The sequence below is a fragment of the Aspergillus fischeri genome, genomic scaffold, assembly GCF_000149645.3.
Source record: "Aspergillus fischeri NRRL 181 1099437636264 genomic scaffold, whole genome shotgun sequence".
Classification (NCBI taxonomy): domain Eukaryota; kingdom Fungi; phylum Ascomycota; class Eurotiomycetes; order Eurotiales; family Aspergillaceae; genus Aspergillus; species Aspergillus fischeri.
Window position 1 is genome coordinate 8872 of NW_001509762.1, and position 1058162 is coordinate 1067033.

At 50.2% G+C, this 1058162-nt stretch overlaps 385 protein-coding genes and 16 non-coding genes across 401 annotated transcripts in view, besides 79 other annotated features; 198 read left to right on the forward strand and 203 right to left on the reverse strand.

The window, feature by feature from the left end:
- The window catches only part of NFIA_071980 (putative helicase), a gene marked incomplete at both ends in the record, with an annotated part of 7268 nt that extends 6276 nt beyond the window's left edge, over nucleotides 1–992 (reverse strand). The window contains one exon of the mRNA XM_001259190.1: nucleotides 1–992. This exon is cut by the window's left edge and continues 745 nt beyond it. Within this exon, the coding sequence (XP_001259191.1) occupies nucleotides 1–992 (992 nt within the window).
- Nucleotides 589–613: a microsatellite.
- A 126-nt stretch (nucleotides 993–1118) lies between the features above and the next one.
- Nucleotides 1119–1229: a microsatellite.
- Nucleotides 1158–1222: a microsatellite.
- A 2851-nt stretch (nucleotides 1230–4080) lies between the features above and the next one.
- On the forward strand, nucleotides 4081–4667 carry NFIA_072090 (uncharacterized protein; the record flags this gene model as incomplete). Its single annotated transcript, XM_001259191.1, has 2 exons — nucleotides 4081–4373; nucleotides 4430–4667. The coding sequence occupies 2 exons, from the start codon at nucleotides 4081–4083 to the stop codon at nucleotides 4665–4667; spliced, it is 531 nt and encodes a 176-aa protein (XP_001259192.1).
- A 1011-nt stretch (nucleotides 4668–5678) lies between these two features.
- Nucleotides 5679–5712: a microsatellite.
- Nucleotides 5713–5910: 198 nt separating this feature from the next.
- Nucleotides 5911–7413: a mobile genetic element.
- Nucleotides 5956–5990: a microsatellite.
- A 96-nt stretch (nucleotides 7414–7509) lies between the features above and the next one.
- Nucleotides 7510–7543: a microsatellite.
- A 266-nt stretch (nucleotides 7544–7809) lies between these two features.
- Nucleotides 7810–8460: a mobile genetic element.
- Nucleotides 8448–8900: a mobile genetic element.
- Nucleotides 8884–9291: a mobile genetic element.
- Nucleotides 9292–9417: 126 nt separating this feature from the next.
- Nucleotides 9418–9449: a microsatellite.
- Nucleotides 9450–9548: 99 nt separating this feature from the next.
- Nucleotides 9549–10661: a mobile genetic element.
- Nucleotides 10662–11378: 717 nt separating this feature from the next.
- Nucleotides 11379–11414: a microsatellite.
- A 317-nt stretch (nucleotides 11415–11731) lies between these two features.
- On the reverse strand, nucleotides 11732–14117 carry NFIA_072100 (multicopper oxidase; the record flags this gene model as incomplete). Its single annotated transcript, XM_001259192.1, has 7 exons — nucleotides 11732–12118; nucleotides 12180–12766; nucleotides 12821–13018; nucleotides 13123–13509; nucleotides 13562–13585; nucleotides 13635–13734; nucleotides 13794–14117. The coding sequence occupies 7 exons, from the start codon at nucleotides 14115–14117 to the stop codon at nucleotides 11732–11734; spliced, it is 2007 nt and encodes a 668-aa protein (XP_001259193.1).
- A 2222-nt stretch (nucleotides 14118–16339) lies between these two features.
- On the forward strand, nucleotides 16340–17380 carry NFIA_072110 (Zn(II)2Cys6 transcription factor domain-containing protein; the record flags this gene model as incomplete). Its single annotated transcript, XM_001259193.1, has 1 exon — nucleotides 16340–17380. The coding sequence occupies one exon, from the start codon at nucleotides 16340–16342 to the stop codon at nucleotides 17378–17380; it is 1041 nt and encodes a 346-aa protein (XP_001259194.1).
- Nucleotides 17381–18253: 873 nt separating this feature from the next.
- Nucleotides 18254–20133, reverse strand: NFIA_072120 (sugar porter family MFS transporter; the record flags this gene model as incomplete). Its single annotated transcript, XM_001259194.1, has 6 exons — nucleotides 18254–18601; nucleotides 18666–18984; nucleotides 19043–19512; nucleotides 19573–19677; nucleotides 19743–19981; nucleotides 20031–20133. 6 exons carry the CDS (start codon nucleotides 20131–20133, stop codon nucleotides 18254–18256), a joined length of 1584 nt encoding a protein of 527 aa, XP_001259195.1.
- A 1493-nt stretch (nucleotides 20134–21626) lies between these two features.
- Nucleotides 21627–25211, forward strand: NFIA_072130 (uncharacterized protein; the record flags this gene model as incomplete). Its single annotated transcript, XM_001259195.1, has 3 exons — nucleotides 21627–21698; nucleotides 21764–24477; nucleotides 24539–25211. 3 exons carry the CDS (start codon nucleotides 21627–21629, stop codon nucleotides 25209–25211), a joined length of 3459 nt encoding a protein of 1152 aa, XP_001259196.1.
- Nucleotides 25212–28422: 3211 nt separating this feature from the next.
- NFIA_072140 (uncharacterized protein) lies at nucleotides 28423–29098 on the reverse strand (the record flags this gene model as incomplete). Its single annotated transcript, XM_001259196.1, has 2 exons — nucleotides 28423–28881; nucleotides 28937–29098. 2 exons carry the CDS (start codon nucleotides 29096–29098, stop codon nucleotides 28423–28425), a joined length of 621 nt encoding a protein of 206 aa, XP_001259197.1.
- A 2531-nt stretch (nucleotides 29099–31629) lies between these two features.
- Nucleotides 31630–33224, reverse strand: NFIA_072150 (T6SS phospholipase effector Tle1-like catalytic domain-containing protein; the record flags this gene model as incomplete). Its single annotated transcript, XM_001259197.1, has 3 exons — nucleotides 31630–32954; nucleotides 33005–33019; nucleotides 33098–33224. 3 exons carry the CDS (start codon nucleotides 33222–33224, stop codon nucleotides 31630–31632), a joined length of 1467 nt encoding a protein of 488 aa, XP_001259198.1.
- A 731-nt stretch (nucleotides 33225–33955) lies between these two features.
- On the reverse strand, nucleotides 33956–40933 carry NFIA_072160 (two-component sensor protein histidine protein kinase (dhkk, dhkj); the record flags this gene model as incomplete). The annotated part of the gene is made up of 3 exons (XM_001259198.1): nucleotides 33956–38451; nucleotides 38513–40764; nucleotides 40824–40933. The coding sequence occupies 3 exons, from the start codon at nucleotides 40931–40933 to the stop codon at nucleotides 33956–33958; spliced, it is 6858 nt and encodes a 2285-aa protein (XP_001259199.1).
- A 1069-nt stretch (nucleotides 40934–42002) lies between these two features.
- Nucleotides 42003–42995, forward strand: NFIA_072170 (putative AhpC/TSA family thioredoxin peroxidase; the record flags this gene model as incomplete). The annotated part of the gene is made up of 3 exons (XM_001259199.1): nucleotides 42003–42028; nucleotides 42263–42586; nucleotides 42656–42995. 3 exons carry the CDS (start codon nucleotides 42003–42005, stop codon nucleotides 42993–42995), a joined length of 690 nt encoding a protein of 229 aa, XP_001259200.1.
- Nucleotides 42996–43799: 804 nt separating this feature from the next.
- NFIA_072180 (uncharacterized protein) lies at nucleotides 43800–45267 on the reverse strand (the record flags this gene model as incomplete). Its single annotated transcript, XM_001259200.1, has 3 exons — nucleotides 43800–44534; nucleotides 44628–45096; nucleotides 45167–45267. The coding sequence occupies 3 exons, from the start codon at nucleotides 45265–45267 to the stop codon at nucleotides 43800–43802; spliced, it is 1305 nt and encodes a 434-aa protein (XP_001259201.1).
- Nucleotides 45268–47945: 2678 nt separating this feature from the next.
- Nucleotides 47946–51326, forward strand: NFIA_072190 (pyridoxal-dependent decarboxylase conserved domain protein; the record flags this gene model as incomplete). The annotated part of the gene is made up of 9 exons (XM_001259201.1): nucleotides 47946–48095; nucleotides 48149–48223; nucleotides 48279–48528; nucleotides 48586–48937; nucleotides 48997–49569; nucleotides 49623–49731; nucleotides 49784–50338; nucleotides 50396–50688; nucleotides 50750–51326. 9 exons carry the CDS (start codon nucleotides 47946–47948, stop codon nucleotides 51324–51326), a joined length of 2934 nt encoding a protein of 977 aa, XP_001259202.1.
- Nucleotides 51327–52081: 755 nt separating this feature from the next.
- NFIA_072200 (pyrroline-5-carboxylate reductase family protein) lies at nucleotides 52082–52988 on the forward strand (the record flags this gene model as incomplete). Its single annotated transcript, XM_001259202.1, has 2 exons — nucleotides 52082–52631; nucleotides 52684–52988. 2 exons carry the CDS (start codon nucleotides 52082–52084, stop codon nucleotides 52986–52988), a joined length of 855 nt encoding a protein of 284 aa, XP_001259203.1.
- Nucleotides 52989–53602: 614 nt separating this feature from the next.
- Nucleotides 53603–54281, forward strand: NFIA_072210 (uncharacterized protein; the record flags this gene model as incomplete). Its single annotated transcript, XM_001259203.1, has 3 exons — nucleotides 53603–53828; nucleotides 53972–54072; nucleotides 54123–54281. 3 exons carry the CDS (start codon nucleotides 53603–53605, stop codon nucleotides 54279–54281), a joined length of 486 nt encoding a protein of 161 aa, XP_001259204.1.
- A 163-nt stretch (nucleotides 54282–54444) lies between these two features.
- On the reverse strand, nucleotides 54445–54932 carry NFIA_072220 (Dabb family protein; the record flags this gene model as incomplete). The annotated part of the gene is made up of 3 exons (XM_001259204.1): nucleotides 54445–54577; nucleotides 54635–54863; nucleotides 54914–54932. 3 exons carry the CDS (start codon nucleotides 54930–54932, stop codon nucleotides 54445–54447), a joined length of 381 nt encoding a protein of 126 aa, XP_001259205.1.
- A 246-nt stretch (nucleotides 54933–55178) lies between these two features.
- On the reverse strand, nucleotides 55179–56051 carry NFIA_072230 (DUF1115 domain protein; the record flags this gene model as incomplete). The annotated part of the gene is made up of 1 exon (XM_001259205.1): nucleotides 55179–56051. The coding sequence occupies one exon, from the start codon at nucleotides 56049–56051 to the stop codon at nucleotides 55179–55181; it is 873 nt and encodes a 290-aa protein (XP_001259206.1).
- Nucleotides 56052–56526: 475 nt separating this feature from the next.
- Nucleotides 56527–57689, reverse strand: fleA (fucose-specific lectin FleA; the record flags this gene model as incomplete). The annotated part of the gene is made up of 5 exons (XM_001259206.1): nucleotides 56527–56944; nucleotides 57008–57111; nucleotides 57162–57350; nucleotides 57425–57603; nucleotides 57656–57689. The coding sequence occupies 5 exons, from the start codon at nucleotides 57687–57689 to the stop codon at nucleotides 56527–56529; spliced, it is 924 nt and encodes a 307-aa protein (XP_001259207.1).
- Nucleotides 57690–59904: 2215 nt separating this feature from the next.
- NFIA_072250 (putative aldo-keto reductase (AKR13)) lies at nucleotides 59905–61112 on the reverse strand (the record flags this gene model as incomplete). The annotated part of the gene is made up of 4 exons (XM_001259207.1): nucleotides 59905–60496; nucleotides 60548–60617; nucleotides 60675–60868; nucleotides 60931–61112. The coding sequence occupies 4 exons, from the start codon at nucleotides 61110–61112 to the stop codon at nucleotides 59905–59907; spliced, it is 1038 nt and encodes a 345-aa protein (XP_001259208.1).
- A 1011-nt stretch (nucleotides 61113–62123) lies between these two features.
- NFIA_072260 (uncharacterized protein) lies at nucleotides 62124–63788 on the forward strand (the record flags this gene model as incomplete). Its single annotated transcript, XM_001259208.1, has 2 exons — nucleotides 62124–62164; nucleotides 62213–63788. The coding sequence occupies 2 exons, from the start codon at nucleotides 62124–62126 to the stop codon at nucleotides 63786–63788; spliced, it is 1617 nt and encodes a 538-aa protein (XP_001259209.1).
- Nucleotides 63789–64129: 341 nt separating this feature from the next.
- Nucleotides 64130–65379, reverse strand: NFIA_072270 (uncharacterized protein; the record flags this gene model as incomplete). Its single annotated transcript, XM_001259209.1, has 3 exons — nucleotides 64130–64402; nucleotides 64468–65162; nucleotides 65256–65379. 3 exons carry the CDS (start codon nucleotides 65377–65379, stop codon nucleotides 64130–64132), a joined length of 1092 nt encoding a protein of 363 aa, XP_001259210.1.
- Nucleotides 65380–66694: 1315 nt separating this feature from the next.
- Nucleotides 66695–67643, forward strand: NFIA_072280 (putative phosphorylase; the record flags this gene model as incomplete). Its single annotated transcript, XM_001259210.1, has 2 exons — nucleotides 66695–66811; nucleotides 66864–67643. The coding sequence occupies 2 exons, from the start codon at nucleotides 66695–66697 to the stop codon at nucleotides 67641–67643; spliced, it is 897 nt and encodes a 298-aa protein (XP_001259211.1).
- Nucleotides 67644–67749: 106 nt separating this feature from the next.
- NFIA_072290 (uncharacterized protein) lies at nucleotides 67750–68433 on the reverse strand (the record flags this gene model as incomplete). The annotated part of the gene is made up of 1 exon (XM_001259211.1): nucleotides 67750–68433. The coding sequence occupies one exon, from the start codon at nucleotides 68431–68433 to the stop codon at nucleotides 67750–67752; it is 684 nt and encodes a 227-aa protein (XP_001259212.1).
- A 435-nt stretch (nucleotides 68434–68868) lies between these two features.
- NFIA_072300 (uncharacterized protein) lies at nucleotides 68869–70164 on the reverse strand (the record flags this gene model as incomplete). The annotated part of the gene is made up of 4 exons (XM_001259212.1): nucleotides 68869–69290; nucleotides 69626–69785; nucleotides 69840–69944; nucleotides 70003–70164. The coding sequence occupies 4 exons, from the start codon at nucleotides 70162–70164 to the stop codon at nucleotides 68869–68871; spliced, it is 849 nt and encodes a 282-aa protein (XP_001259213.1).
- A 1310-nt stretch (nucleotides 70165–71474) lies between these two features.
- NFIA_072310 (putative GABA permease) lies at nucleotides 71475–73431 on the forward strand (the record flags this gene model as incomplete). Its single annotated transcript, XM_001259213.1, has 7 exons — nucleotides 71475–71585; nucleotides 71636–71706; nucleotides 71837–71926; nucleotides 71982–72064; nucleotides 72115–72512; nucleotides 72563–72892; nucleotides 72949–73431. 7 exons carry the CDS (start codon nucleotides 71475–71477, stop codon nucleotides 73429–73431), a joined length of 1566 nt encoding a protein of 521 aa, XP_001259214.1.
- A 63-nt stretch (nucleotides 73432–73494) lies between these two features.
- On the reverse strand, nucleotides 73495–73830 carry NFIA_072320 (RING finger protein; the record flags this gene model as incomplete). Its single annotated transcript, XM_001259214.1, has 2 exons — nucleotides 73495–73666; nucleotides 73721–73830. The coding sequence occupies 2 exons, from the start codon at nucleotides 73828–73830 to the stop codon at nucleotides 73495–73497; spliced, it is 282 nt and encodes a 93-aa protein (XP_001259215.1).
- A 1927-nt stretch (nucleotides 73831–75757) lies between these two features.
- Nucleotides 75758–76063, reverse strand: NFIA_072330 (haloacid dehalogenase, type II; the record flags this gene model as incomplete). The annotated part of the gene is made up of 2 exons (XM_001259215.1): nucleotides 75758–75777; nucleotides 75847–76063. 2 exons carry the CDS (start codon nucleotides 76061–76063, stop codon nucleotides 75758–75760), a joined length of 237 nt encoding a protein of 78 aa, XP_001259216.1.
- A 649-nt stretch (nucleotides 76064–76712) lies between these two features.
- On the reverse strand, nucleotides 76713–78059 carry NFIA_072340 (uncharacterized protein; the record flags this gene model as incomplete). Its single annotated transcript, XM_001259216.1, has 1 exon — nucleotides 76713–78059. One exon carries the CDS (start codon nucleotides 78057–78059, stop codon nucleotides 76713–76715), a length of 1347 nt encoding a protein of 448 aa, XP_001259217.1.
- Nucleotides 78060–78195: 136 nt separating this feature from the next.
- Nucleotides 78196–78224: a microsatellite.
- A 124-nt stretch (nucleotides 78225–78348) lies between these two features.
- On the forward strand, nucleotides 78349–80577 carry NFIA_072350 (uncharacterized protein; the record flags this gene model as incomplete). The annotated part of the gene is made up of 1 exon (XM_001259217.1): nucleotides 78349–80577. The coding sequence occupies one exon, from the start codon at nucleotides 78349–78351 to the stop codon at nucleotides 80575–80577; it is 2229 nt and encodes a 742-aa protein (XP_001259218.1).
- Nucleotides 80578–82346: 1769 nt separating this feature from the next.
- On the forward strand, nucleotides 82347–83994 carry cp8 (putative carboxypeptidase Y; the record flags this gene model as incomplete). Its single annotated transcript, XM_001259218.1, has 4 exons — nucleotides 82347–82925; nucleotides 82980–83340; nucleotides 83397–83866; nucleotides 83923–83994. 4 exons carry the CDS (start codon nucleotides 82347–82349, stop codon nucleotides 83992–83994), a joined length of 1482 nt encoding a protein of 493 aa, XP_001259219.1.
- A 215-nt stretch (nucleotides 83995–84209) lies between these two features.
- Nucleotides 84210–84255: a microsatellite.
- Nucleotides 84210–84279: a microsatellite.
- Nucleotides 84254–84278: a microsatellite.
- A 102-nt stretch (nucleotides 84280–84381) lies between the features above and the next one.
- Nucleotides 84382–85169, reverse strand: NFIA_072370 (uncharacterized protein; the record flags this gene model as incomplete). Its single annotated transcript, XM_001259219.1, has 2 exons — nucleotides 84382–84586; nucleotides 84652–85169. The coding sequence occupies 2 exons, from the start codon at nucleotides 85167–85169 to the stop codon at nucleotides 84382–84384; spliced, it is 723 nt and encodes a 240-aa protein (XP_001259220.1).
- Nucleotides 85170–86947: 1778 nt separating this feature from the next.
- NFIA_072380 (Pfs, NACHT and Ankyrin domain protein) lies at nucleotides 86948–90279 on the forward strand (the record flags this gene model as incomplete). Its single annotated transcript, XM_001259220.1, has 4 exons — nucleotides 86948–87993; nucleotides 88050–88859; nucleotides 88912–89867; nucleotides 89888–90279. The coding sequence occupies 4 exons, from the start codon at nucleotides 86948–86950 to the stop codon at nucleotides 90277–90279; spliced, it is 3204 nt and encodes a 1067-aa protein (XP_001259221.1).
- A 1195-nt stretch (nucleotides 90280–91474) lies between these two features.
- Nucleotides 91475–93034, forward strand: NFIA_072390 (GIY-YIG nuclease family protein; the record flags this gene model as incomplete). Its single annotated transcript, XM_001259221.1, has 1 exon — nucleotides 91475–93034. The coding sequence occupies one exon, from the start codon at nucleotides 91475–91477 to the stop codon at nucleotides 93032–93034; it is 1560 nt and encodes a 519-aa protein (XP_001259222.1).
- Nucleotides 93035–94604: 1570 nt separating this feature from the next.
- NFIA_072400 (cellulase family protein) lies at nucleotides 94605–95931 on the reverse strand (the record flags this gene model as incomplete). Its single annotated transcript, XM_001259222.1, has 2 exons — nucleotides 94605–95309; nucleotides 95356–95931. The coding sequence occupies 2 exons, from the start codon at nucleotides 95929–95931 to the stop codon at nucleotides 94605–94607; spliced, it is 1281 nt and encodes a 426-aa protein (XP_001259223.1).
- A 664-nt stretch (nucleotides 95932–96595) lies between these two features.
- NFIA_072410 (putative beta-galactosidase) lies at nucleotides 96596–99811 on the reverse strand (the record flags this gene model as incomplete). The annotated part of the gene is made up of 2 exons (XM_001259223.1): nucleotides 96596–97748; nucleotides 97797–99811. The coding sequence occupies 2 exons, from the start codon at nucleotides 99809–99811 to the stop codon at nucleotides 96596–96598; spliced, it is 3168 nt and encodes a 1055-aa protein (XP_001259224.1).
- An 830-nt stretch (nucleotides 99812–100641) lies between these two features.
- Nucleotides 100642–102287, forward strand: NFIA_072420 (sugar porter family MFS transporter; the record flags this gene model as incomplete). Its single annotated transcript, XM_001259224.1, has 2 exons — nucleotides 100642–100889; nucleotides 100940–102287. 2 exons carry the CDS (start codon nucleotides 100642–100644, stop codon nucleotides 102285–102287), a joined length of 1596 nt encoding a protein of 531 aa, XP_001259225.1.
- Nucleotides 102288–102620: 333 nt separating this feature from the next.
- Nucleotides 102621–104814, forward strand: NFIA_072430 (C6 zinc finger domain protein; the record flags this gene model as incomplete). The annotated part of the gene is made up of 8 exons (XM_001259225.1): nucleotides 102621–102674; nucleotides 102731–102759; nucleotides 102811–102885; nucleotides 102932–102994; nucleotides 103059–103694; nucleotides 103740–103901; nucleotides 103943–104495; nucleotides 104554–104814. The coding sequence occupies 8 exons, from the start codon at nucleotides 102621–102623 to the stop codon at nucleotides 104812–104814; spliced, it is 1833 nt and encodes a 610-aa protein (XP_001259226.1).
- A 25-nt stretch (nucleotides 104815–104839) lies between these two features.
- Nucleotides 104840–106051, reverse strand: NFIA_072440 (uncharacterized protein; the record flags this gene model as incomplete). The annotated part of the gene is made up of 1 exon (XM_001259226.1): nucleotides 104840–106051. One exon carries the CDS (start codon nucleotides 106049–106051, stop codon nucleotides 104840–104842), a length of 1212 nt encoding a protein of 403 aa, XP_001259227.1.
- Nucleotides 106052–106458: 407 nt separating this feature from the next.
- On the forward strand, nucleotides 106459–107772 carry NFIA_072450 (serine hydrolase domain-containing protein; the record flags this gene model as incomplete). The annotated part of the gene is made up of 1 exon (XM_001259227.1): nucleotides 106459–107772. The coding sequence occupies one exon, from the start codon at nucleotides 106459–106461 to the stop codon at nucleotides 107770–107772; it is 1314 nt and encodes a 437-aa protein (XP_001259228.1).
- A 579-nt stretch (nucleotides 107773–108351) lies between these two features.
- On the forward strand, nucleotides 108352–110081 carry NFIA_072460 (putative MFS transporter; the record flags this gene model as incomplete). The annotated part of the gene is made up of 5 exons (XM_001259228.1): nucleotides 108352–108516; nucleotides 108561–108729; nucleotides 108778–108931; nucleotides 108976–109415; nucleotides 109465–110081. 5 exons carry the CDS (start codon nucleotides 108352–108354, stop codon nucleotides 110079–110081), a joined length of 1545 nt encoding a protein of 514 aa, XP_001259229.1.
- Nucleotides 110082–110216: 135 nt separating this feature from the next.
- On the reverse strand, nucleotides 110217–112976 carry NFIA_072470 (MDR family MFS transporter; the record flags this gene model as incomplete). Its single annotated transcript, XM_001259229.1, has 5 exons — nucleotides 110217–110969; nucleotides 111015–111474; nucleotides 111521–111858; nucleotides 111912–112093; nucleotides 112382–112976. 5 exons carry the CDS (start codon nucleotides 112974–112976, stop codon nucleotides 110217–110219), a joined length of 2328 nt encoding a protein of 775 aa, XP_001259230.1.
- A 1916-nt stretch (nucleotides 112977–114892) lies between these two features.
- NFIA_072480 (uncharacterized protein) lies at nucleotides 114893–116765 on the forward strand (the record flags this gene model as incomplete). Its single annotated transcript, XM_001259230.1, has 2 exons — nucleotides 114893–115199; nucleotides 115249–116765. The coding sequence occupies 2 exons, from the start codon at nucleotides 114893–114895 to the stop codon at nucleotides 116763–116765; spliced, it is 1824 nt and encodes a 607-aa protein (XP_001259231.1).
- Nucleotides 116766–117056: 291 nt separating this feature from the next.
- On the reverse strand, nucleotides 117057–117812 carry NFIA_072490 (putative cysteine dioxygenase; the record flags this gene model as incomplete). The annotated part of the gene is made up of 3 exons (XM_001259231.1): nucleotides 117057–117142; nucleotides 117199–117454; nucleotides 117507–117812. 3 exons carry the CDS (start codon nucleotides 117810–117812, stop codon nucleotides 117057–117059), a joined length of 648 nt encoding a protein of 215 aa, XP_001259232.1.
- Nucleotides 117813–120696: 2884 nt separating this feature from the next.
- NFIA_072500 (Zn(II)2Cys6 transcription factor) lies at nucleotides 120697–122517 on the forward strand (the record flags this gene model as incomplete). Its single annotated transcript, XM_001259232.1, has 1 exon — nucleotides 120697–122517. The coding sequence occupies one exon, from the start codon at nucleotides 120697–120699 to the stop codon at nucleotides 122515–122517; it is 1821 nt and encodes a 606-aa protein (XP_001259233.1).
- Nucleotides 122518–123098: 581 nt separating this feature from the next.
- Nucleotides 123099–125621, reverse strand: aguA (alpha-glucuronidase; the record flags this gene model as incomplete). The annotated part of the gene is made up of 1 exon (XM_001259233.1): nucleotides 123099–125621. One exon carries the CDS (start codon nucleotides 125619–125621, stop codon nucleotides 123099–123101), a length of 2523 nt encoding a protein of 840 aa, XP_001259234.1.
- A 939-nt stretch (nucleotides 125622–126560) lies between these two features.
- Nucleotides 126561–128630, forward strand: NFIA_072520 (transcription factor domain-containing protein; the record flags this gene model as incomplete). The annotated part of the gene is made up of 6 exons (XM_001259234.1): nucleotides 126561–126626; nucleotides 126685–127063; nucleotides 127113–127408; nucleotides 127454–127888; nucleotides 127936–128171; nucleotides 128216–128630. 6 exons carry the CDS (start codon nucleotides 126561–126563, stop codon nucleotides 128628–128630), a joined length of 1827 nt encoding a protein of 608 aa, XP_001259235.1.
- Nucleotides 128631–128700: 70 nt separating this feature from the next.
- erg4A (c-24(28) sterol reductase) lies at nucleotides 128701–130196 on the reverse strand (the record flags this gene model as incomplete). Its single annotated transcript, XM_001259235.1, has 3 exons — nucleotides 128701–128963; nucleotides 129009–129340; nucleotides 129388–130196. The coding sequence occupies 3 exons, from the start codon at nucleotides 130194–130196 to the stop codon at nucleotides 128701–128703; spliced, it is 1404 nt and encodes a 467-aa protein (XP_001259236.1).
- A 566-nt stretch (nucleotides 130197–130762) lies between these two features.
- Nucleotides 130763–130782: a microsatellite.
- Nucleotides 130783–131069: 287 nt separating this feature from the next.
- On the forward strand, nucleotides 131070–131650 carry NFIA_072540 (SDR family NAD(P)-dependent oxidoreductase; the record flags this gene model as incomplete). The annotated part of the gene is made up of 2 exons (XM_001259236.1): nucleotides 131070–131479; nucleotides 131524–131650. The coding sequence occupies 2 exons, from the start codon at nucleotides 131070–131072 to the stop codon at nucleotides 131648–131650; spliced, it is 537 nt and encodes a 178-aa protein (XP_001259237.1).
- A 440-nt stretch (nucleotides 131651–132090) lies between these two features.
- Nucleotides 132091–133414, reverse strand: NFIA_072550 (alkene reductase; the record flags this gene model as incomplete). The annotated part of the gene is made up of 3 exons (XM_001259237.1): nucleotides 132091–132423; nucleotides 132475–133110; nucleotides 133157–133414. The coding sequence occupies 3 exons, from the start codon at nucleotides 133412–133414 to the stop codon at nucleotides 132091–132093; spliced, it is 1227 nt and encodes a 408-aa protein (XP_001259238.1).
- A 1842-nt stretch (nucleotides 133415–135256) lies between these two features.
- NFIA_072560 (uncharacterized protein) lies at nucleotides 135257–136571 on the forward strand (the record flags this gene model as incomplete). The annotated part of the gene is made up of 3 exons (XM_001259238.1): nucleotides 135257–135407; nucleotides 135606–136149; nucleotides 136196–136571. 3 exons carry the CDS (start codon nucleotides 135257–135259, stop codon nucleotides 136569–136571), a joined length of 1071 nt encoding a protein of 356 aa, XP_001259239.1.
- Nucleotides 136572–136906: 335 nt separating this feature from the next.
- NFIA_072570 (uncharacterized protein) lies at nucleotides 136907–138020 on the forward strand (the record flags this gene model as incomplete). Its single annotated transcript, XM_001259239.1, has 2 exons — nucleotides 136907–136933; nucleotides 136977–138020. 2 exons carry the CDS (start codon nucleotides 136907–136909, stop codon nucleotides 138018–138020), a joined length of 1071 nt encoding a protein of 356 aa, XP_001259240.1.
- A 48-nt stretch (nucleotides 138021–138068) lies between these two features.
- Nucleotides 138069–139214, reverse strand: NFIA_072580 (short chain dehydrogenase/reductase family protein; the record flags this gene model as incomplete). The annotated part of the gene is made up of 4 exons (XM_001259240.1): nucleotides 138069–138377; nucleotides 138430–138804; nucleotides 138857–139067; nucleotides 139117–139214. The coding sequence occupies 4 exons, from the start codon at nucleotides 139212–139214 to the stop codon at nucleotides 138069–138071; spliced, it is 993 nt and encodes a 330-aa protein (XP_001259241.1).
- A 647-nt stretch (nucleotides 139215–139861) lies between these two features.
- Nucleotides 139862–141480, reverse strand: NFIA_072590 (trehalose-6-phosphate synthase; the record flags this gene model as incomplete). Its single annotated transcript, XM_001259241.1, has 5 exons — nucleotides 139862–139913; nucleotides 139960–140302; nucleotides 140348–140721; nucleotides 140772–141141; nucleotides 141189–141480. The coding sequence occupies 5 exons, from the start codon at nucleotides 141478–141480 to the stop codon at nucleotides 139862–139864; spliced, it is 1431 nt and encodes a 476-aa protein (XP_001259242.1).
- A 5380-nt stretch (nucleotides 141481–146860) lies between these two features.
- On the forward strand, nucleotides 146861–149372 carry NFIA_072600 (Zn(II)2Cys6 transcription factor; the record flags this gene model as incomplete). The annotated part of the gene is made up of 5 exons (XM_001259242.1): nucleotides 146861–147108; nucleotides 147168–147990; nucleotides 148040–148195; nucleotides 148245–148717; nucleotides 148766–149372. 5 exons carry the CDS (start codon nucleotides 146861–146863, stop codon nucleotides 149370–149372), a joined length of 2307 nt encoding a protein of 768 aa, XP_001259243.1.
- A 1708-nt stretch (nucleotides 149373–151080) lies between these two features.
- On the forward strand, nucleotides 151081–151826 carry NFIA_072610 (inorganic phosphate transporter; the record flags this gene model as incomplete). Its single annotated transcript, XM_001259243.1, has 2 exons — nucleotides 151081–151194; nucleotides 151647–151826. The coding sequence occupies 2 exons, from the start codon at nucleotides 151081–151083 to the stop codon at nucleotides 151824–151826; spliced, it is 294 nt and encodes a 97-aa protein (XP_001259244.1).
- Nucleotides 151827–152021: 195 nt separating this feature from the next.
- Nucleotides 152022–153274, forward strand: NFIA_072620 (uncharacterized protein; the record flags this gene model as incomplete). The annotated part of the gene is made up of 6 exons (XM_001259244.1): nucleotides 152022–152149; nucleotides 152222–152344; nucleotides 152392–152706; nucleotides 152829–152892; nucleotides 152938–153088; nucleotides 153135–153274. The coding sequence occupies 6 exons, from the start codon at nucleotides 152022–152024 to the stop codon at nucleotides 153272–153274; spliced, it is 921 nt and encodes a 306-aa protein (XP_001259245.1).
- A 409-nt stretch (nucleotides 153275–153683) lies between these two features.
- NFIA_072630 (acyl--CoA ligase) lies at nucleotides 153684–155462 on the forward strand (the record flags this gene model as incomplete). The annotated part of the gene is made up of 4 exons (XM_001259245.1): nucleotides 153684–153773; nucleotides 153819–153956; nucleotides 154002–154861; nucleotides 154907–155462. The coding sequence occupies 4 exons, from the start codon at nucleotides 153684–153686 to the stop codon at nucleotides 155460–155462; spliced, it is 1644 nt and encodes a 547-aa protein (XP_001259246.1).
- Nucleotides 155463–155491: 29 nt separating this feature from the next.
- NFIA_072640 (putative cytochrome b5) lies at nucleotides 155492–155830 on the reverse strand (the record flags this gene model as incomplete). Its single annotated transcript, XM_001259246.1, has 2 exons — nucleotides 155492–155649; nucleotides 155695–155830. The coding sequence occupies 2 exons, from the start codon at nucleotides 155828–155830 to the stop codon at nucleotides 155492–155494; spliced, it is 294 nt and encodes a 97-aa protein (XP_001259247.1).
- A 189-nt stretch (nucleotides 155831–156019) lies between these two features.
- NFIA_072650 (alpha-ketoglutarate-dependent dioxygenase AlkB family protein) lies at nucleotides 156020–156970 on the reverse strand (the record flags this gene model as incomplete). The annotated part of the gene is made up of 1 exon (XM_001259247.1): nucleotides 156020–156970. One exon carries the CDS (start codon nucleotides 156968–156970, stop codon nucleotides 156020–156022), a length of 951 nt encoding a protein of 316 aa, XP_001259248.1.
- Nucleotides 156971–157424: 454 nt separating this feature from the next.
- NFIA_072660 (uncharacterized protein) lies at nucleotides 157425–158545 on the reverse strand (the record flags this gene model as incomplete). The annotated part of the gene is made up of 2 exons (XM_001259248.1): nucleotides 157425–157671; nucleotides 157830–158545. The coding sequence occupies 2 exons, from the start codon at nucleotides 158543–158545 to the stop codon at nucleotides 157425–157427; spliced, it is 963 nt and encodes a 320-aa protein (XP_001259249.1).
- Nucleotides 158546–159650: 1105 nt separating this feature from the next.
- NFIA_072670 (DJ-1/PfpI family protein) lies at nucleotides 159651–160331 on the reverse strand (the record flags this gene model as incomplete). The annotated part of the gene is made up of 1 exon (XM_001259249.1): nucleotides 159651–160331. One exon carries the CDS (start codon nucleotides 160329–160331, stop codon nucleotides 159651–159653), a length of 681 nt encoding a protein of 226 aa, XP_001259250.1.
- Nucleotides 160332–161628: 1297 nt separating this feature from the next.
- Nucleotides 161629–162495, forward strand: NFIA_072680 (uncharacterized protein; the record flags this gene model as incomplete). Its single annotated transcript, XM_001259250.1, has 2 exons — nucleotides 161629–161896; nucleotides 161963–162495. The coding sequence occupies 2 exons, from the start codon at nucleotides 161629–161631 to the stop codon at nucleotides 162493–162495; spliced, it is 801 nt and encodes a 266-aa protein (XP_001259251.1).
- A 1185-nt stretch (nucleotides 162496–163680) lies between these two features.
- Nucleotides 163681–165328, forward strand: NFIA_072690 (uncharacterized protein; the record flags this gene model as incomplete). Its single annotated transcript, XM_001259251.1, has 3 exons — nucleotides 163681–163736; nucleotides 163789–165247; nucleotides 165296–165328. 3 exons carry the CDS (start codon nucleotides 163681–163683, stop codon nucleotides 165326–165328), a joined length of 1548 nt encoding a protein of 515 aa, XP_001259252.1.
- A 196-nt stretch (nucleotides 165329–165524) lies between these two features.
- NFIA_072700 (putative protein kinase) lies at nucleotides 165525–167832 on the reverse strand (the record flags this gene model as incomplete). Its single annotated transcript, XM_001259252.1, has 4 exons — nucleotides 165525–166696; nucleotides 166742–167195; nucleotides 167243–167452; nucleotides 167515–167832. 4 exons carry the CDS (start codon nucleotides 167830–167832, stop codon nucleotides 165525–165527), a joined length of 2154 nt encoding a protein of 717 aa, XP_001259253.1.
- A 753-nt stretch (nucleotides 167833–168585) lies between these two features.
- Nucleotides 168586–170554, reverse strand: NFIA_072710 (HET domain protein; the record flags this gene model as incomplete). The annotated part of the gene is made up of 2 exons (XM_001259253.1): nucleotides 168586–169655; nucleotides 169708–170554. The coding sequence occupies 2 exons, from the start codon at nucleotides 170552–170554 to the stop codon at nucleotides 168586–168588; spliced, it is 1917 nt and encodes a 638-aa protein (XP_001259254.1).
- Nucleotides 170555–170956: 402 nt separating this feature from the next.
- On the forward strand, nucleotides 170957–172255 carry NFIA_072720 (uncharacterized protein; the record flags this gene model as incomplete). Its single annotated transcript, XM_001259254.1, has 1 exon — nucleotides 170957–172255. The coding sequence occupies one exon, from the start codon at nucleotides 170957–170959 to the stop codon at nucleotides 172253–172255; it is 1299 nt and encodes a 432-aa protein (XP_001259255.1).
- A 1284-nt stretch (nucleotides 172256–173539) lies between these two features.
- Nucleotides 173540–175237, forward strand: NFIA_072730 (Zn(II)2Cys6 transcription factor domain-containing protein; the record flags this gene model as incomplete). The annotated part of the gene is made up of 3 exons (XM_001259255.1): nucleotides 173540–173606; nucleotides 173678–174510; nucleotides 174554–175237. The coding sequence occupies 3 exons, from the start codon at nucleotides 173540–173542 to the stop codon at nucleotides 175235–175237; spliced, it is 1584 nt and encodes a 527-aa protein (XP_001259256.1).
- Nucleotides 175238–176249: 1012 nt separating this feature from the next.
- On the forward strand, nucleotides 176250–176729 carry NFIA_072740 (uncharacterized protein; the record flags this gene model as incomplete). The annotated part of the gene is made up of 1 exon (XM_001259256.1): nucleotides 176250–176729. One exon carries the CDS (start codon nucleotides 176250–176252, stop codon nucleotides 176727–176729), a length of 480 nt encoding a protein of 159 aa, XP_001259257.1.
- A 373-nt stretch (nucleotides 176730–177102) lies between these two features.
- Nucleotides 177103–177127: a microsatellite.
- Nucleotides 177128–177140: 13 nt separating this feature from the next.
- Nucleotides 177141–177160: a microsatellite.
- Nucleotides 177161–177174: 14 nt separating this feature from the next.
- On the forward strand, nucleotides 177175–177437 carry grg1 (putative glucose repressible protein Grg1; the record flags this gene model as incomplete). Its single annotated transcript, XM_001259257.1, has 2 exons — nucleotides 177175–177296; nucleotides 177350–177437. The coding sequence occupies 2 exons, from the start codon at nucleotides 177175–177177 to the stop codon at nucleotides 177435–177437; spliced, it is 210 nt and encodes a 69-aa protein (XP_001259258.1).
- A 362-nt stretch (nucleotides 177438–177799) lies between these two features.
- Nucleotides 177800–177827: a microsatellite.
- Nucleotides 177828–177913: 86 nt separating this feature from the next.
- On the reverse strand, nucleotides 177914–179003 carry NFIA_072760 (uncharacterized protein; the record flags this gene model as incomplete). The annotated part of the gene is made up of 2 exons (XM_001259258.1): nucleotides 177914–178290; nucleotides 178343–179003. 2 exons carry the CDS (start codon nucleotides 179001–179003, stop codon nucleotides 177914–177916), a joined length of 1038 nt encoding a protein of 345 aa, XP_001259259.1.
- A 642-nt stretch (nucleotides 179004–179645) lies between these two features.
- On the reverse strand, nucleotides 179646–179741 carry NFIA_072770. Its single transcript has one exon. It is a non-coding gene; the product is annotated as a tRNA-Cys (tRNA).
- Nucleotides 179742–180070: 329 nt separating this feature from the next.
- On the reverse strand, nucleotides 180071–181897 carry NFIA_072780 (putative beta-glucanase; the record flags this gene model as incomplete). Its single annotated transcript, XM_001259259.1, has 9 exons — nucleotides 180071–180327; nucleotides 180376–180405; nucleotides 180449–180563; nucleotides 180614–180701; nucleotides 180746–180855; nucleotides 180900–181054; nucleotides 181102–181456; nucleotides 181501–181589; nucleotides 181639–181897. 9 exons carry the CDS (start codon nucleotides 181895–181897, stop codon nucleotides 180071–180073), a joined length of 1458 nt encoding a protein of 485 aa, XP_001259260.1.
- Nucleotides 181898–182359: 462 nt separating this feature from the next.
- On the reverse strand, nucleotides 182360–183154 carry NFIA_072790 (uncharacterized protein; the record flags this gene model as incomplete). The annotated part of the gene is made up of 1 exon (XM_001259260.1): nucleotides 182360–183154. One exon carries the CDS (start codon nucleotides 183152–183154, stop codon nucleotides 182360–182362), a length of 795 nt encoding a protein of 264 aa, XP_001259261.1.
- A 765-nt stretch (nucleotides 183155–183919) lies between these two features.
- NFIA_072800 (uncharacterized protein) lies at nucleotides 183920–184605 on the forward strand (the record flags this gene model as incomplete). The annotated part of the gene is made up of 2 exons (XM_001259261.1): nucleotides 183920–184299; nucleotides 184377–184605. 2 exons carry the CDS (start codon nucleotides 183920–183922, stop codon nucleotides 184603–184605), a joined length of 609 nt encoding a protein of 202 aa, XP_001259262.1.
- An 872-nt stretch (nucleotides 184606–185477) lies between these two features.
- NFIA_072810 (uncharacterized protein) lies at nucleotides 185478–186150 on the reverse strand (the record flags this gene model as incomplete). The annotated part of the gene is made up of 2 exons (XM_001259262.1): nucleotides 185478–185710; nucleotides 186015–186150. 2 exons carry the CDS (start codon nucleotides 186148–186150, stop codon nucleotides 185478–185480), a joined length of 369 nt encoding a protein of 122 aa, XP_001259263.1.
- A 238-nt stretch (nucleotides 186151–186388) lies between these two features.
- Nucleotides 186389–186415: a microsatellite.
- Nucleotides 186389–186416: a microsatellite.
- A 1972-nt stretch (nucleotides 186417–188388) lies between these two features.
- On the reverse strand, nucleotides 188389–189771 carry NFIA_072820 (putative lipase; the record flags this gene model as incomplete). The annotated part of the gene is made up of 1 exon (XM_001259263.1): nucleotides 188389–189771. One exon carries the CDS (start codon nucleotides 189769–189771, stop codon nucleotides 188389–188391), a length of 1383 nt encoding a protein of 460 aa, XP_001259264.1.
- Nucleotides 189772–191122: 1351 nt separating this feature from the next.
- On the reverse strand, nucleotides 191123–193291 carry NFIA_072830 (transcription factor domain-containing protein; the record flags this gene model as incomplete). The annotated part of the gene is made up of 5 exons (XM_001259264.1): nucleotides 191123–191384; nucleotides 191447–192204; nucleotides 192262–192924; nucleotides 193060–193149; nucleotides 193217–193291. 5 exons carry the CDS (start codon nucleotides 193289–193291, stop codon nucleotides 191123–191125), a joined length of 1848 nt encoding a protein of 615 aa, XP_001259265.1.
- Nucleotides 193292–193671: 380 nt separating this feature from the next.
- Nucleotides 193672–194883, reverse strand: NFIA_072840 (NmrA-like family protein; the record flags this gene model as incomplete). The annotated part of the gene is made up of 5 exons (XM_001259265.1): nucleotides 193672–193740; nucleotides 193813–193985; nucleotides 194035–194224; nucleotides 194297–194782; nucleotides 194863–194883. The coding sequence occupies 5 exons, from the start codon at nucleotides 194881–194883 to the stop codon at nucleotides 193672–193674; spliced, it is 939 nt and encodes a 312-aa protein (XP_001259266.1).
- A 700-nt stretch (nucleotides 194884–195583) lies between these two features.
- On the forward strand, nucleotides 195584–196513 carry NFIA_072850 (SDR family oxidoreductase; the record flags this gene model as incomplete). The annotated part of the gene is made up of 4 exons (XM_001259266.1): nucleotides 195584–195620; nucleotides 195677–196211; nucleotides 196290–196389; nucleotides 196442–196513. 4 exons carry the CDS (start codon nucleotides 195584–195586, stop codon nucleotides 196511–196513), a joined length of 744 nt encoding a protein of 247 aa, XP_001259267.1.
- A 1218-nt stretch (nucleotides 196514–197731) lies between these two features.
- Nucleotides 197732–197755: a microsatellite.
- Nucleotides 197756–198251: 496 nt separating this feature from the next.
- Nucleotides 198252–198283: a microsatellite.
- Nucleotides 198252–198284: a microsatellite.
- Nucleotides 198285–198408: 124 nt separating this feature from the next.
- Nucleotides 198409–199325, forward strand: NFIA_072860 (uncharacterized protein; the record flags this gene model as incomplete). The annotated part of the gene is made up of 3 exons (XM_001259267.1): nucleotides 198409–198724; nucleotides 198847–198954; nucleotides 199030–199325. 3 exons carry the CDS (start codon nucleotides 198409–198411, stop codon nucleotides 199323–199325), a joined length of 720 nt encoding a protein of 239 aa, XP_001259268.1.
- Nucleotides 199326–200593: 1268 nt separating this feature from the next.
- NFIA_072870 (uncharacterized protein) lies at nucleotides 200594–202396 on the reverse strand (the record flags this gene model as incomplete). The annotated part of the gene is made up of 4 exons (XM_001259268.1): nucleotides 200594–200640; nucleotides 200691–201397; nucleotides 201458–201875; nucleotides 201991–202396. The coding sequence occupies 4 exons, from the start codon at nucleotides 202394–202396 to the stop codon at nucleotides 200594–200596; spliced, it is 1578 nt and encodes a 525-aa protein (XP_001259269.1).
- Nucleotides 202397–202863: 467 nt separating this feature from the next.
- Nucleotides 202864–203649, reverse strand: NFIA_072880 (bZIP transcription factor; the record flags this gene model as incomplete). Its single annotated transcript, XM_001259269.1, has 2 exons — nucleotides 202864–203259; nucleotides 203545–203649. The coding sequence occupies 2 exons, from the start codon at nucleotides 203647–203649 to the stop codon at nucleotides 202864–202866; spliced, it is 501 nt and encodes a 166-aa protein (XP_001259270.1).
- Nucleotides 203650–203687: 38 nt separating this feature from the next.
- Nucleotides 203688–203735: a microsatellite.
- A 1805-nt stretch (nucleotides 203736–205540) lies between these two features.
- NFIA_072890 (putative cell-associated beta-galactosidase) lies at nucleotides 205541–208408 on the forward strand (the record flags this gene model as incomplete). The annotated part of the gene is made up of 1 exon (XM_001259270.1): nucleotides 205541–208408. One exon carries the CDS (start codon nucleotides 205541–205543, stop codon nucleotides 208406–208408), a length of 2868 nt encoding a protein of 955 aa, XP_001259271.1.
- Nucleotides 208409–209589: 1181 nt separating this feature from the next.
- NFIA_072900 (uncharacterized protein) lies at nucleotides 209590–210687 on the forward strand (the record flags this gene model as incomplete). The annotated part of the gene is made up of 1 exon (XM_001259271.1): nucleotides 209590–210687. The coding sequence occupies one exon, from the start codon at nucleotides 209590–209592 to the stop codon at nucleotides 210685–210687; it is 1098 nt and encodes a 365-aa protein (XP_001259272.1).
- A 484-nt stretch (nucleotides 210688–211171) lies between these two features.
- NFIA_072910 (uncharacterized protein) lies at nucleotides 211172–211726 on the reverse strand (the record flags this gene model as incomplete). The annotated part of the gene is made up of 2 exons (XM_001259272.1): nucleotides 211172–211511; nucleotides 211668–211726. 2 exons carry the CDS (start codon nucleotides 211724–211726, stop codon nucleotides 211172–211174), a joined length of 399 nt encoding a protein of 132 aa, XP_001259273.1.
- Nucleotides 211727–212534: 808 nt separating this feature from the next.
- Nucleotides 212535–212835, forward strand: NFIA_072920 (uncharacterized protein; the record flags this gene model as incomplete). The annotated part of the gene is made up of 2 exons (XM_001259273.1): nucleotides 212535–212612; nucleotides 212743–212835. The coding sequence occupies 2 exons, from the start codon at nucleotides 212535–212537 to the stop codon at nucleotides 212833–212835; spliced, it is 171 nt and encodes a 56-aa protein (XP_001259274.1).
- Nucleotides 212836–213645: 810 nt separating this feature from the next.
- On the reverse strand, nucleotides 213646–214552 carry NFIA_072930 (Rho4-like protein; the record flags this gene model as incomplete). Its single annotated transcript, XM_001259274.1, has 3 exons — nucleotides 213646–214014; nucleotides 214065–214268; nucleotides 214340–214552. 3 exons carry the CDS (start codon nucleotides 214550–214552, stop codon nucleotides 213646–213648), a joined length of 786 nt encoding a protein of 261 aa, XP_001259275.1.
- A 1727-nt stretch (nucleotides 214553–216279) lies between these two features.
- Nucleotides 216280–218087, forward strand: NFIA_072940 (PAP2 domain protein; the record flags this gene model as incomplete). Its single annotated transcript, XM_001259275.1, has 4 exons — nucleotides 216280–216334; nucleotides 216426–216642; nucleotides 216745–217515; nucleotides 217574–218087. The coding sequence occupies 4 exons, from the start codon at nucleotides 216280–216282 to the stop codon at nucleotides 218085–218087; spliced, it is 1557 nt and encodes a 518-aa protein (XP_001259276.1).
- Nucleotides 218088–218995: 908 nt separating this feature from the next.
- Nucleotides 218996–222193, forward strand: NFIA_072950 (SUMO protease ULP1; the record flags this gene model as incomplete). Its single annotated transcript, XM_001259276.1, has 1 exon — nucleotides 218996–222193. One exon carries the CDS (start codon nucleotides 218996–218998, stop codon nucleotides 222191–222193), a length of 3198 nt encoding a protein of 1065 aa, XP_001259277.1.
- Nucleotides 220085–220123: a microsatellite.
- A 613-nt stretch (nucleotides 222194–222806) lies between the features above and the next one.
- Nucleotides 222807–224213, reverse strand: NFIA_072960 (glycoside hydrolase family 16 protein; the record flags this gene model as incomplete). The annotated part of the gene is made up of 1 exon (XM_001259277.1): nucleotides 222807–224213. One exon carries the CDS (start codon nucleotides 224211–224213, stop codon nucleotides 222807–222809), a length of 1407 nt encoding a protein of 468 aa, XP_001259278.1.
- Nucleotides 223784–223934: a microsatellite.
- Nucleotides 223793–223858: a microsatellite.
- A 415-nt stretch (nucleotides 224214–224628) lies between the features above and the next one.
- Nucleotides 224629–224654: a microsatellite.
- Nucleotides 224655–225720: 1066 nt separating this feature from the next.
- NFIA_072970 (uncharacterized protein) lies at nucleotides 225721–227282 on the forward strand (the record flags this gene model as incomplete). The annotated part of the gene is made up of 2 exons (XM_001259278.1): nucleotides 225721–226471; nucleotides 226525–227282. 2 exons carry the CDS (start codon nucleotides 225721–225723, stop codon nucleotides 227280–227282), a joined length of 1509 nt encoding a protein of 502 aa, XP_001259279.1.
- An 886-nt stretch (nucleotides 227283–228168) lies between these two features.
- Nucleotides 228169–229537, reverse strand: NFIA_072980 (zinc finger HIT domain-containing protein; the record flags this gene model as incomplete). The annotated part of the gene is made up of 3 exons (XM_001259279.1): nucleotides 228169–228889; nucleotides 228951–229418; nucleotides 229488–229537. 3 exons carry the CDS (start codon nucleotides 229535–229537, stop codon nucleotides 228169–228171), a joined length of 1239 nt encoding a protein of 412 aa, XP_001259280.1.
- Nucleotides 229452–229475: a microsatellite.
- Nucleotides 229538–230075: 538 nt separating the features above from the next.
- Nucleotides 230076–230960, forward strand: NFIA_072990 (oxidoreductase, short chain dehydrogenase/reductase family; the record flags this gene model as incomplete). The annotated part of the gene is made up of 4 exons (XM_001259280.1): nucleotides 230076–230123; nucleotides 230170–230465; nucleotides 230518–230815; nucleotides 230871–230960. The coding sequence occupies 4 exons, from the start codon at nucleotides 230076–230078 to the stop codon at nucleotides 230958–230960; spliced, it is 732 nt and encodes a 243-aa protein (XP_001259281.1).
- A 363-nt stretch (nucleotides 230961–231323) lies between these two features.
- On the forward strand, nucleotides 231324–232273 carry NFIA_073000 (glycoside hydrolase family 16 protein; the record flags this gene model as incomplete). Its single annotated transcript, XM_001259281.1, has 5 exons — nucleotides 231324–231756; nucleotides 231813–231844; nucleotides 231903–232078; nucleotides 232129–232181; nucleotides 232230–232273. The coding sequence occupies 5 exons, from the start codon at nucleotides 231324–231326 to the stop codon at nucleotides 232271–232273; spliced, it is 738 nt and encodes a 245-aa protein (XP_001259282.1).
- Nucleotides 232274–232498: 225 nt separating this feature from the next.
- NFIA_073010 (putative endo-1,3(4)-beta-glucanase) lies at nucleotides 232499–233845 on the forward strand (the record flags this gene model as incomplete). The annotated part of the gene is made up of 1 exon (XM_001259282.1): nucleotides 232499–233845. The coding sequence occupies one exon, from the start codon at nucleotides 232499–232501 to the stop codon at nucleotides 233843–233845; it is 1347 nt and encodes a 448-aa protein (XP_001259283.1).
- A 570-nt stretch (nucleotides 233846–234415) lies between these two features.
- On the reverse strand, nucleotides 234416–239407 carry NFIA_073020 (WD domain protein; the record flags this gene model as incomplete). Its single annotated transcript, XM_001259283.1, has 5 exons — nucleotides 234416–237564; nucleotides 237624–238408; nucleotides 238465–238773; nucleotides 238877–239000; nucleotides 239056–239407. The coding sequence occupies 5 exons, from the start codon at nucleotides 239405–239407 to the stop codon at nucleotides 234416–234418; spliced, it is 4719 nt and encodes a 1572-aa protein (XP_001259284.1).
- Nucleotides 239408–242051: 2644 nt separating this feature from the next.
- On the forward strand, nucleotides 242052–243241 carry NFIA_073030 (FAD-dependent oxidoreductase; the record flags this gene model as incomplete). The annotated part of the gene is made up of 3 exons (XM_001259284.1): nucleotides 242052–242080; nucleotides 242155–242753; nucleotides 242811–243241. The coding sequence occupies 3 exons, from the start codon at nucleotides 242052–242054 to the stop codon at nucleotides 243239–243241; spliced, it is 1059 nt and encodes a 352-aa protein (XP_001259285.1).
- A 488-nt stretch (nucleotides 243242–243729) lies between these two features.
- On the reverse strand, nucleotides 243730–244980 carry NFIA_073040 (translation machinery-associated protein TMA46; the record flags this gene model as incomplete). Its single annotated transcript, XM_001259285.1, has 3 exons — nucleotides 243730–244162; nucleotides 244218–244768; nucleotides 244924–244980. The coding sequence occupies 3 exons, from the start codon at nucleotides 244978–244980 to the stop codon at nucleotides 243730–243732; spliced, it is 1041 nt and encodes a 346-aa protein (XP_001259286.1).
- Nucleotides 244981–245910: 930 nt separating this feature from the next.
- wos2 (Hsp90 cochaperone SBA1) lies at nucleotides 245911–246805 on the reverse strand (the record flags this gene model as incomplete). Its single annotated transcript, XM_001259286.1, has 4 exons — nucleotides 245911–245991; nucleotides 246054–246215; nucleotides 246274–246599; nucleotides 246784–246805. 4 exons carry the CDS (start codon nucleotides 246803–246805, stop codon nucleotides 245911–245913), a joined length of 591 nt encoding a protein of 196 aa, XP_001259287.1.
- Nucleotides 246806–247492: 687 nt separating this feature from the next.
- On the forward strand, nucleotides 247493–248238 carry NFIA_073060 (ESCRT-III subunit protein VPS24; the record flags this gene model as incomplete). Its single annotated transcript, XM_001259287.1, has 2 exons — nucleotides 247493–247540; nucleotides 247600–248238. 2 exons carry the CDS (start codon nucleotides 247493–247495, stop codon nucleotides 248236–248238), a joined length of 687 nt encoding a protein of 228 aa, XP_001259288.1.
- A 793-nt stretch (nucleotides 248239–249031) lies between these two features.
- NFIA_073070 (putative RNA annealing protein Yra1) lies at nucleotides 249032–251047 on the forward strand (the record flags this gene model as incomplete). Its single annotated transcript, XM_001259288.1, has 5 exons — nucleotides 249032–249250; nucleotides 249308–249337; nucleotides 250363–250527; nucleotides 250581–250651; nucleotides 250705–251047. The coding sequence occupies 5 exons, from the start codon at nucleotides 249032–249034 to the stop codon at nucleotides 251045–251047; spliced, it is 828 nt and encodes a 275-aa protein (XP_001259289.1).
- Nucleotides 251048–251430: 383 nt separating this feature from the next.
- Nucleotides 251431–253856, reverse strand: optD (small oligopeptide transporter, OPT family; the record flags this gene model as incomplete). The annotated part of the gene is made up of 3 exons (XM_001259289.1): nucleotides 251431–251726; nucleotides 251782–253629; nucleotides 253688–253856. The coding sequence occupies 3 exons, from the start codon at nucleotides 253854–253856 to the stop codon at nucleotides 251431–251433; spliced, it is 2313 nt and encodes a 770-aa protein (XP_001259290.1).
- Nucleotides 253857–254889: 1033 nt separating this feature from the next.
- NFIA_073090 (nucleotide triphosphate diphosphatase NUDT15) lies at nucleotides 254890–255494 on the forward strand (the record flags this gene model as incomplete). Its single annotated transcript, XM_001259290.1, has 3 exons — nucleotides 254890–254977; nucleotides 255034–255239; nucleotides 255297–255494. 3 exons carry the CDS (start codon nucleotides 254890–254892, stop codon nucleotides 255492–255494), a joined length of 492 nt encoding a protein of 163 aa, XP_001259291.1.
- Nucleotides 255495–255700: 206 nt separating this feature from the next.
- Nucleotides 255701–257299, reverse strand: aglA (putative alpha-galactosidase; the record flags this gene model as incomplete). Its single annotated transcript, XM_001259291.1, has 1 exon — nucleotides 255701–257299. One exon carries the CDS (start codon nucleotides 257297–257299, stop codon nucleotides 255701–255703), a length of 1599 nt encoding a protein of 532 aa, XP_001259292.1.
- Nucleotides 257300–257510: 211 nt separating this feature from the next.
- NFIA_073110 (uncharacterized protein) lies at nucleotides 257511–258726 on the reverse strand (the record flags this gene model as incomplete). Its single annotated transcript, XM_001259292.1, has 3 exons — nucleotides 257511–257634; nucleotides 257859–258321; nucleotides 258372–258726. The coding sequence occupies 3 exons, from the start codon at nucleotides 258724–258726 to the stop codon at nucleotides 257511–257513; spliced, it is 942 nt and encodes a 313-aa protein (XP_001259293.1).
- Nucleotides 258727–258953: 227 nt separating this feature from the next.
- On the reverse strand, nucleotides 258954–260182 carry NFIA_073120 (putative transsulfuration enzyme family protein; the record flags this gene model as incomplete). Its single annotated transcript, XM_001259293.1, has 2 exons — nucleotides 258954–259982; nucleotides 260027–260182. The coding sequence occupies 2 exons, from the start codon at nucleotides 260180–260182 to the stop codon at nucleotides 258954–258956; spliced, it is 1185 nt and encodes a 394-aa protein (XP_001259294.1).
- A 550-nt stretch (nucleotides 260183–260732) lies between these two features.
- Nucleotides 260733–261518, forward strand: NFIA_073130 (FMN-binding negative transcriptional regulator; the record flags this gene model as incomplete). Its single annotated transcript, XM_001259294.1, has 1 exon — nucleotides 260733–261518. The coding sequence occupies one exon, from the start codon at nucleotides 260733–260735 to the stop codon at nucleotides 261516–261518; it is 786 nt and encodes a 261-aa protein (XP_001259295.1).
- A 320-nt stretch (nucleotides 261519–261838) lies between these two features.
- Nucleotides 261839–263424, forward strand: NFIA_073140 (Zn(II)2Cys6 transcription factor; the record flags this gene model as incomplete). The annotated part of the gene is made up of 4 exons (XM_001259295.1): nucleotides 261839–262067; nucleotides 262115–262195; nucleotides 262318–262699; nucleotides 262746–263424. 4 exons carry the CDS (start codon nucleotides 261839–261841, stop codon nucleotides 263422–263424), a joined length of 1371 nt encoding a protein of 456 aa, XP_001259296.1.
- An 82-nt stretch (nucleotides 263425–263506) lies between these two features.
- Nucleotides 263507–264928, reverse strand: NFIA_073150 (putative stress response protein (Rds1); the record flags this gene model as incomplete). The annotated part of the gene is made up of 1 exon (XM_001259296.1): nucleotides 263507–264928. One exon carries the CDS (start codon nucleotides 264926–264928, stop codon nucleotides 263507–263509), a length of 1422 nt encoding a protein of 473 aa, XP_001259297.1.
- A 1796-nt stretch (nucleotides 264929–266724) lies between these two features.
- NFIA_073160 (amidohydrolase family protein) lies at nucleotides 266725–269837 on the forward strand (the record flags this gene model as incomplete). The annotated part of the gene is made up of 8 exons (XM_001259297.1): nucleotides 266725–266745; nucleotides 266828–266914; nucleotides 266975–267001; nucleotides 267050–267442; nucleotides 267500–269212; nucleotides 269260–269319; nucleotides 269374–269598; nucleotides 269664–269837. The coding sequence occupies 8 exons, from the start codon at nucleotides 266725–266727 to the stop codon at nucleotides 269835–269837; spliced, it is 2700 nt and encodes an 899-aa protein (XP_001259298.1).
- Nucleotides 269838–270044: 207 nt separating this feature from the next.
- On the reverse strand, nucleotides 270045–271049 carry NFIA_073170 (uncharacterized protein; the record flags this gene model as incomplete). Its single annotated transcript, XM_001259298.1, has 1 exon — nucleotides 270045–271049. The coding sequence occupies one exon, from the start codon at nucleotides 271047–271049 to the stop codon at nucleotides 270045–270047; it is 1005 nt and encodes a 334-aa protein (XP_001259299.1).
- Nucleotides 271050–271767: 718 nt separating this feature from the next.
- On the forward strand, nucleotides 271768–272814 carry NFIA_073180 (urease accessory protein UreD; the record flags this gene model as incomplete). Its single annotated transcript, XM_001259299.1, has 1 exon — nucleotides 271768–272814. One exon carries the CDS (start codon nucleotides 271768–271770, stop codon nucleotides 272812–272814), a length of 1047 nt encoding a protein of 348 aa, XP_001259300.1.
- Nucleotides 272815–273354: 540 nt separating this feature from the next.
- Nucleotides 273355–274286, forward strand: NFIA_073190 (urease accessory protein UreF; the record flags this gene model as incomplete). The annotated part of the gene is made up of 2 exons (XM_001259300.1): nucleotides 273355–273463; nucleotides 273517–274286. 2 exons carry the CDS (start codon nucleotides 273355–273357, stop codon nucleotides 274284–274286), a joined length of 879 nt encoding a protein of 292 aa, XP_001259301.1.
- A 48-nt stretch (nucleotides 274287–274334) lies between these two features.
- Nucleotides 274335–275238, reverse strand: NFIA_073200 (urease accessory protein UreG; the record flags this gene model as incomplete). The annotated part of the gene is made up of 3 exons (XM_001259301.1): nucleotides 274335–274872; nucleotides 274928–275026; nucleotides 275081–275238. The coding sequence occupies 3 exons, from the start codon at nucleotides 275236–275238 to the stop codon at nucleotides 274335–274337; spliced, it is 795 nt and encodes a 264-aa protein (XP_001259302.1).
- A 657-nt stretch (nucleotides 275239–275895) lies between these two features.
- Nucleotides 275896–276913, reverse strand: NFIA_073210 (caleosin family protein; the record flags this gene model as incomplete). The annotated part of the gene is made up of 5 exons (XM_001259302.1): nucleotides 275896–276000; nucleotides 276054–276146; nucleotides 276205–276366; nucleotides 276421–276645; nucleotides 276701–276913. The coding sequence occupies 5 exons, from the start codon at nucleotides 276911–276913 to the stop codon at nucleotides 275896–275898; spliced, it is 798 nt and encodes a 265-aa protein (XP_001259303.1).
- Nucleotides 276914–277311: 398 nt separating this feature from the next.
- Nucleotides 277312–277337: a microsatellite.
- On the reverse strand, nucleotides 277335–278506 carry NFIA_073220 (PP2C family serine/threonine-protein phosphatase; the record flags this gene model as incomplete). The annotated part of the gene is made up of 5 exons (XM_001259303.1): nucleotides 277335–277720; nucleotides 277774–277876; nucleotides 277924–278209; nucleotides 278276–278385; nucleotides 278441–278506. The coding sequence occupies 5 exons, from the start codon at nucleotides 278504–278506 to the stop codon at nucleotides 277335–277337; spliced, it is 951 nt and encodes a 316-aa protein (XP_001259304.1).
- Nucleotides 278507–278896: 390 nt separating this feature from the next.
- NFIA_073230 (uncharacterized protein) lies at nucleotides 278897–279320 on the reverse strand (the record flags this gene model as incomplete). Its single annotated transcript, XM_001259304.1, has 2 exons — nucleotides 278897–279222; nucleotides 279272–279320. The coding sequence occupies 2 exons, from the start codon at nucleotides 279318–279320 to the stop codon at nucleotides 278897–278899; spliced, it is 375 nt and encodes a 124-aa protein (XP_001259305.1).
- Nucleotides 279321–281068: 1748 nt separating this feature from the next.
- Nucleotides 281069–281917, forward strand: NFIA_073240 (C40 family peptidase; the record flags this gene model as incomplete). Its single annotated transcript, XM_001259305.1, has 1 exon — nucleotides 281069–281917. One exon carries the CDS (start codon nucleotides 281069–281071, stop codon nucleotides 281915–281917), a length of 849 nt encoding a protein of 282 aa, XP_001259306.1.
- Nucleotides 281442–281493: a microsatellite.
- A 635-nt stretch (nucleotides 281918–282552) lies between the features above and the next one.
- NFIA_073250 (uncharacterized protein) lies at nucleotides 282553–283761 on the reverse strand (the record flags this gene model as incomplete). The annotated part of the gene is made up of 3 exons (XM_001259306.1): nucleotides 282553–283000; nucleotides 283060–283177; nucleotides 283230–283761. The coding sequence occupies 3 exons, from the start codon at nucleotides 283759–283761 to the stop codon at nucleotides 282553–282555; spliced, it is 1098 nt and encodes a 365-aa protein (XP_001259307.1).
- Nucleotides 283762–286458: 2697 nt separating this feature from the next.
- On the reverse strand, nucleotides 286459–287881 carry NFIA_073260 (monocarboxylate permease; the record flags this gene model as incomplete). The annotated part of the gene is made up of 5 exons (XM_001259307.1): nucleotides 286459–286888; nucleotides 286958–287366; nucleotides 287420–287594; nucleotides 287648–287754; nucleotides 287809–287881. 5 exons carry the CDS (start codon nucleotides 287879–287881, stop codon nucleotides 286459–286461), a joined length of 1194 nt encoding a protein of 397 aa, XP_001259308.1.
- A 1202-nt stretch (nucleotides 287882–289083) lies between these two features.
- NFIA_073270 (Zn(II)2Cys6 transcription factor) lies at nucleotides 289084–291733 on the reverse strand (the record flags this gene model as incomplete). The annotated part of the gene is made up of 5 exons (XM_001259308.1): nucleotides 289084–289131; nucleotides 289179–290366; nucleotides 290426–290867; nucleotides 290944–291488; nucleotides 291701–291733. The coding sequence occupies 5 exons, from the start codon at nucleotides 291731–291733 to the stop codon at nucleotides 289084–289086; spliced, it is 2256 nt and encodes a 751-aa protein (XP_001259309.1).
- Nucleotides 291734–292754: 1021 nt separating this feature from the next.
- Nucleotides 292755–293477, reverse strand: NFIA_073280 (putative integral membrane protein PTH11-like; the record flags this gene model as incomplete). Its single annotated transcript, XM_001259309.1, has 3 exons — nucleotides 292755–293146; nucleotides 293201–293250; nucleotides 293461–293477. The coding sequence occupies 3 exons, from the start codon at nucleotides 293475–293477 to the stop codon at nucleotides 292755–292757; spliced, it is 459 nt and encodes a 152-aa protein (XP_001259310.1).
- Nucleotides 293478–294688: 1211 nt separating this feature from the next.
- Nucleotides 294689–296543, reverse strand: NFIA_073290 (uncharacterized protein; the record flags this gene model as incomplete). The annotated part of the gene is made up of 2 exons (XM_001259310.1): nucleotides 294689–294723; nucleotides 294998–296543. 2 exons carry the CDS (start codon nucleotides 296541–296543, stop codon nucleotides 294689–294691), a joined length of 1581 nt encoding a protein of 526 aa, XP_001259311.1.
- A 1127-nt stretch (nucleotides 296544–297670) lies between these two features.
- NFIA_073300 (putative serine protein kinase) lies at nucleotides 297671–299048 on the forward strand (the record flags this gene model as incomplete). The annotated part of the gene is made up of 5 exons (XM_001259311.1): nucleotides 297671–297846; nucleotides 297900–298228; nucleotides 298295–298519; nucleotides 298614–298702; nucleotides 298755–299048. The coding sequence occupies 5 exons, from the start codon at nucleotides 297671–297673 to the stop codon at nucleotides 299046–299048; spliced, it is 1113 nt and encodes a 370-aa protein (XP_001259312.1).
- A 539-nt stretch (nucleotides 299049–299587) lies between these two features.
- On the forward strand, nucleotides 299588–300116 carry NFIA_073310 (uncharacterized protein; the record flags this gene model as incomplete). Its single annotated transcript, XM_001259312.1, has 2 exons — nucleotides 299588–299810; nucleotides 300010–300116. 2 exons carry the CDS (start codon nucleotides 299588–299590, stop codon nucleotides 300114–300116), a joined length of 330 nt encoding a protein of 109 aa, XP_001259313.1.
- Nucleotides 300117–300440: 324 nt separating this feature from the next.
- NFIA_073320 (uncharacterized protein) lies at nucleotides 300441–300984 on the reverse strand (the record flags this gene model as incomplete). Its single annotated transcript, XM_001259313.1, has 2 exons — nucleotides 300441–300667; nucleotides 300753–300984. 2 exons carry the CDS (start codon nucleotides 300982–300984, stop codon nucleotides 300441–300443), a joined length of 459 nt encoding a protein of 152 aa, XP_001259314.1.
- Nucleotides 300985–301647: 663 nt separating this feature from the next.
- On the reverse strand, nucleotides 301648–302009 carry NFIA_073330 (uncharacterized protein; the record flags this gene model as incomplete). Its single annotated transcript, XM_001259314.1, is given in 2 exon segments — nucleotides 301648–301725; nucleotides 301737–302009. 2 exon segments carry the CDS (start codon nucleotides 302007–302009, stop codon nucleotides 301648–301650), a joined length of 351 nt encoding a protein of 116 aa, XP_001259315.1.
- A 1596-nt stretch (nucleotides 302010–303605) lies between these two features.
- NFIA_073340 (tyrosine-protein phosphatase) lies at nucleotides 303606–304445 on the forward strand (the record flags this gene model as incomplete). The annotated part of the gene is made up of 1 exon (XM_001259315.1): nucleotides 303606–304445. The coding sequence occupies one exon, from the start codon at nucleotides 303606–303608 to the stop codon at nucleotides 304443–304445; it is 840 nt and encodes a 279-aa protein (XP_001259316.1).
- Nucleotides 304446–306922: 2477 nt separating this feature from the next.
- On the reverse strand, nucleotides 306923–307513 carry NFIA_073350 (Zn(II)2Cys6 transcription factor domain-containing protein; the record flags this gene model as incomplete). Its single annotated transcript, XM_001259316.1, has 2 exons — nucleotides 306923–307309; nucleotides 307367–307513. 2 exons carry the CDS (start codon nucleotides 307511–307513, stop codon nucleotides 306923–306925), a joined length of 534 nt encoding a protein of 177 aa, XP_001259317.1.
- A 905-nt stretch (nucleotides 307514–308418) lies between these two features.
- On the forward strand, nucleotides 308419–310302 carry NFIA_073360 (fungal specific transcription factor domain-containing protein; the record flags this gene model as incomplete). The annotated part of the gene is made up of 5 exons (XM_001259317.1): nucleotides 308419–308889; nucleotides 308946–309103; nucleotides 309178–309351; nucleotides 309418–309771; nucleotides 309909–310302. 5 exons carry the CDS (start codon nucleotides 308419–308421, stop codon nucleotides 310300–310302), a joined length of 1551 nt encoding a protein of 516 aa, XP_001259318.1.
- A 327-nt stretch (nucleotides 310303–310629) lies between these two features.
- Nucleotides 310630–311010, reverse strand: NFIA_073370 (YbjQ family protein; the record flags this gene model as incomplete). Its single annotated transcript, XM_001259318.1, has 1 exon — nucleotides 310630–311010. One exon carries the CDS (start codon nucleotides 311008–311010, stop codon nucleotides 310630–310632), a length of 381 nt encoding a protein of 126 aa, XP_001259319.1.
- An 844-nt stretch (nucleotides 311011–311854) lies between these two features.
- Nucleotides 311855–311876: a microsatellite.
- A 12061-nt stretch (nucleotides 311877–323937) lies between these two features.
- Nucleotides 323938–323997: a microsatellite.
- An 843-nt stretch (nucleotides 323998–324840) lies between these two features.
- Nucleotides 324841–325491, forward strand: NFIA_073380 (uncharacterized protein; the record flags this gene model as incomplete). The annotated part of the gene is made up of 1 exon (XM_001259319.1): nucleotides 324841–325491. One exon carries the CDS (start codon nucleotides 324841–324843, stop codon nucleotides 325489–325491), a length of 651 nt encoding a protein of 216 aa, XP_001259320.1.
- A 1319-nt stretch (nucleotides 325492–326810) lies between these two features.
- NFIA_073390 (bifunctional C97 family peptidase/thioredoxin family protein) lies at nucleotides 326811–328725 on the reverse strand (the record flags this gene model as incomplete). The annotated part of the gene is made up of 3 exons (XM_001259320.1): nucleotides 326811–328250; nucleotides 328348–328569; nucleotides 328690–328725. 3 exons carry the CDS (start codon nucleotides 328723–328725, stop codon nucleotides 326811–326813), a joined length of 1698 nt encoding a protein of 565 aa, XP_001259321.1.
- Nucleotides 328726–329217: 492 nt separating this feature from the next.
- NFIA_073400 (EF-hand superfamily Ca2+-modulated protein) lies at nucleotides 329218–329920 on the forward strand (the record flags this gene model as incomplete). Its single annotated transcript, XM_001259321.1, has 3 exons — nucleotides 329218–329220; nucleotides 329285–329487; nucleotides 329554–329920. 3 exons carry the CDS (start codon nucleotides 329218–329220, stop codon nucleotides 329918–329920), a joined length of 573 nt encoding a protein of 190 aa, XP_001259322.1.
- Nucleotides 329921–330202: 282 nt separating this feature from the next.
- On the forward strand, nucleotides 330203–330274 carry NFIA_073410. Its single transcript has one exon. It is a non-coding gene; the product is annotated as a tRNA-Glu (tRNA).
- Nucleotides 330275–330523: 249 nt separating this feature from the next.
- NFIA_073420 (ubiquitin-specific protease UBP1) lies at nucleotides 330524–332269 on the reverse strand (the record flags this gene model as incomplete). Its single annotated transcript, XM_001259322.1, has 1 exon — nucleotides 330524–332269. One exon carries the CDS (start codon nucleotides 332267–332269, stop codon nucleotides 330524–330526), a length of 1746 nt encoding a protein of 581 aa, XP_001259323.1.
- Nucleotides 332270–332832: 563 nt separating this feature from the next.
- On the forward strand, nucleotides 332833–333473 carry NFIA_073430 (Alb1 domain-containing protein; the record flags this gene model as incomplete). The annotated part of the gene is made up of 3 exons (XM_001259323.1): nucleotides 332833–332848; nucleotides 332916–333205; nucleotides 333264–333473. The coding sequence occupies 3 exons, from the start codon at nucleotides 332833–332835 to the stop codon at nucleotides 333471–333473; spliced, it is 516 nt and encodes a 171-aa protein (XP_001259324.1).
- Nucleotides 333474–333812: 339 nt separating this feature from the next.
- Nucleotides 333813–333883: a microsatellite.
- Nucleotides 333878–336423, reverse strand: vp16 (tethering complex subunit VPS16; the record flags this gene model as incomplete). Its single annotated transcript, XM_001259324.1, has 6 exons — nucleotides 333878–335172; nucleotides 335228–335322; nucleotides 335373–335866; nucleotides 335920–336048; nucleotides 336120–336226; nucleotides 336279–336423. 6 exons carry the CDS (start codon nucleotides 336421–336423, stop codon nucleotides 333878–333880), a joined length of 2265 nt encoding a protein of 754 aa, XP_001259325.1.
- Nucleotides 336424–336695: 272 nt separating this feature from the next.
- On the forward strand, nucleotides 336696–337885 carry NFIA_073450 (uncharacterized protein; the record flags this gene model as incomplete). Its single annotated transcript, XM_001259325.1, has 3 exons — nucleotides 336696–336842; nucleotides 337098–337418; nucleotides 337691–337885. The coding sequence occupies 3 exons, from the start codon at nucleotides 336696–336698 to the stop codon at nucleotides 337883–337885; spliced, it is 663 nt and encodes a 220-aa protein (XP_001259326.1).
- Nucleotides 337886–338141: 256 nt separating this feature from the next.
- On the reverse strand, nucleotides 338142–339845 carry NFIA_073460 (FAD-binding dehydrogenase; the record flags this gene model as incomplete). Its single annotated transcript, XM_001259326.1, has 1 exon — nucleotides 338142–339845. The coding sequence occupies one exon, from the start codon at nucleotides 339843–339845 to the stop codon at nucleotides 338142–338144; it is 1704 nt and encodes a 567-aa protein (XP_001259327.1).
- Nucleotides 339846–340516: 671 nt separating this feature from the next.
- Nucleotides 340517–341884, reverse strand: NFIA_073470 (bestrophin family protein; the record flags this gene model as incomplete). Its single annotated transcript, XM_001259327.1, has 4 exons — nucleotides 340517–340883; nucleotides 340941–341482; nucleotides 341541–341682; nucleotides 341742–341884. 4 exons carry the CDS (start codon nucleotides 341882–341884, stop codon nucleotides 340517–340519), a joined length of 1194 nt encoding a protein of 397 aa, XP_001259328.1.
- Nucleotides 341885–342971: 1087 nt separating this feature from the next.
- Nucleotides 342972–344860, reverse strand: NFIA_073480 (FHA domain protein; the record flags this gene model as incomplete). Its single annotated transcript, XM_001259328.1, has 3 exons — nucleotides 342972–343601; nucleotides 343664–343760; nucleotides 343827–344860. 3 exons carry the CDS (start codon nucleotides 344858–344860, stop codon nucleotides 342972–342974), a joined length of 1761 nt encoding a protein of 586 aa, XP_001259329.1.
- A 1937-nt stretch (nucleotides 344861–346797) lies between these two features.
- Nucleotides 346798–347509, reverse strand: NFIA_073490 (uncharacterized protein; the record flags this gene model as incomplete). Its single annotated transcript, XM_001259329.1, has 2 exons — nucleotides 346798–347196; nucleotides 347249–347509. 2 exons carry the CDS (start codon nucleotides 347507–347509, stop codon nucleotides 346798–346800), a joined length of 660 nt encoding a protein of 219 aa, XP_001259330.1.
- Nucleotides 347510–348087: 578 nt separating this feature from the next.
- NFIA_073500 (uncharacterized protein) lies at nucleotides 348088–348540 on the forward strand (the record flags this gene model as incomplete). Its single annotated transcript, XM_001259330.1, has 2 exons — nucleotides 348088–348270; nucleotides 348505–348540. 2 exons carry the CDS (start codon nucleotides 348088–348090, stop codon nucleotides 348538–348540), a joined length of 219 nt encoding a protein of 72 aa, XP_001259331.1.
- Nucleotides 348541–349996: 1456 nt separating this feature from the next.
- vac8 (protein anchor VAC8) lies at nucleotides 349997–352065 on the forward strand (the record flags this gene model as incomplete). Its single annotated transcript, XM_001259331.1, has 6 exons — nucleotides 349997–350170; nucleotides 350278–350398; nucleotides 350460–350573; nucleotides 350624–350869; nucleotides 350924–351673; nucleotides 351734–352065. The coding sequence occupies 6 exons, from the start codon at nucleotides 349997–349999 to the stop codon at nucleotides 352063–352065; spliced, it is 1737 nt and encodes a 578-aa protein (XP_001259332.1).
- A 487-nt stretch (nucleotides 352066–352552) lies between these two features.
- Nucleotides 352553–352579: a microsatellite.
- A 78-nt stretch (nucleotides 352580–352657) lies between these two features.
- Nucleotides 352658–353407, forward strand: NFIA_073520 (exosome non-catalytic core subunit CSL4; the record flags this gene model as incomplete). Its single annotated transcript, XM_001259332.1, has 1 exon — nucleotides 352658–353407. The coding sequence occupies one exon, from the start codon at nucleotides 352658–352660 to the stop codon at nucleotides 353405–353407; it is 750 nt and encodes a 249-aa protein (XP_001259333.1).
- A 748-nt stretch (nucleotides 353408–354155) lies between these two features.
- On the reverse strand, nucleotides 354156–357727 carry NFIA_073530 (GTPase RIA1; the record flags this gene model as incomplete). Its single annotated transcript, XM_001259333.1, has 6 exons — nucleotides 354156–354535; nucleotides 354611–354933; nucleotides 354982–356523; nucleotides 356577–357511; nucleotides 357577–357597; nucleotides 357665–357727. The coding sequence occupies 6 exons, from the start codon at nucleotides 357725–357727 to the stop codon at nucleotides 354156–354158; spliced, it is 3264 nt and encodes a 1087-aa protein (XP_001259334.1).
- Nucleotides 357728–358376: 649 nt separating this feature from the next.
- Nucleotides 358377–358712: a mobile genetic element.
- Nucleotides 358713–359205: 493 nt separating this feature from the next.
- Nucleotides 359206–360732: a mobile genetic element.
- A 2747-nt stretch (nucleotides 360733–363479) lies between these two features.
- NFIA_073540 (DUF4604 domain-containing protein) lies at nucleotides 363480–364008 on the reverse strand (the record flags this gene model as incomplete). The annotated part of the gene is made up of 2 exons (XM_001259334.1): nucleotides 363480–363928; nucleotides 363978–364008. 2 exons carry the CDS (start codon nucleotides 364006–364008, stop codon nucleotides 363480–363482), a joined length of 480 nt encoding a protein of 159 aa, XP_001259335.1.
- A 465-nt stretch (nucleotides 364009–364473) lies between these two features.
- On the forward strand, nucleotides 364474–366132 carry NFIA_073550 (pre-mRNA-processing factor 19 family protein; the record flags this gene model as incomplete). The annotated part of the gene is made up of 5 exons (XM_001259335.1): nucleotides 364474–364486; nucleotides 364548–364592; nucleotides 364646–365084; nucleotides 365138–365601; nucleotides 365663–366132. The coding sequence occupies 5 exons, from the start codon at nucleotides 364474–364476 to the stop codon at nucleotides 366130–366132; spliced, it is 1431 nt and encodes a 476-aa protein (XP_001259336.1).
- Nucleotides 366133–366950: 818 nt separating this feature from the next.
- NFIA_073560 (putative RING finger domain protein) lies at nucleotides 366951–367682 on the forward strand (the record flags this gene model as incomplete). Its single annotated transcript, XM_001259336.1, has 1 exon — nucleotides 366951–367682. The coding sequence occupies one exon, from the start codon at nucleotides 366951–366953 to the stop codon at nucleotides 367680–367682; it is 732 nt and encodes a 243-aa protein (XP_001259337.1).
- Nucleotides 367683–368273: 591 nt separating this feature from the next.
- NFIA_073570 (mitochondrial 54S ribosomal protein mL43) lies at nucleotides 368274–368816 on the reverse strand (the record flags this gene model as incomplete). The annotated part of the gene is made up of 3 exons (XM_001259337.1): nucleotides 368274–368565; nucleotides 368627–368709; nucleotides 368778–368816. The coding sequence occupies 3 exons, from the start codon at nucleotides 368814–368816 to the stop codon at nucleotides 368274–368276; spliced, it is 414 nt and encodes a 137-aa protein (XP_001259338.1).
- Nucleotides 368817–369123: 307 nt separating this feature from the next.
- Nucleotides 369124–370477, forward strand: NFIA_073580 (U1 small nuclear ribonucleoprotein 70 kDa; the record flags this gene model as incomplete). The annotated part of the gene is made up of 4 exons (XM_001259338.1): nucleotides 369124–369385; nucleotides 369443–369570; nucleotides 369619–369715; nucleotides 369816–370477. The coding sequence occupies 4 exons, from the start codon at nucleotides 369124–369126 to the stop codon at nucleotides 370475–370477; spliced, it is 1149 nt and encodes a 382-aa protein (XP_001259339.1).
- Nucleotides 370340–370379: a microsatellite.
- Nucleotides 370478–371264: 787 nt separating the features above from the next.
- Nucleotides 371265–372115, reverse strand: NFIA_073590 (mRNA turnover protein MRT4; the record flags this gene model as incomplete). Its single annotated transcript, XM_001259339.1, has 2 exons — nucleotides 371265–371814; nucleotides 371922–372115. The coding sequence occupies 2 exons, from the start codon at nucleotides 372113–372115 to the stop codon at nucleotides 371265–371267; spliced, it is 744 nt and encodes a 247-aa protein (XP_001259340.1).
- Nucleotides 372116–372465: 350 nt separating this feature from the next.
- On the forward strand, nucleotides 372466–373942 carry NFIA_073600 (mitochondrial distribution and morphology protein 10; the record flags this gene model as incomplete). Its single annotated transcript, XM_001259340.1, has 2 exons — nucleotides 372466–372562; nucleotides 372624–373942. The coding sequence occupies 2 exons, from the start codon at nucleotides 372466–372468 to the stop codon at nucleotides 373940–373942; spliced, it is 1416 nt and encodes a 471-aa protein (XP_001259341.1).
- A 343-nt stretch (nucleotides 373943–374285) lies between these two features.
- On the reverse strand, nucleotides 374286–375372 carry NFIA_073610 (triose-phosphate isomerase TPI1; the record flags this gene model as incomplete). The annotated part of the gene is made up of 6 exons (XM_001259341.1): nucleotides 374286–374314; nucleotides 374376–374590; nucleotides 374646–374758; nucleotides 374820–374894; nucleotides 374959–375238; nucleotides 375335–375372. 6 exons carry the CDS (start codon nucleotides 375370–375372, stop codon nucleotides 374286–374288), a joined length of 750 nt encoding a protein of 249 aa, XP_001259342.1.
- Nucleotides 375373–375964: 592 nt separating this feature from the next.
- NFIA_073620 (uncharacterized protein) lies at nucleotides 375965–377695 on the reverse strand (the record flags this gene model as incomplete). The annotated part of the gene is made up of 1 exon (XM_001259342.1): nucleotides 375965–377695. The coding sequence occupies one exon, from the start codon at nucleotides 377693–377695 to the stop codon at nucleotides 375965–375967; it is 1731 nt and encodes a 576-aa protein (XP_001259343.1).
- Nucleotides 377696–378933: 1238 nt separating this feature from the next.
- Nucleotides 378934–378967: a microsatellite.
- Nucleotides 378968–380015: 1048 nt separating this feature from the next.
- NFIA_073630 (Protein kinase domain-containing protein) lies at nucleotides 380016–381976 on the forward strand (the record flags this gene model as incomplete). The annotated part of the gene is made up of 3 exons (XM_001259343.1): nucleotides 380016–380670; nucleotides 380738–381231; nucleotides 381377–381976. 3 exons carry the CDS (start codon nucleotides 380016–380018, stop codon nucleotides 381974–381976), a joined length of 1749 nt encoding a protein of 582 aa, XP_001259344.1.
- A 384-nt stretch (nucleotides 381977–382360) lies between these two features.
- NFIA_073640 (ESCRT-III subunit protein DID4) lies at nucleotides 382361–383272 on the reverse strand (the record flags this gene model as incomplete). The annotated part of the gene is made up of 5 exons (XM_001259344.1): nucleotides 382361–382492; nucleotides 382553–382813; nucleotides 382867–382927; nucleotides 382999–383213; nucleotides 383267–383272. 5 exons carry the CDS (start codon nucleotides 383270–383272, stop codon nucleotides 382361–382363), a joined length of 675 nt encoding a protein of 224 aa, XP_001259345.1.
- A 363-nt stretch (nucleotides 383273–383635) lies between these two features.
- On the forward strand, nucleotides 383636–386623 carry NFIA_073650 (mitofusin; the record flags this gene model as incomplete). The annotated part of the gene is made up of 4 exons (XM_001259345.1): nucleotides 383636–383939; nucleotides 384033–384081; nucleotides 384141–386206; nucleotides 386262–386623. The coding sequence occupies 4 exons, from the start codon at nucleotides 383636–383638 to the stop codon at nucleotides 386621–386623; spliced, it is 2781 nt and encodes a 926-aa protein (XP_001259346.1).
- Nucleotides 386624–387311: 688 nt separating this feature from the next.
- On the reverse strand, nucleotides 387312–390037 carry NFIA_073660 (BRCT domain protein; the record flags this gene model as incomplete). Its single annotated transcript, XM_001259346.1, has 8 exons — nucleotides 387312–388175; nucleotides 388317–388360; nucleotides 388408–388488; nucleotides 388536–388812; nucleotides 388860–389491; nucleotides 389548–389824; nucleotides 389898–389959; nucleotides 390016–390037. 8 exons carry the CDS (start codon nucleotides 390035–390037, stop codon nucleotides 387312–387314), a joined length of 2259 nt encoding a protein of 752 aa, XP_001259347.1.
- Nucleotides 390038–390851: 814 nt separating this feature from the next.
- NFIA_073670 (DEAD/DEAH box helicase) lies at nucleotides 390852–393195 on the forward strand (the record flags this gene model as incomplete). Its single annotated transcript, XM_001259347.1, has 3 exons — nucleotides 390852–391829; nucleotides 391885–392303; nucleotides 392358–393195. The coding sequence occupies 3 exons, from the start codon at nucleotides 390852–390854 to the stop codon at nucleotides 393193–393195; spliced, it is 2235 nt and encodes a 744-aa protein (XP_001259348.1).
- Nucleotides 393196–393759: 564 nt separating this feature from the next.
- NFIA_073680 (mRNA decapping enhancer EDC3) lies at nucleotides 393760–395980 on the forward strand (the record flags this gene model as incomplete). The annotated part of the gene is made up of 3 exons (XM_001259348.1): nucleotides 393760–393874; nucleotides 393931–395676; nucleotides 395733–395980. 3 exons carry the CDS (start codon nucleotides 393760–393762, stop codon nucleotides 395978–395980), a joined length of 2109 nt encoding a protein of 702 aa, XP_001259349.1.
- A 688-nt stretch (nucleotides 395981–396668) lies between these two features.
- Nucleotides 396669–398595, forward strand: NFIA_073690 (PPIL2 family peptidylprolyl isomerase; the record flags this gene model as incomplete). The annotated part of the gene is made up of 4 exons (XM_001259349.1): nucleotides 396669–396678; nucleotides 396737–396753; nucleotides 396825–398035; nucleotides 398094–398595. The coding sequence occupies 4 exons, from the start codon at nucleotides 396669–396671 to the stop codon at nucleotides 398593–398595; spliced, it is 1740 nt and encodes a 579-aa protein (XP_001259350.1).
- Nucleotides 398596–399981: 1386 nt separating this feature from the next.
- Nucleotides 399982–401712, forward strand: ptcG (type 2C protein phosphatase PTC1; the record flags this gene model as incomplete). Its single annotated transcript, XM_001259350.1, has 2 exons — nucleotides 399982–401238; nucleotides 401290–401712. The coding sequence occupies 2 exons, from the start codon at nucleotides 399982–399984 to the stop codon at nucleotides 401710–401712; spliced, it is 1680 nt and encodes a 559-aa protein (XP_001259351.1).
- Nucleotides 401713–402348: 636 nt separating this feature from the next.
- Nucleotides 402349–403446, reverse strand: NFIA_073710 (mitochondrial 54S ribosomal protein mL67; the record flags this gene model as incomplete). Its single annotated transcript, XM_001259351.1, has 2 exons — nucleotides 402349–403104; nucleotides 403168–403446. The coding sequence occupies 2 exons, from the start codon at nucleotides 403444–403446 to the stop codon at nucleotides 402349–402351; spliced, it is 1035 nt and encodes a 344-aa protein (XP_001259352.1).
- A 425-nt stretch (nucleotides 403447–403871) lies between these two features.
- Nucleotides 403872–405791, forward strand: NFIA_073720 (putative UV radiation resistance protein (UVRAG); the record flags this gene model as incomplete). The annotated part of the gene is made up of 2 exons (XM_001259352.1): nucleotides 403872–403955; nucleotides 404016–405791. 2 exons carry the CDS (start codon nucleotides 403872–403874, stop codon nucleotides 405789–405791), a joined length of 1860 nt encoding a protein of 619 aa, XP_001259353.1.
- Nucleotides 405792–406733: 942 nt separating this feature from the next.
- Nucleotides 406734–410167, forward strand: NFIA_073730 (Zn(II)2Cys6 transcription factor domain-containing protein; the record flags this gene model as incomplete). The annotated part of the gene is made up of 6 exons (XM_001259353.1): nucleotides 406734–406881; nucleotides 406977–407844; nucleotides 407903–408903; nucleotides 408952–408999; nucleotides 409052–409347; nucleotides 409400–410167. 6 exons carry the CDS (start codon nucleotides 406734–406736, stop codon nucleotides 410165–410167), a joined length of 3129 nt encoding a protein of 1042 aa, XP_001259354.1.
- A 28-nt stretch (nucleotides 410168–410195) lies between these two features.
- Nucleotides 410196–410219: a microsatellite.
- A 2522-nt stretch (nucleotides 410220–412741) lies between these two features.
- NFIA_073740 (pepsin-like aspartic protease) lies at nucleotides 412742–414089 on the forward strand (the record flags this gene model as incomplete). The annotated part of the gene is made up of 4 exons (XM_001259354.1): nucleotides 412742–413064; nucleotides 413116–413393; nucleotides 413453–413701; nucleotides 413752–414089. The coding sequence occupies 4 exons, from the start codon at nucleotides 412742–412744 to the stop codon at nucleotides 414087–414089; spliced, it is 1188 nt and encodes a 395-aa protein (XP_001259355.1).
- Nucleotides 414090–414812: 723 nt separating this feature from the next.
- NFIA_073750 (MFS transporter) lies at nucleotides 414813–416541 on the forward strand (the record flags this gene model as incomplete). Its single annotated transcript, XM_001259355.1, has 6 exons — nucleotides 414813–414985; nucleotides 415035–415297; nucleotides 415359–415396; nucleotides 415447–415612; nucleotides 415663–415752; nucleotides 415808–416541. 6 exons carry the CDS (start codon nucleotides 414813–414815, stop codon nucleotides 416539–416541), a joined length of 1464 nt encoding a protein of 487 aa, XP_001259356.1.
- A 430-nt stretch (nucleotides 416542–416971) lies between these two features.
- NFIA_073760 (uncharacterized protein) lies at nucleotides 416972–419155 on the reverse strand (the record flags this gene model as incomplete). The annotated part of the gene is made up of 2 exons (XM_001259356.1): nucleotides 416972–418932; nucleotides 419098–419155. 2 exons carry the CDS (start codon nucleotides 419153–419155, stop codon nucleotides 416972–416974), a joined length of 2019 nt encoding a protein of 672 aa, XP_001259357.1.
- A 618-nt stretch (nucleotides 419156–419773) lies between these two features.
- On the reverse strand, nucleotides 419774–422237 carry NFIA_073770 (PalH/RIM21 family protein; the record flags this gene model as incomplete). The annotated part of the gene is made up of 2 exons (XM_001259357.1): nucleotides 419774–422001; nucleotides 422129–422237. 2 exons carry the CDS (start codon nucleotides 422235–422237, stop codon nucleotides 419774–419776), a joined length of 2337 nt encoding a protein of 778 aa, XP_001259358.1.
- Nucleotides 422238–424226: 1989 nt separating this feature from the next.
- NFIA_073780 (DUF614 domain protein) lies at nucleotides 424227–425048 on the reverse strand (the record flags this gene model as incomplete). Its single annotated transcript, XM_001259358.1, has 1 exon — nucleotides 424227–425048. The coding sequence occupies one exon, from the start codon at nucleotides 425046–425048 to the stop codon at nucleotides 424227–424229; it is 822 nt and encodes a 273-aa protein (XP_001259359.1).
- Nucleotides 425049–428840: 3792 nt separating this feature from the next.
- On the forward strand, nucleotides 428841–433009 carry NFIA_073790 (inositol polyphosphate kinase KCS1; the record flags this gene model as incomplete). The annotated part of the gene is made up of 2 exons (XM_001259359.1): nucleotides 428841–430954; nucleotides 431047–433009. The coding sequence occupies 2 exons, from the start codon at nucleotides 428841–428843 to the stop codon at nucleotides 433007–433009; spliced, it is 4077 nt and encodes a 1358-aa protein (XP_001259360.1).
- Nucleotides 433010–434234: 1225 nt separating this feature from the next.
- NFIA_073800 (MFS transporter) lies at nucleotides 434235–436233 on the forward strand (the record flags this gene model as incomplete). The annotated part of the gene is made up of 3 exons (XM_001259360.1): nucleotides 434235–434506; nucleotides 434592–435516; nucleotides 435568–436233. The coding sequence occupies 3 exons, from the start codon at nucleotides 434235–434237 to the stop codon at nucleotides 436231–436233; spliced, it is 1863 nt and encodes a 620-aa protein (XP_001259361.1).
- A 328-nt stretch (nucleotides 436234–436561) lies between these two features.
- On the reverse strand, nucleotides 436562–438591 carry NFIA_073810 (uncharacterized protein; the record flags this gene model as incomplete). The annotated part of the gene is made up of 2 exons (XM_001259361.1): nucleotides 436562–436672; nucleotides 436741–438591. The coding sequence occupies 2 exons, from the start codon at nucleotides 438589–438591 to the stop codon at nucleotides 436562–436564; spliced, it is 1962 nt and encodes a 653-aa protein (XP_001259362.1).
- Nucleotides 438129–438179: a microsatellite.
- Nucleotides 438592–438810: 219 nt separating the features above from the next.
- NFIA_073820 (GDP-Man:Man(1)GlcNAc(2)-PP-dolichol alpha-1,3-mannosyltransferase) lies at nucleotides 438811–440295 on the reverse strand (the record flags this gene model as incomplete). The annotated part of the gene is made up of 2 exons (XM_001259362.1): nucleotides 438811–439418; nucleotides 439485–440295. The coding sequence occupies 2 exons, from the start codon at nucleotides 440293–440295 to the stop codon at nucleotides 438811–438813; spliced, it is 1419 nt and encodes a 472-aa protein (XP_001259363.1).
- A 209-nt stretch (nucleotides 440296–440504) lies between these two features.
- Nucleotides 440505–441149, reverse strand: NFIA_073830 (PaaI family thioesterase; the record flags this gene model as incomplete). Its single annotated transcript, XM_001259363.1, has 1 exon — nucleotides 440505–441149. One exon carries the CDS (start codon nucleotides 441147–441149, stop codon nucleotides 440505–440507), a length of 645 nt encoding a protein of 214 aa, XP_001259364.1.
- A 746-nt stretch (nucleotides 441150–441895) lies between these two features.
- On the reverse strand, nucleotides 441896–447410 carry NFIA_073840 (kinesin family protein; the record flags this gene model as incomplete). Its single annotated transcript, XM_001259364.1, has 5 exons — nucleotides 441896–442444; nucleotides 442498–446532; nucleotides 446596–446771; nucleotides 446830–447153; nucleotides 447248–447410. The coding sequence occupies 5 exons, from the start codon at nucleotides 447408–447410 to the stop codon at nucleotides 441896–441898; spliced, it is 5247 nt and encodes a 1748-aa protein (XP_001259365.1).
- A 3353-nt stretch (nucleotides 447411–450763) lies between these two features.
- NFIA_073850 (agmatinase) lies at nucleotides 450764–451912 on the reverse strand (the record flags this gene model as incomplete). The annotated part of the gene is made up of 6 exons (XM_001259365.1): nucleotides 450764–450848; nucleotides 450897–451047; nucleotides 451096–451188; nucleotides 451243–451460; nucleotides 451511–451732; nucleotides 451782–451912. The coding sequence occupies 6 exons, from the start codon at nucleotides 451910–451912 to the stop codon at nucleotides 450764–450766; spliced, it is 900 nt and encodes a 299-aa protein (XP_001259366.1).
- Nucleotides 451913–453499: 1587 nt separating this feature from the next.
- On the reverse strand, nucleotides 453500–455078 carry NFIA_073860 (MATE family efflux transporter; the record flags this gene model as incomplete). Its single annotated transcript, XM_001259366.1, has 2 exons — nucleotides 453500–454401; nucleotides 454454–455078. 2 exons carry the CDS (start codon nucleotides 455076–455078, stop codon nucleotides 453500–453502), a joined length of 1527 nt encoding a protein of 508 aa, XP_001259367.1.
- A 1522-nt stretch (nucleotides 455079–456600) lies between these two features.
- Nucleotides 456601–458546, forward strand: NFIA_073870 (putative MFS transporter; the record flags this gene model as incomplete). The annotated part of the gene is made up of 7 exons (XM_001259367.1): nucleotides 456601–456818; nucleotides 456874–457187; nucleotides 457247–457336; nucleotides 457387–458004; nucleotides 458057–458131; nucleotides 458180–458307; nucleotides 458367–458546. The coding sequence occupies 7 exons, from the start codon at nucleotides 456601–456603 to the stop codon at nucleotides 458544–458546; spliced, it is 1623 nt and encodes a 540-aa protein (XP_001259368.1).
- Nucleotides 458547–460717: 2171 nt separating this feature from the next.
- On the reverse strand, nucleotides 460718–462931 carry NFIA_073880 (uncharacterized protein; the record flags this gene model as incomplete). Its single annotated transcript, XM_001259368.1, has 1 exon — nucleotides 460718–462931. One exon carries the CDS (start codon nucleotides 462929–462931, stop codon nucleotides 460718–460720), a length of 2214 nt encoding a protein of 737 aa, XP_001259369.1.
- A 1374-nt stretch (nucleotides 462932–464305) lies between these two features.
- mdv1 (WD repeat-containing protein) lies at nucleotides 464306–466547 on the reverse strand (the record flags this gene model as incomplete). Its single annotated transcript, XM_001259369.1, has 5 exons — nucleotides 464306–464581; nucleotides 464633–465444; nucleotides 465497–465700; nucleotides 465753–466353; nucleotides 466464–466547. 5 exons carry the CDS (start codon nucleotides 466545–466547, stop codon nucleotides 464306–464308), a joined length of 1977 nt encoding a protein of 658 aa, XP_001259370.1.
- Nucleotides 466548–467300: 753 nt separating this feature from the next.
- On the forward strand, nucleotides 467301–468283 carry NFIA_073900 (chorismate mutase ARO7; the record flags this gene model as incomplete). The annotated part of the gene is made up of 3 exons (XM_001259370.1): nucleotides 467301–467371; nucleotides 467499–468150; nucleotides 468206–468283. The coding sequence occupies 3 exons, from the start codon at nucleotides 467301–467303 to the stop codon at nucleotides 468281–468283; spliced, it is 801 nt and encodes a 266-aa protein (XP_001259371.1).
- Nucleotides 468284–468467: 184 nt separating this feature from the next.
- NFIA_073910 (protein-transporting protein BCP1) lies at nucleotides 468468–469454 on the reverse strand (the record flags this gene model as incomplete). The annotated part of the gene is made up of 3 exons (XM_001259371.1): nucleotides 468468–469022; nucleotides 469075–469311; nucleotides 469371–469454. 3 exons carry the CDS (start codon nucleotides 469452–469454, stop codon nucleotides 468468–468470), a joined length of 876 nt encoding a protein of 291 aa, XP_001259372.1.
- A 427-nt stretch (nucleotides 469455–469881) lies between these two features.
- On the reverse strand, nucleotides 469882–470595 carry NFIA_073920 (uncharacterized protein; the record flags this gene model as incomplete). The annotated part of the gene is made up of 1 exon (XM_001259372.1): nucleotides 469882–470595. One exon carries the CDS (start codon nucleotides 470593–470595, stop codon nucleotides 469882–469884), a length of 714 nt encoding a protein of 237 aa, XP_001259373.1.
- Nucleotides 470596–471258: 663 nt separating this feature from the next.
- On the forward strand, nucleotides 471259–471759 carry NFIA_073930 (uncharacterized protein; the record flags this gene model as incomplete). The annotated part of the gene is made up of 3 exons (XM_001259373.1): nucleotides 471259–471433; nucleotides 471497–471606; nucleotides 471658–471759. The coding sequence occupies 3 exons, from the start codon at nucleotides 471259–471261 to the stop codon at nucleotides 471757–471759; spliced, it is 387 nt and encodes a 128-aa protein (XP_001259374.1).
- Nucleotides 471760–472176: 417 nt separating this feature from the next.
- Nucleotides 472177–473655, reverse strand: NFIA_073940 (alpha-mannosyltransferase; the record flags this gene model as incomplete). Its single annotated transcript, XM_001259374.1, has 1 exon — nucleotides 472177–473655. One exon carries the CDS (start codon nucleotides 473653–473655, stop codon nucleotides 472177–472179), a length of 1479 nt encoding a protein of 492 aa, XP_001259375.1.
- A 4555-nt stretch (nucleotides 473656–478210) lies between these two features.
- NFIA_073950 (Zn(II)2Cys6 transcription factor) lies at nucleotides 478211–480691 on the forward strand (the record flags this gene model as incomplete). Its single annotated transcript, XM_001259375.1, has 1 exon — nucleotides 478211–480691. The coding sequence occupies one exon, from the start codon at nucleotides 478211–478213 to the stop codon at nucleotides 480689–480691; it is 2481 nt and encodes an 826-aa protein (XP_001259376.1).
- A 1345-nt stretch (nucleotides 480692–482036) lies between these two features.
- On the forward strand, nucleotides 482037–482228 carry NFIA_073960 (uncharacterized protein; the record flags this gene model as incomplete). The annotated part of the gene is made up of 1 exon (XM_001259376.1): nucleotides 482037–482228. One exon carries the CDS (start codon nucleotides 482037–482039, stop codon nucleotides 482226–482228), a length of 192 nt encoding a protein of 63 aa, XP_001259377.1.
- Nucleotides 482229–484956: 2728 nt separating this feature from the next.
- Nucleotides 484957–484985: a microsatellite.
- Nucleotides 484986–486579: 1594 nt separating this feature from the next.
- Nucleotides 486580–487791, forward strand: NFIA_073970 (uncharacterized protein; the record flags this gene model as incomplete). The annotated part of the gene is made up of 1 exon (XM_001259377.1): nucleotides 486580–487791. One exon carries the CDS (start codon nucleotides 486580–486582, stop codon nucleotides 487789–487791), a length of 1212 nt encoding a protein of 403 aa, XP_001259378.1.
- A 1318-nt stretch (nucleotides 487792–489109) lies between these two features.
- Nucleotides 489110–490231, reverse strand: NFIA_073980 (putative polyketide synthase; the record flags this gene model as incomplete). The annotated part of the gene is made up of 2 exons (XM_001259378.1): nucleotides 489110–489280; nucleotides 489344–490231. The coding sequence occupies 2 exons, from the start codon at nucleotides 490229–490231 to the stop codon at nucleotides 489110–489112; spliced, it is 1059 nt and encodes a 352-aa protein (XP_001259379.1).
- A 193-nt stretch (nucleotides 490232–490424) lies between these two features.
- On the reverse strand, nucleotides 490425–496893 carry NFIA_073990 (putative polyketide synthase; the record flags this gene model as incomplete). The annotated part of the gene is made up of 7 exons (XM_001259379.1): nucleotides 490425–493406; nucleotides 493458–493489; nucleotides 493535–493631; nucleotides 493685–495834; nucleotides 495888–496337; nucleotides 496364–496506; nucleotides 496559–496893. Coding segments are annotated over 7 exons (6189 nt in total), but the record flags the coding sequence as incomplete, so codon positions are not given.
- A 60-nt stretch (nucleotides 496894–496953) lies between these two features.
- Nucleotides 496954–498144, reverse strand: NFIA_074000 (cytochrome P450; the record flags this gene model as incomplete). Its single annotated transcript, XM_001259380.1, has 1 exon — nucleotides 496954–498144. One exon carries the CDS (start codon nucleotides 498142–498144, stop codon nucleotides 496954–496956), a length of 1191 nt encoding a protein of 396 aa, XP_001259381.1.
- A 271-nt stretch (nucleotides 498145–498415) lies between these two features.
- On the reverse strand, nucleotides 498416–498959 carry NFIA_074010 (uncharacterized protein; the record flags this gene model as incomplete). Its single annotated transcript, XM_001259381.1, has 2 exons — nucleotides 498416–498611; nucleotides 498667–498959. 2 exons carry the CDS (start codon nucleotides 498957–498959, stop codon nucleotides 498416–498418), a joined length of 489 nt encoding a protein of 162 aa, XP_001259382.1.
- A 2081-nt stretch (nucleotides 498960–501040) lies between these two features.
- Nucleotides 501041–502794, forward strand: NFIA_074020 (putative MFS transporter; the record flags this gene model as incomplete). Its single annotated transcript, XM_001259382.1, has 5 exons — nucleotides 501041–501157; nucleotides 501235–501624; nucleotides 501679–502373; nucleotides 502438–502602; nucleotides 502656–502794. The coding sequence occupies 5 exons, from the start codon at nucleotides 501041–501043 to the stop codon at nucleotides 502792–502794; spliced, it is 1506 nt and encodes a 501-aa protein (XP_001259383.1).
- Nucleotides 502795–503045: 251 nt separating this feature from the next.
- On the reverse strand, nucleotides 503046–503923 carry NFIA_074030 (YoaK family protein; the record flags this gene model as incomplete). Its single annotated transcript, XM_001259383.1, has 2 exons — nucleotides 503046–503647; nucleotides 503698–503923. 2 exons carry the CDS (start codon nucleotides 503921–503923, stop codon nucleotides 503046–503048), a joined length of 828 nt encoding a protein of 275 aa, XP_001259384.1.
- A 1385-nt stretch (nucleotides 503924–505308) lies between these two features.
- Nucleotides 505309–505629, forward strand: NFIA_074040 (uncharacterized protein; the record flags this gene model as incomplete). Its single annotated transcript, XM_001259384.1, has 1 exon — nucleotides 505309–505629. One exon carries the CDS (start codon nucleotides 505309–505311, stop codon nucleotides 505627–505629), a length of 321 nt encoding a protein of 106 aa, XP_001259385.1.
- A 1077-nt stretch (nucleotides 505630–506706) lies between these two features.
- NFIA_074050 (kinesin-3 family protein uncB) lies at nucleotides 506707–508756 on the forward strand (the record flags this gene model as incomplete). Its single annotated transcript, XM_001259385.1, has 2 exons — nucleotides 506707–506992; nucleotides 507075–508756. The coding sequence occupies 2 exons, from the start codon at nucleotides 506707–506709 to the stop codon at nucleotides 508754–508756; spliced, it is 1968 nt and encodes a 655-aa protein (XP_001259386.1).
- Nucleotides 508757–509359: 603 nt separating this feature from the next.
- On the forward strand, nucleotides 509360–511086 carry NFIA_074060 (translation initiation factor eIF2B subunit delta; the record flags this gene model as incomplete). Its single annotated transcript, XM_001259386.1, has 2 exons — nucleotides 509360–510037; nucleotides 510097–511086. 2 exons carry the CDS (start codon nucleotides 509360–509362, stop codon nucleotides 511084–511086), a joined length of 1668 nt encoding a protein of 555 aa, XP_001259387.1.
- Nucleotides 511087–511685: 599 nt separating this feature from the next.
- On the forward strand, nucleotides 511686–512213 carry NFIA_074070 (Apc13 domain protein; the record flags this gene model as incomplete). The annotated part of the gene is made up of 2 exons (XM_001259387.1): nucleotides 511686–511688; nucleotides 511755–512213. 2 exons carry the CDS (start codon nucleotides 511686–511688, stop codon nucleotides 512211–512213), a joined length of 462 nt encoding a protein of 153 aa, XP_001259388.1.
- A 175-nt stretch (nucleotides 512214–512388) lies between these two features.
- NFIA_074080 (DNA-directed DNA polymerase alpha subunit POL12) lies at nucleotides 512389–514555 on the reverse strand (the record flags this gene model as incomplete). The annotated part of the gene is made up of 4 exons (XM_001259388.1): nucleotides 512389–512562; nucleotides 512617–513919; nucleotides 513968–514153; nucleotides 514224–514555. The coding sequence occupies 4 exons, from the start codon at nucleotides 514553–514555 to the stop codon at nucleotides 512389–512391; spliced, it is 1995 nt and encodes a 664-aa protein (XP_001259389.1).
- Nucleotides 514556–514903: 348 nt separating this feature from the next.
- On the forward strand, nucleotides 514904–516132 carry NFIA_074090 (CRAL/TRIO domain protein; the record flags this gene model as incomplete). The annotated part of the gene is made up of 2 exons (XM_001259389.1): nucleotides 514904–515741; nucleotides 515801–516132. 2 exons carry the CDS (start codon nucleotides 514904–514906, stop codon nucleotides 516130–516132), a joined length of 1170 nt encoding a protein of 389 aa, XP_001259390.1.
- Nucleotides 516133–517196: 1064 nt separating this feature from the next.
- Nucleotides 517197–517233: a microsatellite.
- A 9-nt stretch (nucleotides 517234–517242) lies between these two features.
- snf4 (AMP-activated serine/threonine-protein kinase regulatory subunit SNF4) lies at nucleotides 517243–519113 on the forward strand (the record flags this gene model as incomplete). Its single annotated transcript, XM_001259390.1, has 6 exons — nucleotides 517243–517575; nucleotides 517856–517955; nucleotides 518129–518278; nucleotides 518347–518703; nucleotides 518764–518873; nucleotides 518928–519113. The coding sequence occupies 6 exons, from the start codon at nucleotides 517243–517245 to the stop codon at nucleotides 519111–519113; spliced, it is 1236 nt and encodes a 411-aa protein (XP_001259391.1).
- Nucleotides 517369–517423: a microsatellite.
- Nucleotides 519114–519768: 655 nt separating the features above from the next.
- NFIA_074110 (uncharacterized protein) lies at nucleotides 519769–522090 on the forward strand (the record flags this gene model as incomplete). Its single annotated transcript, XM_001259391.1, has 3 exons — nucleotides 519769–520840; nucleotides 520914–521228; nucleotides 521285–522090. 3 exons carry the CDS (start codon nucleotides 519769–519771, stop codon nucleotides 522088–522090), a joined length of 2193 nt encoding a protein of 730 aa, XP_001259392.1.
- A 1089-nt stretch (nucleotides 522091–523179) lies between these two features.
- Nucleotides 523180–523205: a microsatellite.
- A 2311-nt stretch (nucleotides 523206–525516) lies between these two features.
- Nucleotides 525517–526515, forward strand: atfB (bZIP transcription factor atfB; the record flags this gene model as incomplete). Its single annotated transcript, XM_001259392.1, has 1 exon — nucleotides 525517–526515. One exon carries the CDS (start codon nucleotides 525517–525519, stop codon nucleotides 526513–526515), a length of 999 nt encoding a protein of 332 aa, XP_001259393.1.
- A 477-nt stretch (nucleotides 526516–526992) lies between these two features.
- Nucleotides 526993–528684, reverse strand: NFIA_074130 (sugar porter family MFS transporter; the record flags this gene model as incomplete). The annotated part of the gene is made up of 2 exons (XM_001259393.1): nucleotides 526993–528458; nucleotides 528516–528684. 2 exons carry the CDS (start codon nucleotides 528682–528684, stop codon nucleotides 526993–526995), a joined length of 1635 nt encoding a protein of 544 aa, XP_001259394.1.
- Nucleotides 527033–527087: a microsatellite.
- Nucleotides 528685–529471: 787 nt separating the features above from the next.
- On the forward strand, nucleotides 529472–531342 carry NFIA_074140 (arylsulfatase; the record flags this gene model as incomplete). Its single annotated transcript, XM_001259394.1, has 2 exons — nucleotides 529472–529591; nucleotides 529648–531342. 2 exons carry the CDS (start codon nucleotides 529472–529474, stop codon nucleotides 531340–531342), a joined length of 1815 nt encoding a protein of 604 aa, XP_001259395.1.
- Nucleotides 531343–531496: 154 nt separating this feature from the next.
- Nucleotides 531497–533575, reverse strand: NFIA_074150 (Zn(II)2Cys6 transcription factor; the record flags this gene model as incomplete). Its single annotated transcript, XM_001259395.1, has 3 exons — nucleotides 531497–532498; nucleotides 532552–533454; nucleotides 533498–533575. 3 exons carry the CDS (start codon nucleotides 533573–533575, stop codon nucleotides 531497–531499), a joined length of 1983 nt encoding a protein of 660 aa, XP_001259396.1.
- A 367-nt stretch (nucleotides 533576–533942) lies between these two features.
- On the reverse strand, nucleotides 533943–535767 carry NFIA_074160 (putative iron-regulated transporter; the record flags this gene model as incomplete). Its single annotated transcript, XM_001259396.1, has 7 exons — nucleotides 533943–534215; nucleotides 534273–534419; nucleotides 534537–534818; nucleotides 534877–535034; nucleotides 535088–535127; nucleotides 535181–535353; nucleotides 535428–535767. The coding sequence occupies 7 exons, from the start codon at nucleotides 535765–535767 to the stop codon at nucleotides 533943–533945; spliced, it is 1413 nt and encodes a 470-aa protein (XP_001259397.1).
- Nucleotides 535768–536907: 1140 nt separating this feature from the next.
- Nucleotides 536908–537625, reverse strand: NFIA_074170 (mRNA splicing protein SMD2; the record flags this gene model as incomplete). Its single annotated transcript, XM_001259397.1, has 4 exons — nucleotides 536908–536950; nucleotides 537008–537256; nucleotides 537449–537481; nucleotides 537603–537625. The coding sequence occupies 4 exons, from the start codon at nucleotides 537623–537625 to the stop codon at nucleotides 536908–536910; spliced, it is 348 nt and encodes a 115-aa protein (XP_001259398.1).
- An 849-nt stretch (nucleotides 537626–538474) lies between these two features.
- NFIA_074180 (putative GATA transcription factor (Ams2)) lies at nucleotides 538475–542116 on the forward strand (the record flags this gene model as incomplete). Its single annotated transcript, XM_001259398.1, has 3 exons — nucleotides 538475–538656; nucleotides 538722–540715; nucleotides 540768–542116. 3 exons carry the CDS (start codon nucleotides 538475–538477, stop codon nucleotides 542114–542116), a joined length of 3525 nt encoding a protein of 1174 aa, XP_001259399.1.
- Nucleotides 542117–542906: 790 nt separating this feature from the next.
- Nucleotides 542907–543412, reverse strand: NFIA_074190 (putative ssDNA binding protein Ssb3; the record flags this gene model as incomplete). The annotated part of the gene is made up of 3 exons (XM_001259399.1): nucleotides 542907–542980; nucleotides 543061–543115; nucleotides 543173–543412. 3 exons carry the CDS (start codon nucleotides 543410–543412, stop codon nucleotides 542907–542909), a joined length of 369 nt encoding a protein of 122 aa, XP_001259400.1.
- Nucleotides 543413–543509: 97 nt separating this feature from the next.
- Nucleotides 543510–543533: a microsatellite.
- A 269-nt stretch (nucleotides 543534–543802) lies between these two features.
- NFIA_074200 (microfibrillar-associated 1 family protein) lies at nucleotides 543803–545341 on the forward strand (the record flags this gene model as incomplete). The annotated part of the gene is made up of 1 exon (XM_001259400.1): nucleotides 543803–545341. One exon carries the CDS (start codon nucleotides 543803–543805, stop codon nucleotides 545339–545341), a length of 1539 nt encoding a protein of 512 aa, XP_001259401.1.
- Nucleotides 544187–544229: a microsatellite.
- Nucleotides 544190–544229: a microsatellite.
- Nucleotides 545342–545771: 430 nt separating the features above from the next.
- NFIA_074210 (trafficking protein particle complex subunit 5) lies at nucleotides 545772–546606 on the reverse strand (the record flags this gene model as incomplete). Its single annotated transcript, XM_001259401.1, has 2 exons — nucleotides 545772–546261; nucleotides 546320–546606. 2 exons carry the CDS (start codon nucleotides 546604–546606, stop codon nucleotides 545772–545774), a joined length of 777 nt encoding a protein of 258 aa, XP_001259402.1.
- Nucleotides 546607–548083: 1477 nt separating this feature from the next.
- On the reverse strand, nucleotides 548084–549500 carry NFIA_074220 (putative NAD+ kinase; the record flags this gene model as incomplete). The annotated part of the gene is made up of 3 exons (XM_001259402.1): nucleotides 548084–548240; nucleotides 548293–548569; nucleotides 548633–549500. The coding sequence occupies 3 exons, from the start codon at nucleotides 549498–549500 to the stop codon at nucleotides 548084–548086; spliced, it is 1302 nt and encodes a 433-aa protein (XP_001259403.1).
- Nucleotides 549501–550650: 1150 nt separating this feature from the next.
- Nucleotides 550651–550742, forward strand: NFIA_074230. Its single transcript has one exon. It is a non-coding gene; the product is annotated as a tRNA-Asn (tRNA).
- A 271-nt stretch (nucleotides 550743–551013) lies between these two features.
- On the forward strand, nucleotides 551014–551103 carry NFIA_074240. Its single transcript has one exon. It is a non-coding gene; the product is annotated as a tRNA-Asn (tRNA).
- A 544-nt stretch (nucleotides 551104–551647) lies between these two features.
- Nucleotides 551648–551744, forward strand: NFIA_074250. Its single transcript has one exon. It is a non-coding gene; the product is annotated as a tRNA-Asn (tRNA).
- Nucleotides 551745–552217: 473 nt separating this feature from the next.
- NFIA_074260 lies at nucleotides 552218–552307 on the reverse strand. Its single transcript has one exon. It is a non-coding gene; the product is annotated as a tRNA-Asn (tRNA).
- A 4690-nt stretch (nucleotides 552308–556997) lies between these two features.
- Nucleotides 556998–557042: a microsatellite.
- Nucleotides 557011–557047: a microsatellite.
- Nucleotides 557048–558595: 1548 nt separating this feature from the next.
- Nucleotides 558596–559765, forward strand: NFIA_074270 (uncharacterized protein; the record flags this gene model as incomplete). Its single annotated transcript, XM_001259403.1, has 1 exon — nucleotides 558596–559765. The coding sequence occupies one exon, from the start codon at nucleotides 558596–558598 to the stop codon at nucleotides 559763–559765; it is 1170 nt and encodes a 389-aa protein (XP_001259404.1).
- Nucleotides 559766–560671: 906 nt separating this feature from the next.
- Nucleotides 560672–561995, forward strand: NFIA_074280 (putative dimethylallyl tryptophan synthase; the record flags this gene model as incomplete). The annotated part of the gene is made up of 2 exons (XM_001259404.1): nucleotides 560672–561843; nucleotides 561896–561995. 2 exons carry the CDS (start codon nucleotides 560672–560674, stop codon nucleotides 561993–561995), a joined length of 1272 nt encoding a protein of 423 aa, XP_001259405.1.
- Nucleotides 561996–562649: 654 nt separating this feature from the next.
- NFIA_074290 (cytochrome P450) lies at nucleotides 562650–564328 on the reverse strand (the record flags this gene model as incomplete). The annotated part of the gene is made up of 3 exons (XM_001259405.1): nucleotides 562650–563895; nucleotides 563950–564134; nucleotides 564200–564328. 3 exons carry the CDS (start codon nucleotides 564326–564328, stop codon nucleotides 562650–562652), a joined length of 1560 nt encoding a protein of 519 aa, XP_001259406.1.
- A 1354-nt stretch (nucleotides 564329–565682) lies between these two features.
- Nucleotides 565683–572325, forward strand: NFIA_074300 (putative nonribosomal peptide synthase; the record flags this gene model as incomplete). The annotated part of the gene is made up of 2 exons (XM_001259406.1): nucleotides 565683–572081; nucleotides 572185–572325. 2 exons carry the CDS (start codon nucleotides 565683–565685, stop codon nucleotides 572323–572325), a joined length of 6540 nt encoding a protein of 2179 aa, XP_001259407.1.
- Nucleotides 572326–572945: 620 nt separating this feature from the next.
- On the forward strand, nucleotides 572946–574337 carry NFIA_074310 (rRNA-processing protein LAS1; the record flags this gene model as incomplete). Its single annotated transcript, XM_001259407.1, has 4 exons — nucleotides 572946–573065; nucleotides 573115–573254; nucleotides 573312–573797; nucleotides 573857–574337. 4 exons carry the CDS (start codon nucleotides 572946–572948, stop codon nucleotides 574335–574337), a joined length of 1227 nt encoding a protein of 408 aa, XP_001259408.1.
- Nucleotides 574338–574722: 385 nt separating this feature from the next.
- NFIA_074320 (putative hydroxyacylglutathione hydrolase) lies at nucleotides 574723–575944 on the forward strand (the record flags this gene model as incomplete). The annotated part of the gene is made up of 9 exons (XM_001259408.1): nucleotides 574723–574747; nucleotides 574846–574933; nucleotides 574985–575056; nucleotides 575111–575144; nucleotides 575192–575402; nucleotides 575451–575542; nucleotides 575594–575728; nucleotides 575778–575804; nucleotides 575861–575944. The coding sequence occupies 9 exons, from the start codon at nucleotides 574723–574725 to the stop codon at nucleotides 575942–575944; spliced, it is 768 nt and encodes a 255-aa protein (XP_001259409.1).
- A 432-nt stretch (nucleotides 575945–576376) lies between these two features.
- On the forward strand, nucleotides 576377–577782 carry NFIA_074330 (C2H2 type zinc finger domain protein; the record flags this gene model as incomplete). The annotated part of the gene is made up of 4 exons (XM_001259409.1): nucleotides 576377–576537; nucleotides 576601–576811; nucleotides 576914–577111; nucleotides 577204–577782. The coding sequence occupies 4 exons, from the start codon at nucleotides 576377–576379 to the stop codon at nucleotides 577780–577782; spliced, it is 1149 nt and encodes a 382-aa protein (XP_001259410.1).
- A 354-nt stretch (nucleotides 577783–578136) lies between these two features.
- Nucleotides 578137–578934, forward strand: NFIA_074340 (OBAP family protein; the record flags this gene model as incomplete). Its single annotated transcript, XM_001259410.1, has 3 exons — nucleotides 578137–578356; nucleotides 578404–578859; nucleotides 578915–578934. The coding sequence occupies 3 exons, from the start codon at nucleotides 578137–578139 to the stop codon at nucleotides 578932–578934; spliced, it is 696 nt and encodes a 231-aa protein (XP_001259411.1).
- Nucleotides 578935–579831: 897 nt separating this feature from the next.
- NFIA_074350 (putative mitochondrial inner membrane protease subunit 1) lies at nucleotides 579832–580435 on the forward strand (the record flags this gene model as incomplete). The annotated part of the gene is made up of 2 exons (XM_001259411.1): nucleotides 579832–580191; nucleotides 580256–580435. The coding sequence occupies 2 exons, from the start codon at nucleotides 579832–579834 to the stop codon at nucleotides 580433–580435; spliced, it is 540 nt and encodes a 179-aa protein (XP_001259412.1).
- A 177-nt stretch (nucleotides 580436–580612) lies between these two features.
- Nucleotides 580613–581946, reverse strand: NFIA_074360 (mitochondrial 54S ribosomal protein mL38; the record flags this gene model as incomplete). Its single annotated transcript, XM_001259412.1, has 2 exons — nucleotides 580613–581334; nucleotides 581409–581946. 2 exons carry the CDS (start codon nucleotides 581944–581946, stop codon nucleotides 580613–580615), a joined length of 1260 nt encoding a protein of 419 aa, XP_001259413.1.
- Nucleotides 581947–582160: 214 nt separating this feature from the next.
- NFIA_074370 (mitochondrial 54S ribosomal protein uL4m) lies at nucleotides 582161–583109 on the forward strand (the record flags this gene model as incomplete). The annotated part of the gene is made up of 2 exons (XM_001259413.1): nucleotides 582161–582244; nucleotides 582318–583109. The coding sequence occupies 2 exons, from the start codon at nucleotides 582161–582163 to the stop codon at nucleotides 583107–583109; spliced, it is 876 nt and encodes a 291-aa protein (XP_001259414.1).
- Nucleotides 583110–583674: 565 nt separating this feature from the next.
- NFIA_074380 (mitochondrial 37S ribosomal protein mS47) lies at nucleotides 583675–585202 on the forward strand (the record flags this gene model as incomplete). The annotated part of the gene is made up of 3 exons (XM_001259414.1): nucleotides 583675–583725; nucleotides 583782–583943; nucleotides 584003–585202. 3 exons carry the CDS (start codon nucleotides 583675–583677, stop codon nucleotides 585200–585202), a joined length of 1413 nt encoding a protein of 470 aa, XP_001259415.1.
- A 178-nt stretch (nucleotides 585203–585380) lies between these two features.
- Nucleotides 585381–586434, reverse strand: NFIA_074390 (Kelch repeat protein; the record flags this gene model as incomplete). The annotated part of the gene is made up of 2 exons (XM_001259415.1): nucleotides 585381–586204; nucleotides 586260–586434. 2 exons carry the CDS (start codon nucleotides 586432–586434, stop codon nucleotides 585381–585383), a joined length of 999 nt encoding a protein of 332 aa, XP_001259416.1.
- A 1384-nt stretch (nucleotides 586435–587818) lies between these two features.
- Nucleotides 587819–587864: a microsatellite.
- Nucleotides 587865–588686: 822 nt separating this feature from the next.
- NFIA_074400 (glycerate kinase family protein) lies at nucleotides 588687–589859 on the reverse strand (the record flags this gene model as incomplete). Its single annotated transcript, XM_001259416.1, has 1 exon — nucleotides 588687–589859. One exon carries the CDS (start codon nucleotides 589857–589859, stop codon nucleotides 588687–588689), a length of 1173 nt encoding a protein of 390 aa, XP_001259417.1.
- A 1566-nt stretch (nucleotides 589860–591425) lies between these two features.
- On the forward strand, nucleotides 591426–592919 carry NFIA_074410 (MFS transporter; the record flags this gene model as incomplete). Its single annotated transcript, XM_001259417.1, has 5 exons — nucleotides 591426–591684; nucleotides 591760–591858; nucleotides 591924–592242; nucleotides 592294–592423; nucleotides 592473–592919. The coding sequence occupies 5 exons, from the start codon at nucleotides 591426–591428 to the stop codon at nucleotides 592917–592919; spliced, it is 1254 nt and encodes a 417-aa protein (XP_001259418.1).
- Nucleotides 592920–593953: 1034 nt separating this feature from the next.
- On the forward strand, nucleotides 593954–595254 carry NFIA_074420 (putative protein kinase; the record flags this gene model as incomplete). The annotated part of the gene is made up of 2 exons (XM_001259418.1): nucleotides 593954–594434; nucleotides 594488–595254. 2 exons carry the CDS (start codon nucleotides 593954–593956, stop codon nucleotides 595252–595254), a joined length of 1248 nt encoding a protein of 415 aa, XP_001259419.1.
- Nucleotides 595255–597973: 2719 nt separating this feature from the next.
- On the forward strand, nucleotides 597974–599002 carry NFIA_074430 (metallo-beta-lactamase family protein; the record flags this gene model as incomplete). Its single annotated transcript, XM_001259419.1, has 3 exons — nucleotides 597974–598095; nucleotides 598165–598771; nucleotides 598817–599002. The coding sequence occupies 3 exons, from the start codon at nucleotides 597974–597976 to the stop codon at nucleotides 599000–599002; spliced, it is 915 nt and encodes a 304-aa protein (XP_001259420.1).
- Nucleotides 599003–599640: 638 nt separating this feature from the next.
- Nucleotides 599641–601178, forward strand: NFIA_074440 (CCCH zinc finger DNA binding protein; the record flags this gene model as incomplete). The annotated part of the gene is made up of 5 exons (XM_001259420.1): nucleotides 599641–599721; nucleotides 599786–599917; nucleotides 599976–600023; nucleotides 600087–600384; nucleotides 600439–601178. The coding sequence occupies 5 exons, from the start codon at nucleotides 599641–599643 to the stop codon at nucleotides 601176–601178; spliced, it is 1299 nt and encodes a 432-aa protein (XP_001259421.1).
- A 713-nt stretch (nucleotides 601179–601891) lies between these two features.
- On the forward strand, nucleotides 601892–603492 carry NFIA_074450 (uncharacterized protein; the record flags this gene model as incomplete). Its single annotated transcript, XM_001259421.1, has 4 exons — nucleotides 601892–602237; nucleotides 602342–602661; nucleotides 602742–603001; nucleotides 603057–603492. 4 exons carry the CDS (start codon nucleotides 601892–601894, stop codon nucleotides 603490–603492), a joined length of 1362 nt encoding a protein of 453 aa, XP_001259422.1.
- Nucleotides 603493–603900: 408 nt separating this feature from the next.
- On the reverse strand, nucleotides 603901–604998 carry NFIA_074460 (NPP1 family protein; the record flags this gene model as incomplete). Its single annotated transcript, XM_001259422.1, has 2 exons — nucleotides 603901–603964; nucleotides 604115–604998. 2 exons carry the CDS (start codon nucleotides 604996–604998, stop codon nucleotides 603901–603903), a joined length of 948 nt encoding a protein of 315 aa, XP_001259423.1.
- Nucleotides 604999–606071: 1073 nt separating this feature from the next.
- Nucleotides 606072–606650, forward strand: NFIA_074470 (uncharacterized protein; the record flags this gene model as incomplete). Its single annotated transcript, XM_001259423.1, has 1 exon — nucleotides 606072–606650. One exon carries the CDS (start codon nucleotides 606072–606074, stop codon nucleotides 606648–606650), a length of 579 nt encoding a protein of 192 aa, XP_001259424.1.
- A 682-nt stretch (nucleotides 606651–607332) lies between these two features.
- Nucleotides 607333–607363: a microsatellite.
- A 2573-nt stretch (nucleotides 607364–609936) lies between these two features.
- NFIA_074480 (uncharacterized protein) lies at nucleotides 609937–611018 on the forward strand (the record flags this gene model as incomplete). The annotated part of the gene is made up of 2 exons (XM_001259424.1): nucleotides 609937–610125; nucleotides 610182–611018. 2 exons carry the CDS (start codon nucleotides 609937–609939, stop codon nucleotides 611016–611018), a joined length of 1026 nt encoding a protein of 341 aa, XP_001259425.1.
- Nucleotides 611019–612639: 1621 nt separating this feature from the next.
- Nucleotides 612640–613022, forward strand: NFIA_074490 (uncharacterized protein; the record flags this gene model as incomplete). Its single annotated transcript, XM_001259425.1, has 2 exons — nucleotides 612640–612861; nucleotides 612936–613022. The coding sequence occupies 2 exons, from the start codon at nucleotides 612640–612642 to the stop codon at nucleotides 613020–613022; spliced, it is 309 nt and encodes a 102-aa protein (XP_001259426.1).
- An 823-nt stretch (nucleotides 613023–613845) lies between these two features.
- NFIA_074500 (uncharacterized protein) lies at nucleotides 613846–614814 on the forward strand (the record flags this gene model as incomplete). The annotated part of the gene is made up of 1 exon (XM_001259426.1): nucleotides 613846–614814. One exon carries the CDS (start codon nucleotides 613846–613848, stop codon nucleotides 614812–614814), a length of 969 nt encoding a protein of 322 aa, XP_001259427.1.
- Nucleotides 614815–615360: 546 nt separating this feature from the next.
- NFIA_074510 (glycosyltransferase family 1 protein) lies at nucleotides 615361–617047 on the reverse strand (the record flags this gene model as incomplete). Its single annotated transcript, XM_001259427.1, has 2 exons — nucleotides 615361–616919; nucleotides 616978–617047. The coding sequence occupies 2 exons, from the start codon at nucleotides 617045–617047 to the stop codon at nucleotides 615361–615363; spliced, it is 1629 nt and encodes a 542-aa protein (XP_001259428.1).
- A 1807-nt stretch (nucleotides 617048–618854) lies between these two features.
- NFIA_074520 (putative dihydroxyacetone kinase (DakA)) lies at nucleotides 618855–620845 on the reverse strand (the record flags this gene model as incomplete). Its single annotated transcript, XM_001259428.1, has 4 exons — nucleotides 618855–619483; nucleotides 619547–620175; nucleotides 620225–620732; nucleotides 620839–620845. The coding sequence occupies 4 exons, from the start codon at nucleotides 620843–620845 to the stop codon at nucleotides 618855–618857; spliced, it is 1773 nt and encodes a 590-aa protein (XP_001259429.1).
- Nucleotides 620846–622689: 1844 nt separating this feature from the next.
- Nucleotides 622690–625592, reverse strand: NFIA_074530 (cullin family protein; the record flags this gene model as incomplete). The annotated part of the gene is made up of 5 exons (XM_001259429.1): nucleotides 622690–622759; nucleotides 622810–623170; nucleotides 623230–623652; nucleotides 623709–624789; nucleotides 624849–625592. The coding sequence occupies 5 exons, from the start codon at nucleotides 625590–625592 to the stop codon at nucleotides 622690–622692; spliced, it is 2679 nt and encodes an 892-aa protein (XP_001259430.1).
- A 659-nt stretch (nucleotides 625593–626251) lies between these two features.
- On the reverse strand, nucleotides 626252–631503 carry NFIA_074540 (nuclear pore complex Nup192/Nup205 family protein; the record flags this gene model as incomplete). Its single annotated transcript, XM_001259430.1, has 5 exons — nucleotides 626252–626302; nucleotides 626352–626623; nucleotides 626671–626826; nucleotides 626882–631225; nucleotides 631320–631503. The coding sequence occupies 5 exons, from the start codon at nucleotides 631501–631503 to the stop codon at nucleotides 626252–626254; spliced, it is 5007 nt and encodes a 1668-aa protein (XP_001259431.1).
- Nucleotides 631504–631861: 358 nt separating this feature from the next.
- atmA (DNA-binding protein kinase TEL1) lies at nucleotides 631862–640994 on the forward strand (the record flags this gene model as incomplete). Its single annotated transcript, XM_001259431.1, has 9 exons — nucleotides 631862–631943; nucleotides 631993–632035; nucleotides 632105–633439; nucleotides 633711–633835; nucleotides 633892–638344; nucleotides 638397–638787; nucleotides 638840–639901; nucleotides 639959–640919; nucleotides 640975–640994. 9 exons carry the CDS (start codon nucleotides 631862–631864, stop codon nucleotides 640992–640994), a joined length of 8472 nt encoding a protein of 2823 aa, XP_001259432.1.
- Nucleotides 640995–641676: 682 nt separating this feature from the next.
- On the forward strand, nucleotides 641677–643249 carry NFIA_074560 (gluconeogenesis factor YvcK family protein; the record flags this gene model as incomplete). Its single annotated transcript, XM_001259432.1, has 2 exons — nucleotides 641677–641875; nucleotides 641952–643249. 2 exons carry the CDS (start codon nucleotides 641677–641679, stop codon nucleotides 643247–643249), a joined length of 1497 nt encoding a protein of 498 aa, XP_001259433.1.
- A 304-nt stretch (nucleotides 643250–643553) lies between these two features.
- On the reverse strand, nucleotides 643554–646995 carry NFIA_074570 (DNA-directed DNA polymerase gamma MIP1; the record flags this gene model as incomplete). The annotated part of the gene is made up of 2 exons (XM_001259433.1): nucleotides 643554–646742; nucleotides 646855–646995. The coding sequence occupies 2 exons, from the start codon at nucleotides 646993–646995 to the stop codon at nucleotides 643554–643556; spliced, it is 3330 nt and encodes a 1109-aa protein (XP_001259434.1).
- A 403-nt stretch (nucleotides 646996–647398) lies between these two features.
- On the forward strand, nucleotides 647399–647974 carry NFIA_074580 (uncharacterized protein; the record flags this gene model as incomplete). The annotated part of the gene is made up of 2 exons (XM_001259434.1): nucleotides 647399–647807; nucleotides 647904–647974. The coding sequence occupies 2 exons, from the start codon at nucleotides 647399–647401 to the stop codon at nucleotides 647972–647974; spliced, it is 480 nt and encodes a 159-aa protein (XP_001259435.1).
- A 1124-nt stretch (nucleotides 647975–649098) lies between these two features.
- NFIA_074590 (putative CorA family metal ion transporter) lies at nucleotides 649099–651256 on the forward strand (the record flags this gene model as incomplete). Its single annotated transcript, XM_001259435.1, has 4 exons — nucleotides 649099–650586; nucleotides 650942–650994; nucleotides 651048–651101; nucleotides 651154–651256. 4 exons carry the CDS (start codon nucleotides 649099–649101, stop codon nucleotides 651254–651256), a joined length of 1698 nt encoding a protein of 565 aa, XP_001259436.1.
- A 175-nt stretch (nucleotides 651257–651431) lies between these two features.
- Nucleotides 651432–652670, reverse strand: NFIA_074600 (uncharacterized protein; the record flags this gene model as incomplete). Its single annotated transcript, XM_001259436.1, has 2 exons — nucleotides 651432–652425; nucleotides 652483–652670. The coding sequence occupies 2 exons, from the start codon at nucleotides 652668–652670 to the stop codon at nucleotides 651432–651434; spliced, it is 1182 nt and encodes a 393-aa protein (XP_001259437.1).
- Nucleotides 652671–653059: 389 nt separating this feature from the next.
- NFIA_074610 (DEAD/DEAH box helicase) lies at nucleotides 653060–656797 on the forward strand (the record flags this gene model as incomplete). Its single annotated transcript, XM_001259437.1, has 1 exon — nucleotides 653060–656797. One exon carries the CDS (start codon nucleotides 653060–653062, stop codon nucleotides 656795–656797), a length of 3738 nt encoding a protein of 1245 aa, XP_001259438.1.
- Nucleotides 656798–657183: 386 nt separating this feature from the next.
- Nucleotides 657184–658114, reverse strand: NFIA_074620 (uncharacterized protein; the record flags this gene model as incomplete). The annotated part of the gene is made up of 2 exons (XM_001259438.1): nucleotides 657184–657839; nucleotides 657946–658114. The coding sequence occupies 2 exons, from the start codon at nucleotides 658112–658114 to the stop codon at nucleotides 657184–657186; spliced, it is 825 nt and encodes a 274-aa protein (XP_001259439.1).
- Nucleotides 657433–657512: a microsatellite.
- Nucleotides 657689–657712: a microsatellite.
- Nucleotides 658115–659015: 901 nt separating the features above from the next.
- On the reverse strand, nucleotides 659016–660987 carry NFIA_074630 (putative GTP binding protein (GTPBP1); the record flags this gene model as incomplete). Its single annotated transcript, XM_001259439.1, has 3 exons — nucleotides 659016–659296; nucleotides 659349–660867; nucleotides 660937–660987. 3 exons carry the CDS (start codon nucleotides 660985–660987, stop codon nucleotides 659016–659018), a joined length of 1851 nt encoding a protein of 616 aa, XP_001259440.1.
- Nucleotides 660988–661926: 939 nt separating this feature from the next.
- Nucleotides 661927–662278, reverse strand: NFIA_074640 (U4/U6-U5 snRNP complex subunit LSM3; the record flags this gene model as incomplete). The annotated part of the gene is made up of 2 exons (XM_001259440.1): nucleotides 661927–662085; nucleotides 662153–662278. The coding sequence occupies 2 exons, from the start codon at nucleotides 662276–662278 to the stop codon at nucleotides 661927–661929; spliced, it is 285 nt and encodes a 94-aa protein (XP_001259441.1).
- A 407-nt stretch (nucleotides 662279–662685) lies between these two features.
- NFIA_074650 (uncharacterized protein) lies at nucleotides 662686–664881 on the forward strand (the record flags this gene model as incomplete). The annotated part of the gene is made up of 1 exon (XM_001259441.1): nucleotides 662686–664881. One exon carries the CDS (start codon nucleotides 662686–662688, stop codon nucleotides 664879–664881), a length of 2196 nt encoding a protein of 731 aa, XP_001259442.1.
- A 283-nt stretch (nucleotides 664882–665164) lies between these two features.
- On the reverse strand, nucleotides 665165–666142 carry NFIA_074660 (PIG-L family deacetylase; the record flags this gene model as incomplete). The annotated part of the gene is made up of 2 exons (XM_001259442.1): nucleotides 665165–665838; nucleotides 665905–666142. 2 exons carry the CDS (start codon nucleotides 666140–666142, stop codon nucleotides 665165–665167), a joined length of 912 nt encoding a protein of 303 aa, XP_001259443.1.
- Nucleotides 666143–670736: 4594 nt separating this feature from the next.
- Nucleotides 670737–672314, forward strand: NFIA_074670 (alpha-arrestin; the record flags this gene model as incomplete). The annotated part of the gene is made up of 1 exon (XM_001259443.1): nucleotides 670737–672314. The coding sequence occupies one exon, from the start codon at nucleotides 670737–670739 to the stop codon at nucleotides 672312–672314; it is 1578 nt and encodes a 525-aa protein (XP_001259444.1).
- An 893-nt stretch (nucleotides 672315–673207) lies between these two features.
- NFIA_074680 (integral membrane protein TmpA) lies at nucleotides 673208–674689 on the reverse strand (the record flags this gene model as incomplete). Its single annotated transcript, XM_001259444.1, has 1 exon — nucleotides 673208–674689. The coding sequence occupies one exon, from the start codon at nucleotides 674687–674689 to the stop codon at nucleotides 673208–673210; it is 1482 nt and encodes a 493-aa protein (XP_001259445.1).
- A 2189-nt stretch (nucleotides 674690–676878) lies between these two features.
- On the forward strand, nucleotides 676879–678859 carry afeA (adenylate-forming enzyme AfeA; the record flags this gene model as incomplete). Its single annotated transcript, XM_001259445.1, has 3 exons — nucleotides 676879–677136; nucleotides 677311–678413; nucleotides 678466–678859. 3 exons carry the CDS (start codon nucleotides 676879–676881, stop codon nucleotides 678857–678859), a joined length of 1755 nt encoding a protein of 584 aa, XP_001259446.1.
- A 4021-nt stretch (nucleotides 678860–682880) lies between these two features.
- On the reverse strand, nucleotides 682881–683783 carry NFIA_074700 (uncharacterized protein; the record flags this gene model as incomplete). Its single annotated transcript, XM_001259446.1, has 1 exon — nucleotides 682881–683783. One exon carries the CDS (start codon nucleotides 683781–683783, stop codon nucleotides 682881–682883), a length of 903 nt encoding a protein of 300 aa, XP_001259447.1.
- Nucleotides 683719–683751: a microsatellite.
- A 400-nt stretch (nucleotides 683784–684183) lies between the features above and the next one.
- NFIA_074710 (ferritin-like domain-containing protein) lies at nucleotides 684184–685621 on the reverse strand (the record flags this gene model as incomplete). Its single annotated transcript, XM_001259447.1, has 2 exons — nucleotides 684184–685215; nucleotides 685265–685621. The coding sequence occupies 2 exons, from the start codon at nucleotides 685619–685621 to the stop codon at nucleotides 684184–684186; spliced, it is 1389 nt and encodes a 462-aa protein (XP_001259448.1).
- A 1704-nt stretch (nucleotides 685622–687325) lies between these two features.
- NFIA_074720 (SDR family NAD(P)-dependent oxidoreductase) lies at nucleotides 687326–688144 on the forward strand (the record flags this gene model as incomplete). The annotated part of the gene is made up of 1 exon (XM_001259448.1): nucleotides 687326–688144. The coding sequence occupies one exon, from the start codon at nucleotides 687326–687328 to the stop codon at nucleotides 688142–688144; it is 819 nt and encodes a 272-aa protein (XP_001259449.1).
- A 232-nt stretch (nucleotides 688145–688376) lies between these two features.
- On the reverse strand, nucleotides 688377–689542 carry NFIA_074730 (isopenicillin N synthase family dioxygenase; the record flags this gene model as incomplete). The annotated part of the gene is made up of 2 exons (XM_001259449.1): nucleotides 688377–689369; nucleotides 689468–689542. The coding sequence occupies 2 exons, from the start codon at nucleotides 689540–689542 to the stop codon at nucleotides 688377–688379; spliced, it is 1068 nt and encodes a 355-aa protein (XP_001259450.1).
- An 861-nt stretch (nucleotides 689543–690403) lies between these two features.
- On the forward strand, nucleotides 690404–691614 carry NFIA_074740 (amidohydrolase family protein; the record flags this gene model as incomplete). The annotated part of the gene is made up of 2 exons (XM_001259450.1): nucleotides 690404–691394; nucleotides 691451–691614. The coding sequence occupies 2 exons, from the start codon at nucleotides 690404–690406 to the stop codon at nucleotides 691612–691614; spliced, it is 1155 nt and encodes a 384-aa protein (XP_001259451.1).
- Nucleotides 691615–691840: 226 nt separating this feature from the next.
- On the reverse strand, nucleotides 691841–693498 carry NFIA_074750 (uncharacterized protein; the record flags this gene model as incomplete). Its single annotated transcript, XM_001259451.1, has 3 exons — nucleotides 691841–692922; nucleotides 692980–693342; nucleotides 693396–693498. 3 exons carry the CDS (start codon nucleotides 693496–693498, stop codon nucleotides 691841–691843), a joined length of 1548 nt encoding a protein of 515 aa, XP_001259452.1.
- An 851-nt stretch (nucleotides 693499–694349) lies between these two features.
- Nucleotides 694350–695675, forward strand: NFIA_074760 (putative cell cycle control protein (Cwf23); the record flags this gene model as incomplete). Its single annotated transcript, XM_001259452.1, has 1 exon — nucleotides 694350–695675. One exon carries the CDS (start codon nucleotides 694350–694352, stop codon nucleotides 695673–695675), a length of 1326 nt encoding a protein of 441 aa, XP_001259453.1.
- Nucleotides 695676–695850: 175 nt separating this feature from the next.
- On the reverse strand, nucleotides 695851–696978 carry NFIA_074770 (putative aminomethyl transferase; the record flags this gene model as incomplete). Its single annotated transcript, XM_001259453.1, has 1 exon — nucleotides 695851–696978. The coding sequence occupies one exon, from the start codon at nucleotides 696976–696978 to the stop codon at nucleotides 695851–695853; it is 1128 nt and encodes a 375-aa protein (XP_001259454.1).
- Nucleotides 696979–697454: 476 nt separating this feature from the next.
- Nucleotides 697455–700106, reverse strand: NFIA_074780 (decapping enzyme complex catalytic subunit DCP2; the record flags this gene model as incomplete). Its single annotated transcript, XM_001259454.1, has 2 exons — nucleotides 697455–700002; nucleotides 700054–700106. The coding sequence occupies 2 exons, from the start codon at nucleotides 700104–700106 to the stop codon at nucleotides 697455–697457; spliced, it is 2601 nt and encodes an 866-aa protein (XP_001259455.1).
- Nucleotides 699964–700003: a microsatellite.
- An 880-nt stretch (nucleotides 700107–700986) lies between the features above and the next one.
- NFIA_074790 (DUF4112 domain-containing protein) lies at nucleotides 700987–701905 on the forward strand (the record flags this gene model as incomplete). The annotated part of the gene is made up of 3 exons (XM_001259455.1): nucleotides 700987–701061; nucleotides 701130–701344; nucleotides 701404–701905. The coding sequence occupies 3 exons, from the start codon at nucleotides 700987–700989 to the stop codon at nucleotides 701903–701905; spliced, it is 792 nt and encodes a 263-aa protein (XP_001259456.1).
- Nucleotides 701759–701797: a microsatellite.
- A 93-nt stretch (nucleotides 701906–701998) lies between the features above and the next one.
- On the reverse strand, nucleotides 701999–703173 carry NFIA_074800 (uncharacterized protein; the record flags this gene model as incomplete). Its single annotated transcript, XM_001259456.1, has 2 exons — nucleotides 701999–703025; nucleotides 703088–703173. 2 exons carry the CDS (start codon nucleotides 703171–703173, stop codon nucleotides 701999–702001), a joined length of 1113 nt encoding a protein of 370 aa, XP_001259457.1.
- A 398-nt stretch (nucleotides 703174–703571) lies between these two features.
- NFIA_074810 (putative integral membrane protein (Ptm1)) lies at nucleotides 703572–705529 on the forward strand (the record flags this gene model as incomplete). Its single annotated transcript, XM_001259457.1, has 7 exons — nucleotides 703572–703646; nucleotides 703704–703901; nucleotides 703960–704285; nucleotides 704347–704387; nucleotides 704437–704511; nucleotides 704576–705186; nucleotides 705245–705529. 7 exons carry the CDS (start codon nucleotides 703572–703574, stop codon nucleotides 705527–705529), a joined length of 1611 nt encoding a protein of 536 aa, XP_001259458.1.
- Nucleotides 705530–705984: 455 nt separating this feature from the next.
- On the forward strand, nucleotides 705985–707640 carry NFIA_074820 (uncharacterized protein; the record flags this gene model as incomplete). Its single annotated transcript, XM_001259458.1, has 1 exon — nucleotides 705985–707640. One exon carries the CDS (start codon nucleotides 705985–705987, stop codon nucleotides 707638–707640), a length of 1656 nt encoding a protein of 551 aa, XP_001259459.1.
- Nucleotides 706661–706709: a microsatellite.
- Nucleotides 707641–707778: 138 nt separating the features above from the next.
- On the reverse strand, nucleotides 707779–709015 carry NFIA_074830 (WD-repeat containing protein SWD2; the record flags this gene model as incomplete). Its single annotated transcript, XM_001259459.1, has 3 exons — nucleotides 707779–708557; nucleotides 708615–708840; nucleotides 708905–709015. 3 exons carry the CDS (start codon nucleotides 709013–709015, stop codon nucleotides 707779–707781), a joined length of 1116 nt encoding a protein of 371 aa, XP_001259460.1.
- Nucleotides 709016–709786: 771 nt separating this feature from the next.
- Nucleotides 709787–710850, forward strand: NFIA_074840 (putative mitochondrial oxaloacetate transporter (Oac); the record flags this gene model as incomplete). The annotated part of the gene is made up of 4 exons (XM_001259460.1): nucleotides 709787–709972; nucleotides 710028–710499; nucleotides 710552–710697; nucleotides 710758–710850. 4 exons carry the CDS (start codon nucleotides 709787–709789, stop codon nucleotides 710848–710850), a joined length of 897 nt encoding a protein of 298 aa, XP_001259461.1.
- A 740-nt stretch (nucleotides 710851–711590) lies between these two features.
- Nucleotides 711591–711659: a microsatellite.
- On the forward strand, nucleotides 711657–711728 carry NFIA_074850. The gene has a single exon. It is a non-coding gene; the product is annotated as a tRNA-Glu (tRNA).
- A 579-nt stretch (nucleotides 711729–712307) lies between these two features.
- Nucleotides 712308–712379, reverse strand: NFIA_074860. Its single transcript has one exon. It is a non-coding gene; the product is annotated as a tRNA-Glu (tRNA).
- Nucleotides 712380–712774: 395 nt separating this feature from the next.
- NFIA_074870 lies at nucleotides 712775–712846 on the reverse strand. The gene has a single exon. It is a non-coding gene; the product is annotated as a tRNA-Glu (tRNA).
- A 260-nt stretch (nucleotides 712847–713106) lies between these two features.
- On the reverse strand, nucleotides 713107–713232 carry NFIA_074880. The gene has a single exon. It is a non-coding gene; the product is annotated as a tRNA-Asn (tRNA).
- A 207-nt stretch (nucleotides 713233–713439) lies between these two features.
- On the reverse strand, nucleotides 713440–713511 carry NFIA_074890. Its single transcript has one exon. It is a non-coding gene; the product is annotated as a tRNA-Glu (tRNA).
- Nucleotides 713512–715036: 1525 nt separating this feature from the next.
- On the forward strand, nucleotides 715037–716486 carry NFIA_074900 (ribonucleotide-diphosphate reductase subunit RNR2; the record flags this gene model as incomplete). Its single annotated transcript, XM_001259461.1, has 4 exons — nucleotides 715037–715066; nucleotides 715146–715391; nucleotides 715493–715826; nucleotides 715879–716486. 4 exons carry the CDS (start codon nucleotides 715037–715039, stop codon nucleotides 716484–716486), a joined length of 1218 nt encoding a protein of 405 aa, XP_001259462.1.
- A 702-nt stretch (nucleotides 716487–717188) lies between these two features.
- NFIA_074910 (SRP9/SRP21 family protein) lies at nucleotides 717189–717793 on the reverse strand (the record flags this gene model as incomplete). Its single annotated transcript, XM_001259462.1, has 2 exons — nucleotides 717189–717611; nucleotides 717722–717793. 2 exons carry the CDS (start codon nucleotides 717791–717793, stop codon nucleotides 717189–717191), a joined length of 495 nt encoding a protein of 164 aa, XP_001259463.1.
- A 530-nt stretch (nucleotides 717794–718323) lies between these two features.
- NFIA_074920 (WD40 repeat domain-containing protein) lies at nucleotides 718324–721584 on the reverse strand (the record flags this gene model as incomplete). Its single annotated transcript, XM_001259463.1, has 5 exons — nucleotides 718324–719904; nucleotides 720069–720630; nucleotides 720814–720977; nucleotides 721064–721230; nucleotides 721383–721584. The coding sequence occupies 5 exons, from the start codon at nucleotides 721582–721584 to the stop codon at nucleotides 718324–718326; spliced, it is 2676 nt and encodes an 891-aa protein (XP_001259464.1).
- Nucleotides 721585–722720: 1136 nt separating this feature from the next.
- NFIA_074930 (2-oxo-4-hydroxy-4-carboxy-5-ureidoimidazoline decarboxylase) lies at nucleotides 722721–723428 on the reverse strand (the record flags this gene model as incomplete). Its single annotated transcript, XM_001259464.1, has 3 exons — nucleotides 722721–722780; nucleotides 722848–722947; nucleotides 723025–723428. 3 exons carry the CDS (start codon nucleotides 723426–723428, stop codon nucleotides 722721–722723), a joined length of 564 nt encoding a protein of 187 aa, XP_001259465.1.
- Nucleotides 723429–724730: 1302 nt separating this feature from the next.
- Nucleotides 724731–724762: a microsatellite.
- A 205-nt stretch (nucleotides 724763–724967) lies between these two features.
- Nucleotides 724968–728599, forward strand: NFIA_074940 (putative GPI-anchored cell surface glycoprotein; the record flags this gene model as incomplete). Its single annotated transcript, XM_001259465.1, has 4 exons — nucleotides 724968–725041; nucleotides 725159–725346; nucleotides 725423–728494; nucleotides 728556–728599. 4 exons carry the CDS (start codon nucleotides 724968–724970, stop codon nucleotides 728597–728599), a joined length of 3378 nt encoding a protein of 1125 aa, XP_001259466.1.
- Nucleotides 726529–726562: a microsatellite.
- Nucleotides 728600–729313: 714 nt separating the features above from the next.
- On the reverse strand, nucleotides 729314–730581 carry NFIA_074950 (pseudouridine synthase PUS4; the record flags this gene model as incomplete). Its single annotated transcript, XM_001259466.1, has 2 exons — nucleotides 729314–730491; nucleotides 730548–730581. The coding sequence occupies 2 exons, from the start codon at nucleotides 730579–730581 to the stop codon at nucleotides 729314–729316; spliced, it is 1212 nt and encodes a 403-aa protein (XP_001259467.1).
- Nucleotides 730582–731104: 523 nt separating this feature from the next.
- On the forward strand, nucleotides 731105–733084 carry NFIA_074960 (uncharacterized protein; the record flags this gene model as incomplete). Its single annotated transcript, XM_001259467.1, has 4 exons — nucleotides 731105–731309; nucleotides 731423–731688; nucleotides 731751–731909; nucleotides 731969–733084. 4 exons carry the CDS (start codon nucleotides 731105–731107, stop codon nucleotides 733082–733084), a joined length of 1746 nt encoding a protein of 581 aa, XP_001259468.1.
- A 730-nt stretch (nucleotides 733085–733814) lies between these two features.
- On the reverse strand, nucleotides 733815–735092 carry NFIA_074970 (EBP2 family rRNA-processing protein; the record flags this gene model as incomplete). Its single annotated transcript, XM_001259468.1, has 3 exons — nucleotides 733815–734113; nucleotides 734179–734851; nucleotides 734919–735092. The coding sequence occupies 3 exons, from the start codon at nucleotides 735090–735092 to the stop codon at nucleotides 733815–733817; spliced, it is 1146 nt and encodes a 381-aa protein (XP_001259469.1).
- Nucleotides 735093–735490: 398 nt separating this feature from the next.
- NFIA_074980 (heat shock factor-binding 1 family protein) lies at nucleotides 735491–735887 on the forward strand (the record flags this gene model as incomplete). The annotated part of the gene is made up of 3 exons (XM_001259469.1): nucleotides 735491–735568; nucleotides 735623–735722; nucleotides 735793–735887. The coding sequence occupies 3 exons, from the start codon at nucleotides 735491–735493 to the stop codon at nucleotides 735885–735887; spliced, it is 273 nt and encodes a 90-aa protein (XP_001259470.1).
- A 385-nt stretch (nucleotides 735888–736272) lies between these two features.
- NFIA_074990 (protein disulfide isomerase family protein) lies at nucleotides 736273–737452 on the reverse strand (the record flags this gene model as incomplete). The annotated part of the gene is made up of 2 exons (XM_001259470.1): nucleotides 736273–736856; nucleotides 736930–737452. 2 exons carry the CDS (start codon nucleotides 737450–737452, stop codon nucleotides 736273–736275), a joined length of 1107 nt encoding a protein of 368 aa, XP_001259471.1.
- Nucleotides 737453–738028: 576 nt separating this feature from the next.
- On the reverse strand, nucleotides 738029–740704 carry NFIA_075000 (MKT1 family protein; the record flags this gene model as incomplete). The annotated part of the gene is made up of 8 exons (XM_001259471.1): nucleotides 738029–738118; nucleotides 738179–738371; nucleotides 738422–738653; nucleotides 738718–738964; nucleotides 739018–739107; nucleotides 739162–740004; nucleotides 740072–740169; nucleotides 740242–740704. The coding sequence occupies 8 exons, from the start codon at nucleotides 740702–740704 to the stop codon at nucleotides 738029–738031; spliced, it is 2256 nt and encodes a 751-aa protein (XP_001259472.1).
- Nucleotides 740705–742111: 1407 nt separating this feature from the next.
- Nucleotides 742112–742145: a microsatellite.
- Nucleotides 742146–742962: 817 nt separating this feature from the next.
- NFIA_075010 (putative oxidoreductase, 2OG-Fe(II) oxygenase family) lies at nucleotides 742963–744360 on the forward strand (the record flags this gene model as incomplete). The annotated part of the gene is made up of 5 exons (XM_001259472.1): nucleotides 742963–743142; nucleotides 743198–743257; nucleotides 743324–743377; nucleotides 743480–743677; nucleotides 743731–744360. 5 exons carry the CDS (start codon nucleotides 742963–742965, stop codon nucleotides 744358–744360), a joined length of 1122 nt encoding a protein of 373 aa, XP_001259473.1.
- A 725-nt stretch (nucleotides 744361–745085) lies between these two features.
- On the reverse strand, nucleotides 745086–746906 carry samB (MYND-type zinc finger protein MUB1; the record flags this gene model as incomplete). The annotated part of the gene is made up of 1 exon (XM_001259473.1): nucleotides 745086–746906. The coding sequence occupies one exon, from the start codon at nucleotides 746904–746906 to the stop codon at nucleotides 745086–745088; it is 1821 nt and encodes a 606-aa protein (XP_001259474.1).
- Nucleotides 746907–749261: 2355 nt separating this feature from the next.
- NFIA_075030 lies at nucleotides 749262–749349 on the reverse strand. The gene has a single exon. It is a non-coding gene; the product is annotated as a tRNA-Phe (tRNA).
- Nucleotides 749350–749698: 349 nt separating this feature from the next.
- Nucleotides 749699–750286, reverse strand: NFIA_075040 (uncharacterized protein; the record flags this gene model as incomplete). Its single annotated transcript, XM_001259474.1, has 2 exons — nucleotides 749699–750109; nucleotides 750227–750286. The coding sequence occupies 2 exons, from the start codon at nucleotides 750284–750286 to the stop codon at nucleotides 749699–749701; spliced, it is 471 nt and encodes a 156-aa protein (XP_001259475.1).
- A 1400-nt stretch (nucleotides 750287–751686) lies between these two features.
- NFIA_075050 lies at nucleotides 751687–751774 on the forward strand. The gene has a single exon. It is a non-coding gene; the product is annotated as a tRNA-Phe (tRNA).
- Nucleotides 751775–752023: 249 nt separating this feature from the next.
- Nucleotides 752024–752111, forward strand: NFIA_075060. Its single transcript has one exon. It is a non-coding gene; the product is annotated as a tRNA-Phe (tRNA).
- Nucleotides 752112–752196: 85 nt separating this feature from the next.
- NFIA_075070 lies at nucleotides 752197–752284 on the forward strand. The gene has a single exon. It is a non-coding gene; the product is annotated as a tRNA-Phe (tRNA).
- Nucleotides 752285–755474: 3190 nt separating this feature from the next.
- Nucleotides 755475–756880, forward strand: NFIA_075080 (WD40 repeat domain-containing protein; the record flags this gene model as incomplete). Its single annotated transcript, XM_001259475.1, has 4 exons — nucleotides 755475–755592; nucleotides 755718–756430; nucleotides 756496–756585; nucleotides 756641–756880. 4 exons carry the CDS (start codon nucleotides 755475–755477, stop codon nucleotides 756878–756880), a joined length of 1161 nt encoding a protein of 386 aa, XP_001259476.1.
- Nucleotides 756881–759611: 2731 nt separating this feature from the next.
- NFIA_075090 (phosducin family protein) lies at nucleotides 759612–760587 on the forward strand (the record flags this gene model as incomplete). Its single annotated transcript, XM_001259476.1, has 3 exons — nucleotides 759612–760214; nucleotides 760284–760513; nucleotides 760572–760587. The coding sequence occupies 3 exons, from the start codon at nucleotides 759612–759614 to the stop codon at nucleotides 760585–760587; spliced, it is 849 nt and encodes a 282-aa protein (XP_001259477.1).
- A 655-nt stretch (nucleotides 760588–761242) lies between these two features.
- Nucleotides 761243–762270, reverse strand: NFIA_075100 (putative transcription initiation factor subunit (TAF30); the record flags this gene model as incomplete). Its single annotated transcript, XM_001259477.1, has 5 exons — nucleotides 761243–761331; nucleotides 761413–761533; nucleotides 761621–761761; nucleotides 761839–761984; nucleotides 762090–762270. The coding sequence occupies 5 exons, from the start codon at nucleotides 762268–762270 to the stop codon at nucleotides 761243–761245; spliced, it is 678 nt and encodes a 225-aa protein (XP_001259478.1).
- Nucleotides 762271–763651: 1381 nt separating this feature from the next.
- On the reverse strand, nucleotides 763652–764729 carry NFIA_075110 (Ran GTPase-binding protein YRB1; the record flags this gene model as incomplete). The annotated part of the gene is made up of 4 exons (XM_001259478.1): nucleotides 763652–763722; nucleotides 763784–763912; nucleotides 763970–764228; nucleotides 764445–764729. The coding sequence occupies 4 exons, from the start codon at nucleotides 764727–764729 to the stop codon at nucleotides 763652–763654; spliced, it is 744 nt and encodes a 247-aa protein (XP_001259479.1).
- A 524-nt stretch (nucleotides 764730–765253) lies between these two features.
- Nucleotides 765254–767809, reverse strand: NFIA_075120 (uncharacterized protein; the record flags this gene model as incomplete). Its single annotated transcript, XM_001259479.1, has 1 exon — nucleotides 765254–767809. The coding sequence occupies one exon, from the start codon at nucleotides 767807–767809 to the stop codon at nucleotides 765254–765256; it is 2556 nt and encodes an 851-aa protein (XP_001259480.1).
- A 1891-nt stretch (nucleotides 767810–769700) lies between these two features.
- On the reverse strand, nucleotides 769701–771457 carry NFIA_075130 (glycosyltransferase family 15 protein; the record flags this gene model as incomplete). The annotated part of the gene is made up of 5 exons (XM_001259480.1): nucleotides 769701–770042; nucleotides 770103–770514; nucleotides 770572–770658; nucleotides 770709–771116; nucleotides 771186–771457. 5 exons carry the CDS (start codon nucleotides 771455–771457, stop codon nucleotides 769701–769703), a joined length of 1521 nt encoding a protein of 506 aa, XP_001259481.1.
- A 2822-nt stretch (nucleotides 771458–774279) lies between these two features.
- Nucleotides 774280–775627, forward strand: NFIA_075140 (PH domain-containing protein; the record flags this gene model as incomplete). Its single annotated transcript, XM_001259481.1, has 3 exons — nucleotides 774280–774525; nucleotides 774586–775335; nucleotides 775400–775627. 3 exons carry the CDS (start codon nucleotides 774280–774282, stop codon nucleotides 775625–775627), a joined length of 1224 nt encoding a protein of 407 aa, XP_001259482.1.
- Nucleotides 775628–776152: 525 nt separating this feature from the next.
- NFIA_075150 (DMT family transporter) lies at nucleotides 776153–777730 on the reverse strand (the record flags this gene model as incomplete). Its single annotated transcript, XM_001259482.1, has 5 exons — nucleotides 776153–776440; nucleotides 776509–776924; nucleotides 776987–777059; nucleotides 777175–777492; nucleotides 777614–777730. 5 exons carry the CDS (start codon nucleotides 777728–777730, stop codon nucleotides 776153–776155), a joined length of 1212 nt encoding a protein of 403 aa, XP_001259483.1.
- An 812-nt stretch (nucleotides 777731–778542) lies between these two features.
- Nucleotides 778543–779486, reverse strand: rab7 (Rab family GTPase YPT7; the record flags this gene model as incomplete). The annotated part of the gene is made up of 6 exons (XM_001259483.1): nucleotides 778543–778652; nucleotides 778706–778853; nucleotides 778921–779100; nucleotides 779161–779256; nucleotides 779323–779376; nucleotides 779457–779486. The coding sequence occupies 6 exons, from the start codon at nucleotides 779484–779486 to the stop codon at nucleotides 778543–778545; spliced, it is 618 nt and encodes a 205-aa protein (XP_001259484.1).
- A 488-nt stretch (nucleotides 779487–779974) lies between these two features.
- On the forward strand, nucleotides 779975–780710 carry NFIA_075170 (ATG16 family protein; the record flags this gene model as incomplete). The annotated part of the gene is made up of 3 exons (XM_001259484.1): nucleotides 779975–780059; nucleotides 780137–780492; nucleotides 780552–780710. The coding sequence occupies 3 exons, from the start codon at nucleotides 779975–779977 to the stop codon at nucleotides 780708–780710; spliced, it is 600 nt and encodes a 199-aa protein (XP_001259485.1).
- A 589-nt stretch (nucleotides 780711–781299) lies between these two features.
- On the reverse strand, nucleotides 781300–782867 carry dot1 (histone methyltransferase DOT1; the record flags this gene model as incomplete). Its single annotated transcript, XM_001259485.1, has 2 exons — nucleotides 781300–782263; nucleotides 782323–782867. 2 exons carry the CDS (start codon nucleotides 782865–782867, stop codon nucleotides 781300–781302), a joined length of 1509 nt encoding a protein of 502 aa, XP_001259486.1.
- Nucleotides 782868–783515: 648 nt separating this feature from the next.
- Nucleotides 783516–786071, reverse strand: spb1 (rRNA methyltransferase spb1; the record flags this gene model as incomplete). Its single annotated transcript, XM_001259486.1, has 4 exons — nucleotides 783516–784069; nucleotides 784130–785792; nucleotides 785849–785998; nucleotides 786054–786071. 4 exons carry the CDS (start codon nucleotides 786069–786071, stop codon nucleotides 783516–783518), a joined length of 2385 nt encoding a protein of 794 aa, XP_001259487.1.
- A 500-nt stretch (nucleotides 786072–786571) lies between these two features.
- Nucleotides 786572–789376, forward strand: NFIA_075200 (uncharacterized protein; the record flags this gene model as incomplete). Its single annotated transcript, XM_001259487.1, has 5 exons — nucleotides 786572–786712; nucleotides 786789–788711; nucleotides 788773–788852; nucleotides 788916–789065; nucleotides 789121–789376. The coding sequence occupies 5 exons, from the start codon at nucleotides 786572–786574 to the stop codon at nucleotides 789374–789376; spliced, it is 2550 nt and encodes an 849-aa protein (XP_001259488.1).
- Nucleotides 789377–789889: 513 nt separating this feature from the next.
- NFIA_075210 (uncharacterized protein) lies at nucleotides 789890–792404 on the reverse strand (the record flags this gene model as incomplete). The annotated part of the gene is made up of 8 exons (XM_001259488.1): nucleotides 789890–790580; nucleotides 790667–790926; nucleotides 791019–791087; nucleotides 791161–791199; nucleotides 791256–791832; nucleotides 791895–792105; nucleotides 792155–792297; nucleotides 792382–792404. 8 exons carry the CDS (start codon nucleotides 792402–792404, stop codon nucleotides 789890–789892), a joined length of 2013 nt encoding a protein of 670 aa, XP_001259489.1.
- A 1303-nt stretch (nucleotides 792405–793707) lies between these two features.
- irs4 lies at nucleotides 793708–795249 on the reverse strand (the record flags this gene model as incomplete). The annotated part of the gene is made up of 1 exon (XM_001259489.1): nucleotides 793708–795249. One exon carries the CDS (start codon nucleotides 795247–795249, stop codon nucleotides 793708–793710), a length of 1542 nt encoding a protein of 513 aa, XP_001259490.1.
- A 1542-nt stretch (nucleotides 795250–796791) lies between these two features.
- Nucleotides 796792–800296, forward strand: NFIA_075230 (putative C2H2 transcription factor; the record flags this gene model as incomplete). The annotated part of the gene is made up of 5 exons (XM_001259490.1): nucleotides 796792–797012; nucleotides 797150–798764; nucleotides 798869–799093; nucleotides 799163–799307; nucleotides 799359–800296. 5 exons carry the CDS (start codon nucleotides 796792–796794, stop codon nucleotides 800294–800296), a joined length of 3144 nt encoding a protein of 1047 aa, XP_001259491.1.
- Nucleotides 800297–800638: 342 nt separating this feature from the next.
- On the forward strand, nucleotides 800639–804017 carry NFIA_075240 (DNA ligase (ATP) DNL4; the record flags this gene model as incomplete). Its single annotated transcript, XM_001259491.1, has 6 exons — nucleotides 800639–800718; nucleotides 800800–802913; nucleotides 802974–803105; nucleotides 803160–803292; nucleotides 803351–803943; nucleotides 803998–804017. 6 exons carry the CDS (start codon nucleotides 800639–800641, stop codon nucleotides 804015–804017), a joined length of 3072 nt encoding a protein of 1023 aa, XP_001259492.1.
- Nucleotides 804018–805038: 1021 nt separating this feature from the next.
- Nucleotides 805039–806535, reverse strand: NFIA_075250 (uncharacterized protein; the record flags this gene model as incomplete). The annotated part of the gene is made up of 1 exon (XM_001259492.1): nucleotides 805039–806535. One exon carries the CDS (start codon nucleotides 806533–806535, stop codon nucleotides 805039–805041), a length of 1497 nt encoding a protein of 498 aa, XP_001259493.1.
- Nucleotides 806536–808198: 1663 nt separating this feature from the next.
- NFIA_075260 (uncharacterized protein) lies at nucleotides 808199–808931 on the forward strand (the record flags this gene model as incomplete). The annotated part of the gene is made up of 2 exons (XM_001259493.1): nucleotides 808199–808825; nucleotides 808878–808931. 2 exons carry the CDS (start codon nucleotides 808199–808201, stop codon nucleotides 808929–808931), a joined length of 681 nt encoding a protein of 226 aa, XP_001259494.1.
- A 1446-nt stretch (nucleotides 808932–810377) lies between these two features.
- Nucleotides 810378–810398: a microsatellite.
- Nucleotides 810399–810980: 582 nt separating this feature from the next.
- On the forward strand, nucleotides 810981–813933 carry NFIA_075270 (putative C6 transcription factor (NirA); the record flags this gene model as incomplete). The annotated part of the gene is made up of 5 exons (XM_001259494.1): nucleotides 810981–811112; nucleotides 811180–811273; nucleotides 811335–812286; nucleotides 812341–812709; nucleotides 812772–813933. 5 exons carry the CDS (start codon nucleotides 810981–810983, stop codon nucleotides 813931–813933), a joined length of 2709 nt encoding a protein of 902 aa, XP_001259495.1.
- A 402-nt stretch (nucleotides 813934–814335) lies between these two features.
- Nucleotides 814336–815759, reverse strand: NFIA_075280 (serine/threonine-protein phosphatase; the record flags this gene model as incomplete). Its single annotated transcript, XM_001259495.1, has 2 exons — nucleotides 814336–815674; nucleotides 815743–815759. 2 exons carry the CDS (start codon nucleotides 815757–815759, stop codon nucleotides 814336–814338), a joined length of 1356 nt encoding a protein of 451 aa, XP_001259496.1.
- A 1519-nt stretch (nucleotides 815760–817278) lies between these two features.
- On the forward strand, nucleotides 817279–818641 carry alg3 (dolichyl-P-Man:Man(5)GlcNAc(2)-PP-dolichol alpha-1,3-mannosyltransferase; the record flags this gene model as incomplete). Its single annotated transcript, XM_001259496.1, has 3 exons — nucleotides 817279–817399; nucleotides 817477–818000; nucleotides 818051–818641. 3 exons carry the CDS (start codon nucleotides 817279–817281, stop codon nucleotides 818639–818641), a joined length of 1236 nt encoding a protein of 411 aa, XP_001259497.1.
- Nucleotides 818642–818814: 173 nt separating this feature from the next.
- Nucleotides 818815–819297, reverse strand: NFIA_075300 (putative eukaryotic translation initiation factor eIF1a-like protein; the record flags this gene model as incomplete). Its single annotated transcript, XM_001259497.1, has 2 exons — nucleotides 818815–818917; nucleotides 818987–819297. 2 exons carry the CDS (start codon nucleotides 819295–819297, stop codon nucleotides 818815–818817), a joined length of 414 nt encoding a protein of 137 aa, XP_001259498.1.
- A 667-nt stretch (nucleotides 819298–819964) lies between these two features.
- On the forward strand, nucleotides 819965–821473 carry NFIA_075310 (putative MFS efflux transporter; the record flags this gene model as incomplete). The annotated part of the gene is made up of 1 exon (XM_001259498.1): nucleotides 819965–821473. The coding sequence occupies one exon, from the start codon at nucleotides 819965–819967 to the stop codon at nucleotides 821471–821473; it is 1509 nt and encodes a 502-aa protein (XP_001259499.1).
- A 1632-nt stretch (nucleotides 821474–823105) lies between these two features.
- pkcA (protein kinase c) lies at nucleotides 823106–826977 on the forward strand (the record flags this gene model as incomplete). Its single annotated transcript, XM_001259499.1, has 9 exons — nucleotides 823106–823541; nucleotides 823652–823918; nucleotides 823986–824567; nucleotides 824624–825019; nucleotides 825091–825516; nucleotides 825585–826134; nucleotides 826201–826402; nucleotides 826455–826860; nucleotides 826916–826977. The coding sequence occupies 9 exons, from the start codon at nucleotides 823106–823108 to the stop codon at nucleotides 826975–826977; spliced, it is 3327 nt and encodes a 1108-aa protein (XP_001259500.1).
- Nucleotides 825713–825738: a microsatellite.
- A 1309-nt stretch (nucleotides 826978–828286) lies between the features above and the next one.
- Nucleotides 828287–830043, forward strand: NFIA_075330 (uncharacterized protein; the record flags this gene model as incomplete). Its single annotated transcript, XM_001259500.1, has 2 exons — nucleotides 828287–829370; nucleotides 829778–830043. 2 exons carry the CDS (start codon nucleotides 828287–828289, stop codon nucleotides 830041–830043), a joined length of 1350 nt encoding a protein of 449 aa, XP_001259501.1.
- A 672-nt stretch (nucleotides 830044–830715) lies between these two features.
- Nucleotides 830716–831456, forward strand: NFIA_075340 (ubiquitin carboxyl-terminal hydrolase; the record flags this gene model as incomplete). The annotated part of the gene is made up of 1 exon (XM_001259501.1): nucleotides 830716–831456. One exon carries the CDS (start codon nucleotides 830716–830718, stop codon nucleotides 831454–831456), a length of 741 nt encoding a protein of 246 aa, XP_001259502.1.
- A 301-nt stretch (nucleotides 831457–831757) lies between these two features.
- Nucleotides 831758–835620, forward strand: NFIA_075350 (tubulin-specific chaperone D; the record flags this gene model as incomplete). Its single annotated transcript, XM_001259502.1, has 6 exons — nucleotides 831758–831934; nucleotides 831995–834494; nucleotides 834542–834824; nucleotides 834875–835219; nucleotides 835271–835436; nucleotides 835489–835620. 6 exons carry the CDS (start codon nucleotides 831758–831760, stop codon nucleotides 835618–835620), a joined length of 3603 nt encoding a protein of 1200 aa, XP_001259503.1.
- Nucleotides 835621–835756: 136 nt separating this feature from the next.
- On the reverse strand, nucleotides 835757–835827 carry NFIA_075360. The gene has a single exon. It is a non-coding gene; the product is annotated as a tRNA-Gly (tRNA).
- A 153-nt stretch (nucleotides 835828–835980) lies between these two features.
- Nucleotides 835981–836963, forward strand: NFIA_075370 (U1A/U2B'/SNF family RNA-binding protein; the record flags this gene model as incomplete). Its single annotated transcript, XM_001259503.1, has 4 exons — nucleotides 835981–836027; nucleotides 836093–836099; nucleotides 836164–836470; nucleotides 836569–836963. The coding sequence occupies 4 exons, from the start codon at nucleotides 835981–835983 to the stop codon at nucleotides 836961–836963; spliced, it is 756 nt and encodes a 251-aa protein (XP_001259504.1).
- A 262-nt stretch (nucleotides 836964–837225) lies between these two features.
- NFIA_075380 (H(+)-transporting V1 sector ATPase subunit D) lies at nucleotides 837226–838045 on the reverse strand (the record flags this gene model as incomplete). Its single annotated transcript, XM_001259504.1, has 5 exons — nucleotides 837226–837440; nucleotides 837491–837531; nucleotides 837585–837594; nucleotides 837651–837699; nucleotides 837755–838045. 5 exons carry the CDS (start codon nucleotides 838043–838045, stop codon nucleotides 837226–837228), a joined length of 606 nt encoding a protein of 201 aa, XP_001259505.1.
- A 689-nt stretch (nucleotides 838046–838734) lies between these two features.
- Nucleotides 838735–841563, forward strand: NFIA_075390 (mRNA splicing protein SYF1; the record flags this gene model as incomplete). The annotated part of the gene is made up of 5 exons (XM_001259505.1): nucleotides 838735–838824; nucleotides 838887–839003; nucleotides 839056–839109; nucleotides 839201–841212; nucleotides 841272–841563. 5 exons carry the CDS (start codon nucleotides 838735–838737, stop codon nucleotides 841561–841563), a joined length of 2565 nt encoding a protein of 854 aa, XP_001259506.1.
- A 684-nt stretch (nucleotides 841564–842247) lies between these two features.
- On the reverse strand, nucleotides 842248–847286 carry NFIA_075400 (Sec7 domain-containing protein; the record flags this gene model as incomplete). Its single annotated transcript, XM_001259506.1, has 5 exons — nucleotides 842248–842577; nucleotides 842638–843187; nucleotides 843249–843637; nucleotides 843700–844045; nucleotides 844108–847286. The coding sequence occupies 5 exons, from the start codon at nucleotides 847284–847286 to the stop codon at nucleotides 842248–842250; spliced, it is 4794 nt and encodes a 1597-aa protein (XP_001259507.1).
- A 1347-nt stretch (nucleotides 847287–848633) lies between these two features.
- Nucleotides 848634–848665: a microsatellite.
- Nucleotides 848666–849155: 490 nt separating this feature from the next.
- Nucleotides 849156–853964, forward strand: NFIA_075410 (putative Rho guanyl nucleotide exchange factor; the record flags this gene model as incomplete). Its single annotated transcript, XM_001259507.1, has 3 exons — nucleotides 849156–851379; nucleotides 851434–853301; nucleotides 853401–853964. The coding sequence occupies 3 exons, from the start codon at nucleotides 849156–849158 to the stop codon at nucleotides 853962–853964; spliced, it is 4656 nt and encodes a 1551-aa protein (XP_001259508.1).
- A 560-nt stretch (nucleotides 853965–854524) lies between these two features.
- On the reverse strand, nucleotides 854525–856559 carry NFIA_075420 (tRNA lysidine(34) synthetase; the record flags this gene model as incomplete). Its single annotated transcript, XM_001259508.1, has 3 exons — nucleotides 854525–856122; nucleotides 856174–856347; nucleotides 856415–856559. The coding sequence occupies 3 exons, from the start codon at nucleotides 856557–856559 to the stop codon at nucleotides 854525–854527; spliced, it is 1917 nt and encodes a 638-aa protein (XP_001259509.1).
- A 434-nt stretch (nucleotides 856560–856993) lies between these two features.
- Nucleotides 856994–860553, reverse strand: NFIA_075430 (WD repeat protein; the record flags this gene model as incomplete). The annotated part of the gene is made up of 8 exons (XM_001259509.1): nucleotides 856994–857275; nucleotides 857329–857503; nucleotides 857559–857647; nucleotides 857698–858656; nucleotides 858734–858944; nucleotides 858993–860262; nucleotides 860353–860431; nucleotides 860517–860553. The coding sequence occupies 8 exons, from the start codon at nucleotides 860551–860553 to the stop codon at nucleotides 856994–856996; spliced, it is 3102 nt and encodes a 1033-aa protein (XP_001259510.1).
- A 693-nt stretch (nucleotides 860554–861246) lies between these two features.
- NFIA_075440 (cupin domain-containing protein) lies at nucleotides 861247–861941 on the forward strand (the record flags this gene model as incomplete). The annotated part of the gene is made up of 2 exons (XM_001259510.1): nucleotides 861247–861771; nucleotides 861822–861941. The coding sequence occupies 2 exons, from the start codon at nucleotides 861247–861249 to the stop codon at nucleotides 861939–861941; spliced, it is 645 nt and encodes a 214-aa protein (XP_001259511.1).
- A 59-nt stretch (nucleotides 861942–862000) lies between these two features.
- NFIA_075450 (putative mitochondrial carrier protein (Pet8)) lies at nucleotides 862001–863061 on the reverse strand (the record flags this gene model as incomplete). Its single annotated transcript, XM_001259511.1, has 2 exons — nucleotides 862001–862906; nucleotides 863005–863061. 2 exons carry the CDS (start codon nucleotides 863059–863061, stop codon nucleotides 862001–862003), a joined length of 963 nt encoding a protein of 320 aa, XP_001259512.1.
- A 976-nt stretch (nucleotides 863062–864037) lies between these two features.
- Nucleotides 864038–866738, reverse strand: NFIA_075460 (putative protein kinase; the record flags this gene model as incomplete). Its single annotated transcript, XM_001259512.1, has 4 exons — nucleotides 864038–864816; nucleotides 864880–866221; nucleotides 866327–866622; nucleotides 866687–866738. 4 exons carry the CDS (start codon nucleotides 866736–866738, stop codon nucleotides 864038–864040), a joined length of 2469 nt encoding a protein of 822 aa, XP_001259513.1.
- Nucleotides 866739–869601: 2863 nt separating this feature from the next.
- NFIA_075470 (mitochondrial 54S ribosomal protein uL11m) lies at nucleotides 869602–870163 on the reverse strand (the record flags this gene model as incomplete). Its single annotated transcript, XM_001259513.1, has 2 exons — nucleotides 869602–869934; nucleotides 870035–870163. The coding sequence occupies 2 exons, from the start codon at nucleotides 870161–870163 to the stop codon at nucleotides 869602–869604; spliced, it is 462 nt and encodes a 153-aa protein (XP_001259514.1).
- Nucleotides 870164–870622: 459 nt separating this feature from the next.
- NFIA_075480 (survival factor 1 family protein) lies at nucleotides 870623–872060 on the forward strand (the record flags this gene model as incomplete). Its single annotated transcript, XM_001259514.1, has 5 exons — nucleotides 870623–870642; nucleotides 870718–870933; nucleotides 871048–871472; nucleotides 871530–871906; nucleotides 871962–872060. The coding sequence occupies 5 exons, from the start codon at nucleotides 870623–870625 to the stop codon at nucleotides 872058–872060; spliced, it is 1137 nt and encodes a 378-aa protein (XP_001259515.1).
- A 1518-nt stretch (nucleotides 872061–873578) lies between these two features.
- On the reverse strand, nucleotides 873579–886743 carry NFIA_075490 (dynein heavy chain; the record flags this gene model as incomplete). Its single annotated transcript, XM_001259515.1, has 3 exons — nucleotides 873579–874025; nucleotides 874084–886397; nucleotides 886461–886743. The coding sequence occupies 3 exons, from the start codon at nucleotides 886741–886743 to the stop codon at nucleotides 873579–873581; spliced, it is 13044 nt and encodes a 4347-aa protein (XP_001259516.1).
- Nucleotides 886744–887402: 659 nt separating this feature from the next.
- Nucleotides 887403–892856, reverse strand: NFIA_075500 (putative RNA helicase/RNAse III; the record flags this gene model as incomplete). The annotated part of the gene is made up of 16 exons (XM_001259516.1): nucleotides 887403–887702; nucleotides 887755–887907; nucleotides 887960–888145; nucleotides 888221–888737; nucleotides 888797–889197; nucleotides 889258–890328; nucleotides 890381–890563; nucleotides 890614–890682; nucleotides 890739–890808; nucleotides 890857–890915; nucleotides 890968–891649; nucleotides 891699–891806; nucleotides 891855–892120; nucleotides 892169–892272; nucleotides 892354–892550; nucleotides 892606–892856. 16 exons carry the CDS (start codon nucleotides 892854–892856, stop codon nucleotides 887403–887405), a joined length of 4617 nt encoding a protein of 1538 aa, XP_001259517.1.
- A 565-nt stretch (nucleotides 892857–893421) lies between these two features.
- On the forward strand, nucleotides 893422–894602 carry NFIA_075510 (IGBP1/TAP42 family protein; the record flags this gene model as incomplete). Its single annotated transcript, XM_001259517.1, has 3 exons — nucleotides 893422–893633; nucleotides 893695–893971; nucleotides 894024–894602. 3 exons carry the CDS (start codon nucleotides 893422–893424, stop codon nucleotides 894600–894602), a joined length of 1068 nt encoding a protein of 355 aa, XP_001259518.1.
- A 373-nt stretch (nucleotides 894603–894975) lies between these two features.
- NFIA_075520 (porphobilinogen deaminase) lies at nucleotides 894976–896066 on the reverse strand (the record flags this gene model as incomplete). Its single annotated transcript, XM_001259518.1, has 2 exons — nucleotides 894976–895712; nucleotides 895778–896066. 2 exons carry the CDS (start codon nucleotides 896064–896066, stop codon nucleotides 894976–894978), a joined length of 1026 nt encoding a protein of 341 aa, XP_001259519.1.
- Nucleotides 896067–896834: 768 nt separating this feature from the next.
- Nucleotides 896835–899763, forward strand: NFIA_075530 (putative LON domain serine protease; the record flags this gene model as incomplete). Its single annotated transcript, XM_001259519.1, has 3 exons — nucleotides 896835–897306; nucleotides 897372–899610; nucleotides 899676–899763. The coding sequence occupies 3 exons, from the start codon at nucleotides 896835–896837 to the stop codon at nucleotides 899761–899763; spliced, it is 2799 nt and encodes a 932-aa protein (XP_001259520.1).
- A 433-nt stretch (nucleotides 899764–900196) lies between these two features.
- Nucleotides 900197–900980, reverse strand: NFIA_075540 (mitochondrial 54S ribosomal protein uL23m; the record flags this gene model as incomplete). The annotated part of the gene is made up of 3 exons (XM_001259520.1): nucleotides 900197–900431; nucleotides 900503–900793; nucleotides 900892–900980. The coding sequence occupies 3 exons, from the start codon at nucleotides 900978–900980 to the stop codon at nucleotides 900197–900199; spliced, it is 615 nt and encodes a 204-aa protein (XP_001259521.1).
- A 317-nt stretch (nucleotides 900981–901297) lies between these two features.
- On the reverse strand, nucleotides 901298–902422 carry NFIA_075550 (protein kinase RIO2; the record flags this gene model as incomplete). Its single annotated transcript, XM_001259521.1, has 1 exon — nucleotides 901298–902422. One exon carries the CDS (start codon nucleotides 902420–902422, stop codon nucleotides 901298–901300), a length of 1125 nt encoding a protein of 374 aa, XP_001259522.1.
- An 832-nt stretch (nucleotides 902423–903254) lies between these two features.
- On the reverse strand, nucleotides 903255–906267 carry NFIA_075560 (proteasome regulatory particle base subunit RPN1; the record flags this gene model as incomplete). Its single annotated transcript, XM_001259522.1, has 5 exons — nucleotides 903255–903284; nucleotides 903355–905664; nucleotides 905731–905895; nucleotides 905964–906028; nucleotides 906120–906267. 5 exons carry the CDS (start codon nucleotides 906265–906267, stop codon nucleotides 903255–903257), a joined length of 2718 nt encoding a protein of 905 aa, XP_001259523.1.
- Nucleotides 906268–906826: 559 nt separating this feature from the next.
- NFIA_075570 (uncharacterized protein) lies at nucleotides 906827–908991 on the reverse strand (the record flags this gene model as incomplete). Its single annotated transcript, XM_001259523.1, has 3 exons — nucleotides 906827–907992; nucleotides 908059–908310; nucleotides 908370–908991. 3 exons carry the CDS (start codon nucleotides 908989–908991, stop codon nucleotides 906827–906829), a joined length of 2040 nt encoding a protein of 679 aa, XP_001259524.1.
- A 406-nt stretch (nucleotides 908992–909397) lies between these two features.
- On the forward strand, nucleotides 909398–911841 carry NFIA_075580 (mismatch repair ATPase MLH1; the record flags this gene model as incomplete). The annotated part of the gene is made up of 4 exons (XM_001259524.1): nucleotides 909398–909493; nucleotides 909554–909733; nucleotides 909790–910056; nucleotides 910105–911841. The coding sequence occupies 4 exons, from the start codon at nucleotides 909398–909400 to the stop codon at nucleotides 911839–911841; spliced, it is 2280 nt and encodes a 759-aa protein (XP_001259525.1).
- A 1142-nt stretch (nucleotides 911842–912983) lies between these two features.
- On the reverse strand, nucleotides 912984–914843 carry pps1 (tyrosine/serine/threonine protein phosphatase PPS1; the record flags this gene model as incomplete). Its single annotated transcript, XM_001259525.1, has 3 exons — nucleotides 912984–913897; nucleotides 913950–914036; nucleotides 914099–914843. The coding sequence occupies 3 exons, from the start codon at nucleotides 914841–914843 to the stop codon at nucleotides 912984–912986; spliced, it is 1746 nt and encodes a 581-aa protein (XP_001259526.1).
- A 2561-nt stretch (nucleotides 914844–917404) lies between these two features.
- NFIA_075600 (tRNA methyltransferase PPM2) lies at nucleotides 917405–920798 on the reverse strand (the record flags this gene model as incomplete). Its single annotated transcript, XM_001259526.1, has 5 exons — nucleotides 917405–918214; nucleotides 918267–919951; nucleotides 920005–920369; nucleotides 920452–920669; nucleotides 920724–920798. 5 exons carry the CDS (start codon nucleotides 920796–920798, stop codon nucleotides 917405–917407), a joined length of 3153 nt encoding a protein of 1050 aa, XP_001259527.1.
- Nucleotides 920799–921392: 594 nt separating this feature from the next.
- Nucleotides 921393–923003, forward strand: NFIA_075610 (phosphoinositide binding protein ATG18; the record flags this gene model as incomplete). The annotated part of the gene is made up of 5 exons (XM_001259527.1): nucleotides 921393–921444; nucleotides 921511–921665; nucleotides 921808–921967; nucleotides 922023–922896; nucleotides 922955–923003. The coding sequence occupies 5 exons, from the start codon at nucleotides 921393–921395 to the stop codon at nucleotides 923001–923003; spliced, it is 1290 nt and encodes a 429-aa protein (XP_001259528.1).
- Nucleotides 923004–923601: 598 nt separating this feature from the next.
- On the forward strand, nucleotides 923602–924951 carry NFIA_075620 (tRNA(Phe) (4-demethylwyosine(37)-C(7)) aminocarboxypropyltransferase; the record flags this gene model as incomplete). Its single annotated transcript, XM_001259528.1, has 1 exon — nucleotides 923602–924951. The coding sequence occupies one exon, from the start codon at nucleotides 923602–923604 to the stop codon at nucleotides 924949–924951; it is 1350 nt and encodes a 449-aa protein (XP_001259529.1).
- Nucleotides 924952–925127: 176 nt separating this feature from the next.
- Nucleotides 925128–925798, reverse strand: NFIA_075630 (nucleobindin SSP120; the record flags this gene model as incomplete). Its single annotated transcript, XM_001259529.1, has 2 exons — nucleotides 925128–925612; nucleotides 925672–925798. 2 exons carry the CDS (start codon nucleotides 925796–925798, stop codon nucleotides 925128–925130), a joined length of 612 nt encoding a protein of 203 aa, XP_001259530.1.
- Nucleotides 925799–926169: 371 nt separating this feature from the next.
- On the forward strand, nucleotides 926170–928347 carry NFIA_075640 (uncharacterized protein; the record flags this gene model as incomplete). Its single annotated transcript, XM_001259530.1, has 1 exon — nucleotides 926170–928347. One exon carries the CDS (start codon nucleotides 926170–926172, stop codon nucleotides 928345–928347), a length of 2178 nt encoding a protein of 725 aa, XP_001259531.1.
- A 386-nt stretch (nucleotides 928348–928733) lies between these two features.
- On the reverse strand, nucleotides 928734–931160 carry NFIA_075650 (DEAH-box ATP-dependent RNA helicase PRP43; the record flags this gene model as incomplete). The annotated part of the gene is made up of 3 exons (XM_001259531.1): nucleotides 928734–928862; nucleotides 928924–930790; nucleotides 930853–931160. 3 exons carry the CDS (start codon nucleotides 931158–931160, stop codon nucleotides 928734–928736), a joined length of 2304 nt encoding a protein of 767 aa, XP_001259532.1.
- A 563-nt stretch (nucleotides 931161–931723) lies between these two features.
- On the forward strand, nucleotides 931724–934527 carry NFIA_075660 (protein arginine N-methyltransferase; the record flags this gene model as incomplete). Its single annotated transcript, XM_001259532.1, has 4 exons — nucleotides 931724–931828; nucleotides 931885–932512; nucleotides 932608–934163; nucleotides 934222–934527. The coding sequence occupies 4 exons, from the start codon at nucleotides 931724–931726 to the stop codon at nucleotides 934525–934527; spliced, it is 2595 nt and encodes an 864-aa protein (XP_001259533.1).
- Nucleotides 934528–936413: 1886 nt separating this feature from the next.
- On the forward strand, nucleotides 936414–939052 carry NFIA_075670 (UNC45-central domain-containing protein; the record flags this gene model as incomplete). The annotated part of the gene is made up of 2 exons (XM_001259533.1): nucleotides 936414–936494; nucleotides 936617–939052. The coding sequence occupies 2 exons, from the start codon at nucleotides 936414–936416 to the stop codon at nucleotides 939050–939052; spliced, it is 2517 nt and encodes an 838-aa protein (XP_001259534.1).
- Nucleotides 939053–942236: 3184 nt separating this feature from the next.
- Nucleotides 942237–946019, forward strand: NFIA_075680 (glycerophosphocholine phosphodiesterase; the record flags this gene model as incomplete). Its single annotated transcript, XM_001259534.1, has 4 exons — nucleotides 942237–942372; nucleotides 942441–945263; nucleotides 945322–945722; nucleotides 945780–946019. The coding sequence occupies 4 exons, from the start codon at nucleotides 942237–942239 to the stop codon at nucleotides 946017–946019; spliced, it is 3600 nt and encodes a 1199-aa protein (XP_001259535.1).
- A 795-nt stretch (nucleotides 946020–946814) lies between these two features.
- On the forward strand, nucleotides 946815–948033 carry NFIA_075690 (TFIIH/NER complex subunit TFB4; the record flags this gene model as incomplete). The annotated part of the gene is made up of 2 exons (XM_001259535.1): nucleotides 946815–946860; nucleotides 946922–948033. The coding sequence occupies 2 exons, from the start codon at nucleotides 946815–946817 to the stop codon at nucleotides 948031–948033; spliced, it is 1158 nt and encodes a 385-aa protein (XP_001259536.1).
- A 631-nt stretch (nucleotides 948034–948664) lies between these two features.
- Nucleotides 948665–950450, reverse strand: NFIA_075700 (asparaginase family protein; the record flags this gene model as incomplete). Its single annotated transcript, XM_001259536.1, has 5 exons — nucleotides 948665–948775; nucleotides 948841–948950; nucleotides 949018–950019; nucleotides 950134–950355; nucleotides 950408–950450. 5 exons carry the CDS (start codon nucleotides 950448–950450, stop codon nucleotides 948665–948667), a joined length of 1488 nt encoding a protein of 495 aa, XP_001259537.1.
- A 1156-nt stretch (nucleotides 950451–951606) lies between these two features.
- On the forward strand, nucleotides 951607–953133 carry NFIA_075710 (actin-related protein 3; the record flags this gene model as incomplete). Its single annotated transcript, XM_001259537.1, has 4 exons — nucleotides 951607–951641; nucleotides 951708–951730; nucleotides 951795–952156; nucleotides 952234–953133. 4 exons carry the CDS (start codon nucleotides 951607–951609, stop codon nucleotides 953131–953133), a joined length of 1320 nt encoding a protein of 439 aa, XP_001259538.1.
- Nucleotides 953134–953482: 349 nt separating this feature from the next.
- On the reverse strand, nucleotides 953483–955078 carry NFIA_075720 (tRNA (uracil(54)-C(5))-methyltransferase; the record flags this gene model as incomplete). Its single annotated transcript, XM_001259538.1, has 1 exon — nucleotides 953483–955078. One exon carries the CDS (start codon nucleotides 955076–955078, stop codon nucleotides 953483–953485), a length of 1596 nt encoding a protein of 531 aa, XP_001259539.1.
- Nucleotides 955079–955488: 410 nt separating this feature from the next.
- On the forward strand, nucleotides 955489–956785 carry NFIA_075730 (mitochondrial 37S ribosomal protein uS5m; the record flags this gene model as incomplete). Its single annotated transcript, XM_001259539.1, has 2 exons — nucleotides 955489–956509; nucleotides 956568–956785. The coding sequence occupies 2 exons, from the start codon at nucleotides 955489–955491 to the stop codon at nucleotides 956783–956785; spliced, it is 1239 nt and encodes a 412-aa protein (XP_001259540.1).
- A 421-nt stretch (nucleotides 956786–957206) lies between these two features.
- NFIA_075740 (DASH complex subunit DAD3 family protein) lies at nucleotides 957207–957779 on the reverse strand (the record flags this gene model as incomplete). Its single annotated transcript, XM_001259540.1, has 2 exons — nucleotides 957207–957482; nucleotides 957603–957779. 2 exons carry the CDS (start codon nucleotides 957777–957779, stop codon nucleotides 957207–957209), a joined length of 453 nt encoding a protein of 150 aa, XP_001259541.1.
- Nucleotides 957289–957328: a microsatellite.
- A 947-nt stretch (nucleotides 957780–958726) lies between the features above and the next one.
- Nucleotides 958727–960915, reverse strand: NFIA_075750 (putative serine/threonine protein kinase (Nrc-2); the record flags this gene model as incomplete). Its single annotated transcript, XM_001259541.1, has 5 exons — nucleotides 958727–959066; nucleotides 959124–959505; nucleotides 959574–959699; nucleotides 959755–959928; nucleotides 960021–960915. The coding sequence occupies 5 exons, from the start codon at nucleotides 960913–960915 to the stop codon at nucleotides 958727–958729; spliced, it is 1917 nt and encodes a 638-aa protein (XP_001259542.1).
- A 1789-nt stretch (nucleotides 960916–962704) lies between these two features.
- Nucleotides 962705–965031, reverse strand: NFIA_075760 (uncharacterized protein; the record flags this gene model as incomplete). The annotated part of the gene is made up of 3 exons (XM_001259542.1): nucleotides 962705–963104; nucleotides 963170–963241; nucleotides 963302–965031. The coding sequence occupies 3 exons, from the start codon at nucleotides 965029–965031 to the stop codon at nucleotides 962705–962707; spliced, it is 2202 nt and encodes a 733-aa protein (XP_001259543.1).
- An 811-nt stretch (nucleotides 965032–965842) lies between these two features.
- NFIA_075770 (uncharacterized protein) lies at nucleotides 965843–967582 on the reverse strand (the record flags this gene model as incomplete). The annotated part of the gene is made up of 1 exon (XM_001259543.1): nucleotides 965843–967582. One exon carries the CDS (start codon nucleotides 967580–967582, stop codon nucleotides 965843–965845), a length of 1740 nt encoding a protein of 579 aa, XP_001259544.1.
- A 1274-nt stretch (nucleotides 967583–968856) lies between these two features.
- NFIA_075780 (putative MYB DNA binding protein (Tbf1)) lies at nucleotides 968857–971657 on the forward strand (the record flags this gene model as incomplete). Its single annotated transcript, XM_001259544.1, has 4 exons — nucleotides 968857–968947; nucleotides 969095–969576; nucleotides 969645–970298; nucleotides 970350–971657. The coding sequence occupies 4 exons, from the start codon at nucleotides 968857–968859 to the stop codon at nucleotides 971655–971657; spliced, it is 2535 nt and encodes an 844-aa protein (XP_001259545.1).
- Nucleotides 970578–970727: a microsatellite.
- A 526-nt stretch (nucleotides 971658–972183) lies between the features above and the next one.
- NFIA_075790 (putative TFIID and and SAGA complex TAF10 subunit) lies at nucleotides 972184–973131 on the forward strand (the record flags this gene model as incomplete). Its single annotated transcript, XM_001259545.1, has 2 exons — nucleotides 972184–972582; nucleotides 972676–973131. 2 exons carry the CDS (start codon nucleotides 972184–972186, stop codon nucleotides 973129–973131), a joined length of 855 nt encoding a protein of 284 aa, XP_001259546.1.
- Nucleotides 973132–973807: 676 nt separating this feature from the next.
- On the reverse strand, nucleotides 973808–974281 carry NFIA_075800 (mitochondrial 37S ribosomal protein uS19m; the record flags this gene model as incomplete). The annotated part of the gene is made up of 3 exons (XM_001259546.1): nucleotides 973808–973850; nucleotides 973941–974123; nucleotides 974238–974281. 3 exons carry the CDS (start codon nucleotides 974279–974281, stop codon nucleotides 973808–973810), a joined length of 270 nt encoding a protein of 89 aa, XP_001259547.1.
- Nucleotides 974282–974726: 445 nt separating this feature from the next.
- NFIA_075810 (inositol polyphosphate multikinase) lies at nucleotides 974727–976208 on the reverse strand (the record flags this gene model as incomplete). The annotated part of the gene is made up of 2 exons (XM_001259547.1): nucleotides 974727–975954; nucleotides 976120–976208. 2 exons carry the CDS (start codon nucleotides 976206–976208, stop codon nucleotides 974727–974729), a joined length of 1317 nt encoding a protein of 438 aa, XP_001259548.1.
- Nucleotides 976209–977792: 1584 nt separating this feature from the next.
- NFIA_075820 (uncharacterized protein) lies at nucleotides 977793–979533 on the forward strand (the record flags this gene model as incomplete). Its single annotated transcript, XM_001259548.1, has 4 exons — nucleotides 977793–978050; nucleotides 978113–978198; nucleotides 978327–978575; nucleotides 978633–979533. The coding sequence occupies 4 exons, from the start codon at nucleotides 977793–977795 to the stop codon at nucleotides 979531–979533; spliced, it is 1494 nt and encodes a 497-aa protein (XP_001259549.1).
- A 111-nt stretch (nucleotides 979534–979644) lies between these two features.
- Nucleotides 979645–980696, reverse strand: NFIA_075830 (quinone oxidoreductase family protein; the record flags this gene model as incomplete). The annotated part of the gene is made up of 2 exons (XM_001259549.1): nucleotides 979645–979867; nucleotides 979921–980696. 2 exons carry the CDS (start codon nucleotides 980694–980696, stop codon nucleotides 979645–979647), a joined length of 999 nt encoding a protein of 332 aa, XP_001259550.1.
- Nucleotides 980697–982757: 2061 nt separating this feature from the next.
- NFIA_075840 (uncharacterized protein) lies at nucleotides 982758–985052 on the forward strand (the record flags this gene model as incomplete). The annotated part of the gene is made up of 1 exon (XM_001259550.1): nucleotides 982758–985052. One exon carries the CDS (start codon nucleotides 982758–982760, stop codon nucleotides 985050–985052), a length of 2295 nt encoding a protein of 764 aa, XP_001259551.1.
- Nucleotides 985053–985207: 155 nt separating this feature from the next.
- Nucleotides 985208–985242: a microsatellite.
- Nucleotides 985243–985246: 4 nt separating this feature from the next.
- NFIA_075850 (chitin deacetylase CDA4) lies at nucleotides 985247–986029 on the reverse strand (the record flags this gene model as incomplete). Its single annotated transcript, XM_001259551.1, has 1 exon — nucleotides 985247–986029. One exon carries the CDS (start codon nucleotides 986027–986029, stop codon nucleotides 985247–985249), a length of 783 nt encoding a protein of 260 aa, XP_001259552.1.
- A 436-nt stretch (nucleotides 986030–986465) lies between these two features.
- On the reverse strand, nucleotides 986466–988287 carry NFIA_075860 (cleavage polyadenylation factor subunit CLP1; the record flags this gene model as incomplete). The annotated part of the gene is made up of 3 exons (XM_001259552.1): nucleotides 986466–987244; nucleotides 987296–988058; nucleotides 988150–988287. The coding sequence occupies 3 exons, from the start codon at nucleotides 988285–988287 to the stop codon at nucleotides 986466–986468; spliced, it is 1680 nt and encodes a 559-aa protein (XP_001259553.1).
- Nucleotides 988288–989297: 1010 nt separating this feature from the next.
- Nucleotides 989298–990837, reverse strand: NFIA_075870 (KilA-N domain-containing protein; the record flags this gene model as incomplete). Its single annotated transcript, XM_001259553.1, has 4 exons — nucleotides 989298–990148; nucleotides 990207–990369; nucleotides 990439–990647; nucleotides 990777–990837. 4 exons carry the CDS (start codon nucleotides 990835–990837, stop codon nucleotides 989298–989300), a joined length of 1284 nt encoding a protein of 427 aa, XP_001259554.1.
- Nucleotides 990838–992745: 1908 nt separating this feature from the next.
- NFIA_075880 (rho GDP-dissociation inhibitor) lies at nucleotides 992746–993610 on the forward strand (the record flags this gene model as incomplete). Its single annotated transcript, XM_001259554.1, has 4 exons — nucleotides 992746–992836; nucleotides 992993–993315; nucleotides 993378–993426; nucleotides 993480–993610. The coding sequence occupies 4 exons, from the start codon at nucleotides 992746–992748 to the stop codon at nucleotides 993608–993610; spliced, it is 594 nt and encodes a 197-aa protein (XP_001259555.1).
- A 350-nt stretch (nucleotides 993611–993960) lies between these two features.
- On the reverse strand, nucleotides 993961–995043 carry NFIA_075890 (serine/threonine-protein phosphatase; the record flags this gene model as incomplete). The annotated part of the gene is made up of 2 exons (XM_001259555.1): nucleotides 993961–994673; nucleotides 994734–995043. The coding sequence occupies 2 exons, from the start codon at nucleotides 995041–995043 to the stop codon at nucleotides 993961–993963; spliced, it is 1023 nt and encodes a 340-aa protein (XP_001259556.1).
- Nucleotides 995044–995808: 765 nt separating this feature from the next.
- On the reverse strand, nucleotides 995809–998356 carry NFIA_075900 (AP-3 complex subunit beta; the record flags this gene model as incomplete). The annotated part of the gene is made up of 2 exons (XM_001259556.1): nucleotides 995809–998142; nucleotides 998213–998356. The coding sequence occupies 2 exons, from the start codon at nucleotides 998354–998356 to the stop codon at nucleotides 995809–995811; spliced, it is 2478 nt and encodes an 825-aa protein (XP_001259557.1).
- A 456-nt stretch (nucleotides 998357–998812) lies between these two features.
- NFIA_075910 (uncharacterized protein) lies at nucleotides 998813–999484 on the forward strand (the record flags this gene model as incomplete). The annotated part of the gene is made up of 1 exon (XM_001259557.1): nucleotides 998813–999484. One exon carries the CDS (start codon nucleotides 998813–998815, stop codon nucleotides 999482–999484), a length of 672 nt encoding a protein of 223 aa, XP_001259558.1.
- A 154-nt stretch (nucleotides 999485–999638) lies between these two features.
- Nucleotides 999639–1001203, reverse strand: nuf2 (kinetochore-associated Ndc80 complex subunit NUF2; the record flags this gene model as incomplete). The annotated part of the gene is made up of 4 exons (XM_001259558.1): nucleotides 999639–999752; nucleotides 999806–1000720; nucleotides 1000788–1001048; nucleotides 1001102–1001203. 4 exons carry the CDS (start codon nucleotides 1001201–1001203, stop codon nucleotides 999639–999641), a joined length of 1392 nt encoding a protein of 463 aa, XP_001259559.1.
- Nucleotides 1001204–1001551: 348 nt separating this feature from the next.
- Nucleotides 1001552–1002666, forward strand: NFIA_075930 (translation initiation factor eIF2B subunit alpha; the record flags this gene model as incomplete). Its single annotated transcript, XM_001259559.1, has 2 exons — nucleotides 1001552–1001577; nucleotides 1001631–1002666. 2 exons carry the CDS (start codon nucleotides 1001552–1001554, stop codon nucleotides 1002664–1002666), a joined length of 1062 nt encoding a protein of 353 aa, XP_001259560.1.
- Nucleotides 1002667–1010128: 7462 nt separating this feature from the next.
- Nucleotides 1010129–1012504, forward strand: NFIA_075940 (uncharacterized protein; the record flags this gene model as incomplete). The annotated part of the gene is made up of 1 exon (XM_001259560.1): nucleotides 1010129–1012504. The coding sequence occupies one exon, from the start codon at nucleotides 1010129–1010131 to the stop codon at nucleotides 1012502–1012504; it is 2376 nt and encodes a 791-aa protein (XP_001259561.1).
- Nucleotides 1012505–1013807: 1303 nt separating this feature from the next.
- On the forward strand, nucleotides 1013808–1014217 carry NFIA_075950 (thioredoxin family protein; the record flags this gene model as incomplete). The annotated part of the gene is made up of 2 exons (XM_001259561.1): nucleotides 1013808–1013836; nucleotides 1013914–1014217. The coding sequence occupies 2 exons, from the start codon at nucleotides 1013808–1013810 to the stop codon at nucleotides 1014215–1014217; spliced, it is 333 nt and encodes a 110-aa protein (XP_001259562.1).
- A 65-nt stretch (nucleotides 1014218–1014282) lies between these two features.
- Nucleotides 1014283–1014309: a microsatellite.
- A 3693-nt stretch (nucleotides 1014310–1018002) lies between these two features.
- Nucleotides 1018003–1020540, forward strand: NFIA_075960 (MHYT domain-containing protein; the record flags this gene model as incomplete). The annotated part of the gene is made up of 4 exons (XM_001259562.1): nucleotides 1018003–1018157; nucleotides 1018208–1018772; nucleotides 1018830–1019015; nucleotides 1019098–1020540. The coding sequence occupies 4 exons, from the start codon at nucleotides 1018003–1018005 to the stop codon at nucleotides 1020538–1020540; spliced, it is 2349 nt and encodes a 782-aa protein (XP_001259563.1).
- Nucleotides 1020541–1021948: 1408 nt separating this feature from the next.
- NFIA_075970 (OTU domain-containing protein) lies at nucleotides 1021949–1023279 on the reverse strand (the record flags this gene model as incomplete). The annotated part of the gene is made up of 3 exons (XM_001259563.1): nucleotides 1021949–1022308; nucleotides 1022385–1022824; nucleotides 1022934–1023279. The coding sequence occupies 3 exons, from the start codon at nucleotides 1023277–1023279 to the stop codon at nucleotides 1021949–1021951; spliced, it is 1146 nt and encodes a 381-aa protein (XP_001259564.1).
- A 1178-nt stretch (nucleotides 1023280–1024457) lies between these two features.
- Nucleotides 1024458–1025618, forward strand: NFIA_075980 (FAD-dependent oxidoreductase; the record flags this gene model as incomplete). Its single annotated transcript, XM_001259564.1, has 4 exons — nucleotides 1024458–1024516; nucleotides 1024576–1024679; nucleotides 1024730–1024833; nucleotides 1024899–1025618. 4 exons carry the CDS (start codon nucleotides 1024458–1024460, stop codon nucleotides 1025616–1025618), a joined length of 987 nt encoding a protein of 328 aa, XP_001259565.1.
- A 301-nt stretch (nucleotides 1025619–1025919) lies between these two features.
- On the forward strand, nucleotides 1025920–1026967 carry NFIA_075990 (uncharacterized protein; the record flags this gene model as incomplete). The annotated part of the gene is made up of 2 exons (XM_001259565.1): nucleotides 1025920–1026595; nucleotides 1026621–1026967. 2 exons carry the CDS (start codon nucleotides 1025920–1025922, stop codon nucleotides 1026965–1026967), a joined length of 1023 nt encoding a protein of 340 aa, XP_001259566.1.
- Nucleotides 1026968–1028033: 1066 nt separating this feature from the next.
- NFIA_076000 (TVP15 family protein) lies at nucleotides 1028034–1028648 on the forward strand (the record flags this gene model as incomplete). The annotated part of the gene is made up of 4 exons (XM_001259566.1): nucleotides 1028034–1028053; nucleotides 1028135–1028250; nucleotides 1028322–1028411; nucleotides 1028476–1028648. 4 exons carry the CDS (start codon nucleotides 1028034–1028036, stop codon nucleotides 1028646–1028648), a joined length of 399 nt encoding a protein of 132 aa, XP_001259567.1.
- A 1339-nt stretch (nucleotides 1028649–1029987) lies between these two features.
- Nucleotides 1029988–1030025: a microsatellite.
- Nucleotides 1029988–1030030: a microsatellite.
- A 32-nt stretch (nucleotides 1030031–1030062) lies between these two features.
- Nucleotides 1030063–1030140: a microsatellite.
- Nucleotides 1030082–1030106: a microsatellite.
- Nucleotides 1030088–1030139: a microsatellite.
- A 1020-nt stretch (nucleotides 1030141–1031160) lies between the features above and the next one.
- sreA (siderophore transcription factor SreA) lies at nucleotides 1031161–1032927 on the forward strand (the record flags this gene model as incomplete). The annotated part of the gene is made up of 3 exons (XM_001259567.1): nucleotides 1031161–1031471; nucleotides 1031536–1032056; nucleotides 1032119–1032927. 3 exons carry the CDS (start codon nucleotides 1031161–1031163, stop codon nucleotides 1032925–1032927), a joined length of 1641 nt encoding a protein of 546 aa, XP_001259568.1.
- A 475-nt stretch (nucleotides 1032928–1033402) lies between these two features.
- Nucleotides 1033403–1034590, reverse strand: NFIA_076020 (CapA family protein; the record flags this gene model as incomplete). Its single annotated transcript, XM_001259568.1, has 1 exon — nucleotides 1033403–1034590. One exon carries the CDS (start codon nucleotides 1034588–1034590, stop codon nucleotides 1033403–1033405), a length of 1188 nt encoding a protein of 395 aa, XP_001259569.1.
- Nucleotides 1034591–1035384: 794 nt separating this feature from the next.
- Nucleotides 1035385–1036752, reverse strand: NFIA_076030 (PTH11-like integral membrane protein; the record flags this gene model as incomplete). The annotated part of the gene is made up of 6 exons (XM_001259569.1): nucleotides 1035385–1035734; nucleotides 1035786–1035853; nucleotides 1035903–1036276; nucleotides 1036335–1036402; nucleotides 1036467–1036503; nucleotides 1036561–1036752. The coding sequence occupies 6 exons, from the start codon at nucleotides 1036750–1036752 to the stop codon at nucleotides 1035385–1035387; spliced, it is 1089 nt and encodes a 362-aa protein (XP_001259570.1).
- Nucleotides 1036753–1039853: 3101 nt separating this feature from the next.
- NFIA_076040 (oxidoreductase, short chain dehydrogenase/reductase family) lies at nucleotides 1039854–1040848 on the forward strand (the record flags this gene model as incomplete). The annotated part of the gene is made up of 4 exons (XM_001259570.1): nucleotides 1039854–1040158; nucleotides 1040222–1040531; nucleotides 1040587–1040642; nucleotides 1040692–1040848. The coding sequence occupies 4 exons, from the start codon at nucleotides 1039854–1039856 to the stop codon at nucleotides 1040846–1040848; spliced, it is 828 nt and encodes a 275-aa protein (XP_001259571.1).
- Nucleotides 1040849–1045113: 4265 nt separating this feature from the next.
- Nucleotides 1045114–1046062, forward strand: NFIA_076050 (Ras family protein; the record flags this gene model as incomplete). Its single annotated transcript, XM_001259571.1, has 4 exons — nucleotides 1045114–1045125; nucleotides 1045290–1045404; nucleotides 1045477–1045752; nucleotides 1045824–1046062. The coding sequence occupies 4 exons, from the start codon at nucleotides 1045114–1045116 to the stop codon at nucleotides 1046060–1046062; spliced, it is 642 nt and encodes a 213-aa protein (XP_001259572.1).
- An 84-nt stretch (nucleotides 1046063–1046146) lies between these two features.
- Nucleotides 1046147–1046172: a microsatellite.
- A 2976-nt stretch (nucleotides 1046173–1049148) lies between these two features.
- Nucleotides 1049149–1050249, reverse strand: NFIA_076060 (flavin adenine dinucleotide pyrophosphatase; the record flags this gene model as incomplete). The annotated part of the gene is made up of 3 exons (XM_001259572.1): nucleotides 1049149–1049767; nucleotides 1049865–1050031; nucleotides 1050163–1050249. The coding sequence occupies 3 exons, from the start codon at nucleotides 1050247–1050249 to the stop codon at nucleotides 1049149–1049151; spliced, it is 873 nt and encodes a 290-aa protein (XP_001259573.1).
- A 767-nt stretch (nucleotides 1050250–1051016) lies between these two features.
- Nucleotides 1051017–1051378, forward strand: NFIA_076070 (GMF family protein; the record flags this gene model as incomplete). The annotated part of the gene is made up of 2 exons (XM_001259573.1): nucleotides 1051017–1051088; nucleotides 1051187–1051378. The coding sequence occupies 2 exons, from the start codon at nucleotides 1051017–1051019 to the stop codon at nucleotides 1051376–1051378; spliced, it is 264 nt and encodes an 87-aa protein (XP_001259574.1).
- Nucleotides 1051379–1055086: 3708 nt separating this feature from the next.
- NFIA_076080 (uncharacterized protein) lies at nucleotides 1055087–1056325 on the forward strand (the record flags this gene model as incomplete). The annotated part of the gene is made up of 4 exons (XM_001259574.1): nucleotides 1055087–1055253; nucleotides 1055381–1055941; nucleotides 1055996–1056190; nucleotides 1056241–1056325. 4 exons carry the CDS (start codon nucleotides 1055087–1055089, stop codon nucleotides 1056323–1056325), a joined length of 1008 nt encoding a protein of 335 aa, XP_001259575.1.
- Between the last annotated feature and the right edge of the window lie 1837 nt (nucleotides 1056326–1058162).

Consider the following 1058162-nt stretch of genomic DNA (forward strand, 5'->3'; position numbering starts at 1 on the left):
TGGTGGCGCAGCTGGATGGGCTGGTCGGGTCTGGTGCTGCGGTAGGCGAAGCAGACCAGCCGCTGCCAGACCTGGCAGTACTGGCGATAGGTCTTCGGCCGGAGGTGGATCTGGATGGGCCGGTTCCAGACCCCGGGCTCGCGAAAGAAGGTATTGATCTGGACCTGGTCAAATTCATTGATCTGGCCGCTCCGGATGGTCTGGTAGGCCTGCCAGATCAGCCGCTCGACACTAGCACTGAATAGGGCAAGCAGGGGCTCCTGCACTGGGTCCGCTGGGCATCCGAGCAGGGCCACTGCAGTTAGATCCTGCCCGCGTAGGTACTCTGGCCAGCGGGTCAGCTCCAGCCAGGGAGAGACCTCAGTTGGGTGGCCTTCTAGGCTAGGGACCTGGCCATTTACTAGCATAGCTGCCGCCTCCGCCTCCCGCAGGGCCTGGTCTATATGAGCGCGGATGCGCTCAGCAGGGGTCTGGGGGGCGGCTAGCAGGGCCTGCTGGCTTGGCTGGGCAGCGCAGGTCACCTCAAAGAAATGGCTCCCTGGCCCAGCACGGTAGAACCGCTGGCAGCTAACCACACGATCTGCCAGGCGGGCCTGGGCCCGGGCCTGGGCCCGAGCTGCTGAAAGTTTACCCTGGCCCCAGTATCCATCCTGGTCCTTATGTTTCCGGGCACGGTGGTCCTGAAGCCCGGCCAGGGCCCGGCAGATGTAGGGGCAGTGGGGGCACCCGCGCCCCTGGTACACTGGCAGGCCTGGCACGGGGGGGTCCCCAGTGGAGGGCTGGGGGCAGGGCCCCTGGCTTGGGTCTGCCCATGGCCGCTGGAGCATCTCGGTCAGCACCGCCTGACAGAGAGCAGGCGTGGCCACAGTAGGATGGGACCGGTGGCGGGTGCGGAGGTGGCCCAGTAGGGTCCGGGGTGAGACAGCATACTGGCAGCGAGGTGCGGTGCAGATCCAGACCTGGTAGGTGGGATTGTAGAGAAATAGGTCCATTTAAAAGGAGAGGAGGATATATACAGTAAGAGGAGAATAGAGGTGAAACTAGATCACTACTAGTTAGGATATATTAGGTATGCGACATAGAAACATAACCTGGATAGGTGGACCTTGGGAACACTGAACACGGCCTGGAAATATGACCTGGAAACACACAACCTAGAAACACGACCTAGAAACACGACCTGGAAACACGACCTTGGAAACGCGACCTTGGAAACGCGACCTGAAACACAAGCTAGGAAGCTAATTCACACAGTAAAGTGATTAGTTAGTGATTAGTGATTAGTGATTATATCAGGGCGAAGAAGGCGTGGATCTAGAGTGCCGAGGTAGGAAACATGGGCAGCACCATATCAGGGGGCTGTATCCCCACGCACGCACGCACCGGGAGCACGCGCGGCGGATACGAGGGGGGAGCCAGGGCAACGGACCAATCAGGGGGCGCGCAAGCCCATCGAGGGCAGGACGGTTCAACCCCTGGGGAACAGGGAATACGGAGACGATTCGAATATTACTCGAAAATGGGGCGGACCCGCTAAAAAAGGGCAGCCCTGGAGGCACCGCACTTCATTCTGCTGTTCTCTCGGGTAGCATTGATGCGGTGTCTCTACTGATTGATGCGACAGAATGCATGGAAGGTGATCTATCAGCGGTCAATGACAGACATGAAACAGCCTTGCATCTTGCTGTCGGGTTTCAAACACCAAAGATTGCCAGACTCCTCATGAGTCACAGGGTCAATCATCTTATTGTGGACAACGAAGGAGATACGCCGCTCGCCCTCGCGTTGAAAAAGAGAGCTAAGCCACACATTCGAATGTTTCTCGAGCTGTACCCGGACATTTGGCCCCCTGGAGATCTACATAATGAGCTCTGGAAAGCTGCTCAGGAGCTGGACTTGGAGACAATCCAGATTCTTCTCAAGTTGATCAACGATGAACGGGTGCCAATCGATCTCAATATCCCAAATCACCGAGGGAACACTGTATTGCATCTTGCTTGCCTCTCCATCCAGCAGTCATGGCAGACCGTCTTGAATATTATCCGGCTTATAATCCAGGCGGGTGGTAATGTCGATGCGCCAAATTATCAATCTCGGGATACACCAATCCATTGTTTTTTGAAGACTTCGTACCATGGTCCTCAGCCTGGCACCTTTTATGAGATATTTCAAACACTGCTCGGTGCAAGTTCAAATCTAGGCGCCCAAAATCATGAGGGAAACACTCTGTTACACTGTGCTGTGGCTGGAGGAGATCTGAGGATAATCCGCATGCTTCTAGAAAAGCTTGAGAGGAACCAAACATCTACAAAGAACAAAAAGGGGTGGGCTCCACTACACTGTGCGATTACTGTGCCTAGAAGCGAGCATATCATTTCACTCCTTGTCGCCTCAGGGGCCAGCATTGATGATCAGACAGGAGACGGCCTGACTCCACTGCACCTCGCAGCACGTGCAGGAGTGAATATCTTGGCATTAAAAGCTTTACTTGAATCAGGGGCGGATCTCTCTATTTTAAAAGATTCAGCCGAGCCGCCTGTACATTTAGCAGCAGATAATGCGTGGGACGAGGCTGTTGGACTCTTACTCCAATTTGGATCCCCACCACATTCTGGCTGTCCCACCTGTGAGCGTAGAATTGCTCCGTGGGCTATGGACGGTGGAGAGAGGCAGAAAGCTTTGGAACTATTGTGGGAAGAGGATGAAGGTGATGCGAACCTTTTATGTTTTGATTCTCTATTGTAAATGTCAGATACAGTAGATATCAACTGTGCCACTATTCCTGTTTTGATAGATTACGTGATTTCTGTCTATAAGAAGGGAATTACTAAGGATACTCCTGCTTTTGCAAGAGATGCTCTAAACTATGTAATAGCTCTGATTATTATTAGGCTCCTGGGATTATTTATGGCCCCAGGGATTATTATAATGTTCCCTGGAGTAGTCTAATTAGCTCCTAGGACTATTATCATGGTTTCTAGGGGACCAGAAGCTCACAGGAGGATATTACATTGAGAACTTAGCTCCTAGTGCCTAGTATCTAGTCTATCTATTATTAATACTTAAATCTGTTTCTATTATGCCCTAAGGATTTTAACTCTCCTGCTACAGTAGTAATCTATTAGACCTGTTAGCAGCTCTATCTTAGTATTAGCACTCTCCACAGACTCCAGGGACTATATCACCCCGTTCCCAAAGTAGTCTACTAGCAGAGAACAGCAGAGATGGATCCCAGGGTGTGACAATATACTATTTATATACTCCTTTTATGTTTAGCTGCTGCAGCCCTAGGTAGATTCCTTTCTTAGTAATTTCTTACTATCCAAACCTAGGTCATAGGTTTCTAAGGCTTCTACCCTGTGACACATACAGCCTTAAGTTAGATACATAGTACAATAGATGACTCTTATGTGGCCCTTGATGAGACTTCAAATGAGTCACTTCATAGTTTTCGGTCCGATGCTGGGTAGGTAGCAACCTCCTTTGGACGGCAAGCACTCAGAGTGAAGTACACCTACCCCATTACCGTGACTTCCAGGATCTTTCAGATCGATCTTACCTATGAAGAACTCGACGCTCAATCATTGAAATACATGTCTATGTCAATGATCCCTCATATCTACTAGACAGATGGGTCAATTGCAGAGTACCCTGCGAGGGCGACGTTGTGTATAGCGTCACCATGGCATTCTGAGAAAGATATCGCCAACGTCAGTGGCTATAAATCTCATGGATTGCGCTAAGTATGCATGGAGTCTCCACCCAGGTTGAATATTTCTTCATGGTTTACCTTTTTGGGAGATGATCGGCCGCCATTACGAACTGCAGCATCACGCCAACCACCTGAAAGTAGACTAGTCCATAGCATGAAATACCAGCTCAGTGGTTGCAGATGAACACATGTTCATAATCATCATGATATCAGTTTACACCATGACGTAGCCTTGAAATCCAATACTCTGGACAAACATATAAACCACATCTCCATCCACCCCAGCACTGTGCTTTTCCCAGACAATAACACACTCCCGTGACCAACATACTTTCAAATCAACACGCAATCGCATATCCACAGTTACAATGGGCCGCACCTATCGAACTCATCACCCCAAATTCTCCCCTGGCAACACCGTGAACCTCCGTAGCTACCGCCGCAGCCTGCCCTTCCAGCGAGACGACGCTGGCTACATCACCTCCCACGACCAGCTCCTCACCACAACCCGCAAGAATGTGGAGCACTACGATTCCTCAGGCACGCTGTACGCAAATGCCACAGACGCGCTTCAGGGTGACCGGTTTTACGTCGAGCAGGGCGACAATGGATTCCGGTTCAAGGAGACCGAGACAGGCAAGTATCTAGCACTAAAGGGGGAGTATGTATTTCTCATCCTCACGTCTCATTGGCACAAGCTGACTGGATGTGGCTTAGTTGGATTGGGCTTGATGATGAGGGGACCGATCTATGGTTCGAGGAGTGGCCGCTCGAGGAAGGAAGGTATATCATAACACCGAGAAAGGATAATATCTACCCATCAGATGGACCGGGATATCATCTGTGGTTTGAGGGGGCACCGGACGCGGTGTTTCGGAATAATGAGGATGATCTGAATGTCAAGGGGGAGGGACAACATGCGTTGTTTTGGATCGATACAGTCCTGGGGTTGTAGATTATCAATTATTATAGGAAGTGTTTTGTGGCTTCACATATTACACACAGTGAATAAGCTCTGTGAACCTAACGTACTAAATATCACCTAGAAGCACAATAGCTACGTAGGGTCCCTGAAACTCACCCTGCATGTCTCCCCTCATTTCCTCAAACTCCACCATAACAGTTTCTCATCGTGCTTTGATCGCAGTATTACTTGGCAAACAAACTCTTTTGCACACACCAAAATCCGTCGCTGTATCCTGTGTGAGGGTCAAGGGTCGCTCTACTGCTTTTCTATCAGCATCATATGCCTCTTCGATCTGAAACGCCCAGATCAGCTTCTAATCTCTAGTAAGAGGTTGCATTCTGCAAAATGAATCCATGGGCCACTGCGCCAGCCCGTACCGTAAGAATCCGGTACAGTTAGAGGCCAATTGGCACTGGAAACTAAGGAGATTGCTGGATGCTGCCCCACATCGCAGTCACACAACACCCATCTTTAGGTTGGTAAATGTAGAGCTGACAATCACAAGGAAACAAGCAGTTGCTCTAATAAAGACCTTGGCTAAAAGTTAGTCACTGCCTAAGATGGCTAGGGTTTGGGATTACTGTTAATTTTGTTTCAGCTAGCCCCCCAGCTGCTAGAGTTGCATAACTGAACCGCTAAAATCGAATCCGACCCTCACCGAACTCACAGCGGTTCGGTTTTGTTCCTAGATTGAGAAACCACACTGGGTTAGGGGCAGGTTAGGGTCGGATCCAGGGGGCCATTAGAAACCGCTAGAAACTCCTTTGTAGAGTTGCATAACCGAACCGCTAAAATCGAATCCGACCCTCACTGAACTCGCAGCGGTTCGGGTTCGGTCCCTAGCCTAGGGAATCGCACCGGTTTTGGTTTCCCCTGGGTGAAACTGATTTGAGTTCAGTTAAAACCATTGGTTAAGGTTTTTGAGGTTTTATCCGCCATATTAGTATAAGGAAGATATAATAGATAGAATTAAGGGAGTTATTTACTACTAATGTATCTCACAAGCAAGCGTGACACACAAGCGAGCGTGACACCGCCCGCCAATTCCTGCCTATGGGCTAAATACTAGAGCCTCTATCAACCAAACAATTGCATTTCTATCTAAAAATTAATTAGGAACTTGATTAGGACATTGCAATTGCTTATGTCCTAGAATATGACAATCACTGCAGCGCGGTGGCGCTCATACGCGCGGCCCAACTGCAGAAAGTGCAGGATCTATAGGAAGCGCATCTTGACCTTTATCCACCTTATTCTCATGCTGGAATAGCTCTAAGCCCTCTTAAATAGCTAGGCCCTCTGTAATAGCTAGCTGCCTAGTAGAGCGCTTTCGCTTTTGACCTTTCCATTCATTCTCAGCGTGAGATCTGCGTATTTCTTCCCGCGTAAGAACAAGCTCATTAAGCGTCAATTCATGACCTTTAATAATCTTGTCTAATCGCGATTCTAGTAAAGGTAAAGGGCTGTGAGCGCATTCCCTAAGTAGTTTCTTTATAGCAGATGCCTGCTTCTCCAGCTGCCTAATAGTATAGGGTGTCTTAGGTGCTGAATTGGTCGATTAACTGCCTGGTGGTGTAGGGGTCTTTAGTTGGATCTCCAACTGACTGAGCACCCTATCTGGATTGAATGGAACTAGGCCAGCGCCTGCGAAGCTATTTTGAATAGTTTCTGCTTGAAAAGCGCTTTCGCGAGCTTGTGGAAAGGCCTTTAGGAAATTAAGTTTATTAATATGATTGATTCCTAAGCGCGCTTTCTGCTCCACTAAGCTCCCATATGCCTTTTTTAAAGGCGCGAAGCAGCCCACATCCAGAGGTTAAAGCTTGTGGGAAGAATGAGCTGGCATGCAGATAGGAATAATATTATTCTCACTGCATATTTGATTGAATTAAGGCGTGAGATGGCTGCCATGGCCGTCAAGAATTAGAAGACGGTATCTCCCAGTCATATAACTAGTAGTCGCAGGAATAAAGAGATTTTTAAGCCAGCAAAGGCCTATCTCATCAGTAGTCCATCCATTAGGACTAACTTCAATCCTGCTATCGCGTGGGAGCTTGAAATCTTGATACCAACCCTCTATATGGACCTTTCCTTTAAAGATAATGTATGGAGGAAGCACCTAACTAGTAGAGTTAATACACTTAATTAAAGTAACCCATTCCTGATTGCCTGGCTGTACGAGAGAGGCCTTCCCATAGTAATCAGCTCTAGTAACTACTCGTGCAGTAGCTACTAGGCCCATAGCAAAGCCAGTTTCATTAAAATTATAGATATCTTCTTGTGCAATCCCATGTTGCATTATAGTGATAAGTACGCGGTCAAACCACTCCTTAATCACTTTAGGGTCTTCGCATTTTGCTCATTAATAATTATAGCATTGAGTATAGCATGTTTTCACTTCATCATGTTATTTAATGAAGTTAGTAACCCAATTCTCTCTAACTGATTAAGTAGGTGTCGTACCGCGCTCAGCAAGAAGAATATTAGCCATTTCTCATATATGGGACGGTCGGGGGGCTGCTCCACGTCAATCTAGCAAAAGAATCCATTGTATAAGTGATTCCTCTTCATTTTGAGTCAGTTTATGACTATTGGCGCGTATTTCTGAGCATGAAGTTCTTCCATTAAGTTGTTGATGTAGAGTTTCATAGCAGATATCGAAAACACATGCAGCTTCATGAATACTGCGAATTTCTTGCTTTTGAATAGCTGATATTGTAAGTAGGACCCTCCCCTCTTTCTCAATAGAGTTATTTAAATTTTGACGTGCTTTTGGAGGCATGGTTCGTAGTTGAATTAGATGAGATTTTTGGTCCCATCCAAAACACGTTAGGTGTCACGCTCACTTGTGTGTCACGCTCACTTGTGAAATATGTTAGTTAATGTAATCCACGGCCGAGCGGCGAATACGACCGAAGTGCGAATTTTCGCCGCAACCACCATGATTTTGAAGCTTTTAAACACCAACGCCATTAAATTAGCATATGTAAAAGATAGAATAGCTAGCTATCTATTAGGACAACTTCTTCTATTATGTCCAATAGTGTGGTGGTGCACGCTGTTGAGCTGTAGATAGGGCCGCTTCAACCTGGATATTAACCTGTGTATCAAGCTGATGAACACGATTTTGACCTTCTTGTATAGATAAAAGGACATCTTTCCCTATTAGAGCACGCCTTCTTGCCTTCTTCTTTATTTTCCGCTCATTTTCAGCTCATAGAAGCTTGATTTCTTCTTGAAGAAGAAGATTCGTATTCATTGCCATCTGCGCGGCCTTTTCAAGATGCCGAATATAAGCTATTAGACTGCTAGATAGCTTCCTTTTTTGTATGCTTCTCTGTATAGTGCGGACCTTGTGATCAAGCTAGCAAGGATTCTGAGGAGTTTGAAAAGCAGAGGAGATAGAGCCTCCAATAAGTGGTGGTGTTGGCGTACGAAGTTGAAAGGTAATCTTTCCAAGGACCTGATCTTCATTTAACAGCTTTAGACCAGCTCCTGCGAAGCCATTGCATATATTTGCTTGGTTAAACACCTTGTCTTGTGCTGGAGGATATAGGTGCAGGAAATCCTCCTTATCAATATGATTATTTCCAGCCATCATCATTCCTTCAACTAGTTTCCCATAGGCACGCTTAAGCGGCCCGAAAACGCCAACATCCAGTGGTTGTAGAAGATGAGAAGTATAAGGTGGCATGCAGAGACAGATGATTACATTCTCCTCACAGAAGGTATCAAATTCTGGAGTTAAATGGCTAGAATGGCCATCAAGGATAAGCAACCGCTTTGCGTTGAATAGTGTTTAGAATATGGTTCAAACACATCCTTTAACCAGTGAAGACCAATTATATCTGTCATCCAGCCATTCTCACTCTTTGCAATCTTCCAGTCCCTATTCCTATCCTGAAGAAGCATAGGTTCTTGATACTAAGCAGCCTGGTGTTCTTTTCCCTTCAAGATAACCACTGGTTGTATAGAAATCCCTCTTGAACTGACACATTCAATGATCATGACCCATTCGCGGTTTCCTTGGATAACTGTACAAGGTCTCTCACTGCGTTCCACTGCAGTAATAACCTTAGATGTTGTGCAGAGCCCCATTGCAAAGCCAGTTTCATCAAAGTTCCAGATATCATCTTCATGTATACTGTGTTCCTGAATAGCTTTGCGTACAGTCTCAAACCACTGTCTGATAAACTTGGGATCCTCCTGTTTCGCCCTCTGCCCTCTGGTATGTAATCCTTCGATTATACCTTGTACGTAGTTCAGGGCGACATTTAGTAAAGGAATAGGCCCAGTTTACTCCAAGAACTACCGTTGAATCTTGTGTCCGTTCACAGAGTAAAATCTGTGCCATTCCACGCAGGAATTCTGGCCGAATTGAGAAGCCTCACTTATCTGCATCTAGCAGTCGCTTAACAAGTGTTCCCTCTTCATTGGCTGTTAATTTATGGCCATTTGCACGTGTTTCTGTTCGTGGTTTAACTCCAGCTAGCCGCTTGCGAAGGGAGGATTCAGAGACACCATATATCTGGGCAGCCTTTAATTTTGAATTAACTTTCTTCTCTTTCCATGCAGTAATTGCCATTTGCATACGGGCTTCCTTAGATAGAGGCATTTTATATATAAAATGTAAAGAAATGGCGCGTTAGAAATGGTTGAATTGAATGTTTTGGTGGTTGCGGCGAAAATTCGCACTTCAGTTGTATTCACCACTCGGCCGTGGATTATGTTAACGTAATCGGACACCGAGCGAGACATGACACCAAGCGAGACACCCTTCAACCCCTGAAACCCTGCAACCACCAAATCACCATCGGATCCAGGTTTCCATCCAATATGGCATTAAAACAAACTGATTCAACAGTCGAATTAGAAGATCGCATATTACTTGCTGTCAAAGCATACCAAAATGGCCAGTTTAAAAGTATACGAGCAGCAGCAGCAGCATATGATGTTCCACATTCCACTCTAGCCCATTGAATCAAGGGTCGAAAAGCAAGGACTGACATACCAGCAAACTGCCAGAAGCTTAGCAGTCTAGAAGAAGCTTCCCTAAAGAAATGGATTCTGGATATGGATGAGCGAGGACTACCACCAACACATGCTGCAGTTCGCAAAATAGCAGATTTACTACTCCATGAGTGAAAGGGGGAAGCAGTCAGTGAGAGATGGATCACTAGATTCATCAAATGGCATGATGAACTTATATCCAAATACACTCGCAAATATGATTACCAGCGTGCAAAATGCGAAGATCCGGAAGTCATCAACTAATGGTTTAATCTTGTTCAGAATACTATAGTAAAATATGGTATTCTTGAACAGGATATCTACAACTTTGATGAAACTGGCTTTTAAATGGGTGTGGCCTCTATAGCAAAGGTTATTACTGCATCTCGTCACCGAACAAGCCGTGTACGAGCTGTACAGCCAGGGAATCGTGAATGGGTGACTGTCATTGAATCTATTAATGCTTCTGGATGGTCTCTCCCCCCTATGATCATCTTCTCTGGCAAGGTCCATCAATCTCAATGGTATCAAGACATCAACCCTGATTGGGTGATTGGTCTAAGTGATAATGGATGGACCAATAATGAGCTTGGTTTATTCTGGTTAGAAAAGATCTTTGAGAAGCATACTGCAACACGCACCCTAGGAAGATATCAGCTTCTGATTCTTGATGGCCATGCTAGCCATGAATCTGCGGAGTTTGATCTTTTCTGTAAGAACCATCAAATTGTCCCTCTTTATATGCCTTCTCATTCATCTGATAAACTGCAGCCTCTTGATGTTGCCTGCTTTGCACCACTAAAAGAGGCATATGGTGCCGCGGTGATGAGAAGCATCCAGAATGGCATTCATCACATTGATAAGGAAAACTTCCTTGATCTTTATAAAGAATCACGGAAGGCCTTATCATCCAAGAATATCCGCAGTGGATTTGAAGCTTCTGGTTTAGTTCCTTTGAATCCCCAAAGGGTGCTGGATAAGCTTACTATCAAGAATATCACCCCCCCCAAATACTGCTTATGGACCTCTAGAGGGTGAATGGATTGCAAAGACCCCTTATACCTCTGCTGAGGTGCAAAAGCAGATGGAGCTTATCAAGCAGCTTGTGAATCACAACTCCCAAAGTCCCCCAACTGAGGCTATCCGTCAGCTAGCGAAAGCAGCTGAAACTACCATGCATAAAGTTATTCTATTACGGCACCAGGTAATTGAGCTTCGTGCAGCAAACAAAAGGCAAAAGCGAAAGCGCGCGGCCCCTAGATCTTATATTGCTACTGGGGGTGTCTTGACAGGGTCTGAAGGTCAGCAACTTGCTCAAGAAGCTCTACAGGCTATGGACTTGGTGGAACCAGTTTGTAAAAAGCGTGCGCCACCACGATGCAGTAACTGTCATCACATTGGTCATATTAGAACAAGCTGTCCCAGTAGAACTAGGTAATTCGAAAACTTTTGCTTTAATTTGACTGCGTGGTAGTAAGATATCTCATGGTTTTCAGCCTCGGTTAAAATCACGTTCAGGTGTCTTGCTCAGTGTCATGTCTCACTCGGTGTCCGATTACATTAATCCTAAAAGGATTACTAAGTAATCTAAATACATACTTAATCTAGACAGACTTTCATAGAGAAACTATATAGTAGTATATTACTATATGACTACTAATATTTATACCTACTAAAAAGAGTATAGACTAGAATTATATATATAAATTATATATATTAATATAATATAGGTAAATGGGTACCTATAAACTAACCTATATAGAATTATAGATTTAGGGGTGAGTTTTACTATTATCGGTTGACCCAAAGTCCCAAACCCAACCCATGACCATGGTGTCTACAGTCCGTACACAACACCCCTACTAGGCAACAGAAAGTGTTAGTATTAAGCTACTTATAGATGCCCTGGCCTAGGTGCTATATAAGAATATGCGACTATGACTGCCTAGTCCTTCACTGATTAATCTGATGTAGCTAACATTTTTAGCACAAATTATTGTATCACAACTAAAATGCCCAAACTTGCATACAGCAAGATAAATCAACTATACACCAGAATCGTCCTGGAAACGACCATTGGGTTCATAGAAATGTTTTGGGTTAGAATACCACTGTTTCCAACGCTGGCATGTTCTGTTAAATTGTTCTTTTTGCCAATGTTGTGTGTCCCACTGATACTCCTTGAACTCCTCTTTGCTTTCCAATATCTGGAATGCTAGCCCAGCAGATGCATGCCAAGCAATGTGGCAATGGACCGCCCAAGCTCCGGGGTTGTCAGTTTTGAAGGCAATGACCACAAATCCATTCTTTGGCAGAAGCACCACATCGCGGCGAGGTGGATTGTCGTATGTCAAATTTCCTAGTGAGTCCGTCCCATTGTAAGGATACTCTGACTGTTTCAGTAGCGCGAAATCATGGCCATGGAAGTGTAACTTTGCATAAACCGTGCGTCAGAATGGACTGGTGCCCTTAAAGAGTGTTGAGTCTACTTACCGGATGCGCAGCAGGGACCAATTTACCTCCCTTTGGGGGACCAAAATTTGTCTGATTTCCGATGATTACCATATAGCTCCAATTTCCGTTACCCTGTTGGTGAAGGGGTGACTTTTCAACTGGATATACCGCGTCATTATCGCCAAATGGCCCATCAGTATTGTTCACTGTTGGCTTTGAATAGTCCACCCAAAGGGGGTGCCTCATCATTTGCCAGTTATTCACCTCAGGGCCTGTCAAGTTCGGCCTGTGTGGCTCTGCAGGAAGGAACCATTTTGCAAGCATGATAGTCGAGTTGGGTACGCCGAGCTCCAATTTTTCGTCCTTATTAAGTCGCGGCACATTCCACGGAACGACGGGCCGCAGCCTTTCATGTGGCTCATCACGACAGGTATAATTGTATTTACCCTCAGTTGTCGTCGGCCATTCGTTCTTATGGCCCTGGTAGTACAGGATGCCCTGCCTCACATCAAGTTGTTCACCAAAGTTATTGCAGTGATCAGCTGGCACAGTCCGCATCCAGAATTCATCCGTCCCATTTCGCTGTTCATCAGGCCATGTATTTAGCACAACATGGTATCTTTGCCCTGGGCATATGTCAGTGCATACCTCTGCCAGTCATACAGAAGGTCATTACCCACCGATTCCAATTGCCAAATGGTCTGTTACATAAGGGTTAACAGGGACGAGGTCCGACTGGACAACCGTAAAGTTGTGGTTATCAATGGCGAATACATAGGTTGTATCAGTGGACGTGTTGATCAGTCTCATTAAGTAACGTTTGCCCTGGGGAATATCTTTAGGGCAATGCTTGGTACAGCCGGAACTGTGACTTACAGCTTCAACAGTATTGTTGTGTCTCTCAGGCAATATACCAGCATAGCTTCCTAGAACGCACATCAGTCATGTCCACTAATACACTTGCATAGATAGGTAAACATACCACGTCCATTGATTAAGATACTTGTCATCTTTGGAGGTGGCCTATTATGACCGGAAAATTGCTCCTGATAGTAGTCTTGGAAGGCACTTCTGTGATTGTGGTCGCCCAAGAGAATTGGGTCAATAGACTCATCCCAGTTGGCCGATGTGGGCCCATGAATGGTCAGAGGACCATAAATACCATCACTGTATTGAAGTGAGTAGTGGCTGTGGTACCAGGTGGTGCCATATTGTGTGGCTCTGAATTTGTATGTAAAACTCTCCCCTGGAGCAATTGGGCACTGAGTAACACCAGGTACGCCATCCATCAGACTATTATTAAGCATGCGCAGCCCATGCATATGAATAGCTGTTCCATTGTAGGTTAGGTTATTCGTGATAGTGACGTCTGTTACCCATTAAAGTTAATTAATTCTTTAACGCCCTTTCCATGTACTTACGAACTGAATCTCCCCAGCATGCCTCTACACACTTTATCAGCATCAGTCTCTGCGTAGTGTGGAAGTGACTTACGAATCCAGGGTCCAGGAAAGGTTCCATTGAACATCTTTGCCCCAGGAAAGGGAATTCCATCCCAATTCGCCGTGGTATCATTGTTGACGACGATATGGTACTTTATAAGGTCTTATATCAGTATAGTCTCTGACTCCACATAGTACACTATATACTTACATCGCGCCGTACTCCCTGTGGCCAGGACGTCTCATAGTCAGTTGTGATGTTGTACTCACGCCCGGTTTTATTATTCCGGAGCCAGACACCTCTTAGATCTGGTGAATCCGGATGCCACCAACCGGGCAATCCCGTGTAATTGCACTTTATGCTATTATCTTTACCAGTACCCGGTGGCTCAAAAATTGGTGGTGCGAGGTTGGTTTCCTCCAGAGTGGTGTTATCTTCTTTTAATAAAGGCGCCTGGTCGAGCGGATCCAGTCCAATCAAGGACGTGAAACCGAAGTACCTGATCAAGCTGATCACGTAAAGCTTAAGCTGCATTATGTAGGGAAAGGACCCCAAGTAGGATTGATATACTGACTGATTTAACCGGGGATCCCACTTCTATTGAATCAAGATTGAGGAAGAAAATATTAAATTTCTGCGGGAGGATTCCTCTTCAGACCTTAAATGTCCAACATATAGTGGCAATCTGGTTATGGAACCCACCACCATGGTGCTTGTAGTAGCATACGTCAAAGACGTCACTCTTTCTATGACAATTGCTACATACGTCAACGACCGAGGGGGCGAAGAAATTGCTCCCTGGTGTGCCCAACAATGTTGACGAATATGGTAAAAGCGCAATCGACGGAAGCTTGCATAGTTGCAAACCTTATACAACTTAAGTTTACAAAGGATAAGCATTGACGGAATCTTTCACAATTGACTTTGGTAGTACGTCGACCATTTGCAACTCAAGAGACCTCGGCCACTCTCTAGAAGCCTCATGCTTGATCTAACAGCTCCGTTTATTGGAACGTTGCCGATATAAATGGAGCAAGCCTCCCCGCTCTTACCACAAGGTCATTATGTCATTTGTACTGTTCCAATGCTTACAATGGGCATTCCATAGAATTTTAATTAATGAAATGCAGTAATACTCACTAGTAATGGAACCATGCATAAGGTCCATGCTCTCCCATACTAATTATATTTTGCGCATGAAACGACAGACAGAAATTTGAACGTTTGGACAGGGTCTTTCTTGTGCAGCACGATGCAGGGTCCAGGGCACGCACGTATGATTACTTCCAAACTTCTATTTTATTCTTTTAGCTATAAACAGCTTGATTAATTCTTTATATATCTTTTAATGATAATACCATCATTAAGATCACTGTCTTTGAACTCATCAAATGTGTAGGTTTTATCAAGATATGATGGAGGTGTTGACATGATTTTCTATAGGATTATGACGGGAATTGGGGGATGTGATCAGGATAGTTGAGGGGCCGATGAGGAGTGTGGGAGCCATCTAGGAGCAAGCTCCCGTAATCTGTTTAATCCTATAGTTTAGTTAGTGGCACAGAATTACATAACCCACCTGTAGCACTGCCTTTACAGGTGCAAGGCCATCTATATTTGCTCCTTGGCGGCGACTGGATGTCTTCTGTCTCTACTGAGTAGAGTAGGGACGATGGAAGCGACTGGTGGATTATCTGCGTCCTCTTTTAATAAAATACAGTGTTGATTAACCTCACGCGTAGAAGCTGTTGATAAGCTAGAACGCCAACTGGGGTATTCTTGGAATGTACGGAGGCTACTCTCAAGCTATTGCCATCACTAGCATGAGTTGGAGGACTATGGGTCTATTGGTTAGGCCCATATTAGCAGGGTTCATGATGGAGAGATTCAGCTATTTTGAACTATAGTGTGTACTGGGTATGCTTCCTCCTTGACATTATTTATATTTATAGTTATATTGCTGACGCAATATATTGACCATCTCCATCACCCATGCCATAGTTGCCGCCGTTTACCTCAGTCCCCGTCCTACCTTAGAGGTTATCGAGGGAATTGAGAAGTATAGTAACCGGGACTCTAGTTAATACCTATTATTAGAGATTTCAGAGTCTATGTTAGTAGCTCCTGCAAGACTGGTGAAAAATAACACAATGTTGACGCAAGATTGAGATCTTTTAGTAAAGTGTTTCTTCCTTTGTCATGGCCCTGTTGCTTAGGCCATAATCATATTAAAAATGCATTGCGCCCTTTAAGATAACCCATTTAATCAAGTTGATTGTCTTTCAGCCTTCAATACGTACAGCATAAGTGTATAAATCAAGCTTACATTGATCGCTCACCACGTCAATCTCCCTCCATACAAGCCAAGAAAAACACGAAAGGAGCGCCAGCCTGCCTTCACTGCCTGCCCTCACGACGGCGGAGAAGTAATTGGCAAACGTAAAGAACCTAATTGAGCAGGCGCTTCTGACGGCTGCGGGTTGGCGGCAATGGTGGCAGTGCTCTTGTCTGGCGGGGTATTGGACTGAAACAGATAATAGCTCCCCGGTCCCCAGATTCTCAAAGTCGCTGTCAGTGCTCTCTCCTTCCTCGAAGGTCTTTCTATCCTTTCCATTCATTTCTTGGAATTCCCGGACTGACCGAGCTCTATATATTTATGACTGGGCTAGCCGATGTCCGTAAACCCAACGCAATCAAACTTCAATTTCCGGGCTGACTGAGACGGACCCGTAGCAAGTTAGCTTGGGCCGGTCGCCATGGACCAGTGGCTCTTGGAACGTGCTGTTGAAGAGTACTGTACCATGGGAGAAAAGCCTTCCAGCTCGAGTTCGCTACAGCGGAAACCTATAACAGCGTGCGAAATATGTCGGCAGAAAAAGAGACGTTGTGACACTGAGACTCCTTGTGCAACTTGTCGGCGCCTCTCCCGTGCTTGTATTCGCCCCCAAAGAAAGGGTGAGATACACGGAATATTAGAACCTAGGATTCAGCGATTGGAATCTCTGATTTCGGAACTCGGCGGCAACTGGTTCGCTGGCCCGGGTCAAAATGGTGCCGGGACAGAGCAACAAGGCTCTTCTCCGCTATACTTGTCGACTGATTCTGAAATTATGCGGCACTCCGCTGAAATGTACCAGCCATCTCGTTCAGTCGCGGATAGCATCTCTGCCACATCAGTATCCTTACCTGCTACGCCGTCTCCGCGCTATATCGCCTCCGAGGTTCCCGATGCATTCTCTACAAGCTTTCACCAAGTACCAGAGGCACTTTCACCAGGATATCCTACGTCGCCTACAACAGCTTCCTCACGTCTGACCGATATGCCACCACAGTATCTTCCTCTTTCAGCATCATCCCTAGCCATGGGCACAAACTGTGCCTCACCCGCAATTCATGATTCTCTGCATTCTGCTACCAGCAAGGCCCCGACCATAACTACCTCACCCACCAGATTCGAGGCCGAGACACTTCTGGACATATTTTTTGACAAGGTCGGAGGGGCTAAGTATACCGTCAGTCGGGAAATGTTCCAATTATTCCTGGATGTTATATACTGTTCCTTGCCTGTTTCCTACGATTGGAAAATCCCCTACATCGATATCATATCCAAATTCCATGTCTACATGGCAATGGCAATCGGTTTACGGATGAAAACCGAGGGTCACCCCACAGAACGCCAACTTTTGGAGATATGCTATCGGCTTGCACTTGAAGCCGCTAGAGCACCAGATTTCTGGTCACTGCCTCTCTCGGCAGAGGCGGCAATGCTCTTCATGTTGTTTGCCCAAGTCAGCTAATGATAGGTTAACAGTTATCGCTGTATGTGAATTTAGTACCTTTTCTGCTTGCCCTATCGGGGTTACAATTGAGTTTGATAGTGGCCTTGGCAGAAATATATAACTTCGAGCTCCTCAAGGCCAAGCGCTTGCCAGAACCGAAAAACGGACATATGTCCCGAAACCTACTGCAACACGAGCCGAATGACTCAATAACTGTGAGCTTACTGTTATTCCTTGCCTTTGACGACACCAAGCCGGTTGTTGTCCGACATGTCCCGACCCTTTTTTGTTCTGATCATCCTGCTGCTGCTTCTTATTGGGCGACGACTCCTTGATCGCTTTTTATGGTTCCATACTCTGTTCAGCACCCCCGCACATGTGGAGGCTGTGCAAGGGAAACGTGTGGTCGAATTTCCAGTCAATTTATATTGACATGATACCCCTTTTGATCGCCTGTTTATGACTTCTCGCAGCTTCCGCATCTGTGGGGTAGCGAGGTCGTTGCCCACGGTTGTACTGTAAGTGATCAAGTCTGTGAATGGAAAAGAGGGGCATATTTGGATAAAGGGCTGGACTCCGTAGGATAGATATATATCAGAAAAGTCTTCCGACGGATTATTAGACGTATCATAGCCGAACGGCGGGAAGATGCAAGCTCGGTTTCTTAAACTAGACTCGCTTGATTTGCCCGGATAAATCAAAGAAATTTGGCCGTTTATACCAGTAATGAACTTTCCCAAATCACTGACGTCCATAATATTCATATCCACAATATGCCGTACCATAACCTAGCTAGGTTGAATCATATCCAAACAAACCATGCACTGTGCGGTCCTTAGTCTTCCCGTTGTCCTCTTGCTAGTGCGGAGCCGGCGGAGTCATCAGCTGTCGTTATCTCCCTTCTCCCGCGTTCTCGATGTGCACGATCTCCTTCTTCTTCTCATCTGACTGGACCCCGCCAATTTCATAGTCAAAAGCAGTGGTGGCGCCAAATAACGCCTCCATCTCCTCCAAGGTTTTTCCTTTTGTCTCAGGGACAAAGAACCACGCCCAGAAGCCCATGCAGATCATCAGTGACGCGAAAAAGAAGTACGTACCGTAGCCAAGCGACGTAATCATGTATGGTGTGGTGCGACTGATGATGAATGACCAGAGCCACTGGTCGGCTGTTGTGATCGCTACACACAGCATACGAATATCAATTGGGAAGATTTCCGCACACACTACCCAGGTGATACCCTGGAAGAACCGCCAGCTCAGCTCATGGCCAAAGGACATAGCGGGAAATAGGGGCACAACTTACCTGCCAAGTTGCGCAGTAAATGAGCCCATAGAGGTAGACGCAAACCATGGCAATATAACCCCAGGCAGTACGCACCGTGTCCCCTCGGGCTGACGTGCCTGTTGGGTCCTGTTTGAAGACATAGCCCCCTATGTACCACATTGGAAGGCTGCCTATAAAGGCACCCCATACCAGTCCACTGCGCCGCCCCACCCTCTCAACCAGCCACACACTGAAAATGACCATCCCAACTGTTTTCGCGATCCCGTAGAACCCAGTTGCAAATAACTTTGTGTTAGTGCTACCGATACCAAGTGTTTCAAAGATCCGCGGGGAGTAGCTTCAAGTCATACTATTAGCGGGAGTGCTCCTTCCAGAGGCGACATTGTGATCCTTACTATGTGATAATGTTCACGCCCGTCAAATTCTGAAAAGCCATTAACAAAAGACCAATGCCGATACGATTCCGAGTCCCTTTTTGGCTCAAGCGCCTCACATAGTACCACGGGCTATGCTTGGTTGTCGGGGGAGCAAGGCCGATTAGGATCTGCTCACGGATCTGCTGAAGTTCGTCCTGAATGAAGGGATGGTCTGCAGGCAGAGTGCGTACCCATGTCAAACTGCGTTCTGCTTCCTCCCATCGATCTTTTCTAGCGTACCATCGCGGAGATTCAGGACACCAAAAGACTCCCGCTAGGAGCAGACCACCTGGTAGGAGCTGTAAGCCCAAGGGCACTTGCCACTGAGACCTCAGAGAGGAGGATATCGTGCGGTTAATGGCGTAGTTGATCCAGAATCCTAACATGCCGCCACCTTGCGAGCAGATTTCGAAAATACCAACCAGCCGACCTCGGATTGACGATGGTGACTAGACTTGATTAGCTCTGATGACAGATTGGTTACTGAGAAACGAATTCGCTTCGCTCACCATTTCCGCTATATAGACCGGTACTTGGAGAGACACAGATCCAATTCCGAATCCTGCGATGGCACGACCAGCATAAATCAAACCCAAGTGACCGGATGCAGCAGTCTTGAAGAGCGAGATGGTTAGTTTCCCTGTCTGGCTGCTCTTGGAAATAATGATAATCTTCTCACCATCAAACTGCCTCCTACACAGAAGACGCTCACTGCGATGACAATCGCCAATTTCCGTCCAAACCTTTCTGCAAGCGGGAAGGTGAGAAGTGACCCGAAGAAGCATCCAACTTGAAATGTGGATACAATGTTGCCTTCCAGTGTATCCGTCTCTGACTTGGATACTTTGTCCAGGCCGAAGTCTCGACGAAATGACTCCAGGGCCATAGTTCCGCCAATGACGCTGGTGTCATAACCCACTGTAATGATGGTTAGTATGGCATCACGTCGGCTGCGACTAGGACTTACTAGCAATGGCTCCCATGCTCATCACCACGGCGATAAGGTGTATTCGCCAATTACGGACCTCAGGTGGATCATTGCTGTTTTTGGCATGGAGGGTGATACCCATATTGACGAGCGTTTAGAATCAATGAACAATACTAACCTCCGGAAGGCTAGTTCAATCGAAACAGTGGGAACGTTTGGAAAGGCAAGAGACCCTTGTGGGGGAGGCTGTACGTCTTTATGTGGGTTCTGAACAGGGGACCCTCCTCCGCATCCTCGTCTCCAGTCATTATCTTGGCAGCGGGTTACTGCTGGACCACGTGTGTGTTTAAAGTTATACATTTACAACTTAATTTCAAGTAACATACATGATTCTTACTATTTTGTTGACCAACTACCGGTATGACGGCTGAGTAAAGTCCAAAGAATTGATGCATGTTGTGTTGCTCTGGTCCGCGCCCTTGCTCCCTGGAGACTTGGCACCTCGCTCTCAATACTTGCGACTAGTAACAGGCTCGTGTTGAATCCGCCAAGAGCGGAAATTTCCCTTGACTCTGTTCAAGGTTACATGGTGATTCAGAATCTGTCGCTTCCAAGGGTTAGGTAGCGGTCAAGACCTTGACCCCGGGCTTGGCGAGGCCAGTCCGGCTATCATGGCGAGGCTGTGCAACAGAAGCCATGCATTATCCGGGGTAGACCTCGATAAATTGCGGGGTGGGTTATGTCCCCCAGACCCAAAACCCCACCCCCCGCTCCCCCACTTCGGCCTGAATTGGAAAAGCTTTGGAGATTTGCGTTCAGGATGCGGGCGAGACCATGTGCTAATTGTCTCGGCGTCGGCTCTGCGGCCTGTGCAAATACCTTGCGTCAGGGATATCGATGCCCGCCGTTTCGCCCACATATCCCTCAAGCCTGTCTTTCTTGGTATACCGCAATCTGCATGATTTCCGGAGGTTAGGGCGCTCTTGGGTCACGCTGATTGCCGGGATTTTTTTCAAGGCGCGGTGGCCTTCCGCAAGCACTGCCTCGCTCGATCGAAGGCCGAGAGCCTAGGCAACCTCCTCTTGCAAAGTGCTTCTCGCCTCTGATACCCGATCCAAAGAAATTCCTTAACACTTACTGACTATCTCGTGGGCAGTTTCACAGAGCAGCCAAGCATGGTGGTTCTCTCTGCGGAGTGATCAACTGCATGCCACCTCTCTTCATGCCGTGAGCCCCTCCGTACAGACCATTGGCTCGTCGGAGAGCGAATACCAGGAATTACTGACCATCTTCAAAGCCTCATTGCGGTTTAACTCGCGGAGCTGTCGCCGCTTCTCGGATCTCCAAGCCATCTGGGAGCTGGCTTGGCACGGAATTATGAAATCTTGGAGATGTCCCCAGCCATTGTTTGAGACGGCTTGGGGTTAGCACAGCCTTCTGTGACCTGAACAAGTCCAGGCAGCTCTTGGAGTGGAGCTTTTGAGCGACATCATGATCAGGGTTCAAGGGTGATGAATGTGTTAAATGCTCGTTCGGTCCTCCTTGATGTCCCTTCTGACTCAGGCCTGCAATCATTTGTCCAAAGGCTCTGGACGCTACATTTTCTCTCCTTCCGAATCATATCCAAGCGACACGATGGCATCATCTGAAAAGGAAGCGGACACTTCACCCCAGGCGCCTGTTCCCACCATTACAGTCCAAGTTCCGGTACCTACGTGACCCGTCATGCATAAATACCCAACTATATATTCAATCTCCTAACATTGGCTCAGGATCCCATTTCCGATACTTTCGCGGCCAATGAAATAAATAGAGACCTCCTAGAGAACCCCACCCGAAATAGATCGCTTAGTGATCTAACGGCCACAAGCTGCGTCTACACCGGTCGAGATCGAGCGATGAGTGAAACTACAATGGCACCAAGTAGTCCGAGGTTGAGTCTGCCGAAAGGTGAAACGGACCAGCTGTCTAGCCTTGCATCCAGCATTTTCTCAGCACATGAGCAAGAAGAAGCTCTGCGACCAGACCCTGGCACTGAGGCAGACTTTATGGTCGACAATAATCCCTTTCACTTTTCTCCCGGCCAACTTAACAAGCTTCTGAATCCGAAGTCTTTACCTGCACTCTTAGCTCTAGGAGGGCTCCCGGGGCTGGTAAACGGTCTTCGTACGGATCCCAATGCAGGCCTCAGTGCAAATGAAACTTCAGTACCGGACGGGTCCCATTCGAAGGAACCCTTTGCGGACCGCATCCGTGTCTTCAACCGAAATGTCCTCCCAGATAAGAAGGCAACACCCCTCTGGAAGCTCATGTGGATGGCCTACAACGACAAGGTGCTCATTCTGCTTACCGCAGCTGCCGTTATTTCCTTGGCCCTAGGCCTGTACGAGACTTTTGGTGTGGAGCATCCCCTAGGTTCAGGAATGCCCCTTGATTGGGTTGAAGGTTGTGCAATTTGTGTTGCTATCATCATCGTCGTCATGGTGGGATCGTTGAACGACTACCAGAAGGAACGAGCGTTTGTCAGGTTGAACGCGAAAAAGGAAGACCGTGAAGTGACTGTGATTCGATCTGGAAAAGCTCTTAGAATTTCCGTTCATGACGTCCTCGTCGGTGATATTCTTCATCTGGAGCCTGGGGACCTTGTTCCCGTTGATGGCATCTTTATCGGAGGCCACAACGTGAAATGCGACGAGTCATCGGCCACTGGCGAATCTGACCAGCTTAAAAAAACAGGAGCTGAACAAGTCATGCGATTGCTCGAGCAAGGACATAGCAAGCAACAGGATCTAGATCCCTTCATCATCTCTGGAAGCAAGGTCCTTGAAGGTGTTGGTACATGCGTGGTCACTTCAGTGGGCATTAATTCCAGCTACGGCAAGATTCTCATGGCCATGCGTCAGGACATGGATCCCACACCCCTTCAAAAGAAGCTGGATGGTTTAGCTGGAGCTATTGCTAAATTGGGAGGAAGTGCTGCGGTGCTTCTATTCTTTGTCTTGTTGTTTCGCTTCCTGGGCAGCCTTCCGGGTAACCACCAAACCAGCACAGAGAAGGCGTCTCAATTTACTGATATCCTCATTGTTGCAATTACTGTCATTGTGGTGGCTGTCCCAGAGGGCCTTCCTCTTGCTGTTACTTTGGCACTCGCTTTTGCAACCACACGCATGGTGAAGTTGAACAATCTGGTCCGAGTGCTGAAGTCCTGCGAGACGATGGGTAACGCTACCACGGTCTGCTCAGACAAAACAGGGACACTAACTCAGAACCGCATGACTGTTGTTACCGGCACCTTTGGTTCTGATGAATTCGACGACAAGAACCAGAGCAGCAATGGCCGACGCTCTGCAGCTTTTGCAAACGACATGCTCCCGGATCATAAAAAAGAAATTATCGAGTCTATAGCGATCAACTCTACAGCGTTTGAGGGCGAGGAAAACGGCATTCCTGGTTTTATCGGCTCAAAAACAGAAACTGCCCTTCTTGGATTCGCTCGTGATGTCCTTGGAATGGGGTCTTTGGCCGAAGAACGTGCCAATGCCACCGTCATACAGCTGATGCCTTTTGATTCAGGCCGTAAATGTATGGGTGCTGTGGTCCGATTATCCGATGGTACGCATCGATTTCTTGTCAAGGGTGCGTCTGAAATCCTCCTTGGGTACAGCTCCTCGCTCTGGATGCCATCAGGACAGGTTGCCCTTGGCTCCGAGGAACGCGAGCGACTGGAGGGAGTTATCCTGAATTACGCAAAACAGTCACTCCGCACTATTGCACTGGTTTTTCGTGATTTTGCAGAGTGGCCTCCTAGTTATGCTGTCAACCCAGAAGATCCTTCTAAGGCCGATCTTGGTCTCCTGCTGAGCAACATGACATTTCTTGGTGTTGTTGGTATCCAGGATCCTATTCGTCCTGGTGTTCCAGAGGCCGTAGCCAAATGCCACCATGCCGGTGTGACAGTTCGCATGGTCACTGGGGATAACATGGTTACAGCCAAGGCTATTGCAACTGATTGTGGAATCTACACAGGAGGGATTGTGATGGAAGGGCCTCGATTCAGGTCTTTGAGTGACGAGGAATTCAAGGATGTCCTGCCTCGACTGCAGGTTCTTGCGCGTTCATCACCCGAAGACAAGCGAATACTCGTCACGAAGCTACGAGATATGGGTGAGATTGTTGCAGTAACAGGAGATGGCACTAATGATGGGCCGGCGCTCAAGGCCGCCAACATTGGCTTCTCTATGGGAATTGCTGGTACTGAGGTGGCCAAGGAGGCGTCTGCGATTGTGCTTATGGACGATAACTTTTCGTCTATCCTAACTGCGTTGATGTGGGGAAGGGCAGTCAACGATGCCGTGCGCAAGTTCCTCCAGTTCCAGATCACAGTCAACATCACAGCTGTTCTTCTCACCTTCATTTCATCAGTTTCTGACCCCGAGATGCGATCGGTCCTGACCGCCGTACAGCTCCTATGGATTAACCTCATCATGTAAGTTTATATGACTTCCCGACCCAACCTAGGTCTTGGCTGACTGAACGTTCCTATATAGGGATTCCCTGGCTGCACTTGCGCTTGCTACTGATCCCCCAACTGAGGAAATCCTGGAACGCAAACCCGTCAAGGGGGGTGCACCTCTGATCTCTATAACAATGTGGAAGATGATTATTGGCCAATCGATATTCCAGTTAACAGTCACTCTGATTCTTCACTTCGGTCCTCGCCAGAACTTCCTCGACTACCCGGAGGAGTACAGACGGTCCATCGTGTTCAACACCTTCGTGTGGATGCAAGTCTTCAATGAATTCAACAATAGACGTCTGGACAATCGATTCAATATCTTCACTGGCTTACATCGCAATTGGTTTTTCATTGGTATCAACTGCATCATGGTTGGCTGCCAGATTGTCATTGCCTTTTACGGTGGCGCTGCATTCAGCATTGTCGCAATCGAAGGGGAACAATGGGCGATCTGTATCCTTGTTGCAGCAATCTCGCTCCCTTGGGCCATCTGTATCCGCCTGTTCCCGGATGCGTGGTTTGAAAGAATTGCGAAATTCGTCGGCAAACCTGTAGTTCTTGTCTACCGACCATTGAATCGAGGAGCACACCGACTAGGCCAGAAAATTCGTGGCTGGAAGCTTAAATCCGACCCAGCAGAGGAAGAAAAATCGGACCGGTTTACTCCAGGCCAACCGGCCCAGGATCCAGAGAAAGGCCTGTAAGGAGCTGTTCATGATCCTATGGAACAATGGGCTTCTGTAAACCCACTTCCTGCTTGCTTTTGTTCTCGTCCTGGCAAATTGCACCCCTCACTATTGTTCGCGTCTACTTACTTGTACCTACCACTCACACCTATGCAATGTCTACATTCTTGCCTTAGATACATGATGGCTAGCACTTAGCTTAGTGTCTTCCTTTGTCCTGCGTCTGCCACTTTGCATTCCTTACAGCCATCATGGAAGTTCAGCCTGCCTGTCGACAGATACCCTGTCAGTGTTTCTCTTCCTAGATCCTGTATGCTCAACGCTATAGCAAAGTACGAAGATGGTCACTTCGTTATCATGCAGAAAAATACCCAACTCAAGCCCAACAAGAAATTCCGCCGCCTCTCTGGATGCCAGCAGTGTTGGCGAGTAGTATGCAACTGTCTATTCCCACTATAACTGTTGTCAAGAAGTAACTTGGTTATCTTCTGGTTCTTATAATAGGCTAGATTAGCTCCTGCTAAGTTTAATGTAGGGCAGTTTTCCTGAAAGTATTTGGAGAGGCTGAAAGCTTTTTTCGCGCTCTGTGGCTACATGGATGATATGGCGGACCACTACATCATGCTCATGGTTTTAGTTGACTGTGGCTGTATGGAGAGCAGAATTCCCACCCTTATCTTAAATTATCTAGTTGGTGCCACGACTTGGGAACTACTCTATTAATTGTATCTTCGCCTTGTTATGCTCTAAGTCACCAGACTTGCAGAGTAAAGAGAGAGGTCCTAATGTTATGCATTAATCTGCACCCACTAAGAGACAACTGGTAATTCAAACATTGACGTCCTCATCCATGACATGACAGACGTAGGACATCAAACGGAAGCATCCGCAGCGTTGCCACAGTAACATCAAGGCCAACTTTTCCCTCCTTGTAGAGGTCCACAAGCGTACGAACCGTTACTTCTCTAGCAGGTTCAGGTTGCCGCTCCACTGCCTTAGCTTGGGAAGCTGTTGCCTGTAAGTTACAGCAGCTTCTAGCACCCAGCCGTGCAAAATAGGTATCAGAGCTAAAGCGCTGTGCATCTCACTAGCAACAATGTTTCAGTCAGTCATAAGTTTAGAAGTTCCTATTTCTATTAAATGTTGATTCATTTACAACGATTGACATATGTTGTTTATTATCCACAGAGAAATTCTCTCATCTAATTTACCTATTCATTTCACAACTTTCAATCAGCAAGGAATGAAATTTATTGGACCTGTGACGAGAGGAGCGGATACCATCTTACAAATCAAGGTCACCTTGTCGGCCGAATTATTCGACGAATAACTGGCAGACCGCTTGAACAGTTCGTGGCCGACGAAGTCACAGGTCCCTTGGAAGCTGACTTTCAGTACGGCGTACCAAGAACATTGGCCAAGCACAGTGGATGTCATCTCACCGCCAGCGCTGCCGTTTGGCGAGCTGGATCCGCAAAGCATAACGGCAATGGCGATTGCGGGCTCACCTTTTCCCGCTGAGGCTTATATGACACCAGGGTTCAGAAAACTCGTGTCCGGTGCGAACAATGGCTTTTCCAATGCAGATTGGCTAGAATTGATCTATGGTCTCTCTTGACGGTATTCTCTATGAGAACAAGCGCATCATCTCAGCCAATACCATCGACAAATTGCTCACGGAGAAGATAAAAGGAACGGATATTGTCACCTTTGATTTCCTGCGACTTGGTCTTGGCGTGGCTCTGCCATCACCGCAAACTTGTGCCTGGATTTCTGAAGGGCGAATTAGCTTCTAGGGAGGCTAGAGAGGATCAATGATTATCATGGACCTTGACCGACACATGACTATCGCCTACGTTATTGAAAACATGTCTGGTAGAGAAACTCCGGGTAATGGCGACACAGAAGCCTATGTCAGAGAGATTGATAGGGTCATTAATGGACTGTGCTCTTCATCTGCATAGATTCATAGATTTGTCCACCGTTTCCTTAAACGCCTCGACAGCTTAGGGCAGCGTTGAGTAACGATGCGGCATCCGCTCGGGGAGTGTCTGAGTGGTGTCGTCAAGCTCTATCTGGGTAGAAGAAAGCTCAATTGAGCGTGGTAAGTCTGGCTCGACAAATGCGGCGGAAGTTGAGAACATATCTGGACGGAGAATCAAGGCTTTAGGTAGCAGTGGAAAAGTTGGGAGTTCGAATTGATATGATCTGTGCAGGCGCAGACCTCCCGCCATTCTGAGCGTATACCCAGACAGAATAGAATGCAGTTGCAGTGGAGCACTGTTGGAACGGCAGGACAAGTGGGTATCATCCACCCAAGCTTTACTTCGGGTGCACGAATGAAAAGCATGGACTGGGGCCCAGCCCGGGGAAGTAGGGATGTTCCCGCTTCCGCCGAGGCCGTGACTTGCCATGACTTTCTACGCGAACCATGCTTAGTCCTACATGTATTAGACTGGTCATTCCCCACATTCTTCATGGGCAGTGAATTGGTTGCATCAGCTGGATGAATATGTTAGGGACAGACACTGTAATATATTCTGTAATTTGACTTTGTTAGCAGAGACCATGTTTAGAGATGGCTTTCCCTTTTTAGTCAGTGAAGACAGGTATAGTTACAGTATTCAGTCAGATGACTGCAATGACTGCAGTGGAGAAGGTGATACATTAGGGACCAGCACACATATTCATGCTTTATGCGCGTCTAACGCGAAGCACAGCCTTTTCCCCTTAGTGGGGAGGGAACGAAAGAAAACACATTCACACTATAGTATTGAATAGGTTAAATGGTTCAACTGTTTCATGATTGAATAGAGAACATATATTTTCTTTTGGTGCTGGTTACATAGTTCCTGCCACCATGTTGACTAACCCATCAATCAGTAGAAATTTTGTGTTCATTTCTTCTTTCAAATTATAGAGGTGGCAAACTGCCATAGCTATACAAGAATATCATGTGGGGCATATTGGTTTTGAGGTGGGTTTGGTTGACTCAGTGTTGTCTATTTCTGCTTATGTTCAACTGATTAGATCTCCACATATGCATGATGAGGGCGGGCTCTTTGCCATTTCATTCCACACAACCTCTACTATTAATCTAAATAAAAATAGGGTTTCAGGCAGAGGCTGTCTCCTCATCTGTGAACTTGCACCCTTTAGTTGGGTAGGTGGTTGATTTGTACGTAATAAAGATAATCCCATTCAATGATTGGATGAGTGGTTGAGCCGATTACGAGTTTTTCTCAAGCACAGCCAAGGTACGGTTTGCTCTCGTCGTCACCTCATCCAGAGAATGGATGTGGCTGGCTTGAGGAGAGATGACTGCCGCCATATTTGGAGGTATGTAGTTGTCCAGTGCCGCAAAGAAATTGCTCAAAGTCTTCTCAGATGCTTCATCGTAGCGTTCGGTTCCATGAGCCTTGTAAGTTTCAAAGAACTTATTGGTCAGCTCGTCCAGTTCGTTGTGGCTTCCGGTCTGGATAATAGATTCCAAAATGTCGCCGAAGACTGTGAGGGCCCCTCCGCCAAGGGCATAGGGCGGGGTGGTGGCGTATACAAATTGGGCATCACTCAGAATCCATCCGGACCAGATTGCATAGCTAGCATCACGGTGCACGATCGCACATTGATGGGTCGTAAGGTTGACAACTAACCATGCATCCCCTTTACGATAGGTACCAGCGTAGACCTGATCTTGAGAGGTATTGGCAAGATTCCCAAGAGCACATAGAAAGCCGACATACCTTGGGGGTTACAGCAATGAACTTCTTGATAGTGTCTTCAAATTCAACCTTCGTCTGATTGTTCCAATTTTTATCTTTGAAACCCCAGTCACCTTTGTGGCGACTGAACATGTGCTTAAGATTAGGCTCAGGATATTCGACCTTAGACGGATCAAAAGCCATTGAGAAAGCGCAAGAAGAGATCCGCTGACTTAGGGGAGAATGTGTACTGCTCGTAAGTGTTCAGAATTATTAGAGTGCTGCTTGAGGCAGTAATATATGGTAAGACACATGACAGGAGCAGTGGTCTCAACTGTCTCAGAAGGAGCCCTAAGTAGGAAGGAAAGGATATCACTCTAGCATAATTCTAAATGTACTTTCTAGGACCTCATGGCTCATGCTTGATCTGCTTGATTGGGCCGAGACCTTCTGGGAAGCAAAATAAACATAATGGCTTGGGGTCCGTGAACAACTGTTCATGAAGTATGGGGTGGGCTAGAAGAGATCAACCCAGATCCCAGGAAGATCCACCCAAAGAGGTGATAGATTCGGTGATCGGGCCGGCTGGGAATTATGTTCGAGAGAGGAGTTAGATGAGAGCCAGCGCTGATTAGTGACCATAAAAGCTGCAGAGACATTGTACTTTAGTGTGCGGCGCACGGCGCAGTCAGCTTGCATAAATTTTATAACTGAGTGGAGCCGACATTTGAGATTCTGATCCCGTGTCATGGTTATTCCAGGCTCCAGCGCCAAGGATATCGCAGCCTAGCGCTAGATGCTTGTTCTTAGTACCAGGGGTGGGTTAGGGTAATTATGTTTACTTATCAACCACTCCAAATTTAATCACAACCCACATTGGATCCACGATATTTGTCGTCTCTGAACACTTCAAACTTAGTCTAATATTAGCGGAACTCTAATCACTGGCTAGAGTTGCAAGTTGCACCACATGCTTTTCTTCAGAAAAGAAAACAAGCATTTAGAGTGAGTAGTTTGATTAAGCTGGGTACTTCCATGCTCCTTTCCATGACCTCCAAGGCGTATTAACTTTAATTTTTATATTATTCTTTTTTCATCTTTTTATGAAGCAGGAGCACGACACATACACACACTATGTCCATTTCCTGATGTTCAACAGGCTAAAAAGTAATTCAATCCGCTCCTAGTACATCCGTTCCATATCAATATAATCAAATAGTTTAGTAACTTATGTGACCAGGCAACAGGAAATTGATTCCTGCAGCATATTCCAAAAATGGCAAATGTGAAGTGATAGGCTCTGCATAGCATAAACATGATGGTAAGTGTAGACGAAATACGCCTTGCCTAATACGTCTTGAATCTAATGCGAACCACTGCAACATTTCTGTCATCGAACATACCTAGTAAGGCTGTCGCCGCGGCGTTGTTCTTGGGTGTTGCGGCGAAGCCGACAGTGTTACGTTTGGAGATGCGAGGCTGCGCCAAACCCTGTTGCTGGGCAGAGCGCCTCGAATCCTGCCATCGGTCCCCTCCGTTTTGGAGCAAAACACAATCACATTCATTGTTGACCATACTGAGCTGGGGAAATCCGTGAGCTTGGTATGCTCTTTGCAGGGTGCTCTTCCGATAACTCCTTCTGGCCAATCATTTACCTGTGTCGAGGTGACTTCGACTTCACAATTGCGTTCGAAAGAATTTTCTTCTCACTGGTCCCCGCCTCTCTCTTCATTGCTACTGCTTTAGGAAGAGTGGTCTTTCTCTCTTGAAGACCCCAGATTGTGGAAGGAGCCATTTTACGCTGGGTGAAATTGGTACGGACTGCCACCAGACATGCAGACCCAGTCACACCCTATTTTGGTCTTCAAACTACAGCCCTAGTGTTACACAGCGCTGCAGGTCTCCACATTGGGAACTATTGCGAGTTACAGTAGCCCCATTGAGCTACTCACCCCTCTAGCTGCAGAGCTCGTGTCCAGTCTAAGTTTTATGGCCATGTTGCAACAGAGTCAATCTCCAAGCCCGTCAAGCTTACTCCATGTCTATTTTCTTGTCACCATACTACTGGACCTAGCGCAAGTACACACCCTATGGCTTACATAGAAAGCAACGGAGAAATAATTATCCTTCACACGCGACTCCGCAGCTCTGGCTCTGATGAGTGGCAACATTAAAAGAATCAGGCTGGGCTTCTTAAATTACCACGAACACTAGGCAAACACAATCGAGGTTGCTCTTAAAAGACTGCTCCCAATCTAACCTATATACCTTCTAGCAGATCTTGGCAATTGAGTTTTGCAAGTGAAGCTGTGGGGCCTTGAGCCAAAATGGTACCTCCTGCGCATTGAGCACAATATCACCAACTCAAACATGTTCCGATAATGATAACTCCTCCCCTACGCCACGAAAACCAACAGTCTTCTATCCTGGGAACCCCGGTGATGGGTGATGCATGTGTTGAGGTCGTGTCAAGGAAGCTTAAGGATGGTGAATTATATATTTCAGTGTAATGAATGTAGCATGCACACTGCCGAACTAGACTAGGTGGGAAAGAAATGCATGCTTCAACGCTGTTGAGTCAACATGGGTATAGCTATAGCATATTATATTCTTCATCTGAAATCCACTACCTAATAGCGTTGTTGATATCCTTCCTCAGCGGGGTTTCCATGCCTTCCACAACTGAGACATAATGTTCGCCATGCCCTCAAGATCCTCCATATGAAAGGATGGCATTATTCTGTCTTGCCCGGCACTGGAGGCTGCTTTCTGACATAAGTCTGTCGCACCGGATCTCCTTCATGCTCATAGATTACAAATTCGCCGCGCCCAAATTCTGCAGGAGTTTTTCGAACATTCTTCCAGCCTCCAGCTATGAGTCTGACGGGACGATAATCGGGATTTGCTTCCATCCGACGGAAAGCAGAGGCATGAATAACATCATCAGGCCCCATCTCGCGACACCTCCCGTGATGCAGCGGCCAGTGGATGGGCTTCCACTTCCCATTGAGCTGTCTCTCCGCCCGGCGGATTGGCAAATACTCCATGATTCGCCACGCCAGCACGGAGGGGACAGACATCCCGGGACCAAACTCAAGCCGATCATGAAGCTGGCCTGTGATTATGGATTCGTCGAGATTCTTGTAGAACGCATCGGGCGATTCCGGATCGAGGAAGCACCCCTCGTTTTGGAGCTTGTGCGGATCGAACCGCAGTCCGCACAGAGATGCCTCTTGGACCATCCAGACCAGCGGTGCATGGCTGAGCTGATATTTCTTCTCTGTTGGCTCGCGCTGATATCCCCCACCGATGTCTGCATGGCCGCCAGGGAACCACACCTCTTGCACATCGCAAAGTCCATCCTCATCCTCGTCCTCGTCTTCTTCCTCAGTCACATCGGCGACGGGAGCTGCTGCAGGATCGTCCGTTGAATTTGACGCCTCTTCCGGAGACTCTTGGGGAGGGGAAGCCTTCATATGCCGGTGGTGACGGACCCCTCGAGGCTTGTCTGCATTTCTAGGGCGCAACAGAACAGGTTCAAATTTGGATCTGCGTTCGTCGATACTCACCGCGTGCCGTGTTCTCACGGCCGAGGAGCTCATATTATTAAAGATCTCAAAGTCTGCAATGCTGTTGACAGTATCAAACAAGCCCACGAAGCGAGCCCTGACAACCGGGCGGCATAGTGTTTCCCGGCAGTGACAAAGAAAGTCAAACGCTTCTTTGCGCTGATCGCTCTCCACATATACTCTCAGGTTGAACTTCGAAAAGGCTTCCCAGATAAAAGGGATCATCTCTTCGTTATCCGGACCCAGCAGGCCGGCGTAATCCAGCATGTTGGCCAAGAAAAGAGCTGTATAGGCGCCGCGCGAAAAGCCAAAAATGTAGATCTCGGCCCCGGTTCGGTAGTGACGCATGAGGAACCGGTAGCCGCCGAGGACGTGCTGGTCGAACGACTTTCCCAGCGCCTGGCTCAGTGTTTTGCTCCTTCCCAGGCGGCTGCTCTTCTTCAGCGTCATGGCTGCGAGTGAGCCGGGCGTTATCTCGGTGCCAATGCCCGCTGAGCGTGTTAGTCTGTCTGGATTGTTATGGGGGAGGGCGCGGTCGTACGTTGATAGTAGCAAACTAATCAGGGTTAGAATTCGGATCAGACAAATGATTCCGTTTTTTATGAAACGGTAAACGCAAAAAGGAAATACACACATTGTTCATCCGATTTATCCAACATTCGACAAATCTTGAGGATATTCGTCTCCGTGCCATCAGCACGGAATGTGTTTCCTGTGCCATCGAAACACAGGATAATCTGGCGTCGGGGTGTATCCGCCATAGCTACAGCATACGAGAGGTAAGGATGCAGTAGATAGCATGTCAAGGATAGCGAGGATCTTGGTTGTTATCTATATGTTGGAGTGTGCCGACTTGAGTTGGCTGAGCCAGCCACCGAACATGTGCTCGCCGATCACGTCGATCACAACAGCTTAGGGTTAGATTCAAGGACACTTAGACGAACTAGCACTTTTCATGCACAACAAGTGTTCAGCTTCAATGAAAATCCTTTAGGCCAGCGCTTAGCTAGCGCTCCTATTGGAGTAGGAAATTCTTAGTGACGTGTCTCTGCCGCCCACAGAGACGATCACCTGCTGTGGTTCGAGTGTTGCTGGCAATCCTGGCCGATCCTCTCCCAACCGGTGGGGTAAACTCTCCATTCGGGGAAGGTCATACGGCGGTCAGATCTGCACTGCTCATGTTGAGTCTTTCGGAGCCTCCGTTAGGGCGACTTGTTGGTAGATGCTCTCGTTCTGGGTTTGCTTCAAATGCTAGCTTCTGTTCTGACTATATATGATTCTGGTCCCCCAAGACATGGACCCTTATTACAATTAGTGACGGATAACACGTGAAGTGTACATCCAGAGTATGGATGATACTTCTTTATACTTCTAGGCCTCTTTTTCTGATATAATGTGGGTATAAAATATATTCTGTAGAAGAACAAACCTAAGCGGGTATTATCAAAAACCATCACAGGACAATGATATCCAGAACCAGGTCCACATCGACTTATGCGATCCTCAAATACTTGCTGAATTTCTTCTTCAAAGCCCCGAGCAGAACCGGCTTCGCCAGGTAATCATTCATCCCCGACGCCAAACAACGCTCCTGATCGCCCTGGATCGCCGACGCCGTAAGCGCGATAATGAGTATCCGTCTGACAGCATCCATGGGATCCTGACGCAGACGCCGTGTGGCGTCATACCCGTCCATGACAGGCATCTGAACATCCATGAGGATCATGTGGTATGGTTGGTCCCGGAGGGCTTGCTTCTGGATGCCCTCTACGGCTTCAAGGCCGTTGTTATAAGTGTCTATCTGGCTAAAACCTAGTTTCTTGAGGAACTGAACAGTGATCTTCTGGTTGATGAGGTTGTCCTCTGCGACGCAGACACGGAGGTCGGCAAGGTGGATGGTAGATAAATCCAGCAATTCCAAGGGCGGCCGTTGGTCAATCACGCCCTGGCTGCTGTCGCTGGACCGTGTCGGTGTAGTGCGTCCCGAATCTCCCGGGATCGCCTTGGGTAATGTGACTGCAAAAGAAACGGTCGTTCCGACATGCTCGGTGCTTTTGAGGTCGATTGTGCCGCCCATCAATTCCACCAGAAGTTTGCAAATACTGAGCCCCAGTCCGGTACCTCCAAAGCGGCGCGCAGTACTGGCATCAGCTTGGGTGAAAGGTCTGAACAGCCGGGGGATGAGTGCAGAGGGGATGCCGATCCCTGTGTCGGCCACCCAGAAGGAAAGACGGACAGAGTCTTCGGTTTCGTTTTCCGCGCGTGCTCCGATAGTGATGGTCCCCTTTTCCGTAAATTTCAGACTGTTGCCTAGCAGGTTTCCCAGGATCTGCCGCAAGCGCACCGGATCACCACACACATGACGCGTTTCCTGGAGCTGAATGTCGTGCACGATGTGGACATTGCTCGACCTCGGCCCGTTCTTGGAGTCGGTCGGGATCGAGCGAACGACTTCCATTACCATCCGCTCAACGTCGAATGGAACAACGTGCAACTGCATCTTGTTCGCCTCAACTTTGGAGAAGTCGAGGATGTCATTGATCACGGCCAGGAGCAGGTTGGCCGACATGCGGATCGACTCGGCCATTTCCAACTGCGCTTCGGGCACTGGACTGTTGAGTAAGAGTTCGGAGTTGCCAATGACCCCGTTCAGAGGAGTCCGTAGCTCATGGGAGATATTGGCGAGGAAGCTGCTCTTGGCCTTAGCTGCCTCTTCCGCCAGTTTGGCATGATGCAGGGCCTCCGCCTTGGCTACGTTTGCCTTCTGCTCAGCCGCCATAGCTTCCGCCAGGGCTTTCTTCTGTGCCTCAACCATGGATTGATTGATCGTGGAGACACGTTCGACTTCCTGCAGTGTCAGCGCATTGGAATAACTGATCCCCAGTTGCACCACGAGCAACTGCAAAACGACCCGTGTACGATACGAGAAGGCGTTCGGTGGACCCTCCAGGTACAGCACCACATTGGGTCCACTCTCGTCGCCGCCGGGCGAAATGGGCAGGGCCATGACAGATTTGCTGACCGGGTTCTGCGCAACCCAGGTTTCACTAACGTGGCTAAACCGCGGATCCTGGAGGACATCCGGCAAATAGGCCGCTTCGCGGAAGCGCACGCAGTAGTTGACAATGCTCTCGGCCACAAGGTTGGATTGGCGGATTGGGGTTGGAGGATTATGTACCTTGATGTGTCCAGCCGCATTCCCACTGGCCGCCACTGCCCACCCGACCTTCTGCTCCTCGTTGGTGACAATGGCTGCTAGGGTAGCGACACCATGGCAGCTTTGCATGATAATCTTGCACATGGTACGCAGTAGCTCGTCCACCCGCAGAACGCTGGAAATCACCTGTGATGCTTCAAGGATGGAGGTGAGATCCAATATGTGGAGGGCCCGGTCTGCCACGGCATCTTCAATGCTGGAGGTGTCGTCAGTGTTGGCAGTGGTCACTCGTGGTCTAGTCTGTACGGTGGTTTCTTCCGCGTCAGTTTGAGTAGCAGCGTCTCGTGCGTCCTTTACCCTTTGTTGCAGATCATGCGTCTGGAGGATATGATCTGCCACTCCGGTGGCGCCCATTCGCCGGTAAAGACTAACTGCCTCTTTGAGAGCAAGAGTGCCTAATCGGGAAGAGCCCTCGCGTATCAGATGGCCAGCCAACAGATGATTGGCCAAAGCCTCTTCGAAAATAAAACCATGGGTGGAAGCATGATCTAAAGCTTCTTGGTAGAGACGTAGAGCCGCGGCTTGGTGACCTTCCATCTCTGCGATCTGGGCACCAAGTATCTTAGACCACGCCAGATAATTCACATCTGAAACACTCTGCCACTGTTCGATCCTTCGCCGAAAATACCTCAGCATCCTTGCCAGGCCGACCATGTCTTCTTTCAAAGAGGGATCGAGAGGCGGCCCGGCTACATCCGAGGCCGGTTGGAGGTAACCTGCCTGATATGAGCGCTCAAGCTGCTCCTGCTTCCGAACCCATACTGATCCAGCTAGAGAAAGGGAATGGAAGAACATAAGGAACCTCGTGTCCCGTGCAGACCATACAGCGTTGATCTTTTTGAGGCAGGCATTTCCCAGTGCAACCGCTCGGGCGTAGTGACCATAAAGAAATAATGGAGCCATTTCCATGCTTTCGTATAGCATAAGGGGCCGGTCGCTGTTCTTGATCGTTTTCACCAGCCAATGCTTATAGGCGGTCGAGTTGTGCTCCTCGCAGCTCATCACCCCGATAGGGTCATGCGTGAATGTTTTCCCTTGCAGAGCACGGCAGACCTGGCATATTGCCATAAGGATGGTGCCGCCGGGGGTGTCGGACTGCCAGTGAGGAATGTCCTCACAACTGGAGACGCAAAAGTTCTCCAGCTCCACCAGGTTTTCGGAGGCAAAGAACTTCGCGGTGGCCAGAAATCCGTAATTCAGGATTGTCGCGATCCGGTCACCGGCGCGGATGGCAAAATCCAAGGCCCCTTCTAGTTGCGCAATGGAGGACTGCACGGGATGTTTGATATGACCCACAAAGGTCGAGTACAAGGCGATGCCACGGCCCATGGTATGGGGATCTTTCCATTGCTCAATCAGTGCCAAGGCGAGCTCTCCACAATGGCTGGCGAAGGAAATCGCGTTGTCCCGAGAGATCGCAATCACGGCCAGCTGCAAGAGTCCCATGCCAGCCTGGGGAAATGTACCGCGAGTGAGATAGGTATCAACCATGACCAATGTCATTTGATAGAAGGTCAGCGTATCGGACCAGAAAGCCGCCCGGGTTGCCTCTACGAGAACTGCACCCGCAGCAGCCAAGTTGTAATGCTCCACGGGCGTCTTTTCGGCGATGCCCTCAGACTCGATCGCTATAATGGTGTCACGCAGTCGCCGGAATTGGTTGTCGCATTTGGCGAAAGTCGGGTCCTCGTCGATATCAAGACCTAAAGTCACGAGGCACGCTTTCAGCGCCTGGAAAGCATCGGTCGAGTTACCTTGCTGCGCAAGCATGCGAGATTGCAAGATCCACGCTGGGGCCTTGTCCACCGCGCTCCGCGCATGAGAGAGGATCGACTGCAGCAAGCAACCAGCTTCGGCATGCTGTCCTTGGTACAGATAGCACTCTGCAGCGGCAATAAAAATGTGCAGCGTCTCGTCATAGCTCACATCCTCAGTGTTATCATCCCACATGTTATCCTGAAGCAGGACGATGCAACACGCATACGAGTCAATGGCGGTTGAGCGGAAGCCAGTCTCGTTGGCAGCCTTCGCATGGTCCACCAGAAACTTGCGGAAGGGCTGTCTTCTGGTCAAGGAGCGTTTGATGACTGGAGCAGATTCAATGATGGCGGATGCCAGCATATTGCGATATTTGTCGTTGTGGGAATAATACTGGAACAGGACTTGTGCTTTAATGAAGTTCACATGGTCTTTGGGCTTTGTGTGGAACGAGGCTGCAATGTGCATATAACGGTTATACGTGAAAGAGAAGACGTCATGGTGCTGTGTAGGTGCGATCACGTAGGTTTCCATGGCAGGCTGAAGTGCTTGAATCATCACCACCTCGGGCAGGCCTGCTTCAGAAGTCGCCTTGTCGCCACTGAGAAGCCTGCGCACCAGTTGAAATGAGAAGCTCATTCCCACGGAGGATGCCCAAGCCAGGATTGACTTGGTGACAGGCGGTAAGCTGTTCAACCGAATAACCAAGAAATCATCGAGGACGGCCTCGTGGTAGTCGTCTGCTTTGAAATGATCCGATATGCGGCGAAGATCAAACGACCACGAGGCTTCCTGGTAGTCGTACCACACGAATTTCTGTCGGTAGCAAACGCTTAACATTTCTCGGATATAGAACGGGTTCCCACCGGTCCGGGATTGAATGAGCGCCCCCAAGGGCCAAATCAGAGGGACGGATAGATATAGGGTGTTTGCGACATATTCCATCACGCTGTCTTCGCTGAGTGGTGACAGGGTGATAGCGGTAACTCCTACATCTCTTGCCTTTCGGAACCCTGCTAGTTTAATGAGCATAGGTCTAAGCCACGGGAAAAGGGAAAGAAAGGGGAAAGCTACCTTCATTGGTGCAAAGATCTAAGATATGGTTGGTCATTTCCGAGGAGGCACTTTCAGGCCGGTAAGCCAGAATAACCACCATCCGGATCCTAGCAGAGATGATCTGAGCAATAAGCTCCAACGACTCTTCGTCTGCAAAATGGACATCATCCAGGCAGAGACACAGCGGTTTGTATCGCGAGAAGGCTCGTAGAATATCCAGCAAGGTCCGGACGAGCGGCAGGGACTTGGTAGACGATCCGGTCCGAAGAAACTCTTGGGAACTCGGAGTCCCGGTGTGCCGGGAGGAGGTTGGACTTGTGGCAGTAGCACGCTTTGACTCCTGGTCCGGCAAATCGGGACCGGATCCTAAGAGGAATTTCGGAAGACCCAAAACCTTGTGGAGAGTGTTCCACGCGGACCCTATATGATTCCTCAGCATGGGCAGGAAGCTCGGCTCGATCGTATTCTCCGAGAACGCCTGCTCGAACAGGCTGGAAAACAGTTGCAGAACCGGACGTAACCGTTCTTTGGCGGCAGAATCAAACCGGGAACTGGCAAAGAAGCCTCGCTGTCTGGCTTCAATCTGCACCGATGTGATCAGCCGGGTCTTGCCCAAGCCAGCGCCTCCCTCGATGGTGATCAGCTCGCATCGTCCTTTCGGCACCATCATCCGGTGCGCGGCTGTCCTCCCAGCACTGTCGCTGGATCGCGAGCTTCCCTCCACACTGGCGCTGTCAATCGATGGGGTCGACAGTCGCTTATCTTCCCTCTTTGTGTCTGACGACCCTGCTGCGGATTCGATGCTCTCGAACGAACCATACCGGGAATCAGCAGGGGACCGCATACGAGTCGTATTGGCTGGATATGGCCGGCGGACGCCGTTTGTGGAGGCCAGCAAGCTCGAAAACCCGTCCATCGCGTTGTGGCCATCCTCTTCGCCAGGGGTGTCGCCTGGGAAGGCCAAAGCATCGAACGTGGCGAACTGACCCTCGGGCAACGACGACAGCTGTAGCCCTTTTCCTGCCTGGTACATCTGATACGTACGGTCCAGAATCTCCACGATGGCATTTCGCTCCTGTGTCCGGCCCACCATGATGCGCGGCAGGGTGAAGAACGGCGAGACATCCTTGCTGCCAATTTTCCAGTTCTCAAGTTCCGCAGCAGTAGCTGCTGCCTCTTCATTGTCGTCCTCGTCGTTAGGCTCTTTGGCAGCCAGAAGCCTCCGCAACTCCACAAGGTCATGCCGCAGACCACTCACGGAATGGTACCGCTCCGAGACATTCTTGGCGGTTGCTTTGGCGATCACTCGCGCGATGAGGTCCGGAACATCCGGTCGCAAGCTCGATACGAGAGGAAGTTCCTCACCCAGCACCGCTCTGATGATTTCCATGGGGGTCCTCCCGCAAAACGGGGCCTCCTGGACCAGAGCGCTCCACAAGAGGATGCCCAGGGAATAGATATCCGCTCGACTGTCGGGTTGAATCGGCGTCCGGCCGGTCTGCTCCGGGCTCATGTATGATATCCTGGCCGTAGCGCCGTCCTGGTTGGCCAGAGCGGACCAGGTTGCATTTCTGAGGTCGGAGTGGTAACGCCGCAGACCAGCTCCCAGGTGAATCAGCTTCACCTCCCCGGTCTCTTCACTGAAGTGGAAAGCATCCGCCCTGATCTCCCCATGAACAATCTGCTGGCTATGGAGAATTTTGATGCATTCCGCGGCGCCGATGGCGAAATCGAGAAAGGTGGAAAGCGGCATAGGCTCGTCCCGACTGCGTCGCAGCGAGCTCGCATCATGATCATCCTCATCCTGGCTGTTATCATGGTCTTCGTCACTACCATCCACCTTGAGAGCCTCGCGATACCAGGTCAGGTCGCAGTCGACGTATTTCAACAAGGCATTCGGACCGGGGCTCTCGTAGATGCAGACCACCAGCGGTGGCTCGCGCTCTGGATCGCGACTAGGTAATCGCTTCACCTCCAGGGGCCTGAGCAGACAGTTGTATTGGGGATCGGCTACGGCTGCCAGCCTCCGGTACTCCTCCTGAGCTTTTTCTTCCTGACCCGCGCTCTCAGAAATACGCGCCACCACTTCCACAGCACTCACCTGACCTTTGTCCGCCGCTATACCACCTTCGTCGGCGGCGGCGTGCGGCGGTGCGACAGCGTTTGCGCCATCGTTGCGTTGTTCAAGAGACGACGCGCTGCGAGGACGGATGGGTAGGACTTGACGCGACCTAGGGGTATCGACGAGGTGTTTTGTGCCGAAAGTATGCCTACGCAGGATTAGCACGTGATCTGTTTCCGCTTACAACAATCTAGGCAGCCAACGCACCATACGCCATAGCTGGAGCGAAATTGCCTGGACTCATCCCAGGTATAGCCTGTTAGCCATTGTAGCCTGTCCAGCAGACCGGTAGGAGGCTGTTGAGCCTCTCGGTGCATCACTGCGATGGCGTGGGGAGCCGGTGGCTTGGGGGTTGACGGAGGATTAAAGGGATAAAGGATTATTAAGTGGGTGGATCAATCGCCGATCTCATCATCATTTGCGTTCTGGTCACGTTGACTGGAAGATCAGAAGCATATCCTCCAATGTAAACACGGATAATTAAAGTAACGGAGGAATGTAAGTTGATGGGATGAGCAGTCCAGCAATCGCAAGAGTGGTGATGTATATTGATTGTGCGATGTAGGAGACAAATAAAAAAAGAATTGCAGAGGCAGCAAAAACATGGAAGATGGCAGCCAGCAGTTAGTCACTGTGGATTGTGGCAGATGCAGTATGGCAGATGGATGGCCCGAAAGTCTGGATATCCAGGTGGAAAGGGCGCTAAGCCTAGTGGAGGCTGTGGAGCTCGGGAAGTTACTACTATAAAAGCAATCTCGCAAAAACCGGTTTTGCCTGCTCCCTTCCATGTATCAACTGTCAGTGTCAAAGTTATGCAGTCATCACTTTTGCTTTATGAACTGTTACTTTTCAATGGCACTTTCATCCACTTACTAAGGAAAATTCTCTATTAGATGCACATGAACTAATATTAAAGATATTATACAGACTATATCTGATTGTCTGAAGTTCAATGGACCCCGCAAAGTAAATCTGACAGATCGATCTATGACGTCAACCTAAAGTTTTCTGGCGCTAACCCGTTCCTGGGGTAGGGTTAGGGGGTTTCCATGGTTTCTATTGGCTGCAATATATTCTACAGCAACATACCAGGAACAAACATTTTGATACGGATTATATCGTTGGCTAGCTCTAGCAAGGTCCAGACCCTTCTCCCCTTCCTCTCCTCTATCTATTCCCTCACAATCTTCCTCCTTCAGTCTCCCTCGGTCTGACTAACTGCCGAACTTCTTATGTCGTGTCTGCAAACTTGGTCTTTTCAAATATCAACTTAACCTGGTTCCTAGCTATAATTGAATAACCAGTCATTCATCCTGGTTCCCTTTTATACTTGTTTAATCGCAGTAAACCTCCGCGGGCTTTGTAAGGAATCAATTCCCGCTCACAATGCCTGAGGAAGTGGCATACAAGCCGTAAGTTCCCCACTCTTCCATGTTTTTGTCTGATGATCCGTGCTTGTTCCTGCGACATTATATGTTTTCCATACCTCCCCTTTTCCCTCCTAGTTTTCTCTTCTTTTTCCGTGTGTGCCCTACTTGTTAATGTTTGATCTTCATTCATCTATGGTATGATGACGATCCACAATGATTAGTCAATGTGCTGCCAGTCCCTTTGACAATTCTACCTGACTATGCATCGGTCTACAGACTCCGCCTGGGATCCAAAGCCCCCAACTTCCAAGCCGACACCACCATCGGTCGTATCGACTTCTATGAGTGGATCGGCAACGACTGGGTCATCCTCTTCTCCCACCCGGAAGACTACACCCCCGTCTGCACCACCGAACTGGCAGACCTGGCCAAGCACCAGTCCGAGTTCGCAAAGCGCGGCGTCAAGCTGATCGGCCTGTCCGCCAATTCGATCGAGTCGCACGATGGATGGATCAACGACATCACCGAGATCGCCGGCTGTTCGTTGACGTTCCCTGTCATTGGGGATGAGGATCGCAAGATCGCCCATACTTATGATATGTAAGTGCTCTCTTCACTCGCCTGCCGCCACTGTTGGGCCCGAGACTAACAGAGTGTGACGTGGAACAGGCTCGATCACCAAGACGTCACCAACGTCGACGCCCGCGGCATCGCCTACACGATCCGGTCCGTCTTCATCATCGATCCTAACAAGGTGATCCGCCTCATCCAGGCCTATCCGGCCTCCACCGGTCGCAGCACAACTGAGCTGCTTCGTGTCGTGGATTCCCTACTTGCCACCGACAAGTACTCCGTCAACACCCCCGCCAACTGGGAGCCTGGTGATGATGTAGTCGTCCCCGCGGGTCTCGCTGACGAGGAGGCACAGGTCAAGTATCCAAATATGCAAACTGTGAAGCCGTATTTGCGCTTCATACCATTGGCTAAGGAGCATCTTTATCAGCATTAGGTGTCATTCTTGCACGGTAGATGTTATGTCGGATTTCTCTTTTCTCGATGACTTGGACTGATACGAAGTGAATTCTGCTACGTGGGAACAGATGGCGAGGCTTCAGCTATGACAAAAGTCATTCATAGGCATATTACTATAATTCAATTTTTGTCTATGTCTCAAGGCTATAACTAGCAGCATACGGGAATTTTCCCTGTGTCAACACTCATTCTACCTACCTAAAAGGATCTCAACCACTTGTCTTCGTTTGAATTAATTGCTTTTGATGGAGTTGTTGTATCTAGCGTTCCTGAGTTTCTGGTTTGGGCTGAGAATTGGGCCGATCCACACTATCTGACCCAACCATGTGGATTATGGAGAGATCCTCAGGATTGCGGAGAACGCAGATCCAATGTCCTGGTCAAGTGACCACAGTATCCTTATACTACCAATCACCAATGTTTCTAGTAGTAGTACATAGCCACACTCTAGTGATCTCTGTGTCTTATTCAATGCTGTGATAATTGGTTATTTTAATAATCTATTTATATATTAGATAAGCTGAAACTGGCTTAATTAGGGTTCTAGTGTGGATATATCTTTTTGCCTAGCCATGACTATTTGGAGCAACATTAGAAACATAAAACAACACAACTCCGATGTTTAATACTATATGTAAGCATTAACAATGTGACAGTTTCCCTTCGAAGCTTTTAGTGCAGTGGCACTAAGTAAGGAGGAAGGAGTCGTGCAAGTCCTTCTACACCTCTGTATGCGATTTCAGTGAGCCAGCAGCCGAGCGAAAGTGTAGTAGTTGTTGTTTTAAACGTCTGTTTTCTTATCCCCGGCTCGAGACTGAGTAGCAGTAGAGCTGGATGTTTCATTTGCCAATTCGTTTCGCAACGTCTGATTCTGAATGCCGAAGCTCATGAGTAGTCCAGCGGCTGCAAAGCAAGCGTACAAGATCCACATGCGGCTCAGACTCTGTGAATACGCTTCCTTGACTATTTGTGCCTCTCCACGACTTAACGACTGGATCAGCGCCACGTTTGCGGCAGCACGCTGACCTGAAAAATCTCCGGCGACATTTTCAGGAAGGAGCCTTTGGAGCATCTCCTGACGTGACTGCATCTGGTTCTGAAACATGACCCCGCCAATCACAATTGACACAGAGGTGGCAAAACTCCGGATGAATCCAAAAAAAGCCGTAGCTGTGGCGATGTCGTCGTGGTGAACGAAAGATTGGAGAGCGAGGAGGGGAGGTTGGAAGACAAGCCCAACGCCGAGCCCTCCGAGTAGCTCTAGGCCTATAATAGCGGGGATCGTCGACTTGTCGGACAAAAGGGTAAACAGCGAGAAGGCTAATGTGGTAAGGGTCATACCGAGATAGATCAATGGGAGATACCGACCGGTGCGGCGGATGATGAAGCCAGCGATGAATCCCGTCGCAGCCTGGATGACGGTCATTGGCATGAGGAGAAGGCCGGATTGAAGAGGTGTCAAGGAGCGGCTGGATTGAAAGTATAGTGGAAGAAAGTACCACGACGAAATGTTGACCTAGATCCATCAAGATCGGTAAGTGTCAGTATGTCGAGTCACAGTAGAGAGTTCAGTGTCTGTGAGTGAGAGCTATTCTTGGTCTGTCCTTACAAATCCGTGCATGAAGCAGACAAACAGGGACGCATTATTGGAAAGACGTCGTAAAATGCGCCTTGGGATCAAAGCTTTCTCCTCGGATATAACCTTCGCTTCATAGACAATGAAAGCCGCCGCTGTGAAGCCTCCGAACACGAGAAGACAGATCACTTTGGCGGACTTCCATGAGCTATAGACACCGCCGATATTCAGACCCACAAGCGACATGGTAGTTAGACCCGCGATGGCCAGAGTCCCAAGCCAGTCGATTTGTCGCAAGCCGCTGCTGATGCCCGCTCGTCTCTCACGCACACGGTCGAGACAGAAGAACAGAACAACAAACGAGACTCCGCAACAGGGGAGGTTGATCCACCAGTTCCAACGCCAGGAAACGTACTCGGAAAAGGCGCCTCCAGCCAGAGGGCCAATGCCGCTGGCAAGTCCCCATACGACGCCAGTCAGCCCAAGGTAGAATCCTCTTTCTCTACCATTCGATAAGGCCTAATCAGCACAGGTTGATCCAGTCTCATGAATCTTGTGGTAGCCAACCAAACCTTTCAGTAAACAAGTCACTAATGCAGATATTCACCAAAATCACTATTCCGCCAGCTGCAGCACCTTGAATCGATCGGCCTGTTAGCATCATCCCCATCATGGTGGCGGCCGCACAGATAATTGATCCAATTGCAAAGATAAAAATGGCGAGCAGTAAAATGGTTTTCCGTCCCCAGATATCTGACAGTCTCCCCCAGATGGGCGTCGACGCAGCGCTGGCCAGTTGGTACGCAGAGCCGATCCACACATAGCTCCGTCCAGAGTGGAAGGAAGACACAATTGTTGGGATTGCAGTGGTAGCAATAGTAAAGTCGAGTGCCGCTAGGAAGAGACAAAGCTTGATATCAGATCTCAGTATATGAATTGATCTTTTTTGCCATGCATGACGAACCAGGAGTGAGAATAGGGCACCACTCAGCCGTATTTTATTCCGAGAAATGCCACAAGATCGGTTGGCTATAGCCTGACTAATAGATGTAGAATCCTGTGGTTGCTCCTCTGCTCTGGATGTGGTTTGACAATGAAGAACAGAGTGGTGGATGCCAGTATTTGTTAATGGTGGCACGGAGGTGAGGGGTAGTTGGTCACTCGCAGATCCTGGGATATTGGAAGTAGCTGCCTTAGATGATGACATTTGAAAATCCAGTTCCTGCAGGGACGCGGAAGTCTATAGCATGATAAACTTAGATGTTTTGGTTCATCCCTCGGAAAGCAGAGACAGAGTAAGGTGGGACTATTTATTTGGCTGTGCTGCCGACAAACTGGCGGTGTGCTTGATAGACGTGTCTGCGTCTGCAGGAAATACACACATCATCTGCTAAAGAACCACCTTGGATCAATTGGATGACAATTACGGCATGCCATTGGGACAAGACTGTCAATATATCTGTAGGTATTTCAGTATGTCAGTAATTCATGGTTTTCTGCTGGCAGTAAGCACCTAATTATTTCTAGATTTCAATTTCTCTTCCCTTAGGCGTATTGAATGACTGAAATCATCAATCATATCGTCAGGATTCGAATCGCCATATAGTAGGATTCATTTCGTATAGTAGGGATATAAAATGATTCAAGTCATCATATAGTCTGGATTTGAATTGTCGTATAGTTGTCTCAGTAGGCACTGCGCAACGCCCTTTGCGGCAGGTCAGGGGCCCGGCAGGACAGGAATCATGTGAGCGAGTCAGAGTGTCTTTGATACCAAAGGCTGTGCTCGACCTGTCCCGCACCCTGGCGATACGGAGAATATGAAGTTCCTCACTGAGGCACAGAAAGATTTCTCATCAGGGATTTGAGGTTCTTTGTTCCCTGCGGTTGAGGTTGTGGTGGATAAGGTACAGAGGGCGGATCACGGCTCCATGATGGTAAGCACATCCTCTATTTGTATCTCCTGTCGACTGTTGGATTGATTTTACTGACACTGGCATAGCAAGAGGGGGACTATGCACGGCAGGCAGCAGGGTTCTCCGGCCGGCTTTTGTTGGGGATTAGAAGCGATGGAGCAGATGCTGATGACATTATGGTTCTTATTTAAATTTTCCGTAAATGAGCTTGCTACCTCTTGTCAAATACGTGTGCTCTCTATAGTTAGCCTAGTAGGTATAAAGATTTTTCCTGCCCGAGGACTGCTGATGGCCTCCATGTTGACCGACTCTGCTTGGAGCTGGACCGCTTCCATAACTTCCCGCCAAGGGCATGAACTATAACCCCCCTCCCCTCCCTATGCTAACTCTGCACTTGTCACCAGATGATTGCTGGGGTATGATTATATTTTGTATATTACCTCAAACAGGGTCCCTTCTCCTGGTGGATGTCTCTGTGACCTACAACATGACATTCTTCCTCTGCGGCTCGGCGCATATGCATATGCGACGGCCATTGTGACTACCGTAGAAGCTGAATTCAACCATGGCACACACCTGGCTTACTTGTATTCGAGCTCTCTAGATGTGTGCAGCAGTAGCCGTTTGCAGCAATCGAACGGTCTTGAATGCCTCCATATCAATACATCATGAGTCTGAAGACTTTCCCATGCCGGTTAATCGCTTCAGGCAATTGCGTTGGACTCTCTCCTTGTCGTATACAATAGAGAAAGTCATATTCGTCCGAAGACATCTATTCTCCCAAACCTCTAATGTATATTCGCACACGATCTACATGCTGCTCCTATGCCAGCATTCGGTTTGTCGTTCACGAGGAAGTACCATAGTTGTAGGTTATATCTTGGTGCTGACTGCTTCCAATGCCGGTACCAAACTCGAATCTAGAAGTGGGCTAGACATGCCATTCCCTAATGCTCCATATCTTCCTTATGTATGACGCATAGAGTGACCTCGCGTCAATCATAGATGGTATTTCTCTGACATCACCACGTGAGGACACCATGGTATGGGCAGACCAATTATCGAGAGTAAATGGCTCATGGGGAGAATAGGGGACCGTACTCATGCCTATCAGCAAAAGGCTGTTGGCCAGCGTAGAGGCCTAGATCTATAAAGGGATATGCGCTTTCGAAAGTCGTTGCATCACTAGGTATAGCATGTCCCAATATGTGTATAACTCCAGTTGGCCCACCCCACCCCAGATGTAACAGCGGTCAATAAACCCGCATTGGGCACCCCAACCAATAGGCCAGTTAATCCAGTTAACGGGGTCAATCCCACAGAGAGATAGAAATATGGTTTGTCAAGCTCGAGAGAATTCCACAGCAATCGGCCCAGACCAACTTGCCTCATATCACCATCTCAAAGCCTTACAGTACCCTGTTTAATATCAAACATGACAGCACACGGAGAGATCACCCATCAAGCCATTTGCTCGTACTTTATTGGGCCTAAAGCAGAGAATATTAGTGAATTCAAGGCCAATATCAAAAACATCCTGACCGAGCTTGAACAGGCTCGCAAGAGATACTTTCCACAACCACCAGTGAGCAGTCAAAATGCAAACAAGAACAGTATCTTCTAACCTTCTTTCAACAGGATAGAAAGTTCATCACGCCTGAGATCAAGAACTCCGAGGAGTTTCAACGCCTTACCAAGAACTTTGGCAATGCAGTGCGCAAAGCGGCTGAGCTGCTGGGAAAACACTGTGCCATTCTGGTCCCCTCAGTACAAGGCTCACATGAGTACCAATTTAACTATGGTCTCACTCCTTGGATACTTCATGACCATGCTCTACAACCCCAACAACCTGGCAATTAAAGCGAGTCCTTTCTCTACTGCCGCCGAGATTCTTGTGGGCGAGCAGCTCTGCGAATTGCTGGGTTACAACAACAATAAATACATTGAGGATGTGCCTACCGGATGGGGACATATTACCTGTGACGGAACAGTGGCAAATCTGGAGTCTATCTGGGTGGGTGAGTTACTACTTAGTTGTTTCGAATCGTTTGACGTGAAGCTGAGGAGCGCGGTAGCCCGAAACCTGAAGTTTTATCCCCTATCTCTCCACCGAGCAATCAAGGAAGGTCAGCTCAGGTTTGCCGCGAACGACTTCCATCTGCAAACCTGCTCTGGCACATCGAAGAATTTCATGGACCTGTCAACCTGGGAGCTGTTGAATCTCAGGCCAGAAACGATCCTCGACCTTCCAAAGATGTTGCACAAGCAATATGGGGTGTCTCCTACTTTTATTGAACAGGCTCTGGACAAGTATAACATCCAGTCCACGGGCAAAGACGAGCTGGAGCGTTATTTCCAGATTGACAAGCCCATGCGATACTTTCTTACGAATACCCGTCATTATTCATGGCCCAAAGGAGGTGGTAAGTGGTCTGTTCCATAGTTCAAGCTCGTCATGGCGTTGCAAGTAAGCCACACTGACTCAGATTTCTAACCATCGCCGGCATTGGCTCTGAAAATATGGTCGGGGTCAAGGTCGACGCGGAGGCACGAGTCGATCTGGTCGATCTTGTGGCTAAGCTGGAGCAATGTCTGCGGGAACAGCAAGCGGTATATGCTGTGGTTGCCGTGATCGGGTCCACTGAAGAAGGAGCAGTAGACCGACTAAATGAGATACTGAGAATCAGACAGCGCTTCCAAAAGCGCGGACTGTCGTTCCTTGTCCACGCTGACGCTGCATGGGGAGGCTATTTTGCCGCGATGCTGCCCCGCAGGCTGATGACAGTAGAAGCTGACTTTGATCCACTGAAGAGCGTGGAGACCAGTGAACAGGGCTTTGTTCCTGACTTGAGCCTTAAGGTTGAGACCCAACAGGATCTACTAGCCTTGAAGTGTGCCGACTCCATCACCATCGACCCTCATAAGGCGGGATATATTCCATATCCGGCGGGCAGCCTTGTCTATCGGGACGAGCGTATGCGCTATCTGGTGACGTGGACAAGTCCGTATATTGGAAGAGGCTCTCTTACCAACATTGGCATTTACGGAGTTGAAGGAAGGTAAGAGGCGAGCTGGAGCGGGTTATTCGGACCTATCGCTAACACAGAGCTAGCAAACCCGGAGCAGCTGCCATGTCAACATGGCTGTCGAACCAGTGCATCGGATTGAATCAGGAGGGTTATGGAGCGCTCCTGAGTGAAGCCACTTTTACCAGCACTCGGGTAGGTGTCGGTAGCAAGATCCCGTTAGATGAGGATTAATCCGGTTCTCTAGCTCTCTGCCCACTGGGCTGCAATGACTACCAAAGACGATTCTTTCATCTGTGTCCCTTTGAATCGATTACCATCTGAGGTAAACGGAGGCAATGTCGAGGACGAAAAGAGATTCATTCGAGAAGAGATTCTGCCCAAATCTAACCAGGAAATCTACGACGATGATGCCACAAAGCACACAATGACCCTGCTCCGGGCTCTTGGGTCTGACCTGAACATCAACGCGTTTGCTCTCAACTGGCGCTACGAAGACGGTCGACTCAATGATGATATCGAAGAAGCCAACTACTTGATGTTGCGTGTGGTAAAGGAACTCTCAATCAGTTCGCCCAACGACGAGCCGACGGACAAGGACCTTTACCTGACATCAACCGAATTCAAGCATGAGGAGTATGGCAGTTGTGCCGAGTATTTCATGGATCGCCTAGGCATTGGCCGCTCTCGCCAGAACCTAATGGTTCTGCGTAACGTAGTCATGAGTGCGTTTCCAACGGACCACGACTTGATTGGTGACATGATGAAGCGATTCCGACAGGTGGTTGAAAAGGCAGTCGAGGTAAGTCATTCCTTCTATTGACTCTGTGGTTGTCCACTCAAGCTAACAATGCTGTAGGAGTGCCGTGAACGCAATGCCATCAAGCCTGATATACACCGCTTCTTCATCCAAGGAACAAACGAGATATACCTCATCTATCGGCCACGCTTCCAGGAAGCCCGCTTCCGGCGCCAACTCATTCTCAGAGCAAGATTTGATGACGCTGGGCTGGAGGCATACATGAAAGCCAAGACAGGTCGCGAAGTTCTGTATCTCAACACCACCGACCAGACCTGTCTTGAGTGTCTATTGAATGAAGTCAAAACCCACGGAAAATCTACGTTTCAAGGACAGTTGTTCGATGCAGCAGGGTGAGTCTATTACGAGTCTTCACGAGAATTGCGGTTGATGACTGGTTGATGCATTGATTAGGAACGTCCGGGTCAATATCAACGTTTGCGTCTTCCGAGTGATCAAGAACCGGTCTCTGAACTCCCGCAACCGTGAAGCCGAATATCCCACCACGTACATGCCCTTCTACGTGTACGGAACGGGGACGCAGTGCCATATCTCTCACATCCTTCTTAAGGCTCCAAACATTGAACTCGGTGCCGCAAATGTGAAATTGACCTTGGATGCCGATCTGGAGGACGAGGAGCTCGCACGAGGAGCGGTTCTTTGCCTGACAGGTGTTCCCGAGGCAGCGATGCAGCCATTTGCAGTCAAGAACACCGACGATCGAAAGGACTTTTTCTTCCGTCCCGGGCAGGAATTTCAAGTCAAGATTTGGAGGGATCTGAAGCGCGCAGACGAAAGTGGACCTGATCTGTTGCCGGACTCGCTCGATGACTTTGGTCCAGAACTGGCATCAGGAACGGTCAGGCTGCAGAACGAGGTCCTGGTGGATGCAAAAGAGGTCAACAAGGATCCATTTGATAAGGAGAGTGGAGAAGAGGAAAATGAAAAGTGGCGCGACCTGTTCCAGGAGATTCGAGATCAGTTGAAGTGATTGCGTCAAGATTGTATCCCTGCCGAATGTCCTTCCCAGCGTCGGAAAGATGCGGGCAATGGGAATAGTGGCATAACTTCACCTTAATGCTTCAAGGCTATGTATTATGCTGTCATAGTTATACATGGTTTAATTTATTGCCCTAATATAATTTTCTTTTCCGAATCATCTCAGACTACATTCACTCAAATGTTGTAATCCGTGCCTAATTTTACCAGCATACTAAGTCTACGGAAATAATGACTATAAGCAATATAAGTGGATATCGATATAGCAGGAAATGCAGCCATTGCCATTAACGACTTCCCAAGCATAGCACTGTCTCATGACTGCCTCCCTTCGTGTCTTCAGATTTATTGACAGTTTTGAGGCTCGCCTTTCAGGGTATCCCGAAGGCTCCAACGACAGTCACCGAGTAGACCGGTGGCAAGATACCCTGTAGACACCAGAGCCGCAATATAAACCTCTCGGGCGCCATCCATGTATTCGGAGGGTATCACTGACTGACGACAGATTCGTTGCCATTCAATCCCATTATACGGAGTAAGCATCAGATATCCCCATAACTGGTGTTGACCGGGCCGGCACCGGGAAGAAGACAACCCCGCGTTTCCGGTGGGGCTAGACCCCTCCGCCGACATCGGGCCGTCCTTGATCCGACGCGTCTGCAAAGTTGCATCATTTATCTGGTGTAGAGACTACAGACTACAGAGAACTCAGCCTGTTACATCACACATCAAACCCCATATCTCAAAATGCCATCCTTACAGCAGAGCAAACTCGCCTTCATTGGCGGTGGCAACATGGCCTCGGCCATCATCGGAGGGCTCGTGAGCCAGGACATGAACCCCGCCAACATCACCGTCTCCGAGCCATGGGATGTCAACCGCGAAAAGATCGCGAAGTTGGGCGTGCAGACAACTACCTCCAATGATGAAGCTGCAGGCAACGCAGATATTGTTGTCATAGCTGTCAAGCCTCAAACCACCAAGAATGTCTGTCAGGAGCTTGCCACCGCCTGGTCACAGCGCACATCACTCCCTGTGGTCGTCAGCATTGCGGCGGGTATCACGCTCAATAGCATGAAAGAGTGGCTCAAGACGAGCGATGGTCGGACTGCGCATATCGTCCGCGTCATGCCCAACACTCCGGCCCTAGTCAAGGAAGGCGCATCGGGTCTTCTGGCTAGCGACGATGTGACGGCAGAGGAGAAGGAGCTTATCGGAGCTCTACTCCAGAGTGTCAGCAAGGCCACTGAGTGGGTTGACAAGGAGGAACTGCTAGATGTGGTGACCGGTCTGTCCGGTGAGTATCTTGAGTCTCCATGCAGATGACATATGAATCTAACATTGACTAGGATCCGGACCTGCGTATTTCTTCGCTATGGTGGAACACTTGGTTGCCAGTGCCACTGCTCTGGGCCTCTCCAAGGAGCAGGCCACAAAGTTGGCGGCTCAGACCTGCCTGGGTGCAGGCAAGATGCTCGTCGAGTCGTCAGAGGAACCGGCTCAGCTGCGCAAGAACGTGACGAGTCCAAACGGGACAACGCACGCCGCCCTCCAGACATTTGAGTCGCTGAATTTCAAGGATATTGTTGACAAGGCAGTACAGGCCGCCACATCCCGTGCGGCGGAGCTCGGAGAGACACTTGGGAAGCTCTAGGCAGGTTAGCAAGGAGAAAATTAATTTGCATCACTAGGAGTAGATTTGACACATGAGTTTCAAGAATGAATTCTAACCCTTTTGTGCGCTATGCCGATTCAAGAGCGAGCCGTCAACCCAGATGGCCCATCTTTTTGGTACTTAGCTTGATACAAAACCACTTATCTCAAGAACAGTTGGTTCAAGAGAAGCCACGTGTATCATCTTCTTATGGAAATCAATCAAATGATTCAGATGATGTAGACCCCCTATAAACCTTGAATACCTTATATTCTATGACAGATCTAGGGTGGGATCTTTGTCGGCCAACAATATATATATATCGGGAGTGTATTCGGCTGTTTCCAACGCCAACGACCACCATGCTCTTTAAGCTGACTCCGAAGCACCTTCTCTTCTTTATGAACAATGCATTATTTGAATAGGACATAATGGCAGCAAATCTAGCTGTCGCTGCCAGACCGCGCCCTTTTAGTCCTGCTTGCGTCGCATCCTCTCCAGGCGTCAAGCCGATTAGCTCCTCTGGCGTCCGATCTCTACGTTGTCGGGCAACCGCCGGGCTTTCTTGAACAACAAACTGCGCGAACGGCGGCTTCACCTTACCTCGCGCGTGGATGGTTGAACCGGATAATTTCCGCGAGATCGTCGATCAGATCGATCGTTATCCGATCATGGGGAAACTAGTACGGAGACGAGGGAGCCATGACGCCGCTCAGTTACAACACCATGCCAAAGTCTTACTGGCAGAGTCACCGCTTATTATGCTCGAAGAGTTCCTCGCAGTAGAAGAGGCGACTATCACCGTCATGCCGCTGACGCCTTCTCGGCCAGACTACTGGAGTATGGTGGCAGTGATGCGTTTCAACCATGCGGATGGATCGCTCCATATAATGGGATGGTGGCGGGCACTGCCAACTCCGGCGTGGTGTAGGAGGATCAAATGAAAGATTCTGCGTAAAATAAGCTCATGCGACAGTGCGAAGGGGTGGCCAGGCTAATTGGCGCCACTGCGCCAATTCGGGTAGATGTGCGACGGTTCCGGTTGGGATCCGACTTCGCTCTGTTCGATATCACTATGCAGCCAGTAAGCCTTGCTTTTACCTTCCTGCCTGCAGTTATACTGAACGGTTTTAGAATATGACCGGTCCAGGACTGCCAGGACGGGAGGATCAGGCCAGCTTGACTGCCTTGGCAGCAGCAGCTATGGGCTGGGACTACGACACGTTGTTGCAACATATCCTAGAGGGTGCTCAACCCCTGAGTCGGTTCCATAACTACCGTAGTCCATTCTAGCGTCACAGCACTGACTATACGATAGCGGAGATTATCGCTTATACTCATAGGCGTCCTCTCTGTCAAGTCGTACTCTATATCCCAACACCACAACATAAGCAGACATGACGCTACGTTTCGAGCCTTTAAAATAAAGTTGACTGTCTCCAAAAGTAGATTAAATTTATTCGTTTGCTAACCCTTGCGTAAGACCATCAATTGGCAAGAAATTCCACAAATACTCGTCCTCCGGCGCAACTTCAAAGTCAAACCGGATGAGATCCTCCTTGTAGGGGAACATGTACGTGCTGGTTACCCTATCTCTTGGTCAGCGTCGCCCGAACACATCGGCTGCCATTACTAGATGCACACACCAATGATGCTCTTTGCTGGACTGGTATGCTTCCAAAGCTTCCCGGTTCTCATGGAAGCTCAACAGTGCAATCTCAAACCCTTTGCTTCTCTCGATCGGATCAGTAATTGACGGCCCACCAACAACCAGCCGGTGACCCTTGACACAGTCGAGGTCCTTGAGTTTCTTGAGTTCGCGGACAAAGGTATCCTTGTGCTCCTGTGTCACTTCTGGACGGAACTTGAACAGGACTGGATTATATGAGTACGATTATTGATTGATGCACTGGAATTATACTAACCCATATGTATGATCGTCATTGTAGCGAGAATGTATGACCCTCAGTTGGGTCAATTCGGATGGAAGCGTTGGTTGCGGGAGGAGATGAAAAAGTACGGGTGACTCACTAAAATCAGTGGTTTATTCCCATCTCGGTCACTCTCCGCCTTATCCTCGGTCCCAATGTCCGCCCTCCAGATATGACCGCCTTGACCAGGAATAATGCTACAGATATGATGAGCTCCAAGGTAACACTCCCAGTAGCCTCGTGAACGTAACGGCTGATATTAAAATATCACCTTGTCAAAAGCTTCATGCAACCCTCGCGCTTGTAGCCAGGTCTCTAATGCCTGCATATCGCCCCGATTGGCTCTGTGGCCACTTCGTTCACCTAATGAATCCGTGATTTCCTCCATCCCAGAGAATACTCTCTGAACGTCCTTCGTCTCCCGATATCTCTCGCTGACCTTTTTCTGATGGCTGGGGATATCGCCCCAGGAGTGTGTCTTAATGAAGCTCATATAACCGTCAATATCCGTCGACGCCCCCTCTAGACACAACACACCAGGCTTGCCGGCCAGCACGAAGCCGGTCAGAGAGTAGTCAGGGGCGTGATTAACAAGATCGTTGCGCTTTTCTCGAGTTGATAGAGACGGGAAATAGAACCAGACTCGCACGATCGGCCCGGAACTGTTCTTGGTAGTTTCAGATTTTGAAGCCCGCTGAGCCTCCAAGAAGCGCAGCGCTTCATCCTGAACGTATTCAAAAGCTTCGAACAGGTCATCTAGGGGCATTGCAGCGGCCAGCGTAGCCAGCTCGGCTTTGGACATCCAGTCTGGTTGCCGTAGTGAATAACTCAATGATGGCGGCTGTGCTATATCTGGACCATCACATTGGACTGGGATTGATATGTTGACTTGTATTGATTTTTCTCCCCCCGCAATCGGCAAACAGACTGCAAGGTGTAACGTTGAAGGAATCCTGGAGGGCGCTGCAGATGGGTTCTCGCACCAGTTGCGGAGCTTTTCAATGCATTCAGTGGTGGACGCAGGTATGTCGATCTCTCCAGGTGACGGGAACATGGCTGTCAGGAGGTCAATTATGGATAATTGAGACTCCATCAGGTCTGGTGGTAGCAGTGTCAATTCTTTTTGTGCCATTTGAGGACATCAAACCGCGGATCGTGTGGGTAGCTCTTTTGACGTGCAGCTGCAAAAGGTCCTGGCTTTTAATAGCCGTGATTGATTGGCTAGGTCAATATTCTAGGATGTGCATAAGGTACTATGTTTGGATCTACTCTGCAAAGAGCAAAAATATTACCCCTGGCGCACTTATTACTGGAAAACACTAAACTCGAAATAGGTTTAACACGTGACCATTTAGGGAAGAAAAATAGTGCTGTTAGCCAGTTGGATGGATAAGGGTTGATCCACCAATGCAGAAAAATGCAGATCCATGAAACATGTACTTTTGTTTGATGCATATCATCCTCCTTTTCTGCTTCTCATAATATAGGTCTTGTGATCTTATATGTGCCTTAATTTACTCTTAATAGAGGTGAAAAAGATTGCAAGCATCGTTCACTAGCTACTATCCACCCGTGGCAGTCTATAGTACATGACAATTCACACAGAATTAAGCAGGAGGAAGAGCATTCTTTCCCAACTGCGACCCATGCGCTTGTGTCCAAACCCACTCGCTCACAGCGCTAACGTAAGTTCCATTCTGAAAGTACAGATGGAGATCCGGCCCGTTATTGGCGAAACTGCCCCAGCTGATAATAGCGACCTCCGAGCCCTGGATGACTGGGGTGATGGTTCGCGTGTCGTGATAACCCTTGCCGTGGTCCCAGCAGACCTGCCAAATAGTGTTGTCCGAGTTGACAAAATAGATACGCATGTAGATGGAACTGTTGCCGGCTCCAAAGCTGGTGGCTGCAATGGCCGTACGTGGAGGTGCCTTGTCAAAGATGGTGTGGAGGTTCGGGTACCAGCCTTTGCGCGGGTCGTAGGCTCTTTGGACGAGTTTGAGGTCGTCAGTTTGGAACCAGATCCTGTGTGTGTCCTTTATTAGCAAGTGTTCCCGGATTCAAGGTTTGCATATGGCGGTGCCGTACCGGATGCTTGGGCCATTGTAGTCAGTATAGCGGAAGGAGGGTGGCTCCGATACCAGTGCCGGGGAGCGCACCTCCCAGGTTGGTGCCCTCCTTCCAGCCGTCGCCTAAGTCGCAGGATAGTAAAAGACATCAACGGACTTACGATTCGACGCACCGTTCCACATATACTCCTGGATTGTGTTATCTGACTTCTGGGCGTAGATCCGCAATTGCAATGCATCTGTTCCCGCCAGGAACACGGCAGCAATGCGAGAGTAGGGTGCAACTTGGAACTTTGCACCGCCCAGCCCGCCGTTGTACCATCCGCTTCCGGAGTCGTAGGCAAACTCCTGGAGGGTGTTTCCTTCAGTGAGGGTGTAGACACGGATCTCCATATAGTCAGTCCGGGGCAGAGCCAATGGGCAGATAATGACATACGTTGTTCAGCTCCTTGGAAGTGGCGGCCACAGGGCTGCCGAGCTTAGCCTTGCCGATGACATTATTTTCGGTGCCGTTGGCCCAGCTACCCTCGTAGAGACTCTCGCGAATACTGCCATAGACATCCTGGAAGTAAAAACGGAGACGGTTAATTGAATTGACCGCGGCAATCCCGGTGCCTATATTTGTCAGGTCGAAACAGGGGTGAAAGGAGCATTTCATCCAACTTACGGAAGAGGACTTGCTGTGCTCCAGTGGTAGACATTGTTCGGGAACTTGGGGTATCTTTTCAGGTCCTATGGCTGTTGAGTAGTGCTCAAGGTTATGATTGTAGCTTGATGTGCGGACCGGTCACGACCTTTTATACAGAAACAGAGGCAATAAGGAGAGGGGAAAAGGTGGTGAATGACTTATTTGCCCGTGAAGCAAAATCCCTCTGCGCTTCGACTTTGCTTTGTCATAATGTGCAATCTACCCAAGTATTGTGGTTTGAGACCAGTGAGCTGTGTTTTTCATGCATTTGTGGCTTAAGAAGCGCTTGTAATGCATGTACATTTGTGTGCTGAGATATCATTGGGCCAGTTGATCCAACGTCTGGTTTACACTGCAATGGCTGGCTGGTATTATTATGCTGGGTGAATGTAACTAAAACAGGGTATTACGGCGTGCTCCTTCCAAATAGTCTTCTTCAGACGTCAAATATGACAAATAGTACTAGAACTCAACCACAACCTAACGATCTCGGCCATTCCGGTCTTACAATCACCAAATGAGGAATCATCTGCAGGCTTGTCTAGCTGTGATATACAGCTGTCTGCGCTGGTGTAGAGGACTTTCTACTTTAGCTAAGGGCTGCATACAAGGCTAGTTTGCTGATAGGTGCTTCAGATCATAATAACTCGAACTTCCCCTCAGTTGTATGCTAGGCTAGGACACATCATATGAGGTCTATTATTTGTGCTTCATTGCTGAGATACGTATATGTGAATGTGAGTTACATGCTTGCTGCTACTATCATTACAGATCAGGATAGTCGCACATGTGTTGATTGATTATTAAATTGAATTTAGTATCTGATGATGTAGCTTGCATCTTGACCAATGCAACATGGAAGCCATTATGGCCTGGAGCATGTAGCTAGATGGTTGTTCCAGGTATGTCCACAATCAAAGTACTTTGCAACTTTTGCTGCAACACATTGATATCCTGGCCCTTTCAGCTCGCCGGTTCAGCCTAACCACACTAAGGTCTAACCAGATCAAGGTCTGAGTAGCGAGGCACCTAAAAGCCAATGTCTTGCTCCCCCCTTCCCCTCATGTCCAGCTCGACTCCCGTCTAAGCAGATTGTAGGGATGGTCTCAGAAGCTGATATCAAGACACGATCGTGATACTCATCCTAGCAGTTAGATTGGTAGTCGTGTAACTCGCAAATCTAATGCACCTGAAGGGTACCGTCGACCCGACCCTTTGTGGCTGGCTGATCTCCAAGACCCACTAGTCTAGACAGTTGAGAAATGCAGTACGGAGTACTCCGTACTACTGGGAACTAATTAGATACCTTTCTACCCCAGACCGCTACTCAAACTATATCTCAGAACCAATAGTATGCTAGAGACTACAACTCCTCGAACGCCTATATCACCCCTTGTCGATCAACATAGTCGTCAGTGGTCACCACTACTTATACTGTAGTGCATTTTTGAATTCTCTTGGTAATGAATACACCGTCGTAATGCACATAGATGTGGCTGGCTGGGAATATCATAGATACCTTAGCTTGCATCAATTAACCCTCACCCCATCACTGACAATTATTCACCTCAAGAAGTTGCCACTTAGTGGTACTTAGTCAGATGCAAGCATGTCAAATGATCTGTAATAATAGAGGGTGGTATTGACGTCATCATCATAAGCCAGAATAGTTTCTTGCAGATCACTCTGATGGAGAGACGTTTGAGATCAAATATAGCTGCGGGAAACCCATACCGTACTCTGATCAATGGGTAAAGAATAATACACAGAGTAGGTTAATTTCAGCATGAAGTGATTTAGGCACACATGTTGATCCTCAGCTAGCCTCTGCATGATTTTGAGGTAGGCACAGGGCCACTGATCTGCATTATTAGCGAACTGGGTGGTCCTAGTCCACACTGGATTGCCTATGTTTCAAATTCACAGTATCGCTGCAGACATCAGCACAGGACCAAAACTCAGATGCTACTCTAGAGTTGGATCGAAGAGTAGTCCTGGATATCATAGCGCTACAAATGTATAAGAATGGCTCTTCTAAGGCCCCAGGTCATATGCACCTAATGTGGGTTAGGCATGTTCAACCCATATCCGTGCGGGTTGGATTGGGTCATGACACCATCCAGAATGCTGCTGATTGGCAGGGGTGACTTGTAGAATACAATCGATAACAATATGAAACTAGTAAATGATTCTCTGGCTATTCAACATGGATCGAAGTATAGCTCCCATCAACTCTCCTCGACAGTATCGCGATAGAGATACTCCACGAACTGGCCCGGGACTTGGCCACCAACCATTTCGTTCTCCTCCGCGAAGGTCCTGATCTCGGCTTCCTCGCTGTCCGTCAGTGAAATCTGGAGAGCAGCCCAGTTTTCCTCCAAGTACTCGACCCTTCTCGTCCCTGGAATGGCGAAAATATCGTTCCCTTGTTTCAGCAGCCAGGCCAGTGCCAGCTGCGATACAGTACATCCCTTCTTCTCAGCCAGCGCCGCGAACTGACTGGCAACCTTGACATTACGCTCGCGATTCTCTTCTAAGAACTTGGGTATGACTTTTGGTCGCTTATCTTCACTATTGCCGACTGGTTCACCCCTGCTGAAAGTGGACGTTATGACCCCGCGTCCAAGGGGACAGGAAGCCACCAGCGTCACCCCCAGTTCTCGACAGGTTGCCAAGAGGTTTGTGCCACTTGGGCCCTCGATATCGCGTGAGAAGACGCAATACTCGGTTTGGACAGCCACAACATTGGCGATCTTGCATGCGCGCCGGAGGGTTGCGGAAGACACCGATGACACGCCAATGTGCTTGATCTTGCCTTCTCTGTTACTGAATGAGTGCATAGACCTTTAACGTTATTGAATTGTGCCTTACGCCTGAAGCTCTGCCATGGCTCTCATAGTCTCCTCGATGGGAGTCTGAGGGTTGGGACTGTGCAAATAGTCTAAGGCAGTAATTAGCAATACTGGCCTCTGTCAGTAGGCGGGGTTAAGGTGCTAACAAAGGTCAATTGAATCGACCCCCAATCTTTTGAGGCTCGCATCACAAGCTTTCTTGCAATATTCGGCAGAGCTGTTGATCTCGTGGGGTTTTCCTCCCTGAACAAAGCCGAACTTAGTCGCGAGAAAGATCTGGTCACGCTTTCCAGTCCGTCGGAACCATTTGCCCAAGAGCTCCTCATTGTCCCCATAGAGACTGTATAGGTAGAGTTAATCAGCAATTAGAGGCTATCTCATTGACTGTGCTTGAAGACGTACTCGGATGTATCCCAAAATGTCTCTCCCAGCTCGACGGCACGATCGAGGACCTTGAATCGTTCTTCGTCACTGGGAATGGAGCCATAGACCCAGAAGGACATTCCCATCAGACCGAGTCCCAGGGCCGGAACAGTTGGACCGTTTTTGCCCAGCTGGCGGTTGACAACCGTATTGGAATACATAGCAAGGAGCGATAAGTGATGTTGTATATATATGCTGACGAAATGAAACTGGATTGATCTGTTTCGAATGTTGGCAAGGTCGACCAAGTCGGAATCATGCTGGATACTTATAGCTACCGTCCCTAGGCGGATCATGGAGAACCGTCCAGTTTCTTCCCACAAGGACCGTACTGCCTCCCAAGTCCTGAGCCATCAAGCGCAGGCTCGCTAATAGCTGCTTTGAGTATAGGGAGGTTGAACAGCCAATCGGAGTACAACATTGCCGAGTGAGCCTATTGCCTTAAATGACCAACCAGATTAAGGACAGAGCGAAAGGCTTTCCTATTATAATCTTCCAGGAATGGCCGTAACTGCCAGTCTGCGATAGTATCCCGGGCACCCTTTCGGGATGGGCCTTGAAATTATGATTAGGGATGTCCAATCAAGTGTAAGAACAGCCGAGTAAGCCAATCAAAACCGTGCAGAAAGCTCCAATGGGGACCCCACAGGCGGCAATTAGCGAGTGGGGCTAGACTGGCTGTGGGGTGGATATGGGTTAATCCACATGGGGTTCAACCCAACCCATATGGGTTTAGGGAAACCTATGATATTAGTTATCCACCTCCTAATCTATATGGGTTAGATTATAGATAACCTCTTTTACCTATAATTAGCATATAATTTCAAACTATACTACTTCTAGTAGGTGGAATAATCTCCTATTAAGAGAATATTATGGATAAACCACAGAACCTATATACCCACTAAATTCTGCCAGTCACGTGTACCCAAATGGTTTATCCACACCCATGTGGGTTGGATCAGGGCCAACCCTTATCCAACCCATAGCGTGGATTGGGTGGGTTGGGTGTGGATCTGTGGATTGGGTAAGCCAGTCTAAGTGGGGCCCTCGGCTACCTAAAGGAGTTCATGATCTCGTCTCACATCAGCTTAGGCCCTCTTTTCCCTGTAGATGTGAGCGTGCACTGTGGTTTAGCAATCAAATTGACAATAGGAGTGATTGCTTGGCGCATGGGTAAAAGAAGAGTCAGGACCGGCTGCCAGACATGCCGGTAAGTCTTTGCCGAAACCATGCCTGCGTGTTGCTGAGGTCTTTCTAGGATTCGCAAGGTCAAATGTGATGAGGCCTATCCGGCGTGCCGTCGGTGTCTTTCGACGGGCCGCACCTGTGATGGATATGGCATCTGGGGTGGCGGAAACTCCAACAGGCCTACGAAACCTTCCGCTGTCGCTGTGAACTCTGCGCTTGTCGTCAGACCAATGCCAGATTTCCGACTGTCTACGAGGACCACCAATGAAGAGAGCCGCTATCTTCAGTGGTTCAAAGATCGTACTGGATCGAAAATGTCAGGCTCATTTTTCTCGGAATTCTGGAGCGGCTTTGTCATACAGGCCGGTATGAGCGAACCCGCAGTGCTGCACGCCATCCTTGCTCTGAGTTCGGTCCACAGGCAAGGAATTTTGAACGATGGTGGTGTCAAGGCAGGGGACGTGGAAACGATAACATTGACCCGGTATAGTAAGGCGATCAATTGCCTGCAGCCTCATTTCAAGGCAAAGGACCGGACTGCCTTTCGGATAGCTCTCATCGTCTGCATTCTGTTCATTGCGCTAGAGCTGCTTCGAGGCCATTTTGCATCGGCGGGAATCCACCTTCAACAGGGTTTAAACCTCCTGGAAGGGTCAGGTCTGTTGAAAAGAAGAGGCGACGTTCTTGTAGAGCAGAGTCAAGAGTATATTGATGACTGGATTGTGCAAGCACTATCGAGGTTGCACATTCAACTCGAGCTACTTAAGCAAGTCCACCGTGGCTCTTCTCTACGACTCCAGATCCCCTTCTTGGAATGCAAATCATCAGCATTCCCCTCTGTGAAAGAGGCGTGGTCTTGGCTTCACCATCTGATGGGAAAAGCTTTTCGCTTGAATGGAGAAGTTCGTGAACAATTCTGTACAGAGAGCGATCCCCCAGCAGAGCTGCTTCACCGTCAGCGATCCATCCATGAGAATCTTACCTGGTGGCTGAACACATACCAAAACACAGTCCAAGGAAGTATGCGGAAAGATCAGGCGCAAATCTACGGGCTGCTTCGCACATATCACACTATGATAACTATCATGACGGCAACCTGTCTTTATCCTGGCAATGAGATGGTCTTTGACCTGCATACAGACCAATTTCTGGAAATGATCACCATACTGGCACAGCTCTGGGAATTCCTCTCGATGTATTCTGCCTTCGGCTCTCGGCCGGCCCAGTTCTTCATGACCCGTTCGATTGGAGATCTGGGCTGGATTGCTCCACTATACTATATTGCCATCAAATGTCGCGTGCACCGGATTCGACTCCATGCTATCCGGCTGCTGGAAGGCAGCTTCCACAGAGAAGGCTTCTGGGATTCGCAGATCCTGGCATTCGTGGCGCGAAAGGTGATGGAGATTGAGGAGGTCGACTTTTATCTGCTTCTAGATTCGGTGGATGACTTTGAGCTGCATTGCCCTCCGGGCCAGGAAGATATACTGTTCCCGCCCCTGCCTGAGTCTTGCAGACTATCCGATGTGGAAGTGAGGCTGTTGGGCGATCCTGTCGGTACGGTTTCAATTCTTTGTAACCCGAGTCACCAGGGAACAGATCGCAAAATCTGTGTTGCAAGTTACGAGGTCGCATTCAACCGATGAAATGGAACTACACGTCAAATGGAGCTTTACCAGCGCCGTAGAAAAGCAAGGTCATAAGATCATTGGTGGATACGATTCTGGTGATACCGTAAGAGGCTCCATTGAGTAGGCACAGGTCAGTCCTGTTTAGAGAGCCCAGAGGAACCCGCCTGCCTTAGTCCTCACTGGCACAGCGTGACGAATTATCATGTTCATTGGTGGAATAACCTATGTTACATTGGAAGCATCACTGATGGAAGTCCCATTATGGTGATATCTTGGTGCTCGAATCTATCACATCGCCATCAATCGGCACAGCATCTGCCGGGACCAAAGTATAGGCTACTGACACAGTCACGGCCTCAGACCTTGGCAGGGGCACTGTCTCGTCGGCTCCATGACGAGAAACTCATAGAGCGGAACGTTCCTCTCTTCTTCGGTGGGATCCCATCATCCCCCTCCTTAGCCATCGGTGCTGGGCGCACCTTATCGTTCCGCTTCTTATAGAGCCACCAGCTGGACATGACAACCAGCGTGAGAGGCACTGTTATTGCAGCCCATAGCCACCATACCGATGTCGATTCAAACCCTGTGTTATCATCACCGCGACTGAAGCTCCCAACGTCTAGAATTGTCTGTAAAACAAAGATTAGAATACCATGATCCATTCCATCCTAGAATCTGTCTGAAGGCTACTCACCGCGATGAATGTCCCAGGTAGGAAGACCATAGTCAACGCAGCAATCGCATTCATGCTGGTACTATCTCGTTTCATACTAGCCGCCAATTGTATGTTACTGGCTGCATCCTGCTGCGTCACAAGGTTATACACCAGCGCCATCGTGCTATCCTTGCGGTTCTTGTAGTTGAGAAACCATATCTTTTGCTTCTGCATGGATTCAATAACATATGTGATCGAGTCGGACGCGCGCTCAAACATCCGAGCCGGGCTGCCCATGGCTTCATGCAAGCGAGCATGCGCCGTGCGGATGCCAGTTGCTGTGATAATGGCGACGTCGGCATTGCCCAGATGCGAATCCGCGTTTTGGGAGATGATTTGCAGCTCCTTTGTCAGTTCCCCTAGTTTGCGGCGGTCGTTGGTTTCAAGCCCCGCGAGATGGTCGTCGACCTTGTTGATCTGGGTCCACATGTATCGCCGGAATCGTTGCGCGTGATATTTCGAGGCCTCGAAGGATAATGTGGACAGGATGACGGCGAGGTCGAACGGATCGTCGAGCAGTATGCGTGTCCTTTGCTCTGCCGGTGCCGTTTTGATGGCGAGGTTGAAAATGTTCTGCAGGGCTTGGATATTCGAGTCTCCTTCCTTGTGGGATATGATATAGCTTGTGAGACGCAACGCCGCATCGTAGCGTACATATACTGATAAAGGTGCCCCTTGAAAATGCAAGTTCCAGCGGGGGTGTTGACAATAGAAGTCTGTGGATGTCAGCCAATTTCGACTCATTAAATGCAACAGATGTAACGGACCACAAGCCAATATGTTGCTATTGCTATCGGACGTCCACCGTGTTTGCGGCGCCCAGTAGTCTGGTCTCCCAAGCAAGTTCATAATGAATGACGGATCAGCGTTCAAGTACTTGAAAAGGTCCATCGTGTTGTCTTGAGTCATGGATATCCGACTCGCGAACGAAGTATGCTTCTCTGGAATGAGAGGTACGAAGCTATTGACTGTCAGTGAGCGAAGGGAACAGAGAGTCTAGAACGTACAATGCAAGTAGCCTTGAAGGTTTTGAATGTCCAAAGCGTGCAGTCGTGTCCGAAGGTTTTGGAATACTCTAACCTGCCCATCAGCTCTGTTGGCCTGGTGGAACAAGTGCTCCTACCCCAAGGAGTTGAGTCAATCCTCGAGAGTCGAGCGTATGCCATGCTTTGCAGTATCAGTAATTGATCAATGACTGTACGATGATCGTTCTGACTGACATGAGGTGTTCTCATTCACGTCCAGACACATGATATCGGTCTCGTCAGAAAAGTTCCCAGGATTTTTCAAATGCGTGTCATGCTGCACCGCTGGAAAGACATCCTGGAGGGACTGGAGATTACCAAGAGGATAATTGCTGCGGTCTAAACAGAAGTTAAAGTCGAGATCTTTCGCTTCCAAATCGCTTGCTTGGGCATGCCGAAAGATATCCTTCATCTCAATCGAATTCCTTCGAGGAAGCACCTTTGTCTGCGAGAATGACGCCTCCAACCGAGAGAAGTTGGCATCTTCATGGTCGGTGCTTATGGGCTGGTTATCGCCCATCTTGCTGTGGATCTGCAATCCTGTCTGTCTGAACAAGCTTAAATATTGTCCAGAAAGTGGGGATCTCCTCGTCTAGACTCCAGACTATATCTGCCGACATTGCGCAGAAACGGCTCATCTTCTTCCCACAAGGATGGGCCTCATCACTAGGCCAATGCGCTTGAGCTCGGCAGAGATTACTCTGTCCGGCCAATCTGACATGCGCCATTTGTCTGAATGATGCTGCAGGATACGCCACCAACTGAGAGATCGTCCTATCTGGCCCAGCTGCCTGTCAGCTGGTCATGCCAAGAGAGAACTAATGTCGTCCTGTTCTCGGCTTTGCGAGTTAGCCTCAGAGTAATAATCATCTTAGGAGACCATGTCTTCAAACTCCGGAGACATCGGATCAGCAGGGTGAAACGGTTGGATATATGGATTGACCCTAGAAATGCGCGAAAGTGAGCCATGGTTTTCAATCCGCAGCCGCCAGGAGGCGGAAAAATCGAATGGATATGGATATGGACACGTAGTAAGCACTAAGCCTGGTTGGAACGTAGCCCCGGTCTTGGTATCATTGTTCTTATTGCCCTTGTTTCTTTTCTTTTCTCGATCTCAGTCAGGAACTCCATATTTGTATCCTGGCCGCCACCAATCCCAGTTCTGCTGCCTTCCACGTGCCATGGCGACTGCAATTGACTATGATGCTCTTCTGGCGAGGTTCGATGACTTGGTTGCTCGAGAGATCATATATTATTCCCCGCCAACAACAGTACGGCTGAACAATGCGGGCTTTCCTGTGAGAAACTCCGGCATTAAATCGACATCCACTAACATTATATCAATCCCAGTTTGAGTTTCATATCAGTCCTTCACTCCGCACAAAGCCTGCTTCTATTGGTGACAATTTCCAGTCCAGTGATAGTGCATCACCCGAAGGCTTTGGACCAGGCAGTGATATTGCCAACGATGATCCAAACTTGCTGATCGCCATTATTAACCACACTCATCTGCTCGTAATCAACAAATTTTCTGTTTTCCGGCCACAGTTGCTCTTGTTGACATGCGACTCCTACCGGCGGCAGCATGAACCGCTCACCGTGGAAGACTTTGCGGCGATTCAAAGCGTCCTGAGCTCGTCTAAAGAACGTCAGCTTGTTATATACAACTGTGGGCCGATCGCAGGCGCAAGCAGGAACCATAAACATGTGCAGATTTTGCCGCGCCCTGCCCATCTATTTCCGGACGACCCGAACTTTGACCCTGAGGTGATTCCGTTTCAGTATGGTCTGCGGTATCTGGGTGGTCCAGATTTCGAAAATCCGGACTATCCCTCGAAACTCTCGGAATCCTACCAGGAACTGTTGGCAGAGGCGAAAGCAAGTCCTGCAAACTCGTCCGACTCCAACAATGAAGGGTACTTTCCACATAACGTCGCGTTGGTCCGAGAGTGGATCATTGTCATCCCCAGACGCAGTAACAATTTTGAGGACATCTCCGCCAATGCGGCCGGAATGATGGGCTCTGTTTGGCTAAAGAGTGAAGAAGAGTTGGATCGTTGGAAACAGGTCGGATCAACAAAAGCTCTGGCTGGTTTGGGATTTCCAAGAGAGTCCGAGAAGAAGAGCTAGCATGCATTAGAAGCATTGGTGCATCAATTTGAAGCTTGATTACACTCGTTAGACTGTCTGGCTAGAACACATACAGAATGTTCGCACCCGCGAGACCAACAGATCATTACAATATCTTCATAGCCGCCTCAGCCAGATGTACGGCCTCCAGTTCCTGATTCTTGATGACCGAAATCAAATAGTTCGTCCCATACTCCGACACAGCTCGAACAACGACATTCTCTCCATATCCACAGTCCTTTTCCGTAGATGCTGCTTCAGTGTATTCGGCAAAGCTCTCTTTGGTGACTGCATCCTCCTTGGACAGCAATACCCGGCTGGCTAGGTCTCTTGCCTCCTGGTAAGTCAGGAAGACTCCCTCGATATCGATATCGCGCACTCTGCTGCCCTCATCGGCGCTGTACTCAACATTGGCTTGTACTACGTAGTACAATGGCTTGGTGATGTGGCCTTCAATGACCTCGTCGATGAGCTTGTCGTCCTTCGGGGTCGTGATGATATGAACCCGGAATTCTGTTCCGTCGGGTGCGACAGCAAAGACGGCTAATCCAGATCGCTCGGGAAGGTCTCTGTTCTCAAATATCTCCGGCTTGGTCTCGTACGTGGTGAACCACTCCTTTTCGTAGCCCGCGTCAAACAGACAGCGGTATGCGGCAGCTTTGGCTGCCTGGAGCTTTGTGTAGGTGCCCGGGATTCGGACCTTTTCGACAACGTTGTTTGGATTTTTTTGAAGGTGGCTAGTTGTTAAAAGAATGTGGAACAGTTGTTCAGTAGTGGCGTTGGAGCCCATGATGGTAACGGTATGAGGGCGATATTGATGGTGGATTCAAATGTGTACGCAGATATTGCTATGTTGAATTGTCGATTAGTTCTCTCTAGGAGACCATTCGAACTGCTTTATATATTGCTATAGAACCTCCAGGATTCTTGCCTCTGGTCGTTTTTTATGTTATGGGGTGATGTGGCTTGACGATGGCATGTTAGGCGTGGCATGATGCTATTCCAACATGGTCGGGATTATTAGGATTATACCCAGATCATGACTTGGAAAATTCTAGACGCCACCAATGACTCTTCGGCAGAAAAGGCCGATAATAAAGTTATTCTGTATGTATTTTTGAAACACTTTTCCATTTCTCATTAGCAGAGCCGGGCAATTATGGTCATAGTTCAGTTTCCTTATGACCAACCCGGACCTGAGTTACCAAAGAAGAAGCCCATTTCACTACCTATGCTCCGGATGTCCTTCATCACCAGTCACAACCCAAGTCCGCGTCTCGCGGATGATCCCAGTTTGGCTGGATTGACTATCCGCATCCCATGCCGGAGACGCCGACACCGTGGTGAGATTCTGTCCTGATGCCACTGGGACCAGTTCATGATGCTCCTCCCGGCTATGGTTTGTCCCAGATCGGCCGTATGACCGCGACGATTGTCCCTTCCCAGTCGAATATTGATATTCCACCCCTTGAATGCGCAGACCATTGGACTTGAGCTGATTGAGGAAAGGCTTCAGTTGGCCCCAGCACGCCGTGACTATACTCGCGCATTGTACAACTTGCGATACAATCGTAGTGGGACAGTAGTCGTATGTAGGATCGGTGGAATGGCGTACGTCGCGGGAGAAGACGATTTCGATAATTGTCGCTATGATCACGCTGCATGCAGAGGTCAGTTATTGCCATTTCTCCAAAAGGGACCTGTGTAGTGCGAACAGGAGTCTTGATAGAAATATACTTGCAAACACGGCCTTTTTCTTCCACGTCGCCTGGATGCCGGCAATTAAGAGCAATGCTTGTGCAATGATCATACAGTCCGTAACAATATTCGACACAGAAAGGAAGTGATTCCAAGCGGCCTAGCCTGAGTCAGTGCTGAGTGGATGGAATACTGCTATTAAAAAGACAGTGTGGCTACCAAATTGAAGCATCGCCCATGCCAATAGTCCCATGGACGGGGCATACGACATTGAAAGACCGTACCAAGGACGCCAACCACTCCCAGGACCGCAATAAGCCCCTGCAGAACGGCTGCCTGGAAATGATCTTTATGCACCGGAGTCAAGCTGCGAATAAACGTCGAGAGCGATAGCTTGGAAAGGCAGAGGCTTGCGATATACAGGATGTAGGCGGCATATTGTGACTGGAGACAAGGTTAGCCGGACTCAAGACGGCAGATGCCGTCACAATCACATACTTTCATGACGTTGTCAAAATTCTGACTCGAGATTGTCGCGAAATGATAGCCATATCCGTGCGATACCGCTGTCGAGATGGCCGCAGATTGCGCAATGCAAAATGCCTGTGTTGAAACTGAGATAAGATCTTAATTCTCCTGGGTTTTACGTTCATAAACATACCAAAGATACGATTATCAGGTAGTCATCGCTGGTCAATCTGTGAAAGATCCAGAACTTCGTCCCCAATCGAATAAGGACGCTTAAACCGGCAACAACGACGAGAAACCAGTTGGTGACATTGACGGCAGGATCTCGGGTATCGGAGTTGGCGAATCGCCCCATATCTGCCAGTCATGCCCTGCAGGCAGTCGATCAAAGCCGGCTACTCAATAGCGCTTGTCGCCCACAATGGCATTCATGTCAGGAAAAAGGACAGGCAGTCTGGCATGGATGACATGATAAGAGATGAAAGCAGAAACGTCCTTGACATTTAACGTCGAAATCAATGCCAATCCTCAGCAGACCTCACCCGAGCCCACTTTGAGCTGATAGAAACATCGAAAGTTTGATTGTGACCAGGGAGGGACAGGGATCTCATCCTTGCCGTGCCATCCTCGTGTACGTTCTGCATTGGCGACGCATATTACGAAGAATAAATTTTCTCCGTTTCAGATCTCTGTCCTTAGGCCTCTTCACTTGACCTTATCCAAAGTTCTTGTCCCCTACACCCAGAAGCTATGTGAAGATGTCTCGCATGCATATACTACCACGAGCGTCGTGGGATCTACACGTACAGCCCTCAAGGCGAATCCCAGGCACAAGCACAGCATACACACGGAATTCCGTCAACTGCTCTTGGTGAAACACGCACGGCACAGATCCTGGCTCGTGCATTATGAGCATGCGACCATCGGAGACAAAAATTTTCTCATCCTTGCAAAGATACGGAGGAAGGTTACATTGTTGGCCGGACCCTTTTCGCGCCAAGAGACGTCACGTAATAGGAGTGGACTCCAGACGGTGGATTGACCGTGGTCTAACTGGTTTCAGCACCCGACGCCGATTGATAGAAGGACTAGTTTCAAGAGTAAACGGTCTAGCGAAGTCTATCCAGCGATCAGGATTAAATGGTGCCTTGGCTCGGGTCGGTGGGCGGGACAAGAATTCGAGACCGAAGAAGCATATCCTCAGCCTTGTGATCAATCGAGTACTCGGCAGTCGGATATTTCAGCATCCAATTGTAGAAGCAGATAGGGTTTTATAATACCGGATTTGTGGTGGTATACCATCGTTGGACGTCAAAGGCATCAAGTGTGAACTCCTGGATCCTATCCCTGGGTTGTAACCCCCGTGAATGACCCGCAAGACAGGGGGATGACAGGGATCGTAAATTAGAAAGACACCATCGATATCGGCTTCAGTCGGGGTTACTTCCCACCCATAAGAAGGCCTCCCTTTGCGTTCAGGACTAGAACCTGAACGGAAGGTGTTTCGACGGTGGCCAGATTGGTCTGCGCAACTTGCGTTCTGTCTAGCAACCCACTTCTCCTCACTCCTAGACCTTAAAATGAAGCATTCCCGACATTCATGGTGACAATTTCCAGCAGCTCTTAAGTTCGATTGCTAATCCCCAGTTTCGTGATATCGCAAACATGGAGTCGCACCAACTCAAGCATCGCGCTGTCTCCGCAAACGAAGAGTTCCACAGCCATGATCGCGATGTCACCGATCTGGCGCGACTGGGGAAGAAATCAGTCCTGAAGGTAAATAAGCTGCTAGTCTTCAACTGTTTCTTAATCTGACCTTGTCTTAGCGAACATTCGGCATCCTATCCACACTCGGGTTCAGCTGCACAATTCTTGCGACATGGGAGGGATTGTTCAAGTATGATTCCTAACCCCTCGCGGACCTATCATGCAACTAATAAATTCTCCTTTATAGTACTTTGCTCATGCCTCTATCAAAGTTGGTAATGCAAACTAGATGACACGGGGTCGAAGCTAACAGCATTCAGTGGCGGTCCAGGAGGCGCAGTCTACGCCTTTATTTTCGCGTGGACAGGAACCGCATGCTGCTTTGTGGTAATATCTGAATTGGCCTCAATGTATGTTACACATCTTGCAATCCAAGGATTGGAATTATATACTGACAATCCTAAGGGCACCGACTTCTGGAGGCCAATACCATTGGTGCGCAATGCTTGCTCCGCCGCATCTCATGAAGTTCCTGAGTTACATGACTGGTAGGCATACAATCGAATCATCATTGACACTACTGACCTCATCATCATAGGATGGGTTACCGTCATCGGGTGGCAGGCCGCATTTGCCTCGGCCTCGTTTCTTGCAGGGACTCAGATCCAAGGCGCCGTCCGTCTCGGTCACGAACTTTACCAGGCGAAGCCCTGGCATGGAACCCTTATCATGTGGGCGGCAGTCCTGCTGGCGTTGGGAATCAACGTGGTCGGAGGCAAGTTGCTCCCCCGGCTTGAGACGGTCATCCTGGTGGTTCATCTGTTGGGCTTCTTTGCCATTCTCATCCCGATGACCTACATGGCCGACCATAAGTCCTCGCACGACGTATTCCTCGAATTTGTCAACAGTGGCGGATTTCCCACTCAGGGTCTCTCATGGTTTGTTGGAATGACAGGTTGCGTTTTCGCCTTTGCTGGTGGCGATGCTGCGGTGCACGTATGGACTCTTCAACCCTCTTGAGAAGATTGGATTATTGACCAGAACAGATGGCCGAGGAGGTGCGCAATGCATCTGTGGCAATCCCGAGGGCTATTCTCCTGTCGGTTCTCATTAATGGAGCGCTCGGATTCAGCATGTTGATTGCGGTACTGTTCTGTCTGGGTGATCTCGACGCTGCCCTGGCAACTCCCACTGGATATCCGTATATGGAGATTTTCCGCCAGGCTACCGATTCACTTGCGGGTGCCCTGGGAATGACCTCGATTTTATTGATTATTGGCGTCTGCTCGGTGATTGGAATGCTCGCCGCAACATCTCGTCAGTTCTGGTCTTTTGCGCGTGACCGGGCTGTGCCTGGATGGCGCATCTGGAGCAAGGTATATCCTCACCCCGTGGACCTCGAAGGACCATCACTGACATGCTGCCTCTTCAGGTCTCCCCTATCAATTGCCTCCCCACGTACTCCATCCTGCTCACAATGACCGTATGCTGTCTACTCGGCCTCATCAACATCGGCTCCAGCGTCGCCCTCAACGCCGTCGTCTCCATGGCCGTTTCTGGTCTCTATCTCTCCTACCTCATGGTCGGAAGTCTTCTTCTCTACCGGCGATGCACGGGCGCCATCTCGCAATACGACCATGGAGAAGACGGGGTCATCAATGTTCCCGGTGCCAAGTTGGCCTGGGGCCCGTTCCATGTGCCGGGGATTTGGGGCACTGCGGTCAACACCTACGCGGTGATTTACATGGTGATCGTCGTGTTCTTCAGTTTCTGGCCTTCTCAGATGTCAGTCAACAAAACGACGATGAACTTTAGTGTGGTTGGTACTGTGGGGACTATTCTGCTGGCACTTTTGTACTATGTGCTGCGGGCGAGGAAGGTGTATACGGGGCCTGTCATGGAGGTTTCGATCTGACGAGATAATGGGAACGTCACTTGAGTATGAGCATATTTCATAATATATACAAAATCCGTGAGACTAGACGTTATCTGGCCCTGGCTCATTCTGCTCGAAGAAGGCTCGGTTACATAGAGGACACAAAAAGTGACGCCCAAGGAACCACTGCTCCAGGCAGTGTGCGTGATACACGTGCCGACAGGACAACACGTGCATTAGATCTGTCCCATTTACATCTTCCAGACACATGGAACTGATATAGTTGTTAGTCGACGGTTGAGAAAGAGTGAGAAAATGATCAATATACCATGTGAAATGCGTTGAAGCGCGATCAGACAAGTCTTGCTCAATCTGAGTGTGTTCTATCCATTCGTCATACGGTTTCGTCGGACAGAGAGACTCGAGCTTCTGCAGCATTTCCGTGTCTGACTGATGCTTGGTTTCTTTTATGACAGTTGAGGCTGACGCACGAGCTGCATTTCGGCGGACTTGTATGAAAACCCCTCTGATAAGTCATTAGCTGATGTGCTTCCCTCTTCACCTCGGCACCGTTGACCCTTCAAAGGACTGGCAGATCGGGTCTCATACAGCATTGCAACAACGACAATAAGAAATGATCCGACACAGACCGCTATCACCGCTATTGGAGAATTTGATTGATTGTCCATCTTGGTGTCTGAAGATTTCTATCTGCATGTGTGGAGGCAGAACCACAGTCACGGCAAACGCGATAATAAATGACGGCAGACGCCTGTCCGGCCGTAATAAACACAGCCCATGTGGTCAACAGTCTGACCATCAGCCACCCATGGTTCTGTTTCATGAGCATCGGGTGAGCTCTGGCGTCTCATGTTCTCCTGTGGCAGTGTCACTCATGTGCTGCCATTTAGAGTGCGGTGGCTCCGTCTATCCTCGGGTAGCCCGTCCGTGGATCGCCATCTCATTGCTTCGGCCGCGTCAACGATGTAATCGATTGAAAATGCGGCTGTCTAGATTGTCATCGATCGACACAAAGTGGTGATCGGGAATATCCGAGCCATGAGAGATTTGCCCCACCACATCCCCATTCCCCAGAGCCCGAGCGCACGTGTGCCATTGTGGTTTCGAGATGAAGTATTTGCCTCCCGGCTGCATTCCTGAGGCCACGTTTGTTGTGAGCTTCACAGCCACTCTCAAGGGTTGACTGTTGAGCATGACTATGTGAAACAGTGTAAGCGGGCATTCCTGAAATGATTCTGAAAACGCATCTGGCCAGATATTCTTCGTACCGATGCAGTCGAGACATCCTTTCTTGCTATGTGTAATTCCGTTGGAATGATTACGACTACATTAATTTGCATGCGAGAGATAGTCTGTTCTTGGATAGTGCGCAGACTCTGAGGCTATAGACTTCTTACACCGAGTTTTGTATCGGAATATTGAATTGTAGAAGCGAAATCATACTGCTTTGTAAACACACGAAGCTCATTACTTGAGACAGCTCTGATAGGTTCTATATTAATAATCTTTCTTCCAATAGCACTATGCATCGCCACAAGCATTCATTCAATGAAGGCTGGTATGCTAGAGCTCCTCGGGAATGTGAGGTCAGGTCTATGTCTTGAATCAACCAAGCACTTCTCGATCTTGTTGCCAGACCAGGGGACCCGCCCCAATCCAGGATGGCAGGCCCAAAGGTGGCTGTCCTCGTTTCTCTTCCAGAGGCATAATGACGGCTTCTGTATTCTGCTATGTTAGGCTATCAATACTCGAAAATCGTGCAAATAACGCTCCCCTCGTGGCCGCAGGGGCAATTGGAATTCAATTCAATGGCGAATTCATGGTCCATACATTCTTAGAGTTTCCATTCCTCGTCTCGAATGGGCTTTATTGATCCCATCCAGTGGAATCAATCCACCCTGGCTCACTCTATCCCTTGCCTGACATGCGAATCTACACCCACCCGACCATGTGGTTTGCATACCTGGGCCAGCAACTGGGGACATCAATATGCAACTTCTAGAAATTGGTCTTAGCTATCAATACATTGATTGCTTTTAATTTGATCCCTTGACCCAGCAGAAGATACGAGTGGCCTTCGGTATGGGGCCGGTATGGGCATATTACTGCTACATGCCGGGTCTCTCGTATGCCTGGCGCGAAATACCGTAACTATATACGATGAATTATTGCATACCGGATATGATCGTGTCGCCCAGTTTGGCTAATGTAGTGTTACCGAGTTATTGACGAACCAATAACAGATATACAGACACTTCCAGCTAGTGACCGTGATAATCAACTCCAGGACCGCTTCTCATATTAGCTTCCTCATCACTGAATGACAGTGAGAATGTCATTCAAATCATGAATCACGGCAGTTGGCTGTAGATCAGGTACAGCAGCATCACTTCCAGCCCCGACAACCTCGATCCACCCAGATGGCATGCATACCACAACTCCTAGCACCAATCACGTCGAATGGGTTTCCACTGACCAGCCATAGGTCCGCCGTCTGTGAGGAGAGCGATTTTCCCATCTTCTGGGCAAGATGGGCATACACTGCTGAAGCAGGCTTGAACTGCCTCAACTCATCAACCGTGATGATCTCCTTGAACATGGCACTGTGAGGCGACAAGTCTGGGGAGTGGCGTACAGAGTTGGTGACCATCTCCTGTATCCCATTCGAAAAGACCACAGCAGTGATCTCCGAACGATTGGCCAGGTGGCCCAAAGTGGACTGAACGTCTGGTAGTTGATAGACTGTCTTAAGCTCTTAGAAGCTCGTCAATGGCGTCTTCTTCTAGCTTTTCACCATGCTCTGCTAGGGCATGGCGCAGGGACTTTCGAGTGATGTTTGAGAATGAGTCGTATTGTCCTGCTTTCGGAATTAATTTAGACTCTCAGGGGCATGTCATTGTCAATCGTACCCATTCTGTTGAGTCTCCAAGCGTATTCCAACTGGTATCGTTAACTACGGCCTAACTATCTAACAGACTAACATGCTTGTAGAGTTTATTATTTTATATGAAATATATGGCCATTATCATCAATTTAAAATATATCTAATATATCGATTCGATATCTAGGGGGTCGAATAAGCGTTGGTCAAAACTATTTGTTAACCGTCGTGCTTGTTGGGGGGTAAGTATATCTATATATTCTATATCTGGTTATCTACGCTGTACCAACCATGATGAAACGATCATTCCCCTCTATATCAGCAACAACATTATTATATCTGCACTGCCTAGAACCAATAGAATACCTCCACAGGCCACATAACTCAACAGAAACCGACAGTCAGCGAAACAATGTAATCAACCCTTAACCCTCAGCGCAACGCCGGCCTTCATGATTCGAACACCAACAAGGATGAAGCCAGCGACGCAGCCAGCAGCACCTCCATAAACCCACAGGCCCGTCCAATCCAGAGGTTCACTTTTCCCGAGTATGGCACCACCGCTTGGCCCACCAATCAACAGACCCAGTCCGCCAATCGCAAAGCCCTGTCCGATGCGCGTGCCAATCATAGACTTGTCCGCGGTTAGGACACGGAAGCACACAGGAGGGAGGGCGACGACGACACCGCTGAAGAAGCCAGTGACGATTGCCTCGACGATCATGCCAGCTGCATTGTGCACGCCGAGCATACAAAGGACGGTGACGCCCAGGAGGAGGGTGATGGGAGCCATGGTGTTGAAGACGCCGATGCGGTCCGACAGCGCGTTGGGGGCGATACGCCCCAGGACGGATCCGGCATTGAAAATGGCGGCCATGTAGAAGGCCAGCGAGGTGTCGGTGAAGCCGCGGCTCTCCGGGTAGAAGGAGATGTAGAAGATGAGGACTGCGTTGCCGATGAAGAGGATGACCATGCTCAGAGTGAAGACCATGAAGGGGACGTCGGTGAAGGCGGACCAGTCGACGACGGCGCGCGGCTTGGGCACGCGTATACGCATGCGCATGACGGCCAGCGGGAGGATGAAGGTGCCAAGGGAGATGAAGCCGAGGGTGCGGACGGCCCAGGGGAAGCCGATCGGGCCGAGTAGCCGGTAGAGTACGATAGGGTAGATGATGCCGCCGAGGGAGGAGCCCGATGAGGCGATGCCGACGGCGAGGCCCATGTGTGTGCTGAACCACGTTGGAAGCAGCGATACGGTAGGCGTGAAGAGCAGGCCGCCGCCGATGCCGATGCAAAAGGCCTGCGCCAGCAAGGCCTGCCAGTACTTGGTGCACAGGGAGAGCATCATGAGACCGAAGACGACCAGGAAGCTACCGGTGATGAGGAGCAGTCGGAGGTGGCCTCGATCGTAGATGGGGCCGGCAACGAGCCCGGTCAGCTGAAGGAGGAAGCATTGGATGGAACCTATCCAGGAGATATCGGAAGACGAGGCCTCAAAGAGCTCGCCGTTCTCGTAGTAGGTTTGGAAGACAGCAAACGTGTTGATCATGCCCCATGTGTTGAAGAAGAGAACGAAGCCGGCGGCAACCTGGCTCCATGCCATGAGTCCACCATTAGGAGGCGGAGGAGGTCCGCTAGGTGCAGCTGGTGTCACCAATTTCTCGTCGACCTCTTTGGGGCTATCGTTGTTGGGATCCATTGGTGGCCCCTCCTCTCTTGGCAGGTCGTGTCTGGGCTTCCCTTGGACGGCTGTTGGAGAAGCCATTTTTGATACTGCAGTAAAGAGAGACTAAAAGAGACTTGTCTAGCTCCATTCTCGCAAGAAATAGGGGCTTAAGTAGGGTGTTATAGGTTGATTGTGTTTTCCGCCGTGACGGACGAAAGGCCGTATATTGTCCGTATAGTTAACTAGTTAGTTAGTTAGTTAATTCACCAGAGCTGACAAATACGCTTCGCCCGTCACGGCGGAAATATGTATCTGACAACATCCAGTACAAACATCCTCGAAACATCGTCGCTACAGAACAAGAGCAGCACTCTAGTCGGCAGCAGCCATGGAAGGATCAGTTACGACAGAAGTACATCACCAAGAACCATCGGCCAAGCGCAGGAGGGTGCGCAAAGGGACGCGGTCATGTTGGGAATGCAAGCGGCGGAAGATCCGGTGCATCTTCTCAACCCCAGACGATGTCGCCTGCATCGGCTGCCAGCACCGGCGTGCTCCTTGCATCAGTCAGGACCTGCCCGAGGATCTGTCTCCGGCAAGAAAAGGCAGTCGGCATCTCAGCGAACGCATCGCCAAAGTCGAAGACTTCATCAAGGACTTTGTTGCTAGCAAACATGCTGCTGAAGGAGAGCTACCGCAACACAGGCACTCGGATCAACCAAAGTCTCGCTCAGAAGATTCAGCGCCCGTATCGATACAAGCTACACTCACGCGCAACTCGCAAAGTGTATCAGGTCGAACCAAAACCGAGACAACAGCGCTTCATCATCTATGGGCGGCCTTTCCAGCTGAAAATGATGCGAAGATCCTGCTCAGGGAGAGCCTGAGACCGTCGCTTTATACCCATTTCATTAACACCCAGCCACATAGTAAGCTGACGCTCGAGTCGCTTGCCGTGCCGCACCCGATAGCTCAACTTCCTGGTCCCAACACCCATCCGGTCATTCTGGCCAAACAAATGCTCATGTTCGCAATCACACTACAGAGTCCGTGTGGAGAAAAGGTTCGGGGTCTTTCTGAACCACAAAGCGTACTCATGAGCCGCTTGAAGACGGCTGCAACGACATGGATAACGACCAAGGAGGAGATGCACGGCACGGTCGAGAGCCTGATTTGCATCATCCTAGAGGGAGTCTTTGAGGTGAACTCTGGCAATCTTCGACGGGCTTGGGTTGTTTATCGCCGGGCAATGACAGTAGCCCAGTTGATGGGCCTGCACCGGTCCCCGATGCCACCCCTGAAACGCATCGAGCCAGAGCTGCGCGCAGACCCCGAGTTCTTGTGGTTCCGCATCGTGTATATGGACCGATACCTCAGCTTATTGCTTGGTCTCCCTCAGGGTACAACCGACAACAGCATGGGAGCCATATCGGCTCTGCAACATGAACCACCCCTCGGCAAATTCGAGCGACAACTCACCGTCATTGCGTCGTGCATCTTGGAACGCAGTGAAAGTGCATTCACCCCAGGCGCAATCATGACAACCCAATCCATCGATTCAGAGCTATTGAGGCTTTCACGGAGCATGCCCACCAGCTTTTGGCGGCCGGCAAATTTCCATAGCCTTACCCCTGGATCGCCGGAGAGCCTGTTGGAAACCGTACGCTTGTCAGCGCAGGTCTACTACTATGGCTTATTGATTCATCTCCATCTACCATATATGATGCATGGAATAGGCAGTCATATCGACCATGAGTACTCCAAGATCCCTTGCGTCAATGCCGGCCGGGAAATAATGACGCGCTTTATTGCTCACCGGACATTCAACCCCATGTCGTCCTGCTCGCGGCCCGTAGACTTTTTTGCACTCCTGGCGGCAATGACTCTCCTGCTTGCTCATCTCGAAGCTCATCATCATCGAGAAGCGACTAACATCCTTGCTCACCAACGCTTGAGTGACCGCGCCATACTAGAGCAAGCACTGGAGCGAATGGATGTCATCAGTAACATGAACAAGGACGTAATAACCGGGAAGAGTGCCAAACTGATCCGACGCCTACTCGACATCGAGGCGGACGCCGCTGACGGACGCAGCTACACCACCAGAAGCGTAATAAAAGATGACGACGAGGGACAAGAGGGTACTGGGAAGAAAAATGACGAGCTTCGCTTGCATATCCCGTACCTCGGCGTAGTCAAGATTGCCCTCCAGGATCCTATCTTTTGCGAGGTGTACGAACCGCACCGAATAACGCCAGTCGAGTTTTCACAGACGGGGCCAACACTCGCCGTATCCAACGATGCGCTCACGTCTCTCCCTCATTCGTCGTCCACGGAGGAACAACAGCCACTTAACCATCTGCACGACACGGCCCAAGGCTCACCCTTTCAGGGGACCCCGCCAGCATCAGACTGGCTGAACGCGCAGTTACATGAACAGCCCATTCTGCACGACTCTAGCCCTAGCCAAGACGACATCACTCTGCAACCGCATGCGGGGCTTCCTGCCATCACGGCTGGTGTTAATGACTGGACTTTCCAGGGGGTCGACATGGCCTTTTTTGATAGCTTGATGAGAGGAATGCCCGGCGTGGATACGGCCGAGTTAGAGCAGTAAAGAGCGGGTCAATGATTTGAACCTTGACTTTGATATGGTACCATGCCTCTTCATGCTTAGTGTTTATAGCTTTACTGCCTCTTAACAATTCTAAGTTAATAAAGCAAACATGCTCACGCCTCCAGTACCGGGTTACTTTGTTGCATCACGGCATGGTCAGAGTTGTCAAGCAGTTGTTCGTCCATATGATAGAGGCTGTATAACTAGAGAATTGAACTGGCCCACAGAAACAATTCTTACAAAAGCAAAATACCGGCCCATCCCTGGTTCCAGGTTCAGATCTTGCACATCATGTCTACCTAGTCCTGGTATCCCCTTGTAGCTGTACTATCCCACACCCGTGAGGATACCTTGGCAAGAGCTGGCGAGAATATGATTAGTTCAACAGTTTTCCTATTGTAGAGCCGTTACCAAACAATTGCCAAGCTAGGTTTTGGCTCTCCATCAACTACGTGGCTAGCTCGAGATTACAAATAGGCGTACTCAGAAATATCATGGTTCAGGGCTAAATAGCACAGAGATCATCAATACGTCGCTCTGCAGGTATAATTCATACTTCATTAGTTCACCAGGAACTACCAATCTGCAGTTATATTGCCAGCCGTATGGTAGGTAGTTCATATCGAGGACAAGGCAATATCCAAAGATTGCTAGATTCTTTTCAAATGCAGGTGAACATGGCAAACACCTTGTCCTTGTTTTTGAGGCTGCACAAATGAGTTTGCATGATATGAAGCTGGTATTCCAGCCGGAGGCGTTTGACGAAGACTTTGTTAGGGGGGCTATAACGGAACTTCTTCAGGCTTTGGACTTTCTGCATAACCAGGGAGAGGTCGACCACACTGGTACTGTCCCTGTCCCCGTTATCCTTTTCAGCCTCGTCCCTCCAAATTCTTGACTGATCTGTGGTAGACCTGCACCCTGGCAACATGCTTCTAGGTGCCTACGATAGTCAAATGTTCGAAAAGCTCGGGAAATGGATTTCGCATCTCCAGTGCCTCGCAAACGAATCACATCTACTCGCAATAACTCTCCCGTTTGATGCGTCCCAGAGAAGGCCTTACGCTATTGTCCTTGCTGCGTTGGGTCCACCACCTCTCGAATTTCTCGCTAAAGATCCGGAGAGAAAAGCCGACTTTTGGGACGAGCATGGTACGTTGGTTTCCTGATCATGTATTGAGTAACTGCAGGGGGAATTATTCGCACCCAATCAAATCAGAGTCTTCATTGATTAACCATAGTCGCAGGAAATTGGCTGGGTCTTGCACCTATTCCGGATGGACGGACAATGGAAGCACTGGAATCGCGCCTGGTGAATAACTCGGACTTCCTTCGATTTATCAGATAGGCTTTAACCTGGATGCCTGAAAGAGCAACGGCCAAGCAGCTTCTACAGGACTATTGGTTGACGGTAAGGAAGCTTGAAATCATGTAAGATTAATGGGGCAACCGAGAGGCTAGAGGAGAAGCTGGATTCATCATCCTTGATTCACAACCACGCCTACAATTAGGTTATCAAATTCCCATTTTGGACTGCTTTTGTTGATACAATCATAATATCAGAGTAGCCCTGTCCGAGCCCGAACTCCGAACTCCGACCTGTAACATGTAGTCCGGTCTATTCTTAAGCCAATCCGGTGTATTTACTGGAACAGGGGTTTCGTGCTTACTCACTTTTTAATGGTACCTAGTTATTTAAGAACAGCATGAATCATTTCCCACCCTCCTTCTCCTGATCCTTCTCTATCCTACTGCCTTCAACTTTTGTCATGGTCGTTCCTTGCCTCCTCCAATTCGCTCTTTACAGCGTGGCATATGCCACCCAGGAGGTGTTGCGGCCTGTATCGGACCAAAGTAATGAATTTCGCATTGTTCAGAGCCACCATTCCCCAGATCACTCAATTCGAATCAAGCGGCAAAACGAGTCCATATGCGCAGCTGGCTCACCTCAATACACCGGCTGGCTCGATGTGGGCCACAAGCATCTTTTCTTCTGGTACTTCGAAAGCCAGAATGATCCCTCTAATGACCCATTAACTTTGTGGATGAACGGGGGCCCCGGCGCCTCTAGTATGGTTGGCCTGTTCCAGGAGATTAGCCCCTGTCTGGTGAATGAACACGGCAACGGGACCTACCACAACCCCTGGGGGTGGTCCCGCAACTCATCGCTCCTTTTCGTTGATCAGCCTGTCGATGTGGGCTTCTCATACATTGATGGAGGACATGAGCTGCCTCGTGACTCAAAGGAGGCTGCGGTTGACATGCATCGCTTTCTGCAGCTGTTTGTCTCTGAAGTGTTTCCTCACCTGCAGGATCTTCCTGTCCATCTTTCTGGGGAGTCATATGCGGTACGGAAGATGTTTTTCTTTTTTTCCACAGACCGTACTGTACTGACTTTTCAGGGTCACTATATTCCGTACCTTGGCGCTCAAATCATACAGCAGAACGAGCTGTATCCCAGCAAGCCACAGGTGCGGCTAAAGTCGTGTTTGGTGGGCAATGGCTTCATGTCCCCGAGAGATACATTCTTCGGGTATTGGGAAACGCTCTGCACCACGAATCCAGGCGTGGAGAAGCCCGTATTCAACCAGACTCGCTGCGATCTCATCGCCTCGAACATGCCTCGGTGCATGGAAGTCAGTGCAGTGTGTATCCAGAATCCAGATCCGGCTTTGTGCAGCGCTGCCCTCTCTGTCTGCTACGAGGGTGTAATCGGTCTGTATGAAGATGAGTCCGGTAAAGGGGGGCGAAACAGGTTTGACAGTAAGTTGAATAAAAAGAACAAAGATATGTCAATTGCTAAGCACAGTCAAATTCAGTCACGGCGCCCTGTGAAATCGACGACATGTGCTACATCCAAGCTGCGCATGTTGAACAATATCTCAACACACCAGCTGTCTGGAACGCTCTGTCACCCCCCAAACAGATTACCGAATACAAAATGGTCTCGGAAGCAGTCATCGAAGCCTTTGCAAAGACTTCAGACGGTATGACGTCCACTTCCGATCTGGTCGCCTTTCTCCTGGCAAACAAGGTCCATTTCCTGGCTTATCAGGGGAATCTGGATCTCGCTTGCAATACAGCCGGGAACCTCCGTTGGGCGCATTCGCTGCCCTGGAAGGGTCAGGCTGAGTTTGCCTCGAAGCCCCTACGTCCCTGGAGGTCGCCCGTTGCAGCGACAGGCCGGAATGAGACGGTTGGTACCATGAAGGAAGTTCGGGTTCGTGTGGGTGATGCAGACACCGAGTCACGGTTTGCACTTGTCACTGTGGATGGTGCTGGTCATCTGGTGAGCAGACGTCGAGAATACAATAAGTAGTAGTTGGGGCTAACTTCTGGCAATAGCTCCCTCAAGATCGACCGGATGTAGCGCTTGACATGATGATTCGGTGGATCACTGGCGCGCCCTTTGCCTGACCGGTTAAGTTACATGCATTGATGGACAAACTCGCTTATGCTCCGGATAAAATGACCACAGCATCTTAAAAGCCAGATGGTGTACCATTCGCTGCCAGGGAGTATACAGGGCTGTATGTAGATGGTTTTAATGATGAACCCGAGAGAAACTGGAACAACAGCTCAGGGGGGATCGCTGGTGGGCAGTCAGGGGGCAGTGTAATATGCAAAGTGCTATACATACATACATACATACATACATACATACATACATACATACATATATATATATATATATATATATATTGCTGAAGCAATAGATCCAGAGAACTCTAACACTTATAACCACAGTATGAAGCGTGTACAAACCGTGATTGTTTCTGTTACCTTGTAGGCAATCTAGACAACCTATCCTTGCTTGACTCGAGATGACATCCTTTCGAGCCTCCGGAAATACCACAAACACACTCCATACGTTATATCCAAGCAATAGAAAGCTCCCACCAGCCAGTACATAAGAACATTGTCGACCCAGTCCCATTTTGCAGGCCAGTAGGCGGCTCTCACGAACAGCCCCGGTACCGTGACGCCGGTGGCAATAAACCGGGTGAGCCTAATGAGATGAGCGCTAGGTTTGACAATTCTAAAAGATGACAACTGCGAGAGACTCGAGCCTACCACATCTTATATGACATCCCTCGCGTATGGCCACGCTGAAAAAGGAGACCCAATGCACTTGCGCTGAGCGTCACTTGACAAAACATCCCCCCCCAGAAGAGAGCTGCCAAGGGACCGACATGGGATGAGAAGGCGAGATGTCCGGACAACATGCTTAGAATGCTAATAAGCACAATAAAGGGTAGGTGTCTTTGCATGAATGGCGAATGGGAACCAGACTCTCTCTCGAATTTGACGGTTGCATACAGGACGAATGCATTGATAGACAGCCACAGAGGATAGTTGACCCTCGCGAAAGGATTAGGTGGTGGATTGATAAGAGCAAAAGCAATCTCCCAAGCCAGGTTGTTAGATAAAGCTATTAGCGAGACACCAGACATGCGGTCCTGATATGCTTTGCGGATAGTGAAGAAGTAGTTCAGTGTCCATCCCACCCCGGCAATAATGAGTGGCGTCTCCACTATCCACCGCACCTTTTGGAATTCGGCCGGAGCAGTGTCGAAATCGAGTCCATCCATGTTGATAGTCTATGTTCTTTGGGCAAGACTTGGCCGTATGGTCGAGGCCGATGCGGTCAACAGCGCGTGTCATCGCGGGCTGATTGCTTGATCATATATATACGCCGAACTGAAGGTAATCTGACTACAACTCAACGCAAGGGATGGCTGTCACCATGTTAGCAACGGAAGCAGGTGGGTAGATAGTAAGAATTTGACCAACCCTATGAATTATCTCACATGTAATGGCCAGCTGAGCTGCAGTCCGATTGAAAAGCGGACGGACCGGTTGCCGTATCACATCACAGTCTTCACATAATAATCCGCATCTAGACTAAGAACCACTGCATTGGGAATGTGCTGGCTGACTTGACAAGTTGCACTTTGCTTGTAGGGTTGCAACAAGTGCAATATCTAGAAGATGGACTACTCAAATAGTGGAATGCTTGTATTAGTTTGAATGACGGCCATTACGGCGGAAAATACCCAATAGACAATAGGGCTCCTGCTTCCGAGGAAGTCCAAACTCTCGGCAGATATTTCTCTTGCTCCATGCCTTCGGATCATCCGGTCAATCAAGTTCGCAGACGATGCTTATCTCTGGACAGAATAGAAATTGTCGGACGGAATAAGAGACAAAGCCCGGACTGTAAGCCCGCCGACCTTAGACGGAATTCAATTAAGAAGAACAGCTCAAGTGAGGAAGATCTTTGGGACGGCGTCAAATCAGTCATCGTAGTTCTCTCCATTCCATGGCCGTCTGGAGGTGCTGTGGTCAATATACTCTCACGTATGCATTATTGCCTTGATGATATCTGATTCCCGAAGCTGTAGGTCACAGTCATGGCGAGGATTTCCTGTTTCCTGTGTATCACTGTTTTAGTGCAACGTAGTGCACTTGATCCAATGCGGTATGTGGTCCACTGGTATGGTTCATGCTTCATCGTTCCTCGGCATCCTCGGCTGACAAGGGTATATACAGCACACCCTCAAGGTCACTGCCGCTTAGCCTCGCTGTTTCCTGGGATACAGCGTCTTAATCTGTTACAATGTAACATGATGTTAGTCATTGGGTTAAAGCGATCTGCCTAGCCACGGATACATGTTGCTCTACTTAAGGAACTCACCATACAGGAAGTACAGCAGGAGTAATATATCTCATTAACCATGATAGATAAGAGGATATTTCATATGCCTATAGCATTACTTGTCATTAAGGGCCTTGTCTAAATGTAGAATGACACATATCATGGAACTGATATACTTAAAACTGTGCAACGATATTCCTGCATGGCCGCAGAATTGGCACTTCAAAGCATGGGCAACGGCTCTGGCAACCGAACATACAGGCGAGAGCAGTTTTAGGGCGCCAGTCACAGAATTCCAGTATCTTGCTCCTGACGCAGCGATTCTACTCTCTTGAGGGGTGGTAAAGCGATATAATGTCTCATACATCTTACGGAGTTCTCAAGGCTCACGAATGAGAAGCAGGCGTGGAAAAGGCGAGACTGGTTTACAAAACAAAAGACCAAATCACCTTGTTGCATTATGCGCCGAGAAGTTGAGAGGGTGGCTTGCTATTGGTAGCACCCCTGTCGCTTATCTTGGTATTGCTTCAGAATTGGGCGCTAATTGGGGATTTGGAGAGTCCCAGAGACCCCTCAGTTCAGCCTGGCCGACGCTGTTAATGTTCTTGAATATCCTTTCAGTCTGCATTTTCCCTTGTTCGATCGACTATGCGGTGATTGTACGGTTATTGGAAGAAGCGACATATCCATCTAATATAGCAGTCTCGGTAAATGGCCAACATGCTCAAACGCGGCAACCACGCGGACGATAGAGAAGCAAAGAGACAAGGGGGTGGTGATCAAGTCCAGACTGGCGCAGAGCCACAGAAGAAAAGGTTCACGCATGAGGACTACACAGTCGGATGGGTTTGCCCTCTGGAGGTCGAGCTCACTGCGGCGCTGCAAATGCTGGATGAGGAACACGAGCCGCTAGGCCAACCTTCCACAGACCACAATCTCTACCATCTTGGTAGTGTCGCAGGTCACAAAGTCGTCATTGCTGGATTGTGGCAAGCTGGGAACAACCCGGCCACAGCAGTGGTGACGCAGATGCGTATCCGATTCCCCAACCTTCGCTTTGCTCTGTTGGTCGGTATAGGAGGCGGCGTGCCAACGATAACTGAACATGGCATGCTGCGCCTTGGGCATGTGGTTGTGAGCCAACCTGTCGGGCCATTTTCGGGAGCGATACAGTATGACCATGGGAAGGCGAGAGATGGGGTATTTGAGCGGACTGGGGCATTAGCTCCACCACCTGTAGTTCTTCTCCTTGCTGCGCGATCGCTTGCTGCTCAGCGTGCTCGATCAGATACAGACCCTATTATGAAGAATGTTCAACGCGTAGACACAAGCAAGCCCCAGCTGCGACGGTTCGAGTTCCCTGGTATCGAAAATGACAAGCTATTTCCGGCTGATTACAAGCATCCCTGCCCTGGACTGTCCTGCGAAGAGAGTGGATGTGACACAGCACACATTATAAAACGCGAGATAGGTGAATTTGATGAACCCATTGTGGTACACCGAGGTACCGTGGCGTCTGGAGAGCTTATGCTAAAGGACAGTGCACTGAGGGACAAGCTCGCCAAGGAATACGGGGCCCTCTGTTTCGAAAGAGAGGCTGCCGGAGCAATGGCCGACTTCCATTGCCTTGTCATTCGAGGTATTTCACACTACTGCGATTCGCACAATAACGACCAGTGGGATGGTTTCGCAGCGGCGGCAGCTGCAGCATATGCTAGGCAGCTGTTCTTCCACATGCCGATTGATGAAGTGAAACTGTCAGTTTAGGGCCCCTAATATGAATGCTTCAAATGCTAAACGAAATCTCATCCAGGCAAACCATCGTTCCAAGTACTGATCCTGGGTTCCAGATGTTGGTTCAACGCAGTCATGACAAGGAACGGCAACTGATTGCTAGCTGGCTTTGCTCAACAGACTATGCATCACAGCAAAGTGCAAATTTACGTGAGCGACAAGACGGAACTGGACAGTGGATATTTGAAACTGATGAGTTCCGTCAATGGGACAGGGAGAAGGGGGTCCTTTTCTGCCCTGGCATTCCTGGCGCCGGAAAGACGATACTGACATCCATTGTGGTTGACTACCTTCGAAAAAAGCATGGAACAAACGATGATGTTGTTTTTGCTTACATCTTCTGCAATTTCCAGCAGCAAGAAAGCCAGAAGTTAGACATCATACTGGCAAATATCCTGGGGCAGCTCATACGAGGCCTGTACCACATCCCGGAGGATATCCAAACGTTCTATGAGACATATCAGCGAAATGGAATGCAACCACAGCTCGGAGACATTCTGGAGATGCTGGATGTAGCTTCAGGGTTATATTCACACGTTTATATGATCATTGACGCATTGGACGAGTGCTCGGACTCTGACGGGACGCGGACCCATCTGATTTCCCATATCCTCGACCTCCAACGACATTTCAATATTAGCTTCATGGCAACTGCTAGGTTTATTCCGGGAATTACCTCGAAGTTCCAAAATTTTCCTTCGGTGGAGATCCGAGCTAGTGACGCAGACGTGAAACGATATGTTGAGAGCAACCTACCCTCCATCGTGAGAAGAAAGCCAGATATCCATGACCTTGTCATTTCGGAAATTATTAAGAAAGTCGATGGAATGTGAGTTCCCTTTCGATAACACTTTCAGAAGAATAATGACTGATCAACATAGGTTTTTGCTCGCCAGAGTGTATCTTGATTCCCTCAAGGGAAAATGTAGTATCACAGCTATAAAAGAGGCCCTCAACAAATCCAAGACTGGGTGGGAGGCATACGAACATGCGTATGAGAAGGCAATGAAGCAAATCCAGCAACAAATAGGAGACCGAGCTGAACTCGCAAAGCGAGCATTGGCTTGGCTTACCTTTGCGCGGCGCGCTCTTACACTGACAGAACTCCAGCATGGTCTTGCTGTTGTGGTTGGAGAAAGTTCATTTAATGAAGAAAACTCGCCAGACGTGGAGGAGATGATCTCTTCCTGTTCGGGACTGATCACATACAATGAGAAGAATCATATCATCAGCTTGGTTCACTACACAACGCAAGAATATCTGGAGAGGACATGGGCATCTTGGTTCCCAAACGCCCATAGCGCTATCGGCGAGGTATGCGTCACCTATCTTTGTTATGATGATTTCGAAGCCGGGGGATGTGGGTGCGAGGATAATTACGAAGAAAGGTGTCGGAAATACCCTTTGTATGCATATGCAGCGGAAAGCTGGCTGTATCATGCCAGGAAACAACCTCTCAATCACTCCCTCGTCGGGAAACTGTTGATGAGTGACCAGAAGTTCGACGCTTGGGTCCAGGGTCTAAAAGAGGAAACGACACCTCTTCACCTGGCGGTTGAGTTAGGCCTTGAGGACGAGGCAGAGGCGCTGCTCATGGACGGCCATGAGGTTAATGCAAGAGACCGGCGTTTGTCCACTCCCTTCCAAATCGCCGTCGAGAAGGGTCATGAAAGGCTGAAAATGCTTCTACATCGGTATGGGGCGAGGCCTGTGGCGGACATGTTTACCGCGGCTAGAATTTGGGATGAATCCAAGGTCAAGTACTTCCTTGAACGCGGAGTAGATGTGAATCTCAAAGACGATCTTGTCTGGACATCGCTGGCCGACGCTGGAGCGAGTATAGATTCAAGAATATAGACACCACCACCTACGGCCTCACCCCACTGTGCTTAGCAGCGAAGAATGGTCATCAGGCGGTGGTTCGACTCTTGCTCAATGAGGGTGCGAGCCCAAATCTTCCAGACGAAAACGGCACTACTCCACTAATGCACGCCTTAGCAGAAGGCCATAGCGAAGTAGTGGGCCTCCTTCTTGAAGCAGGCGCGCAAAGAGATTCGATTTCGAAAAGTACCACCGTTGCACGTGTAGGAAGAGACGTCCGGGAGAGCAGTCCGTTAGAAGTCGCTGTTGAGAACAACAAGAAGGCTGTGATTCGAAACCGCTTGGCGCACGGTGCCAATTCCAATCTCCAGGTCAGGGAGTCCGCTTTATCATGGGCAATCAATAACAGAGACAGAGAGGCTGCCTAACCCTTACTTCAACACGGAGCCAAGGGCTGTCTGGATGAAGAGGACATCATATCACTTGCAAACAAGGCACTCTTGGAGTTTCTGCTAAAAAGGCTGCTCTACCTGACAGTGTTTCGCATGACACTTTAGTTTTCAGGGCACTGAGGCATGGCTATTCTTGGACTGTCAAATTTCCGCTGGAGCAGAAGACAGATATCCGCTTGCAAGACAGTCACTCAGTACATCATCACATCATCAGGTTCAATAACTGCTCAACCCATGTAAACACTTATCACGGCCAGCAGCACGCCGTCCAACAGTAAACAGACCATCTCGGGGGATCAAGAATGCCAGTAAGCGGGTGATTGGACGGGATTTGTCCCATAGACTCGCCTTGACATTCAGGAAGCCTTCAGTGAGGTAAGTTAATATACTCGCCTGATTGCATCAGAAAACATTGTTCTGAGAGGGAACCTACGCGTATGTCCTGCAAAGGAAAGACTTTCCGCCGTTGGACCAGGGGACGAGGTTGATCTGCACGACTCTGAGACCGGTTAGCGAGGGCCCGGGATATAATAGGTTTCATAAGCAAGAGACATACTCCACGTCGAATGTCTTGCACACTCCGTCTTCGATGGGAGTTAGAATCCAATCACTGCCGGCTTCGGCTCGGACTTCCTGTGACCATTATTTAAGCAGAGAAGGTATACAGCAGATTGGGTTTTCAAACCATCTCGATGGCAGCGGCCCCAGAGAGCAGAAGCCCGAGCATCGTTAGAAGGGCAGAGAGCTTCATGATGGTAAGATGCAAAGGCTGTATTTCTAGGAGTTTGGAAATAGGTGGGCGGCAGATCTAGCCCAGGAGGCAGCGGCCTTATTTGACACAATCAGTTCACTCCGAATTTGCTTTTTTCAGGTTGCGGCTGTGCTCAGCGCTTAGGATTTGTTTCATTTCATTCGTCATGAACATGGGAGAATGCGCGGGGTAATAGATCTTTCGTATTCTGAGAGGACCCAATGTGACTCGACTAAATCATAAGACTTGCGTCTTCGTTTCTCTTCCGTTCCTGATGGACGGCGACTTTTAGTCTTCAAGCTAAGTACAAGCACGAGGAATCAATTCCCCGAGCTTGAGCAAGCGCCTCACTCTCATCTTTTCTAGAAGGACCCCGCTTGATCTATCAATCCGTGAGATTCTGATAAGCAGTCCTCCTCCATGTTCCCAAAGAGCAATTCGGCCGTGGTCGCCCTGCCTCCCTTGAACGTCCCCGAGTTGCGGAAGGCGACGACGACAATCCATCCAAGTCCTCCGAATTCCCCGTCTCCAGCAATATCTTTCGATGATTACAAGGCGAAGAGTGAGCTCAAAGATGGCGCCGCATCCAGAACTGAGCCCTCTATACTTCTCACTCCACCCACAAGTCCTCCCCGAGGTATGCCAGAGTTGACAAACGATGTCCAGCCAGAAGGGAACGCAGTCGAATTTGATCCTCCTGCGTTAAAATCTCTGCTTAGTCTCGATACTGGACGATGTGGATGTCCCACAAAACAGAAGCAGCCTTGTAAGATGAGGATTGCGGAGAAGAAGAAGGCGAAGATCGACAAGATGATCAAATCAATCCTCGGTTTCATCCCCTCATCCCCGGAGCTCGAGGGCGAGATAGAAAACCTGGCTAAGCTCGTGCACTGTTGGTACCATGACCATGGACAGTTCATCACATCTCGTGCCGAGGAATGGATATCCACCATTCCTACCGGAGATCCTGGCAACAAGCCTTTTCTGTCTCTAGAGCGGCAAATTAGAAAAGCTCTAGACGGATTGTCTACACAGTGCATAGGGAAAACCCAAGCGCAGGGCAATTGTTGCCGTGAAATCGGAGGACAGAAGGCGCAGAACTGTACTAGCACCATTAACGAGATTGTCTATTCGGCGACTGATCTAGACGATGATGATATTGAGCACCTTCTCAAAGTTCTTGAACATAATAGGCTTTGCGATCGCCATGATAGACAACCCCTCAGACATGTGGAATTGTGGAAATCGAGGATCATGGAGATTCACAGCATATGCCATGCCCAGTGTGCGAAGTTGGCTGAAGACACTCCACCGTCAGCTTCTCAAAAGCGCGTGGTCCTGACGGCGAGAACCTCACGTCTATCGCCTCTAAGACTGAATATAAATCCGGCTGAATATTGGCCCGCGGCATATGATGTGAGTCCTTTCAGCATCATAGAGAGGAGCGATAGACTCAACGACTACGAATTGTCATACAAGCAAATTGCAGGGCAAGCCAGGAGTCCCTTGAATGCGAAGTTGGGTGACTTGAAGGATGGATATGTATACATGTATGAGGTCGAGGGAAACGATGGATTCGTCAAAATCGGATATACCAGTCGTACTACGGATGAGCGTCATAAGGAGTGGGCGTTTGCATGCAATCGAGCTCCCAAATTGCTCTATCCGAACTCATCAAACCCGCAAAAAGTTCCAAATGCCCGTCGCGTCGAGGCTTTGTGTCACGCGGAGCTACATCATCGACGGCTCAGAATCTATTGCACTGGTTGTTTGAAGCAGCACATTGAATGGTTTGAAATTGCCGCTGCTGACGCCATCGCAGTTATCTCGAAATGGTCAAACTGGATGGCATCCAATCCATATCAAGAGAAAAACCTGAGAGCCGGGTCAAGATGGGTCCTGAAAACTGAGGAGGCGAAAAGATTTGATGATATCAAAACATTTCTGAAAGATATATCGCGTCCGGTGCCGATACGTTAAGAACTGGGTTTGAAGGCAAAGAAAGTGTTCTACTTGTCCCAACACGCTTCAGGAGCGAAATCGAGGGAGGAATGCTGAACTCGAAGTTGGAGTTGTTTGAAGTCTGCATTTTGAAGAGCAATGAAAATTATGTTGCACTCACATTCATAGTTGGTAATAAATATAAAAAGTACTCACCTCCGCAATTATATTACAGAATGCAACCATATTCGTTTGTTCTAAGTATAGATCAACCTAAGCTCAGTCAGGATGGGAACAGCTCTGAATTTTATATCACACCATTCACAAGCTAATAAAATCTCTGATGCTTTTCAATCATAGGTGACTGTCTCTTTCACTGCAGGGACCATGGTTCTGTCAGGGACTAGCTTTGTGGGTCTTGCTGTCAGTGCGTATTATCAAGTTTTTCTTGATAGCCAGCCTAGACTGACTATGGCAAGGAACCCCCCTTGTTAAGTTTCGGCATCAATTTGTGCCAGAAATAGAAGAAACTCGATGTAGTCAATGGAAGGAAGGATGATGGTCATCGATGGCTGGACCAGCGTTGCCTAATCGGTGTGGTGGACGGTGATGGACCGCTCCTGTTCGACAGGAAAGTCCACATAATAGGTTTCTCACGGTTGGCTTCGTTAACGCTCTTGTAACTCTAGGCTGCTTGACGCTCGTAACTCATACACCATAATGGTGCGATTTTTACGAAACGGACTCTGCCTGTCTGGTATGTATCAACTGCGCACTGCTAATGCCCCGCAATCTTGAGCTTGTCCGAGCTTGGCTATTCTGGGCATCAGTTACTGATTCTTGGACCCTAAGTCTGTCATTCCCAGCTCGTCACTGTTTCCTAGCGAAGAAGCAAGTGCTGCTGTGAGCACATTTACTCTCCCCCTGGGAAGCACTTCAAAAAATAAACCTTCGCCCTTGATATCCCGGACAATTCCAGCAATGTCTACTTCCACCTGTCTAGGGCAACCTCGTATTCGTGGGTGGCCGTCAGGGCTGGCCAGGAAATGAACTCTTTGATGATCTTATTGTATTCGGACGCCAGTGGCAAGAGTAAGCGTTTGAAAGTCGTTCCGAACGACAATCCAGCAAGGTTAAGCTGACAGCGACTGATTCCAGATGTCACTATCAGGGTAATGACGATCGAAACGAACAAGGCATGTAAGACATTGATCATGGTAAGTAGGAGATCATTGCATCAGCCAATGAAGTGTATCCTATTTCCCAGCATCAAGTACTCAGAATAGACAAGCCAAGAGCGCATAACGATTATCTCATAACGATTACTGTTTGCTCGCTGTTGAACGAAGCTAATATTAGACTTTCATGCATCGGATCCTTCAAAGCCTTCAGTTGAAGCATGCAGGTGCCATGGGATCCTTCCGGCTGGGCTGATGATACAGATCATGCGAGTGGATTTTAATTCATGTTCATTTACAATAGATGTGCTAGGCTCTTGCAGTAGTGAACAGACCAACAGGAAGGGTGATGCAAATGGCTAGACAATTATTCATCGTCAAGGTGTTGTGTCCACAGGGCAAAGCACTAGTCTTTGCTCAACTGCAGACTCCTATCCCTTGAGTGACGACTGGACCATTACTTTCAATCCCTGCTCAATCGCATTTCGAGACCTCCAACCAGACCACGTATGATCAAGCATGCCTGCACATATTAGCCTTTGCAACATGGCAACACATTGGGAATGGCTCTTACCCCATGTCTCGTCAAGGTCCTGCGTGCCTTGCCGAATGTAGTAGCTCCCCGCAATAACCCAAGTGGTCCAACCTGCCTGCTGCTCAGGAATCCATGTCCGCAGACAGCTGGCATAAACATTCTTCCAGGTGGTGCTGTCCTGCAGGAACCCAAACTCGGTCAGGACAACCGGCATGGAATTCACAATCGACGGGTCAGACGAGTTCTGGGCCTTGAATCCGGCGTTCCATAGCGCACCGGACAGCGCGCTGCAGCTGGTGGCACCGGTCTCATAGTTGTGGAGCTCCAGGACCAGCTTATTCGCAAAGCTAAAGTCGGAGAGACGGAACCTGACCCCGTTACCGAGATCCGATGCAGTCGGGATGGGCGCGAGCGTGGTATCGTAGTTGAGGCCAGACAGGAAGATCAGGGCGTTAGGATTGGCCGCGTTGACCCTCTTCGCTGCTGTCGTCATCTGTGTGTACCATGTCCCCCAGTTGTACGGGTACTGCGTGTTGATCGTGGAGGGCTCGCGAAGCTCATTGCGCAGTCCGATGCTGACAAAGTTGGGCCATTTTTTGGCCTTGCAGGTCAGCATGTTTTGCGTTCTGTTGTGGTAGGTGACTTACATGAGAAACCATATACTCAAGCCCTCTCATCCACTTGGCAACATCGTAGTAGGTATCTCCAAACCAGGTGTTACCGTCCGTGCGTGAACAGCACCACATCGCCTTGGAGATGTGATTATCCAAATGGATATAGAGTCCTTGCTTGTTGCACTCCGCAGCTACCATATCAAATACCTGCAGACGAGTGGTCGTGGACTTGATCTGAGGGTTCACCTTGCGGATCTGATCGAATACCTTGGTCCCGTTCGTTGATCCCAGTGCGTTGATCAGCGATTTCTGCACGGTGACATCTCCGCCCTTGTCGAGGATATCATCCACAAGCTCAATGGGAAAAGTCAAACGAACGACATTCATTCCCAGGCCCTTGAGCTTGGAGACTGTCGACGCGATGGAAGCGTACTGCATCCCCTCAGGGATCATGACCTCACCCGCACCGGGCCAATTGGCCCCGGCGTAGGTGAAGACCTCGCCCTTGGAGTCATGGATCCATCGGCCTGAGACGCTGAATGGGGCGTTCAACGCTGAGCAGGCGAGTGATTGTAGCAGGACAAGAGAAGAGACGATGTTTAACTTCATGGTGAGTGCTGTTGCTCTCCCAAAAGACTGTTAATGCCTGGAGACAAGTGCCTCCCTCCATCTGCCCTTTTATACTCGCATGAATGAGGTACTTGAGTATACCCTGCCATCTTCCCCGCACTCGGGATATAGCATGACGAAGGGGGTCCACTTTCTGCAAGACTATGGGGAGGCGGGGAAACTAGTCTGGGTCCTCGACCTAATTAATCGAACTATGAGCATGATGATCTTCCATTTCTCCAGTCCAGTGGTCATCAATACCCTTCCGGCTCCCCCGAGAACCGCACCATACGATATGATATGCATGTGACGTTCTTCACTCTTTGTGGCTCTCCTTTCAGCAGGATTGCCTTTTGGGGTCATCGATTAGCTGCTCACTCCTCTACCAACTGATTTACATCACTTGTACTTTCTCGTCAAATCTACGGCTATTGACCCAAAGTGCGGGACGATCCGAAGTAAAGACCTCCTTCCTGCAAGGGGAGGCGGTAGTCGCCGGATCGGTGCTCGTTCGATGCATGCCACAGCTCTGTCTGAGGTAAGTTTACTTACAATGGACTTCAGTGACAAACTTCAACGTTCTCTATTGGTTGCAAGAAGGCTTGAGCAACCAGTGACTATCAACCGAATATCTATCATTAGTACTAAAAACAACTAAAACAATCTAACACGTCTCGGCCAAAACAGGCTGCAGAGTAAAGCCAAACTTTCTCTCCTCACATTTAACCCGGTACTTGTCAAGGGTACGAGGACCACAAGCTCCCGTTCCAACACCGCAGCTCTCCACGTCCAGCCTCAACCTGACCCGTTTCTCAGCAACCAGTTCAGGCGCATGCTTGGCCGCCTCGATAGCCTCGGGGCTGTACCGCGTAGCAAGCCACTGGAACAGCTCAGTCGGCTGCTTATCACTCTCTTCCTTGACGCGAGTCACCCGGAGACCCCATCCCCTGCTGTCGTGCACACGTAACCACCGGGTGTCCATCCGGTTGCCCCCTTCCTGTGGCACTTCGTAGGGGGTATGCAGTTCCGCCGTGGTAGCGTTGTAAATGCCCACCTTTTGCGCGCGCTTCTTGTCTGCGTAGGCTTCGCCGGGTCCCAGGCCGAACCAGGATGTGTTGTCTAGCTCGTCTGAGAGAAGTACGTCTAGGCCGAGCCGGGGCAGGTCCGCTGGGATGGGACCGTGGGACTTCAGGTGCACGTTGACGGTTACGGCACCATTGCCAGCGATGGTATAACTGGTCGAGGCGAAGAATCCCCAGCCCAGAATTGGCGCGGAGATGTATGTCTCCGTAGTGACTTCTACGCTCGTGGGGTTATGTTGCACGACGTGCATCCTGCGCAGCTGAGAGGTGAGAGTGTCGAGCCCATAGCGCCGCCATTCAAGGAGATCATGGGACATGTCGTTGTCGGTCGGTGGGCGCCAGAATCCGGGAGAGACGGCACCAAATGTTGAGGACTGGTCGAGGAGGGAGAGGCCGTCGGATGTCCAGGCGTAGAGACTGCCTGTTTCTCTCGAGAATTCCAGGCTGAATGTGGCGCCGGAGATTTTGTGTGTCGTCTTCGTGGATGAGAGCGTCAAAGCCTGAGCGGGTACAGCCAATGAGGGACGCGGAGATGAGGACTTGAGGCACTGCTGGTACCAAGCGACTTCATAGTTGCTTCCGGCCCATGCTGTCTCTGCTTTTTCATAGAAGTTGACGGTGAGCCACACCTCCCCGGGAGTTGTTGTAGCAGGCGCAGATGGCAGCTCGATAGTCCCTTTTTGGCCGGCAGGAATAGACGGAAGTTTTATATTGCCTGTGGCAATAATGCGCCCGCTACAATGTGTCAGCACAAGGTTGTCTAATGGATAGAGAGAGACATACCTATCTCCCAATACCTCAATCTTGTAAGAAGCCTGGAGACCTTCCAACCCAACAAAATTGTAGTCGTTCGCCACAACCAGAGTCCCATCCTCACCAGGCCACACACGAACCGGCGCATACGCCTTCTTGAGTTCAGTGATACCAGGCGTTGGGGTGTGGTCACTGAATAGCAGCCCGTCCAGCACAAAGTTGCCATCGTGAGGCGTATCGCCAAAGTCACCACCGTAGCCATACCATCCCTTCTCCTCGTCCCAGAGCCCGTGGTTTGCCCACTCCCAGATCCACCCTCCTTGCAGACGCCGGTGGGTCCGGAAGGCTTCCATATACTCTTCCAAGCCACCAGGCGCGTTACCCATCGCGTGAGCATACTCACAAAGCACAATTGGCTTTTTAAACTCATCTCCCTCTGCAGTAGCAACACCGACAAGTCGCTCGACTGATGGATACATATACGAGTACATGTCGACCGTCTTGGCCTCCATGTCTCCCTCGTAGTGCACCGGACGACTGGGGTCAACCTGCTTGACATAGTCGTACATGGCTTGGTGGTTAGAGCCATAAAATGCCTCATTGCCGAGCGACCAGATGATGATACAGGAATGGTTCTTATCGCGCTGCACCATCTGTACCATTCGGTCTACATATGCATCTTTCCACTCGGGGTTGTCCGTGGTGAACTGCGCCGCCTGGTCAAAGGTGAGCTTCTTGCGCTCCTCGTAGTCCATGGACTCGGGGATATCCAGGGGGCGAGCGATGGCATCGTAAAAACCGTGACACTCCAGGTCTGCCTCGTCCATTACCCATAGGCCGAGCTCGTCGCAGAGCTCGTATAGACGGGGATGGGACGGGTAGTGCGAGCAGCGGAGAGCATTGACGTTATGCCGCTTCATGATCAAGAGGTCCTCCCGCAGGAAGGACAGAGGAACCGCTCGGCCGAAGCGTGGATGGTGGTCGTGCCGGTTGACGCCGCGGAACATCACCGGCACGCCGTTCACAGTGATATTGCCATTCTTGATCTCAACCTGACGGAACCCGACACGGTGGTTGATTGCCTGCACGGGCTCCTTGGCACCGTCTACATAGAGAGCGATGCGCAGATCGTAGAGGTTGGGTGTCTCTGCTGTCCATTTCCTCGGGTTGGAGACGGAAAGCTCAGCTTCGAGCTTGTCCTGCTTTGCTTGAAGGAAATACTTCTCCGACTGCAGCGTACTGTCGGTCGAAGGATCGCTCAAAGTCACTTGCGCGATGGCTGCTGTTGCAAGAGCTAGATCCAACGACAAACGCAATGTCGCGTCGACGTAATCCTTGTCCAGTTCGGTGCGCACGAAGAAGTCTTCAATGCGCGCCTGGCCAGGGAATGCGAGCAGGGTCACATCGCGAAAAATGCCTGACAACCACCATTGGTCCTGGTCCTCGATATACGAGCCATCAGACCACTGATACACTCTGACAAACAGTTCATTGGCGCCGTCGCGGTCAACAACTTGCGACACATCGAATTCAGCCGGGTTACGGCTCCCTTGAGAATACCCAATCGGGACACCATTGACCCAGACATGATACGCGCTGTCAACGCCGTCAAACCTCAGCCGCAATTGGGACGAAGCATCCCACTCGGCAGGCACGTGGAAGGTCCGACGATAGGTGCCCGTAGGATTCTCCGTCGGCACAAATGGCGGACAGACGGGGAAAGGGTAAATGACGTTTGTGTAGTGTGGACGGCCATAACCTTGCAATTGCCAATGGCCAGGAACGGTGATAGGAGCCCAAGCTGTCTCGGAGTCTGCGCCGTCAGAGCTGGATTGGTTTAAATCCCGGCGGGGTTCGGACGTGGCGTTCTTGGTGCCCTTGGACCATGATGGCTCCGGGGCGCTCACGGGAGAGGCTGCATAGTTAAAGTCCCAGCGACCATTGAGCGAGATAGACGTCTCGGGAAGGAAATATGCTCTTGGTTTGAGCCGATTGCGCTGGAATATGTGCTGGTTTTCGTAGTCGGGGACTGCGGACAGGGTCATGATGGCAGACAGGGAAACCGAGGACAGAGTAGGATAGTAGCAAAAGGAAATTCCTGCTCAAACGGGTCTAATTAAGCCACGGAACAGGATCTAAAGAAGAAAAGTGAATTGCTTGAACGCAGACAAGAAGCAGGCCATCTTCCCTTCCTAAATAGGCGGATTCGTGGAATAACAGGTGGACTGGAAGAAAAGCCGTGCTTGAGGGCATTCACCTGCATCCAACCCACAACGATGCCCCTCTTCGGTCCTCGTTCCGACCATGATTGATCCATATTCCTGATGCAGAGATATGTTTCGCTGTTAGGGAGCGGGGAAATCCTCGCCGTCTTTCGACTGGTTGTGGTTCTCCTGCTTGGCGCACTACGCCGGGGATGTCGGATGGAAGAGGAGAAATCCCCGATGGTTAACCTTAGATTAGAGTATAATTCAGCAGTGCGGATAATGCCATGGTCCGTGGTTCACATGCAATAAGAAAGAGTTTGCTAAGTCCTTCCGATTGCCCCATAGACTACCAATGACAATCCCTACTGACTCCGGAGTATATATCCATACGAGGCCATCGCAAGGTTCGCACGGGGATGTCGGAACCGAGGGACCACGAATGACCGTCTGGAACAAATTACCTCGAGTCTAGGCGGTCCATTTTCCCCGTATTTCCCCAGATCGCCCTGCTGGTCATGGGCCATGCACGTCCGTCCAGGATATAACCTCTGCGGTCGCTGCACCAGGGGCCTTAATATTCGCTTATAGAGAGGCTCTTGTTTCTCCCTCACTATCTTTGAATCCTCTCGTCCTTCAAGGTGCCTCCCTCAAGGTGCCTTTCTCTCAATATGACAGTCGACGAAAAGACCGACGCCCAGTTCCATGAGACGGTCCCCACGCGCGATGGAGATGTCGGCGACGCTATTGAACTGGCCCAGCAGGCCGCTTCGGCCAAGTACAGCCCATGGACACCGAGCATGTTCCGGCTGTACGGCTGTCTGGCCATTGCGTATCTCTGTGGCTGTCTGAATGGCTACGATGGATCGCTCATGGGCAGTTTGAACGCGATGCAGAGCTATCTGGACTACTTTCATATGTAAGTTCAACCGTGCAAAGCGAAACAAAAGACCGAGCTGACGTCTCCAGGAAATCCGCCGGTTCGAGTACAGGACTCGTCTTCGCCCTCTACAACATCGGTTCTATCCCCGCGGTGGTCCTTTCGGGTCCCGTGAATGACTATCTGGGCCGTCGCGCAGGCATGTTTACCGGCGCCGTCATCATCATCATCGGCACATGCATCCAAGCGCCTTCAGTCAACCATGGCATGTTCATGGCCGGTCGATTCATCCTCGGTTTTGGCGTCAGTTTCTGCTGTGTTAGTGCGCCTTGCTATGTTAGCGAAATGGCGCATCCGTCCTGGAGAGGCACTCTGACCGGTCTGTACAACTGTACCTGGTATATCGGGTCGATTGTGGCGAGTTGGGTGTCATACGGCTGCGCCAACATCGAGAGCCATATTGGGTTCCGCATCCCCATCTGGTGCCAGCTTATTTCGTCGGTGCTTGTCGCCGTTGGCGTCTGGTTTCTGCCAGAATCACCACGGTGGCTGATGGCACAGGATCGCGTCGAGGATGCCGTCAACGTGCTGGCCAGATACCACGGAGAAGGCGACCGTGGCCATCCCATGGTGACGCTTCAGATCAAGGAGATGCGGCAACAGATTATGACCGATGGCTCGGACAAGAAATGGTGGGAGTATCGGGAGCTGTTCAACACGCACTCTGCCCGTCGGCGGCTGATCTGTGTCGTTGGTATGGCGTGCTTTGGACAGCTGTCCGGTAACTCGATCACGTCGTACTATCTGCCCAACATGGTGGCCAACGCCGGAATCACGGACGAAAAGACCAAACTGATGCTCAACGGCATCTACCCGGCCATTTGCCTGGTAGCAGCCGTCACTGGGGCCCGGTTGACCGACAAGATTGGCCGTCGTCCCTTGATGATTTACTCACTGCTGTTCTGCTCGGTGGCCTTTGCGATCATCACTGGAACCTCGAAGATGGCGACAGACAATCCTGATAACACCAATGCTGCCAACACGGCCATCGCATTCATCTACCTGTTCGGTATCGTCTTCTCGTTCGGCTGGACCCCGTTGCAGAGCATGTACATTGCCGAGACTCTCACGACAACCACCCGAGCCAAGGGTACTGCCTTTGGCAATCTCATGTCTAGTATCAGCAGCACCATCATCCAATACGCGTCCGGCCCGGCCTTTGACAAGATCCACTACTACTTCTACCTGGTGTTTGTGGGCTGGGATCTGATCGAGGCGGTAGTCATCTGGTTCTACTTCCCTGAAACCAAGGAACGAACTCTTGAGGAACTAGCCGAAGTGTTTGAGGCGCCTAATCCGGTCAAGAAGAGTCTGCAGAAGAGGGATATCCACTCTGTCCTGAACACTCTGGAGGTTCAGGGGGATACCAAAGCGTAGTCTATTCTCATTCTAGTAGTTAATGATTTCAATAGCTGATGATATCGAGCATAAATGAATGTATGATTGAATCATAGCACTTTTGCACACTACAAATCAACCTCGGCATAAATCACCTTTCACCTTCTGTTGCCAATGCTCCGATCTGGCCTTTTCTGGGGAAGCCTTTCCGGCCCGTGATTGGCCAAGACAGAATGCGAGGAATGCGGGGAAGAGATCTTCGTCTTTATTCTTCATTTCGGGTCAATCGATCGCGCTGATTCCTCCTGCACTCTGTCTCACTAGATTGTCTCTGCTTGATGATTTGTCTTTCCACCTAGGTAATCATATATCATGTCTCTAGAGGAGACGCCCGACTATCGTAAGCGCAAGAGAACTTCCCACGCGGTTTGCCTCCTCTCCAATTGGGTTCAATCGGTTGACCCCTGCTGATCGGCAGACAGTGTGACCCCTGTCGATACAGAAAAGTGAGGTATGATTCCTCTGCATCGATTATTAGTTAGGAGTACAACTGAGTAGGCAGATGCGATGGTCGCCAGCCATGCACAACATGCGCCAACACAGGCGAGGAATGTGTTTACGGAACCGAGGCAGTCCCGTTAGTATCCCCATGCATTGATTGCGCATTGACTGACCCACTACAGCAAGAACAAAAGCGATTTGATTCTCGAGGTGGCCGTTCGCTCCGAGCGACTACTCCAGGATATGTCCGCTCAATTGGTAGCTCTTCCTGGCGTGAATGCATACCTTCCACTGACCCTCCTAGGCCAGGGTATCAGGGATGCTGGACGGTAAGGCGTCATCGCAATATCATACATCTCCAACGGCTATAATCTCTCCATCGACAATCAATGGGGCCCATCGTGCCGACAGCCCTGGCGATCACATCTCCAATGCCACCCTGTCGGCCTTTCATGCCTCCACCACCGAGTCCATCCTCGCCTGGCCGCACTTCAACGACTTTCAGTCCCTGCGGGAAGATCACAGTTTCTCCGTCTTTCACCTGGAGTCCAGTCGTGCGCCACTGGCGCCCCGTCCAACAACGGTGCACCCCTACGCCAGCCGCAGCGAAATCGACCGCGTGGTGCATAGTTTCCAGCGCAACGTCAACTTTTGGTATCCAACCATGTCAGTAGCCCAGGCGGCCGAGGTCCAGGTGCACATCGCCGCAGGCGTATTTGGCGACGGTGTCAAATCCTGTCTGGCTCTGTTGGTCATGGCGCTGGGCTGCGCGAGTGAACTAATCTGCTCGTATGCGGCACATGAAGATCCAAACTCGGAAGAGCTGGAGCTGCGCAGCCATCGGCGAGCAATGGGAGAGATCTATTTCGATTGTGCGTTCAAAAAGATCTATCTGGCGCAGGCTGAGTGCACCGTTGATGCAGTGCAGTCGTTATTCTTTACAGCGTATATTTCTTCCACCCAGGCGTTGATACCTTCTGACCTTTCCAGTATCTTCTTCGCATTCCTTCAACGTCCTCTACAAGCGTGGTCGTTCATCCACGCCACTGCCGCCAAATGCCGTCTCCTCTTAGCATACCATAACCCCGACGCCAACCCGGCCGAGCAAGAGTGTCTCCGTCGGATCTTCTGGTCCTGCTACATCCTAGAAAGGTAGGCATCTCCCTTGCGTTGATTCTCAAACTGACCAACAGTGACTACCTCGCCGAACTCTCCGCCCTCCCCCAAACCGGCATCGCCGACATCGAGTCCTCCATCCCCCTCCCCGGCGAATACCAAACGCACCTCTCCCAAACCGACGAAGAGCAATCCTCCCTCTACTTCCTCGCCTGCATCTCCATGCGCCGGCTCCTCAACCGCGTCCACAATCTCCTCTACGCGCGTGACACCGGCGTCGCCTTCGACAACCACCAGTTCCCCTCCGTCGTCGCCGAACTCGCCCACCAGCTCGAGGAATGGAAGGACCTCCTCCCCCCTCCGTTTCAGTTCACCGTTGACCTCCGTCCCCTGCCATGCACCGCCGCCGCATTCCTCCGCCAGCGCTACCTCACCTGCAAGAGCGTCATCTACCGGCCCTACCTCACCTGGGCGCTGTCTATGACCGCCACCGCGACGGTGGAGCATTTCCCGCCGCAGCTCTTTGAAGGGTGCAAGATCTGTCTCGAGGCGTGCTGGCTGCATGCGCAGAATTTGGGGAGTTATCCGCATACGGTGCTGGTGGATACGTGGATCTGCTCGTTGTCGTATGTATACATGCCATGACCTTGGCCTTTGATCATGCTGGATCATGCTAATGACGGTGTAGGATGGCGAGCGTGATGCTGATTACGCTGGCGGCGTCAAGGCTAACGGCGCTACGGGGCTGCTTGTCGCCGCAGGTGGCGGAGATGGGGCCCCATCTGGCGAAGCTGCTGACGCAGTGGATGCATATCCCCGGGCATGGGGTGTCGCCGAGTGTCTTGCAGAGTGTGAAGCTTATTGGGGATGCGGGGGTGTTGTTGAGGATGAGATTGGGGTGACTGCAGTGGAATGTTATACTAGGCTATATGTGGTATATGACACATGAGCAACTACAATAGACAAAGACCTATTTAGTGTTTCTCCTCCACAGGATGCTTATCCAAGCTCTCATACCACTGTATCACTGACCCCACCAGAAACGCCCAGGAACCCCAGAACGTCGCCAGCGTGCTCTGATACTCGACCCCCGAGTTAGCCGTTGCTGGCCCCAGCGCTCCACACAGAGTAAATCCAATCCCCCCGATGAAATTCCAGAATCCGATATGCCAGCCGAGAAGGTGGATAGCGGGGATATACCATTTCGGCTGCGTTTCTATCGCGAAAAACAGCCCGCTGAGGATAAAGCACGAACCGCCAACGATCTGCGAAACCCAGAAGACGCCGTTGGTGACTGCTTGGCTCATATGATTCATGATGCCAGGAAGACCGGTAAAGCCTGCTATCCAGAAGATGGTAGCTCCGATGAGCTGGACGAACGAAGCCCAGAATCCAATCTCATGGAGATAATGGGTACGGAGTTCGTTCACCGTGGGAAGCCATTCAAACGACCGCTTTCGAGCAATTGCCGTCTGTCTGTTCGAGTCCTGTCTTGCCTCGGACGGAGACAGGAACGAACGGCGGTTCGCATGATGATGCAGACACAAGTCCATGTCGGACTTGATTCGCACGACGGCCTGTTCGGCTTCATCGGCGGCTTCCTTGGAGGCCGTCTCGACTGCCCAGCCGAAGCAGCCCGTCTGGTTCTCGTTGACTGCTTCCAGAACTAGCAGAATACTGCCGATTTCGAAGACGGTCGCGCCGATAAAGGCCGTGACGCCTCCGCCTGTAAGGACCTCATTCGGAAATTCGGTGGACGGGTCTTCCAGCGGCAGCCAGACGAAAAAGGCGTTGATGACCCAGATCACCGATCCGACCGTAAAGACAAAAGCCACCCAGAAGGATATGTCCCAGTAGGGGAATGTCGTGAACATGCGAAGAATCCCTTTGACGATGGCAATCGGGTGGATTGTTTTCCGGGGGTACGTCTTGCCTGCGACTCCTGGCGGTCGCTGGTGGATGGTGAGCGCATGTCGTCCTTTACGATTATCCCTAGAGCGCCAGAGTCTTCCGATGCGTGCTTTTGGGACGGTTTCTTGGTCAAGCTGTGGATGCGTGGACAATGGAAAATGCGCCCGTGTTGGATTGCAGAAGGCCAGAGGGCCAGAGATGTGGGGTGATCTCAGTGGCACTCGTTGGTCTTGTAGGGGCTTTCGACCCGCATGAACGACCTGCGACCGGGGCATTTTCTATTTTATCGAAAGATGGATGATTATTGAAGAGTACATACATTTTGTTTGCGTCTTTTATTGCGTGTGGATGAGATTGGATGATGTGTTGATGGATGAGCTGATATGATCTATCCCTGCAATTGAACTATCAGACCATCCATGATCCCATTGGGCTTGACAGTTTCTCCAGTATCACTGGTACTAGTGAGATTGATAAGCGTGCTGTCAACAGACGACAACACGAAGGAGAATACAATGTTACATTCATGTTACATTCGCTTGTCTATATTGACTTTGGCTATAGTCAATTGGGGATGATTCAAAGACGATCAAAGTAGATGCGGCCAGAATGAGACGAAGACGAAGTATATATAACTGCACCTCATGCAGTTCAGTCTCCGTATCAACAACAAGTCTTCACCATGCGTCTATCCTGCTCTCTTATCCTGGCCATCTTTGGCACTCTCCCCAGCCATGCAATCCATCATCAACCCGGACAGGATACCCTCCGTTTTGGCACTCCCGAGTCCATAGGCCTTCTGTCCGCCCCCCTCCGTCAACTGGTAACCAACATCACCGGTTATCAACAACCAGCCAACTATGGAGGATTTTCACACAATGAGATACATCCAATTGAGCCATCCTCTGCAGTGATCGTGGGTCATGATCGCACCATTGTCTCACTTTTCGCCAGCGGAAAGATGTTGCTGTATGCCGACGCTAATGGCACCGAATTGCCTCCATCGCAGCAACTCTCTGCACGAACAGACACCATCTATGATATGGCCAGTCTGACCAAACTATTTACCACCGTTGCAGCCCTTCGAGAGACGGATACTGGTCGACTTTCCTTGGACAAAACAGTCGCGTCCTACATGCCATCATTCGCAGCTAATGGGAAAGAGAACATCACCGTCTTGATGCTTCTGACGCATACTTCTGGCTTTGCTCCAGATCCAGAGCCTCCATTGTATAATCCAGTCTATAAAACAGTCAAAGCGAGGACTGCAGCAATACTGAATCAGTCTCTGCGCAATGCTCCCGGCTCCACCTACCTCTATTCAGACCTCAACTTCATGTCTCTGGGTCTACTTCTGGAGCACATCACCCACAAGAAACTGGATGAATTGATTCGAGAGTACACCAATCCCCTCGGCATGCATGACACATTCTTCAACCGGGGCAACATCGAAGGCCCAGCTTTCCCCTTCTACTCCCGCACGGCAGCCGAAGAATACCAGATCGAGGTCCTGGGATCAATGGAGCCGCAGCGCCCACAGCCAGTTCGCGGGACCGTCCACGACAAAAATGCGTGGGCTCTGGATGGCGTGTCCGGACACGCAGGCCTCTTCTCAACGGTCGAGGATACAGCCATTCTCTGTCAGATGATTCTAAACAACGGTACTTACGGAGGGCGTCGTATATTGTCGCCCGAGGTCGTAGATCTCATCTTTCATAATTTCAACGCGAGATTCCCCGGATATGAGCACGGATTAGGATTTGAGCTGAATCAGTACTACACTGCGGGACCAATGGCCAGTCTCCAGACTGCCAGCCATACCGGCTTCACGGGTACCACCCTGGTGATCGACAGGCCGTCAAACACGTTCTTCCTTCTTTTCGCCAACCGCGTTCACCCCAATCGTAACTGGTCCTCGAATAATATCGCCCGGGAAGCTTTAGGTTATTGGGTGGCCAAGTCCTTGGGAAGAGACGTCTCCTTTCCGCCCCTTTGATGAACCTGACAGGATGTATGGAGCACAAAGCATGCCTAGTATAACAAGGACAGCATCAATGAAATGCATTTAGTATCAGATTACAACAGCAACGTAGACTATCATGCGTAGATTTCTGCCTTGGTCAAGTGAGGACCGCCAGGCCGTGTGGAAGGATCCTGGCGGATATTGGGCGGAAATCTAGCGGAAAAACGGATAAGCAGAGCACAGCTTAGCCAGGAAAGTTTACCTCGTCCGAGGCATGCCATTAGATAGTATACATGCAAGCCAAGACCATCTAAAGGCAATCCAACTGAATTAACCATTCGCGTGGATGAACCCCGCATTCAGCAACTGCCGTCCCCAGGTCCGACTCCAGATCTTCATGCTTGGCCGCTTGGCAGGAAGCCAGCGGGGAAGGTCTTGGATGCGGGGGATGAGGCAATGAGCTTCTGGCATGGAGAGAAGTCCGGAAACAGGCCGTAGCTTGCTAGATGTGACCCGGTTCAAGCGGATATATAGTCGTTGACCCCTGACCCAGTGGATCATCTCTATATATGCCAGTATCAAGAAAGTCTCCTGAATCCTACTGAAGTAGAAATGGCGGTCTTTGACATTGCAGACGAGAAACACTACGAGGACCATGTGGAGACTGTCACGAACATTGTTACCATCGACAACATCCGGGTCCTTGGGCTGAGCACTGAGGATGCCGAGTTCTATACCAACTTCTCCGTGGACAGGAAGAAGAAGCTTCTACGCAAGGTATGCTGCCTGACTCTATGGCTGCCATTAACTGACACGTACAGGTCGATATCCGACTAGTTCCGATGCTGGCGGTCCTTTACCTGATCTCCCATCTCGACCGCGCAAACATTGGAAATGCGAAGATCGAAGGACTTGTCAAAGACCTTGGACTCACCGGTATACAATGGAATATTGTCCTGAGCATCTTCTTCATTCCATATGTGCTTCTTGGTGAGTATCGTGTGGTCGATATCGCAGTACAAAGTTAAACTCGGACAGAGGTTCCCAGCAATATGCTCCTGAAAAACTTCTCCAGACCGTCTATTTACCTTGGTATCCTGATCACCTGCTGGGGGATTATCATGACCTTGACTGGAATGGTCCGGAACTTTGCTGGCTTGATGGTCACTCGTGTTCTCCTTGGGGTATTCGAGTATGTGACACTCCTGGCTAGGCATACAGTTCTGACTTTTCCAGGGCCGGGTTCTTCCCAGGAGCAGTCTATCTATGCACGATCTGGTACATGCCAAAAGACCTTTCTACCCGTATCGCTGTATTCTACTGTGCCAGTGCCCTGTCTGGTGCTTTCTCCGGCCTCTTGGCAGCCGGTATTGCGCAGATGGACGGCGTGGGAGGCCAGGAAGGCTGGCGGTGGATCTTCCTGCTCGAGGGAATTGTCACTGTCATTCTGGGAGTGATGTGCTTCTTCCTTTTGATCGACTCGCCAAGACGATCTGGGAGGTGGCTTGATCCCGAGGAAATTCGGTACTTGGAGCTGCAGCATTTTATCAAAGATGGTGGCTGCTTCAAGGACGAGAGAAAGAGAGCCTCGTGGAGCGATATCAAAGCCGTGCTGCTAAACTGGAGAATGTACATGCTGGCGTACATCTTGCTCTGCCAGTCCGCCTGCTCATACGGTCAGTCCAAACACTCTCACTGCGCCGTCCTCCCGGCTAACTCGTACAGGAACCAAATTCACCATGCCCACCATCACCAAAGGAATGGGCTTCACCAACACCCACGCCCAACTCATGACCGTCCCGCCATACGTCGCAGGCGCTCTCTCCGCCGTCTTCTTCTCCAAACTCTCCGACCGGTTCTACTGGCGCATGCCCTTCGTCGCCATCCCTCTGACCCTCGTGACTGTCGCCTACTCAATTATCATCTCCTTCCACGGCCAGCTAAAAGAGAACATCGGCCCTGCCTTCTTCGCAGTCATCCTCACCTGCATGGGTATCTACCCCATCCACCCGGCGACCACGTCCTGGACTGCCAACAACCTCGCCTCCTCCAGCAGCAGAGCCATTGGTCTGGCGTTCAACATCTGCATCGGGAATATCGGCGGTATTATCGGGAGCTACATGTATATCGACAGTGAGAGCCCCGAGTACTACACGGGTTTCGGCCTGTCATTGGCATTTGGTGGATCAGGGCTCCTCGTGGCGCTTCTGCTGGAGCTGTCGTATATCTATGGAAACAGGAAGAAGGCGAGGATATCTGAGGCAGAGATTAGAGACCGGTATACCGACGATCAATTGCTGGCTATGGGTAACAAGTCGCCTCTTTTCAAGTATACATTGTAACAGTGGGTCTTGGGGAACTGCTACTTTGCCTTTATCTAGTTGGTTATATGCAAATGATTTCTCAGTCGCGCCAGTAATATGAGGGTGTATTCCCAACGCAGATGAGATTGTCCTGTCGTGGACTGGACTGTTCTCTCAACATTCATCCGCAGGTCTTTCAAGCACAGTTGCAGCTTCCGATTTCTCCGATCTCAGCCCCGTCCTCGTTTCCACATGCTCCTTGTTCAGCCGGGTCTTGAGAATAAACACACCCGCAACAATCCCTAGAGCAGACATGCACGTATACAAGATCCACATGTTCCTCAAACTCCTAGCAAATGCCTCCTTGACAGCAAGCAGCTGAGTTGCATCCTGGATGGTCTTGATGATTTCAATATTCGCAGCTGCGGAGTCTCCAGACATCTGTTCCGTTAATGTTTCTGACATCCCGGCAGCAAGCAAGGTGGGTCTCATCCGGCTCATCGAGTTCTGAAACACCACGCCGCCGATGACGATGGACGCCGATGTTGCCAGGTTACGGATGAAGCCGACGGTAGCTGTTGCAGTGGCGGTTTCGTCCTGGGAGACCATCGCCTGGATCGCGATGATGGGAGGCTCAAAGAGGAATCCTGCGCCGATGCCGCTGAGGATTTGGTATCCGACTATTTGCCCCAAGGATGAGTATGCATCCAAATGGATGTAGAGTCCATTGCCGATGGTCAATAATGTCATTCCCAGCCAGATCAGTTCGCGATAGCGGCCGGTGCGGTGGATGATGGCTCCGGTGATGATGCCAGCGAAAGCTTCGGAGAGAACCAGGGGCAGGACGAGGACACCAGAGCGCATGGGCGAGGCTTCCTTGACGGATTGCAGGTATAGCGGGACGTAGTATTCGCCAGCGATGAAAACCTAGTCTCGTAAGCTCGGCTCCACACAACAGGTGGCAATACATACGAAGCCATGGGCGAATGCGACTGCCAGTGTTGCAACGTTGGAGGGCTGGCCGAAGAGACCCATTGGCATCAGTGGGTACTTTGCCAACCGCTTCTCGCTGTAGATGAACAGCAACGAACAGAGTGATCCGAAAACAATCAGACAAATGACCTTGGGCGAATCCCATGGGAAGGTTTCACCACCAAAGTCCAAGCCGAGGAGGAGCATCAGCGTCAGGCCGAGGATCGAGAGACTCCCAAACCAATCAATAGCCCTGACTCCATCCATCATCTTCGTCTTAGGATTGTGCACGTCGAGAAATAGTAAGAGCAGCACAAAGGCAAGGCCGCAGACAGGAAGATTCACCCAATAACTCCATCTCCAGGAGACATATTGGGAAAACGCACCACCAAGAAGGGGACCGATTCCTCCGGCCAGCGCCCACATGAACTCCATCAACCCGAGGTAGAGACTCCGGTGTCTGCCGAGTCAGAAATAGGTCCATGGCTGAAAATGGGTGCACATACCTGACACTGAACAAATCCGAAATCACAATAGTGACCAATTGAAGCAGGCCACCTCCAGCAACACCTTGCAGTGCCCGTCCTGCGATTAACATGGGCATATCCACCGCTGTAGCACAAATGATCGAACTACCAAAGAACCAAGCCACGGCCAAGAGCAAGATGGGCTTGCGTCCCCAGATATCCGAGAGCTTGGCCCAGATGCAAGCACCAGCGGCGTTGGCCAGAAGGTAAGCACCGCCAATCCAGGTATATCCCGCGGCCGAGTGCAGCTTAGCAGCAATTGTTGGGATCGCCGTGGCCATGATCGTCTGGTCGAGAGCAGCGACAAACATCGAGAGCTGGATTTACATTAGTTTGAGATCAAGTCATATTCAATGATGGTCATCCCCACCGAAAGGGCCACCATGATGGCGAAGACCTTGAGCTTGCTACGGCGCGGCATTGCCGTAGAGTCCATCATCTCCATCATCTCCATATTGACCTTCACCTTGACTCTTATGCTGGACAGATCTACGTCGACAGGGCCCAGGTCGTCGTGTTTGTCGACATGTAAATCGCCTGGCACGCGAGAGTCTGACTCAAAGACCTAATCTTAACGGTTTTTTCTTTTAGTGTATCACTAATCCTATAATACTCTAGCACAATTGATTTAAGTACTGGATACGATAGACCAGTCAATATCATTTGTTGATTACCGGTTACAGTGGAGATATTACCCCACTTGATGCAGGAAAAAAAGAAGCAAAAGCGATAGACGCCAATTTTCTTATGCCCAACAATATCTCGTTTTCCGATTGGTTTCACGGCCATCTCCGATACCACGTAAACGAACAGCTCAACTTCCACCGAGCATGACCATACCGGCAAGATTGATGCTCTGCACCATTGACAGCATGGCCAGCCCGGAAATCACGGCTTCGTCTTTGACCAGTTGATCGACTCCAGCGTCTACTTCAAATGTGCCCACTTGCTCATTGGAAAACGCTTTGTTCCGGAAACGAACCATTACCCTTCTATCTGACGCGTTCTCTGCCTCGTTGACGAGTCGAAAGTCACCCATGTTCCCCGTCTGGTCCGGTTCCCATGTGAGGACCGGCCACGACGAGGAGCTCATGGTATTTGTGGCAGACATTGCTGGAGACGTGAATGAGTAACTCGTGGAAAGGATGCTTTTCCTGCTGAGCAAGACATCCCGGTGCTCGCGGATCTGAAGTTGGACGTTGAGGCTTGTCATCTTGAACTTTGCCGTGTAGACCCGGCGTTGAAAGTAGGCGTTCTCATCCTGGGGAAACGCTTGGTTGGTGTCGTCGCTTGGGGCAGGACTCAGACGAATCATTTCCATCTGCGGCACTTGACGGCAAACCTTGACATGGTAGAGTGGGGTACGCGAGGCTGCGTCTACTAGGGAGAGATATTTGCCGTCGGTATAAGTGATGGTGATTGTTTGAAATGCCATTATAGGATGGGTAACAGAACAGAAATATTTCAGTCAAGAATTGAATCTGAATTCGTTTCCCTTCTAGGAGGTGATCAATGAGCATATATATCTGTCTCATTAGTGCCTATAATCGTAGGCTGCACAGTTTCTTCGAGTCATGAAGTGAGATAATGTAAACCGTTCTCTATCTATTTGTAGTTAATACCTAGCAGGGATATCATGGCACGCCAGAAGCCATTGGCTAGGAAGAAGAACTGCGACCATGTGATGGTCGTAGCCACCTTCAATCCCTGCCAAACGGGGTCCATGCTTATTGGAATTCTGGCAAGATAGTCTCTAAGTAGCGGGGCTGAGGTGGCGTAAGATTAAAGATAGTGTTATAATAGTTACCAAAGCCTACCTTGTTTATGCTTGTACTCAAGGAGCCTTCTAGGATAATAATGGGTAGCCCCTACCACAGCCTTGCTATGCAATAAACCTTCTACGTTAGTGGCCAATGTGTATCGCCCATACGGTTCATTTTGTATGGACAACCTGGGCAAATTATTCATAATCAGCCTCCTAACATGTTAATATCGTTGCTCTGCAGCCTGTAACCTTTCGCAGGTTTTTATGCTCTTGCTATGTATTCAGGCACAAACTACTGGAAGTGGCACTCCGAGACAAGAGAAGGCTTGGAATATCTGCTAAGGCGCCTGTTGTTAACAGCAGGTTCTAACGAATGGGGAAAAGAGCTTGCGAGTTAAGAGTTGTCCATCTTTGTGATATTCGGGCCTCTGTAACATCGCCACTTGTCTATAATGTACACCGTGGTCCGGTTGTAAAGGCTTATCTTGCTCATTCGAGCAAGGATTTATTGGAACCTCTGACAGTCTTTGAATGCAAGAGGTACCTTCTCCGTGCAGATTTGTATCCAAATCCAGATGTAGTAGAGCAGTTCTACCTTTATTATCCCGACCTGGGACCGGTAACATCATGGTTTCGAATCGAAGGATATCAGCAATTGTTGACTGGGCGTCTGCTTGATCTACGTTCGGTTCTGGATCTCAACAATGCCTTCTCTTCTCTGGGACTCAATTTTTATCTGCCAATTCCTGGGGTTGAGGATACCGAATGCGGCGGCGACTAAGAGTGGAACTGGAAGAACATGGCTATCCCCGTTTCGCAGGGGAGAAAGGAAGACAAAATCGAGAATGTGACAATCAGCTTGCTATTACAATATGTGGAAGATCCTGGAAGTAGTAAATATACGCTTTAATAGATGAATTCAGTGCTTGGAGGAGATGGATTTGCTGTGAGAGAATAACAACATAACTGACCCCATAACAGTTGGAGTTTCTGCCTGAGGACCTGGCTGCCAATGAGGCTTGGGATACTACAGGAGACAGAGGCGACGAAAACAACTGGGTAAATATATACTTACAGTGATCAAAGTAAAACTCTTGGTTTGCACTACTCCAATACGCTCCGTACTTGAGGTCTGATATGTAGTGATATATAGTGTCAGTGGGAAGAGGCATCGTATTCATAAAAGGAATGGTCGCCTGTATTTCCTGAGTCTGTCTCAGCATGACTCGACGTGTGAACATTTTTACCCCATGTTTACCTCACGTAGATTATTAACTGAGACATCCATAGACGATGGACGAATCAGGTAACTATTAAGGGTCGTCTTGGCTGAAGTGAAACATGAACCGCACCGAGTTCGGCACATTTCCGATCCTCTTCAATAGTGCCTAGGACGAAGCAATTAAGCTCCTGTTATGGAACCTTTTTAGGTCCAGACTTTTAGGGCTAAACTCGAGACGTCAGGATCATCCCCTTAATCAATATGGCGAGATCGAGCTTGTTCCAGGGGTTATATATCCGTGTCAACTTCCCACCAATCCTCTCCGAAAGTGGACAGTCAACAAGCAAATACCAACCAAGCAACCATGCGTCGGTTTTTCGTTCTTTCTTTGCTTTCTGCGGCGCTGGACGTTGCGGCCGGTTTGACTGCGTCCAACCTTGAAAAGCATGTTGATGTGCTGGCACTCAACTTCAACTTCAACCCCGTCAAGGCTGCCTACTGGACTAACTACCCCCACCACCGTCGCACTCCTTTTGCCGTCTCGCCCGATGGAAAGACGGCCTATCTCGCCTATCTGGATTCCAGTGAGACTGACGTGCATGTCCAGCAGCTGGATCCCTCTACCTTTCAGGCTACAGGAACCACGGTTACTGTGGCCGGTGGGAAGGAAGGTATGTGTTGCGATTATTATTGGTATGGTTGCATATTGACAGTGTCTAGCTGGTGGACTAATTGCTCATAATGATGGCTTTGCCTTGTTGACCAACGAAGCCATGCCTTCCGGAACGAGCAATGCGCCCCCGTCCAACACCCCAGTTCCAGTCCTCTACCGCTACACCAACGGCAAGCAGACATGGAAGACCTGGCTGGGTGGCCCCGGAGTGCACGAGGCCGACGGTCTATCAGCCTCTCCCGACCTCAATGGCGACCTGGCCTACTCCGAAAGCGCAAAGATGTACGGCGCCTATTTCGTCGTCACCGACTACGCCGGCTGGGCACAGGGCCACTTCGGGGACAGCATCCAGTACGTGTCGGACAACGGAACCCTCGTCACGATCCCCGGCGCCAGCAGCTCCTGGGGCTGCAGTCACAACACCGGCATTGCGTTCGAGGCCGCGGACGAACCACCCTTTGCCAGCATCTGCTCCGAGGACCAGGGCGCCATCTGGCTCAACACCAAGACACAGGGAATGTCCAACGCCGGGGTCAAGATCTCCAATGAGAACACCACCAACGGAGGCTCGGGTGAGCCCATGGGCGGTATGTCCGGCAGCTACAGTGCTCTGGCCCGGTTCGCCGACTCCGCCCGCTACATCTTCGCCTGGGTGTCCCGGGGCGCTATGGACGTGACGGAGAACAGCTGGATGGGCGCCGGATACACCCACGTGAATAACCGGACGAACGGCCGCAACGTCGCCATCGCCCTTTTTACCGACAAGTACACCAAGGTCGGTGCTCAGGCTACGTCCCAGGTGGGTGCCGAGGATGGCGACAGCCAGGTCACCTGGATCACCAACGGCTCGAACGACTGCTCCAACGCGCACGCGGCTACCTTTGGCGCTGACTCGGCGCTGATCACCTGGGAGGAGATCTCGAATCCTACCTGTGACTACATCGCCATGGGCTGCCGTGGACAATTTGCGGGCTCATTCTTCCAGCAGGTCGACTCGAGTGGAAAGAAGGTTGGCGAGGCTCTCACCAGCACCGATACCTACGTGGCGGGTGACATGGTGACCATGGCCGACGGTCGTGTCTGCTGGCCCTATGTCAGCATGACCTGGGATCTGTCCCAGCCTGTCGGCTTCTCGTCATCCACCACCAAGAAGATAAGCTTTGCTTGTATCTCGCTTGGCGGGGCATCCTCTTCGTCCACTTCGTCTTCTGCGGCATCCTCTGCATCTTCTGCCACGTCCGCTTCTGATGTTGTTACTCCTCAAGCGGAGGATTCCTCTTCTGCTTCTGCCACTGCTACCCCTGACGCAGGAGCTTCCTCTGAACCAGCTGCCGTTCCTTCTAGTGCTTCTTCGGCTTCTTCTGACTCCACCGTTGACACGGATACCAATTATGTCAGCGAACCCGCTGCTCAGGATGCAGCCGTGCCCGCAACTATGGATACGGAGCCAGCTGTTGAAGCTGAAACCCCGGCCCCAGCACCTACCGCTTCGTCCGGCAGCAAAGGATCTCACGGACATGGACACCGAAAGCACAAGCACCCCGCTTCTTGCCGGGCGAAATAAGCAAAGTGTTACTGTCCGTCAGAGGACCAGTCGCCTCACTGGGAATAGATAGGTTAGGTCGTTTACCATCTATAACCGCAATGGAGAATTCAATATAATGCTCTCAATGAATTCATAGTGTAGGCACTACTATAACCCAAGCTGGTAAAGCACGATGAAGCGCAAAATTTTCAACAAACAGGCATCGAAATAATGCAATCTGGACAGCCGCTAATATGGTATCATATAATACAAAAAAACACCTGGACGGGATTGGTATCATTCTGCGCAAAAAAAATCATTCGCGCGTCTCTACGCCTGGAAGACATGACTGGATTTTCCGGTCTTTGGATCGTAGATATTGTATCCAAAGTCCGCTGCATTCGGAGGCGTATACACTAAGTGTCGTTAGTTAGTCCCTACTCGTCAGAAGTGGCATGATCTGTGAACATACAATGCAACGAAACAGCCAACCGATCTTTGGACGGGTTAACAACGCGGTGCAGCCCAATCTGATCACTGATATAGGCCACCTCATTAGGCTGATACGTCGTATTCTTCTTCATCTTCAGGGGAGCGTCCTGGTCCTCCGCTGTGGGAGTGTGATAGACCGATTCGTTCAGTTCCCCATCGAGGATCTTCATAATACAGTGCGCGCTGGCGTGGTCATGGATGAGTGATCCCTTCTCGGGGTTCCAGACTAACAGCAACTACTTGAGTTAACCCCGACCTCCAGATAAGAGAGATGCAGCGATCACATACCAGATTCGCACGCCCGCTGATATCGGCCACCAGGTTCCGGGTATAATTCTTGCTAGGGTCATTGCGCATGTATCGTGCCCAGTCGGCACTGCTGGATGTGTACTTGGACATGAAGCCCATGAGGACCGCCGGGTCGACATGGTCGTCGTCGATACCGGAGCTCCCCAGGTACTGCTTGATATCTTCTACCAGGTTGTCGAGGGTGTAGTTTGTGTTGGGTTTGCGGGATACGGTATAGTTCTGGACACGATCAAGCGAGGCCGGGTGACTGGCCACGGCAACGGGAGCGCACAGAGCAGGAGACATTATTGTGGTATTTCAGAATTTCGATTGAATCAATGACTCCGGAGGATATACACTAAACAGAAGAATGTGGTATAGTTGGCACAACTACCTCAGCCAGATATTGAGGCGATATATGTGTACCCCTTATTTGGGTCTATCGCCGACTCAGGTTGTCTAACGGCGACTCACCCGGGGATCCAAGCAAAGCAGCCAATCAGAGCACGGCAAACTACATAGTTGAGTGGAACAGCCCATCTCATGATCAGCAATATAATTGGGCATGGATCGCAAAGGAAGACATGGACAGCTTGCCATTATCAATGCATGTGAAGGATTGGCTCAAGGGGTAGTACGATTGCCAGCGATAGCCGTGGGTATGCGGGTCAACAGGATCACCGCACTTTCAACGTAGCGGTGAATGGGACGCATTGACGTCTATCTGTTGTTGATACGGTTGGTAAGGGCGGGCATTATGGGTTATGAGGAGATAGGCTTGTTTGGCTGGTCATTGAAGCTGCTGATGTGCTCATAGTACCCAATGGACGTTGCAACGGCAAACTCGGTTTGTGTATCATCCAGCGGAATGACGCGAAGAAATACTAAGCCAGGGTATGCGTCGAACAGGGGACGTATAACAATGACCATAGCTACGGGAACTTGGCGCTATGTTGTATTCAGGTCATGATTGCTTGGAGATTTGTGCAGCCGGAGTCCGCGCAAATATGAATATCTTGCGCGCCTTCGATGTAGAAAGTCCTTCAGCCTGGTCCCTCCCTTAACAGGTTTTTGTCCTTTCCTTTGTTCTCCACGGTGCTATATGGCACGGAATCACGGTCATCTACCACCTGGCTTCGAACTCTGGGAAAGTTGCAGAACGGGATCATGTCGTGTCCTGTGTACATCTTAAAATGGGAAGGCAGAAAAGAAAACGGGCTTGGTCATGATCTCATGAAGCTTGTGCGCGTCGCCGTTGAGAAGTCGTATCTACACTGCTGACGTCCGGATCAATATCGAATCATCCGTGGAGACGTTTTTTCACTCGTGATACTCACTGTTATTGAGAGTGCACCTTTGTAGATGAAGTGCTTTCCCTGTCAAGTCGCCGAGCGGACTTTCATCATCCCTGAAGAGATGACAAAGATATTTTCTAACTCCTGAACTGATCTCCGTATTTCTTCACGAACGTCTCTTGAACCTGCCGGTTTGGTGTCTGGGACAGACGAGGCCTTGTGTTTCAGGCGTGCTAGAAGCTTTCTGCTAGAGGTAATATGCAGCTGGAAAGTGGAGTGCGTGTCTATGTTCTGACGTAGATCGCCGTTAGATATCCTAGGTCCCTTCTGCACAGCGAGCCAGCTGATTGAGTCGTCTGCCTTTGCAGCTGGTGACCAGAAGCTCATAAAATTTCACTGTCGGGACTATGAGAATGACGGCACCTCCTGGAAAACGGAACACAAGTGTGGCTTGAGACCCTATCTGTAACCTTGGTGATCGATTGGAGATTGCGTTGGGCTGAGCCATGATACGTGACCGAGTTCAACTTCATCCAGGATACAATTCTGCTGAGCAGGAAACAAAGTTTGGCAGCTAGCTATCAGCGTCGTGCCTTGCGCTCTTCTCAAGAACAAAGTCCGATCCCTTTCGATCCAGGAATGAATCACCTTGGGAATAGATAAAAGGGATACATTTCCTGCACAGATTCGATTGTTCCACTCCCCAAGATGGTGTTAGTCCCAGTGTTTAACTTGGAGATGACCTGGTTTCCAATAGCCCAAATAGCTGACATAGCGCCTCCTTCAAATCAAATGGATGTCGTTAGAGTCTGTGGTGACGGTCTCAGATGGTCTTCTGGGGGAGCGACTCGAAGCGTATACCATGAGTCTCCGTCTTTTCTACGCCAACCCATGTGGGAAATGCATTCCTTAGGTCTCTGACCATCGTAAAGCTTGGTCGTTCATTCTTCCTACTTTATGCATAATTGCGTTCCAGAACTGTATTAAAGTAACCATAATATCCTCATCTGATGATCTTATTAGCTATTGACTGATTAACTATAGAATAACCTACCATTTAAGTCATATGGCATATGTAATGAACCTAATAATATAAGTACATTGGCGAATATTGCTCAGATCAAATGTGGAATATGTCTCAGACTTGATGTAAGACAGTGTTGAATGATTCTTCTTGATCTTAGCTTCCACCTGAGACTCAGTCTTATTCCTGCACTGCAATGTACTCAGAAGCTTACAAAAGTGCAGGCTACTGAATGAAATCATTCCATACACTTCCAATTGGGACAATGCAGAAAGACAATGTTTAAGACCTCTTACCACTTGGAAGCCTAGAACAGGATATTCTAAATAGGACTATCAGCTCTTCAAAGAAGCTACTTTATTCTTAAGGGATATTGTAACATACCTTAGCTTAACCAAGAGCAGAATTACATTGTGATGGTGGTCTAAGACAGTATACAGATCCTGATTCCAGTTCGATTTACCAATTACCAGTCACCTACAGATAGATCTTACCATTCCCAGGAAACCTTAATCTGTGGGGATTCTGTGAAGCAGCGATCCTGATGATATCAGTGGCTAGGGGAGTATTCAGTAATGCGGACATGAGAGAAGGGACCAGACTCACAGGACAAGAAATGCCTGCTTGATAATGTGCCTGAGGCATCAACTGAGCGCTCACATGACCCGAGGGCTCTAGCAATGCTGACTCATCGATGGTGGCAATGTTGGCCTTGGGATTCAGGCAGCAGCCAGTCGCCGAGTTGGTCGCCGGAATTCCCGAAATGGAGGTGAGCCTCGTTCGTTCCTCGTCTGCACTGCCACCGGTCATATTATTTGTGCATTAGATATGATATGGTACCTCTGATACCAGCGGATGCAGATAGCTCGAGATGAGCGACAGAAGAAGGAGAACAGCTTCTCCGCTAGGCACTGCTCTGCGTCCCTCTCCTCTGGCGTGCACCGAGTGCCGCAAACACCATGTCAAATGCGACGCCAAAAAACCTTCGTGTTCGCGGTGCTTGGATGCCCGTCTGCCGTGCAACTATCTCCCCTCGCGAAGGGGCGGCAGACGCAAACCCCGTAGCAGCCTACTTCCGCCTCTGCAGGGAGTAACCCCAGACTTCCCAGGCATGGCGTATCAGACTCCGCTGTCGGAATCAGCGGGCAGGAATCAAACCGCTGGCCCATCCAGTTCCCCTGTTACCGGTAAAGAGGTTTCATCAGTCGACTCGAGGAACTCACCGCAGAATGCACAGCCTGTGGTACCAGATTCGCGGTTGGTACGTCTTTACTACGAGAATTTCCACAATGCGCATCCGATTCTGGTTCCGGCCTCCTCGTATGAGGAGCGGAATTATCCCAGTTTCCTCCAGCATGTGGTGAGATTCATCGGAAGTCATTACTCCCTGCAGGTCTCTGGCGACTCTTTCAAGGACGCTACGACGGTGCAACTGAGCCATTCTGGCGATCGGACGCCCTGTATGGTGCAGGCTTTGTTGCTGTATTCGATCTTTCTGTGTGCGCGAAGTGAGTGCAGCGAGGCGGAGAGAGCATTCTCCCAAGCAACCGATATCGCCCTGGAGCTGGGAATGTTCCGTCGAGATTTTGCGACAACGTTCTCCAACGGAAACGAGACCGAAGCGGAGAGTTTACGGCGGACCTGGTGGGAGTTGTTCATTGTCGACGTGTTCATGGCGGCGCGACCACCCAAGGTCGTCCTTCGCTGCGGCAATGTCCCTTACGACGTCCCCCTACCTTGTGAGGAGTATGTCTACGCCAATCGAAAGGAGATTCCACCTCCGGCGACCTTTACGGCGTTTAAGATGCGCGTGTTTCTAGAAGAAGACGGAGATGCTCGTTTCTCGCGATATTCGTCGTTCAGTTATCGCATCGAAGCAGCACTCATCCTGGCTCGCGTGCTCGTGTTGAACAGTCTGCCCGAGACGCACCGCGATCATCTGCAGGCCGTGGAGAATGCGCTCATCAGCTGGACAAACCACCTGCCAACGCACAAGGTCGACATTGTCGATATGTACGGCAACGTCGACGAGATGCTTTTCCAGGCACACACGACCATTCAGTACGCCGCAATGCTGCTCCACCTTCCACGCAGCAATCTGCGCCCCGATTTCCCTGACCTTCACGTTCCCATCTGCCCAACCACTCCCCTGCGTCTATCACCATCATGCACCCGACACGTCCACGATGTGAAAGCAACAGAAGCCTCGAAGCAACTCTCTAATCTCCTATCCATGCGCCCGAGCGCACAGGGATACAGCCCGCTGATCGTGTCGCCGCTCGTCCTCTGTGGCATGGTCCAGCTGGCAACCAGCCGCATCCACTCTCCAGAGTGTCTAGACCATCACTGCAACCGCGTGGTGCTCGTGCTGGGATGCTTAAAAGTCCTCAGCTCGAGCTGGCCTCTTGCGCGCCAGGCCCAGCAGCATCTTCGACGTGCAGCGGCCGACTCGTTTACCTCCTGGATCGAATCGCAGCATCCCCAGGGAGCGGCCGGTCTGCCTCCTGCAGCAAGGAATGACGCTTACAAGGATTCCTCGGCCGATCAGACTGCCTGGTACAGTGCAGGCGGTCAGGGGATGAGCGGGGATGTCCAGTCTCTTTTCTCGCCGGGGTTACTCTCGGCGTATATTGATCCCACGTGCAGTGACCCCTTGTTGCTGAATACAATGTCGGAGTTTGACATGACATGATGTCACTGACACGACTCGCTGTCGGCATTTTAAGCCCTCGAGAGCATATAGTATGCAATCATCAGGGGCTTTATTTCTCTCGATACGTGTGTATGAGCACCAGCATGCTAAGGTGGTTGTCAAGACGGGATTTCTTATGGCATCGGACGGGTATATTCCTGATCTCAGAGCATCCCGCCCCAACACATCCTTGTTCCGTCGACTTTCATCTGCCCTCGCTATGCGCCATGCCTCCTATATTATTTGTTGAATTAAGGTGCGGTCGCATAGTGTGGCATCAAGCACCAAGGCGTGAGATCTCCGCGTCCAGCACACGACAAGGTTCATTTCCATTAGCGTGGGATCTGGATTCATGCGCAAACCCTCTACGTGTCATTCGGTCGTGGCTGGTACCATCGCAACCTAGGGAGACTACATCCCCGAATGTCCATTCGTACGCAGACTGTGTCTCATGAATTCCCTGCTTTAGAATCCTCGCAATGAGGACAACCATTCTACCTGCCTCGCCACCGGCCTGATCATCAGCTCTATAATATCCATAGAATCCAATTGAATCGCTATCACAATGTATCTAAGCACGGCTAATCTACAATTCCGCGTGGCAGCACTACCGCATAGTCCAACGGCGCCGGTTCCACTCCATCCGGCTCACCCACAATCTTCAGCCGATCCCCCTTGTGGATCTTCACGTCTCGGAAGGTAATGCGCGTAGCTGAGTGTCCATCCAGATAAATCGAAGGCGTATGGCTCAGCACGTCCTCGCTGTTTCCTTGCCATTGTCCCACAACGCGATCATTCAGATACACCGTCCAGTGAGACTTGCCCCCGTACATATCGTAGTAGTTGATGCCCAAATCGTACGTGCCTGTCTTGAAGTCCAGCGTAGCGCTCGCTGTTCCCGTGGTGCCATTCGATGCAGTGACGATAGCGGTGAAGTTGGACGCGGTCTCGAACGGACTAACGGCGTACGGCACGTAGCCATCGAGCTGCATATCCTCCGCTTCGACACGCCAGGGGTGGTATCCCACTCGCTCCTTCTCGTCAGCGATTCCCGAGAGATTACGGTAGAAGTTGTTGATGGCGTCGCGCCAGACGATAGAATGCCCCGCTTGGTAGATGAGGCGGGCGAGGACGTGCTGGTAGCGCTCCGCGTCAATGCGTTCCCTGAGCGACTCCCACCGCGAGACGAAGGTTTGGGCCGTCTCGGCGCCGTCGTAGTGCGCGTCGTAGAAGTGCTGGATGACGGTTTTGCCGGAGTGCAGACGCTGGGTGTAGTTTACGTGGTGGAACCAGAGCATCAGGTTGTCGGGTGTGGTCTCGATATTCTCGTACATCGCCGCGACTTCGGCGGGGTACTGGCCCGAGAACTTTGTCCCGTTCTTAACGGTGCGGTCCATTCCGATGGATAGGTGATCTGCGCGTGTCCACTGGCCCCAACCGTTGCCGTCCTGGGAGGCTGGGTTGGGCCCGTAATGTGTGTACAGGATGTCTGTCAGCGTCTGGATGCCGAGGTTGCCGGAGTAGTTCTCATACGCAGGCCAGGACTCCATGGACATTTGCGTGAGGGTATCGAGTACGCGGCGATCCAAGCCAAACGTGAGGCGAATCCAGTCCTGGACGATGTCCTCCGAATCCAGCGTCGGCTCCCAGGCCAGCCGACCATAAGCGTATAAATTCGACATGGCCAAATGACTGCCAAGCCAGGTAGTGTTGGTGCCGACATTGACAACTGCCGCCCAGCCGCCCAAGGGTCGGTCAAATCGCTGTCCGGAGATGATGTCTCGCACTGGGGAGGGCTTCTGGTCGACACGAAGATCAAACCTCAGGATCGTTTGCCAGAGTGGAGGCAAGTACACAAGATGTGATTGTTGTCCGAGATACTCCTGCGTCACTTGCAACTCGATTGCTGTGTTGGTCTTGTACAGGTTGGCAAACAGGGGCGAGGCGGGCTCGCGAACCTGGAAGTCGATGGGTCCGTACTTGATCTGTACTACCACATTGTCGTCAAATTTGCCATCAAGCGGCTTGAAAAAGTCTACTGCTGCGTTCGCGCGGTCGTTGTACCAGTTGTCTTCGCTAATATGGTGGTCGTACACAAAGGCCCGGAACATGACCACACCACCGTGCGGCTTGAGGGCGCGTGCAAACATGTTGGCTCCGTCGGCGAGGGTGCGATTATATGTGGTAGGGCCGGGCTGGCCTTCGGAATTGGCTTTTACCAGATACCCTGCCATATCCGGGATGCGCGCGTAGAGCTGATCCGTGACGTTGCCCCACCAAGCGATGACGGAGGAGTCGAAGGGATCATAGGTGCTGAGATTGCCAAGGGTCGAGGGAGACGCAAAATTGAGAGAAATGCCGACCCGGATCCCGTAGGGACGGAAGACATCGGCGATGCGAGCCAATCCGTCCATATTCGAGGGCATGAGAAGTGATGCATTCGCATTGACATTGTTAACAACGATGCCGTTGATGCGTACCGAAGCCAGCAGACGGGCATACTGCTTGACACGAGAGAGGTCCTGAGGAATCACGCCATCCTTGAAAAAGATCGAAGGTCCACCGTAGCCTCGCTCAATGCTACCATCCATGTTGTCCCACTGGTTGACCCAGCGGATTGGCGCGTGCGGACTGGTGGCATACGAGACCTGTGAAAAATTGCCTTGCGCCAGCATGGAAAGATACTCGTATGCACCGTACAAAGCCCCTCGCTCAGTCTGGCCAACAATCTGTACTGATTTGCCTCTGATGCTGAGCCAGAACCCGTCGACGTCGAGTTCCGGTGCCTGGCTGCCGGTATTGCAGACCTGCCGATACGCCTCGACCGTGCCGACAACTATCGAAGAGTCGGTCGAGCAGCCGGTGGACTTGACGGAAGCATGCTTTCCGAGGATCTGGTGCAGACCATCTTGGAGTTCCTGTCCAGCGACATACACCTGGCTCGATTTTGTAGAATTGAGCGTCACAATGTGCGACGGGAGGGCACGCTGGCAGTTTCCATTGCAGGGAACGGATGCATACCGTAGCCAGCCATCCAGACCATTCTCTGCGGCCGCAATGCCGATGGAGGATAAGAGCGCGAATACAGGAATGCCGCTCCACATTTTGACGGCTTTTGCGTAGGATGATCGGCTCAGATGAGCCAGGAGTCAGCGCTGCATTTAAAGGCTCCTCGTGCCCATAGCATAGTGGCGTTAGACGGTCGTCATCCAGCAGCGCTACTTTTGCTTATTGAAACCAAATTTGAATTCAGGCTATACGCCAAATGCGGGGGAACGCTGATCTTCAGGAGAATATGTCTTCCCTTGGTGGTGGTCCCGCCATTTGTAACCCTCTTGACATAACTCTTCGCTCGTTACAGCGGCAAGCCATCAGCTTTGTCGCATTTGGATATCTGGACATCAAGCAATGCAAAACAGTAGCGTCGATATGAAGAAAGCAATGACGAGCAATACTGTGAGGAATGCCGAGTTCGGATGTGGAGGACACAAACAAGAAGCGGAGATTTCTCCGGACATGACTGATGGATTTAGCCTAATTCTGCAATGTTCATCCATTGACGCATTGGCTTGGATCCACAGATACAAGCTAATTTGCTCCGTACAGTAAGTGATCATCTTTATTCTTGAGTCGTCGAGAAGGGATCAAAGGACAAAAGGAGAGAAGAGAAGCTGGGGGATCCTGAAGGATGAGTCAGCAGCCACAACAGAACCCCGAATTTCCTCACGTGTCTCGCGCCATCATTTCGTCGCATCGAATAGGACCATCCTGCGAGCGAGAATCGATGCGAAATCATCAAGAGTAAGATTGTCCTCATGACAGACAGGACCAACCCGGGAGTTCGCAACTCATTTCGAGCCCGCGCGGTACGTTTCGACCCCACAGGCAGACTAGGATAGCACTGATCTGGACGGGCACAGTGCGACAATTGCCGACAGAGAAAGGTAATCGAAATTCCTTCATTTGGCCGAGCAGGGCTGATCAACATAGATCAAATGCAATAAAGCCATTCCATGCTCCAGTTGTGGCGCACTTGGGATCCCATGTCGGGCGAATGGTGTCACTGCGAGCACTCCAGACCCGCCGCAAAGGACTGCCTCGGGACAATAGTATGAAATACCAAAGCCCCTGGCCAAGTGACGTATTGATATTTTATTCAGTGAAAAGAAAATCGATGCGCTACAAGAGCAACTAGCAGCCATTCAAAACACTCTGCAGCAGATTACCCAGTCTCCCTCTTCCCTCCCAATACCTCAATCCACTCATCCTGCAGCTGTGGACATCCCGTCTACTCCCTCTGCGCCTCTTTTTGAAGGTCAATCATCCTTCAACAACGAGGTTATCATTGCTAGAGATGCAGCTTTCTCCGCTGTTGCAACATCGCAGCCAGGAAGAGTGGATGCCCATGTTTCAGCAGTCTTGTCTTCCCTTAGGAACAGTCTCGACCGGCAGCAGGGATCGTCCACAGTTATCGAGCCGCTTTCGCAGGCGAAGGTTGAACTTCTACCTCAAGAGTTTCTCATTACTCTGATTAAAAAAGTCAAAGGTATTCAGACTTCTCGCTCGGTTTCTGGTCTGTGTTGACCCAGCTAAAGTGCAACCGCCCTTCTTTTTGACCGTCCATTCATGGAGAGACGTTCGCCAAATTGAGTCATTGTGTCATGCGATCTACTTTCCAGTAGATCCTATCCCGGCGGGCTCTCTGACTCTTCTGCATGGCTTGTTATACTACATTATTCGCGACTATCTCCATGAGGAGTGTTCGGATCTTGCACGGTTTGACCTCGCAGCGTACGCAGGGTTCTGCGAGCGTCACTTCTTGGCCGGGCTGAAAAGCTACGAGATGATGTGTGATCCGACACTTCAGAAAGTCCAGGCTCTGCTGATCGGGGTATGTACTTCGGACTTCTACCGGACGCAACTAATTCATGTTCAGATCATCAAAGCTCAAGAAGAGTCTGATCTCCAGCTGTGCTGGACCTACCTCGCTTTGGCGTTTAATATGTGTCAAAGCATGGGTCTCCACCGAAGTGCCGCCCTCAAACACGATCCTGTCCCGGTCGCTGACGCCAAACGCCATGCCTTCTGGTCGTTGTATACCATTGACAAGAATCTGTCATTGAATCTCGGATTAGCTTCGCATTTCCAGAACCATGACATTGATGCAGAGTTCTTTGCACCATCAGACAACCCGCAGTACCGCCCCTGGGACCTGATGACTCTCACTACGATTGATTTTGCAACTCTACAAGGGCGCATCTACGATCGGCTTTACTCGACCTCGGCGACTCAGGCTACTGAATCGGAAAGGTTGAAGTCAATAGAAGAGCTATCGAATGACTTGATGCTGGTTCGCGAACGCCTTCTGGGGGTAAGTGTCTCGATCGTTGACGATGTACTTTTACCAACCTTGGCCAGATCGATGTGAGCCAAGGACTCTACGCGGAGTCGCTTCACGGAATGGCTGCCTGCGCGGATTTCATCACGCACTCCGTCATGACCGTAATACTTCGGGCGCAGACGCGGGCCAGTAATGCCATGGCCATCACCTCTCAATGCTACGAGGCGGCGATGCGGGCCCTGCAGAGTCACCTGGAGTGCTTTACGTATTTTCGCAACCGGAAGACCCATAAGCAAACTGAATATGTCAATTGGTATGCCATTCCCACCCTCACCTAACATCGCACTAATGGAATAGGATTCTATTGTATCCATCATTCACACCATTCGTCATCGTCTTCATACATGCCATCACGACGGCGAGCACGTTCGATCTGGCTTTGTTGCAGGACACAGTTCAATCCTTGGAACTATTCAAGGGACTCTCCCGTGGCTCGGACCGTCTTTACACAATCTGCGCGGCTTTCTCTAGGACGGCTCAGATTCTCGTAGACTCGGAAGAAACGCTAGAAGGCCTCACACAACACCGGGACGGATCGCTTGTCATGCCGGCTCTAGATAGCAACATCGCTCTACCCAACGTTGAATGGCCGGAAAATGTGTTTGACTCGCATATGAACAGCACTGACATCTCCATGTTCCTCAATGATTTCATCGGGACACATCGTTCAGTGATGGATATATTAAACTCTGACTACATGAATGAGACTTGACTGCAGCTATCTGTCTATCGTATAACTCAACGTTGCTCCTTCTAGTCTACAGGGTGCCTCAAATGACGTACTAAACTGTCAGCTTATCCTTGTGAAGCATATCAGCGAAACTTACTGGGATAAAGAGATAAGGGACCCGGCGCTCATACTCCATCCAAGCCTCCCCGTATCGCTCCCGGCAGCGGTTGATATCCCGCCTCGCGCGATGGATAATCATAACGGTGAAGAAGCAAGAATAGAACCAGGGGAACGGCGAATCGAACCCGGTAATGAGGCCCCAGGAAATAGCGAAGAACAGGTCACATGTATAATGCACCTTGCGCGCCATGCCATCTACCTTTGTCAGCTGTGTAATTTGCGCCCGGAGAGATCACTTACACCATCCGCTGCATAGGATTGAATCGCCGGTCTTTGTCGGGATGGACTGAGGATTCTCGACGTACTTCCAGGGCAACTGGGGGAAAGACTTGCGGTCGACGGTGACGCCGCGTTCCTGCGCGCGGAAAAAGTTCTTTTGGCTGTTGCAGGTATCCCAGACCCAATACATGAACAAGTATGCAACGGCCCACACGGCCAGAACCCAGGGGTTCCAGTGGTAAGTGGATGGGTCATGGGATGCCAAATAAAGCGTGCAGTGGCAGTAGCTCATGGGGACGCCGGCCAAATTCCAGAAGATGAGCATGAATCCCCACTTTTCATAGTACATATCCCTGTCCAAAGTCAGCACTCTGTGGCTTCACGAGGAAAGCAAACGAACCAGCTGGTGATGATCAACTCCTCGCCCTTGGCGCAGGCGTTGGCATACAGGAAATGGGCCATGAGCAAAAAGAGCACCTCCCCAGCGACAAAGCCATACTCCTCGAACTGCTTCAGGGCCGTTCCCAGCGTCAACAGGAACAGGATGAACCACGGAATGCGGACTTCGAAGAACATCTTGAAATCCAACCAGCCGAACAGCCGGGGGTTCAGCTCCGCGCCCATGAAAAAGTCATATACATGCGATCCTGTCATGCGGTGCTCCGCTCCCCGCACCAGAGCAGAAATGTACGCCACGATCGACACGAGGAATCCCGAGCAGATTGCGACGGACATGAGGGGTCCGAACTCGTCGATGAGGGTGTACAGCTTGAATACACCGGTGAAGTGCAGTGCCAATGCGGCGGCAATAGTGACATACCACGACGACACGGCGGAGCAGTAGTACGGCAGCTGTTTCCCACCAAGATGGGGTAGCCGTTTTCCCTTGCCGTATACGCCCGGGAGGTACAGGTACCCGGCGCCTTCGAGGATGAGAAAGGTCCAGTAGATCGTCCACGCTTTTCGGGTAGGATAGGCATGGGTGTATGCGAGGCTGACGAGGTGCGAGAGGAAGTCTGTCCATGATTGTCCTTCTTCAGGGGTGGGAAGGTGGCCATCGTAGAGGACTGCACCGATGTACATGTAGTACATCAGCAGCGGGAAGCCGATCATGGCTAGGGTTACGCCGGGGGCACCGCCGAACTCGAATTCAACTTTGGTATCAGATCGGGAGGCATTATCGCGGCTTTTCTGATCTTTTGCTGCCATTTTGCTTTCAATGGTCTATTGTACTCCGAAGTCAATTGCCTGTTCACCAAGTACGGAGTGACGAGCACATACCATAGTTCATTCGCAACAATTGAACTCTGTATCAAATGCTCCAAGAAGCAAGACTTCACTTATATCCTCTTGCAAGAACGCGACCCCTAGATACTATTGCTATCAAACCAGGACTTCATCCACAACGGCCCGGTCACCACGGGCCCCGCGGAGACCGCGGCGAACGCGGCGACCACGGTTCATCTTCTGCGTTGCAGTGGAACCATAGAAATTTGTGAATTTAAGAATTATATTGAAACTGGATCTCGCCTGATACGCAGATATGCATTCAGAAATTTAATCGGTTGTGCAGTATCATACTCCTGTCTTGTGAACTCAGGTGTGCAAGCTTCAGAGAGTCCGTGGAGGGTAAATATATATTAGATGAGTACAACACCAATCTCAGGTTATGCTTACAACCATTGCTTTTATAACAGACAATCATTTACATTAATATAATGTCTACAAGACTACATTATAAGCCTTGGTATCATCTATTACAGCTTTAAGAGTGATGCTGCTGCTGCTGCTGCTGTACACTTAAGATGACACCCAGACAATGCTACCTCAGTTATAACCTGAGAACAAACCACCTCAACCAGATAAGTAATAAGCAACAAGCAACAAGCAATAGTGATCAAATTCATTCACTGAGCCCAAGATAGACATCAGCTGAACAAAACCAGCGAAAGCGTAACACAAAGCTCATAAGGCAATCGGAGTCAACATTTCATGCTGTGCTTACCCCGCGTTTAAATAGCGCCAGATCCCCATCCCGTCCCTATCCTCATCATCCTCACCACTCAACAAATGCACAGAATTATGGCGTCCCAAGTCCAAGGAACCGCATTCATCACTGGCGCCGCATCAGGCATCGGCAAAGCCACCGCGCACGTCCTCGCAAGCAACGGGATTAGCGCGCTCGCACTGCTAGACGTCAACCTCGCACTCCTCGAGGAGACGAAAAGTGAACTACTCTCTGAGCATGCGCAGCTCCGCGTTGCGCTCTTGCAAGTGGACGTCACAGACGAAGCCTCCGTCGAGGATGCTGTCCGCAAGACGGCGGAGGAATTCGGACAGATTGATATCGGGGTGAATGCAGCGGGGATCAGTGGCAAGCCGGGTCCGTCGCATGAGACGGAGCTGTCGGAGTGGCAGAGGGTGATTGATATCAATCAGACGGGGGTGTGGATGTGTCAGCGGGCGTTGATCCGGCAGATGTTGAAGCAGGAGTATGTGTTGCTGTGATTTTGGTCTGCTTGCGCTGAGGATGTAGTTCTCGAGGAGCGCGCGAAGGACGCGGCACGATTGTCAATGTCGCGTCGATGTATGGGGTTAGGGCGCCTCCGGGGGGAATTGCGATTGCGCCTTATGTGGCTGCGAAGCATGGTGCGTTCCGTTAGACCCTGGTGGTCTGGATTATGCTAACGAGTCGGATAGCTGTTGTGGGGATGACCAAGATGGTAAGCCAACCAATGTGTGATGAGACGAGCTGACGAAGTAGGACGCTAAATCGTATGCCGGAGATGGCATTCGTATCAACGCCATATGTCCTGGGTATGCAGTCTCTATAGGTATTAGTACTCTACTAACGGTTCAGATGGGTGGAAACGCCTATGATAAGTCGATCGATCGAATGCGGCGCTCTCGACTCGCAATTCGCGATGATTCCTCTGGGACGTCCTGCAGTGGCAGACGAGATTGCCAATGCGATTCTATTTCTCGCTTCGCCCATGAGCAGCTACATGTGTGGAGAAGCAATGGTGGTAGATGGAGGGTTGGCAGCATAATATGTTCGTCGGCAGTAAAGTCTTTTCAATCGCTATATACATCTATGAACATGTTAAGAAAGAGTAGCCGGCGGATAATCCACGTAGCATTTAGCATTATCCTCAAACGGACCGTAGAACCGCGAACGATCGTACGGCGTGAAGGGGATGCCCTTCCTCAACCGCTCGACAAGATCGGGGTTACTAGTGAAGTAGCGTCCGTACAGCAGCGCATCGTACCGGCCGTCTTCCAGTACGCCCCAGGAATTGCTCTGGTCCCAGCCTCCGGCCGAGAAGAAGGGAGTTGTTCCAAAAATCTTGCGGAAGCTGCTCAGATCAACGTCGGACAGCCCCCAACTGCGGAGGAAGTTGTCCTTTTCCTCGTAGCTGAAGATTTGCTCATAGCGCTGGACAGGTTAGAGCTGTGGCCAATCAGGGTTGTATTGTAGGAAACTCACCGGTTCAATGAAACTGACATACGACAGATTTGGATGCGCCTTTTTCAGCGATTCGCAGAGGAAAGTCCAGGTTTCCACGCGCTGCTCGCCGCGCGCCTGGTTGAACAGTCCGAATGGCGAGAGACGGATAGCCAGATTGTCCTCGCCCACCGTGGCCGCCAACTCATCCATAAGCTCAAGGACAAACCGACAGCGCTTCTCCGGCGAGCCACCGTACTCATCCGTGCGCTTGTTGACGTTGGAGCTCAGAAACTGCTCGGGTAGATACCCATTGCCCGCGTGCAGCTCGACACCGTCGAAGCCAATCTCCATGGCTGTCTTGGCCGCATTGCAGTAATCGCGGATGGTCTGCTTCAGATGCGGGATGGTGAGCTCGATGGGCGGATGGTCCGCGTACCGCACCGGCTCGGTGGATCCCACAGGAGGGTGAGAGTAGCATTCAGTCGGTGAGTCCCAGACCGTGGCGGAGGCTGAGACAGCCGGCGAGCCTGTCATCTGCGGGATGGTGGCACGACCTGCGTGCCACAGCTGGCAGTAGATGTAGCCGCCTTGTTCGTGCACGGCGTCGACGACCCTCTTCCAGCCGGCGACCTGTTCGGGGGTCCAAAGACCGGGGACACCGGGCATGCCATTGCTCTGTGGTCAGGGTTAGCCGTGTTCTGACAGACTGAAAGGTACAAACCTCCAACGACGGCGGAACACCCTCGGAGATGATCAATCCGCCCGGGGTGGCGCGCTGGCGATAGTACTTGACCATGAGATCGCCCGGATACCAGATACGATTGGGCTGCTCCGCGGTGCTGGTGGGATTGAGCGGAACGCCCCGGTTGCGCGTCATGGGAGCATGGACCACCCGATGCGAGAGGCGAATCCTGCCGTTTGCAATCTCCAGGGGCTGGAAGAGCATCGACTCTTCGCCGTTGAGCTTGCGGATGGTCATTTTGGCCGTGCTGCTCTGGTCGGGCAACCTAAACCGTAACTACGGATGACAAACAGTGACTCTGCGGCGGTGGATCGACCGCTGAATGATGTGTAGCTTTACCAAGGAAGACGAACCATGGACTGATCAAAAAGGGAAGTTTGAAGAATTGGTTGCAGGATTGATAATAGGATTTATGGTGGAGATGAAACGAAGGACATAGTGGCCATAACTCGGGAGCAGCATGGAGTCTCTGCCCCTCCTCGGTTCCCTTGAAACGGCAGACCATTTTGATGAACTAATGGATTTCTAGATAAGTTTTAGGCTGGAAATAACGCCAATTGACAGGAGGCCAGGAAATAGCGGATTGTCCAACCATTTCGCGCTGGGGATGGAACGGATGGAGCACCAGGTGGGCTTGTCTCGGTCTCTCCACCCATGGGCTCCGCAGCCATTTTTAAATCCTCTGCCAACACCACAAGGAGACAAATAGTTTGATAAATAAAAGTTTCAGATCAGTCAACTGGAATTGGATTTGCAATACTCCGTACGGAGTAGACTTTACTAAGTCAATGGACGGAGATCATCAAGTTCGGCATACGTGTCGTCTGCGTCCGGTTTGATACCCAACATACGAGCACGATTCAAACGATGATCAATACGGGCTATTCGACTAGTGTGCTTGACAAGAGAAGGAAATCAATTCCTTTCCAGTTCGTCACTTAAACTGGAAGCGAGGACGTCAGACTACAGCAGCCGTCAAACTTTGTTCCCAATTGTTGGCGGCCGAATATCCCAATCGGAAGACCCATTCGTCTTAGGAACGGGGCTATTGTGATATGAACCAATGATCTCACCCGGAAAAGCTTCGGTTGTCCATCTCTTCTTGCCGCGGCCTCGGCGCCATCTCGTATTTCTCTGCTAACTAGCCTCGACTAAGGAAATAGTCCAGTCCACCCAAGACCATCGCGCCTATCTTTTATTCTTCCCTCACATGTCAATTATCCAATTCGCTCCGTTGCTCAGTCTAGAGCTACGACTCAAGACGGCTCGAATCCTTCATGCCCAAGGTTTTAATACGAGATGGCGACAAGCCTGCAGATCATGGCAAATTTTCCGCACTACGGCTTGGGGCGTTGCTAGTCAACTTGATGCTTTCATCTCGATTGATTAAAGTTCCTGTTGTCTATTACTATTAGAATCTACAATAGGATCGTTGAGGGCGATCTGCGGCAGTATAGTAGAAGTGAGACATGGAGAGATCGAACGACTGTCTCAGATATGCCGTACTCTGTACTATGTAGAGAGATGCGGTGATGCACGCGGGATAGCGCTTGGCCAGGTGTTCATCATTTCCCTGTCTGTGCCATACTCTGCAGGTACGCTTAATGGCGCCAAAATAGTTCTGGTCTATTGCCCATTCCCCTCGCACGATCGATCTGGCTCGAACGAACGTGACGCCGCCATGCCATTTCCCCATCCAGTTCCCACTACGAAGTATGCTGAAACAAGAAGGATGCGCGAGAATAAAAATGCATGATGGCAATTCTCTTCATAATGGCCGGAGTTCAGCCTATCACATGTCTCCCTCATAGGAAAACTTTCTATGAAAATCTTGAACGGCGGGTCGGCTGCATAGTGGACTCCGGTGGGATCGGCAGCAGAAGGAAACAGGCTACACTACAATTAAACAGCATTGACTAGATTGAGCGGAACATTCGGGCTAATATACACTAATATACATATCTGGGACCGCCCGGATAAGCCTCCTTTACCTCAGTCCCTTTCCGATCTGTTGGATTTCGATTCGGGATTCTTATTTCGTCCTCCTGCCCTCTGCGTCATGCCCACTTGACGGACATAATGAGTGCAGACGCCACCCAACAGCCTGTGGATGTCCTGCACACGGTCAATCTGGTGACACAATGTCTGTGTATACCCATCGTCACCATCTTCGTGGCCATGCGGCTGTCCGTCCGCTTATGGTTCCGCCACTTTTCGGTACTTGAAGACGGTACGTGCTGGCCGATTGCACTCAACAGAAGAATGCTAACCTCAGTAGGGTCATGTCTCATCGCATGGGCAAGTTGCTTGACTCTCTGCCATTGCGATCTTCTAACATCATGTAGGCCCTCTTCATGGGATACTGCGCCATCGCCATCATTAGTAGGCCACCCTTTCTGTATCGTCTCGACCCATCTAACCGTGATAGTCGGGCAGCATGGCGGCGGATACCATCAATCCGACATTCATGACTCGGCAATGATTGTCGCGTACTATAAATTCTGCTACATCGCCACCGTCCTCTACTGTCCCATGGCGCTCTTCGTCAAAATCGCCCTCCTCTCCATCATCATCCGCATTTTCGCCCCGTACCGAAGCAAGATCATCTTCATCTACGTCCTCCTCGGGTGCCTGTGCATCTACTACATCATCGCCGAGATCGTTAAGATCCGCATGTGCGATCCCATTCCATCCTATTGGGAGGGCACAGCAGGACGGCGCTGTCTCGACCAGAGCGCCGCTCTGCTAGCCGACTCGGTCATCAGTGTCGTCAGCGATCTGATTATCCTCATCCTTCCGCTACCTTTGACCTGGTCGCTGCAGATGTCGCGCAACAAGAAACTCCGGGTGATAGGGATTCTGTCTGCGGGTGGCCTGGCCACGGCGTTTAGTATCTACCGGCTGATTCTCGTGCTGCGCGACGGTAACACAACGGATATGACCATCTTCTTCACCTGCATCATTATGTCAGGGTATGTCGCCCCTCTCCCGTTTTATGGTCTTCTCTGACTCTAGCAGAAACGCCGAAGGAGGCGTCGGCCTCATCTGCGCCTGTCTACCGAGCATCAACCTCCTCATCAATCGAGCGCGCAAGACCGGCTACAGCTCCACCCGATACCCCGAGCAGGAGTCGTCCGTGCAACTGGGTCATGTGAAACCGGCAACCAAGAAGCGTCTCTCCAAGGGGCTTTCGAAGTCCGAGACCTACGTGGATCCGACCGAGTTTGGCTGCGATCAGAGCCATTTGATCTCGTACGCGGGCGCTGTCGACGGCGAGTCGCGCGATGCAGCGCTTGGTATTCATAAGACGGTCGATGTGTCGCAGACAGTTGAGGTATTGGATGGGAATCGTAGTCGTAGCGGGAGTGACAATAGTCATCCGTCTCGCTATTGATGTTTCGCATATATACTTGGGTGGTTTTCTGATAGCACTGCGTTTATAATTTGTACATTAGACTGGCATAACATTTAAACATGTGAAACATGTCAAGTCAAACATTAATTCTAGTTTATTCCTGTCGAATCAATTATCAGGGGTTGTACAATGTGATTGTCCAGCTGAGTTAACAATGCCCAGCCACCCAGCCTCGTCTCAGCCGCATGATGCATCCCAGCGATCAATGCTCGTTCCGTCATCACATCATCTGTACTACACAACATTAGACATAAATGCTTAGCATCCTCCTAACTTAACGTGTCACTTGTCTCCTTTGGCAAAGAACAAGCTCGATGGCTGAAGTGGCTGAAGCTGAAAAGGTACGTGGCCTCACTCTATTACGGCCACTAATAACATGGACAGACTCAACTACAACCTCCCTTCTCGCGGTCTCTGCACGATTCCAGAAAGCAAGAGACCGGAGGAAATAGTCCTCCACCGAAAGATGGCAGCGTCACTGAAACCACCGACCGCAGTCAAGATGTGCTGCTGACGCTACCAACCATCTCTCGCACAGCAGACCACCTTGTCTTCCTCGTGCAAGACGACATCCAAACCTTCCTCAGCATGGATCTGGATCTCTCACGAGTCAACATCATCCACAATCTGCTCTGGATGGCCGGCCGACCGATGAACGCGCGGCCCCTCCTGCGCCAGAAAATGATGGGCTTCGAGATCATCCCAACCGAGCGCGCAGACCTGCACCTCCTAAGATTCTCCACCCAGCTGCTCGTCAAACCTCTGCCAGAGTACATCCTGGACCACGACTTCTGGACACGCCATCTCTGCTCATCACGGACACTGCACGAATCCGCAACCGGCCTCCTCCTCTCGTACATGTGGCTGATCTGCACCCCGCTGGACCTGCAGCTCGCACACGACCACAGCCTCATCCCCAAAGATCTCACCTGGCCCTGGTGGAAGGCCTTCATCACCGAGTTCTACGCGCACGTTGACGTCAACGCCCTTGACACAGTCAACAAGCGCTACCAGTTCGGCGAGCTGCGCCTCGGCCGCATCAACACCATCTATCGCGTGCGGTTCTTCCTGTCGCATTTCATCCGCGGCTATCTGTACGGGTATAACCGGTACGTGGTGTTCTACGAGCGCAACTTTGCCTGGATGTTGATGATTTTCGCGGTTTTCTCGCTGGTGTTGTCCGCTATGCAGGTGGCCGCGGATGTGCCGCGGTTGAATGGCAACGCGGCCTTCCAGGATACGACGTATGGGTTTGTGATTCTGTCGATTGTGGTGGTCGCCGTCTTTCTGGGCGTGTTGGGGATGTTGTTCAGTGGGATTTATGTGTTTAATATGTTTGCGGCTATCTCTCAGTGTCGGCGGGAGAGGAGAAAGAGGGAGAAGCTTGCGAGAGAGCGGATACGGGGGGAGAGGATACAGCGTACCTAGTGGATTACCTCTAGGCAAGTTTATTGGATGACCGTTACTATATGGCGATTAAGCATTCCAATCCACCAGTCCATCCTCCCCAACCTTCTCCTTAATGAGCCGATGACTCAAATCCCACAGCGCAGCCCCCAGCATCGGATCCGACGCTTGCGCCGACTCCTTCCCCGGCTGTGCCACATCGCTAAAGTAGTACCCATTCCACCCCCTCTCTTCAATCTCTGGACTCGTCGCCGCATACAAGGCACTGTACGAACCCTGCTCGACGTTCCGGCCCACAGCCAGCATCGCAGTCGTGAGCAGCTTGCCGAGCAAACCGGGGTACGCGTCTTTCCACTGCTGTTGCATCGCCGTGTTGACCTGTCTACAATTAGCTATTCACCCGACAGTAGGATAAAAGGAAAGTACGCACCGCGCCAGGATGCACCGAAAGCGCATAAATGTTATCCTTATTCGGCTTAATCACCTTCTCAAGCAGTCCATACTTGACCCCCAGGATAATCGCCAGCTTCGTCCGGCCGTAGACCTCCGTGCTGCCGATCTCGGGATTGTTGATCTCGTCCACAGACCCGAAATGCACCACCTTGGGCGCATTGCGGTGCTGCTCAGACGACTCGAAGACTACCCGCGGCGGCGGCGTACCCGGCATCTTCGCCGTTTTGCGCAGCAGAGGCCAAAGCTGGTTAACGACGTAGAACTGGCCGAGGAAATTCACCTCGAAGTGTCGGTCTAGCGCGTCGGTTGTCTCGCCGTACTGGTTGACATTGATGCCCGCGGAGAGGATGAGCTGTTCGCGTCAGCATTGGCGCAATTTATCCTCGTGGCTAACGTGCTCGTACCAAGTCGAGTCTACTCTCCCTCTCCCGGATCCCAGAAAATACCTCCTTAATTTCATTCAGATTGCCCATGTCGCAGGGGATCCACTCGATTTTTGCGTCTGCGCCAGCCTCCTCTTTGATTTTGTCGATGGCGGACTGGCCTTGTTCTTCTTTGCGGTTGACCATGATGACGCGCGCGCCGTTGAGGACAAACGCACGGGAGATTTCATATCTGCGTTGCTTTAGTGGGATATACTGCAAAAGAAGGATGATTGACTTACCCGATACCCAGGGCTCCGCCGGTCACTAGGGCGACTCGGCCGGTGAGATCGTGGATCTCCTTTTTGGGACCGATTACGGGTTGGAGGACGGATTGCATTTTGTAGATTAGATTATTATTACTAGGTAGGTAGATTGGTTTGGTTGATGGAATTGGTATGCTCTTGCTACACTAGCTGGTGAGTGAGTGGTGAGTGCTTGTTATATTATTGTTAGACTAGATGATCGTCACGATGATATCAGAGCACCGCCAAGATCAGATGTCGCTGTAGCAGGATTTCATACAATGACATTGTCTCATATAGGACAGTAACTGGTCTATTCTGCAGAATGAGATAACGGTGGATATTGCTTGTTTCTTGCCCGTGGTCGATTTATTGGTTGCTGTATAGCTGCATGGATGGTATGGCATCGTATGACATCTCAAACTTACTGAATACTATACAACTTCTCTATATGGACGTCTTTCAGGTCTGCGTACCAATAACTTTCTTAATTGATTGCTAGTCAACGTATTTAATGATTGAGGTGATGTAGTGTAGACTATGTTCATGTAATATACAGTCCTACACCTTACAAGGATTGGTGATACGCTGCCGTCGTGTATCGTTCCATTAAAGTAATATTTGAATTATCAGTGGAAGGAAATAACAGGCGCCCTGCATGAACCAGTTGACGTCGAATGACATAACGAGATACCACGTCAATCATAACTCGTAAGACATTAGAACAAGCCCGGAGACCTGTTCAAGACGAATGCTTCGCCAGAGTATCCACAAAGGTCTGGCCCCATTTGGCACTGCTTTTGTCAGTCATGTACCTCTACAGCCAGCAGATCGACGTACCTCGTATGAGTCGTGACAAACTCGCTTAGCTCTTTGTAACGCCGCTTCTTCTCCTCGTCGTCCATCGTGACCGCCTGGTGGATGGCATCGGCGAGCTCGCGAGTGCTGGAGGGATGGAAGGTGACACTGCCATGGCCCATGAAAGACGCTGCGCCCGCCAGTTCCGAAAGAACCAGCACGCCATATCGATCTTCCTGACAGGCGACGTACTCGGAGGCCACAAGGTTCATGCCGTCCCGTCGAGAGGTGATGAGACAGGCTTTGGCGACGCAGTACAGCGCTGTCAGCTCGGGGAAGGAGACGGAGCGGTGGATGTAGATCAGTGGTACGCCCTCCGGGGTGGCTGGATGGTCAGCAAAGAAACTGCAAACAGACTGACAAAACTTACCATAAGTCCCACAGATCTTCCCGACGAGGGTGGAAATCTCAGTTTCGAGTTCCTGGTACTCCTTGACGTCCTCGCGACTGGGAACCGCAACCTGGATCAAGACAACCTTCTTGGCAAGCTCCGGGTTCTCCTTGAGGAACTCCTCGAATCCCTGCAGCTTCTGCACGAGACCCTTGGTGTAGTCCAGTCGGTCCACGCCGACAATGACGATCTTGTCCTTGTACTCCTCGTCCAATTCCTGGATACGTTTGATGACCGCGTCGTCTTTCAACGCATTGTCAAACTTCTGGGGATCGATGCCCACGACAAATACACCGACCTGAGCACAGTGATCTTCGAATTTGATCCCATTGCTGTCTGTAGCTTGAGCGCCCCTGTTCACTGTCAGCGCGACCCAGTCCAGATTGCAAGAGTAGGTACATACAAACTCTGTTCGCAAGCCTCGGTAAAATTCCGCTTGTACTCTTCAGTATGGAATCCGATCACGTCGCACGCAAGAACACCCTTGAGCAGTTCCTTCTCGACCGGCAGGGAGCGCCAGAAGTCTCCTGCCGGGAAGGGAGTGTGCAGAGTAAACCCAATCGGACACTTCTTCCCCTGGCTCTTGAGGCGCTCACGAAGGAGCGCAGGTAGAAGCAGGAGATGGTAGTCGTGCACCCAGATCAGATCGCCGTCTTGCGCTTCGTTGGCGACCGTATCAGCGAAGATCTCGTTGACGCGCTGGTAGGCCTTCCAGTAATCCTCGTTGAAGTCGACACCAGACTGATAATGGAGGATGGGCCAGAGAATAGAATCTAGATCACATCAGCTCGGTTCTGCCAACTTCGGTTGGGTAACATACTCGAGAATCCATTGTAATGAGCATGTCCCAGCTCCTCCTCCAGAAAGATACCCTTCGCACCCTTTTCTTCCAGCGATTCTGCTGCCCTCTTCTGCTCTTCGGGATCGGGGATGTTGACTCCTGGCCAGCCGAACCATTTGAATGTCGTCGAGTTGGTCAAGCCGGACAGGGCAGTCACCAGTCCACCACTGGAGAGGCTGGACTCGAAACCTCCATCGACCTTCCTGAGCGACAGCGGCAGACGGTTGGAGACTATGATCAAGCCGCGCTTTTTCTGTTCTTCAGACGCCATGACTATGTTGTGTTGTTGTGTTGGTGATGGCTTGGTGCTTGGTTGAGTTTACCTGCGCCAGACTATTTACTCAAGTAGTGCCGTAGGTATAAGTGCAAGAAAGTCTATATTCACTGAAAATATAAAACCCTGTCGTCAGGATGAATCGTCAGCCAAGCAGGGTCGTGGACCTGGAGTCTTGGTGGTGAGCAGCACTCCCGCAGTAAATGACGTAATCTATGTCAACTGTAGTCATTCACTGATCGGGTTATATTCTGCCAACCCTAGAGAGGTAGAAGATTCCTGTCATAAGGTATGAAAGCAAAATTGAAACCTGTAAGGCTGAGGGATCGCCTGGATGGTGCTCGAATCAGATAAAGTACAGGTACCCCAAGCTTCCAACGTTTCCTTAAGCGGCAATGGATTGTCCCTTGGATTGTATATATCTATCCCTTGATCTACCCCTCGATATGATCATTGTTCAATAATAGTAGAGTGTTGACCGTGGAGAAGTCATTCCCCTCATGATTATTGGATCACAGATGATCGGCTGGAATAACCTCATCATGACGTTAACTGACTCCAGTGGTCCAGCCACAATAGTCCACTCCACCAATCCCGTCCTACGGCAACATGGAATAATAGCCTACTCAAAGTAGATCAGGCAATGCCTCTTTAAAACCTGAAATAATATTGGGAAGAAGTCGATCCGCATTCTAAAGGTCTGACGGTTAACCCCACTCGTACTTTTATCTCAACTTAGACTCGGGATGTCGGTGTTTGAATTCGTACGTGGCGCACTGAGGATGGGAGAATCATAGTCTCTAGACTGGTTCGAGGCTGCACATATACGCTAGTAGGTTAGAATAGATTAGCTTGAGGCGCCATTTGAAGAATAGTACATAGTCCCGGGTGAAGATAAAGTTGCTTCATGCCGTGTGTTCCTAAACTAGGTCCTACTCGGCATACCGAGAGTCTATTCACTTAGGTTAGGTCATATTATTATTACACTAGGGATCCTAGTTCTTCAAATAGGCCTCTCAAAGTCCGGTTAGAAACCCTGAAGAACTTGTCCCGTCGATAGACCGATGGCAACTAATTAACGTTATGATAAGGGATTTGTGGGGTATTGATGTCATCACCAAGTTTATCCTCCACTTCTTGTCCATAAACACCAGCTGCGCGAACGGATAAACCCCGAGTTTAATTGTTTGATAACTTGAGCCGTACCGAGGGAGTGTGTCTACTAGCCAAAAGGAAGGTATGCACAGAAACTATCTAGCAGTTCGAAGTAGCCATGTCAATCGAAATCACACACTATACAATGAGAAATTCTTCTCCAATCACAATGTCTTCTCAAGGCACAATGTGTAGCGCTAGCGCTGAAGACCATCTGCGCTCTCAGTGACTGCGAGCCGCAGGTCTATCCGTTTCGATCCTCCAAAAAAGCCCTGGCAAGAAGGTAGTGCCCCGCGCAATCCCTGGGTTTCAGAGGCCAAGCAGTACGCTCAGAATCCCCTCAGAATCTCCTTGCCGACAAATTAGGCGGATATCACGTTCATGACCTTTTTACCAGAGACGAGGTGACGACAAGAAAGACCCAAAACAGAGTTCAGGCTGGATTGAAGGAGTATGTTCTCGCCTATGTTCCTCGGATTTGCCATAGTAACCGTCTAGGATCACCCATAGCCTTGGAGTGGCAGACGAGGGCAAACGCGGCGCTGCTGAGAAGCACAAGCAGCTGTTCGGCCTGGGGTTGACGAATAGACAAATCGGTACTGTCATATGACTGTTAATGAGACGTGTATTAGTGTTATGTTGATGGTAATGCAACCCACTAGAGACGTATGTGAGTACAAATCATACCCAGATGTCGTATCTTCAGTAGGAGCAATGTGTTGTCGGGTCGCATGCACGGTGTCGCATTGGTAGAAATCCTGCTTTTGGGAACACTCTCCTGGCGCATTGACCGGAATAGAGAGCTTTAGCGCCATAATACACTGTGTCCCAGTGACCCTTGGCAATCACGGTGCGTCATTATACGGGCTGATCATGTTTGCAGCGGAAGGACTGTGGTCGCAAGCGTCAGAAAGCGACGTGGCCTCCACTGGAGTATGGTGGTCAGTAAGGTTCTCTCCCGATATCTAGCGGCAAGTACAGTGCTGAGTTCCCTTCATCTGCTAGACGCGAATCTCACAATGCGGATATTGGAGAGTAACAGGCTAATGAGTGATTACCCGGTCGATCTTTCTTGGATCCATCTTGGAAGAACGTCGTGTGATGCGGGAAGGACGCGCGGAAATCGCCTCACGACAGACTGCTTTAATATATGTTGACATTTCATAACATTGTTCGTCTTGCATGGTTCAATTGGCGCTCCGGAGAACCTGCCCATTCGAACGAGCGCAGCTGACTGTCGTATAATTGCAGTGGGTCATCCCCTCCCTTGGCAATCCACCACCTAAGGAACCATAGTGATGTGAGAATGCCCAGGCTTTATCTAGACGATCAGTCTGTCAACGTAATTGGTCCTGAACCAGATCATGGCGATGCTCGGGCTCGGCAACGCCACCGACTGGGCACTATTGGGCTAACGGCGACTTGGCGTTTGGTGCAACCTGCTCGTCCACATCTCTCCGACTCTGACGTTCGCATTCGCGGTGATGCCAAGCTGTTTCTGTGCGCTTTATTGCCCTTTTGGGCATTTTTCTCTCGGACTCTGCGCGACCTTGGCATTCATCGTACAGAGTAGAGCCAGATTAGTCCGCGGATTTGCTCCTTGGAGATTCCCTCCGCTTGAACGCGCCTGGACTTGCCAAGATCCCCCTCCAGCCACGGCATCCCTTCCGTTTTTCCTGATGATCTTCTAGGTGAAACATCGGAGAATTCGAGCTGCAGAATGCCCTTCAAAGTGGAGACGGCTGTAGAGCGTTGCAGAAAAGCAGATTCCCCCACGGAGAGTGCAGCGCTGATCCTCCCACAAGCCCGCGTGTTGAGCAGAATATACACCATAGGCCAACACGAGATAGATCCCTGCCTTGTCTCAGCCATCGCGGCTGTGGGAAAGTCCAGCATGGGCATGCTGCATTTGTCTGTCCACAAGGTGATTCCGCACTCGTCATTAATCCTGCAGGGCTCGTTATCAGAGCCCAACGAAGGACGGGGAATGCCGAAGAATCCTTGATAGTGAGCACCCTTCGGTCTTCTGATGGAGTAAGCAATATATTGATAGGGAGCTTCCCACAAATCACGACCGACCGATAGTGAGATTAATCACTGATATTACGAGATCTTACGCAGCTGGCATAAAATGAAGCCCCGGTTGAGATATACCGGTCCACTTAGATTCGTCAGTGTCGACCGGAAAAGACAATGGTTGCACACTGACAATGGTTGAGAATGTATGAGCAATGTACCGCCAGATAAGCATCACGATGCGAAGGTCATTGCGGCCAATAGGCCTGTTGTCCAACCAACATACGACCCAGAACAGGTGGCTTTTATCTGCTCTCGCGTTTCTGATGATGGTGAGCGATAGTGGTGAGGCTCCATCTGGTCATCCTGGGAGTACATCGTTGTCTTCTGGCATCAACCGAGGTAAAACGTGGCAATAAGTATTACTTCCCTTGTTGATGCAGGGTGCTGAGCTGGTTAAGTGGGAGCAGACCGATTAGCTAGCCCAGGTTGTACACTATCCCAGCAATTGCTGTCGATATTATCCGGTCCTTTTTCTGCACGCCATCAAGACAGGACGCATCCATCTATATTACCTCTTGTCCACATGAGGAATAAATCGTGCATTTTTCCTCGGCTTATGGCACTGACCCTCGCCGAGCTATCGTCATCTTCACTCATCAGGATTGACATCTCGAAACACTGAAACACTATTCATCTTAGAGTATGATCTTACAAGGTTACATCGATCGTTCGGCATGTCAATCTCCCACGCTGAGAGCTAAGCGAAATACGAAAGCGCGCCAGAGACGGCGGAGGATCATTGGCAAGTAGTAGAGGCTAATTGAGCACTCGCTGTGATAGCTGCGCTTGGGCAAGCAATCTCGACACTTTTGTAATTCCAGCATTACCCACTCCGGGCTAGAAGGTGCTAAAATTTGAGCTACTGAGCTGCGCAGCCTGCGAGTCTGCAGAGGAGACTCTCTATCCTGGAGAATGCCAAAGTCCGAAGGAAATGTCCACAATCACACCGTAATCAGAATCCCTGCGCCCCTAACGCCCTTGCTAGATTGTAGATGGCTCTCCTCGACTTGGCGGGACCCGGACTCTTCCCGCCGCCCCTCCTCCTTCCAGCCCCCGAGTAAGATCCATTCCAGTCTGGCGCAGTTTATCCGAAGGTCTCTGGGTTGCGTATTTTCTGAAAGATTTGTAAACCCTGGCAAGACAGCAAGGATCTCATGCACAGCTGGTTGCTCTTCGACTAGTAGCTAATGGGAAATCCTGCAATGTCCAGTCGCTTCAGAAGGATCTTTTCAAAAATTGCTGGTGTGTAGAAACAACGAACCTCCCTTATCGGAGAAGAATAGTGAGTTCCAGCCACAACTCTTGAATCTGAAGCTTGTTCGAGGTCGAGCGTAACCATCAGTCAGACGATGAAGAAACGGAACTCTACAGAACTCGATGGCACCCGTTCGCTCGCCTTTTGCGGTCTAAGCACTGGCTGGAGAGTGAAGGGTTCGGATCCTTCTGCAGCCACGAGGTCGTGCAACGAATACATGTGGATGTGGAGGTTGATGCCGCTCATCCGCTGTAATATCCACCTTCGTTTATGCAGCACTGCAGCCAGTGATGATGGGCCGGTGCAAAAGGGAGTGGCTCTGGATGATTCTTACAATATCCCTGGTCGACAGGGATTATGCCTTTTTGGTTTGAGTGCTTCATCCGCTCAGAGGTGTCCACACATTTCCTTGAAACGGCATAGTAGACCGCGTTCTTCTTTACAAAACGACCACTTTTACTACATCTGGCTTTCCCCCTTCACAAGGATTGGGGTCCTCTACTCCACGAAAAGTGGGAGGGGTATCCCTCGATGTTCTGCTGATTATTCCTCTTTCAGGGTTTACGAAGCGAGACCCCTGCACTGTTACTGATATCCATCCAGTCGGACAAGGATGGCCCGTACGGAATATATACCGACCATCATCTTCTAAACGAAGATCAGGGTCTTATCACCCGTGCTGACAGAGGATTCGAGACGAGCCGCAGCCTTGATTTCGTGTCTGCTGAGTTCTATCGTATCTCTGGTGGATTTCTCCCGCCAGATCATTTATACCGTGGTCCGCCTATATACATTTCGACTCTAGGCCCCGTCTACCACCATCTTGTTCTTCTCCTTTCTACCTTGCATGCGAAGTCGTCCATTCCGTATTTGTTTCTGTACTACACAATGGGTACACAGGACCAGACAGGAGCGAAACGGATCAGGGGGAAGCCTGTTCCCAGTCAACCAGGATCTCACGGCACGGCAGTTATGAACGTGCCGCCATTAACAGGGTCCAGGGAGGCATGCGATGAGTGCCGTATCCGCAAGGTCCGTTGCAACAAGGAATATCCCAAGTGCTCAAGCTGCCGCAAATCCAACCTCGCCTGTGGGTTCTCTAACAAGGGGAAGCGAGTCAATCATACCAAGAAACTGTCCGTCTTCTGTGTCTTCTAATGGACCTGAATGATTCTAATCTCCTGTGCCTGTATAGGGTGAACGATGTCGAAATCCTCGGAAACCGTCTCGGGAAGATTGAAGAGGCGCTCATTCGCTGTTTGTCAGCCGTAGAGCGTTCGCAGACTCCGTCAAACGCTGCTACACGGCAAAGCTCGGTTATCCCGTCTGACGACAGTCATACCGACCTGAATGATAGTCCACCTACGGACGGAAACACGGTTACAGATGCGTCTTTAGAAACGAATCCCGAACAATGCAATGACCATACCTTCCCTGGATCAACCCCTATTGCTTCTTTATATACAGAGGCTCAGGCTGTGTGCGATAGGCTGAGATCGTTGTTACCGTTCTCGAGTCCAGAAAGCCAATATAGTCCGGCTTCACTAGATTTCATACCAGACCAGGCTTGTTCATTGCAGTCACGGCTTCAAGAAGTCAGCGAATTGTTTGAGAAATTGACCAGAGAAAGTCCAGTCCTGTCGATACCAGAGTCAGATGGACTGCTGCCTTCATTACCACCACGAGCACTTCTGGAGACCTGTCTAGAAACATATTTTGCATGCCTGAGTCCCTTTCTGCCCATCTACGACCGGCAAAGTGTCATTTCAGCAATCGAAGAGCAATATGGACCCAGTATCAACAGACCGGACCCTGCCTGGGTGATCTCGTTCAATAATATCCTTCTACAGACACTGGATGCAAGATATAGTGCAGCGACTAGAGCTGGTTCGATTACTCACAACATACTGGAAGAGGAGCTTATCAAAAGTTTGTTATTGAACTATCGACGAGGGTACAACAATTTCGAGAGACTTTTAAGACCGCAGTTGGCTAACGTGCAAGCACTGTTGAGCATGGTAGGCTAGCCCTTTTTTATTCATGGTATTCATTGTCTAACTTGCTCAGGCATTGATCGCCTTAAAGTACTTCTCTCTCGCGACCTTCGAGACAGTCTTTGCACAGGCGTGCCAGCTAGCCAAATCCATTGGTCTCCATCAAAGCAGTTCGGATTCGGAGAACGCAGAACAGATAGATCTGTGGTGGTCATTGTTCATCATCGATGTAGGCCTAGCAATTGTTTTGTCCCTTACCCCTGCTAACTACGGAATAGAAGCACGCGTCTTTCATGGCCGGCAAACCTTGCCTTCTTCCATCGTATGACTGTGGGCTGCCGTTCCCAGCGGCAAACTCGGAGCATATCCCACGGGATCAACGTTCTGCACACATCTCTCTGGCACGTATTCAAGAAGACGTATACCAACATCTCTACTCCGCGCAAACAGCTCACAAGGGGCGAGACTACATCCTTCGTCAAGCTCAGCAGATCAACCGAACATTAGATGAGTGGGAAATCCAGCACAAACACATCCTCTCTCCTGCAAGCACTATGACAGCGCAGGAAGCATTTCGTCTCACCGAGCTGCGATACACACTGTGTACACTCCGGGTCCTGACTCGAAGGTTGGAACATTCATCCAACAACCGATGCTCACGCTTAGAGTATGCGCGGGCCGGCCTTCGCCTATTGCAAGAGACATGTGATACCCGTGGCGATAGCGTCGTTGAACTTGCACTGTATCAAAGGTATGTCTTTCGCGGGAACAGTGGACGTCTTGGTCTTAATAGTCCCAGTTTCTGCCTGAATTATTCCATGACGTTGTACCTTGAGCTCTTCATTGCCGTCATGAAAGAGTACCAGCAAGACCACCGCATCGAGACCGAGCTCCTTTCGTCCTTCGCTGCCCACATGAACTTCTTCTCCACCAAATCCTCCCCTACATCTCAAGCGTCCAAAGCTGCCTACATGACTAGTCTTTGTACCAACATTGCTCTCGGCATCCAGATGCAAGACGATGGTTTCCCGCACCAATTGGCCCTTTCGAGGCCAAATTCTGCACCGGACTCTCCGGGTCTCACGACCATCTCTGCTGCGTCGACCTTTGGACCTGAGATACTCGAGAGCTCTTCATCGACGGTGGGAATTCCCACCTCAATCATAGGGGATCCCTCTTGGGAATTATCCTCCTTTGCCACTGACGGAAACCTCAACATGAAGATGCACGAAACGCAGGCAAAGTCTTACGAGCAATATGGACTTCTTGCTGGAAGTACCCCCACTACAGGATTTGCGTATAGACCAGAACTGGCAGGGATGGGCTCGATGGAATTTGATGCAATGCTTGATACATTTGCTTCATATGATCACGTAGGCGGACTTATGCATCACGACAGAATTTAGATGTTCAGGTTAGAGTAGGCGTCTGTTAGTTGACTTTTATGGGGCCTGATATTGCAACGGCGCACATTATTGACTTTGATTCAACATATGATGTTCACGTACCGTCTAACATCGGAATAGAATTCAACACAAGGATGCAGTTGTCTGTCAAACATCCACTATAATAATGTAGCAACTCAGCGGCACATTGTTAGCTTGTCTACTATCCACCATTTCAATTTCAATAGTCTCGCCCTCAAACCGAGGGCCAGCCACATACTGTCATCTAGACTGTATTGCACTAGTAAGATTGCCAACGCTTGATAGAGCTTATAGACCCAATCACCGGTCCCAAACCCATCTTCACATGGTCAGACCTCGATGAATAATGCATCCACGTGGCGTGCGCGGCAACCGAAAGGAGAGCCCGGGCAAATCCCGTACCCATCATCCATTGGAGTAGATTCCTTCTGTCGAGCTGACTCGTTGCGTGGCACTACCACCTTCGGCTGAACGGATTAATAGTCTTTCAGCTCGCAGTAGCACGTTGCTACCGCCGAGGGACTGCTGCAGGTCTGTAGCTGATTAGAGGGAAGGCTTTTAGATAATATAAGGGTACATTATGGGCGCTAATATATTGTCGAACTGAGGTAAGACATGGCACTCATAACAAATAAGAGATCGCTTTACAGTTCCTAATCAAAAAGTGCAGTATAGGGTTCTGAGAACGAACCTTGAGCAGAGCAATAGGATCCATCTCAGGGGGCTTCTAGCTTGGTCTGAAGGTTGGGCTAGGTCTAGATACATACTGGCGTAACCTGCCCTCGTAGTCCAGTTTGCTTTATATATTCACTAGTCCCTTGCTACTTAGAACATGTGTCACGGTTCGAGGGCAAGTTCATTCGGTGTCGCCGATGTTTCTGACAGAAGGCGTGCTGCCTGACCTTGGGTTGCATTCGTGCTACGAAGTTTCTGTTAGTCAGATCGGATATTGTATACATATGCGACCGAGTGTTGGCTTTGAGTTAAACAGGGCTATGGTGAATGTTCACTGGCTACAAGCCTGATTATCTGTTATACTGTGTAGTTACGGCGCGAGGTTGAACTGGTGCTTATACCAGGGTTATGACTACGGCGCTTGGTCTAGGGTACTATAAATCGTGGACGAGTTTTCCGGCCTTTGTCATTAAGGAAACAGAGTTCTCTGGAGTACTGCTATGAAAGATCTGATAAGCATGCCGTAATCTCCTGCGACTGTAAGACTCAGATATCTTCCCCATTATTCAACTAGCAAGCCCACCATGTAGGCAAGAATCATAGACCGATCATCCCAAGATAATCTCAAGCCATGGCGTGAAACTGTGATATAAGTGGCAGATATGTAACTGGTCTGACCAAGTGGCCTATGTGATAGTCAATCCCAGGAGCACCTACAATAGTACCCTGCGATCCACTAGAACAAGAGTCATAGACCTATGATCAACATATTTCCTTGTGTAAGCGCCACCGCACGTGCGCTCTTGCTGCATTGACCGTCCACAACCTCGGTTTCTAGCAATCTCTCGAACCAGGCGTGGTTGGCATTGCTTGAACTTGTCATTTCTTATGGAAGCTTACAAGCAATGACAGGGACACACAACTCGTGCTTGCATGGTTGGATCTCGTTCGGTGCTAGACACAAGCAGTCCACTTTTTGTACCCACATCGGTTCCGTTGCGGACAACCTGATATGCTCAACCAAAGGGAAATGCGCCAAGCGCGGCACACGGACTTGGCGGGCGTTGGGGCCTTGACAAGGAAGCTTCTCCTGGCGAAGACTCCGCTTGGTGTCTTGGACAGTGACGTATACCTGTGGTGCAAGTCATTGTGACCTTCTTGGTTCATCGAGGAATTGGAACTGCGTGTGAATGCACACTTTGAACTGCGGCGCTGTGATCTGATGGTCGGATTATCTAATGCAAAGCTCTGCCGCTGGTTGGTGCTCCCAGATGGCCAGGATTAGGATTTCGCGTGGTCTTTATCTAGAATGTGAGAATGGTATTAGCCCTAGAATGTATAAAGGACTCTCCCTTTCGCACATTTTGCTTGCCGGTCGATCGCCTGCATCCATCCAAAGTCGTGGCTCGAGCGCCGTTGGTAAAGACCATCAAATATGGCTATCTATCACGACCTTGACTGACTCTTTGCCATCGGTACCATCTTCTTCTTGATCTCCGTGTGGGGTAACGGAGCTAATGTATGCTCCTTTCCTTGGGGCTCGTCTCCCTGAGCAAGACTGACACCTGGTTTCGATAGGATGTGGCCGACTCTTACGCGACGTGGGTCAGTTCGAGGTCTCTGACCTTGATCCAAGCTGGTATCCTTGCAACCATCACAGAATTTATCGGTGCCATTGCCCTTGGACAACAGGTCACCTCCACCATCCGCGGCGGTGTCATCTCCATCGACCGCTTCCTCGACTCGCCTGGAGTCTGATCATGGCCATGGCGGTGGCTGAAGTTGGTGCATCTCATTGCCGGACTTGAATACATCTTCGTTACTGACATGTTATAGGCTCCTCGATCTAGCTTACCGTCTGCACCTACTTCGGTTCCCCGTCTCCGCCACCTAGTCCATTGTCGGCGCTCTCATCGGCGTTGCCCTCGCCTCGGATCTCCCTTTTCACTGGGGATGGAAGTCCCAGAGTGTGTCTCAGACTGCTGCCTCGTGGGGTATTGCGCCCGTCATCCGGCTGGATTCGGTGCCATCATCTTCATGAGTATCCGGTTGTTGGTGCACTCGCGCCAGGATCCGATGAAGTGAGCTCTGCGTGTTCTTCCATTCTACTATGCTCTTACCGCTGGAATTCTGGCCTTGTTCATTGTCATCAGTGGTGGACACGGCGTTCCCAAACTAGAGGACCTAGGTGCCGGCAAGGCCTGCGGTATTATCCTTGGTGTCTTTGCTGGTGTCCGGGTCAGCGCTGTCTTTTTTGTGCCTTACTACTGGCGCAGGTATGTCACCTTCCTTCGTTTGCTACAGCTGTCGCTAATTGATATAGCCTGGTCAAGGAAGACCGTCGCCTCCGATTCTGGCACAATTCCCATGGGCCCTCTCCTCTGGCGCGATGGCTACACCCTCTACTTCCCCGGCAACCCCGACAAGGCATTGTCCCCAACTACTACGAGAGCGACCTGAAAGGGACCGACGAAAAAGATGACACCGATACCCTTGGCTCCGTCACCGAGGGTCAGCAGTCCACCCTCGCCAGCCCGGAAATCGAGCCCCTCAAGGGTGGCGGCAACACCCCCGAGAGCGAAGCCCAGCGTGCCGACGCGAAACTCGCAGAACAGCACCAGAAGGAGCTCCAGGCTCTGTAATCGCTACCCTGGGCTCATCCCACGCGCATCTACGCGACCCTCAAGCTTGTTTTCACATACGGCATTACTCGCGACGTCACCACCACCAGTCCAAGGGGCTGGACCATATTCACCGCAGGGCTCCTCAGTTTGCTAACAAGGTTGAACATCTTTGGACAACGGCCCAGGTTTGCTCTGCTATGGTACGTTCGATCCTCACACATTGGATATCTATTCTAACAACGCAGATCATGTCCATCTCCCACGGCGCAAACGATATCTCGAGTGCCATCGACCCATTCACCACCGAGTACATGACCTGGCACACCGGCGTGGCCTCTGCCAAAACCGATACCCCAACCTGGATCAAGGCCGTTGGCGGTTTACGCCTGGGAGCTGGTAAGTCTCTCTTCCTCCCTATTGAGTATGTGTACTAACGACCTAGGCTTCTGGACCTTCGGCTACCACATCATGCGCAGTCTCGGCAACCCAATTACCAAGCACTCTCCCACCCCGGGTACAGCATGGAACTCGGCGCTGCGATCACGGTGCTGCGCTGGTGAATATGGACCTGAAGAGTATTAATTGGAAGCAACTGGCGAAGATCTTCCTTGGGGGATCTGAGCTGCCGTATGCGGGTCTCATTGGTGGGATTATCATGGGGATGGCGCTGAACGTTCGGTTACGTTCCTCAATGGGACGGTAATCCAGGTACTTAGTGGACCTGTTTCGTACACATAATCTGGAGATGACGATTCCGCTGCGGGTTCATCTGTATAAAATACAAGCTTACTACATTGGAATAATATGCATGAGCACAAACTGCATGTCGCACATGACGCCGTCGATCAGGCACCTATTCACTGCAAGTTGAGGGCTGGCGGAGCGGGGTAACAACCGTGCGCCGAATAACAGATCGACTTGAATAACTTCATCTCCAAACACACCACACCATATTAGCTAACCTCCTCAATTCCACTGCCAACACGTCAAGATGATCTTCGAACCGGCGGAACGCGTCCTCCTCCCTTCTGTGGATGTCATCTCGTACATTTTCGACAATACATATGATGCCAACCGACCGGTAGACGACCTCAGCAATGCTGAAGCATATTACTGACGCTGACAGATCTACGTTGATGTCAATAATCCCTCCCGATCAATCAGCTGCGCTCAGGCTCGGAAGACCGTCCGCCAGTTGATTGCCGGCCTACGCGCCTGGGGAGTCAAACCGGGCGATTGCGTCGCGATTCACTCTTTCAATGATGTACACACCCTCTCCGATATCCCCTGCAAGGCTAATGCATAATAGATCTACTATTGCATGCTGGTTGTGGCCATCGTTGGCGCAGGCGGTGTCTACACCGGTACCAATCCATCCTACACGACGATGGAGCTGGTGCATCATTTCCAGGCGGCCGACGCAAAGTTCGTAATCTCCGAGCCGGAGATTCTGACGTCTGTTCATGCAGCCGTCAAGGAGAGAGGCATCCCCGAAGGAAACCTGCTCATCTTCAATGTCCTGGGACAGGAAGTACCCGCCGGTCGACGATCATGGAAGGATCTCTTCAACCACGGCGAAGAGGACTGGGTAGCATTTAACGACCTGCAACGAGCCAAGGAAACCACCGCCGTACGACTATTCAGCAGCGGGACGACAGGCCTCCCCAAAGCCGTGACCATCACGCATCACAACCTCATCGCGCAGCACGAGTTGGTCTTCGAGGTGCATCCCCGACCATACCAGGTTTCCCGCATCGTCGCAATCCCCGTCTTCCACGTCGCAGCCGCGGTCGTAGCACACTTCAGCGCCATCAAAGCCGGGCACACCATCTACATGATGCGCCGCTTCGACCTCGAGACGTACCTGGTGTGCAACGAGAAATACCAGACAACCGACCTGGCCGTCGTCCCGCCCATGGCCATCGCCATCCTGACGTCTCCGTTCTCCCGCACCCGACCGTTCCTGCACTCCATCAAGAACGTCAACTGCGGTGCCGCCCCGCTCGACAAAGAAGTGCAGACGCGGTTCCGCACGCTCCTCAAAGAGGGCACGCCCTTTACCCAGGTCTGGGGAATGACGGAAACCTCCGCCATCGCGACGATGTTCACGTACCCGGAAGACGACGACACGGGGTCCGTGGGCCGGCTAGTCCCGAATCTCGAAGCCAAGTACGTCGCCCCTCTACCCTCTTGAGCCATGCACTAACTCTCCAGACTAATCGACGAAAACGGAGACAACATCTCCGCATTTGACGTCCGCGGCGAGCTGTGCGTGCGCGGCCCCATCGTTACACCGGGGTACTTCCGCAACGACTCCGCCAACGCCGAGTCCTTCGATGCAGAAGGCTGGTTCAAAACTGGCGATATCGCGTATTGCGACGGGCGCACGCGCAAGTGGTACATTGTCGACCGGAGAAAAGAGCTCATCAAGGTCCGTGGGTTCCAGGTTGCGCCGGCGGAGCTGGAGGCTGTTCTGCTGGGTCATCCGCTGATTGTTGATGCGGCGGTGATTGGGGTGGTGTTTCCTGGGGCAGACACGGAGTATCCCCGGGCGTATGTGGTTAGACGGCCTGGTCGCGAAGGCGAGAATCTGACGGAGGAGGATGTGAGGAAGTATCTTGGAGAACGGCTGGCGAGGTACAAGGCGCTGACTGGGGGTGTCAAGTTTGTGGATGCCATTGCGAAGACTGCTAGTGGGAAGATTCTGAAGCGGGTGCTGAGGGAGAATAGTAAGACGGACATCGAGGCTGGATTGAGGCCGAAGTTGTAGACTGTGGTTAAATACAGGTGACACATAGATCATGAGCGAAAGAATCTACTGAGGAATCCCTTCTTTGGCTCCGGTCCCTCAACCAACACTCCAACTTGTAAGCGCTCCCGATAACGGGCGAGGATTGAGGCGTCATGATACTCGAGGAATTTGTCCGTTGCATCTTTTCCGGCGACCTTTCGCAGGACTGTCTTGTCAGACTGCTTTCTTGGTCTATTAGTAGACAACTCACTCCTCTCGCCACCGGGATGCTCTGCCTGAAATTGGGTGACATCGTAAACTTCCTTGTCGATTACTATCCAGAGGTCCTTTGCGGTATTATGCCGCGAGACATCCTGCAGCGAATAGATAGGAAGCGAAGAAGCCATGCTGACTGCTCTATCATGGCCGGAAAGGTCCTGACATAAATAGTCAGCCCGAGCGGGGCATTCACGCTGACCACGTATCCTTGCCTCGGGGAACTGCCCGGACAAAGCTGACAATGCAGTTGCAACATCCTGGTTGGCCCTTGCAAACATCCCTGCTGGCATACAGCAACTGCTACTACATATCCCATATTAGGAAATTTCTACCATCCTCCCCTCCTCCTCACTCCATCTGTATACTTTTCCCTCCCCCACATTATACCTATAATAATTCTCCGTCCCAGCAGGCACCACCGCCCTCCGAAACGTAATATTAATCCTCCCCTGGCGCGCCTCGCCCCTGCTACCCCTCCTCTTCGGAATCGAATGCAACCAATTCGCCTGCGTCTCCCCCCGCATGACCACCATATCCCCGTCCGCCAGGGCCATCTTGACTGGCGTCGCCTCAACACCCTCCACGGCCTTATGCTTCATGAGGAAATCCCGCTTCGCGCCGAGCGACAACGACGCAATGCATGGGTTGGGGCCGAGGAACAGCTCGTCATCTGAGTGATAGGCGATACTGTCGTCGCCTGATGCGTAGTAGTTTACCAGGCAGAAGTTGTAGACTGCGCCGTCGGTAGCGGCCTCGATGCGTTGGCGGAGGGCGTCGAGGCAGGGGGGGATGGGGCGGGGGTTGGATTTGTATTTGTTGGGCGGGATGGGGCTGCGGGATTTGCTGTCGACTAGATGGGAGGTAGAGTCAGAGTCATTGGGTAAATGGGTGAAGAGGGAGGTGTCGTCGACGCCAAAGACGGTGGTGAGGCGCGGGGTGGTGATCTGGGTGGTAGTCGGTCCGCGGCGGATGGTGTACTGGACGCGGTAGAAGGGGAGTTCGCGACGGAGGAAGTGGAAGAGCTCCCGGGCGGTGGTTGACGGGATAAAAGGTTGGTAGTAGAGTAGATCCAGGTGCGGCTGGTTGGTGATGCTGCGAGGGGTGGTGGCTGGGAGATCTGGGAGCGCGTTGGCGATGGATGGGGGAAGATCCGCGATGGGGAAGGGATAGCTTGGATGATGCGAGTAGGATGATGGAGTGTCCTCCACACGCGGTTTCTTCGGTTTACTGATGGGTTTGTAGAATGATTCGAGCGTCCGTTTAGCCATTGTCGTCCGAATTCTGGAGTGATGGAGTTATCAAGAAGAGATCAAGGGATGATGTCACGTTGAGACGGATAAGATAACCCTAATTTGCCATAAACATCCAGCCATCTATACTGCTCCATGTCCAAGTAAGTTATCCTGTGCATAATGCTCAAATCGTTCTGGGCATCTTAAGCAACAACCATTCAAACTCTGGCTCTTCCCGAATACCACCCTCTCAGTATCATCAAGGCAGATGTGAGTGACTGAAAGATATCAGATCTACTCCCGCAAGAAAAACCACTAGTGGTTCATCTCACCATCCGTGTTTTTTATCCTCAACTGAGAGACACATGTAATAATCAACTGATTAGAAGGTATACGGATACACCTAGACCGGCGTGTCTTGCATCAAGTTATGTCTATACCAGCTATCAAATCCTATAAATGCAGGCAAGGAGGAAGATGATAAAAATGTTCAGTTATCTGGCCAAACAACTCTGGGTAGTTTTGTGGAGAGCCAGCCAGGCAATGGCTCAGGGAGCTTCTTATTGACCTCATGGAACTCTTCCCAGATTTCCTTTAGGTTGACTTTTTTGATCGACATCAGACCATAGAATTTGTTGAACAGCTGAGCCCAGGTAATCTTGACACGTCCATCGTAGCCATCTGCATCTGGGCCCGGTAATGACCAGTCAGGATCAATAGCCCAAGCCCAAGCATATCTATCTTCTCGCAGATAGGTATCCCGACATTCGGTAGGCACAATGATGAATACATTTGAAAGAACACCTGGTTTGATACAGCCTTTATCCCGACGGTCGCGAAAGTCCCTGACAGCCCAAATTAGCAAGCACCAACAGTCATCCGTGCGAATACATACAGTCGAAGCTGATCCACTCCGCCCATTTCAGGTTCATAATCGACAAAATCGACGACCTTGGAATCTTGAATCTCTTCGCCGCCGATAACCATGACCGGGTGGAAACTCAGAAGTTCATTAAAATTATCCCAACACGCTCTCCATGCCTCCTTGTTACCTTCTCTTTCATGAACGACTGAAGGACGGTAGATCACATACCCCCAGCCTTTGCCGTCACGGTCAAGAATACTCTGCACCCAATCTGGGGGATGAGTCCTGGATCTCTCTGCAGCTTCAATAATAGGCTTTGAGTAAGCTTTTATGTTGGCAAGAAAGACCTCACGGACGTTTTCAAGAGCCTTGAGTTCGTCCGGTGGTAAAACAGCATCCCTCGCCTGCTGCCACTTGTTCCATAAGTCCGGACGTCCGATCATGCGTTTCCTTCGGTCATTACTGTATTTAACAGCATCGAGGGTTCTAAATATATGGAAACCATCCTTAATCAAGCAGCAATCCGGATACGTAAGAGCGAGAGGATCGTTGGCCGCTGTATGAATGAGATCTCGCAAAGACTTGCCGACGTATTTTTGAGTGGTCTCCTCCATATGTTCCAAAGATGGCCATTCCAGTATAGTATGTTTCTCTTCCAGAGTTATCTCCGACGGTGATTGAATTGCTTTGTCATAAAGACTCTCCAAAGAGGCCCATGCTTCGATATCGTCGAATGGCTCAACCATGCTGATCATGTCTCTCTATGTGTTGTGTGCTGATTGTTTCCTGTCCAGGGGTGGATGCTCCTTTTAAGGAAAATAAAATACCGCTAACCTTAAGCAAGAAGAGTCCCCGCTAGGTGGGTTTGTACTCGAACTAAAAGACAACAATCGACTATATTTGGTTGTCTATACTGGGTCATCCATGGTTGACAGTTTTAGTGTGAGACTTACTATTAGTCCATCTAGCATCTGACATGTATGAACATTAGACCGCACTTCCCCCTTCTCTCCCCTGACTTGCACTCTTCTTAAGCACTCTCCTCATACACGGCACCCTTCTTACGCAGGTGATCCTTGACCAAAAAGACCAGACTCATCACCAAGCCCAACCCGGCCAACCCAACCTCAAAGTAGAATGCACCACGATACCCCTCTTCTTATCATCATAGATATGGCTGTTATGATTAACCTCGCGCTCTACCATCCCAGTAAAGCCCAGCTCAGTGAAATACTATAGTTTATAATAGTCATGACCACACTAGCACTAATACCCTGATACTTTAGTAGCACAGCATTAGAGAAGATAATTATTATAGCAAGGAAAGATGAGTCTATAGTAATATAGATGATAAGCATGCTCCAGAAGAAATTCCCCTAGTAGATCCGATGTGTTAGCATTATAGTGATGAGAACCAACCTAATTAGGTACGCCAGCATGCTGATGACTATAACCTATATAGCTGAGACGTAACTAAGCAGCTTCCCCACTGCTAGTGCTACGGTGAGTCCTAAGGGAATAACTGGGCTATACCACGCTGTGAGGAGTAATAGGCTAATATTATCCAGCTCTATGATAAAGATGGCAGTATAGTATACCTAAATCCTAAAGGTCACCCAGCCATAGGCAGTGCAGCCTAGTACAAAGGTAATGTCTGAGTTAAAAGCTGCCAGGAGTAGGATAGGACCTTTGGATCAATATAGTTCCACCTAGAAGAAGGTGGCTGTAAAGGACCTAATAATAAGGCATATATAGATATATGGTTCTTGCCAGCCAACTCCAGCGGCTTGGTTCTATGTGAAATCAATTAGGACTAGTGAGGCTATACTAGTAATGCAGCCTGGAAGGTCCTCACAGAGCAGCAATAGCAAAAGGATCCCTTGTCCCATCATCCTCCACATCCCAAACATACTCAATCTCTTGAGCTATCCCACCAGCCAGATCCTTCCCATATATCTCCCTCACAAAAGCCAACATCATATCGATCCCCGCACTCACCCCAGAAGAAGTCCACGCATTTCCATCAGCCACCCACCTGGCTTCTCTGACCCAGCGCACCTCCCCTCTCAGCGCCGTTGTCTGCCCCCAAAGCATCTTATTAGTCGTCGCTCGACGACCATCCAGCACGCCCGCCCGCGCTAACACGCCCGCGCCGTTACACACGGACATGATGTACTTCACTGATGGGGCGATTCCCCGCACGAACTCTATGACGGGATTAATGGCGTGGGGGAAGCGGGTTCCCGCGCCGCCGGGCACAATGAGCACGTCTATCTTGCCCTTGACGCTATCCAGGGCGGGTGCGTCTTTCAAAAAGTCGGCGAAAGTACCTGTTGGAAGTACTTCCTGGGCGCAGATCGAGCCTACCCGATGTGCGGCTGGGTCTGGGGATTGAGTTGAGACGGGAGTGAGGCTTGACGCGAGGAGGGAGAGGTAGATCTGTTTTCTTTCAGAGAGGACGTTGAGGACTTCCAGGGAGCCAAAGACGTCGAGGGCTTCAAAGCCGGGGAAGAGGAGCATGGCGAAATGCATGTTGGGTGGGTTATGATGATAGGAGGGGATTCTCCGGCTTTACTAGTAAACTATCTTCCTGCTTAGGGTCACTGAGGGAGTGAGAGCGTTTAATTTATCTCTCTAGTATTTGCAGTCCTGTCATTGTGAGGCATGGCGGTCTTCGGAGTTTGGCTTTGTTGGCTCCTCGCTCGGAGATTATTACGGCCGTCGCGGCGGAGTGAGTCATACTCATGAAACCGTCACTCAAGGCACCATGGGGCTGAGGGAAATGGGCAATAAAATTGATACCCACCATGCAATAGAGCAGTAGACGACTTTGTAATCCTCTTATATATCGTCAACGATGAGTTGTTGACGTTCGGTTTCAGCAGATATACCAGGCAATTCAGCCCACAGATACAACTCATAACACCCATTTCAAAGGGTCCACACATCATCTGTCTGATAGTGCGTTCATTCTACGCTCCTCTGAATCTAGACTAGACACCGGCGCCGGACAGTAAAACCTGACGCCAAGAAAACTATGGGAGAAGGAGATGTGATCCAGGAGTGCCACACTGTGGTAATAATGAATGGATTTGTCATGCCTGGCACACGGAAGACTATTTTCCAAACAATGAGAGTCTGACGGTGAATGATAGATAAAAAAAGCTATCAGTGCTGGGACTACAGACGCAAGTTAGATGCTAGACTATGCAGGGCCTTCAGCTTACACAGATAGTCTTTAAGAGAATCAAAGGTATATACTATATCTAGTATCAGGCCCTGCAGCCTACCTTCTTAGCGTAGGGGACATAAGCGCCGGGCCAGAGCGCCAGACTCTCATGATCATCCGATCCATGCTCGTGACAACTAGTCTATGAGAAGCAGACGCCAGATAAGATTCATGATAATGGCGGCAATGGATCATCAGTGCGAAGTGTTGATAGTACATTCAGTGCAACTGATGTGCCAGTCAGGAATACTAAAAAAAATAACCAATCAACCGCACCTGAAGTTTGGAAGTTATGATTAATGGTTTTGCGGCGCAGTCAACACACATACGTCTTAGTGTGTGCATGGCGCCTACTCCATCAAGGCGCATAGTTAGGTAGCCATCCAAAAGAAAGGACCAGAAGCAATGGTGGGTTTCAGCTAACAAATTAGCGTTTATGAACCACTGTGAACAGACTAGTAATGCTGATGTTAACTTATCAGAAAGCCATGGCGGCTCCTTAATACCAGCCTCCTGGCCTCTTTGAAACAAGTTTTCACTACCTCATCCTGCTCTATACTATATATATTTGAACCTACAGCAATTTTGACTCTTTAACCGATGCCTTTGCGTGCTCTCTGGTCCATATTGCTGCTTGTGGGGCTTTGTCGAAGCCAGAGCTGTTATTTTCCAGACGGAAGCCTCGCCGATGGGTATACTCCATGTTTCTCAGGAAGCAGCGGGTCACCATGTTGTAAGCCCGACTCTGTCTGTCTGACAAACGGCTATTGTATGGGGGTGGCCTTTCCGCCATACACGCTTTATCGGGGGGCCTGCACCGACATTAAATGGTCTCCCTCAACGGCATGTAGAGATGTCTGTTCTGGAGGTTCGTACAAGAGACGGCAGAGTCACGTTCTACCATCATCATTATACCTAACAACCGTTGTAGTAGCTAATACTCGAATGAATGCATGCTCTATCGTTCTTTACAGCAACGTCGAGGGCAACGCCTGGTATTGCGCGAACTCCATCGTCGCCAATTCATCCACCAGCGTAGGCTGCGCCAACAATCTCGACCCCTTTCAGATACCTCTTGGCAAAATAGTTCTCAACAAAGCTGCCCTTGCCAACACTTCCTGCTCTGCTGAACCCACTGCGACGGTAACCATTGGGGCTGCGTCTAGTTCCAGCTGTCCGACAAACAGTGCCAGTGTCACCGATACAAGCATATCCAACCGTGGAACAGGGGACTCCAGGACTGTCGCCGTTGGTGTAGGCGTTGGCGTTTCGCTTGGAGTTTTGTCTCTGGTTTCACTGATATGGGCCGTCTACGAGCGGAGAAAGCGACAACAGCTGATGAATTCGACCCCTCCGACGGTGCCGATGAACTCAGACCCATACACACAGATAATGGTTGGAAAAGGAACTCCAGTCAACAGCGAACCTCACGAGCTGTATAACCAACCTCACGAAATGGAGCCATAGGTTCAGCATTCTCCATGAGCGTGGCAGTAAAACCTGAGTCTATGCCTCCGGGTGGACTGCAATGATATTAAAGATGAAGCGTCATTCTTGCTTTATGGCTCCAGGACGAAACCAAAAACGCATGAATACCTTAGCCTATATTCAAGTCCCTCCAGAATAGGTGCTTACAGTGTGAGTCCAGGAGTTGTGAGGCGAGCGAAGGGCAGCATCCTCTTATGAATTAATAGGCAGTGGTAAGAATAAGTGACTAGCATACGAAATACTCAATCCCAACGACTATTTCTATTTAGCAGTGAATACTTGTCGCGGTATTCGCTTTGCTTGAATTTCCAGCGGCAATCCTGCGCTTGAAGCTTATTGCTTTCGCCTCCTCCCTTGCATGCAACGATAGAACCTTTATAGTTTAATACTGTTCTTCGAGCCCGTTAATCAACTCATAACATGTAGTATTAAGGCACGACGTTATGATTTGACCTTGACAAAGCCACAGCACATACGACGACCATAGAGTGTGGAAGACAGGGCTTCATGTCGGCTCAGCCGTACTTATACCACATCAGCCAGCTAGTAGCTGGGAGCGTGGCCACGAGGAGTTCACCTAATTTTTGATTACTCGGTAGCGCCCTCGCCGCTGGTCTTTCACCTAAAGCTCACCTGAACCACCTGAATCTCCTCAATACTGCACACGTGTCCTTGGAGCCCCTGCGGAGAGCAAGTTTGGCTTGTTGACACTCAACAAAGTTCCCATCCTTTTAGCTTTCTTCTTCTGTAGTGATTTTTAGTTCTGGTGCCTCGCCTTTGCTAAAAGCAATTACACCGAGGTTCTTATACAAAATGTCCAATCACTCCCTTTGTTCTTGGTTTTTCGACAGACTTTAGGGGTTGAATTCGACCCCCTTAGAGATCTAAGAGGCTGGATGGGAGAGCGTGAATGGGCGAAATCAAGTCCGTGCCAACTGTTACGCCAATGGACATGAGAAGTACAGCGAAGGACGCTTAGAATACAGTAGATCAGAAACTCCGTAGGGGAAAGATGATGCTTGCCAGGCCGGGAAAATCACCCAATAAGCCGCTGGTGGCGCCCAAAATACAGCCTTGCAGGAGGCTGGGTTCGACTCCAGCTCAAAGGCATGCAAAAAAAGACACAGTCCCCGCATTCCATCCACATCAGCATCAAAGAACGACATGGAGCCTGCTTCATTTGGATTCGGAGTCGTGTCGATGCTAGACATATGCATTCGGTGAGCAATTGACCTTGAAAGCTTTACCATGATTGATATTAATCGTGATCAGATTCGGGAAGGCTCTCTATAAACGCTGCCAAGCCTATCAGCAAGCCGATCGCGAGCTGCAAGAGGCTAACCTCTGCATCCAGGGTCACTGGATTAAGATCGAGCATCAGTTGTCTGCACTCCGAGATGTCTGGCCGGCATTAGGCAATGACCTCCAGATACACCAGAATTTGGTCCTACAGGTACTTCAGGGCCGACTGCAAACCGCAGTCTCGAGGCTCGATAGTCTCATTGATCCACAGCGTCTCTCTAGCTTCGACAGGGTGATTGCCCGCGTGGCCGATCCCGCCCGACTCAGATATGCTGCGCGGGCCAAAACAGCCCTGGTGGCTATCATTGATGACCTTGAAAGATGGCAAAGGGCTTTCGATCCGTCGTGGTTCTTCTTGGCCCGGATCTCAGTGCCGCTGATTGATGAGGAGCTCACGAGAGAGAGAGCGGATCAAAGTGACGCCGTCTCGACAGTCGTGCATCTGCGCGAAGCTCACAAAACTAACCGCACTGACTCCGGGCCCCCTGGCTCGATGTTCCTGAGCGAGGGTTATGCGATCGACAAGCGAGAATCTATCACATCCTCCGTGTTTATGGGCTATCACGCAGACCAGAAGATCATTGTCGACCATGTCCCCCTTAAAGAGTACATGGATGTGACCCAAACTACCAAGGATGTCCGCAGCCTCGTTCGCGTTCTCTCAACCGTAGGCCCAGACCGTTTCGGCCTTCTCTCGGCTTTGGGTGTTATCAAAACCACGGAAAAGGAGACGCACACCGGCTTCAACATTATCTTCGCCGTTCCACCGCACCTCTCTCAAAGACAGACAAGAAGCATGCGCTCCGTTCTCACAGCCGGCAACGAGTATAATCTCGACGAAAGATTCAAACTGGCTATCTCTCTTGCTCGCTCCCTAGTCTATCTCCATTCCTCTTCCATCGTCCATAAAAATATCTCTCCCGAGAACATCATCCTCTTCCCTACGCCAGGGAGTCTGGGTATCCCGTTCCTTGTCGGTTTCGAGCGCTTCCGCCCAGCCGAAGGCCGAACATATATGACCGGTGACGCCATGTGGGAGCGCAACCTCTATCGCCATCCCCGTCGGCAGGGTCTACACCCAGAAGAGGAGTATAGCATGCAGCATGATATCTATAGCCTTGGCGTCTGCCTATTGGAGGTTGGGTTGTGGACTTCATTTGTCGAGTATAAAGGACCTCAGCCCTTACTGGGACCTGGACTACCCATTGGCGAATTGCTGTGTGACCAAGACGGGCGGCGATCCGCAGTGCAGATCAAGCAGGCTTTACTCGGAATGGCTGAGAGCCGTTTGCCGGTTTTGATGGGTAAAATTTATGCAGACGTAGTGGTTTCTTGCCTAACTTGTTTGGATCGGGACGGGAGTTTCGGGGATAAGGCAGAGTTGGAGGATGAGGATGGAATTTTGGTGGGCGTTCGATATATTGAAAAGGTATGTCATCTCTAGTGGCATGACTGGGTTGGTGCTAATGCTAGTCAGATTTTGTACGAGATCGAAAAGATAGTGGTATGAAGGATGTATACTCCAAATCTTCAATATTTCTCTCAGTGCTGTATCATTCTATATGCAAGGTGTTCATGGTACATGAATCCGAATGTATCATGATGCAATAACAAGATCTATCCAGCTATATTGGCTCCCGGCTATCTCAAACTTACTAACAATCTTAGTAGTGGTTGCCTCGTCCGGCACAAACGTACAACACAGACTAGACTATGCTAAGTGCCATCCTTTTGGAAGCTCTGGAAAATCGGTTCAAGAGTTTCTGTATACCAGATTCTGCTTCGATCATCCGTTGCAATGACTCGCGAGTCAGAGCATCGTCGTCTCCCAAAGCTTTTCGTCGACATTCATAGGCTTTGCGGAACATTTTATGGGCCATTCTCATTTCCCCTTGGCCATAGAAAGATGCACCAAGGCCATGGGCGGCGTAAGATGTTTTCCAATGACCGATTCCGTAGTATTTCACTTCTTGCTCGTAGAGGTCTGTGAACAGAACCTCTGCCTCCTTGAATAACCTTCCAGCAAGAAGACAGTTGCCACCGTCAATCATCCGATCGAATATAAGGAAGCGCAACCCGGTTTTCGTCCTCCAAGATTCGGCTATCTCGCGATAGACACTTGCCGCTTCACCGTACCTCTTAAGCTCCCTCAGACATGGTGCAAGGCATTGGGCAATTCCTAAGAATGTGTAGTCGTATGGGTCTGGTCTTGCCTTTAGCTTTTTGTAATGCCTCAGAAGCAACTTTAATGCCTGAGTATGCTTTCCAAGCTTTTGCAGGCATTCGGTAAGGCTTTCCACAGACTTCATAGATCCGCCACCACCGGATTCGACTAACTCTTTTTGCGCGTGATAAACCTCCCATAGTGGTTCCAGTGCCTTCTTTTCCATCCCTTGCGACAACAGACCACATCCTATTTGATATAAAGACTCAAGAGTGTCTTGGTGCAAAGGGCCTAGAATAGCCTTTCGTTTTTCGTACGCCTCTCCAAGCACTTTTTCTGCTTCGTCTACCACTCCTAACCGGAATAGAGACTTACCTTGGCAATGGAGAGACTCAAGTGTCAGTGGGTGGTCAGCTCCTAATCTTGATTTGCGTTTATTGTGGACAATGCGAAATATCCTCTCTGCCTTCCAAGCCCAGAGCCTGCGATAAGCGACTTCGCCCCGAGAATGAAGGTAAGCGCATTCCTGTTCGAATCTAGTGGTGTCTTGTTCTTTTCGGCGCCTTCTATTTTCTTTTCTCATCGACTTCGCATTAGATTGCTTGGCCGTGGTGCCCTGAATGTCGTCCTGGCTCGGGGGAGGCTGTGGATTAGGTATCGATAGTGAAAGAGCCTCGTTCTTTTGCCGTATTCTATCTCCAAGATAGCCTTGGGCTAACCATCAGCCCAGAGATCTGGTTGAAATAAAGCATTTCTCACCGGACTCTAGGTCTTGATTGTTGACTTCAGAATGTTGAGAAAGGCTTTGGATCCACGAATGCAGTAGCCCATCTCTTGCAGACAAACGTGCAGTAGGCTCTACCACCAGCAATTTCTGTATGAATATTCTACACTCGGAACTGACACCACGAGCATTCAAAAGCGCTGTAGGGAGTTGGCCGTCCTGAATATACTTCCGCAACTGAAGGTGCTGACTGAACGGCAAACATCCAGTAAGTATGTAGTGTAACATGATTCCAAGCGACCAGATGTCCACCATCGGGGTGTACTGAATGTCATCTCTCCCCAATGTCATGTTGACCTCAGGAGCCCAGAATCCTGGTGTACCTGCTACCGTCTGAAATGCGGAATCGCCCTCTCTCGTGCGCTTGCTGACGCCGAAATCGCCAATTTTCACCCACCAATGCGGGCCTTTCTGCACGACAAATATATTCTGCTTCATTAGGTCTGCAGACATTTACAATGTCGTGGGTTACTCACCGCGGGCTTGAGATCGCGATGCGCGAACCCATTGCTATGTATGTGCTCCAGTCCCTCGAGCAGTTGAGATGAGATTTGTTGAGCTTCGGCTTCCTTCAGCGGTTGGTCAAGGTGCTGCTCTAGATCCCCTAGTTCGATGTATTCCATAGTCACAAAAACGGAGTGAGGATTGTCAAACCATCCGAAGGATTCCACAAATAGGCCCTCATACTATTGCCGATCAGTATCCTTCTCCCGGATAAGGGCTGAGTAGACAACAAAAAATAGCCGACCTTTCGATGCGAGAACTTGAACATTGCTTCCAGCTCCCGTGTGTAGTCAATAGCCTTGGTCGAGTGTGATAGTCTGGGAATCACTTTGACGGCTTGAAATTTAGTTCCCACGTCCTCATCACATTTGTATAGCCAAACATCTCCAAAGGTGCCTCGGCCAAGGCGTCTTTCTCTGATCCATTTCTGCTCCTTCTTTCGTCGACGGAGAGGGCCTCCTGGTTTTTTGGAGTCAAGATCGAATACTTCGTTATAGAAGTGATCTTCGTAAAACCGAACGCTCAATTTTGAGTCATTTACCAGGTCTGATACGCCATCCATGGCTGGATCTCAGTGTGCGGCTAGCTTGGTTATGGGCGAAATGAGGTCGCAAGGGAAACGCGGCTGAGGGGCTCAAGCCTCCCAGCATCCTTGGCGGCCATTGGCACTTAGGCCAAATTGTTATTAATAGCCAGGTGTCAGCATCTGCGCTGTGAACATAGTCAGGTGATAGGCAGCATCGATTGCATAAGCTACATGCCAGTGGCTTTCTAGTCCTGCGTAGATCTAAAGGAGGCAGACATAAAGAGTTCAATATCCAATATAATATAGCACGGGTAAGCCCTAAGGCGGGCAGCGGGTAAAACTCGCCCGGCGGCTTAACTAATATATAAAGCCGAAAATATGTCGTGGTATCCTGTAACCACGATAAGCCGTACTTTCACCATGAAAGCATAGCAGTCATATATTGGACTGTGTTTGGATTTGTCCTGTTGAAGTGATTTATGAAACTCGATGATGGCATAAAGGGCATTGCATCTACTGTCTAGGTCTTCATGGAGAAAGAGCTTGATGTCACAGTAGTAAATGGAATCTGGAAGATCATCAACTGAAACATCTTTAGAAACATCACTCTGGAAAGTCTGGCCTTGTTTATGTTTGCCTAGGGACGACCTGTCAGGTAGGGAGGCTCTCCGCACAAGTAGCAGGCCTGGCGAAGTCCTAGTGATAGCTTGTTTTCATATAGCAAGGCCTCCCTCTATACCACAATGGGTACCGTGGTACAGTTTTTCTTGAAATGCATTCCCAAGATGTTCACAGTCCTTCCTGGGGCGTTGACTCGTTAGAGCCTCCCTCCAATACTAACTGCAGCTGATAGCGCTTTATCTTAACCTCGGGACCGCCTATATGCAAGGAGTCCGGAAAACGGGAGGAATCTCGATCATCACTCTTGAAATATTGCAGAATCGAAGCATTAAGAGATATGGTGACTGCTACAGCCTTGTCCCCTGGGTGTTTTGGTCTGGGAAGTAGCTTGACGCAAATAGCATATTTTTCGTTTGGTGCGTTGGCCTTCAGAGGAAATGTTGGCTTGTCCAGAATATTATCCGAGCATTCACCTGGCCAAATACCGACAGAAGGTTGTGTTGTTTGCGAGTGCCGTAGCAAAAGACTGAATTCATGTTGATCTTCTGAACCGTCAACATCGACCTTCAGCGAAATGGGGATAATTAGTCTGTCTTCTGGGTAGAGGTAGATATCACCATCATTCAGGCCCCTGACAAGGTGGAGTTCTAGTCCGAATGTATTATTTGCTAATTTTGGCATTGGATAATCTCGGATTTGATGACGGAAAGTGAACGCAGCTCCATGAAGTCGCCACGGGCTAAGGTCGGCGTCAATGGTAATTTGACTTGGGACGTTTAGAGAGAGTATCTGTGCGCGGCCAGAGGCTCGTCTAGCCGCGTCTGCGGGTCTCTCAAATGTCTCGACACTCGAGAATCGTTTCCAGCCTTGGCTCTCTGGGCTTTGAGGGAATTCAAGAAGATGCGAGTGATGGATCCGATAGGCAGGACCTGCTTCAGTCGCATCCTCAGGCCTGAAGTAGATCCCGAGACGAGTTGCCTTGTCGGCTTCACCAAGCTGATCAGACTTCTGAGTTCTGCGGGCCACCTCTAGAACGAAGTGGGACAACGGCGACTCTTCATTGGCGGGTGCATGCCACACTGTACCTTCCAGACGTATACCCCTATTTGTGATATCAAAGGATGGAGTATCTTCTTTAGCAGGCCTCTCGAAGTCTGACGATTTGTTGAAGAAGGACGGCGATGGTGCTAGAAGCCCGTATACAGGGCGCGTGCTTTCATATACCAGTGCAGTCGCGCCTAGAAGGAGAAGGTCAGTCCGGATGGCCTATAGAACCTATCGTGGTCTCACCATCTCCTACAAAAGGAGCCTTCCATGCGAAAATAGACATGTCATCGTAATTTTTGATCAGCTCGTACTGTAGTCGAAGAAACGCGCGGGGTCCCTCTCCGTATATTAAGGGCATGCTGATGTTGAACAGGCCCAAAAGCGAATACGCCTTGTCCTCTTCACGTGTTGTCTCCCGTCCTGAGGCCCAGGACAGCTTCGTTGCCAAGGAGCAGGCATCGAACTCAGACAAGTGGTGGGGTATGATGTTGGTGGCCTTGTAGATGTCTCCGGCCCACATTTCTCGGCTGCCGATATCTCGCCACTGGTGATCAACAAATATCAGATAGTCTGGTGCGAGGAGTTCCTGCAACGTCCATCCTCTTGTGAACCACTTTGCGGCAGTGAAACTAGACCGCAATCCCTCCTCTGCAAGGCCCGTACTTTCCACAGTTGCGGAGACTTCTCTGCTCGGTTGCCCTGTCTTGTCAATGTCAACATCGAAGAGATATGCGTAACAGATCTCAGCATCTTGATACCACCGAAACATGGCGTTGATGGCTTCCTCAGTGTCAGAAGGGCTCTCCTTGTCAATGCAGCATGTGTCCATCCAAGCATATTCCCAACCGTCCCCAGCAGCACGGTCGCAAAACGCTTTGAGTTTTGACCATCCCGCTTGTTTGAATTTACCGTTCTGAAGCTCCTCATAAGACGTTTTCATATCCTGGTACACCACTTCTTGGACTCCATGGTCGCGGTCTGATGGAAGCCATGTATGAGAGAGTATGGCGTACGGTACTGCTTGTCGCACCCCTTCTGGTATCTGGTAGTTTTCGATTATGCGGTACAATCTAGTATGAAGGAAGCGCATTATGGTAGGACGCTACGGAGTCTCTAGCGTGTGGTCGAGTTCAAATATCAAGGATTCGGGAATTGAGTTCAGTTGGAGTTCCTCGAGGAAGTTATTGGGAAGACATGGGCATCCGGTTAAGTGACTTGGAGATAGCGATGGGACAGATGCCCAACCACCCAGGTAATGCATCAATCCTAGTCAGGCAGAAAAGTCTAGGCACGAGGCATCCAATCATCCGTCTCAGCAAATGCTGTCCGTTCGTGGTCGGCTGAGAGGATTAGGATGCATGTAAGCCTTGGAAAAGCTCCGCCACGTCGTCGGAGCCTTGCGATGGCTATAAATAAAAGACGGCGTACCGTTTACAGCACTATCCACATCCTCACGGGCTTGGTTCACAACCTTATCAAAACGTTTCCAGCCATGTCCCTTGGTGCACTAAATGCTCCATCCTTCATTCCATGCCCACCAATTCCGACAATTGTTTCCGAATGGGCTGCCCTTGTCCCTCTTGCATGTCACCTCGCGAGTCAGAGGGTCGACTACATCACCACAGGTGAAGTGGCACTGCTGGGACGACTGTCACTTGGTCTGTTCCCGAAGCTTGGCACACTCTCCGGACTAGCTCGGCTGATGAAGAGGGGAACGGAGTACCTGGACTATGCAAGCACTACTGGTGGAACCAGTCGCACAGTCTGGGATGTAAAGTGGGGATCCGTCTTCCCGTGCGCAAATGGCGCTGCGAGTGCTGCGATCACGGATTACCTCAGGAACCGTCACTATGAAAGACCTTTGTTAATGCCCGAGACACGGGAGCAACAGCTCCAGGGACGGGACGCAATTGATAGCACCAAAACCAGCCGAACCCGCCGCAGTCAGATTCTCCATGTCTATTACTTCGAATTCAATGAAGCCAAAAAAGCCTTCGCACCATTCCGCATTGAATCCATAACGGCGTCAGTACCAGGTCAAACACTTATTATCCTGGTTCTCCTGGCGGTTGCTGTCCTTTGCTCCCTTGTTGGTGCTTATGGAACAACCGTAATACTCGTCAATACCGCCCTGTCGCAACTCATCGCGTGGATGGTGCCCATATATCGTCCACCTGGGTACCTGAGAAATAATGAAGCGCATGACGCATGCATGCTCGTGGCAGCGAATGAAAATGCCATGGAGTGGCACCTCTACTCTGGTGACAGAGCCATAGTAGACACCCTGCTCAACAAGCCAATGTTCACCCTTCCTGATGGGAGGCAAGCCAAGGCTGCTGCCTGTTGGTTTACATTTGCACATCTGCTACAACTTACAGGACTAATATATGTGGCAGCCCAAAAAGGTTGGGATGGCATCTGCCTGTTTGTTTTGCTTGTCTTACATTGGGCACTCCACTACTCCTTTGGCAGCCAGACTTCTGTATCGGAGTGGCTACGGACTGAGCACGTGGGAGCGAAGGTCAAGACTTTTGAATTTTCTTCACGACAGGCCATGTTGGGTGCTATACAAGTGTTTAGTGAGACGAAAATCACGCGTTGGATGGACACCATTCTAGTGCCACATCCTCGAAGGGAGATTTGGCTTCAGGGGCTTCAGCACAATAACTTCAAGGAAAAAGGAAGCCAGCTTGGGCCCGATGACGCGGTCCGGGTTCAATCTCTGCTCGAAGCTTCGTTTGCTGCAGCAGATGAGCTGAGGAGGGAATTTGGTTGCGTTGGGCGTGCATAAATCATCAACGGTCAGTACTATGCATGCCAGTCGAAGCCTCCTGTCGTACTTACAAGACTGGAGCTTCTCGAGCAATAGAATGGGATGGCATTCTTCGATTACGCTATCCGGCTTTGGTTCTTGCAACCTATTGGCACCCAGTAACGCAATATGGTGGGGTCTGATCATGTAGATACACTATCAATGCCTCAAATCATCAAATGGAAAAGATCGTCTCATCATCGTGAAGGTTCTGATTTATCCTTATACACTCGGGGGCTATGACTTTCTTATTTAAGCACTTGGGAATGAGAACTTCGTGCCAGCATTAAGCCTTCTAAATCTAGGCTTCGCAAACGGTTAGGCGTCTTTCTGGCGTGAAAGATATATAAACCAAAAATTTTTGGATTATCTATAAAAAGAAGAGTTAATAATTAGTTAGGCTCCCAGGCAAGCAGAAATTCTGTTCTAATAGAAAGTAAGGATAGTTAGGTGGATATAATAAGTAATAACTTATAGGTGCAAAAGGAGGTAGTAAAGTATAGAATATAGGATATGTAGCCTAATAGTAAAAATGCCTTAATATCATAAGTTAGGGGATGGTAAAAGGGTGGAAAATAGCAATACAAGTTGGCCATTAGCTAGAGGGGGTATAAAGGAAGCTGTAAATCCTAAGCCTTAACTATACTTCCCCAAATAGGAATACTATGTTACTTCTAGTAATCCACCGTCGCCCAAGACTATAGAGTAGTGGATCATGGTTCGCAGCCCGCAAATCTAGGCTCTAGTTCTTAAATGTATCGAATGCTCCCAGTGCGATCTTTGAATTGAAAGCTGAGGGATGTTGACCCAGAGGGTTCGACTCTATCCACTTTCTTCTGTCGCAAACGCATGAAGGACAGCCGGGCGATAATAGATAAGCACTAAGACAGGCAAATAATACAGACGGGACAGACGGGACTTTTGACTCGCACGTAATAATAGCTCCACTGATATAAGCCAGGAAGATAGCCAAGGTTACATTGATTGCACTGAATTAATCAATGCTAGACCCCGCGCTTACCACACAGGGGTTGGCTTCGGATCCTTCGTAAATCTCACCTTTTCATTGTCTGTCCTTCTTACCAATCCCTTGTCTTTCTTCTAACCAAGGCTACAGACATAGAAGGATCGAGAAGATCGAAAAACAGGATATGTCGGATTCTCTGGCTTACTCTCTGACACGAGTCTATTCACTTAAACCTGGCACTCCCCGGCTTATTTGTTATTCCTTGTCTCCTGTCTCCCTGATGCCGCCCTTCGACCATGCCGGCATCCGAATCATCCAACGAGGCTCACCAGTGCGACTCCTGCTTCAAAACCTACCAACGACGTTTGTCTCTGCCGTTTGTTGAGTCTCCATCTTCTTGCAACTGAGCTGATGTCTAAACCGATGGATCCCAGGTGACCTCCTCTTGCGCCATCGACGCCGATGTCTGCGGTCGAACAAACCTAAGGTACGCCGCAAAGCGTGCAATGCCTGCGTGCTGGCCAAGACCAAATGCTGCTGCACACAACCGATCTGCTCGCGATGTGCCAAACGGGGCATTCCTTGCGAATACGTGTCTACGGTCAACACAGCAGCCACCATTCCTTCTGACTCTTCCGACTCCTCCTCGTCCCCGTCGACCAGAGATCATCCCAGACCTTATGAAACCCGCGTGAGCACGACAGACTTCCCGCCGCTATGGAGCCCTCGGAGCATGCTGGGTGGTCCCAGCGCTGACAGCTTCGACTCGTGGAGCTCCCAGAACTTCATCTGGACCATGGATACCCTCGATTTCCCCTCGTTGCCCTCATCAGCAGGCTTAGTCGACGAAGTCACCTTGGACCCGACACCGGCAGTCCCGACCAGCCATCCGAGCCCCGCATTTCCAGTGGCATCGGCTTCGTTGCAGCCCTACAGTACGCCGGTGGAGATTTCCATGGTGCCGCCAAATCCAGGGATCGCCGATACGTCCACCCTGACCGGTCTGGGCGGCGGTCTCAACGTCCCGGGGGTGCTGGAGTCCAACTATATCCGTCTGCTGGCACAGTATCCGAGACTGTTGCTTCAGGACGATTTCTACTCCCCGTTCGTGCACCGCACCCTGTTCAACGATCATGTGGCGGACATGACGATTCTGCCCCACACATCCATGGCCATTTGCTGCGGAAGTGCCTTGGGCGTCAAAGACGCCGCCGGGTACGTCAAGCGAGCCATGGACGCGCAACGACAAAGCTTGATCGAGTCATATGTAAGCACTTCCTTCGGGTGTTAGGGTCGTACTGACGGGCCAGCCCACCTACCAGTGCATGGAACAGTGGGACGCTCTGCACGCAATGCTCCTCTACGAGATCCTCGAGATGGGCATCACGCCCGTTGACGAGTCCGAGAGTTGGAAACAGAAGCGCCGCACAAAAGGGCTGAAATCGCCCTTCCTCTCAAAGATGACCCAGTGCTTCTCGCGGTCCTACCTCGAGTCGCACGATACGGCCCTGCTGCCATTCACCAACAGCGACAGCACCGCAAACAGCTCCTGGGTCAAATGGGCCGTGGCCGAAACCGCCCGCCGCACCATCTTCCTCGCCAACATTGTCAACTTCTTCAGCAACCGCGATCTCGACTCCAGGCGCCAATCGCCCTACTACGAGCCACTCAACGATGAGCTCATTATGAAGATGCCTCTGCCCTGCGATCAAGCGCTGTGGAGCGCTCGCACCGAAGACGAGTGGCGCAAGGCCACACTCGCGTCTCCTGGCTCGCCAGGCACCACTGACGCTTTTTCGACTTTGGGCCCTGTTGGTGACATCCCGGGCCGGGGGCAGCTCCCGAATGGCCAATACCAACCCTCACTCGAAGTGCTTTTCTCCAAGTTCGCCACGGACGATCTCCGGGCGAATTGCGTGACGAATGCGGGTTTTGCCGACTCGGATGAGCTGCGGTCGTTTATCATTCTCTGTGCGCTGGAGCAATTTGCGTGAATCGGTCGGGGTCAAACTTGACGATGTACTGGAGTGTATGTAACGCATAACGTGCCATAGGCGTATTCACGGAGTTTGCTTGGTCTAGCTAGATACGCCCCGAGTAGATTTTTTCGATGAGCAGAATGAGCAGTAGTGTTGAAACAGGTTGCAAATTGTTATCAGTCTTTTGCCACTGGTGCAGTAGCAAATCCTGACATGTCACTCTCATCAATTGCTTCAGGTAGGCGAGGCCGGTGTCGCGGAGGGCCGCAAGTCGCCAGCGCCTCGTCGATGGAGAGGGCCCGCGGTAGCCAGTTCATCCTTTCTCTGAGGACTGGGAAGTTGGTGGCGGGCAGGCGATGGTGTAGTGCTTGTCTCTGTTGGAGATTGATGCTGTATTTGCTTGACAAGGAATCCTGATGATTTCGAACGAGTTATGACGACTGCAGATAGTCCAACCACCATCACTCTACCACACGCACCCTTCAGTTGGATTCATGCTTCTGTGCATTGCATTGTATGAGTTGAAACAGTGTCTGGACAGCGGAATCTGTTTAACAGGTATTTGTTGTGGCCGCCGGAGCTGGTGGTCGTTGTCGACCACGAACTCCGGCGACTTGAAGACTTAGACGACGGAGACACGCAGCCGAATAGAACAATCGGAACGCATTTGTCAGCTCTGTAACATTGGCTTTCCTCCGTCATCCGGTTGTTGGTATGACTACGAAGGATATGGCAGGATGCGTCCGGGTCTGGCTGTCCTTGGGTTCGTCCTTCAGATGGTCTTTACCGACATGATGCGAGTTGCAACCATGACAGCCACCATAGGCACCGCATTTCGCCTATTCGGTCTCGGTGACGGATGAACAGGCCATGTCCTCATCGAGCAGAGTATCGCGGTCCAGCCTGACGTCAGCGCGCACGACAAGGACACCCCTCGCGAGTCCTGGGGCTTTTAGTCTGGGCTCTACACGCCCCAGCAACTGGTCGAAGCATTTGCGCTGCTGCTGGACATGGTCGTGCGCCCAACATGAGCCCACTGCGGACACTGGCCGGTGGACCGACTCGTTCCATCTTCTCCAGTACCTCCCCGCCAAGCCGATCCATGACGCAACCGACGTCATCTTCGATCTACCGGATCCAGATCTTGCGCCTCGTGAAGATCCCCACCGGCACCGAGAATACTCCGGCACCTAAAGTCAGGGTCCAAGCACCATCTCAGTCACCTTATCGGCCGATGTGGTTCGGCAGCTGGAATTGCAACTCCAGCTTGACAGCGGCAAGTGCATCTCCGTCGATCTGGGGCAGGTCGCGGGCCATCGCTACACCTTCAGGCATGCAGCATCAGCAACACCAACAGTGCAACATCAGCCAAGTCCAGCGTAATCCACGACGCAATCTCCGTCCTGGAAGCCAGGGACGGATACAGTCTCGTTACTGCTCATGGCGGGCTGCATGTGATTCCGTGCACGACCCAGTGGTTACTCTACCGCTACTGGGGAAGATCTGATCTACCCGGGGAACGTAATCCTTGCCGAGGTCGGAAAGCTAGTGCAAGCCGAGGAGACGGGCAAGGGACTGAAGCCAAGTTTGTGGTTTGGGGTGGAGCGTGGTCTGTTGCATTATGTGGTTAGTACTATAGCACATGTGGCTGGTACGCAGCAGTGTATGAGGTACCATAATTCCTAAATTCAGTATGACCCAATAAAGTTTATCAGCCAATCTTGTTTTGCGAGGTTAATTCCAGAATGTTGCGCATCCAATACTTGGAGCGAGTCGATGACATCACGACATTAGGGTCCTGTATAGATGACATCATCATGCCGGACCTCCTATATAAAACCTCATATTTCGTCCTCTGTTCTATCTTCATCAACAAGCAACAATCAATCAGTCAATCAATCAATCTCTACTACTCAATCAATCCAATCCAATCCAATCTACAAACCAATACAATGGAGTCCATCAAGCAGGGTGTCAACTACGTCAGCGAGAGCGTGCAGCAGGCCGTGCACGGCACCTCCAAGGAAGCCAACAAGGACGTCGCCAAGGATTCCGATGCTCCCATTGGCACTCGGTAAGTTTTCTTCTTTTCTGCAGGATCTTGCAGCAGTTTCTAATATTGTCCAGCGCCTCTGCCGCCAAGGATGCCCTCAGCGACAAGGCCCACGAGTCCAAGCATGACGCCAAGGCCGAGGCTCACAAGCAGCAGATCTAATCTGCTTCTAAAGTGGTATGTTCTGTCCAGACAGTCTGTGATTGATTGATCTGACTGGTCTAGTTATGCGAATGACACCTGACGAATTCATGTTATGTATTTGATATGATTTGTATCTAGTGATGGGCACTGGTGATACCAACAAGAATGAATATTAATCAATACACAAGAACAGTTATTATACCTGTCTAGCATCAAATCATTAGGTGCCTTAACATACCGTACGCTGTAGGCAATCGTAACATCATAGCACAAAAAGAAATACACTATGTACCAGTTACCACCCCCTATCGCCATTGCCGATTCCTATAGCAGAGTAAGTCTCCATGCCTAGACTCCTCTCGACAACTGTTAGTCAAATAGATCAGCCTGATCAGCCTGATCAGCCTGAATACTACCTCACAAACTCAAAGGGATAGCCATGTTTAAGTGCAGAAATCGCTCGATATCCCGCAAATGACAGGTGGCTGCGTAACTCAACAGTCCTTCCTCCTCAGCTCAGTCAACTCCTCCAACTTCACAACCTTCACCACATCCCCCGAACATCTCAGCGAGGAGTTGAAATTCAGCGTCGCGAGACAGGAATGCTGCATCTCGCCGCCACGCTCATACCACCGCGGCAGCAGAGCCCCCGGCGCCTCCTTCGCCAGCTGCTCGGCCGCAATCCCCTCAAACGGCGGCGCCGGCCTCTCGAGGATCCCAAGTCGATGCATGTGCCTCGTGAGAGCTGCTAGAAGCATACCGTCACACTCATACGAGCACTGCACCTTGTCCGAGAGCAACACAGCGAACCGGCCATGCAGTCTGTCAAGAATCCTGGTTATAGCATCCTCCCGCGCGCGATCAATCGCATCTAGCTCCATCAGCGCTGCCCACGACTCCTCGAATAAAGATCGAAAACATACCGCACACTCGCCTCGGAACGGGCAACTCGGAACAGAATCTGCCGGTCAATTTCCCCAGCAGATACCCGCCCGCCTGCGCAAACATCTGCCGATGCTGAAACACCCAGGAGATAAACAGCCATTCCTCCGCCTGGGTAAGCGAGGTCAGCGACGTCGCCGTAGAGGGCTTCTTCAGCGCCGTAATCCACATATCAGTGAAGACCTCGACTGCCTCATAGCACTCGTAGTAATCGACCAGGACGGCGAAGTCAACGAGTTTGCTGAGAGTTAGTCTCCTGGGAACGGGACGTGTGCGCCCGTGGATGATGAGCATAAGCACGAGAAAGGCGGCGGGATCCCAGTTGTCGATTTCGAGGGTCAGGTGGCCTTTTTCATGGAGGGAGTGGGATTCCTGGAAGCCGCTGTGTAGGGTGCGGGTGAACTGGGGGCAGGCGAGGGTGAGGTGCTTGGAGGAGGCGCGGATTTTGAGGACTGCTTGGGGTTGTTCGTTTTGGGTGGTTTCTTCTTCTGCTGCTGCTGCAGGTGAGGTGATTATTGGTGTTGAACCGTCCAGCAGGAAGGGTTGTAGTTGGTCTAGGGTTTGCGGGAGGGAGTCTGGGACATCGTAGACGACAAAGGTGATGTCGCCGTGTCTGTCTAGTGTGTATATTCTCTCGTCCATTTTAGTGGCTGGGAACTGATGAAGATAATGGCGAGGATGATGGGGGGCCTTATATTAATTGCATGTGTTTGATTTCACATATATGATATCATATTCATCATATTATTTACTTCATCATGCATGATCTGCGGGTCTGACTGTCAACGACTAGTTGACAATCAGAATATATGTATCGGTGTATCTCTTAAATATGTATAGACAGTGATCAGGCAGCCATATTGATGCATGTTAAACAAGCATGCAGATCGGTCCATACACCCCGCTGGCACCACGACTGTCGTCGCCAAGATTATGTTTCTAAAATAGGGTCTTGATCTTTAAACTTCTATTCATTTAGACATTATTTTAGGCCGTGGGGGATTAGGTCTTTGAAGAGGAGCATACTACATGATCAACCTCCTCTTCCTAATGCGCATAGGTCCATCATGCGCTCTGTATCTATGTTGCAGCCCTTAACCCAACAACGAGGAGAGAATCGGCCGGGGGCCCAAGTTGAACTGCTCACTAGCAGTACCATAAAATCATTTTGAATCCAGATGAGAAACACCATTTATGATAATCCGCAGCTAAAACATTCTTATCGCGCTTTGGTGGAGAAGCCGTCTTGGCAATAATGATGGTCCAAAAAAAAGACAAAAAATTAGGACTGACCGTGGATCGAACACGGGACCTCAAGATATTACAGTACATCTTGCGATGTTATTGCAATCTCACCCTCTACCACTGAGGTACCAGTCCTTTTTGTTGATATTGCCACTAGACTTAAGATTTATATCCATACCTACCTTTTGATGGTTCTACCAATAACTCGACGGAAATATCGTTTGTAGCTTTATCACTTGGTTATAATATGAGAATTAATGGGGTTTTCATGAAATTAAAGTGAAACAGTTGAACTAGCTGTTGAAGATATACTTCTAGCATCATATTCTTCGACATTGTGAGGGATGGGAAGGAATTGTCCAGTATTTTCTCCGTGTAACTATATATTTCCTTTTCACCGTTGCCGGCCATTCTTTTAGTACACATGAATTGAGATAAGGCACACAATTCTACTACCACCACTGTCAATGCTCAGGCGGATAAACCACAATCTTATCCAGGTCTGCCCCCTTGTAATCAAATCCATTGTACAATCCTCCGACTGTAATCGTGTTATGCGAGCCCTTCTCTAGGGTCAGCAGCAGCGGCGCCGAAAGAATGATGCCCTTGTGTGTATCCCTCTGATAAAGTGTCTCAACGTTCGACGTATTCCCGTTGACTACGACGCTGCTGATGCGACGCAGCTGCCACGAGCCACCGATGCGATCGGGAGAGCCTCCCGCTGATATTGTTAGCTTTGCTACTGGTTCTGACACATAGGGTAACTTACGTTGATCGCCGAAGCCCATGTCATCGGTGTCTATAACGTTAGTACGGAAATTGATAGGGTGAAGAGGACGTACTCTGGTAGTAGAAAGACACCCATTGTGGTTTGCCAGTTCCTTCAATGCCTTCAAAGGTCACTGTGCTGTCATTGCCGTAGATCCCTGTCAGGATGACACCGTCGGTTGCAAAGTTCTACTCAATTAGCATTTCGACTGAGCTGTGACTGAAGGCGAAGGACATACAGCTTCCTGTTTATACGCATTGCCGTTCGTCTTGGCCTTTTTGGCAGTGTATGTCTTGCCGCGGATGGCTTTCCACTCCCCGGTTTTGCTGGACCCGTCAGTATTTCTTTATTCAATTGGCTGACCACATACACGTTGAGATCATAGACGTCGTTCCAGACAAGGTCGAGCGTTTTCTTGCCCTCATCAATATCCATAGGAAGCCAGATGTACCGGCTTTCCCAGAGGGAGTTGGAATCCCACTGTACTCGTTACCTTCCATTCATCCTTCCAAGGACCGACTTACCTGATCACCAATGTACAGGTATGTCGTCTTCTTCGTCCCCTTGATCCGGAGAGAAAAACCAGACTGCGAGTTGAACGTGCGTGTGTTCAGAGGAGCAACCATAAACGGCTGGGACCAGGGACCGCTGAGCGAGTCGGCGCGGAACGCAACGACGTCTTCTCGGTCAGCCATTGCAATTACCGTCAAGGCTCTGCTCACTTACTGTTCGGCCGGTAACCAGTTTTGTGGCTCATCAACGCCCAGTAACTCTTCTCCGTTTGGATAATGGTCGGCGCCTCCAGGTCGAACTTTGGGAAACGGTAGACGACTTTCTCCAGCGCGGTGACGTTCTTGTTGTACGCGGTAAGGTAGACGTCGCGTCCGTACTTGCTGTCGCCGTTCGAGTAGAGCGCATACGAGCGGCCGTCCTTGTAGTCAGTGAAGAGCCCAAAATCCTGCGACCAGTTGCCTAGCGGTGCCGTAGCGTCGACAAAAGTATAGGGCCCAGTGATGTTGTCGGACGTTGCGAATCCTTGCAGGAGCCAGCCGTAAGTGGAATTATCTGCATGCCACCACATCTAATGTTCGTTAGAAGAAGCATAGATAAAGAGGATGATCATACATGGTACTGATTCGACTCCTCGCTGTAGACCACCTTCGGACGCTGGATGATGTGCTTGGGAGAGATGTACGGATGGCCCTCAACCGGCTCTGCAGATTTTTATCAGCTAGACACTACCAAGGTGACTGAATGTCATACTCAAAGCCAACCCATGAGGCTCCCACGTCGCCAAATCCTCTGAACTATAGACCGAGACACCGCCACCCTCCGTCTGGCCTTCAATCTTGTACTCGCCAAACCACCAGAACTTGCCCGACTTGTCGTCGTAGAGAAGACCGCCAGCATGAGCATTGACCAGGTCCCCGTTGGTATCTCGCCATCGGCCTCCGGGCACAATATATCTGGCCTGCGCCGTAGCAGCAAGGAAGACAGCACAGAACGACGTGATTCCCCGCATATTGAGAGCAATTGATAGTTTGGGCTTCTACTGACTCCGGATTCATCCTTCTCGAGCTTTATACCCCGGACTTTGTGTAGCCAAGACGGCATCGGTTGTTACTACCCCGAGAGTTGCGGGGGTATAATTAAACCGTCAATTTAGCCGTTCTTGGCTGCAATGGCCCTTATCCTCAAGGAAATTCATTTCATGACCTGAGTTCGATCTTGAGGCTGTCTAGTCAGGACGGTGTTGTGATGAACCGAGTACCTCAATGCCGAGTCTTCTGGGACAGGAATCATCTATCAATTGCTATAGGACGTACCCTTACGGAGTATGTGGGGTCATTTACTTCAACATTGGATTATCACCCAGATGATGGATATCTAGTACAGGAACTGCAATAGTGTAAGTACCCATCAGCAGACCAATTCTTGGTATAATCACTCACTAACAACTACACTAGAACACAAGTAAACCCGACTAAGTCGCATCAATCTTCCTCTTCTTCGACCCCGAATCCGCAGTCCCAGCTTTGGTAAACATGCTATCCAACCTCTGCTGCCCCTTCTCATGCTTCTCCACTCTAACCTTCTCCGTCGCCAACACCGGCGGCAGCCCCTGAACCCTCTGCTTCGCATCCTCAAGCAGCTCCACCTCCCTCTCGCGCTGCTTCTTCACCGTAGGAATCGACCACGAATTAGACGACGCAGATTTGTACGCCAGCTTATACTTGGACCCCGTCAGATGCGTCTCGTACGTGTTCGCATCCACCTTCTTCACATGCTGATGCGCCACGATCAGCCAGTGGTACTCTGTCCCGACGGGGGCGCCGCTCCCCTCGGGCGCTTTGCGCGCTCGTCGCTTGTTGGTCCTGTAGTCGATCCGCCAGAGATCCGGCTCTTCCTTGGTTTCTTTCCAGGTTCCTGCGTCGTAGGTCCAGGTGTGGGATCCCCCTACTGCCATACCCGAGTATACCTGTCCCTTGAATGACTTGAGGGCGTTGTATCCGCCTGCGTAGCTGGGTTTTTTCTGTTTGTCTGTTTCTTCAATAATGGTGTGTTCTGTTTCCTCTGGCATCTCTTCGTCGGAGTCGAAGAGGACGGTGTCTGTTATCTCCTCGCTTTGTTGGGAGCTGGGTGGGCTGGCATGGTCAGTGGACTCGAGCTCGGGCTTGGATTCTGGTTCGTGGGTTGTCGTGGCATTCTTCTCAGACAGCGGGGGAGATGGAGGGTTTTTTGCTGCTGAGGTGGCTTTTTTCGCGCGCTTTGGGGGCATTTTTGCGATTGATAGTTTGTATAAACAGAACGAAGTATAGAGAGGAACTCGGGTGGTGATGGTTGATATGTCGCAGGATAGCGTGACGTCACTGATAACGCATCATCTAGACAACATCAACAAACACTACACCTGTTTGAATGATGCAGATTGATCGCTGATTTCTCTTTGATGTTACATTATGGGAGCACTATCTGGATAAGTTGCGACTGTAATGGCTATATACGAGCTGGTCCAGATCCACCTTCGAAGTACCGTCGTCTGGTGGCCATCATATATGTGTTGACTGCCTGAGGCTTCTAACATTACACGGGGGATATATGAGAGCAATGGGCTCGTCAAAGGTATACCCTAAAGGGCAAGGCAATAGCCATATCTGAATCTCACTCAATTTAAGTCGCACTCTCACTGTGCACACGCCTTTCCCTCATCCAGTTGCAACCATCAAGCTTATCTGTTCCTCTGAGAAGTTCAATACTCCCTGCATTCTTCTCCAGTGTCGAGGTAGACTCGATAGAGAACCACAGCCACAGCCACAAGCACAAGACACGTCAGGATGCAAATGCACCTTATCTAATAGCCCAGGCCTATCCAGGAGGTGGGTAGACAAGAACTGACGGCAAATCTGCCAGAAGATCACATCGTTGTCCATTTCAACACCTTAGAAAACCTCCAGCAAAGAGCAGAGCAAGTCTCACTCCCCCTGAACCAGACAGGCAACGGAAACCAATTCATCCTCGTCCTCGGGCTGACCAAAACGCCCGCATGCAGCTGGACAGCGAAGAACGTCCCCTGCACGGCATCCCATACCGATTCATGTGGGACGATACCACCGGCATCCTCAAGATCCTTATTCACGGGCACGATGTCATGACGATCAACATCACGCGCGCCATCGGCCTTTTCTGCAGCCGCAGGGGAATGGACCCTACCACAGAATTCGCCTGGGGCAGAACCACCACCCGGCTTCTCTGCGCAGGACGCAAAGGCAAACAGCCGGATGGATGTCTCTTCCCAAGCCCCGGATGCAACGAGAGAGCGAGGCTTGGCCCACCCTGGTCATCGAAGCAGGCGCCACGGCATCACTTCCCCGGCTCCGCGAAGAGGCAAGATGGTGGCTGCGCAACTCGCAAAAAGAAGTCCGGGTCGTCCTCGTTCTGGGAATACATCGCCAGATACGAACGCTGATTATCGAGAAATGAGAGCAAGACGGCTCGCCGAGACAGCAACAGCAACATCAACATCAGCTATCCCATCAGCCTGAAGCTTCTCTGCAGGCGTACGCTGCTCAGACTGTTGAGATCAGTCCCGAGTCTGTTTTTGGGGCTCCTCTCGTTCTTCCTCTTGAGGAGCTACTCGACCGACCCCGGCAGGGCAGGGAGGCTGATATCATCCTGGCGGAGGAACAGCTTCGCGTCTGCATGCGCTGGGTGTGGCAATTCATGGATTGAGGCATTGCTGAGCTAGGATTTTGCAGAGATCCTTAGCCTTCCAAATGCTGACTAGTGTACCAATCTTCATCAAAGTATACCATTCTTTGATATGTTCATCGTCATAATCATACATAGAGAAAGGGACATGTTAGACGCCAAGCCACACCGGGGCTGAGCATGCGCCCATGACGTCACAGGCGTTGGAATGCATATCAGATAATATTACCTTTGGAGAAGAGGTTGACTAGATACTAGGTATTTTAATCTTGTTATTCAGCGATTATTTGCTCTATTTTGTAAGTCTAAATATAGTTCGCTTGTATGTCCGGATCAACGGCATGTCTGATCAACACAGACGATCAGGATCGACATACACCCTTGAACTCCACCGAGTACGCAATGTGTCCCATAATATCCGTCAATCTATCTATCCACAGGTATGTCAATGCACTTGGGATGATTTGCAGTCATGCTGTACAGGCCACGCCAGCAGTGGCGATATTGGATGTCTCTCCGAATTCTGTCGGATGCAGTGGCGCAGGAAGGTCCAAGAAGACATAATGTAGTAGTACATGATGGAGAAGGATTGCGTGTCTAAGGCCAGCCGACTCTTATTGAACAAGGAGAAAGAAAAGTGTATAGCATAATGCACGGGGTATAGGAGGGCTCATTTTCGTAACGTCATTATCGTAACAGAGGATTTCCAACCAAGTCCCAGCCAACAAGAGGAGCCCTTGTGTCGAGCCAGCCAACTATCCCGGTAATCCAAAATAACGTATCGTAGTGGTATTAGATATCCGTGTCTAAGGTGGCAGTCTCTTGTATCTGTCTAATCGTCGCAAGATAACTGAAATATACCAGAACTTGGTTCTGGGACCGTAGTATAGCGATCATGATGTGGAAGGTCGTCGCGGCATGATTAGGATAGTGCTCAGTCTTTTCCAACGCTGCGCCGGCGAGGAGGAGTTATCACGGTCTGACCGGTCACTGGTCTTCGTGGCGGACCGAGGTCGAGTGACGATGGCCTCGTGATCGGCCAGGACATCTTCCAGGCGGACATCCGAGTCGGAGAAGCGCAGGTTATCTGAGGGATCGAGGATCTCAATGAACTTGGATGGCATGTCTCGCATGTTCGAGTGTTGGTGTAGTTGCTTGTAATGGATAGCTTATGTGGTGCCCAGTGCAGCGCTGAGTCAACAGAAGCGGACTGACAGTGATGGAAGTATGCTCAGAGATGCTGTCAGACGAGGTAAAGGCATTTGTTCGCTGAGAATAAGCGATGATGACAGACGATTGTCGCTTTGGGATACTATTTCCGCAAAAGCAAAGAAAGATCAAAAAGGAAACGGAGGGTATTCCAGGATTATAAAGACCCGCGTGAGGAATAAACATTTTTATAAGATTGATCAGCCACCAGCTCCCGTGACTGAAGAGGATGAACATGCAGCCGATAATCCTAAATTTGCGGGGTTTAGAATTTTTCCTTCTGTTGCGAATGACCTTATCCGACACACAGATCTCCCATCGCACCGAGGGCGCCGGGATACTATTGCTCAGCAGCATCACTAGGAGTGCGAATGATGGTCTCCTACCATGCACAGGTGGGGGTCTGTGTCTCGTACTGGCAACAGTTTACATTGTGGCTGACCGCAGCAGAATCCTAAGTGGGCGCTTGCGGAGGAAAATGGCGTACACGCTGCTGATGTGGCTGCGCTCGAGCAAATAAGGATCGATGATCGTGTGGGAAGATGGAGGATGAATGAGCCTGATGGTTCGTCTGTTTCGGAAAGGTTTTGTCATTATCAATCAATCAATCAATCAATCAATCAGACATTCCTCAGACACTACCTCTCTAACTTTGTTAGAAGTAAATAATGTCTGTGTTCCAACTTCTGTCCCCCACTCTCACTCCATAAAACTCCTCAACAACACGAACTCCTCAAAGCCATGACGTCCTGTGGTTGATCAGCGGGTCTTTCCGAGCTGATTGGCAATCCCCACTTTGAGACCGAATATCAGCTATCCTTTCTGGATCCTTGGTCCCATCCCAGAAAGTCAAAGAGAAGCCTTACCGCCATGCGACAACTTTCCAAGTCGAAACATTCCTGTTTCATCTGTAAACCCGCCCATCACGGATCTGGGAGTCATTCCCGGCGCTAAGAGTCGAAAACGATAATGACCGCATCAGAGACTCAAGAGAGTCTCGACGCATCTATTTTCTCCAGACCGAGACACTGAGACTTCCTTCTTCTCCATATCTTAACTACAGTTGCATTCGGTCCGAGTTCAGGCGAGTCCAACCCCAGTTGGAACCGAACCGCTGCGATTTCGAGTCCAAATTCTAAATCAGAAGTCTAGGATCTATATACTGTATATAAGAGCAGCTTTGAAAGAGGAAGTAATCTAGGAGGTAGATGGAAGCTATAGAGGGATTCTCTATCTAGGAAGGGCAGGAGTTTATTTAGCGCAGGAGTTAGGCTAATAAAGCTATCCGTCTATCCCTATAGAGCAGGTAGTAGATGTAGAATAATACCCTTAATAGCCCCCTGTGCTGCAGTAACTGCCATATTCTAGCGCTATAAGTGATTACAATGTCCACAGCGCAAGAATAACTAGATTTGGTAATATAATTATCTTTTAAGGGTTGAAAACAGCTTCGATTTCGGCTCCGGCCAATCTTGGATGGTGGCGCTGTGGCGGTTCGCTTACCCATTATGTAGTTATAGGATGGCAGTAGATCCATGGACACCGCAGCAGGGTGAAAGAAGTAAATGACTGCAGAGACAGCACCACAGCTAGTTTAATAATCTCCTCCGTTCAGCAGTAGAGTCTCAAACCCAGAGGCAATAAAATATCAGTGGGAATAAGATTGGCAAGTAAGCCCGCATGGGCGGGCAGTATATGAGTTGATGCCCACCCGAATGAAGAAGGTTCTAAGACTACACTAAGGCCTTCCTCAGGCCCTTAGTACAGTGATAATACAGATGCGCACAGGAAGATAGGGCTTTGACATTATCTCTACTAACGGGGAGTACCAGATATCTAGAACGGAGACTGTTGCTGCAGAAGGGCCACCAAGACCGTGCGGCATGTCCTCCTCGCCTGCCCACTCTTCAGGAACCTCCGTCTACAGTATCTGGTGAAATCGGGTGAGCAGCACAGGTACGCTTCGACCTGCTTTTCCAATAAGCTGACCGAAAGAGCTCCACAGTCTGATGGTTTATTCCTCCGGTGACAAAGTACATTTAGCACTGACCTCATGAATGTCACTGATTCGTTAACAGGCATCTCGTCTACATTGGTCATCAATCCCTGATCTACCGTGAGGTCCGAATTTAACCAATGGATCCCGTCAATACATTTGCAAAGTTGGCCTTCCCAGTAGACGTCCGATCTGGATCGAGCGAAGAACAGAGTGTTGCCAGAAAGACTGTCAGATGCTAGCAAACGTTGGCACGACTGAGACCAAATACTTGGCCTCCCAGATGGTCTATGAATGTCGGTGACTGGGCAGAACTCTACATGCGTGGCTACGATCCAGGGTACAATGGATTCATTTTAGATATACTTAAGATATAGCAACCTGACCTTTGAAATTAAATTGGCTATATTGTGTTGAATAGTGAAATACAACCCTGGTCTTCTCCATGACAGCAGCTGGAGCAAGCATTCGGCCAACTCACTTCACGCTGATAGATAACCAAACACATTCTCTTCCCTAACTTTCAACAAGACCCCATCAACAGACTATTACATCGCTATACTCACGGCTAATCAGTCGGCATACTTTAGAGATGTATGTCACAGCTCTGCCCTCTGGAATACATCCACTGGGCGTGCTCCACTCTGGATAGAAAGCAGACCCTCGTTGTCTCCCCAACCAAGCCGTCTGCTGGTAGAAATCTCGCCGTCATCATATTGGCCTCCGAATAATCCAGCTAGATCTCCGGCACCGAAAACCACTTCGCGCTCTTCTTCGTGACAACCGTTTTGGATCTCATCGCGATTGAAAACCTTTTTGATCCATTTCATGGCCCAAGTAGTGCCAGCAAAAAGAGTACCACCATGGCCCATTCCCGCCCACTTGACGAGGAAGACAGGCGTTCCATGTTCACAAAACTTTTCCTTCAGGTCTTTTGTATCTTTATACGGAGCTGTAATGATGTCCAATGCGCCCTGATAGATATAAAGAGGGAACTTGGGCGCTGTTGTTTCCGTGATACGGTTTCCCATAACGCCAATCTCTGTAAGATTCGACTCGAACTTCGTCAAGAATTCGTCCCCGTTTTTGAACCAATTGTTGATATTGGCCCAAGTAGGGATCTTCGGGGGCTTATCTTCAGGCTCACTGCAACGCTGAAGGGCACCGAGGAATTTCTCTCGGTGTTCATCTTTCAGATCCCCACGCATCCATATGTCGATATCACGAATTGCATTCATCACACCGAGCATGGCCCAGACATTCAATGTCGAAAGTTTCCCGTTGACATGTTTGTACGTTTTCATAATATTCGGTGGAGGCCCACCGATCGCAGCTCCGATTATATTAACGTCCGACGCGTAGTCATGATGGAACTCAACAGCCCATTCCGACGCGTACCCGCCGCCAGAGTAGCCAAACAAGACGGTCTCCGCGTCTTTGTCGATCCCCGTAATCTCTCCGGACTGCGTCGCAGCGCGAATTGAATCCAGGGTCTGGTAGGCGCTTTGGGGCCCCACAGTAAATGCGGCGTTCGATCCTTCATAGTCGGGGATATTCAGAACCGGCGATCCGGCGTCAGCCAGAGCCTCGGCTACAAAGATCATTTGGTTAAGAGACCACCCCGCCGCAGCCTTATTAGCATCTTTCTGCAGCCCGTAGGAGGGCGAGCAGTTGATGTCGGGCGCATCGTAGGCAATCTGGTAGGACAGGATCCGGCTGGTGTTTGCTCCCTGCGGGACGATGATTGTCGTGACAGATGTGGCCTTCTCTTCGTGGAGATCCTGCGTTACGTAGAGCAGTTGGAAGGCCTCGAACTCGATATCACCACCTGGTAAGACGGGCAGATCGATGGTCACCTTGCGAGAATCGAGAACCGTGCCTGCTTTCTCGTCGGTCCAGTTAGAGGCTTTTGGTGTGTAGAATGGATCTCGCGATGGGAGTTTGGGAACATCTTCTGATGCATAGGCAAGAGGCCCAAGCATCAGGATTGGAAAAAAACGATATCAATCTCCTCATAGTGTCCAAGTTCAAACGTGTCGGGAGTAGCTTTTCTTTCAAGAACCGGTGTTGGGGACATACCCTTATTTATTTTATGGAGGAGAGGAATGCTCTATGCACGCGTCGGGACCCCATAGCTGAAACTGGTTGTGAGGGTTACATTCTCCAACACAGTAGGTCTCCAGTAAAACCCTGGTGCATAGTCAGCTATCGAACCAGCTCTCCCCACAGTACAGGATCCGACTCCTCGTCATTGATGATCATCCTTGGAAATAGACTGCCTCCATATACAATGGGAGGTGTGCAAAGAGCCGGATGTAAAGCAGCATCGCGTCAGATATCTGTATGTCAGAACTCCAATTGGGTGGCAATCTATAGGAGGTGAGTGTTTATCTTGTCAGGCGCTCGACCAAGGGATGCAAGCATTCCAAACCCACACAAGGTACCACATTCTATGGACACTGGACATCGTTCCGGGTGGTAACTTTATGTCTTTATACTCAGCTTCAAGGTTATCTCTGCATCCAGTTGGGCTCCGCTGTACATAATCACCAAAAAAGTTAAATAGAAGAATCAACAAGCAAGCGACAGGTGGAGACTAAATGGTTTCGTCATTATCATGACAAATCAGGTGCGGTGCATAAAATTGGTCCAAGTAATTATGCTTTATTAAAGTGCTGGTCTTATCTCTGCCACAACTCGAAGATATCTCTCTGGACGACAGAAGAATTTGCGGCAGATGAATGGGTACACAAGTTGCTCGCTAGGAATGTTGGCCTACCATTGACAACCATTGGGAACCCTGAGAATGGGTGGTGGGACCCCTTGGTATTTGTCAATCCTTCCAGGAATTGCTCTCAGATATTGGGACAAGTCCAATGTCTTTGGCGTTAAATTTGGAATAGAAGCCAATATTCTAGATGCGTTGTGCCCGGGCCGTTGCGTAGGACAGGCGACATTCCATATGACATTCCCCCACAATACGACGGAAAGAAGGTATTGAATAGCACTATTTCACCATACATACTCAACACGTTTAGGACGCACCAACCCCAGCTTGGGTTACCCGTGGGCGGGCCCAAAAAGAACCCAACCTAACCCGCGGTTTGGCGAGGTCTACCTGGGGCAGTAGACAATTTAGTAAAGATCAAATGAGATGGGCACTGAAAAACTCATCTTGAACTACAGGGCTCTCGCCTATTTAACAGCAGCCAGATCAGTAGCCTAGCGTGGGTTTTGCTTGGTAAAGTTGTCGTTCATCACCACTCGAGAGTCCTCATCACCACCCCTCATCACCCTACAGAAGCAGGGTACTTTGGTCCCTCACGCCAAAGTCTACGGGTCCGGGTCGGTTGCGCTCTGCTGTGACTTGGATACAGCACGCACACAAATGGCCGCCAGTTCGGCAGTAAAGCCGTCGAGATATTGTAGGTGGATGACTTCGCCGAGGGTTAACTTCCGGATAGGGATCCTGCGGATTAAGCCGGGAACCATTTGCAGCAAGTTCACATTATGATTGGCTTCAGTATCGTGGGGATTAGAGATGATATTGCAGAAGAGAGTCAACACCGCAGTTATGGCGTAAAAGAGAATGATCCTGATTCGTGAGGCGACCGTCAGCTATAATTGAGTCTCAGCATTCAACATCAGCACCCATACCAAAAGCATTCCCCTTTCACCACAGGCAACACTCTATGAAGATAAGACAGTGTTGAACGACTCGCGGCGATAGAGAGACTTGTACTTGAACCGATCTCCTTGAGTCTCGGCCCTGCAAGATCAGTTTCGGAGACTTGGCGTCTGCTGGTTGCTTGATGGATGGTGGTTATGCAATAATAGTATGCGAGTCGCAACATTACCGCCTGCGTATTCACGTTGGCGCTAACAGGCGTCTCCCCGGAAAAGTATAGCGTCGGTCGAAACTCCCCGGGTAGCGATAGCCTCCATTGCTCTAATGCCTCGTCGAGGCCTCGAATGCTCGACAGCAACTCGGATACGGACTGATGAAGGGAACTAGCGGAGTAGAGCTCATTGTATATCCTTGACTTCAGCATCGAGAGACGGAGATCCCAAGGAAAAAGGGGATTAGTATGATTGTTTATCTGTGGAATGGTTTGCTGTAGATTGATATCCTGTAGCCACACATAATCTGAAGGCAGAGTAAGATCGCAATGTGCATCATTCATACACGGTGGTTGGCCCGTCCGTAGACATATATCTTTGTCGAATGAATAACACAGCCAGAAGAGGTCTCGCAGATGGCATCCCAGCTCGCTTTTGTCGTATGCGAGTAAGGACGCAGCTGAACTCCTATTGGTAGGTAATATGTGAGCCCCCAGTGCATACAGAAGACGAGTGGCCATTGACAAAGTCACAGCTGCCGACTGGAGGTCACCTAGAAAATAATGGAGTTGCACCTGGCAGTTCGATTAGGCGCTAAAAGAAGGCCATGGTAAGGCAGGACCTGTACATACCAGCATGATCAATGACTGGAGTCCATCGACTGTCATCTCCTCAACCACCGGTGTCAAAAGGCTCTGCGCCGCCGATGCATACGATTGGCAGTCCGTGGCGCCGTGTATGTTGTCATCAAAACCAAACAAGGATATTAGAGAGAGAAATGAATACACGCAGGATTTGGCGCTGGCTGAACCTGAGGGCTGGACGGGACTGTAAGCGAGGTCCAGTGTCTTCTCGAAAAATGACCTGCTAATCACGGGGAAAACTAGACACTGAAAGGATGAGCTATAGACCAGAATGTATCTTTCGACTTCTGGTCTACTAGGAAGATTCGGACGTAAAGCAGGAGGTACTGTGGTGTCCGCATACAAACGAAGCGGTTTCAACCACTGAAGTTCGAGAGAGGACAACTTGTCGAAGTTAATAGTTTCTCCGACCTGAGACTCAATCCATTTCCGGCCTTCATCAGAGAATACGTGGTGCCCTCCAAGATAGGTGACGTTGTTCAGGAATGTATTTCCTGGTCTCAAATGCCATGTCCGATCAGCCGCTCGGGGCGGACCTGGAAGCGCACATCCGCCACTGGGGATACATAATGGGTCTCCAAGGAGACATTGCGCACCCTCTTTAGGCGTTAGAGTCACCTGATTACTAACCAGAAGAATTAGTTGAGAATTCTTGACATTATGCATTACGGCAGGCGGCACTTGGAGGCCTGAAGAACGGAAAGCATGGCAAATGCGAATAAAGGCATGCAAAGCAAATCAGAATATCCAGTGCGTGTAGTATATCGAGTCATAGCCATACCCTACGCCTGTCTGGCCCCAAATTCTATTATAGGTACAGGCGAGATTATGGTGCTTGCACCAATTGCACTGGGGAAACTCTGCATCACATTGGATCTGTTGAGGCCGGAGACGGACGGGTAAGACTAGATCCATGCTGAGTCCAGCAACGCGTTAGACGCACCTTCTTCTTGTAACAGGAGTCGCATGCTCTCCGTCTCGGTGTCCGAGGACCCCTCTGTGCTAGCCGCGAACGCATACTCTGTGGGCGTTTCCTGGGCATTGCTCATATAACGCAAAAGAGACACTACTAGTTTCTGGAAAATCAAGTACTAGTTGAGGACCTGAGTGCATTGCAAGCTTCATGCGACATTGTTGAAAAGAATATTCTCTGAAGGCATCGTCAGCCACCCCAAAAAGCCGCCGGTTCCGCTGAGTAATCGGCAAGTATCAGGTTGGGTCCCTTTAGACACTTGGTAAAGCTCCACCCAAATTGATAGCCACGATGATGACGAGCCCACCTTCCGTCGACGTGGGTCAGAATCGAAGGAGACCGTTTTTCATCCTATTGTCTATCTTACTGGATATGATGACTTGTCCAGATACACGGAAGGAGACTTGTGCGCTAGGGTAGCCTGCTTAATGCTCCTCCAGCAATTTATGCCGTCGAATGAACTCAGACCAGGTTTGAAGTCGCAGCCCAGGGATCTAATATAGGTCAGCGCATGTGATGCCAAATAAACAGTTGATGTTGGACGGAGAAGAGAATCGTTGACCCACCTCCTTGGCTTGCACGAATTCATCTCGTGCATAAACATTGCCGCACTTTTCAAAAATCATTAACTGCTCCGTGAAGTCCAATGCAATGTTCTCAGACATGCCGTCACGGAACATGAGGAGCTTCTGGAAGTCGCTGGCGCTGGACTGGTGGTAGCGAGTTGGGACATTGTGGTCTAACATCAGAATTAACAATGTAGACAGTATAATTCGGAGTAACCATACAATTCCCCAATTCAGCCAGCTTCCCCGCCTCCGACAGGGCTTGGGCCCAGAACGCAATAACCTTTGTGAAGTAGGCCGAACCGGCTTCGACGACCAGGTGGACCAGCTTGCCCGTATCAGCGATAGCAACGTTGGGCATCACCGTGTTCGGACTGTGAGGGAATTTGAGACTATAGGTACCTGCTTCGTCCTGAGTCGAGATTCCAACGTGAGTACTCAGCCATTCCATATCAGTTTATGCCAGGCTGGAAGGCTGTCTTACTTTGACGGGCAGATACCGGTCGGGGCTGGTCAGACAGTTTTCAAAGTAATTGGGGAAAAGGATGGTGGTGGTCTTCGCCCACAATTCGGGTTTCTCCGTCTGGATGTACTCGGTGACCAAGCTCTTGCCCTTCCAGTGATGTACATTAAGAAACTGGCCACCCGACAGAGCGACTGGGTCGGGCAAAGCGCTCCAGACAAAGTGTTGGAGGGTTGTTGTCGCGGCGGCAGCATCAGCAATAGCTTTTCCCTGCTCGACCTCGGCCGTGGCAGACTGCTTCTGCCAAAAATCTGTCAGTGCATAGATAATGTGTGCACCATCGAAGGCAGCAGTAAGAACTTCTCTGCCCCCCTCCAAGTCTGCACGCTGGATTTCGACGCCGCGGGCAGCGAGTTCTTGCGCAGCGGGTTTGGCAGGGTCACGGGTGATTGCCCGAATATGATAGAGATCAGGGTGCTTCAGAAATTCTGCAACCACGGATCCACCCTATAGGCACCAAGGTAAGCGGTCTTCATATCTCTATGCAATGTGGGAAGACGTGCCTGAGAGCCAGTAGAACCGATCACTACGACAGTTCGCTTAGCCATCGTGACTGTTTTTGCAGCCGAGTGTAAACTTGCCGGGTACCTCAATTTCATATGAGACTCTTTCGCGATAACAACACTGGAAGACCTGTATATGTGTTTATATATCCATGGCATGCAGAACTACAATATCACGCTGCTACCGCTGACTCAGCGGTAGGCGTGCAAGTGATCGGCATTGCCTCGAAAAGCGGTTTAGGATACTCTCTCTGACTAGTCCTCCGTTATCCTACGGGCTTGAATACAGGGTGACACGGAGCAACCAACTTTCTGGGTGTTCTGTCAACCTGCAATGCATCTCTGTAGCTGCCTATGTACACAGTACGCTCCGCTCCGCTTAATCATCGGTGAAGAATGTGCGCAGTGGACCCAGAACTGAGGGAACCCACACGAACACTATGCGAAACCCGATAATAGACCATCCGGAGTTGGTATAATATCGCGAAGAGCCTAAAGAATGGAGATTTTGACTATTGCTACTTAGTTCCTAGGGAAATGCAAAGAGGTGAGCGACTTACCCAATCGCAAAGCCCGACGGATCAACATCGGGACTGCTGGCCTCAGGCAGAGCCTCGAAGATAGTAACTATATAACTTCGCAGATTTCGTCCAGAAAAAGGCACTACCCTGGTGAGAAACCAGTTACCTGCACATCCGATCTTCCAAATTGCCGAACAACGCTATTAAGTGCAGCACACCTTAAGATGAGCCGTGTTATTCTTATCACTGGAGCCAATCGGGGTGAGCCAATAACAACCTCCCAATATATATGTCTCAGGGTTTAATTCGGTCTGTAGGCATTGGGAGAGGCCTCGCAGCACATTATCTTGCCCAGCCGGGCACTACTGTCATTGGAACTGTTCGGGACATCTCGTCTGGGAAAGCGAAAGATCTCAGTACGCTGCCAAAGGGTCGTGGCTGTGGTCTGATTATCGTGCCGCTTAGCGTCGACAACCCATCAAGCGTTGCGGAGGCCGCGTCCGAAATCCAGACGCAGCATCATATCGAGCACATCGATGTTGTCATTGCCAATGCAGGAATATGCAACCACTGGGGCCTGATTCAGGAAATGGCTGACTTGGACGTGCTTTCTCACTTTGAGGTGAACACGCTGGGACCGCTTAGGCTGTTCAGAGCCATGGCACCGTTGCTACAGAAAGCCAGTACTCCCAAGTTTGTTTATATCTCTACGCTTCTGGCGAGCATTTCTGCAATTGAACAAATGCCTTCGTTAACTGCAGCTTATGGGATGTCGAAGGTGGCTGGAAATTATCTGATTAAGAAGATTGATGCCGAGAATAAGCACTTGATAGCTTTGTCGATTGATCCGGGGTAGGCTCAAGTCCAAAGCCCATTCTGTAAAGGATTTAGTAAGACTGATGCTGGATGTCTCATTTCTTCATGAATAAGACTTGTCCAAACCGATATGGGCAGCCGCGCTGCGAAGTTCAATGGATTAGAGAAGGCTCCGGTGACCGTTGAGGATACTGTCCGGGGAATTACACGTCAGGTATGAAGGAATATTGATTATGACTATCCGAGGATTACTAACACCTTTGCAGATCGATGCAGCGAGCAAGTCAACTACATCTGGCCAATTTGTTAATTATAATGGGGACAGGGTGCCCTGGTAGATGAGGCTCGAAAGTATCAAATACCTTCTCACTTGGTCTAGGACTTGTTAATATGACTATTCTTGCTACATAGCACCTAGCATGATTCCTGTTCTTCAATAATCCTTGATCAGATCCCTGAGGTTTTAGATTACAAGACCCTAAACCCATGAGCCAGTGGAGAATCTACATATCATTCATATTCCACGCGAACTGAAGTAATCTAAAATAGTGACAGCAATCGCTACTGAATACGTGTGAAAGGCTATGGAGTCCAGAAAGCAGGCATATCCTTCAGACAAGAAGGGAGTAGTCTGTTTGTCTAATGTTAAGACAACCCATCCATGATGCACCGCCCTTAAGAGACGGTTTTGATAACAAACCTACGCTTCACGTAGAACTTGCATATTCTCATGGAATCCATACACCGACTTCGAACTCCACACGGTGCTCTGGAAAATGGCAAAAGATTGGACCGAGCTAGAGACGACCCATCCAAGCCCACTGCCACCGTGGCGACACGAACCCATCGCGGAGATTGAAATTGGATCAGACCGAGAAACGGCCATAGAGCGAGCCGAAGCCGCACGATCCACATCAGGCATCATTGTCTATTCAGATGCCTCTGGACGCGAGGGGCACCTCAGTGCAGCTGTCATGGCACTCGACAACAACCTGCAGGTTGTCGAATTGAAACAAGTCCAAGAAAAACCGGTGGCCGATTCAAGTAGTGGAGCTCATTGGCATCTTCTACTCTATCAGCGTGGTGTTCAAGGTCGCCCATCAACTCTATCTACATATGTCAAGGCCTCTGGCTTCCGCGACAACGACCAGTGCGTGTGCGGCGCACAAGAACAGTCACCTATGTGCTGGTGGACTGTCCAGATTTAAGGGAAATTTAAATAAAACCATGGAGTGAAGTAGGACATGCATTTAGCAGCGTCGTAAGCCTGCTGGGAGGCTCAAGCAAGGCAAGAAAGGTAAACTAGACACTATCTCATCGGCTAGGATAGTTATTGCTGTGCTGGACTTCGCTAAGGCGTCACGGCAGTTTTGGAGTCGCGGGCTATGAGGGAAGCCTAACGCTGGGCCACAGCAGGCCTTGACGAGGCTCTAAGTTCACTCAGGAAGTGGAATACTTTACTTGTACGTACTTAAAAATATATATAGTTGTGGTAGCCTGCATATCCCTCTTTTGCGAGGGATCAGGGTAAATGATATGCAAATATCCAAATATCGAAAAAAAAAAAAAAAAAAAAAAAACAGTATATGCGCATTGAGGATGCACCAATCATATCCGTGCAGCCGTGATCTCAGAGATCGACAAGGTCCCTTCCTTATCCCAGATGTACGAGGGAGCCTGCAGATATATTTGCCAGTGAGGGTATTGAGACACCTCTTCCGTGGCCGTCGACAGCTGAAGCAGATGCGACATGTCCTCCGGGCTGGCTTGTAAAGCGGGTGAATGAGACATATCCATCTTGACTTTTCAGGGTTTGACTCTGTCAATTGCGTCCTACCACTGTCAGAGCAATCAGTCCCACTTTCTTCGCCTGGCCTTGTCCAAGATCCGCCAGAAATGTCGGTCTCCCGAAGCCCGCCCTCTCTGGAGTCCGCAACGCGGTTATTTAATGGTTCGGCGGTTTCGGTCGTTCGGCACCTTATGAAACCAAAATCGCTATACTAGAGACGAGGTCACTCGCCGCTGAGTAATCGGCGGGGGGTTGTTTTGATGTTGAAATCTCGCGAGGGAGAATATAAAAAAAAAAAAAAAAAAAAAAAAAAAAAAAAATGGGCAGGATGTCCTACTGGTTTGGAAAGTACCGGAGGCGGTATATAGGCTTGAAATTTTTGATCGCGATTCTCGTCATAATCTCCTTGTCTGTACCTGAACTTGGATACTTCCTGACAGGAGCATGTCGTTTTTCCGGGTTACGAGCTCAGGGGTAGCAACCCTCTGCAAGTTTTCAGCTGCAGCGTCTGTAGCTGGTGCTGGGGGCTGGCAGTTATGGACCATGCATTGCTATTTTGAGCCATTTGGACCCGAAAATGATCCTCTGTTTCAGAGCAAATACTTCAAGCAGCACAACCCGGGAACTCATCCTTCCCTGAACGACTCATGCGTGCGAAAGGTGCCGCTATCCCAGATCCCACCGGAATTGGTCGATGATGCCCTTAATGGGGGTTCAAAGCTCCTCGAGAGGTTCTGTGCGGGCGTATGGGGTGGTTATGGTGAGTGCTCTCGAGCGTAGCGTCGAGAACGCAAAAGGCCTGGGAGCTGCTGGGAAGCCGACAGGAACTATCACAACGGTGTTACTGTTACTGACTGACTGCTTCCTTTTTTTTATGTACAGGATACGCCATCCAGCGCAACATATTAGCTCGACTGGGACGAAATGACTCTAACAAGGACTCGATGCTGTGGGATAAAAAGCAGCTACTGAACAGTACCTACGAAGAAGGTAGAACACCGACCAAGACTCGAGGCTCGATAGAGATTAGTGGCGGGAATGCGCATTGCTGACGTTCTGTTCTAGGGACAAATATAACTAATCACTTCGTCGTCGTTGGGAAGACTCCCAGATCCGTCGTCCTGTGGGGAGCCCATTCCCCGTCGGAAAATCCAGGAGTCCCTCGGGACATGGAAAACCTCGCCGAAATCACGACTGATATCTACATAGACGAGGGCATGGCCGAGTTCAGGCTGAAGAACATCTTCTACAACGGCAAAGAGCGGACATCGAAAGACCTCTTTCCACCACCGATCGTGTGGTTGCATTTCCAATACTGCAAATTATTGGTTGAGGCGGGAGTGAGCCACTGCAAGGCGTAGTTAGCTGCTGTGTATAGGTGCTATGCTAAGCTTCTTATCTTCAAGCCGCTAGGGGCGTCCGTTTTTAATGATTTGTCTCGAAAATGTGTGGGACATCACCCCCAGCCTCTGTCAACTGTATGTCACTATATCATTGTAATTGTTATTATAATTGTGTTATATCTAGGGAAGCATGCCAATCCCCCATCGCCACTCGCCAGAACTACTATGAGTCTATGACAAGGTTACCTTGGCCACTGCCATAGTGAGACTGACTGAGTCCTGATTCGGTGCGGAGGGTCACCAGCAGAGACCGTCAAATACTATCGGGCAGAACACTACGTATGTAGCTACTCTTAGGGTGTATAAGTAAATAGCATGAGTCTTAACACAGTAGTAGTACATGGATTAGAAGGAGTATAGGTAGCTATAGTTTACTATATAAGAAATCTATAGGAGTAGTCTTTACTAGTATAGGACTTTAATATAATCTGTATTTATAACATCTAACCTATCTCTATAATAACCTATTAACCTGCTCTCTATATAGCTACTATATAATACTATAGTAGCTATACCTTAGCTTTCTATCTCCTTATTTCCTTTAGTACTATCTACTATTACCAGCTCTATTTTAGAATCGTCCTATTTTTTCAGTGGTCGCAAGGGAGTAAAAAGCCGTCAGCCTTTCAAGTAAGGTGACAATTGTTCCCAATTAGTAAGTTGTCGTACGGTGCTTTGTTGTCTTCTGGGCCTTCGGGTTCACTGGGCAGCATGGTTTCACGAATGTTCCAGAGTCATGTTGTTGAGCTTACTCCATGCTCTGTTGTTCAGTATGTGGATGTCGACTGTTCGACGAATGCTTCTGGTGGGAGAACAGGTTTGGGCACTCGGGATCGAGTCCACGGCGTCTACGGACATTGTACCGAGGAGTGGTCGGCGTCGACCTCCCCACCCGCGCCTTTTGAGGGTATGTTTTGAGGTTATGGGGGGGTGCCTTCCTTTACCTGGCTTAAGCTTGCGTTGAACAGAATATGTAGCTTCGTGTCGCTGTCGAGATGTTCTCTTCTTCTCTTTTGTTTTCTAACTGTTATCCTAACATTTTCTAAGACACTCGCTTTTGGATCGTCCCGGTCCTCATCGTAGCCTGAGTTGCATGCTTTGTCTCATGATCACTTTCCTCTGACGTAGTTTTCAGTATGAACCCAAAGCTACGCACCACGAGACCGGTGATGTTGTCCATGCGGTTGTTCTGCAACTCTTCCAGCGAACGAGTGGCTCTTAGAGCATCATAACACGAGGACCTGGGACGTCGGTTTTGGGGCGATGTACGGGTCTGGCATAACGTTAGCCGCATGCTCGGATCAAGAACCTAGAAGCACTTACAACTCTCCATTAGAAGCACCTCGTTCCACAGATTCTCTGCACCTCTCTCGCCCGGCTGATCGGTATAGAAAAACCCACCTAGCGTTTCCCTCGCTTTCTCCCATTCGACCAAATCCAGACGACGCGTCATCTCCGTTAACCGGCTGACGAACCAGGGGTGACATTTATAGCCTTGCGACGCCATCGCTCCGACGAACAGGATCCAGAAAAGGAGATCCGGCGCGGTGGATTGGGCATGTCCGTATGCCGGTACCAGACTCCTCCTCAAGGCCTCGACCATGAACTGCATGAACGGAAAGGCCTGGAAATGCCAGATCCGCAGGTTCAGGTAGATCAGTAGTGACAAGCGCAGTGGCTCCTGCAACAGAGTCGTGCCGGTCTCATACACGGTCGATAGGAGCTGGTGCTCGAACACCAAGAAGAGGTCGTTGTCCGTCGGCAGGACGATTGAGGGCTGCTGCTGCGCAGCCTCGAAGTAGATTATCAGGCGCCGTAGAACCTGGACGAAAGTCTTCAAGGTGTTGTCTAAGGTCGGATACCACGGTGCAGCGAAGAAGCGGTTCCCCAGTGCCTCGAGAGATTTAGAGACGTGAAGGTGTTCTGTTGAGCGGGAGAGAGTAAATTCCTGGAGAATCTCGCTGCGCCAGCGGGCGGACATGGGAAATGTGGGACGGGAGTTTTGGAGGGCTGCGCTTTTGACATCGCTCCTGCACAAGTTTTGTCACTTCCGTCTCTTCGTCTTCATGGGGAATTGGAACTGGACGTACTGGTAGATTTTGGAGATGGTCATGTGGTCCAGGGCGTCGAGGCCGCCAAGGAGATGGATGAGTCTCTTTAGACCTTTCATGTGTGCGTGCACAGCCTCAAAGTTGGCATCCACCGCCTCAATAGCAACCAGCGACGCTACGATGAGGGTGGTGGACTCTGCGACGGCTTTTATGGGATCTTGCAGGATATCGTTCAGCGTTTTGAGGGTGTTCCCGCGGAGACGGAGGGAGTCTTTGATTGATTTCTCGCTGGCTGTGGAGACGACTCCGTTGTTGGATTTGAGGGTTGCGTGGTGTCCCGCCGTGAGGAAGAGGAGTGCTTGGAGCAGAGCCGGCTGGGAGATTGCTCTCTGCCACCACCAAATGCTCATGCGGGTGGAGTCAAGGGGATAACAGGAGGCGATGGTGTGGATCCGGACTAGGCTCGTCAGCGTGTCTACTCATTGAACCGTGAGAAGCTCATACAGTGATGAAAATACAGATTCATCGAGTCGGACATTTGCACGGCCGAGCGGAAAAGGGATCCACAAAACCCTGGCTCAGATACGCTTTCAGAGACCACATCTCCGACATTTTTGCAACCCGATTGAACGTTCCTTGCGGACAGTCTGACTGGAACTCTTCATTCTCTTCTGCAATGGCATCCCAAGGATATGCGGGCGAGAAATTCGAGGTTCCGCCGTGGACAAGACATGGGGATGGTTTCGACGGCTTTGAAGGTTTTAGCCTCGCAATCGAGGCTTGCTTTTTCTTCCAGTGGTAGTTTCGCAGGAGAAATGCCTGCTTTTGCTTGTTTATTGAGGGATTCTGCGGGTTGTCGGCCTGCGAGTCGATGAACAAAAAGGTGGGCTTGGAGTTGCCACGGAGCCTGGGTGAGGCCTCGATTCCTGGCGATGAGCTGGACGACGATGATGGTTTTGATGGAACTGCGGACGGCATGGTGATCGTGTTATGACTGAGTTCAGAGAGCTCGCCGATGAATTGAGAGCCAACGCTCCCATCACTTATCTTTTGTATGACTACATGAGCGAGTGCGTCTCATCCCAATCAAAGCAGGGACCAATTTCCCGTTCGGGTTAGCAGACGAAGCATGTTGATGTACATAGTACTGCTCAAGCCACAATCACCGTAGTAACCCAATCAGCACTCCCTCTCGGGTCGGAAAGGATGGGCCGCTGATAAAAGCAGCCAACCAGACGATGTAAATTCAGTTGTCAGCATTAGATACACAGTTAGTAATGACAGAGGTCGCGATGTGGCAGCAGCACCGTTTGAGGCGGACATATATCCCATCCAATTCCCTTCAATAAGCCCTTTCCGATTATGTAGCCAAGAAAAAGAGATAGGGATATCATCATATATAGGTGAAAAAGTGAAATAAGTCAGACCATAGACGGGATGGATAACTAACTAAGACTGGAGGAATTCTCCCTATCATCGGTGAAATCATCCAGACGCCGCCAGAAGTCATCCAATTTCCTGGACCTTTCAGCCGAAGAACAAAGCGACGGGGACGGCGAAGTCTCATTCACAACAACAGACGAGGAGCGGGAACCTTTCGACCTGTGCAAAATAGTGGAGAAAAGCTCCCATTGCTGGCGGAGGGTCTTGGCCTCAGCTCGTAGGGCGTCATTCTCTTTGAGCAAGCGGCAGACCTCGTCCGTCCGCCTTGTGTACTGATCCAGCAAAGTCTGGCATTTGATTTGAAGATCCTCAGCTTTTTGCTGGAGGGTTTTCTGCTGCTGGTCCTTGCGCTCGCGGAAGCGACGCTGGGCCTCTCGGTTCTGCATACGCCGTCGGACCTAGGTTTCAGTCAGGTTAGCGCTAGTGATAGTGCACGACGTGGGGCTGGGACTGCAAAAATACATTTTTATTTATGCAATCGTGCTGCAGGACCTCGAACATATGTGGATCTAGACTATGCCCTTCGTGCTCACTCCGCTGAGTGCTGGAGTCCGGCGGTGTAGTTGGAACAGTCAGTCCTCGTGGCATACAAGTTTCATCGATGGCTTGGTGGACGCCATATTCGTCCTTTGTCCGCATTATCGTAAGCATTTGGATGGCCAATGATTTCTTAGCGTCCTTACCAGTGCGTAGACAAACTCCAACGGCGTGGTGGTGCCATCGCCGATGGACATGTAGGGGCCTGGAAAATGGAGAGAAGTGGGGCTTTGCTGAGGACGATGGGCCATCTTGAAGTGGTTTCAACGAGAGAAGGAAGTTGGTCTGGGAGATTCGAATCAATGTTGAAAGAGATTTGAATCAATGTTGAAAGAGATCTCAGGACTCTTATATGTTGATGAAGAGTCCATCCACTTTCCAGTGAGGTATGTCTACATGGTAACCATATTGAAGCTTGAGGGCCATGGACCAAACAGACCGGACTGAGGCATGCCCCGAAACAGTTAGTCGGTGGCATTTGTGAAGCCCTTCATTTTAGACAATCCACCGGAAATGCAGTGAGAAAAGACCAACGAATGAGATATGGTCTGTTTGGGCCAGGGTCTCACTAGGATCAGATAATTCCCGTAGTACGCTCAAGTTCCGTCCCATCCAGCCGAATCAATTGGACAATGCTTGATATCGCAAATCGCAAATCTGACATCCGCCGGAGAAACAGATAGTAAATGAAAGATATGCCCATAAAAAGAGTAGTCACACGGTAAAATCTGATAATTTTAATCAAAAGGAGACTCGCAAGAAAAATTAAACCAAAACCTATCTACGGAGTATCTCGACGATTACACTCCCCCGTGCTGTCTCACTATTATGTCTTACGTCTCTGCCGTTGGCTTGCTAGTTGGTAGGAGTAGGCGGCAATATTGCGCATTTTTTTATTGCCTTATGAGGCGTTTGGCAGTTTATCAAAAATACATAAATCAATTCAGCAAAAGCAAAGCACTTGCCGATCGCTGATCTCGACGGTGTCGGCTTTCATAGTTGGCCCGACTATCCATTACCTGTTCCGGTGCAGGGTGACAACAGTATAAGCAAATACAGATACATAGAACGATTAACGCTGTTCAACAAGAGATGAACGTTACTTGGTGCCAGACGATGTATGGAAGAAATGATAGACAACTTGGGAGCAATGTCGCTAGACAGAATATGCATCGATCACAGGACAGCTTCCGAGTCACAAATTCGATAAACACGACTTTTGTGCCGCCGGAGGCTAGTTTGCTGGTGAGGGAAGAAGAGTGATGGTACTCCACTGTTAGCGTGGGTAAGCTGCACTACTATACCCCAACCAAGAGACCATCTGGAAGCAGTCTGGAGGTATACTGCTTAAGGGTGTTCCATTGGAGGCATGAGGCTATCGACTACGCTGTGAGATGCTACTGCCAAATCACTATTTCTTCTATAGCTAGCTGCTAAGTTAGCCTTCATTACTCCTATAGAGCCCTTATCACCAATAATAAGCTATCATTACTAGGGGTAACAGGGGCCCCTAGAGTCCTCACCCACATTTACTAGCACTCACATTAAAAGCATCACACTGCTCCTTTAGAGGCAAAAGGGCTTTCCAGGAATTAACCACATTCTACATGTGGACGAGAAGCCCTATTTTTCACACCCTATGGTCATATGTGCTAGTTCTACATCATGTGCAGCATATAATGATCGATGTTAAAAGGTTGGCTAAGTGGCTCACCAGACGTCCAGCACATGCAGGGTTCTTCCAGTGTCGGGATAGCTTCACCCGAAATGCGGGGGACTAGCATCGTCACTGCGAGTTTCTGGCCTCGTTTGCCGATTGCTAAGGGAGATTATATTAATTCGATGCAGATCGCCTGGATTCAATTCGACATCATAGGTTGCTCGGCCTTTGCTCAACCCATTGAACAGCGGATTACTGCGATGAGATCTCTCCCAGCCCATCTCGGGGATGCTTACCAGTGGTGGATTAATGACACCCTCGTCTTATGCAGTTGCCGTTGCTGGGATCGGTAACTGACATCAGATTGTCCATTGTGGCAAGATGGCTGCGAAGTATCTGATCATGCCAGGGTATAAATGGGTTGTGAGTCGAGGACGATACACAGACTAGAGCTCTAATTGGTATCTGTCGATATATTCACAATGAGAGAGTCCATTCTTTCAGTCCTTATTTTCTTCTCTCTCCTGCTCATTGCCCAAGCAAGAGATGATGGCCGTATGAAATACAACTTCAACTCTGGGTGGAAAGTACTCGTGGGCAATCCTGCGTCTGCACAGTCGCCTTCCTTCAACGACAACGGTTGGAAGGACGCAACACTCCCCCACTCGTGGAATGAAGATGATGCTTTCCGCGTGGACATTGCCAACCTGTCCACCGGAATTGCCTGGTACCGGAAACACTTTGACCTGCCCGCCACGAGCCGGAATAAGAAAGTCTTTCTCGAGTTCGAAGGCATCCGCCACGCCGGGGAGTTTTACCTTAATGGCAAGTGGATCGGTCGCAGCGAGAACGGGGTCATGGCCTTTGGCTTTGATGTCAGCGATGTCACGCTCTACAATCAAACCAACGTCCTCGCGGCTCAAATTGACAATAGCTGGACGTACAGGGAGAAGGCAACCAGTACGCCATACCAGTGGAGCGACAAGAATTTCTATGCCAACTACGGCGGGATCAACAAGAACGTTTTCCTGCATGTTACGGATCGACTGTACCAGACTCTACCGTTGTACTCCAATCTGCAGACCACCGGGGTTTACATCTATGCCACCGACCTGGATATACCCCGCAAGAGCGCTACGATCAACATAGAATCGCAAGTTCGCAACGAGTATCCACAAGCCAGGACATTCCAGTACCAAGTTGAAATCCACGATGCCGTGCAGGGTAAGAAACTCAAAACAATCACCGGCGGCCGGTACACCCTCCAAGCAAACGAGACCCGGACCATCCGCACCGCAACACACCTCTCCGACATAAACTTCTGGAGCTGGGGATACGGCTACCTCTACGACGTCCGGACCTCGCTACTCCTCAACAACCACGCCATCGACTCCGTCAAAACCCGTACCGGCTTCCGCAAGACCGAGTTCACTCACGGCGCGTTCAAGCTCAACGACCGCACCCTCCACCTAAAAGGCTACGCCCAACGCACAACAAACGAATGGCCCGCCCTCGGCTGCGCCGTCCCACCCTGGCTCTCCGATTTCTCGAACAGCCTCGTCCTCGCCAGTAACGCCGCCCTTATCCGCTGGATGCACGTCACCCCATGGAAACAAGACGTCGAGTCCCTCGACCGCCTGGGCCTGCTCCAGGCCCTGCCGGCGGGCGACTCCGAAGGCGACGCAACAGGCCGGCGCTGGGCGCAGCGCACGGAGCTCATGCGCGACGCAATCATCTACAACCGGAACAACCCCAGCGTCATCTTCTACGAAGCCGGCAACCACGGGGTCTCGGAGGCGCACATGAGCGAGATGAAGGCTCTGCGGGATACGTACGATCCGCATGGGGGCCGCGCGGCGGGATCGCGCGAGATGCTGAATAGCTCCGTGGCGGAGTACGGGGGCGAAATGCTGTATATCAATAAGGGGGCGCGCATCCCCCTCTGGCAGATGGAGTATAGTCGTGACGAGGGGTTGAGGAAGTACTGGGATGACTGGTCGCCGCCGTATCATGTGGACGGGGCGGGGCCGCCGTACAAGGGGGAGGATGCGAGCGAGTACAACCGCAACCAGGACTCGCATGCGGTGGAGAATGTGCGGCGATGGTTTGATTATTTCGAACAGCGGCCCGGGACGGGGACGAGGGTTAATGCCGGTGGGGTGAATATTATATTTTCTGACTCGAATACACACCATCGAGGAGCGGAGAGTTACCGACGGTCCGGCGAGGTGGATGCTGTCCGGCTGCCGAAGGATGGGTGGTACGCGCACAAGGTGATGTGGGATAGCTGGGTTGATGTCGAGCGTTTGGCAGGACATATCATCGGGCATTGGAACTACAACGATAGTACGGTCAAGGATGTCTATGTTGTTTCCACGGCGGAAGAGGTGGAGCTGTTTCTGAATGGCAAGTCTGTGGGCAAGGGCGAGCAGAGCAGCCGATTCCTCTTCACTTTCGCCAATGTAACTTGGCAGTCTGGCACGATCAGGGCCGTAGGACAGTTGGGCGCTCGTGGATCCGTGCTGGACACGAAGACGACTGCTGGCGAGCCCGCCAGTATCCGGTTGACGCCTCATACCGGGCCATCTGGATTTGTGGCTGACGGTGCGGATATTGCCTTGGTGGATGTTGAGGTGGTCGATGCAGAGGGCCAAAGGAACCCCATTGCTCTGAGCATCATTGACTTTGCTCTTTCTGGCGAGGCTTCCTGGCGTGGCGGAATTGCGCAGTGTGCCGACAACTGCATCCTGTCAACTACCCTCCCAGTCGAAAACGGAATCAACCGGGTCATGCTGCGGTCTACAACAAGAGCCGGCAAGGTGACTCTGACTGCTACATCCGACGGGCTCAAACCAGCCACGATCATCCTCAACACCAAGCCATTTGCCAGTAAGGGCGGGTTGAGCACCGTTATTCCCGGGTCAGATCTTCCTTTTGTTCTCTCTCGTGGTCCGACACCGTCGAGTGAATCATACACCATCTCTCGCAAAGCTGTGGAGGTTCTGAACGTCACTGCTGGATGTGACACGGAGGACATGATCAGTTCCTACGACGATGACGAGGAAACAGAGTGGTCCTGTGACGGGAACAAAAACAGCACCTGGATCAAGTACTCTTGGGACGGCCCAGTCAATGTGTCGCAGATGGTTATGAAGCTGCACAGCTTCCGAACGACAAAGTATCCAGTTCAGATCAGTGTGGACGACAACGTAGTCTATGAAGGGAGCACCCCGACTTCTCTGGGTTATGTGACGTTGGATCTCAATGCTACTGTTGGCCAGAGTGTGACGGTGGCTTCAGAGGACGGCGATCTGGGAATTATCGAGGCGGAGATCTACGCACCGGCATAACTCATCTATCACTATAAGCTAGTCGTCACTGCTACTGCTTGAATCCACAAACACTGCCCGTCACTGTCAGACACCTTTTTCGTAGACGTAGGCGACGCCAACACATTCTTCAACGACACCACCGCATGATCCAGAACATAGACCCCTAGACCTTTCTAAAGGCCGGCGCTGATCTGAGCGCACACTTATCGACATCATCTGTGCAAGCCTTCTGCTCAATAGATTGATCATGTTCATCTTGAGCTATAATGTCCTGGCAGCAACCCTGCAGTCCTTCTTGTCCCAGATGAAACATAGACCTGAGCTCAGGACTGGCGGAGACGGACAGCAACAGGTCTATATAGTGTTGCGCCGTGGTTCCTAGGCATGAGACTGTACTGATCTTGTCGTGAATAGAGATTTGGAAGATGCTTCATAAATAAAGAAAATCTGTAAAGAATCAAGCTGTTTTGAAATAAACCAGATTCTCATCTTATAAATAAAACCTCAGGCAATTCAAAAAATATAACAATCAATCCACGTCTAGACTAAGCAGGCCTAATTTCAGAAAGTAAGTGTATGACGGGATACGTCAACAGAAGTTACTTAAGGTCTCCTGTACCCCATAAAAAACCACGCTCGTATATGTGCTTCATATTCTGTTGACCTACTGAGATACCTTATCGCGGGCTGACTTTCCAGCTGCCACACAATCCATTCAGTCAACTAACATAGAAAATTCATTCTTATTTAAGCAAAGCTCTGAATTAAAATTAGTTACTTATCTAATCTTAAATCTATGCCTAGAGCTAAATAGGATGAATATAAGCATAATTTAATACAACTAGTCACATGACCCTTTTTACTTTATAGGTTACTTAGCAAACCATTAGGTTTCTAGGTTAGGTCTGAGAATCATAACCCACCCACAGGTTTGCTAAGTAAGACCCAAACCCACCCATGGGCTGGGTGCTTGGCGGGTACACACGGGCTTAGGCGGGCTTTGGCGAGGTCTAACTTTAGGAATCCTGCATGGTTACCTATGTATTTCGTCACAGCTAGCACTAGACAGGTAGACAGCATCCTCTCCATTCATTCTGCGTCAGACTGCGTGTTGCTTCGCACACTTCGCTCTATAACAGTGACATAAATGTATGAACACGTTAGCCGCCTAAGATAATTTACAAGGCTGTGCTGGCACAATGGCTCTTTATGATCGCATTACCACTATGAGGGATCACCACAGTCGGATTCTTGCTGATCTCAAAACCGTTGAACATACACCTGACACGCTAAAATCCCACGAAGCCTATCTGTCTGACCTACGTAAGCAACTCGCGCAGACCAGCGACCGCCTTGAGAAGGTTGCAGAGCTTACACAGATCGAACGTGAGGAACATGGGAAATACCGCGATAGTACAATCCGTCGACTCATGTACAGGGCGTCTGGCAGGCGGGACGAATTCGAAAAGAAAGCTGACAAAGAGATGCGAGAGTACTACAGTGCCCTCGAGAGAGAGCGTGCGATCAAGGCGGAGAAGGAGATGCTAGAGACTCAGATTGAGGAGGCAACCGCAGCGCGGAAAGAGCTCCAAGCGGCATGCACTGAACGCTTAAGGCTACATGAAGAACTTGAAAGGCTTTATGAGAATCTGTTTGGTGGTCCGACCGCTGAATTTCCTGAAGAAGATGCGCTGGAGGAAGCCACAAAAGCTGCTCAAGCCTGGTATGGTGAGCTCAGCGGACGGTTGAATAACATCTACCAAGCAGCGCAGTGCCTCGCAAAGGCACAGTTAACTGTCAAACAAGCTTTGCTGGACATGTATGAAGCGCTGCAGCACTGTCAGAGAGATATGTGGGGGTTTGGAAGCATTCTTGCCGATTTTGGAAAACAGAACTGCTTGTCCCGAGCCCAGTCGAGAGCTAGCCAGACGCAAGTGCTAGTATCTCAGGCAATGAGGCTGGATCCAGATGTGCAGCCTCTCCCTCGTATGACTATAGCACGCGGAAGCATGATAAGCGGAATTCTCTTCGATAACATATTTGTCGACCTGAACTGCCTCGCGATGATTCAGCAGTCCTTCAATGAGATGAAGAATGTGGAGGTGTTTCTTAGGATGCAGCTGACACAAGCCAAGTCTCGTGAAGCAAATATGCGCACTCGAGTGAAATCAGCCGCAGCTGACCTCGAAAATTCTCAAAGGGAACTACAGAGGACTCGAGAGCAGATTTTCAGGAATGTTGTCGACCCACCGCCTCCGTATGTAGAAGAGACCACTGGAACACTCATAGACTCTTAGCTGAAGAGCGAAGAGTTTCTATATGGGCACGCCGCCGCAGATGCAGGTCTGAGACTATATTTATTGCATCGATTATGCATGTCCCTTCGCCGAACAGCTTTTTCAGACCGTCTAGATTTTCGGACTTTGCCAGATACCAGAAGAGTCACACACGACAGCTCAATCGAATCTTCTCCGAGCAACCTTGTAGTACGCCTTAAGAATATCGTGGATATTCTCGACACTTGGTCCTCATTGCTAAGGTGGACCGCATCCACGACGTGTTTGAGAGACAAGTAACCGCCGTCGCGAAATCCCTTCGCTTTGAGGCGTCGGAAAGTGCGCTCCTGACGAATGTTGGACAGCGTCTCAGCAAAATAGTTATTGACTGTCTGTAAGATACCGCCCCTCTCACCTTTGTAGGAGACTGGTCAATTCATAAGCTGCACGGTTGACAGCTTCCCGGTTTGGCTCGTGAAGGACGTGCTCTGAGATGATCTTTGACCTATCCGTCGCCCATCAGTTTGTCGAAGATTGTCTGATTGAAATTATCAACGGCTCTAGCTACCTTGTCGATATATTTGGTAGCAACCGGCTCCCATGCCACGGTTTGCTGGCAGAACATACATTCAAGAACACTGGGATTCACCATACCCGGCAGCTCTGCACCCCGTGAATCGCGATATAATTTCCGAATCCAGTCATATATGTCGTCGTCTTCCGCGCGACCGGGACGTTCGTACTCCTTGTCTAATCCACCGTCAAGATTCTGAAAAGTCATCGTATGACCGTCACGGGCCATCGACTGTGCAAATTTGTCGCGTTCTTGTCGGTCCAAGCACACGCTGTCGGCTGGGAGATGAGAAGGAAAAGACTGGCTTGAGTGCAAGGGGAGGAATGTCTTCAGCAAGATGGAGAAGCTCGTGCCAGGTTCTTATATGGTGAGGAGGGAGGCTGATTGTGCAGGGTTTAGAGGATACCTGGAAATTTGTGTTTGCTACCTGGTTGTGTCCTCTTCAACAATCTGATGGCAAACAGTGCTGCTAGTGTCTGCCCCCATTGCCTCTTTCTTAACATGGCGGAGAAATGAGGTTCAATTTGGCCTGTCTTCTTTCGCTTGTCATTGCTTTCTAGCCATAAATGGGCGCTACTTATATGGCCTTTAATGTTGAGGGCAAACTGGATAGGAATAGCTTATTACAATCTTCTTTGAGCAGCTGTGTATCCATTCAGACCGGCTTTAAGAAAACATTGACATTTTGTCATTGCTATTCTACCTTTGTGTCAGAATTCTTAAGAGTCCTTTGAATCTCCCACTGAGCGTCAATATTACTTCGTAACGAGAGCATGTGCCATACCACTATGCAACAGCCGACGTCTGTTGCAATGCTGTTTCTCGAAATGCAGCCATTGCTTCAAACGTTTCAGTCATGGATGATGTGTTTGTTCGCTCTTGAGAGAATCTGCTTGGGCCTTCCGATCCAGACCATGAACGTCATTCTCTCTGCGTACTGTAGCAACTTTCCTTAAAGATGTAGAAAGTTTGGACATCTTTTCTCTATTCGATCTCTTTAAGGGCACTTAAAGAACGAGCTAACCACCACCATCGCGAACCATGAGTCCATGACATCTAAACAAGCGGTAAGGTAGGCGGTCAAAGTCCAATCAGATACTGCCACTTCCGCCCCGCATCAGCCACAAAGCGCAAAATGGCAACACATCAACGCGTCCAACAACAAATCAGACAATCCCACAATATACACAAGAAATAATATTTCGTGATCAATTCCTTACGGCGGATACTAAGCAGATTGATCCAACTGAAGAATCTTCCCTTGTCGAGCCAGAACAGTTGTACAGCGCCGAAAATGTCAACAACACCGAGGAGATCAACCCCGACAGTCTTCGAGCAGCAGCGAGCGGAACTGGTTCGGGAAATCGCAGTGGTAAGCAATCCGGCGTTGGACAAGACACAGAAGTGACTGCATCATGCAAACTGTGCAAATCCTTTTCTTTATTAATTTCATTGATGGATTGGAGTCACACTATTTACTACAATACTGACGGAACCGACAGGGTATGGAGCAAGTACTCCAAAACATCAACCGCCTAAACCGCAACCTGGAAAGTATCATTGCAGTAAGTAGCATCGAAACCAATGGATCCTAGAAATCTGTCAATAACGTGATACGCAGGTCGGCAATGAGTTCAGTTCCGTCGAAGCTCTCTGGTCACAGTTTGAGAACTTCATGGGCCGCTCTGAAGATAATGAGCAGAAAGGGACGAGACAGGGTGAAGGGCAACATGATGGAGAGGAAGGAAGGGAAGGCCATGATCAAAGTTTCAGCGAAGGAGAATCGAGAAGTCACTAGCGATGTAAGCACACGGTGTCTTGCATATGATGATCGTTCTACTTCTTTTACGAGCTATGTACTTATTTTACTGGTTTGCATATTCCGCTATTTGATACCACTACTACGTCGGATTTTGCTAGAAAAATACCAAGCACGTGTTTAGAATCATCAGTTTTGATAGTTTATCCTTTCAGGCACATGGGACAGTTGCTTGCGCCGGTAAACACCCATGCCATGCATGCAGAAGAGTTGCCTCAGGCTAGTTCATGACAGACATCAAATGTTAAATAGAGTCAATCGCGCAAATGGAAATGAGGACAAAAAGGGTAATCGTTGGGTTCATGGTAACAATCATCAAGTCCAAACTGGTATAGCAACATGAAGGAAACATAAATCAGAAAGCCACCTTGACCAGCATGTCTGAAGTAAGGAATGACAATCCGCAACACCTGCCAGAAGCCGAATATTTCTTTCCAACTATTATCCGGCTCGGGTAGCATGCCACGTACAAAAAGAGAGTTATCTGGTCCATCGCGGCGTCGAGGCAGCCAGGCCCCGAAATCGGCTGTAAGAAGACCCGAAAAACAAGGAAAAATCAAGCCAGCGGAGAGAAGAAGCACAAGATTTACAAAATCTTGCAAGTACGCTTCTTAACCTTTTTGCTGCCGCTCCTGAGGCCACCGCCACCTCCTCCAAATTTGCTGCTGGGGCCGTTACCCTGGCTGGTGCCCATCCAGTCTTGTTCTTCGGCAGACACGACGGTATCGACTGCCATTGCAAAAACTTCATCAACACCGCGCATTTCCTTGCTACTGCATTCGATATAGGAAGCATTCATTCTTCTGGCAACTGCCTCGCCTTGTTCCGGTGTGACGGGAGTCAATCCTTGCGTTTTCAGGAGTTCAATGCAAGTCCTCTTCGTGCGCAGATCCGACTTCAAACCGACAAGAATTATAGGCGTGGTGGGACAGAAATGCAGTACTTCGGGATACCACTGTTCATGTTGGTCAGATGTTGCGGGAAGACAAGAGGTGAGTAAAATACCTTGTCCATGACATTCTCTAGCGATGCAGGACAGTCGATGGCAAAGCAGACGAACAAAAGATCTGTTTCGGGATATGAGAGTGGCCGCAGTCTGTCGTACTCTTCCTGTCCAGCAGTATCCCAGAGAGCCAGTTCGACTGTCTTTCCAGAAGCTCGATGGGTGGTTTGCGTGATATAATTCTCAAACACGGTAGGAACATATTTCTGAAAGGCGGAAATTTGAGGAGTGAGGGATGAGTCTCATCAAATCCGACGTTCAAGGATAAAACACTTACCTCGGGGAAATACCCTTGCGAATAACTGATAAGAAGACATGTCTTACCACAACCACCATCTCCCACCACCACAAACTTTTTTGAATACGCTGGCGGTTGAGTGATGTTTGTGGCTTCCGACATCCTTCCACTTGAGACACTGGTATTTGTGCTGACAGTTCCGTTACTCACCCTCACACTTTGACTACGCGTCCGATTGTGTCTTGGAGTCATGGAGGGTGGTGGAGTTGCAAGCGAACGGCGTCGAGAGGCTGCGTAGCCACTATCTTCATACATGTGTCCTGACATGTCCATGGATCTAGGAGAATAAATTTGCCACGAGGTACCCGGCGGATCCAGAAAGGGGGAAATCTGTCCAATGTACGGGCTGCTGCTGTAACGATCCAGCTGACGTATCAAAAGCAGAACGGAGTTATCGTCTTTCCAATTGCAGGTGACTCTCAGGTAACTGATGGTGCGGTGCGGTTCGGACAAACAGATGGTAAACTGATGCGCTCGATGGATGTTTAGAGGATAAGGTGCGGTTGAAAAATGGAACAATTGAAGGATGAAAGGGATGCCACTTCGTAAGCTCGTTTTCTCCCAATTGAGTAGAGCATGGCTGCTGCTCCAACAACGAGTGCAGGTGACATGAAACTGCAGCCTTCAAAATGCGGTGTTTACAGGCTGGAGGGCTGCCATGGCAACGCCCGTGGCTGGGATGACGCATGAAGATCCGCTGCCACTCGACCCTCGCACCATACTCTTTGGTTCCACAATCCCCATTCGTGCACGCTCTTAATTCTCGTCTTATTTTTAGAGTACCAGCGATACAAACAAGATCCGCCGGTTGATCTGGTCCATATTTCGTTGTCTTGTCGTTGGCCAGGCTGAGCTGGAGGTTCGGATCATTGAGCCCGATCGGAAAGCTGACACTGGCTTGTGGTTTGTCAGTACCTTACTGGAATTGGACCCCAGCACGTAACCACTTGCTCCCTAGTATTCCTAGATGAGGGACCTCTCTATGCCCTCGGCTAATGTTCCTTTATCTCAGCAATTGCCAGGCTTTCTCGCTCACTTTCGTCATGAATACGTGTGTGGTTTAATCGTCCAAACAGACGGATGCCACAACAGGCTTTGCTACGTCGGATATGAACACCCCCAGCCTCCATATCAAGGCTCTGAATGAACGACCTTCATGCTATCTACGTTGAGGGATCTAGACTTGTCCGAAGCTAATAAGGAATTTAGAGTTGCGCGCACGCAACATTCCTTGCATGTGATTCAGGCGTTGAGAACCTCAAATCTCAGACAAAGCATGGAGAGTCAGACCAATGGATGATTTGTGCTAGTCTGCCCATGTGTGCAGATAATTTAACTCGGAAGATTTTGACTGTCCAGGTTGGATCGACTAGACAGGCCTCAAGACTGATGGTCCAAGGGCCCTTACTCCAAAATATATATCTGCGTTTGATGTTGATATTTGTCACCTTTCTCCATGTAGCCATCACTAAACTGTCTAGATGACGACCAAACTCGTTTCTAATATTTGTTCCTAGTGCAGAAAAGACATTATTGTACCAATGCGCAGATAGATTATCTTGTGGCTATTGAATCGTATTCGTACCTCTCGTCACGTGCTTCTGGCTAAGGGGCCTGCGCACAATCGTTATCGAGACGCTTGGACTGCCAAGCGCCAGTCTCTCTTTATGCCGCGGGACAAATTGTCGTGGGCCCGCCCGCGTTGATCTGCTGTTCTGTCAGCCCCGAGTGGCCGAGTCCCCTGGAAAAAGCATAAAATTCAGGTGCAAGCGGACATATCGCTCAGTTGACTTTTTCTTCATCCGCCATTGCGATGTCAATGTCATCAATTTCGCGCCTGTGTTGAGACGTCTTAACTGGCCGGTACTCTATGGGGAAAACTGCAATTACACCACTTGTTCGAATCAGCCGCCTTCAGTATGGTTAAGGGCGCAAATGGCAATCCAGATGCCGGGCTCCGGAGCCTAGATCACTGTACGTGTGTGACATTTCCCTTTCGGAATGAAGTACACTACTTGTTTCGAGTCTTCGCTTACCTGGTCTCCTTTCCTCTATCGCTGAATAGACCGGAATCGACTCCCGCAATGGCGTTATGTGCCTCGACAGAAACTCCTGCCTCTGGTGCGATATGAGACACCCTACCTGGCTTGGTTTCAAGAGAAGATTCGTACTCCGACCCTCGATTCCTATTTTGCATTCACCGCCAACCTGGGAACGCATACCTTTTTCATGATCTTTTTGCCGATGTTGTTTTGGAGCGGTTATACGAATTTGGGCCGTGGGTAGGTGCTCGTGGGAGGGGTGAAGCTCTTAGAGCCGTCGAGAACGAGGACAACTCATCGCTGGGAATGGATCCATGTCGGCTAACAACTTGCGCCGCTCAGATTTGTCCAGGTATTGGCCTCTGGAGTCTTCTTCAGCGGATTTATCAAGGACTTGCTATGTCTTCCCCGCCCGCTATCACCTCCGCTCCAGCGCATTACTATGTCTGGTTCAGCCGCGCTCGAGTATGGGTTCCCCTCAACGCATTCGACAAACGCCGTCTCTGTCGCTGTCTACGTGCTCACTCTGCTCAATTCGCCCGATTCGACCTTGAGCAGCCACATTAATTTGATCTTCCAATGCATGACATATCTCTACGTCAGCTCCATTGTACTAGGTCGCCTTTACTGCGGAATGCATGGGTTTCTCGATGTCATCATCGGTTGCTTGCTCGGAGCTTCGATAACGTTCGTGCAAAATTTATACGGGCCTCTTCTCGATGACTACGTGTTTTCAGCATCAGGGAAACAAATCGCGCTGGTGGTCCTGGTGATAATCATCCTCGTGCGCATTCACCCGGAACCAGCAGACGATTGTCCGTGTTTCGATGACAGTGTCGCCTTTGCAGGGGTAATAATTGGAGTGCAACTGGGCTGCTGGCATTTCGCGAAGTCTAGCATCGCTTGGTCCGAGCCTTCCCCCGCTACGATACCGTTCCGGTACAAAGATTTGGGTCTGATAAAGACAGTACTGCGCTTTGTCCTGGGTGTCCTCTTGATTTTCACTTGGAGAGAGGTCATGAAACCTCTTCTCCTCCGTACCCTGCCTCCAATCTTTCGAGCGTTGGAGAAGTTGGGTCTCCTGCTTCCTCGGCGATTCTTTACCAGGGCTTCGTAAGTCTTCAGCCACCACTTCGAAGAATGAAGGATAGATTGATTGACAATTAGACAGGCAGTACAAAACTGTTCCAGCTCATCTAAAGGACCATGAAGTCCTTCCGTCGTTTGCGGAGATTCCGTCGATTTTCACCAATATCCGCCATCCGCGCCGCCGAGCCGTATCCATTGGCCCTCAATCCGAGGCCGATGTCTACGAGACTCTGGCATATCGCGAGAAGCGCAGGCGCGAAAGTTTGTCAAATAACGCTCATAATTACTCAGTCGCCGAAGACGACGGCGACACTGCAAATGTCTCCATGTCTGGGACGCAGCCGTCCAAATCGGCACGAAAGCAATCCAAATTGGACGAGTATGAACATATGATGGGTACTGGCATCTCGCGCCACAGCCCTGGCGCCATAGCAGCCATAGACCGAGAGCCTTCAACCGAACCCTTCCCTGCTTACGAAGAGGAAAAGGAACCGGATCTTACGGAGGTTTTCTCGCAAGTGAAGAAACCTCGTGTCCGATATGATGTTGAAGTGGTGACCAAACTGGTTGTATATTCGGGTGAGTCATGCCGTTAAGTAGCTGCGACGATGGTTTTGCTTACGATTTGCCCTATGTTAGGTATCGCTTGGGTAACGATAGAAGGTGCGCCTATAGTCTTCGACAAAGTAGGCCTTGGTTTGTAGAAATCCCGAGAGTATTTCCATCTACATAAATATTTTGTTCCTCAATTTCACGTCACTTCTCTTCTTTTTCCTACCTTCAATCTTCGTTCGCTTTCGCTGCGATCTCCTCGGTTGCTAGGAGCGAAGTGTAAGTGATTTGTAGATTAACCCCCCATGTACATGCCATACATGGCCAAAGTCATAACTAAACTGCGCCCGATTCCCAGTTAGTGGTTGAAATCCGGTCTATATATACTCAGCATCAAGCCATGATCGACTATCTACTCGCAGGACTTTCTACGAGAGGTAGATTGATTGCTTGTGGATGATCTACAGGATCGGACCATTCCACCTTTGGTTTAGCGCTGCTTCTGACGTACAGCGCATCACGTGATTTGTCGCGCCGCGACAAAGCTTCGTGAGAGCTTCCGCATCGGCGATAAATCTGAGTTTCTTATCAATCCCTTCCTTGTGGTACTGCCTGGTTCCTAATGAGAGATCGTACTCAGTGCTTGCTGCAGATTAGCTTCTATTGATGCTTTCTGTAAAGTCGCACACTGATGCGTTCTTTGCCATGGCAACAATTTGAGCTGTTAACAAAACACTGGGAGGTGAGCATGGTCAATGAATGTCCACCTCTATGTTTTGACTCAACCCACCTCTTCACCCACCTTCCCTTCCTTCTCTCTCTCTTCATCCTCTCTATCATCTTCATTGCAGCGTATCTTCTTTTTATGCGTTCCTCACCAGCTTCTTTATCCACAGCTTTACCTCCGGACAGCCATATCAACTCGCAATCAGATCTCACTTCCGACACCGAAATGGCTGGTGTCTTCGCGACTCAACACCTAGAGAAGGTCGACGAGGCCGAGAGAGACGCGCGTATGCTCCCTACTGATCACGCGCAATCAGAAATCGATAACATGTTACTTGATCCTATGGACACGAGTTCTATCAAATCCTCTCCTGCTCAGCAGCCAGAGACCAACGCTAAGCCTGTTGGCTCCATTCCTCCGCAGAATCATGTTCAGTCCTACTCTCATCTCGGACCCTCTGTTTCCAATGCCGTACCCCGCTATGTTGCTACAATTGATGACCCGTATCCCTGGGGTCCTCTGCTCAACTCCCCCTTCGTCAGACCTCGCTTTGCATTCTCCCCGAAGTCTAGAGCTGCAAGTCGCATCAAGTCCAGTCCAGTCGCAATCGCAAAGCCATCCGCCAACAGAACCAAACAAACATCCTTTGCGGCGCGAAATGGTTCTACCTTCGTCGGCCTCAATCACACTACGCGTCCCTTTTGGAATAACCGAGTTGTGAATGGTACCAGTCTTTTGACCGGTGGGGTCCCTTCCGTCGCTAATCGTGGTCTTGCATGGACCAACTTTCAAAAAGTTAACATGCCCTCTCAAGGTCAATCCCTTAAGTCCGACCGCTCTGCGTCTGTACTGTCTGGATTCTCGTCTCTTCCTCGTAAGAGATCTATTGACGAAGGCGCTACGAGTGACCCCCCTCAGAAAGTCCTTGACTACTCCAACAACATCCCTGTTTCCCCTTCCGCCAAATACCGTCGTGTGGACCAAAAGGGTTCCCGCTTGTCTCCTGTCCTGCCTGACGGGACCGCCCCGGATATGGCTGCTGGCCCTCAAAATGGAGATGTCTGCGGCAAAGCCGATTCTGAACCTACACCTACCGATAATAGCGATGGCAATCTGTCTGTTCATACTGGAAACGCCAAGCCATCCGTTACCTCGTCTCCCAAGCATAAAGCGATACATACTCTCATTTCCGAATCCAGAGTTCAAAACATCACCTCTGAAAACCAGGCGGATATAGCACAGACTACCACGCAACGTGCCGGAGGTAATTTCCCCGCTCATTCTCGCTTTTTTCCCCCTTCGTTCACCCGTGGTCCCAAGCCAGTTGAAGGCCCCAAGCCCTTTGAAGGTCCCATCCGTCCTTTTGAAGTCCGCGGTGTCATTCCCCAGTGGCATGATAGCTTCCCCCATGGTCCCATGCGTATTCCGGGCAGTTGGCCTGAGGAGTCTCACTTCGATTCGATTACTGATGTCCGCAAAGGTTGTAACGACCCTCTTCGAGTCACACCTCTTCCTATCCCACCCGCTTTTATCGGTTCAGCCTCTCCGGAGCACCCATATGGCCAGCAGACCACCGGGTCGTGGCAGGAGACATTCTACAATGCACGTAATAGTACTGTGGGCCGTGTAGTCAGAAAGGTTTTCAGTTATGCTTGGTCAACTGTCACACGGCTCTTCAAACCAAGCGGCGTTTCATCTCGTCGAACCGCTGCTGCTGTGTCAACTTCCCCCACTCGGGCGAACCTCCGTAACTTTCCAGAGCAGCAAAGACAGCAACTCAAGAGTCATCAATGGCGGAAGGAAAGAGGATATCCTACTGTCGAACACTATCCATTTCCAGAACTGTCCCTCGATATTCCACACTACCCAGCTGGCGCTGCTTCTCAGACCGAATCAATGGCGGAAGTTCGCGGTCCTTCCGTACCAAAGAAGCCCAGTGGAACCCCGCGACAGCCTCGAAAGCGTATTGGAACATCGGGACCTCGTACCGTTTCACTCCAGGGACGAGAGAAACATGGAAAGGAGAAGCTAGCGCGTGTTGAGTCGCTCAGCCCGCGGCTCAAACGACGCCTGCTCGCGGGCACCCGACTCAGTCGTTGGAGAAACGCTCGTCGTGAGCGCGCTCTGGCCCATGCACTTCAAACAACCGAACATGATGTAGTTCGGCCCCTGCAACCATCTGCCCAGGCGTTGAGCACCAGTCACATTGAATCGAGACGCTCTACACTGATTCAGCCTCGAGCTACTATTGAGCCAAAGTCAAAACCGAAGCGCGTCCGGTTCCAAGAGCCTTTGACAGAAACTCCTACCCTCACAGCTCCAGCCCTCCTAACGGAGCTTGCCCCTCACCTCACCCCACCCTCCCCTGAAATTGACCGTGTTGCCCAAAGGACAGAACAACAAATTGTTGAAGAGAAAGAGAATGTGCCCCCAGCTACCGAAGCTGCCAAGGCAGTGGAACTTGCTGCGCGTGACGACGAACTTCGAACCAGACATGATGACTGGCTTCGTACCGAGTTTCCATTTGGGCGACCCGTTTCCGCAGTTAGGCTTTTCTACCCAGTTCAGAAGCCACTTCCACCAGGTCGCACAGAGTCTATTTACGCGGCTGAATGGAGAAAGATCGAAGAAGAACAAAAAGCGAAGCAAAAGCCTGCCCGAGTCAAACCAGAGGGCCCTGCTGTACGACCTCTCCCTCCAAAATGGGAAGCGAAGATTTCGGAGATCAAGTCCATGCCAAACAATCGCCAGATCGCCACTACCCTGTCCGGTGATCCTCTGACCAAGAGAGATCTTGCCACCTGCTACACTCCAATGGCATGGCTGAATGACGAAATCATCAACTCGTATCTTGCTCTGATCGTCGATTACTTGCGTCGTTCTCACGGAAATGCCGGGCGCCATGACAAGCCCCGATTCCACGCGTTTAACACGTTCTTCTTCTCAAACCTGCGCGACAAAGGCTACCAGTCGGTACGCCGCTGGGCAACACGTGCCAAAATCGGGGGAGAGGCTTTACTGAACGTCGATACTGTTTTCATCCCTGTGCACAACAGTGCCCATTGGACATTAATCATCGTCAGGCCAGGAGAGAGAACCATTGAGCACTTCGATTCCCTTGGTTCTCTCTCCCGGCGCCACGTGGGGCTGGTGCAGGGCTGGCTCCGGGCCGAGCTCGCCTCCCGTTATGTTGAGGAGGAGTGGACAGTACTCCCGTCCATCTCCCCTCAGCAGGATAACGGGAGCGATTGCGGCGTCTTCCTCTTGTCGACCGCGAAGGCAGTGGCCATCGGTCTCGAGCCACTATCTTACGGAGCTAAGGACATTGTCGTCCTGCGCCGTAAGATAGTGGCTGAGCTAATGAACGGAGGCCTGGAGGGGGATTTCGATCCCACCAGTGGGGGTGGAGAACCGCTGCTTTAAGCAGCCAAACTTTTTCCTCGTTTCTTTTTCTTTTTCTTACTGTATGAGTATCTGCGTTTTGTTTTGGGTTTCGGCGTTGTCGTTTCAAGGGGGAGAAAGAAGACAGGAGAAGAAGCACTTTGGTGCATGATGTATGATTACGGACCGGCATAGACCGGCCTGGCCGCCTCCCTCCAACGTTCGTTGCATGTTTCGGGGTGCTTGGGGCAGGATGGTGGAACGATGAAATGGCCTGCGTTGTATGATTTGGAGATACCAGCATGGCGTTTAGGGTTCTTGGGGTTTGGCGCGTGTGTGCATTTTCCGCTTCTGATACCCCGTCAGTCGAAGCTTCGGCTCCTGACTTGAGCATGCATTATGGTTTCTGAGAGCTCGTTCTTGAGCGTCTCTGCCTCCGCTTGTTTGTGTTTATTGTACAGGATAGTCCTGTATGAAAATGAATCTACCGATTGTCAAGCATTCTTCAGTTTCGGATAGAGAGGCAAGAATCGTTGGGTGTTCAGAGATGCAGTCACTACGTGCGTGGATTTATATAGAGCGCCTCTAGTCTTAAGGCTGAGGAGGCATTATGAATGTTACATAAGAAATAAGACTATCGTAATTGACAGAGTCATCAATGACCGCGAACATCATCTAAGAAGCATGGCCTCAAGCATTGCCTGGCCGCGTCCTTCCTTTGAATGAACTCAACTTCCCCTGCCGATGTCTCATGGTCTGATTCAGGTCCTACCTCTGGGGATCGCGCAAAAGGTCTATGTTTGTGGCTTGGAAAGGGTACAGTATCGCTCGGTGCGCCGTTAACCTCTGTTGATGTGTTGTAGGCCACCTCGATCCACTCAATTCCTATGTATGCGCTTTGCCCCACGGGCATTTCGCCTGTCCACTCCCCCCCGTTACTCCACAGATTGATTGCCATCATACTCGGTTGATCAGGAACATGGTAGGTGTTGGAGGCTTTGATCTCCCCGTTGGCGTACCATTTGGTGATATTGTGCAGCCAGTCGACCCGGTGCGTGGTAGGGTTCGTCCATGGTTGGGAAAGTGTACCGATTGAGGCCGCCCCCGGAATCATGGCATCCGTTATGGGGTCGTAGTCAGGCTGATTAGCGTAGCGAACGATATTAGTTGGATCTGAAGTCAGGATCTCGATGTCGGACTCGCAGGTCGATGAACGATAGGTGAAGATACCCGCACATGCACCTCCGGGTACCACTGATTGATTTGTAGGGTTTCCTTTAGGCACTGGCCGGCCATACAGCATTGGCTCTCTGTTCACGGAGCCGACTGTCATGACGCGCATCCGGACTCGTAGGGAGCAGTGGAAGATATTGCGAAGGTGATATTCGAGTTCGGCTGTCGCCGTGTGGTTAGGGAACCGTGTCGTGCGCAGTACGAGGTGAGTGGACTCGGAATCATTTGTATATAGGGTGTTGCTCGCGAAAAATATGTTTTCGGGTGAGTTAATGATAGGGAGAGGTCCATATTTGTTGCTTTTTCGGTGCCACTTTTGGGGTTTCCAGTCCCTTGCGAACGCAGTTTGTGAGAAGAGGAGAGTACCCAGGTCAGGTCCTTCGCCGACTGCTTTCATACCATCGTGATCGTTCTCGTCATCGTCAGCGTTGTCTTCATCTTCAGTGTTCTCTTCGTCGTCAGTGTCCTCTTCATCATTAAAGTTCTCTTTATTGTCGCCGTTTTCTTCAATGCCGACGTTCTCTTCCTCGTAATCGCCTTCACCGTTGTCAGTTCTGTCGGCTCTGGACCGGGTATAGCTTCTCCTGTTGGCGCGGCCTTTGCTGCCATTGCTATCGTAACGAGGCAAAGGGATCTTTCGGAAGTCCCAGAAGGCGTAGTTCTCAAAGTATACGGTTTCCGATCCGGACACAACATAGCAGTCACACTGACGCTTGTAGAAGTCAATGGGGAGTCTAGGAGATATGGTACTGCTGTTACTTGGAGCAGGATAAGAGAGGATTGTCGTGGCGAAGAGCAAGGGTAGAAGAGAGAAAAGGAACAACTTCATTTTCAAACGCGTTCGAAGTGTAGGTCGACGTGAGGATAATAGGTAACAAAAGTCATAACAGCTCCCTTAAATCGACATGACGAAGAGGTGTAGGTCTCTCGCAACCCGATACTTGAGCAATGGCGAGGAAGCATCTTGCAGTATATATCAAGAAGAGGCAGGCGCGTCTCTTGTTGTTTCGAACAACTCTCCTCCCCAATCTCAGAATTGTCGAGAGCCATAGCAAGTATTAAATTCTACTTATTGGAGTTCCCTTCACAGTTGTGCTTCTGTGTTACTTTGATTGAGAACTTGGGTAAACTGGCCCACTTTGTATGGGAAAATGTGCCCCCCAAGAATCATTTTCGGACCCGGGAACGTTTGCACACACAGTTGCAGCCCAGACGAGGTCGGTGAATCTATGAGGGTATAGATCTATTCATTGCATGTATTCATTGCATGTGCCACAATTGTGTCATTATTAGCATCAATGTTTAGCATGACGCTCGATCTGGAGCATCTCCAGTGTAAACGGCAAACCTCGTAGATAGTAGCAATATCGCGGGCTGTCAACTGGTCAGCACCGCCAACTTGTCAACCTGCGAACGTTTTGTGATCGTAACATATATATGTGATGAGTCATCTAATACGATTCAATTTAAGTCATGAGCAATGTGCTATGAAAAGCGATGGTTTATCACTCTCGATGGCGCCATATACTCATCGATCTGGATGTAGGCGTTGCTGGTGTTCCCATTCCTTATACCCTTGTACTTGGATTAAGGTGTAATGCTTGTATCAGTAATACCAAAACTGTCCCTCGAACGCCGCAGAGAGACGCCAAGCAGATATTTATGCTGTCCAATTGGTGGTCGTCCACCTCGAGGCGGCAGTCGCACATCAGTTATGATTGGCTTCTAGGCAGTCAGCTGGACGCAAGGGAGGGGCCAAGGCGTTAGGCTGTCCTGAAACGGTATTGTCATAAAGCCAGTAATTACCAACAGTTTCAGTTTCGTCGCTCCTCCTGGGTCGATTCTTGGATAGATGAGGGTTATGAAAGTGGATAAACGATTTTTGACTGTTAAGCTAGATAAATGTATAGAATAGAATTATTTGAGAGAAAATATCAATTGTCAGCAGGTAAAATCCAACTGTTAGAAATGGCGAGTCTTGATGGTTGCTGTCCGGCGATCCGGTGTTGGCGAGGAGTTGCCATATGTGCTTGTGCCACGCAACAAGCGACCGAAGAAAATGAAAGGAGGGGGCGTCAGCCGGAACGAGAAAGGGAGTCGTCCAACTTCCTCACTCAGCCCTTCCGTCCATCCATCACATCATCATCCATCATCACCTACGACTTAGCCATCATTACCATCATCGAAATATCGTCAAAATGGATAACCTTCGCATATAAATCGATCTGCACCTGCAGATGGTACAATATTGACGCAGAATTCGAACTTGGGCCATATTTTTACTGTCATCCATTATAATCCTCCTACCGACCGTCATCATCATCCTCGCTATCACCATGACTGCCACACTTGAACGAAGTCTTTCCCGTACATCGAGCATGTCAATACCCATATCCAGTCCTCTACTTTCAGTCAGACATGATGTGACGCCTCCTATTCTATCTGAACCCTCTTTGTCACAAATCCACGACCGTTTGAACCTCCTAGATTCACGAGTGCTTGAGCTACGCTCGACAGTTCTCACCAAGGATGGCTATGTTGATCGACGTAACCGCGAAGACGAGCATATTCGCCGAGAATTCGAAGCAAATCGCTCGATATCGAATCGAATTGATCTGAACGTGGTTGCATTGAGGACGGATGTCGACCAACTCAAATCGGGCGTGTTTCAACTTAAATCTAGCATTGGCCAGGCCGGCAACGAGACGGTCTTTCTGCGCAGTGATGTCGACCGTCTCCAGAAGAATGTCGATCAGGTACAGGCCGACCTGGAACAGCTTCAGACTGATGTTTGCGGATGCCGCATTGAGATCAGCAAACTGCATGCTGCTATCAGTCAACTACGTACCGATCTGATTACTCTTCAACACGAGACATCGCGTCACCTGAACGCGGTGTTCAATCGGTTCACTCTAATTGAGGCTCGCATGAAGCACTCGGAACGGGTTCGATTCAACTCCCTTGCTCACACCACGCATGCCCCCATCACACCTGTTCCGGTTATCGAAGAAGATGGATCTCTTCAGTGGCCCGAATACTTCCCTCGTACAGTCTGGAGATTCTGGTGCTTGAAGAAGCGCAGTAGGAGTGAGTGAATTTGTACTCAAGATGAGTCTTATGGTACCTAACATAATCCGCAGTTAACCGACTTGTACAACTCGCCGAATTCTATCAACTGGGAGGTTTTGAGTACTGGGGCCGCATGCACCAATCAGACTTATATGGCAGCGACAGCGATTCTAGTGAATCCAGTGAATACCCATCAAATCTGACGCGTGCCGAGGCTGTTCGTCAGTATCCGGAATCCGCACACCAAGCTCTCGCCGCAACTTTGGGTCTGGTCTACTACAAGATTCGGAATGAAGTGGGTGAAGGGCCGAACACTCATATCCCCCGCCCCCCGAAGCGGGAGCGCCAACAGGAGGATCTGGCTTCCGTCTCCTCTAGTTCCAAGCAGAAACCGGTCAAGATGCCACGCCGACCCAACAACGTCTCCCCAACCACTCTGCACAGGCTCATCACTGGGCCCTCACTGGAATCGAAGTCGCTGGTCTCGGAAGAATCCGACAAACTTGGCTGGAATGTCCACTCCGACGTGTCTGACGACGCCATGAGCAAGCTTCGAGGTATCGTGTCTGAGGAAGTCGGTACCCTTCTTCGTGCACTAGAGCAAGGTCGTCTCAAACTCAAACCAAGCCGATCCGAACGATTAAATATGTCTCCTACAGAATCCAAGGGAGGTTCATTTCAGGGCAAGGCCCCAGAATCGGCTCAGGAAGATGAGGTTCGCACAGTGGCGAACACCGTTGCGACCGAACTTGTCTCACCATCATCTACAAGGAATGAAGAACATGATCTCCCAGACACAGCATCCGATGCTACAACTCCATTGACTTGATGGCGCTGCCTGGACGGATTTCCGCCCCCGATAGACCACGTGACTTGATCCATGGTCGATCATAGGGCTTCATACTTTGTACAGACCCGATTGTCTGCAATTCTGGCTTGTATGGGTGACCATACAGCATTCCTCGACTGGGATTATGCTGAACGCGGCAATTACGCGCCACAGCTTGACTCTTACGGCATCGGTCATCGAAGAGTAGCAATCCCTTCAAATCCTGACTGACCACCTCTACAACTGAACGGAGGTCACAGGAGCTCAACGTGAACATTCACCGCGAGCTATATTACATATAACATTTCTGTCATCTTATTATCGACGGCAAGTCGAGCAGGACTTAGCAGGACTAATTTAACTTAGTCCAGCTGCTGCTGCATAGAACCACCAAGCATGGCAAGGCGTCCTGGAACGGTTATATTTTGCAAGGATACCCATTTGTTTGTTATATTTGACATTTATTCATTCTTGGACCGGAGTATATACCACTTAGATACCTCGAGGTTATTGGGCGCATTTGATATTTTGCGTTAATTGATATTGGCAAGCTTTGATTAACCATGATGCTCTAGTCTCGATGCCGAGCGGATCGAGACACATTCACGTATTCATATCCTGTTCTCACCCTATCCGGGGTAACGGTCTCTGTCGGCGCCGTGAGTTGAGTAATTCGGCAGTCGGCCATGACTCTACCAGTATACCATTGCACCAAAGCAACTAGTCGGCCCTCGTAAACTACGAGTGGAAGGGAGAGTGCCCCTGGCACTTTTGACCAGTTCGCGAGAATGTAGCTGACAATATACATTATATCAGGGACGTATAGACACAATGTGTCCATCCAACTCGAAGCTCTTCCAGCAACGTAAAGCAAGTGTGAGTCTAATTATTGTGATGCCCCATCAGCTGCGACCGGTTCCCATAGATCCTGCTTCAACACTTCAAGTACTTTCTTTTCGTCAATATTCCCGATATCCAAATCGCCAGCATCGACTTGATCTTCAGAAGCTTCTTGCAACATGGCTTCGCTCAGATCCGTTTCTGGCCCTTGGGTCCGTAGAAAATCTTCCTCCAAAAGGAACATTGGGCTTTCTTTTTCGGCGTGTAATGCCTCTGGAGGCTGGGGAAGAGCGTATATTGTGGGAAATTCCAGAACCGAACGGTCTCGCAGAGCAGAGGTAAAAGTCATGGTGGGGGATAAAGGAATGAGGACTGGCTGTTTGGTAGCAGTCCGCGGACGATGAAGATAGAAGCTAACGCCACGATGGGGGATTATTTCGTGTTTGCTTTCGGATGAGCCTGACGGTTGGTCTGGTGTTGGCTCCGTGGCTGATTGACCAGTTGGTGCTGCCGAAGGAGGTTCAACGGTTTCTGATTGTGTTTGCTGTTCGCTGGACGCGGGCTCCGACTCCTGCTCTTGATCTCCCGTGCTTTCAAGTGTTTGCTCGTCTTTCCTTGGTTTTCGAACAATTTCACCTGCTCTCTCCTTAGGCTGTGGGTAGATGCGGTCGTATGCTTCCGCCAGACTGCACGATTCCAAGCAGTTCCTCGTCACCTTCTTGCCATCCGCAGTAATCCATTCAACCGTCCAACTCAAACATTTATGTCTGGAGACCGTCAGTACACCGACATCAACATCATCCCCCTCCAGATAGAAAAGAGACATACTTAGGATTCCACTTCGACGCATTCGCCTTATTCCTACTCAACCCCTTCGGCGCCCTAATAACTCTCACCCCGGCAGTCTGCGCCCCGCGCAGAAACCCAGCTTCACCCTTCACAAAGCCCCCCTGCTCAGGCCTCTTCCTCTTCCTCCCAGCCTCGGCATCCGGCCCATCCTGCCCAAGCTCATGCTCCAGACCCAACACCGCCGGATCAGCAGCCGTAGTCCCATTCAACGGAATCCCTCTATCCTCCGCCTCTCGCCCCGCGCGCTCGAGACTCCGCTCGATCTTCGTGATGAAGTTGAAGTCCCGGTCGAAGGCGGATTCCGTGGCGAGCTCGCTGCGCTTCAGGTAGGCGGCTGGGTCGCGGACGCCAGAACACTGGGACCAGAGCTTGTGGCGGCGGGAGCAGGGGAGGGAGCAGGTTCGGGTTGAGCAGCGGGGACAGCGGTACTTGGGAGGGTTGATGTGGCTGTGAGGGTGGTAGTTTAGTTAGTGGTTGTTTGATGCGATGGGATGGGATGGGATGTTGTTGACTTACCAGATTGTGCATAGATCGGATAGTAGGGAGTCGCCGTTGGCATTGGACATGTTGATGTAGAAGCTAAGATTAACTGACAGTAAGGATAGATGATATTATTAATGATATCGTTCTAATAGGAAAAGATGTTGACGGCAGACTGCGCAGACGACCCATGAGGAAAAAGTTTCTGGGGATCGAAGGAAGCTTATCGATAACAGTTATTGCCTGGATGCCTCAGGCATACTGCTTCCATGCTTGGACAATGAATCACTACGAATTACCTCCAATTTAAAACCACTTTCTTTTGAAACATGGAAAGTATTTTAGCATTGAAATTGAGATCCCCATATAAATCTATTAAATGATGGAGCGGAGTCATCATGGACACATTATCCGAGGCCGCATTGCAAACAGTAGCAAAGATGATATCATCGCGATTACTGATCAATATAGACATGTATTTCTAAGCACGGCATCAACAATACCCGAAGTAAATCACGACATCCCAATAATAGGAGATATAATGAAGGGAGAATTATCGTTATTTCTGAGTTGACGAAAGAGAGTGACGATTTAACGATTGACAACTTACAAGGCATCAACAATATGGCTACCAAAGCATTGGCTATCATCGCCGGAGTCGGCCCTGGCACGGTAAGTCCATTACTTGACTGGAAGGCACATCTGCTAACATGAACAGGGCGCTTCCGTTGCCAGACGCTTCGCCAAAGCATACTCGGTGGTGGTACTTAGCCGGAACCCGGCGAACTTCGAACCTCTTGTGCAAGAGATCAACTCTAGCGGTGGACAGGCCCTAGGAATCAGTACGGACGTGACAGACTCGACAAGCGTCAAGTCTGCGTTCGAGAAGATCTCCCAGCAGTACGCTGGTGTCCCTCTTGCGGCAGCCGTGTTCAACCCTGCCGGTGGATTTACGCGCAAACCCTTCCTGGAGCTTACAGAGGAAGAATTCTCCCAGGGGTTTGAGAACCAAGGGTGAGTTTTATTCCCAGACAAATGTATTCATCCAAAGTCTGAATCAAAACAGGAAAGGAGCTTTCAACTTCGCCAAAAGCGCTTTACCTCTCCTGCTTCAGGCGCAGGGCTTGCAGCATCCACCAACACTAATCTTCACGGGGGCTACAGCCAGCGTGAAAGGGTCTGCGAATTTCGCAGCCTTTGCAACGGGCAAATTTGCTCTACGAGCGTTGGCTCAATCCCTGGCGCGAGAGTTCGGACCGAAGGGCGTTCACGTCTCGCACGTCATTGTCGATGGGGTCATAGATATTCCCAGAACGAAGGCTTGGACATTCGAGCATGAAGACGCTAAACTTGATCCAGACGCTGTAAGATGCTTTTTCCTCGTTTGGAATTGATGGCAATGACTGATAGGTACTATAGATTGCAGAGTCTTACTGGCATCTGCACACGCAGCCGCGCACGACATTTGGGTTCGAGCTAGATCTTCGCCCATATGTGGAGAAATGGTAATGCAGAGGTCGAAGGAGTATATCAGCTGATGATAATGGATAATGAATATTGTTTTCTTTCCCTGGTAAAGTTGGTGCGCAGTAGTAGCGCTGTAACCTTCGGGCCGATCTCTCTGTTTCAGTAAAACTCCGGGGGAATGAGGAGGGGAAACTTTCTTCAAATAGATTGATTCTCGAGGCAATGATCTCATTGAAGGTATTGGTGAAGGTGATCGTCACTCAGAAGGATATTCTGTTTCAGTTGTTGCTTCAAGTTTTCCCGAGATGCCTGGATTACTCCATGCCCAGTATAAAAGAATATTGTGCAATCGCAATTATAACACCATGCTTGCTCATCTTCTGAAGAGAGTTCAAGCGCGCCAAAATGAAGTTTTCAACCCTTCTGAGTCTTCTCCCTCTAGCCTCTGCAGCAACTACATTGATCCCCTCCACGTGCTTCGACTCATACTCTTCTCTGGAAAAGTACTTTGCCTACCTCTACCCCTGGGGCTCAGATCATAATGGCTCCGCTCGCATGGTCGGCAGCTCGACCGACCACGAGTATATTTCCGTCAACTCAGGCACACTGACTCTGGTTGCCAAACCAGTTAGCGGCCAGCCGCCTACCGAGTCAGGTGGGAAGATAAATTACCTATCTGGCGCGGTTCACTCAGCAAGGGCCTTCACCGTCAAAGCCGGATCAGGCTTCGACATCCAAGCCGAGTTTCAGGCTCCAACTGCTAGAGGTACCTGGCCTGCGTTCTGGCTCAATAGAGCTAATACATGGCCTCCTGAGATCGATCTTGCCGAGTGGAAGGGTTTGCTACACCTCGAGACACGAACTGCTGGGACTCTGTATGGCTGACAGCAGCAGGAACCGGGGATATCAGCTTCAATACCTTCAATGTGAGAGTTGCACTTGAAGCCATGGTATCGGATGTGCGCTGACCAGTCGCTTTTACAGACCTCGTCTGAGGTCAAAGCTTTGGATGTCAACTACCCCTCTCCCGGCAATTTTCACAAGATCAAGACGGAGATTCGTGATGTCGATGGCAAGAACGTCTCGGTAAAGTTCTACCTTGATGGCAAGTTGATCACGACCCAGTATGGGAGAGATTATATTGGCAAGCCATTGCATTTGTAAGTTCGTAACGATGCATGAGATATTGCCCAGCTCTGACTCCCGCCAGAATCATCAATCTACAGATGGAGGGATCGTCTGGCTCACCTGGTCCAACAACTGGTTAGTGTTTTTTTGTGGTTTGGTGATGATGATCGACTGACCGAGCAGATACCTACTACCGCATTCGCAATCTATCATTCATGGAGACTTAGTTATAACCCCGAATGATACGTTTTGATGTTACCGTGTTAGTGTGTTCGAGTAGATTGTTTACTTGTAGAAATAAGAGTAACTTTTATGCTGGAGAAATAGCTCGATGACTAAGCTGCACAACATCACCCAATATCCTTCTGATCTTCTCCACACTCCGTCACTGCTATCCCCAAGTTTCTGAAACACCAATTGGAGCCAAAACCGTCATTGCTCTACCATCCAAGATGGTACTCAACGACACATCACCGCAGTCCGAGTCCGAGAACTCCAGCGCGTCATCTCAAAATGGCTCCGAATCATACAACAGCGGCTACATCCCAATACCCGGGTATCCCCTCGTGCTCAAGACCGAATACCTTTCCCGCCCCGACCCATTCACGCTGTACTTCGGCTTCTTCGGCCAGCGCAGCTGGCTGCACAAGAACAGCGCACACATCCGCGACCGCATTGAATCGTGCAAAGTCATGATCAACCGGCTCCCCACGCAGGAAGAGCTCGACGCCTTCGTCTACCACGGCAGCAAATACATCTACCACCAGCGCCTCGGCGCGCCCTACTCCGGCGCCATCGGCACAGCGTACGCGTACTGGCGCGTGCGCAACTCAGGCGTCGTCGCGCACCTTGCCCCTGGCTTGAAACCGGGACAGAAGCCGTCGCCGGCGCAGGTGCTTGCGGCTGTGAGGCTGTACTCGACGATTGAGCCGGCGAATTTCAGACAGTTGATGATTTGGGGATCGTTTAGGTGGTTCTTCTGGGTGGCGGCGGGTTCGGTGGTGACGAGTGTGTGGGGGATGTTCCATGATCTGAAGGAGACGATGGGCGATCCAAGGCTGAAGCAGTTCTTTGCGGAGATGCGCGACAAGGATCCAGAGGAGGTGCGCAGGCGGAAGGTCCAGAGGGTTGTGGAGAGAAACAAAGCGGCCAAGGAGGCGGCGGAGCGGCGCGCGCAGGGATTGCCGCCTGTGGAGGTGGGGATGGATCAGGGTGCCAGTGCGGGAGGGGGTTATGTTGAGAGCCAAGAGTATAGCCAGGGTGCTGGGGCGTATGGGCCTTTGGACTCTTACTCTCCTTCCTCTGCGCGGGAGTCTGTTCCGTCGGCGTCGTCGGATAAGCCTGCTAATCTGCCGGATCGGAATCTGGGACGCTTGTACGGTGATAGGTCTTCGACAGAGTCGATGCGTGGTGCTACCTCTGTTGATCAGAACAAGGCTACGGACTTCTTCGAAAGCGACGATGCGAGCCCCGTTGCTGCGGAGTATCGATCAGGTGGCGACTCGCAAGGAAGCGCCTGGGATCGCATCAGACAGCAGGCCAGCTCCGGCTCCGGCTCGCAGGGCGGACAGGATAGCGGGCTAGGGTCGGCGTGGACTCGGTCCGTCAATGAGAGGCAACAGCGCGAACAGGATAGTGGTCCAGGCTCAGCATGGAGCGGGGGGTCTTCAACCCCAGACAGTGAGAGGCGACAGCGCGAACAGGCTCAGGCTGAATTTGACCGCTTGTTGGAGGCCGAGAGAAACATGGCCGGTGACTCCGAGGGGAGAGAGAAGAAGGGATGGGGAAGATGGAACTGACCTCTCGCAACGCATTACGAGCTTAACATGTACCATAACATTCCACATGAGCAGAGTTACATTTTACTACTCTTTTCCTACTATGCCCTGGCTTTTCCTCGTCTAGCCGTGAATCACGCCGTCTTCAACTTTCTGAGGTCGCTCGGCTCACACCTAGATTGATACAGATCGATCTACGTTTCAAGGGAATTTGCAGCGATTCGCTTGAATAAGACAGTAGGATGTTAACTTTTCCTTTGCCCTTGCGGGCGAGTACAGTCTCAGAAAATCGGAAAGCCTTTAGAGCACGTCATGGAACCAGGCAGAGAGTCTTGAATCTCTCAAGGTAACCCAAGTGACCATGGAAACTATCAGGTGAAACAGAGGCAAGGGTATAACGATTGAATCATCACTAGAGATATGAGAACAGGCTCGGTCATCGCGGATTGGAGATATTGGGGGCGAAGTTTAATTAACGGGCATAATCGAAAAGGTTATCAGTCATAAGAATTATAGGTCCAATGAGATATAAAGCAAATCATGGTATAGGAGTCAGCAGGCAAAATATGACAAGTCAAAGAAATGACTGGGTTATATCCGGCCGTCCGACATTTGTACACTTTCATAAGGGACACCCGTCTCACGGGAAGATGTCCAATTGTCTAGTCCGCGGCTGTTGCTGCGCATGCGCGTTAGATTCCGGATCTTGTTCGTGAAGCTTTCGTTGACGCTCTTGCCTCGTCGATGGTCAAATGACGTGCGCCGGCGCTCGATGCTAGGCCGCGTTTCCGTACTGATTGCCGGAGCTGCTGTCATAGCTCGAGGGAGCAATCTGCCCAGGTTCTCGTTGTCAATGGCAATGTCTATAGTTCCGGAGGATGCGCGTGGAGAGACAGGTCCAAGGGGAGCAGGAGGCGGAGGAGGCGGCGGAGTGTTCAGATGCTGCAGCTCTGGCAGGATTGGAGGATTCTCAAACTCCTTCAGGCCCATTGAATTTTCGATCGTCTCCTCGATACTGACGGTGACTGGAGAAGAGCCGTAAGGATAGCTACCGGAACCTCCCAGCTCTCGAGAACTTTCTCGCCGGTGACCGATGTTCCGGCTCCTGCTGGTCGATCTGCTTCGCGGGAGGCGGGGGTTGAACCTCGGATGGGTTGGTAGGTCGACGGGCATGGGACCCGGTTGATGCTCCGGTACTGGAACAGACATTGAACGGCCGATTCTCTCGGCTTCGCCTTGGTACCTGGCATCACTCAGGGTTATAACGTTGTCTGGGACACTAGATCCAGAGGATACGGTCTCTTCATAGCCGTTGGGATATTTCGGGTGACGCATGGCTTTCGGAGTCGCCGGCAGACCAAGAGGTCCTCCTGACCTCGACGAATTCGAATCGGAGCTGCTGGGATAGTCTGGCGAGGCCTTGCTGGTCGACGCTCTCCTTCTCGCCGGCGTACGCTGGTTGGCAGAGCTTCTGGACAGCGGTGGGCTGCCTAGGGGGCTTCGGCTGTACTGCAGCTCTCCAGGAAACGGTATATTTGGCGCTGAAGGGTTGCGCGCAAGTGAAAGCCGCCGGGCCTCCAGTTCGGCAGCTGCGAGCTCCTTTCGTCTCTGTTCTGATAGTGCTGTAGGTGGCAAGATTGCAGCGCTCGCATTTCGAGCTTGCATCTGCACTTCTTCCATTTCACGGGTTCTCTCTTGTAAATATGCATCGGTCTGCGCAATATCGCTCGTCATCAATCCGCTCGTCGGCTGTTCGGTGGTCGTGTTCATGTTCGTATCCTGGCCTTGACGATTGCGAGACGGTGCTCGCGAATGTCTGCTCTCGGGAGACGCGTCCCTTCTCGACCCGCCCTTGTCAGGACGTCGGCTGCTGCTGCGTTGGTGACCCCGCAATCTTTCTCTATCACTAGCGACCAGCCTCAAGGCATCCTCCGCTTGAGATACGGGTAATGGGGCAGACGGTGATCTTTCCCCTGAGCTTTGCCTATCGATGCTGCGCCCCCGAAGAGCAGGGTCATTCTTCTCTGCGGCAGTTCGGCTAGCAGCGTGTCGACTGGCAGAACGATGCTGACGACGCTCCGATGAGTGTCGAGAGCGTGGCTTTCTCACTCTGCTACCATTACGTGATTTGCTGGCAGGGTGTTTGGTTCCTGTGCTCTTGCTGTATTGAGCTATCTCCTCCGGGGACATGGGAACAGGAGAAGACGGTGAACGTTTAGCTGGCTGGATGTATCTTCTCTCGTTCCGTCCTCGAGTGGTTTCCTGGGAAGTATTCCTTGAAGTGATCCTTCGTGCTGAGCTTTGGCTGACTGAATCATCCGTGTTTCGCCTTCCTCGACTGAATTTTTGTGAGCGGTAATTCGCCTCGTCGAGACTACTGATGTATTGGTCGATGCTCCGCCCACTGACACTGGGGCTTTTCGCTGAATTGTAACTGTTTAGCGTCGAGGCTGGGCTCCGAGTATTGCTCATTGTACTGCTAGGTGGACCTAGCAAATCACTCTCCGACGCACCAGGCTGGAACAGGTGAAGCTGGAGACCATCTGGCTTTCGGTCCCTGGATCCGTTCCGACTGTCGGAATGTTCTCTGAGGGCCTCGAAAACGCCAGGGCTTGGGGAAGGAAGACCCTTGATGGTTGCAAACTTATCCGAATTCGCCTGAACGGCAGTTTGCGGACTCGGCTTAAACGTGTCTTTTTCAGGATTGTACCGTGCAGACGGCAACAAAGACGACAGGACCTCCTCATCCTGACTTTGGCTTCCTTCATGCAGCCGGCTGGTGCTTTCCACCGACGAGGCATATTCCACGGAGTTATTCAAGCCACTTGACAAGAAAGTGGGTGGATGGACATCAACGGGCGTTTCTCCAATGGAGGGCAAGCGTCTCCGGTTGAACGCAGGCGTGCCTGTCCTTGCGTTCATCGCATTGTTCAGACTCTGAATGTTGTTCGCTCTGTATGACCCGAGTCCCCCGGGGGATATAGCAGACCCTCCTACAGCCGACTCGGCGATAGGTGTAATTCCCGGGGCATTTGTTGGTGTTCTATCGTCTGATTTCAGACCCGGGAATCGGAACTTGCCGGGCTGAGAATCAAATGATGTGATCAGCTTGAGGGCTGGAGTTTTCGCGTTCGGTCTGGTGCTAGGCGGCACCTTTGACTGTGAATTCATAGTCGGCCGAAGAAAATTCGACGATTGTTGCTGCAAAGGCTGTGGCTCAGGAGACGTCATCGGCGATCGTCCTGAAAGGATTTCCGCAAAAGACGCAGCTTGCTGAGCAGCGGGAGAAGTCCATGGATCGGAGGGCTCTACACCGGTACACATGAAGCATCGAATTGCCAGCTGCTGCTGAGCATGGGAAACAACGTGTTCACCCCATCGACGGACCAGATATGACTGGCGCTGCCAGTCCGTGGGCGTCAGGAGACAAGTCATCAGGATCGCTTCCATGTAGCAGTTCTGAGAGACATAGACTTCAATAGCTTCGTTTTTATCACCCAGGCCCAGCAATACGGTAGCCGACGTATGTATGTCGCCGATCTCTAGTAGCTTTTGCGCAAAGGCTTGGCCGACCTTGTTCGCTTGTGACTCGCCATTCATCTGGCTCATGGCCAATAGCATCCAATCGGTCAATGTCGCCGGTCCAGAGTTGATCATGGCCGCGGTTGCGTCAGAGTCGGATTGGCCGAGCCATTGCGCCAACAGAATGGCGCTTTGACTGCCGGGTGGGTGACGAAGGACTGCTCATAAGGTTAATTAAGATGCTAATAGAGCAAAGTTGTGAAGGTGCTCAACTCACGCTCGTCTCTAATCAGGTCTTGAATATCCCCATCCCATCCAAACACGACACTCAGCATCTGTCGCCGAAGGTCGTTTGGCGTGAGATGTGTCTCATCTATGGGGCGATGGTTTCTATACGGTACGTCATTGAGACGCGCGCGCGTAAATGGGAACAAATCAATACGCTGGTCTGCTGGGCTAAATTGCACCTCATTTCGCAGTCGGGATCCCGCACGAGAGCTTTTCACCGACGACATGGAGACCGAGGAGGCGTACGTGTACGAGGCCCCAGACTGCTGCGGAGTCTCTCTTCCACTTGCTGAAGCTAGCGAGAACGATGTACCCGTCTGTCCCGACCTACTTGGTGGTGAAAATGGCACCATCCTGTATTTCCCCGAAGATGCTTTTGAGCTGACAGAGTTGGCGTGACTCCGCGATGATACTGGACTGCTCATCTCTGCACGCTGCTGCCGTACGGCTTCTACTCCGCTTTGGTCAAAAGGTGGCCGGCTGTCGTAAATGCGCGCTGATTCTCTGAGATCTGGCGGGTCCTGCAAGGCTCGTGAGTCTAGAGATCCTCCCCTGGGTTCTTCTGAAGTTGCAGTAAGGGCCCCAGCAGGAATGTGCTGCACGTTAGCAACCATACCCGGATTGTCTAAATCGTACTGTTGCACTGTGTAGTTGGGCCCAAGAGTGAAAAGAGTAGCAGTCGGGCCATAATTAGCAAAACCACGAGGGTTTTCTATCGTCGGAATCGGTTCGTAAGTGACGTGTTTCGTTTTGACATCCCATGCCCAAGTCTCCCTGAAAGTCGTTGCGGGTTAGAATTCAATCTTGTGATTAGGATGCATTAGACGTACCCATCGAGGAATTGCACGATTCGGCCGTTCTTTGACCACGCCATCCACTTAGGCTCAGCTGAAGAAGAGTCGGATCGCTTGAGAACTCTGATGACCCGCGGAGCCTCTTTGCCCGGAGGCTTTGAAATACTCCAAACTCTCAGATCTCCATTGAAGGATAGAGTAGCGAGCATATCGGACTTTTGCTTTGATGACGACGCATGCCATGCTAACGAGACGATTGGTGATGGGCCCCGTGAGGTTGACATGGTATGTAGGATGGTAAACGTGGGATGGAGAGTGGCGATCAGAATGGAACCGTTCTGATAACTGATATAAGTGTTAGCTGAACTGTCAATCGACAACAATGTACATTCCCATGACTCTGTCGTCCTTTACATCCTCCTTACTTAATGGAAGATCATTCACATACCCGATGGCATATGTTCGGCAGTCAGAGGCCGGTGCCAAAGCTGTAATGGGGTCGAAGATGGTCCTTGTCGAGACATGCTCGGAAGTGGAAGGTTCAAAGAGAATGACATCGCCCTTTCCATTTCCTTCCAGCTCATCAGCATGCATACTCGTGGGTTATGAGGGCAAGATCCTCCTTACCAAACGCTACATTGCCATTACGCATCCAGGCAGCTACTCGTAAGTGATCGAACGCCGCAAACCGAGCGAGCTCTGCTCCGGTAAACAGGTCCCAGACGATCGTCGTCTGTCCCGTGTCATAACTGGCGACTAATCTTCCTGAACCTCGTTCGCTGACATTGTCCACAGATATGAACGAGATATCCGACTTGTGATGGTCGAACCGTCTCTCGAGTGCGAGTGTGTCATGATGGAGGCAATTGATTACCGATCCTTGAGCGTAGAGGAATAATGAAGCTGTCGACGCACATGGTTCGAAGGTGGTTTCCGGTGCCTGTGACTGAGGTGTCGGCGGCGCAATCGGAGGCGCCATTGGTTTGATTGTTGTACTTTTTGTATCAGGAAGGGGATTTCTGTTCCATGTCAATTCAACCATTCTTGGGATCTTGCGGTTGAGTTGCCGGCGTGCGAGCAGAGTTGAGACACCGTCTCTTTCCTGTCTGTCCCGCCGTCCACTCGTATTTGTACGGCGACTACCAGAATTGAGCTCGCTTATCCGGGTTCGATGTTCTATCGCAGATTTCCGGAAGAGTTGGCGCAAGTAAAGTGACAGACTGGGTATTGTTCGACAGTATAGACGACCCTCAACAGCATTCCCGCAGCTTCGGTGTTGCTCGCAGAGAGATAATTTAGGACGGTTCGGTTATGACCAACCAGAGTACTATCCAGCTAATCACAGCTTTAACGTAGCTTCGATGACGAGATACACTCCGCTGAATTAGTACAAAGCTTCGGTCTCGGGACATGGACTCAGAGGAAGAAGCAGAAAGAGAACCGACAAGACGGTCCGGCCCACCGTAGGAGTAGGATAAGAGGGGAACGGAAAGATGGAAAAAGCTATAACGAGGATAATAAGGTCAAGTCTGAAAATAGGCGAAAAGTGCGATTATGCAAGGCCAGCAACCGCAAGGTATCGCAGATGCAGGCGACTGACAAGGAATAGTATGCACTAGGCGGGCTACCACGTTATATGGAGGGGGGAAGTACATAAGAGAAGAGCCGGGAGGGATTTGAAAGTCCAGGCAATGAAGGAAAAGGGGTTTCAGAGGAGTCCACAATGGAGGCTGTCTTCTGTCATGGAGCGACTGAGCGACGACTGAAAAGGTGTGATTTGGCATTCCTTACGACTCGACCCCCATCGATAATCAGTTAGACCATGGGGAAAAGATACAAAACGTTTGGAAGGCGGCACTAAGTTACCTTAGTCGATGATCGAACTCACCAGCCACCAAGCACTGGCAGCTTGCGCCAAGGGAGTGTGATCGCGCTTGGTCTGTACCAGGAGGAGAAGACAGTGATTCCATGACTTCATTAGCGGACGAGCATAAATGAGGGAAAGCGAGTGTATCCAGTGACATGTTGATTGCATTTGATACCTCTCCAGCGCTAAAGCAGTACAGCACACTAGCGAGATAACTGACAGCCATACAGCGGTACAGCCACAGCACACAGGACACGGGACTACAGAGGGCGGACGGACAGACAGGCAGCCGAATGGATTTGGAGAGGAGAGGATTCAGCGCTAACGGGATAGACTAAGGCAGTGGAAGAAATTGAAAGTCGATCAAACTCATAGCGGACATGTTCGGACGGAAGAAATGTGCGAGATGTTGCAGCTCCTAGCAGTAGTGAGACCTGGGCATAGCACGATCATAGGATGCTTTGCAGCCGGGAAAGTTTGGAGCTAACATGGAAATTAAACAAAAGTAGCCAATTTCTATAACTCACGGACAGAAGATATTCCATCGGCATGGATCGTTTTTTATTATTGCCTTTTATCTCTCTCCAGGGAACGATAAGTATTATAGTTAACTTCCAATGAGAGACAGGTCAAGAGCACGCCTACAGGAGAAGCAACCTAAGCCAGTGACCCAACAATCCTGTGAAAGACTTCACCATTTCAAGGCGGGGTTAGGACGAATTATCCGTATTGTCAGATGTTAACAGGCATTCTTCTTCTGGACGGCCCTAAGATGATGCTGCCAGGGACCCCCAGAACGAACGCTGATTGGCTGGCAGCAATGCAGAAGGCGTTTCTTCACACTGCAGGTCTCATCACCCGGATTAGCCAATCACAGCCCATAGCGGCCCTGTCGTCCCCGTCCCGTGGTCAACTGGGCGCGTAAATGAACAGGTTCAAGGAAGATAACTGGATGCTTCAAATGGCCAAAGGATCGTCTCTCAATTCGTAGCTACCTCAGGTGCTCAAAGCAAAATTCTGATCTAGGAAAGTAACGGAGGCGGCATGATCGCGGGAAATGATTCCTTCGAGCAGTGTGCCGAAGTATATATCCACTATCTATGTTGCGCTTAACTAGAGAGGCAGGACGAGCTGCAACAGTATTTCCAATTAGTAGATGCTAAGTAAACCTGGAACCTCAGAGCTCACCAGGTATACCTAAACTGGCCATTTCCTTACGACGCAATGTGATGTGATGATCAAGTGCTTTGTACTTCATAGGTACTGCGGAGATGCCCAACGAGCTCACGACCAAATATGCAGCTTCAAAATCAATATCCAGCCAGGATGGTGTGATAAGACTCCCAGCCTCTGCTCGTATGCTCGTATGTGACTGTGATCCGATCCATGGCGGCTTTCTAGTCATTACTAGAGCGATAAGATTTGGCGGGGTCATAGAGACGGTTGAACTGTCATATCAAAAGCTCCGACATTCAAAAACAAGTATGGTCTAGCCTCAACTGCTCTTCTATACATAGAATTGTAGACAGACTCTGACAGAAGGAAATGATACGCAATAAAACTGAATAACCTCATACCGCGGAACCACGATCGGAGACAGACGTCAATTTTCTGATAACGGCAATAGTTCGGGACTCCAACATGCGGGGATCCGCTTATCTATCTCCATCTCACAATGTGAGACCACCACAGTCCAAAAGTCCATGAAGACAAAAGGAACTTTGCATTGGATCGAGTACAACGTGTATCTCGCAGAATGAATAAGGAAACCATAGTAGTTATCGGGTACGTCGTTTTCCATGGATATAAACCAGCCCACACCCACAATAACCCGAATATATAACACTGACTCATTCCAGCGCGGGCGTAATCGGCCTCACCACAGCCCTCCACATCCAACAACACCTGCACCCCTCTCAAAACATTCTCATCGTCGCCAGAGACTTCCCCAACACCACCTCCCTCAATTATGCTTCGCCCTGGGCCGGCGCGCACTACCGCCCCGTCCCAGGGTCCTCCCCGCAAGCCGCACGCGAAAACAGCCAAGCACGCCGCACATATCAGTACTTCAAGCACCTTGCAGCGGAGGACCCTTCATCAGGCGTCCAACTGCTCGACGGCGAGGAACACCTCGAGTCCCCGCCGCCGGAGTACCTGCACGAAGCCAACATCCAGAACGCGTACGCGCATCTGGACGGCTTCCGCCGCCTGACGGCCGACGAGACACCCCCCGAAGTGCAATGGGGAGTGCGCTATCGCACCTACGTGGTCAACTCGCCAGTATACTGCGCCTATCTGCTTCGGAAGTTCGTCCTCAATGGCGGGCAGACGAGAGAGTATACGCTCGTAGATCCGATGGAGGCGTTTGAGCTGCCGGGGACGGGGACGGGGACTGTGAGGACGGTTGTGAACTGCTCGGGGCTGGGATTCGGGGATCCTAAATCATTTATTATTCGAGGTATGAGGCGAGCTCCATCTCTTCAAGTTCTAATACAGCTGCTAACAAGGCTACCAGGGCAAACGTGTCTTGTCCGTAACCCCTGCTCTGTGACCATCACCCGCCAAAACTCAGACGGCACATGGTCTTTCTGCATTCCCAGGCCTCTGAGCGGCGGAACAATCATCGGCGGCACCAAGCAACCGCACGACTGGAATCCGACACCCTCACTTGAGACGAGGAAGCAGCTTCTCTCCAGTGCGGCGAAATGGTTCCCCTTTACTGAGGAGAGTGGTGGTCAGTTTGATGTCATCCGTGATATTGTCGGACGGAGGCCGGCGAGGGAGGGTGGGATGAGGATCGAGGCGGAGAGAGTGGGAGGTGATCGCTTCATTGTGCATGCCTATGGGGCTGGGGGACGGGGGTTCGAGTTATCGCGGGGGGTCGCGCAGGATGTTCTGCAGTTGATCTTTGAAAATGGCTTGGCGCGGCAGAAGGCGTTGTTGTAGATATTTCTTGGGGTCAGTACTCAAGGCTCGTTTACGAACAATAAAGTCCTAGCAGTCGCTGATCCAGTCCGTTACCTTGATTGATGAAACCTAAAACGGTTGATGCAAAGCATTGAGATGTAGCGCTAAATCTAGTCAAAATCATTTTCTACGTACAAAAAAACATAAAATGGCACACAGAATGCCAGCCTCTGTTTTCTGCATTGACGTCACACATGGTTGCGTCGATCATGTGTCGCCTTCTGCCTCTGCCCTTCAATACACGCATCGGGACATCGGTCCCAAAATCCTGTGACTGCACAGGAGCATGTATGGAAATGACAGAGGACAAAGCGTCAACGCCCACCCGGCAGATATCCCAGTCCTGGTTCTCAACATGATCACCATCACGGACCCGGAAATCCGCCGGGAACGCCGGTTCCAGTGTGGGAGGTGCCATGCCCGAATTCGAAAGCCCAAGTTGTTGGAACTGGGTGAGTCGAATCGACTCAGCCTTCGCCCTCTTGCGCAACGGTCTCGTCGTTCGACGATGGCGTGACGGAAATACCAGCCAGTCGGGCAAGACGTTCCTCTTCTTTCCTCTCCCGTATCTTTTCGGTCTCCCTCCGCAGGGCTTCGAGGTTCCAGGTTCCGTCGTCTTCGTCCTCGTCCTCGCTCTCCTCCTCCGCGCGCCAGTTGCCGCTCTCGAACAGAGCACGACCCGTGGCCTCCTTGGCCTTGCGGGCCTGTTCCTCTGCAGCCTTCTTATCCAGACGCTCCTTCTTCCACTTGGCGAAGGTCTCGGGGGTCACCGGTGTCAAGTTGCCGGTGAGCTTGTGACGTTCTGATTCGAGCCAGTCCTCCAGTGTTAGCGTGTTCAATGGAGACTTGTCCATCATAGCTTTCTCAGCGGCTCTCTGCTCCTTTGTCTTCAACACGAATCTAGATGAATGTTAGCGCCGGGGTACAATGCTTGAAAGCCTGTACTGAAACATACCCAGGTGGCAAGCTGTGTTTGTACATGCATTTGTCGCCTCCATTAGGACAAACCCAGAACCAACCGTACTTCTGGTTCTCGACGGCCTCAATAAAGTACTTGCAAACCTTCTCGGTAGTCGTCCGAGGGTTGCCGTGCTTGCTGAGAACAACTTTGCGAAGTTTCTCTTCGTCCCATTGGTCCATCGTGTCGCCCTTCTTCGCCTCCTCCTCTTCAGTTTTCGCATCTCGCGAATCGGTGTAGAGATCCTTCTTGGCCGCCTTCCGCTCAACGTTCAGATCGTGACTGAACTTGCACTTCTTTCCCTTTTCACAGTTGCCCTGCTTGTAGAAGACACACAGGACGGTCTTCGGGTCGACACCAAAAGGAACCTTCTGAACCTGCACGGGCTTGAACAGTTCTAAGGCTTCCTTCTTTGCGGCCTCAGCGGCCTTCTTCTCGGCTTCACGGCGGGCCTTCTCAGCCTCCTTCTTCTTGGCATCGGCGGTCTTGTTGTGTGCTGCTTGGGCTTGGAGCTGTGCAATCTGCTTCTTCGCGGAACCACCTTTTTTCTGTGGGAATATCAGGTCAGTTGAGTGTTCAATAATAACGAGATGATATCGTCTCCGATAGTTCGTAACATACGTTTTTCATACCAAAGGTCTGTCCAAGAAACGAGTCAGCAAATCGTCTCCAAAACTATTCATCATTCAATGACAGTACGAACCTTGTCCTCGACCGTGGTCTTCTTCTTCTTCGCCGGCTCAGGCTTCTTGGGCGGCATTTTGGCTATGTCCTTGAAATTGTCTAATCTGCAAAACGTCTATTAAGAGAGAAACAAATTCACGCCGAATTTGGCGGTGGCGCCGGGCTCGTTCGCAGTCAATCAAGGCTGAAGGGCTAAGTCGACTGGATATTAATAACGACAGAGAAGATGAGGGTCAATCCAAATGTCCTAACAGATAGACAAAAGTTGGTTGACACCTCAAATGCAGCGTGTGCAACGATCGTGAGAGTTGGTGAACTTGGAAGATCTTGGGTTGCGAGTCCCTCCACATTTTCAAGAGATGTGGGTTTCCAGAGAATGTGGCGGCACAACCTTCGAAAGGCTTCTCTCCGCCAATGAGTTTCGATGCCCAGAATGCGGTCGACCAAACATTGACTCGACCAACTCGGAACAATTTTTGCTTTTTGGTCGTGCCAGAGGCATTATCAAGCATAATATTCGTACTGCATAGTCCGGTACTCTCTATTCCCGTCTTCAGTGGTTTCTGGTAAGAAACCTCTGTCGGCACCATGATCGAGATATTTAAAACCTGCCTGAAAATCGAGGTATCTCCGAGGCTCTAGGACGTCATGACTTGTCTGATGCACCACAAGGCCGATGGTGTTACTTTTAACATACTACGACGAATTTACGCTCGAGCATAGCTATGGCAGAACTAGCCGCAACTTATCGGGCGGGATAAGCGAATAGCGCGAAGCGTATCTCATTATATCATTCAGACTTGCGGTATGTCCTGAGACATTATCGTCCACAGATTATGCATCTCAGGCCTCCCCAACAAGTCGCCAACGGTATACTCAAGACTCGTACAGCCTCTTTTAAGTCGAAAATGAGTAAAGCTCATTCATGGCAGAGCGATTTTGTTCATAATAGGTGTTTCAGCATTCAGCCTTCACAGATCATCATCAAGCTCCTTCCTACCATACTTTAAGAGACTTCCTGGATCTTAGGGGACTTGGCCTCTCCCTCGGCCTTGCTATCACCCTCGAGCTCGGGCAGTTCCTCGTCCTAATGAGATATTAGTAAATGCGATGCGTACGGTTTCCAAAGCTCGGATCAGAAGGACTTACTGATTCTTCGCCCTCAGCACCCTCGGCGCCCCCGCCAAGGTTGGCACCGAGCTTGGAGAAATCGATGTTTCCAAGACCGCCCTGGTCAAGCCCCTCGAATCCACCAAAGTTATTTGCGTAGTCATCGTCGCCGGCCTCATCTTGCTCATCCTCGTCAACCCACTAGCAATTGTTAGTAGGCGTTCTCGTCCGCCAATATTCACGGTTGTCAACGCCATACCTTGTCGAAATCCGTCTTCAAGAAGTGGAGCTTCTGCGTGTCCTTCACCAGACGGGGCCAGTACTCCTCCTTAAGCTCCTTCTTCCGCAATACCAGCTCGACCTCGCGGTCAGTGTGGTTGACCTTGCTGTTTTCGGGGTCGATCTCGGCGTATAGGTCGAGAGAGACGTGGTATTTTACGCCCTTGTTGGTCTCTCCGGTGAATGAGACATTGGTAGCGGTGATCTTGAGATCCGCGGCCGACTTCGCGACATCGGGGGTCTTGATATTGACGTAGAGGTAGTTGCGCTCAGGGTCTGAGCTGGATGAGCGCTGGGCCCATGTAACTGCACAGGAATTCGTCAGCAATGCTTACCATCTCGAGGACCAAGTGCTAGCTTGAGCCTCTTTGGAGTGCGGCAGGTACATATGCACTGACGCTCAAGTGTCTGTGCTGCAATTGAGACACAAAGACCAGCAACACAAGCCGAGGCGGGGAAGGGGGGACAGGATGACCACAAGCTAACGTACCTTCAGGAGTGAGTTGAGACATATTGATCCGCGTTAGGTAGGATACTAGGAAGAGAGACGGCGAGGAAGATGACAAGAACAGATGCGTAGATCTAGAGCTGAGAGCAAAGTGAAGATAGAGCAGACAATAATATGTAGAAAGACTTGGGGCTAGAAAGGCTGGTGATGGAGTCCAGCTGAGGTTAGCGTAGCTTGTCCCTCCAGAAGTGGTGCTAGAAAGTACTGGAACTGTCTTATGGCAGCCGCCTGCTGTTTGCTCTGTTTGCGGTCTCTTACATGCCTGAGGCTGAAGTTGTGGTTGGTTGCTGACTAATCACATGGGAAAGTTGGCGCCGGATTCCTCAGTCTGTTGACGAGAGTGACACCGATCTTGATCAAGGGTACTCCGATATACAATCTTCAAGTCACAACTCTTATTAGTTCAGTTGTCATATCATTCTTCTTGGCGTCGTGACATTGGTGAGCTGTTATCTTAACATCTGCATTCGCCTTGCGCAACACGTTCGAACGCCCCCGGGTCGATACCCCACTTACAGTGACGATCAAGTTCTGGAACATAGCTTGATGCCTTTTGCGATAACGTAGCCTTGGGCGCTCACGAAGCCGTGAACTCTTGCTTATATTCTATAAAATCACATATATTCGGTCCTCAAGGAAGGAATATCTCAGGGAGATAATCCAGGATAACATCACAGAGAGCCTCTTCATCATGGAGACTCTTAAGGCAGTATTCTTCGGGCCAGATCCTCAAGCGCAAGTACGATTATTGACGAATACTTGCTACAAGGTGTGCTAATTTGACTTTCCGATTTGCAGATGAGGAAATGCAACCAACTCATACGTGCCAACACCCGTCAATTAGACCGCGACATTGCCCAGTTGAGGAATCTGGAAAGCAAGACACGGCAATACATCGTGAATGCATCGCGCAGGGCTCAACGAAACCCTTCGCAAGCAAAACAGGCGACTGCTGAGACAAAGACCTTTGCCCGGGAACTTGTTCGGATCCGCAAACAGTCCGCTCGTCTGACTACGAGCCGAGCCCAGCTTCAAAGTGTCCAGATGCAAGTGAATGAGGCGTTTTCGATGCGTAAGATCCAAGGCAGTCTGAAGAAATCGACTGGAATTATGAAGGACGTCAATACATTGGTCCGACTGCCTGAATTGACAGGAACCATGCGGCAACTGGCGACGGAACTGGTGCGTGCCGGTATCATAGAAGAGATGGTGGACGACGCGATACCCAACAATGAGCTCTATGAAGACGAAGAAGATGAAGCCGAGGCGGAGGTCGACAAGGTTCTACAGGAGATCCTGCAGGGCAAGCTTTCCCAGGCCGGAGACGTCAAAGCGGAAGAACCAGCAGAAGGAGAGCCGGCTATTGAGGACCAGATGGAAGATCAAGAAGCGGCCCTGGAACAGATGAGAGGTCGGTTGGAAGCTCTGAAAAGCTGATTATGTAGGGATTGATCACTTCAGGCTGGTGTTCCAGGGGAGTGTGTTGATTCCAACTCAAGGAGTACTCTTTCATTGATGTAGTTGTGCGTTATGTACAGGGCTCCGGGTAGAGCGAGCGTTCGGCGTTTGTCATTAGGGACTCTTTTTCTTATTGCAATGTATCAAGGCTGGGCCTAGGGGTAGCAACTGACTCGGATATACAATTCTACTTTGTTCGTGAGAATGATTTTATATATCGTGGTAGTTTGACTCCGCATCACTGATGACGAGTCCCATAATGGGCCCCCCAACGGTCTTCGAGACATCATGTCCTTTTAGCCAATATAACGCTGCATTAGAATGGACGCGAGGGGGTCTTCTCGAGATTCAGTGAATGTGCCGCAATAATGATGATGGCGATGACTGTTTCAGTTTTACGGCTAAATCCTGATGTCTAAGGCACCAACATCCCGCTTCCGTATGCGGCCTAGCGCCAAACCTGACACAGCCTCCTTCCCTACCGCCCTTGCGTAACTTCTTGTCGTCCATCAATCTCAACTGTCCACCGTCTTGCATCACCTCCTCCATCAACGTGTCTTGCTTCTTAATCACGTACATCAATAATTGTATCAGCAATTAATACTCAAAGCTCAATAGCGATAATTCACAGCTTTTGAGCCCATTCTCCTGCCCCTTTGTTAAAGCCTTGAACCACCTAGGTGGTGCTGCTTCATCTGTCACGGTCGCAACTCCGTGAATCTCCTGAATCTCTCACTCTCGAATCCGGACCACTCATTTGAGCTCAACAACAATGTCTGCCAAGCTGGACAAGTCTCTCGACGAGATCCTCGTCAACCGTCGTCAAAACGCTCGTCGCCGCACTCGTCGTCCAGCCGCTTCAAAGCCTGGCAGTGCTGCCGTTCCAGTTGGAGGAGTGAAGAAGAATGCAAAGGCCGCCAAACCTGTTGCAAAGGGCGCTCAGGGTGGACACCCGGTCGCAACAGAGAGCAAGATCATGGTCAGCGGCTTGGTAAGTCTCCACTCACGCTCCGAGCTTGTAATGTGCGGATATGCTAACTCCTTCAAGCCCTCTGATGTGAATGAGGCCAATATCAAGGTATGTTGATCGAGAGGCCTTCGCCTTGGGTTTCTATCGCCATATCTGTTTTTCGAGACCTTCGAGGCGTCAACGGCTTCCATCCGCGTTCGGACCCGTCGCCACGTCGCTTCCACAACCTCGTGGTGATTGCTGGGTCCGCTGCACAGGCACCAACTCCTTCCCGTCTTCTATCTACGAGCGTTTCATAAACTGCTGCTACGTGGCGGTCGAGGTTGAGTTTTGCCGGAGTCTTGCGAGAAGCGTATTAGTTTTGAGGCGAATTTGCATTATCGGCAATACGCTTCCATCACTACGCTGCAGACTGTGCTCGGAGCTTTGAAATACCTTTCCTGGCGAAACTTTTCGGTTTCGTCGCCCGTTTGATTTCGCACTGCATGGAGGGGGCATCAGCGAGCGCATCAGCAAACAGCAGTAGCAGGCAAGGCTTTGCAATGAAATCAGAACCCTAGACGGGTACCGCGATTCATTTGTGAAGTGCGTCAGTTTATTAGGGCAGGAGACGCACTCGCAGTGAATCTTCAGGATCTAGCAGCCTTGCCGAGATTGTTCTTATGACCTCTATTTCCTTGTGGGCAAACTGGGGGTCGTGTCAGAGTTTCCCTGTTCCTTGTTGGGTTTTCAGCCGTGGAACTGTCACTCCGTTGATGGCAGGTCGCCTTTGGGCGTGGACGTTTAATATCTGCATCGCGGCATGAGATGCATTCGTCCACCCTTGCTCTGAATGGTTGCTGAGGTCGGTTCATTCCATGGAGGGATCAAACGCCCGGCCCAGTATTTGAATGGGATTGTGTTGAGAAGGTCAATATGGATTCCAAAATGGTCTTGGCGCTTCATGATCGTAGAGGTGGAAATTCGGGTTCCCAGTGGAACATGACGCTAACGCTGTGTGCTCGCTGATGCTCTGTGCTACCTGTCTGGGGGCCGTTGTGCGCAATTGTCGATGTTTCGTTCATGCCGCCGTCGTTACCAGATTTCGCGACTTGATCTTGACTGCAGTACTGATCATCTTTCCCGTCCATTAGGAATACTTCTCAAAATCCGCAGGTCCCGTCAAGCGAGTGATGCTCACTTACAACCAGAACGGCACCAGCCGTGGTATTGCTTCGATTGTCTTCAGCAAACCCGACACAGCCGCCAAGGCTGCCAAGGAGTTGAATGGCCTTCTTGTTGATGGAAGACCCATGAAGGTGAGAGGCGCATTGTCCTCGTTTTCATTCCGACCGTCTCTAACTCTCCATAGATTGAAGTAGTGGTTGACGCTTCCCACGCTCCCAGCGTGCCAGCACCCAAGCCTCTTACAGAGCGTGTCGCGTAAGTTCTCCACTTTTTCGTTTTTCTGATGATCTTCTATTAATTTGGACCAGTCAAGTCAAATCCCAGCCCAAGCCTGCCACGGCCGCCAAGGCCGCCAACACCACTCGGGGCCGTGGCGCCCGCCGTGGCCGCCGTGGTGGTGCCCGTAGCTCGAACCGTCCTAAGCCGAAGACCGTCGAAGAGCTCGATGCCGAGATGGTTGACTACTTTGCCAGCACCGAGAATACTGGCGCCGCCGATGCCAATGCCCCTGCCGCTACAAACGGCGCTGTTCAGCAGCCTGCTGCCGGTGGTGAGGATCTTGGAATGGCCGAGATTTCTGTAAGCTTCCCTGGTTCTTTATGCTCACTGGACGTACAGACACTGACTCCTCATGCAGTAAATGTCTCATGATGTATCATTCTTTTCGAGGAGTGGCAGGTCACTCTCCTATTGACTGAACCGACCAACTTTGGCAAAGTCTTCTCGGGAACCCGGTCTGTTCGCTGCTTTCTTTACCAAGCTACTGTTTCCGGATTCTTGCTTTCGATTGTTCCCTTAACGCGATTTTTCTCCCGGCATTGTTTTATTCCTCTTTACTCGATATGGCAGTTTCAGTTCGGTTTTTTAATGGGAAACTTCGAGGTAGTCTGGATGTATTCAATAATTTCTCAACAAGCTTCGTCCGACGATTGCAATGGAAATAACCTAGCTGAGTAGGCAAATACTTTGCCATCACGCGTATGAACAATATATGCCGATTCTTGTCACCGCTGTAGAGAGATACTGGCGTGACGTCAAGTCCAAGTTCCATTCGGTGGACCAAAGTAACCAATATCCGGCATCGGCTTCCAGGCGACTCCCTGTCCATCCGCCGTGTTGAGGTATACTGTGTTCCCCCACCAGTCCGGAAACACGGCACCAGGATACGAGATGCAGAAAAATATAACGATGCCGCTAAGCGCAAGGCCTGTGTCGAGAGCAGCGGCAAGGACGTAGTTGTATTTCGTCCACCAAGCAAAGAAGCGGCGCTTGATGACATGGTTGAAGGCGAAGTTGACGAGAGCCCAGCTGGAGTAGTTGATACCGGTCGCTTAGGAACGCATCAGTAGTTGGTTGCACTGCGGCATTGATATCTAGCGACTTACCCGGCGGAACGTTCCATGTGCCCACGAAGATGAGAGGCCAATTCATGGACTTGAAGATGCTGCGTTGGGTGTATCTGTAGAGGAAGTATGTGACTACCGGAGCGAGGGCACCAATCCAAAAGAAGTGCAGGAGAGACGAGTAGATCTTCCCGGCGGAGTAGAGGCGCCGCGGGCCGACCAGACCCCAGATGACGGAGGAGGAGTACACGGTTCGGCCGTTGGGGCAGGAAAAGCCGTCTGGTTGGTCCTCGGTGCATATGCCGTCAATGTTGCCGAGCATCCAGAGGGTGACGCCGGCCTGGGTCAGGGCCCCGAGGATGGTGGCGGTCCCCTGCGCGACAAAGAGCAGCTGTGGAGGGATCTTCAGGTAGTGGCCCAGTTTCATGTCCATGGCGAAGTAGACGCCCTGGCCGACCACGTCCGTGCTGAGAATCTTAAAGAGCATATTGGCCAGGGGCTTGCCTTCGAACATGTAGCCGCCGATGAACTCGCTGAGGACATTGAGCTGGTTGGCGTCGACGTTGGTGATGCCCTGGACGATTCCGCAGGGCACCATGTAAAGGGCTGGGATGATGAGGGCCAGGAAAACGCCGTAGACGGGAAGTTTGGTTTCGTAGACCTCGACCAGTATAATGGCGATAGCGGTCACTACCACAATGACCGCAGCATACCAGTACCAGGGAGTTTTCCTATATGATTTCATGAGCCGAGCATGGATGTCTAGCCTGTTTTTGCCCTTCATTGCAGCCCAGATGTCGCTCTTATGCCAGACCGCAATGTGAGTGAGGACGGACGTGATCGACGCAAAAGAGAGTCCGTAGACGAATGCGAATGTGGCGCCTAGATACGGAGGCGAGTACTGCTTGTATGCATCGATATCCAGGGTATGTTGGGAGCTAACCACTCGAGCTGTGTCGTAGACGGCCCCTGCCCGATCGTAGACGTCCGCCGTCATCATTGGAAGGTAAGCAGTATACCATGTGTTCGTGTAGTAGAGGGCAGGAACGACACCCCAGAAGAAAATTGCGAAGCCCGCGAAAACGTTGACGGCTGCCCAAGACGGAGATAGAAGGGGATTCGTATTGTACGCTACCTGGCTCCAATCGAAAGTGATGGGACTCAGGCCCAGTCCCGTCTGCATGCCGAAAAGTTGATTGACAACAACGTTTTTGGGTGCAATCCAACAGATCCAGGTGAAATAGGAAAGGGCCGTAAAAATGAGCCCGGGAAAGAAGTACCACAGGAAACCGGTAGCAGTGACATACAGGAAGAAGCGCAAGCGAGAGACCTTCCATCCATTCGCAACGGGGTTGGCGCGAGAATGAAGGGTTTCCAGCATTGCACAATTGGATAGAACCCCTGGCCATATAATGCTCGCGGGCTCCACGAGCCATGGTGCAGCTAAACCAGCGATCCCAAAGCCTAACAATTGCGCGCAGATCACAACAAGCACCGAGAAGCCCGCTTTGAGACCAAAGTTGTAGAAGTTGGAGCTTGAGGCTTGAATGATGTTGGTCGAGTCAGCACTGCCGTACCCGAAAGAGACATTACTCATGATCACGATGATGGCATGTTCTTTGATATTGAAATGGTGATCTGGGTTCACGCAGAAAGAGCCCAATCGTCCGCAATGAACCGTCTTTACCGGTAGTATTTTGGCGAGGAAGACGCCACATGGATAAGCAAGAAGCTCCGCAACAAGCGAGACAATGTGTACAGATGGGTAACGGAGGGAGAAGAATTGATTGATCCCAGAACCCAGAATGGTGAAGACGACGCCGAGCATCCACATCCGAAGCGTATTGACAGGCATGTGTGGATCGTCAGTTTCAGGAACAACTGCTCGGACTATACAGCTTTGGAATGAGTAGAGAATCTAGTATTCATGGCGCAAACGACAACGGACCTTCAGCAAAAGGGGAGTGTTCCGACCCGTAGTCATACTCCTGGTCCTCCTTCCAGGCGGAGTCGAGATCAACTTCAAGTTCATCCAGGCGGCCGATTTCTACCTCCGGATGGTCTCCGGCGTGAGATGTCTTGACAATATGATCTTGAGCTTGCGCCTTAGAAGCCATGGTGAGTGGGATGCTTTCAAGCAGGGTCCAAAAGCTTTGTCAGGACCCGCCAATCGAGTATGATGCAAAATAAAAGCATAGTGATTGTGTTGCATGTATCTCCTCTCTTTTAAGCCTTGTCCACAAAGCTTGACCTGCCAGTCCGATTCTAGCCAGACTCAACTGCAATGCGGGGTCACGAAGATAAGTCATGTTGCATCTGGAGTAGCACGGCCCATGGCGCGGCAGCACACAGTGAGGACATGCAAATCGAAGTCACATGGCGCTTCAATTCCTGAGTGGTACCATCATAGTAGATATGTGAAGAGAACCTGGCCGCATCTCTGATTTAATTCTTGCGCTTGTCATTTCAGGACACCAGCTGCAAGGCAGGAAATATGATGGTAAAGCTCCCAATATGGAAGATGTCTCCCATCTGGTGATGCAAGGTCCGATTCCGACATTACTCGTTATCAGGGCGCTTTGATAAGGAATCTAGTGCCTTGATAGGGAAGGGAGCGGGGTGCGGGAGATGGCCGACAGCAGGCAAGCGATAACGGATCTCAGCGTGTGATTGGTATTGCAACTTGTCAAGCCAGACCCATTTCAGATGGCCATGATGGCGATGCATGAGATGAAGGCTTGAGATGAGAAGACGAGGAGATGAAGAGATGATACAGAGTAGAGAATGGAGGTTCTCTGTTATGGAGACAGTTGGAGATGTTTGATTTGTATGCACTGATTTCCAAAAGGGGAAAGTATCTTCAGAGAGGTCGGCAACAGCAAGACACGCATACCAACTTCACCATCGTCAAAAATTGAGCTCATTGAGCAATATCAAAAGAGATTGGATACCGTGATCGATACCCATATTTTAAGTCAAGAGCTCTGAACCACAGCTGAGAATTAGGTGAGCATTGCCTCCCAGCGTCGACGCGCATGACTCACCCGAAGGCTGTGTAAGGCTGTGTTACAGATATTTCACATAAAAGGCACACCCGCGCTTAAAGAATCGTTAAGTTCAGTACACAGATTTTGTTGCAGACAGCCCATGATGAATCCAAGAGTAGGGGTTGGAGTCGTCGTCCTGAACAATGAAGGGAAGGTCGTTCTGGGCAAGAGGAAGGGAAGCCATGGTGCTGGTATTTCTGTCTTCTACTGATTTCTGTATCTTGAGCGGGTTCTGACCGTGTGGTAGGAACCTGGGCATTTCCTGGTGGTCATCTCGAATTCGGTGAATCCTTTGAAGCCTGCGCAGTACGGGAAGTTCTCGAAGAGACAGGCCTGTCAATACACGACGTACGTTTCCTGACTGCTACGAACGATGTCATGGAAGCCGAAGGAAAGCACTACATTACTGTCTATGTCGGTGCTAGGGTCAAGGAAGATAACGAACAGCCCCAGGTGAGTTGGATTATCCGGTCTTGTCCACGATGTCTTCGTACTAATCCATAGCTTCAGATAATGGAACCTGAGAAGTGTGACGAATGGCGATGGATAAGCTGGGAAGATGTTTGGTCGTGGTTCAACAAGCAGGTACAAACTGAGGGAATGGAGACCAGCGATGACCAACCCAGGCTATTCATTCCTCTGTTCAATCTCTTCCGACAACGGCCGACCTTTGACCCGAAAAAGAGTTATGATTCTGCACAAGCATAGTACTTCTCGTTCTGGTTTTTCGTCAATTATTGTTGATCTATGGTTCTTTGACGACAACTTATCGGAGGCTTGTCGTCCTTTCAAGATATAAGATGAATACATACTGTACAGTGATGACGGGCGATGCCATCAATGGGTTCTATCTTGAAAGATTCCATACAGTTCGGAACATGAGCGGATACTAACTGCACCTTATTGAGATCTGTCTAACTGGACTTGATGTCTACACCACTCGGCAGACCGAATACCTGGCTATCTCGTTCAAACCCACATTGAGATATTCCAGTTCCCTCCGTCAAACACATCTTTGTGTGTTCATTCTTGAGATTGCCCGTTATCTCATAAGTCCACTGCTGGTTCTTCTGCCCAGTGCACAACTGGACAGAGGCTTGACTCCCTGCAGTCAAGCAATGCGATGTTCTTGACAGTGGATGTAGATGTCCCAGCTCGCTCACCTGCCAAACCTGCGTCTCCGATCCTCTGCAAGCCTCGAACCCAACCCTCTCGCCGTTCTCGTCCGTGAGACAGTTCCCCGACGCCGTATTGAACACGATCCCAGTAGGAATGACAGTAGAGCACTCCTCCGGCAAAGCGATCCGGTATACCTGCGTAGCATGCGAGTTCAGCCTGATCACTATCTCCTCCTCCAGCACCTGCACCTCCCCATCCCACAGGTTCTTAACCACATACGCACAACCTCTCTGCAACCCCATCCACTCAACCGGCACCCTAACCACCGGGACCCCATCCCCCCGATTCAACACCGTGAGCAACTGATCCCCATGCGCCAAACTCCTTGTCAAAACATCAACCTCCTCCCCGCGACTCGCCAACGTCGCCTGCAACCCCAACACATCCTGATCAACCGTGATCAACTCCTCGTTCCTCAGAATCGCCAACTCCTCCCCCGAAAGGCCCGGAATATACGCACTAACAATCAACGGCGCCGAAAACGACGCCCACAGCGCAAACTGCGAGCGTTTCTCCTCAAGCGTCAACCCAGGGTGATCCGGTATCAAAAAGTCCGGATCATTGAAGTACCCCGGCCGCTGGTACCGCGCCAGCAGTGTGTTATAGTGATAGTTCACCATGATACTATCCCAGGCACTGCCTTCCCCGACATATACCAGGATATCAGTCGAGTGGCGCGCTAGCTCCCCGAACGCAGGAACCCAGTCCATGACCTCATACCAGGAGGTCAGATTGGCGGGGTCGGCAAAGTACGCAGGGGCGCTTTCGGAGAAGATGAGCGGGGGGTGCATCTGCCTTAGGACGTTGTGCCAGTGTGCGTAGCGGGCTTTGTACTCTTCTTCTAATGTGCGAGAGTGCTCCGGGAAGACATTGCATCCGTCAAGCTTTAGGTAGTCGATTCCCCAGGCTGCGAAGGTTTGGGCGTCGAGGGCCTCGTAGCCGAACGAGCCGGGATACCCGCCGCAGGTGAGGTTTCCTGCGTCTTGGTAGATTCCTAAGTGGAAGCCTTGGGTTTTGAGGCGGTAGGCAAGCCATGGGATGCCGTGGGGGAATTTGGTTGTGTTCCATTGGAGGGAGGAGTCCGCGGCGCGGTCGTAGGCCATCCAGCAGTCATCCAGGTTGAGGCGGTTGTAGCCTGCTTCTAGAAGGCCAGTTGAGATCATTGCGGAGGCGGTTTCGAGGAAAAGTGTCTCGTTGAGGTCGCACATGAAGCGGGCCCAGTTGTTGAAGCCCATTGGGGGTGTAGGGAGGAGATTTGGGGACGAGACTGACCCCAGGGAGAGGGGGATCATTATCGGTATTAGGGTGGATAGGAGGGATTTGGTTGTGTACATTGTGGTATGTTAGTTGACCATCGAAATGTCAAATATCTGCGAGTAAGAAGCGGATTATATACCGTATGAGGATTCCCCGCATCTATCTGCAAGGAGGCCTAGCATGATATGCAGGTATGGTGATACTACCGTATCATTGCAGGAGAGGGGGAGGTATGGTTAATCATCATTTCATAAGTGCTCAGTTTTAGTCAACGTCTACTGGTTACTATTATGCAATGCCTGTCCCGGTCTGTTTAAACTTGGCTATTGTATAAGCACTAAAAACCCACTTGGCATGAGGATGCATACTTAGGCGACTTCTGAGCAACTTCTGGCCACCAGATTGGTAGGAGCTGTACAATCATGTACAAAGATTTCCCTTATTTCTGTACTCAGTCACAGCCTGGTCTATCAACTGAAGTCCAACCCCGGTAAAGCCACCAAAAAAGTACACGATTTCCCTCCCCAAGGCTCCTAGGAAACCCTTCTTGCTGGTTGACAGCATCTAACAACATCAGCTACTGCATCTGACCCAATTGTATAAAACTCACCTATTATCCTCCTTGGAATAGGCAACCCCAACGAATCCATCCGCCCATCCAATTGCTCCATAGCCATTGCGCCAACCTTCCGAAACTGCTCTGGAAGACGCAACACCCACGATACCCACATCCACAAGACAATATCCCTCGGCCGGACAAGATCGGAGCACGTCGGCTTCAAAAACGCATACCAAGACAGCGCCATGAACTGAATGGCGTCTATACACTGATAATAATCAGCGATTACGGTGATCTTCGCCAAGAGCTCTAGCCCTACTTTCCAGGGCAGATCGCGGTGTTGTCCGTGTATAACATTCAGCAAAATCAAGAGCGCCTGATCGTCCCAGTCGTAGACGGTGAATGTGACTGAGCCGTGTGTGCCTATGGTGTGGGTCTCCTTCCACCCTTTTGTTAGTGCTGCGTGGAAGAATGGAGATGCGAGTATCAGATGTCGTGAGGAGACTTGGTAGGTGTATTCGTCGTTGAATGCGGGTTTGCCTAAGCATTTACACTTAGCATGCGCTCTTGTCCAGGGGGGTATGACATACGTGTATATTCACTCAGAGTACATTCGCTTTCGCTCATTCTCCGTGGACGGTAACGCTGTCGGCGAGTAGGCACTCTCGTTAGACCCGTTGCCGCCAATAGGGAAACATGAGTCTCTGATCCTGCGGACTTTGGTGGTTCGTCTTGGTCGTCCTGATCAACGATAGTAAGATCAAGCAGCGAATCGACTGCTTGTTCGTTGTTCAGCGGATTCCACTGTCTTGCTCCGAACCATGAGGGGAATTCGTCATCCTCTCCATAATCCCATTCTTCAGATACAGCGAATGGAGCATTTGGGTTGAGGAGTTTTATGGTCACGTCCCCGTTGGGGTCGATGATGTGTGTGGGGTGCTTCATTTGAGATGCAGAGCTTACTGTTCGTAGGACTGGGACAGCAGCATGGCTAGTATTATAGATGAGGCTAAAGCTCTCGAACAAAGGAACACTTCTTTTGTAGGTGTTTGTTGCAAACAATAAATGACGTTCTTTGTAACAATGCGATTTCAGCTGGACTGACTCAGTGCGTGAATGAATACTGAATAAGAGAGACCCATTAACAACATATTCACGAAATCCACACACCGCTAAACCTCAAGAAGAGTCTTGAAAGCCGACAACAAATCCATCTTCAGGTCCTGCCAATCCTCCAACCCAACACTGATCCTTAGCAACCTCCGATCAACTCTGGAATCCGACAACGCCCGCCACTCAATCAACGACTCAACACCCCCCAAACTTGTCGCATGCTGGAACAAAGCGAGCTTGCTGGGCAGCGTCTTTGCAAGCCTCTCATCCCTCATGACAATCGCAAACACAGGCCCGAACCCATTCGGCATCTGCCTCTTCAACCACTCGTCATCCTGCAAACTGGCATGGTAGATCTTCACCAGCACCTTTTGCACAATCTCCTCCTCACTCCCCGGCGCTGGCGACGCAGCCGTCAACGCATCATTCAGCCATGAAATCAGCTTGGCCGAGTTCTGACTCGCTCTCTGCACCCTAACCTCCAGCGTACGCAGACTACGCACACCCAGCCAACTCTCCAAATTCCCCATGACATGGCCGAGCGCGACCCTATCCTCTAGCAACTGACGATGCCACTCTGCACGCTTGACACCAAGCACACCGCAGAGCATATCGCTATGGCCGCCGAAATACTTGGAGCCGGAGTGCAGCACGATATCCGCACCCCAGAGGAAGGGATCCTGCAAGCCCGGCGGAGCAAACGTGCTGTCGACGACGAGGTAGGCTCCGCGCGAGTGAGCCTTTTGCGCGTAAGCTTCGATGCTGAATGCGGTGCCGAGTGGGTTCACCGGTGTCTCGAGAAGGATCACATCGCCTTCCGCTAGGTCTTCGGCAGCACAGTCCAGCGGGAGCTTCTTGAGTCCTGTGAGACGGGTGAGCACACCGATGACTTCGTGGCTGCCGTGGTAGCCTTCGCCGACGGAGATGCGCCGCGGGTTCAGAAGGACCAGGGCTGCGTGTAGTGCAGCTAGGCCGGTGGCATAGCTGACGGCGTGGCTACCAAGTAAGGTGGAGAGAATTGCCTCGAAGCGGGTCGCGTTGGGTGCGAACTCCCGGGAATAGACGTAGTTCTTGCCGTCGAATTCGGCCTTGGGGTGTTAGTTGAATCCTGTAGTGGGATTTGGAGGCTTACAATGGGATCCTCGGACGGAATCAATTGGTCAGGATCATTGGAGTATCGAAATGTGGTTGATAGATGGATTGGAGGTGCGACGTCTGTTACCAAGTTGAGTCGGTCGTCGGCATGGAGTGCCTTTGTGGCAGGGTGGCTGTCTTGTGAAAGAGGCATTTTGCTGGTGTGAGTATGGTAAGAAGATCAAGATGCTCATAAAGCATGCGGTTTACTCATATTTATAAGATGTATGGTACTGAGCACATTTGATAGTAGTGGCAACCAGCAAGCTCCACTCCCCGGAATTTCCTAGAATGGAAGTGGTGACGATTTTCGATGATTGGATTGAAACTCTGTGAGCCTATTGGCTGTAAAAATGCCCCACTCCTGACAACTGCTGAAAAGGGAATAGTGTAGAGATCCATCTTTGCTATTGGCCACCCGCTTTTTTTGGATTGAGATGTATCTAGTTGGACCAATCATGGTGCAGACATTTCCCCTCTAAATCAGCCGTTTGTAATGTTTTCTGCTGTGACAGTTATGACTCTTAGCAGTTCCGAGGGCGTACGCCCTGTGCCGACATAATCTGACTCGGCGTCATGAGCCAATTGAATACCAGCGATATCCCCAGCATGGCTCTACTCATCGATCAGACAATCGAGGATATATAATCCCGTCCCCTGCAACGAACGAGGATAACCATCCAAACTACAGATACCAAATCATCATGTATCTCCGCGCCGTCCACGCCGAAACACACATCCCCCTCCTCCAGCAATTCATCCGCGACAATCCTCTCGGAATCCTCACAACCGCCATCAAATCCCCCAACTACCCCCTCCTCCAATCCAGCCACATCCCCTTCGTCCTCGACATCCCAGACACTCCCGCCGACGATGCCAATTCCGATCTCACCCCAGGCACCCTCCGCGGGCACATCGCCAAGCAAAACCCGCAAGCCAAAGCCCTAATGGAAGCATTGGCCCAGCACCAAGCCCAAACCCAATCCACAACCCTCGAACTCCCCGACGAAGTTCTCATCCTCTTTAACGGCCCACACCACCACTACGTCACCCCGAAATTCTACAAAGACACGAAACCCGCCACGGGCAAGGTCGTGCCCACCTGGAACTACTCCGCCGTGCAGGCCTACGGCAAGATCACCGTGTACTGTGACTCCAAGGCCGAGGAAACGGGGGCGTTCCTGTCGCGCCAGGTGAATGATCTGTCGCGGCATGCGGAGACTGCGATTATGGGGTATACCGGGGGTGAGAGGCCGGGCCCGTGGAAGGTGAGCGATGCGCCGGAGACGTACGTCGAGCTTCTCAAGAAGAATATCATTGGGGTGGAGGTGAGGATTGAGCGGTTGCAGGGGAAGTTTAAGATGAGTCAGGAGATGGGGGTGGGGGACCGGGAGGGGGTTATTGAGGGGTTTGAGAAGCTGGGGACGGAGGTTGGGATGGGCATAGCGAAGACGGTGAAGGAGAGGGGGGAAATGAAGGATAAGAAATAGGTTTTGGATAGATTGTGAGTATTAATAAATATTATGGACGGTGGCGATGATGAACTTGGGTTTCCTGATTAGGAACAGCTTGTAGATAAGTAGTAGATAAGCACGTGATAGTTCCAGACCCCGTTGTCTTGGCACGTGCATCTTCCCTTCTTGCGGATCCATAAAACCAACGTCCATACTTTGCCCATCTTAATTCTTCCATCTCTGATAAAGCTATCATCATTTTTTAGGCATGGATGTCTGAATCGAGCTCCATCAATGATGATCATATGATGAACGATAACATCTCGCTAATCCGCGGCTGATGTCTCACCTCCACGATGGTCGAGTTTGAAGCATGTTACACATGCCGGCATCGGCGAATACAATGCGACAGATCCGGTATTCCCTGCGGGAAATGCGAAAAGAGTGGATTCGAATGTCATCAGAAACGGCCCTTCAGATGGGTCAAGGGTGTCGCCATTCGAGGCAAGATGCAGGGTGTGTCGTACAGTCGCTTGAACAGCTCTGCAGGCGATGAGCAGGGCCTGATCAAGTTGAGACGCGAAGGTAATCTCTGTCGTTTACTTCCTGTTGCGCGTGTCTTACCATTTTAGGTCGACAAGGTTTGCCGACCGGCTTAGGGGACGCATCGATGTCGAGCTTGGACCGAGTATCGAAATATTATCTCGACTATTGTAAGTGAACCAGCTGGTCAAAATACTAAGCTAACAATGAGAAGATAATGATCGTATATGCAAGCTCTTCATTGTCTATGACAGTAACCAAAACCCCTTTCGCAATCTGATCTCTCTGGCAGTAAAGGATCCCCTCCTGCTCAGTGCGGTTCTTGCTCTCGCAGCAAGGCACAGAGCAAATGAAGGCCAGACCTTTAGTAGCATGGAAGCACCAGTCCCTTGGATGGATAATGCCCAACAAGATGCACTTGTTTTCAAACATCAGGCGATACAAGGCCTGTCTCAAATCGTCGGTGATCCAGAGTCCTGCAGAACAGATCCAACTATTGCGAGCATTTTCCTTCTCATCTTTCTTGATCTGGTAGAGTCAGGAAACGATCGGTGGAATGCCCATCTGGAAGGCGCAAAGACTCTCTTGTCTTTGAACAAGTCGTTGTCACAAGTCAACGATCCCGGCCGGACAGTGCAGGAAATACGGAGCTTTATCACTAAGCAGATTTACCTGTATGTACACTCTGCTCTGGACCTTTCTATTTCTAACACAGACTAGAATCGAGACGCTGGGTGGGACCTTTGTACGGCCGAATCTACTATCGCAATTCCCTGTTGCGGATGAAGTAGAAATGGGTCCAGATACAGTCGAACAGTCATTTCTCGGCTGTCCGGAGCAGCTTCTTAACGCGGTTCAATTTTTCTCTTTCCAACGGGATCTTGCTAGCGCCGGACAGGCGTCTGACGCTTGTATCCGCAACACCTCGTTCATGATAAAATCCGTCCGCAGCTTTGATAGCCATTCCTGGGCTGCAAATCTCCCTCAATCCACAACGCATGCTACCCACAATCTTGGGACTCTTGCCGAGTGCTATAAGCTTGGTGCTCTTACCTACGGGCAGCGCGTTCTAGATATGCTTCTTGATCAAGACACTTCACAAGAGGAGGTGGTGCAAAACCTCTTTGCCACCATCGAAGAACTCAAAGAGGACGCCGCATTGTTCAAGTGCATCCTGTGGCCTATTTTCGTTGCTGGTCTTGAATGTCGCTCCTCAATCGAACGAGAATTTGTCACCCGAGCTTTGGAAAGGTTCTGGACGGTCACCCTGTGTTTGAACACGGTCAACGCTGGGAAGATCCTGCAGTCGTACTGGCAGACTCAGGACTGCAATGAGAACAAGCCCTCGAATTGGGTACTCGGTATAGGACAATTAGGAGAAGACTGGCTACTCATTTGATCAAAGTGAAAGGTCATATAACTGACATTAAAGTTCTGTCGACTGCCACAGATGACAAAGTTCACTATATTACAGAATTACATCAACCCGCCTGGTACAGTCCCAAAGCACGGATATGAGGATTCAACATGGTCAGGTTGTACGGTGTGACGAACAGATTCGTGTCCGTGAGCGCAATAAAAGCCGTGCCGTTCAGGGCTGGATCCGTCTCAAAGACCTCACTCGCCGGCTGATAGGTATATCCCTTATTCTGTCCTGTTACCGTCAGCTCGGTATAGGTCAAGTTCAACTGCGACAACCAAGCCACGAACGAGGGCTGGCCCGCCGTCGTGGAAGTGACGTAGCTGTTGTTCGGCCCCACAGCACGACCCGGCTCATCCCAGGTGAGCTCGACTTTGCGTCCGGGGAATGTGAGCGGATCGTACTTGTCGCGAGAAATGGCGGGTCCACAATTATAGCCCGTGACATTGTTGTGGACGCAGGACTGTCCCGCTGGGATTGTCGAGTTGCTCGGATCGCCAGTGCGGTTGCCGACAACTTCCCATGCCTCGGTAGCATTGGCGTTGATGCGGTTGGGGTTGGCCTGGTTGACCACATACAAATTGGGGAAGTTCTGCCAGACCAGCCGAGTGTTGTTCGCCGGGCAGGACGAAATGTACTGGGCCAGCAGGGTCCAGTGCCAGGATTGCGGAATACCGGCAGCGAACCAAATGGGCATGGGTTGGAGGCCAAGAAGCTGGCGGAAGATGGCCTGCTGCCGGGCCTCAATGGCTTCCGCTTCGACGACCAGGGTCGCGACCTCCTTGGAGTTGAGATGGCTCAGCCAGCCCCAGGTTCCGGACTCGCCCCAGCGGGTGAGCTTGACGTTGAAGTCGATGAACTCGCGGACCGTCTTGAAAGGATAGTGGTATGTGCACTGGCGTGGGGCAGACTCGCCCAGCATGTTGCTCAGCAGGGTGGCGTGGCCGGCCTCTTGTATGGCCATGTATTCGATCAGGCGGCGGTCCTCGACAGTGAGACCGGCATCGAGAAAGTCCTGCTCGCTGAAGACTTCGAGACCATAGTGGAAAAGGTCCAGCTCGATGTATTCCTGGTGCACGCCCAAGGCGACGGACTGGTAGTCAAAATCGCTCTGCACCATGTACACGGGCACGGTGCCATTGGTTCCCACGCCGCCGGCGGGCATGTATGGCATCGGCATTGGCTCGGTCAGCTTGCCATTGGGATTGTAGTACGTGGCGGTTGGGTTGGGCTGGATGGGGATGGTGGCCGCCAATGTGGAGGGATACTGCTCAGCCCCGGTGGTGGTAGGGGTGCCAGAGTAGGCACCGTGGGTGGTGACGCCAGTTGTGGCACTGTTGACTAGCGGAGGGGCCGCACCGGGCTCATTCCCACGGGGCGGTTGAGTCTCGATGGCGGGAATGCTAATAACCTTTGTTCCTGAGTCGGACACAAGGGGGACGGCTACGGCAGAGCCGGCAAGTATCCAGATGAGGGATTTCATCTTGATTGTTTGGGAGTCTGTGGTTCACAGTTCACGGTTTGCGGTCCACAGGGCGCTTGGCTGCTTTTATAGCCGTTGGTCTCGAACTGGTAGCAGTTTTGCCATGTTAGAACGACTATGGATCTAGCCCAGTGGACTTATCAATCAGTGCTGATTCAAGCTTGGAAAGAACCGACCAAGTGGGTCACGACTATTAAACTTGCTGCAATACTGCATCATGACGCTTGGCTGGGCTACATCGTCTGCAGAACTGGGCCGTTGACTTCCGGCTTTAGAGGTGCCGGGATATGCGATGCCGAATGCACGTCATTCTTAATAGATGAGCTTAGTTATGATTACCAGGACGGCAATTCATCCCAACCATAGTCCAAGGCTGAAGGAGATCACTACATCAGAGGCACATTGATTCAACGGATTTGCCAAGAAACTCCATGTACGTCCCTGAATTAACAGGGAATATCTTCCTTCGATTCGGTACAACCGGCTTTGGGGAAGCCATGGACGCTGACGCGGAGACTAGTTTCTCTATTCGGATCGCAACCGAAAACAAGGCTGACCCGAAAGTAACCTGAATCATAAAGTGCAATTGAGTCTGGAGAATGTCATGGTGAAATCACATCTATTACCCTCACTACTGTGCAATCATATAACTATCGGAGATGTCTACCTTATCTGATTGCCAAGCATTTACGTCATGGTGACAACTTCCGTCTACCTAGGTACATGTTGAAAAGTATAAGACCCTAGACTGATAGGAATCATGTCCGGACACCTTTTTAGCCTAGTGGTATTATATTTCGATAGTACATCTCTATATCAATCTGGGAACTCGCCCCGAGCCAACACTACTGGACAGAGGGAAGAAGGTGCACATAGCAGTGTTGCTGCTATGAGACAAATCATTTCGGGCGAGACTACGGACGAGTCCATCTTTATCCGCCATCACTATATATTACCATTACCACCCAATTGCAAATACTCTACTCTGTCCTGATTCCTGAAATTATAAAATACAGTACCATTACAAAGAGAAACCATCAGCATTCCATACATGCTTAGAATACCCCGCTACTACCTCTACACCAAGCACAATGTTTAGCAAAAGCAACGTGTGCATGCATTTCCTCCAGATGCCATTGGTAGGATACTTTGCCATGTGTCGATCCCTGCACCTACTGTGAGACATGTCCTAGGCACCTGGTGCTGCAGAATCTGAATGGATCCATCTCATCTGCAATGAACGGACCTCGTCAGTTGTCATGTGCGATGAGTTGTACTTGTGTGTTTACCCATTGCAGTTGGCAGTAGGAGAGTGGGCTTTGGTGACTTCGTAGATGCAGATGCACCAGTGGTAAGCTGCTGTTGTGACTGCATTAGTTTGAATCTTAAATAGCAGATCTGCTTCGTGGGGTTGGAATAAATGGAGCTGATTTGGTATCATGCCAGAAGGCAGCTCTCCAGTTGCCTTGATGCGGACTGTTCTCAGGACTGTACCTAGTGAGGAGCCTGCTAATTCAAATCCTACCTGTACTGCAGCTATAGCAGCATGCATTGTCCAGCGCACACAATGTAACTTGTCAGCATAAGGGAATGACAGAACGACCTAGCTGATGCGGAATCCGAGTCCTATAGCCATGTCAGGAACCTATTCAAGTATCAACTTATTACACGGAAAGGATAACCGCACTAGTGGTGGCTTTTATGCTTTGACAGCTTAAAAACAAGATATAGTCAATGTTGAATAGCACCCACGACTGTCTATCCCATAGTCATTATCAGAATCAACTATTGTCAAGATGCATCTGATTCCCAGGGAGGTATACATACATAGCCTCTGCAAAGACCCGCTCCTCCTTGCCGTCAAAGGCTGGACAGTCGCTAACAGAGTCTCGCAACCAGTTGGATAAGCTTACTATCGCTCATTTCGGAAATCTGGCTCAACGGCGCCTATCACGCGGTATCCGACTCAACCACGCTGAAGCTGCTGTATGTATCCCTTGCTGTCCCAGTCATATTGATCCTTTCGCTGATGACTGCTGATCATAGGCCCTGATCTCCTCTGTTCTCCATGAGGTAAGGCACCCAACTAGCTTTTTCATGAACTGAATTGACTTGACGTAGCTCATCCGCGACGGACACTATGCAGTGGCGGACCTCATGGCCCTGGGCCGGTCCATCCTCGGCAGGCGACATGTTCTTCCTTCCGTCTGGTTCACGCTCCGCCAGCTACAGATAGAAGGGACATTCCCAACAGGCACGTACCTCGTCACCGTGCAACACCCGATTGCCAATGAGGAGGGGGATCTGGCAAAGGCGCTGTACGGGAGCGGTCTGCCTGTGCCGCCGTCCGACCCGTTCCCGTCTTCGGATCCGGCGGACTATGACGAGGAGAAAGCGCCGGGAGCTATAGTCCTGTTGAAAGGGGAGGACGGAAAGCCCGTTCCCATTACGCTGAACGAGGGGAGGACCAGACGGTGTCTTGAGGTTACGAATTGTGGGAGTCGGCCGATCCAGGTATACTTGACCCATACTAGGATTCCTCCAGAAGAGTACTGATGAGGTGACCTGCAGGTCGGCTCGCATTACCATTTTATCGAGACCAATCCAAAACTTCTTTTCAATCGCATTCACTCGTACGGATACCGGTTGGATAAACCTGCGGGGGCATCTGTGCGGTTCGAACCGGGCGAGAAGAAGGTTGTGAACCTGGTCAAAATCGCAGGGCATAAGATCATCCAAGGGGGCAATTGGATCGCCCCGGGGAAGGTTGACCAAGGCAAAATCAGAGAGATTGAAGAGCGACTGAGGTCCAAGGAATTCTGCCATGATGGTAGGCCAGTTAGGTTGCCAGCCCCTGATCCTTGTGTGATGGAGCGAGAGAAGTACTGCGAGATGTTTGGGCCCACGGAAGGCGATCTGGTCCGCCTGGGACTCACCAATCTGTGGGTTGAGGTGGAACGCGACTGTAGAAAGTCCAAGTACTACGGCGATGAGTGCAACTTTGGCGGTGGTAAAACCATCCGAGACGGGATGGGCCAGACCAGCAATGGATCTTCCGGGGGAGGAAAGGGCTACACTTGCGCGGACACGGTCATAACCAACGCCTTGATCATCGATCATTCGGGCATCTTCAAGGCGGATATAGGCGTCAAAGACGGCAAGATATCTGGCATTGGAAGAGCCGGGAATCCTGATACCATGAATGATATCGATGAAGGTATAATTATCGGGGCCAATACCGATGTCATTGCTGGGGAAAACAAAATCATCACGGCTGGTGGAATCGACACGCACATCCACTTCCTCGACCCTGGACAGGTGATGGAAGGGCTCTGCAACGGTCTGACAACCTTCCTGGGTGGTGGAACAGGCCCGTCAACTGGTTCAAACGCCACTACATGCACGCCCGGCCCTGAGAATATCAAGCGAATGATCCAGGCCTGCGATGACCTCCCAGTCAATATTGGCATCACCGGAAAAGGAAATAACAGTTGCAAAGAGGGCCTCGAGGAGCAAATCCTCGCTGGGGCTGTTGGTCTGAAAATCCATGAAGACTGGGGTGCGACTCCGGCAGTGATCAAGACGTGCCTGGCCGTCTGTGATGAATTCGACGTCCAGTGCATGATCCACACCGACACCATGAACGAAAGTGGCTTTGTGGACCAGACACTTGAAGCTATCGGGGATCGTGTGATCCACACGTACCACACAGAAGGTGCTGGGGGCGGCCATGCTCCCGACATCATCAGAGTCGTTGAGCACAGCAACGTGCTTCCGGCGAGCACGAATCCCACGCGTCCGTACACCCTGAACACGGTCGATGAGCATCTAGATATGGTGATGGTCGCACACCATTTGTCAAAGGAGATTTCCGAGGACGTGTCTTTCGCGGAGAGTCGCATTCGTGCTGAAACCATTGCCGCCGAGGACGTCCTCCACGATAAGGGGGCGATCAGCATCATGTCTTCAGACTCACAAGCGATGGGTCGTGTGGGAGAAGTCATTCTTCGTACCTGGCACACAGCCCATAAAATGAACGAACAAGAAGGCCAACTACCCGAAGACAAGAAGAAGTACCCCCACGACGCCCGGGTGAACAATTACCGCGTTAAGCGATACGTTAGCAAGTATACGATCAATCCTGCCATTGCGCAGGGCATGTCGCATCTGATCGGAAGCGTTGAAAAGGGCAAGCTGGCCGATCTGGTGATTTGGAGCCCAAGCAGTTTTGGCACCAAGCCGCTGCAGGTGTTGAAGAGTGGGATGATTGCGGTCTCTCTAGGGGTAAGCTCCTGTTGCAACGCAAATGGCGACTCTCTAACACTCTCTAGGGCGATCCGAACGGATCAATCCCGACCATCGAGCCCATGGTAATGCGGCCCCAGTTCGCGGTAAGCATCCCTCTCAGCTTACCAACTGCTCATGCGCTGTGCTGACGCCTGTAGCCCCACGTCCCACGAACATCAATCATGTTCGTGTCTCAGGCCTCCAAAAACAAGGTCGAGGAGGAATACGGCCTAAAAAAGACCATCGAGGCCGTCAAACACTGCCGAACAATAGACACGAACCAGATACAGCCGGATCCCAAACCGAAGCCTGAGCCCCTAAGCAAAAAGCACATGAAGTACAATAGCGAGATGCCCGAGATGGAGGTTGACCCGGAGACCTTTGTAAGTCCAGCATATTCATGACGGAGAGTCCACACTTTATCTAATAAGGGCTTGCTTGCAGACAGTCAGAGCCAACGGTGAAGTATGCGACGTGGCTCCTGCAACGGCGTTGCCCCTTACGCAAGACTATTTCGTATTCTGAATCAGGAACAGAGGTATGTTCTCATGACATGGGTGCGAATTTCATGGAGCTGTTCGGGCCTGCATTTCTGTCCGTGTTGCCGTTTGGGGAGGCATAGTTTATTTGAATGACACCGGATTATTTATCGCAGTATATGCTCGTTTACAGCTTTATACGATGAGACTAGGGGACTATAGTAGAATCTCCTTGCTCTCCAGAATTTCCATACTCGATTGGTCTTGGAAACTGTAGTGGACAACCGATTATGAGATTGGTGCAAGGACTACTAGCTAGCATAAAGGTATGCTATGTGACAGCTATGACACTATGACACAGGCGGAATCGGCAGCCGAATCACCTCGGGCACATCCATTCTGTGCACAGGATTAGTCTTCACCTTTTCTGCCCTTAATTTCGTTTCCCCACCGGGTCGAATCACCAAGCCACCGCTATCAAACAGCTTGATGTACTCCCGCGCATCAGCCTCGTTCGGCAGTTTACGGAGAGCATCAATCTGGAACCGAGCCGTCCACTCAGGCTTCACGCCCCAGCCAAGCGACGGCTCGCCCTGTACCATTTCCTGGGTGCCGATTCTGAACCCGACGGGCCACTGGTCCGGCTCACGCCTCTGCCGTTCTTTCTCGCAGGGCGGCAGATCGGGCTCCTCGCGCGTGTATTCATTATCTGGAATCCCGTTCTGCTTGGGTGTATACGTGTACGTCGTGAGGCTGTGCTTCCTCTGGAAGTCGATGTGAGTATAGACGCAGACGAGCCGGTTCGAGCGCGGACAGTGATAGCGCCTCTTGGGGATGTAGATCTCGCGCAGTGGATACGTCATGTCTACCCAGAGGTAATCCTCCTGGGTATACTCGTCCGGACTGTCCTTCTGGCGATCGCCCTCCTTCCAGACATCAGGCACCAGAGTAGGCACCAAAGCGGAATCAATGATTCCGCTCGTATCGAACTTGTACGCAGCCATGTAGTCCGATGACCCATGGATCTGCTGCACGCGCTGGATATTCTTGAAGCTGGGCCCCGCCATGACAGTCAGGTATCGGTACCGTTCGTAGGAAGGGTCCAGGGGGCGGGTCAGCTCCATCGCGTGTCCGCGGGGATGGTGTGGCACGCTATCATGGTGGGTTAGATTGTTGCCATGCTTGACGACGTAGTTGGTGACCACTTCGAGGAGGATGCGGCTCTCAAAGGTTTTCTCGTCTGCTGGGTCGAAAATGTCCTGCTTTTCGGGTGAGGGATCCCATGGGTGCCGCGTCTCGGCTCGCAGGTACTCGGCTGCGAATTCTACTTCGCTTTTAGGTAGCTTGCCGGCCATTGCAGATATCAAATGATGACAGAGTCTCTGGTCAAAGGATTCTGAGTTCAGGCGGCAACTCGTTTGCAAGGAATCTATTTGTACTACGAAGTATTTGCTATCGCAGGTGTTCTTTGATGCAAATGGGTGCTGAGGTTACACCGGACGGCTTGACAGCAGAGCAAGGATTCTCTTTGCCTTATGAACACGAGTGATGCATAAACCTTATCATTGGAACAGGGAAATGTCAAGGAGAGATCTGCATGGCAGGTTGTGGCAGACCTGAAAGGAGAAGATCGATTTCCAAATGAGCGGTCAAGTCAACTATTTGGGATGCATGCCAGCTACACTGTCACACCAGGTAAGCTATGGCTTCTGCAGGGCTTCCTGCAGGGCTCTATGCCACGTCATCCCTCAGATGCATCTGGAGCGAACGCAAGAGAGGCAACAGGGCAAAGTTCACCTTGGTCATACTTTTGCCCTGCAGGTCGACAAGTACCCGTCTTCGAGAGTGCAAACGCTAACCCTAAAGCAAAGAAACTGGATTTCGGATATTCATTTGGTGTAGTTCTGCAGTTCCTGACCTGTCTGATCTTGATAGGAAACGTGAGAGGACGCTGGTCGACTTCTCAGGCATGGATAGAACCCTCTTGTAGATATGTCCGAACAACAGTTCCCTACATTGTTGCTTATGGATATAACCTCTTCCACCGGTTCACATACACGACTCCATAACATAATGCCATCACCATTTGAATCTTCTGTCGTTTCCCCGGCTGGTCATGGCAAGGTGGCCCTCGCACTTCTTCCACCGTCCATCCCAAGCTTTACAACTCTATCCTACAAATATCCCCTAAAGCTACTCACCCATTCGCCCCGCTTTCTTCCCCAGTCATCCGCGCTGCCATGCGTTTCGCGGCCAGTCCACCTATACATCCTCAGTTACGGCGGCGGCCTGCTGCCCGGCGACGAAATCTCCGTCTCCATCATCCTCAACCCGCAAACGAGACTGGTGATCAGTACCCCGCAAGGATGTAACAAAATCTACCGCACAGAGGCTACAAATAAAGCTCGGAGCCGACTAGCAGTTCCCGCAAATGGCCTGAACAGGATGAGCCGGCAGACCCTGGACGTTCGCATCGAGAGACAGGCCGCACTCTGCTACTTGCCTGACCCGAATGTGCCGTTCAAAGACAGCCGCTACGAGCAGATCCAGGTGTTCACCGTGGACTGGGCGACAGAGGTCAACAACCGCAGTAGCCTCTGCGTGTTGGACTGGGTCACGGAAGGCCGAACCGCACTGGGAGAGAAGTGGGATTTCCACCTGTGGCGGGGAAAGAACGAGGTGTGGACTGTGGATGGGAATGGGGCCAAGAAGCTCCTGCTGCGCGACGCGATTATACTTGATGTCGAGTCGGAAGAGCAAGCAGGAGAGATGTGCGCGGCCACGGGCACGGGCCTTATTCGCCAACGCACTGGATCGAACGGCATCATTGGGACCCTTATACTTTACGGACCCGTGTTTGAGAAGCTGGCGGCCTTTTTCATGCAGCGATTCCAGTCACAGCCGCGTATAGGATCCCAGAACTGGTCGTCATCCTCGACGCCTTTGTCGAAAGGCGAAGCAGACGTTGTATGGACTGCTGCACGAGTGCGAGCCAGCTTTGTGATCGTCAAATTTGGAGCAAAGGATGTGGACGGAGCGAAGAGATGGCTGGGTGATCTCCTGCGGGAAGAGGGCAGCATTGCAGCAGAGTTTGGTGAAGAAGCTTTGCTTTGCTTGTAACTCACCCCGTCTAAATCCGCCTGACCTAGATAGCTTCTCATGTGCTCAGTAACGGTCTGTGTGGTATCTCTGCAGTGATATAAGCGGCTGGTATCTGCACGAGTGGAAGATATAGCACATACAAATATGACTCCCCTCAAACTAGGTGATATTGCTTTTGCCACTTTCAATGAAGAGGGTCGACAGTAGATTAAAACTTTCTCGCCGTTCCTTCGAATGCAGCATGCTGCCTGCTCTGGTTGCCTTGACGTAGCACGACATGAGAATCAGCCACTGCAGCCAAAGTTCCACCAATCCCAGCCCAGGTGAAGTTCCATAGTGTAAAACACAAAGCTCTGTATATCCTGATCAAATCCTACATCCTGGGTCTTGCAAATACAGTGATATGTATACTTCATCTTTCATTACATTACGCGGTACGGACCCCTTCCTTTCCATATGGCCTGAGTTGTGCCAACGCCATAAGGTAGACCATTATCCATATGCTATACTGACCATCATCCTGAACTAATTATCTCTCGCGCATCGACAACCCTCAACATGTACGAAAAGACGAGTACCGTTGATCAATCTCCGGAAGACAAGGCCCCGGGTACAGAGTCTCGTCTGAACGGCCTCAAATTGCCATCTCACATCAAGACCTCCAGAGGTATTTATGTCGACGCTCACCGAGTACTGTGTGTTGCACGCTGACGTTATAAGACTCCTCAAACCTAGTCCCAGGCCATGCGCTCCTCCTCCTCTCCGACTCGGCCCTACCACTCGGATCCTTCGCCTACTCAAGCGGTCTAGAATCGTACCTGGCTCACGCAAAACTCCGCGCCTCGTCGACCAGCTCGCTGTCAGCGTTCCTCTCGTTCCTCAGTCTCTCCATCGCCTCGACGGCGAGTACTTCTCTGCCCTATCTACTGGCGGCGTACAGACACCCCGTGGCCCTGGAAACAATTGACAATGACATGGACGCCGCAACAACCTGTATCGTTGCGCAAAGGGCGAGCGTTTCCCAGGGCCGCGCTCTGCTTAGCGTATGGGCTAGAGCGTTTCGACAGGCGTATGCCCCTGCGCCTGACGGGGGTAGTAGCGCAGCAGAAAGAGCCAAGCAGGCCCTGGAGGGCCTTTTTGAAGCTCTACAGGGTAGCGATGGCACTGGCGAGGAACTAGGGGCCAAGGGTCACTTTGCGCCGCTGTGGGGCGCGGTGAGTCTGGCGATGGGACTGGCGGTACAGCAGGCGACGTATGTATTTATGGTGAACCATGCAAAGGCGGTGCTCAGCGCTGCTGTGCGGGCGTCTGTCATGGGTCCTTACCGGGCTCAGTCGATCCTTGCTAGTCAGAGTCTGCAGGATATGATTCTGGAGCGGATAGAGAGGGAATGGGGGACAAGTATGGAACAGGCAGGACAGGTGGTTCCTATGCTTGATCTATGGCTTGGGAGGCATGAGCTTCTTTACAGCAGGATATTCAATTCTTGACTGGCCTGAGACAGAGAAATGCACCGTTGGCAATCAGATAGAGATCTGTCAGTGTACAGACCCGGAACCCCGTGGGGCACCACTCTGCCATCTCTTCAAGCTCAGCTCATACGCACCGCTGGCTTTCCAGGCACTCAGAATCAAATCGACAATCCCATCCACGCCCTTCCCATTCTTCACCTCTGCAAAGATCGTCGGACCCCCTTCCCTCATCTTCGCCGCATCCCGATCCATAACCCCCAGATCTGCCCCAACCGCCTCCGCAAGATCAATCTTGTTAATAACCAACAAGTCCGACCCAGTGATACCCGGCCCACCCTTCCGGGGGACCTTGTCGCCACCGGCAACATCAATCACGTAGATAATGAAATCAGCTAGTTCGCGGGAGTAGTTCGCCGCCAGATTATCACCCCCGGACTCAATCAAGAGCAAATCCGTCTGGAACCGTTTATGCAGATTCTGCAGCGCAAGCAGGTTCGCGCTGATGTCTTCGCGGACGGCAGCATGGGGACATCCGCCCGTTTCGATGGCCATGATCCGATCGGCGGAGAGGGCTTTATTCCGGGTGAGGAACTCGGCGTCTTCTCTGTAAGCCGTTAGCAGTCTACTTGTAGCTGCAGTTCGTCAGAGTCGTGGCATACTTGGTAAAGATGTCGTTCGTGACAGCTGCAATGTTGTACTCGTCTCTCAGGGCCCGGCTGAGCGCGAGCATCAGCGCGGTCTTGCCAGACCCAACTGGCCTTGCTGTCAGTTAGCTCGGTTCTTGGTTAACTCAAGGGGATAGATATGAATACCCTCCGATGCCGACGGTAAAGGCTCGCTCGGTCCAGTCGCGGCCCTCGTCGAGGGGCTTTTCTCGTTCTAGGTATGAGCCCGGTCCGTCGAGGATCTCGTGCGAGTGGCCGTGGCCATTGTTGGTGCCGTCGTGGCTGTGGTCGTGGGAGTGAGTCATGTTCTATTGTTGACAGGAATGGCAAAATGAGGCAAGGGATGAAAGAGAGGCGTCAGTAAGGGACTATTGGTAGCTGACGACATGGGAGTATTTATAGATTGGGGGGGAGTAGACTGCAAAGACAATGGGCTATGTGCTGTACAGTAAATCTCTCAATTTATCTTACCTACTTCTGCAAATTTCGAAATACGGTACACACAGATGTAATCAACATATCACATATTGGACCTATAGCCTGTGAGGATAATGGGCTTGGCCATCAATTGCTGATAGGCAACAGTTGGGTAGGCTGTGAGGACTGTGGAGCCGATATTGTTAACATGCCCTACTTTATGTTACTACAGCATTCGCCTCATGCTTCCCAGCGACGACAGCATTCCTACCACAGCACGAGGTCGCTCGGTCCAGATGTCAATGAAACTCATGCCATGCTGGAACGATACTGCTTCCATAGGAACAACTTCGGTCATTAGATTCCGTACGACCAGCTTTGGAGCAGAGCCATGGTACTGATGCGGAACTAGCATCTCTGTTGGATCTCACCCGGCAAGGTTGCCCGAAGTAACCTGATTAGAATTGTAGGATGGTCTGCAGAATGTCATAGGAAATATCTCCACTATCTTTACTTCAATGCACTACCGCATATATGTATGGATATTAATACATCTTGACAGCACCCACGAACCCATCCCCTCCAACGCCATACCCCTGCTTCCAACCGCCCTTCTTCCTCTCTTCGCGGATCTTCCAGAATATCGATCCCTGTTGCATGTCAGCATCACCATCATCACCATTACTCCTTGCAAACGACATACATCATAAACCCCCCTCAAATCCTCCTTGTAAACTCGTCCATCACGCTGAATCAACAGCCACGTCGTTCCCCATTCAAAGAACGCAGCACCCCACTACAGCCGTTAGCCTCATACTCAACCAAATCAATCAAAACCAAAGGAAAAGACCTACCCCAAACGGATCCACCGCACACCGATTCCCATGCATCATCTCAAACAACTCCCCAAGAGTCAACGCCCCGTCTTGATCCCGATCATACTTGGCAAACATATCCTCGAAATGCTGCGGGATGAACCGTCCCTCAGGATCATACGTCCCGCTATCGGAGCCATGCTGCATCACTCTCATCAGCTCCATCTCAACCTTCCCAGAGTCAAAAGAGCCCACCTTCGCTTTATAAATACCATCAACATAAACCCTAAACCACAAATCCGGGATCAGCGAATGCGCCAACCGCGTGGGATACGAGAAATTCAAATTAATGATCAGCATTGCCAGCAGCGAGAAGAGGACGTTGAAGCCTAGCTCCCGGAAGCCCTTGTAGGTGTCTAGCGGGTAGATCTGGCCGTCGTGGTCGCGGTCCCAGAAGAGGACGTGTTGTTGTAGTGGGGTCTGGTCTGTCAGCTTTCTGGAGCATTAACTTTCTGGGGCTTTGGGAGGGGCGTACGTAGTCGCCGTATTTGGCAATGTAGTCTGCGTCGCCATAGGGTTTGTCGATTGAGACGGCGGCGTTGGCACGCGCGACGGCTGGGCTGGGGATGGAGGTTGCGGTGGATGTTGCTGGGGGACGCTCGGATGTGACAGGGCAGTTTGGGGCTGCTGTTTGGATTTTGGGGTCGCTGAGGTCGGATTCGGGGATGAGGTCTGGGACACTGGGCATTTTGTGGTTAGTGGCTCAGAGTGAGGAGGTCAATTGAGTATGTATCGTGATGGGGATGGTAAAGTGAGGGCCTTGATGGCAGTTAAGTATTATACTGGGACAATCACATGCAAATTGATCAGGCAATCAGGATTGCTGGATTATCACACCTCTGAAGGCTCATATCCAATAGGTTATAAGCCATCTTGTTTATCAGATAGAGAATGACGTTTGTTCGGGGATAATGTGATGTCATTTATAGTCTCCAGGGTGGAGCTGATATCAAACATATGATTGTTGCATACCATACTCATAGACATATACGAATTTGTTTATGGATGACCAGAAGGAAGTACAATAATTAGCCGGGGTATATTCATCTCCCATGTCCATAGTCTGGGAGATGCTGAACATATCACATGCTATGCTATGCTACGCCATGCTAAGCCGAATCATGCTGCCTCCCATAAATAAAAGCACATACACAAGTCGCATTATCGCTCATCGGCCCTCCCGTCGCCTCCGTCGTGATCTTGCCCGCGACGCCCTCGGCTCGCGTCCCATAGTTCCAATGCGCCACGACCCGGTCAAGTATTCTCCGATCCTCCATTTCGTCCGTCACCCCATCCGTCGTAAGAATAACGATGTACTTCCTGTCCTCCTCGAGCTCAATCCGCGAGATCGCTGGTCGGTTAGACAGTAGATCCCCCTGTTCCTTCTCGGGGTTGAACCCGGCAATCTCCTGCTCGAGCGAGAAGGGCTCATCCGCGTTGATGAGGGGTGCTTTGTATTGGAGGTCTCCGAGCGCGCGGGACATATTGAGGGCGCCTGCTCGTGTTCATTAACAATTGAATCACAATGCGGACTGAGGAGGAAATTACCTATTCGCGGGGACCCGAGCTCGCGATTCACCACTCCCCCTGCCTCTTTGATACGCTCCTTTTCAGCATCGGAGCCCGGTTTGTGTGCTTTCGTGATGCGTTTCTACCATGGCATTAGCATCGTCTGACAAGAAGATAAGGTGTACTCACCATCTCCCAGCCATTGGGATGGTGCTCAGCGAGCAGAACGTGCGAGTCCCCTAGGTTTCCCACAACTAGGATTCCATCCGTGAGATCCACCAGGCAGACGGAGAAGGTCGAGCCGGATTTGCCAAACACCTCGTTCCCTGCTTTGAATTGGTCGAGGAGAAGGTTGTCCTCTTTCTGGACGGCGTCTTCGATGGCTTTCTCGTAGTTGCCTGTTTGGATGTCGGGGGATTCGAGGATGAGACGGTGGAGGTGTTGTTTGGCATGGAGGGAGACGTCGGATGTTACGCTGCAGTATCAGATTATCAGTATTTACTTGACGATTCCATGATCGCGTGGATACGTAGAGACTTACTGTCCGTCGTAGACTCCGAGGAAGAGGAGAGTCTTTTCTGTCTTGAAGGGGATCTGCGCGGGGAGGAGGATGGTGTACTGATCTTGTTGCGAGGGTCGGGATCCTGGGGCCTATTTTTCTTAGTTTCGATCGACAGTAGACTGTAAGCTGTAAGCTTAGGCTTACGCTATTCCCTCCAGCATCCTTGAGGGTGAGCTTATCGCCTGATGCAGAACTTGATAGAGGACCCATTTTGCTGTTTGCTCTAGGGAGTAGAGTTGCAGTTCTGCAGTTGTGTTATTTACGGACAGTAGATGTAGAAGTAGTAAAGCAGAATGGCATCACCGATGCATAAGATCTACGACTTGGTCAGAGCTAAAATAAAATAAGCAGGTACCATGATTCGCCTCTTTAAAATATCTTGATCTGTCACTGTCAGATAAAAAAAGAAGAATAGAAAAAGATAAGATATGCACTACGCAACGGTGATGTCATCCATCTTCTCCACAGATTATCAGCTTCATCTGATGCGATATTATATTATATTTTACACTCATCATTGCCAAGATAGATCATCAATCGTCTGCATTCAATGGTCTTAACGTTGTAATGTACATAGTGAACAAGGTAGATATATTCATGCTAAACCCTAGGCCTCCGTGACTTCTGCTCATCCTCCGGCCCCATCTTCCTGCTCCCCGCTTTTTCCACATTCTCTCTCTTCTTCTCTGTCGGCTCGTTGGGATCATTCTTGATCATTGCGTCCGCACTCGTCTGCTCCTCGCCCTCGTGCGCCTCTGAGGGGTTTGCCCTGTGCATCGAGACCGGCGATTGCACCGACCGTGTATCTGCTTCGTCCGAGTGCCCCGCCTCCCTTCCGCGGGCCTTGTTGATAGAATGAGCCTGAGGGTTGCTAGAGATGGGGTTTCCTGATGCTCCAGATGGTTTTGTGGCGAGGAATCGAGCGTCTATTTTCTGTCAGTCTGGTTAATGATGAGAGGTCACTCTATCACTTACGGGTGTAAGGTCTCAGCGACCGAGAGATCGGGATTCGAATTGGCGGCATCTTGAAGATGATGATAGAGATGATTGATTGTAGTTGTTTAGCTGACTGGAAGGACCTCTTAGATGTGCTGGTCAAGTGGTTATATATGCCTGGGTGGGGGGATGACTTCATTCGCCGTCACTGGGTTGTCATCCTCCCTGAAGCAGGTACAGCCTGATCCAATAATGGTTAAACAAACTGGATAGATTGTCTCAAGACCAGCTTGTAGGTATGAACGTCTTCCAGGCTACCACTTCCAAGAATACGTCTCAAGCAAAGCAACAGAGTACTTCGCACGTCAATCCATCACATCAAGGCGCCTCACCTCCTTCTCCAGCCATATCAACAGTTGTCCAGCGCATTCATGATATTTGAGTCCATCCGAGATCAAGCATGGCGCAATCATACACCTTGCAATCGGAGCACGTACACCACTTTCACGGTGACCAGACTTCGTTTTCCCGGGCTAAACAGATCAATACTGTGCTGAAGTTGACAATTGACAATCTTTGGGAGCGCCAGTGGCGAATAAGATGGACGTGTATCTGTGGAAGCTTGTGATGGCGAAGTTGAATTGACACATTCTATCTTTCATGATCAAATAGGGCCCTGATATTGACTGTTGGTCTGGATTAATCACGTTATACTGGTTTTAAGAGCAGGTAAGGATGAGGGTCATTGCTATTGAACATATTAGCAAGTAGTACCCTTATATAATGCTTATTTCCACCGCAGCACGACAAGCACAGGACCAGACAGTCTTGAATACACGTGAGCGGTTAATCAGCATTACCAGTTTCACGTTCCAGGAATGCGGCTGCTGTGGTTCTTCATGAAGATATGAGAATAACTTGAGTACCATGGACTTGGCGAGGCATTCGGGGCAATCTAACTAGCCAGAGAGTCCCAGGATCATGAAAGGAAGATCTCGCTTGCAATGGATCCAAGTGTCACATCGTCTCGGAGATTTACTTAACCAATACTACCGATTAGGAGTTGCTGATTCAATGAAATGGAGACTCGCAGGCGCAGGGAGCCACTTCATCAAAATACGAGCAAGGCTTTCTATTTCGAGGTTGCATTGCATCCAGGAAAGAGTCGAGAACCAGTTCGACAGAGACCAAGAACTTCAAATTCCAGTCAAGGAATCAGAAATGCTTCGCGCATTGCTTGACTTAGTTTATCTAGGGCATCGTCCTGAATCGCGCACAATAGTCTCGCTGAATGACTCTCAAAAGGGATCAACGCAACATGATGACCTCCACACAACAGGGTTCAAACAAACACGGATCAAACTAGTTTATTAGGCCAGATTAAATCACACTAATGGAGCATACCCCTGGGGTATTGTGATGGTCTGATCTCGTATTCAGTCATGATTCGCTCTGGTGATCTGCAGACTAATCTGCAACACGAGAAGAATGAGAACAATAGCCCTGACGAGTTAAGCTTCAGAGCTTGTGTCCTCTTGGATACTATTTTTAGATACATTTTAGAGCATGCCCTGCTGCTTAACTCCTAATGGCTTCCTACTTCTGCGATGCCAGGAACACGAGCATTACGAGCCGGGCACTTGCAGAATCTTAGTCGATGTAACTCCGTAACACTTCTAAACTTGGCCTCGGATACGACATTCGGCCCCATTCCTGGACCCTGAATTGAGGAAACACGAGTGACATGTTTGGAATCAGTGGGAATACGAGATGTGCTCTTCGATCAACAGACCTTGAGGTTTCAGTGATTGAGGAAGTAGCGGCAACAATAGCTGGATGTCTATAAATGGACGATCTGCCCATATCACATTCCTCTTCAACAACCTCAAACCAAACACACATCTCCAAACACGGATCTCTTTCTCTCACAAGATGAAGTACCTCTCCATCGTCGCTGCATGCCTTGCAGCCATCATTCCCTCAGTCAGCGCCTACCCCATCACCGGCGACGGCGTCAACTGCCGCTCCGGTCCCGGCACCAACCACCCCGTCGTCAAGTCCTACCCCAAGGGCCACGACGTCTCCATCGTCTGCCAAGCCCCCGGCACCGATGTCAAAGGCGACAAGCTCTGGGACAAGACCTCCGACGGCTGCTATGTCGCCGATTACTACGTCAAGACCGGTAGCTCCGACTACGTCACCAAGCACTGCGATGGCGGTAGCGGTGGAGACAGCGGCGGCGACAGCGGCTCCGGCAGCGGATCCGGCAAGGCCATCGTCGACGCAGCCGAGAAGAAGAAGGGGCTCCCCTACGTCTGGGGCGGCGGTGGCTGCAAGGGTCCCTCTGGCGGCGGCTTCGACTGCTCCGGCTTGACCCAGTACGCCGTCTGCCAGGCGCTGAAGAAGACCATCCCCCGCACGGCGCAGACGCAGTACAACTCGAACATGGGCAAACGGATTCCTCGCGCACAGGCTAAGGAGGGTGATTTGCTCTTCTGGGCTACTGGTGGTGACTGCAAGAACAAGGTTGTCCACGTTGGTATCTTCATGCGGGACGGATGGATGATCAATGCTGCGAAGACGGGTACTCCTGTTAGGGAACAGGCTATCTGGACCTCTTATGGTGGAATTTCTATCTGCCCTTATGTCATGAGGTATGTCAGTTTCTTCGGTACGGTGGATTAAGCTAATGATTATACAGATTCTGGTAAGAGCTCTTGCAACGATTGCATGGGATACAGTGAACATACTGGCAGTTTTGCCTCTCTTTGATTTCTCTCGACTTGGGCTATACAATTGTGGTTAACTGCTTGCCTACTTCTTCGCACTGTACAAATCTTTTCAATTCGATATAGACGAACAGTTGGTCTTCTTTTATCTTATTTCATCTATTATGCATTTCCTCTAAAGACAATGAATCTTTCTCAGGCTAAGGCTAGTTGCTTGAATCTATGATATATACTGGGAACTTGCAACTACGCCAATATTAACATTGCGAGCATTCTCGGTCATAACACACTTCTACTACAATACAAGGCAACATAACATAAACCAATAGACTTACAGAATATCCACCACGGGAACTCCATGCCAACCGTGGATCGTGCCTTCATACACCACAAAACCAGACCCAAAGTTCGAGAGTTAAACAAGCTTCGAGTGAACCACGGTCTATACCTCCGGTCTTCCGCCTTTGTCCCGTGGATAGTTATACATCCCTCCCTGCACTGGTAACTGGATAGATAGGTGATTGGACGTAATCCTGAATATTCTAACATTGTGTGAAATAGTTCGACATAATCTGAAATACATGAGAATCGTCACAGTCCGTCGTATCGTACCAACCCCTGGATATGAAACTCGGTTGTTTTGAGGATCCCGGTCGGTGAATTAGGCTCGATTGTAATGAGCGCCTCGCTGTCACTGCTACGGCGCTTCGAATCTTTCGCTGACCCGACGCAGGTCATGGGATATTCGACGTATTCTCGCCCTACGCTTGCAAAAGGCAGGTAGGGTTGAGGGCGACTCAACTTGCGGTCGCTTGCTCCCAGCTCGTTGGGAGTTGATTTGGATTTGGACCGCCTGCTGGTTACTCGACGCACAATGATATTGAAAAGAGGCGTGAGTGCAGGAATGCAAGCGGCTATAATAATGAGATATTGTTCGACTGCAACCCAGACCGTCAGAGTAAGCGTATCCCACGTATAATCAGTTCTGGCCGACAGTGCCGCCAAGTGGACGGTCTTGATAATAGCAGCCACCATTGCGCTATGCGATATGACGTTAGAGCACAGCATCCAGGAATTGAGGCGGGAATTATGACTAACATGATACCCAGCGAGAGCACGAAGCCGAGCCCAAATTTAACCTTGGTGGCCATCTGCAAATCCTTGATGGTAAGGAGCGGATATACCGCCAGAACCAAGTCGCTGAATGCAGAGGCAGCTGCAGGTCTCCGGTTAGCAACGTGGTAAAAAGTCCGTCCAGCCATACGTACAGCCCTGAAAAAAAGCATAATCTCTCTGTGCTCCCGCTGGCCAGCAGGTGCCTTTGATGTCATTATCCCAAGCTTTTGCAGTGGGTGTGCACTGTCCGTAGATGGTGTAGACACCACCGATATTAATAATGGACAGCAAGATCATCCCCGCATACATGGCTCGCTTATGTTGCTTCACCTCCGAAATAATGCGAACCAGAAATAAGGCCACCGACACCTTCCCCCAATTTGTTGACATGACATGAAACCCCTGGGAAAGCAGCTGGTACTTTACTGAAGCGATCTGTTGCTCGTGTGATAGATCACGCATGTGACGCCCAGTGCCATGCATGATACTCAGAGTTACCAGTACAGTATTGACAGCGGCACAGATCAATGCAAGCAGGATGAATGCATCGTCCCAGCCGCAGCTCCGAAGGATGCGCGCACGTACCCAGAATCTGGTAGCGGTGATAAGAACGCAGATTCCGAACAGCGGCCACGAGACCGCGTGGAGAATCCAGCCGCGGTCAGCGCCTGATGCGTCTGCCATCATCAAGAACCGCGGTGCAGGACATGGAGGTAGATAGTGTAGAAGTGAAGATCAAGGGCCTGGGGGAGGGGCAGGTGGGTGGGGAGGTAGGTAGATGCAGAAGAAGGAAATCGCGATGCCATCGTCACCCGGGACAAAAACTGACATCTTTGCACGATCTAATACGGAGTAGTCGGCAAAGATGTCCCTCTGAGCGAAGATCTTGCTGGCTTCAGGGGCAATGACTTGCATAGTTTCTCTGCCGTTGTGATCATCTCAACCTTTGCCGAATTGGGTTATGACTTCGGGGAAAAAACACCCACTTGGGAAATGATTCTCACCGAGTGGATCCGTCGAGGGATGGCGGTTTGATGTATCGGTTTAAACAAGAGATTCAGACAACAATGCAAGGGATCTATCATCATTTTGTGATCCTTCTCAGATAGAGCTAGTGATAAGTGGCCGTCGGCGTAACATTCCAGAGACATCCACCGACTTCAACGGGTGAGCAAGATGATCCTTCCTGGTCTCCTTCATGAAGAGATGGGGAAGTGGATACAGTGCGCTTCGTATTCCCTGTTATGGGGGGAACTATAAGAGAGCACCTATTATTGGTCAGCAATGCCGTTGATAGCCAGCCGGGGTCAGTCCAACTAATCCTCACCCTGTTTTGCACCAAAAAGACCCAAAAATGTGGCAAGGACTGTCTATCACGTGGCCCCTGCGAACGGAGTCTGGCCAGAATGGTCCACCCAACCTTATTCTGCGTCCGGGGCTAATATAAGGACAAGTATCCGCATCCATCTCTCACATTGTCTCTCTCAACACATCTCTGCGTTTTTCTACTTTGCCATTATTGTCAGAATGAGAACATAATACCCGCAGTTAATTGAAGCTAAGCTTGTCCAGATTCAGAATTGAAGCGCCAAACGTATCCAGGTAAGGCTCCCCGCAGTAATAACAACAGCCTGCTATAGGAACTCTAGAGAGCTATTCCCAAAGATAGGATCGAAGACAGCGGGATCTTTCTCCACATTAAATAGAGCGAGAAGCCTTCAATCTACCTGAGGCAAGAGGAAGTAGGGTAGGAATGGCGGATTAGAACGGTTGCTGCGCCAAGGCATGATTACCGGGCAAATCCAGCAGTACGGAGTACATACTTTGAAATCACAAATATATTATTTCGGTTTGTTCCAGTGGCTTGCCGTAAATGCCTGCAAGGCTCTAATCTAAACCTTCTTCTATTCAAGTATCACAGAATCCTTGGCTGTCAGATGGCGAAATCGTGTTCCTCAGCTCAAATATACGTTTAAATTCGGATCGTTATGTCGTTAAAAGGGTTATACGTCGCAGCGACAAGACAGAAATACAAAAACTATTATAGTCATTTCAAACGCCGAATAGTCTATCTGAAGCCACGCAAGTGGTCATAGATCCGGTTGACTGTTACACTTGTGGGTCTTACTCGATTATCCACATTGATTCCAAAACAACACCGTGTCTAGCACTCTCTGATCCTACCGTCATGGCTTAACACGGTAGGACGCAGGAAAAGCAAGGAAAGTCAACGGATTCGACGTGATAGCGCGCAAGATTGAATATATTTGGGATATGGAGGAGGATGGGGCGAAGAATCGGTTTTCTAGTGCTGTTGGCTGAGGGTATAGGTATAAATGTTGTCCAGTATCGTCAAGATGTGCAGAATGGACCACGAAAGGGGTCAATCTGAAGAGTATCTTTCTGCTGGCAGCTCAGCAATAAGGAATTCTCTATTATTTTGCAGCGGCACGAATGTCAACAGTTCTCACCGTCAAACTCCTTCGCAGGCCCTTGGTCATTTCTGCCAATTTCAACACCATTTAAAGCAACTTGTGTCCTCACACAGGGGCGAGTCGCGCTAGCGTTGGAAGCACCACTCGACGAAAAAGGACTTTTGGGGACATTTCATAAACGCTGCGAACTTGGTCGATTTGTAAGAGTCCGACATGAGCTGAAAAGAATTTTTTTTTACTCCATGGAGTAGGCGGGTTTTGGGACTCACTCTATTACATGTATCGGGCCACAGGGCTTACATCCTCACCTGTCATACACCCTCACCTTAATAGTAGAAAGCAGTGCTGTATTGAACGTCCTTCCATCTAGTTGTCTAGGGGTGGTCCTCCTCCGTAAAGCTGCTAAGTTACCATGGAAGTGATTTTCTGTTTCCCTAATGACCCCGGTTTCGGGCCCGAGAATGTCCTTAGTATGGGGTGAAACAGGATTGGACTCCTCAAGCAGACAAAACAGTGACTCCAATTGCATGAACTTGTAGGAAAATCTCAAGGTTAATGCTAGAAAATTGTGCGGCAGTAGCCTCTGGACAACTTCGCCCAATTCACTTACACTCAACCTGTGACTGAGCGGCAACTTCCAAAGCCAACAATTGGCATACCCTAGATCACATGGAGAAATGGCAATACTACTCTCGAGGGCTCAAGACCATGTCAAAATGCAGCACCCGCCGTCAAGATGAAAGGTTTTATTTCCATCTTATGTCCAAGGTATATGTACACTCCCCTGATGCAAAAGCCCAACTGTTCGACTTCACATGCAAGGTAGTAAGGGGAAGAACAAGATGGTGGTAGACTTGGGCCTAGAGTCGAAATGATATACACAGCGGACCACGGTATAAAATAGAACCTAATCTCTTCCACAAATTACGCTCATCATTTGCCTCCATCACACCACAACGGCCACCCGAAATCCCGTCTGGTAAATTCGCGCAGCAAGGAAGAACAACATTCCAGCTGCTTCCATTACACCACAAAACACCATCAGTCCCGTGTACCTCCCGTCCCAGGCGGAGATCAGTCCCCCACCGATAGGATTACTAGTGAGATTGGCGACAGAGGTCACTGCGTACATGGCGCCGATCCGCACTCCAACCTTGGATACATCGGAGATCTGCGTGATCAGAGCCGGAGCCAGGGAGATGAAGGCGCCAGATGTCAGCCCAAAGGCCGCAGCGAAGAGGATGATGCCGGCGTTGGTGGTGACGGGGATCCAGATGGCCAGGACCACCACGGCTGTCAGCCCGGTCATGATGACCATGCAGTTATAGCGGCCCACTTTGTCGCCTAGCGCGCCGGGAATAATCCGGCCGAATAAACTGTCTTGCAGTCAGCCTATGTAATTTTCAAGAATAGTTCTAGCATTGGATGATGGAGATGGCACATACCTTGCGCCGTTGAGGATGGGCAGCATGTACAATGCTAGATCGTAGCCCATTCCCCGGTAGACTGCTTCGGAAATGACATAATTGATGGGCGGGAAGAGACCGAACGAAAACAGGAATGCCCCCATGGCAGTGAGACAGAACAGGGGCTCCGTGAACGGCATCAGAAGGTCCTTTGGGCTGCCTGGCTTGGGGTTAGGCGGCAGACGAGTCCGGACGGTGACATTGGCAACGGCCAGAAGGCCAAGGATGATGAACGCGGAGGTGCGCATAGTCCACGCAAAGCCAATCTCTGACAGGAGCTTGTTGATCATGATAGGAAAGACGACGCCGCCTAAACTGGACCCGCTGGCGACGATGCCGATGGCCAGTCCGGCCTTTCGACTGAACCATGTGCTTGAGGCTCCGAGGGCTGTCTACATTAGCGTGTGCTGTCAATTCTAATCCGCAAAGGGATGGACGAACCGGCGTAAAAAATACAACTGGCCCCGATACTGCTACAGATCCCCTGCGCCAACAGGAACTGGTAATATTCCTTGCAGAGCGAGGTCATCATGAGTCCGAACACGTGCATGAACGTCCCGATGAGCAGCGGGTACCGGGGGCCATGCACGTCGCAGATTTTACCTAGGATGGGGCCCTGTACCGCTCAGCCTCGAACATGGAACTTGGGAAGGAATACGGTGTACAAACCCCTAGGAACATGATAAAGACCTCGAAAGACGTGATCCATGCAATTGTGCTGGCGGAATACCCCTTCAGCTGGTGGGTCTCGTAATATGTCTGAAATAGCCCGATGCCTATATCCAGTTAGCATTTTTCGAAATACCTCTTGACCGTAGCCTATGTCTTACAATTCACCCAGCCAAAACTGACAAAGACACAGGAATGATCCGGCCACCACACTCCAAGCCTGAAGTCCTCCATCCAGGCGAGGACTCACACTGTGAGAGTCATCTATCTCCGAGACTTTCTTTTGATGCAACACTGGCGTCATTTCCTCCCCATCATTCGTCGTTTCCTGGCTCATGCTTTTGTATTGGAGCGGCGATAGCATTGGATCAAATTCACCAGAGAAGCACGATGTTATGGTTGTGGATTGGGAGATATTTATTTACACATGTGTCCATTCCTATTAGTGAAAGGAGCGTATCCATCCCTACCACGAGTTCATCAAGAGTGAGGATTATCTGCCATATCGGCCGTAACGTTAACAGAGACGTTGCCCGTCCCTAGATCGTTCTCGGAATCGTCCCATGTTCAGACAGTGAGAAGCCCAGGCAAACGGCCGTATGGAATATTGAACCCTACGGAGGAGGTAGGCAAAATTCGAACTTCAAGCTCATACGGCCGTAAGGATGGGGCCGCGGCGTAATTAGTGGGCTGACAACATGTAGGTTCATGGTTACGGCCGTAAGGGAGCGGGATAATCCGACACCAACGAACGCAATTATCCACTCTAACCCTAGATTGCAGGGTGGAATGAGGCCTTTTATCTGCGGCTGAGCAGCTTGGACACTGTTTACACAGGTTATCCGTAGGGTATCAGATTATGGATTAACGCCCTTCCGTGTTTGCTCCTGTCACTTCGAGCACAGAGTTCGGACCTTCAGTATGGCCCTCACCATCTACTAAGTATCCAGACCCACCTTTGCTATCTCCTAACCTGGCGTCAAGAACCAAAGATGAATCTTTTTTGAGCAAGGGCCGCAGGGTCCGCAAAGTGCTCAAGCCCGCCTATCCGACACCCACCGAAGTACACCAGTTCTCTCCATGTCGCCTGCCTCAGGGTGCAATCTCACTTGATCATCAATCATTAAGCTAGTTCCCTAGATAGAGAGGTACAGCCCAATACAACAAGCATCCATAGCTTCCATAGGTTCGATCAGTCATGTGACTCGGCGTGTGGACTTGCCCCTGTTCATGCACATCAATATTACTATAAAGCAAATTAACCAAAAAGCGTCTGGACGAACATTCCACCATAGTAGAAATAGTAGTGCAATACATGTTCAACAGAAACCGCATAGGGAGTTGTTCCAGTTCAAGCTTGGATCAGCTTCTAGCCTGCGTCGAAATAGACTTCATTAATTCAGGGGGTCGCTATGATGCCCAGCAAGTTGTAGGTTTTAGAATGTACTATCCATGGCATTATGATGAAGTGTGTCCCACTCTGACTGTTTGCCGTTAGCGAGTCCTGAAATGTAAAGTATAGGAAACTTACCCAGTCAAAATCCACAAAAGACGATAGTATACTATGCTCGGGTAGATCGATATTGGTCAAAGATTTACTGGAGTGCTCTAGTGGAAGCAGCCATGGTTCACATCCAGATGCAACATACCCAGTGAGGCCTGTCTGCTCCATCCCGCCATGGAACAGGGAATTGCCGACCATATCGGTCATCGGTCCACTTTCTTGCAGGTGGTCCTCGAGACTTGTGCTTTCTGGTGGTCTGATTCTGAAAGACGAAAACGGCCTATTGCTCTGGACCGGCACGCGAGCGCGTCTCATACGCCGATAGACATCAATGCGATCCCGCAGCGCTGTCAGAATAATCCGAGCTTTGCGATTCTGACTGGTCAGATTGCGGTCCTCCTCCAAAGCCGCCACGGTTGTGGTCTCGTAAACGTAATCCAGACACGGCCAGATTCGGTCTGCCCCTGGACTGGTGGGCCGCAAATACACCTCTAGTAATAGCAACATCGAGACGTGGTACTGGTGGTAGGCCTGGCTGTACCAGGCCCACAACTGCAGCTGAGGCATGGTTTCCAACGCTATGGAGCTTTCCAATTGTTCTATTCCCGTGCTCACGACCAGCTGCCGCAGCCGGAGCGGGGGCTGTACGTTCAGGGCGCGGTAGAACTGGTGGAGAACAGCCGTGTAGAGTCGGTTGATCAAGAGAGTCATCAGATGCTTAGCCGCTATCTGTAACGGTGTTAAATTGGTCTGGCTAAAGATGGGGTCGTATTGGGACTCCATGTGTTGCCGGAAGATTTCGATCTCTCGCAGGGCCTGGGACAGGGGCAGCTTTTTCTGCTCCAACTGCAGTCGCGCTAGAAGGCACTTCCGCTGCATTTCCTGACACTCGAACCGAATGCGTGTATACGTCATCTCTGTCCACACCAGTGGATCACCGTCCGCCCCGGCTGCTATCTGCTCATCATCCAGATTGACGGGTAACTCCACCGAAAAGTCTTCCGGCCGGATGGCCACCCGTGGACCTTGCACTTCGGCCGTTCGGAGGTCAAGGAAACAAATCTGGTACCATACCAACCGACGGACGTGGCTTTCAACTGCCGAGTATTGCGACTCCTTCGGATCTCGGTGTAGGCCCAGGGATTCCGCCAGGCGCACTGCCATTCCCACAAGGGCCGAGTGCGCCCGGGAAATCTCGCTGCGGCACATGGGAATCTGCACCTTTCAGCAACGAATTCGCTTGTATAGGGCACAAGCTAAAACAGGGGCCATACCAGATATAGAACAAAAGCCTGGAGCGTCTCCAGTCTGGTTGTCGAGAGTAATCGCGCATTCTTGAGGGCATCTTCTGTTTCGCATTGCAGTTGATTCTGAAGGATCTGCTGCGGAGTGCCAAACTGATGCAAGACCCGGGATGTTGACATGCTCACCAATGCGATGAAGAGCATGGAGCAAATCAGTGCTCGCAATGATGCAAGCGGTCTCCGTCCCGTATCAAGTGCTTCCCAGAATGTCCTGTAGCGCCGCTCAAGGCCAGGTCGATGCGCAATGCGAACGATGGGATGCACCGCCTCCCAGTATTGCTTTAGGAGGGCGTCCGCCATAGTTCGCCGTGAACCCCAATCAATTATGAATGAATTCGAACAAGGTTGACTGAAGAACGAGACCTGACTGAGGCAGAATGAAGCAGGGACCAGGGCCAAAATAGAGATCTTTCTCGGCAGCACTGAGATGATACCGGCGCGGAGTGCGCAGTGCAGTTGGGTTTCCTGTTTCATCTAGAAAGGCGGACAGCTGAGGAAACAAATTCGAGCATATCAGAAGGACCGTCAAAGAAAGCAGCCAAGTGGCGTAGATGGTGTGGATGCCTACCTCATCTGCCATCTGCGGGTGGAAAAACCCTCCCACCCGCTCGTTTACGCGCATTTTACCAAATCGGAATCCCAAGTCATATAGATCGTCATCCGAGTCATCATCTTCCTCATGATCGTATGCTGCATCCTGAATCCCCAACAAAGCTAATTCAAGTGAGGTGACGAGCATATCATCCTCGTCTTCCTCTGGCGATGCCGGCCCCAGTTTGGTAGATTTGGCGATTTCCGTATCTCGCTCAAGGCACTTCTCCAGCAATGCCGTCTGTTCTTTGAATACAGCGAGTTTTTTGTGGACGCTATACTGCGAGTCCAGCCGCAAGAAAGCGCATTCCCGGCCGGCTCGGGCGCAGTTAGAACAGGGCTGTTGACGGTTGCATTTCAGCTTGCGCTGGCGACATGCGAGGCAGGAATTGATGCGGCGGTTGCGGCGCCGAGGGTTGTCAACAGCTAGTTGCTCGGGCTTCTCCGTGACAGGTCATGCTGAGATCTTTGCGGGCTTTGGTTGTATTTGCCCATAGATGAAATATCAAAATGTTCTTTGGGCTGCTCACCAGATAGACCAGGTAGCATGTGCCTCGCTAATCCCTTAGCTGATTAGCTGCAGGCTTGCAGCGGGGATATTGGCTAATAGAATCCATAATACAGTCCCAGGTTAACCCCTCCGTATCAACATACTAAAAAAAAAGAGATCGGGTGAGCAAAAAACATATAAGCGCTTGGATTTGCTGGTGGTCACCCACCTAATTACTTACTAGCTAATGCGTGGCTTAAACATGATTAATACCCTAGTAGGTACCCTTACTAGTGATATGGGGTGATGCTGCTTTAATAAAGAATAATAATTAATATAAGTATAGCACAGCTATGATAAGGGCTTACTTCTGGTAATGAGGGCTTATGCCTGGTGATGACATGGTATATAGACAAAAATGACTCACTAGATATTCCAAGAGCAGATGTAACATCTCTGCGTTCCCAATCATTCCGTTTTTAAGAACACACTCTCTTCATTGGTGAAAGGCACTAAGCCTTATGGGTATCCTACCTGAAGCTGTGGGAATGATAGATATGCTCCAGGCACTGGTGGTGGTAAGTCTGTATACCCTTTAGATAATCACTGCTATTAACACTTTCAGAATAATACAAATACTGAAATCCCAGAAATTGTATCAGATGCAAAGAGATTTATCCTCATGGACATCTCTATAACTAGTGCTGCTCCACTGCAACTTTACTTTTCTGGATTGGTATTTTCATCTGAACAAAGTGGTTTTCGAAAGATGTACAGCAATATCATTCCAAAATGGATATGTCCATTCCTACAAGTGGAAGCCACATGGAGGCCCAATCTGACGACACTCACGGGCCACTCAGATCAGACGAGGTTAACTCAGTGGCCTTCTCTTCTGATGGATCAACCCTGGCCACGGGTTCAACTGACCACACCATAGAGGGTCATCCTCTTCCAGCCTTGGAGGTCTTTAAGCTAACTCATCCTCATGATGGTTGACTAGCAAATTCTGATCTGACTTTCGACCGTGATTTGATTACTCAACGCAAGCGCGCCGATGCAAAGCTCGGGCATAATATCCCAGGATGAGGTTAAGGGATTTGGTCTCTGGACGCCGACCGCTATCCTTGCTTTATATGTGTGTCTGGTTGCAAAGTGGCATGGCTACTATAACTTCATGTCCTTTTATTTTCTCTGAAATATCTCATAATACACTCGCTATGAGCTTCCTTTTGGCATCGGACGCAACGGGGTCTCTTCGCCTTCATGATGAACCTGCTGCTCGAAATACTGGTCCACTTGAATGGCATTGCGACTTATTGACTGTAACTCTGTGACCTGATCGCGCGCTTTGGTGGCAGAGGCTTCTGAGTGGTAGTCCATCTGCGCGCCGCTCCTGTTGTAGATGCGGGCCCAAGGTCGATGGGATTGCTCTGCGCCCCGATAGGGCTGGGAATTCGAGTTGCCCGTACAAGAAGGCTGTCCAGGCGCAAACCATTTGAGGTTCCAAAGCATGGTCACTCCTGCGCGATAGATTATAGGCAGATTGGCACAGAAGATTCCGCCTAGCGGCTCCCAGGCGGAGAGGATCCCCAAGGGCACCCCAGCCCCTGCATCGTTAGACGGGTGAAGGGTTATGGAGAGATGATAATAGACGGACTTACATGTAAAATTGGACGAACCCTGCGTGATTACGACAGAAAGACGGGCAGCACTTGGTTGTGCGTGGTCTGTAGATACAAAAGCATGGTCTTTCCGCGCTACACATTAGTGCCTTAAATATCCTAGACAGGCTATATGCAGTTTATTCTAGGGCAAATTCTGTAAGTTAAACTTATCGCAGTACTTTCATACACCAGATAAGTAGATAAAAATATTTAAACCCACCCACTTTCTTCTAAACAGAAACTATATCTCATATAACTCAGAGATAAGGGACATACATGAAACCAAATTAGTACTAGATTTCCTAGCAGACAGAAAGACACACTCCAGGTAGCTTATTACAGGGAGCTGAAGCACTTCCAGAGCCAGGTCTCCTAATATAAACAGCCCACTTCCAGCTCATATAAATATCAAAAAAGACAGGCAGCCTTTCAAATCCAAAACTCCATCAGGTAAGGGGAACAGGAAGTCTACACTACTATCTCTGACCCAAGAACTAGTGTCCAGTCAATTAGTGGTACCTGGAGAAATCATGAGGATCAGTAGGCAGCAGCATTTATTTGCATTTTAGGTGGAGAATGCAACCTTCTAATATGCAAAGGCTATTCACATCACTCCAACAGAAGAGCAATACTGTCCTGACGAGATAGAACGAATATTGCCGGTGATGATTCGGAATCATCCCCCACTTCTTTAGGTTCAAAATTCAAGGATGGCCGCTGCCTGTATGTCATCTTTGTCCTTTATAAGTCATAGACTAAAGTCTTGAAGCATATTCTCCAGACATTCATCTCAAATGGTCACTAACATAACACGTGTAATTCAATCATTGATTTTGACTACACGTGACAGTAGACTTGTTGACGCATGGATCTTCAGCACGTGTGAGCTCGACCAGATCCTCGTACCGAAAAGTATATATATGTACATAAAAGCGAAATTGAAGCTTCCTCCTCCCCCTTCTAGCTAGAGTACCTCTAACCTCCCACAACCAGCGTTTTACCCGATTCCTCGCCAACTGCAACCCAACAGCATACCGTTACTCCCAACAATAGATAATGAAGAAGAAATCTGGTGCTAAGATGCTGTTACCAAATCCTGTGGAGTACTTGACGCAGCAGGGTTGCAGATAATAATCAATAGGGGGTTTTTCAGAAGCTTTTCGTCTGCTTTCACTATATTACGCCCGAGACAAACAGTACATGACAAGCATGCATCTTCCTGAAGCACAAATGTCGGTCGCAGTCTATGATGCCTATCATTGTTCAGCGCTATTGATAGCAGTTGGTGAAATTGGCTTTTCCCCGGAAGACATAGAAATATACAGTCGGAGTCTGTCTTTCTCGTAGCGAGAATAGCCGCTGAGAACAAGAAAGGCCAGCCATTAAGATCGGAAGACGGCGAAACCGGCCTGAGGGGGCCGTCAGCAGACTCAGGTCTGACTGGAACTGGAAAGGAGTCCTTTGTGGGATGCGGGCAAGGATCAGCTAATGCACCGTTTCTCGTGAGTATAAGTAGAGCACTGAGAGCGTCGAAGACATAGTTACGCCGCGAGTCTTGGTCTTCTAAGGTGATGACTGTGGAGATTTCCAATGCATCTCTGACCGCAACGGTTGTTCTAATGTCGACGATTCTAGAGGCCGGGGTGTGTGGATGTCTGAAAGTAATGCCCGGGGCCAACGCCCATTCGTCCCAGTTAAGTGAGAGACAATCAGGCTGCTTATGGGGAAAAACAGCGTCCTGTCGCTGGATTTCGGAGTATGCTAACTGACCGGGATAAATAGCGAATATCTGACCGTCGCGAGTGAATGCTTCATCTTCAAACAACATTCGGATGGATAGGGTAATGCCGTCGGCGGATTTGGCGACGCTCCGCGAATCATGCTTCCTTCTAGGGTATTCACCGAAAAAGCAAAGATCACAGAGAGTTGCCCAAATCTGCGGCAGACTTATATTTGGCCAAGGATTGTTTGAGAAACGTAGACGCCTCCGACCACCGTCCCGGCCTTCCTTGTGGATTTCGTCAATCCGGTCTAATTGCAGAGTAGGCACGCTGAAATCGTCGACTGAGATGTGACAGGAAATGAGCGACATGGCGAGCATGATCACGGCCTCCATTAAATCCGCTGCGAAGTGTTTGACATCTCCAAGGAGGTCATTGAAGCATTGAAAATCGCGCAAATCCTCTTGTGCTTTGCTCGATGACAGTGACTCTAGCATTGCGGCCTCTAATTGTGTAGTCAACTTGACACCAAGGTATCCCAAGACCCTCGCAATTGCCTTGGGCCGTTGATCTTCACTGACGATTGAGAGAAATTGGTGGCGCTCGGAAGCGCATACAAACACGCGCGCAAAATATCTCACAAAGCAAAGGCAGAATGTGGGGTAAAATGATGGTGTAACTTTGGCAGACTTTTCGATCTCAGGGCGGATTGCATCCTTCAGTAGATATCTTCCTTGGATGCTTCTTTGCAATTTCCCCGCATCATCCCTCGGTTCAAGGGAGAAACGAAGAGCACTTGCCAACGACTCCGTGTTTGACGATATGTCAGATGGCCCAAAATGAACGACCAATTTTCCACTCCTACCAGCGGTCTCCCATAAGGCCGTAGCACCGCAGATGACTGTGCAGCCCATGCCCAGTATCTGAACAGCAAATGTTGCTAGCCAGGCAACTCGACCATTGATCCGAATATGGAGAGATTCATTGCGACTGGCAGACCAGCATAATTGACGAACAGAATCTACCCATTCCTTCATACCCACTGAATCCTGCATGATCTCTGGTTGCCATTTTTGAAACTCCTGCAGACTGAATGTTTTCTTCATCTCGACAGTAATCGCGATATGTATATTTTCCATGATTGCATGGAACCCACTATCTATCATAATGGGTGCCACGTATTTCACGACCGTGTTCAACGAATCCACGGTTGGCAAAGTGTCAGTTGTGCACCCATAGTAGACTAATAGTTCCTGGAGTCCTTCACTGGCTTTAAAAGTGGATACGCCCGCCGAGAGAGCATTCAGGAGTAAGAGGGTGGCACACCCAGCTCGAGTCTTGGATAGCTCGTATGCAACATCAGCATGACCCCATCCAACGCTCAAGGCTTTGGCGAAGATTCCCGACCGAGTAACACTGCGTTTCTGCATCGAGCGCGCAACGATCGTTTCTTGAGTACGAGTGATTGGAATGGACTTTCCAAGCTGCAACGATGCAGCCACCGCCAGAACATCGACGTTGCCATCTGAAAGGGCCTTCAGTAAACGACCGGTGGTGTTCATGACAAGGCTGCCGCCTGTGAAGACGTCCCCCTGGAAGGTAAAGCCAACTTGGGACATTTCCGTATTCAGAATACTCGTCAGGGTCCTGCTTGACGCAATGGTGGAAGAGAGTCTACCCCCAGATGTGGTGCTGTCGAGTGAAGGTAGCAAGCGGGGGTTATCGACATACTTAATGCACCGCCTCCTCAGCGCCAGCAGAGACTCATATCCAAGTTTCAAATCACAAGCCAACAGCACATCTCAACACAGCCGCGCGAGATGTCTCTGCCTACTGATTGGATGACGCCTCTTGGCGGCGCGTAACACTGTCTCGCGAAACGCCTCCCATGTTGCTCTCTGCGTTGTTGCTATCAGCTGGCACTAGATGGATCCATTCCAATACGTGTTGAGCCAGAGGCTTCTGTAATAGTGATGGTTGCACTGCATAGATCCTGAGCCTTGGAGGTAGACAGAAAGATGAAGTTTTGTTGACGAGAACACAACATATGCTCCCGCTGGCCCTATATAGGAAGCTGACTGCCCCAGATAGAAATACGAAACAGATTTCGAACCCCTGGAATGGGAAGATCTGGAGTGGGTCGAATTTCCATTTCCAGGAGCCGATGGTAGCGAGAATCGACGGGTTGACACCACCCCAGATGACAACCTACTCACAGTGTTTCCACGGATTTCGACGGTAGATAGTGATCGACGCGATCCTTTGACTTTCACTATTCAAGTTAGGAGGTCGTCATCGGTTTGCGTCGCTGCTGGGCGAGAATTGGTCCTACAGATTGCAGGACCTATACCTAGGAGGGCGGCTTCCGGTCGATCTCAGAGAAGATCAGTCACCGAGAACGCTAAAAATAGACCTTTTTGAGGTAGAAGAGTGCAGCAAAATGCATGATACAGAATGAGCCACAAGAATAAGATGGGCTCCCATGGGCTTACTGAGTGGGTCATCACCCCGACGGCGATTTGCAGACATAACAATAGGGCGGTACGGAGTGCTGTGACGCTGGTCTTCGACTAGAATATATGTGGCGTGAAGAGGCGAGGAAGATAAGTTGGCAAAGATCGGTCGGAATGTGGCAGGGAGGGTCGCATAAATGCTTATTGGTTGAGTTTCTCAGAAAAGGGACCGACCACGATTTTTGAACTTCGAACTTCCTGATACTTTCCATCCTGAGAATTTGTCCTTGACTATGGCCCGCCAACGACGATTTGAGCGCATCTATGATGATGTAGAACCAGTGGAAGAATACAGACTTGGAGGTTACCACCCGGTGCTTCTTAGAGATATTCTCCATAGCCGGTATAAAGTCATCCGGAAGCTTGCTTACGGTCAATTCTCTACCGTTTGGCTCGCAAGGGATCTCGAGTAAGGCCCCCAGGAGATGTCCCAAAGGGCCCACAAATTAATATAATTCCTAGAAATTCTTCTTACGTCGCTGTGAAGATTCTCAAGGCCGAAGCTTCCATTCTAGAGGGGCCCACAGAGCTGAGCATCTTAGAGGCCATCCGAGCAAACGCCCTCCATTGTCCAGGTGGCCAACATGTCGTGCAGATTCTTGACTCATTTAATCACGAAGGTCCAAACGGGGCTCACCTTTGCCTTGTGTTTCCGGTTATTGGGGGGGACGCACAAGCCCATGCACGGCTGCTTCCAGAGAGGCGTTACCCATTACCAGTGTCTAAATCTCTATCAAAACAAGTCACTCAAGGTCTACAGTTTCTCCATGGCTGCGGCATTGTTCATGGTGGTAAGTGCTGGATTAGCTATATAGCAAATGCACTTTTATAGAGATCCCTTCTTTAACTGGCTCCAGATCTCCAACTAGGAAACATTATTTTTGCAGTGTCGGCTGCTGATATTGATGATGCATTGAGCCAGCCTAGCACTACTCTTTGCAAGGTGAAGTGGAGGAATGGAGTCAAACGCGACCAGAGTGCCCCAAGACATCTTTACATTCCCGAGCCGATAATCGATCGTTCATTAATTAGTGGCCAACCTGGGCATAAAGTTTTGGTAGCAATCACTGATCTGGGAGGAGGTGCGTGGAGCTCCAGAAATCATAGCAGAAACGACTGACTAACCTTCACTAAAAGCTGTATGGCATGACAAGGCACCTTCACGACTACCAAGAGTCCCTCGAGCACTGCGTGCTCCGGAACTTATCTCTGGGAGATCTAACGTTTCAGATATTAGAACAGAGATTTGGAATCTAGCCTGTCTAGTAGGTGTCTATTTGTATCCTTCGAACTTAGCAACATACTGACGATGTTTAGATCTTCGAGCTCATCTGTGGGGAGCCACTCTTCTGCTTAAGCACGTTCGGACTATCGACTAAGCAAATCGACGAGGAGCACCAGCAAATGGTAGAAGATATTGTTAAACCTGCACTTGACCAAGAGGCTGCGATATCTGAGTTTGCAGCATACTTAGACATGCGCACACATGGTCGACTCGGTGATGATGTTCTGCCATTGGCTAGGATACTCCGCCACTCCATGCTGGTCGAGCCAGAGCATCGGAAAGATGCGTTCGAGTTGCTCAGTGACCCGTGGTTTAAAGCTATTTGAACTAGATGGGGCTCGTCTGTGACTCACAGCAGCCTGTAAATAATGGCATTTAGTAAGAAAGATATGATGTGAAATGACCTGAGCGACCGAAGCGCTGATAAGATATACTAAAAGGAACCCTGGAGTATCATGGGAGCCAGCCTTGCAATGCTGTAGTGAGACTATTGAACTCTGTCGCCTGATTAAACCGGGAGTGAATGAAGAGTGTAACTGACTGGGGCCTTCACTGTCTCTGTTTACCTGATTGGTCGCGAAGGAACTGAAGTCAGGATTCTGAGCCTGATGAAAGAAACTGTTCTACGTCCTGCCAGCCCATACTTACTCTGAGCAACCAATGAATGGGACAACACCGTCGCAGCTACCTAAGCGTTGGTAGATAGCTTGCTCATGTTGGAGGGATTCGATATTTGCTTCCACTTCTTCCTCACTGCTTGTGCTCTACCTGAGAGGTAGCTTGATGGCAAACAGCCCTTGATGGACTACCAACCCGGTTCTTCCAATCCCGATTTGATCCTGGGGAAAGAACTAATAAGTTCGACATGACGGGTGACATGAAGGTCTCCCAGATAATCCTCACTTCCCTCGCAGTCGCTGTCAGCAGCACAGCCGCCATCAAATTCAGCACCGGCGAGCAAATAACCTGGGACGAGAACTACGCCGTCGCCTGGAAAGAAGACAAAGATCCGTGTCGTAATGACCACCTGCTTGCCCCCGTCTACCAGAACCGATGCAAGCGCAACTTTTTCATTGATAGCGTGCCTTGTTAGTCTAATCTTGCTCTGTTAGATATGTCGGGCTTACATAGTATAGACCACCTTGCGAATTGTGGCACCAATGACTTTGGCTTATATAGGAGTAATGACGGTTCGCGAGTTGATGGTTGTACGAGGGTAGCCGATCAGAAGATTGGCTGTGACCATGTTGCTGCGTATGTGCATGATGTTATCTAGCACTGGGTCAGTGGGAACTGATGGTGTTCCTAACGGAATTGTAAGTGGTTCTCGTGTTTACGAAGATAGTTCTAATAGAACAGAACCTGACGATTTGCCAGATGAGGACGTGGCATAGGCTAGCTTCCACACTGAAACTAGGGATCTTCGAGCAGTTCTCTTACCAGGCTGATTATGTAACTATGGATGTTAGCAAGGGTCTCGAATACTATCTGTTTTTGTTATAGTGTCCTTTCATTTACATAAGGTGGCAGAATGAGGAGAGAGTACTACAGTTCTGGACCGCAGCTAAAACAGATGCTGGAGACGAGCAAGGGGACAAATGCACAGTTGAGACAGACGTGCCAAGGAATATGACTAGAGGTAGATGGTGTCAATCATACACCCTGAACGTGACTTGTACCGACAGCATCTATTAACCAATATCTATCGGAAGCATGTATCATATGCTCAGTACACCAGGAAACACGACAAAAGGTAATACCACGTCCAGCTTTTCGCCTCCGTCGCCCTGCCAATTAAAACCAATACCACGCTCATTTTCCCGTGCCCTGACAACTCGCTCCCACAAGCGACCACCAACACCTTGTAAGTTGGGACCCAAGATCCGCAGAGTCCAAGGCTCAGGCTTAATGATAAGCCCGCTCCGCTCAGAGGCCATGCTCGACGCTGCACTTCATAGAATAGAATCCGCGGCCCCAGTTCGAAGCACAATTGTCCCCACCGTAGACAACAGTCTGCGCGGCGCCCTTACAGTGCGGCTGGGTGTAAAAGGTGCAGATGCACTTTCCGTTCGGGAACGTGCAGTCAGCAATATTCACGCTGTTGGAGCCGGTCCAGACGTAGTCGTAGCAGGAAAAACCGGGGCTTGGATTGATCGAGGCCATGTAGTCGGAGCAGCCGCCGTCAGAGTAGTAGTTGACCTTGAGAGTGGCCGCCGTAGCGGCGGTAATGAAAGTGGCAATGGCCCAGGGTGAGAGATGCATTTTGTGGATGGAGGATAAGGTAGTTTTGATAGTTATGTGAGACTCTTGCGGGTGGTGAGATGATGGTCTAGCAAGTGATTAATAGAATGCTTTGATTGTGATGTTCCTTTGAATGTAGCAGGGAGATTCTACCCTTATATAGCTCATCCCAATCGTTACTCTATAATATCGTCGGTGTATCTGAGTTCTTCATGTATAGTTCTCCACCATGTGTCAGCATTACTATAAGTCTCCATTAAATTGTGGTCTGGTAAAAAGATCCCTAAACGGGAAAGGGTCGCATTTCTTCAGCATTATCAATGAGACATGCATGCCAGGATAAGTTTCCGTTTTCGACTGAGCGTATTCTGTTTATACATTTTATGGACTGGTAATAAGGTTACCTGCCTATTTCAATTCAAGTTATGCTTATCACTAACCTTAGTTTTATGACAAAGTCTTAGCTAACTAGTATGTGAGCATTTTCAACTGCAATTTGATGTGGATCCTTTACCGACAGTAACAATGACTTTTTCTGTTTCGTCCCTCTTGATACATTTTGACTACTGTGGACTATCTTCAAGAGAATCACTCTAAATGGAAAGGGCTATACTACAAGTTTTATCACGTCCAAATCTTCACCGTTCCCTAGCCCTGCTGACCATATCATGACCAATTAATCAATTATCCTCGACTGTCCCAAAAGTAAGATTGTTGCTTGGCCCAGGCTGGACTGTACTTCTGGTACCTAGCACATTCGTCCTAGTGGAAACGTAAATATCCAACATAAATTGAGGAATAAGTTGCAAAATGTGAGCACTTAGGATCGGATCTTGTCCAGTCCTGAGCTGTGGAAGATTGTTTCTCGTCAGCTGGACGACAATGTCTCTCGGGCCCCGATCGTTCTCTGCTGTCGAGGCATACACTTCGATGACAGTCGCGGCAAAGGAATGTTCGTTCGCGGTGTTGAGGAAGGTCTTCTCAAAGCGTTCCTTCGCCTTAGCTTTTAGACCCTCGATCTGAAAATAGTCGCCTTGGGCGTACATCTGAGCGGGAAAGTGTGACAGGAGCAATCACTGGGGCGGTCTCTTCTTTCGTGTCGGCGGTGGGAGATAAATACGTTGCTGTCACCAGTTCTACTGTTTCTGGATGAGTATCGCAAGTATAATCGTCTGTGTAGACGAATTGCAGCATCTTTGCCACCAAGGTCGCGTCCCGGACGTTTATTTCGATTTCTCCTTTGTCTCCCTATAGGTAAGAATGTTGTCAGCTTATTTCAAATATTCCTGGGCTTGTATACAAGCACAATAGTACCTCAAACTTTCCCTTACAGGCAGCCTCAAATTAGATTGACAGAGGACAGACCAATGACTCGATAAGCTGGGAAGACCTTGTCGCCGCAGATGATGGACAGGTCGCTGTATGCAGGGTTCAGAAATTGGCTGGTTTTATTTTCAGTCGACCTTTGCAACTTGCACGAGAAGAGTGTATCTTTCAGTACTTATGGACAAGCCCCTTCACCTAACAGCAGCCTCATCATCCGCTGCATCACAACGCGTCAAATCAACCAACTTCTCATCATCAGTATCTGTTTCGGTGGGCTCTGAGACTCTTGGCCTCTTGATAAGCGTTCTTTTTGCGATCCATTTCGAGAAGGCTGGTAAATTCTGCCCCATAGAGAGGAGGTAAATGAAACGAGATAATGGGAGTGTGAGAGTTGGGCCTGGCTTTGACGTAGTGCGTTGTAAGAGTATATTCACAAGTTCTCGGCTAGTGTCTCACCTTTTCTAGTTTGAACTCAGCCTGATAGCCCTAATCTTGCAAATCACTGTTAACAGAATAGCAGCCTCCGCATATGTTCATCTACATTGTATACTGTGTTGTTTCTAGTACTTTCGTGGTTACTGCAGTCATTGTGATAGAAAGTTCTCTCAGCTCCTGACTAGGGCGAAATGGATTGTAGGAGATATCGTACTATCTGTCGAATTAAAACAGTTTATTATTCGTTAACTCATACGTCGAAGGCAACAATCTTTTGAGTTAATGTTAAAGGACGTCAAGGACGTCGCCCCAAAGTGTCCCCAGTTTGCGGGACGGTCCACGTAACTGTTTACATTGTGGAAGATGCGATCAGAACCTTTCGGAATAGACAAACTCGGGGCTGGCTACTGAAGATATTCGCAGTCAGCGAAGGGTGGACAAGCGATATCTGTCAGGCTTCTGTATGTATTTCCACATTCTTCTGTACGTCATGGTCAGCAAGGGGGACGATCATATCTCCGACAACATAAGGACAGAGATGATGAACACCGTGTAACGACAGCTTCAACATCATCATGATACGCAGCCAGTTTTAGTAGGACTTTCTCTGACGTCGAGGGATCCATTATCCTGAGACTATGAATCTGACGCGTGCAGGGTACGTCAATCAAGACTGCTGCTGAGTATAAGCAGGTCGAGGGGTTGAATCCCATTCCTTCGCACCGACTGCCACAAAGAAATCAGTGAGGTGGTACAAAATAGTTAGAGAGGACCTTCAAAAGCTAGGGGTGTATAAAGGTCGGCGCAAACTGCTGGACTGGACCAGATTTCAGCACTTCATCTGCAGCACCACAATTACACTCATAAACGAATCCAACAACATGAAAGAGAACCGTCATCTTTGTGCAATCAAGGGAAAGCTCTGGGGTTCGAGCCAGGAACCAGAACAGGAGTCTTGCTGTCCTCAGATCCTAGGCTTATTCAACTTCCGAGACGTTGGAGGCTACGAACTGGCCGGCAACAAATCCGTGCGAAGAGGATATCTCTTCCGCTCAGCCAATCTGAGGAACGTCTCCCAAGCTGGACTTCAGGCCTTGCGAGATCACTTCGGTATCAGAGACATCTTCGACCTCTGTTCAGACAAAGACTCCAACAAGACAACCATTGCCATCGAAGGCATTACCATACATCATGTTCCCGCCATAAGTTGGGAAGCTAGCCGAAAAACACTCCTTGAACATTTCAACCGGCTTCCTCACGACGTAGTCGAAGGTTTCATGGTGATCTATGAGCACTACTGTACCGTGTCTGCCCCTGCGTACAGAGCCATACTTGCACACATCCGGGATGGGTTCGACCTCCCACTTCTTGTTTACGACGCCTTGGGAAAAGACGAGACGGGAGTCTTCATTGCGGTTGTCCTCAAGTTGCTGGGTGTGTCGGATGAAGATATCATCGAGGAGTACCACCGTTCTGAGGCTGAAATTGAGGGACTGATACCTGAGGAGAGTGCGAGACTTCCCGGTCTTTCGATCTTTGATGATTGTCCACCTGAGAACCTTGAAAAACGCTTCCTGGCACCAAGAGAGGTCATGAGAGCGTTCCTTGTGTACCTTGACTTGACGTATGGTGGAGGCGAAGGATACTTGAGGTTTCTGGAATTTGTCGATGTTGAGATCGAACTCATCAAGAACAATCTTATCCAGAGCAAGCCTGTGTGAGGGCTTTTTTATACCTAGGATGAAACTTATGTTCGTTCTCGCTATGGTCACCCACTTACATGATTGTTCTTTGACGGTTCGACCGGACCACACCAGCCCATTCATTCGATCCATCACGAGTCACGTAGTATCCTTGACTACTGTCATCTGCATATGAGCCATAGTTGATCGGTCGATCTTGGTCGCTAAGAGGATTGCCAAAGTCAGTCGACAACTCGTCATTTTGACAGTTAGATTGGACAAAGCAGGTAAACAGTGCCTAGTCGTTCACCAAACAACTTGCCTCTTATTTAGGTACCTTTGGGCAACACTGACATCCTCTTTCTTTCTAACATCCGTCTTCATTCAAATATTCAAACCCAGACTCATTCTTTGGCGCAGGATCTACAGCTACGATGCCAGAAGGTAAGAAACCTGCAATCTTTAGATACGCCAAATTCAACGTTGAAGCCCTATGTCGCCTGGCAAGTGCCCTGCGACTGCTACTCTACCTTATCTCAGGTTGAAGAGCGATATACCAGTTCCGGAGGTTTATGATTACAGGTATGAGATTTCTAAATCTGATCATTACCTCAGCTGACTCTACAAGCTGTACGTACGATAATGATATTGGAATCCCGTACATTCTGATGAGTGAGCCCCTGGTCGGCCGCTGTCAGACACATGGAAATTAGCAGCGTTGAATCATCCAGAGCTAGCCGAGCATAAGAAAGTTAAGGTTCTCCGTCAGTTGGGCGCCATCGCTCACAAGCTTCTGCATGTGCGCCTTGACCGGATTGGCTCTCTGTTCGAGGAAGAGGTGCTTTTGAAGTGAAAGAATGCCTTTCACGTGGTCAGGTATTGCAGCAAAGGTATACCTTAGAGGAAGTACCTCGCGAGCCTTTTTCCTCCGAAACAAAATTTTATGACAGCCTTGTCGCTGCGTTTACACAGCATGCTGAAGTTCTGCCGCTATCAACACCATTGCTTCACCGCAGCAATCCCTTCTCGGCGTGACCACGAATCTGACGCTCAATGTCGAAAAGCATGCGATCTATGGAATGGTTTCGTGGCGGTTGGAGCGAAGTGTGATTCTTCTGAGAACAGGGTCAATTACGTTATTGCCGGCGACGCTCTCCGGGATATGATGGAAATACTCAATTTTCGAGGTCCCTGCTTGGGAGGCTTCCCCACTATGGCACGCTGATCTGAGCGTTAATAACATCTATGTTGACGAGGACCATGACATAACATGTATTATCCATTGGGCATTTTCTCCATCAGTCCCAGACGCAATACTGTTAGCCCCACCTGGGCTTTCACAGATGGGGGACGAGTTGAGTGAAGATCTCATTGCTTCTTTCCGGGACGGGTGTCAACAGTCGGGCGCAAAGCCGACGATTATTCCAGCCTCGGAGCGTTGCAACTTCTACAACAAAATATGACACCGTGGTGTCTGTCTCGGTTTCTCAGCTTGGCTCAATCAATGACTCTGGTCTTTTTGCTACTCTCTGGAATAGAGCCTACGGTCCTAAAAAGGACCTAGCAACTTGGTTCATTCAGCAACGGTCTTCTCCTCGATACAGACAATTATACTCTGAAGCACAACAGGAAGATCTACGACCACACAAAATCCGAAAGGTGGAGCAAGAATATCTCGGGGGCAATGTCATGAGGAGTACCATTGCCCGGAGCTGACTTTGAGTTCGCAGTGGAAGTCACAATATCTTACTTCCCCCATTGGGAAACCACAGTCCTACTATGCTTTACACCCATCGGCATTGGTCTCAGCTTCCCCTGTTGCGGACTCTTTGCCAGCAGCGACTAGGGGTCATGATCACCTTGGAGGCGAGTGTATAATGCAGTCTGCCCTTTTTCCTCCAGATGTCCCAGCGGAGTCGGTTGCTTATACACCTACCCAGTATCTGCCAAGCTCCTCTTCCGGTGCTTATATAAGTGCTTGGTGTCCAGATCCCTGCTCTAATGAGCTGCTACCGACATATGGGAAACATAGAATGTTAGATCATAGTCCATTCAAAGACTTGTCCCCTGGCGTATCTGCGCGTCCTCAAGCCAGGATAATATAAATCATGCGCCCCCTAATCCTCCGCTACCAACCGTCCACGATGACCATCCCGTCAGTCAGAACCTCCGGAGAGAAAGCGAGTTATTTGTCGCAGATGCAAGGTTGTGGAAATGCTGTTAAGGGTTATCGAAGAAACCGAGGACACTGCGTGATCGCTCAGAGGAGACTTTTCATCGCCATATAACGGGGTCGATGCTTCTGTAATAATATCGCTAACACTGTCAATGAAGAGAGTAAGAACTTTGTATGTGCCGGAAATTGATCTCCGTGATACGGGCGCAGCGTCCCCTGGTCATTCTCCTTTGGCTGCAAGGTTCTAAAGCGGTTGGTTCGAGAGCCTCATTGATAGCGGCATGAGGCGGGAGACAAGGATCATCGTCATCAGTAACCGATGCCCAACTCAGCAGGCACATTATGTGGTGTTACAGAGGCTTCTTATTGCCATGATGTTGCGGCGAGTCCGTGGTTCAATAGAGTCATGCGCAGTCGAAATGTCCTCGTTTACAACCTGGTCAGCATCGGGGCGGATTCTGCGTCTCGACCGCTGTCTTCCATCCGCGACCGAAGATCGAGTGTCATCATGCAGAGCATTGCTGCGAATGAGATTGAGCAGCTGCGTGACTTTAACATCCTCTTCGTCTCGAATGGTCTCGAGTAGCCGCACGAGAAGATGGCGGTCCTTTTCAAGTTCGATAAGCTTTCGTTTCAGGGATGTCTGTCGGCGTCCATCCTTGTCTTCCTCTCTCCGACATTCCGTCTTGTATTTCACGCAGTTTTCGCAGGGAGGTCCGCCCTGACACTATTTGAAGAGGTTATCAGCAACAGGAGCCACCCTATTGTCTATCAAAACACGAACCTTTGTTTTCCGAAGCCTGCATGCTGAGCATGACAAGGACGCGTTACGACGAGTTCTAATCGATTTCAATGTGCGTTTCGCCGGCAGCGTTTGGCCATCTGAGCTCGACGCTGGAGCCAAGTAACGAACCCTGAAGGGATCCGACATTGCGGACAGAAAATGGGTAGATATAAGAAAGGGTGAATTTCCTCAAGAGGTATCAGTTTCTGAACAGCAAAGGACACGCGACAGATGCGGAGTCAACAAAGAACAAATAACCCGTCCTCTAGTGGCTGTGAAGGCATATGACAGCCATGGACTTATAAAAGTTATCTCGTAAATCCTCGCAATGACGACTGTGGGGCCTGAAAGTGATTGGTTGTTACGTATCTACTAGTTTTCATGCTCCCGGTCTCAGCTGTCAGCTCCAAGTTTTGAGGATGACTGACGCAATGATCTGCGAGCCACAACCCAAGAGGATAATGCACCGGATATTTCACCCATCCACCTAATGCCATCAGGAGCTGCTAGGGGGTCTTGATTTCAAGCAGTTCATCAATCTATCTCTTCCATCCATGTTGGGGCGAGGTGCGGCAAATACACTCTCACATCAGCCACATTGCCACAATGATATATCCCAATTCTGATTCCGTCTCAATCTTTCAGACCACAAATCCCAATATGTCAGGCACTCCACCGGTACATACGAACGGACGCGTTAACTTCCCACAAGTTCAACACATACACGCTGTTTCTTGGTTATCCTACCTAATCTAAGGCGCAATGTCCCTACCACCAAGGCGAAAGCAGACAAGAGCATGTGTCGCATGCCGGGAAAGAAAACAAAAGGTAATTGCGAGTTCTCTGACTCAGGCGCCGAAGTTTATCAGTTGGTGATCAAAATAATACCCACCTGTCAGCTTCCATCGACTTGCTTGAAGCCCATGACTGACCAGACGCAGTGTGACAGTGGACGGCCTTGTGCACGCTGTTTCGAAAATTCAATCGAATGCATCGTTGACGAAAGTAATGATCTACGACGAAAAGGGGCTCTGAAGCGCAAGGCAGCAATGATGGAGCAAGACCAAGAACTTCTAATTCAGCTCGTGAGCGCCCTTCGAGGTAGCAATGAACGCCATGTCTCTCACCTTGTGAATATGATTCGGAGTCATGCTTCATTGCAAGAAATTCGCGAGTATATAACGGACCATCTGAAACTGGGTACAATCGAGGACACATCCGAGGTGACGGAGTTTCGGCGTCAAATTCGCTTTCTCCTTGACGTAGAAGGGCCAGCCTTTGAGTCACGGAAGGCACAGCAGGTCGCTCACCCGCGTTCTTTCAACGTTCCCGCTAAGCCGTGGACGGTGGTCCAGTGCAACAATGCGTTTGTTTCGGAGCTCGTTTCGCTGTGGTTTACTTGGAATCATTCCATGTTTCCGTGTATTGACCGCAGCCTCTTCGTGCGAGACATGCGGGCTGGGAATGTGGTGTGTCAGTACTGCTCACCCTTCTTGGTGAACGCCATATTAGCTGACGCTTGCGTGAGTGATCCATTGGTGTCCTCCGTGGTTTGATGATCCTTATGACGGAATCGTAGGCACTACTGGATGATTCTCACTCCGAAAACGGAAGCTACATGAACGACAGCTCTCATTCCCTGGCTGAATGCTTTTATCAGCAAGCACAGAAGCTCCACGAGGAGGAGAGGCGACTCAGCCTGGCCACCATTCAGGGATTAGCCGTTCTATGGAGATGGTAACGAGAACGATAATTTGTTATCCTCGCCCGCAAATTCTCTGTTTAGACTTTCTGCGTCTAACCTTTGATAGCACGTGTACGTTCGGTAACAACCATCTAGCTCGAGTGTATGAGGGTCGAATAGTCGACGCGTTACGCAACTTCTCCACTTCAATGACATATGCTTCGCCAAAGCCCAGCGGAAATGAGCAACAGTATGACAATGTTTGTAGCATAGCAATTTGGGGGGTGTACAACATTCTTTTGTGAGTGTGGGATGATCGAGAACTCTCACGTCAGACCGGGCGGTTCTAAGTCATTGCAACGTCTAGGGAAAATCTGATCACCTACCGGCGCCGGCCGCTGATCGGGGTTCCGCAATGTGCGCGTCCACTGGTGTTCCACGTTGAGGGTCTCGCGGGTGAGCAGTGGGCTCCATATCCGAATTCCCAGCCAGCTACTACAAGCCATGAATCGTGCTTGATCAACAGTCTCTGCAACTTGACTCTGATCGTCAATGACATATGTCTATTGCTCTCCAAGAGCTGGAAGTATCTCTCTCCCGAAGCTGTAGATCAAAGTGTCGAAGCCTCGTTCAAGCGCCTTGAAGATTGGAAGGCCCATGTACCGTCCTGCATGCGGCTAAGTGATACAGAAAGGTCTTCCCCGCAGGTCCTCGGCACCCAGTGAGTGTTATCAATTGGACCCTTGACAATGATTACGTGTCACTCATTGAGTATAGCATATACTACCACACAATCATGATCTCACTGTACAACTTTCCGCAAAAGTCCTTCGGAAGTGTACGAATGAGCAATACTAGTACTCCCTCAAATGCGAGAGCCCGAGCCATGCGCCTTCACGCGGCGCATGAAGTAGCTCGGCTAGTTGAACTTCGTCGACGACTATGGGGCTTGGACCGTATTTCTGCGCCCCTCAGCCAATGGATAACGATCTCGCTGCTCACTCTGCTGGAGGACCTGTCTACACCAGAGAGCAAAGAGGCGTTCGTCAGCCTTTGTGTTGCACTGCGTGTATCAGCCCGGCGATGGGAGCATTCGAAGGGTCTCCTCCGGCTTACGCAGCATCTCGCACTTCAGTCATGTTCGACCTTACCTCCGGAAACCATTCCGCTGTATAGGGACTTTCAAGATTTGAGATGGGGCCCAGAGGATGATGAGAAATTTGGTGCACTGGCTCGGAGGTTTTGGATGTGATCACCATGGGCAGTGCAAGACTGGATCTAAGACCTGTATCGTCACCGATTATCAAACTCAGATCACTCGTTCATTTAATGAAGTCTCAAAGCTGACAGTCTCCGGATGAGCCACTGTTCAATCCTGTGTCGTATGCTTCTCTCACGGTCTCATAGTTCAATCTGCGAGTACGCCGGGACTAGATGAAGAACCCCATTAATCTATATACCTATACAGAACCTTTTGATGATTAGGGCCCCGCAAGAAAGTCTCGACCACTAAACCCTTCAGTACTCGAGTCAAACTTTGTAACATGCTTGATCACCAAAGACAAGGCAAGCTAGCCCATTACCCCTCAATCCTCTCCACCACACAAGCAGTCCCATACGCACACACCTGCGAACAAGCCCCAATACTCGAGACATCGAACCTCATCGCAACGATTGCATTCCCCCCGCGCCCCATACATTCTCCGACTAGTCGCTCGACGGCCTCATTCTGCGACGTATACATCAGATTGGTGAACGGGCGGAGCTCACCGCCCACAGACGAGCGCACGATCGCGCCGAGATCAGTGCCCCAATTGCGGGTTCTGACGGTGAGGCCGTAGACTGTTCCGAGGACTTTGGTGATTTTGTAGCCGGGGAGGTCGTTGGTTGTCGTGGTGATAACACCGTGGGTGTCGGTGAAGCAGGAGGGGGTGTTGTCTTGGGATCTGGATGGAGGCATGATACGTAGTAAGAGGTTTGGCTTGAGTATATACATAAAAAATTCCTGAGGCGGATTGCTTTTATGTTTCTTGGATGAGGCATTTTGTCAAGGAAAATCGCGCATACAAAATGGCGATCAGCCTCGTATTCACATAAGCCCAGACAATAATAGGATATTGAACCTAATCGCCTGATTGATTTTTAGCAGTGAATCAAGCTCATTCGTGAGATGTCAAGTTATTCACTAAAAGCTTGATTCTTTCTGGGAGCGAATCTACCACTTCCCCTGCAGATTGCTCCTGTCGGGGGTCTTGTTCTCTCAACCTCCAATATCCAGTTTCTTTGAATATACTCTCTCCCTTTGCGGACTGGTTAGTTGCATAATGGCAAAGCATGGTCTAGAGGGAAAATTCCAGAGACTTCCTTCCTTTCATAAAGTGAGACATGCATTGATAACCCAGGCCCCAGGTTGCTAAAGAACCCAGCTATATATCTAACGCTTGGATCTTCTACTACAGCATCTCAGACTACCCTTCTTCCCAATTACCAGGTGGCCGACATCGACCACAAAGGATGCCATGACACAGCTGGCGAATAAACGCTGGCGCTGCCAATCTTGGCGGTTTCTGCGAAGCCACCCCCGACGGGAAGATGAGGTCCTCAGCAGTGCATAAAGTCCAATGCAAATGTTCCTTCCTGTCGGAACCCTCATGTGACCTGCGTCTATCAAGAACAAACTGCAATTCCCATACCAGTGGTCGGACGAACGAGATCCCGTGGGTGGTCTCAAGCTGTACGCCCTCAGCGACCTAGGTCCCCACTCAAAGCTATGCAACGTGTTTATAGCGCCTCAAGATTACGTCTTTTTTTTTTTTTTTTTTTTTTCTCGGAGTACCGCACGTCTGCAACCCACTACCTTGACAGGAGAAGGAGTGGATACACAAGATCACATGGAGGGCGCTCGGCGGCGAGGTTTTTGACTGCAGATTAATTGGAGGATATGAATTTCATGGCTAACACTGGTGGGTTACGTCCTCTTCAGCTTCTTGCATATCTGACAGAGTCCTGTAGGATTTGACTCATTCGCACCTCCATACGGTCTGTCGTTCAAGAAACCCGACTTTACATCAAAACAAACGGGTAACCTCTGCCTACCATTCCTTCGAAGTAGGATTATCGGAGTCATACTCCTGTCTACTCCAGGACAAGGATCTCTGGATGGTCGAGGCCGCACACATCAACGTCCCGGTCATTGTGAAATGCAATAAGCCAATCTTCCCGGATTGACACTAAGTTTACCGATTTATCAGACCCAACAGGAGAGGCGTTGGCTGTGAAGGCGCTCCCCATGGCACTCCGCTAGCAGAGGAACCGTTCAGGTCAGTTGTGCCAAAGATAATCTGACCTTCGGAGGACCTAGGCAGAGAGACGTTACCCGCTTGCAGAGACATTATCACATCAACACTGGGAATGTTGGTGGAACACGTCCAGTGAGGAACCGAGTACCAGATTATTCCCGATTGTCTCTCTATTTTCGAGATTATATAAAAAGTTACCAAGGTGCTATAATCCAACCTCGCGAGTGCAACATTGTATGGGCGAATCCCAACAACAGCAGCGCCATCTACTGGACTTACAAAGTCTGGCAGCCACATGTTTGAGGTGTGATAGGTTTCACCTGTCCTAGTCCCCTTGCGCGCTTTTACTGCAACGTGAAGAACATTGACATGGGGTCGAGGGAGGGGCAATTCTTTGCAAAGTACTCGAGCGATGACCTTTGGCGAGTATCTGCTACCCGCGGTGTGACCTGCAGAATATCTTCCTGCCGAAGCCAGGGAACACGTCTGTTGCAGCGAGGACCAGTCGCACTGGTTCTCCTAGAACGGCATGCCATCATATAATAGACATGGGAGTCAATGAAGTGCCTCCCTCATGAAGAGTTCGCAGGCACGGTAGCGTGCAAGAGGTATGCAAAGATTTGCATGCCTGAAGGATGAAACTCTCCCTCCACCTTCATTCAAGAACAGTAAGCTCCCGTTCACAACGACTGCGCTCTCTACAAGGGGTCTTGCGCAAACTGCGTTTAGGCCAATCGGGGTGCGAAATGCTCTTGCGTTCTGATAAAGTTGCCGGCTGGGATCCTGAGCTGGATAAGTACGAGTGAAAACCAACTTTCTGATCAGGCACTACCATATGACTTCCTTAAACTGACCACATCACAAAATACAAAATGCCGTAAGTTATTACTCTTCTCTCTCTATAACTGTACTAGTCTGCACTGATTGATTGTCCTAACTAATGCTTTATTAGCACATCATGGTAATACAACAAAGCTTGAGAATCTACCAAGTGATGTTTTTAATCTCCCAAGATCGCCGTGAAATCCCCCTCAAAGAAGGTGCGAACAGAAGCACATTATGTGTCCCCCCAGAAAGTGGAGATGCTCCCGGACGCTTGGTTCCTGCGCGCGCACACATGGACCCTGCGGTGGTCCTGGAGACTGTTTAAGTCGATTGTCACTGCCCAGTTACCCCACGCCACCAAGTTCTGTTACCAAGGGCGCCTTCAACTCCAGAATGACTGAAGTAGAAAAAACCCAGTTCACTTCACCGGAACCATAATCTGGGTGGCGTTAGAGAAGGCAGCGACGAGTTGACACGCAGCAATAAAGACCTTACTCGATCATATAAAAAACAGCCGGCAACGGATGTGTACCCATCGTCGCCTCCGTCTCGTCATTCATCGCCATGATACACGACATGGCAAGTAACAGAGATCGAAACCTACAGCGCTGCAGAAATACGATTTAAGGCTTCTCTGCCAGTCCACTTTGTAGTGGTGTGCAACGCTCATCACGCAGGACAGTCCCTTTTGGTCGAGAGAACTCCAGTCCAGCCTAACTGAGGATGGAGAGTTTCACCGGGCGCCTCTGTGGGGTCTCCTGGTTTCTGGGGGAATGGAATCCTGGCTGGCCATGTTGGACTGGACTTGGATGGAATTATGAGTTCTCCATTGCTGCAGCTGACCAATTAGTCACAGGCTTGGACTCCTGGCATCCAAGTTGACGGAGCGAGAAGCAGGCCGTTTGGACATTGTGCGGAGACGTATCCCGTCCGCAAACTTCTGATGTTTGTGCCATCCAGTGTTATTCCTAGAAAAAATTACTGACAAATGAGAGGGGTAAAAGCGAAGAAGAGGCAGCTTCGGCCAAGTGCCCGACAGCACCAACATTCCTCCATACGGCAGCCCAAGTACCGACTCCCCTGATTATCTACAAGGAACCACCCCACAGATTCTGAAAACGGAGCAAAGAATCTCTTTGATAGCCCCTCATAATACGGTGGGCATGGCACAGGGAAGCCATGGGATATCAATTTAAGAATCACTAGGAGTCTGCAATGCGTCCGCAACTAGACACACTTGCAGGAGCATGAGGCTTACGAACTAGTTCCATACCCCAAAGATGATTCCCCGGTACTTCCATGGAAATAGGTCTACGATTTGAAGGTAGATGCGGACAACTACGTTACCGATTTCCGTGTAAGAATGTATGGACTGATGAGAAGTTGTCATCGTGCTCGTCACGAGTTGGTGGAGATCAGAAATGAGCACCTTGGTTGAGAGGTAGTTGAGTAGTGAGACATCTTCATTCCTAAGCAGTCTCAGATCCATTCCATGTTGGAAGATGAAAGCACCAACTCATGCAGGAACAACGAAGCAATGGCACACTCAATCCTTCTGTACATCGAGTATAGCTCCTACTTCATCAGCTGTGGGACTTTGTAGATAGATGGCCGGCATACGCCTCAGTTTAGTATCTTCCTGAGTTGGACGCTGCGCAGGCTTTCTTAATGATGACGAATTTCTCTGAGCATCTCAATGTCACGATGAAAGAGCACGATGGATTCATACTCATTGCCAAAAGTTCAATCTGATTTTGCACGAAACATCAAGTCCCGGTGACTGGCCAGAGCCACGATGATCCTCAGGTTCGGAATTAGAATGACCTGTCGCGATCTGTGTTAAAAGCAACGGATCCTGAATCTTGCAGATTTTACGGGTATTTTGTGGCACACCCCCTGATATCTTCTTTGTAGATAGTTCTATTCCATTCCCTATGTCGATAGTCCTTCAAGATGAGTTGTTGATCCCCTATAGCCAACCAACTGCCGCTGGATAGACGAACCGCAGGGTTCTTGCGATTGCAAATGACCATTTCAGGAGAACATGAGCTTCCATCATCAGCAGAACATTCTAGCTACCGAAATAGTCAAACGCACTTCCTTCTGAGGCTTAGATAGAGTGACCCCAAAGTTTACAGGCTGCGCCCTTCCCGCTGTTTTCGGATTGCACGACCATTTTCCCACAGTCTTTCTTCTCTCATGCATGGAGTAACAGTGACACTTCACCCTGACTGGATCGGGGGGAGTAAGGATAGAGGCTTTGCAGGAGTGATCAGCAGAAGGAACTGGTGGAATGATGCAGACAATAGGGGTCAGTACGGAGTAGCGTGGGCATAAATCCTTCACTGCTGTCTCGAATAGTATTCTGCATGTTCTCAGCTCCAGCCCGCTCCAGGATGGCGTTCTTAAGCTCCAGTAAGCCAGTAGTTCATAGAGGACGAGGACGTCTGCACCGAGGATGCGTAATGCCGTCCCAAACAGCCGTTTCAATTTCTTTATGGTCGTCCGTTGGGGCCATTACCTCCTGATGAACTTCTCTTCCAGGGGCTGACATTAGAGGATTAGTACCACGTACTCCTTTGACTTTGACGCTCAAAGAGGGCTTGGGCTGCTGCTTTGCACCGATGATCAACGAAGGAAGGGAGTCAAACAGCCTGTGCTATCGCTTTAGGAACTAATCAACCTCGAGACGAGGCCAGATCTACAAGACCACAGCAATTAACTTCGGCTAGAAAACTTCGGCTACGAACCAAACTCACAAACAACCATTTAACCGCGCCCAGAAAGGCAGACCGGGGAAACGGCCCTTTCCCTGCACGGGCAAACTCTACACCTTTCTCCATCCGAAGCGGGGATCCAGAATCATCCGGCGATTAACCGGAAGCTTTGGCCTAGGCCATTCACCGCTGGTTTGAGTCATGGAGAACTGGCTGAATTAACAACGGTCAAAAAATCCTGATTCTCCTGAAGAGAACCGCATGGAAACGCAACAGAGCCATGGTGGTTCTCGTCGGAGAGGGTCGGAGGTTGATGGCTAGGATTGAATTATGGAAGTGGTTCAAAAGGATAAGATTACGGAGTTCTTGTTTCCGGCGTCATCGCTGCTGTTGGAATCAACCGACACGCAGCTTGGTCTCTTGATCGAAATCCTTCCTAAGCGTACGGAGGACAACCGAACACATTGCACTCTAGAGTAGCAAAAACTTGAAAAACTTGGTAGTTTATCAACGGCGAATGACACTTGCCCCAAGCTCGAGACCTACACGTGGAATAAATACAGCGGAGACAGCGCTTGGTCGAAATTCCCCCACGCCGTAGATATCTATCTACTCTACGGAGTATTCTTCGCCATATCAGCCAGGTCAAGCGAGGTATCATCTCCATTCTTTGATGTACGGAGTAGCTAAATAAGATGCCATCCCACTCTCACTGTCGGTAATCATCGTCTCCATCATCCAACCCCACTTTCACTCTTGAGCACAGGGGAGTAGAACGTCTAGAAATGTTCTGGAACATCTGGACCCCTGCTCCCACCTTCACAACACACATACAATCCCTGTCAGCGGTCCTGAGTGATGCATGCTGTTCTCTAAACCCTCCATCCATGAGAACAGCTAAGTGCTCCGGCTAAGCACCTACCAACAGTGGGCCTTTTCCTCTTTTCCATAAGGTTCACAAGGTTAATAGTGGTCTGAGCAATCCTGTTTCATCAGTTAGTATCTCAGTCACTCTGATTCACCGGCGGATGGGTGTTATAAAGCTTTCTCAGAAGACAAGATAACGTGATAACTTGATATTCAGGGGGGGATTTACCTCGGTGCATTCAAGAACTCCAGGATCGCCATCACTATATGCAGTGCAAATACCATGCTTCCCAAGCCCAGGGGTACAATACTATGAAATATTAGTTCATTAGCTAGTATTTGCAGTGTAGGAATAGCCCGGTAGGGTTAGAGTGGCATATATATGCGCCAAAGGCAACTGATATGATAGAGAAAAAGGTAACAGTAGAAGTCAGCTTCATCTTGGCTGTCAAAGAGTTGATAGTCACTTAGAATGTGTAAGAAAGCAGAAGTTTTGAGTTGAGTGATGAATTCAGTGAAGGGTAAGAGTGTATAAATATACTCATGTAGGCCATATAATGTCCCTCTCATGCAAACGGACTGAAACAAGTAGAAGATTTGACTTTACTCAAATCCATTTAAGTGATAATTACTCTTGTCTTGCTTTTGATTACTCTTTTAGTAGGCGAACTGCGTATGGGAGCAATCCTGAAAAGCTTTAGTATTGAAGTGGGAAATAGCTGCCCAGAATCAGGGGAAATGATGCTCAACAAGTACATCCAATGTGTAGTTATCTACAGTGATGATAACTGATTTTATAGAGACTGATAACTGATACTCTGTATAGCTGATATAAACCATGTACGCGAGGTAATGAAGAGCTTGATTGCTTTCTAACCTGCTGGTATGAAGCTCTTTGAACGATGAATCAGGAGGCCGGATGAAGGCTACTTGATATACAGTTCTGTTTCAGTTCCTCTGGATCCTGGGCCCTGCGCGCGGAGCATAGTAAGACCATAACCACCACTTGATATTCCCTTCGGCCCGGCAAAACCTCAGCATGCTTGAAGCCTGCAAGACAGTAGAACGTGCAGTGTTTAGAGGCATTCACAGATAGATATCCGTCGTCGGACGCTGACGCTTCACCCCAGTCACGGTTACATGGGCGGTTGAGGTGTGCTTTATTTGAGCCAACCACGCCTCATGTATCCTTAATGATGATGATGTGATAATGGGCGTATTACTCTATAGATAGTTGGTGCTATATAAGTACTGATATCGAAGCATCCGAAAGACACCGAGTAAGCAGTCAGCCTTATGGGGTTTCGGTGGGGTTCGCGCGAGGACATAAATATCTAACGGGGTACTCCACTGCGTACTCCATACGGTGGATATGTGGGTGAGATTGATTCGGCGTGATATGAGACAGCATTATAATGTAATTGTTGCTGACGGATGTTGGTCTGACACAGAAATGACTAGAGTTGACGCGTGTGTTATCACCGTAGTATTATCTGACAATAGCACAGTAGTAATATGTCAGCTTTTTCGATACTTCCCTGGTTGCTCGTGTAACCCATCCAACCCGATTACGCCAGCTGAACAAGGTATTGGACAACGAGCACCACCTTCGAGACATGTTTAGGAATTCGGTGGTTTTACACATGAATGAAGCTGTTCGCCACTTCATCAGCTGTCAAATGGAATAAGTGATATCCTAAAATTACTCGGCCCTCCGGAGCACCACTCTTTCTATCCGATGTTGATGCTTACCTCGGTTGATACGGCTTGAAGGATATACCTTCGGAGTACTCCGTAAAGCTACCTACGAACCAAAGAAGAAAATATCACCGACTACGTCAGTCAACATCAATAAAGTATCTTAGCAGACAGCAGACGGTAATATTTCGGAAAAAGGATGCGACCGGTGGACAGCATCACTGCCATCATATGAACAGGACCGAGGCATCGACATCATCCTTAATGACGAGTGTGGCTGGCCGCCTCTGAATAACGATGACCATCAAGGAGTAAACCAGGTATCATTATTGCTACTACTCCAGTCGATAGCAAAAAAGTCCATCAGTGCAGATGGCACCGGGAGTCGCCGTGAGTCGCCGACTGTGTTCGCCACATGTCTCCCATTCCCCGAGCTCAGATGAAATACGATTAATAATATGATCTATCCAGCGAGTGATCGCCCGGGGAAGCTGCAAAAAGTTGAAGCTCTGTCCGAGGTTTTAAGTTATTAGTGAAATGACCTGGGATTTGGAATCCGGGGCCCTTTTGCGGACGGAAGGGATCGCGATACTTCCGCCTGCTCCTGGAAACTGGGCCTGTAGCTCGAGCTGGAAGCAGCTTCCGCTGCGAGGAGGTCCCGTTCTATGTATCCTCTTTTCCTGGGTCGGAAGCGCCTTGCACGAAGTTGGAGATCCGTGCGGGGGGAATATGTACTATTGTCTTTCTCTAGAATGTATGGGGTAGTGGTAACTGGTAACTCTGGGGAGTGCGGAGAGTGGGATTGACTCTGGCTTGTCTTCAGACGTGAGGAAGAATACCTTATGAATATGATGTACAGATTACAGGCGAGACATACATACTGTACGCACTCCATGTTCTTAGGTACAACTAGTCTACCCCATACTGGCAAGAGCTTGAGCTTGAGCTCGGACTCCTCCGCTCGGGCCATACTGTGGTAGCTCCAGAGAGTCCAGAGCCACGCAGTGCTACTGCTCCATAGGACCATATGTACGATGATATGCACCAACAGTCGCCTCACATGCTGCGGTGACTGCACCGGATTCCAGACTCCAGAATCAGAGTTGGAAGCTACAGCCCTAGATTGACAGACTCAATCTACAGTTGTTCTAAGACCTCCACCCCGGTCGCAGATGCAGCAGCCACAGGTCATCCACATAAATGTGGCTGATAGTCGGTAATGCCTGAGCGATCTAAGCTCCTTCATACATCGACAGGTATCAAACCCTTCATTTCCCGTCGGTCGCTGGCATGGCGGGCTGGAATCCAATCATGGAGGAAGCGGTGAATCACCGCTCATTTGGCGCCTTTGATGCTGGAGTATGGCGTGTGGCAAGGGAGGGTGGCTAATGTACGTACCCTGCACCGCACAGATGTGTATGTGTGTGGGTGTTGTATGTGTGCAATGTGCGGCGCATACGGGGTACATAATTATTGGCTAAGTAATGCGGTGTGTCTGTTTGTGTACACTGTGCAGAGCAAGGTAGGTTAAGGGACTTGTGTCGACTGTCGAGAAGGGATGGATAGTGGGCCAGGTAATTAAATAATTATACATGCATTACATGAAGAGCTGTAAGTGGGTGGAACTGCAGGGTTGAATCCGGGATCATGGGCCTACGAATCTGATCTCTGCGATCTGGAATGTCGGGGAGGATTGGATGGTGATCCCGGAATGCTGGGGTGCTGCAGCTGCAGCGGCGCCCTTGATAATCTACCATCAATCAATCAAGCCATCAAGGTATCAATATTTCCTAATTAGTAGTACAGAAGTACCTGCGCTCTGTCGCCGGGGGCTTTGGCCTACGGGTAATGGAATGAAGGAGCCACTGAACATGGGAGGGAATGGACAGATAGTCGTCGTCATCAAACAGTTATCGATCAATAAACTTGAGATGCAACATACCTTGAATTCAATGCACATATTCCCCTTCTAGAAGAAACTTGTGAAGACACAGGACCCTGCTGTCCTTATAGACCGTCTCCTTTATTGACCAAATCAGGGAAACTGCCATATCCAGGACGGACACATATCCGCCTTGGTCAATGCATTCCCACGGTCGGACACAGCGTTCGACAATAGTAGTATGAGTAGTCATCCCTTGATCCGGGATTCGCGCCTCCCATCACCGTCTTTCATAGCTTGGGCCTACACTATTGTAAATCCCGTCAAAGTGAGTATCCATCAGACATCAATCTCCGCAATTCCGGGCCCTGTCTCCTGGAAGCTGGGACCCTCTTCCGCGGCCCATCCCGTTCCCCCTGTCCCTTTTTCCAAGGGAGTACTTTTTGCCAAAGTTGATTGATCGCAATGTCTAATTATTGGGTCTACAAGAAGACGTAATGTGATGTCTAGCGGAAAACAAAAAGACGGAAACAAAGCAACGGAACGACCCTTAGCTCTATTTTTTAATGATCGCTACCGCTCTAAGTAAACTACTGTTGACTAGTAGGATAGATGTATCCGCCTGGACGGGTGCGATCGTCGATGTGGCTCCCCCGGGGTATGTGGAAGAAATTCCGCGGTGGCTGAACTGTTTGGGCGGTGATTGGGTCTTAGTCTTCCAATGTCCTTTTGTTTTGATTGCTCGTGATCGATAGGTAGATTCGATGACTGGGTCTAGACTTTTGGGATCCTGAACCTCGGGATAAGTGAGTACGAGGTACCCCCTGGTGATTGATACTAACAGTCGATACATCCAGTGTACTTAGGTCTCTTTTACAGCGTCGAAATGAGCTGTAGCTGTCATATTCTTCAGGTGTTTAAAGTACCTGTGGAGTCGAATTTGAAATCACAAATTTTGATGGCTCGTCCACATTGTCGGGTTGATAAAAGTACTGGTGCGTGGAGGGCGATACACCTTTCCCAATCAGGTAATCGTGATTCTAAGTTGATTGCTCGATCGGGAATGTAACACGGTGCTTTGGACTCTATACAGAATAGTCCGTACTATCTAAATCAGTAGTGTGCTCATCGCTGCCTTAACCAAAGTACTTTGCTCCTAAGGCGTACCCAGCTGGATGGTTCTCAGATTTTGGGCGTCGGTGTCGGTATCTAGGGGAGACCTCCCCTCCCCTCGGGTACAAGTTGTGATGAACATGAGGAGGAGCTAGTCGCTGAGAAGTGGAATTGCCCTGAACTTCGGACCCGTTCCTAACATGTGCTCCCGCCATAAACATCCTGAACTCATCTTAAGAGTGAATCAGGGGCATATTCTCGTCAGGCAGCGGTTGACCATCTTCACGGGTCACTTCCGAGTGCGACTCCATCTGACATGTGTCATCTTGATTGTGATTCCTCGTTGCTTGTGACATTGCTCCGATATGTGACAGCCTCCTATGCTTGGCGCTTGGTAGCACGGAGTACTTCTGTTTCTAGTCAGGGGAGTTTCTGCGGCGGAATGCACTTGACTTGCGACACAAAGAAATCATACTTCCCTTCTGTTTGTTGTCATCAGCCTAGAAGGGGCCATTCATTTCTCTATGGACAAAGAACTAAACTGTATTGCGTATTCGGTACGAGCAGACGGAACATTACCTGCCGAGGGAGTCGCCCTCCGTTTTTCCGTCCAGCTACCTAGGTATCATGAGCATAATTCCACCAGTCACAAGCTCGGCTGAAGTCACGGGAAGATCCAATCTGGCGAAGGAGGCGTGTTTCATATGTCTCATCCTGGTGGCCTTGGAGTGTAACTTAGTGTTGCCCCAAGACGGGGAGTTTTCCGGAGACGCGGGTCGGAGGCCGTTGGATGGGACAGAAGTGCCTAGTTACGCCTCATAGAGTTCCTACAATCTAGCGACGAGGTTACTTCCAGTTCCCCGTACTCATAGGCTTCTCATTTATCATAGGTTACTTCAGAGGGCTGCAATATGGTATTTAGCGGGGGTGGGTTGAAGACAAAGACACGGTTCAATAACCTAATTAATGGATTTGACGCGTCTCGACGTCTTTCGAAGCCGAGTCAAAGAGCTCCGCGCCCCCGTCCCATGGTCTGGGTTTGAGTTATCATGTGTTTGAGGCGCCGAGGTACCACCGGTCGCTCTTTTGTGGGGGATGGATGCCTCACTTCCTCGGCAGGTGGGCGGACATCTCAGCAGGGAGAAGCAATCTGATTTGGTCACAGTTCATCTCAAAAGACTGCAATTCTTTGTACTCGAGTTAAGGCAAAATGAGGGTTTGGCTTGGTCTTATGGCCGTGGGCATGGCAAAATGAATTTTGCCGCGACCGCGAGATGCGACCGAAGGACCATAAAATAAGGACCGAAATAAGGACGCATGCGCACTAACTCTTTAACAAATAGCCGGATCTCCACCGCGGATGCCGCGCAATTTACCGCGCTTTTAGGGATAGAGAGGTAAGGCATTCTTTTCTTTTCCTAGCTCGTTATTTGGAAGCCACGATCAGGAGTCTGTACACCCAGTATTCAGAAGCCAGCACAAATGAGCTTGGGCAGAGATCAAGACTTCACTATTCAGCATTGCAAAAATCAATCATCTCCCCGACTTTTTGTTTGTCGCCCTGACCGCCAGAAAGAATGGCCAGGAAACAACACACCGATCGGGGCCTGAACACTCGGCCTCTACCTATCTACGCGCAACGTTTGTAGTTTGAACTCTGGCTGGACCATCGATAAGTATATACTCCCGTGTGAACTTGCGGACTTGCATCCGCCCGCTGTACGTATCTCTGTCGCATCGTGCATCCGCTGCGAGGAATGCGTCAAACAGTAGGAGCGGTGAAATCGAGCTATCATCCCTGTTGTGTGATTCGACCGTGCACATTTCTGTTTGAGCTTGAATACAGCAATCAGCTTTCAAGGTGTTGACCGCAAGAAATACAGGCGCGTTGGGTGTCAAAAGGAAGTGGTTTGATTGTCGCAAGGGTAGAAGGTGGCTTTCTTTTACTTTTTTCTCTCCAAGTTTGATACGGAGCACATGTGGTAACTGGCGAGCAATGATGTGTTCGAATCGACCACCAGAGAAGTGGCGACCATGTTGACCACCACTAGATATCAGCCTTCACTCCAGGATTCGATCAAACCCCAAATAGATTTGTCGGGATGAAACGACAGTCAGGAATGGGGGCCTGTCTTACTCTTGTCTTGAAAAAAGTGATGCTACTTTGTGGAAGTTCAGGCTGCTGTTGGCGTTGCATTTGAAGCTCGTATATAGTTGTCAGACGCTGAATTAGAGTCGGTCAGATTGCACGGGGTTCTATTTCGGCACTCATGATAATAATATCCGTAATGGGAAATAATACTCTTCTGTTTTGGGGGGACTATTCCTCCGGGAATTTCCTCAAGAGAATAATTAATTATTCTGGATGATTTTATTAATTTTATTTATTTTCTTGCTGACCGTTCCTTCCATTTATGATTTATCCCTTCTTCCCCACGCCCGCCCCCAAATCCGATCTTCCCCGGCCCGCGGTCCGGCGAAAGGAAAAATAAATAAATAAATAGACCGGAATAATTAAAATAAAGAAATAAAAAATAAGAAATAAAATGAAATATTCGGGTGAAAGAAATTAAATAAATGCAACGAACAAAGGCCAGAAGGAATAGAAAAAGATAGATCCACGCCCACTGGACCAGGATCTTCTGCTGTCAGATTGTTTCTACTCTCTGTCAAACAACTTCACATCCAAAGAACGAAGTACCTAATATGGGTTCGCAGTATCCTTCCACATCCATACCAAACTGGACTGGTCAATTTCGACGACCTGTATACTACCACTACGCTTAAGACCTTCGACTCATACCATCTCTTTCTCACATCCAACCATCTATTGCATACATACGGAGCGCCCCTTCCGCCTGATCGCCGTTGTCGCAGACTGTTGTCACTGACCCCTTTCAGCACTTGATCGTTGGATCTTCGGGCGGCAGTTTTAAATCAGGAATAAGAAAATATACACCCGATTTTCTGCACCTGTGTGGTATTTTTGATTGCAGAGTGGTGGAGCCCAAGCATTTTTCGTTTTTCTTTTATTTTTTATTTTGTTATTTTCCAACCCCCGCGACGCCTTATCTGTTGGGATATGCAAGGGAGTCCAGACTTCCCCGATCATCGATCTGGCCATCTATCTATATACATATACTCAGATACCCATTATTTACTCTGCCATCTTCTCATCAGCAGCAACAACAACAACAACCCCATTCACTCTTGCCAAAAGAGTATTTATCCTTTTGATTCCACCATCTCCTCTCCACTCTCCATACTCTTACACACTTCCACATACGCTTACATCTTCGACTGCTTCCAACGCGACACCTTCTCCTTGGTATCACACCGGTTCCAATTCTACCAAGATACAGAGAAGACACTCCAAACACACCGGAACAATGTATCCCTGCCTCGCTTTCAGTCACAACCAGTCCAGCATCAGGTCCACTCCGAGCGAAGCCAGCCCAACCCTCATCAACCATGTTTCCACGATCACGGACAGCTTTATGGGCGATGGGTACTTCAACTCCTTCGACTCGGAGGTTCCTAGAGCCCCTCCCCCATCTCTGGACAACGATACTCTACTCGATATTCATCCCCGCAAGACCTCCTTCTCTGATGTCCTTGGAATGAGCAGCGCCTGTGCTTTTCCCTCTTGGCCCAAGCGTCCCAGTCTGCTGAGCTCAGACTCGGAGGGATCCACTGCTTCTGCTTACCTCTCGGACGAGGACCTACTGTTCTCCAGTGGCCCTGCTTCCTCCTCAGAGTCCGCTATTGAAGAGGAATCCGCTGCTCAGGAACCGGCCATTGGCGCTCATTCCTTGACCACCGAACAACAGATCCAGATGGTGCGCGCTGCTGCCGAAGAAGAAGCTCATCGCGCCCGTTTCCTGGCTCAAGTTCAAGCACATGCGCGCGCTCAGCAAGCTCTCCGTGTAGCTCAGATGGCTGCAGCGGAAAAGGAGAATACAAAGAGCAAGAAGCGCAGAACTTTTTCGGACAGGAAGAAACGCGCGACATTCGTCAGAACCATTTCCAGTCGTTCTTAGAGCATTGGGGTGTTTGTCATCGCTTCTTACTTTTGTTACACCATAATCGTCATGATACTGTGATACCCCCACTGCTCGCGCCTTGGTCCACCCCACGTCTTTTCTTTACAACTTGTTTCATCGGTCTCCGGAGTTCTGGCATGTCAGCTGCATCGCCACTACATAGCGCTTTCGATTCTTTTTCATTTTCCCATTTTGAACCTCCTTCATCAGCTATCGGCACTCCTATTCCTCGAACCGCAGCAAATGATAGCATCTGCCTGCTGTCAGATGCAGACTGGAAGGCACCTGCTCTGGACCTTTCTGGAAAGGATGAGCAAAGGGCGAGTCTCTGGGATGACGCGAGAGAGAATATGCACGTGCATCACTCAGGGTCTCATGCGGCGACTTGGTTGGTTGGTGCGGTTTGCGCCGACGCAGATGTGCGGAATTCCAAGGCCGACCGGGTGCGCCGTGATTTGCTGCCCGAGACGGGCGGCCTGATTACATAATTTCCCCCTCGCTGACGGCGCATTGCAACGAAAAAAAAAAAAATAAACCAACTGGTCATCCCCCTCCTTCTCCTGGCCGGTCTCCGCCTTGTTTCCCTTCCCTCGCCTGCTTATCGTCGTGGCGCTCGCTCCTCTGCAATACTGACAGGGGGTTCTTGCGCCACGGATCAGCCTATCAATCTTCACGATCTCACCGCCATTGTGCCAGGCGCCTTCGATCAAGTCATTATACCTAATCACAATGACTCACCGGAGATGATGCTGTCGCAGTTGCTGTCCAGGCCTGATGGCCATCTCGAATCTTCCCGGCCCGGTCTTATCTGCCTCCTTTTACATCACATTTTCTTTTCTCGTTATTCTGATGCGTTGTCGCGATGGCGTTGGTGGGCATAGCCGGCGCTCTGTCCTCTCGATATTTCGGGCTTATTCTTTTCTTTGTTTCTTCATCATCAGCGAGCATGAGACCATCTGTCCTACCTTGTTTTTAGCGTTTGATATCCTGTGTTTAGATACCCAGTCTTGTACCTTGGTCACATCCTGTTCTGGCGCCTCATACCCCGAGTCTGTTACATCACAGCTCTTGCGTTGCTTTTGTGTTCTGGTCGGATTTTGAAGCATATCTGCTAGCATAGCCTGCACCGCATAAGGTGGCATAGCATTGCAAATACTATTAATTCGGATGCATATGTTTAATCTTCTCCATGCAAGTAGTTAGAATAATGTAGTCTAGATAAATACAATCCAGTGTAATATTCAAATACCCAGTCCTCTAATGATTACTGTATTATCATATACTAAGATGCAATCAGAAAAAATCTATGGAGTACTCTACAGTCCCTTCCCAAGCAACTCCCCACCAACCTCCCTGATCAACCCCTCCTTCGCAAAAACCTGCATCTCCCCCTTGGCCTTCACCGTCTCCGCAATCCCCATCGCCCGACAGAGATCAACAACCGCCCCATCCGCTGGCGCCTCGTAGACCAGTAACCCCAGCGCAAACAAGAGCCCATGCAGCGCCTCCGCGCTCTCCGCTTCCTGGACGATCGCTTCAACCAGCGACGCGGTGACCTCGACCTGTTCCTCCTCGGTGAGTTTATCGGGGTGGCCGGCGAAGCGCGCGTTGTGGTTCGCGGCGGAGAGGTTGTAGGCAAGGGAGGCGGCGACGGTGCGGAGGTTTGGATGCGGGTCTAGGAGGGAGGATGTTGCGAGGGTTAGGACTGTGGTGTGGAGGTTATTGTTGTTGGCGGTGTTTGTGGTGAGATGGTCGAGGTAGAGTGGGGAGCTGAAGAGGTTGCAGATGAGCTGGAGCATGACGATGCGGAGGTTGTAGGGGCAGGAGGAGAGGTTCGTGGATGGGGAGAGGAGGGTGAGGAGGGTGGTGTGGTTGGGTTCTTCGGCGAAGAAGCTTGATACCCTCGTGTCGAGGAAGAGGAGGCGGGCGAGGTCGACGAGCGCGAAGTGGTTCTCTGGAGGGAGGGCGTGGAAGGTGGATTGGAGGTAGGAGGCGAAGGTTGGGAGGGCGTCGGGGAGGGCGACGTCTGCTGCTGGGCTAATGGGTGTGGTTGATGATGAGCGGGCGGTGATGAAGGCGATCATGGACTTGAGACGCGGGTCCTCATGGTGCGGCTGGAGTTTCTGGAGTAGTTTGTCTAGTGGAGGGACCTTCTTGTACATAACGAAGTTGGATAGATGACGCTGAAAGCTGGGGAGATGGAGTTGGCGATGGCGATGGGTCGGATGGGCCATCTCGATGAGTAGACGCACGTTGCCGCGCAGCTTGGCCGGGTCTGCACCGCTCCATTCGTCGAGTTTCTTGCCCTTGAGGAACGTCATGAAGGTCGGCGTCGCTCGTACCCCGTACTTCATGCTGACGTCGTAGGCGGCGCTGATGTCGACCTTGATGAGGACGGCTTTGTCACCTGCCTCCTCCGCCAGTTCATCGTAGGTAGGATACACAATCTTGCACGGTGGACATGTCGCTGAGGTGAAGAAGATGACTGCACACGATTTGACCGCTGATTCGAGTTGTTCCTCGAGCTGGCTGACGTTGCTGACCTGTCGTACAGTGCCAGGGCGCGCTGGCGCTGCAGCTGTGACTGGTGCCCTGGGAAGCGGCTGAGGAGCCGGCGCTGCAGCCTGCGTCACACCGCGCAGTGCCTGTTCAATCTGCGGCTTCATCATCTGCCCAAAGGGGGTGCTCAAGAAAGTCTGAGGCAAGTTTTGAATGTGTTCTGGGATGCTCTTTCCGACCAGGAACATTGCAAGATCCTGTGTGAAATTGTTGCAATTGTGCAGAAAGAGGTCATACGACTGCCGGTGATGCTTTAGCTTATGCCTAATGCGAGGGTGAGTAAGAGTGCCATACCTCTGGCGTATAAATCGACGCAAGCGACTGGATATACTCTTCGACCACGTCGATGGGCAGCTCGGTTTTCCCGAGAAGCAGCTTCTCCATTGGCTGTCCGTGATGTGTACTGCCAGGGACAGATGTTTGTATCCCCTGGCCAAAGTAGTACTCGACGCCATTGAGTACAATAGACGTGTGATATATGGCATCAATATAGGTTCCAGTCAATGCCAACGAATACTGTAATATGTTAGGACAACCACTACTGGGTATGGAATGTGCGGTAAAGCCATACCATCCTTGCGAGACCCTATAGATAACGTTAGTATACGCAAAATAGTACTTTACAGATAATCATACCTTGGAGAGGTCATAGACATAGAGCTCTACATCCATCTTGACGTGGATGAGGCAGGAACGAGTCCAGTCGAATCAAATGAAGTTCTTACTTGACAACAACGGCCTGTACCCCAAGCAAATGTCAATGAAAAGAAACTATCTCAGATTTGTCAAAAGAATTGATGTGATCGACCGGCTGCATCTGTTACAAAAGTTGTAGGAAATACAGGCATCAATTGGATCACGTCAGCCGATCTCCGTCACGAGGGTTCCGTCATGTTCGATCAGATACTATCATATTGGCATGTGTCTAGAATGCTATCTTATCATGCAAAAAACCTTTGATTATCCAACGCAAAACCGCAATTGCTGGAAAGGAACCCATGAATTCTGAAGACAGCCCCTGGTAGAAACCCAACTCTGTAGATCTTATCGCGAAGCTATCGCCCATGGACCACTCGGAGAGCATTGCTTCTCCGCACCCGCATCTCTTCCTTTGACAACATCTCCAAGTCAACAGCGCCATACTCTGCATTTCAACCCTGCGACATGGTAAGTGCACACTTTCCTTCTGTCTTTTTTTTATCGTCACCGCCACTAATCCATCTTCCTTCAGCCCCCCAAGAAGCGCAGCGCCCCCGCCACCTCATCAGCCCCGAAGAAGGCACGCCAATCCAAACTTGCCAAAGAAAACGACATCAGCGCCGAAGAAGAAAGCGAGATCAAAGAAGTCTTCCATCTCTTCTCAACCGCAGCCGAAGAATTCCCCAATGAGAAAGAAGGTGTTATCGCCCGCGAGGACGTGCGCAAAGCGCTCGTGTAGGTCCTCCCCATTCAATCATCTACAAACTCAGCGTGGAACGCGGTATTGACGCAGCACAAAAGAGCGCTAGGTCTGCCTCCCTCTGACTCGAGCGAGCTCCACTCGATCCTCTCCGCGGTCGATCCAACGAATACCGGCTTTGTCCCGTATGCGCCGTTTGTGTCAGTCGCGGCGGCGAAATTGAGGTCGCGGTCTGATGAGGCGATGTCCGCAGAGGTGGATGCGGCGTTCCAGCTTTTCACGAAAGGGACAGATGGGCCGATTACGCTGGGGCATCTGAGGCGCATTGCGCGCGAGTTAAAAGAGGATAACCTTGGTGATGAGTTGCTCAAGGATATGATTCTTCAGGCGAATGGTGGCGCCGGGGTGAATGCTGGTGTTACACTGGAGCAGTTTCATGATGTTATGACTCGTGCTGGGGTCTTTTGATTGCATTTTGTTCGATTATCTTTTTTCGGTGGGTTCAAGGAGTTCGAGCTGGTTTACTGCTTTAGCGGGTGCCTAGGTTGGGGTTGGGGTTCTCATAGTTATATCTTGTCGCATCTTGTGCACATACTGAGCTATGTTTCATCTGATCTCTTCAGCTTTCATCAGACTACATATCAAACTGTACCAGTTCGAAGATGTCGGGATACAAGTGTATTCCTCGTCAGAGAGTCTCAATATCGGATTGCGACATATAATATAATTTGTCAAATGTTTCCATCACAATCCGATGTGGTGTAATGGCTAACATCGCTGTCTCTCACACAGCAGCTCGGGGTTCGATTCCCCGCATCGGAATAACTTTTTGCACATGGTTATTATCCTGGACCACGAAGCTCCAGAGCTCTTTTTTTATCGATGAGATAGGTATGAATGGTATTACCTGATCTTTTGTTTTGATAGTCTCTTGAATTATACTAGAACACGTTCACTTTCAAAGCAAAGCTCGGAAGAAGAACGATCATCCATGAACGCCTAAAACATGCACAGTTGGGGTATCATTATAAACAGTATACACAATTCGGAAGGTGTTGATTTAGGCCGTAGTTAAGGCGTGACCTCAAGAGAAGATTTGCCCAGTAAGCTTGCATGATCATCAGTCAGAAGCTGAAGCTTGTCAAGGGGCACATCGAATCTGTCTGCAGCGGATACGCTTGTCGCCGGGGACGTATCAGGAGAACCGTCGATGATCGTAGACGTCGTAGACATATCGTTTGAAGTTCCTAAATCGCAGACGGACTCGAGCTTCTCGTCCTCCACTGCGTGTGTTCCCTGAGTCGGAGTATATTCTGAGCGTTGCCGATCAACGGCTTCATAAAACAGCATGAAAGCACCACCCTGAGACATCACGCTTGCCTCACTGACCATTTGTACATCGTCGTCACTCAATCGAAACCACCGTTCAGCTTTGTCCTTTTCGCCATCCGCCTCCAGCACGGTGTCTGGGACGTGGGCCGGGAAGAGGTCTGATGGGTATTTTCTGTAGCAGATATAATGTCCATTTTCATGGCGGCCGTAGTGCGTAACCACGGCCCGCAACTCGAAAAAGCGGCCGGAGACATCGGAAGCTGACCCAGCTTCAGGTAGCATAGACTCCCTAGGGTCGGTGCCCCATCTTTCAATGTCCATCTGACCCCAACTGGAGGACTTTGTCCCCAGACACCATTCATTCAAGTCAAGGACATTGGGGAATCTGACGGCAGCATAATTCTTCCTGAGCATCCCTGTATTCTCGTCGAACATGCTTCGGTTGATATGTATCACAAGGCATTTCGGCGTCCTCGCGATTACCGCCTGTCTTGATTTGGTCGACGTGACGCGGTTCTTGGACGGAATACGGCACTTCTTCGACAAGGTCTTCTCCGCAAAATCATCCTCTTCTAGTGCTTCCTCAACAGCCCGCAATCGCTCTTCAGCGGAGGTCCTGAGTGCTCCTGAGACTTTTGAAGAGTCAGGCGTATCAGGCAGCTTCATGTCTTCTTCGATCTGTTTAAGAAGATTTTCTAGCTGGTCCTTGGCGCGTAGAAGGGTGCACTTTGCACATTCCACACCTTCGATGGGCTCGAGGTGCATGTACTGATCAAGGCATTGTCGTACATCGTATTCGTGTTGCCCTCCAAGTGGCACCGTAAGGCAGTTGAACGGAATGAGGGAAAGACCTTCAGTCCAGCCGCATTTCATGCAACCTACTCTTTGCGCAAGAAGGCCCTCCAGAGGGTTGCGAGTCAGATGCCGTTCAGCTGCACGAGGAGATGAACCGTCTGCGCCATCCACATCCGTATGTGGTTCTGCCCCGATGATGTTCTCGACAGGCCCTGCCATTTTCAACCCCAAATTCCTCGTCCGGCGTTTCGTAGCCTGCTGCACCTCGTGATCGACCTGACCGACAACCTTCGAAAAGTATTCCTGCGCATCCTGCTGTTGCCAACTGCTCATCGATTTGAGCTCCGCCGGAATCCACAGCCGCTGATCATGATTATCAGCATTGTTTAACCGCTCGATGACGCCTCTGAGAGCCTGATGAGTCGAAAAGGATCCTTTATCCCCCAATGTCCGGATGTTGCGCTCCAAGAACTCTGCAAGAGAGTGTAGAGATGCTAGACCCTGAATGATGCTATTCTGATAGCATGAATTGTCCCAGTTTCCGAGCCCCGGGGGCAGATGGTCCTTGGCGCCGAGTAACGCTGTACCGAATCCTGAAAAGGTCGTAGAAGAAGGAAGGAAGGAGGAGAGGGAGGAGTTATTGAGCCCAAGGATACGTTGCATTGCTTCGCTCTTCGCTTGAAAGTTCATAGAAAGAAGGCCCTTGTCAGTTGAATCTAGGTTCGATGTCTTCGAATCCAGGGCAACAACTATTCGAGACGGTGTCAAATAGACTATGAGGTTCCACAAAGCTCGTGGTATCGAAATCGGCGCAACTCCGAAGTAATTTAAGACAAAATAAGCCAAAAGGCCAGCTGCAACTCCGTAGGTCAGAGTGTTATTATTACTCTGCAACCGCTGCAGAAACGTCTCATGCTGGCTATTTTGAGGGTTATGGAAAGGACTCTGAGTGAGGATGTCGAATCCCCCTCTTCGAGCATTCATGGCTAACCAGAAGAAAAGAACGACGACAGCATAGAGGCTTTTGGAGGATCAAATGAGAAGGGAAGGTTAAAGAAGATGTGTTGCATCTGTATGGGACAAGGATCGTCTTACGCCTCGCGTCAGCCTCTGTAAAAGAAGCCGCGGGCTGCGGTTGCGGTCTCTGTTGGTCACCGGAATTTTTCTTCTATCGATAAGCGGTTTCTCCACCCACATCAACAACTTCGTCCTGACTATTTTTTCATTTCTCATTTCGATTATCACAAACACAAATGGCCAAAGCGAGACGTAAGTTTTCTACGCAGGAACCATGAGCGAAAGTACGATTTGATGCTAACGTCACTGTGAATTATAGCCAAGTCATTACATTCTCGCGCTGCTCGGCGGGCGGCTTCCCCAAGTCTCGACGTCGACAAGTCGTTGACTTCACTGCCACGAGCCGAAAACACTGTCATACAGCGAGAATCTGTTCTGAACGAACGCGCGAATGCTGGGGTGTCGAAAAAATCAAAGGCCAAGGCCAAAACAAGAGCACAGCGCCTGAGACAACAAAAGGGCATTGAAAGAGCTGAAATTGTGTACTCTCAGCTGGAAAAGAAGGTGGCTAAGAGTGTCTCCCGGGCTAAAAATGTCAAAGCACGCAGGGTATGAACGTTCCTTCTCTATGTCTGTGAGAATGCTAACGTTGACATGTGTCGTTCAGTCTGATTGGGAATCTTTGAATCGCAATGTATCTGGGTCCATGTTCGAAGCTCTTCAAGAGCGGGATGACGATACCCATCTCGATGATGCTATGGTCGATGTTGCTGGCGCGCCGGCAACCAAAAAGCGGACATCAAAGCCGGCGGAGGTCACGCAGAACCCTGTGGCAGATGAGCATGCCGACATCGACGTTGACGATGACATTACTTGAGGGATTCGATGGAATAAGGCAATGGATATCTCGAGTCAGCTATCTCCTTGGTCTGAGCTGATTGATCATTCGCTCAATTTCAGCGACGGCTGGTCCCGAAGCTTTCGCCCGGAGAAGTTCAAGAGTATTGACGTCTTTTGCTCTGTGGGCTTCCTCTGCGGCTTTTACGATCATTCCACATTTCACCCACATCTCGATCCTCTCCTCGACGGGCAGATTGGTGCATTTCGGAATAAATAGCGAAGCTAGCTTGGTGTTGCCAGCACCTAGGATTTCATTATAGAAAGGCTATCACGCTGTGTGTGAGCATGCGTTTATATGGACGGGGGTAGTGTTTAGTGAAATATCAGGATGCGGGCAGTGTTCAATGAGATATCGGGATGTGAGTAGTGTTTAATGAAATATCAGGATATGGGTAGTGTTTTACTCACCTCCCACCCAATCGGGGATTTCTTCTTGGCCATCTCTTCCAATTCACCCCAGTCTCTCTTAGCGACCAGGGCTCTTAATCGCAGCCACCAATAAGTCTTGTCCGGCATCCTGAACTCGCTCTGGATCTTATGCGCTCGTTTTCCGTAGCCCGATTTGATCAGTCTGTAGATAGTGTCATTTAAGCTGAGGCTGACAAACTCTGCGCGATCTGCAATGTCTTTGTCCAAAGCCTCTTGGACCTTCAGTAACTGTGACGCTTCAGAGAGCAGTTTCTGCTGTAGAACAGCAGTTGCATCCTTAGAATCTGATAAGAGCTTCGATGCGAGAAGGAGTTTCTCAGTTTTATGCGGTAAGTCTGTCGCATTCAGTGCCTCCGACAGGAGGACATTTGAACCATCGATAGGTCGGTCATCCTGGTAGAATAGGTCTTTCAGCAACTCTGTGTCTTCCCCGCGAGCATTCGCTTCGACCAATGCCGAGGCAATGGGCCGGGTGTTGATCATCCTAAAGAAGCTGGCGAGAGGGAGTTTGCTCTTCAAGTGCAAGAGTACATAGATGATAAGATCGTCATCTCCACTCTCAATCGCCTTGTCCAGGGCGACTTCGTCTTCTTCCATCTTCAGCAGCAGCGGAACTTGCTTACCACCCCGGGGTTCGTGATTCAGAAGCTGTGTGGCCAGGTGAGCGCGTCCTTCGTCGTATGCAGCTTGAGCAATCTGCTCGAAAGATATTCCGGGCTTGCCTTCTAATTTCTGCACAATGAGTTTGCAAACGGCTTCGTCGTCGACGGTGGACACCTTGACCTTCTGGCTGGCCCAGTGAACATAGATTCTGTCCGCTGGAATCTGAAGATATTCGGATATTCGGATGGAAAGCAGATATTCATGGCGGTTTACCAGACGCTCGATGAGCTTCTCCGGTGTGAGTCGCAGATATTGCTCATAAGAAATAGGCAGCCCTATTTGGTAGTCCCTCACTGCTTTCAGCACTCGAAGTTTCTCCGTCATTTCGACGAACTCATCGCTGTTGTACAGATCCAAGACAGACTTCCCATATGAAGCAGCTTTCAGCAGTCTCTTCTGCCAGTAGACATCAAATTCATGACCCGCAGCCTTGACACAGGTATCTACCGCTTCTGGTAAACTGGAGCGAATGCGTTGTATGTTTTCATCAGCCTTGGGCGACTTTTTCTCCAAGAGATCTACCGAATCCAGAAGGACCGAAGCTGGGCTAGTGGAACCAAGCCTGAAGATGGCTTCAGTGACATCTGTTCCGAGCCTAGTTGTTAGCCGTCGCTATGTCGCAATTTGTGCTCCCCTTACCTGTAACTTTGTGTAAGAACTCGCAGTTATCGTTCGTAATCAATCGGACCCCATCACATTCGGGTATCACATGCACAGTGCCATCGTAGTAATACCTTCACATGGTAAGTTTGTGCAGACAGTGAGATCAAAGAAGATGACTTACTTAGCAGCAGCACCATTGGGACCAATAAGATGTATCTCGTCCTCCCATGCAATGACAACAGCGTCATCACCACACCAGTCGACGGTACGAGGAGTCACTCGAGATTGCGGGTCATATTCGGTGTGTTTACTCTGAAAATCACTGCTCACTACCCAGACCTGACCCTCGGCGGTGTAAAGGGCCACGAATCGACCGGTAGGTGACACGCTTGCATGTTTAAAAGGTCCATTTTGAAGCACTTTGTCTTCTGCTTCTGAGGAATCAATCAAAAATATAGTCTTGTCGACTGCCAGTAGCACCTCTACTGAACGAGAAAGAGTATATGGTGGCGGAATCAACGACCAAGAAGAGACTTCACCTTCTGGACACGGCGCTAGCAGCTTGGGTCGCGGCTCATCATAGTTTGAAACAGCAATCAGTTGATTATTCGAGAGCAGAGCGACAAAGCCATTATTCCAGAACTTGCATGCTCTTACGCCGTATTCTTCAGCTCCCTGGCAGAAAAGGTTAGCATTCATGGCTCTGCTATATATTTATACTGACTCACGTTTCCTAGAGAAAAAGACGTAAAGTCACCATACAAGCCGAAATATCTGCGGACTGTTCCATCTTCTGTGATTACTAGCAACTCTTCTTTTTCGGACCAGCCGAGCCCTCGAATCGTCCCATGTTCCCACTACAGGATTAGCATGAGCACATCGACATTGCAAGCTTTAGCTTTGCCTGGTTGCATGGCAGGAAACTTACATTGATGCGATTTATATGCTTCCCAGAGCACGAATAGATGTCAATGCTTGATCTAGCTGTATGAGCATCGCGAAACATGTACGGCTTGCTCTCGTCCCGATGAAGGGCTATCCATCTCATCAGTCATTGAGACAGATTGAAATGACACTTGTAACGTACCAATAGCTCCTCCATATGGCGCGCCGGCGACAATGTAGTTGTCCAAGTCCACATCCTCGTTAAAGATAGCGTCATACAAGGAGACTTTCCTGTAAAAGCTGTCCCCAAGTCGCTCCCAATTCGCAAGCGGATTTGATGGCGCCATTAATTGTGTTTACTTGTATTCATTGATGAGAGATACAAAATGCAGAGACACGTATTGGTCCAATGCAGTAGTGTGCATGGACTGATTGACCGCGGTCTGTTGCCTTCCTTATCCGAAGGTCGACATTTGGTCCTACTCCCGCGCTAACCCTGATCGGGTCAATTATACCTTAGGCATCATTACGTGCCTTTACACCTTGTTTTCTTTCATCAAACAGTCATCTATTTCGCTTTGGATAGCCGTCAACACCATGGCTCCACAAGTCAACCATTATGGATGATAAAGAAGAGATAAGCAGTCTCGTCTCGGATCTCTCAGATCTCGAAGTTGCGCTTCTACTATCTCTTGCTGTTCATGAACATTGCCTCATTGAGACAACGAACGACTGCATCCATGACGTTGCGAAAGAACTGGCCCTGGTAATTTTGTACACTGATTGCTGGCTCCTTGCTCAACACGCCACTAATACCTTCATAGATATGTTCGAGTGTCTTCGGCCGCACGTGTAAAATTCTGGAATGCTCGTCAGCTACCTCTTTGGAGGATTTCTACTCTGAAGTTCTAGTGTTGGATGTATCCAAGGCGAATGCGCCCTACTCAGGCCCACGTAAAGGGGCTGAATCTGTATGGTGATAGCCATAACTTGACTACACAACCAGGACTAATCATTCCAGCTGTCAACCCATCACATCAACACTGAGTCAAGAGATCGTACGAGGTCTCCTGGTTTCCGCAATGTCTTCGGGGACAAGAAAGTCGTTGACGTCGTTATCGCCAAGAACTTCAATTATGTTGACGGGGTTATACAACTTCATGCTTTGGAGGTAGGATTTCTTGATCATCAGGACGATGCTTTGCTGAACCATCGACAGTTGATGCGCTCCAAACGATTGAACACAAATCATGGCCCGATTGAAGCACCGCCTGGCTTTCTCTTCGTATCCCTTGTAGTCCGTGACTCGGACCAGCTTAGCCCTCGTTTGAATCATCACCTAGTGCGTGCCGTCATTTGTGCAATAGATGTCTGTTATCTACTGACGTCCAATCAGAATGACCACCTCATCCTCTCTCACTTTCATGATCCTACGGACGGCTATGTTCACCTAGAAGAAAATATGGACTGGCTCTCAGATGGGCAGTTGTCAGCCTCGTCTGTAGTCCGTAAATCAGATGCTCAGCTAAAGAATCAGAGCCTAGCAGTTGGCCAAAAAGTATGCTTTCCTTTTAACCTCTGGATTGGCCTCCTGCTAATGATTTGTGCTAAAAGTTACTGGACCTAATACAACAGCTAAGCACCTCCGTCTCAGTGGGCGCAGACATTATACGGTATCAGCAAGATATTGTTGTATTCTTGCGACTAAGCCGCGCTGTTGCTGGGGGCATCACAGCACGGTCAAACATGCAGTTTACGAAACTCTCGAAGTACGTCCAGCTAATCTGTTTCCCTAAAGAATGCACCTAATCACCCCTGGCAGACTACTCGCAATATTACACGGGATTGACTATTTGACTCCCTCGATTGTGGCTTTGGCTGCAAGAAAAGCCTTCCGCCATCGGATTGTCCTCGCACAACCTGAAGATGACAGAAGTTTGCAATACGGGAGTGACATACAGGCCGTGACTAAAGTCCTTGCTCAGGCCAGTCCGGATTCCATACTGGACGGTGTTCTTACACTGGAGCCTCCATTATGAATCGACAAACCACCGAGATTAACGGCTCACGAGGACTGTGTTGCAGGGGCCTTCGCCAGTTTTTCGGCCATGGCAATGCCTGCAGTTCGTCCTGAGAAAATGCAGCCCCCCAGAAATGTGCCTTCAAGGGAATTGTATCCATGCACACCTCCGCCTCCAAAACCTGCAACTTCACCAGCGGCGTACAGGTTCGTGAAGCGAGTCCCGTCCTGACGGAGAACATTCGCGCTCAGGTCTGTCGCTAGTCCACCGAGGGTCTTTCTGGTGAGGAGGTTCATTCTGACGGCAATCAACGGCCCGTGGCTTTGGTCTAAGAGCTTGTGAGGTTTGACGACTCTGCTGAATTTATCAGGCCAGAAGTTGCGCGCATTCTGGATTAGCATCAATTGCGCGTCTTTTGTGTAGCTGTTATCTACCTGTGCGTCACGGAGCTCGATTTCCCGTTTAACTTGGTTCATGTCCAGTGGCGGACCTCCATGTTTCTGTCCGAGGTTGTCCATTCTCTCAAGTAGATTATTCAGAGACGTCTCCACGATGAAATCTTCTCCATTCTTCATGAAGGCCTGTACAGGGCCCGTGCCGTTGGAGCCAAATATCCGCTGGAGTAGAAGGAGGATACTTTTGCCGGTAATGTCCGGGTTCTGTTCTGACCCAGAGAGGGCGAATTCACGGGCGATGATGCTTTTGTTTAAGACAAACCAGGTGTAATCATAGCCAGTCGAGCATATATGCCGTAGAGTAGCAAGTGTATCGCAGCCAGGATACAAAAACGGAGGCAGCCGCTTTCCTGTAGCATCGAGCCAGAGAGACGATGGTCCAGGAATGACTCGAATCCCATGCTTTGGCCAGATTGGGTTCCAGTTGGTCAATCCCTCAGTGTAATGCCACATCCGGTCGCTGTTTATCACACTGGCTCCAGCTTTCTCGGAGATATCGATCATGCGCCCATCAACATGCGCAGGAACCCCCAGCACGAACGATTGCGGCACCTTAGGACCCAGCCGATCCACCGGCCAGTATTTCTTCACCAAATCCAGGTTCCCGCCGATACCACCTGAGGAGACAAGCACCGCAGCGCCCTGAAGCTCAAAGGTACCAACGCTCTTCCGCGAAGAAGCAACGCCTCGCTCCACGTCTGTTGGCTCCAGCACCTGCCCACGAACACCCACCGCAGCACCTGTCTCACCATCAACGATGATTTCATCCACCTGATGCCGGAATCGAAACCCAACCAGCCCTTTCTTCGCCGCTTCTTTCACCGGACCAGCGAACGCCTCGACGATCGCCGGCCCTGTTCCCCATGTGAGATGGAATCGCGGAACAGAGTTGCCATGGCCGCCAGCCTGCCCACTCCCGCGTTCAGCCCAGCCCACACTGACAAACCGCACGCCCAATGCACCAAGGTATGACTCCATATGATCCGTCGCGAAGTTAACAAATGCTTCTGCCCATTTCCTCGGCCAATGGTCCGTTTCGCGGTCGAATGCTGCGCTGCTGAACCAATCCTCCATGGCTAGCTCTCGACTGTCGCGGATGCCGAGTCGGCGCTGGTTACTTGAGTTTACGCAGAAGATTCCTCCCAGGGACCAGAATGCTTGTCCGCCTAGGTTGGCTTCATTTTCCTGGTCGACGATGATGGACCGGATGTTGCGGTTGGAGAGCTCGTAGGCGGCTACCAGGCCGGCTAGGCCGGCGCCTACTATGACAACGGGCTGGTCGTTCGTTGCCATTGTGTTTGGAATGGGTATCTTGGAGTTTAAGATGTCTTTGGAAGTATGAATCTGGTTATTCATGCATATATAATCGCGTGCTGACGTTGCCACTTGCTAGGATCTTGCGCCTACCGAGGTACTTGCGCCAATTAATGTTTCACCAGCCTGTGAAGAACGACGGGCGGAGGTCATCCTAAGAAGAACCATGCAGTTGTCCGTCCGGTCTGACCGCAGCTGCTCTCGTTGGTGGAAATTGGTCGTACTGTCCCCTACCCTACCTCTTCCACCTGGGCGTAAAGTGGTTGTGTCATCCGATCCACTCGGTGAAGTACCCCATGGCCCATCGGTGGGACGTTTCAATATATGTTCCAATCACACGATACAGAATGATTGCAGACGACTGAATTATCCGATCATGCATGTTGTGGATCTCGGAACCAGCCGAGACGGTACCACATCAAATGCTGACCTTGCAAGACAACATGCTGTCTCCAGAGAGAAGCCTAGCTGCTACATGACGGATACAGATATTATCAAACCGCGACTGTGTCTCCTCAGAGACGAGGATCCATCATGTGAGGAATCTCGGCGCGTTCGCATTATAAAATCACGTTTATGAACATACGAAGTGCATACAGCAAAATATGGACAACAAGGGTATTGCAGGAATATGTGGAGGGGCAGCCTAATCACTGCCTTGATACTCTCGGGGCAGCCCTCAAGAACATATCAGGAGGCGCAAAGCTAGCTTTCCTTTCCTCGGTAACGCCATTCCCAACCACGGGCGGATGATTCGCCTGAACGGAAGCCATGAGCTTCCGCCACTCTGAAAGCACAGCACCGATTTCGATCTTGGCGTCTCCGACTATAGCATCCATCTTGATATCGTTGCGGTCATATCCAAAGGGATCTTCGAGTTGACAGCCAATCCCCTCAATGCCGTACAACGTGAAGATCACAAGACTGACTATCGGGACCGCCCACCATCTCATGTCATCGACCATGGCGAATGGGAGCACACATCCAAACAGCGCGAGGACTTGCTTTTGATGGATTCTGCTCGTGCGATCAGCACTATGCAAGCGATTTCAACAGGGGGAAGAGGATACTCACAAATGAGCGACAGGTATAGGAGTCAATTTGATGGTTTCCATCCTCCCATACGCATCTGTCAACGTGTTCAGCTGGGCTTGCATCTGACTCGCTCCGGGAGCATTGAACCACCCCCGTTCCACGCCCCGTTTGATAAACCCATCCACAAAGAAAGTCAACTGGAAAGGTAGACCCAGGCCGTCATGCTCATGACCTTCCAGACCCACGGGAAGGAGACTGGCGTAGTCTGGGTCATACACCGCGGTACCGTTCTCATTAACATCACTCCCCAGAGCCCATGCCGCGCCCCATTCATCCCGAAGGTGGTTCTTGACAGCATAGGGAATTGCCATGAGCACACGGATTGTCCGCTCGACGTCCTGCTGTTCAGCGGCGGTGGGAGGGCCGCTCTCACTGTAGCTGTTTGTGATAATTGTACGGACAAGATTGCGTACACAGGTGACGATTGTGTTCATGCCGTTGCGACCGTCCCAGAATCTATTGTAGGATGTCTGATTGCGGAACACGAGCATCAGACCCACGACGATAGACAGAGACGGAATCTTGAGCTGTTATCAGCAACATTCACACAACGCGACTCGGGAGACTAGAATAACGTACAATGCTATTCGGCAGACCGACTGTATCAAAAACATACTCGTCAAGGTAGACCACGAACGCCGTAAACAGCGCATGCAGGCACACTGGCACCAGAATCGCACCGTGGATAGCACCCTTGATGAACCGGAAAACCAACGGCCATCTAAACAACTTAACATCGGCCACTCACAAATAGAAAGAATGCGATAAAAGAATACGTACCTCCTCGGCTTCCTCCGACTCGACAGTAAATGCGGATGCGTCCCCGTCCGATGATGATGCGCGCGCTCGCGTCGAAAACTGAACGTAGTGCCGTTCTGGCGCTCCAGCGTCGGAGAGGGAGGGTCACTTGTACTGACTCTCATCTCTGTATTGATATCTCCCACGGAAAAATCGTTGACCACGGCAAGGATTGTTTATCAAAACAAACAAGTAAACATGAGGATAATTAGCGGGCAGGAGGGGCGGCCGTTTCAGACAATCTAGCGGTCAACGAAGTTTGAACAGACTCAACACTACGGATACACGAGTCTAAATCTGGCAAGCCCAGAGTTTACTAGTCTGCTATTGCGGCACAATTGAATTATAATTTGTGAGGGGACGAGAACGACCCTTATATAGATGGTTGGGGATTTCACCTCGTCATGGCGAAGTGTGTTTAGAGGAGTGATCGTCAGTACATTCGAGATGGAGGAGGGGCAGCCATTAATCGAGCACAGATAGGGGCGATCTGGACCTAAGAGCCAACTGGCCAGGGCGGGGTATACACTACTGCAGCAGTGTCGGTTCATCTGGGCCAAAAATGACGTCTAACAGGGAGCATGCGTGTCGTTGATAAAAGAGGGAAGGCTACTGATTGCACAGGTAATGACTGAGAGCCTGTCTGCAGTGCGGCCCAGGCAAACTACCTACTAATCCTACCTGAACCTGCATATGTCCATGCTCGACGCTAAGCGAGAGTAGTTGAATGAGTAAAGCCAGGTAATCCAACCTGCAATTAAAAGCACCAAACTTGGACGCGATCGTCAAATATAGTTCTGAAAGCGAGAAAAGGATACCAACGCCTAAGCCGGGGATGGAGGGGATACATGGAATGAAAAGCTTGTCACAATGCGGAAACGCTGGATGTTATGATAAAAATGCAATGCGCTGGATAGACCCAACCATCTCGACCGAAGACCGACGCCAGGATGATGTGGGCAAGTACAAAAATAAAAAAGCAGACGGGGTGCAACGATGGGGTATATGTAGGCGGCTGATGACGTGTCTCAAAAAGGTGAATAAGAGCACGGCAATGGCGAGACAGCAGCATAGGAGATAATCGGCGACAAAAAAAGCTCCAGCAGAGAAAGAAAATGATTTGAATAGAATAAGAAATAGCCCCTCATATGTAGAGGTGCAAATTTGGAAGGTGTCCAGGCTGATCTGTTCAACGTGGACATTCCTCGGCAATCATGGCATGCCAGCTCTGCCATCAAAGGCCAGAGGCCCTGAATCGTTTCTAGGCGTCAGCAGGTTGTCATCGGACGACTCGGAGCGGAAAGGTGTGTCAGAGCGCGCCTGTCTGATCGCGACGGGGTGGGATGGAGGAATGGAGGCATCGGAACCTGTTGTGGGAGCAGAAGTAATGTTGCTCACAGCCGGTTCAGGAGAGGCGGATGCTACGTTCGGAGTTCGCTCTGCCTCTGCTTCGGACGGAGAAGGAGAATCGTCCTGAAGCCGCATGTTCTCGATGTTATCGGCTAGTCCCTCCTCAGCGGGTACGTCACTTGTTTGACGATTGCTTTCCGTGCGCTCTTGCGTAGGAGCTGCTGCCGGATCAGATTCCGCTGAGGGTTCTTGGCTTCCATATGAAGCCTCTGCTGCTGACGTCTGCGCAGGCTCCTGGATATCATCCTTCTCCTTGCTGGTATCCACATCGTTCGCGTCGTTGGAATCGTCCACCTCGGCGCTCAAGTCTGTGTATGCACGACAATTGGGACATTGGAACATCGGGTACTCAGGAGTATGTATAAGACGGCTGATGCACTTGTAATGCCATACATGGGCACAAGCCGCCATGAACAAGCACTGATAAGGTCGCTGCAAATCAAGTCAGCGGTCAGTCGTTTCACGAATATTATTTTCCAACGAATAATACTAACCAGGACCGAGCCGAGGCAGATTGAGCACTCGCGACAACCTGAATAATCTGCGGTTTCCCCTTTGCCAAGGTTCTTGATAAGGCTTGCAGTGTTTTTGCTAAAGAATCTGTCAGCTTCACCCATCCCTGAGCATATTTCTACCGGTCAAGGGGATTTCCCGTACTTGAATTCATTGGGTTGTTGCTGCCAGGAACGGTTGCACTCTATGCGGATCCGCACGCATCGAAAGATCATCTCCTCGCCGCCTCTGAAATCGATACCAAGTTGTACGATGTCGCCATCCTTGATAGTATAGAGCCTCGACACCATATTTGGCTGGCTCAACCTCATGTGATTCAAGAAGGTCCCAGAAGAGCTCCCCACATCCTTGATATGCCACTGCCCATTTATATAGAGGAACTCGCAATGCTTCCGACTCACAACTTTCGACTTGAATCCGACAGGGGCATCCGAAGGTTCGGTAGGATTAGCCACAGGCATACCATCGCGCTCGGAGTATCGGCCGACACGGATTACACTACTTTCCGATGGGAGAGTTCGCGAAATAGGAATGAAGTGCAAGGACGGCCTGGAGCTTTGGCTGGAATCTTGATGGGGAAAGAAGCGGATGGTGGCCTTTCCCTTGGGACCAGGAGACGAGGAATTTTGACTCGCGGTCGAATTTGCAGATTCGGAAGTGTTTGTGGTGGGATTTGCAGAGGCCGATGAGCTCGATGCTCGCGGGTCGTCTTGTGCATTCGAGGCCCCTGACGAAGCTCCTGAACGCGCCATCGCATCGACTGAATTTTCACCGCCGGAGTCGTTCGACGGGGTCGACTGTGACGAGTCTGTTGTGAGGTCACGGGTTTCCAAATCTACGTCAATAGCGCGGTAGCTAGGAAAGAAGACGGAGCTATAACGAGCGAGAGCAGATTGATCGCTTGTTGGGCATGGAGCTGGATGGGAGGTCCCCGCTGAAGGGAGAGACGAAGACTCCGGACTAGTCGACGAGGCAGAAGGCGAAAACCAAGAGACACGACTGCTGAAGGTATGTCGACGAGAAGAGCGCTGGGAATTTGCAGAAGGGGAAGAGGTATGAGGCGAAAAATGATTCTGAGTGTAGGCTCGTAGTTGGCTTAGTCGTCGGCGGGGCCCAGAGCGAGAATCGGCTGGGAAGTTGGCGGTGGAAGTGGAGGCGGAGACGGTTGAAGCAGACATGTAGGGCAGGGAAGCAGGCAGATGGAATAAAACACAGTAGTGCCAGACCAAACAAAATCCTGCTTAGGGAAGCTCTCTCACCCAGTTAATGGAATGGTAGAAAATATTTTCTTAGATGTCAGGAAAAAATATGATGATAGTATGGTATCGCGTCAAGGGTGACAATGTGCAAAGGCATATATAATGGTTCGGTCGGGAAGAGAAGATAGCGGTTATACTAGGCGCATTGCAACTCGGGAACTGTTCGCACAAAAGTGAACTGGAGCGACGATGGTATCGGGTAAGATATTAGGAGATTGAGAGAAATCATCAAAGGGAGGGATGAGAGAAAGAAAAGAGAATTTGGAGCTTTTGCGCCGAAGAAGACGGTGGCCAACCATGCGAGCCGTTCAAGGACCGTCCGATGGTAAGATCTCCAGTGGGGCGAGAATGTAAGTAGACTAAGGAGCAGGAGTGGTAAGTTGGCGGACTACTCAGTACAGCACCTATATGGGTACGTAAGGTAGTCTAGGTCATTAGACTACTTGAACGGCCAAAAGAACAGACTAATAATGCATGAACAGGATGGCAATTACTACAGACTACTGACTTGGTGTGACCTTGTCAACTCATCGGGGAGAATCCGCTCTAGAACTGATTTCATTTCATCTCCTGCTCTTACGACCCCTTTTAAGACTTGAAGATATGTAGGGATAAGGTACTAGCTTGGAGAGGCGATACTTTATTCGAATGGGGCCACTGGTCAACATTCTTCCCCATAGAATCCTCCAATGACGCGGTCATTACAGGCAAACAATGGACAATTGCCCTTACTGCAATTAGTATCTTGAATAATGTCCAATGTTCTCCATAGATAGGCAATTGCTATCGCGCGATTTTGCTCCTCCTCCCCTCCCCTGGTCATGCCATGCGCAAAGATCCCTCTGGGGTTTTAGTGCGGTGTCGGGGACTCTAGCCTGCGGGGCAACCCAAAACATCCTGCAGAGGGCAGACCTCCAGGATTTGCCTCGCAGGTGGTTGGCGGCTGCTTTTATTATTATTGGCTGTGGTTTCTTTGATGGACACATACCCGGCACGTCTCATGTGATGCAGAACGTCTCTAGACAAAACTTTCTCACGTGGGCAATGTGACAAATCATTAACCTTGCATTTGATATCCTGAGTCAAAGTACAAGGCACACGGTGCACGCTGCAACCTGCGCACAGATTCAATTTGCTGGCGCTCATATCGCTGGGAAGCCCTGGGTGTAGGTGTAGGTCTGTGTCTATGCCTGGATTGGTTTCCGGCGACACTTCTTCAAGAACTCCTCTGTTTCATCTGCAAGGTCGTCAAGTCGTCCAGGTACCTAGTCACCAGGAGTCATGCTAGGATCAGGATGAACAAGTAATTCCCCTCATGCAAGCTTGCCTCCGGTACACTCGGTATCACCGTCAAGGTATTCACGGAAAGGCTTGTTCAAACGGCAGAAGGCGCACATTGGCTGGGTCGGAACAACGGCACAATTCATAATGCTGCAAGAGCAGATATTATTACCATTGTCTCCGACGCCTTCTCAATATTGGTATCCCATGATATGCTTTTGTATCGCATATAGATGATTAGGATGGGCACATTATCTAGTCTATCTCTCCGACTCACCGAATCGGGCGCGATATGGAGAAACTGAGAGCTTGGATGACGTCATCCGCCGTTGGGAGTATCTCAGCTGCAGCATTGATGTGTCAAAATGGACCACGGTACCTCTCTAAGCCTCTCTGGGTACAATGGGTTTTCATTCAAGCTGCAGATGTGATGCCGGATCCAAAATTATCATCTTTCCTCAAAGTGTGAATCTTATAAACAGTCCTTACTCTGTGCTTACACATATTGATACAACTAGAGCCAGCATATATATGGGTCATTGCGAGCAAATATCTCTCGATGCGGTTCAAATATGCTATGTCACTGGAAGTCGTTTCAGATGGACTTCCATAAATATTGCTCCAGCTGGCAATGTTGCACTGCTGTCTTTGCCATTGTAGTAGAGCTGCCATGCTTGGTGTTCTTCACTATTGGGCAACTGCACAGCCAGCCACTGATTATCATGTAGTGTCACGTATTCCTGCTCATCTTGTGTAGCATCCCAAGGCCCGCATATCTGATCCTCGCTATCTTCCCGACTCCCATACCGCATTTCAGAGGTCGCTACATCGCAGAATACCCATCGCAGAGTGGGTGGGCACTCAGCTCCGATGCAGACGAATCCTGATGTGTTCCCTCGCCCAAACGCAGGGTGTGGGTAGAAGCCACCCTTGAATAGGACCATCTCTGGGCTTGGATGTCTTGTAATATACAACTGCGCATTGTCAGGTAAGACCCATCACGCAATTCTAGTTGAAACGACATACTTTCCTATTTGGATCCGCATAAACTTTGGCACCCTCAAGCTGGAGTCGATCCTTTATTGAGCCATCCTGGAACTTCGTTACGACTTGCAGATTGGACGGCTGTGTCCGATTATCTGCCTGCCTGCGCTTCTCATCCTCGCGTTTCAGGTTGTGGTCATCTCTTCGATTATGCTTGTCATCCTCCGTAAGCCCCACTAGGCCTGGTATCATGGTTGGGATCATGGTTGACATCATGATAATGTTGACGATTCCAAGAACCATTTTGATGCAATGGAGAACTCCCTTTGATGCTAGCGTCAGAGTTAAATCCAGGCATGAGTGATGGCGTTCGACCTGCGGGATATTTAATAGTATTGGGGTTCGTTGACAACTTTGCCTGAACGACATGGTGGGATTACCGTTTGCGGCAACTACACCCCAATCAACGACCATCGCCTCTTCATGACAACCAGTCGGAATCACGCACTCCACTAATAATATCTTTGATAGGCTTTCCAAACTTTAAGGTCGAAGCTCTGAGGCGAATTGACTCCATGATCTCACCTAGTAGTGGCTCATGGTGTGGGACGAATCACTCTTCCAGAGCCGAAGCTCCGATAAAAGAGCTGCACTTCGCAGATAAAATTCCATCGAGTTGTCTTCGCGCAGTATCCCCTTTTTTGTCCTTCACAGGAGCAATAATTGAATCTTGACGAACCACAAATCTGAGTCCACTCCGTCACAAGAAGTGCTTCTGACTCGAAACATGGGTGCGGAGTAAGTATCATGTTACCTATTCATTCCCTAACGCAACGTTTTCACCTGCCAAATGTACTGTGCTGATTCATGGTCATATTGAAATGTCCAGCGACGAGAAGAAGGACAAACAACTCTCGGAGAATGACGGCTTCACAACGTTCGCCAAAAATGACCCAAGCTCAAAGAATAAGAAGAACCAAGATTCTAACCTGAAGATTACCATTCATCTGGATCTGGTCGCCGAAGTCGATATCAAGATCAAGGCACAGCTATATGGTGATATTGTGATTGGTTTGCTTTGAGTTGCTGGGATGACCACCATAGCTAGTTTAAGTGCGAGTTAAATCCGAACATCTCGACTTGATCGTAATTGTGTGTGCCTTCATCATATCAGAGTGCAAGATATTTGAAAGATTGGCTAGCCAGCTGAAACGCTCCTCTGAGTGGTGAAATTGGGTGGTAATGGTAGAGCAACGCAGTGCACATCAAACCATGTGATTTCAAGCCTTTAGTCTTAGGGTCGGGCTTTGCGCGAGGCTCAGCGCTATGTGTAGAATGGACGTACTTTTGGCGATTTTTGATGCATTGATATGTTGATTCTGGCCGTTTCTCAAAATGGTATTCCCCCACCATCCACTGACTCGGAAACACCCTGGTCATGTTGATCATCCGTCACTTGTCTGGTGATCAACCGCGTCATTTGTTAGTCGCCATTTCGGGTTTCTCAAGATGTTTAGAAATTGATGGAAGAAAAGAGTTAGGACTAGTCATCCGATATTCGTTTCAATGGGTTTGATTTCACTAATGTACTGTGTAGTTAGACGTGGAGGAAGGGTGGAGCGGAAACAATGTTCCAATCAACTAACAAGGGGACCGTCATGTTATACGCTTGTCAACAGAGGAGAATGATTGCACATCATTGCGCCCCAAAGGACAGTCAGCAAGGCAAGACATAGTTAGATGGGGACCAGGCCTGTTGGTAGGATCATGCCGCCTTTAGTTCCCGGGGATCGACCAAATGCTTGCTTGCCGTTGGTAGTGTGATAACAGTCTACTCCCATATGTGGGCTCCATTCTGCTGCGGAATTATCTCATTGACTTGACAATGAAGATGTGTTTGGGTTCCGCAGATAGTAGCCCTCGAAGCGAGCTTGCGAAGTTGTCACTGGTGGCCTTGTCCGGGGGAGTAGAAGAGAATCGTGTGGTTCATGACGGATAAAAAGCATGGCTGGGGCGGATGCGAGATAGATAAACAAAGGCGAGAAGAAGTTGACGATGACGAATTACCTCTCTGCATTTTCGGTTGCTCGAAATTGAATTCTAGCAAGAAGCTTTTTAGATAGCGAAGATTAATTGTAATCGTATAAACGGTGCTCAACATATGTATCTACCTGCTACTTACAACACCAGTGAAACCTAGTAAAAGCATGGTTGGACTCACTTGGAGCTTCCTTCTCCAGTGACAGCCGCCGCTGACGAGACTAAGGTAACCCAGCTAAACTAGACGGAGCAGCAGACCTGCTAAACCTAAACCAACCTGCCGTCTGCCATCTCCTACCCTTCTCCCCCTCCCTCTCGTCTCATAATTCAGCATTCCAAAGATCGGACACAGACCTTGGAAGAATCAAGAGAATAATTACCTCATTAACTAGAAACCAAGAGGGTTTATCTCACATTGTCTTCCAGTCCTATCACGCGACGACGTGCCCTACCCTCCCGCTCCTACCTCAGCAGCTAGCTCCAGGTGCTATATGCAGAGCCTCCCGTCCTTTCTGTCATCGCCAATCGACTTCCATTCGCATCCTGCATCTCCTTGCTGGACCAGTCGCATCCTCGGATCGCTTACATCACCGCGAAAGCTGTCGGTCTGAAGGAGCGGAGATAGAGAGAACAACAAGGGGGAGGCTAAAGCTACCTTCCTTCTTATCTTGATCGGCTGTCGTCCCTCACGCCTACCTTCGCTTTGAAATTGTCGCTTGCGAGGCCTTCTGGCCTCCCATAACCGAAGGTATGACTGCGATCGCAAACGCGTGTCTGTCCTGTCTATCGGCAGTCGACCGCTGGTGTCATATCACGGCCTGTCTTGGTCCTGTCGGAGGTCGCTCGCGAGATGGAATTTATGAGACAACGCTAGCAGACAATGAGCGGGAGGCCGTATCCGACCTGCTCGGTTACTTGGAGAACGTACGTCTAGCTTTGTCGTCTATGCACCTGCGCTTCGCATCTAACATATCTATCAACGTACTCGGACCTCTGTTTTGCTGTTGAAGCTGACTTTACTTGCGTTCTAGCGAGCCGAAACCGACTTCTTCTCCGGCGAGCCTCTTCGCGCCCTGAGCACCTTGGTTTATTCTGATAATGTGGACCTTCAACGAAGTGCTAGCCTGACTTTCGCTGAGATAACTGAGCGAGGTACGTCATATCGTTGCTATGAAACCAGAAGTTGGGACTGACGTTATTGTGATTGTCGCAGATGTGCGCGAAGTCGACCGGGACACGCTCGAGCCTATCCTCTTCCTGTTACAGAGCTCGGACATTGAAGTTCAAAGGGCTGCTAGCGCAGCTCTCGGAAATCTTGCCGTCAACGGTTTGTTACTCAATCCCATATCGTCCTCGAGTATTGCTGATGGGTTGTAGCCGAGAACAAGGTGCTCATTGTTGCCCTGGGAGGGCTGGCTCCTCTCATACGTCAGATGATGTCGCCCAACGTCGAGGTCCAATGCAATGCGGTCGGTTGTATCACCAATCTAGCGACTCATGAGGACAACAAGGCCAAGATTGCTCGGTCGGGAGCTCTAGGTCCATTGATCCGTCTAGCAAAATCCAAGGACATGCGTGTACAACGTAATGCCACTGGAGCGCTTTTGAATATGACGCATTCAGGTAAGTTGGACCGTGGGATAGAACGGTTCTGAGCTTGGCTGACTACTCGTGTAGATGACAACCGACAGCAACTCGTCAATGCCGGTGCAATCCCTGTGCTTGTTCAATTGCTCTCCTCTCCTGACGTCGATGTACAATACTACTGCACAACTGCCCTCAGCAATATCGCTGTCGATGCTTCGAATCGCAAGCGGCTCGCCCAGACGGAGTCACGGTTGGTTCAGTCTCTTGTTCACCTCATGGACTCTTCCACTCCCAAAGTTCAGTGCCAAGCCGCCCTTGCACTTCGAAACCTCGCTTCCGACGAGAAATACCAGCTGGAGATTGTTCGTGCAAAGGGCCTTCCGCCACTCCTGCGCCTGTTGCAGTCCTCATACCTTCCCCTCATTCTCTCTGCTGTTGCATGCATCCGCAATATCTCCATACATCCTCTCAACGAGTCGCCTATCATCGATGCAGGCTTCCTTAAGCCGTTAGTAGACCTTCTGGGTTCGACAGACAACGAAGAGATACAATGCCACGCCATTTCTACACTTCGCAACCTTGCCGCAAGCTCTGATCGCAACAAGGAGCTTGTTCTGCAGGCCGGTGCCGTACAGAAATGCAAAGATCTGGTCCTTCGGGTTCCTCTGAGTGTGCAATCTGAAATGACCGCTGCAATCGCTGTGCTGGCTCTCAGCGATGAATTGAAACCTCATCTGCTCAACCTAGGTGTCTTCGATGTGCTAATCCCCCTTACGAACTCCGAAAGTATCGAGGTCCAGGGCAACAGTGCTGCTGCCTTGGGCAACCTCTCCTCAAAAGGTACGTCGCCAGCCATCGCTCTACTACTCTCTCAATCGCGCAAGTACTAATAAGCACCAGTTGGCGATTACTCGATCTTCGTTCGTGACTGGGCTGACCCCAACGGCGGCATTCACGGTTATCTCAAAAGGTTCCTTGCAAGCGGCGACCCTACCTTCCAGCACATTGCCATCTGGACTCTCCTTCAATTGCTGGAATCGGAGGACAAGCGGCTCATCGGCTACATATCCAAATCCGAAGATATTGTACAGATGGTCAAAACGATCTCGGACAAGAACATCGAATCTGACGAAGAGGATGGGGAGGATGGTGAGGCCGAGGTCATTGCGCTGGCACGGCGATGTCTCGGTTTACTCGGAAACGGTCCAAAACAGACTCTTGTCGAAGGCTAATGCGATGCTATCCCATAATTGTCACCTTCCATCGCTTCATTCCTTCTCGTTCATATCTTGACGTTTCTTCTTACCATTCTCAACACATCGGACCTTTACTTACCACAGGGTGCTAAGCGGGCATTGATTCGGTGTCTTTTCTTACGCTTATTTCCTTCGTCAGCGAGCATTTGGTGCGTTTATGGATTCCCGCTAGAATTCTCATCCATAATTGTCTGTTCGTCTATAGTTTTCTTTCAGGACTGTCACGCTTATTTTACCCTGCTTGTGCTGCACATGAATACTGTATTGATGCTAGAACAGATTTAAAGGTCATAATACTTTGAATCGCAGTATACCTAGATTTAGTGAGAAACAATCCATCTCTTCATCAATTTCTCATCGATATGTTTATGCATCTGTGAAGGCGTTGGCTAAATTGCTATAGACCGGGGAAACCTCCTTCCGAGCCGGTCTCCGCAAGACATTGCAGCAAAAATTACTCCGTAGCTTCCAGCTTCCAGCTTCCAGCTTCCTTTTCCAAACCAAAATCCAACATCCTTTTTGCACCTTGGGGAAGAAGATTGCCACTTCTTAGTGGCGCTCAGTTGAGATGGCAAGCAGTCTACCCTCTTTGGCTATTCCAGGTCAGCGCCTGGGGCCAGTGTCTTCTTACTCTGCAGGACCAGGTACCCACGTACAGAATGCCAACATTTATGCATCCATTGCTGGACCAGTGGTTGTCCAACAAGCTCAACCCAGCTCCAAAGTAAAATCTATCCTCAGCGTCTCGCGGAACTTGCCGAGGAAAACGGACCCTTCTACCTCGACCACACCTGCATATACGACCACCACTACGAAACCCAAACTGAGGTACAACACTCTCCCCGCTGTCGACTCGATTGTGTTAGCACGCGTCACCCGTGTCCAGAAACGCCAGGCCACAGTCTCCATCCTCGTCGTGCTCGACGAGTCGGCTGGTTCCCAAAACCCCGATCCGTCGAAGACGGCTTCAGACAACGACAACATTGTCTCCATCCTCACTTCGGCGGCCAATCCTGAGAATCACAGTAGCTCCGACGAGCTTCGCTTCCAGGCGCTTATCCGGAAGGAAGATGTGCGTGCTGTTGAGAAGGACCGCGTTGTGATGGATGAGATGTTCCGTGTTGGAGATATTGTGCGTGGTTCCGTCATTTCCCTGGGTGATCAGAGTTTCTATTATCTTACCACTGCGCGCAATGACCTTGGCGTCGTCATGGCACGTAGCGAGGCTGGCAATATGATGTTTCCGGTTAGCTGGAAAGAGATGAGAGACCCCGTCACTGGTGCTGCAGAATTGCGAAAGGTTGCTCGGCCGTTTTGAGTGGTGTCGACGGTTGGATGACGCTTGAGATTGAAATAAATCGGCGTCGCCTATTATCGAACTTCATACCATTGATATTTTCAATAAGATCATCTCGCCGACGCTCTGGGCATGTCTTCTGGACATTCCAGAGCGAGATAGATCTCGGAAACCTGGTCGTGCGAGAAGAACTCACGATCCGCGGGTTTCTTCGGTCCTTAAAGGGGCCGTTGGACTATGCCTTTGTTCTACACAGGCATTCGATCTTCCATATAGCGAGCTGGGACATGTCGGCGTAGCGCTGGCGAACAAGCATACACATTAGATACCCATATGTTCAGCTCGTTTGCGAACAATATCCTCCAGCCTCACCACCTATGAGGCCGTTAGCATGGAAGGACCTATTCTATTTACTCATTCTTAACTTTTCAAACGAGAATGAAGGAATCTTTTCTCCCGTTTCCGATCCTGGTGACATATCCTATTAGTTCATTCCTTCACCTCCCTAGTATCCATGGTTCTGGCCATTTCAATGCTGAACTGTGTTTGTCACGGGAGGAAGATTAATGGTTTGTTCCGCGTGGGGGACTACTCATCTTCCACGACCCTCGCCTACTATTCCTAGTCCTTGATTGATGGATGTGGAAAAATCTCTTTCGAGGGCACAAATTTCGTATCTCTGCAGTATCTATTTGTAAGATGGTAGGCATGGACTCTTTAGATTCCGCAAAAAATCTCAAATTTCTCATTTTATCACAATAACTACAATCTACTTCTTCAACGTCTTCTGCTTCTCCGCATCAATCAACTTCCTACCCTGAACAACCAACCCCTTCCTCTTCCGCACGGCGTCCATATACCGTTTCGCCACATTCTCACGGTCAGCCAACTCTCCCAAATCCTCCAGTTCCTCCTCCGTAGCCGGGACCCAGAACGGATCTTCGTCTAGGGCCTCGAAGCCCGCGAAGATGAGTTGCGGCTGTGCAGCACCCGATGTCCGTTTGCGGATTTCCTCAGCGAAGCCGAATGATTCGGCGACGGGGAGGAGAGCCAGGATGGTGAAGAAGGGGGTTCCTTCTTTCATTGTTTCGGAGAGGATACGGCCGCGGCGGCGGGTGATGACGCCGTAGACACGGCCGAGGACCTCAGCTATTGTAGCAGTGTTAGTCTGTGTTTGAGCTGCGCAAGATGGGACAGGGTGATTGGGTCTGGGACTAATCGTACTTGAAGCTTGGATCTCGCAACTGTACATTGCAAGCATGATCCGGGGACTCCAGTCGAGGAAACCTTGGGTAATACTCTCGCGGACTAGTCGGATGACTTCGCCTGTCAGGCGACCGAGGTCCAGTTCTTCTTCGCTGGCGTTGATGGATAGTTCTTCCAGGAATACGGCGATGCCTTGGATAGGTTCATGACAGAGAGGGCCTTGACCTGTCGCGAGCTGGAAGGCGTGCGCGAGCTTGTCGTTGAAGTCGCGGACCGTCAGTGCGTCACGGCTGCTTTCTTCGGTTGTAGCGTTGGGTTGCTGTTTGGGGTCGTCGAGCAGGCTGCGCCAGTTAGGTTGAGGAAGTTGTCGGAAAGGATGTCAGACTTACAATTTCTCGCAGGTGTTCACCGCTGTGGCGTCTACCAAGATGTTCGGTCCAACTCGTCGAGGACCGAAAGCAGTGATTCGGTCGACGACATTTGCCCATAATTCTTTGTCCTCCTTGACTTCCTCGTTGAAAATCCTGGTGAGTTCCTTTTTGAAGTCCTTCAAGGAAAGTTGACTGCCCTCTCGGGCTTCTCCAGAAGCATCGCCGGACTCAACTTGTTGTGTGGTCTCCAACGACCCGTTGCTTGCTTCTGCGTCGGATTTGGTCTCACCCGCCGAGCGTTCCTCGGACTGGAGACGCTTAATTGTTCCAACGTTCTTGGAGATGAAGTCCGTCACTGCTTCAGGTAAGGGCACAACGCGCAACTTGACAGTCAGCTGTTTCGAAGGAGAAACGGCCAACACACATCCTCGGCCAAGTTCTGGTTTCTTTGGAGGCGCCATTTCCGGCGCGCTGACAATTGTTTCCCGGTATGGTACGATTGTCTGACCGGTCTGGATCTCGCATTTGGCAAAGCGCTCGCGGAGATCTTTTATGCAGCGCTCAAGATGCAATTCACCGGCAGTCAGGATCACATGCTCACCGCTAGGGAGGACCTCATATTGTGCACAAGGATCACTTTGTTCGAGGAGGCGCAGACCGGTAACCATCTTGTTCAGGTCTGCAGGGTTGGCCGGCTCAAGCGAAACTCTTACAATCGGTGGGGCGTTTAGCGAGACGCCAGCCAAGTTGATACTTCCTTCAAGCTGAGAGCAAAGAGTTCCGTTCTTGAGGACATGACCTGCAAGGCCACCGATACCGAAAATCACTCCCGCGGGAACAGTCTTGAGCGGCTCCAGGCTCCTGCCCATGAGGAGATATAGATCCGTGACTGTCACCTTCTGTGGCTCAGGGTGTGCATGAGGATGCGCCGGAGAGAATTTGGGTGCCAGCACATAGACCTCATCACCAACAGAGAGGGTGCCTGAGTACAGTCGTGCAAAACCAATCAAGTGCTCCGGATCTTCCTTATCCTCTGGTTCCCCTTGTTCCTCGCCGTCGTCTAACGTGGTCACTTCGAACGCTGAAGTGATCCGCGCGTAGTTGTCCGTGTCATTTCCGTTTCCTCCTGCCTCCGCCTGCATCTTTGCAATCTCCTCTCGCTTCTTGCGTGCAATTTCGCGGGCTTCGTCTGCTGACAAGGTCGCACCGGCGCGCTTTTTGCTAGACAGTAGCTCACTTTCAGGAATCGCAACCATCTTGCTGACATAGGCTACCACAGGAGCGTCTGTGCCTGTCTTGAACGCCACCATTGCTTCCTTGACCTTCTTGTCGACAAATTCAGCACCAGGGGAGCCTTCAATTAGTCCTGGTAGTCGAGTGGCTTGGGCAGCCGGTGGGCTGGGAAGATATTCAATAACAGACACCAAAACAGCAGTTGATAACGGAAGCCACATGGAGAACAAGGTCATCATGACGTTTCTGGGATCCCGTGAGCGAAGAATATAAGGCGGAATGGTGATGTTCAAGGATTTGGTGATCTTTTCCAACAAAGCTGGATCTCTAATAGAACATCAGTATCAAAACAAACTCCAATCTCGGCTAATGCAAAATACCCTTTGCCTTTGCCTCCACCAGTTGTAGCTTCGTATGCAGCCCAGATACTGTCTAACACCAATTGAACAAACATTGGCTTGAGGGCCCGTCCTTTCAAATGCTTCGGCCCCAAGACACGTTTTGTCTTAGGGTCAAGGTAGAAGTCTCCCCATAGCACTTTCTCAAGAATCGACCGTTTGATCCCTAGTTTCCTCTCGTAGAGGGCGGCAAATTGGCGAACGGTGAAAGCCCAGCCATCGATGGCACTACAGAAAATGACATTGTTTTTCTCCGGAGCGAAGTAGATTTCCTCATCGTCCTTTTCCTCAAATTCCGCCTCATCGACGCTGCTCATGTTTGTCTCATCGCCTTGTTCCTGCTTCTGAGCTGTTCGAGCAGCGGAGGCATTGATACGGTCTTCCATACGCTCTCGCCACTGGAGGTCTTCCTCCATCCGTTCGCCTTGGTAGAAACTTCCGATGACAGCGTTAACTTGCTCTAAGAGTCTGCTTAAATGAGAGTAAGCTTCACTGGGGCTCATTTTCAACTCTCCCACCAGTCTGTCGATCTTGTTGATGACCAAAAGCGGTTTGAGCTGCTCGACCCAAGTTTGACGTAGCACGGTGACAGTTTGACTGCAGACACCCTCAACGGCGTCAACAAGAACTAGAGCACCGTCACAGAGCCTTGAAGCTGTCGATACTTCGCTGCTGAAGTCGATATGCCCAGGCGAGTCGATCAGGTTGATCAGGTACTCTCTGGGTTGAGGAGCAGCATCAGGAGACGAGCGACGCATCATGGAGAAATACAGGGAGATAGCAGACGACTCCATAGTGATTCCGCGAAGCTGCTCATCTGGACGTGAGTCCAGATAGCGGATCTTGCCCGCCAACTTCGGGGAAATGATGCCATTTGTGGCGATGAGACCGTCTGTTAACGAAGTTTTCCCATGATCCTAAGTCATCATCACAATCAGAATTAGACGCGCTCTGGCAGTCAGTCATGCTTTAGAGTACTCACAACGTGGGCAAGAATACAAATCTGCGGGATGGTTAGCGCTGAACAAGTAGAAAATATGACATCAAGGTGGGATGGAGGGGTAGCTCACATTCCGTATGTCCTCAGACCTCTGTTGGAGACGGACAAGATCATCTACATTAACGACAGGCATTTTAAATAACCATCGAGTCTATAAATTTTTTCCAGCGTTGACAACCAGAAAGAGTCCTGGTAAGGTGAACACTTAAGGCGGTTCCTCGGTGTTCCGCTGTCGCGGAAACGGGCAAAAAATTATCTTCGGATAATGTGAAGTCAGAGAGAGAGGTTTCAACATCACCGATAACAACACACCAAGGAGAGCTCTGTAGTAATTATGTACTTGACAGAAGTTCTAGGCGAAAGACATGGCCTCATGTTGAAAACAATAATACTGTAACGATTTACGTGGCACTAGCAATTTCTATGGCCAATCGAAAATCAATGAAGGTCTGATTCTTCTAAACAAATGACTATCTAGCTCCTATTTATGCCTTTAATTTGACTCCATAATTAGAGCGAATATTCGCTGATTATTGAGCAAAGAAATGGCTTGGGGAAATGGCTTCAACAGCTTGGTAAAATCACATCACTTCCAAATTAGGCAAGTGGTCATATAATTCAATACACCCCCCCAGCTAAGCCAATTAGGCGAAGCTGCATGTTCCATCCATAGCTGTTAAAGCCATATCCATCTCTCTAAACATGCAATCATGTTGAATTGATGGTGTTAGATAGGTTAAAGCTCAATCTTTGCCTTCTAATTGGCTGATGAGCCTAACCATTCTACAAAAGTCATCATGCTTAATCTTCGGCAATATCTTCATCAGGCTGTCTGCCAGCATATGATTAATTTCAATCCAATTGACTGATATGCAGCCTGATTAGACCTCTTGCTAAAGCCAATGTTGATGTATATTAATATGGTGTAGCCTTGTGTGAATCATAGGCTCTTTACTATGTAGAAGCCCTACTATTTAATAATTATTATATAGAATAGATATCTTATGCTCTGGATTGAATCTAATATCCAGGAATAGTTATTTCCACTAATAAACATTCTTTATGGCCTCTAAAATAGTAAGTAATTTAGCCTTAGTAGTAGAAGTAGTAACAGTTGTCATGGGCTAGAAGCCTTAGAAACCTATGACCTAGGTTTGGACGGTAAGAAATCGCTAAAGGAGAAATCTAGCTAGGGCCGCGGCGGCCGAACATAGGAAGAAGTGTGTGAGTGGTCTGTGGGTCACGTGACGAAGCAGATAGCTATATTAATTAGTAGAAGTCACGTGACCTGCAGCTGGTGTCCAGTTTGGATATGACTTCGCGAGGGCCGAACAGCCTGAGCACTCAGCGGGCCCTGCCCGCTACACTTCTAGGTGCTATACAGCCTTATCTCCCAGGTGTGCAAGCTATTAATGCTATTATTTACTAGTTGCAGCTGATTCATGGGGCCTCTCTAAGTATTAGTTTATAGCAAAGATATTTAATATTAGATTATAACGTAATCCACGGCCGAGTGACGAATACGACTGAGTGACGAGTTTTCGTCGCACCCATCAAAATACTCAAACCAACATTCAACAACGCGTCAGATTTTCATTATGCTCATACAAAATGCCCTTATCCCAAGAAAACCGCATGCAAATGGCTATCTCTGCCTATAAAACGCAAAAAATTAAATCAAAATTGAAAGCTGCTGAAGTATTTGGCGTATCTGAGGCTACCCTTCGCCGTCGGCTTAAAGGAACAAAACCACGCATAGAAACACGCGCTAATGGCCATAAATTAATAGCTATTGAAGAGGAGGTCCTTGTGAAGAGAGTGCTAGATGCAGATAAGCGAGGCTTTTCAATTCGGCCAGAGTTTCTGCGTGGAATGGCGCAGATTTTACTTCGTGAATGCTCCCAAGATTCTACCGCAGTGCTTGGAGTCAACTGGGCCTATTCCTTTGTTAAACGCCGTCCTGAATTACGTGCAAGATATAATCAAAGAATTACATACCAGCGTGCAAAGCAGGAGGATCCAAAGGTTATAAAACAGTGGTTTGAAACTGTACATGGAGCTATTCAGGAACATGGCATCCATGAAGACGATATCTGGAACTTTGATGAAACTGGCTTTGCAATGGGACTCTGTACAACATCCAAGGTTATTACTGCAGTGGATCGCAGTGAGAGACCCCGTACAGTTATTCAAGGGAATCGTGAATGGGTTACAATCATTGAATGTGTGAGCTCAAAGGGGGTTTCTATACCACCAGTGGTCATCTTGAAGGGGAAGGAGCAACAGGCTACCTGGTATCAAGAACCAGCAGTTCCTCAAACCTAGTCAATTGCAAAGAGTGACAATGGCTGGACAACTGATATAATAGGCCTTCGCTGGCTTAAGGAGGTGTTTGAGCCACACTCGCGGCAGAGTTCAACTGGTGCAAAGAGATTGCTTATTCTTGATGGCCATTCTAGCCACCAGACTGCAGAATTTGATGCTTTCTGCAAGGAAAATGCAATCATTTGCCTTTGCATGCCACCTCATACTTCCCACCTTCTACAGCCACTGGATGTTGGCGTTTTTGGCCCGCTAAAACGCGCATATGGGAAGTTAGTTGAAGGAATGATGGTCGCGGGAAACAACCATATTGACAAAGAAGACTTTCTGCACCTATATCCGCCTGCGCGTGAAAAAGTCTTTAATCAAAAGAATATATGCAGTGGCTTTGCAGGTGCTGGTCTTAAACCATTTGATCAGGACCAAGTGCTTGAAAAGATCACTTTTCAACTTCGTACACCAACACCACCACTTCTTGTCGAAGGCTCAATCTCTTCTGCTTTCCAAACACCTCAGAATCCTCGGCAGCTAGATCACAAGGTCCGCAGCCTGCAGAGAAGTCTTCAGAAAAGGAAGCTTTCTAGCAGCCCAGTATCACATATTCAACATCTTGAAAAGGCAGCTCAAATGGCGATGAATATGAACCTTCTTCTGCAATAAGAAATTAAGGTTCTACGGGCTGAAAATGAGCGGAAGATCGGAAAGAAGGCAAGAAGGCGTGCTAATCTAGGTGATGATATCCTTTTATCTGTACAGGAAGGTCAAAATCGCGTTCAGCAGCTTGATATACCACGGAATGAGCAGGTTGATGAGTCTGCACCTGCCCCTCGCCAGCGAGCTCCACCGCGCTGTAGTGGCTGTTGGTCCATTAGACATATAATAAGAACTTGTCCTAATAAATAGCTTTTTAATTAATTACTATATAATTTAATTTAATATATTTTGCTGTTGGAAAGCTTCAGAAACAGTATGGGTGCGACGAAAACTCGTCACTCAGTCATATTCGTCACTCGGCCGTGGATTACGTTATTCTATAACTTCCATATTATACCTTAATTCTGTACAGCAGATTAGTTTTCTATTCTAGTCCTTAATAATATTAAGGTGTTAATTATAATAATATCTATGCCTTTTCATCTGAAAGGTTAAGAGCAGATTTATATAGTAATTAGGTATATAAGCTACTTGATTAACTTCTAAGATGTGTAGCTTCTAATTTATTCTAGTTGTCACAGTGCTGCCGTGAATAGGGGTTGGCATCGCTGAGGAGGAATCATGTGACCTTGGGAATATCTTCACCACACAATTCCAAAACCTGTTTGAAGCTCTTTGAGCTACGTCCTGTCTATAGAGCCTACCTGTACCAGTCTATCTGCAGCCTGGGACTGTTAGATAAGGATTAGTGAAGCTAGCCTGAGTGTCAACTACCTCTTCAACCCATCCTTGCCTGCCTGCGAGCCTGCACCTTTACACTAGTTACTCATAGTTTAACCTTTCTATATCCATGGATTTTTACTTCTGTTATACTAAAACATGTATACTCTCCCTTCACTAGCTTATAGGTAAGAAATTAAGTTTACTTATTATAGATGTTGATCTCATTAAAGACACTCAGCTTGCTATCCTCTAGTAAGTAGTCTAATTAAATACTAGTATATTAAGATTTAATCTTCTTTAATGCTATGAGGAAGGTCCTAGTGCCCATATAGCTAGTATATTATGTTATATTCAGCTTAGTACACACACTCAGCACCTTCTCCTACTTACTTAGCTAGCTTAATACATTCTAATTAGCTGGCTTAGTAGTAAGCTTCTAATATCTCTTCTTAATTTGGTTTATTCTTATTTTAATTAAAGGCTTTAGGTTAGCCTTAAGCTTTTAATATTACTTAACCTTATTATCTAATTAGCTAGTTAGCTGCTGGAGGTACTCTCTAGCTACTATTTACTCTATAGTAGTCCAGATAGCTATAAGGCCTTGATGATCTAGTTAATATTACTCTCTGTCTTCCTTATAGATTACTAATTCTTTAGTATATATTACTAATTGTCACACCCTGGGGTCCGTCTCTGCTGTTCTTCTGCTAGTCAACTACTTTGAGAAGGGGTGATATAGTCCCTGGACTATATCCGATACTTGCCTGAGGCCTACCGATCAGGTAGCCGTTGATATACCAACCGGGTATATGTCTGCTGCAACGATACAATGATCCAACCCGGGATCAAGGACAATCTAAAGGTAACACAAGGTCAATGAACAGTAAAGATAGAAGCAAGGCCTATTAAGGACGTATCCTTAATAGTAAGAGAGTAGCTGACGAATCGGACTAGTGAACTTGTACTCAAGTGAGTTATTGATATTGAACGCGAGGAACTAAACTAAGAGTCCTAGATACAGTGGTAATGAGTGTCCTTATATAGTTCCTCCTTTCCGGTCCCTACCCTGGGGCTATCATGAGGTCCCATTATGGACCGTTCTCCCAAGGTCCATGGTGGCATTATGTAGTCACGGTCCCTTATGGACCGTTATCTTTCCTTGGCATTAGGGACCGTTGTCACGTGACTTAACCATCTCCTGGTCTTGAGCCTGATTGTATATCAGATTGTACTGCCTTTCTTGTAAGCCTTATCTAACCATTCTGTGCCGACTGCAAGTGTGCCGTAACACTAATTTAGTTTTAATAGGCTTTACTAGAGCCTTCGCAGCAGCTGTAGTAGTTAATAAGCCATCTAATTAGCTTACTTTAGTTATTTAGGGCCTCTCTAAGGCTGGCTGGGGTTCTGTAGGGGCTAATCTAGCCTGCTGATTGGCTAGAATCATTAGATAGATTAGTCAAATTAGTGAAATAGGGTAAGGTCTTTCTCCCTGGAGTATATCAAGCACTCCATGGGTTTAGGCTAGGCTAATTATATAAGAATCTCATATCTACTAATCATCAGGCTTCTCTAGCATAATAAAGATCTTTATAGTGGATCTGATTAGTTCAGTGTAATAGTCTATATTACTCTTTGGGGTGACAGCAGTGTTAGTATATCTTTAATTCTTCTAAATCAGGCAAGTTAATTCTAATGAGATATCTTGTTAATGCTTTGAGATAGCTCTCTAATCTGCAGACCTTAGAAGAATGATAGTGGCTGTTGATCTGTGTGTCTCTTAAGGGCAGGCTGGGCTCATAACTGTTGAAAATAATAATACTGTAATGATTTATGTGGCACTAGTAATTTCTATGGCCAATCAAAAATTAATAAAGGTCTGATTCTTCTAAATGAATGACTATCTAGCTCCTATTTATGCCTTCAATTTGACTCTGTAATTAGAGCGAATATTCGCTGATTATTGAGCGAAGAAACGGCTTGGGGAAACGGCTTCGACGGCTCGGTGAAATCACATCACTTCCAAATCGGGCAAGCGGTCATATAATTCAATACCTCACCTTGTCGGCCAAAGGTCAACAGGCCTACTGGGGTCTACCAATGTACGGCTATATAATAGCAGAGGTACTATACTCCATGATATCATTATCTAACAAGCGTTATCAAGAACTAAGTATAGCATGTTCGCCTCATTCATCGAAGGATAGCTTGATCTTCTTCTTCTTTTGCTTCTGCTTTGCTTTCTGAGGTCCAGTGCTCGCTTGCTGCGTGTTATTCTCGGCTTCAACACTATCGTCTGCAATGACTTTCGCCTGTTTCCGCTTCTTTGGGCCTCCTATTCCAGCCAAATTCTGCTTTGAGGATGCTACCTCGGCGTCGGGTCTTTCAGTGTCCTGCTTCGACTCATGACCTGACTGTTTTTCGAAAGACTCCTGTTGCTTTTCGTCACCGCGCAATAGTGCCTCATATTCTTCCTTTGATATCACCTCGTTACTTTGTTCATCAACGTATGTGGGCTCGTCATCGTCCTCGTCATCTTTCTTCGCTAAGCGAGGTCGCGCAACGGGCCTTTCAAGGCGACCAGACGTATCTCCATACTGGTTTCTAAGTTTCTGTAGAAAAGCGGGCTGTTTATTCTCTGCCTGGCGTTAGATGAAGTGACATGTGAGCGAGGAGTTATAGCATACCATAGGCGAGATTTTTCGCGTTGAAGGACATGACTCCTGAATACAAGACGCGTTAGTCCCGAATCAGAGAAAGGCACAGTCAGAGATCGGTTTAGCGATGCTTGAGGGCAATAGCTAATTCTAATGCTTCTTGAATGTCTGTTAGTAGCGCGGGAGTTCTCTGGGCCGGATGTTCTCAGTCGAACTGCATCCTGGCCATAAGGAGGGGCTAATACGACGGAAAAAAGAGTGACTTAATCAAGCACAGATGGTTATATCATGGTCTAAGTATACAGAGATACTAGCACACGGAGTAGGATTGCTTGAGAGCGAAATGAATCTGGAATGCTGTACAGTGAGTGAGCCGCATGAGTGCCAAGCAATGGACGATCAGCCAGCTTGCGGTGCGGCTAACCCAGATAGGGCGGAAGGGTTGTCTCGTCGAAAAGTCCAATGCGGCGACAGCTCTCGCGTCAAGAAACCTCTCTCTAGACCAACCAACTCATAACACAAAACAATGCTGTGCGCAAGTGAGTCATATCTACTTCATGGTTTGTTTTGCTTGATTGCATATAGTTAATCATTGAACAGTTTCGGGAGAGGCACCGCAAGTGCCAGTCGTCTCGCCCAAGAGCGGTATGTCAAGGATCCAAGGATTTCCCGAGCTTTATTCGTCTAATAGTGAGTAGGCAGCGTGTTCGAGAGACGTCTCATCGAGGCATATATTGCCGAAAACGGAAAAGATCCAGTAAATGGAGAGGAACTCTCGGTCGACGAACTCATCGAAATCAAAAGCCAACGCGTTGTCCGGCCCCGACCTCCTACCCTTACATCCATTCCCTCATTGCTCAGCGTGTTTCAAGAAGAATGGGATGCGCTGGCGCTCGAAACTTACACATTGCGTCAGACCCTTGCCCAGACGCGGCAGGAGCTGAGCGCAGCTCTCTACCAACACGATGCTGCTGTACGAGTCATTGCGAAGTTAACAAAGGAAAGAGACGAAGCTCGCGACGCTTTGTCCAAGGTGACTGTTAGCGCCGGTCGCGCCGGAGGTGAAGAAGCTATGCAAATAGACTCAACCGGCTTACCAGACGCTGTACTTGCAAGAATTGAAAGCACACAGGCGTCGTACGTGACATGGCTATTTCAATTCGTCATCTTGTATTACTAACCTCACCTAGGCTGTCCAAGACACGTCGCAAGCGACCTATTCCCGAAGGCTGGGCTACAAGCGACGCCCTTTCTACATATAAGCCCACTGAGACGTCCGAGCCTCTCTGCCAAGGCGGCAAGGCCCTAGCCATTAACGCGGCCGGGGACATGGCTCTCGTAGGGGGTGCTGATGGCACTGTCGGTGTCTACTCCCTGTCCGAGAAACGTGTCGTTGGTAATCTGCAGACAAGCGGCCCGGTTACCAGTGCTGTATGGGCTGGTGACAAGGCAGTCATTGCGTCCTCTACGGGTGCCGTCCAGGTCTTTGAGAATGGCAAAGAACTGGCGAACTTTGGTTCTCATGCTGGTTCAGCAACGGATCTTGCTCTTCATGCTACTGGCGACATAGTCGGCTCCGTTGGCGTTGATAAGAGCTATGTGTTGTATGACCTGACAACTAACTCTGTCATCACTCAAATATTCACAGACGCATGTAAGCAAGGGCTGAATCGTTTCATTTGCGACCTTTACTAATTTCCCCCCTTCTCCTTTAGCTCTTCATACCGTCGCATTCCACCCGGATGGGCATCTCATCGCTGCTGGTGGCGCAGACGGTCAGATCAAGATTTTCGACGTTAAGTCTGGCGCCGCGGCCGCCAACTACGCCATGTCTGGTTCCGTCAAGTGCCTTTACTTCTCCGAGAACGGCACGTTCCTTGCTGCAGTGGCAGATAACTCGACTGTTCTGTCCATCTGGGATCTCCGCAGCTCGAAGGAGATCAAGGTTCTGGAGACGGGCAGCCAGATCGATTCTATCTGCTGGGATTACACTGGGCAGTTCCTTCTAACTGGTGGCCCCAGCGGAGTGACCGTTCAGCAATACTCGAAAGCGTCCAAACAATGGTCGGAGCCTTTGCGCAGCGCGGTGCCAGCAGTAGCAGTGGCTTGGGGCTCTGCTGCCCAGAGCATTGTGGCATTGAACAGCGAAGGTGGAGTCACAGTTTTGACAGCCCAGGAGTCATGATACCTTACAGAGAAGGAGCTTCTTTTGTACTTCTAGCCATATGTGTTTCCTTTTTCTCTTTTTGCATTGTCCTCAATCACTCTAGGCCTAAAAAAAAGGGTTACAATCAGGATCGATACACAAGGCAAGGAAATTCATGTTTGTTTCAACACAGCCATGCCACTTTTAAAGGATAATGCCTCCGGTTAACAAGTCTTGTCTGTCCCTCAACGACGATCCGCGCCAGCGTTTACAATCTGTTACCAGCTCATGGTGCCTTGCGCCAGTTCGTAGTTTGTCTGCTTGCAAAATACCTTCGCCACTGCTTATAAATTTATGCATTGGGCGGCGGTATGACATCTCTCCACCACAGACTCGGAACCAGCTAGTCATGGCCTCCACCAACAATAACGGGAGGCCCTACCGACTCCGGATGCTCCAGCATCCCTTACCTTCCATGTTATCCCCCTCTCGGTCCAACTCTTTCCATTTAATGACATTGACCTCACATCCTCGACATGAATGGTGATTCAGGCGTCCAGTTTGTGGCGGCGCGGCCAAGAAAGGTTTGTTCCATTGCATTCATAAACTTCACAGAGCGGGGCATTTCTTTACGATACCAACACAACCCACCAGAACTTTTTGCATGCCTTTCTAATGACTATTCTTCATAGCGTCCTCATCATCAGATGTCTGATCCGTCACGAAGCCAGCATCAGTCTCGCTGGCGCTCAGACGCTGAACCATCCTCGTCCCAAGACCACAATTCTCCGCATAGCCGCCCACCGTTGCCACCGATGAGATATCCTGGAGATGGATATGATTTCCGTCGACCCATAATGTCTGATTCTCCTCAAAGAGAGGATGTAATAGATTTGACGAACGAGCCAGATTCTCCGGAAGACCAGAGAAGACCGCAAAATGGCGGCTCGCGAACAGCACCACGACTACCACGATTTGGAAGAAACATAATGGCCGAAGTTGTCGATCTTGAAGAACCAGAAGATATAATTCGAGTAGATTCACCAAGCAGTCCGGAAGTCCAGTTTGTCGGAGCTACAGTGCGCCAGCCAGAACCAGTGCCGGCACCTCCGCCTAGAAATCGGGGCTTCATAGGGGCGAATCTCTGGGATTTAATACGATTACAACGTGAAATGGCACCTCGTCATCTCATGTCAAGAGAGGAAAGCTTCAGACAGGAAATTGCATGGAGAGCACGAGACCTTCATCGTCATCCGCCCGATGAGGTGGATATGTTTTTGCTTGGTGCTGCGGAGGAAGCTATCGATCTTGAAGATGCCATGGATCTCGCGATAGTTGGGGATAGGTCATTGAGAGTTGGGTATCCCACTTCTGGGTTGACTTCAGGTAGAGGCTCCCGCCAGAGCTCGTACAAAGCGCCAAGTCCTCCCTCCGAAGGATTCACGAGAAGCGCTGGGGAGGACGATCTGGTAGTGTGCCCAAATTGTGATGAGGAACTAGGAACAGGGGATGAGGCAAAGCAACAGATATGGGTAGCGAAACCTTGTGGACATGTTCGTGCCACCTTCCTACATTATGTTGGGGCCTAGCTGACGTTTTCAAGGTATACTGTGGTGAATGTGCCAGGAATCGTGCTGTTTCCAAGGCCAAGAAGACTCCCCAGAGAACCAAACCATTTTCTAAATGTCAGGTCATTGATTGCGGTAAACCCGTCAGTGCACCCAAATCAATGTTCCAGATATACCTTTGATCACCGGTATTCTGCATATGCTCAACGATGATCGGGTTCGCGTGGTGAGGTGTCTTCGGCGGAGTTAAAGCGTTTTTTCGGTCTCCCTATTCTTGATACCCCATTGCATGTGTACTGTGGGCGCGAGGGCATTTGTGATTTTCTCCTCCCTTGAGGGGCTTTTTCTGGATAGTCGAGGCATGAGGCATGTCATTTATTCATTCTACCTTAGTAGATAACGATCCATAGCAGCGGTTCATGCAATCCGCTGTTTATCTGACATTGAAAGGTATCTATTTTGTACATACCGTGCAATGACCCCTAATAGAAAGGCCTTGAGGTTGTCAAGGAAAAACACGACCAGAACAGAAATGACCCATGATATACAATATACACAGAAAAGGCTGAAAGATGGAGCCTCAACACCAGTCTAAACACCCCCAACACCGCTTCATACCATCTTGAGATCTCCGTGGTACGGGGACCAGATGCCTCTTACACTCTCGTTGATACTGGTGACGGGTTTCTTGGTGCGCTTGAGCTTCTCGCCGCTGGCTTCCTTGAGCAGATTCGCCTTCTTCAGGATCTGCTCAGGTTCCATATTCCGAACGCATATCGCTTTCTCTCGTCCGTTGATATAGTGACCTTTGATTACCGGATGTTTGTGCGGCCGTGGTGATACTCGAATTTCGATCTGAGGGTTGGCTTTGGCGAAGGAGGGTAGAGAGTGTTTCAGGAAAGCGCTGCATGATAGAACCATTAAATTCCAATTCACAGATAGAGTAGAAGCAAAACTGGACTTACACCATGCCTCTCGAGCTACCAGCCCAGTCACAGTAATGGAAATCCAAACGTTTGCATTGTAGGATGAAAGCGCCCACGCCGTTCTGTAATTCACAGCACGTCAGTCACTCAAAGGAGGCAATCATTGTTTGGCAAGGCGCTAGCATCATACCCTGGCCTTAGCTACCGTTCTGATGCCTTGTACAGGCATTTTGTGATGTATTTTATGATCGCTGTCGGTGTCTAGCAAGTCATCTAGGAACAATTCGGCGACTTTTCAAGACCGCAAGCAAGGTGGTTCATCATTGGTTGGCGTCAATCCCGCTTAGCGCGGCTGGCGCTTCTGCCGTCCCGTGGTTCCAGGCAACTAATGGAGAACGCGAAACTCTCAACCACCTGGCCGCGAGAATCTGAGTCCGAGGGAACTACCTAAACTATTACCTATCGTTTCCCCTCATGACTTCAGATCACATCGAGAAGTTGTCGCTAGATTGAAATAAAATCATTGAGGGGTCAGAATGACAGACAAACTCCCCCCTCCCCTCCTGGCGCTCTTCCAGCCTCGTCCACCATTACGTTACGTTCCTCCCATTGATCGCGCACCGGAAGATGTCAAGAAGAGTAGCATCGGCGGCGTTGCAGATTTCCTTGGAGAACTTAAGAAATACGGAGAGGAAGTTCCTTACAATGCCACAGAGAGCTGGCTGCAACGCAAGTGGCGTCAGAAGCTCGAGAAAAAGGAGAGGCTGAATAAGCAGTTGACTGAATGCCTTCAATCTTGTAAGGGCCCCGACCATTGATTGAACGTTCGCTCATGAGTGCTAACAATCTGCTTAGATGATCCTTCGAATGATCCTCAAGCTCGGGGGGATCCCTTCAAGACTCTGTTTGTTGCTCGACTGAGCTACGACGTGAAGGAGTCCGACCTAGAACGAGAGTTCGGTAGATTTGGGCCAATTGAAAGAGTGAGCTTATCTGAATTCGAAGTGCCATTCAAAGCTAACTTCTGTTAGATCCGCATTGTAAAAGACACAGTCACGCCGAAGGGCTCCAAGAAGCCACACAGGGGCTATGCTTTCATCGTGTATGAGCGTGAAAAGGACATGAAAGGTACTACTGCTACTCACAATTATAGTGAAACCTCTGAGACTTCTCTTGACCTCAAAACTTTGGACTCCTTGCTGACCTGATCATCCTTGTCCCAACTCAGCTGCCTACAAAGAGACAGATGGAATCCGAATCAAGGATCGACGTGTCTTGGTAGATGTGGAACGTGGCCGCACAGTCAAAGGCTGGAAGCCTCGCCGCTTCGGCGGAGGCTTGGGAGGACGTGGCTATACTAAGGCTTTGCCCTCGCGTCCCACCGGACCTGGATCTTTCGGTGCACCTTCCGGCCCTGGAGGATTTGGTGGTGGATTCCGGGGCGGATATGGAGGTAGAGGCTTTCGAGGAGGATATCGCGGCGGCGATCGCTTTGGCCCTCGTGGCGGGATTGGTTATCAGGGCGGACGCAACGGCTTCGGTGGACAGGCTCCACCAAACGCTCCCTCTGGTCCCGGTGGTGGCCGGAATGCTGGCTTTGGAGGCGGCTATGCTGGTGGTGGAAAGTATGAGAGAGATGCCCGTGCCCCAGGTGTAACTGGCAGCAACCGCGAGCCTATCAGGCCCAGAGAGGGCTACTCAGAGCGAGACCGACGTGATCATGATCGTGATCGGGAAGGTGACCGTCACAGAGACCGTGATCGGGATCGCTACCGTGACCGTGATCGCGACCGCGAACGTGACAGATATGGTGGCCGAGAGGACCATGGCCGCAAGAGATATCACGAAGACGATTCCTATGAGGATCCTCGCGCTAAAAGGAGGTACTGAACCTCCCTTACTGGATTAAGTTCCCCATCCAGGCGTCAGCATGGTTTGCTGGTGGGTATCTATGCTTGATCTTTCCTTTCTTCCCTTGTCCTCTTTGATGCAATGGGTAAGGCAAGGTCAATTCACAAGTCAACGCCGACATTTACGACCGCGGAAGCATTTATAACTCGCACAGTCGAACCAATGTGCCACCTTTTTCTGCTTATCACCAGGCATCTTCATCAGCTGAAGGCTTCACTTGTTACTATTTCCTTTACGAAGGGTCAAGGTTTGGAGGCACTATTCGTGATGGCCCCTTTTCCTCCTTACGATCTCGTGGTCTCGCCTCTGTTCTGCGTGTTTTCCATCTTGTTTTGTTCTGTCGGCCCTTTTAGGGTCTCTGTTACTCTGCACGGGGTAAGTATGTATTTTAGGTAGCCGTCATTTTCCTAGGTGCAATTTGGTTGGGATCCGGGCATGCTCAGGTAAGAGACGCAGGTAAGGCATATTTAACGGCCATGTCGATGCCAGAATCCTCGTATGCAAGTAAGAATCGGTAATCTATCTACATAATTCATGTTTGTCACCATGTAGCTTTCTGCTCTGAATGGAAGATGGCCTGCATAATTGCTTTTCCGCGTGGTATTCTATGTCCATCGTACGCTCATCCAGCAACATCAAGGATGAATTCATGATCTTCGAGGAATATAAAAAGAGAAACAACGAAAGAACGCCTATGCCCAACTCCAATCAATGCCCAGGAAATTTTTGGGGTAAAAGAAGAAAAGGAACGGTCTTGGACGCGAAATTACTGTCCATCAACCTCCATGCCCTCATCCTTCTCGAGGATCTTAACTTCACCGGTACTCCGAGTCCATTGCGCCTTTAGATCGACTTTGAATTCGGCAGTAGCGACACCGAACATCTTCAGCAACGTTGTCTGCCGCGAGTCCAGAACTTCTCCCTCCTTGCAGACAGGGTAGCCCTCTTGCCCATCAGTCAGCTCGAGCATGACCTTGCCCTTCACTAGACGAGTAGGAACGCCCAGTTTGCGCAGCTCCGGCTCGATCGTGTGGCTGACGGGTTCGTCTTCGGACGCAGGAATCTCACCGCCACGGGAGTAGACCAAGCCATTGGGGATGCTGAATGAGCGGGTGCTGACTGTGCCGGCACGGGCGAAGTCGAGGGGGCGGAAGGCGTCGAAGTAGCTGAGGACGGACTCGGCATCGCGCGAGGTGAAGAGAAGACCGACGGCACCTGTCAGGTAGGGAGAGAGCTTGTGCAGGTTGGGTGCGGCCTCGGTCTCGGGGTTGTGGCCGAGGGCAACGGCCATTACTTTAGTTTTGCCAAAGAAGAGACTATTTAAATGTGAGCGATTGAAGCACGATGATGTTTCCGCTGCCGTATTGCACATCGTAGAAGTGCATATCTCGCGGGGCTGACTCTGAAAATCAGGCAGACTCACCGACTATCAGCGAATTCGGTGCGCACATCCTTCAAATAGGTGTTGCGCATGTTATCGACGGAGAAAACGAATAGGTGATCATAATTCTCGACACATTCGCGGATATTGGCATAAAGTCGTCTGGTCTGTTCCTTGTGGGACTTCTTGGTGACCTTCGACTCGTGGACGATTCTGGCACGCTTTGAACGAGGCATTGTGAAATAATTATAGAATGTGATTCCTGAGAGTGATTATACCGTTGCGAGTCTCTGTATGACTTAAATGATGTGGAAATATACAGACTCGGAAAATTGACTCGGAGCAGAAAGATACGATTATTTTTTTCTTCTCTGATAACAGGCGGATTAATGTTGATGCGGGGCTTATCCGATTACGCTAAGTCGTATAAGGAAATGAGCTGATGATGTTGGGGCTTCAACCTTGGACTCCAGGATGACCATCGTCATTAATCATTCGGGCCGGATCCATTTCTCATTCATTGGAGATGGACTTATAATAATAAATGACGGCTGGGCTGAAGAACTGAGTTGAGACATCATTGACAATGCTTGACTTCATGGACTACATCCAATTGGCATTTGCCGAGGCGACCAACTGGAACCGCGACAACTCATATTCGTTCCTGACGGCCACAGCGCAATGTATGTGAATTGCCTCATATATAAACTCTGATAATCATAGTCTCAATTTGACTGCATACAGCATTACTCGATTTCTCGACGCCGGAGCGTCTGCGCGTTCATCTTTCCTCCCTAGCCACTCCTCACTTCGCGACCAGTTATACCCTCGGCACAGTTGGATTGATCGATGGCTCCGTGTCGTACCTCTACAGCACCGTGCCTTTAAACAATACCCCCAGCCGGAGCGCCCTTATTCCACTGCGTAAACTAGCGCGCGGTTATCGCCAAGTTCAGCCTCCAGTTGCCCCGGTTGAAGATTGGGGCTGGCAGTCACTTCTTGGTGGACTCGGATCTTCTGAGTCCAAACCCTCCGGCAATGGCGATAGTCAACCTTCGCTCGGGCGGAAGGCGACTCTGCTCAATGCAACTTTGCATCTTCCTCCCCCGACAACTCTGAATGCCTTGTTCTTGCGCCGGATTTCACCAACCATGCAGCTGTCATTGGCAGTCTGCTCGACCCGGGGAGCTCCTCTATCAAACTCCGCGCCGCAAGCTTCTCTCCTGGGTCAGCTCTCCCACGACACGGGCAAGTATAGCAATGAATACCTGTTCAGCACGGACAATTCTTTGTTCGGCTGGCGGGGGCTGTGGAACTTCGGCCCCGACCCGCGCCATCCCAAGGAGAACCCATCACCACGGTTATCACTACTATCAGCCGGCGCAGAAGCATATTACTCCCCCGTCTCTTCGCTCATCGGCATGTCGACTGGGCTACGGTTCAGCACCCTACCAGCAGCCACCGAGATGCCTTCATCATCATCATCGACATCTAGCACAACCACAACCTCAAACCACGGCACCCCGATCTCTACCTTCCCATACACCCTCACCCTGGTCCTAACGCCGCTCACCGGCTCCCTATCAACCACCTACTCCCTCCGCGCCTCGCCCAATCTAGCCTTCAGCTCCCGCTTCGGCTTCAACGTCTACAGCTGGGAAAGCGAAATGGTCGCCGGCTGCGAACTATGGCGGAAACGAAGGAAATCCTCGCCCCCGCCAGTCGATGATGATGGCCTCGAATGGGCCAGGAGGAAGATGCGCATGGCCGATACTCCTGGGGTTCCTCCCGTGGAACCCCCCAGTACTCACAACAGAGACGAGGAAAATGAATCGGTGCTGAAGATCCGCGTCGATCAGTCCTGGAATGTGCGGTTGCTGTGGGAGGGCCGCGTGAAGGAGCTTCTGGTTAGTGCGGGTGTTGGGTTAGGTCCGAGTTCGTTCTCTTCGTCTTCGTGGGCTGCGAATTCGACTGCGGCCGGGGGGGGGCAGTCTGTTGGTGGAGGCGTCTCTGGGAAGTCGTACTGGCATGGTGTTGGGGTGTCGGTTTCGTATTCGTCGTGAGAGCGACATATTCTATAATCTGTATATGACTGCATCGTTCTTTGTATATAGCACTTTCTACTACGTCCTGAATATGAATTAGGATAGAATTCATCCCATGACTTTACGAATGTTAAGAGGATTGAACCAGCTGTATCGCATACTTCACTTTATTTACATTCAATTTTTACTTAATGTGGAGATATATAGCCTGAACTCCACCGGCTAAATGGGCGAACGTAAGCAAGCCTATATAATTCCCCAGAGGGCTGCTTAAGAGCCCGATTGCGATTCACGATTTGTATTCCTGCCGGTACTACAGCGGCAGCAGGATTTGGTGAGAGAGGTTTTCTTGTAGGTCGGCTTACAGACGGGCGTTGACAATGTCGACGACTATGAATCACATCGTTAGTCTATAACTTCGACACTCAATTGGGCAGAAAGAAGTCCTTACAGGCAGGCTTCAAGCTGGCACCGCCAACCAGGAAACCGTCGACATCGGGCTGCTTGGCCAGCTCGCGGCAGTTCTTCTCGCTGACGGAGCCACCGTAGATAATGCGGACGTTCTCAGAGGCCTCGGCGGAGACGTCGTCGCTGAGCCACTTGCGGATGGCGGCGTGAACCTCCTGGGCCTGCTCGGTGGTAGCGACCTTGCCGGTGCCGATGGCCCTGCAGTGTGTTGTTAGCGTTTAGTTATGAATCAATGTGTTTGTGAGCGACTAACCAGACGGGCTCGTAGGCAATGACGACCTTCTGCCACTGCTCCTTGGAAAGTTCCTTGGCGACAGCAGTAAGCTGCCTTCTAACGACGTCGATGGTCTTGCCGGCCTCACGCTCCTATGTAGGGTTAGTCTGCTAGATACGTGGGGAATAGAGCCGAGAGAGTAGAATAACTTACCTCCAGGGTCTCACCAATGCAAAGGATGACGCTCAGGCCACCATCAATGGCAGCCTTGGTCTTGCGAGCAATGAACTAATCAGACATGTCAGCCATTCCATTCCCAATCCGGCAAAGTAGATTCCGGCGAGTAACGTACCTCGTCAGTCTCCTTAAGGATGACACGACGCTCGCTGTGTCCGATAATAGCCCAGTCAATCTTAGCATCCTTGAGCTGCTCAACGCTGATTTCACCGGTGAAAGCACCGTTGGGCTTGTCGAAGACATTCTGGGCAGCAACGCCAATCTTGGAGTTGGCAGTTTGGCGGGCGAGGAGGAGGTAAAGAGCAGAGGGGGAGATGACGACCTCGACGGAGGGGTCAAGCTTGGCCTCATTGAGGTTCTTAATGATGGAGGTGATGGTGTCAGTGACACCGTTCCTATCGTTGCGCCGAGAATGTCAGTAGCTGTGCAGTTGCAGGCTGGGATGGTGAAGCTGCGAGGGGAATTGCGGGGCCTTGAGTTAGAGCTCATACATCTTGAAGTTACCACCGACGAAGAATTGGCGAGGCATTTTGGCTGAGTGTATAGAGAATGAAAGAAATGGGAAAATATTCCGAAGATATGAGTCTTAACAGTATGGAGAGATTGGTATGAGGGAAGAAAAGCAGGAAGTCTCTAGCCTGGAGTAACCGACGTTTATTATGGAGTTTATGACGAAGCAAGACGAAGAGAAAACGGGAGACAGCGGGGCTGGATGCCTTACCGAACTGGCAGAAACAGAGAGGGGCTTATCGATAACACTTGGACAGCGTCACTTGGTCCACTTCACCTCACCGGGCAGTTGATGAGCTGTCCGGCTGTGTGTACATATGAGATGATTCTTCAATTGGCTCATCTAATACGAAAAGGATGTCCAGGGAGTTATCTGCGGACAGTAGACTGTTCAAAACTGTTGTTCTCTATAATTGCATGTACCTAATTATCAGGAGACTACATATACTAGTAACGCCCATGTTCCCGGTGGTATCCCTGTTGACCGATTGACCGAAACCCCAAAAGTGTACATTATAGCATGGGAGACAGAAGGGGGGAAAATGAACGAAAATCAAATCGAAATTGATAAGGAGAAATTTAAAGGAGCCTAGAAAAAGGCCCAGAGAACTTCACAGGTAATATCGACGCTGAAAGAGACCTGGCTCTCGAAGCGACAGGTGTCGATCCAAATAACGCGCTTCTTCGAGTTTCTCGTCCAGCATCCGGGCCTGATGCTCGACCAGCTTCTCCCGCCGTTCCACTCTCGCTTCCCGATCATCCAGGATTCGCGTTCTGATGTCATTCCTCTCACGGCCCTTAAGCAGTTTTTCGCCGAGGTGTACTAGGTCCAGGTCGGCCGAGTTCGCGGGTGCTTGCACAATCTTGGGCCGGCTCCGGGGCTGTTGCTGGGCGGCACTCTCTTTCAGTTGAGGCTTCACAGTTCGCTTGCTTGATTGCTTGCTATTTGCTGGGATCATCTCGACATAACCGACTGGGTATTTGCTGTGGTTGAGCTTCGAGTCTGAAGCAGGCTTGGTCGGCTTCTTGCGGTAATGAGTCCTGTAAGCGACCTCAGGCCGATTTTGCCTTGATGCGGAGTTCTGGCGATGATGAAGGCTTCCGCGCCATGACTTCGATGTTCTTGACGGTTCGTCAATGATGTCCTCGGAGCCTTCGGTAGCTGAGCTTTCGTCCTCGAAGTCAAACAGCTCGGAATCGTCATCTCCTAGGCTGCTCGACTCAGGAGGCCACTCTGCTTCGGGCCCGACGTGCAGACTTGACGACCGGGGTGTATAAGTTTTGTTCGCTTTGGTTTGATTATGAATTTCTGGTCTCATGAAGGGTTGATCCGCATGATGATTGACTTGATTGGGACCAAGACCACGATCATGGCTCTGAGGATGTCCATCAGGAGCAACTGGGATTACCCGGATACCCGGATTTTGTGGCTGAAATTGAGGATTGTTGCCTGGTTGAGGTACCCCGTGATGATGTATTTCTGGTTGTTGGTGCAATGGCCATTGCGTCTGTTGATGGTGCTGCTGCCTTGCATCAGCGTGACCCTGGGGAGGGAAATGTGGTTGCTGGTACGCATGCTGAGGATGTTGCTGCGCTTGATTCGTGTTTGCTGGCATCTGCGCATGGCTGATAGCCGGCTCACTCCATTGGCCATTTATCTCGACAATTCTCGGCCTACGCACGTCTTCTGCCATGAAGTTGTTGGGATCGACAGGGTGCTCCTCCCTGGGTTGGGAATGAGTCTGGCCATCCCCCGGTTCGACCGTCACCGGCGTTCTCACAATCACCACATCCATCGAGAGCGTCTCAAAATCACCCCGACGAGCACCCTTGCCTTTGACTGGCTTGAAATCTTCCTTGATGTAAGCGCAGGTCCATTCAAATCGAGGGTCACTCCGTCTGTGCTCATTGATTAACTGATCCACATGGTTTCGTTTTAGTTTTGATAGTGCTTGATATTGCTCAACAGCAGTAGACTTCTTTGATCGCTTCTGCACCAACTGAAACAGGTCTGTCTGGCTCAAGTTCATCCTTGTTTTCTGGACTTGGTTCCAAGTGGACTTCTGGCCGGGTGCTGCCTCGGCCTTGAAGAAGGTGTACCCAAAGTAATAGTATGGAGACCGCGTGTGTTCTCTGATGGGCTCGGATTGACCTGTTTGCTGGTAGCTTTGGGCAGACTTCTGGGGTTCCACATGAAGCTGAGCCATTTGGTCCGCCAGATATGCAGGATCTATCTGGGCGGAAATACGCTGCTGAAAGATGCGAGGATCCTCGTGCGGATGAGCTGGTGGGTGATGGAGAGGAGGGACAGGCGGACCCATATTCTGATTGACGATCACCATGGTTTGCAGAAGAGTGCTTTCTGTACCAGCACCAAGACGAGAGCACAGTCTGAGCAGGTAAGGGAAGACTGTCCAGGCTAATACAACATATAGGAGTCAAAGCAAGGACTATCCGAGTCAAGGGCACTTAATGGCATATAGAGATAACGATGAGACCATAAACATCAAGGCTAATGGAAAGGACACAGAGACATCTTTAAGCTCCAGGCAGAAAGCAGGAGCTGGAGGGGCTCTTTCGGTCTTTTCAATGCCAAAAGGCGGCTGCTGAGTGACCACTCAGGTTTCAGGGTGTGAAGTATCCATGCGCTTCTGCCTTGTCATTTGCTCTGCACTCTCTTCACACGCGACAGGAAAATTTTTCGACCCTGGAGGGGATGAACTCATCGGCAAGTCCCACTGGTCAGGTGGATGATTCGTCGATGATAACAAAATAATGACCAGAGGTGTCACAGAGCTGCATCTCAGACATCAGAAACACGAGTGTAATGGGGCGCAGAACGTGCCCGGGCAAGTTCACTGCGAAGGTCTGGCCTGGTTGCTGAGGCTGTTCCTCCCAGTCGTGGAGGCCTCAGCCGCAAAGCAGTGGCTGTGCAGGAGACATAGCATAGAGTAAAACCAGCGACGAATCGAGGACATTCGCCAATGTTGGTCTAGATCAGAGAGTAAGCAAAGCATCAATTTGACTGACCGGAATACGATGTTGGGGATGTAGATGATTCCTGCAACTGTGGATGATGATGCCCTGTACTACCGTGGAGCTCCATCACGGCCGGCCTCCAAAATGATGAGTTGCTTTTTCCACGAGGCTCTGCTGGAATTGCAGCCTAGTCTGCCTTGCAACATCACCTACACCCAGTGTTGGATTTTGTTTGATGACAGTGCCTTCGTTCCGTGACTGGCGGATGGGAACGTGCAAGTAGGGAGGATTGAGCACTCCGTGCCGCTCGATCCTGCAGCCAAGAGACGCTCAAAGCAGGCACCATCGCGCCTTTGTGCAGTCATCCTCATCAGCCATCCACCGTACATAGTCATCATGATTTAAGCTAACTAACTAGTTACTGTATCCTTGCCTTTGACTTGCGGTAGTAATCAGTGGATAACCATGCAAGTCTGTGGTCCCACAGACCACATGTCAAGTGGATATGCTCCCTGGTTTCTTCAAGTCTTCTTGACTTGCTTGGAGATACTGAATACCTGCAGGGCAAGTCATCCATGATTGCTGTGGCTTGCAAGAAGGATTTTTTCTTTTTTTTTTTTTGTTTTTGTTTTTTTGGCCCCAACTTGACCGAAAATATCGCTCATAGTCATCAGTCATGGAGTAATCCTTGGACAGGAGTGAATGGCGTTTGGCCAGTGGTTATGTTACTCTGGTGTGCAAAATTTACCCTTTTTTTGCCCTGACAGACTGAGCCAGCCCTCATCGTCCTGTCAGTTGATTGATTATATATATATTAGAAAGACTTGAACTGGACTGTAATACTGTGATTTACTAGCAGCAATGCTGGCCTCAAATCAGTAGTCATTTGACATCTTATGTGGTCTTATTGCGAGATATATCCTGGCGGGGACACAACTAATAGGAAAATGAATAGGAACGAACACTGTAGTTGTCCTCCTTGAAAGTACTAACTCTTGAACGCCCATTGGCGAATAATAAAAGTCCCGGTTCATGGATGATCCCTTTGACATTGTCTGCCTGGGTTACGGAACTGGACGCCCTTGGAGATCAACAAAGATTGACTTAGAATAGCTACATGGCAGGTCCGATTATAATAGCATGAATGATGCTCTTTGTCATACAATATCTAAATTTAAACGCTCCCTTGTCATTCTAATCTTAAGATCTCTATCAGTCGGAGACCACAACAAGAGAGCACCCTGTTCTGTGAAATCAGTAAAGAGCTGAAGAGTGTCCAAAGAGCCCTTTCAAATTGTGAGAGGACAATGACTTCCATATGAGAGAGGATCTCCATGTCCGCAATCTCTTTGTCTAGAACTCAGCGAAATTTCAACATGAAACCCTTTGTTGACACTGCTTATTTCGTTATTCTGGTCAATGTCTTTATCAACTACAACTTTGAGTATTGCCCTCTACCACAGAACAATGGACCAACCTCCGGCTCATGATAACTTCATCAATGTTCTAATTTTGGACTGCGGCATAGACGATCTGAAAGCAATCTATGAAGGTAGAGATGTCGTTTCAAGGGTATATAGCATACGCATTCCCCGCGTATGATTGTGGGAAGATTCCAGGAAACATCACATCAAGATTGACTTTTTTATTTACACGACCTTTTCAGCTTTTGCATATGCTAGGATGTCAGATTCAAACAACACCCCAAAAGAAGCTGCTGCAGGTAGCCCAGGGCTCAGGTTCGGCACATATACCCCACGCGGCGTCACCCCACGGGGAGATGCACTTTCATACGCCCAGAACAGTCCGGTCTTCAATCCCGACGACTCTGGGACGGACGGAACAAATAGGACGAATGGAACGAATGGCACGAATGCAAACAATGCGACAAATCTGACTGTTGCCCGAAATGATACAACCAGGAGCGACACTGACTCGGATGGTGTTGGTCCTACCGCCGATTTGGGCATAAACCCTCAGAGAATGCCTGCTGATACCCGCCGGTTGGACAAAATTATTCCCCTTCTCATACAGCCAGAGAGTGCGGTTTCAGAAAGATTCCCGCTTCTTCACCGAGTGATTGCGGGCCGATTGAAGACTAGCCTGGATCTGAGGGGAGGACGACGGGTCTCCCGGTGCTCTCACAAGTACGGCCTAGGCGCGGCCGCTCTGAACCAGACCAAGAAACACAGACCTGACAGCCATACCTTCCAAACGAAGGTTGCCAGGTCCATAGAACGATCAAGGGGTGGGCGCGCAACTGTCAACGCAAGACTCCAGGGTATGTGCCGCAAGCTTCGTCGGAAGGTGAGACTATCTGGTTGCATTGGTTCTGGAGGTATGTCCACCTGTTTCTTCTCTGGGTGTTCGGTGATCTTTGACTGGTAGCTAATGACCTGATATAGGCTTCGGCACCGTGTTCCTTGCCCACAAAAACACTCCTCACGGACAGGCTAACTTTGCCATCAAGATTAACGAACACAACACCATTGCGGCCATGGGTGACGGGTCACATGTAGCCGAAATGATGTTCTTTGAAGAGGGTGGAAAAGTTCGTTATATACCGTGTGAAGCAATGATCATGCTCTTATTGACTCGCAGCCCAAGGTTTCCAACCCTCCACTCTGTCTATACTGAGAAGGACAAGGTCGCGATTGTCATGTCTGCTTGTATCGATTACGATACACTCCAACTCTCAGAGGGAATGCAAGAGACGGACCAAGTCTGGGCCATTGAAGGGGGTCATCTCCGCACTCGTGAAAAGGAGCCAAGGTTGAATGAGCTTCAGGCCTGCAAGGTGTCGACGCAGCTCTTGGAAGCAATCGTTTACCTCCGTGATATGAACATCACGTATGACGACGTGTCCTATCGCAATTACCTCGTGGGTGAGAATCTTGATGTAAGTAAATTTCAGAATTTCAGTTCCGTTGAAGATGCAAGGCTTGCTTTTCTTCTGTTGCTTCTTTTTTTCCCTCCCCAAATTCGTCTCCGATTCCCCGAAGTTGACCATCAGGGCTTGGCTAACAGTCTCTTCTTGAATACAGACACAACTCATCGACTTTGGAATAATGGGCTTTGGGCTGGATGATCGTGACTTTCTGGAAAACTCCCACACCTACGTCTTTTGGCAAGAATATCTACTGTCTCCAGAGGTTGCAGTCGAGTTGCTGAAGCCACAATGGCGCCGACATGTCAGAAACACAACACGTGGAATCGCACAAGTCAAATGCAGAAATGATACGCGTCAAACCGCACTCTGGAACTATGCTGTGGAGGTGTTTTGTTTGCTGCACGGATACGCACCCTGGGAGGATCCGGAATGGGACGATGAGATTAGGACCGTTGGCGAGTTCGCTTGTAGGCTTATCGATGGCCGTTGGCAGGAGCCTCCCGAACTATACGACGAAGGACCCCGTTGGGACGCAGCTTATGCCAGACGGAAGCGCATGATCAACGAGGAATTGGCTGTCCGGGAGGATTTGTCGCAGGACTGCGTGGACGCGCTGCGAACGATGCTCCAAAGGGACCCAAAGGAGCGACCAAGACTCAGCGAGCTGATTTCGTTTCCTTGGTTCGGCCAATGGGCTTATCACGGTGACAAATTGTTCAGGCGACCAGATATACCCCGCGAGTATTTCGTCTAGCGAAGTTGGAGGTGCGTTTCACCAGATCCCGCATAGAATGCGTGATAGACTTCCATTTTCTTCGGCGAAAAATATACAGGCAAGCGTTTCATTTCACCGGCGATGTATGACTGCGACGAAATTGTTTCCTCCCAGCTAATTTTAGTTTTTCCTCATAGAGATCCACGACTTGATTACCATCAGATCATTTTCAACCTAGCGTGCGAGCCGTACTGTAAGTAGATTTCTGAATGCTGACAAAACCACAGGACCTCTGATAAAAGGATTTATTGACATTCGTAACTCATTAATGATATCCCCAGTACGCCATCTAGCAATAGAACATATTCCTAAGTGGATATTCGGTATAGGCGTAAGGGAGTAATTTGGTCGAGTGTAGTATCGTTACCGTCGAAGGCTGTCTAGCCTGGCCTGAAGATCGTCATCGCTGGCAGTCCCACCACCGGCTCCAACCGCTTGGGCAACTCTGGTCTCGCCAACCGATGTCTTCTGAATATCTGACGGGGTTTCACCCAGCTGTGGTAGAAATGTCAGTAAAGCGCAAGAATGAGAAGTAGCCCGCTGAGTGGAACCTACCGCCTGGCTGAGGTCAACACCAATTTCATCCAGAACTTCCTTCACGATGTCTTCGCCTTCCTCTTCCTCTCCTTCTATACCTGTAGCCTCGTCTATGGCATCGTCCATCAGTTCTTGCCGTTGGTCCATGATATCATTCTCTCGTTCAAACTCCATCGCAATCCGTTGAAGCGCGGGGAGGTTCATCTGGCGATTCATGCTTCCTAGAAGCATCGTGGCTCCTTTCATAGACTGCATCATCTGTTCATTGCTTCGAACGGTCTGTATGTCAATGTCAGCGCACTGATCCGTCAGGTCTCAAACAGCTGCCGCACCTGAATGCGGAGGGAAATGGCTTGTAACTGCGTCCGCATTTGATAGAATTTCTGGATGTACCTAATCGCAAGCAACAAATTAATCAAGAGACACAGTGAAGGGAAAAAAGACCGGAGTTATGCTATACATACCTCCTCGTCCGAACTAGATCCTTTGCTTGAATCTTGCAGGCTCCGATTTGGCCATTTTTGGCGCTCTTTTTAATGTCTTGAATCAGTTTCTTCTCCTGGTTCTCCAACTTGACTCGTTCCCTGTCTAGTTCTCGCTGCGTCCGATCGAGCGCTCTTTGATGCTTGCGTAGACGCTCCGCTGGCGTCATGCGCTTCCCGAATGCCCATTCGACGATCTAGAAGAGGCCTGTAAGTGGGGAAACGAGAGGTAGTGTGGTGAACCACGTACATTCATGATGAGCACGACAGATCTATGTAGCGATTGAAGACAGTGGGCAAACTAAACGTGCCTCCTCACAGACGGCAATTGTTATGCGCAGCAGTATGTTTATCAGATGGAAGCCTGCGGTGAATGTGATGCGGTGACATCAACCCACCTAAGCAGAGGCTTGACGGGGTAATGAGCAATAATACGCGGCCATTATTGATTACTGCGGGAGGGAGTCACATGCTGCCGCCAGCCCCTTTCGGGCCTAGTCCAACGCCTGCCGTCATGAAATTTCCCGGTGGAACCATCGCCATCACCTAAACCCGTTTCTGCCAAACACCCTTCCATCCTGCTATTCTCGAAGTCGATGCAACGCACACGATATTCGTCATGAGTCAGGAGTATTTCCCCGGCAAGGGCGCATCGGCCGGAGAGGGATCCTCTCGGCACCTTCCTGAGGATGTTTCCTCGGAGAACAACCCTTTTTATCCACGACCCCCGCCTACGTACATGACTGTCGGGAATGGGTCGACGTCTGAGAGCGCCACGGCTCTCATGGCTTCGTTGAATGCGGATTCGGGCTATGGAGGCAGTATCGCGAGTGGAAGTGTGATGGATGGTGATGAGGGGGCCGGGTGGCGAGCGGATATGATGGTTGATAAACCGACGCCGGTGCCTACACCTCCCGGTATTGGTAATTGGAATCCAGCTGGTTCGTGGTTCTGTTCATGCTGGGATGATAAAGGAGTGGAATTGGAGCATTGTTGCTGACGTGTGGTTGATACAGCCGAGCATGAGAAGCAGGTTATTGCGAGCCATGTTCATCAACTACTCTAGTATGTGCCGACAAATTAGCTGCAACTCGTTTTGAGTGGCTGACAAGTCTTCTTTCCAGTAACTCGAATCGGACGAAACTCGGGCGTGCGATTTCCCGAACGATTGAAACGTTGAAGGAGCTCCAGGATATGAACCGCCAATGGCCAGCACACTATCCATCTGTACAGAGCGCTCCGGGTAGCCCCGGCTCGGATTCGCAGAGACCCGGTCTACGACAGAGTCAGTCATATTTCGAAAGTGAACACAATCAATCGGAGCCTTTCCCCCGGCCAGGACAAATGCGACGCGCAGCCACGATGTCCGGAAGCGACGACTTGGCGGAGTCGAGTGCGGCTGCCGAACGCCGACCTTCACCGGAACCAAGATTGATGAGCCCACAGATTGCGCAGGAATTCTCGATTTTGAAGTTGGATCTGAAGCTCGGTGCTCTGTCACAGGCCGAGTTGGTACATTCGCTGGAAAAGGCCTCGATTGCATCACTTTTGGACGGAAAAATCAGCCAGAGCATCAAACACCTTCTTTCTCTGCGGGACAGAATCGAGGACACATCAAGCAAGGTGCTAATCACGGGAGACTTGAATGCCGGCAAATCCACTTTTTGTAACGCTTTGCTACGTCGCAAGGTGCTTCCCGAAGATCAGCAACCCTGCACTAGCATTTTCTGCGAGGTTCTCGATGCGCGAGAGAACAGTGGAGTCGAGGAGGTACATGCGGTACACAAGAACAAGCAATACAATCGCAACGATGAAAGTACCTACGATGTGTACACTCTCCCGGAACTGGAAAACATCGTTATCGACAACTCCAAGTACATGCAATGCAAGGTCTATGTGAAGGACGTCCGAACGATCGATGAATCTCTCCTCAACAATGGGGTGGTGGATATCGCTTTAATCGATGCACCTGGTCTCAACTCAGACTCGTTAAAGACGACGGCCGTTTTCGCTCGGCAGGAGGAAATTGATGTGGTTGTGTTCGTGGTATCCGCCGCCAACCACTTTACTCTTTCCGCCAAAGAGTTCATCTTGAATGCTGCTCATGAGAAGGCTTACATCTTCATTGTTGTCAATGGGTTTGATCAGATTCGTGATAAGCAACGTTGCGAACGCATGATCCTGGATCAGATTGGCAAACTCAGTCCTCGTACGTATAAGGAAGCTGCTGAGCTGGTTCATTTTGTTTCCAGTAATGCCGTCCCAGTTGCGCCTCCCGTCCAAATGGAGCAGTCTGGTGGTGGCAGCGGTGGAGGTTCTGATCCTCATGGAGATGATGATGACGACCAGTCTGACGATAAAGGGAAGGACAAAGGAAAGGAGAGGGAGAAGATTCGAGATTTTGAGAACCTGGAGGGTTCTCTCAGACGATTTGTCCTGGAGAAGCGCGCTCGTTCCAAGCTCGCGCCTGCGAGAACGTATCTTCTCAACCTGCTTGCGGATATCAATTCCTTAGCAGCTGTTAATCGTGACATCGCTCAGTCGGAACTCAAGCGCGTTACCGACGAGCTCGCTGAGCTTGAGCCTGCCTTTGAAAATGGCAAGAAGAAACAGGTCGAGCTCGGTGATGAAGTTGAAAAGTGTATTGACGACTCGTGCGAGGATGTCTACAACCATACGCGTTCAACATTAACGGACACCATCTCCCGAGTGTCCGAGGCAGACCTAGGGGTTGAGTACCCTGGCCTGTTCTCTGCGTTCCAGTACGCTGAGGATCTCAAACTAGCAATGCTGGAGCAGATCGCTACATCCGTCGCTGATTGCGAGGACTACGCACGGGCAAAGACTGTTCAAGGCGTGGGATTCATTCAGAACATTGGTCTGCTGCATGTTGGAGAGGACAAGTTCGCTCCATTGAACTTCCGTGCTGATGCAATGTTCCGCCGTGGTCGCCGCCACACCCTAGCTAGGCAGGTCGACACTGAGGTGGAGATCTGGGACTTCTTTGATATTACCGGTTTGTGGGAACGGCAGGAGAAGATGGCTGGCACTGGAATTGCCATGACTGCCGTGACAGTCCTCGGTGGTCGAGCCTTCGGAGGCAGCTGGGTAGACAGCATGCTCAGTGCCGCCAAAATCCTTGGGCCTAACAACTTGCGGCGTCTCCTCCTACCTGGTATCGTCGCTGCTGGTCAGTTTCCTGTCTTCAATTCTGCTATACGCGATCTCGAGCTAACTTTCAACAGCCGTCTTGACCACTGCTTACATGCTTTCGTCAATCCCGCATACACTTCCCCCTCGCCTCTCGCGCAAGCTTGCTGCTACTCTGTCCGAAATGGACTACGTGCACTCCAATGCCACTCGTATCTCGACTGAGGTCCGCCGCATCCTCCGTATACCCGCCGGCAATTTGCAGACCAGCCTCGCTCAAGGCATTGAGGACCTCGGAAGACGTAAGCAGGAGGTCAGCAAGACGAAACACGAGAGCGAGGTCGCAAGCAAATACTTCTCAAACCTCTTCCGGGATAGTGGCGAGAACCGACGGTCCGTTGAGGATATTGATCTTGACGCCCCCTTGCCTGGAGGTCTGGCCGCCGTGCAAGGCTGAGTCCTTGTCTGTACAAACATTATGACGCTACGTGAATCTCGCCCTTCTTTTCCCCTGTTTGACTCATGTCGTTGCATTTTCTCCTTCCCTTCTCATACATCTTCCGCTTGTTCAAACTCCTGTACAGTCTTTCCCTGTCCGCACCCATTTCCCTGGGGTTCTGAAAGAGTTCTCCTTCGCTATACAGTCTCTACGGCTGATCAATAGCGTAGCGGCCGCCATTCCATCTTTGCTTACTAGATATCCCCAACGGCGTACCCTTGAGCCCTTTGTTTATTATAAAATGTACCTGATTTTACTTCTAATTTGAGAATCCTTCCCCGTCTCTTATGACAGTGGCGACTCTGCGTTGCTCGTTCGTTCACTGTAGACAATGTCGTATACGCCAATCAGTGACGGTGTATATCGCTTAGTACTAATAATACTCTCGCCTAATGCGCATGGCGAGGCATCTTTGAGCTCCAGAGGATAATACTCCCTATTTATTTAGGCCAAAAAAGTTTCGGGCGTCAAATCATGAGAGCAAACATCCGCACCCCGTGGACGCTATTGGTGTGAATCTTAATGTCCCGAATCTCGAGTGAACAAAAGACGCCATTATACCATGCAATGCACCGGACAAACCAAAAAATAGACACCAAAAGCGATGCAAAGCTCATATAAAATCAGACCAGATCATGAACCTCATTTACAACTCACCCTCCGAATCCTTAACCGCGTTCCGCGTCCTCCGACCAGTGCCCCAGCCAATATCCTCCAATTCCCTGACCTCACCAACAATCACGCCCTGATCGGCAGATTTCGTCTTATTGGACAGTTTGCCAGCGTGACTAAAGAGCTCTTCGCGCATTTTGACGGCATCTGGATCCTCGTAGTTCAGCTGCGTCATTGCAGGCTCCTCATTCTCTTCTTCCTCAATGCGACGTTGAGATTCCGAGGGCTCGAATCGCCCGCCTGTAAGGAACGAGTTGAAGCCCTCTGTGTTGATGCTCTCCACGGCACTGCCGCATCCGTCTTCATTGAGTGTGTCGATTGAGCTGGCGCGGGAGAAGACGCCCTGTGCGGAGGAGTGGGATGGTGCTCGTCCGAGGAGCGGTTTCCGGCGCCTTCGGCGGAGGCTATCGCTTTCTTGGTCTGTTGTATCGGATTTTGAGCGCGAGTTTGCTGCTCGTGCTTGCTTGAGAAATCCGCTTACGGCGAGTTCGATTGCGGCTTGTGCGGAGGTTGTGCCATGGTCTGATGCTTTTCGTTTGTTTGAAGGCGAGGCTGTGTTTGGTGGTCTGGTTTCTTTGGTAGGTGAGACTGATGCTGACTGTGATGGTCGTTTGTATGTAGGTGGTGGCTTCACTGATTCATCTTCGCTACTGGGTTTGGACGGCTTCTCGACAGGAGTGCCCTTGGTGGACCCGTTCATACCATGTTTCTTTGATTCCGTAGTACGGGAGTCTGGCTTCGCAGTCTTGTTGGGCTTATCAGAGGACTCGGATACATGTTTTTGCTCCGTGCGAGAGCCGGCTCGCACTTCCAAGCTCTTTTCAGGTTGCGACAACCTCTGTATAATATATGGTTCGAATGCCTTTCTCTGTCCTGATTGGATGGAGGACCAGAGCCAATCTACTGTGACTGCTGGGATTTTCCACTCGGAAGTGTGTCGCAGCTTTTCGTTATTCATTGAGCACGAGTTATTACATACCAGAACAGACGCTTTCGGCGTTAGGTACTCGTCATATGTAGCGCCTACATGGTCAGTATCCGTTAAAGCTGATACAATTCTAGTGGCTCACCAATTAAGTCAATCAGCTTTGATAAATGCAGCAGGTCAATGCGAGAAAACCCGGTCGAGCAGATTTTCATCCCATGGAATCCTAACTCCGTCAGTGGACGTTTCAAGTCGTTCAAATGTGATACCAACCTGGAATGGGAAATACAGGTAAGGGAGTACATGCGATATGAGATTCGGGTGGCACTAGGGTCTTCGCCTCTAGGCATCTCTCCAGCCACATGTCGGTCACCACGTCACAGTCGAACGCCAGATCATCCGTAGAGGGGATCTCAGACCGTGGCGTCTTATACGACACTATCCTGTAGAGTCCATGCCCTCTTTTAGGTATTTCTGGGCGCGAAAGCTCGCTTAAAGAACTCACGAGCTGAGCTCCATTGTATGAAAGGTGGTGATGCAGTACACTGGTCTTGGGACAGTCAGATCAGAACATGGACAGACGCTAGCGGTACAAACCTGCTTGGGAGAAAATCCATATATGAAGAAATAACAGCCATCCAGGAAACCATTGTTGCTAGCGGGTCTCACTTCAGAAGTGTCTTGACGAGATCCCTGGGCCTCCGCAAACGTCGTCTCGCTGGCGAAGGACTTAGCTTCCTGTACAACGGATGCTTTTCTCGTGATTTTCGAGGATGTGACGTCTTCATTCTTCGGTTGGCTGTTCGTTGACCGTCTCAGCTCGTTGTTCTCGAATCCTGCACCCACGATAGCACCCCAAATCCCTTCGTTCTGGTCAACGAGCTTGGTGCTTGCGATCCTGCGCAGCTTCCTAGGCCGGGGATTGGATGAATTCTCGGCTTCTGCAGCTTTCTCCTTGGCTGGTGGTACTGTGCGATTCCATGCGCCCACACCCTGTTGTTCTTGTGGTAGAAGAGGGTGGTATAGAGTTTCCTCAAGAACCATGCCACGCTCGATGCTGTCAGTGAACCATTTCATCGTTACGACCTTAATGTTCCACTGTGTTGCGAATTTGTACTTTTGGCCCTCTGTATTGCGCGCGATGAGATGGGTCACACTCTTCGTGAGGTCTTTCCTAAAGTCAGCGCCATGCGCGACAGCAGTATCCTGAATGTAATTTCGATAAGCCACTAACAATGACCGTTAGCCTTATCAGCAGATGGAAGCGCCGGAACGATTTTCATACTATCCTCAAAGCCTGTTATGCAGATAGCCAATCCCATGAAGGTTGGTAGTCTATATTGCTGCTCTAACGCCCGAATATCGGTGTCTTCACCCTGCATCCATGACTGCCGTACTGCCTCAACCCATTCCGGTTTGAGAACAACAACATCACTTCGCTCCCGTGCGACGAACTTATACTTCGCGGTATTGATCTCGCCGACAAGCAAATGTGTGACATCGGACGTGAGGTCGAACTTGTGAGCTGCTCCCATCTGACTGGCAATTGTGGCCAGCTCAGTCTATAGGACCCCGACAGTCAGTGATTGTGCCGGTATTGCCAATTGGACAAATTGAACATGGAATTGCGCATACCCGTTGTTCTGGCAGAATAGAGGTAAAGCAGAGGACCACCCCCGCAAGAGGGCGTTCCTTGTCTGAAGCAATATTAGCAGTGCCACAGTCACGGACACTGGTCTGAGGGTGTACCTACTGGAAGTTGAGTTCTGTGCCATGCTTCATGATTGGCAAAGCAGGATTGCAAGGCCTGTTGGGCTTTGGAAATGGACCGAGACTTCCAAACTCCGCATTATTTGATTCGCGCGCGTCGGGAAATGCGTGATCACGTGATGTGGACCCTTATGTTGGTGACTCTCGGATTATCAAGGCCGGATATATAGTCTACTCCTTAAGACTGATTAAATCAGAAGGGCTTCAATGGATTGACCACTTGATTTTGAGTTGCTTCCTGGGTTTCGAACAATCGTGGGGATGGTCCTGGAAAGTAATACGACTTGCGTCATTGGTTGAGTACGGAGTATACATCTTATTGTTCTATGTATGTAAGGGCGAACTCAAGTAGGAGTCCGTTCTTCAATGGTGCTATCACATCAAGGAGTAGCTACGATATTCAGCAGCACCAGGCTACCTCAATAACAGTAGTGGATAATTGGGCTTTTGGGGGAGACATTGCAGAGGTGCAAAACTAGCGCTTGACAATGATGCCTTATCAATGCGGATAAGCAAAATCAAGTCCTTATCGATGTCACGTGCGATAATGCAGCGCGTTCTATCCGCATTGCGGATTGAAACGCGCGACTTGGGTCGCGAAAAGTTCCAGATAACCATCCTTATCATCGACTTTTGCAGTCTTTCTTTCATTTGACGGATCTTCATCACATACAGGGCGAGGTTTATATGCATGTGTCCAAAATTACAAAAAGAGACCTCGTTCTACTCCGCCAATACTGCATATATGGTCCGAAACTGATTTCGCGTACTGCTCGTTACTCAACAGCTCGACCTTTGGGAGCGAACCAGGAAGCGGCTATGTTCAAGAAGGCTGTGAAAGACCACTCCGCAGGTCCTGTGAAGCCGCTTCAGTCCAATCTATTTCGCAGCAATGGCATCGTACAGCCGAAGCCGACCCCACCTCTACAATCTATAGGCGTTAAACGAAAAATCGAGATGAGCAGTGCTGGAGAATCTGCATTAGGGACCCTACACAGTGCTGTTTACTTCGATGAGAATGATTTCGACGATGATGTAGACTTGGACTTTGAAGAACCCGAACCCTTCATTCCGCCGACGAAAATTGTGAGACCGAGCATTGGAGGCCAAGCTACTGTGACGTCGGATGCCAATTCAACGGGAAACAACGTTTCAAAAAGCGCGGAAAGAGTCACAGTTGATTTGATATCCTCCGATATAAAATATCCTGAATTACCTCCTGTCTCCAACGATCACGTCCCCCCGTCGAGTAGCGTTCAGATTCCATGGTCGTCCTCGCCCCCTCACCACCTCCAGCAACCGAATAGTAGTCGAACATTACCATGGCTCACCAAGAACGACGAGTCGTCAAAAGTCGAGGAATATAAGAAGCCAGAAACCCCCGCTCGCCCCAAGCCCACTGCTATCTGGAACAAGTCCGCCAGTGCGATCAAGGAAGAGCAAAAAGAGCTGCGGCGACAGCATAAGAGAAACCAAAAAGGCGATACAAACTCCAAGCAACTTCAAACTCGTCCAAAAATTGCGTCCTTATTTCTCAGTGATGAGCAGCGTCATGTCCTCGACACGGTCGTTAACCAAGGCAAAAGCATATTCTTTACCGGTTCTGCCGGTACGGGTAAGTCCGTGCTTATGAGAGAAATCATCAAACAGTTACGGAGCAAATATCGAAAGGAGCCGGATCGTGTGGCAGTCACAGCTTCTACTGGTCTTGCTGCCTGTAACATCGAGGGTGTCACTCTGCACAGTTTTGCAGGAATTGGGCTGGGTAAAGAGCCTGTTCCAGAGTTGGTCAAAAAAGTTAGACAGTTCTCTGCCTCTGCTTTGGTAATATTCGTTAACGGTCAAATTACAGATTAAGAGAAATCAGAAAGCACGGAATCGCTGGCTTCGGACCAAGGTGCTCATCATCGATGAAGTGTCGATGGTCGATGGTGACTTGTTCGACAAGCTTGAAGAAATCGCCCGGAGAATCAGAAATAATGGTCGCCCATTCGGAGGCATTCAACTCGTCGTTACTGGCGATTTCTTTCAGTTGCCTCCAGTACCTGAAGGTAGTAACCGAGAGGCGAAGTTTGCCTTTGCAGCGGCTACTTGGAATACATCGATCCAGCATACCATTCTCCTCACACATGTTTTCCGCCAAAAGGACCCTGAGTTCGCCGAAATGCTCAACGAAATGAGATTGGGTAAACTGACCCCTCGGACAATCGAAACGTTCAAATCACTGTCCCGTCCGCTGAACTTTCATGATGCACTTGAAGCGACGGAATTGTAAGTTATCCCAGTTATTCCCAGCCGGTAATGAGACTAACATATTATTCTCAGATTTCCTACTCGTCAAGAAGTGGAACAGGCCAACAGCGCACGGATGAGCAGGCTCTCTGGCGAGACAATGACCTTTCACGCAGTTGACTCAGGGACAATTCAAGATGTCCAGTTTCGAGAAAAATTGCTGGCCAATTGCATGGCACCACCTGTTATACACCTAAAGAAAGGTGCGCAGGTAATGCTGATCAAAAATATGGAAGATTCGCTTGTCAACGGCTCCATTGGGCGAGTTGTCGCCTTCATGGATGAAGCGACATTCGAATACTATCGCGACAATGAGAGCGAGTTCGCCGATGGGCAAGATGCTGGGAGTGACGATGAGAGACTAAACCACGCTCGCAAGAAGCTGAAGGGTCTTGGTAACAAGGATGGAGGCGTTGTGGTAAGTCGAAAATGGCCTCTTGTTTGTTTCGTCCAGCCAGATGGAACGGAGCGGCACTTGCTCTGCCAACCAGAGGCTTGGAAGATTGAGCTTCCGAACGGCGAAGTGCAAGCCCAGCGCCAACAGGTACCGTTGATCCTCGCATGGGCATTGTCCATCCATAAAGCGCAAGGGCAGACTTTGCAGCGTGTCAAGGTCGATCTTGGGCGGGTATTTGAAAAAGGACAGGCTTATGTCGCTTTGAGTCGTGCAACCTCGAAAGCTGGTCTTCAAGTCACCAGATTCGACGCGCGCAAGGTCATGGTACATCCTAAGGTCACAGAATTCTACTCAAACCTTGTTAGTATTAGCGATGTTCTTGCTCCGAAGAGCTCAAAGCCTCGCGAGCATCAAGAAGTTGATGAAGACGGTCAATTGGATGACGAAGAGCTCTTGCAGCATCTATACGGTTGAGTGGTATACAATATCAACGTGGAATTTCTGTGATGCCAGCGGCATGGTCTAGCCTTCCGTCATCCATCTCTTCTGCATGTTATTATTATGGGCTATTTATCTTCGAGGAAAGGTGCAAATATCGATATCCGGGTGATGTTCAATGGACTTATTTATTAGATACTGTGTGTACGGTGTTGAATCTGGTCTCTGGAGACACTGGTATCTCTCCCAAGCACTTATCAAAGTCAATCTAGGTCAATCAAGGACAACAGTAGACTTGTTTTAAATTGCCAAAACCAGGATTTTTCCTACTGGACTGATTGAAGAGACACAAAAGTCAAGACAAGCTTTCGCCGTCCAACATGAATATGCTGGCTGCATAGCTCTGCAGCCCCACATATTGCTTATCGATAAGATACTCTGCACGTGATGTTATCCAAGGCGACTGCAACCTGACAATTCACTTTTGCGACGCTGTACAACGACCTTCTTCCTCTACTTCCCCTCACCTTCTCTCGCAGCCTCCGTGCTGTTCAAACATCAGAAGAGCGATACATGCGTGATTAATATCTGTTCTGCGGCATGGCGTCAGAGTTTATTGGCTACAATGTCTTCGTGACGCTTAGAGCACCACCGAATGCAAGCGTTCAAGGAGTAGTGGCCAACGTCATTGGTCAACGTCTGATGCTAAGAGACGGTATGTGTCTTTGCCTTGATCAGACTGAGGGGTATCGATCTAACTGTGGTTCTCAGTGACACTTTCATGGACCGGCCAACAATTGCCTACCTATTCCATCGAAGCTCCCGACATTGCAGATCTCTCTCTGGGGCCTTCTAAGACGCAGACCACCTATAGCAACCTAGAAAACCAACATGCCCGCGAGTCATCTGTAACTCCAACTCAACAATCGTTTGTTGATCCGGCGATTGTCAGCTATGGAAAGCCGCCTTCCAAATCATTCAGTCCGCCTGTTTTGCAGAGCCAGCCCATTCCGAATGTGCTGAGCGCCCAGCAGTTTCAGGGTTCCCAACAAGCTCATTATGGAGACGCGACGGTTTCGGCTGCCCTAACAGAGCCATTCAGCAATCTGGAGCTGAACGTTGACAACAATGCTAAGGCTCCTAAGGTCGCGCCGCAGACGGAAGAGCCGCATGATGCGCTGGATGGCAATGAAGGCTTGGCACCGCTGCAAGCCGCTTCACAATTTACGACTAAGCGAAGCCGCCGGAGTGGTCGGACAGGACATCCTCAAAATGTTGCCGGCAATGAGCACGATGGGGCAAATAATACAAATCCGAAAACCAAGGGCTGGCGCCAGACTGCATTTGTCCAGCCGGCCGACACATTTGAATTTAAGACCCCACAAAAATACAAGGAAGGTTTTCCCGATTCTACTGGACGACGTCGCAAGAAGAGGGGTCGTGGGTACGCTGAAGATCCCAATGGCTGGGCAACTGAGGACGCAACGGATATCCAGGAGATGGGCGACTTCGATTTCGAAAGCAATCTATCCAAGTTCGATAAAAGAAGAGTTTTTGAGGAAATTAGAAACGACGACACTACCGCGGATGAGGATCGATTGGTCAGCTTCAATAGGAGACCGAGGCCTGGAACAAATGGTGGGAAGAATCTCCACTGGACAGAAAACGTACTCGACAGCCCTCAGGAGAGTGAGAACGGAGATTCCGACCAGGGACGGAGCGATGCGAAGCTCGGCAGTGGTAGTTATTCAGGCCGCGAACTCTCCAGGACATCGGCACGTGCGCGAGAGTCTCGGAAGGGAAGCGCAATTCTTGGACAACCTTTGGTGCCACCGCAGATCAACTCAATCGGGCGAAGCCAGCTAAGCTCATCACGTACTACAAGCCCTCGCCCTAATAAGACACCCGTGTCAGCGTCACCAATGACCGGTGCCGCTGGATCGGGAGCTTCTTTGCGCCTTACAACTACCAATCGCAGCTGCCCCACAGTTAGCCCGTTGCAAACTCTTGAAGTGGAGCAAATTGCAGTCGCAGAGCTGGGGTTGACGGAGGATATGATTACCGAGAACGCTGGGAGAGACATAGCAGAAGCTGCTGTCGGTCTCTTGTCGAATGATGCTGCTGCCCCCACGATCCTTGTACTTACCGGCAACCATCGTACTGGAGCCCGAGCTGTTTCTGCTGCGCGCCATCTTCGTAATCGTGGTCATCGCGTCACCTTATGTGTTCTGGGTCTGGAACACGAGAATGAGCTACTTGAAAGCTGCCGCAAACAGCTTGATGTATTCAAGAAGATTGGCGGGCGTGTCTTCAGATGGGAAGACCTTTCCGCACAGCTCTCAAGCTCTGACTTTGCGCCTGATCTGGTCGTTGATGCACTCTTTGGTATCCACATCTCCTTCGAGGACCTGCGCACCGACGATCAAGCTATCGCTTTCGAGATGATCGCTTGGGTCAACCGTAGTAACCTTGACATCCTGTCCGTCGATGTTCCATCTGGCCTATCGGCTTCCAGCGGTGAGTTTGAAAGCCTCTTCCTATGCATGCCTGCAAAATTTCTGACATTTTAACAGGCGAAGTGACGATGGTCGAAGACGGCCGAGTATGCGTCAATTCCACATCCGTAGTCTGTCTCGGAGCCCCTAAGACGGGAGTCGTCAATGCCCTCCTGGCCGGAGAGGGCCTTTCCTGGAAACTTTCCGTCGCAGACATCGGCATCCCGCAAATCGTTTGGCGTAAGTACGGCACCCGTCGTCGGCACGGGATCGACTTTGGGAATCGCTGGGTGGTTCCTCTCCGCTTCCAACCTCCTCCTGCTTAAACAGGGCAACGGACTCGCAATTGACGATTTTTGAACGATAAAAAAAATACACTTCGGGCGTTATGGGTCATTCTTGACATTCTTATAAGGGGGTGTTTTGCGGGATACGTTCTGCGGTCATTGAGAGCAAGCTGAGATTTTGCATGTACTACACTCCAAGTAAGCATACGTTAATAAGCATGTACTATATGTGGTTTACATTATCACGATTGACACAATGCAATATCGTATATCTATTATACCACGGTTAAAGGGTGATCTTGAATCGATATCTGGAGTTCAACCATAGTCTACAATGGTCAACTCAGGACCTTGAGCCCCAGAAGGAATAAAACAAAACCGACTTCTTCGAACGTATGCTCCATATTCCATGCTGGGTAGAGCTGTTCGACAAAGGGCGAATACATAATAGCAGCTGGGTTCATGGATTGTGAAGATGCAGCTGTGCAGGATTAGAACTTCCATTGTATAGGTCCCTTTCCTTTTCTGTACTAGCCCTTGTCTTTGAGCTTTGTTTAAAATGGAGATGATCCCCTTACTACCACGCTAGCCTTAACTGGTTAGATTAATCATACTAGTGCGTACCGATACATCATATCTGGAAATAATCCTACTACTGCGCCGAAGACCATGAAGTCAGCTACAAATTGATTTGGCCAGATAAATTCTAACTCCCCGAGAATTGGAAATGGGCAAGGGTGAGTTGCTTCATTAAACTATGTTTTCACCGCTTGCGACTGACTCTTGACTTGTTAGGAACGGATAAGCTTTACGTATGATGTCCCACACTTCCTCTGCCTCCGTGACTCCGGTGTCGCGAGCTGCTAACATGAATTCTCAATAGATCACACACTCCGAGTGGGCGTCGGAAGATGCATATTCGGCCAGCGCAGGTGCTGGTGTAGGGAAAGCGAGGCGGGGAGGAGAGCACGCCGGTTTCAGACGCCTCCCATTCAACTTCTGCTCCCTCTCACTCCAACCCTTCTCGCATCCGGTTTGCACACCCTCGGGAACCATATTCGACCTAACCAACATTCTGCCCTGGATCAAGAAACACGGTACAAATCCCGTGGACGGGTCGCCGTTGAAGAGCTCCGACCTTATCAAGCTTAATATCGCGAAGAACGAGTCGGGCGAGTATGTCGATCCGGTCACGTACAAGGTCTTGACGGACAACACGCACATCGTCGCTTTGCGCAATACAGGCAATGTTTTTGCATGGGATACTGTCGAGCGGTTGAACATCAAGGGGAAGCTGTGGCGCGATCTTGTTACGGATGAGGAGTTCAGTCGCAAGGATATAATCACGCTACAAGATCCGCAGAATATCGAGTCGAGGAATCTGAGTTCGTTCAATTATTTGAAGGAGGGAGAGAGTGCGTTGACTGAGCAACAAATACGGGAACGAGAGGATCCGTCGAATAATGTCAATGTCAATGCGCAGGGAAATGCGGCGAAGATCCTGAAGGCGAAGGAAGCCGTGGCGAAGGCTCGTGCCGAGAGGGCTCAGCGCGCCGAGTCGGCTGCCGCGTCAAAAGGATTGACAAAGCCGGGTATGAGTGCCGCAGCTGCGTCGCAAAAGACCGTTTCACACCAGGCTGGGAAATCTATTCCGTATAATGCGGCGAGGCATACTACTGGTCTGGCCGCTGCGTCGTTTACAAGCACTGGTATGACGCCGCATACTTCGGCCGAGCTTGCACTTCTTTCAGATGAAGAGTACATGTTGAAACGAGGGCGAGTTAAGCAAAAAGGTTATGCTCGAATCTCGACTACGCTAGGCGACGTGAATCTGGAGCTGCACACTGAGTATGCGCCTAAAGCCGTGTGGAATTTCATCAAACTGGCCAAGAAAGGTTATTACAAAGATGTCACTTTCCATCGCAATATCAAGGGATTCATGATCCAGGGTGGAGACCCTACTGGTACTGGCCGCGGAGGTGAGAGTATATGGGGCAAATACTTCAACGATGAGTTCGAAGGGCGTTTGAAACACGACTCTCGAGGAACCTTAAGTATGGCCAACAAAGGCAAAAACACCAACAGTAGTCAATTGTAAGTTCTGGCTTCCGTGTCTGATCGCCTTAAATTCGAATGCTGACAATGATCGCAGCTTCATTGCTTACCGCGCGCTGCCTCATTTGAACAACAAACATACCATTTTCGGTCATGTAATAGACGACCCAACGCCCTCGTCGCCAACATTGGACAACATGGAAACTCACCCAGTGAATCCTACAACCAACCGACCTACTCCTGACATCCGCATCAAAGACGTAACGATCTTTGTGGATCCATTCGAGGAGTTTCTGAAACAGAAGCAGGCAGACGAGGCGAAAGGTACGACCTCGACAGACGACACCAAGACATCTCAGGAGATAGACGATGATCGCGTAACCTGGACTGGGAAACGAGTTCGAGGACCTGGGGCGACAGAAGCAGGCGAGAGCTCGGCTGGGGGAGTAGGGAAGTACCTCAAGGCCGCATTAGCGAACCAGGCAAATCAGGAGGAAGACGAGATTGTTGAGTTTGTGGATGAGGAGCCGGAGCCGGAGCCTGCACGGAAGAAGTTCAAGGGTGGCGGAGGCTTTGGTGATTTCAGTTCCTGGGATTGAGCATGTTCCATACGGAATACGTCTAGAAGTACTTCAGCCTTATATGATGATCGAATGTATTTACGTCTCAAATATATATGGAACGTATGATGGCTAATTTGTTGTCATGGGCAGCTAAGCTGCCTTGCAGACAGTCCTGTAAACCAGTGTACCATAACATAAGATAGCCTGTAGGTTCCCTTAAATATATTTTGCTGCATTCTTCGTGAACGACACCTCGACAAAGGAATTGTTTGCGACTCTAGACGATAAAGTAATAAAGTGTCTTAAACTAGCCACCAGCTATCAAACCACGAAGTCTGCGATGTCCAATACCTCCTAAGAACATCAGTTTATGACTATCTGCCCTGGGAACTCTTATTACAACTTTTAATGATTCATCTAGCTGCATTACTCCCTGAAACTTCCCATTTCAAGAGGGTGATGCCAGTTCTGAGCTCTTCAGGTCTCTGGTGTTCTAGTCTCGATCCAAATCCCTATCTCCATCCATCCCCGATCCTCGGCCAGTTTATCTCCGTCTTCCCACCGTTTCGGGACTTCCTGCAGCCGCGTTGCCCTATTAGGCTTAGCGTAGCCGCAGTTTAGGTGACCCAATGACCTAAACAGTTCCCCAAGGCAGTAAGGCAGACTTCCCCTCTCCCCCAGGATAATTACTATTGCTATTAGTTGTTAGTAGTAATCACTACTGCTGCTACTAATAATAAGCGTTCATCAGTTCCACCCCCCAACCATCTATCTGCATTGCGCTACCATCTATTCACGACTTTCTGTATCTATTTGACGGCTATCGATAAATAGAGGAGATCCAGACGATCCCTAGATACTATCCTATCATTCCGTGAGTGTTTACCTTTTTGATTTGGTGAAGCGGCCTGATACCATACCGTTTCCATCGACGTGCAGTGGGGTTTGCCTTCAAGCGCCCATGACACCCGACTGAGCATAACCGCCCAGGGTCTTTTGAAGGATTAATCCTGATGACTTGTAATCTGTCTTTTGTCCCCTTGGTCACCAATTCAGCCCCTTACCAGGAGGGTTTGAGATTCCCTCCAACCGCAGTTGTTGGATAGCATCATCCTCCGCCGGCATTGCTGGGTTGATTCTCTAATCCGCTAGCAGTCATTATTGCTCGCATTATAATCATTGAACCTTGTGTAGGATCAACTACTGACAGTCTATATCATAGCCTTCTTCCCCTCGAACCCGCAGCAGCGCTTCCTCCCCTCCTACGTCAGTACCTCGCTCTCCGTCGTTCTCCACTACCTTACCGCCGTAACTCCCGTCGTACACCTTCACTGAACTTCTCTCCTTCCCAAAGGGCTACCTATCAAGCTGGCAGGTAATAAGAGAAGAAGTTTTTCTAGCCAGGGTGGGTTGCTGAACAGAATGTTCAGTGGCTCCTCGAGCCCACCCAAAGATAAACTAGAAACAATTCCACACTCGGAGGCCATCAATACCCCGTCCCTGACCGTCAAGACCGACGAAGCTACCGTATCTCAGAAGAAATTTTCTCCTCCCGGTGGATTCTTTGGTCGCAGAGCGAGCGACGAACCGAGCCCTGGCGGCGAGAAGAAGAGGAGAAGCAGTACCGTCACCAAAGCAGCGACATTGTTCTCCAACGCCAAAAACTCGTTAAGTTGGAGCAACTCTCGTGAAACCGCTGCGACCCTTACCGTGGCTCACTCGCCACCTACTTCTCTACACAAACTTGGGAGAATGGACCCGGCATTGATTGTCCCTCAAGGGTCGTTGAACAATTCTGCCGGTGAATCATTACCCACCCCACGTTCATCATTCAGAGTTGGTGTCACAGAGGACCGGAACCGAAGATGTCGTCGGACTATGGAAGATACTCATGCATACCTCTACAACTTCTTGGGGACGCCCGCACCCTCTGGCCAGGCTGATGTCAATGGCAGAAGGCAGTCCGGTGATGTCTCGCCTACAGCTGTAGAAGAAACCAGCGTCGTCGAAACTGATAACGGGTATTTCGCGATCTTCGACGGGCATGCCGGCACATTCGCTGCCGAGTGGTGCGGGAAGAAGCTACATCTAATTTTGGAAGAGGTCATGCGGAAAAACCCCAACACTCCGGTTCCGGAGCTGCTTGACCAGACTTTCACTTCTGTCGACCAGCAGCTGGAGAAGCTGCCGTTGAAAAACAGCGGCTGTACCGCAGTCATTGCTCTTCTACGCTGGGAGGACAGAGTCCCTAGCTCTCATTCAGTGACCGGCTCTTCTGCATTGGCTCCGGCCGCTGTCGCCGCCGCCGAACCCAACTCGGAAGCTGACAACACCCCAACTCAATCAGCACCTATATCTGTGCTCCCAATATTGCAAGAGAAAGCCGCCCGTCAACGAGTTCTCTATACTGCGAATGTTGGCGACGCTCGCATCATTTTATGTCGCAACGGTAAAGCGCTACGCTTATCTTACGACCACAAAGGCAGTGACGAAAATGAGGGGAAACGGATTGCCAACGCTGGAGGATTGATACTCAACAATCGAGTAAACGGAGTTCTTGCGGTTACGCGAGCTCTAGGTGATGCCTATCTCAAAGATCTTGTGACTGGCCACCCATACACTACAGAGACAGTCATCCAACCCGACCAGGATGAGTTTATCATTCTGGCCTGCGACGGGGTGAGCATTCTTTCTCTTTACTGGTTCTTATTGACGCTAATGTTTCGACAGTTGTGGGACGTATGTAGTGACCAAGAAGCAGTAGATCTGATACGGAATATACAGGATGCTCAGGAAGCCTCAAAAATGCTGGTTGACCATGCCCTTGCTCGCTTCAGCACTGATAACCTCTCTTGCATGGTGATTCGGTTTGACAACAACCGCGTCAAGGAGGTTGTCAACCGCACGGTCGACCCGATCGGCGTCGACGGTGATCCAGCCACACATGCGGGATACGGAGTGAGCGAGGCTGATAAGATTGTCGAGGGGGCCAGAAAGAGCATGGCCAATACAGAAATCACCGATGATGCCGAGCCAGCAGAGAAAGTCATGGATGAGGTTTTACAGAAGATGGCTGATGATGGGCCAGGGCCTGACGTCCCTATTGAGGCGACTTCGCCGAATAAGGTTGAGCCCATTAATGGAAGTACATAAGTGCGATGCGATTTCGCGCACTACAGAACCGAAATGGCTTCATCCGACGACGTGATAGAAATTTCTCTATGCCTGGCATTCTTGGACGCAAACAACAAAGCTTCGTCTTGCTCTCTCGTTATACTGATCCGTTTTTGCTAGTCACTGGTGTTGATTGGTTTGAGTGTGCAATAGCTGCAGCAAGCCAGATGACCTGCGCCCCAGTGGCGTGTTGACCCTCCATTTCTCTCGTTCTCATATTCTATCTTATCACTTTGCTGCCTATCGGGGATGTTTCACTTCGCAACCGGGGATAGCGGAGCTTGACCTGGATTTCACATTTCCGTGCAAGCACAATCCTGCACTTTGTATTGCCATATTGCTCAGATATAAATTCCATATGCCATTCTGATCTACTCAGATTACCAGGCCCGCAAGCAGTACATTTCCCTGTGGTCTTGCCAGCAGGTTACTGGGCTATCGGATGAATCCAAATATTGTCTGCTAAACGCCATCATCATTCCCAAGCACAAAAGTAAAGTAGTATCTAAAAGTACAGTTTGTATAGTGCCAAGTGCAAAGTCACGTTGGAGAGATGCGAATATCCACAGCCCAATCCATCGCCGATTCCTACATACCGTCGAACACGCTCTTCATCTAAGCCTGCTTCTCTTTGAATTGACCGCTCGTCAGCACATCCTTCTTGCCAGGGATGTGCTTCTCATCGGGCATAACATGGTCGCGGCTCAGATCCAACTCGCCATGCCAGACACGATCAGGCCATCTCTCCGCAAAGCGAGCATCGTGGATATCAGACCAGAGGATCTTGACACCGTTGTCTCCCAGGAGCTCCGCATCCTCATTAGGGTCCTGGATCGAGTAGTCGACCTCCGGTGTGCTCAGGGTCTGCGCGAAAGCAGCCACACGCTCAGCCTGCTCGGCAGACTTCTCGTGCTCCTTCTTCCTCGCCTCCCTTCTCCGTCTCCGAGCAGCTGGAGTCAGATATCCCCTCTTGCCATCCGCAAACCCATTCGCGATCTCATCCTCCTGGATGGAGAGCACGGCCGCGATATCCGCAACGCTGGTAGCCTTTTGATCCATTACTACGCGGGCCCGGTCTTTCTTCTCCATCAGCCAGCCGACCTTATCGGCGTATTTCTCGTCGAATTTTTTCGCTTCTTCCGGGTTGCGGGGCCGCTTCTGGGCGAGGAATTGTTCGGTGATGGTGATCATTTCGCGGGGCGGAGCGAGCTGGCGCTGCATGGAGAATTCGCGGAGGAGGTGGTAGGCTCGCAGACCGATCTTGGAGTCGGTAAAGTGCACTGAGTAGTAGGGCACCCACATGTCTTTTCGAAGGGTTGCGGGAACAGTCTTTTTGCCGTGGTAGATGAGTTGGCGGAGGACATTGTTTTTCTACATTTGCACGAAAGATATTAGAAGGACGAACTGTGACGGATAGACGATGATAGTACGCACCTCCAGATATCTTGTCAATGAGTATACCACCTGGTTAGTGCGGATGTTGTGGTAGACAAAGATATTCTTGCCGTGGGTGATGGCATTGAGCGCCTTTCTTAACCGCACTCCCTCCTTCCACTGATGTGTCTTGAAGGCATTCGAGTTTTGTTCCCGAGGCTTTCCCTGAATAACACTGTGGTTTTCGATCGGTGGACGACGGACGACATTCCAGGTTCCGATCTTAGTCGGGTCCAGGATCTTCTGGAAAGGTTTGGCGAACGACTGAGAGGAGGCCATTGCGGCCGGAAACACCGCTCGGCGGACCTAAATGAAACTGAGGTGTAGATTAGAATCAATAGAGTGAATTCACTCTAGCGCATTGCGACTCGAGACTGTGGCGTGTGTAGTGGTTGATCTGGCTTCGTGATGGGAGCTGCACGGTGTCCGGGCAGTGAGGAAAGTGTCGGGTGGATCAATTTTTGTTGGAACAGAATGGGCGAATCGTCGCCAGCAACGGGACCTCCGCAGCGTCACTAATGCTCGGGGAACAGCATGATCATCATCATCTTCATTCTTCTAGTTGAGAATCAGCGCAAAAGTCGTCGCAACAGATATTTTCTCAAGTTACGTTGACGAAACCATTATCCAGGTGCTCACTAGAATGATATGATCGGACGAATACAACCCTCGCACCGCTATAGCTGAGTCCTCGACCGCCCGCAATGTCGCGAACAGCGAACACTTCGAATGGGCTGGACAAGGACGAGGCTGGCACTCGCCGCGAAAGGCCGTGGTTGTTTCCTTCGGTATTTGAAACATTTCGTTATGAAGTGTTTCTGTAAACGCTGCTGACGCATTGACTTTAGAACCGCAAGCTCCGACATTTACAGGGCATTTCGATCCGCAACCTCGTCATCACGCCCCCCTTGAGCAGGCCTCGTGGGAAGACCATTGACGATGAGGAGATCCCCAATTCTCTGCAATCTCCTTCCAAACTCCTAGCTCAAAGCGCAAGCCGGCCCTTGCCGCAGTCACGATCTTTTGCCGACCTCAAGACCGTGCCCACTACATCGGACAACCGTGACGATGCCGAGCAGCAATCTGCATGGCGACTACGGAGGAGAAGCATGCTACCGTGGAATGACCCTAATCCACAGATGAGACAGATCAAGTTGGAGGATATTACGAAGACCAGGATGGCAGATACGTGGTTCTCCATTCATTGCGGCGACATCGATACTCCTGTCTATGTGAGCGAAGTTGTAGAGAATGCTACGAATCCCAGCTTCAAGGCCTTTGATCTGAATGTTTGCGGGCCGAAAGTCTCCCGCGCGGATTGCCTTACTCTCAAGCTCTGGGCGAAAGCAACGACCATGAAGGGGTATGTGTTGCTGGTCGAACTGCAATTGTGTCTGCAGTCACTGCAGTTTCTTGGCAAATCGTTGGATAGCTTCCACCAACCCTTGCCCTCGAACTCCATCCTTTTCCATCTGACAGACGGTGTGTATACTAACCTAACTGGTATTCCATCCTCCAACACCTTGATACCTTCGGGCGCGTCAAAACTCTCAGCTGGGGTCGTTTTGCCAACGTCTTCCTACGATGCCCTGATGCGCTTGGCGAATTTGGACGAATGCATTCAAGACGCGCTCGCCACGAGAGAGAAACTGGAGTCGCAGATTAGTGCGATCCTAGAAAAGAACCATCACGCCATGACTCTCACAAGTGACGTCTCGCGCGCCCAAGATAAGTTTGCTCTGACCAAGCATGCCGTTGCAGCGGGGAAAAAACAGCTCCGCGCAACATGGAAGCGCAAAGAGGAACTTATTGCCAGTATCAAAGCTCGAAGAGAAGCCATGGAGCGTGGAAGGTATAGTCAGGAAAAGGCTCGCAGTCATTTACCAGACGCTCAGCAGAAATTGGCCTCCTGCTCTCAGGTGCTGAAACAAAATACCGAAGAGACCAAAGGTCAAATTCGTCGCATTGCCGAAGACTTGCTTGCGATTTACCCCATCGAGCCGATTCCCGACAAGCCGCTGGCATTTACTATCGCCGGCCTTGCCCTTCCAAACTCGAATTTCGGAGACATTGATCGGGACGCCGTCGCGGCTGCACTTGGGTATACCGCGCACCTGGTTTACTTGCTTTCGTTCTACCTATCGGTTCCGATCCCATACCCGGTTAATCCGTATCTGTCGAACTCCTTGATCCAAGATCCGGTGTCCGCCTCATTACCTCAACGGACCTACCCTTTGTACCCGGTCAATGTCCAGTACCGGTTTGAATATGGAGTCTTCCTGCTGAACAAAGACATTGAGTTCCTGTTGAATAAGCTAAGCCTGCGAGCACTCGATATCCGACATACCCTCCCCAACCTGAAATATCTTTTGTACGTTCTCACCGCTGGTACCTCAGAGATCCCAGCACGCAAGTCTGGTGGGATTCGTGGTCTTTTCCAAGGACGGCTGACTCCCAGCCTGTCGCGACGGGGAAGCGAGGACAGTGTTGGCTATACCGAGTCGATCTTCCCTCGCAAAGAGGTGAGACCAAGCTCGAAATTAAATGGAGATCTCGCGTCAGACAAGGCCAAACAAACAAGCCCACACTTTACTAGCACCGCAACCTCCTATCAAGTGGCTTAGAAAATCATGCCGTCTGTTGCCGAATAATGCCTCATTAGGTACTCTCGAAGAGTACGATGTTTGTCTTGTCTTGTCGACGGTTGGCCATTCATCTATCCATGTACCCGTCTCTTATCTGTCACTTTTCCCATTCGTGCGATGGTCCCCATTTTCCACTTGATTCGTTACGTACTTGGTAGACGCCATGATGCAACCTTCTATCTTCTTCCACGGATTCTAGAAATCCATCACCAGGTCATATCCTTGGCGTATTACTGTTGGATTGTCGTGCCTGGCCGCTTCAGTGCTAGCAAGGAGATTTTGTTCCAATGGGTGGACGCCATCTTCGCTGTTATCTGTACTTTAATTAGGAAGAACAGGGAATCTGGGCGCTTCGCCCTGATTAGCCCGGAGTCTGATACCTTAGCATTATTATTGATAACAGATATCCCTCTAAGCCTCTCCCGACTGGTGAACCACAGGATACGAGGAACTTGGAACGAACGAGAGGGCACGGAAGGTTCCATTAGAACGCTTCTCTGCCTAGAGTCCAAGGAAATAATTTATCTGCTCTCCATTTTATCCTCTGCGCCGTCTTTTTGTCCCCTGTTTTACCCCGCATTTTTTCGTGACCCAGCGAATTCTGGCTTTAGCGAGGTTAATGGCATTCTCCATCATCTCATAATCCGCCCTTTTGTCTTCCATTTCATCATCGCAGAACTTTTTATCCATTTTTTCGTCGATAGTGGGACAAATTGCATTGCCTACACGTGCTTTACATCGAGGAAAAAGGATGGATCCCTCGAGTCCTTAAAAAGTCGCCGGAGAAGTGTGATAACTGATAAACGGCCGCAAACCCCACCGCTTTCTGGCGGCCCCTTCGCTTTGCATCGGCATACCCCAAATCCACCATAATCCACTTCCCTCTGTTGTGCCGGCAGAAGGCGGCTATACACGATCATGATGGCTGCCAGCAATACACAGCAAGAGAACGGAATTTATGCGCAGAACGGCCAAGGGCAAAAGTCGCCGTCGCCTCAACCCCAGCATCGTCGCGGTTATCAAGCCTGCGACCCTTGCCGCAAGCGCAAGGTCAAATGTGACCTTGGCAGTGAGTTCTATCCTATATCTTGGTCATACAATCTGCACGGCAATTAGGAAGCGCGCAGTTAGAAAGAAAGAAAAGAGCTAACTCCATCGTCGCAGGTGTCGATAACCCGCGTCCCCCTCCGTGTGTACGATGCCGTCGCGAAAGCAAACGATGCGAGTTCTCCGCGACCAGGCGCAAGCGGAAACCCTCCGAGATCGAAGACAGCGTCGATGGGGTTCTCCTCCGTGACAAGCGGATGATGGTCGCAGACGCGGCTCCCAACGGTTCTTCGCCGGATGGGTCTTACAACGCACGACCGGAGCCGACATCGCTTGATGGTGACAGCCTGCATTCGCGACAGAAGTGGTCCGAGGGACCTCCTGTAGCACCTAATCAAATACCACACGCCGATGCCGGTCAACGATACGGCACTAATCAACCTGCATCCTCTACTTCGCAATTCCAGGATGCGAGACCCGCGCGCCCTCCCATGTGGCCGCTCGGGGAGCGCCCTGGGATGAGTTTCGGTCTTGAGGGGAGCCAGCCCATGATGAATCGCACCGCCGTCGAGCTGTTGTCGCCTGCGATCAGTAATAGTCACGATGCTCTGCACTTACTGTCCGAAGCGGCAGGACGGACGGAGGATCTCAATCGGCAGAGCCTCGAGAATCGATACGCCGCGCGGCGGTCGGTTTCGTCCTTCAATTCTCCGATGTCTCCTATGACACAGGCCGGGACTCCTAGAAGCGGAGGCAGTTCCTTTCCGCGAGCGCCTCGGTCCGGTACCGTGCCCGTGGGTAACTTCTATAATACGGGAGGATCGGGTTCCGTGGATCACACAAATTCGGATGCTCGCGATCACACTGAACCCATAGATAACTTGCAAGATCCAGGGTTCGTCGATGCGGTCAGAGCCTGGTCACGTCTGCGGTTTGTTCGAGCAGGTTGGCTAACCGTTGAGGAATCCATGGCATACGTGGCATAGTAAGGGCTCAACTTTCTTGTCTTGTCCTTTGGATGTTTTTATTCTGACAGATTATAGCTATTACGAACATCTTGCTCCGTTGAGCCCTATCGTCATTCCTGACTTTTCACAGCCTTCGACTCATCGCACCCTTCTCACTGATGAGCCTGTACTGGCTGTCACTATTCTTACGACCGCATCACGGCATATGAAACCCAAGGGTGATGGGGCATATACCCGGTCATTCTACATTCATGATCGACTCTGGTCTTATCTTCGGGGAATGATTGAGCGTCTTTTTTGGGGCCAAGAGAAGTTTGGCGGAAACGGCATTGGAATCAGCAAGCCTCGGTCATTTGACCTGGCCCCGAGCGCAGCCAAAGTGAGTCTCAAAGGAAACTTGAGATCCCTGGGCAGTATCGAGGCACTTTTGATCCTCACGGACTGGCACCCCAGAAATCTGCACTTCCCCCCTGGTGATGATGAAAATACACTCTTGGACTTGGACGCGCACGCTCAAACTCGCCTTGAGAAGGATGTCGAGCATGATGGTGAGCCAACGCACCATCGGGCTTCTCAAATCTCAGGCGAGGGGAGGCTCGCCTTCCAGAAGTGGTTGGAGCCTGCTTGGCGGTCTGATCGGATGTCCTGGATGCTGTTGAGCACCGCACAAGCGCTGGCTTTTGAGCTGGGAGTCTTTGATCAGAAGAGCGAAGCGAAGACTGCGAACGACTCTCCTGCCGAACAGACACGGAAACGTCGACTCCGGCGTCTGATTCTCGTTTACATCACGCAAAGCAGCGGCCGTCTGGGAATTCCTTCTATGCTTCCATTGCCACAGTGGACTAATGACATCCAACCAACTCCTGCGTCAACTTCAAAAGGTGGTGATACAACTATTGATCGGATGCATGACTGCTGGATTGGGATCACCAAGATCATGTATCAGAGCAATCAGCTGTTGTTCGCATCTAACGAACAGACATCGGAACTGATTAGAAGTGGGCGATATCGTGACCAAATTGACCGATTTCAGCCTTTTCTACGAGAATGGCGGAATAACATCGACACGATTGACCGTAAGCACAGTGTACCGAATCTGCTCTTGACATATGCTGACTGTTTAGTCGCGCCTGCCATGCGGCACATCTTGATGATTGAATACGAATATACCCGTAAGTGGCTTCTTATTTTGATTTTAGAATGTAACGTCCTAACCTTCAGCAGGCGTTTATGTTAATTCGTTAGCTCTGCAAGCAGTCGTGGACCGGTGGACCACGATGTCCAACGAGGCTGCCCAGGCTCAAAGCGGAAGACCGGGCTCTGGTCCCTCGTCGAACAATTGGTTTCATATGCTCATGGAGCTGTATCGTGTCAACGAGCAATACATTCAGGAAGTTGTCGACGCGTCGCGTCGGATTTTGCAAACTGTACTGGATGATCTGGTTCCTGGCGATCACCTCAAGCACGCTCCTGTGCGGACATGCTTCCGGATTCTGTCTGGCATGATCTTCATCCTCAAGGTAGGTCTCCGTCATTTTCTGTGTGTATGGCAAACCTGACTGACGGTCGCAGACATTCACCCTTGGAGCGAAAGAGGATGATGTACGTGTATCTCTGGACCTTCAGGATCGAACGGTGGAAGCGTTGAGGACATGTGTCGTCGACGATGTCCACCTGAGTCACGCCATTGCTCGGCTGGTGGAAATGCTTACGACCAGCATTCGCACAAGATTCCTGCGATTTGCACCGTTGGACCGAGGTGTTGATGGTGACGGCCAAGATCGCACGTCTGCACCAGTCTCCAGGCACCAGTCACCGCGTCCTCGCGATGGCGCCCAAGGCCGCCGGGATGGATCGAACCATGCATGGACACCGAGCCACAGCGCAGCACAGAATATTGGCTACGTTGATGGCAATAATCCGACGAGTACCACAATGGGATCAGTGCATGATCCGCTCGCAGCCATCCCAGCGCAGCCGATCAATTCTTCGAATATTAATGTCTCATTCATGCCTCCACCGCCGTCGGTGTACCATAATTACTATGAACCGCACACATCGCCTCCCACCGGAGGGATGGAAGGATCGAACGTTCCTTCGCAATCAATGAATGATAATTCCGGCACCTCCGGCGGACTTCCGGACTGGTTCGCGCTTCCGCTCGATCATTTCTTCAACAGCTCGACGGCCGTTGTTGATCACGGCCTCGGAGGAACAGGGCCAATGGTAGGCGAGTTTGACATGCTTGAAGTCCTGCTCAACGAGCAATATGACGGCACTGGCGACGGCCTCGATTCAGGAGGGCGCGAGGGGCTTCCGTCCCAGTTCCTGCAGTCTTAGCTGATCCCATTTCCGACAATAATGACGAATGCTTATCATGCTTATCATGCTTAATCTGACGGTGGCGCTGTTGCCAAAAGTTCAATTGAGCTACACCCGTGATTTCCTTTTTTTGTATTTTACCTCGGCCACGAGTCCTACACTTTACCCTGCCAGGCGCCAAGCACTGTGATCATGCTTAGCGTATCCGTGGCTTGTTCCTATATATGCTTGTCTTAGGATGGTTTCTTGGTAACTAGAAGGTGACCTTCACGGGGTTGCATTGTTGCATTCCATTTCTGAAGTTGTCCCTCAGTGGGACTCTCGACAAAGTCTTGTATAGTGTATGAGGAAGGGTTATCTGACAGCTTGGCGGTTTCAAGATATTTTCATGTGTCATTGTATGTTTCTATGCGGGAGTTTCAAATGTCAACACCCCAGCCAGACCCTTGGACACGAGCTTAAATAATGACCTTCTAGAACCGTAGAACGAGACACGCGCGATTCCCTGGTATGCACTCTGAATGTTTCGGTGTCGCACAGTCATTTATGCAGTGTGATGATGATCCCTCACCTCTCTGTCTACAATCAGACTGCCGGGTATTATCTATTGTCTACTCAATATTGTAGTTATTATTATTCTCTGACGGTGGAGATGTCACCTCGCATATACGTGCCGCAGGGTGGCTTTTCTCTTGTGCAGCAGAAGCAGACTCCATACTCCATCCGAAGTGCCCGAAGAGCTCAAACTGCCGATCACGAAGGAAATGGACTCCGCCATCCCCGGCCAGAACTGCGGAAATTTGTAGGGATAATGGCATTAATAGACCTCTGCGGGTATTTCCTTGTCTTATTGTAAAGTGCTCTAGACCAATGATGTTGAAAGCCGCAGCTTGTAGGGATGGTAACGGCGATATCACTATGAGATCTGAGGACGTATTCACCGTATAGGTATATCCAACACCAGATGAAGATAGCCTTGCGATTTGACCCTGCAGGGCAGTCAATAATGATCTGCCCCGATGAACGATTCATTTTAGTCATCCTATGCTCCAGAGTCTCTTTCTCTTCGCTTATCTCTGAAGATCAACAACCACAGGCTGCAAGCTGATGAATGTCCCAACATTCAAGCACCGGTATTCGCTCGGACTCCGACCCTTTCAATTTGGGATTTGGTGAGTGAGAACCGAATCGAAGCTTCTGAATGGCTGAAGTCCTCGGGTTGTGGACGGGACCTCGGAGGGTCTAACTGAAAACTGAATAAGAAAAATAATGAGAGCTGGGGTGTGAGTGGATGGTGAAAGTCTCGAAGTGACATCGCGCCCCTGTTAGTCTCCGCAGGTGGATTGGTGTGTCGCTTGGCGTTAGGGGATGAGAGAACAAAGTCGTCTAAGGATTCATAGTCTGGAGTAGTTTTGTAAGGTTGACATGTGAGTGACCATACTGATATCCGATGAGGGATCAATATACTCATAGAAGGATGATATACGGAGTACAATGGCCGAAGGATCAAAGAGATAAGGGATGATCATGGGATCTTCGGGGGCCAAGGCAGTAAGGCAGTAAGGCAGGGCTCATCGCTTTACCTTAGTCTCCATCGTTCATCTTCGACCAGCACGTTCTACGGCGTAGGCATCTCAATTCCTGTGAATCTCGAAATGTATCACCATCCATGTGATATAGTGAATCCATCCAATAGACGTTGCAATCGTCCTGCTGAGACCCTGGTCTCTCATCATCCTCTGACTTCTCTCATGCTTCCATCGTCAGGGGCTGCATCGGACTCCGGTCAAGCCCAGATGACCCTGATTAAATTTCTCTGTTGGTTTATGCAGTTAATCTACTATGAGTACAATGCACTTCGCATACTCGGCTCCTAAGATTGGTTCAGTACCGTGAGTCCTGTGCTCCCCACTCTTCACTCTCCACTGAAGACACTATCACCATCAATGACGATCTTCAGCTCATAACGAATGAGATTGTTTTTCTGACTTGTCCAGATAGCTTAATGCCTGAGCAGCCGGCGTTGTCCGTCCAATCCAGCCGTGCAGCGGGACAAGAGAAGCCAGAAGGACAAGAGAAATCTTGTCCTCTCTTGTGCTCTCTTGTCCTAAACAAGCAACATGCAACTTTGCCGTAGCATTCAACGTGACCGCGCTAGCCTCCTGGATGATGGGTACTCCAGCTGATTTGCTTCGTTCGCCCCGCTACGCTATCTAGAACCGACAATCGCGGCCAGGGTGCCGTTCCATCTTTCTCTTGGCCTAGCCAGGTGGGTGTGACAATTCGTCTTCCAGCCCTGGACAACGGGATACATGTCCCTGAATCTTGTAGATCTTCATCGCGGACTTCCTGGATAAGAGATATGGCGTGAAGGCTTAGGTGAAACTTGCTCCTCCTGAACCCAGAGCGGTCCGTCAGTAGCTGCTATCTCTCCTAGGCCCATGGAGGACAAAAAAATCTATATAAAGGAGGCATGTTCACCAGCTGTTGACCGAATCTCATCCTCATTCTCGTTCAGAAAGAGTTTGAGATCGTCTCCTACCTTCTTTCGTTGATACTTCCCACGGTCCAGAAGTCCGTTGCTTCATCAAGATGGTCGTCTTTAGCAAAGTCACCGCTGTCGTCGTCGGTCTCTCGACCATTGTGTCTGCTGTCCCTGTGGTTCAGCCGCGCAAGGGCTTCACTATCAACCAAGTGGCCAGGCCAGTGACCAACAAGAAGACCGTCAATCTTCCAGCTGTCTATGCCAATGCTTTGACTAAGTACGGCGGCACTGTCCCCGACAGTGTCAAGGCGGCTGCAAGCTCCGGCAGCGCTGTTACTACCCCCGAGCAATATGACTCGGAATACCTGACTCCCGTCAAAGTCGGTGGAACAACCCTGAACTTGGACTTTGACACTGGCTCTGCAGATCTGTAAGCGCATCTTCTCCTTCTTTCTTGAATTGAATTCACTAACTGTTGTAGCTGGGTCTTCTCCTCCGAGCTTTCGGCTTCCGAGTCTAGCGGCCATGCTATCTACAAGCCATCCGCCAATGCCCAAAAGCTGAATGGCTACACCTGGAAGATCCAATATGGTGATGGTAGCGGTGCCAGCGGTGACGTCTACAAGGATACCGTCACTGTGGGTGGTGTCACTGCTCAGAGCCAGGCTGTGGAGGCTGCCAGCCAAATCAGCTCTCAATTCGTGCAGGATAAGGACAACGATGGTCTGCTGGGTCTGGCATTTAGCTCCCTCAACACCGGTGAGTTTCTGTCAAGATTTCCAGCTTCGACCTCAGCCCACTGACTCGAATTGATGCAGTCAGTCCCCGCCCTCAGACTACTTTCTTTGACACTGTCAAGTCCCAGTTGGACTCTCCTCTCTTTGCTGTGACCTTGAAGTACCACGCTCCAGGAACCTACGACTTTGGATACATCGACAACTCCAAGTTCCAAGGGAAACTCACTTATGCCGACGTCGACAACTCCCAGGGTTTCTGGATGTTTACTGCTGATGGCTACGGTGTTGGCGACGGTGCTCCCAACTCCAACCATATCAGCGGCATTGCTGGTATGTTTTCACCGTTCCATTTCAAAACGTACCAAGCTGATCCATTTTAGACACCGGCACCACCCTCCTCCTGCTTGATGACAGCGTTGTTGCCGACTACTACCACCAGGTTTCCGGAGCCAAAAACAGCAACGAATACGGTGGTTATGTCTTCCCCTGCTCCACCAAACTTCCTTCCTTCACTACCGTCATCGGAGGCTACAACGCCGTCGTTCCCGGTGAATACATCAACTACGCCCCCGTCACTGACGGCAGCTCTACCTGCTTCGGTGGTATCCAGAGCAACTCCGGCTTAGGCTTCTCTATCTTCGGAGATGTCTTCCTCAAGAGCCAGTACGTCGTCTTCGACTCCCAAGGCCCCAGACTCGGCTTCGCCCCTCAGGCATAGATGAATATGCACGCGGTTCTTGGTCTTTGAGGCCAGCCTGGCTATATCTATAGGGTCTGTGACCGTCGAGAATTATCTCCAGTTTGTTCTTGTATATGATTTAGTTTAGAACAGCAATATGATTATGACACCAAGAGTCCTTTCTACTTTGCATTAGCAAGATGGTAACTATGCGATCTTTTCTAGATCCAATATATATGTAGCCAGAGTATGTTGTGATGTGCAGGGTGCACGTGCGGGAACTGTCTTTATCAACTGCAGGGCGTCCCATTCCCTCTGAACGGATACCTCTGAGCTTGATCACTTAAAGAATTAATATCTGAATGATTTTGGATGGTAACATGGTTGAGGTAAGAGACCAACGTCCTCTTGCATTTACTCTGTCTACTGAATTTCAAGCGACAGATCTCCTTCCTCCTCATCCAACAGTTTTTGCGTGCAAGCCCCGGCTGCAACCCGCCCCTCCATCATGCTGTGTTATCAGAATCATTCCATACGACCTTGCCGCTTATGCTGGGGATGATTTCAAGCCAGCAGATTATACGCCTCACATATCTGTCCTCGATGGAGGGTCAATGCAAGGGAGAAGAGTGAGGTAACACATATCACCTTGGACAGTCAGCCACAGTTCGCATGAACATCTATATAAAGGTTGACGGCGGTTCAATAGTCAAAATATCTTCTTCATCTGACACGTTGTGCAAATCTGATCAGAAAAAAAAAATGGTGGAAAAAGTGCTTCAATACGACAACCGGTCGTCCACGGATTACTCGACACCCGTCGTCGACTCGCTATCCGAGGATGAGCGTGAGATCGAGCCCAAACTGCGTCGCAAGCTGGATATACGAATCATGCCTGTTATTGTTCTGATATATCTCCTCAACTTCATTGACCGGTATACCGCATCCGCAGATCTATGGACGATTCAAGCTGACCCTAGCTAGGTCGAACTATACCGCTGCTCGTCTCCAGGGTCTAGAGCGCGATCTCCATCTCTCCGGCTCGGAATACCAGGTCGGGCTCTCGGTGTTCTTCGTGGGATATGTCCTCGGGCCAATTCCATCGAACCTTCTTCTGAATTATCTCGGCCGTCCGTCGGCTTATATCGGTCTCTTTGGTGTCGCCTGGGGACTCGTGACGCTCTTAACCTCGCAGGTAAAAGGCTATGGATCCCTTGCTGCTTGCAGATTTATTCTGGGTGTAGTTGGTAAGCCTAGGCTTTCTCTTCTGGGCGATTGGGGCCTGGACTGATTCCATACATGACATAGAGGCGCCCTTGTTCCCGGGTATCATGTTCTATCTTTCGGTATGTGAAGATCTCTCAAGAAGATACGGGCCGGTCTCTGACCTATGCAGAAATGGTACACGCAGAGGGAACTGGGTGTGCGAATGACCATATTCTTTTCGGCCGCGCACATTGCCAATGCCTTTGGGAGCTTGATTGCCGCGGGCATACTGAACGGTCTCGACGGTAACCGGGGCTTATCCGCCTGGCGATGGCTATATATCATCGAGGGAGCTGGTAAGCACACTTGCTCTATTGACTGAAGCACACTCACTAACCCTGACGAGTCTCCGTCTTCCTCGGCTTCATCGCCTGGTACCTACTGCCAGACTTCCCAGAGAACTGGCGTGCCTTATCCCCCGAGATGAAACACGTCGGTACGTCTCCTTCATGCATACTCTCTACATACACAATCACTGACCAACCTAACAGCCATCCGACGAATAGCCCTCCAAGCCGCTGAAAGCGACCTAGACGAAGGCAATGCCTCCTCCCAACTAACCGGCCTGAAACTCGCCTTCGCAGACCCCAAACTCTACCTCTTCGCAGGCATCTACATCTGCATGGTCGGCTCCTTCGGCTTCACCAACTTCTTCCCAACCCTCACCTCCTCCCTCGGCTACAACCACACCATCTCGCTCCTCCTCGCCGCCCCGCCCTTCATCTTCATGACCCTCTACAGCTACCTCCACAGCCTCCTCAGCGACCGCCTCCAATCCCGCTTCTGGTTCTTCATCTACCCCATCCCCATCGCCATCGCCGGCCTCCTCCTTTTCATGACCACCGACTCGCTAGCAGCGAAATACTTCGCCACCTTCCTCATGATGTTCTGTGTCTGCATGAACGGGACTACACTAAGCTGGGCCGCGAGCTCCATGCCCCGCCCCCCTGCGAAACGCGCCGTCGCGTATGCTTTCATGAACGGCGTGGGTAACACAACCGGTATCTGGACGCCGTTTACCTATCGGGACAAGGACTGGCCGCATTATCGGCTTGCGCTGGGGATTTGTATCGGGTTGCAGGCTGGGGCGGCAGTGCTGGGGACTTGGTTAAGGTTCGTCCTGGTGAGGGAGAATAAAAGGCTAGAGAGGGAGGAGAGGGAGGCAGTGCAGGGCTTGCAGGGTGGGATTGCGAGTGGGATTACGGGGTTTCGGTATATTTTGTGAATCGCGTAGGGGTTGGTTTCTGTCGTAGATGGGTGGGGGATTATAGGCGCAGCAGGCTATATACATCAAGTGGATTGGCCGTGGCATTAGCAAGACACAAAATAGATGGTTGTCACTTTAGTGGTACTTCATTCTATTTGTATGTCGGCTTTAGTACTACGATAGGGCTGGAATAGGGCACAAGTGTCAGTCGAGATCAGATCGAATCAACGCTCATCCACTGCTGGCGGATTATATGCATCTAGGTACAAATTCTATGAACGAGATATAGACATGTCCCGCTGTAGAGAAGAGCGGAGAGAATCAATCACCTGCAGATAATCTTTCTGTACGTCTCCAGGGATTGAATAGAATAAAAAATAAAACTGTCGCGTGAGAATACAAAGACAAGGCACAGCATGACCGATAAGCTGTCCGGGAATGACACAAATCAAATATCCTGGGTATCCAGAGCCCATATCTCCCAGTGTTGCAACACCTCCCACCCAACACGTCGGACCCGTCGTCTCCAGATCCGGCCATCCTTGCTGATCTGTGTCGGCAAGCACGGTTCATCCAGGCTGGCTTCCCAGTTCGTTGCCGGCTGTGCAGGCGGGGAGCTATCTTGCCGCGGACGTTTTCCGAGAAGAGACGATGGTTGACTGGTTTGAGTAGGCTCGGCTGAGAGGGGTGTACTGTTAGGGGTCGGCGTGAGAGAATCCTGTGCCAGCGAGAAGGGTCGATCACTGGCCATGACGCTCCGATCCTGTTGGCCGTTGACAACTGAACTGGTCGAGGAGGAGGTAACTGTGGGCGTCGTGGGTTGCGGCTCCGGGTCGGGAGCTGCATTGTCTGCAGGGACCGTGTAGTAATCGCCTAGTTGCCAGGCTTTGCGGCCCATGCCGATGACCTTCAGCTGGCGGAATAGATTCTGATCCGCTAGTGACTCGCTGAATTTTTCCGCAAGGATCTGATCGTCCAACTCGACTATATCGGCAAGAGTCCGTGCCGATGAAAAAGGATGTGGTTTAGACGAAGACTTGGACGAGTGCCCTGGAATGGTCTTCGCGTGTCGTGATGGTTCACATGCTGCCGAAGATGAGACTGGGCCAGTCGGAACCAGCAGACGAACAGCGACTAGATTGCGAAGGAACGGGAGTACAAGTCCCAGAGTATCCATACTGGAAAGATCTGCGGCCAAAGCCAGCTGCTCCAGTTGCGGACTGGCATGAACAAGACGAGCGATTGTGGACGCTGAGAGCGGCCAGCGAGAGGGGAGCAGAAGATGGCGTAGGGTTGCGCAGTGGTTCATAATGATGTTATTCAGGTAGATATCGCGAATGCTAGCCTGCACGCCGGTATTCGACCCCGGCGAAGCGGCAGAAGTTTCCTCGGTGGAGGCGCTCAGAGTTGAACTATTGGTGGTATGATCCAAGGACGGCGGTGTGAGTGCCGAAGACGGGAGCAATCGCCGGGGCGAGTTGACATCATCAGAAGAATCTCGCGATGCGTTGACGAAATACAACTTCTCCAGGCCAGTGAAATAAGACAGAAACTCAGCATGTCTCCTCGAGGTGGAGTCTTGCCTGAACGACTTGAAATTCACCTGACCGGGAGGCCCTGTCGGCCAGCTGCTGTCAAAAAACGTATTCAGCGACTTGGCACTCTCCGATCCGCACTCGCTGAGAAAAGTCATATCTTCGAGCGCACTCGGGTCCAGCGCAACCTTGAACTCCTCGCTGTGACGGGCGTATAGATTCTGAAGCGCCAGCTTCTTAACCTTCAACGGCTGCCTCGCAGCAATGCATTTGCGGAAGTAATCATGCAGCATAACGCTGGGCTCCTGCTCGATGCGCATCCGCGGGGACCAGTGCATCTTGAGCTCCCGCAGTTTCTTACACTTCCACAACAACGTCGAGATATCATCGGGATAGCACAGCGGGTCGATATGCGTAATCTTCAACGAGCGCAGATGAGGCATCGGCGGGATAACGATCGTCGGCCGCGGATGCCGACTCGAGGGAAATCGTATACTGAGCGAGGTGAGCTTCGGCCGCTGCGCCAGCCCCAGATACACCGTCTCGAGCATCTTCGTGCTCAGCTCCCAGCTAAAACTCTCCAGCTCCGTCATCCGATCAACGGCCGCCCGCACCGCGATGTTCAGCATCATCGATGAGTCCGGCACCCGGCCGACCCGTGCGTGTTCCTCCAGCTCATTCTCCCGCCAGTCTCCCCGCAGCGTCAGCGACCGCACCAGCGAGGCGTAGGGTCTCGTAATGACAGCGTTGAGGCCCATCGAAAAGGGGCTGGCGCTGCCGATTCCCTCCGGCTCATCCCCACGGTATCGGATTTTGTCGTAGGAGGTCAAGGTGATGTGTTTGTAGAGCTGCGGGAGGGCCATGTAATTGAGGACTCGACATGTTCGGCACAGACGGGCAATGTCGCCGGTATTGTCGAGCTTATGAAGCAAATTGAGTCAGTTTCATCACTTCCTGTCCAAATTGACACGTTCTGGAATACAAACCTGAGCTATTATGAGAGCGAGCAGATTCAACGGTAGAACTAACAGTGACGCACCATGCGGCCGCTCCGTCGTGATGCTGGCATCAAACATATTCCGATTGACGGCCGCCATGATGCGACGCCCGACGATGGAGTCGCAGCATTGACTGACGCAAGGTACGGTCCAGGACAAGAGAGCGATGCATCGAGGTCTGGCCGAAGATCGCTGCAGGTGGATGATGACAATTCGGTGGAGGCGGTGCGGGAAGCAACTTTTTCGATGTGCGCGGATCTAAGAGTTTCCGAGAGATATCTTGTGAAGCTTAATTAGGCTACACTGTTACGTTGCTATTTCATTACCACGGTGGCCTACAAAGCAATGAGAATGTCAAGCAGATCGATACATTTAAAGAGATTATGGACTTTGTTATTGTTATATGACAGAAAGATTTCAAGGGTATCTTTTACACCTAGCCTTCAGTAAACCCGCCAGTTGCTCTACCTTTCCCAAATATTCAAGTAATGTGCAATTCATAGGCGACGAGACGCTGTGCACATCGTTCCAGCTCGTAAGTAAGAAGCGACAACATATTATCGAAAGAGAAATGAAAACCGATTACCACATGGTGAATGATCCCCGACTCCTCGCTAAATCAACAGTCGAAAGGGTAATTAGAATGTAGACAGCACCCGGCCAATAAGAAAGACAACAAGTAAAGATCGCGCATGATGCCAACAGCTATCGCTCGGATTATGTGTGGTCTCGACTGGGATCACCCCCGGGACTCTGACGAGTCGGAGACCGTTGCTGATCCTGCGATGACGGTGTCGATGATGGAGGCTGCTCAGGTGGAGCGCTAATTTGACTCTCGTGTAGCGTATCAGGAGCGTCATGTCCCGCAGGTCCAGCGGTTGCCTCATCAACAGGCTGAGCGTCTCCATTGTGCGCCGTGCTCGCGGCAGCAGCTTGTTGCTGTGCATGATGATCATCAGGCACGATAAGCGCCGCTGTTTCCGGATCGTAGCGCAGTTCATAGTTGCCATTGCCGAGAATTGAGTCCCCATCGGGCATGCTCCACGGAGCGGCAGTTCGAGTCTGCGGCTGGATCACCCTCACGGGCAAATTGGAGCGGTCGGAACGAACGACACGATTGGGCGTCGGTTCCAGTATGTTTGCATCGTTTAGCCATTGCGGGGACCATGTATTCTGGCCCCGGCGTCTGGCAGGAATGACGGTCACTGGTAGGGAAGCATCTGCGTCGCGCTTGTCAGAGCCGGGCCTGATCCTGAAGTTGAATGGGAACAACTGTCCCTGTTTGCTGCATGCCGCACGCTGCCTGTCACCTTCGTCGCCATACAAATCTTCCTGCGCAGTCGAAGGATCCTCGTCTGCCTGCGCTGAGGCGACTTCCCTGGGCAGAGAGGCACGTCTCTTCTTGAAGGGATTGAGGATCGTTCGCCAACGGCCGTCCATATTGACGATCTGAGGTGACTCTTCGCGGGTCTGTTGCGCTGAAAGACGCGGCTGAGCGACGTCACCTTCTCCGTCCTCGGTTCTCATGGCCATTTCCTTCAGCTGGTCTGTCTCATATTCATCTTCCTCCTCCATATGAGGCATTACGACCGGAGGCGTCGGGCTAGACACCGGGTGGTAATGGACATTATACACGGTGCTGGCTGCACTTGTGGTATCCGCCCGACTAACTGGAGTAGTAGCCGCCGGGGGTGGTGTCGGGCGGCCAGCTCCACGACGTCGCACATCGGAACTAACTGTTTTGCGTTGTTTGTCCGGCTTGCGGTTGCCACGGGGTAGACCGACCCTTGTGCGCAGAGGTCGATGTGCCAACCCCATGACACCTCCCCATCCCGAGGACGTACCGCTTCCCCCATCCCGGTCGCCTCCACCATAGGTCTGGCGAGGCCAGTCAACTTCTTCTGATGGTGTGACTTCCAGCATTTCGTCTCCGTCGAATAACTCCCTCCCAAGAATGCCATCCTTCCTTTCGTCCCGTTCCAGTGCTTCTATTCGTTCCACCCACTCCCAAACCACAACACTCGCAGCTGCTGACCCAACCCATCGTATGTAGGTACCCCAACCGGCAATCTCTTCTTTGGCGATATCCAGAACGAAGAAAATGACAGGTATGAGAACAGCACACAAAGATAAAAGTGCGACCAAGCAGATATTCCTCATCTTCGGGTGGAAGAAGGCATATCGGTGTTTGGATAATGAATAGAAGATTACCCAGGCGGCATATAGAAGGTTGAGCGCAAGCTCAAACAGATAGCTGAGCGCGGGAATCGCATCGTCGTAGAGTCGGGGCCGCGTCGTATTGGTCTTGACAAGAAACTTATCCAGAATACTAAATATCGTGTCCAGGACAATCAACGCAAATCCGGCCCATTTGATCATAATCTTCTCCTTATGTCGCGGGAATAACCGTATCAGCGTCTGCACCTGCGCCAGCCATAGAAACGTGCTTGATATAACTCTGACCACGCGGATCTCCGTGCCATCGATGACCTCCTCGGTGAGCGCTTCGGCATCGGAATAACCGTAGTTATACTGTCGCTCAGCGACCCGGAATGAGTCCGCGGACGCGATAGTCAACGATACCGCCACCAAGATCGCAGCTACTTTTTGAAGCCACGGCCTTCCACCAACGCCGACCACCGACGAATTGCCGCTATATGATCCACTGATCATGCCATGACGCCCCAAGAAATTGGCACCGCCACCGGGACCTCCAACATAGAACGTTCGCGGTGTGATGAGTAGTATGATGACGAGGAGATAGCTCACGACGGTTGCGCAGCCGATAGCGTATAACTGCGGTGTGACGGAAGAGTAGAAGGGATCGCGGGTGTCAAGGAGGGGAGATGGCTGTCGGGTATCGGTTGGTTGACTCGTACATACGGGCTCGAAAACGGCATTTTCTGTGAGGGTGATTGCAAAGGATCGGTTAAGATAGACATAGCCTAGAAGCATGCGCAACGGACGCGACGATCAGCTAGAGTTGAGAGGGATCTAAGGCCGCTACAGTGACGCAGCGACATCGAAAAACAAGTAACTGCACAACACGGTTGAGTAATAATCATCACGTACCATCGCTAGGAAGCAGAAAGGGAGTGCAGCCTGGCGAATAAGACTTGGTGGTGGTTGTCGTTGGATTAGCCCATATTTGGCGGGGAGTTAGACGAGCATCATCCCCCATGGTCAGGCAGACTCGTGAAGACGTTCTTACGTCGTCGTCGGTTGCGAGGGATTCATAAAAGCCGGGTTATCATGCGATAAGACTGCTCTCGATGACCATTAATGCAAACGGATGGTATTTGCCTCAAACCCCCATAATGGCACTGTCCTAATAGATGTGGTCATTCGCGAAAGGTTGGGTCTCTATACCACGGTAGTAACAGACAAGTCTGGAGGCGCAAGGAGTGTCGGAATCGCCACGTGCTGTGAGAATCAGTATTCAAAGAGGATGAAGCAGGGGTAGGCAAGACAAAGTGTCAAACAAGAATGGTGGAAAAGGCTTGTTCGAGAATTGGGTTGCGGAGGAGGTGCGCATAGGTCGTATTCGCCAGGCTTCCTTAAGGAGAGACGAGGCCAAGACTTGGTGCGATCTGATGAACCATCCGCCACCGCGGTCCAGATCTCTTATAGCCATTGAACAACCGAACAGTAAGCCAACATTTAGTCTACAGCCGATGAGCAGATTTCCTCCGAAATGCGAATGATCATTTTGTGGTGTGGTAGATATTTAGTCGCTAATAGCCACGGAGCAATTTGGCCTTCAGATTCTGCACATCTAAGAGTTCCTGGACTGCTGCATCTTAGGTACAATTCGACTCAAACGTCCCATCACTCCGTACCTTTAAGAGCATTTGCATCGCAAACTCAGTAGCTCCTATATTTATTCTATTGCTTGTCGCCTGTCGATGAATCTAGAACTCCTCGTCCTGAGCTTTTTTGAGAATAGTGTTTCACAGCAGCCATGTGCATGCATGTGAGTATACTACCCGTGGTGAGTAGAGCGCCCAAGCTGCCTGATGTCAAAATTGCTGACGGCAATGGGGTGCATCCTTTTTCATGAATCTATCCGGCTGCCTGCTATATCTTTAACCGAGCAGAGTCATAAAAGTCAGAGAACAAGATAGTTAATGCCTGACTGAGTGGTCCAAGCTACCCTGACGTAACTCCAAATATGGACTATGACTGTGTCTATTACCTAGAACAGGCGATATAGAATATTCTCAAGGCTGAGTTCTTTCTGTCCTACAGGTAACTGGACGCCTATACGGAGTAATTACGGCAAAACAGTATGTGCAACCTTGAACCTTAAACTCTGAATCACCCAAATCACCACCGTTCAGCTACACGTCGTCTCCTCGGTTAAGCTAACCGCAGTGTTTTTGACTCTGAAGCTGCTAGGACGACCTTCTTTGTGAGCTTTTGTCATGAATTGATAAGCATGATGAGTTTTGGACGTGGGCCACTCGCTAAAGTGTATAAGCGTAGCTTGATACTCGGGATAGAAGGATTTCATGCAATCCTACAGGATCTACGACAGAACACCGATCTTCTACAGGGGACCAAGCATTAATGTGATTTGAAAATGTGGATCTCATCATATTCCTTGATGTCGATGCGTATATACATGGTCTGATAATTCGGCAAGATTTCGGATGCCGCTAAAACACGATCCAACGCCGGAGCCAGGGATCCCCCTCGCTCAATGCTGAAGGGTGAAGATAATGACAGAAGATGGAGAGGGGTCGAACGTAAGCCAGCCTGTAGAACGCCCCGAGAAAAGAGGGTGGCGAGGAAACGAACGTGTTTCGTCGCCCTGGCAGAGGAAAGTTTCTCTCGTCCTATCGCAGACAAGACCTCAAAGGAATCTGCTTGACTGATTGACCCGCTGCCGATTTCTGGTAAGATCTGTCAACCTCTGGCGACCTGGGCCGACATCATCTCGGCGGCTGGCCATAGGACATCTGCAAGGGCGCTGCATATGGTGATACTAGTGCCTGCCCCGTAGCCCAAGCAACTCTCTCTCGCTCTTCTTCGCGAGTTTTGAATTCCTTTTCGTCTTGTATGAGCGTGCAGCATGTACAGCATGTAGCTCGTACACAGTCAGACCCAACGTTGCCACTGATACCGTACGCTTTGCGTGTCCGTGTGTGCTGCACCGTAGCCAGCAGCCCTATTTCAAAGTCAATATCGAACCTTTACTTTCAGTATGACTGAGAAACTCACATTGACATCCGCATAGCAAAGCCATTGCCGTACACGAGCCGTTGCATGTCTCGTGGCCTAGCATGTTGGTTGGGTTCTCCTTTTTGCCTTTCATCGAAAGGCGATACTGCGTCCTCCCGTAGAGTATGCATGGACACAGGAGTCCAAGACAACATGTCCCAATGCTGGAACATTCACATAAACCATGACTCCATGTCCCACCCTTGACGACTTGGTTGGGGTGTGCGACCTGCCCCGGTTGATGATAAGACATTGGCGTAGTTGGATGTGGTGCGCTGGTCATGATCGGTGGAGGAAGGCGTGGCAGGCGAGGAGAATGCAATGGGTTCTCGTCAGGTGCAACGGTTATCTGCCGAGACTCTGAGAACTGACCTGACGCATCAGGGTCCGTCTTGACTGGACGTGGGTCGGGGCCGGCGCTGTACGAGTATGCTGGTGCAACGGTATCAAACTGCGCTTGTTGTGGCGCATCCTCTGCATAGGGAGCATAGTGCGCAGGGTGTTGCTCAATGGGCGGACTACCGGGGTAGACAGATGCAGCAGACTCATGCTGAAGTTGAGCCTTCTCATTGAACGATGGTTGAACGTCTTCTGTCGCGGTGTTTTGCTGCTGAACCGGACAAGCATCGGCTTTTGTCTCTGACTCCGGCAGTGGTACTTGTCGCTCTATCCTTTGTCGCGAAGGATTCATTTCCAACGGCGTCTCGATGAAAGAGTATCTTTGAGTTCCCGCACCAAAAGAGGTGTCCAATCGTAATTGCCGGTCCATTGTGGTAGTATACTTGCTTCGAGCGACGAACGCCTCTAATCTCCCGTACGGACCGGAAATGCTTAGTTCAGCATAAGCAACCGCTTGGCGACAACCGAAGCGCTCTTGATAGGATAAGGTTGCTGTGCGTGCGCTTCGTTCAGCCTGCTGCCGTCAGCTTCATCGCATGCATCAAAATCGCGCAGGCTCTCCACGCTCCTTGATAGAGGACACCAGGAACAACTGAATACGAATGCGAGTTCTGAAACGAGACGCAAATGCAATAGTATGATCCGGCGACATCAAATCGGGGTGGTAGAGCCATTAAGTGTGCTCCATGGAGTAACAGGCACAACTGAGTGGAGAACCAAAAGCGCTCAGAAGTACTTCGATCATGACTGCGGGGATGGATGCTTTGTCTCCAAGTGGTCAGAACTCAATGGATCTCCTGCTTTGGTATTATTATGAGAGCTTGTTGCACCAACTGCTTAGCCTGCAGCAGGCGCCATCACTTCTCACCAGTCACAGCGATCGTTGGCCAGGCGCCCGTTCGGAACGTCCTGTTGGACGGCTTCTCATCACATCACTGCCCTGTCGCTATCACACTGGATAGTGCCAAAAATGCTGTTCTACCAATGATAATGGAAGATTAGGAGCAATCTGGACGTAAGTTCACTACGCCGCAATATTGTGACAGTTTGAGGGGAAACTTCCCGTATTCGAGATCTCGGTCCTGTCGGATTTTTACGCAGAGCGAATGTGTGATTATTCTGCCTGGTTGCAGACAGAATGAGAACAAGACAGCCAATGAGAGAAAGCGAACCAGGGTGACTTGACGTTCTTGACATTCTTATTTTTGATAGGTCTTGAGGCACGGGAGAAATGTGAAAGGATATATAAGCAAGGCAACTGGCTCATACCCTCAACCTCATGTTGCAACATGCACGCACACCTTGATACTACCTTTACTTTTTAGCTGATTGAATTCCATCGCAAGCTTGGCCTTTTGTTTTCCCACCTTTTCCTGTTCGATCCCACTGAGTACCAATCAATTATCACCAAAACTATACCGGTGGTTATCATGGTATTTTATCTATTCGAAGACAGTGGTATTCTCAATCTAGAATATCTACTTTAGGTCAATATAAAGGGTAAGTACTATGTTTCCTGGCGGCTGTTATATTAGTACTATACCCTCACCGTCAAGATACCTTGAACACCATGAGGGGTCGCAAGAGCATTCTTCTTGAAGCATCTTATAAGTTAGAGGGGTACCCAAAGATTCTTGGGAGCTGATATGAGGGAAATTTCCTTGCATACAAACCGCACCAAAACAGGAGGAGCACAAACGAGCTTGTCACTCAAAGTAAACTGGTCGCTTAGGTCCGCTCCAAGGCCAGGTATGGGCAATAGACGAAGAGAGAACCATGGCAGCTCTTGGCAGAAGAGACGCCATAGGTCGAATATATTGCGCCGGCCCTGAGCGTCTACATCTCCTGTCTCTGAGCCAGCTAATGCAATTTCAGCCAGGAAGCACTACGGCCATATGTAGCACCGCAGTGATTGATCGAACGTAGTATGCTGCATCAAAGTCTTGATTACTTTCTCAACGAAGTTTCAAGAGCCCGAATGTATGGTTGCACGCGGAAGAGCTCCAGATAAGGAATACAGACATCGAGTATGATCGGCTGTTGGCTGATCGTGGCCATATGTGAGTAATATGACAGGTCACAGACGATCACTCCCGAGGATAAGTGAATCCTTCTGCATGGTTCTGTTGTTGGGAAATTCAAATGCTATGGAAAGACTTCTACCAGTCTAATAATGGAGGGCGCGTTGGGCATGAGGAGCAGCCCAATAATGTACTTCACCAGAAGGAGGAGCAAATATTCCCAGGGGATGACCTTAGCGATATCAAAGATAATACTGCGATGCTATAATGAATTTGAATTTGAGAGCAAGGATACCCTGTGTCAGAATAGCCAGCATCAGGAGCTCAGGAAAAGAGAATAGAAATGCAGATGCCTGAAAAGCGACAAACTAACGATATGACGCAAGCGAAGAAACAAGGATACTTCGATAAAACTTTTGTTTTCGTGACCGGTGAGGCTGTGATGATTTAGATCTGAAAGTAATGCGAGACATTATCCTCTCATCGACTGTTCCATCTCGACATACCACTCGGATCCTCAGGATATGAGGAGAGGAGTTTTCGGGAAGGAGGGAGAGATCCTCGTGGCCAGCAGGTTGATCACGTTTCCTATCTAATGGTTGGCGTTTCTGAGGCTGAACGTTTCCAGCATTCGCAGCTCAGTGAAAACTGGACAGTGAGGCATCCATTATTGATGCATAACATTATTTATACATACTGGGTTTTAAGAAGCAAAACATTCTTCTCGATTCGAGAGGATGAAATGGTTCAGGGATTCAGAAAGGTTGTCTCATTTCTGGATTTCAAATCTTTAGATAAGAGAGTCTATCAAACGCCAGTTTAGTGGTCAATTATCACCGACATCTGACAGTGAAGAATGCCGATCTCACCCTCGAAAGGCACGTATCTGGCTGGTAGATAGTATGGAGTACGTAAGATAAACAGTGCCTGGTACCTAGATAGGGGATATGGGAGATAATTGCCTAGCGACATACCTGAATTAAGGGCTGATGTCTACTCAGAAAATTGGCTTTGGAAATTGAGAATGAGATTGCACACTGCTTTCACCTCGTAATATTCCGTCTCTTTTCAAATTGTTTATTCACCCAGTAAAACCGCGTGGAGATCCAGAGATCTAGGTAGAAAGACGCTGGAGATGATGATTACCCCATGAGGAATAGAATGGACAAGCCACAGCTCCTTTTTCCTGGGGAAGTCCCCAATCTCAGTCATAATTCTGAACTACGACTGGGAAGACTCCGTTCTTATTGGCATGTTGGACCTGCGTTAAGAGCATCTAAACCCATCCTTAACTCTATCCTACAAAGCGTGGTTCTTAGCGTGCTGTCTCTCTTAGGTTTTACTGAACCAAGTACTCCGTACTCTGTAGTCAGATAGTAGAGACCCATCACTGATTCACTGTACTCTGAAGGTGAGACCTGTCTAGAACTCTTTACAATTACAGTGTCTGAATTATATACCAGAGAAAAAGAATAATACAGAAGAGATCGGAGGTAAAGAGAAAACTGGCCCACCATATTCACTTTTGAACTTTTTTTGTTATTTTTCTATACCATGCTACGACCAGGGTAATGATCCGCGTCCTTTTCATCCTCCATCCATCCTTTCAAATATCTAAACCCAATTGAAAGTTTCCTTTTGTTGTTTGTCCTGTCATTCTAAGGTACCTTCTTTACTATAACTAATGCTCCTCTGATTAAATCACCCTTACTGCTACCTACATACCAATAAAATCGACTAATTTCACTTCATTCCAGAGTTTGTCCGGTTGAACAACTACCTAGACTCTAATCAATAATACCACATTGATAACGACCTTCTAATTCTTCAGGTTGTCCCGTCCGACGACTTGGGCGCATTTTGCTGGCCTGTAAGATTGTTTCTCCCCGGAACGTGGCTTGGTGTTCCTTGATCTTCTCGATGATTTTCCCCTACCGCCGCCTAGCTTCTAGTTCGAACTTAGTAAGAAAACTAAAACCCGGTGACGCCAGAGAATAATCTCCCTCCTCCAAGCCTTCGCTTTCCGCCTTCGAATTGAAACACCAACCATAATCTTCCCTTCAACAACGCCCTTTCTTCCCTGCTCGGCTTCTCATTCGATTCCGTGCAGCTACCACACCCCCCCAACCAATGTCCTCCCCATGTCAAGGCCACCATCTGCGTCTGAGAACACCTTGCCTGACACCCTGGTGACACCTGCTGCGTCTGCCCAACATGATTGCTCTGCACGGCCTGAGCTCTCTTCCGGCAAGCAGCGTCGCCACATCGCTCGCGACCAGCAGCTCATGCATCAGGATGTTCAGCAAGCTCCTTCTCCATCCCGCGCTGAATCCCCCACCGCTCATCAATGGTCTAAACCTGCATCTGGCTTTACCCTAAAAAGGGCATTGACTCTTCCCCTGGAGAGGCTCTCCCGCCCTGATCGGTCTCACAGTCCCCAGCTTTCCGAAAGGGATTCCATCTTCGCAACCCACTACCTCCCCTCAGATAACGAAACCAGTAACACACCGCAACTGGGCCCCGTACAAGATGTTGATACTGCCTTGACGACCGACTTGTCTCCGGGACTCGATAATGCGCCCGCTTCGCCAATTTCCTCTTTGAAAATCCCCTTCCGTCGCCCTTCCGTCGATCGCTCCCCCATGGAAGTCGAAATTTGCAGGACTCACCCGTTGCGCTCCTCTACCTACGTTTCGCCATCCCTCCCCGTCCATCCCTCGTCACTACGACCCGTTGCTTCAGATGTAGCTTGGGACGCACCTCACAAGGAACCGGACAGGAAACTAAATGCTCCTGTCCGGGAGAGTTTGCATCTCCCCGGAAAAGCTTTCTCGGATGGTATTGGCACTAAACACTCCCCTTTAGAGGATCCCGTTCCCAATTTCAGTCTGATATCTGCCTCTTTGAGAGACTCGTCCTCGCCATCCCATCACCGTGAATATCCGGAACAGACCCGGGACCGGAATTGCGAGACTAAAGTTGAGCGGAGTGCGAGTCGGTCCCGACGTGGCAGGGTTGAGAACTCCATTGAGGCCAATCTGACGAATGCGGAGCCTACCTCTCACGTACGTAGTCGAAAGTCTAGTCATTACCTCGGCTTGTTCAAGGAGAATACGACCTCGCCTGACCGCAAAAGAAGGGAGGATAGAGACGGGAAGCATGGGGAGTTTCCGGCGCGGGACGAAACGTCGGACGTCACTGTCCTTTCAGAGCCTGGACAGATTCGGGATCGTTTCCACACACAAGCGGGAGATTTGCTGTCGGAGGACGTTGGTCCTCGAACTTCCAAGAGCTCACCTCAGCTCTTACTTTCCGCCGCTCCGTCGATAGGGCCGACCGCACGGCAAGAGAATCGTCCGCATACCCTGAGTGATGATGTCTCCAAACGTCAGCCCAAGTCTCTACCGCGCAGTTTGCTGGAGGAAATTCGATCTTTCCACTTGACTCCGGGAGGTGGCCGCGGTTCCTCGTTCTCCAAGAGTATTCCAACCCAGTATGCCGAAGGGGGCAGAGACTATTTTGCGGAGATTCCACCTAGTGATGGCCTCTCGCCACCAGATACAATTCGAGAACAACGTCGGGACTCGGGGCAATTCGACGATGAAGAGGAGGAACAGATCTCGTCTGCTGTATACTTTCCGCATGAGCGTGTCACTGTCTCCGAAGAAGTCGACCAAGTCGAGCCTTTCCTTGAGAATGAGCCAGACGTGGAGCGGTTCGATGAGTCGACGCCGAAGAGTAGTCTTGCTCTGGTGCCGAAAGTACATACCGTGCCTATTGGGCAGGAAAGCAGTCATGTGGATATATCGCTTCGGTCTAAAAATGAGAGTAGGATTCTCCATGGCGAGCTACAAGACATGCACTCCCCTCCACTAGAAGAATATGATCGCAAACCTCTTGGCGCCATTTCAGAACGCAGCGGCGAATACTCTACATGTGAGTCCGAGTTTGCCTCTGCGGATGACAGCAGTGTGTCTGCTCGAGAGGAGGAATCGAGCTTGACCGACGATGCTGACGTGACCCCGACCGCTACTCCAACTCAGCGTGCTCGCTTCCCGCGTCCACGACGGAAACACAGTTCGACAGCACCCGTAGGGGCGGTTGAACTGAAGCCTTATCGACATCAAGTGGGTGGTCATACCACGGTCTTCCGTTTCTCAAGACGTGCCGTCTGTAAACAGCTCAACAATCGGGAGAATGAATTCTACGAGCGAATTGAACGCAGACACCCTGAAATGCTCATGTTTCTTCCCAGGTAAGGCAGGCTCAGCTATAAATATATGATTTGCTTTGACGTTCTCTCTACCCCGACTTCTGGACCCGCTGACAATGATTCCCTCTATTTAGATATATTGGTGTCCTGAACGTGACCTTTTCAAAGAATTCGAAGCGCCCCAAAGCTTCGTCGGAAACCAATGCTGAACCCACAGATGCTGAATATAGCAAGGAGCTCACACAAGATGAGAAGGGCTCAAGGAAAACAAGCATTAGCAAGCCTAGCCAGTCGGGAGACGCGGAGCCAGAACGAATTTTCAGTCAAAAACAAGTGACCGGTGTAATCCCCAAAGTGATACTCGAGAACAACCGCCATATTATTCCGGCTGATCTGTTCATGCGCTGTCAAAGACCTAGGACAGCTGATTGTGCCGCGTCAGGCAGTCGGCGGTCTTTGAACGGGAATCACGCGTCAGGTGGGAAGCAATCGGTCGGTGGATCTACCGCAGGCAGCATTTCTGCTCCAACCTTGGACAAGCCCATCGCTAGATGGGGTGCCACAACGGTGAACAGGAAGTTGCAGGAGCAGGTCCTTCGAGAGGTCTTCAGCCCTCCCGCCATCCATCACCACCGGCGCCATGCCCGCGGTCACTTGAATCTGCCAAGGACGTCTTCGGACAGTGGCCGTCGACGGGCCAATCTGTCTGAAGACCAGACCTCAAGTCTGCATCGATATGCTTCGGAGCGCGTTGAAGCAACATCCAGTTCTTCGGGCATTGATATTTCGAAGCCGTCCAAGGAAAGCCCGGCTCTGTCATCTTCCGCGTCGACGGCGCTTGACGCAGGCCATGACCGCCTCGAGAAGGTCCGGACTGAAGAACCACAACCTCGCGCCAGCTCGCTCAGTCGAACCCGGCGTGTCAGGAGACGGCATTCAGGCAGTGGCCTCCAAAGACGGGGAAGCATCAGCTCCAATAAAGGTGTCGGTCAACTCATGTTTTTCGAGGATGATGGCTATGGTGGCGATAAAGAAGATGGTATATTTTCAATGGAACGCGACGCCTCCTTGCTTTCATCTAGCGATCCCCATGTGAACGGCTCCACTAGTGCGCTGATTTACAAGGATGATATGCCTAAAGATGTACCATCTGCACCCTTCCCCGCCCGCGATAGCCCGTCCAAGTCCTTGCGCCTTCAGGCGAAGGATGATTCTCAAATGATTGTCCCTTCTAATCCCAAGGAGGCTCAAACTAGACAAGACGAAAGGGTACAATTTTTCCTATTGCTGGAGGATCTCACAGCTGGTATGAACAAGCCCTGCGTGTTGGACTTGAAGATGGGGACCCGCCAATACGGCATAGAAGCCAACGAGAAGAAGCGAAAGTCTCAAAGGCGCAAATGCCAGTCCACCACCTCTCAGCAGTTGGGTGTCCGACTTTGCGGCATGCAGACTTGGAATGTGAGGAAGCAGGAATACACGTTTGAGGACAAGTACTTCGGACGGGATCTCAAGTCTGGGCGTGAATTCCAGGATGCCCTCACACGCTTTCTCTACGACGGCGTTTCTTACAGGAGTGTGGCGAAGAAAATCCCCATCATTCTGGATAAGCTGGCAAAGCTGGAGAATATGATTCGAAAGCTCAAACGTTATCGCTTGTATGCTAGCAGCTTACTGATTCTTTACGATGGCGAGCAAAATCCTACCGACAAATCTCAAGTCGCTGAAACTCACAACGCCGACAAGCGGGCACCTCTTCACCGCCGTGCCTCCGAGGACGGGCACAACAATACCGAAGTACATCTAAAGATAGTCGACTTTGCAAATTGCGTCACGGGCGAAGACGAACTTCCTCCAGATGCTCCCTGCCCGCCCCAACACCCGGATGATATTGACCGTGGGTATCTCCGTGGACTTCGCTCACTACGAATGTACTTCCAACGCATTCTCAAGGAAGTGACTCAAGATGAATTTGTTGAGCGGGGTGAAGGTGAAGCTATGGCTCTCCGATCTCGTGATTCCGGTCGCGAGGAATCAACGGACCGGTTCTGGGACGAGAGCGTGTTGGAGGAGGATCCCGGTGAAGTCAGCTTCTGAGTTCCAACGACCATTCCACTAGTCTCTGCCTCAAACATGTCGGTTTTGAGCGGGGCAATCTTTAGTATTCTGTTCATCTTTCTCGTTTTCTCATTCCTAATGACTTCTCCGTGCTTGGAGTTAGCGGCTCTGCATTTGATCGGGTTTTCAACTCAATGCACCGGAGTATCATGGATATGGCGTCCTTTCTATTTTTGCATGACAGGGTGCTGGGATACCGATGTTTCTGTTTCTGCTATCTTTCTCTTCTTTCCTCCTCGCATACTGGACTCTGTCTAATGACATTATCCGCATGCTATGACACCGTCATGATCTGAATGGGGATACAGGGAGGTCTTGAAGATCATTGAAGTGACGGATGCTACGATACTTTACGATCGATAATGATACCATGATCGCCTCTTGGGTCTTGTCTATCCGTGCCTGGAGCATCATAGAGGAGGATCATCTGCTCGGGAGCATCTTCTATTCTGATGGTGTGTATGAGATCATAATTTTCCCTTTTCGGCTTCATTTCTTTCCAATTGTTGTTCTCTTCTCGGACATGTCTTAGTGATTATTATACCCCTCGGGAACCTGTCCGATTCCCTGGGTTACTGTCTTTCATTTTTTTCAGACTGCAAGCATGGGACGCATTCGGATTGTTCATGTACATCGACGAATAACTAATTTAGATAGCTCAAATCGTGTAAACCCGTATTTTTTAACCAAGTAGCTTTTGTCTGACGGATCTTGCTTGTACATGACTCAGCATAATCAGCTGATGACCAGGGATGATCATGTGCTGCCTGAATTAGGGAACTGTCACGTGTACCGTTGATAAGCGGTGTATCTCCTCTGATGACGTGCCCTTGAGACCCTGTCAACAAGAACTCACGGCTCCTCCGTCCATGGCACTGATCAACAGTCTTTAAATAGGGCGCTCGAGAATTACCGGCGCTCTCCTTGCACCTTGACTATTTATTCAGTATCACAATAATAAACTGCTACTTGACCTGACGGGTCCGCAGGGAGAGCCGACTTTCGTTACCAGTTGGTCAATTGCTTATCCCAGCTGGCCTGGGGAACTGTCCATCTCGCCGAAAGGCTGCTATACAATCTGCTGACGGCAGAGGTATACCTTATCTCATATATATATTACAGTATAACGACTTCTCAGCCGATTGTGCTGTGTTATTTGCTACCTCCTGGCACTCCATAGAGCTACAGTTGGTACACAAGCACAATGGCAGGGCCCGATAAACATTACGAGCCAGCAATTGATAAGCGGGACTTTGATGACCATCGACCCCTACTCCGTGACATCGACGCCGGCGTCGATGGGACTGGAGAAGGACGGCCGCGCTCCGATTCGAGACTGTCTGCCATCCGAAATCTCGACGGTGGTAGTGACGGGCTCTTGAACAATGTGGTTGACGAGATCGTCGAGAGAGACCGTCGTAAAATGGCAATGGAAGTGACGCGTGTATGCAGCTTTGTGGTGGGGGTGATCAGCTGGTTGGCCGTCCCCTTCCTCGCAATCCGTAGATGCCATCGTTTGACCGTCGTTGTAAACGTACTGACACTAGGCGTGGTCATTTAGTCTTGGAGCCGGTAGCATCACTGCCTTTTCGCTGTACGGTCCTCTTTTCCTCACTCGGCTCCATTACAGCCAGCTTCAGGTGAACGCCGTTTCCATCGCGGCGGATATCTCGATGTACCTTCCCGTGCCATTGTTCGGCTACCTTTGCGATCGGTACACGCCCTCTCCGCTGGCGTTGTTATCAGGGCTTGTCTTTGGAGGAGGTTACCTGCTGGCTGCCTTTGCATATAGGAGTGGCCCGCTTCCTGAGGCAGGCGGAGAAGGATGGCCGCCCTGGGTGATGGTTGTGGCATTCGTTGCTATCGGGACGGCTACAAGCTGTATGTACCTGGCTGCGGTGACAACGTGCGCTAAGAACTTTGGTCGCGGCAAACACAAGGGTATCATGCTTGCCGTCCCTATTGCGGGGTTCGGTCTGAGTGGCATGTGGCAGAGCCAGGTAGCCACATACCTGCTATGTGAACGCCGCGAGGATGGAAGCCGTGGTGACGTAGATGTCTTCCGGTACTTTCTGTTCCTTGCCTTGTTTCTCTTCTGCCTGGGAGTCATTGGCACTTTCGGATTGAGAATTGTTGACGAGGAAGAGGACCAGTACATTGATGAGGCTGTCGAGGAGCTCGAGCGCAGCGGCCTCCTCGAGGAAAGCGAGTTCTTCCGGCCTCGAAGCGAAGTGCAGGCGACTTATGGCACGTTTTCCGACGATGCTGCTGACGGTGATGCGCCTGACCCAGAGCTATCATTGACCCTCTCTGAAGAAGAACGTGAAGCGGCGAGACTGGAGAAGGAAAGGCAGGAGGAGGAGCGAAGGAAGAAGAACTGGCTGCTGAACTTCGAAACGCGACTATTTCTGCAAGATCAGACCATGTGGTGGCTTGCACTCGGCTTCTTCCTGGTCACCGGTCCAGGAGAAGCGTACATCAACAACGTAAGTCTACCTCCTACTATTCCAGTAGACGATAACTAATTGGCCTCCTAGTTGGGCACAATCATTCAGACACTCACGCCGGAATTACATCCTCCCAATGCTCCGCCTCCAGCAGGCCTGCCCTCTACACATGTGACAACGATAGCGCTCACGTCAACTATAGCCCGACTGCTGACCGGATCTCTCTCGGACTTCTTCGCGCCCCCGGCCACTCATCTGTTCCCGGCAAACATAGAAGCTGGCCGTCGCTCCTCGTCATCAGGTTCGACCGCAAAGAGGCCCACCCTGTCGCGACTCGCCTTCCTTCTGCCCTCAGCCCTCCTCCTCTCCCTCGGCTATCTCCTCCTCTCATCCCCCTTACCCCTCCAGCATCCAGGTCTCTCGCACGTAACAACCGCGCTGATAGGCCTAGGCTACGGCAGCGCCTTCTCTCTCGTCCCCATCATCATCTCTGTCGTGTGGGGAGTCGAGAACTTTGGCACGAACTGGGGTATCGTGGCCATGGTCCCTGCTGCCGGTGCCGCGATGTGGGGAGTCGTCTATTCGCGAGGATACCAGGACGCGACGGACGGCGGGAATGGCTCACCGGACGGGCAGTGCCATGGCTGGCGGTGCTATGGGTTCTGGGCCGTCGGATGCACCCTCAGTGTGTGGGTGGCTGTAGTTGCGTGGATACTTGCCTGGAGGGGTTGGCGACGAAGAGGTGTTGTTGTTTGATACATTCTACCATCTTTGGCGTTTGAAATATTCTGGATTTGTCTCGGTATAGAAATATAGCATCTTCGTGGGTTCCCTTTTGGCTAAATCTTTCATCCTTCGCAGCAAGATAAGTGAGAGACACATGCAACATATGGCTGCATCTTTTGAATTCTGATCATGATGTATTTGCACATTCCAGCAAACCGACGGGACCTAATCCATACCAAGAATAACAATGCCAATATTCTCACAAGAAGAAATGACGACCAGAAAGAATAGAAGGGTATTCATATACAACACGGAAACAAGACCCAAAGTCCAATAAGCAGATACAGGGCAAGCCAAATCAGATATCCGTAGACGAGGGATCAAGTCCCATAAACACCTTATACAGCCGTTTACTCGCAGCCGGGCCGATGCGCGAGTCCGTCAGGGCACCGTTCTTATTTGCAGATTTCTTCAAATCAAGTTAGCAAAACTTTGAAATCTGAATTGGGGTACATAGGGGCTGAGCGCATAGCATACCTTGACATCCTCCAGCATGGTCGGCCCATGCCGGCGCATTCCTCTCACCAGGTCCACGACGGAAGGATACCTCGCCGCGATACCATAGGCCATAGACGCCGTGACGCGATTTACCTCCTGGAGCATTTTGACAAAGGTATCGGCCTTGTCCTCGCCCGGTTTGACCTGTCCCGTATCCATGCAAAAGGCCGAGTCGTTGCCGTCCATGCGCTCGCGCTTGTACGGTATGGTTGAGATATGCTCGGTGAAGTTCTTGATCCATTCTGCCGACTCCGCCGCGGCGCTGGTGTGGTGGATGAGGCAGGCGTGTGTGACCTGCAGCTCGAGGAGGGCGTCTTCGATGGTATCGTCGTCGACGGGCGGGGTGGACTCGGCGGTTTTGGCAGGGGGGTTTCTGCGGCGGGTCGAGGAGGAAGGATCGTCTGGGACGAGTTGGCGGCGGACCTGGGCTTGGAAGGCTCTGTTGCGGGAGTTTTGGTTTTTGCGCATCCACGCGGTTAGGCCTTCGATGAGGTAGATTAATTTGTGGCGAGGGTAGGCGTTTTTAATGCGGGAGAGGTGGAGTTCCAGCTCGGTTGTGCCTGTTACCGGGTCTGCGGGCGCGATGGCCATGTTGACGAACTCTTGTGCTGTCACGAGACAGAGGACGTGGTCTTCGTCGCGGATATGGTGCGGACATGGCTCCCAATGGCCGGCGGCTTCGTTGTACCGGGCTGTGACCTTCCGGCGCCATTTGACGATGTTCGGGATAGAGCTCGTGAAGAACGTATGCTCGACTCCTAGCCGTTTCATGAGTTCAATGCTCTGATTGCCAACACTCGTTTCCCTAAACGAGGAAGCGAGATCGAGGATCATCTCAGGCGTCGACTCCTTCTTGTCCACCTTGAGCTTATTGACCTCCGCCAAGTCCGCAGCGAGCTGCTTTTCTCGCGCCTTTTCCTCCCTGAGCTTCTTCTGTCTTTCTTTCTCGAGCTGTTTCTCATGCTCCCGCTGCGCCTTGGCGGCTTCTCGCTCTTTGGCCCGCGCTTCTTTCTCCGCGGCGGTCAGCTTCGTTGTCTTTCGTGCTGGCTTGCGAGATGCAGCCACTACCTCGGACAGATCATCGTCAAGGTCAAGGACATCTCGTTCCTGGGACTTTTTGGAGGGACCTGCGGCTCTTAATTTCGTCCTACTCCCGGTACTACTGGTAGCTTGAGAGCGCTCCTTCAGACCTGCAAGCAGACTGGCCGTTCGACTCGAAAAGAGCGAGTTTTCATGACCAGATTCCGTTGCCGCTCTAGCGTGCCTCATTAACTCGTCAATATCCGGCATTGCAAGCTGGTCACTGAAGTCTTCGATGTGGTCCTTCCCGGTGGCGGCATCGTTGCAAATATCGACATGCGCATCACCGTCATCGTCATCGTCATCGTCATCGTCATCGTCATCGTCAATCGTAATCGTGTTAGTTTCTCTGAAATTCGTTTGATGAGTCGTAAGTGACCTCGCTCCTGGAACAGGCGCTGGCGAAGTGAAAACAATAGGATCCGACTCCTCGTTCCGCGCCGGGATCCTCAGCGTTGACGGTCCGTCAGACGGCAAGGCGACGTCATCATCGGAAAACAGAAACAGATTTGTCGTCGAGAATTGAGCGTCTACATCCCTAGGGGATTCAACTTCCTCACTTATGCGACGTCTCTTGGCCGGTTTATCGATATCATCGTAGGCGAAAAGGGATTCGACATCGTCCGATAACAGAGGCTGAGGAGCAGATGAGAGGGGCGGATCGGATGGAAGCGTGGCCACTAATCGCTGACGGGGTTGAGATGCCGGGGGCGGCGGCGTCGAGGACAGGAGGTTGATAACCTCTGGCATTTCCCTCGTCGAAGCGCACCGAGGTTGTTGGATTAGTTGATGGCTTATCCGACTTCGCTGCGACATTTCTCCAGGTTCTTCTCACGCGTTTCGCGATGATCCCGCGTTGCTATTGCGCGAAGTCACGTGGTATCGACCGTTGGAAGTGTTGTTTTATGAGTACGGAGCCAAAATAAGATTGCTAAATACAAACAAGAAAGAAGGGGTATTTATACAAATCTAGATCATTTTCACAGCCCACACGGCAAGAATAGAAGACACAATACCCAACAGGGCAAAGACGAAGATTAGCTGGTGAAATCCGCTGAACGGCCGTCTTTCCTTCCTGAGCATATCCGTAATCTCCTCCTCGAGCCTGTCACCCATTGCAGTCAGCGAGAACTCCTTCTCCACTCTCGCCTTGCTCGCGGCTGACATGCGGTCCAAGTCCTTCTGGTCCATCTCGTAGAGAACCCGGTCCATGACCGCAGTCCAATCCGCGACGACCGTTGCGTCCCGGAGCCAGCCCGTTTCGCCTTCCACGATAGTTTCCAACGGCCCGCCTGTATTCGATGCGAGAACGGGGATCCCGGCGCGCATGGCTTCGACGGGGACAATACCAAAGTGTTCGTTGATGGGAGTGTAGAGAAGTAGTTTTGCCTGCGACAGGAGCGTATCCCGGAAGGCAGTTGGTACGGAGAGCAAGAAAAGAACGTCGATGGAGTCGGGGATGGACAGGGCGGAGATGACCGTTTTAGAGGTCGCGGTCTGTAATCCCAAACTCGTGGCGAGCTGGTCTAGTTCTCGATGGTATTGGACATTTTCCTGGACCCGATTGTCGTAACCGCCTGTAGAGTATCCTCAGTCAATAGCTGGTCTCTCCATCAGGAACCACTTGGAAGAGGATGACATACCAGCAATCACCAACCGCGTCCCCCTCCACTTCTCCTCCCCAAGACCATGATACGCACGAATCGCCAGCGCCAAATCCTTCTTCCTCTCGAACCGATTCACACTCAACAAGATCTTCTTTCCACCCCACAAAGGACCCTCCTCAGTCCCAACCGGCGCGCCAGCCTTGGTATCGACGCACGGATAGACAATCCGAACATCTCCCAGCTTCTCCTTCCCAAAGACCTCGCTCACAACCCCGCGCGTGAACTTCGAGTTGGCAACGACCTTATCCGACGCGCTCATCGCCCACCCCTCAAACCAATCAAACGGATACCGATAGAGACCCTTCGCAAGCCGCAACAGCTCCCCGCCCTCGTTCCGGCGCGCAAGCAACTGATCAGGGAAATGGCAGTAGAAGAGGATGCGCTGGCGACTGCGACTGCTGCGCGCCGCGCGCGGGCCCAGCGTTTTCAGAAACGGCACGCAAGCGGGGACCTGGTCGACGATGAAGATGTCGTCTGTTTCTTCAGGTGTCGCAATCTCCCTCAACACCGACACGGTCAGATGCAACTGCCGCAGAACGGCCATGAGGACGTGTAGTCGGCCGCCGACATGCGCGGGGAAGAGGGAGTTGCCGCGCACGCGCACGTCGAGCGTGCCGTCGCGCGCTTCCTCGAAGCAGTGCGATTTGTCGCGGTGGGAGGTGTAGATGGTGACTTTGTGGCCGCGGGACTGCAGCGCCAGCGCCACGTCGATGATTAGGCGCTCTGCGCCGCCGATTCCCAGGTCTGGGTGAATGATTGTGACATTGGAGGGTTTGAGGCGGGCCATATTCCTGGGAGAGGAGTTTGCGTCGGTGATTTGCAGCAATTGCTGCGTTGTTGGTGGAGCTGAGCTGAGCTTGAACTTGAGCTTAAGCCACGGGGCACGACGTCATGTGATGACGCATCCTGATCTTTCTCCTCCGTATCTACTCCGTACTCCGCATCTCAAAACAAACATCTCTATTACTTCTATCTCTAGGTATCACAAAACCTCAATCAAATCCTACCAAAACCATCCCTCTTAACGAGAAACATCCCCTCACAAACCACACAAACCCCCTCCCCTTCCCCTCCCCTATCTGCCTCAGCAACAGAAATCTCCCCCATCACATAAATTTTCCTCCCATCCACCCTCCCAACCTCCGCCCTCGCAACAACAACCCCCGGAACCCTCACCGGTTTCTTATAAATCACATTCAAATAAACCGTGACTGCTCCCCGCCCACGATCTAACCCACTCGCCCGGATCAAAGTCCCAGTAACCTGGTCCAGGACTGTAGCCAGGAACCCGCCGTGCGCGATATCGGGCTGCCCTGATACGCCGGCGCCGAGGTGGAGGAGGAGGTAGCCTCGTTCTCGTCCTCCCTCCTGCTCTCGTTCTTGTGGAGTTGCGTTTGCGTTGGTCTCACTTGAACTAACATCCGATGCTCTGGTATGAGGGTGAGCCGGCTGGTAAATGAAGATTGACTTGAGGATTCCGTTGTTGGATCTGAGGGTCGAGTGGAAAAAGGCGTCTGGGTTGCGCGGGTGGATGACCCTTAGGTCAGGTTGAGAGAGGATCCCTGCGCATTTGGGAATGGTGTTGAAGAAGGCGAGTGTTTCTCCTATAGATGTAGGATCTGACCTATAGGTAGCTCTCATGATTTCTCCAGCTGGCTTGTCGAATGGTGTTCAGGATAGTGATTAGCCGAGTAGAGCGATTTGTTGAATCTCTGGAGGCGATGAAGATCTCGTTGAAAGCTTCCCTGAGTCAATTGTAAGAATCTATGGATTCAAGATGCGTAGAATTCCAGGAAGTGATCCCTATCTCTCCGGCCTACCGCGGGTTAGATCGATATGTGTATACCGACGAACCGAGGCACGTCCATGCGGAGGTCTAGGATTCTGGACTATGGGACTATGGGGACTATTTAACAAATCTTGCTTCCTTTCAAACTACTACCTTACATACAACAAGGCAAACTATAAACGACCTCGCAACAGTAGCAGTGTGGAAACAAAGGACTATACAGTGTGGAACAAAGGACTTAGGCAAAAGTGACCACAGGCCGTACGTTCTTTTATGGCATATGAGTGATAACAAAATATACCGCAATAGGGTTTCTGAAGACGTAATCACAGGGAAGGCAGAAATGTACAGTGTCCATCGACATAGGCAAATTGCCCAGAAGAAGCGTATTTAATGACTCGTGGTAAAATCAGGCGGCGGAGGCTGGGGGTTATCTGAAGGGAAAAGAATCAAAATGAAAACAAAAAGGTATCAACAAATCAAGAAGGGGAATCGACGTTGAATTCATAGTACACAGGGGCGGGCTTTGAACATGGGGAAACGTCACGTCCGAGACACTAAAATTGAACGATCAAAAGAATCAAAAGGGTACGAGGGATCAAAAGCAATTGAGCGTGCTCTTCTTCTTCTTCTTGTTCAGCGCATTCATCCGCTCTTCGAGCTGGGCTCGAGCAGCCTCGGCTTCGCGGCGGGCATTGCGTTCTTCCTCGACGGCCTGAAGCGAGAGGCGCTGCGAGTTGCGCTCCTTGCGAAGGGTCGTCAACTCCTCCTCCAGTTGCCATGCCTTCTTCTTCCAGGCCTCGCAGTCGGTCTTGACCTTGTTGCTCTGCGCTTCAAGATCGCCCAGAGCTTCTTCCAGAGTGGCAGTGAGTTGCTTCTCGGCATTGAGATGTTTTTCTATCGTGCGGATACGAGCCTCCTGGTCTTCGACAATCTGGACACTGACCAGTTCCTTGCTGGTGTGCCGAGAGCTTGGAGGAGAGACACTACCATTGGTGGCAGACTGTATAGTCGGCAGAGGCGGGAGAGGAATGGCAGGTGGCGGTGAAGGGAGAGAGGCTGCCGAAGTACTCTTCCGCAGATTCGAGGTCAAAGAGCTGGTGCGGTCATGCGAACCATCCTGGCCGGTACCATTCTTGAGTTGAAGCTAGAGTCCATTAGTCGGGATCCGATTTCAGTATCTAACACAGCAGTGCTTACCTCAAGCTGTTCAATCCGCATGCGATATGTCTCAATTTCTTTCTCATACGTCGCAATCTTGGCCTTGGCGTCTTCCAAAGCCTGATCGCGCTCATGCTGGATGACGGAGAGACGGTTGTGGTGCTGGTCGAAGCTGTTGGTAATCTGCTCCTCGAGTTCCTCCACCAGACGCAGGCTCTTTTCCTTCTCGGCGGTGATCTCCTCGATGAGCGCATCCTTCTTCTTGACTTGCTCTTCCTTACGCTGAAGGGTATCTTCAAGCGTGGCGACGAGGATGGCAAGCTCCTTCACCTTTGCGTCCTTGGCCGCCTCGCGCTGGGTAAGCTCTTCCAACTTGTTGGCATCGCCCTCCTTGGCTTCGAGCTTCTTGCGAAGATCTTCGTTTGCATCTATCAGCTCGGCATACCTGTCGGAAAAGTGTTGCTTTTGCGTGAGGATATCTTGGATCTGGTCTGCGAGGTTCTCCGCGGTGACATCGGAATTGAGCAGTTCTGAAACCATCTTCAGAAGTTTCAACAGCTCATTCCGCGATGTCTCAATTTCAGATCTCAGACTCTTCATCGCCTCCTCGTGTTCGGCATTCTTCTCCGCAATCCGCGAGTCATACTCGGCCTGCGCCGCAGCCTTAGCGCGCTCCTCGAGTTCCGCCAATTCAGTCTTATGTGATTCCTGCAAAGACTCGAGGTCCTTCTTGTGAGATTCAGCGGTCGACTTGTGCATCTCAATCTCTTTCTCGAGTTCAGACACACGAGACTGGAACCCTTCAACCTCACCGCTGGTACTGTCCTTGGTCGCGAGAAGATCCGACAGCTGCTCCTGCGCGGTCTTGTGCGATTGCTCGAGAGCAGCAATCTTCTCAAGATGAGCAGCAGCGGTAGCCTCGTGCTCTTCAATCTTCTGCTTCAAACTCTCTACTAGCTCTTGCTGCTGTGATCTCTCAGCCTCCAGCTCTCTGGCAGCAGCCTCCTTCGCAGCAGAGGTCTCGTCCACGGCGGCACGCTCTGAGCGCATGGCATCTGCAGTTGCCAGGGCCTTGTCCAGGTCAGCCAAGGTGGCACTGAGTTGCTGCTCGGAAGCCTGCAGGGATTTGACGGCGTTCTCATGCTTGCTCTTCCACTCCACCAATTCACCTTGAAGATCATCGATCTTCTTGTCTTGCTCTTCCGCGTGCGCATCCTGAGCCTTGGCAGCTGCCTCCTGAGTCTTCAGAAGATCCTTCAATTCAGCGATCTCGGCGAGCAGCTTCTTTTCGCGTGACTCGTGCGCCTCCCTGAGCTCGTTGATCAGGTTCTCCTGCTGGACTACCTGATCCCGCAACTGGGAGACTAGGCCCATATCCGCAGAAGGTGTACCACCTTGCAAGCTGGACCGCTCACGGGTGAGGCCAGAGATGATCGTCGCCTTCATCTCCATTTCTTTCTTTACGCTCTGGTTTTCCGCCTCCAAGGACTGGATGCGTTCCATGCGCGAGTGCAGCTCATGCATCGCCGCGTCAAGATGAACCTCAAAGTTCTGCATTGTGTCGGGCTGGCCTTCGAATTTTTCGATAGCGATGTTCTTCAGGGCAGCAAGCGAGCGATGCGCACGATCCACCGTCGACATGAGGCTCTGGCTGCTCTTCCTTCGGATGACATTCGTCTTGAAGCCCGGTGTGGTTGGCGGGGAGGCAGATTTGGATTTCTGAAGCTCGGTTTTGAGCGTCTCCACCAGAGCAAGGGCACCTTCATGCTCGGCCTGCAGCTCGGCATACTTTTGGGTCATAAGGTGAACGCCTTCCTGGTGCTCGGAAAGTAGCTGACGCATCTGCTCCATTTCGAGCGAGTTCGTCTCATTGTGGGACGCCTGCGAGTCCACGGGAATTTCTGCGGCGGGCTCAGGATGCCCGTTAGTAGAGGGTTCTTGCGAAGCAGCAGGCTCCCCGACCAAGGATAACTCCGAGGAGAGTGATTGCGAGAACGAGTGTTGTTTTCCACTCTTCGAGTCGGGGGCCTTCGCATCCTCTAAAAAAGACACCGGTCGAGAGGCAGTGACTGGGGAAATGAGCCCCTGGACGGCAGTAGCCGGATGGCGCGCTTCATCCGCAGCGTCCTGTTTCAGTTTGGCTAAAGCCCTGAGCGCCTCTTCATATTTGGCCTCCAACAGTTCATATTGGTTCACCGTGGTCTCGTGCTGCAGGCGCAGGTCCAAGAGCTCTTGGGAGACGGTCTCAAGCTTATCAGCAACGATCTTTGACTCGGTAAGGCTAGGAGACTGGGCTCGAGGCTCCGCAGTGGGATCGGCCTCTAAGCGGCTAGTTACCCTTTCCAAAACCTCCAAATCAGAGCCATCAACGTGGGCAGCTGTCGCCGCTTCGACATTTGATTCCTCTTCAATGTATGGGACGGTCTCCGCAAGATCCTCGTCTGATTCAGGAATCGCCGTTTCGGCGGCTTCGGTCAAAACTTCGAGGGTGGTGGCTCTCTGACGGGAATTGCGGGCGCTCCTCGCAGCAGCAGGAGACTCCATTTCTTCCTGGATGTCATCGTGACTGGCGCCGTTCTGGTGGACATGATCCAACTCATAGAGAAGACTATCGAGTTTGCCGAGACTCCGCTGACGCTCAATCACATGTTCCAAGCGTTCAACCTCTCGCTGCATGAGCTCCATGTCTTGGTCGGCTTCTGCGAGACGCTCTTCCAGTGTTGAAATGTAATCTTCGCATCCCGCTTCGCTTTCGCGCGCACGGCTGAGTTCTTTGCGCAGCTCCGCAATGATAGCCGTGTATTTCTCCTCGCCTGAAGACTGGCCATCGAGTCGAGACTCCAACTCGTGCATATAGGACTCGGTGCTGGCCTCACGGTCTATGAGCTTCTGGATGCGCGCTTGCAGTTGGGCGTTGACAGTCTCGACATAGGCGCATTTGGTCTCGCGTTCCAGGAGAGTGCTCTCCGTCACCGCCAAGGAGGATCGAGTGTTGGATAAGGAGGATTCAAGGCTTTGAATCGTCTTCTCATACTCGAGAACGACCTGTTCGACGGATTGGGCAAAAGAGTGAGACCGCTTCAGTCGCTCAACAGAGCTCTTGCCAACAGCCGAAGCAACGTCATCTGCCTCTCCATTGGGGGAGTGCTCCGAATCGCGAGCGAGTTCGGAAATGAGTTTGGCATGTCGTTGGCTCAGCGCGTTATAACTCTCTTGCACGTCAAGCAGTTGGTTCTGAAGCTCCTTCTCCCTTTCATTTTGACGCTCGGCCCTCTCTTGCGGTCCAGCAGCTCGTCGGTCATTGTCCTCGGCGATACGGATCTGCTGTCTCAGGAAAGCAACTTCGGCCTTGAGCCTCTCAATCACTGCGTGCTTGTCGCTTTCGTCGGCAATATGCTGGATTTGCGGCTTGCTCTGGATAGCCCTCGCCCTCTGTGCGTATTGTACAGTATTCAGAGTTTCGCTGAGGTGGAATTCCGCAGGCGTAACGCAAGCAACCATATATGTGTAAGCATTGCCGCCGAGAGAATCTTGGAGTAGCCGGGTGAGCTTCGAATCGCGGTAGGAGACGTGGGCGCCTGATTGACGAGAAGAAAGCTGAGAGATGACCTTGCCCAGGGCAGCTAGACCAGCATTGATGGAGATACCCTCTCTTGCGCGTTCGCCGGAAGCACCAGTGTTCTTCAGCCGCTCGCTTCCTGCCAGATCGACAAAGTGCAGTTTGCTATCGACCGTGACGGAAGCATCCGAGCCGGAAAGCACCTCGACCGGCATGGACATCCGTTTCTCTTTCGGAGATGTAATTGAGCTCGCTGATTTACGTTGGACAAGATTGAGGCTGAAGACTGCGTGGGATCGGGAGGACTTTGCGTTGATCGCGGTGGAATCAGTCTGGCGAATCGAGGAACCGAAGCTCAGGGCGTTCATCAAATCCTCGAATGAATTGATGTTGACTTGGTGCAGGCCCGTCAGAATGATGCGACCTTTGGCATCCTCGCGGATCGCTACCGAGCCGCGATCACTCATAGGTGTCGATTCAGGGAGGAGAAGATCTCGCAATTGTTCGTTGTAGATCTGCAAGCATGTTAGCGAACAGTTTCGACTGCAAGCTCGAAGTCGGCCCTAAAGGTGTCGTACTTCCACATAGCTGGCTTTCAATTGCCAATTCTTTTCGGCAGTCGCCCGCCCAAAGCTCGAAGTCGAGCTGATCGAGTATCGAGCCGGTGTGCGAAGGCCAGTGGAACTGTTGCGATTGTGTTTAGCCGGGCCGTCGAGTTTCTCAAATAGGAGCTGGGCCGCGCGAGGGATGATTCCTAGAGATAGTATTAGCTGCAGTCCAAATGAGCTAAATGTGCCGCAATCCAGACGAACCCATTGACTGTGTATCGTGTTGCTCGCTGGGGCCCGACGTTCCCATGGTGTACGATTTGCCGGCACCCGACTGACCGTAGGCCAAAATGGAAACATTGTAGCCTTGGAGGAATGAGCTCACGCTGTCGCTAAGATATTCCCAGATGCCATTCTGATCCGTAGTTTCGGGAAACACGCGATCAAACACGAACAACTTCCGGCCTTGTGGGACATCGACCGCAAGACTCGTCGGTGACGTGACATGAACCATAGATCGCTGGAAACGTTGCGGAATCAATTCGTACCCGGGATCGGTAGGTTTCAGCGGGGGTCGTACACGGACCGCTGTAATCACATCAGCTTGCTGGTTCAGATGCATGACTCTCCCTTGTCCCTCGCAAGTTATCCATGGTCGGGACCATATCCCCGGGACACATACCGACTTTGACCGCTGTTTTGCCATCCTCGTCAGAAGCCCGACTTCCTCCACCAACTTTACTGCTCATACTCAGACGGCTGTTACTTCGCGGGGTCCGCATGATGCCACTGAAAGGCCGCTGCGGCGTAGCCGTGGTGGGCGAACCCGGCGGCGAGACCGTCATGTCGTTTTATGGAGGTGGACTGCAATGCGCGATTGACGTCAGAGAAAAGAAGGATCGACTCGAACTCGAACACAATGGATGAGTTGTCAGAAAGCGGACAGAGAGGGTGTCATGAGTCGTAATCGTAGAGTGGTCAAATTATGATTCGTTGCGTGTTGTTTTTGTCGTTTCGGTGCTGAGTTGGCCGAATAGCCTTTCGTCTGAAATGCGCGCGATTTGTCGTCCTGCGGCAATCGGCGAGCTTGACGATGAATTGATAATTCTCTATGTGCAGTGAAAGCGGAAGGAGGGAATTGTGATGAGTTCTGTGAATAACGAGAGATAGATAAGCATTAGTTTTCGGATGGAAACCCCTGAAGGATATGGCCGCCAATAATTCAATTATAGAGTTTGGGGTGTCGGGGAATGCGCACGCCGCAGGAGAGACAAAGAAACATACATACACAAAAGCTTGAGACAGGCCTCAAGGAGTGAGGATATCGCAGAATGAGGATAAGAATGAGCGAATGGGAAAAGGTAACCTCCCTATAGAGCAAGAAAGGAGAGGAAAGGAAGGGAGGGAGTGAAGGAGGGAAAAGAAGAAGCCTCCGTGCCAGGTGCGGGAGTAGCCAACAGTAAGTACCTAGGTAGTCGCTGGCTAGTTGCTAGACTACCTAGCGATAATCCAATGCTATTATTATTATTATGATGAGATGAGGTACACACTGAACTCCTGAAAAGAGCCGGCAGCGGACGGACTAGATCGACTAAACCGCCTCTTTACTATGAGTAGACGGTTAGCCGACCTACTAAGTAGGTGCTAATGCCTATTCGAGTAGTGCAATAATCCTGGATTGAGACTGAGACGAGTCAAGACTTTGAAGCTGGAGGTTTGGAGAGGTTTGCAGCGAACGAACGAGAAAGCGAGCAGTGCGCTGTTTGACGGCGGCGGCCGAACTTTACCAGGGCGGGTTAGAGGGTATCAATGTGACGACTGCCGTCTCAATCTCGCACCAGGGTGAGATTAGCAGCCACATCATTATTAACAAGGGACATCATTCAGGTCAATCTTTATCAATTACATGGAATGTCAAATTGTGTCTATAATTATTAGTGAATTCGTTGGAGAAGAAAAGATATCATGAAGGAGTGGTGGACACTCATCCAAAAATACATCGGTTGTACTCCGTACGGTACCTTAATACCTCATTCGACTCAACTTACGACCACAGGAGGACGCCAGGGGAAAACCAGTGGGGACGGGACCAGATAGGCCTAGACTGGCATAGAGAACGACTGGGGGAAGGATTCGTTTTTTTTTAATATGAACCGTCTCAATGATCAACTGTCTCAGACAAGAGTCTACTACTAAGCCTACTGTGCCCAACTAGACGCCTTGTCCGGTGCGTTCCTGGATCGGTTCGTCGACAGTGCACTACCTTACCTTACCACTGTCAACCACGGCTTCCCACATGGCCGGGAATGAGGTTCCACGGTTGCTACAGTGGAGTAACGGTGGACACTCGATAAATTAATCCAGGAACCAGAAGCTTTGTCTTGGTGGCTCGCTGGGATCGGATATCCGCATGTTTCTTTGCCGGGGTATGCAATAATCGTCGAGTCGTGATAATGCATAAAGCTCGTTTGACATTATGACTGGCTGACCTGGCTCTTGGAATGACCTCGACAAACGTGACAGTACTCGATAGTCGAGGACCGTTTGTTTGATTGTTGATGTGGAGTTTTTGCTTTCGGCTGCTCTGGAAGTCCCGTAATGAAGCATGAATAGAACGCATGGCCTATGTAGATACTCCGTATACATACGAGTATCTAGTATGGTGGCTGTCATCCACGGACCACATGTCATCGCATGTTCCTGAATCTGTCACTGCGAAACGAGAAGCCCAATCAGATGGTGAAACCATCGGTGATTCAAGTGCTGTCAAGCAGGACGATCCTAAAGGCTAGGTCCTTGCCATTTGCCGGGAGACAGGTACCGACGATGAGGTCTGTGTTCACTGCTCAAAAAGTGATATCAATTTATCACATCAACCTTAGTAGAATCCTAAGGCTTTATTCTACCCGACTTTGCAAGCTTCTTCCTCTTTTCGCAGACAACGATCGTAGATGTCGCGTCAACCCTCATCTTGCTCAAAACTTCCAGCACAAAGAAGTCCATATGTCAAGCGATTTGCTGCTCCGTTCATACTCTCTCATTCGTATTGCACGAAACAAGAAAGAAAACTAGCATAAGCACGGAGTACTTCATAAGTATACTCAAATCTATCCAAAATGACAGCTGACCGGAAAGTTGGTTCCCCCCGGCCTGAACTTTACAAAGCACCTTAAATTTCGATCGCCATGTCACATCTGCTAAAACGGGCTGCAAGACAAAAAGGGAAACCAAGTCGACCATCACATACTCACCAAGGAAGCTGAGATCTGCCACGAGGTTGATATCCTAGAGTGATCGAAAGGATTCATTTATTATTATTATGATCAGCCAGACATAAGCTACATAGTCATACTAGTTAAAATCATTGGACACTCTTCTCTTCCAGAGGTGCCTCAGTCTAGACTAGGTCTTCTAATCCATAATAGGAACTCCAATACCGTAGTCCTAAATACATGTCAGAGATTCCTCAAATCCGTCCAGTTTCATCGCCAAAAGTCAAATCCTTGCAATATCCACGGACGAGCTGTTGGACCGTGCTCTTAAGCTTCTCCCATCCAAATTCGGCATCGAATCTGGATAGCTTGTCAAACAGCCAGATAGAATCATAAGCAAGGGGCTCGTTGAGATACGCCACAGCCCTCGGATCCCGGCTCGCAATGCAGATATCTGACAGTGACAGCCCTGCAAGTCGGTAAGATCCCTGTCGGATGCAAGGACTCGATGCTGGTTACATTTATGGATGGATTGTTACACCAGCTGAATTATTGATTGTTTGGTTTGGACCAGGACATTTTCTTCGAGAGGTCCCTGCATTTAATTGACTATCCTACGTATTCCTGAATGATCTAGCAAAATACTGTACTCGCCAAATCATAACGTATCAGAAGCCAAAGTTAGGTATAGACTAACCATACATCTGTCGCAGGAATTAGGTTTCTGCAGTTTGCTTTTCTCCGACGCAAGGGGCTGCGCACAGATGTGATCTGTCTGCTTTATTTGGAAACGATATATGGCTATGATACGAAATTGTTTTCCGAAGCCCTGTCTTCATAGAAGGGTGTCCTATGTCTGCTACTGAAGAATAATGGCTCCAGCCTTATGCTAGGGAGTGCTATATATGCATGTATCCTCAGATGGATATTTAGTATTGTCTTCAAGGGTTCTGCGACACGCCTTGTACAACGCAATGGATCTCGACCTACAACTCATGTCCCTTGGAAATAGACAATGGTCCCTTCTTAACCATGATGGTAAGAACCTCGTAAAGAACATCCGCAGCGGCCCTAAGACACGGTCAACTTACATCTTAAATCAAAAGGCAGGGAACATACATGGTAGAAAGCTCTGCGTTTGTATCATAAGCTGGAGCGACCTCGACGATATCCGCACCGATGAAGTTGAGGCCATCAAGGCCACGGATGATGGTGCGCAGTTCACGGGTCGACCAGCCTCCAGTCTCGGGAGTACCGGTTGCAGGTGCAACTATCCAGGGTCAGAAAAGGGATGCTTGAAATTGTGACAGAAACTCACAAGCAGGGTCCAGAGTATCGATGTCAATGGAAAGGTAGACAGGGTTCTCTGTGCCGACTCGATCTCTGATCTTCTTGATGATTCCTTCGGTTCCTGTTGCATGTCAGCATGTTGCTCAATCGCGCCGGACACTTGTTGAGGGCCTACCGATAGTATCAATTTCACGCGCCTCGACGATCTCGAAGCCGCAGTACCCGTCATTCTCATAATCAGAGGGACCAGAAAGGGTCGTCCTGATGCCGGCATGGATGTTGGTGTCGTTCTTCAGGAGACCTTCCATGGCAGCGTGGTAGAAGTAGGTTCCGTGGTTGATAGCAGCAACCTGACTAGGCGAGCCGCCAAAGACCTTGGGCTTCCATGTGTCCCTGAGACCTGTCAATTCAAATTCTGCCGTTCGTCATGGACATTAACCTACAGATGACTGTCAAAATGGATCACAGTCACGGGCCCGTAGGCCTTGTTGATACTGCGCAGCAACGGCAGTGTGATGGTATGATCACCACCCAGCGTGATAATCCGCGGCAGAGTCTTTCCGGCCCTGGACAATCCTTCAGCATCCGCATTGGTGAAAGGCTTGCGCATCAGCAAGCTGTTATGTCCTTCTTCAATCTGCTGGATGGCCCAAGCATTGTCGTACCTAGACCAGTTAGCAAGGCCAAGACATTGTTGAGAGATAGGAGACATACGACGTCACAGGAATATCACCACAATCCAAAACCTTTAGCTCACTGACGAACGGATTCGCTTCCAGCGGTACATTGTAGCCACCGCTAAACCCCAATTTGCGTGAGCCTTGCCAAACCACCATCGTAAGCATGGGTAGTCATCGTCAACGTACTAGAGATTAAGACGGCGAGAACCTTGTCTGATGCCACTGGGGCCGAACCTTGCACCGGGTCTGTATGAGGTGCCAGTATCAAAGGGAGCGCCTGAACTGTGAGCACTCCACAAACGAGCCAGTGGACAGATTCAAACTCACCGACGAAAGCGATATCATATTTTTCTGCCTCGCTGGACAGACAAGGGAAGTAAGGTAAACGACCGAACGTCGAGATGCCAGAGAAGACGGAGTCTGCCTGAGTACCACCATCACCTGGGATAGTATTGTACCAGAGACTTTGATGCGGGCCAGCGATGGTCTTTTGCCGATGATCGCTGTGCGCAGACGCAATGGCGGAAAGTGCCAAAAGACTCAGTGTGGAAGTGATCATGTTGCAGTACTAGTGTGATTATATTTGAGAACCTTGTGGATGAGAAAGATACCATCGGCTACGAAGGAGGATGGATATATTTATGACCACACAGTCCATGCAACTTTCTGTCCATTCCGTGTATGATCTCGCAGATAGTTGGAGTCCGCGGAGTTGAAGCTCGACAGATGGGTCCTCCGATTTCGCACAGGTTGACGATCTTGCAATTATTGGAGAATATTCTGGTATGGTATCATCTCTCCAGACAACTTCCTATATCGTACAAACAAAGTCAATCGAGCTTCAGATGTCCATCACCAACGGAGTCAGGCTCTAAGAATTTAGAGCCCAGTGGGCCAGACTCGCAACGGCTGACGGCTTGTGTTTCTGCACTTGATCAAATCCAGGTAATAGCAGGAGAACTAATGCTCAACTAGGCAGAATCCCTATCTGCAAAAACGCATTCAGCCAACAGCATATGCCTATGGGGCAGGATGCAGCGTGACATCAGGACCGTTGCAGAAGCTTCACCTGGGTGGATACTGGCAAAAAGCAATATGCAATCTAGGCACGTTGATTTCAAATCCCTTCCCGGAAAGGAAGGCCGGAAGAGCATGAAGACAAGGTTCCAGAAATATCAACGAAGCAAAAGACGAATTGATAGCTGAGTTGTTATCAGTTGGTTGATGCTGCTGGCTTATCTCGACGCTATCTTGACATGCGGGGTGTCACTGATAACACTCAACCCTATTTCAACATGTCCTCTTAGATTCTTCGGTTGGAGAAAGTTAGCTGCATGCTGAATTGATATTCCGAGTGGATACTCTTTGATACCGGAATTCTGGGGAAGCAAGGTTTATCTGCAGCCACTGGTCTATATATGCTTCTCAATCATCCTTCCTTTTTAGACCATGGAAAGTGAAGGGTCTCTTGTCATAGGGTGATATGGACTCTTTTCCAATATGACCAGTAGTACGAGATAGAGTTGGCAGCAGTGTGCTCTTATCGCCTTATTCTTACCAATAAGAGTCTGCCGACAAACATTAGCCTCGATAATGGCAGTGCGTCTTGGACACACTGGTACTTTTGACCTGCCTCGGGTATCTATGTACCTCTCACTGTAGTTAGAGAGAAGCAGAAAGTGCTGCATTCGCCTTGCTTCTAGATAACTATTTACCTTGTTTTGTCTATTCCTCCAGTAGCAACTATCGTATCTACACCCCCGTCTCAAGACGCTCATGCACATCCATCCGCCGAAAGGCCTTTTCCACCTCCGTATCCCAATTGCTAAAAGCCACAATCAACCACTCCAACATCCCCACAATATAAAGCGCAATACACTGTCCCACCCATAGCCCCTTCAGACCCCACCCATGAAACGCAAGCCAGATCCCCAGAGGCAGCGCGCCACAGTAATAGCTGACCAGGTTCACCATGGCACCCACATGCTGCCGGCCCATCCCACGCAGACTCCCTCCACAGCTCCCATTCAACCCATCCGCAATCTGGAACAGAGCAACATACGGCAACACCTCGGCCGTCAGCCGCACGACCCCTTCGTCATCGTTAAAAATCCTCGCAAAGTCGTTCCGCGTGCCCATGAGCACAGCCAACACCACCCCACCAAGAAACATACTCAACCACGCAGCCGTATTCGCAGCACGAGCAGCACCACCCGCATCCCTAGCCCCGAGAAGATTGCCGACACGCGCCGATGCGGCAACGCCCACCCCAAACGGGACGGTATTGAGGACCTGGTCCGCGGTCATGATCACGCTCTGCGCAGCTAGCGGGACGGTCCCCAGACGGCCGGCGGCGAGGGCGACGATCTCAAACGCCCACCACTCCGTGCCGACGTGGATGACGCCCAGGAAGGCGAGACGGGCGAATGTGCCGAGGTTGTTGAGGGCTTCGCGCGACCAGCCGCCCCAGCATTCTGAGCCGGCGATGAACCGTGCGTACAGGACGAGGAGGGCAAAGGATAGCCAATAGGATATGCCTGTTGCTAAGGGGGCGCCTAGCAGGCCCATCTTGAAGGTGTAGCAGAAGAGATAGTTTAAGAAGGCATTGAAGGGGGAGGTTATCAGGAGGACGTAGGTTCCCGGCCGCATGATTCCTATAGGTCTATCATTAGCGGGAACTCGGCGGAAAGAAGGAAGAGGCAATACCTTGAGCCTGGAGATACTTCTTCATGACCTCGAAATATATGTAGCCCAAACCTCCGGGAATCAGACACGTGAGAAACCGTGCACTATCTCTCGAGAGAACCTGATCCTGACCCAAGAAAAGAAACACATGCTCAGACCAAGCCCACAGAATAGCAACGGGGATATAGAAAAGACCAAGCACAAAGAAGCCCCGCTGCAGCAGGATCCCCAGGTAATGCTTGTTCGAGCTCCCTGTGAATGAAGATGAGGCTAGCGTATCCAATGCGGTCGTGCCTCCCAGCGCAATCATCCATGCCGTGATCATCGCGAACATGAGGGAGAAGGCGGAGGTAGCGAGGTGTTCCGGGGATAAACGTCCGACAATTAGCACGGACGAGGTTTGTAGACTGTTTTGGAGTGTATAGGCTAGGATGACGGGAATCGAGTTCTTGAGCAGGTGCCAGAATTCTGCGATGACAAGGCGTCGGTTTGAGACATCGTTCTCGCCAGTATCGGTCGTCTCGCCGTTCAGGTGCCCTGGACTGTCAATGCCTGTTGGCTTTGGCAGGAGATAAGTATACTCGGTTGGGTTGTCTCGCTCTGTGAAGGAGCTACTCCTGCGAATTGGATCAAGATTGTCGGGCATTTTGTCGATGATGACAGAAGAACGTGTATAGGATGCATAGGACAACAACAAGAAGTAACTATATATCACATATACACCATTATGTCTAAGCGAGAAGCTACCCTTTGGGTTGCAGCAAGCGTCTTCCGAATAGATCGAGGGCCCAATCACCGGTGGTATGTGATCTTAACCCAGTGAATCAGCGTTAGATCAGTCTGCTATCGTCAGTCTCGAATTTTATTACAGGGCTTCATGGTCTCGCCATGCTAAGCCCCTACGAAAGCGATCTATGCTAACTCAAGGACCGGTGGAACATGCCAACCGGCTAAGGAGCAATGTCAAGCATTAGGTCGACGACTGCACCGTCTGTGACCCGCAAAGTAGGACGTAAAAGATAGCCCAATGCATGAAAACCAGCCTGTAGCCCACTGCGTCAGATGGTCCGATCACGGAGGCCTTATCTATGCTGGCCGCCATGTAATGCAGATAGTCGTGGAGGCAACAATTCAAGTAGATTACAGTCTGCCTCTCCAAATATTGACCCAAATGGGAAGGTGATCAGTAACTCTATTCAAGAGTAACGAAGAAAAGAGAAAAACCAAGCAAGTGGTCAAATGGCCTCGGCGAAACAAAGTCCTCGTCAGTATGTCGGCCCTGCGATTGATAACGATCCCTGACGGTGCTCAGGGTCTGGACTGTCGAAGCATACTATGTTCGAATAGAAAGCAATCTTATGGACAAGGAAAGCAGGTATTAGCTGGTTGATTGGAGAAACTTATGATTTTGGCGTATATGTTTATAATCACGGATTCTGACTGTCGATGATGCGGTCGAATACAGCATCATTTTCCGGTTGGAAAAGAAGGGATGACAAGTGATTACAATCGAACCAGAAATTTTCGTTAACGAGGAGATTGTCAGGAATTCATTGTAGAACAACTCGAACTTGGCGCACTGGTTCAAGACCAGAAGAGCCAACATCAAGGGCTCATCAATTCATGACAGCATCTAATTTCTGGTAAAACAAATGCAATGACTGTCATCAAGCAATCATCTATTATCAGTTATCTGCAACAGATAACTGGCAAGGACAAGACGCCACTCATCCGGGGTTGTTGCAGGCAGTGGTCGGTCGTCTACTAAAGTTCATCGACATATCAGAAACGCAAAGCATGTTGCGCCACTATAGCCTGATAACCATTTGGAAAAGATGAATATCCAACGAGCCCTGACATGCTTATCACTTGCACAGTCTTAGTCAAGCTTTAGACTTACCAGTTGATCGCCGGAAAGTGTCCCAAAGAAAACAAGCACAGATAAGGAAGTTCTCTTTGATATCAAGTCAGCTTTTGATTTGACGATGGCTTGGACGAACTATAACCCCGTAAGGTGAGATACTACGGCCTTTATGGCTCGTATTCCATGGTGTGATTGTATATAGCCCTTTTATACCTTGGAATGCCGAGTACTGGCATGGAGAATTACATACCTACAGATCCATCAACAGGACACTCATTCTGAGATCGAATGCTCCCAATAGACGATGGAAAAAGAACAGACCAAAGTCGATCTAGGGGATTCGCAGAGAATCACTGCAATTGACGAGAAACAGTCTGTTCCAATCGAGCTGGGAGTCATCGGCGAGACCACCCTAGAGCAAAATGGAATCAAGATACATCCTCAGCCGACTTCAGATCCCTTGGATCCGCTGAACTGGTCAAGGCTTGAGAAGCATACTATCCTGGGAATCGTCATGTTCAAGTCAGTCCTCGCATAGCTCAACATATAGCCAGCCATTGCTAAAATTTGATTGAAGATATTTCCTCTTCACTTATATCACAACGACCACAGTTCCTTCATTCCCTGAGCTCCAGTCTCAGTTCAGTATCAGTTACTCGGAAGTCAACTGGACCGTCGCGATCCCTGCCCTTGGACTTTCAGTAGGGCCCCTCTTTTGGACTTCGTTCAGTGATATATACGGCCGTCGGACCATTTTCATTACCGGAACGGTCATTGCTCTCGTGTCGACAATCGGAGTAGCAGTGGCCGGGAGTTATGGCGGATATATGGCAGCTCGATTTTTCCAGGGATTCGGGGTTAGCCCAGCGGCGACGGTTGGAATGGCGGTTGGTAGGTACCTCTGCATAGTCTTGATATTGGTGACGGAGGTACTGACCTAACCTCAAAAGTCAATGATATTTTCTTTGACTATGAGCGCGGACAGAAACTTGGCTTGTGGGTTCTGGCAATTGACTCTGGACTATTGCTGGGGCCAACCTGTGAGTGATTCAAGTATCTCTCCCCAACGGCAGATGCTAAGGCTTCCCAGTCGGTGGCTTTTTGAATGTAGTGAGCGCAGCATGGATCAACTGGTTCAACGCCATCCTCTTCGCGGCGCTGCTGGTCCTCGAACTCTTCCTCATGCCCGAAACCCTGTATCCGCGCACAACTATGCTACAGCGCATGCCGCGGGAAGGCCATAAACCCCCGACCTCTTCAGATATTGAACAAAGCCCAACAGACGAGAAGACTGGGAGCATGGCAGCAGCAGCCAGGTCTGCCATTCCAAGAACAAGGGAACTCGGCTTCTTCAATGTCAGACCTGTTCCCGGCATGCGGCATCCCAAACCATGGGACTCCGTCGTTCGCTTTGTCCTCACTTTCCGATTTCCCGTCGTCGTTGCCAGCGTTACCGGATACTGTTTCCTGTGGTACTGGTGGATTCTGTCAGTCATCACAATGGTGCCTGCTGCGTACGCGTCGTACACCCCGTTGGTTCAAGGATTGCTGTTTCTCGGGTTGTTTCTGGGGACAGTGACCTCGGAGATCTGTTGCTCGGGTAGACTGAGTGACTATATCGTTGAGAGATTGGCGAAGAGGAATGGCAGCGTGCGCGTCGCGGAGATGCGATTGTGGCTGGCCTATCCTGCAATCCTCATTACAGCTGGTGAGTTGATTGTCCGTTAGCTTGCGCAAACGGAGGCTAACTCAGATGTCAGTTGGACTTGTTGTCTGGGGTGTCAGTATTGACAAGAACTATCATTGGATGGTTGGTCAAGTCGCGTTCTTCCTATGTAAGTCTGTCCAGACGGAGTGACGAAGCCACTACTGACAGTCCTCAGTCGCTGCTGGAATCCAGATGGGAAACACCGTCACAAGCAGCTATATCATCGACAGCTATCCCCTTCAGTCAACGAGTGTAATCAACTTCTATGCCGTCTTCCTCAACTTGAGCGCCTTTATCAACCCAGTATGTCCCTTTGAACAACTGATTGTGATTGCTGGGTAGTAGCTGACTGATACCTCCAGTTCTTTATTGCACAATGGCAGACCACGGCAGGATACACATGGACGTTTACCACACAGGCTTTGATTGTCGCGGTTGCTGGAGCCGCTGTATTTGCATTATTGCACTGGTCTGGGGCATCGATGCGCAAGAAGTCACCAGTGCCATCATGGGTGAATCCTGAGTTTGACTCGGGGAATTGATCTGCATAGATGCCATTGCTAGAAGCCTTACTATATATTTCGAGAGAAGATAAATAATGAGCTAATCCTTCACTTCACTCCATTAAACCGGGCACTCCGTAGACAATCTTGTCTTGTGTAACCGTCATCATGTTCTATGCGACATGACCAGTCTGTTTGATTCCCATCATTCACTGTCTTCAATGCCGCATAACCTATTTGTTCCTGGGTCTTCCAGGTATTCAATATTAGGTAAGTATACATTCACTACTAGGAGGTGCTACCTTTATTCAACTCCCCATTCTGGTCTATAAATTTACTCAACTCCCCAGGTAAGTCAACAGTTCTCCTCCTCTTCTCGCCATCGCACTCTTTCCCCCTTCTTCTTAAGCCTACCTTCGATATGGACATACTCAGGAGTCAGGACTAGCAACCATAGCCCTGGGATATCCATAACCGAACCGCCTCGGGAAATTTGCGTATAGCCCTTCTGGCAAGGATACGTCGACCACCAAGCCTTTCGCATAATCTACTTGCTGAGCAGGGTCGAGAGCACCAAAGCTCATTCGTTCCTGGAAACCATCAGGAATAGCGAACCGAACTATCCTCGCGTAATGAATTGGTAAGTGCTCCCAAGTACTTCAGCCTGAGATTCTTGCAGCTACTCGAACGCTGACTCTTGTGTCTCCCGCAGGCGCTCGTCATATGTGGTACTTCACAGGCTGAGACAAACGACAATTTCTGGCTTGTGGTAATCTGACGATCGTCGTTTAGCCATCGAGAGAAAGAGATCACAGTGGTACAGCACAACCATTATGCAGAAATAATGGTTCAACGTCCTTCCTCTGGTATCCAGAATCATGCATTCACTGCTCTACGTTTCGTAAATTCAAAGTCATACTAAAAAGACTGGAAATGGCATTATCAAAGCATTCAACAGATCCTTGCAGCCATGCTCCGCAACTGCCCCTGATTTCCACTTCAAAGAAGATTGAGCCGGTTATGTACTTGAGACCCACGCGACGCAGAATTTGAGAGTCCTTCTACCTGGTTGCGCATAAAAGGAACGCGCACAGCAGTAAGCCTGATGAAGAGAGTGAGGAAAGGACTTATTGCTATTACAGCAGCGTCTCCACACAGAAGGACGCTCATCTCAGACATGGGGAAGATATGTTTAATCTGGACAGGTTCGTCCAACTCCTCGCGGCTTGAAACGCTCTTTTTCAAGCGGAAACGTGTCGACAAATGGATGTACTCCATATGCAGAGATCCAGGAGCACTCAGATGAGTAGCCTACTATCGATGCGGAGAATCCAGTGATCTATAGGGGTGAGGTGTGTCGTCGCTGGTCCGGATGCCAGCGGAAGTTCAATGTGAAGATCCTCATGGATGGGATCAGATCCACCCTGACTAGCACCTCCGCATTACCCGTGATGCCGTTGATGCTCAGTGCCTTTTCGTTTAGAAGGTCCCTTCCAAGTCTGCGTGACACCAGTGACAGGGCTCACGACCACAGGCTAGACGGGACCTTACCTCCAGACGCACTCGCGAAACAGATGACCTATCCAGGAGCCTCTCGCAGGCAGGCTCCAGCTGCAAGTTCTGTATCCTCATCGGATAGACAGCGCAAGACTCGGATTTCAAGCTACCTTGGTTTGTTTTTATCTAGCGAGGCACCTAGGGTTAACTGCTCTCGCTCAATGAAGTGGGTTATACTGAGAAGCTCGTACATCTCACGTTGTCAATAGTCAAGCAGCATGAAATCTGCATTCAATAATGAATCATCTATATGGTACAAAGAATTATAAAGAAGCTGAAGAAAGGACTTGAAGCATTTCTATTGTAGTCAAGGGGGAATCTCAGCCTTCAAAGCGCCCTCAGAAACCCAAAGCTCTTTGTAAGTCTGGTAAACGCCGATTATGCTTCCATAAAAAAAAGCCCTGAGGGCAAATGGGCAGAAAGGTAAAGAAATCAAGAAAATCGTGAAATTGGAACGGCTAGGAGTCATTCGGATGACCCTAGTCATGGAGGCCGTTACCTTATCAGTCGCTGTGGCGACCTTTGTAGGTGGACGCTTAATGAGAACGATTGGAAGAATGACCAAGCAAAAGAGTAAAAGTAATGCAACAATCGGATCTCACTATCCACTAGCAGCCGATCCCTCTCCGTATGTGCAGCAGTCCGGTGGGAAATCATAGGTGACCGTATAACTTCAACCGATAGAAGCAGGTAAAGTTTGCCCCCCAATTTGAATTGACGCGAAATGCGACTTGGTCTACACGGATATCGGGCTGGTCGATGATCGCATCCAGACTGAACTCCTGGACGTGGTGTTGCCCATGGATATCATACTTCCACTTCCCTACACGGTAAAATGTCGGACCCAGAGTAGTAGCGTTCCAATAAGCACTCTCTGGTTCATTGTGGTAGGCGGGACGAAGATAGCCCATTATATAGTCGTGTAGTGAGAAGCGCTCTGACAGCATCGGAGACTGGTACTCCGTTTCGAGTACCTCAGACTCAAAAGAGAGGAGCCAGTTTAGGTAGGATTTGTACCAGCCGGCAGATCCTGCGTCCGTCGGAAGATCCCCAGACGTGCTTTTGTTGATCGTGTATTGAACCCAGAGCTCCATCTCCCTAGGTGCGGCTCCTGGATTAAGGGTAGCATGTTTGGGGATATGCTCGACGACCACCTCCTCCGGAACAATGGGCCGGCTCAAGTGAAGAGCCAGCTGCGACACACCGTTTCTTGGAGCGCTACACCAGCAATCGCCCACACTGTCCCAGGGCACCAAGGCCGTAAGAGGTGGGTTTGGCTTTGGACGCGGATCTTCACCCCAGTCTGATACCCGGTCCTGCAGCCACTTAGGCAGCCTGGATTTCTTCTCTCCGTAGGTTGGACTTGTCATGCGCGGATCTACCAATACGCCGGCCCCTATACTGAGAAAATTGGGCTTCTTGGGCACTTTGACCGGCTCAATGATAGTGGTTGGGCCAGCGACGTTTTTAACCTCAGATTTGACGACGCTCAATTCCTTGGAGATAGAAGAAACTTGCGCTCCTAATCTCATCACTTGGTTATTGAGACTATTCAGCGCCTCTATGTCGGAAGTATTCAGGGGAATTGAGGGGGCGGGATTGCGAAAGGGAAAGTGCGAGGCGATGTCGTGGGGTATGTTAGCAATTCTGTCGCTGAACGAATAAATTGTGAGAAGAGATATGGCGGTCAGAAGTATAGCACCAGCTATTCGAAGAATTTGTGTCCATGGAAGAGAAACTGATACTCTAGGTATGAAAGAAGCGGCTGGTGTTGATCGAGCGTGGTCTGTGAAGGATTGGTCTGATGGCTGCGTGGTAGAATTATTGAATGGCTGTTCCTTCATGAAGAAATCTGGAATGATAGTGCGCGCAGGTGCCGAAGACACTTCCACCTGCGGTATTGGCTCCTTTTGAGGCTCCGGTTGAGGCTCCGGAGACTCCAGAGGCTGATCCGGCTCGGTTTGATGGTCCGATTGTGCCTCTGATTCCACTGTCGGTTCTCGAGGTGTTTTCGAGACAGAAAGACGCGAATCAGGTTCGTCTTCCTCTACAATGGTCTCATTTGCGAAAGCAAGCCCAGAAAAGCGACGAGGCGGTGCAGTAATATTCTTGCCGACTGGCTCTTTGCGATAGCGAGTGGAACGTGTCCGTTGCAGGTCATCATCGTGGATATCGCGTTCTACCATCCACGAAATGACAGATTCGTTGTCATCTATGCCTGCATTTTGCGACATTTCTAGAGACACATCGTTGCGAGTGGGGGAGCCAATGCGCTGCAGCGGGGAAGGATACAGCTGCTCTATTGGCAGAGAGGGATATTTGGGCTCTGTAAGGATCTGAGAGGTCGGACTGGACATGGTGGAAAGTGTGTGGGGGATAGGAGGAGTTGGGGTTGCAGTAGATCTCTCTGCTTGCGTTTCATTTTCTCCGTTGCGCTGATTCGGGGAAACAGTCGCGTCGCGTAACGCATCAAGCAATTGCACCTGATCTGGAGTCGGTTCTCGCTTGGTTCGCCGGCGAATGGGCGATGCGTTAGCAGCCGATGACCGTCTCCGTGAGCGGGTGTTCATATGAGGTCGATCATCTGTATCATTGGATTCATCTGGGTCATTCCGTCGATCTCGCTTCTCAGCGTCTCTGATGGTCTGATCAATTGATTCGGCCACTTCGGCCAAACCCATGTTCTTCGCGACTAGTCGACGAGGAAGGACAGGTGCTGCCGGTGAGCCATAGGCCCAGCTTGGCTGAGTAGGCACGTCTGGCAGCGGCTGGTTACTGACACTTGGACTCGAATGACCAAAAATGATAGAGGCCTCGGAGCGAGCAGTAGCTCCGGCACGCCGTGTGTCTGCGCGTTTAGGCGGCATCTGTTCCAGGTGACTTTGTACAGCCGTATATCGTTGTCTATGCGAGGTCAGTTGGAACAGAAGTCTCACGGTGGATCCGTCAAAGGTGGGCACAGATGCGAGATTTCAACACAGTAGACGCAGATGGACTGCGGTTCGACGAAAGTTAGGTCAAGTCTTACAGTTTCCGTAACAGCGCTCCCTATCTGGAGCTGGTCTGCATGAGTCGAAGCCGACACTTCTCAAGCGGCGACCTCAGGCAGGAATCGTTCTCGTGTTGTCCAAGGTGCTTCAGACCAAAGGCGCAAAAACCAACAAGTGTCGATGATAAATTCTAAAGCTGTAATAACAGCATTCACATATCACAGAATCACTCAATGGCTCTGCGTGATCTCCAGGTTGTTGCAGTGGTAATATGTTGGTGAGACCAAAGTGAGGCCAAGATGGCGGACTAAAAAGCCACAACAATGATATCGCCGCATTCAACGCGGGATACTTTTAACTTTTATCTCTGCGGAGAAACGACAAAGACAGCATCAAGACAAAGGGCCCAGCGAATAAAGCGACTCAGTAAAGCCCTGCGAATGACGTTCGGCGTAGTCAAGAATAGCCTCCGCGTAAAAGAAGGAGTTTGGCGCGCCGAACTGTCGAAACGCGGGTGTTTTTCGCGGTGGCTGGAATGGAGACCCACAAAGCTTAAACCCTCAGGACAGAGAATAGAGGATATTCTCAATACCTTTGCTAATAGATCTTTCAATATCGCGCGTTAGAAGTTATCTTACTTCCTCGATAGCTGTTCGTAGTGTGGAAAGGGAGATGTCAAGTATTTGGTCAAGTACCCGTTCCATTATGGAGCCAAATCGGGAAAGGCTTGGCAGCAGTAGCAATAGAGCGAAGTCAAGCAAGAGCACAAAGAGAACATGGAGATTATTGAGTTGAAAGAAAACCGTACGGAAATATCGAGTGAACTCGATGACCAAATTGATGCATACGAGAAGACACGGAGAAGCTTGAAAGTGTTCGAATATCTTTATTCTTTGACTGGCATTCAAGTCCCTTGTCTCACGTATCACTGTCGTTCGATTCCTCGAGCATGTTTCATCTCGACTCGAACACTTCAGCTTTAAATATTTTCTTTGTTCTATTTTGAGGAAGCCCGTTGTATTACCCTCCTGTCCAAATTGGCACACCCTTGATCCCATCATGTAGTTGCCATTTCGCCTTTATATTGGTTCCAAGATACATGCTAGTATACAGGTGTGAAGAATGGTGTTATAGTGTGAAGTGCAAATCATGATGTGCGATGGGTCAACATGACAAAGCAGCGTAGAATATAGGACGACAATGCAAGCCGTTAAGGATCATGTAGATTTAAGAAGCAGCCGGTAGAATCGTTCAACAAGTCCAGGCCGCCACAGTACCGTCCTTGCGGCCTTCGAGCAAGTATCCGTCCTTGAGCCGTACTCGCTCGACTGTCGCAGGCGCCGGGCCGGACTCATCTGCACCAACCCCAGCTCCACAGTCCCAGTGGTGTCCATCGGCCTTATCATATACTTTCACAACGTTCTCTCCAGCCGCAGCGACTATGCGTTTCGTGTCGAACATCATGCTGGTGATTGGCTTGTCATAGGCGTAGGCATCGAAGATGGAGCCCATGCGTAGATCCCATATCTGCAGTCGTGTCAGAATCCAGGAGAAAAGACATACAGAAAGAAGACTTACTCTAATGCTGCGGTCCTGACTTCCCGTCACCAAGTGCACTTCGTCAAATTGCAAGCACGTGATGGGCCCAGTATGGCCCACGAGGCTACGATGAACCTGACCGCTACGAAGATCCCATAGGCGGACCATACCGTCGGCAGTACCGCAAGCAAGCGCAGCATCAAAACACTGGAGTGCGCCGACGAAATCCGCAGATGCGTCCGGGAGGCGTCCCGAAGGGCGCCATTGTGTGTCAGCAGCGAGGGTTGACGCCTGGGCTGCGGCCCATAAGACATCTAATGTCTGGACGCAACGTCCTTTGACAAGATCCCACTGCCGTAAAGTCTTATCCGCGGAGCCGGAAATCAGCGTGTTCCCTCGGAAATGGAGCGCTGTCACTTCATCAACGTGGGCGTCGAGTGAAAACACATAGCAGTCCTCCAAAGTAGTTGCAGAGAACAATGAGAAAGCATCTGACGCATTGTCGTCCTCCCCTTCACCCTCTTCATGTTTGTTGAGACGGTTGTCACGGGTCACAGTCCGAGCACGACTCAAGTCCCAGAGTTTGACCGAAGCGTCCATAGATCCTGTAGCGACAATGTTGTCTTCGACCTGCAAACACCGGACGGAGGCATTATGGCCCTCCAAAAACCCCGTACAGCGGCCAATATTAAGGTCCCAAACTCTGACGGTGTCATCCAGAGCGGCGCTCACCATCGTACCAAACGGGTAATCGAAGTCAATGGCTGTCACCATGTCAGTATGGGCTTGCATTTCCTTGATCTGTGATCCGGGCGCGAAGTGTTCGTGTAGGATAGGCATCGAGCGTTTCCCTAAGCGTTGTTAGTGGCGGATGGTAGAGTAACGAGCTTTGGTAAACAGTACTTATAGAGCGCTGTTTCAGACTCCTCGGCGAATGTGAAGGTAGTTTCTGATAAATGGATTCTGACATGAAAGACGCATCCATAGCCGCGTCTTCCGAAACGAACGAGTCATCGTTCACTGCCGAGGATTTCGGGGTTGCAGCTGTTACAGGAGTCTTCGGCGCTTCCTCTTGGATATCCTCAAGCTTGTTGTCGATTTCAGTCACTGTCAGGTGTCAGAAACAGTACCATGAAGGCTCGAATTCGCCATAACCCACATTGATGTTCGAGCTCCGCCTCTTCCATCTCTAACCCCGCCAACCGATCCAGCACGATTTTCCTCATGTTGTGCAGGTTAGCGATTTTGTTGTCAATCTCGTGGATTTCCGAGCTGCACATATTCTTGCGCACACCCATAAGGTCCAGCCGCCGGCTCAACAGGTCCCGTTCCTTCTTCAAGTCCGTCGGCGCGGATGGAAGAGCCCCGGCCGCCTCGCCATCTTTCAGCAGCTTCTTCCCCTTGGAGCTGCGCCGTCGGTGGGCTTTCCTGAATTCATGGTCGTCTTGGGTGGCCTTGAAGCCCTCGAACAGAGAGTAGGAGCTAGAGTCTTCGGGAATGTTTGCGAGGAGCTCGTCGGGAAGAGAAGAGAGGGCGCGCGATTGAATTTCAGATGTTGAGAGCTTGGAGCGAACGAGGTCGGTGGGAGTGGTTTGTGTCAGGGAAAAAACTTTGCGCTGAGTTGTCGGCCGCCGTAACTCGCGATGTATGTCGGCCATGGCAGTGTGGTAATGGCCGCCATTGCTTGAATCGGTGATCGGTCCCATCAAATGCCCTGCAGTCGATGTGACTTTTCTCCCGAAGGCTTCGATATGTCGGCTCTGTACATGTTGAAGCAATATCAGCATACACTATTGACCATGCCCGTACCACGAAAGTCATAGACGAACGCAGACACCGAAGGGAGCAAGGAAAAAGAAAAGAAGCGCACCGTTAAGCCGATCCCTAAAAGACCATCCGGCTCGACAATATCTGATAAACCAGAAGGCGACTCATCGCGGCGCTGTGTCGCCATGAGGCTAACCGGAGGGTCCTTTGAGGCTGAAAGACTCAAAAACCCATACGGCTTATCCGGACAAAATAGAAGAGTCGAATCGCTTCAAGGGCGACTTTTCGGCACTCGGTCGGCTCGCTGGAAAAAGATCAAGAGTTGGTCTGGGGTTGCACGCGATGAATTACCGTGTCTCCGAGCTGCCGTATTATTGTTACCGCCAGCTAGCGAGGGACAGCTGCCTCGATACTCTGAGAGTCCCTTACCTATGTCGATAAGCGAAGGGATGCTCAATAAATATTCTGGGATAGGGGTTTTATCACGGCCTAGATGGTAATACTAGAGCCGATCTTCAAAAAACTAGCCTCTAGATGTAGAAGAAAAGATGTTTCCCAGCTCTTTAAGCTGTGACGGAGGAGGCTTAATGTTCGAGAAATACCACATGACCGAAGTGAAATACGGAGACCATGATACCTAGGTATCTACCCTCAGGTAGCTTAGCTGACTTCTCTGACTTCTGCTACCTATTAGTTGAAAAGAATGAGGTCAATCAAAACCTTTGGCTCCTCATGATGTCTTACACGATTTGGAGCGAAGATGAGCTCCACGGTCACCGAGGCTGTGCTTTCCTAGTCCGGCGCTGATGTTGTCCTACATAAACTGGATGAAGCTGCCCGACCATCGGCGCCGATTTCTTCCCCTTAGCTCAGAATAACCAAAGATCCTAGAAACTGGGGAAGCTTAGAGAATACCCGACGACCTGAGCTCAACAGAAGCATGGATGCTGCAATTGATCTTTCAGACGCCTCCAAGGCGTTGGATCTGGCCAATATCAGATTCCAGTTGATGTAAGTCCGAATTCTTCCTTGCTGCTGCCCCGCACATACATTACCATCTCCGACCCCGGGTATTTCTTCATGTTCACTGTAGAATGCGTTCGCTGATTGGAGTCTTATAATTTCCCCTCTATCTCAGTCGTCTAGAGGATACAATCACTTTCCACTTGATCGAGCGTGTTCAGTTCCCCCTCAACAAGACCATCTACATCCCCGGCGGGGTCAAGATCCCAGGCGATGAGGTCAGTTTAATGGACTACCTGCTCCGAGAGCAGGAGCGGCTACAGTCCCGCGTTCGTCGCTATGAGTCTCCCGACGAATACCCTTTCTTCCCCGAGGTGCTCGAAAAGCCCATCCTGCAACCCCTCGAGTACCCCAAGATCCTCCACGACAACGATGTCAACGTCAACGAGATCATCAAGAAGCGATATATCGAGAATATCCTTCCCGCAGTATGCGCCCACTTCGAACGCGAGGATCGAGGAGAAGCAAAAGAGAACTACGGGTCTGCGGCGACGTGCGACGTAAGCGTGCTGCAGGCGCTTTCGCGTCGCATTCACTTTGGCAAATTTGTGGCGGAGGCCAAGTTCCAGAAGGATCCTGAGTTGTTTGTCAAGCTGATCAAGGCCAATGATCGGGCCGGAATCGATGCGGCCATTACCGATGCAAAGGTAGAACAGAAGGTGCTGGAGAGATTGGGCCTCAAGGCCAAGACCTACGGAACCGACCCTGCGTTCCCGTCGGAGACAGGGCCGAAGATCAATGTGGATGCGGTGGTTGCCATGTACAAGGTGAGTGAGAAGTTTGACTGCATTGGAAAGCGAGCGTCGCTGATTCCGGAAACAGGAATACGTCATTCCTCTGACCAAGGTGGTGGAAGTCGAGTACCTCATGCAACGGCTGAAAGGCACTCAATGGGAGTGAGCGATTTAAGTAGCCTCGCCAGTATATATGATGTATTGATGGGAATGATGTATCTTATACCCTCACGAAAAGAAAAGAAGCTGTAATCTCTGAGTTGAATGATGGATATAGACATGCATGTGTCGGCTAATACTCATACTTTTGTTCTTTCGTCATGAAATCATTGGCTGTAGCCCTGATAGGCCTATACAGGAGGTTTCAAATAATCCGTCACATCTTTGACTGCAGCTTCCAGTTTCGGGCCGTCGATCAATATCAGACTTCCCGATGTCTTGATGCCGAGATCCTGGAAAGCCCGCTTTGAGTCTGAAAGGCTGTCGTCGTGCTTATGTGTATACTCGATCGAGCCAGAGCAGATCGCATGTCGCTCAAGCACCTCATCCTCGGGGTGAAAGAAGAATCGCTCGACATTGCTGCCAGACTTCTTCTTCTTCTTCTGCGGCCGCGACTCTTCCATGTCCAGTTTGGATTCGACCTCCTCGTATGTCTTGGAGACAATCAGATAGTGGGAGAAATTGTAGGGCTCCTTGTCTTCAATGGCCCACGCGATCTCCTCCAGAAGCATGCTATACATTGGAGGAACGACTTCGGCAGGCATGTTGATCAAGCGCTCGGTGAGAATCAGTCCAATTGGAGGGATGGGTGATTGAGAAAGGAGCTCCGAAAGAGGTGCGAGGGAAGGATTGGACGAGGCTTTGCGTTGTAGGTAAGATGTCAAATCCTTGATCACGGGTTTATCCTGAACAAGTAAGCCTAGCTCCTCTCAGTCCTCGAAGAACAAGTGGAAATACCTTGTGCTCTTGCAGGTTCAATACGGTCAAGAAGGCATATGGATCGGATTCATTGCCGTCCACCTTCACTGTCGATCCGAGCAAGGGCTGTGCTAGTATCAGATCCGTTAACGCGGACAGGTCGAAGATCTGAGAATCCGCATCGAACAATTGTCGGAGGAGATTCTTGAGTCCGTGGAAATCCACCGCGGGCTGTGGATCAAACCATTCGAAATCTACATTCACCATATCCATTTCCTGGTCACAAAACATCGTTAGCACGAAGATGCGATAGGAGCAGGAGGGGAAGTCTATACCTCGTCGGACTCATCGTCCTCCACCGGGCGCCCGGTACCGCCCATCTCGACGTCATTATCTTTCAGTTCTTTTCGCTTTCCCATTCTGAATGTCTCTTGATAACAGTGTGATCTGTAGGATCGAGAAGCGTCTTTCTTGGCCGTCGAAGTTCACCGGACTTTCTTCGTCGGCGGTCAATAAAAGATGCTCCGATACGGCCCCTCGCTAATTTTTTCGGACCTTCGCTTTATCTGCAGCTTATCGCAAGCACGTGACCTGTCTCTTTATCTGGGGATCTATAGTGTCATCGCGACAAGCATTCAGAAAATGAGTTAGGTACATGTCTCTTAGGATAATCGTGCCCTGGGCTGGAGGCAGGGCACGACATTTGCTTTACAGTCTAAGATTCTATACTGGAGCTCACATTGTGGCTCGTCATGAAGGAACGGCAAGGCGAGCTTTCTCTGCACTAGCCATCCCATCGATAAAAAGTGCATATCTTCTAGGACCATCTATCATGAAAGTAAAGAATCATACGTCAGCTTCCACTTCCTCAACAGTAGGAACCTTGTCCAAAGTTACGCCAAAGAACCGCGCCACCAGCTGCACACAATCCCAAACAACCTGCACCTCCTCCCTGGACAGCCCCAACCGCCTTGTGCCCCGAATATGCCAATGCGTCTCGGTCCTGAGATTCTGGCTCATGATCGCCGGCAACACAACCATCTGCGTATCCACATCATCCAGAACCTGCCGATCAGACAGAAACAGCCCGTAGGTGATCTCCCTCGATAACCAGGCGAAGTCCTTGTGCCCATCGAACAGGTCCAGCGTGTTGGACGCGTTGCGCGCGTACAGCTTGCCGAACCAGTCCATCCCGCGCTCGTGGTTGGCTGCGTCGCATTGCCAGTTCTCCCGCGTGCAGGTGTACTCTTTGTCTTCGTCGCGCTCGACCTTGCCGATGGCTAGGATGGCTTCGATGGGCTTGCAAACGCCGACGATGATGACGGATTTGAAGAGGGCTTCTCGTAGACGCTTGACGAGGGCTTGTCGGGCGCTTGCGGACTCATGGCCTGGCTGGTTGATGAGGTGGAGGTAGAGCTGGTCTGCGCGCTCGGGGTCGGAGCTGGCGACGATGGTTGCGATTGCGAGAATGTACCATTTGTCTGCGGGGAGGCTGGTGGATCTGAACCTGGATTCTATTTCTAGGAACAGTTGTTCATAGCGAGGGTCGATAGATGTCATTGTGATTACTGTGGGTCAACTAATGGGTTGAATATCGAGGTTAGCATAGAGAAGGATGATTTAGTCTCTGAGTGGGCTGTGGTGATTATGCAAGTATGCATCGCTGATGCCCACTTACAACCCCACTCCTCAAGTTCAGTCCTTCAGATGATGCATCCAAATGCATTCCTACTATGATGGCGCTTTTGACTCAATTCAATCTGGAATCATGACTGTCTGAAAAGTGTTATAGAATATCCTTGTGCTGCAAGACCATAGACTGCTCGCATGGTAACCAGGAACGGGCAGTCCGGATGAGCTGTATAGTACGCCAGGACACCATCGAGCAACATCACCCACCAGGATTTTCCCTAGGACAATGTTTCGAATCGAATTGAATTTCCCCCTTCTCCACACTAGAAAGGTATGATCACATCAACCCAGTCAAACGCGCCTATTCTCCTGTTCTCAGGATACATCACCAGCCAGCCCCACAAAATATGATCTCAGCGACTCGACCATATGACATCACAACGTCCAGCATCTGGTACTTATAAAGCTCTATCAATCTCTCACCACGACCAACACACATACTTCATTCAACCGAAATACAATACTCTAATTGACCTCACGCGATCTCTTACCCTCTCTTCAAATCTTCAACTCTCAAAAGATATCGCCAGAATGCCCACGGGAACCCAAAAATCTGGTAGCTCCTACGCCGGTGGCGGCCAGTCAAACGTCGGCCAGCCCTCTGTCTACGAGGCTGGCGACCAGCGCAACGAGCCCCAGTCTGTCCTTAACGAGCGCGAACGGTACCATGAGGGCCAGAAGGGAAGTCACAGGAACTTGGATTCGAGTATGTCTCTCCCATCGGACAACCAGCTTGGTATGGTAGCAAGATCATAGCTAATGAGAGTAGAGGATGAACGCTCGATTGCCAATAAGCTCGCTTCGGCGGAGCAGCACCCCAACCGTAACACATCATACGACCCTGAGGCAGAGTTGAGCAAGAGAGATCCCACTGCTCCGGTATGTTTCCTCTGTCGGCGACAAATAGTGTCTGCATGCTGATGAGTCTAGGCCACATTGCACGGCTTTGAGCCCTCGAAGGGAGCCAAGATCGACAAGGAGCTGCAGGAGGACGATGAGCAGCGGCTGAGAGAGAAGGGTATCAAGAAATAAATAATGGGTCCTTTTGTTTGACCATAATGCAAGGGATATCTGGATATATCCCTCTCACAAGAGCTATGAATATTTACTTAACGAGGAGCAAATGTAATGTTAGCTTTCATCTCAGACGAATTAATCGGCTGCTCATAGGCCGTGGCCTGTGCAATCTGTGTACATGCTAGGTGAAAAGTATGGTCAAAAATAATGTACATGCAAGATTAGAAAGGATATATACGATACAAGTGGCGGTATGTATGATCATCAACTCATGAGAAGCATGTTATGCTGGAATGTCCAATGGCGAAGCCCGTCAAATGACTCCGTGGGATGCAGGTGGGCAAGAAGCCTAGTATGTTCAAAGGAAATGGCGAGCCGTTGCGCAACGGCCGTGGAAATCCTTGAGAATGCCTTCAAAAATCTTGGGGGTGTTCAACCATCGGTAAACTTTGGATCGTCCTCATGTGGTTCGGCGAACACGTTCTGCCAGTAGCTCTCGACCTTCTGGCAAACCTCCGTCTTGTTTTTCCATGTCTGAAACTGAGTCTTGGGATCACAACTGACCCACTTAATCTCTTCCCAGTAGTTCCTCTCCACATCGTAGCCGAAACGGCTAACGACATCTTCTGGCGCGGTCCAGGCACGTCCTTCCGAGCCATCAGCTTTAAGCGTCGGGGTCGTGTCCCACTTCGTCCCGAAGACGTTCTCCGCCGGGTTAAACTTGGGGTAATGCGCATGTATGAAGAACACGCGCGGTGCTTTTCCCACGGAGGGATCTATGATCCGCCGTTTGTCCTGAGTGGTCAAGGCATAGTCTTCCACCGGGTCGGCCTGCGCCATGGCCGACCCAGAGAGTCCTTCGCCGTCCGGCTTCCAATGACCGAGAGCCTGCACTCTCTCGCTAACAGCATAGAACGGCTCTCCCAGTGCCGTTGCCGCCTGCAGAAATGTCTCCTTGTCCCCTTCCCCTGGAGCTCCTTGCGACAGCAGCCGGAAGTAATGCGACGGCCCGTAATAATTGTAGTAGGCGGCCAATAAGAGCGTTGTCAAATGAGCTTCCTTAGACACCAAAAAAACGCCCGTCTCAGACGACTGTCGAGCAGATACCGGTGGGATTGGTTGCCGAGAGAGTTCAAAGTATGCCGGAGATGCAGTCGACGCCCAGAAGTCGGGCCAAGTGACCATGCCGTTGGTCTTGAAGGGTTCCGAGTCAAACAGCTCTTCAGGTTTGTGCAACGGGAAGCAGTCCGCATCCATCCAGATGATCTCCTCGAACGACGAAAACAGAATCGCAAAGACCTTAAGTTGGTAATGCGCGATAGGGTTTTTCCCGACGATTTCTGAAAGGACCACGCACTTTGCACCTAGATCGGGAAGCACGCCATCACAGATCTTCTTCTCATATTCGGTTGCATCCTTCATGTATAATTCTACCGGTAACGTAGAGCCTGTACGGCGCAGCATCCGTAACGACGACAGAAACACCGGAAGGTATGAATTCCCCGCAGTCGAAACCAAGCCGCGCGTTCCAGCAGTGTGAGGTGAGCGCAACTTTTTCGATACCCGGACATCGCGAATATAATTCGCATGCGCTTCTTCCATCGCCTTTCGATCGTCGTCTTCCAGGAGGGTTAGATCCGGTCGCGCATCGGTTGAGGTGGCATTGAAATGGACCGCATGAGCATCGGCCCGGGCAACTGGGGACGGACAGTTTGGTGCATTCTTTTCTAGGATGGACTTGAGGGCTTTCCATAAGGTAATCTGACGTTCGGCGAGAGGGACTTCAAATGCGGTGCTGGGGACCACGGATGCTGGTGCTGGGGTCCAGTACAGATAAAAAGTCGAGATCAGAAAAATGGCGCCCGTGGCAAGGAGGAGTGACCTCAATCGGCCGAACCGGAATGTTCCCATGGTTGCGGTTCGTCAGTCAGCCGTTTGAAGAGAAGTTTTGACGAATGCCAGCGTTTCGAGAAGCGTTGCGGACATGGAGTCGTTGAGGTTTGAGTCCAGGTTGGGTGACAACTGACAACTCCGATGGTAAATACTGATCAGCTTAGAATAGCACGAACATTTTAGATGGCTAACGGAGGATTCTAGCCATTATCTGTAGCGTTCAAGGATAGAAAACGGAATGGAAAGCCTCGAGCCGAGGACTTTCTGCAATCAACAATAATATGGTCCATTATCCCCCATGGTTGCCCCCTTTTTCAGGTTTAGTGCCGGCCTAAGAAAAGCAGCCGAGATCTTAGTCAACTGAATATCGCTTGCTTATTTTATGCACATTCTTCTTTACAATAAATACACTGTGATGCCTGTGGCAAGGATAAAGGACTTCCTTTTCTAATATTCTCCTTTGTATTAGAACTTGATTTTCGCCATGCATTTGAGGTCTTTGTCTCTGTTCTGAGGGGTCCTGTATGCAAGTACGATAAAAGATGAGGCAGACGTGACGATCTTTACCCATCCCTTCCCTGCATACTCCTCGACATGATCTAAGAGCGACTTCATGGCAGCGTGCCTATTGTGGGTTGCTTTTTCCAGTGCCCAAATCGCGTTACCTTGGGCGGTTAGTTGCTGTTTCTCAATTTCGACCATCCTAGCATTGAATTGACTCTTTGTCACCGAACTTGGGGTAGTGGGGGTATCGGCATTTGCCCGTCTGGTCTACCTGGTCCAACAGCGTATCTCCGGGGGCTTGGGGTTGGTCCGGTCAGTGCTATGTCCATGGCTTTTGTCGAATTAGTGATAAAGCCTCTCCGGATTTCCCATCAACAATCAACTGCATGAAGGCACTTAGGGTGCCGGCATCCGCTTCGCCGAAAACACCAGGGGAACGTGCTATTTTGGGGTTAACCTTTTCTAACCCCATTTCGGATACAGTCCAACGATAGTTGCCGTTGAAAGGAAATTTGTTCACCTTCTCCTTGAGGACAACGTTGGGCAGACACCAATTTATAGGGACTGGCAAGCCGATGAGCAAGAACAGTAAGTAGTACTCCATAATCAATCCTCTATGACCTTACGCAGGACTTATCAAATCTATCTCTTAGGTTAACCATGGACAGTCACAAAACAAGAACCCTGCATCCGAGGGAGGTGCTTCACCAGGTTGCCGACTCAATGGATGGGCAGCACAACGAACTTTCTGTTACTCTCCCTGCACACACTACCTGGAGGTCGATATTTGTTCGAATTGGGCTACCCAAAACATTTTCCGAGGGTGAATCTGAAGCTGACTAGAGTGCTATCTTCCGAAGTAATCAACGGTTACCACTTCCGCGGGGCATCAAAAGTAATGATTCATCAATAACGCCGAGGGCTGCTTCCCCAATGACGGCGGAACCCTGCCCGCCGATAAGTGAGGCAGCTCGCGAGCGTCTCCGCGAGATGGCGAAAAAGGCTGCCAAGGCAGAATTCCGAGAGCCGTACGCATCACTCCAGCCAGCAAGCAACCGATCATGAAAAGGCGTCTGTATTAGTTCACAGACTGTACCTATGATCTCAACACTGGTGGATGGAACCTGCCATGGATGGTTGATCGAGGCCCTATCACAGCCGGCAGTTGGATGCTGCGCACCAGAAGAGAATAAGTCGACGCCTGAGTCGGAGTCCATAGTATGTGCATCTCCTTTGTGTTAGACGCTGGAGAGCCGATATCTCCTGCGCGGGTCCGGTGGCCTAGTGCCTGAGTTTCTGCAACGATGTCCATCATCATCCACATTCGTAGGCCCATGATGTCGTCCGAATCATCTTCGGCAGAATTGTGCGCTGCAGCCAGCTGCACTTGGTTGTGGAGGGCAAGATAGGCATCAATGTCTGCCAGAAGAGACTCGTCGAGCGAAACCGAATGGGAGAATCTTCAACTCAATGTCCGGTGTGCGGGACCGTTCCAACCGGCATACTTGTAGGTTACACAGTGTTGCATGCATAGATGGTGGAAACTGTTGGACCGAGCTCTTGACTGACTCATTCCTGCAATAGACTCCAAAAGGGAATGTGCAGCAAAGTCGTGTTGGGGACCACAAGGAATTGCCCAAGCGGTTTCTTTCTCGGCTGATTCAATCTCGCGAAATACTTGGAATTCGGCCATAGCATCCATTACGGCCCACTGTAGCAATATCTTCTGCGGTCCAGCATAAGAAGCTGGGCTTTGGTCGACATAGCTGCTTCCCCTAACATGTTGCGCCGCAACCAAGGTGGCAAAGGTTTAATAGCTGAACACGTCGAGGAAATTCACAAGAGCCATGTTCACGGCTTCTTTGTCCGCTGGCCAAGCGATACAATGCATGCAGCATGCACGGAATCATCATTGATAGGGTCGTTGCTCTATATCTCAGCGTCAGCCATAGTTTCGCCCGCTGATGAGTCTTTTACTATTGGCGTTGGAGATCTGACTTCGTTGGTCTTTGCTCTTGTCCTTGAAGATATATTATCTCAGGCTAGTCCGTTGATATTTCGTTTGTGATGCGTAGCTGAAATCGTCGCTGTATCTTGTCGTCATTTCCGCGACTGAGTTCTTCCGAATATCGCGTAGATATTCCAACCATTGCTAGTTGTCCCGAACAGCATTATTTGCACCCTGACCAGCTACGCAGGACCACCAACCCATTTCCTTTCCATCTTTGAGCCAGTCCGCGTAGAGAACTTCCTCGGCGCTCTTGCTAGAAGGAAATGCCCTACTGTCCTCTCCGACGCTGACGGCCAACCACCCACTTGATGAAGAATAAGTCCTGAGGCTATTTCTCCCACCTTGTAATCTGGTGGAAGATTAAACAACTTCCACAAGTAGAGAAATCACTGGTGCCATGCTTGCTGGAGAATGGAGACATTAGGGCAAGATAGTTGTCTGAAGATAGTGAGACGAAGAGTGGCGAGCAAGGGGAGACGGTGATATTTATACTTGATAAAAGCAAGCTGAATAGTAAGGGAGACCTTTCATTTAGGTGTAGAACATTCAATATCTAAGCAGTTTCATTGAAACTGCTAGAGCATTCACTCTAATCAGTGTAGTGAATATATAAGGACAAATGCTAGTGAGCACAACTGAGATAAGGATATTCTATATATTCCCCTGCTGGTCTCCTAAGATTATTAAATCAATGTATGAGAATGTTTATTCTCTCTATATTACTGACTGCAGGTCCTTGTAAGAGAACCAATACATGGTGTTTCACTTAGAAGTTGGCTATTATAAGTCTTTGAGTCTGGCATACAAATCCTGGCGTCCTATGATCTTATATCCTACTAATCCTCTCCATCAATCTGTTAAGATTCTCCTGCACCGTAGCCTAGTATAGCTCTCCAGAGGTACAAATTATGATTGAATGGCTGCAAGATAGATGCATGTTACAGCAAGCTTCGACTACCTACACACCTGGCGGATCATAGATCTAATCACTAAGGTTAATACATGATAATATCACAGCCAGACGCTGACTGCAGCGTGTAGCCCTGACAAGACTTGAATAAGGGTGTGGTCACAGCCTATCTGGCATGGCTGTCTTGGCGCGATTCAAAGAAAAAAGGGTATGTATAACCATGTCATTATGGTCTCTGAACAGCATAACTTATTGTGCTCATCTGTACTCCATGTAAGTTTCGCGTTCTCAAGGCTAAATGTCCGCCACGGGGTAATTCGGCATACTATTGATGGACAGCATTTGCCGCTCGGCATGGATCATTCAGGCGTGGATAATCGTGGAGCGAATCAGACGTGCTAGGTAAACCAACCAGTCCGCACTAGTTCCTTGGTGAGGAGGGAGCAGGGAAAGGAGCGGCCATGGCTCAGTAGTGATCGAAGCTCTAGTCCAAAGGATGTTGCTCCTTCAGGACTTTGGTTTCCATTGGATAGAGACTTGTGTTTGCTGTAGCTCTAAGATGCGCGCAGGATGATATTTATCACCGGATGATCACAGTGTGGCTACACTCTTGATGTAGACCATTGGCTGCAGAAGGGCGGCGGATGAATCCGCCGTGGGGAAAAGTTGGAGTCTTGGAGACGAATTGCTTATCAAGCCTCAGGCTATCACACCTCCAATTCGTCCGACATCGTCAGCCTTGACTACCTCCCCCTAGTTTAATTAGCTAACCCATCTCTCTCTTCCTCCTCGATTCCGTGACTACTTGGGGCTTTTCTGCTGACAGCAGAATGAGCGGTCTAAGACCGAATAGATTTAGACTTCAACTTTATCATCATCTTTATTCTCCTTGGACGCGGCTGGATATTTCTCTCTCCTTCTATTTCCTGACCTCGTTTCCCTTTCGTCCGATTCCTCTCACTTCAACAAGTACAGCAAACACCTCCGAATCCTGCTGCGACGATCGTTCATCTACTGGTTACCGACTGTCCGATAAACTATCAATGGACCCCCGCATTCCGGGTCCATCCTGCTGATTCCTTGACGATCACCCTCCTTGCTTCCACACGGCGGCAACGATTCCCAACACCGATCTTGGGATCGCGGGCATGGAGCCGGCCTGTCAACCCCCGATTCACAAATCCCCGTCGACCTCCACCGCTCCTCCCAGGAAACGACGAAAGAGGACTGTTGTGAGCGGTGCAGCGGACGACTGCTTCACATGTGCCCGGGAGGGCTCTGTCTGTGATCGACGGCGGCCATATTGTTCGCAGTGTTTGAACCGTGGACGCGATTGTGCGGGATACAAGACCACGTTAACCTGGGGTGTGGGAGTTGCCAGTCGAGGCAAATTTCGTGGATTGTCTCTTCCAATTACTGGAGCGCAACCAGCTGCGACTGGCGATAGTCGTCATCGTTCCGGGGGCGAGGAGAATCCGTCGGGACAGCCGGTCGCATCGCCAACTACATATACCTTTGCCTCTGATGCATCACCGGCCGCTGCCTCCGACAACGCGGAAAGAGCCACATCTCAATCGCAGGGATCGCCGAGTCCGGACACCAATGAGAATGCAAGTTGGATGCGAACGGCCGCGGACCCGCGAGCCTGGCCGACTCCAGCGGCTGATTTCTCGTTTGGAACTCCGCCAGTTGTTAACAATAGTTCTCCTTATACAGAGTCCCTGAGACATTCGACCACGACGAACTCTTCGTTACAATATATGCAGACAGTCCTTGTGGCGGATTATCACTCTTCCCTTCAAAACAACCCCTGGACAGGAAGCTGGCCAAAGTCAACCACTTCTACATTCGAACAATGGCAGGTGCCACCAGCTTGTAATGCTGCACACCCTCAGGGCCCCCATGGCCCCCAGGACACTGAAGGAGCTAGCGAAAATTCAACTGAGTCAGAGGCCTCAGGCAATCCTCGACGGATCGCATGCCATTCCCCGTCATTTTCTCAAATGCTTCTTGCACGATCGGTCGGCCGCACACCCCGTCTGAGATACTTGATAAGCTACTATGCGGAAGTCATTGCGCCGGTCATCGTAGCTTTCGACAGCCCAACGAATCCGTTCCGCACCCATATTCTGCGTCTAGCGCAGGACAGCGAGTCCCTGCAGGAGGCAATCGCAACGCTGGCCACTAGCAATCTGCGGCAACGACGAGAGAGCAAAACCATGCCGACAGACAGGACACTTCCTTCACGCATGTCTTCCTTGGCTCATCGAGCGCTGACCGATGGAACCTGCCAAGATTTTCAGGATACTTTAACGGCTGCGGGATTCGCCCGCGAAGAGCAATATCATCGAGTTTTGGCGGTGAAAGCATTAAATATGGAGCTCGCCGATCCCCATCGAAGGATGTCCGATTCCGTTCTGGCCACCTTGTTCATCCTATGTCTCTTTCACGCCTGCGACACAGGTGTGGCGCAGTTCAAAACGCAACTCGCAGGTGTGACCAAGCTTCTGGCTCTCCGAATGCGCAGCTCGCCGGTGCTCTCCGATGAGCTGAAGTGGTTCATCCGCGTGTTTACCTGGTACGACACGATGGCTGCCACGACCAATGATCGCGAGATCCAGCTGCGCGGCACATGCCTGGATATTGCTGCGGTCTCCGACAGCGAATGGGGCCTTGAGAATCTGACTGGCTGTGATGCCAGCTTGTTCAAGTACATTGCACAACTCGGTCGCTTGAATCTCCTGAGCCAGAAGCAAGAGGTCAGCACGCCTGCTCTTCCCGAAGTGTTTGTTCCCACAACGTCTCTACCGCCATCGCTACTCTTCGACGCATCGATGGCCAACGGTATTCCGGGCATGAACAGCTCCTTCAGCTTTACCATGCCAATACAATCGTGGTCAGTTGAGAGAAGCAGCCGATCTTTGTCGCCGGCATTCTGGGCCGAGTGGTTCGCACTCCGGCAGCAACTAGAAGCCTGGCGACTTGCGCCCCCGCGATGGGAATCAACATCGCCGCGTGGTTCGGTCCAGATCTCGACTCCTGCTTCCGCTCAAGCCTACATCTCTCCACCGTCCTCGCCGTCTACGCAGTCTGCCGTGGCGCCTCAGAACATGGATGACGTATTCCACATTTCAGAATCCTTTCGCCATTCGGCAATACTCTACAGCGAACGGCTCGCCTATCCGGAACTTCCTTCGAGTCATCCTCGTCTTCAACACCTAGTGCACCGTGCGATGCACCATATATCACTGGTCAAGTCGGATGTGTACCTGCTATGGCCTCTCTTCATCACCGGATCGGAGTGCGTACTCCGGAGCCATCGAGATACAGTTCGACAGCGCTGCAGAGATATCTCCAAAGACTCTGGTTTCTTCAACAATCTAACATGTCTAGAGTTGCTGGAGAAGATCTGGGCGCATGACATGTGCGATACCGAAACAACGTCTGTGCAATGGGACGCCAGAGCGCTTTACGGCTTCGAGATGGCACCCTCTGCGGTAATGGGCATTGATCTCTTTACGGGAGGGGGCTCTGTGTACCCCGGGACATCCAGTTCGCGAATACAGGGCTTCCGCTGGCATGAACTCATGCAAGCTAAACGAGCAGAGGGAGAGTATCTGGTGGTTTGACCAGATCAACCCGCTCCCACACCACGTTGTATATATCCCGGGCGCCAAAAGGTCAATGATCTGTTACGCTTTTGACGATCACGGCGACAAAAACTATCCATGCAATATTTATGAACATACTTTTCTGATAATTTCATTGTACATAGTACGAGGGCACAGCCTGTTCCCATAATGATATTCCATGAATAACCAATCACAAATTACTTGATTGACCATCAATTATTAACCACCTTCGAGAATCATCAAGTCAACTAACTGTATTAGGTAGTTGGCCAACATGCCTGACGCATCTCAAGCCTGACAGATTGCTCGTCAGCGTGTCACCCGCTTATTTGCGGGGTGCTAACACTTGACCTCCACACTTGATGCCTTATTCCTGCGCTAGACACGCAGCCCAGCAAACTGGCAAGACCGTACAGCATACATGACACTCTGGTTCTACATCTGCCGGTACTCGAGTGTATTGGTCCATCCTCAGGAGATGAGGGGTCGTTTTCGTTCTTGTTCTGGAAATCATCCAGATGCAGATGACGGACGGATCCTATTCGCTGCGACAAGCTCCAACGTCTTTTAGTCTGTTCGTACACGATGGTTCTCCTCTGTTCCTTCAGGGTTTTTCATGTTTATAGACATTCTGGTACAGAGACTGATAAGGACAGGGATGTGGAAATAACACAAACGCTTATTGACTTCGAAGTCAGGGCAGAGTTCAGACACATACCTGTGTTTGTGTCCCGATAGGTTTTTTGTTCTAATTTTCGGAAACCGATATGCAAGTACCCGGTACCCTAAGGCGCCACAGATGCCGGCGAAAATAATGCCGTTTCAGCCAGAACAGATATACATCGTCGATGCTGCAGTGTTACTGCTCGATAAATCGAGTGCGAAAGAGATGACAGAATCGAGATACTGCATCTGATGAGGAATCGATCTATGTGGATATGTGCATTTGCTAGTCAGCAGCAAGTGTTGTTCTCATCTGAGCTCTTCTTCGTTCTATCTGGACACTGCTGTCATTCCTCTACCTCACACCTCATTGCGAGGAACAGAATAGATTCCATTAGCATCAACAATCATATCCACAATGAGGAGGAGCCAACAAACACTTCAGTTGAGCTTTCGACAAGTTCTGCTCGATAAAAGTTCTCACTTGCCAAATAAACAGCTACCACCACGCAGTAGTGAGAGGCAGTACTCATGTCTATTAGCTGCACTCAGCAAGAGATTTGATCAGGAGACATATGAGACTACTCGACAGTATAAATGAGCCCGTACGCAAAATTGAGGAGCTCACTCCTACGCAGCGTACCAATACATAAAGAGGATTTGTTCAGCAAACCCAAGGATGTCATCTGCGCGGACGATCCAAGTCGTGCCGCTACTTGCGGCGGTTCAGATGCAGACATTTACGCATCCTACTGGCGCCTGGTTCTGCATGCATGTCAGCAACTACTTTCCTCTTCAGCCTCTGGAGCAGGCTCGTGAAGGAGCGCACTATCCAAGACTTCCGTGCCCTACGCAGCTGCAAGACAGTTGATGGACCACCTCGATGACTATCCTTCGGCAAGTACCCGGTGTGGCTTTGTCCCGTGCGGCAGACCACAGCGCATGTACGAGGTGTCATTACGCAGAAGCGTACGGGCTTCGAGGCCGTGTACTTGCGAGATATGATGATTAGCATTGGAGTCTGCAGATGAGATTTCAACTCACGGCGTCTCTTTGCAGTCAAGTCTCTGGGTAAGGAGAAGTCCTCTGGCTAATTCAGATCATTCGTTTCTTCCTCATCTGATACTTTCAAGACAGATTATGAAAAGCGTTTCTTGCCATTGATTACCTTTTAGTTTCATTATCACATGCCAGCAACGCCTAAGCAAGCATGACTTATACTTCCCTCTTGCTTTACCAGTGGGCTTGCTTTGCGGTATGAGTAATGAAGGAATCCAGATCATAGATGCTGCTCTGCAATGTCCATGCTTTGAAGCTGGAATTGAGGTGAATAGAGCTGTTTTGACATACTTCCCTAGACGTATCAGGGTAAGTTACTTAGACTTTTCTACTTTTTGTGACATCACTGATTCTTCATATCACTAACAACTCCCTTATGATAGATTGAGCTCACAGGGAGAGGTAGCAGTGACCCTGAATGCTTTATGATATCCACATCTCATCATTCTCCGCATCAATGACTCGCCGTGCTTTACGGAGTACTAAAGAGAGATATATCTATCTCCACTTTTGCCTAGTGATACTTAAGTCAATATTTTGTCTCGACCATTTTTCTTAAGTATTAAGCCACAAAAAGACTTATCCAGTATCTAATTCATTATGGGATGGGAGTAAAACGTCAATGCTTCCTAATTTGGAGGATGATCTCACATTCTTTGAAACATTGCGTAGGGCATAGGGCAAGGGCAACACTGCAGCCCTAGATACACCAACGCGCAGTCCCATTCTGGAATTCCTGTAAGCTCATTCCGACGCGCTGTGTTTCAAACAAGAGCAACAAATACATACAAGAAGAATTCCAAATCCAAACAACTATCTCACTTACTGAAAAAATAATAAACACACAAAGCCAAGAACTGAGTGTCCATTAAATTCGTCAGAACTTGGATTGCTGAAAAATGTGATGGAGTATGCAGGACTGCCGCCGTGAAGAACTCAAGTACAATAGAACAACCTCGTACAAGCTGGTACAGCCTGGTACTTTCGATACATGGATTACCAGCCATGTGTAGTTATGACCAGGACCTGGGCCGTGTGCATAACAAGGGGAGTATAAGCTATACAACCACACATTATTGTTCACCAGCGGGATTCCAAATCATAATACCGAGTACTATCGAGCAAAGGAAGAGTCAGTTATATTAATGTCTCTAGTCGTTTAACCCTGTAACAAGCAAGGGATGGTGAAAATTCTGTCTGTCTGTCTGACTGGTAGGAAACTCGCAGTGTATTGCATTTCCTACGGGGCTCTGATATTTCTGTCGCTGCCTGCCTACCTAGACGGGAAGAACTGTCCTGCACCTCTATCGGAGAGAACTCAAGTGCATGGTACTTGTAAGTCGTCTTGTTTTCACCCACAGATTAATTCCGAGATGGAATGAATCTCTGGTTCTGTATTCCGTCGACTAGACTGGATAACTGGATCCTGTTGGATCCTGGATGAAGCTAAGGAAGTGGAGTCTCCTCCATACTCCGTGTGCTAGTCAAGTTCCGTTCCTTCGAATGATGACATCCATCTGCACTTGAGCCGTTGGCGCCGACGCTACAAGGTCTTAGCGGGTCTCGGTCTGACTCGCTGCATTCAATGCTTATGAATTGGTTACTTCAAGAGTGTGATATTCCTTCAACTAGGTTCGTGGAATTGATCAGCAATGTGAAGCTGCACTCATCTTCTTGCACATGGAAACTTGACGCCCTGTACGACGTCAAAAAGCCTGTCCTTGAGCTATCAGACCGAGATTGAAGAAATATCCTGCCTGGGCTTCAGGGGTCTCGGCCCAGTCTGGATTAATTTTGGCTCTGGATTTATCTCAAGAGGATGGTAAATAGATGCCTCCTATTGGTGCGCGGGAATTGTCTATATCAATAGTGGCCTCTGATTTTCTTTTCTTCTTTCATACTTAGTTTACACATCTCAAGCCAGTTAATCTGACTATTGGGAAATCTTCTAGAAGACTTTCAATTCCTGTTGTCGAATAAGCTGGTCGCAAGGCAGCTGAGATCAGCTGTGCCTGTGCAGCGCAAGTGCAACATTTTCAGGTGCAATATTGTATATTTTTGAGTGCGGACGAGTCACATGTACTGTCCTATCTACCACTATCTACCCAATAGCCTGGATCCGGATAGATTATTTTTTCCCCTTCAACTGAAACCGAGTCAAACCTTTTTTTTTTAAAAAAAGACTTTTTCTCTCCTGCTGTTCGTTCTGATCAACCTGATACTAACCAAGTTGCGGTCTGCCCATTTCCGTTGCCGGGTTGCTGCCCAGCTGGTCGCAGCGGTAAAGCCCATCGACCACCTGCTGCCTGTCGCCTGTTGCCCAATAAGTTGTCGTACTTTGTACAAGCTACAAAGGCTGTCGTCAGTAATCAGGATTAAAAAAATTTGCCATATGGCTCCACTCGAGAGCAAAATTCTAATCAAGCAACCATCAAAGAAAATAGTCTGCTATCTATACTGAAGCTGAACCATGGATAGCGCTCGGGAGTGACCCGTAGGAAATCCATGGGACAACCCATCATATTCCAGTACCTTATATTGACATTGGACATTGGACATTGGACATTGGATATATTTTGTATGCAGTAGATAGTTACTTCCTATTATCTTGTGTCGCGTTGCACGAGGATGATTACCATTCCTATCGTCCACCCAAGGCTGAGCATAGCATGCAGCATGTTGCAGCCACTCGAGGCCCTGATGCAGCTCTAAGGTCACCATCTGAACGAGTCTATCTATAAGTAGATCTAGAGTTCCAAGTATTCAGCTGTATCTTCTCCAATGGCACCGTGATCACAATCAGCTGAGCCACAGTGGCAATAGTAGGATTGACTCATATAGGTTGCGACTTCAGGCTCCAGTGGTAGGCAGGGGAAGAAGCACATGAAGATGCCGTTGATATAGGTATCATATGAACTACAAAAGACAAAACTACCAAGTAGATGAGTCAGAATGACTCTTATGATGCTGCGATGGTGGAACATCCATATTGACTGGTTGATTGAAGGCCTAACTTCGAGCCGAACCCTGTCCTCTCTTGCTAGGAGAAGCGACATTTTAGCCCCTCAGAATACTAACGATATACGATGCCCAACAATATCAGGAATCAAGATGACTCGAACGCACCTAGAAAGGCGATGATGTAGGATGACTCGATGGCACTCTGGAAGAAATCATTACGTAGCTGACCCTGCATATAAAACTATCAAATCCCAAGCATACGATATAAAAGCATCAGAAACCCACAGCTGGACGAGATTCATAGAACAGATAGGCGCCCCTTTTCCCTTTCCCTCAGCCACTGTGGTTGGGCCCAGAAATGTCAAGTTGGATCCAGTCAAGAATTCTGATCTTCTTTTCTCGCCTCGCGCCCAATCGTAAAATAACTAAAAATTAAAAAACAAGTTGAGCCGAAGTACAGTAAGACGAAGATTACGAAGTACATAGGTTATTACCTCATTAACCCCCAATACCTGAGAGATACAGCCCCACCACACCCGCATATTTCGTTGTTAATGCCACGGCCGGTGCCTTGATTCTTACAAAACCAAGCGATATCCCATCGAAACCCCCCTTTGCACCAAAACCTATCCGCCCTACTTGGGTTTATATTTATCCTCCACGTTGTCCTTTCGGTGACAAAATAACCTCTGAATAGTTCTTGGGTCAGGTGCCGAGGACTAGCATCATTAGAAACTCGAACTCGCCACTAGACGATTCGGTATTCTAGGTATAATATCTGGGAATATCGCTCAGCTGGAATTCTCACCACACTGAGAGAGTTGTGTGTGAAGCTCGGTGACGACGAAAAGGAATACATAGCCCCTTGACTCAGCGATCGGTCAACCGACGACGCTCAAATGCACTCTCAGCAAACACAATTTCAACCCTCCTCTCCCCTGCAAACCGTACCGCGGTGACGGTCCTCATCTTTAGGTCTTGCGGTGTTCGCTATCTCGTTTCATCACCGGCGTCGATCGGCTTGCTTCGAACGATATCCTGTACAATATACTCTGGGTTGTTTTTGTTTCCAGTCGTCTGTTGAGCTGTTTCTCTGATCGCGAGACTTTTTGCTATTTGCTTTGAAATCACTATTTACAAGCGTTTATATTCATTCGTGGCCACGGTTTATTAGCGCCTCGATTTTCCATGCTCTGGCGATAATGTATCACTACGCTTCACCACCACCTGGGTGGTCCTCGTTCGATTACATGAACTCTCCTCCCACGTCTCCTCACTACGCCTACTACGCGACACAATTTGCGAATCCCTACGTTTCTCCTCGAGGCACGTCGAAGCGCCACAATCGCAAGGCCAGCTACGCCGCCCCCAGGGAGTCAGGAGCATGGCATTCCGGCTATGGCCAGAGCTTCTATGAAGCGATGCCGGAATATGGCACGCCGCCACGCAAGCACGAGAATGTAAGTGCTTTCTCTGGTGGTTATTCATCCTGTCGTCGTCCCCGGGCCAGGTCCAGCGCGACCGGCCTCTGGGACAAGACCGGTTATCATTTCCATGAGACACCGTATGCGTCGGCACAATGTCGCCCCTCCATCTTCGTGGATGTGGTTGATGATGTGTTCGATGACCGACCGCCCGTTACGCCCAAACGGGACAGTTACGCCCAGCCGCGTCGCCAGCCGTCGTCGTCTCAACGCAAGGCAAGGCCACCCGCTGATCCTTATTTCTCCTCTCCTCAGGTCCCCGCGTACGATGACCAGGATTCCCCCAAGCGATCGCGGGCGCGCCGCCAGTCGACCTCCACGCGCACCCCGTCCAAGCCCAAGCCGTCCGCCACCCCCAAGGCACCACCCAAGGCGACCGAGGAGGACGCCGCCCGTGCCGGAATTCCGCCGGGCTATTCGATCAAGAACTGGGACCCGACCGAGGCGCCTATCATTCTGTTGGGAAGTGTTTTCGATGCGAACTCGCTGGGCAAGTGGATCTATGACTGGACAGTTTTCCACCACGGTGCCTCGACCCCCATGGCCGACGTGGCGGGTGACTTGTGGTTGCTTCTGATCAAGCTGGCGGGTAAGGTGAAGCGAGCGGACGAGTGTTTGGATCGAATCAAACGACCCGAGGCGCAGGAGATTGTGGAGGATTTCTTGGAGAGTGGCGAACGCCTGTGGGTGCGGTTCAAGAAGCTGCTGCGCACATGTGAGCAGTTCATGTGGAAGGCAGCCAAGCGGGAGAACGGTGGCAAGGGCCCCGTCTCGATGGGCCGCAATGCTGGCTGTGAATTCGTCGAGTCGATTTTCGGTCGCGACCGCGAGTTGGAGAACACGGAGAAATTGATGAATAGCATCCGGGTGTGGAACATGCGGTTTGATGCAAACTGCGAAGAGATCCTCCGAAGACCGTCGTCTGCTTAGCCCGACCTACATTCTCCCTATTTGCGTCGACCGGTATACAAAAGTTTGTGTTTTGTTTTCTTTTGCTTTGTTTCTGCTGCTCTACATCTAATGATCGTTGTCTGTTCGCAAGCGCAGGCGAAGAGTCTTCTTCCTTCACGCCTTCTGCCAGGTTTAATCCTTTTTTTCCAAACATGTCGGATGCATTTTGAGCGCGTTTGGTTTGGCACTGGATTTGCTCGTTTGCGGTTCTGATACCTCTTTCCCGACCTACAAGCGGCATCAAACACCCCATGCCGACGCTATCAGCGCGAATCATCTCATCGGTTTCTGGCGCCCTTTTTTGACCTTGTTTCTCTCTGACTCATTCCTGGGACGGGTATGTGCTTTTGCTCTTGTCCGGCGCGGGAGTCGTTTGCATTTCTCTACGCAAGTTGGAGTCTTTGCTTTTTTCACTTCTCTCCGATGATACCATTTTGCGTTCTCTCTGCTGTCTCGGGCACGGTTGGTTTTATTCATTCCTTACTGCGCATGTCTGGTCTGGCCTTTCCTTTGTTTGTTTTCTGCTCTTTGCGTCAAGACCCGCGTCATAGACACCAACTACCATCGTACCGATAGACTTGAATTACACTTTATCACTTGGCAGTTCTCCCTAGCATCCTTGATACCATCATATTTCCGTAGTAATCATCCGGAAATATACCAAAGTAGTCTTAGGCTTAGTCGTAGGCTCAGTCTTACCCCTCCATATCCACATACTAACGTCCATGTAGCCTCTAAATCTGATGTCATCTGACAGACCAACCTAAGAAGGACAGGCCAGTTCATGCGCCAACCATGTGAAATGACACGATGTGATATGATGTGGCCTGCATCGCCGCAGGGATCATCATTCTTAGTGCTCGTTGGCATTTACCCCTCAGACTGTAGCGCCTTGTCTACCCCTCCCTAGATTTGCTGCTATTCTTGCTCTGCTCGTGCTAGTCCAGTCCGCCAGACTGCAGGGGTAGACTTAGGCCGCGTCGGGCGAATTCCCCGTTTCCGAGGCTATTGCATGCATGCACGGTTATTACAGGCTATGTCGAGTATTACCAGACGCTACTATGTAACTTAAGGTTACCGAGGTAGGTAATAACATCGTTCAAAAATCTACGAGGCACCTTTCTTTCCTCTTCATGCTATCGCGAAGAACTGGCCGCTTCCTCAGTCACAGCTGCTCCTTGTATGTGGTGCTCTGTTGAAGGCAGGCACGATGGTAACAATTTTATTTCCTAATCTACGGATGATTAGATATTCTGAGGGAACGTTCGACTGATTGCTGCGTTTGCATAGGCAACAGTCAGGGCCAGTAGTGCTCCAGAAAGCCTCTTCCCATTGTCACCCACTCCTCCTCCATGGTAATATCGACATCGAACAAATGCTCTCCTGGCAGCACGTCCAACTTTACGGGAACACTCGGTAACACCTCCCGCAACCGCTTTACAAATCCCGTCGAACACACCGGGGGAATCTGTGTCAGATCAGATGATGGATATGGACTGCTCCACAACGGCAGGGTTGACGTTAAACTTACCATCGTATCCCCACTGCCATGAACAATCCACAGGGCCGGCAAACCCTCGCTTCGCTCCTCCTTCCACTTCTCTAGACTCTCCATAATCCCACTCAATGCAGCCTTCTGTCCATTTCCTTTAACACCGAATAAGCGCGGCAGATACGACTGCTGCGACACACATAGTACCAGCTCCCACATCTCCGCCGTGGGCTTGGATCCCGTCCGAATCGCCCCGGGTGGGATATTCTTGATATACGTCCTGATCCGCGCCTCTGCCTCTCGTGGCGGCGGCGGCCGAGTGCCGATAAACGTCCGCGGACGTGGGACCCTCAGCTCAGGGGCATTGGTGTCCAGCGGTGCGGAAATGGATATCACCGCTCGAATATCAACGATCGCCTTCACGTGCTCCTGTTTCTCCTCGGAGAGGGAGGTGTTTGTAATCACAGAAACCATCGATCGGAGGTGCAATGCCGAGTAAACAGCCAGATAGCCTCCGGCGCTCTCCCCGCAACAAAGTGTGCGTGTCAGATCCAAGGAAAAAGGCCAGTCACTCTCCGAAGCGAGCTCCAACATGTTAGTCTGCATCCATTGCCAGAAATGCGCGATGTCGCTCAGGATATCGGCGCCGTTGGACTCAGGAAGGAGTCGGTAGTCTGGCGTGATAATGATGGCCTCGTGGGCCTGTGCAATGTCGAGGAGCCAGTGTGCGAACCAGGGTTCGTAAGTACGGTGGCCGACGATGAAGCCGCCGCCGTGAAAGCGGACTATCACGGGACGGTTTCTGGGTTCTTCGGGAGCCAGGGGTGAAAAGAGGGTATTGGAAATAAGGAAAGTGGCCTGGAGGGGGTGGTTATTGATGAACCGGTAGGGGACGTCGATGAGGGTGAAGGGGTCGAATCGAGACATCTTGGCCTTCTTCGTGGTTGGTGCGTTTCTGATGATGATTCTGACCAGGAGCACAGGGTGTGGTGAGTACGACAAGTAGTCAAGAAAGATGAGGAAGAGTTGGGAACAAGCTGCTTTATATAAACTAGCAGAATCACTAACTGCCGGCACACTGCATGTCAATATTGACTACCTCTAGCCTAAGTACCGTGGATCATCTATTGCCCAATTTCTCCCGCAGCCTCTTGGCCGCTAATTCTCCTAGTCGAAGCATACTGCCCCCGTTCATTAATTCCAGTACGGACACCTCCACTCCTAAATTCTGCTTCCACCAGTTCCGCACCTCGATGGCCACCAGGGAATCTACGCCGGCCGCGGACAGAGTTAGCCCTAGGTCTAGGGGCTCCTCGTCCTCCCTGCGCATCAGGAAAGTCGCCACGCGGTCCCGGACTTCACCTGCCAAGAACTCCGCCGCAGCAGGCTGATCCAACTGGCTTGGGTCAGCATTGACAGTCGATAGGAACGGCTTGATTCCGCTGGTCGTTGCTTCATTATCACCCGCAACGGTCTCGATGTTGCGGTAGATGGACATGCGCGGGTCACGTTTCCAAATGATATTGTTCTGCGGGTGCATGATGGGCAGTCGGCATTCGAGGGCTTGAGTCACTTGGCTTGGGTTCTGGAACTGCAGGCCTGTGGTCCCCGACTGTGGGGAAGCTGCTGGGGATGAGATCGGAGCTTGCGAGGACCGCGCGATGGTCAGCTGGAGCGTGTCGAGGAAGTCTTGTTCTGTAATGAGACGGCCGGCGCTGGCTAGCATGGCGTCCTTGGCTGCCGGTGTGCGGCTGATGTAGCCCACGTCGTTGACGGCGCCGATGTCCATGACCGATGCCCGGAGACCGCGCTCGTGACGGTACTGGACGAAGGCGTCCAGGAAGGTGTTTGCAGCAGCGTAGTTTGCTTGTCCGTAGTAGCCGACCATGCCGCAGACGGAGGAGAAGAGGACGAAGAAGTCTAGTTCGTCGTTGGGAACTGCGTTGTGCAGGTTCCAGGTTCCGTCGACCTTGGGCCGGATCGTGGCCTGGTAGGTCTCGAGGTCCATATCCATGACCCCGATGTCGCGGAGGACCATGGCCATCTGCATCACGCCTGCAATAGGCATGGGCGCTTGCTCGATGGCGTTATGCACCACGAGAGGATCGGCGACATCGCCTGCCCATGCCTGCACGGCGCAACCCATTAGATTGAGCTCATGAATGAAGGCCTGATCGTCGTCCGTCTTTCCGGCTGATCGTGAAAGGAAGATTAGGTGCTTGGCGCCGTGCGTTGCCATCCACGTAGCAATAGCTTGCCCAAGACCACCCATGCCACCGACCAGGAGGTAGCATCGGTCGCCGCGGAACGAGGGTTTGGAGATTGTAGGAGCCCATGGAAGTGAACTTTCGGCGTCGGGGAACCTGATCACGACCTTTCCAATGTGAATACCTTGTTGCATGTAGCGAAAGGCACTTTCGACACTCTCGGCGTCAAATAACGTGATTGGCTGGACAGGCGCGATGTGACCATCGATATACAGATCCAGCATCATCCTCATCAATCGAGCGACGGCAGGCTTGTTGAAAACGGTGTACCGCGACAAATCGGCGCCTATGAACGTGCGATTGTCTTCGAACTTGCCCAGAGCCAATTGACCTCGTCCGATCATGTCGCGCTTGCCAATCTCCACCATGCATCCGGAGGAGGCTACACACTCCCACGAGGTGTGAAGCAGCTCACCGGATACAGAGTTCAGCACACAGTCAACCCCAACACCATCAGTAGCCGCCATCAAATCATCACGGAAACTGGTGTCGCGGGAATGGAAGATTCGATTACGCGGGATTCCAAACTCTTTGACCAGGAACTCGGCTTTTTCTTCTGAGCCCACGGTGCAGTAGATATCCGCCCCTATCCACCGAGCAACATTGATGGCCGCTATACCAATGCCCCCTGCAGCAGCGTGAATCAGAATAGACTGACCCTTGGCGAGATGCGCCTTGTCAAACAGCCCCAGAAGCACGGTGACATAGACGGCCGGCATGGTTGCCGCGTCCTCGAAGCTGAGATGGTCGGGTATCGGCAGTACAAAGCCTCCAGGCCGTTGCACTTGGGTAGCAATACCGGTCGAATTCGTCCCGATCAGCATCACCTTATCCCCTGGCTTGACATGATCGACGTCAGTGCCGACTTTGCTGACGTAGCCAGCGCCTTCCAAACCAAAGGTGTTATACCCGTCCCCGAGAGCATCGACACTGTTGATTACACCCATGGCAATGAGCACGTCTGTGAAGTTTAACCCAACTGCCTTCATTTCAACCTGGACTTGGTCTGCAGGGAGCTCCGGAAGAGACCGTCCACTCCAGTGAAGGGTCTGCAAAAGACCTCGTTTGCTGATCGTCAGGGCTTTGGTGTCTGGCGGCGCAGCAGTGGCCTTCAAGGCGCTTGGGATAGGGTACCAGTGGAAGCGTCCAATGTGCACTGCCCCGTTTACCCAGGCAAATTCCATGTCTGGATCTAATTCAGCCATTTCATCTTTGCACCTTTGCACTCTTCGGAAGACGTTCAGAGCTGCATCTGCTGCCTCGGGAGTGCCGATGTTCTCAAGCTCTAAAGTCGCTAGTGGCATATCCAGCTCAGACCGGATGGTCCTTGCCACTCCGAGAATCAAGGCTGCGTGCGGATCCTTCGCGTTGATTTGTGCCGGTGGAGTAAGCCAAAGCACAGAAGCTTCTTGCAGAGACTGAATCGTTTGTAGTAGAAGGTCCCAATCCTTGTCAGTGGGATCTTTCAGGAGGGGTCCGTCGAGGTCCACGAAGGAAATCAGGTCTTGGTCAGCAGGCGGTTGCTCTTCTGAGCCCCATTGGTAGTGTTGAGGACTGTAGCCCTTGTCGCATAGCAATATTTCCAACTGAAGCGCAAGTGGATGAATCTGGGATTGGCCAGAAAGAAGGCTGACTTGCTTCTGATACTCAAAATGCATGGCGGGTCTGGCGACAATGTTGGCATTGATATGATAAGGTCTCTCGTTGTCAAATGTGACCGTCTCGCATCCACTGAAGCCTGCGGCACGCAGTCTGGTGTCCCATTCCTCTGGAGGTAGGAATGGTCCTTCGATACGGCCGTCTGCCTCGCCGAGCCACCAGCCAGAGAAGAGACCCTACCAATGTTAATTATCTGCGGTAAGGGAAGTGAGGGCCATAATACTAACCATTATAAACACCATGCAGTTTGTGACTATCACTGTTAGCTTCTGGGAACGATTTGGCTGCCGAAAGATACACTCACTTGGAGATAGCTCTTGCAAGAAGAGACGACCCTGAGGCGTCAGAAGCGTCCGTACATGACTAAGGGTATCATGCAAAATGGGAGTTGCATGAAGAACCTGAGCTAATATCAGAGAGTGTGCTCACAATGTCAACTCATAATGTAACCTACATTCGAGGCAATGACAAGATCATATTCCTCAGCGTTGAAGCCCTGTTCCAGCGGATTTCTTGAAATATCAAGCGTCTTGTATTCGATTGCATCGTATTGCTTGAATCTTTCTTTGGCAGCAACGAAAAATCCTGAAGAAACGTCTGTAAATGTGTACTGCAGATACAGTCGCTCCCCGAATTCAGACTGGAGGTGTTTGAGTATCTTCGCTGTTAAACCACCTGTGCCAGCTCCAATTTCGAGTATCTTCATTTGAGGTTGGGTGTGGCCGAGTAGTTGAAAGAAATCGCTTACATCCCAAATATCATTCATCCAGTCGTAGATCGAGGATAGTGTGCCGTCATGAATCAGCAGATCCAAGAAGTCGGTCTTGCCCTCGAAGACGTTTGCCAGCTGGTCGTAAGAGCGCCAAACAGCTGCTGCGATTGCACCACATCCTGCAGCTCGACATTTGTCGAGTACCTCTGTTATGAGATTACGACGAGCCTCGGTGGACATATTCACTAAGTCTACCGAATCCTCGACGAGTGGGTAACCTGGCTGCTCAAACCTGGGGCATTGCGTCGTGAGCCACCTACGATATCGCTCGAAGTGCGGTTGGGTCGCGGTGACCCCCTGAATGGTTTTGTTCGCTTCCACAGCGCACAGCAAATAGAGCCGCTCAGCGAGGGCAAGCTGTTCCCGGACATCATACGTCGGACGTGTCAGCTTACTGGCGTCAAGGAGGGAGAAGTCCGGCTTCCATTGTAGTGATAGCGCCGTCAAATCAGGGGGGCTTTCGTCTGATTCTAGCGCAGTGCCACGGAAGCCCTTCAGGAGGAATACCAGATTCCCGTCGTTTCCGACACCGTAAGATTGGCCTTGTGCCACATTACGGCCAGTTGTTGCGGTGCTGATGCGTATCTCTTTACCTCTTCCGTCACCAACAAATAGCTCTTCGATGAAGGTTGGCAGGAATAGTTGGTTGAAGGCGCGGTATTCACCCTGGAATGCGGCCACCGTCCACGTTTGCAAGACGAGGTCGAGGGTAGCTGGGTGCAGAGCGTACAACGACTCGAACTCATTTCCCGGGCGATCAATGATGTCGGCCGCGGCTTTCTTCTCTGTAACACCAGCAGTAATATTCTCAAGTCCCACAAACCGAGGCCCATAATTTAGACCTACTCGTGCCATGGTTGCGTACCATCGAGGAGAAGAAACTTTTCTAGGAAGCGTCTCGGGTATTCGCGTTGCTGAGGCAGGACGGGCAGATGCGCGGCCTTTTCGTACCAGTCCTGAACAATGCTTGTTCCATCCGGCACCATCGTACGAAACAATCTGGAATTCGTACCAATCGCTGTCAAGACTCGTTGTCAGGCGTTGGGGACGGAGCGTCGTAACCATTTCAGTTGCCTGTTCCTCGTGTAGAACAAGTGCCTGACGAAGATCAACATTCTTCACTGTATAGTCGCGGGTAGTGTCATCCCCAAGTTGATAAACCGCCTCGCCCGCCATGGCAATGTAACCGGCAGCCGGAAAGATTATGTCGTTTCCGACACAATGGTCCCTCAGCCAGGGTACATCTACGATGCGTACTTCGTTTCGCCATGTCGGCACCAGATCCGTCCCTTCAAGTGTACGGACGCCCAGCAAGTCATGAGGAAGGTGTTTGCGAAATCGCCAATTCTTCATGACCCTAGTTTCTGACCAATAGCTTCGCTGGTATTGCCATGGGTATGTCGGAAGGTCTGTCAATACGGCAGCATTGATAGGTTCCAGAGGAATCTTAATGGTCACGCCCAACGTGTACAGCTGGCCCACGGCGGATAGAAATGAGTCTGTGTCATTTTTGCCTCGCGATAAGGTTGATATATATTGGACCGAGTGAGATGCTTCTTGACAGATTTGCCGCAATGGGCCTCGTAGCGTCGAATGCGGACCGACCTCGAGAAGTACCACCTGTGGTGAGTCTCTTAACATTGAATTCACAGCCGAGCGGAATAGCACAGGTCTTTCTAGGTTCTCTTGCCAGTAGCGAGGCCCGAATTGGAACGCTCTGGAAAGGACCTTTCCGCCATGCACGCTAGAAAAAAATGGAACCTTGGGTGGGCGAGGATCCAGATGTTTCGCAATAAGGTTATGATATGCGTCACCGACAAGGCGCATGTGATCTATGGAGTGTCAGTATAATTAGTCGTAGGTCAGACTTGGGAGGCGTAAATACCTGAATGATATGCCATCTCCACGTGCAGTCTTCGAACAAAAGCATGCTCGTTCTTCTCCTTAATGTCGGCCATCACCTTCTCCAGGCTCTCTATATCACCCGAAAGAGTGACACTAGAGGAACTGTTCTCGCAAGCAATTGTCACACCTGGAAGGATGAATGGCGTAACTTCTGCCTTTCCGAGGCTAACGGCCGCCATTCCTCCCATCTTTTGTGGCTTCTTGCAGATATATCCGCGATAGAACGCAGTGGTGAGGGCATCCGCCTTTGTCAAAGAGCCTGCAGCATAGGCCGCGGCTATCTCACCACTAGAATGGCCAACTACTGCCGAGGGAGTAATTTCCCACGTCTCAAGTAGGTCGACAAGCGACAGCTGCAGAGCAGTGCAGATTGGCTGGGCGTATTCCGCTTTCGCGAGGATAGATTTGTCGTCACAGTCGGACAGAACATCTGCTCATTAACTTTAGCGACAATACAAGCAAAAAGGGTGATATGGTAAGACTTGCCTTCGATCGACCATGATGGGGCATGTTCTAAGCTTTGTAAAATCCTATCCATCGACCGGATGTTGCTCATGAACGGCGGGTAGTCGGCCATCAGCTGTTTTCCCATATGGACCCTGGGCCTGTCAGTACTACTGAACAGAACAGATAAGTGGAGCAGTGGTTTACCATTGAGCGCCCTGTCCGGTGAAAACAAATGCTACTTGGCTCTGACTCTGACAGGTTGTTGCCACAGGCTCAGTGAGCGGTGCTTTGCCATCAGTCACACAGAAAGCTCTGTGTTTCAAGTGCTCTCTTCTCTCTGCAAGGGTATAAGCGACATGCTGCAGGCGATTCGGATGCACGAGTATATAATCCTGGTGATTTTTGACAATTTGCTTCAACGACTCTGGATGCCCAGCTGAGAAGACTAGCACTGTTTTCGTCTGCTTTGGTTCCTGGAGCGCTGGCGGGATGGAATGTGTGACACCAAGTCCGAATGAAGCAGCCGAGTCAAGAATGAACTGAGAAGCTCTTTGTTAGAGAGAAAATTTGTTTCGTCTAGGCACCGGCTTACATGGACATTAGATCCACCGATCCCATAAGAATTCACACTCAACCTCTCGGCGCGATGCTTGGGCCAGGGACAAGGCTCGACAGGGCTCGCTGTTGTACGCGCTTCGCACTTCGGCCGTTGCTTTTCTTAGCACCTCCGGGTTTTTGAGCAGGTAGTACGTTGTCCCTGATAGTGCTGTCGCGGTTGTTTCCGTACCGGCTAGGAGTAGGAAGTTGACGTTTGCTTCGACCTCACCGTCCGTCAGCTCGTCCGCAGTTCCTTTGCTTCGGAGTATATACGAGATGAAGTCTGGCTTGTCGCGCAGGATTCCCCGCGCCAGCCGCTCCTCCGTATGGACACCGACGTACTGGAGATGTCTGAGTCTGGCCTCCTTCAATGCCCGCGGGGCAAACAGTCTGAGGAGCCGCTGCACGTCCGTGTATGATGCCATGGCCCTGGCATAGGGGCTTATCTTGATGCTCTTCCAGAATGCGTCCACCCATGAATGATAAGCGGAGTCTTGGAGGCAATTGAATGATCTTCCAATGGCCAAGTCGCCGATGATATCAAACGTGGTAAAGTTGTACCACTCCACAAGATCGATCCTGTTGTCCTCTGCGTCGGCTATGCCCCGCAGTCGCTGTATAAGCAGATCAACATAGTGTTTGACGAAAGGCTCCTGGTCGCGGAGAGCTTTTTCTGAGAACGCGTAGGAGAGAGCCTTTCGGATGCGCGGATGGTGATCCTGGTCTGCTGTGAAGATGCTAGGGCTCTTATCCCGAGAGAGCTGGATGAGGCCGTAGAAGGATGGGTCTTTGGGAAGGGCGTTCTCGCGGAACCCGTAGATGTCCTTCCACGCTTCTGCGGAGATAAAGGAGAGTTCGTCGGGTGAATAGCGGACGACCGGTCCGTATTTGGCATGGAATGCCTTGATGGATACGTCGAGAGTGCCTCTGATGCTGGCAATGTGGCGGAAGATGTAGCTGGTTTGCCAGAGTTTGGGGCCGGGGAAACGAGAGAGAGGATGTAGGTAGATGTTAGAAAGACTGTTCAGAGCGGCATACAGGACGAGCTGCGTAAGAAGTAGGTTCTGTGTCAGCTTTTCCACACCTGGGGTTGTGAATTGAGTCCTTACTGAGCCCAGAAGAGCCTGGAGGATGTTACTGAAGTTGAGAGTTGACAGTTGACCGACAGCTGAGCTCTCCATGAGGAACGACATCTTGCCTGGTATTCCTTGATGATTGCGTGAAAGGGATGTGAAAGTGGTCTGACTCTTAAATATAACTCATAGCGGAAGCCCTGATATCACGTATATTAGTCGTGCTCAGGTGAGGGGCTCGCGTCCACTGGTTAGTCTTCACCAAAAATGCCGCAGATAGACGATGCATATGTTGGCTATTCTGGCATATACTTCGCTGAAAAAATCGGACATATCCACAACCCCTGCTGGTAGAACCCATTTCCCTACTCGTGCCACTTATTTACACACATCACACAGTCGCTGACCCTACATCCCGGATTTGCCGCAGAATTTCAGCACTATCATATTCCGAGTAACCTTCGTTTCTAAACAGGCATTGGGCCAGTGGATTAATGATGGCCAGGGTGCGCATGGTTTCCGCCTGCGACGCTTCTACCTGCGATGCAATGTCCTCGAGCATTTTCGCCGTGACCGACGTATTTCTCCTTATCAAAGAGTCATCAGCAGAGGCACTTCCAGTCTCAAATAGCAAGGACGTACACCAGATTGGCCATCTTCGTGGAGCAAAGCAACAATATACCCGGTCCCAGCCTGTCTGCGAGTAATAACCAACGCTTGCCGTACTTCTTCCGTTCGTGAAATTTGGCCCGCAAGTCAGACTGACGTTTGTTACTCAGATTTCTCCAGCCCTCGTGAATACTTTCCAAGATTGTATCGATGATTCGAGTTGCGTCACCCCGACCAATGGTTGAAGCTACTGTCGCTTGACGAGAGTCATTCTTCCAGCTTTGATGCGTCTTTGTGTACTCCAAATGAAGCCGAATCAATGCCATGCGATTTCGAATGGCATCATCACCCATCCGCACATCCAGCTGACAGACAGAAGAGTAAGCCAGTTCAAGGTCTCGGTACCGAGATGTTCCCGCAGAAGGGGACAGGGATTGACACGTCTCGTGCCACAATCCTTCTCTCGTCCAGCGGGGGAGCTCAGACTCCAGCCATCCGATGTGGTCCTCACAAAGAATATATTGGGATACCGACTGGACCAGCGCATCAGAGGAATTCGAAATAATAGGAGATAATTCCAAAAGCTCCTCGAAAACGGTTGGTTCTTCTTGTGGGAATGGAGGTGGAACGGTTATATTCTCGCGCGATGAAGATCTCGGGTTAAATGACACTGGATGATGCGAGGTAAGACTGTTGCTGTTGATCGGTTGAGTACGAATGTCGACCGGAACCATCGCAGATGGAAACGTGAGCGGACAGTTTTGATAATGAAGTGGCACGGCATCGAATGTGTTCAATCCGTTTAACGGAGTGCATGGTGTATCTGTTCCGAACAGTGACGAAGTGCTACAAGCAGATTGGCTCGTCTGGGAGGAACGTTCGGAGAGGAAAGAGAAAATGGAGGTATTTGAACTTGTGGTCGGGACTGGATCATTGACTGTCCTCTCTCCTTAGTTCTGTTGAAGAGCACTGGAAAGAGCTGTGATACATACGGTCCAAAGGTGCAGAGGATTCAAATGGCAGCAAGCTCGCAGTCGTCATGAAGCTGTCAGGGCCCAGATCTTCAAAGGCGTCTCGAGAAGTGTCCAATAAGTTCTCTAGCTCAGTTCCTTGTGAGAGGGGCCCCTCATTCGAAGGCCAACTCCCATACGCGTAATGAGAGTCGTCCAAAAGTTCCGGCAAGTCAATCTTTTGCCATAGGAAGTTGTCCCGCTGGAAGTTCCCTTGGATGACAAGAAATCCCCCACTCTCTGTGTTGTAGTGAGCATTGATATGAACTGGTCCAATGGATGTTATACAATGATGTCTGAGAAAAGTACGCAAGCACTGCATGAACTGCAATGTGTTAGTGCTCTCTAAGGAGCAGGAACATTGCGGGCTGTCAGTCGAACGCATCGTGACCTGTCAATTTTCTAGCAATAGGGACCTCTCCAGGAGCAGCAGTGACCGCCATTGATAGGTATATTTTGCTTTATATAACGCATCACAATGCATTGTGTTGGCTGCTCCTCATTGGCGAGGAGAGCCCAGTTGCATCAGCATCGAAGCATCCTAACAGAAAGCGGCCGATAATGGCGTATCCCAAAGGGTGTGGATATTATCGATATCATGTCTGGGTCTCGATTGGCCTGGACATATACAATTCGGACCTCCAAATTGAACTAGAGCTGCATGGCCTCGAAGATGGCAGATGCGAAAGAGGGGTGGAAGGGCGCTTGGCCGGAAAACGGAGAGAATCCCTGGTCTTTCGAGGCGTTGGTCCATTTATGTATTAAATGTCCGGGAGATAAGCCAGGGGAGGACTTTTTAGTGCTTGCTCTGCGCCACAAAGAATCAACTCGAGAAATGGACCGCCCGATACTGGCTTGTCTTCTCCCTATGGACGATGGGGCATCCAGATATTGATAATTATTGGCTTTCTGGCGCTCCTGATGGACAACTGAGCGGATGTAGAAGTTGTGGACGCCTCCAACTGGATACACCATCAGCAACGTCCAATCGATCCTCAATCACAGCCTAAACGGCTAGACAGGGATGCATGACTCGCCTTTTCCAAGCATGCCAATCACGGTTAGAAAAGGCTTCGCTCTGCCCCATCCAGACAAGCATCTGTAGCGTCCGTGTCTCTCCCCACCCAGCTATGCTTGAGAACACTCTAACAATGATAGGCATGAGCTATATAGGTGTCAGACTCTAGCCGCCAATCAATCGAAACTCAGTCGACTGGGATGTCTTTGAGAGCACGTCGATACCTTACGTTGTCGCATATCCGATAGTCGAACAAATAGGGACCACCTTGGTTTATTTGGGAAATTCTTTTCTCGTCGACCTTTTACTTCAGACGAAAGCTCGGCCTTCTTTATGGTCACTTTACAGGTTCATATCCATTCTTCGTTTCTTCGCTAGCATGGCAATTCAATCAGCATCGGCTCCTTCTGGTGAGAAAGGAGACGGTAATGCTCAGATTCAGTCTCAGCCTGTCGGAGCTTCCTCATCTGGAAGACCTTCCCCTGATCCAAATCTGGTGAGCCTCCCTTCGTGGCAGCAGATTTTCTTTATACAAGGAGGAACAATCTTCAAATCTAACAGAAGGTCGGGTAGGTGACGTGGGATGGTCCCAACGACCCTGCGAATCCCAAGAACTGGCCTGCGCGTCGAAAATGGATGGTCTTCATTCCTATGTCCCTGTTCAATCTCTTGAGCTCAATGTCCTCGGCCACGGTTGCCCCAGCTCTGGAGGCAATCGCCGATGATCTCAAGATTCGTTCCCAAACACTGCTCATCATGAGTCTTTCCGTGTACCTGCTCGGTAGTGCAATAATTCCCCTTGTCAGTTCACCTCTCTCCGAGATGTACGGACGAGTCATGATTCTCTCCGCTGCGAACATCTTCTATATCATCTTCAATACTCTTTGCGGGATTGCCAAGACGCAAAACCAGCTTATTGCATATCGATTTCTGGCCGGGTTAGGGGGCGCTGGTCCTTTCGGAGTATGTATCTCTAATGTGTTTCTTGTCACTAGTGCTAATCTGAGCTTTGTGTAGATAGGGAGCGGTATGAACAGTGACCTGTTCCCTCCACAGGACCGATGGAAGGCCATGGCAGTATTCACCCTGGCTCCACTCCTAGGAACGGCTATCGGTCCCATCACCGGGGGTTTCCTTGTTCAGTATGAGTCCTGGCCGTGGTGCTTCTATGTGGTCTCAATTGCTGCCGCTGTTGTCCAGCTTGCCGCGTTCTTCCTGCTTCGTGAGACATACGGTCCTGTTCTATTACGAAGGAAATGTGCTCGCATGCGCAAGACCACTGGAAATTTCAACCTCCACACTGAATACGATGGCATGTCCTCGACTGCTTTGCTACATAAGAACTTGATCCGGCCATTCTATTTGCTAGCCACGCAGCCCATCATCCAGGTGCTGAGTTTGTATCTGGCTTACCTCAATGGCATCTTATACCTGATGGTTGCTACGTTCCCGGACGTCTGGACAACGATCTATCATGAATCAGACTCAATTGGATCGCTGAACTATATTTCTCTCACAGTTGGAATGGCTATCGCAACGCAGCTGGGGACTCGGATTGCTGACCGCGTTTACCAACGACTGCGTGCTAATAATGGAGGGGTGGCTCGGCCTGAATTTCGCTTGCCGATTCTCTGTGTAGGAGCATGCATTGTCCCCATTGGACTCTTCTGGTATGGTTGGAGTGCCCGGCCGAGCATTCACTGGATCATGCCGTAAGTATTCTCTTGTGGATGGATGGTCAATCTACCGTAGGAAAATATCGCTGACCCCGAGAAGTAACATCGGTGCCGCCATTTACGCCGGTTCTACTGTTGTACAGTTGGTTTGTGTCCAAAGCTACCTCATTGACACATACCAGCTTTTTGCCGCAAGTGCCATGGCCGCCGTCATGGTTCTACGAAGTCTGTTAGGGTTTGCATTGCCCTTGATAGCCCCCAGTTTGTAGGTTCTCCCCATTTCTAACGCAGTGTAGAGAGCTCTACTAACATATAAAGATATACTACCCTCGGATTTGCCTGGGGAAACAGTCTACTGGCGTTCATTGCAATCTTCATTGGAATACCTTCACCACTGCTCCTGTGGTTTTATGGTGAACGATTGCGTGAGAAGAGCACATACGCACGAAATACCTGATGACATTAATCCCTTTTTCGATAGGTAAGATTTTCAGGTACTACCGTCGGTTGGTATTATCTAGGTTAGGAGTGTAGGACAGATGGTCTCTGAGGTGATACTTACTCAGGGGTACAGATACGACATAGTGGTACTGAGGAGGATTGGTTGTCGCATGTCACGTACACTGACAAGTCTAGTCTACTTCTATATGCGTCTATCTATATAGGTATCAGGTATATCCAAATGTAAGGTACATGTACACTAAGTGATTACTTCCCTTCAGCCCTCCAAAACAACCACCCCAGTCCAATGACAAACTTGAACCCAGCCGCCATCCACAGAGCAGACTGCATCCCCCCACTGCTCCGACTCAACCACCCGCCCGCAATCGCCCCAACAAGCAACATCACCACTCCTCCAACCCTCCGATTCCGCTTCGCATTCGACGCCGGCCCCGCCCCCAGCTTCGGATCAGACGCAACATCGAAATACACACTCGTCAGCACAACCGCCGGAATCTCATTATACCCCAGCGCGCGGCTCGACGTGATCGACCCCGCAGACTGGAACGCCAGCAGCGCAATCGGGATCAGCTCGAGGAAGAGCGGGCCCCCCGTCAGCGCGGCGTCGTCCTCCGTATGCGGGATCAGATCGGCCTCGATGAGCGACACGGCGATGACGATCAGGATGGTCTGCACCATAAAGGAGGTGAAGAGGGTGCCGCGGCGGCGGGCGCCGGTGCGACGCGTCACGTTCGAGAAGATCATCGCGCCGATGAAGAATGAGACGATAGAAGTCAGCGATTTGAGCCAGCCCCAGGGTTTGCTGGTCGGTTGGCCTGAGGCGCCAAGGCCGAGGAAGATGGTGTTTCCTACACTACGTCAGAACTGAGAAGGTGATGCTTGGGTGAGTGAGTCATACCCGTCTGCATGGCGAGGAAACACGACCAGGCGTTGTAGGCGCTGCTGTCGCAGAGGCCTGTGTTCAGGGCGAGGAGCAGACAGATGAGGTCCGCGTAGGTGGGATCGACGGATTGCGCCCAGCGCTGAGCAAAGGTCGCTCGTTGCTTTTGTGATTGTTGCGACACTTGGTTCACTTGCTGGGGGTGCGCTTCTAGGTCAGGCGCACCAGCGGTTTTGTCGGCCATTGTCGCGGAGCACAGCCAGATTCGATTTTTTGAATTTGTAATCCTTGCTGTGGACGTGATACACTCCGTAGCCGGCTGTCAAGCGTCAATATAAATCGTCCGAAAGTGACAGCGGCGGAGCTGGCCGAGGGCGAAAATTTGCGCGGATAGGGAAAACAGGAAAACCGGAGAATATCCGACCAGTAAACACGTCTTATACTCTCTCTGTACTAGTCTGGCCTGCAGCTATGACTAGATCGGCAAGATATTCGCTGCCTGATTTTTAGGCTTGAAGCTATTCATAAAAGGGCAGGTGTGCTCATCGAGAGCTCCGATTGCGAATATGACCTCCTAATGCTGGATTGTTATTTGTCAATGCATTGTCGTGAAAATGCTGAAGAAGCTGCCAGTGAGACAATGTGGGTAGGGCCCACCTCCCCGCATACATAGGGCTGAGGTTGGGGCATATTACGATCGGGAGTTGTCGGTCCTCGGTAGATGGATGGAATATAGAGTCGCAAATGAATGGATATTCATTTGAAGCCTATCTCCCTACTTCGTGATGTACGGAGTGTATTATTGATTGATGACTTCATTGTGCTGTCAGGCTTCGAGGCATCAATGCAACAAGGCAACCTGGATCGTACGACAAATAGAGATCAGATGAGAATAAACATTGAGCATACCCCGGACGAGATCAGTCTGACTACACACGATCCAGAGCATTAGGAAGAGTATATGTCTCAAAGATCTAGGCCAGTCCACCACCTTCGGTTTGCCCACATATGGTCGAGAGACTGCGCACATGAGGATGACACCTTGGGATGGCGACTAACTTCAGTGACACAATTACATTATGGTCATTCACTGCAAGCAACACATCCTGTGTTTGGTACAGCTGCTTCAGTAGCTGCATCCTCATACGATAGTGCATGGAACAAGATCCCTTGAAAGACGTAGCAAATCCCTCAGGAGTAAATCGCGCAGAGGCACGCGACTCCAGTCCAAATGAAGTCAAATGATATCACTCATACAACAGCCAGTCATGACATGTCCTCGAGAATATCAGAGAATCAGTGGCACAAATGATGGCTGCAAATGGAATGGCCACGGATGATATCTCTGTGCGGAGAAGCTGATATTGCTGAGTGTGGGCGTCATCGCCGTGTCATCAACGCCACCTCCATTGTGTGATCGAATATAACAGCGACGAATCGGGGCAACTTCTTTGTTCTTCAAACAAAATCTGAGAGATTGAAGTTGCACCAGAATAACATTATATTGTTGGTGAGTAAGATCGGCTAGCTCGCCCCACGTCCTTCATCTTGAGAAGACCTTCAGCAAGAGGACTTAATGCCTTGCCAGCTGATATTAACTTCTTCAGATCACACAGGTCACAGTCAAAAATGGCAGGATCGAAAACTGAGAGCGCTGTGCGCTTCCCCGAAAGGGACAGCCAGACCCGTCGTCTGCGCAACCAAACCACCCAAGACAAGAAGGCTGTGGCTCGGATGCAAGATCAGGGTGCTTCGGCTCAAGCCAGGGTTGCGAGGGCTACTCATGCCGGTGAGGAGTGGACGCCAGTCGAGAACTTCGAGACCGCCATGGACCAGGACGGCAACCCAGTACCTGATCCCGCGTATACCGACTATGAAAAGATGAGGCAGCACAAGGGTGGCGAGGACGAGGCTGATGACTATGTTGCTGCTAATGCAAACTTTGACTAAGTCGAGGATGCCGTTGCACATTCCAGTCACTCAATACGAAGGACATGCGAATTCTTGTCTCAAGGAAGAATGTGTAACTTGTTAGTACGTCGCACTTGCAGGACGAGAGAGTTGCCTTTGGCATATTCGCGGAGGCCGTAAAATACGAAATCAAATCACCTTTACCACTCTATACCTCACCATATCTAGTAGTCATGCTTCAAGAGTAGTCCGGATCGATAGGTCATAGTTTGAGGACCACGCCCTAAGATTGTGTCTTTCAACGCCAGGAGTTTGTTCAAAGAGCTCATAGAAGCGGTTAACCAGCGTGGATACCGAAGTCCGAGGCTTGTATTGCTGCGCTTGCAGGCAAGCCGTACTATGAGGAACAGAGTTGCTTTCTGCAGTCTTCCCGAATTAGTCGGCTTTCTAACACCATTAATACACAGACTTCTTGTCTTCAGGAATTAAAATCCGCAATTGACTGATAACGGCGTTGTATGGCGGGGCTGCGGTGATACCCAGAATGACAGCCTGATTGCTATGGCAACCCCTGACAGCAGATCGGGATCTTAGTGCCTCAGGCGCCCACAATCCCATTCTGGCAGAATCCAAACGTTGCCTGAGAGTATCCAGCTTCATTACAACAGGAAGTCCACCTTAGGTGGAATCAACTTGTCATTGCTGATCGCCTTTGCGACTTCAGGCCTTTTCCTTTTGGATCTCATCTCTATGCCGTTGCTGCATGTTTCTTTCTTTCAAATTCCATTGCAGAAGCCCCTCGGATTTACCAGTATCTCTGCTTACCCCAATATAGGCGGTACGGTTGATGAATCCAACAAGGGACAAGAGATCTTAATTCACTCCTGCAATTGACTCAAGTCAGACCTTTTCTCTTGCGTTGAAGGAAGGCGCTGCCAGCCACGACTTGTTCATCCTAAGCTTTTATCGACCCTCGTCTATTCACGACCAACTGCTGCAACTTCACTCCTTCCTTCTTTTGTTGGTACAGCTGTCTGTATGTACCATCGCCTTATTCACCGCCACCGTGAGCTCGTCACTCATTTTGTACATATATTAGAGGAACGCAGTCAAGTCATGGCGCTGGACCCACGCTTCTACCACCATCTCGGCCACCACACCGGACCTGGCTCCCACATCTCCTCCTCGTCGTGCGGTGCCTCAGCAATCACAGGCATAACCAGCCCTTCAGCTATGTCTACTTCCGCCTCCGCGGCCACGTTGCGCTCTACAGCCTCCGTTCCGTCCCTTCGCGCGAGAGAAGGCGTCGCTGTCTCAGCTAGACGTTCGGATGGCGTCTCGAGTCCAACACCTGGGGGTAACGTCAAAGTCGTCGTCCGTGTGAGGAAGTTTTTACCTAGAGGTATGGTCGCAGCCGGGAGGCACAGGTACAGGCAACGATGAAGTGAACTAACCTTGGCCTGAATGGCAATTGAATCGTATAGAAACCGAGCGCAATGCGGAATGTCTAATCGAGATGGATCCTCACACACAAATGACCAAGCTCAAAGCGCCCAGTGTTGACCCAGAAGACGAAGGAAAGCCAAAGTCTCAAGCTCGCGGCAAGGTCCTGGAGGACAAAGCGTTTGTTTTTGACAACTCGTTTTGGTCCCACGACCCCAATGACGAACATTACGCTACCCAAGAGGACGTCTACAACTGTCTTGGCGAGGAATTCCTCGACCACAACTTTGAAGGATACCACACTTGCATATTTGCGTACGGGCAGACAGGTTCGGGAAAGAGTTATACCATGATGGGGACTCCAGAGCAACCTGGGTTGATCCCTCGGACGTGCGAAGATTTATTCCAGCGTATCGAAAGTGCAGAGTCACCTGATGTCAGCTACAATGTCCGCGTGTCTTATTTTGAAGTGTACAACGAGCATGTTCGCGACCTGCTGGTTCCCCGAACCGACCCTCCGCATTACCTCCGCATTCGCGAGTCTCCCTCAGAGGGCCCCTATGTCAAAGATTTAACAGAGGTTACTGTCAGAAACTACAACGAACTGATGAAGTACATGCGCAAGGGCGACATGTCTCGCACAGTCGCGAGCACCAAGATGAATGACACATCTTCCAGGTCGCACGCCGTATTCACCATCACCTTGAAGCAGATACACCACGACCTTTCGACAGACGAGACGACTGAGCGCACGGCCCGAATTCGCCTGGTCGATCTTGCAGGATCTGAACGAGCCAAGTCTACTGAAGCTACTGGTCAACGACTCCGGGAAGGGTCCAACATCAACAAGTCGCTCACTACCCTGGGCAGAGTCATTGCGGCTTTGGCAGACCCTAAACACGGGCGTTCTGGAAAGCGCAAAGGAAAGGACGTGGTGCCGTACAGAGACTCAATACTCACGTGGCTGCTCAAGGACAGTCTTGGTGGAAACTCGAAGACCGCAATGATCGCATGCATTTCTCCCTCAGACTATGAGGAAACCCTTTCCACCCTTCGCTACGCGGACCAAGCGAAGCGTATTCGCACTCGTGCTCGGGTTAATCAGGACCAAATGTCTGCCGCGGAGCGTGATAAGCAGATTGCAGAAATGGCGGAGACTATCCGAGCCCTTCAGCTAAGCGTAAGCCTGGCCACTGCTAACAGGAGGGAGACCGAGATTCAGAACGAGCGACTCGAAGTCTACCAGCAAAAGGTAGAGAAGATGCAGAGACTTATGGAAGAGACCAAGATGGTCAGTGAGTGCAAGATCCGGCAACTGCAGACCGAAAATGAAGCGCTTCGCAACCATCTGAAACTTGCACTGGACAGCCTCAAGAATCCCATACCCCTGGTAACAATCGAAAAGCGCAAAAGCGGCTTATCTGCTTTGGGAGAAGAGAACGGCAGCACAGATGACGGGGTCAACGAGACCCGGCCGCAGTCACCGATTTCTGATGCAGGGCCGGAGCCCGATCTCATCTGGGAAGATGATGACACGATCCTCATCGAGGCTAGTCAGGTCAAAGCTCAGGAAATGCAGGCCGACATGGAAGATTTGCTGGTGGATTTGAACATGTTCAAACGCAAACTGGCCACCGACCATGAACGATTTCGATTCATCCAAAAGCACGAAACTCGCAAAAGACGTCGTGCGTTGCAAGTTGTTTTGGCCAATAATCGCTAGGATATGACGCCCGAGACGACGATTTCAGGGAGGCTTTTTGTTGTATATTCAAGAGCAAGCAGGAGTTTGGACTCTGGAGTTGCATGGAGTTCGTGGTTATCTGTGCTTTTGAAAATTGCCACAGGATACTTGACAATCACAGTTAGACCCTTGGAAATTCTTTCGAACCTCCTTCAAGTCTCTGATGATGAATATCTGCCGGTGAACCATTTGTTAAAGGGCTTCTTGTTCTTACAGCGTGTGCTCTTTTGTGCTTTTTTGCAATGAAACGATGGGATGATATTATGCCAGTACGATACACGTTGACGAATTGGTTTACGAGATAATAATGAAGCCAATAATTTATTTTCTGCATAGACTCCCAAGTATGAACCTAGAAAACATTGATCGGGATATCTAAAGTGCGAGTATGCAGCCTGAATTATAGGGCTGCTTTAGTGCCGGCCTTGGCCTTTCCTCTTTTGGGCCTCTGACTCAACTTCCGACTGGTGACTTTTTGACGCTTTCGATTCCGCGGACTTCCCTCCTAACCCCACAATCACCAAGAAAAGTCGCCAATGCCCCTCTCCCTTTCGCTGTCGCGTTAAATTAATTGAGTTCGAGATGGCGACTCCCATCAATCCACCAGTACCTTCGTCAACATCAGAATCTGCCACTACCGCGCCGGCGCAACAACAATCTACCTCCGAAATGCAACCCCAGCAACAGCAACCGCCCCGCGAGCCCAAAGGAGCCGCGAAGAGCGCCTCAAAACCCGCCAAACAGTCCCAAAAACCCAAAGAGGGCACGTCCGCGGCCGATGGAGCCTCGCCGGCCGATGCAGGATCCCAGAAACTTACGCCCGTTGAACTAAAGAAGATTGCCAAAGCAGAAAAGGCCGCCCGCAGGGCGAAGGAGAGGGCCGAGAGAGAACAAGCCGGCGGTGCGGCGCCGGCGCAGGGCGCCAATCCCCCGTTTGCGAAGAAAGGGCAGACGGGTGTTGGGGGGGCTGGTGGTGCGGGCGGGAAGGACGCTGCTGCTGCGCAGTCGCAGAAGGGACGGGGGTATCTGCCGCGTCGGGGCTCTGCGCAGGCTGCTGGGGGTGCGGAGCAGAAGAAGAAGCAGGAGGATAAGAGTGTGGCTGTTTTTGGACACCTGTATGGGCAGCAGCGGAGGACTACGGTTGCTGGGGCGGGCAAGGAGGTGCATCCTGCCGTGTTGGCTTTGGGGTTGCAGATGAGGGATTATGTGATTTGTGGGAGCAGCGCGCGGTGTGTAGCGACGTTGTTGGCGTTCAAGAGGGTATGTTTTCTCCTCTCTCTCTTCTTTGTTGATTATGCTGATATGTTCTTCTCCTCAAGGTGATCGAGTCCTACACAACGCCTCTTGGTACCTCCTTGGCTCGTCACTTGACTACCCACCTCTCCCACCAGATCACCTATCTCTCCACTTGCCGCCCTCTCTCGATCAGCCAAGGAAATGCTATTCGTGCGCTCAAGCTGGCTATTTCCTCGATTGACCCGTCCGTCCCGGAGGCCAGTGCCAAGGCGTCGCTAAGCGACTTTATCGACAGTTTCATACGCGAAAAGATCACTGTTGCAGACCAGGTCATTGCGGACAGTGCGGCTCAGAAAATCCAGGATGGCGATGTAATTGTGACATACGCCGGCAGCTCGATTGTCAAGCAAACTCTTCTGACCGCACACAAGCAAGGCAAGAAGTTCCGGGTATCCATCATTGACTCTCGTCCGTTGTTCGAGGGCAAGAACTTGGCTCGGACATTGGCCAAGGCGGGTCTCGAAGTCCAGTACTCGCTTGTCAACGGCATCAGCCATGCCATTAAGGACGCTACGAAAGTGTTCCTCGGGGCTCACGCGATGACCAGCAATGGTCGGCTGTACTCACGCGTCGGCACGGCGCTGGTCGCCATGTCTGCCAAGGAGCGGGCCGGTGGTGTGGAAGTCCCCGTCATTGTATGTTGTGAGTCCGTCAAGTTCACCGACCGAGTTGCTCTTGACAGTATTGTCGTCAATGAAATTGCCGACGCCGACGAGCTGGTAATGAACGAGCCGTTGCAGCAAGTGACAGGTCTGCCCGACCCGGCTGCCGTTGCTCAACCAGAGCCCAAGAAGGGCAGCAAATCTGCTACGAACCCCAGTCCCTCCGAGTCTACTGCGGTCACACAAGGCACTTCGCCTCTGAAAGACTGGAAAGACACTCGCAACCTGCAGCTTTTGAACATCATGTACGATGTGACACCGGCCGAGTATGTTGACATGGTCGTTACCGAAATGGGTAGCCTGCCGCCAAGTGCCGTCCCAATCGTGCACCGGATGAGCACAAATTTGTGAAGTTATCCAAAATAAAGACAAACGAATCTGCTCGTTTCGTGATGGCACTTCTCTGGTGTCATGGACATGGCAGAAAATATAATTGGTCATCTAAATGATCACACCGCGGTGGCATTATCTAAGATGAAGGATGATAGCTGCGTCAGTGGGCAGGACTACGGCAAGTGTCCGTTGTATCGAATCTGCATCCTCCATGGTTTCGTTCTGGGCAAAGGGTCTACTACTTGGGGTTGACTATTCCAATGTAATGATATTCGGCTTTTCTGAAGCTTAGCAGGTCAATCAAAAAAAGTTCCTTACATAATTATGCTCCTTTGTACGCCGTAATTGGAGACAGGATGCCTCTACATCAAATGTCTTGAAGATAGCTGCCTGAGGCAACAAAAAGAATCGATCCAAAGGCGGTGGAGTGTCTAGATCTTATCGCTCATATTGTTGTATGTCCCCTACCTTTGAGTACTCTCAGCTTGCCCAAACAGATATCCAGTGAACCCACATCCGCCTCGATTGCATTTAAACTCGTCGAATCCCATCACAGCAAATTACTTAAATAAAGGATACGATTTCGACATTCGCTGCAATCCAAACCGCAATTCAAAATGGTTAGCCCATCACCAACACATCCAAACAAACCACCCCGGGTGACAGTAACTAACCCCGAACTACAGAGCAAAGACTCCTCCCCCACAAATATCCACATGCATCATCCCCGGCTAGCGGATTACTTCGAGGAATTCACCCGCCCACACACCTCGCAAACAGCCAACATGACCGCATCCGCGTCCGCCTCCCACCTCTACCAGCACGGCTACAGCCACGGCGTCACGTACGGCTCCTCCTCGCCGACGCTGGTCCCGTCGTACCTGCCCATCGAGGAGATCTACGTGCTGCCGCAGTATCAGCCGCCCAATCCCGAGGATGAGGATGATGTGGTGCCGGACCAGCATGCGGCGTTTGGGATTACAAGGGCGATGGAGCGGAGGAGGGAGCCGGCTTGGAGGGATTTGGGGCTGGAGGGGTTGGTTGCTGGTTGTGGGAGCGGGGTTGGGAAGGGGAAGGGGGTGAAGGTCAGGGTTAAAGAGGCGGGACGGCTGATGGGTGGGAAGAGGACGGTTTGTTTGCGGTGATGGTGCTCTGTGTGTGGGTTGAGGGGTCATTTCGTGTTTGGGTGTTACTTTGAGAGCGAGGTGTTGGGGTTTGTTTTTTTTTTATTGATACCAGGTTCAGGGGTCAGGAAACAAGGTCATTACTATTGTCATGTCTATCGTGACTCCGACGCCGTGTAGCGGCGGTAATATACAATTATATGCGAATAACGTCCACCCGTGCCCGTTCGTAGAGCTTATGACTTAGCTGTTTCTGTTCTCGTTCGTCTGCTGCTATTACGCGTGGGTGAATCGCCATCTGTGCATATGTCCCCGCTGCTCGTCGTTTGGATAGTGTGCCGGGGTTGATCACGAGGACGCTGTCGACGACCTGGGCGACCGATGTTAGAATAGAGAGCGAGAGCAAAAGACACTGAGAGAATACCTTGACAAATGGGGGGAGGAGACTCGGGGTAATTAACACGTCCGGTCGTACATTCCACCACTCTCCTAGCTTGGAATAGCTGAGGTCTAACATGGCTCCCGTCGCAACACCGTTTTCAGTTGCTGGTTTGGGAAGATTCTCGCGGGAAGAGGGAGGGAACATGGGAAGGAAATGCCGTTGTTCTATTAGGTATTTGGGCAGCCGAGTCAGGAGACTGCCTTCTTTGGGTTTGCCGTGCAGGACCTCCTCTCGTCGTAAATCATATAGCACGTCATACGAGCACATACCAATGACGGTCTCGTTGAAGGACAACGTCACGGGGTTGGATACCATCCGGACCTGCTTTGGTAACCCGAGCTCTTTCTTCGGTAACTGCTCCTGCGGCCAGGAGACGTGCTTGCTCAGCGCATCCCGAACGGACGGTATCATCACAATCGTAATGCTGGGCACAGCAGCGACGAGTTTCTGTAGCGGCGCTGTGATGCAGTGCCTGAACACGGTTGCCAATGTGGCAGTGTCGGGGTCAAATCCCTTCATATTGGGGAGGTCAAAGTCCCCTGACGCCAGCAGTGGATGCTCAATATCTAGGAAAGGCCCCATCAGTACAAGACTGTCCGCGTAGGTCTCAGCGGCTTTCTGACAGATCTCGTGTAGCGGCTCAAAGGCGAGATTGTCATCCGCCGTGTATGGTCCAGACGCGATCAACACATTCAATGGTGAGGGAGAGCCGGCTTCCTCTAGCCTCTGATTGATACTGTCCATAGTAACAGGAGAAGACGCCGCAGGTGGTAGTAGGGGAGGAGGCAACACCTCCTTGACGGAGAAATAGTTCCCTGAGGCATTGATCCCCTTCAGCGCAACTATTTGTCCAGGGAAAAAATTCGCTGACGGTACGGAATCCAAGTTCAATGGTACACGTAGACCTGCGCCTGTTCGTCTGGAGGTCTCAAGAACAAGTGACGCAGGATTTAGCTTCCCTTCCAAGCTGTCTGAAGCGATACGTCCGACGGCAATAATCTCGCTTGTGCTCTGGATAGCGGCGCTGCCAAAGTTGACATCGTCCGTTTCATATTCTTTCTGGTAAATTTCGGTAAACTCATCGATCCGGTCGTCCAAAATTTCCGAGGCTTCAGAAACCCGCATCGCCATCGGCTTATACCCAAACTTCTTGAGGTCCGTATTCGCAGTGGGCCTTATCCTGGCTTCTGAAAAAGGTGCCATTGGGGTCTCGGGCATAGATAAATGCGCATTGAGTGTCTCTATAATCTGTCCGGGATTGGGTCTTTCTGCGAAAGGCACCGATCTGCTCTCAGTCAGTCAGGCTCACGGACCTCACGAGACTGGTCCATACTGTAATCCATTGACTGCACCGCCGCCGTTGACAGCTACTGCAGCGGGTTTCAAATTCGGAGACTGATTATTATCGGTCTTTCCGACCTTCAAAAGCGAAGGAGATCCGAAGTCTGATCTGCGTTTCGTCGAACTATTCATACCAGTTGGGGTTCGGCCAGGGCCATTGGGTGTCAATCCGTCCAATCTAAGTAACAGTGCTTGATAAGCGCTTCCGACCTGACAGAATAGTGGGATGACTGCTCAAAGGGCCTTACATTCCGAAAACATCGGACGTATTTGCTGCTCGCGGAGTCGCTGTCACTGCGCTTCGTTTTTCGGTCTGTCTGCCAGCCCTTCCTCGGCTTTCCCTTTCCAATGCCTCCTGGACATCCCGCTTGAATAACCGAACTGTCTCCAGATTCAGCTTGGTGTCTTCCACGCCCATCTTCAAGCAGTACGATTCCCATTTGTAGAAGAGCTCTTGTGGGGGAATCGAATGCACACGCAGTATAGACTGCAACTCCGCAAGGACGTCCTTGGGTAATCCATCTGGCGATGTGGCCGCGAAGAGCTCATTGAGCTCTACTGTAACATCATCCATATCCATCTTCGTATAACGATATCGAGGTAAATTTGATGCAGCAAGAATGAGCAATTGCACTGTCAGTTGCTATAATTTCCGCCATAGATAAAACGCGTCAGATACGCGGGGACACGCGACGCCATTAATTGTCACCGCCTACCGTTTTCTGATATTCTACGTCTTAGGCATCTATGATCGTCTTCTGTTATCCTCCAGTGGGGCTTGTCGATCACGATGAGGATTGACGAAACTAGGAAAAAGCAAAGAAGAAAAGTTCTGATTCTGTGACATAAGTTCAGCACTCGTTTAGAACATTGACGCTTAGATTTATGAGATATAGAAACTTGGTTTGAAGACATAAACTCGATCACAATGAGTGCACCGTCAGAAGCTCCCGCTGCTGCAACGGCTTCAGTCACCGACTCACAGGCCAATGCTCCGGCTTTGTCAGCTCCATCAAACCCTGTTGAGAATCAAACCTCTGCTGCGACTACATTGCAATCCACGGCTCAGGTTCTGCCTTCAAATACTAGTGCGAGCGATGAGAAAGATATTGAATTGGACCTCCCAACTTCTGCTGCTGATGGCCTCGTTCAGAAGCCATTCCCTCGCCCTCTTGACACAGCAAGACCAGCGGCTCTTGCTGAGCTTACCCCTGATCAGCAATCGAAATATGAGGCTGTCCTGAAGGCGGTTTCCGAATGGACCACTGTTCCGACAACGTCGGCAAAAAATGCTCCCACGGCCCCAATTACAGACGATGAGCGCATGTTCTTGACCAGGGAATGTCTTCTGCGGTACTTGCGCGCTACGAAATGGAATGTCGCCGAAGCTATCACTCGACTTCAGCGCACTCTCACTTGGCGCCGCGAATACGGCCTGGAAAAGCTGACTCCGGATTACATCTCAATTGAGAACGAGACAGGAAAGCAGGTCATCCTCGGATACGACATCCATGCACGACCCTGTCTCTACCTCTTGCCCTCCAACCAGAACACGGAGAAGAGTGACCGCCAGGTTGAGCACCTAGTCTTCATGCTGGAGCGCGTGATCGAACTTATGGGGCCAGACCAGGAAACTTTGGCACTTATCGTAAATTTCAATGAGACGAAGTCTGGGCAAAACGCGAGTTTGGGTCAAGCTAAGCAGACGCTCAACATTCTTCAAAACCACTACCCGGAGCGACTGGGACGGGCATTGGTGATTAACGGTAAGTGATTCTGCTGTTTTGATGGTCTACTCATCGGTCTGACTGCCTTGGGATCATAGTGCCGTTCGTCATTTGGGGCTTCTTCAAGTTAATCACCCCGTTTATCGACCCATTGACTCGGGAGAAATTGAAGTTCAACGAAGATCTTCGGCAGCATGTACCTGCCGGCCACCTAATGAAATCCGTAGGTGGTGATGTGGAATTCCGATATGATCATTCCATTTACTGGCCGGCTTTGAATCAGCTGGCTGATAAGAGGAGGAACGAGTACCGACAGCGCTGGATCCAGGGAGGCAAACGTATCGGAGAGTTTGAGCACTATCTCAAGACCGGTACCAGCCCCAGTGTGTCACAGTCCGAGGGCACCAACGGGGTTAGCGAGAAGTCGTGATTGGACTTCTTCAACCCTCCTATGGTCATCACTTATACGCCGTCCCTTCGGTGTTCTTCCTGTTTTTCTACACGATGGTCAAGCGTCTAATAATTGCTTAGCGTGTTGCTGGAAGTATCTGTGCAAGACTGAGCGTCATGGGTGTATATTTCCTTGACCTTCGGCCTCATCCATGATTAATGCGTGTTTGCTTCTTCTTCCCACTAGCCTTTCTTTTCCACACCTTGTTGATATTTTGGGGTTTTTCCTGCCTGCTTTCGGACTAATAGACGCTTATATTACATGCTCGTTAAGAGGTTATACTCTAGAAGGAGCGGAATGTATATAGAACTGCAGTTACCTCTCTATGAATGAGATACAATCGACTGTTGAGTCACGTGTCCTCGCGGGGCAATCAGTGGGATTTAGGTGAGTATCGCTTGAATGCTCATACTTTGTTTGATATAGTTGTGCTTCCCAATGATCACTGAGACCCCTGTGCTGCCTTAGTATCGCTAGAAAGTGGTCTGGAGTATACCTTCGTATCATTCACAACTCCACAACCCGGATAATACAACACTGTCTTCTCCATCTCTGGGCAACGGTTAAATAGTAGTAACAAGCCAGTCTCCAGATGTACTCCATAATGCCTTCTGTAGTCTAACCAGTTTAGCAAATGGACCTGCCGATCCAACAGCCAACAGCATACCCTTGTTTATCTAGATCTATTATATTTGCTCTGTTCCCAGTCTCAGATCAGATCTCTGTAGGGGGCGGGGGTGTATCGAGATCACTTCAATTCGACTTATCTACCTGTCAGCGCGCGAATCATATCTAGATCTAGACTGCAGCACTTCCATCTTGAGAACATAAAGCGGCAAGGGCGGCAGACCGCTGTATCCCCGGTCAAGGACAGGCTACCTAAGCTGCAGCAGAGAAAAAGAAGCAAACAAAATCCAGTGATCCTCATTCGCATCCACAGCCATCCTAAGGCGTCCTAGTTGACCACAACTCCCATCCCCCTCATGCGGCTCTCCTTGCAATAGACCCAGGCAGTCCATCCCACTTATTATCATTTAGAGGGGTATTCTTATTATTGCTGTTATTATTATTATTATTATTCTGATGACGATGGCGGAACATGCCTCTCAGTGGATAATGCAGCAGCCCCCCACAGGCAGAAACAACTTGCCGCCCGAACCCACCACCGCAACCGCAACGGCCAACGACACTCCGACTCCCACTGCCGCGCATGCTACCATCTCCGCCAGCACTACCACCACAACGACCACCACCACCACCAACAACACCATTACTTTCTCGACGCCTGATCTTAATATCGTCCACGGTCACGAGGGCCCTTTTGTGCAGCCCTCATCCTACCTTCGCCCGCGAGGTCTCTCACATCCAATGCGCCCATCTGAGCCCGAGAGGGCAATTGATCGGGAAGAGCGTGAGGGTCTAGTGAGTCTACCCCTCTTTTTGCTTTTTTTCCTTGCTCTTCTTGGTCATCTTGTGTTGTTTGCAACTATTCATTTTTTTTTATTGCAATCTCTTCCTTGCAGGTGCTTGAATTACTAGATCACCCCACGTGCGCTATGTATTACTGGTTGGGTCTCTATATCATGGCGGGATCTTCGAGAATTAGAGCTCTTCATGCAGCACAGTTTCCCATTGCATTTGTCTCCGCGAGGATGGCCTTATGCAATTTGGCTAACGGTTCCCTTGCTTGGATATGGTGTAGCGTGCCATCCGTAACTTCCTCAAAGTCCGCACCAGCTACGACGTTCTTCCTCTCAGTTTCCGGCTCATCATATTTGATACGTCCCTCTCCGTCAAGGAGAGTTTGAATATCCTGATTCAAAATGGCATGTATACATTCTTCTTGCTTGCAGGGATGGTCCCTCGGAATGTCCCGAAAATACTCTCCGAAGGCCGCAACTATCCCAATATTTCTACGGTCCAGATTGGAACACAATAAGCTGACTGGGTTGAATGTGCGCGGTGTGACCTACAGGCATCGTATCAGCTCCGTTATGGGATTCAAAGACCTCGACCTTTGCCGGTCTTCTGACCACTTCCGACTACATCAACGTCATACAGTATTATTTTCAGAATCCCGCGGCACTGGACCAGATTGACCAATTTCGACTGGACAGTCTTCGAGGTGCGTGCCTGATGTCTCGATACTTGTGAATTGACTCTGTGCTACCTGAAACTGAACAAATGTTACAGAGGTGGAAAAGGCTCTCGGTGTTGCTCCGCCAGAAACTATTTCGATCGACCCAGAACGGCCGCTTTACGAGGCCTGTCGACGCATGCTCGAATCTCGCGCTCGCAGAATCCCTCTCGTTACAAATGATAGCCAAACGGACCGGCCTCATGTTCTTAGCGTGGTGACTCAGTACCGGATACTCAAGTTCGTGGCGGTCAATGTTAGTGACACACAAAAGTTAAAGAAGCCGCTCAAGGAAATTCTGTTGGGCACCTATGATAATATCGCCACGGCGTCAATGGATACACCAGTAATTGATGTCATCCACATACTCGTGGAGCGGAGTATATCTAGCGTGCCCATCCTGAACTCGGAAGGTGAGTTCGGACTCTCGTATCGCAGGTCAACTCCAGTGTCCGGCTAACCGAAACTCCCAGGTGTTGTCTACAATGTCTTTGAAGCGGTAGATGTTATCACACTGATCAAGGGAGGCGTATATGACGACCTCAGTCTCACGGTCGGCGAAGCCTTGAAGAAACGAAGTGCGGTACGTTCTTCTGTATTCTACAGCCTTCCCCGGATCCACTGCTGACAGTCGCAGGAATTTCCCGGTATTTACACATGTTCTCTAAACGACGGTCTGGACACCATTTTCGATACTATTCGCAAATCTCGCGTGCACCGCCTGGTTGTGGTGGATGGAGATTTCCGACTCAAGGGTGTTCTCACTCTGAGTGATATCCTACAATATATTCTCCTCGAGGGCGAAAATGACGAATCATCATGATATGAAAGAGATTTCCTGCGCACAAGCGGTCCGGGTATATCTAAAATTTGCATGGAAACGGCGTTGACTCACTTCTACTTCGGATCGATTTTGAGGCTTGCAACATCAGGTTTGGCTGGTAACAAAGGGCTACGCCGCATATTCATTGCTCCCCTGTCAGGCATTTTTCTTCCTTTCATTGCTTCTATTCTTGTCTTGTCCTTATATGAGGATGCCACGATGTAAAACGCACGCACGAAAGGTAATGGGATGGTTGTCCTTGGCTCCATCTGCGCTGTATTCAAGGCGCTTGGCTCGACAACAATAGATTTCATTTTGATGATACATCTCTATTTTCCAACAATTCATGTTTTCTCTTCGTCTCTGTCATTCCTTTTGTTTTTCTGTTCACCCGCAAGACATGGAGGAGACCTAGACCGGAGGTAACTGTCCGATGCCGTTGACACATCCCTCGGAAAGAAGGAACGAAGAACAGCAAATTGATCACGCTGCCTGCCTTCTGTCAACAAAATCTCCCACAACTCGGGGAAGCGCACAGTGACCACACCATTATGCTGACGGTCAAAGGAGGGCCGGGATAATTTCTCGTCTACGTGAGATTATACCACACTTCATATCCTTCAATGCTAGACGAACGACTCCTTCTCATGTGAGAATGGGACTCTTCAATACTTTCTTTAGAGCCTCAGAGCAAGCCAATGAGAAAACTTTAGAGGGCAGGCAGTCGTGGACCTGGGTACACCGCACACGAGCGGGTGCTGTCACACAGGCTGCTCACCGAACAAATCCGTCTTTAAAACAAGCCTCGAATGAACAAGGTACAATCAGAACAGGCACAGCCGACGATGGCCACTACTCCAAGGAGCATCATGTCAATGAGCCTGAATCTAACCCCACATCAGCTGGGAGTCTCGAACAGGCACTTACTTCTGGTGACTCTGACCCTTCCTCGAACTATTCATGTCTTAAAACAGACTCGCAACAAGCATTCACAGAATCACAGCATCCAGTGGCAGGCTCGAAAGGATTTGCAGGCTTCATGACGTCCCTTCGTTCCCGCAAGCCTCGGCACCGGAAATCGCTAATGCGACTTGGGGGGCGGTCTCAACATAATGACTGTACCCTTCACGGCGCAAGAACGAATTGTATATGCATTAGCTCCAGGGAAAACTCAGCTATAGACAAGGATGCAGATGAACACCAGGAGTCCCGCAAAGCCAGTGACAAGACTCTCGAGTCTGTCAATTCCAACCTCACAGCCGAGACTGTCTTTCGCCACCCTTCCCGAAACACGTCCAATCCGATCCCCCTTATCGAACGGGAACATGTATACGACAATCATTTCGATGAAGTAGAGGAATCGCCCCAGTTAGTAGCTGTTTCCAACCCATTCACAGACCGATTCAAAGCTGCCTCTCGATCCAGCAGGGACTCCAGCTCAATCTATAGTCTTACCGATTCTCAGAAGCCGCAGAACCTCCATGTCTACAAAAGGTCAAGAAGGCCTGTCATCTGCACCGACCTGGATATCATGGGAAGCTTGTCACGGGAGAGTTCTCTTCCCTTGTCGTGCTTGGATGATGGCAATTGGTCAGACATTTTCGATCGGCGCAAAGCTACCATAGCGTTTAACGATCTAGCTATCAAACTGAGTCTGAAACCTTTGCCCTTGAGCAATCCTAAACGTCAAGGGGGCGGCGATTGCTCTCATGCTCATCCCACTTCAGGTAAGTTGAGTGTCTCCCCATTGACGGCATTTAAGGAGGGATTGCTGACGAAAATGTTTGTCCCGGATATCAGTCTCGCGGCCGTGCGACTTTGCGAGGGAACTGCCTCGACGGCGAGATAGGATTATTCGTCGGATCAGAAGTGTGCGATCGACCTTCCATCTCAAGGCCCAGAGTATGCCACAGGAGCGAAAGTTGCGTCGAATGAAAACGTTCGCCAACCTCTCTTACTATTCTTATCGGATGGATTCGCTAGCTGGAAAGTCTTTGGAAACTCTAGCTCGCCTTGGGGGTCACAGCTTCTTGGCCTATCCCGGAGACTTTGCACCGACGGCGCTTAAATTACCGGTCTGCTTTGTGGCGACGGCGACCTATCTGAGATGTCGTGGTATGCATCCCGTGCATCCCAGAGACGAAGTATCTGCTTACTAAGGCGAGCTGCAGGTCCACTTGTCCAAGACTTGTTCTTCGATCCGGGTGATTTGGTCGCGGCTGCACAGATATATGGTTACTTCGCCAGCCAGGTGCTATCCACTGAGAGGGAGCAGGACAAGATTCAGATTACGATGGGCAGTGGCGAGATGCCGTCCGAATTGATGAGCATCCTGAGTTCAATCCAGTCGCAACGACATTCGACTCACATCCTCAGCGTCGGGTGGGTGTTCAAGTGCCTGCTTGCTGGGCTTCCTGGCGGCATTTTGGGATCTACGCACCTGTACAACGCCCTGTTGGATATCTACATCAAGACTCCTTCCTTGGAGGACAAGCTCAACAGTCCTAACCAAAAGCTCAAACGGACGCGTAGCTGTCTCGGAGGGCTAACTCAAGCAAGGTACACAAGGATCAAAGCGATTGGCCTCGCCATTCTAGCCTTGGCGGGTCCCATGCAACTTGAGCTGATGTGCGCTGTTTTCGGGTTATGTGCCTTTTACGTGCATGAAACAAGACGAATTGTGGAGTATGAGCGGCATGGGTACAAGACTGGTGTTGGAAAACTTGAATTCGTAACGCGTTCCCAGATATTGGAAGGGCTCGGCCAGGTCTTTGGGCCCCTGCTGACGGATCGAGGGCCAGAAGAAGGTGCTTATGATCTGGAGACCCTGCGCATACTTGAGATGAATCGCACGTATGTGGCGATGATGCTGATTGCGAACTGGCGAGCGGTGAGTCGCCAATTGCGGGTTTGGGAAGATCAAGTGCACGTGCCCCAGCGACTTACCATATCTTGGTCGTCTGAGGGTTCGGAATAGCTTGGATGGAGCAGATGATGGATCATTAATCCGTGCTTGGTTCAACGGGCCGGCATGTGGGCACGGACGATTCTTTGAGTGTGTACGCAGTGCTCTGGGACTTTGTAGAATGATTGTTGATATGACCTGGTGGTGCTTGGTATTTTAGTCAGGCTGAGCCGCGGTGGAGCCTAACCAGACGATCCTTGTGGGCATCCTGGTCGGGATTCGTGTACAATAGCTGAATTGGTTGGTAGACGAGAGGGAATGCGGGGGAAAAGACAATCTCCAGCAGTACCTTTTATCATCATGATGACACAAGCGGCTTGCTTGGTCTTCTACCCCTGACGGAAGTACGACTGTATTATGGGACAAGGATGGCAGTCTGACCATATAATTGGTGGGTAGTTAGGCGAGTACCCTATAAGATAGATCGCCGTGGTCACAGCTGTTGGCAGTGTTTCATCTTTATATCCAGGTAGTGGGTAGTTCAGTAGACCCTTTGAAGTTCGTTCCAACAGGTCCCGGATCAAGCGTTCGAAAGGATATATCTCAACCACTATCCACTATCTAAAAGTCCGACCATACTTTACGTTCACAAGTTTCTACTCCAGAGTTCTGAGCAAGTCTACTCCGTATATGAATGTACGTATATATGTCTGAGTACATGAGATGAGTACAATAAGAATAGGATACGTACTTGGTTGGCTAGGATAAGAAACCCCCCCAAGATCAGATCCGGTTTCTCGAAGTTGGAATTGGAATTGAGTTAGCTAGAGGGGTGGGAGGGATGAAACGGCTAGTGGGAGCGTGTTACTGCGTTTGCCGTTTGCCGTTTGCCTCTCCTGGGCATTAGACAAAGGACAAGCGATCCGAAGGGTGGAGCAGACGCCGATCCCTGAACGATGAGTTGTCGGGTTTTTGGACCGGCAGATTGATTGTAGTCTACTTCCGCTCCTCTACCACTGGAAGCAGGTACCTACAGCAGACGGGACTCTTTCCGGGAGGCGGGCCACTAGAGCTATGTATGGAGTACATTGGAAGATGGTCTCGATGAAGTTGATGATCCCTTGAATGCAGGGTAAACCTGATTCTGGAGTCGATGAGGGCTCTGGGTTCTGGGTTCTGGGTTCTGGGCTCGCTGGGTGAGACAGACGCGTGTCTCGAGTGTCCCTTGTAGAATACTTGTTGATTTATCTGATAATTGAGGAGATATTGTAGTGTTCTGTTCGCTGGACCACCTTTACATGGGAGTCGAGGTCGAGTTGAGTGGAGCGGATGCTGGAGGTGACGTGATCATTAACATCATACCTTGGGCTGAACCTGAACGTCGATCCATGAATGTGCTGGACTGTAAGGTATCTATCTAATTCCTTTCTTACTTCGGATGTTGGTCGAATCCATGGTTATAAGGGTGAGTGGCAGGTTGACAGCAAGACTGCCGTGGTTGAGAGTGTGTATGTGTACGTGTACCTCAAGTGTTGAACTTATGAGCATCTGGCACCTGTGGTCTTGAATTCCTGATTTGTTAGCTATGCAGAGGATAGGTGGCGATTATTAAATGTTGGAGAGCTGTCATATCTCATATTACATTAAATATGCACGTGCTGATGCAAGGGAGGAAGGCTGGAAGTGTCAACTACTATTGAGTGTCTGGCATGTCTGCTGCGAGTAAGAGCCTAAGAAGGCCTTGCGGATATGCAGTACCTTAATCAGGGCCACCTAACCTGGTACGGATGACGGACAACCATCAGAGAAATATCAAGTGGCGAATCAGCAGACAGAAGCGCTGAGTCAGCCTGTCAATGACGTCACTATGTTCCAGCTATGGTGGGGTTGGTGTCCGGAACAAAATTCAGCCCAATCAGAGAGGACCATCAAAGCGCCCCTGCCTGTTTAGGAAAGTACCTCTCATCTATCCTAGCTGGTTGTGGAAGTACCACAGGGTGTCGAGCGTAAGCAAAGTACGGAGTACGTTAGTTACTTTTTCTACGGATAGATACATAGTACCAAGTACCTTTGCTCTTGCATCAGGGCCTCAGGCCTCAGGCCTCTGCCCTGCCCTTGATCCCCCTGCCTAAAGGAGGTAGGGAAACAAGGAAAAACGGTGGCCTAATAGTCTATCAACTCTTATGGTTCTCCAGTCAGTAAATGTTGCTCTTGCTCCCTCCGCGTGTCCCAGCCAATGATGATCCCTACCGGCATCTTCAACTCTTCAACCTCCGTCAATTCCATCAGATTGTCCGTAGCTAACGAGTTCATCCCCTCCCATCTGCGTAAGTCCAGCCGGTTCTGATTCTGGATTGTGGGTTCTCACAGGTCGAGATCTTCGTCCACCAACAGGACTGGGTAGATGTCGCCATTAATCTCATCATGGAGGGTTTCAAGTAGATAGAATAACGCTATCGCAGGTCTATTTCCTCATTGGGGTTATATAAGTTTGGATTCTGGTGTCTTATAACCACAACCTTTTCTGATGGGGTACCACGTTACTACTCCCTATTAAAGAGACAGAAACAGGGAACATATATCAAACAGAATAAGTGCGCTGTTTATCTGACCAGCCAGCAAGCAATTGATTCTCTTACTTCCACATTGGCAGTGGCAGTTGCAATCGCAAACAATTGCAGTCTCAACCTCAATGATTGTCCTGTCTATCCGCTGTACATGGAAGTGATTTGTGTCCTGGTTTCCTCAAAACTTGTTCTTCCTTTCTCTCTTTCATCATCAACTCTTCCCTTGAACTGATCTCCTCCTCTTCTTCAGCGTTGTTCCCTCTTGTCTAGCCACTCATACACTCCCCACTTTGTTTCTCCTTCCATGCTTTTTGCGCTCCCTGGTTGCAACAACTCGGATCTGACCACACACCACTCCATTTCCTCCCACTCAATTCTCGTTCTCTGGGGTTCTTCACGGATTCTAGACTCATCTTCGCTAAATTCCCTTTTTCGTCTCCTCCCTCGCCGACGCGGTTTTATTCTCCTGTCCCTGCTTATTCGCCTTGTTCTCCTGCCTTCCTTCTCTTGGATAAGCTATCCACGTCCGCCTCTACTACCAACTACGGTTCACTTTTTCGCTCTCCCTCTCTCCTCCCTCTGCAGCTACCTTGTCCCTTGCCTCTAAACATACAAAGTCTCAAGCAAAATCCTTCCCGCTGCCCCTCCCGCCCTGATTGTTTGGCCGGATCAAAGCTGTCACTTCTCGGCCCGCCACTTACACTCCCACCCTATCAATCAATCAATCCACGACTGCTATAGATATCTAACTCTCTCGTCGTCATCATCGTTGTCGTCTTTTTCTTGTTTTCCTCTTCTTTCTGTCTGGCTCCTTTAATATTATTTTTGACAGCTTTCTCTCTCATCCATACCTAATTCAAATACCATCGTCTGTGGCGTACTCTTCAGCTCGAACCCCCTTGTACAACGCATCGTGCAACCGTCGCTCCCGATGTCCACTCTCAATATGTTACCGGAGCAATCCGCCCTTGGCCGGTCTGCAATGCCTGGTCCCGATGCTGTCAATCCTGGCCCCTCTCCGTTTGCTCCTCCTAATTCCTTCTCTGGTGACTTTCTTGGACTCTCGCTCCCTGACGAAGAGCATCTCTGGGGTATGAGTCCTATCTCTTCCTCCATGCCCTCGTGGAACGGAAAGAACGAACAGATGTTCTCCAATCCTAACCTTGAACGCGACCTCAAGCACTCCCATGTCCGCAATGGCCAGCCTACTCCACCTCCATACGGGGACAACAAGACTCACACGATCGGTGATCTATACTCGCTGTCTCAGTGCCAATTCTCCAACGGAACACAAAATTTCCAGAACCATAATGATCGTAGAAGCTTCTGTGAGCAGTCGGCCATAAATAGCAACGGCGGCAGCTCCAAACGTCGCAAGGTTCGCGACTCCAAGATGACCCAGGCCGAATACGACGAACAGCAGCAGGAGAAGGCGAAGCGGGAGAAGTTCCTGGAACGCAACCGATTGGCCGCCAGCAAATGCCGGCAGAAGAAGAAAGAGCATACACAGCTTCTTGAGTCGCGATATAGGGAGCAGTCTGACAAGAAGGAGCAATTGGTGTCTGAGATTGCACGCCTGCGCTCGGAGATTCTTGGCCTGAAGAACGAAGTCCTGAAGCACGCTCAATGCGGAGATGAGCCGATCAAGCTTCATCTGGCACAGATGGTGAAGAAGATTACCTATAATGACACAACGGCCCCGGAGTTGACCGACGTGCCGGATGCAGCATCCTCTTCAGAAGGGCCGATGACCCCACAACCTCAGCAGGCGCTCTCCTTTGGCTTTGATGATCCGCTGCACCTGGGACCATCCCGTGCTGGCGAGTCCATGGACCAGTCCGTCCGTCGGGACTCGGAGGCTTCGGTCCTGACGGAGAACTCTTATGCCTTTTCGACCGATGACAGCTTTGACGATTTGATCAACGTTTGAGCCTTTTCAACCCCTGATGTGACAATGAACTCGTGCTTTGGCTTTGATGACTATTACTACGACGACAATCCATACTGGCGCCTGGTTGGGAAAAGTATGGAAACAAGGGTCTGCGGATTAGCCTGCTTGCTATTTCACCTTATGGTGAAGGAACCTGATTGATTATTCGGAGTTTAATGAGGATGCTCGGCGGTATCATTCTTACAATGGTTTATGGATGGTTTGTGCTTTGCTTTGCTTTTGGTTTGATGCTGGCTTGCTCAAGGGAGGTTCCTCTGCGACTGGGTACCGGGAGTACTCATGACGATAGTAATCCATGAATGATAGATGTACACTAGGCGAATCAAGCCTGCTTAATGCTATTCAATAGTGGTGGCAGTAGAGATTTAGTAGCGACAAGAGTTTTCAGCTGCTCAACCAGTAATGACAATGCAATATCCAGATTCACTGTCTCGTCTAAGCTATATACTATCTAGATCACGAAGAAGCACTTCCAGCCTCCACATGCAATATACTGCCATCCTTGCCATTATCACCATCACCACCACGACCAGCCTCACAACCACCCTCACTTCCCCGAGAAGACAAAAGAGGGGAACTCCCCTCAAACAAAGCACTAATCTCCTCCAACGACTTCCCCCTCGTCTCCAGCACAAACCCCCACACAAACCCCACAATCAGCAGATCCAACCCCCCAAACAAGAGGAACGTAGCCCACTTAATCTTCGCCAGGATAAACGGCGTGCTAAACGACCACACGAAATTGAACATCCATTGCGCGCCGACACCCACCGCTACACCGGGCTCGCGGATGCGCGTGGGGAAGAGCTCAGACACGCAGGGCCAGGGCAATGGGCCCCAGGAGAGATTGTAGGCGGTGATGTCGAGGTAGATTAGGGCGATGGTTGCGATTGCTGCTGGCGTGAGGGCGGTGCTTCCTTGTGAGGATGATGAGGCAGGTGCCGGGGGATAGGATTTGAGGACGGCGGCGGTGGCGAGCATGCAGGCGGACATGGCTGCTGCGCCGGAGAGGAGGAGCGGGCGGCGGCCGAAGCGGTCGGAGAGGAAGAGGAGGAAGAGAAGACAGGAGAGTACTTTTATGGCGCCGAAGATGCCTGTTAGGAGGAGGGGAGAGTTGCTATCGGCGGGTCCGACGAGGAGGGAGAAGAACTGCGGGGCGAAGTAGGCGAGGGCGGTGGCGCCTGTGGATTGTTGGGCGAGGAAGAGGCTGAAGGCTAGGAGGAGGCGGCGGGCGTTGGGGCCGGCGAGGAGTTCGCGGGGGTGGAAGTTGGCTGTTGCGGTGCGCTCTTGCTCGAGGCCGAGGCGCATGTGGGAGAATTCGGCGGAGAGGGCGGGGGAGTTAGGATTCGAAGCGCGGATCCAGAGCAGGCTGGAGTGGGCGCGGACGGGGTCGCCCTTGGCGAGGAGCCAGCGGACGCTCTCCGGGAGGGTGCTGGTGCCGAGGCCCATAAGGGCGCCGGGGACGAGCTGCAGGGCGATGGGGATCTGCCATTGGGCTGGGGAGGGGGGCATGAACTTGACGGCGTAGTCGATCCAGTACGAGACGAGGATGCCGATGGTGTAGGTGAATTGGTAGCAGCTGCCGAGGCTGGCGCGCGACTCCTTGGGGCTCATCTCAGCCATGTAGATGGGGATGACGGTGGCGGAGCCACCGATCCCCAGGCCACAGATCACCCGGCCGGCGTAAAACAGGGCCAGCGAGTGCGAGTTTATGACCTCGAGGATGACCCCCGCGCAGAAGACGGCGGAACATGCCATCATGGCGAGACGGCGGCCCCAGCGGTTCGTCACGGGCCAGACGGCGAAGCAGCCTACCAGGGCGCCGGCCTGCTGGATGCCGACGGCGATGGAGCTCACGCGGGTCTTGTCTGTGGGACTGCATCGAAAGTCGCGCGCAAATGACTCAAAGGTGAGCACCCCTCCTGTAGATCATCAGTCTCGCGGTTCGAATATAACAGGGGTAATGACTGAGGACTGACCGATCACCCCGGAGTCATACCCAAACAACGCACCACCACAGCAAAGCACATCTGCCAGCCAGAACAGCCGTAACCCGGCAAGACGAGAATCCGTCTGCTCGGTGGAGTCGGGAGGAACAAGATCAAGATCGTCAGGATCAAGTTGAGGGACCTGGGTGTACGGCCTCATTTTGTGCAAGTGTCAACAAGACATCTAGCGACATTTGGTTCTCCCGGTAAGAACGCGGGCAAGAGATCAACAACGTGGTGACACCCGATCAGATAGATCCAGAGGATCACTCATCCAAAGAACCAAGCAATGTAATGATGGCATTGTGAGTGTTCTGTTGACGCTGAGATTGATCAACATACCGCTGTTTGATTATGTCAGGGGCATGACGTATCTGTTAGCCGACTGCCGACTGCGCAACAGAGTGGAGAGATCACGCCATGATGGACTGTCAAAAATGCAGTTTGTAGAGAAAGAAAGGATACAAAGCACAAGGACGATGCCATATTGCAGCTGCGAGGACGCTGTATGGACAATCTAAGGCCTCAGGGATTACCAAATCCGGACACCCCGCAGTCCCCTCTCTGACCATAACGACAAAACCCCACTCAAAGGATTGTCCCATGAAGTTTGGATGATTAATTATATGAATTGTGTCAAATGAGCCAATAATATAGAGACCTTCGAACGCAAATGTCCAGGTACAGTCCTGAAGTGGCTATACAGCCGACAGCCGATGGCCGGTGGTCGTCAGATGAAAGACGATCGTCCGGCAAGTAGTCCTACTGGACTGGCTTGGATTATCAAGTCAACTAAATGCCCAATTCAATTGGTGTACAAGATACAGCAACAGCAACCATCACTAGTGGCTGAGATGATACATAATGGCCGCGTTACTCTCCCCTCATCGCCCCTCCTCCCTTCCGATCTCCCTGCCTCATTCTCGGCATCATCTTGTTGCTCTATCATGGATAAACGTCCCAATTTCCTCGTCATCGTCGCCGATGACTTGGGCTTCTCCGATGTAGGCTGCTTTGGAGGAGAAATCCGCACACCAAATATCGATCGTCTTGCTCTCAATGGAGGCGTACGTTTCACAGACTTTCATGCTGCGGCTGCTTGTTCGTGAGTGTCTTTCTCTAGCATTTCAGCGCCCTCTTGACCAGGAGTAACCGCGATAGTCCCACCCGCGCCATGATCATGACCGGGACAGACCACCACATCGCAGGTCTCGGAAACCTGATCGAATGGACCAACATCTCCGGGCAGAACGGACCCAAGGGCTCCCAGATGAGCACCGCACCGCAGCGCGGCATGCCCGGTTACGAGGGATACTTGAACGAGCGCGTCGTCGCGCTGCCCGAGTTGCTGCGGGATGCGGGCTACCACACCGTCATGTCTGGGAAATGGCACCTGGGGCTTACGCCTGAGCGATCGCCGTACAAGCGAGGTTTCGAGCGCTCGTTTGCCCATCTGCCTGCGTGCTCGAACCACTATGCCTACGAGCCGCAGCTCCAGGGGGCCGATGACACGCCTACATTCCTTGAAGCGAGCTACATCGCCCTCCACATGGAAGATGACCACTATGTGAAGCGGTTGCCGGAGGGGTGGTATTCGTCCGATGGATACGGCGATAAGATGCTTCAGTATCTCTCCGACTGGCACGAGAGAAAGGATGAGCGCCCCTTCTTCGCCTACCTACCCTTCACGGCCCCGCATTGGCCGCTCCAGGCGCCCCGCGAGTACATCGACCACTACCGCGGCGTCTACGACGACGGACCCGATGCGTTGCGACTGAAGCGACTGCAGCGGCTCAAGGAGCTGGGGATGATCCGTCCGGACGTGGAGCCGCACCCTGTCGTCGCGGACGAGGTCAAAGAATGGGCCGACTACACCCCGGAGGAGAAGAAGAAGTCCTGCACCGCCATGGAGGTCTACGCCGGCATGGTGGAGTGCATTGACGCCAACGTCGGCAAGGTCGTCGACTACCTGGCCTCCATCGGCGAGATGGACAACACCTTTGTCTGCTTCATGTCCGACAACGGCGCCGAGGGCGCCGCCTACGAGGCCTACCCCATGGTCCAGAGCGGCGTCATGCCCCATCTCCAGAAATACTACGACAACAGCCTCGAGAATCTAGGCAATGCCAACTCGTTCATCTGGTACGGGCCGCGCTGGGCGCAGGCCGCCACCGCCCCGTCCCGTCTGTACAAAGCCTACACAACTGAAGGCGGCGTCCGCGTCCCCTTCCTGGCCAAGTTCCCCAGCAGCGTGGCCGCGGCGCGGAGTGGAATTACAGACCAGTTTGCCACGGTCATGGATCTCGCACCGACTATCCTCGATATGGCGGGAGTCAAGCATCCGGCTCCCACGTACCAAGGCCGTGAAGTGGTCCCCATGCGCGGCAAGAGCTTCTACCCGTGGGTGCGTGGCGAGTCGGGACGGATTCACGAGAAGGACTTCGTCCAAGGATGGGAGACCTGCGGCCGTGCGGCGCTTCGGTTCGGTGACTGGAAGATCGTATATATTCCGAAGCCCAAAGGTCCCGAGCGATGGCAGCTGTACAATCTGGCCGATGATCCGGGCGAGGTGCATGACCTGGCGGATGTTCATCCCGAGCGGTTGAGGCAGTTGCTGAAACTGTGGGATCAGTACGTGATTGAGACGGGTGTGATTCCTCTGAATCCGGATCTGGGTGACTTTCTCGAGGCCACCGAGGCGCAGATGCCGGAGAACGCCTGGATGGAGTATGATTACTGGAAGAAGGGGGCTCGCGATGAGCCTGACAAGTTCATGCGGAAGCCACAGCGGTTCCAGAGAGTGGTCAAGCAGTTTTAGTTTTGTGACTAATTCCCTCGCTGTATGATAGTTTTACCATGCGGTCAATACGAACGCTCGTCTGCAGCAATCTCCATGTAGCTTGCCCGCAAGTAATGGTTCGCTAACTGCCAAACATACCTTCAAAGGTCCTTCTTGGCGCATATCATTATAGCTATATTAGAACGTAAAAATCAGTAAAGAGTTCGCGCCTCACGCATCGCGAATCCGCCCATGTTCGAGACGCATCCTGTCTCCGCGTCATCTCCTCCAGAAGGAACAGCACTTTGTTCGCATTGGGATGCCGCTGCGTCACATCGCTGTCACAGGCCACCATGCGCTGCATCTCCTGCACGATCCACCGCCGCTGAGTCAACGTACCTTCCAGGCCCGCTATAAAAAGCGGCCAGAAGAAGCTGACCGGCAGGTGTTGCTGCGTACTTGCCGATTCAGCTGTTGCCAGCTGGATGATTTGGTCCACAGCGCGGTTGACTCGGTCAGTCCGCGGATAAATAGCAAATGCTACCCGGTGCAGATAGATAAAAATCGCCAGGAAGTTAGCCACATACTGCCGGAATGTGCGACATACCTCGTCCGCGACCGACTGACTTAAGGAGTCAAGCAGCTCTTCAGGTCGGTCGTAGACGTCAAGCACTGGTGGGCGGCAGTTCCATAGTGTCTCCAAGTCAGCGCCCACTCTGTGAGCAATCTGCAGAACCTCAAATTCATCACCCAGCGTCCCGCGACTGCGATGATGCAAGTCAATGCACACGATGCGCCGGATGATTTGCTGGGCTTGAACGAAGAAGCGAAACGCGGGCCCCACAATGGCATCGTAGATAAGATATCCTGGTTTCGAGAGAAGGTAATCGTCTGTCACTTTCTTGTCTACTGGACGATCGTCCATAATACTACTGCTGAAGGACGATTGTCCGCTAACGGCACTGCTCGATTCGTTTTGCGCAGTCGAGAGCTCAGCCAGGCTGCCGAGTTCTATTAGAGGATCTCCATCTCGGCCGGCAATCAGCGATTTCACATCCAGAAGAGAGACCCACGAGACCACCAGGCGGCCAAAGCCAGCCCATGACTGAATCTGGTCGTGAAAGCGCTGCAGTAACAGGTATGCTGAGTGGAGAAAAGAATTACCATGGCGGCCCAGCTCTGGGGACGATAGCGACTGTACAGTGTTTAGTCAATCTTTGACTGTAAACTTGGACATGCCTTACATACTTCAGATAACATGAGCAGAAAGACAGTGGTAAAGACCTTTACCAACGTTGGCTCATCCACTTGCCCAAATATGTATGACTGCCCTTCCAAACTTGCCTGCTGGTGGTACGTCGACGCCGAATTAGGCTGACCCCCCTCCTTGATGGCCTTATGCACCTCTGCGAAACAGTAGATGCTATTCCGCAAGGGTCGAAAGTCGCGCGATTGCGCTACGATAACCTCACGCACATATTTCCATTCCAGGTTCACTGGTCCGAATATCGTCGCGGGCGGCTCGGAGCTGAGGAAATATGCCAGCAGATGCTCCTCATACGCGGCTCCGGTCTCCGGCCACATACCCTCCGTAGCGGGAGACTGTGATTGCGTTCCCTTTGAATAAACACTCGAGTCCCAGCTCATCGATCGATCAGTATGCGGTACATTTGCAGTGTCGTCCGACGCCTTGTAAGACGTTACATTAGTAAATTCAGATAGCCCGTTGGTCAAATCGAGGTGCTTGCGCTCCAGCTCGGACGTAATCTCGCTCATGAAACCAAGCATATCAAATGGTCCGGGTGACGTCGCCGCATTATCCACAGATCGCAATTGTGAAGCATCAGCTGCTTGCGGCGGCCGATAGGCCTGCTGCCCATCTGGTCGTAGCACCGTACTGAAATAGCTCGCATCTGGTCTCTGGAAGGTGTTTGCGGTCGGATTCCCCGTCACGGCAGCTGTGTGACCATTAGCCTGTCGCGGGACGGCTGCAGGCACAATCGTCTTGTAAACACAACCCAGCCGGAGCCGGGTACAGTTGGCACAGATTGGTTTCGCTTCATCGCACCGAACCTTTCGCGCTCGACATGTCAGGCACCCGGATCTTCTTCGAGGACCCGACCTGCCTAATCCCCGTGCTCTGGGAGGAGCCTGGATGCAGTCAGAAGAGCTGATACCTCTACAAGCAAAGAACGGTCGCCAGAATATGAACGACGGTTAGACAGGTGGTTTTACCTCCATAATAAGTCGGCTGCCCCTGCTCAACAGGCATGGCGCGCAGTTGGTTTGGGCAACGCGCAGTTGCAGCTGCGAGCGAGACAGATAAACAAGCAGTGAATTTCCCCGCAGTTCGGGGCGTGCCCGCTCTCCACCATCACGAGTCAGAGGATGGCCTCACACGGCAAACTTGAGAATAACAGTTCCCTTGTCTGGGACCGACGCCTGTAAAAAAAAAAGAAATTGCATTTATATACCCTATATCATGGTGCTTTCATTGTTGCTGATGAGTTAACATACATAGGCTATTTCGAGTAAGCGTCACAGCATGCACATATATACATCTTTCAGCCCTGTAGTACAGTCAAGCTCAGAATGTACAGCGGTGGTCATATCATTATACAAAAATTGGATGGATTATGTCATAAGCCTCCAGGAAGTGCCTGGTACGACCTTCGCATTTTATCACCACCCCAACACTTGGATATGTGCAGCAAATGTCCTCGCTCTTTTCTCACGTATGCCGCAAAGCATATGGCTGCCAGCACAATCGCCCCGTAACTGATAAAGACGGGATACTTGAATTGCTCAGGGAGAGGAAAGACTACTGTGGTTGCAAACGACAGCATCTCAAAGACGTTCTGCACGCCCATTTCGGTTGAGGAGAATCGCCCCCGGGCATCTTCTTCAACACCCTACATGATAGACATTAGCAACGTCTGGTAGCAGCCCTCAGGTGAGAAAGTGATTACCTCTTGGACGAGAAATTGAACCGACAAATCAAAACCCCAAAGGCCAATCCGACTCAAAGCAACTCCCAGGATGAGACTCACTGCTACCAGCCGAGAGTTCGAGTCGTATAAGGCAAAAGCCACTGCTGCAGTGGCCAAACAGCCAAGCTGCCAATTGAGGAACCACAGTCCCGACCTAATCGGTCCGATCCTGCCCATGATGAACGGTGCTGCCCATGTGCCAGACAATTCCGCGAGCACGGCGCCGATTCTCATACAGCTGACCTGCAGAGGATCGAATCCCGTGTGCAAGAGATATGTGACCATGGTGGTGCCAAAGGAGAGAACAGTTAAATAGAGCAGGCTCAAGGCGAAGGACGCCAGGAAGACTGGACTAGCCACGTACTCTCGCCAGGGCGAAGCAGCCCGTTTGACAAGGTGAATTGCACTTTTAATCATACTCTGTTGGTTCGCCGTGGGACGTTCGGGTGCATCCTCGACAGCTCCGCTCCCATCATCTGTCGGGACTGAAACTGTCCGCACGAGTTCCGGTATCGCCTTGTACACCTAACATAATACCTGGTCAGATCAAAGTGATGTAAAGGGCGAAAAAAGATGAACTCACCTGAGCAATGGCAATGTATTCAATAAAGACACAAAGAACATTCACTTCCAAGACCGTCCAGACCGCGACCTTTGTAGACAAGCCATCGACGAGCGAGATCACCACAGGGGCCACAAGCTTGCAGAATAGATCTATCCGTCTCATCGATGCATTCAGATCTATTACAGCGTCAGTAGAACGTAGAATAACATCAGTACATTAGACTATCTACCTTGCCTCCCGATTGCTAAAGTGTCTGCAACAATGATGACCTAACCCGACGTTAGAGTTTCCTTGCCCAGAAGTATTCACTGTTACGACTTACCCAGTCTCTTTCGACAGCCACAGTATTTGCTGTTGCTGCCAGTTTCTCCATGCAAGCGAGCAGAACAACCGCAAGAAATAAGCCCGAGACAATAGGCTCAGATTCTCGATATGAAGGCATCAGAAGGGCCACAAAGCATGCGCAGGACACTGCAACAGGTACTCTCTGCCAGACTAAGAAGTGTAAGCCGTCATGTAGCCATTCATTATTAACTTAGTGGTAGGATGTGGCAGGAGAAGCGACCTACCGATGGAGTGACGGGTGGCTACCAGACGGTTCGACCGATCCATCTTGGATCCTAACCAGGAAGATAGAACCACCGCCGACGCAGAACGTACCAACGCGTAGATCGAGGCGTACAACAGAGTCCCCTGAAAGATAGAAGCAAGGAACAAGACAGCGCCGAATTCAAACATGCGTGAGTTCCATGTCGACAAGAAGTGAGAGACATACAGTCTCATCAACACACTTCGGGAGGTTGCCGTCCGAGTTGCCCGTACGTTAGGGCGAGCTTCTCTTTCTAGAAGAGCTTCAGCTGCTTCCAGGAAGTCTTCCTGGTGACTATTCATATCTGGCTGCGATTCCATCACTGGCCCTGATTGCAGTGGATAGTAGCAAGTGTCCCAGCTCAGTATAATGCTAGGTATCCTCGCGGATGATGGCTATGGATCAAAAACCCTCAATCAGGATTATAGTTGGCCCATCGTTTGTCTAAGTGCATGTAAGGAAGCCATGAAATCAAAATAGTGAAGAACCATCTTCGAAGTTTGAAAGTTTGCCGGCGGACGCGAGAGAGAATCGGTAGCCTGACGATCATTGGTGAGTCGGAAGGGCCGCTGATTGAGAATTCCCCAAGTTCCCCAACGCTTCTCCGTAGATGATGATTATTCATCGGCAGCGTAAGTAAATACTTTTCTGGCTTCTTCATGGACGTGGTTTTCCCGTATCGGATGAAAAGTGGAGTGGGATGTATGTGGCTCGAACACTCATCTTTTTCGTCCTTTTACTCCTCGTCATTTCTCATGGTATGTCGCACCGGTATGCGGAATACCTACAGCGATCTTGTTCCTCTTCACTCACACTCAGACCCCAGTATAATTCTGCACTAAGGGCTGAACCTACGAATCATCAGCAAGTGACGAAGCCGGAAAGCTAGATTTGTATTTGTGCTTCCTAATCAGTAAACATTAGAGTACTGCTAGAATTTGTAATGCTACTTCAGGATAACCAGAAATACGTGGGAGCAATGCTCTGGCCAGCTTATCATGCTTAATATTCCGTTTGAGAACTAATCACCCCAGCTTTACTAATAATGGATTTCTCCTTAGATCCAGAGATATCAGTCCAATAGGTATGATGGTCCATTGCACCGTCCAGCTCACAAAACTACTTTACACCTCTTAACTTTTCAAAGATGCAAACCATTGAACGCCAGATCAGCCCCGTCATATGAGATGAACACAAAAGCCAGACGAGGAACTCAAAGAGGTGAAGAGATGCTATCGCCCCGAAAGAGAGCTAGGGTCGTACTCAGATTCGCCCGGTCCACCCTCCAAATCTGACCGGACAAAGAGAGCCTCGCAATCCATTGGAGAAAAAGGGTATCAATGTCAATCATGCGTCGTCCTGGTGTCCTTCTAGCGCGGACGAGGAAACATGCACCGGTGCAGGACCCCAGGCCAAATTGGTCGGGCACGTCACGTGAAATGCGGATACGTGATGACCATTCAGCTCAGCAGAACGAGGATAACAGAATCGCCTCGCAGGAACCTGGTAGGACAAGTTAGGAACTGCGACTCGTAGTAACATAGGAAGGTCTGCACTTACATCTTGCTGATGAAGCGATCCTTGTTCACGCCCCTTCCCTTTCCGCCCTTCGGCTTCTCCGTCCACATTTCTTTCACGTTCTCGAGCACCATATTGCAGTGGCGGTCAAACGCCTTGACTCGGGCAAGTAGCTTGCGGTTGTTCCGGCATGAGATCAGAACCTGAGTGTGGGTGCGAGTAGCGGTTTGGAGAAGAGACAGGGGGCCAGCTGTGAGCTCGTGTTCTTCTACCAAGGCGACCTCATATTCACTGGAGAAACGCAATGTCAGAGAGATGCGTAAGACATGGGATAGCACGGAACTGTAGATGTGCGAATTGGATGGACAGGATCAGGCATAGGGAAAGGTTGCATGGGCGACTGTCACACGACATATCCAAAGTGCGATGCATTCTAGCATAAGGTATGCGATGATGAGAAGGTGAAATATAGGATGCACATACGTGAGTTCGCTCTTGGGCTTGTTCAGCAAATCCCTGTTAGGATAGACAGTATGGTTAGCATGACGGAACAGATTGAGGTCGGAATCACACCATATTGAATTTCATCAATGACTCATGGTGAAGCCTTGGAGAGAAAAGAGGGGCAAGTACGTACTGAATCTTGGGATCGGTCGACATGGTGGCTGTATAAAAAGGCACTTGCTGGCTGCTCTGGTCCTCTCTTCTTGTCTCTCTTGCGCTCTCTCTGCCCTCAGCAGCTTCTTAGTCAAAGGCGGTCAAGCCCTGGTGTCGAGTCTTGGCGCGGGTTGGTCACGTGCGACGCGTCTCTGCCGTGTTTTGCAGGCATCCTTTCCCGAGGTCGCGATTGGCTGCGTCACGTCGCGTCGGCAGAAACACTCAACACGCTGTAGGCGATCGTCACAGCGTCTTGTGCGGACGCAAGGCGTGCTTGCTTTTCTCTCCCATATCTGGCTTTCTCCTCTCCAACCATCTCCCCAATTGCATCCTTACTTCCTTTTCTTGACGAGTCATATTGCTCTCAGTGGATGAAAAGGCTGTTCTCAGTTCACTCCTTCCCTCAATTCCTTCTTCACCGTGTCTTCACTCGATATAAGCTTCAAGGGAACCCCTACCTGCCTGTCCCACGTTGAACATTCCAATCGACTTCCCCCGCGTCCCCTATTGCATAATCATACATAGCTGCGCATTCTCCGGGTCGACGCAAAGCTTCGATCGAATCAAGACTGGCTATGAATAAACGAAAGTAGCGGGTTCGGCTCGAAATTCCTACCTTGCTTCGCGTCAAGCTCTCGCCTCTCCCTTGTTCCTCAGCGTTCGACACACCTGAACGAGTCGCTTGCGTCTTCTTCATAAACCTCCGCACGTCATTTATCTCCAATTGTATTTTTAATTCACGGCTACTTTGGCTTATGGTTGAGATTGGATTGCTTGTGACATGGAATCTCAGGACGGAATATCCGTCCGGCCTATGAGGCGTGGGTTTGCTCTGTCAGATACAGTCTGTTGATGCTAACCATTGAATGCGGAATTACAGTGAAGGTACTCTACACATTTGACGATGAGAGTAAAACGAATTGCCTGGCCCGGTGGCCTCACTTACTCGACATCCAGACTGCATCCCTGGACGAGCAAACTCAGATTGGTGTCATCGAGCTGAAAACGTGCATTCAAGCCATTGTGTCTGCGAGGTGGGTCGCTCCTGTTCTTGAGCTCAAGCCTAATCGTGCTAATTGATCTTCCTTCGACAATCTAGTCCCGAACTGGTGGCCAAGCTGGGACAAGACTACACAGTATATGCCTATGACTATTCCGAATATGAGACGCCGCTAGTCGGTCAGGGGATGCTCTCATGGGTCCTCGCTTCGGCCTCTCCGACTCCCAACGCACCAGCACATCAATCGAAGACTATGGTAACGGGTCGTGTGTGCAAAAACGTGCTCGGTCTCTTTTCGAAAGGTGCACAAGAAACATTGGAGGTCAAACTGCGATTGGTGCCAGTACCTACTGTTATGCAGAGCGAATACCTCGAAAGCATGCAGAAATATCGGGAGTTGAGCAACATAATTCCTCATGAGTTTGACGCACAATCATGGACAGTCTTCCTTCGTCAGAACCCCGGGCTGCTCGGTCCCTCCAACACACAACCCCTTGACCGCACAACATCACCCATGGGTCACGCTGGAATTGAACGGTTTCACCGGTTACTCAGCGAAGGGTCGACTCCAAGGGAATTGTCTTCGATTGCTCCAAACGGAAATTTTCGGTCTATATCACCTGCGCAGTCCGCGCTTACCGCTCCGAGCAGGGTGTCCACACCTGGCCAACTTCAGCAACATCATGAGCAACTTCAATTACAGCAGGCACCTCAGCTGCTGCTGCAGCAAGAAAGGTCGCACGGGGAAATCCGCCCTTCCTCTAGTGCTTCCATGCGCGATTCTGAGCTGCCTTCGCATGTGCATTATGCCAGCCGCAGGGATTCGGTACAGTCAGGCTATGGAAGCTGTGACGAATCTGCCGACCAACAGCCACGAAAGCGAGCCAAGCTGTATCGAGCGGATTGGCCAGGTAGATCTGACTTCAACATTGAGAGACAGCCAAGCTCTTTGCGTGTCGCAGCCAGTACAGCTGCCTCTGTTCGGATTCACCGTCCTACCCCTGTCAATCCCGCTATCGCTGCTGCCCAGAATTCGAACGAGGAGCCTGTCCGGCCGCCAACACCTATCTCTGGATCGAACGATCTCCCACGCAGAGGGCGACCGGCCCCCAGCCTCCTACGCGAATCGTCTGTTCAGAGCAATAACTATACTTCACCATACCCCATGAGTGATGATCCAGGTGATCACAACTCTCATTCGCCGGAGGAGCCCCGCTACCAGGGTCTGTTCGAACCATCAATCAGTATGCCTTCTTCGCCTCCGGTCTTGGATTGCGGGTTTCCCAATCCATCTAGTCCCGTCCTTCCACCTATGGTAACCGATCCCGACTCGGGTTTCATGAGCGGTGGCCTGGATGATCTCTTAGATGATGATATGGGTACTCCTTTGGAGGATTGTGCAAAGTCGGTCTCGAATGACGCACCAAAGCGCAGACGCGCAACGGATGCTGCAGCACAGGCCAGCTCTCCTATCAATCCTTCCACAGTACCAGAGAATCAGATTGAAAACGCTCCTCCTGCTCCTGCCCCAACTCGCGGTCCTGCCAGTGCGGCCGGCTCGAGGCCACCCTCGCGGGCGAGTTTCAGACAGGCCCCCAAGCCGTTGGCTCCTGCCCCCTTCTCACAAAGTGAATTGGAGCAACTCATGAATGCGATTCCCGCAAGTGACCCCGTCGTTCCGACACATGTTCCTGCTCAATATGCCCATTCCTGGACAGGCCCCATGAGCGACCTCCCCAGCGCTGAGACGCCTACGCCGAAGCCTGTGACCGAGGATGGCAAAGTCCGGAGTGGGGCGGGGGCAAGAAGGCTTAGGCAGGTCCAGGCACGTCTGGATAAGTGTATCCGAGACGGTCAGGTCCCTCCTTACTGCGAGAACTGCGGGGCCATTGAAACTCCCACTTGGCGCAGGGCCTGGTCAAAGGAGTTTGTTGGAGGGGAATCTGATGCCAATGAGCTGATGAAGGATCCCACCATGCTATTCTGGCAGGTTTTGGAAAGGAACGACAAGGATGAGGTCACAAAGTTCAAAATGTTCAAGAAATCCTTGGTTGACGCCGACAATGACTTTGTCCAGATCCTTCTCTGTAACCGTAAGTCGATAGGTTGTTTTTCCCACTGGAATTGCTGCTGACATACAGGAAGCCTGTGGTCTTTGGCTGCACAAATTCAAGTGTATGCGCCCCGAGAACAGATGGAATAAGCCGGCCAGCGGGAAGAAGAAGCGGATGCCCCGGAACCGTAAAGGAGGAGGCCCGCTCTCGGACAATGGTACCTTGGCGAAAATACACCCCAAGCCCCAATCCTCAAAGCCGGCTGGGTCCTCCCCCGGTGCGTCTGATGCCTCGTCGCCTGCGGAAGAGGAAACCCCGCGCCCAGATAATGGCAACGAGAATGGAAACGATCGAGACAATGACGACGACGTTCAAGAAGTGCCGTCCAAGCGGCGTCGTGCCAATAGCGCTGAGCCACGACGGTCGTCGGACACCGCAGAAAAGCGTTGGCAGGAGCAAGATGCAACGGAGGCGCTGCGGCGGGCTATCCAGTCCAGCCCAGCCCGAAACCTTGAGAAACGCCCTGGTCCGGTGGTTGATGAGAACAGCCTTACACCTAAGCCAGTGAGAAGAGCGCTCTTCCATAGTGCTCAGAACGAAGGTTGTCCTCTCAAGCCCCTGGGCGGCTCCGCCCTGAACAGTCCACGCCGTAGCCCTCGCGTTAACTGTCGCGATCCAGGTCAAAAGCCTCAAGACAAGGAAAACGCGGCGATTGACAAAGACCTAGAAGGGTTATTCGAGAGTCCGCCCTTTGAATATGACCTGCCCGCCAGTCCTACCCCCAGAAGACGAAACCAGCGTAGCAACCTGCTGGGAGAGAAGCGCAATTCGTTGCCGTGTATCTCGCCTTTGTCCAAAGCGCGCCTGGAGGGAAGCTCAGACATGACGCCTACCAAGCTCAGCGCGCAGAAACTTCAGCGTATACAGGGCAGTACGACTGTGACCCCCCGTCAAAATAAAACGCCCAAGTCTCTGCGATCTTTAGGACCTGATCTGCCTTCCATGCCCGACGGTGGATTCAATGTGGAGGCCTTGGACAATATTGACAGTATGCTTGTTGATATCTTCGAGGACGTGCCGTCTTCCGCACAGTGTGACTCCTTGTTTTCTTTTGGGCAACCCAAGGACTCGACGAGCGGCAACTGGTCTGGATGGATTGAATCCGACTATATTTCATTGAACGGATCCGACGACCAGGAGGCAAATGGCGAGCAGCGGACGGGTAGGCGCAGCGGCGCGAGTGAGGACGAAGATCTCATCCACGCCATTCTATCCGACCCCGACATCCAAAAGAATGCGCATTTCGATCCATTCCAGTTTACGGGTGCAGGCGCCTTGGACTCTGGCATTTTTGACTCAGATTCAGTCACCGCCGATGTCATCGCTCTCGGCTCCAGAAGCAAAGCCGCCGAGGAGCCCGCGAGCAAGGAGTCGGCTTGAGTGTTACGGACTAATGCCTTATAACCTCTCTCTTCCTCTCACTATTTCCTTTTCCACTTCGATCACCTACATTACACACACCTCGTTCATGATCAATTTTTCAGACTGTCTGCTTTTTCTTAGCGAAGGCGTTGGGCGGGATTCCTGGCAATTTCAGTGAAGTCTTTGTTTTCCCATGCATTTTTGTGCGAAAATGCCCCATATCATGATGTTGTTCTAGCGTTTTGCTCTGCCATCTGACACAGTTGTCAAAAAGCACAAAAGACTGTTTCACTCTACTGTTGTCTAGCCTGACTGTTGGATCAATTTCCTTAGTTACGACATCAAAGGGATGCTATGTCTCTTCTTAGCATTTAGATAATGAACAAAGATATGCATCATACATTATTCGTCTACACAGTACAGCTGCAGTCCACTGGAGAATAGACTTGGTATGACTTGACTCCAACTGAGACCAGCCTTTAAGACCTTACCAACTACAGAACAGCAGGCAGAAGCCTTGGCATGTCATTGGCAAATGTAATTGGTACGAATCCTCATCATTGCCATTATAACCCTTGCTTCATCCAGTAAAGAGCGCTTTGAAAGAAGAGTCTGAGAAGGATATCCCACGAACAGCAACTATCCTGCGTTAACCTGATCCATTGACTTCCGTACAGACTCCACAGGCTTCCATCTCAGAGTATCTAGGTATCATATCTGTAGGCTTGTCGCAGAATAAAGGGTATGTCAATTGTGAGATATAGTTCTAAAACCGCGCGGCAAATATGCACAAATTGAACCAATCCACCTATTCATTGGAATCATAGAATATGGGCTTCAGCTTATGCGTCACTTCGACAACGTGTTCGTAGATCTTGTAGTCTGTACAGTCATTTTCATTAGTCACTCGCTCGCTTTGCTTCCCAACGCCTCGAAGTCGGCGAGGTGTGCAAGGCACTCACCGCAATCCGAAGGGTTACCCCAGTCCGTCGTGGCCAGGACACGGATCCCGAGACCCTGTTACGCATCATTAGCTCCTGCTGTCCGGTTTCTCTTGGTCTCAAAGGCACGTACCTGCCCACCCTCTAATTCCGTGACTTTCCCTACCACCTCGACTAACTTTCCCATCTGGAGATGCGAGTCTGACTTCAGAATGAGAGTGACATCGCCGTTATTCCCGCATGTTATTGTTGCGGTGTCACCGTGGAGGGCTGTTACCGTTCCGAGGATGCGGACGGTGTGTGTTGAGGAGCCGCTGGAGGGGTGGAAGGCGTGGAGGTGGGCGGGGAGGACGCGGGGGGTTTGGAGGGACATTTCGTCTTTTCTTCTTTTGGATCGAACACTTTAGACCTTGGTGGAGTTTATCTCTGGGTCCTGCAGTGGTTGTTTTGCTGGGTTTGGTAGGCAGCGTTGTAGATGTAGATGTAGATGTAGATATCTTTCTACGGAGAATGGTTAAGCTCGTCGCGGGGCGCGCAACGCGTGTTCACGTGATATCATTATACCCTCGACCGCCCGCTGGGCTGGGCTCTGTACGTCAATCGGCAGATATTTGATCGGAGATATCGACTTTTTCCTCCGCGGTATAGCCATTCCCACCGTCTGCGGACGATATACGATCTCCACGCTACGTAATACGACAGATGAGCTGATAAAGTCACCGACACGTTGTTATATTGATACCATTCTCGAGCGGTCGCCGCCATGCCTCCTCCGCTTCCATCCCAACATCGCGGTATGACCGCCAACCCACTCAAGCCAGTGAAGCGTTACCGGCCGGGAAAACCGATCGCCGAGGAACCTTCGTCGTCTGAAGAAGATGAGGATGCCGAGGAAGAGGTACAGGAGCAGGAGCGGCGCAGACAGGAACAACAGCGGCAGAGGCAACAGGCTCCAAAGGCGACTTCGTTCCCTGCTGGCGCTGCTGCTGCTGGGAGGATCACGAGAGGCGTGCAAGATGTAAAAATTGAAGAGGACGAGGATGAAGAAGGGTTTGTGACGGAGGAGGAGGAAGAGGCACCGCTGAAGGTAACTGCTCGTGTTGCTGGCGACCGAGCGGAGACTTTGACGGCGCAAGCAGGCGGAGACGAAGAGGAGGAAGAAGAGGAAGAGGAGGAGGAGGAGGAGGAGGAAAGTGAGGAAGAAGAGAGCAGTTCAGAAGAGGAGGCGCCCCGAAGGGTTCTGTTACGGCCAACGTTCATCAAGAAAGACAAACGCAACAATGCACCGAATCAAGCACAAATCGCCGCTAATGTCGCCGATTCGGCGGCGGAGGCGGAGGCCCGCAAGGCGCAGCGACAGGAGAAAGCGGACATGCTGGTCCGAGAGCAGTTGGAGAAAGAAGCCATTGCGCGAACGACAGCAAACAGAGCGTGGGACGACGACGAAGTGGTTGAAGCCGGCGAAGAGGGTGCCATCGATGATCGGGATGGCGTGGATCCAGAAGCAGAATATGCCGCTTGGAAGCTACGAGAACTGAAGCGAATCAAGAGAGAGCGCGAAGCCATCGAGGCAGCGGAGAAGGAGCGCGAAGAGATCGAGCGTCGTCGGAATCTTACTGCAGAAGAACGCGAACGCGAAGACCGCGAGTTTATTGAGAAGCAGAAACAAGAGAAAGAAGCCAGTCGTGGCCAGACTGGGTTTATGCAGCGCTATTTCCACAAGGGCGCCTTCTTCCGTGACGATCTGGAACGCGAAGGACTCGACAAGAGAAATGTCATGGGACAGAGGTTCGCCGACGATGTCGCTCGTGAGACCTTGCCTGAATATATGCAAATTCGTGATATGACCAAGCTGGGAAAGAAGGGAAGGACACGGTACAAGGACTTGAGGACGGAGGATACGGGACGCTTTGGAGAGGGCTTCAACAATCGTTCCCGCCGTGGGGAGGCTGCGCCTCTCGGTATCCGTGACGAGCGATTCCTACCTGACCGTCCGGAGGATCGCCCCAAGGGTCCCACGGGAGCCAACGCCAGTACCGTACGCGAGAGACGAAGGTCGCGGTCGAGATCGTATTCACCAAGGCGAGACCGTCACCGCGACCGCAGGGACGACAGACATGATAGCCGGCGAGACAGTTATGGGGGCGATGACCGCTATGGTGACCGTGACCGCCGTGACCGTAGTCGTGACCGAGATCGATCAAGAGACCGATACAGGCCGGAAACCAGCAGTCGCAGGAAACGGAGTCCTTCGCCATACGACGACCGCGACAAGCGACGGCGTACAGACCATGCTACATAGACGGGCCTATGAGAAGAAATCATTATGTTCTTGGAGTTCCTGGTATCATGAAAACTGCGGATGGGAATCGTCATTAAGTTGCATTGCAGTTGCGACGGGTCTTCGCCTTTGTTATTCTTATCTAATATTCTCTCTCGCGGGGTTTGGATATATACCCTGTATCTGGGCTGGTGAACGGAGTGTGTAAGATAAAACAGACATCATGCTTCAGATACAAACACAGCGTCCAACAAGCTCTCGCTCGCTTGTAACTCATATCCTTCCCTTTCCCATTGAAACAATATATGCGCCTTAGCCGTGATGTGACGAATTCTTCTGAAGTAGTCCTTTCCCTAATATGCAATACGATAACTCCCAGAGTCGTCGCAAGGCTCGTGCATTCCCGTTGTGGTCACCCCATCAGACAACGGCTCAGCGGTCAGAGAACCACTTATTTCACCCCTGCCCTTTCCAACACCTTCTCTCTCTCCATGACACTCTCGCCGAACCGTAACAGGAAGATCGTTCGCCCGGGCCACATCTCCGTAGGCTGATTATGCGCCGTGACCTTGGCCTCAAAGCCACACCCATCACAAACCCCCTCTATAATCCCCGCCACAAAGGCAGCGCAATTGAGCATGCTCATCTCCTTCGGAACACTAATGTACGTGTTTACCAGCGGGTCATTGTCCGTAATCATGTACTCGTTGGGTGTTTCGGGGGACACAGAATGCTCGAGGGCGTCTGCGGGGCGTTGGAAGAGCAGGCGCCAAAGCGGCCCATGGATGAGATGGAGCAGGGGAAGAATGCGGAGAGGTCGATTAGGAGGGGAAGCAGAGGTCGAGGAGCTCGATAGCGCGGACGATGTGGAGGAGGACATGGAGCGGTAGAAGAGGAGATCGAGGAGACGGAGGCCGAGGGGGTAGCCCTGTTCGTTTAATCTGGCGAGTTGTCAGAATGGAGCGACGAATCTATCAAAGAAAGCCGCATTGCACTCACCTGCGCTCTAGATCCTGTATCCCTGTTACTCTTCGCTGAGCGTATGTAACCATCTCCGCGAACAGAAAGGCGAAGCTTGCCCGACTGAGCTCCGCATTCCGACTGCGGTTCAGGTGTCTGTCGTAGATCGTCTTGCGGTTGGACGGGATTCGCAGGCCGGGGCTTTGTTTCGCGACTGTCATCACTTGCTTTGGGGGCGGCTGTCGGTCAGCGGTGCCAGCTATGTTTGTTCCGCTGGTGCTGGCAGACAGCATCGACGAATGTCTGGCGGGGTGTGATTGTGACATGGCGGTTGTGGTCGGTTGTTGTTACACCGGGGATGGGAGATTTGCGGGATGAAGTAGAGAGAGATAGTAATTCAATTGATCATTGCATCATCCTGTGTTGATAGAAAGATTAATGCGCGAGGGAGCTTGACTGGGGTTCGTTGGTTTTCGAGCTGCGGTGTTGGGTGTTGGGTGTTGATAAGGCGAGTTGACGATGGAGGTTGAAATGTCCATCATCTCCGTCCGGCGCTTGAAGGCCATACGGACACTGCACATCGCACGCACTTTATCAGACTACGAGCAACTGGTGAGCCTGCTTCCCATAGACGTTTACAGACATTATCCAGTTCTATGATTTTCTCTTCTCGGATTTGGTACGAGACTTTCGACAGCTACAAGCGCTGCTTTAAATGCTTACGGAGTAGTGAGGGGAGTAGAAACAATAGTAAACACAGGGAAACTGAGGTGTCTGGAAGCAACTTCTTCATTATATCTAACTCCAATGAAATCTAGTTTTGACTGTGTCATTTTGAAGCTATCGAATATCCAGTCGATCAAGGCCAGACCAACGAGACCAACTTCGCACAATCAGTCCCGTCAACGCCACGACAAATCTCGAGGATCTCAATCAACCTATACTGAAAGCCATTATTAGCACCTATTTATTGACCTTGACAAAAGTCATGCTCAAATCCATGCCAAATGACCAACAAGAATCAGACATCCAAGGAAGATAATGCGCACAGAGCACGTCTATGATGGGTTCATGGCGACGGCTAGCGTGGAAACTGCGAATGTAGGAAAAAATTTTCATCATAAGAAAGCCAGAGGGCTCTGTTGGTCGATTTGAGGATCGAGGCAGGACGGGAAAAAATAGTAAGACTTACCCAAAGTTAGTGAGTCGCGAGATGTTGCGCTGTGAATGAACAAAAGTAATATTATTGTCACATATTTAAAAACTCGATCAACTGCGTGAGTCTGCATATAACTCCAGTGCCAATTGAGCAGGCTATGCTGCTGTGCAAAAGTCAAGTTGGTGTCGGCTGTGGAAGAACAGAAGGAAGATTTTTTGCGGCGGCGGAGGGCTTTTTATAGTCGGCCTGAGGCTGCCCGGGAAACCCACCGACCCATACGAAGCTTCTAGAGCGAAGAGCAGAAGAAAATCTCCAAAACAAACGACGCAAAATCGAACATTCGATGGAACTGACAGAATTTCTATTACTCAAGATAATTAATTATCTTCAGCTATGCGATGCTATGCGATATCCAACAATGGCATGCCCTTGAGGGCCACCAAATAGATGATTCCAAGATTATGCACTTTGTATGAAATTGAACAAGAGCAGACGAGAAGCGAATGAGTATGAGATCATCGTCAGGTGCATGCCTTTCCCCCAATAATACCCATATGCAAATAAGTTAAGATTGCTCCTCTATATACAAGTCATTATCTCGTACCAGCAAATCCAGGTTGGCGCTGCATTGGCAGCAGAATGCGCTATTTGAAGCTCTTCTGCTTTTGCCTCGAGTTCCAATTCAAAGTCTTGGAGATGCTCTGCACCCAATCCTCGCCACGTCGGTTGTGGGGTAGCACGTTTGCAAACGGATACCGGGATGCGGATACAGTCACATAATCGCCCGGCTGCAATTCGATTCTACCACGGCTGTCAGCGACTGTCGGTGTAGCTTCCATGTCGCAGAACTCACCTCTCTCGACCATCGAAGCTTGCCCATGAGCTTGTCCGGGCATCGTAAGGTACTCCCATACGTAGAACAATGGTATCTGGCAATATAATCGGTCGGAAAGACAGGGTGTGGGCGCAGATTGCGGTGACAAGAATGACGGGGTTCTCTGGATGACACAGTGAACCTCCCGCTGCGAGATTGTATGCTGTCGAGCCGGTAGGCGTCGCTATACAGACGCCGTCCGCTAGTAACGTCGTGAAATGCTCATTGTCACCGAACAGCTCAATTTGAGACATCGCTGATAGGGTCAGTCAGGAACCCATTTCCAGGCAAGGCCGGGTGCATTCAGGGAGGCTCTTACTGGGGTTCGGTCCTCTGTCAAGCACGACATCGTTCAGGATCTGGAAAACCTTGTCCGGTCGATGGGTCAATGTTCCTTCCATCTCCTCTCCTATCAGTTCTTCGACGAGGTCCCGCTTCGTTATGTTCGTTGCGTCGTCCTCCGGCCGCCGATTGCTCCTCATGATTGTGCACTCGAACCTTAGTCTGAGGCTTACCACGACGCCGTCCTTGAACGCCGTCTCTAGTGTGCTCTGATACTGGTTAAAATCGAATCTAGTCAGGAATCCCAGAGACCCCAGGGAAAACGAGAGTACGGGTGGTACGACATGCTGGAACAGCCAGCTTGTGTAGAGAACCGTTCCATCCCCTCCTAGTGTAACGACAAAGTCGAATAAATGTGCTTCCTCTGATGCCATATCTGAATCCCAGTACTTGAGCCGGCCTTCGGCTGTAGGTTCTTCTTGAAGGAGCTGAATCGCTCCAAAATCCGGGTGCGTCTCCAGCCGCTTCTCCACGTAGACGAAATATTTTGTCGAGCGATCGTTGGAGAGCAGCCACTGGGTAACCTTCCGTGTAAGTACGACAAGAGATTCGTCGCGTACCTTTGTCACCAACAGTACGCTCTTCACCGTAAGCTTGAGCTTGATGCTCCCTAGTTTCTTTGACAGCTTGCGCACATTCCATGCCATATCCGACAGCTGCTTTTTGGTCAGGTGCCGTGATTGTACCACTGTAGGGAGTGTCCTGAGTGCCTTTCGGTCCTTCGCCTCGGACGGTTTAATCGCGTCGTCGTCGACGACGCTCGTTTGTGGGGTTGTTTCGTGCGCTTTGCTCGGCTTCACGTCTGGTCGGATGTCTTTGGATGGCGGTGTTATCCATTCACCCATGATCAATGAGTGCACAAAACATGCCGTCCTCTCGTCCGTATTGTCAAGGTGTGGTCTTGATCTTGAGTCATCTACTGAAACCAAGGATGACTTGCGGCGGTGAGTGCAATCGGGGTAAAGCACGACCTATCAGGCAGGGAGTATCCGCAGTTAGCAGAGGGTTCAGATATCGAACCTGGTGGGTTTGTGTGTTTGTTGTACCTCCAGCTGGTTATGCGTTTCTGTATCGCTGATTGCCCCTCCATGATCCTTCCGTCAGGTCAGCTCTGGCGTTCCTCTGTTGAGGATTTAGCGACTTACAAAGTCGTCCTGCGACAGCCCCTTCTCCATTGTACCACAGCTCTGTTCTCGGGATTAATTGATTCGGGTAACTTTCTGATGACTTCTGCCGCTATTGTCCCATGATGTAGTTCGAGAAGCTGACTTGTTGCGTTCAATGAGTTGTTACGGTTCCGGTCAAAGTGGGTATGACGTCGTTACACGGGCTCAAACAGTCATCATGCCTGATCCTGCTAAACTGCATATCAAGATGGATACTTGCCAACGCTCATTTTCGCGCTAATTTGGTGTTTATTGTGATCATGGTTTCTGGTGTGTCTTTCCAGCATATCCAATTGTATGATATCGCTAGAATGGTCCGTCTACTTGGTTTGGTGGGGAGGTACGCAAATCCCTCCATGTCGGGGAATATATATCTCCATGATATGTCAATCCAACAACTTTGATAGGGATTACACAAAATATACACAGCGTGTACTGATGCACTAGCTGATAGATATAATGAAAGCAAGGCCATATCAAGGATGTATTCATTCTCACACCAACTACATAACGGAAGGCATCATATACATGCGCACAAGGCAATACAGTATATCTGCAGAGAGATGTACAGATGAGCCGTCCAGGAAAACAAAGGTGTAATATATTGACCCGTCGATTTCACCATTGCAAGGACGAATATAATGTCATGGGCAAACAATGAGGTCTCCTGGCGGTCTATGCTGATCTCCTTCCCATCATTCACCACCCAACAAACATAGCAGCAAAGCTATCTTTTATTATTGGTGTAGGTTCAGTATTCGCATTCTACTCTCCTAGGCTTAATTGACCTGGGTATCAATCTTTCATTTTCGGCGTTCTTCAACAAGTGGTCTCCGTGGCCCAGCTGGTTAAGGCGTCCGACTGTTAAGCTAGCTGCTCCTAGCAATCGGGAGATCGGCAGTTCGATCCTGCCCGGGGACGATTTTTTGTTCTTTTTTTCCATTGCCAGGTCGTACGTAGTTCACCACATTCTATTGAACCAACACTGTTGTCTTAAAACCCATTACCTTGCACTCCTAACTGTTTTATTTGGGAATATCAGTAGTAATAGATTCTTCTTGCAAGGCTGCAACCACTCGGCGGGCTAGACCGACAAGACATCCTCTCTATCAACGGCCCATGTGAGGCCTGGTGGTCATATAGTATGTTCAGGCTCATGTATCCAAAATTCCCGGTAGTTCTTCAACAATTGGTCTCCATGGCCCAGCTGGTTAAGGCGTCCGACTGTTAAGCAATTGCTTGTGCAATCGGGAGATCGGCAGTTCGAGCCTGCCTGGGGACGAATTCTTTTTTGTATCTCTTTTTCCATTTGCATCCCCTACTCCCAGTCACTTCCTTCAAGAAAGTCTGCCATTAAGATTTGCACTATTAGCGCCCGCTAATTTGTTTCACGCACTATTGACCAGTGGCAAACAATTCGTCCTGAGTTGCTGCGGTGGCCAACAGCGGGACAGGCAGCAGTCAAGTTTGAGGCTGTGTATCGTAATCTAAGTTGATATGAGATTCTATGGTACTCGACATTATTACCGGCCACGCCAGAAAGTTCTAGCCTTTTGACCATCCTTAAGTTGGTACTATTTTTCGTCTCCCTCATTGGAGATGCTCATCAGATGAATAGTCAAGGCATCCAGATTCTTGGTCAGGTTCTGATCCCTTCGTTCCCATCCGACTCCCAGCCTGGTCGTATTTCCAATGCCACGTACGGCTAATGGGCTGATACGACCGCAGCTGAGAAGCCACCTTCAATGTCTAACTCGACCACATCCTCCGACTCGATGGTCCTCCGCGCCTTGAGACACGCACTGCATCGACCTAACCAATCAGATGTCTCCATGGCCCAGCTGGTTAAGGCGTCCGACTGTTATCGCTGTCCGTTTGGACTCGGCAATCGGGAGATCGGCAGTTCGAGCCTGCCTGGGGACGTTTTTTGTACTCGTAAGCGTAAAGGTACATTGGCTTTCTGGTGCATAGAACTGTCTTTCTTCCTCCTCATAGTATTTTTGCCCCTGAAGGGCTGTATGTCCTCCCCGAAAGGGAAGTTCGGTGACTTCCCGAAAGGATATCTGGTTGATCTCTCAAAAGAGGGAGATGCGCATATGACCATGTTCTGGTTCTGAACAGTTCTGTACAGGTCTTAAAGTTCCGAGAACTATGTATCTGTCCTTACAATCTTCCTTAGCTCATGGTGGTAGTGACTTTTTGAAACTCGGACAATTTAGCATTTTTTATTCTTGAGTAGTGTTCGCCCACCCAAGGTTCCCCTATTCCACGTTCTGAACATACTTTGCTTTTCGCAGCAGAAGGTGGCCTGCTGGACCGGGCCTATGACGGCTGATCCAGTAGGAACAAAAAAAACGCCAGCAAAAATAAGTGTCGAAATTGAAGACACAAAAATTCGTCCCCAGGCAGGCTCGAACTGCCGATCTCCCGATTGCACAAGCTATTGCTTAACAGTCGGACGCCTTAACCAGCTGGGCCATGGAGACTTGTTATTGTTTCTGCCGGCAGCATTCAAAGCTCTATAAACCAAGACAAAGCATTGTTGTAGATCGAATCAATAGGATCTCGAAATCCATGGAAGCGCCCCAGAATCAGCGCGAGTGAGGGCGTCATTCACTCCATTGCCGTGGTTTGTTGCCCGTGTGAATCCGATCTGGATCATCTACGCTGACTGACGCATAACGGACATTGCTCCCCGAATGGTAGGTAGGTAGAGGGGTGTAAAGTACAAGGGAAGATCCTTTGATGATCCGTCGGAATTGCTTTGTGATACCTCACCCCAGCATGGACCATGACTGTACAACAAAATGCAGGATTCCTGGATGCTAGGATGTGGTCGGTGCATATCACATATGCAAATGACGTGCTGTCGTTGCTTGAGGCTCGGCTCCGTTTGTCTACAGGATTATGCAGCGCGTCAGCGTCATCGTCTCTACACTGTCCTTGCTGATATCAACGATCTAGATATGGATGTAAGGTAAGGTAGTTTCGAGGGGCTGCCTGGTGCCATGAGTCATGATTGGTTGGGCACCCAAACGTACTGCCTTACGTACTTGGTGTGCTCCGTACGAAGTAGTATTTACATGCAGGTGTGATATGCATGTACGCATTTGACTCATGGCTACCTGCAGCTGTCCCCCCAAATCCTTCTGGTGAAGGGGACAGAACATGAGCCTGACGCTGTTCTCCTTTCTTTGAGGGTGGTTGAACGCAGACTGCAGACGCACCCTGTCGTCGGATCCTTCTCCCAACATCTCAAAGTCAAACTCATGATCAGGCCAATCTTCTACTAGATGTGTCTATGGTGCTGATTTTCGGCCGTAGATCCAGCCTGTATTGCCTTTGATTCCGCCACCAAGTGTAATGAACGCGCAGTGTGCCAACTCGCCATGTTCGAGTCACTAGCCTGGAACTCTGGACGCATGCCAGTCACACGATGCCCGGTTTCCTTCTTTCTCAAAACAGGCTTCATAAGAACCATCCACTTAAGTCGGCTTACTCCCGTAACAATAAAGCCTACCAGGCGGCAGCCACCAGGTTCTGAATTTCCTATTTAGGTTTAGGTTCAGTTCAACAAAGGGTGAGCTCAGACGTTGTGGCGCTCGGACGTAGCACGCGGCGCGCAGCGGCAGAGAGGATTGAAAATTTGGTTTCGCAGAAATAAACCTAATCCTACAAATGGGTACGATGCATCCCGCCAAGCATGCTAGCAGGGGCCTGTCACTGCAGACTGGGATGCAGCTGCATCTCGGGGCATCTGAGGCACACCCTGTGTCATCTCATTGCTGCGGTTGATATGTCTCATACTAATAGCTTGGGATGGGCGGCGTGGTTGCAGCAATCGCTGGGGGAAACAGCATATCTTAAACGGTGAGTGGCTGTGGTAGACGGAGTACACGGCCGAACATGGTAATTGAAGGACCACGAATCCTTCGAGGATGAGGTTAGTGGTTACTCAGCTAGAGCGCGGGCTGCGCGGCCGAGGCGAGATGACAAAGACCATTTGGAAAATTTAAATTAAAAATGCTGAAATGGCGCCTAAGCCCACAGTGAACGCATCTTTTGACCAATGATAATGCAATCGGCTACAGTTATTTCCCAAAGTATCACAGAATCTGGCCCCGATGACATGGAACTAAGGCAAGTCAAATCAATTAGCGGATGTTCCTAAGCCTGAGCTTTGCGCTCTTGAGACTCTGAGTGGCTGACATCTGGCACTGGATTGAGTGCTCTTGCAAAATCAGGATTGAATCATATTCAGTGAACCTTGATGGAAGTAGACAAGTGAATGTCTTCTGATCTGACATCCCTTGTCTCTGTGTGATGCTTCCTGCCTGTGCCTCGTTATGTGGACCACGTCCGAGAAAGTAACTATTTGAAGCGATCGCTACATGGCTGTGGAATTTAACTAAGGTAGTGTCGTCGATTATTGCCCAGTTCCGGGCTTCTCCTGTCTTGGACGGTCGGGTTGTGACCGCCATTTCGGGGTTGCTGGATTGAGCCTGGTACAGCAGCGAGGCGCTAATTAGGCGGAGACAGCCAAGTCGACCCCGTTTGGAGTCTTGGAGACTTGATTACTCCTTACACCCCTAAGGATAGTGTGCGATTGACGATCAATTCAGTCGTCATGATTCCTCCTTTGATTTTTCTTGTCGTGTTTATTCTTAACAATGAGAGGTAGTTGTCCCTAATCCTGTGAGGCTGTGCAGATGCCGACCGTGTCCCACAGTCAAGACAGAGGGGATGGACTGTAGAGGGGCTAGACTAGTTCGAGGCCAGCTGATACTGTAGCATCAATGTGGCCTGTGGGTGTTTGATAAGATCATCTCTTGTGATGGATTTTCTCCCCGAGGCCCCAGTTCGTATGCAAGCGGGCTGTTATTGTTGAGCGATCGGCGAATGGAATGGGATGGAATTAATTTTGGACTGCTATTTGAGACAACTGTCTGACTAACTCCAGGTCCAAGCCCAGGGCAAATCAGGAGGGAGCAAAGTATGCGCCGGCCTTCCCTTTTACCTGGTAGGATCCCTGCACAACGCCATTCACAGTGGAGACAAGCGATCAAATGGATAGATCACCAGCACGCTAAGCAGTTGCCAGTAAGACTAAGCACAATACTCCGTACAGGAGACAGACCCACTTGCATTGCCCGTCAAGCGTCTCAGCGCCCACAGAGGAGCAGGATTCAAGAAATTCGTAAGAATTGTTACCTAGTTACGTACTGACCCCTGACTCAGGCTCCCGTTTGTTCTATTAATTTTCTAGCCCCCTGCGGTACCCGTGGGTCCGCACATGCGTTCCAACTTCTCGGCGGTTTCTTCCTGGAATCCGCGGCCTTTGATTCGCACAGCGATCAAACGATGATCTCAACAGTCCGATCAACTAGTACCTTCTAGGTAGTGTTCCTTAACGATGTCGATGTCGATGTCGATACTCGATAGTATGTCGGATACACGCAGAGTACGGAGTCTACGGAGGTCAGACCACGGACTCGGCCTATCTCGTGTACATGACCGTTATGCTGAGATTCGATGACAATCGCCTGGGGCCATCACAGGCGATCATGGTAACCGCCCTTGGAAGCAGGGATTGGGGTGAGCACGACAGGGGGTAGGAACATGAGAATCCGCCTTGTCCGATGGCTTGATGGCTGATGCTCGGTTCCATGCTCCATGAAGCATACTAAACCGCTAGAAGTGAGCAGGAGGTCCGAGATATATGCTGTAACCTTGAGCTTTATGTCGTGAGCCTTGAGCCTTGATTGAGCCTTGATGTCTTTGTGACGTCGGTCGATCTTTCAGAATTGTCCAAGCTTATTAATCATGTGCCCCTTTAAGAAACTCGTCAACTTCTTTGAGGCTGCGTTGGCCGTCGCCTCGTCACTACGGAGCCACTATGGAGTTGAAAGACACGATAGTAATTGATACTCAATCCTGAGACGCGACTCAACTCCTAGCCGAAGTGTCAGTTGATAAATGAATAGTACCCCACTTTAAATTGTCGAGCATATTTCGTCCTTGGCTTTTCGTCAAACCTAGAAACAAAATAGTGGACTCGTACATGATACATCGATACCCTGCAGTATTCTGTTTTCTCTAACAGGTAATATTGGATATTTGCTGGTGGTGGGAGTGCATTAGATGATATTATTGATGCTGAAAGTCGTATGCTAATGCTGATCACAACCAGTGTCACATAAATAATCAATGTTTGTTTCCCTGTTTTTTTTTTTTCTTGTCAATAATAATACTAAATGTCTTACACCCTTGTCCTAGGCTAGCAAGCCACATAGAATAGTAGCAAGGGCGTGACAAGGATAAAGATAAAATCTCACCATCCACATGACTCTCTGATCTTACCTTAGTCTCTCCGAAATCCTGCGCCTAATCGGACGGCCGAAGGCTTGGTATAGAGTGCTTGGCGTCCCCCCGATTACGAGATTACGAAGTTACGAAGTCTAGCCGTTCATGATTAATCTATGAGTCCAAGTGTCCAACCTTATCCACCGCAGCACTAGAAACGTAAACTCAAGCCTATGACGATAGTGGATGAACTCTCCCCAAGCGGTTGGTTTCAAAACGAGATAGCGGATCACAACTTCAGAGAGTTCCCCGGTGAGGCCGAAGAATGCCTTATTTATAGTGATACAAGGGTGTAGCACAGGCAACACGGCAATGGGCAACACTGGATATCATAGACCACATATAAATATGCCTTGCAGAGTGACCTCGTTAGCTTGGAGCGACGATGCAATTGTAACCCTTGCGTAAGAGGTATTGAGCATAGCAAGATGTGACGCATTTTGAAGGAATGAACTTGCGGGGAGGCACTTGAGAGGTACCTTACGGAGTATGTGCACCCTGATACATAATACGGACTTTACGGAGTAATAACGATGAAGGACAGAGGTTAGGGCCAGACTCAGCAAAGGAAGAAACATTATTTTAGTATGTGGACCAGCCTCCAAGTCCAAGAGATATTGAATGCCGAACGCCGTAACCGCACAGCAGCGGGCGCCAGCGATGATAGGTCGAGATTTGCTAGTGTGGCTTCAAACACTGAGAGACAACATTCCAGAAAAAGAGGGACCCTTTAAGTCGAACTTGCTAAACTAAACCGGGCGTGTCTCTCTCCGCAGCATCGCAGCCACTTATTAATAGGCCCAATTTTCGGGCGAAAAGAAAAGTAAAAAAGAAAAGAAAAGAAAAAGAAAAAGAAAAATAAAATACGGAAATCCACTAATTCAGATGTCGCTGCCAAACATCTTAGTTATGATCCCTTCGAATAGTTACATAACTCCATCCCTAAAACGTATGTACGGATACAGTTCATAATGAATGTTGGCTTGTTGATCATATCAGCAGTGTTCCGTAGGCCCGTAAGTAGTCACTACTGATGATGATAATACAGAGCATGAGCCCTAGCTTCATGTATAGCCGCATCTATATTGAGATTTGGGCAACGATCTCCATGTCCATCATTGATACCTACTTTTATATCCTATTCAAATAATAAAGGCTGACTTGATGCATGTGTAACGTAACCATCGATCCGATCACAAAGGAGGTAGCTTTTCTGGGTTATCTAGCCGCTTATCCGTACATAGCAGTCACTTAGTCACACACGGGCCTTGAACTGAGTTGTTCTACGAAGTACTACGGAGTACAGTGGACTACTAACCTGGTTTCAGTGTGTCCAGACACTCTGTCTTCCTGGTTTCTTCGCTGTCTAAGCGTAAGGTTCCATTTTATTTTCTCCTTGAAATCCCGTCCAATGAAAACCCAACTCCTTGTAAACCTTTTCATGGGTCTGATCATCCCCGCCAGTGGTAAGGTATTGAGCATTTCCGTCCCCACCAACATGGCGGCACCATGGTTACCACCACTACCTTGGCCGGTCCATGGGTCCAACCGTCCAGCACATCCTGAGGGTCTAGAAATCAAGCCGGCCCTTCTGAAAAGGGCGGTGGAGGCTAGAGAAGAGAAAAATAAGAATTCTACACGAGTAGTAGAGGTAGAGAACGAATGCATACTTACTATGGACATGGACCATGGAAAGGCAGTGGAGCCGCTGAGCTGAGGCACGGCCTGAATCATCACATCCTTCCAGTTCCATCCCTACCAGACCAGCCTGCCTCCTCCGTTCCTTAGCCGACTTGCTTGTTCCATTATTCCCCCCTGTGAGACGCGGACCAAGTCACCTATTTTGTTAGTGTCAACGTTGTGTCATCTCACTATTGAACATGTGTCCGCCAATAGATTGTCAGCTATGGAGTCCCAACCTTTGGATCGTGGAGCTGGGGCGGACGGTAGATCGGACATGTAAGTTAATGCCACGAGTAACAAGTGACCCCATATTCATCACATAAAATAAAAAAGAATTTATTATTTTTCTATTTATTTCATATTAATAAATAATTATTTTTCTAAGAAGGGAAAGTAATTTGATGCTATGGAGACAATGAAGATCTTTGGACTACTTTAACTACTTTACTACTACCTCCTTCTGCATGACTACTCGCTTGGTACCTTGCCATGAGCGCCCTGTGACCCCTTGTGTCATCTTTATATGATGAGTCTCGATCTCTGACCTTATTATTGTGCATCTTGCTGCAGTCATCCATGGATTTCAATCCACCTCCATCTGTCATATAACCTACGCTCTCCATACCTTGTTCCTCTTTCGCCATTATCACCGACACCTCTATCCTCTTTCCAGCCAACAACTATCACAACCACTCCTGGTCTGATTGATACTCACAACATCTCTACCAATGGCCGACTGCTGGCAACCACAAGCCTCTGTAGCAGGCCCCTACTGGATTTACCCAGAAAACCAGCCATGTTTCCGTACATCGACGTTTCGCGACTTGATGTACGCTTTCCCCAGACCAAAGCACACTAGTCGGGTGATGAAACCCCGGAGTGCTGGAAACAGTCCTTCCTCTGCTGCCAAGCGAAGGGCCACCACGTCGCACACTTCGCCAATGTACCGGCAACTGCCGCAGCAGTCTTATCAGGCTCAGATCCAAGCTGCTCTCGCCGCTTCCGCCATGCGCAGAACACGCCAACCGCGACCAATGAGTTGGCACCCGGCATCTCTGCGATCAACAGGATACTCCACCTCTCAGTACTTACCGGCCACAACTATGTCTGGAAACCTTGCTGGCACAGGCTTATGCGCTTCGTCATCCAACACGCTTCCTGTTACCTACGCGGGCGAGGACATTCTACCTGTCTATCCCGCCTCAGATGCTGCGATGTTTTCCTCTTTGTCCGGCATGGAAGATCCGACAATCATGCAGCAACAGTACCTCCTGCAAATGAACGGCTCGCAGGCCGAGCCAGTCACTTGGGACGCCAGTGCGTCTAGCTTATCCGCGATGGCTCCGCCCATGTCTGAAGGCTGGTCCTTCGATATGATGTCCATGAACAGCAGTATTCCTGGGGCGGATGTTGCGGGGTCGAATTACGAGAGCGCGCCGTCTTCTGGACCTCCAACTCCATTTCTCCCTATTCAGCAGTTTGATAAGCCGGAGGCGGTTGAGGAGAAGCCGGAGGACGAGCTTGTCGGGATGGGTCTGTACAGTCGTCCTGACGCGTCGTTGAATGCGTCGTTGACCGGATTAAGTGGCAAGGGCTTGAAGCTGGAGGAGACTTTTACGCCATCACCGGACGACGAGACAGAAAATCAGGACGCTGACGGAGAGGATGATGATTCGCAAGAGACCGCAGAGAAGCAAGGCAGCAACAGTGCCGATCTTTGTCAACCGCAACTGGGGCCTCAGACACATGCGCAACCTGTGAAATCAGCACAGAGTATGCTTAACAAGTCATTCTTTTTCGAGGACGATGGCAGACTAGACCAAGTTGGCGGGGTAGTCACTCAGCAATTCGGTCTGGAAAATCAGCCATGCATGAACTATGCATATGGGTGGATATGAAATTTAGAATCTGTTTGTTTGCTTTTTTCCCTCGACAAATACTGTCTCTCCTTTGTCTTTTTCATACATAGCGTGGAGTTTTGGTTTTTATGAGAGGCACGAACCGTGACGAGGATACCCAACGGAAGGTACAATGATACGAATAGCTACATGCATTAGATAGACAATCACCCAATAGATGAGCAACTTGCTAAGACTAAGATTTGTTTGAGCTGTGTAGTGATCTGATTTGTGACCTGTAGCTTGATTTGATCCCTCATATCTTCCTTATGCCTCATGTTGTTCTATCAGGGCTTGAGACGAGAGCAGTCGACTCTCTTGATCAGTTGAGTGCTCCCTCATTCCTGGACAATAGAGGCATCAATGATCTGCATGCCTTTAACCTGATATCTTGTTTGAACGTGATGACTCCATGCTCTGGTTGAACGGATGCTCAGGCCAGTCTCGTGACTACGGCTTCCTGCCTTCTCCCCAGCTACTCTGGGGTTGTTGTCTTCTTTCTATCCTTTCCACATCTGATTTCGCTTTCCTGGCCGCTGGATACTGGTGAATGGGGATTCTGTGTGACAGTCCACGCCATGTCTCTGAGAAATGCTTCAGTGGGGCAAATCTCCACATTCCAAGTCTCGTTGCTCTGCCCCTCCTTTCCCTGTCTGTCTGGAACTCTGCATTGTGGTGGTTCCCTTATCCCTTGCGGCAGAATACCTCTGAGCAAGAGTGTAACGCTCTTTGACAGGCGAGTCGCAGGTGGACAGTACAATCCACCGCTTGAAGAGCATCTTATGCGTCACCTTAAGAGGAGGATGGATACTTATAATGGCGTGCATGTATCTCGTCTGATAAACCTCATCCTAGACTCGTATTTGGCCTATTTTGACTTCCACATACAGGCTCTAGACAGCCAGAATGACAGTGTCGTCGACCGCCGTTGAGGCCTCTGCGCCCTGTGCTGAAATGGGACATGACATCCCATATCGCACACTGAGCAGGTCAATGATATTCGCCAATCTGGATCAGTATCAATACTGGCATCAAATTGGCCCGGTGCTTGGCAAGATGCTGGTGGATGGGGAATACAGCATCCACCGCCAATACGAGTACCTGTCGCTCTTTGCTCACTTGATCATCCCCAAGCTGGGGCCCTTCCCCAGCCCCGGGAGAGACATCTACAGGTGTCTCCTCGGCAACATTGGTGGTCCCTTCGAGCTCAGTCAGAACTTCCAGAGACTCGGCTCAACGGCTCGGCTCGCCTTCGAGCCCACGAGTTATCTCGCCAGCACGAGTGCCGACCCATTCAACCGCCACGCCGTCCACGCCACCCTGGCCGAACTGCGAATGACCGGCTCGGCCACCGTCGACCTGGAGCTGCATCACGCGCTCGCCGCCGACCTGACGCTGACGGACCGAAATGAGCAGCTCCTGACCGCGGAGCTTGCCAAGACGAACTGGAAGAGCCAAATTCTGCTTGCCCTGGACCTGAACAAGACGGGCATCACGGTGAAGGAGTACTTCTATCCGGCACTCAAAGCCGCGGCGACGGGCCACTCCGTCGCGGAGCTGTGCTTTTCTGCTATCCGCAAGGTGGACGTGCAGGGCCGACTCGCGGCGCCATGTAAAGCGATCGAAGCCCACATGCAGCGGCAGACCCAGACAGACATCCACTTCCTGTCTGTAGACCTGGTCGAGCCCGGCACGACGCGCTTCAAACTGTACCTGATGGAATTGGAGGTGACGCTCGCCAAGCTCGAGGAGCACTGGACGCTCGGAGGAACGCTCACCGACAAGGAGACGATGCGTGGTCTGCAGATGATCCGCGAGCTATGGGTCGACCTTGAAATCGTCGACGGCAAGCGGGCTGAACCCCAGCGGCCATCGCTCCCCGGTGACCCTCTGAGCATTGTGCCGTTCTTTATGAACTACGAGATAACCCCGGGGCAGCCTCTGCCCAAGCCTAAATTCTACTTCCCCCTCATCGGCATCCCCGAGCTCAAGATCGCGAATGTGCTGGCAGCCTTCTTCGAGCGTCATGGCATGCATGACCTGGCTAGGGTCTACCCGGAGAATCTGCAATCATATTAGTGAGGCCCCCTAATCTCTTTTCCTTTGCAATCTTCTCTAACTCTGGAATAGCCCTGGCGAGGACTTGGCTATTGCCACAGACCGCCAGGCATGGTTGTCTATCTCGTACACCGAGGAGAAAGGGCCGTACCTGACCATGTACTACCACTAGTAGATGCACTGGACTGAATGACGCGTTCCTGTCCTGGCATATCGTTATTTATTGCTTATTAGTGCCTTCCTGTTTCTCGGCTGCTGGACCCCTACCACCCCTAGAAGCGATGCAAATGATGGGGCCTGCGATCTTCATCATATTCAAAGTACTCGTAAACTATCCCATAACCCCTGCAACCTGCCTCCTGGAAGTTCAGAATACATCTACACTCATCACCCAGCTTGGCCGAATAGTTGCTTAATAATAGTTGGTTTTGCTGTGCTGAATAATCAACGCAGAATTCTCTCTTTGAGTTTAGCCTCTATGCGTCTTCCTTCAGGCCTCTAATATATGCCACCTTTCTGAGGCTTTCAGCCACAATGTACACACGTCCTAAGCCACCGCCTTTAGCAGCATCTGCTGTTTCCCTCACCTATTACCCCGTATATATTTCTATCTTGAGCAGTAGATGTAAATATCACACCTTGATCGTCTAAGACAGAAGACAGTGAGCGAAGCGAGAGCTAGCCAGCTTGATGTGTATGGCTGGAGGATTCGAAGAACGGCTACATATTCATAGTGCTATTGTATCTCAGATAACATCAATATGCATTCCCGTCGTTTCGTCATAAATGATTGAATAGCGCTAAGCTGTCCGAAAAATAGAAGCAATCACAGCGGCTCAAGAAGAATCTGCTGCTCTGCAACCTTGAACCAGGCGTCTCCTCGCTTTCGTTCCTCAGACTCCCCCCCCGTAGGTTTCTCAGGCACCTTCACCTGGTAATTCTCCACCATATACGCCACCAACACCTTGAGAACGGTATCCGCCAACGCCTGCGCAATACACTGACGAGGCCCAAACCCGAATCGCCACAGCCGATACCGAAACTCCCCGCGCGGCTTCTCGAGGAATCGCCGGGGCCGGAACTCTCCTCTGTCAGACCCCCAGCCCGGATCCCGGAGATTCAGCGCGTTGGTGTCAACCACCACATATGTCCCCACGGGGATCAGGTACCCGCCTACCTCGCGGCCCGTGGGGAGGGACTGCGCGTACGTGTAGTTGGTCACGGGCTTCAGGCGCGCGGATTCGTTGATGCAGCTGGCGAGGAGGGTGGTGTTGCTGGCGAGGTACTTGACCCAGGCGTCCTGGGTTGGCGTTGCTGTTGCTTGGGAACGGGCCTGCTTGATCTCGTCCCGGAGCTCGCGCTGTACGTCTGCGTGCGCGGCGAGGAACGGTGGGATCCAGGAGAAGCTGCCGATGGTGACGTCGATGTTGGCGAAGAGGGCCTCGTCCAGCGTGTGCAGCAGTTCGGTGCGGGAGATCCGGCCCTCTTCTACGGCTGTGGATAGCGGGACGATGGCGCAGGCAGCGGCTGCGTCGCTGGCTTTCGCGCGGTGGTACGCTTGGCGGTTGAACTCGGCCCAGCGGGTATGGAAGAAGTGCAGCTTGTTTCGGAGCGCTGGTGAGAACCACCTGCTGATTGAAAAGAGTGATAACCCTCCTTTGAAGGCATACTGGAAGACGTCGGTGCGCAACTCGGTGATGCGCAACAGCTCCTCCACCATCGGCTGCGGAAGCTCCCCGTATAGGAGATCACTGATGACCCAGAAGGGCAGCAGCTTCAGATCTTCAGCTGGCCTGAGTCTCATGGTCCTTCTGTCCTGGCTGTGTCTCTGGCTCAGCTCCGCAAAATGACGGTCTATCCGTGACTGGACCAGCGGGACGTATGTGATGGGCCGCTGCGCAAACGGAGGCGAAACCACCGCGTGAACGCGTTTCCAGTCCGCTTGACTGATTAGACCGACTCCATCACCGACTAACTCTCCCATGACCCACCCGCCGTTGAGATTAGGAGCTTTGCGATGGTTCCCGGAGTCTTTGAACGCGGTCTTGATATCTTCTGGGCGAGTCACGATACTGCCGTTCGTTAACCCAGTAATATAATCCTTGGAGAGCTCGCTAGGGTCTTACATCTCCGGTGTCAGACCGACCCATATCCGATAAATGGGGCCGTATTGCTTGGCCCACTTGCGAGAGATGGTTTCGCCCTCGAGAAATTTGATTTTCCCTCCACCATCAGGGAATCGGTATGGACAGGTTGGAATAGACGATCTGCCATCGATGGAGTAGATAGGATACCACCAAAGCAAGATTTTCTATATGTGAATATTGTCAGTATTACTAGTCTCCTTCCTCTTAGCAATCCTTCTGCATCACTCACATTAATCACATAAGACACCACCCGATTTGACCACGAATTTGGCCGAAAAGCGTACCCGACGAAGGCTACAATCGACAGAACTGCCAACTGCAATAGAAGAGGCATCCCGCCCGGCATGTACTTGATCATGACTTGGGAAGGTGCAATAGGTGATATGATCCGGCACTCAAAAGGCTTCCCTTTCCTGACCCCCTGGGATGCCCCGGCGGACTGGTTTGGGGTTTCATGAGCTGACCGATACTCCTGCTCGGTTTCGTCTCTCAGTCCAATTCTGTCCACACATTCCTTTGATCCTTGATGTCAGACGCCCCGCGATTGACCTGCAAGGGATGCTCAAGGGCATACGTGCGACTACATATTACGCATGACCTGTTCAGAACACAAGGTGCTTGGAGCAAAGAAGGCATGAGGAATGTGCTACACCGCTTCGGTGTTTCACTTCCAATTTTGCAAGGCAGCCCTTGGTTCGCAGTCCCCTCAGTGCCTTGCCCTTGAAGACCGATGCATCTTGCCTGTTCCACCGATCTCTTGTGTCACTGTCCCCGTTTCAAGGCAAACTCTCGCATCATGAGAAGTGTATCCATGCCCCTATGTTGATCTGAAATCAAGAATGTGCTGATTGAATTCGTCCTGGTTGACTGCGGATCATGTTTAGTCCGTGTCGCACGGCATCCAATCTAGGCCGTTGCTTGAACAATGAAGTCGTGACCCCTTGGGGATGGTTCGAGAATTCATCCCATTCTGGACAGTAGCACGTGTATGGAGCGAAGTCATACTGCCCATGACAACCTCGTCAATGTCTATAGCTGCTAGGCTATATCATGAAGTAACCTGTATGGTGGAAAATCTTGTTTTGTCGACAACATCCTTCATCCTTCATCATTGTCATGGCTTCTTACAGCGCTTTCCAAACAATCACTGCGCGTCTTGACGAAAAGCTAGCCACGGGGCGGGCTAAACATGACAACTCTTTCCGAGCACATTCGCTCAAGGCCTCATGGGCTTTGTTGCTCTCCAGACTCTCAGAGAACCAAACTCTGAGCTTTGCAGTGGTGGAAACCCCAAAGGCTCCTGTGGACAGTCGATGCCTAGAATCAGCTTGCATCGTATCACCTCACGTAGAGACCTGGCAGATATCAGACAATCCAGACACACTTTTAGTGGACACGGCCAAGCTACAGCAGAGGAAACCTTGGCTTGAAACAGCAGGGAACAGGAGGTCTGATGCCACAACTGCGGTGGTTATCAAGTCGCACGATGGCCTCGGTGATGCACACTCGGCTGTAGGTGGTCTCGCCCCAATGTCTGCATTTAGAAACGTACTGACGATGCCGAGTTGTTTTCATTGCATGCTTGTGAGCTGGTCATCACTCTGGATTGTGGCTCATCGCGTCCAAAAGTGTCCTTGGACTACTTGAGTACATCCATTAGCATCAATCAAGCCCGAACGCAGCTATGCTCCTTAGTCCATATACTCGAGCAAATGATCGCGAGCCCTGAACTGACTTTCAGGGATGTGGACTTTCTGGGTGCATATAGCACCGGTCTACTTCGACAGTGGAATGTTAGGCCCGTACAACCCCAAGTTTGCATACATAGTTTGATCCAGGATCGTTGCCGTAGCCAGCCCGACGCTGAGGCGCTCTGTGCCTGGGACGGTACTCTCACATATGCCAAACTAGACGGACTGTCGCTGGCTGTCGGACTCCAGCTGCAGTCCCTTGGCGTGGGTCCCGAGTCAAAGGTCCCGATCTGCTTTGAAAAGTCGCTATGGACGGTGGTTGCCATCCTCGGCGTGCTGAGAGCAGGAGGCGCCTTCGTCCTCCTGGACCCTTCATATCCCATCCCGCGCCTGGAAGAAATCTGCTCCCAGGTGCAGGCAGACGTCGTGATCACCTCGGACCCACTGCGGGAAATGGCCGCGAATTTTGCCCCAAAAGCCATCGCGCTTCCGGACACGCTGAGCAAAATGTCATATTTTCCTTGCAATTCATCTCTTAAGTCAAAGGTCACCCCTGCCAATGCGGCCTATGTTGCCTTCACATCTGGCTCCACGGGCAAGCCGAAGGGAATAGTGATTGAACATCAGTCTTTCTGCGCCAATGCGCTTGCCCAGAACAAAGTTCAGAATCTTGATAATAAAACTAGAGCATTCCAGTTTGCATCCTACGGATTCGACAGCAGCATCCTCGAAATGCTCATGACCCTGATAGCAGGCGGTTGTGTGTGTATTCCGTCAGAGAAACAGCGACTGAATGGCCTCGCCGCAGCCATTAACGACTTGAGAGCCAATTGGGTGGAGCTGACCCCGTCCGTCGCACGACTCATCAAGCCCGAGCAGATCCCCAACGTCCGATCCCTCCTGCTTGTCGGCGAGCCCATGGCGCAGGACCAGATCGTACAGTGGACGGGCAAAGTCCAGTTGATCAATGCGTACGGTCCGGCTGAGTGCAGCGTCGTGACCAGCGTACAGCCCGATGTCCGATTACAGGACCCGTACAACGTCGGTCGATCTCATAGCAGTCGATGCTGGATTGTCAATCGGCAGGACCATCATCAGCTTGAACCCCTGGGAGCCGTGGGCGAGCTCCTCATCAGCGGACCGATTGTCGGCCGAGGCTATCTCAACCAGCCCCAGCAGAAATCTTTTGTATCCAGCCCCAGGTGGGCGACAGAATTCGCTATACCTGCTGAAGAACGGTTCTACAAGACGGGTGATCTGTTCCGGTACAACGTCGACGACGGCACGCTGCGGTATATAGGTCGGAAAGACACCCAGGTTAAGATTCACGGTCAGCGTGTCGATCTGCAAGAGATCGAGCATCATGCCCGCCGATTCCAAGAGCGAATCGATGCGGTGGCCGACGTCATAAACCCCAGTAACACCAATGGGAGAAAACTGCTTGCACTGTTTGTGACCACCGCAGAGGCAGATGCAGACCAAAACGAGGCTCTCTTGGCTCCCATGGACGACGCCTTCTGTGCTTTGTCGGACAGTCTCCAAGATTGGCTCCGTGAGTGGCTACCTGCTTTTATGGTACCGACCAAGTACATTCCAGTGAAGCGCTTCCCCCTTACAAGAACAGGCAAACTGGACAGACTGGCACTGGTAAATCTAGCAGCTCAGTTCGGAGGAACCAGGGCTCGCGGAGAGACCGAACGAGATCGAGGAAACGACAAGGATCCTGGACTGCTCCACAAAGAAGAAAGTATTCGCGCTCTCTTTGCCGAGGTGTTGGTGTGTCCCGAAAAAGATGTCAGCGCTCACGATGGCTTCTACGATCTGGGAGGAAATTCCTTGGCCGCCATCGAGCTGGTGGCGCGAGCCCGGGATAGAGGTCTGGAGATCACAGTAGCCGATGTAATCCGTCTTCAGACAGTTCAACAGATTGCCGGATGTGCCGTAGCGAATAGGGATGTGCACACGATCGCGCCATTCGCCCTCCTCGAGGATGTGGAACAGAGCCTATCCACTGCAGCGGCCCAGTGCCGTGTCGAAAGAGACATGATTGAGGATATGTATGCCTGCACACCGTTGCAAGCAGGCCTCGTGTATCTGTCCATCAAAAACCCCGGGTCGTTTGTGAGCACATACCGATTCTCCTTCACACCTTCAGTGAACTTGGATCGCTTCCAGGAGGCATGGAAGCGGACTTATCTCGCACATCCCATGCTACGAACGTGCGTTGTGCAGCTCCAGGACGGTCAACTGCTTCAAGTAGTCATCAAAGCCAAAGACTTGAGCACCAGCTCCTACGCCACGGATAATGCTGAGACCATGGCATTGGGGCGGCCTCTCACCCGCTGGGAAGTGCGTCATGCGCGAGGCAATAAGCCAGCCGTCTTCTCCCTAACAATGCATCATGCCGTTTTCGACGGGTGGTCCTTCATACAGGTGCTCGACGATTTGCAGAAAAATTATGAAGGCCACGCGCTCCCGTCACGGCCATCATTCAACCAAGTGATCGACTATATCTCAAGGCTGGACATGTCTGCAGCCTATCGGTTCTGGTCACAGGAATTCACCGGCCTCCGAGCCGCGGTCTTCCCGGACTCTTGCAATCGATCATCGGTAGTCTCACCGCGACCATCGTCTAGGAGCCACCGGATTCCCCTTGCCACTGCAGATAAAGACTGGACACTCGCCAATAAGATCAAACTGGCCTGGGCCCTGGTCGTCTCCGCCCAGACCGGTTCGAACGATGTCGTCTATGGATTGACGGTATCAGGCCGGAATGCTCCAGTTCCGGGCATTGACTGTATTGCTGGGCCGACGATTGCCACGTTCCCCTTCCGCACGCAGCTTGATCCACATTCATCCGTTGAAGATATGTTGTTAAGGCTACGCGAGCACGACGTCGCCATCATACCGTTCGAACAAACTGGTCTCGCACGCATCAGCGAAGCTAGCCCGGAGGCCGCCTTGGCCTGTCGCTTCCAGAATCTCCTGACAATCCGACTAAGTTCGGTGCAGAGCCCTTCTGCCATACTGACCGATCTCCCCGAGAATGAGCACCAGGAACTGCTGTTTGCCTCGTATCCTTTGTCCATCGTGGCTCAACAGCGAGCCGAATCGCTTGAGATCAAGGTTTTCTTTGATAGCACCGTCCTGGATACGAACCGGGTGCAAATGCTGTTGGACCAATTCGCAACAGCCCTACAACATATCCTCCGCGATCCCGGGGCACAGATGGGGCAACTGATGACCCAGAATCCTCCAGATTGGCACCAGTTGGCGGTATGGAATCGGAAGGACAACCCAGAACGTCTAAGGTGCATGCATGAGGTCATTATGGACTTCTGCCTTACACAGCCCGATGCAGAAGCCGTATGTGCATGGGATGGCTCGCTCAAGTATCATGAACTCCTCTCCTTGTCGCGTGGGGTTGCGGGTCATCTCCAGTCTCGCGGGTGGTGTCAAGGAACGGTCATTGGGATCTGCATGGAGCGGTCCAAGTGGTTTCCTGTCGCGATATTGGGCGTGCTCATGTCTGGCGCCGCTATGGTCTTGTTGGAGCCCAATTTTCCGATCCCCCGATTGCAGCAAATCGTTCAGGATGCTGATGCACGAGTGGTAATCTGCTCCCCGGCGCTTCAAGACAAATGCAGGAAAATTGTGGACAGTACCGTGACTCTTACGTCGGATATCGTCCTCGCTGATTACTGTTCTTGGAGCCCATCCTCGGTGACACCGCAGGATCCAATGTATGTTGCCTTTACATCTGGGTCAACAGGTACCCCCAAAGGTGTTGTGATTGAGCATGGCATGGTCTATTCAGTAGTGCATGGGCACAAGGACGTCATTTCCGTGTCAAACACCTCCCGAGGCTTGCTGTTCGCATCGCCCGCTTTTGACATTTGTCTGGCTGAGGTGATGTTCATGCTCGCTGCAGGGGGCTGCGTCTGTATTCCCTCTGAAGACCAGCGGATGAACAAGCTGGCGGGCGCCATGACAGATATGAGGGTTAATATCGCCATGCTGACTCCTTCCATGGCTCGGACTATTGCTCCAGCGGAAGTTCCATGCCTACAGACACTCGTTCTTGGAGGAGAAGCGCCTTCGGCGACTGACTTGGCTACGTGGGCGTCCCAGGTGCGGCTGCATCAATCATACGGCCCTGCAGAATGCACCATGTACACAACTACCACGGGACCTTTGTCCCCGAATACTGACCCCAGTAATGTTGGATCTTGCCCTAACGCATCGTGCTGGATTGTGAATCCCCACAACCACCATCAGCTCCAGCCCGTGGGTTCAGTGGGAGAGCTTCTCATCGGCGGACCCATTGTCGGCAGAGGGTACAAGAAAAGAACTGCAGAAACCGAGGCAGCTTTTATTCGCAATCCATCCTGGTGTGTGAAATTCCCCTTTCTGCAGGGACATCGGTTCTACAAGACAGGGGATCTGGCTGTCTTTCGACCCGACGGGAGTCTGAGTTTGGTCGGTCGAAAAGACGCGCAGATCAAGCTGCATGGGCAACGTATCGAGCTACGCGAAGTTGAGCATTGTGCCGAGCAATACGAGCAACAAACCGCAGCTATCGCCGGGCTTGTCACGCTCCGAGAGATCGCAGAACCCAGATTGGTCCTGTTCGTCTATAACCCTAAGCAAGCGGACACCACAAGCGTTCGCTTCCCCAACCATGAACGTCAAGAGCTCTTTCTTCCGCCGTCAAGCGAGATTCGGTCCCAATTACAAGGCCTCAAAACGCACCTGAGCCAGCACCTTCCGTCATTCATGGTACCCTCGCTGCTTATCCCTCTGTCACGTCTCCCGCTCAGTCCTAGTGGCAAAGCAGACCGCAAGAAACTGCGAGAGGAAGCAGGGAATCTGACGAGAGAGATAGTGACGGAGTATCTCGGCCATGCAGCATCGCACAAAAAGCAACCGATTACCGAGCAGGAACGTTTTGTGCGAGCCAATTTCGCCAAGGTCCTTTCATTAGACGAGGAGTCCATTGGAGTGGACGATGACTTTTTTGCTCTGGGAGGTGATTCTATTTCCGCCATGCAACTGCTCACTTTGTGTCGAAAAGGTAATTTGGCTCTCTCCATGCTGGACTTTCTCTCTTACAACACGGTGTCTCTGTTCTGTGAACATGCTTGCTCGACCCATGATGAATCCGTGGCTCCTTTGAAGAAGCAATCTCATGAAGCCTCTGCTCCGCGAGATACCACTTCCAAGGCAGATGGTCCCCTGGCTGAATTCCCGGAAGCGGAGATGCAGTTGATTCAGTCCCTACTGAACGTGGCAAATATCAACGATATCGAGGACGTATACTCCTGCTCTGATGCGCACGCCGGGGTGCTCGAACTCTACACACCCAACTACTCAAGCACTGCCATCTTTGAAATTCGCACACGCAAGGCAGTCACCCTATCGCAGGTGGTTGCTACATGGAATCGATTGGTGCAGCACCATGCCGCCTTACGGACAATGGTGCTGCATGTTCCTAATCTGCATGTGGGATATCTCCATGTCGTCCTTAAACAGGTACCGGCAGATGTCGTGATCCTTCCCCGAAGCCAGAATGTGCGTCAAGAAGTTGAGAAGTTGGAGCCCGTGTCGTCCTGGAAAGCCACACCACCTCACCGCTTGGCTGTTGGCCAAGAGGACGATGGAACGGTCATATTAAGGCTGGATACGGGTCGTGCGCTCATCGACGCCATATCCATGGCGATTCTGCTAGAACGTTTCTGTCTCGCGCTCCACGGCCGTTTCTCTGCTAGCAAAGAGACCCCGTACCGCCAATATCTGACTTACCTACGTGGCCAGTCGCGCGAAGAGGCGCTACAGTTCTGGAAACAAACGCTGTCCGAAACTCGGCCATGTAACCTTCCCAGAGTCCCATCTGAATTGCCTCCGCCATGCAGATCCCGTCCATGCAAGGCTCGGTCCCTGCGTCGCAGTTTGCGAGTCGAGCAGTTCGATCGGCTCACCTCCTTCTGGCGATCCAACCATGTCACTCTCACCAACATATTCCAGCTGGCATGGGCCTTGACCCTTCAGCATTACACAAAGTCCCGCGACGTCTGCTTTGGAACGGTTATCTCAGGCCGGGACATTCCCTTACCTGCCATCTGGCAGATGGTCGGCACCTTTTTTAATGTCGTTCCCTGCCGGTTTATCCTTGAGCACGCGAGCACAGTGCTTGATACTCTGAGACAAAACCAGAAGGAGATGCAACGTCGGAATGAGCACCAGCACTGCTCTATGCCAGCAGCTGTCCGCCAGGCTGGGATAGTAGGGGTCGCTGGGCTGCAGCAGCTGTTTAATACAGTCTTGACCGTGCAAAATGTATTTGGGGTAGGATCTTCGAGAGACAAAATTAACGGCGACGAGGTTGCCATGAAACTCGTCGAGTTGGAGGATGCGACGGAGGTGAGTACACTTGTCGACATTATCCTTGGTAAGAGTTATAGAGCGTCTAATCTGAGCTCAACAGTATGACTGTTGTGTGGCTGTTCTCCTCTCACCATCCCAGATTGACGTCGAGCTCCGCTACTGGGCATCAAGCGCGTCCGAAGATTATGCTTCTCGCATTCTCAAATGCTTCCTGCATCATCTTGAGGAGATCCTCCACCACGTGTCGGAGCCACTAAATGCCATCGCCGGTTTCGAATAAGGTCTCCATTTCTATGAGGTAAGATTGACAGTAAGGTAGCCTGACAGACGAAGATACCAGTTCTCAGGGACGCCTGAGGCTGTGGACACAGCGTCAAGACATTCAGGAAATTGAAAAACCCAAGTCAGATGGTCTGATTCTTGAAGCGGCCGCGGAATCAACGTTAAAGCCTGGCGAGAACAAAAACAACACATTCTCTGTAGGACATCATCTTTCCACCCGAAAGATATCAGCTCATTCATTCACAGCATCAGAGTCGTCGTTTAAAAGAATTATTTAGCTTCTGGCGTTGCCTCAAAATGGTTCTTGTGTTGAGTCTTCGTTGGGATTCATGGCTAACATAGAATCTGTTGGGTTAACATGAGAGCAACAATCTCCTAAGAATACCTCAGCTATTGGATTCTTCCCAAATGCTAGGGCAACTGTTGACATTTCGTAGAATGGACGGAGTACTGTAGTTGGACTGTTGATGGATTAAGGCACAAGTCTGGGCACACTCGGAGGGAAAAACAATTCCCCGATATAAAATTCTCCGTCGATCAGATACAGTGGACAAACAATAGAACAAGACTCACGAGGGTATTACGGATACTTCTTCACTGAAAGATCCAGGGAGCAAAATGGCAAAAGTATTCTTTACACCGTGGAAGGATCATTCCCAGTTACTCACTGTCCGGAATCAATTCTACCCTCCGCCCGCCTATGATGGGCCAGATTTGCGCTCAAATGCCTGCGCTACGGTACGTAGTTTCGACATTACGCTTGAATATCATGATTAACGCCCCCAAGGTCGGAGTCTGGAAGCTCCGTGGCAACCTCCCACATCCGGTTGAGGCTACCGCCTTATTAACGGACGCGATTCTTCACGACGATGCGCAGAAAAATTCCATATTCTCGATTCGAGCCACCTACTCGGCTGCTTTTTGTCGGTGAGTCCCTTTTTATTCATTTGTGATGCAAAAGGCATCTCTAACGCAATCTATCAGATTCGTAACGGGTCTCGTTGACTCGAAACTCCATGGCCAGAGGAAGACCATGTTTCAACGAGCGATTGACCTCGGGCTTCCGGCATCGTTTGTTGAGCTGCGTCACGAGGCGACCCATAGAGAGCTACCGTCTCTTGTGGTATTGCGCAATGCGACGCAACGCTCATTAGAGTGGCTCTGGGACTATTACTGGGCCAAGACAGACTCTGATGTTGCGCTTGTATCAGGAAGGCCTGCCTCTGCAGTCTCTCACGGTGCCGACGATGGCAATGTAGAAAAAATTAGGAGCGTCGTCAGAACCGCCCTCGAGCATCCAGCGAGCCAGGGCGACCTTTCAGAGCCACCACGGAAGAAGAGGAAGTCAGATCAGCAATCGTCTTTCCTTGCGGCGCAGCTGGTAGCGATATGTAAGGCGTCTAGCAGGAGTCCTCACTCACTTTCTCGAGTCCTCATTGAGGATTCAATAATTGTACCGAAGGGACGAAGGTAAGTCTGCCGTGATATGCAACGTTAGTGACTATCCCTAGCTTACATATCTTTACAAGACTTGGCGATTCCATGGATGAAGCATTCACCAAGTGGGACAGATCACTACAGAGTGTAGCGGCAGGTCACCCTACATTTTTACCAGCTCTGACCGAGGAATTGGTCAATGAACTGGCATTCACGAGACGACGGAATACGAAGAATGATCCCCAGTGCGAGGCGATTTATATGTGGCTGGACCACATTTTGAACTCAGCAGAGTGGAGTACAGCTCGGCAATCTCTTTCTCTCGGATACATTCTCAGTGTCTGTGAACAAAATTCGAATCACTGGCTAGATCTGCTCAGAGGCGCTGTTCGCTCGGAGGATAATCGCTTGCCTCCTATTGCTAGAGATCAGAGCAACGCTCCACCTCGATCACAGAAGAGATCCGAAAGTACGACACATGCCCAGCACACCGAAGATGATTTACAAGGGCTGCAGAATTTCGGGTGGGAAAGATTAGACACTTGGGATACCAGGCCAATAGGGATAGTTTGACTGCAGCAATGGAGCGAAGTGAGCGACTGTCTATAACCCATCATCTCCGTCTCGCACGACTCACCCACATCAAAGGAGATGGTCATTCGCATGACCCAGATCAAGGAATACCCTTTATATCAATGTCATTTTGTGCAAGTCGTAGGGAAGCCAATTGAGCGATGTATATAATTTTCCAAATACGGCTTAGCGCCAACCACATGACCCGGAGCTACTATGAGGTAATGCTCCGAATAGTCTTCATCCATCGAGATGCCGCCTATTAGTAAATGATCTCAGTATCACCCCGCATTTTCTCTCTCTATCAGTTTCGTCAATGAACTTCTTCAGAGCGATTAGACCGTACTGTGGATCTCGATACTTAAGGGCACATCACGTCAGAACCATGCATGTGCAGTCAATTCCTATGTGTAAGTTGAATGTACACAGTGCCTTGTGTGCAGTCTTGAATCTTGATTGATTCAGTGTTGGTTGCCCGAGCGAATTTGACGCTCACACCATTGTACAGGGACGGGGAAGGGCAATAACTATGCCTACCTTGTGACGGATGAGCCGACAAAAGAGTCTGTCATCATCGACCCGGCTAATCCGCCAGAGTATGTTGTTCGTCAAAGTGGCTTGTGGAATCATCTCTGATTTTCTGCTAGAGTGGCTCCAGAGCTTGATGCTCAGATCAAGGCCGGAAAAATCAAACTCTCAGCCATTGTCAACACGCATCAGTATGTCTCGGCATCCAGTCGATAAGGGAGACCAGTATTAACGTGCGCTTCCAGTCACTGGGATCATGCTGGCGGCAACGATGAGATGGTGAGCTAGCTAGCTATTTTATGAGCTTTTCTGACTAACACATACAGCTGAAACATTTTGGTAAACTCCCGGTCATTGGAGGAAAGAACTGCCAATCAGTCACACAGACTCCTGCACATGGGGAGACATTTAAGATTGGCGAGCGCATCTCCGTCAAAGCACTGCACACCCCCTGCCATACTCAGGATAGTATCTGCTATTATATGCAGGACGGGGACGAAAAGGTGGTGTTTACAGGTGACACCTTATTCATTGCAGGTGAGACTTCCATTTCCTGGTGTATTCGAATGGATCTCACAATGGCAGGATGTGGTCGCTTTTTCGAGGGAAATGCTCAAGAGATGCACAAGGCGTTGAACGAGACTCTCGCCTCGCTACCTGATGACACCAAAGTCTACGTAAGCCGCTAAGAGTCCGCTTCTCATTGATGCAGAGACTGATTCGTATAGCCCGGCCATGAGTACACCAAGAGCAACGTCAAGTTCTGTCTTGCTGTATCTCAATCAGAACCGATTAAGAAGTTAGAAGCATACGCAAATCAGCATCAACAGACCCAGGGAAAGTTTACTATCGGAGACGAGAAGGTATGGAATCCATCGCCGTTTGATCGCTCCAGCTGACGAGGTTGTATAGCTGCACAACGTGTTCATGAGAGTCAATGTAAGAAGATTCAACGATTCATACTCTATTTATACTTTTTGTCTGACCGTTCATAGGATCCTGAAATCCAGAAGAAGACCGGAAAGACAGATCCGGTGGAGGTGATGGCAGCTTTGAGAGAGATGAAGAATGCTATGTGAACAAGTGATATAGGAAATAGCTTTGAATACAACCATCTGATACATTGTTTGAACTCTGCGTAAATATTACTATACTCGTACTCGCCTTTGTGAAAGATGGGATTCAAAAACTTATTGATGAATTCCATGATGAGAATCCTTTTCGTTAAATGATACTGTAAACCTTGTGCAGGGGAGTCATGGTAGTCATGTAGGAAACGGAATAGTGCCTTTCGTCGCTCCCCTAACTTCATCTCCATTTCATCCATCGGTATCCCATATTCGGCATCCCACCTGCCATCTACCCTGATGTGAACGACTCCAATTATTTTTTCATGGACTTCATTGGATTCACTCTAACCTTGACTAATTTCTACCAGTTATCAAGAAGTATACAGCCAGCACATGGCACGCAATGGCCCCCGCAGCGCAGTCCAAACCAGATCTACTACCATGAAGACCGCTGCCAGCGTCAACGAAGGCCCATTTCGCTGTCCCCAGCGCGAATGTAGTCGAAGCTACAGGCGCAAAGAACACCTCACTCGGCACTCTGCGAGCCACAGTCAAGCGCCAGCATGCGAGTGTCCGTTTTGTGATAAAGTCTTCTCCAGGACGTAAGCTCATCCGCAGCACCTCTCTCACAACGGCAGTGAAACTGACTCTATTTTGATATACAGTGACACTTTACGTCAACATGTTCGGGCCCTTCATAAGGATAAGGAGTTGGAATCTAGTCGCACGGTCATAGCGTGTAGCTACTGTCGCTCGAGGAAGACCCGGTGCGATGGTACGGCCCCTTGCGAATCATGTTCAGGGAGAGGTCTCCAATGCTCCTTGTCACGTCAGGGGAATCCGCAGAACGCAGGAACCATGCGTGTGGACTGCATCGTCAACGAACTTCAAGATGAGCAGTATGACCAGGAAAAGCGCTCGACTGCTGAAGACCGCATGGACTGTACGCCTCCATGGAAGGGGCCCAATGTACTGCAGTATGTTGAGATATATTTTAAGGAATTTCACCCAGTCTGGCCGTTTCTGCACAGAGCGACATTCGAACCTAGTCAGGAGCCCCCGATTCTTTTGCAATCTGTTGTCATGATGGGACTGTGGACGACTGGGAACGTGGAGATGCAGTGTCATGCAGTCAAACTGCATGACAAGCTTAGTTCCTTAGTTTACGAACAGCGAGTGAGTAACTCGCCTGGCTTCCCGTTGATTATCCAACGAAGTATCCTCGAAGTCATTGTCTTCGAGTCCTACCAGCTGACGTCAATGTGAAGGACAACTGGGCAGCCACGAACTCAGAGTCCGAAGTCCAAAGCCCCTGGCCCATGGCAACATACCAGGCCATCCTTCTTCAGATCATTTTCGCCTTCCTCAAAGACACTCATAGTCAGGTTGATATTCGACTCGCCCGAACCATCCCTACGAGCTGCTGCTCTCGTCTATTAACGACACTGACTGACACTTGCGTTCGCAAAAACATGTTCTTTTACCCAGAGATCTTAGCCCGGTTCAGCCGCGACTCCGTCCCGGATGTCTTCATCTGGGTTGGCATCGAGGAAGTCAAGCGGTTTGCACTCGCCCTTTACAAAGTTTGCAGGTCGTGTCATATTCAATGCAAAAACGGCCCGCGTAATCTTCACGGGAACCAGAGAGGGAGAAGTCTTCTCACCCTGGCAGACTTGCGGTTTTCACTGCCTGACAGCGATGAGCTCTGGAATGCCACCTCGGATCTCGCGGCTCGGCTAGCAGAAGATGGGCCCCTTTATTATGACAATATCAACGCCGAGACCAATTGGATTTCTCAGTCAGTAAGGCTGTTGCAGAGGCCCGATATGACATTTGATTGGTTATAGCTGCGTCCGGGCAGTCAGGTACTCTCAGGTAGATCGACTACCTTTAGCTTCGTGATCTCCGCACAGAAGTAGGTAGTGTTGATGGATCCATGTCAAGAGAACGGCTATGTGTCTGTTGGCAACGCGAAATTCCAGAGGTTTATCGTTTCTCTTCAGTGGTGAAGTTGGGAATATCACAAGTGTGGTCTTGATCCGCAATCATCATGACGTCAACTATGGACGAAACTCCTGTTTTCAACGGAATACACATCCGAAGCAATAGGCGAGCTGTCGTTAAATTGGGACAACAATCTTCGTTCTACAATCATATCTCCCAGCTCAATCTTTGCAATTGCAAAATTGTATCGCACAACCATGTCTTGTCATCAACACATTCCCAGAGACCAAGATGGGATCCCCGGCTCGGCCCTCAGCACCAAAAGCCGTGTCCTGGAAGGCGGCGCCAGCATGGTCCAAGATTTTACGCCTGTCAAACAGATCTGCGCTCATCTAAATGCATTCCACATTTATGCGTCGGATCCGACGAGAGCCGTGGAAGCGAACCATTATTGTACACATGTTACAGAAGGTCTTGGTAACTCCCTTCCTTCTGCAAGAAAAGACGGCTGATCTGAAACGCAGACCTCAGGCAGTGTCTGATATACGATTCTACCAAGCCTAATGCCCGTTTGATCGGCGTTGAGTATATGATTTCGCCGCGCTTATTTGAGACCCTCCCGTCCGAGGAACGCAAATTATGGCACACCCATGAGTTTGAGGTCAAAAGCGGCATGCTGATTATGCCTGCTCCCGCTGGAGTGCCGAAGCCTGCCTGGGAAGCAGCGGAAACATCAGAGATGAGGGACGTCATTCCGCTGTACGGAAAAACGTATCATTTTTGGCAGGTGGACAGGGGCGATCCACTTCCCTTGGGAGCTCCACAGCTCATGGCCAGCTTCACATCTGAAGACAAAGTCAAGCTCGCTCATCCGAAGGGTCTCGATGGGTTACTTGCGGGGAGGGACGAGGCGTTTGGGGTTGATTATAAGGCTAAGACGGAGAAGAGGAAGGATATCGAGTCGCCCAACCTGAGTCCTGGTATGTATTTTGGGGCATGTTGGAGAAGCTGTGACCTTGCTGACGACTGTCACAGATGCCGACACCATGGTGTAGAATAGGTAAGACCAAGCTGGGTCACCGAGAGATACGACTGGATGAGAGATGATACATGTGCAGTATGGTGACTTGGGCGTGCATGGTTGGTTACCGAGCAGGATATCCTGAGAACCTTCAGGCATCTACGGCCACGCAGCAAATTCTCCCTGGAGCATTTTGAGAATGGATTCCCTAGTACTATCAAGAGCATGGGTCTCATCATACGACGGAGAAGGGGAACGAAAGGCCGAAAAAATATCATTACCACAAACACTATCTCATATCTAATTGTCTCCCACCCACGCCATCCAGCATCCCAGTCCCATAGTTAAATGGGGTCAAAGCTAAGACAGCGTTCGGGGATATCTCGCCACTTTGTGGTCAGTCGAGACGTATAATGTTCATCTTGCTTCTCTGTCCACACTCGCGCGTCCTGGTGTTGTATTTCGGAAACGGCGAGCTCTAGCAATTTAGAAGCTGTGTTGATAGGAATAGAGACTAGTAACTGTGCTTGTTGGAGATTCCCGATATAATCGGATTACCGGATTGTCGTCGATTGCAATTGGCAGCTGAGATCCTTGCACAATCGAAAACACATTGAACGCGTCCATTACGCAACATGAATCCTCGAAGATGGAAATCATCAAGACTGTAAAGCGAAGATCAGCTGAGCCAATCCATACCAGACATGATGGTAGGGGAAATAATAAGCCTCAGCTTCTCGCACCCGAAGAGAGGAAACAAAAGTAGAATGAAGCCGCAAGTGCGAAGAATTTTTAAACGAAGACCCTAGCACGTGACTTCTTCTCGGCCGTGCCGCCTCTCCGCCTACAAGCAGTAGTAACATAGTCTAGCTCCATTCAGCTCACCAGAACAAGACACCCAGACAATCCAGAAATGCTCTGACCACACCAAATGGAACGAATATTCCGCTCCGCGCTGAGAAGCGCAACCCCCGGCGCCGTCTTCTGCCTCACCCTCGACGGCCTGGGCCTATTCTGCGCCTGCACGCTGGTCTGGGAGCACCTGATCACCGTGCAGCTCAGCGAAGGACCCTCGATGTACCCGACGTTCAATCCGCGGGGCGATTACCTGATGATATCGCGGGTGCACAAGTACGGGCGGGGGATTGAAGTAGGGGATGTGGTTCGGTTCTACCATCCGACGTTCCTGGGCGTCAATGGTGCGAAGAGAGTGTTGGGGATGCCGGGCGATTTTGTCTGCAGGGATCTGCCGTTCAGTACGGAGGTGGGCACGAGCCGGGAGATGATACAGGTAGGGATTTGATGCGGGTGGTGTTCTGGTGACTGGGAGTTTGCTAATTGGATGCTGTGCTTAGGTACCCGAAGGCCATGTGTATCTCGGCGGGGACAACCTGCCCTGGTCGAGAGATTCGAGGAATTATGGACCTATTCCTATGGGATTGATCAATGGGAAAATTATCGCTCGTGTTTGGCCGCCGTCGAAGATGCAATGGGTGGAGAATACACTGCAGCCGGCTCAGTTGGACGAGGAATAGACCGGTTACCACAGTCACTAAAGGATTTGCTTTGCGGCGCATAGTTGGAGCAGAGTTTGGGAGTTCGGAGTTGGTCAAACTTGTGTACATATTCATACATGTCGGTTGTACAATACAGATCTATCACCTGAAAGCTGTAACGGACAGAAAGGAAGCGCAAAAGGATACATAAGCAGATCACCGGAAGGTGGAAGGATTCCTCCTCTTATAAGGCAGAGGCTCAACTCTCTTCCGGCGCAGTTCTATCTCGGCATCAGGGAAGCCAATCTCTCTCATGACTTCCAGCATGTTCTCGTCCCATTGGGTTCTGAATAGGTGCGCCCCAATGGCCTTGAGGTGATATCTGGCCTGCAGTGTCCGAAGAAGGACGTCACGGCTCGTCTCCATGCCCTTGACCAGAGAAAAGTTCAAAGGAGCCGAATCCTTTTGCTCCATGATGAAGATGGAGAGTCGGTGGTAGGGGCTGCCCTTCTGAGCGACCGGGGGCAGCCAGGGAAGAACGACCTGCGAATCTGTTGACAGGTTGGCAAGATCAACCTTGGTGGAAGTAGCGGAGATGGGCACGTTCACAGCAAGGTAGTGCATCTTGTAGTCGAATCCGTCCTTCTCGACATTGGGGACATCCGAGTCGACAACGGCAATCGTCACGAGCTTCTCACCAGCCTCAAATAGCTGTACATCGAGCTTGGGGGCCGTCGAGCTGACCCTAGAGTTGACGAACTCTCCGGGTTGGATCGTATGTCTACCGAAATAGAGTTTGGTATCCACAACAGGGTCGCAGTGAGGCAGAACATCCGGGATGACCTTCATTTGGGTAATTCTCTGCACCAAGATCTTGCGACGGTACTCTCTCCACTTCCGATCGGCCAGGAAGCGGTAAATAGGCTTGGTCATGTCGCCTAGGACGCAATTCAAGGTTAGTTGCACATGGCTACTTGAGAGAGAATGGTATTCCTTCTTAACTCACTCGTACCTTGCCCATCTTCGAATTTCTTCTTAACGATAGGATCATTGATATCGGCATGGATCTTGAGATGCTCAAGCTCCAGTTCCATTGCCCGCAATTTCGACTTCTGCACTTGCTCGCCGCCGGCCTCTTCCGTAGGGATAGCCTGGAGTCTCGCGATTTTCTCCCGCATGGCCGCAATCTTCTTGATCTTCTCCTCGCGATCTGCGAGTAATACCTTCCGGGCTTCTTGGAAGCATTGATAGGGCAGTTGCTCAAAGGGGATGTTGGCGGAGCTCTGCAGTGCCGCTCGACGACGGCGGGATCCAATGGGCGCAACGCCTTGCTTCAGCAGTTTCCTTTCCAATCGCGGACTTGTCACGAGAGCTGGATCCGGGTTTTTGTAGAAGGGTTGGCTTTGGGTCTCGCTCTGGGCGTCCTCGCGAGCCAGAGCGGTCGACTGAAAGGTCCGCGTCGACTGCAGCTGGAGGCCGGGCAAACCTCTAGTATAGGTTTTCTGAATGCATTGAATCAAAGGCCTCGAGGCCCGCTCACAAGGAGCCATTGTTGGCGGAATTATTTGATGGATGCGGTGGAGGAAAGGTGGTGATCTTGTTGTCGGGGCAAAGGTGGTCGAGGGTCGGACGGAACTCTTTTTTTCAGTCCGGCACAGCCAAGCCTCACCCAACTAGCGCGGACCGCCGCAAACCCCCGGATTGAACTTTTGCTTCCCCTGCCCTGGTTCGATAACACAGCAATATAGGGCATCAAACAGCAAAATGCCTGGAACTGACGCTCTTATCGCTCTCAGATGGCTTTCGCGAAGCTCAAGTGGCCTGTTGACGGGCGCTGAAGCCATAACGGTATGACTTTTCCCTTATTGAATCGCAGGGAGCATTTAACAATTCGCATACTGACATACGTCCTTACTTTTAGAAGCGATGCCTGGCAACACCTCTTTCGAGATCAATGGCAACAGAGGTCAAGCCTACGACCGATTTCCTGACAAGAGAGTCTTCGACCGGTCCCCGGCCCGCATGGGACACACCCGCCAAAGCCACCACCTACTCATTTCCGTCAATGGAGCCCTTGCGTATCGTCGAATATCCTCGAAGCCATCTTTTGATGCCTCTACGAAAAGACATTCTTCACCGAGCTGTCGTTTACGAAGGTGACATGACCCGGCAAGGTACAGCAAGCACAAAGTGGAGAGACGACGTTCATGGCAGCGGTAGAAAGCTCTACGCGCAAAAGGGCACCGGTCGGGCGCGTGTTGGCGACAAAAAGTCCCCAATTCGACGAGGAGGAGGTGTCGCTTTTGGTCCTCACCCTCGCGACTTTGCTACAAGTCTCCCCCAGAAGATCTACGACCAGGCTTGGCGGATAGCCCTGAGTTACCGGTACAAGCGAGGCCAGCTGATTATCATCGACAACGAAATTTCGATTCCCGAGGGTGCCACACCGCACCTTATCAAGGAGATCTTCAAGGTCAACTGCTGGGGCCGCGAATTTGGACGCTCAACATTAATCACAGACCAGCTGAATGAAGGCTTGTTTGAGACGGTACGTGAGGTGGGAGAGCACGCAAAGATCCTGAACCGCAAGGATGTGGACGTCAAGGATCTCCTGGAGACAGGAAGACTGGTCATTGAAAAGCAGGCGCTGGACCGCATTCTGTCTCAGCATTCAAGGGACTTGGTCAACAAGCCTGCCACGGCTGTGTATTAGTGCAATAAGTTTGGCTTTCGGCTATCTACGGTTTTGATTGTATTAAAACAATGGTATCCTTGTGTATAAATAGATTGAACATGATATGAGTATCTTTGAGCCATCGCCATCAACAGTAATTGTGACTGAGGTTTCTATCTGGGTTCCATGTCAACCTGCTAGTGTGTCTACTCAAGATTTACGATCAATTCTCTTAATTCCTGGTCAAGCGCTATCAAGCAGATACATTACTCAATTGAATGTTCAAACTCCCGTTGCGCAGCTAATTCCGTTGTCGAACCGCTCGTAACCGCGGAATTGGGGATGTGCTCGGCAGCACAACCGTCCATCTTGTCCAAGCTGCCGGCGGAGGAAAATCAATCAGCGCGAAAAACTCCGAGGTCAAGCGTCCATCCAAAGCGGAGAAACGACTTTCTTTCCCGAGTCATAAGCACTAACTTTCTCCATTTTCATTCATTGTCGCTTTCTCCTCAACGACGGACTGTCGTCTGCCTAGATGTTACTTCGACGCAGTTTCTGCCGCTTACCAACGCCGGCGAGCTGGATCTCGCGGGTTTCACCACCAATGCCTCTCCGCGCCAAAGTGACGAATCCAGTATTCGGGGCTGCTGCGAAGGTATGCTTTATAGCTTGAGTCTGTTCGAGATGTATGGTTCTAAATTTGGTGTATAGATGTCGACTGCCCCCGAACTCCCCAAAGAACTCCCCGGAGACGAGCCCGACGATGTCCTATTCAGCTCCCTCTACGGTGTACGATTGATTGAGCTCAATCGTCCCAAGAAGCTCAATTCGTTGAACGGGTCAATGGCACGGAAGATTCTCCCTCGGTTGAAGGTAGCGACTCGGATTCTGCAGTTCGTGATAATGTCTTGGTTGCTAAGCCGGTGGAATAGGAATGGGAAAAATCCCAGCTCGCGAACATTGTCATGCTTTCCGGTGCTGGCACAAAAGCTCTCTGCGCAGGAGGTGACGTCGCTTCTTTGGCTCTACAGAACGAACAAGGGCCGGAGGGACAACAAAAGTCGACCGATTTCTTCGGCCTCGAATACCGTCTGGACCACATTATCGCTACGTACACAAAGCCATTCATCTCGGTGATGGATGGAATCACGATGGGCGGCGGCGTCGGGCTCAGTGTTCATGCCCCCTTCCGCATTGCGACTGAGCGTACTGTGTTCGCCATGCCGGAAACTACCATCGGATTCTTCCCGGACGTTGGTGGCTCGTTCTTCCTTCCCCGTCTCGACGGCGAGATTGGCACGTATCTGGCACTCACCTCGGAGCGCCTCAACGGCGTGCAGGCGCTCTACGCCGGTGTTGCGACACACTACTTTCACTCTAGTGTTTTGAGCAACTTGACAGCTCGTCTGGCGGAGCTGGTCTTTAGGGACCACGCGTCGCTTGCCGAGCGCTTGGACCTGGTCAACAAGACCATGGCCGAGTTCTCTGTCGGCCTTCCGCCAGTGGAACAGGAGCCTATTCACCTTGCCGGTAGCCTGCGGACCGCCATCGATCGCTGCTTCAAGCACAAGACCGTTGAGGAGATCTTCCGGGCTCTCGAGCAGGAGACCGTGCAGAAGGAGTGGGCTCAGAAGACATTGGAGACTCTGTCTTCTCGCTCGCCCACATCGCTCAAGGTGACTCTGCGGCAGATGCGCGTGGGCAAGCAATGGTCCATTTCCGAGACCTTCCAGCGGGAGTACCAGATTGCGGCTCAGTTCATGAAACACCCCGACTTCGTTGAGGGCGTCAAGGCCCGTCTGATGTCGAAGCCCCCTCGCCAGGCTACATGGCAGCCCGCTACCCTGGAGGAAGTTACCAGCGATGCTGTGGATGCCTTCTTCAAGCTTCCCAAGGGCGAGTCCCGGCTCGCACTCTTCAACAAGACCGACTACAAGCAATACCCTCACGCCTACGGCCTTCCCAGCGAGGCGGAGATTGAGAAATTTGTCCGCGACAGCTCAGAATCCGCCAGCAAGACAGTGGCCGATTTCGTGGAGAAGTGGGGTCACAAGGAGGGAGTCAGAGAGAAGGTTGCAGAGGTTTTGGCTAGACGAACAGTGCAGACTCCAGAGGGTCTGCGATGGGAGTAATTCAAGAAGTGCAATATCCGAATGATTGATTCTATGTGAGCTTGTGCATATGGTTGTATCTTATTCACGTGTATTCCTAAATCAAATGATACTAGACTCAATCAGTCCTATCGCATCAACTGTACGGGTGTCGCGGGGAACCTGATCCTAAGTACAACATTCGGTAATTGTACACATGCTAGAACGAGAGAATCCAAACATCTCCCAGCCTCCCGTTCGACTCATCCAACCCTCCCTGCACAACAATCGCATTCTCACCGAGCACATCAGCAGCAAACCACCCACGAGCACACGGCGCCTCGCCCTGCGCATCTACCCTCCTCCAAGACCGCTCCTCCACATCAAACACCCACACATCATCCAGCATCTTCCCCGCCCCCTGGTGGCCCAACGCGCTGGGATCCCTCTCCCCAAAAAGCGTCACCAGCGCGACCCTCTCCCCAGTCCGAACAGGAAGCAGCGCGCTGACACTCCGGGCCTCAGGCCCACTCACCCCATCCGCCACAAACTCATAAGACGACCACACGTTCTCACCGGGAAAATACACGTCCACACTCCCGCCTTGCTCCATCTTCCCATCGAATCCATTCATCCGGTACAGCGCCCCGGCCGCAAACGCAATCGAGGTACCCCCGCGCGGAGGGTCTGGGGCAGCCGCCAGCGGAGTCCATTCCCTGGTAGACAGACGGAAGGCCCAGAGGTCGGAGAGACGGCCGGTTTCCGGGCAGCCTGCGTGCAGGTAGAGCGTGTCGGTGCCGTCGCTCGTCATGCAGTGGTAGCTGCGCGGTGGGGGGTGGATTTCCGAAGTGGGCGTGATGAGTCTCCAGGATGAGGTCTGGGGGGTGAATTCCCAGACTGCCCCGGCTTCGTCGATGGGGGACATGGCGAGCCCGCCGCGGCCGGAGAAGAGGTAGACCTTCTTGTCGAGGGTTGTGGACGCGGATCCTACGCGCGGGGAGGGGACCTGCGATGTTGACGGTTTGGCGATGGCTGATGTTGAGTCTGTGCAGTTGTCAGCGTCCGTTTATCTATTGTTTTACAGATGCTATTATCTTACTTGTGCTATTCAGGGCGATGGTATGGACGTCGTTATCGCGGGGTTCGCGGGGTCGAAGCTCTCCTCCGAAAACGTGGGCCACGTTGTCAACCACAGCGAGTACCTGGGATGACCGTTGGAGAATCTCTGCGTCAAGGATCTTGGTCCATTTTCCGGTGACTTGGGTTGCTGCCATTTTGGTTTCTTGAAACTGTCTGCGGAGTGTACATGGGCCTGGAGCGTTTGGAGTTCTGCATACGGGCTGTATTTGATCGTCAGTGAGTACCTTGGGAGTAGCCTCAGTGATAAACTTTTTCTCCTGGCACTATCTATCAATGCTTGGATACAGAGGGATAAGTGGATTCTACATTAGTTTTTGCATCTAAAAGAGTAGCTCAATCTAGCAAGCACCAGGCTTTTGAAAGACATGCGATTTATGACTGTCCAATGTCATGGCCGATTTATATATAAACCAGCTTACCCACAATCTTTCATTCAAAACCTGCATAATATGAAAAAAAAAGCTAGCAGAGTAGAGACTCTGTAGGAGGAAGTGTTTAAAGAAAGCAGAAACACTCAACAAGGGCTAAATTAGACTGCATCGTTGAGAGAATCAGCTAACTAGACAAGTGGAAGCCACTTCATATTGTCTTCGCCAGGGAGAGGTGACAATGATTCTCAGGATTTCATCCATAGTCAAGGTGGCAGATGATACACGGGTTCTTCTAAGCCTTGAGAAACTGTGAGCGATGCTTATTCCTCAGTCTCTATTAATATACTGATCCCACAAATCTTGTGAATTGGTGGTGATATACACTGGAGACTCGGTATCCTGGTCCTATCATTCACCAGGGGATCAAGACAGACTTTCCTCCGTCTGTGGTCAATTACATGATAGAATGTATAGATCAAGCTACCTAAACTACCTTACAGGTCATCTGTCAGAACACTCCGTTCGCAGTGCGTGTTACAGGAACACTGGGTATCTGGCCAGGTTTCTCTTCTGAGCCCTACCTTCCGTCCTGGCTCCAGATCACAGTGATTCTCTCACCGTATCCTTGTTTGTTTCTGGTTTCTATTTCTTTCAATCGATCTTCCTTGTAATTTTGTCCATTTCGTCTCTCAAAAGTTATAATTGCTTTAGACGAGCCCTGGATCACAATGCATATGTGACCCCTTTATCGATTGTATTATAGTGGGTAACACCTTGACCCTTTGTTGACAATGTTGCGCGCCTCGCGCTCTGTGAGCCTGTATGTCTTAATAACTCCCATTTTCCCTTGATATACTTATGGTTGTGCGGACTAGGTGGCGGCCAGCATGGCCGGCAATGTACTAGTAAGTAATATTATAGGGTCTTCACAATCACTGCTCAATGAAGGTAATACAGAACTGCAATACCTGTGATGTCACTGGTTGTGTTAGAGGCAAGGACTGTTCTACTCTGAAGGGTCTTCTCAATCTCATTACGGCCATGAAGGTAAGTCTATCAAAGACAAAACCAGATCTTGACATCCTGGGTGATCATCATGTGTGTGAGCATGGATACTAATAATGTGGTTTATACAGATCCAGGGAGACACCACCAAGCCACCAACCCCATCACCACCACCAACACCACCACCAATGTCAATAAAGCCTTGATCCCACTCCCAGGGGAAACCAGCATCTAAGACAAACAGTTTTGGCCAACAAGTATCTCCATCAAGTGATCTCCTTCGCATCAGACACCCTCTGCTGGTATCCAGAATCGTACGTTCGCCGCTCTACGTTATCATGAATTGGATGTCATCATAAAGAGTCTTCATAATGACATTATCACAACATGCAACAGATTCTTGCACCTGCGCTCTGGCATACTATTATCATTTCACAGGCATTATGTGGATGCAGAACCTCAATCCGGCAGCCTACCTGTCGGAGGCAAGAGGTGACACCGTTAGTTAGTTCAGTTCAGTCTAGTTTTGATTTATATAACCTGAGAGGATTGATTTTAATGGTTTTCAGAATTTAATTTCTCCTATCTTAGGGGTCTGTCAAACATGCTTATGTAAAATTATTATTTTAACTATATGAAATAGATAGTATCAATCATTATACTAATCTAGATCTAAAATATCAATTCGATATTTATAGGTTTGAATGGGTGGTGGTTAAAAATCATTCTTGACTATCACAATAACCAGTGAGTGTAGTGAAATTAGAAAACACCAACGACCTCTTAAAGCTTGTGATGGATTGAGCTGCAATAAAATATATACACGCTATGAAGTGCAATACTACGGTCTCCACCGTAGGCGTTTGAAAAGGGCCTTGATCTAGCAGTAAAGTGTCAATCAGGCAATATGAACATGGAACTCTTCGTTCGTGTCTTCCTCAATAGCAACTCACACATGAAAGTGGGTAGTAGAATGGTCATGTCTATCGTCATCGTTGTAGTCGTCAACATCATCTGGTCTTCCAGGCAAGACTGCTGTTCAGCATTCTTCCCACCATCACCATCCGCATTGCTCCCTCTGCACCCTCTATCAATAGTCGTTCTGCTTCATCTATAGCCTCGTCCAAGGTTGATGGTCGCTGCAAGATAGACGTGTATGCATTGATGCCAACATCGTAGTTTGCATCCGCATTGTCTCCTATCGACCCAGCCAGCACAATCACGGGCTTCTTGTATTTCCTAGCTCTTGTTGCAACCTCGGCCGGGATCTTTCCCCTCGGAGTCTGGTAATCAATTGCTCCTTCTGCAGTAATAACCAAATCACAGTCATCGAACAAGCCCTCGATATTGAAATACTGCATAACGGCTTCATATCGTGGGCGTAGCTCTGCCCCAATGAGGAGGAACCCTGTCCCCATGCCTCCCGATGCACCGCTACCAGGGGCGTTGGAGACACTTCGTCCAAGCTTCCGTTCAGCAACAGAGGCATATATGTCCAGAGCTGTTGCCAAGATCTCTGTTTGCTGGGGGGTTGCACCCTTCTGGGGTGCATAGACACGAGCCACGCCGTATGGCCCACAGAGGACATTCTGCCAGTTACAGACGACCTCAATGCGAGTCTTCTTCAGGCGCGGGTCGAAGCCCGCAAAATCAATATCCGCAAGCGAGACTAAGCTCGCTCCCCCACCTGCCTGAGGAAGTTCATTCCCATTGATGTCAATCAGTCGTGCTCCGAGTGCTTGAAGCATGCCTGCACCGCCATCGCTTGTTCCAGAGTCTCCACATCCAATGATGATACGCCGCACACCTTCGTCCAATGCAGCAGCAATCAGTTGGCCGACGCCAAAACTAGTTGTGATGCAAGGGTTTCGACAGTTTGGGGGCACCAGACTGAGTCCAGCGGCAGCGGCAATCTCGACCACTGCGGTTTTCTGCTCGTCCCCAAGGACCCCATAGTAAGAGCGGATGAGCTTCCCAGTTGGACCAGTGACAGTGGCACTGCGAATATAACCTCCTGCGCTTTCTACTAACGCGAGAGCAAATCCTTCGCCGCCATCAGCTAGTGGAACCTTTCGGATAGATGCAGTTGGTATAGCACGTAGGATGCCTTCCTCAATGCAGTTTGCTGCAGCATGGGAATCGATACTGCCTTTGAAGCCGGAAGGACAGACGAGGACTCTCATTTGGACGGATAGAGGAGATAGCTTGTAGAAAGTTCGAAAGCTTTTGGCCTTGGAAAAGGCGAAAGAAGATGTATGCAGTAAAAATAAGCAGGCTGTCTGTCGGTGATGCTTGACAACTAGGTAGATGGCTAGACATCGGTGAGACTACAATCCTTCTTATATGGGCACCACATCCTGAGGTCCGCGAGGTCTTCCGCTGCTTCATCCGTCCCAGTTCATTACTTTTTTGTTACTAAATTTACCTGGGCCCCAAGTTCCCTCACTGCAAACGGCAACAGGGATATCTAAAAGCATATCTCGATATTCCCGGTTCACAGACTCCGCCAAGTGTTCCAGAGACAAGCGATGACCGACAAAAGGCGACATGGAGTTTCTAAAATTGAATACCTAGTTGCCTGGTGAACAAGCCAAGCTACGTCGAAGCTTTTCATGTGTGGGCCGAGCAAATCTGGCTGGCATGCCTACAAAGTAGTCGTGGCAGTGATCGACAATCGAGACTTGGAGACGACCAACAGCAAGTCAACAAAGAAGCATGAAGAATATTCGAGCTTGCAATGTACCTGTATTCTCGTCATGAGTAGTCCTCTCAGACCATTGGTACTAAGGCTTACAGACGTTGACGCTGCATATTCGAAAGGGCAGGATTCTGCGCCTTCTGACTTCCCCCTAGATCTCTCATCCAAAGAAAGGTCAGGCACGAGGACAACTTCCCATTCAGACTGAGTAGGTGGAGCCCCGCATGTTAGGAAGGGCAAGACCCCACGTCCAACTGGAAATGGAGGTGATCATCCAAGCTAACCAGGGTCGAGAGATTAAAGAATGCAGATCATTCTGTGGCTCAGCATAGACCAAGAATCATTCGAGGTAAGTCCGAGCACCGCCTCCTTCATCACGTTGTGGCCCATGTTAGGCGGCCATCAACCGGAACATTTAGAGTGTTGCCTGAATGTACCGCCAACCTAGCAGTGATACTGTATGCACCCTATTCAGGGAAATTACAGTGTTCTAGAGGCCTTGTTCTGCAGTTAGTGAAGCGGACTGGATCCGTCTATACATAGCCATCGTCTACGCATGCATGCCCAGTCTAGGCAAAAAGGTTATTTTCTTCTTTTTTTGGCACGCACTGAGAAGTATCATCATGGGTGATGATCTACATCTTCAGAGATCACTGCATAATACGGTTGCTAGCCACTTATTGTGAGCCTTTTTTTTAAGTCCAATTGACTTCACAACAACTTTCTTTTGCATCTCAAAACTATCCTCAACCAACCAGTCCATATGGCACATTTCGCCGACAAACATGTCGAAAAAGAACAATCGCGTCTCACTGTCACCGAAAACTTCTTTATCTGATCAAGATCCTGAGCCGGGTCTGATGGCCCCTGACAATCTTAATCTAGTAAGGCTTTGTGAGGAGGATCTCATTGAGCAATTCGCTGATGGAAATAGGTCACCTGGTCAGGCCCTGACGATCCATCCAAACCTCTCAACTGGAGCCGTTCGAAGAAATGGACCGCAACTATTCTTGTGTCATGTTTTACGTTCATATCGCCGGTGTCCTCTACGATGGTCGCGCCAGCACTTGACTCCATGGCCCTCGATCTCAAAGTGGAGTCGAAAACAGAGCAGTACCTGATGATGTCGATTTTTCTTCTTGCCTACGCTCTTGGTCCCTTCATTATTGCCCCTCTTTCTGAAATGTACGGGCGGGTGGTGGTCTTGCAGTCCACAAACATGTTCTATCTCGTCTTCAATATTGTTTGTGGCTTCGCCACATCCCCGGCACAGATGTTTGCTTTTCGGTTCCTCAGTGGCTTCGGGGGGAGTGCGCCACAGGCAGTCAGTTGATATTTCAGTTGCCATGATCACCTCGATATGCTGACGTCCGCATAGATCGGAGGTGGTGTCTTAAGTGACTGCTGGCGGAAGGAAGAACGAGGAGCAGCAACCGCCCTCTATAGTTTGATGCCATTCTTAGGGCCGGCAGTAGGTCCAATTGGTGAGAGAAATACGTGCCATATTCCCAACGGAGATGATCATGCTAACTTGAGATTGACTGATTAGCTGGTGGGTATTTGACCCAGTATATGTCGTGGAGATGGATCTTCTGGATTGTCTCCATCGCGGACGCCGTGGTCCAAGTTCTGGCCTTCTGCTTCCTGAGTGAGACCTACGCGCCGGCTATCTTGGCGAAGAAAAGAAGAAAGCTACAAAAAGAGACCGGAAACCATAAACTTTACACTGAATATGATACTCCCGAACGCTCGGTTAGCCAGGAGCTACGGATGAATCTGATTCGGCCTTTCAGAATGCTTTTCACACAGCCGGCGATCCAGGCCCTCGCCTTGTATCGCGGCTACCAGTATGGACTTATGTATCTTGTGTAAGTGGCCGTCTCAAGAAAAGGCATTTGCAGACAGCTCATTGAATTCAGTTTGGCATCATTTCCTATGGTGTGGGAGGTGGTATACCGAGAAGACACCGGCACAGCCAGCTTGAACTACCTCTCCCTCGGTATCGGATTTGTACTAGGGCTACAATTCTGTGGCCGTGTCCTTGACAAGGTACGTTCCCCGAATATATGTCCCAAGCAAGTACTGAATCTGCTCCAAGATATACGTGCGCCTTAAAGAGCACTACAACCACGATGGACGACCCGAATTTCGCGTTCCAATGATGGTGCCTGGTGGCCTCTTAGTCCCATTGGGTCTTTTCATCTATGGATGGTCAGCTCAAGAGAAGCTCCATTGGATAGTGCCCAATATTGGGGCGGCAATATTCGCATTCGGATTGATCATCTCCTTCCAGTGTGCGCAAACGTATGTCGTCGACGCCTATTCACGATACGCGGCCAGCGCGACTGGTGCAGCGGCATTTGTGCGGACAATGGCCGGGTTTGCTTTCCCTCTCTTTGCAGATAGTTTGTATAAGAGTCTGGGGCTAGGATGGGGTAATAGTTTGTTAGGGTTTGTGAGCCTTGGGCTGGGGACTGTTGCTCCCGTGCTGTTGTGGTTTTATGGCGAGTGGCTAAGATCCAGGAGCACTTATTGTGCCGGCTAGAAGCGGACGAAATGGATAGATTATGTGCCCTTTGTAGTAATTTAGTGGCTCTTTATAGCACCGACCCCAAGAGTTGCTAGACATCGCTAGACATCATCGTGTGTAAATGTATCTGTGACTCTGTTTACCCACACTGCTTCTATTATGGGTGCACCACTGTAATTACCAACCACACCATAATCACTAATTTTTGATATTTTGACTTCTTAAAGCTATTCCAACCACACAACTTGCCTAAATCTACTAAATTTAATGAATCTTCCCTCTGTAAGGTCTACGAAGCTGCTCAGGCCAAAGAAAAATTAAATATCACTAAGATTGCGCGTGCACATGGCGTTCCTTACACAACCCTATATGACCATGTTAAAAAGGGCAGGTAACCTTATATAGCTCGCAAACCAGTTAATAACTGCTTAAGGGGTATTAGGAGGAAGCCTTACGCCTGTAGTTAGTCTATATGCATGATTTAAATATGCTAGTGACTCCTAGAATACTATAAGACTTTAAGACATAGTTAAGGAGGACATATTATATACAGGAGGGGTGTCACTTCAGTCTGTATAATAGAGTGGGGTGCTTATACATATAAGCCTGTCTTAATATATCTTGAACTATGCAAGTTGGATGATTTAGAACTAATATTAGATGTTTAACCGACCTTAGGTACAGCACCTACATAAACATGGCCAATTCTGTTAGTTATATAGGGGCTGCCTCCTGTAGATACTTTCTTGAGGCCCCTTGTGGGACAGTCGCCTGAAATAGTTTGGTTCGGGCGGCTGTCACATCATTATTTTTGGAAAGCGGGCTCTTTCGCTTCCTTCAAACTACCACGCCTCCGTTCCTAATATAATATGGCGCGTTACGCCAGATTAAAGGTGGCCACTCATCCTGTCATCTCTGAATTTTTAACGCCCGGATTACTCCAACTCTCAACTCAAGTCTCACGCCTACTATCCATTTACTACCCTTCAAAGCCTAAGTTTGGATTGTCCATACGACAGAACTCTACATCTTTCTGTTCGTCAGCGCCAATGTCGCACGGTGAAGAAGAGTACAACTGGATTGATGGTGTAGAATCACTTGAAAAATACAAGCCCGGCGGCTATCATCCTGTTATGATTGGCGACATGTTGCACGCGCGCTACCGCATTGTGGACAAACTGGGTTTTGGAGGCTATTCGACCATCTGGCTCGCCAGGGACACTCGCCAGGAACAGTACGTTGCTGTCAAAGTCGGCATCGCAGATGCGCTTCCGCGTGAGACTAAGATTCTCCGAGCTCTTTCGTCTTCTTCCGTGCATCCCGGCCGTAAATCAATCCCGTTTCCTCTGGATGAATTTGAGGTCCATGGCCCCAATGGGACACATCCATGCTATACAATGGCTCCCGCACGATGCAATCTCAGAGAGGTATCTTTCAGCCGCCTCTTCCCTATCGAAGTTGCACGAGCCCTGTCAGGTGGCCTCATATTGGCTATTGCGTATACTCATTCACAAGGCTATGTTCATGGAGGTTAGTCATTGCAGTTCTCTGTGACTTCATCATCCTACAATTAACATCATTAGATGTTCATCTCCGTAACGTCTTAGTCAAACTTCCATCAAGTTTCGATCAGCTTTCGATCGAGCAACTGTATGAAGAACATGGCGAGCCTGAGACAGTCACCATTATGGAGCGCAACGGAAAGCCGCGTCCGCCCAACGTCCCAGAGAAGGCAGTAATACCGCTCTACCCTGGGAAAAATGCCGAAGATTTCTCCCTGTCCGACACATGCGTGCTTCTTGGTGACTTTGGCGAGGCATTTGCTCCAGAAGAATTTCGTTGCGGGAAAGACTGTCATACCCCGCTAGCTGTACGCCCCCCGGAAGCCCGATTCGAACCGCAGTCCCCACTCTCATATCCAGCAGATATTTGGAGTTTGGCCGTCACGATATGGGATATACTTGGCATGAAAGCCATTTTCAGCAGCGAATTCGCCACGGCAGATGAGATGTTGGCCCAGCAGATCGATGTTCTGGGAGCCATGCCCCTAAGCTGGTTCAAATGCTGGGCGAAACGAAGTCAATTTTTTGATGACGATGGGCGTCCAAAGGAAGGCCGGCATGTGTGGCCTTCGATTGACGAGGCATTTGAGGAAGGGGTGCAGAAATATCGACGAAAGAGTGGCCGCGTAGGTGAGTTTGGCAGGGAGGAAATGACTGCCATTCTAGATTTGATGCGCCGAATGTTGGCATTTCGACCAGAAGAGCGACCAAGCGCTGAAGAAGTTCTAAAATCGGAGTGGATGGTTAAGTGGGTTCTGCCTGAATACAACAAGGCAATGGAGATATAGAAGTCAATTTTGAGCATTGTGGATTTGTGGTAGTCAAGTGGCTTCGTTTATGCCACGACCACATCACGTGACTCACGTACAACGATTAGATATGAAAGCATCTTGTACTTTTCTTGCACTGATGGCAGCACGGGCGACAGCATGATCCATTTAACCCAGTGGGATATTTCGGCGATTCCAAACAGAAATCAGTAACCCATTTACTGGGACCCCATCTCATTCCGGGAACGGCCTTCAATGTTGCGCTCCACCTGCAATAATATGCATTAAGTTACGCCGAATGACTATCGCATTTTGTTAATCATTTGAAAATGTGGATTATCGAACACATTTCGCTTTCTTCCTGAACAGGGCGTGCTTGGAATTGCCCGACGTCAAATAGAGCGGACGGAAGCAACTGACGTTCGACGCTCACATGAAATGCTCTTGGGTACTGGGCCTCTGATCAATGGCGTTGATCGCCCGCGCGCTTCGCAACTAGGAAGGCGCTGATCAAAACAAAGCACAAGCAAGGGGTTGGGTCGACATGCGTGTGACACCGCAGAGCTGTCCTATAGGGATATGAAAAGGGTGGTTCCCCGGCGCGCGCTCGGCTTTCTTGACGAAGGTAGAATACGCAGAGCGACGAGCAAGCGACCGAGGAGAGAGGTATGAGCCCAAGGCACCGTAAGCCATAAAAGCTTCGTGGGCAGCCCGTCCACGGGAAAAGCGACGGGCTCTTGAGGAGGGTTTTCCTCGCGCAGCATTTTTATTTACTAGTCACAGCCAGCTAGCGTCTGCGAAGTTGCAGGTCCTATTGAGGACGGCCCGCGTCCATCAGAAACTTTCATTCTCTATTAAGAAGTACCCAAGCGCTATTAGTATCCTCTTTTCTAAGGAACAGTGGATCTCCGCTGTCTGCTCACTCTTAATCTCATATCTGATGGACACTTCTTGCACTTAGGCAGTGCTTAAGACGCTCGATCTTCCCTGTCTTGAATACAAGGGATAAGTTGATGTGCCCGGCCCCAAGAAATATAAGGGTTCACCAGGTTGGTTCTGGAAGGCAATCAGGCAGGTAGAACACAGATCAGAGCAATTCTGCAATCAAAAGGAATTTGCCATTGACTATATTCAGTTCAACACTGTCTTGGTTCCGAGTATAACTGGAGCCATGCCTGATAAGGTTTTGTTTGCTTCAGCAATGCAAGTAAGCTGGTATGGATTCGATGGCACTTTGCATACGAGAGTGCTAGAGAACACCTTAATGATATTTGCTCTCAAAGTCCTTCTGGCTAGGCCGGTGGAGTGGTGCTGTATGCTTCCCGCATGTAGCACTGATTTACTTCCCTACACCTGTGATGTCCTGTCCAGATGTCAGATCTAGTCTAGATGTGAGCGCACCTTGGTGGATATTTTGCTCATTCCCCGCACGTAGCCCAGACTTAAATCTATCATGTTCCCTATTATTCTACGGTGGTAAATGAGTGGACTCTTTCCTTTGTCTAAGAGCTCTCCGAAATAACTGATATAATCCCAACAAGGGCTGATGCCATATTGAGCAGGCATGTCTTCCTCCTCTGACCCTCCCGCTGCAGGTACCGCGGCAGATCATTTCGACAAAGTCATGAACATGTCACTGGCGGTTGTACCCGCGAGGTTGCACAGTTCCTGCTCACTCTCCAACCAACCGTGGACGCCTCATCGGTTGTGCTCAACAATGCCTGCGGAACTTTGATTATTACCGAAGAGATTCTTGAACGCTTTCCCACATCTTCCAGAACCAAAGGTCTATGCTGCTGACCTGTTGAGCTTGTCCACCAAGGCAGCGAGTAAAGGCTGGGTGAATGGCAAAGATGGTCTCGTGGAAGCATCAGTCATGGATGCGGAGGAACTGACCTACCCTGACAACATGTTCACCCACTCACTCCTACACGAACATGGGGATCCTCTTTCTTAAAAACCCGGAGAAGGGGGCGTCACATATCTACCGCACTCTGCAGCCTGGCAGGACAGCCTTTTGTAACGACCTGGTCGAAATTGGGGTACTTGTCACCTGTGCGCAGGGCGCAGAAAGCCGTCCGGCCTGACAGCACTCCTTGGAATTGACGATAAGCGAGAAATGGTTTACTAGAGAAGCTTCGACGAGTTCTCGAATCTGGCGGGTTTGAGGGTGGAAACATTCAAATTCAGACCCGGACAGTCGCGTATAGATGGAAGGGCCTGGATGACTTGGTTGATATTATGGTGGCTGCATTCTCGTCAGCGATAACGAGAGGTTGGAGCGAAGAAGACCGAGCAAAGTTGCCTGCTGCGCTCCGTGAAAACTTGAGCGACGTTGAGAAGGCGAATGCGAGCATTGAGATGGTGGCTTATCTCGCAGTCGCAAGAAAATAGCACATGCCGAGGTTTGTAGTAAACTGTTGTTCAGTTTCAGCAATAAAAGTAAACTGGTCTGGATTTAGGATTCTTCTATTATGTAAGGTGCCAGAAACTTCTTATTTAGTTACCAGTCAACTCATCTCGTAATACCTCGTATAGTAGTAGGATGTGATTTGATATCCAAAGCCACCATGATAAGCAATTCGATCTGGACTACGGCCGATTACGAGACCACAGAAGTGGAAATAAGTAAATAAAGTGTTGGCCCACCACGATAGAAATTAAAGGATCATCAAGGTAACATTGTACAAGCCATTCTATCGTTCCTCCATTCAGACATATCTTCCAGCCTCGCATAATGGATCCTTCTGCTTTAGACCTCCTGATCTGCTCCACTTGCGGCGTCCAGTATGATGCCACGTCCGGGTTGAAATCCTGCAAGATCTGCGATGATCCACGACAATATGTTCCTCCATCGGGGTAATTCTCGCCTCCCTTCACCGTTGCAGGTTCGCAGCGAGGAAACCTTTGTACTAATTAAAGGAATAGACAATCCTGGACAACACTGCGCTCTCTTCAAGCGTCACCTGTAAAGTATCGCAATGTCTTCACCACTGACCCCGAGAATCCCAACCTCATCAGCATCCAAACCGCGCCAAGATTCGCCATTGGTCAACGAGCATTTCTCTGCCTTGATGAATCTGGCTTCGGCAATGTTCTTTGGGACTGTATCACATATCTCGATGACGAAACGATCCGGCATATTAATTCTCTAGGAGGAATTCGGGCCATTGTCATCTCGCACCCGCACTACTTTTCCACCAGCATCCAGTGGGCGGATGCTTTCAATTGTGATTTATACATCTCTGCTGAAGATGAAGAATGGGTCGCCAATAGAGGCGACGGACACAGGTTGAAGCTGTGGAAGGGGAAGAGACTTCCTCTTCCAAGCCATGCGCTTGATTCAGCTCAAAGCTCTGACTTTGTCGCCATCAAGACAGGAGGTCATTTCCCGGGCAGTTCAGTTCTGTGGTGGAAATCAGCGAAGAAACTGCTCATTGCAGATACCATTATGATTGTTCCCAGTGGACTTTACCGCGTGGACCGACCCCCTGGTACTATCTCTTATGCGTTCATGTGGTCCTATCCCAACTATGTAAGTTTCCTTTGTCCTGACACTGTCAATAGGCTAATCAGGTAGATTCCGCTTCCCCCGGATGATGTTCATGGTATTTGGAAAGCCATCGAGGATATTGATTTTGAGGACACGCATGGTGCCTTTACTGGGCAGGATGCTAGGGGTAACAGTAAGTCAAGGATTTTCGAAAGCGCAAAGATTATCATCAGGGCCTCGGGGTATCCGGAACATCCTATATTTCAGGAGTGAAAGATGCCGAGTTCGCACTCAGCTTCTGGAGGCAAAGTTGTACATAGCCTAGGTTGTTTAAACACAATGTAAGAAAAGAACTACTAAATGATCCACATATGCTGTTTGCATGAGTGCCACAGTGCAGTTACCGCAGTCCAAGAAACTTATATTCCTTTGCCCAAGGGGTGAGGGATACTAGGCACAGTGATTGACTCTGGTGTAAATGCAAGGCTGAAATTTGCTCTCGGAATAAATAGTGTGCTATCCTTGTAATATCCTGAGACCCTACGTACTGCTGCCTAGCAATATTTGCATCCAAGCAACATTGAATCCTTGGAAATCCAATGTGCTCCTGAATCAAATGTTATGCAAAGCAAAGCTGGGCACAGCGCTATTTTATCATATCTACCACTCATCAGGACATGTTGCGTACACTACTAAATATTTTTTGGATAACAACAACTCTAGGAATTCTGCGGCGCAGTGAACAACTTACGCAGCCGGGGGGGCCTTTTGGGTGTGCAAGGCTGATGTATCATGCCCTTGTACTTTTAAAATGCGGCCCCTTGACTTCCAAGTTTCTCTTTTCTTCTACATTGCTACTTGTCTGCTTTTCAATCTCTCTTATTATAAGATACTTTATTTCGAAATCAACCATGATGTTTGATATTGCAGATGTGAAGAAACGGTATGGGGATGTATGTGTTGTTGAGGATAGCAAAGATAAGATCATTATGGTTTGTTGCCTTTGCAGAGACACCTGAAAAGGATTACAGCATAACTTACGAAATTAACATATAGGATCTCTTTGCTTATATTGAAGAGCTTACAAGTGAACTCCAAGATGAGAGAGATGAGGTTGATAATAACAAGCGGCTTATAGCCTCATTCAAGGAAGACATCAGGAACCTTGAAAATATGCGCCGTGATCAGGTGGGTCATTCACTTATCTTGTTCAATCCAGAGCTCGTGGCTGACATCTTTATTCTAGGCTAAGTTGAGTTTTGTTTCTGTTTTGGTTGATGGAGATGGTATGAATGTACGCCACCTTACCTCTGATATGCCTTGATGCTCAGTATTTGACCGATTCCACTTTATTCAGTTTCATGGAAGTCTCGTCAAAGATGGGAAGCATGGCGGCCTGGAAGCTGCACGGCTCCTGATCCAGGCTGTCCAAGACCATATTCAGAAAGTTGACCCAGAAGCACCGCCAAATATCAGCTGCAAGATCCGTGTGTTTGCCAATATTGAAGGTCTGACGGAGGCCTATCGTAATAACAACATTCTCGGTACTGGGGAAAGCTTGACCTCGTTTATTCAGGGGTTCAATCAGGAGAATGCATTATGTGATTTTGTGGATGCAGGAAATGGAAAGGAATGCGCTGATGTTAAGTTACGAGGTCGGTCCTTGAGCCCAAGAAGTATATACCAACCTAACCGACTTCAATTTTCAGCACGTTTTGAGCAGGATATTATTGATGTACACTGCCGAAGGATTATCTTCTGCACCTCCGCGGACAACAGCCATGCGCGTGTTCTCAGTCCACACAGAGGATCGAAACGCATCTCGCTCGTCAAAGGACCCCCTTTCGCCCAAGAGATGGGGGAATTAGCTGCGGGATTCACAACCGACTCTTTTGAGAGTGTGTTCATGTCGAGCAAGCTGAAGGCCACCAGAAGAGTTTCCTTCAGCGCTACAAATACCGCTATTACACCCCCCAGGACACCTACTCCCAACTACGCGTCAGCAGCGAAGGCAACCCCTCCGACGCAATCATCATCACTGGTCGTGAGTACTCCAGCGCATGGAGCAAGCAAACTAAGGCCGTCAGTATGTGTGAATTCAAGAGGCCAACGGGTGGACCATCCCTTGCGATATTCGTCCAAGGAAAATGTAGAGACGCTGAAGCGCAGGAAACTGTGTAACCAGTTTCATCTTCTCAGATCATGCCCCTATGGCAACAACTGTACACACAAGCATGGCCCACCACTCAATGACACGGAGATAACCGATCTGACGCATATTGCCAGATTATCCGTCTGTTCCAATGGTATCTTCTGTCATGACGTGACCTGCGTCTGTGGACATCGTTGCCCGCAGAAGATTTGCTCTGGTCGTGGTTGTAAATTCCCCGACAGCATGCACGGAGTTGACACAAATATTTGTCGAGACCATCTGAGGGATGCCAGATAAATTGTCTATGTCTTGCAATCTGTATCTGATCTTGCCCCGAGCGAAATTCCCTACATTGCTGTTTATTCTGCCTGCTAAGCCACTCTCTTCGGCTCGTGCTTCCATGGTTCTAGTAGGAAAAATGCTACTCTATGTACCGCCTGGTGCGCCTGGTGAATATCATGATGGCTCAACAAGCCTTGTTCAATTAGTCAATGAACCTGTTTCTACAGCATATAGGGGTTTCTAGTTGTTCCAGTATGTCCTGTACTAGAGTACCTAATTAATGCCTTAAGATCAAAGTCTCAAGGCACAGCTCTTCCCGGAGTGGATGATGGTAGCTTTGGGGTTGATTTGTGAATTACCGTGGATCTAACCTCTCAATGACTCAGCTCATACTTGACATTCATCATCTTGATTCAAGTACAAGAGAAATATTCCAGTACATGCTACCATCGAAGTGTTGTTTTCGTTTTTTCTTACCAAGTGACGTCTGCTGTGGGTAGCCTTCTCTCACTTCACAATCGGCCAGCTCCTCTCTCCCTTCTTTTCTTTTCTCTTCCGCGACACTGTCCTGCGTTGTTTTCCCCTCACTTTCTCATCGTCCATCAACCATCCCTCTATATATCTTTCCCTCACCTTCTCGTTTTTGATAATCCATCCATCTATCCATCAATCATTTTTGTCTTTATTAGAAACTTCTCTGTGTCCCTCGGTTTCGGTATCCCGCTGCCATGGAGTCTGCCAGGGAGCTGGTCGAAAGGCCAATCCCTCACTTGAAGCAAAGTCGTGGCACTACGGACGACTCTATGTCAGGAGAGGATATCTCAGCTCGGTTTCTCCATGAGTGGATTGGCTTTCCCAGGCAGGTGCTGACATTGTGCAACACGTTGAGTCTCGATGCCAATGTCTCTGTGACTGACGACTCCGACATGAATGAGCACTACTATGTTGGCAATGAGTTGGGACTTACTGGAAGATTCAACAAACACGTCTGCGACCCAGTCGCCAAGGTCCTTTCCGTGACGGAGCACGCTCACCTTACCTTTGGGGATTTTCAAGCGGCTGTTCACACGCAATGTAGGGATGTACCTGATGTTGTCGTGCTTTCTGAACCGAGATTAAACGTCATAACCGTCGGGGAACTCAAAACCTTTTGGACGGTTTTGCTAGAGGACTATCAGTTAATGAAGGCCCGGCGAATATGGCCCCGATGCAGCCGCATTTCGGTATTATGAACCCTACAGAAACACGTGCTCACTTGCTGATGTATCTAGGCCAATTGGTGTCCTACGTGCGGACCAACCGACTGAAATACGGCTTCCTTTCTACCTATCGCAGCACCGTGTTTGTTCGCAGGACTGGCGATTTTCGATTTGAGTTGTCTCTGCCCATCGCTGAACAAGCAACGAAACCGTCCCTCCGCCAGTGTTTCGTTGCGTTTTGTCTTCTCGCTTCTCAGGACGGCAAATACACTGAGGCACCGGACTTCAATCCCGCCCGCGTAGGGTGCCACCTAGTCATTCGACCTGTTAGGGTCCTGGAAATTCGCAATTGGCAAGCTAATTCCTTTCTCGTTGGCAGTTGAAAATCCCTTTTGAACCATTCGTTCAAGCCTCTATACGACCATCTCCCTTTCGTAATGAAGTGGCCACGAAAACTAACACTCCACGAGAAGCCATGGGGTCTGAGTCGATCCTCTTCGGAGGCGAAGATGGGGTGGCCCAGGAATGGGTCAACTGCCATCGGCTAATCAAAGGATCTCATACCAAAGCACTCTATGAGGTTACCTGGAACGGTCAGCCCGCTATTGCGAAATGTTGGTCAAACGCACGTCACCAAGGGTACGAGCACTTCCTCTAGCACTCATGTTGACAGAACCGCTGACCGTAATTCCAGATACGTACACGAGGTCAGCACATACGAAAGGCTGTACCAGTTGAGGCCAGCAGGGTTCGAGTTTTTCGCCCCTCTTCAGACTCACGGAAAAATCGTCTGCTCCTCGGTATTCCCCAAAGGACACATCATGATAATCAAGAAAGTCCAAGGCGAGCCCTTGGACCGTCAGTGGGACCTCCTCTCTTCGGATCACTGGGACCATATACGCGCGACTATCTACAAGGCCGTCGAGGTGTTGAGACGCATCGGGTACATATCAGTTGATTCGGGAAAACACAATGTCCTCTACTCACCAGACACCCGGACTGTAACCATGGTGGATTTCGAGCTGATGCAGAAGTGCGATCAGAGCACGATGAGCGCGGAACTCCCAGAGATGCATGCTATCTTCGGAAAGCCGCCCGCATCCGGTTCTCAGCGTCATCTGGGTGGTTAATTCTCGGTCTGTGGTCTCACCGTCCTGCGTGGTTTCCATATCATTCTGGAACAAGTGAGCAGCATCCTCTTTCGACCGCTGATCTGCGGGTGTTGCGTTGGCAAGTGGTGGTTATTCGCCACGGTTTGTTTACGTGGGATGCTTTTCTTTTTCCAGATGCCTTTGCTCTTTGATACACCGTTGCTTGCAACCAGGTTGATAGTTGAAGTAGGCAATACAGACAAAGGTTTCGTCTTTACCTCTAGGAATTTCCACGAATGTTATTGAGAACAGTGTACAGGGCGCCCTGAAGGCTGGACATGATAATTCCTCAAAAGATATATCCACCTTCTCCTACTACAACGTAGCTTTGCGCTGATAGATGCTATTGAGACGGAGGACGCGTGACGCGAACCCGGATGCCTTCTGCTAAGCTGTCGCAAAGAGTTTGCCTTGAGAATCATTCTCTGCCCCCGTGCGAATCACGTCTGACCTGCTTTCGTTTAGTAGTACAGTGTGTCTCGAGATCGGTCTGGCCTTCAAACACAAGACAATTGCTTTCCAGCCCCCAAAAAAAGCCCATAGCCCAATCTGACCGCCGTCCACAATACGAACTGATAGCTATCGTCCATCCCCAATTCACCCCCTCACAGCCCACGAAGGCACCTTGGGCTCCCAAGGGTTAAAATGCTCATTATTCCTCGCATCCCACGGCATCCACTTATCCAGCTTCTCCCCAAGCCTATTCAAATCACTATGCGCACTGCCCCAATTATTATTCAGCAGCTTCCGATTAAACTCGCAGGGCATCTTCTCCAGCGAAACAAGCGGCGCCCGAAACCACCGCCCGGTGTCGTTCTCAATCTTATCGTCCTTGGCCTCGGCCTTGCGCAGCGAGTGCGTACCCGACGAACCGAGGTGGTACACGATCTTCGGGTGCGAGCCTTCGAACCGGATCGTGGACGAGTAGTGCGTCGTGTAGTCGCCGTGCGCGGACCACGAGACGAAAAACACTTGGTCGTTGAGCGTCCACACGATGACGTGCTCCCAGTCGTGCTTGTGTGCGTTTGAAAACCCAGTGTCGACTTCAAAGTAGTACCCATACAGATACGCGCACCAGCCGTGGTTGCAGCGCTCACGGACGTACGTCTGGCTGTGGTCTAGTCGGGCCTTGTCGCGGCATCCAAAGGGTGCATAGGGACCGCCTGAGCGGATCCCAATCTCGCTGTCGCTGTCGCTGGCGTTGGCAGCGAAGACGACTTGCTCGTCGTCGGTGGCGGCTCGAATAATTGGCCCTGGACCTGGAGGACGGGGTGGAGCGAGGGGTGGGTCGATACCAGAGTTGACCTTGTAGTCTTTGCCGATGGCCGCGGTCTGGTAGCAGCTGTCCGTGTCGAAGTCGAGGACGGGTTGGAACTTGATGGCGAGGTCGCTGGCGGTGTCTGGGAACGGGGTGAGGAGCTCTGCTAGGCAGGTTCCTAGCAGCGGGATGAACAGGGCTAGTTTGGGAAGTTTGAGGGACAGCATTGTGAGCGCTGAGGTTGGGGGTTGGGGGTTAGGAGTTGGGTCTGCAAGCTGAACTTGTAGAATCGTGGGTTTCTGAAGCGCTCCCAACTGCTTGATATATCATTCCGATTGCTGTCCTTGAGAGACGCCCATGCTTGTCGCAGCCAGCTGAATGCGACTGGTTTTCCAACGCGCTTCGAAAGAGGCGAAGCCTCACCTGAATCGCAGGCCGTGTCCTCAATGCGTGAGGGTCAGAGCGCCTGTCGTATTGTGCGACGCCACAAACACTTGGCTAATAAGTCGAGTGATACTGTGACATCCCTGCCTGGATACATACATGACAGGACGTCATTATGCATATTATAGCGCCCCAGTACTCTTCTAGAACTGAGGATCCCCCCACTAAGGCCGCCGTTTGCTTGGCAGGGATGTTCAGCCCTAGCTACGTGACTGGCCTGAAACCCCTGACATGTCGTCGGCTACTTTGCCCTTTATGCACGAGGTGCTTAGAACAGCAGAGCTAATCCTAGATTGACTTTTCTTTGCCCGTTCAGGGTCATACCAGTAAGGGTCTAGAACTGGTCGACAACCGGCCATGTGTGTTCAGCTGCAATTTCCCCGGGAAGATTTTCAGCCCTAGATGCTTCTCGGACCCCCACGTCATCCTCGCATCGGCGATTCCGCTTGCGCATTTTGCAAGTCGCAGTCGGCGCCACTACTGTCCAAGCAGTTATGGCATGACCTTGCAGCAGGCAAGCACTGCAGTATGCGATGCGGTGAACACTTGGGGGAGAAAACAGCTGATAGTGCTGGAGAGAATGCCGGAGAACCCCGAGAGCTGAAATGCACTCCGGGCTGCATGCAAGGTTTTCTGATGCATAATACTATCTAGGGTCACAGTAGCCGCACCTCAGCTGGGTCGACAGACTTCCCAAAGCTCATCATCCATTCTATATCACGAGGTCGATAACTTGTCGCAGATTCAGCGCCAATTGCCCGATGAAGGTTAAAGAAGAGACTCTCGCCCGTTTTAATAGCAATTGCTCTTGCTCGTCCATCAACTCTGCCTGCCTGCTCCTCAAGCGAACCTCAAAATGGCGACACTCAAACAAAGCAACATTATCCTCCTCCTCACGGGTCTACTCTCCCTCCTCCACCTTGTGACATCCCAAAGAACCCCTAATGAAAACCTCGTCCTCGCCGACTGCGGTATTGGCCTCGGCGTCAACGGTGGCTCCACCTCCCGCGAAATGATCTACTACCCCGGCGACGTCTGGACGGGCAACGGCGCCGACACCAACAAACCAACAATGATGGTCAACGTCCCCTGGTCCGGTTCATATCCCTGGGGCCAAAAAGGCGGCGTGTCCGCACGCATGCCCAACGGCGACGTGTTTACCGTGCACATTAATCCGAACATCAAGGACCCCATTGCTGCGGGCGACGCGTGGCATATGTACGAGATGAATTTGCCGCTCAAGTGCTATAGTTATCATCGGGATAAGGTTTATAAGCTTGATGATGGCAAGTGGTGCTCGAGCGCGTATGTGTGCAATCATCGGGGCACGCCCACGCCGCATGTTAAGCCGGCTCCGGCGCCGAACCCTGGGCCTGCGCCGGTGAATCCGAGTCCGCCTTCCGGGGGTGCGATTTGTGATGTGTTGAATAATTAATGTGTTGGTGTTGAAGCGTTGCATGTACCCGCTCGATTATATTTTGACATGGCATGCAATGGTGGGCTAGCTTGTTTCTTGAAGGGATTGGACTTCCTTTTTAGGAGCAAGCATGAAAAGCTTTCTGAGAGGAACTGTTTCTAAGAAGACATGTACCTTCTAACGTGGTAATTGTGACAACAAGTTGCTGCGAAGCCTTTTGAGCTTACCTCTTGTTCTTGAACCATGTAATTACTGTGTTTTGTTCTTCATTTCTCTTTCCCTTTTCCACGGCTACTTGGGCTGGGAGCGAATGAAATTCTACACTGTTAATGTGTAACGGTTAATCGGATGGCATAAGAATATTCTTTCAGTAAATGATTCTGGGTTCATTGGTCTTAAGGCATTTTAGGCTTCTTCCGCTACAGCCGAAAGCATTCGGACCTGTGATTTCCAAGTAATATTTCTCTCTGAAATTTTGCCTACTTCACGCTGGTGGCAGCTTAACCGCAGCTGACTTCCAGCGATGGGTGAGTTCATATATGAACCTCTTCCAGAAGAATCCTACCACATACGACCATAGGGTGTGGAAAACAGGGCTTCCCGTCCGCTCAGCCGTACTTAAGCCACACGCCGGCCGGTTAGTAGTTGGGTGGGTGACCACCAGCGAATCCCGGCTGTTGTATGTTTTTGTTCACCTGCATTTCTTTTCTTTTTTTCTTTTTTTTTTTTTTCCGGCTTGCTGCTCTGTCCCCTGAACTTCACCTGAACAAGCAAGCACTCTCCGCTGGCTGAGGGCGGCTGACAGATCAGGGGTCGAATGGCACGGCCGCAAGCCTTTCCAGCCTCTTTCCTACTTCTTGGAGTGTTAGCCAAGATAGAGTATTGCCTTTCTTAGATCAAGGCGTCCGAACTACTCTCACAACTAAAACATACGTGATTGAGTTGGCCTTAGTACTCAGAACATTCTTATTGTGGCTACTCCGTCCCTAGTCAGCTTCAACTCGAGTATAGCTGGATAGCATAGCTTTGTTTAGCAATATGGACTAGAAAGTGTCATTCATCCAAATAACAAACTAGCCGCAGAGCCCATGAGGAGCCTAGCGTTATAGCATGTAGCCACACGCTGGAAGCGTCCCGAACAATAAATTTGAGGCGTCAAGAGAAGTATGCGGAGAATGTAACCGCTCATGATGGCATGTGAGAGATGAGATAGGCAGAAATGCTGTGGCTGTAACTCTATCCTTGATATTGAATCCTGCATAAGTGCCTTTATCTATTATCTTTGATTTTCTAGTCCAAATCTATCATTCGGGTTGAGTCGGCTTCTAGCCCGCGACAAGAAGAAATTAGTTTTATTGGAGAGCTATTATAGGAAACCGCCAAAAGGGAAGAGCCATGGATCCTTGAATAAAGGAGCGTTAAATTTTGTGCTTTGCATGGTGACTGCTGAAGTGGTAAAAGCACACTTTATTAAATGATCGTTCTCTTTAAGCATATATTCCAATTGCAGCATGCTCGAAGTGGTAGTTCTCCACTAAACAACATGGTTAATAGGCGGTTTTCCTGAAACCCACTTCACATAAAAAGCTTAAGAATTGGCTACCCACTATTCCAATCTAAGTCTTGCTCTCGGCCCGAACCTTCATTTAATAGCTCCATGGATCAATTAACCAGCCAAACAGTACGTAGTTGAAACTGTCGATACGAGATTAGAGTATACTCGACTATTGAAATAGCATTTATACAATGATGAGTAGGAAAGGTGGTAATAGTAATTATAATAATGGACTGCTAAGGGTAGTTTGTTATCTAATCATAGACCTAGATAATAACAAACTCTATTCGAATCCGACCAAGCAGTGCTATGCAGGCGCTAGCCACAGCCACATGAACGGCACTGCATATGATCTGATTGCGGTCAATGTTTGCCTCCCACTTTGCCACTGCAGTAGCCGATGGTTCAGTCGCAGGCACAGTCGAGAGTCCCATCTTGACCTGACGTTTGGCGTATTGGGGAGGGCTCTAAATGCCTCAACTAGGGTCGAGGAGCTCGATGTACTGGCGTAGAGTTCAATCAAACAATCATCTAGACTAGCATTGGAGGTCCTGTCTCTCACAGCATCTATTAAACCAGCCTGCATTTACAGGCTTGTAATGCTGGCAAACTCAGGATGAGCATTCATGAAAAAGATGTTATAAAGAAAAATAACATCACCCTACTGTGCTGACTTGCTGCTATCGTAATAAGTCGTATAATAACCTGCAGCTCACGTGCATTGTCCAGGGAGGTGATGTCCACAGCCTCCTGTATGTACGGCAGTTCATTCACAGCAAAGCTGGTGATGTTTAACCAGACATCACCGAGGGAATCAACAGGGGAGGTAGTAACATTGGCATATGTCAGAGCATGGATGCTATCTGTGTAGTTAAGTTCCTTACCTTATGCTGCGTGCCCCAACAGAGCACCTGCAATGATCAACAAACAACAGGGCCTCATTATTGCTGGAGGAGAATTATCATAAGTAGAAAGAAGACAAAAGGAAGCTTCAGACTTTAGTGAGGTTTCAAGTGAAAAGGACTTGATGTGGTTAACCTTCAGCATACCTCACAGGACTGTTTTACTCTATTTATACTGTTCATGGGAGTATATAGGCTCCTTCCCCCAAGAAGCACTTTGCGTCTCGTATGACTAGATTTTGCCCAATCTCCGAACCAAAAGAAAGAAACAGATCGCTTGGAGCACGGATGATTTGCATACGAGAAAGTACCCTGGGCCAAGGGGACGGACTAGAGCAACCCAGTATGTACGTCTCGGAGTGATGGGGAGGGTCTATCATACGGAATATAATAATAAATCCTCGACAACATACAAATCGAGTTAAACCAGAAAATACGGACTGGGAATCCCAAGTAGGGGTAGTAGTGATTGGTGATCTCAGTTTCCAGCGGCGCAGTCGGATGTAACCCTTTTTAATACCAAGAACTAGAATTAATGTGGCCTGAACTGGATCATCTGTTGATCATATTAGATATCATTGATCCAGAGTCTGGGGGATCTCCCGTAGTCTAATATTAGCTTGGTATTAGCTTAGTTTTAGAACTGAAACAACAATGCGCTATTTTCGCGATTGGCTGAATGAAGGGCAACCAAATTCCCTTCTGCCTGAGACATCATATATATATGAGCAGGCATTAAGACACCTGGTTTGCTTTCATCAACGGGCGCGGCGAGATGTTGTATCGCCAGCCATCACTCATCCCGTATGTTCTTCCATCAACAAGGCTCACACTCAAAGCCTGAATGATGGCATACTCTCCACGCCCAAACTTCGTGTTGTCACTCTTCCGCGAATTATTAAACACATTTATCCATTCTTCAGGCGATGACCCTCTCCTTACGCGAGCTCATAGGCTGTTACAAGAGAAACCTGCCCAAGCAAAAAACTTCGCCTGCTTGATCCCAATTATTGTGGGTATTATCCTCAACTTGCTAGTAAGTTTCGTCCGTCTCTCGGAATCTCCATTTCTCCAGTGACTCATGGCAGCAAGATCCAATATGTGATCGGTCACGTTGTTATGTCCATATTGATACTTGAAACCGCCGAGACCCAGACTGACTCCCATGAAACGGGAGGCGAAAAGCGGATTCCCTCTTGCCGACAGCTTACACAGACGCTTTCTTCCCTCTACAGCAAGGGTGGTCTCTATCTTCTCTTCAGTGGCTTTGGCGCTGCATGTTCTTATTGGACTGCTCACTCTTCTTTAACCCAACTGTTATCATCTCTGGTGCTAAAACATGGAACCCTAAGGCCGCTTGCGTATATCGTCTCATCGGTCCTGCTCGCAGAGAACCATTTCTTCTGGTCTGCTCATACGATCCTCCGTCAAGACCAAATCAACCAAGTTAGCAGACGGCGCGACTGGAGGCGATGGAAATTCTTGGCGGTTCCGGCCTTGATCTATGCCTCCACTGAGACTTGTATGAGTCATATTCCTGCTATTATTGAGAATCTTAGCGTTGCACCCCACGAGAATGTGACTTTTGCGAGAAAGTCGAACATCATCCTGTCAGATATCTCGGTATCTGTCTTAATGTTGGCTCTTCATCTTGTGCTCCTCCTTCCTTCATATATCGCCCTGATATCAGTCGAGGCGAGTTTCCTTCCTCAAACTTGCGAAACTATTATTCCTTCCTCCTCCAGGCAGCGAGGGGTACGTGTCAGAGAGCTATTCCCGAGTGCTGATCTACCGCTACAGACACAGAAGGCGTGGCAGATGATAGGAGTTGGAAGAGTATTGTGGTGCCTTGAGTTACATGGGAAGATGACCTTATGTTTGGTGTCTATTGCGGCTATTGTTCACCCCATTGTTTACTACCTTTTTTAAACGATAGAATCTTTGTCATTCATAAATCAGCTATCAGCTGCAAGTTTCTCCTCCTTGTGCATGAAGACAATAAATATCGCGTTGTTCCATCAATAGTAGCTGCGTGATAACATTGTGCTGGACTGAGACTCCGCATATTCTTGTCATATAATGAATAATCCTTTATATATTTTCTCGCAACATGTTCTACAAGTGATGGATCCGACAGAGCTACTTTAAAGTGGTCTGATAACCTCTATTCCTCTCACTCATCACTCCAAAAGGTAATCTCCGTATATTTAGATAGTGGTAGGGTCTCCCTTACCTATGGAATATTATTAACAGAAGGACTGTGGCTATAGATACTACTATCACCCAGCCAGGGAGGTGATGCTGCCACCCAATCCTGAGCCACATCTGTCAGCTCATCACCAAAGGCTCCTATTATCAGGGTCTACTGCGCTTGTGGTACAAGCTCTAAAATAGGCTATTCTTCACATAAAACATTAATTTATTCCTTAAGACATTTCATCATACTCTTACTCTAGTCTCTTCTGTAGTTCTCCCTACTCTTCCTTAGCGCTCTATAATTTAATCTGCATTACAACTGCTGGCCATTTAGGATATTCTAATCTATATATATTAGCAGGTATGATTAAGCTTTTAGTCGCTGACCCAACCCGCAAATCCATACCCAACCTACCTAATCTGTAATTTAGGTGGGCTGGGGACTTGGGGTCAACCTAATCCAACCTACATGGGTAATTACTATCGAGATTATAAGAGCTTAGAAGGCTATATTTACCTACTGTATAGAGGAGTACTTAATTAGAAGATAGAGAAAGGCTGCAAGTGGGTTATCAGCCGAATATTGGAACTCTTCTTCACTTAGATACTTTAAGAAGGGTCCCGGACACGGCGCAGTGCATCAGCTTTGCCTTGAGCGGTGACATCAAGGGACTTCAGCATCTCTTTCACAATGGATTGGCTTCACCCCGCGACATCAGCTCCACTCGAGGTTATTCAATTCTTCGATGGGCTCTTTACGGGAAGCAGTACGAGACATGCAAGTTCCTAATACAAGCCTGCGCCGACCCAGACTGTAGGCCAATTGCCGCAAGCGACAACAGCCCTAGGAACAAAGCTTGTCATTTTCTTCTTGAAGGCAGGCTTTCAGATACTGCGTCTGATGCTCTTCGCGCCATTACTAAGAGCGAATATCTGGGAGACTTCCTTGAAGAAGCGGAATTTACGAAGATCCAAAGAATCGTTTTGGGACTGTCGACAGCTTTAAGCCGAATACCCGCGGTGACTTCATCCAGGCACCGTTTGCCACACTGGAAGAGGTGCTCACGAAATTACCCGAGTCGGTTGGCCTTAATGTTGAAATCAGTAAGCTTCGCCTTCCACCCTGACCGAGATTCTTCAGAGTTAGCTAATCTTGGTACCTTAAGAATACCCGAGAATTCATGAGGCGGCGGAAGCTGGAGTCTCGCCCATCGCCATAGAGATTAACACATTTGTTGATAAGATTCTGGAAAAAATTCTCTTACACGCTCGGAGTGCACAAAATGTGATACTCTCCTCTTTTACCCCTGAAGTCTGCATTCTTTTAGCATTCAAGCAACGAGTGTACCCTGTGATGTTTATTACCAATGCCGGCAAACCTCCAGTGACAGATTTGGAGACAAGGGCTTCCAGTTTACAATCTGCTGTTCGTTTTGCGAAGCGGTGGAGCTTGTCCAGTATGATATTTGCCTCCGCCACCCTCATCAGCTGCCCCAGACTCATTGGATATGTTAAGCAATCCGGATTGGCATGTGGCTCATACAGACTCCAAAACAACATTCCAGAGAATGCAAAAGTAAGCATAATATTGTTCAACAATCACCAGTTTTTCTAAATATGAGATCTCAAATTCACTGACTTTACTTTAAGGCGCAAGCAGCTGCTGGCATTAACATATTAATGGCCGATAGAGTTGGACTGATCTCTGGAGCTCTGAGTAACAGTGGCTATCTCTAATGCTTTAAAAGCGGCCAAGGACGCAAGTCTGGCAAGTTAGCAAGCCTATCATCAGAACAGTTGATGAGAGCTATTAAAATGGTTGGAAACATGATCTTGTTTTAGAGACGGCGCGACAGCTTTGAATCCAAATTTGCACTATGGTGGAACACGGATACATCTATGAGCAGTCATGCACGTAATTGATAAGCCAATATGGGAAGAAAGAGGACGCAAAACATTCTCACATTAAGATGCAAAAGATCGCTCCTTAGACTGTGCCCACATGGCAAAATCTCAGAAAGTAGAGTTTCCCAGCAATAGTCCAATCTTGGCCGCCAAATAATCCATTGTATACCGCACCAAGCTATTTGCAGCCCCTGACTCTTGCTCAGAGATAAAACGGAACATTAACTAGTGCTAACTCATCAACAAAGGTAGTAGTTAAAGGAAACCTTTCCAGGGTGTTCTAAAATTTCTAGAAGGAAAGTAACTTTAAGGGTTCTTATTTATGCTTAGCTACATGAATGTAGATCTAAACATAGATGAAGAATATACACAGGAGCATGCAGCTCTCCCTTAGGTGCTTTGGCACCATAACTACAAATAGTCCTTTGAAGCCTTGATTATTCACCTCTTTCAATTTCAGCAACATCTAAGAGCTATTGTATAAAATAAAGAGCATCTCTAAGACTAATTAATTCCAAGGCAAAAAGTATTAGGTAGAGTTGCATTCAGTCTGAGTTTGGGTAAGTTCAAAACTAGCTAGGAAAGTCTTGATACCTATCATATCAAACAAACACGTCCGACACTTTTCCCTTTCTCCTACCATCTCCCACAAATTATGTTGTCCGCGACTACAAATCTCCTCAGAACACAGATCCGGACCTCAAATTTCTCCACTTTGCAGAGTGCAATTCCTCTTGCAAGGAACACCATACGCTCCTCGCTCCAATGTTCCCGACTCGTTGCACAGAAATATCAGGTTCAAAAACTGGCTTCATTGGACTGCTCAACAAGTACCCATGAAAAAGCATTAGCGGCGCTGGCGAGATTATCCAAACGCGATCCACCTCGGCATCCGTCTAAGCGCACCCCTGATAAGGAATCTCGTGATAATCTTGCTGATCGCGTCGAGAAAGCTCTAAAAGAAGCTGGCTTGCGCACCTGGGGCTTCCCTATTTATCGATGCACCTATCAAAATGATTCCGACTGGGCCGAATTTTTAGATCGGTACCGATGGCATATCTCTGACATGCTCAAGCAGTATAATGGTCTAGATATGCTTGATAGCTTTCAGACTACTGTCTTCGAGGACCGAGCCCTTTTTGAAGGTGCGAGCACGGCGACAATCCGTGAGCATTTCCAGAAATGGGCAACGGCTGCTATTCAGGAAGAGTCGGGCGGCTCGCCTGATATGATTCGGTCCTCTGCCGTTGAAGCGGCGCGTTATCGGTTCTGTCTTTTTGTTGATGAAGAGTCCTTGCAGAGTGTTCTTCAGGCACCTATCAACGACTGCATCAATAAAGATGCATTCGTGAATATGCTGTATGGGTGGTGGAAACCTGAGTCTATTGAAGATTTCAGCCAGGAAGATCTTGAAGACATAGATAAGCCAGAGGACCTACTTGATGATGGTTATGATCCTGTCGAAGGGTGTACTTTGAAGGATGTTGGGTGGATGAAGGTTGCTTTATGTGACGCGGGGCTGGAAGGTTTTCAAAAGATGGGCGAGGATGGTGAGTGGGAAAGATTATATGAGCGTCCTCATGAGATTTGTTATAATATCTCGAATTTCCATGCTCGGCGATAGAGCCATGGTCATATTAAGAAATATGCCAGATTAGCCAGCAGGACCGGGTCTCTGGTAGGAAGAGGCAGTGAACCACTACCTGTGGCAGGTAAAAGAGTTCCTGGAGTGCCTGCTCCTGCTAGTCCATTTTAATAGGGGGCAGCCAGCCCTCCACTGCAATATTTTCATTAAGCATGGGCCCATGAGTAGAGTCATGACTATCATAAGGGGTATTCAATGAATAATCCGCCTTTAAACTGTGCGTAGTCCGTCCTTCATGGAAGAGAAGTTAAATCCTTATAGCTTAGTGAACTATAGAGCTCCTTTTTATTTACAATAGTGCCATGTGAGTTGTGACATGGTAAAGTAGACAGCTTGTTCAGTATCAGCCCTGGAATATGGGAGTGTGGTCCGCCGAATGCATGCCATATTACTCTATAAGAAGATGCATGAGACAGTGAGGAGAGTGAGAGGATGGTCTCGTTTTGAAAGGGAAGTGCCAAAGAGGAGTATACGAAGCGTGTGTATCAAATTATCATATACAAGCTTCTTAAAGCCAGGGAGTCCCTAACCACCAACCACCGACCCTCGAACCAAAGAATCAACAAAATTCCTAACAGCCCGACGATGCATCCAGGCCAATCGCGCCGCATAATAAGTCCCTCCTCCAAGCAAGCCCATCACCAAGCCCGAAACCGCCATCAGATCCCAGTTCCTCGCCTTGTAAACAGGCATCCGCATATCCGCCGTCTGGAGATGCATCGGCCGCGTCTCCTTCCCATCCACCACCCTCAGCTCCGTATCATACAACACCTCCTCGATGAGATCCGCGCCCAGCTGCTTCCGTCTAGACGTCACATGAGCAATCCGCTGGAGACGAAGTACATTGCGCGCGTAGGCCCCCTCACGATCTTCCAGGATTAGCTTCGTCTTAGTGTAGACGTCCTCCGCCGTGAAGCGGAACTTGTGCAGGACCTCGGAGGTCCCGCTGCCGGCTAATTTGGCCGCGTTGCCAATCTGGTCGAAGAAGAAGGGCATGACGAGCATGGGTTTTCCGTGGTAGAGGCCCTCGTTGGCGCTGGATCCGCCGCCATGCGTGAAGTAGACCCGGGCGTGCGGGTGGTCCAGGATCGACCGTTGGGGCGCAAAGAAGGGGAATAGCCAGTCGGCGAGTTTGCCGTCTAGGAGGTCGCCGAAGCGGACGGTTTGGCCGTTGATTGTGAACTCGTCTGCTGTGTCGAAGAGCTGCCGTCCGCTCTTGCCTACGGACCAGATCACGCCGTTGATGAGCCCTGCGTCCATCGCCTGGATGAGTCCGTTGATGATTTTCCGGGCATCCGCGTGCGGTAGGATGATGTGGGTCCCCAGCGCGACGTATATGGTCTTTGCGTGCTGGTCCAGGAAACGCTGGTGGATGTCATCCAGCGGGGGATATTCATCTGCGAGGATGGGTCCCACGGCGGCAACCAGCGGAGGGAGGTCCTTGGGGACATCCAGACCGAAGAACGAGTTTATCATGACGAGGTAGTCCGGCTTCGTCGGGGTGGGAAAAAGATAGTTCAGACCCGCGCGTTTGCGCATCGCCTTGGTCCATTTCATGAGCTTAAGCGCCTCAGGCAAGGCACGCACGACCACCAGCTCGTTGTTGATCCGCGACCACATGGACGCATTCTCCGACGTCAGAGTCATGTCTAGCTGGAAGCCCGGCTGGCCGGGGATGTACGAGCAGGGAACCATCATGTACGGCATCTGCGGCCACATGATGGCGATGGGCAGCTTGTACTCGAAATGGATGTCCTTGACCGCGTCGACGAAGAAATCGGCGACCATCATATCCGGGCGTGTGGCGGGATCAGCCATGATCTCCTTCAGTCGATGGTAGGTTTGCGTCCACAGGGAGTCAAAGAGGTATTTGGAGTCCATAATATCTCCCAATCCCTTGGCTGGGTCCCAAAGTCGACTTCGCTTGTAGTGAGCATCGAGCTGTTCTTCTGTCGGCCCGGGGCCCATCAGATGCGTGTGGGATATTGGGAAACCGTCTGTCCATTTCTCTTGACCATCAAGCGTAGCAAAGTCGATGACATGGCCTCGGTTGGCGAGGATCTTGCCGAGTTCCAGGACGGGTGCTAAGCCGTTAGGATATATGGATTTCATTTGTGCCGTAGAAGGATGTGATGTACTCACCTGCATGAGTATAGCCTCCCCCAGTAACTACCAGGAGGATCTTCCTTGGCGGAGTAGTTATTTCAGACATTGTGGGACTGCACAGGAGCTATCTCTACTCTAAACAATTCATGCTTTCTCTGGACTGCGAGAGATTAAACTACCTAAAATACCTCGATGAGCACGGATCCTCGGATGCATTAAGCCATTTGTCTCGACATAAAAGCCGCCGATTGACTCCGTTAGTTCCAGGTTTAAACACCAATCAATGCAATCTGACAGACAGGGATTGTTACTAGCTGACTAGCATCTGCAGGTAGCATCGAGACTATTACCTTGCGGCTGAGATGTCATAATGTCCGAATAAGGCGCCAATTAACTACAACTAGCGTATGTACTGATTACTTTAAACCAGAGCCTACAAGTTAATGGTCGTTGATATAAGGTCATTATGCTTGTAGGGCTTAGGGCTTGGCGCTGTCTGTTCACTTGCACCAGCTCATCCACAAAGCTTAGCATGCAAGGCGAAATATATGTAGAAAAACAATAAATACAAGAGATATGCCAGTCCTGGTAGTGGTACTGTCAAGCAACCCATTCTGATGCCTGCCTAGCTGTCGTACTACAAGGGGGACATCTTCAAGACCACAACCGTCTTGGACAAAGCAATCTCATGCTAATTGCAAGGATAGTGATGACTTCCTAGATACTTGCAGTGGTTCTCAGGGGATTTCACAAACAGTAAAGTTCAGCTCAATCGACATCATGACAGGATTCTGTTGCCAAGCGATAGACTTCACCTGGAGTAGACTTCATGCTTTTGGCATGTTGTGAAAGGTGCAAACGATATTAGGGAAGCTATATCAGCTCGACCGGCTCGTTCTCGACCTAAACGGACTCCAATTCTTTCCACAAGTCGTGCGCATTGCGGAATGCACCCTTAGTCCAACATCTTTCATTCATAACCAAGCCAAACATCTTGAGTACTGGGAGGTCCTCCCTTAGTGACCATGAACTACTACTACGCTCTGGCGGAACATTCTTGAAAATATCAAACTCGCATTTCTCTACGACCACCACCTCATACATCACTGCTCCCAGCTGCCCAATGTCATTTATATGGAGAGTCCTCCACAGTCAGCCGTCTCAGAGAACCAAGGAACGACGTCGTCACAGTCTCCTAAACGCGGATAGATAGCTTGTTCATGCTGAAGGGATTCGATATTTGCTTCCACTTCTTCATCGCTACTTGTGCTCCACCTGAGAGATAACTTGACGGCACCCTGCCTGTGACGGACTACTAACCCAGTTCTGCCAACGCCGAGGATTTGCTCCTAGGAAAAGAACCAATGGGATTGACCAGACGCGCGGACTTCATGGAATCATGTAGTGCAATAAGCTCGTGGATAGAAGAGACTCCAGAGTTGGAATTTTAACAGAGTCCAGAGGTGGCTGTAGGCGCATGTAATTGATGTACACATGCCGGACTTATCTATCTTAACCCTCATTTTCTCTTTTATTGTCTAACATATAGTAAGCTCGATGCTGGCGCTTGGCTCGAATAATGTAGTCCGTATATTCTTGTTGTCTGGCATTAAGCGTCAGTCCCTGTATCTCCAATAAGTAAAGACAGGTAGCACGCAATTCGTATAGACAGAGGCAATATACGGGATGTTCTACTCCTTAGACTTTACGGATGCAAATGAATGCACTTTTACCATGATGTTCAATTCCTAACAGAGACTCAAGGTTGTCGTCATTGGTTACATATGCTCACCTACTACATCCTAGACGCAGATGATAAATAAGGACAGAAGCATATCGTCATTATCATCATAAATTATATTAGAAAAATATCCAAAGGGTTATATACTTGATACAGGAACGGCGACGAACCCTCAAAGCGCCTCAGCAAGCCCAGTCAGGAACTCGCTCAATCCGTACGCACCAGGGTCAGGCACCTTGCCGACCCATTCCTCCTCGCCACCGACGTAAACGCTGCGCCCGAGACTCGCCTTCATGCTCTTGGTGGCTTCGGTCCCATCCTGCGCGGCCTTTGCAGCCGCATGGACGTCCTTGGCTGCGACCAGCGTGTTGCAGAAGGGAACTAGTGCGTCGATCAGGGTGCGGTCACCCGGCTGCGCGGGAGTGTACTTTCCCAGCGCGGTGATGGAGTACTGGAGAGCGTTGGCCCAGACCTCGACCGTTGCGGGTGTTGGGGTCCCTTGGTCTTGGGCGCGGAGACCGTGCGCAAGCGCGTTCAGGAAGATGGAGTAGATGGCGCCGGAGGTGCCGTCCATGGTGTTTTCCACGACAGTGACGATGCGGTTGACGGCGGTGACGGCGTCGTCAGTCAGGTTGGACGATGGGTCTTCCAGGAGGGAGAGGACGGCTTCTGCGCCGCGCTTCAGACCCACGCCGCAGTCGCCGTCGCCGACAATGGTATCGTACCGGGTGACCAATGCCTCGGCAGCAATGACTCGCTTGAGTGCGGATCCGAGGGCTTTCTTGAGAATGGCCGGGTCCACTGTAACATTATCAGCGCTGTAAAGGGGGACAACCAATATCATATGAGATTAAAGAAACTTACGCTTGATGTTACTAGGTTGGTCTTCAGCAAGCTTGGTGCTCTTGACCTCCACAGGAGCATCGGACTGGTGTGCCTCCCATGTCGCTGTGCGGATAGGAGCAGACCAGCCCACGGCTTCGGCAGGCGCATCGAGGAGCTCGAGCATAGACTTGCCAGGACCCAGTCCTGTATCCGCGAGTTTCAGTAGTGAAACACTGAAGCCCAGTCCATTGAGACTGGTCAGGAAGGTTCCTTGAATGATGCGCACAGGTTTGATGCTGAAATCCTTCGTGAGCTGGCGGTATACTTCGTCGGTGATACCCGAGAGCTCCAGGGTACTGACACCACCCAGGTTGTTGATGAGCAGCACGAACTCATCGCCTCGCTGATGAGTCAGGAAAGCGCGGTCTGGGTCGTTGTGATCCAGCATCTGCAAGAGCATAGTCTTGATCACCTCTGGAAGGGAAAACTTCATCCGGTGGGACCCGGGTTCGTTGTGAATGCCCATTCCGACCTCCACTTCCCCATCAGGGATGGTATCCTCTGGGACTCCTCTACCCGGGATATGGACGTGCTCCAGAGAGGAACCCACAGACGCAAGGTTCGCGTTTGCTAATTGAGCAACGCGGTACACATCTTCGAGGGATGCACTGCACAACGGTTAACTGTGGCCCCGGAATCATGCTGCTGTCAACTTACCCAGCCTCGGCCAAAGCTCCGACGATCTTCAAGATGAGGATACCACCACCGATACCGCGACGACCAACTTTTCCGCCCTTCTTCTTGCCGACGCCCGCGTCATCATTAATGGCAAAGAACTCGGTCTTGATTCCTGCAGCCCGCGATTTCTCGGCAGCCATGCCGAAGTTGAGAACGTCGCCGGTGTAGTTCATAGGGATGATCAACACGCCCTTTTCATTGTCGACGCAGTTCATGGCGGCATGGCGAATCTGTTCGGCAGACGGAGAGGCGAAGATGCTGCCAGCTACAGAAGCGTCCATGAGTCCATGACCGACATAGCCCGCAAACGCAGGCTCATGACCGGAACCTCCACCTGAGATGATGGCCACCTTGGGTTTTCTGGATGCATCCGGGCGACGGAAAATAACCTTGTGTTTCGAATCAAACGCCAGCGATGGATTTGTGAGTGTCAGGGAATGGAGAGCCGTCTGGACCAGGTGATTCGGGTCGTCGAAGAAGTGTTTGGCTGTAGTTCAAATCGTCAGCGCAATATAACAACCTCTGGCTTCATGATTTGCGGAATGCGCAGGTGATGAAATCGAAACTGGACAATTGAAGAAAAGTGAGCATACTCTGCATGATGTTAAATGTGGAGCGAGACAATCGCTAAATCTGGAGTTGCGCCGTGATAAAGTGGAGAAAGTCGGGGAATATACAGATCGTCGACTACTCAAACAGATACGAGGATGTCGCTGGATCTACAGAGAGACAACCCCTCGTCGCTTTAAATAATCTGCCTGCAACTGTCTCGCGCGGGATGAGTTCCAATCGGACAAATTCTGGGCGTATTTCCCCTCAATTCGCAGCCCGCGGGATGACTGGAAGCGACTGTGCCAGGGATTACGACGGGGATCTCAAGGGGTGCAACTTGGGGAATCGGTTTGCAGTCCGTGAGAGGCGGGGAAAATGTGGAGTATCCTGTGATCAAGTTTCGACCTGTCAGCTGTCAGACGTTGTTGGATGCTCCCTTCGGTACTCATCTCGACTAGACATCTTGATGAAGCCATTGGCGCTGGAATTGAACCGGTTGAAATCACAATGGTAGGGGTGGTGGTTGTCTGGAGGCGGACTCACTGGAGTATATTCGAGAATCGTTTTCAGATCTACAACGCGTGTCACCAGCGGCGATATATATGGATGCTGTATACGGATGTAGCAGTTCAAGAGACCAAGATCATGATCCAGGAGAATCATTCGAGAGGGGAAGAGCAGTAATATATACTCAATGATCTCCATATGTGGAGTACCGAACCTGTTCTCTTTTTCCCCCAGTTTTGCTGCTCACATGAACAGTTATTCTCCATAGTTCTAGGGGTACTGTAAGGTACCACGGTTAGCCTTCCTCCGTAGTCCCATACTGAGGGACCAACTATTATTGCCATGCAAAGTACCAGTACACAGTGACAGTGTCCCCCATTGATCGTGGGGTTGGCAGTCTGGACCGGACGCAGCGGGGAGGTCTTCGGCTTACCCTCTAGGGTAATTCCGGCAGCCATCCAGCAATAGTAACAACAGCCTATCTAACATTCTTATTATTATTATTGCATAACTTACTCTCAGTTAGCTAAACTAGCTACTGAGTTAGCTATCTCACTACGATGTCATAGATGTATAACCATTGGCCAGAGTACTCCGTTCATCTATCCAAGGCAGGTCTGAACTTGACATCAACCCAGTCACATAACCATAAGAACAATAATGATAACATTGTTGCAAAACTTGCAATAGCTATCTGATGCTGAGCATTCAGTATTGAGATCATGTGGCATAAGTCTAATCTCCTTGCATAAGTCCTCAGAAGAGAAGGTGAGCCGAGCAATTTGACCGAACAGAGTATGCGTTTTGATACACGCAATAACATATCAAAGATGGTGGCCATGGATATGGTCATGAGACCTGAAGAAAAATGGGTTCATCTAGAGAGGTACGTACTACAATAGTAGCTAGCTCCCCGCTGTCAGGTCCCTTGAATCCACTGTTGCAACTATCATTACCGCATTGGGCATGAACTTTCCAGAGCATTAATGTAAGAGCCATAGATAGGTGTTCGGACCGTGGCTCTATTGCCTAGACTATATCGCTTCTCGGTCGAGTACCACCTTAGTCTACAATGTATCCAGCTTACTGTATTCCCGCCAACTGGTCTGGCCACCCCGACAGCCCCCGAGGGCCCGACGCTCAGAGCTGCTGTGGGGTCGGAGCTACTCCGGGTGTGTTCCAGAATTTCCCAGTCCCGGCATTCGCGGCTCTAGCCTAAGCTTTCACAGTAGTTCGTAACTCTGGCAGAATACCATAATTATAAGTCAAAGAAGATCGTGAAGAATATCAGCTCATGATGAATGTCATTGATGTAAGATCATAAAGAGAGAATGAATGCTGGATAAAAGGGTAGCAGCTTCTCTAACGGCACAATGCAATTGCTCTTATGCGACATATTTGTACATATTGGGACTGGTCTCCGTGTCTCGCTCCATGTAATCCTTCTCGATCAGTCTAGACAACAGTCAGTATTCGTCCTAGAAAAGTATGGAAAGACCACTCACTTTTCAATATTGTTCTTGATCTCCGCTACATCCAACACTCCTCGGCTTCGCGTCGCCTTGATCACCTCTGCAACCAGTTCAGCGTGCGAGATCTGCTTGCGACTCTTCATGATTCGCACGATGGCCGCTTGAGTCTCAAGATGTCGGTCGGCCGCCACCCGCTCGTGCGTCTTCTTGTTCTCCTCCTTCGTCTCCTTCAGTTGAATCTGATTGATCTTGATCCGGAACTTTGGGTCCGTAAAGCCCGCATTGAACGAGAATTCATCCGTAGGATTGACGTCTCGTCCCTTTGGCTTCTTAGTGAGGACCTGATACTTGGCGCATGCCAGCGACTGGAGTGTGCGTTGGAGCTCCTGGTCGGCTACGGTCAAAGCAGTCAGTACGGATACAAGTGATAATAAGGCGAGTAGAAACACTCACAAAGTTTCGTCCCTTCCTGAATCTGAGCATAGCTCAGACTTCCGCCCTCAGGAACGTCGTTGAAAAGCAGGAGTACGATCGCTTGAAACGAGCTGACCACCAGCTCCTTCTGTCCGCGCGAAAAGTTGGCCCGCAGCTGGCAGTGCGCCAACTGATGCTTCCAGTTAAGTTTCCGCCCGTTGTACTTGTTGTAGTAAAACGTCTCAAAGTCATCAATCGCTTCTGCAACGACTGGTGGAATCCGCACCTGCACATCAGGGTACGATGGCCATGCAGAGGCTGAGAGCACGCTGACATTTAGATCGATCGGCAGCGGTTTCCTCCGTTCGCGCTGAATCGAGGCATATGCAGCCATTTCGTCTCGCGCTACATCCATATCCTTGAACATGGACTCGAGATTGTGTGTAAATGTAGAACCACATTCTGTTCAATACGGTTAGCTTGCAATATACGCAAAGATGGTGCATATCGTAACCAACCTGTCTTGAGCCTTGCCAGCATGCTCTTCTCCGCATCATCACTTGCGCTTCGGCCCATCAATAACCGACGAGCCAGGTCGTTCTTGTAGAATGCCTCAAACACCGCTTTGCCGTTGACGAATCGAAACAGGTCCAGCACTTGATCCAGTTGTCGGTTAATCTCAGCGTCCTCGTCGGCCAGCGGCACGTCCGCCATATTGCGCCCAGGTGCCAGCTTCCATCCACCTTTCAGCAGCCTGTCCACGTACTTGGCAATCATCTCGCCAGTCTTGACATTGTCTGTCCCGCCGGTAGATTCCGGTTTCCGGCTCTTGTTCATAAAGGTTGCAAATGCTTCGCGCAGTGCATGACCCAGCTCCTCATTGCGGTGGAACGAGTTGACCCATGTATCGTCCAGCTGTGCCTTGAACTCTAGCAAACGAACGACCATTCCAGCCTCCTTCTCCTCGTCAAAGACAATCTGCGAGCCTCCTTCCACAATATAATTCTTGAAAGCTGGCTTCAATTTCGTCCCAAGTTGCCTTCGCTCTAAAAGAGTGTAGAGCTTCTCCAGAGCAGTCTTGTTGCCAGTTCGAAGCAACCCAAGAACGTCTTTCTCGTTAAGTAACACCGACTCTTGATCTGCTACCAAGACACGATCAAGAAGTTCAGACAGTTTCTGCTTGGTGCTTCTGTTCAACGAGAATAGCTCGCAGCGTTTGACTTCTCTCGCTATTAGATTATGGCCGTTCTCCACAAATGTGGCAAGATATCCAGAGGACTCTCGTTGAGCCCACGATGCGAAGAATCGCTTCGACTCGGAAAGAAGGAGAGGCTCAAAGCTTGTTGTGTAGACATCAAGTCCATGGAAGAGTTCAATAGCATTTCGGAGCAAAGAAGAATCTGCCATCATGGCATGATCCTCATTGCGGTCTGCGTCAACTAGGTCACAAGCCCCTTGTAGAATCTTTGGTTGTAATACAGGGTCGGAGAATATGTGATTCCGAAACTGGATCAAGCCCATTTCACGGATGACTGGAAACTCTTTGGAATGAAGTAGGAAAGATTGATCGAGGTAGTAGAAGATCCACCGAATGGTGACCTGTAAGACTTCATCAATCATCTGAAAGGCAAACTCAAACCGACGCAGGATCAACTTACCAACTTAGATTTCCAAGTGCTCCATGCGTCAATCACAGCCCGCAATGTATCCACATTACTCCCGTCAGCTGCCTTCGCCAGCAACTCGTCCCGCAGACCCCCAGACATGTGCGATCGGCATCGGTCCTGCAGCCGTTGGGTCAACACCACGGCTCTTCCCTGGCGACACACATTCTCTGCCCCCTTGTAGAGCTCCTCCAGCGAAACCTCGGGCTTCCCGCCGCTAAAGACGGCGCTCAGCGCTGCATCCAGCTGTGCCCAGACCTTATCAAAGTATGAATCCTGATTCAACCGCGAACCCGTCCGGAGATTCTTAACTACAAGCCTTTTTGCACCAGTATGAGGGGTGAAATTGCTCTGACGCGATGATGTATTCGAGAAATGGGGCTTGACTGCCGTGTTGGCCGGGGAGCTCTGCGCAAACGCTCCACCTGCTCTATGTTCCGAATTCGAAAAATTGTACATCTTGTCTGGCGGATGAAGCTCCTGTGACGAAACCGGGGCCCGCGAGTACGATGATGGCGATGATAGCCGAGAACGCTTGTTCGATGGAGGGGATTGCTGGGGATAACCCTTGCCGTGGGTATGGTTCCTAGATAAGAGCTCGGAGATGGTCGCCTGCTGTTGCTGTTGCGAGTTCTGAGACCGAAATGCCGCCTCTTCTTGATCAGAAAGCTTCCTCTTGCCGATCGACTTGCGCTTACCGCTCCTCTGCTCGGGGGCGCCTCTCGAGTTCTGCTGCATCGACCCGGTTCGGTCCGAATGATCAAGTCGAGAGAAGGGAGCGCTCAGCGTTGGCGAGATTCAGTAATTCCCTGGAAGGTACAGGTCATGGCAATTCATTTACTTGCTTGTTGAATTCGAAAGAGGCGATGTAGCGGGGTTGAACGATGGACGAGGAGATGGTGAGCACTGGGCAGCAAGGATGCAACGGGCACTCCGGAGCAAGGTACTAGTCGGAGATAAGATAATACGCCCGTGCACGGTGCTCCTCTACTGTAAGATGATGACATACCTGGGCAGCAACACTATCTATGTAAATAATCTCCATTCAACCGATTGATTGATGCAGGTAAACTCCTGTCAGCATTGTCACGGACATTATTCTCGTTATTGGCAACGAGCTTAACCTTTCTGTCTTTCTGTCTATCCTACGGCCGAACTACGAATCTTAAACACAGTTTGGAAACACCACGTTGACATCGGACATCAATTGTCTTCGATTTATACCCGATATCATCTCTCTCCAATATGTCTAAGCAGACGCAAACATCCACGTCAGATCTTCATTGCTTCCAATGCTTTTAATCTAGTGAAATAAACGCATCGCATATGTATCATGTCTTATAAGAAAACGCCGAGTTCCGCTATTTGACTACGCGAGCCGTATTTCTGAGTCAAGTCTAGGAGAATAATGTCGGGCGAGTTCGCTCCTTCACTTCCTCGTCCTCGTACTGGGTATCTATTAGCATCTGCAGTTATTGTGGCGACTTGAGTACATACCTCTAGGAAGTTGGTGGCACTGATGAGCGTCATGTAGCACTTGGCCAAATCACTCAGCGCGCCGTGATGATCAGCAGTACCTACTCCACCGATCTTGGCAAATCGCTTGAAGATGCCGACCATGCTCTGTCTGTTTTCTGCCAGGAAAGCTCGCGTTTGCTCCATGATTTGCTCATTATGAAGACCCCGAGAGAAGACAGCTGAGATAATAACTCGGAGTACCGAGCCAAGAAGATCATAATATTTCCGAAGAGCATCAGGGTTGTCAATATCTGGCGTCGTTAGAGAGATTCTGGTCTAGAAGCTGACATGTACTTACCAATGCCCAGATCCGGATCAGCAGCAAATAGCCTTGACTCGCGAACCGCCTGAAAGAGGCCTGTTTTCAGAACTTGAGTAGCGCCATTCTTGGTTTGGCAGAGCCGTTGAAGTAAAGATAGCAGCGACTCGTAATATGACAACAATGCTGGCGTATCTACTATGATATCAGCGTGTTTCACAACTACACGAATTCTACCTCCATGACTTACCATTTGCTTGAGTGTTCTTCAGTTCGAGAGGTAGCGCTCTGATGGCGTCCAAGAAAAGACTGAGATAGTTCGATTGTGAGATCAACTCCGCCAGAGTTGAGTCTGTTTCTCGATCCAGAGAGGCCAGCAGATTGAGGAAGAGCAGAGCCGACACCCGGCATGCTTCTTGCCCGGCGTATGCGTCGTCACAGGTAGTCTCAATCAGGTTCGAGCCCGCTGTCTTTATCACTTGCTGACTGTGGTGCCTCAGATTCTGATTCACTGTATCGGCGGAGGCGATACGACTGATGTACTGGGAACCAATGTTGTAAAATGTCTCACGCAACTGAACATTTCCACTTGCCAGGAAAATGCCTCTAATGCAGATCTGGAACAGCTGGTGCAGTTTTTCGTCTATGATATCCCCACTTCGCCGTGCACCGTCTGTACTCGTGGACGTAGATTCGAACCCCCCGATAAGAGTCTCGGCGAGTCGTGCAAGCTCGATTGCCTCCGGTAGGTCCTCCTCGATGGCTGCTTCAAGTTTAGGGAGGACCAACTGGATTGAATGCAAGATAAACGTTGGTTTTCGGCCACCCTCAATCTCTGAACAAGCCAGCATCGTTGTGATGAGCTCTGTCCATGATCGAAGCGCCAGGTAACGGTTAAACGCAATTTGCCTTGCTTGATTTGTCGCACGAATGAATAATGTTAGGCCTTCAGCTTCGGCCGAGAATTGCTCTTCATCCTGAGGTCGCAACTGCCCACTCGACAGCAACTCTTCCTTTCTGACTTGGATGAGCTCTGCGACCTCCGCTAGATTGTACAGAACAAGCGCCTCGTCTGCTTGCGATTTCGCACACACATCAAAGCCAATTCCATCAAGGAAGATTAATCTGGGCGCTGGAATTCTGTGGCTGAGATCCAGGTCAGCAAAATCAAAGAGATCAAAGACTGTGGGATTGAGGATTGTCTCCCCGGTCTCCGTGGTTGAGTTCCCAAGCAACGTTGAAAGGACCTCTGTCTGAAGTGTCTGCGAGCCAAGCTTGGCGGCCGAGCGGATTTCGGTCGCCGCGTAGGCATACAAGTAACTTCTAAAAAGTAAGAACTCAGCAAGAGCTGATGTGGACTCAGAGATCCAGAATTCTTCGTCCATGACAGATAACCCATCAAAAGGAGTGTCTGGTCCGATTATAGGCTGGCTGGCAAACATGCTTAGTAGAAAGCGGCTGGAACGCATCTCAAACAGAGTGAACGCGGACGCGATCTTGGAGGACCATAGATGTTTGAGAACTTCAAAGGCCATACGCCGTAGATGTACCATCCAAGGAAGAATGTTCCCTTCCATCGCATCGGGGTAGCTTTGCAAGAACCCAATGATAGCATGTAGCAAGGACATTCGGTTCGAGAACAGACCGTTCGGAGAAATATCCAGCATGGTTCCCACGCTACTGAACCCGAGGAGAAGATGAGCAATGGTCGGCCGATCCGTGATCATGCTGAGACAGCTATTTAGGAGTGCCAAAAGGCTTTCCCTAATAATATAGCCTGGGGACCGTGCACCAAGTTCCAACTCCCTCAATTCAGGTTGCATCTGAGACACCAGCGGTCGTGAAACACTGTCAACGTCCACTTCTGTGCTCAGAACTTCGACTATTTTGTTTGAGGATTGCCACTTCGATATTTCTGGTGAGGACAACTTGTTCAACTTCCCAGAGCTTGACATTTTCTCCAGAAGTGCCATTGAGGTAACGGTGAGTTGCTCGTGACCCGCGCCGCAATAAAGGCTCAGAGCAGGTATGATCGTTAAGTTGTTGAGGACGCTATCCTCGAAGGATGAAAGCGACGAATTAGCGACGTTAATTCTGCTTCCACCTGCCTGAGACTTGATGGACGGCCGGACGATATGGAAGTAGGTCGATTGCAGATCCAATATCAGGTCCATGACTTCGAGGCTTTTGACCAGGCACTGAACAATTATAGAGTCAGACGCGGCGTTGGCAACCTCGCTGGCGTCTTGTTGAGCTGTTGCGAAGATCGCCTTGATAACGTCTTCATTAAATAGCCACTCAGCCACACGCGCAAACGGGTGAAGACGGATATAGGTAGTCAAGGATGATGTTTTTAGGGTAGAATCGGAGCTGACTGCGGGTTGGCTGAGAACAGTTACGATATTCTCGTTGAACGATCTCAGGCACGTGATGACGAAATTCAAGCAGTTGTAGGTCAGAAGGCGAGTTTGGCGCTCGCCTAGATCTGGAACTTTCCTCGAGAGGGCCTGACCCATGACAAAATCGATGTACGGCTCGATACCTGGCATGCGATAGGAGGATCCTAGAGATTCGGGGAAGGGCAGGGACAGATGGTACTCTGCCGAGTCAGAGGTAGGGGAAATAAGCGAGCAAATTAAGACCACAAAGGCATTGGCCTGATCAAAACTCTCGCCGATCTTCTGGAAAGCCTGCTGCTCGTGCCATACCAATGGATTTGAGACTATGGGTACTTTACCAAGGCCGGGGCCACTCATGGCGCCCCCGGAAATCCATTGATCGAGAGAGAGCCACATCTCGTTGCCATTGTGGGACGTTCTATCCGTCATTAAAGCTGCAAGAGTAGTGAAAACAGTGGCCCTCAGGTGGGTGGGTATGGGGCCGCTGCACAAGGTCAACAAGGTGCTAACAATGCTGAAAGATGGGTGCTGAAGCATCCACTCCCTTATGGAGCCGCTCTGCTTGCATAAATGACCCATTAGTCGCAGATAGCACGTCAGCATGACAGGGCTTTCTGGCTCGCTCATGTCTGCTGGTTCAGATTTTCGAGCCCTCAGGACTGCTTGGGAAGCACTAGGCTTCTCAGTAACTCTCGTCGCGTACAATTGGAGTTCAGCAAACATCTGGGACCAATTCATGGAAGTGGATCGCTTGAACTTGGACGACAAAAATTTGTCCTCCTCGGTTAGAAACCGATGTGCAGCAGCGGCATTCTCCTCTCCACCAGAAATAGAACACAGCAACTCGCAAAAGGCGCTCACTCTTGGAACGGTTTGTCTCTTGGAAGCCCACTGAAGGAAGCCATACAAATTGCCGTCCGGGTCTGCCCAGAACTCCTGAGCTGCGTCTGGCCGGCTTTCGAAGGCGAATGCTATGATCATGAGGAAAGACTCGAGATGAGTGCGAGCTTCGACCAGGCCACGATGGAGGCTGGACGACAAACCATCCCTCAGGGCAGTAATCTGATCCAAGCGTTGCATATCCTCCTCGGATTTCAGCTTTCGAACTGCATCTGGCATGTTGGCAATGCAAGACTCCACAAAGACCTCCAGATTCTCCATCAGTAGTGTCTTTAGAAATCCAGCACAGGGTTCGGATTCCAATTTCGCGAATGCGCTCTCTTTCAACAGTAGCGCCACTAATTCGCGGCGAGCCGGATCACCCCATTCTTCGTTGTTCACACCTGAGCAAATAGCAAGTAAGAAATCGAGTCCTCCATCGTCCAGTGCCGTCATGAACATTTGAGTGCGCTCCTCTGCTTCTTTTTCGAAGTCGACCCCTTGGACAGGAGAGGTCGGCCCATCGATATCCCAGCCACTGTAAACTGCAAGCCAAAGCGCGATGACAGCTGCGTGAAACGTCGGGATCGTCCAAGTTTGGCCATCTTTGGTAGAAGTGACCGCCATGTGCAGGCTCCTAGCCTCTTTGTATGAATTCGAACGTTCTGGTGAGCCGTGCTGAACAAACGACGATATCATAGCAGGGATGTAGTGAAGCAGCAGTCCATCAAATCTTTCAAGCTTCCTTAAGCGATTCAGGAGCACCCGAAGGTCCTCAGGACTGGTATAAGGTCCTTTGAAGAAATAGCATAGAATTGCGCCTAATGACTCGTGTTGTTGCTGCAGGCTGCTGCGTTGGTATTCAATGGCTTCCATAACATCGCGATCCTCCACCTGGCCGACAATGGATGCCTTTTGAATCTGCTCCCCAAGGAGCAGCAGCCATCCCTCGATATCCTCCATAGACTTCATGCACTTCCGCGCAAAAAGCGATGCATTCCGTAGGGGTCCAGTTTTGATCTCCACGACGAATGCCACCATGTCTTGCATGAGAGCTTGCGTCACTTCCCGCTCAACCTCAAACGATTCTTGAAGAATCAGACGTAAGCATTCAAGAAGGAAGTGCCGCCGCTCATGAAAGCGCATAATTGCCGCGATCAGCGGAGGTCTATCCAGTATTTGAGCTTCTTCCTGCGCCGCAAAGAATAAAACAGCTGCCTCCAGTTCATCAATGTTGAGAGCATCCGCAAGTTGTAGTGCGCCTTGTTGAAAGTCTTGGTTGATTGAATATTCGACATCGTCAACGGTAATCTTCCCTGTAGCGCAATTGAGCAAAGTCAGCTTTGCCCCCTTCAACATCCGAGTTCAGTCTTAATTGGGACTGCAAGGAGTCATCCTCAATTTACCGACCTGAGAGAACAGCCTGCCGACTTGTGTTGTTCTTTGAGGGTTTGTCTAAGAGTTTCTTGAAATCCTCAATGTGAGCTTCCAACTCAACACGAAGCCGTTCAATGTTGACAAATGACGAGTCTGAAAGAGCAGAAAGATCCTGATACAGGCCCCGAAGGCCAGCCAGGGTATCTCCGTCTTCCATCTCAGAGTCTGTATGCGAGAATGGGCGAGGTGGATGAAGGAGGAAGCTATAGTGAGGCTTCTGTTTGTCTGGGCGGAGGACGCGGTCAAAATTCCGACCTAGAAAAGGCGGAGCTCACTTTTGCGCCCAGACTAAAATAACAAGCCAAACCAGAGCTAGACTAGATCTACAACCCTCAGACCCAAAACAATAATAATCGGTGATTTTTGGTCCTTGCTGACGCTGACGTCGGTTCACATCGGTCGTCAGAATCTCTCTCATCAAAAAGTCATGATCAAGAGAAAATTGGCCCCGGCAGGTGGTTTAACACCACTCTCTAGATGCTGATTGTGTGCGAAATACGGATAGCCGCGCCATCATGATGGCGCAGGTCACTCTTGACAAGGCCATTGCGCTTTTGTCCTCCGAGAGACTGAAAGAACGATCTGACAGCCTTGCAGGTTTGTCTACAGCTGAGCCGTTTCATGGTAACTTTGCTGATCCTCCCAGATTTGAAACATATTCTCCAGCAGAATAAACGGAGCTCAAACTTGTATGTATGATCCCAGTCAATTTATGGAATGCGTGTTATACATAGATTAACATGTGTGTATCTCATCAGAACCTCACTCAATGATAAAGCTTGCCATAAAATCTTCGAGTCCCTTTTCCGATTCATCTCCGTCGAAAGATCCTTGTATAACAAGGCGAGTTCCAAGGGAGCATCCGCCTCGCGGCTGTCCGCTTGTGCATCCGTCATTCGAATAGCTATCGATGTCTTTCTGCGTAACCTGAGAACAAAGTCGATCCGGGCTATAGTCGACCACATAACAGAGATCCTACAAGTTCCTGGAGAGGGTCTGTGGGAGCATCTCGGTGCGGATTATCTGAAATGCCTCACCACACTGTTGCGCTACCCTCCCCACCTCGAGCATTTGGCCGCCAAGGAATGGGACAAGGTTCTGAACCTCTGTCTAAGAAGTATCGGTGCTCCAGAAGATGGGGATAGCCAATCGAGCGACCACAATGGTCATCCGTCTACTTTGGATGACTTTCTGGGTGCAAGCTCACGCTCAACACCATCAAAAAGAACCTCGAGTCTGGCTTTGCGGGAGAAGCAGAATGGCGACAAGAGAATCGTCGCGGAAGCAATAGTATGTATCCAGCTACTTACAGCGACTCCGACTGCCCCCGTGCAATCAGCCGCTGAGAAGCTCCTTCGCGGGCTTGGGATCTTTTTGAAGCTTTCGCCGATCGCTGGAAGTGAACATCAGGCCGCGTTCAATAGCATAAATACAGTTGTCATGAGAGTTATTTTTGACCAGTCAGATCTCGTTCGCATGTTCCTCTTGGATCTAATTGCAGTAATTCGACACCTGTGGTCTACCAAGCTTATGGGCCTGAAGGATGAACTCCTCGTCACTATTATGCTTTGCATGATCATCTTGACCGATGCAACTCGCAGGGAACCAACAGAGTCCCTAGCTCTTTCAATCGAGAACCTTTTGGACACACTGTACTCGGAATATACGAAACGTTCTGAGAAGGACATTCTGCAGATTGACGAGTTAATTTTCGATCGAGCGAGCTCCACGCAAATCATTGATCTCGCACTGCAACCTCGACTTGAAGTGCCCAGGTCCGAGCACAACTTGACCGTCGTATGGGTCATGGCAAAATTGATGCGATTGTCAGAGGAATCGACCGCGCGGTTATCGCATCCAGCAGGCGAAATACCAAGCAAGAAGCAACGATTGAACTCGGCGTCGGACGAAGTTTATCGAGACTCTGTTATGTCGTCGGGCAACAGGAGGGTATGTGCCCTGCAGTTGATCCCCATGCTCCTCCAGAGCCACCTCAGTATGGAGTCGAAAGCCTCACTACTTCAGCGATTGATCCCCTACATACTCGATGACAACGGCGTCATAGCTTCGTGGACAATGGTTGCCATTTCAAGGTGAGCCTGTACAGGACCAGGTATTGATCGCATAGCTAAAGAATTGTCACGGCAGCATCGCCAGCAGTGCAGATGCAGGCTCTTCGTCTCTGAAGAAGTATTGGCAACAGGCATGGGATCTTACGTCTCGCGCCTCTATCTCGCAGCACACCTCCAGAGCCGCCTGCCATCTTATGAGTAGCATTTTAAAATTCGGTCTTCTGGATTATTCCGTAGTCGCAGGTACGACTAGTTCAATGCTTACAACTATGAATTTGAATGCGCCATCTAGCATCTCAGATTCATCCTTGGAGCTGTGGGCGATCATAACAAGGTTGGGCGCACAGACGAACCCAGGCTCAGTATCGAACGCCTCGAAACAGATCTGCTCATGGCTACGAGAAGCTTGGGTGATAGGTACGTCTTCGCCATATCCTTTTTACGCAGATGCTTGACCGCTAACATTGTGTCAGGCACAGTAACCGATCGAATGCAAACAGCGCAGGTCGCTGCTTTTGCACGCCCTCTAGATCTTCTCAATCTATTTCTTGCTTGTACCAATAGACAGTTCGAGGTGCCCACCCCACAATTTCGAGGACCGTCTGGGCTTGTTGCAAAAGGCTGGCACTTTTACCAAAGTAACCGAGAGCTTCTCAACTACCTCTTCCATGTGGATGGGATGCTGGGCTCCGCAAGCATGCATGGCGGAGATGATTGCATATCTCTGCAACTCGCGACTCGGAAAGACCCTAACGACGATATAGTACTCGATCTGTTGCAAGCGAAATCCGAAATGTTCTTGCAAGCATGGCGATCGTTATCTGACAGTAAATCACACCATGTGACTGTCGATGTCGTTCAGATACTCGCTTCATTCTGCATAGTCGCTATATTGTACACGGAATGCATACTTGAACAATCGCACACTCAGATAAAGGACTTGCGGGGCAATATCCAGCAACTCTGGGACAGCCTTTGTTCATTTATGGCGTCTCGTGAGCTTGTGTTTGTGCAATATTGCCTGGAGCTTCTGTGTCCCTTTCTGTCCCAAGGAAGGAGGGTTGGCTTCGAGAAATCGGTTGTTAATAGCACCCTGTACAGACTTGTTTCTCCCTTAAGTGAAATCTTGGAGAATCATCGACAAGACCAGAAGCGGTTGCTATCGTCTGATGAGGAAGAGCCAATGGATTTGGACGACCAGCTACTGCAGTCCAACGATCTACTGGCGGAGAACATGTGTATCATTAACTCGAACCGAGAATCTGTCCCTTTATTTCATGATTCTGCCACTTTCCAACGCTCAATGACTATCCGGCTCTCAATCTTCAAGATAGCATATGGCTCTGTCGTGCAGCCGGAACAGCCAGCCAGTAGTGCTCTGGTTGAGTACTTGACGGATTTGGATGAAGCTGATGTATTGTCTGCAAGAGACTTCCTGCCCGATGTTTATCGGGCATGTGCAGGATATGAACGCACCTCCCTATTAGATTTGTTGGAGGACATGGGCGAGAAATGTCTGCAAACCTACCAACTGGAACGTTGCGAAACCTCTCAGATTCTGTGCATTCACATGATGGATAGTTTCGTCAAATCATGGACGACAGGAGCTGGAGATCATCTCAGTGACTCGGCTTCAGATATCTACAATTGGGTTACCGATGTCTTATTGGCAAAGGGTAGGGCTTCTTCCCGAGTATTGATGGCCTTTTCCAGTCTTCTTGATGAAATATTCAGTACCAACCCCGTGTACACAAGCGGTGAATCCAACCCCTCGCCCAGAACAACTCTTTTCATGATCCTTCAGGAAAGTGATATCCTAACTAAGTACAACGTGGGCAACCTCGTTCCCAAATTGTTTAGACACTTCCCACTGAAAGATCACGATGCGATCTTTGATGATATTTTGGAAAGCCTTCCCCGCGATCCTGACTGGACTGAGGGTATTGCGCTCCGTTTGTTCATATTGGCAAGGTTGGCTTCACAGTGGCACACTTTACTTCGGAGGAGCATCTATCATATGTTCGAGACACCGGCCCAGCTTCCTCACTCTCGGTGGCACGCTGAAAAATGCATACGACACGTTGCAAGTGTCCTTGGACTCGAAGACGCACGACAATTATTCCGCCTCTTCTCCTCCCAGATTCTCTACACCTGGACTGAAAATGAATCAGTTATGACAATGCCCTTCACTATATTTGGTTATTCCACCCTTGAGGATATGCTGAGCGATGTCCAAGATGAGATTGTAGGTCAAATCATGATGCGGGCCAATGAGCACGAGGCAAGCGAGCTCTCAACCCGTCTGGAAACGCCTTTCATAGAGCTCCTGGCAACATCTTTCTATAAGGCAGAGGCGTATAGTATTGCGCGAGACATCAGCACTCCTCCTGGACAGAGTTCTCAACCGAAAGGGGTTGAAAATCGATTGAAGAAGATCTTGGGCGCTGACCGTTTCGTGAGTCTGGTTGAGAAGCAATTTCCGCAAGTAATTGCAACGTTCTTTGGAGCCCTAGATCAGTGTGAGCAGATTGAGAGAGCGTTCTCCAAGAGGGCCAATTTTCAAGAAGCTTTCAGTATTTTGAAATCAATCACTGCTAAGGGCGCCTCAAAGGAAGTACTTCCCCCCAGTCAGCAACCTTCATTCAGGGCGCGCTACCTTCTAGATGAGCTTGAATTTCTCTGTAAAAGAAGCGGTTATGAGCTCGAAACGATCTGGACACCTACACTGGCATCTTATGTCTGCCGGACACTTCTGGAATCAATTCACCCCGCGCTTGGCTCTCTTCATGCCTGCTCTGTCATTCGCAAGATCAGGATTTTGATCTGTATAACCGGCCCTGTTATGCTGAGAGATTATCCCTTCGAAATGCTCCTACACGCTCTTCGACCGTTCCTCACAGATATACATTGCTCCGAGGACGCACTGGGAATGTTCTGGTATCTCTTGGACGCTGGGAGGTCTTACTTGACTGAAAATCCTAGTTTCACGGCTGGCATCGCAGTGTCCACCTTGCTCTCTTTTCGAAAGTTCATGGCCTCTACAACGGCCACCGTGCAGGAAAGCCAATCTGTTGCAGTTCTGACAATCGTTCAGACCTTTCTTCAATGGTTCGAAGACTTCTTGAAGTTTTACGAGTCACCTCACCTAAGCGCAGAGGCGCATGCCTTCTTTCAGCGTCTGATGGAGTCTTCGCGCAGGATCTCTGCCCCAGGCAAAGAGTCGGATGGCACGGAGTGTAATTTGCTTCTCGAAGTGATACAGGACCGCAATTCTAAAACGAGGTTGCTGAGTCAGTCAATATCTGATCACATCCTGTCTTTGCTTTGTGCAAGCTTCAAGAGCGCTCCCAACTACCATCAGGGCCTTGTCGAAAGAGGGTATGACGCTATTGCAAATAGTGTTGCTTTATATCAGACTCTCCAAGACTTCAGCCCTACAAAAGAGTACCGGCTGTGGGCTGCCCGGGTAATTGGACGCAATTTTGCTGCTACTGGCATGATCAGTGATGATCTGTTGAGGGAACAGCAGTCGACCCTATTCGAACCTCGAATGGCTAAGTTAAACCTCCACATGTTCTGCCAGTCAAAAGCCAGGATATTACAGGTGCTTTGCAGTATGTTGCAGAATAGCAGTCCTCTGGAAGTCGGGCTTGTTGAACGGACCTTGCAGCTCATTGTCAGCAATCTTGCCGGTTCCCCGGGATTTGAAAATTATGAAGAGATCATATCTCCTTCCCTTCTGAAGGCACTGGTTTGGAGTCCATATCAGTGTCCATCAATACCCTTGCCCGCTTCTCAGGCCAAGAATCACGATACTATTGTTGGATGGAACCCTGGTATCTCCGCTGCTCACTGGGCTCGCAGCATTGGACTTTTCTTGACAAAGGCTGCTCCCCAAGATCCTGTTATTGGGCCGCTGAGAAACATTCTTCACGTCATACCTTCATTGGCAGTCCGGATTTTGCCATACATTCTGCATGACGTTTTGCTCACGGAGCCTGACGGCGTGGGCAATGTTAGGCAAACCATTTCTGATATCTTCAGGCAAGGTCTACACGAAGCTGATGACCATTCCATCCCTCATGTCCGTCTCATCATCAACTGCCTTCTGTATCTTCGGAATCAACCGCGTCCTCAAGAAGCAACGATAGTAGAACGTGATGAGTGGCTTGAAATTGATTTTGCAGTGGCATCTAAGGCTGCAAACACATGCCGCTTACCCAAGACAGCACTGCTGTTTCTCGAGATCCAGGCCTCGCGGGCCGTGTCTGGAACTCGCCGCTCCTCTCTCGTGAAGTATGAACCTCCTCCTGACCTCCTTCATGACATTTTTAGAAACGTGGACGATCCGGATCTTTTTTACGGCGTCCAGCAAAGCTCGTCACTAGAGTCCGTGATGGAGACCTTGGAACATGAGAGCTCCGGGTTCAAGAATCTCCTTTTCCAGAGTGCCCAGTATGATTGCGAGATTCAGATGTCGGGAGACGCCGACGCTCATGGTCTATTAAAGGCACTCAACTCAACTAACCTGCAAGGAATTGCAAACTCATTGACCTCGACTCTCAAAGGCTCAAAAAGCTCTGTCTCATTTGATAGCATGATGCAAGCTGCGATAGATCTGCGACAATGGGATTTACCAGTTTCGCCTTTGAATCACTCTCCGTCAGCTGCACTCTTTAGAACCTTTCAAAGCCTGAACACTTCGAGATCTCTGGTTGATGCTTCGAATTCCGTCAACGAAAACCTTCTGGCCATATTGGGCTCACTAGGAAGCACGAGTCGCTCTGCTATGTCCTTCCGGGCAGCGATGAGAGACCTGGGAATTGTGACCGAGATAAGCGATGTCTTGAGCGCGATGTCTCTCGAAGAGTTAAATGAAGAATGGCGGAAGATCGCAGAACGAAACTCTTGGTTGAAAGCAACAAGGTAAATCCGACGTCATCTGAAATGGGTCCGACATGAAGGCTAACTTTTGTAGTGTTGATGAGGTTGGAGAGATCTTAAAATGCCATGAGGCTTTGTTCTCCTCTATCAAGACAAGGGATTATCTCAAATCCGCCGTAGGACTAAGCGACCGAGATGCACAGCTACTGGAAGTCAAGGTTATTCGCCAGTCACTTTCCATCACGAGAAGTCATGGTATACCACAGGCTTCATTGAAGTCTGCAGTGCGCTTGTCTAAGCTTGCAAACGTGTGTGTGGTGCAGGGAATCAATGTTGAAGGAGCAACAAAATTCGATTTGGCCAACGTCCTATGGGACCAAGGGGAGATGGCAGCGTCGATTCGAATGCTTCAACAGCTTGACAATCAAGGTGATCTGCACAAGCAGGCAATTCCAATCAGCCGCCCGGAGCTTCTTGTGACCCTCGTGAGTGGACACTTCTTTGCTCGATCGTGGTCTTGTTTCTAATCATTTGCAGGGCCATCATGTGGCGGAAGCACGCTTGGAGAAGCCAGAAGCTATCATTCAGGGGTACCTTGCCCCTGCAGTGAAGGAACTTAAGAACCGGTCGGAAGCTGAAGAGGCCGGTAGAGTATATCACGGCTTCGCCATCTTCTGTGATCAGCAACTACAGAATCCCGACGGACTGGAGGACTTTAGACGAGTCGAGCAACTACGTAACCGCAAGGAAAAGGAAGTACTGGGTCTCGAAGAGATGATGAAGAATGCAGAGGGCAAAGAAAGAGAGGCTCTGAGGCACTACCGAACCAAGACAAAGCAGTGGTTTGACCTGGACGATCGAGAATATCAACGTCTGCGACGCAGTCGAGAGGCCTTCTTGCAACAATGCCTTGAAAACTATTTACTTTGCCTCAAAGAAAGCGACATTTATAACAACGATGCGCTCCGCTTCTGTGCCTTATGGCTTGGCAAATCCGACAGTGAGATTGCAAACAAAGCTGTCTCCAAATATCTCAACCAGGTCCCGAGTCGCAAATTCGCGCCACTGATGAACCAACTTACTTCCCGTCTCCAAGACACCTCTGACGAGTTTCAGAATATGCTCTTTGCATTGATTTTCCGCATTTGCGTCGAGCATCCCTTCCATGGCATGTACCAAATTTTCGCCAGCAGCAAGTCCAAGGGTGGAAAGGACCCGTCAGCTTTGTCTCGTAATCGAGCGGCAAGCAGGCTGGTAGATTACCTGAAAAATGACAAACGGATTGGACCGACATGGGTTGCAGTGCACAACGCGAATATCAGTTACGTGCGGTTCGCGGTCGATCGACTGGACGAGAAGGTCAAGAGTGGTGCGAAGGTGCCATTGAAGAAACTCCTGACGGGCCAGCGACTAGAACAAGACGCTTCGACACAAAAGCTGCCGCCACCTACGATGAAAATTGCCATCCGTGTTGATTGCGACTACAGTGATGTTCCTAAGCTTGTTCGATATCATCCTGAATTCACGGTTGCATCTGGGGTGAGCGCACCGAAGATTGTCACCGCCGTAGCAACGGATGGCCAAAAGTATAAGCAACTAGTAAGGCTTGCATTCCGTTGTCTTACATTGAATCGCAAACTGACGATCATATCACAGTTCAAAGGAGGCAACGACGACCTACGGCAGGACGCAATCATGGAACAAGTATTCGAGCAAGTGAGCAGTCTTCTCAAGGACCATCAGGCGACGCAGCAACGGAAGCTAGGAATTCGAACATACAAGGTCCTCCCACTGACTTCGAATGCGGGAATCATTGAGTTTGTGCCGCACACCATCCCTCTGCATGACTACTTGATGCCGGCGCATCAGCGATATTTCCCCAAGGACATGAAGCCCAATGTGTGCCGAAAGCATATCAGCGACGTACAGACGCGCTCTTTCGAGCAGCGAGTCAAAACATTCCGCCAGATTACGGAACATTTCCATCCTGTCATGCGGTACTTCTTCATGGAGAAGTTCAACAGCCCGGACGATTGGTTCAGCAAGAGGCTTTCATATACTCGGAGCACTGCGGCGATTTCCATTCTGGGGCATGTCCTGGGGCTTGGTGATCGGCATGGGCATAATATTTTGCTGGACGAGAGAACCGGAGAGGTCGTTCATATCGATTTGGGTGTGGCTTTCGAGCAAGGCCGAGTCCTACCGGTCCCTGAGGTGGTTCCCTTCCGACTGACGCGCGATCTGGTCGACGGTATGGGCATCACCAAGACAGAAGGTGTCTTCCGGCGATGCTGCGAATTCACCCTCGAGGCACTTCGACAGGAATCGTACAGTATCATGACGATCCTGGATGTGCTTCGGTATGATCCTCTGTACAGCTGGACTCTCTCTCCGCTGCGCATGAAGCGGATGCAAGATGCTCAAGAAGCCGGTGATGGTCCCCCCATGATATCAGGTGCTGCTGAAGATCAACGGTCAGCGAATGAACCTAGTGAAGCGGATCGCGCTCTGACGGTTGTGGCAAAGAAACTGAGCAAGACTCTCAGTGTCACAGCGACTGTCAATGAACTGATTCAGCAGGCAACTGATGAAAGGAACCTTGCTGTTCTCTATTGCGGTATGTCATTGGAATTTCTCTCCCCGACCATGTTGAAGGCTAACATTATTTCTAGGCTGGGCCGCATATGCATAGGCACTCAGAAATGTGTAGCAAAGCAAATTCTTCCAGTTCAATATTTTATATCCGCCAAGCCCCTTGTCTTCTTGGAAGCCTTTCTGTGTCGCCATTCCATCATCATGCTTGATGAATTGGCAGTAAATAACTACAACGCTTCCCAGGATTCCTTGAAACAGGCGAGGAAGATTGTGTACATAGTTAAAAAAAATATAAGATTATCACCAAAAGATTGAGTCTTTGGCAATGTCTGGTCGTGGACTCTGAATGTACCTAACTGACCGTGAGATGCCGCATTGAGCCACACTTTTGCGACCAAAGTGGCCATCTCTTCCCACTTCCGCCAGTCAGAAACTTTCAATAATTGGAGTTCAGTCTTCCTTCAAGACAGCGTGTTCATCCGTATTTTATGCCTTCGAAGGTATATCCCTGTTAGACTGCATTAGAAACTGTCAAAAAGGCTTGGCTTTAATCTTCCCCAAAGCGGTAAAACCACGCACCTGCTGCCTCTTTTACCCAATACGGCAAGTGGCATCGCGATCTTTGTCCGAGATTAAAAATAGCACGACTCCTAACTATACATTCGCAAAGACTTATCACCGCGTCCTCATGGCCTCAACCTGCTGAGAGCTCATTTAACTCTAGTATTTCTATGGCCTGCGTTCTTCAGCGGTGCTTTTCGACATAGCCACAAGTCAACATGTCGACCGTATCCCCCAACAGGGGCATCGTGGTCTTCTCGGGAGGAAGCGCTGCCAACAATCTCGTCGATGTCTTCAGCAGGATACGTGAGAGTAAGGATTGCTTGTTAAGCTACATCATCCCGATCAGCGACAATGGAGGTTCTTCCTCTGAGCTGATCCGAATATTTGGTGGTCCTGGCATCGGTGATGTGAGAAGTAAGACTCAAAATATCCTCAAGAAAGATAGCTAGCTTTATGGCAATCACCAGTCCGTTACTAACAGTGCATACAGGTAGACTGGTCCGTCTGATCCCTGACTCGCCTCCAAACTCAGAACGGGCAGCGATCAAGACCCTGTTCAACCACCGGCTCCCTTCGGACGCTGTCGCGGCCCACGGAGCATGGCAGTCAATCGTAGATGGTACTTCCGAGCTCTGGAAAACCATCACGCCCGCCAAGAAAGAGCTGATACGCTCGTTCTTCAACTTGCTGAACCTGGAGATCCTCAAGCGGGCACGACCGCCCTCGTCGACCTTTGACTTCACCTCGGCCAGCGTGGGCAATCTCTTCCTCACCGGCGCGCGCCTCTTCAGCGGCAGCTTCGAGAGCGCCATCTACCTCCTAGGAAGCATCTGCGGCGTCCAGTCCGACCTAGTCCGCGTCATCCCTGCCATCAACTCCAACTTCTCTCACCACATCTCCGCCTCCCTCGCCGACGGCACCATCATCGTCGGCCAGAACAGCATCTCCCACCCAAGCGAGGCAACCGCTCTCCAGCCCCGTCCAGGCTCCAGACGACCCAGCCTCCTCCTCGCCGACGGCGCCTCCGATCTCGAGGACACAGAACCCTCCGACGCCTCGGACGCCGTCTCCTACGAAGACGACCACCTCCCCGGCTCGCTCCCCACCCTCCGCAACAAAAACATCCAGTTCAGCAAATCAGCCAACGAGGACCTCCCCGCCCGCATCACCCGCATCTGGTACATAAACCCCTACGGCCAGGAAATCCGGCCCCCGGCCAACCCGCGCGTCCTCGAATCCCTCCGCAACGCCCAGGCCATCATCTACAGCATCGGCTCCCTCTACACTTCCCTCGTCCCCTCCCTCATCCTCCGCGGCGTCGGCCAAGCCATAGCTACCAGCCCGGCCCGCCACAAAATACTTATTCTCAATGGCTCATTAGACAGGGAAACCGGCCCGCCCTCGCAGCCCTTCACGGCGGTCGATTTCGTCGAGGCAATCACCCGTGCTGGCGAAGAAAGCCGTGGCCGGCCTGTTCACTTGCCTTCGCCGCCGTATTCCTCCTACGTCACGCATCTTCTGCATCTAGATGGGCCGGGAACGCCGCAGGTTGACCGCGAGCGCCTGGCGGAGATGGGTATCGAGACGCTCCGTTTATATGGGCGAAAGATTACGGCGCCGGGGCCGGACGTTGAGGAGGTTGCTTTGGGGATGAAGTATGACCCTACTGCCCTTGTGCAGGCGTTGGAGGTAGTCCTGGGTCGTAAAGGGGATGCGATGCTTCGCGGGGATGGGTTGAGTAGAAGAAATACATTAGATCCTGGGAGGAGAAGGGCAGAGGAAAAGTAATAGATAGAAATCAATACAATATAATGATCTGGTTCAACTTTGCTGTTTCAATATCATTCAGATTAGTATCATCAAAGAGGAGTATTTACAGATCAATATATATCACACAAATAACCGCCCAGTACCCCTCGGTAGAATACAGCGAGCCCAAACGTACCATCTCGACCAGCCACTGCAACGCCATACCAATGCTTTTACAGAACGTTCGTCAGATGATAACATAAAAGAGAAGCTACATGATTAATGCATGGAAAGGATACAAGGTCGTAGGGAATGAAAGGAAAGAGGAGGATAGATTCTCAGACTAAGGCCGAGCGGCCGGTCTGGCTTTCCATGTCTGACGGTTGATGTTGAAATGGGGATGCCTGCTCCCCGGTGGTAGATACCGGAAGTCGCGGTACAGTCCAGAATCAATGTCCATCAAGACCGCTTTTTGAGGCTCCGCCGATGGGAAGTTGGTCGATTTGGGACCGTTTCGAACAGAGCGTGCAGTTGAAGAGGTGGCAGCCTTGGTCTTTGTCACCTCCTTGATGATTTCTCGGAGCTCTTTGTCATCTTTGGTAATCTGAGCTTTGATGAAAGCAGGATTATTGGTGGCCTGAAGTGCCGCCATCACAGACTCTCGTGGTGTGTAGGTGTACTTCTGAGGTGTAGGAGGCGAAACCGGGACTACTGAAGGATCCAAATATGCTTCTTGGTCCTTTTCCAATAGTCGACTAATGTCCAAGCTTTCTCCGTGCGGAATCTTGTGTGGATGAGAAGGAGTCACGCAGTCCATGTCCACCTCTTTACGCAGAACGTGATCGATATCGACGGCCGAAAAGTAGGCACAAGACTGGGGAAGATCGTCGATCCCAACTTGTTGCGAAAACATGGCGCGGGTCCAAACATTGGCGACCTGTAGGGCCATGGCAGCTCGATACTTGTCCTCTTCCTTAACAAGGTACCGTATTTCGTCGTGGACCGTGATCGCGAGTCGAGCATCAATGTTAAATCGCCGGATAAGATAATCCATGGATATTATCAAAAGGTGGAGATAATCAACTCCAGATGACTGGATGGCCCAATTAATCCGGGAAGTCATGAAACTGCCCTTGTTGATGAAGCGCCGCATGAGTGCCTCAGTAATTCCGGCGCCGAGCGCAGGAGTACGCGGTCTTTCTTGGTCGGCGAATTCCTCCAATTTGTTGAAGACAAAGGATTCAGTGCCTCCGCGCCAGAAAGGGTTCTCACTCAGAATACGACGAGTTGTGCGGGTGCCCTTGGTTTCTCTGTAGAGCTTGGTTGCAACTTCTTGGGTCTCCTTCTCGGACATGGATGGATTGAACTGGCGAAGCAGTGTGGCAGCGAACTTGACCCCAGCACCGTAAATGCGCCCATAGTTGAAAACCTTGGCGTCATTACGCGAAATACCCAAGATATGGGCAGTGCGCGAATGCATATCAGTCCCAGCAGCCTTGGAACCTTCTAACGTCATGAATCCAATGGCATTGCCCCCATGTAGTTGGAATTGGGCGTCCCCGACAAGACTGGCAATCCACAATTCCTGGGAGTCAACATCTGCACCAACGAAGACATAGCCTGGCGGAGCTTTGATCATGGCTTTGAGTTCGGAACCCACGCGGTTTGCCTTGGCGTTGCTAGCTGTTAGCCACGTATTCTCTACGGCTCGCCGGGTGATCGTGCCCATAGGTATGATTTGAGGGAGAATAAATCCTAATCGGTTCGACTTTTCACCTGTAGACCCGGACTGCTTGACTTGATCTTCGTAGACTACCATCTGACTCATGATTCTGTCACGGGCGCTGATCCAGTATGAGCAGGAGGCATTCATTTCCAGAGCTTCTTTGGCGAGGGCGTATTGCGATGAAAGCGTTCCCCGCTCAAAGAACTGCAGATAGCCCTTGGCTAATGGGTTGACGCAACGTGCTTGTGGGCCATCCTTATGAGGGAGTTTGAAGTACACATGTTTCCTATCGTCGCGCAACTCCTGGTTCTTCTCTTCACTCATATCACAGAGAACCACAGGCTGGTTTTCGAATTTTTTGACCTGGTCTTTCGGGACTTTGAATGTCCATCCGAATTTATCGGACCATGTCAGAGGGTAACCGTCCCATGACAGCTTCAATAATATAGGGGCAATCCGGGTGCGCACAGTCAGGTTGATGTCCGCTGTAGTCGAAGGAAAAAGATCTTTGTACCATTGTGGCATGCCTGGTTTCTTCTGTCTGGCCGCGGGTCGCGGAGGATCACCCTTCTTCTTACCCTTGACCATTTTGATTTCTTGGCCAGTCCAGTCCAGCTGTCGCAACCAAGGGTCATTCGTGTAAACATCCGGGTTCTCTTTGACCTTGAGAGCTTCGTTGCATAGTTCAAGTAGCCTCCGTTGCACATCGTCGACCCGTTGATGATATGTTGCTTCCGCGTTCGTAATATACTCTTTCCACGTTTCGTTGACGGGCAATATGACAGAGGAAAGATGGCGGAGAGCTCCGAAGCTGACAGGATGAGGACAGACGTCAAGGAAGTTGGGAAACACCTTCTTGTATACGCGATGGGTGATGGCGACGTCCGCGGCACAGTAATCCAGCAATTCTTCCAGCTTTCCCAGGATCTGCTCCCTGTTCAGTTCGCCAAAATAGTCTCTTTGTGACTTGTCAATCGTAACATCGCAATGAAACTTGGCTACATCGCGCAAGGAATTCACTGAGCTCCTTCCTACCCACAATTCCTCCTCTTCTTCGCTCAGCATTTTGCTTTCGAGCAACGCAGCCAGCTCGACGGAGTTGCTCTCGTTTGCAATCTTGTCTCTCAGATCCTTATTTTTCTTATGACGCATCCATGTGGGTCTCTGCTGCGAGCACATCCCGTTGACGGCGACGTGGAGTGACATGGTATCAAGGAAGAAGTTTCGAGTCTGTTCCATCCCATACTCCTCGAGAACGCGCGCTCGGTCATACCCAATGTTGTGTCCAACAACGATCCGAGGTTGCTTTGTGTCACCCAAAGGTATGAGTTGAACTTCATTCTCGGATTCACCGAGCAGCCATGGAGAAAGCCATGCATACCAGGCTGTAGGGCTCACAGCGCAAGCCATAACAGCAAAGGAGTGTTCTTTGTACATGACCTCGGTATCAAAGGTGAGCATCGACTCATTTGGTGCGTCCACAGGCTCCCAAGAACCGTCAGAGTTATATTTGGTCCACCCGCTGCGCTTGACCCATTCGCGCGGCTTCTGAGGCGAGTTGACAGTTGTATAGCTTTTCGCATAGGTTAAGTAGGGCTCGGATGCATCCATTCCCAGCTTGAAGAAGTGCTCGTCCATGGTTTGCCCCTGGAGGGCAGGCATGTCGAATGCGATAGGTTCCGCGGCATCCTGAGATTTCCCTAGCAGATCGTGCCTTGAAAGGTGTTCCTTGGACAGTGCAACTAGGACCGGGTCTGGCGATCTTGCTTGATTTGGGAATACTTGAGAATAGACATGGTCGCTCAGCTGTTGAACTCCAATCTCATTGAACCTAGGCAATGCAGGGACTGCAAGATTAGTATATGTGTTTTTTTACTTTTTTCTCAACTTGCGCCGGCCAGGATGAGGATAGAAGTACCTGAAAGCGATCGACGGCGTGGTGTTTCAACAGCATCTCCCGACGAAGGTTCCGAAATGAACGATCTAGCCAGCAGTAGCAGAGGTCGTTGTCGAGTGAAGCGTGGCGAGCGCAACCTCTGCGAGCAAGGACGTAGAACATCCCTGCAACGGGGGCCGATCGCACTATTTAAAAGCATTCTAGATCATAAATCTCTGTCAAGGTTATCCCCAAGACATGGTATATAAGGTCGAGCAGCCAATGCTGCGTAGAAATAGCGTGTCTAGTGAGACGTCGTTTCAAGATGAGTCGGCGCAGGTACAACAATTCTACGGAGATTCCAGACTTTCCTATCGCGGAAAGCCGTCGTCATGCCTGTCGGAGATCGGAATTACAGATGATCCTTCAAGCATTCACCGCCTGCCTTTAGGGCTCTGTCGTTATCATCATGTGATATTGTGCGATAAGCGTGCCAGCAGTTTATCGCCCCTCCAAAGTAACTCTCTAGCCTTCCTTATGAACTGGCAAGAAACTAGAAGCGTTCATTAGCGATTCCCACTCCTCTATGGCTTCACTCGTGAGGAGTATCTCCCATGCTCGTCGGAGTCCTTCCACCCGTTCTGTTTCCATCGAGCCTTCAGATCGAGACCAGTATGCGCGGAAGCGCCGCCGTGTGAACGATGTCGAGACAGCAGGCATTGGGGAATCAGCAGATCATTCGGACACTTCAACTGCTTCCACCATTTCCACATCTAATCCGGGAGCTCACAACAGAGATGTTGAACTCCTCGAACAGATTGATTTGACAGAAGTGGAGGGCTCGGCTGCGCTTGCAAATGCGTTGGCAAAGCAGCGAGAAGATGCTGTCAGGGCACAAGAATCCTTGCATCAAGGGACTGGTCGTACCGTTCTGACATCATATAAATGCCCCGTGTGTATGGATACCCCAGTCGATGCCACCAGCACTGTATGCGGTACGTATCTCCTGTGTGTAGCACACGGAACCACATATTGACAGAGTCAGGGCATCTCTTCTGTCACAAATGCATAATGGATACACTGAAATTTAGCGAAGAGCAGCGGTCAGACGCATCAGGGAAAGGCCCTCGCGGCACTTGTCCTGTCTGTCGAAAGCCTTTAGCACGAACAGATGCACCAGTTCCTAGAAGGAATTTAGTTCCACTGCAACTGAAACTCGTTACAAAACGGAGAAATCAGGCGACTACGGAAGGCACATAACAGTCACCGAGGCTTGGGTTATTCATGAGCATTTAAGGCCGGCGTAGGGATTAGCCTAGTGGCTTTTGAGTGGGCCGGATTACATCGGGATGAGCGATTGCAGCGTTTAGCAGGCGTTATGGCATATTTTGAATTCATTTCTCTAGGACATCCTAATCGATGGGCTTACTGATAACTGTACCGAATTGAAATTTAAGAGTCCGTGTGCTCCGTTGACCGAGCAGAGTATGATGGCCGCGAGATTGATTCTCGTGTGCTGACTAGCTGCCAATTCGATAACGTATTTCCAAGTCTGTCCTTGAACTTGTTCGATAGGGTATATCCTCGTAGATGATGGATAATATCAAGTATCAAAGTCCGGAAAGGATTGACATTCCGCTGTTCAGGATGACGTATTAAGAGAGACTGCTGTAACCATCCTGTTCTGGATGAACATAAGATGAACCAGTTAAGCATCACGGTTGTAAACAAGGTCAATCTTATGATTTCTCCTTATTCTGTTACTGTGAGAATCAGCTCCAATCATTTGCCAGTTGCCAAGAGGTGTCCGTCTGTCCCCCTAAACACGCCGCATCCGTGGATGAGACGAGACGGCGGACCTTAATGAGATTGCAACTCCGCAATCATCGAAACCGAAGGAACACGGCGCGAACCTTGCCATCCACGAATTCCTATATATTTCACCTTACTTGTGCAATTTTTAGTTCCGTCCAGAGCTTCTCCGCTTGTCGTCCACAGAAGCAGATCCAAGCGCATTCAACAAAGTCAAAATCCCCGCGATGAACTCTTCCTTTGGGCCCTCCTGCATCTTGATGAGGTGCTCACAGTTTCTCCTTGCTCTGACCTGGGACGGAAAGCTACTTCCATAATAATTTTGAGATCATTTTTTTAGATTGTGCGCTTCCTTTCGATACCTTGCGCGATTACTCGCCAAATCAACTTCGTTTGATCAAGGCTTGCCGGCTTCATGCGACAAGGATGTTATGCCTGTAGCTCGCGCACAAACCATCATAGTCGTTCGTCACCATGAGCATTCACTCACTCGATCATGCGCGGACCATTGAGCTGCCGCCTGTCTCTCTCGATGAAAGAGACATCGAGGCAAATCCGCTGGCATCTATCGCACCGCCATCGCCCTTTTCCACGCCCGCCAAGGGAGTGGCTCCTCGTTCTCCTGAAACATTCACTTCTGCGGCTCGAATCGCATCGCAGGATACGGTCAAACATCGTGTGCGACGCTCCAACACAGCCCGCTCGTATCATCCCGACAGCGTTGCTCATAATCCCAATTGGCAACCGGGGACAGAACCAGGCATTGACCCGAACAAACCTCCTCCCGCCTACGGCGCCGATTGGGCGCCTCATATACCTACTGAATTACACAGAAGATGCGAGATAATCGTGGTGGACTTTTCGCAACATGAAATGCGGCAGTACGAGCTGGACAATGACACGCTGGAAGCCTTCCTCGAGCGACAAAGAGAGCCCTGGGTCCAGTGCAGGTGGATCAATGTCAATGGACTGAGCTGGGATGTGATCAGGATTTTAGGAAAACACAAGGGCCTCCACAGACTTGCAATTGAGGACATGATCAACACGACAAATCGTACGAAGGCGGACTGGTATTCGGATCACGCTTATATCGTGCTTACCTTGCAGAAACTGGTAAAGCTCAGGGAGGAGTCTAGCAGTGACTCTGAAGAGGAAGAAGAAGACGGACGAAGCTCATTTGCCCGCGACCGCAGAAGTTCGACATCAAGTGGGAAGACCCATTCACTACTGAAGCGACCAACCAAAAGATCTCTCGTTGTGGCCGCATTGAAGGATCTCTTCACATTTCGGTCAGCGAAGGAGGCAGACGACAGATATGCTAATGGGGCGAGCGTTCGCCCTTCGTCAGGGAGAGCCTCGCCAAAAGCCCAGTCCAATCTGGGTGACGTTGTCAATGCAGGGCACACGGCGCGCAGCATTCAGCGCTTCCGCGGAGGCCCGAACGAGGACAGGATCGCGTTCATGGAACGCCACGCTGTTCTGGCATCGAAGGGTCTGAGTGTCACACTGGAACAGGTTTCGCTATTCTTGCATGCAGATAATACGGTCACCTCCTTCTTCGAGACCAGTGCCGACGACATTGAGGCGCCTATTGTTCGTCGCCTCAGTTCATCGGAGACCATTTTGCGCCAATCCTGTGATGCCAGCATGCTCTTGCAGGCGATATTGGATGCCATAATTGACTTGGCTATTCCAGTGACGAGTGCCTATCAAGACGCAATCGGTGACCTGGAACTTGAAGTTCTCACAGATCCCGACGTGGATCAATCCAAAAGCTTGTATATACTAACGTCCGAAATTGCTGTTTTGAGAAGCTGCATGCAGCCGATTGTGACGGTCATCAATGCCCTCCGTGACCATCGCTCAGAGCCCGTCAGTACGCCTGGCTTCGGTCTCAAGCAACTCGGTACTGCAACGCCACTCTCAATGTCAGGTTTCAACTCCACAGACACTCAGCCCCAGGTGGGCGTAGCCACGCCGAATCTCAAGAGCTTAGGTGGATCAAGTGTTTCCATCAGCCACATGTGCCATACATACCTAGGTGATGCGCTGGACCATTGTATAACCATTGTGGAGACATACGATCAAATGAGACGTGCTGCTGATAACATGATTGATCTGATATTCAACACAATCGGTAATATCCCTGCGAGGACGAGTTGAGCTTCATGTGCTGACTGCCTGTAGGAGCCTATCAGAACGAAAGTATGAAGCAGCTGACACTTGTAACATGCTTCTATCTGCCATTGACATTCTTGACTGTTCGTCGAAACTTGCAACTGTTTGGGGAAGTCACTGTGTACTAACTGCAAGCTAGGGTTACTTTGGAATGAACTTTGAGCACTTCTCTGGAATCCAGCATAGTGATTCGTACGTTTCGTTCGGTTCCGTCAATCTCGAGACATACTAACTTCTCTGAAAAGTTACTTCTGGATGATTGCGGTCCCTTTTGTCTTCGCAACGACTATTTTTCTGATGTAAGTGACATTCGTCCTAGAGACGGAAACAGTGCTAATGCTTTGACAACAGGCGGGACAAGATTCAGCGCTACGCGGTGCTGCTGGCGCAGAGACGGTTGATCACCAGCTCGAGGAAGCAGAGACGGGAGCGAAAGACCATGAAACAAGCTTGAGATTATATGCAGCAATGGGGATAGGCGTATAGATGGAGACTTAGGTCTGATCCTTGATGGGCGGATACAATCTATAGTACAGTACATACGAGACTATATACACGGTGAAAATAATATCTGTTTATACTCGTACATAAATTGTACAGACAGGTCCTCGCCATGAGAAGCACCCATATCAGAGAGACTTCCGGTTAAACGCCAAGTAAGCCTTCCAGGGCAGCCTCCAGTCAGACCGTAGGAGCTCCGGCCGGAAGATATCGAAATCGACCTTCTCCAACCTATCCAGCCACAGTCGCGTGCTCACCGCAGGCATGAAGACACCAAACGCCCGATTCACCTCGTCTAAAGGCGACTCGTCGCGTTGGCCCCTGTTCGCGAGGTACTCATGCCCCTCCTCACCCGCATGCTCAAAGTCATGCCCTACATCCTGCCCAGCGCGGAGGTTGCTCAGCATCTGCTGCACAGTAATCAGATGATCGCTCGCCCGCGTCGCAACCGTGAAGACGGCATCACGGAGTCCCGGGGCATCGCCGCCCATCCGGAAGACATCTTCCTCCTTGACGCCCGCCTGCGCCATGACGTCCAGCGGCAGCATCACCGCGCCTTGCTTGGTTCCTCCGAAGTTGCCCGAGGCAGGCTGCGTGGGTGACTGGGCCTGAGGAGGCGGGAACGCAACCAGCGGCAGGCCGCGGAGGACCGCGGCGATACCGGCTGCTTTGCCGATGTGCGATGCGACGTGGTCGGCTGTGATGGACGTCATGGGCAGCGAGGACAGTGTCAGGTAGAGCAGGGTCGAGTAGGTGTTTTCTGCGTAGGTTTCTAGCGCGGCGACAGTAGGGTACGGGTCGTTTGTAAGGGTTTGCTCCCGCGCGTTGATCATCTTGTTCAGCCAGGCTTTGCTGATGCGGGCTTGGCCTTGTGTGCGCTCGTTGAGGTCTGTAATTGCGGACGCCAAGAGGATGGCGATGGGTTCCTTGGGGGGTGAGCCGGCGAGGATCTTGGTGACGGCGTCGCGCCAGAATTGCAGCCGCATTAATCCAATTGTGTAAGAGGATGTGGTCTCGGGGATCATGGAGAGGGTGACATTGAGGGCTCGGAGGGCGAGGTAGAATGTTTGCGATTTCTGCGGGATGAACGTGCTGAGGGTGTAGGAGGGCCGGTCATATTTCCTATACGTTGCAGGTTAGTTTTGGTTGGCCTCGAAAAGAAGAAAATGGCTCTCGTACAGAAGGAGATCTGAGCAGTATTTCCGCGCAGCTTGGACTTCTGCTTCAGCTGCGCCAGAGACGGGACTGGCGGCTGGTGCTGATCGAGTGAGATGCCTTCGTTGCTGTGGTTGTACTCTAATCCGGGAAATGCGACATGATCGTGTCCCGGCACGACATGCACGGGCAATTTCCTCTAGCAATGACATTTTGTATGAGGTTTTTTGAATTAGGGCGTTTCTGCTTCAGAGGATTGCTGGCATGCACATAGTTGGATCTTTTAGATACCTTGTCAGCAGACCAAAATCTCAATGATGCAGTGGACCTCTGAGCTCGAAATATACCGAGAAAAAAGAAAATAATCTATATGGATGAACTGCTGAGCGTATGGACGACAAGGTGACAATTGAAGCCGCCCATAAATTTATTGAAGAATGACGTCGGCCCGAAGTGCTGCGGTCCATCGCGTCGTTCTCGGTCTCGGCGCGTCTCCCGTCCATTAATGATCAGGCGTATCAATTTTGATGGCTTCTACGCTCGATCTCCAACATCCCCTCGTCATAAATTCGGCCATCTGATCTGAGGTAAGACTTATAAAATGGTTTTTGGGGATCTGAATGAACGGCCTTTAAAGAAAAGACGATTTTTCGTTGACGAAGAGGATACACACCCACCTTCTAACGAAGCCGCACCGGTTGCCACGAATCACGACGCGTCTACGATTTCCTCTGCTGGACCAGAGGGAAGTGACGTTCAACGGCAGCAGCTGAACGGCACCCTCCCGTTTCCAAACGTTAAGGAGTCTCGCGAAGGGAGCCCAGACTTAAGCCCAGAAGATAAGAGGGATAACTTGCCCAAAGAAGACGAACAGAACAACGGAGCCGTTGACCATGAAGTCCTCAACCACTCTCCTTCAATACATGCTCGGCAAGATCAACGAGTTGACCAAGGTCTGACTAACGGATATGGTGGACAACCAAGTGGGGAGAGGACAGTTTCCGAAGCACAAGCATTTCAGAGTTCGGGTGGATTCGATACTGCCACCTTTGCTAGCATCGTTGGAGAACATCTTTCCCCGGAATCAGTGGAGAAGATTCGCAAAGCCTCTGGCGATGATCTGGAGCGAGCGGTCAACATCTACTTCGACGGCTCATGGAAGTCGTCGAACAACAGTCTGAGTCAGCCTCCTGTGGCCTCTCGGCAACAAACACTCTCCAATCCTTGCACCCCGGTCAACGAGCCGATTCCCCAGACAGTCAATACAACGATTAACAAGAAACCGAACCAGGCGCCGTCGCGCCGCAGTCTTCCGCAATCTTCGAGATACATTGGTGCTTTCGGCGTCGGAGCTTGGGCTACAAGAAGCGGTGTCGGTCTACTCAAACACGGGGAGCATGTCAATGTTGAACGGGCGAGGTCTCAGCCGGTATCCAAACGTGGCCGAGGAGGCAAGCTCATCACCAATCAGAAGGGGGATGTCCTGACTCGGTTCACAAACAAATCCGGTCAAGAAATTGGAAGGTTACCTCGAGAGACAGCCGAATGGGTTTCAACTCTGATCGATCAGAAGATCTGCAGATTTGAAGGTATTTGCGTCTTTGCGCCTGACAGGGTCCGGGTCAACGATACGATATATCTGCAATTATGGTGTTATTTACGTAAAGAGGCGTTTTTGCCACGGAATCGTTGGAATATGAGCGACGACAACCGGTCAACCGCGTTATTCGAAGAGCAAGAAAGCGCCGAAGAGAAGCAGCTGCGACTTCGTCAGGTGGCGCTTGTGAAGCTTTTTGATGAAATTGGTCTGCAACCGACCACTGTCAACGACATGACCAAAAAACACAAAAAGGAAGGGCTGCTCCGTGCGGCAGAGATTGCAGAACAATACGACAAGACGAAGAGAGAAGGCAAGTCGAACGAATCATCCGAAGATGAAGAATCTCCAGAGCTAGAAGAAGATCAGCTCGATACTCTATACAAGAAGGCGCAGTCCTTCGATTTCAACATGCCGGAGGCTCAACCTCCGTCAAGCTTTGTGCTGAACCTGCGCAAGTACCAGAGGCAAGCACTTCACTGGATGCTGGCAAAAGAGAAAGATAAGAAGTCTGGCAGAGAATTGTCAATGCACCCTCTGTGGGAGGAATACACGTGGCCAACGAAGGATGTTGATGACAAAGATTTGCCAGCAGTCGAGGGGCAGGCACATTTCTACGTTAATCCGTACTCAGGAGAGCTCAGTCTTGACTTTCCGGCACAGGAACAGCATTGTCTGGGTGGCATACTGGCCGACGAAATGGGCTTGGGCAAAACCATTGAAATGCTGGGTCTCATACACTCCCATCGAAATGTGTCTCCGAGCCGGGAGGGTCCAAGCTCTTCCACTGAGCTCGTAAGGATGCCTAGCTCTTCCAGCGCCGTTCTGCCTGCTCCAAACACGACCCTTGTCGTGGCTCCAACCTCTCTCCTGTCTCAGTGGGAAAGCGAGGCGATGAAGGCCTCGGAACAGGGAACGATGAAGGTCCTGATGTATTATGGTGCCGACAAGTCCGCCAATCTGCAAGAGCTCTGTTCTGCTGGCAATCCCGCTGCGCCTAACATTATAATCACCAGTTATGGCGTTGTACTGTCGGAATCCCGTCAGCTCGCAATGTTTAATTCCAATACTCACGGTGGCTTGTTTTCTGTGGACTTCTTCCGCGTCATCCTTGATGAAGCCCATGTCATTAAGAATCGACGCTCAAAGACGGCAAGGGCTTGTTACGAGCTGAGAGCAACACATCGATGGGTGCTCACAGGAACGCCTATTGTGAACCGCCTTGAGGACCTTTTCAGCTTGGTGCGGTTCCTACAAGTTGAGCCCTGGAACAACTTTTCGTTCTGGAAGACGTTCATCACCGTACCATTTGAGTCTAAAGACTACGTTCGAGCCCTCAATGTAGTGCAGACAGTCCTTGAGCCTTTGGTTCTCCGTCGGACGAAGACAATGAAAACCCCCGAGGGAGAACCTTTGGTGCCACTGCCACGACGGACCATTGACATTGTCGAAGTAGACCTTTCTGAGCAAGAACGCGAAATCTACGACTATATCTTCACCAGAGCCAAACGGACTTTCAACGACAACATCGAAGCCGGTACGCTCCTGAAGTCATTCTCGACAATCTTTGCTCAGATCCTCCGTCTCCGACAGACTTGCTGCCATCCTATCCTCACGCGTAACAGGACCATTGTAGCAGATGAGGAAGATGCAGCGGCGACAGCTGATGCAGCTAACGAGTTGAAAGACGACATGGATCTGCAAGAGCTTATAGACCGCTTCTCAGCCAGCATGGAAAACGCGGATTTGGCCGAGGCGCAGGACCCTGGCGCCAAATTCACCACCCATGCCCTGAGGCAGATTCAAACCGAATCCAGCGGAGAATGTCCCATTTGCTCGGAAGAGCCCATGATCGATCCTGCTGTCACAGCCTGTTGGCACAGCGCATGTAAGAAATGCTTGGAGGACTATATACGCCACCAAACAGACAAGGGCGTGACGCCTCGGTGCTTTTCATGTCGAGCACCAGTTACCTCACGAGACGTCTTCGAAGTGATCCGTCACCAATCGCCTAGTTCGACCCCTACAGAGACCGATCTCTACAGCAGCACCCCTGCTTCCAGTCCGCACCCAGCACCCCGGATCTCCCTCCGACGCATCAACCCTCTCTCACCATCAGCACACACCTCCGCCAAGATCCACGCCCTGATCAACCACCTCAGCCGCGTCCCTGCAAACACAAAGTCCGTCGTCTTCTCCCAATTCACCAGCTTCCTCGACCTGATCGGCCCGCAACTTACCAAAGCCGGCATCTCCTACGTCCGTCTCGACGGGACAATGCCGCAAAAGGCCCGAGCCGAGGTGCTCGCGGAATTCAGCAGAACCGAGACCTTCGACCAGGAGGAAATCGACGAGGACGAAGGGCCGGACACGCCCCGGGTGAGAATCTCATCAAAGAACAGCCGGTCGTCAACCAAAAGCCCCACCGTGCTACTGATCAGTTTGCGCGCCGGCGGCGTCGGCCTCAATCTCACGGCTGCCAGTAACGTCTTCATGATGGATCCGTGGTGGAGCTTTGCGATTGAGGCTCAAGCGATCGATCGTGTGCATCGAATGGGCCAGCTGCGTGACGTCTCTGTGACGCGGTTTATCGTCAAGGACTCGATCGAGGGGCGCATGTTACGGGTGCAGGAGCGCAAGATGAATATTGCGGGGTCGTTGGGCTTGCGGGTTGGTGGTGATGGATCCGAGGATGAGAAGAGGAAGGAGAGAATTGAGGAGTTGAAGTTGTTGTTTGAGTAGTCGTGTGACCATGGCAAAGTACGGAGTACATGGAGCTACCATATTATATACCCCTTGATGTTGCTCCTTGAAACTTGTTACGAAGTCTTACGCAGTACTGCGAGCAGATTTGCACATACATGACATTCGGAATAGTAGATGACAATCTCCAGCGCGATACATTAAGCCGAAGCCCTACTCATAAGATCAAACCAAATCCAACGAACCTCCAATACTCATTCTCAATGATTACCATGCTTGAACACCTTCCCCAGCCGCTCCTTCATATGTCCCATCCTATGATGGTGATTCCCCGAATCGCCCTTTTCATCCGCATCTTGACCTATGAAACCATTAGCTTAGCCACCGTCCACACGTCACATGCACAAACACATAAAAGGTCGATACTAACCAGTCCTCGTCTTCGACGGCTGCCCATCGATCTCCTTCTCAAACTCATACGCATCCCGAGGCGCAGGACCCTGCGGCCCCTTCAGCGCCTCGACGCTTACCTGCTGCGTAGTGGTAGGCGGAGCGCGCTCAACACCGCCAGGTACGCCGCCGTCCTCGTTCTGCTGCGAGCTGCTGTCGCCGTCGGGCATGGTCTGAGATCGTTGTTCGGGGGCAGATTTCTCGGGCTCAGAGTGGGTGGGTGCGTTGTTGTTGTTGCTGCTGCTTGAGCTTCCTGTGCTGCTGTTGCTGGTGCCGGTGCCGGTGCTGGTGGTGGTGTCTGCCGAGCTGGCGGTGGGATTCGACTGCTCTTGTGCGGGCGAGGGTTCGTCCACGGCTGGGTTGCCGGGTCCGGATCCGGATTCTAGGTTGGTGTTGGGGGTTGTAGATTGCGACTGCGACTTTTCCTGTGCAGGTGTAGAGGATGGCTGCGGAGCTACAGGGAGAGCGGTAGTGAGCCCTGCTCCGGCTCCGGCTCCGGCTCCGGGGCCCTGGTCCGAGGTGCTTTGGGCGGAACTGACGTCCGTGGCCTTGATTTCAATGGGTGTAATGGATTCGAGTGGCTCGGGGATGACGGCGGTGTTGTCTTGAGTTTGGGGGGCGCCTGGTTGTTCTGCGTGCAGAGTGTTAGCCGCTGAGGTTCAAACCCATCACATACAATGCCGCTCAAGGCGACGCGCCCACGACAACATGTCGTCATGAAAGTACTCGGAACTCACCATCTCTGTTCCCAGCGTCGTACGGATCAGTCGGCGTTCCTCGACCCTGTACGCCGGAGACAGGCTCCTCGCCATGCTGAGTAGCAGCCTCTGTGACTTGCTGTGGGCCGAAGGCGAGGTTTCGCAAGCCGTCAGCGGCATCACGTACGGCCTTCTGTACAGACTCCATTATCAGGCGTTGGGATGATAGGACGATGTATAGCAGGCAGTGAGGCGGTCTATCTATCAAAGACGAGGTCGGTATCAACGTGGTTAGATTATCTCTCAAGCAATGCCAAGACTGAGTGTAAGAGTGGTAGACGATTAACCATAGAAGCTGATCCAGAATCAGGTTGTCTTTAATAGATCATAACCACGTTAACAGTTTAAGAGGCAAGAGTAAGACGCTCTACGTCAGTGGAGCTGGTGGCTGTTGCAAGGTACAGGGATCACCAAAGTGACAGGTGCTGTAAATACCGTCTTGCTGCTATTGGTCTTATCGATGATCTCAATCAACCTAAGCTATCAAATAATCCTTTGCGGCTGACAGCCAGAGATACATACGTCGACGATCAACTGGGGAAATGGCATCATAGCTGTCTGGTAGTTGGGATGCTTGACGTCATAGCCACGTGATATCATCACTACAGCAGCGGCAGTCAAACAGGACAACGAGAGCAGCCAAGAGTAGAGGGTTAATAACAGTATGATACATGATAGGCTTAGGTATGGATGTCTCTGAATCTCCTTGATGGGGGTCTAATCCTACTTGTATTAATGCCTGCACTCGACGTCATTTATAGGATAAGCATACTGGGATCAATAGAGCAGTATGAACAGTAAAATGTATGACGACTATCGATAATTTAACCCAGCAGGAAGGATATGCAGCAGCCTATCCTGCATGGGCAAATTTATCCATGTATGGTCCATGAGGGAAACAACAAGCAGCTAAAGTAGGCCCAAGCAAAGAGCACAGCTGATCGCAGGGACGCGAGAAGGAAACCAAAATACCATAAACTGATCGATAACAATAGGCCAAAAAAAAAAAAAAAAGAACCAAGTCCCACATCTCTCTAAGCAATGATGCATCACTTGGTCTTAGCTTCAGGGTTAAGAGGATGATCCGGGTCGTACCCGACACTCTTGACGATCCCCAAGCCCTTGGTTTTACCCTCTCGGAACAAGACTCGATCGCCAGGGGCCAAGAATTCCGGACGTTGGATGAATCGGAAGGCAACAAGAGCTCGATCACCGGTTCGGATGAAGGGGCGGTCAATGTCAATGACTGAGCAAGTCTGACTCACTGCGCCGACGTGTAGCATTGCTTGATACCTCGGTTTGATCGTTGTAGCGTGGGAAAGAATGAGAACTGTTCCAAGTCAGCGAGAAATCATATATGAACACTAGATAATAGAACGTACCTTCAGCGACAAATTCTCGGTAGACCTTGGGAGGCTGTTCCAATTTCTTGAGAACCACCATTCCCTTGCGGACTTCTTTTCTACGAACACGCTTGAGAGCAAACGAGCCAGACTGTCCCGCAAAGCAAGCATTCACTTGGATCCGCTTGCGTTCAATCGACTTGATTGTAGTCGTGGTGAACTGGCCGAGAGAATCAGGGCCCACGAGCACCGAGTCGCCAGCGTGGATCACCCCGGACTTGGCCACTCCAGACACCACAGTTCCGACATGAGGAACAGAGAAGGTATCATTAATCAGAAATTCAAAGGGAGCTTCTGTGTTGTATTGGCCCCGGTGAGGAAGAATGTTCAGAAATGTCCGTACCAGTTCCAGATTCTCACCGGTGACATTGGACACTTGGAAGATGGGGCAAATGCGCTGACTGACGAACTGAGTCGCGGTGTTGATAGTCTCCTCCATATCCTTCACGAATATGGGAATTTTCCGAGCGCCGGGGGACTTGAGAATCTTGGTCAGCTGAGAGACGGTCTCCTGCAGGATCTGCGGAGGGCAGATATCGATCTTGGTGATGATCACCATGACTGGCACATTCAGAGCCAAGGCAATACCCAGATGCTCTTTGCTCATACCAATCAGACCGTTGTTGGCTGCGACCATCAGTAGACAGTAGTTGGGACTGCTGCTCAACATGCCAAAGACAGTAGTTCTCAAGTAGCGCTCATGACCGGCCAGATCGGAGAAAGAGATCACCTTCGCAGATCGCTTTCCTATCTCTTCCCAAGAGAGTTTGCGACCCTGCGAGCTGCCGACAATCTCGCCGTGGCTATCGAAGCCCATGATCTCCAGTCCAACGGAGCTGGTCCGACCGCTTTCGACCTCATGCTTATGGCGGAAGAGATTGATTCGCGCCCTGCCTCGTCCGTCATCGAGATTCCCCTTGACGAGGACTCCAAGCATGGTACTCTTCCCGGCGTCCACATTCCCAACAACTGCTATTCTAATCTCAGCCATCTCCTCCACAGTATCCGCAGGCTGGCGGATCAGGATCTTGCCCCAGGCACCCTTGATCCGGTCATTCTTGGTTTTCGACTCCTCCGGGCCTCCCACATTGCAGGTAAGAAGGATTCGGCAATGCGCCGGGAGGGCCTCTGCCGCCTCTCGCAGACGCTGCAGGGCCGTATTCCACTGCTCAAGGTCAAAGCCCATGGAATCGCCACCATCCTCGAGTCCCAAGTCAAAGATGGTCTCCCCATGGCCCTCGTCAATCCGGGCCTGCAGGATACTGCCCAGCAGCTGCAGACTATCTTCTGCTTCGTCACCCGTACCGAGCAGCAGGTCTTTTAACTTGGCCGTCTTCGGGGTATCGGATAGCGTGAGTTGGTCGAGGATATCCAGTTCCGCGTGGTCCTCGGTGGCTTGGGCTATGCTCGCGGTCGAGTAGCCGCTATCGCTCGGGGCCACCTGGGCCGAGCGATGCGACTGCTGCTTCTCTGCATATTCTGCAAATTCACTCAGGGCCTTGACGGCGAATAATCAGCAGGAATTCAACGAGTCTTGTCACTAGATGACAAAGGTTGGGAAACATACTATCTCGCCTCTCCGCCGCTCCTCGAGAGAAAGTTTGGGACCGTGTGGCATGGCCGGATTCAACAAAAGAAAAGAGCAAAGTACAAAACACAGAGCAAATAGAAAAATGGAAATCTAATGGAGAATTCTGAAAGCTGTACTTGTTCAACCGGTTAAAAGATGAAGTCGCCTGTGGCGCATTCAGACACGTATTCGTATTATCATAATTCCACTATGAATGTTCGAGGCAGGCAGCTTGTGAGGACTTCACCAGGACGTACAAAGATCAGACACAAGCAATCAATGATATATAGGATCAAGTGAGGTGTCACGAACAGGACAGCAGGGTGGGTTGAGTCAGGCAAGTGGGAAAGAAGCGCTCAGTTGCGGGAACTGGGGAAGCTTTATCGATAGCGAGTCATCGCCGCCTCGGGGACTACGAGTCCTTCGACTGAGTCACGGCGCCGCACCACATGAAGGCTGTGTCATAAGGCATATTTTCTATTGAATTCATCTAGCCATATTATTGGTGAATCGAAATCTATTTCCAGACATTCAAGCGACATAGTGACCGCTACTTTCATGAGGCTCTTCGTTAAGGTTATGACATAAGTCCCTGTCCATCCTGTGCCATAATGTTTCCGACTTTTCATTCTGTGATGAATAGTGCAATTGCTCTGTCCGTTTGCAGAGAATATTGAAGAGATACCTAATGGCCATCGTCTGGTTCGGTGTCTGTAGTCGCAACCCAGAATATAGCAGCAGGGATCTACATTGCCCTATACCGCTGTATATTCCATCAGGTGAACTGCATGTCGTCCCTAAGCCTCCTATCTGATGTATCGCAATATCACGCCTGTGGAGAGATCAATACAACCGAGTCACCTGCGTAGAAAAGTTCTGGATCAGTATGGCGGTCGAATATCGAGGCTATGGTTTCATTTCGAGCTCACCTCGTACAAAGAGCATCTCTTCTTGCTTCTTTATTGTCTGTATTCGCCGACCGAAATGTTAGCTCATGTCCTCATCAATTGAACGCGACCACAAGCCTATCGGCCATCTGATGGGTTGTCGTACTCGGATGGTCTCCTCTTCATTCTCATCCTCCTCCACCACGTAGATGGTCTCCTCGACATCACCCAGCACAAGATTGCAGTGGCTATCGTAGGCCTGCATAAATCCCCTGTCAGATCAAGCATTTTGCGCAAAAACGCGACCAGCACTCAGATCAACTCACGTGTAGACGACCCTTGAGCTCGCGATCGCCGCGGAGCTTCACGAAGACGATCTCATCGAGCGAGAGGCGGACCAGATCCAAAGGTTCGGAGACAGATCCAGCGCCAGTATCCTCGGTGTCGGCCATGTCTAGACAGCTAGGTAAGACGGATAATAAAGCTACCACCACTAAGAGGCTAGCTTGTAATTGGTGACGGTTGTGGACGACAGTAGATAGGTATGCCGCAGTCTGAGAGTAGGTAAAATCCGCGGGCACAGACAATTGCAGGGATTCCACGCCAAGAGTGCAGCGGCCAACCAGAAGAGGGGATGGAGTGCCTTGAGGCCTTACCCCATGCATTTCCCCTCACATTGCACAAAAGGCCCTGCATTGTCGCTCCTTGGAGAGTGTCCTTTTCTGACATTCTTTCGTTTCTTCATCTCTCATCTTCTCTAAAATCTTTCAATTTCATCAGGATAAATTGCTGCAAAATCCGGGTCCATGAGACCCCCTTGATATTACCGAACTATACCGTCTCACGTGGTCTGCTCTTCATGTTTCGATCCATTATCGGCCGCTACGGGCACTCTTATGGGTCCTCCCGACTGACAGGCTCCGCTCCCAGGCCCACGCTTTGCCAGACACGGTCATTCGTCGATCCTCAGTGTCCAGCACATTTGGAGCAGCATCATCTCGATCATCAGCAGAATCATCAAAGACCTCCGGGTTATCACCGGGAGTTTGCACCGCTATTGTCCCATTTTTATGCAATCAGATCGACGCAGAGCACAGTCGTGTCACCGGGTGACCATGTTGAAGCACAGAAGAAGGAAGTGCCAAATGGGCTCAAAAATGAATTCTTCTCGATTGTCCGAGATGGTCAACCGGACCTGGTCATGAACGCATTACTCGATCCCAAATTTGAAGTCTTGGTTGGATCGTTACCTGAGAGTACCTTTGTAGAAGCCTTTCGCTTGCTGTCTCCTGCCTACTTCACTGATCCTTTTAGAGCTATTTATCGCGCGTTGCATCCATCTGCCGTAGCGCTCAAAGGTTACCCGCAATTGGACAGGATCTTCGATAAGTTTGCTTGCAATCTTGCCTCGATCGTCTCGATCAGACGGTCGGCGGGTCACACACTGGGACTGGCAGAGTACACCCATCTCCTGGACTGTGCGCGGTCTACCGGGGATGCGCTGATGGCCGACCATGTATGGCATGCCATGCGTCAGGACGATGTTGTCCCCGATGTGCATTGCTACAATTACTACATGGAAGCCAAGGTTTGGGATGGGGCCTACACTGGCCGAGAGAAGTATCATCTGCGAGTAACGCCGTTCGCTTACCGTAAGCGAAGCTTCGACGACCCAAACTTGGGATGGAAAGGCTATGGGACTGCCCGCCGCAGTGTGCGCAAGGACATCATGATGATTTTGAACGAGATGACGGAAGAAGGCACTTCGGGCGACGAGGGTACTTACGTGAACGTAATTATGGCGTCTTCCAGGGTGGGATCCACGGAAACAATGAAGCACGTGTTGAAGACGGTTTGGAACGTCGACATTGACGCCCTGGCGGCGCCGGGAGACTCATCGAGCCTTCCTCGCCCCAAGAAATACGATCGTTCTTCACCTCTGTATCCAAGTAGTCGCCTCTTGTTCGCTGTCGCACACGCCTTTGGCACCAACAACGACATTCCCGGAGCCATGGGGGCAGTCAGCTTCATATCCAGCTCCTACGACATTCCGGTCCCAGAAGAGGTCTGGCAAGAGCTGCTCGAGCGGTCCTTCGTTCTTTCTCGCCCGCGTTTCGGTAAGGATGCCCAGCGCAATATAAAAGGAAAGGTTCCATATGAGTTCCTGACGGCCCTGGGCCAAACCATGAAGTCGGAGCCTTTCAACGTCCAGCCCACCATGGAGATGTACCAACTCCTGGCCAAGACAGCGTGGGATCAGGTCAAGCTACCAGATTTCAGGCAGTACATGGAGTCAGCATACGCGATTCTCGAAGAGACCCGACGCAAACGCCGAACTGCTCGAGCGATCATCGAAAACTACCTTGGTCCACCGCAATCGGAGGCGACAGCTTCAGACACCGGCAGACCGTGCGCCGACCCCAAACTGCTCCTGTCTCGAGCATTCACCGAGGCAGTGCATACATACGACGTGCTTCGCATGCACACTGCCCAGCAGACGACCATCATGGAACGGCTCGCGAAACTTCTCCTCATACACCCTCGCTGGGTCGGCCGCGACAATCCTGTCTGGGAGCGTCAACTACTTCCCCGCGTGATAGAAGAGTGGCAGGACTTCCTCCCCAAGTCGGTTTTGCTCCAGATCGGAAGCGGGGACGTCTACGTCCACGGAGAAACTTGCTGGGGTGACCGCCTGCTCAACACACACAGGAGGATACCAGTGCGTCGGCCGACCGTCGATAACGGCCTGGTCCTCGACGAAGACGCCAGGGAACTCGACGACGACTTCTTCTGGGCGTGCTACCCTGCTGAATTGCGAAGAATGAACATCCCTGCTGTTAGGCGGTTGTTCTCGGGAGTGACGAAACGGATTGCCAACCCAGTGAGACGGAGACCTGCCTTAGAAGAAGCAGTTGAAGCCGACGCGGTGAACGAACGGGCTGGAGCTATGCCTCATGCTTTGGAAGCGGAATACCCCTCGCAGAGACCGCTTCGGTGGAGTGCGGACGACGAGGATATCTTTGATCCCACGACTAATCCTCTCGCTGTAGCTTGAGTGACCTTTCGTGTTGACGGCGCCTTTCTTGTACAATCCATTCCGACCGGACCATGTTGTTTTTCTTTCCATCTGCTGCAGATGCTTTTGTTAGATACCCCATTCAGAGCGCATGTATGTTGTGTTGCGCCTGAACATCACCGATACCACTTCTCATGTCAGCGTCCATTTTTATTCTTCTGTCAAGTAATGTTCTGATATCAGTTCATCTCATTTCCCATTTGTGCAAATGTACAAATAAATACAATCGAATTCGGCCTCCCAGAATGGAGATCGTACACAGTCATACCCTCACCCTCCTCAAATCATTAACAACCATATACCTCCCCAGCGTAATCCACCCATACCGAAACCAGACCATCTGGCTCTTATGCGCCTTGACCATAGCCGCCTGCGCGCGGATATACTCATCCACCGCACTGATGAAAAGCAGTTTACCCGGCATATCATCCTTCCCGCCCTTAGCCGCACCAGCAAAGATCGACCCCAGCGCCCCGCTCGCCATCGTCCACGGCGCATCCAACACCCCAATGTACTTCCGTAGGATACTCGTCGTGGTAAGCGTGTACAGCGTCACGGGGCACGTATACCCCGCCTTATCCTTCATCAGGGCCCGGAGGAAATGCACAGCACCATGGTACAGCGAGCGGTGGTTGGGGTGGTTGCTGATACCATGTTTGTCGAAGGTGATCAGGACGTCGATGGTTGCGGTTGGGGCGCCCCTTCCAGGCACCCGATTCCTGGCTGCGGATGACTGCGACTGTGAGGCGAGATCGGGGGCAAAGGCGGACGCGAGCAACGACGACACATCGCTCTCGGACCAGGTGGCTGTCATGCTATCTGGAAACCGGGCGGGGTCGTCGACGATGAAGACGTCGGAGTCGGCGCGGAGGCCGAGGTGTTTGGCGCTTTGTTGGAGCTCCTTCTTGCGGATGTGGCCGAGGCCGTCGGCGTCTCCTACGGATCTGTGTTAGGGGGTTTGATTGATTGGGGGGAGAGTGGCGCGGAGGGAGCCTAGCGTACCGCTGCTCAGACAGAGGATCTTCACATGGTTCCCTAGCTCTGGTTTGGTCAATGCCAGTACCGTGGGGGAGAAGAACATCGCCTCATCGTCCGGGTGGGCAATTAGTAGGCATATCCGTTTGTTGAAGAGACGAGGAAAGTTGCGCGCAAAGGGGGACGAGCTGGTTGAGGAGAGGGTCCAGAAGAGGAAAATGGCGGAGAGGGTCAGGCCCCATGTCACCAGCGACGTGGTGAGCATGGTGACAGGATTTGAAGAGATTAAAGCTCTGCAATGTTCAGTTATGCGCGAGATCAATTGACTTGCCCCGCAACCTGAGGTCAATTGATGTAATGCAATTATGCAAAGCTGTCAGTGTCAGTTTAGGTGGTTGCGGATTGCAAGTGGGGATTCCGCATCATCAACTCCACCGGTCCGTCTCAGCTTTGATGCTCTGTCTGCTATCATCAGCAATGATAACGAAGCATATGAACTTGAAGTTCCAAGCCGATATTCCACAGGGGCGAGAGTCGACCGCCCAATGGCAAATAGACACGGTGGCACAAAGAAAAGGGGAAGCGATCTGGCTCTTGGAACTCCAGATTCGTTCCCCTTGCCGATAATATCACGTGACTGTTTGACATTGGACTTTTGACTGCTTCAGTCCTTCGACTTCGCTTGATGCATGAGTATGTCTGCAGTGTATAACTACTGGCTTTACTCTTCATGTGCGATATACTTGCCATTATTAGCTGCTCATTGCGCAGAATGACAGTTAACTGGTCAGAGAACACTGGGTTTTTAAAGATTTAGACGCAGCTTGCATGAGCATGATGAAGATCTAAAAATAAACGCAGACCTACGATGACCATCATCTTCGGAGCTGAAAGAGACGATTCCTAATTGAGATCCGAAGTGCAGAGAGACCTGATCTCCGACATAATGACATGAGTATCAAAATTGCCAAACAATGAGGAAGACAATGGCAGAAATGACACGATATTAGACAATTCTCTGATCGAAATTGCCCATAACTCCAGCTAATGGCATGATCTTACACGTAACTGATGTGCTGAGGCCCTTCATTAGGTAATCGATATCGCTTTGTCACCACGGCGTACCGACATGACTCTTTCGAGGCCATCGGCGTCCTCCGCCAATGGGCCCGAAGGAAAGTTGATGGTTCCAAGTCAGGGTCAACAAGACGGTCCCGTCCGCGTCTAACCACGGTCCAGATTCGTCTGATGATTGATGAATTGAGTGATTTACGGTGCACGGGGCATATTTGAAAAGAATTAGTCTATCGTATGGTGTGAAAAATCAGTTGCAAATAAACTAAACTGAGGCAATTGTGGGAAAGACCAATAAGAAGGTCCGGTTCGACCTAGTGATGCGCGATGAAAAATTTCCGAGGAACCGGGTGAGAACCGGAATCCACTCGGTCAGTCTAAGGGGTGTAAGTGGAATCCACCAGCAAGCAAAATCCGGGCAGTATCCGATTAAAACACTCTGAGGATTGCTGTCGGAGTTTCCCGCGGGGAGTCGTAAACTGCGAAAGGGGTTGTCCAATGTACGGATACAGTGTAGGCAGATGCGCCAGGATCAGCAGTCCATCGGTATGAAATATGGACCTGAACTGAACTTGTTTTGAATGCGATTATAAATGATATAGCAGACAATGAAGGCGTATCTTCTAAAGTGGTTATGATTTGATGGCATTTGTATCAGAATAAGCAACTAATTGTATGGTATCACTTGAAGTCTCAGACCCATAATGGCAATATGCCTCAGTCCTAGCTGTCACTCTCGACTTCCAGAAAGGGCAACTCCCGCGCCGGAGGGGACTCCATATAATATCTCCATCGGACTTTGACTATAACAGTTAGTAAACGCACTACAATGACTAGATTCAGCATCGGCATCAATAATGGTAGAGTAGATCAGCCCCGACGTTATGAATCTCATTGCCGTGAGCAATCCGACTAGATGGCATGATCGAGTCGGCTATGATGGTATCACTCGGAACGAAGATCCTGAGCCGACTTCAAGTTTTGGGGACTCGGGACGAGTCATCAGTCAGCCCTTCAGCAATTGTTTAGCCGGAATGCAGATGAAACAAAGCAGATCTTCTTTGATTTTGAGTCATAAACCCTGATTATTGACAGTAAAATTCGACCGAGAAGGAGGATGACTTCCAATGGGAATGGTGAAGAGGAATCTGTTAGGTAATTGGTATGGCCGCGATGCACGGCCATTCGTCAGGGAAGAGTTTTCCCTTGCAGACGGACAGCGCACAGAGCAGGTCTTGACTCTTGACAGCTAGGTTGTCTAGACCCAAGCCTGTGATTGACTTTTGATATCTTCAAAAAATCATTCTCTGATGAATCTGAGAATCGGTTTCGATCCCAACTCACCAGACAATGTGGAAAGATGATAACAGAATGATGGGTTAGTGTCCGCGCCCTAGTAAGAAGCTGAGAAAAGCAAAGAAAACACAGATGACGCGATCCCCCGCAAAATCTTGAATTGCATACAGTGCGGGGAAATCCGATTTGGACCTCCGCGGACATCGGTGGTATATCAGACACTTAGCCTAGAATGGATGTTACAAGGAGAAGTGACAATAGTACTCTGTAGTAGAAACAAAACATCGCCCATCCATGATCTGGAGACTTCTTCCACTCTATTTCTCTGGAATTGGGCCACTCGTTTCTAATTCTCCCTTTGGACCTCTGGTTTCTAGAACTGGAAAGATGTGGAACCTCACCGAGCCGTTCCCAAGCGCAAGGAAAATTCTGTAAAAAATTTTTCAATTTTTCTTGGGCGCTAAGCTTAACGCGGTCTAGCTCACGTAGATTCGTCTAGCTGCGTTCTCTGGATGTTGCCCCTCTTTGGTGCGCAATCCCAGAGGATCTCCAACTAGCGTTACGCCTTGTCGAGCTGTATTGTATTGTAATCCGGTGTATTGTTGCCGGTCATCGCAGGTAAGAGGAAATCTTACGCTAGACCGCCTCCGGAGCCCAAACTAGCCCAAACTAAGCTACTCCTATTCCTCTGTACCTCTCACTTTGGTACAAGACTCAGCCTCGAGAATCCGCCAGAGCACTGAATGACGCCACGTGATGGTTCGATGACGGGCAGCTGACCTTCACCATTACATTTCTGCTGTGCTAAAAAAGCTCCCCTGGTCAGGCGCATACACTTTGGCTTGGATTCGGTCTATTCGGGCCTGGTGGACGGATAATCGGCCTGCTACAAAGCACATCGTCAGGAGTCATATGTTTCTCTTTGTGTTGTCAATTTGTGGTTAGTCCAAAGGATCCAGAGCAGGTAGCTGTTCATATTGCGCCTCGACGACTTGCGTGTTTGTTGTCGTGGCAGTTCTGATTCCAGACACATACTGGACCAATTGTGTTGGAAATCGTTCAGCATCGATGTCTAGACCGTCCTGACTCAGCCATTGCACCTTTGGTTCAGCTATGACAATTGTATATTGCTTTGAGTACCTTCATAGTCCCTCTGTCTAGAGAAGTATCCTCATACGCGTAGTCTTCCACAAGGTTATCAAGATCTACCATGGGTCCGGCTCCCGACTCACGTACTTAGTCTAGCGGAAAAAGGAAGCCACTTGACGGTATTCCCGGTTTGATAACCGCCAGCCCATCAACGCATTGTGACTCATTACGCATGGGACTTTGTCTGCTATGTTTACTCTGCAGACATGATCGTAGCGTGGAAACCATCCATGAATTCCCCGACGCACCATAGGATCTGCATTCATGGTGTCGTTGCAGATTGTGGGGTATGTACCTTGGCTAGGGACAATATATACCAATGATTTGAGCGTATGGTTGGATATTGGAGTCACATGGGAGATGCGAGACAATGGATCACCGATCTTTGTGTTTACAAGTCATCCGCTACATAGAGCCTAGACGCAGTCCGAGAGTGACGATCAAGGATACTGATGAACTTTACAAGCGGAAGAAGTTGCGTTAAGAGGATTCCCTGATGATTGTTAGAGATTCTCCGTGGAACTCGATCAACCTTGAATATGCTGAAAACGGTGCCGCTATGAGTAAGACATATAGTAGAATAATAATAGTAAACATCTAGACACGTTCGTGATGTAATCATCTGGGTCACCGACCACACCACTTACTACTACTGAAGTGGAAAGCCTCAGGCCACAAGTCAAACTTGCGGCCCTGAGACAATAAACTTTTTTTTAGCTCAACGAAAATGGCGGTACTGTAATATTGTCACGTATGGTAAAGCGTACGGTAAGCTCCACAATGACGCTTTTTTCTCCCGCGACCCACTAGATTGTGCCTTCCTTGGGCGATGTGACGGAGACATGAGAGGGGCCCGTCCAGAAAAAAATAGAAAATTCAGAAAAAAAGGCGTCACAATGCAATTTATGGTACCTGTTGTTACATGCAAAGTGGGAACCTCCTAGAAAAATCTTAATAGAAAGGGTTGTATATCCATTTTCTGACTCCGAGCTAATTAAATCAAGGTTGTCTGCTTTCATTCAAAGGGACCTGCTCGCCCACTATCCTCGTCTTCTATTGTTGCTCTACTACTCTTGCCTCTCACTTCATACATCCCTCACACTCCCAAGCCATCATACAAGCTATAGTTCAATTGCAATAGTTGTCATGTTGTGGATTGCCATCCTCGCCTCTCAACTTCCACAAACTGAATCCTGAGTTGATATCACAGACCAGTAGTAACAGCACTGCAACAGCACGACCTTCCAAAGTCTGGGCTTGATCTCCAGTGTAGGCGCATCTTCCTGCCTGTCGACACTACCTCCCTTCAGCTGGTCTAAATCAGCAGAGAACGAGTCACCATGCCTGGCCGTCTCCTTTCCAGTTTTGTTCGACCCGCTGCTCTCCATTCCTCTCTCCTCTCACACTCGAATTCCTCCTCAACCTCATCCGTCAACGAGGTTACTACCTCTACCGTGGCTCCCAAGAAGCCCCATGCGCACACTGATCGAGCGAGGTCTCCAGAGCGTCGCCTGTCCTTTAACATGGACCACCTGATTCACCCTCACAGAGACCACAGCAAGGAGAAGAAGCGCAGTCATGGTAGATCAGCGCGCTCAAAGGAGCGTTCCGGCAAGGAGGATATCACCGCCGCTGCCGCCAAGCTGGACGTCATCGTCGAATCTCCACCCCTGGTCTGTTACGGAACCCCTGCAAACTCGACTGGCGCGTTATTTTCTGGACGTTTGAGGATCATAGTCTCAGAGCAAGCCAACACAGTCACCCTGGACAAGTTCGATATGAAGCTGCTCACCAAGATCACTACCAAGAAGCCTGTGTCGCGGGAATGCCCCAACTGCGCATCACGGACCGAGGAATTGACCAGCTGGAACTTCCTCACAGAATCGCTCACTCTCAAGCACGGGGAGCATGATTTCCCCTTCAGCTATCTGTTCCCCGGTCACTTGCCTGCTTCCTGCAATGGGTCGCTGGGTCAGGTGGAGTACTACCTTTGTGCGCTCGCGCACGACACCAACGGCGAGGAGTACACCTACAGAATGCCGTTGCACATCAAGCGCGCCATACTCCCGGGCAACGACAAGTCATCCATCCGCATCTTCCCGCCGACAAACCTCACCGGCCGTATCGTGCTTCCGTCTGTCGTTCATCCCATTGGCACGTTCCCAGTTCAGATGACATTGAGTGGTGTCGTGGATAAGGGCGAAGAGACCCAAACCCGTTGGCGTTTGCGCAAAATGATGTGGCGCATTGAAGAGCATCAGAAGGTTGTCTCTACAGCCTGCCCCAAGCACGCTCACAAGATCGGTGGCGAAGGAAAGGGTGTCCTGCACCAAGAGACTCGCATTATCGGTCACAACGAAGAGAAGGACGGTTGGAAGACGGATTTCGACACCGCTGGCGGCGAGATCAGCATGCAGTTTGAAGCCAGCATCAACCCTACCTGCAACCCAGTGTGTGACCTGGAGGTTCCCAATGGCCTTGAGGTCAAGCACAACCTGGTGATCGAGTTGATCGTCGCTGAGGAGTTCTGCCCCAACCGCAACACACGCTCGATCACACCTACTGGCGCCGCACGGGTGCTCCGTATGCAGTTCCACTTGCACGTCACTGAAAGAAGCGGGCTTGGCATCAGCTGGGATGAGGAGATGCCTCCTGTGTACGAGGACGTGCCGGCAAGCCCTCCTGGATACACTATGCTCGATGGTAACAGCATCATGGAGGACTATAGTGGATCCCCTCTCTCCCTTCCAGATTATGAAGAGCTGGAACGGATGGAGTCTCTGCATCTGGACAGCGACTCAGCTGGTTCCGTCCGCGGGCGGAGTCGACTCACCACCGAAGACCTGACTGCAGAGCCAATGGAGTCAGGAAGCCGAAGCCGCGGTTTATCTGCTGATTCCCATGCATCCGAACATTGAACGTCTCATTCTGATCTGCCGTCCTTGCTAAATTCTCATGGATCCATTATCGGTCCATTCATCCTCATGACGTTACGAACACTTACGAACGGAATGATTTACTTTGATTCCTTCATGAAGGAAAAGGGCAAACCAATACAATACAACGGGAAAAGGAGTTTCGAGCAATACTTGCGTTATGACGCTCTTTCTTATATCTTAATGGCCCTATGTGGCATGCCTACTATTGGTGGTTTGGCGACAAAAAAAAAGTTTCATCGATGGATTCCCATGATACCCACGTCTGATTTGGCGTTTGCTCTTTTCTGTCTTTTTCAACTATCATGACGACCACGTGCACATGTACATAATCTAATCTATTGCTCTAAGCTTTCTTGCTACGGTTTCTCTGTGCTTGTAGGTTTCGGTAAGTTCTGTAGGGATGAACAACAGTAGCGCGATGTATGCTGCAGATATGGCAGTCCTGCTCGAAGTCCAAATGCCCATGAACTACAGGTAAACACCAAGTAAGATGTAAACGATCGAATACATCCCATAACTTGGCTGTATCACCTCCTTTGATCCGGGGAATTGCAGATCGGTAACCCTTACAGCTATCCACGTTGGGACTATGTCTGCCTGAAGGATAAAGGTACTGCACGCAGTGAAACTACCGGATGATCCAAGTTTGTATGTCCAATGTAACCATCGATATTCATATATTCAATAGTCAGGTGAGCTGACCCTAAGCCAGGAACATCCGATCCGATATCTGCATTTGCTATATAACAGCAGCCAAAGCAAGCCTCAGGTTTTCCATACCATCCTAAACTCCATGCGTACGCCTATGCACTAAACAGAAAAACATCGGTTGATAACAAGCAATTGATACAAGCAACAGGAACGACGATTCATCATGAATCGAAAATAGGCCCAAAGGCGGGTATCCCCCCGCTTTCCAAGTCGAAGACAACCCTTTTCGTGACGACGGGGTTGCTGATGACGCAGACGGCCTCGGCTTCGAATTCAGTGTATAACCTCCGGATGATGGGGAGCATATCTACTCTCCCGGATTGATTTGTCTCGATGATCACAGGGTCGTCATCCAGCTTCTTTACGAGGTTGAAGACATCCCGGCCGTATGTTCTGAGGGGGGAACGGGTTTGCCATACCACCCGAAGAGCGGGACGATTTTCATCGCCAAGGAAAGAGAGGCAGGGACCGATGCCTGAGCCCGTTGTGACGACGATAACACGCTTGAAGACCCGCATGGCGTAAGCGAAGCCGTAGATGAGAACACCGCGTTTCCAGAGGTGCTTTGGGGGGCATTTTATGCGGGCGCTGGTCCAGTCGCCTGCTCTTGAGACCAGGCATGAGAAGCTCGCTCCGTCGGGATCAGGGAAGGTGGCAAAGCCGTGCCAGTCTTGCAAGGGGTGCGTGGCTAGCTGGATGCCCTTGCCGAAGGTGGTGCTTGTGTGGTTCATGTGCAGCCTGACCGCGTGCGGGGAAAGAGTTTCCCCAACGACGGGAACTTTGCGGAGGAGAAGCCACGGGTGGATGATAGCGAGGACGGTAATCACGAGAAACCAGAAAGCTGGGAGATGGAGAAGGAAGGTCCCCAGAGGTTGGTTGGCAGCGCGACTGGCCTCGCCGGAAAAGACGAGCAGGAGGATGACGAAGAGGACCACCACGACCCAAGCGGAGAAGCGATGCGTAAGCTCGAAATAGTCGTGCTTCTTCATGCGGAAGGCCGGGTGGGCGACGAGGATGATGGCGAGCAGTAAGGCTAGGATGATGTAGGAGAGGACCACAGGCAGGATTGAGAAGGCGGCGTTGCCCGCTTCACCGGCTGGAGACCAGTACTCCTTCGACATCAGGCCCACGAAGCCTGCATACCAGAGGAAGGAAGCGATGCCGCACCCACTGTGGACCCCGCCATAGTGGTACACTTTGGCCGCGATGCGGCGCAGCCGCAACGGCGCGGACCGCGGAATCGAGCAGACAATGACAAAAATGGCATTGACCACCAGCGGCTGCCGGGCCAGGCCACAGGCAAGCACGTTGGCCGCCGTGGCGTTCACAAGGGCCAGCAGCTTTCGGTCTGCTGTCATGACGGCAATGAAGACAGCCAGGTTGGCGAGGAAAACTAGGGAGAAGAGACGCCGGTAGATGTCGAGTGCGGTGTATCGGATGGACGAGATGAAGGCGTGTCTCTTCTTGCGGGCACCGCCCTGCGCTTCGAGGTCAACTTCCTTCGACGAGGCATTTTTCTCGGCGAGGATTTTGGCAATCTCCTTCTCGACGTCGACCAGTGTGACGTTGCTGGGGTTTGATGAGTGGGACCTGCACTTGGCAGGGGGAGGTATTGAGATTTCACTCTTCTCTGACAACGACATGTTGCTTGTGTGAAATGAAGACATGGATGGAAGGATGCAGAGGATGCCAGCACCGGTGGTATAGAGGTATGAACAGTGAAGGCCACACTTGATAGCAACACACACGGTAGTATGACGGCACCCTGCGCCTTTTGAGTCCTGACTCGCGATGACATCTACCCAGATGGGGCCATTGCCCGAACTGTGCGCCTACATTAGACAATCGAATAGTCTCTAGACCATTCGTAAAGTTCGTGACATCCGCTACGGCACTGTGCCGCATGCATGGACCTCGGCAAGCTTCCGTCGAGAGACTGAACTTTTTTTTTCGCCATCCACTATGGTCTGAGGATGTGATACCACCGTACGGAGCTCCGTTCCGCATCACTAGTCACCTCCAAGGGCTGTACCAATGGGCAGCCCAAGGCGGCATCACGACGCCCTTGCCTCAGCTCCTCTTTTCCCAAAAGTGGTATATCAGGGAACCAATGACAATGGCACAGAGAGGGGAACCCGACCCATCTGGTGACGAATTGGGTGAACTGCGGGCTGCATCAGGCGCAGCTTAGGAAGAGAGATATCAGACTTGAGTGGCTCATGCAGCCCGGTCAAGGTTGCATGAAGAATCCTGGTCAGAAAACAGGGCGCCAGTAAGGAACGTGAGTATCAGTGGCGTTCGCATGGTCCACCGGTCAAGCCCGTTCAAGGATCAGAAATTACCAAGATAATGGATTCGAACCGCTGATCGGACAGGCGGAGTTGCCAGGCGACGCAGGATCTTGCAGATCCCTTGACAGGTTCGTCAAATACGCGAACTTGCGGATCTCAGCGCACAGATGCTTACTCCAAAGATCACTGGCAGAGAGACATTGGTGGAACCACTTCATCACATTCCCAATGGGCGGGCTGGCTGGTCGGGCTGGGTATAGCGGTGGGTTGTAGCCCGTGGGTGGTGGGTACGGTGATAGTGGCACGAATTTGGAACGAGCCAAAGTCACTTTGTTGAGCCGTCTATCCACATCGAGACTCAGTGCGAGCAGATCCTGCACGGATATCCGGGATCTGATCGACCGGACGTCAGGCTGACATGGATCACGGATCTGAACGAGCATGGCGTGGGAGGGGTGTCCTGTGGAATGTAGATCATCCCTTGATGGCTTTCTGCAGCTACGGAGTAGTTTCCCAAGGCTCAACAAGAGCGATGGTATGACTGGTAGACGCAGCCGAGGTCAACTACTAAGGATTCCAGAACGGGGAGGAGAAGACCGAGATAGCGTTGGGGGTTCAGCTGGAGAAGGGAGGGACTTGTGGACTAAGGACACTAAGGACAGGGAATACAGCAAGAAAAAAGTGGATACAAGAGATTGGCAGAATGCAAAGAAATGACGGTGACGGACCGGCTGAAAGGGTAATTGGAGTCGATTAGATGAAGATGAAGTTGCTGGAGTGATGGAGTGATGGAGTTGATGTGAGATGGGGGGGAGAAAGAGGCCACTCGTGCGCAGAGATTGGCTCGATAAAGTTATGGAGTCACAGGACGATCCCAGAACAACTCCAGCTGGGTCTGAACATGTTCGTCTGAATAACAACACTACGACGACTGGACTATAGTAGTAACTACCAAGAACAGACATTAGTCCAGATATCTATTACTCTATGACTTCTTTTTTTTTCCTTTTTACCGACCCACCCCGCTCCGATCTGAATGCTGAACAGAGTGTGTTCATTCGCTACAGCTTCTCACAAGCGTCAGGCGAGGACGATCAGCGAGGCGCTGATCTGGAAAGTCTCGTCCAGGTGATTTGATTATTCTAATCCGGAGCCGGGATTATCAATCTAATTTCGATTGTTTTAGACTAAGATCGAGGCTGATACCGACGGTGTTTGGGGGTTTGCGCCACGCCTGCTGGCAATTCCAAATCATGGAGATCTCGCGTCTACGAAATTGGAATTATCGCATAGGATCACTTCGTCGTGATAACTACCTAAAGATTTGAAATAGAAGATTCAAAATGCAAATGGCAGGCTATTTATCACTGCGTCTCCCCATGGAGCAAAAGGATAGATTTTTCTTCGCATCTTCATCAGACTTGCTTCGCCGGCCCTACTACGAGCGAAGGGACGCCCAGATTCACCACCTACTACGGAGTAGCTCCTATACATTTATTTCTCCTCCTCCTTTTGCTTTTCCTTGTCAAATACTTTGAAGAATGGGACTCTGGGAAAGATCATCGGCAATTGCCGGGCCAGGAGCTCGCAGTCCAAGCAGTCCCAGTCCTGAGGCTCACCATGTATACACCGACTTGTTGACCTTTTGCTTCGACGGCCCCAACCAGTATGACCAGCGACGACCGATCTTCATAGACGCCCAAGACCCCTCGCGTTCACTCAATGCCAGTCAGTTTCGGCTGCTGGTCAGAACACTCATAGCCGGACTCAAGGCTCATCATGTGCAGCGCGGAGACTGCGTATTGGTCCATTTGGGAAATTCTGTACGGAGTCCTGCAAACCCACTCTGCTCTGCTTTTCTCACCGAGTTTTGCGCCTCCTTCCGGTTTTGTAACTTGTTGGAGCTTTAGCTTTTGTTCTTTCTGCATTCTTTTGCAGCGGACTAATGTACTAATGATTTCTCGTGCATGCAGATCATATACCCCGCACTGTTTTTTGCTATCATCGGCGCTGGCGGTGTGTTCATGGGCTCCAATTCTCGCAGCCAACCTCAAGAACTCGAGCATATCCTGCAATTGGCAGATCCGAAGCTGATCATTACGTCGCGCGATGCGCTCCCCAACGTTCTCAGCGTCTCCGCCGCCCGTGGAATGCTCTCGAGCCAGGTGTGTTTGCTGGATGAATACGCTCCCAACCATATTGCCCAATTGCTTTTGTCGGGCCCGCTGGCCTTGATTCCTGAAAACGACGCTGTGTATCTGAATTTCGCGCAACTGCTCAGCTATGGGGAGAACGACTGGGTGCGATTCAATGACCCGGCGATCGCAAAGTCGACGCCGGCCGCCATGTTCTCCACCAGCGGGACGGGCGGCCTGCCCAAGGGAGCCCTGCTTTCGCATCACGCAATCGTATCACATCACCTCAGCATCAACTATGATGTCCCCTACGTAGTTACACGGCTCATCTCTCTGCCGATGTTCCATCTGTTCGGGTCGCTCTGGACGCACATCTTCCCCATCCGCTACGGCCAGCCGCTCTTCGTCCTCCCGCGCTTCGAGCTGACCCAGTATGTCGCCGCCATCTACCACTACCAGATCACGGAGACCTATATGGTCCCCGCCATGATCCACGTTTTCAATCGCAGTGCTCCCCCGATCGCAGATTACATGGGCACGCTGCGGTACGTCGGTGTGGCGGGTGCGCCCATCGACGGCCCCTCGATGGAGCAATTCCAGCGGCTGCTGCACCCGCACGCGCGCGCAACTCAGCTCTGGGGCATGACCGAGGTCGGGGTCGTGTTTCAGACGCGATACGGCGAGCAGGGGAGCCCCGGAAGTATCGGACGTCTGTTACCTGGATACGAGGTGCGACTGGTCGGTCAGGACGGGAACGTGGTGCAGGGGGAGTCACGACCCGGGGAGCTGTATGTGCGCGGGGCCGGGGTGCTGATGAGCTACAAGGGCCGCAACGACGCCAAAGATGCATATGGCTGGTTCCGGACGGGTGATGTGGCCTATGTCCAGAACGGGCAGTACTTTATCGTCGGACGAACCAAGGAACTCATCAAAGTGCGAGGGTAGGTTTACTCGCTTCTTTTAGTGCGGCTAGTAGTGCTAATCGGGAAATAGATGGCAAGTTGCCCCCGCTGAACTGGAAGCGGTTCTCCTCAAACACCCCGGCATCGAAGACGCCGCCGTCACAGGCGTCACCTCCAAAGACGGCAGCACAGAATTGCCCCGCGCCTTCGTGGTGAGAGCCAAGGGACCGGCTGCAAATCGGCTGACAGCGGAAGAAGTCTACCAATTCGCACGCCGTCAACTGGCCAGCTACAAGGCGCTAGACGGGGGGATTGTCTTTGTCGAGGAAATCCCCCGCACGGCCAGCGGGAAAATCCAGCGCTTCAAGCTCTCGCAGATGAACACGTACCGCGACATGGTATCCAGTCTGCTGGCGCGGTTCAAGGGAGCCGCTAGTGGACTTGGGGGGTTGGGGTTGGTGCACAAGGGCCGTGTGGCCGTGTAGTTCACCCTAAGGTTGGTACCAGTCACTTTTTTTTTCAGTTTCTTGCAGTTTCCAGGGCTACGGTCAACAGGCGTGGGCATAAGGCATAGGCACAGGCGCTGATGGGATTGATTTTTGATTTGGTGTTTTTTTTATTCCATGAATATACGTACCTACGTACAGAGTACAGTACCTGGTTACTTGGACAGTCGCACTACTCCTACAGCGAGTAGATGATAAAAATGACAGCGAACAATATCTACCTACGGAGTATCTCCAATTCTCAACCAAATTCAAAAACAAGTATATCCAACCAATGAAACCCGGAATCTCGTCCCCAAAAACCAGAATTTGTCATTGTGGGTTCTGGTTCTGGTTCTGGCCCCGCACGCTTACCTTAGTCTTCCAGTGTGTTTATTTTTCCCAAGTTGATCCGGGCCTGGCGTGCTGCACTCAAATCTCGGCTCGGCTGGCCGGAGTCGGAGTCGGAGACCAAGATGTGGCGCAGGCGCAGCAAATCTCAGTACACCCAGTCACCGCCTGGGACGAGATGAGCTACTGCAAACACTGGCGAACATGGTGCGTAAGCGTTGACTCTGGTTGAGATGCAGTAGGGGCTCCCCTTGCATCATAAGCTTATGCACAGTGCGTGCACCGTGCATGTGTCAGGTAGGAAATTCCTCCCTCACGTAGTTACACGTACGTGTGATACAGTCTATTTACCATAGTCGAGGGACTCGAGGACTCGAGGCCTGAGAGTGCGCAAACACTATTGTCCGTGTAGACTGTAGAGTTTTGGCTCACGCTCACCGATACAAAACACAGAGTAGAGTAAAATTGCCCTGGCAAGATGACGGTGAGGACCCATCGACACCAAAATCCCCAATTCCCAATCTGGTAAATCGAAATCTTGTTCCAGACTCCAGAGTGCGAAATCGCATGTGAAAGGCGATGCACGACGCAAGGTACCTACTTCCTTGCAATCCTCAGGCATCAGTACATGACATGAACGGTTACGATGCATGACCATGGCCTTGAGCATATTGGACTTGGTTTATGGGCATTGAGGCATGTGCATAGGTATCGTATTCCCAGGTGAATTCAAAAGAAACAGATTATGAAATGACCCGAGTAACCAAACAATAGTACTTTGGCTACACAACATGTGAAATGCTTCCTCGAGATGGCCAATCAGGCTGGCAGAGTACTGATTCTCGATGGATTGCAATAGGTAGTGTATCCAGATCACGATCAAGTCGAAACACCGAGTCAGTCCTTCGTTTGATAGTGTCCTTGTGTCGTACAAAATCTACTGGCTTACAGCGCATACCTTGATTCATTGCTTTAGTTTTCACCCGCACGAGAGACAATACGATTAAGTAACGGGTTCGACGGCGAACTTCGCCGTGCCGCTTTGGGTATATTGTACGGAGTTCTTTGGCCTCTCTGCATGACTAGACCGTCATGTGTACGGAGAACTACCCTTGCTTCTCTTCCCTCTACATCCTGTTTTGACTCTTCTCGCTTCCATTGTTTTTTTTTTTTTTTTTGAAATTGGCCAAAAATCGTGCAATTGACGCCTAGAACGACTGCTGATCAACTCCTGCCACCGTGACGTCGAGTCAGCTCATTCGATTGGGTGCGATCATATAACGCCAATCGTGTGATATCTGATCGAGATGATCAGCCTAATGTCATACTGAGCGGAATAGATTGATCGACACCTTTATCGCATGCCTCAACCAGACGACCAGGTTCATGAATGTAATTAGAGTTGGCACAAAGTACCATCAATCTACTCGAATAAACAGCGGAGGGAACTTGACCGAGGATCGTCATGAGCCCGTGTCAAGATTCCTAGACAGCAACAGCTTATCGATCGACCCAGAAACGATGTCAACTGAGCCGACCGATCCGCTCAGCTCTTTGCTTTTTTCTTCCTCTGGATTGAGTCTGATCTGAATTCTGAATGGGTGTCTGACGTTCACACTATTGACTTTTAGCGCAAATAGTTCTTGCCGACTCTCCACCTTATGGCGCAGGCGCACCAGCCACCCGTCCAGTACTAGGACATCTTTCGAGATCGAGCTGGAATCATACATTTCTCTGAGTCAATGTAAGCATTCTGGTGTAGCCATGTTGATCACAGGCCTTTGCCGGACAATTGTATCGCGACATCCGGTCTGGTCATCAAAGTGTGCGAGATCATGAGTGACGATCATTCGGCTGATATGCCAGTTACCCGATACGGCAATAGACACGGTTCGCTGGGCAGCGGTCACCGCCTCTCCTCATCTAGTATCCCGCGCCACGGGCAACTTGGGATGATAGCGTAGTAGATTGTCAATCCTGTTGGGCCAGATGAATAGAACACGGGATATGTGGGTTACAACAAATGGTCAACCCCTCATCATCGACGTCATGGTAGCCTTGGTTCGCTAGTGAACAGCGCTGGGACAAGCCACGCTTCCACGTCCTCGACCTCGAAGATCATCCTTTGCAAAATGGGGCTTGAAAGGCGCCTCCGGTCAAGCAAATCGCTGATCCTTCAAGAACCTAACAGCCTTGGTCAGCACGAGACCGGACGGCCAGAACCCTCGCTCCAAGTTAAAGAATAGCCCAAACGGGCAGGTCGAGGATAGCGCATCATCCTCTTGGAGCGAACTGCATTGGCAAATATCCTGAATGATTCATGCAGCCCAAGAAGCGAACAAACAAGTCCGTCGCTGTGGTGCCTTGATATTTCTGTGTGAATCGCTATAGCCGCTCGTCCTGGACTTGCCTGACTTCATGAAATCGAGCTCAAAAAGCATAGATACACCTTTCGCCGGGACGGGACCAAGGACGCTATTTTCTGCTAGGACTGCCATTTCCTTGGATGCCCGATGAGGTGCCCGATGAAGTGCCCTGACAGACAACCCATCGCGGTCATCCTTCGTATCGGGGTTCGCACTCCCAGGTCAGCCATGCGTTCACCTGCAGAAGGCATGGTCCCCCTCGGGCAGCAACCGCGGGTTGCAATGCTTTCAATATTTCGGTCAACTGGACGAACATGTGCTGCTCTCGCTTCGCAATGAACTTTCCAGTCGCGGCAATCTCACATCAAGCGACGTGCCAGTCTCACAAACCCCAATGTCGCTGGTAACCTCCCCGCATTTGTGTCGAGAACATCCCAGTCAGGACGGGTGACGGTGCGACTCCCGTTGGCCGCACGTTGTAGTGATTCTTATCCAGTCGACCAGGATCGGAAGACTAGTCCTATACCCTCGACGACATGCACACCCCTGAGTGCTATACAGTAGTGTGTTATTCTCGCCATTCGTATGCTTTCCTGGCTTCAAGCAGTGAGCATTAGCGCGAATACGCAGTCGGAATAATCCTCGAGGATCTATCCTCATCTTGTGATGGGACGAGTTAAGAAGTCATGATGGATCTGCCCAGCAGGAGTCTTGAGCGAGTTATGTTCAGACCCTTCTTCTCCAAATATTTGATTTCGGGCCGCAGCCTCGTAACGGTGACATTAGGACTGAAGGGAAGAACCTTGCATGTGGCATATTGCACCGTAGACATTGGTTAAGCTTCGAGTTCGAGCGGTGCTTCAGTAGAGCGGCCTTCACATTATGTATGTACATGCTGGTGCCATTTCCGACCTCCATACGGGCGCGAATGCGGTGAAACGTAATTGTTGCTAACGTCCAACTAGAGCTCGGCGGGGTGTATGCCGTGTCTTCAAACAATTGGGATTGTTTCGCGGCACCAGCAGAAACGAGCTCGCTTATGCAAAGTACCACATCGCCGTTGCGGTCAGAGTCGACGTGACTGCTGACGCCCTGACATGGGAGATGCGCCCGTGCCGGGATCATCCCAGAAGATCCTGGCAATCGAAGCCAGCCATGAGCAACTCCAAAGGAGTAATCGACAGCGAAATTGCAACAGGCTTCTTCAAGGGTAAAATTACCGGGCTAGAACTTCAGTTCTTTTCCAACCGCGGCGGTAGAATGCGTGGGGAACGATGGTGCGACATTGTTCCGGCCTTTGTGGTTTAAAAGATACTGTATCCTTTCCACCAGACACCCCAAATCAACGGCCCCAGTGCGCCTAAAGCAGCTGCACCTACTGGAATTTCCAGAATGCTCCAGACCCATAAAGTTCCGATGGCAGGAGCTCGCTTCATAACAGCATAGTATGGGTCCTCGTTGGTCATAGTCATCAGCTTGGTTCCCAGGAGGACGGCAACAGGTAAAAATGCCATTGTCCGCAGATTAGGAGGGAAAAGCAACTTCCGAACGAATGAAAGCGTGAGCTTGTCTTGAGACCAAGGGAAGAGCGAGACTTTCTCCTGCTTCGTATTCCCTCTATGCATGCATACGATGTGTCCATGAGCAAGATGGACGAGTAGCGTCAGAATGGGGAATGCAATAAATGTAGACTCGCGCAGGAGCTTTTCCAACTCGATCGTTTCCGCGTATTGATGAGCCGCCAGGTAGGCCAGTGTAAGGTGTAATGTCGTCAGTGGCACGGAGAGTAGGAGCGTGTCGATTAATGGGGGAATCGGTGCATCATCACCGTTGTCAGTTGTGTCCGGCTCGATCTGCGAGTCCTCGGTCGCTGGTCCTGCTCGGTCGCCCTCATCGCTTTGTTCCTTAGAAAGCATTGAAGGGTCGAACTGGGAAATCTTGCCAGATAACGGATCCACGGACATGAATTGCGTTTCTGGACCTGACTTTGCAGTATCCCTCTGTTCCTTGCCCAAGATCTCATTTTGTCTTTCAGCAATGAGTTCCACCAACGTCTTTCCTCTCAGTACGTTGTCGGGGGACGGTTTTTGAGGATGGGCTAAGGGGATCGAAGATGGATCGAACGAGGAGTCAGGGGTGGAAGCTGCGGATGTTGCTGTTGCTGCTGCTGCTGCTCGTCGCTGTTTTCGATTCCTAGGACCCTCCATCTTGGTTAGGATGCTACTCGGAATGTTCGCAAGGCTGTAGATTCGTGGATGATGGTCTTCGTGGAGAATAGGATAAGGGTTTGGCATCTGTTGATGGAGGAATCGAAAAGCTAGCAAAACGACGGGATCGCCTCGGAGTTAGCGGGGTTACCGTTTTATGTCTACTTTGCCTACGATACCAGACTATCGGTCTCACTCGCACCAAGTAGTACTCATTTATAGGTAGCCATTAGAAGAACAGCGCATATCTTGGAACATCCATCATTCAATGACTTTTTGAAGACTCAAGACGCATCATCCCCGTTTCTCTTTACTTTTGCCAATTACATGACCGGCCAGAACTTCAAGATATATAGTCTAACACTCCATGCTTCATTCTACCACGCTCGATCGGACCAGCTTAGCCAGCTTGGTAAAGAGCTGGGCCGGCAACTATATGAGAGTTGACGCTGCTGATGTTGAACGGAGTCACGAAAAGATCAGTGTCCGTGATTGCGATAAAGATGGTACCATTGAGCGCTGGGTCGCCGGCATATGTCGACAGGTCGGGCTGAATGGTCGTTCCATAGCTTGAATTGCCACTGGTGGTTAGTGTCGAGTACGTGACATTCAACTGCGAAGCCCATAGGACGTAACTCGGGGATCCCGCGGTGGTGTTCGTGATGTAGCTGTTGTTCGGGCCCACACCCTTGCCCGGAGCGTCCCACGACAGGGTGACTGTTCGGCCCGGGTGGGAGAGGGGGCTTGTTCGATTATGGGTAATTGCCGGGCTGCAGCTCTCGCCAACGGCCGTCTTGTTCAGACATGACTCGGGTCCGGTCACGTTCCGGCTGGCCAAAGTGTTCATGCCACCACCTGGAAGTGTTTCATTGGCCGAAGACGATCCATTGACCCGGTAAGGATTTGGCTGGTTCTCGATATACAATGACGGGAAGTTCTGCCATGCCAGTCTCGTCTGGTTGGCAGGACAGTAGCTGATATACGGAGCCAACAGTGTCCATGCCCAGGACTGAGGCACCCCAACCTCGAACCACACAGGCATTGGGAAGAGACCTTCAAACTGGCGGAAGATCATCTGCTGACGAGCCTCCGTGGTGACAGTCTGGGTCAAGAGGCCAGCTGCCTCTCGTGAATCCAAGTGAGGCAAAAAGCCGTAGACACCAGCTTCTCCAAAGCGGGTGAGCTTTTGGCAGAAGTCGATGAACTCATGAACGGTGGCATAAGGATAGTTGTAGACACATTGTCTAGGAGCCTGATCACCCAGGATGTTGGTCAGCATTGTTGCATGTCCAGTCTCCTGGTCAGCCATGAATTCAATCAAGAATCGGTCTTCTGCCGTGAGACCAGCGGCAGTAAATTCCTCTACAGAGAACCGAGCCAGACCATCGTGGAACAGGTCCAGCTCGATGTACTCTTGGTAGAGCACAAGGGCCTGGCAGCGGTCAGCTACTGTTCTCCCAGCTAATCGATGGAAGCCCTACCAGTGATTCATAATCAAAGTCGCTCTTTGCGTTGGAGATAGGAGTTGTGCCGTTCGTCCCAACGCCGCCTGCCGGTGTATAAGGAGCCGGCTGGGGGTCATGGAGCTTTCCATCGCTTGGGTAGCTGGTAGCTCCTGGAGCCGGTCCCAAAGTCGGGATCCCGGAACCAACAGAGCTGGCACGCTCGGCTCCACTGGTCGTGGGAGTCGCGGTATAGGAAGAGTGCGGTAACGAGGTCGTGTGGCTCACAATAGGTGGCACTGAAATAGGGGCGTCGACTCTCTTCAGTTTAGGGACTGCGAGGGTGGGAGGTAGCCCACCCAGCACATTGATCAGCAGAAAGTGTCTCCAATTCATAGTGATGGTTAAAAAGGGCGATATCCTCCTGACATCCAGAAGGCAATTGAGATGCTACCCAGTGATGTGCTAGGGAACCTTCCAGCGCCCAGAGTGCAGCGTTGCGAAGCTACATACGAGGGCCAACCTGCGTTTAAAAATGTGATCAGAGCCAGGGGGTTCGCAATTGAGGCAACTTTATGATCAAGACATGACGCTGTCCCTCATGTTTGCTAATGTTTCCAGATCAGAGCGGCTATCCATAGCATCGTTCCAGCGTCATAACTTGATTTGTCTCACAAACCCCCAAATCAGCATCGGAGATTCTGTTCCTGAGGATCGCACACCAAGTACCCTACCTTAGTGAGGTAGTCAACATCAAGGAATGTCGTCATGTTACGGTACGGTCTACCATGAACGAATGATTCATGGTGGTGGAAGGCTGGAGTAGCTGTATAGCTCCGGGTCTGAGGTTCCTTCGCAGCTCTCAGACCGAATTTCTTTATGCATTCGAAACTTATAGACAGCATACGTGATGCGTCAAGCGTTGAGCAATCGGTGGTCCGCAACCACGAGCAGCACGGGATACTGGGATTCGTCTGCAACATCAGGTATTCATGGGTCATGACATATATCTGCTTTGTATAACAGGCTATCCTTCCAATATTCCGATCCTATCAATTGATCCCGTATGTTGCATGTCCACAGTAAAGAGGATGTAGCGGATCTCCTGGTTACTGATGACGTGGGATCAAGATCACCAAAGTGGACTTGAAGGAAGTGTTCTCCGAGGAGTAAATCATCACCCAGAATCTTACTGAGGCGCCGAATTCTCGGTTAAAATATTCAGAAATAGATACTCAGTAGCATTGAAGTGGTTCCTTCCGCTCCCACCTTTGTCTTGGTCGGGGTTTGTCCTGAGCGAAGATTGATTGATCATCAGAAAGAGATGAATTTGCATGAGATGGGGTTCAGATAAGCATTCTGGCTTTCCCGGCTTTCCGATATGAAACTGTCGGAAAGTCTTGAAGCATAGACTGTAGATATCTGTCATATCATGCTTCGCGTTACAAGAATTTGTGGGCTGTTGGTGTCGATCATGCATATCTCTGGCCTTGTCAACCTGGGATGTGATCATCATTCTCACACATCGCAGATTGTACTTACTTATCCCACTCGTAGCTCCAAGGACTATCTTGGACCCTGTTTTTTCCTTTACTTGACGAATCTCGATAAACCTAGGTTTAGCGAAGGAGAAAGTCATCAAGGAGCATTGCCGGAGCGTGGGATTTCCCCACATCGGCCATGTTTGCGAGATGCGGGGGTTCTTGTATGACGCCAAATCCTCTAAAAGGGACAAATCGATTGTTTCCTCACAACGGAAGGCCATAGAACCTTGCTTTATATGACTGGAGCAACTCCATCATTTTTTGTAGAAATTTAACACTACTTGTACCCGACATTGCATTCCGCTATCGGTAGTGCCCTCCGTGGTCCCATCATCATCACCATGTCGCACCTGCAAGCTTCGAAATTGTTCTCCATCCAGGGATGTGTTGCCGTTGTCACAGGGGCAGGAAGTGGTGAGCCTCCTTGAAGAAATCGATACCTTTATTTGAAATGTGTTGTCGAATCTTCCCCGCCACTACAACTCGATTGTGTTCGTAGATTTGGAAGAAGATTCTATAAGCACTGACACAGCTTTCAACAGGATTGGGACGTACAATGGCCCTTGCACTAGATGCGAACGGTGCCTCGAAGGTCTTCATCATTGGCCGACGCGAAGATAAGCTACAAGAGACTGCATCCCTCGCAATCAACAAAACAATCATACCCATCAAGGGCGATGTCTCATCTAAGGAATCACTACAGGCGGCCTACGACTCCATCGCATCTCAGACAGACCATGTCGACCTCTTGATCGCGAACAGCGGTGTGATGGGTCCTTCTGCTCGCCCGCCAGCCGCAAAAGGAGACGGGTCAAACCCAAGTCTCTCAGAAGTCCGCGATCAGCTATGGGCTGTACCCATGGAGGATTTTTCCAAGGTCTTCGATATCAACGTCACAGGGTCATACTACACTGTTCTCGCTTTTCTACCTCTGCTTGAGGCAACGAATAAGAGGAGACCGGCACCTGAGAAGGATAAGCTCTCCCCGCCGACTGCGCAGGTTATCATCACCAGTTCGATTGCGGGTTTCATTCGGCAGGTGCCCTTCAGTTTCGCATACAGTCTTTCCAAGTCTGCAACGAATCATCTTGTCAAGATGCTTTCGACGACGCTGAGCTCGTACGACATTCGAGTCAATGGCATTGCGCCAGGCCTGTATCACTCGGAGATGTCTGCGTCAGCATTCAACGGCGGAGACAGGGGCATTTCTGACGGGTCATTCCCGCGCGAAAGGATTCCCCTCACGAGGGGTGGAAGTGAGGAAGACATCGCGGGTCTGATTCTTTGGCTGGCGAGTGCTTCCGGTGGCTACATGAATGGTAGCATCATCGTCACTGATGGAGGACGAACCGCAGTTCATCCGGCATCGTATTAGAGCGCTGGGAAGCGCAGAGCACTTTACACATGTAGGCCAGTTATCAAATACCAAAAGGGCATAGAGGATCAGTCATTGCGCTATAAGTGAGTAGCTTATATTAGCCCATATCAACCTTCGCATAGAAAGAAACTCACTCATACGATTATTGGTCAGTCTTGCTCGAGATACATAAGAACGCTGAATGTATACATGACTCATTTGGAGATATACATCAATATTAAGAGTCAGACTAGATGGTTGCTGTCAATCGTTGCACAAGATAGTCTCCGGCGGTAATTCCTGGGTATTTCTTTTTCTGGCTAATTTCTTCCCCGAAAGTCCCCGGTAGGGCATCAATAAATTTGTTCATATTCGGATTGCAGAAGTATGCGATACTATATCGCGCCGGGTATGTATCTGAGCCGTCATCTGCGTCGACACCTGCGATACTTGGAGGCTCGACAACGCGATGACGAGTGCTCTTGATGATGTCGTTGGACCACCGAGCTAGTAGGTCTCCAGCATTGACGACGACTGTGTCTGCGATAGGCGTAGCATCGACAAAGGTGCCCTTGGGACTCCGAACCTGCAGCCCTCCACGACGATCTTGGAACAGGAGTGTGATAGATCCATAATCACTGTGCTCTGCAGCACGAACCTGGCCTGCGTTCTTCTTGAAGACATCTTTGGGCACAGATGGGTAATGCAGCAGACGGAGATTATTATCTCCCGCATCCACGAATTCATCAAAGTAGTGCTCTGGTAAGTTCATTCCAAGAGCGATAGCCCGCATGACCTCTGTATGCAGGGATTTGCACATTGCGAAGAATGACTGCATCGCTTTCTTGAAATCCTTCCCCTCGTCATCGAAATGGTCTGGCCATCGATTAGGAAGACCGTCAACATCATCGCGACCAATCTCCATTGTCTCCTTAAGATCTGGTGTCGCCAGTCTAGCGGTATCTTTGTCGACATTATCTTCAGGTAAGCTCAGCTTCTCTCGTCCCGTCTTGACGTAACCACGGTTCGACTGCGGAGAAGTCCAGCACAAACTGTCTTTCTGATCCTGGGGGCGAGCGAAGAAGCGGGCTGAAGTCTCAAATACCTGGGATACTGTGGAAAATGGGATTCCATGGTCTTTTAGGTAGAGAAACCCCGATGTCTTAAATGCATCTGTGATGGAAACAGCGACAGCATGTTTGTCGGATGGTGTTCCTCTCAGGAAGGGGCCAAAATCAATGACCTGTAAATTGACAGTGTAAGTGGGGAGGGAGACACATATCATACGAATACAAGAAACAGACCAGCAGATTGATAATTTTAGATGATCAGAATACTCACAGGAATGACAAGATCGTCCTTTTCAATCGCTGTGGTGATGGGATGACACGCATGCTGCGCGAGGTTGTCGTCCATCGTATAACGATCGGGATCAATGGCTGTAGGAGTTGAAGAGCGAAACTATGTCGTCAGATGAACGTACAATCCTTCTAAGGTATTAGAACAGTTATAGACGTCTCCTTGCGAGCTAATGTGGAAAGACGTCGAGCGCAATCGCAGAAGATCTTCGTGAAATCACGACTTGGTCATGAACCAAGGAGAGGAAAAGGAAAATAAGCAGATCAACAGAGTTGGATGGACAGCAGCCATGGTTCCGCAGCTGATATGCTTCCCCTCCTCAGACTTAAATATCCTTCCTTCTCATCCCCAATCAACGATGATACACTGGAGCGGGGAAGATAAAGTCGACCTGCAGGATGTTGCTGTCCGTGTCTGGGCGATAAGGTATCGGTTGTCGAAACATGAGGATATCGAGGGAAGATAGGCTCTGTGACCATTCAGAGAAGAGCAGATCCTGATGAAAACTCACTCATGCAGCTATCAATGAGATGATCGAAAGGAGATAAGCCATTGATATGGAGTACAATTCTTGAACCCTTGATATTTGAAACATGGGGACTCGACAGCAGTCCATACATACGCTGCACATCACTCGCATCCCCTGCAGATGCATTACTGCTGTAACATCATTGCGAATACCCCGCTTCGAAGATAAGAGACAAGTTAAGGCTGCTCAAGATTGAGTCTTGTCTAACTCGTTCTTTCTCATCTTCATCTTGAGTTCGCGAATCAGCTCCATTTCGAGAAATGTATGATCATTCATAAGAGTCGAAAGTCGATTGCTAACAGTTTCTTCAGCGTGCTCACCTTTGCAAACCATCTCTACTACAACCTTTTAAGACGGGCTGATTGATCCCCAGAAAGCAAAGAGAAAAGATGTCCTCCCCGCTCATTGTCGACATTCACACTCATGTCTATCCCCCGGCGTATATGGAAATGCTCCGCTCTCGCAAGGTAGTCCCCTACATCCACGACCCAGTAAATGCAACACCACGTCTAGTCATCCTGTCTTCAGACGATGATCCATCGATCCCTCTCGATGAGCGTGGCCGTCCAGTCGACTCGTCCTACTGGGATATCAACGTCAAGCTGGCATTCATGCGACGCCACGGTATCAACTGCAGTGTCATTTCTTTAGCTAACCCGTGGCTGGACTTCCTCGAGCCTGACGAAGCGCAGACTTGGGCAGAACGCATCAACGATGATCTGGAGCAGACCTGTGCGCGTGTCAACCAAGCAGCAGACCCGGATAACACGCATTCTCTTCACGAGAAAGAGACCTTGTTCGCATTTGGAGCCCTGCCGCTCAGTGCGCCTAGAGCAGACATTGTAGTAAACGAGATCAAGAGACTCAAGACGCTGCCACATCTGCGAGGTGTGATTATGGGTACCTCGGGGTTAGGCAAGGGCCTCGATGATCCAGCGCTGGATTCCGTATGGGGCACTCTACAAGAGACAGAGACCCTGCTGTTCCTCCACCCTCACTACGGTCTACCCGATGAAGCTTTCGGCGGGCCAGAAGTGATAAACCGCTACGGCCATGTTTTGCCGCTTGCTTTAGGGTTCCCGCTCGAGACCACGATTGCCGTAGCACGGATGCTCCTTTCCGGTGTTTTCGATCGGTTCCCCGGGTTGAAAATCCTGCTGGCGCATTCTGGCGGAACGCTTCCGTTCCTTGCTGGACGGATTGAGAGCTGTATTCATCACGAGCGCAAGTTCGTCGCCAATGGCGGTAATGTACCGGGTCCTCAGAGAAGTGTTTGGGATGTGTTGCAGACAAACATCTACCTTGATGCGGTGGTTTATGGTACTGCTGGCCTGAAAGCAGCCGTGACTGCGGCCGGTGGAGCGGATCGTCTCATGTTTGGTATGATTATGCACTTCGCTGAATTCTTTTCTGCGGTTATACTGACATCTGGACAGGCACTGACCATCCCTTTTTCCCTCCACTTGACACTAGTGAAGACGCCGAATGGCCTAGTGTGACTACCAACTACAAAGCAATCCACGCTGCATTTGATACAGAGAAAGAAGCAGTTGGGGCAATCTTGGGAGGGAACGCAGCACGGATTCTGAATCTCGAATAAATGAAGTTCATACTCATATAGGTATCAAATATCACTGCATCCTGCGTGACCCTCATGAGTCTCGTGCCTCGACTTCGTCTCTATAAGAACAGAGAACAAAGTAATGATATATACTAACAGCGGGAATAACGGTAGAGACCTCAAAACCAGCTGCAGAACGGGCTTTGCTAATTTTTTTTTCGAAATATTCGGCAGACGGGACTTGAATCGTGTGATTTTCCCATGTTTAAGATATGTCCTGAGTTGCTAGCAAGTCCCATCCCAGTAGCCTCCATATCTCTTGCGTAAACCAGTCAGGAACGGATTGCTCGGGAATTTGAGTACAGTTCTGCAATCTTTCAAGCTCATGTGTATCAAGTGTTTCAGGCTGCTGTAGCGTATGTGGAAACACAGAACGGTCTGATCCGAACAAAGCCTGAAGCAGAGTTCCTTGTAGCTGCTGCTTCATCTTGGCCACCCATGCCATTGTTTCAGGGGCATCCTGGGGTCCCAATGTTGAAGAAGAGGATACACAAGTATCTAATAAGGCTAGGCTCCTCTCCAGAGGCCAAATAAGGTGCTTTGCCTCCATCTGCATTGAATGCAAGGACAGGTCATCCAGCTTGACACCCTGCAAGCCTTGGGGAAGAGGTAATTTGGTCTGATCCACATGAAGATCAGGTCGAATTTGTAAACCTTGGAAGACAAATATGCACAGTAAAGTTCCCACGCGCGTGAGAAGAATGTATAAAAGCCCCTCGAAAAGAGTTCGATGAACTGTATATGAAAGGTTCAAAGAAATTGCAATAGAGCCCAGTAGCCGACTGATTTGGCTCGCTACTTCGTCGACAGGCGTGGTCGTAAGATTTTCCAGTCCCTGACAGGGCTTTGCGCTTTTCGACTTTCTAGCCTGCTTGTTCTTTGGGGTCTTGGAGGAACCGGTGCTTGCTGGAATCTGTCCGGACTTGCTGATGCAGTATTGCTCCAGAGCCGTGGCTATAGCTTGATACAATCTAATGAGATGATAAGCAAGCTGACCCTTGCCGTGAAGGTCATTCTCAGTCTCCGCGAGCTTTTCCAGTGCCTGTAAGATAAGCTGAAAAGCACATTTGACGCTGTGTAGAACCTGTTCTAAGTGAGGTCGCTTTGCCTGGAGGACGGGCTTCTTGCTAGGTCGAGTGGTATGTCCTCTCCAACGGACAGACGTGAGCACTTCATGCACAGCTACTTCGCATAGATCCGCGGAAGTTTGTACAATAGTCGAGCGACTCGGCCTACATTGAATGGCTCTCTGAAGAGCGTAGAAGTGCCGCATGAACGATGCAGTAGCTGTTGAGATACTTCAGTTAGTCAGAGTAGACAATAACGTTGACACTCTCGACTGACTTTCTTCCATGTATTCGGGTTGCTCGACCAGTTTGCTAGATTCAAGAGCCATACCAAAAGCCTGACTCTGCAAGTTCACCTGTGTCTTTGCTCTTTTTCTTGCATTCAGATTCCCGTTTGCCTTCCTCTTTACCGATACTTGCGCCTCTTGAGATAAAGAGTTCTGTGATTGCAGTTTCGTAATAAGGGCCTCGTTACGCTGCTCCAGTTCATAAATTCTATCCATCAATCGGCTCTGCTCTGCTTCAGATTTCTTGTAGGCGTGCTGCCAGAAGGAAACGCTGTCGAAGAACCGATCTTCCAAATAGTCCCTACCGCAACTTTCTGCATTTTTGATGTTCTTTCGGATCTGCAGCACATAGTCTAGGACTTGGTTAACTTAATCTGTACAGAAAGGGGACACGAGGCCTGTTAACCTTCAACATCTATGCCTGCCGGCTTCTGTTTGACGATGGCCATTGCAAGGGCTAGCTGAGCCTGGGATGGCATAAAGTTGCCCGCCATGGGAGTTGTCTCCATGGTCGAGAGTATATTTTGCTTGACAGGGAATGTTGATAATGATGGAATAGAAGTTGTGGACGAGGCAAGCCATTAAAGGAGAAGATTTTAGAGCCTGAGGCATAGTCTTCACACACCCACTTTCTTCCGTCGGTATACGCATGCGAAATGTACCTTTTTTTTCTTACAAGTAGGACCTTGATGTTCTTGGGCTTTGAAGACGGACGGCTCCGATCATTAAGGAACAATTAACTGCCACGGCATATAACTCGAGCGATCATTTCGTTCCATGAGGTGCTGGTCCTTTCCTCCTGGCGATCCAGTGAGCCAATACCGACCAGCATACCATAACGTGCACAGTCACGCAAAAGGATTCATGGGCAGATTGTATAACAGAAAAGCCTCCCTTGGGACTACCTCTTCCTGTACTCAGGGCCGGAGAAGAATGGGTTGCGGGATGTCAGTCATTTTAATGTATTTAGAACAAAGCCAGGAAGTCATATCCATCTGCATCAGCTCTATTCAATGTATCTGGCGCAATCGAGAATCTCACGAGTCGAATATATATGTCCGCAGCAGGGGTTGCCGGATATGTAATGGGTGAACAGGAAGCCATATTTGCCTTGATAGAAGTGTTCCGCCACCACCAACACAGAAAAACCGATAAGAGCTCCGATCTCTCTCCACCTTCATCTCAACCATGCTATCATTAACCTCTTCTTTCCTCTTATGGTGATCGTTTGAATACTCAAAGCCTATCAGCCCTTTTATATTTCACAGTTTTGCACGTCGCGAACTTTGTCTGCTGGCTAAGTCAGTTTCTTCCCACATTGAGATAACAGCGAGCTTTCCTCGCGCGAACTACCCTCAAGATGCCCTCGGACGACGATCTCAAGGCACACGCTGCCTCTAACCAAGATTTCTATGCTCTCCTTGACATCCCACCGGCCGCTTCGGAGTCGGAAATCCGCCGTGCATACAGGCGGACAGCCCTCAAATACCACCCTGACAAGATCGCAAACCCGACACAGACAGACATCGACAAATTCCACCTGTTACAGATTGCCTACGATGTCCTCTCTGATCCCTCCGTACGGCAACTCTACGACAATGCGCGGGAAGCGCGCGAAAGAAAAAAGCGTGAGCTGGAGATGATGGATGCGGCGAAAAGGAAGATGAAGGAGGACTTGGAAGCTCGAGAGCGTGCCGGTGCGGCTGCGATGGGAGGTGCACAACGAGGCGTCAAGAGGACCTGGATGTCTGCCGGCATGGCTGGAGCGGACGACGATGCCGAGGAAAAGCTTCAGCGCGAGATTGAACGGATTGCGGAGGATGGGCGGCGGCGACGCAAGGAGGCTGAGGAGCGACTGAAGCGAGAAGCCGAGGCTGAGGAGAGAAGGTTACAGCAGGAACAAGAGGAGGCGCGGAGAGCTGCGGATCGGAGCAGTCAACGAGTCAACCGTTCACACGAAGGTGGCACGAATGTTCCGGAACTCGAGCGTACCGTCAAAGTGCGCTGGGTTCGGGAAGGCCGAGGTCTGGATCTAGACCAACATCGCTTGGTGTCTTTGTTCAAGCCTTTCGGTAAAGTCGAGAACACGTTCATGCTGAAGGACAAGCGCCAGCGTGTCGGGGACAAGCGAGAGAAGAAGACTGTCGCGACAGGTGTTGTGGTATTCGCCTCCATTGTCAGCGCCCATGCCGCCGTGCTGGACAGTGAGAAAAAGCGACGCCAGAGCGCTGGCCAACCGGACAACGACTGGTCGCTTATCGAATCTGTATCCTGGGCGTCTGGCAACCAGCCAGACATAGTGGACACGGAAACCCGGGCCGCTTCTCCCATCTCCACGCCTGATGAAGCTTCGTCAGCACAAAAGCCAGCTCCTTCTGTTGGCCCCTCCCAACCGTCTTTCGACTTTTCCAAGCTCAAGTCGGCAGCGCCGCCTGGTGTTCCAGGCAAGACCCCCGGGAAAGCTCCCTCGTTTGCCTCGTTCGCCTCGGCCGCGGGCTCAGCAAAGCCAACGCCATCTGATGCATCGGCCAATGGACGAAGCACTCCAAGTTTTCAGGAAATAACATTAATGCGATTGAAGAATGCACAGCGCGAAAAGGAGCGGAAGGCCCTCGAGGCACAGCTCATAAAAGAGGATGAGGCAGCAGATGCTGCTGAGGCTGCTGCCCCTGCGGCCAAGGGCTAATTACAGTCTTCTTTCTTTTGATGTTGAGCATCCTTTCGTTCGGTAGACTTCTAATTTCAGAGATACCCCTTTCAGCTTTGTTCTTATTTATCCTTTCAGAAAAAATTTATCGTCTATAGAGAATACACGGTCATTATATGTACAATATATGATACACGATGTGCTGTGATCCACGTCACTCATTCCGCCGTTGCTCTTCTTCCTCCTCCAGTTGATATAAGAGCTCCTTTGCCCGGTGGCCTTCTTGGCTGTCCACCTTGCGAGCAAGGTTCCTCGCTCCAGAGGAGATATACTCCCTCAGCCAGGGAGGCACAAGAGCTTTAACCTTCACTTCTGCCGGCTCCGTAGTGTCCGATGATGCTTCTTCTGGCGCAGACCATGAAATCTTGAATTCTTGCTCGGGGCTGGACTGTGAACCTTCGCCTGTGAGCACGATATCGGTCATTATCTCCAATCGACAAAGAGCTAAACCGATATTGCCAACTCCACCGAGGAACTTGCCCGCACTTCGGCCCTTTCTACCATCAACCTTGGAGATATTCGATCCGCTAGGTGGCAAGGCCACGGCTGCAGTGGGATCATACACAGGGGTCTCACCGGATGGAAGGGGGGATTTCGCATACAACTGCACAGGCACAATCCGTTTCCGCACAACTCCCGTATGATGCGTACGGATCGTAAGCTCCTGGCCGACGTAGCAGCCCTTGCGGAAGTCAACCCCCCGCATCATGTCCATATTGCATTCAAGGGGAAGCGCAGACTCGCGGATTATCTCAGCCTGTCCCTCCGCTATTCCGTGCAACATCCGACGAACCGTGTACGTGCCCAAATCGACCTCGGAGCCAGCAACCTGAGCCTCATCCGGTAGATGAACACGCAGGTCCTCCTCGCCAGGCGTGACGAGCCGGGATCCGAAGCCCGGAGCCCTGGTATCGATGCATCCCGCAACGGATGACGAGGGTGAGAACGGCGAGGACGATTCCGATTCCAGGTTATACGCCGCCCATCGGGGCTCAGAATGGTCTTTCCATGACGACCAGACGGTGCGTTCACCGTCTTCCAGGGCACGGAGCTTCAACTTCGATCGAAGTTTATGCTTCTTAAGATGCTTCAAGAGGCTGGATACCTCGTTTTTGTCCACTTCAACCAGCCATGCTGGGTCATCAGTTGTAGCCGTCTCGCCGTCTCCTTTGGGCATCGGATAGATGAATGCATCGTTCAACACTCGACCTTGGGAGTTCAGGAAAGCCGTGTAGGTCCCGGTTCGACGAGTTGCGCGGCTCGGGTCGTTCGCAACGAGCATATTCTGAGTAATTAGACCTTGAAGAAATGTAGTACTATCGACACCTGTGATCGATATCAAACCCCGGTTCGTAAGTCGAGCATACCCAGACCGAGGCGGGGAAGAAGGGACAGCATCGCTCGATGGCTGAGCGCGGTGCTGTACGGTGGTCGAGAAGAGCCTTGAATGGCTCAGACAGTGAGTGCAAACTCTTTTCGAAGATGCGATAGACCGCATCATAACTGTGTTAGGCCGTTCATGACAATCTTACAAACGATCGTTTTCAAATCAAGAGTTCCGGGTATGACATCGACGACCGGGCGGTGAAATATGGCAGAATTAGGATAAGATAAATGCATCTATCTCTCTACACAGGAAAGAAGTATCAAGGACAAGAGGGTTGTTCAGCGTTGTACAATTAATACTAGTTTAGGCTGAACCTTCTGAATGACATAGTTACATGTTGGTTCATTGTTGAAAATCAGCGCGAGCCTGACTCATTTGTTTCCCTTCGCTACTCCTTCCAAGAATCCAAGCAGGAAAGCCTTATTGACTGGGGATGAAACCTTGTTTGCGTTCGGCGTTTCAGTGCCAACCTCGGAGGCAGGGCGACTGGGCGAAAGCGGACTAACAGCCGAGGAAGCAGCCGACGGTTTGGTCAGTGATGTACGGAGGTCCAGTTTCCCAGAGGGTGAAGTAAGTGGAGAAACAGGCCGCTTGCCAAAAAGCGAGAGGAGAGCCTCCTTCTGCGCAGCTGTTTGGCTTGGTCGGCGGTCAAAGTTTGGCTGAGGAGGCTGAGGAAGCTGAGCAGGCTCAGTAGGTTTCGTCACTTGCCCAGCACTGAGAGATGGGGAAGTCACTTGCCGGGCCACGCCCTTCGCATCCTTACTCCGCGTCGGAAGAATATTATCTAGGTTTAGATTATCCGAGCGACGTAGTATCTGCGGCTGGAATGGCTTCTGTGACTCTGCGGTCTTCACCCTGTTGGTATGAGATTGAGAAGACGCTCTTGACGAGGGAGGCTTAGGAGACTGGGAAGATGCTGGAGTGGGTGAGCGATCCTTCCTGTCCGACTGCGGTCTGGTCAATATGGTAATGGGAGACGCAAGAGGCCGTGCGTGTCGATCTTTGTTCTTCCGGTTTGAGCCGTTCTGGTTCTTCTTCGCTGGTTGTTTGAAAGCCGCCTCAGAAGGACCGACGGGCGGAGGCCCGGACGAACTGGTAGGATTGCGCGGAGCTCCTTTTGGTGTCACATGTGTGTTGGGGGCAGATCTCTTGGGAGTGCTAGGATCGGTGCGAGGCCGCTGGAGAATTTGTTTGGCAGCCGGAGAGGCAGGCTGGGCCGATAATTCGGCAGGCGCCGGAGGAGTGGCTCCCTTAAGGAGACTCAACAATTGATCTTGATGTTGCGATGGTTTGCGCTCAGCAGATGGCGTTTTCTCCGAGGGCGTTGCCAAATCAGCCATTGTTGTCTTTGGCGTTTTCATTGAATTGTCTTTGAAAACGTTCAGCAGCGCTAATGAGTGGCTGGTAAGCTTAGGCGGAGGCAATTTGCTTGCTGGTGGTATAGCTGCCCCTTGAATTTGCGGAGCTTGCGCCGCCTGCGAGAATTCAGGATCGCCGGTTCTCTGGTATGGAGCTGGCGCTTGCGCTGGCCTATGAGTCTGCGCGGCTGCGTGCAACTCGGACGGGTGACGATTTGAAAACTGTGATACCCCATGATAACCAGCGTGGGGCCCTCCTACACCAAGCGAGTGCGCGGGTGTTGGCAAATGTGAAAGAGCAGCGCCATGGTGTGGTTGCCCGGGAATCTGTAATAAATTGTCATGTTGCCCAGAGTAGGCAACTTGCTGAGGGAACCCTGGAAAGAAATTTGGTGCCGAAAGAGTGTGAGGTTGATGTGGTGGGGGCATAGCCTCATGGAAGACATTAGGGTGAAATGCCTGGTCGTTTGTGGGAGCCTGGTGAGTAGGTTGGTGAGAGGAGCCGCTCCTTAATAATTCCAACAGAGCATTGGACTTGGAAGCATCCGGACCAGAAGTCTGCGTAGGAGGGAACTGATTCTGCGTGGAGGCCGAGTGGATTTTCAGAAGTCGCTTGAGATGAGAAGAGGCGTCCTCTGCTGAAGTAACTTCAGGTAAATCACTAGGAACAGCATGCCTGGCCGGTGTACGGTGGATAGCCGGTTGAAAGGCCTCGTCCATAGATGTTTCTCCTTCCAACTGCGACAGCTGTTTGACGCCTTCTGATTGTGCCTTTGCGTCAAGCCGCCGTTGTTGAGCGATCCATTTCTTGAGTGGGTGCATGAACGGCGCAACCATGTAGAACTTGTTCGCGTTTGCAACCGCCATATTCTCATCATTTGGCTTGCTTTTCTTCATTAACGTTGGCAAGTCCGACAGCTTATACCATTCAATCTTGCTGATTTCTTTCCGAGTACGAGGTTCAAAGTGAGCATCGTGTGGCACGCCCCGGAACACATATAACCTCATATGCTGTTCTCTCATGGTGATCTCAATATACTTGACGTCCTTTTCATCCTTCACTAGCCCGGCCTCCCGAACGTCATAACCAGTCTCTTCGTAGACCTCCCGGATTGCGCAGTCAAGATCCTTTTCATCCTTATTGATTTTACCGCGAGGAAAGCTCCAATTGGCGCCCTTCTTCCAGCCCTTAACCAGCACTACCTCATCCATGTCCTGATTCAACAGGATGGCACCACGCACCGGCACACGGGTCTTGTAGGCCAGAAACTCCGAGAACGCTGTAATATGATGGTAGTGGGACCATTGGGACATCAGTGGGCAATGCTGAAAGATGCGCAGCGCGAAAGCTTTCAGAGACAACGAGGGAAGCGCCGGGTCCAACGGCCGAATGAAATCCTCGTAGAACCATTGCGCCTCCTCCACTTGAAAACAGATTCGTTCGACGGACTCCAGCTCTTCGCGAGGTAAATTTATAATGAAGCGGACACACAGGTCATCCAGCCCTAATGTCAGGGAGTCCCACCATTTAGCATCGTCATCGACATCACCATCACCATCACTGCAGTCGCCGTCGATACGTTGAGCGACCGGAGAGAAGACGAAAACTTACAGTCCTCCAGCTGCATCTTTGTTTCTGTCATACTGTCCGACGTCTTCTAGCATTTCAACACGGCCTTTGTCTGCGTGACGAGGTCTCTCCGAGAGCCAGCGGCGCGGAGAGAGAGAGAGGCGGAAATAGAGGGGGAGAACAGCACACCAGTGATGCAGCTTCCAGTAGGGTGCTTGGCAGAAAGCACCCGCCCTAAAGCGTAGCGTTGCTGAGGGGAAATGGAAAGTAGTGGCGAGAGCAAACCAATGGCTTGTCTACCTTGAAAGCGAGTGAGTCGATGAATCACCTATGTGAAGGGGGGTTGAGGTTGAGTGCGTTCACTCGTTCTGTGATAACCGAGTGTTGGGCGACAATCACAAGGACAAAGAGCCTGAGAGAGCAAGCTGCTGAGACGGAAGAAGGATACCAAGTACAAGTTACTTGTGGCGCAGTCACCCAATAGGCCATCCAATAGTAGCTTTTCATGGCTCAGTAATAGCGCCACAGATGTGGCTCTGTGGTCTGTGCAGATCAGCGGATCAAATCAGGGAAGGAAAAAGTGATGATCCTCTCAGCTGTTGGGCATGGGATGACGTCTCTAGTAATTATGTGAACCAAGGGGAGAACTGAGAGACGGTACGGAGTAGATAGACAACGCTTTGGCACCTACAAGTGCTGGTTGACAGATACTATTTATTATTCAACAGCTTACCTCAAAAAACCTGCTTACACCACTCTATTCGTGACCTGCTAGGTCAAATTTTGGAAAGCTTAATTCATTTAAAACATTTTATCATTGATTTCTGTCAGAGAAGCCTACACAGATACAAAGAATCTAAGAGCTCTCTGGATCTTTCCTCGCGAAACCGATCTGATTCTTGCTAAATCTCTTATTTCCGTATCAACTCTTGTTCTAGATAACATCCGTTTTTACGTATCGACTAAGAAGAAGCCATGTCAGGTGCTCTGGCGTCCTTGGTCGGCAAGAGAATTTTAGCGGAATCCGCGAGGAACCATTTTGGCCAAGAGGTAAGCTCATGAAGATCCACAATTGGAATGCATTTTTGTGCATAGCGACTGATATCGGTCTTGTCTAGGATCCCTATTTCGAAGAAGTTCCGGCTTCGCGACTCTACCGAGCCTTCGGCAAAAAGACACGGAAGAGACAAAAGGCAATTCCTCCAGGACTCTCTGAGAATGACCAGAGAGTCCTCACACAGGTGAAACGCAGGGCGTACAGACTAGACTACTGCCTATTCAATCTGTGCGGCATTCGCTTTGGGTGGGGCAGTGTCATTGCGCTGATTCCATTGTGAGTTCCGTAATCGCGCATGATGTTGAAATTGGCACTGATGCTCGTCAATTTTTCAGTCTCGGTGACGTCGGCGATACCGCACTTGCCATGATGGTCGTGAAGAACTGCGAGGAGATTGACGGCGGTTTACCAGCACGGCTCAGGATGATGATGATGATCAATGTGCTGATCGACTTCGTTATCGGTCTGGTCCCATTCGTAGGGGACGTTGCAGACGCTGTGTACAAGTGCAACACAAGAAACGCTGTCATCCTGGAAAAACACTTGCGGGAAAAGGGGGCGAAGGCGCTTAAGGCGCAAAGTCGAACTCCGGAAGGGGTCATCGATACCAGCCTGCCCGAGGAATTCGACAGATATGACCAGAGTGCCTTGGAGGAACCGCCTAGATACGAGAGCCAGGCACAAGCGGGACCTGCTAGGCCTGAGCCTGCTAGGCCTGAGCCTGCCAGGCATCCGAAGAGAGACCGGTCGCAGAAAGGGTGGTTTGGTAAATCATCCGATCGAGCAGGTGACTTGGAGGCTGGAGTGGCGGATAACTCAAAGTCCCGTGGTCGATGAAGAGAAAAGGATACCTCCTTTAGTTGGTGCTAGTGCCTTTAATTTTTTTTCCAAAGCAATGAAGTGTCATCTGCGGTTCCAAAAAGCCACCCATCAGCAGGTCAATTCAGGCCGAGACCTGGTGCATGCGTAGCATAATTCGAGTGCTCGGCTAGCACCAGTAGTGTCACCGCCACCATTGTTGCCTGAGTTCAGCATAAAAGCGCCACAGAAGCTGCATTGAGGTACATTGGCAGGGGTCAAGGAAGCTTGAAGCTTACTCGCAGTCCTAGTCACATTGGCCATGACGCCGGGATACTTCTCGCCCTGTGTCTGGACGTACCGCATCATCAGCTCATCAATGGACAAGTTCTTCGTGAGCACATTTTCCGATGGTGGCTCATCAGGAATGATAATTCTGGTCAGTTCGGGGAAGAAACTGGCGTAGTTATCCACCTCAGCTTTGAACAAGTCCCGAAGTGGAAAGTTGAACTCTACACCAAACGGTGACATTCCGTCACACACTTGCCATGTCAAGGATGAACCCCGTCCCTTGGCGACATTGGCAAGAGTCTTCGCGGCGAGCCTGGTATCTGAGTCTCCCCACAACACTCCTCTGCACGCTATTTTCTTCGCGAACGCAACAACAAGTCTGGTAATCAGAACGTAGTCGACATCAACCTTGGATGTGGAAGTCGGAATCGAGGCACGGAAAGCATCAAGGCGCTCTTTGGCAGATAAGCCGGCATCATCAACAAAGCCGTCCTTAGAAAATTGAGAAATGACTTCCTGAAGTTCGGGATCCAGCTCGAAGATACTGTGAAGTGGGATCCGAGTAAAAGAATGCAGGGGAAACGTCTGCTGTAGCAATCCAAAGCCCTCATCATACGACGGACTACTGTGAGAAATAGAAGAAGGTTCGATAACAAGCACATGGAGATCGAAGCCCGGTGAGGGATGCGACTTGGCGAGTTCAAGTTGGATTTGAGCATTCAGTATGTGCAACAAGACAGAAGAGGAGATGCCGCAAGATAGAGGCAAGAGCAGCTTGCATGGTCCGGTTTTAGGCATGTTTCTCCGAAGACGATAGTTCTCCATACGCTTGAACACCTTGAAATTCACGAATCTTGCATAGCAAGTCCTAGATGAAGATAATACAGTCAGTATTTCGTTCCCGCCACCAAATCTTGGGAACCAACATACTGGCATAGACGGCGGGTGCGCAGCGTCAATATAGCCTCCGCATCACTGCAGTCAACGCAGGGATCTGACAGTTGCTTTCCGGGCATTTTGCTGCTTGTTGCCTAGCTTGGTGTCGAATGTCTCTGGTTGCGATGACTATCGACGAGAAATTTCGCATTAAAAAAGGCAGAAACCTAATGGCGGTGCTGCAGCGGGCACAGTTTGATTGGTGGGACCGTCAGCACGCGGCTTCCCCGGTTCCAGTATACCTAGCCACGACAGCCTGTACGTACTACAGGTAAGCTTCAACTCTTAACATTCTCGAGCCCCGATACTATCGCGGAATAACCTGTCCTAGGGAGGCTCAATCGACAGCCTTCTGAAACTTATCTTGCAAATTGAAACATAATTGCAAGTTCTGCTTGCCGTCGGATGGTCTGCGGTCGCGCATAGACTCTCCTTTTGAGTACTTGGAAGCCTAGTACGGCTGTTCTTTGTGATCACAATGAAGGGCTGGCTCCAGACACTATGCTTGACTGCCGCTCTGGCAGGACGAGTTCTTGCAAATGAAGTTGAATTGGTGCGCATAAAACTGATGGATCTCCACGCCAATAACTAACATAATCATTTTACCCAGACACAAGACGAAGCCCACCGCCAGCGATGTTCAGGGATGTACAGTCGCAAGGCATGGGGTGGAAGCATCGATCCGTATATCGAGACCGTATTTGTCAAAGATAACGAAGCCGGCGATAGCGATCCTCTTGTCAGTGTCGTGATATTCGAATGGAGCGACGAGAATCTGATCGGGAGATCCGTATCTGATGACCCTGAAGTGTGCCTTCCCAGTGTCGCCGCAGATGAAGTTTCCGCGCTTACACATGCCCTTATAGGCGAAAGAGACCATTTGCGACCAGGCTAGCGTCGAGGCGAAACTATGCGAAGAAGATCAAGTAGGTTCCTTCATTCTGGCCGCCAACGCAAGCCAGGCATCCAATTTCCCTATTATATCTCAGGCGGTGCATCTGAACAATCCGACTGCAATTAATTACCCTATCAAGAAGACCGGCTTCTATTGCGTCAGCACCTACGGATATTCCGGGAAGGACTACAAAGCGGCAGTTGAGTTCAGGAATTCATACGGTGAACTTCCTGCTGCGCAAATTGCAAAACTTCCGTTCTACGGTGGTTTGACTATTGTCTATGCCGTCATTGGAGTGTAGGTCTCCGCTTCATAAGGCCATTTCCAAGTCCTAGCGGTACTGACGGGCTTAACACAGATTTTGGGCATTCCTATATGTTCAGAATCGTCATGACATTCGTGAGTGGAAACCTTCAATTGGATGGTGCTCAATTACTGATGATTACAGTGCCGGTGCAAAACTACATCACTGCTATTCTAGTCTTTTTGATTGTGGAGCAATTGATGACCTGGGGCTTTTATGGTATTTCGCCCTTCGCACATCCGCTGGAGTTCAATTTGTCGTCCAGGTCCCTGACCAATAGCAGATTTCCAGAATCGGCACGGTTTGAATATCGGTGCAAAGGTGCTGATGGTAATCGTCGCTGTCCTGAATGCGGGACGCAATTCTTTCTCCTTTTTCCTTTTGCTCATCGTTTGCATGGGATACGGCGTGGTCAAGCCCTCTTTGGGCCGGACCATGATCTATGTCCGTATCCTGGCCATCACCCACTTCGTTTTCGGCGTCATATATGCTGTCGCAAGTCTATCAATTACACCCGATAGCGCTGGGCCACTGGTCCTCCTCATCGTGCTCCCGCTGGCTGGTACACTGACTGCATTCTATGTGTGGACACTGAACTCCTTGAACGCAACCATGAAGGATCTGATCGACCGAAAGCAGAAGGTCAAAGCAATGATGTACAAGAAGCTCTGGTGGTGTATTCTGGGCAGCATCATCGTGATCTTCGGCTTCTTTTTCATCAACTCATTTGCTTTTGCTGGTCGTAGCGAAGCAAGCTTTGTACCAGAGCATTGGAAGACCAGGTGGTTTGTGCTAGATGGTTGGCTGAACCTTGTGTACTTGTTCGATATAGGGTTCGTTGCCTATCTTTGGCGGCCTACTGCGAACAACAGGCGGTTCGCAATGAGTGACGAGGTATGTTCCGGACACGCTTCCATGGCGCCCGATGAATGCATGCTAACATCGACTGCAGCTTGCACAAGACGATGACGGGTTCGAGATTCGATCTTTCAATAGTGGGCTGGACGACGAAGAAGCGTTTGGAGGCCCGGAAGGAAATTCCGCCTCCGCAACACGCCGTGAGCTGTCACCGGTACCTCCTAAACCTGTTCCATCTGCTCCGCGCCAGCGAGACTCTCTCGATGGTGAGACGATTTTCGCTGTGGGTGAGGATGGTGACAAATGGTCTGAGGATGAGGACGAGTCACCACGAAACTCAAGCGAGCGACAGAGACTCACTGCCCATAAATCGGACTAACTGGCTCATGGCGGAGGAGCCGAAATCTTGTCTCGAATCGAGTCAATTGTGAATGCATATGCATTCTCATCATTGTGTTCAGAAGTGGCATCAAATCATCTTTATATCAATTCTCAGGAAGTTGAAGGTTCGATCGATCTTCTAAGGATCTTTCCGTTTGGTTTCAACTTTGCAGGCATTTGATGGCGTTTGGCCTATTGGTGTATTTTTAGATTGGCTCTAAGTTCCTACTACTCCAGTAATAGGCTAATTGAATTTATGTGTATATGTCATCTACAAGTTTAAGAGACATATGCTCGAATCCTCAGCCAAGAATCTGCACTAGAGATGTAATAAACGCAGCACTCTGGCGTACCTGGAATTCCGCCTTAGGTAGTGTGTATTTACCTACCGCAGCCGTCATAGCATCCCACCTTGGACTCATCTTCACTTACCTTACCGTCTGGCTACCAGCCATGCACAACAATGACCCAAGTAGTCAAACATTTGACAATCCAAGAGATGCCGCCAAAGATGACGTTCAAGATAAATCCGACACCGAAAACAGCCGCGCCCTCGCGACCTCCCTCGTGAACAAATGCAGCCGTCTCCTCGGCGAAATAGATACCCTCCAGTCTATGCTCACCCGCAACCTCCGCAACCCCCAACTGGTCGAGGTCCGATCGCTCCGATCCAACGTTCTATCCGAGTTGCGCATGCTCGAGAAACTCTCCAAAAGGGTGCACGCGGTGTCTGCTACGGCGGATGCAGAAACAAGGTCACATGATTACGAGGCCGAGCTACGACTTCTGCATGCCTTGCGGTCGTCGAATCTGCCTTTTTACGAGGCTGTTTGGAACGTTGCTAGGAATACATGCACGGGTTTGGTCGCTTTTGGAAAGCGGTTCTACTGGGATGCCGGTGCGCAACATGGTGGAAAGGGACCTGAGGAGAGCCAGGTGAAGAAGAAGAAGCCCAGTCAGGACAAGCGCAAGAGCGTCTTTGTCGATATCGTTGCAGATGATGGTGAAGAATGGGTGAAGGTCTCCACCATTTCCGAAACTCGTCTCCTATTCGAGATGGCCAAGAAAGGGTGGGAGGCGGATTCGGAAGACGGGGGTGACGCTGAGACTAGAACCGTTTTACGAAATTACGACAATGACGACTTCGACAGCGACGAGGACGACGATGATGAGGTCGAGCTGATTAAGTTGGCGTGCGATATGAGAAAAGCCGCCAATGCTACACGAATCAGGTATAAACATCCCCGACTGCGATTCGTGATTCCAAAGATTGAGGAGGGGAAAAGTCCCGAGATCGATGATTTATTGAAAGAGATTCGGAGCTATGGTATCACAGTGAATTGTGGAGGGGAAGTAGCCAGAGCGCGCACGGAGGATGCAGAAGGTCCCGAGCATGCTACTGTCGAGGAAGGGGAACTGTCTCAATTGCTTCCCAACCCGTTCAAGCGATTCACTTCCACTTTGAATGTGGATTGTACTCTGCTGCTTGCCATGGTTTCAGACTTGTCGCATTACAAAACCGTAACCCTTTCTTCCTCCCATCATAAAGCTATTTTTAAGCAGGTCGAGGTAGAAAAGCAGCGGCCATTGCTGCCCACAGAGCTTTGGCCGGCGATGACCGCGCATGACTTGGTCTGCACGGAGGAAGCTGCGGGGAGAATGCGGGAGATAGTCGATACTATCGGAACGGAGGCAGAGAGAAAAAGGACCCAGTTATTGATGGGTTATGCACCCTTCAATGACTGTGACACGACCTCTCTCCTTGAGAAGTTCCAGGGATTGTCAGATTATGAAGTACCACCTGGCTGGAAAATTCCGATCAGAACGGTTAATGCCAAATCCGCTATTGAAGCGGCGAGGGATCAAGGGACTCTACCTCCAGTATCCCGCAAAGTCGCAAAGATTCTGTCAGATATTAACTACAGTGTGTTTATGTATGGTTGGTCCACGGGAGTCACGACCATATCGAGCAATCGCACTGTGGTCAAACAAATTGAGACCACCATCGAGGAACATAGGAATGGCGATGAAGGCTTGGAGGGGCCTCCGGTGTGGGTTTGTGACACTGCCAGAAGCTTGGCAGGAAAAGACAAAGATCGAAAAATGTAAAATACCTCAACAAAGCAGGGAAGCAGTGTTGGAGGCAGGGTAGCCCGCAGCAACCTCCTCACATCCTTGGTTTGATCTGACCAGATCATAGCTAGACTTCTTTGCCCGTCGATCCGAATGGGATTAACACGCATATCCTTATTTTTCGGCGGACCGCGAATTTTCTTCCGGAAGCCAAAAGACCACCTCCTTATCGGCAGTAGCAAGCATGTTGTACCGTGGGTTGTATTCTAGTATGGCGGTGCGACCACGGTTTGGTAGCTTGGTCATTGGCTGCAGGAGGGAATTGGCATCCGGTGTCTGCTGCATATCCCATACGAGAACATCTGACTGGTCGCCGGAGCCGCCCAGAACATATCGTCCGTCCGGGGTAAAGCATGCGTCCCCTTGACCAAGTGGTTTTCCAGTTGTTGAGACAGGAGCTGCTCTGCCAGGGGATCCGTTCTTGCCGAGCAGAAACGCCTTGATATTGCCTTCAAAGGCGTCGAGAATGAAATGGCCATGAAAGTCCGTCCCAACCATCAAGTGTTTTCCATCGTTTGAGAATTCAAGGCGGGTCCACGCTCTTCCACGTGTAGAAGGAGTGTATCTTTCTTCGTACGGCGCGAGATCGAAGGTGGAAAACGGAGCCTTGTCATAGTTGCGAAAATCGTATAGAAGGACTGACGAGGTAGACTGTGAAGCAATAGCGATCACGGAAGCAGAGGGATCGAAGGCAACCAGGTAAGGCGTGGCCAATTTCAACTTCCCCTGCGCATTCCTCGAGCTAAGATCCCAGAGCGCAACGGTGTCATCTTTTGAGCATGAGATAAAGGCGTCGCTGCCAGGAGAGAGAGCCAAGCAAGTGACTTTGTCGGTATGACCGGAGAAGTAACGCACGTAGCCCTCATTGTGAAGGTCCAGTAGTCGAAGAGAATCTGTTCAAATGTGAGTCCGGTCAAATGAATCCATGGAGACCCCAGCGATAGACATACCATCGACCTTCGTGCTCGCGTGAAGGACTTGACGAGAATGATGCGTGAATCTCGCTAAATGGGCACCATATTTTTTGCTGGGGACTGATTTTGTAGATTTGCCCTCTTTGATATCGAAGACCTGAATTGTCTCATCGTCGCCTGAAGCCACCAGGTAGTCGCCCTGATCATCAAAGTCCAATGAAGTTACATAGTTGGAGGGTTCTTGCTTCGATCCTTTGAACGCCTATACTCTCGACATGGAGACAGTCAGACCAATGGATCAATCTAGAAGAGAGTCGCAGACTGACCTTTGCAGGACGGAAGCTACGAATTATATCAGACACTTTCTGAGTCTGCATCGGAGCCTGAGGTTGCGACTGCTGCGCCGGCACCTGGGGTTGTTGCTGGGCTTCCGACATGATTTATGGCTCGGTAGTTACCGCAAATCGATCGTTCATAAACCCAGGGAGGATAAAGCAAAGATATTCAGCCAACCTAGCAGTCCTCCTCCGTGCCCTCTTGAACCCGTCTCTGGTGGGCTTGTGTCCCTTCTGATCCTCAATAACAGCAACGGATTTGTTCGATGCGGGGAGCTTTGCGAAACTGGGGAGCAACGCGCGCTTACTTCCGTTATGGAAATTTGGCGCGTTTAACCGACGCTAAGCGGAAGACTAGTTGATCCGCGCCGGCGGCTGAAAGATGCCGATCCGATGATCGGAGACGTTGGCAGTAAAGCGGCCAATCAGCAATACGGAATTGATCTCTCCGCCGCGATGCATCTCAGATTCTAGTTGCAATGCGACCATGACTGTGTTGGTCGCTTTATAATCTAAGATTCTCCCTCAGCAGCAGGTCGCCTGGAAGTAGGAGGGACGCCTTATTTCTGACAAAATTCACCGTGCCATTGTTGCAAGATCTTTTTCATTTCTAGATTCTAGCCACCATCTCCACTCTCCTATCTCCTTCGTTGCTCCATAAATTCTCGGGCGTCGTCCACCGCTTGCAGGGATCATTTGTCAGTCGCTATGTCGACGACAACAGGGTATGCGCCGACATTTCGTCATATAGGTTTATGGGTATATTGTGTACTGATGAGAGACAATTGCTTTGAAGGGCATTCATTGCTGGGGGTATTGCAGCATGCGGTGCGGTAACAGTAACTCATAGTTTTGAGACTGTGAAGATTCGGTATGCCTTGTCCTCCTATGTCTTTGATTGACGGAACTGACTTTCTCTTGATTCCCAGGTTACAGCTACAGGGAGAACTTCAGGCGAAAAGCGAGGCGGTCAAGAAATACAAGGGCGTTTTCCACGGAGTTAAGGTTATTCTGCAAAACGAAGGTCCTCGCGGGCTGTTCCGGGGAATCGGCTCGGCTGTATGTTGTCTCTACACGGTGGTTGAATCTTGGGTGCTGACGGGTACCGACTTAGTACATCTACCAAATTTTGCTCAATGGCTGTCGTTTGGGCTTCTATGAGCCGCTGCGCAAGGGTATCACAACCGCTGTCTACAAGGATCCGCAAGTTCAATCCCTCGGTATCAATGTCTTCTCAGGCGCCGCGTCCGGCATCATCGGTGCAGCAGCTGGGTCACCGTTCTTCCTCGTGAAAACTCGTTTGCAGTCTTATTCTCCCTTCCTTCCCGTAGGCACGCAGCACGAATATCGAAACTCCTTTGATGGTTTGCGAAAAATTTACACGTCCGAAGGCGTTGGCGGACTGTACCGGGGTGTTGGAGCGGCTATGGTTCGCACTGGTTTCGGCAGCTCCGTCCAGCTTCCCACCTATTTCTTCGCAAAGCGACGCTTGGTGAAGCACCTGGGGATGGAGGATGGTCCAGCCCTTCATCTAGCCAGTAGTACCGTATCTGGCTTCGTGGTCTGCTGTGTCATGCACCCTCCCGGTACGTATAGTTGGGCATTGTTCGATTACGCGCCAGCTAATTTTATAAACAGACACGGTTATGTCCAGGATGTACAACCAGACTGGTGATCTTTACAAGGGAGCATTCGATTGCCTCTTCAAGACTATCCGAAAGGAGGGTATACTTGCGATCTACAAGGGCTACTTTGCCCATCTGGCTCGTATCTTGCCTCATACCGTGAGTAACTCCCGGATATCGAGGTTACGCGTCACGGCTTGGTGCTGACTCGTTTTGTAGATCTTGACTCTCAGTCTGGCTGAGCAGACCAATAAACTGATGCGCAGATTCGAAGACCGGTTTCTTCCCGAGTCGATAAAGGCGCGTGTCTAGCACGATTGGTTCTTACCGCGACGGGACGCCTTTGGCGTTGTCTATAGATTCAGTGATGGTAATAATGGGATTTCTAGAGAGTACGGCATTGGTCTTTTGCGTTGTCGAGCGGTTGCATCGAAAAGATCGCTCAAATCGTTGGGTATACACATTGGAGGCGTTGACTTCCGGGTCGTCCTGCTGCGATACGGCTTGGACTTTTTGTACATATCAGTATATAATACATCGTGTAGATCTCGATACAGTGGTATAGACTCGGATTTTCACTTCATATTTTGGAGTCTGGAGCTCTGTCGCTGAGGCACGCGGCGAGTCGCCGGTGGCTTACCTTCATCAGGTGTTTCAATGCCTCTGGGGATACACCGAGCCAACCTCTTAGCCCTCGGGACTTGGTGGTTCCCTGCCACTGTTTGCTCCGCTGGTTGATGTATGGTGTTGTGGTTGTCACCAGCGTTGGCTTTTGCGCAGTTGCCAGTCGCTATTGGGATGGCCTTGCGGACGCATCCCGCGGTATATATATTTGCGCATACCAGGCTTCAACATGAAGTACTACGAAAACCCCTTATCGATTATGGGATTAACCACGTAGCTCTACATGATTCCGCACCGGATAGTCTTAACCCATGGTTCATCACACGGACGATCAGTCCTCTGGTGGTTAAGGAGGACAAGGCGACATGGTTCTGCCCGCCCCAGGATGATATCACTACGTCGGTATACGACTGGCCTATGTAGTCAAGATCCGCCTGATCTTTCAACAACATCCGCCTGATCTTCAACAACATCCGCCCGATCTTTCAACAACATCCGATGTGGTGTAATGGCTAACATCGCTGTCTCTCACACAGCAGCTCGGGGTTCGATTCCCCGCATCGGAATTTAACTACTCTTGGCCTTTCGAGGATATGTTTTGGCATATTTTTTGTTGTTGTCTCCGTCATCCTCCCTGGAAATAACCAGCAGCGCGGCCGAAAATGCTTTTCCTGCGGATTTGCGGATTAACCGGTCCCGGGGGATGCTATCCCGTGCGGCGAGTCTTCGAGAACCGATACGGAGTACTGAGCTGGGAAAGTTGTTGTAGCGAAGCATGTTCCCATTCCAAGTCCTCGCAAGACCATCCTGCCCAAGTTTAATTGAGCCCTGGAAGACTATAAAAATGAAACCCCTTTGCACCAAATAGATCGAGGAGGCAGATTGCGCAGAGCGTCGCCGTCCAGCCACTTCACAGGCGGGCTGATTGTGATTTGGGATGCGGTACTCCAAGTCGGCCAGGCTGACCAGGTAGATCCTGTTCGGTGGGGCCGAATGAACACTACTGTCTAGTAACAGGGTGATAACTAAGTAGGAGATGCGCAGACCGAATCTCATCCGAGAGCGGCAATTGCCGAGAGCACAAAGTAGTGACAGCATCGTATTGTAGGATAATACCCAGAAAACAGGCAAAAAAGAGTCGTCTCTTCCGATGCGGGGAATCGAACCCCGAGCTGCTGTGTGAGAGACAGCGATGTTAGCCATTACACCACATCGGATAACTTATGGAAAGACCTGGACATTATGGACCTTATACCCGGAGGTAGGGCGTCGAAATTTCTGCAGGCAATACTTATGGGTCGTGCCAGCACATGGTTCGAAAAAGCCTGGAACTGTTCCGATTGGCTGGCTGAGTTTGAAGAGGGTCTGGCCCACGCCCACTGGGCGACTGTCTTTGCGGAATGAGGTAACCTATTGCCAAGAGCACTACTTGGAGCAAGCATTGAGATTATGGCCTGAGGGCTTGCGTCCTACCTATGAGATCTTGCTACTATTATTTGATGTTCCTCCCTGTCCGATTAAAGGTACTCCGTACAAGCGAAGTGAACGGTGCATGCGGCGATGAAGGGTGAAAAATAATCTCAATGCAAAAAGATAAGGCAGAATTGTCTTCTTCCGATGCGGGGAATCGAACCCCGAGCTGCTGTGTGAGAGACAGCGATGTTAGCCATTACACCACATCGGACCTAGTTGAACACTTCAATCCTTTTTGCCTATAGCAAGAGCTCCTGTCAATGGACCGAGAATGCATCCTCGCTGTGGACAGTAGGGTCGATACGTAGTACTCGTAGACTAAACCTCCATCCACGTCCCTAAGCGGCCGACATAATGTGATTATTGCGATTTGCGTACTGGAGAGTTCAACTGAAACAGATAGGATCTAACTCTCTATTCGTAATGATACACAATTCCCGGATGAATTGGAAGGAAGCAAAAAAAAAGGAAGGCCCGAAGCGCGAGTCGAACGCGCGACCTCTCGCACCCAAAGCGAGAATCATACCTTGTTATTTTGTTAGCGGGGAAATTGTAGTAGGATAACAAATTGAAAACATACCACTAGACCATCCGGGCGCTTGATATGAGATAAGCAATGTATTATGGCCCTTTGATGCATATCTTTTGGACGCCAGGTATATAAACTGTATCGAGTCCTGTATGCCCATGGTAGGTGCCTATAGAGACTAGGAGCCGATTTTTCTGATCGAAAAAAGTCGTAAGGTCCCCGCCGCATACGTCGTCTCCCAAAGAAAAATATGAAACAGAAGTGAAAATAACAATTTCCGATGCGGGGAATCGAACCCCGAGCTGCTGTGTGAGAGACAGCGATGTTAGCCATTACACCACATCGGATGGCTTGTTGTCGGAGCGCCGCATATTGCCTCAGAAGCTAAATGTGCAGGGCGTTCGTCCTGGCATCGCATTTAATGCTGCAGACATTACGTAAAACACCAGCATCATTCATAATTTCGACATGTAAAAGTGGCCGAATGTTGCTTGTCTGAGGGAATCCAGGACAGACAGCAATCAGGCCGGCCTGTAATGCCGCTCATGTATGGTGAAATGGCAACAACCATTAATCAAGCCTAGAAGCGTACAATGAACCGATTTCTCGGATACATGTCATTCCAAGAGTTAGAAAGGCACCAGCCGGCATTACGACGTGTCTATCTCCTCTTCGGTGAACGGTGGGTAAAGGGTGAAAGCGAGACCCACCCAACGGGCTAGGTAGTCCCGGCGTCAGGTATGAATCAGTACGAGCAGTTGAGAATCCGGGAATTCAAGGGATATACAGCGCAAAGCAGAGGTACACCGTATATACCCGTAAATCCGTTGTGGAAGCCTGTCCTCTTCCGAAATACCGCGACGCACCCACCCTAGGACTGATATCGTCTCATTCTGTCGGATGGTGGAATTGACTGAAGTGCTAAGCCAGCTTACACAATCATTACTCAACCTTAGCTCCAAATACTCCGGCGTAGATGGGGCCATGGATGTGAGCAAGAATGCATCGTCGAACTTCAGTCGCGTCCTCGGTATTGCGATAAGATAATGAGACACCCCCGCGTGCGAGCTATGCAGGACAGCAGGAGTCAATGTGGAAACATTCTAGAATGTCAATTCAAATTAAGGCATGTGGCGACAAGTACAAGGAACAGGTTCAAAAATGAATACAGGTACAGGCCAGTTCAGTGCTGACTTAAGTCTGGTGGGCTCTCCTTCCAGAGTCTGACAGTTTGAGTGCAGCTGATGATCACATCAGATCTGATAAGATAAGTATCTAGACGCGAGTGACGCGACAATAAGAAGTCACTCAATAAGAATACCTTAATTATGGGAAAGCTTTGTGTCCTGTAATCATAATAACCAGTATATTTCTGTAAGGATCCAATATGTGAATCACATTTAATAAACTTGTAAAGTTGACCGACAAGACTGTGGATAATACGGAGTAGACACAATATGACTGCCGGAGCTCGAGACTACCGAAACGTACGAGCCAAGAAAAAGATAGTCCTTCGAAAGGCTGAAGGCATCTAGGCTTGATGAAGTTGCTACCTTGTAGCCTACTCCGTAGTGTTACTGTGTTCGTCCCTGGTAGACGCGACACCAAAACACCAAAATACGTAATAATGGATTTTCCGCCAGCCACCGGGCCCAAAAAGCGCGCCAAGTCACGTGCGACGTGACTTAGCCCGTCGCGCTAAGGATCACGCTGCCTCGTCTGAAGCAAGTATTTCTGCCGGCTCTTCCTCCCTCCCAGCAGCTGCTTCCTCTCCATCCCATTTTCTCAGCCCAGTCTAGAAGCCTTTTGTTGTGTCTGTGTGATCAATTTGTCTCGACATCTACCCTCACATAGCTTCAGACACTCCACGAAATGGCTGCGCAAGTTACTCCTTCCAAGCAGGTACCTGATGTCACTTCCTTTGCCTCCTACTGCAGACGCGTCACAGCAACAGGATACACTAACATTGCTCTTCCTATAGGCTGCGTCCTCTCTCGAGAACCTCAAGATGAGCGATTCACCTGTGAAGAAGCTCAACTTCGGAGTTGTGGGCAAGGAAAACGCGCCGTCGTCCACAGCCCTCACCGACGCGCCCACCGAAAAGATTGCGGAAAAGCCTACGGAAGCTTCCAAAGTTGCTCAAAGTATCAAGGAACTCGAGGCAAATGAACCACTGCTTCAAGAGAACCCTCATCGCTTCGTACTCTTCCCAATCAAGTATCATGAGGTGAGTGGCACGTCCACAACGCGTCACGCGTAAAGTGGTTTTCTCCGCGCCATGTCCTATATGTGCGTTGTTTGCTGATATGCCTCGCTTCTCCGACGCAGATTTGGCAAATGTACAAGAAAGCCGAAGCTTCCTTCTGGACCGCCGAGGAGATTGATCTCTCCAAAGATCTGCACGACTGGAACAACCGTCTGAATGACGATGAGCGTTATTTCATCTCTCATGTCCTTGCCTTCTTCGCTGCCTCTGACGGAATCGTCAATGAGAACCTGTTGGAGCGCTTCAGCAATGAGGTGCAGGTGCCTGAGGCTCGGTGCTTCTATGGCTTCCAGATCATGATTGAGAACATTCATTCGGAGACATACTCCCTGCTGATTGATACATACATCAAGGAGCCTAAGCAGCGGACCTACCTCTTTGATGCAATTGATACCAGTATGCTGTTGTCTCTTTCCTCTCGTTTAGACCAATCACTAATTTCCTGCAGTTCCTTGTATCGCCAAGAAGGCCCAGTGGGCCATGAGATGGATTTCGGATAAGGAATCTACTTTCGCTCAGCGTCTTGTGGCCTTCGCCGCTGTGGAGGGAATCTTCTTCTCTGGATCTTTTGCTTCCATCTTCTGGCTGAAGAAGCGTGGATTGATGCCTGGTCTCACTTTCTCCAACGAGCTCATCTCTCGTGACGAGGGACTGCACACGGACTTTGCTTGCCTTCTCTTCTCTCACTTGAACCATCGCCCCGACAAGAAGGTTGTTGAGGATATCATCGTTGAGGCTGTGGCCATCGAACAGGAGTTCCTGACAGAAGCTCTTCCTGTTGCTCTCCTGGGCATGAACTCTAAGCTGATGTGCCAGTACATTGAGTTCGTTGCTGATCGGCTGTTGGTCGCCCTCGGAAACAAGAAGTACTACAACTCTTCCAACCCCTTCGACTTCATGGAAAGTATCTCGCTTGCAGGAAAGACCAACTTCTTTGAGAAGCGTGTTGGTGACTACCAGAAGGCCGGTGTCATGGCCAGCACCAAGAAGGATGCCAGCCAGGACACTGCAAAGGACGCCAATGATGGAGGTCTCAGCTTTGACGAGGACTTCTAAACCAACACTGAACGACTTATACCCAGCTGTGTGCCATGTTCGGGACCCTTGGGAGGGTCTCTGGCGCCTGCTATTTGATATGAAGATAATTGTCTCGTTTGCTCACCTTCGTTATTGATTTAAGATGTTTTTTTTTTTGAGGGCTACGCATGGGCACGGCGTTGGGAACTGGCGGATTTTTTCTTTGAGTGTCTGTATTATGAGTCTTCCGCTCCGCCATTCAGAAGATGTTCGGCATATAATGAGTGTATGGACGGGGATGCAATGTATTTAGTTAGAAAGGATAGCACTATACATTCCACTTGGGTATTTTGATAGATCATTTGGATAGTTCTTCGACTGACTTGGATCCAACCTTCATGGAATATGCAGTCTGCTGATATTGAATGATTCACACACGCTCCAGATCCGCTTCGTTATGCAAGTCAGGAACCCTCTGTCTGCGATCTTCCTCGAGTGCTGTCGGTTTAACTATGCTGGTGCGCCTCGACGGAGTCTCAGTTCAAACGTACGAAACCGGAACAAAGCTGCTCTCATCTCACAGCTGCTCCGACAGTCTACATCACGTCTCAGATAGATCGATCAGAGGTGAAACAGCGAGCAGGACCACTTGGCAGGCCACAGTAGTCATCATCCGTGCAGTATCTGGTGACGGACACCCTTCATTCCTCGTTGAAATACGCTCATCCTCTCCGCTACTCATCACCTCTTCCCCTTCCCGCCTTTCTTCTTCGATTTCCCGCCCTTAGCACCCGTATCCGTCTTGCTCGCATTCGCACTCGCAGCCTCCTCGACCACCGCCGGAGCATCTGTCATTTCCACATCCGCAGCAGCAGAAGCAGTCGTCGTCGGCGCCGGAGCCGAGAGCCCCAGCCCCGCGGCGTTCGCACCGCCCGCCAACTTCCCCAGACTGGTCACCAGTCGGCCGACCTCCGCGGCTTTATTCGTGCGGTACTTCAGACAGATGCCTGCGGTTGGGTTGTATGTTTTCAGGGTGAGGACTGCGACGGGGGTGGCGGCAGTTGGGGCTGGGGAGTCGGTCGTCTCGGGCTTTGGTGTCGAGGAGGGCTTTTTCTGTGCTGAAGGTCGTTGTGAGGGGAAGCCGTATTTTGTCGTGATGCGTGTCTGCGCGGTTTGAGTTGGAGGGTCAGTCACGGTCACTTGAGGTTTGGCTCATTCGTAGGGAATTTTGAGGGGTCCATTGCATGAGGTAAGATTCTCTGGTCTTGACATACAGTCTCTGGGTATGCTTCGAGCAGTAGAGCGGATTGTTCCAGGAAGGCCTGGCTTGTGGGCAGGTATGGCATCTTGCCTGAGTTGAGTTCTCCTCTTGCTCGGAATTATGCGCGCAGTGGTTGGACTGTTTGTGAGGGGTTCCAGATGCAGAAGCGTGGCTAATTGCTGACTTCTGGAGATTTGTTTATGGTGGATGCAATTGAGCTGGAGGTGGAGTGCGAACTGCGGACATTTGACAACGTGGAGTCGGAGAACCATTTCATTTCGGCGTGGACGAGGCTTGGCAGGGCAGCCAACTGGACAGGAAACCTAAGCGTCCAAACTGAACACGGTCTTGGACCAAGGGTTGATAAACCAAGTGTCTAAGACACATTCATAATGAATTTTATACACCTCAGTTTCATGCCAAAAGAAACAACCCGTCATGCGTCATCGTTCATAATCGTCCATCATCATCTCGTGTACTGTACAAGCTGCTAAATACAACGGCCCCTGCAGATTTGAACCCAAAATAGACGAGTGACACCCAAAATGCGAAATACTACTCTAGAGAATAGAAGGACATATGCAGAAAATGCAGGTAGATAAGCTCCATCCGTGCTTAGTTGATAGGTCGATGACAGCGCACGCAGATCAATTTCTGCTTCCCGGTCCGCGACTTGGTTGCTCGAAAGTTCGTCCCTTGGCAGTTATCACACCTGAGCACGTCTCCCTCGTCCCCCTCTCCGTTGGAGGAGCCGTAATCACTGCTCAAAGCGCTGGCCATGCTGAATTTGCGTCCCGGAACAGATAACCTATTCGAATCCCGTGACTGAGATGGGGTTTTGTTCTGCGCTGCCAGCGCATCATGGGTGATCTTGTTCCAGAATGCATAACTATGTTGGCCCTGTAGCCACAAAGGGTTGTCCTTGTCCTTTCCCTTGGCGACTATTGTCCTCGCGGTCGGGGCCATTCCGACGTCCTCAGCGTTCCGCTTTGAGGCTTCTACACTGGACCGTCGACTGTCAAAGGACGACTTGTATGCAGACGGTGGTGGAGACACAGTGAGCGAGAGAGAATCGGCCGGTGCTCCGCCTGAAAAATGACGCACTGGACCTGAGTAACGGGAGACATCGGGTATCGACTTGTGGGGAGACGGACTCCGAGTCCTCGTTCCATGACGGGAGCCTTCCCGCTTCGCTGTGTCGTGCCCTATGACCGAGTTGCGCCAAGAGATAATGCGTTCTGAAGGTGTCTTGTGAGATGACTCCTTCCCGATTGAAGAGGAAATGCTATGGCGAGCTGAATTGGATCGGCGCAACAGTCTCCTGGAAAAGGTGGAATGGGTGTCCCAATTCTCGTAGCGGCGCTTTTGGAACGCGCAGTCTTGCCGCAGAACTCTGATCTTGCCCGAATAATCGGCGACGATGATGATATTGCCTTCAGGGTGCGTTGAACGGGAGAAATATGATGGGGATTCCTGCGCCAGCTTGCTAATGTCGGAGTTGCGATTTTGGCGAGCATTTTCCTTCTCTGCGGCGCTCACCAAGGTCACCGGTGGTGGATTGCAGATGTCGTACACTGGGTCGTCGGAAAAGCCCAAGACCTGCTTTGTCTTCGACGGAGCCATTACAGCTGCGGTGACAATAGCGGACCGTGTTTCAAAAACTTCAACAGCACGCTTATCGAAGTCCTTCTCCACGGCACCCGTAGGCCAAACATATGCCCGGCGATCTTCACTCCCGCAAATGATATGTTTGCCGTCGTCACTAAAGGAGGCACGGATCTGACTGCATGTGTTCTCGTTGCCGCGATATTTCGCCTCCAGTGTCCTATCCCTAAAGTTGTACTGTCGTATCCGTGAATCGTTACTTGTGATCAGAAGCTTGACCTCACCGTTGGGGTCGCCAGGAGGTAAAGTAATGGTATCAATGCCTGTTATCTTACTGCCTTTGGCGTTGCGGCCTCGCGCAGATCGGACGTGTATCTGCCCAACCGGCTTCAACCCATCCGTGTCGTATATGTTGCACATACCATTGAGACAACCGGCAATTGAGTGCCTACCATCAGGGGTGAAAGCGACCGATGTGATCATATCCGGGACCGCCGCGACGAAGGCCACGCTTTTGTCAGGAATGCTCCAGAGACGGAGTTTAGTGTCGAGAGACCCTGCAAGAAAGAACCGATCGTCACGGGGGTGGAACTGGATAGAAGTAACAAAATCACTGTGCTGAAAGCAGCAGAGACACTCCGACCTTGACACATGCCACAGGCGGACAGTCTTGTCCATTGAGGATGACAATAGAAAGTTATTCTGATCACCCGTGTCAGGTCACATTATATGCCTCTTCGATGTGAGACTCGTACCTTACTCCAACTCAGGTCCAGCACGCTCCCAGTGTGACCTTCGTACATTTGGATCGGCTTGGTCCTAAAGACAGGCGCCTTCAACCGCGGAGGCTCGTCCCCGTCTTGAGCTTCTTCGCCTTCACCGAGTCCTTCTTCTTTACGATCATCCGGTGAAGCAATGACGGCCCAAACGCGCACCCTCCTGTCTTGACCTGCTGCCGCTAGATACTTGCCGTCCTTCGAGAATGATAACGCCCATATTGCTTTTCCAGTATTGCCGCCGCTTAGGGTGCCTGTCGTCGATCCCGTTGCATTCTTTACCGAGTTGTTCGAGGGTGCCTCTGTGTCAGTCAATTCCTGCGCGAGAAAGACCCTACTGAACGTTTTGTCTTTCTTGTAGTATGCCTTCACCCTGATGTACTTTGGCGGAGGGGGAAACTTGGGAAAGAAGCCTATCGGTTGTGCCGCGGCGTTGGCATCCATGCGGAAGGTGTCCGGTTCCGAGACATCGTCCTCTGCTTCAGATAGATTCTCTTTCTTTTTGCCTCCGATTATCCGACTGAGGAACGATACTCCTTTCCTGTGAATCGCAAATATGCCTCGTTATTATCAAGTAATTGTTCGGAGAGCAGTGACGAGCTTCGTTGTTGGAGAGGAAGAAGATAGATTTAGGGGTGCAGCTGACAGGGGAGCATATGTTCGAGGACGATGGAAAGACAATGACCTATTGAAAACCGAACTGAACGAGACATGTGGCACGTACTTTTTCTCTTTGGGAGGCTTCTGGCGCAATACAGGATCCCCCGGGATCGAGCCCTGCTCAGCTGGAGAGTAGTCGTTCGTTCCGCCAGCTTCCGCTTCATATGATGCTCTTCCTAGGAGTTTCAGAGGAATCGATCGTTCGGTATTGGTGCGCTTAATGATATGCTAAGTTCGCCAGTAGCGCGTAAGTCCTCAATGCTTTTATTCTGCACGACATTGTATTGTAAGGTGGGGAATGCGAAGAAACTCACTTGCGACAGCGGGTCGATCGCGCTCGAATCTGCGCTGGGCCCGTAGAGCGTCGGGGAGGAAATGGAATTTCTGCCATAGGTATTACTCTGAATCGACGATCGGGCATTCCTTTTCGTATCTTGCTGATTTGCGCTTGAGCCTGATGCATTATCGGACGCGACAGAACCTATCACGAAGTCCGCGAGAAAAGCAAATAACCATCAGCGGGTGACACATTACAGAATCATTGGTGAATAAATCACGGGAGCCGGAACGAACGGGGCTGATTTGTTTGAATGACCAGTCCTTAAAAAGGAAGACGATAAGAGTCGCACATACCGACAGGGAAAGACTGTGAAGTGCTTAAAAGTCCTGGTGTCGCGACACTGGGACTATCATTCTTATTGCTGTTATCGTCATTGTGTTGGCCTTCCTTGCGACTGCTTGCGGTGGTGGTGATGATTGCGGGCAACGCGGGGGCTGTCGAAGCCCGCGGCACCTGGACCTTTTGATCGTCCGTCTCCTGCGAACCCTCCGCCATAGTGAGCTTGAGGCTCGTAATCGCGCATGTGGAATTTAGATAGAGACCGGTACGATGTATGGGAAAGTTCCTGCCGGTGTACAGCTGGGTGGAGAGGTCGTAGAAGAGGCCATAGAAGAGAATTGACAGGGCTCTAGGAAACTTGGAGCAGGGTCATGCTAACCAGTAGTAACAAGGATGATGATAATAGATAAGAATAGTATAGTTAGATAGATTGGTTAAGGGGCCATGATAGATTATCATTACTCTGGCCCATCCTCCTTTTGTGTTTAGTGTGATTGAATGAAATGGAAGTGGACGGCAATATCCGGATGAGGGCTTACACCAGGATGGATGACATCAAAGCGGGACATCATAATAGTGCCTTTTCCCTCTTATCTTCTCGGTTGGAGGGATCTGGCAGTTCCATACTTTTCATTCTAATAATGATGGGATCCATGGTCATGGTAGAGCTTACACACAAAGCAACTGAGCGAATGAAGAATCTCCGGGTTTGGCTGATCTAGAACAAGTGGACCATTTACCATTATTATTGATTTTCTCTCATGAGAAGGAACCATACTGTGACAAAACATGGTGAGAGGAACGCTGTGGCAGATGGATCAGGGTCTATCTACAGAGTGATAATAGGCTAAGACGAGTCATGGCAGCAACTAAGCATGATCTGTCTAACTGTACACCTAAGGGAAGTCTCATTAGACAAACTTGGATAGTGTCGGTTGTGCATGGCAACCGCCAATGTCTCGGACTCTTGGCCATCCCTATCCTCTGTAGATGGAGTCCTTTACACGCAGTGGATGGGCTCTCTTTGACAGAGATAGACAGACACTTCTCTAGAAACTAGCATTTTCACGATTATCACACTATCCAAGACTAACGTTCAAGCGCGGGATAGACCCGGATAATTGTGAACATTAAACTTATTTGAGGCTTTTCTGGAAGCAGCCTCAGAGACAGTGTGTCATTGGCTATTCAAAAATAGATCAAACCGTCGCATAGGTTGTCGCACATCCATCACTTTGCGAAGACAACATCCTCAAGAAGAGCATCAGGTTTTAAGAAGGACTGAATCCCCCATCGTGACTTCGTTCTCATGTTCTCATTCGGATCTATTGGTTCAAAGATAATACGCAAGCTCAATCCAAGGATGACGGTTCCAGTCTCCTAGCTCGATCTTTGGCTATATCACACATTGCCTGTCAATCAATGCCAGAATTAGCTGGCCGTTTGTTACCAACGATGTGGTCGATCAAAGGCACCCACCTGGATGGTCTCTTGTCTTTCTCGCTCGATATCGCCTCTTTCAATCTTCTGGCGCATTTCCTCCATGATGACGTCTCTGCTTCTTCCATTGACAAACGTTCTAGGTCAAGTCATCGGAAGGCATACGGTCAGCATACAGAAGGCATTGAATGCTGATACTTTCGACAAAGCACATACACAAATCTCAGGCCCGGAAATCTCTCCTCATATTCGACATTGAGTAGCCTCAACTTCTCCGCTTGTTCTTCTGCCCCTGTATTCAGATTGGCCTGCTCTCTCTTACTGAGCTCGCTCATATGTTCTGTATCTGCAGCTTTAGGCCGTCCAAGGCGAGGGTGCGACCCCATGATTCCCGTGAGGATTTTATCGTCAGCGGGAGAATTTTTGGGGGAGAGTGCAGACATCCGGCCGCCTACTGCATCGATGAGACTGTTATACGAGGAGAAAGCTTGGTTGGATAGGACCGGAGCCATCAGTGTGTGGAGTTCTGGAGATGGCTCAAAGAGGGTATCGAGAGCTCTGAATTGCTCATCCTGTGATAGAGCCGGTAGTGATGAGATTGAAGGAAGACTGGAAGACATGATAATCGACGTTGCAGCTTTCAACACCTTCGCCGGTACCCATGCGAATAGTAATCCGGATTGTGATATGAGTCGCGGAGGGGCGTGGAGGGTCGCTCTTGTGATAAATGCCGGGACTAATATCCACCCCGCATCGGGAGTCTCCGAGCGGTTGTTGCTGCTGACGGAGGCGGAGAGCTCCAGGATGGATTGAGTTTATGATGGACGTGGGTGGTTGAAAATATCGGCCATTTAGAGAGGCATTGAAGATGGATTGATTCTGATTGACGTCGATTGGAATGTTGGATTGACATTTCTATCTACTCTATCCGTCACAAGCTTATCTGGAAGTAAGGTTATTGAATACCCTAGGAGCTGCCCTGTCGCCCGCGATGGGAATCTCGGAACCAAGAAAGTTGATATTTTTTGGCGCAACGAACTTTAAGGCTCTTCCATGCATGTAATGGCCGATCTGTGCTTGCATGAAAACGTGGAGATATAACGATCTATCCTTCTGCCTAACCAAGCTTCGTATAGGTCTAGAAAGAATGACACCATTCTTTGTTCAACTGATGAACAGTTTGTGTTGCATTGCCAGGTCATCATCTTTAGAGACTATCATATGAAATACAAAGTATTATTGTCCTAAACATTGAAGTATCTCAAGCAGCAATAATCCGAGGATAGATATACTTGGGATACGGGTCTCTGAGGGGTAGATAGACTAAGGATAACAAGGGTACGGCAACCAACTGCACAGACTGTAGTCAATAATACTTCAGCTGGAGCATTAATACTATCGAGAAATATCTAGATAGTCCGCACCTTGGCTGATAATAACGTATAAATTATAGTTCCTCCAAACAATACAGGTAACTATCACACACAAAAAGTTTGTCTGCAGTTGACCGAATTGCCTTGTCCATAAAGTCATCGCTTGTTACTGATTGCCCAGTCACAATGAAAATATCTCCTGCTGTGAATCTTATGGAATTCTCTGATGCTTTGTCTTTGATTCTTGGAATCTTTTATCGATAGTCCGTACCTTGCCCTGATCTCACCACTTGCACTTGGTTACCTGACCAAGTACCTGACCGAATACCCGCTAATTTTCCCTGCCTCGGGTCTAATTGCCAGCGGGCCAAGGAACGTGGGGATTTTCGACCCGTCCCTATCTCTGAAAGTGGAGGCAGCTAGTCCTCCACTAGGAGTGCCCCTGAACTCCTGAGAGGTTCGTGAGGTAGATACATCTCCGTCAACGGCGTCAAGTCCCTCTTTCATCCTGTCAATCCCTCGATAGCGACGGATTTCGACTCTTTAGGTGGCAGTGCCTGATCTGGGCAGGGCCTCGATCTGCACGCGTGTCGTCTTTTTCGCACATTCGTTTTAAGTCTTCACCATCTGTTCGCCAAAGCCGACTGCAGTCCTCCTTCCTTTTGATCTCTATCTACTCTCTCTCATTTAACACCCCTCCTTGCAGGTATTAACGATTCGTCTTTCTTGTCTATCACTCCATTGTGACATTTGAACCGGATACCTGCTCCCAATGCGGTTCCCGTCATGTCTCTTAATGGCCTAGATAATCCCGCTGTCATCGAAGCCTACCAGAGCGCTCTGGCCGAAGCGGGAGGATGGTTAGTTCACCTTCGTCAATGAATTGCGATCGGTCGCAATCGCGTCGCGTGGCTGTGAATGATAATAGTTCGCGCTTGATCTAAGCGAGCTGACACTCATTGCCTCATGTCATTTAGGTTTCTTCTCCGTTACGTATCAAGGGATGAGATAACTCTGCTTGATCGAGGAACAGGCGGGGTGCCAGATGTGCGGAGTGCGATCGACGGCTATGAAGAAATCTCCCCTGTCTACGGTTTCTTACAATATCGGCGGAGAAAGGTGGTGCTGAGCTACCTGCCAGAGGGTCTCTCGAGGCTTATACAAGGTCCTTTCCACCCTGGCTCCATTGTGTGCTCTTTTCCCGCCAACCTATGATCTCGCTGACGCGGTCTTGTGTGTAGCCCGAACCACAGTGCAGTTTCAGTCAATCTTGGACAAGTTCTCACCCCATGATACTGTATTCTCCTTCGCAAAGTCAGCAGATCTTACCGAGAGTGCACTCTCTTCTGCGTGCCTGTTACATGCTGCGTCAGGTTCTATCACCTCCTCTTCAAGCTCCCTCCGCCGTCGCAGGCTGATGGAAATTGCTGAAGATGCAGAGGAAAACAATACGATTAAGGACCAGACGCAGGCCCCATCTCCACATCCGGACAATCGACAAAGGTCAACCAGCCATGTATCCGAAGCCACCATAGTGCCCCCATCAGTCACTTCGAACGCTCGAGAAACCCCCATTGGCGACGAATCGCCCACCGTCGCAAAGATCCCCCAGGATTCCCAAGCCAGTGATCAAGTCTCTATCTCCTGGGATAGCAGATCCGAACGCCCCGCTTCCCGAAGAAGACTTGAGGATGACATATCCTACGCACCATCCGAATCGCGGAGGTCTACACAGTCGGTCAGGCCGTCGCTCAGGGACCTGGAGCGTGCGAGTACGTACACCCCGAAAGTCAAGCGTGGTCCTCGACCTTCAGTAGACGGGAGCGGGCGTCCTCGCACGGCAGGTAACCTGTCTCGAAACTCCGAGCAGCGGCCAGTAGCCTCTTTACCGGCTGGTGTTAGGACATCTTCGCTACGGAAAGGCAACCCGAGCCCAAACCGGCCCCGTTCTCAAGGAAGCCCAGTGGCATCCGTGTCCAGCCGAACAGCTCCCCCTGTGCCGCCATTGTTGGTCCCACCATTGTCAATGCCGATTTCACGGCCCCAGTTGTCACCTGGTGCTAAATCACTGAGTGCTCTCTCTTCATCCGGCACCTCAAACGAAAAGGAACGGCTGATGAAAGCTCTCCAGCTGCGAAAAACTCAAATGGAAAAGCGTGCGGCGGAGAGCAAAAAGGATCGAAAGGTGAAGGATGGAAGATTGACCGATGTTGACGAGAATAAGGAGAACATTGATCAGGCTGATGACAAGTCGAAGCATGATCAAGAAACTGCAGCAGTGACCGAACATAGCAAAGAGCCTTGTCCTAAGACGCAGCTTTCCATTATGCCTGGATCAATCGCACTTCCTGAGGAAAGGCTTGCCCCTGACGAAAAGCTTGCTACGTCCGACTCCACAAAACCCGATTCCGCCGTGGGTATGGAGGTCGCCAACTTCGATGACGAACAGCTTCCCAATCAGTCGCTCCTGAACGCAGACAACGCTCTTATAGCCAATTCAGAAGAATCATCGGAGACACCCCAGTTACAGGCATCTCAAGTGCCCCCGGAAATTGAAGCGGACGCTGCCGACAGAGACTTGACCGTGCCCGTTGACAACGACACTAAAAGTGGCCCCGGCTTGCCTAGCGCCGACATCCACGTCCCACCCCAAAACTTTGAAAAAGCTGCAACAGAGAAAAACCAACAAATTGTTCCCTCTCCCTCACATCCGAATAATTATCCTGTTACTGGCCTGGACGAGGCTTTAGCAGTGACCGACCCGGCCGATTCAACCCTGCCCCAATCCATTCCTATTCCCGACTCGCCGACTTCCAATTCGCGGTCGAGCTCCACTCCTGAAGCGACGGTAATAGCACCGTGTCCCGCCGAGCCGCAGAATGAGTTGATCCCTGAGATCTCGAATGCGGATTCGAAGAACGTGAACCCTCGAAAAGACAAGCGCAAACCTCAGCTCGAGCCTATTCAGGTCCCCACTCCAGACTATTCTGATGACGAAAATCTCCTTTCGGATGATTCCTTCATGGAAGAACTGAAGAGCGCCACTGTCGAGGAAGCGAAGCCTGTTTCAGTCGGAAAGTCGCCGTTGTCGCCAGTCTACCCAAATAACAATGACCAGATAAGCTCTCATGCTTGGAAGAATTCGCGGGCAGTGTCGAACCCGAGCGCCCTGGGGCACCAATTTTACAATATGCAGTCCCTCTCCGGGGACAGATCCGTCTCTGGTCCTTGTGGAGACATGGATAGCGCAACAGGTCCTGTGCTTGTGGCCAAGAAGATCAATGTATCCTCAGGAATCTCAAAGCGCATCAAAGCTCTGGAGAAGTTTTCAAACAGCCGTGAAACATCATCTTCCAACTCAGGGTTGAACCTAGCTCCACCTACTGCATCCTCTTCTTTCGAAGCTCTCCGAAAGCGAGCATCTGTGTCATTAAGTGGGGGCAATTCAGACGCAGGCTCAATTTCCCGGCATGGCTCTCATACCCCAGAAGCTTTCTCCCGAGCCCCTAGTGTCAAACGTCCCGACTCACAATCTTGTACGAATGCTGCATGCACTACGAGCTCAATCTCGGTGACTGCTCGGATAGTCCGCGACGCAACCAATGCCCCTAGCGATTCAAAATCAGACCTTCCGGACTCAGGCGTTCTCAATCTCCAAGCTAGTCCTTTGACCGTTGAACGTGGGCCTCTTGACCAGACGATTACCAAATCAGAAGAACGTAGTATGTCTTCGTCTTCTGCAACTTCTGGTCACCAGTCTCGGGCCGCTTCGGTGTCACGATCTGAGAGCAGATTGTCTGTCTCCTCTGTCTCGAAAAAAGAAGATGCCTTGTCGAAGTCGACCAGCGATTTATCTTTGTCCCCTGAGGAGAAGAGGGCCTCTCGCGCTTCTCGACTCCTACGCCGCATGTCATCGATAACGTCAAACTCAAAGAAGAGCGTCATTGGGGCATTCAGTCCTTCCGTCAAGGAAGAAGGAAGCGAACGGGCCGCTGCTGAGAAGCCGAAGGTTAGCGTGAGCACCGCGGCAATCGATGTCGGCGAGGTCAATGTTCAGTTCCCCGACACCCTCCTCTGGAAGCGCCGGTTCATTCGGATCGATGACAAAGGATACTTGATATTGACCCCTGGAAATGTCGATTCAACCAGCCGCAACATGATCAAGCGGTACCATCTGACTGAGTTCAGAACACCATGTATACCGGATGAAGATCGTCAAGAACTGCCCAACAGCATTTTGCTTGACTTCTTGAACGGCAGCACCCTCCAGTGCGCCTGTGAATCCCGACAAGGACAAGCCTTTGTGCTCCAAAGTAAGTCGTTAATAATGCACTTGCTACATTCTTCAGGATACAGAGAGCTAACATACGACAGCACTCGTTGACGCTCACAGTGCTCATCAGCAGTCACTGCCCTGATATTCTCCTTTACCGCATAGACTACTTTCTATCATTTGTTCTGTCATTCTAAAATCATGCCTGTTGGCCGCATTTCCTTTTTAAATTTTCTTTTCACTGTCCTTTTGCCAAATTGCTTTGTTTTCAGCGGTATACCCCAGCCAAAAGCGGTTCTCCTTTATTCAACTGCCGACTGTGTCTGACAATCTGACTTGCAACCGTTTCCTATTTCTTTGCGACATTCACCCAGCCATTTGTTGAACCTGATGAGATGCATGATCTGATGAAATAGATCCATTGCATGGAATAATCTCCTGCTTGATGCGGAGGTCGATCCTCTTGATTAGTAAATGTGCTTTATCCCTTAGCTTAGACCTTGCAATCTTACATCTCACATTCTTGGTTGAAGCAGCCCGCAACCATATTGGCTTTCTTTAATGGATTACTATCATTTTCGAATGACCTGCAAGATCCCCTTTCTGAGCAATTTGGGAAGCCAAGCCCCACCGTGACTGAGACAAATGCCAAGTAGTAGTACCGGTACTATTGCAAGGCTGTGCAGGTTTACCGAAGCTATCCAGAAATCCTGCAATTTGCAAATAAGCGAAAATCAAAAGCTCATCAAGCTGAATCATCATGTTGAACACATCGATCAACGCTGTCTATTGTACACAGGTATTCTGAAGCATTATGGAAAACCTTTAGATAGTGTCCGAGTTCTATGTCTGAATGGACTTATTCGGTGTTCGCTTCCGCTCTCTTCTTCTCCCACTCCTCTAGGAATCGTTTGACTTTCGGACCCCAAACATCCTCGCCGGCTTCGAGATCCTTATACTCGAGGACCTTGTCAGACTCCAGCTCGAAATCCGCTTGGCGCGTTCGGATGAGCGAGCTCATAAGACCACAGCTACCGAGGGCCTTGCCCAGATCATGCGCCAAGGAGCGGACGTAGAAGCCAGACGAGACGGTCATGGTGATTTTCACAGCAGGAGGTTGAGGGGAGGGTTCATTTGCCGGCGTGGTAACTGTTTCCGAGGAACCACCTGATGGCTCAGCCTGCGCCGGCGCTGGGTCGCCAATGGCTGTGATTTTCTGTTTCTTCGCCGCCGATGGAGCAAGCTCGGCATCAGTGGCAGATGGAGCATCCACCTCGTCTTTCATGGGCTCCTCAGCAGGCGGCGGTGTCTTACGTTTTGTAGCTGTTGATGTCTCCTGTTCTCCGCTATCCTCTGCCGGGACTTGGGTCTCAGCAGACGAAGCTACGGGCAGGGTATCATCTTTCGCCAGAAGCCTTTCCGCAACTTCCTTCTCCTCACCGGCAGCCTCTTCCTTGGGCCACTCGTATTCGTGGGTGCCAGGCTCGTACCACTCGAGGATGCGCAGATCGCTCACTTCCACGGGGCGGGACTGGATCTCAATCGGAGGCTCCTTGCCCTCCCGCGCATACTCGTAAAGCTTCTTCCCCTGGACCTTCAGCGCCGAGAAGATAGGCGGACGCTGCATGATCTTCCCTCTGAACTGCTCGAGCGCCTTCTCAACCGCCTCCCGAGTGATATGGTCGTACGGGGCCCGTCGGACGATCTTCCCCAGCTTGTCGTAGGTGTCTGTCTCAGCTCCGAAAAGCACAACCGTTTCGTAGGTCTTTGTGCACCCTAGGAAGTCGTTGAGGCTTTTCGTACCCTTGCCCACACCTGTGACTAGCACGCCGGTCGCCAATGGGTCGAGGGTACCTCCATGTCCGATCTTGACGTCCAGGCGCCTCGAGCGGCGCCTGTTGCGCTGGTAGCTGCTCTCTCTGTTCCGTCGCGCGCGCTCTTCTTCGAGCCAGGGCTTGAAGAGCTTGGAGGGGTTGAAATGGTGCTGAAGGGTTCGGATGACATCTGCCGATGTGACGCCTTGGGGCTTGTGGACGGCTGTTGCACATTAGCGCTTTTTCTTACCGTGCTCCGGTGCGCGGGAGAAAACATACCGAAGACGCCTTCGTAGATTTTTTCTCCAGACATTGTGGTACGAAATAATCTGAAGCCGCGACGGAATCCCATCAGTCGCGGGGGAGGTGGATTAAATATGGTTATAGGAAGGCTGATGGCAGGTAAATAAGCTTGATCAATGAGTGTCCAACCTTAATAATTGGTAGGGATCAATCAATATGCATTGAAGCTAGCTGGCAGTTTAGCAATGCATTTCTCACACCAACTCTACTACAAAAAAAGAGAGAACATTGCCGGGTTCGATAAAGAAGATATCTCAGCAAAACGGTACGGTACACTTATTTCGTGCATACCGGAGAATTACAAGGTTACCCGACCCCCATATTTCGTAAATGACAGGTAATTACCAGTCTGTCGGGGGGTGGGTGGGTTGTGCCAGACAAAGGAAGGTGTCTCGAGTGACTCTATCGAACTCCATTCTGACCATCCTCACTCGATTTATCTCTTGGTCCTTCAACCTTTGCGTTCGGCTTCTAAAGAAGCTTTCGTCAACTCCTTTTTATATCACTCAAGACACCATGCTGCTCCCCGAGACATGACGTCGCGAGAAGATAGTGTCCTGGCCGCCAGAGACCCATCTCTTACGGACGAGAACGACTGGGAGGAGTTCAGTCTGTCTGAAGTCAGGGTCCTGGTGCCAGGCAAATCCCGATATGCCAATCTGCTTACAGCGTCTCCCAGCAACCCTGTTCAGGTAACGGGCTGTTTGGACGAGGTGGAAGAGGAGCAAGAGTCTCTAGGTATGTATTACTGGAGTTACAACCTTAATTGTTACACATAGTACCTCTCACGAGTACCGCAATCTTCGTCGTCTTCAGACAGAAACTGACTTGAATCTTGTCTGTTCGGATAGTCCTCGATCCTGATTATATTACAAAACGGATTGTGATCGATAATGTGACACATTATGCCTACGGCCAGCATAGCGACGGTGAGGTTGGGGTCTGGATTGCTGGCCGTGCTGGCTGGTTTTCCATATCGCCAGCGAGGGGTTACCGACCAATGTTCAATGATGTGGTCGAAGCCATTGATCTGTTATATTTTTTAGCGGACAGACACCAACCGAAGGGACGAAGACGGAAGAATGGGTATCCAAGCGTTGAGTACCTGTGTGAGGAGGTGAGTTCAGATTACATGGTCTGATGGACTTTAGGTGTCAGTGACTAACACGGTGCTTTTAGTATGTCAACCACACACATGGTATTTGCGAGGACGCTGATGATTCCGCCGAAGTCCTTTACAAACATCACAACTTCCTCCTCTCTCGGATGCTGAAGGGTGAAGAGGAAGTGGAATGGACCAAAACACACCTTTTCGAGCATCTGTGCGAGAAGTTTCCTGTGAGCAGATTCCTCAGTCCCTAGCATCACGATTTCCTTTGCTGATGATCACAAAATAGGAGGACTATGAAGAAATTAGATCTTCGCACGAGTCAAAACAAGATGGAGAAGCTATGGACGAGGACAAGGACGAGGACATTGATGAGGTCTTAGAAGAGTCAACGCATGTGCCTGATCCGAATGTGATTTCAAAGACGCAGGCAGACGCAATTTACCAGGTGATCCTTGAGTTGAAAGAGGCAGGACACTTGGCCAAACGTCAGCTCAATCTCGATTTACTTGCCTCCACCCTTGTGAGCCGGTTCGAGATAGATAGTCCCGAGTACGCACAAGATCTTATCTCATCGAGGGCCAACATCATCCTGGGGCTGATGGACGAAGCTAAGACGCCGAACTTTGACTGGTCACGGAAGGTTATCTACCGTGAGCTGAAGGCCGCGTCAAAGAGGAATGAACTTCAGCAGATCGCTCTTACTCCGTTACGTCCCCGGACTTCTGGAGAAGAAGAGTCCTCTGATGAAGAGAGTGAACCGGAAGAAAATCGCAGACCACGAAGACGATTAGTTCGCAAATCTGTGCTTCGCCCGAAGTCGAGCGCATTCTCCACCAAGCAAATTGGCAAGCGTACACGGAGCACTGCGATAGACCCAGATGATATATCGGATGGGGATCAGGACGGCTTGGATGAATTCGAGACCCCCAGTAAAGTTCGCGGTCATGATCTGATACGGGACCCGCTATCAACCAGAGCAAAACGAAGAACTCGCTCCATTCTATCAGACACGGCCTCCACGCCTCAACACAAAAAACCTCTGCAGGAAACTCTCCAAAGCCGAAATACTTCCGTTTCCGCCGCAGATCAAGTCCAGGACTCAGTTGGCTTAGACATTACTCATGCCGACGATGTGCCATCCGATACATGGACTTGCCAAGTACGAGGATGTGGAAAGGTGATCAACAAGAGTAACACGAAGAGAGGCAAAGAATTAATCCAAGATCATTCCTTGGCGCATGCAGACGACACCAAGGCCAAACTTGACCTTGTTTTTGCGGAACAAAGGTTGAATATTAATATACGCGTTGGTAATCTTCTCGAACGGATTCGGGAGATGGGGAACCTTGACGCTGGGCTTTCGCTCATAGAGAACGGGGCCAACGGTCAACCGGAGTCATGAGAGAACTGCTGCATATCACCGACTAGAAGATCCCTTGTGAAATGCTTAAAACATGCTGGTTTTAGACTCTAAACTGCTGTTGGCACCAACAGACAGCAATGAGAGCTCGAGCAGTACGCAGCCGTTCGACTATTCCTTAGTGACTATCATTTGCTTACATTTCGTTCGTCTGGTGCTGACTGGACTTGGTAGGTCGATCACCCCATCGATGATTAGGCCCACGAGTCTGCATACGAAGGGACAGAATACAGATCCATCCTAATGAAGGACACGACGCGTGCATGATTAATACATCATCGAAGATATAGCAGGTCTAACATGGAGGGAACTACGCATTTCGGATGTCGGAAGATGAGCGCGGCGTTGTGGATTGATTGCTAATGATACCAAATAATATTTTTGATAGACATGAGTTCTTCGAATGATACCAACTGGAAATAATTAGCATTAATGGGGAAGCAGGGTATATATCCCATACAAAATCACAATATGAGACGCAGCGAGAAGATTATTCCCTTAAGAAGGGCATGCCTGAGATTGATCAATATACATGGAGGACTTGACATCGATGGTCAGGAAGTCCAAATTCTGTCTGGACAGCTATCTAACAGGACAAGTGAAGACAGACGATTCTTTGAACGCCAAACAATAGATCTCTGCTTTTGATTTCCCAGCCGAAGACAAATAGACAATGAAAAAGTGGAACAATCAAAAGTAACTAGTCATTACCTTAGGACCTGCCCTTTGCCGCCGCTCTCTTACTTTTCCCAGGTCTCTTGGAGCCACCCTTCATCTTCTTGACCGAGAAGTTACGCAGGTCTCCGCTAGAAATAGCGTCACCACTCTTGGCGTGCCGTTTCTTACCACCGAAGCCGTATTTTTCATTCTTCTTCTGGCGCTTCAGTGAGGGTCCGCCGCTCTCATTGCCGCGACTACGCTTGCGGCTGTCGGATTTGCCAGAGTCCTCGATGGCGATATCGAATAGATCGTTATCATTGTCCGTAATGCCAGACTTATCAGCCTTGCGCTCTAGTAGACGGGAGAGCATGTCAGTAATTGTTCAGGGACCTGTGTGAAAAGAACGGGTAACATACTCTTCTTCAGCTCATTGATCTTCTCGAGTGTCTCGCGCTTCTCCTTCTGTCTCTGTTGCAACTTGGCAACTTGCACCTGCTTTCCGAACTTCTTCAGATCCCGCTGCTTGCGGGCTTCCGCGGCAGCCTTCTTCGCAGCAGCTTCGTCGTAAAGCTTCTTCTTAATCTTGCTCATGTGCTCGTCGGTCTTGACCATCTCCGCAAAATAGTCGCCGGGCCGAGTGAACGGAACACCCTCCTTCTTCAACAGGCTACGTGCCTCTGAAGCGGCAGCCTGGCAAACCTTGTAGAAAGCCAACTCTCGGTTCAGGTCGTCGTTGGGGTCGGGGACTTCGATCGGCTCTTTCGAGACTAGCGAATTGTGCTCTGAAAACGGCGTCTGGGAGGTGATGAACGAAATGCGTTTAATAGATGCGTTGATAGCAGCAGAGTTGTTGATCGTGAGGCGCTGGTGAGGAACCACATCCTCTCTTTCGTCTTCGGACAAGTCGGATAGAGGAATGTCCTCTTCTTCCTCTTCTCCCTCCTCCTCGTCATCTTCATCTTCCTCGTTGTCTTCTGCTTCTACAGCAGCCTCTTTATGCGACTCTTCATCCTCATTGTCGCTTGATCCGTCTTCTTCTTCATCGTCAGGAGCGTTGCGCTTCTTGGATTTCAAATTCTCCGACTCAGCCTGTGCGCACGCGAGCGATTGATTTAGCAATTTTGATTCCATCGTTCCTGTGGCGACTCCAACATACCTTGCCATTTGTTTCAACAGTCTCCTCTTCCTTATTCTCATCATCTCCTGAATTCGTCGTCTTTGTCGCTTTTCTCTTCTCTGCGGCCTTGACTAATTTTTTCTGCTTCTCTGCATCGTAGTCTCGGCCCTTGTGGGCATCCAGAGCCTGGAGTAACTTGCTGCGTTTAGGCATTCTCTCTATGAAAGCGAAAATCACGATAAGGTTGAAAGGAATGTTCGACTGCAAGCTTGCAATTACTGTCGAGCACCGCAGCGGACTTTCAGATCAGGAAACTACGGGAATTTTTTTGGGATGCCGCTAGTCCTTATCTGGTTAGCATTCAAGATAAGCCCGGACTAGTCCAGCTTTAGCCTGGAGCCCCTCGGTAATCAGGAGAAACAGTTGATCCTTGGGCATCTTATCGTCTTAATCTCGATATCAGCACCGAGAGTAGTATACAGGACGATAAACATCACCTTTGCGGTTGTCCTTCGTGCTACATAACATTTATTTCAAAATTCCCACAGTAGTTTACGGTGGTCTCAAATCCGACTTCTCGTACCCTGCCGAAACACCACCATCAATACACCATGGCAGAAGATGACAAATCCATCTCGACATCAGAGGCTGTCACCCCTCCCACCGGGGAATCTCTGCGATCGCAACAGGTTTGTTAACCTGTCACAGTATTGTTAAGTACATATCACTTACAGTCACTGTAGAGCACCGACGCACAAGGCCAGTTCTCAGCAGCGGTCGACGACCTCCTGGACCAATTACAACACAAGTTCGACAATGTGTCGCGGGAAGTGTTCGCAAAACGTTCGTTTACCTCGTACATGGAACCCATCACTAGGCTAGCTATACATGATACTGACTTGAGCATTTCTAGTGGACGATATGGCTACGCGCCTTGACGAGCTGGAAGCTTCCTTGACTGTTGCGGGCGACACGGCTGCGGCAACAGCGTCGTCTCCGACAAAATGACATTCGTGCAGGCATATAAAGTGTGGCCTTTCGATTCCATAGCATGATGTTGAATTGGTGGTCTGTTTCTGTGCGGAATGGAGTTTATCGGTTAAGTTCTTCTTCAGCGATGCATTCATTTGCTGGCGTGGCAGATGTGCAAGTGTACTTTGTTGTATTGATGTCTCACGTATTGAGAGATACCCTATTGAGATTCTGAAGGATAGATGCCTCTTGTTATATATTTGTTGAACTATTTTCGCTTGGGTCAAGCCCTAGTTCCTACATTCTTTGCATCATGGAGTTCCAGGAACATATTTCAAGGACCAAAGATCATACAATTGAACAAGTCCGTCAATGATCTCCAAATCCGTGCAATCTTACATACTTGAGCCAGTGGAATGATTTACAGCTCGTCCTTGGCATCAGTGTCTTTCTCGCCAACAAACTTGCGCAGGATGTTGCTGCGAGAAACAATATCGTCAAGTTTCTCGGGGGCCGAGCCACCCTTCTCAAGGATCTTCTTGAGACGAGCCAGCTCCTTGCTGGCATACTCCTCGTTCTGGCTGATCTTCTCAGCAACCTTAACATAGTACTGAGCATACTTGTCCTGAAGACCCTTGGCAGCCTTCTTAACCTCCGCAACCAGCTCCCCGGCGTTGCGCGACGAGACGTACTTAGTAATAAACTCGTCAAAAACGGCGACTGTGCCGGCCTTCTCGTTGAGACCTCCGCCAACGGCACGGTTAGTACCGGCGTTGGCGTTCAGGAACTCGATGAAGGCCTCCTCGGAACGAGCACCGTTGTAAGGGATGGGCTCAGTCGAGCCCTTGGGGAAAAACTTGATGGTGGGGTATCCGGTGACACCTTGTTCTTTGGCGAGGGCCTTGGAGTTCTCTGCCTCGGCGTCGACCTTGGCGATCACAACGTTGGGCTCGAGAGCGAAGTCATTGGCGAGGGTCTCCCAAGTAGGGGCGAGGCTCTTGCAGTCTGTAATCACCGACGCATATTAGCTCAGTCCGACGAAGCCAGAAAAAGGGGAAACATCAAAGGAAGAACTCACGTCCGCACCAAGGCGCAGTGAAAGCAACCAACACATTCTTGTCGCCACCAATGGTAGACTTCCACGAAGACTCAGTCAGCATCTCGACCTTGCTAGGCTCCTTCTTTGGTCCACGAGGCTTGATGCCCGTCTTCTCCGCAATGAACGCAGACAGGCTCTCCAGATCCCGACCACCCTTGTAGTCCTCGGGCTTGTCGCTCTTGCCATCAAACCACTTCAGGGTCGGGAATCCCTGGACACCAAATCTCTTTCCAAGATCTCTGTGTTCGTCCGCGTCCACCTTGGCCACAGTCACCTTGTCCTTGGCGAATTCGAAAGCCTGAGCGAGCTCCTCATAGACGGGTGCGAGGTTCTTGCAGTGGCCACACCAAGGGGCGAAGAATTCAACGAGAGCGGGCTTTCCGGACTTGAGGACGACATCGTCGAAGTTCTTGGGAAGCAGATCAATGACGGCGGAAGTGGCGCTGGCAATACCGACGAGCAGTGTGAGGCAGCTCACAAGCAGGAAGCTCAACCGAGCCATGGTATGGTGGCTTGCGTGATGGAAGAAGCAGGAGCTGAATTATCCTCAATCAAAAACGCAAGCTATTGGACAATATTATGTACGAACTGTCTCAATGGTAGAAGAGCTGTAATCAATGCCTTCAACCAAATCAGCTCAAATAGTTGAAGGTGGTGTAATTTGCCTCCCAACGTATGGATCCCACACCAGAAGCTCCGCTATCACCGCAGATCACATCGGATTTATCAGCGGGTCGGAAGAGGACACTTGGTATCTATCTATAGTTACTCAAAAGAGATTACAAACCACGATTCGTACAACCGCGCAATTGACTTCGTCAATCAAGATGTGTTGCAGAGATCAACTGTAACAACGTACTATGAGTATGTCACCTAATGTAGAGATGACAGGTGGCCAGTAAGGTGTTTAGTGTTACAGTCCCTTTAGATTTCTACCTTTACCAGATGAGTCCCTCAATGAATCACCATCGCTGACAACTGATAACGCTGTTGATGTTCGTAGACTCTGATTTGCATTTGTGAGATTCCAGTTCCCACAACTGCCCCTTAGCCTTATCACCTGGGTACAGCTTAACAACTATCGCCTCCCCGACAACCATTCATTTGCCTCCTTCCACAATTGAACCTCCTTAAATTCTTTACTCGCGTTCTGCGTGCCCTTGTAGACCTGATAGAAGAAAAAGATCAGCTCGCGTGGTGAAAATGGGTTCGATTCTTTGGCACTTACCGAATCCCAGAGCTTGAAAGCCTTTTCCAGATTGCTCGTAAAGCTGTCACTGTGCTGAAACCAGTCTTTACCCTTGGACTTCACATCTAACCGCGCCTCCGGCGAAGTTGAGTCCGCCTGCAGGGGCAGGTCATCGAGATATGTGCGCACTGCAATGCCGAGACCGCAGTCATTGTCGTCGATGAACGGGAGTCTATGAAGGTCAGAGCCATCGATCTTTGTGAAGCATAATATAAGCCTTACTTGATACTCATCTCAGTCCAGTCATTCCGATCTCTGCTAGCATCTCCGCTGAGAAGCAGACTAGCTAAAACAACTTCGATCAGATTTCTTAATGTGGAGCGGACCTCAGAAATAAGAGAGCGGTAACAGAGCAATTGCCTGCTGAGGGGCCCTGAATAGCCGATATTCTTGTGTTGTATCTTAGCGATACAAGCCACACGTGAGATCAGGATATTGAACTTCTTGTCCTCATCTAGTGGGAAAGGCGAGATCAGTAAGGTATGCATCAAGGCATCAATGAAGCACAATCAACACACCTGAACCTCTCATCGGACCTCCTGAGACATGAGAAAACCACTCTTTGGAATTCAGGAGTCCGAAACGGACCATTTCAACGGCGAGGAATGTCGCCTCTTCCAAATTATCGGCGGGATCAAGGACGGAAAGCGCTTGGTCGAGGCAGACACCCCATGAGGTGAGTCGGTGCTTCTCATCAATGTAGCCTCGCAATTGCAGGAATCTCCAGTAGACGTTGGCAAGAATTTCGTCCTGCGACGATAGCGGCTTTTGATCATTAGAACCATTTAATTCCGAGAATAATCCCTGGTTAGACTCACTTGAGCATCCTTAGACGATGCAAGAGACTTGGCTCCGAATTCGGGATCTTGCAGGCTCCGGACAGCAAACTTGAGCGGCGAGGAGGTGCTCTGTCACTTGTCAGAGAATACAACTTTGGCATGCAGGTAACTTGGTGAACCGACCTGTAACTTCTTTACTCCCTCGGGCAGCTGGTCAGAGCGGATCTTCCACGCCTGGATGGTTTCCTTGACAGAAGGAAGAGTCTTCAGTGTGATAGACTTGTCCGACTTTTCGTCAAACCATGTCCGTATATTGATCACTTTGGTCTGGTAGAACCTGTGAAGGGAATTCGAGAGTAAACAGATGGATTGAGTCCTGATTGGAGTGAGCGTGCTGCTCACAGTTTGGCGATATATTTCGGTATCTTCAACTCCCAATGGAAGGGAGATTTGGACCTCGCCAGATGTCAGATAGTTAGGGATTTCCGGACCTAGGACACCCTTGGAGAGGTAAAAGTAAATTTCTTCAGGCAGTCGCTGGCCGATCAGCTCATGCATATCGGACGGGGCGTTCTCCGAATCCATAGGCGCGACCTTGCCATCCACATCCATGATCACATGGTGCTTCACCGTCATGAACGCACGCTTGTAGGCATCGGCATATTGAAGTTCCTGCACGCGACGGTCCTCTTCGAACTGAGCACATAGAGCCAGTGCATTTCGACCCGCTTGGTTGAATATCGGGAGAGCATCACGAATGCTGACGCTCTTTCCCGGAAATGTTGGGTTTTCGAAGCCCGGGAAAGTTCGCAGAAACGATGAGCCCAATAAAAGGCAGAAATCCAGGAACTGCTCATTTGATAACCTACCCATTTCATCTTGGCAGGTTTGTTTGGTAATCCAGAAAAACTGAGAAGACTCGATATCCATCCGTGTGATTAGTTTGTCGATGCCGAAGAGAAGTGCTTCAGAGGGCCCAAAGACCGCATCGATGACGGGGTTGGAGCCCTTGGCAAGATAGGACAGCTATTAGAGATGAGAAGTAAGAAACCGAGCCGTTGCGAGTCAATGTCTCCGATGGTCGCTTTCTTACCTGAGCTGCGGCACTGTACGGCGCCACGATGAAATCAACGCCATTTTGGTACAGGATGCGCTGCAAAAACCTGTAAAGGGATTCAGGCCGCGGTGTGCCTGGAGCGGGCGGAGCGTTGTCAGCGCAACCCAGTAAACAGGAATAACGAGAATGCAGAAAGGGTGTCTTACCCGCGCCACTGAATGCGTCGACTACCTGGTCCGCCTGTTGTTGGTCATAAAGCTCCCAGGCTTGTTCGAAAGCTCGCAATGACTCTGTCTGCACATGTGGTCGCTGGTCCTTCTTCCCAAACTCTAGGCCGTTGAAGACGAAAAGACATGCCACACCCAATTCCTTAAAACTCTGTAACTCTCTCTCAATATTGGTCTTCAGCGCAAACGGGAAGCCGCCCAGAGCGACCAGTAAAGGCTCGCGGGTCGAGTGGTGGAGAAGGTGCTGGGAAATGTAGTGCGACGCATCGATGCCAACAACAGCCCCTTTGAGAGCGGAGAGAGGAAGGGACTGGGTGCGGGCAGAGGCCCATTCATCAAGTGGCCGGACTAATAGTGAGAGAAGCGATGCAGTCAGCTTCTTGAAACTAGTTCGCCCACGTATGAGCTCGGAGGGGTCTGTAGGAGTCGCCTTACTCGGCATCGCTTAGAAGCTGGAGCTGTTTGTCACGGAAGAGAGATGAATGACCCAATGCCAGGCGTGGAGAGCCCGAACAGGGCAGGAGGGGATAAAGACTTAAAGGAGGAAGAAACGAGCGAGTGAGGGAGAAGGGAGAGTACAGAAGAGACGAATTGCCCAAGAAGCGAGGTGTCGCTCAAGCTCCGCCTGCCTTTGCGACAATTTGGGTTGAGCAATATTGAATGAAATCACGGGGCGGAGATAATGTTTCCGACATGCACTCTATTTACGGAGTACAATCAGTTACCCCACAACGTATGTCAAATACTTCAGACACATTCGAGGTTGCAGTTTTCTTGATAGATCGATGCTATATCTAGCGCGCCATACCATACGCGTCAGCTCGTCTAGGTGACAAAGGCATCCTATTTCAGTCATCCATGTCAAATATACATAGCTTGACCAGCATACATTGATATGACAGGTATCAACACCCTACGTCGAGAGTTCAATCGTTCTTAGACCCTCGTAATGAAGTGATAACCTATCCTCCTGAATATTCCTTTGATAACATGTCATTTACTTCCGTGCGACTACCAAGGACCACTAGACGATCCCCGTGTCCAATGTCGCAGTTAGCAATGACAGTGACATTCGCCCTGGAGCCTGATCGCTTGAGAAGAAGCTGATGAGCGCGCGATGGCTTTTCATAAACAGTGCCCTGGCAGGAAGGGGGTGAAGTACACCATGCAATCTTCTCAGAGGTCGAGCTGCAAACACGACAAGACACGAAATCCACCAGCAGCTTTTCAACGGCAGTGGTCTGTTGACCTGCAGAGATCTCGAGATTCGGCATCAGATGATTACCAATGCCTCATGGCGCCTTGAATATAAGCAGCAGCAGCAACCGCTGTGCAGGCATTCTCGATATGTGTCATTGACTCATGGTGCTAATCTGCGGGAATGAATTGCCACTAAAAAGTGTCCCCTTAGGTTATGAATTCACCAAACCTAGCAGTCAATCAAAGCTCTGCACGAGCTTTGGTTTCAAAAGCCGGCTAAAACAGAGATATCTCTCGTTGGCAGAATTTGAAGCCACTCAAACCGTCCTGCGAACACGATGGAGATATGCCTTGGCATAAGGCAGTAGTGGTATCACGACAGAATAGTCATTACTCGCTCACGTACTATTTACTATCTCACTCAGTACTCCGTAGTTCTACGCCAAGAGACCAACCAACCGAATTCCTAAAGTGATTCTGTTCAACCATAGCAGGCTGGCAGAATCGCTTACCCCGGTCCACAGGCGAGATAAGACCGATAGGATCAAATCTAAGACAATCGCATAAGCTCGGCCGGCAATCTAGGCTTAGGTCCCCGTATCTAGAGCCCACTATCTATTATCATAAAGAAATAGTTAACGGTGGCGAATGCTGAATAATTGCTTAATAATTGCTTAATAATTGGCTGTTGTTCGCGAAATTCCCTTTTTTGGTTTAGTGTCCTATTTGTTTACTTTTCACTACACACCTGCTGCGGCCCTCCCTGCACCCTGTTAGAATTATATGGTTTGGATAATTGACTGCTGCAGTTGCTGCACTTCTTATACTTCTCCTAATATGCCTCTATTGCAGTTTTGCTGCTGTGTCTGTAAGAAACAGAAAGAAAATAATTTATTTTAGTTACATTCCACAACTCCTGAGCCTGAGCCTGTCCCTAGCGGCCACCCTTGCCTGGCTATTAATGATATCATTAGTGGCTGGCTACCAGGTGACTATTACATCTTCTATGCTGCAAATCAGGTGGAAACAGGTGATGTTAGCACTATAACTATAGATTAGCAGTACACACCAGATTTCCTTTAGTTAGTTGATGATTTAGGTCTGCCACTATCTATATTATAGTTGAAGATTAGCATGCCTATCATGCTCCTGTGTAACATCTATATTAATAGTAGACTCTGCAATGGCACCTGTATGATCATAACAGGTATCCATCAATGTGTGTGGCCCTGCGGCCCTATTCATATAATTTCTTTCAATAGCCTGGAGTATTAATCCAGGCCGATATTCTTCCGTTGCTTTAGTAAGCAGGTGTAACTCAGCACAGCCAAAGCTGGCAGCGAGCGGAGCGAGCACCCGGCCAGCTTGTATATATAAGTTATATAGTTCATAGTTCCCGTGGGTTCTCCAGTCCATAGTACGGAGTACTGACATTATTCGCAATTCTTTTCACCACCTGTCCGCCTGCGACATTATACGTCTATCTCCCGCTAGATCAAAATGGAACAGACTTCCGCGGTGGGACCGCCTATTGAACTCCCCATCATCGACATCTCCAACCCCGACGACCCCAATGTGGGTAAGGCCATGCTCGACGCAGCCGCCAAGTACGGCTTCCTGTACGTTGACAGCAAAGGGACCGATTTCGCGGCCGGGGATGTGAATAGAGCCTTTGAGCTGGTAGATTGCCCCCGATCGACCGTCCATCAAACTCATTGGTTGACAGAGCCTGTAGTCGAAAGCTTTCTTTGCCTCTCCTGCTGAGGAGAAGGCCACTTGCCGTATTACTCCTAATGTTTGTCCTGCCCGATTTTCAACGTATATCAACCGTCCAATTGACGCTGATGCTGGTCACGTGCAGAATCGTGGCTGGTCAGGCATGCACATTGAAACTCTTGATCCAGAGCATCAAAGGGTAAACCACTCCCTACGACGTCGTACACCTCTCAGAACGCTGACTGAAGTGCGCCTCATGGCGCATGCTATAGACTGGCGATTTTAAAGAGTACACCCCTAGCCTCAGATCACAATACTTCTTCGACTTGTTCTCACCAGAAACTACAGGGCCATGAACTTTGGCGAATTCAAGGATGGGAAAGCGCAGCAACCCCTCCCTCCATCGCTGGCCGCGCACGAGGCCGAGATTGGCCATTTCGCCTCGCTCTGCAACAAGACCTGCAATCGCATCTTGAAGCTACTAGCCCTCGGCCTTCAGGTTCGAAATATTAACCAGGCATTCCACACTTTGCGCTAATCGCTATCGCACAGATCCCGAACGACTTCTTTACATCCCGCCATGACCCCCGGAACGGTCCCACAGGCTGCATCCTCCGCTACCTGTACTACCCCTCGATCTTCTCGCCCGCAACATCCTCCTACCAGCACGACGTCGACGTGCGCGCTGGCGCCCACTCCGACTACGGCAGTATCACCCTTCTCTTCCAGCGGCCCGGACAGCCAGGTCTTGAGATCCGGACGCCAGATGGTTCCTGGGCTCCTGTGCCCGTGCAGCCGGGCAACGCAGAGGATGCCAGTGTCTACCCGTTCCCGCCTATTCTGGTAAACATTGGTGATCTGCTGAGCTACTGGACCGACAGTCTACTCAAGTCGACGATCCATCGTGTCGTGTTCCCCTTGTCTGAACAGCGTAGCCCCAACCCGCAGGACAGGTATAGTATCGCTTACTTCTGTCATCCGGTAGACACCACGGAGTTGGTTCCCGTACCCAGTGAAGCTGTCGTCGCTCATCGCGAGTATTGCAGGAAGAACGGCATTACCAATGAACAGGTTGGCTTCGGTGGCGGGGCAGGGAACATGGCGCCGGGGAAGCGGGCTTTGACGGCTTACGAACATCTCGAATCGAGACTGGCGGCCACATACGGATTTAAGAAGGGGTGACGTTGTCGATACGGAGAGGTGGCTCCGCGTGGAGCTCGTTGATCGAAACCTCATCCGGTCTACTCTTGAATTTACCCTAGAACTGCTTCAGTACAACCGCTTCGTGTCCGGTTTTAAGAGTGTAGGAAGTAGATAGTACGTGGTCAAGTTAGGAAAGAAACCAACAGTGCGAGATGCACGGACATCAATCAATCAGTTGAACAGGCAACCGCATGCCCTGTATATCTTACACCGCATATGGCACTTGTTGGTTGAGCTGACACAAAGAGAGAGGGCAATATGGGAAGTTCAGTTCAAAAGATGGCACCAAGTTTATTGGCCTTCAACTAAGACAAAGGAAAATCGTGATAAAAATTAAAATTCAGCGTCACCAAATTGTAAGTAGAAGACAATGGAAACAAAACCAATGAGTTAACTAGGACAAATATGCAGAATCATGAGCGCTAGAGGTATTCCAAGTAGGGCATCAGGCCCAAAGTCAAAGAGACAAGATAGGAAAAATGCGTAGACCAAATGATAGAGGGTAAACCATTGCAAAAAAGGCATAGACGACATACAAAAGGTATCTTTATGATGAGAGGTAACGCCGTCAAGTTCTGAAATGCCATGCATGGGTAAATAGAACCTCGCCAAAAGGGTGGGGAAGACACTGGAAATGGGTGACAAATATGACGCTATGCAGGCCAGAATGCATTATTTGGTAGTGGTAATTCCATCCATTCATATCAGGGCGTGGTGTGGCACCAATGACGATGATAAACCCACGCTGCTTTTTGACAATCTTTGCTGCAATATTTGGTGCGGCGGCAACGGCGGCACTTTGCGAATTGACGCTGAAACTCCTCCCACTTTCCGCACTTGTAGTATGCACATTGCCTGATACCTCCTCTAGATTCGTCCTTACGACAAAGGTTCCGCATGACAACGCAAGCCCAGTATTGCATATCTTTTGAGTGGTGACGGACGGTGAATTTCTCAACCAGAGGGAAGATGTTGACATCATCAGGGAGCAGATACTCGTCCTCTTCTTCAGGAAGGTCAATTGGCGATGTTCCTTCCTCTAGCATTTGAAGTTCACGATCAATCTTGAGTTTCGGGACGAAATGAGAATGCTGAAAGTAGGACCGGAGGTTGCAGTACTTGGAGACATAAGCCAAAAGTTGGAGAGACATGAGAACGTCCTCGTCCCTAGGCATAGTTGTCAAAACACCATGAGCGGCTGTGGTTGTTCGATCGCGAAAGTATAGTGAGTAAGGGCTAGGGACAAGAGCGGGGGAATTGGCGTTATCAGCTGCCTGGGTAGGGGATAACCCCAGAGCGGCGTTATTTTGGGCGTTGTCGGTATTGATCATGCTGCCGTCCACTGTGGAACGGTGTGTAATGTTGAAGGTCTCGGCTTCCTGCTCTTCGGAAGGATCTGTTACTGTAAGATCGTGAGAATCGGAAACGCCGCCTAGTATCGTGTCTCTCTCGCCGACGTCATCGATGTCCATTCTGTTTTGCAGTCCAACGATAGGCTCAGCTGCCTCTGTGGAAGCAGGATCCTCATCCATCGTAGAACCGTCTCCGTTTCCATCATCGGATTCGCCCGATGCCGACTGCTGCTGTCTCAACGACGGACGTTGCCTCGCAATTGTAGCCTGTGCGCTGCTTCTAGGCTGTACAGGAGCATTGGGGGTAGTCGGAGAATCTGGCTGAGAAGTGAGTCCGGTGTGGAAGCCAGGAAGCATGCTCGGTAACCGCTCATTATCACGCACGGGCCGCAGACCGAAGCCATCAGCAGCATCCATCGAAGGCAATGCTGTGGCCAAAGGCTGCATTCTGTGTCGGTGGTTGCCATGCGCAAAGCGGCCCTCGTTTGTTCTATGGTGGTGTACGTCTTGTCCGAAAGTGCTTCTCTCAGGGGGGGAGGTCATCGGCACTCGGGGCGGAGAGGCAACATCCAGCACGTTCGAATCAGCGACATGGTTTTCCTGGAAGAAAGGTTGGGGTGGAATTTCGATACTGGGAGGGGGGGCGTGGCGACGAGAGGTACGTTGTTCAGCTGTCGATGACTGTTCCAGAAAGGACGAACGTCCAGATGCATCATTTGATGTTGGCACAGCTTTTGAATGATGTCTGGACGACTGTCTTTGAGACTCGGAATCGGCTCGGGCTCGTGCCTTGTCGACAACCTTGATATAGTTATCCAGGATCGTTGCAATTACCGGCACCATATCGGCCTCGACAACCCTTGTTCTCACACTTTCTGAACCTCTCACTCCGATATTCACAACACATTGAAAGGCCAGACTCCACTTCCACATCTCCATGAGGTCCCTGCTCCGGCCTTCTTTGAGGATGCACACGAGTCTTTCAATGCCGCCATCGACGGTGAGAATATCGCGAATACGGGCAGAGGATGTAGTGAGATATGCAAGATGATTGAGAGAGTTTATGAGGGGTAGTGTTGATGTGCAATCGAGGGCCCGCCGGTCATATAGGGTTGTCGTAATATTGACAGAGGCCTTGTTAACATTGGGAATGCTGAAGTTCACCTCCCGCATGATGGACAGGAGTTCGCAGGATCCGAGATGATAGAAAGAGCAGTCGTTCGAAAATGGGAAACTTGCGTGACTCGATGGAAGGTCGGCGTACGCTCTCAACCCCTAATGCGGACGAAAGCGTACTTGGGATGAAGGTGGTCGGAGGAGAAAGAAAAGGACCGAGAGGCTTGTCGTCTTTGTGACAAAATCATGCGGTAAATAGGAGAATGCAAATATGAACCAAATAGCCTTAAGAGGCCCGTTGATGGACGGGAGATGAGGAAGCTGAAAAGTGATGGAGAAGAGGACAGTGAAAGGAGTTTTGATCGAGCCAAGACCAGTCCTTTCAGTCAGAGCCTGATGGTGGTGGCCGCGGCCAGCCACGAGATGGATAGTTTAGATGAGATCGCAAAAACAAGAGTCAGGGGTGAAAGAAAGACCAGAATCAAATATAAGATGTCAACGAAAAGCGACCAATATGTAAAACCAAAATAATAACAGAAATGAAAGTCCAAGAGCTGGAGGATTTGAAGTCTGGCGGAGGATTTGATTATGTGTCGGAGAGGGGGGCAAAATCAAGAAGAGGAGAAAGTGAGTGAGAGAGCGAACGAGCCAGGGAGCGTCTGACTATGAAGCCGAGTCGGGCCAGAGAGCCTAAGCGGAGACAGGGACCGAGAAGGGGATTTTGTTTCATGAATAGCCAGCAACCCCCAAGGTACTACCTATAAACTATCTGTCTACTCTTTACGCCCTCAAGTTGTTGATAGAAGACTCTTCATTTGCATGCTGATGATCTTAGGTACGCTGACTAGTGATTTCTGTCTCTTTCCTCCACCTGCGATCGAGTCGGCATGTACGGCGGACTATAACTACGATGCGGACCTTTGGAGTTCTTTACTGTTTGCCACATGTATTACCTATTGCCACTACCTCCACATACGGTAATAGGTACTCATATACTAAAAATACTAAAGTATTGATATCGAATCATCATCTACCTAGTAGGAATACGACGCCGTAGTATCGGTATCGAATCATCATCTAGCAGGGGTATCCGAAGATGGACTGGAAAATTGAATGGAGATGGATTCATACTTCATTCAGTACCACGAAGTCAAGAAGGCCGAGGTGGAGAAGGACCTCGACGGCCATATGAGGTAGGTGGACAATGCTGTTATGAGGCATGCCTGCTTTGGGGTCTATGAGGAGCACGTCCAGCGTTATCCCAAGATCTTTCGGTTGGAAAGTACTACCCTGCACGACTGACCCGCGAACAGTTCCAATGACACCCTGCTTGATGCTACTGGACGATAGACTGACCTCCGGAGGAACCCCAACGGAGCTATGCCACATCCCTTCTCGTTCAGGATGATCTGGTCCTGGTGATCGAAAATGAAGACAGCCCTATCGAGCGCAGGACCGTCCACCATACTAAGGAACTAGATGGCCAATATCATCTCGACGGAACAGCTGTCTGTCGGCCCGGGTTTGGCGGTTCCGGGTGAAATTCAGCGTGTCGCTGGACACGCTGCATTTCGAGGCTGGCGTGTGCCTCACTACGCCGCAAAGTTGCAAAAGTCCATGAACCGGTTTCTCAAGGCATTGACACCCGAGCGGCCCGAAATAACGTGAGCCATGCTGATCACCTCTGCAAGCGTACCGTGACTGACCAGATCTTCCGCAGTTCTTCATTCAGCTCGATTATGCCTCCACTAGTCTCACCGAAGGGGGATCAGAACGGTACTGACGTTGCTTGTGCATACTGTCAACCTACCATGTGATGGAGCATGCGAAAACTAACAGCATGGGTTCAGCATGGGCTACGGCAAAGCCGAGGGTTGACAGTCGACGAGATCCATCTTCGATCTGAGCGACAGACCTCACGACATCTACCCCGTTCGAGGGCCACTTTACGATCCGCACCTATTTCGAGCCGATCCGCAGGATCGTGAAAGATCCTTTTCATCTCACGACGGTTGGCCTCTGTGATTCGAAACTGCGATGAGACCGCGTCGGTATACAAGGGAAGGCCGCTTGGGAAAATCCTGTTTCCTTACTTGGATGAGCAGGATCGGCTGCAGAAGGATATGTGTGGTAAGCAAGTGGATGGCAATTCCCGTCCTCATTTCTTATTTAGATGTAACAACGAAGGTTCTGCGTCCCTTTGGATTGACTTATCGTTGCTTTCAAATATCTCCGATACTAGGGTTGATCTATAGTGTACCTAGGCGGGAGAATATACACCTAACTAACGGCTTGGTACATATTCACAGTGGCAGTTTGTATGGCTGGAACACTCCTAGCTAGGGAGTAGGCTCGACCTAGTAGTAGCTGCTGGATGTAATATTTGTTACGGAGCAAATAACAAAAAAATATTGGGGTGAGCCGGGATCGAACCAGCGACCTTACGATTAGGTGACTGAGTAACTTCAGTCGTACGCTCTCCCAACTGAGCTATCACCCCATTTAATAGGCTACCTCTAGATTTTTGCAATTAGGAGCCAGAATAAATATACTGACTTACTCTAGTAACTTCATAACTACCAAGTCAAGTTGTTATTGATTTGTGCTCAAGGGGATAGTCTGATTTTATTATACACCGAACTATCCCATGTCCTATGGTCCGAAAAGTGGCAAGAAATATTATCAGACTACAGAGTGAAGAATGTAGCAAGATATGAAGCAATAATATCGTTATCCTTTGGCTAACAGCAAGCCAGGATTTAACCAGGTGCCGCACTTTTTCACTATGGAATCTCCAGGGTTCCTAATACCCTCGTTAAACCTCTATGTCCAATCACATTTTTTCGGGCTTAGGATTCACTCACAATATCAGTATTTTCCTCGGCATTTCCGACAGGGGGTTCCTGTGCTTCTTTCTCCTGATCCTTCTTTAGCTCCTGTAAGATCTGTCGAATTTGTCGCCTCTGTTCCTTCCTTTTGCTTTCTAGACGTGATTGTCGCTCTTCTTCTTCTTGTTCCTTCATTTGAATCGCTGCTCTCGTCTCTTCTCTTGCAGGCTCCGTTAGATTCTCACGGACGTCCCGCTGCTCTTTTGTAAGACGGGGATCCTTGTTGTGCGGATACTGCTCGTAGAAGTTGTCTTTGATAGGCAGGCCAGCCAACCTTGCAGCCAGACTCAATGCTGCATCCTGAGCCTTTGCTTGGATGGTTCTGTCAGGGACACCGTTCGTTGTAGTAACTGGTCTGGGCCGGAAAAACCACTGAGGGTTGGTGCACCCAAAACACGAAGTATTTTAATGTTTTCCCATCTTCTCCTAGGTCCAGATGGAGTTTGACATCCTTATACTTCCCTCATGGGGGGAATCGAATCAGCCGACGTTGCTGTCTACTTTCCTCCACACAACCTCGCCCCAACATATCTCGATGATGGCAGACATGTTTGACGCAGATCGCGAACGAAATCATCGTGGGGCTTTTGGACGTCATCTATCCAGGGGTGAAGATAAATCAGTGTCTCCTCTCTGCGGCAAATCTGGTCAAACATGAATGAATTCTGGGACGAGAATCCGTTCTTGTGTAGTAGATAAATAGTTGGATTGCTTGCGTGTTCGGTCTCATTACTGCATGGGTCCGTGACATAGAATGTTGGATTACGGAGAATGGTGCGCTATGGGGGCAGCGATGGATCCACTAGGGCGTAGGAGAAAGTAAGCTGGTCGCTCAGTTCCACGCTGCCTCCAAGCATTGGTCTCTTCATGAATGAACTCACTGAACCGCCCTTCAAATTCCCAGACGTGTTGTGGCCCTGCTTTTCCACCGCGGACAAGAGGTCTGGTATGACATACGACGCGGAAGTTCCCTTTCAAGCGTCCGTATCAGGGGCATGAGTCGCTGCAAGACTTCATACTCATCTTCATTCAGGAAATGACTTAGATCCTCTAACCGAGCATATGCAAAGAATCGAAAGGGATGAGAACCCTGATCGTTCTCCATGGTGGGGTAGGCATATAAAGGGAATTGCAGTCAGTATAGATCTGTTGGGTGAGGTCATAGACGAGGTGTGATATGTATAGAGGTCAGAGGGGCAATAGGTGAGAAGGACAGGAAAGAGGAAGAGGAAAAAGGATAATGCAGGAGAGATGATGAAATGAGTGAATGGGATTTGGGAATGGTGGTTGCCGGAGAGTCTGATGACTGCCTCGACAGGAAGCGAGAAAATAAGGCCGCTTGAATTGCTCGGGTACACAGTGGGAAGAGAGGGGGGGGACGACGGAGTATGTACAATATGAGGCCATCGACAGACCTATGGAGAAAAGAACCCTGCGAATATGTAGCTAGGAGCTACTGATGCTGAGCTTAGGCGCATGGTGTATCGATCATTTTGTATCGAAAGGAAGACGTAGTCGGAATATATACCTAGGCACCTTTCATATTACCAGCAAAGACTTACCGGCAGGTGTTACATAGGCTCATAGCCTCCCCTGCACCCATATCACTACCAAGCCTGCTCAAAAACTGCGGCACCCCCCGGCATCAAAAAGCTTAGTTGCCAGACGTTGCCAGACACACTGGGCCCTGTGATCTGCAGCAAGAGCCACCAAAAAGGACATTGGACCGCACCTATGTAGGCAATCAACTTGTTTCCTTACCAAATAACTTTGAGCCTCTGTTTGTATACTCGGTTCTCACTACTCCCATTGATCTAGATATTTTGATGCCTTGTATCGGCCTCGTGCTGTACACTACCTACATCTAGATACCTGCATAGTAAGGTAATGGAAAGCTGTATATGTGTAGTCCTCATGAGGCACTATTCCTCGTCTTCTTATCGTCCAATGGGGTGATAGCTCAGTTGGGAGAGCGTACGACTGAAGTTACTCAGTCACTTAATCGTAAGGTCGCTGGTTCGATCCCGGCTCACCCCAACCTTTTTAGTTTTTTCTGTTATATACTTTTGCTTTGTTTCAATTTCACCATTTTTTCCCCTCCATCTCTTCTAATCACTGTTCTGTTCCACCAATACCCTGTTATTGACTTGATTATTTCTAGACGGTCAACGGTAAGCTTTAGAAACACATAAACTCCCACCAATCACTAATGATTGGGAACATGGCGAAAGCCCATCCTCAGATTAACTCATATAATATTAAACTGTCACAGCTTTCCATCAAAATGGGGTGATAGCTCAGTTGGGAGAGCGTACGACTGAAGTTACTCAGTCACCTAATCGTAAGGTCGCTGGTTCGATCCCGGCTCACCCCAAGTTCCTTTTTGCACTTCAATATTTCATTTTTCCTTTCATCTTCTAGGTTCCTCAGTTAGTTTTCTCAAGCTAAATCCATTAATTGGGGGGATAGCTCAGTTGGGAGAGCGTACGACTGAAGTTACTCAGTCACTTAATCGTAAGGTCGCTGGTTCGATCCCGGCTCACCCCACTTCTTTTTGCCCTTTTCCCCCCTTGCCTCTATCGTGTATAGACAGCAGATCGCTTGTCAAAGTTACCAAGATAAAGGGGCCGCCAGGAATATCTGCACTAGGTATCAACCCCCTAGTCGACATCGACAGGAGCAGACTTTCGCAGCGTTCAAGGTACTTCATTCTTCTCTATAGGTTGAATGATGCTCGTCGTCCTACCCGACGAGGAAGAGCTCGTAAGTACCTCTCTACATGTTCAGCAAAGTATTCGCTGGCGACCATACACAGTGAAGCGCCGACAGCTATCTGGCGACTGGGTAGGCGAACTAACTGAGGCTGGATCTTGACCAAGAAACCTACACAAACTCTTTGGGCGGCTCTTTAATGGAATCAAGGTAGACACAAGGGAAGCTGTGGAATATCTCTTATCCATGTGTGCTTTCAGATGCACAGATCAGACTTGGGTGCGTTTATATTCAGAAATCCGTCATGTATGGGCACCAGCCAGCCGACAAGTCCATTTAGCCGCCTCACCACGGTAAATTTAATATGTACAAACATCCAACATCTGGAGTCCAGAACGCAGACTTCAGCCTTGTGCCCCGTACCATTCTTCATACAGGCTGGTATTCTTGTGTCATGCCCAAGAGTCTATTTATACTTCATCCCTCGAAAGCCTGATGGGATAATAAACTGTCCTCAGATGGACCGGGCGGTTTGATTCGTTGCCAGGCCTCATACGAGGCCGGCAACCGTTGATATCCGTACAATTTTGACATGCAAAAATTAAATAGGGTTCTGCGCGCCGGTTCTTGTCTGCATTGACCAAGGCCTCCTGGCCACTCAATTGCAGAAAACAAGAGATCTACCGGTTGGTTCATGATGAAGGTGCTTGCTGGATCATGAACTTACGTTGATGAGTATGCATGAACGGGACCGGGCTTGGGAAAGCAGTCCTGATTCTCAGATAGCCAACATCGGGCTTGTTCGCTAGGCCAGGAGTGTATGTAGTAGGAGCACTTTAGGTTAGTCACGATTCAGGAACGACCAACGTTGAGCAATGAGCGATCATTCAACAGTGGAGTCAGATCCTGCATTTCAAGAGTCGAAGTGGATAAGAGATTTTCAGTATGGAGTCAAATTTAAATGGGACCCGCTGCAGCGTGTGGGCTCGCATCTCGGGGGCACAGTATGCCAAGGCGTTCAAGTGCAGTTTTTGGTACAAAACCTCTCCAACTGAAATAGTATACTAGAATGTAAAGTCGGGTTATGATCGATCGTGATGACAGGTAGATAGAAGGTTGAGAATATAGTTGTTCCCCTGTGCCCCCGTGCGCTTGTGGAGAGAAACATGAAAGGGTTAACATGGTGCACCACTAGCCCATCTCTGATAAGGTCTCCGAGGCTATCAGTTTTTATACATTCCTTCGGATTTTTAGCAAGTATTTCTGCATGATCCAGGGGCCGGACACCGCAGAAGAAAAAAAAAAAAAATCGAGAACGATGCCGAATGTGAATCTGAAGGAATTAACAATTTTTGATACCATATCTAGAGACTGTTTATATAGTTGTTAGCTTTCTACTACATTAAAGAGAGACCAGACATAGGCACTATTCTCACAGAACTTGTCTCGTTTTCCATATCTACTTGGACTTCGAAAGAAGTAAATAACGCTCGGGATCTAGGTTTACTGGAGGGATCGCAATGTACCATAGCTGCTGATATGACATACATAGGACTATCAGATTACCCGCGCACTACAAAGTACGGAGGTATGTGACTGTCTACTCGCCTGTAGCGTCATTAGCATGCATGCCAATTTGAATAATAGAATATGCACATAAGATCGTGCTCCAATCAAAAAAGTCATCAGCTCCTATTGTTAAGTCGATATTTTCTATCATCATCACCGCAATAAGATCAATTACCACGATCCATATTTTCCTCAATTTCTTCGGGAGACTAGAATGTCTCAATCTCCTCCACTTTGGGAACATCAATCACCAATCAATGACCTCAAACTGCAACTGGCTGCATCTTAGTGACCGCAATAACCTTGATAATTTACCCATACAAATTACAGGACAACACCCTTCTGTACGGAGTACGGATTACGATACCTTATTCATACATGGCGTGGGTCCAGATACCCAATCAAGGTTTGCTGCGGTTTTTTTTCCGTATCCATCCAGGAGGCTCCGTCTATTACCAAGCAGTTCATGACTCTGTTCAGCTGCTTGGTACTGCAGGCGCTGTCTGGGCCTAGCGAGCATGTACAAGTATCCATTCTGCAAACCATGTCCTGCAGTGAGTAGCTACTATCTAGGTAAGGTGGCTATCCAAGTAGTGATTCAACGACACAGAGCGTCGCTGCATCGACGGTGTAGATACTACTATCCAACTACGCGATCAATTCACCGCTGTCTACTGCTGATCCGTCAAATCGATCGTCATCGCAAACAATACCTGAGTCAATATGACGGTAGTAATCAGTCCATCTGAGCCCTTTTGTCGACACATTCTGAACGTGAAGTAAGCCGAAGGGGAAAGATTTAATGACAGAATGGAGATAGATTTAAAACCTACGATGTCTATGAGTGTAATGGATTGATTATATTACTGTTACCTAGAGTATGGAACTTCGTAGTGCCGGTGGTAGTTGGTAGTGAGGTACTAGTTCCCCTTAATTGCTTGGTAAGTAACCATTATTGCTGTTGTTACCGGGGGGTGTCATCTCCAGTCAACTTGTTTCCCCTACATTAACGTTATTATTTCCCTCCTTCCTTTAATCGACTTTTCCTTCGGGTTTTGTGGCCCTTCTCCTCTGTAATAATAAATCCTTTCTCATCATAACCATACATAATTCTTGCTCTCTTTAATACTCTCTTCTTCGGCACGTATACCCCTGCCTCGTTCAAAGCTCGAACCACCACTGCCCCGGGTCGAAACTTTCTTCTTCACTCGGTCGCTTCCGCCGTAACTCTCGCTCCACACCCAATCAACCCCCTCCTCCCGCAGCTCCCTCTCCCTCAACTCTTCCTCTGTCCGTTCCCTTCCTACCGCCGTCTTCCCGCCTCCTCTCCCGGTCATCCCAATCCGATCCCCTGGGATTTACAGCGCCGCCTCCTTCGACACCGTTTCACATCACACGCCTGCCTATTTCCTCAATTACCAAACCTCCCATCCCAGGGACCTCCTTTCCGGTCGAAATGGCAGCCGATATGAGCGGCGAGCAGATGCAGGCCAAGATTACCGCGGCCAGGCGCGAAGCTGAAGGCCTTAAGGACAAAATCAAGCGCAGAAAAGATGAGCTGGCAGATACAACCCGTACGAACCCGTCAAACCATTACCTTTTGCAAAGTTTCAATTCCTGGAATTGCAGCAGCTTGTTTACTGTCATTGCTTTTGCGAATGTCTCCTGTTCCATTTCGGCTACTGACCCCCCTAAACAGTTCGTCAGGTTGCGCAGAACCAGACCGACACCTTACCTCGCATCGGAATGAAGCCTCGACGGACGCTCAAAGGCCACCTGGCCAAGATCTACGCCATGCACTGGTCAACTGACCGTCGTCATTTAGTGTCCGCCTCGCAGGACGGTAAATTGATTATCTGGGATGCCTACACCACCAACAAAGTCCATGCCATTCCTTTGAGATCATCGTGGGTGATGACCTGCGCTTATGCTCCAAGTGGTAACTACGTGGCGTGTGGAGGTCTCGACAACATCTGCTCTATCTACAACCTCTCCTCCCGCGAAGGCCCGACCCGTGTCGCGCGGGAACTGTCGGGGCACTCGGGCTACCTCTCGTGCTGCCGTTTCATTAACGACCGTCGCATTATCACCTCCTCTGGTGACATGACATGCATGCTGTGGGATATTGAGTCAGGATCCAAGGTAACTGAGTTCGCGGATCACCTGGGAGATGTCATGTCGATCAGCATCAACCCCACGAACCAGAATATCTTTGTTTCCGGTGCCTGCGACGCTTTCGCCAAGCTCTGGGATATCCGTACCGGAAAGGCCGTTCAGACTTTTGCCGGACACGAATCAGATATCAACGCCATTCAATTCTTCCCCGACGGAAACGCTTTTGGAACAGGTTCTGATGACACCTCCTGCCGTCTCTTCGACATCCGTGCGGATCGGGAGTTGAACATCTACCAGGTAAACTTGTGTTCTTGTTCATGATTTCTGCTGCGTTCATAGCTAATGAAACTCGCTTGCTGTAGAGCGATCAAATTCTCTGTGGCATCACGTCTGTTGCTTTCTCGGTCTCTGGACGATTGCTCTTCGCCGGTTATGATGACTTCGAGTGCAAGGTATGTGCACGGTACAATGATTCATTGCAACAGGGACGTAAGCTGACGTTCGCAGGTCTGGGATGTTCTTCGAGGTGACAAGGTCGGTTCTTTGAGCGGCCACGAAAACCGTGTCAGCTGCCTTGGAGTCAGCAATGACGGCATCAGTTTGTGCACTGGCTCCTGGGATTCTCTTGTAAGTGCCTTGAAAGCGTTAAAAACTCCCATTGTTATTTCGTTTTGTTGTTTTTCTTGTCTCATTTCACAATTACTGATATTTCTATTCGTGGTACAGCTCAAGGTTTGGGCCTGGTAAAAGAACAGAATCATCGAGCAAAGATACCCCGTCTCAGTCATTTGCGATTCCATCATTCGGCTTCTTTTCTATTCATTTTCTGCAACAATAGGTTGGATGTCCGCCGTTGTACGATACATTTTCATATTTTTTTTTACTTTTCCTTTCCAAGAGCAATGTCCGCTTTTAATCTTCCATCCGGAACTACAAAAGACGTTTGCGGGGAGCCGGACGATCGAATCACTTGGACCTAGATCAAGGTGATTGGGTACTTGATCGAGATTTGGAATACTTCAGATGTTGGTCGTCGGGCCAAATTAATGAATCCGGAAATCTAGGTGACAACGTTCGATGGCTGATGTTGTGAGCGCGCTCATATTGTGTCTTTGCTTTTCTTTTCTATTTTGATGATGACATTGATCTACGAGCCCCCTAGGATGGCTGGTTGAGGAGTGTTCCCATAGCCTATACTCACCATCCATTCAAGCACTCCTTCTGCAGTGAACAGTGGGTGAGACCGGCAGACACGTCCGCGTCCTCGAGCACTTCTTCGTTCTTCTCTTTCCCCCCTTTTCCCTTTGGAAGGATTCTCGCTTGCAAGCCCTATCCTATACCTTTGCTCTTTCGTCTGGCATATCCTATTCCCGTCTTTACATGGTCGCTTTTCTTTTGGTCTTACGGGACTCTTCATTATTTCTGATTTCTATTTCTTTTACCTATTCATTTTTGATCAGCCCCTCTTGCGCATTGACTTTCTGCATGTATTCATCTTGCGGCTGATAGGACGGGAGGGAATGTTTTCGAACAGGGCCATGACGTTTTCCTTTGTCTGACTTGTGGCGAATGTTCTCTTAGTTAACTAATTAATCTGACATTACAAAATTCTATTGTTGACTCCACAATTTTCTCGTTTCTTGCGCTACGGCTGCCGACATCACACAGCTATCGGCCTCCTGTCAGCGGGGCTTGGCTGATACGATATGGGCGGTGAGGGTTGCGATTGACATACTGCTGTACCTGAAAGCACTCGTAGGTCTGCTTCAGTTTGGGCTTGTTTCGCATGAGTCTGACAATCTCTTGATACAAGGCATACCGGAAGTATCTACATGCCATGTAACGGGTCGGGATAGGTGAGATTGACGTCCGGCCTTGGGTTCGAGTCTTACCAGAAACCATGGCGCCATTAAGACGCAGGAGCTTAGCAGCGGACCGAGGTATCATCCTTCCACTAGAAGACATGAGGTTGTGAGGCGTCCCTACGAATGAAACCCAATCGGCTGATGGGCTGCGTGCATCTGCCGGTTCGTGACAATCAGGTAGCAAGAAGCTACAAGGTGTAGATGTCAAAACGGAAAATGGTTCCACGCATTTGTTGTCTCTTTCCCATCCCGCAAGGAGTGCTCCAGTGGAGAACCCATGCGTATAGCGGACCACGTTGGAGCGCTAGGCTGCTGTAAGTACCTTAAGGCATCATGAGATCCTACCTGCACTGATAAACTCAAACAGGCATGGACATGTCCTTGGCAGCCAGCAGCAAATCGAGGCTAGTACGGAGTACTTGGGTGGTGACAAGCGCAGCAACCGCGCCATAACTGAGGGATCTAGATATGAGTTGCGATTTGAGATTTCATCGGGCTGTTCGGAAGCATGGCGATGGATCTGCATCTGGAACATCTATCCACGTGGCTGTGATGCCCCTGACGATGGTCTTAACAATGTGTAGCGCCAATGAAACAGCGAACAGCAGTCAGGGGACTGATCCTTTGTACCTCCGTAATGGATAACCTTCATAAGCTTTTGAACTTCACTTTACTCCTTTTTCGATATCAGGTGATATAGGAGGGGAGTGGGACATTTCCAGCCATGAGCAGAGGGAATGTTCTTCGCTGCTTCTAGTGGTGTGTGGCATTAATATTAACCATTCATTGACTGGACTAGTCGATTGATAATTGATACATCGAGAACCCAGATGTCAAAGAGTCAAAAGGATGTGACCTGCCAAAAGTGGCTGAGATGGGATCTTCATCACCTGAAACACAGGGGCCTGTGGAACACCAACTGTGATTGGCTCCTATTCTTGTTTTGCTTAGGACCTGCTGCAGAGAAACCTAAGGCACGCTAGTTTTCCCCGCTAATCCCCCAAGCGACAGGAATCGTCAACTGTTTCATCTGCCACTAACTCTCGCATCTAGCCTAGATTTCTCCTATCTACAGAGTTCTCTATCTAGACCCTGCAAATTCGGATCCTTTTGGATCTTTTGCTACAAGTCCACACTCGAACAAGTCCGATCTCCTGGTTCAACGCTCAATTGCGGAATTGATCAGCGTGGGTGGTCTGGAGTACTCCGTTCCTCTCGCTCTTGTCACTGGAGCATCTCCAATAGCGGCCATAACTCCGACTGCGGTTCAGGGGGAGAAAAGAAACATCCGAGAGATTCTGAAACCAACCGCAGTCATCCGTCTCGTCATCACCTTCTGCCTTTCTTGGGCCGTAGGGCTACCCTGTACTGCTTATTGTTCTCGTCAATTGCTTTTTTTTCTTCTCGAATTAGAGTTCTAGAACGGAACTCGAGTACCCTAGCCAGAAGGCAAAAATCAGAAAAGGGAAAAAGGAAGCGGCAAAAAGATAGGGAAAAAAGTGTAATCGTGATCGACTTTCCCTGTCTGCGAGCTGAATTCGGGACACGAATATCAACGTCTACCCTTTAAAATTGGGCATTGACCCCACCCTCCTGCTTCCTTCCTTTTCGTCATGTCTGCTCAAGACGAGTTCAACAGCCTTGTTGCCAACAACCAGGAGAAGTTATCCACTCATCCTGAGGATCGAGATAACTCTGATCGCGACTCCGAGCCTGCCTCTGACAACGACACCAACCACGACGACCACGCACACTTCTCAGACTCGGAAGACTTTGACGGTACCGCCATGGGTTCACGGACAACCACATATCAGGTCCCCAGGACCAAGTTCGACGCCAACACTGGGCCCAAGGGCGTCATTGCTGATGCCCAGGCCTTCGAACGTGCACGCAAGCGCTCCTTCCGCAGAACCCTACTCGGTGCCGCGGGAATGGACTATACGCATCATCGTTCCAACTCCAAGTCGATCACTGATGATGTCAATCTTCTGCAGAACTCGCCGCCGGATGGCTCTGCCAGCGAAGACGAGGAGCAGTTCATGCGCAAGTGGCGCGAGTCGCGCATGCAGGAGCTGCAGAACCGGAACCTACGACGTACCAGTCCCCGGAGGAAGATGTACGGGTCCGTCGAGACGGTGGATGCGGGGGGTTATCTGGATGCTATTGAAAAGGTCTCCTCGGATACGGTCGTGGTGGTGTGTGTGTATGACCCTGAGGTGAGTATATATTGGTTTATGCCCCTTGCAATGGAGGCTCGAGGAACACACTACTAACAATGACCACAGTCCAACGTCAGCTCCCTCGTGGAAGACTGCCTGGATACCATTGCGCGCAGGCAACCAACCGTCCGCTTCATCAAGCTGGACCATGAGATCGCCGAAATGGACCACATTGACGCCCCGGCTCTGCTGGCTTACAGAGCAGGTGACGTCTTTGCTACTATCGTTGAGATTATGAAGCAGATTCCCAAGGGCCGGAGCTGCAGTGCAGACAGTCTGGAAGATCTACTCAAGTTGTATGTTTATTGTCAAGCGTCTGCTTTTCTTTCCATCGCCTGCTAACTCTATACACAGATACCGGATTCTGTAGACCTTTTTTGAAAGTCATCTCTTCCCCGATTCTCTTTATGTTATGCAAATATCATTGCTCCACTAGAATGAGCACAGCGGGCGCATCGGGCTTCTTGTCGTTTTCATTTTCTCTACAGGATCTTGTTTTGACGTCTATTATCATTTGATTCCTTCTTGACGAGGCATTACTTTCACTCATGGGCGGGTATTTGGTGATTTACTTTCTGGGTTCTCAACGCATCTAGTATCGTGCTGTTTCATTTGTCTCCGGCCTCGTCTGCATGAAACTCTGAGATATCCAAATCGTTTCGGTCTTCAGTTTCCTTTGTTTATCTGGGCATATGGCGTTCATCTTTCGATAGACTGATTTTCCTGAAGATATTATCATCTCAATTGATTAGAATTGGGCTTTTCCCTTGATCATGTCTCTTGTTGTTTCATTAGTCACTAGGATCATTGCTCTCGCCAGCTCCCTACTTCTTGGAAATCTCCCCTGTATGAAGGCCACTCAAACCCAACGAACCTTCATCGAATTGGAGATACAAATCAGGGTAAGTGGGTGGGAAAATAACATGACCTGGAAGAAATAAGAAGTTAAGAAGATAAAAACACAATTGGAATACGGGTTCAGAAAAAGAAAAGAAGAAAAAGAAAAAGTTACAAGAAGAAAGCGACTACAGAGCCCCCTTCTCTTGTGTAAAGTCCCACAGCATCTTGATCAGGTTGTCCGGAAGGGTATAAAGGTCGACGTGGAATTCGCCCTCTGCAAGCCAGCGATACCGGTTAGCAATTGTTTCCCGAACATAACTTCATTCTGAAAAAATATATAAATGGCAAGACGTACGCTCGACATCGTTCTTGGTATATGAGTCTGGCGCTTTGTGGTCGTGTACCATCTGCACGACCTGGAGGAGGTCGTCTTCTCCAAGCCTTTGGAGGCCATCGGCCAATTTGTCCATGTCGACCTGGTGCGGGAGGAGGTTAGGTTAGTTGACGTGTTATCTTCGCCTGAGAGGATCCTCCTCGGTTGGGAGAAGAGAAACCAGACTCACATTCTTCTCCGTCCGCTTCTTCTTTTTCGATCCCTCCTCGCCTCCTGCGGCACGTTTCGATTTTACTCCGTTCTCGTCACCGGGCACTGGTCCCGACTCGCGCAGTAAAGCCAACAGCGCTGGCTTGGGGTTCTTGAATGTCTGCAAAGATAAGAGGCATGAGTACAAGTGCCACTCAGTGAAATAGGTCGCGCGAGAACACAAGGGCTAGTGCTCACAATGACATGTTTGGACTCGTAGCGCGGCTGTGCGAAATTCAGGTCGTGCGTGAGGAAGTGTTCCTTATCGGCGGCAGTGAGGCCAATCTGCAGGTCGAATTCACCCCATCCTTCCTCCGAGATTCTGAATGGAGGGTTCTTGAAAGCTGTTTGTTTGACGCGCTGCGTGTCAGCCTCGATTCATCGATCGTCTCTTTGCCCTCATGACGTGACAAGAATTTGATAGCATGGCGGTAAAGGAAGCGACGTACTCTGAACAGCGCGGTCCCCGAAACTGGGATGCAACGTGTATGTCACCTTGTCGAAGACGTTCGCCGGCACCTGTTCGCCGTGTTCATTGACGAGGTAGATCTCAATCGACCACGACCGCAGTGGGAATCCTTCAACGCCGGAGTCCTTGTTTCTAGAGTAAGCAAGAGCAAGCGTCAGCATCACCACCAAACACACAAGGTAAAACCACCAGCTCTATGCATCAAGTCCCGTAGAAACGGAAGCGCGTAGCAACGGCCCGACCACACGCGTGCGCATGTATTCAGACAAAGTGTATAGAAAGACATGGAGAGAGGCATCGCTCTTGCGCGGCTCGGACGGTAGAGTATGAGGGAAGGTGACGTACACGACATGCTGCTCTGTCACCAGCCGAACTGTTCTCTTAACCTACGCGGCAGGGAAAAAAAAAATATCGGCGTCAGCATCATGCGATAGTAGCAAGGTGATCGGTACCTGCGTTAAGCATTGGAAGGTATAACGCAGGAACTCCATTGATCGGGTGAATCAGACGGACTCACATCGGGCATTTTGCCAGCGGGCCTCTGTTAGGCTGACCGTAGATCGGAGGTATCAGGAAGGAAGGAAGAGCGGTCTTTTGTATGGTGTCTTTACTGCAGAGTACTGCAATGGGAGACAAAGAGCTATCGGGCTCAAGGGTCGCGCGAATCAAGGTGAAGCGAGGTTGGATGTTTAGCGCCAAGCCTGCGGAGAAATCAGAAATTCGGACTGAAATGCAAGTGTCCAATGTCGACCAGCTGTAGTGAGCTCCAAGTAAGCTCTACTTTTAGAAACCTCAGGTAAGAATGAATGGAGGAGACAGAAACGTGAGAGGAAAGTAAAGGCGTTTTATGGAAACCTTCGTCGACGCTGTCAAGTGGGGGAAAGTAGGCAAAGAGCAGCGGGCAGTGTGACCCGCCACCAGAGAGCTGAATACACCCAAGGTCGCTTTCATTCAAATCTCCAGAATGAATCGGAACTCAACTGGCTGTACCACAAAGACTACGAGAAGATACATGTCTTTCATCATACGACTAAGTCATAGCGATACTGAATTACAAGAACCTCCGCCTACATCCAATGCCTGCAATTGAGGATGCGCAAACGAAAGCAATCATTGCAAGAAAAAGGTTCACAGAGCAGATCTAATAACTAGAACAATTCGTACATAAACGTGGTGTGTATTCATGCGTATATTCGAAGGGATAGTATGTCTATCTACCAACAAATTGGTTCGAACGTCTTAAGGCACGCGATATCACCTGCCAGACGACGAGGGCGCGTTGAATCTGATGCTCGGTCGACTTAGTCTCATTGTCACCAGCTTACAGAATCATTCGCGCACTCATGTGAAAACATCGGGGGGGGGGGGGGGGGCGCGGAGGAGGGGGAGTGACAAGAGGATGCTGTGGCGGGGAATAATGGGATTGATGGGATGACGATGAATCCAGGGACAGGCCATAAGTCAAAACTTGTCGAAATAGGATCGAAATTCAATGGTTACAAAAGACACCGCAATCTCCAGGAGCGTGGAGCTGCAGACTTCTTACTGCTGGCCGATAAGCTTCTCGTTCTCCTGCTGGGCCTTCTCGAAGGCTTCCTTGAAGAGATTGGCATCTGTAATGTCTGGTTAGCAAACATTGAATAGATACCAAGCTTATCATCATCCAGGACTTACTCTCGCTGTTGGCGAAACGAATGGCCAGGGTCTGGGCCTCAGGTTCACCCTCACTGACGTCCGCAGTTACGCTCCAAACCCAGCTGCGGTCACTGCCAACATTGGGCTTGAGCTTCATGTCGGGGACAACTGCAGAGCCATTAGCCTCAACACAATCAACTCACTGGGTAGTAAATAGAGACTAACCGTAGTGGTTAGCGCAGACCTTGAGGGTCTTGTCTCGGCGCATCACTAGCCGGGTCTTCTGGTTCTCCTTGTGCTTCAGAAGTCTAACATCACCGGTACCACGCTCCTTCCATTCCTTGCTGTCAGCGTCGAATCGGAACAGCTTGGCACGCATCTTGAAAACCTGCTCCTCGAGCTCTTCGTTGGTCTTGGTCTCGACCTTCTCCGTCAGGCGAATAACGGGCTCGAAATGGACATCAGGGGACTCGGGCGCCTCATCCTAGGTTTATCGAAAACTGTCAGTTCATAGCTTCTAGAGCACGTATCACAGTTCATCTCGCTCTAGGGAACCAAGCTTTCCAAAAATGCTGTCCATCACACGCTGTAAAAAAGGAAAGAAATTGAAGGACACGACCGGAGGAACGGCCACCGCATCAAGACAACCAGCAACAAGCATCATAGCAAGACAAACACCAGTGTAAAAAAGCAAACTCACCTCTTCTTCACCCTGCTGAGCCTTAGAAGAACCAGAAGGTTCATCCTTAGCATCCTCAGCCTCCTCCTTCTTCTCCTTCTTGGGACCACCACCGAACATGGAGAAAACACTGTCAGATGTCTTGGTGGCAGCATCCTTGACAGTGTCAACCGCAGCCTCGGTCACGGACTTTTCTTCCGCAGGCTTGGACTCTTCAGTGTTGGCGGCGGGGGTCGTCTCCTCAGGCTTCTGAGCCTCAGGAGCGTTGGTGGCGGGGTCAGGCTTGGTTTCAGCGACGTCAGACATGGTGGAAGGATCTGGGTTTCTAGAAGTTTTGTAAGTTGGAGTTTGCAGTTTTGAAGCGAAGGTCAATTTACCTATTACTCGGATAAGAGAAAGGTTTATTTGTGGTGGAAGGCAGTGAAAGGAAGAGGCAAAATATGTTTTGATTCAGGGCCTGCAAAAGGTGGGGAGTTCGTCCCGCTCACAAAATAATCATGCCCGGCCCCCCAGGAGTGTAGCCTAAGGCTACAATTACTCCACTAGTGCCACCGCTCAAGGCCATTCCCTACAGAGTGCAAAGCACAGATGATCTATGACAGTCCTAGAATTCCCAGTCTGATTTGATGCGTGAAAAGCGTAAAGTAGCAATTGTTCCAGTAATTGTCATCAGATAAGCCATAGTCTCATAAACCCTGTTAACCCGTGCTTATGAATATCCGTCCGTCCCTATCGCCTGAAAGATTTCCCAAAACAAAGATAGCAGGACAATCGAAAGAAAGAATAAAAAGCAATGAACTATAGACGCCAGGTTTCGCCGACAGCAGTATTTATGACGAATCTTCCAGGTGTGGGGAAGCTTTTCGCCTCATCAGACCCTTTACCCTTCTCTGAGCCCTATCCAAAGCGTCGCATTTCCTAGCGTCTCGCATTTGGCGCTTGAGGGCCTCAAGGTCGAGACTTCGGGCAGAGGTGCTGACTTTGTTCCATGTGTTGCCCATGAACCCTCTGGCCTCTCTGCTAAATCTGACCCTGTGACTCTGTATCACAGATGAGGCGGCCAGAAATGGTTGCACAGCAGTGCGCTTCACGACCTCTGAAAGTTGCTTTGACGTAGACATAACTGCCTCTCTCGTCTCCAGAGACAATTGCGCAGAGCCTTGCCGAATTATATCAGCTTCATGTCGCAAGAAATGCGCCTTTTTCACTACATCTCCCATCATCAACTGCAAATCGGTGCACAACCGACTATATGCTCCTGACAGGCCGGTGTGCGCCGAACTCAAGTCTCGCGCAAGTTGGGATGAAATAGCTTGCGCCGCTCGCTTCCAGCTCGCGATCTTGAGCCAGGGTGTCCCCAAATCAACTGACATGGTCTGGTTGAGGAATGGCTTTGTGTCTGCAGTGATGATGATGTCGACAACACCATAAGCATCTCCCCTGTCCAATCTGAGCGTGTACACTCCTTCGAATAGCTTGGAGAACTCGTAAGCAAGAGAAACATTGTTCCTGCTGATTTGGACATCGAATTTCGGTTGCTTCTTCATGCTGAAGAACGTACGCGGAGGCTTTAGAATAAGATGACAATCACCGACTACCTGTATCTGGAATTGGTTCGATTTCGCCTCCTGTGCAGGACCAGATGCGACTCCACTAATAATGTTCCCGATGTGAGATCGACTGGAATATTGACTTGTGAGCAGCTGTACTTCCTTCGCGGATGCGGACGGCGCTGAAAGGGAAGTCTGTCCGGGTCCTCCCATGAAAAGAAGGCTGGAGGGGCTTGTCAATACAGCAGGAGATGGGGTGTTCGAAAAGGTGGGATGAGAGAAAAAATTAAAGAGGGACACAGTAGTAACCTGCAAAGCCAAATAGCACAATGTGATAGCTGTGATGAAAACGATTGTCATGATACTCAAACGCAGGAGGGGCGTCCAGTCGCGGTCGTCATTTCGGTAGTAAACGCCAGAAAGCGCCCTGTTGAAGATCTCCGTGGTGAAGAATCTCTTTTTCATCTCTTCTGGAGAATCTGATAGGTGCACTCGGGTTTTGAATGGCACTCGAGGATAAACCTCTGCTAGAGAAGCCAGGTTCCGGTTGAGTTGCCCAGGAGTAATGCTCTCGAAAGTCTTCAGATCGATGGGGTACCTCCTCAGAACTGTACTCTTCCCAGTAGTTGGATGGCGAGACTCCAGACACATATGAAGACTATGGTAGTTCAGAGAAATTGGCTCGCTCGCCATCTTCCACAGCGGCTTCTCTGAGATCATCAATATCGGAACACCATGTCTTTCCATGAAGATACGAGCTAGGTTTTGCGTTTCCACAGCATCGGGAGAGTCCATGGTCGAAAGGAAAAGGATGGCTACGTCCGGGAGTGTCCAGTCCGAAGATGATGAGACGGTGTAGTCTAATCCGCTCCAAGAAGATGTGCATGGGGGCCGGTTCTTGAACATCAGGCTGATCGAGCCAGTATCGTCGGTCTCAGCGTCAGAAAAAGCCTGTACACACTCGTCGACAATGAGCTGCACATGGATCGGAAGAAGTTCTGCAAAATTAGGTACGGCCCCTGCACCAAATGCAGTGGGAACGACATGGTATCTGGAAGACTCTGTGGAGCTACTCTCATAGCTGCTGCATGAGCTCGAAACTAGAACATCACCAATTTTGTCTAGTATGATAGTGCGGTAATCAGAGTGCCCAATATACAGCACACGAAACGGTTTCTCGGTGTCAAGGCTTCTTTTTGTCATTGTCTGTTGGACTGTGACTGTGAGGAGGGAGTCTTGATAGTCGCAACCAAGATGCTCTAGGAGTTCTGTGGACTCAAGGCCGTCAATGACCCGGATAGTGTGCTTCAGCTCTACTCGTTCGGCTTCAGGCCACTGCTCAGGCTCGACGAATTGAATCGACTCGCTCGATTGATAAAAGGCCGTCTTAGCGGTAAGGTTACTACCGTCGATAGCATCACCCCTTTGAGTAAACAGGGAAGGAAGCTCCTGAGACTCAGAATTGTTGATCCTTTGATTATATTCCTCCTCATCAGTGTCGTCTTCGCCAACCGCGTCGGCCTCGCTGCAGCTGTACTGGTCATCAAGACTCGCAACGTCGTCTGGGCCGGTCTGATCAATCAGAGACCCCGCGTCAGTCTGCTCAGAACGAGTGCCATCCTCAGAATGGGCGTCTGAAGCACTCAAGGCTGCCCAACTTTCGCTCAACGATCTGCTGGCGTGTTCTGCCGCTGGAGTTGACGTCATACTTGTAGGTCTCGATCGTGATAACCACTCTTCAACGGAACCACTTAGCGGTGGGAACGTTGGGTATTGGAGGTGGGGCGTGCCTGAGACAGAGGGACGTCTGGAGTAGGGCTCTGGAGAGTCAGCCATGTTTTCAGAGTGCGGTTGTCATCGAGCAGAGATGGTTTTAGCAGTGAGGTGGACTGCGTAGTCTCGGTCGAGTACAGAGAACGAAGACTTGAGTCTAGTGGACAGATTTGAAAGGGGGGATACGTTAACTTCACAGGGGAAGCTCTGCCCAGTTCTATCTGAGAATGATAAAGGACAGTTTGTCAGTGAACTCCCCAGATCAACTCTGCCTAATAGGCGGATGCCCGATGATGACTATAGCAGCGGAGGGGACGCTTCCCGGGCTAAGCGGAGAAGTCAGGTGCACTGAGGCACAGAAGTCAGTTGAATGATGAAAAAATCCAAGAATAAAAACCCTTGTCCTACATCAAAGAAAGGCTAGATCAGTGTATGAGGAATCTTTGACAGATTATCTCAAAAGCAGCGATTACTTTACCAGGTGAGGGGAACGGATTGTGCCTGTCAATGTAGATAGCAAGAACAGCCACAGGCGGGCGGGGCGCATGACAGCGGATGACTGGGGTACTACAAAGTCCGTGTCGATAATTTCAAGGACCGGATTATCGAAGTCAGGTGGAGGTTGACTAGTACCTTAGGTCCAGTATGCCCTAGGCAGCAATTAGATACTAAGGCTGCAGTTACCTCATCATGTGGTGTTCACCATCAGGATGAGACATCATCATTCAGTCGTTTATCGTTATTATCGTTGGAGCAACTGATAACGATAAAAGTATCACGGCTAAACCCGAACAGGCCTAGACTATGAGGTAGCTCTATGTCAGGACCAGAGGAGGATTGGCCTTCCACTTTACTGAACACTTGGTTAACATTATGAATTGGATCCGGAGTATCTGTATCTAACCTGTACTCGAATGCCCCTCAACATGCCATCCTCTTCCTATTCTTTACTCGTCTCCGGAAGGAATTGCTCGGGGATGGAGGCTAGTTTTCTGTAAATGCATGATCACAACGGTACGTACAAGCTTACACTTAATTCGATCTTGCGAAACGTCACAAAGATGGATTAGCTCATGTTCTATGGACAAGTCATGCTCAGTGTATTATTTGAGAATCAATGACGCATATGAAGGGCCCTTCCTCAACGCGGGCTCACCGGGGACAATATGTACAGTCGTCATGAATTAAATGCAGAAGGGCAGAAACAAGAAGGGGATACTGGGTTCAAAGGAGACAGGGAGGCAAATATCAATATCGAGAGGCATGGGGAAAAAGAGGTAGGAATTTAAGGATTAGATATCGGGGGCCTCAATAACGGTCACATCGCCGCTGTGTCATCCTCGGTTCACATATAATGCTAGGCCTCGAGAGTCCGAGATGGCCATATTGTGGCATGACTATTCCCACACCGTTGCCAAGGATGCTCTCTTGGGGGCTTCAGCGAATGGCGATCGAGAACAGCACTCGCTCAAAACCGCGGCAGGCCGACGGAAGAATCTCCAAGGCATCTGTCTGGTAACAGGAGCCTGCGGAAAGAAGACTCTACACGAGTCGGTCGCTGGCGGCGCATGAGCCACAGCATTGAAAGCTGCATCGTCGAAGAGTCGGACCAGTATGCGCAAAAGACAACTCTTCTGAAAGTCGGTCAAGGTATTCTCTGAAAGGAGATGAAGATTTCGACAAGAATTATAGAACGTGGCATCCAAACAAGATGTACGAAGCACGCTAGATGAATCTGTCAATATGACGGTGTCACGCCATCTTCCGTATGAGAAGTCGTCAGATCCGTTAAAACGCCGTCCAGAAGAACCCCACGGCCAACACATTCTGCAGGCCCAAGCAAAAAAACTCCCAGGACGACCCAAGTAGCGCTCATAATCGAACAAGTAGGCACGGAAAGGGTGTTGCAAACATTATACAGAGTACATTGACGGGTTCCAGAGGCAAATCAGGTCTATGGAGATGCCCATCCTCCAGCAACTTCTACCCATTCGGCGAGACAGCTGCCTTGTTTGCCTTCAACATCCACAATATCAGTATCACACCTGCATCTGCAACCGACACCGTTCTCCTTGACGGCGTCAAAAGTCGCCCAGTATTCATCTTCCTCGATTCGCGCCTTCTCATCCACCGTGGTCTTTTCCAGATACGGAATTCGGGGCAGTTGTCGCGCAGGCGCATTTGCAGGGCAGTGTTGGATCGTGGTGTGACGATAGCCAAAATCACGGAAGTAGTGGATGTCGCTAGGAGATAAGAGAGCGCCAGCGGCTAGCGAGTGGATAGGCGCATCACCCCACTGTTTAAAAAAAGGTGTCAGTCCAACCAAATAAAGACCACGAACCAATTGCGAACTTACTCTCTCCATCCAGAAGCCCCCGCTCTTGTCCATCATCTCGAAGAAATCCTCATATTCTTTGCTGCGGAACCAATCCAGGCGTGCGATTTCGAAGTTACTCCAGAAATGACACATGTTGTACTTCTCGCCCTCCATAGCCTCTGGATCAACTTCAGGAAGAGCATTCTCGCCCGGATCGGTAAGGAGTATCTCGTCGGGAAGCTTGTCCTTCTTCTGTTCTTCTTCCGGCTTGGGTTCCTCCTGTTCAGGCCTCTCAAGAAACATCTCCCAAAGTCCCTTCGACTTGAGATTATTCTTTCGCATATAGGCGGACGCGTAGCGGAAGATGTTGGGTACAGTTTCGCGAAGTTCTTTGACGGCGATAGTGAAACCGTAAGTCTTATTAGCCTCGGCCATCATGATAAAAGGATCACTATTGCCCGTAGTTAGAGGATGCGGCCAGTTGCAAAGACGGGAGTGCTATGCGTACTATGTGATATCGCAGAAGTACTTGATCTCCGGCTCAAGACGCCAATACCACTCGTACTTCATGAGGAGAGGATGCTTGTAGAAAAACCTGCCGCCACGTCAATCATAGCTAACCACAACAAACCGCGAGACACTCACCCAGAATAGAATCTGCACATATGATGGTAACTTTCCATGCCTCCATACATGATTGCAGCATCTCCTTGTTTTCTGATACCTTCCTTGGCAACCTCGTGGTCAACCCAGTCAGGGAAACCCCACATGGTCTCATCGATCTTGCCAAACTCCACAGGGGCGCTCGTGTAATTCTTGACGGTGGCCTTGAAGTCATCGTCGAAGTCGCCGTCGTTCAAGAATACATATGGATAGTGGTACCAGCGATTGAAGTGACGTTCGATGGATTTCAGTGACTGAACGACACCCTCCAATTCCTTGTTACGGGCGAGAACGACAAACGCAGCATTCGCCCGTTTATAGTCAGGGGGCACCTCTTCAACTGGCAAGCAGCCAGTAGCGAAGACCTTGTCATATTTCTCACTTATTCTCCTATAGCAAAGAATGGCACGTTAGCTTTGAGGATTGGTACGATGAAGGGGCTGTGGATGAGAGTCGAACCTGATCGAGGGCGGAGTGCCTGCTGGAATGAGAATCCCGCCAGGAGAGGCTGGATGTCGTACGAACAAGAGTAAAATGAGGATAATCACAAGGCACGGAAATAACAGAACAAAGCCTAGGGGTATAGAAATCGACGAGTTGCCCTTTAATCGTATCCTGCGCTTCAGGAAAGCAAATCTGGAGAAATTCCGAGCCTTTTCGCGTGAGCTGTCATCGAAGGGTAGATTCGGCGTTGAGGGCAACCGCTTCACAATACGCTGAATGAAGCTCATGATGGCAGTGTCTCCACGCTGCGTCGACTTCGAACAAGTCGACGCAAAACACCAATGTCAGGTTCCAGCGGTAGATTCAAGGCTCTGTCCGAGTCCGGACGAGCAGCCTAGTCTGAACAAGAGCCGTGGTTGATGAGCAGAGGATAGATGCTGAAGTGGTTTGCAACAATCCGCACGCGAGACAACAGGGAATCGAAGCTGATGGATGTATACCAGCTGCAGATCGCAGAAATATGGACAGGAATGGGAATAGAAGAGTATAGAACAAGGTAAGAATAAGTTCGCAATCAAGAAAGAAAAAAAAAAAAAAGACCAGCAAAGAAAACGAGTGGCCGGAGGAGAACCTCCTTTCTCTTTCCAACTTTTCCCTCTTCAATCGACCTGATGCGAGCAGGTGCGAAAAGCGTTGAAAGCAACGCAGGGGACCGTTGTCCTAAGCAGTGAGGCCGAAGACACGGGGGTAGTCGACGAGGTCATCAATCACAAATGGGGTTGGGGAGAAGAACGGGATGGGGAGGTGGAAAAATTGCGGGAGGCATTCAACGACGGGGCGAAGGTTTGAGGGTATGATTTTGGGGATGGGAGAATTGGGAGATTCCGCCAAGCCCAAGGAGGCGCAAGCCGCTCGCTCTGGTCACTGTCACACCGGAACGGTAAGTTTACAAGCGGCTCAAGCCGTAATACCACCGGCAGTACGGAGTACGGAGTAGATAATCTACCTATGACCCTTAAGGAACAGGCATTTTCTTCGACTCTTTCTCAGTTCACAGCAGAATACTACTACCTTGCCTAGTATCAGATTACTACCGAGTCAGTATGGTATTCGTATCAATGATGAGATGAATCAGATCGTTGGTAACTGATAGTTGTGCAAACGCAATTCAAGACATCGACATGACCTTTTTCTCTGATTGCGATGTTCTGCTATAGAAGAGCGCATTGATCTTTCGTCTATCCAAATATTCAACCACGTACCTCTTGGAGTACGCAGCGCGTAATACTCCGTACTCTCTATGCAGGGTCAACTACGTAGATTTGATATTAGCTGATTGGCAATTTTAACCTTTGAAGCATGCATATGTAGTCGCATTTGGACTCACCTACATCACTGATAATTACAGAGGTACAAGGGAGTACACAGTACATCGAGGAGGTGTTATTATTGATCAGGAGATTCTTCCACAATTCTGGCATGCCAGCGAGGAGTCTGTTGTGAGTGCGTGTGCTTTCCGGAAGACTTAAGGTACCTATCATCTCAAGAAAGTCCTCCTTTAATTACAGTATCCTACCTAGGTGTGCTCATGATGGACTACCGGCCCGATGATACAGAAAAAAATGTAAAGTAATGACAGTCTCGACTGGAGGGATCTTCCCTCAGGTACCACCGAATGAGGAGTTCATCCCTAGGTACCTGTACCTACCTTACCTTACCTTACCTCATGACTTGGTATTTCACGTACATTAAGCTAAACGTACGGTAATAGGCTATGGAGAAGATATAAACCTCAAGTTACCTCCCTGAAGTCGAACCCTTCAGACCCACACGTGACCCTTAGTCTAGAGGATCTGTCAAGGTGGCCTCTTTCGCCTCCCTTTTTCCCTTGACCAGCGAAGGGTCTGGACCGTTGTTAGTACGTCGTTGTTTTTAGAAATGGAAGTCAGAACTTAGTGTGCTGTCCTTGGAGTTCACACACAAGCTCAAATCTAGAGGTGGAATGAAATGATTTGTTATTATTCTTTCTCTTGAAAGCGATCTATAATTCACCCATATCTTCAGGCAGATAGTTGAGATACTTGCATCCAGAATTAGAAATAAGGGGTTTTCCAATAATCCTCTTGGGTCGACCACTAACAGCATCTATTTAGTAACCAGCCTACTCTTGTATTAGCTATTACTACCGAATCAAGCACCATTTATGCATAGGAAGAGAGGTATGCGCCCCTGAGAAGACAAGCACAGCCGATACTGAAGTGTGAAGTAGAGTAAGTAGGGTAGAGGTCATTCGCGAGAGGTTGATTCTATACCAGATCAGTGAAGCTTGCGATGGAATAAAAGTATGCGCTCAAGTCTACGGCGAAGCAGATTCAAGTCCAATCAACCAGTAGAAAAGGAGTCGATTCGAAACAGAGCTTGATTCAGGACCGGGAGGAGTTGCCGCCCTCACCTCAAGTAAGTAGTAGTCTACTCCTTAGTAGTAATCTAGTAGCAGCTTCACCCGACGTCCCAGACCTCGAAGCATCTCCTGTCGGATGATCTACCAAGTACTCATTAAAAGCCGCCCATGCGTTCCATGGGACTGTGATGGAGGAACTTCCTTCGAGAAAGGGTAATTGTTCCCCAATACATCACAACGAACAACCTTGAAAACAAGAGAGTGTTGTCCCTCATTAAGTGCAGCGCATTCTGCACATTCTAAGGTCTTCTTCTCCACACGACCGTCATCGCCGCATCTTAATTTCTTTCACATCGGGGTTAATTTCACCCCTCCTAGGACGTCCGAGGGACCTTCGGTCCTTGTGACGCTGTCTCGTCGATTATCCTGCCTCTCAGACAATCAGACAGAAAGTTGCCCTTCACCTGGGAACTAGTCAGAAATATTCCCATCGTTTCTGCCTACGTTCTCAGGTGCCCGTCTTGTATTTCATAGGGACCTGTCCCGCAGTGTCTTTTCAGATGCGGTCATACAATTTTGAATTAGGATCCTTATCATAGGCACCTTTTCGCTTCAACTTGCGGCCTGGGCATGTGGTCTCCATACTAAACCCTCCGTGACTTTTCATAATCTCGATTTTGTCCCTTTGAAAGGAAGTCTGCGACCACGATGGATCAAACAATGTCGAGCGCCTGCCCGCCAATCTCGGAGGCGCATATGAAAGCCCCCTCGATTCAGTTTCCCGACGGCACTGTCCAGCAGTCTGCATTTTTACGGCCTATACACCCTTCCCCCGCCTTTCGCAATGGCCATGTCAACTTGGACACATTTTCTCCAGTCAACGAAAATGGTAGCTTTGAATTCGATCGAGTCTTGAAAACCGGGAAAGTGCATCGTCGAGTGAAACACAAGCATGTAAGTCGCTTTCGATACAGAAGCACTAGTTGTTATGTCCTAACCAATATCCTCTTTTAGGCATTCCGAGCTTCTTGGAAGCCCGCTTACCTCGTCCTCCGCCCGAACCTCCTGTCTGTATATAAAGATGAGGAAGCGACAAGACTTCGGGCTTCCATAACTCTTTCGGAAGTCACAGCGGTTGCTCCGGTCAAATCCCCGCGATCGTCTCGACAACACGTCTTCGGTATATTCTCGCCATCCAAAAATTACCGCTTCCAGGCTTTGTCGGAGAAGGATGCAGAGGACTGGATTAGACGTATTCGTGCTGAAACTCGTGCGGACGAGGAAGAAGAAGCCTTCTTGGCTCTGTCGCGGAATAGAAATGTGCCGGCAACCAATAGGCAGCACGCCGAGGATACTACAGATCACTCGGAATTTGAATATCCGGGAAGAGCCAGCTCGCCTGAATTGGGACGGTCACTTTCGCCTGGCCGCTATTCCAATCGATACGGCTCCTTACAGGACCACTCGGGAAATGAGATTACTTCCTATTCGGAGTGGTCTGATGGACCTACAAGCAACACCAGTACTCGCATGAAGCCCAACCTTTCCCTGCAGAATTTGTCTACCTCGGCCCCTGTGGGTGGACAACAACTCCAACCGCGAGACGTTGGTCGCAGTCAGGACTTGGGGATCCTCCGCGATCCAGAGAGAGTTATTTGCAACGGCTATCTCCAGTGCCTTCGAATCAAAGGCGCAGTGCGCCAGTGGAAGCGTCTGTGGGTCGTCTTGAGGCCAAAGAGCCTTGGGTTCTATAAGGATGACCAAGTACGATGGCCCTATACGATGTTTTCTCAAGTGAGACTGGGCAACAGCTAACATTGATGAATAGGAGTACTCCGCTATCAAAATCCTGCCCATGTCTCAGGTCATCGAAGCCGCCGAAGTTGACCCTCTTTCACGTTCAAAGAAGTTCTGTCTTCAGATAATCGCCGAAGACAAATCGTACCGACTATGCGCACCTGACGAAGAATCTCTTGCCAAGTGGTTAGGCTCCTTGAAGAGTATTCTTGTTGCGCGCAAGAAGTTGGAGCCTGCACCAGGAGCATCAGCACCATGAATATTAACTTTGATGTGGAACAAGGCATCACTGGCTCAATTTCAATTTCCATTCCTTTCACTCCGACCATATTCTTCACTCGTTGCAGATCTCAAGTGATCTAAGGTCCTCTCCTTTGCACAGCGTTTCTTCCTTGCTATCATATTTGTTTCAAGACGTACATACCCCTTCTTGTGATGGCTGTTCTTTTATTCCCCCTTTTGTCATCCCTTCTTGTATTGCTCTAATGGGATAACCGAGGCTACTTAACGTTGTCGAGTTCATGGCAATTTTTGATGACGAGTCTTGACTGCTTCTGCTGTATCATAATGATCTCGTTCCTTCCGGTATTTTCCTTGCTTGTCTTCGTCATTGTTCTTCCACTGGCAACGGACGATGGAAATCAGTGTCTAATCGGTGTTACAACCTGGCTGTATGACGTCTAATAATTTTAATGCATTATTGGTCTTCTGTCTATGAAGGATAACGATGTGTGAAGGACGGAAAAGGTTTCACTTCTAGCCCAAACCATATGGAAACTCTTCATCAAGCGGTATCGCCTATCTCATCACCAGGGACAGCATCGTACCCGGCCGCCGAGGTTGCCTCCAGCTTATCATCCCGACTCTCATGGTTGACCACCAGGAATGACAAAAACACTATAGCGGCACCAACCCAGTATATCGCACTCGAATACTGTCCCTGCAGGAAGATTTGACCCACAAGCGAAAGCGGGATGGTCAAACTCAGCCCGACAGTCACGACAAGCGGAGTGGTAAGGAGCATCGCATACGCCCAACATATATCTGAAACTAGTGATGATACTGAATTTACCTGTAGAAATGCAAATGTCAGTCCATGGCGCCGCAGGGGTCGCGTTATTGTCACGACGTATTTCTTACCAGCACTATAGTCCATATTCTCCCGGTATCAGGGAGAACGAACGGCTCGATCCCGGTGAAATGTAAGATGACGAATCCCGGCCAGAGCAAGAGCATATTAAAGAGTCCCACTAGCCCGAAGAACAGCACCATATTGACCCGCGACTCATCGCCGACTTGCCTTTTTAGGACGATAGTGTAGACGCCGTACATGACTGCGCTGAATGCGGCCATCGCATCGCCGAGGGCAATCTCGGCGGTCGTCTTGTGGGGGAAGGTACCCGAACTGCCATCATCTCCGGGCGGGGAGTCCGTTGACGACAGATCTACGCGGGAGATGAGGATGATTCCGATCAGGGAAGCGATAACACCGGCAAGTTTGCGGACGGTGAACCGTTCTACCCCAATCATTGCGCCGAAGATGAGGGTCCAGACCCCTGGAAGGATGTGTTAGCCTGGGATTTATCAATCGGTCTCCGTGCGATTGATGAGTACGTACCGCTAGTTGAAGTTAGGATTGTGGTACTTCCTACTGTTGTGTATTGCAGACAGGCCATTGCGAAGTAATTCGCCTGTACAAGTCAGGCGCCGGCTTAAAGCTGGTATGTTGGCAGTAGTTAACTTACAAGGACCTATTCATGCTTGTTAGCTTGTATATTGAAGGTGCTTGTCATGCCGACTCCTTACCCATAATAGACAAAATTGGAAGCTCAATTTCGCAGTCGCCCTCAAGCCAAGCTTGCTAGAGCTATCAACTTCGTTCTCACTCTGTTGTCTATCTGCGAAAGAGGAGGGATGCAGCACGTCGGGTGCCTCGCGCTTCGAATCGTGCGAATCAAGATGGAGCAACAGGCTTTGAATAGAATCGATCTGAGACAATCTACCCTGGCGCCATAGTTTGAATAGTCTGCCCAGAATGATCGAGAAGAGAGGAATAATAAACAGCGAGCTGTTGATGTAGGTCACAAAGAACGGTTTCGAGTATGAATTATCCGCGAAGATGGTCTAGAAGGGATGGAAAATGTACAGTTAGCACGCGTATAGCAGGATACCAGCCATAACGAAGTCCCAGATGCACAACATCAGATAGGATCATTTCGAGAGTCTCTTCTCGAGATGCACATACGCTGGCCAAAAAGTTCGAAGCCGTCCACAAGACCACCACGAGTAGTAGGAGACAGATGCCTAGCGACCGTCTTGCGGCCCCAGTCCAGCTGGGACCACGCCAACTATATGTTTCCATGGGCAAGTTGTAGTATTGAAAAACTTATGGGAACAGAACGATTTTCATAAAGATAAGTTGAAGAAACGAGCGACGAGGAGCCTGGTCATTGATTGAAGGTACCCGACCGATTAGACCGATTTGTGATCGTGGATCATGGAGCACGATATCCTGCAAACCGTGGCGCGCCGATGCTAGGATGGAGAGTCGAGTCCATAAATCGCATTTGGCAACAGGCGGTGTCGATAGTAGATGGCCTGGTCCGTAGTGTTTCAGCGTGAAGCGGGGGTTCATTCCGATCATGGAGATGTCGATAATCCCGAAGCAGGGGAATATATGCCAAGCATCACGAGCTGCGCCCTGATAAGGCACGAGACTTGATCACAGTTGCTACTCGGCATACCTGTACCATTTTTGCTTCTTCTTGCGCTGAAAGTTCAATATCATTATTTGTAGTTTAATGATAGAAGCTACAAAGGAAATAGGTGCATGTGCAGCAGGGTTATGTGTGTGACTCTCGATTGATTGAGTATGCTGTCGAAAAAGCAAAAGGTTATCACCGATAAGCAAGAAAAGAAGAGTCAAAGAGCTCGAAACCCATATGATACCCTTTCCGACCAGACAGACAATAGGAAACAGGCAACTTGGTACACCGAGGAACTTTGAAGGTATATATGGATCCCAAACTATCGTAGAAAGTACAATCCTCCAAGCTCGCCAAATGGAACGAAGAAAGAAACAGCTCTACAAACCACAAACGCACGACATGAATGAATCAAGAATAGCAGCGGTGTTGTAAATCGTTCAAAGGTCATGGCCATCTCAGAAGCGCATCAACAAGCACAACCATCACGGTCACTATCGAGGTGGATGTTGATGGGATCGCTGAATTCGCCGTTGAACTCCTCAGCCTCTTCTTGAGCCAGGGCGCTTCGGGCGATGACTTGCAGCATATTAGCACAGCGTTCTCTGTTCATGTTTGAGCGAAAAACATACCCTCGAAAGCCTGCTCCACGTTGACTGCTTCCTTAGCGCTTGTCTCGAAGTAAGGGATGTTGCCCTTGGATTGGCAGAAAGTCATGGCGCGTTTCGAAGAAATCATCCGCTTGCTTTCCTCCACATCAATCTTGTTGCCGATCACAACCTGCAAACTGGTCAACATCTGCCCGTTTGCACATCAGAGGTCAGTTAGGGGCAGGGAAGAATCGTACGAAAGGAAAGCTCTCCGGGTCGCGAGGACTCGCTTGGATGAGGAATTCATCGCGCCAACTGTCGAGAGCCTCGAAGCTCTTGGAATTATTCACGTCGTATACCAGAACACAGCAATCCGCACCCCGGTAGAATGCAACACCTAAAGACTGAAATCGCTCTTGACCCGCAGTATCCCAGATCTATCCACAGGTTAATTCGCAATTCTCGGCGAATATGCGAGCCATGGGTGGTACACATGCCTGCATTGTTACCAGACGGTCGTCTACGAGCACCTCTTTCGTAAGAAAATCGGCGCCGATAGTGGCCTTGTAGCTTGCACTGAACTTCTTGTTGACCTATCGATCGGATGGAGGTTAGCGGTTTGGACGATATCCATCAATCGCCGAAATGAGGCCACTGACATATTGGTTCATCAAGCTCGTTTTGCCAACACCACTGTCGCCCAGAATGATGACCTAGAATTCCCAAAGATGCGTAAGTAAATGCCCAGCAATCTCAAGAGCCCTGACAGTCGTATGGGTTGAGGAAGATGTACCTTCAGCAAGACCTTCTTGCGTGACGCCATGGCGGTGGAGAGCGGGGGAAAGGCAGGAGGATATTCCTAGCAAAAGACAAGGGGGATGCGGAAAGCCTGTCAAAAGCGCAGTAGTGCCAGAGAATGGTAAAGCCTGCAGTCGTCAAAAGGCGAAAGGGTAGAGGTAGACTGGACGTATGTAGCAGAGATGAGGAGCAGCAACAGTTAGCAGCGCAGCTGTTGGGTCTTGCAGTGATGAGCCCACGCTAACTGGGACCGTTGGGTTCGATGATGCATGATGGCCCGAGCGGTGGCCGAGGCGGTGTAAGAGGGTGCCTGAGACATTATTCGTTATCGTCGCTTATCGACGACCATTTCGCTGATTGCCATGGAATGTCGCAGTAGAAGACTCCATGTCGAGCGTTGTATGCCATTTCACCCTACTCTTTGATCTGCGCTATCTACAAGGTTAACAATGTATTCGTAACCCGATAAGAACCGCTGGCAACTGTCCCGCCTCATCGCCGGAAGACTATCACATGGCTCACTGGAGGAATGAGTACTCCGCCGCTCTGGCGGCTCGCGATCGCCGAGAAAAGGCAAATATCGCTCTCTATAATGCTTGTATGCCACTGGATAAGGTCTATGGCCTACTGCGAAGCTTTTGTAAGAAGATAATCTAACAAACTGTGAACGACTAGATACGCAGCTAGCCGATCGAACTAGCCGAATTGCATCCGCCGGAGCCCAAGGTGCCCAATATCTCACAGGGGCTGGAGACAAACATACAGCGATCCCTGCAGCTGGGAAGTCGTTGGCAGGCCCATCTGTTACTGATATTCTAGCAGCTACACGTGCGGATCTCTCCGAAGCCCAACGTGCTCGTTCGGAGTTGCAGGCCCGGCTGACTGAGCTGAGCACCGAGTTGGAGAAGCTACGGAAGAGAAGCACGCAAGATGGCAGACGTATCCATGCTTTGGAGAGTGAAGTAACTCATCTACAAATGCGCGTAAAGGATAGGGATGCAGAATTGAAGGGGAAGGCCAAGTTACTCGAGGCATGTCATTCATTCATCGGCCATGTCGCCACTTGTTTGCTGACACGGTCGCTTCGTAGGACTTCCAAGACGAACTCGCGACTCTGAATCTGCAGCTTAACATGGCCGAAGAGCGATCCAGCAGGCTACAGCGTGAGAACCAGGAGCTGATTGATCGCTGGATGGCCAGGATCGGCAGAGAAGCAGAGGCCATGAATGATGCCTCAAAATTCTCTTGAGCTGCATCACCAACGGGGTGATATGGACCAGTCCTCTTCATTTAACTAGGGAATTCAGAGCCCCCATAAGAGCTTCCAGCTTCAATCCATTCCCGGTTAACAATGTTCTATGTACATAAGATTCATATCGTCCCCATCTAACTAACTCATCTATTCTTACAAGAAATGGTATCCAAGAGTCCACCGAAAAGTCAATCCGGCTCGCCAGAGCCGCCGCAGACCGCATGCGTCTCTTTATCTGGTCACAAATTGGCCTTCACCCCTAAGATTCGCGCGCGTGGAATAATATGACATGAAGGCCATCTTGCGATGGAATTGATGGAATATGCCAAAAAGGATGGTGGATCATCATAACAAAAAGGTATCATGGAACAAGAGAGAATATTTTCAATAGAAGACTCATTGCTCCAAGGCATGACCCGAAGGAATGTCAACAGACATGCTGATATATACGGGGTTACCCAATGCAAAAATATTCACATAAAATCAAAATGTCACAAAGGCGAGGTAATGCCAGGGGTTGTGCACCCTTAGTCGTAATGCCATGCAACGGTAATGAAATCAATCATGATGCAGTGAACGAGTTCGCTCACTCCATGCTATCCGCAAAAGCCTTGAGCCTGGAACTATCTTTGGTGGCAATAAAATATGTGCCCCCAACGTCAGTCCAGCTGACACTGTTTGACCAGTAATTCAACTGCTTGACCTTCAAAAGGTTGATCGGGGAGTACAGATTGCGAGACTGAATCTTGTGACCGGCAGGAACGAAAGACTTGAGTGACACAATCTGGCAGCCCTCCTTCATATCTAAGAAGTGATTGATGATCTCATTGTTGAGCTGAGGTGTAAAGGCTTGGTTGTTGATCAGAACAACATCTGCGCGTTTCAGAACATCAATGATGCTTTGCTCTTGCAGAAAGTCGCCGCGGACAAGGTGTGTTTTCCCTGGCGCAATACCCCAGAGCCGGCAGCGTGCTCTGAACTCGGTCTGCTGAAGTTCTGCCAGGTCACAAGCATTGGCCATCATCTCGCAGCCCCAACTTTCACATCCAATTTCAAGCGCAGCTTGCAAAACGACATTACCAACCCCAGATCCCAGGTCGACAAAGACTTGCCCCGATTTTAGTCGAGTTTCTTTGAAGATCGTGCTGATGAAACGAGGTAGGAGCTCTCCGTAAACGTTATCTGTTCCGTTTTCGTATCGGCGAAGAGATTCAACTCGAGGGGATACAGTACGCGCGTAAATCTGTGTCAATATCCTCTCTACCAGGGGCAGGTTCAACCGATGTGTCGCGTCCAAATGTTTAGCAATGGCCCCACTACGTCTTAACCGTTCGATCTCATGATTGTAGTCGGCCACAGCTTCTCGGAATTCCGTCTCGGACGAATGTGCCAAAGCTCGACGCAACCTCCGTTTGATACCTGTTGACTCATTGTTGAAGAAATCCGCCTCACTCCCAGGAATATAGTTCTCAGAAACGGTGTCGATAACATGGACGATATCATCAATAGGCTTGAAATCATCGTTGTCGCGGGGCACGACGAGGTTGAATCTACACCAAATCAAGCAGTTAGACAGGGTTATGGGTATCACTAGACCTGAAGTGCGTACCTTTCTTTCAGTGAAGCACTAGGATACTGCAGAAGAATCTCCGTCGGCCGGTCCGCCCCACCAAACGCTCGTTTGAAGTTTCCGGCTTTTTGCTTGGATGTAATATCTGCAGCGTGCACCAATGGCAGTGGTTTAACATTTTCCTCCGAAAATGCTTTCAAAGACCGTATGCGCCTCGCGAGGTCAGGCTCCGCACTATCCTCCGTTCTTGCCCGCTTGCGCAACTCAAATGATGTATCCGTGTCACTTGCGTCATCGTCACTCGAGAGTCGTTGCTCGGGAGTTGGCCGTTTCCTATTACGCAAGGGGGTACTTAAACGCTTCGATGGGCGATGATCAGGATCCCTCGAAACAGACCGGCTAGAGGAGTCTCGCGGCCTTTTGGCCTTCTCCGGGGGTGAGGTCTGCGACGATGATCTGACGGGGGTGTGCGAGGAAGATCTTGAGGGCGGCGCGGGCCGGGTCTGGACAACCTTACGAATCTGTGGCTTTTGAGCCTGCAGCGAAAAAGCGCCTCCTTTCTGGAGGTGATCGAAAAATCCCATGGAGCGGAGTTAGCGAAATCAGTCTGCGGCGGGGAGGTAAAAATATGTTGACGCGTCTAGAAATATGGACAAAGAAGGCAATAGCACACGCTATGATGAGTTCAAATGCAAAAGTCCCATAGACAATAATGATCAACAAGAATGCAATGCAATAATAGAGGGAAAAATGACTTGGAAGTACAGAGCACAAGGAGAAGGGAAGAAGAGCTGCGAAAAGTGAGCGGGCCAAGACGGATGATCAAGTCATTCACTAATAGCCTCAGGCCCCAAGGCACTAAAGCCCTTTGACAATTGCCACCTGCGGGTTAGAATTTCCATATTAGGCTTAGTGTGTACATTAGTATTCACTACTTATGCATAATCCATGCACCATCTCCACAACTGTGGGGTCTCCCAACACTTTAGGAATAGCATCAATTCACTGCCGACTGTCGACTTGAACAAATTGCTACTCATGTTTTGAAGGTCAATGCTAACATACATGTAGGACTAGAACAGGTGATTTAACAATACCATTCAGGTAAAACCTACGGTTGTTGCTATTTTTCTACAGAAGTAAAGCCAGCCCTGAGGGTATCAAACTGTAGTTCATATGTACGGGAGTATGATTGAAAAATGCCAATATCATAAACATAGTCTGCTGTCCGTCTATTTCTTCTTCTTGGCCAATCTCTTTTGAGCCCGGATATCCTTCTTCATACGCGAGTCCACAATCTTGTATTTGCCCTTCACTCCGCGTGGACGACCGGAGATACCTCTGTTGGCTCCCTTAGCAACAACCAACTTCACCTGCTGCTTGGGTTTCTTCTTGACCGCTTTGCTCATCAACTTCGCAATGGCCTGCGACTTGTCCCTTTCACTGAGCGCCTCGTCATCTGCCAGCAAAGCAGACTTCTTGCGCAGTTTCTCGAGTCTCTGAGCAGCCTTCATCTTTTTACGGCCCTTAGCCTCCATCACCTTCTTGATGGGCCGAGCATTGATGGCACGCAGCTTTTCCTTGATTGCGGCCGCAGCCGCCTTCGTGATAGGCCGTTGGGGCTTAGAATGCTTGTTTTCGTCGTCGAGGAACCATTCGGGGAGACCGTCAACATCCCGGAAGGTGTACCGATTGAAACCGTCATCAACAATGTCCTGGGACTTCTTTTCACCAGTGGCCATTTGCTGGGCAAGCGCCATGGCCTCTGCGGTGATGATATCGATATCTGGGGTAAAAAAAGTGGTTAGTGACTCCGTCTGAAAGGTACCTATTCATGGAAACATACCGAGTTGGCCGTTCTTCTTTCGTGGGTCGTCAGGCTCTTCAGGCTCGCTATCTGAAAAGACCTCAGTGGCCTGCGCCTTTTTCTTTGCATCCTTGGGCGCTTGTTTCTCCAAAACAGAGCCCCTCTTAGCGGATTTATCGTCCTCCTGCATTTCAATTGCGCTGTCATCGTCCTCAACATCGTCGACGTCACCCAGACCCTGGAAAATGTCTTGATCGAAGAACATCGCGGCTTTGCTGGAGAGTGTTCCCGATTTAGGAGGTGCTGGCTTGACCACCGCTTGGGATGCGCCGTCTTCCTCTGATTCCTCGTCATCTTCCTTGTCGGAGTCTGAGAAGCCGTCCCATTCATCCGCCTCGTAGTCTTTTCGCGCTTTCTTTGCCCGTACTTTGGAGTCCCGATCTTCTCTGCGCTCCTGGTACTGTTCATACAATGAATCGAGTTCCCTCTCCAATTGGTCGCCTTCGTCATCGCTTTCGTCGTCAGATCCCGTTTGATCGTCCTCACTGTCACTCTCAATTTCCGCCACCTTTCCAGACGCAATGACGTCTCTTGCCCCATCTCTTTCCACTCGCTTCAAGGAGAAAGTTGCGTCCTCGCCACCGGGCCCAAGTTGCTCCATGCCAATATCCATAGGGGTTGTCATATGCATTTGCATGCGTATTATTTCTTTGCGCTTCTTCTCATTCTCCTTGCGTCTTTCCTTCTTGCGCTTGGAGCTCTCTTTCTCCTGGAGACGTTGTAGCTCTTCCTGGATGGCCAACTCCTCATCCATGGGAGCTACCTCTGCGACCTCCTCAGGTTCATCGGTCTTGGCTTGCCCTTTTTTGACTACAAGCCCAAACTTTTCACGGACCTTTAAGCGCCATCGGAGCAAGTTCCGAAATTCTTTTTTGCCTAGAATCTTCAAATCCTCACAGCAGGTTCGAATCTCGTCCGTGGTCTCTTCCAGTCTGTTCAGAGTCGCCAACGCAAGATCTCCTCCCGGAGATTGTTCGAAGCTGAGTTTATTATAAGTACCGAGAATCGCGATCGGATCAGTGGTGTTGATGAACTCCGTGACCGGTATTTCCTTGAACTGTGTGTAATCACCTTCTTCGTAACCTTCTCTCTTTCGCTTCTTCTTCTCCGGATTGAATACACGCGCTTCGTTATTTGGCGTAGCATCTGTCAATTCTGCAAAAACATGCTTGGGGTCGAGGAATTTGGGGTCAATGCGTTTTGGAGCCTTGAATCCACGGCAGACGACGAAGATTTCTGCGGAAACATTTCGGGAAGAAGGAGGCTTTGTCGCTTCCACAGACGTGAAGAGCTGCTTGAAAACCCAGAGCAGAGGATTGTAGTCCTTCGATCTGAAGACCTTGGTGACAAAGGTACCACCCTCAACCAGGAACTCCGTGGCCAACTTCATCGACTGCAAGACCAACTCCGCCTGGGAGAAAGCGTCCTGAACCCACGCTGTACCAACATTTGGAGCTCCGTCGTGAAGAACAGTGTCTGCCTTCCAGTGCTTCAAATGTTGTCTGATCGTCGCGCGACACTTTTCTGTTGTAATATCGCTTTGAAAGGTAATGACTCGAGGAATTGGCTTGATTGGGGCGAGATCGACACCGATAATGATGCTCTGTGTGGGCATACACTCTGCCGCTACTTGACACCACGACTAATTTATCATAAGCCAAAGAAATCGGCGGGAAAAAAGGGAGTGACTAAACGTACGCCGGGAGCCGCGCAAAGATCCAGAAGGACTTTGCTCTTTTCCAAGAAACCATACTTCTTGTTTAGCTGGATCAATTTGAAAGCAGCTCTTGCTCGGTATCCCTTTTCTTTCGCAAGGCGATACCACTTGTCCAAACGACCTTTACCGTGCTGGTCGATGTTAGCGCAAAGAAGTCTTCCAACGTAGAGAGGAATCCTGTCATACCTTTTTTTGGATCGCCATTTCTGTGAATGGGTAGTCGAGACAGGCTCGACAAGATCCGGGAAGTGCACGACAAAAAAGTCGGTATTAGATGATTACAGGGGGGAGAAAAAAATCACAACGAACAAAAGAAGTCAAGAGAATGACCAGAGAGGCTTATCCAGCGTGTTATCCTCCTCCGATAAATTTCTCCCCGGCGGAAATAATTTTTCTGGTCTTTGGCGGGTCCCGCTCGAACTCCTGTGGCGGTGAAGAGATGCACCAGCCACAGTTTCATGCCTCAGGTATCAACTCCGAAAAGGCGGTGGAAATGATTCACAGATAACATGTGACATGATATCAGTGTCTCTGCCCGATAGCTTGGTTGTAGTGCAACAGGCCGACAGTGGCGGCTCTGTTGGACGCGGATCATTAGCAGGCACTCCTGTAAGGCTCATCTTCATCATCATTCTAAATGACCTCATCTCTTTATTGACTTGCACTTTGATATTTGCCTTGGTAATGTTCTACTTCCTTCTTCCATGGCGCCAACGGGATCTCGTAAGAGAATAAAGCCCAGCCCGTCCGGCCCGCAGTCGCAATCATCTGCCTCATTGAGCAGCGAGGTAACCTCATCTCCAGTAGGCGCAAAGCGCTCAACCTCGCAGAAGCAAGGAAGTGGTGTAAGTCAATTTTCTTGTCATTCAATAGACAGTTGGGATATTTGAGTTCAGTAAAGCTGATGTTATTCGTTCTTAGAACTGGTACCCTGCACTTTGGCCCGCGGTGTCTAAAGCATCTAAAGCGGCGCCTGTTACCGAGGTTGCCCGCGAGAGCATTTCGGTTGCTCAAAATGTAGCATCGAGCATGACTACCTCCTCGGAATCCCTCCTTCACACCCCAAAACAACATAGAAATCCTTCACTTCAGCTTACCAAGAAAAAAGGCGCATCGACCAGGTCTCTTCCTGCCGACGCTACGACAACAAAGATTAACATCGCTTCCGATGGTTCCGCATCCACTCCAACACTGGATTCCCAGTTCGATACTGCCGGTCCAGCCCCGAATTTGGCCCAGAAGGAAGGATCAAGCGAGGAGGCTGCAGGGGCTACTGACGATAAGAACGGAGAGCAACTAGAACAGACAACCGACACCTCCCCATCAGGCGCATGTGCTGGAGCGGTGGAACCGGGTCAGGCTCAATCATCCTCGAAGCCAGCTAGTGGCTGGTTCTCATGGTTCTATACAGCAAACTCAGCCGAAGAATCTTCCACTGGTGCTCAGTCAGAACGAGCGCGTGAGACTGAAAGCACCCCGACAGAGCCGTCCGCTGAAGACCAGACGCCGAAGAATTGTGAAAGCCCCTCCAACGACCCTGTGAGAAGTGCAGAGACGCCCTCTGAACCGGCCACAGAAGCTCCTACGTCATCGCAGAAGCGAACCTGGTTTCAAATGTTGTATGGTTCGTCTGCGCCGCCACAGGGGGCGGATTCGCTCAAGCCCGAAGAACACAAGGATAACTCCCAACCCGATTCCCTCGAACCTTCTTCTGCTGTAAATGCGCCCGTCCATGATCCAAACCATGCAATTTTGTCTTCAAACCAGCCGCCTGCGGAACCTCAGAGAACGGACGGTCCAGTTGATACACAGGCCAAGAACACTAAGTCGGGATGGTCGTTCTGGTTCAGAGATTCATCGCACAATCCGAATCAAGTGGCTCTAGCAGATCCTCCGTCAGTTGAGACTTCAACCGCGCAAGGATCATCTTCAAACCAGCCTCAGGACAGTCTACAGGAAGAAACAGGGCTGGAACAGAAAGCGGAAGACACCAAGAGAGTCAACATCAAAATCAAGACTCCTAGGAGCAGTGCTGCTGCCACTGACAGAATCCCCTCTCATGTGCAGGACCTTCCTCCTGAATCACCCCCACCACGAGTGTCAGAGGCAGCAGCAACGAAGCAATTGCAGAAAGTACTACCGAATCAAGTCCTACCTCGCTTTTCGGACACTTTTGCTGTGAAAGAAACACCCTCTCTCGTGCAGACAATTGGACGATTCTTGCACTATCGCAGAGAGCCTGATAATAAGCATGTCTATATGATCAGAGATCCCCCAAGGATCAAGAATGCATTGGCCATTGGTGTGCATGGGTATTTTCCCGCTCCACTAATACGGACAGTGCTTGGACAACCAACAGGTACCTCCGTAAGATTTGCCACCATGGCGGCGGAGGCCATCCACAAGTGGACAGAGAGTCATGGCTATGCATGCGATGTCGAGAAAATTGCTCTAGAAGGTGAGGGCCGCATCGCTGAACGCGTCGATCTGCTATGGAAGCTGCTCCTCAATTGGGTGGAGAAAATCAGGAAAGCCGATTTTATCCTAGTTGCATGTCACAGTCAAGGTGTTCCGGTTGCGATCATGTTAGTTGCGAAACTTATTGCTTTTGGCTGCTTGAATGCCACTCGTGTTGGCGTGTGCGCTATGGCCGGCGTCAATATGGGGCCATTCTCAGATTATAGATCTCGATGGATCAGTGGTTCGGCGGGGGAGCTTTTTGAATTTGCTCTGCCCTATAGCCAGGTCTCGAAAGATTATGAAACTGCATTGAAATGCGCTCTGGACTTTGGCGTTCGGATATCCTACATTGGGAGTATCGATGACCAGCTGGTATCTCTGGAGGTAAGGCGCTGATCACTTATTCCTGGATTGCTTCGCAGTCGCAGTCTAACTCTTGTCGTAGTCGTCTCTCTTCTCACCAGTGGTCCATCCCTACATCTACCGCGCGGTTTTCGTGGATGGCAGAGTCCATGCACCAAGCTTGTACGTTAATTTATTTCGCTGCTTGATCTTCGCCACCTTGCTAACGTCTGTTCCTTTTTATAGTCTTTCCCATCTGGTCGGTTTCGTACTCAAACTTCGTAATTTGGGGATCTCGGACCATGGCCTCATCCGAGAATTGAGCTCTCCGCTGGCAGGGAGCCTTTATACAGGAGAAGGTCATTCTCGTCTCTATGACGACGAGGCTGTTTATCGGTGCGTTGGCTTTTCCTTAATATTGACCCTCATAAGACTAACGTTCATCCCTTAGGCTGGCGATTGAATTTGCTCTGGAAACGTCGAATGTCAGTAACGCTACCTTAGACGTCAGACGGAGTCTCCCGTCTCCTTCGAACCCCTATATTCTACCGTTTGCCATGCGGGGTATACTCGAAGAAGAGTATGTTCGCCGCGAACTCTATGAAGAGACAATGCAATTATTAAGGCAATACGATGACTGGAAGCCCTCGAGCAAAGTTCTAAAGGATGTCAAATTCAGACTCGAGGGAATCAGGTCCAAACTCTAAGCGGGCGCCTGCTGGTGGTGGTTCTCCGCCGGTATATGGATTTGCTTCTTGTCCTACTATTGCTTTTTTGAGTGTGCTTTGCGTCTAGAAATAGAGATGATTGATTTTTGTGTTGCAGTCTAATCCAGTTCTTCACATAGATACCTAGACATGGTCACGTTGAGTGAAAAGAACTGTGTATATACCAAGCACGAGGATTAGAAGAATATCACTAATTAGAAGACGGGAAATGTTGGAAGGTGATGGTATCTCATTGTGAATGGTAGGGAGGAACGAGGCCAGCACGTATACTTTGACCAAAATGAGTTGAAGGGAGAGAAGAGAACAATATCCAGTTCTCAAACCTCCAGGGTTGCACTGGTTCTAAGGGAATATCGTCTTGTGATTTGAGCCAGAGCGGAAAGAAGCAGAAAAGAAATGACGCCGCTCAGAGAGATAATAGCAGCTACTGAGATACCGGAGGAAACGCCGTGTGATATGCACCTTCGATTTCGTCTGTGACACGAGGGTCAGTCAAATTCTGTCTTCGGGACATCGTCGAAGCAGCTGCCTACCTCTCATGCCATCCAACGCCTCAAAAGCAATCGCATAATTTTTAACGGTTTCAATGACACGCTCCAAGCCTTGACGAATTTCCTCGATCAGTCGATCCGAGGCGCTGTTTGTGGATTCACTCCCGTAATCTGGCGACATTTGTTTCTCCACTGTCGCTTTGTAGAATATCATCAACAAGGCGTAGCTTCCTTGCATCAGACAGCATGCGAACGATGGCATTGTTCGCGGTAGCTGCTTTTGCGGCGATGAGGGCGGCCCCTGGTTGGGCGTGTTACTGCCACTCGACGCGTAGAGCGGCTGTGGCAGGGGCAGGCTCGGGAACATGCGTGAGATCGTAAGAGACGCTTTCAAGCAGACTTTGGCAGAGTGCTGGCTGCTGTATGGGAAACCGCTGGTAAATGAGAATGGTATCATGGAATGGTAATCGGATGTGGCAGAGCCGGAGGAAGAGGCGGAACCTGTGCAATCACTCGATGTAGATGGCGGCGGACGGAAGGAGTCCATGTTGCTGCAGCAAAACGAGATGTTCGCCATACCGTCCTGTTCTTTGGACACCTTGGACGCCGAATCGCCCGTTATCGTGTTGTTGGGATTAGCTGCGGTCAGGTCGCAATGCTTCTTAATGAAGAGTGGAATATCCGAGAACGCCCTGAATCGGTGTACCTTAATTTGTGCACTAATTTCGCATAAGTATCTTTGTGAATAGGCTCTCGAGCTTCATCAAAGACCACTTACCTAGAAAGCTTGATTCGCGCGATAGCGCGTATGCTATGGGCGGTTGTATACTCCACTTCGTCACCGCAACCCATGGATTGAGGGACCATTGGAAGGAGATTGGATTGTGCTATTGCGGAGCTAGCCCAGGCATCGAGTTGCTGCATTCTTTCATATATGTAAGTCATGTTGGCGCCAGTTGACATGCATTTGTTCAAGTCGATGACGAATTGAGTTGCGGACGCCAGCACTTGCTGGGCTTGCATCAAAACGGCCCATCCCTGAAAAACCGGTCAGAATGGTGCTATTTGCTTGTGGTGTGGTTTGCTTGAAGATCACCCTGGAAGCGCTGAGGGGGGAGTGGAAGACTTGCCTCTGGATCTGCAGAGAAACGAGGATAAGGTGTAACGAATTGAGGGTCGCTGGCGATTATGGAGAGCGGCTGTAGGTACAAGATCAGCTACTTATGAAACTCAAGAGTCTCGCAAACCGGGTTGGAATCAACGCTAGCTTACCGTTGTGCTGACAATCGAACCCTGAAGCATACAATAGTACTAGACAGCAGATAATTAGTGGACGCGCCGCGATGATACTTAATCAACGACCGTACCGTCATCCACCAGGCCCTCCGCCGAGCCTCTGCACACTCATCATGCTCCTCCCCGAGCGACTGAAGAGACATGTCCAGCGCGATTGCCAAGGCTTGGCCAGCCCGATACCTCATTTTGAGCAGATTTCCTCGCTGTGTATATTCATATACACAGAGGATCAGCAACGCAAGAAGGCTTTCGAGTTCCACAGGTGTCCGTGGATGCAAGGGCTCCCGGTTGATCCTGGGTCGATTGTTCGCTAATGCTTGGGACGGGTCCGTCGAAGAAGCTTGTAATTCGCAATCTTCCTCAACACCAGCATTAGCTAGTTGCGCAAAGGTATGAGCATAAGTTCTACGTCGTATAACAGCAACCGGAGACAACGGCTCAGGATCGTCGGGATGGGGCACCAGAGCCAATATAGCGGAAATTGCAAGACTGAGGGGGGATTGCGGTTTGTATGCCAGTAAAGGCTCTCCAGAAGGAGACGACGAATAGTGACCAGCGGAATTGATTGGCCTATCTGGACAGCGCGGAGCGACTCGTGGTGGGAGTATGGGAAAATAATGGTGAATGAAGTCGTAGTATGCATTCAATCTATATTCAAAACAGCGTTCAGCAAGCCTTCTGGCTGCCACTAGTCATAAGTGAAGCCTTACATATCCTGTTCGCTGCCATATGTCCTGACCATAGGCTGGGATGGTATGTTTGAAGGCGAACGTGTCGGCTCCATCTGACCCTGAGTGTTGCTGCCATTGTTCGAAGGGAAGAGATCAGCAAACATGGTATTCATATCCGATGAGTAATCTAACGCTCTCAGCCCAGCTCCTGGCAAGGACAGTACATCAATCTGCCCAAACATCGCCGAGGCTGCTTGAAGGTTAGTGCTGCAATTACAGACAAGGGTCGCCTCACGTACAGTCGTCAAAGCCAGATGCTGGCGTGATAGTAGAGTTTTGGAAGTCATCCTGCCGAGTTCTTGAATCCGAAGGAGACGAGCTCTTTTTCTTCTTCCTTGGACCGCCTCTCCTACTAGGCAGGTACGAGCATTTCTTCTTCTTGCTAAGACACTTTCAAGTGAAAGACCTTGTCTCAGCATATGTAGAGACAAACATAGGAGAGTCAGTATAGAGTAAGTGAACATACGTTGGAGCATGGTTCTTGACCATCGCAGCGCGTCCTCGATGCACGACTGTCGCATCAGAGTCAGCATCAAAGGCAACAACCAGCGACAGAGAGACAAGGGGTAGAGAAATCCAAGTAGTCGAAGGAATTAACGACGAGGGTCACATGGATCAGTAAACATGAAGGATCAAGACGGCTTACCATGTCAGACAAGCTACTTTGACTGGCGGTTTGGCAAACTTCTTCCGAACCACTGTGGGCCGCGAAGTCTTGGACTGTGTAACTGGGGCGATTCCGGTATTAAAAGGGCCTGGGAGGTTCTCCAGCACCATCTCGAAATCCCGATCAATCAAATCACTTCAATTTTGTGTTTTGAATCCCTTTCATTCAACGGGGTTTGGTCGTAGTCTCGTGCGGGCTTAATGAAAGCGGTCTATATCACACCCACCGCCTCGAAAGGGTCACCTTCGCGCATAACTACTGGGCACAGGGGCCGTACGATCACGGAACTTTTTTCCCTCTGGTGCTGGTCAATCGGATCCCAGAGATGTGGTCTGATATAGTTACTGCCAAAAGCCGGGGTGTCGCGCCGTGGCTTAATCATCAGTAACCAACGATCCAAATCCCGAACACCACACGGTTCGGGATTTGATTTGGTTCAGGAAAGGGAAAGGTGGCGCAGGATTTACCTCGCATTAACTCGTGAGACAAAAGATGATAGGGCGCCCTGGATAAGGAAGAGACTCATCAGGTTCCCTATTCTCCAGAGACGGTTATGATAATCAAGAAAGTTGCGTAAGAACTATGATGGAGTAAAGGCGTTGAGAACAATCGCCGGCTTTCTGATTGGAGCATCACCAGTGTATTAGTCATGTGACAGTCGGCTTTATCCCCAAGGCTTTAAGCCTTTTACGAACCTTGCAACGCGACAGATTATTCATGGAAAAGATCTCAATGGGGGTGATGCAGATCTGCACTCCTGGGCTAGCGGAAACTGAGAATTGTAGCTGTTACAAGTGTAGGAACTCCCGGTATATACATGTTTTTAATGTCGTATGGTATGACTCTGTGACAAGACAGTAATCACATAAAAACTAATAGCCTTGGTCACAACGTAACGTCTTCATGATTTCTGCGTGGTGCTGTAGATAGTCCGTTTTAAGTGGACCTCAGTGTGGATGCAAGGATGGCATATTCCAAATACTTGGTTGTATGCAGGAGTCGATACCCGAGTTTCCGGAGCTGCTTGAGCATATACATGAAGCTGGCGGACAGCCCAGCAGCCTTGACCACTGTCTCTAGCAATGCCGGTTTGGCGTCGATGTGTGGGTGTATGGATCTCCTGCATTATCGGGAAGGGACCTTGGGTATTCTGATTCCGGGCACGCCTCTCACGCTGTCCCAGACACTGTCCGGCACCTTCACTGGAAGCTTGTGGCCTTTGAGCTGTTGGTCTATCAACCACATGCCGACGACAAACTCTTCTCTCGTCAATAGTCCAATCTTCTGCCGATCAACAAGATTCCAGATCTGCTCCAGAATGCTTGACGGCAAGCGGCTTCGGGCCCATATGTCGCGAACAACAATGTTCAGGACCATCTCAGATGCACTTGGAGGATAACATTCGCTGGAAGTTTCCTCATGTGAAGATCGTTCCTTCGAATTACTGATAGGTATCAGCAGTCCCTTGTTTGCAGCCCAAACGCCCTCGTACCTCTTCCTCTCCTTCTCGGTTACCTCGCTTTGCCATCGTTTTCGATCGCCCTCGTGATGTTTGTGTGGGTGTCTGTGTATAATGTGCTTTCTGTGCTTGTGATGGTCGAATTCTTCTTCACCAATCTTAGTCGGCGGCCGGAGAGTGTGCCGCAGGCTTGACGCGGGACTGGAGCTGCGTGGAGAGTCGCTGTTGGACGTGTTTGGGCGCAGGAGCGAATGGGTCCCGCGTTGCCGTTGTGGTGGAGGGGGTGGAGGGAATTTTTTTGCGGATGGCGCTTTTCTTGAGGCCAGTGATGATGCAACTATCGCATCCGACATTGCTTCCTCGTCTAGACCAGGGGAGTAGTCGATGAGGTCAGGGCTACTACCGTTGTTTTGCAACGACCTGTCCAACAATGGAGAACTAGGAGCCAAATGACGCTTGCTACGTTCGTGCGCTTCCAGCAGAACGCGATGATCACTTGGGGGAATGTGTGTCACTGGTGAAGCGTCTGGCCGCCGGGGGAGCTTAGGTCTGGCCTCGTCAGCACCGGTAAGATCCATGTCAGAATTTGAAAGCGGTTCGTAGCTCTGTTGTCCTCCATGAATCTTCGGTTCACTGCGACTAGGGCTTTTCGGGACCGGTTTTGCACCTCCTTTCCGAGGCGGAGGTGGACGGGGTTTTGTAGCAGACACTGAAGCGATATCTGGGGATCTGGGTGAGGTAGCTGGCTGCATTGCGGGGTTTCGATGGAGAATTGGTGGGTTTCTGACCGGTAGTTCCCTGTTGTCTTGAAGGAGTTTTTCAACTGTGTCGGCGTCTGCCGTCATGTTGCGAACAGGCTTCGGCATTGGAAGATCAGGCTCTGCTCTATCGTCGCTTCCCTGAGGCTCCGTTTGCCTCAGTTCCGGCGTTGAATTCATTCTTCCCAACGTTACAGGTTTGTTCACTGGCACCGGCGGTTTCTGCATAGCGAGTTGTGCAGCAGCCTGCTGCGGAGGCCGCGGCCTGAAAGTCGCAGATTTATCACGCTCCCCCTCCAATGCCTTTTGCGTACTCTGTGCGGTGAACAGTCCAATTTTGCTTTTGACGGATCCAGGCTCGGGGAGTCCTGCGGATCCGTCATCTGGTGGACGATCCGCATCCGTAGCATGATGTTGTGCATCAGTGGTTCCCCTGGATTTGTCGTCCATTCTCTGCAAAGCTGTCTGAGGAGAGCTTGCAACGAAAGCAGCAGTAGCTTCTTGCAGTGCGTTACGGTTTCGCTGACATGACCACGGCCCGAATGGGAAGTCGGACTCTCCATGCACAAGACCTGCTTCGCCTTTCCTGCTCTAGGGATAATGGCCTAAAAGGTTCCGGTTTCCATTGACTAGGCTCTGAAAAGATACCTCGTATATTGTCCACCTCGAGTCGAACAAATTGTAGGGGCCAAATCAATAAATCATGGCGTCAGATGGAGATTTATTTACATTTGTTGATCGGGGGAAGCTGAGTGCGGACTGCAGACCTAAGAGTTCCACAGAGCCCGTGCGTCAGATTCCGCCATACATGGCAAAACACATCCAGTATCAAACGGACTGACTTTTTCGAAATGCCACTCCAGCCATAAAGTAAAAGGGTACTGCTTCTGGGAATTGAAGAAGCGAAGTACTTGGATATGGCCATGCTATGTGGGGAATACTTCAGTTCGACCTTTGCTTCAGCCTCGGCATAAAAATGGTTGGTGGTATTTAGCATTTTAGCTAAGCATCGTAGACAGCAAGTCAAGGGATATCTATCCACAACAGCAGTCGACCTCTGGTGATTTTTCCTGGTGATTGTGACATGTGTTGGCTAATGATATCATTTCTAAGCTCTAATATAGAATGCTTCCAAAAAGGGATGTTGGCTCACAGCATTGCATAAAATAATAACAGAATATCCACTCGACAGCCTGTACCCGATAATTGTTCCGGAGAACTTCTCCATAACACATGGTGCTGATGCTCTCCCCATACGCAGCACTCTTGTTGTAACACGCATGCTTGTTTAACCTTTGGCATATACCTAGGTAAATCAACGTTTTCGGTACTCCCTCTGGATCTAATGGCCGTCAATCTGAAATGCCCCTTTTTATAAAGCTTGGGACTTTGAGATCGGTTTCTTTTAGCCTTCCCAGTATTCATCCGTTTAATTAACCGAGAGACGGAGAGACTAACTGAAAGTGCGGGGAATTCGACCTGGGGTTCGTTCGTATGGGACGATGTGAAGGAATCACGGTTCTCATTTCTCTCTCGTGCCCGAGTCAGTCTTGAGTTTATCCTGAGATCTTCCCCGCTCTCTAGCTTTTCGCTTCACTCAGCTTCTACGATCCGTTCGCCTTTCGAAGCTAAGCTACTCCCGCCTCCTCAGTCTGAGGGCAGGCGGCCTCCGCAATTTACCTTCTTGCTCCACCACCGTCAATAACAGCTGTTGGACCCAAAGAGCTCTTGCTCACCACTTACAATGTTGATGAAAATGTTGGCGCTTTCAGAACTTTTGTGAAGCTTATCCCTTTTCTTGAAGGACTCCTGTGATCTCCATGCGCGCAGCTGCAATGCCAAATCCTACTAATTCTCAACTCAATAAATCGTCCATGAGGCGCAATGACCCCAGAAAAGAGCGACGCTGGCCAAGGTACGCACTTGTTCTTTGTTATTTCTGCGGCAGAAACGCCAAATAGATGGTAGACCGGTCAAGGATTAACCCACGACATGGTAGAACTTGCGAACCGCCGTGAGGCCGAAACAGGAGCAGACGAAACAAGCATCAATCGTGCTCGCGAAGTTCGGCTTGGCTCCGCCCCTGGTCAGACCAAGTGCTCGATTTGCCATAGTACTTTTCGAAGACCCGAGCATCTGAAGCGGCACTTCCGAAGCCACACTAAGGAGAAACCTTTCGAATGTGCGCAGTGTGGACGTCATTTCTCAAGAACGTATGTCATCGCCCTCTCTTCTTTTTACTTTTCCCCCTTCCCCTCTCGTGGTACCACTGTGGCAGTTGCGGCCTCGGTATCAGAGTGTTCACCAGGTCGAATAACAATGGTATTCCAAAACTGACTGTTGTTGCAAGTGACACGCTCCATCGTCATGAACTAAGTCATCATACCTTGGGACCCGAAGGGGGAAAGGATCGTATGCATCGCATTACGGTCAAGACGTTCAGAGCCTGTTACAAATGCGCAGTAGCCAGAGTAAGGTGCAGTGGTGGTTCCCCATGCGTACGGTGTGAGAATAGGTCTCTGGAATGCCAGTATCCGACGGAACGACGCTCCAAAGCCAAAACGCGGAAGGAAGTGGCCCAGAACCTGTCTTCTGATGGAAACAGTACGATTTGTGGACAGGCTACTCAGCATGAGTCCCCCTCTTCAACAGCAGGTGATGATGTCCACGGAGCGGATATCAGAGAGCAATCAAGAAATGAGCCTCCGAGATTTCAGATTACCGAATTTCAGCTGGATCTCCCCGGCTCCCATTGTCTGGATACACCATCGAAGGATATGCCTGCGGAGAAACCGCACGGGCCTCCTGGCGGAGAATCGTCAGAGCATCAGAATGGCCCACCGGAAGACGAAACGGCTGACTTGAACTCTCGAATGCTTTTGTCGGATGCGGGTGGTTCTACGCACGACGCACGTGTATCGTTGCCTGAATATGCTGGCTTGAGCTCGCAGCATTTTTATTCGCAATTGCCAGCAGGTGGCGCTCAGACATTTTCACAAGAATCGACCTCGCAACTTGACCATCGATCCAGAGACATCCAGCAAACAGTAGCAGCCACGCCCAATCTCAATCTGGAATTGGCGGGAGTTGGAGGCCAGCAAATGCAGCTCGGGTTTGACCCGCCATTTTTAGATCAATCAATGCTTTCAACCTTGAATTGGTTGCCTAATGATATGTTCCCCGATACAACGAGCGATCAGTCACTCTCCAGGATGCCTCCGCTCTCTGACCAGCTGGGTATCCTGGACGAGCCGGTGAGCCGAACAGCATGGCTACCTCCTGTCACCAACTTGCGGCAAATGAGTCCCTCTGTGCGGGAAAATCACTCTCATACCCCTTCCGGGCACATGTCTGTGGGCACAGATGCGGGGAGTCCCGACCGATTTTCTCGCAGCATTGGGGAAGGTTCATTACATTCGGAGCCCTCAAACGCAACCAAGCGGTCGGGAGATTTCTACGTGGACGGCGCTGGAGCTCGACTGCCAAAGTATAGACGGAGCAGAACTTCGTGGTCAAGGTTATCTGCAGAACCTATTGAGATCCTGGCACCGATGCATCAGCATGATACGCTACATCAATTCTCATTCCCACTGATTCAGGACATCAGGCCAGACTTCCTTCCGGGTGAGGAAGCGGCCTCTAATTGTCGGATCGAAGCTCCGACATATGATAAAATCTACCACTCATTCCTTCGGTTATGCCGCACGGACAACCCTCTCTATCCCAAATTCGAGACTGGTAACTTTCCGAGCGCCGATGCTCTTTCAAGCTATGTATACCTTTACTACGACTCATTTCAGCCCGTGTATCCCTTGTTCCATCCCCCTACATTCAACCCAAACAGCTGTCATTGGCTCGTGACACTGGCTATATCAGCAGTCGGCTGTCGTTTCTCTGGTCTCACCCCTCTGGATGAATTCACTACGGCGTTTGATGAATTCCTTCGGCGGGCTATCAATATTGAGGTAAGACAGTTGATTTTCGATTGCGGGCTATTCATCGCTAACCGAGTATGGCGGCCCAGAAAGAGAAATGTCGTTCAGAACGAACACCGCTGTGGCTGATTCAGGCTATGACGCTCAACTGCATCGGATTGCTCCACAGTAGCGGTAACGAGCAAAGCAAAGTGTCCACACTCAATGCCTTCGGCGATCTTGTCAATTTCACCATTCGAGAGGGATTGCTCTGCGCCGTCAACAAGCCAACAGCTCAGTATGGTGATCTTCCGCTAGAACAAAAGTGGCATGACTGGGTTGAAGATGAAATACGACGACGGACCGGGTATCTGATATGGGTATGCTCCTTTGAAAAACTTAACATGGACTATGCTCCGTCATATCCCGATCTGACATTCAAGCGCTAGCTCCTTGATTGTTCCCTCGCGTACTACTTTGATAACCGGCCTTTGCTGTCGTTGGACGACGGGCAGTGCCCATTACCGTCTCATGAGAATCTCTGGGAAGCTCACTCGGCCGAAGCCTGGCGGGATGTTCTCGAGAGAACTTCCGGTAAGTTTGGACAAGGCAAGCGAAAATTCTCAACTAAGACATCGGTTTCAGATTTGCGAGGTATCTCTCTTTACAACGCAGTGCTCACAATTTATATCGAGAAGAAGCTCGTCCCAGAGATCGGAGAATTCAGTCACGTCCTACTCATTCACGCTCTCTACCATCGAATGTGGGAGGTCGGTGACTATTTTCGCCGTCCCTTATCCTTCTGGAATCCCACCGCAAAGAAGCAGTCCCTTGATACCGCTATCCCGTCGGGGTCTGTCTGGCTACCAGGCATCCCTTCGTACTCGAAATGGCGCAACAGCGCGTGCGATTGCTTGGATATTTTGCATTGGACGGCGAACAGCACGATCGCCAAAGCAGCAGGACTTGAGCATCCTACCGTACTACATCTCCATGCTGCCCGAATTGTCCTCCTCGCCCCATTCCGCGAAATTCGTTCTCTGGCGACCTCGTTAGCAATGGGCAAGATTCGCTGGAGCGATCATCAGCAAGCCCTTGAGTGGCATTACATATTACGCTGGATCAAACACGACCAGTACAAGGCTCGTCTTGCGATTATACATGCAGGCACAACCTTGTGGCACGTAAGACGGTATTCGACGAATGCGTTCCACGAGCCGGTCGCTGTATATCTTTCAATACTCACTCTATGGGCGTATGGCTCATGTCATGTCCAAATAGCCAAAGATCCCAGCTCAAGATATGGACCACGACATCATCCAGTCCGCGAGCCAACTTTCATCCACCTAGACCGGCCATGTGATGACGAGCTAGTCCAGCTCTTTGTCCGCGAGGGTCATGTTATGCAAGGAAACGTCACAGGCGTCGGGGACATATGTGCTCCTCATGGTCCTGAGCGCATTTTGAACGTTGGCTGCGAGACCCTTGCCGGGCTTACTTCATGGGGAATTAGCAAGAGATTTATTGCCATCCTTACGAAGCTCGCGGAGCTGTCCTCGCAGCCACAGGCTCCTAGAAACTGATATTATGACATACACCACGAAGCTAGCATTTCGATTTGAGGGACGATTGGGAGTTGGCCATATTTTTTACAGGGTCAATAATGTATATGATGTCTGATAACTATAGGTTTTGTCCGAATACAATAGTATCTACGGAGTAAATTATGCCACTATTCTGGAGAGTAAACGCAGGTGATGTAATGTCACATGTGTCGCTATAGCTATCTTATCGGGGCCCGTTGTAGCCTAATCGGATCAACACACTTCTTGGCTCACCATATATTAGTCGACAACATGTATGGTGGACTGGGACTCACTTCGAATATACTTTACTCCTGGCTTGCGAATGGAATTTGATACATAATGGACTCCGACGAGATCATTCCTGATGAGGAGCATCCAAATGTTCCTGTCGGAGATGAGGAGTCTGACATTGACGAAAAGTGAGGCTTACCCGCACCCTGCTTTCATCTATTAATCCTGCTCAGTGCTGAGAGACAAAGTCATTGACGTTATGCTTATAGATATCCCAACCGGCCCCGTAATCATTCCCCAACCCTACCTTTTCATGAGCTTTTCCAGACCCTCTTCAACCCTCTGGGCGAAATAAAAAAGAAGCCAGCCGGAGCGGTTGCGGCTCGCAGGAAAGTCGGTCCCCATGGGCAATCAGCGGCCAATCTCAATCCGCTGGAGAGACGACGCGATGTGATTGAGCGGTTTATCTCGCGGTGGAGGAAGGAAGTGGGCGATGATATATACCCCGCCTTTCGACTAATTCTTCCGGACAAGGATCGGGACCGGGCCATGTACGGAATCAAGGAGAAGGCTATCGGCAAAATGCTTGTCAAAATTATGAAAATTGACAAGAACTCCGAGGATGGCTTAAACCTGCTGAACTGGAAGCTGCCTGGACAAGCAGCTACGTCCAGGATGGCGGGCGACTTTGCGGGGCGATGTTTCGATGTCATCTCGAAGCGACCAATGCGGACTGACGTGGGAGACATGTTGATTGAGGAGGTTAACGAGAAGCTGGACAAGTTATCGGCGGCGTCCAAGGAGGAGCAGCAGCTGCCGATCCTTGCGGAGTTTTACCGGCGCATGAATCCCGAGGAACTCATGTGGTTGATTCGTATCATCCTCCGGCAGATGAAGGTGGGAGCGACGGAGCGGACCTTCTTTGATGTCTGGCATCCGGACGCGGAGAATCTGTACAGTATTTCGAGCAGTCTCCGGCGTGTCTGCTGGGAGCTGCACGATCCGAATATTCGGCTGGACGCTGAGGACAGAGGAATCAGCCTGATGCAATGCTTCCAGCCGCAGCTGGCTCAGTTCCAAATGGATTCGTTGGACCGCATGGTCGCTCGAATGAGACCGACGGAGGAGGATCCTGTCTTCTGGATAGAGGAGAAGCTGGATGGCGAGCGCATGCAGCTTCATATGGATTCTGACGATTCAGTACCTGGCGGCAGACGATTCCGTTTCTGGTCAAGAAAAGCGAAAGAATATACATATTTGTACGGCAATGGTATTCATGATGAAAATGGGTCTTTGACGAGGCATCTCAAGGATGCTTTTGCAGATGGGGTCCAGAGCCTGATTCTGGATGGTGAAATGATCACATGGGACCCCGAGCAAGACGCTCCCGCACCTTTCGGCACACTCAAGACTGCTGCATTGTCCGAACAGAGGAATCCGTTCTCCACGACAGGCGCTCGGCCGCTGCTGCGTGTATTTGACATACTGTATCTTAATGGGCGAGACTTAACTGGCTACACACTTCGTGATCGTCGCAATGCTTTGCAGAAGGCTGTCCGCCCTGTCCATCGCAGATTCGAGATACATCCCTACGAAGAAGCTACAACTAAAGATGAGGTCGAAGCTGCGCTCAGAAAGGTGGTAGCTGAAGCTTCTGAGGGTTTGGTGCTCAAGAACCCTCGGTCGCCTTACCGTCTGAACGAGAGACACGATGACTGGATGAAGGTGAAGCCTGAGTACATGACCGAGTTCGGAGAGTCTCTAGATCTCATCGTCATCGGTGGGTACTATGGCTCCGGTCGTCGAGGCGGCAACCTTTCAAGTTTTCTCTGCGGGCTAAGAGTTGACGATGCTCATGCCTCTCAGGGTGCGAGCGCGTCAAAGTGCTACTCCTTCTGCAAAGTTGGAGGTGGCTTTAATGCCGCTGATTATGCAAATATCCGTCATCACACCGATGGTAAATGGATGGAGTGGAACCCAAAGAAACCTCCAACGGCGTATATCGAATTGGCAGGTCGAGATGCTCAATATGAGCGACCGGACATGTGGATCAAGCCGGAAGACTCAGTGGTCATCTGTGTCAAAGCAGCCTCTGTATCAGCTAGTGACCAGTTTCGGATTGGGCTGACTTTGCGGTTTCCACGTTTCAAAAGGCTGCGCATGGACAAAGATTGGAGAAGTGCTCTGTCTGTGCAGGAATTCCTGGATCTCAAGTCGAACGCTGAGCAGGAGCACCGGGAAAAGGAACTGAACGTGGACAATTCCCGTAGGAAACGCGTAAAGAGGACAGCGAAGAAGCCTCTCACGGTTGCTGGATACGACATGGACGAAGATGTCAAGTATGCTGGTCCATCTGGGCATATATTTGACGGATTGAACTTTTGTGAGCTTTGCATCGGGCAGCCGGGCCTGCCATTGATGGTGTACTAATCATGTGAGGCAGATATTCTGACAGATTCGAGTGCGCCCGTCAAGAAAACAAAGCCTGAGCTAGAGCAGCTTGTCAAAGCTAACGGTGGCATTTTCTTCCAAACTAACAATGCAGCTCCTCATACAATCTGTGTGGCGGACAGAAGTAGTGCTCTCCCAGCCTAATGATGAGGTCTCTTTTAGCTGACCTATCTGCTAGGAACGGTAAAAGCTGCCTCGTTACAGAAGAGAGGCGATGTGGATATAATCCGGCCGTCCTGGATTTTTGATTGTGTGAAGCAAAATGAGATTGACGCAGGGCTACCCGACTTACTGCTCCCTTTTGAGCCTAGGTATGTTCGACATCTATCGCGGACTGGACTGGACGGATCTGTGCTTAACTTGCTCTAGGCACATGTTCTTCGCCACGCCGGGCAAGCACGACGAAGTGGCATCCAATGTAGACCAATTTGGCGATAGTTACGCTCGTAACACTACCAGCGAGGAGCTCAGTGATGTACGCTTTCCGCATAATGTTTCATTGAAGCAGGCTGATCTCGTTAAGGTTCTGAAACAAATGACGAAGAAGAATCGTTTGGACATTTCCCAGTGTCCAGAGTCCGTCACGAAACTCATTGAACACATCCAAGAAAGAGTCAATTCTGGACACGAAATGCCATGCGGGTTGCTCTTCAAGAGTCTTACAATACTCTTCCCACATAGAAATGAGGATGTGTCGGAGTCCGAAAGTATGATTCCGTCGGATGCTCACAGCCGCTTGCGTTATGCTATCAATGTAGCGAGGTTTGCAGGCGCGAATATAGCTAAGACCTCAAGCCATCCCTCGATCACCCATGTCGTTGTCGATCCAGAAAGCTCGTCAAAAGAAATATCTTCGCTACGAGGGGAGTGGTCCAGGAAGCCTGGGAAGAAGTTACCACATATAGTCACTGTTGACTGGGTAGAAGAGAGCTGGAAGAGTCGAACGCTATTGGATGAGGAGAGTAAGTCATACGATGTAACTTTCCTGATGACTAGCATCTAATTGAGTTGCGCAGGATTCCAGCCCAAACGATGAATATCTGGCATCGCTTAAACATCCGGGCCAGGATGTACCGAGATATGAATCCGGGTCACCGAATCCTAGGTTTTGCCCTGCAATGAAAATTGACTTTGTCCATGACTCATATAACGGCATATAATGATGAAGGAGACACAGGCGCAGTAGTAGTCTAGCAGCTGCACTGCTGCCCAAGGAAGAAGATACCCCATGCTACTTGTTGATTTTGGCGGGATAGTCATTGCTTCCCCACACGGGATCAAAAAACAATATTTTAGCACAACAAACTACGGAGTTTTCAATTCTTGCTTTACCATGGAGTAGATAGTGGATCCCTGCACCGTCGTGTGAACATCCAAGTAAACTGCTTGATACGATTGGATAGAGATAAGGCTTGCATATAGTACTCCGTGCAACTGGGCAACCAGACATTGTGGACGGTGCTCAGGCTACCCTACCCCTATACCGATTAGGGCATTACTAATTCCTTGGACCAGGAACGTGCAGTATATTCCATGCTTTGTAAAGCAATGTTCACCAAGATTATTAGTGCAGCAAGAACGAGAAGACAGCGACGCTGATGGTATGTGATACCAGATCCCGCTTTCACATGTCGCTATTCTTTCACGCTTCCCTACTCGGCTGCCTTGCTGAGTTTGCTTCCGTTCATGATTCCAAGTTTCTTGAGGGTTCAACATGGGCTAAGGTGGGTTTCACACTCCATGAAACAAGAAAGAAAATTCCATTTCGCTTCGCTATATGTACCAGGCTAGAAAGGGAACCGATCCTTCTGCCCATATGAGACATGTAATGGTGACAAGTGATTGTTCAAACCACTGTATATGATGACTCCAGTCCAACCAAGCGCCGTGCTCTCTATGCTTCCAACCAAGAAGGCCTCTGAATATGTACAGAATGTGAGAAATTGAAACCTGGGATGAACCCAAAATAAATACTGAGATCGTTGGGGAAAAAATGAGGAAAAAGATAGCGGTTCAACAGTTGTGTAAGCAGAGGTAGAAGGAGATAGATGGATGTATCAGGCAGAAATTCCGATCCATCGTGGAGGGATTACATGCTCAGTGTCTTCATGGTCGTGCTCATCGAAGTCGTAGACTGTGAACCGATGCTGGATGCTTTTCCGTGGTGGTAACCAGATCCGCGCCCGGGTAGGGATGTCGTCCCGAAGCTTTCCGCTACGTCTCATGTTCATTTCGAGAACCACCATGCGCAGAAAATCACTGTTCTCCCGCGGTTCTCGGGGACGTGAGAAGGCCGGATGCTCTGGATCGAATGGCAGTAATTGTCGATCTCGGCTTGCGCAGCCGGCGAGACGAAACCTGCCCTTGCGACCTCCACGGCCCCCTGAACGGTGATATGTCTGCATTTGGATCGACACTGGGCAGTTCCGAGAATCCAGGGTTTCATGTGGATAGTCTTGGTAAGCATACATTTCGGAGGGTGAGACCTGAATCGGGTTCAGATACCGCCTTAGGGCGGGCGATGGCGGCTCGTTCATGGGCGGAGGCCGTCGGTCATCCGTCATCTCCGGAGTGATATTGAACAAAGACCGCGTCAGAAAATCCTCTGGTTGTACCGATGGAGAAGCAAAGGTCGAAACGGTTTGAGCAGCGGACTTGATTGCTCGTAAAGAAGCTGTCAGATTCGATTTGAAAGAGGAGCCTAATCGAGGGAACGACCGAGATGGGCCAGGGGATTTGGAAGGATTTGCATCAGTAAACAAGGGCTGTGAATCAGTCGGGCTCCAATATGATTCCGACAGATCCCTTTCCAGCAGAGGATGGTCAAGAGCACAATCTTCTGGATGTGGTGGGCGGCGGTATCTTTTCTCTGAAGGGCTTCGCTGGCTTGCTGGGGTAGGCGGCACAGGAAGGCTAGATGGAGAATCCAGATCGTGATCTAAGGACGGCATCGATTCGAGCGACATAGATCGTCCAGAAAATGACGGTGTCTCAGGCTCGTAATCGCTGCCAACCACCGACTTTTCGCTCTCATCTGGAGGGCTAAGCAAAATGTCAAGCGCAGTGTTACCAGTCCCTTCTAGTAGATGATCATCTCTTGATTTGACCCCTTCCATCAGCAACCTACTAAACTCCTGCACATGATCTCCGCACGGTAGTTTCCGTGACTCTCGCACGCTCCAGGTGCGTCTGGGAACTGGAATCGCGGTGGCTTCTAGGATGGACGCAATGGATGTAGGTACATGGCGATCGCGCAAAGCGGGCGAAGATGGCCGGGCAGATATTGTTTTATTGCGAAGGGTCTTTGAACCATGCGCTGTGTTGTTCTCAAGCCTTGATGTAACACGAGGTCCCCGTTTCGGAGGGATCACTACTGGGCTCGTAGCATGAGAGTTCGGGTCGCTGGGGAACTCGAGGCCGGAGACGACGTCCTGCGTCGTGAAAAAGGTCATGGTGGAGGTAGAGGTGGAGGTTGGCTGCATATCCTTCTCATCTTGCCTGAACGGTTTTGGGGAAGACACGGAGCTAAAAAGAAAAGCCCTGGGGACCATCATCTTTATGGTTTGTTATCAAGGCACAGTCCGTTGATAAGGTGATATAGCCCTGACGAGGCACTTTGATCGAGAGTCTGAGCGAGATACATGGATGGTGAAGGAAGACAAGGAGGAAAACGAGATGGGATTGCAGGGACTCCCCCCAGGGAGTATAATTATTCGATGATATACGTGTCGGTAGGGTCGGTGTGTTGGCAGATGATTTGCGATAACAATTTAAGGCACGCTGAACTGGAGACCGGTTGCGGGATAGCGGCCGTATGCGTATGCAGGCACGCGACAAGGTAAACCTGACAGGTAGGACAGATGCAAGTGTCTAAAAGTGTATACAGTGTCCAAACCAGACAGGGAGCAAGTAGAGGGATGAAAGGAGAAAGAGGGAAATGAAGCGGATGGAAAGGACTGCAGCACCATAAGAGTGTAATAATAATAATACCCTAATAGACGTCAGATGGGGGCGAGGAAGGTGATCTTCTCTGGGTACCGAGTCCAGTGGGACGTTTTGTGAAGATAAGAAAGGTGGTGGCTGCGTTTCCTTGGGCCGTAATTCAATGTAATACGCCACGCTTGCCTTATTAGGCTTGGGCTGGGATTTGTTTTTAGGAATAGACTGTACCGTCAGCAGCCCACTAACCTGATGGAAATAGGGTAACACTGAGGACTCCCTTACTAATGGAATTTTGAGGCGGTAAGGGCGGACATTGCCGGTGATCCGGGCATGTTAAACAAAGACAATGGTACGGTATCGTAATATGTATTCCGGCAACCAGTTATAATCCAGAGATATGGTCATTTGTTTGTTTATCATCCGTCTGACTTCCATGTCTCACCAGTAGATTGGTAACCGATCAATATTACCGGCTTGCCTTACCTTAGACTGTTTTGGAAACCCCACAGAAGTCAGAGAAGATTCTATCTAAACCGATGATACTAGTTCAATACTACCTTACCTTGCCAGCAGTTGCCTACTTGAGTGTAATACGTATTGTTAGAGTACAACTGTTGTGTGCTGCACCTGTTACAGTTATTAAGGTGTAAGTTACAATACCGAGTAGGATGATAAAAGATTACGGGGAGGGTGTCAGTGACTCAGTGTGTTGGTAATTATCATATTTGGTGCCTGCCCAACCTTGAAAGGCTGAAAGCTCAGCCTATACAACCCAATCAATAAGAAAGATAAGAGAGCTCGCCATGTGAAAGACAATAATCGTGCATTGCCTGTTAGCAAGTAAGTACGGAGTACTCATTTATATAATCAAGAATAATGCATGTAAGTATCAATGATACCTTCGGGATAGTGAAGATCACATGATTCATAATTCCCCCCCCCTCTTGGAACAAGATGCATGCATAAAAGTGCTGATCCTTCGTCGATTCATAGTTAAGCAAAAACCATATAACTAAATGACTCTTTTGTGCTACCCCAAGTTATCACCATCCTGAAGGATCATGAAGTGAGATAGATATTTTTCTACACGAGTCCTAAGCTGACTCGTCTTAAAGCTGAGGCTTGATCGCGGGGCTGTGCAATGGACATGGAAGAATCCATGCTAACGACGATTATCCGTGCACTCCGACCAATCCCAGCCCTGATGCTATGACGGAATATAAGTAAGTGAGCGCTTCCCCGCAGCTCACCAAACCAGCTCCAACACACGTCGCAATGTTTAGATCATCTTCCTATTCCTCCTCTTCGTCCTCGCAAACCTCTTTTCGCAGAGTATTAAAAGCACCGGGCCGTCCGATAGCTGTACGGACCGAATATGTCACAGATTCAAGGACACTTTTGGTTGTGAGACCGCAAGGTGACAGGCAGTCTTCAAGAGCGTATAAGATTGAGGATAGCGATGGGGTGACCTTGTTCACTGCGACGGGTCGTAAATTCAGTGTTCGCGCCTGTCGCGAATTCTGGGATGCTTCTGGACTGCCTCTGTTCGAGCTGCATAGGAAGATGTCGCTCAAGAATACATGGTCTGTCACGCTACCAGGAAGCAAGCATGCAAATATAGCCACAGCCAGCGCAGGATGGTCTGTCGGTGACTTCAAGATTACTTTCCAGAATAGGGCAGCCGTTGAGTCGAAAAAGGAGGAGGAAAAAATACTCACGTTAGAGGTTGAAAAGTATGGGAACGCTCTAGCTTCATTCGATGTTGTGGATGGGGACAGGAAGGTCGCCGAGATTCGCGAAAGTATACCTCACAATGAGAAATTGGCCTTGCTGCCGAGTTCGAAGAAGGGCTATCGACCCGTTCTGGATGTGACCGTTCTACCAGGAGTAGACTTGTCGCTTGTAAGACATGTTATCCACATACCTATAGTACGATGATTGACCCTACCTACAGATCGCAATCATTACAGTTATGGCGTCGGACTGGGTGTTTAGCTCGAACTACTAGATCGTTCCTCAACAAGCCGTCCAAACGCCATTCGCGGTCTTCTTTGAACCGTCATGACGCTCACGAACCCAGACGCGGATTGGTCTGGGATCGCTGATCTCAGTTTATGGGGGACGGCTCAAGCCTCACCCTTTCGGTCGTTACGGTGTATGAAGCGATTCTAGACTCGGCATGTACCCATCGGTACACTATGCTGGATGATTTCACGGCCACAGATACCCTGTCCGCTTTGCACGCAGAATTGTACATAAGAGCCTCCCTTTGCCGCCAAAGGGATGTGATGAGCTCAGTATTCTGAATGAAGATCACGATTATGGAAAGTTCGATGAAATTAAAGATGTAAGTACAGAAGTATACTGTCTATATTCGATCTCATTTGATCGCAAATCTGCCATGCCATCGTTTCAGAATTCCGGACCTACCTTAAATTAACAAGGTAAGGTACCTGCATAAATACCCAAATATGGACGTATTCGCATTTCTTCTCCGTTGTACAGCTGAATCGGAATACCAGACGTAATTTTCGGTTTCAGCTCCAAAGTCCAAATGAGGTAGGTTGTTCCTAAAGGGTACCTAACGAGGTACCTAACTGGTGCCTTATTCAAACTGCGGTGAGTAGGTGCCAATGTGTAAATATTATCAAATTCTCTTAGGAGTATGGTAATTTCTACATATCAGAATCACAGCAGCTTCCTGTTAGTAAAGCTATACGTAGATACTCTGTGGCTGGGAAATAACGCATTATTAATGGTAACATATCATGGTCCACTCTTTAAGGTACTGAGTAGTGGAAGAATCCTCAAGTACAAAAGGCACTTTTGCAACAGGATTAAGAGGAATCTCATATTCGGAAGAGAATTGTTAAGTTGATGTGATGGATGAAGAGGGAGTCTTTTTGTTCGAGAGTACTGCGTGCCCTTGAAAGATGCTATGCCAACATCCGAATTCTCAATATTCCCTGTCCTTAGTTGTCATACAAAGCACTTTTGGTATCACAGATGATCTGCAACTGGAAGTTAGATCGGATCGTTTATTCTAGGGTCAGATGCGGATAGTACAGACTTTGCTCGTGCCGAGAGCTATTTGCTCCTGGTGCGATGCTTGGGATGTGCACATTCATCCATTATTAATTATCGTTGGTTTATAACCTCAGATCTCGGCAAATCGTAGCTTCAGAAACCCATTCGCTGTGATTGGCCAATCCGACTATCTGATCGAAGCGCCAAATCCTCATTTTCAGGGATCTTACTGCTATAAACAACATGAGGTTCGATTCGAGCCGGCTAGCAGTGTTGATATTCAACAAGGTGATTGCAATGTATTTCACTACGAGCGAATTCTCCTCAACATCTTGCTCAACGTCCTCAAATTGGCAGATGTTCCAGTTGTCATTGACCTTCTTGCGCCAGAATAGCCTTAGTCAGCCCTTCTTATCGCCCACTTCGAGGCGGCGGCGGCGGCGGCGGCAGTGAGCTTCACTGCGATCCAGAACTAGAGCTTCTCTGGGACGTTATCGCTCCAGGGTGGTTTTATCTCGTCACTGGTTTCTGTCCAATCAACCTCAGTCTCAACGGCTCTTATCATTTTTCCCTTTCAGCGCAGTGATCCCAGTTTTGATGTCTGGATCCATCCTCCACGATCCCGCCTCCACTGCGGGTCGAAACCCCATGGTGTGATCATCGCGCTGCTTACGGAGTACATTCAATTCTATCCGCAATCTGCGATCTGTGAGTATATCCAGATAAATATGGGCACGAAGATTGTGTGTGTAAATCTGCAATCGCAATGAATTAGATGGAGCTCAGGCTCCGAGTCGCTTCAAGCTGCTGCCCGACTTAACATCCATGTACTGATGCTTCTCCAACCATTTCAGGTTCGCTCAATACCTTAAGCGCATATCGATTGATACGCCCATCATCTTGACGATTTCTGCTCACGCAACTTCTGAGCTCCCTTCAGCGGCGGACACATTATATCACCACCCGACATAAGCATGGTCTGCTTTGACTCGACGGTTCCTTTGAACGTTCCTGGTTGGACTTGCCAAAAATGGAAGGGAATACTGCGGCGAATGCTCAATCACTGAGCCCGGAACCTTCTGCTAGAGGACCTCGAGGAAAATCGGCCGGAAAAGCGAAGAGCGTGGATCCTGACAATGGTCCAACGTCCAAGAGACGCTGCGTAAGCACGGCCTGCATTGCTTGTCGGAGGAGGAAATCGAAGGTAATAAGCTGGCATTTTCGCTTAGTGTTGTTTCTTCGTCATATTCTTACTATATCTCTACCAGTGCGATGGGAACCTGCCGAGCTGTGCCGCATGCTCATCCGTTTATCATACACCCTGTATGGAGAGCCCCAAAAAGGAGTGAAGAGGGAAAGAAAGTGGTGCTAACATGACCTCTAGGTGTTTACGATCCCAACTCTGATCACAGACGCAAGGGTGTGTACAAAAAGGACACAGCCACCCTCAGGACGAAAAATTCGACTTTACACACTTTAATCCAGGCACTGCTGAACTACGATGAAGAAGACGCTTTCGACTTAGTCCGGCAAATACGTTCCTGTGACAGTTTGGAAGATGTGGCTCAATCGATCGTGAGCCGGGACAAAGAGCCCGCACCTGGGGAGGTCTTCCCCAGCGGAGACGAGTCCTCGACGCATGAAGATCAATTTGTATCTACTTTGGCAGGAAGAATGGGGGAGCTTATGTTGGACGGTTCCCGTAAGTATATTGGAGGCACGTCCAACCTCATCTTTCTACCGCCAGGGTCAGAGCTCAATGAATTCGACTCGAGTCTGAAGGGCCGGCCGTTGGACCGCAGCCATGAGTACTCTGTCACTCGGTGGACAAGAGTCACCGATGACGAGCAATTGATAAGTCACCTCATGACGATGTACTTCACCTGGCATTATCCCTTCTTCACCACTATTCCTAAAGATCTCTTTTACCGCGACTATATCCGTGGTGTTTCAAGCCAATACTGCTCGTCATTACTAGTGAATGCGATGCTTGCCCTGGGTTGTCATTTTAGCTCATGGAAAGGCGCTCGGGCGGATCCGAGCAATTCTGCGACTGCAGGAGATCATTTCTTCAAAGAAGCCAAAAGGTTGGTTCTTGAGAATGACGAGCATGAGAATGCAAAGCTGTGCACCGTCCAAGCGTTGGCACTCCTATCAGTTAGAGAAGCTGGTTGCGGTCGCGAGGGCAAAGGTTGGGTTTACAGTGGCATGAGCTTCCGTATGGCGTTCGACCTAGGTCTGAACGTGGATTCCAACAGCCTGGGAACTCGTAAGCTTGCCGACGAAGAATTAGATGCACGACGAATCACATTTTGGGGCTGTTTCCTCTTTGATAAGTTTGTCACCCCTCTTAAATCACACTTTTTTAAATGTATTTCTGACGAAGACAGGTGCTGGTCTAACTACCTTGGCCGCCAGCCTCAATTATTGACCTCGCAGGTTTGCGTGCCGAAGATCGATATCTTGCCTAATGAGGAGGCAGAGCTCTGGTCCCCATACACAGACTCTGGACCGAGCCAGGACAACACACAACCTTCGCGGATCAGGACTGTGGCTTTACAGCTTGCCAAGCTGAGTGAGATCAGCGGCGACTTGCTTGTTTACTTCTATGACCCAAGCCCAACGGATAAGCCGCCAGCAAAACAAGCAGAGCTTAAAAAGCTCAGCGAGATACATACTAGACTTGAAGCCTGGAAGAAAGGCTTACCCAAGGAGTTGGAACCTCGAGAAGGCCAGCTTCCTCAGGTTCTTGTTATGCAGTAAGCAAGCAAGCACTCAGCCCACAATGGGACTCTGCCACTAATGATCGAATCGTAAATAGCATGTTTTACCAACTCCTCTTCATACACCTTTACCGCCCCTTCCTGAGATACACCAAATCCACCTCTCCTCTTCCTCAGCATGTCTCTCCTCGCAAATTATGCACACAAGCCGCAGCCACCATATCGAAATTACTGCGGATGTATAAACGCACATATGGCTTCAAACAAATAGTTAATGTCGCGGTCTATATTGCACATACTGCTTGCACTATCCATCTTCTCAATTTACCTGAAAAGAATGCGCAGAGGGACTTGATTCACGGCCTCCGCAACTTAGACGAGATGGGCGAGAGCTGGCTCTGTGCTCGGCGCACGCTTCGCATTCTCGACATATCTGCCAATAAGTGGCAGATTGAGTTGCCTACCGAAGCTTCGAGCGTCTTTGAGCGAACACACGCGAAATGGGGGTCTTGGGGCTCATGGGATCAAGCAGTATCTCCCTCGACGTCCGAAGAATCCCCACCGACCGTTTCGATGCAGCTTCCGTCTTCAGCTCCGGCTTATATACCACCAGCCGCAGGAGGAGCATCAATCACTCAACTTGGAGATTCTCCTCAAAACCTTACAGCTTCAGCTTCGTTCCAAGGCAACCAACAATATCGTTCAGGAGTCTCCTTCCCAACGTCCTTATCCGCGATGCGAGCAGCTCATCGCTCTTTTACCGCTCAGATTCCACGAACAGATGGGCCTCTACCGGAACCAACCTATCTTAGGCCCGTTCCTCATAGCTACCGACCAATGCAGGCTATCCCACTAACACAGCACGACGCTTGGTACAATGGTCAAGTGCGAACCTTCAGCACAGACAAGAACACCGGTTCAGCTACAGAGGCTTCTCCATTGACTGGTTTTGACGAATCAGAGAATTTAGTGGAAGAGAGCCATGACTGGTGGTCCCGCAACCCCAATGCACTCTTAAGCATGGGGGCAGAAAATTGGGAGCAACGTCTGAACCCGAGCTTCACCGGGCCGACTTCAAACATGCGCTACGACAGCAATGTTCTCAGCACCGGACAGTCATCAGGACCGGACAGCACGTCCGGAGCGCCACAGGCCTTCAGGTACCCCGTTGGCGTGCCTCCTAATCTGACCGAGTCGGAACAAGGTCCCAGCATCTCTGGATATAACAATATAGGTCTTCCAGGTGATTCCCAGCGATGATGTTCATGTTCAATCTTGTATTACGAAGTGTATTATGTCATGGTTTGGGATATCTAGTTTATGATCTAGCGATGGGATGGCATCCTGAGTCTTTTTGGCACCGTTAATGAGGAAGGATATCTATTTCCAATGTCTTTTGAGATGATAATAGTGAACTTTCGAATCACTAGTGTTATTGGCTGTTTTCAAGCTCGGTTCGCTCATGGCCAACCATAGGTGCTTACTGGACATAAAACACACATAGATTCATACCCTGTTTATAAGCAGGACTACAATGAGATTTTAATAATGCATAAAGGATGCAATGACCTGAAGAAAAAAAAAAGTATTCATTGATTGGGCCGGCCTATATAAGAATGTAAAAGGTATTCTTAGAAGGGAAGATAAGTGCATCACATGGTATCACTGCGCATTGTTAGTAAACTCAGCGTGTCTCAAATGAAAGGGGGAAAAACTCACCAGGAAATAATCAGCAACAGGTTTCTTCGCAGGCATGCCCCTCGTGTCCTGCGCGGCGGCCTCAAACACTCTGTACCTTCTACCGGGACTGACGACCCCTGAACCGCCGCCGTCTGCGCCTGAGACCCCATTACTCCGTCCATAATCACCGTTGCTTCTAGCAATCGTACCCCCGTTACTTGTATCCTCGCCGAGCTCCAGTATTGCGGCTACGTTGCCACATCGGTAGCAGTAGTTAGGGGCTGACCAGACAGTGACGATCCCGCCGTCAAACATCTCCTTGTAGCCCTCCATGACGAGCTGGTGAGCTCTAGCGACCAGGGACAAGTCGTTCTTGTAGTTGAACTGCTTCACGATGTCTCCACCGAACAAAAAGCCTGCACCACGCGGACTCAATCCCCACCCTTCGATTTCGTCCGGGTCTGACCAGAGCAAGTCGCACATGGCGCCCTCATGTGGGACCTCTTGTTTCCTGTCAATCAGGCGAATTTTATCCACTGTATCTATCAGCGGCGAAAGACCGCCGTGCACGCAGAGCACAGCACCGGTCCGACTGGTGTTGCTACCGGCTCCGTTGCCCGAAGCCCCAGTACCCGGGGCGCCGGATCTGGCGGGAGCCTGGCCAGGCACAGCGGAGATATCCCGTGGTGGGGAGAGGTTTCTGGAATCAGTCGACGCGTCCGAAGAAGATCGTTGTCGCCGTCTGTAAGTGCTCATTGTGACCTCCCCTCTCGAGTTGAGTACTTCCGTCTCCAATTTCGCGTCATCAATCGGCATCGTGGACTGGGTGGTGTCGTTCATAGTTGAGCCGGTCGGTTCCAATTCTGAGCTGGCCCCAAGCACAAGCGCGCCCAGCGCCAGGTAATCAAACACCTCGCAGCAATACCGCCACACATTGGCGCTGCCATACTTGCGAATGCATTCGTCGTAGAAGCCGTAGACGGTTGTGATCTGGCGAGACTCGTGGTTTCCGCGGATCAAGGTGATGCGATCAGGATAGCGAACTTTGAGACAGAGGAGAAGCAGAAATGACTCGAGAGAATAGAACCCGCGATCAACGAAGTCACCCATGAAGAGATAGTTGGTGTCGGGAACATCGCCTCCGACGCGGAACAGTTCCATCAGATCGTGGAACTGGCCATGTATATCTCCGCATATTGTGACCGGAGCATCCACAGAAACAACGTTCCCTTCTTCTATCAAGATCTCTCGAGCTTTGTAGCAGAGTTCGCGGACTTCGGACTCGGGGATCAAACGGCAAGCGCGAAGCTGCGCGATCGCCCTGATGAAAGCAACCGAAGTCAGTGAGGGCCTTGAGGACTCATGGCAAGCAAAATTCTTCAGTATTACCTGTCTAGATCACTCATAGTATTTCGAACTGGAGGAAAAGAATTCAAGGGATGATCAAGTCGGAGTGGCTGGTGACCAATCGGTGGGTCGTCCTAGAACCGAGGGGAGGTCACGGAAAAATCGACTTAGCCAAGCCTGGGAAACCCAGGGAGCAAAGAACAAAAACAGAAGCGCTATATGCGGGAAATATCAACAGTCATTTTCTTCGTAACCCATACGATGAGCGAAAGAAACAGGGGTGGATGCAAGTGGTTTGCACTCCAGACGAAGGGGGCCCTGCAGCAACAACAGCAAAGTCCTGTGGCGCGTTGACAACTTCTTATGACTGAGCACTTTGGACCAATCACATTGCAGATAGATAAGATAAGATCCTGACCGCCAAGAGAAAGGTCGAATCCAACTCAATTCGCACTCTTCGTCCGCTGCTCCGAGTGTTGCATTTCGGCGTCTCGCGCTTCAGCCACGCTGCCCATTGGAGAGAGCCATGTCTTTCTTGGGACATCTCTACCTTCCTAAGTGTTGATTTAGCAACCTTATTTTGAGCAACGATAAGGTGAGCTGTTCGTCCCGCATGAGGAACCCCCGCTTGTTGCTAATGAGTCTTTACCGTGTTAGCTCTTAGCACCACCATCTCTCTATGTCAATGCCATAGCGACGGTTCTGGTATCAATTGCTTCTTTTGAATTACATCCGAAATGCCGCCTCATCTACATCCGCGGTCGCGGTCGACCATGTCTCTCTTTGCAGCGACACTCCTCGCATCGCTCTTTGTCGTCGGCATGCCGCACGTCTTCCCATGTCCCGCTCCACGTCGTACGCTGGCCGATTCCGAAATGATTGTGACCGCCGATGGACAACAAATACATAGAATTCGAAGGAAGAGGAGGAAAGACCCAAACATGCTCGAACAAGATGGGACGTCAATACACCAAATAAGGCCCCAGTCTTCAGACGAGGAGGTGTCGACATTCCTACAAATGGAGGAGGAAGCAGAACGTCTGGCCAATACAGGGAGGGAATGCCCTGTCCCTAAGCCCAAGGGCGTTTTAGGCCAATTGTTAGGATTTCCAACTGCCGACGGGAAGCAGAAACAGCGGACTCTCGGAACTGAGTCGGTGACTGCCACAAACCAAGAAGGCTGATGTTACAAATCGGTCCACAATGGTCTTGGTGATCTTGTGATACAATTATAAGCAAGGCGCAATGATTTCAGCCGGCCGTGCAATCTTCATGCCCTTGTCCCACGAAAAACGGCACAATTGCCTGCTATACCCATGTACAGATAGTGTAGATATTAACACTTGTATCTGCTTTATATTTATATAGAATTGAATTGAATGAATGACATCTTACGGAGTTTACTGTATATTTTCCCTCCCGTCCAAGGTTGGTTCTCCTGATGGCATTTTCGATGGTTTTCCACTCTCCCCATCGTGTTTGGAGCTAAGCCGGAAACTGGCGAATATCATTGGCTCCGCACTCTCAGGCCACCCGCAACAACAATGCAAACCTTCATATACCATCGCTATCAATATAATGGACTTGAAGCACACTCTGCGCGATCTTTGTATGAACCCTAGACATACAAGATGGGTTGCTCCTCTGCTTATTCTGGGCGATGCCGTCCTTTGCGCACTAATCATCTGGAAGGTCCCATGTGAGTTCAGCATCGTGTTCTAGAATGTCGGGACCATTCCTAGTTACCTGAAGCTAACATTGAGCCCTCGAATGCAGATACTGAGATCGATTGGACGACCTACATGCAGCAAATTTCTCTCTATATCTCCGGCGAGCGCGACTACACCCTGATCAAAGGGTCTACGGGGCCCCTGGTGTATCCCGCCGCCCACGTGTACATTTTCAACATCCTATACCACCTTACGGATGAAGGACGAGATATCTTCCTCGGACAGATTCTGTTCGCCATTCTATATCTCGCTACATTGACCGTCGCGATGACCTGCTACAGACAAGCTGGAGCCCCTCCGTATCTGCTAGTACCCCTTGTGCTCTCCAAGCGGCTCCATAGCGTTTTCATGCTGCGCCTATTCAACGATGGATTTGCGGCTTACGCCATGTGGGTTTCTATCCTCTTGTTCATGAACAAGAAGTGGACTGCTGGAGCCATTGTATGGTCTACAGGCGTTGGCATCAAGATGACGCTGCTGCTTCTGGCTCCTGCTATCGCAGTGGTGCTGGTGCTTAGCTTATCTCTTGGACCAAGTATGCAACTAGGATTCCTTGCGGTGCTCATCCAGGTAATGCAAGTGTCTTTTGCTCGAAAGGAAGTGGCTAACACGGCGAGTAGGTCCTATTTGGGATACCATTTCTGCAAAACAACCCGGCGGGATATGTTTCGCGAGCCTTTGAGCTGACCAGACAATTCATGTTCAAGTGGACGGTCAATTGGAGGTTTGTTGGAGAAGAACTATTTCTATCACGGAAGTTTTCCCTGGCCCTATTGGCATTGCACATTTTGCTGTTGGGTCTGTTTGTTGCCACAGTATGGCTGAAGCCGTCTGGATCAGACCTGCCAAGCTTCCTGCAACGGTTAATCCAACGACGTTACCGCACAGCCTCCCTTTCCAAGTCTTTCATAATGACGGCAATGTTGTCCTCACTTGCGATTGGTCTGCTGTGCGCGAGATCGCTGCATTACCAATTCTTTGCTTATCTTGCTTGCGCCACACCCTTCCTTCTTTGGCAGGCGGGCTTCCATCCGATCCTCGTGTACGTCGTGTGGGTGGCGCAAGAGTGGGCTTGGAACACATATCCTAGTACCAACGCGAGTTCTCTGGTTGTGATCCTCTCACTCGCTGCTCAAGTATTCGGTGTGCTCGGCAACTCGTTCAGTCGCAAGCATCTGGACCAGAGTAGCCAGAAAGAACATTTGCAATGAATCTGACATGCAGCCCTCTTCCAAGGGAGCTGCTGCAAACATCCCTAGTTCCCCTGCTTTCCCGAACCTTGTTGATGATCGGTAGATCCAGAAGTAAAACCATTCCCTGCCAAGGGACCAGGCAATGGCTGAGCTGAACGCGAGTCGTTTGGAAGAGGCTTCGGAGGGTTAAATCACGCATCCGACTCGTCTGATGAAGGCATCTTGCCCACATTCGATTCGCCTTCCTCATCAGATGATTCCACGGCGGTTGGTTGCTTGACGAACTCTTTTGGCCTATGGGGACTGTCAGCATATCGCGTAGACGGCAGGATGTCCCGCCCTTCATAGTAGCATCAGACTGACCAAAAAGGAGCTTTGCGCCAGGCCTTTTCATCCCTGACGATGTTGATAATTTCTCCACCGAGCTTATTGTCTCTATCCTCTAACGCATTCGTGTCTACCACGACATAGGAACCCCGCTTGATCCAGATTGTGGATCGGAACCGGGCAGGCAATTCTACCAACGCTCTGGCCTTTGAAGGATATTCGACCAGGTAGACATTGTTCCCAGTGGCTTTAATGACTCGGCCAATTAGTTGTCCTTGAGCAAGCTCATCAGGCGGGAACAACGTCTCTTCAGCTGTAGCAAGCACCTTTCTTCTTGGAGGACCCATGGCTTCTTGAGGGAACAAAATTTGATGACGGAAGCAAGAACTCTACTTTGACTTCCCTCTGTATATTCGGTTCAGTGTCGAGTTCAATGACTGTCAAATGTCAGTCATAAAATTGACAGCTGTTCATTGTTTGTGAAAACGGTGAAGATGACAAGCAGATGAAATACAAGATAAAAAAAGAAAAAAAAACTTCACAGTGGCGGGGATAGACTACTGTGGAGCTTTATCGTAGGTACTCCGTACCTTCCCCTCCATCCCGCACCTATCGCGAGCTCCCGACGACCGTGATGATTGGAACATGAATAGTTCTTCGTCCATACAGGGCTGACAGCGTATCCATTGTGGATCATCCATCCCCTAGCGATTGGAAAGATGGTAAAAAAATGGCCAGCTCAGCTGACAATGCACTAAATGGCTCCCCGTCGTGTTCTGGAACCTCGAGGATCTTAGCACACCTATCGTGAAGATATCTCACCTTTGAGTCAGCTGGTCGTCATCGGAACTCATTTTCCAAACATGATTATAAATGTTGATGTGGCACCTCGTGGGCTTCTAAGAGTCTTCTTTTCACGCTCTTTTCCACGCGAATCGTTCGACTTCTCCAGCTGAATTCAGATACAGATATCTCTTTCCTGATATAGCTGGATTAGGATAACACACTCTCGCCATGTCGACCTCAGCCTTTGGGGCCGTGGTGCGGTTTGAGAGCGCCTCACCGATCGCTAACCCTGCGGCCGTGGTGCGAAAAGATCGGCAGGGTATCGCTCGCACTCCCTCCGAATATGAGCTAGATCATATGCGCGAAAGTCGCCGGTCTCCTGCATCTGGGCCAAGCACCGGAGTTCATATGTCTATCACACCCGTCACTCCCAGCGAGTTGGAGAGCCTACCGGGCTCACCTGCAGAAGACGGTGCCATCGATGCTATTGATGCTATCGATCCACTGCCGAATCCCACCTCATCTGCGACAACAAGATGGCGACTATTGAGTGCTTGTATGATGAATGTGGCCAATGGCTTGAATGACAGCGGCCCGGGTGCTCTGATTCCGTACATTGAGAAAGACTACAATATCGGTTACGCAGTCGTGTCTCTGATTTTTGTGACTAATGCGCTGGGGTTCATTCTTGCTGCGCCAGTCACACAATTCTTTGAGGCAAAACTCGGGCGCTCGAAATCTTACGCCTTATCAATGAGTTTGTTGGTTGCGGGATATGTGATCATTCTCTGCAAACCGCCATTTCCAGCCGTTGTGGCCAGTTTCTTTCTGCTGGGATTCGGAATCGCGCTGAATTTGGCCTTGAACAACGTTTTCTGTGCGAACCTAGCGAACAGTACGACTTCTCTCGGCGCCATGCACGGTAGCTACGGCATTGGAGGGATTATGGGACCGCTAATAGCGACGGCCATGGTATCTGACGGTGTCCAGTGGTCTGTCTACTACTCTATCAACCTTGCACTAGCAGTGTTCAACCTAGCGTTTGCAATGTGGACCTTCCGCGGGTATGAAAAAGAGCTGCCGATTCAACTTCTCACCGCGCTTCAGCAGACGGCTTCACAGCAGGAGCATGGTCACAATGTGGCAAGCAAAAAGCAACTATTGAAGCAAGCAGTCAAGAACAAAACGACGTTACTCGGGGCTCTTTTCATCTTTGCATATCAGGGTGCAGAGGTTTCTATTTCAGGCTGGGTTGTCTCGTTTCTGATCAGCTATCGTAAAGGAGATCCCTCCCATGTCGGCTATGTCAGCGCCGGTTTTTGGGCGGGCATTACCCTTGGACGCTTTGTGCTCTCGCATCCGGCGCATATGGCTGGGGAAAAGCTTGCAGTTGTATTGCTGGTTGTGGGATCTGCTGCTTTCCAGCTTATGACGTGGCTTATACCAAATGTCATCGGGGACGCGGTTTCTGTGGCTATTGTGGGATTGCTGCTAGGTCCCGTCTACCCCTGTGCTACGGCAGTCTTCAGCAAGTTGCTTCCCAGAAATATTCAGATTTCTAGCTTGAGCTTTATCAGTGCTATGGGAAGTAGCGGTGGTGCCGTTGCGCCCTTCTTCACAGGCTTGCTGGCGCAGAGTGTGGGAACATATGTTCTTCACCCAATCTGCATTGGGTTATATGGTGTGATGCTTGTGGGTTGGGCCTTGATGCCTAAGGTCTCGAAGAGATCCGAATAAACTTGCTTGGATTGCCAAAGTAATGAGGGAATGGGTTATGCTGAGCTTCATGGTGTTACTGGAGGGCCAATACTTCACGCGAATTCTGCCTCTAATGATGCATGGAGACTTTTTCGCAGCTGCGCATCCGAATTCTCAGCCTCCAAAACGCCAGTGGATAGTACTTCCTGTGATCAGTTTTCAGCATATTCAGTCTTCCTCTGACTGTAACTCAGAGATGAGATATGAATCAGGATCGCCCAAGCAACGTTCCATTGCTGGGAAGGAGCAGTATTCCTTTGTGACCATGACGTACAAGAGGCAAACATGATCTTATTCGAAGAGCCTCTCATTGCCTGTGCTTGTTGTCAGCTTCCCGCTGCAGACTGAGTCTTTCTGGTTGCCTACTTGTCTTCTCCTCCCTTGTTCTGGGTGGCATTCCTTGCTACTCTAGATCTGGCGCAGGAATGTGCCTCAAGAACTCGTACGCCGCCCATCCCGGGGTGAGCTATTAAGTCCACAGGAGATCATGTGTGACGAAGCATGCACAGATGGCTTAAACTTAGTTTACTGCAAGATACAGGCCGCGCAGAGGAGCCACATGACTGTTGGGGACATGCTCGAAGGTCTATGGATGACTACGGGCAAGTCAGGTCACCACAACATATTTGGCTGGATGGTGCTTGGGGGATATTTTACAGAGAACAGATTAGGTCCCCTTAAAAATAAATATCTCGTACGTATCTTAGATTCGACACCTGTCGATAAGTCACTAGATTTGTTCCCTGATTCATTTGTGTTCGTATGTACTGTCGGAGAGACCTATATCAGCCAAGCTATCTAGGGATCCCCCATATGATCCAGAAATCGTTTCTACCTTCTCAAGGCTCTTCGAGAATCTCACTTTATATGCTACAACCAGATCAGACTGTCATTTCCTCCCTTTGCCGTATAATCCAACTGATTGTTGCCCCGTGTCGAAATTGAGGCCTATTTCAATCCCTTACGGTCTCATCGCAGCTGCCAGCCCAATTCCAGCAGAGAAACATCAATTATTCACGTATATAGGTACTCAGGTACGTAGCCTCAACGGTTCGCTACCCAACCAGAATACTAGGAATATTATTCCCTATTATTATTTTGCTGGCGGGCGGTCAAGCCAGACAGTAGACTTCCCACGAATCCGAGTCTGGCCAGGAATCAAGCACAGCCCAGTTCATCGGCCAAACGAGGGCGAAAAAAACCATCCCAAGAAAAATCAATCTTGTTTACCCCTGGCTGTCGATCCAGGAGCCGGGCTGTTTCACTTCATCATCTTCTGATCTTTCTTCTGGTTGATTGGAGAAGAAGAAAGAAAGTGATTTTGTCATCGAGCTGGGCATTGGTTCACGTTTCCCGAGTGGCATATCTTTGAGAGTATTATTGACTACCTTACTGTTAGTCCGCCCTCGTTGCGATCGACTGCCCCCCCTCCTTTGCAACTGTCAACAAGAACCCCGCGACGGTTCTCTCACCTTCCCACACTCCCCATCCATATATCCTCACCTCTTCCATTCGATCGTTTCCCCGGGTTTACTAATTTTCCATCGTGTGACTAGGTTCGAAGTCTCTCGGGAAAACACAACTTTCTCGTCTTCGGACCACCTTGCCACCATGGACGGGGACGACCTTATTGCCTCGGTCTATCGCAAGATCGAGCGGGAGAAGGCTCTCATCACTGCCGCATCGAACATGCGGCAGTCGACCGATAACCCGCTCGTGCAGCAGAGAGTCGATGCGAATATCCGCGATGGTCGGAAAAACATCGCCTACCTCGAAGAGAAGATGCGGGAGCTGCAGCTCCGACAGATGAAGCAGGAAGGGGCTTCCCCCACAGACAAACGTCTTCCTCCGAATCCTGACGGGTCGGGTCCAGTCCCTCCTCCTAAAGATTACGCATCAGGCTATTCTGGTCACGAGAGGGAGTATGGGGATGCTTCTGGGGCTTATCCGCATGGAGGGGCAGGGACCATGCCGTCCGGAGCGCCCTTCGCGGATCCTCGTCCTTTTGCTCCCGTTCCCAAGGCCCGGCCGAATTACACTAAACTTGGTAGGTTTCTACTGCTTGTTTGATGTGCGGAGCGATGTTGTTGGCTGTTTGAGGTGTTTTCGCGGAGGTTGCGTGAGATCGTCTACTGATTGGTGACCGTTTGCGTATAGATCTGATCAAGTACGACACTCCTTATCTTGGACCGAAGATTCAGCTTATGTTATCTCAACTGGAATTTAAATTGAGCGTTGAGAAGCAATACAAGGCCGGTATCGAGAAGATGGTCCGTCTATATCAAGATGAGGGCGATAGGAAGAGCCGACAGGACGCAGAGGGGAGGCGAATCGAGAGCAATCAGAAAATTCAACTGCTCAAGCAGGCTCTCAAACGATATGAGGACCTTCATGTGGATATTGAATCCGCCGAAGCACCTGACGGTATGTTGCGAGCCACTGCTTGTTACCTGGTCTTTGCAATCTGCAGTTACTGACTTGATTTGAACAGACGAAAGCTTGAGCACACCGAACATGCGCAAGCCGTTGACCGGTCTATTAACGTTGCGTATTCATGCTGTAAAGGATGTCGATCATGCTGCCAGCTCAAGGTTCTCCAGAGGTCCCGAGACTTTTGTCGTTGTCAAAGTGGAAGATGCCATCAAAGCGAGAACGAAAGCTACCAGAACCGACAAATGGCAAGATGAGGCGTTTAACATTGAAATTGACAAAGCGAATGAAATTGAACTTACCGTATACGACAAGTCGGGCGATCGGCCCACCCCTATTGGCATGCTCTGGGTCCGCATATCTGACATCGCCGAAGAAATGCGCCGCAAGAAGATCGAGTCAGAGTTTAACGCATCGGGCTGGGTCTCCGCAGACAAGATGGAGCACGGGGGCGCGCATGGCAGGCAAGACGCTGGCGGAGCGCCGGGCTCGTCCAATCGACCACCCTCTGGGAGTCATCCTGGCGGACCAGGTCAAGGATATGCCGGTGGTGCTCCCGGCGGCCCTTCCGCAGGCCCGGTCATGATCGACAGTTGGTTCGCGTTGGAGCCAGTTGGTCGTATCCACCTGACGCTGAGCTTTGGTGAGTACCTGTATACCGCATTTTTCACTACATCAGCGCACTGACATATTTTATAGCCAAGCAATTGAAGGATCGCCGCCCGTTCGATATTGGTCTCAACCGTCAAGGTGCCGTCCGACAGAAGAAGGAGGAGGTTCACGAGAAGCAGGGTCACAAGTTTGTCACCCAGCAATTCTACAACATCATGCGTTGTGCGCTTTGTGGCGATTTCTTGAAATATGCTGCCGGCATGCAGTGTGCCGACTGTAAATATACCTGTCACCGAAAGTGCTATCCAAAGGTCGTCACCAAGTGTATCAGCAAGGCCAACTACGAAACGGACCCCGACGAGGAAAAGATCAACCACCGTATTCCGCATCGCTTCGAGGGATTCTCCAACATCTCGGCCAATTGGTGTTGTCACTGTGGATACCTGCTTCCTTTCGGACGAAAGAGCGCTAAGCGCTGTACAGGTATGTCTTCCTTGTGGCATTAGGGCATTTTTCAATACAGGATCTGACGTATATTTGCGATTCTCTTGCAGAATGTGGTCTTACTTGCCATGCTCAATGTACCCACCTTGTTCCTGACTTCTGTGGCATGTCCATGGAAGCAGCCAATCAGATCTTGGAAACTCTCATTCGAGCGAAAAACCATAATAAATCAGCCTCTGTCAGTTCCGGTCTGAGTGGACGTACCCTTCGACCAGGCGGTCCGCCCCAGGCCCCTCAAGATAATGCTGCTCTCCCCTATCCGCAAAAGCCAGTTGAGGGTGCCTACGGTGCCCCTCAGAGACAGCCATCGGCGGAGGCTATCAGCGCCGCAACCAACACTTATATTCCTCCACAGTCACCCACAGCGGCTCAGCGTCAGCACCTACCTCCGCGAACTTCTTCCTCGCAAAGCCCCGCAGCCGCAGCTGCTGCCGCCGCCGCAGCCACAGGATTGCGTACGCCCCAGCAAGTTTCAGGTACGCTCGATCAATTTCCCTTGCACCACTCGGTGCGCAACATGTGCCCTTGCTTACCCTGCCTCTAGATCCTAACCGTCCAGTGCAACCACCGCCGTCCTCGCACGCCCACTATGACCCTGCCGCGTATGCATCCTACCAGCAAGCCATCCCTCCTCAAGCAATGCAAAAGATGGGTGCGCCCTATGGCATGCCTCAACAGCAGCAGCAACAGCAGCAGCAAGCCGTTGCGCCAATGCAGCAACAAGTCGCAGTAAAGGAGGAAATTCCTCCTCAGCAACCGAAAGTTAGAATTGGATTGGATCATTTCAACTTCCTAGCCGTTCTCGGTAAGGGTAACTTCGGAAAGGTCATGCTAGCAGAGACAAAGAGCACCAAGAAGCTTTATGCCATCAAGGTGCTGAAGAAGGAGTTCATCATTGAGAATGATGAAGTGGAGAGCACTAAATCCGAAAAGCGTGTCTTCCTGATCGCCAACAAGGAACGCCATCCATTCCTTCTCAACCTTCACGCCTGTTTCCAGACAGAAACTCGGGTGTACTTTGTTATGGAATACATCAGCGGTGGTGATCTGATGCTTCATATTCAACGCGGTCAGTTTGGGCTGAAACGAGCACAGTAAGTTGAGCACATAAAACCCCACATATGCGGAAGTATCAGGAAAACTAACTGCGCACTTCACAGGTTTTATGCTGCCGAAGTTCTGCTAGCTCTCAAATACTTCCATGAAAACGGTGTTATATACCGTGACTTGAAGCTGGACAATATCCTCCTGACTCTAGATGGACACATCAAGATTGCCGATTACGGTCTTTGCAAGGAGAATATGTGGTATGGAAGCACAACCAGCACATTCTGTGGAACTCCCGAGTTCATGGCTCCTGAGGTGAGAATCTTCGCTATTCAAGTCTTTGCATCGTCAATTAACGCCTTTACAGATTCTGCTGGACAAAAAGTATGGCCGAGCGGTCGATTGGTGGGCATTCGGTGTCCTGATTTATCAGATGCTCCTGCAACAGTCGCCTTTCCGGGGTGAAGACGAAGATGAAATCTATGATGCAATTCTGGCCGATGAGCCTCTCTATCCAATCCACATGCCTCGGGACTCGGTCTCTATTCTACAGAAATTGCTCACCCGTGAACCTGAGCTGAGATTGGGATCTGGGCCCACAGACGCTCAAGAAGTCATGTCCCATGCCTTCTTCAGGAACATCAACTGGGACGATATCTACCACAAGCGTGTTCCTCCGCCTTTCTTGCCGACGATCAGCAGCCCCACTGATACAAGCAACTTTGATCAGGAGTTCACGAGTGTGACCCCCGTACTCACACCCGTGCAGTCAGGTAAGATATCACCCGTTGGTATTGGTTGTTTCAAGGCTAACGATGTCATTTCTAGTCCTCTCCCAAGCTATGCAGGAGGAGTTCCGCGGCTTCTCGTACACCGCGGACTTCGCTTAAGTTCCTCGGTGTTGATTGAGAATTATCGTGACATTGCCTTCGTTGCTCATTCGTCCAACCAGGTCTTTGGAACCTTTGCTTTTTGACTTCTTGACCAATCGCCGGTCGCCGTGAGCACTTTGTTTTTGCATTGGAGATTTTTCTTAACATACCCATGAGAGTTTTCAGAGCTGTGTGCGCACTTTTACGGCCTTGATGAGCGCGGATCGAATATACGGCTTGGTCCCGGGGTCTCTGTCTTCCTCATTCGTTAAAAATATTTAGGGCTAATCGCTTTAATCCTCAAGAATTCTAGTTTACCATTTCTGAGATGTGACTATGCAATGCTCTCTGTTCGATGATTATCGCCCGTAACTACCTTTTGATTCGAGAGAGGTACTGACGCTTCTCCGTAGACGACGGCTGGAGAGGCAATATAAAGCAGGGTCTCGTGGAGGTCCATTAACATTCACCGCGCTTCAGGACTTCCAGGCAGTGTTATCTCCAGGGATATGGAAGCGTATGCATAACACTATCAGCTTATATTTCCTTTTTTTCATTTCGTAGGGAGCTTCGCGTTTCAGGTCTCTTTGTGTTGCTCTATGCGCACAACCGTATTCCGTGCGGACATCGATAATGGCCTGAATGCAACACATCCACTGACACTGAATTGCGAAGATGATCACTGGTAGAGTTTGACTCGGAGACTCGGTTCTTTCTCTTTGTCCTGTAGACTAATCTTTGGCATCGGCGTCCTCGATGTTCTTTGTCTGTCACGACTCTTCCTCGAATCCAACAAAGAAAGGCACCCCGCGGACACTAAAGATAGAATGATCTTCTAATCTCTTTTTTTTCATCCTACCATGGCACATGGCACTGCGGAATGCCTCGTTCTTTCAGACGGTAGCAATTCTAGTGTCTTGTGCCCTCTTCGAGGGCGAGTGGAAGATGGACATAATGCGTCGGTCTCCACCACTCTCGCCGTCGAGTCACTCTTCCCCGGCAAGAACCTGTATCTGTCCGACTATACGAGTCTTCCCTATCCTCTTGCAAAACACTTGAGGCTATCAGTGATTTTGATGCGGATAGAACTTTGATCCCTCAGCAGATAAGCCATTACGAATACGGAGCTGAGTCTATTGCACCTTGGAGTGAAACCAATGTGAGCAACACCCTACCACAGACAGACACGACGACAGGAGCTACAGTTACTAAACCAGCAAAGCAAGCCACGAAGATGTCAGAATACACTGCAGGATCCAGAATTCGAAGGAAACGAGTTACAAACTCGAAGGACGTCGATGACAAAGAAAGCCTTAACGACGGCTTGATGAGTCCGTCTGACATGACAAGCACCGGAGACGCTAGTAGCAGGAGAGCAAACAAGAGCCGCGATCTGGACCCTTTGTATGATCCAGATCAAGATGACCAGGACCCGGATGAAGACGATCAGTTCTCCCTAAGGATTCCCAAAGATGGTCGGAGGAAACGAGCTCTCGACCCAACGTATATTCCCGGCAAGAATGACACCGGTGAAGATGATGACGATGAGCAGATTCCAACGGGCTTACAGCGGAAGAAGAGAAGAACTTTGGACCCTGCCTTCGTTCCTGACAAAGACGACGGAGACCAGGACATATTTCTGGATTCGTCAAAGAGGGGCAAGGGCAGGACTACAGACAAGCGAACCTCGAAAAGGAAAGCGACCTCTGATATTGGAGCAGGGAATCTACCTACTCCTAGCAAAGAGACACCTCGACCTGCGAAAATGATGAAGACTGAACCGACATCACCAAGAGTCCAAGTTCCTCCGGCTCTCACGGTTCCCCAGCCTGATACCTCTGACGGAGAAACGGTCACCAAAAATCCGTGGGAGCTTGTAAACGCCAGAACACAGCCAAACCACCCCTTAGTGGTGAAAGCGATGAAAGTACTCAACAAGATTGCCGATGATAGAAATAGAGCCTTCTTCGCGCTCGTCAAAGCTCATCAACGCTCGCGGAAAAGTTATCCTGCCCGCGTGGCAGGTAATACAAATGACGAGGCTCATACCCAGGGCAATGTAGACTCCTCGAGGAAAAGGAACAAAACCTCAGACGCTGTTGCAAGGCATTCGAACTATGCTACGCAAGTAGATGATACTCGATTGATTCAGGAAGATGAGGCAGACAATTCTGCACCAGATCTGTCCCTGGAAAGAGCGAAGCGCTGGGCAAACGCTGTCAATGTGCCCAAGGGCCTTTGGAGCGAAGTGGAGAAACAACTTTTCTATCGAATCGCCATGAGGGGTTTCGAACCTTTGCTTCCCAAGCAGTGGCATTACGACTTCTCCACACTCCCGAATCCTCTGTTCGCTGTTTCTGGTGAGAAACCGGCGCCGTTGATCAATGCAATCGGAGGCTCGGAATTCTACGGTAAGTTGGATCTCAGCCATGCAATTTGCCTTGATAGTCCGCTGAATATGTTGCAGCAATCAGGTCGCTTTCCGTTTTATTCTCTCTCGGAGGTTATGTCAGAGACTGCAATCTAGTGCATCGTCGACCTGAGCCCATCATAAAACGAGCAATTAGCAAGTACATTCGCTGGGCTGTGTATGATGCAGGTCTACATGTCAGTTCAGAAGCAATACCATTGTATGCAATAGGCGCTAGGAAGAGAGGAGAAAGTACCGTCAACGCTGTGGTGAAAGTGAACCGACGTCTACAAAAGCTGGCGGATCGATTTCGAAGTGCCTATGGCCTTGCATCCGCTACAAAAGAGCTTGTGGCACCTGCCAATAGAGTAAAAGCAAAAGCACCGACTATGCTCCCTCTTCTTACAGGCTTTGTTATCAGCGGCCCAGTGGTTGCCATTTTAACCCGGAACACTGACCCTTCCGCCGCAAATGGCCAACGGGGAACTGAAGACAGCCACTTCATTTGCCAACTCGACCTCAGTGAACGGGGTCAAGATGTGTGGAACTCACTTGCGGTGGCAATATCTGTCATGCATATCCGCAACACCATGATGAAGCTTGCCGAGCATGATTTGGCAGGCTTGTGCAGATTCAATGCAGATGCACATGTGGTAGTGGACCAAGATCTGTGAGCATCCTGCTTTGAGAAATATCGTTACATGAATCAGTCAGAACTCAGTTCGACTTCGGGCTTCCTTTCTCTTACCAGCATTTACCGAATTCAGTGGTTTGCTTTTATGCTTGGGGGAGTTAGTGAAATATATGTAACTTGATACAGCCATAGGCCAGTAGCAATCGATCACCGTGTAGTAGTGACCACCAAACTTAGCAAACTACTAGAGACCTTCATTCTAACAGGATTTGCTCTGCCATGTTTTCTCTCCCGTCGCGAACGCCAGCTTTACTATTGATACTGGTGTAACCTTGTTAGTTGAACAGAAGACATCCAGCATGCTCGCTCTGTGGGGGCACTGAGATGGTAATTAAGGATGACATGATTATTTTGATATTTTGGCTCTATGTGTTTAAGGATAACACTAGACTGTTATTTAATAGCATGAAAGGTGGCTACGAAGTTGTAGCACTATAAGCAACTTCGTGGTGTAGGAGGGGGTGCTTATAACAAGGTCAGCTTACCCCCCTTCCTATAAGGTCAGCTACATCCCCTTCATACATGCATTATACATACTGTTAAGCTCTCTGCCCCACACCAACATTTCTGACTTTTCGACGTCCTCCATCTATTGATTCCCCAGAATGGAAAAGAAGACGTGGGTAATGCTTGGTAAGGGACCTAAGCCCTCATGGTCTACTTGTCTTTGAGTAGAAACTCATCGCAAATGGCAGAGAACAACCCCGATGTAATGAACCAATTGGCAACGAAGTTGGGTCTATCGTCCGAGCTCCAATTCTACGACGTCTATTCCCTGGATGAACCCGAACAACTCGCACATATCCCTCGACCTGCCCTGGCTCTGCTGGCCATCATTCCACTTACACCAGCTTGGGATCGAAGTCGTGAGGCCGAAGATGCTAACAAAGAACCCTACACTGGCTCCGGCCCGGACGAGCCGGTCATCTGGTTCAAGCAGACCATCGGCCACGCCTGCGGCTCGATCGGTCTGCTCCATAGCTTGATCAACGGTCCAGCCGTCGACTTTATCAAGCCTGATTCCGACCTCGCGGCGATACGAAGCCTCGCCATACCGCTGGATATGACCAAACGCGCCGAATTGCTGTACAACGGCGAGCCATTCGAACTTGCTCACAAGTCGGTCGAGCAGGCCGGCGACAGCTATGCGGACCCGACGAGTGAGCGTAATGGTGGGCATTTTGTGAGTTTTGTCAAGAGCGGTGGGAAGCTCTGGGAGCTTGAAGGGTCGAGGAAGGGTCCTCTGGAGAGAGGAAGTCTTGCTGACGACGAGGACGTTCTCAGTCCGCGAGCGCTTGACATGGGCATGAAGAGGATCATCAAGTTGAACGAGGATGGAGGAGGAGAGAAGAACCTTCTTTTTAGCTGCATTGCTTTGGCTCGCAGGCCTTAGGCTCTGACTGGGAATTGGCACACTATGACAGCTGCTGTCTGCAAGTCACATAGCTGAGTCATAGCATCTATACTCTACTTCATAATAGTAGTGCCAACCAAACTTAGCAAACTTTCAGAGATTCTCATTCGAACAGCATTTGCTCTGCCATATTGCCTTTTTTGTTGAGATCAAATCATGCTGCTATGTCCCGAATTGACATGCGCAGTATATATCACGTGACCATGACCAATGTCTCCCCGCTGTTTGTTGATCGCCAGAGTCGCAGAAGCACAATTCACTAAAGGTGCAAAGTTTCAGCATGGATGAAAGCGACGATAAGGAGATCAAGTTACAGAGAGCTTCCGGTGACTTGGTCAAGGAATTCTCCGCCAAGCTGCCATCTCTACTCTGGAAACCGCGGAATGAGGAGAGACAGAGTATTCGAGTCCCGCGAAGATGGACGCAGGCTGCCAAGGCAGAGAGACTTATAAACCTTGTAAGAGCATTCATTCTCTAAATATCGTTGATATAACTCGCTCACAGTGTTACTCTACAGCTTGAGCCTTTCCAAGAATGGCCGCAGCTGCTAGACCCGCATCTGCAGGAGCTTCTACCTCCTCTGGTGGATGCCTTCCTTGCCTACCTGGTCAAGTATCGTGACCAATATGGCTCTAGAGCCCCCAAGGCTGAGCAGCAGGTACTGTATCCCTTGCCAAGGGCCATCTGTCGGCTTCTCTACATCTTTTGCAAGGTCCGCGGGGTCAAAGTTATCAGTCGCTTTTTGAACAATGAGCCCAAGTACCTTGATCCTATGTTGCGGGCGTTCATCGAGTGGGATGCACTCGCTGTGGGCGAATCTTATGGGGAAACTCCGCGACAGTTAGTTTGGGAGGAGCGCTACGTGATGCTGATCTGGCTTTCGCATTTATTGCTCGCCCCCTTTGACCTCTCCTCCTTGTCCTCGGATGATATCCCGGTACCGTTCGACAATCTGGGTCAAATCAAGCCTTTACCGGCGCATGCGCCAATGGTAGCAAAGTCTCTACTTTCAGTGACGCTGAAATATGTCAATGTCCCTGGTAAAGAACGGGAGGCTGCCACTCTTTTGCTTGCGCAGCTGATTTTGCGGCGGGATATGCAAGCCCTTGGGCTCCTGACTAATCTTACAGAATGGGCGTTTGCTGTCTTGGATCCCGGAAAAAGCGAAGAGCTTCCTTCTGTCTACACGTGTATCGGTGTTTTGTCTTTCCTGGGACGATTGGGCGCTTCGGGGCAGGTGGATGAGTTTGCGCCCTTGATCATTCCCACCTTTGAACGCACTCTGCATATTGCACAGGAGCGAACGGGTGTATCTGAGATCATCAGTTCGTCTGCTCTTGCTCGCAAGATTATCATCAAGATTCTGCGAACTGTGACAGTCATGGCACTGTCACTTAGCGAAAGACCAAAGAGCCCAATTCCAGAGGACAAAGTTTCTTCGATTCTGGAAGATTCAATCGATCATTTGTTGGTGTCTCTCGCCGACAAGGATACACCTGTCCGCTTCGCCGCAAGCAAAGCACTCAGTATCATCACTCTGAAGTTGGACCCGGACATGGCGTCCGAAGTCATCGAGGCTGTCACTGGCTCCCTAGAAGAGAATATACTTTACGAGAAGCCGGATGGCACAATTGTTGCACCGTTCGAAGCGCGAAAGATCGGATTGCATCTACTTAAGCGAAACCTGAATGCGGTAGATGCGCAAAGGTGGCAAGGCTTGATACTCACACTGGGGCATTTACTCTTTCGACGCGCTCCTCCAACCCATCAACTTCCACATGTACTGCAGCCGCTAATCTCCGGTCTCGAATTTGAACAACGATTGTCTACGGGAAGCTCGGTAGGCACCGGCGTTCGAGATGCTTCGTGTTTCGGAATATGGGCAATTTCCCGCAAATACACAACCCAGGAACTGTTGACCTTGAACACGCAAACGATAAGCACCGCGTCGCGTCAGGATGAAAAGAGCGTCTTGCAGATGCTGGCAACAGAATTAGTATGTGCCGCTTGTATGGATCCTTCAGGGAATATCCGAAGAGGCGCCTCTGCTGCTCTGCAGGAGCTGATTGGCCGCCATCCCAACACCATTGCCGAGGGGATTCCATTAGTTCAGGTGGTGGATTATCATGCAGTTGCGAGACGATCACGAGCGATGATTGACGTTGCGAAAGCCACCGCTGCACTAAGTAACCATTACTGGAGTCCACTTGTGGAATCTCTCTTGGGCTGGCGAGGAATCGGATCTCCTGATGCTGAGTCCAGAAGACAGGCCGCAAAAGCAATCGGAGAACTCAGTATCCACGAATCGTACAAGACGATTAGCGTGGTGCTTCATCGATTACGGCACAAGCTATCGAGTCTTCCTCGCGGGGACGTCGAGGCGAGACATGGCTGTTTGCTGTCTATTTCCGCCACAGTAGATGCCTTTAATGCGCACAAAGCCACAGCGGGGACCAGCAAGGAGAAATCCGAAGCCATTCTCGTTGCCCAACAAGTTACCAACCTCTGGGACATTTTTAGCTCTGCAGTCGGCCCTACCAAGGATGACCTAACACTCCAAATTTCTCGACCGGAATTGACAGCTGAAGCCTCATCGCGCTTGATACGTTCGCTTTCCCAATCAGTTACCCAAGGAAATGAACCTACTTGTTCTCAGCCATCATCTACTTCACTGGACAGAGCACACGGGACTCTCTTGCTATGTTTATCCCGCAGTGAAGATGTTGCTATAGAAACATCATCTGAAGCTGTATCCGAGTTCTTCCCTCTTCTATCATCATTTAAACAGGAGGAAACGATCCAAGATTGGTTCGCACACATTCGTGCTACCTGGAAGCTGCCAACGGGCAGAGGACAGATCTCGGCCCTAGGGGCGGTGTTCAGGCAACTTGAACCTGCCAATAGTTTGAGACAGTCCGTGATCGAGACATTGCTTCGTTGCACTGATAAGGAGGAGTTGATCGAGAAGAGGGTAGTAGCGGTCAAAGGCTTGACTACAGGGGTTCTGCCCTATATCGGTGAGTTTAACGTATATCAAATAAAACAATCTGCTGACTGCAAGAAGCTATCACGGAGAATATTGCGAATCATATCATTAGATTTCTAAATGACTACACAACCGACAGGCGAGGCGATGTAGGGTCCTTGCTGAGACTGGAGGCAATTCAAGCAGCAAAGATTATCCTTCGACATCAATCTCGTCCGGAATCCCGCTCTATCTATGCTCAGAATCTAGTGGGCTGTCTTTGCCGGCTTGCTGCAGAGAAGTTGGACAAAGTCCGGCTACAAGCTTGGATTTGTCTACAGGAATTCTGGGCGTCAGCGGAAGACTTTCCACCGTTACAGGAGTAAGATAAAAGTATTATTGAATCGGTAGTACCTATGCTGACTCAGGCAGAAAATATGACCATTTCAGTCATGTGTCTTCGACCGAATACTTCGTCCAATTACTTCGGCTGCAAGCGATCGATTGGCTACGCTTACCATTGTTTCAGGGATTGGCAACATCTGCGGTTGCGGGTGCTGAAGGGCTCGTCCGTTCTACTCGCCTAGCACTGGTGCAGAGCCTCAGCAGCTACAGTGGGACGGAGCAGCAGATCGAAGTGCGTGCCATTTTGAAGGACCTAGGAGTCATACTGAACGATAATCTGCACGATGACCGCTACGCCATACCGTCAATGGAATTTGCAGCCTTTCTCGTGGATGGTTATGTCTCCTCCGTTCCTGAAGCGTCTGAACCAAGGTGCGTTATTGGCAGGAAGAGCTTGGATAGAATCGGCTGACTTTGATGTAGTTTCCGAAAGCTCTTCGTACTCGTGCAAAAGGCACACTTTAAGACCACGAATATGGCAAGGCTCGAAGCTGCAATCAAAGTCTACGCGCCTCTGTGTCGGTTGGCACATCTAAGGGCAGATGTCCTGAAGAAGATGGTCGGAATGCTCTTGCATCCGTTTCCCAAGGTATGTAGTGCAACACCTTTTGGACATGGACGTCTATACTGATCGGCTATAGATCCGTTCAAGCGTAGCAGACTACCTATTCATGGAAACGGGGTCAGACCTTGTGAGGGACGAGGATTGGACCAAGCCCCCGAAGCAACTCAAGGGTCAAGTCGACAATTTAAGGGGGACGTTGCGACTGTAAATAATAAATAGAACTGTAAATATACCTTCCTGTTTATCGCTGAGTGCTCAAAGTGATGATGAACGAACATCGAGAATCCAGGACGATTGAACGAGCGGAAGGTGATCAGCGCCCACGGCAAAAAAGAAAAATCAAGTGCATCATCCGTGAATCGAACACGGGCCTCGTCGATGGCAACGACGAATTCTACCACTAGACCAATGATGCTACCATATGTCTAGCAAGACAATTTCTTTCTACATGACCTAATATACAGTCGGAGTAAGCTATCTCAGATCAAATGCAAGTTCCGAAGCTCGATACAGAAAGTCAGTAGTCTGAAACATCCAAGCTCACGACAAGGGCTCAGCGGTGGCAACCATGGCCGCAGTACCAGCAACTACTTCCTCTCTTCCCCCTAACCCTACGTGAGTGGCCATTGACTTATCAATCTTGGAAGCTACATTGTGCTAACCAAAGCTACGCTCCGCAGTGTCTATGTGTGTCCCCTCGTCTGCATGTTACAACGAATGAACAGCGCATCTAACATTCTTGACAAAACAGGTCCGTAATCTAGAAGAACGCATCAAGATCGACCAGCTGAAGGTGGCCTTGGAAGAAATCTTCTCCGAGTATGGCAATATCGTGGATATCGTCGCGAAGACCAACCTGAAGGCTAAAGGCCAGGCGTTCATTGTCTTTGACAACGTCGAATCCGCGACCCGCGCAATCGAGGAGGTCAACGGGTTTGAGCTTTTTGACAAGCCGATGGTCCTCGACTATGCGAAAACGAGGAGCGATGCAACCGTTCTGCGAGACGGCGGGACAGAAGAGCTTGAGGTCCATAAGCGGAGGCGGTTAGCAGAGAAGGGTGCGTTCTTTTTGGCCTTCTCCTTTTCCCCTTCAAGTCTTGTCTGTTTCTTCTGGTATTGGGGCGTTTCATTCGCTAACTGTGTTTGTTCCTGGTAGAGCGCAAACAAGCCCACGAAGCTCTGGAAGCTCAGAAGAAGCTCAAGCGTCCCCCTGGCCCTGCCGACACAGCGCGTCCAGCCAAGGCAGCCAAGGGCGCGGGCCTCAAACCGACCAGCGGTGCAGCGGCAGCAGTTATCCCCGACGAGTACCTTCCTCCCAACAAGATTCTTTTCCTGCGGGACTTGCCCGACACCGCCGACCAAGAGAGCCTTACCGCTATATTTGGTCGGTTCGAAGGATTCCAGGAAGTCAGATTGGTTCCTGGCCGAAAAGGAATAGCCTTCGTCGAGTACGAGAACGAGTCTGGTGCTATCAGCGCGAAGGAGGCTACGGCGAACATGCCTATGGGGGACAACGGCAAGCCTATCCGCGTCACCTACCAAAGACAGTGAACTACTCATTTTCGAGCGGCCTTGGGCATCGGGTTCAACTTGTTCTGGCGTTAGGAAGGCTGTTTTCATTTCTATTTTGTAATTTTTTGGTCTTGATCATGGAGAAAATGATGTGTATTCATCCGCAGAGCCGCGTTTCACTCTGGCCTCCTGTGTCTGAGTGATACCCTCATAATATGAGATAGATGGAAACTGAATGTAAAGCGACGAACAAAACATGCTTGAAGAAATGTACATTGCCCAAAGAAACAGCGCAGACACTCTAGAAAATGACATCGGCGTCTTCATTCTCCCCCAGAACGTCTGGGGCTTCTGGCACCGCTTCGACTTCAGCGGCCCGCTTGTCCGCAGCCTCCCTTTCCCTAGCAGCTACAATTTCGGCATCAGCGGCGGCGCTATCCCGCTGCTTCTTGTTTGAAACCTTCTTCAATCGGTAGAACTCCTCTCTGTCCAATTCATCGAGTTCCGAATTGATATCTTGGGCCTGGTCAGAAATCGGAGAGATAAGAGCTCGTAAGGTTACTTACATTTTATAGTGTTCTCGGTTCGAGGAATAATGACGTGCTCACTAATCAAAAGGTTAGTCTCTAAATTCGGGTCCATATTCAGGTGCAATCGTACATCGCATTCACTATGGCCTTGGTCAGCGTTTCAGTGCCATCATGGGCGGAAGCGAATTGTGCTCACCTCGTCGATTGACAACTTTGATAACCTCGTCTAAGATCACAAACGCAGTCTAAATACCGCATGTTAGAGACGAACGAGCTCCAGCACATATAAAGATCCAGTACCTGTAGACTCGCAAGTTCCACTAATGTCTCCACCGCTCGAGCATATGTCTCCCGACACCGCTGGACCTGTTGACCACCCTTTCCGAGACCGGTCAAGCCAAAGTCATTGATCCCTTCCTCTGTGTAGCTCTCAAACTGCGGCAGGAAGACACCGGAGACATTCTCTTGTTTGGCCCGCACACGGAATCGTGCTTGCTTGGCTGATTCTTGAACTTGGTAGCCGATATCTCCACCAACAGCGTAGCTCACTTCGGCCAGGGAGAATGCAGCGATTTGCATAACCCGTCCCATCTTCTGTTTCGCTTCATCGATGCGTCGGGTGATCTCTAGTATACAGCATCAGCTTCGAGAAATGGCGGCGGGGTGTGCTATCTTGTCGGGGAAGCTGTCTTACCCCGGAAACGCCTGCAGTTGGACGGACATATCAGCAAGTGAGATAGATTTCAAGACAGGAATAGCGGACTTACTTCGTAAGGGCTTCGCTCTTTCGTTTTAATAAGCTGTGACCGGTCTCCGCACCCTTCAGCTTACTCTTCATCAACCCCAGCGACTGGCGGGTCGGGAAGACTGGCTCGCGGCCCTGATAAGGACACCCATATCAATCAGCGAAAGGGTAAAGCGGTCCGGACAAAGAGAAGACACATACCACTGCACCCGACATGGCTGGGAAATGATTAAATGACAGTAATAATGTTCAAAATAGATGTTACTACCAAGGAAGAGCAGGGCGCATTGCTTGGGCCTCTCATTGGCACGATGATACGCAGCGCGATAGAGGAAGAAGCTTGGGCCACTTCTGCCCGCCTGGCTGCGGCATGACAGAAGGTCACGTGTTCCTGTCCAACTTCACGTTCTGCGGCGCTTGATCTTTGCTGGTCAACGCGACAAGGAACACAAGAAGCTCTCCAGTTCATGCGACTCTCCATTTTTCTGACCCTGTGTTGACCGTGCGAGCTGGTCCCGCTCAAACGAGTGGCGAAATGCCAGGGACACTCCTGCCCCAGAGATCTAACCGGCAACACGCACAGATGGACCGAACGTCTGCCTCAGGGCCAGATCTTTACCTGATTGTAAGCGCTAAGTATGGATTGAGTATTGCAATCGTTGATTCTAACACTGTACTTGCCCATAGGCCGATCAGGACACTGTCTATGAACAGGATCTTCTTCGGGCTCCTGGCAGCATCAAACCATGGCTTGCCTACATTGAATACAAACAGCAGAATGGGACACTCTACGAGCAGGCCTTTGTAGGATTTCTCTTCATTTTCTCCGAGATTACATGCTGATAGATTGGTTTAGGTTATGGAGCGTGCCTGTAAACAGCTTCCCAGATCATACAAGCTTTGGAAAATGGTATGTCAACACGGTCTTTTTTTTCTGGGCCGCTTTCTTCACATAAATTTTCTGAAATATAGCAATGAATGATTTTACTGACTGTTTAAAGTATCTGGAGTTTCGAATAAACCACCTTCGGGGTCGTAATGCGACAAAATACCGTGGTGAATATCAGAAGGTGAATGCGCTCTTCGAACGAGCCCTCATACTGCTGAATAAAATGCCGAAAATCTGGGAGATGTATCTCTCGTTCCTGCTACAACAACCATTTGTAACACAGACTCGGAGGACATTCGACCGCGCGCTTCGTGCTCTACCGATCACGCAGCACAACCGGATCTGGAAATTATACAAAGCCTTTGCGCGCTCAGCATCTGGACAAACAGCTGTGAAGATATGGGCTCGTTATATGCAAATTCACCCGGAAAATGCTGAGGATTATATCGAGTTGCTCGTTGAACTGGGTCGGTATACCGAAGCTGTCAAGCGGTACATGGAAATCCTGGACAATCCGAGATTTCAGTCGAAGAAAGGAAAGAGCAACTTTCAGCTTTGGACTGAGATGGTAGATCTGCTCGTCTCTAAAGCGAAGCAGATTCAGACCGGTCCGCAAGTCGGCATCGACGTTGATGCCATCCTTCGGAGTGGAATTGATCGGTTTGCGGATCAGAGAGGGAAGCTCTGGGCTGGGTTGGCGACTTATTGGATCACGAAGGGTAATTTCGAGAAAGCACGCGATGTGTTCGAAGAAGGTATTACCACCGTCATGACCGTCCGCGACTTCACCCTGATATTCGACGCCTATGTCGAATTTGAAGAATCGATCATTGGAAGCTTGATGGAGGCCGCAGCGGTCCGGGCTGATAAAGGGAATGTTGACGAAGACGCTGACTTTGATCTTGATCTACGAATGCTGAGATTTGAACAACTTATGGATCGCCGGCCATTCCTTGTCAACGATGTCCTGTTAAGGCAAAATCCCAACAATGTCATTGAATGGGAGAAGAGGGTGGCTCTGTGGGGTGACAACAAAGAAGAAATTGTCAACACATACACCGCCGCCATAGCTGCTATCAACCCGAAGAAAGCTCATGGAAAGTTTTCTGAACTCTGGGTCAACTACGCCAAGTTCTACGAGAGTGGTGGAGATTTGGACACGGCCCGAGTTATTTTTGACAAGGCTGTCAAGGTCCCCTTCAAATCTGTCGCTGAATTAGCAGAGACATGGTGCGAATGGGCTGAGATGGAACTTCGAAGTGAGAATTTCGATAAGGCTGTCGATATCATGGCCAAGGCTACGCAGGCGCCGAAGAAGTCTACGGTGGACTATTTTGATGAAACTCTCTCGCCTCAGCAGCGCGTTCATAAGAGTTGGAAGCTTTGGAGTTTCTATGTGGATCTGGTCGAGAGTGTTGCAACCTTGGAAGAGACGAGGAAGGTATATGAGAGGATTTTTGAACTGCGCATCGCAACACCCCAGACTGTGGTCAACTATGCCAACCTATTGGAAGAGCATAAATACTTTGAGGATTCCTTCAAAGTCTACGAAAGAGGCCTGGATCTCTTCAGCTATCCGGTCGCTTTCGAGCTCTGGAACCTTTATCTCACCAAGGCGGTGGATCGGAAGATTGGCATTGAAAGATTAAGAGACCTCTTCGAACAGGCTCTCGATGGATGTCCCCCGAAGTTCGCAAAGCCACTGTATCTGATGTATGGCAACCTTGAAGAAGAACGCGGTCTGGCCCGACACGCAATGAGAATCTATGAGCGTGCAACTCGGGCAGTTTCCGACGAGGACAGATTTGAAATGTTTGAGTTCTACATCACCAAGTCTGCCTCCAACTTTGGTTTGACATCCACGAGGCCTATCTATGAACGCGCCATTGCGGCCTTGCCAGACCAGGAAGCCAAGGAGATGTGCCTCAAGTTCGCAGAGATGGAAAGGAGACTTGGCGAAATCGATCGCGCACGTGCGATCTACGGCCACGCTTCTCAGTTTTGCGACCCCCGTACGAACGCCGGCTTCTGGCAGAAGTGGGAGGCATTCGAGGTCCAACATGGAAACGAAGATACCTTCAAGGAGATGCTTCGTATCAAGCGAAGTGTTCAGGCGCAGTACAAGTATGTGAACCCTGATCAACTCATAAAATTTGAAAATGTGCTAATATTTATCGAAACAGCACCGATGTCAACTTCATTGCTTCCCAAGCAATCGCCCGCAGCCAGCAACGCGCCCAGGAAGGGGGCAAAGAGAGGGAAGGCGAGGAAGCAGACACGGATGCCTCCAAGGAGCGCGCGGACGCCATGGCAGCTCTGGAACGGCAAGCCCGCGCCCCCGTCGGCTTCGTTGCCGCCAGCACCGGACCCGAGGGCGGCAATCGTCCCCCTCCGCCGGGTCAGCAGCAGCCGCAACCCTCTGCGCCCGTCAACCCAGACGCTATTGATCTTGATGATGATATGGATGCCGAATAGTCATTTTTCGTTTCGCATTTATTTCATGTCTCTGTCTCCCGCTGCCGGCATTCGACATCGCAATTTTTTCAAAGGTTGCACGCACCTTTCTCCTTAGAAACTCATTCCGCGCTACAAGGCGCATACATACCTACGTACATGAATGTCAATCGCTCATTTTCCCAGTAACGTCTTTCTCGTTCGCGATATCCGACTGTTGTTGGTTCTGTCGTTCTGTCGAAGTATTTGTGGACACTGGATCTGAACCAGCCGCGTATGTCTTGTCATACTACCTAGTTTCCCTTTGTTCTTGTTTCCAACCACATGGGGCGCGATACCGCTTCTAGATGGCATTATACTTTTTTTTGTGTGTATAGATGGTCAATCTGTTTCAATCCACATCTCAAGTCTTGGGAGCCAATTTTGCTACAAGGACTCATTCGTTGGTGTAGATCAAATAAGTGACCTCGTGCTAGTGCTTAGAGACAGGACACAGATTATTTCTATCGAAGAGAGATTCGTAAGGAGGAGCCAGAAGTCGATGAATTCTAGGTAGGACTGTTCCACCATTCCCTGGACATTGTTGGTCGAATGATCGTTATATTTACATGTATACAAGAGGAAGACGACGAAGTAGCTACCCACGCTATAAATGCTCGAAGTGGTAAAAGGAGAATAGAGTCGATAGACGAGATGTTCCCGCGGTTAGTCCGTCTTGGTTTCAGGCTTTATGGCTTCGCCTTCACTTTCTGACTGACCAGGCATTGGCTGAGACTCTCCAACGTTTGCGTCGGTGGCGTTGGCGTTGTCGTGGGAAGAAGAAATAGGAGACGAGACCGCAGAGACTGCAGCGGGCTTTTCGATCAAGTCTTCGGGGAAAATCTCCTTGAACAAGTCTGGGAGGAATCGCTCCAGGCGTTTCTTGGTTTCCGTCCAGATTGGTTCCTTGCTGGGATCTTGGGACGGCGGTACCAAGTGTCCGCCATCCGCCATGACTAGAAGAATGTTTTTGAGACTTTCGGGAATTGCCTCCGCCTGTAGAAGATAGTTAGTGTACCCATTTCTCGATAGCTCAAGGAATGCAATTTGACGTACCAAGCTATCTCCCTGACCGCTGTTCATCATACGGTCAAGGATATCCAGAATCTTCAGCCAGAGCTCTAGCATGCCTTCCTGGTTCGGAAGCTGGTCGAGATAGCGTAGGAAGATTTTGCAAACCAGTGTTGCTGCTTGAACGCGAGTTTCACTCATACCAAGTGGATCGGAATGGTAGACCTCGGGTTTCAGTAACAAGAGAATAAGTGGGAAGAGGACCTGGTCAAAGATAGCGGTCCATTCCTTATCATCGGTCGAATCAATGTGAACAGAGAGAAGGCATCTTTGCAGAGTGGAAACCGCATGATGCCGGATATCCCGGCAAGGGTTAATGCACTGTGCACTCAGAGACTGGAAAACGGGTGACCAGTAGGCTGACCAAGCTACGGCAATATCAAAGTTAATGGCCTGTTCTGCTCCGACTAGACACGCTTCATACGTACCTTCACGCTCCTCAAGATGAGACTGCTTAATGAGGGTCGGAACCCGATTCGTCAGGTGATAGATGAGACCAACGGCTTTGACACCGCGAGCAACAACCTCGTTCTCACTGCAAGCTTTGTTTAGCTACTACTTGAGACATCAATTTCACTCTAGAAAAATATACGAACCTTGGCTTCGATGGCTTGACGCCCTTAGAGCGCCGAGATGCCGCATCCCTCTGTCGTTCTTCAATGTAACCCACACTACCAGCGCTTATGAAGTCATTCGCAAGACCGACAGCAGACTCATAGTTATCTGCGGTCACTATAGGGGGCACAGATTCAATAATCGTGCGAAGGAGCTCGAAAACTAACGGAGCCGCCTCCGTGTGTTGGTGCAGTCTCTGCAGAATGGACCAGAAGTCGGGGGAGACGGTGAGCTCGTTTCTCAAGAGACCTGGTTCTGAGATGCACTGGGATAGACCTTTGATTGTGGGAACAGCAACACTTTCTAAAATATCCTGTTCGAAGCTGGATATGCCGTGGAGAATGACGGGCACACGCATGAAGGATTGGTCCTGGAAAATGTTAGTCGACTGGACATACACTATCAAGAGCGGATAGGGTAGGGCATGCGCACATGGCTCAGTCGCAATAAATTGAACAGATAGGAGACGATCCGGGACAGGGCCAGCGAGTGCAGATTCGTTGCATCTCTGATAAAGGCCTGCAACATGGTGGCCAGGCGTTCACCAAGGGCCTCAATGGTTCCTTGGTCACGAAGGGTAAGAACCGTTGCCAATTCCAAATAATACATCATCTTTGGGTCATAGTGTGATTTCTGTGCAACGGCTCTGCCATTTGGCGATCTAGGGGAAGGAATGGGTCGTTCAGGTTTGACAACAATGACCGCTGGAGTAGTTTCTTCAGGAAGCTCAGCCATTAACGACCCTACGACGAGAGTGATGGATGAGAGGGGAAGGGATCTATGTCAATGTTATTGTTGGTATCATACATGAGCTGGGTGCAGAAAGGGTAATGCACTTACTTAATGTTGAGCAGAACATCATTGATTGCGCATGCGGCCACGCAGTCAACCGTGCAAAGCGTATTGTCTAGCTCCTCATCTGACGGTTCTGGGGGATCATCGGCTGCATAGCTGGAGAGGTAAGATGTGAAAGCCGACAAGAGTCCTGTCTCACTACCACGCGCATCACGGTCTACAACCTGTGATGGGGGTTGCAGTGGGATCGAAGGGATCCCGAGTTCAGCAATCATATCACTCTCAAATGAAGGAATGAGCGAGTTAATGAAGAGGTTGCTGACGATTTGGAAAACATATTTCCAGCTTTGCCGAACAGCAGACTCGTTTCCTGCCAGAACCCGGAAGAGAACAACCGTGGCTAGCTGGGCTCTGAAGTCTCGCCCGAACTTGACGGCAAGTTCGCTGACCATCACGGTCTTCTTCCCAGCTTGGATCTCAGTGTTAAGGGCTGTGCTTGGCGGCTTGTCCGTGGCAAGAGTGCTAATGGAAGCTAGACTGAAGATGATGCGGTCGAATGCCTCGGTGATACCGTAACGCGCAGCGATCTGTGCGCATTGATCGAAACCCATCACGACTCGAGAGTAGACTGCATCGTCTGAGGCGGACATGAAGACGTACGAAAGCGTTGCCACGACTGGTTTCCAAGTTGCTTCGAACATTTCCGAATCGTAAATGTTGGTCTCCCCAACCACCAGGTCTCCGGCAGACGAAGATTTTAGAAGAAGCTCGCGCCATGCATAATCAAAAGCGTGTTTATTCTCATGCTCATCGGGTAGAATGATCTCATTTTGTTTGATTGAGTCGTAGATCTCTTGAAGGAATTCGGGAGCAAAGTCTTCTCCCGCATTGACTCCGCGCAGATTCCTTGCAAAATCATTGCAAGTCATGCGATTCTGGGGCCTGATATTAGGATTGTAAGCATCTGTGTTAAGCATAATAATGCCGTATGTCAGCACGAAGAGTGCATCCTTGTCTGCAACGCCCTTTGGGTGGGCTTTCTGGACGAATTTGTCAGAGAATGTGGTCACGATCCTTTCAATGAGAGCAGATTCTCCAGGAAGACGGAAAGCACCGAGGAGGTCTCTCAGCGCATCGACGACAGTCTTGCCGGAGAAGTCAAACAGATCGACGAATGCGTCAAGGATTGCTTCATTGGATTTCTTAGAAATGAACTCTCCAAGAACCTTCTTCGATAGCCGAGTCGTCCCCTTCAGGAATCGGGCAACCAGAACAGGATCGTCCGGGTTTTCAATGATACCATGAGCTGCAAGATATGCAATTCCCGCCTTCGGATTTTCATTGAACTTTTGGGCGCCCTGTATGATGATCCTCTTCTTTTTGCGTTGGCTTTTCAGCATCTCCTTGGATGGAAAGCCCTCGTATCGTGGCTCGTCTTCGAGACGATCGTATATGAATTGAACGTACCCCAACAGTGCATCCAGACACAATGGGGGCACATTGGTTGTGCTCCACGTCGCTGAATCAGGAAAGGCATTGCGGGACAGTAGACCAACCATGTCCTCACAGAGGTCTGCCCGATCTACTTCGCAATCATAGTTGACGAAAAGCTCCACCATGAAACTGGGAATACGTGCCAGCACGCCAATGCTCTCAACCATGGCTTCCCGAGTCTCTGGTCTCCTCGAGCCACCTTCCAGACCTAGTTTCTGTCTATCCTTGACGGGGACCGGCGTGGACCTGCCGCTGCTGGTCTGTGAAGGAGGAGGTTTCACCAGCTTGGGTGCTTGCGGCACCCCATCATACAGGGCGGGGTCGATGCCAGGTTCTCTCGGTATCTCTACGCGAGGATGAAGACAAGCAACAAGATAGGACAAGTACAGCTCCTGCTGTAGCTTGAGGACGGACCGACAGGTTAAAAGGAGAGTGCCAGCAACCCTGAGCGACCCACTGAGAATGGCCAGATTTTCCGAGCGAACCAACTGGAACAGGTGACGACAAAGATCGTCTTTCGCCAATGCGGCCAAGCTAGGATGCTTGGCAATAGAAGGGCCTGCGACTTCCAGAGCCACATCTATAATCCGCAATGCCATTACCCTCATGGGGTCGGTATGTTGTCGGTTATGTGGATCAAGCAGGTCGATGAGGACACGAAATAATTCCCGGATAGAAGGCAAGGAATACGGTTCAACCTCGTTCCCGAGATCGTCCTCTGGGTTCGGAGGCGCGGCGACAGCATTCCCGCCGGCAGCTTGATCGGAAGGCTCATCGCCGCCGGTGCGCTCTCGTTCCGGTCCTGCGGTGTCGGAGCCCATGGCGGAAGGATGTTGGGAGGTTACGGTGTTCCCATCTACAGAGGGATCCATCTTTAGGCCTGTCTGTTCGGCACTGTTCCCGGCTGTGGTCAGAGAGCCCGAATCGACCGACTCTGTGACTTCCAGCTGCGACAACCGTGAAAAGATCACTTGGCACATATTGACCATGGCCATCTCTGCGGAACGCCGCAGCACTTCCGAGAGGCGCACTTGACAGCACATGCTCAAACCGGTTTCCATCATTTCACAGACACTTTCATCGCCAAGCAGCTCTCCCTCCGGTCGGGATAGCATTCCCTCCATCAGTTTGAGGATCCTCAATAGAACAATCTCATCCGCAGCGGAGTCACTGGCCTCGAAACGACAGTGGGTTATGGCGGCCGACAAAAGCTGCATGGCCATGGAGAGCCGAGGGGAGTCGCGGTTAATGATGTTATACGCGAAGAACTTGGTGATGGCGATCAGGGCGAGGGAGGTGATCGAGGCCGAGGTTGAGGATGACCGGATGACTTGCAGGAAGGGGTGCAGGAGTGCCGGTGTATCGAAGGTCCGAATGTCTTTGCAGTCCTTTAGGTCGCTGCGTAACCGTGTAAACGCAGAGATCAGAGGGTTATCTTGCATGCTCTTGCCTTTCTTACCCCTCAGGCCCCATCGATTGGCCAAAGCATGATCGTCATCCATGACAGACAGTCTCGAACGGGGACGGGGAGAGGCCGCGCCATTGCGGGGGCTCGGAGGGGCAGATGTATCTTTCTCATAGACCCGGGAGGAAGCATTTCCACCAAGAATGGCGGCAACAGACGAATGAGCCCAGCGGGCATGTTTGCGCATGGACGAGGTGACAGTGATGCATTCTGTTGTCACCAGAGCCACTGGATCAACAGCGATGGACAGGGAGGACGTTGACATGACGGAGAAGGGGGAAGGAAGGAGCTCTAGGGAGGTTGCTCAATGACAGAGCAATCTCATACCACAGCCTGTCACTCTGAAATAGGACAGAGGTGGGGGATTAGAGCAGCACAAGTAGCGTTGGAGTCGAAGAGGAACGCAACAGCTGGTCTTCTCCAGCCTTTGGATAGCTTACCAAATCGGGTTTAGAGCGAATTGCAGTAAGAGTGACTGTTACGGTATGTAAGGATACCTTACGTAGGTACTGGTCGAGGGTGTATTGTACCGTTGGTTACCAGCAATACCAGGCTTATCAGTACCTACCTAGGTTCTCTCTAGTCTTTCTCAGTAGCTTCATTATTAGTCGATGACCTCCATAAATGCAAGGAGGTGAAGATGATGGATCTGATGTTGCTGTGATGCCGGCCCAACTCAGGACAACCTTTAAGGGGTCTGTCTCATGGTAAGTGAGAGCAAATAATCCTTACATAGTGCCGAACTATCTAGAAGGTTGACGAGAGATGAAAACAAAAGATCTCTCTTCTCAGTTACATATTCCATGGTCTGGCGGGATCCTTTAGATCGATCTGTAGTACTACGTACCGTTGCAGATGTTTGAGCCTCAAAAGAACGATAACCTGGTTAAGGCGCTTGAAGTACCTTGGAAATATTCTCCCCGATGGGGCGTCAGTTCTCCACTTGCGCCTACTTTTAGGTTACTATATATCGACATGATACTAAGGTATTGTTTATTTTGGATCAGTTTCAGATTCCCTTGCAGACACTGATATACAGTTAGTCACAGGAGGGATCAGAGCTGACAGTCTAGGAGAATTGTTTACTTACTGACTCGCAGGTGCTTGTTGACAACCTCACGTGTCATCAGCTGCAAAGCATGGATTATTCAGATAGTAAGCGAGAAGATGGTGCTAATATCAGACATAGTAGATATAGATAGACACCCATCAGCCTCTCGCGCGCTTAGAATAGCTGATTGTGTCAGATAACCTAGGTTAACTAGTTTGTTACTCAATCAAGTACGCCCATAGATCTGATCTAATGAATCATCTACACATAATTCCCCTCTTTCCCCTCACTACCGTCTTTGCAACTTGTTAGCATCATCATCATCATCTTCTTCTTCCTGAAACATCTACTTGCAGACTGATATCATCGTAATGGACTTCGGCAGATCAGACTGAGTCCAGAATCGCATCTCAGTTGATCATCGCTCTCGGACAAGCCACATTCATCCATCTGCAGTGCCTACACTGAATCGTCCAACCAAATCCCAGTCAACAACTCATCGCCTGTCTTGAATACTTTTTCTTCTTGTTTTGTTGGATAACTCCACCCATCAGCATTGAGATTATTATTGTTTTTATCATTATTATTATCATCTGATCCTTCTTAATTCTTTTAAGAAAGTTTACACCGTCGGGAGGATTCCATTGCCAGTTAGCGATTCAAGTTCTTCTCCCCCACCCTCCCTCTTCTCCTCTATCCTCTCCCTCCGCTCCTCCACCTTCTCTTGACCTCTTCCCATGGAGGGGATTCCTTCTTCGTCTCCTCGTTGGATCATTTGAGGGCGATCATTCGTTCATTTACTCATTCTTTCTTACTTTACTTTCCTTTCTTTCCTTGTGTCGTTTGAGCATAATAATATCCTCCCGCCTTTAATTTGGTCGCATCACAGTACCCCGTGTAACTGTTGTTGTTGTTGTCACTCTTTCTTGACATATTGTCTTTCATTCTCCCTTTACTTCTTTACTTAATCATTCTTAATACTTTCCTTTTTCGATAGATCCTTCCTTCTTTGGTCGTTCCAGCGCTTTCCTTATTTGTTTCACTCGTTGCGCGCCAATTGCTCCTTCCTCGAAATTGCCCGCTATGGCGACCGTGTCGAGCGCCGTGTCCAACCTGCCTCTGGAGCAGCTCACCCTCTACCAGGCCTCCGATCCCTATCTGTCTTCGATCTTCGTCTTCTACGGTCCCGTTACAACCGCAAATGCCACCGTCAGCAGTTCGCGCATCCAGGCGCATATCTTGACCCCCGCCGGTTTTCAGAGCTATTCTCGGATCACCGTCTCCCCCGCTGCCCCGTTATATGCAGCCGTCAACCACCTACCCCGCGAGAGACAAGGCGACGAGATTTGTCGCGGTCTTGCTGTCAGCATGTTGAAATACTTTGCCGAGTTGTCCGAACCGGCCAAGGAGTGCTTGGAAACAATGGCTCGTGCGGGGAAGCCTGGTGGAAAGATTCCCAAATTGTTTGACGAGATGCATGCCGCCGATCTTGCGAATCGGATGACCAAAGTAGAGCATTCGTCCGACCTTATACGCGACATTCGCGGCGCCTTTCAGGAGCGCAAAGTTCCGTGGGTGGATATTGATGTAGTGTTCCCGGCGGGAACAATACAGCCCCCTCAAAGGCTAGAGGATGACGGTATTGACGAAGCTTTGGAGATAGAGGACAACCATGATCTACAATATGGCCAATATTCGGGTCTCATCCGAGCACTCGGAGCGCCAATGTTCCTACCGACATCAAGACTGAAACGAGCGCCCTCCCAACCGACCAATCTCAGCAAATCTAGGCTCTTCACCAGAAGTCAGAAGGAGTCTCTACGTCTGACTATGTGCGAGCTTGTTGACACGGAAGAGCGGTATGTGAGCAAGCTATACAATCTTGTGCGCGAGGTAGCCGAAGAGTTCCGATTGAAGGCCCAAGGCAGAGGAGCGTCCAGCACCAGTCCAGACGAAGCTTCTCTGGCCGCTCTTTTCCCTCCTTGTCTCAATGAGATACTCGACGTCAACCTGGGGTTTTTGGAAGTGATCCGTAATGTCCTGGAGGAAACGGAAAGGGATGCGATTGCCGATATTGGAGACGATACCGAGCTTCCGTCGTCCACGTCGCATAGAACGTCGTCGAGGGACGGAAAGGATCCGATTGGTGCTGTCGCATTTGCGAATGCGCTTCTCGAATGGTTTCCGCAGTTCTCACAACCCTACGCGGACTATATGCGAGCTCATACAGGCTTTACACAGACACTCAACTCATTTATGAGGGATAAGAACTCAAGCTTCTCCAAGAGAGTTGTTGAGACCGGAGAGCAACGATTACGTTCGTTGCTGATGGAGCCTGTTCAGCGCCTACCTCGCTACAGCCTTCTGATTGACACCATGACCAGCAGTCTTCCCCTGATCCACCCCGCCGTCAGGCCCCTCCTGAAGGCCCGTGATATCATCAAGGATATATGCTCTCTCGACGATCCCTCGTCCACGAATCACGACCAGAGCTTCCGACGATTAAAAGAGCTGGTGGATGGTTGGCCGGCAACGATACTGCCGGTCGGCCGCTTGATCACAGCCGTCGACTTCAACGAGTTGTCACCTCCATACCACATCGATCCTTCATCTCCAAACCAAAATCCGGGCATCATGTTGATCTATAAGAACTGCCTCGTTCTCCTAGCGAAAGCCCTAGGAAGCAGAACAACTGCACGCGGTTTACTTGCAGATCTCGACGGCGCCGCATCAGGACCTGGGGGCCCCTCTGCCCTGCAAAGCTCAGGTGAGATCAAGGTTGCGCAAGTATACGACCTACAAACCGTACGCTCAATGCAGTCGACGTGCGGGAGAATACTCTTCCTCGCTCCTACCTCGGCCAAAGCGAGACCAAATCAGAATACCACAGTGGATCTGTTTGCTTTGGAATTAGCTGGGATGTATGAGGGGCGGGCGAGTCGGCTTATCGAAGAAATGGCGAAGGCGAAGATTGAAGGCCGGTTTTCTGAGAGCGAGCGGGAGAACGGTAAATGGACCCTGAGGAGCCCCACGGGGACCGTCGGGAACATAGGCATTCTGGCCTGTGTTCTCGAAGAAGAACTGGACAATGTCTTGGGTCGGAGCGGCCTGTCCAAGATTCGAATTGTCTTTGACACTCCGAGGGCGATTTCCAGCAAGGCATTGAACACTTCAGATCTGGAGGTGGTCATCTCGGTTTCCTCTGCAAGTGAGGATTCTTATCGTGTCGACATAGACTCCATTGTCGGGGTTGCCTCCTCGGATATTGTTACAGTGGATAGCTTTGTTCCTGTGCTTTCCAAACGCCGTAAGTTCTCGTTCTCTTATCAAACTGATGGCCTGTAGCATTGACGGAGTACAGTCTTGAATGTCCTTCTGCCTCTGCATGGTCCTCGAAACCGGACGATGACGGAATCCATAATTCACTCGAATTTTGATATACTTCGTTACCTCGCCGGTCACCTCATCACTCAATTCAAGGCGCCTCGCGGATTTCGTCCTCCTTCGCCCACCAAGCTCCTCTCCAGTCTCCTAGGTGGGGGACAGTCGAAAGACGTCAGAGACAGTGGGACTACAGGCTCGAAAGGCCCCAGTTCTGCTACCTTGCTTGGTGAATTCCCGAAAATGCCGCCTCCAAGAGCCAATATTACTCGATCCAATACGCTGCCCTCGATGTTCCCTGGAAAGGAAGAAACCCCCAGCAAAATCTCCGTGGTTGGGACAGCTCCTTCCAAGGGACCAGATAGTCCGTTCAGTTTGTTGGAACAAACATTTACGGCCTACGCCCTTGCACTTCAGTCTCGCAGCGGCAATATTGTTGGACGAAGTCTGCGTGCAAGGGAGAATGTCGACAGGTCATTAGTCAATGAGTTGTATAATGTACTTTTGGAAGACCCTGGAAAGATTCAAGCTGCAGCTGAAGTGCCTGTTGACACATTATTTGTCGCGTTCGAAACATTTATGGCAAATGCGTGGAAGGAACATATGGGCCCGGTGATAGAATCCGGCGCTTTGAAGCTCATTCAGAGCCAATTTGATACCATGTTTCCTCGCGACTTTGAGGAGAATTTTCGCAGATTTCTCACGGAGATCAGTCCTCAGAACCGGCGTGCGCTGGCGTCTCTGGTGCGGTTGCTGGCCGACTTGCTCGATGCGTCTGGGAACGACGGCGATCGAGGTGCCCTGACTGCGGCCTTCGCCGAAATTCTGACAGTCGAAGGGGACCCCATGCAGCACATATCTCTTCTAGACCGACTTGTGGACGATTTTGACAATCTCTTCGACGAGTTTATCCCCAGCGGCGCATCGCTGGATGGGATCTTAAGCAGCGATCAAACTAAACCAAGTGCACGAGACGCAGGGTCTATTAGCTCGAATGCGTCCTCGTTCCGGAAACGTTTCGGCTTCAGCTTGCATCGGGAGAGCTCCAAGAATGACGGAGAAAGCAAGGTCTCGTCGATTCTGAGGACTCTCAGCAAGAGCAAAAATTCTGGAGACTCGGAACCCGGTACCCCTCGAGGCTCGTTGCTGCGTTCCAAGTCGATCGACGTGGACGCTGGGCTGGCACTGCACTTACGACCTGGCTCGCGCGACCGTCCCAGTGCAGCTTCATCGCAGGAACACCTGCGACGACCGGGTAGCTCTCAAGGGCAGCCCCCATCTCTATCCTCAATCCGAGGTATCTCGACGAACGGAGTAGTCAAGGTTCGAAGAAGGAGAAGGAGCTCTTTATCCGATCTGAGGCCCGGGACGGCATCCACGGACACGTCTGCTGTATCGCCTCGCCAGGATCCGCGGCCTGCCACTCCTGTACCATCAACCAATCGTTCCGAAACCGAATTGGCGACGCCTACTACACAGCCCAGACCACAGACAAGTCATGACACAGATTCTACGAACAGAAGCACGTCGCCCACCAAAAGCAACTCCCCTTCTCGATTGGCCTCGCCAAGCCGACGATCACCGACACGTCCAGTTACCCCAAGCCGCAAAGAGAACATTGACCCAACTTTGAGTCGAACGGACCGACCTCCACAAAAGAAAAGTGACCTTACTGTTTCTCCCACTCAAGAGCAAAAGAGAAGATTGCGGGCACTCAGCATACCATCATCACGAAATGTTGGGCTCAAGGAACGCCCAGTGCTGGTTAACGGATCTGACCCCAGACGCCTGCAAACTTTGATCTCGTCACAAAGAACCCCGAAGCTGCGCATGCAGAGCCCCCAAAAGGTATGGTTCCCCGACTTCCTTTTGCTGCCAGGCCGACTATAATTCCGTCTCTCTATTCCATCATCTCCACGAGAGCATTTTTGTCTAACATATCTACAGCTTCGAGATCGTCTCCAAAGCGAGAAGAGGCTCCAACATTCTGCACAATTGGGGCTCAAAGAGGAATTGGCTTTGATTGGCCAGGAGCTGCAAGCTTTGAACGTCGCAGCGCCGCAACAATTGAAGAATGCCGAACAGAATCTTGGGTCGTTAGACGCACCATCTCTGTCGGCAGTTGGTGATTCAGCTCTTCTCAACCATATCGGCAATCTAGAGTCGAAGTTTGAAGTGCTTTCGCAAGAGCTGAATAGCCGCACTGCTGCAATCGAGAGAGATCTGGAATCGTCTCTGGTTGTTAGTGAGAAGCGAGCAAAGAAATTAGATGAGCTGTACCGTGAGGCTAGCGCGGAGAATGAGGCGCTGTATGATCGTTTCAATCTGGAGCTGGGAAAAATTGTGCGAGATGTCCGATCTGGAAGCGTCGAAGAGGCCCTCCGGACACAATTGTCGGAGGCATTGGAGGAGATTGGAAGGCTCAAGAAGGAGAACTTTAGATTGAAAAGGGAAGTTGGCGGACTACGTGCGCAGCAAGCAGCCGTGGCCTTGTTAAAGGCGAGCGAATGAACGATCGAGACATTTACGAGAAATTTTCAATGCCGGGCCAAGGTGCCTCGTGGCTGGCCACTCCCAAGGCTTTGGCGTCGAGCTATCTTTCCTTCCTCGGCACAAAATCATTTTCTTTGCGATGGACATGACCTCATGCATCTTAGCGGAAAGCGATCATTCTCGGTTCGTATTTTCTCTTTTGGATCACCATTTCTCTACGCGTGGCGTCAAGGCAACCTTGTTGAATGAGCCCAGGCGCCGTGCCAGCTCCGGAGAATATCATCTTTTTCATGGAGGGACTTCACCTCGATCCTGTCTATGATTCCGTCTTCTTGTATCACTCGTGTCTCGTCAGACTGACAGGGCTTTTTTTTCCCGGTGGACCCCATGTTTATGCACTGCTTGCACTAGTGCTGGTGCGCCCTGCTTCGGCAACCATCGTTAACTCAGCCGCACGGAGAATATCCCATCTAATATGCTTGATGTAGCCGTGGTTTCCTCTCACTCATTCTCCTGACTAGGTAACACTACCTTAAACGAGAGTCTATGTATGTGTATAGTCCAGATAGCGCAAGATTTCATAACCAACCCATCAATTTCAGAGGATCCTGATCAATCATCTTGTACATCCATTGCCAACGTACGGTCCAAGGCATTGAACTTTGAAGTAGACTTTGCGCTTGAGAAGCGGAAAGTAACCTGCAAGATAATGTGGGAAGCGCCAGCGGCACTTGTTCTGCATTGCCACCAGAGGTTTTCTGACCAACCAGCAAAGGAACGGTGAAGCGAGCTTGCCCTGGAGCCTCGAGCGCCAGGCGCTTCAGCACCGCTGCCAAAGCCGGATGCTGCTGCTTCTTCCCACGACCCTGTCCATCCATCATGCCCCGAATGGCCTGCAAATCGGACTGCCGCAGCGGCCGCACAACCAGCGACAACCCTTCCGCATCATAGCACCGACGAACCTCATCGAGCTCGGACTGCGTGTAATGCGCACACATGTCGGGGACTAGTCCTCCCTTGTCCGGGACCACCGCGGCGCGCACCCAGTATCGATTATCCCATAGTTTCCAGGGCGAGTAGATGTCCTCTGATTCCGGGCTGGGGAGTTGGAGGGTCATTGAGGGGGCGCGGTTGCGCATGTATGGTTGGCGGGTGAGGAGCCATGTATTTTCGTTTCTGATGTTGTTGGTTTGATTAGGTGCAGTGGACGTGGGTTGGAAAGGGTGGAACATGATGCCACCCAGTGTGAAGGGGAGGCGGTTCGTGGGTGTTGATGAGGGTGAGGAGGGGAATACTTCTGTGGTGAACTTCTCGAAGCTAGGTAGGGGGAAGTGGTTGTGCGGGTGCGGAGAGATGAGTTCTGTGATGCGGCGGAGGGTGAGGGATTGGATCTGGGTTTGCAAGTGAGGGCTGCGGGTGGGCAGTTGGGATTGCCGCTGCTGCTGTGGGCTGGGGAATCGGATGCGCATTGTCCCTGTGCTTGGGTTGAAGTCTAGGAGGCGGCATTGCGATAGTAGATTGTTGGAGTGGGCGATGGCGTCTTTGATTAGGGCGTGGCTTGATTTGATGAGGGAGAGGATGGACGGGGCCTGTAGAGCGCGCGGCAGGAGTGGCGGGGAAGACGGAGACACGAGGCTGCGGATGGCGTTGCGCGGGGTGAGGGTTGGATCGAAGTTTGTCGGGTCTGAGACGTAGGGGATGCGGTGTTGATGGCAGGTTGCGAGGAGGGACGCCTTGGGGAAGGCGAGGAGGGGCCGGCAGAGGAGAATGCCGCCGGTGGCCATGGAGAAGCCTGGTTGCTTGCCCTCGTCTTTGCCCTGGACCTGCGATGTGGTCGTGTTCCCGGAAAGAGCAGAGGGTGCGCCTGCTCTGTCGTCGCGAGGGCGGAGGATCGCCAACGAGCCACTTTCCGAGACGCCGTAGAGACCATGACACTCTGGAATCCGGGCGATGGGCGGGATACCGGCCAGGCCAGCACCTCGGGCGCCGGTACACAGCCTCCAGAGGGTCGTCTCGACATTGTCATCCTGGTGGTGGCCCATGAGGAGGGCGCTGATGCGTCTGTCTCGGCAGGCTATGCCGAGAGCCTGGAAGCGCAGACGTCGGGCATGGGTTTCGAACGCGGAGACGCTGCTGCCCTGTGGCCATTCGAGCTCGAGAATTTGTGCTTGCAGGCCTGTGTGGCTGTTAGTCCATGGCTAGTTGGCAGTATCGTCATCTGGCTTACCCATATCACTCAACCATGTAGCTACATTTCGGGCTTCCCGGCTGCTCTCCTCCCGGGCTTTGTGGTCGACGACAAAGGCTGTCACGGTCAACCCGTCTACGAGGTTCTGTTCTTGTAGTTGTTTGCAGAGGAAGGCCAGCGCCATAGAGTCTGCGCCGCCGCTGACGGCCAAACCTGTCAGACAATTAGAATACAACGGTGGCCGTGATTGCTCAGCGAGGATGCAAACAAACTGACATACCCAGGTTACTAGGGATATGGCGATTGGTCTGTCGTCCGCCCCAGGAGAGACGCGATTCGCACCATGCTCGCTGGAAATGCTCCAAGAACTGGGAAGCTGTGATTGCTTTGTGAGAAAGTTGTCTGGAAAGACATGATGCAGCCATTTATCATTCTGGCTAAACTTAAGGATGATGTGTGTTGTTGACGTTGATGGAAAAGGTGGATGACGGAGGGAGAAAGTAGTGGTGGTTCTTGGCGTCGGCGGACGATATATATTTGGTCGCTACGCGAGCGCTGAAGACCTCTACGCTTAAACTTATCAGGGATCACATCAATTCACTAGGTTTCTGCAATCGCTAATCTCATTGATCGAGTACATGGTGTTCTACACGTCTGGGGCGGGCTATTCCCACAACAAACCCACAACAACCCGCCAGAAGGAGGCCACGGAGGTAAAGACGGATCCCAAACTCCGGGTGTGCAATATGGACATAGAGAATAGTATGACAGAGAAGGTTAAAGAGAAGAAAGTCGGAGCACGGCTCTCGGCCTTAATGCCTCATGGTTCGATCCTAAACGGCACGACCAGTCGTAGAGTTCACGAGTTCTGGATAGACACAGAAGCAGATCCAGACGCTGTCTGGGAATGGACGCTGCTGGGCTGAGCACTTTCTCCATCCCCGTTCGCCATGCCTGCTGTCTCCGACAGATGTGGCGTATTCGTTGCGTCGGCCGACTGACTGCCTTGGTCGCCTTCTCTACCTGACCCGGGCATTGGTATCTCTTTCTTTCCGTTGGCTCTATAGTATAGAACCATATCGCCTGATGATCGCCAGATATGAGCACGGATGGTTGCCAGAGTCATATTGGGTGGGATGAGCTGGTTCAAGTTAGCAAACGATACGAGGTTGTCTTGCGTCGACATGTACACACCATCTTCTGGCAGTAGAGCTCCAGATACTCTTCCGGCTTCAGTGCGCCTTCCTGCGGGTCTTCGGAGTATGAAGGGTCGATTCTTTCCGCCACGTAAGCGAGAATCTTCTTCGCACGCAGCATACGGTTCGCATTCAGACGAGAATTGTTGACACCGTTACCGTTAGGAACCGATCTACAGTGGGTACATTGTTAGCAGAGCACAACAGAATCCCCGAAATTGTACATACAGATCTGGCTTGGATACGGGCGGCAGCAGGTCGTCATACGGTTTCAGCATAAAGGCGATTTTGACGGGCTCCTTGACAGGGACTTGGTTCTGCCAAGAGTTAGCCATATGTCATATCCGAATCGCTGAAGAAACCTCACCTTCAAGAGTAGTTCAGCCAGCCACATGGGTATCGACTTCTCAAGCCTGTCAATTTCCTGGCCGATGCTACCAACGCTGCCTCTGTAAAGATCCGAGGCCACCGCGGTATCTCCTGATTCCTCCTGAATGAAAACGGCAGTACGAGGTGGGATATCTAGCATTGGGGTCTCGTTATCGGGACTTGGCGTGATGGCTGACACGAGCTCCTGTCCCGGATTCGCCGCGAGGATCTCATCGTATTCATGACGAATTCTCTCAATGAAACCGCACAGATTGCTATCAAAAACTTTCTCTTCTTTGACTGCCGAGGGTTCTTCCGGTTCCTCTGCCTTCTCCTCCTGCACCTGAGGCTTGACCTCTGAGGACGTCCTACCCAACTTCTTGGGGAATTCCATCCGGAATTTCTTCCCAAAGATTGATCCAGTCCTCTTCCTCTCTTCTTTATCAGGCTCGGCGGGCGATTGAGGCAGAGCGGTTGGAGTAGGATCTCCGGGTGTCGTCGCATCCAGCGCATTTGAGCCTTGTTGTCTCGGGGACGAGAAATAATCGGATTTGTCTGACATGGAATTCCTCACTACGTCGGTATGAGGCGACGCCAGATGGTCACCGACATCACCCGGCGAGGTGCCAAAGTGATTGTTGTGAGTATTGAGCATGGAAGACGTCAGAGAACCTGGAGTGGTGGCAAGATGGATTCCGAAACCAGGCGTCGTAGGGCTTCCAAACGATTCATTTCCAGGGCGCATGGGCAGAGAAGATGGATCATAAGGAATCTGTATGCCTAGATTCTTTGCATTCGGCGATGGAATGTCCATCGGTGCGGTGACACTCGACATGGTCTGTCTGGCCAACTCTTCGGCCTTTGCAATGGCCGACGCACGGTACTGCTCATCTCGTTTGATCTCTTCGTCCACTAGGGGAGCAAAAAGCCAACGGAGAACCCATTTTCCAAGATTTACTGTTTAAGGTCAGCCAGATCAGACAAGAGAAAGAGAAATCGAATATTCGATTGTCAAGGGAAGGAAAGTGACCCACTTCTTTGATCTTCCCGGATCTGTGAGTAATCATGGAGGTCGGCCTCGTCCGCGTAGACCTCGGCATCAAAGCAGCGATTGAGCTCCAGGATGACAGATAACCGACCTGTCCTAATGTCAATCGTGCACCAGTGAGCGATGCTCTCTGTAGTATTGATCTCCGATGCGACATCGTCCATATGGCGCTTGCCGAACGATTGTATTGGTTTGCACTGCAAGGGTCAGAAGAAGCCTTGTGGATGGATGGCGAGAGAAATTACCTTCAGAAGGTCCCAAAGAACGACCTCACCGGCGGAATCTTGCGTAAGCGTGCGCTTTCTGTCGTTCAGCATGAAATGCTTTATCAAACCATGTTGCCCCTCTATCGTCTCTTCGGGTAATGAATACACTGGTAGATTGAGGTCCAGATCGTCGTCCAAGTCTGGATTGGGTGAGCGCTGTTGTCCGTTTGTCGGCAAACCCTCGGATGTGCCTTCTGGTACTCGTGACTTGGGGAATGTCGATGTGCTTGTCAACAGTAGAATTGACTCATACGGTATCTTTGTTCGCCGACCTTTCTGCGCCGACGACTCCTCAGGTTTAGCTGCGTCAGAGTCTGCGGGGCCCCTCGATGAGGGAGACTCAATCTCGGCAGTGGTATCGACATCGTACCAGCGGTTGATGCTGGACTTCGGGGTGGCAGTCCAGATGTAGTCACCGGCAGCGACCACATTGACGACGCCGTCATTTTCTTGCAACGCTGCGACACAAATGCCCTGGTCCACATCCGAGCAGTGCCTTGTATCAGTCTTGGCAACCAAGCCAGAACGGTCGCTCGAATAGAAGACGGATAGCTGTGGATGGTTGGAGTAGAGCGACCAGACGCTGTCGTTGTGCATCGTCAAGGTGTGCATGCATCTTCCTGCTGTGAGAGACCAGATTTTGATCGTTTGATCTGAAGAGGCAGTCATGATCCTATCTCCGTCTCGAGTAATCAAGATGTCTCGGATGTTGTCTGTATGGCCCACGAATTTGGTGATCGGCTTTCCAGATTTCGGATCCCAGACTCTGACCACGCTCTCCGGGCCACCGCTGGCGAGGACCGACGAGACCGCCCCCAGCGCATAAACAGAACCCTTGGCCGTGCTCTCGCCTCCGCAAGCGTCGATGCTGAGAACCTCGCCGCCACCATTCAGATCCCACAGGTAAAGCTTATGATCGAGTCCTCCCGAGGCCACCCAACTTGAGTGACCTCCGGGCGTCGCAAGGGCCTTGACGTAATCTGCATGTTTGCCGATGGGTGATGGCAGCTCGGTGGATTCCGAGTGTGGTCGCCAGAGTCTCACGGTAGTATCGGATGAAGCCGAAACAAGGGCCGAATTATTCTGCGTTAAGACGATGTCATTTATCCAATGGCTGTGGGCTTGCACTTGATGCCTGAAGGTAGTCGGTCCTGACTTCTGAGCGCCTAGAGCTGGAGAGGATTTGGATGCGGAGAGAGGGAGATTGAGATCCCATGAGCAGATCACTCCATCGCGGCCAGCGGAATACCTTGGAGGACAGCAGTCAGCTATGCAGCGTACAAAAAACAGCGCGGACTTTCAAATAATTTATCATAGGCAGTAGACAGGGCATGCTCACAGAATAGAATTGTCTTCATCAACAGTCAAGCTATTTACTCCGAGTCGGTGACCACCCGGCGCATCAGGCAGAGGGAGCACTAAACAGCCGCAGTCAGATAAGCCGTGGGGGTCGCAATGCGACAGGTCAGAGGGTAGACAGCTAGGATAAGAAAAAGAACATACCATAAGTGACCCTCTGATGACTTGGTTTCCGTGCCATGCAGCGGGGAGACAGAACAATGCACTAGAAGGATGATGAAAGGCAAGGAGAAATGCTGCGGAGACGGGGAGACGATGCGGATTGCGGAGTTGTTAGTGGTGATCCGCCGGACAGCTCGGGGGACGATCACACAAGGAGTGCAGAGAATGTGGGGTACTAAGAGTGATGCATCCAAGGGCATAGATGATGATATTAACAGTGACAGAGAAAGAATGAAAATTAGATTAATGGATAAAGTAGAAGTAGCACAATTCAAAGACCGAAAGAGAGAGAATTAGGAGGAGGGACGGAGGGAGGAGAAGAGAAGAGGAGTAAAGTAAGAGAGGAGAAGGCGGGATAACAAAGAAAGCGTTCTATAAGTGGTTCTTAGTATGTCTGTGTGTAAGTACCATAGAGTAGATAATAGCCTGATTCCACAATGTCTCTCATAACACATAGATAGACTATACATCAGCGTTGTTGTTTCACCACCAGGCTGATGTTCGAGTCCTGTGCCGTGTAACACTGTTCAACGTCAACTGGCTAGATATTCAACCACCATGACAAACTGTCATAGTCTCCAACATGGTATCCACCCTGATATCATCTTGATGGCGCGGTGTAACTCCAAGGTATAAATTTGTATCTATAAACAACAAACACCTAGGTACACATCTCTCTCTACCAATCCATCTATACAAGTACCCGATTAACATGGACATCCCATTCACCTCCATTAAACCAATCTACCACCCCAAACCCACCCCCGAATCTAAATCCCAATCCATCCAAACAACCCTCCAAACCCTCCATCTTCAACCTCACCCAGAGGGAGGCTACTACGCCGAAACAGACCGGCACCCGCTCCCTATCCCCAATCCACACAACAAAGACCAAAGCAACAACGACAGCAACACCGATAGCAACACCCGCTCCCTCTCCTCAACAATCTACTACCATCTCAACCCCGACTCACCAACCTGCTTCTTCCACCTGAACCGCAGCCGCACAATACACACTCTCCACCGTGGTCGGGCGCGGTACGTCATTATCCACGCGGATTTGGCGACCGACAATGGCACTGCGCCTGTTACTTCGTTCGTGGTCGGTCCGGATCTAGACAAGGGGGAGAGGATGCAGTGGGTTGTGGAGGGGGGGAAGTATAAAGCTTGTTATCTGTTGCCTGATGACCCCTCGGAGAGCGGGGATGGGGAGAGCGAGGGGTTGTTGATTACAGAGGTAAGTGACTGACCGTCAATACCCGGTGGAGAGGGATACTGACATGCCAGACCGTTGTCCCTGGGTTTGAAATCGAGGATCACGAGTTCCTGAGCCCCCAGACGATGGAGAGGCTGCTACCGGAGGAGCAGTGCCGAGCGCTGAGTTGGATGTTGAAGAAGGATGGATGACGTCTGCTTCTACTATACATACATTGCCATATACACTTCGGTAGATATAGATATACATTCTATTGCGTTTCCCTCTTCCGCTCAAGGGTATTCCACGCCCACTGGTAACTCCCCAGGAACACCGCGCCTCCAATCCCAATCCATGCCACTCGCGGCCCAATCCCGCGCCAGAACGCCCCGAGTCCTTCCCCAGAGATCTCCCGCACGACATCGCGAATGCGCACGCGGGCGCCCTCCTCACCCCGCCGCGCCAGCATCACCCGCGTCTTAATAACATCCAGCGGCGTCGTCAACCCCGCCGCAATGGCCCCCGCAACACTCCCAAACATCGCGCTCGTCGACGCAGGAACCTGACTCACGGCGCCCGACTCCCGCGACAATGGCACCAGCACGCGCTTGGCATACGCCTCCTTCATCGACTCCCACATGGTAAACTGCAGCACCGTGAAGGGGATCTCCCGCGCGATCGTGATCCCCGCCCCGCGGTACATCTCGCGGACAACCTGCCCGTACCCGCGCTTCGCAATACCCGTCGGGTCCGGGTGCCGCAGCGCCAGGATATCCTTGAGCGCGAGGAGACTCGATCCCCCGAAGAGACCGGCCTGTGCCCGCTGCTTGACCACCTCTGTCGGAACCCGCACGGCGCATGCAGCGATCTCGCCCATCGAAGAGGCGAGCGAGTGTGTGAAGACGATGTGGGAGCGCGTTGCGGCCGCGTCGGAGCCAGCGGGAGGAAGGAGAGAGCGTTTGACGCCGTCGTAGACGATGAAGAAGGATGCGGCGGAGGGGGCGGAGCCGAACAGCACGGACGGGAGACCCGCGTAGATGCCGCGGATGGTTTGTCTTAACGACAGGGCGGGCGCTGGTGTGCTCGGAGCATGGTGTCTAGCTTTTTGTAGACGAGTTTTGATTGTGTCGAGGGGATACAGCGAGCAATCGACTGTGAGGCCGGCTACTGCTCCAGACTAGAGGCGGGGGAAAGGGAAGAGGTTAGCACTGCCACCGGAGGAAGAGTTGACAGATAATATTAAGGAGACAAGGATAGAAAAGAATTCAACCTTACAATCAGGGATCTCGTCCATAGGGAGACCAATGGCTCCGCTTCCGATTGCTGGGCCATGGTAAAACGGAACTTGAGGTTGCAATTGTTTGAGTCACGTTCTACCTCAACATGTCGTACCAAAGTGACGTTTGTGCTGTGCAATTATCTAACCAATCTATCAGAGGGTATTGTAGGAAGCTAACTGAGGATAATAATTGAAAATAAACTGTGAAAAGGTTGTAATGCTGCAGGAAGCAGAGACCGAGATTGTCCGTGTCGAAATGAAGCTCCAGATTTCGCCCATCTCCGATAATCGCCCACTGTGGGAGTCGGCATAAAGTCCGCTATCTCCGCCAACTACGTCAATACTCAATAGCCTGTTTGGAAGATCATTATCACCATTCATTGAAGAGCTCATGAACAGCCTTTACATTTTGGTATCCTTGTTGATTTATGATATCTACTTAACCACTTTGTCTCTGGGGATGCACAATTAGAGACTGGTAATATAAACAGAATGACAGGATTCCTGGCAAAAACCAGCCACACTTTAACAGCCCCTTCACGACCTCAGTTTGACGACGACGATCAAAGAGAATAATGGAAAATAAACTCTAACGAATAAACAATCTATTGCACGAGACGGATGTTGCTTCAACAGTCCACCCTAGGAAGAAGAAACCACAACGCCTGGGAAACATAATCACTAAGCCCTCTTTCCAACGCTGAGATCAACAATACAATGATACATAGAACGGATGAGTTCTGGGTAAGGGGATGAGAAGTGTCATAAGCTCCGTAGCACAGTCACGTATTCAGAGACGAAGGACGTGGCAAGAGCAAACAAAGGATGTATTAGCTCCACCCGGTACCATAGCAAGTGAAGGCCATAGAATTTCAGTTGGGAGGCCCTTGGCTATCGGAAGTAAAGGCGAATTAAATGAATAAAAGGAGGAAATATGGATGGTGGTAGAGACAGATCGTATCCAAAATTCGGTAGCAATCGTTTTCACCTGGAAGACCCAGAAACATTTTGTAGGGACAAGCAGGAGACCTATTTGGCCTTGCTATTGGCCTTGTTATTGGGCTTGTTGTTGGCTTTGCTCTGGATCGGCTGCGATGGCGAAGGGGGTTCCAGGACATGAGTATGGTTGCAAGCTTTGATAACCTCGCCTGTTACCTCCTGCCGGCAAGCTTGGATGTTGCGAACCCACTCATCGGTCAAAACATCTTCCAGAGTGGCCCGCTCCTTCACGTTCACTTTGAGCATGCGGCCGATGATATATCGGCTTTCGCGCGGCAAGATACGCAGGAGCCTCCAAGGGCCCTTGATGACCTCCTGACGCTGACTCGATGACTGCGCTGAAGCTGGGAGAGGCGGCGCTTCCTTGCTGGTTGTTCGAGTCGGTCTGCTGAGGTTGCCGCTGACCTTATCTTTAGGACTCTCAGGAGGGCGATTCTCGTCACTCGTCGTGGAGGTGGGTGGGGCTTGTTTCTTTTCCGAGTCCGATTGTGCCGAAGGCTCACTTGATCCGTTCTTCTCCTCTGCAGGTTGCGCCAGTTTGCCCTCGTTATCAATAGACGACAGGTCTGGAGCTGATTTAATGGCGCGGTGACGCTTCGGATCAGCATCCGGGACAGGGGTTCCTGGCGTTGGTGTTGAGACAAAGAGCCTATAGGAGTTGTCGCTGACGCGGGGTTGCTTCCACGGAAATCGGCGCAGTGTCATGCAGCAGAAGATAATAGCCAGTGACCATATATCGGTAGGACGCGGGTCATACTTCTTTTCGTCGTACACCTCTGGTGCCAAGTAGGGGTCGGATCCAACAATACCTGTAGCACAAAACAAGTTAGCTACTGTGGTCCAAGTAAGAGATCCGCGTTGAAATAACTCACCAGAAGCGGGAACAATGTCATTTTCAAAGGGATATCGGAAGACAACCGCACTGCCGAAATCGATGAGTTTCATGATGCCGTGCTCATTGACCACCACGTTATCCAACTTCAAATCCCGATGTGCCAGTCCCATGCCGTGCAAGTAGGCCACACCACTCAGGATCTGCTTGAAACAGCATGCGATTTCGTCCTTGGACATTTTCCCAGTCATGACGATCGCAAACAAGTCATAGGGCGCGTATTCCATAACCTCGTACCAGTGATCTCCCTCCTGAATGATATCGAGCGTCTCGATGATGTTGCCGTGGTGCAGGGTTGACCCAATACAGAACTCGGCCGTCACCTTCTTGGAATATTCCTTCATTGTCTCCCAGGAATGACGGTCTCGGAATTGTTTCACGGCGAAAGTCACTCCATCACTGTTGCGCTTCAATAACCGAACAGAACCGCCGGCTCCGGAGCCCAGAACTTTCCCGAGCTTTCCGTATTTGGTGTTGAGCCCGTGGTCATCGGCGAAAGGAACGTTTTCTGAGTGCGTGCTCTTTCCAGAAGAGCGGCTCGACCGCTTCGGAATAGAAGAGGGAGAATCGCCTCGCTTATGTTTGTGGTGTCCCATCTTGAAGAATCGCTTGAGCTCCGCCATGTGGCCATGATGATGTTTGCTTTCGCCGCTGTCGCTCTGTCGTAGATCTTTCCTGCTGCCGAAGATACCGCTCCGCTTGTCGCTAGATTTCAAATCACCAGCACTGGAGGAGCGGGGGGTTCCGGGACGACCGAAAGTTGGCGTGGTGTGGCTTCGGCGTTTGGAGTCACGGCCTCCAAAGATGAACCGTTGATCGATTTGGGCAAGGTTCTTAGCTTGAGGCGGTCGCTTGCTGCGGGCATACGGGTCGTTTGGCTCTCCCACAGGTGTAATGGCGCCCGGCGGGGTATAGTCTCGTGGTGTCATTGGCGGGCTCTCCTCCTGCGAGCTTGGTTCAGCCCCGGGACCGAGAAAGAATTGCGCCCGATGCTTGGGCCCGTTCAAGGGATGAGATGACGTTTTCGAAACATCAATCTGCTTGGCCAGTTGGTCGGTGGAAGACGGCCGAGACGAGGGAGCGCTCTGCGGTACCCCTTTTTGCTCAGCCACTACTGGAGGCGACGTTTGCGGAGTCATGGCAGCAGCAGCGGTTCTATTCGTGACATTGGTGTTAGGAGGAACGCCTTGATGTGTGGCTTCACGAGAATTAGTAGCTGCAGGTGTAAGGGGAGGCGATTGCATCGGAGAAGCACGTGGAGACGGCAACGAGGAGCCATTAGGTTCCCGGGCGCTGCGATCGCTTGACTCTCGAGACGCGATCTGTGAAGCGACGCAGTGTTAGTCTATATCGACTGCCAGGCTTTGTAAAGCGATACTATAATACCGCGAAAGCCAACATTGACCGATCGCATGCCATGTACATACCCTTGACGAAGGAAGAGAAACGGGATCGTAAGAAAAGTTTCGCAACCGAGTCTCCTGCAACTGAGAGCTCTGGAGGCTCTCTGCTAGTCTTTGTAAATCATCGTTCTCCTTTGGAGGCACCGCGGATTCTTGTTCGGGTGATTGAGGAGCGTTTGAAGAGTCGGGCGGCTCGATTTCTTCGGTGATGGTGGAAAACCGAACCTGACCCGGTTGTGCCTTGGCCATAAATTCACTGTTGGACGAAGCCGTGGCCTGGCCAGTTGCCATCGGGGTGTGCTCCTGACCTGACTGAGATACTAATATTGAAGTTGACTGCGTTAGAGAATGAGTTGCAGGCGAAAAGGTTAGAGCGTTGCTTACCGGGACCCATGGTTTTGGTTGTACCGGCAAACTCGGTCGCTCCAGACGTCATACGGACTCGTCAAAACCACGCTGTGGAACGCATGCCCCTCCGCAGTTGCGAACCTGCTGAATTAAACTTTGAAATGACAAATCCTTGTCGTTCAGATCGTAATTCCTGCTGCGACTGTAGACTGTACCTGCGGGGTCAACCTGCACAGGACGTAGAGGGCTAGATAACGTGGGAATTGTAAGGAGTGAGCGCGGGGAGGTAAATCTCGTATGGAAGACGGAGCAAAACTTCTCGCGAAGACCGATTGTTACTCAACCGTCCCAGTTTGGAGCCTAATGGGATGGAGTCAATTATTAATCGCCACTGCTCTGCATTAAAAGAAAGAAGATAAAGAATCGAACAAGTCTGGGAAGAAAGGTGACGAAGAGATTGAAAGTAGTAGGACTGGGTAGAAGATTAGACGAGGGACTAAGATAGAAAGATCCACAAGTCGTAGTTGCTGGGTAGAATAGAAATGTCTACCTTGGACGAATAAACGCTGAAATGGAGACTGGGGAATGTAGAATGAAGAGAGGGAGAAGAGTAAGTAAGAACGGTGGATAGAGAGTTTGGAGCCACTTTCAAGAGTCCGTCGACTCTGGGCTTGGACGGCGGCGGCAATAGCGGCGACGGAACGACAGGAAAGGTGGGCTGGACTCTGCGCCTATGTTTGTACGTATGTACATACTCCAAAATTACTCTTACTATGAGGAGACAAGACATCAACGATTATTTTTATAGAGACGAATATGCTAGTTAGCTGTCAAATATCTATATGGTGACCTGGGACTCGGCGAAGAAAATATCATCATATTTCAGCTTTGTTTGGCCCAAACACCGGGAGACAGTACGCTCATATGCGGATATCCTCCTTCCCTCAGATATACTGTTATAGCTGGTAGAGCGAATATTTGAAGGAATCTTTTCCTCGTGCTAAGTACAGGTCTTGCAACGAAGAGAATCGTTTACTAATGTAACAATATTCGGAATATTGCGGAGAAGTATGCTCAACTACCGCACGCAGTAGGAAGTCTGTTCAACTTGTATGACGCAGCAGATACTCATCTCTACTCTATACACCTGGCACCTTTTCAAGATGACAAAGAATACTCCGTGGAGACACCAAGGCCTACATTTTCGAGGTCAGCTGCCCCTATCTGCAGTCGGGTCCAAGAACCCCAAGGACAAGAACCAGTCCGTTCAGCAGCTGGGGAAATCTGACGGATGCCGTCTATCCGTGCAGGCTGCAGCAACCACCCAGGCCCACGATTGGAAGCCGACTGCCAGAGGACGAGATCGGTCCAATCCCGCACAGGCGGAGACCGGGATGGGCTGTTTTCTACCCCGCTAGATTTTTCTGGATTGTGTTTGGCGTTGAATCGATGATTCACTAGATAAGGATCGTGCATGCAGCGGCTAATTCGAAGGAAGACAGCCAAAGGCAAGGAACAGGTACCTCTGTACAAGGAACCTACCTACCTGGTTCGGACGGTAATCTCCCTGCCAACTGCGTGCTGATCTCATGCAGTTAGTTATAATATAAGTTTCGAGTATCTCATCCAGATAAATCATCAGCTCATTTCTTTCCACGTCTGATTTGAAGATACCCTCCAGACTACGACTTGTGAACTAGAGTGCCCAAGTTAGGTTATGTACAACAACCTGCATGGTTAGATGCCCCAGCAATCCATTTGCAGCTCCAACACGGTAACCAAAGATATGGTGGGGTAAGGGACATGGCCAGAAGAACTAGTCCTGATTAGGATGCCAAGACCCTTGCTATGACACTGCTGAATCCGGCTAGCATGGAGATCACCTGGTAGTAACTCACTCCGCAGTGGATGATCATTGTTCTAGCGTTCACCTTCGAGACTGCTCTTCTTGGGAAGTTGTCTGTCAAGAGTGGAGAGCTAGAAAGTACGACTCTGACTCCAATGTACTGAGCTGTTGAAAAGGGCTCAACTCATGTTTCTTGAAGGATGAGCATTTACTCGACGGAATTGTCTAAATGCAGCCCAATGCACATGGCGGCAATTCGTCAGCAATTGTCTGCAAATTCCAGAACAATAGAGGTATGAGGGGGTAAGGAATGCTGGGGTAGGGAGACTTCCGGTTTGGGAGCTGGCTTGTAGTCGTACTCCCCGACTTCGGAACTTTGATAGTTGACAAGAGCAATTACAACTCCCATGAACTTTCAACTAGGGATCTGCTTGTAGCATCATCCATGTCTTTTTATTTGAATTCCGCCAAGACAGCAACTCTAGGGGGGTTGCGTGGATTTGCGTAGTTTCATTCTCGCCAAGCGAATTCAGGGATAATGATGTGCAACCGTTGGACACTATTGATGAATTACATCTGTTGTCGTGATACCTAGGCAAATAACCATGACGTGCGTCTGGTCGGCATATCTGACTATCAATTAATTGTTCTTGAGCATCCCCGCCGATTTCTTGTACGCTGTCTCCTATTGTCACTTGGAGCTGGTGGGCTTCGCCCAAGTTGCCGGAAATGCTATGAACTACCTCGTCAGAACGCGATGGTCCAAAAGACATCTCCTTCTCACACCGCTTATAAGCTTATCAGAAAGCCCAAGGCAAAGGCAGAGCAACGTAACCTCAACGTAGGAAGACGCCGTCAATTTGACCTTGCTCATTTCTTTCTCAGCAACCGGTCTTCAAGTTCCACAACTCAATTTATTTCAGTGCGCGCAAATGCTGTGGGTATTTGGCGACGCTCTATATCGCATGCAAATCCTATACTGTACACATTGTAAAAGCCCAACCCAAACAACGCCGGTGTCGTAATCCAAAACAGCATGGCTGCAGTCGCACGAATCGCAAAAGTATACACTTGAGATGAACAGTTCTCTCTTATAGGTGCTTATTCAAGGCACAACCTGGATGCCAATCGACTTTGCCTGTGCCATAATACTCTTGCACAGTCCTTGCAAACTCAACCCCGATAATCTCGTCTCGGACTGCTTGATCTTGGCGATTTCGTACACATGCTTCAGGGACACTTTGCCGATGGTCTCGTGGCCAGGTCTCATGGCTCCGCGGATGCGGTTCTTGCGGGGCTCCACGTTCGCAGCCTGCAGGAGGAGATATGTCGTCGTTGGGGTTCGAAGGTCGAAAGTGAAGGAGCGGTCAGGACGAACGGTGACTCGTGCGGGAATGGGGACTCCGGTGTTGATGTGCGCGGTTCTGGCATTGAACTCCTATATTGGCGCGTGATGGTTTAGTAAGATTATCGAGCTCAACCTTTCTATCCAGATCCGCCTTAAAGCAGAAAAAGGATGTTGAAGAGAGGAAGCGTACCTTGCAGAAATCCATACTCTTGACACCCTTGCTACCCAGCGCTGGACCGACTGGGGGACTGGGACTGGCCTGTCCAGCTCCGACAATGAGCTTGACAATCTGATCTTTAGCCAATGCCTTCTTCGCCATTGTGAGATGTGTCCGCAAAGAGACGAAAGTATGGTAGGTCTGTATACAAAAATGAAGTGATCAGCCAACTATTTGCGGCCCGAGTTTTGTTCGGATTCGGATAAGTCCCAGGGCCGGAGTTTCTTACCGCTCTGGGTCATCTTCCGACCGGCCGCAAAGACGATAAAAAAGAGCATTCTTGGATTGCTCAGATGGCTGGGACGCCATTGGGATGATGTCGTTGAAATATCATGATCGTAGGATGGTCCTACCTTTTAGCAAATTGTCGTCATAGTCTATAGTAGTTTATAGTCATCACCGGTAGCATCAATACCACCTCTGCGTTCTCTCAGAAGTCAATACACCTGTTGCAGTTAAGCCGATCGACGCCATTAGTGCCCCGCGCGCTACTATTGAATTCCCTCTCCCTTCATCCCTCCCTTACACCTAACTTACAATCATCATCTCTATCTGCCCATCATGAACTGGCTCAAGTCTACGTATGCTATTTTTCCGGTCTTGTCTCTTTTCTGATGTATAGTATCGACCGTACTGATTGACTATGCTATATTTAGCCTTGCAAGTGTTGCGGGCACTCAGGAGCCCATCTATGGCCCCGAGGCCATTCAGTCTGTCGCCCAACAAGCTCAGCAGACCCCTTATACCGAGTTGACCAAGGACGACCTGCGGTGGCGCGCCTACCAATATACCAATGTTGAGACTGAGACCTTTTATGTGATGGCCGACAATGGCACTCTGGTCATGGTGCAGGTCATCTACTCCAACATCGCGTGAGTGGAACTGTTTCCGGTTCTTGCAATCCTCGGGCCTCATTTTGAGCCTGTCGACACTGCAATGGTGCCTTGTATGTATCGTGGCTGGCTCGGCACCTGACACTTGTGCAGAGGAATCCACACTACTGCGCAATTCAACTCCAAGATCTTTAACCTCAAAGGCGATCAACCCCACATCTGGCACTCCGACCCCCTATACAACTACATGTTCGATGAGAACATGCTCTCTTTCGGAGCCGACAATCTCGCCTTGACGCTGAACGAGGAGGGAACTGCGTACACCATCAAGTCCGCTGTCAACGAGGACAGCCTGGTGAATCTGACGTTCACCCGCGCCGCCCCCGGTTTTGTCGTAGGAAAGGACGGCACATCTTACTTCGGGACCGATCCCGCGAACCCCTGGGGGTCTATGATGCATGCCTTCTGGCCTCGGTGCCGTGTTGAGGGTACAATCACGACGAAGGAGAAGACTTATGACCTCACCGGTCGGGGAATGTTCATTCATGCTATCCAGGGCATGAAGCCCCATCACGCTGGTGAGTTTCCTTCACCTTGTGTTAAAATGTTGAATGAGAATACTGAGCCGGCAATAGCTGCACGATGGAACTTTGTCAACTTCCAGACCCCGTCATACTCTGCCGTGATGATGGAATACACCACACCGCCCTCGTACGGCTCGACGGTCGTCAATGTCGGTGGCATTGTGAAGGATGATGAGATTATCTATGCCGGTGCAACGAACTCGGCGACCCACACCGCGTCGGCCCATGACGCCGACAGCGACTGGCCTGCTCCAACTTCCATCAAGTGGGTCTGGGACGGTAAGTCGAAGGACGAAAAGGACGTCCACGCAGAGCTCGAGGGCCCCCTTGGTAACCGGCTGGACCGCATCGATGTCATGGCTGAAGTACCAGGCTTCGTCAAGACCATCGCTGGAAGTGTTGCTGGGACACGGCCGTACATATTCCAGGTGAGTTTTTCTTCGGCAAACTGGCGTGAGTTTTGTCAAGCTAACAATTGGCCAGTATTCTCCTCATGAGAAACTGTCTCTGAAGCTCAAGATCGGCGATGAGGAGTTCTCAGAGGAGGGTTCCATGTTCTCTGAGGCTACGTTCATCTCGTGAATGACTCTACGTACATATAGCACACCTGACAGGAATGGTCTGTGGCGTTTTGACTATTATTTTGCCCATTCTCGTTGATACTCATAAATCACGCAACCTGCGTGACCCTAATTACTCATATAAAGATTTTTTTAATGCTATTCATACTTGTCAAACCTCAATGCTATTATCCCAGTTCTGCTTAACGTCTAGGGGTCACATCAAAGCTGGTTTCATGTTTGTGCTATTGAATGTAAGTGATTCACCCAATTCACGACATCTCCAGTAGCACAACACAATAGACAATAAGCTAACACAACTTGTAGTATTTATACGATAGAATTTCCTCGACTGCCAACAGCAAACTGTCTTCCAACATTCTCACGCAATCTTTATACATCTCTTTGAACTTTCGCAAAGATACACAACGTCAATCACTACTGGTCATAATGGACGTCACTCACTTAGCTGCCAACCCGAATACTCGAGGCCTCCTTCTAAAAGGACACCGGCGTCGGTAAGTGCCTATGACCTCAGCAATCGGGACTTGACCAGCATCCCATACACATTCCCCATGCTCACCAACAATGAACTCACAGTTTCCTCCGTGACAACATAATGGGGATCAGTAAGTCTCCATCAAGCCAAATCCGAATCTCCAACCACTAAGACCACACTCTAGCCAAACCCGCTATCCGGTAAGCTACTCTCCCAAGCGGCGAACATCCATGAGACATCCCCTCTGAACCACCCCATCGGAATCACAGCCGTCTCGCCCGTCGTGCAGGCGTAGTCCGGATAAAAACGGACATTTACGCCGAAATACGCTCTGTGATACGAGGACGGCTTCGTGAGGTGAGAATCATTCCCCTCGAACTACCGTCAAAAGCACAGCCTCGGCCTTTCCCGGAGAACAAGTCTTGAGCTTCAGGCGAAGGAGAAGGAGATGTACTAACAGCCTATCTGTAGATCTTGTTCCAAGTTGTGCAAGTTCTAGAGTCCTCCAAGACTCATAGACACGACAGGAAGGTTAGTAGCATGGAGTTTATTTGCTTGCTGTATAGTGGAGGATTCTCCCTGTTGACCGACTATATCTGCTCTTGCTAATCTTTTCGAGCAGGTTGTCACCACACGGGATGTGAGTTCTGATAGCTGAACTGGAACGATGCGAGCGGATACTAATACGGATCTCTGATTCTCAAGGTCGTCTACGCCTTGCAAAGAGTGAGCTTTACTTATCCCCAGGGTTATTCAGTTACTAACTTTTGCTATTGCAGATGGGGCAAACGATGTATGGTTTCTAGATCGTCGGGTGACTGTCTGGACTGAAACTTTGAGGAATCTAACCTTGGAAGACATAATGACAGAAGACCGATCAGACTATCAACAGCAATGGATGACGGAAAGAAAGTTCTAAGACAAATATTGAAAGAATGCTGCGTAGTAAAGTCTATCAATGAAATAGTACATAATGAGAAGAGAATCCGCCAGCGGGACACTAAAATGTACAGAAACTTAAGCGGAAATTTGGAAATAGACTCAACCTTCAATCATCAACTGTTCTCCTTCATCCAACAAGGTAGTGATCTTGGACAAGTCCGAGATCATCTTGTTGCCATGCCCGACCAACAGTAGTTTCTCAGCATTGGCTGGCAGACCCAGATACGTGGGTGGCTCTCGCTCAGGGAGGCGTTTGACCCATTCGACAAAGTCACGGATGCTGGTTTCTCCAGGCAGTGCCAGACACTCGTCCTTCTCAACACCCGAAACGAGCTTGTAGTCCACTTCGAAGGCAGCCGGAGTTAGGAAGCTGTTCACAAGGTTGTCCAACACCTGGAAGTCTTCAGCGTCGTCGACCTTGCCGCCGTATGTCTCCGTTATCAGGGTACGGATCATTTCCCAAGGGAGTTTCTGAGGTGCAACATTGGATCGACCCTGGGCAACCGTCTCCACCCAGACATCGATGATATGAGCCGAGCATTCGTACTATTAAGAATTTGTTAGTGGGATTGCAATGATGGATTCCCATACAGTAGTCACTTACGTCACTGTCATTAAACTCCCAGAAGCCCTTCCAACCCAGGCTAGGCGCATAACGAAGTCTTTCTTGAACAACGGCATGCAAGAAGCAAAGCAAGAGATAAACACGCGCTTTCTCGACCGGGGGTTGGCCGGCGCGTTCCATCAGTGTAGACAGTGAGTCCCTCATATTTGCACGAATACCCGCTGGTTGCTCGTACATCAGGACGCGAGAAGCGCGGATGAGATTGACTGGAATCTTGGGACTGGACTCCATTGACAGGAAGAGTCGGAAATCCTTGTGGGGTTTGAGCGAGTCGAGCCTCTTCTCCAGACTTTGAAGCCACGAAGGTGCCAGGTGTACGTTTTTGACCAGTACCCACGTTCCGGCAGTAGCAGCATTGCTGATTGCTTTGTCGGCACTCTCGAGACCTTCGTTGGATCCCATTGCAATATTGGCGCAGGTTGCGTGCATACGTTCGACGAGAGCATCCACCTTGTAACTAGCATCGAATCCAGGACTCGAGCTAAGAGAGATTGGTGTGGTTGCCGCAACCTGCTCAACAACGTCCTTCAAATCGGAACTTCCTTCGAAGAATTCTCGGCCAAAGACCGCCTCGATGAAACGCTCGGCAGCTGGTACGAATCTGTCCAGCCTGCAAAGCTTCACCAGCAACAATGAGCGAAGCAGTCGGTCGAGCTGCTCGGTGTTGTCATCCCAAACGACCGGGACACAGTTTTCAGCCAATTCCTCGCCCAAAAACTGATCCCATTGTTCTTGTGAGATATTGGCGAATGACGCTTTGAAGATTGGCATGTTCGAGATCTTGGTCAGAACCTGCTCTTTAAGCTCCGGAGCAGTCGACAGATCGGCACCCTGCACCGACTCATCGAGAATGATATCAATGATTGTCTTGTCCATCGGGTAAGGAGCAGCTTGTGCGAGAAGCATGGCCAGCGTGATACGGTCTTTCTGAGCCAGCCCCAGGGAAGTCCGCTGAAATGTCGTAACGAACAAATCCTTGAGAATGATTTGCACGCGTGCCGAGTGGTCCTTCTCCGCGGCAAGGCGCTTGTTCTGATAGAGGACCGAGTGGAAAATATCCACAAAGTACTGCAGCGAAAATTGGTAGAAGTGATTGATGTGATGAAGCTGCTCCAATACAGCAAAGACAGCGCTGCAAGAGCGAGCGATAATGCTGTAGTTCAAGGTGATATTTTCGACCTCCGTCATGACGCCCTCGGTCTCCACCATCTTTTTGGAGATCTCTGCTGCCTCCTTCTTTAGGGTCTCTAGAGTCTCAATAACGTTGTCATCGTCCAGGATGTTGCCGCGCGATTCGTTCAATGCCTGCAGCAGTCGTTTCTCGAGCTGACGGAGATGGATCTTGAATTCTCCTTGCAGCTTAACCAAGTCGGTGCGCCGCGCGTCCACATCCGGTCGCTCAAACTTGAGTACTTCGTTGAGCGATTGAGTTCGCAAACTGCTCTGTGTGACAGTGAAGTTGACAAAGGTGGTTCTACTGCACACGTCCGGCGGGAAAGTCGCAGAAGGGTCTCTCGTCGAAAGGAAAAGTTTAAACGAAGGCGAGAAATCAATCTCCTGTTTGCCGAGCTGGATGAGAACACGCCCACCAGTCTTTTGATATTCCTTGTTAAGGACATGGTTGAGGATGGGATCCAGGTGCTCTGCATCTTGAATGAGGATTGGATTACCGAAACGCAGGGCACTCTCCAGTTGCTTGACGAAGGAGTCGTCCAGGAAGCTTGTGACCGTAAGTTTCCTATCTGTGCTCTCCTTCTGCAGGAACTCGGTGACGCGACCCGAAGGATCGATGATTAGAGGGTATCTGTTGTACCGCTTCAGGATGATGGCATTTTCGGTGCAGAGATCGTCAACCGGAAGGGCGTGATCTTGCCAAGTCAAGCGTTCGTCAGCATTCGACAGGTACTCTGTAATCGGATTGTGTGGCTTGAAGTTGATGCCCGATTGTGCCAGTTGGTTCACCCAGTCATCAATCATGGCCTTCCGGAATTGTTGATCGTAGAAACCAGCATAAGCCAGGAAAGCTGCGGCGATCAGAACATCACCCACGAGAGTGCTGATCTGTGTTTCGAATGACTTGCTTCCCTCCTCCCAACGTGTACGCTCAGACGACAAGCTATCAAGTAAGCGCACACTCCGGTCGACCTTAAACTGTACCCTTGACATTTCTGTCTTGATGGCCTGCGTCTCACTAATGAGGGCAGCATATTCAGCTTTGTAAGTGGCGATGCTGCTCTCAAGGTTCTGGACGGTATTCTCGATGGCCTGAGCCTCTGCCTTGGTCTGCAAGGCTTGTTCTTCAAGTTGCCCGACTTCCTCACGCAGCGGTCCAACACGGTCGAGAATCTCGGAGTAGTTGACTTGAGCTTCCACCCACTGGACCAGGGGACCACACGCTCTACTGGCTCGGTTGACACGCTCGTAAGTGAAATCCTCCTTTGAAAGGAATTCGCTCTGCATCTTGAGACGGTGATTTCTTGTCATCTGCTTTTCATTGTCGTAATTGACGATACTGGCGATGAAGTCATCTCTTCTAACAATACCCTGGATCGTCTTCCAGCTGTCTACTTTGTGGCCAAGCAGAGTGCACACGGCTTCGAGAGCAAGCCGAACGCTAGCGGGCGGGTTGCCCATAGAACGAACTTCCGTAAGATGCTGACGTTTGATGTTCTGAACGCTTTTCTGGGCCTCAAGAACAGCGGGCTCGGCTCGAGCCAAGTCATTGAGCACAACTTCCTTGCGCAGAGCCACTTCTTTCTCCTGCTTCTCCAGGGCTGCCTGGACCTCAAGAGACACAGCCTTCCGTTGCTCTGCCTCTCTTTGGTCGGCAACCATGCGTTGCAGCTTCTCGTTTGCTTCCGCATCCTTCTTCTCTAACTGCATTTTCTTCTGGGCGAGACTAGCACGTAGGTCGCTGACCTTGTCGACGGTATCCCTGAGTTTCTCTAGACCGACGTTCAAGTGCCGCTGTTGCTCTTCAAGGTCCTCCCGCTTCTCATTGAACAGCTTGACATATTGAGCGACAAAGTCAAGGTAGTGACGGGGAGTGAGGAATGTGGTCTTTCCTTGTTGCTTCTGCAGACGCTGGTTGAACCTCTGCAGTGAATAATGGATATAAACCATCGAGTTGACAACCGCGTCTCTATGAGACGCAGGAAGGCTGAGATCGCGATAAGCGACAGGAATGCTGTCAGGTGCAACAAAGTTTGGCTTGTCCAAGTCGAGTGACTGAGTGAGTTCAGAGCCGACCTGGAAAAGTGCTTGATCAGACCAATCACCCATCCAGTTGAGTACACAACGGTTGAACAGGGCGGGACTCGTGGCAGCCTTGGAAGATAGACCTTCCTCAGGGGGGTTCATCGTGAACACAACGTGAAGGTTCTTGACAATCTGCTGTGTGAACCATTTGTAGAGCTCTTCCTGAGAGTCGAGGAGAAGACCTTGACGTTGAGCGCCCTCCTTGCAAGCGGTCATCAGAGACGAGAACTCATCTCCTTCGAACAGGCCGGGAACTTCGGCATTAGCGAGCAGTGTGTTCATGCGCTCAAGGAAGCCAGAGTCAAGGACATTGGACTCATCCATGATAAAGCAGATTTGCTCGCCCTTGCAGCCCGCGCGTCGAAGAACGGTTCGTAAGTCGTCATCGAAGTCCTCCGAAGAATACTTTCCATGTACCTTGATCTGGAAGACCTTCAAACCATTCATCCAAGCCACAAAGCGAGACAATGTCGTTTTACCACTTCCACTAACACCAATGAGGATGAGATGGCCCTGAGGCTGGCGGAACACCCGGTCGATGCGCAGTGCATGCTCCAAGACATCGTTGAAGAGCACGAGAGGAACATCAACCTCCTCCTCGCAGAAGGTCTTCAAGCGAGCCTTAACGAAGTCGCGTAGTCGCTCTCGTTCAACAGGGACATAGTTCTTAGACAACCAATTCGAGAACAGGATCGGCCCCTTCAGCGCTTGCTCCTCGTCAATCGTAGGGAAGTTGTCAAGTGCAATGCGGCGGACTGCATCGGCTGTCCAACTCCTCTCTTCTTCGGCGACCAGTCGATCCTGGAACAGACGCAAAGCTTCATGTGCCCATATACGCACCAGGCCCTCGACGGAGAGTGACTCAAGCGGCTTAATAGCCTCATATACACCACGAACCCATCGTGTAAGCTCACGAGGAGAGTACACGTAATGCGGTTGGATCTTAGGAGTGAACCTGCGTTGAGATTCCAAGTAGAACTGCACCATGGCTTTGGTGAGTGCCTCGGAGTATCCGCGTAACAATGGGATGATTTTGAGCACAGCCGAGTTGAATGTTCCGTAGATTTGCATGAGCGAGATTTCTCCAGGATAATCGACCATAATCAGAGGAGAGTGGCGTAGGAAACGTTCGGCCAGAGGGGTACGGCCCGCGTCAGTTGGAGGATTGCAAGCTCCTACAAACTGGATTCTATCCAGGGTGACCCAAGTCTTGTCCGATGTCCTCCAGAAACCGTTCTGCTCCACAAGCTGTCTCAGGAAGGTAATCGCCCGTTGCGTTCCGTAACGGTCTGGTGCCGGAAGGTTGATTTCATCACAGAAGATGACCAGCCAACGACCTATTTGGTTGGGAGACATAACAACACCATTCAAAGTCTTCTTATATTCACAGTACTGTTCGAAAGTCTTGATCAAAAGATCCGGAGTAGTGGCGCTTGAGAAATTCAGGCCCACCACTTCCATGTTTGGCAACTTTCGGAGTGCTGCAAATAGCGTCATGGTCTTACCAGAACCTGGTGGACCACAGAGCAGCAGTGGCTTGTGCTCGGCGAGCCAGGAGTAGAGAACGTCTTCGTGGCGAACAGTATCCACGGTGGGAATGACTACATCGGTTTGTGTGATGGAGTGGGTGTTGATCTCGATTGACGGGACTTGAGACTGCCAACTCATCCACTCCGACTTGGGTAGTGTGATGTCAAAGTCGATGAGGGAGGATGCTCCATCAGGCGGCAATTCTGTTGTCGACATAGCCGACACAAACTGCCCGAAGGCCTGGCGATCTGTCAAAGGGCAGTCTCCGGTGAAGGACCAGACGAGAGCAAGGAGAAGCTTCTTGGAAATGTACGACTGAATCTGCTCGTGGTCGAGCGGGAAATCGACATGCTGGATGTTATACTCGAGAACATTCCGGCAGGCCTTGTTCAACAAGCTGAACAGAGTATTCAGGGCACGGATATCGGTGAACTCCATGATATGATTGTACTTCTTGGCTTCATCAAGAGATTTCAGAACAAGCTGATCGGTCTCCAGAAGTTGCTTGAGAATTGTGGAAAGCATGTCTTGTGCATCCTGAGTTTTGACTGCAGCTTGTCCTGCAGGGGCACTGTCATCATCCAAATCCTCAAAGGTCTTCGTTCTGAGCGACTCAACGTAGTTGGAAATCATCATCAGAGGAGTGACAGTGTCGTCGTTGAACCATACCATACCACAACGACTGACTGTAGCCAGCGTAGCGTACTTCAGACTCTCAACTTCAAACATTATGCGCACATTAGGAGGGAGATTCAGACGCTCTCCGTTTGGAAGGGTGAGGAGCTTGTTATCATCGAGGACACTGTTCAGATTCTCAACCCATTCAGGGTCGACATCGCCATCAAACACAATCCAGTGTCTCTTTGTGTCTTCACCTCGGAGATTATCCACGATCTTTCTCAGGATGCCCGTGAACAAACCATCCGTCCATTCTCTGGTGGTGCTATCAAGATTACCATATAGAGCTTCCTTGGACATGACCTTGGAGTCAATGATATGGGAGACACCTTCAACCCCTTCAATCCGTTGCAAGGCCTGGAGCAAGATCTTCCAAGCGGCCGATTTGCCGGATCCAGACTTGCCAACCATCATAACACCATGGTGGATGCTCTGAATTTGGTAAAGCTGGAGGATTTTTGCGATCCACGTCTCACTGTCGACGTAGTGTTGCTCGTGAGCGATGTCCCGAATCGCCTGCGTAAGCTTCTCGTAATTTGCGGGCACATACTCCACTCCAGAGAAGTTGTGCGCTTGAATCTCGAGCATCTTGTCTACATCTTCACGGACAAGCTTGGGGGCAATTGTTTCCCGCAGACTTTGAACGATAATTTGGGGTTCAATGACCTCGTCTGGGCCCAGATCGCCGTCGGTATTAGCAAGTCTCGCACGCTTGAGACCTCCAGAGCTGACCAGAACGCTTTTAAGAGCACGTAGACCGAAATCGTAGTGGGCTTGCTTTGACAGCTGCGAGGCACAGTGGTCGAAGAAAGGCACTGTCTGCTTGGACAAATGCTTTGCTTGCTTAAAGCCCTGGGAAAAGAGCATCACTTCCGCAATCAACTCCTTATCTGGTTTCGACATGGCAACACTCCGGAATAGCTTCTTCAAGTTGTCAGGCAGATTCGAACGGCCTGCATAGCCAGGGTTCATGGTAATGAAGATTCCGGTGTTGGGATTAACACGGAGGCGTCTTCCGACCAGCTCGATCTGTGCCTTCTCATCGTCAACTCCAGTTTTCAAGCCCAGCTGGATATTTTGAATTTGCTGTGAGACGGCGGACAGGATTCTCTCTTCGAGACGGTTGAACTCGTCAAAACAGCCCCATGCACCAACCTGGCAAATACCAAGGAAGATTCGGCCCATTGCCTGGAAATCAAAAGTGTCGTCACAGCAAAACACAAGAGTGAAACGCCCAAGCTGAAGACCCAGCGCCTTGACTGATTCCGTCTTTCCTGTACCAGCAGGGCCGTACGGAGAGCCACCCAGTCTTTGACACAAAGCTTGAGTGAGGGTGAGGAAACAGCGATCGGTAAGAGGCGTGCGGACGAGGCGTTCAGGTACTCCGAGGTACTCAAAGCCGTAACTGAGCTTAGCATTTGCCATATGGACGTGTAACCGCTGGAGGAAATCGCCTTCGGCATGGTAAACATAGCGCATCTGCAGCAACCACAAATAGTGCGTTGGGATATTGGCATTGGCCGCCATGAGTTTCGAGATAACATCGCGTTGGTGTACGAATTCAGTGATCATGTGTTCGCACTTCTTTCTACTAATCGCATCGAGGTCCCCAAGCACAGTAGCAGCAAGCAACTCCAGCACTCGGACTTGCGCATCATACAGCTCTTTGAGATTCGCTCCTCCATTTTCCAGGGATTTCTGCACAGCGTTGGTCCAGACGACTTGACTGGCAAGAACGACAATCTGCGCGGGATAGTTGGCCAAGTAGTCATTGAAAGCAGTGCGGTCGACCTCGGGCGCATTGTAGATTGTCTCGAATTGCTCAATTGCCTCTCCGAGGAGTTCCGCCAGTGTTAGCTTCATGCTGGTTTCCAGTGCAGTGAGCCAATCATTGATCCTGGGGGTTTTCACAAGGTTGATTTCGCGTTTCAAGCGGACCTCCTCGCCCTCTTTCGAAGTGATGCCAACGATGTTATTCTCATCATCCATGAGGACGCCTGACAAACCAGCAAACATCTTCTTGAAATGCTTAGCGACGCGGAAGATGTCATTGCTGTTACCGATAATTTCCAGTAGGTCCTCATCACCGACGAAGTAGAAACGAGGGAATGAGATACGTTCACGTTCAAGATATTCACCCAGGGCCTTTTGAATCTTGTTAAGCAGCTCGGCCAATCTCTCCAATGATTTCTGCACACCGTTGATGGCAAGCACATCGAGAACAAATGGAGATTTGTACACTTTTTTCATCACCGCAAAGAATTCGGAATTGATGTTTTGGAAGCGGCTCGATTCAAGGGGAAGAAGATGCTTGATATCGGCATTACCGGTAAACACTCCCTCAAGGTACACCCACTGTCTTTGAACATCGATCCACACATCGAAGAGCACGTGAACTCTGTTTAGCTTGTCTTCCCAGGAAGCAGCTTCCTCCTCGAACTCTTTGTAGTATGGCGAATGTCTCATGGCCTGCAAGGAGTTCAGATTCTCACTGCATTTAGCGAATAGGTCATCGAATCCTCGAATCAGACGGCATTTATTCTGGTAGTTGACGAGATCCAAAGAATAGTTTTGCCATGTTTCCCGAACTGATTTCAAGAACTCCTCTAGAGCCATTTCACCCTGGGCCTGGGCTATAATGTCGCGGATGACGGTCTCACTGGTCGCAAGTTGCAGATCCCATACATCTCCCAGTGTAAGGGAAACGAGAGAAAATCTCTTCCCAGGCTTCAGAGCCTTGTAAATTTTCTGCCAATGTCTTTCTCGAACAGCTTCGGATTTCATGTCGGAAAGCAGCGGATTGACCTTCAGAAGCTGCCGCAGGACGTTTTGTATGTGCTCGAAAGCCGCATACTGGCGCATACGACTGGGCATTTCCTTGGTCATCTTGATCAAGCCATCGATCGACTGACGGAGCTTTCGGGGCTGCACGCTAGTCCATAGCATGTCCCTCAAGTCATTGAGACTCTTCCAGATTGTTGACAGAGCTGCCCAAACTGACATGAAATCCTGTACCTCTTCAAGAATTGCTGGTAACGAAGACTCTGAGCTAGCCGGAAGATCGAGAGCCTCTTTAGCTTTGGACACCATCTCGAATTCGGCCTGAAGGGCTTCAAGGCGGGACTGGAAGGAGCTCAAAGTCCGAGAGGCCTCCTCAGGCGGAATAGTTCCAGATACGGGCTTCTCTTCATTCCACTGAGCAATAACTTCGGTAATCTTATCACCGATGACTTTGTCCTCAGCCGTGATTTTCGCGCGCAGCCCTTCCGTCTGGTCATGGACAATCTTGCTCTTCCGTGCAAGCAATTCGTTCAGGGCTGCCCACTCGCCATCGACGTTCTCCACATGGAGCCAGTCACTAGGGAACTGGTATCGCTGGCGCGCTAGGGTAGCCTGGCCTTGCCGGAAGAGATTGACTTCCGGCTCCCAGACTTTGGCCTTGCGCTTGCATTGTTGGACAATCGTGATGAAGGAAACCGCGTGGGCGGTTGAAGAAGCCTCAAGGGTTTGTCCTTCCAGGTCCCTACGGGCCGCGGCAATCTCTGAATGGACTTCTCTCATCCGGGCTCCGAGCTTCGATCCGAATTTCAACAGAATCTCGTGTTGCCACTGATCGTATTTGGCGTTGACCCTGGTCTGGACCTGCTCATAGTCTATCTTGATGTTGCCAAATGACCGACTAACCTCGGAAGTGTCGAATGTGGCTCGGCTCTTGCGAATTTCCTGAAGCAACTGGAGCCATTGCGCTAGGTCATCGCCTAGAATGTCGTACACTTGTTCGGATTGCAAGTCCCAGAGGGATTGGAACTGTAACCATTTATCGACATACTCTGACACTTCCTTGAGTCTGCCCTCCACAACACTATAGACATGGCTAAGTTCTTCAGTGCAGTGCTGCGGAAGATCAGCGAAGCAAGCTTCGGACAACTGGACTTTCTGTACATCGATCGATATCTGATACCGGGATGATTTGATCTTCTCCAGGTGGCAGATCACGCCAAGCCAGTTGTCGAAGTGGGAGAACCAGCTCGCTCGAGCATATTGTAAAGGCGGATCAAGATGAAGAACCTGGTTGCGCATGGAGATTTCATGGACTAGTTCGGGGAACTCTATTTTGTATGATACAGGCTCTGGCTCGCCCGCGGCCGGATGCTGGGTGCCAATCGACACTTGTGAAGCACTCTGTTGCTCCTTGGCTTCATTGAAGGAGTGGATCCACTCACGAATGGCGCGATGGAGCCGGTCACGAAGGATTGACTCGATCTTTTGATTCAAACGCGCGACCCAGTACCCCAGGTTGACATAGTTCTCCAGATTAAGCTTGTCAACAGCGACTTGTATCGTGTCCAGACGCTGCTTGAATGCTGAAGCCTCGTACGGGCATGTTTTCAGCTCAAGGACAGCTTTCTGGATGGTTTCGTAAATTGAAGACAGAACAGCCGTCTTTGACTGCAGCACTGACGCTGATCCTGCAAATTCTCGAACGAATTGTACATGCTTGCTTTCTCCTCTGCCGGGAATAGCAGACTCAATGGCGCCATTGGCCAGGGCAGATTGTTTTACGTGAAGCTCGTACGAATGAACGAAAGACTCCCATCTTAGGGGAATTCCTTTGATGACCATGCCTTGCGCATCATTCAAGTACCCGTTGAGTAGGATAGCAACCTCTGTCATGGCAGCAATGGAGCGAGTGGTTTGGAGCAAGGTCCGAACGCTCTCCATCAGGCTGATGGCGTATGGATAAACACGTTTAGCCTCTTTTGAGATACTGCTGACCGCATGTGGAACTTGGAAATTAAGCCAGATGAGGTTTCTAACTTCCTTGAACAAGGCGATAATTTGAGCATCGAAGTTGACGGAGAGCTCTAGGCTGTTCCCTGCGGCGCGATTGCGCGTCACATTGAACAGTCGGCCAGCAATGGTGATGTGACGCCTTTGCACATCATGCAGCCACGATTCAAAAACGGGCCGCGTATCCAGCTTCTTCCGGAAGAGATTGCTCTCAGCTTGGAGCTTTTGACCTTCGGAGTGAAGATGCCAATCTTCTCCAAGAACATCCTCGACTTTTCGCATATAACCGTCGAGTTGCCGCTCAATCTGGCGGGCCCAGACGATTGCACCTGACACGGGGGGCAGGTCATGTAACTGTGCCATCGCATGTGCCTCCGAGTGGCCATACTGCTGTTTGAAGCGCTCATGCAAGGCGGAAATGTCCTGTTTGACATTCTCAATAAGTTGAGTTTGATATTCTCCAATCGCACCTCGTATCTTTGGGCGAACAAGAAGAGCATTGAACTTTGAAAATACACGAAACATTTCGTTGGCATTCTTAGCGGTAGCCAGACGATCGCGCAAGCGAGCAATGATCGAGTTCTCAACACGAGAGGTGCGCTCATTGTAGGCAATTTCCTCCTGGATCCACAGCTGGGTACCTTCAGGAGATACGTCCAGCACATCTACATTCTTCAGGGCAGCATATGCTTGTGCAACTTCCTCGACCGCATCAACGTCTCCAATCTCTTCGACGATCACAGCGCCGTCAGAGCCTGCTCCGTTGGCGGTGTCTCCAGTAGACGAAGTCTTTGGGCCGAGTACATTTACGATCGTTTTCTGAAGTTGCTCATGGTTCACTCTGAAGGTGTTGATGTACTTCAGGCGTTCCTGTGTCTTTTCGTGCCGTGCAGCGATCTTGATGGGGATGAACTTTTCGTTTCGACGTCTTGTGGATTCACGGGCGACATTGGTGAACTCCTTCAGATTCTCGTCCCAAGTTCGCCAGATCGCACCACACGTCTTCATCAGAGAACGGAATTCGCGATAGTCCAGGTGCAGAATGGTTCGGCCGTGAAGCAGACTATGAATTTGCGTGTCGAGATCACCTGAGATAGCTTCGACAAGGGCAAGAGCTCGCTTGATCGGGTAAGGACATATCTTCAACTTCTTATTAAGATGGCCAAAGATCAGACCAAGTGATTCCTGAACTTTCTGCAAAGTGGTGGCGGAAAGTAGTTCATCCAGGGGAAAATCGCGCATAAGCTGATTGTACTTCTGCACCATGTCCGTCGCTTCTCGCAAACCGGTGTCTGCAACGAAGCTGAGCGTTGCCTGGTAACGTTTGGCGTGGCGGAGAATATCCATGGTCAATTGAACACCATCGCTGCGCAGCTGGTTTTCGATACCCTCGAGAGCGGTCTCCATCGACAGCCAAAAGTTGATCTCTTGAGCTGCGGACCCGCTATCGGCATCGCGAGACATTTTCGTGATCGTCTGAATAGACCTGATCCAAGCATTGACGGTATTTTGGATGCTGTTGATAAAAGCACTACTCTCCAAAACGTTTGAGGGAATCAGCTCCACAGAAGGCTTGATCCCTCGGGTCTCCGCTTCGACCAGGGCGGCTTGGACTACCTCATGGAGCGGCAGGTTTAACGCGGGGATCTCAACATTCTGTTGCAGGTGGAGCAAGCCCAGTTCCAGTTCTGCAAATTTCTTCTTGGTCCCAGGCACTCCAGTCTTCACCTCTGTATCCGTCCTGGGTTTCAAGCCAGTCGCTGCATCCTGATTGCGGGTATTGGCCTCGAAGTAGGGGCTCAGCGCGTGGTGCACGAGCAGATGCAGGACCTCATACGGAGACAAAGAGGCACCTTGTTGCGCCTGAGCGTTGTTGAGAGATGCCGGGCCGGGGAGATTGATAACCTGAACTTGCGACGATATGGGAAGGGTAGGGTCAATGGGAGCAGGGCGTTTGATAAATGCGACAGAGGCGACCGTAGTAGAGGAAGAGGAGATTTCAGCGGAGAGGTTGTAGGCATACTGAACAGAAGAAGCTGCAGAAGAACAAGACAAGGTTACTATTCTGTCGTAGAGCTGCCCGTTTGGAATACACATACCTTCACCATCCTCCGCAGCATTCGTTCCCTCTGAAGCGACAAGATCCTTCTGCACGTAAAGAGCTACCTGCGATTCTGCAGCAAAGCGTGTGCATCTCTGCACCGTCTCGCTGTGTTTGGCCTCCGATAACAAGCTGCCTGTGCTCTCGAGCTCGGTTTTCAGAGCTCCTAGGGTTGCTTGCAGGACATCGACCAAGTACTGAATCAAAGCCGCAGAATCTACGAACGACGCCTGAGCTGGTGCTGGGACGCCGTTCGATACCCCCGCAGAGGCGACCTCCATGTTGGTGATTCTTTACAGATAGCGACCCACGGTAAGCATCGAGAGGTTGATAAGGAGTCGTCCTGGGCAGTAGGTGTCGGGTGTATGAATGCGCAACGCCGACGAGTAGGTAGATTAGGCCGAAAGGATAAGTCGTTTGAGTTTGAAGAAGCGGGTTGACAAAGAGATGGTCAGAATTATTTGAAGGGATAATTAAGAAATGTGATACGGAAATTAGTTAGATGATCATGACCCTTTGTTCATTTGGGCCTCATCTATCTGATCTTGCACCTAACTTAAGTATTTTATTATTATTATTATTACTACGTATCGGCCATGCGGGACGCGGCAGGCGTGTTTTCTTTTCTTGTCTGGTACTTCAGGGGGTGCTCCCACGCTAGCCCCATTATGGCTAGCTTCCCCATCGGCGTCCTCGGGTCATCGTTTTCCTTATCCAAGGCTCGTTTCCACTTGGCTGGAGAGCTTCCTTACCTTGTCTACTCGGGGTTCATACTAACACAGGGCTGGAGATCGGTAGCAGAGCGCAACAGCGACATTCTATTGATCACAGCTTAATATGAGAACTACTCTGCGTGAATGCATACTTATCTCTGCAAGCTAATGAACCTCTGAAATCTGTTTCTCTAGCAATATCTTCGCCCGTAACCCCCCAGGCATTATCAAATCGCAGTCCCAATCTCCACTGCAGAGGAAGAGTTCTGTGTTTCTTTACAGCCACAATGGTACTTCTGACAGAATTCAAAGGGCAGAAGACCATCAAGCACTGCCAAAGCCTTCTCACTTGCCTTGACTTTTGCATAGCGACTGGAAGACGACCTTGCCTCTGAAATCACGTTACCGTGCACAATGACAGCGGCTAGGACGCCAGCTGGCGCTCCGTCAATGGTTGGCAATTCCCCTGCTTTCAAGCAGTAGTTTGTACAACCGTACTCGTTCGTCAGCTTGTTGTGCAGGAAAGTCTAAAGTTCCATCAGCCATCTGGATGAACACAAAGACCATTAGCCCCCTTACAGTTGGATGCTTGTTGGCGAAAGTGTCATAGATTGACATATCCTCAAAAAATGGTTTGATCTGGCGCTCAAAGAACACCTCTATTACCTGAAAGTCGAACTTTGAGTCCACGAAAATTGCTCCGAGATACGCTTCGACCATGTCTGGCAAACACTACATTCCACGTCAGTCATGATGGTAGAGGGCGGTAGATTTAGGAGCATACTTTCGGTGGATCCTTTGCAACAACCCAATAATCGACTGCTCCCCGGCTTTCAGCTTGTGCACTCTCGATCTCCTCAACATAGTGTGTAATTTGAGCTTGTAGAGGGTTGCTAAAAGCCATGATACGCCTATGGAATCCCAACTTCACTGACAATGCGCCAAGGAACTTATTTGATACCATTGCCATCTGCATGGTTGTAGTCAGCCTTGTTTTCAGGAACAAAAGATAGAACGACAAGGACAAACGCAGCTTTGAGCTTACCTTATGCTCGGTAAGCCATTGAGGATCTCGATCAGGAAACCTCCGAAATAGGTCCTCCACGCAGACCATATCTAGCAGCGAATCGCCAAGGAATTCAAGTCGCTGGTAGCAGGGCACACGGTAGCCCCACGTCGAGGGGAGAGAAGGATGGGTGATGGCAGATGCGAGGAGTCTGGGATAAGTGAAGTGGTAACCCAGCTCCTCCTCAACGTGACGAGCTAGATCATCCTCAGACCCTCTGGGTTTCTCGGTCTGGTATTTGGGCATAGTGTAAAGAGTGATATATTCCTTCCAACAGGAGACGCGGTGGCTGGGGCTGTCAACCAGAGCAGTCACTGCTTTCGTAGCCATGTCAAACCTATTTTCGGGACCGCCTGACAGCAACGATGCTCCTATCAGGGCCTCACAAACGTCAGCAATCGTCTTTTCTCCAAGGGCATGCTTTCCTTCGGAGAGGAGCTTCTTGCTATGGTCCTTTCCATGCAACAAGGTCAAACCATCAGGATACCATATGTGCCTGCCATTCGAGCTGTCAGCATCCTATAAGTTCAAGTCTCGGTCTCGGGATTACCCTACCTTGAGAATCCCCGGCTGCGGATGTATCGGTATATCTGCTTCTTAATGGCCGTATTGAAGAGATTCTTGTTGCAAATGAGGCACATCCGGTTCACATGGTAATCGAATTCGTCATCATCTGGGTTCTGAGTATAAAGCGCAATCGATGTTGCCATTTTCAGAAAACAATCGCCCAGGAACTCTAAACGCTCGTAGTTCTTGCCCATGCCTCGCTGGAAATGGATTTGTTGACCTCGATGCTCCTCGGTGTTGTCCGAATCCTTCGTAAAAGCCTCCAAGGCAAAATCGGGTCGAATAACCAGTTCGAGTTCGTCACATGCTTCGAGAGCAATGAGGTATGAGTCCAGTCTGCTGATGATTGCTGGAAATGCGAGACAGGTAGACACTATCGAAGTAGGGATCTTAGCCACACGTTAGCATACCAACACATGCGCTAATGAGGGAATGAAGGGTCAACTAACAGCAGATATTCTCAGCGGCTCTGCACATATAAAGCACTCTGTTTGCATCTCTTTCTCCTGGGTGGTCATCTTATCCAGGAGATTCCGGCGAAGACGGACAAGCTCCGCCTGGAGAACTGGCTGATTCCAGTCGCAGCCGGAAAAAAACCTGGCTCGTGAATTCTTTGACAGACTCAGGGTGTAGTTCATAATATTGTTCATATGCCTACGGCGTGGCACTGAAGGTGGTGGCGGATCAGAGGGTTGCAATGTATCAGCCACAGCAACTGTGAAATAACGGAACCGCCCGTCCCAGTTGTCGAATATAAACCGATTTACCAATGAGTCGGGATTCAGGTCCCTAGTGAAAGGGATTTCGTCGTTATTGTGTACAAAAGATACTGTATCCCAGTCAGTCCAATCGCGAGGATTTGTTCCGCTGCCTGGACCATCGAGCGCCTTTGCTGGGGCAAGCCAGTAAGGCATTTTTTGGACTTCATGTTCATAAACCTTGTGGAAAATGTCCCGAAATATGCGAAGGGTAAATGTAGTCAGCGACTGCAGTTCGTCAACCGATATTTGCAAGCCATGCTTCAGTGGGTAGGATAGGACCTTAGTCTCGACGTCTTCGTCAAGGTAGATTGAGAATGCGGGGAACTCTGGCAACTTTTCTCGGGTCAGCAAGAGAATAGGCCTGTGGTCGCGACTCAGGGGCTTCGAAGGCAGGAGGGATATATGAATCCCATAAAGTTTGTCAATGGGAGTGGTCCGTTGTTTAGCCCAGATGGAAGGCTTCAACAGCATGTCATACTCGTTCGTTCGCTTACACGTAATGGCTAACTTTGCGTTCCTCATTGCTGGCAAGCGTCTATGATAGATCGAATTAAAATAATCATCAAGCAATCTGTGTTTCCGGAGCAAGAGGCACGTATCGAAAGCCGCAGATTGTTTGGCGACGGCCTTTCTTATTGCTGGGCTTCCAGTGAGTCCTCGAATGGGCGACTTTTCAGGCAATATCACTTCGCAAACATAGGCATTGCTGACATGCCCGACCACATAGGTCACTTGAGGTACAGTTTCCTTTTCATATTGCTGTTCAATGTTGATATCAGACTTTCATGAAGATCCAGGCGGCAAAGCTTACCAGAGAACTGGCATAACGCGCAAGGATTGCAATAGCGGAATGATAGGTGAGCTTTGCTCCTGTGCTTTTCACAGTAAAGGTTCGTCTTCCTTCCTCTTCCTGGAGTAGCGAATCCAAGTCGTGGTCGTTGCCGTGCAATATTCGATCTTCGGGGAGAGTTTCACAGAACCGCTGCATAATTTTCTGATCCGTCAGACCCGTTCAAAGAGGATCAAGATCTAAAGTTCACTTACTTCGGCCTCACGAATCTCTTTAAGCCGTCCTTCATGCTCCGCATTGTCCTTTTCGACCATAATCGCGTACTGAGCGTAGACAAAGTCAGAGGCTACTCAACAATCAAAAAGATCAAGTAACGTACCGTGGAGGTGCAATGTCTAGCTCGTCCTCGACTTTGTACATACTGGATAAGTGTGCGATAAAGATCGAATCTTGGTAAAATTACCAAATACTCGTGAACGTTGACTGCCATAACATACCTGACAACCAGATTGCAATCCGGGATATCGAGACCTTCTTCCGCCACTGATGTAGCAAACTACTACCGGTCAGTCGAATCGCAATTAGAGCATTTTTGCGGGAAATCTCACCAAGCAGTTAATCTCTCCTGTTCTGAATTTCACCAGAGCGAGAAACTGTTGCCGAAACGTAACGTTCATGCCACCGATGTCACCGGGTCTAACGCCTATGAGAACCCCTGGACGCAAATGTGGAATGTTCAAAACTGTAAAAAGCTCATTGAGAATTTTGGCAGTGTAGCGCTTCTGCGTAAAGACAATACATTTTGTTCCTGTGGTATCGCTGAAGTGTTTGCTGAGTTCCATGCGGAGAAGCTGCACTTTAGGGCTGAGTTCACCTGGGAGCTCGGGATCAGCGAAAGAGTAGTTCTTGACTGTCTCACTCGCTTCTCTAATGCGTATAATATCTTTGAAAACAGCGCCATGTTCTGCATTCAAGGTGTTCGACTCGACAAGCTTGCTGATATTACCCTCAAGTTTAGGCAACACATCGTCTGCCAAGGCATGCCACCATGCTCTGTCTGAACACCATTTTCCCAGTTCTGAGCTCGCATGCCAGGCAAATCTATAGACTCCTTCGAGTACCTTGATATTGCCATAACGAGTATCCATGAGCTTATAAAGTTCTGTTGCGAAAGGTGACTCAAGCCTGTTGTACGCCCACACTTTCTCTATCGGGCGACTGACAACTTCCCGTAAGAGTGTGATCTTTGAAGTTGTGGCAATTCGACTATCCAACAAAGTCTCTAGTCTCCTACAACTGGTTAGTCCGATATCCCCTTGCTCACTGGCTGAGAACATACGTTGCGGCTTCTGTGATGTCGCCTTTTGTGTCGATTGGCGAAGCTGTCATTCCGAAGACCCGTGGCCGCTGAGAAGGCTGTGCTTTGAAATAAGAATCCCTGATAATGCTTTGGTATGGTTAGTATTAACTCTGGGATCAGAAGTGTACCACGAACCGGGCATATGGGTGATCTTTCTTCGCATGATGAGCTTCATCAAAGATCAGAAGGTTTATTTGATCCATCTTTACGTATGAATTGAGCAGGCATTGGTTCAGGATCTCCGCTGTACAAACTATCACCATGTTCCGCTGCAAATGCTCATCCCATGTCCGTTTATCCCATAGGTCAGTGCCCATGGCTCCAAAGAAGTGCGCAACATTCTGGTCAATGTTATTGCGCAAAACCGCCGCCTGTTGATATGCGAGTGTGACGCTGTCAACCTTGCAACAAGTTAGTATACACCTCACCAAGGCTAGCAAGACAAATACCAGAAAGAATGACACACGATGCGGCTTCCCATTCGCGCGGTTATCCAGCTCATTCAAGATGGTATGCCTCAGCAAAAGCACGGCGATCAATGTCTTTCCCGATCCTACAACGGGTCAGCAGAAGGTTCACTTACTAAAGAACAGGAAAAAAACGCTGAAAGCCAGATTTGAAGGCAATACAATACCTGTATCAAGAACAGCAATTGTGTTCTGCGTCTTGGCCCGTTCGAACAGCTCAATCTGGTATTCCCTCGGGTCCAACATCCCATTTCCCAGATCTTGCTTCTCGACCAAATGAGCGATGGATAGCTCATCATCTGATAAAGCTATTGGCGCTCTATCAATAGCTTCGTTGGAATCAGCATCTGTGCGCTTGGACAGCCTGCGTCTAAGTCAGCAATAGCCTCACGAGGTATCTCCGACGAGGGGGCGCTGACAGGGCTTCAAATTGAGCGTTCTGAATTCGTCGTCGCTGTGAAAAGTCATTTGGTTTGGGAACGGCTTCATTATCGTTATCAGAGTTGTCTGAAGAGTGCTCGTCCTTGTGAACATCAGCACTAGACTCTGCTGGGTCGCTTGCAGCAACATCATTTATGAAGAGGTCTCTTAATAGTGCAACATTGCTGGAGTCTTCGCCTTTCAGAGACACAGATGACGACACATCCACCAGAGAGATTTGTTCAGTCATGGTTGAGGAATTCTGAAATGGCTGAGTTGGAAAGGATGGAGGAGGTGCAGAAATATATTGCTGTTACTTCATGAGGAGGAGGTGAATAAGTACACAAGGGAAACAAATAGGTTTTCATTCCTTACGAGGACAAGAAGAACTGAATTTACAGAAGAGGAGAATGAGAGGGAAGATAGAGTGAATGTATAAGAATTAGAACTCTCTCTATAGTAGCTTAGTCGTTTAAGGTGATATTGATCGCAAACAGAAGGGTTTGCACACAAACCAAGGACTCTATGCATGATGACTGTGTTTCAGCCTGTTACCCGCTACTGATCTGATGCAAATCATTAGAAATTGTCACTCATAGTGATCATGGAAGCTGTAGTGAAGAAAACCAGCGATTGATTCCGAAGCTCTATATATCTCGACTCCAGCGCTGTTGATAAGAGCTCTGACCAACTGATTGCGGGGCGTGGATCTGGTGCCGCGGGGCGAGTACGATAATATTATTTTTGCGCAGACCCGATCGTCAGGTACCACAACGAAGCTTCATCTTGTCGTTATCATATCGTCATTAACCAGGATGGAGCAACCCCAGAGCCTTCGATCCATATTTAACGCTGCAAAGGCTGAGAAAGCTTCGTTGGAATCGCGGCCCGACTCCAATTCTGACTCCTATCGCGAGGATGTTAATGCAACGATAGCGAAGTTCGAGGAATGCCAGCGCCTCGTTGACCAACTCTCCTTGTTCAGCTCGAATGAACCTTTGGAAGATACTTCAACAGGGGATATACAGTGAGTGAGATTACTGCTGGATCTGCGATTACCTTGTGCTCATGACTTTTCTCTGCAAAAGGTACCTCACTGTGGATTATCTCCTCGCAGACATTCTCCAACGTACCTATACCTCAGACCGCGAATCTACCATCCGGCGTGCTTTGGAACTATATGAGAAATACCTTTCGCGGTTAGATGACTATGGACTGCTTAACGACAACGAGAAGAAGCTACACGAACGATACATATCGAATCCCTCGTCGTTCTCCTTGACTCCGACTAATGATGCAGCCACCCGAAGAGAAGTGAAACTATCAAGATTTCGGGAGGAGAAAGAGCTGAAACAACGGCTTGAGGTTTGTTCAATGGTTCTATCGCGGCCGTAAGCCTTACTTATAGTCTCAACAGTATTTCTCAAACAATCAGAGCCGACTACAAAGTGATGACGAAGACGTCCGGAAGCTTTACTTGGCGGAAATCAATCTGTACACGCATCAAGCCTTCCAGTCGATGGATTTACTTTCGCAAGAACTCTCAATGCTTTCAGCAATTCGCAACAGCCCTCCCAATCCCGCTCAGCCCCCGCAGGACGATCCCAGGCGACGAAACAACGATACTGAATCAGGTTACTCGGAACGTCTCGACCCGCCTTTGTCTCAGCTCCTCAGAGGCGGAAAGTCTGGACCGATACTCAGTAAAGAAGGAAAGCCATTGCAGCCTTTTACTTTACTGGATCGCCGCACTCAACTCCAACAGGGCGTGTTTAGGCCCGGCCATAATCTGCCCACGATGACGATTGATGAATATCTTGAAGAAGAAAAGAGAAGAGGCGGTATAATTGAGGGTGGAGAGAAGTCTGGTATGAAAGAGGAAATAGACGAGGATGACATGGACAAGGCAGATGAGGAGACAATGAAGGCTCGAGCCTGGGACGAATTCAAGGAAGCGAACCCAAGAGGCTCAGGGAACACCTTGAACAGGGGCTGATGTCTTGCCGTCAAAGTTCGTCTACATGAGATGTGCCTAGGACTGGACGCTTTTGGAGCCGATATTCTCATCGTGCAATGCAAGTCGTTGCTAAATTATAATTTTTGATCCCGCAGTAAAATACGTCCCCTGACGTCGGCCCAATTTTCCATGTCGAAAAAATTCAAAGGAATTATTTGATTTGAGAAAAATGCCTGGAGACGCGGTAAAAGAACGTGCCTATACACCTACAAGCTGGTTTGTGCATTATATCTTTTTACATGGGGTATACATGGGGCATCGGCCCACTGTCTTTTTGCTAAGACTAGGGAGAAGACCAGCATCTCCACTTCAGTGAGATTGTATGCTTTGCTCATCCACCAACAGTTCGTCCTCAAGGTGTGAGCTTTTTGCGTTGGATCTCGGCAAGAATCTCCCCTGCGCCCTTTTCTACCAGTGCCTTCGCAACGGTCACACCGAACTCTCCAGCGGATTCTGACGTATCGACTGACCCGTCTACTTCAACCTCGGCACTTTCACGACCGTCAACACTGACGACTATGGCCCTCATTCTCAGCTTGGACGATCCATCGGAGTCCTGGACCCACTCCGTCTCAACACCAAGAGGGGCACTGCAACCACCCTCAAGAGTTCGCAGGAGGCTTCGCTCTGCGAGGCAGGCCATAGTCGTTTCGTGATGACCGATAGAGCTGAGCATATCCCGCAGAAGCTTATCATCCTTGCGGATCTCAACGCCAAGGGCTCCCTGGCCAACTGCGTAGAGCATCCCGCCATTCTTAGAGTCAAGATACTGGGATATGCGGTCCTCCAGACCTAGCCTCAACAGACCAGCAGCAGCCAAGATAATGCAAGTAAATGGGCTATCCTCAGCATCTAATTTCGCTAACCGAGTACCGATATTGCCGCGCACATCCTGGACCTTCAGATGAGGGTATCGGCGGGCGAGTTGAGCAGTGCGGCGGATGGATGAAGTACCCACGACAGACCCTGCGGGCATTTCGGAAAAGGCCATATTCGGCAATCCTTTCTTCATCACCAGAACATCCCTTGTATCTTCTCTCTCCATCATGGGGCCCAATGTACACGAGGGAGGTAGTTGAGTTGGTACATCTAAAATCGATTATAAGTCAGTATCAAGCATCTATAGCAATCTGAGGCAGGCGTGATCAACCTACCCTTCAATGAATGAACAATGAGATCAACATCACCAGCCATCAAAAGCTCTTCCAATTCCTGCGTCCAGAGGTTCTTGGTAGTAAATTCGCGGAGAGCAATAACTGTATTCTTATCACCCGCTGTCTCCTGAGAGTGTATTTGAAATGTATATTCCGGCCATGACTTTTTCAGCGCTGCAACAACCAGGTCTGTTTGCATAAGAGCAAGCTTAGATTTGCGTGTCCCTATCGTGAAGGTTCTCCGCGACGAGGAATTTGCGGCCTCGGAGGAAGGCGGGGCAGATGCCATTGCGATAAGCGTTTCAACAAGGGTGGACGAGGCTTGTTCCGGGACTGCACTGGAGTCGATCGAAAGGTTTAGTCGACGAAGATAAAAGTGCAGGAGATCTGTTGATCAAAGACTCAGAGGGCCGACTGTCTTGAAGCTGAAAGCCAACCAAGTACGGAGTAAATCATAAGATATCACTGGGAAATTTGAAGCCGCTCTGGCGGGCAATCAGTAACTAATGGTGGTTACCCGCCTTCCGCCCCCGAGGTACTGTCACAGGTTGTACCGTAATGTACTAGGTACTAACCGTAAAGGTATCTTACCACTGGTGAAATACCCATACGGAGTACAGATCCCTGTGATCCATCATCAACAGATGGAGTGACTGCATGCCACTTCCTTTATCACTCCAGACCACAGAGAATTTAGTGATGCTTATTGAGAAGCTTGCGTTGATACTACTTGAACTGGTCTATTGACGTGTATCCAACCAGGTCAACAGTCTGGAGCTGGATACCGCAACCCCCGGATCCGACTGACGTACTCCGTAGGTCACGCGAACCTCGGCTTCGGGAAGCGCTTATCGCTTCATCGCCTCCCCAGAGTCACGGAGTACATCTATGGAGTTCTGGAACATCTCCGCGACTTTAGAACTGATCGTCCGACACCCTATAGCCCATTTATGTTAATTGACTGGCTTCAGACAAACGCTCTATCCTCTTGCTCTTATACTAATAGCTCTGTTTGATATTGACACAAGCTGTGTCTTTCGGATCTGGGAGGCCGAAAATGGGTTCCAATAACGGCAGAGCGACGAAGTTAGCTTTAGTGCCTTTACCCAAAGGCTCCGTATTGCTCCCTGGCGTCACTCTACGCATACCGGTGTCGAATCGCCCTGATCTTGCCAACCTTCTCTCGGCTCTTCTCGATCAGACAAATCTGGAAAAGCGAGATGGGAACACTATCACATTCGGTTGCGTACCTTTGAGTTCGCCGTTGCTAAGCAACGACGGCCAGCAGCTGATCGATGACGGAAGTTTGGGTGGTGCTAAGAAGGAGGAATTTGATGCTATAGATGCAGGTCAGGCAAGAAAAGAGGATCTCTTCCGGTATGGCACGGTCGGCAAAGTGATAGGGGTGCAAAGACGTGCCTATGCAGAGCCGTTCCTCGTGGTCCAAGGTGTTCAACGTTTCACCATCAAACACATCTTGAGGGAGAGGCCCTTTTTCGAGGCAGAGGTGGTTCTACACAATGAACGAGGTTGGTGCACAAATTCGTTTGCTGTTAAGGATATGTTCTTCATCGCAGCTAATACAGGCCCATAGATGCCATTTCCAACGATGCAGAAACCGCTGAGTTGTTCCAGCAGCTGAGACAACTATCTCGCGAACTCATAACCCTCCTACGACTGTCGTCTCTACTACCTTCGACTGGCACACGCCTGTCGCCGCTTGTCGCTCGTAAATTCGAGGTGTACATTGCTAAGACCGATTTATCGCAGGCAGGCAATCTGGCCGACTTTATGGCAGATGTAGCTGATCCTACGTTCGAGGAGAAACTTCGTGTATTGGCTTCTTTTGCTCTGAGGACTAGGTTGGAAAGAGTCGTCGAGCTATTGGGCCGACAGGTCCAAGGAATCAAGAATAGCGTCAAAGTTACTGCGATCTCCACCTCGTCATTCCCACCAAATTCTCCGTTTGATATCAGTCAGATTGATCCTCGAGATCGTGAGTTGTTGGCGAGGCGAGCCATGGCCGGCTTGACGGGCTTGACCCCCCCTGGAGCCGCAGGCGGACGGAACAATGAGGACGAAAAGGAGATAAACGAAGTCGACGAGCTGCAAAAGAGACTCCAGGAGGCAGAGCTCAGTCCCGAGGCTCGTAAGGTTGCTGACAAGGAACTGAGACGTCTTCGAAAGATGAACCCGGCAAACGCCGAATATGGCGTCTGCCGAACATATCTCGAAAACATCGCCGATATTCCCTGGACCAAGGTCACTGAGGACAAACTAGGGCCTGAAACGCTGAAGAGAGCAAGGAAGCAGTTGGATGAGGACCATTACGGCCTTGAGACGATCAAGAAGAGACTGCTTGAATACTTGGCTGTCTTGCGACTAAAGCAGTCAACCAACCAAGATGTTGAGCGGCAAATTGCTGCACTCACCAAGGAACTTGATGCTGCCAATGAAGCGCCTGTCGAGAAGGACGTGCCTGCTTTGTCCGAGTCAGACAGAGTCTCCCTTGAAGCAAAATTGAATCTGCTTCAGTCAAGACGTATGGCTGATAAGTCTCCGATCCTGCTGCTCGTTGGCCCACCTGGTACTGGCAAGACGAGTTTGGCAAGATCCGTGGCCACGTCTCTCGGACGCAAGTTCCACAGGATTTCTCTTGGTGGCGTGAGGGACGAGGCTGAAATTCGAGGCCACCGGAGAACCTACGTCGCTGCTATGCCAGGCCTAATCGTGAACGGTCTCAAAAAGGTTGGGGTTGCCAATCCTGTATTCCTTCTTGATGAAATCGATAAAGTGGGCGGGGCCAATTTTCAAGGAGATCCATCCGCAGCAATGCTGGAGGTCCTGGATCCTGAGCAGAACTACACATTCGTCGATCATTACATCAACATCCCAATCGACCTGAGCAAGGTTCTCTTCATAGCCACTGCCAATTCTCTTGACACCATACCCGCGCCGCTACTCGATCGCATGGAGACAATCACTCTATCCGGTTACACGACTGTTGAGAAGAGACATATCGCCAAGAGGCACCTGATTCCAAAGCAGATCAGAGCCAATGGTTTGTCCGAGGGCCAAGTCGTTCTTTCTGACGAGGTCGTTGACAAAGTCATTACCTCTTACACAAGAGAGTCGGGTGTGCGGAACCTTGAGCGCGAGTTGGGCTCAATTTGTCGACACAAGGCTGTTCAATATGCAGATGCGGTTGATAATGGCAGGTTGGATACGTACAACCCTGTGGTTGCCCTTAGCGACTTGGAAGAAATTCTCGGAATTGAGCGTTTTGACGAAGAGATTGCCGAGAAGCATGGTCGGCCAGGGGTCGTAACCGGTCTTGTCGCGTACTCGACTGGGGGCCAGGGTAGTATCTTGTTCATTGAGGTTGCGGACATGCCTGGCAACGGTCGTGTTCAACTTACAGGCAAGCTTGGCGATGTTCTGAAGGAAAGTGTGGAAGTCGCCTTGACCTGGGTCAAAGCTCATTCTTTTGAGCTCGGTCTTACACATGACCCCAACGAGGACATCATGAAGAACCGAAGCTTGCATGTCCACTGCCCAGCAGGAGCTATCCCCAAGGATGGTCCCTCTGCTGGACTTGCTCACACAATCGGGTTGATCTCCCTTTTCACGGGCAAAGCTGTGCCTCCCCAGATTGCAATGACTGGTGAAGTCTCCCTGCGGGGACGGGTGATGCCTGTTGGAGGTATCAAAGAGAAATTGATTGGAGCACTGCGCGCCGGTGTCAAGACTGTCCTCCTACCCGAGCAGAACCGGAAGGATGTCAAGGATGTACCGCAAGAGGTCCATGATGGCTTGCAGATTGTCTATGTCAGGTAAGACATGATTGATCCTCACATTGAAACAGCATATTTGATTACTGACATATATTGCACCACAGGCATATTTGGGAAGCTATTCGCCAGGTCTGGCCTGACGCCCATTGGCCAGGACAACACCACATGAACTTTGTTGAAAGCCGGCTGTAGAGGTCTTCTTCGACTTGAACTTCATTGCTCTGAATTCTACTCATACTTTCTGCATTCCTCTTCATTGCTTGCGCTGACCATTAACCGTTTTGGCTCATATCACCATGTCACTCTTTTCTTGTATTAGCGCATTCAACCCCAATCACTCTAGCATAGCGTCTCATATCGCCTAGTTAATGGCCATCTTGATTCTACTTCTTCCTATTCCGCCCATCATTAACTTCATATGCCCAAATTGGAGTCTTTCCGGTAAAAACTACGGGCCCCTGAATATCGTATTTATAGTCAGAAGAAATTTCGACATATGGTACAAAGTTAATCAACATGTAAAAAGAGAACGGGATCAGGGAAAGGAAAATGCCACAAAAAAAGAAGCAAGATTCCGCTTTTCTATCCCCAGAACGAATGAAGCAGAAAGGAAAAAGAAGGCCATCTATGAACTTGTCGAAGCCGAATCCTTGGCTGCTTTGAATATCGACCGGTCATAATTGAGTCCCAACGCCTGCCAAGTCGGTCTCCAGGTCTTCGTGCCGTCCAGCAGCTGCTTCGCCTCCTTTGCGTATTCTTCGCGCTCGGCCTTGTTGGGCTCCATGGCAGCGTCGGGTCGTTGCGAGCGCTGAATTTCTTCCTGGTACTTCTCCGCATTGAAGTACTGATCCTTCTCCCATCTGTTTCAAAGCACATTAGTACACCCCACACCGCCAATCCATGAAAAAAAAGGCAAGAAGGGTAGACATACGGTGACATATCCGTCGGCGCCTCGGGCCACACAAAGGGCTCTTTCATTTCCACTGTCATCTTCTTCTTCGACATCGGTCTCCTCAGACGGCCGTATCCGAACTTGCCCAGGGGCCGCAGGCGGGTCACTTTCTGTTGCTCGACGTAACTGCGGATGCGGAGGACACCGACGCCGTATAAGCGCTGCAGGTAGTCGCGCATATCGAGCTTGTTGAAATTCAAGGGCACGTAGAATGTGGCATATCGCGGGGGAAGGAAGGGTGTGCGTATGAGGGCGATTGTGAAGTTAGGTCTACATTGCGATATATTGTTAGCACAGTGAAACAGAGTTTCCAAAGCGAGGAGTCACAGAAGGCTCATTGATGTTTGGATCAGCCTTGGTGAACTTACAGAAATACCTGCTTCCGCATCGACAGCGGCGCCGAAGGGGGCACCCAGTCTGCGGGCTTCTTGGGGAATTTCGAGAACTTGCGCACCATCTTGAATCTCTATATCCAGGCCTCAATTGTGAAAATTGGAAACCCGATAGAAGAGTAATAGTGGTGGGTATATGAGTAGGATTCGTGATCGATTGCCGGATCCTCTCAACTCGGCGGAACTTTTGGAAAAATGCACGTGTGGCCGCACCGCCTACCGTAAAAAGTGCTGCGATAAGCGCATGAGTTCACAAAGAAGTATAGGACAGTACAGCATTTTATGTGTACTTCGCATGAAATTTTTACAAAATTAAAGTTAGAACCAGAGTATCAAATAATGTACTCATTAACATCATTAAGGTTGATTGACTTTTTCCTTATCATGCTGAGGGCTGCCGCCCTTCAGAAGCCTCTGATACATGCAGTTCTCCCAATTTCCGAGAACTCTCACTAATCTCGTCAGTTGCAGAATCAGACGCTCGTTCCTGATAGTTGTCGCCATGCTCGTCCTCCTCCTGTGATTCCGATCCTGACTGTTCGTCCTCCTCGTCCCTGTCTTCATCATCTTCTCCCGGCTCGTCCCCATCCCCATTTGCGCCGACCTCCTTCATGTAGGCTTCCAGCTCGCGGGCCATCTTCCTCGAGAAACCAGACGCTTCTACCTCCACGTCCAACCGCTTCCCAGGATTCTTCAAGAGCTGCTTCTTCGCGTCCGCGAAGAAAGGCCCTGGCTCATCGCTGACGAAATGGAACTTTCGTTGGAAATAGCGCTTGATGCAATTCACGTCGCGGTCGAAATACATCTCTGCGTTTGGATGGTCGATTGACACCATCTGCGGAAAATCGATAATGACCGGAACCAGCCGGATATTCTCATCGTTGTCCGCATCAGCAGGAGCCTTTCCCTTCGCATCGGGATCCTCTTCTTCTTTGATCAAGATATTGAACTCGTTGTAGTCACCGTGAATAAGGCCAAACCGAGCAAGCTCCATGATCGTACCCATAAGCTCCGAATACAGTAACGCAGGCTTGGGAACTCTCGAGATCTGTCGTAGCGGGAATGCGTCGATCAGGCTCATGACGATCGTGTGTCTGTTCTGCGAAATAGGTTCGGGTACTGAGAAACCGTTCTCTCGAAGAGCCTTCATAAAAGCGAACTCCTTCATCGCAGCCAATCGCGACATGTACATCCATGAACCTGTACTGCGATTGCGCAGATAGTCTCTGTTGGTCTTGACTGTTCGGAAGGAAATGCGGCCCAGGCGATGGATCTTCAAGATGCATTGTGTTCCTTTACTGTTGGCGACGACGACGATATCTGACTCTTTCCCGACACCGATCTGGTTTCCGACGGAGTAGATGCATTTCTGCTTCTGGTGAGCGTTCAGCGCCAGGTAGTCGAGACCTCCGTAAGTGAGCCGGTAGCCATCGTCTGAATGCAGGATAAAATTAGCAAAGACATTCATCCAAAGTACATCACTAGCAAGGTGCGAATAACTGTACATTTCGCATTCTTCACTTTCGCGATCAAATTAGTCTTAGCCAGGTTGGAGATAGACCGATGGACTCCACTGCCGCCCCGGAGCCCTGAGAGCTGTACGATCAAGGGCGTCGGTACTACTTCATGGTTTCTACTTCCAGTTTCCACCTATGGAGAGCTCTTGTTAGCTGTCAGACAACGAGCTGTGATGAGAAGCACCAAAGGCGGGGCAAATGACAGGCATACCGCAGTGAGAACGCGGAAATCCTCGGAAGTGAGGTACCGAATCGCTTTGGGATCGAGCTTCATTCTTGTCCGTGGCGAGCGATACAAGCGATCTTATGAAGGTGAAAGAAAGGAATTGTTCGAGCAGTCCCTCTATCGTCTCGTTGTTGCGGATGTCATGGCGGGAAAAAGTTACATGCTTGAAACCCTAAGCCCTACTTTCCTATTTGAGCGCCTCCTTTGGTATAGTCCTTTACAAGGCACCATTGACATCGCGATAGTCTGAGTCGATTGTCAACAAAGGTCTCCAAATACGTATAGAGGAAATCATAGTATTTCTTTTCATTGGTGCCACACCTGATGTAAATCGCGCAATCCGTGAAAGAACGTTATTCGCGTTCTGCTGCTCTCGGATTCATCTATAATTGCATACGATCCGCCTCCTCGAGACCCAGTTACATATTCAGTTACATCCGGAACCACGGAGTCGCTTATAGTCTAGAACTAGATCGTGGCATGTTATTTGTCGATTCGGTTTCAAATACATTAAATCCAACCTCATCGGTCGCTATATGATTGCCCCCTGCACCCAGCCCATCTTGCAAAAGAAGCGTTACGAACCATCGTTTCGATCAAGCGGAATTTTCTTGCCAATCAGGGTTCTAAATCATGCCAGTTAGTTATCAGGAAGAACACAGAAATTCAAACGGAAGTATCATCCGAGAAACTTACCTTTCGTAAGATCACAAGGCCTTCAAGGGTGCTACTAAGGGGAATGTATTGCTCATCTTCCAGCTCTGCTCTTTCACCGTAGGACAGAAGAACAGGTGTGCTCTGTGTTTGCCAGCCGGTGATCGTCTTGGGACGACCAGCTTGGCCAACCACATCCACAGCCTGACCCACACGTACGTTTACGGTGAGTGGTTGGAGGTCCTCGTCTAGCGTAACGAGGAATCGTGGGTACATGGCGGTGATAAGGAAGTAGAGGAGGTAGTGATGTTCGGCAAGAATGAATTGTTTGGCGTCGATCAAAGATACAACGACAGTGAGTAGGCCAGCGGCTGCTACACGGGAAAGAACCTGGCGGTCGGTGTGGAACGGGTTCAGGGTCATCGTGCCCTTACCCATGTGAAGAAGACCCTGAGCGATGCGGACCATGAATAATGAGTTTTGGTCACGGTGGTAGTAGCTTGCCAATTGCCTCAGCAACTGCGCAAGACGGGCATTGTTGGTACCCGCTCCACAGAGACCCATGGCGAAGATCGCGTTGATGGCGACATCATTGTCATTGTCGTGGCTGTACCGCGACAGTGTATCGTAGACCTTCATCTGCGGGTTGCTGGGGCTAATCAGACCCATTGCAAGTGGGACCGCCTTTCGGATGTTGCTGGCACCATAGTGCATAAGATGACCGAACTGTCTGAGAATCATGTCCTGTCCGACTTCCTCGCCCATAGCGATGAGGGAGAGGCCTAAGACAGCGTAGGATTGGACAAGTTCATCTCCTTTCTTCTCATCATTCTCTTCAATAAGGTCATTGCAAATGTGGAGAAGCTCCTGCAGCTTCAACACCGTTCCAGTTCCTGCCCAGGCACAGACAGAAGCAAGAACGGAGGTCGGCTTGGCCATTGGGTGATCGACGGCCTTCAGAATGTCGAGAATGACGTCGACCTCTTCCTGGCGGCCGAAGTACAGTAGGGCCAAACCAAGAGCCATGAAGCGGGTCCATTTATCTTTCAGATGCTTCTGTCGCTCCTCGTCCATCAAAGTCGTAGCAATGGCTTCGCTGACTTGGTGATTCGAAGAGCCAACGAAAATAAGACCTAATGAGACAGCCGCCATTGCCGAGAGCTGCATATCCAGGGAGACATCTTCAACGACGGGAAGCAGGATTTCCAGGAGCTCCTCCTTATTGGAGCCAGCGTAGGCCAAACCAAGACCCATGATGGCAGCAACTCTGACCGGTACGCTCTTTTCTTGCCAAACTTCGGGATCACCCAAGAGAGCCAGAACGGGGTCCGCCTCTAGTCGTACGCCGGAACCGATCATACCTGTGCCCAGCAAAGCACCGGCCTTGATTTGCTCCTCGGTGGCATAGGTAAACTTATCAATTCTGTCCAAGCCAGAGTCGGTGTCCTTCGACAAGAGCATGCCGAAAGAAGCCGTTGTCGATAACATGCCATCGTCCTTTGTCTTCCAGATCCAACTTCCCTTGTCATCCTCTCCTAGCATGAGGTTGTCTTTACCAAAACCAGCATTGACAAAAGCGTTCACAAACGCGCTTGCCAAATTATGTCTCGCAGAGTCAACATTTGTCAAACCAGCGCCTCGGCTGCTTTCCAGGTGTGTCTTGTAAATGTCCTCTGGATTCTTGGGTTCAAGGATATCAAGCTCTTTGCCCAGAGATTTGAAATGCTTTGAGATCGATGTGTTGTTAAGACAGTCCATGAAGGATGTGTTCTCCTCCTCTTCAGGCATATCCAGCCAAATCTGCTGTCTGGCGACCAGGAAAGCCATTTGGTTCTTGAGCACTGGATCAGAAGTAGCATTGATGTCACTCTTGATAAGATCCGTGTCGTTTAGTCGAATGGCAAGTACAATTGCTTTTGTGAGCTCCTTGTAGCGGACATAGATCTCGTGTGCCGTCCGGAGGAACTGCTGATCTTCAGGATAGGTGAGCAGGTTAACCATGCTGACCATATACAGACAGACTCTGGAGTAGGTGTTCTCGTCGAGAAAGCGGGGAATCTCCTCAATGATTTCCAGCTCACTAAGGAGGTCAACAGCATCGGCTTCGGCATTATGACTCAGGAAGTAGGGGACAAGCGACAATGAGAGATCGATCAGGTCCTGTACATCTTTCTCTGCGTTCAACCTGTTTTGGTACTCTTGGCCAATCTCCAGAGCCAGATGCCTAATATATTCGTGACCCCACGAGCCGAGATCTTCTGCCTTGGTGAGAAGGCGATATTTCAGCGTCTCGAGCTTCTCCTCGTCCCCGTACGTCATCCCGAGAACAGACAGCATATCCGCCAGCGAGTCCTAAATCAGAAACCATTGTATCAGGAAAAAGCTTCAACCCAGACGAGAATTTGGAGGTTAACCAACCTTGACAGCGCCTGCCGACCACTTCTCGTAGAGCTCTGTCAGCTCATCGTAGTGCGGTCTGAGAAATTTGAGGGGTTTGGGGACAGCGGTCATAGAAGAAGTCGAGGTCTTTATGAAATTCTTGATCGCATCTAAGGCAGGAGCATAGAGCGACGTATCCGGTTCCTGATGAAGAAAGACACATGGGTTAACGTCATCGGCCAACAAATTCAGATCTCAGCTCGATCTTATACCTTTAATCTCTCGACGAGCATCTCAAGTTCGCTCTTCAGCTGCTGATCTTCTTCGCTGAGTTCCTCTAAGATAACCCCAGCGTTAACCCTTCTGTTGTAGCAAAAACGCCATTCGGGACAGCAGCCACGTGGTTATAAGGGTAGATTATGACATACCTTCCTTCGACTCCTCCTCCTTCTTTTTCCCATTCGCTTGTGTCTTCTCGTCATTCTGTGTCTTCTTCGCTCCAGGCAGATCTTTCACATCATCAACCTTGCCCTTGCCCTTGTCGGCGGGAGCTGACCTCTCGCCTTCTTTCGCCATTTCTGACGGGTACCTGGCGAGTTGGTCTCGGTTTGGGTGAGGAAGGTAAGAAGGTAGGATGGAAAGGTCTGTGAAAGCTGCCTATAATCTCGGATACAGCAGCAGACAGCGTTTAATGAGATCTCTGCACACTGGTGGATGGAGCAGAGAGCGAATCCGGAGCTTGTTGATGGAAAGCAAGAGAGCTCACGCTCATCGCCGCTTGGGCGTTGCGCTACAGTGGAGCTTCCTCCCGCTTATGTAAGGCTACTTCACCGCCGAGATATGCATTCGCTTTCAGGAACGATATTAGATTATGGCAAACAGGTTGATTTGGGTGTTTTTATGACATTGGTAAGCTTGAATATGCCAATGTCCATAGCCTAGGGAAAAGGGGCATGTGTATGCACGCATTGTCGTGGTGTGATACTCATCCGCTTAGTAGTGGAGGAAACATGATGTCAATGCTGGATTCTAAACTAGAGATTTCGAACTCAATAGGAACACTGGGTATAAGTAGACTACACGATTCCAACTATCCAAATGAATTTTGTCGGTACTAAAGTCGATCATAGGATAATTAAACATAGTTCATATGATATATGCTCTCTTCTCCGTCCGCTCGCTCATGCAGACAGAACAATCTCGTCAAAGTCGAGCCATCTGTTAAGTCACTGTCTCGACAGCCGCCATAACGGATAGCGAACTTCTTCGCGTATTCCTCGGTGTCTTGCGAGTACATTAGGTCTGACATTTCCTCACCACGGTATGACAACAGGGGCAAACTGCTCAGGTCCGGCAAAGAGAGAGAGAAGCGCTCAAGAAGCGGCATTAACGTTGATGCCTGGTCCAATTGTTTTTCCGCAGACAATTGGTTAATGGATGACCCAAATGCCGTAGTTGAGTCTGCTTGACCGTCGTGTAGAAATTCTTCAGGTGGTTGAGACAGCTCGCTATGAACTGTTGCAAGAGTAACAGTGCCTCGGTCGGGGAACGTTGGGTAGAGCAGGTAATAACCCCGAGCTCGAATTAGCTCGAGCAGATACTCCATTACAGCAGGATATCGTTTTGAGATAGATTTCTCGTCCGTAGACTTCTCAGACGTGGGCTGGTGTAGAGCGAGGCGGTTGGTGAGGAAAGAATGGAGGTCAGCCCATCCATCGCCGAAATACAAGGCCGCATGATTGTTTGGAGCCTGCCATAAAAAGACAGGAAGCGGCTCGCCACCTAGCTGCTGTGATTTCTGAATTTCTTTCTCAAATTTCGGTGGTGTGAAAGGCTCGTTATCTGTGGGTCGTGATGAGGGAAGCTCGAGCGAAATTCCCAGTAATTTGCAAGTGGCGCGCTGGGTTTGAGCTGAATGTTTATATTTCAACATAGTATACTTCAAAAAATGGTAGAACGAAGGCGCTAGCTCAGCCTCTGGGGCCAACAAGAGCACATGCGTTACGTTAGGGTTTCTAGGATAGAAAGCTTCCACGGTTCTTAAAGAAGCTTCGACTGGAGTCAAGTAATCTGGCTGTATACGGCGGCGAAGAGTGACTGTGCTTGAAGTCTGAGGAGGCCACTTCAATTTTTGCAGGAAGTGTAGGAGCTGCGGATCAACGCGAGGAGGCAGCTCAATAGTCAGGCTGGGAGTCGACCCGAGGTAATCCGCCGCTTCCAAGGATCGAATTAAGCGGATCAAGGAACCAGATGACCCGGAAGGTGCTTGCATGAGGATCTCAACATGAACGTCATTCCATACTTTTGAGCAAGAAGTCAGTCACACATTCGCACGTTGAAGAAAATGCCACGCAGTGGTAAGATCACCTTTGAGAGCATCGCTATCCAACATCGACATCCACATGATATTCCTCGCAGCAGTCGGTATTGCGATGTGCGTTAGCTCAGACTTGCTAATCTTCCTTCGAACGCCTTCTGTGAAAAAGCGATCCTCCCAAGAGTCCCCTTGGGTAATGAGAACCTGCGCGCGGGTATAAACATGGACGTAGTCTAAACCAGCCGTCACAGCTCTCTCCATGCGACTCTCAGTAGACCATTGAGCATAGTCAGGTCGACTATCTGTAATGACAAGAGTGTCAGCACACCGGGCTGATGAATCGGGTCCAGAGTAAACACACCATGCCAGACAATCGGACAGTCGACTTCCTTTATGCCATTAACACGCTGTATGCCTTCGATGGACACATCATCTCTTCCCATCAGCACAAAATGCACTTCATTTATCTTCTGATCGGCCATTCGGCAAGCGAGAGGCAGAAGATCGGAAACGCTCCGCAGGTTTGAGCCAGCAAACACAACGGCACGACTAATGGAGCTGCCATGGCGACTGGGCGGCTTCCAGAAACGTTGCAAGGTCCTCGCTAAAGATTTGAATCTGATTTCGCCTTCGTAGTAAAAATCTTCCTTAATATTTGTCTGAGAATCTGGACGCGGAGGGGGCCCATTTGCAGGAGTAACTGGCGAAGGCATTGCAGGCGGCAATGACTTTCCACTGCCCTGCCGTGCTTGCGCGAACTCTGGGTTGAATCGTTCGACTGCGGGAGGTACATCTGTAGGCATATTCTTAAAAAACAAGTATACTAAGTAGAGGATGATAATTCCTATTAGGAACCGGCGTGGTCGAGGCGCTCTCCATTGCTTTGCTCGCGAGAGCGGCTTTCTGCCATTGCGAGGTCGGTGGTCGTCGTCCTTCTTTCCGAGCTCTTCATCAGCCAAATACGGCCGTTTCGATGGTAGCATACTGTGCACATATGAGAGATAGCTCCGAAGGAGCTTCGGAATTCGAGAAGTGCATTGGAGGAGGAAAGATGGTCGCGTTGTTGTCGTGATAAGAACACAATTGATAGCTGCTTGTGGGCGTTGGAGATTCCGCTGTTGGTTGGAGCGGATTCTCCACCACGCGATCTCCGCAAGCCATACTAAAGTGTCTTCAATCAACGCCCATAACTGGCTATTTTGACCACAGTCATCAGGTGTTATCATTCGAAGAACTTGATGGCTATACAATTTATTCAGATTTGCTATATTGACGGATTATTTGACCGCATCTTTAGAATCAGGCCATGTTGCCGTTTGTAGACCGAAACCATTGAAACGCAACAAGCTTGGTGCCTTGAAGAATATCAGCATAGTCGTTTCGTACATCATGGATCCCGCGATGGATGTGGATGCCTCTGGATTGCGAGGCACTAAGCGCCCTGCTGAAGACACAGATGCGACCCCGAAGCCTAAAAGAATCAGAGTCAGTCCACTCGACCCAGCCAGCAGACTATTGAATCGTTCGACTGATCGAGAATGAAAGCCTCTTGATCCCGATGTGGTGAACAAAATCGCTGCCGGGGAGATTATTGTAGCCCCTATGCATGCCCTGAAAGAGCTTATAGAGAATGCAGTCGATGCTGGCTCTACCTCTATTGAGGTTTTAGTCAAAGATGGCGGCCTCAAACTACTACAAATCACCGACAACGGGCATGGCATTGACGTGAGCATCCCTTAAGACATCCAGATCATCCAGGGGTTACTAACGCTGGCGCGCAGCGGGATGACCTCCCCATCCTGTGCGAGAGATTTACGACCTCCAAACTGAAGCAATTCGAAGATCTCTCTTCCATCGGAACTTATGGTTTCCGAGGCGAAGCACTCGCTAGTATCAGCCATATCGCTCATCTCACAGTCACTACCAAAACGGCTGGTTCTAGCTGTGCATGGAGAGCTCACTATAGTGATGGGAAACTCGTCCCTCCTAAACCTGGACAGAGCGCCGCCCCGAAAGCTACAGCGGGCCGTGGTGGCACGCAGATAACAGTGAGTTGAGTTAACTCTAATGACCAAGCACACCCCTGACTGGAGCAGGTTGAGGATCTATTCTATAATGTTCCTACTAGACGTCGAGCCTTTCGATCTGCAAGCGAAGAGTACGCCAAAATCCTCGATGTTGTCGGTCGGTACGCCGTTCACTGCTCTGGGATAGCGTTCTCATGTCGAAAACACGGCGAGTCTGGTGCTGGCATCTCAACACCTGCGGCAGCGAACACTGTGGATCGAATTCGCCAGATTCACGGTAGTGCAGTCGCCAATGAACTTGTTGAATTTCAAATTGAGGATTCAAAGCTCGGTTTTCGCTCCTCGGGCTTGGTCACGAACGCAAACTACCATGTCAAGCGGACAACCATCCTCCTTTTCATCAACCACCGCTCTGTCGAGTCTACTGCGATAAAACGCGCAGTGGAGCAAACGTATTCAAGTTTTCTGCCAAAGGGCGGACACCCCTTTGTGTATATTGACCTGGAAATTGAGCCACAACGCGTTGACGTGAACGTGCACCCAACAAAACGCGAGGTAAACTTCCTTAATGAGGACGAGATTATCGAATGTATCTGCGATGAAATAAGATCCAAACTGGCCCGAGTGGATTCCAGCCGGACCTTTCTTACGCAAACACTTCTTCCTGGTGTCACAACAATCGAGCCGTTGAATCGCAACAATCCGGCCGCTGGTCCGTCAATTGAAGGCGACGGCCAAGTTCCTAGAACACCTGCGCCAACGAAGAAGCCATATGAGCATAGCCTCGTGCGTACGGATTCCAGAGTCCGCAAAATCACATCGATGTTACCTCCTGCGATACAACAAACGCCCTCCGGTCCTGAGGCGGAGCCCGACCCTTCTAAAGTAGTTGACGAGGGATTGCGGTACGAGACTACAGAAAGGGAACCTCTTCGTATTGCCCTGACGTCAGTCAAGAATCTCCGCGCCGCCGTCCGGTCTACCATGCACAACAATCTAACAGAGATGATCGCATCGCATACATACGTGGGGTTGGTCGACGAACGACGGCGCATCGCCGCTATACAGTCAGGAGTGAAGCTCTACCTAGTTGATTACGGTATGGTATGTAGTGAGTTTTTTTACCAGATCGGTCTCACGGATTTCGGCAATTTCGGAATCATCAAACTCGACCCAGCGCCGAAGCTGGTGGATCTGCTTCGAATTGGAGCAGACGCGGAGCAAGAAGCACATCTCGCTGCCGCGGGCCCCGTCTCGAGCCAACAGACAACACAGCCTGAGCAAACAAGCACGGCAGAGGAAAGTGAGATCTTTGCCAATGCACCGGACATAGTCGCAAAAACGCTCATCGACAGACGAGAGATGTTGAACGAGTACTTCTCTCTTCAGATCTCCGCAGAGGGCGACCTTCTCACAATTCCCCTCTTACTCAAAGGCTATCTCCCGTCATTGGGTAAATTGCCACGTTTCCTGCTAAGGCTTGGCCCGTACGTCGACTGGACAAGCGAAGAAGAATGCTTCCGTACGTTCCTGAGAGAGCTTGCGGCTTTCTACACGCCAGAACAACTGCCTCCTCCGCCGCCTGAAGGGTCAAATGCTTCAGACCACAAGGAAAATCCAGAGTCGTCGGAAGAGCAGCAGGAAGATGCGGCTTTGAGGCACCGTCGATTGCAGATAGCTCGGATGCTGGAGCATGTTGTTTTCCCAGCGCTGCGGGCTCGTCTGGTTGCTACCACACGGCTTCTCCGCGGCGTGGTTGAAGTGGCGGATCTCAAAGGTCTATACCGTGTTTTTGAGAGGTGTTAACGCTAGACCTGAAATACAACAGATATCTAACGCCTTCTCAAGAGCTTATGGAGCCCATCTTGGGCAGATTCAGACGCAATCTTCCGGATGATACCCTCTGCAGCCAAAATCTCATTATTGGAACGTGATCCAATTGGGTCAAAAAAGCTTGAGTTTGTGCATCGACGAGGCAACTAGATAAAGATACAAGTGACGGGAAAAGAAATTAAAAGAATTAGATGATCAACGCCCAAGGCGCAAAGCTTGGTATGTAGAATAAACAGTCTTGAAGACAAGGCAGTCATGCAAGAATCCGGTGTGCCTGCTAAATAGAGGCAAGAAAAAAGAACAATGACACACGTATCGTGTATTGACAGGAAACTCATGGCTTCGTCACTTCAAACCCCAAGAACGCCAGAACAATTAAAGAAATCCGTCGCTTATCTCACCATATTCCCATTCATCTCATGCAGTCCGTTTAAATTTGTCATCAAAGCGTAAATCTTCATCACTATCAGAACATCTCAAAATTCTGGTAAGGAATATGCCTAGAAGCAGACCCTGACGGAGATGGACAACTGTTCGCGCAGGTCAAAGGATGCCGCACTTGCGGGTCGGCATCAGGTGTATGTCGTGTTGCAACTATCTCGAGTATGGCTTGTTCATCAATGCAATTTCCCTGGCTATTGAGGCCCATTCGAGTTCTCTTTTGATGGTCTTATTGCGTCTCTGCAGTAGCTGCTCTTCCCACTTAAGAAGCTCATATCTGAGGAATCCTGTTAGCCAGTGATGCGATCATACTGTGAAATGGACCGGGGGGTTGCTTCTGCTGAGTGACTCGAGCTGTAGGAGTGCTTACACAAAACGCAGATGAGGCTGAATGATGACATTGAGTCTTCGGGCACGAACGAAGCAGCTAAAGAGGTAAAAGTCAACAAAGGTCTGTCCTTGTAACAATCCCCTTTTTCACGACCAGGCTAGAGCGTGACTTACTATGCTCTCGGGAATGATAGGTTGAGAGAAGCCATCACTTCGGCAATACAGATTGTGGCTGATCGAGAGACTCCAACTCGGCAATGGACCAACGTGGCTGCTCCATCCTGCTTCCCTTTCCCTGGAAGAATTGACTGGTGAGCCTTATCAAAAACATTCAAGGGAACCAATCAGAACTCACTGATGAATTCCAAGCATCGGTCGAATTCCTGAGTCAATGGGTCTATCCCATTGTCTTGAACCTGAGTTATATGCATCACGTTCTCTGGGCCCATCCGAGCAATGTCAAAATCTCTCCAAGAGACTGACTCTCCAATGCTCAGAATGCGCCGAATTCCGAGAGCCCAGAGCATTTCAGGATTGTTGGCGTGGCCCAAATTGCCAAGATACATATATGGGAGAATTCGACTCGGAAGTGATCCATCGCAGTACCGGAACCATGGCGGATCTGGAACGCTGGAGAGACTCTCCGAGTGCGTCGCAGGACTCTCATGCAAGAGTCTTGTCTGAATGCTGCTCAGAAAAGTGACATCAGACGGGTATGCGAAGAAATTACGCTTCCTGTCGCAGTGAAGTCGCAGCCATGCCTCATGAGCCGGTATACCTTCAGCGAACATCAAGTAAGCGATGACCAATAGTGAAGCTTCAGTATAGCCGTCTGGACAGTGGATAAGAATTCTGCGAGGCTTCCGTCGAAGAGACGTCATGGCAATATCTCCATCAACATCTGTTGGGGATTCCGGCTCTTCTGGGTTCGCTAGATAATAGATCCATCGTATAGTGCTTACGAGGTCGTCTATCTCTCTTGTTTCAGCGGATGGGACGACAAGCGACCCGGAAGACGGGAATTCTAGCCGCAGAGGACTGTCGTCGTCATCCAGCTGCCTATTGAGTTTAGCCAGATATCGAGGGCCAGGGATGCTGGCAAGATCACTTGTCTCAATCAAAAGGTCAAAATCTTCGACATGCGCGGAGTCGCCTGATCCGGATCGCAATATGTAATCTGGCGTCGGCCCTTGCCAGACATTCTTAGAAATCTCAGAAGCTTTGGTCATCTCGCACATTTCCAGCCGCTCCCAGTGAACTGGGGATGTGTTAGACCTATCCCTCCAAAGAAAAACTCAAGAAGGGCTTACAGAAATCGACAACTTGGCCGGTGAGTTGGCCTTGAGAGTTGATAGCAACCAAGCGCGGACAACGGCGTTCAATTTCAGAGAATTCACCTATACGTTCGTTAGCTGCGTTTTGCGGTACATTGCAGTTACCAAGCCGAGAAGGAACTGACTTGAGAGGATGAATGTATGGTAGGATGGGAGTAAGCCATCTGGGTCATTCTTATTTCTCCAACGGTACTGTGCGGTGGCAATTTTCTCAGCAACTTCTAAGAGTTGCTTTCTATTGACACCGTCTTGGCCGTAAACAACAATGTCTGATAGAGTAGCCAACTTTGCGGCTTGTATCTGAAAATTGCGAACAGAGAATCCCTCCTTGGGATCACTTGGGATGAAATCCCAGCCGGACGGTGCAAGAATCTCACTGGGAGACACTGCGCCTTTGAGTCTGGATGTACTAAGATCACCACCGACTTTAACGATCGTGATGCCTCTCCAACATTGGGGAGTCCGGCGAAGAGAACGTCTCCGGTTTGTGAAAAAGCCCAGTTGTAGATGATTTTCCGGGTGAAGTCCATGGAGCCAAGGAAATACCTGGCTGGGGTCTGGCAAGGGTTGAGAAGCCCAATAATCCAAGGCAGCGGCTAAGGTTACAATGTCGATCGAGTATATCGGCGGTGAATTGGTCACACGCGAGAACGTGTCGGGAGGATAGAGAAGCGACGTGACCTTCTTATCGTCTTTGGCCGATTGCACAACAGTCTGCGAAGCTGCTGTCGAAGTTCCCGACGGACACACAGGTAAATGTTTGTTTGGCACCGGCGACGGGGTTCTGGTGAGATTCAGGGATGAGGAGATTCCCGCTGGCGGAGGGGTGGCATGTCGCAGCGTTTGCTGCTGTACCAACACCGTAGCCATATTCAATGACAGCTGTGCAGTTCGAGTGTATATACAAGTCCAAAGTATGTTTCAATCAGTGGAATCGATACAAAGACGCACGGTCGCGGGCGATTAATAGTACATCTGCTGCACAACTTTCGCGACCAAATTCCCAACTTATGTGGATGGTAAGGAATGGATGAATGATGCCTGTGTGAGAGACTTGTTAGCAGATCATCTGACGTAAAGACGAGACAATTGAAGAAATAGACATAAACGCAAGGTGACTTGCGTCCTGCGCTGCTCGGGAAGGGGTGGAAACAAACGAAGAGAAGCGACCTAAAGCATACCCGGTCCTTAATTACTACACTCTGAAGGGCAAATTTGACCGTATCAAAGACAACAATAATAATAGCGAGGAAGGAATACTGATAATTGAATCCAAAGTATTGTCGAGTCGCGTGGATACGATGGCGTGGTGGTGAGAAGGATTCCCCAGTAGTTACTGTATCCCCACTCAGTAGATAGCAATGCGACGGACCCGCTGATAAGGGAGAAGCAGGAACTGGGTGTCACGTCCTTGGCGGGTGCAATGGTAACAATAATTATATGAGAAGATACCGAAGAAGATGTTGAACAGTTGTAGGATGAGCTGGCATATAGAAGATGAGTTGAATCTACCGCTGTCTACTGCATTTTCAAGAATGAAAATAGATTAAACCATAGCCAGAGAGTCATTGCCTGGTGTCTTGGTTTTGTACGCCCAAAGTATGGGGGTGGGGAGGGGTAGTATCCGTGATCTAGTGTACAGTAGTCTCGCACTAGCAATTCCCTGTGGATTAACTGCGGATGGCTCGTGCTTCCACAGTGGGTGTTGCTCTCCCCTCCAACGTCAATCACCAGTCTATTATTCGATCGTTGCCCTTACGGAGTAAGACTGCATGCGACTGCACTACTGATGGCTCTTGATGATTTAACCCTGTTTTCTGGTGACTTTGAGCTCAAATATATGGTCAAAACTAACGTTGTTGGAGGAGCGTCTCTGAGCAAACCCCGTATCACCAAGTATCTACGGGAGTACCATATTCTACGTTGGGCGACTTTCTCCTCTCCCATAAGGCTGACTTGCCGCTTGCAGCCAGAAAATGACATCCATCTTGCTTACACCAGCGCCGACTCTCTCTATTATTGATGCTGTGAAATAACATTCTATACTATCAACCTGAGACTTCTCACTGAATCGAATGGCGTCCAGCCCCGGCCTTTTCTGTGCCCCCCACCATTTCCAAACTCTCACGGCATCCTTGACGCCAACAGTTCTTGGGTAACATCCAATAGGGGCATCAGGAGCGCTTTTTCCCCCCCGGAAGCACTAAGTGTGGTCCAACCAACATCTGTGCAACCTGCCAGAGGGAGGTTTGGAACCTAATTGTCGACCCTCCTGCATGGCCACCAGAAACTCTGTTATCGGATGCCGGACTTTTGATTGGAGTCGGCGCGATTCCCGTATTCCCTTCACATTATTATGCATCGTTGTATCTTCAGTCACTCGTGGATGATCGCAACTCGGACGCCATGGTTCTAGAGTGTGGATGGCCACAACCTGAGGAACGTCCATTGCGACGGAAACTATGACGACAAAATCTCGAGTTCTCTGTCCTCTCGGACATAGTTACCAGGTTTGCTAGGTGCTGCCAGAAAGTTTCACAACGATAAGGTAATGGCCAGGATTATTCCCTGCTGGGCTGCCGTTAGACGATAGTGCAATCGCACCTGCGTCCGAGGTTCTCGAGTGCCGTGTGCCGGATTACCATAGTTTCCGTCCCCTGCTTACTTCTTCTAACGGTCTGATTAAAGCTTCAGCTTTGGAACCTGCAGTTCGCTTGCGCAATATGTACGTTCTGTAGCCTGCAATATTCTGGAACAAGAGCGTCAGTGCCACGCGATCTCGTTCTAAACGCCTGAGCTGAGTGTTTGCTGTTCAACAATCCGATATACAACGCAAGAACTCTGGGTTTACCCCACTCGGAGACTTCAATCCCGGTCTAGCTTACATGTGCTACGTGGATGGATGGACAGGACACAACATTAGGACAGCCTTTCGGCAGCACAGTTCATCGTCTTTTTATAATGCAGAATTGTCAACTATGGTTGTCGGGTTTCGTCTGACAAGCGAGGAGTTGAACACAGAGCATTATGCTTGTCTGGCTCGTGCAACTCTACGTTGTTTCCACTCGCTAGCTTGACCTCCTCGGGTAGAAAGTTATGATGCTGCCTTTGGTCCCAACCTAGCACCGTTAGAAGTTCGCAACCCTATCATGTTAATCTTATCGGGGAACAATTCTCGAGATGGCTATACCATACCCACTGAAAAACAAGCGACATGCGGATAAAGCCAGACGACCAGCACCGGCAAGTTTGTATTGAAAATGCAGTAGTGCTCCGCTGCGATCTGCTGGTTGTATGACGAGCTAGTGCGCGGAACGTGATTTCGTTTGTAGCTTGAAGAGCTAGTATAAGACATCAAATGGACAACTAGACTTGTCCACGCGCAATTCATCACGCAACTATTTCTCAATGTCGCGAACACTTGGCCCCAATTATACTCCGGCGCTGTCTTTCAGTTCTTGCGCGAGCCTCAGCAGATAGAAGCGAGATATGTCAGATGGGAGACCGTCAAAAGACCTCACCATCTTCTGAATGTCAGTTCTGGCTTTCTCATAGGCCTGCAGGTCACGGTTGCCGTAGACGTCTCGACCAGCAGCATATCCTTTGGGCAGGCTGCGGAAGAATACATTGACTGCGACACTGACCCCGCCAGTTGGAGAAGCAGTATGCAGCCACATCGGTGGGATGAATAAAATATCGCCACTGTTCAGCACAGCTTCTTGCGGCGACGTGTGTGGGATTGAGACGACAGAGCCGTCCTTGATATTATGGAAAATATCGATGGTAGAGCTAGAGGCTCCTGGTGGCACTTGCAAGTATTGCACGTCAGTGGGAGGGAAGAGTACCAATCTCCTCTCCCCTCGGATTTGGCATAAGACATTCGCCATCACCTGCGCATAGCGATCAGCCACTCTGAGCTTCCATCCCTCTTGTTTGGTAATTGGACTTACATCGTAATGAAGCCACATAGTAACCGGTCCCGAAATTCTTAACGGAGAGCTGTGGGCATTTTCTGTCACCAATGAGAGTGCCTGGGGGAGTTTAAAGTCATCGTTTAGACCAGGGAAATCCGCGGCAAGGTTGGCAGGAAGCTTGGATGGTTGTTCAGCGGAAATGCTTCGGAGATACTGGCGACCACCCGCATGAACCTCGTCCAAGAAGTCCCCGAAAGTCTTGGTCACATAGGAGAAATTCTTCGCCTGGAAATTCATGTTTTCTGACTGACTCTCATGAACCACGACCTATTTACGAATCCTTAGATGCGGGTCCCGAATTGTCTCGACTCCGTCTTACCTTGCGATCGCTTCCCACAGCATCTGTCAAATATTCCTTCGTCCAGAGCTCGGTGCAAGGTCCAATGTCTGACCCCTCAATGATCACCGGCTTGCCATCGGCCAAGATCTGCTGGAATTGCTCGGAGGTGTCGACTCGTATACGACGAATCGATGAGAGTTTCGAAGCAGTGTTGCAGCCTGCGATTTGTGGAACCTTGGGAGATGCGACTGGTTTCGGAGTATGCGTAGCTTCAGGAACAAGAGTCCAATCGTTCTGGGCTGTAGAGCCGGCCGGCTTCAGAACCCAGCTCCCTTCCGTCCAGAATGTGCCGAACGAGAAGCAAACTGCGCCACCTCCCAGTATCAAAACCTGGTCTGGGTCCATCGCACAGGCCACATGACCGACAAGCAACGGTCTAGGGCCCTGCAATTTAGCCCCGAGTCCTATCGCAGACAGAATTTTGTGGCCCCAGGACGACTCGTTTTCGACGCATTTGAGGAGCTCTCCTACATCAAGCAACATGATTTCACATTCATATGGGACAATCTGTCGAGGAATAATTCCACCGACTATGACCATGCCCCAAGAAGTCCGTGTGACTGTGGATCCAAATCGGTGGATGTACTGACTCAGAGGTGTTTGTTGCAGGTGCTCGGTATGATCGGTCAACTCCAGAAATACAGTACCGTCACTGCGATGGCGTATCTTCCATATCCAAAAGTCTCCAATGATGATTCCGTCGGAGCCAATCCCTCCGAACAAGACGCCTGTGGTCTGGTTGATGCTCTCTAGACAGGCCCCGAATCGAGCAGTAGGTCTTGCACCTTGTATCTCAACTTCCTGCCAACCGTTGCTGTTTGTCTGCCATAACAACCACGTGTCAAAGATAGACCCATCCCTAGATTTCCCGCCGTACACAAGGACCGAGTCCGAAACTGTCTCAAGGGTAATTTTGACCGCGCTGTGTCTGAAGCGAGGAGCTGGGAGACTCTGGGTGGACTGCCACTGCTTTCCCTGTCGCAACCAGCAATCTTGAAATGCGTTCGCTGGTGACGCTCTCCCACCGACGAGCAAGCAGTCACCACCGCTCAGGCTAGTCACCGTGTGACACATTCGAGCAGAGACCTCTCGTGGAGGGAATGGAAGTTGCGAGGTAGTCATACCCTTGCACTTGCTGTAGAGATCTGTCGACACATCGCGAGTCTGGCGGCCTAAACCTGAGTGGTGACCCATAGAAGTTTCACTGTCCGGGATGAGGGCCCCGAACCTCCTCTGCCCGCCTCTCGGGTCGTTACCCGCAAGCAGCACATATTGTGAGGATACATCGGGCTCCTTAGTAAATGCGGGCGGCTTCTGTGACTCCTGAACCAAGGTATGTGGTTTCGTAGAAGCGACGAGCAAGAAGTAGTGCGAGGCAAAGAGTGCAAACTCTTCCCACTCATCGAACGGTTCGACTGTATCGAGCCATGCTCGTAGAGAACTTCCGACAAATTCCTTGTCTGACCAGAGATCCCAGAGACTTCTAGCCTGCGCATGTGCCCAGCCGGCATTTCTAAATCGCTGTTCCTGCTCACTCAGTGAAGGATACTCGTGGATTGAGTACAAGGGCGCTCCGAGTTTGTTGAAGTGCTTCATCATTGTTGAAGCAAAAGGATGATTGGGTCCGTCAGGGAAGAACTGTTCTAATATACAGAACTGAGAATCTGAATACCTTGTTAGCTTGATGGCAATGATGTGGTAGATTGGCGGTATTAACCATTGTTGAGCTTTGAGGCCCAGTCCAACACAGCATTGGCAGACTTGACATCCATATAGGTCAGGGAGACCTCTGCCAGGAACAGAATAGAGCATTCAGACGGGAGAACCTCTGTCTTCAGCACATCATCTAGCTTCTTGAGGTTCTTCAGATCACAACCAATCGCCAAGTATTGCTCGCTGCGGATCTGGATTGGACTTTCATCCGAGAGAAATTCTACATTCTCAAGAAGCCGGGTAATCTCGTCTGTCCTGCGAATGGCCGTCTTCTTATTGACCATCAGCTTTTCGTAGTCGATATCCACGAACCTCGTCGTACTACACAAAGAGCTATCGGTACTCAGGAGTATGAACGGTAATGGATCACTACGATAGACCAACTTAGCATACGACTCACGCGGACATTTCCCCTCCGTCCGACCGGCACAGCGGTAGTTCTACGACTTACAATCCACATCCAAGATTCAATACGAATTTGGGTTTATCCGACGGCTGCTTCATGAACCGCCGAACCGACTCCGCCATAGCATGCATGCGAAGCCAGTATCCACGATTGATCAAAGGCGATCGTCTCGGGGGTTTCTTCACGAAATATCTGAAGAAATGGGGCTTGGGGTAGTATAGTAATTCGACGCTCCGTTTGGACACAATGCTGCTATTATTAGTCTACGTAGAAGAAGTCAGTGGTATGTGCGCGGAGTCGGCTTCAGAACGACTTACTCCCATCACTAGATCGGCTTCTCGTTCGGCCTTGGTGCTGACTCCAGCCGTAGCTGGTTTCTTTGCAGCCCCCATGGTGGATTCAGCGACCAACGAAGGGCAAAAGAAAGAAAACAAAAGTCACAATCAGTAAATTGTGGGATCACTGTTCAGCCATGGAGGGGGCCTTGAGACCAAAAAATTTACCATATTGCGGAGCAAGATGTGGCCCAAGCGCCCAATGCTCGCTTAGCGCGTTTCGCCCAATTGTACAGCGAACCGCGGCAGTGAAAGCAGTTCAGGCGATCCCCCGCGATCCTCCGCGAATGAGAGCTAGTTTCCTGCCAAGTTCCAAAGACACCGCTCTGGTTTGATATGACGACAGTGTCCACAGCTTTTTGAAGGAAGTCTGCTTTTACGTCTGTGTATGAGATCAACTGTGCCAGTGTCTCCTGAGAGACCCGAAATGCAAACCCGGAGCTGTTTGTGACGAACCCGATCTGCTATGAGACCCCGTTGATCTGCTGTTCTATTTTGCCCCTCCTCCATCCTCATATACAATTTCGGAGCGTGATTCAGCGGGGTAGTCTGTCTGTTCTAGTGTCGCCGGTGACTATCAGAGTATACAAGAGGGATATCAGATCGATCAAAAGGACATATCAGGCGGGTTGGTAGCCTACCGGGGTCAAGATGGCAATGAACTTCGTGACCTTCAACCAAGACTACAGCTATCTGGCTGTTGGTAAGCGCCCCTTGGAACTCTTCAGGCGCATGCGCACGCTCTAAGGCTCTGTATTCCCTCCATCAGCCACCTCGAAGGGTTTTCGCATATTCACGACGGACCCTTTCGCGAAGAGTTATGAGACGAAAGAGGGAAATATTGCCATCATCGAGATGTTGTTCTCGACATCTCTTGTTGCGCTCATCCTCTCACCGCGTCGTCTTCAAATCACTAATACTAAGGTTCGTAGTTCATCACTGGACAACTGTACATTCTTGAACTCTTTGTTTCCCGATAGACACAAAGAGACAATCATGCTGTTGATTGCGCTTCTGCTTTTCGGCATATGTTGACGCTTTCTGCTTGGCTATTTGCCTCATATAGCGCCAATCTACGATATGCGAATTAACCTTCCCCACGACCGTGCTGGCGGTCAAATTGAATCGGAAACGACTCGTGATTGTCCTTGAAGATCAGATCTACCTTTACGACATTCAGACGATGAAACTGCTCTACACCATCCAGACGTCGCCCAACCCCAACGGTAAGCGATGTAATCCGCTCTTGCCTTTAGTCGAGCGTTTTCTAATACCAGACAGCGATCTGTGCGCTATCACCGTCCTCTGACAATTGTTACCTCGCATACCCTCTTCCACAAAAGGCGCCGCCTTCTTCGTTCAATCCGCCGTCTCATACTCCTCCGGGAAGTACTCATGTATCGCCGACAAGCGGAGAAGTTCTGATATTCGATACTTTAAAACTGGAAGCCATAAATGTCATTGAAGCTCACCGATCTCCGCTGGCTTGCATCACGCTCAACAGTGATGGCACTCTGCTGGCCACCGCTTCTGACAAGGGAACCATAATCCGCGTCTTCTCCGTTCCTGACGGCCACAAGCTATACCAATTCAGACGCGGTTCGATGCCATCGAGGATTTTCAGCATGTCGTTCAATACCACATCGACCCTGCTCTGCGTCTCCTCTTCTACAGAGACAATACACCTTTTCAAGTTGAGCCATCCAACATCATCTCCAGACGCCTCCCCTTCCTCTCCTGTGGGCCGTGACAGGTCCCTCAGTCAAAGCTCCTCCGGTTATTCTCCTGACCGCGGCGACCTGACGGGAGACGTGGGCTCATCAGATTTCCCCGCCCGGAAACATAATGGAACTCTGATGGGTATGATTAGACGGACCTCGCAAAACGTTGGCAGTACTGTGGCTGCCAAAGTGGGGGGTTACCTTCCGAAAGGAGTCAGCGAAATGTGGGAGCCGACCCGTGATTTTGCTTGGTTCAAACTACCAAAGCCAAACCAAACTTCTGGTGGCAGCGTGAACAATGGCCCTCTCCGCAGCGTGGTTGCTATGAGTAGCAACACACCCCAGGTCATGGTGGTTACCAGCGATGGTAACTTTTATGTCTTCAGCATCGATCTCTCGAAAGGCGGCGAAGGTACGCTGACAAAACAGTACTCGTGAGTTTACCCGTCCAGACATTTCAGACTTCGAACGTGATATTAACTCCTGCTACAGGGTGCTTGAGTCGAACGATCGGCTGGGATACTCTGTAACGGATTACTGAATCTCATTCATTTGATACCACTCTTTTAGCGGCACTTCATCTCTATTTCTCTATACATTGGTTTTTATACATTGATTTTCAAGCGGCGGCTGTCACTCTGTGCTCTTCTTTCTCTTTCTCTTTTTGGCGTCAGATACACTGAAAGCCTTGCGCCAATAAAGGAACAATCCCGGTTTATGACACACTTTTAGCCCTTAGATACTTTACCGATGATTTCATGCACCTCACTACATGATATAGTCCAATTCAGCTCAAGTCGGGCTTCCCACTTGGAGCAGTCGATAGTTATGACTCCCGTAGGTGACTCATACACTCGGAAAGCAACACCTGCGTGATTCTCCTCAATAATGTGGCTCAGTGTATACATCCAACGATACCTAAACGGTCGACCATTTGAGTACCTTGTATAGAAGTCACATGACATAGGGCGGTGCTGAGAATGAAAATTATCTCCGGAAAGATTAGTCGACCATTTTTCCCAATAATACAGATTCACACTGAGGGTTCAAAAAATGAGTTCCTGATCACTAGGTTAACATCATCGCAAGTGCTCACATATTGTTGAGGCAGCCAGCATCTGCCCAAGTGGCAGGACAATATGCATTCCGACGATCCAACAGGGGATCACACTACAGATGAACGTGTCAAGAAGCCTACAAACCACACGCGGGAACCTAAAAGTCGAGCAAAGTGCTCAAATCCCCTCCGAAGAGGCATACATGATTTTGTAACAAGACATATACCCTCAGACGACCTCGCCAAACATGGTCTGTCTTTGGAGAACCTTGAATCAGGCCTTCCGAAACGGTTCACAGTGTATGAACCACTGCTGCTGCTGCCAGTGAACGCACTCAGCGATCCTCCAGCCTGGGGCTCGCTTTATGCAAGCCTAGACAGCCAAAAGCGAAGGCTTCTCTTTGAGTCGATTGCTACGGCATTCGGGCGGATGGGCGTTACACATATTGCCATGAATGCGCCTATCGCGCCTACGAACACGCAGGGAGGAGAGAACAGGATGCGCAGCCCCGCGGGACTGATTCCTCTTTACGGAGACTTTGGCCTGGTGCCGTTTTGGGACGGCGAGAATGCGCAGCCGACGCGAGAAGACTTGCAGCGTGCGTTCTGGGTGCAGACTATGCAGAATCAGGGGATTGTGCAGATTTGGGCCCCGCTGTATACGATGTTTTCTCGGGGGAACATCACAGAGAAGGCCCGGATTCTGGGTCAAGGATCTGTGTTTGAAGGGCTTGATGAAGGTACCCTTCGGGAAGAGATCGACGGCATCAGCGTGGTTGATCTGTATGCGGGGATTGGATATTTTGTCTTCTCGTATCTGAAAAGAGGGGTGAAGAGGGTCTGGGGATGGGAGATCAACGGATGGTCAGTCGAGGGTTTGAGGAGAGGGTGTACAGAGAATGGATGGGGGTGCAAAGTGGTTCAAGTTGGGAATGATGGAACATCGAGTGAATCGATCCCGGATCTGGTTGACAGTCTTCAAGATTCAGACAGGGTGGTCTTGTTCCATGGGGACAACAAATTCGCCGCTCGCGTTATGAGCGAAATCAAAGGGCACATGGAGCGCCGAGATGCATGGAATAGAATTCGACATGTCAACCTAGGTCTCCTTCCTTCTTCCAGGGGTGCTTGGAGTGACGCTTGCGCAATGATCGATCTACAGTTGGGAGGTTGGATACATGTGCATGAGAACGTGGACGTGCAACATATTGATGCGAAGAAGCAGGAAATCATCACTGAGATCGGCAGATTGAGAGCAATAGCCTTCCCAAGTGCTGTTCAGCAGCCTATTGAATGCCGTCATATCGAGCATGTCAAGACATATGCACCAGGCGTTATGCATTGCGTCTTCGACATCAAGTTGCCTCCGTCCGGAGAGGCACCTTCTACGAGACTCGAGCTGAGCCGGGCATCGAAGCAGTCTCCATCCTGAAGTCAGATGATACAGCGAGAGAGTTGCTATCGCACCTCATGGGAATGAAACTGGCTCACCCGTGAGTTCCAAAATGAAGAGTATGCATTTCACCAGCTCATGTCGTGTAACCGACCCGCGGACTCTCTGATAACATGCACATATATACAACACGTCAGATATCAATTTGTACATCTCTATGTCCGTCTGAGAAATTTCTGCGGGATGTTCGCCTCGACAATTGCCATTCGTTCCAGTTGTTCAAGTCTATCCGCGGCATCTTCTTCCTCGTCATGTCTTCGGAAATGCTCGATATCTTCCGGATGGGTGAGATCTTCTAACTTGGCGTCCTCCCCGTGAAATTTCTCGAAATGATGGATTTCATACTCGTATTCAATATCGCCATGGTGTCCAGGACCGAATCCGAGATCGGGTAACCGTTTACCGGCTGAGATGAGACGCATCCAGTTGTCGCGAGTGATAACCCCTGAACTCCCTGTGTCGAAAAGGGCAAACACCTCGCGAAGCGCCTGTTGCTTGCGCTCCTCGGTCACCCCTGAATTTGACTCATCGTCCATGCCATATGTCTTTCGGACTTCATCAGGGGTCCATGCACCGGAGGAATCGTAGTCGTGGAGGGTGAAGAAAGAACCTGCGTCGAAGGAATCGATGTGGTGTTCCTCTGTCGAATGAATTGTCAATGGCGGTTCCCAATGGAATGACGACGATGTAGAGAGCTACCTTGCATATGGCGAGTCGCCCAGTCTGAGGAAGGGTTCTGCTCGCTCGCATGCGATCCATGAGCATTGGCGAAGCTGTTGCTTAAAGCCAGCAGCGCAGTAGCAAGGCCAATGGAGCGGACAAGCATTGTCGACAAAGCTGCTTGAATGACAATTCCAAACACAAGATGTACAAATCCCAGATACTTACAGATCAGAATGTCTCCAGTATCAAAATGGTAAATAATGATAAATGAGACGAGAAACAGAACAATGGCTTGTCCACATCTCCTCAACTACTTGGCTGTTTGCATTGTTTGTATCGGGGCCCTCGCCTTTTTTCCGGGTCGAGAAAGAAATCCGCATACATCGTGCCATCGCCGGGGTCTTGAACTCACCATCGACTATCTTGGCCTGCGCTCTTTTCAGACGCCATTGAGCCGGAGAGACACCTCGATTGACATTGACTCGACCACCGTATGCATTATCTGAATGAGTTCCACTTAGGAATGCCACGATAATGCAAAGTCTATGGTCCCGCGTTGCTCCGACGCAGTCGACCTGTCGATGCGTTCCCTGCCTCAGTACCAGCGCACCCGGAATAACGTCCCGAGCAGCAACCGCAGCAAGCAAAAGACGCCTTCGCATAGGGAATTCGGTCACGGCGCTGTACACCAGTATCTTTGCTGCCGCAGCTTTGGCAGATGCTCGGGCCAAGGACAAGCGCCGGCATGAGTGGGCCGAGAAGATCGCAGCCGTGAAGGAGGAGGTGAACGAATTGGTAAATGAAGAACATCGACTACTAGAGGCCATTCAGGCTCGGAGGTCGCGTACACTGTCACAAGGAGCTTTACAAAAACGATCATTTACGACCTGGAGATCGATACCAACGCCGAGAAGCGACCAATGGCTCCAAAGGAATCCTTCCCGTCGTTTGGTCCATGCATCACGAAGTGCTGATCTTGAGGACGACGAGGAAATAGTCGATGAGTTTCAGTCAGGAAAACTTCAGGAAATTGTTGAAGACGAAGGAGATCCTGATGACGACAGAACAGGGCTGGAAGATGGTTTCTTCCCTGAAGATATGGAAGTTCCGAAGTGGCTGTCGGACAATACAATTCGACAGAAGGCCATCCGGAAACTTGCAGTGAAGCAACTAGCGATACGACTTTTGCTTCGCGAGTCACTCGCACACAATTACTCGGGTCTTGCGATGGACCACAAGGCCGACTTTGATATGCCCCAACTTAATTACGCAGAGTTGTTGTCTGAACTGAACAAACTTCGACGCAGAATTCGCCTTTTGAAACTCACTGAAGGTGCATACTATGATGATCTGGCACATGATCTCCGCGTACGGTCGACTGCGGAGCTGAATATGGAGCGTACAAGACTCGACGATGAAGCAGCTCGAGATGTCTCGTTGTTTCTCAGAAACAAAATGTCGATACAGGAACTGAATCTGCGATTAGCGAACAATCTACTTCAATCATCGGATCCTGACCGACCGTATTTCATGAAGCTGATGATATTAGCTTTCACCAGGTCCATGCAGAACGATCTTTCGGACCTGGTGCTCAGGACGGTGTTGCCGCACAAGTTTCCATTAAACTCCTCTCTCATCATTTCAATTTTGACCTATTACAAGAAATCCAAAAACCTCAAAGCGTTTGATTCGTTCCTGAAAGTGCTTCGGGGTGAAGGCTACCCGGTGGATCTGGGCAAATTGGGTTTTTACAAAAAGATGGTCGTCAATGGCGTGGAAATAACTATTCCCCCTGTGGCCAGTGCTAATCCTGTCATCTATACGACGTTGATCACAGCAGCTTTGCGCTTCGAACAACTGGATCGAGCTGATGCCTGGCTTCAAGCCGGGAGGAAACACGGCTTCACGGACGATTTCTCGACCCTGTACGCCTATCTGAAGTATTATGCCAAAAGGGAAGACTGGCAAAACGGGTTGTATGCACTCAGGAGATCGCTTGCCTTCCTAACAGGTTCAACGCTACACTCCGATCGGCATGTCGAGAGACTGATTGTGCACATGGTGCAGCTTTGTGACTGGTGTGGAAAATGGGACCTAGCCGATGCCATGATCTCAGCCGCAATCGACAGCGGCTTTGATTGGAGTTCCGCGACCACAAATCAACTTGACATCCAATTTGGCCGAGATCCTCGCCTCCATTACTGGCAGAAGAGGGTCGACAAAACGACAATAGAGAAACGGAGTAGACCTGCATGGGAAAAGTCTTTTACCTTTGCCAAGCTATTTGGGGAGCAATTAGAGGATCTCGGTTTACCCGAGGGTCAGAATCCCGCCGCCCACTGGCAGAGGATGGTTGCCCTGCATTCTCGAGAAGTGCTGTCAGCTATGTCTGGCCCTCTCCGTAAACTCAAAGACGCAAAACCGACCGAACCGGCTCCCCAGCCGATCCTCAGCCGTGACGATTTCGACGTCGTTGAGCATGTCAGTTCCGACCCTATTGAGGAACACGACATATCCGCTGAGAAGAAGACGCCGCGGGAGGAAATCGACGTTCTGAAATCGGAGGTGCAGGAATTGAAGCGAGCGGTTTCGAAACTACGTCTCAGGTTTCGGCAGAAACGTGTGGGTGTCTCAACTATGGCTTCCACCGGCGACAACATAGAACCCCCAGAGGGAAAACAATACAACCTACAGAGCGCCACGGTTTACTGAAAGTGGTGGGTCCGAAGCCGGCGGCTGGAGTAGAATGATCATTCAAGTAGTGATCGCGCGTTGTTTGTAATGATACATCAATTTACCTGTATAATATCGTGTCGGATAGGTATAGGAATGATGATGCCGTAACACCTGCTTCACCACTCTTGATGGGTTCTAGAGTTATGAGTCGCAGAAATACGCCTGCCAGATATTCCCATTATTAGCGTTTCAGCAGTTGTACTCTCTACAATCATCGAAGGGCATATAGTGACGTCTAGAATTCAAAACGCCGCCGAATATACATACATCTCAGGCAAGTCTACTCTAGAATGACTGAGTCAAGACGCCGCCATGAAATAAAAGAAATGGGGAATCTATGTTATTCTCGAAACCAGGATAATCTATCGTCTCTTTGCAGAGTCTCCGCGCATCTTCTCTTTGCGTGACAGTCTCTCTGCGGCGCGCAGCAAGGAGGATCGGATCTCGCCCTTGGGGAAGGTTGAGATATCGTAGTATGTGGGAGCGATATCCTAGAAAGAGGCCGTTAGTACATGCTCGTTTAATGATAGTACTGGGACGGAGACGACATACAAGGAGCCATTCGGGTTTGACGGCGGTCACAGTCCGAATGTAATTCTTAGTGGTGAGGACGAATTCGTTATAGAGAACCCACTCGGCATCATAGCTGAGGACAGTTGACGGGTGCAGAAGAACACTCTGGTTGTCCTTGACGGTCGTATAAACACTCTTTCCCTGTGGTTCCTTCTTTGCGACCTGCATGAAGAATCCCGCGCACAGCGCACGCCGGATGTTCTCGTAGTATTTCTTGTCTTCGAAAGGAGTCGAGATCATTTCCAGCTCCTCGCGCTCCATGATCCTCAGGAGCTGCATACGAACGTTGTCTGCCGATTGGAGAGATCTGAGGGAGAGATAATGATCGTGACACCACTGCTTTGGATTCTCCTGGGCTTCTGGACTCTTGAAGGCATGATAGGCGTTCAGAAGAGTGAGGTGGTCACCATCGGGATGAGCGAAAAGATTCTTCATCTCGTCGGCGCGCTTTCTCTGCGAGGCGGGCCTCACGAAAATTTGAGGAACCGAAAGCAGAGCTGTGATCGACAGAATCTCATTTGAGCAGTAGAACTCGGGAGAGCTGATCAGCATGACGGCAAGCGCGGGGTCAAGAGGAAACTCGGAGGCAAGGCGGCCCAGCGGTGTCAGGTTGCCGTCGTCATCAAGGCAAGCCAGATAATTCAACTCTTCCAGAGCTCTCATGAGAGTCTCGGGGGCGGGAGGGTCCATCAGGTCAAAATGTACCAGATCATCGATTCCCAACTTCTTCAATTCTAGCACGGTCGAAGAAAGGTTAGATCGGAGAATTTCGGGATAGGTCTGATCAATCAACTCCTTCTTGAATGCACCCTCCGTGTATAGACGGAAGCATTTTCCGGGGCGCGTACGACCCGCACGACCAGCTCTTTGTTGAGCGGAAGCCTTGGAGATGGGAGACACGAGAAGTGACTCGACCCGAATTCGGGGGTTGTAGATCTTCTGTTTCGAGAATCCCGGATCCACCACGTACACGATTCCGTCGATGGTAAGAGATGTTTCTGCAATGTTCGTCGAAACAATCACCTTACGGCCAGGACGACCGCCAGGTCTGCGAGGGGGAGGAGCGGGCTCGAAGATACGCTGCTGCATGTGCGGAGGCAGACTGCCGTAAAGCGGATAGACTTTCAAGGGACCAGCGTCGGCTTCTCTCACCATCTCGTCCGCCTCAAGCGATATCTTGCGCGCAGCATCTTCGATTTCTTCCTCACCGGTCAGGAACAGAAGGATATCACCATCTGGCTCTGTGGCGTGGATTTGAAGGACAGTGCGAATGGCTGCTTCTACGTAATCTTGTTCCGGTTCGGGAGTATAGAAGATCTCGACGGGATGAGTACGACCGGGAACGGCAAGTAGAGGAGCGTCGTTGAAATACCGCTGGAACTTTTGCGCATCCAAGGTGGCGGACATGATAATGATCTTCAAATCGGGCCGACGCTGCACAACTTCTTTGAGAAGACCCATAAGCACATCGGTAGCCATGGTTCTTTCGTGAGCTTCGTCAAGAATAATTGTGCTGTAGCGTGTAAGGTCGTGATCATGCATAGCTTCTCTCAGAAGCATACCATCCGTCATATATTTCAAGCAGGTCTTGGAACTTGTCATGTCCTCGAAACGGATACTGTAACCAACTTCCTCTCCAAGCTTAACATCCAATTCAGCAGCCACACGCTGAGCAACGGACATGGCAGCGACTCGACGAGGTTGAGTACAAGCGACCATTTTGCGCTGCGTTTGCGGTAAATCATCGTACAAGACGAACTGGGGGATCTGTGTAGTCTTTCCGGAACCAGTCTCACCGACGAAGACTAGAATCTGGGACTGCTGGTAAAGCTGCAGAAACTCGTCTCTTGAACATGACAGTCAGTTATTTATAAACATAATCCCTCATCTGAGTCTGAACGGGCTTACCTCTGCTGGTGCACTGGAAGATCACGACGAGTCTGCAAGATAGAGAAGTACTTGCTGGAGAAAGGTTGGCCGGTAAAAGGATTGATCTCCCCATCCTCTATCTCCTTTGCCAGTGCTGCTGTCGTCTGATGCCTCTTCAACTTCGCGAAAGCAGGATTCGTCCCCGATGAGCTCGAGTTGCCGTTGGTAGACGCATCCGCATACATATGAGCCAGGTAAGGATTGTTCCTGGGATCCGTCTCTGTCTTGTCCATCTTCTGACGCTTAGCACGCGAGCGATCTTCAGAGTCTGAGCGCGAATCGACCATGGCGATATGAGTCCTGCAAATGAGGGGAGTTTCGACAGTGAATGAGATCGCCTCTGCGGACGAATTCAATCATAATCTTACTTGAATAATTATCGGGCGGCAGAATAATAATTTTGGCGAAAAATTAGTCTAACCCGGATAGGCAAGTGTCGCCGCCACATCGGTGCCTTTTGTCAGTGCCCTCACCGCCTGGCGATTCTGCCACACCCCTCCCCACAGAAAGGCAGGGGATTGCCGTGTCTGTTTTGGAGCTGCCTGTCTAGCACTTGGACAATACTAATACCTGGGTGCAGCTCTCAGAAGCGAGGAGGCTCCTTCACTGAGCGACTGGCCCCTGTCACTTGTTCCCTCATCGCGTATATGTGCATCTGAAGTCGCATTGGGAGAACTTGTTCTATTGTCAATTGATCTGAAATGTGGGACTAATCTTCCAGGCATATATTTATTGGTTAAGATCAACAGCTCAACATTTGGGACCCTCGACAGCTTCGTCAATTGATCTTTACTAAATCATTATTCTTTGAGGGAATTCTAGAACGCGCTGTTCTGTATAGTTTGCGAAGATGGATTCAGAAGATTTGGCCCCCGCATTCTGCGTTGGTCAACATGAAAGCAACCGTACCATACCCATCACCACCCAGATCGTGCAGTCGGCGCACGAGAGTAACGTACGTACCCGTCGATCCGCTGAATTGTCTGGCCTGCTAACAGTTCGGCGTTTTAGTATGATATGCTTACGACGCCGATAACCACTCCTCACTTTCACTCTCGAGTCCTAAGTCTGCTCTCTGGTCACTTGTCTAAGTTGCAGGCAGTATCGCCCGATCCCAATGGTACTCTGGCAACAACTGAGAATACGAGACCTGTGGTCATCCCTCCACTTGGCCCATCAGACACTCATCTCACTCCGAACCAAACGATGAGCCAGTTGATGGGTGTCACTAGCCCTTGGATTGACCTTTGTTCCCCCGATCCGTTGATTGCAGATATCTCCCGTCAAGTTCTCATGTTAGAAGTGGCATATGCAGCTTTCTGCGGCATTGGCTATCTCCTGGTCCCGGGACCGAAGCTCCACCATGGAAATATGCACTCAGAAGGCTTGGTTTTCTACGCGAGAGCAGTACAAGATGCCATTAATCTGGGTCCATATATTCAGTTTCATATTTGGCTGAGAATCGTGGACAACCCAGATCTGGAAGTTGATAGTATGGGTGACCTTGCTCCTCTTGCCCGTGATGAGTTCCTCTGGGGTTCCGATGATGGGCAGTCGCTCAAGGTGGACCTGTTTGGAACGTGGGATGCTTGGGACGTAATTAGAAGAACCTGTAAATATCACACGAGACTCTTCGTAGGTAAGAATTTATTTCCCGTTTCTGCAGCCCTTGATGCGTTCTTACATCTGTGACTATTTCCAATTTGCCCTGTTGCTGAAACCTATAACCGACAGCACTATCCTTACCAAAACAACTTCCTCCAATGTCCGTCCAGTCTCGCTGGCATTCCGAGCCGGTTCACCTGCTTACCATGGACGCCAATACTTTTATCAAGAACCAGAAGGGCTACCCTGTCCTATCGAAAGCGCACCAGGCATTGATCTCTAAGTTCATGCGTCTTCGGACCCCCCCGTGGATTCTCCTCTGTGACGTTGGCCCTATTCCGGGAGTAGAGGCACCTGAGGCGTCTGAGGCGACGCAGTTGAACTTGTCCAGCTCTGAATATCCAAGTCTTTCGCAAGCCGCGGTCTCGAGCAAGAAGTTCATTGATCCGACACCTCATTTGTCATATATCAGAAATCTCCAGCAACGCCAACCACCTCGCTCTGCGATCGAGAGATTTGGCGTGGGTTATCAAGACTACCTTCAGGCGCCACTGCAGCCCTTGACGGTCAACCTGGAGAGCATCACATATGAAGTTTTTGAGAAGGACCCTATCAAGTATGAGTGGTATGAGAGAGCCATCGCGAAAGCCCTCAGCGACTGGGCCGAGCAGAAGAAGCCTACCTCTAACCCGGATGGTCGGGTAGTACTCGCTGTTGTGGGCGCCGGCAGAGGGCCGTTGGTAACACGAGCGATCCGAGCAAGCGCTGAAACAGGCGTCGATATCGACCTTTGGGTCGTGGAGAAGAATCCCAACGCGTTTGTCCTCCTTCAACGCCACAATGAGGAACTCTGGGGCGGCAAGGCAACCCTTGTTCAGTCGGATATGCGGAGCTGGAAAGGTCCCCAAAGGGCGAAAGATTCCGGCTTACCCCTGGCCACAGTTGGACAGTCGCTTGGTATTGAGGATTCGCTTCTCTATAAACCAGAACCAGATCAAAAGGGCAACATGCCCGCTCCTGAGTCTGTGAAGAGCATGGCATCGTCCGACCTGTCTTCCGGTCAGATCGATATTGTGGTCTCAGAGCTTCTCGGTTCCTTCGGGGACAATGAACTGTCGCCGGAATGTCTGGACGGTATCACTCATCTACTCAATCCTGTGCACGGCATCTCCATTCCGGCCTCATACACGGCCCATCTCACACCGATTTCAGCCCCTAAGCTGCATGCGGACGTTGTGAACCAGTCTATATCGAATCCAGCGGCCCCGGAGACACCGTACGTTGTCATGCTACATGCCATCGACTTCTTGTCCACGAATCAGCCGCCTGCCGGTACCACGTCGGGCGATAGCGGCAACAGCTACATCAGTCATACTCGATCTTCTATATCGACCATCCCAGTGCCTGAGTCTACAACCCCTTATGTGCAGACGGCGTGGTCCTTCTCGCATCCCAACAGAGATATTCCCCCCCAGTCGCCTTTTACTTCCATCATCTCTAACTCACACAATGTTCGCCGCACGCGCCTGGCCTTCCCTACTCAGAATCGTGGCGTCTGTCACGGCCTGGCCGGTTACTTCGAGACTGTGCTCTATCGTGATGTGGAGCTATCAACAAATCCCGTCACGATGGACAGCAAGAGCGCTAACATGATCAGTTGGTTCCCCATATACTTTCCACTCAAGGTGAGAATTCATGCATGTCTTTTTCGAGAAATACTCGCATCTAACAACCGGCTTCTAGACACCCCTCAATGTACCCGACAATGGGGAGATTGTTGTCACTATGACCAGGCAGACCGACGACCGGAAAGTTTGGTACGAGTGGATGGTCGAAGTGTTCTCTCTGGAACGCATTGCAGATGCACCGGCAATTGAATTGCCCGTCATGAGCGGCGCACGGGCGGTGTCTCCAGCTGCAGACGGTGCCAGCGGCAAAGACAATGGCACCGACAAGCCACAGAAAGCTGGGAAGCACAGCGGTTTCCGACGTGTGAGGGTTGGAATGAGTGATTTGCACTCGAGTATCAAGGAAGGGTGTCTGATGTAATATGCATCATGTCACTGTCGATTCCCATGGCAATGTACGGTCGCTTCTGTGTCGGCAGACGTGAAGTGACCCGGGCTGAAATAGGGGCATCTGTGAAGCAGAGAGCAGCAGACCAAGGGGTCATGGATATCTACAATCAGCGGGTATCTACTGTCTACTAGGTATCTAGAAGCGGCTACCTTAGACTGAATTCCTTAGTTCCACGGTCCTGGCTCGAGCTATCGAGAGACCTTGGCATTGAGTGCATTCATTGTTAAATGAAGCTACTCCGGACTCCAGGCTGTTGCTGATTTGCCCTCGTAGGAGCTCGCAGCCTCGCTTAGGTCAAGCCATCTCAAAATCCTCGAATCCAAACCAGCAGGCGATCCGCTAGACAGATCACTAAGAAGCAAGCTCTCCTCGGAATACGACCCGTGCTAAAACTGGAAACACACTAAGGCACGGAGTACATTTGTGCTACTGCTCCTGGTCTCTAGTTCGCAGTAAGCTTACTTGGAAATGACCTATATACAAGTGGGACAAGTTCTCAAGCGGTGGCGCGACGCGAGACTGTGTAAGGTGAGTCAGAGGCTAGAAGCCTAAAACACTGGACACAAACCATGAAATCGAGTTCAGTCCGGTTCACCCTTCAAGTATCAACTATCTTCAACAAGCTTGTAGATCTTCCTGAGCAAGGAGACAGCCAAGACTTGGATGGTGTGCATAGTCACAGACACTAGTAGTACTTCTGGGAAGAGAAAGTCTTGGAAGCATTGGACGGTGTGCATTGGGCGGGTGCATTGATTAATGCCGAAATACGGAGTAATCCAGTTCTCCAGTTTATCCAGAGGCCGAAACAAGCTGTTGAACAGGGAAGCCGGACTGTCGCAGCCAGCACGGCATGTGGGAGGTGGACTCCGGGCTCAGTAGTGGAGGCCCGCGGCCGAGAGTGGGCAACGTGGTTTCATTGGCTTCTGTGGTTGGCGCCGCTTGTTATCTCTACCTAAACTTTTGAATAATCAAGATCATTGCGATTAGATGTCAATTTCGATTATCAGCAATTAGTTCTACCGAACATCCATGTACTTCTGTGGCCAAGGTAAATTACATCAAGCGAGGGATCGTCGATAACTGCCAAGCAATTGATCTTCAGACTATTGTACAACGAGCATTGCCAACAGTGAGGCTGGTCATAGTCGGTCATACTGAGACGAGAGTCTTGTGCCAAGCTGTAGCTACGCGCTAGATAGAAATGAGATGATCGTAGGATGAAGCTGATGAAGCTGATGCAGGAGGGGCGCCGACTCCGCCGAGTCGATGTATCAAAGTACCGTATTATGAATTACCCTTATCCGCCACTGCCGTATGTAATGTAATCCAACGTAAGATTCCTTAACTCAGCAGTCATTTTGCCCAGTGATTGCTTCCTTTTGGTGGTCTGGAGGGCTGTATTATTTACCAAGAGGGAACTCATTGTCCACGGAATCATTACAGAGGTATGATCACGACAAAAAAAAAGCAACCTAGCCTAACTTCCTTACAGTATTTGCATAACCTTCACAACTGCATCATTGACCTGATTGCTGTCTATTCTTGTTCAGGGCCTGCCTGATTACTTGGACAGCCATAGCTCCCTTTATAATCTCCATGATTGCATGTGTTCTTTGTTCTTCGACCGTCACTTCGGAGGCTGTGGGTTGAAGTACCGCCAACACTACCTTGCTGCTAATCACTTTGACTTCTGCTATCATTAGAGCTTGATTAAGTCTCTAGCTCTTTCAAGCAGAGATAACCTACTGGTTTCTGCTCTGCTGCATCTTCTTACCTGTCTTCACACCTGGTCTACAATCTCTTTCTTCCGTCCGCGACCCTCCCTCCTTCTTCCTGCCCCTCTTATCAAGCCTGAAATGGTTCACTCGACAGGCGAAGAGCGCGCTGTACATCTGACTCGGGAGGCTGTTGAGCTGGCAGACGCTGGCCACCGCGAGGTATGCTCATTTCTTTTTATCTAGCTTATTTCTACTCTTCTGTTTTTGTTGACATCGGTCGTGCTCTCTTATGGGTCCGCCATTTTTATCCAAACTCCGCTAACTTTTTATCCTATCCGCAGGCTGCCTCGCGAAATCTCCGGGAAGCTCTTTCCTTAGCACCAGAAAATCCAACTGTTCAAGCTGCCATTATCAAGATTCAGCAAGAGGAAAATAATGGTCACTACCTGCTAGGCCTCTGCCGCCGATATACCTCTGGAAAGGACGAGAGTGCGGGAAAGGATGCAGCTCTCTATCTCCGCACCGATGGTCTCAAACCTTCAGAGGAGGTGGCTTTGGAATGCGTCAAACTCATACTAGCGCGGGAACCTTCTAGCCTATCTTCGCTCCAAGATGATATTATCTCCGGATTGGTGCGCCAGAACGCCAGCGTGCGGCAATACTTTTCGGACCGACTTCAGGTATCTGTCACGACTTTCTTTGACGAGATCTATGATCGGGGTGATGGGGCGGCAGTCTGCCTGGATACCGTGGTCTTGGATCATGCCGTGTGGCCATCAGAGGATACGCGCCTGCACTGTGAAAGCGAACTCTTCCAGCTCTTCATCGCTAAGCTCATGGAATCGGGACATGACTTGGATGGTCGGTCACTGAAAGGTATTGCACGCCTACTCGCGGTCGACGCGGTCAAGCTGCAACATCTGGTTGATGACGAAGGACTTGACGTGATCCTTGCCTCCTTGGACATCCGACTTCCTCTCGAGGTGAGGAGCCAGGCAACTCTCGCGACAGTCAAGTACCTCGAAACTTCGAAGGAAACGGGGCAGGAGCGTTTCTCGCGACTTCTTTCCACGAAAGTGAGGAATGCACGCAATGACGACCACATAGTTGCGTTTTCCGCCCTCGCTGCCGTTTTCCCTGTTGTGCCAGATGTTGCGGCCTCCCTGTTCCTGTCGGAAAGTTTCATCAGTTCTCTCACGCCATTTACCTCGAGGAACATGAAGAGCCGGAACGTAGAAACGGCCATCCTGGAGCTGCTAAATGCAGCCTGCATAAACCAGGCCTGTCGAGATGCTGTTTCTAAGCACCTTTCCGATTGGCTCTCTCACCTTTTGACGAATGGCAACGATCAGAGCTCAGAGTTGGCAGCGGTGATATTGGCGAAGGTTCGGGCTTCTGAGAAAGGGAATCCCGCCACGTCCAATGGTAAAGATCATGAGGAGGACGGCCAGACAGCAGAGCTGGTCAAACGCTTCAAGGAACAGATCTCGAAGCATAAGGACGAGAGTGTTTCGAACGCAATCGAAGGTTTGGCCTATTCTTCTGTCAAGCCAGTTGTAAAGGAGCAGCTTGCGAAGGATTCTGCTTTCTTGAAAGATTTGATCAAGGTGCTGAAAGGCAGTATCGCCGACGCATCGGTGCTGTATGGTGGCCTGATGATCATTTTGAATCTAACACAGTTTCTACCCTCGATGACCGAAGAACAGAAGAAGATGTCCCAACTCAAAGCGTACGCAGACGCTTCGGGCGCGACAGCACGAGCTGGGCCGCATCCGCTGGACGACGACGAGCACGTCATCGCTCGTTGCAACGCGGTAGTTCAGGCCGGGGTCATGCCTCTTTTCATCGAATGCAGCAAGAGCAGTCTGCCTTCCGCGCAGGGGCTAGTGAGCAAAATTCTGCTCTCTTTGTCCCGAGACCGCAAATCTAGAGGAACTCTTGCGCAACAAGGCGCGGTTAAGCTACTTCTCAGCCTGGGGTCTGCTAGACAAGGCACGTCGGGCTCGATCTCTGACGAGGCAATGCAGAGCGCTTCACATGCACTCGCCCGTATACTTATCTCTGTCAACCCGTCCCTCGTTTTCCCATCCTCCGGAATCCCTCAGATCACCTCAGCCGTTCGACCTCTGACCAGTCTGTTGACGACGCCTGAAGTAGGCAACTTGACTGCGGAGCAGCCGCGCGATTTGCTACCCGTGTTTGAGAGCCTTCTTGCTCTAACGAATCTTGCATCGTACCCGGATCCGTCTGCAGCGGAGGCCATAGTTCGCCATGCATGGACAGTTGTCGAAGACCTCCTACTCTCCAGCAGCCCTATGATTCAACGAGCATCATGTGAACTTGTTTGCAATTTGATGACGTGCGAGTCTGGCGTAGCGAAGTTTGCTGATGGCTCCAAGCGGGCTGCTCAGCGGCTGCACATTCTGCTGGCGCTCACTGACACGGATGACATGGAGACACGCAGAGCTGCCGGTGGTGCACTGGCTATGCTTACCGAGCTTGATGCTGCTATTGCGGGCATCCTCGATCGGCCGCGAGGCGTGGAGCTACTCCTGGGTCTTTGTAAAGAAGACGACGAAGGGCTTGTGCACCGGGGTGTCGCGTGTATTCGGAATCTGACCTGCTTGGCAACTGGCGACATCTCTACGCGCGCAAAACAAATGGTGGAGAAGTGTGGAGGGGTCGATATCCTGACCAGTGTGCTGAAGAAAACGTCGAACCCGGCGATACTCCAGACTGGAGTAGAAGCTTTGAAACCTCTAGTCAAGAGCAAATAAGCCTCGTCAGAATCTTTGTCTGGTTGTTTCTGAAGCAAATGGTTGTTTCTCGGCAACACGTTGTTGAGGTTCAACGGAGTTACTGGGATATAAGGAGGGGCCATCTATATGGCGAGGTTTCAATGGGTTGTGTCTACCGAGGCTTGCTTCCGGCATTTTCTGAGCCACTTGTGTGATTCCCTACCTCGTTTTCTTCTCTTTCTGCTGAGCTGTTTGTGCTCCTGTTCTTCGGTAACGACTACTGCTGATCTCCTTTTATCCTTTAGCAGAGGATGTTATTGTTGTTTACTTAGCGTTGGGGAGGGTTCGGCGTTTTACTTTAGGTGTTATTTTTTATTTTATTTTATTTATCTTTTTTCCTCTACAGGTTGTCTCGCAGAATCTCCATAGACACGACTTGCAATGCGAATTCACACTTTAATTAACTGCTCGAACCCCTTTTGATTGAAATTCAATTCTCAATTCTCTTCGGACTGAACAAAGGACTGACCTTGGGAGTGGTCACGAGATTCGTCATGTGCGCAGTCAACTCAAGCCATCCCTATCCATTCTTGCCCCCTTTACTCTGAAGGTAAAGGTCGGTCTATTATCTGTATGCAGAAAAAGCAAAACAACACCGGCAGACCTAGAATAGACGCGCGGGTCCGGTGAAGAATGGCAACTGGAAGGGTCAAGTTCAACGGCGATGAGACAGTAGTCTTTCTGTAGGTAGTCATCTGACCCGTGCCACATCGGCGCATATACTCTCCGGACGTTAACTTGCTGATCGATTATGTGCAATGGCATGAGCTGTAGATACCCCTTAGATAATAGAGGAATGGTTGCAAATAGTCGGTGGCGCTGAAAGAATAGCCTTTCCGAGATGGAAGAGGCTCGTGATGCCCTACGGAGTATGGAGTACATGGCATTGCATGGTTATGTTTTGCCTTTTCTTTCGGGAAGCGCTCTTTTCTTTTCTATTCGGTAGTTTATACTTTGTTGATAGTAAGGAGTATTTAGTACGAAGTAGATCTGTAGATAGAAGGATTGCCTACTGGCAACCCCTCTATCACACTACAATGGGTGGGGTATAACCGGAAGACGGAAGATATCTTATTTGCCATTGAGTAATTTGAATCCACTGGTGGTGAATTCGATAAAAAACTTTTTGATCATCAGGGGGAACGGCAGGGCGTTGTGATGTTGTCTGACGGAAGATTAGGGGACGAGAGGGAATGATGGCTGAGATGCAAGTGAAAGAAAAGGGATATACAATAGGCAGGGGTATTAGTGAAATCTGGCATTATTGGAGATTGGATAGGACGACGGAGCGAAGGATAAGAGAACAGGCACTCTGAAATGTATGGGAAGGAATGGGATATGATTGATATTATTGGTGCATTGTGTGACACCGAAGTACATATCGCGATTGATAAGGATTCCATCGTAGGGTTTCAAGTGGGAGACTGTACCTACAGACCGCGACACCTCGATCCAACTAGCAGGGGGAAGAGGTCGGAGAGCAAATGATCACCTCACAGAACCTAGACGATCTCATGGATGGGGCTCACCGACAGTTCTCATCAGTGAATATGGAGTATCAAGTACTCACACAAAGACGGAGGGATGCCAATCCTACAGGGGCATGCAGGAGCTTTGATAGTTTGAATCCAGCTGGAATGATATATAGCTGCAGTAGAGAACATCCCCACCATCCACTGCAGGAATCAAACATGTGCGGACAAGCCACATGCAACCGGTTGACAGTCATAGCGAAGATAATCATCTCCCGTCATTGAGGGGGAGCAATGAGCATACTGTGTACATACCTGCTCCGTACTTCTCTTTTGATTCGCGGTTTGTATTTAGAAATGGGGAACTGAATTCTCTGTCCTGTATCTCCCATTGGCAACGAGGAGCCGATGGGCGTAAATCTTCCCCACGTATCTTGTTGGATGCTGGACAGTCGAGTGGGACTGGCCCAACATATGGAGGAGATACATCATTAGAGAATCATCCTTGAGCTTCGTGACGAGCATGTCTGACAGGTTATATATAGTTGGACTTGATCCCATTGCACAGCAAGCTTCAATTCTCTCCTTTATTACTAGAGGTGTACAAATAGCCTCATACAGATGTTACTGCTAGAGTAGTACACTCAAGTTACTCCTGATCTCTACTTGACGTTATACTGCCACCACTACGGCAGTCTCAGGGTATGTGTCGACTCCAGAATACCGTTGAATCTCCCTCGAAGATGACAGCAACAACAACAGGACCCAGGAGTGCTAATCATGGCTCAATGCAGACAGAGACTCCCGAGTGTCCGACATCTCGCCCTTGGAACCAACAAGGTGTGGCGGACAAATCACAGTGTCTTTGATACCCACGCCGCTGAGCATCAGTCAAAGAATCGCCATCTTTCCCCGAAGGTGTGCTTCCTCTGTCATTTCTCACTCGTTGGTCACTTTTCTCTACCCACCAGGTTCCTTCATTCTTCTTATTACTATCATCATAGAGACATCTCCGTTTTTCTTAACATTATTCCCGAGCGTTTCATTATCATTTCTCTACCGATCTCCCGGTTGACCCACATTGCAGATTTCTCATCGTTAGCGTTGCCCTCGATTGATTGAATTTTTGATCACTCGCAGCTGTTTTGATGGTCTGAATCCACTATCGTCTAAAAAGGTACAGTCTGCTCACTAGAAACGCCTCTGAAGGTCCTCCTTGCACTCACTTGCCTTCACCCGGCTTTATTCACCGCATCTTTCTGGCCGGTTTTACTTTTACCACGTGCTAACTCGGAACCCTTGAGGGTATAGTTTGCCAAAGACAATTCTCAAAACATCGCCGGGGCCCCAGTCGCATTCACTACCTATAAGTCCTTGACGCACTGGGGTGAAAGAGTCTTCCATCTTCCACTTCTTTGAGACAACATCCATACATAACGCATAGTCCTTCCCACAGACTGACAGATGGAGCTATTGTCGAGACCTTCCAATACCCCTTTCCTTGCTTCTCTTTGCTCGTTTATTTGAAAGTTCCGATTGTTCGCTGTCCTAACACTCCTTATTTTTTTATCCCTTCTCCTCCTGATCCCATAAATCCGCTCCTGCGCGTTGTTGAGAGAAACCTCAATCTCTCCGAGCAGACGAAGCGCGCTTTTGGCTCTACTTAGAGGCTACGATTGCGGCCTTCCATCATGAAGTTTGGGCGCAACTTGCCTCGAAATGTCGTTCCTGAATGGAGCACTTCGTACATCAGGTACAAGGCCTTGAAGAAACTGATCAAATCCGCGGCAGAGGAGGTGAAAGCTGGCTGTGAAGCGGATCTCGCGGGTGGGTTTCTGTCTCCGTGCCATACGCCACGAGGCGAAGCGGCCTACTAACGTAAAGATGTCATGCAGAATTCTTCTACTCCCTCGATCGAAATCTCGAGGATGTCGATTACTTCTACAACAAAAAATTTGCGGACTTTTCCCGTCGGTTGAAGTTGCTGGAAGAGCGATACGGCCATTCCCTGCATAAAGGGCATGAGCTTGATTCAGAGGATGTGGAGGATCTCCTGGCGGCATTGCTCGAACTGCGTGGTCAACTGCGCAAGTTGCAGTGGTACGGCGAAGTGAACCGTCGTGGATTCGTCAAAATTACCAAGAAGCTTGATAAGAAGGTCGGCGTCGAGGCACAGCAGACGTACCTGGAGACTAAAGTGGATCCGTTGCCTTTCGCCTCGAACGCAAGAGTCACCGAGTCTTTAAAGACAATCAACGATTGGCTCTCCGTGCTTGGAGACCAGAAGGTCATCGACGATGCAAGCTCCACGAGATCCTCGCTTTCCTTGAAGAAAGGACCTTCGCGCCCCAATCTCAATCTGCCCCCAAGCATGCTCGCTGAGGTGGACGAGGCTTTGCGCAAGGATGACACACATGTTCTCCTGGAACTAATGGAGACGCTGAAGAAAGCTGCGGATGATATTGGAGAAGCGGTCTATCCCAAGGTTTTAAAAAGTCTTCTTCAGCGGTCTATTTACTATCGTTCCAAGGCGTGCATTTCAGTCCTTCTTGGCCGAATCGACTCGCTCGACGAGGAGGACGACATTAATAAGCGCAACTGTATCCATCGTCTGGTTATTTCTATCGGACGGGCGCAGTCGTCTACTGACTCAGAGTCGTCCGCCTCGATGGTGCTCGATTTTTCGCTGGAAACCTCTCATTACATCACCCCCGCTGCTCCTCCGACCATGCAGCCACCGCGGTCAGTGGTAAAAGAGACGAATCATCCCCAGCTTCTGGACAGAGACGACCCTTCAGTTTCACTTTTGCAGTTTATTCTGGACGAACTCCAGCCCCATCAGCGCGGCGCATTGCTAGCCAAAGACCTTTCTGGACGCACCCCTCTGCATTATGGTGCACAGTATGGGTTCAAAGTGGTATGCGAGGTCATCATTGAACATCTGCAAGCTTGGGATATGTTTGATGTTCGTGAAGGCATTGATGCACCGCAGTGGCAGGATAACGATGGCTGGGCTCCCTTGCACTTGAGTGTTGTTGGCGGTCACCCGCTGACGACACGGGCACTATTGGAGGCGGAGAACTGGCAGGGTGCTTCCGAGAAGAAAGCCTCCATACGGAAGCACGTGTCGAAATCCAGCGCGGTCTTGGCATTAGCCACCAAGGCAAATTTCCTCGATATAGTGCAACTCCTTGTGGATGCTGGAGTTGACATCAACTACCAGGATGACCAGGGCGAAACCGCGCTGCATGTGGCCGCTCGGTTTGGTCACGATGCGTGCGCAAAGATCCTGCTTGAGGGCACTGACGATCAGAAGGCGGACACTGAGCTTACTGAAAATACTTATTCGTGGACGCCGCTCTTCGTTGCGTGCGTCGACGGATCTCTGAGCGTTGTAGACTTGCTCATTGAAGCTGGCGCCAATCTTGAGAGACTCGACTCTTCGGGCTGGAGTGCCAAGGAACATGCTGCATTGAGAGGCCATCTTGATATTGCGAGACGCCTGGCACAAGTGACACCCGAACCCGAAGTAACGGAAGCTGAGCCTGCGATCCCCGTTCCTTCGGTGTCTTCTGTCCAATCCTCACCACCTTCGCAATCTTCCCTTACCGAGAGACGATCTAATGTTAGCCCACGCGGGAGTCCTGCGCCGCGGAGCACTGAACCTATTAAGACTTTTGGACATCGGTATCTCACCGACAAGGCCATGATTCTGGTCAGCCTGGGCACTATGGACATGCGAAAGCACATGGAAGCAGTGAATCTTGACCGTATTCCTATGGTTAACGCTCATTCTACTCAATTGGATACGGCTCTGTCCATCGTCGTATCGGCCAATGGAGCTGAAGGAGAGCCCGAGATCATTGATCTTCCGGTACAAGATAACATCTCTACCGAACCGATCGTCTTCCATGCCGCAGACCCAAGCAAGGTCAGGCTTCTGTTTGATCTTATCCCCACATATGCTGGCTCAAAGGATCAGATTGTAGGACGCGGCGTTGCTCTGCTTTCAAGCGTCAAGCCGACGATTGGGTCTCACCGTATCAATCTCAAAGGTGACTCCACGGTTCCCATCATGGCTGCCAACACCTTGGAAGTCATTGGCTCCGTGACATTCAACTTCCTTATTATTACGCCTTTCAAGCATCCAAATATGTCGATTACTGGCAACAGGACATATTACAAGAGCATGAGCTCGACCATGGTCATCGGACACCGTGGTTTAGGGAAGAATTTGGCCAGTCGCAGATCCTTACAGTTGGGGGAAAACACTTTGCCGTCGTTCATTGCGGCTGCCAATTTGGGAGCTTCCTACGTCGAGTTTGATGTCCAGCTCACGAAAGACCATGTCCCTGTCATTTATCATGATTTTCTTGTCAGCGAAACGGGGATTGATGCTCCCGTTCATACTCTGACACTTGAGCAATTCCTTCAGCTTGGGGAGAGCGGCGTGTCCCGCCGGTCCACCTCTCCGTATCAGTCGCCTGACGCTACCGGAAAGAAGATGGGCAGTCCCAGCTTCCGTCCCCGATCAATGTCCGTTGGCGACTTCGAATATGACACTACAGAGCTGAACGAGCGAATCAAACACACGCGGGATTTCAAGAAGAAGGGGTTCAAAGGCAACACCCGTGGCAATCACATCCAAGCTCCGTTTGCAACGTTGGAGGAGCTGTTCAAGAAGCTGCCGAAGTCGGTTGGATTCAATATTGAACTCAGTGAGTTTTCGCAACCCCCTGAAGAACAGTTACGAGACGATCTGACCAAGATCGCCAGAATACCCCATGCTCTTCGAGAGCGAGGAGGAGGAGATGGATACTTACGCCGTCGAGCTGAATTCCTTCGTGGATACGGTTCTCAAGATGGCCTACGACCACGGCCAGGGGCGCAACATGATCTTTTCCAGCTTCAACCCCGATATCTGTCTTTTGATCGCTTTCAAGCAGCCTTCCATCCCTGTGCTCTTCTTGACCGACTCTGGCGCGTCTCCGGTCAGCGACATCCGAGCCAGCAGTCTGCAGGAAGCTATTCGATTTGCTTCTCGCTGGAGCTTGCTGGGCGTCGTGTCCCAGGCTGAGCCACTGGTACTTTGTCCGCGTCTGGTTCGCGTCGTGAAGGAGTCTGGTCTTGTCTGCGTATCTTACGGAACGCTGAATAATGAGCCAGCAAACGTCAAGGTAAGGCCTCAATGCTACCCACGCGTGGCTTCTCGATCTGTACTAAACTCCGAATAGCTCCAAGTCGCCGAGGGAATCGATGCCGTGATCGTCGACTCCGTTCTCGCCATCCGTAAGGGTCTCACGGAGCATCAAGCTAAAGGCGACACTCCGGCCCCATCTGCGCAGCCAAGCCCGCTGGCTGAACCCAATCGTGAGGCACTGAAGGAGTCTATCCAGATACCTGTCCTTGAACAAACCGAACAGAAGGATGACCACCTCCATGTGAAACAGCAGGCTGTACTCAATCCACAGTGAGGCTTTACTGTTTATCCAAACATTGCAATCATCAGGTGCGACTTTTGCCTCAGCGTCAGGTTAAAGTAATCCGGGCTACACTTACTTCCATCATTCGCGATAATCTTGTCTGCATCTGTACATATCTGAATGGTCGATTTCGCATTTCCATGTCTGCTTCTACAAAGCTTTATTCACCTACTGTCACTTGAAGAGTCGCTAGGTGATGGAAAGTGTGTATTTTGCTTTTCGTGTTTCTGATGATGTCAATCCCTAGACCATGTGGTAGAACCTGTTGCAAAATGGGAGTGTGAGACAGGCTTAATAATAATAGTAAAATCCTGAACATTCAGAAAAGTGAAGGTCAACTACAGATTTCCACTACATAATGGAATATCTTCGTTTCTTGGCTCAAAATATTATACTGTCTACACCATCCTGTGACAGCATAAAGGCGGTGGAGTAACATTGAACTGCTTCATCCCACGTGACTGGCTTTTCTATTCATCTAATTCTCATCACCAACAGGTCACCAGAAGACACTGACAGTAATCTGCACCCTGGATTTCCCGCTACGGCATACTAACTAGACAAGACCTATTCCCTTTCCAGAGGTGTCCACATTCGATCTTTGGGACGTTGAAGACAAGCATCAATAGGTTCGACCTGAGCTCGAGGACTGGCCAACCAGCCACTATCCGACCTTGTCTGGCCCTCACCATGCTGTGATCGATCCAGTTATTATTTGAACGCATCTCCCTCACTGCATCTACATCGTTACCTCCCTCAGCCTACCTCCCGACTGGACGCAGAAAAATGAACGCCGTAGATGCGACGGAGCACTACGAAACAAGTGCCAGCGGTAAGATCGCCGCAAGAGATAGAAATATCTACCTTACTGAACGGCTGACTCCAATATAAAGATCCCGCCCCCTCCCTGCTGACCATCGTCCTCGACACAAACCCCCATGCTTGGGCCCTCCTCAAAGACTCCCTCCCGCTCTCCACCGCGATAGCCAACATCCTCGTCTTCGTCAACGCCCATCTGGCCTGCAACTACGCCAACGAAGTCGCGGTCGTCGCATCGCACAGCCAAAAGGCGACATGGCTGTACCCGCGCGAGACCAAAGAGGACAATGGAAAGAGCAACAGCAAGACAGGGAGGGATGAAGACGGCGATGTTGCCATGAACGGGTCCGGCGCGGGAGCAGGAGCAGGATCTGCTGCGGCCCAGGTGAACAAGTACCGCCCCTTCCGCATCGTCGAGGAACAAGTCACCCGCAACCTGCGAGAGCTCATGGACTCGACCAGCGGCGCGGACGTCGCGGCCACCACCTCGACGATGATGGCGGGGGCGCTGACGCTGGCTCTCAGCCATATCAACCGGCGATCGATTGCGTGGGCGGACGCTCATGGAGGAACCGCTGCTGGGCCGCCGGGGGCGGTTGAAGCTGGCAGCTCCGGGGCTGGTAGGGCTGGGACGGATACTGGGGCTGAGGGTCTGCAGTCGCGCATTCTGATCATCTCCGTGAGCGGTTCGACGGATTCGGCACATCAGTACATCCCGATCATGAACTGTATCTTTGCCTGTCAGCGGCTCCATATCCCCATCGATGTGTGCAAGCTGAGCGGGGATGCGGTGTTCCTGCAGCAGGCGTCCGATGCCACCAAGGGAGTTTACATGTCGCTCTCCGAGCCTCGCGGCCTACTACAGTACTTGATGATGGCATTCCTACCTGACCAGCGCTCTCGGAGACACTTGGTCATACCAACGCGCGTCGACGTCGACTTCCGTGCCGCTTGCTTCTGCCATCGCCGTGTCGTCGATATCGGCTTTGTCTGCTCAATCTGCCTGAGTATCTTCTGCGAACCTCCTGAAAACGGCGACTGCCTTACTTGTGGTACCCATCTCGAGATGGGTGACTACGGTGCCAAGCCGGCGGTTGTCGCTCGGAAGAAGAAGAAGAAGAAGGTTCGCACCAACGGTGCATCAGCGACCGCAACTCCCACACCTACACCTACACCGGGCCCTTGAGAACCTCCACCGTTCGAAGTGCAACCATTTACTACCAGGGAAGGTCAGACTCTAGACTGCATATGTTGGGCTATTTGCTCGAAGCTCTTGCTTTGCATTATGCTGCCTATTTCAAAGGTCTGTCGGCCCTGAAAGCCGGTGCAGAGAAGACATTCCAGTCTTGGGTACATGCCAGGAATTGCGAGGATCGCCAAAGGAGACTCCAATTCACCAAAGTTTGCCATACTACAACCTGAAAGAATACCAGTGCACGAAAATCGCAGAGGAGCATTCTAACGGCAGTAAGGGTGCCACTCATAGGCGTGGTATGCAAATAGCGAGTCTCCGAAACGGCTATGCGAGAAAGGCAGAGGTCCAAAGGCAACCGTGAGACAATCCTAGACGGTCAATTCACTCGTATCTGGTTTTCCGACAAGACTTGGCGTGTAATTTCACATATTCGGTCCGGGCGAACTAGAGGGGCAATTGCAGTCGGCATTCGAGTGCAGCATCAACGGGACTCATTTTTGTAAAGATAGTCTTACGCCAGTGATGCTCTGATCCATTCTCGCGGCTACGAAGCGCAAGTCAGTGATGCATTCGAATCAGCGCGAACCTGGCTGTCAGTCATGAGAGCCGTCAATCATATACCTTATCTTCTGGCCCGATAGGCGCGGCCACCTTGAGCAATAGTCGAATTTCCCTGGTTGCGAGACATCACAGACAGCGGTTTCCTATCCTCACTACTCATGGAAGCGAGAGCCTAGAAGATAATGCGAGTTCAGTGTACAGGTTCTCCAGGAGACCAAACTTGTACAGAGTACTTACAAAAGAATCAGAATTATGACCAAAGTAGAAGAAAATCCCATCCTTCGTCTTCTTGACAGTCAAGATTCCGATAGCGCCTCCACAAGGGCTTGCTTTCACGCCGGGATGCTCTGTGCATTTTGTAAACGATTTGTTCTTTATCAATGGTCGTAAGGAATAGGGAGTACAATAACTCACCCATGAACTCAGTGGCTATCGTCGCATTCATAGCTTCGTCTTCGGATACGTTTTCGAAAGTACCGTCCTTACGCCTCTTTTGACAGTAATAGAGTCTTGCAGCTGACGTCTGCGCAGCCATAGTTGTAGCAATGTGCTCGCCTGTGCCCGATGTAACTGAAGCGACTGATACTTGTTCGGGATCGCTGGGGTCCACAGGAATCACATAGGTGCCGATGCCCACCAGCGCGGCAGGCCCAATTCGACCGCGATGCTTCGCGCCAATCCCGCCAGAGGAAGAACCTGCCGCAATATTGCCATAACAGTCTACAGCTATAGCCCCGACTGTATCGCTGATCATATCTTCATCCTCATCTGCAGCGCCTGGGTGAGCCTTCGTGGAAGTAGTGTCAGGTGCACAAGGTGCTTTTGTAGGAGTCGCGCGGAAAGTCGCACCATCTGCATGGGTGTTGGCTGAGGCAGCCATACCTTGCTCAGGTGCAGAAGCCATACTTTGTCCACCTGCCACAGCCATAGGTTGTCCACTTGCAGGACCCATGCCGTGTCCATGGTTCGAAGGCATAGCTGGTGGTGCAGGAGCTATGCTTTGTCCGCCTACAGGAGTCTGGAGACGAGGAAGAGGGTTCAGCAAGTCGACTCCGGTAAAGGGAGAGCTGGGTAGATGTGGGCGTAAACGCGTATTGTCAATGAGGCGGGCTGGATTACGATTCAGCATTGGCCGACGAAGGAAGGATGCTCTATCTTCTTCCATGCGGAAACGTGAAGGATCCCGTTTCCTTTCGACCAGTTCAGCAGCCTCAAGATCCTGCAGCCAGCGGTGCCATCTCTCTTTCGAAAAGCGCGATATGAGACCGTCAGGAGGCAGTATGACCAATCCCTGCTCATACGCAAAGTCCGTTGCACCCTCACCAACGAGGAAGCTTGGAGGCACTCTGTGGCAAGTTAAAGGCTTTGCGGAGGTTTCAAGTAGCATTCGCGCTAGAGAGATCGGGTTTTTCACCTCTGAAGCGAACCAAAGACATTAGCAATAAGGCCATAATTGGGATGGGCGGACAGTCCAATAAACAACACAAGAACAGGCGATCGTGAAGCTGAGAAGAAAGAAGAGAAACTTACGCGAGACGGCTCCAGCTGCGCCGCTCCTGCCATGGTGGTCGACAATAGTAGCATCACATTCGACAGCTCCTTCAATCGTCAGGTTGCTTCCATAGCCAGCATTTGTCATCTCGTCATCCTCCATTACAATGATGGCCATCTCAACAGCATCCAGAGCTGATCCACCGCTTTTCAAAATGCCCATTGCGGCTTTGCAAGCGCTATTGGCAGTCAGACCAAAAGCTGATACGTGAACGACGTAGATCATGGATCCGCAGGCGGATGGAAGACTTACTTTTCGCATACTTGAAGGTGGGCTCTCTCATTCCCATGGCCATGATATCCCGCCCCTACATGGACGAAGATGGCAGAGATACCTCCACCTCTCTGTGGTTGGCTCATATTGAAGACAAGAGACTTCAATTGAGGATAGAAGAGGGGAGTATCCGGAAGCTGCGGCCAGCTACAACCAGCTGTTGTGACAGTGGATAGAGGTTGAGGCCAGAAGACAGCGGTGCAGACGCGAGTTGTGACCCAAACAAAAACAGACAGGAGGCGGTAGCGCGATTGATATTCACTGCAGTCGAGTCGCTAGCATCTCAACGCAGAGCATAGAGCACTGAGCAAGAGCAAGCTAACGAGCAGAGTAGTAGAGCAGGACGTCCACCACTTCGGTCCCCTTCCGTTTTCCTTTCTTGTTATGAGAATGAGGGAGAGGTTATCCTAATAGAGAGAGAGCAATAATACAAAAAGAGCTTTCTTCTGCTCAAAGGAATGAGTGGGACTGAGGTATATCAGAGATGAGGGAAACTGATGGGATAAGGCTATGACAAACGAGCGGACACTGGTATGAGGAAACATGAGGAGCAGACTCCAAAGCCAGAAGTTGAAAGAATAAATATGGAGAGTGGATAGGAATGAATAGGAGATTCATGAGGGAACAAACAGCAGACACAGGGTGGACGACATACAAAGTCCATCGATCAAGGCTGGAGAAGAAGCTAGAGTGCCTTCCCTTTTAGGAAGAAGCATATCTTCTGTGAGAGCAGCAGGAACCTCAGGTGTCTTCTGTCACCGCCTTGGTGCCTGATTACACTGATATACAATGCTCTGTACTATCATGATTGATTTTATGCAGAGTTAATAAACACTGAGTATTGCTACATCTTCAGTGCAATAATAGATAACCTGCAACTATGAGGTTTGCGGAGAGCACATGACATGGCTTGGCAACTACGTATTTGGATCTCCATAGTTAGTCTGCTCCATACACGAGGTACCTAAGTAGTACTGTTACTGCCCGCCTTCACCTCCCCCTCATCCTCGTCTTCCTCCACGACTATTATTCCTCGGTGCTTCCTACAGTCTCCCCTTACTCAACCAATTGATCAATCGATCTCTTCTTCAATTTCTGATATATCAGGCTTCGGCCCAACTTCAGCGGTCCCGCTTCATCCTATCGTGACCTGTCAATAGGGGACATTCCAATCCGTCATGGCGTCCCAGACTCCGGCCGTTGTCATGGACAAGTATGTTGATGTATTTGCTATATTCTTCTTGTATTTCGGCTAATGATGGTATCTTCTGGTGCTCAGCGGTACCGGTTACTCCAAACTTGGTGAGTTTCAATCCGACTCCTGGCTACCTGGCATCCACCAAGCATTAGGCTGACACAATCTTAGGTTTCGCCGGCAACGATTCACCCTCGTTCGTCTTCCCTACTGCGATTGCCAGCAAGGTAGGCGCCGGAAGCGCGGGCAGTTCCGGGAGTGGCCGACCACCTGTTGCGAATAAGCCATCATTTCTGGGAGCAGGCTCTGGGTCAAGCTCGAACTTGTCGGCAAAGCGTGGAACCGAGGATTTGGATTTCTTCATCGGTGATGAAGCTCTGGCGGCTGCCAATGGACCTGGCTACGGCATCAACTACCCGATTCGCCACGGTCAGATCGAGAACTGGGATGCTATGGAACGTTTCTGGTCCAATTCGATCTTTAAGTACCTGCGCGTCGAGCCCGAAGATCACTACTTCCTGCTTACTGAACCGGTATGCTCATGAGACCTGATGGACTGCATTATATTATCTTGACCTTACGAATCATACTGATATGTGCTTCGTTTCAGCCCCTGAATCCTCCCGAGAACCGCGAAAACACCGCAGAGATCATGTTCGAGTCGTTCAACTGTGCTGGTCTTTACATTGCCGTTCAAGCGGTGCTTGCCCTCGCTGCTTCATGGACGTCCTCTAAAGTGACCGATCGATCCCTTACTGGAACGGTCATTGACTCTGGTGATGGTGTGACCCATGTCATTCCGGTCGCGGAAGGCTACGTCATCGGGTCATCCATCAAGAGTATCCCAATCGCTGGTCGAGACATTACCTACTTCGTACAGAGCTTGCTGCGCGACCGAGGCGAGCCGGATAGCAGCTTGAAGACGGCAGAGCGGGTCAAGGAGGAGTACTGTTATGTGTGCCCTGACATCGTCAAGGAGTTTGCCCGCTATGACCGCGAGCCCGATCGGTTCCTGAAGCATACCGTGACCTCCCCTAACGGCCGGAGCGTGACAATTGACGTCGGCTACGAGCGCTTCCTTGCCCCAGAGATCTTCTTCAACCCTGAAATTTACTCTTCCGACTTCCTGACTCCCTTGCCGCAAGTCGTTGACGGCGTAATTCAGTCCTCGCCCATCGATGTCCGGAGAGGTCTCTACAAGAATATCGTCCTGTCCGGTGGATCGACCTTGTACAAGGACTTTGGCCGTCGTTTACAGCGCGATATCCGACACCTGGTAGATGCTCGTATTCGCGCCTCGGAAGCTCGCAGCGGTGGTGCTAAGAGCGGTGGTTTGGACGTGGCTGTTGTGACACACAAGAGACAGAGACACGGCCCTTGGTTTGGTGGTAGTCTGCTGGGACAGACCCCTGAGTTCCGGAGCTACTGCCACACCAAGGCAGAGTATGATGAGATTGGTCCCAGCATTGTCCGCCGATTTGCCCTCCTGGGTGGTCCCGGAAGCACCTAAGGTAAATCAACAACGGATTTAATTGCTTGAAACTTGTGTCTGCTAGCCCTGTGTCGATCCATGTCTATAGTTATTCTTCTGTCATGAAAATTTAGATCATTCTGCTTGACACGGCTGCCTTTACAGATTCAGGACGTTGAGGGACGACAAGGACGCTGCGTGCGCTGAAGTCTGACAGCCGAATGGCAATGTAAACAACAACCACAATGTACATATATGCAAATGGGACCAATGTCACCCGAAAGCCCGCTTGAACTTTTAGTTTCGCACCTTAACGCCGCCTAAACCGTGAGCATAGATGGGTAAAGTTACGCTGACATTTAATTACTTTTATATGGTACAAAAGATGCTAAGATGAAGTGACCGGCACCTTATTCAAAATGGCGACTCCCTCCACATGTCCCGTCTGCGGGAAGAAGTCAAATCCTCGAATACTCTCAATCTCATATCTCGAGTTCATATCCCCCTGAACCATGACCGCCACATCGCGCGCCTGAGTATGCACGTTGCAGCTGACATATACAACCCGCCGGGGACCGTAGGTCAGCAGTTGACGGAGGAAATCATCGCTGCACCCTTTACGCGGTGGGTCGATGACGAGTAGAGTCTGTTCGGGCGGATATGGGACGTTCTTGAAGAGGGTTGCGGCGTCTGCGGCGGCAAATCCGGTATTGGGGAGGTTGTTGGCGCGGGCGTTCTCGCGGGCGGACGCGATCGAGTCGGCCGCTACATCCACACCGAGGCTCGATTTGAAGAGAGGAGATAGGGTGATGGTGAAGAGACCGGAGCCGGAGTAGGCGTCGAGGAGGTACTTGATCGGCTTGGGATCTTGTTCGTTGCCTTTGGGGAACGCGTGTTGGCGGATGTACTCTGTGAAACCGGAGAGGATGGAGTTGTTGTTCTGGAAGAAAGCGCCGGCTTTGTTGGTGAAGATGTAGTCGTCGATGTATTCAACCGAGGTAGCGTTGTTGTCGGTCACGCATCGCTTCTCTTCGATGTAGTTATCGCGCTCTATGCGAATGACATCGCCGGACTCTGATTCCGGTGGGTTCTCGCCCTCTTTCTGTACGGCGCCGGCCTCTGCCTCGGCCGAGTCCTTCGGGATGCGCCTGGTAGACTCGCGCATCAGAAGCGTTGCACCCTTTTTAGTATATTTGTGGAGGTTGTCGGCTACCCTCTTCCTCTCGCTCCTGAGGCCCCGCCGAACAATGTCTGTCCCCAGCGGACAATCCTCAATGTCCACATCCATGCGCCGGTTCTTATATGTGAATCCGATTGGAGGGACTTCGGTTGGGACCTCACCGGACTTCCTTCTTTTAGCTGCGCTGTGACCACCAGGAGCTGTAAAGTGTGGTGTCAACTTGGTCCGGTATCCGTATTGCAAAGGCGAAGGGAAAGTGCCCTCAACGGCGGGGATCAGCTCGGGAATGAGCCCTGAGAAGTTGGCATAAGCTTTTTCGACAATACGCTTCTTGTGCGCCAGCTGGTCTTCGTAAGACATCATCTGCAGCTGACATCCGGAGCACCTGCCAAAGTACCCGCACCCGATTGCGGCATCGTTGCGCTGCGGCCCTGGCTCAAGCACCTTGATAAAGTCTGTCACACTGTGGGATAAAGGCTCATGATGCCGGACAACCTTGACAAGCACCTTGTCGCCTGGGACAGTGAACGGGACGACGTAGACATGATCCTTGTTTCCCGAGAGTGCGAGACCATCTCCAGTGGAAGATATATCTGACACTGTCACTTCGATCTCCGTGAAGAGCTCGGGTAATACGGGTGATGGAGTGGAAGCATCGTTTTCTGCCTCGGGTTTATGCTTCTGAAGAAGGTTATCAATGTCGGTCTGAAGGACTTCATCGAAACCGGAATTCTTCGTCCGATCGGCTCTGCCCTTCTTGCGCCGCTTCACGTCCGTCTGAGGTTTTCTGTTAGAACTCTGCATGGCGTTTATAGCCAATGGCGCATTGCGATGCGGCAAGATATGAGGGAAGAAGGCTTTCTTGGAATGCGCAAAACGACTAGGCTGCGTAGTAAAAAGGCGGTTCTTCAAAGACAGTGAGAAAACTGATCTCACAGCGAACATTAAGCCAGAACTCGTGAACAGAAACCGAGTAATCCGTCGAGAGCTGTAAAATAGTACACTGGATGGAGAGGTCCCAAAAAAATGGCGGAGAAAAAGAAGTCAGCGGAAAGAGCGGACGCGGATTGGCTGGAGGCTCTCCGCTGAGAATTTCACCGTCCCGTCGATTGTTCCCTTCTGCCATCTCTCACTTACTCCATCACGCGGCCCATCTATATCGCCAATACCGCGACATCCCCTCGTTCCTTGCCGGGGAGCTGCATTTCGTCACAATGAGTGTCGCCCGACCGGTTAGATGTCTGTTTTGCAGCTTCTCTCGGCCTGCCTCCGCGGTCCCTCGCGTGCCTCGCCGTCAATTCCATCCTTCCCCAGCGCAGCTCGCCAACCGGAAGCCGAAATTTCCCAATGTCAAGGCCGATAATTTGAAGTCCTTGGAGGAGATCTCCCGGTCCCTTAAGCCGGAGGATTTCAAGCCCTACACGGAAGAAGAGAAAGCAAGGCTGCAGGAGGAGTATACACCCGAGCAGATGGCCGCGATTGAAGCCGGTGAGGCGGCAATCGATCCCAAGGATCTAGCAGAGCAGTTTGCCATCCGTCGGGATCCGATGAAGTTTCACTACCTGGATGATTTCTCGACCATCGAACCTGGGGTAGACAAGCACGTCCGGGCGCCCGTGACCAATACCGATTACAATGCCGAACTGAAAAGCGAGAGCGACTTCGCAGAGGATTTTGGCCGTTTCCTTGCAGAGCTTCCCAGAGATCCCACCGCGGCCGACTGGGTACGGTTCGCGGAGACTCTCCGTATGACCCATGGCAAGGAGGAGAACGAGTTGAATCCCCACAGTGCTTTGGTTCCCGATCTGCTTGCTCCTGGAGAGTCCATCAGTGGGGAGCGGAAGGAGATCAATTTCTTCAAGGAGACAGACCCGAAGGCCAGAGAGTCTGAGGAGATTACAGATGCATTGAAGCAGCTCCTTTTGACTACCGGATATTCACAAAGGGAGATTCAGGATCTGAGGACGAAGACGCTCGTTTCCCACGCGGTTGTCAACCAGACCCGCTTGGGTAAGGTCCGTCGTCAGTACTGCTTGTCGATTGCTGGTAATGGCAACGGTTTGCTCGGAATTGGCGAAGCCAAATCAGAAGAACCGGCCGATGCTCAGACGCAGTCCAGATACAGAGCTATTCGAAACATGCAGCCCATTCCTCGTTACGAGGACCGGACCATCTTCGGGGATGTCGAGGGCAAGGTGGGAGCTGTTGAGTTGAAATTGATGACCCGCCCTCCAGGTAAGACATTTACCTTTTTTTATCAGTAGCGGACAGTAGCTGACGATTGCCGTACTAGGATTCGGTCTCCGTTGCCAGCATCTGATCTTTGAAATGTGCCGTGCATGTGGCATCCACGACCTTGCCGCTCGTGTGGCCCGCTCAAGGAATCCCATGAACACGGTCAAGGCCGCCTACGAGGCTTTGATGAGCCAGCGCAACCCGGAAGACATCGCTCGGGCCCGGGGCAAGAAGTTGGTCGATGTGCGCAAAGTCTACTACTCGGGAAGAGCCTAATCCATCTCCTGCAATTTCATTTGATGCACCACTATCTTCACCCACGAATGCTGTCTTTCTACTGGTTTGTGACACAGAGGGACATCTTGACGGGTCTTTATCATGCATAGAGTCGGCTGTATGATTATGGACACAATTTGAGCGGCATTCTCACTCAATGCTTGCTGCGTTACGGCGGTGTATATAATTGTTTTGGGCTTCCTTTACTCTCCATGTCTTCTTACCATGTACTTGTACCAAGCCACTGCCATATTATCAAAACCAGTCTATCCATGAGACTAAACTCCGTCTTGAACCCGTCCAATCTATGTAACAAACAACCCGCCATAACGCATCCAGAAAAAAAATCAGGGTAAACCAATGCAGTCCATGCACCCCATACAAACCCAAGCCCATGCCCATGCACATCCTATTCTGTCAATCACGCATACCTCCCCGTAAAACTAACATCCCCCTCATACCCCATCCCCTGCCCCTGGAACTGCTCATCTTGCCCCTCCTCGTACTGCTGTTGCTGTTGTTGCTCCTGATGCTGCTGTTCCTCGCTCTCATTGATCATCTGCTGCTGCAACACAATACTATACACACTCGCCTTGAGCAGTGTACACACCGTCGCAGTCTTGCGCTCCAGCAGCCTCAACCCATCAAGCGTCAACGAGGTCGGATCCCCCGCTAGCCCGGCCAGTTTATCTGATAACTTTTCCCCCCACCATCGTTAGTATCACGCGTTCAGACTTGTAGTACGTAGCTAGCTAGCTAGCTAGTGGCGGTTCGTGCATGGGGATGAGGCGTAAGCGTAGGCGGAGAGCCTGCGTACCTTGTTCACATTCCCCAGGAGCCGGGTATACTCGTCCAGGACTTCCTGCTCGAGATCCGAGACGAGGGGGTTCGAGGCGCGCAGGAGAGGGTTTTCGGTTGTTATTGGGGAGGAGGGAGCGCAGTCGCAGCAGTCGCGGCTGGCGGCGGAGGCGGGGTCTTCGTCGAAGGAGAACATGTCAACTTGCGAGGGTGTGGTGGTTCTGTTCCTGGCGGATAAGGAGAGCTGATATTGGGATTCGGTCTCGTTGGATGTTCTGGTTATCGGACCTGCTTGATGTCGAGGCCTCGACGAGGGGGTCTGCTCTTGTTTGTTTGACTTTGGTAGGATTGTTTGTTTGGGTCTTTGGGTCGCGGCAGGTTTCCTATGAACTAGTAGATCATCCAAGTCAGTCAGGAAACACCACATCATGTATTTACTGCATAATGTTTAACTTAAAATCTCAAATATGGATCACGGATATTCTACACAGACTTCTATTGCTGTTAATCTTCTGAAATCAAGAAATGCTAGAATCCATTCAGTGACCGCTTGGGTACTCCCATGTTATGAGGCCAGTCCAGCTCCTCCTATGGACAGTCACAACACTCGTTTTTGCAGGAAGAACAGATACATGAACACGAAATAGTCAAATAATCCACGCCCGAGTAATTAGTACACTCGACGCTGACCTCCAATGACGGGATGGATCAGAACTGGTCCGCTAATATAATTGAAATCGAAAAACGCCGTCTTCTGCAATAGTGACAGTAACGGAAAGAGAAGATGGAACTGTCGCGTCGTGGAATCGAAAAGAATATGAGAAAGCCGAAATCGCCCACAAAGCATAGCACGTCCGAAGACAGGACTCGCACTGTCCTAGAAAACCGAAAGAAAGCCCACAATCGCCCTGACCAAAGCAGAATGTAAGAATAAAACCAGTGGGATAGCTCTAGACACGCCAAACTCCAAGTTAATACGTGCAACAGAATATCAACGTTCGAACACAGATCTTCATGCCGTCATGATCATGAAAGTAACCTCACGTCAGAGGTCTGAAAGCGCCGCTAGGCAGTCTTGTTTTGTCGCAGGAGGCCCAAAAAAAAAAGCGTATAGTTGTTGTTGCGAGCTCATGGATCAACCAGCTAAAAGTCTCCGTCATGATGAAGCGTAACACTATTGAACTCCTCGAAAGGATCAGCCACCTCTCCGTTGGGAGTGGCAAGACCGGATTCTAGAGGGACGCCCTTGGGCTTCGAAGTCCCGCCAATATCGACACTTGCGCTCTCCTTGACATTACGGAAATTCGCCGTGTCCGTTCCGCGACTCTGGTGTGGAATCATGGGCGGTTTCATATGGCGGATGAGCGCCCATTGCGTCTGCCGGAAGAAAGGATGAGTCTTGACATCCGACGCCCCAGCTCGAGCGCCAAGACGCTTGGTTTCATCCTTGATCAGCAACTTGCGAATCAGGGACTTGCATAAACTGCGGATGAAAATGTCAGTTTGGATGAATGAGAGCAAGGCTCGACGGCAGACTTACTTCGAGATCTGCTGCACCCCCGCATGCTCTGGGAATTGCACTTCGTCCCTTAGGATGTTTCCAAACGTTGCATTCCTATTCTTGCCCTTGAAGGGCGTGGTCCCGTAAAGCATCTCGTAGATCAAGATGCCCAGAGTCCACCAATCGACCGCGCTGGTATGTCCGCAACCCTTGATGACCTCCGGGGCAATGTACTCTTCGGTGCCAACAAACGAGTTTGTTCGGAAGTCAGCAATACATGACTTGGTGTCAATGGTGGGTAACGACGTGGCGGAGTTGCCGCTGCGAGGAGGAATCATAGTAGGGGCCCCGCCTGGTCCAGATTGTTTGGACAGATCGAAGTCTGACAGCATAATGTGGCCAGACTGGTGAAGAAGAATATCTACCAAGATACCGTCATTAGCAACGAGCGAACACTGATATCGCATTGGATTTCGGGAAAGAACTCACTTTCTGGTTTCAGATCGCGATAGATGAATCCCATGAGATGGAGGTATTCTAGAGCGGCAGTGACTTCTGCGGCATAGAAACGGGCGGCATCCTCCGATATACACTTTCCTGGGCGAGTTTGAAGTGCTGCGCAGTATGTGATCAGTAATACGCTCTGGGACAATTGCACTGGGTTGCACACCTCGAAAGAATTCACCGCCGCTGCAGTACTCCATACACAAGTAGAGGTAATCCTCAGACTGGAAAGAGTGGTACAGAGTCACAATGAACGGATGGTTGCTCGTAGCAAGAATTTCCTGCTCGGCCAGTGCCCGCTTGATCTTGTTTCTCTTGATCATCTCCTTTTTACTCAATACTATTCAGGTACAATTAGTATGTATTTTCCCAGTAAGTCCAAAGCTATCAATTGGATGGCATCGCATGAACGGCAGAATTGCGGAACTTTACCTTTCATCGCGTACAAACGACTCGTCTTCTTCTCACGAACAAGGTAGACCTTGCCTACATCTCCCTTGCCGATCAACTTGATCTTGTCGAAACTGCTAGGGCCAACCTCCACATTCCGGACCTTAATCGAATTCGAACTATACGTCCTGCGGAAGGCAGCCGAGTTGCGAATCTGACCGGGACTCGGGATCTTGTTGTTCGGGCCCAGTTTGGGTACGGCAAGTGTACTAATGTCACAATCTCCAGAGGCTCCTACCAGGCAAACTTGAGACTGAGTGGCCCCCGATTGTTCGAGTAGAGGCTCTTTACCCATCTCCGCGGTCTGAGGACGTGCATCAGACTGACCTTGCGTGAAAAGGCCCTGTGCATTTGGTGCGGACGCAACCCGGCGAAGCTTCCGCGCTAATTCCTCCTTGTTGGCGGTCGTAGCCTGCTCAGCAGCAGAGACACCATCCACCTGCACTTCAGGGGTGTCTGGAGGGGAGGAGGGGACCGAGCCGTCGTTGCGATGCTGCAGGGAAGGCTGACCCTGGTGTACGAAGTACGGATTGGCAGTAGCAGTAGGAGAGACGCCTTCGTCGAGCGGGTTGCCTTCACTTGCGACGGTGGCTGAGCGATTGCGACCGATAGTAGGTAGGAAACGGGATTGTCTGAATGTCGACTTCGCCTCCGCCTTGGCGCCGGTGGACGGGTTGGCGTCTCGGTCTCGTTCTCGATCGCTGCTGGAATGAGGAGTGACATTGCTGCTGGAACTATTGATGCGGAAGAAATTCTTTATCCTTGTCGGGAGATGGCTCGATTCATTGTGTTTTTTGGAAGCCAGGGATAGACCGGGGAAGTTCCCACGTTTCTCATTCGTCACACCGGACGGACTAGAAGCGAAAAGCTGCGTCATGCCGGTGGATAGCGAAATTGAAGATACCACCGAACGTCTACCTGTACCTTGCTATCGAAAGAGCGAGGAGATCCAAAGATTGTCCGAGTAAGAGAGGAAGATGAAATGCGGCACAGGAGGATAGACGAAGGGCGAGCCGTGTGGGAGGGCGGCCTGCAACGGACTGGAAATCGCAGGGACAACGTTGGCGGTACAGAGTTGTTGGTTGGTTGAAGATGCCCAGGAAACTCGCTTTAGAGGGACGTGCACCCTGGAACAAGAGAGGCCGCGGGGACGATTCGCATGGGTGGGACTGAGATGTTAAAATATCCCTAAATGATAGATAGAAATACGTTTCAAACGAGAGACAACAAAGAATTCTTCTCTTCGATCTACCGAGGAGGATGGGGATGGGACAGAAGGGGACTGAGGGATGAGGAGAGTAGAGAGGGAGAGAGAGAACAAGAAAGAGGGAAGCGGAAGTGGAGACGTGGAGGGATTCCAGGCTTAGTCAAGGCCTTCGAGATGGTGAACTAGCGACCAGACTACCTTCACTACGGGGTATAGATAGCCGGTTTATCGAAGTTTGATGGAAGAATGATAGAAGAGAATCATCTGATAGCTGATACCTCTAATAAGGGTCGGTACAACCACAATGGAGGCGACAATGGAATTATCCAAACTCCAAATATGAGCGATCCACTTGACATATCCAACCATCCAGACATCCACTATCAGTCTATGTATCAAGTACGTACTAACGGTATTCTTCTTCTTGGATGTTGTCGCCACTCAGCCACGGATTCAACCCAATCAAACTCCTCAATGCTGTTCGCCTCTTAGCCACGGATTCAACCCAATTTAGCAAAAGATTAAGTTTACTCATTCCAGTGAACCGTTTGGACTGAGGTAAGATACGTAGATGGACAGGCACACTCTTCGTCACATTGGCCAGATCTTGTCTTTGCTTCACCCTTCTTACGGAAAATAGTGTTGACGGAAAAGAAAACACAACACTATTCCAGTGAGTCCAGGTGACACTGTCATCCAATATTGAAATATCTACCGATCTATTGCCGAAGTTGCCAATCTCGTGTGAGTGTCAAAAGACCGGTACCTACGAGTTTTACGACGGAGTACACTTAGGTATCAGTGCGTCACTGTCGATATGTGGAGTGATTGTACTAGGGAGAAGTCGAGACTCAAGTCACAATACTCTTTGGTGGACCTTCTGCCGTTTGTTACCATGCAAGGAGACCCGGTTTCTCGTCCTTAACAGTGGAGAACCTTTGGGGGCACCAGGACAGCCTAGACCGCATTTCATCAGAGCAGTCTTGGTGATTCTACGTTGGAATGTACAACCAAGTTGCGGAATGTGTACTGACGATGCATTATGAATGAACTGCCTGAAAACTTGAGGATACTCACTGATGACGCAGAACTTGCTTTCGGTTCGGCTTGGGCTTGCGGGAAGCTCCTAATCAACCTAACACACTATCATGTATAAAAAAGTGCTAAACTCCTGCCTGAATACTATGGTGCTAAGTACACAAGACGTCCTGTCGCGAAGTGATGTTACTAGCTTCAAGAGCCGGGACCCCCTTGGGGCTAATCCAATGAGCCTGCTCAAGAAGCCATCCTAAACTATGCAGAAACTGATTATACTATGATCGAAGACCAATTAATCGGAGTCTTACCCCCCGAACACCTGTGGGGTCTATGGCCTGAACAGCCGACTTGGTGATTGCAGATGTACTCGCTTGTTCTCCTGGTAAATACTACAGGCTACAACCCCCATCGCATATGATTGTCAAACTTTTCCCAGCTTTGCGTGCTGGGCCAGGGCCTGCATCTTGTCGTCACCATGACTGATATCGCCCAGAGAGGGTCTGTTTAGCATGCCTTCGACACCAGCGAGGAACGCATGGGCATTCACATTTTGAGACACTGCCAATGCCGTAGTTTTCTGAACAAGCAAGCCGTGATCCTTGTTCAAGTACTGCGTGAGTAGTTGTGGGTTCGCCTGCTTCGCGTTGACAGAGCTCGTTTCTTCGCTCAAATCAGTCATACTAGTCGCTGAAGTAGAAGGACGCGGTCCATATGCGATTGTGCTATGCGACTGTGAACTTTTTGAATGTGACGCACTAGCATTTGAAAGCTGTGCAGTGTGCACCTTGTCTATTGCGGCAACGAGGTTGGGATAGCGTCGACTATTATGGCAACGAGTTCACGTGTCTTAGCTCAACTGTCCCTACTGATATAGGGGAGCCCTTACCTTTCCTGATGCGTTTCCAAATCGTTTCCGCTCTGTTGACCGTGGAGCAAGTCCTCGCCTACCGAACGCTTGCTGGGTTCGTCAGCGATAATATCCTTGAACTAGGCGTGGCAGGCATAGAGAAACGCTTACTCCTCACTACGACCAGTAGCCCATGAATCCGTTGTCGATGTATAGGACGATGATGACTTGCTATCAGCGTCCTCATCTGTCTTGAAAGACATCTCGCCACGCCGAATAGGCGCTCGTTGGATCGGCATTTCAGATGCCCAAGGTCTTCTGAGCCGTGGTACAACCGGCCTGTAAGTCCCGGCGCCTTTGATCAACTCCGTGGACGATTTCCTTTGACGGTAGGACTGGACCTTTGCGTTTTTCTCACTGTAGCTATGGCTGTCTAGCAACGGCGATTGCATTGAGACTCGTGACAGTCCTTGAGCAAGTTCGTTGACGGCATCGACCTTTCGCGTGGCATCCCCAATTATATGCTCTGTACCACGGAGTTCGGAGTATGATGGTTTCGTAAAGGACGTGTAGCCGTCATTGAGGCCTGTTTTTCCTTCTCTCGCCCTACCGTCAACGAGATCTTTAGCTCGTGTATTGACTCTGGCCGACTTCGATCCCGAGTTAGGCTTCCGACAGCGTTGGGATAGCCTAGACGCCATCGAAGTATTCCATCCTGAGGATAAATTTTGAAATTCAAAATAATTGTCCAGAGTTCTCACATTCTGACTGGCCTGCCACTGAAAATACGGGTCCACAGGCTGATCGACCGGGAGAACTGGTGGCAGCGCACTGACCGGTGATAGCATGGAACATCCAGGTATCGCATATTGTGAAGCAGAAGGGGGCATTTCCAGATGGAATTGATTGGCCATCACGTTCTGAGACAGAAAATTGTTCGATTGGGCTGCGACGCCAGCCCCCTTTTCCTTCTGACTCCCAGGTTCGTTTGAGACTCTGAGGGTTGCTTCCAACTGTTCTTTGTACGACCGCACCACATCTAACTCTCGCACCAAACTCTTTCGCTGTTCAACCAAGGACTTCTTCGCGCAGGGATCCATATCCCAAGTATGCATGGCCATGTATCTATCGAGACTCGTAAGCTGAGTTGACAGGGCTGCATAATCGATCGAGATCTGGCTCAGAGATTTGCGCAGCGAGGATTCCAGGAAAGGCCCCATTGAGAACAGTGACTGATTGACAGCTGCCATTTGACCGCCGACTTGATGATATCCCTGTGCTGCATGGTTTGGAACGAACGAGTCCAGAATTGACGAAGATTGGCTGATGGTGGAGTATCCACCGATCATATTGCTGCATGGAGCTATATCGGATGGCGTAACCAGGCCAGAGGACTGCGCCTGCGATGCGGACGACATGAAAGGAATGACATTCGATGCGCTCAAACCTTGCAGAGATGGAGGAAAGGCGAACGGATACCCCGCAAGACCATACATAGCATAATTCTGCAGCGCTGGTGCATGAGGCTCCTGAAATTGTGATTCAAATTGAAAGTATTGTTGGCTCATCAGCGGGAAGGCCGCATTGGGCTGCGAAATCATGGAAGAACCTAGTGCAACCGGCGCTATAGTAGGAATCAACGTCGAAGCCGGAATCCGCGGCTCCGATTTGTCATTCATACTTATACTTGACAATCTCGCGTGCGTCGCCAGTATTCCTTGGGGTTGCGGAGATGACGAGTCGGCACCGGAATGAGGGCAAATATCCTCGGACCATTCTCTCTTGTCTTTGGCCTTGGACATGCCTTTTCCGATTGTCGAAGTAGAGAATGTACCCCGGTCATCTTTGGTTTGGTCAATCGCTGACAGTTTCTTCTGAGGTGCAGAGCCCTGAGAATTCATTGGAACGATTCGACCACCAGCAGTGACACGTTGATGTTTAGGTGACTCGTGCTCCTTGAGAAATCTCGCGAATCCAGCATCAGCTTGAGCCAGAGCTCCTTGCGGAGGATCACTTGGCTGGCGACTAGGGTGGCGTAAACGAGGCCCCGAGGTTGAGTGGGTTCCCTGACTTTGACGCGATCTATTTGACACGTTCCTTGACCCGTTGACTGGACGCTCAGATAAAACACTTCTATCTGCTTTGTGTTGCCGGAACAAGTTATCTGGATGGCATTAAACCGTTAGCATTACCGAGCTTATTGTGCTCGAATGATGACTGCAGAGGCACATACAGCCTAGGGCCTGCGCACTGAATCGACCAAGGTCTATGTGCATATTCTGGCTCATTGCCAGCAAGGTTGGGATGTCATATCTCATTTTCCGTCTTGGGCAAATTGTACTTAGGGGACGTCCAAAGGAAAAGATCAACAAACATGAGACGTGTCAAAACAGTATGGGAAGACAAGATGCGAGAGAGTTCTCCTGTGATGTTGTGATGTCCTTGTTGGGGATTTGCGTCGAAGAAACTCACTCTGGATGTATAATCGGGCGAATCTAGAAGGTGCACTAGACCCTGCCAGGTCAGTGAGCAAGTGCTCTGGTGAGGGAAGGAGCACACTTAGATCATGGATGTGAAGTACTTAGGTTGCATTATTATTAGGTAGGAAATTATCATCTAGATTAGTAGACCTCACATGGCTATTTTATTAGGAATGGCGAGTGCAGCGAACAGCTCAGCTCAACTGGCGCGACAAGGGCCTGGCGATCTATATCAAACATGTTCCCGAGCCTGGACTGGCTTAAGGACGCTGTGAGTATTCCAGGTATCGTCATGTTCGTCTTCGAAAGGAGGTGCAGTCGTCCGATTCCCAGCAAGAGTCGACCTCAGCTCCCAGCTTCCAGTCCGCTCATGACCACAGACAACTGCTCCTCCAGCCCCGAATGTCTCACTATCTGGGCTCTCTGCTGGCTTAACGTCCTCATGCGTAGAATCTTTGGCGGTAAGGTCAGCATCGCTTGCCATCTTGCTATTACCCTTGAACCCTCCAGCGCTTGATCTGCGCATACGTCTCATACGGAACCCACGCACTAGGAAAAAGAGTATAGCAGCCAGTGCTAGAGCGACGATTGTAACCACAGCTCCAATCACTCCAGCAATAGCCGGACTTAACCTGTTGTCGGAGGTAGATGTCTTCTTAGCCTTGCCCATCGCTCCGGAACAGAACACAGCCGACGATCCGCATTCGAGGCACCACTGCTGGGTCGAACCAAGAGAAAACTTCTCCATCTGTGCGCGGAACTCGGAGTATGGGATCGCATCATTACTTGGACCGTGCCCAAAAAGTGGGTAGGACCGAAATTCGGCGGAGGTGCCTGTTCCGTTACGCAGGAGAAATCGCACGTAGAGCTGAGACTGGTCCGGGTATGTCGGGACTGCTCCAGCTTCGAGGCTAAACAATTCGAAGACGAGCGACGCCCCGAGGTCTGGACGCGAGTAGAAGTTCTCCTGGCTCGACGACGCGAGCTGCATGAGCGAAGCAAGAGCCACAGCGGGTTCCGAGCCACCAAAAACAAGGCTCATCTTGCTGTTAGCTCCCCGGTATTGGATATTGGTGTCGAAAGCTTCCAAAACATGCGCCGCCAGGGTTCTCCCTGCAATTGTGCGTATGTCATTGGATACACTGAGTTCCGACGAGGATACATTGCCGTTCGTTGCGTACATATAGTGGTCTGCATACCATCGCGCACGTTCGATATCCTCTCTCTTCAGATGGGACAACAATGTTTTATTGTGCAATAACTCATATTCAAGGAATTCCGATATGTAGAAGGCGTTGGCATAATTGGCCGAGGAGAGATCATATACTCCTCTCAAGGATTGGCTGTACAAGCGGCTGTAGAATGTCTCCGACTCTTGCGTAAGTTCCTGCACCTCAGGGCTGAATTTGTACTCCAAGTCGGCAACTTCATGTAGAGTACATTCAAACTGGCCGTCCACAATGATCGATCGGGGATCTGCTAAGCCCACCGTGATCACTTGAGGATACTGGTATCCGTTCAGAGGAGCACGAGACAGCGACCCATTAGCGAGCACGAAAGAAGGGTCATAGAATTCCCCATCGTAAACCTGGCCGAGAGGCGGATACAGGCCCTGAAAGAAGGCTTGGGCCGATGCCACGGCTGGCTGATCGGGCCTTGAAAGAACGGAGATATCCTCGGCTTCTAGTGCGTACGGAGACAGGTTCGGTATTCTTGTTCCCACGTCACTCCCGTTGCTATGTATGGCAACATAGCGGTCTCGAAATGCGGACCCGGCGGCATACAATTCACTTGCTCCGTACGGAGTCAACGCTCTCGGGCGAGGCAGAGCATTCGGGATACTATCCCCGTGGAGGGTATATGCGAAAACCGACCAGACTTGCTCCTTGAGGTCTTGGGCCGCAACCAATGCAGGAAATTGCAAAGCTGCCGCTGCTGCCAGGGCCAGGAAGCGTTCGCGCGAGATCATCATTACGATCTGAGAAGCGATTGCTTATCGAATGGTAGGGGCAAAATTGCGAGACTCGGCGCAGTATGAGCTTGACAGGAGATGTTCCAGATGATCTTATCCAGTCAAGCTTGGGGTAGTAGAATAGAATATAGTCGCTTCTTCAGCGTATAAGACAGTTGACGGGAGAATTGCAAGCATCCTGTCCGATTTTAAGGTACCGAAGGAAAGCATCGCAAAGACGTCTAGACCCCAATCACAACCGTTGGTATCCGACAGTGCTGGTATGGATGTGACGAAATGAATATCATTGCATCAATACTGGAGTTGTATCGATATAGACAGAGTGCTTGCAGAAGTTACATGTGTGGTTGTCCCACCCGGCATCCTTCTCTGTTCCATGGTCAAAAGGCTTCAGGTAGATGTATGTATGTTCCCATCACAAGATAATTCCACTGGTTCATTAGTACGTAGATGATTCTCAAAGACGCGTACCCGTGTACCCTTCCCGTTTGTCTACAAAATCGAAGCGCAAGAGAAAAACGCCTTCTTTAGCATTTGATGCTCGACTGAACTCACTTTTGGCCCTCGATAAAGCCGAAATGAATACCACTCAATCAGCTTTGTAGATAAGACACTGGATTTTCTGTAAATTTTGTAGACCAAAGTAGCACGTCAGTCTGTTTCAACTGCAGGGTCAATGACGCGAGCATTGGTAATGGTAGGTAGCATTCGAGCCAAAGTAACCGTATGAGGTTCTACTCTGGTACCGTTGCCTAAATTTTGCAGCGGACATATTTGGTTGTCAATTGCAAGTCAAGTTAGTAAAGAAGTCAAATGAGTAGTATAACGTATGTCAATGAAAGCTGAGAGCTAGGTTCGTTTGTCTTCTCCGAAGAGGTTGCCGAACTGGCTGGTTTAGTTCCTCAGGCATCAAGGCAGAACTCCAAGTCAGCATTTCCACAGTCTGTTCTTGCCGCCTGTTCGTCAAGCGAGGAGGAATCTAGATTTGTAACTGAGATCAATTTGCCTTTGACGATTGAAATAGTAGTAGTCTACCTTATCGAACGAATAATAATAGAACAGATTGAATACACCTCCAAAGTGGAAGCATTCACAGCTTACGCCCGTCTGATTCGTCCCTCCTGACCGCTTCCGGCTGCCGGCGAAAAATCTATCACGCCGTCCCGTCCGTCTCACATTCTCCCCAAGCCCTACACCTGCGCCCTACCCCTAAGCCCTTATTTCTGCTCTTGGAAGTCAAGATAGTATCTTCTTAGGACCTTGCCTTGTCCAATATGGTAAACACGCGAGGTTCAGGTCCCTCGTCTGACGATCACGTCTCTTCTGAGCTTCCTGCGTCTCCTGCCCTCAAGGTCGAGGACGATGGTAAGTGTTCCTCGTGGCTTATTGCGGACCTTGATCTTACCCGTCCAACATGGCGCACGAGGTCATTGTCATCTCTTTCATTTATTTGAATAAGATTATATTCTGTCTATGGTTTGAAGTTCGGTTCTGACTCTGATTCATTTGCAGCTTCCTTGAAGGCGTCTCACCCGCGCGAGGAGGACGAGGATGGCTCCCTTTCCCCTCGAGCTTCGAAGAAGCGGCGCATCGAGCCCGAGTCGGAAGGGCTTCTCCTACCAACTCAAACGACCGAATTGACCGATCAAGCCCCTGGACATCAAATCGAAGAAGAATTAGTATCCGCTCTCGGTTCTGGGATTGTAGATACTGTGGAACGCCAGAATGCCGGGCAGACTCAGACGGTCAGCTCCGCGGGAGATCCCGCGGCGCCGGAGACAAATCCGGAACTTGATGATATGGCGTCTGTCATCTCCAGTATCATGAACCATGCAGAACGGGTCGAGGAACAATGCGCTATGGGCCAGCAACAATTAACTACTGCGACAACGACACCGGCTACCCCTGCGGATCAGCCGGCGCCTAAGGGTCTAGTTTATGTGAAGGCAAACTCGCACTTGAAGATCCAGAGCTTGCCTATATTGGACAATCTGGTAAGAAATGCTTCTTATCCTGTTATGTGGACCTTCTAGACGTCAGCCCTGACACATGTGCGGTTCAGTCTACTCAAATTCTCTCTCTTCTGGCCAAATCCACTTATCAGGACATTACCTCGTTTGTGGCTGAGCCGGAGTCAGAAAACGGACAAGCTTATGCGACCATGAGATCTCTCTTTGATCATACAAAGAAAGTGTATTCCTCCAAGGAATCTTTCCTGTCACCGACTGAACTTGGTCTCACGGAACCTTCGCAAGTTGACATCATCAGAAAAGCAAACCTGGCCTCATTTGTTTCAAGCATCTTTGGCACACAAGAAATCGGATTTGCTGAACTGAATGAGCATTTTCTGGATGTTTTCGTCCCGGAAGGGGGCCGCCTGTTGAAAGTACAAGGGGCTCTGTTTCTGGAGCTCAAGACCCAAGCGTTCATAGCCTCCATGAACAACACTGAGAGAACAAGGACCGAGTTGCTGTATGACCTGTTTCCAGATGATCTGGAGCAGCGGTTACTTGACCGACGGCCAGGAACTCGTCAGCTAGCACCTAGTGAGGCTGATTTCGTGAAACGTGCTGGCTCACGTCGGGATATTCTTTTGAACGATATCAACAACGAAGAAGCGATGAAAGCTTTGCCCGATAAGTACCACTGGGAAGATTTTCTCCGAGACCTGAGCTCGTACATTACGAAGAACTTTGATGCTATCTGCCATCAACAGGTTTGTTTTTCTGTGACCCCTATCTATCCTTGCCTTGCTAATGCTGATCAGACGAAGAAATTGAATAAGGGAAGGCAGCCATCTTCATCGAGTGGCGAGTCACAGGATCCGCCCAGTGCACCCCTCCAAGGCCAATTCCCTGTTGCTTCGCAAGCGCCTGAAGTTCCGGTTGACAAGAATATGCATGGAGACTTGGTAGCCCGTGCGGCACGTGCGGCCCAGATCGCCCTGCAGGGCCACGGATTGAGACGTTCTCAACAACAGCAATCCCAGCAGTCCCAGCAGCAGCAACAGCAGCAGCAGCAGCCCAGTCAGCCACAGCAACCAGGACAACCCCAGCAACAGCAACAGCAACAGCATCACAACCACATTCAGCAGGCTCAGCAGCAACCTCAGCACCACCTACAGCAACAGCAAATGCCACAGCAGAGTTCTCAACATGGAGGCCAGCCACCTCATGGGTATACTGCTGCTCAGCCCACAGGCCAGCTGCCACCTCAGCAAAACCCACATCAGCAGCACTACCAGCATAGTCCAACCCCGCCGGGGTATCAGCAGCAGCCCGGACAGCTCACATTCCAGCAAAGCCCTCTGCAAGCAAACTTTCAACAATATAACCCTGGGGGTCCCGTCTCCATGCCAGGGAGACCCAACGGTGGTCAATCAAATCATGGTTATATGCCTGGAATTCCTCACTATTCACAATCACAACCCACTCAAGTGCTCTATGAGCGCGCTCGCATGGCGGCTTCGGCGAAATCTTCTCCAAGCAGTCGCAAATCCGGCCTACCAAGCCAGCGCCGCCCCTGGACTACCGAAGAAGAAAACGCTTTGATGGCTGGACTGGATCGTGTAAAGGGGCCACACTGGAGTCAAATCCTTGCGATGTTCGGCCCCGGGGGTACTATCAGCGAAGCCCTGAAGGATCGGAATCAAGTGCAGCTGAAAGACAAGGCGCGCAACCTGAAACTCTTTTTCCTCAAGAGCGGTATCGAAGTTCCTTATTACCTAAAGTTCGTTACCGGTGAACTCAAGACTCGCGCTCCTGCGCAGGCCGCTAAACGTGAAGCACGGGAGAGGCAGAAGAAGCAAGGCGAAGAAGATAAGGCTCATGTGGAAGGTATCAAAGGCATGATGGCCCTCGCTGGCGCACATTCGCAGCCCGTTCCGCTGGGACACGGGCACGAGGCAATGTCTGCTTCTCCCGGCCTTCCGGATACTGGCAGCCATTCTACGTTCGATCAAACCGCGGAACAGAACCTGATGCAGACACTGGGCCAGGAAGTCCACGGGGCTCAATTTGGCCAACCTCAACATCAACCAGGTAATGTCGACCCCAACATGCACATGGGGCAGTAAACTGGTCATTCTTCATACAAGGTTCTTTATCCGGCCTGTCCCAAGGACCGACCTGAAGGCGCGGTGGTTTTTACCATTTGAATGGCGATATGTCCTTTTTGACTTCTGGTACAAGATGCTGCTTGCTGCGTTGTGTAATACCACGGTTTGGGTCTGGTTTGGTCTGTAAGAGTAGAATTCAGGCATCTAATCGTACATATGTAAAATGATTCTGTATTTATAATGAATACCATTTTCAGTTGAGCCTATTTATGAAATTATCATGAAATCAACTCGAATCGTTGCTTCGTTGCTTTTCTAGCTCATGTAGCAGAGCGCATAGTCTAATTGTCGTCGGGCCGAACACGGACAGATCTCCGCCTGTGCATCACCAACACATGTCGATTCGTTGTACACACCCTAAAAAGAACAGACCTCAGCGAAACGTTGTCCCCCGAGTTCTCCTATTCGTCCAACAGGGGTTCACTTTATCCGTCCGTTCACTTCCGCCTCTCTTGCTCAAGTCACTAATAAGTGATCTGTCACGATGGCCGATTCAACAACTCCATCACAACCTCCAGCGCCGCCTTCGTCGCAACCACCACCTTCATCCCAGATCGGTTCACAAGAGCTTCCACCATCATCAACACAGGCAACAGTACCAGGAGAGTCATTGGGTACTTCTGACCCCCCGGTTGTACCGAAACAGGAGCCAAATACAACGGATGTCGAAGCCCTTGACGCCTCCATCGAGCAGGATATCGATATGAACACCGGTGGCATTACCAACGCTGCAGGCGCAAGCGACGGAGATAATACGATAGGGAACCCTGTCCAAGATGCAGTGCCTACATCTGTCGACGCTATAGCAGCGGCAGTGGCGCCGTCGAAGAAAGAGACGAGTTTGCGCGAGTTTCTGGGCAAGATGGATGATTATGCGCCTATTGTAGGTCTTACTTCTTTTATCATTTTCCTCTTGCCTTACTTTTGAAAACGTATCGCAAGATGTACACTCTTCAGGCATTCTAACAAGGTATAGATCCCAGACGCGGTAACAGCTCACTATCTCACCCTCGCCGGCCTACCACCCCCAGGAAACGGACCGAACCAAACCCCCCCACATCTCGCCCGACTCCTCGCTCTCGCAACACAGAAATTCATTGCTGATATCGCGGCGGACTCATATCAGTACGCCCGTATCCGAGCCTCGAACAGTACATCAGCCAGCAACCCCATGGGCAGTCTGAACGCTGCCTCCGGTCTGAACATGCCCGGCGGTGCTGGAGCCGGCGCAGCAGGCGGCGCAGCGGGCGTTGGTGGCGGCGACGCAGGCAAAGGCAAAGCGAACACACATCTGGGCATTCAGCGTCCTGGTTTTGGCGGTGGTGGCTCCGGTGGCTCTGGGCAAGGTCGGACGGTGCTCACCATGGAAGACTTGGGCATGGCTGTTGCAGAGTATGGTGTCAGCGTCAAGAGAGGGGAGTTTTACCGGTAGAGAAGGCTGGGTCCTGGTGACGGAACACATCTGTGCTGGTCAATACAGCCAGTATGCAACCGGATGTTATCCACAAGATTTGGATGACTTACGAGAGATTTTGACGTTATATTGCTACGCAGTCTTGGCGAGAGGGTTTATGGTGGCTTTCTCTGGGAAGGCAGATTTTTCAATTTCATTTGGCGTACATATCGGGTCGAGGACGACGGATACCCTGCATTGGGGGTTGCTTATATTTCGAAAAGAATTTTTCCTTTTCTGAACTTTGTTCGCAGGCGTTTTTGGAAGGCTGAATGGGACACACATATTCATCAGTGTCCACCGCAACAAGTATACAACTCTGATATCCAGAATAAAATGAAAATATTGACTTTCGCAAAACCTATATAACTCCGACACAGTAACCGCTATTTTTACAACACAGATATGTGTAGAAGTACACTTCCCGCCAGTAGAAGACGGAAGAGCCTCGACAGGGAGACGATACCGCTACCGCAGGAGAGCGAGATCTGTTACCCTCGCAGTAGAGATTCCCTGTCTTGGTCATTTGGAACAACCGCCGTAGCAGTACCAATGACGATCCCATCCCATAATGCTGCTCGCCGTAAGCGCCAGCTCTCGAAAAAGCAGCCACAAGAACCATCGAACGGTATCCCCATACCCCCACCAGAATCACTTATTTGTTCTTGGACTGCTTGTACGTGAACCGCTTGCGGGTACTGTCAATGCCAACCGTCAGCTTCTGCGTCTGCTTCTGCTTCTCATCCCGACTGTCGGGACATCTCTCAATGAACGGGCATCAAACATACGGAACATATTCGCCCAGCTTCCTCCCCACCATATCCTCCGTGATCAAAACATCCTGGTACGTCTTCCCATTGTGCACTGCGAACCGCAAACCGACGAAATTAGGCAGGATTGTGGCTCCGCGCTTCTGTGTCTTGATCGGGGGTGTGCCGGGAGGAGGTGGGAGTTTTCGCGGGAGAGGGAGACTGTCCAGAAAATTTGAGAGTCAGCTAGTACAATAGCAGCAATCGAACTCATTTGGAACTGTCTCTGCGATTCTAAGACAATCATATCCAAGCTAGGGTATGGAGATAGCGTACGGCACAATGTTCGGGCCTGCGGTGATGGTAGCGGGATTAGCCATTTTCCCTTCGTTCGAGACATATGAATTAAATAGGGACAATCCTGGAAGACTTACCTTTCCATACGGATCGCCCCAGCAGAGCACGAGTGGGAAACATCTTGTCGATACACGCTGCTCAACAAGTCCGAGACTCCGCAAGCTGAGAGTCGCAAATCGATGCTTTTCGGATGGTTGATTATGTAAGCGAATATACTTGGATGCTCAAGATACCATAAAAATACTACGGATAGGTCTGAACTTGAGAAAATGTAGCTATTATTCTTTTTTATCTATTAATAGCCATTTACCGTGATTGCTAGCTGTTATATGTCTCTTTCCCAAGCAAGCTATCATCGTATATTGGTAGCATTAAACAGAGCCAATAGCTTGAATATCTTCCGATCCAGAAGCCGCCAGCGACTGTTGGATGTAAAGATCCCCTATTCCTGAATTTTATCTGATGTGCTTATTCCATAGCAAGCTCATCGAGTAGTCTGATCAAGCTCCGGACTCCCATGAGGACGTTTTCGTCCGGACCCTGACCGGGCGTCCAACTGGCGTGCGCAAAGTCAATCAAGCGGAGGTCGTGCACCTTGGGAGGTTCATCCTCTTCCTCCTCGTCTTCAAAGTCTATTTCTCCTAATTGTGCCGTTTCTGGACCGAGGTTGATATTGATTGCCTGCTGCGGTATTCCCTCTTGTCCAACCTGCAGGTTGACAACTTCGAAGGAGCCATCTTCCTGCAGAGCAAAATCAAACTCCTCGTCCTCTTCATCGGCCTCTTCCGGTGATCTGTCCCTGGGTTTCTTTTCTTCTTCTAGTGCTTGTTCCATCGCCTCTGGGTCACCTTCGTAGACAATGAGAACACTAGACGAATACATCCTGCTCTCTTCCGACTCCAGGATCGACTGCACACGCCTCAGCTCGTCAGCAAGTCTCTTGGCGATTAGTTTGGACCGATCAACAGGGCCAGCCTTTGCGCCGGCGAGGAACGTCTCAAAGCCTTCTTTCACATTCTTCTCATTAAAAGACCGTCCATACCACTTGTCGTAGCGTTTGTAGCCGTCCTTTTCAACGACTTCACCCCTGGCACCCTCGACTCCCTCATGCTTGGTGGCGTATGGATTGGTCTTGCTGCCCTCGTCCGTCTCCCCATGAGCGCCGGTCCAAATCTTCATCCCGGCAATACGAAACCCAAGACTACCGCTGGTAGTCTCCTTGGCCACAGCCTCCAGCTTGGCCCGCTTAGCGGGAGGCGCGTCATCAGCCCAAAGTCGCGCGCCAAGTTTCACATCCAGGACATTTGGGCGTTTGAATCCAGACGCGATATTCTCCAGGACTATGGACAGCCCCGTTTCAAGCTTTTTTCCGCCAGAGGGAACCCATGGTTTGTTCTCAGTTGCGCCGTTCGAGCCTAATCCCGCATGCAAACCAAACTGCGGAGCCTCCGCGGTGGTTGGCGTGGCGGATGAAGATGAGTCGTCCGCGGTGGGTAGAACAATAGCTCCACTCTGCTGAGCAGCAGCAGTGAGCGCTAAGGGGCCTTGCTGGTCGGCAGACGATAAGGTTCCGATGTAAGTGGGAATGAAGTCTCGAAAGGCGGGGTGAAGGGCGCTAGATTCGTAGAATGCAACTTCTTGGGGAGTGCAAGGTTTCGCGATGAAGGAACCGGAGGGAGTGCAACGCACGCCGTCACTGTAGAGAAAGATGTTAGACCAGTCATGCGACCCTGTATAGGCGCACAAAGCGCACTGCGCTGACAATGATTGGATGCTCAATGCAGGATAATTCAGCCGCTAGAGAGGCTGAGATATGCTGACGTGGGCAAGGAAGGTGAGCCGAGAGCGGATGGATACTTACTGTCCAGCAGCGGCGTGATCGAAGTCGACAAAGCTGTCAGTGTCGAGTTTGGCTGTTTTCAAACTATCGGACCTTGAAGACGATGGCATGTTGTCCGCGAGAGAGAATAATCATGAATTATTGCATAACGGAGCGCCGCGAAATCTCATTCATTGCTCTTTCCGGAAATGCGTTGACAGGAGGTATTTCGAGGCCGCGATAGGGATATGAGAAGTAGTCAAAGGTGAAAGAAATGAAGTCGTAGGTAGAGTGTAGTCAAAGAGATGGAGAGTTAAGGAGCGAAGAAAAGGAGAGACAAGGCAAGTTGTACTTCCGTCTACGGTTGAAATGCAATCATGATCGGCATGACTGGCACAAGGGGGTCGGAAATAAATGCCTAAGGGATTATTCAAAATAATACCGCTTTATTAGTCTGATGGAGTCGTTGTCGCTTTAGTGTCTTGGTTCGAACAACGGTCAGTTTTGACAAGAAGTGATCGGCGGCTGTGATTGCCGGCTCAACGCGGGCCGAGGACTGCTTGTTCTTGGGATGGCATCATATCTGCCGCTTTTGGTTGAGGCGAAGCGTTTTCCTGGCCCATCGAGGAATTCAATATACACAAGACTTGAATCCTAACTCGCTCTTTGTCGTTATACTAGATGTCGTGGGTATATATAGCCTTATCAGGAAAAGAATAGAGTGTGCTTCTAATTATGGAGGCATTGTTCTTGCAACTCTTATATTTACAAGGGTATGCTGCCTCTGTAAACGTCAGTGATATCAGCTTGTAATGGAATATACATCTAAGATGGAATGGTTAGGCTTCTCATGCCAACCCTAAAGCCTCTCTAACTGGCCTTGTCGTCTTTCTAGCACATATTACCGTCGTGGACGATCAAGGTGATAATGTTACCACTCGAACTATCCAGTCCCCGAGCTGGTCCTTAATTAAGCTCAACCACAAATACTACAGTCTAATAAAGCCTCAGAAAAACCTAACAAGGTTTCAGAGGCGCCAGGTATAGTCAGTTAAGATCTCAATGGGGCTGTTACTACCATTAATATGGTAGGTGAAAAGAAACAAGAATAAGATCCACTTTATGTCGCCCATTCAATAAGGGAGAGGAGGGGGTGTTATAGAACTAAATTCCATGGCTAAGAATTTCAAAACCTACAACCTGCGCCTTTCAGTCGTCTAATTTGACTGGAATAATTGCTAGTCTGACAAGGGAATGAAACACATCTGACGGGGCGGATGTGGTTGGATCTTCTGGATGGTATCACATCTGCCTCTTTTGATATTTTCACTTGCTTGGCTTTCCATATTGATCATTGTAAGATCATGGACTGAATTATCTCAGTTATTGTAGCTTGAACCTGTTAGATGACTTACACATTATCCTCGGAAGGCTGCTCCAGGCACCACAGTCGAACAATGAAGAAGCTGGAGGTGTGCTCTGTTTGTCGGTGAATTGCATTAGTCAAACAGACTGAGAAGTAGTTGGGCTGTTGGAGGCATTGCTTTCCTTTCCTTCTCACTACCACGTATCAGTGAATTGAATCCTCCCCCCTCTCTCTCTTGTTCAGTGTCTACTTCCCATCCCCGTCATCTATCTTCCTTCCACCTCTCAGCTTGATCTAATCGTCCCTTCTATCTCGTTATCAGACGATCTCATCCAGACCTCTCATGGCAATGGAGTCTCCAGAAATCCCCTCGAACACTTCTCACCAGCTCCGTCTTCGACCTCTGGAACAACACAACGACCCAGAAACTGAGCAGCCAAACATGGCTACTTCTCCGGGACATCAGACAAGCAAGCCAATTGAAATGACACCATCCACATCAGAAGCAAACGGTATTCAGCAGGAACCAGAGTCTATCCCTGTTAATATGGTAGAGTCAAAGAAGAAAAAGAAGAAGACCTCCAGATCGAAAATCAAACGCGGCAAAGTAGGACCTTTGCCATTGACCGGAGTTACGTTACGGGCGAAACTGACACTTGCACTCTGCAGAACAAGCCGACAGGGTTTGAAGAGTACTACGTGGACGCCCCCATAACACCCCAGGAGTATGCAGAGGGGCGAGAGATATACGATGTGTATGTGACTACTGCCACACCAGGAGACGAGTAGGCTGACAAGCGTTGAACCTTATCAAGCTCCCGGCCTATCATTCAGTAAGTTCCTCTCGCAGCTAGGTCTCATAATCTGCATCTAACGTCCGTAGTCGAATAGAAGATGCGATTCTACGTTTCCAGAAGAAGCGGCGCATCGAAAATGACAGACGTGATATCTTTTTAAAGTACCTGCAATATGGAGGCGTCGATATCAGTCCGAAGATGTTCACGGGTACAGACCAACGTGACCTCAAGGAGATGGACAGTGAGGGGATCCTCCTGGCCAGGGCCCAAACAAGCATCGCGCAGGAGCAATTGAACTTACAGATTGACTTCAACGCTGTGGTCAAGGGGTATCTGTAAGCCTTCATGGCGACACATGCTGCGACGCCATAATGAAACTGACGGCTGAACAGGACCTCCTACTTCCCGTACTACTTCAACCCCGAAACCGAGGACATGGTCAAGCTGGCCACAGTCACGATTTGGAACTTTCTCACGTACATCCTCTACCACGACGTAGTCCCAGAGTACAAAGCGAACATCGAGGAAGCCAGGAAATCCTGCGACATTGCCGGCAAAGAGCTCTGGAAAAACCAGCAGTTCACAGCCAAAGGACCCGGAGACTTCAATTCCGCTTGCTCTACCCTCTTCGGCGGCGTCTTTTTTGATCTCTACGTCGAAGACAACCAGTGGAACAACAGCAAGGACGATACTGTGCGCATGAACAACGAGATCGCCCGTAAAGTTGTCAAGTTCGCGCTGGCAGGCGCTGGTATTGATCGACAGGCCGTCCAATTCCAAGAGCTTGCAAACCAAGACGCACTGCGGGCGATGCGGGTCGAAGACATCGATGGCTTTGAAGTCACCGCCATCATCTTTCCAGACGACGAGACTAAGGAGTTTTACCAGGTGCACGCTCCAGATCTCCACCCCGTTGGAAGAATGCTGGCAAAGGCCTACCGCGACCCCGGCAAGCCCGACATTGATCTCAGCCCTGAGGAGAAACTTCAATGGGAAGAAGGCGGTGCACCAGCATTGGAGTTTGACTTCTTCCTTGAGGAGAGTCTGCTAAAGTTGTGCTATCCTGGAATGAAGGTCATAACGTCGGTTTGGGAACTTAACTGTGGATTTCATTACTTCGACGAGGTTTTCACAGCCTACTGTTCTATTTACACCGTTCTGGCCAATGATTTGATGATAGGTTGGAAGAAACCGAAGGATTTGCGGATGGGAGATGATCGTGAAGCTGATGAGACAGATGATGAGGAGGGTAAGGATTCAAAGGGAAAGGAAACAGAGGGACCAAGCTGTTGAGGCGGTGATCTGATCTGTGTTTCTTGCGTAGCAGTAGCATACAATTCGATGGATCTTAATCAGAAAATCTGTACTTTTCAAACATATGCACACGTAAATTCATTAAGTAGATCATGGCTTCAAGAGAGACTTTCCCGTAGTCTTCCTCCCCTCAAGGTCGATATGCGCCTGTTGAACCTGCTCAAGCGGGTAAACCTTGTGAATTCTGACCTTGAGCTGGCCAGACTGGAGCAGGTTGAAGAGCTCATTGACATAGAATTCGAATTCTTCGCGGGTCTCAATGTAGCCGAAAAGTGTAGGACGGGCAACCTTGACACACTTGGGGGAGAGTTTACTGTCCAGGTCAGTCCATATCCGAACCAGAAATAATGTGAAGGCCAAACATACTTCAAAGGCAGAGGAGGAACGGGACCGCTCGCATTTCCAAACCAGACGATAGTACCCTTCCTCTTGACCACCTCCAGACTTCCTTCCCAGGTATCCTTTCCGACGGAATCATAGACGACATCCACGCCCCGGCCGCCGGTGATCTCCTTCACCCGTTTCACCCAGTCCTTCCCCTCTTCGCTGCGGTAGTCAATGACATGATCCGCACCAAGGCCCTTAACCAGCTCGACCTTCTCAGGACCACCCGCAGTACCGATGACATGCGCGCCAATCGACTTGAGGATCTGCGTCATGAGAAAGCCGGCACCACCAGCGGCAGCATGCAGAAGAACCCAGTCGCCCTTCTGCACGGCGTAGGTCTCCTTCGCCAGCGACAAGACAGTCAGCCCGCTCAGGAACGAAGCCATAACATCCTCATCCGAAATGCCGTCGGGGATTTTGACTGCCTTGGCCGCAGGGACGGCAGTGTACTCCGCATATCCGCCGGTGCTGAGCCAGGCGACGCGGTCACCAACCTGGAAGTTGTAGTGGTTTGGCCCGGGCCCCAGGGCGACGACGGTGCCGGCGCCTTCGCGACCCAGAACTTCAGGCTTTGGGGCGGGGTAGAGCCCTGTGCGGAAGTAGGTGTCGATGTAGTTGATGCCGGAGATGTTGTTCTTGACGAGTAATTGGCCCTCTTGCGGGGCGGGCACGGGATAGTCAGTTTTGAAGTCGAGGACCTCGGGGCCGCCGGTCTTCTCGACCAGGACGGCCTTCATGGCGGTTGGGATAGACATGGTGTGTGGTTGTGATGAGCTTCTGAGTGAGGCTGTCGGACGAAATGACGGTTGGAGATGAGAGCGAACGCCAGAGAGACGGACGAGTGCGGGAGATGTGACCGCAAGGGAATTACTGAGGCGGGGGATGAAGGCGCGGGAAAGATGCATTCGATGGGAGGAGGGGATAGTGAGGCTATAAGTCTGAACTACAGGAACCTTCTTTGGCGATCCATCATCATCTTATAGAAGAGCATTTGTCATCGCGACTGCTATTTCTCTGGTTATCCGACGTCTACAAACATTCCCCGCAGTTCCCCCACTATAGAAGTATTCGCAATGGGCAATGGGCGATAACTTCGGACTTTGATCCGGTCTGGCCTCGAAGTTACATTATTTATGGTTTCAACAACGACTATTCTAACCATTATCAAGCAACTATCTTGCATCATGTTCAAGTTGTCCTCTCCAGCTTCTAGTTCTAATCACCTTCCGTCGGGAATGACGCCATCGGCTGTTATCCGAGTTTATCGGATTTCCTCCCTTCCCCTTATCCCCGAGGTTTCAAGCAGGAGGAAAGAAAGATACTACTGATGGATGTGCAAGTTCAAGGAGGGAATGGGCTGAAGAAGCATAGAAGTAGCTTAGAGGAGCCTACCATGCACAAAATACAAGATATATCTTTATATTGACCAAGCAACTAGTGGCATACAGTTTGATTTTTGTTGTGATGAGAGTGAAACTACCAAAGAAACAGTATTAACACACTCAGAAGTAAAGAAGATTCTCTAGCTGAGAGATGGAGACAGATAAGTTATTCAGAAGAGTATGACTCAGAGCTATTGTTGTGTTGGCCGTCTCTCCACATCTACTCACTGCCAACAAACTCATTGATGCAATCCACGTTTCTTCCCTCCACGACTTCCCCATCATCATCAGATTCAACATACTTATTTTACATCAAATTGCTTTTCCAATAGTGGCTCATCCCTTCCAATATTGATGAGAGTGCTATAGTTTGCTACCCAATCCGCTGACTAGAGGTAACACAAACGTCGTCACTTTGCAGGGCACATTCGACAGTCGACTGAGCAGGACGAACAAAATATCGACATCATACGCTTGGTCTTTCCCTCGTCCAGGATGGGATAACGATCCATTCTTCAATGGCCAATAATCGTCGATGACGGCGCTGAAAAGGGGGCTGAGTGGTCACCCTGCGCCTGACCTTTTCTGCTCGCGTGGGATAGATGCAGTGTCCATGAACAACTGTCATGTCTGTCAATCCTGCAGTAAGTGGCGTTTTCATATCTGCAAGGCTCTCTCCGCAACAGCCCTTCCTGCGCCAGGAGATCATGATTCGTCCGTTTAACAAGAACCTCGACAGTAGTGTTGATCCAGATTGGTTGTCTAGTGTGTCTCTGTCCGCCGGCGCAGGCGTTTGCAAACCCACAGCATGCGATTACCACTAGATTTCGGTGCCTGTTGAGTGTTGACATGTTCGAAGCATCGCCACTCAATTCTCACAGTCGGACATCAAGCTCGACCGGACATCTGTACATGGAGGTAGATTCGCTGCCTATTAACGCCCAACCCCCGAGTCTGTGCTCTGATAGGGCCGCCAAGATGAAACACACTGCCCAACTAGGCCCCTTACAATATTTATATACCAAGCTCTCTGGCGCTGGCTTCGTTGATTCTCTTTGTTCCCATAGACCAGGGACGAAAAGTTTTTCTTCATCTTTTTTCTTGTATCATAGTCTTGTACACTACAGCCGACAGCTTCCCGAGGATCTTCCTGGATAACATTCTGATATTTGTGTTGGCTCACATTTCTAGCCTGGTATTCCATCTATCGACGCATCTCTCTGTTCGACCTCTCCGACGCCTGCACAACTCCGAGTGAGTCTGAGAATCGACGGTCATACCATGCAAACCGCCACCAGGGAAGGATATCTAATCAGCCGTGCCACTGCCACAGGATAGCCTTTGCCCGTTCAGCTCCTCTGAGAGAGAATTTTGTCTGCCTTGTTACTCCCTTGGAAGTCACCACACATCTACCTTGGACTCATCGCGGCCAACATGCCTCGACTTGGGCGCAAGCGGTCCCAATGGCCGCCGCCTCCCTTGGTGGAGGACGAAGCCACCTCGCTCTCCCGGGAACTCCACGGCACGTCCATACTAAGAGAAAAGCCTGGGGTTGAAGGAGTCTGTGCCCGAGGAACCATTGACCAATACCCTGTCATCCTGGATGCGCCTATTCCCGAGTCTGCAAAGACTAAGCAGTATGACCTGGATGAGTGCAGCCGCGAAATCAGTTCTTCAGATGATAGCACAGGACCAGCCACGCCACCTGAAAGATTTGTACAGGATCCACTTATCCGCGTCGTTGATGATTCCCAGGAATTCCACTTGACGCCTCCAACGGTGCCTGTCCCCTTGCCGGTCAAGGAGACTAGGCCTCAAACCCAGCCAAGGAAGGAGGAGCGTCAGCCGCCCAGGATATCCCAGAACACCAGCAGCAGCCGTCAAAGAACGGAGCCTAGTCAGACCAATCCGAAACCTCAAAGTGGAACAAAGAAGAGGAACATTGATGTGAGAGCGACCACTCAAGTCCCTCCTCGCAACCCCGAGCGTGTCTCTGTGCCTGCAAGGAACGGACAAGGTTCCCTGGGGATGCCTGTAGAGAAGACTACTTCTGCCGCAGTCCCAAAACGCTCCGGTAGCGAGAGGGATGGACGTCGACAATCCCCCGGCGAGACTCAACAACCGCGCTCATCAGCCGGGTACGTGTCTGATTCGGCTGCAAACAAGGCCCCAATGGATCCTGAAACCGCGCATCAGGAGCCGCCTTCGCAGACAAGCAAGAGAGCTCACGCTGTCCCTCCTATGGTCCCTCCTACGGGATCAGGCTTGGCCGAAAGGTTGGAAGAAAAATTGAGACAGCGACAGAAAGTTCGCGAGTCTGAGAGTTCTACTCAACCAAGCGAACTGCCTCTTGCTCGTCCTACGGGCCCCACCGAGCCGTCGTCCTCCGAGCCTCCTCGAGCTTGTCGGTGCAATGCACCTCCCGAGACAGTGCCACGAGCTACTTCTCGCGGAACTCGTTCTAGGGCTTTGTCCACCCCAGCGAAGCCGACGCCGGCTGCTCCCCGCTCAGATGAAGTTGATCCGTTTCCTGCTTCGCTCCGTACAGCGACGACTGAAACAATGCCTCCTGTATCATCTCAGTCGACAACGAAACGGACAGTATCATTTTATGGCGAGCAGGAGCAGGAGCAAGAGCGCGAGGGATCAAGATCCTCGAGACGGCAGAGTCCTTCCAAAGCAGTGGTTCGCCAACCTTCCCCAAAAGAAGCGAGCCCCTGCCTTCTGCCTTGTCCACGGTCTGTCCCTATGACCGGGTACCAGGACTGGTATACCATCAAAGGGTTGGAACATCTCGACATCTGCCCTTCGTGCACGAAACAGATGCGCAATTCGCGGTTCCAAGATCTGTTCATCCCTGGTTTACCGGTACCACGTGCTCAGATGGTTCGATGCTCGATGAGTGAGCCGTGGACCCGACTCGCCTGGATGCAGACCATCAATAAACAGTATGAAACTTTGGACATGCTCCAGCAGATTACCCGGCCACCGCCAGGAAGCAAGCCATGCACGGGACGCATCATCAGCGATCAGTTCTGGTACCGAATCATCGACCCGGAAACAGGCATGTACCTGCCCAAGTTCAACGTCTGCGCCGCGTGTATTCGCAATCTCCGCATTCTTATGCCGCAACACCGCGAGACGTTCACGAGAAGCACCACCATGCAGGAACAGGTCTGTGATTTCGTGGTGGACAGTCCGCGGTTTGTCCAATACGTCGACCTGCTGGACATTGCTGCAAATCGCGCCGAGCTCGAACGCTCACCACGGCCCGACATGACCGCGTTCCTGGCTTACGCTCGTCGCAAGGTCGTACTACGGGACTGTCGCCGGGATCGGCCGGTTCTTGGTGCGTGGTACTATATGCCGCAGCTGCCCGAGTTCACGGTGTGTGAGGATTGCTACGACGACGTGGTGTGGCCGCTGGTCAAGGCGAATAAGCCCATCGCGCGGCAATTCTTGACCAGGATGCGGCTCGCACCAGGGGACGCACCGACTCGATGCCGGGAAGCTAGCTGCCAGCTGTACTCGCCCCGAATCCGGGCCAAGTTCCGCGACGCCGTGCAGCGAAACGATCTGGCGTACCTGAAGCTGATCGCACTGAAGCGCTACGACGTTGAGCAGCACATTCGGGAACGACGAGAGGAGTTGTTGGAGGAGGAGCGCAAGGGATATGACTGTGACGCTGAGCTGCGGAGGACCTTGCTCGAGTGGAGGAGGTGGGAGTGAGGGTGAAGAATCATGTTGACAGGCTATCGCGGGCGATCAGCCTTGTTCCTTGCATTATCACAATGTACGGTAATATGGGTATGGGTATGGGTATTTTATAGACATGTATCAACAACGAAGAGAAAGTATGCAATGCAACGCACCAGATCAAACTTGCCTCTGTAGCCTGTAGCCTCGTAGCCTCTAGCCTCACCTCATGCCCTCTCCGCCTCCGTCACCAACTCACTCAGCGTCACAACCCGATACCCCCTTTTCCTCAACTCCGGCAAAACCCTGTTGAGCATCGGCACCGTCCAACTCCTCCGATCATGGCAGATAATCACACTCCCCGGCCGCACCATACTCAGGATATGCGCCGCATTCATCCACGCATACGGGACCTGCGGATCATGCGGATACACACTCCCCAGGGCAATCCTTAGCCCCATTCCCCCAACCAACCTCCTCATCCTCTCACTGAAAAACCCACTCCCCGGCCGAAACCACCTAACCCGCGACTCCTCGACCCCAGCACGCGCATACACCCGACTTATCCGTGCCTGCACCTCCGCAATCTGCGCCGAGAGCACCTCATCGCTCAGCGCACGCGACGGCTCATCCCGCATAGCATGGTTCCCCAGCTCGTGTCCCGCGCGCACCAAGTCCGCAAGCACAGCCTCGCGCCCGTCCCCGTCCATCTGCGACCCAATCGCAAAGAACGTCGCGGACGCGCTGTGCGCCTTTAGCGTTGCTGCTATCTGCGGTGTATATTGCGAGGGGGCATCGTCGATGGTCAGCGCGACGAGCTTCTTGTGGCTGGGGAGGGGGACGTGGAAGAGGACGTCTGGGTAGCGGTGTTGGAGGTAGCGGATGAGGAGGCTTGGCGGTTTGTAGATCAGGTACAGGGGGGAGAGGAGGAGGGCGGTTAGGAGGATGGGGAGGAGCATTACGACGAGGCGTTTGAGTTTTCGGCGGCGGCGGTAGCAGCTGTAGAGCATGGTGTTGTGTTCACTTGTAGGAGGTGGTGAGTTTGATGTTTCGGGGATCCTTGGTTGGAGTTGGGGGATTTTGGGGATGGGAATTGTTTCGCCGTGCAGTTGTACGCGTCAACACCCACATGAGTAGGGAGTAGCGTTTTCTAGTTAAACTATAGAGATAGTCATAAGGTTGTTAAACTTGTATGAATCACTTATTCAACCTGAGATCGCAATAAGCCACTGAAAACATCACAAAAGATCTTGAACTCCAGATTATAGTTACCACAAGGCTCGGCAGTATGGAGAAGTTCGTTGACTGCTAAAGCAGATCAAGTTAGAATATATTAACTCTGTATATACAATATCCCAGTCCAGTCCGCATTGCACCCAACCTAACTCCAATTTTAACAACCTTGAATGATTGAAACCGCTATATATCGCTTCTGCCATGCATGTACTATCCCACCAACCCAACCACCTCTCCTGGCCACTTCTTGCCCCAGACAATGGCCCTTGGCGGTACTCGCCCACCGATCGGAGCCAGTACCCGAATCTTGCCCTTCTCGCTATCTACATCGGCCACGTACAGGAATCCCATGATGCTGGCATCGCGAATCTCTGCCGGACTGGCATTCGGCGCGGCGTGTGTAACTGCGAGCAGGGAATTGGCGAGCGTGTTCGGTGCAGGGGGTGGAACTTTTTTCAGGGGTACAGCCGAGCTGCCTGATGCTGCATCCTCGCCTGATGAGCCTCCTAAGCCCGGCACGGAGGAAGCAAACGATGTCTCCTCGGCATGCTTGGCCTCTGGACCCTCCGCGTCATTGCTTCCTTTGGGAAGGAATGTATCACTGGTGCCAAATTGAGACGGATCGTATTCGTCCTCGTCTTCATCTGAAGAGGCGATTGTATAGTTGTAAACGGCCAAGGAGTCGTAATCGAGCTGTTGGGCATGGGGAGAGAGTGTAACATTTGTCGTCGAAGACGCAGACATCGAGAGCGCCGCCGATGCCGTGGAAGGAATCGGATTGCCGAAGAAGTATGTTCGAATCTGCGACTCACGCACTGACTTCATAAACGCTGCGTCGCGGTCCACGCAGCCACCAGACTTGGAGAGCTTCACGACGGTGATCCGCTCATCCGACGCTGCGGCAGACGCACTGGACGTCGGCTTGTTGTCGTAGTTCTTCATCATGGTGCTGTAAAGCCGTTCCGAGCCTATGACCAGGATGGTCGTAACTGTAAAGGTCAGTCTCATAGGCAACGACTGAAATAGAAAAGGAAGCATACTTGCGAACTCCGTCACGATGTGATTGATAATCTCAAGACTACCCGGCTTGCCAGCGCTCAAAATGCCCGGCGTATCAACGATGATGCCCGTCTCGCGCGTATCCTCATCCTCGGCCATCCGCCCCGTCACACTCAGCGCCAGCCGTGACACAATAGGCCGATAGACAGCACCCTCCGCTTCGAGCGGATTCTGCAACGGATAGAAATAAACTAACGGCAGCTTCACAGGTACCGCACTCGGCCCCGACATGGGACTACTTCCCCACCCCTCCTCAACATTCATCATCGTCCGGAACGCCGTCGCCGTCAGCGTCCCTGGGACGCTGAGCATCCCCTCCGCCGGATCCAAATTGACCACAATCGGCTGCCTCCCGACCTTAGTCGCATACGCCGTCAGAATCTTCGCCACGCTCGTCTTCCCCGCGTTCTCTGGCCCCAGAATCAGCACCCGCGGCCCGTCCTTGCCCGTCGCCTTGGCCTCCTGGCGCATCGCCTCCAGCGCGAAATGCACATTCGCATACTCGACCATCGGCGTCTCCTCGGCCGTATACTCGCTCTGGCAGCCGCCCGCGCCGTAGCCACGGGCCCCCTCGCCGTTCAGACCCGCCGGTCCCAGTCCATCTATCGTCGATATCGTATCGCCGGCGCTGACCTCGAGCGTGCAGCCGTGCCAGGTGTAGATCGCCGCTTTCGTCCCGGAGAAGGTATACGTCTGCGATGCAGCAAGTTCTGTGCCGAAAAGCTCTGCGGTGCCGGCCAATAGCTACAGCAAGTAAGTTAAACGTTGTATTAGCCATTGCAGTGCGTCATCGAGAAATGACAGCTATCAAGCCCCTGTCATCTCTATTACCGACCTTGACTCGTATCGCTGTTCCAAATGCAACCTCAAATCTCCATTCTGAGCCCTTGGACAAGGTAATCTGTGTTGGCGGTGCGGGGACAAACTCCCTCTCCGATGAGGTCTGCGAGAGCTCTAAACCGGGGAGCGACATTGCATCGCTGTACTGCAGAAATAAGTAGGCGGGTACTCAGTTTTCACAAACTCGACGCAAATATTTGTCTTTGTTTCTATGACCGAATGCGAAGCTCAAGGGTCAAGAAGTGGTGCTGGAGCTTCCAGATTGCGGTGATGTTTTGAATGTTTGCAATGCGGATCATTTGATTGCTACCAGAATACGGAGTAAATAAAGACATTTGATTCAACACATCCAAGTGCTCACAAAAAAGTATGGCACCGCTATCTTTCTATATGCGTTCGCACACTACGACTAACCTACAGTGCCTTAGAAGACTGCCCGAGTCAATCATTCATATCATACTGCATGCATTGCTTCTCTAGTGTCCAACAGTGAGGAGGGTCAAGGGGTCTTCGAAGAAGTAACGGAGACGGGGTGCCATAGATCAGGTATCCAGAAACCAAGTGAAGAACAAGGGGAGAGAAACGTAGAAAAGAAGGAATAGAGATGCAAAGCTCCTCGCCTTCAATGTCCCAACCAAACACCATTGGCCGAGTAAAGCTGCAGATACCCGCAAGACCTATGGACAGGAATATTTCCCTTTGCATCAAAAGGGCAATTATTAGAAAAACCGATAGAATATCAATACAGTACATCAAGAATCACCGGGATGAGATATAGAAATGGCAATGGGAAGGGTTTCATTGGAGGAAAAGGCAGGGGAAGGCCAGAAGGGAAATTTCACAGAGGAACAGGCATATGAGGGGAGGAGATTCGGTATGAAGGATTAGACGCTTCCCTTCAGTCTGGAGCATCATCAGACAATCCTTCTACCAAGGTAGAGAGCGGTGACGGGTGGGGATGGCGTTGGACAATTTCCGGAACAATTGAACTCGATACAGCATGATTCATACGGGTAATCATACTCTGCTCCTGGCCCTCGAAGACCAGGGAAGAGCCGGGTTGGATTTCCTAGAAGAAATAGGGAATGGAAGCCCTGGTGTATATCGTTAGGACAGAATCTTACACCAGTGGGTTTCAGACACTTACGCAAGTGCAAAGACAGCCGTAACACCGACCAAGGCACGGTTCCTCACACGCTCCCGCTTCAGCTTCTCTTCCAGGACCTTTGCCCTCTTGGCGCGCAGGGCCGAGGCCGCTCTGGTCTCATCATCCTCCTCATCTTCACTGAGCATGTCGGTCTTGCGCTTTTTGGCGCCCTTGGGTGACGAGGCTTCCGGCCGATCACCTTCGGTGGTTCGGACCTTGATCGCTTCTTCGACCATTTCCTTGGCCTTGGCGATCATCTTCTCGGTGTCGTCTGCAGAAGGTGCCTCCGGAAGGCTAACAGGCATCTCGACCGAGATCGTCGTCTGGGTGGTTCTAACGTCATCCACCGTGTCGGCAGTCGTCTTGACGTCAACCTTGACTTTTTCTTCTTCGACCTCATCCTCCTCAGGAATGGCGGCGACCCTCTTCCTGGAAGTCGGCTTGGTTGTGTCCCCTGTGACGGTGACCACTTTCTCTTCGACATATTCTTCCACACTAGGCTCGATAGTTTCGTTGGCTGATCCAGCATCAGCGTTAGACGCGGTCATGTCCAAAGCGTTCTGAAGACTAGCGCTAGCTGCACTGGCCTCCTCCACACTCGCCTCCTTGGCTGCGCGAGTCTTCCTCGGTTTGCGAGGGGAGATGGTGGCTCTCTTACTGGGCGAAGCAGACCGTCCCCTTCTCGTACGCTGCGATGGGGCAGAGAGCTGGGTCGGGGCTTCAATGGGCGGGAGTTCAAACTTCGGAGGAGGTGTGATCTGCTTCTTTGGGGTTTGAGGGATCTCTGTGGGATCCAGCAGAGCGCGGACCCAATCGTACATCTGATATTCCTTGGCCAACTCCAACGCTATTGACCATCAGAGGAAATTCATTTAGGGGTGCTGGTGATCTCCAGGCGTGCTTACCTAGTAAGGGGCTGACCCAGATATTGCCGGCGATCTCATCCTCGCTGGTGCCCTCTCGAGTCTTCAAGTATTCCCGTTCAGCCTTCTCTTCCTCCAACTTCGCCCATGGGAAAGCGATCTTGAACATTCCAGTGGCGCTGACATATCCATCCTTGCTTCGTCGCTGATTGAATGAAAGCGATCAGAATCGGCCACTGTGACCATCAACAAAAGGCGAAGCGGTTTCACTCACCATGAGAAAGTAGGTCTCCGGGTGCTGCTGAGGGGCATGCGACGCGAAAATCTCGGAGCCTTTCAGGTCTTTTGGCAGCTTCGCGCGCAGATGGGCATATTCGAAGGGGCCCAGATTCTCAGGCTTGGTTGCGTTGGACGTTCCAATCTGCGTAGGCTTGACAGCGAGGTTTGTTTTTCCTAGACGGCGGAGCGCCAGGAGTTCCTCATCTGTCCTCCCTCCGGAAGGAACGGGTTAGCCCTGCGCAATGCTCATGTCGTACGGCGTCTCCTGGTCGAAGCATCGGGAGCGATTTTGGAGCCGAGGATGCGAAAATAAATGGTGAAGCTTCAACTTACACGAAGGGGATTGGTCCGGAAGGACGAACGGGTTGTTCCTCTTTGGCAGAGATCGCACCATGATGTATGGCTAATATGAGTCTAGATGGCAAATTGAAGGATGTGACTGCGCCTGAGAATTATGGACGTAATTTTCCAGATGGTAGATAGATAAACTCTTGCGCGCAGGGAAGGATTGCGAGATGCGACGCCAAAGCGGCGGCCACGTTGCAGGCGCGTCTGCGGTTGCTCTCCGAAGAGGTTCACTCCTGAGGATATAGACGTCACCACAGAAGGGTGCGCACACACAAGTGAGAGGTGTGATGGCACCACACGCAGATGATTTTATGGGTTGATTTTGGGTGGATGATAAACTCTCTCGCGCGGGGGGAGGGTACACAGACAGATCCGCGACGAGCCAGGAGATAAGTTCAATTCGCGATGAAAAATACGGCCTGAAAGTTGATAAAAGATAAAAAGGTATGAGCAAAGCAGGGGGGACGCAAAATAAGAAGACGGCGTTTTGCTGGGCTTGGGCTCCTTACGCTGTCCTTACCGTATTGTTGATTCAACAGTATCACATCACTCTTGGCAATTAGATATTGGCCAATTAGAACGGGGTAGTAATCACATGAGCTGCCAAAAGCGGAAAGATGGTAGTGCTCTCGGTACATCCCCCGGTATTCGATTACGAGTATGTGACAGGTGGTGGACTGCTACGGTATCAATGCCTTGGTGCCTCATACTGAGAAGGAGCTTCTGCTGCTTCTTCCATGGTTGATGCATCCTCGTTCGCGTCATGGTGACCCCTTTCCCAACTCCCAAGCTGAGGAGCTCTTCTCGCGTCAAAAGGCTGTTGATGGACTGTCCAGATGATTTTCAACCCATCAACGACGCGTTTATCCAATTGATTGGAACAGCCCTGCACTCCCTCGAGGTATCTGTACTAATGGCAAATTGCTAACATCCGTGGAAATATCCTTATGTCTCGGATGCACCAATGTGTCTCAAGTCTACTCTTTGAACGACCACCACCTAGTTGAACGCTCGAGTCAAGCGAGTCAACCCAGGCCTTGAAGTCGAGAAGGACCCAAGAGGAAAGGCACTTGCTCCCGAGACGAAGCGAAGGAAGCGATCCACCAAGACACACCGCTTCATTGTTATTTAAGCCTTGAGGCTTGAACGCAACATAACCAGAGTGTCATCGGTGATATAGTTTCATTGATCCAAGGTCAGGATCCATTTCTTCCCCTGGCTAGAAGCTGTAGTGTCTTCTAGGTAGTCATTGCAGTCCACCATACTGCAAGGTCTATCGAATGGTTCGCATATACAATCCACGAAGCCAAGATCAGCCCACACCTTTATCCCAGTCCCTTAGTGGGTGCATCTCTCTGCTCCGTAGGCTATGTAGCTTCATTTTGCGCGAGGACCCCACTGGGCCAGATTGCTACCATTGAACTGCAGCGGCCAGCAAGAGTAAGTCCCAAGAGGCATATAGAAGCTGAACGATCATTATGATCGCATATCAATCCCTATCACAATGGCACAAACATGGTTTCAGAGATTATATACCTTACTTGGGTCATCTCACAAGCCCACCTGTCTGTCTATCCCTGAGTGATAATTATGATCTTTTACTAAATTCTAGACCTTGTCCTCACCGCCCTTCTCATGATCTCGAAGCAATTGGTATCTCTGCCTATGCCCCCCCCCACCAGAGCGTATCAGACTAACGAAGCGATCCCCGCCAGTCCTTTGGCCAGAATAACTACTAATCTCGAGTCCTCCGTACACTCTTGGGTTTCTTTCTTGCATTCTTTTAGATTTGTATCTCTTTTGCTCAGACCTCTGTCCGATATACCTCCCCCAGCAATTGCATATATATAGATACCCTCCCGCTCTTATCCGCGGCCCCCTCTCTAGTGCCACCATCCTTGGTTCAGGTACCCCGCCAAAAGAAGCCCGTCAACAAACAACAGCTACACTCACAATGACTGAACACGACGATGATCTCGTTGCCTCGAAGACCGAGGGCTTCAAGGTAGGCGAAAAGAAGACAATTGAAGAATACACGAAACTCGGTATGTCGAGGCTCTATACACTACCTTGTAATGCCAGTCATTCCGGCAATTCTTCCCTCCATTCGGGGTTACCAGTCAGCCCCTTACCGCAAGCCCCGCCTCTATCTCAAGACCCTAAAACTGCAAGCTGATTACTGATATTCCACACCCGGCCAGACCAGAATGACGAGTCCCTGAACCGCTGGAAAGCCTCCCTCGGCCTCAACACCGGCAACCCGATCGGAAATCCCAACGACCCTAGAAAATGCATCATCAGGTCCCTGGCCTTGGAGGTCGAGGGCCGTCCCGACGTGGTGATTGAGCTGTCCGCACCCGGCGCCCTCGAGGCGCTCAAGGACAAGCCATTTACGATCAAGGAGGGAGCGACCTTCCGCATCAAGTGCAAGTTCGAGGTGCACCACGAGGTCCTGAGCGGTCTCAAGTATCTGCAGGTGGTGAAGCGCAAGGGAATCAGAGTCAGCAAGGACGAGGAGATGCTGGTGAGTAATATTGATTTAGGAAGCGTGACTTGCCTTGTGCGTCGTTTAACCTAGCGTCGCAGGGAAGCTATGCCCCGAGCACCACGGACAAGCCAATTTACGAGAAGAAGTGTAAGTCACTCTATCCCGAAGTGCATTTAAGACTTGGTGCTCATTGAATACAGTCAACCCCGAAGAAGCTCCCTCGGGAATGCTCGCCAGAGGACACTACAACGCTGTCTCCAAGTTCGTCGATGACGACAACCAGACCCATCTCCAGTTCGAATGGTCGTTCGACATTGCAAAGGATTGGTAGGCTCCTTTTTGACGGTATCGGATTATATAATATCTCGTCTTTGAATATACCATTATCAGCATATTTGGAAAATTTACATGCGTTGGACGAATCTCCTTGTCAAAAACTTCTGGACATTCAAATCTACGACAGGAATTGCGTTTTTGTCAGAACGACAAAAGTCTTATATAACCAATTGAAAAAGAACCCTACGTGACAAATGATTCTACATTTGGTATATGCCTCATTTTAAACATCTTGTTACGTCATATCAATGCCATCTATAAATGCTCTTTCGGTGCCAGACTCCAAGCTTTGCATCGGGAAGCACTGCATGCAAAAGAAAAAACTAATACAGAAATAAAAGGGTATCACAAAAAGTAATCAATCACAGGATTCTGGCCGTCCTTGTTCTGTTGCGCTTGTTGTTCTCCGCGGTGGATTTCGTTCTCCGGCGCGGCATCGAAGATGTTGAAGTATCTCTCCCCCGTGTCACTTACTTCAAGAACACTGGCGAGGTTCCCGCATCGGTAGCAATAGTTGGGCGCACTCCACACCGTACTCAGACGGTCGTCATAGAGAACCTGATACCCTTCCTGGCACAGCTGATGCGCTCGCAAAATATGCGACATGCTATTCACCTCGAGGAATTTTCGAACGACCTGGGCACCGAATGTGTAGCCGGCTCCTCTCGGTGATAGCGAGAACTCGTCGCGTTCGGTGTCGGGGTCGGACCAGACCAGATCGGCCATGGGACCCTCGTGAGGGATCTCACGAAATCGATCGATAATCTTGATCTGGTCTATCGAGTGGATCGAGGGGGAAAGGCCACCGTGCACGCAGAAGATCTGATCGTTGATAACCACGCTCAGGGTGAGAAAGTCAAACATGTCGGTGAAGTAGTGCCACACGTTGGCGTTGCCGTATTTCCGCGCGCACTCCGTATAGAAGCCGTAGGACTGGGTGACACCGCGCGATTCGTGGTTACCACGAATGAGATGAACGCGTTGGGGGTATCGTAGCTTCAGGCAAACGAGAAGGGATATCGTCTCGACGCTGAACAGACCGCGATCCACGTAGTCGCCTACACAACGGAACCATCAGCACTGCATCTCCTCAAAACGCAACAACCGCTGAAACTAACCCAGAAACAAATAATTCGTATTAGGACAAAACCCCCCGATCTTGAAGATCTCGATCATGTCGAAGAACTGCCCGTGGATATCTCCGACAACAGTAACCGGAGCTCTGATATGCACCACATTGCTCTCCTTCATTAGCAGCTCTTTAGCCTTGGCGCATATTGCTTCAATCACGGTCTCCGCCAACAACTCTTTCCTATAGAGCCGCTCGATGCACTCGTCCAGGTCGATGCTAGCTGCCAAACGATAAGCTTCTTGCAGGAGGGTGAAAGCGAGGCGCACGAGGTCAAACCTACCCGGTAACCCTGGCATTGCGGCTGAATTGGCTTTCGAGCGAGTCCCCCAAGGATCGCTCTCCGAGACAAGTAGTGATACAGAAGAGAACGATAAGGAATGGACACGTGCCAAACTTTTCAGATAAGGTTCGAAATATTCACAACCAGCGAGAGAAAGACGAACAAATGAGAGAGAAGACACTATGAGTGCGGACTCGAAAAGGGGGTCGTCTGAAGTGTTCTTGCAACCGCTGGCATCATGGCCGACAGACCAAGAGAGCGTGTGCGGCACTGACTGGACCCGCGATGACGGGGAGTAGGGGGTTCAGTAGGTTATATGGAAGCACTCCTCCTGGGTTTCCATCGATCACTTGGCGTCAATCTAGTTAGGTCCTCGCTGAAGAGATCTAAGCACGTATAGCACCGTTACTAATCATCAATCATCCGCAGCTGCTCCAGAGCCATCAACCGTCAACGCACGGAGTCAATATCCATTCTGCCCCAGGATACCGCCTGCTTCGTCGTATCAAAGCTAAAGGCAGCCCTATGTCCCAGGGAAGCTTAGTCTGCCACGTGAGATCCTTGTGCCTTACTGCCTTGCCCTGACTCGGTGCAACCAACAACTGAGGATCCATGCTCACAGCGCACGTAGGGCACCATCGAAGTGGTATATTTTATTCTAACCAATCATCTGATTGTATGTCAGAGTACGGTATCGTGCCATATATACATCTACTTCATCAATCGAAAATCTCCAAGAGGCTACTCCAAAGCCAATGACATGCCAAATATGGGCAACACACTAGAAGCCGCGTGATCCAGGAGCCCCGGGCTCATCATGCGACAAAAGCTGTTGGGCTTCCTGCTGATCATCTGAAGCGCTTTCTTCGTCTTCTTCGTCTCCCTCATCTTCTTCATCCTCCTCCTCTTCCTCGTCTTCCTCTTCGTCATCATCATCCGTCTCTTCTTCGGTCTCTTCTTCCTCAGAGTCCGTCACTTCTTCTCCGGACTCTGTCTCCTCTTCCTCCGTCTCTGACTCCTCCTCTAGCCACTGATCAAGCGTTTTAGTCTTTGCCGCGGAAGCACCTGCTCTCGCGTGGCCGTTTTGTTGCCGTTTCATGGCTGCAACACTGCTCTCGTGTTCCATCAGAGCCCGGTCAAGCTTTTCACCTGCCGTCATAGTCGCTCTTTCGGTCAGGTCCGGCTTCGTCTCTGATTCTCGGAGGCTGGAGTCCGGCTCTTGTCCCAGCTCAACCCAGTCAGGAAGATCGTGGTAGCCACTCAGTCCAAAAGGACCTGCGTCTGGCCCCACGATAAGAGTGGATGAGCCCAGAAGTAAATCCTTCCGCGTTTCCGATGGGCTTGGGGCATGTGGAACAGGCTTAGGTGCTAGCAGGATGAGATTCGCGAGCTCGGTGGAAGAGGGGTTGGCCAAGAGAGCTTTTAACATTCGGGCCCGGTCACGAAGGTCGTAGGAGGAATCGTATCGAGCAAGGAGGAGAATATATCGCCAAAGGAGAGTAATTTGGTCCTCTTTCGGTTCTTCTTTTCGCTGGTCTTCTTCATTGCCCTCGTTGACTTCTGGTTCCTTAGCGGCATCATCCGCCCACTCATTATGTTCCCGGTTTGTTTTGGGTTCCGATACCGACGGGTCCTCTGCAGGCTGCTTTGGAGGATTTCGTAGCAGGTGGTGGAGGTATACCTTGGCACCTAACAGAACAATCTGCTGTTTCACAGGCTCTGGCTCATCGGCGAATTTTTGTACCAAAATTCGCAGAACATCTGGTGCAATATTCCTCTTGGGATCTACTCCCGCGAATTCTCCAACCAGCCATATTATGGTCGCTCTGGCTTCTGGGCTACTGGACGAACCAAGATGCTTCACAAGCTGGAGAACTGTTCGTTCATGAGAAGCCGGGTCTTGTTGAATCAGATGCCTAATCACGGTCAAAGTCTCTGATACTAGAGTCTCATCAAGGCTGGTTATCTGACGGAGTAGAACAACCAAGCAATATTTCGCAGTACTGGGGTCATTCTGCGCGCAACGCCCAAGGGCGCGAACACTCTCACGGACAAGATCTTCATCCGCACCATTTGAGAAATGTTCCAGCTCGTTAATGATCACACCCTTGATATGCGAACCACAATGTGGAAAAAGAATTGTAAGGACTTCGAGCTTCAGGCGCCATATGTGAGGCGGATCCGAAGCATGCACGAAGAAGTGAGACACGTACTTGGTGAACGACTTTGGGTGTTTCAAGGAGACGACAACAATATTATAAAGTGCAATGTGTTGTATATCCTGGGGGCTTCGAAGGAGAGCAACCAAAGGACCGACAGCAGCAGCAAGATACTCGGGTGGCGCAAGATATAAGAAGCAACGGACAACGCTGACGATAACGGCGGAATTGCGGTTATGTAAAAGCAACCTGCAAGACCGGAATAGAAGCTCCAAATCGGGGTCTATCACGGGCATCTCGTATTCCTCGCCATCTCCCTGAGTTTCACCACCTTGTTCGTCGTCGTAGAATCCTCTGGAGACTGCGCTCTTCATCTTCTGAGTCTTCCGGGGAAAGCATTTTCGCGCGTAAAACGTCAAAAGACGCAAAGTCGCAAGCTGGCCCCATTCGTCCATATCCACAAGCTTCTTGACCAAGCTCCGATAGTGCTTATGAATGAGATCAATCCGATCGGGACAAATCTCGAGAAATGCGGCCACAGCGGGCCCAGCAACAAAGTACTGAGTGTCACCTAGTAAAGTAGACAAATAGCCGACCAGCTGGGGTAACGTATTTGGGTCAAGGCGATAACATTTCGGTATGGCTAATGCGGCAGCTTTACGGACATGAGGGCTCATGTCACCACAACCTCGTTTGATCGCAAGCGAGACGATCTGGCTGATGACCGGCACTCTGATCCCAGACATTGTACGCAAAGCCATCGCTCGCACTTGAGGATTTTGATCTGTAAGCGATTTTTGGATCGTGTTGATTGACAGAAGCGCAAGGTCTGGCTCGGTCTCCGCATGATGAACCAGGTATATGTAGACCAGTTTCTTCACTTCGATATTCGTGTTTGCGACGTTCTTGACGACATACGAGAAGAAAGGAAGGGAAGGCTCGGACGAATACATTAACTAGTAGAGTCACGCAGAGAGACACATAGTCAGCCCAAGTAACAGCTCGATTGGATTGACCAATACGTACAGCGATCACCTTTCGCATGCCATCCAGGACCTCACGGTCATTGCGACTCTCCAGGAGCTTCTTAATTTGAGAAGTACTGTGATTGCGCGACACCAAGCCTGTACTCGACCCTCTCGTTAAAGCGGCCGACTGAGCTGCCTCCATGGTTAGTTCTCGAGCTGTTCCAGACAACGATCAGTAATGGAGGCCGGGAAGATAACGTCGGCGAGAATGTTACCTGTTTCCAGCATTGACGAAATCCTGGAGATCGTCTCCATGTTGTAGATATCAAAATCCGCAGGGCCCTTGCGGGCGCACGCGGAATGATCAATTTAAGATTTCGATTCGTGAAGCTTGTGGATAGAGGGGAGGGGGAAGGTTTCATGAAGATCAGCGGAAGAAGTGCGGGTGACTTGGCTATCAACACCTTAGGCCTGCGGATGATGCAAGCGAGAGCTGCTCCCCGCCATCCAATATTATCTCAATTCTATCTCTATCACGAAGGCCGCACGATTGAAACAAAGAGCTATAATAGACATTGCTGGATAGGACTTGTTACTAGGGGTTCCTGACAATGTTTGTCTTAATACTTGTGACTGCTTGATTACCTTGTGCGTCGCGATGAAGACAAGTCGTCGCATATATTTCTGTGATCGAGTGACGGATTTCCTGCAACATCTTCTCAACAATGTTGCTAATACTACCGTGCTAGTCATATGCTCAACGAGAGAAACTTTTCTAGAACAACTCCACGATGATGTCTCGAGTCATGCTCGAGACACAGCCGAGAAACCCGCGCTGCTTACAACATCTCTCGGGATGCTCTCCAGATCAAGCGGGATCCAACTTGCTTTCTGCCCGACTCTGGAGCATTTCCGTGCCTTTATCTCCGTGTTATCCTCTCCCGCTCGCTTAGACGAGACATCAACCAGTGACCGTCACAATGGTAAGCGGCCTCTAATGGCCGTGCTGAATCCTATAGCACTGCATCTCCCAAGTTCGGAGTTTTCCGCCCAGGGATTATCGCGGACGCTCGCAACTGCAGTGGAAATGTGCAACAAAGAAGCCATGGACTTGGTCCTCTGTGAATGTGGAGGTGTCCCAGAGTCTGTTGACATCGAGTGCGGTGAGGCTTTGTGGTATGTAGAAGTACCGTTACTCAATGGCGCTACTCGAAGGGGAGAAGGCGAAGGTATCTGGAGTGGTCGAAGCGTGCCTGTGAGACGAATCGTACAGCGATGGTTCGACTTCGATGACAGCAATCGCACGATCGCAGAATTTCTGGATATCTAGACAACCGAAAAATACAACGACCATATAAACGAGCTGAAAAAACAAAACTCCAATAAGAACGTATGGACCTCGATCCCAAAGTATAAGCCTCAACCCACGGGGTATCCTAGAACCAAGCCTTAACTCCTGTACCATAAACCCCAGACCTTGCGACTCAAAGACACTTCTCCATTTCGGTAATGTACAGCTTGATATGCGATTCCAGCTTCAAGTATTCCTCATGGGCACTTTGGATCTCGTTTTCAATATTTTCCTTAAGGTCGGCCATCTAGACGACAATTAGCATAAGAGAACTGCATGCTGCCAGGCACGGAGTCTTACCTTTTTCTCGGTCTGCTCAATCCTAATTCGTCGTCTCTCCATATCACGCTGCTTCTCTGCTCGCTCTTCACGAAGCTTCTTCTGGACATCGCGAAGCTCATCCATCCGCGCTTGAGCTACCTCTGCCTTTTCTTGGGCATTCTTTCGGAGGGCTTCAATCCTTTCGTTCCACCGCGCGAGCTGCCGCTGCAGCAGTTTCTCGGTCTGCTCCACTTCTCTGACGTTGTTCCCCCTCTCGGAAATAGCTTCTTTGTTCCTCGACGCTCGCGATTCTTCCTCTTCCTCCTTTTGTAGTTCAACAGATATATCTTCGAGCAGCTTGATGCAAGCCTGGACGTCATTTCCAACGACGGTAAATGTGTCTGAAGAGGTCTGCAGTGCTCTTGCTCTTTTCTCCATGGCATCGATTTGAGCCTTCTCTCGAAGCAGGTTTTCAGACAGCTCGGTCAAGGCAGACTGTAGCGACACCGGACTCTGCATCGCATAGGGTCGGAGCTTTTCGACTTCCTGTCTGGTGCGTACGCTTCTCTCTGTCTTCTCTTCCAATTGTGCCTGTCGTCGAGCTTTATCTGCCTTGACCCGCTCAAGGGTCTCAGCAACCCTTTCCTGATTTCGCCGCAATTCCAGAAGTCGCGCTTTCAGCTCGTCGTTTCTTCTGGCCTTTTCCTTAACCTGTGCTTCATTGGCTTTCAAACTCCGGCGCATCTCTTCAAGACGTTGCTCCATCTCTTGATTTTCCGTAAACAGTGTATCGATGCGTGCCTTTGTCTTTTCTGTTTTGTTGAAATGCTCATCAATGACTTGGGTCTGCGACTCCCGGAATCTGACAAAGTTGATGAGATAGGAGAATATTTTGACCAGTCGATCATGCGTAGGCTTGGTCAGATCCGTGAAAGTGAAGTCATTGACACCACACTATTTGACGGTAAGAAAATGAGTTAGTATCTCTGCCATGCGACCATTACACTCTCATTCGACATACCTCCATCATCAGCCTGCGTAGGCTGATGAAGAAACCCATGAGATTGCGAGTCTCTAATGGGACAATGTCGGGATAGTCGCCGCATATATCTTCTGCTGCGGCGCGCATTGCTGGCTCTACTGTCTCCTTGGTCGTATTCATGAGAAGTTCTGCGAACCATTCGAACACCATCTGGATCTGCTGAGGATTCGGCTTGATCAAGTCGGCAGCTGTAAAAGGAATCCCGATATCGTTGATGCAACCTGCGATTTCCTTATCAGGCTATAGCACAGTCAGCATCTTGTATGACCGACATAAGACTGGTCTATCCTAACCAGGCGCATCAACGCATCATTTTCATCTTCTTTCTTGCGACCCCGATTGTGATGTTGCTGGGTGCCATGAAACTGTTGGCTCATTCGATGATTATACGCCATTCTGTCATGAATCCCCTTAGAAATTCGGACACTCAAGCAAGCAGATTGGTCTGGACGGAACAGACGATGCGGTGAGTTGCTTGCCTGTCGGGCTTTAATGTTGTGATGACTGTTTACTGTAACGCACTCACATGGCAACCGGAAGCGGACTAGGGCCGGTTGTGAGGGGCATATTATGCAAACACTGCAAACACCCACTCCGCGTCTCTTTTGATGACTCTTTCCAGCTCAGTGGACTGTAGATTTCGTGAAAGACGCTGCGCAAATCGAGGACAGCTCTGTCTGTGCCGGATCAATATATATCGGCTGCCAGTAAAGGAAAGCGCTATGGCAAACAGCACATCAGCCATGACAGATCCATCGAAACCGTTCGAGTAAGCATCTTGCACAAGAGTCGAGATATTCCAATAATTGACCTGGCCGGCAGCATTGTCGTGACATACAATGAGTTATTACGCTCCGATCCAGACCTGACCATGCCCATCGCCGCTATTGAGGCTTTGGTTCTACTGCTCACTCACTCACCCTCGTCCACGATATCAGAGACTCTCGATCTTCTGGAGAAATCCACCGCACACTTGAAGAAGTCGATTCCTAACCCTATCGGTCTTTCGGCCGGAACCGATCTATTTCAGAGATATCTGATTACGACTCTACAAAGGCCTGGACAGCTGGGACCGGCGGGGGACTTCAACGCTATCAGGGCGCATCTATTGTCCAACGGTCGGTTATTCATTCGGCGAGCCAAGGAAAGTCGAGACAAGATTGCTGCGTTCGGTAGAGGGTTTATTCGGGACGGATGTACGGTTCTTACAAACGGTGGATCGAGAGTCGTCGCTTCTTTGTTGCAGAAGGCAGCCGACGAGAAGGGTGGGCCCTCTGCTGTCCGTTTCCGAGTCATCTACGTCCTTTCGTCGGCCAATGGCGATGTTGAGAACACTCGTGCCGAGCCAGAGGGTATGGAGACAGTACGCACGCTCAGGGCGAAGGGTGTACCTGTGGCCACAATTTCTGAGTCGGCAGTGGCATACTCTCTTGGCAAAGCCGACATGGTGATTGTAGGTGCCGAAGGTGTGGTCGAGAACGGGGGGATTGTCTCGCGGATGGGAACATATCAGATTGGTCTTCTTGCAAAGGCAATGGGAAAACCCTTCTACGTGGTTGCCGAGAGCCACAAGTTTGTCCGATCTTACCCTCTTGGACAGTATGACCTTCCAATCGAGCAACATGTTATCAACTTCAAGACGGAGGAAGATATCGCAGACGAAGCCAAGCAACAGTCGGCCGAATCACAAAAGACAACAGAAGTTGACTCTCTGGAGGCGAGTCCGGGCTCGAAAGGCGGAGGCCGTTCTGATGTGGTCGACTTCACACCGCCGCATCTGATTTCCGCCTTGATCACGGATAGCGGCGTGTTAACGCCGAGCGCGGTCAGCGAAGAACTGATCAAGATATGGTTTTAATTTTGTTTCGTTCTATTACCCATCTTGGAAATGATGATCGTTAGAGGCGCGAGGCGTTTATGCGGCTGGGACGAAAAGTATTTGCAGCGTACAAATCTTCTCAATAGAACTCAACTGATCCGCTAGAAAGACCACATGGAATTATTCTGCGCTGATTTTGGCATGTCCCTTGTACGCTGGTCCGCGGTAATTTGGCCTGTATGTAAGGCATCAGCGCATGACCCCTATGTTGCCTGCGTGGATCAAGCCGTGAAGGTTGACCGACTAAGGTACGGAGCAAGCGGTAATCACTATAATTTATCAACCAGACCCCATACCATTCATTGCTCTCAGGACCTTCTATGCCAATACAACGCAGCTGGCTATGCTTTGGAAGACCGGACAGAAGAGCAATTATAACAAAAAGCCATGAATGGGATTTTTGCAAAGTTTTCTCGAGTTCCGAAACATGAGATCTCATATCAGCCATACTACCTGTTATGAACCGTCGTATTCCATCGCAACAGACTCAGCGAACCCCATCTGCCTTAGAAACAAAGATGGCATCCCTACGGCACAACTGTCATCAGGGCCATCAAATTCTTTCGTAAGCTCATATAATCATCAAGTCGTATATACATATTCTCTTAAACGAGTGTCGAGCGAGTTGCGAGTCACCAACAACATCCTCTATCTACCACAAGTCCTCAACGGAGTGCTGTAGATGTGGATGCTCCTCGACGCCATTAGGATCTCTGTTCGATCTTACTTTGAACGACCGGCAGTGGCATGGTGCCAAGGGTATACCGCCTCGCATTTGCTCAGTTGGATGGCGAAGACTAGTAAAGAGGCTGCTTTTATAACCAGGGTTTGAAAGAGCGTTGCCAGAATTGGCCGTCATGTACTCTTATTCATTATACTTCGTGCGATTCGGCCGGAATCAGCCCACAATGCGGTTGAGCTGTGTCGTCTGTACGTGAAGCGCTTGTAGCGAGGCAAAGGCATAGAGTAGGAGGTAGCCGAACGCTACGAATAGCCACAGGAAAGCCATGGTTCAATGTAGGTTATGCAGCGTCAGACTGGAAATCAATGATAAGGCTTGTACATCGAGGTTAGGAGTTGGATCAGACATGGGTGGAATGGGGTTGTCTTTGCACTTATATGCGAGTCACGTACAACTTTCCCCAATTCGATCTCACTAGGAATTGTGACCCAAGGGAGCCAGTTGGTAGTACAGGCTGCGATCCGCTTTTTTCGGAACAAAAAGGAGATCCCTGCAGGATTTCGGAGTTGAATAACCAGGTGGGGTTATCGGGTCTTTGAGATCTTGTGAGAGCAATAATGACGGCTGGGTAACTACTGTGACTGGCCTTCTAGTGTAGAGTAGGGTATGCATCTAGTCGGGCTACAGTACCAACTGTCCACGGTACTTACAGGGTCGACTTTGCCCAATAGGAAAGATAAAGTCGACTAGGGTTATTCAGGCAAGGCAGATGATACAATTCAGAAAGTAAGAGGTATTTGGGTTTAAACGAACATGATGCAATGATCTGCCGCATAGTGGCGCATATGTGTTGTAGACATCTCAGCCTGAGCGAGTGTATCCTTACAGTCAAGCCTCCTCTGATATGCTCTATCTAGTCTCCAAGTCGAAGCCATGCATGATCCCATTGAGCGGTGTAAGTAGACGTCGACAAGAGTGATGCGGTGAAGTAATGAGTATGAGTTGATTGGAAGCAACAGCACCAAGGATGCATACTATCGTCTGTTATTGACTGGCTCTTGAGCCAGGTCACACTACTGATTGATTTTGCCTCCTCAACCCATATCAGATCGGGCTCATGCAGATAGTCAATCGCATTGACTGGCGGGGCTTTTGCCACCCAATCTGGCATTTTGTATAGTCAAACTGCCCTAAGTATTGCCGTGAGTAACCATCCTGGCAAATTGTCGAAGCTTAAGGCTTTGCGCTGTTTAGAGCGCAGAGGTCTGAAGACCTCGGGCCAATCTAAACAGTTTACTCAATCCCGAGTGTCTTCTGACGCCCAAGCCTTGATGAGTGTCACTTGATTATCCTTCTAGAAAGTAGAAACTGTGACAGAGGGTCTATTGCCCCGCTTAGTGGAGCGAGCACGTGCCCATCAGAGGCCTTTGTCGTGCCAGGGTGAAGCATTTTCATGTCTCTTATTGGTTGTGGTATGGATCTTGTCCCTCCATCACCCCTCCACACAGTCGCGAGTCGCAACTCACACGACTCCGATGTCCCGTCTCGACATGACGGGTCTGCTTCCTCGTCAGAAGCTAGAGCGAATCGTTCAGAGCTTGAAGTTGGACTCGAAGATCCTATCTTAACAGATTTTGGCTTACAGTTGGAGCCTCGAGCGCTTAGGTGATAGAATCAGCCTCATCAACTCACAAGGGCAGGGCGTCGGTGTGGTAAATATCTGTAACGAGAGTTTGAATGAAATCAATTAATCTGAGTGTCCTACTGGTGCTTAGCTTTCTCAATGTCGTCCGTGGACGCGTCATTTGCAGACGCTTGACTTAACTGTCGGCAATATAAGGTATTGTCGAGTAACACCTCGTTCTGTTATCTCAAGAGAACCAAAATAATCCCAACAGAGCTCACGCAGCTACAGACAAGCTCCGTCAGTCTGCAAGATCTCAAGCCGACGGTTTCAAGGATACTGAAGTCCGACCGTTCGCTCGGTGTACATCCTACGGAGCACCTTATTCCCTACCCTTGACCGCATGCCCACTAAGTGCAGCCGAGCTTTCCTGACAAACCATGAGCGCCGAGTCGTTGACAACACCGTTCCGACTCCCACAACAAGTGGACTATTCAGAAACAGAACGAAAACGAGAGTCCTCTTCCAAGTTTAATCCAACTGGCGGTCGAAGGTACCCCGAGGAACCCTGGTCGATTCGAAAACTTATCAGTCGCCACGTGAGCCGTCGGTATCGTGTCTTGGAACGTGAACCAAATCGACTTAGGAAGCGGGCCACCCAGTAGTGCATGCATCGATACTACGAGATCATAGCTGTCTACCTAGTGTTGTCATCTTGGTTGTATATTCTTGTCAATCGAAGCCCAAGTGGCTCCCGCTCATTGAGATCTTCTGAACGGCATTTGAAGTGCCACGTGCGGGGTTGTTGCTGGATTCATAATCCAATGTTGTCTCCTGCTGCCAGCGATGTATATGTACCTTATGTTTTGCTGCTAGAGTCATGGCTTAAGGTTGTCCTGCCCGGGAGGCTCACTTACTTCAAATATTTAGGTACACGCGTCAAGCTGGCCTTGTCGCTGAAGTCAGATCTTTATCCTGACACTTTGATTTCTGGCTCAATTCTTGATGGTATTTCAGATGATATCAGGAACCTACTCCGTACTGGTGCATGTATATAGACTCTGACAATGCATTCCTGCGTCCTGCATCCTGTTGTCAGTTTCCCGACTGTCCAGCATCTCTTTCACCAACGTAGACGTCTCTTGCGTTCCCCGATGCGGCGTGATTGGAAAGTTGCAGGACCGCCCGCACACCATTGGAGCACTTACCTTGGTAGGATTCTGCACCAAAACGTGGTCCCTTTCGGCTTTGATTCAACTTCCTCGACGTATGCGGGTGGCCGGCGTTTTGGGCTGTAGGACTTTTCTCATTTACTGGTAGTCCACTTATAGGCGGCACGTGTACCGTCCTTGATAGGCACTATCTGAGAAGTAGTTCTTGGGAGACATTAGGTAGGAAATTGGTCCTCGTAATTAATAACATAACTTTGATATATCTCTGCATGATGGATGAACTTGGCACGGAGTAATGTACCCTAACGGTCCTCACAGATGGCAGCCATACTGGACCGCTGGGGTGTACCATATAGATTCACGAACTCGCGGAATGAACTGAGAAGGAAAGGGATTCCCATCTAAGATCTGGTAGCAGCAATCATGAATTTTTTGACTCGGCAAGGACGATTGATAGGTAGAATTCTGTTACCCTAGAGTCAGGAGTCGCAGGACGATTGGAGAACGTGCGTAATAACCAAGCTTTTCTGAGTCTTCCATTCCTTTGAACAGCTGGCACTTCCGACGATGAGGATTCTACGGTAGGATCATGGCTGGATATCTGATTGTGAGGTCTGTGGTAGGTGGAGCGTACTCCGTATCTGAGGACAGACTCGGAAATTTTTGCGGAAGGATCCGGTTATTGAAATTACTGTCGCTGTATGATCCTTCGTGACGTCCAAGGAGTGAAAACATATCTATGGAGTACATCTCCACTCATTTCCTTTGTTTAAGAACCGGGTGCTAGAAGGTGTCTAGACCCGGCGATACACATGGGCTCTGGACAGCTTCTGAGACATTGCAATCAGTGAGTGAAGACAGTTGAAGACTGGGTTCAAACGGATTGTGGTACCTTTTCGAGGCACTCTGCCAAGAGTATTAATACTACACATTAATATGATCTGTTAGAGACACTCGATCTCAATATTGGCGGATCGTGTGTGACTTTGATGCCTGGAGTTTCGAGCCTCTGGAGCACGAAGGTATTATGACGCTGAACCAGAGCTGCAAGGGCCCGCCTTGAGCAAGTCCCATTGAGGTACTCCGTATTACGGAATATTAATTTCGAATTTGACATAAAGTGGAGCTTCTGTCTCCAAGACGGAACTACACCAGAGCAATTTGAGACGTGAAGCGAAATTGAGGTAAAACAAAAATTACATAGTCATGCTTTGTAGATTCTCTGCAGCCTGTACTGACCATGGCAATGTACCTTACTTCGCAGCAAGCCCTGTTATTGATTTATGATTAGTTACTTCATTGCGACTTTGAATTTATGAGACTGCTCAACTCAATTTCTGCTCCATACTCCGTAGACTGGACTATCTTAAGCCACAAAGTCAACTGTCAATTTCGTGGCTGAAAGTTCCCCACTGGCCTGATTCGACACCTATTGTAATTCGCTGCCATTGTCACATCTAATCAATAATGTTTACTCCGGCCAAACAGCCTTGAGACATCAACAATCCAATGGCGTCGTCTCAGGTGATCTACGGAGAAGAAAGTTACGCAAATAACTTCCGGCCATTATTAGACCCAGCTATGGCTGACCTGGATGGTTGCTTCCATCCATCCAATAATTTAGAATCCAAAGAGCATCAGTTAGACTATGAAATCACCTCTTAGGTTATGCTTATATCTTGGTAGTTCACACCGTTTGCTGTATGATCCATAACTGGATGTAACTGAGGTATCACATTGACGAATGCCTATTTACTCAGAGAAAGTACTTGAAGCCGGCGTCGCTAGTCCTTCATTAGTTGCGAAGAGCAACATAGAATCCGATCAACCTACTAAGGAAAAGAAACCTTTCCCAGAAGGCTTGCTGGAGTCAGCTACGTCCTGTCAGAATGGAAAATAGACATGTCAAGAATCACTCCTCGCCGTGGGCATTTGTACAAGCGTCATTCCCTTCATGTCTTCGCAGACCACAGCAATGTTGTCGATCGTCATTCGTCCCACATAGGCGAATCATGCCCATGTCGACTACCTATCTTACTCTGTCTTGATGCTTTGTCTTATCCCTGCGATGACATAGATGATAGAGCGCAGTAATACCTCTCTAGGTTTAGCCAGAGAGAGTAGTTGACCATGACATCACTCTTCTTCAACAGCCAGGATTCTAACACAAGTCGATCCACATCGAGGCCAAGATCAGTGATTCGTATTTATTTTCAAAAGGTCATATTGCTGTTTTCGAGTAAATCTGAGGCCCAAAGCTTCATGGGGCGTCTCTTGCGTTGAGTGCTTACCTTGATGGAGGATATTATTCCTTGTCTTCTAATAATATTAACAACAAAATTTTCGAGAAATTACAAGTGTCTTACACATTATCCTCAATCTTACGGCCCCAATCAATAAGGTAACAATCATCATGTACCATTCTCTGGAGGTTGTTTCTAAGAATAACCTAGAAATGAACCTTCAATGTGGAGTCGGTACAACGCATACAGATTACAAGTAATAAAACAGCCTGTTCAGGCGGTTCTCCGACTAAGGTGAATTGATACAATAATACCAGATACTCTGCAGAAGTTGCGTGGATAGATTTTGATCTGTGGGATAGGACCTTTGATTACATTCACTCACACTACTACAGAATAATAAATCAGATGGGGTAATTCCTCGGTTACCTCAGTTTGATGATGTGAGGTACATAAGGCAGGTACCTTACCAACCATTACTCTTTTAGTCCAAGCAAGCCCAAGGTCACAATCAGAATGGGGTCTTGGGCGTCGATGCCAATGTCCATGTGGCCGTTCTGGCAGTGGATTTCCCCACAATGAAGAAATTTTTAATGATCATCTCTCTTTTTTTTTTCCCTACGGTAATTGACTCATTGACTTGGACGTCCTGGGATTCTGCGAAAATCCAGGGAAGGAAATAGATTGAACGAAATAAAAAGAAGGGACCTAGTCGGATAGATGCATCAGAACTCCAGTAGGCATATCTCAGTCATCAACGAGATAGAACGAAAACCAATATGGATCAGTCACCACCCGATGCCGACAGATATTAATGGTACATACCGACAATAACAATAATAATACTTAAACTACAGTACCATAACGTCCTTCTCTGGTTCAAGTGGTCCTCTGCCGTTGGTGTAACCACTAACCAACCAAGTCGATCCTCCGGGTCTACGAACAAAAAGGGCGGTTTGTTTGTCTCGGCCCCCCAACTACCATTAGATAGACCTAGACTCCTACCCTAGTAGTAGTAGATAGTGGACTACACAGCCTGCACTCCCCAGGAATACAGTCCATGGACCTCCTTTTTGTTCCTTCTCTTCTTCTATCAAACCGTCACGCATAACACTTATTATCGGTAGACATTTCTTTTCCCCTTTTCTGGTCCTGTTGTTTATCTGATTTGATTCTATCAACTCTACCTTGATTTGAACTTCTTACTTCCTTGCAACTCCATGTGGCGTCGTCTTCATTCGGCGGATCACCTGTTTGACCATTCAATTTGCCTCCTGACAGACGTGACGACAGCGCTGATATAGCACTCCAAGTTCCTCGTACATCATCTTGAGGAAGGTTTCCTTTCCTCTGCGGATGGACTTGAAATCCATTTGCTTCCTTTGAGACAGCACCTGACTCCTTACGCCGGACTATCCTTTTTTCCTCATCCTTTTCCTTCCGACCTCCGTGGATGTCTCAATTTTCTACCTCGTGACAAACGGCCACTCTCGAAAAGCTAAATACCAGTCGACCATCGATGTAGACTTGTTTATCTGCAAGTTGTGTCGTTTATCTATACTCGTCCTTACGATATCTCCTTCGCCCGTTGATCGCGTGTCTCCCCCGTCCCATGATTCCAAATGAGTTCACTTATTTGCGACATTCCTGTATCCCACATAAAATCCGCCAACCTTTGAATCGCCAACGGGGGAACAAGGGACTTAGTTGATCCGGCACCATGGCGATATGGCCTTTTGGTCGCAAGAACAAGCGGCATACGATCCAGCTAGGTGCACCGGATGCCGCAAATTTGAAAGCGTCGTACGAAAATGGCCCCAGCTTCGTCAACTCCTCGGTGGGCAGAAAGCCGTCCCGTAAACAGTCAAAGCGTCAAAAAAACCGCCATTCACAGCCTATCGAAGATACCTCGAGTTCCTTCCAAGATGAATCCAGTCAAGCAGCAGTCCAACCGTTATACCCATTATCGTTTGACCGTGAGCCATCCTACCCCGTCAAGATGCTGCCAAAGTTACACTCCCAAATAGACCGAGGTCCAGAGTCGTATATCTCTCATCCTGGTGCAGAGCACAATCAGCAATCTTCGATCTCTCGGAACGGCTCGCTATTGAAGTCCAAGCAGAACGATAAGGGCCCCGCGGTCCTGAAGAAGAAACTGAGCAAGCGGAGGGCATACGAAATTGCACGGGAGCAAGAGATCCGGCTGATGGCCTCAACCCCCATTGACATACCTTGGCGGCCCGGTACACTGCCAGGTGAGAGAATCTCTGTCGAGACACGACGAGCTCCTAGAGCTCATAGCCGGCGGTCCGACCGCCATCTCTCTGACCTTAGTTTACCCGTGCGCGATTCGGCTGCCTCGTCTGTATCCGATTTCTCTGAATCTTATGCCTTCAAGGTCAACAGTCTGGCTGCCTGGACCCCTCGGCCCATCATTCGATATGTGGAAGCGCCGCGTAGCTCGGCTGCCAAAAGTCAGAAATCAGCCGAGGTACCAGGCCGCAAGGAGAACGCCCTCAATTTGTCCATTTCGGAAGAGGAATTGTACTCGAAGCAGCGCGTGGACGCATTGGCTGATAGTCTTGATGCAAGTGCGTTGCGGGAGCTGCTTGAGAGAGATCGTCGCCGAAAGGAGAAGCAAAGGATTGAAGAACAGGAAAGGCTACGTCGCAGATTGCAACGTCGCGCAGAACGCCAGCGGAGGGAAGAGGAGCAGGAAGATGAGTCTCAACGCCAACACGCTCACGACCAAGGATCGTCCGCTATCAACCGAGGCCGGGCCACTGTCGAGAAGAATGCTGAATCCACGCCAGCAGATAGTGGGACTATGTCCAAGAATGATGAGACAAAAACTTTTCTTTCTGGCGACACCGCTGGCTCCTGGTTGCGGGATGCTTCCAAGGAGCGAAGTCGTCATGCATCATTTGAAAGTGTCCACGTCGTCGGCAACCTCGATGACAGCTCTGTTACAAAGTTCAAGTTAGCTGAGCGTCCGAGTTTTACCCAGTCGCACGACATGGGAATGTCACACACCACCCTGTCGCCGTCTCCATCCAGGCGTGGACTGAGCAGTCCCACTTCCTCCCAGGTATATGGCGTTGCTCGAGAATCCACATCGGATGTTTCAAGAACGGTTGAATCCGAAAGACGTCTGTCCGACCATAGCAGCACACGGGGTGGTGCTTTGGCTTCATTGTTTCGACGCGGCAGCTCTCGTCTCAAGCGGAGATATCGCGAACGTTTCCATGACCAGTCTTCAGAATTATCCAATACGTCTCATGAATCTTTTTTCAAAGTGTCAACTCAGTCATCTGGGCCCCCGCCGTACGCTCCTCCAAAACCGTTCCTTCGACCTGGCGTCATCAAACGCTCTCACTCCAAATTCACTGAGCACTTTGGCGATGAGCCTCTGTCTCCCCCGGATTCGCGCCTTCAATCCCCTGAAATTCCGGAGGAGCCCTCCGATCGATTTGGGAAAGAAAATGACACGCTTAATCTGCATGTGGAATCTCACTATCCAATTCCTGGCTCAGAATCTGACCTCCAGGATGCGAGCAAGATCCCCCATCGCTCGTGGGGTGGTGAAAGTCTAGAGGAGGTTGCGGACAATGTCCCATTATCACAATCACTAGCGTCAATTGATTCAGAAGGATCGTGGATGTCGGGGCAATTTCTGCGCCGCATTTCCCAGAGGAAGAGCAATCTTATCCAGCGCAGTACCAGTTTGTCACATAACCACACCGAAGAAGGGCACGAGGACTCGGTCAAGGGCGACGCAATGCCTCAAAAAGAGCACTTTGTTCGATTCGAGAGCGACTACGATGACACTGAAGGACCAAGCAACAGTGTCCTTGGCGACCAAGAGAAGGATTCCAACGTCCGCGCGTCGTCGCAAGATGAAACCTGGCATTCAGAGATTGCCAAGAGGCCTGTTGTCGTGAATCCAACAATTCGGCCCAAGTCAAACGAAGGCCTTCTGCTAAGGTCGATCCAGTCACTGTCCCCCATATCTGCCGACGAGGAAGTCAGTCCTATTGAAGAACATCCATCCGAACATGAATACATGCACGATGAGGGTTATGGTCAGGCATGTTGAGTCATGTCCAGGCCCGAGCCTTGAGAGCTTCACAATGATACAACGAAGAAGAAGCGTCAACCGATGAGCCCGCAGAAAGGTCAAGCAATTACCTGGTATACCCTATTTTCTGGATCTATCTACTATATTGAGTGTTTAATATGTTGTTCATGAGTACATACTCTTGCCGCTCCTTACCTTTCCTTTGTCTTTCTTTTGTATAAATATTTCCCCGTCCCCAAGCAGTCTTTATTTTTGCCAACACTTGACATAGCCGTGGCAGCCTTACAGGCTTAGTGGAGGTTTGAGTTAGATACTTTGTTTGTTGATACCCCCAAGGAGTGCGAGTTAGTTGGATGCGCCTCGATTGCAAATGAACAATGTCCGCGTGAGTTAGGGATTTGTGATTCTAGATAAACTTGAAGATACAGAAGTCAATTTATACCCAGGATATTCCTCATCACATATACCACTGTACGGCTTTATGTCTAATTGTCTGCCATCACCTAATCGTACAAGACGACAGAGACCAGGATATCATGCATCTGCTATATCTCGCAGTAGTACTCCGTACACAGCAGTGTGTTTGTTGATAGCCGAGTGAGATTCTTGATGCCTGAGGCTGATGTCCGATCCAGACCGTTTCCAATTCATAAGCAGCGGAATCACGTCATCTGGGGGCGCCGCTTTAAGCCTCGTTTAGGTACGACCTGGAAGCCCAGAACGCGTTTTCTCACCTCATCAGCCTAACATCCAACAGGTTGTATCGCATCACCAGGCGTCAATAGACTATTGTTGACCATACTGCAAAGGTGCCACTATCTTCAATTGATCTCGTACTCTGACAAAATCTATTCTCAAATACGCCTTTGAGGGTTTTGGGTCGTTCACAAGTAGGTGATTCTGAGCCACCACCACCTCGTTCCTTCCATAACCCCCGAGACATTTCCGCCGCATTAGTGACCGAGGCTATTATTGATTATTCAGCCTCAGTGTCACACGTCATTGGGAGGCTGCTCGTCATCCCACCACTGCAAAATCCCTATTTGTGCCCCTCCTTGAGCCCCTCAACTCGAAGCTAACCATAATCTGACCATCCATAGTGTTTAAATCATTCACTGTGACCTCTCTTCGTCTTCCTCCTACTCTCTCCTCCGTCAGGGCCATATCTACATCACTCAGATCAGCAAGCAAAGTCGCCGTCGCTTCGACATTTTTGCATCAGTCGTCCCTCACGCGTATCCCCGCCCCCAACCACTTCTCCTCGATCAGCCAACGAGCTTTTTCTTCCACTCCAATCTCTCGATTTTCACCTACATCCACAATGTCTCACAACGTCGAGAAGATTACTGAGTACGTTCTCTCGCTGTTCTCATATACCTGTTCTTGGATAATTCTGCTTAATATCAGACTACTGACGCCAACTCCAGCGCCAAGGTCTTCAAGGAGAAGGTCCAAGAGGCCTCGGGCCCAGTCATTGTCGACTGCTCCGCGACCTGGTGTGGTCCTTGCAAGGCTATCTCTCCCGTCTTCCAGCGCTTCAGCACCCAGGAGGAGTTCAAGAACGCCAAGTTTTACGAGATCGACGTTGACGAACTCTCCGAAGTTGCTGCTGAGCTCGGTGTCCGTGCTATGCCCACTTTCATGTTCTTCAAGGGCGGCGAGAAGGTTAACGAAGTTGTTGGTGCCAACCCTCCGGCCCTTGAGGCTGCTATCAAAGCGCACGTTGCTTAGGCCCATTTTCTGACGAGGTCTGGGTTGTAAATACATTAATCATGAAGGAAATTTCATAGAATTATTTGGATCTGTTGGATCTGTTGGATCTGTACGGACTTGCTATCTGTAGACGACGAAAGTCGAGCAGAATGATTCATAACTACGTGCTTAAGCTATCATCCTGGGCCTGTTCTTCTGCTGCTCCTTGACATTTTAAGCTGATACCCTTGCTTGTTGAACCTGGCTTGGCAGAGCCATCTACATGTGATCAATCTGAGCCCTTCTCAAAGCTGCTGTGGTTGTTCAAGGAAAACTGAAACTACATCAAACCCGTTTAATATAATAGATGAGGCGTAGCTTAGCCTTCATAAGAACAATCACCTAGAATTATGTAAAGCCCTAATCGGCAAACACAGCAATGATAGTTTGTAGAGGTATGACCAGATGAGATTCTGCGCTGGAAGCTATAGATAATGAGCTTATCTCAGAAGGGCTGTCACTTTTCACTGGAATAGAGGTTATCTGTTTGTGCAGTGCCTCAGTTGGTTGAGTACTTAAGGTTATACTTTCAAGTTTAAAGTAGAACCCCAGTGGTAACAAAGATGAAGTATATATATTATTTAACGCTTGACAGAAGCGAGCATAGCTTGCGCACTGTTATTCCACATTATAAGAGGGTGCCATCTAAGTGCTACTGTGTTTCATTCGAGCTTGATATGGATATCAATGATCAAGCAATGGCGGCATAGTGGCCATGATATAGGAATAGCTTTAATGTAAATGTAGACAAAATAATAATGTACTGATTCCCAGTGCAACAGAACAACAGTGTCTATACAGATTCATATGGCCACCTATGTGCCGGGATTCTGAGGACGTCATTACAGTGGAGCCTCTAGCCAGGGCGTTGTTATCATCAGACACGCGAGTCCTTCTGTAACAAGGTACTGAGGACTACAATCAAGTCATGCTACCAAGCTCCAATGCACAGGGTTCTGTCACTGTTGTATCCGGCCTCACCATGTTGATGGGGATATGCAGTCTGCCTTGGGGTATAGATATAGCTCAACGAAACTCCATTTGCCCGACCGCCTGCAAGGGAGCTTGACTTGACACTCCTATTGCAGCTATTATTCCATCCGATATGAATCATGCCAGGTAAGCTGAGACAGTCTCTCTTTGCTCAACGCCGACCGGAAGACTACGAATTTGCGCGTATCACCTCCGAGAAAACGACTCAGAGATACCTGCTGACAATGCGACGAGCATCCGCAGAGTCTTATAGTCTATCGGTGAGCGGTGCCATTCAGAGCGTGAGTGTTCATTTCTTCCTATTAGAATCCGCCTCGGGAGATTTCCACAACTGAAGCTATTGTGAAGTGCACTTCTGATATGCATTCAAAATAACCTGGTTGCTCTGCAAAGCCCTTGGGTTCTAGAGCTTAAGTGTATTCCTCATTTGCAAGAAGTATAGTTTATGCTGCGATATCAGTGGCACGGCCAAGGGCTGGTCATCAGACATCGTATGTAGACAATAAGCGGGCTCCCATAGATTCCACAATGACATCTTGCTAAGCTTCATATTGTGATATGGTATACTTCGCTCAGTCGGCGCAGATACAACAAACGAATATGAAATGGGGCGGGAAACCATAACCCAAGATTGCACGATCAGCAATCATGAGGAATCGGAGATCGGTGATACCTTAGGCTGGCTGGAGATGGTGTAAAAGTAAGATTTCAATAGTGGAGCAAGAGATTACTATGCATGAGCAGGAGCTGTTCAGTTGCCAGGAGACTCCACGCTTCAGCTGGGTCGGTGTATACTACGGAACAGGTCAAGTATGTCATTTTAATAGCCACGTTCAAGATGGATGATACTCTCGGTTAAAACCGATCAACGTTGGGTCTTGTGAGACATTGTAAAGATTTGGTTTCTAGCAATCTCGATTTGCGAGATCGGGTGGAGATGATACGTGGTACCTGGTCCACTTGAAAGTGGAAACCCTAACCTAGAAGAAAGAGAAAAAGAAAAGAATAAGACAAGACTAGGAATTGAATATAGTTTGATGATTGCTTTCAACCTTGTGATGCTATCGTAGTGGCTTGTCTCAGTATTTCAAGAACTAGGTGAAGGGAATTCAGACGAGCAAGTCGAACAGCCAAGGATGGCCCTTGGCCTCAGGTGTCAAGGAGCCAACACAGTGATAATGGATTGATATGAGCTAGGCCTCTTATGGGCTAGCGTAAGTTGGGATCTTTCTCTTGCTCGTGCATTTTCCAGCTCGCCCAGCCGAAGATTTGAATATGTGGACACTTCTTGATTCAAATAGGGCAGTAACACTCGGTCCGTGTTATGCGATCGGCTTTAGACTCGCCCACACCCTTCAAACTGGCTTTCATTATTCACAGCTGCACCTGACTGGGACCGTTCTGCCAGCAACATGCTTGGAATCTTTCGCCGGTTGGCCAACACCGAAGTTTGTTTGACAGTGTTTTCTCGATCCTAGTTTCTGCACTAGCCATTCGACTTCTAGTTCTAAAAGGTCAAAGAGTTGTTTGTGCCCTCCTGTCTCCGCAAAAGCTCAGAACATGGGACGGCCTCGCTACTCGCTAGACTGACTAGTTGCTACAAACTGTCTGACAATGAAGCAAACTAGCAATCCGCTAAATTTGGTCGAACAGATTTGACTTAGCATATCGTCCTTCGAGTCATTCGGTCTCCACTACATTTGCCATTATTATTTGACAGGTTCCTCGGAAGGTCCCATGGCGTCCTTGAGCCATGGGACCCTGGGATAGAAGTTTTCCATGGGTGGAACGCAAGAGCATCAACCGATCTGGCTCGTGATAAGTCTCAAATGAAGTCCACAAACAAAAGTGGTATCCAGCCAGGCATACTTCATTTCGAACAAAGATCTCAAACTACACACAGAGCTCCTCTGTGCACACACAGTGAAAAATTCATAACAATGATTCAAGGGCCTGAAACCTAGTCATGGCGCAGCTGAAATTTGATTGTAGCGGGTCCCCAAGGGAGTCTCGAAGTCTGATCTTTTGGCCAAAAGCTCCGACCCGAGGCAGTCCTGAGACCTTGCTCTTCCAGGCCCTAGCCTTCTGCTGGCAACAATTGATTGTTTAATATGGACCTGGCCAATAAGACGAACCCAGGTACCTGTCTGGTCGTTGGCCCGGCCTGGAGTCAGCACTAACTCACTAAGTACCGAAGTCTGTTCCCTATCGTTCCCTCGTTAGCCAACTACGATCCGATCTGTTGATCCAGTTTTCGGAACTTTCCTGGTCCTCGATAATCACCAGCTGACGAGCTACAATTTACTTCGATCCGCTATCGACATCTACGGAGTACCTAACAATGAGTAGTCCGATTGGCCCCCTCGTGCTACTGATCCAGCCGTATGGACCGGGGGCTGTCTTGGAGGTTGCCAACTTCCAATGAACTTGTAGCAAATGGATTGGGCTTCGTCTTTTTTCATAAGAACGCCCTTTATCATGAGAAACCCCATATAGATACTCGGTCCTCCTTCCAAGTTTTCTCAAGCTGCAGCACTCGCTGTTTGGAACCGGCACATTTGAAGCATGGTGGTCTCACATGTCCTATAGTCGACCCTGACCGTCACTGTCACCTTGGTTCATTCTTTGCCCACTCCCTCAGTCGTTCCTTGTTCTTCCTTCTAGCCGTTCCTTGAGCATCTTTACGGACTGAGATGCGCTGAGAACTCCCACATCAGTTCATGAGGTCGCCGTCGTGCTAAGTCAGTCTTTAATCTTGCTCGACCTTGACAATGTCGGCTTCAGATGATCACCCTGATGGATTGCCCGTTGCCGTATCTTATCTGGCAGGCTACATCTTTCTCTCCTACGTTGTCAGCACGATGGGGTGTGCGACTACCCTCGAACTTCTTCACCGACGAACGTCGAAGTCCGGCTTATATAACTGGTATGACTACTGTTCGAAGTACAGTTTCATCTAATTGTCTAACATTGCAGGTACCTTCTGTTCACATCCTCAGTGACCATGGGCGGCATCGGCATCTGGTGCATGCATTTCATTGGCAATAGAGCAATCGTCCTCGGTGATGGAGCAGCCCAAATCCAGATTGTGTATAGCGTGACTTTCACAGGAGTTTCATTCATCCTTCCCGTGGTCGTCCTACTTGCAGCTTTCTACGCGATAGGAACCAGTGAAAAGGCTGGCTATCTTCGTATCATTATGGGAGGTGTCCTAACGGGCAGCTCCGTGTGCGGAATGCACTACATCGGTCAGCTCGGCATCGCCAATTACCGATGCAGCTACAAGGTCGCACATATAGTCGGAGCCGCAATCATTGCCGTCTTTGCCAGTACTGTTGCCCTGGGAATCTTCTTTCGGTGGAGGGCTACATGGACGAACAGTTGGTGGAGACGGGGAATCTGTGGCTGTCTACTTGCCATCGCTGTCTCTGGTATGCACTGGACTGCTGCAGTTGGTACATCTTACAAAGAACATGATCAATCCGTCAAGCAAGGCGGCCAACTTTCACGAAGCCAAACTGTCATTATATGTGCGGTCCTGGTGCGTTGTCTCCATTCATCATCGGCGACAAGCAAACTAACGAGGTAATGCGATAAGGCATGTGTTTCCTGCTCAGTTCTATCAGCATGTGCCATCGCGGCCGGCGGAGACCGCAGACGATCGAGAACAAAGGCGCGCCAAGTGGTCTTGAGTTGTGCCTTCTTCGACCCAGCCGGTAGAGTCATGGTGACTCCGCATGCAGGTCTTCCGAGTAGGAAAATCGTGGATCGTTATCGCGGAAAGGTACGTTGTCAGCGGATTAGGACCCCAAACACTTTATTCTACTGAACCGTCAGACCATGCTAATCTCCTTGCTACTTGGTAGACTTTTAACGACGACGATCTTACAAGAACGCATTCGGCCTTCCTCTGGGCATTCCGTGCAAGTCGAAACTGGAAACTCGTGACGGATGTCGTTCCTTTTATGAGAAGTCGAATCGAGTCCGAAAAAGCTGGGGAACAACAGTTCACCCCGCAAGGTGGAGCGACCGACGAGGACACGGAGATGCAAGGCGATTTTGACGGGTTCTTCAAACAGCACTTCTGTGTAACCGCTCAGGACCTGGCCGAGGAACTGCGACAGCCTCTTCAGGACATGGGCGTGCTGTATGATGACATCCTGACCACTACGACACCAGTCTCGCGCTTTTCTCGAGCAATGGGATACTCTCGGCTCAGTGCCAATAAGGGTCAGATGATGTTCACTGTCCGGCAATTGAGTAAGCACGAAGCTGCCCGCCTAGCAGCATCAGGGCTTCGATTTACAGCAATTGAGAACGTTATCCCCGTGCTATCTCGCCGTGTCCATATACCGTCCATGACTTTGGCCGCTCATCTCAGGGATATGCGAGACTATGCCACCTCCGGTCGGAACTTTGAACCAGGAGTTCATTTGGTTTCTTTTGTCATGCGCCCCACCGTTCATGACAACTTCGAAGTACTCACTGCCAAAGGCGTCAGAAACCCGTTACCGTCCTCATCACTGCCAATGAAACGTCTCCAGATTGCCCATCTGGAATTGTTGTCACACATGGAAGGGTGGACCGTGTCAACGTGCCTGAACTGGCTGAAGTCGGAGACAGCGCGCGCATACAGAGACGCTGACGCATTTCGCCAGCAGCTGATCCAAGCGATGGGGAACCTTTCGTCCGTCATGCCACCTGATATCAATTCAGTATCTAGATTCTCGGCACGCCCTCTTATTGCCCCGTGTCGCCCTTCAAGGCATTCGGACGGAAACAATTGTATCATTCTTCCATTCTGCGTTGTCGGCACGCTGGACACCCAAATCTCCAACCCTGACTTTACCTTCACGCCTCTGCGTCTCTTCAGGGTGCAGCAGCAAGTGAACGATGGTTTCACAGGAGGCGATGGATTCGCAAAAGAGCTGAGTCAAGAGCTCTATTATTCCAACGCCCGCTCCAGTTCAACCACTGACTCCGAAATCGCATCCTCTGTTCGTGCTTTTCGTCGCTTCTGGCCGTCCCGCAAACAGCCCAGCGATAAAATGAGCGCAACGTCCCAGGAGACCCTTGCGGAGCATTCGCCGTTTGGAGAAATCACTGTCCGCAAGGAAGTGAAAGTGGACATCGCGAAACTCGCAGAATTGTCAACCCATCCCACACTGGGTCGGCATGCCTCACAGACTACCGTATTGGCTGGCGACTCGGCCTCGGGCACATATGTGGACGATCTCTACCATCTTTGTTACTCCCCTAAAATACGGCTGAGGCCAGATACATTCCAACAACACTCGACAGTTGGCTGAGATACAGGATCCAGTCAGCCGCAAGCGATTTTGAACTCTCAGTCCTTCGAATGAGCACAGGCATACTGGCTCGTCACTCACGTCGAGAACAATCCTGCCCTTGATCTGTCGCGCAAACGGGCACCGATGCCATCACTAGCGCATCGCCACGCCCTCACCCAACGCGAAATCGCATAGTTGACGCTTCTCGGTACGGACGCGTCCACTACAAGTGCATGACCCACGAATCTCGAGCATGGCTCAGATGACGAACATCTGAGGGTATACCCAGCAGTCGTGAGGGAGGCATTCTGTTTGTATGCACAAATATATCGAGTCATGAGCAGATAGATAGATATCTCTTGTGCAATCTCGTCAGAATGGTTGATGACGAGGCCCTTCACTTTTCCTTCGTTTGTACATAGTGATACCTTAGAAGGCAACGGGTACAAGCCGGCATGTATAATATGGATTACGTTTCATTCTCAATGAAGTCGAATCCTCATATGTGAGAAGAATAGTTAACGCTTATGTGGAGCTTTGATATGCCAAAAGGGAATGTTATCAGTCTTGTTATACAGAACGAATTTCTACATGGAAGCTTTAAGTTTCTCAGCCTTACGTATGGCACAGATTCTGAGCCCAGATTACCGGTCGAGCATATACCGTTTAATACAAGCCGAATGAACGGCAATTTCGTTACAAGAGAAGCAAATAGAACTTAGAGCCATCTGAAGGAGGAGTGCACCAGGCACCCTCAAATGCTTGATTCTAATAGGTTGATGAGCCGACAAGATTCGCTCAAGCAAAGCCAGTTTATTATGTCAACATTGAATGGCAGAGATGTCAACACCCAATGCAAAGAAAAGCAAAAAGAAATGGAGAAACGCCTTGCCGTGGGGGTATCGTGTACTGATGCAGTAAAACTCTAGCGAAACTGAAAGCCACCAGAGTTGACAACGATGATAACCAGACCATCGAAAAATGCCACTCAAATAACGAGAATAACCGCCCAGCGCTAAGTAGCAAGCGTGAACCTTATGCTCAAAGCAACCTGAAATGATCCAACCTGCTCCCAATGCGAATGAGTAAAAGGCGAGAGAAAGCCAGTAATGTGGAATGTCGTAACTTCGTGTGTGGGTGTCGGGCGATGAGCCCTCCCAGTAACCGTGATCTTGGAGAATCGCGGATTTCATATCGTTGTAGAGGCCATGCGCCGCCTGGTATGGGGCCATGGCACCTGTTTGTTTGTGGGGCGCAGTGTAGATAGATGAGGGATATCCTGCACGGAAAGCAACACTTATTGCAGACTGTCACGTCGAACAGCCGGGAGAGATGATTGTCCACATTATTCAAACCGATGACTTGCTCAATTTTGGTGGAAAGAGACAGCTCTGATGGCACTTCGTGACTGTAGCTGCCTTGTTTCTTAGGTGCTAATGCGATTGCGAAGTCTCCGCCTTCGAAGGGTAGGGCGCGGATCCTCCTCCACAATTCCATCAGCGGAGCGCTTCATGCTAGCAGGTGAAGGAGACAAGGCTCGCGAGGAGGACCGACTGCGTAACTTCATGGTCAATTTGCTCTCTGGTGCCCCAACTCTGACTTTCTTGCGGCGAACAGCCGGGCGAGCGTCTTCATCCTCACTTTCATCAGCGGAGCGCTTCGCGCCAGCGTAGGAAGGTGGCGAGGTGTTTGAAGTCCGATTATCTGATTTCAAATCTTTCGGGATACGTGGCAGCCCAGTATGAGGGCCATCCACATGCCGCACTGAAGAGTAGTGGTTGAAGTCCTGTACAGCGAGAAGGTTAGTCGAATATTCACAACGTAGATCGACATTCGACGACCAATACAATCAGTTGACTTACGTGAAAAGCGACATGGAGAATTGCCCTCTCCTCACTGCCCGGAGCATAAACATCTCGAAAGGTCTGAATGCCTTTTGTGCTGTAGACGCGAACGTCGACTTTGAATGACTGGCAAAATGCTTGAATGTCTTCGGAGCCACCCCATGTGCCATTCTTTCGACAACCCTCCAATTTCGACTCGAAGCTGCGTTCGACGTCCTCAGACGAGGGAGGTGCCGGACTTGCCGACGAAGAAGAGGAAGAAGAATATCTGGACGACGAAGAATATCTGGATGCAGCTGCTCGTCTAGGAGCTCTCCGCTCTCCACCAGAAGCCACTATGAAGTTTATAAAGTAATCTCGGTGAGCAGCAATATGGTCTGCAAGCTGAAGACGAATCTGGTCGGCATGGTCCGGGCTCCCGTACATTTGATCGGACAGGGCGTAGTAGAGACAGTTGCCTGGGAACGGAAATTGTTAGTATAAGACGATAGTAGAATGCCAGCATAACTCAGAACGAACGCAAGTAAGAAATGAAAGATCTGTGGGCTCAATGTAGGGAGAAATTACCATCACCCTTTGTAGGGAAAGCATAGAGTCCTAGCTCACTGAGACACGGAATTTCGAGGCTTTGTGTTACTGCTTCTTTACTTCGAATCTTTGCTGCCGACCGCCTCGGTGCTAATTCCTCGCAATCGGAGTCGGCTGATATTGATTCTTCTGTGGACTTTTCTCTTGGATCCTGTTCCGTTGGAGCTGGGTTGTTTGATTCCGCTGGTTTTGGAGACGAATTGGTGGAGGGAAACTTGGATTGTTTACGCTGCAAGTTGCTTGTAGTCTGTCTAACCAAGGACTGTCCCTGAGAAGGGCTTGGCAGATGATGTAGAGGAGACATTGGTGCAATTACTTGCGCCATAGTTGATTTGATGCTGTAGATCGACGTACGGGAGCGGTAGGGAGAGAAAGATAATGGTGGCAGGAGAAGAATTGAGAAGAAGGGGAGGAGAGAAAGGAGGGAGGAGAAAAGGAGAGGGGAAGATGAAATGTCTATATCATCTAGAATACGGACGCGAGTGAATAGATGACAATAACCCATTTGTGGGTTAAGAAAACAAAGGAAAATAGTGAAGCAATAGTTGCAGGGCGAAGATAGCCCTGGTATACAACACACGCGCGGCGAGACTTTTTGGCCGGACTTGCGGAGGAAAACGTAACAAAAGTGGCAGAAGTGGAACAGAATCCCTGGCCGAGGTCGAGGCGGTGAGCCTCTCGACGCCCGATGATTGGTGGTTGACACGTAAAATCTCCTCAATGACGAAATGTGTTGTATTCGCGAATACAATGAAATGTCAATACTTTGATTGTTTGATTCAGTGATTCCAGCTAAGTGCTTATTTAACCTGGGGACATAAGTTTAGGCAGCTAACAGCTCCATAAATTAACCTATTTCCCTCAAAAGTTGTATAATAAGAGCAGTCAATGAGGAATGGAGGCTGAAATGATTGGTATGGATGTTGAAACAACACAAAAAGATCAAAAACTTTCAAATTATAAAAGCACTGATTGGACGAGTAACCCGTACAAGCACAAGCGCCCGGACCTCCGCGGCCAAGATAGGTAAGGAACAATTACCCGCTCATACACAGCCGAAACCAATGCGAATGCTTCGGTTACTGCAAGCAATACATACGGAGTAGATAAATTACGCCGCGAGGCAACAATCTCTTATCTAATCAGTTCTCTGTCACTTTGTCTGATACGAAGATAGAGCCGAGACCCCGCTTGGAGAGGAGTATATCTTTTGACTCATTTTCCCATTCTTCCTGGAATCCTGAGATCTATTGTTAGTCTTCTGCTGCTGCTTTACGGTTGCTTATATCACTGACTCGCCCGAGCGAGAAGATACAATGGCTACGAATACCATTGTGATTCTGGGGTATGCCGGTTCGGTGGCCATCCATGATTCCAGGTAACATGGAATTAGTGGAGATCTCATGCTGACAACAAGTGAACAGAGCTGGAGTGTCAGGGCTTACTACTGCGTATCTCCTTTCTCAAAATGCGTCCAACAGCATCACCGTAGTTGCCAAACATATGCCTGGAGACTACGATATCGAATACTGTTCTCCATGGGCTGGAGCCAACTATCTCCCGTAGGTGTCTTTTTTTTCGGCTCAGTTTGGAATCCCTCCGCTGATTGATCGCTTGAAAGTGTGGGAAAATCCGGGAGTCCTCATGAGAGGTGGGAACGAGAGACATGGCCAGCTTTGAAGGAGCTGACAGAGAAACACCCAGAGGCTGGGATCCATTTTCAAGGTATACATCCAGCGCTTAACGAAGTAATACATCCCAACTGACCGTTCTAGACACGATTGTATACAACCGAGTCAAGGACCAAGGATCGCCTACTGGCCAATGGTTCTCCGAGCTAGTGCAGCCTAATCCGTGGTACAAAGATGTCGTTCCTGACGTGAGTTTTGGTCTTTCAGGAAGACCCTTAGACTGATGACGAGCCCGGCTGACGATGCTCATCAGTTTAAAGGCATTCCGGCCGACCAGCTAGCCCCTGGTATTGATAACGCGCAGAAATTCACCTCAGTCTGTATCAACACCGCCGTCTACCTCCCCTGGCTTGTTGGGCAATGCCGAAAGAACGGGGTGGTATTCAAAAGAGCCGTCTTCAAGCACGTTACGGAAGCTGCAAGCGCCCACCACTCCGGCAAGAAGGCCGACGTGGTGGTGAATTGCACCGGTCTCTCGTCTAGAAAACTGGGCGGAGTATGTGATGAGAAGCTATATCCGGCTCGCGGCCAGATCGTCGTCGTCCGCAACGATCCTGGAGCCATGTTTTCTATCTCCGGGTCCGACGATGGTGAAGACGAGCTGGTCTACATGATGACTCGAGCCGCTGGCGGTGGAACTATCATCGGCGGCTCATATCAGAAGAACCAGTGGGATCCATTGCCTGACCCTAACCTAGCAGTTCGGATTATGAAGCGCGCAGTTGCTTTGTGCCCGCAGCTTGTTAAAGAGGGTCAGGGCATTGAAGGACTGGACATTATCCGGCACGGGGTCGGACTGCGGCCTCTCAGAGAAGGCGGCACTCGTATTGAAGCGGAGAAGATCGACGGGGTAGCAGTCGTGCATAACTATGGCCATGGAGGATTTGGATATCAAGCTTCATACGGTTGCGCCGCGGAGGCGGTTAGATTGGTTGATGACGTCTTGCAGCGCAAGAGTAAAGCGAAGTTGTGATACGGACAACTTTAGCTGCAACAATGTATATAAGTGCACATAACTACAAAGAGTGATTACTGAAGTGTTTATTTTGCAGCAGAAGAGAAAAGTATATCTCATCCAATGTGCTGCGACAGATCAAAAAGCGGACCGTCCAGTCACCATCATGTCGACGTCACACTGTCGGCACATCCCCGTATAAAATTAAAACGCTTGTCGAGTACCTCTCTAGGGTACAACTTTCAATTTCGCTGACTTTTGAACAGCTTGTTGGCCTAGCGAGAATATTCTGCCCATTTGAAGAGGAAATCGCAGCACAATGAAGTACAAATCTCCCGCCGTAGAAGATTACGAAACCGACGGCAGCCCAGTCCCAGCCGCCGAAAAGCGCAAGCGAGACCACAAAATACACGAGACATCGGATCGCGACGACTCAGAGCAGCCTCCAAACAAAGTATCGAAGTCGACCAGTGGAAACTCTAGCTCTAAAGAGGAGAACAAAGCGGATCCTAACACCAACAGCGAAGGATGGAATAATGACAACAAAGGCAAACAAGACCCAGAGGTGAAAACGGGCGCAAAACGAAAACAAAAACAGAATGAAGAAGGCGGCTTGGAGGGTGCTGAAGGGCAATTTGAAGATGAGGAGCATGCTAAACCCTCGGAATCACCGAAGGTGCACAAGATTATCGAGGAGTTTGGCCGGCAGCCACTAGAGGGCACTTCCCTTGCGAAGGAGCCGCTCATTGCGTCTCCGGAGACGGTGCTTGCGATGGTGCTTGACGCGATGTTGAAGTCGCGGCCGATTTCGCATGATCTTTCGCAGCGTGCGGTGAACAAGCTCATCGACGAAGGTTATCATGATATCAGAAAGCTGGGGGAAAGTAGTTGGGAGGAACGGACGATGGTGCTAAAGGACGGAGGGTATAATCGGTATCGAGAGCAAGGTGCTACAAACCTGGGCGATTTGGCGGACTTCGTCAATGGGCAGTACGGTACGCATCCCTTCCTTGAGATCAGACTGGCTCTGCCAGTATGTTGACCACGGTCTAGACGGTGACCTTAATAATCTTCTGGAAAAAGCTGGGAACGACCGCAAAAAGACCAGAGATTTGATCAAGGGGGTCAAAGGATTGGGTGACCTTGGTGTCGATCTCTTTCTTAACAACGTACAAAGCGTTTGGCCTTCCATGGCCCCCTTCTTGGATGCGCGCAGTCTCAAGACGGCGGAGGAGCTTAGTATTGGTACAGATCTCGAAGCAATCTATGAAAGCCTGAATCGAGACCCAATGAGGATGAGCAGACTGGCAAACGGATTGTCCCATGTGCGGTTGGATAAGAAGCAACGAGAGGTTCGGGAAGACTGATTCCGCATATGAGGAGCTTAGGCCACATTGAGCGCAGTTAAGCAATTGATCGCTTGGGACTCAAAGATGTGTTTCAGCCTTCCAGTTCAACCGGGACTGCAACGTCAAAATGAATGGAATGAGGTCAATTTCCAGGCCAGCAATTCAAGGAAAACCACACCGTGGGAGAGATATCGTTCATCCATTGGTCTCGCAAGCGGAGTGCTTCTACGTTTGACATTGATGAGTTGGTCGTTTCATGTTGCGGACATTGTTTGATTCTCCAGGAAAGGGCAATGTCCCTGTACTGAAGAAGATTCCATGACCGGTGTTGAGGAAGCAAGACACAAGATGAGGAGTGGGCGGTTGCCATGAAATGATATCGGAAACCGTGTTCTCCGCAGTAGTTAGGCGCTGCGTTCCTCATTATCAATACCAGATAACGACTCTTATTCTGCCCAGTACGGAGTCACTATAAGCTTGGATCTGCAACATTTAGATCTACTATCCGACAGCTTTTACTTGTATTGTAAACCCTTTGGAGGCTTTGCTAGTTGATGTTATACCTCTTGTAGTGTTTGTATGGCAGTCCATGCTTTGTCACGTGAAGTTGTGGCTGGCAGCTACGGGTGAGTCAGCCATCTTCGAAGGCTTGGCGGATCCGCTGGTTGCGACTCCAACTGGGACCAAGAAGCTCCAAAGCCCCATCCGTTGCTCATCTCCTTGGTTTCCCAACCTCTCCTCCTTTTGATCCTCTCCGTGACCTTTTAACGATTCTTACTCGACCACTGCATTATTGAGAAATCTGAGATACATTACGCGATCAACGATTTTTTTTTTCCACCTTAGGCAACCGCTTTTCGACGGCGCAGGCTACGACATTCGAACAGTTTCACCGCTCAGCGACACTGGTGATTTCACAAGCAAGCAGACGAAGCTCTCAACGCTGCCATTCTCTTGAGCGCACATCGCTACAGCCTCGTGCTTCGACCTCGCAATTTTCGATTTGACTCATTATATCTCGTTGAAAACCCCAGTACCCGTGCTCGGCCACCGACGGATATAATTCGTGCGAACATCGTTCAAAATGGACTTCTCTAACATCTTGTATGTCGCTGTACTCTGCTAAGCTTGAAGCATTGGCGTTATGATGAGCCGATTTTTGGAACTGTGACTGACAACCTCCAGCCGGATCGTCAACATCGCCATTGGCGTGATTATGATCCTTGGTGGTATTGCTCAATTCTTCCCTGCATCGCTAGGTTCCGTAATTGTTGGTGCCTACGTGATCATCTTCGGTCTCGGTAAGTTCCCAGACAAATATGATCTGATTACCAAAGGAGAGTAATCGGTTGCTGACACGGTGGTCTCTTAGTCGTCGGCGGCCTGGAATTGATGCCCACTGTTCCGGATTATGTCTATCGCTATGCGTCTTTCCTCTTCTCGTTCCTGGGACGAGGTGTCTGTAAGTTCCTGAGCTTTCTTGGCTTGGCATTTCTTTTTGGTAGCATTCTGACAAGTATTCTCAGTCTACGTCTTCGTTGGATCGATCCTGCTGCACGGCCACGTGCTGCGGTACATTGCCGGTTCTATCGTTGGGTTCGTCGGTCTGGGATATATTGTCCTGGACTTCATTCCTTCCATCGAACCTCCCTCCAACATGCGTGAGGCCGACCAGGGCTGGGGTGCGGAACAGGTCTAAGCTTTGCGGAACCTGGAACACCTGATCTCCCGGATACTGCGCGATTGCTGTTATCCCGGGTCCTCTAAAAACCGTACTTTGAGCCGCAAGATTGAAGACTTGCGGCATTCCAAGAACGATGTCCCTATAATGCGCTTGACGATCATCGACGAGTGTGATGATATATATTCGCCTTGCGATTTTAGTGATGTGGTCGAACCAGTATACCCATCTCACGTTGAGTGGAAACGCTGGTCTGAAACAGTCTTGATGTTGTCACCTTTGGAGCTCTTGATTTTCGTTTGAATTGTCCTTTGCGGACAGATACCTTTTCTTGTGGACCCTGTATTACATATGTAGATAATATATGGTTGAATATCAGTCGTCATGTGGAAGAGCTGCGCTAGCGCGCGCCGTGGTTAACGAGAGACAATACTCGAAGCAAGAGTACCTGTCAAACACCAACGCAGATCTTTCACCAACACAAAACTGTGCGGAAGTTTGCGGGACAGTCTTAATCTACTCCCCTGCCCGCATTTCGTAGGTGTTGACGAGTATGATAATGAACCTGCATGTCTAAGCCGTGTCTCGCTATAGTCCTAGCATACCAGGTTCGAAGTATTTGGTGGACCCATGGTGGGTGTATAGTATTTTTAATCTCAACAGAACCTCTTTCAGCCTAGCTTGGCTCGCAGAACTTCTGCATGTTCTAAAAAACTCATTAAAAAAGCAGGTAGAGAAACGTTTTATGATTACTATTTTACGTGTGATGAATGATCGATGCTAACGACAGACCCTGAATGCTTAGACTACGAATGCCGAGACGATAGATTAGGTTAGGTAAGAATAATCCCAGACGGTGGAGCTGATGCGATAGATTAGAAACTCAACGAAGAGATAGAAAGACATCTACAGCCAATCAGAATCATTAGAAAAACGCTGACATGAGAGACAGAATGACATTCACCAATAGCAGCAAGAACAAACAGGCTTATTGAATCACATATACGCTACTTACTAAAAGGGGAAGGCGCATTCTTGGTAGACCCATAAGACTAGATCAGAACAGGCATCGGTGGGGTCCAGATGATTCGATCCGGGGGAGGAAAAGCAGGCGCAATGAGAAAAAGAAACGAACGGCAAAAATGAGTGAGAAAAAGAAAACATCAGGAACCGTCAGTCAAGGGAGCACAGAGAGTCGAAAAAGGGACCCGAACATCTGGACCCGACAGTTACTTTCTTGAGGAATCCCAACTACTTGGATATCTGGACAACTTGCAGCACAACAGGATCTGTCGTCCCCAGGTGTAGGTAGAGTAGATCCCCCTGGGAGATCGATAACCGATAAGGACAACCTCAGGCAGCAGCAGCAGCAGCAGCAACAGCAACAGCAACAGCACCAGGCAAACTGTCGTCTTTCACAATCATCTAAGAGTCATCATTATTATTACCCGTCATCATCATCATCATCATCATCATCCTCTCATCCATCTTGTCATCATCCTCTCCATCAAATCCGTCAACTCCAAAGCTACTACTTACTAGCATTTTATCGTCATCGTGACCGCCTGGGCAATACCCACTTTTTTTCCCTTCCGTCCCTTTTCCTTCTATCAATCAATCAATCATTTGATCTGCGTTACAAAGTACGTACTTCCCCGTCTAATCAATCAAATCAGTCTATCGATCTCATCAATCTTCTGCATCTCAAGATTCTCCTAGCTTTTCCCACTCCTCATTTTCGCTAGTCTCCTCTTCGTCTTCCCCTTTATCTCTTTTTAGTCACCGTCTCTGCATAACTACCCCAAACTCCCAACTTCCTACCTGTCACTCTTCCCCAGTGACATTCCATTGCTCGGAGTGGATCGCCTCGTCGCCGATCCTATCTTTTTGCCCTTCTCCCTCTTCTCCCAACCACTTGGCTGCTGGCACCTGAGAATTTTTCCGTTTATTTGTTTTCGTCGTTTCTAATCGTTTCTTCGCGTCAAGGCTCTCTTTCCAGTTTCGGACCACTTTTCTACCCTTTATCTGAACGGGCATCTGACGGGATCGGACCACTTGGCATACCCGACTGGATCGCCACCTCGACCTGTCATTCGGATTGGCCAACAAAGCGGACTCTTCGTGGCGGATCAGTTATTGATAATCAGAGTATTGACTCTGGCCGACCTTTCTTTTTTGATCGCTCAACTTTTTGAGACACTTGCGCGCATTTCCAGCAGTTGTCAAGGATCGACCACTAGTCGACTCCCCTGCACCGCTCTGTTGGGCTTGAGTTGCACTAGCTGCAGCGCCTCTCTCCACTACGACTTTACTTTTTTTAGGGGGCATCCTTGTACCTCTTCTCTTGTACTGTTATTCTGACCGACGCTTGACTTCTGTGATACCAAACATTACGCTTTGGACGGTGGTGCGACGTGCCATCCACGACACAGCTATCCCGTTTGCCTCGATTGTTACCGAGGAACACCGCCTTGTGGGCTGATTCTCGTTCAGAGACAGGAATATAGCCAGGTGAGGTTTGATAGTGGCGATGCTTGCTTCAGTTCCTCAGATGGACTCGGTACGATCGCTTTCTCGGAACCATGATGTCGTTACGCGGCACCCTTCAGCGGAGGACCTGGACGCTGCCCAGCAGCTGATATCTTCGGCCCAAGCTGGCCGGGAACACACCGCGGATCGTCATCGGGATGAGAAGGTAACAGCGCCTGCTCGGTATCAAATGGAAACGTCAATGAATGGACAACATTGGCCTGAACTACAAAGAACCGCTCCTCCAGCTGAGAAGACCTCGACATCGCCAAAGTCGCAGAAAGACACATCATTCTTGGGACATTCCTGCAGGTCCGTATATCTTGATACTCCTCAATCCTCTTTCCGAGTTCATTGTGTTGACTCTTATTTCTAGTAACTGTGGGACGAAAAGCACTCCTCTATGGCGACGATCACCGACGGGGGCGATGATTTGCAATGCATGCGGCCTATACTTGAAAGCGAGGAACGTGGCTAGGCCGACCAAGCGCAATCGAATGGAACCGGGCTCTGAAGCGGGCGGGCAACAAATTGGTCATGGAAATGCCCAGAGCGAATCGGCTTCACAGGGCCACTGTCAATCTAACTCAGGAGGTGGTTCTTGTCCTGGTGGAGGGAATTGCAATGGGACTGGCGGAGCCGAGGGATGCGATGGTTGCCCTGCTTACAACAACCGAGTTTACAAGTCCGCTGCTCGAGGCACGGTTCCCATCCATTCGTGGAGAGCTACAAATTCAGAGCCCGACCGACCTCTCCCTGAAGCCGAAAACGATGCGGGAAAGAATGGCGCACCGGTCGAAGGAGGAAACATGCTGGTCTCCTGTCAAAACTGCGGGACCACTGTGACTCCACTTTGGCGAAGGGACGAAAATGGACATCCCATTTGCAATGCTTGTGGTACGTTGACTCTCCGCCAATCTTGTGATATGCCAATATACTAACATCCGTTTGTCTATTAGGACTCTACTATAAATTGCATGGTTGCTACCGACCCACCACGATGAAGAAGTCCGTCATCAAACGACGAAAACGTGTTGTGCCTGCCTTGAGAGACCAATCTCCCAGTGGAGCTACCTATTCGTCCAACGGTTCGTCTGCGTCGCCGGAGGCATCTCCTGCGGTATTGGCTCACGGTCATGATGACCACTACCGATACTTGAGTTCGGATCCAACATTGCAGGCTAACCATCAGCGACATTATGCCATTGCCCCGCCGCCTGTGGATTTCACGCACTTCAGTGCTACCGGGAGTCTCTCGTTGCCGCATCACCCTCCCCCTCCGAGACTCCTGGAGCCTGAACGGCTGAGCGCACCTAGTCATTCTCCCGTTCCACAGTTCGGTCGACGTTCCATCTCACCCAGCGCTTCCGGCAATGCCAAGAAGCGAACTCTTGCGGAGACCGGATCATCCAACGATACTTCCTCCATTCCGACGACGTTGGAATCGGGTTCTAACCAACTTCCCCCCATCATGTCAACTGCCAATCCCTCTCCCCCCGGCCGTCTCAGCTCGATTTCCACTCTTCTAAACCACTCAGGCCCGCACGACGAATCCCGCCTAGATCCGTCGCTCGCTGCTCTTAGCCATCAGCAGCAACACCACAAAGCGACACCCTTGGCACCTCATCCGCCGTCGCAGCCCTTGCCTGGCGTGTCTGAACTTGAAAGCCTTAAAGAAGACCGCCGAGCGAAACTGCAGCGTGAGGCGGAGGAGATGCGTGAAATGCTTCGGGCTAAAGAGCGAGAGTTGGCGGAACTGGGAGCGTGATGCGCAGTCCCTTCACTATCATCTCGCATGACTTCCCCTTGTTCCCTTTTCCTTTTTTGTCTTTCTTACCCCGGCGCAAAGATTTACCTCGTTGGCAAGATACCATTTCAGTATATTTGAACCAGATATACAGGAGTTGTGCAATTCCGGAAAAGCCCAGAGCTTTCTTTATCGTCACCTTCTTTCCTGCGACCTGTCGGAGCAACCTCAGCGGAGGCGTTTGTCGTTCCATTTGTTCACCCTTCTTCCACCTACCAATTTCATGATCTCCGCTACTCTACTACAGACGACAGCTTACTGCTATTGTCTTATTTAGATAGATCTCGGTAATCTCCTTAATTCTTATCAAGACATCACAATCTTTCTGGAGATCCAGATAACGGGCTCGGCCCCTGATGATAAAACTTAGTTGTATCCTACTCGTCTTTGGTTATGAAACCCTGCTAGATTCTGCGATGATGAATTCTCGTATCCATTAATCTCTCAGATCCACTACGACCTGATGCTCCTTCCCTAGATCCCTACGCACCTTGGTCCCCATATCCTCGCTCAACCGGGTAATCTTCCTCTTCACCCAGAGATGATCATCATCATCGGGATCCAACAACGTCACCTGAAAACGATCGCAACGGGTGGGAAAGATCTCCAATCGATCCAACACCAACCTGCAACTCTCCGGGTCAGCCTTCTCCTCATCCTGCTCCTCCCTCACACAAACCCTCCACACAGCCCCAAGGTCATTCCGATACTCCTCGTTCAACGCATAATCATCCACAAAGTCCCCACACCCGTAGATGATGAGTTTCCGCCGGTACCGCTCGACACCCTGCACATGGTGCGAGGAGTGGCCATGCACAATGTCCACGCCGCACTCGTCGATCAGGAAATGCGCTAGCGAGCGGATCTTCTCCGCCGGCTGCCACGTATAATTTGGGCCCCAGTGGACGGAGAAGATCCTGAGCGCGGGTTTCTCGGGCGTGTCGGTGGATGTTGGAGGTGAAGTTAGCAGCGTGCGCAGGTGCTCTCTTGTTCGCGCCGAGTAGTCGATTAGATGGAAGGTGGGCACGACGGCCCAGTCGCGCGGGTGGTCCGAGGCCGCGTAGACGTGCACGCTGTACGATGTGCCCGATTGCTCGTGGTTATCCTGTGCATGTGCGTGTCCGTGATGCGCGGCTGCTGCGCAGCGCGGAAGACGCAGGACTGCCGGCCGCCGGCTCTCGTCTGCTGTCTCGCCGGCTCCCGCGAACGCAATCTTGGACTCCTTCATTGTCCAGACTGTCTCGACTAGGCCGTCGGTGCCGAAGTCGAGGGTGTGGTTGTTTGCGAGGGTGGCGTAGTCGATGCGGGCTTCGCGCAGGGCGGCGGCGTTCGCGGGGTGCATGCGGTAGTTGAAGGCCTTGCTGGGCCAGGGGTCGTTGGTGGTTGTTGCTGAGGTTTCGAGGTTGATGAGGTTGAGGTCGGAGTTGTGGAAGAGCGGTAGCGCGGAGCCCCAGGGGTCGCGGTGGGTGTAGTTGCTTAGGTAGGGGTAGCGCTCGATGAAGTAGGAGACGACGCGACGTTCGTGGGCGTTGTCGACATGCTGGGGCCAGAGTTGGTCGACGAGGCGGCCGAGCATGACGTCGCCGACGAAGTTGAGGGTGAAGGTGCGGAGGGCGCTTGGCATGTCGATTGACTCTCTGTGCTGGTACTGGTGTCTTGGGAGAGAGTTGGATCCTGAGTGCATGTGAGTGTGCTGGTGTCCATTGTGCTTGTAGATGGTGGTCGGGTCATCATGACATCGACCTGGCGGGCCGATCCGAAGCCACTCAGATCTGTAGGTTAAATTGTCGACATTTGAGGGAGTTCATGACATGACAGTGATTCAGTGCTGCGTGACACCATTATGCTCTGATATCTAGGTTCGTCCAGTATAATCGTGATTAATTGACAGGGCCTAGCAGCATGGATAGCGGTGTCGTCTCAGATGTGACTGACTGTTTCCATTTTGATGAACACACTGAGTGGTATCCTCGCTATCAAAGTTGGTGATCGTGCGTGATAAAGTGCATTGTGGCTGGATTAAGCTTCAGCTAGCTAGTCTTTCTTTTGCTGTAGTTTAATTCGTGCAAGGATCATCCTTGCTAGTTAGATGTTGAAGTAGCAGGCAAGATACCGCTAATAGACATACCATGATCGGAGTGACATGTCAGATCCGAAGGTAGCGAATGCTAATACTTAGTAAAGAGAAAAGTTCGGAATGGCTTTTGTCATGGATCTGGAGACGCGAGAGACTCTGGGCTCCACACCTTCATTATTATCATCATTATAGGAAAAGTCAACGTAAGTCAACGTCTGGTAGAGAAGACGAGAAAGAGAACAGGGTTATATGTACATCGAAGAAATCAGGCTGAGTAAATGAAGAAGATCGGTAAGCATCTGGAAGAAATAAACGTGAACAAACATCACGGCATCAAGTTATTATTGCATCACTAGCCGCCGCTGACTCGTCGACTCATCGTGCTGCTCCGACTCCTGTACCGTCATCTCTGTTGTGACCTCAATGCCTCCAGTAGATCCTCGTTTCATATCAGTCGCTTCGATATCGATGGTGTATAGGCCATAGTCCCGGTCTCGCGAGTAGAGTTGAGTCCTCCGTGACCGGTTGGCTGTACCCATCGTGGGTTGTCCCGTGTATTTGTTGTAGCTCTTGGTGGACAGTAGTCTGGGGAAGATGCGGCTGATAAGGGGTCGAAGGAAGGGGAGACAAGCACATATGATGGCGACATTGCATTCGGCCGCGGTCCAGTAGGCGGCGCCTACGTTGCTGTCTGTTGTACGGTTAGAGATAGCGTTGTAATGAACATGGGAAGGAGGCTTACATGACGTGTCTGGGCTTTGAGCGACTGTTCGCAGACTCGACAGACGAAGGATACTGGTGATAACAACCCTATCGAATGTAAGCAACCGTCAGGCTGTTCCGTACAGGGCAGACTCACAGTAAACCAACGGCAAAGACAGCCATGAGGGCAATTTTCTGCATGCGGGGAAGTTGGAGTTGAGAAATGAGTGGCATCGGCATGATAAGTAGCGTCAGATCGGTAGCGATGTTCATGGACGCGTTAAAAAACCAGACAGCTTCGAAACTGAGACAGGAGCCGGGAATATCGCGGTCCCAGAACCTCGCTATAGGAACGCAGTTCACGAATGCGCTGACAATAGCCCATGTCGAGTACAATGCGACGATACCCATCACGGTGTGGCAAGCAAATCGAAACCGGCGGCTGGGAAAGATGCGCAAGTATTGAAACAGAATGGAGAATTTGCTAAAAGCCATACTCGCATTGTAGAATGGAATCGCTATCCAGAGTCGCTATATCAGACATTGTCAACTATCGCATTGACGTATGTATCAGACTGGCGGCACCCACCTTGAGCTGCTGTTTCAGTGTAGCAGTAGGAAGTTTATCGGAATGTCTTCCAAGACCGAAATGAACCTCTGTGTGAGAAAGTTAGATGATTGTGTTTCTTTCCCAGTAGGGGATACAGCAGGAATGTCTTACGGGCAGCAACCAATGCAAAGTAGACGATGGAAAAGACCTTTTAACAATTCCAGTCAGTGGTGGATTGCAATCGGACGGCCAAATCTCCACTAACCAGGGCCACAACAATCGTGTAGTCCTCGCGACCTCTCAGCTTCATCAAGCCGATCCGCGCGAACAGCCGCATCGCAACGATTAGAATCGCCAGTCCGGTCAATACGCCTGTTACCACCACTGCCTGTTGCCCCCGTGATGATCCATCGTCCTCATCGCGAGATAGTATGAAATGTCCTAACGGCCCGTGCATCTCGGAAGGGTGAAAAGAGTGTGTTGTCAAATGAGCGTGTCGCTTGAATACTGCGAAAAGAGTGTGATGCGCGATTGGGGAAGTCGTTGATAATATCCGGCCTTCTGCAAGCCAGACAAGATCAATCAGATTTCTTGCATAGGTTGTATAGCACTTTCACCTGGGAAATCCCGATGAATGGTAAGGAACGGCCAGGTCAATTAGACCCTATGTGAGAGGAAGGTGTCAAGGAGCATGAGTTCGTTTGTACTCATAAACGACATCGAGTATGGCATAGGCTAAGGTATTATTTAATTTGGTTGTACGACCTCCTAGGCACTGTTTTCCCCACCCACATGAACCAGAGGCACGGTAGAGAGCTCAATAGTGTTGTAAGATCACTTCCAAATCCCCAAGCGCACGAGCCGGGAAATGCTTGCCATGTGTTCGCATTGCCCTGGAAAGCTTTAGTGCTGCTGATCTTCAACCCAGAGTTGCATGGTCTCCATGGAGTGCGCGATAGTGGAGCGTCTAGTAATGGAACTGTAGCAACATGTGGCATCGTTGGTGCCTGGCTCAGGGACTCGTAGGGAATATGAAATAGGTTCAACGAATCATATGCTATAGACCACAAAAGTTGACGGCCGTCTTGTATAATTTTTCACCGTGGAGCACAGTGCCGCAGGATGATGAATCTCCCTTGGTAGTAAACAGCTGTTGCTATTACAGTAGAATGTGGGACTTGATAGTCTTTAGTCAAAGCGTCATCCATCACTCTGCGAGGAAGAGAATTATGCGCATGCAGCACGACTGCATAATCGAATCAAGATCCTGTTCAGTGTCGGCGCTATCACGTTGTCACAATGGACTAGTGGATTTGCTACCCTCCTTGGACATGAAGCGGGGATGATTCTTCAAGTGGAAAGAGTAACAGGCACATCGAAAGCTAAGCGACGTACTAGTCAAACTCCGAACGCCACTGGTCGGATCATCGGATGATTTACTACCTTAGTAACTTCGTGCAGTGATTGATAAGAAATGGAGGGTCTGTAAGAGCATCCGTGTATTAGGTATGTGACATGTCAATCCAGAACGCCCTCAGTGCTAGGACCTGTATGGAGGAAGATATTTGCTGAAGTTTAGAAATGGCATTGCCCACCTCATTATCCTCTTTAGGAATGTCTCCTCGAAGCGAGCCTGTCAATCATCGCTAGACAGTGGATCTTTGTGGGTTTAGAACGTTTTTGGCGCATGTCCACCGAGGTGGACAAGGGTACATTTTTCTATTAGTGCCAGAGACAAATGTGGGACATCTAAATGAGACATCAGCACACGAGCAATTGTGGCCCATTAATAGGCAATCTATGACTCGGCCAGGATCATTAAGGACAAGCAGAGATCAATCTTCGACTCATTCATATCAGTAGTAGGCCTACAGGCGTGGAGCTTGCGCTGATTAAGTAAAATAGATCAACATGACCTGCAGTGATCGACAGCCCGGACTGTGATGGCGCTTTTCGGTGTCTTGGCACATGGGGAGAAAAGGAAATCATCATCCCCGAGAGATAAGTCAGGTTGTGGTCAGTCCAACTGTCATTGCTTAATCATGCTCCAGTGCGGATAGACCAGTCCCCAAGTGTCTCATATGGGTTCCAGGCAAGGCGGAGGGAAGTGATTGTAGTCTACCTGGTACACCATGAGTCGATGACAGTCTGGCCTGAGATACGCTATCATGTTCGGAACTAGGTCTTCCAAACACCACCTTGTAGGAAGCGTGATATGGCTGTCCGTGCCGGCTGCGATCAAAGGACATTCAACAGCTTTAGCTTTCGATGACGTCTACCAATACGCACCTGCAAGTCGATCGATTACTGATACCTCATAGAGCAATAATCGGGGTATCGGTATCTCAAGACATTCGAGTTCCTGGACTGAGTCCGTAGACCGAGGAAACGGCGAAATAAAGCCGTATGTAGACAATTGACGGTATACAATGGCATTGACTGAATCCGGGGACCTGGAATTAGGTTTCAAAGTGACCTTGGTCATTGAAGCAGTTCCGTGTCCAGCGACGTACTCGAGCCTGCAAGTTCCTGGGACACAGAAATAGCGTTGAAGCACTATTGAACTCTATCGGGGCTTCAGCAACAAATGGGGAAATCCAACGCTCGAAGATCAAAATGGGTTGGTGATCTTCGTGATAATGCTGATAATTAGTCTAGAGTGGAGATTGTCAAAGGTATGCCTAGATGTCCCTTGACCCCACGCGAGGGTGCGCGCGGGAGTTGAGAGACGCTCTAGCGCTAGATATCTACATGAGAAGAGAACGAGTGTCATATCGTTAAGAAGCAATGATGCGGATAATCTCGATGGTAGATTTAGAAATGGCTTTGGCAATGCCAACTGTCTTAAGCGAAGTTCAAGCCCTGAGTACTCTTTTGATCCTGCACAGTCCGTTGTCACTTCGTCCACCATCGCCAAACGAGCTTAATCGAAGGTAGGTGATTTCTTTCAGTGTGTTCTATATCCCTAAATAAGACTGACGAATACAGCAAGAACTGATGAGATGATTTGCTCAACAGCTTGTTCATCATGTATTTTCCTACTCAAAGCACTGCTTCAAGATGCTGTTCCCAATGAAATTCTGAGCTGAGAGGCTGTCAGGGTACAAAGAAGTCATTATCTGAAGCTCAAATACTCCGCTGCGATGCAGAATAAAATCAAGCTCATACACTTCTTTTTGCATGCTGGACATGTTTTGACCCAAGTCGGGGCAAATCCGATCGGCCAAACCTTCAGCCGACAGACAACTGGCGGAAAATCCAAGGCAGACAATAGCCCCGCCAATCATTCAGCTTCCCCCGCAGATGATGTGATGCCGACTTTCGGCTTGTTATCTAGACGAAGAGTCATAATGCGGGCCTCAATTCTCTGTCCTTTTCTTATATTTCTATTCCTTCTTGATCTCTAATCTTCTTCCTGCAAGCTGAAATTCATTTATGAAGCACATCAGCAAATCAATAAGCTTCCTCCGATCTTTTACTTATTTCTCCGCATTCACCCCTTCGGCTAGAACGAGCATTTTCACCCCTGCATCTCAGGCGACTCTTATAAAACGCACAATGGCAACCGCAATGGCAAAGCGCCTTGAAGGCAAGACAATTGTTATTACTGGCGCATCGTCTGGAATCGGCAAGAGTACCGCTAAGGAGTTTGCCCGGACGTCGCCGAAGGCCCTGAAGCTGATCGTGACTGCGCGACGACTCGACTCTCTGAAGCAGCTGGCCGAGGAAATCAAGGAGGAGGTCGGTGATGGTGTCAAGGTGCTGCCAGTGAAGCTGGACGTCAGCAATCCGGAAGAGGTCAAGAACTTTGTCCCGTCCCTTCCAGCGGAGTTTCAAGATATTGATGTCCTGGTCAACAATGCGTAAGTCTTGAAGTTGCTCGCTTTCGCACTGTTTTAGACGTGGGGTACTAAAGAAGGAAACAGTGGTCTGGTCAAGGGTGTAGCCAAAGCCCCCGAAATCGACCCTGAGGATATCAACGTCATGTTTTCCACCAACGTCACTGGATTGATCAACATGACCCAAGCCATTCTTCCCATCTTCAAGAAGCGCTCCGATGGTGGCCGTGGAGACATCATCAACATTGGCAGTATCGCCGGTCGCGAAGCCTACCCTGGTGGTAGTATCTACTGTTCTACTAAGGCTGCGGTCAAGTCGTTCACCGATGCCTTGAGAAAGGAGCTTATTGATACAAGAATCCGCATCATCGAGATTGATCCCGGTCAAGTCGAGACGGTAAGGTGTCTGGATCTAGGTGATAAAAACCGAGCTAACATCAAGCCTACCGCAGGAATTCTCAATTGTGCGGTTCTACGGTGACAAGGCCAAGGCTGATGCAGTCTATGCGTACGACTCTCCGCTGCATATCTGAGAGCGCTGAGCTAACGTGTATTAGTGGATGCGAACCCCTTACACCGGATGACATTGCTGAAGTCATCGTCTTTGCTGCGGGTCGGCGAGAAAATGTCGTAATTGCCGACACTCTGATTTTCCCAAGTCACCAGGTGGGTTTCATTCATACGCTCATGTATTTCTGGCTGTACAGGACATAGCTGACGAGTCCAATTTAGGCATCCCCTGGCCATATGTACCGCAAGAACTAGAGCAAAGCAGGGTTAGACCGACATTTAGAGCGAGATACCTACTGGCTTCCTAGGCCATCAATTCAGTCAAGATAGATAGCACATTATATACAGCCATGTACATCACAGGTTCAATTCCATACCGCCAGAAAAGACTTGGCGGCATAGCACCAACTTCAGTACTCGTCCAAATAAGGTAGTGGTCCTCTTTATTCATCCTTGCCCCATGACGAGCGTGCTTGAATTTGGTCCCTACCTTAAAGAGGAAAGCGTTCTCAATCTCGGTCCATGGGCACAAAACAGTTCTGTACCATGGTACATCCACATCCCAGAACTCCATAGAACAAACCCACATGTCTGGAAAACTTACTGGTCTATCATTTGGCGACACCTGAATAAGCTCCGCCAACGACCACGGATACTCTCAAACCTTGACTCAAATATTGATGAGAATGAGCAAAGTGGGAGAATGTACATTTACCCTTTTGGGACATGGAGGTGTTGTTGATCACCTCGTTTCGATTAGTAAGATAATAGTCCTTTGCTTATGCCTTGTGCATGGACAGACTACCACTACTTTGTAGTAGTGGTGCAGTTCGCGGATTTTAGGTATATCGGGCCGAGTTATATGCCAGTTCCCCAGATTACCCTAGTCCATAGCGTGAGATTTACTGGCCAGCGAGAATTGCAAGCATGATTGCTAGATTCTGCTGCCATGATGATATCATATTATTACTTGTAGGCTCTAAGGGCTATCGCCTGAAGGGCTGTCTACATGGCGCGTATTGCTTTGGTGCTTCCTATACGCGTTTGAGTGCTTGTTGAGTGATGCAGTAAAGTACTGCAAGTATCTCCCTGATTTCGACCTCCTGCTTTGCATTCTGCCCTGTAGAATGATGAGCTTGCCAGATCATAGGACAGTTCTCGGTGCTTCTAGAAGCTTTCTTGGAGCATTCATTGATACGATTACTCTCTTCCAATGCCAGTTGCCAGTTGACAATACACAACTAGCGAGAGCCAGATGTATGAATCAAGGAAGGTGAAAGTGCCCACCAAACGTCATTATCTTTAAGCATATCCTTGCAGAGTACAAGGATGAGCAGAAGTAATTTTCATGATACAAGGATGCAATGACTGGTTTGCTACCAGCTCGATGGAAAAAAAAAAACTTGTTATCCAAGGCTAACGTGCGATCCTTATCTTATTTGTCCAAGAATCAGGCAATGGATCGCATCCTCAAGACGATGGCTGACGCTGTGGAGCTCCTATCTTATCCTAACAACCTCTGAAACGAAAGGCCACGCACAGTGTTTGCCAAGCGATCCAATTTCCAGACGCTTTACCTCAAACTGATGATTATCCCTGCTAGGAACCATTATATATTAGGCATTTCGACCTGCCTTAGCTCATTGCTCATACTGGCGGATTTGACAGTTGGCTCAAGAAATTTTAGCATATCATCGGACAGATGTAGGTGGGCCTGGAGTACACGGATCAATTGCTCTATGGTGATGATTTCTGTGCCTTGCCATCTGTTGGAGAGGAGGGCTATGGCCTTGGAGATCAGCATCTACCGTTTCTCTTTCAAGGTGACTTGTCTTATCTCGGCCATTGCAGCAGAAAACGGGCAGCTAGGAAACTTCGTGACTGGTAGAATCTCTTGTTACCAGTCAACTCCGCAGTTGTTAAACTCCCGATTCCCCAAATTAGAATGATCGACATTGTGACGTTGGTTTGGAGATGCGATGATGCAACGGTATGCGAGCTACTGAAGTGATGCTGACCTTGAAGAAAGCGAGGAAATTCCATTTCAATTGTGGGTGACTTCATCGTAGCGTTGAATTGCTGCATATGTGGTTTGAATCACAGAATATGAGTGTCCCGATCAGATACCGTCAAATCTCATACAAGTCATAGAAGCCATCTCGGCTTCCCATGATCCCGCCTCTTATCATCAGAGTCCAACGTCAGCTGTGGACAGTCAGACCACAGACCCAAGCAATCATATTCGTAGCGAACTAGCAATGGGCCTAAGAGTGGAGGCGTGGGGAAAACTCTTCCCAAGACATCGGGGTGGTCTCTTATCATTATTGGTCTAACTGATTCGCTCCCTTAATCTAGATTGATTTGTGACTTGCGGCTAAAAGACTAGCCGCGAACAGGTCTTAATAACTGGACGGTGTTATGTGTTCATTCAGGGACACGAGGTGGTGAAACACACCCGACTGTTGTGCCTGAGGTTAAGGCTGAGTTTGACAGTTTTTCTCCAAACGCTCAGGAACGGTGACCTCATTCGCAGGTTTTTAATCGGCCTGGGAGAAATTTTGGGATGTCTAAGACTCTAGGCCAGTCACCTTGCTTTCTACTGCAGCAAAGACGCAACCAATTAAGCAATTGAGTGACGATTGCAATTGATTTCCTAGATTCGCGTCCTCAACCTAATATCACTCAATATCCGTAATACTCAACGGTACAGTACCGATGCCAACGAACTCGGGGTCGTCGTTGATTCGCTTCATTTGGTGATATCCCGGCAGGGGGAGTTCATGGACCACGGGCCGGAGAAAGCCAAACAAATTCAACGGCTAGACAATCGCATTATTGATGGGCGTGGCTGTTGATCCTTCATTTATAGGACTTGTGAACGCCATGCTTCTAGAACAAGATGAGCTTGTAAATGACAAGGGAAAAAAGCTCTCTTCACTTACCTGCTTTCCTAACCTGTAGATAAGTAGGAGGCATCGAACTTAGGCTAGATAGTCAGTAAGGATAGTGTAACTAGTTAGTCATTTAGTTAATAAGCATATTGAATTGAAAAGAATCCAGTCAATGTCTGCGCCGTTGGTTATCTATTATTCGTTGATGGAGCTTAGATGGCTGGAGATATTTGGTAGTGGTAAGTGTACGGAGTACTGATGGCTAAATCGAGATTTGGATTGCTCCCGTTTGCGTTGGCATGAAACACTTCATCATCTGCAACGTCTTTTTGACAGCTCCATCTTGATGCTGTGGTTGAAAATTGTGATGAGTTCTTATCCATCACAATGGTACGGGGAAGTGGCCAGGAGTGGCTTGTTTGCGGCATCAGCAAACTGCTGTAGTATGCTGATTGCTACCTCGTTAGGTGGCCATATATCGGATGATATTGTGGACACTACCGTACCTTACTCCGTACGTCGTTACAGACACGGCCAGCCCACTTAATACCACGCTCATCCCTCCGAGAGTCCGAATGACCCAGATTTGACCAAATCAACCCCTTTTAAAGGCCACAAGTTGTTATTGTTATTGTTTATTACTGATATTTATTGTTATTATAGTTGGGTTTATATTAATATCGCCTAGTAATGTTATGATGATCCATTATTGATTTGATGGCCCATTTGCTACTTAGGTAGACGCCTCCATCCACAATCACCAGTCATCCAATCCTTTCCCTGGTCTCACTCACACCTTTACAGTATCGGGAACTCAAAAAAGGTACTACTACAGAGTTACACTTGCAGACAGCTTTATTTCTTGCTTTTCCCAATTCTTTAATGCCCTTTCCTTCATATCCTTTCTAATCCTTACAATTGACTAGGGGAACAATCTGACAAGACAGTCCAAGGAAACAATTTTTGCCTTCCATCACGAATTTCTGGATCTCTTTTCTGGGACTTCCTCCCCTATCTTATCCCCACATCTTCCTGCCCATCCTGACTCCCCTTAAACCACCCTCTCCAAATCTCCACCGGTCTTCCTTCTAAGCCCACACAAAACGCTTTCCTTCCAAGACAGTTATCATCATCATCTCGACTCTGTTGAGTACGGAGTAGAGAGAAACTTTGCCTAGATATTCTAGTAGGTAGCATCACCGTTCGGAAAGCCGGCGCGCAAGCTGGTTCGCCATTCTCCAATTCCCTCCCGATTCTGTGCTGCAGAGTGCAGACTGCACAAACCCCTAATCCTCCTAAATCCTCCTCTTTTCCCAACCCCAGTTGGCGTCTTTAAGCTTGGCTTAGTCGCTACTAGAGTACTGGGCCCGCCATTGCTGTGGACTGTTCTCCAGGCGTCTTCGTACTGCGCGGAACTCCCGACAAGCTGGGTCCCGACTCTTGACCCTTTTTGCAAAAGAAACTTGTGCTGCTACTTTTTCGACCCGCTGACACTGCTGCTGTTGGGATAGCTTCGATCGTTGCTCTCTTTTTCCCCTTCCATCCTTTCCAGGTAACTCCAACCTAGACTTCGCCGTGATGGCTTCAAAGGTACGCCGATCATTCGAAAATCCTGTTCCCTTGTGTCGCTCGCCGCCCCTTTTCCTTCTCACCATCACCGCATCGCCTCCATCACTGCGTATCTCGCCTTCGATCGCCACAGGTTCCCAAGCAATGAGATGTGTCACAAATGACTGACAGCTTTTCAATACCAGTTCCTTAGAGAGTACAAGCTAGTTGTTGTTGGTGGTGGTGGTGTTGGAAAGTCATGCTTAACGATCCAACTGATTCAGAGTCACTTCGTCGACGAATACGACCCAACAATTGAAGGTAGGTGGCTCCTTTGGCGCAGTCATTGACGGCTTGAGTGCTTACCAAAATATTTCTTTTCTTATTGTATAGACTCCTACCGCAAGCAGTGTCTCATCGACGATGAGGTCGCTTTGTTGGATGTCTTAGATACTGCCGGGCAGGAGGAGTACTCGGCGATGCGTGAACAATACATGCGGACTGGCGAGGGCTTCCTCCTGGTCTACTCAATTACGTCTCGGCAATCCTTCGAAGAGATTATGACTTTCCAACAACAAATCCTGCGTGTGAAAGACAAGGATTACTTCCCTATTATCGTGGTCGGTAACAAGTGCGATTTGGAGAAGGAACGAGCCGTCTCTCAACAAGGTAGGCGATCCTCCGGAGATTTTCTCTCACTCGACCTTGGCAATATACTGATTAGGCCATCTGCTATGCAGAGGGCGAGGCTCTGGCCAGGCAATTCGGTTGCAAGTTCATCGAAACTTCGGCAAAATCCCGCATCAACGTCGAGAACGCTTTCTATGACCTCGTGCGCGAAATTCGTCGTTACAACAAGGAGATGTCGTCATATCCGTCCGGTTCTGGTGCCGCAGGCACCCGTGCCCCTGAAGGCAAGATGGATGTGAGCGAGCCCGGCGACAACGCTGGCTGCTGTGGTAAATGCATTATTATGTAATTGGGTCGACGTTGCTTTACATGGTCATCAGGCGCGCAGGTCAATATGAAGGAAGGAAGTCGCCAAATCCGACTTTGAAGGATAAGAAAGAGAGAGAGAGAGAGAGAGAGCTATGCTTGGCTTCAGGAGATGAAAGCCGAGACTGCGGTGTGGCCATACACCTGCATCTGTGACTTTTCGTACTGTACAAGGCTCGCTATCAGGTGAAGTCTGCTCTCAGCATGAGGTTGTTATCGTCTCCATGACCGTTCGATTCCCCCTTTGTTTCTCTGTTTAGTCTTTTTTCTTTGAAAGATTGTTTTCTTGATGAATACCCGTTCCCTTGGCACAATGAGGGATGAGCCTGTCAATAGATTGTGCATTTATATAGGTACATGCTATTGTCATGGTTCACATCTTGGTTCTCACTCGCGCAGCATCGCCGTTTCTTTTGTTCTCGTTTCTTATGTGACCATCAGGACGTCGCTGTCTCTTCCGTGTCTTCGTTACCTATTCCTTCTCCATCAGATCCGTCCTCAATTTCCCCCGGCGTCCCCTGGCGCCCAATTCCATTCTAATATTTCAACCATATGCAGCGAACAGGGCCCTTTCTTAAAGGCTTCTTCAGGAGGACTGCGCCTCTCACCTTTCCTTTTGCTTTTCAGCCTGCGATTCTACATGGATGCTCCTCTCTCTTATTTCCCCTTGATGGCGTGTTTTCTATCCATATTCCTGCATATATCCTTGCCGACTACTTTTCTTTTCTCGCTTTAGAAAAATCGATGGGTTTTAGAAGAGTATTTGGTTTATCGGAAAGACAAAGGTCAGATCCAGGTATGGATTCTTGAGTTCCCTTTTTAATTGACATTTAATATCAATGTAGGATCGACATTGTGCCTACATGGTATTGTAAAGCGAGGACCGGTGATTTTCCTTTATTGGTTAGATTTGCCATTCTCCAAGAGTGTGGTCATCTGATATGACGTCTTGTGTACTCGTCTCCGCCCTCCCTCTAACCTCCAGCTTAATCAGTCACAGCCTCTCCATAGCATTCAGCTCGTGCTCCTGCATGGTAGTGCAGAGTTCAACAATCTCCCTATCCAGGATCCCCTGCACAATACTATATGTACATGTCTGTCTGTGAGCGCATGGCTGACGGGCTTCTGTGGCGTAATGCATGGACAGCCAAGAGATTCTTACTGCGCAATGCGGTATCATACAGCCATGCTATGGCAAGGGGCTGTCGTCTCGAGCAAATTACGAGGTTCTCAGCTTGATTACTTGATACTGGCCAAAGTGTGGAAAGCTGATAGAGAACTAGCCATGAATGCGTTACTGACGTGGAAAACTGCCATTCATTTGCTTCCGTTAGAGTGACTACTATCCAGTCACCCCCTCAAACACAGCATGAGCCTATTCGACCTACTCGACCAAACAAAAACTAACAAGAATCAACCCCCACAATAACATTATAATTATCGGTATCAAACTGATGCCCATTCACCCTATCATCCCACTGATTCACCCACCCCTTGGTCCCGGAGTTGAAGTCCAACGGGCACACTTCGACAAAATATCCTCCGCATACGTTCCCAGGTATCTACAGCTCGGCTGGATGTACCATACGTTATCATTGCACAGCGCCACAGCAGTGTTGTAGGAGTAGCTGATGCAAGCACACACGCGCGGGCCGGCGCCGACACCGCACGCTCCGTTGAGCCCCTTCAGGTAGTCGATTCTTTGCATGATGGTCACAGTAGAGCACCCCCCGCCTTTGTCGCCGGGGATGTTGCACTGAGGGGGGCTTGGTTTACCGGCCATTAAGGGGAGAGGGGAGAGGATGATGGACCTTGTTTCTTTCCTCGATGTCGCGGGCACTGAGGCTGCTGTCGTTTTGGCCGGGGCTAGCGACGAACTCGGGGGTTGACATCGAGGATTTGAGCCATGACTTCCTTGAGGTTGTCAGTCTGCGAGCTTAGGGCGAACCTATGGCTGTGACGCTACCTAGATGGTCCCCTTGAAGGTGACCTCTGGCTTGTTCGGATGAAGTTTTCCTGTCCATTCCATTGGGACGATGGCGTATCCTTCGATTGGAGAATCGCGGACCATAAGAGCGCCCTACGCAGCAATGTCATCAGCTTTGAGCGTCTTCTGTGCCTTGACTCTCATACCTGGGACAGAGCGGCCGTTGAAGCCGCGGCAATAAGAGTCCTTGAGGACTACAATTGAGAATGTTTTGAAGAGGAAAGCCGACGTGGATGAGTGCAGGACAGGAATGTTCGGGTGGACATGTCGTCCAATTATAGATTTTGCAAGAGCGTCGGAGGCAGGGGACTGGCTACTCTCTTTCTAGCGTCCTGGAGCATTGGGCCAAAGGAGCGACCAGGTCCTCCGAGATGGGCTTCTCTTATGACACCTGCATGGTTGCGCTTTCAACACGACGCAGGGGTGGTATATTGGAGTGGACCATGGAGCAGCGGTCAGAGCTCTATCCAACATAATACGCGGCTCCGTTGAGCTGAAGGCGGAGGCGAAAGAAACCCCGACTTCGAATGCTCTGGAGAACCTGACTGACTAGCCATGGAGGAAGCACTTCGTGCAGGTCTCTCTACTGCTTCAAAGAGCTGGAAGCTCTCACATTGCCCTAAACGATCCACGACTGACAGTGATACCTGCGATCAGTCACCATTATACAGATCCGCGGCTGGCTAGGCCCTGCTCAATTTCTTGCCTTGATTGATCAGTCACTATTGCAGCAACCTTGACTGAGGAGCTCTCCATTGAGCAGTTCATCCGAACTGCTGCAATTGCACTAGGTGACGGTATGATATTCCGCTAATATAGGAGCAATTGCTATGCCTGGAAGTCACCGGGCCAATGTTTGGAGATATTTTTCGCGGACGTATAGGCTTAGGTGAGTCTAGCAAAGTCAGACGGATCATATGGTCTGACATATTCATTATATTATTACCATCAAGGTCAATCACTTTTTTCCTTTCTAGGAACCAGTCCAATGTTATTTGCTACATATGCAGAATTTATCTATCAGTCAAAGATTGTACACGGAAATATCATCCTGTGAAGCTGCGAAGGCAGTCTGTAGAAATCTACTCCGATTCAGAGGGTGGGTCCAGCTCATCCTCCCGAGATACCTTCTTGCCCCGGACGTTCTCCTCGACCTCCGCAATCACCGAGTCCATGAAAGCCTTGTCTGTTCCGACAAGAGTGACGGTGTTGCGCTTGTTGCCCCAACGAGGGTAGCTGCCGACTTTCACGCCGTGCACGCTGGCCCGGGCCGCAAGGTCCGTCAGGTACGGCGCGACGGCACTCTCAGGGAGCGGGGTGCTAAAGAGGTAGCGGTAGATACCTTTGCCCTCCGGGTTGGCTAACCGTGGGAGCAGAATGGGCTTGAGGTGCTCGAGGAGGCGCTCGAACAAGCGGGGCACACCGGGGAGGATATGCACGTTACCGTTGACGACGGCGATGGGCACCCACATGTCGTCTGCAACGAAGAGGGCTTGTGATTCCGCGGGGAGCTTCTCGTCGTGCGGGAGGTAGACCATCCGGAGCTTTGCAGTGAGGCCGGGCGACGGGGTGTCCCAATCGAAGTGAGGCTGCATGGGGTGAGGCTTGGAGAGTCTCTTCATGCGCTCGAAGGCGAGGGTATGAAGTTTCAGTGGCAGGTTGAAGGCCTTGGCTATCGATTCGTATGTAATGTCATCGTGGCTTTTGGAGGGACACGCGGTGGAGAAGTTAGCTTTGAACACTTGCAATATAATGCGAGGGAGTTGTCAGGGATGTGGAGGTGAGGGCGTGTACGGACGTTGGCCCAATGCCTCCGCTGGTCACAACAAAGTCGTAGTTGTTGCTCATCCGTCTCACAGCTTCAATGATCTCGCCCTCATCATCGGCGATGACTTCCACCCGCTTGAGTTGGATACCAAGAGAGAAGCAATATTTAGCGAAGAAGGCCGAATTGGTGTCGATGGTCTGGATTCGTTGACATCAGAAAGCTGTTAGCTCTATTTCCATGACTCCGACCTATGGGACTTCTTTGCCGAATTGTCTGCTGATCCTGTGCTCCGATGTCCGCAGAACAGAAACATACGAGGAGGTCTCACCTTTCCACCAAGGACTTCATCACCGATGATCAGACATGCCGCCGTGTGGATGGTCTTGGATGGATTGGGCACCACGGATGATGTCATGATGGAAGACGGTTTGCTGGATAAGGGGGAGAATGAGGCTCGCGAGGCGATCGGAGCGAGAGAACTGGTACTAAGCAATGATCGGGAGATATGGCGAGAGAGTTGATTGAGACGATTTAACATGGAGGGGGAACGCGGGGGAGTTTGCGGGTTGAGGAGAGTTCAGGCCGCGGGACACTGAAGACGATTTTATGAAGGATTAGAGGGAGCGGGGTGGGGAATCTCCGATCATCGCACTCCTGCGCTCTTCATTATCGCTTGCAAACGGGGAGTATCGTTCTTTCAGTCATCAGCTTTCAGCCTTATACAGTCTCTCCGCCTCCTGTGCAGACTTATCAAGAAGGCGCTTGAACATCCTTCCCGGCTTTATTTGTATCGTTTGACCGTCTTACTTTCTATTCTTCCAGCGACATGGTGATTCTCCGTCTGCCCCGCATCCTGCCTTCCTGCAAGATCTGCTGACCATAATATATCTCTCTTAGTCTGAATCACGATTATATTCTTTCTCTCCAGAGACAAAAGAGAAACTGCGCAAGTTCCGCTTGGGAACCTCCAGGGCGAAAGATCCGCAGGCGGTCATTTGTAGGACACCCATTTCCTGGCCCTAGACGACAAGCCATACGCCACTTGCCGACGCAAGGCACACAGGACCCCATTCTTGAGATGCGAACTTTCACAAAAGGCAAAAATTGACGATCGGTCTGGCAGACATCATCGATTCCAAGACACAGGAGATCCGAGCCGAAGATGGCGAAGTCTACACGAAAATGGAGGATCTGGCCGACGAGCTCCCTGAATCTTCCCCGCGCTTCATTCTTTTGAGTTATCCCTTGACCCTGGTAGGTGGCATCCATGCTGGAGGCTCCAAGGCACCACCCCTCGCGTTTGTTCAAGGAATGTTCGTGTGCTCAAAATTAACTTTTTCTTGTCTCACCAGGGTTCCGGTCGCCTGGCGGTCCCTTACGTCCTCCTCTACTACCTTCCCGAGAATTGCAATCCATCCATGAGAATGACATATGCCGGCGCTGTGGAGTTGATGCGCAATACGGCAGAAGTCAACCGCGTGATTGAGGTCCAGGATGAGGACGATATACTTTCCATCGAATCGAAGCTTCAGGGATCGGACTAATCGAACTGTAGAACGGCTCGTATGGCAAGATACTACAATCACTGTGATATTCGACTGCGTCCTGGGAAGATGGATGCGACGTAATGATTGTACCGGGACTGCTCCTGTCCCCATACGTGTTAGTATTGCGTTCTAGGATGCCCGATTGAGTTGGATTTTTTTGCGGAGGGATTATCCCTGTTGACCAGGATCCTGCAAATCTGCGAAGCTGCAACGACATACCGGCGATACACAATTACCCACGCAGCGGCTACCTATATCCTTTCTCCAGATATCGTCGAATCAATGACTTTCATTGTATTCCTTGCAACTGTTACCGTGCAGCTCATTTAACTCGTATTGCATGTGCTTCAGGTTCTCTTACGGCGACAGTGGGTAGAAGCATGTGACATGGATACTATATTGTCACGGAGCAACTCTCAGAAGTCATTAGAGACGTGCCAAGAGCACCGGGACTGTCATCTGTTCCGTAGGATCGCAGATCGGGCCCATCAATAACAAAGCATCTGTATAGACGCTTCATCGATCGTGGTTATATTCGAAACAACCGGTAAAACCTTGATACAGATCCTGTCGTACTGCGCAATTACGGTAAATCCGCACTGGAGAATTCTCGGCCAGATGAAGCGGAGTAAACAGACAAGGCAGCTAAGGTTTATTACCATATTTATTGGATGATTTGGATCTGTTGGACTGTTGTGGACTTGTGCTGCTGTGCCACTGCATTACTACTGGGCCTGCTGGTGCTGGCAGCCACCACGGCCTTTTTGGCCTTCATTTCAATCATTTGGCTGGAATCAATTATCCCTGTCTAGTTAGGCAGAGTCAAGGGAGTGTGATTGGGTCCACGTCCCCGATACCAGAGACCTGGTTGTTTGAGCAGTTATTTAGTGTCATTAGTGGTGGCTGGCTTGTAGTGACAATGGCATCTTCGTAGTGGTGCAGATTTGAAGGCACCAAGTGGGTGGGTCGGTGGGTTTCGGAGGCACTGACCACCGTGTCTTGCTCTGGTAAGTCTAGTACTCCACCGGTTCAATTAGTGATATCGGGTGGTATATGGTACATAATATTACATTGGTATGGCATAAAGATGTAAGCTGAAGTAACTTATCTGGGTATACTACCTCTACAAAGATCGCATGTTGGAGAGAAGTGGCCGAAATAGCAATTGATCCACTATAGATCAGGCCATAGCAATATTCATTGCTGAGGACACATCATCATCATCATCATCCAGAATCATGCAAACAAGCCGAGCAGAACGAACAACGTCACTTCCCACCCCATAGGTAGAAGTCTCCCTGAGACAATCCCAATCCACCAATCTGCAGATTGATAGTCGCGCCATCCCTGCCATGAGGAGCATTAGGAGCATCCAAAACACCCCCATGTGGTCTAGGGGCCACCACCAGGATTCCTAAAGCGCGAATCTGCAGCCCGGCGCATGCTGGAAGCCGTTGGAGATTCCATGCATGTCCATTTACCATCTCGGTCATTGCATCAAAGTGTCGGTCCATAACCAGCTGGTCGCGTTTCTGGCGCTCCCTCGGACTATTCCGTCGCCAATTACAGCGGCGTGCTTTTGAGGGGTTAGTCCAGCCCATATGATATTGCTGCAGTAGAGCGTCTAGGCAGTGCTGCTGGCATATGCGGGATGGTTCTATGCTGGTCTTTATTAAACTTGTACCTTTGTTCATACCAGAACAATGTATGACCTCAATGATATATGCAGATATGAATCATGTATCCGGTTGGCACACTAGCAAGGGGCCCTAGAGATCTGCAGACTCGTCAAGGTGCCATTGTTGCCATTATTCATGGTTACCTATAATTAGGGGAGAACAAGCGTCTTGTTCATTATTCAGGGGTTGGCGCGCTTGTACTACTGGAATTTCTTCATAGATACGGAGTATGTAACTCGTATGGTTTCAGTGATTACCAGCTGGGTAAATCGTCCGAGCTGGACTACTTTAGCTCATGCTAAATCTTTCTTGTTTTATCAAAGGGAATCATCATCCGTGGTCCCTCAATGAGTAAGGTATTAGTTAAGATTCTACTTGAAACATCTCTGTCGAACTGCCAAGCACGTTTTGTTTTTGATGGGCTTTTTGCTGTAGACAACAGACTGCATAGAATTACTCCAAACGGACAATACAGTAACGACTGCGGACGTACTTATGAATCCTGGTCGTAGCTCGTTTACCAATACCATGTAGAGAGATACGTAAGGTGACCCGGGACAACGGTTCCCAGGCAGCTAAAATCCATTTCTCGCCACGATGCGGAGTATATTGTACCGGAATGAACTGTTAAAGGAATCGGTGGAATGATGTCCAGGCCTGTCATACCACACGGCCATTTGACAGCCATAAGTGACGGATTTGCACGCGGAATTGCACTGCGGCCGGAAACACTCCATACGGAGGAGATTCACACCAAGACACACCAGGCGAGACGCCAGTGGGTTCCAGCAAAGTTCCAGAGCGGGAAGAGTGCCTAATCCATCCAAGCTCCACCTCGGACGAGGCCCCAACCCGATGCCTAGTCGTCATTAATTGTGGCTTATTTCGTATGGTCGATTGCGTATTATTCAATTACTCAGGATTGTCCAGAGTGCCAACTGCCCAGAACAAAGATATTTAGCGTCTCGGCTAGACGGCAACAAACTATGGTAACTCCCAATTTCGTTCCCATGGAGTCCACGGTTTGTCCCTGAATCTTTAAAACGTTCTCGCGGATGAATTAAGTCTGTATTTATAATAGGTTGTTTTTGATAAAATAAGTACAATACTTACCTACATGAATCCTCTTGCCATACAGCGCTATCTGAATGTATATTGTAGGGTACAAGGGTACATAGGTTGCATGAAGGCGTAAAAATACAGTAAGGTATCCACCAATATCCACCCCTCTTGCTCGTTCGGTTCCCCCAGAAAGTTTGTTCCTATGCTAAGTGCCAAAATGGGTAGGTAAATGATTATTATCTTCATTCACCCGGTCATTGTCAAATATTAAATTTATCTGGGCTTGATTTTTCTTTTTATTTTATTTCAAGGGCCCATTTCCCCTACTTTATTATTAGTATTGCTCTTTCCTTCCCGGTTTCCCTGGGTCGGTCGCTGTCAATGCCGCATATACAAACCACCACACCCACAGTCTTCGCATCGTTCCTCACGACGATGAAACCAATGCAATCCAAGAACTAGACAGTTGACAGGTTATCAAGACTACCGCCTTATTCGACCCGACCGATCGTCAAATTGACTCCTGTTGCAGTTGTGTCCGAGTGCACTGACCGCTACTCAGCCAATCACCCAGAATAAAGTCCGCCCAGAATTGCCTTCCCTGCCCGTCTCACGTATTATTATTACCCATTGTTCGTGCAGTCCCTGCGTTCATTTCCACCCTCACCGTCTCGTCGGGTCTCCCAGGCCTTTGGATTCGGTACGCCTCGTGAGACCTGCCATACCTGTGATTCACCACTTCTCTCGAATTCGCCCCCCTTTTGATCTCACGCGTCCTAGTCAACTAATATTTGGTCGCCATACATCGCCTTTTTTGCGCTTGAAATGTTATGAGAACGGAGTTCAACGGAGGAATTGATGCTATATTTGAGGAGGACGATCGCTAGACTTCTATCAGTCCCAACGCCACGGATCAATCAACTACGGATTCAGCGTGGAGATTTCATAACAGGATACAGCGAAGATGTCCAGTCAACACGACCCTAGCCGACCTGGTGAGGATAGGCAGGAAGGTTTCAGCAAGTATTTGAAGCGCATGAAAACGATCTTGAAAAGGAGCCCAACTGCAAGGAGTTCGATATCAAGTATGCAGGAGATTACTGAACGACCAGAACCGAGCCAAGTTGTCTCGTAAGTTACTTTTTTTTTTCTGCACATTCTTCAACATTAGCTAGATTCTCTTTTTTTGTCACTCGTTCCGTCTTCGCCAAACACATTTGTCATGATACTATACCACTATATATTAATCAAGTTGCAGTCCCAGGCCTACCCCCGCCCCAGCTCAAAAGCCCGCCGCCAAACCAACTACTCAGCCGACCGTGGTAACGCACTGGAGCGCCATCCAAGAAGAGAAGGCTCGCGCCCTTTTCGCCAAGTATGGACTGACGCTTGAGTCTGGAGAGTGGAAAACGCCGAGCGACATGACTGTCCAGCGCGTTGCCAAGCCGATCCGTATGAGAGTTCGCCGCACTTGTCATCGATGCGAAACTACCTTTGGGCCCGACAAGGTGTGTGTCAATTGCCAGCATATTCGGTGCACCAAGTGTCCGCGCCACACCTCCACCAAACCCAAGGATCAGGCGCAAAATGCTCTCGAGGCTATCCGCGCAGCGCAAGGACATGGGCCACCTCGACACATGAGCAAGGAATTACAACTCGCCATTCCTTCTCGCACTGGTGGCCAAGACCTCGTCCTCAAGCCGATTCGGCAGAGAGTCCGGCGCACTTGTCATCGGTGTAATACTATGTTTCCTAACAATGACGTGACGGAATGCCCTACTTGTAGACACATACGATGCAAGAAATGTCCTCGAGAACCGTATGCAAGCCTAGTTCAACAACTTCTTCTTGACAATCAGCTGATAAAGGCTAGGTCCAAACCGCATAAATATCCGGATGGCTATCCTGGAGACGCAGAACCTCCGTCAGAACCACCGGCACGAACCTGGAAGAAACCACGACAGAGGGTGCGCTACACTTGTCACAAATGTTCTACGCCGTATCGATCTCGGGAGACGACCTGCTCGAATTGCGGTCAGGAGAAGGGACCGGAGACTATACGAGACCCGTATGTTCATGAATGCCTGATTTCTTGAGATAACTCTGACAATTGATCAGGCCGAAAAAGAATAAACCGGAACCAGACCCGGAGATCTCAAGGCGGGTGGAGGAACGACTAGCAAACATGAGCGCTACCAAGTAACGACAATCGCTTTGCATTTTCCGATTAATCTATCAGCGACTGCGATATGGACTTTCATGCATTTCTCTTTACCACAACAACAGATTTCATCTGACGAATCGAGGCACTAAAGGGATATTTTCCTCATACTAGCTTCCTGTTGAATCTATCTAGAATTCTTCATTATTATTGAAGACAGAAACACACTCCTCGCATTACCACCTTCGACTTCAACCCTGGATATCGAAGTGTAGTGTATGGGCATGTTTATGCTCGCCCACCATAGAGACAATATTAACGACTATAGAACTCTAGTAATTAATGGCAAGTTACTGACCAACAGACACCATACGTCATCCAGTCCATATTGGGACGGATTGTTGCTCGAAGGACTGATAGAGTTTCAGGGTTGCTATCCGCTGTCATCGTTAGGGAGAGCCTCGGGCCAGCCCGCGTTAATGACTACTCGCCAGGCTTTGAAGTCAATCGCCTGTCATGGATTGATCAGTGCCGACTGTGGATATCATCGATACCATTGTTAATCCCAATAGCATAAAACAGCAAATTGAGTTATGATTCATCGAAACCGGTGGCCTAACCGCCGGTCCTAGTACGCTGATTAAGTGCTATGGACCCGGCGGAACGTTGGATCTTGATTCCCAATAGCCAAAAGGATTTTCAGACTTCCAGAGGCCCACTTGAATCTGTAGCTGGCAGTGGAATAACGGTCAAAACAGTGGATCCTACGGATACCTTTTAGATATTGAAAGCACGCAGTTGGCTTGACAATATGTGTATGCCAGGAGGGGTAGGGCGTACTTCCGACAGCACCTTCATTTATCCCCTGAATCTATCTCGTCTGTAACCGACGCAATACCCAATATTATAAACACATACTTGACACCCGACTTCGCGTACGAAAGTACTATAACAGAGTTTACACGAGTAGGTAGCGTCCCACGCCAAAACCAGAAAACGCAGCACTCGGGCCATGTCATGCAATCACTGCCAGGTCTCACTGGGTTTATTAGTTGTGGCTGGAAGACCAGAATCCACTACTTTGATTTAGGCATATTCAGGCCGTCAGTGCTACCGTTCCAGCCTTCTTTGAGTTAGTCCCTCCGGTGAAGCGTCCATTGAGGTCCGTGGTTTGGTTTGGGTGGTGGAATTACGGATCCCGGGAGTTTGTCGGGGCCGGAGAATAATTATATTGGATTTTTGATTTTTTTTGGAGCACTTACAGTGCCAACCGGAACCTAGGAAATCCGTATTGATACTCCGTATGGATGTATCTTGAGAATGTAGTCCTACCTACTACCTTAGGGTACTGGACATCAAATTCATACTAGAATTGTATATATGTAACCAGGATTGCATTTTTCCAACAAATTGACCTGCCATAGAACCGACGTGTTCCTCATCAATAGCATTGTCTATCATGAAAATCCTGTTGTTATTAAGTCGATCCTTACCATAAGAGTCGAGTCAAGTCCCAACGCTAAGGGAGTGATTTACGTGCCAAGAAATTAGTTGAAGGACGGAAATGGACGGAGTTTCCGGACAGCCAGTCTGGTCCTCATTTTTGGGCATTTTAACTTTCGAGCTCTCAAGTAGGGGACGTCGGAACCGAGGCTGCCGTCGTGAGGTAAGGCAGCACAATCGGACCCCTTTCGAATGATCTGCTGAATATGGATCGACTGCGGTAGCGGTAGTCACATCTGTCAGATCCCTTTTGTTATCTATCACAACGCCGGCATTTGCATTTGCCCATGTGCTTATGCGAGCTCGCCAGATCTGCTGGATCTGAGATCAGAGATGAGTATGATCCTCGCGAGTCGGCTAGTCTGACTCGTCACGT